General features: G+C 40.3%; 1 protein-coding gene across 6 annotated transcripts; it reads left to right on the top strand.

The window, feature by feature from the left end:
• The first annotated feature begins 15,671 nt into the window (after nucleotides 1-15,671).
• CTNND2 (catenin delta 2) lies at nucleotides 15,672-941,163 on the top strand. Of its 6 annotated transcripts, none has more exons than XM_073237801.1 (23): nucleotides 15,672-15,859; nucleotides 161,007-161,143; nucleotides 360,013-360,125; nucleotides 525,303-525,337; nucleotides 525,717-525,833; nucleotides 538,874-539,046; nucleotides 552,044-552,611; nucleotides 574,048-574,242; nucleotides 584,031-584,286; nucleotides 693,044-693,176; nucleotides 725,383-725,596; nucleotides 763,358-763,541; nucleotides 801,718-801,835; nucleotides 805,694-805,879; nucleotides 820,744-820,917; nucleotides 835,418-835,492; nucleotides 836,840-836,990; nucleotides 889,964-890,171; nucleotides 895,348-895,432; nucleotides 916,370-916,496; nucleotides 920,186-920,317; nucleotides 925,967-926,040; nucleotides 939,297-941,163. In XM_073237801.1, the coding sequence occupies exons 1-23, from the start codon at nucleotides 15,823-15,825 to the stop codon at nucleotides 939,555-939,557; spliced, it is 3,753 nt and encodes a 1,250-aa protein (XP_073093902.1). In that variant the 5' UTR covers nucleotides 15,672-15,822; the 3' UTR covers nucleotides 939,558-941,163. The 6 variants fall into 6 exon arrangements, with proteins under 6 accessions (XP_073093902.1, XP_073093912.1, XP_073093906.1 ...); XM_073237803.1 differs by lacking the exon at nucleotides 15,672-15,859 and adding an exon at nucleotides 16,405-16,521; XM_073237811.1 differs by lacking the exon at nucleotides 920,186-920,317.
• The last annotated feature ends 162,004 nt before the right edge of the window (nucleotides 941,164-1,103,167 follow it).

The raw sequence follows: 1,103,167 nt of genomic DNA on the forward strand, positions 1-1,103,167 counted from the left end.
AGGGCTCTGAGGCCACAGAAAATCTCCAACTTCCAAGGCAAATTCTGCATGCAACCACCCTTTAACTCAGACTGCCAGCAACCTTTGTTCAGAAAACCCTGATTGTGCAGAAACATCTGAAGATTGATGGAGAAGTGATTCACAGTTGTAATGCGTCCTCTTACCACTAGACACAGGCAGACTAGACACATCATAAGGTCTTGAAGTAGCATCACCTTACTGAACCCATGGCAGGATTCCACCATTTCTAGTTTCACATACATTTAGCGAGTTCAGCTTATGTTGTTCTCCACAGAAGGAAGAGTTTTGATCTCTAATCTTCTGCTACAACACAAGGAGTAGACCTCACATTGGCCCCTGTCTTAGTCAGTTTAGGCTGCTGTAACAAATTACTACAGTATGGAGGGACTTACACTGCAAACATTTATTTTTCACAGTTGTTTAGCCTGGAAGGATTCTGGCATGGCTGTGCTCTTGGTTATTGTCCTCTTCTCTTTTATAGATGGCTGTCTTCTCACCTTGTCCTCACATGGTGGAGAGAGAGCAAGTTATCTCTCTGTCCTCTTCCTATAAGTTCAATAATCCCATTAAGGAAGGCTCCACCCTCTTGACCTTATTACCTCCCAAAGATCCCACGTCCAAATGCCATCATATTATGATTAGAATTTCACCATATGAATTTTTTCCAGCTTTGTTGAGATGTAATGGACATATAACATTATGTAAGTTTATGGTTCAACACAAGATTTTTGGAGAAATGCAAACATTCAGTCCCTTACAGCCACTATGCTTACATTAATTCCTAGCATACATTGGAAGACTTCATCAAGCACAGTTTATTTTTACTGGGGACTCCTCCCCCTGACCCTTTTCACTCCCACTAGGGATTTCTGAACCTGACTCTTCTTATTCCCCCTACCTCCACCTGGAGCATTCTCATCCACACTACTGTCATTTCTGCCTCAGCAAGAGCATCCTGCTGCCATTCTTGTCTCCCTCTAATCAAATCTCCTCATGGCAACCAGAATTCTCCACTTAACTATTAAATCAGATCATGTCACTCTACTGGTCAAAACTCTCTAATGGCTTCCCACCACACTTAAAATACAAAAGCCTTCCTGTGCGTTTGCAACCTCCAAACTTTCCCAGATGAAATCTGAAACTGGTCCTTGTGCTTCAAGGACAAGGAAAAACCAAAGAAGGAGACAGGCCACTCTAGACTGGTAGGTGGCAGATTCAATAAGCAAGGGAACTTATATATAAGGCTGGCCAGGGCTGCCGCAAGATGAGCAGATCTATGCACATACCACCAGAACCTTGAAAGTTTATACAGAAGCCTTAATGGGGTTCAGTCATGTACATCCAGATGGGCTCAATAACTCATTGCTCTCTCAAGGCAGTGTCCTTGAAACAGGTCCTAGTGTGGGAACAGTGGGCAGAATGTCCTTTCCAAGGACAGGGTTGTGGGGAGGAGCCCCTGACTTTCTGGGTCCAGCTTGAGGGTCGAACCGTCCTCTTTGTGACCTTCAAAACTTTCCATGACCTAAATTATCTTCACTAACTCACCCCCCTGCCACAGGGCTTTCTTGCCATTCTTTACATCTTCTGAAAACATTCTTCCCTAAGGTTTTTACTGTGGCTGTGCCCTCTGCTTCTAGGCAGATACACATATCCTCATTACCCATTAAGCTTTTTCTGTCACTATATTCAAATGTCCCCTACTTAGAGAAGTGTCTCTTGAACCTTCCTTCAAAAGTAGCACTCTAAAAAATCACCAGTTTAAATCACCATTTCCTTTATGTTTTTTCCTCAGAGACCTCATCATTTACAAACTAATGATATCACAGAAAAATGAATTTCTGTGTTTACTGTCCTTATTTCCAAAATATGGGTTCTAATGCTGTATCATCAATGCCTAGAGCTTGGTCTGTCACTGAATTGGTATTTAGCAAATAGTTGATGAGCTGATGAATGAATTAGTGGTCTAAGGGAGTGAAATTGGAGGGTGGTGGGCTGGAAGACAACTAAACCCTTGATTATCATTGTAAGCAATCAGTATATGGTAGTAAATTGTATAAACCAAGAATTAACAGTAGAAAGCCTTATTTAGAAATGCAGAGGTGAACCTAGTAAAAATAGGTGAAGGAACTACTGTTCAGTGTATTAAGCAAATTGATTCAAAATTTAAAGTCTAGTGTGAAAAGCTCTTTAATAAATTTTATCCAGAAATACATGTAATATAAGTTTCTAAGTAAAAAGCATATGAATTACTTATTGTTAAATGATAAACTATATGGAAAGAGTGGAACTAGAAACTGATACTAAATGGTTATGGGTCAAGCTGAGAAGAAGTCTCTTACAAATTGGTCCAAATTAATGAATTTTAACAATAGAATTAACACTAATTAAAAATAATAATTTAGGAGGGTTTAATTGTGTTAAGCTGAACATTCCCGAGGAGTACACAGAGTTGTCAGTGGGTAACAATTAGTGAGAAGAAAATGACCAGAGGGCTTGAAGTTTAGGAGGCAGGTGGGGTGGCAGTGCTGAGAGGCACCACTAGGGTGGCTCTAAATAGGATTCCGGGTGGTGTCGGAAGTCTGATAGGCATAGCAGACTGTAATTGGTACTTAATTTTCATGTTCAATGACACTAGGATGAAGCTAGCTTTTCAGGCAGGTGGTGAATTAGATTAGCTGGTGTCACTGATACTTACCTCTGAATAGAATTAGCAGCAGCTTGCAATAGTTGGGAAATCCAATCTTCCCTTGAAGGCACTGGAAGGAAATTTCCCTAAACAGATTGAATGGAGTAGGAAGCGATTGGTTGCATGAATACTCACGTTTCCAAGGGCTGAGTGATAGTAACCAGTGCAGCCCTGGGACATGAGATCACTGCGCAGCCAGTGCAGCCCTGGGACATGAGATCACTGTCCAGAATTTATAGCCTTCCAAGCTGGATTTGTTCATGCAAAGTGTTTTTACCTAGGGGAAGAACTTTATGTTTCCACTGAATTTCTTTTTGTTAATTTTAAGCCACTGTGTTTCTCATCTGAAATATGTCTTGAGACTTTATGCAGCCTTTCAATTCTTGTCTTGAATGTCTTGATAGTATGCTTTCTGCTCCTCCATTTAAATTTATCAACTTGTAGTATGAAATAAGGCAAGGACACTTATAAATCACTAAGAGTCTCTTTTCAGGCTGATATCTATTCAGTGAACCTTAGAAATCCATTTCACAGCGAATTCATCCTGCTCAATATTTTTCATTCTTTTTTGTTTGGAAGTGTTTTGCAAAATATTATACTATATGTCTCATAAAAATAAAGATAGAAAACTCCTAAGGAATTTTCCTGATCTCTACCAAGGACTCTTACAATGTTACAAAATGAGACAGGTATCTTGCCTCTGTGTGTGTGTGTGTGTGTGTGTGTGTGTGTGTGTGTGTGTGTGTGTGTGTTACATCAAAGCAGAGGTGCTCAAGTAACATATATAAGTAAGCTCTTGCTTGGGTATGGCTAACTGTTCAGAGGTTATCATCATTTAGTGTGGGGTAAGAGACACTGCAATGACACTTGAGACTACCACCGTATCATAGTGCATTAACACATATAGTACTGCTCTGAGTCATCTAAGAAAGGTTGAACTGTGTTCCCATGCTTTGGTTAATAAAAAGAAAATACATCTTTTAAAAACATTTTACATAACATAGACTAAGTTTGGAATGTTTCTCGGAATCCTGATATATATTGCAAACTAGCCACTAAAACTGTTATGATAATGTGCATTTCGTTGGCATTTCTCCATTGTAACCAACACTGAATATAAGCGAAGGAGACTTAGCAGATTTGACAGGGGAATATTGACATTGCAATGCTGTTCTATTTGTTATGTCTATTATTGGAAAATTAATTTCTATGATTACATTTTTCATATTCCCATGTATTTCACATATTTGTACATAGGTATTACAGTCTATAAACAAATGCATAATTGGTATTTTTAAGATTAAATCAAGATATAATTATTCATAAATTATGAAGAAAAAAATAACAAACATCCATTTACTCACCAACCAATTTAGGAACTGGAACTTAAATAAGGCTGCAGAAGTTTGCTGGATAAACCAGTAGTCCCCATGTGGTATACTTTTATTTCCCAGGGCACCATTTAGTTTAAGAAAGTCATTTTCCATATAAACAACTTCCATATATGCTTGTTTCCTAAAATTTATATCCACCTTAATATGACTGCTGTAAGAATACTTTCCTTCTTACTCTCCTTTCCAAATTTCCCCTTTGCCAACCTTATGAAAGAAAGGCATTTCACCCATTCAATACTAATCTTTTTCATCATTATGAAAGGTCATTCTTCATTTCAGTTAATTCTCTTTGTCTTGAGGTTTATTTGACTTGATCTTAATATAGAAACTCTAGCATTTTTTTTTCCCTCCTTTTGCATGGTCAGTCTTTTGCTCTTCTTTACTTTCAATATATTTGTGCCTTTATATTTATCCTGTAGTCAATGTCACATGGTAGGATCTCCCTTGTTATTCACTCTGTCAATCTCTGCTTTTTAAATGGAGTGTTGAGACCATTTACATTTAACATAGTTACTAATACTGTTGGATTTAGATATACCAATTTGTGTATATTTTTCTTTTTGTTCCTTCTTTTTGGTTACCCTGTTTCCCCTTGCTTGCCCAGCTTTAGTTTGCTTGAACACTTTTAATATTCTATTTTAATTTGTTTATTGTTTCTCTAGCTATATTTTCTCATATTATTTTTATTGTTGGTTGCTAGAGGAAATAATATACCACTTCAGTGAAGATAAAGAAGCCTTACAACCAGATGATTCCCTTTACCCCCTATTGCCAACTGACAGTTACGTTATAGTGGCTAAATGTCTTCTATCTATATAAATCAAAGCTAGAAAATGTTAAAATTTTTATTCTTAACAGACATTTATTTCTAACTAAACTTTAGATGAGAAAATAGTCTTTTATATTTATCCAGATATTTACTATTTCTGTTGCTCTTCCTTATTTTCTAAAGTTCCAAGGTTTCCTCTGGTACTGTATCAGCCTGAAGAATATCCTTTAGCTTTTCTGTTAGAGCAAGATGGCTAACTCTGAACTCTATTTGTTTTCTTTCATTTGAGGAGGTCTTTATTTTACCACCTTAATAGGTATTATCAATGGATTTCAAATTCTGGGTTGGTATTCTTCCTTTTCTTCATTTTAAAGATTTTGTTCCATTGTTTTATGCTTCCATAACCTCTTTTAAGGAAGCTATGTTTTTCCCAATTGTTTTCCCTACATGTAATATGTTGTTTATTGCCACTGCTTTTAAGGTTCGTTAAAATCTTTGGTTTTCAACTAATGTATTATGGTGAGTCTCTTTTCTTCTTTCTTTGCCTATTCAGCTAGAAATAGTTTTTCTAAGGCTATCTTTCTTTCCTGTATCCATACCTAACATGCTTTTTTAATGTATTCTGAAAATTTCAGATAATATCTTGAAGAGGCACTGGGTTACATTGTTCTTCCTTAGAAAGTATTGAGTTTTATGTTGGCAGACAGTGGAGTACCAGTAGAATACACAGACCTGTCAGGCTTTGCTTTTAGGCTTTCTCCAAAGAGGTCTATGGCATGCTTTTTCTTTTCATGCTTCAATCCTAATGTAGAGTTAGCCTTATTTTTTTGTATTAATTTTCTAGGGCTGCCATGACAAAATCTCAGACTGGATGGCTTAAACAACAGAAATTAATTTTCTCACAGTTCTGGGGGTTGGAATCCAAGCCCAAAGTACCAGCGGGGTGGGTTTCCTGAAGGCCTACCTTCTTGGCTTGCAGACGGCCACCTTATCACTTCATCCTCACATGGCCCTTTCTCTGTGTGTGCACATCCCTGGTGTCTCCTCTTCTTATAAGGATACTGGTCCTACTAGTTTAGGACTCCATCCTTATGACATCATTTAACGTCAATTACCTCCCTAAAGCCCCTATCTTTAAATACAGTCACAAGGGGAGTTAGGGTTTCAACATATGAATTTTCAGGGAACACAATTCAGACCAGACACTCTTAGCAGATGGCCTTTCTGATATCTCAACTCAATCTTTGACTTGTTCATAAAGATTCTCCCCTCTGGCTGGACCTGACCACCAAAGTCTCCATAGCACCAAATTCCTCAATCTCTGAGCAACACGCTGCCTCCCAGCAATTGTTCTCTTTTTAGCTCCTAGTTGCCACTCTCATGAATCCAGTATTTGGTCAAGAAAACCCACAGGGGATTTCTATGTAAATTTCTGGATTTCCCTCTCCATGGATCCTCCTTCTCTAATACATTCTCTCCTAAATCACAGCCACTTTAGTAATACCAAATTCTGATCTCTGCCTTCTCTGTCCAGGAAAACTACCACTCTTTCTCACATTCTATAAAAATACACCACAGCTCAGAAAATGTTCCGAGGGAGAAAGACTATATAAAAGTAGGGCATCCTTTGTAAGCCTCCTCTTTCTCAAAGATAGAACCCTTACATTGGTTGTCATCCAATGTATGCAACTTGTTGTCATTCGTCTGTTTTGTACCTGACATAATAGGTTTTACATATAATTCAAAGACATTTACTTGCATCTCACAAGTTATGATATACATCTGTTGTTTATCATTTATGTGAAAATAATTCAACTTTCTTAAGTCTAATTATTTTGAAGTTGTATAGATTAAGTTCCTAACAGGGAGAATTTTCTATTTTCTGTTTCTTTTTAGTTATTGATTTGTGACTTAATTCCACTGTTGCCTGAGAATATGCTTTGAATAATTCCAATCACTTCAACTCTGCTTTGGCTTGCTTAATAATCTAGTATATGGTTGATTTTGTAATAGTTACCTGTACATGCAGTAATATTTTATACATAATGACTTAAAAATGTATTATTAAAATTAATTTCAGTTATTATATCTTCTAGTTCTAGAATTCCCAGTAGATTCTTTCTCACAGATTCTAATTCTCTGGTAAATTTCTCCATCTTTTCTTCTTTTTTTTCCTATCTTTTACTACATTCTTATATTTTCTTGAACTCACTGATCACTACTATTTTAAATATCTTGTCTGCTATTTCCAATGTCTGGATCACCTGTGGGTCTTTGTCTGTCATATATATGTTGTTGGTTATTAGTCATTTCTTCCTGTTACTCCATGATAAATTTTATACTGGATGCAGCGTACTAAAACATTGTGGGAGTTTGCCTGAAAGCGTTCATTCTTTCCTCCATTAGGTAGATGACCTGGTCACCTCTGATACAATCATGGTCTTAGCTAAATTAAGCTGGGGCCACAGTATTGATACATGTCCACCTACCTCTGTTTTCCAAAGCTCTCAGAGAGCAGCCTTCTAGGGATTTCAGCTGAGAACCTGATGTGTTTCTCAAGGCCACTATCTCAGGAAGGTGCTAAATACAAATGGTTTTCTCCTCTGCACAGCAAGATTATTAAAACTATATTCTGATTTTCAGAGACATTTTGTTTAGTTTTTCAGCCCCATGCAGTTCCAGAAATTAGCAAAAGTTTGCAGAGAAAACCAGCCATGTGTTAGCCTCAGCTCTATGCTCCTCCCTTCTCACTGGGATCTTGATCAGGTTTTAATATGAAACCCTATGAGACCAGTGAAACCTCTACTGTCATCTGGCCTCAAACAGTGGTGCTCCTCCCAGGAAGCCTCAAAACTCAGTCTCTTTTTCTGCATCCAGAATTGGCAAAGTTTCCCAGGGAAAAAGCAGATGCTCAGCATCAGTTCAATCTTTACATCTTCTTGTGCCTAGAACTTGGTTCCTCAAATCTTTTTTGCTTCAACAGGTTTCTGATACTTTAGAAAACAATATTTTCATTTTCTTTTAAATAATTCCAATTATTTTCAGCAGATGCATTGGGCTGCCAAAAGCTATTCCATCCTATCCAGAAATAGGAGTCTGGTCTGTTTATAATGTCAAGTAATTTAAGAAAATAATCTTCATTAAACCTTTATTTACCATGGGAGAAATCATGTAATAAGAGCCAAAACGTATAAAGTAGAAAATTAGCTATATAAACAATGATCTAGCCTTAGAATAGGAAAGTGCAGTCATGAAAGATGGAAGGGGAAAATTACAGAAACATAATTTTGACTGATTAAGAGGATGTACATTTGTGGATTATAACTAAACCACAATTTTAGTTTGTGTTTTAGTTATGGATAATTGTATTATGATTTTTTTTCACAGTTTATTTGAACTTTCTAATTTATTTGTGATGAGAATTTGTTACTTTTTAAATTAGCAAAACTAAGTCTTCATTAAAATATTTACACAAACAAAAATATTTTCAATATTTAACTTCTCACATGTGAAAATATTTTAATGAACATGTTCAAATAATTATTTGGAAATTCATAAAGAAGTCCTTTTATCCCCTACAGTACAGAAGAGATGAAAATAAAATGATGCGATTTCAAGAAACACAAAATCTAACTGGTTCATATACATATTCTAGGCACATGCATAAAATCTTAGAAAGTATGGAAATTATTTTCTAAAATTATTATCAATGGTGCACTTACATGATAAATTATATGGAATAGCTATAGAAGTTAAGCAGAATATTTTACATAACAATATGTTTTATAAAGCAAATACAGTATATACCATCCCAATATATAACAAATAGGAAAGCCACTTGATACTTACTGGTCTGTATGTTATACATTTCTAAAAGTGAATTCCTAAACCTTCAGTGGAAACAATAAACATACCTGTTTACAAAATGAAAATCAGTGTAAACTCATCATTAGTCTGTATACAATTACCTTTATATGAAAGAAATTCATTAATGTTTTTTACAAAAAATTGAATATTAAAATTATTTATTGACAATGTAGTATTGTCTTTGTGCCTTGATGACTGAATAACATGTACAATCAGATAAATGTGTTTGGCATAGCAAGAAAGCTAAAACAACAGAAGTTAAAGGGCATTTTAATTTTATTGCTTATATTAGTCAAAATGTATTAACTTCTCACATGAGTCAGGCATAGTGCCTTTTGTTAACTATAGGTTGATTCATTTATTTACTTCTCACAACAGTCTAAGAGGAAAGATTTTGCTTATTTTGTAGGTACTAAAATGAGAGCTTCAAAGATTTTAGTGAGTAAATTGATTTCAGAACGTGCACTCTATCAACCTTGAGAGTCACATTTGGAATGAGTGGAAAACATTAAAGCAACCAGTGACTAAAAATGAGTTTTTCGCTATGGGAGAAGGTACAAAAATTGTTGAGGTATGGAGGGTGGACTCACTACGCAAAGCTGGGCACATGACATCATTTGTTGGTCAGTGATGATAAAATTATCATGTCATTCACTGACTTATCTTCCAATACACATGATTTCAGACCACATTCACATTCTTCTTTTACTGAAAAAAACTTTAATTTTCATAGAAAATACATTGTGGGGGAAACAAAGTGATGCAGCTCTAATAAGCAGAGGTGAGCAATGACAGACCACACATATCAGAGAGTGTGGTTGGCTGCATGTAACAGAAGCCAACTACCATGGCCTGACCAAATAAGATTGATTTTTCTCCCATACTAAGAAGCTCCGGGAGCAGAGCTTCCAACATGTTACAAAACTCTCAGGGTCCTGGTCATCGTCTGTCTCAGGCTCATCCTCCTTTGGACTGTGGTTCTCATGCTCAGGGACTTTTTCATAGTGTGGCAGGTCTGTGCGCAGCCTGAGGTTTGCATTTCAGAGGGTGGGAGCACAGAAGGAGCAGGCAGCCATGGGACCTCCCCATTCACAGAAGCAAAGTGCTCTCTGAAGATGCCACTGGCCTCCCCTGTTTGTCTCACTGACAGATAACACATAGCAGCCAGAGAGGCTAGGAAGCATTATTTTATAGCTGGTCACAGGCCAATGGGAACAAAATTTGGGTCCTGTACAAAAGGAAGGTGGGGAGTATAGATATTGGGCGGGCAATCAACAGTGATTTGGGCTAAATTAGGATGTTTCAGTTTAATCAGAAGAGTGACTTGAGAAAGTAGAGGGTAAATGAATGTAAAAGGCCAGATTAAAGTTCTAAAGGAAAATAGCATAATAGAATGGTGATGTGGGCAGATATTTAGGATTAAGGGAAGAAGTTGAATCTGAGTTGTAAGACTGAGGGAAAATCAGCCTCAATTTGTAGATTCTTCATATGCATGCAGGAAGACTTGCAGGCCTGCATATGTGATTCATCTTTATTACTATTTTTTACAGACTACCTGATTCTAAAGGATCAGTGGTGGGATCCAAACTTGTGTTAGTGAACCCAGTTTTTTTCCTGGATCCACAGTATACATGATCATAGATGATATAAGCTATTGATTTTCGTCAGTGAATCATTTAGGTGTTTCATTCTCATCTATTGAAACCCAATGCCCGCTTTTATAACCAATACTGTGCAATGCCCACTTTGCTCTCTTGAAAAGAATTTCACAGACAGTAACTGATTTTGAAGGACCTACACAATACACTAATGTAAATATAAAGAATAAATCAAAGGAAAGTTATTTAAAATAAAACATTACATTTTTCTTTGTGTAAATGCTTGGTCTCTACCAGTGAGAAGAGCTGTCCAAATATTCCATACTTGCCCCTATAAAAAGCACCATAATGGTAGTGGCTATAAAACATAGATTGATACAGTGTTCTTTTGGTGAATTGTGTACTACTGGCGATGTTGCTCTTAAACTTATGAACAAACCTTGGTCAATTTCTGAATAAAACAAGATTAAATTTTTCAGTAATTTATATCTTTATGACATTCCTGCCAAAGTCAATATACGAAAGCCATGCAAATATGCTTCTTGCTTACATGTGAAAGGAAGTGATGCTATAGGCTTAGATACTTGTGAACAGGTCCCACCATGGATGACTGGTGCGACCCTTGAAAGTCATGAAGGATACAGACAAGTCTTCCTCTTGGGGGAACTGCCCCATATACTACAGAATGTTTAGAATGTCTCTCTTCTGACCACTAGTGAGAATAATGCCCTCTCGCACATTTCTGAAATACCTCCTAGGGAGGCGATAACACTTCCTTAAGAATTGTTGACCTAGATGTTTGGTATAAAAACTGAAATTTTATTGATGAAGTTTTTATACAAGATTGACTGTGCCTTAAAAATTATCTGGACAGTCTGGATGAACCTTGATAAGAACTCTTCTGTTCCACTCTTTGGATCTCATCCAATGCAGTTGCTTCTTGCTATACTTGTCTGTAGGCCTGAAGTTGGTCAATTTGGAGAGTCAACTCATTCATTAGAAGTGTATTATATAAGCATTGTTGGTAGGTTAAATCATAGCACAAAGTTTATTTCCCCTTGCTGTTGATACTTGTTATTAAGAATCTATGCCCAGCTTCATTCACACTATAATTGGATGGCTTCTTTCTGTATATGTAGCTCATCAATGATTGCTGACCTAGACTTCTGATCACTGCCCAATTCTGATCAGTAATGCTTGACCTTCTCTGTGCCTGATCAGTCTACATTGAATTTAGATGTTTTAGTACCAGGTTGTGACTTCTGATACATGGAGGGACCTTTACTAGACACCTCACTGGTCTCTGATTCCTTCTTTCAGTGTGTCTCCTGGTTCCTCTGTCTCTCCGAGAACCTTGGCTGTCACCACTGCACCCTTTCTATTTCTCTCTTGCTTTGCTTCAGTACTTTAGGTCCAATTTCTTCACCATGCTACCTATGTCCTGGCATAAAAAGCAAAACACCTTGGAGAGGCAAAAACAATGAAAACCCGTTGAAGAAAGGAACTGAATAAAAGAATCATCGATATCCTAAACAATACAGAAAATTAGAGAGAAATGAGGAAATTTAAGCACAGTTACATCATCAGTGTGCTTCCTCTCCTTTCCTCACCCAAAACCTCAAATTAGAACTAAACTCCAGGAAGAGAAGAAATTTGTCTTTTTTATTGTTCACTATTGAGTCTACAAGTTTTGCCCAGAATCTGAACCAAAGAGGATGCTCATTAAACCTTTGCTGGAGGATGAATGAATGAATGAATGAATGGATGGATGACATTATCACATGAGTAGTAGCAGGAGGAAAAGGTAGTTTGTGTGAAAGTGTGAAGTTTCCAATCAACAGTGAAATGAACCACACGTTGTTCTTAACAAAAAAGGCTTATTCAGATTAGTTACCTACTTTCAAAGTCTTCAAAACCAAGCTAACATTTTCTAGTAACAAATGCATAACTTTTACGATCAACAACAAGCAGTGCTTATTAGCCTCCACAAACACTCACACAAGTACATATATAAAATGACACTGCTTCTAAAGAAATTCTAAAGAATTTGATTTAAAATTTAAATTGTAAATTTTAAATGTGTGTCATTATTCTCCCTATTTAAGTACTGGACAGCAACAACAATCGCTCATATAGTTCATTTTCCAATCTGAGAAATTTCCATTTGTTTATCCATGAGTAACTCACTTTAAAAATTACAGGAATGTTATCTTCTATTTGAACCTCAACAACAAAATAAAAGGCTATATTTAAATTGCTTTGAATCAAACAAGGGTTTCACTCTCCTAAAACTGGCATATTTTGAACTATAAAATATGATACAAAAATTCATAAAAATATTTTGAATTATTAGGTCTTATGCCTAAACAGTAAGTAAAACTTTCGTGCAAAAATAGGTTTGCTTCAAATTTTGAAAAATGATATGAAAAATCTAGATATCGAGCACTTGTTATTCAGGTGCGATTTCTGTATCAAAGAACATTTTTGATACATAAACAGAACCACAAAAAAAGATTTCTAATTTAGTATTGAGTACCATAATTTGAAAATAATAAACTAATAATTTCCTGGTCTTCTAGCGAATTAGGGAATTCAGAGTATTTCTTTCTATGGTAACTAGCAGAAGCAGGAGGCGAAAGATGGCAGCAGTGAGTCATTCCAAGACCTAGCACTAAATATGATCACTTTACTATTTTCAATATTATTTAATTGTACATTTAATAATATCTTAAGTTACAAATTATTTTAGAAGAATAGAAATCATAAATGTTCCAATGAAATCTGGCACAGAGCAATTAAATCAAAGTAGTCCAGGGCACAACTGCTCTCTTTAAACACCCTCCTCATGCACCCTCTAAAGAAGTCTTTGGGGAGAGCCTATGGCTCATTTCCATGGCTTATAGTAAATGATTAGGGTTTGCCATTGCTCATTTCAAAAAATAACTCTAAAAATCTTCAGGAAATTATTTTCTTAACTGAGATATCCATAGGCATAAAAGACACACTTATTTCATGTGGATAGTATCTATGTACCTGCTCTGCATTTAATCCAAAGTCTAACTGATTTCCCCTCCATATCCCCCTGTCCCCAATGCTTTCCAGAACTAAAAGATGTAAAGAGGAGTACCAGTAAAAAGAAAAGAGAGAGAGAGAGAGAGAAAATTAAAAATTCTAACCAAAGCTAAGGGGAGAACAGAGAGTATCCTTTAAGATACAATGTGGCCTAATGGACATTGTGCTACTAATTCGTCTTGTACAAAGCACTCCGCAGTAATTGAACTAACTGCCTTTCTGAGAACTAAAATGAAAAGTATAGCTCAACACGTGCTGAAAAATGGCTCTGCAGTGTCTTTCGTCACCGAAATCAGGAATATTTTAATATGGATCCAGCTTGATAACTTGGATCCAGGCTGGAGCCCTGCCTGTGGAGGCGAGTCCAAGCGTGTGTATGCACGTCCAGCTCTGGGGGAAGAGGGTTAAAAACGAATTTTTGCATTGGTGTCAAAAGTCCTTGCTTTATCTATTGCTCCTTGCACTTACCTCTCCCTATTTTCACCTGTCTAAAACTTTTCTCTTTTGCTCTTACTTCAGATTATATTTTACGTTACTCCAAAGTATATTAGAGAATAGCTCCGGATAAATATTCAAGTCATTTAACCTTATTGGATAATCTCTCAGGACACAAAAGAGAAGCACTTTGTTGCTGAGAATCATACGCCCCCAAGCCCCTCTGATGACAATTTCCTGTGTTCTGTCCTGCTTATCTGTGTCTCTGAAAGCAGCTCTGGGCAGTAATGGAGTGGAGGAGATCGCAGCCTCCTACGGTCTGGGATCTACAGGGTCAGGGATGGTGAGCTGCGACATACTTAGGAGGAGCGCTTGCCCTGGCTCCTGGGCAGGCTGCGCTCTGCTTGCCCATGCCTTGTAACCGTCATGATTTATGAAACAGAGGGACACAGGTGAAGGCCCAGAGGACTTCCTTGACCCATGACATGAGTCTTGTTTTCTAACAAGAGTTGCCCCGTTCACTACAGTGATTCTACTTCCTGTATTTCGCAGCAAGAGAGGCATAAAGTCGAACGGACTCAATGAGCTGTGTCACCATGAGGGGACAGGGAAAACCAATCTGAAAGTAAAGACAGCCGTGCAGGTCGTCTAGGAAGACTATGCCGCAGCAACGCGTGAGGTTTCCACAATCGTCTGGGAAAGGGGGGAAAAGAGGAGGAAGAGAAGGTGCAGAGGTAGGAAGGAAGGGTGGGGGCAAGAGGAGGAGGGGAGCCTGTCACTGCAATCTACTCAAGTTCCAGACTGGACAGGGTCTTTCTGGCAGGAAGTTTACATACATTTCAGATCCAAAGCCAGAGGGATTTTGTTTAAGGAGAAAGCCTCTCCATCCGCGAAGAGCATGTTTAATCTAAGCACTGGAGGTGGCGGTGAGATTGGACTGGCACTTGTGGGGAAGATCACAGACGGATGTCCTACTTCTTTGCTCTAGAACCACAGGATTTCAGAGACCTCCTCCACCGAGTGGCACGCACCTTCGGCCTGACCGTTGCCCCCTCTGCACACAGGCTATCCTAGGACCCCCTCCACCCCTGCCCCTTTGTTTGCAGGCTGACTTGTGCCCCGCCACTATACACTGTCAGCATCCTGCACGTGCAGGAAGGAGCCGGCCCTCTGAGAACCTGCCCAGCCCGGGGTGCTCGGGCCTCTCCCGGGTCTCTTTCGGCTTCCGCCTGGTTCCCCAGCATCCACCCCTCCAGGGCCAGGGCGTGCGCTCCCAGGGATGCTGGGCCGTCTCCCAGCCCGCGGCCTCCTCCCCTCTCTCCTGCTGCTGCCGCGAAAACCAGGAGAAGTGGAATCGCACGGCGAAGCGGCGCGCTGTCGCGGCGGCACTGGGCATGCTCGGCACCCGGGGCAGCTTCGGGCGGCGGGGCTGACGCTTCCTCACTAGCCAGGCGCCCGAGCCGGCCACCGACGCTTTGGTGGAGGCTGAGGCTGCCGCGCGCCGCGGGAGGAGCCTCGCCCTCGGCGGCGGCGGCGGCGGCGGCGGCGGCGGCACAGGTGGCGCGGGCCGCGCGCGAAGCGCAGCTCGGGAGCGCTCGGCGCCGGGCGCCCGGCGGCCCCAGGCTCGCGCCCGCGGCTGCAACCGGCCGAGCGGAGCGGCGGGCGCGGCGGCGGCGGCTCTCCCAGCCCGGCCGGAGGCGCCCGGAGGAGCCCGCGGAGCCCGTGGAGCCGGGCAGGGGGCGCTGCGCTCGCCGCGCTCGGAGGGGCCGCCGGGCCGGGCGCCGCGCCCTCGCGTCGGGAGCCGCCTCTCCCCCGCGGCGCTCGCCCCTGCTCCCCGCCAGCATCCCTTGTCCCGCGGCCGCGCTCAGACAACAAAAGCGGAAGATGCTGCAGTTGGGCAAGGTCAGGACCTTGCCCTGAAGCCGGGCGGCGGCGTGCACGCCTCTCCCCGACCGCGGAGTCGTCGCCGGTGGCGGGTGCATGTTCTCCAGGAGGCAGTCGGGCGCCGCGCCGCTGGGTGAGTTGCGTTCGCGGGCAGCCGGGGACAGGCGCATCCTCCTCCCGGCGGCGTCCTGCTCGCCCTCCTCCTCCTCCTCCTCGCCGCCGGCGGGGGTGGCTCCTCCGTCCCGGCCGCTGGCGGCGGCTGCGGCGACGGCTGCTGCGCGGTCCTGCCCGCCGGGGGAGGACCGCCGCCGCACCGGGTCCCCTCTCGGAGGACGCCTCTGCCCGCCGGGGCCGGGGTTAGTGCCTTCTCGGCGCGGTTGCCAAGTGGCTCCTCTGCGTGCTCCCCCTCCCCGCCACCTATCTCCCCCGGAGGAGGCGTATATAGGGCAACACCAACAATAGTGCGCCCTGCCACCCCCAGAACCCACCCGTTGCCTTCATGACGTCCCTAATACACAGGAGAAGACGGGGTGGGGGCGGGGAGGACTTCCCTCCAGTCTTTTGCCCTTATGTTCAATGTCATTACGATGTTTGGCTAGAACAAAATGGAAATACTTAGTCATATGCGTCCATGGCCGTTTCTTCAGTCTCCCGCTGCTTGCCAGCCCCAGAACCTCTTTGGTCTATATTTAGCGGTTTCAGAGGAAGCGTTTTCAGCTCGATTCACAGGTTTCGGGGGCTTCTGCGTCCTGACAATAGATAGCGAGGCTCTGGAAAGCGCCGCCTGAAACCCAGGTTGGGAAAGCCGTGCATGTGCATGGGAGATTGCGATGCGATATTTGGGTGATCGGTAATTAATGGCCGAAAGCAAAGCTGCTTTTTCTTTTTCGCCGACCTTCCTCTTATTCTGGTGTGTAATATGTTTTCTTCGATTGCTACTCAGCTGGTTGGAGCCACTACGCTGAGAATCAAGTCACAAGAGAGGTGGTGCAGCCTCCCTGATCTGTGTGGTAGGAAAACAGTCTTACGGATTTTTGGGGTGTGTGTGTGTGTGTGTGTGGTTCCAACAAAGAACAGCTACTTCCAAAATGCCCAAAGTTGTGTTTGGAGGTAAATGGGGGGAAGGGGTAGTGAAAGGTGTGGAAATAGAGAAAAAGGGGCAGTTTGTGGATCCATAGTGTTTGTCCCTCTTGTCTGCTTCAGTTGAACTGATCTGATTTGCTTTGGTTCTGAAAGGTGTTATTAACATGCGTGCCTAATGTTATGGAGCAGATATGTTGGTTTAGAAAAGGGATACGTGTTATAAGCATAATATCAGACCTGACTTGCATAGATTTTCACTTTTAGGAACTCTTGTGACCAATATTTAAGATGTTTGGAATTTTCTACAAGGACTTCCATAAAAATAAGGAGGTGCTGAAACTGCCCTAGCCAGGAGTTATCTCATTGTGCATCTTTGCATCAGTAGCTAGGCTGCTGTGGTGGTAGAGTTCATCTCTTTGCTGTTAGTAATTCACCTATAGGATTAAAAGACTTTAGAGCTGCACCGCTTCTAAAATCCCATGAAGTGTTTGATATGACTCATATCCAATTACAGGGATGAACCTCTACCTAGCTCTCTGGTGGCTCTCTCTGTGAGAAGTATGACAATAGGGTGGGCATCCTCAAATATGGACTAGATGCTTTAAAGTGCTGCCAATTCTCTGTGCCACATGCAGAATCCATTTTTCAAGTTTTTGGGAAAATGTTAAGTGGCATCGGTATGGGGCTGTGGGTTATAAGCTCTCATGGCTTGAATGAAGATGATTGCAGTTAGAGTTGCATTTGCTGAAATCCGGGAGGCCTGTAACTATAAGCTAAAAAGTCTCTGTGTTGCAGAAAGACTAGCAATGTCTGTGTGGCTAGAGTTAACCGAATGGTGTGATTTGTTTTACCCAATACAGTTTTAGTTCTCTTATTACATTAAGAAAACTTTCCCAGAGCACATTGTTTTAATAAAAAATTTTCTCTCCAAAAGAAGCAGTAGGTGAAGTAGACATTCATTTCTCTTTTCTTTTTGACACTACTGATTCAGTTTTAAACATGATTCTTAAACGACTAGTAGATGTTATTCTGTGTCTCTGTATGTACGCAGAGAGCAGCTGATGAGCATGGGGAAAACCGAATGCTTTGTATATTTGATTTTTAGGTCATATTGTAGATTGAAAATGATAGCACCTGATTGAATGGCAATTATACTAAGTACATGAGGTTGTAGCTCTAATAAAATTGTCATAGGCTTACACAAAGGAGTTATTTAATTTGGTGTGTGTGTAGTTGTATAACCTAATCATTATAGATGTCACCAATGTTTTCATTGTTTGTAAAAAAAGTCACACACTGTCAAGTTAGTTATTTCCATCAACTTCACATTTTTCACAATAGAGTACAAGCCAATTCTTTTCTCCCAGTGAAATGATTCATCAGAGAGAAAAAAGAAATTAAAGTGGTATTAGTGGAAAATGCAAGTTATAGTTTTGTTAAATAATTTCTAAGGATAATATCACTTTCATAATGACCTTTAAAATTAAAAATGAACTTATCAAATGCATTACGTTTGACATATAATTGAATATGTAGTGCTCTGAAGATGTTATATAGAACATGTAAGTTTCTGCTTTATCTAAGTTCTTTATTTTATGGTATGCATTTATATAAAATTGTTGAAGAATTCTCCAGACTAATTTCATCAAGTTGTCCTTATGTAGAAAATAGTAAAGTTACATTTAAAGTAATGCAATTTGTTTGTCCCTAAAGTATACTTTGTATGAACCCCAAAATCTGGCTATAACAAAACACCTGCATCAAAGTAGGAACTGTTGCATTTGGAACTGCTAGAAGGGTTCCCTTTAAATTTTTTTCCTCATGGTTATCCACAGAAAATATGAACAATCATTTGTGATTGTTTCTCTGTGTGAACACTGTTTTTCATTTCTTTAGTGGGGAATTGGTGATGCTAGTATCACTCTTCCTAAAAGTTTTTTTTATAAAAAAGATGCCACATAGTTGACAGAGTATAAATTCAAACACTGTAATTCAGAGATGAACAAACACCAAGAGAAGACAGGCAGGTATCTTTAAATACAGTACTTCTGTTGATGGTCTGGTACAGTGGGTCTTTGCTGAGTAACACTCTCTCAAGCCCAATCTTAGGCTGGCTTCCATGGTGGTTTCCATCACCCATATTTCAAAGGTGTTCTCGGGGCCACAGTACTTAGATGGCTTTGTGTAAATGTTGTATAGATGTGGGCGAATGTTCATTTGAGTGGGAATAGTTCATGGTACTTGTTGCTGGTTTAAAGATTATCTGATTATATGCCAAAGCAACAGCTTTTTAGATTAATGTAAAATATTAAATGTGTCATAGATGAATAGTTCCTATCCCATGTCTGCCAGTCTTGCCTACTGATTAATAAACTGCCTGGTTGGGTTTAATGAATCCAATTATATTCACAAACAGTACCTCCAACATAGGAAACTCACAGAAATATTTTATCATACTGAGCTTTTAGTCCATTAAAAATGTTAAGACTCATAACAAAAACATGTAGTTATGGCACCTCCAGTTGTTTATGTTTTGATCACATAGCAGTTAAGTGTAATTTCAGGCTTTGTATCATGGTTAATTGATTTGTAGAAAATGTCTTGGCTGTATTAGGGCATTGAAGTTGTACTCTATATCAATTAGTTTTTGACAAATTGGAAATAATGACTCAAGAAGTGAAACTCTGCTTCCTAGGAGCTTTCCATCTTAGACAAATAATCACCTGTGTCCCTTGGTAAGATTCCTGAAAAGTTGTCCATAAAATGAATTATTTATTTAAACTTAGTACTCCATTATCATTTCATATCAAATATATTTCTAAATAAAAAGTTGAGCTCTACCCTACAATGAATATATAAATACATATATAACGTGTATTAAAACATATTACTTACATATAAAATATACATGTAAGAAATACAGTTTTTACATGTATATCATATATATGCTATATGTATATATATATATGTGTGTGTGTGTATATATATATATATATAAAATATGTAATGCTATTTTGAATTCTGCTTTGGGTAGGTGCAGAGATGATGAGAGCCCTGACTTTGGGTGGATCCCAGCTCTGTCCCTTCTTAGCTTCTTAGCTGTCCCTTCACCATTTATGTGATACTCAGATTTTAGCTCAGTGTTTTCAACTGTAAAGTGGGTACAGTAAGACAAATAATATCTTAAAAATTGATTCAAAAGATAAGTAAATGCATAAGTGGTTTGTAAATTGTAAACATATATACAAACATAGGAGATATGTATCTTAATATTAAGATGGATACTTTATGTATTATTAGATATGTTATATAGGCTACATCTTCTCTAACAAAGGCTATTAAATGGATATATTCTGTCCCTACTCCTATTGTATTATTACTTTATTATATGGATTTGCATATAAAGTGTCAAGTTTTCTACTCTACAACATACCTTTACATAGTATGTATAATAAAGGAAGAGAAGTAAATCATGTCTCCCGGCACTATTATTGAAAAAGATTCTAATCAGTCAGAAATTGCAAAACTTTGATACTTTCTATTAGTGTTATATTATTCACCTGATTAAGATCAAATTGTCTACAAAGATTAATATTGTGAAAGAGTATTATAGACAGTTTAAAAAAAGTAACTTTTTGAGGTAAAATATTAAAGTCTGCTCTGTTTAGAACCACATAGCATGAATCCCATCATAGTATCACTGTGACAAAGAATAATGAAACCTGACAGCTTCATTTATTACATAAAGAGAAGATCCATCCTACCCCACCCTATCCACAATTAAAGTCACCTCCAATTAAAGGGCTGGTGCTTTTGTACCTTTTTGAAAATAAATGATCATTTTCACTTGTCGTTTCCCTCATCGTTGCTTCGGTAAAGTGCCCAGCCCCTCTGGGTTTGATTATGTCCAGCACCAGGCAGAGCTGCGATCTTCAGCAACTAATCCTTACAATGATAATGCTTGAATGTATCTTAGATTTTGTTACAGAATGTGACCTATGTAACAGGAGACTAATTTGTTTTAAGTCAGAAAAACATTTTGACAATATATATGGTTATTTATATTCAAATTTATGTGCTGTTGTAGGAACTGGCAATTATAAGTTACCAGAGTACAATACATGCTATAATAAAAAATCTTTCTGTTTTTTGGCTCAAAGTAGGTGGTGAGCCAATTATGTTCAGTTAAATAAATGTAAGAGTCAAAATTTCAGCAGGTTTTGCGTAATGCAGAATGTATTACTAAAAGCAGTGTTTAATTTATAGCTTTAGATGATGGAGAACAGTTAAATCTGTCATGAAATTACATTCATCCTGTATAGGGATGGGATGAAATTTTCTCGTTAATAACAGTTTTTGCTTAATAGATGTGATCATCATAACTGTCATTAGAAATTTGATCTAATAGGTATATATTAAGAAAAAAAATGCGTTTTGTACCATTTTATAGTACTTATCTTTTGGTTAAGGAACCCACCAATCTCATAATGGTTATTGTCATCTTTTCTCATTTAAATATGCAACAATATAAATCACAAAAAGGTATGCATTTACCTTAAATTATAGAATTTGCTGAAATGTGGGTATCTTTAAGGAACCCAGTAAATATCACCCATAAAAGCCTTCCAGTTTCTGAAAAAGATGAGTTAATGGAAGAAAAAAAGAAAAAAAAAATCTAGGGGAGTGACCACCGTGGATGAAATACCAGTTTTGATTAGATGTAGCTTGATGTGATGCTGAAGGCCATTCCAAGACCTTGGCCTTCCCTTTTCCTTCCTCTCCACAGGGATAGAGCTGCCTTTGAGCCCTAGAGCCCAAGCCTTTCTCTCTGCAGGCAGAGAGATCTCCAGAGGAAGAAGGAAGGGGCCAGGCAAGCTGCTTCCTTTATTCTTCAGAGGCAGAGAAAGTGAAGGGCTGAAGAGAGGCCAGAGTGTTACATGAATTAAGTTCCCTTCACCTGGAAGGAAATACCAGAAGTGTGGAAGAACTGTTCCTCATAGACATGGTTTATAGAGAACTCTGTAGAATTCTGAATACAGTAGTTTTAACAATATTTTGCTTAGTTGAGCATTTTAAATATTTTATGGTATTTTGACACTGAATCAGGAATTATTAGGGGAGTGTCTAATGCCCTGGCTGATTTATAGAGTATGGTTCATGAAATTCAGCTGATTTATGTATTGCTAACTTTAAAGTAACTCATTCTCAGTGTTTCTTCCCTACTCCCTATGTAAGACTTTGCTGCCAGTAATTGAATGGCCTTGTAAGTGATGAGAATTGGACATGAAAAGGTCAGTGTCAAAATCTGCCTTCCCAAACCATATATAAGTGATGATCCGTGCCGTCTCTTATCCATGCACTTTCTTCCTCAGTGTTGATCATTTCAGTTTGGCTGTTGTTTAATGTTTTAGTTTTCAGTAGGAGCAATAATGGGCACCATCAAGAATGAAGGAAAAAATTGAATTTAAAAATAGACGTGTTTTATTTGACTCCAAGCATGACTACTCAATCTAAAAAGAGCTCACTTCTTAAAATAAATTTTATTCTTCTCTTGCAAATATTTTATTTGGACTTTTAAACAGTAGAGTTTAAACCTAGCAGTCATTACCTTCAGTAATACAGTAATTTAATATACAGGAAGAGCAACTTCTTTGGCAGCAAACCAAGTCTCAAAAAAGCCAAAATTCAGTTTTTTGTCTCTAATACACTCCTCACTGGTTCTGTGTGTTTTGTTTTGTTTTTGTTACTGGATGAGGTGGTGATGGAGTTCTCTAGAAAGGCAGACAGGTGAAATGGGCATTATGTGAAGTCTCAAGAGACAGTAGAAATTATGTCACATGTGTCTGGGACATGGGAGCTGTTGCAGGAAGTCTGGGACTTGTAGTGCATCAGACTGACTTGAGTTGGATTGGCAAAAATTCATTGTTAAATCTGTAGCAGGTACTTAGATATATTATGGCACCTCTGCCCAAAGGAATATTATGCTTCTAGGAATTATATTTTCCAGGAAGAGTTAATTATATGGGAAATGTTCATGATACTAAAGGTTAAAAAGAAAAGCAAGGTAAAAAACTTGCATATGTTGGTAAAAAAGGCAAAAAATATATGCATTTACATATATTGCATATGATACCCAGCACACATACCCATACATACACTCATGCAAATAAAAGAACATAGTGTTTATAACAAAGTTTTAAATATTTTGTTCTTTATGTACTGCCCACCACATATATTGTAGTTCAATATACATTACATCATTACACAGAAACAAAGCATGTGTTTTAACTGTTTAAAAGAATTTTGGGGATAAATTTCATCAACTGAATGCCTGACTGAAAGTTAACAGGTTCATTCTTAATGGAATGTGATTTGCATGTATTTTAATCAGTGGTACACCTAGATTTTCTGCTTTAAAATTTGAGAGATGATGTGTTGAAGAAGTTTAGCAAGTTGGTGTCTTCTTGAGACCATTAGTGAAATATTTCTCTCCTTTCCAAATAACGTTTTACCATTTTTAAAACTAATGTATGCTTATTAAAAACTTGAAAATACAGAAATGATAAAAAGAAGCTAAAGCTCCAGAAATTACTGTTTTTAGCTGAAATGCTAATTTTTACACATTTTTAAGTTTAGAAGACTTACAATATTCGGTTTTGTTATTTTTTTAACATGTAAGGCAGCTTTTCCTCATAAAATTAGTATTCATTTTTACTGTTTTCCATAACTTTATGTAACATCTTTCATTTAAGTAATGTGCTTTTTTTGGAGATGGATAGCATTTTTAATTTTTGAAGATATGTGTGATGCTGTGATTAAAGCTAAATAATTTTCATCAGTTTATTTTCTCTAGATTACTTCCTACGACTGGTGGTTTTCAAGGCCATTGATCTTATATGTTGTCAAATTGTCCTCCAGGAAGTTTATGTAATTTATATTTCTTTCAGCTAGGAGGAGTATGCTGATTTCCCCATGATTTTGACAATGCTGGGCATTATAATAATAACAAAAAAAAAACCCCAAAAGAACAAATTCCAACTACATAAGGGAAAATTGTATTTTCCTGTAGTTGGAATTACTTCTCATTGAATATGGCTGAGTTTAAATATTATGTAAGTTTATGAGATATTCCTAATTATTTTGTGAATTGTCTTTTTGTATCTTCTGCACGTTTCTCAACTGGTCAGTTGGCCTTGTTTCTTGATTTGTGTATTTCTGTAGTAATTACATTACCCTTTGCCATGTTTTATCAGTTTCTTCTTCATGTTATTAATTCTTATTTTAAGCATAATTTTAAAGCTGTATTTAAATGTATCCCCTTTTCCTGGGGAGTTCCTATTAAAGGAGTCTTCTATTCCTCCCTAATTTTGGGTATCTCAGTAGTAAATATGGCATTGGAACACATGGTGGTGGGAATGCTTAATAGTTGTATCCCAACATGACTGAGGATGTAGTTCAACTTTTCCTTTTTTTAGCAAGGGAATAAATTATGATTGAGTGTCGTTGTCAATAGAGGGGAGATAATTTCTGTGTCTTCAGGTTGTTGTGAGGGCAGATTAAGAGACTATGTACCTAAAATGCACAGCAGAGATCCTAGTATACTAGTGAACCTCCAACACCTTAGTTATTTCTATTGTTAAACAGCAAAGATCTCTAATTCTGGCTTTTGCTTTCCCCTCATCAATGAAGCATGGTTATGCACCCGAACAGGCTCAGGGACCTCTGTGTGAAAGGCTGGGTGTTTCTGGCAGTCTGAGACTTACAGGTGGAAGCTCTTATGTGCTACGGTTAGTGTGCTGTGTGGCCTCTGGCAGCCCTTTACTTCTCTGTATGTTTCAAGCTCATTGGGAAGAGTAAGTTAGGATGCCATTCTTAGGCAAATATATGATTTTCTATATGGTACATACAATATGTGTACATGTATACATTTCTGTATCATACCATATGTGAACCCCCCCACCAGCCCCGTACAGGTACCATTTTCTCTAATCACATAGGTACATGCTTTGCTCTACCCTCACACCATACTGGTTATCTGGCTTTTTATCATTGATTCTCAAATCCTAGGACAATCATTGGCACATTGTGAACACTTAGGTTATCATTGTGGGGTAGATGTGCTCTTGTTTTCATTGTCAGTAAAGGTTCACAAACTAAGGTTCGTTTCGTTGCTTTTGGCTCATTCTGGGTGCTTGGCACTGTGGCGCTCTGGAGAGAACACGAGATTAGGACTCTTGAGTTTTGGAATGCACACCAGGTTGTCACTTGCTTTCTCTTGTGCCTTCATTGTCACTTGCTCATTGGGATCAACACAGAGTTTTTAGTGACTGTGCTTTAATTCCCCTGACAGTGCTTTGGGAATATAACAAGCATTTCAGTATAAAATATATTCCTTGGAACTTTTGAAGTGATTCAAAAACAGGCTTTTTTTTTTTTGAGATGGAGTCAAGATTTTCTTGATTGTAAAACTAAATCTCTGACCTCCATTACTAATGTGGTTATAAATGCCCAGTCCCCTAATGGCTGACACACCACTGGGTATCACCTAAAGGAAGAACTTGCTTTTGTCCCTCAGTGGCAGTAATTCCTGTTATTTCTTTATATCTCCTCAAAAATTGTCACACCTAGTTGGCTTGAATAAAATTCCCTGTGTTTTTTTCTTTTTTGTGCAGATATTTGCTGCTTAAAGGGGGAGGAGCAATGAAGCCCTGTGGCTCCTAAGGGATTGAAGTCTGCAGAAATGTCCCCAGAATAATATTTTCTCTCCTAGTGGGCTGTCGAGTCTGGCGCCTGGAAGGCTTTATCAGAACAGTTTTAGAAGTGTGAACTGTAGCTGGCTTTCATTTTTTTTGAGCCTATTTCCTTAAATACTTTGAACAAAGTTTCAGAGAATTCTTATCACTCTAACTATAATCTGCCAATAGGAAGATATCATATGTAAGTTACAGAAAAATAAAACAAAACAAAACAAAACCTTGCTTTTGTTCCCTAATCTCAAAACTTTTGAAGGAAGTTCAGAGGGAGGTAAGTATCCCTCAACAAGTTTGTTACCTAGCGAGTCACAATTTTAGGTACTCAGGAGGAGATGTTACTCATGGTTTATGCTCGCTGCTTAGAGCAATTTCAGATATGGTCCTTTTTCCATATAAATCTACAGTCGTTTTTTTTAGCTTAGGGTGGGTTGTGTGATAAACTGCATGGTAGATGCACAGTCTTTGTTTTGACAGTTGAGAGGATTCACGGGGTGGTCTTAGCTGGTATGTGTGAACCCCAGAAAGGAGCAGTGTGAGTGGAAGGGGCAGGAGGATGGCTGGGGGATGATGGTGATGCTCAGGTGTCACCCCTTCTACCTCTGCAGATCCTGACTGCGGCCCCAGAAGACTGCCTGTGTTCTGGGGAGCTCTGATGGAGGGTGGTAGTTCAACAACACCTTAAGAAGTGGGAAGGAGCAGGCAGCTTACACTACTTTTGGCAACAGAACTTTCTAAATGGGGTGGGCAGTTATTCATTGATTAACCCGTTCAGTCAACAAACTGGGCTGTATATAAGTCTTGAAGAAGCAATTCGTTATAAAGGGTAGCAAAACAAAAACAATTTCAGGACCAGATAATCTGCCCCCCTCTGAGTGGTTTAGCAGTTTCTTCTAGTTGAAGAGTAGCTACTTCTGTTGTTTTCAGACTTGGATTTCAAACTCAGGTTGCCATGTTGCCTTACATCTCTGAAATCTTTCCCTTCTTTTCTGTGTGCCTGTTCTCATAAAATGCATTGTGTAATTGTCAGTAGGACTCAGGATCGTCCAGTACTAAACATAAATACTTCACGTTTACACAGTGTAATCATGTCAGTTTATGTGGCTTCCTGGTGGCCTGACAAATTGTGCATTTTATAACAGTGGTTATACCTACAGACTGGCAGGTGATAACGGAGCTGCCAGTGGGAGACGAGGGTGACAGCCTGATACAGTGCTGTCTTGAGTTGAACAGGGTGTGGGAGGAAATGTAAGCAAAGCTATTCCTTTGAGTTTTAGTCAAGTGCTTTCCCATATTTTGTCTTTTGTAAGTGAGGAGAATTTTGAAAGTAATGTAACAGATTTTTGAACCCTAGTAGATTTTGTCATTTTTGCTTATTCTTAGAAGCCTCTTAGGTGATAGTCACCTGAGTTTAAATGCACATGCTGTTCCTTGCTGTTACTCATCATTTTAGCTAACTGAGGTGTGGCAGGGTCGGGATTTGGTGACTAGATGAGTGTTTTAGCTCTGACCCCAAGAAGATGCTCTTGAACTCAGAGTTATTATCAGTTTCTTTCAAAGCCCTTTATGTGTACACAACCGTGTCAGGTGGCGTTGCCTTTCTTTCTAATACCTTAGACCGAATTGCTTTGTGGACTGTGAGGGAAAAGAGTATTTTTTATTTTGTTGCAATGTGCTAGTTTTCAATACATATCCTTATAATTTTCATTAAAAAGCTACCCATATGCTTTAGAGATAATTTCAATTTTTCTGCCACATGGTTTTCATATAAATACAGCATTGTTACCTCTAGGTTTAGTGCTAATGTACCTTTGAAGATGGATCTCCCTAGACATTTGGCAAAAGATGGGGCTGCTTCTACATCCGTTACAAGGCATTGAGAAAGACAGTTAAAGCAGTGGGTCATCCCACATATGCATCGGGTCCTCAACACTTCGCAGCGATTCTGTTGGCACTCAGGAACGTTATTATCACATCAAGAAGTTAAGCTGCATATGAGTATCAAGCTCAAAAATACAGATGCGATGTGATGTTTCAGGTGTTGTGATGTGCAAGTATGTGACATTACAGACAATATCGTGACGTTACGGAGTTTGTGAAGCTGTTAGTAGGTTGCCAGGAGAAAATGGTAGAACATTCTGACAGCAGGTCTGTAGACTACTCCGGAGCACTGAGTGGATAACTGCCACCCCACTGAATGGCCTAAATACTACCAAATCCAAGTGTAACAATGTACCATGCTCCCCTCCATCTCAGAAGTTAGAGAAGGCATGTCCACTGTCTTGCCTATTGTGATGGTACAGCCTGACTTTGGAAGGATTTCGGTAAATGAAAACACTGTAAAGAGACTGTCTTAGTCAGCTGGGGCTGCTGTAACAAAATATCACACTGGATGGCTTAAACCACAGACTTGGATTTCCCACAGTTCTGGAGGTTCAGAAGGCCACAGTCAGGCGCCTGCTGACTCAGTTCCTGGTGAGGGCCCTCTTCAGGGCTTGTGGACTGCCATCCTTGTTCTCTGTCCTTACACGGCCTTTCCTTGTTGCATGCATCTTGCTCTCTTCCTCCTCTTAGAAGACCGATGATCCCCCCTTGAGGACCTCATGCTGTGATCTAGTTTGACTCTAATTATCCACAAAGGCCCCAGCTCCAAATACCATCACATTAGGGGTTAAATGCAACATATGCATTTTGGGGAGACACAACATTCCATCTGTAGCAGAGACAACAGAGCAAGACTAGCAGGGTGCCAGGGCCAAGGAGGCCCACCCCTGGTGGCAGATTCAGGGTCTTTGATATTATATGAGTCCTTAAATGAATGGGAATTACTGATCAGCAATGTAGGTCATGCTTCAACGTATTTTACTTAATTCCTTAGTTCATGTTACATATTTGCCTTGATTTATGAAATACAGAATGTGACAGACAGAACAATATTCTAGAGAGAATACCTAGATACACATTTCTGTACTGAGTAACATATGGTATTTCAAAGTTCTTTTTGATAAGTATTTTTCAAAATGATACGGATGCTTGTCATCTTGGTGAACCTCCCACTTCTTACCGTTCTCATTCATAAAATGGTGACCCGGGGCACTGTGATCTCTCACCAGGATTTCTACAACAGGCTGCTGGCTGACCACCATGAATTCCTTTGTTTCCCTACAGCAAATCCACTAATATGTTGCCCGTTCTTAAACCCTGGCAATGACAAACAGAAAAAAGTCTAACCCCTTCCCATATCTTATCTGTCCCCTCTCCCCCCTGTAGCCATGTTTCAATTTAGAGATAGAGTCATGCCTTGCAGAAACTAGCCTCAGTATCTATTGCATGTCCACTCTATGTCCCACATTTATCTTAAAATAGGACTCAGATCTTGGCAGCATTTACTCCACAGTGAAGAGGTAGACAGGCAATATGTGCTACAGCAGAATAATGAGGATAATAGAGACTATGGTGAATAAGAACACAGACTTTGGAACCATTTTAGAAAAGAGCCACAGACATTATCTAAATGCGACTTTTGGCATAAGACCTTGAATGATCTATGTTGGAAATTTTGTGATTTGTTTTATAAAGAATAAATGGTAATGTTTCATGGATATGGAATTTTTATTAGGCTGTTGCCACTTTAGCCATTGCTCTGTTCTGACCATCTTGCTAAAGTAGATTCTTTCATTTGCAAATTTATTTGCATGTCTGCTTCCATTAGAATGCAACCTCCTTGAAGGTTGGTCATTAAAATGCCTTTAAAATTCATCCTATACCGATGTAGTACAAACAGGAACTCATGAGTATTAATGTATACCTGGCTTCTAAGTAGATGTCTTATGTAGGATAAATTTTTAATATTCAGTAATTATTGAAATGTATCACAGATATATGTTGAAATGGGAAGACAAGATAGAAGACAAATAATCTATCACTGAGTGAATGTCAGAGATCAATATGATGATTAGTTAGTAAGAGCGCTGGTGTGTTTCCAGCTCTTCCTAACTGTTAGATGTTAGATCAGAGATGAGCTGATCTAACATAGTGCTTTTGCCTCTCAGGTCAGCAGTCACGTGGTTTCCTAGGCTCTTCAAGTAGAGCAGGTTGTTTTTCAAAGGTAGCTTGGTATCTCAGTAAACAGAGTACAAATATGCCAGGAATTTTACTGCAGGAGGATATTAAACTTACTTTTATTCTAAAAGTAGGGCTGTACAAAGTCTGTGTTTTCATGGACCAGTAATTATCATCTCAAAGAAAAGTAGTAGACTCTGAAACACAGGGAAATGTTGATTTACATAAGCACTTTCAGAATATTCTTCTATCAAGACTATCTTAAAATATTGTGGGTATAAGCAAAACTGGGAACAATCGTATGATTATTAGAAGTAGATTTATTTTCTCACGGTGAATCTATGCTACATTCCCCATTACATTTAAGGTGAAGATTCCATCTATGATTTGGAATATTGTCAAGTGAAAGAAAAGTAAATTATTTTAAGTTGCTACAAAGTTATCTAAATGTGACTCTTGGCATAAGACCTTGAATGATATATGTTGGATATTTTGTGATTTGTTTTATGAAGAATAAGTGTTAATGTTGAAGGATATGGAATTTTTTTTTAAGTGCTACATAATAGAATATCAGAAGTCAATTTATGTGACTTCCAGAGTGGTATTTAAGTAATCGATTGCTTACCTTTATTTCATCTCATATGGAAAATGTCTATAACTCAGTTAATATTAATAGAAAAAGAAGGATTTTCTTTTATAAACTTTCACATCTCATGTTTGGACTCTGCTATCACAAAATCCCCTTTTTGTTTAGCTATGCATTTAGTGAAAGTATGTCTTTGAAGTTTCCTCATAGAAAATGCTTGGAGTTATTAAACAAATGTTATTAGATTGGGAAGGTTCCATTTATCTAATGAGTTTTTCTAATGTTCCCTTTGATGTTTAAATTGGTGTTACCCACTCAAGTCATGATTTAGATTAAATTGTTTCTCTCTGGCAGCATTGCTTGGCTTCATACTTAAGCATCTTTAGCTTTTGAATCTACCTGTAAATCGTGTCTTAAAATCACAGACACTGTTTAGTCTTGGAGAACAGTGTGGGGGTTTGTAACTGAAAATGTGTCATCTGTGTGGGTGCTCAGATGCAGGTCACCTCATGAACTCAGCGAAAGGTAGCATTCTGGCCCTTCTCCCAATGTTCAACTGCAGCGTTGACATTCAGCCTGCTCTCTAATCTTTTGACCTTTTAGCCCCAGGTCTTATACAAAGAGGGAAGAGGGACCCTTAGCTGATTGTTTACCAAGGGCATGCCTGCCTAGAAAAGGTTTTCACTCTACCAGTCTTTGGGGAAATTGAAAAATACAGAGCCAGGCCTCTATCACTGTATTGTTGAGAGTGTTAGGTAGGACCATATGAAGTTGCTGACATGCAACTGTCTTTGATGTAAAAATGGCAGTTAAACCTAATCATTAATCTTATCCATTGAGGCACTAATAATAACAAAATAACATTTCTATTTTCTCCCCTGCAATTCACCATTTAGTGGGTTAATAACAAGTAAGAGATTCAGTTCTGTTGTGTTTTCAAGTACTAAGGGAGATGTGCCAACTCGTGGGTCATAGGGGAGACCATTGATTGGATTAAGGTTGGCAAGACTGGAAAGAATTAACTTAAGTCCCTGAGAGACTTAAAGAACTGTCATCTGGTGTGTCTGGCCTTGGGGAGTAGGATGCTGGCTGTCACTCTCTACCATAGGCAGCTACTCTTTTCATCCTCATCAGTGATTCTATCCTGTTTTTCTTTTTTTTTTAAGTTTACCTATAAAGTTTTAAGCAATTAGGATTTATTTAAAGTACAAATAAATGTAATGTTCTAATATTGTCATGAGGCTCTTTTCTAAGCTTCAGTGATTTTTAATTTTTGCACTTTAAAGTGTCATATGATCATTCTGAATGATGTTCTATATTCTGAATGAGGATCTATATAAGAATGGCTAAAGAATCCCTCTCCCTCTCCCTCTCCCTCTCCCTCTTCAATTTATATATATAATTGAAGTTCCCGAGTCTGGTCCAAATGTTTACTTCAAACTGGATATGCTGGTAATACTAAATTCGGGGCACTAAAATATAATTTCATTTCCAAGAATATAAGCAATCAACTCATAAAAATTATCAATAAAAAAAACCCCCAACCAAGTTTATACCCTTGATATGATGTGTACAAAATGGCACTTGACTTTTGTGGCTTCCTCCCCAAAACCCATAGCCCCAGTCTGATCATGAGGAAAACATCAGGCAAATCCCAAATGAGGGATATTCTATAAAATATCTGATCAGTACTCCTTAGAACTTTCAAGGTCATCAAAAACTAGGAAAGTCTGAGAAACTGTCAGAGTCAAGAAGAGCCCAAGGAGACAGGAAGGCTAAATGTAGTGTGATATTCTGGAGATGGTCATGGAACTGGAGGGGACACTGGGGAAAAAATTAAATCTGAATAAAGTATGAACTTCACTTAATAATCTATCAATATTGGTTCATTAATTGTCACAAGTATATAATCCTAATGTTAGATGTTCATAATAGGTGAAATTGGGGGTAGGGTATATGGAATTTCTGTCTACCTGCCTTTGCAATTTTTCTGCAAACTTAAAACAGTCCTAAAAGCTAGAGCTTATTTTACAAATCTTATTTTTAACACTGGAAGTTTTTTAAATGTTTGCTTGAAGTTTTTAAAGATTTCAGTAAGGGTGTTTTTCTGTGATTTTAATAGGTTTGGACTATGTCCTAATATTACAGAATTGTTACTCAGATTGATTTATGAATAGCAAATCAGCATAAAATATTTTTTATCATCTATTCCCTGGATTTATGGTTGAGGGGGAGGAGAAAAATTTCACAAAATTAAAAAAAAATCAATAAAGGAAACTCATTGTTTTGTTTGATGATAGCTTAGAATCATAAGATATGGATAAGTCAAAATTTGCAAAATTTCTCACTGAGTGTATCTTGTTTAGTTTGTTTGTGGCTTTTATAGAAGCAAAGGGCATTGCCTTCATTAGCTTTGACAATATTTTAACAAATGAGTAAGAACCTTCTGTTGCTTCCATTTACAAAACCAAAATAGGCCATTGGTCTTTATTTTATGAATCATCTGATAACTTTTAAAACCTTCCCACTAGCCCTTGTACACAACCTGCACAATTGCCAGTGTGTACACATGGTTAGAGTTGTTAAATTTAGGAAATTGAAAATACAGGGCACTGAGTTACATATGAATGGCAGATAAACAATGTTGTTGGTTTTTTTCCCCAGTATAATTATATCTCAAATATTGCATGGGACACACATATTAAAAAATTAATAGTTTTTATACAATTCAAATTCAGCTGGACCTACCCATGTAGAGTTTGGTAGGCACAGTGGAACCAAAAGTTCTCTTGCTTAAATAATAATGATAATAATTGTTGAGCCTTTATTTCATGTCAGAAACTCCAACACTTTACTTGTGATGGAACACATTCATCCTGATTTACGAATTATTCAGCATCACTTTCTTAAATGTCACTTTCTTGTGGCAAACCTTTCAGTCTTAACCTTAGCGCAAAATGAACTCTTATAGAACTTTGGCTTTTCATTTACTATGGAATATTTCATATATTGCCCTTTATCATAATCATCTGCTAACTTGTCAGATGGGACCTTAAAGGGTGAATCTGTCATAATTATCTGGGCACCTCATACAAATGAGTACAATGTAATAAACATTTTTATGTTTGGATAAGGTAGTTGTGTATCCATAAGGATAAGCTAGGTTATGCTGATTTGACAAACAGCACCCATATTTTCAGCAGCTAAAAAGGTTGGCACATCTTCCCCATGGGTTGGTGAAAGGTGGACATGGAGACTTGGATAATTATAGTCACTCTGGGACCCAGACCAATGGATCTGTGTCATCCATGATCAGTGAGGTAGGGAGAAGTGGGAAAATTGAATCAGGTGTCAGTCCTATTTCATCTGGCAGAACAAGTTATGTAACAGTGCTCAGCTTTAAAGAGCAAGGGAAGCCCAGTCCTACCATATGCCCAGACGAGGAAGAGATCTGGGATAAACACAGCTCTAAATATGTACATGGTATATTTGAACGGGAGTTGAATAGCTTGGATAAACTTTAGGAGTTAGTCTTTGTGAACTGACAGTTTTAATCAGTAAAACAAATCTTGCTTTAGTGTTCTTGTACCAAAAATAAAAACAGAATATTTTATAAAAGTTAGGAAAAAGAATGTGAAAGCCTCATTAATGGCACAGAATAGGGCATGAATTATGATTGCGAACAAATATTATGATAATATGCCCAAATAAACTGGTAGCGCACTCCAAAGCTGTCTTGCTGTTTTTTTTGATATTTCCATGAAAATTAACTTTTCAAAAAATGTGGCTTCCAGGTGTTAAGAGAAGTCGATCAAACTTTTCCTACACACACACACACACACACACACACACACACACACACACACACACACACACACACACACACACACACACACACACACACACACACACACACACACACACAGTTACGCGCGCGCGCGCGCGCGCACATGCATGCATATATATGGTTTTTAAAAATAAACTTGAAGACCCGACTTTTACATTTCACTTGGTAGAAAGGGTGCATCCTGTGCAGAGACCCTTGGCCATTCTAAATGGCGCTCTGGTCTGTTTTCCGCCTGGTCCTGCCGCCGCCAATCTCTCGGGCCTCGCTGTCCGTGTTGCTAACGCGCGGCCCCCAGACCTGAATTGCTGCTCGGCGGCGCCCGCTCCGCCTCTGCCGCCGTCTCCATGGAAACCGTGGGCCGCGCGGCAGGCAGCTGGGCGCGCGGGGCGGCTGGAGCTGGCGGAGCAATCAGAGAGCGAGGAGGCCTTGAAGAGCCATGAAAAAAGCTTCCAGCGTAATTGCGGAGACAGAAATGAAAAATGTTATTAATTTGAGACATCCAGGCTGGCAGCGAAACTCCCGGAGGCCCCTGCTCTCCTCGCACCTGGCCGCCTGCTTCTCCACGTGCTTCCAGCTCCCGCGGCCCCTGTGCTCTGCTGGGGTCGGGGGAAATTGGGGGAGCCCAGCTGGGCACGAGAGGGTCTCAGGGCTGGATAGCCGGCTCACGTGCGCGGAAGCTGCCAGGGCTGTTAGGCAATAATAATATGAAAAAGATGTAGATGCCGATTACGTGGTCAGGATGTCTGAAGCTGCACGTTTCAGCGCAGGGTTCTGGAGACACCTTCCGGTGTCCCTTCCGCAGATGTACAGGCTTTAGAGGCGGTGTCGGTCCTAATTGTACTCAGGTTGAGACCCGGGCGATAGAACACTGCCAAACTTCCTTCTCCTGTTTTCACTAAGCATTGAGCTACCCTGAAGGTGCGAAGCAAACAAAAGCATAAAGGCGGTCTGTCGCCTGGGTTCCTCTGCACCCTGCCTTACTTGGGCCTGGGCTTTCCCCCGGGGAGCTCATCCTAGAGACAAATGAACACACTTTTACAAGGAATAACACATATTGGTGGGGAAAGATAGCAAAGAAAACAGAGAGAAAATTATTTAGGGAACAGAACTGAAGAAAATGCAGTATTTATAATAGACATTTTTTAAACTCCATTATTATGCCACATTTGTTAATACACACTGATGTAGTTTTTCAAGAATAAAATGAAAAACAATTAAGAAAAGATAAAACCGCAGTTTTGAGTATGTCTCTGATTGCTTCCAAAATTTCTGTACCTTTGTTTGTGCCTGTGTATGTATAAAATTGTTAAGCTATTCTATAAAGCACTTCTAAAAGAAGAAAGATTGAATAGGAGATAATTGTCTTCTGCCTTTCTTTCCTTATGCAAGATTCACTTATTTGATTCTCCATACAGAAAGTCTCATAAATTTGCATCCTGCTCTTTGGTGCTTACAGCATTTTACTTACATGGATTTATGTATAGTTTTACAGAATTTTATGTTTATAATTTGAAATTGTCGTTTTTTTCTTCCCTTTGTACTACCGTACTTCTTCCTAGGTGAATTAAACATTAGTCCTTCACATTTGATTCTCTTTTGTCTTTGTTGAAGTTCAGGGATACTCTTAAATAGAATATGATGCTGGTGATGATAATTGAAAGTAAGAAAATTTTTGTCCCAAACCTCCAGATTGGTCAGTAATATGAAATAAAAGCTTCTCGATAATAGATACTTTAATCACTGGAGGTCATCTCCAAACAAACTCAAATATTGGTAATACAGGTTAAAAATTGTTTCATTATCTTTTGAAAAATGTTTCTTTTGCAAATTAAATAGGCCTTACTTCATAAATACTTGATTTCTAATGATAGTTCAAGCTTGTTTTCAAAAGTTAAAGTTTTCAAACTATTTTCAACTTAAGCCCGTTTTCAAAAGCTTGAGATATCATGGTGAATTTTAGAAAATGCAACCGAATGCCACGTATAAAAGCAAACAGCAAAATTCAAAGAATGTAGCTAGTGTAGTAGAGACCAACTTTTAGCAAAATTCAAAGAATGTAGCTAGTGTAGTAGAGACCAACTTTTAGCAGTTAATGCACATACTGGAAAAGAAGAGGAATTGATCTTTAACGAGCTAGGTGTTCATCTCAAGAAATTAGAAGAAAAAGCAATAGAATAAAATGAAAGAAAGCAAATAAAAGCCAGCTATTACATGTACGATATGAGTTATTTATATCTGTCATACATTACATCTGTCATACATAAATCATATGTGTATGATTTAGTAATAGAAGTTAATTTTATTTGTCACAGAACACTTCAGTATTTACAACAGAGGGAATTTAATGTAGGGGATTGGTTACATAGCTGAGAGAAATGCTAAGAAGTCAAAGAGGCAGACAGGTAACTCAGAGACTAGCCTCAGGAGGCATGATGCCCTTTAGCCCAGAGTAGTGCTTCTCATCTAGGGACTTCGTGACTCCTCGCCACAGAGACACTCAGCAGCCTTTGGAGACATTTGGATAGGGGTGCTACTGGCATCCAGCGTGGAGAGGCCAGGATGATGCCAAGCATTCTATAGTGCACAAGACAATCCCTGCAACACAGAATGATGGAGCCCCCAAATGTCCTTGGTGCTGAGACTGAGAAACTATGGCCAAGAGAGAGAGAGAGAGAGAGGGAGAGAGAGAGAGGGAGGAAGGGAGGGAGGAAGGAAGGGAGAGGCAGTGCCAGAGGACTCCAAGGACTCCAAGGTGTAGACGTCCCAGAAGTAGAGGCCCATCCAGCAGGATGTAGGGCTCTGGAGGGGATGCAGCAGCTGTCAGAGGAGGTGGGACGAGAGAGGAAGGGAGACTAATATTCTTCCTCCTCCTTCCTCCCACCCAGCCTCTTGCCAGGGCTTCCTGGTCTCTAACCTCAGCTGGAAGCCTGCTGTGACAGATACACAGAAAACTGCCTTCAGGTCACCCCATGCTGCAGGGCAGGGCAGGGCCAGAAAGGCAGAGGGGGCAGGCCTGAGCACACAAAGAGGGCACCAGGCAATAGTTACTGTAATTCACTTAACAGATGAAGGAGAGAAACCAGTGATCATTTCAATCAATGTTTCAAAAATGACATATTTCAATACTAGGTCATCATTAATAATTCAGCACTTTTCTGGATTAACTATCAGCATGTTAAATATGGCTTATTTCATGCTTATTCAGAGTGGTATTTCAAATAACTTCACTTTAAAAGTTAGCTTTGAGATACCATAATAAACTTTAGAAAATGTTTCTAACTCTGTATCATTTAAAATGGCAGAAGTGCAAAGTGTGAAACAATGCTAGCTTGGAGCACTTGTTTCAATCAATAGCATTATTAAATGCTTATGAATATGTTATATGTTTTTAAGAAAACCTTTTATCCAAATCAGGCTCTTGGAGTATTTCTCTCAGCTCTACTTTCCACAAAGTTATCTTTCTATTTTGTTTAAATATTTATATGCATTTTAATAAGTATATGTGTGTATCTATACACATATGCATACATAGCTCATTGAAGAAATATGATTATATTTATTTTAGCCCTATGATTAAATGTTAAACTTGTAGGCTTTTAGAAATAGAATTCTTCTCTATGAAATGCATTTGTTTCCAAGTCACCTGGTTGAGAGATTCTGTATACAATCTGTAAATCTATAAATGTCTATGAATATATAAGCATACACATGACAGTCTTTCCATTCTTTCAGGAGAGTACAGAGGAGAACGGACCTTGTCTTCCATGTTAATGAATAACCCCACACTCCATATCTTATATAATGTTATTCAGTCATGATATGGTGGTTATGAAAATGGAGAGTTTATATGCTTTCTTCGTGATTTAGTCTACATAATTCCTTACCAAGTATTCACCCTTAAGACTGTTATGGAAGCAAAAGCATACTGATGGGGGGCCAACATGTGGCTTTGGTGACCTTGATGCTGTGTGCTAGTGAATCTTTCTAGTAAAATCCAGAGCCTATTCAGTTCACTAATCCCAAGTGTCATTTGATTTGGGCAGCATTTTTTTTTAAATGAAGATTTTTAATTATTCTTAGAGTAACAACCGTAAGCAGCAGGGTACTTGCACAAGTTCAGTAGTGAATTAGGCGGCTGGGAAGCAAAAATTGCTCTGTGGGGCAAGGGAGGTAATTGCGAAGTGGAGAACTGGGTACACACAGTAGGCTAATAGCCGGTGTCTGCTGAGTGTTTGAAACTAAGGAGAACGCAGGCTTCTACAAGAATGACTTAACCGTGTGGCCATTGTTCCTAAAGGGGTACAGACTTGGGTTCTATAGGGTAACTATTTACTCACAAAAGTAATTGCTGTAACTGAATAGTGTAAGAGGTTATTTTGCTTTCCATTTGTGCAAACCAATTTGGGATTAGATGATTTATAATTTTTTCTAAATTGTAAGTATCATCACCAATACATGCATGTTTTTTTTTCATATGTAACTTAGACTATGTCTGGGTTACATTTTCCTTTGACAATTAATGTCAGGATTTACCTTGACTTAGCATATAGGTTATCTGGGTGAGGCACTGTGGTGCTGCCTTCCTGAGGTAAACATGACCACACTTCACCAGCTCAATGACATTTGATATTAACACCACATTTTGTGCAGTGTGGGGATTATGATAATGTTCTCATGAGGAGGTCATAAGAATGGGAGGATTACATCATTAAAGGTTGCTGTTTTAACTTAGAGATAGGATAGGGCTTCAGTGTGTGGTTTATTAATTCCAAAGGTTTTTTTCCCCAGGCCCCTGAAAGCACATCTGTAAAAGTGCTGAATGTTGCCTTCCCCACTGGCTAGGAGGGCTTGAAAGTCTCCGTTAGTCAGTCATGATATGGTGTCATGAAAATGGAGAACTTACACACATACACACAAACATGACAATTTAACCAAACTTCTAATACTTTCCCCACAAGTAGGAAAACTATATTACAGTTGTTGTTCTCTTTGGGACCCAGATATCATCAGCAGAAATGAAATTGCAAGAAGCCCATTTTTATGTTTAGAAGAAAATAGCAGTGCCTAATGAAATGAGAAGTGTGGGACCCTTTCTGTAGTTCTTACACATCAGCTACCAAAGTGTTTCCCTGCAGTGAGAAGCCTCTTGTTGCTTTGTCACAAAATGCTGGGGCTTGCAGAGGGCAGGTGGGATGTTGCAGAGGGCAGGTGGGATGCAAAGTGATCGGCCTGGGTAACAGCATGCATCTTGGATATGGGCAAAACCAAAGCTAATAGCTTATAAAAAGGGCAGCAAATTTATAAAATAAGATTATTTCCATATACAGCATCATTTAAAATAATTAATGAATCAATTCCCTGTTTAAGACATCGACGTGAATATCAAATTTAAGAGTCCAGACTAGCTGCTGTTACCAGGGTTCCTTCCCACATCTAACACACACAACACTACCAGAAATAATAAAAACCATTCATATTCTTACATCTACAGTAGTGAGGTATTTCTCTAGAAATCTTGCAAATAATTAGCTTTACAAAGGAAAGACTATGTATGTCTATGTAGGTCTTCCCATCCCTCCACTCCCTTGGAAGTGGTGAGAGCAGGTGGTCTCTTCTGAGTTCTCTGTTGCCTGTACTTCTTTCTTGCCACTGGTGGGGACGTGTCACCCAGTGGTCCCTCTGTGGGTGGAATGAGTGTGGTGAAGGTCAGCACTCACACTGCCCATGTTCTGCTTCTGGTCTCCTCCTCTTGGGTAGGTGTCGGAGTGGCCTCTGTTCTAGCCCCTTGCCAGTTGGGAAGGAGCCACTCAGAAAGGGAAGTTTTTGACTGGCTGCTTTGGCCCCTAGTCCAAGCTGATGATTCAGCTCTGCCGGCAATAACGTGGATGCTGTATTTTATTTCCATCCAGTCTTTCTTAATTGGTTCAGAAAGGAGAGGTGACTTATACACAGCTTGTTTATATTGATTTTAACTTAATGATAAAGTGAGAAACTCATAGACAGTCAATAAAATCTCCATGTGACCTAATTCACCTTGCAAGACAAATACATAGGGGTTAGTGAGAAGCCTCAGTCTTCCCAGAATGCATCTCTATCCATCCCTGGTGGTGGGGGCAGACACATTGTGGTTTATCTTCTACTATTTTCCTTGTTTGGTTTTGGAAAAGATGGTCACATTTTGGAGTAACTGTTTCCATCGGACAGAATCAATTCAAGTCATTTCAGGTGGTATCATAATATTGATTATCTTTTAAATACTTGTGTATGAGTGTGCTCTGCCTTAAACACTGCAAGCATCTTAGAACTGCCTTTTGCTTTTTTTGTTATTGCATAGTAGTTTTGGGCAGATATGTAAGAGACTATTAGAGGAATAATTAGGAATGAATAGGTTTTCTGCAGGAATTATCCAGAAATTATCAAAACATAGTACTTCTTTACCCACTCTCCCATAGATATTTAATCATTTCTCCTTCTCAATAATAAAATAGAAAATTTTTCAGTGAAAACTCTAACTTAGCACACTTCTCTCTTATTCTTATCCAATCTCCACTTTCAGAATGAATTGTGAAGCATTGCTTCATTTCAAATTATGACTACATTAACAACATCATGAAGAGGAACCAGGTATCACTTAGAGACCCAAGCAAAGCCTCTAGGGGTGCCAGAAAGTCTGTCTTTGGCACAGTTTATGAATACTGGTCAACTGTCAGTTAAGTTTCTAAAAGTTTCACCGTATTTCTTTTTTTTTTTTTAATACAGATTATTATAAATCTGATAGTTCTGAAAGAAATGAAATGGTAACAAGAAAGGAAGGAATCCATAAAATAAGCCTACATTGAATGCATTTTGTAAGTTTCCTTCAAAGCAATACAAAGAGCGAGCTATTTCAGTGTTGCGGATGTAAACATCACCAGCCATGAAACACCACCACAATCGAAGGACTGACTTCGTCTGGTCCTCTTACTTAGAGAGTCATGTGCCCATACTTGTGAATTTGAGAAAAAGAATATTATTTGCCATAAACTTTAGAGATAGTTGCTTGACATTGACAAGTTTAGTTAATTATTTCAAATTACTGTGGGCTTACCACTGCTTGTGTATTACATGCAATATTAGTGTTTTTGCAACAGAGTAAGGAATATTTTTCACGTTAAAATATTTTAACAGGAAATACTCTTTTGTCTTCTTAGCAAAAACATTTTAAATGTGGCAGTGAGTGTTTGGTTTCTGGCTCCCCAACATTTCCACTGTAACATTGGCTACAAATAATCTGTAGGAACACAGGCATCACATTCAACGTTGCTGGGCCTCAGATTCCTTCTCTCTAAAATGGTGCTGTTGGCTGTCACTAATGTTAAGTTGCTATCTTCAGTCTTTATCAGTATAGATACAGCACTTTTGACATGCCAGGTATTATTCTGAATTTTTTACATAATGACTTGAATCTCCCTACCAGCCTGAGGTAGGTACTATTTTTATCCATTTTAAAGATAAAGAAACTGAGCATGGAGATGTTAAGGATGGCCTCTAGACCCTAGAGAGACTGAACATGTCTGCCTTCTACAAATCAAGCTATGTAAGCAGGAGAGGTGGGCTCCTGTCCCATACTATTACCATAGACTTGGAGGCTTAAGGAACAGATGTTTATTTTATACAGTTCCGGAGGCTAGGAAGTCTGAAATCAAGTGCTCGCAGATCCCGTGTCTGAAGAGAGCCAGGCCCTGGTTCACAGACATCTTCTTCCTATGGCAGAAGGGGCGGGGAGGTCTCTGGGGTAACTTTTATAAGCCCCATTGATGAAAGTGCCACCCTCATGATCTAATCACCTCCCTAAGGCCCGACCTCCCCAAGACCTCACTTCCCCGAATACCATCACATTTTGGGGCCGGATTTCAACATACACATTTTGGGGTGCACAAACATCCAGTCCATTATTGGGAGCTTAGATGGAAGCCTCACTCCCGAGTCTTCACCAAAGGTTAATTTCCCGCAGATTGAGGCTACAAAGTAAAGTTTTGAAATGTTGGGAGTAAGTATGACCCCTATGCCTGACTTGGGATTTGTGAAAGTTTCCTCTTGGCATCAGCTTCCATTTTCCTGCCTGTTCTGGCACCAGCATGTCCTGGGGCCTGTTGTCCACGACTTGTTGTCAGGAGAAGGATGGATAGCAACAGGCAGGAAGAAACATCCTGTGTCCTCAGAGAGATGTGGAGATGACAGCTTTTCCTGATCTGCCCTGCAAAAGCCAGCCTGGCACTTGATGTGTTGTTGGTACTTCCTTTGTACAAGGACTGGAGCTAAGGGAACTTTGTTCACCATCAAGTTAATTTAAGTCAGGCAACTTTGCAGAAGCATGTTCTTGGTTAGCAGAGCTGGGAGTCTAGTATTTCTGCCTGCACAGCTAGGTTGTTTGTACCACCATCCTTCCATGTTAACTGAGAACAACCACTGAGGGTCACCTTTCACATGGAGCAGGTGTCTGCCTCAGCACTGTTGGCATTAGGGGCCCAACAACTCTTGGTTGTGGGGGGTCATCCTGTGCTCTGCAAGCTACTGAGCAGCAGCTTTGGCCTTTACCCACTCAAAGCCAGGACCCCCTCCCCAAGTTGTGGACATCAGTCATGACTCTACAGATTGCCAAGTGTCTCCTGGGGGGCAGGAGGTATCACCCATGGATAAGAACCATGTTATAGATTAAAGAAGGCTTCTAATGGGCTCAAGTGCCTCAGCAGCCCCGCACTCTTCCCCCTGCCCTCTTCGCGAGGTCATTATGGCAGGTGCAGTGGACTCCAAAGTGGCCACTTTTCTGCTTACAGTCACTCTGTGCATCAGTAGTTGCCAAGTTGTACCCCAGCAGGGTCTCCCCAGCGTTTTCAAAGTTCAAGTATTTTGAGAATTTCATCGTAATACTGGTTACCTGAATGTTAAGAGAGTTAAACCAATTTCCTGCTTCCTTGTTTTTTTCTCATTTTGTTCTCAATACCTCAGTGCCCCTGTTCAGGCACTAGAAAAAGGGAATATGCTTGTGTTTGGTACAAGCTGTTTTGTCTCCTTACCCTCTGGTACACTTCTTGAGCAAAGTGCTTTTAAAAATACTTTCTTACTGTGGCAAAAATATAATATAAAATTTGCTTTTTTTTAAACCACTGTGAAGTGTATAGTTAAGTGACATTATGACATTCACGATGTTGTAGGACTATCATCACTATTTCCAGAAATTTTCATCCTTCCAAATAGAAGCTCTGTACCCATTACCCTATAACTCCCCTGTGCCCCCAGCCACTGAGAATGTCAATCCACTTTCTGTCTCTATGAATTTGGTTGTTCTAGGCAACCTCAGATAAGTGGAATCATACAATGTTTGTCCTTTTGTGTATGATTTATTTCATTTAGTGTGATGCTTTTCAGTTACATCCATGTTGTGGCATGCATCAAAATTTTATCCCTTTTTATAGCTGAGTAATATTCCATTAGAGGTATAGACCAGACTTTGCTTATACATTCATCTGTTGGTGGGAACTTCAGTCATTTGCACTTTTTTGGCTATTGTGAATAATGTTGCTATGAACTAGTACATCTCTTTTGAGTCCCTGCTTTCTGGTCTTTTGTGTATATACTGGGAGTGGAATTGTTGGTGATTCTGTTTAACTTTTGAGGAACTGCTGTGTTATTTTCCATAGTAGCTGCACCGTTTTATATTCCCACCAGTATTGCATGAGAGTTACAGTTTCAACACATTCTCACCAGCACGTATTTTACATTAAAAAAATAATAGATCTCTTAATAAGTATGAAATGGTATCTCATGGTTTTGAGTTGCTTTTCCCTAAGGACTAATGATGGTGAGCATCTTTTTGTGTGCTCATTGGCTATTTGTTTATCTTCTTTGAAGGAATGTCTGTTCAAGTCCTTTGCCAATTTTTGAAGTTTTTGTTGTTGTTATTGTTGAATTGGATACTTTTAAAGACGAGAAGATTTCCCTGATCTTCTTGATTCTAAATAACCAGTCCTTTAAAATTTAAGGCCACTAGTTTGATTGATTCTGTTTATATGGGTTTCATCCCTTCTTTGAAAACATGCACTCAAACCAGTAGCTCTGTCCCATCATTAATGTTTCCTAAATAAGGTTGCTGTAATGTGGGAATTCCCACCAAAATGACACTAGAACATGACAAGGAGACCAGCCCCAGGTCTTAGTTGTGGCCAATGTGATGATGACATAGCCTTGCAGGGAGAGTGGCTGTGCAGCCAGGAACACCAGCTGCTCATACATTAGTTCTTACCATGCCTGTGCACCCAGCCTTTGTGTAGGGTGGAGGGTTGTACCTGTGTCCCCTCTCTCCTCAGAACCCCATTCTCTGGGTGGTCTACAGACAGCGTGGTAGGTCCTGACATGAATGGTAGGATCGGGTCATTTCCCCTGCACGGTCACTGTAAATTCCTGATCCACTTGCTCAGCTAACATAGAGATTCATCCTAATCATTGCTCATCAATGTGAAGGTGTCAGAGTTCTTAAATATAAAAACCCAATGAAGCTCCCCAAGAATCCTCTGAGAATGGAGGCAGACCTATAATATCGGTGAGAAACATGGGGATTGGAATGGTGACGTGACTTGCAGAGGTCAAATGTGGTCATGACTGTCAGGGCCCATCCTCACCTTGGGGTTCTGCTCCTGCTGTTTCTCCCTCAGCATAGCTGGCTTTTCTTGGCTAGTTAGAGGTGGCCCCTTGGCCCTGCATATGTCACTAACTCCATTGTGCCGGGGACAGGAATCTGAGGTGGGTGAGATCATGAAACGTGGAGAAATTTTACAAGGACAACACCATATAGATTATACGTACTTTTAATGTATTCTTACAATTTATAAACAGTAGATTAGTATTTTTAGTCACAGTGTAAGTTGGCATTTAAGCAGGTGTATCCATTGCCCTATCTGTGAAAGTTCTTGGCATAGGATCACAGTTTTGCCACTGATTTGCTGGATGATCAGAGGTCCTATGTCTGAGTATTTGAGGTGTTATAGGGCATGAGGATTATTGTTGAGAAAACAAATAAATATAGAGTCTCCCTATTTCTCACTAAGAGCAAAAGTGATTGGGCTTTCAAGTTACTCTCAGTTCTGATATACAGTAATTCTAAAACTGATGACCATTCACCTCTCAAAAAGTAACCTCCGAGTTTCCTGCCAGTGTGACAGAGCATTCTGTTAAAGGAACAGAACTTCCATCTCAGTAGAGGAGAGAAAGAATACCTTAAGCAACTTGTGAAAGTTCTGATGGGCTGATTAAAAGAATCTGAGATGTTCCTCTTTGTCTTTAATGTTTTCTGTAATTTTGTATTTTCTTCCCCCAAATAAAAACAAAAACAGCTATTATTTCTTGTCTCAAGTAATTTGCTGGACTTTCTTCTGAAATCAGGACAAAGACTGAGCAAAAGGCAATTTTCCTGGCTAGAATTCACATGATATAAAATTAGCAGTGCAGCCTCTAGCTTCTCTGGGATAACTCAGTTTGTTAAAGCTGTCCTGGCTTCACCATAGATTGTGCATCAACCAGCCAGTTGGACGTTCTAGGCAAGGTCATTATGCCTTGGCAGTCCAGACGGCATTAAAATGCAAGCTTGATTCAGAGTCATGTGACATTACATACAGACTTGTGATATTAAAAGGAGGCTGGGTTGAGAAATATAATGCCATATCATGCATTTGTCACAATGATGGATGTGCTTGCAGATAGCCAGAAAAAAACTGTTACAGCTTATCTACTGCTCCTGATAAGGTATCAGGGAGGCAGTGACTTGGAGTGAGTTCATGATGACTGGAATTGTGTATTGATCGAGACCACACAGAATAGCACGTAGTTATTGATCGGTTTAAGGACTGTGAGAGAGGCCTAATGGCACGTGATTTCTCTGTGCATTTTGCATGAGCAGCAGTGTAGCTTGTGATTAGGCCAACACAAGAAAGATTATCCCATTGTGGCAAAAGCTTTTCTATTTGTCCACAGGGAAAATGAAGCAGGATGTCCGTAAATAACATTTATTTAGCGCTGTGGATGTGCCAGGCACGGTGCAGCATACTTTATATATAAAATCTCCTTAAATTCTCCTGAGGGATCTCTGAGAAGTATTGCCTTATTAATTTCTGGTGTCATGGATGTCAACGAGGGCCTTCTGACTTTAACAGCTGGGTAACCTAGGCCCATATCCCCATTTATATAGCCATTGAGATCTGGTCATTTCCCCTGCACGGTCTCTGTAAATTCCTGATCCACTTGCCCAGTCTTCCCTGTAGCCCAGCTCTGTGTCCTCACCTGCTGCATCAGTTAGAGTGGGTCGTATTCATTTTCTACTGCTTCTGTGACAAATTATCATAACTTTAATGGCTTAAAGCAACACAGTTCTATTCTCCACTGTGTCGTTAGAAGTCCAGCATGGATCTCACATGGCAAAATCGAGGAGTCAGCAGGGATGTGTTCCTCTCTGGAGGCCCTAGGGCATTCACATATCTTGCCTATTCTGGCACATCCGTTGGCTTATGGCCCCTTCCTCCGCCATCAGAGCCAGCAGCAGCTGGTTGAGTCCATCTCACTTCACATCCCTTTGATCTTCTCTGTCAGGACCCTTGTGATTGGGTCCTGAGTTGGGATAATTTGGGATAACTCCTCAATTTCAAGGTCAGATGATCATCAGCAACCATAATTCTACCTGCAGTTTTGACGCTTTGCTGAATGCATCATAAAGTGTTCGTGGGTTCCAGGGCTCAGATGCAGACAGCTCTGAGGGGTTCCAATTTGACTCGACCTGGGGATGGAAACCCAGCTTCTCTGCTGGTCTCTAGTAATAGAACACTTATCTGAATTGTATCAGGAGTCTATTCCATTTACTGAAGGCTAAAGAAGTTGATGATAATACTGTGTTACTTCCCCATTTCTCTCTGGAGTTATTAATAAATTACCCTCTCTTCTCAAACCAGATGGATCCTTCCCTTCTCAGGCTCCTCAAAATCTCCTTGCTCTCAGTAACAGATGGAAAACAAAAAAAAAAAACAAAAAAAAGGAACTTTAGGACTAATACAGTATTTATCCTGAAAGAAACTATTGTGAATTTGCTTTTTCTCCATCTCCTATTAGCCCATTTAACAGATGAACAACAACTGGGATGGCACAGGTTAGTGATTCACCATAGCCTCGTGGTTCTCCTCTGGGGATGATTTTGCCCCCAGGGAACACATGGCACTGACTGAGGACATTTTGCTTGTCAAAACTGCTGCAGGAGGGGTGGTGGTGCTACCAGCATCTAGTTTGTAGGGTCAAGGGATGCTGTTAACATCCTTCAATGCACAGGAGTGCCCTACAACAAAGAGTTTTCTGTCCATAATCTTAGCAGTCCTGTGGTTGAGAAATGCTGCCCAGGACTATGTGGCTAGATGGTGGATGGAGGAACATTGATCTCTGTGCCAATCCCAAGTCTGCCAGAGAGCCATGAAGGGGAGGAGACCAGTAAGCTGAGCCACCATTCCAGAGAAGAAAGAGAACACTTTGGGATAAACTTTCAACTTTTCTTGGTTGTAAGATTATCAATTTTTATAAATGAGCGGTCAGATGATTTGTAGATATCCAAAATGCAGTGTTTTGCCTATGTTTGATATGGCTTCCATATTTCTTGGTAGTACAATGGTGATTTCACTAAGTAATTGCCATAAACATTTCTATGAAGAACAGCGTCATTTGTATGCCTTTAAAATTAAGTGACTGTTTGCCTTTGTGCACTGAACTGTTTTTTCTTGAACTGGGTGTCAATGGAGTCTCTCTCTGGTGGGACCCTTAGGTCAGCTCTTGTAGCCGTACTTCTCATTTGGGAAGAGTGTCTTTTTATGTTTGATGAAGACAAATCAAGTCAAGGAATAATTAGGAAATGGAAATGCTGACCTAAGCAATGTAATGAAAAATGGCATTCATGCTCCAAAATTCAGTGAACGATAGAGAATGCCCAGACCATGGAAAGAACTGAGAGTTTTGTTCAGGTGGACTGTAAATTAAAACTTAGATGAGTGTAGGTTAGCCCAAGGTGTTCTTCTGCTGATTTCAAATACCTATCACACCTATTTCATAGAGAATGCTGAAGGGATATCTAGAATTTGGGGGTGAAAAGCCATCCCCTTGTCTTAGACAACTCTAAATCAGACTAACCATCATTGTGTATTATCGCTTATATAATATGTTGCCTTCAAGAAACTGATTATAATATTCTCAAATTGGTTTGGACCGAAGTGGTGCTTTGATAGAAGCAGCAAACTATGGATGGTGATTGTAATTTTATGCTGATTATATACTTGTAGCATAGTGATATTTACCTAGCAATTGTTGATTTGAGCTTCCAGGGCTCAGAATTGATTATTTTCATAAAAATCAGCACTATAAAGAAAGAGCTTCCTTCCCCTCCTGCTTTGCCCATGTAACACATACCCAACCACCTATTGTCCTAATAATTGAATTTACTGCTGGAAGTTATTAATAATTTCATTGTCCTGGTAGCCTCCTTCCATGTAACGCTCTTGGAATAAAAAATAAGTGGCTTGGAAGCTGGAGAAGCCTTTGTGTGGTGAATCTTGTTGTGCTATATCTGGCCCATAATTCGATTTATTCCCACTGAGTAAAATCCTTTGAGATCTACAGCCCTTAAATTCTGAAAGAGAATATTTTTTCAAGATGTATCATTTATGCTAAGAAAAACCAATTGTTTGGCAATCAAGAGTTAGATTATTGAATATAATGACATATAATAACAATATGTTAGGAACCGCAGAGATGCATATAAACATCAATATATGATTTATTCTCTTCAAGAAAAAGCTTTCAACTTCATTAGGAAGATGATTAAACATGAAACTTTTCATATAAGTTGTTAAGGATTAAATGAAAAATGAGAAAATAGATGTGATGAGGTTGCACTGCTAATGTAGGGAATGCTAGGCAATATAGAGCCTCTAAATCACATCTGCGTTGCACAACTGAGTATTGAAGTCTAACTAGTCTTTATATTCATTTTAGCCCTAATTTTTCTATTGAATGGTATATGGGAGGCTATATTTTTAACTTGTGTCTTCAAATGATATTCACTCTATTTCATTCATGCTTGACTTTGATAATTGATTTAATGTTGCCCCCCCTTTTTACACCTTATATGTATTTACAAAATGGATTGACAATAACTATAAAGGACTCTGAGAACTGTCAGAAGGCTAAAAATGGGACACTTGGCCATATGTCAAGGGAAAGAGATTAGAGTATAACCAAGAAACAATGTGTTAATAATTATGATAAAATGAAGACCCCTTTGTGAGGGAAGGGTGAGGAGTGAGAAAGAAGATATCAAGTGGAAATAATATAATCATTATTTTTTTGGTAACTTCAAAATGTCAACTTTTTAGGTTTATAAAACACACTAAAACTTCTAGTGTAGAACTAATGCTAAGAAATACTTCATTTTCTTCAGTTTCCTAACGCCATACTATACAAACATACTTCTGGAATGAATTTTTTGGCTAGATGGAATATAAGTTTATTTCAAAGCCATAGGATCTTCAAGGTAGGAAAAGGTCATGATAGTGAATACTTCGGCAGAGTCCATAATTTGTAAGAAATCTTCCTCAAAATTTGAGGAACTATCCTTAAAATAATGTAGCAACATGTATTACTGAAGCAAATACCTTCATATTTACTAGTTTATTTTGGCCTAAAAAGAACAGTCTGTGAAAAGTTTAGTAACAAAGGATCCATGTTTATATGTTGCAAATGCGGATATTTGGTGACATCAGCAGTTGGAATAAGTCTTGAGTTTTGCTTTCCTTTTAATTCCATTTAATCCAATTAGAGTAGAAGGTGATAAATGATATGAAAACACATAGAGCAAGGTTAGAGGGATTGGGGATTAAAAGATAGGGTGCATTATTTGAAATTCTAGGGTAGGCTACATTGAGGTGGTGTCATTTCAGTTAACGTTTCAAGAAGACAGGGGCATTAGCCTTGTGGACATCTGGGTGGAGAGTCAGGAAACAGGTGTGAGAATGCCTAATATACTCATGGAGGTCAGTTATGGTTGCAGCACAGGAGGGATAAATCATAGGAAGGGTAGTCATGACATCAGGGTAGAATTGGGAGGACAGATTCAGCAACTTTGCACCAGTGTGGGGACCCTGTGGCTTTCACTCTGCAGAGTTTCGAGAAGAGACATGACATGACCCAATTCCCATTTTAAAAGAATTTTCTGATTGTCCTGCACAGCTGTGTGGGGGTGAGGGTGGAGCCGGGAGGCCAGTTAGGTGGCTCTTGCTGGGATGCAGACAAGAGATGTTGGTTTGGACTATGGTGGAGAGATGGTGAGGGAAGCAACCATGTTTTGGATATGTTCTGAAGGTCAAAGGATTTGCTAGCAAATTGGACAGGGGTGTAAGAAGCAGAGGAATAAAAGATGATATAGCAACTGGAAGGATAGAGGGGGGAGAGTGGAATTTGGTGGGAAGCTCAGGAGAGCACTTGTGTTATTATGTTGTTGTTTGTTATGCTCAGTTGTGTGGCAGCGGCTATCAGGTAATCTAGTGGAGGTGTGCGGCCAGCAGGAGATAAGTAAGTCTGGAGTTGCACAGAGAAGGCCATATAGGACTCTAAAACATGGAAGAGTAGAATTGTTAATCCTACTGTATAGACATGAACATGGACTATATATATGTGTTGAGAAAGAGTGTATGTGTGTGTGTGTGTGTGTGTGTGTGTGTGTGTGTGTGTGTGTGTGTGTGCGCTCAGTGTATGTTTGGTTTGTTTTCTGTTCAAGTTATTTTCTATGGTTTACAACTTAGAAGGCAGTAACAGAAAGTCTTCCAGTACCTTTTAGAACACTATCATTTAAAAATGCTATTTAGATTGTGATTTGCAATAGAGAGTTTCTGAAGAATCTTTACCCTTTGACAATAAAAAGAAACCTCATGTTTTGTTGAGACAAAAATTCTGTAATGGTAAAATATGACAATGTAGGCAGACTCTGTGTCATGCTTTATACTTACAATACTTGCATGTCATGTTGTACATCAGATCTTGGATTAATGGGGATTTAGCAATCTTCAAGAGATACTATATTTAAATGTCACATTACAGTAGCTTAGGTCACTGCTTGGACTAAAGTAATAAAAGTTCTAATAGGTATCTAAATTACCTAGTTTAGCTTCTTTACAAATGTGTTGTAAATTCTAGCACTTGTTAAAAAAATGGACAACTAATGTCTGGGTTCTATAGGATGTAATCGTTACAAGCAGTAGAGTTATGTGTATGCTTTTTACTTATTTTGTGCTTGCAATACATCTTAGGTGCATTGTAGAATCTTAGATAGAATTACCAGAAATCCAATTAGATGCTTAAACAGTAAAATTTACAGATGAGCTGAAAAGTGCTTAGCTATAACAGAGATTGTTTATAAACCCCTGGGTTAAATATTACTGATCATGTACCCTTTGAAATATTACAGAATATGATATTAAAATCATACCATATACAAGTGGGCTCTAAAAGTTACTAAGAACATTGTTGTCCAGAAAATGTGGTTACAGAATTGACTATCAGTTGAAACACTAGTAAATCTGCAAGTAGTTTCAGAGAGGAAAGTGTGAGTGCTATTTTGCTTAGAATAGGTAACATTTTTTAAGAGAAGAATTGAACATGAGATTAAAATATTTTTATACCCAATAAGTCTTGGTTGTAAAACATCCACATTAAAAAAAATCTCTTCATATTATTACAAATGCACCATCTATACATTCATATTTTCTAAGGATTCAAAAGTCTTGCAATACTCTAGGTACTTAATGAAATCTCTTGCTAGTTAATTGCAGTGTGAGTGAGCAAGTATAATAGAGTAAGAACACTGTTCAAAAAAATAAGCTTTAGAGCCAGAATTGGTGGCAAGAAGTAGCAATTTTTTCATTTTCAGTACTTCTGCAATTTCTATTTTCATGGGAAATAGAAGTAGAAGGGCTGAAATATGGATGGAAATCATTGTTCCTCTGGCATTGCCTGGCAGTCTAGAAACACAGGAGGTGTAAACAGGGTCCAGGTTTTTAATGAATTTGTACTTCAAATTTACTGTCCAGTAAAGTTGTTAAGTTTTTATACTTCTTTATTGTGGCATAGTCTGATTGACCCATACATACTCTAGAGATTTAACCTGGTATGACTTATATGATGAACTACCATATGATTGACATTTGTATAAAAATAGACCAACAATTCAAACTAGATTTTTTTTTCTGTTATTGTGACAGTTCCTTATTTGTCTTATGTGTGGCAAATAAAGGACTGGGGAGAAATCTGCTTGTCTATTTTAGCGTATTTACACTGTGCTTACACTGCAGTAAGAGTAGGTATTGAAGACAGAGTTCTTTGTATGAAATAGATATGTTACCTGCCCTCATGATGCTTGGTCTTATGGGGAGGCAGGTGTGCTGCTGAGGAAAAGGCTATGTGGGTAGAAGCAGGAGAGAATATTGGGACAGAGGCTAATGTCCTGTGAAGTGTATCTGAGTAACAGACATGTAAGTGAATGTAACAGATGAACAATAATTATCAAGGGGAGTCACAGATAGAAAATTCTGGAACAATGTGGGAAAAGACTCTGGGACAAGAAACAGCTCAGACCCTTCCCTGAATTAATAGAAGGCCAGTAAGAAGAGGAAGAGGCCCTCTAGCTCTGTGGAGAGATTCAGGAGTGCCAGAGCACGTGAGAGCTTGTTTTCTCCTAAGAACTGGGAGTTTATTCTTCCTGTAATCATTTTCATGGTCATAGGACCTGGTGACTGATGGAAAGATGTTTTAATTATATTGTTGTCATTGTCGCCGTTCAGTGTATCTTGTTTTATTTGTTTTTTTTTCAGACCTCTTGCTCTTTGAAGGTCTGGAACTCACTGCGCATGGAGATCATGCAAATTTCAGTACCAGGAACTATGTGTTAAGTATATTATGTAAAACACAGAGATGAACTGCTTTAACCGTTTATAGCAAAGAGAGGTCAATGTTAAAAGAAAGTGAATTTTCCATGTAGGGATGGAGCCTGGGCCGTGTCTTTGCAGACAGGCCTGCAGGAGATGCTGTTGCAGCGGTCCTAGAGTGTGGGGCTAGGGTCAGGCTGGATGCCAGCACCCGGTAGCTTTGTAACTTTGGAGACCCTCTAAGGCTTAACTATGAAATATGGACCATCATAGAGCCTTCTTCATTAGGTTTTCCGAGAAATGAGAGTGGGTATAAAGCATTTAACCTGGGGGTGGCGTATCTGAGCTTGCTGAAATATTAGCTACCATTGTTGTACCTATTACTTCTATTGCGTTGTATTTGCTTATGCTGGTAATAGGAAAGGTGAGCAGGCACAGAATAATTAGTGATTTGGAGCTAAGAATATACATCCCTGAAAAATAGATCAACAGTCTGATTACAGAATTTATGTGGAGCAGTATTAGGACAGAATTGTCCTAGCAATAGGACAGATACTGGTGTTTTATTGCTTGTACTGTAACCTTACACTTGTAGCAGCAATTTGGGGTTTATTCACTCAAGACTGTAAGTTTTCAGTACTACCCAATGCTTTGCCCCTTCACCTCACTCGTATCAACTGAATATTTAGTTATATATGTAAAATTGTGGGGATTTCTTTGTGTGCATCTATACTGACATCATTGTAAGGCAGTATTCAATAAAACCAACCATGCCACCTATTTATGTTGTTAGATAAATCAGGGATTGTCTTAGAAAATGTTTATTAGGAAGCCTTTTAGGGATGGCTTGGTAACAAGGAAGATCAAGTTAAAACTGGAGGAAACAGGAATGAACTGCAAGCATGAGCAATTCTAGCATAAAACTACTTTAAATAAGGGCCCATAGCTGGGTTTGAGCCGCATTAGCTGTGGTTTCATTCTCTCACAGTCACTTTGAGGGAGTAAGTCCAGCCACCGAGCACATGCTGTAGGGAGTCCCAGACTTACTATGGGCCCCTAAGCGGGCTCCTGCGGAACCCATGATATATCTGTCTCCAGCACCAACTTCTGCCCCCTTGTCCCCTTTCCAGTGCTGTGCTGACCACAGCAGGCCTTGTCAGCCTTTTGTGGGTCCTGGCTGGAAGGTCTGTGTTGCAATCACAGTAGGCTACGTGTGTATTCTTTCTTGTCCTACATGTTTATGTACCATGTCAAACCACATCACAGAGCAGACAGGTATAATTTCCCTTATATGGAGATGATATTTTTTCTTTAATAGCATAGGTTTTCAGTAATTAAATATGGATATGTGTAGCTTAGCTCAAACTGATTAAATATGACAGTAAGTAGGTTAACCTGTACTTAATGTATGTTAGCTTTTATGCTTATTGACCCCAAAGATCAAAGATACCCTTTGAGTCAAAGATGATAAGACTGGCATTATTCATTAGAACACAAGTATAAACTAGCTGGCAAAAGGTAGTGGGGTCTTATTATTCTCTTGTTTACCACGCTCTCTGGAAATTCTGTGCAGTAGGAAGGGCATCTTTACTGTGTTCTGCAATGACATGACCTCTTTGACAGCTGTGTCTCCGGCCCACTTGGCACTTTCCTGTTTCTTGCACAGATCAGGTGTGTCCCTGCCTCAGTGCCTTGCATCTACTCTTTGTTCCCCTGGAAATGTCTTTCACAGAACCCCATTCATTAATATGGCTGGCTTGTCCTCAGACCCTCAGTCCCCAGACCCTGAACGCTCAGGCTTTATTCCATAGGATGGCCCATTTCTGCATATGTTTTCTTAGATTAGATTTAAGTTAATTATGTGAGAGTAGACAGCATTGAAGCATGAAAATCAATATACTTAATATTTAGAATAAATTTTAGAATTTTGGAATCAAGTCCTGATGTCAGTAGTACAGGAATGGTTTTTAAGTATATCTAATAAAGGATGTGAAATTTAAAAAATGCACCTTCTCAGACCAGCTAATTTGGTCTTGATAGGTCTTTCTCACTAATTTCAACTACATAAGTGGGTTGTTTGAGAATTTGATAAACTTGAAATAAACAGTCTTATGTAACATTAAATGGTTTCCATAATCATGTTTCCATTTTAGTTTGACATTTCAAAGTCATGTAATTTTGGTTTTGTTTCTTGTGCCAGTAACTTCATATAAAGCTCAAATTTATTCCACTCCACATGTATGTTTTCAACACATGATACACAACCCGATTTCAGGCACATTATCAATAAATGCATCATATTCCATACTGCACACCTGTTAAAGGCAGATAACATTTTTTGGTGCTCTTTTCTTAAACCTGGGACTATATTTCACTGACCCAGTAATTCATTCTTCAGGACTGGATGCCAGTGCCCTTTTACATTCTCTCTTAATTGCTTTGCAAGGTGGACTTCCACTTCATCTTTATTACCATTGTTTTTGGCACAGCTGTCTGCTCTTCCATCTCTGTCTATTCTCTTTCCTCTCTGTGACTCAAATTGCTGCTAAACTGTCATCCTGAGCTGAGTTGGGATGATAGAGAAACACAGCCTTTCTCTAAAACCTTCAAAAACATTTTACTGAAAAGCAATAACTGCCAAACTCCTCAGGGTGACACTCAAGTCCCAATTACAAGTCCAGTCTCCTCTCCAGCACCCCATGGACCGCCTTCCCTCCTGCCACATTGTGCTCATTCCAGGCATGCCAGTCTTTCAGAATTTTGTTCACTTTCTTCTTTGTGATGCAGGAGCTACATGAGGCCTTGTATTTTTGTTAGTCTTTCTGGGCCTGAATACCTCACTATTACAAATTTCCAGGGTACAAGTCTGTATTTTATTCCTTCTTTCTCTCCTGGTTTATAGCATGGGGGACTGACAAGTAGTTATTGCGGGGTAGATATTTGTGAGTTGAAGATTTTGTGTCCTTCCAAACCAAATGAAATTTCCTAATGAATAATGTATTTACTCAGAGTTTTCTAAAGACATTTTTTTGCAACCCAACACCATAAACCTGTCACTTAGATAAAGCAGTGAAGGGTTAAGTTTGATTCTCCATCAATAGTTTTTCTTCTCTCTTTTGATTTGTTGGCTTAGGGCAGTGGTTCTCAGATTTGGCTCCTGTCCCCATTACCTGGGGGCTTGTTAATGCTCAGATTACTGAGTCCCAGACCCCAGTTTCTGATTGCTTAGGTCTGGCTGAGGACCAAGAACGTGCATGTGTACCAGGTTGCCAGGTGATGAGGCTGCAGCTGCCCCAGAACCCCACTGAGAGCTGCAGGGTTAGGGTGCCCAAGATCTCTGGGTGCTCTGGCCTAAAGTTCTGAGCCACAAAATGCTCATTCTGTAGATATTCTTAACATTAGAGTTAACATGCATCAAGTTGTATATATTTCATATACACCTTTGGCTTTCAATTTTCTTTATTTCTCCGCCCAACGAGAAGGGGTTTCCCTACTTCCTCTGCCTATTCACTTGGAAGGGGATATGCTTTAACCTGTTGGATGCATATATTTATTGAACGTTCTTTTGTTTCCCCCATGTGTGGTTGCTCACAAGAATTTCTGTTGACCAGAGGTCTCCTAAATGGTGCACAGGTGGGTGCTCATTAGTCCTCCCAATTAGCCTCAGCTTTGTCTCCCTTTTGCAGGTGAGGGGAGGTGAGGCAGGGTTGGTCTCAGGCCATGTACACAGTAAAGGTCCGTGAACCAGGGGTCAAACCCAGGAAGTCGGTTCCAGAGCCCAGCACCTCACCCCTCTCTGGTTGCTCTAGGCAAAAATGGCTGCTGTTTTTCTTGTTTCTGCCTGTGGCTTGACGCCTTCTCTACAAATCCTTCTGGCATTTCTAGTTAGTCTCTGGTTTTTAGGCTGCCTCCTGGGCATCGCGGGATTTTTACGCTTGAGTGGGAAAACCCAAGTAACCGTCACTCTTTAAGGAACTGTGTCTTAATCAGATTTATTTTCGTCTGTGAGTGCAGCTGCACATTACAATTACAGTATATTTTTATCACTTGCTTTATAAAAAATGACAGCACACAGCAAATGCCCCAGTGCAGGAAGGAATAGATCCTCTCATCATTTGATCTTGTACTTTTGAATATATTGTTTTACCTGCATCATCATATTTGCTCTTAGACATAAAATCAACAACAAAAACCTGTGAAACATTTTCCTGATTTTACAGAGAAGGGACTGAGTCTCAGGGAGACCTAACACATCCTTCAGGGCTGGCTCATAAGACTGGGATCCAGGCTCAGGTCCAGGTTTTAAGTTCTCAGTTCCTTGTGAATTTTACTATATTTAGGAATGTCCATTACATTTTGTAAATGTTAGGGGGCATCTGGCAGATAGTACAGTTTTTAAGCTAGGTTTTTGGGTGTTCGTTTATCCAACGAGTGTTTACTGAGCCTCTTGTTTGAGTGGCACTCTTGTTGGTGCTCGGACTACATCAGGTAACAAAGCACAGAGACGCCTGTTATTGTGGAGTTTGCACCATAATGGTGGGCGACAGACTGTAAGCAGTCAGTTCACATGAGTAAACCACGTATTGGAAGCTGACAGGTGCTGTGGAAACTAGAGGAAATAGAGCGAAGCCACGTGATGGGGAGAGCAGGTGAGGGGTATCATTGGGAGTTTGCATTGGTTAGGTAGAGGGGACAATCAAGCAAGAAGTAAAGGAGGTGAGGAATTAGCCACAGGCCTGGTGAGGAGAAGCTGGCACAGGTAGGGAGCAGCCAGGACAAAGTGTGACATGTGGAAGTGGGATTTGGGAACAGCAAGGGTGGTGTTGCTCTGGGGAGAATAATAGGGAAATACTTTAGAGTTCCCTAAATATACTCCAAAACTTAGCCAGCTTTTCTAGGGCCTTGTGTACCAGCAAAGGTGCGGAGCTAAGGAATGGTGCGATCTGACATAGACTTAGATGCAGTCTGTTGCTCTGTGAAGAATGAACTGGAGGGAAACAATGGTGGAATAGGAAGACCAGGTAAGAGATGTGTCATCAGCCAAGTGAGGGAAGATGGGGCTGAGACTAGGGAGAGAGAGCAGTGGAGGCGGCGGGAGGTGACTAAATGCTGGCTGTGCTCGGGAGGTAGAGGTGACTGAATGGCCTGATGGACTGGGTGGAGGCCAGGAGAGAAGCAGCTGAGGAATGATTCCCGAGATTGTTGGCCTGAGCAGCTGTGCAGGATGGAGCTTGCCCCAGGTGAGAAGTAGAAGGATGCGGTGCAGTAGGTTTGAGAGGTGCATAAGCTTAAGAGATGAGGTTAGAGTTCAGAAGGCGTCTGGGGCATCCAGATGTCAGTGAGTAGGCGGGGTGGGGTGGGGATACTAGGGGCTGGGGCCCAGGCTGGATGTTGTTGTGACTCCAGATTCATCAGCATGTGCACGATGTTTAAAACCAGCAGGATGCGACCCCCAAGGAAGTGAGTGTAAGTGGAGAAGAGGATGTGGGGCCACCGAGCCTTGGTGTACGTGTTATCGGGAGTTCAGGGAGCAGGGACACAGTACAAGAGAGGAGTGTCCAGTGAAATAGGAGGAAGGCCAGCCGAGTATGTCTCTGAAACCGAACGAGATTAGTCAAGACCTTGGCTGTCCTGAACCCCGCGCATGCTGTTGCAGCTACAGGAGGGCAGCCTGCGAACGGGCCGTGCGCCCCGTGCCGGGATGCTCACCGGGGATCCTGACCAAGGCACTTTGAGTGGAGGGACGGGAGCAGACACTGAGTGGCGCATCACCCACGGAGCGGGAGGCTCGGGGAACAAGTGGATTCTTCCCAGATGTTTGCTCAGTTCCCAACTTTGAGCTGCTTTGATAAGGTTTCCCAGGTTGAAATGCAATTTGCTTATTTGGGAGAAGCCGAAAAGAGAAAAAAAAAAAAAAAATTGAACGAGAGACATAGACACACAGGTAGGATAAAGACACTCGGAGGAAAAAGAAAGGCAAGATGTGACAGCGAGTGGCTCTCAGGCTGATCCCGGGGGCCTTTCAGCTGGGAGCATGCGCACGTTACGGACAGGCCATGATCAAATCCGTTTCCTGTTGTTCATTTTCAGCTGCCTGTTTCCTTTCAGATGAATAACTAATCGGGTCTTCTGTGACCAAGTAGTCCAAATACTGATTTTTTTTTTTTAGCTCTTTCTTACATTTCTTACTGCTTATATTTCAGTTGTGTACCACCAGCTATTTCCAAAGGGTATTGTAATTCCAGAATCTAGGAAAGACAGTTTGCAAACTCCATTTAAGCAACAATTTTAAGATTTGAAAATTTAAGTGTACAACATATTTTCCCTAGGTGTGTATTTTTGAACTTGATACTGTTTGTATCCCCCTGACGGTACTCAGAGCATATGACATCTAGTGCTGTTTTGCAGGCCTGTGATGCTGATATCGTCACAGTCTCACAGGCAGGGAGCTGTCAGTTTCCTTTGCGTGATGCTGTCAGCACGGAAGTGCCCCATGTTTTGCTTGTGTGCGTTTTCTCACACTACTATCCTCGGTCCTCTGTTGATCCCTCTAATTGTTCTTTACTGCAATTAGACCATCACTTTATGTCAAGGGGGAAAAGAATGGTTCAGAATTGCTCTGATCAACTGTAGTCCATTATTATTGAACAAAAATTCTACATTCAGTTTTTTGTTTTTAACTTCATTTAGACTTATTTAGAATTACCTTTGATCATCATGAATGGCTTTTCCAGTGAGTATTTTGAGGTCAGTTTGCTGGGTGACATTGTTGGGCTGAGCACAGGGCCATTTGCCCATGGTGGGCACTGAAAAAAATATGAAGGTAATAACTGAAAGCTAATGAATCAGAAAGGTGAAGGAAAGGGGAAAAACAATGAATCACACTGGATACAGTTAAGGAGGGAGCAAGGTGGAGGTAGGTAAGCTAATTCTTCCTGTATAGAGAGAGAGTGGGCAGAGGTGGAGGGAAGGAAAGCTATGACTTGAGGTGGAGAAGGTGCACGACTGTTTGCCTAGAAATCATACTCAAGATCCTTTCCTTGTCTGTCTTCGAAAGCATGGAATGCATTTAACTGCCCTCTGTCCTAACCAATTTGTCTACCACTAATTAAAATACAAATAGCTTGTTCTGGTTAAGGGTTTTGGATATTAAGACTTAGATTTTTGAGATTACTTTTACCACAAGCAGAGTATGAAACATACTTTGTTTACCAAAATGACAAATGGAATTGTCCATTGCCAAATTGGAGACTTGGCAGCACATGTAGGGCAGGCAAACTCACAGAAATATGAATACTATTGCTAGATGCTTCAGTACTACAAAAAAGAGACTATACTACTGCTTCCGTGAGAAGGTCCTGGTTAAACTCTGTGCAACTTTAAAGGTAGGATCACCAAATTGGCCCCATGTTGATTAACAAGGCAGTGGAAAGCCAACTGCTTTTGTTGACGGCAGACGGGTGAGACCGTCAGGCCCTGGAGCAGAGTCAGGAAATTCCTATAAGAAATAACTAGAGATGAGAAAACACAGCACCATTTCTCTGAATCCTGCAGAATAAAGACTTCTCCTGAAAGGTAGAGTTTAAGCCAAGATCTTTTTTGATGCCATTTAAATACTCTAATAAAAGAAATCCTCTCCATGCTAAACCACATGTACATATATTCTGTTATATTTGATCCTTAAGGATGTACATTGTCACTGATGAAAGTATTAATCAGGGTTCTCCTGAGAAACAGAACCACTAGGAGATCTATATCTCTGTAATACCTATCTACCTATCTAGAGCAAAATTTATTTTAAGGAATTGGCTTCTGGGATCACAGGGACTGACATATCCAAAACCTGTAGGCAGGCAGACTGGTTTAGGTAAGAGGTACTGCTGATGTCACAGTCTTAGTCCATTTGGGCAGCCATAATCAAATAATCAAATACCATGGACTGGGTTGCTGGTAAACAACAGAAATTTATTTCTCCCAGTTCTGGAGGCTGTATATCCAAAATAAAGGTGCCTGCATGGTCAGGGAGGGCCCTCCTGCCAGTTGTGGCTTCTCTTGTGTCCTCACATGGAGGAAGGGGCCGTAGAGCTCTCTCAGGCCTCTTTTGCAAGGGCATTAATCTCATTCATGAGGGCTCCCTCATGACCTAATTACTTTCCAGAGGCCCCACCTCCTGGTACCATCCTGCTGGCGGATAGGGTTTCCACATACAAACTTCAGGGAGCGCAAACATTCCGAACATAGCAGTTTCAGTCATAAGCTCAGATTCTGACTAGCAAACCAGGTTTCTATGTTGTAGTCTTGAGGCAGAATTCCTTGTTCTTTGGAAAACATCAGTCTTTTCGCTTAAGGCCTTCAACTGATTGGATGAGTCCCACCCACATTATGGAGGTAATCTGCTTGATTTAAAGTCAATTAGTTATAAGTGTTAGTCATGTCCAACATAAGTATGAGCAGTTATTTCCTGGACACATCTCCTTGGGCAAGGGAAACAAAAGCAAAAGCAAAAATGAACAAATGGGACTACATCAAACTAAAACAATTCTATACAGCAAATGACACCATCAGCAGAACAAAAACGCATCCTACAATATGGGAGAATATATTCACAAACAACTCATCTGATAAGGGGTTAAAATCCAAAATATATAAAGAATTCATACACCTCAGCACCCAAAAAACAAAATCTAGGTGGAGAACCTGAACAGACACTTCTCCAGAGAAGAATTACAAATGGTCAACAGGCACATGAAAAGCTGCTCCACATCACTAATCATCAGGGAAATGCAAATTGAAACCACAAGAAACAGCAAATACTGGAGAGGATGTGGAGAAATAGGAACCCTCCTATACTGTTGGTGGGAATGTAAATTGGTGCCGCTGCTATCGAAAGCAATATGGATGTTCCTCAAAACTCCGAGAACAGAAATACCATTTGATCTAGTAATTCTACTTCTAGGAATTTACCTGAAGAAAACAAAATCCCTGATTTGAATAGACATATGCAACCCTGTATTTATCACAACACTATTTGCAATAGCCAAGATATGAAAGCAACCTAAGTGTTTATCATCAGATGAATGGATAAAAATGTACATATATACAATGGAATATTATTCAGCCATAAAAAGAAAAGAAATCCTGCCATGTGCAACATGGGTGGATCTAGAGGGTATTATGCTGAGTGAAATAAGTCAGGTGGAGAAAGACAAACACCATATGATTTCACTTATTTGTGCAACATAAAAACAAAGCAAAACAGAAGAAACAAAACAGCAGTAGATTCATAGACACTGAGAGGCGACTAGCGGTTACCAAGAGAGAGGTGTTGGGGCAAGTTGGATTGAGGGGGATAAAAGGGTACAAAAATTCTCAATCACAATATGAGTTGATTATGGGGATGGCAGTACAGAATGGAGAATGTAGTCAGTGATTCTATAACATCTTACTATATTGATAGTCACCTCAGTAGAGGGGGTGAGAATTTGATAATGTGAGTAACTTTTGAACCACTGTATTGTACATTTGAAACCAACATAAAATTGTATATCAACAATAAAAAGAAATGTTAGTCGTATCTGCAGACACCTTCACAGCATCAGCTATACTTGCGCTTGACCAAGAACCGGGCACCATAGCCTAGCCAAACTGACACATAAAACGGACCTCAGTATATGGGGAAGCTTTGGGTATTTACTTCCTTTTTAATTAGTGTGCTTGAAATACATTTAAGGAAGTTTATCTCAGATAGTACAAATGATCATATCCATTTCAAATAGAAACATACTCTTCATTAATGAGATACACATGTATGTGAGTGAAATGCTGAGGTTTCGGGTGTGTAATCCTGGGCATTGTCAACTTTATTAGTGTTCAGAAGCAGAATGGATTTGAAAATAAATGAAAAAATGAATTTCTATTATTTTTAGAAAAAACTATGCTTTTACAGTAATAATATTGACCTCTGTTTACTCCCCAGTCCAGTTTATTCTGTCAATTTAGTCATTTATTAAAAATGTAGAGTAGAAATGATACTAGTGTCCCTGAAGGATGTAAAGCTATTTAGTATAAATAATATGAATGAGTCCATGACTTCTATACAAATGAAGAGTTGATTGCTATCAGCTATTTTATTGCCCACCTATAGTACCTTAGAATTTCATATCTAAGGAATAAATTTGTTTACAAAACAAAGTGTTTCATCATTTTTTATTTTGACACAAAATTTAAGTCTAATTTTTCCACCTCTATTTCTCATTTCCTTGCAGTTTTTGGCAAAGTGGAATGAAACATCTCTTATGTTGATATTCTCTTGTCTTTGGACATAGAATATAAATGAAACTCTGTATTAGTACCTAAGCTCATCTTTGACCCTATTTATCCCTTCCCTCACTACTTGGGGGTATTTTAAGGCTTATATCTTATAGCCAGATTTCTGGAGAAAAAGAGATGTGACATTCAGTCTAGATTTGGCTTTACAAAGCCAAGTCATGGTTTTCTGATCTGGCCATCCTGTATTGCTGGGCCTGGATAGAACGTGGCCTTGGGGTCATAAGTTTCTTTTCCTCTGTGTTTCCCAGTGTGCCGGTTTAGACATGTGACTGTCTGTTCTTGGAGGACTTTGCTGAAGGTTATGAGAAGCATTCAGTATACCCCATAAAGTTGTCTGAACCTCCAAGCCCAAGGTCTGAAGCATTCGGACAGGAGTTTGAGAACAGCCTTGCTAACACAGAGGGATACCTTTCTAGTCCAGAACTACCCTCTTCAGTCTGTATACCCTACCCCCAGATCCCAGGTCTGCATTTCTGAACTGCTGGGGACAGTTTTATGATTAGTTGGGACTCCCTTTGTGCATCACAAAAGACCAACTTAAACTGGCTTAATGGGATTAATGGGTTTTCTTGACTCCGATAAGTGAAAATTCTGAAGGTGTGACTAGGTCCTGGCACTCACTCTACTGCTGTGACAGGAGTTGCTTGCCATCTTGTGATTCTGGTTTCTTCTTTACTGTCTTCAGCTGGCTCTTTAAGATGAAGTGTCGATATGCCAGTGCAAATTCCAACTTTATGTTCTAGGAATTGAGCAACCATTAGGCAAAGAGTGTGCCTTTTCCTGAAGGTTTGAGAAGACTCTAAGGATTGACTGTATTGGTCTCATGAAAATCAGCCTTCCTAACAGGAGGAAACATTCTGGCTGGGCAGGCTTGGGACAGGATTCTACTTACATGACACACACACTACATGTACCCTATGTCCCCTGCAGCACCTGGATTCATTACAGGTGGAGACATAGGTATGGAAACTGTAACTGAAGCTTTGAGCATGGAAGAGGTGGCCTGAGCAAAGAGCATAGGAACTGAGATACTTCAATACTCAAAGGTCAGATAGGGATGGACGATCTGGCAAAGAAGAATAAGAAAGTAGGGCCAGACCAGGAGGAGGATGGAGAACCATCCTGTAGGAGGAGGATGAGAAAACCAGTAGAACGGGGCATGCCCTTGAAGCCAGGGAGAGAGTGTTTCAGTGGGAACATCTAAAGCTGCCAGGGGGAGGCATGGAGAGGATGAAAATGTGTGCATTTGGTTTAGTGGCATAGTGCTGAACAGTGTCATCAGCAGAAGTCATGCTGGTAAGAGGGGAAACCACACAGGAGTGAGCTAAGCAGGAAGTCATGTTCTGTGTGTGTGTCAGTGCTCATGGTCACCAGTGTGATCGCATTCATGGCAGGCTCATACTTGTAGGCAGGAACAAGGATGGGCTTTGTGCATCCATGAGGACTTTATGCAAAGTGAAGGCTGTTGAGTCTGTAGTATGTAAAGTTTGCCATGTGTGACTAAAATAGGGGGAAAAATTGAGTCATCCCAGAACATACCAAATTCAAAAAGATTTATGCCCTACCAGTCACTCCCAAATTCATAGTATGAGTGCGTATTTATTTTCCTAAACAACATCATTAAACATACAATATTGATGTTCTTAATTTGAATTTTATTTATTTTATAACTTTAAATTTTATATGGGTAATTGCTATACATATAAGAACTCTTAGCCTAGTTGTATATCTGCCTATGCTTAGGTAACTTTACAATAAATGTAATGTATAGCTGGGTGCCCTTTCTTTTTCCTAAAAGTCTTACTGTTATAGACTGTGTCATGGTTTTTTCTCCCTTAGGCCCTATCAGTGTTTGAACACAAGGTAGCTGTTTGGTAAATATTTCAATAAAAGGAAAAGTAGAAAGCACAGAAGGCAGAATTTTTACTTGCATAGGGTGAAATCTGTGAGAATTATGTGTAGAAATATGGAAAAGTCCTTATTACCATAGCAATCTTGTATTCTCTTTGATATCTTAAAGTATCTTAAAAATAAGCCTTAATTTCTTTATAGAATCTAAACAATGGCCAACTTTTAATATAATTACATTGCTATTGACAGATATTTTTATATACCACTTGATAATATAATCCACATTTAACTCACTAAGGAAGATATCTGTGGATATGTTGGTGTAGTTACAATTTTCATTTAAAAATTTCATTATCTATTTCTGCACTGTTTATTTCTAATCACCCTTTGTAAACAGCAACTTTGCCATCTGCACAGCATGAGGCAAAAGTTTGATAAATACTTTGAAATGTTGAAGATGTCATTGTACTCGTATTTCTCAAGCTGACAACATATGGCATATTTCTAATTTTTCTACTAGGATTTCTTTTTTAGTGACTGACATATACTTGATTAAAAAATTGTAAAACTCTTCAAGTAGAAATGGTAAAGAAACAATTGCTTTTTATATAAACCTATTTCTGGTTTCAATTTTTAGTCTAATGTTAAATTAAGCATGTTCACCAATTTGCTCCTGTAGTTTGAATTATACATCTCTGTATTAGCTGTTCATTAAACAAATCATTATGGTTTATGGCCATAATGTGCTAGGCTGCATTTTAGTTACTGGGGAATGTGTCCATGTGCAAATGAAAGTTTCTTTATTCAAAGGGCTTATGTTTTACATGTTCTGATTTAATTCAGTTGATCTGTTCATGCTTTTAAAATTATAGACTAGGTACAATTTTTTAGTGATCTAAATATTAAGTAGTGTGTTGTAAATACCCCTTGAAAATCTTTTAAGGAGCTTTGATATCCTCTTGATTTTATTCAGAGTTAAACTTTGTATTTTTGTTTATAAATCTCAGGTCATAGGTTGTCTTGTTTACCATATTACTTTCCTGGGCTGCCGTAACAAACTACCACAGCCTGGATGGCTTTAATAACAGGCATGTATTCTCTCACCCTCCTGCAGGCTGGAAGTCTAAGATCAAGCTGTCTTTCTGAGGGCTGGGAGGTAGAATCTCTTCCCTACCTCTCCTAGCTTCTGTGGGTGCTGACAGTCTTTGAAGTTCCTTACATTCTAGTGCACCACCCCAGTATCTGCCTCCGTTGCCACATGACATTTTCCCTGTGTGCATGTTATCTCTTCAATGGCCTTCCTTTTTGAAGGACACTAGTCACATGGCATTAGAGGCTCACCCTGCTTCACTATGACCGCTTCCTAACTAATTACATCTGTACGGACCCTACTTCCAAATGGTGTGGGGAAAATCAAAATTCCTATGGCCAGGATCATCACCTGAACCCAAACTATTTGATGATGTAACTGGCCTACTGCTAGCCTACTGCTTCCACACCCATAGGCAGTAAGCTCTTATGGACTGAGTCACTATATGAAGAGCTCTGCCCAGTGCAGACTGTTGGATGCAGATGTAATTCTAGTGTTCAACCTGTTCTTGGGTGTTCCGCTGTCATTCCTCAGTCTCACTGAATCCATAGTGAACTTGCCTGATGTACTGAGGGTTAGGATTTCAACATACAACTTTTGGGGAAGATGCAATTCAACCCATAACAGCCACCATGGAGTGGATGAGGTTGTTTATTCATTTACCAAATGTTTATTGTGTACCTACTAAATGGTAGCACTGTGCTGAGGATAAATGATACAGAAGTTTTTTAGAAAACAAAAAGACATGTTAAGGCTCTGATTTTCTAAAGCTGACTGGCAGGTCTACTCATAACGGTGGTAAGACCAGTGTTGACATTCCTGGCTATACAGTGTACTCATGGTTGATGACTGAAAGCTGCTTCCCACTTTGAAACTGGTCTGCTAACACAGCTGTGGCTCCTTGGTCTGTCATTGGTCATCAGGTCACTGCATAGTCAGGTCCTTTGCTGTGTCACGTTAGATGACCCAGTTCTGGGCACATTCTAGCTCTCTAGTTCACTAAGAGGACAGCTTCCTAGGCCCTTGTCAGTTACAGGAAAATGCCCCCATCTTCACCTTCCTGCTGTTACTTATAGCAAGACTTGTGACATGCTAATTTCATTTGCACACTTCCAGTGCAGCTTGATTAAAGACACTGACAAGACTTACCATACATGAGGTTTAGGAGTAAAGTAGCTTCCCAGGTGAATGTAGTGATTACTAAGAAGGACCTACTTACTGAGTTTTGTTTTTTGAACCATTGGTGCATCAAAAAGCTGGCAAAAGGATAAACATGGCATCTCTAAAAGAGTTGAGATTAAAGTAAACAACAGGTGCTCCATGAATCCATCAGTTGTACAATTAAAAACAAAGTGATACAGACGTCTGGCTATGCTACTTCATGCTATAACAGATTTCCCAATTTGCAAAATGAGTGAAATAATTATAGCTGGGAAACTGATTTCATTTTAATGGGAATCTACAAATGCAAATCCTAATTTGCTTCAGGAGTTGCATTATTAGACTTCAGATCTGGCAAGGAATGTTGTGTGTGTGTGTATTTCATAATACATTCAAGATAGGTGGCTTTATAAATTTTAAGTCTTTGGGTGCTATTACACATCCTTCTTAGAAATATGTATTAAACTATTTCTATAAGGATGTTCATTCTTAAATATAACCTTGGTTTTATTTGGATAAATATGGGGTTTCTTTGGTGAAATAGGAAGTCCTGTTTTTTTGTCCCCTTCCATTGATGTAGAAATATGGAAAATTAAGAGCTGGAAGGAATGCTAGTACAACAGCAAATGCCCTCATTAAGCACTGAGCAGATGAAAATTTCCATAATTTAACCATGATGAGAACTAGGACTCAAACCTGATTCTCTTGAACCTCAATCTAATCAAACAGCAGTGATCAAAACTCTTTGGGCTACTGCTATTTCACAGTTTGAAGGTAGATCAGACTGCTTTTCAGATTCTCTGTGTCAGATCAAATAATATAGTCTTTTATTTTCCCTTTAAGTGCTGTTCTATTAAAATCAAACAACCCTTGAAAAAATTTACATTTTAAGATTTCATTGATCCAAATAGGGACTGAGTTGATCTCTTAAGACCGTAAGTAATCATTTAGCATTTTTAGTGGACATCTAGAAGATGAACTATTTAGATCTAGTGAAATATGAGGCAAGATTTTATAGCTTTATCTTGGAGTTAAGATAAAATACTGATTTTTTAAATATTATCCTCAGTGTCATTAACGTGAAATAGATATATTTTGATAAACTATGCTGTCAGTCTTAATTATATTTAGGAATCAGGTATATAGAAACAGGAAGGCTCCATATCTATCTATCTATCATTTATCTGTCTGTCTGTCTAATCTATCGTCTATCCATCCTGTCTATCTATCTATTTCTGCCCTCCTGTAATAGTGAAGCAGGCTGGCTGGGAAGCTAGTCAGTCTCAACATGGCATTATCTGTTCTAGGAGATGATGTGTACTATGTTCATGAGGACTTTTAGGAAGAGTATGTGCCATCTTCAGGAAAATGGTCCTCTGCAAGCATGAATATCAGTTCCTTTGGTTATATTATTGTCTATCTAGACCTACACCACAATCATTCTCTAAAGAGAAAATAAAATGAACTGTAACTCTTCTCTGGAGGAAAAGAGAGAGTGCCTAGGGAACTGCTCGTGAGTCAATGTTTCTGATAGGTAATTAGATTTTCATTTTTTATTGCCATGTTTTCAGATTATTTTTTAAGATGAGAAATGCAGACTTTTCATGACTCTTAAATTCAGTGATGAATCGTGGGAGTGATAACATTCTGTACGTGGCATTTTTGGAAAACAAGAGAAGATTCTTTACCTGTCCTAGATCATATTACAGCATTAAGGCTTGGTTCTAATTATTGGCTCCAACTAAGCCAACTTAGTATTTCTTCCATTTGATGGTGCTCTATGTGTTTGAAAAGAACCACCATGCTAATTCTGGTAGTCTCTAATGCAGCACTATCCAGTAAAAATAAAATGTGAGCCACACAGGCAACTTAAAAATTTATAGTAGCCATGTTAATAATTGCAAATAGAAACAGGTGAAATTAATTTTAGTGATAAATTTGGGTTAAACCAGCACATTCAACATATTATTAATTTCAATGTATTTAATATAAAAAATACGATAGAGATATTTCACATTGGTTTGTTTCTTCCTAAGTCTTTTCAGTCAAAGATGTATTTTAGGCTTACAGAAGATCTTAATTTGGACTAGACACATTTTAAGTACTGAAGATTCAAGTGTCATTGTCTAGTGGCTACCATGTATCATACAGCACATTCTGAACTCAACATCCCCAATACCTTTGATTAATTGTGATAGTTTTAAAGGTCTGAGTTTTCCCCCACTGTGTTCTACCTGATCTATATTTCATTAATCTGTGATTACAGGTACTCCTGTAATTACAATGTGGTCTTTCTAGGCTAGACTGGAGTTTTACCTGCTCTGACTTGGTAAAGAGCCTAGGGTGGTGCTTTCCAAACTTTGGTGTGTGTGCAAAATCACCTGGGAACCCTTTCAATCTCCTGAGTGTGATTGTGCACATCTGGAGTGCATCCCACGATTCCTAATCAGTTCCCAGGGGATACTGGTATAGCTGGGGTAGAGATCACATTTTACATAGAAAGCGCCTAGGGCAGCTGTTCAGGGAAACAGTCTTATTATTGGTAATTCCAGCTTATACTTACTATTGCTAAAACTCGGAAGATTTTTTTCATGCATGCTGTTACCAAGCCTCTTCATGCTATTCTTGTTCGTTTGGTTTGCTAGTCCCTAGAACAGAATTTTACAGTTGTTCCTAGTCTACCTTACGAGGGTGAGCGCATCAAACTGGGTCCCTGTGGATTCTAGTTCTTCAGTTGATACTTTGAGAAGCACCTCTTCCATTTATGTAATTTTCTCTCCTGACACCATTTACTCAGTATCATCCCTTATGTCATAAAATAAAAGGTCAGGATTTCTTCATTGAAATTCATTTAATTCATTGGTATTTTTCAGGTTATGAAAATTTGGGCAGTACATAAGTCACCAAATTAGATATTCCTATCTGGTCAACAAGATAAGCCATGTGAAATCCTGAAAATTCTTTTCTGATCTTCAGAAATGTTGTGTCTATTGTGTCTCTTCAATAAATAGTTTTGGCAAAACTGGACAGCCACACACAAAAGAATGAAACTGGATCACTAACTTATACCATATACAAAAATTAACTCAAAATGGATTAAAAACTTTTTTTTTAATGTAAAACCTGAAACCATGAAACTCCTAGGGGAAAACATAGTGGGTAAGCTCTTTGTCATTAGTCTTGGCAATGATTTATGTTGGATCTGATTCCAAAAATAAAGGTGACAAAACAAAAATAAATAAGTGGGACTACATCAAACTAAAAAGCTTCTGTACCGCAAAGGAAATCATCAACAGAATGAAAAAGCAGCCTACTGAATGGGAGAAAATATTTGCAAATCATGTATCTGATAAGGTTTAATATTGAAAAAATATGAAGAACTCATACAGTAGCAAAAAACAGTCTGATCAAAAAATGGGCAGAAGATCTAAATAGACGTTTTTCCAGAAAGGACGTACAGAAGAGACATGAAAAGATGCTCAATATCCCAAATCATCAGAGAAATGCAAATCAGAATCACAATGAGATATCACTTCATACCTGTTAGAATAGCTGTTATGAAAAAGACAAGAAATAACAAGTGCTGGTGAGGATGTGGAGGAAGGGGAACCTTCCTGCACTGTTGGTGGGAATGTAAATAGGTGAAGCCAATATGGAAAAACAGTATGGAGGTTCCTCAAAAAACTAAAATAAACCTTCTGATCCAGCAATTCCACTAATGGGTATTTATCCAAAGGAAATAAAAGCACTAATTCAAGAAGATATGTGCCCCTCCCCATGCTTGCATATATATATTTGCACATATGATGTTATATGATATAATCAGCCATAAAAAAGAATGAAATCTTGCCATTTACAAGAATGTAAATGGGCTTTGAGGGCATTTTGCTATGTGAAATAAGTGAAACAGAGACAAATACCATTTGATTTCACTTATATGTGGAATCTGTAAAAACCTAACAAAGCCAGCCCATACCTACGATGAACAGATTGTTGCTAGAAGTAGTGGGTGGGAGGGTGGGCAAATGGGCTAAGGTGGTCAAAAGGTGCAAACTTACAGGGGTAAAATAAATGTCATGGGGATGTAAAAAACGTGTGTCTATAGTTTAGCATTATTTACTAGTTAGGCACTCTCTTAAATTAAAAAGAAGAGAGCTAGACCTAGCCCCTAGGGGGGAAAGGTTCACAGGGGAATGTGACCTGGTGACAGATGATAGTACTGGTTCCACTGGAATCAGAGGGTCTTTAGATAAGTGAGTTGAGCAAACTGGACACTGTTTGGCTTGCTTGTGAATGAAAGGTCTCCGAGTCATAGAAGCCAGAGCTTGAGGTTCCATCAAATGCCATACTAGTCCAATCCCTAATTTTACAGGTAAGGGATCTTGGACATAAACATGTTGTGTGATTTGTCCAGGAAAAGCCAGGCAGTTTCTAGGCAATCCGTAAGGTATGATGTCACCCCTGTGGAAATGTCACCACCCCAGAGAGGCCTTCCCTGCCAGCGTCACTCCCTACACACCTGTCCTGCTTCGCTTTCCTTTCTTACCACTGTGTCTTTACTTTTCTGTTTGCTGTCTATCTCAACCTAGAGTGGAAGTTCCAAGAGAATAGCCACTTGTTGTTTTAAGGTTTTAGCCTGGTGCCTGGCATAAAGCATGTGGCCAGTAAATATTTTTGTTGACTTATCAATTTGAGGCTTAAATTCAGTGATCTCTTTTCAGTGATCTAATTCCTTAACTGCAGTGACTTATGGAGCTGGAGTGAGGGGTACAATGTCTCATTACTTTTTTTTGTTTTTTGCTATTTTTTTCTGGGATTAATTGCTGATCTGAGAGTTAGATGACCTGTAAGGCTGATGTTATCACTGAACTTCTATAAGGGGCTGGCATGGGAGAAAAGGGGTTTCTAAAATGGATTAGCAAGCAAGGAGAGGGGTCAGTTGCTTGTTGGAAAGTTGTTTTGCTTTATCTTTCATGCTTGTTGGTGTGAGGAATTGAAATGATTCCTTGAGTATTTGTAGAAATTAGGCTATTTACACAGTAGGTTTCTCAGATCTAAAATTGCGAGGATATCATTAGCCTCCTAGGCTTGTGAGAACTCAGTGAAATAATACATTTAAGGCACTCAGGATGGTGTTTAAAATAAATTTGTTGTAGTGACATCAACATGAAAATATCTTAATTTAAATATTTTTTGTAATCACTTTCTTGAAACATTTTTAAAGTTTGAAATATTTTTACATTGAAAACGTTTTTAAAGTTTGTCAGTGGCGGCCTGTTAGTATAGCTATGTCCATTAAAAAGTGGAGTTTTTAAATCACTTTAATCCATGGCATATGGACAAACAGATCTGGGGTGTTTACTGTTTTAAAGGTGAAAACATTATTTGCCAACATTGCCTCCTATTAAACCTATAATTTCCCCTGGTGCCTACTTCCCACTGAAAATTAACCTCAGAATGCTAATTCTGATGACTCTTTACCCTAAACAGCATGGATTCCTGCACCTGTGATTCTCAGATAATTTGAAGTCATACAGAATTATTTTAGTGGGTCCCAAGTGTGCAAGTCCTCAGAGTTGAATCCAAACCACAGAAAATGAGCATCTGCCCATTTAATGTTTATTTCCTTGAAAAATATAAGGCATATAGAGCATGTTTATTGTTTTGACTATTCAGGTCACTAGGTTTCACATTTCTCTGGATGCAGTTCATAGATAAGAAATAAAATCATCCACTAACTTGAGATAATTAATTTCAAGAGACACAAATCCTTTCATAATGCATTTTAAAAATGGTCTTCAACACATGGTAGTAAACAATGAATATTTCATAAAGAACATTATTAATGATATTTTAAGCAACTTTGTTGTGAGATTTTATATTGATCCAGTTTGTGTTTAGGAAAACATGCATTTTTATCTTTTTTTATAAGGTTTTTTAAAAGTGCTGTTGACTCAGAGTACTTACATGTAGTTATATTTTTCTTACGAATCAAACATTGCAGTAATGTTTATAACTTATTTAAGATTAAAAATAACAAGATTTTTCAGGTATTAACTCTCCCAAGTAGGGATTATTTAAAATGGAAGATTTTAGTATTCAGAGAATGATCACTTATATTTAAAATGCCTCTTTATGACTGTTTTAAAACATATCCATACATTGAATTATCTTTCCCTTGAAAACAGAGTGGTTTTAGTGGCTCAATTCGAACACATACGATGTAGCAGGCTCATGACTTTCACTGTCGTAAAGGGCTAAGCAGTTTCCACAGGCTCCCTCGCCCTCTCTCTCTTCCTGGAGACAGTCCCCTAGGAGCCCTGAGCCTACAGGCAAAAAGTCTGACGACCGTGAAGACCACATCTTGGAGAGATTTCATAAACAGGCCACACAGAGATTGAGAGAGAGGCCTGAAGAGCCCAAAAGTTCCAGCCTCCAGCTGGTTGTGGCTTCCAATCCCAGGCATCAGATACGTGAGGTGCTTGTAGCCCCCGTCACTTATGATCTGACTGCACCCATGTGTAAGACCCCAAATGAACCTCATTTAGCTGAGTCCAAGTAACCCTTAGAGCTATGATGATAGCAATAAGTTTTAAAATTGTCCTTGTTTTATACCCCAAGTCTACAGTAGTTTTTTCCACAGAAACAGACAACTCTGTAACACTATTTTCTGAAAGGTTCTCATGATGAACCTGAGTTTGGTGACCACAAATCCTGAAATCAAAGACTGGAGTGTGGCCCAAACCCCACCCTTCTATGGCTCCTAACAGACCAAATTGACTCTTGAAAGGAAAGACTTCACCTCTTTAGGTGTTATATCACCATGGTATCAATCTGTAAATATTCTAGACCAAATTAATCATCTTCATATTGTATCTTTCTCCCATCTTATTTCCATAATAGTAATTGAATTGCTTGGTTACGGCTTCTCTTTTAACTTCAAGTTACAGTAAGATTTTCTTATCTTTAAATTTTATTTGTGAGATGCACCATTATATTAGGTCCTAATATGAAAGAAAGGATGTGGACAAATATTTTTAAGATGTAGCTATTATGACATAATCCAATGTCAAAGACGTTTGGTTGTGAAAAAGTATATCTTACAAGTTTAATATTGATATTCATATTCTAGCAAAGACTATTAAAAATAAAAGAAACTCAAGAATGGCTTCAGGAAGTGGGCTATGAGTTGGGTAAATCTGTTTTAAGGGGTGACTTTTATTCTGAAATAGAGAATGTAAGTTGTCAGTTACTCAAAACTGACCCCTTTATGGGACCTCGTAAAAAAAAGGCCAATGTTCATTTAAGGAGAGGGCCTGGGCCCCTGTATTTTTACCAAATCTCCTAGCTGACTCTGATGTTCACCCAAGTTTGAGAGCCGTTACTTTGAAATTTACTTAATTTCATATTTGGCAGGGAAAATGTAAAATAAATGTGCTGTGTTCTTGAAACCCTTAAAGGACAGCTGGAGGAATCTAAAAATATGGAGCTGGGAGGAAAGGAATTTCAAGAAGTGTAAGTAAATCCCAGGAGTTGTGATGTTCAGTGGAAGCAAAAGGCCAGAGTCATGGAGAATTTATGACATGAAACGTACTGTATTACATGGTAAATAATCACATAAAAATTCTACACTAACTCAGAGGGACGATACATAGAGGATGTGCTGTGGAAATTCTGGCAACTGGTTTTGGTTTTCCTTCATAAGAACACAAGCTATTCACTGATTTCTATCTTACATATTAGATTAACTTAATTTAATTTAGATATTCAGTCAGAATAATTGGTTGGAAATGGATTGTTTCAAACAGGTAAATTAACTTGCCTTCCAGTAGTAGTGTTATCTTTTTATTATCATCAATTACTGTTATGAAACTGCCGCTTATTATATTTAGTGCATCCTACGTATTGAGTAGGTTCTGTGCATATCATAGCTTCATTTGGCAGCCAGGAGGCTTGGGGAGGCACTAGGTGGTGAGAGAGACTAGTACAGAGAAGGCACTTGGTACATTTTTCTTTCTTCCTTTCCTTATCCATCCACTTTTAGATGTTCTTTAATCCCATGTTCCCTATAAGGGATTTCACTTTGAAAGGGGTAAGTTGAAAGACCTGTGAAATTAGGAGATGTGGAAGGTCTTGCCACTTGCATTTTGTAGTTTGGGGTTCCTCCAGTGTGCCAGTCAGAATTTATTATTCAGTCAGTGATGTAATAGGAGGTCACTCACAATTGTGTCCAGCCCAAGGCCCTGTAGGATATTGGCGTTCTTGTCTTCCAGTTTAACAGATAGTTTCAGATCATCTTTTATCTTATATTTAGAAATCAATACTGACGGTTGCTTGCTTTGGCTTCTCTATTTCCTAGAGAAGAAAAATTAGAATGCATAGGTAAAAATACAAAAGTGGTTGCAGGTGTTGTAGATTACAGTAAACATGGGTAGAGTGGGATAAAGAGAAGCAGAGAAAGAGGTCATGAAGGTATTTTGTAAAGCATTTATTTTCAGATGCATGGGTTTACTAAGAGGGCTGTCTTAATAATTTTGCAGGCATTTTGATGGTGGAACTATTAAGCATGTTAGCTCTTTGTCATGGGGAGAGTGCTTTCATTTTATCCCTAAAGCCCTCTTTTCTTAGATTTTACTTAACACTACTCCCTGGCTGCTCCAAGAACAATCTACTCCCTCTCCTCCTGCCTCTTCCATAAATGTTTAATTGGTCATGGTATTAATCCTTTTAATCCCTTTCATTGTGATTAAAATTTAAAAAAATTCAAGTGTCTTTCAGGATACATTGAGGATTTGGTGTGTGCCTATATACATATATAGAATGGACTTCTACATTGTTTCATTTATTAGCTATTATGAATAAATTTGCTATAAACATTTATTTACACATACTAGACATATGCTTTCATTTTCTTAAGTGGTTACCTTAGTATTAACTTTTTTAAAACCACTAAACTCTTCCAGAATTGCTATGTGTTTTTCATTCCCACCAACAATATATAAAGGGTTCCAGTTTCTCCACACATTCTGTAGTTTCAATATATTTCCATTTTATCCATTTTAGTAAATGGGTAGTGGGATTTCATTGTGGGTTTACTTTGTGTTTCTTTAATAGCTACTTGTGTTGAGCATCGTCAGACATCCTATTTGCCCTTTGTCTTGCTTCTTCAGTCAAGTGTCTGTCAAATCCTTTGCCAGTTTTTGGTTGGGTTGTTCTACATTTTAGAGTTGAAAGAGTTTTTTCTATCTCCTGGATACAAGTCCCTTATCACATATGTGTTTTGGAAATATCTTCTCCCAATCTGTGGCTTGCCTTTTCATTTTCTTAACAGTGTATTTCAAAGAGCAGAACTTCTATATTTTAGTGAAGTTCTGCCTTTTAATTTTTCTCTTTGATGACTCATACCTTTTATGTCATATGTATGGAATCTCTGCCTTTCTCAGGGTCCTACAGACTTTCTCTTATGTGTTCTCTGAAAACTTTTACACATTAAGTTTCACATTAGGTCTGTGATCCTATTCAGCTGATTTTTTTGTATAGGGTGTGAGGTTCTTTAATGCATCTGTTTACAAATATGCTGTTGGGAAGACTGTACTATCTCCAGTGAATTTTATTGGCTCACTTGTCAAAAACCAGTTGATTCCCATCTATGAGTGGGCATATTTCTGAACTCCTCTGTTCCCTCATTCTCTATGTCTGTTCTAATTTCAGGTCTTCATTTAAGGTCTTGACTGAGGTAGACCAAGTTCTCCAGCTTTACTATTCTTTTTCAAAAATTGTTTTATTTTTCTTGATCTTTCTCTTTATCATGCAAACTTTAGTACTAACCTGTCATTTTCTACAGAAATGATGGCTGTCATATTTAATAGGATTGCAATGAATTTAAAGATTAATTTGGAGATAACTTAATATTGAGCCTTCTAATTTGTGAAAAAATACCTTCCCTTTAATTTGTCATGTCATTGTTTTATAATTTTCACTGCATAAATTTTGAAGTTAATGAAAAGCCTACATATTATGTATGCTTTGATACTACAAATAGAATAGTTTTATTTCAGTTTCCAGTTGTTCCCTGAAAGTGTATAAGTGTATGTGTGTATATATATATATATATTTTCTTTCTATATTGAACTGTGTCTTGCAGTCTTCCTAAGGCAACTTACTAGTTTTAGAAATCTTTGCATACTTTCTTTGGAAATTGGTACATAACCAATTATGTATGCCTAATTTATTTAATTGTTAACTATGGTACTACAGACATTTATAAAATGACTTCCATTGGCAGAAACACTAATGATGTATAACTCACTTCTATTCAAGTCTGGAGAGATCCAGAGGAACCTGGTGACAGGAGCATCTGTCTAATCCCATATGTGTGTGTGTGTGTGTGTGACATTATACATATTTTGAAAGATAATTAAAACTTACAATGAAATGATATGATCACCTGAGCATCCTTATTTCCCTTTGCATAAGGAAAGGGTAACTTCTTACTTGAAGTTAGACAGCTTTTTTCCCTTCCTTGCCTATTCTAAACTTTCTACCAAGCTAACCTATTTTATACTTTTCTAATTCAGCATATTAAAAAAAAGAACCTTTTGTGTACTTCCCTATTAAAATAATCTTTCTCTTTTAATATTTCTGTTATTTAAGAATTACTAAAACCATTTAGTCTTACTTGTTGTACTGAGAGATAATAATTAAAACCCATCAACTCACTATCTAAAGCAAGCAAACATTCAAACAATGCAATACAAACAAAAACTCACTAATGCTCTCTGTAAATGTATGAGGTGGAGGGACTCTGTGCCCTAGGCTTATTTTGTCAGGTTGGAACAGGAACGCTTGATGACTTAGTAACTCCCTTTTTGATGATATCAAAATATATTTAAATTACCAGTAGTGCCTTATTGTTTTGCTATTTTGAAAAGTGCTTAGAAGAGTAAAATTCTGTATGATCTTTGAAATTTAGTGATTAGAAGTGCCTAACATCATGGAAACACTTACTTAGATATCATTTATAATTTCTACTAAAGTTTTAATTTTTGAATGACCATTGTATAATATGGCACTAAAGCGATATCTAATAGCCTAGAAACCTTTTATGTTTTATCATGAATAATGCCTTCCCTAGATTTATCACTAATATGACAATAATATTCTACCTTATGAAATTATCATGTAAAGAAGTTATATAACATCATTTTGGTAAATGAAAATAAGCTGTGTAATAGTTAAAAGTTCAGTAGCTCTATAATGACTAAATTTACACTATTATTATTCTCTTCTATGAAAACATCCTCAGTTATTAATAGTTTGGGTAGGTCACTAATGTGTTTCTCTAACTAGGGCTGTAATGCTTTTTAAAATCAAGGTAAAAAAGAAATAATTAGATATTTTCTTTGAAAATATTTGAGAACAAATTTGAGTCAATAAAATTCTTGATGAACCATGATAATCCTCTTAATGTAACCTGATCCAAACCTTAAAACACAATAATTTGAGAAAAATTGAATGCAGCATTACTGATTTTCCTTAATCTAGTCTTTCCATCTTTTTGGAGGGCACTAAGTGTCAAAGTGTGAATTCTTTACCATTTGTAGCCCTTTTTCTTATTTTAATCAATGTTTTACTTCTGATCATAATTCCCATAGATTTATTTTAATATATATTTGAATTGTTGACATAAGCATTAAAATTATGTCAAAGAGATTCAAAGAAATTAGTATTAGATATAAATCATCAATGAATAGAATAATTTTAACATAGCAATTCAATATCAAATTTCTCATCTATTGTTTTGTAACAAAAAAACTTCAAAACTTAGCAGCTTAAAGCATCATCATTTTAGGGTTTCTGTGGGCAAGGAATTGGGCATGGCTTAGATGGGTCCTCTGTTTCATAGTCTCTCACAAGACCTGACTCAGAATCTGCGATCTCATCTGAAGGTTTGAGTGGGGGTCAATTCCATGGTCACTCAATAGTTGTTAGCATTGAGTTCCTCGCAAGTTGTCAGACTGAAACCTTTATATCCTCATTGGTTCTTGGCCAGAGATTTTCCTCAGTTCCTTTCCATGTTGGCCTCTCCTGAATGGCAACTTGCTTCATCAGTATACAAGCAAAGAAGGAATAGAATCTGCCAGCAACATGAAGTCAGGATTTTTTAACTTCATCGTGGAAATGACAGACAATCAATGTTGACTCTTATTGGTTAGAGGGAAGTTATTCATAGGGAAGGATGAATTACACAAAGCTATGAATACCAGGAATCACTGGGGTCCATTTTAGAGGCTGTCTACCACATCAAAGTAATCCTTTGTTACACAAGTCAAGTGTTGTTTGAGTCTTTCATTAGACTAACTGAAATTCTTTATCCAATAATTAAGTTGCTTTGAAGAACCTGAAACTCATATACTGTTCATTTTTTTTATCATGTCACAAAATTTCTTCTCATCCACATTTCTTCTCAATTTTAATTCTATTATAATTTATGACAGTCTTCCAAACCATATGCTAGAAATATAGAGCAAGATAGTGATAATTTATTAGGTTCTTAATGGAAGAGGTATAACATGGAGAGGTCAATATATGATTTCATTCAAATTCCTTTCCTGCAATTTACTATGTATCTCTGAGACTCATTCCTTCCTTTTCAAATGGAGGTATCAGTGCCATTCAATGTGATAGTTTTGCAGTTTACATTAAATAGTAAGTATAAAACATTCAATACAGTCCGATACATATTAAGTGTAATGTAAATTGGCCTTGTCAGTATTATGCATAGCATTGCTTAAAAAATGAGGAATCCTACCCTATTGAAGAAAAACAATTACCTAATTCTAGTAAAATGAATTTGTGGTTTGCTTATTTTGAGCCAGTTTTGCTGGTAAGATAGTTTATTTAAGATAGCATATAAATGAAAATGGAATTTAAATGATAAACTGTTAGTTACTGAGCTGCTTCCACAGATCAGTCACAAATTTAATATTGTGAAAATGTCAGTATAATCTAAAATGATTTATGGATTCATTGCAATCTCTATCAAAAGTCCAATGACATTTTTCAAAGAAACAAAAAATCCTGAAATTTGAATGGCACTACAAAAGACTCTCAATAGCCCAGGCAATCTTGCAAAAGAAGAAAAATGATGGAGGTATCACACTGCTTAATTTAAAACTGTATTACAAAGCTGTAGTCACCAAAACAGTATGGTACTGGCACAAAGACAGACAGAGCAGAATAAAGACCCTACAAATAAATCCACACTTAGAAAGTCGATTAATCTTTGACAGAAGTGACAAGAATAAAAAAAGTGACAATGGGAAAAGCATAGTCTCTTCAATAAAAGGTATTGGGAAAACTGGTTATCCACATGCTAAAGAATGAACCAGCCAAAATAAGCAAATGAGACTACATCAATGCAGATGTTTCTGTACAGCAAAGGAAACAATCAAAAAAATAAAAAGGCAGCCATATACCTGGTAAGGGCTAATAGCCAAAATATGTAAGGAACTCACCAACCCAAAAAATAAATAGCCTGATTAAAAAAATAGAAAATAAATAAAGATGTTGAACAGAAATTTTTTGCAAAGAAGACATACAGGTACATAAAGGCTGCCTGACATCACAAATCATCAGGGGAATGCAAATAAGCACCACTGCACACCTGTTAAGAGGGCTGTTATCAAAAAGTCAAAAGGTAGTGTTGGCAAGGGTGTGGCAAAAAGGGAACCTCTGTATACTGTTGGTGGGACTGTAAATTAGTATAGCCACTATGCAAAACAGTATGGGAATTACTCAAAAAACTAAAAATAGAACTACCATATGATCCAGCAATTCCACTTCTGGGTATATATGCAAAGGAAGTGAAATCAGTAACTTGAAGAGATACATCTTCACTCTCATGTTCATTGCAACATTATTTGAAATTATATATATTTACACAGACATAATAGAATATTATTGAGTCTTAATAAGTAAGAAAATCCTGCCATTTGTGACAACATGGATAAACATGGAGGACAGTTGTGCTCAGTGAAAGAAGCCATGCAGAGGGAAATACTGCATGATCTCACTTATATATTAAATCTAAAAATGTTGAATTCAAAGAAACTGAGTGTAGAATAGTGGTCACCACAGGCTCGGGGGAGCGAGAAATTGGGCAGTGTTGGTCAAGGGGTACCAACTTTCAGTTACAAGATGATTAAGTTCTGGAGATATAAATTAATGTACAGCATAGTAACTGTAGTTAATAATGTATATTTGAAATTTGCTAAGACAGTAGATCTTAAGTGTTTTTACCACACACAAAAAAAATGAGGCATTTATAGAAAAAAACGTTTAATTTACAAATGACCCTCTTTTCTAAAATCTGTTACTGTGAATAGAGACAAAGTGAAGTAATTTGAAGTAAAGAAAAATTTGTGGATGTTAAGTACACTGTATTCACCATATATCTAAACACCTGTCAATTAGTATTTAATGCTAGTTGCATACCATCAACTAGGACTTAGTATTTCTTTATGGTAAAACTTAAATAAAATGGCATGAATAAACAAGTGCACCATTTAATAACTTGTGATAAATGAATTTTAGACCTCAGTTTATATGTGCTACATATTTTTTAAAAATTCAGTCTGAAAATAACAGGACACAGTATTTTGAAAACCAGCCAAAATTATATTATCTACAAAAGGTATACATGTGAATTAAAAATATAAATAGAGATTTAATTTTACAGTATGTGAAAAACATTTTCAGAAGATGCCATGGGCATTATTTGACCAATAAATAGTGGTTAATTTGTGAATTGTAAATCCCTCTGAAAAGTTAATTTACTTTTGAAGATAATTTCTGTTACTGTGGTAACCCTGGGGCTACCAGACTACTCCCCATTAGCCCGTGGAATGCACTAAACCTGACAGTGCAAGTGCAAACAGCCTCCTTTAAAACCCAAATCACACAATGCTTGGAGTTCTGAGGAATTTACTCAACCTGTTTAGCAGAAATAGAGCAACCATCTTAGTGAGTACCCCATTGACAAAAGACATTAATTTATAGACCATATAGAAAAAACTGAATTGGAGCAATTCTGTAAACCATGAGAGAGTAAATCATATATGTAGTGTAAATGGCCAAGAGAATTTCATTTGAATATCTAAACTGCATGAGCACTTCTTAGTTTGAGAGTTGAAACTGTTTCATTATACTGACTTACCATGTAGTCTGGTAAATATGGGTTGTGCTATTAATTTTGGAATGAAAAATAATGTAGTATGGATAATAATTTTCAAATATTAAAGTAATGCATTTTAATTTCTACCTGTAGACCTGTTCCATTTTACTGTTCTCCTATGTTTGGGCTTTAAGGTTTTATAGTAATATATTAGATATTATATCTCAAGTTTTGGATCTCAAGTTGACTTTCCTAACCTTTTAGCATGGTGGAGTTATGAATGCCAAGGGATATATAGTTAAAAAAGGATTTACCATGTATCTTTAATATCATATGCCATATCAATCACTGGGATCGGCAGATTAGACTATAAAACTTCACGTCTGAGTCTGGATCCGATGAGAAGGTGGGAGCTCACAGTTTCTGTCTGTGTGATTGTTGCGACTGTTGGAAAGAGGACAGGCAGAGTAGGCGAGGCAGGTAGTTGACCTGCTGCTCTCTGTCCCCGCTTCCAATAGAAGCTGTGAGAGAAGGTGTGTTAGATAAGTGTAGGAGACAGCCAAAGGCTAAGGGCTTTTGAGGGCTGTTCTCTTACAATTGAGAAGAGCTTGCTTGACATGCCACCAGGTAAGAACAAACTCATCAAAGTAAATTCTGAAGCTTTCTCCAGAATGCAGGCTTGTTTAGCTCAGCTGTGCCTGCCTCAGATCCCTTTATCAGGGAAGGAATGAGTCATAGCCCGGAAGTCTGCTGGGACCCTCCTGGAGAGTTTGTCAAGAGTGTTGCAAGACTAGGGTAAAGGACTGTGCAACCAAGGATGCAGCAAAGATGGCTCTGGCCTGGTTCATCCAAACCTCAAGAGGACTGGGAGCATGTGTTGATTCAGCCGAGTCTGTGGGGGAGATGAACTGACTAGATAAATCTGCCTAACCAGAGGATAAGAAGACCCTGTGCAGTTACACCAACCTCCAGCTTCCTTAGCAAAACACCACAAAATGCCAAGGAGAGCAGCAGCCACTCTTCAGCTCCCAGAACAGAAAACAACAATTTGGAGAGTCCATCTCCCCGTCCTTGCACTCTCGTGGCATATGAAACAGGTACCATCTTGGCAAAGGACAGGGAAGGCAGACTCTGACATCCTGAGCACTGATTGCAGGCATACAGGCAAAGAACGCATTAGACTATTTATTTAATCTGGCTGGTGTCACCTCATTGCAGTAGTCTAATTGTCCACCAATGGTTGGCTTCAGCTCAGGAAAATAAAAAATTATTGCAGAGAATTAGGAGATATATATTATGCTGGCATGTAAGTATGAATATATCTGAGATCTCATTCTAGTATTTTTCTTTGTCATTTTTGTCATTAAGTTATTCAGAAGTTTATTTATTGCTATTAAAAACTGTAGCTATTGTATTATGTGCATACACCCAAAATCCATAAGGAACGGGAAATCCTTTTGAATTCTTTGTTTCACTTCTCCCTGCTTTTTACTGTGTCTTCGGGAAGATGCAGATGGAGAGGAAAATGGTGCAAACATATTAGTTGTTGCCTCCCAGCCACAAACCATGAAACCCTGAACAGAGATGGACCCACCAGAAGTAGGATAGTTGCCCAAAAGTATCAGGAAAGAAGAAATGGCTTGAGGTTTTGCAATTATTTTTTTAATTAAGAAAATAAACAGAGGCTTTTGTTTCTTGTACATTTTTGTATACCTTCTTTTCTCGCATTCACAAAGCCTGGTTTATCAGTATTCAGTGTTTATTGATTCCGATTATATAGGTATTATTTGAGGTAGACAGGTCTTAAAGCACAGCCCCTGTCTACAAGGAAACAATAGTCTAAGAGGAAAAAAAAAAATTAGTCCATTTATAAGCCTCTCAACAGGTTCTAAGGAGAAAAACAAATAGGGTTTGAGACAAATTGTACCTCTTTCCCTCTGCTCATCACCTCCTGAGCCATGATTTACTGCTGAGGGGAGCAAATGTGCTGTGACCAGACACGTGGTGTTTTCATTCCTAAATTGACCGGATAGGTCCTTACGGGGAAAGCTTAATTTGGCTGGCCCATGAGCGTCCCCTTTTGGGTGCAGGGAATACACTGGCATACATGCATAATCTTTGCTACACTCTTACTTTGTGAAACCTCCTTATTTCAGTGTTTAATTACTACTTCAGTGCAGCAAGGCTTCGAGATTAAGAATGCGGGTGCTGTAGCCAGTTGGTCCCAGTCTGATGAGATTCCCCCCATTTTAGCTGTGGGGACTAAAAACTGATTTATGGGGCTCCCATCACAGTTAAAGGAATTAATACATGTAGTGAAGTAATACTATTGCTATATTAATGTAAAAGCCCTTACAATAATGTCTAGATACATCACAATGAATATACTTCCTTCTTTCCATCTGTCCTTGTTTCCCTCCCTCCTTTTTTATTGCTAATTGATTTCCATGTTGTTTAATCATTAGGCATGTGTTAAAGAATCATAATCACCTACCAAATTAATGACACATCTATCCTCTGAAAGGAGACAATGGAGGGTTTGACACTGGATGAAAGATAAATGGGGAAAAAAACTCCATAAAATATATCTTCCTTAAACCATTCCTTTTGAAAGTCTAGGGAGATTTTTCTGAATGATGTTATAGTTCTGTATCCTCAGTTTCTATATTCAGATTATATTCTTCTTTCCAAGTATTCATTTTCTTATTTTATCTGTGTTTTTCTTGAATATAAATATCGTGTTTCCACTGCTGTTGCAGATAAATTGCTAGCTCTGCTTGAACTGAACCCGTGGGTCTAATGTAGTGACTATATGCAAATCCCCTGCCTTTCTACAGCCCCCACCTTTCAGCAGGGCAGTGGCACCCCCTGCCGTCTCTCATGGAGACAACATGAGACTCCTGGCCCTCTTTCAGGTATGCAGTGTGATTTTAATAACTACACACAATATTCATGAATTAAGTCCAATTTGATTCTGAATTTCCACCACAGCTACAAGTCAAAGCTGTACCTTCCCCTTCTCCCCACTTCCCATGATCTGTGGACAGGATGGGATTGTGCTGGTGACTTACCAGCCCTGCTGACTGTCAACCATCTCCATTCTCACTCTCTCTGCTGCTTTCAACCTCTCTGGGCTGGGCCAAGGGGAGAAGGCCTCAGAAGAGAGGCGGTCGGAGTGATTTCGGCTCGCTGCGAGCCTCCCTTGTGACAGGCATCCCAGTTGCTGGTTCTGCCTGGACCCCTGATTCTTGCAGTTCTCACGGGTGACGACCTCATCATACACTCTCGGGATACCCTACCCTCAAATGCCTCCATGCACAGAAGACCCCCCTGCCAACCACATCTTACTTCTGTGATCTCTTTGTCCTAACAGGCAGCCCTTTGGGGCAAAATAACACCAAAAAGGCTCAGGCTCATTTAACTTTTATGTTATCCAGATAGCCTGTGGGAACTCCATGCTTACTTACCTCACCAAAGAAAGGATGAACAGCCAGTCTGTTCTCACCCTCTTTTCTTACCCTGCCCATGATGGCTGCATGGGCCATCAGGATAGGCAATCAACCATGCTGATTATGTTTTCAGATTTTTTCAGACACACAAGGCATGTGCCAGCCCCCGGGTGCATGTGTGGCCCCCAAGCCCAGACACACCTGCCAGAGCTTACAGGAGCACTCTGAATGCACTCATGCTGGGTCCCAGGATGGACTCATGGGTTCTGCTCAGGTGGCAAGCAGGGGACAATGAAAAACTCTTCCTTCCTCAGTGTATCACCCTTATAGCGGTTGGTATCTTAGGGACCCCATCAGTGGTATAAGGGGGGGGAACAGAGCCCACCTCTCTGCTCTCCCAAAGTTAGGACCAGTGCACCTATCTTTTCGCATATCCTGGAAGAGGCTGATGGCAGCTCTCCTCAGCTGCTCCTCTACAAATGCAAACCTGCTTTGGGCTTCTGTTGCAAAGCCCTGAAGGCAGGAAGAGCTCCATCCCCCCTCCTGCAGTACTAACAAATTGCTGGTGCAAACCCTGTTTCCTGAATGGCATACTCGGCTTGGCCAAATCTCTCACTAACAGCTGCTGCCTTCATGGTAAGTGTGCACGTACCATTTAGCAGAATTAGATTTAAAAAATTGTGGATCATGATTTGCTTTGTTTGGATTATGCTCTGTTGGAGCATAAAGAGCAACTGATGTTTAATCAGAAGAACTTAGAGTCTCATAAAAATTTTGTAAGATCAAATTAATAGCTGTCAATTGGTTAAAATAGACATCTTTCATTTAAATATTTGCTATTAGTTATAATTATGAAAGCAGGCATAATGATGGCAAGTTCAATTTATAAGTTCATATTGCCTCCAAGTTCAGTATGTAAAATAATATGGTGGCAGTTCTACATAAATGCTGGTTTTAGTTAACATTTTGTGTTGATTTTTTTTAATATATTGGTATAGAAACATTTTCTATGGTTTTGAATCAATTTAAATTTCTTTATTTTCACTTTCATTTCATCCAGCCAATCTTTTTATGCCATTTTTACGTGTGGCTATATATCACTCCTTAGTGATACCTGTATTATCCTAATGAACCTGCATTTTTAGGGATTTGAGTATATATATATATAATTTGTAATTGTAATTCTTTTAGCAAATAGGATCCTGGTATCCACAAAATTCTCACTAATAAGATTTTTACAAAATGACAGAAGAACTTAGAAGTAAGTTCTTTAAGTAGTGTTTTCCTTTTGTAATAAAATCTCGTAAATCTACCCTGGCGAATTATAACTTAACTCTAGTTGATCATCAAAATGGCCTCAACTCACTTATCTTGTTTAGAAGTCTTTAAATATAAATCTATATTGTAACCTCACAACCAGCATTATGGTGTTATTTCTGCTATACTTTTATTTGATGTTTTGTTCTATTATTATTAAACGGAGAAAGCTCTGTTTGGGCAACATGGCAGAGTCCTTTGCAGCATGAGACCTGGGGACTTTTAGCAAGATCCTTGACATTTGCCCATTAAAGCTGCAGCTTGGATATGGTTCAGAATAGCTGAACCTTCGCCAACAGTACTCATCATTGGCTGTATAGCTTTCTCTTTTCAACTGGCCGAGTGCCATTCACTTGGCTTTTCCATATGTACCATGCAGCTCTCCATCCCATCAGCCCATGTGCTGTCACTGTTGCTTGCAAACTTTAAGGTAAATTTTAGACAGATCTGCCTTACTGTCAGAGAACTATTGAAATTGGCAAACCATTGAAGTGTTAATACATCTGTCAGTGATATTCCACCCACATGGACTTGAACTGCTATCGTCTACCACTTCTTTGATTAAATGGGTGCCCACTGGGAACTCAGTGCCCCTGATCATCAAGATGTCTTCCCTCTTCCATATGAGACTCTTCATTGCTCCTGTAAGTGCACAATATATGTGTGCTGCTTCAAAGTATAGACACATTTAATGTTCATTCTAAAATCTGCATTGGTTTAAAATGTTTTTAGTTTTGAACCACTTGGTTTTCATCATTGTTAAAAGGACCTATGCTAGAAATTATATAATATATATAAAATGAATGCATAGATGATGAAAGTATATGTCAGGTACAAAAGCATGAATTTAAAAATCCAAAAATTATAATAGCAATTATATTAGCAATTTTGTGGTACTGGTAATAGATTATACTTCTCAAATAATTATGCAAATTATTACAGGATTTACCTGGAGCAGTAAGTGAGCCTATCAATGACTTGTGGTAAAGCATGAAAATTATAGCTTCGTTTTAAAATGTTGCTAACATTTCAATTAAAACGCTTATTAAAATGTTTGTTCTGAAACAAATGTGCACTATTTTAGAAAGTGGATGTTGACATAAAATGAGATATATGTATCACCAAAAATATCGGTTGCTAGGGAAATATTTGGATATGCATGTCAGTTCATTCAAGACCCAATTAAGAGCAGAAAACGTTGAATGTACTTCTGTAACAAGTGGTAGGGAATGAGATTTATTCAAACTGTTAAAATGATAAATTAATGGAGAACACTCAGATTGTGAACACATTCCTGGATTTGGGTGGGTGAGACAGAGCTATGCTATTTCACTCCATTCTAGAAAATGTAGTGTAAACAAGGTTCTAAAAAAGCCAAATATATGACTTCATGAGGGTATATATCTAAGCATGTGTGTGCATTTTTGCATCTGTGGGAAAGTGATAGTTCAGATTGCTTTGGACCCACAAAGCAGGAAAAAAAACAGAATTAAGTAATCAAAGGAATTTGTTATTTGATATAGCTGAAGAGTCTACTGGTATTGTGGGCTTCAAGCATGATTTGATCAGGGCTCCTTAACTTGGCTGTGTGATTCATTCCTTCACTTGAATCTCTCCTAATAGGCAGCTTGATGCCAGGCTTTATTATCATAAAACAAAGGCCGCAACAGCTGTAGGTGTCACATTCCAAATATATCAACTGGAGAAAGGAACCTTCTTTTTCTTGGTCACCAAACAAATGTTCTCAGCTCTGCCCATATTTTCTGTCTTAAGTTTTGCCCACATCCAAATTTCTCATTGTGCTCAGTGGAACGACCTGCTTGCATTAGTTTAGACCTGGGTTACTGATCTATCACAGCTCTAAGTTTTGTCACAACATGGTGTTCAAGTCAATTGAACACAAAAGCCGTGGCCTCTGAAAAATGGGTTACAAAAGGAGTAAATTCTAGGGAGAATCCCATAGTGCTGCTGCTGGGGAGAATGTGAGCTAGGAAGCTGGAAGAATCACGAGGGGCATGTCAGGTCAGCCTCACAATAGTTTCCAGGCTTGCAGTTAGAAGACAGCAGAAGGGATTTGGACCCACTGCCAAACTGACCTCTTAACTGAAGAATACAGAATTCACAGAAGTAAAAAATATTCTAATATAACCTGAGAATAAAAATAGGGCTAGAGTAGCAAGATGGCAAACACAGAGTAGTGATCATAATATGCAATTGTGGTTAATGTGGTTCCTGTCCCTCAGGTGCCTTCTTACTGTTACGTAGACGCCAGTGTTCTCAGGGAGGGCATCTTGGTCCACTCTGTCTCAAAGAGCAACATCTCACCCTCAGTTCCAGTTCACTTCCTCTGACTGATTTCTCTGACATGGATGGACATCTATAAAGTGCTAACTTATTTCAGTGTTATGTTTATTTCTCTTCTCTAGAAAATAACTCCATGAGGGCAGGAATTTGGGGACTTTCTTGAACATTGAGTGAAACAGTATTTCTATTTGGTAGGTGTTTGAAAAATACTTGATGGAATCATTACCATATATCCTTTTATTATGTTATGGTAGTGCTTGGAGTTTATGAGGATGGCCATTTTAATAAATATTTTTATGGGTAATTGACTAGCAAAACACTCACTTATCTTTCCAAGGATGCCATGTCTGATGTGTTCCTAACGTAAGACACGCTCACTCCCTGCCGTTCAGCCACGGACAGTGTATCAGTCAGCTCAGGCCCCCTATGAGAGACTATCACAGACGGCGTATCTCAAGCGACAGAAATTAATCTTGTCACAGTTCTGGAGGCTGGGAGTCCGAGACCAAGGTTCTGCCCTGTTCAGCTTCTGGTGAGGACGTTCTTCCTGGCTTGCAGATGGCCACCTTCTTGCTCTGCCCTCACGTGACCTTTTCTCAGTGAACTCGAGTGGAGAGACAGAGAGAGTGAAGGAGCCTAAGGGTACGTGTGAGTGTGTGTGCTAGCTCTCTCCTTGTTTCTTCACATAAGGGCACTAGTCCATTCTTAGGACCTCATTTAACATTACTTACTTCTTCCCGCTAAATGAAGCTACAGTGGGGCAGAGGGCTTCAACTCATGAATTTGGGGTGGGCTGGTGGGTGGGGGGCTGAACGTTGCACAAACATTCAGTTCATATCAGACAGCCTACCTGTGGATCCAGTGTCTAGAAACAGGTTGGACTACCAAGCCTTACATTAGAAAAGTACAGAACTTAATATCGTGTGATTTTACTAATCACATCATGCCATTATTGAAATAGAGAGTTCATGAGTAGTTGTTCCCCCTTATCTTTAAATGCCAAAATGAAAATAAATTAGGAGCTTAATTCACTTTTTAGCACTTCAGCCATGCATCATATAACACTATGGTATCAATTGGACCCTGTCCAATACAAATTGAAGTAGGAGGATCTAGCTTTTAAACGCATAAAATAGAATTTTTTACCACCTTACATTGTGACTTATGCAAAGAGATCTTCTGACAGCCTATTAGATTTGTGTTAGTATGTCACCGTATGTCATGACATTCTTTAAAAAATAAGTTGAATCTAGAATCAGTCAGTTGTGTCGTGTATGGGCATTGTGTCGTGTATGGGCACTCATTCAGGGAAATCACGATGGTGGCGAAACAGCCAAATCCTATCAGCATTTATACCAACCCATTAAACTGAGCACTGGAGTGAGTGTTTTAGATTCTAAAGGCCTTATCTAACCAGCTTCTCTGTAGTTAGCACTACTAGTCGGTTCCCGATTAAGCAGCAGTGGTGTGCTCTGGAGACAGCACGGCATTAGGAGTTGGATGGCCAACGTCAGATTTTAGCTCAGCTCCAATATGTGTGAGGAAGTTTGTACAAGTGATGAGGTCCGTTCCATTAAGCTTGATTTCTTCAGAATCTCCTACAGACCTAAGAGAGCCTCGTTCCTAGGAAATCCAATAAGTGTTCATTGGCTGAATGTAAAATCCCAACATATTAATTTTTTTAAATGAAGTATAGTTGGTACATGATGATATATTTGTTTCAGGTATACAATATAGTGATTCAGCAATTATACACATTGCTAAATGCTTACCTAAAATCCTCATATATTTCTAATAATGTTCTTTGAATATAAACTTTTCATTTCTAAGATGGTTTCTTAAGGCTGAAAGTTTAATGAACATATCTAACTTATAACACAACTATGGTGAAGTTCAAATGATCTGTATAAAATATAATAGTACAGATATATATAAAAGAACCATTTCACAATCGCATGTCACAAAAACATGTCTTTCTATAAAAATAGATCCTTAAGTACTGACTCTCGGTGTTGACTCACTTGTAATTTGTGTGAGGATTTTAGACTCACATATAAAGTGGTATGATAATACCTAATTAGCTGATTTAATATATTCACTGCTTTCCATTTAATCAATAGCATACCTGTATACACACATACACCCACATATACCAGTGATTTGGTTGCTCTCCAAATCACAATCATGCCTTATAATGAGCACTAGAAACAAAGTTGTTTTTCATGTTAATGATTTTTGTGACACAACACAATTGATGTAATTGCAAATTATATTTTATAGTAAGTGGAAAATATGCTCAGTTTTAATTTAGAAATCAACATTTGTTAAAAGTAGTAATCCACAATTTAAAAAATTAATGCAGTGCACATTTAATTTTCACAACATTGTTTCAGGCAGTGGTTTGACATTTCTTATACTTTATCAGATTGCTTTGCTTTTCAAAATTAAGCTAAAGAATTAATTTACTCTAGTAAGTCCTTGAAAAAATTATGAGTATTATCCCAAATTCCACAGCCATCCTTAATGAAGGCCTTTCTTTTCCACTGTCAATGTCATAGTTACTGTTCATTACTTTTTAAGGTTATGTCATAATCTCAGCAATTTGGATCAAATTAACATGATAGCTCAGATGGCAACTTTAGCGAGTGCTCAGGAAATGTACATAACACCATTTAAATTTCTGTGCTAGATACCACATATGGATTTTCTGTATAACACATAGCATATTATATGCAAATACTTCATATATTCAAGAATATAAAGTTCAACTTGTGTGCATATGGTCTTACATTTAGTTCACATATTTAGGATGCCAAGTTTATCTGGGTACATCATCTTCTCAGTATTTAAAAAGTAGGGTACTGTTAGGTGCCCATGCTTGTGCTTAAGAGACTGACACATTCTTTGATGCATTCACTGGGTCATTAATGCCTGCATTTATAGCTGATATTGTTACTTAAGTTCTACTCTTTCATTAGGAACTGGTTCAAGTCCTCCTTTTTGATGCAATGACTTTATTCAATAAGAGGATAGCAACTTCCTTCATACCTTGCACCCTTCAGCCCTTATTGATTGCACATTGCATTTGACAAAAAATACCATTAATTGTTCATGGTTGTTTGGTTCTCCCCAACTAAATTGTGAGCTTTCTATGAGCTGTGACCCATGCCAGTATCTTGGTAAAGAACAGAGCTTTACCTTGTTGCTGTGTACTTCTGGTGATAAATCAATACTTGGTGATGATGAGGAAGTGTCAGTTGATGTTAGAGATCTATGAGCCCACACTGCTTCAGTTATTTCTTTCCCTGGCACAACATGTGGGTTTCTACCATGGCTCACTGTCTTTGTAGATTCATGCTTAAGGGTCTCCAACGGACATTAGTAAATTCAGAGTGAGGTAATGAAATTATGAGCATGGTGCTTGATTTTCAAACAACCTTCTCAGTATATAGTCTAAGGAAAAAAAATGATGGAGTTAAAATCCCGCCAATTTATTGGGACACACATATACTTTTAGAATTTTGAGTTTGAAAGCTCCATAAAAGTCCCTCAGAATTCATCTTTTATGTTCTATTATGTTGTGTGTGGTTTTACATCACTTTGAAAGTGATGCAATTCCACAGAAGGCTAGAATAAATGGATAGCCCATTTATAGTTCAGCTGTGCTCTGAGGCTTAAAATAAAGTTGCTATAGTTAAAAACCTGATTATGAAAACATCCAGATTCACCATCCTTATCACAGAAAAGTTTGTGCTTTCACATTTTGGATAAACATTTAGAACTTAGTTCAGTCCTCGTCATGCATCATTCCCAGCGAGTTAACTCCTGGGAATCCTTCTTCCATGATACCCACAGATTGAAGTCTCCCCAGGCAGTCTCCATGGTGATAATTCTGGCAACTTTCCCTTCTTACTGCACTTACGCCATTAGTGGCTCAAGTTAATGTCCTTAGTATCTTCTTGGATGTTTTATTGGGAGTTGTCAATGCTCTCATTTCCTCTTTCAGCATCTTTTGTAATAACACATAATGAAATTTATTTATAACCACTGAGCTTCTGGCCACATGAATTTGTGATGAAAATGTACTTTATATTTCAGTATAAATCAGTTCTGCTGAAATGCTTTTAAACCATGTTCTGATGGATCCATGTTTGAATGGATTCTTGTTCTGATGGATTGGAATAAATAACCCCAGGATAAGATCATTTAAAGACAAAATTTCAGATATGTAGATGATTGCACACAGCTAAAATCAGGTGAGTGCAAATCCTCAGTGCCTTACTTGCAATTTGGAGATGCACAAGGCTCCGAAAAGCAAATGCTGTTTAATGTGTTCATGGAAAACATGACATAGATGGATGTACAACTATATTTAGTCATTGTACATCTCACTTAATGTGAATACTCATATTTTGCCTCAGAAATATCAGCATGTTTGGTTATGAGTACAACCCCAGGTCCCACTGGGAGTGTTATATAAAAGTGGTAGATACATCTTTCTAAATCTAGAAGAATTTGAACATGGGAACCCATACAATTCCAAGGATTCCAGTAGCCAACTGTGGAGACTGTAAAAGATGAAGACTGCTAATTGGTGTTACTAAGAATACCATGGGTCATGATCAGGCACAGAAAAAATGTTGCTATAGTTCAGAGAAAGCAGGAATGTTCCTCTGCCAGCTCTGCAGGGAGGGGCTGTGATTTGTTTGTTCCTCAGCATCGGTCCCTGTAATAGAGAGATGGAAGAAACCAGACCAGGTGTGTCCAAGGTGGTGGACAGGCCAGCAAGAAAGGGAAACTATAAATATAGAAACTGTCTAGTTGAACAGAAACCAACTTCTGGCAGCTCTGAAAAGCACCACAGAACAGTTGGCATGAAACTGCTTGAAGGCCCAGAGCTACAGAAAAGCCCTGAGAGGATCTGATGCTAAATTAAGGAATTCCCAGTGGAAGTCAGACTTAGTTTAAGTAATGATTGATCTTAGCGCTGATTGCGCAGTGTTGTCATTGCCTCTTCTGGTCTCTGTACACACCCTAGACAGCATGCTCTGGAAGTGCAGCACTTTCTGTGGATGTTGTTGAGAGTGGGGTTCTTGGCATCTGGCGCGTGGCCTGCCAGGTGGTGGGTGTTCATTAAATATTTGGCAAAAAGTAAATGAGATGTTTAGTTATGCTTCAATGACTGTTAAGTTTGCACATTATGTTCTAAACTGATGATGTTTAGTGTGGTGTGGTAGAACAGGGGAGTGGGAAGGAAGTGGTCCTGTGCTTCTAAAATCCCCCAGGACAGATAAATTGGACCTATTTTCAAACTGTAGTGCTCATGCCATCCCATCCAAGGTCTCATATGTCAAGGTACCCTACCTCTGATGTGAATTTCTATTGTACGGAGCCACTATTACTGATGAAATAGTTCCTATTTTTCCACTGTACCAAAGTAAGAAATGAGGGTTATAACCACTGAAAAAAAAAAAGAGCACATAATCTACCCGAACACAATCGTGAATGATACAAGTTCATATAAAGGCTTGAAAGTTCTAATAAAGATGGCTTTTTAAATATATATTTGCTAGGAAAACCATGGCATGCATTTCCTTTTGGTTAAGTCAGGCTAGAGTTCGTGCTGACATATTGGTATGTCTCTGTTCATGGGGCATGGTGCATGCAAATTGCAGAGAGTCTCAAGGGGAAATATACAGTGTTTTACAGATATCTTTACACATGAAAATCTGTAGTGATCACACAGTAAACAATTCTAAAAGTTATATTAGAGATTAAATCTGCATTTTCCTGGATTTCCAATAAAATTTGCCATGTGGATCACAACTCTGAACTGTATGTTATAAACCCTTATTCCTCTGGACTTGGTAACCCTGATTTTGCTGAAATGATACTGGGGAACATTGATGGCAGTCAGTTACTTGAGCCCTGTCTGACTTCCTGGCACCACAAGAGGCCCCAGGCTCATCTTGTACCCTCCTTGCTGCAGTCCTAGAATCAGCCATGTCTACAAGGAGCCCTGGTTCCTTTTACTGAGAATGGCGTTAGAAACCAAGAGTGCTAGGTGAGCTGATTGCTACTGGGGTGTCCTTGTTTTAGGCCTGCTCTGCTGACTAAGCAACATATAAGTGGCTATACTGAATGTATACACACCTATCTGTGACTGTTCCTGTATGTGAAAATCTGTATCTGTATGAGGCTATACATGTTCATTTGATGTCTCCAACTACATTCCCTTACCACATGGATCATTCTAGCGTCTTCTCTCTGCTTATATATAACTACCCACTCCAAATTGGAAATATCCTTCTAACCATCTGCCATCCATTTACTTGATTGTTCAGTTATGGTTTGCATATATAGCCGAAGCAGAATGTTACTGTACCCCCGTGGAAAACGTCAACTAAATGACAGTGCTTAAGAACAGTTTGTTTTCCCTTGTCTTACAGTCTCCACTCAATTCCTAACTCACTTAGGTCCCCATCTCTTCACCCCTTCATTGGGATTATTTCTTCCATTTGTAACAGTAAGATTGCTCTATCACCATCTGCATTCTATCCTCCAACTACCTCATCTCCTAAATAATTTCTAAAATTTGTATATATTAAGCTTCACTTTTAATGCTATAAAGTTTTGTGGGTTTTGAAAAATGCACAATGTTATGTGTCCATGATTACAATTTCATACAGAATAGTTTCACTGCCCTAAAATATCCCCTGTGCCTCACTGTTCAGAGCTTTTTTCCTTCCCTCTGAACCCCTGGAATCCACTGATCATTTTACCATCTGTATAGTTTTTCCTTTCCCCAAATATCATATACAGATCTTCCTTAATTGACAATGGGCTTATGTCCTGGTAAAGCCATCCTAAGTCAAAAATTCATTTAATGTACCTAATCTACAGAATATCAGAGCTTAGCCGAGCCTACCTTAAACATGCTCAGAGCACTTACACTAGCCTACAGTTGGACAAATTCATCTACACAGAGACTATTTTATAAGTGTTGATTATCTATATGATGCAGTGAATACTGTACAGAAAGTGAAAAAATAGGATGGTTGTATGGTAACAGAAAGGTGGTCAGTGTATCAGTTGTTGATTCTCGTGATGGCGTGGCTGACCGGGAACTGTGCTCACTGCCCTGCATCACCGGAGAGGATTGGACTGCACATCACTAGCTGGGAAAAGATCCAAATTCAAAATCTGAAGTACAGTTTCTACTGAATTCAAATCAATTTGAATTGATTTCACTCTGTCATAAAGTTGAAAAGCCTTAAATCATAAGTTGGGGACTATCTGTATTAAGAATCATACGGTATATATTCTTTCAAACCGTTTTTTTCATTTAACAATAGGCATTTAAGTTTTATCCTTGTCTTTTCATGGCATGATAGCCCATTTCCTTTTATTGCTGAATAATATCCCATTCTGTGGGTGTACTACAGTTTATCCACTCACCTACTGAAGGAAATCTTGCTTCCCATTTTGGTAATACTGTATAAAACTACTAGAAACATTCACATGCAGGCTCCCTGCCACCCCCATCCCGTTTTATTGCAATATAGTTGACATGTAATATCACGTAAGTTCAGTGTAAGAAATGTGATGATTTGGGCATATTTCCAAATAAGTTTTTCAAGTAAATACTTAAGAGAATAATTGCTGGATGGTATGCTAACACTATATTTAGCTACCAAACTGTCTTCCAAAGTGGCTGTACCATTTTACATTCCCATCAGCAAGAATGAGAGTTAGGTTGTTCTGTATTCTCGACAGCAGTTGATATTGTCAGGTTAATTAGTTTTAGCCATTCTAGTAGCTTCGAAGTGGTATCTCTTTGTTTTAATGTGTCATGATTTTTAGAGAAAAATAAACTATGGAATTATTTATTTTTTCAAAATTCATTATAAAATATATTTTTTTATTTAGATCAATCTGTTAAACTCAAAAGAACTGATTATTGTTTAGCTATTTGATAATGTAGGGTTACTTTTAACATTGACAGCAGAGTAGTGCTCGTTTTATACCTATGCACTTGCAGTAAAAGTTCCAGTTCTAAATAATACAACACAGCTAAGGATACATAGCAGATGTGAAAATTAAAAGAACAAAAGGCAATTGCTGCCTATGGAGATCCGAATGTACCAGCCATTCTCATTTCAAACACTATCCCCTCAGAAGCATTGCAAAAAATGAAAACTGTAATTGCCAAATTATCATTGATAAGGAAAAGCCAGCGCTGACTTTATACGTCTCTGTGCCTACTCAAATTAGGTCATTCACAACTAAGCAAATGCCCAGGTTTTGTGGCTAAACGGAGAGCCAAAAGCAGATGTGAGAGTTCAAAGAGAGACACAAGCAACTGTATCATCATTTCAATGCTCAGTACTTGGTAAATGCAGCTTTTCACTGTTACTCACCAAGGTGAGTAAGAGTTTGCTCATTATTACATTTGTTCTGTATTGGCTCAGAAAATAAAAACCACTGTGCAAACTTAAATAAAAGCTCCATGCTTAACTGGTACCTATCAGCTACTGAGACATTTTGCCAGTGTGCTATTTGTCTCAGGGAACAACAGAAACGAAAGAATGTATTCATTTTGGAAGATACAATTGCAAAGGATAATTACGGAAGAACACCCCTGAAAATGTCTAAACCATATATTATTCCTGTAGGAAATTAGCTTCTTAAATACCTTCTTTCTTTTAGCCCTGATAGGTGCAAAGCACACCCTCATGGAAAACAGTCATGAAATACTAGGCGTGCTTCCTCATTAGGCAATTAGTATGTTACTGCTAGTCAACAGCAGTATTTTCTGAAAGTCATGAAAATACAAGAAGGGAATTCTGAAATATATCTTATTATTTATAAATACTGTAAATTGCCTACTACTTTGTCTTTGAGCTTTAAATATAATGATCAGTTTTAAATGAGATTTGATCAGGTTTCCCATGAGCCAAAGCTATTATGACAAAATGCTATTACTCTGCTAAAAACAATTGTTTGTGCTTTTGCCATTATTTCCTATATTGAAGAAGAACCAAGTTAAAATATTGTTATAAAAGCTTTCTTTAGTGGGCTGAAGGATATGCCATTTCCTCCACTCTATCCTGGGTATCCAGCAGAGTATGTGGCTCACACAGTAAGGCCACAATAGGTATCTGACAAGTGGATGAATAAATTAAAGAATTTATGTTGGTCACTTTCTCCTTATTCTGCTAATTGGATCATTACAGTCAATAACATTCTTTCATATGTATTATGTGATTCCATGACCATAATACTGACTGTATCATATCTATCTAGGATTTTGAAGGGTATGTGTCCAAGTGTTTTATGTGGTTAAACATTTTGAATCATACAGGCAGTACTTAATATTGGGGACCCAAATATCTTTATGCCATACCCTATTGAATCCCCTTTGCCTTTATCTCCTCTCGAGAGTGCCATATCTACCAATAGGTGGCTACCTAGGGAAAGGCAAAGCTGGCAAGTCTGTAATGTAATTATTGGAGGACTTAAATTCCATTCAGCAATTTTACTCAACATCTATTATGCATCAGGTTTTTCTGACATACTATTTTTCGTTTAGTCATCTCAGTGACCTATGAAGTTGATATTATTGCTCACATTTTGAGGTTAAGAGAAAATCATTCAGTTGTTGTAGAAAGTAGCTGCCCAGTATTCTGTCATGTCAGGCTCTACCATCCTATTATGTTCCTCCTTGAAATAATTTAAGAGGGAGTCTAGAATAGTAAAAAAAATGCATATGAGTGTTTTATCATGAATCTGAATCTCTTCCTTGCTGTTTCTTCATTTGATGACTTTGAGTAAATTACATAAACTTTTCAGCTTCATTCTCTTCAAGTGAAAATCATACCTGGCCTGGCACAATTTCTGTTTCACATAAATAACATCATTACTATCTGTACTGTTAGAAACTCATTTCTTTATAAAGTATTTCCAACATACACGATGTTACACAGTTCCCTTTTTATTCGAGTAGAGATTTGGGAAGAAAAAGGAGGGGATATTTCATTAAAGAGGTATAAAAATATCTCAAATCTTTTCCCATTAAATTTTATATAAATGTCTATAAATAGCCTGAAAGAAAGTGAGTACATGGAAAATAATTAACTTAAAAGGGGGGAGGAGAAGGTCATATAAACCAATATTGGGTAATTAAGTGTTTTGAAAAACATATACACCTTAGAGGGGGAAAAACCTAGAGAAGAACTGTAAGCCATGAAATTCTGCCACAAAACAAAGACGTAGAAGCCAGCAGAGAATCCAGATCTTCACTGTAAGAGAGAGAGAGAAAAAGAACAAAGTATGTGGTAAACAAATACAATATGGGGTTAAAAACATCACCAGTGAAATATAACCACTCTAGAAATTAAAGATAGAGACATAGAATGGAAATGTGAAATTAGTGATGTAGAAGATAAAGTCATGACACAGCTGAAGAATGTGGAAAAACTTATTAAGAAGATGAGTGAGTGTGCGACAGGTGATTTAAGACCTACAGGAGAAAGGACAGAAGTCCAAGCTGGACATGTTTCCAAAGTGATGGAACATATGTCCCATACTAAATTCCTAAGTATTTCCAAAGTGGAAAGGGGAATTGAGTTTTCAAGTGGAGAGACATTGCAGACATCTGAGAAAAGAAATGAAAAATACAAACCAACACAAAGAATTATTCACAAAGTTTATAAACACTAGGGCAACATTAGTTAATATATGGTAAAATTGAAAAATGTGCAGTGTGTATACATCAAGTATTTTGGGTGTTTCCCCTGTTAACTGAAAAGTGTGACATATATACATTGTAAATATATATATATATATATATATATACACACACACACACATATGTGTATTATGTGTGTCACTAAGTACTATATATATTAAGTAATAATATATGTATGTATGTATGTATGTATCTCACATACATATATTCCAGTATTTTATGGATGTAAATTTATGTTATAAAAATGAAAAATTCACCTAATGTTTCTCCACAGATTCAGGGACGTGTTTATTCTTGAAGGCTGTGGTGTTGCTGTGCGAGTGTATGAATGATGACAGTTAGTGATCTGGACAACTTTTATAAAGATACCATTCATCATATAAGCACCTGGGGGAACAGGTGAAATACTTACACAAAACTATACCTTGTCAACATCTTAAATATTAATGTTCAGCAGTAAGTCATTCTCATAAGAGAAAAAACTCAGAATGCAACTATTATGGTCTAACTGTGTCATTCCCAAGTTCGTATGTTGAAACCCTATGCCCCAGCAGGCGATGGTATTAGGCAGTGGGCCGCTGGGCAGAGATCACGGTCAGATGAGGCTGTGAGGCAGAGTCCTCACGAAGGGAATCGGGGCCCTTAGAAGAGTCGCAGGAGGGCTTCCTGCTCTCTACCCCGGTGCAGACCCCAATGAGAGGAAGGCCGCGCACAAGCTGGGAAGGGGGCTGTCTGTCTTCAGACACCAGATTTGCTGGCACCTTGATCTTGGACTTTGGTCCCTAGAACTGAGAAAGAAACATTTGTTTAAGCCACTCAGTCTGTGGTGTTCTGTTACAGCAGCCAGAACTGACTAAGTCACCGAAAGGGATTTGATAATGACAGAAAACAGATGTGTAACTTCATTGGCATGACTGACTATAAAATTATGTGGTGAGTTAGTAGAGGTGTTTCCCATGAAAGGAAAGATGCCTCATTCATAGTAGTGACTAAATATAAAGTGATTGGTAATAAATGTTAACCCAGTGGGACATGTAATCTACTTAAAACTAAGAAATTTTATTTGGTAATATGTGTATTCATTTTTTGTTAAGTAATATTTTCTGATGATCTATACCATTTCCATTTGTACTCAAATATGCTGTACCCCTGTTACGTTCCTTGAAGAAAATTAGGAATAAATACTGTGCCCAGGAAATATTTCTTGACTGACTGAAGTCGCTCAGTCAAGACCCATCTTCCCTGTGGATATTATTTGTACTCCAAGCTACATGAGCTCATTCATCTTTGAATTGCTCAGAACGCATTTACTTGTAGCAAACATTTAGTTAATTCAAGAACTAGTTATTATAGTTGCTAGTGAGTTATTCTGCTTAATAATAATGATAAAAAATTTAAGTACCTCTGTTTAGAAAAGTGAAATAAAATGGAAATCTCACACACTTCTATTTTAAAACATGAACTGTGTTGAAACCAAAGCTTATATCTTAGGGAAAGTTGTGTCTTTACTATTAATGTAATCAACTTGAAATGTGCAATAATAGTTTCAGTTTTATAGTGCAAATTCCTCAGGGAACAATGATGAAAATAAAATGCATGAGAGGAAGCTTACGAACTCATATTTGAATGCTGCTGTTAATGCTTTAGGAGAAAGTGCCTTTTCAATGGTTTAATAGTATATTGGCTTTAAAAATACTTTTTTGAGGATAAGATTATTTTTCTGTGGAAATGCATTTCTCAAATATAAGCCAGTTTGAAAATACGTTGTTCAGTCTCTCACCAATATTCTAAATTGAAGATTGTGTCTCTTGGAGTTTATTGAGGGAAAGTATTTTTAAAATGTGATCTCTTCCTCTAAGTTATTCTCTAAAATCCTATACTTTAAAATAAATAGCCCATCCAATTCTTCTGAATAAATAATTTATATTCTAGCCTACTCATTTGCCATTTGAATCTGCATAAAAGTTTTGTTGCCCGTATTTGTTAGTGATATTCTAATTAGTATACTTATTTAAGATACATTGTGTCATGAAAATACTGAATTATAAAAATTAGTTTATTTAATTGGACATATTAGGATAATATATTTCATAATATATATTACCTGGAAATGCTCCCTTAGAATGATTTTACATTATTATACAAACTCACAAATGAGTGCTAGTACATTGAAGAGTTTACAAATGAGAAAATTGAGGTTTATAAAGGTTAATTTAAAGAACCTCCTGCAAAGAAAACAATATTGAAAAAGCTAGAGTTAGCTGCAGGTATTTCAGATTTCTGAGACAACATTCTTACCTATGAATGAAACTGCCTTTTTCCACCATTAAATTCTGCAGATTAAAATAATGTCTATCTAATATGGCACTTTCTAACCATGATTTATAGTGTATTTTATATGCTGGACTGTATGTATTCAGTATGTTTTAATACAAAACTATTTCTGCTGAATACTTGCTGCAGAAAGATGATTGCAACCCTCTAAGTCCTCCATCTTTGTAGGAAGTGCCATTGAAGTATGTGATGTTCCTTTACACCCATACATGCAGAAACCAGTAGTTGTCACAACAGAAGGATTCAAACATATGAGAAAATAGTTTCGTAGTAAAAGAAAATAGCACCTGAAATAACTAAAGAAGTAAATATCTTGGTTTGAAGAAACAAACTATTAAACCACTTCTTTTCACTTTTGCTGTGTGGTACATTTAAAATACGTCCAAAATTATTGATGAAAGTTACTTATAAACATACAGAAAAGATAAAACATTATAGTATTACATGGTTACTGAGGGGAAAGGGCAACTTATGACCCTGTTTTTTTATAAGTTAAGTCAAGCAACTATGCTATAAGTTTAAACTATTGAAATGTATAGATAGAAGAAAATAAGTGAATTTTAAATGCAAAGATTACATAGTCTCACATTTCTAGGGTCCTTGCCAATATTTATTGCCAAGCTAATTTTAAGATAGCCTATTTTCATAATTCTTGTATAAAAATTTCACACACAGAAATATAACTACATGCATTTTAAATTGTTCAGGTAAATAATGTGGAGGTGAGTTTAGAGATGAGTAACTTAAGAATAACATATTTAATACTGAACATTTAATTTAGGGTAATGTGCTTAAAAGACGGGAATTCCCCTGGGTTGTGGTCAGAGAAGGACTCGACCTGCCATCGCTGGTCTTGAGGATGCAGGAAGCGGCCATGGTGAATGTGGGCAGCCTCTAGGAGCTGGAAAAGGCAGGGAACCAGATCCCCCTTGAGCTCCCAGAAAAGAACCCAGCTTGCTGGCACCTTGACTTAGCCTGCTGAGATCCGGCTGGCCTTCCCACCTACGGCGCTGTAAAGTGTGCCTCACTGTACAGCCATGTGATGACGACTGTGTGGTTTAAAGCCACTGAGTCTTGGTAATTTTTTCCATCAGCAATAAAAGCTGATAGGTAAGGGGGAAATGCCAAACCTTTCATGTTAAATGGTTCCTTCTCATAAAGGAATAAATACCGTTTTGGGTTTTAAGAAATGTTCTCCTTCTCAACACATCTTTGCCCCCTCCTTCCTCAGCCATCATGTGCCAGCGGCCACTGTGGTCTTGCACATCCCCATCCTACATCAGTCTCACGTCCGTCTGGCTCCTTCCAGCCATCCTTCTCTCCCTGCTGTTCCACTTCTAACCTAGACCCCGGAAGCCACCTAACTGGTCTTCATCAGCCAGTTTCACCCCTGCCTTCTCCTACCCACTAAACCTGGAGTTACAGAGCCCCAGATTGGACTTGACTGTCAGCTCTTTTCAGGGGAAACTTCTCAGTGAGTTGTCCTGACTCCGAGGATAAAATTGTGTCTCCTTAAAGGAAGGTCCATCTTGCTCCAGACTCATTGCTTCTCTGTGGTTTGTATCCTCCCCTGTTAGCTCGGCGACTCCCTTTCTTTCTTCAGTGCTCGAATTAAACGTCACTTCCTCCAGAGACCATCTTTAACCTTCTACGTAAAGATGACTTAGGCATTCATCTCATAGGTGTCATTCCCCATAATGGTGGGCACGAGGTTTACCTGGGCAGCACTGGAGTCGCAGCCCCTAGTGTGCCATCCTAGCATTGAAGGATCACTCCATATTTGTTTCAAAATGGCATGAGTTAATGAAAAAATAAATGCATATATATCATTGAGGAGCATTTATTGTTTTTTCACCCAATTGCATAAGCATGTGAAAAGAGAGAGCATAAATACCTGAGAAAATATGAGACTGGTAAGGACAAATATAGTAATGTTTGGAAAGAATAATAGTAAATTTGTTTTTGTGGGGCTAGTAACATACATTTTCCTGTGTTGAGTTGACTAATAATGAATATAAAAGTTTATTACAAATGCAAAAGGACCTTCAAGTAGCTATTCCTTACCAAGAAAGATGTGGAGCCATGCAAATGGGGAAAACCCATCTGCTTGGGTCCTAAGCATTTATTTCATTTCCTGTCAATCACTTATACATTGGAGAAAATACGGCATAAAAGTCTAATTTTGTAAATGACTGATGTTCATAATTCTTGCTCTCCTTACTGGTTTGTAAGTTTTCATCTCTCAGTCCTGTTGAAAAATCAGTATTCCTTGTGGACAAAGATGTTCGAGTATGCTTTCATATTGTAAATTAATTCTAAATACTTAAAAATATCCCAGAGGTGAGTTTACAGATGACAATACAAAAGAGAGAAACATATACTCATACAGCGAGATTCCAGTCCTCCAGTGCACTCATTGATCTAAGATTCCTCTGATCTCTTCCAAGCATGTAACATCTGTGTGCACAATTTACCCCCTAATTACACAGTGCCTTGTACCAGTAGCTGTGGCATTTGTTTTTGGTTCACAATTTTTTCTAAGTTTAGCTGGGTTACTAGATTTTCAACAGACTGACAGAAAAAAATATAAACCGAATAGGGGTATTAAAATATAGTGAAAAATGATAGTGCCTAGTAACTTTGAGGACTTGGGGTAGCTTGTTTTGCCCATCCCTCTTCCAGAAGAAAAATCCTTTGGGAAACAGAATTAATGTTGAACACTTCACTGTTAATAAAGATGACTAAAATCTCAAGTTGGACTAATGAAGGCTCATACTCTCCAAGGTGAAATTGCCCTGTGTGTTGACCTGCAGAAGGTAAATAGGCTTCTCTGTGGTGAGCCAGCCAGGGTGAGCTCAGCCAGCCATAAGCTTCACCCCTTTTACTATATTTTTTTTAGTCAGTGTAAAATAAATGTGTCATGAGAATTGGAATCAAGGTGAAACTAATGCTTTTCCAATGAAAACTTCCTTATGGGAAGCAAAATCTAGGAATGACCCTAGTGTTAGAAGACAAACATATTCAAGTATTTTTATAGATATATGGAGCCAACAGGATTGGTTGGTGGATCAAATACTCATAGACTGTTGGGGCCACTGTAACAGAGTACCACGCACTAGGTGGGTTTGAACTACAGAAATGTATTTTATTATGGTATTGGAAACCAGTAGTCTGAAATCAAGGTATCAGTAGGGTCATGCTCCCTCTGAAGACACTGAGGAAGGATCTGTTCTCTTCCATCTTTTAGTAGTTCCTTGCTGGTGTCTGCATCCCTCCATTCTTTGGACAGTATTCACCCATGTGTGTGTCTGTGTCCAATTTCCCCCTTTCATAAGGACCCCCATCATATAGGATTAGGAGCCCACCCTACTCCAGCAATACCTCATTTTAACTAATTATATCTGCAGTGACTCTGTTTCCAAGTAAGAATGTTTCTAAGTTATTGGGGGTTAGAACCTCAACATATCAGTTTTTTGGGGGTGGCTTAATTCAACCATAATCATGTGTGTGAAAGTATGAGTCAATAATGCATCCGAGTTTTTTGGGCTGTGCAACCAGAAGAATAGAATTGTGCTTTGGTGGGAAAGATGAGAATGAAAGGAGCAGGTGGGTGAGGGTAATCAAATGTGGGACACAGAAAGATTGATTTTGATGGGTCAGGGTTAGAGAGAAGATTGGAGGACCCATAAACTGATAAAACAAGAAATTGCAAAGTAGTTATTTAACTCTCTATCCCTGGAAATTTATATCAGTAACTCAATGTCTTTGAAAAAATTTGTATTGATTGCATAAGAGACTTTTAAACTATCCAAAGTGTTTATAATTTTTCATAAAGTGTGTTATGGGTTAATGGTGATATGTATTAAAGAGTTCTGCAAATTTGGAATGTTCTTTTTTTCTCCTAAATGTAGCTCTTATGCATTTTACCCCTGAGTTAGTTTATCATTTCAAGTGCTTTGTTGGCAAGAGTTTATTGGCTGTGAATGGGATCTGGCAAGGAAGCTTTCCTTAGGGAATGAGGAAATGGAAGTAGAATAGAAGCATTGTGTGCTGTTAGAATATTTTTCTTTTGAGAGGACATTGCTGTTTTACTGGTGGAAGTAACCATGGAATTTGATAATTAAAAGAAAGAATAATTAAAATTCCGGTGACAAGAAGTGAGAATGTTATAAAAAGCCATGTCAAGCATGAATAATGTCTTGAACACTCAATTCATTGGTTTTGATATGCTTCCTTTTAGACCCCTGTAATTATACTTAAATTTCTGAAGGCTTTCACACTTGCACAAAAATATACAAGGAAGAAGTGTCTCAGGACTTTTTCTCTTATAAGTAGTAGACCATGTGATAATAAAATATTCATGAATTCATTGAGTTTACCAATATTTTTAAATTACTTGAAATGGAAAGCAAAACATAGGCATCAGAACTAATTGGATGGCAACAAATTTGTGCTAATAATCATTAATGATGGCCCTTTAAAATATATATATATTCAGAGAATTAAGAATATGTGCATATATGTTTTAATGAAAATTGAATCTTGGTATCTAAATCAACCAGCATTGCCCTACAATTTTTGAGAGAACATTGCCCTAATTATCATCAGTCCGCATAACTTTAATTAGGGTGTTGAGTTTGGCAGGAGTTCTCTTATTTAAGTTGATGATTATCGGGGAATAAAAACTTGGAGGCTGCATGGTCTGGAGAAGAGAAAAGAGATTTGATGGTGAGAAATTCTGGTTTTATTCCCAGATTTAGAATAGCTCCATCATATGACTTGGAGAACAAGTCAATTAGTTCTATTTGTAGAATGTTAAATGCAGTCACCCACTTTCTGGACATGTAGTCCACATCTTTGGTCCTGTTGGACCAGAGTGAATCCAGCATGACTGCATTTGGTTGCCTAGAGTTTCTGATCAGATACAGTAATGATCAACTTGGCTCTAGTCATCAATCAGAAAATAGGGAGTAATGAAAAAGATGAAATTCTGAAAGTGGAGATTGGCACTATCCAGGATAGATTACAGATCTGAAAGTTTGACAGTAATGAATTGATGGGACAAATATGAGTTACAAGGCAGGAAAGATTCTCAGTGCCCAAGATGCTTCTTCACTAACCACTTTTGGAGCAGTTACCTTGAAGATTATAGCTTTGTCTAGTGTTACTGTGCCACAGAAATTGTGTTTAGCAATATCTGCTAAACACATTATCAAATAAAATTGCACCTCTTACCCTATGAAATAATGAGCATCTGATAAAATTTTAGGGACTCTTTACAACAGTTTATCATTATGGCATAAATGACCATATATTTTGCCCCCTTCCAGCCATTTTCCCACTTGTTCTGCTTGGTGCATAGTTCAGAACATGTTCCTATTTTCATTCTAGCTCAGAAAACATTTGGCTTAATGTCAACATCGTCTCCTTGCTGGTGCTGTACTGTCTTCCTCTTGGTTAACTACAGTGCAGCCTGGGTCTCCTAGCTGTTCCGTGGTTCTGATCCACAGGACATCCCTAGGCTACCACAACAAAGTAACTTCAACAGGGTGACTTAAAACTGAAATTTATTATCTTAGCATTCCGGAGGCTTGAAGTCTGAAATCATGGTGTTGGCAGAGGCGTGCTCCCTGCAGAGCTTGTAAGAGAGTCCTTCCTTGCCTCTTTCCAGCTTCTGGGAGCCCAAATGTTCTTTGGTTTGAAGACGCCTCACTCCAGTCTCTGCCTCTGTTATCACCTGGTGTTCCCTCTGCATGCCAGCATCTTCACATCATCTTAGGACACTAGTCATATAGATTAAGAGTGCATCTTACTCCAGTGTGACTTCATCTCAATTAATTATATCTGCAAAGATCCTATTTCCAAATTAGGTCACATTAGGGGGATGGTAGGCCCTGAATGTAACTTTTTGGAGAAAGTAATTCAACCCAGAACAATTGGCTACCTGGGATCCTAATGCTACCATATGGTTTTTATTTCCTCTACTGTCTTAGGATCTGTATCTAATTTCTGGCACTGATCTGTTCTTACAAGACTACTCATAAGTCTTTCTTTTCTGAGTGATGCTTGTGCATTTCCCATGTAAACCCCATGTATCCCTCCCCATGCAAAGATCAAAGCTAACATTCAAAGAAACTAATGTTTATGTGCTTGTTCATCAAGAGAAATCATCACCATCATTACTTATAAAAGCCTTGTATATACCAGATACTGTGTGAGCATTAAGTTATGTAGCCCTTACAGCAGCATACAGCATAGGTATATCCATTTTGCAGAGGAAAACATAGGTCTCAGTTCACACAGTAATGGCCACACATCAGATGTGTGTACCAGACTCCAGACTCATTCTGTGATTGTATGACATTGCCACTCCACACAGAGGACTCTAGGAGTGCACATTAAAATGCTCTTCAAACAGCCGTGGTAAGCATATGGTGGATATAATATGATCTGGGTGGAGGAGAATAGAAAACCTGACAAGCAGTGACACAATGAAATTCAAGTTGGCCAACCGAGGAATAGCACATTATTTTAGAGAAATTTAATTTTATATAAGCAATACAGGACCCCAGTACCCAAACCAGAAATTTAAAACTAAATGAAATTACAGCTCAACTTCACTTTTATGCATTGGAACAAAAACTATATAAAATTCAGTCATGTAAGTGTAAAATAATCTTAGCAAAGGGTTTTATTTCAAATATGCAAGGATGGCTCAACATTAGAAAAGTAATTGATGAAATCTAGTACTTTAATATTAATCAGAAGAATAGCTTGTGGTTTTCTCCACAGATACTCAAAATACATTTGATAAAGCCTAATACCCAGTCATAATTAAAAAATAATTTTATTAGCAGAATAACATAGAAAGGATGTTCTTTACCTCTTGAGGAGATACCAGTCAGAAATACCATATTTAGGAGTGCAATATGAGAGGCACTTCCATGAAAATCTGAGAGTTTGTGCCTTCTATCACCTGCAGTATTCTACATTACACTTGTATTATTAGGCAATCTTGAACATAGAGGATGAAAGGGTGGGAAAGCAAGAGACATGCCATTATTTGTAGACTTCACAATCTTATACCCAGAAAGCACAAGGGAATAACCGATAAGCTGTTATAACTAATAGAGTGAGACTCTTAAGATAACTAGATCCAATCTCAAAATACAAAAATCAATAGCTTTCCTATACACCAGCCGTAAATAACTAGAAAGTATAAAAGGAAATGCTATTCCATCACAAAAAGAGTGAAATGATAAAATACATAGATGAAATCTTAACAAAAATATGGAAAACTTTTTGGGAGAAAAATATTAAGTGTTAAAAGCCCATAAGGAGAGGAAAAGGACATACGTATCAAATTCAAGAATAAGCCTAACTATAGAAGCCTTGAATATAAAAGAGAAAATTCCTTTTTATATATAAGTTTAATGTTCCATTTAGAAACTCCACCAAGATTTTTCAGGAGTGACAAAAAATTGATAAGAAAACATGTAAACATAAATGAATGCAACATCATCATAATAATGATAAGACAAAGTATGCAGTCACTATGCTGTTTTGTTTTTATATGAATTGCCTTATAAAGTCCTTATGATAATATAAAAACTAGAAATAGACTCCTACATGTGTGAGAATTTTATATATGGGGGTGAGAAAGAGACTTTTTAATCAGTATTATTGTATAAGTGTATCATTGGCTCTGTCTAGATGGAAAAATTAAGTAAAATTACATTTTAATAAAATTTCAGTTTTGGGTTAATGTAAAGGTCTGAATGTTTTAGGAGTATAATAGTAAAGTTATGGAAATGTTTATTTACATACTTAATGTCTTTGTGGACATTAAACATGAATTAGACAACAAAATAAAGTATGGAGGAATTTGACCATTTCAACCTTCTGGAGAGGAAAAAAGTCTTCAAAGCTAAAGTTAAAGTCAAGGTATATGAAGAGTTAACATCCAAAATATATGAAGAACTCAAATGCCTCAACACCAAAAAAAACAAATAACCTGATTAAAAATAGGCAGAGGACCTGAACATTTTTCCAAAGAAGAAATACAGATGGCCAACAGACACATGAAAAGATGCTCCACATCACTATTTATCAGGCAAATGCAAATCAAAACCACAGTGAGATCTCAACTCACACCAGTTAGAATGCCCAGTACCCAAAAGACAAGAAATAAAAAGTGTTGGTGAGTATATGGAGAAAAGGGAACCCTCCTACACTGTAGGTGGGTTGTAAATTGGTGTAGCTACTGTGCAAAGCATTATGGGAGTTTTTCAAAAAACTGAAAATAGAAATACCATATGACCCTGTAATTCCACTTTGAGGAATTTACCTGAAGAAAACAAAATCCATGATTCCAAATGATATATGCATCCTAATGTTTATTGCCACATTATTTATAATAGCCAAGATTTGGAAGCAACGAAAGTATCCATCAGTAGATGAACAGAAACAGAAGAGGTGGTACATATGCACAATGGGATTCTTTATTCAGCCAAAAGAAGAAAGATACCATGTCATTTGTGACAATGTGGCTGGACCTAGAGGGTATTGTGCCAAGTGAAATAAGGCAGGCGGATAAAGACAAATACCATGTGATTTCACTTATTTGTGGGATCTAAAAGCAAAACAAAATAAAATGAACAAAACAGCAGTATTACTCCTACACACTAGGCACATGGGGGAGGGTTAGGAGTGGATGGGTGAAGTGGGTGAGAGGTATAAAGAGATGCAAAAATTCTCAATCATAAAATGAGTTGGCCACAGGTTGGCAGTACAGCATGAAGAATATAGCCAATGATTCTGTAACATCTTCCTATGGTGAAAGATAGTAACTGTACTAGTTTGGGTAAGGATTAATAATATGGGTAACTGCTGAGCCACTGTTTTATATATTTGAAATCAATATAAGATTGTATATCAACTATAGTTAAATTTTTAAAAAATGACATTCTCAGGATTCAAGATGGTGGCATGAGAGGTGAGACAGAGAACTCCTCCCAAAACCACATATATTATGAAAATATAGTTAATACAATGAATCCTAAAGAATAACAGGAAAGAAGGCTGCACCAGACTGCATACACCTGTAGAACAGAGTAAACCTCAAGAAACAGGGTTAAGTACCAAGCCTTGATCAGGTGGGTCCCAAGTCATTCTCCCACCCCAGCTCACAGGTGGGAGGAAGAGAAACAGCAGGGAGTGGGTGGAAGCCTAGGACTGCTGAACACCCAGCCCTGGAGATCTGCTGTTGGGAGCACAAACCTACATTGCATGGTGTTCTGGAGATCAGTGGGGTTGGAAAGCTAAGACAGGCAGAATACTTGGAGAAACTGAGATTTCAGCTGTTTGTGGAGAACAGGGATTCACATCTGGCTGCTCTGGGACAAAGGAAAGGCAGGTTGTCTGAGAGGCTTCCTAGCAGTGAGAGGGCTGCTGAAGGGGTGGGGTTTGCACAGAGCTTGCTTTGAGGGAGAAGGGATAGGTGGACAAGGTTGTCTGGGCATGCTTTGCCCAGCATGTTGGGAACTTTCAGGAGCTTTAGGGGCTCCATTCTGCTGGCTGGCTACTCAGCTCTGAGGCCCATCACTGTGATACACAGCCTGCTGCACCTTCCTTCTGGCCTTCTGGCACCAGCTTGCAAACCAGCATTCCCTGCCCTGGCATCAGGCCAGCCAGAGGGAGGCCTGCCTATGGCAGCTACAGATGCAAAGCACAGAGGCTTATACCTGTGTACTCGCCCACTGGTTCTGACAGTGGAGATAGTTACTGCAGCCAGAAAACAGGAAACAGCTCTTTCCTCCTCCCAAGCACCAGCACCACTCCCCTGCGACCCCCAACATCACTCCAGGGGTTGAGCAGCTTCTGCAACTAGAGTTCTGGGCACTAGAGGGTGCCACATACAAATATGAAATGTCAACCTGGTTCAAACAAAAATTGTGCAAGCACCAGAGAAAGAGCAAAATGAAACTGAACTCACCAATATTCCTGACAGAGAGTTCAAAATAAAAATCATAAACATGCTCTTGGAGGTTCAGAAAAATATTCAAGAACTCAGGGACAAATTTAAGATGGAGATTCAATCATTAAGAAATTCCATATCTGAAATGAAACATACAGTGGAGGGATTTAAAAGCAGATTAGATGGAGTAGAAGAGATGGTAAATAGAATAGAAATTAGAGAAGAGGAATACAAAGAAACTGAACCACAGAGAGAAAAAAGGATCTCTAAGAATGAAAGAATATTGAGAGAAGTGTGTGACAATCCAAATGGAAAAATATTTGCATTATAGGGGTACCAGAAGAAGAAGAGAGAAAAAGGGATAGAAAGTGTCACTGAGGTGGTAATAGCCAAAAACTTTCCCAATCTGGGGAAGGAGATAGTCTCTCAAGCCATTGAGGTGCACAGATCTTCCAACACAAGGGACCCAAGGAAGACAACACCAAGACATATAGTAATTAAAATGGCAAAGATCAAGGATAAGGACAGACTTTTCAAAGCAGTTAGAGAGAGCAAAAAGATCATATACGAAGGAAAACTCATCAGGCTATCATCAGATTTCTCAACAGAAACCTTACAGGCCACAATGGAGTGGCATGATATATTTAATGCAATTAAACAGAAAGACCTTGAACCAAGAATACTCTACCTTGAAAGGTTATCATTTAAATTTGGAGGAGGGATTAAACACTTTTCAGATAAGGAAAAGCTGAGAGACTTTACTTCCAACAAACCACCTCTACAGTGCATTTTGGAGGGACTGCTATAGATGGAAGCATTCCTAAGGCTAAATAGCTGTCACCAGAGGAAATAAAACACAGCAAAGTAGAACAATTAATTACTAAGCAGATGCAAAATCAAATCAACTACACCCAAAGTCAATCAAGGAACAGACAAAGAGTACAGAATACGATACCTTATATATAAAGAATGGAGGAGGAAGAAAAAGGAGGAAATAAAAAAAAAGAACCTTTCAGTTGTGTTTGTAATAGCCTACTAAGTGAGTTAAATATGACTGTTAGATAGTAAGGGAATTACCCTTGAACCTTTGGTAATCATGAATCTAAAGGTTGCAATGTAAATGTGAATGAACTGAATGCACCAATCAAAAGATATAGAGTCACTGAATGGATAAAAAAACAAGATCCATGTATAGGCTGCCTACAAAAGACTCACTTAAAACCCAAAGACATACACAGACTGAAAGTAAAGGGATGGAAGAAAATATTTCATGCAAATAATAGGGAGAAAATAGCAGGAATTGCACTACTTCTATCAGAAAAAAATAGACTTCAAAATAAAGAAAGTAACAAGAGATAAAGAAGGACATTACATAATGATAAAGGAGTCAGTCCAACAAGAGGATATAACTATTATAAATATCTATGCACCCAGCACATGATCACACATATATGTGAAACAAATACTAACAGAATTAAAGGGGGAAATAGAATGCAGTGCATTCATTTTAGGAGACTTCAACACACCACTCACTCCAAAAGACAGATCAACCAGACAGAAAATAATAAAGAGACAGAGGCACTGAACAATGTATTAGAACAGATGGACCTAATTAGAACAGATGGATATCTATAGAACACTCCATCCAAAAAAACAGGATATACATTCTTCTCAAGTGCACATGGAACATTTTCCCGAATAGATCATATACTAGCCCACAAAAAGAGCCTCAGTAAATTCAAAAAGATTGGAATTGTACCAACCAGCTTCTCAGATCACATAGGTATGAAAGTAGAAATAAATTACACAAAGAAAAGGTAAAAGCCCACAAATGCATGGAGGGTAATAACATGCTCTTAGATAATCAATGGATTAATGACCTAATAAGAACAGAGATCAAGCAATATATGGAGAAAAACAACAACAATAATTCAACACTGCAAAATCTGTTGGACACAGGAAAGGCCATGCTAAGATGGAAGCATACTGCTATATAGGCCTACCTCAGGAAAGAAGAATAATTCGAAATGAACAGTCTAACCTCACAATTAACAAAACTAGAAAAAGAAGAACAAATGAGGCCTAAAGTCAGAAGAAGGAGGGACATAATAAAATTAGAGTAGAAATAAATAAAATCAAGAAGAATAAAGCAATAGAAAGAATCAATGAAAGCTGGAGCTGGTTCTTCAAGAAAGTAAACAAAATAGATAAACCCCTAGCCAGACTTATCAAGAAAAAAAGAGAATTTACACACATAAACAGAATTAGAAATGAGAAAAGAAAAATCACTATGGACCCCACAGAAATACAAAGAATTATGAGAGTACTATGAAAAGTTATATGTTAACAAACTGAATAACCTAGAAGAAATGGACAACTTTCTAGAAAAGTATAACTTTCCAATGCTGACCAAGGAATAAACAGAAAATCTGAATATATCAACCAGCAAGATAATTAAATTGGTAATCAAAAAACTACCTAAGACCAAAACTCCTGGACCAGATGGTTTCACTGCTGAATTTTATCAAACAGTTAATGATGACTTAATACCCATTCTCCTTAAAGTTTTCCAAAAAAGTAGAAGAGCAGGGAATACTCCCAACTCATTCTATGAGGCCAGCATTACTCTAATACCAAAACTGGACAAAGACACCACAAAAAAGAAAATTACAGACCAATATCCCTGATGAACATAGATGCAAAAATACTCAAGAAAATATTAGCAAACTGAATTCAAAAATACATTAAAAAGATCATCCATCATGATCAAGTAGGATTTATTCCAGGAATACAAGGGTGGTACAACATTTGAACATCCATTAACATCATCCACCATATCAACAAAAAGAGGTACAAAAACCACATGATCATCTCCATAGATGCTGAAAAATCATTTGACAAAATTCAATATCCATTCATGACAAAAACTCTCAACCAAATGGGTATAGAAAGCAAGTACCTCAACATAATAAAGGCCATATATGACAAACCCACAGCCAACATTATACTTAACAGCAAGAAGCTGAAAGCTTTTCCTTTAAGATTGGAAACAAGACAAGGATGCCCACTTTCCCCACTTATATTCAACATAGTCCTGGATGTCCTAGCCACAGCAATCAGACAACACAAAGAAATAAAAGGCATCCACATTGGCAAGGAAGAAGTTAAACTGTCACTGTTTGCAGATGACATGATATTGTACATAAAAAACCCGAAAGAATACACTCCAAAACTACTAGGTCTAATATCTGAATTCAGCAAAGTTGCAGGATACAAAATTAATACACAGAAATCTGTTGTATTCCTATACACAAACAATGAACTAGCAGAAAGAGAAATCAGGAAAACAATTCCATTCACAACTACATTAAAAAGAATAAAAAAACTTGGTAATAAACCTAACCAAGAAAGTGAAAGACCTATACTCTGAAAACTACAGACACTCATGAGAGAAATTAGAGAAGATACCATTAAATGGAAACACATCCTATGCTCATGGACAGGAAGAATTAATATTGTCAAAATGGTCATCCTGCCTAAAGCAATCTACAGATTTAATGCAATCCCTATCAAAATACCAACAGCATTCGTCAATGAACTAGAGCAAATGGTTCTAACATTCATATGGAACCACAAAAGACCTTGAATAGCCAAAGCAATCCTGAGAAGGAAGAATAAAGCAGGGGAGATGATGCTCCCCGACTTAAGCTCTACTATAAAACCAGAGTAATCAAGACAAATTCTCACTGGTACAAGAACAGACCCATAGACCAATGTAATAGACTACAGAGCCCAGATATAAACCCAAGCATATATGGTCAATTAATATATGATAAAGGAGACATGGGTATACAGTGGGGATATGACAGCCTCTTTAACAACTGGTGTTGGCAATACTGGACAGCTACATGCAAGAGAATAAAACTGCATTATTGTCTAACCCCATACACAAAAGTAAACTCAAAATGCATCAAAGACCTGAATGTGCATCATGAATCCATAGAAGTCTCAGAAGAAAACATAGGCAAATTTTTCTTGAATATAAACATGAGCAACTTTTCCTGAATGCATCTCCTTGGGCATGGGGAAAAAAATAAAAAATGATCAACTGGCACTACATCATGCTAAAAAGCTCCTGTACAGCAAAGGACACCATCAGCAGAACAAAAAGGCATCCTCCATTATGGGAGAATATATTCATAAATGACATATCCGACAAGGGGTTAACATCCAAAGTATATAAAGAACTCAATTGCCTCAACACCTTAAAAGGGAATCACCCTTTGAAAAAATGGATAGAGGGTATGAACAGACACTTCTACAAAGAAGAAATTCAGATGGCCACTAGGCACATGAAAAGATGCTCCACATTGCTAATTATTAGGGAATGCAAATTAAAACCACAATGAGATATCACCTCACACCAGTTAGGATGGCTAAATAGAAAAGCTTAGGAACAGCAAATGCTGGTGAGGATGTGGAGAAAGGGAGAGGGAACCCTATTACACTGCTGGTGGGAATATAAAATAGTTCAACTATTGGGGAAAGCAGTATGGAGGTTCCTCAAAAGTAAAAAGAGAAATACAATTTGACCCAGGAATTCCACTCTTAAGAATTTACCCTGAGAATACAGGATCCCAGTTTCGAAAAGACATTTAGAACCCTATGTTTATTGCAGCACTATTTCCATAGCCAAGAAATGGAAGCAACCTTAGTGTCCATCAGTAGTTGAATGGATAAAGAAGATGTGGTACACATACAGAATGGAATATTATTTAGCCATAAGAAGAAAACACATCCTTCCATTTGCAACAACATGGATGGAGCTAGAGGGTATTATGCTCAGTGAAATAAGCCAGGCAGAGAAAAGACAAGTACCAAATGATTTCACTTATCTGTGGAGCATAAGAACAAAGCAAAAACTGAAGGAACAAAGCAGCAGCAGACTCACATAGCCCAAGAATGGACAATTTCCAAAGGGAAAGAGACTGGGGAGGGTGGGTGGGAAGGGAGGGAGAAGAGGAATAAGTTGCATTGTGATTAGCACACATAGTGTTGTGGGTGGGGGCACAGGGAAGGCAGTATAGCACTGAGAAGACAAGTAGTGACTATAGCATCTTACTACGCTGAGGGACAGTGACTGTAATGGGCTATGTGGTGGAGAATTGATAATGGGGGAATCTAGTAACCACAGTGTTGCTCATGTGATTGTATATTAATGATACCAAAATTTACAAAAAATATGTCAAGGCAAGTAATGACTCTATAGCATCTTACTATGTTGATGGACATTGACTGCAATGGTGTGTGGCGGAGAATTGATAATATGGGTGAATGTTGTAACCACAATGACACCTCATGTGAAACTTTTATAAGATTGTATATCAATGATACCTTAATAACATAAAATAAAATAAATTGATATAGAAAAAGATTTTAATAAATCAAGAGATGGATGTGCTCATTTAAAGCAACAGTGAGGTATCATTATATATCTATTAGAATGACCAAAGTAGAAAATACTGGTAATACCAAATCCTGGTGAATATGTGAAGTGACAGAAACAGTCTTTTATTACTGATGGAAATGCAAAATGGTCCATCCACTTGGGAGACAGTTTGGCAGTTTTTTACAAAACTGAACATACCTTTACCAGGTGTCCAGCAACTTTGCTCCTTGATGTTTGCACAAAGGGATTGAAAATTTATGTCCACATAAAAATACCCACAAATATTTATAGCAGCTTTATTCAAATTGCCAAAGCTTGTAAGAAACCAAGATGTCCTTCAGGAGGTGAAAGGATAAGCTGTTATGCATCCAGAATATGGAATATTAGTTCAGTATAAAAATAAATGGCTTATCAAGCAATAACAAGGCATGGAGGAAACTTAAATGCATATTTCTAAGTGAAAGAAGTCAGTCTGAAAAGGCTGTATACTGCATAATTCCAACTCTCACATTCTGGAAAAGGTAGAACTACAGAGACACTGAAAAGATCAGTGGTTGTCAGGGGAAGAAGGGTGGGAAAGGATGAATAGGTGGAGTGTAAATGCTTCTAGGGCAGTGAAAATACTGTCTGATACCATAATGGTTACATATCATTACATACTTTCCAAACCCAAAGCATGTACATCACCAAGAGTAAGCTGTAAGGTAAACTCTGGACTTTGGGTGATTATGATGTGTCAACCTAGATTCATCCATTGTAACAAATGTACCACTTTGGTGGGTGTGTGGGCAATGGTATGCATGTGTAAGGGTAGGAGGTGTATGGGAAATCTCTGTGCCTTCCTCTCCACTTTTCTGTGGTCATTGAAGTGCTCTAAGAAAATAAATTCTTAATAAAAATGCCAAGGAACTGATGGGAATATACACTTAGAAAAGCAAAGAATGAATATCACAAATATGCAAAGAACTCCCATGAATGTGTTTTCAGAAGTCACATACACTAATAAAATGGTTGTAAAATATGAAGAGGAAAGGAAAAGAAAAGGAAACAGAAATGAGCAGTATCCATAAGAAGAGATTCTCAACCTTGTTTGCACTCAGTACAGATTGAATGAAATACAGTTTTTCAACCATCAAATTGATGATAATTAATGTTGGATAATATATAGGTTAGCTGCAACTGTGGGAACTCAGGGACACAGTGCAGAACAACCATTTGGTAGGAGGCACTTTGGCAGTATTATTTCAAATTTGGCATTTGAATTTCTCATCCTTCAGCAATGTTACATCTTTGTCCTTTCTCTGAATCAGTGAATCCCCATTCCGGATGCCCCAGCATCCCTGGGAACACATTAGAAGTGCAGAGTTCCTGGCACCACCCTGTGTATATCCAATCAGCAGTCAGTGCTTCAGGAGGTCACCCAGCTTATCCAAATGCTAAAATTTGACAAACACTACTAGGGCCATTAATAGGGAAATAGGGATGTCAGAGCACTATGCTACAATTAAGAAATTATGGGATAGATCCATATGCCTTGTCATGCCAAGGTACATTGTCATCAGCAAAGCAAGCTATAGAACACATCATGGAGAACAGCCATTTATGGAAGTGATTGAGATAAGACTTGAGTCTTACTTGAAATGATGATATTTGTTACCAAGGAGAAAGTATTATGTATTATATTTGTAAATTGAAATGATCAACAAGAGGCCTTACCAAGAGTGACTAGATAGTGCAGACCAAATAGGATCACTGCTCCCATGTGGACTATGTTTTGCATGGTCTCTGAATTGGGGTACACCCATTCCATGGAGTACATGTTGGGCTCTTGGAGAATATATTAGATAGTAAACTTAAAGGTGCAGTTTTTATCCTGAAAAGCAAGAAAAACTTGAACCTTCTTAGTTTTATTCATGGACTGACATAAGGGCCTTTCCTTGTTCTATGCATCAGGTGGTCATATGATATTTGCAGAATGAGTGATAAACTGAGGGAAGAGTTGGAATTTCTATAGAGCAATAATGTGCCTCAGTGATTGCTCATTGCCTTCAGTTCATTTGGTTTAAATGGTTTCATGGGACATGTTCCTTTACTATCTTAGAAACTTGATGTTACTCTGTAATGGCTAGAGAGGGTGTAAAAGAAATTATATCAGATAGATGTTCACAGGTAAAACTACTGCTGGAAAAAGCTGCAGACTTCAAATTTACCAAAGAAAAAGGTTTCACATTTCCCTGAATTTTTCTGTGAGGACAGGTGGCTGTCAGCAATGCCACATATTTGAAAAGAAAACACATTTTATAAAGTGGATATTGAAAGGTGGCCTTTACAAGTGAAAAGTAAGTTAACTGGTTTCATGAATACTATATTCTCTGTAAAGAACATTCTGAATGTTTGAAAGAGCTTGAAATATTTCACTGATCATCATATGACTTTGTTGCTAAAATCTGTATTTTTCTCATATTTGCTCACTTAAAACCTGAGCAATAAATGTTCTAAACATTTTTTATTATTCAAATAATTTCATTAAAATTTGGACCCATTGATCAAAATGTTGACATGAGACAGCTGGACAATTGGATGACAGGAATAGAAGTAAAAAATTATTACCTCAAGTTCAACAAACTATACCTTAAATTTAGTCAGTTATAGATGTTACTGATCAAGCATGTGCAGAAATGTGCTCATGTCTGACTGTTGCATGGTTTCCTTCTTCCAGTTCAGCTCTGTCTCTGCTACCCTCTTCAGTGCTAATTCTGATGGTTCTGTATTGTCTGTCAAAAGTCACCTTTTCCTTTCCTTGTCTGTACTACTTAAGCATCACTCACTTTGCCTGACTACATAGAAGTTGTTGAAAGGGCACCATCTTCCTGTGCATAAGTCCAATTCAAGGAGCTGATTCACAGCAACCATGGTCAACTCAGAGGGCTTCAGGACATCTTATTTCCTGTGCATGTGATATAGGATGCAATAATCATTTTTTCATGAAGTTCATTTCATTCACTTTAATTTTCAAAAAACACAAACACCTGCTGGGGACTGGCATACCTAAGATGAACAAAATATAATCCCTTCCCCCAAAGAACTAGCAATCTAGAGAGGAAACAATTAATACAACATAGTAAGTATAGTGACGGGGAGAGTCTGGGGACCATATGACTTATCTGACCAGATAATGGAGGAGAAAGAGATCAAGGAAATCTTCCTGGAGAAGTAGTTTGTCCAGGAGGAAATAGGACATTCTAAGAACAAGCAAAAAGAAGCAAGTGAAGAGCAGTATAATTTTAAGGGGATATTACTACAGCTTGCTTTGTTCTGGTAGAAAGCTGATGAACTCTCTTGGTTTTAGCAAGTTTTTATTATTATAAACTCATGGTTCTCAGCCCTGGCTGTGCATCAAAATTGTCTGGGACCCAACCCCCAAGATTATTGAATCAAAAACTTCAAGTGGGAAGCTCAAGCACTTGACTTTTTACAAAATCCATTAATTATGAGGGGTTGAGAAGTTTGTCTAAGGGTGTGGGTATTTATGACTCTTTTGAGATTGCCTGGCCTTCTTACATTGATGTTTATCTATTTCAGCAGGTATCCACTGCATTTGGAAGTTAAATGTTTATAGACCTTGTTCTTCGCTAAAGTTGAAGGCAGTGCTCTTATAGATTTGAGCAGAGCACTAAGGGTCCTTAGCACTGTCTAGAGCATAAAATTGTTAGGCTGATTTAATGTGCAGGAATAATATTAATAACGAAACTGTGAATGTTCTGAATACCATGCTAAGTTATTTAAAGTTTAAAATGGCTGAGAAGATGGTTAATCAAACTGAGCAAAGCTAACAAGATAAAAATTGAGGTAGCCTATGAAACATTCTTTAGGACAGTTCACATATTAGGCTATAGAAATCTCAGTAAGTTCAATTTTGAAATCATATCAAATATCTTTTTCCAACAAAATAGTATGAAGCTAGAATTACAGGAACAAAACTAGCAAAACCACAAATCCATATAGATTAAACAACATACTACTGAACAACCACTGGGAATAAATCAAAGGATAAATTAAAAAATACCTAGAAACAAATGAAACCAGAAATACAACATAACCAAAATCTATGGGGTGCAGCAAAAGTTGTTATAAGAGAGTTCACAGTAATATCTATCTCAAAAACAAGAAAAATATCTCAAACAATACAACTTTTACCTAAAGGAACTAGAAAAAAAAGTCCAAAGTTTGTAGAAGGAAGAAATAGTAATAATGAGAATATAAATAAATGATATAGAGACTAGGAAGACAATAGAGATCAGTGAAGCTAAATTGCTGCTTTGAAAGGAAAAACAAAATTGACAGACATTTAGCTAGACTCACCAAGAAAGATAGAGAGAAGGCTCAGTATTAAATATGAAAAGAAGTTACAATTGATAGTACAGAAATACAAAAAAAATCATTAAAGACTAATATGAACAATTATACACCAATAAACTAGATAGCACATAAGAAATTGATAAATGCATAGAAACATCCAATCTTCCAAAACTGAATCAGAAAGAAATAGAAAATCTAAACTGACTGCTTACTAGTAAGGAGATTTAGTCAGTAATCAAAAACTTCCCATCAAACAAAAGTCTGGGACGACATGGTTTACTGGTTAATTCTATCCACCATTCAGAAGCTTAATACCTATCCTTCTCAAGCTTTTCCACAAAGCTGAAGAGGACAAAGTGCTTCCAAACTATAATTTTACAAAGCTAGCATTACCATGATACTGAAACCTGACAAGGAAACAATAAAAAAAATTATAGGCCAGTATCGCTGATGAACATAGATGCAAAAATCCTCAAAAAAAATTAGGAAAATGAATTCAACAATACATTAAAAGAATCATACAGCATGCTCAAGTGGGATTTAGTCCAGGGATCCAAGGATGGTTCAATATATGTAAACCAATCAATGTGATACACCACGTTAACAAAATGAAAGATAAAAATCTTAGGATCATCTCAGTACATGTAGCTAAAGCATTTGACAAAACAGCATCTATTCATGACAAAAACTTTCAGCAAAGTGGCTATGGAGGGAAAATACCTTAGCATAACAAAGGATATATATAACAGGCTCATAGCTAATATTGTACTCAACAGTGAAGAGCTAAAAGCTGTTCCTCTCAGATCAGAAACAAGACAAGGATGCCTCCTCTCAACATAGTTACTGGATGTCCTGGTAACAGCAATTAGACAAGAAAAAGAAATAGTTGCTAAGGAAGAGGTAAAATTGTCACTATTTGTTGATGACATGATACTGTATATAGAAAACCCTACAGACTCCACCAAAAAATGGTTAGAACTAATAAATGAATTCAGGGAAGTTGCAGGATACAAAAATAATATACAACAATCTGTTGCATTTCTATGTACTAATAGTGAAATATTAGACAAATTAAGAAAGTAGTCACATTTGTAATTGCATCAAAAGAATAAAATATCTAAGAATAAATTTGACCAAAGAATTAAAAGACCTGTACACTGGAGGTTATAAGAAATGGATGTAAGAAATTGAAGAATACACAATAAATGGAAAGATAGTCCATGCTCATGGATAGGAAGAATTAATATTTTTTAAATGTCCATACTTCCCAAAGCAGTCTACAGAGGCAATGTAACTTTTCTCAGAATTCCGGAGGCACTTTTCACAGAACTAGAAAAAATGATTCCAAAACTTGCCGGGAACCACAAAAGACCCTTAATAGTCAAAGCAAGCTTGAGAAAGAAGAACAGAGCTGAGCGTCTCATGTTCCTGGATTTCACAGTATACTACAAAGCTGTAGTTAATTAAAACAGTATGGTATTGGCATAAAACATATTTCTTATAATGTTTTTTATCTAGATTGTCAAGGAAGAGGTAAAACTGTCAGTATTTGCTCATGACATGATACTATATATAGAAAACCCTAAAGACTCCACCAAAAAACTATTAGAACTAATGAGTGAATTAGTTGTAGCAGATGGTTAGAACTGTCCAATGGAACAGAAGAGAGCTCCAAAATAGCCCCACACATATATGGTGAATTAATTTATGACAACAGAGGCAAGAATATACAATGGGGAAGTTAAGTCTCTTCAACAAAAGGTACTGGAAAACTGACAGCCCCTTGCAAAAGAATGATACTGGACCACTCTCTTATACCATATACAAAAATTAATTCAAAATTGACTACAGACTTTAATGTAAAATTGAAACTATGAAACAGCTGGAAGAAAACACATGCTATAAGCTTCTTGATACTGGTCTTAGTGTTTCTTTGGATTTGAGTCCAAAGACAAAGGCAACCAAAACAAAAATTAAAAAATGGGACAACATCAAAGCAGAAAAGCCACTGCACAGTGAAGGAGATCATTAATAAAAGGCAACCTACTGAATGGGATAATATACTTGCAAATCATATATCTGACAAGGAGCAAATATCCAGAATATGTAAATAACTCACACAACTCAATAGCAACAGCAGCAAAAATGTGATTATAAATGAATGGGGGATCTGAATAGACATTTTCCTAAAGAAGACATACAGATGGCCAGTAGGCCTGTTACTGGTGGAATGCAATGTGTTTCATCCATTCCTGTCTTTTTGAAGGAAAGAATTCTGTCAAGAGATCAGATAGCAAGTATAAACATGAGGAATTCATTGGGGTAAAGTGAAAGTACATACTTAAGATAGTAGAGCAGGCTGTCTGGAAACCAGAAGCAGCCCTGCTATTAGGGTTAGGTTGGCGTTTATTTTTTCTTAAGGTGTCAGTAAGTCCTGTTCTGTGTCTTATGTCTTTTGATTGATCAGCTCTAGGTTACATAACCTTTTTCTCAGTGTAGAGGAACCTTACCCTTAAGTACCTAAGCAAAGCCCACGGTGAAGCTCAAACCACAATGCTAATTAGATTTAGATGTTATTTTAGTGAGGTAGGGTTACTTTTGGACAAGTGCTTGGACCTTCTGCATGTCCTGTAATCAGGGAAGCCCCTGTGGTCCTGGGCCTCGACAATCTAGGTGTTATTGACTGTGGACCTGGGAACTAAGGAGGGCTCAGTTGTTGGCCAGGGAGGAGTCCTACCTTGGTGATGGGCTGGCTCCTCTCCTGCTGATGTTTAACTAACTGCCTTCTTTAACAGGGCCATGAAAAGATGCTCCACATCACTAATCATCAGGGAAATGCAAATCAAAACCACAGTGAAATATCACCTTACGCCTGTCAGAATGGCTGTTATCAAATGACAGGAAATAACAAGTGTTGGCAAGGATATAGAGCAAAAGGAACCCTTCTGCACTGGTGGTGGGAATATTAATTGGTGCAGCCTCTCTGGAAAGCAGTATGTAGGTGTCTCAAAAAATTAAAAATAGAACTGTCATATGATCCAGCAGTTCCACTCCTTGTTAGCTATCCAAAAAATCCCACAAACTTTAATTTGAAAAGACATATGTGCACCTGTGTGTTCGTTGCAACATTGTTTACAGTAGCCAAGATATGGAAACAACCTAAATGTTTATCTGTGGATGAATAAAGTTGTAATACATACACATGCACTGGAATACTATTTGGCCACAAAAAGTGAACAATTGCAATTTGTGATAACATGGATGTGTCTTGAGAGTATTTTACTAAGTGAAATATGTGAGATAGAGAAAGCCAAACCCATATAATTTCTTTACTATAGAGTCCAAACAAAAAAAGGAAAAAAATCCAGACCCATACATAGAATAGCTTGGTGGTTGTCATGGGGAAGGGGAGTTGGAGGTGGCAAAACTGGTAAAGTTGATTGAGAAGTACAAACTTGGAGTTATAAAATGTGTAAGTCATGGGGACATAATGTATGGCAATAGGGAATACAGGCAATACTGTGCATTAACATCATGCAGTGGTGATGGTAACTAGACATTGAAGTGAGCATTTCACAGTGTATATGAAGTCTGATCACTATATTGTACACCTGAAGCTTATATAACTTTACAAATGCTGTACATAATTAGGTAGACCACAAATCAAAATAGTCATAAGTGGAGAACCTATTTCATGGTGTGGCTTTGGTGGCTAAATGGTGGCAAAAAAAATGATTTTCTGGAAAAGAGACTGAAATACAGTGCCTAATAAATCATGAATTGTGGTTTTTAGTGTTGCATTTGTTTTACCTATGATTTATGTTCACTGTCAAATCTTTTTCCTCATTTGCTGTGTAATTGGGAGTATGTCTTGATTATGAACAGACATTTCAATCTAGGTGTACATATGCCTAACAGTTTTGTTTAGCTTTATTTAACCACAACAGTGTTTAAAGATGCCATTTTATCCTTAACAATTTTGCTTAGCTCTGTTGAACCCCAAAAATGTATAAAGATATCATTGTCTAAGTTTAAAAAATTATTAACATTAATAAAGACTTGCATTTTTCAAAAATTTAAGGGTTTTTGAATAAGTTGGCCACTGTTGCATAGTCCAGAAGTCCTACAGCAGGGCTGTGGGTTCATTCCATTTGTAACATCACAAACTGAGAGCTGATTTCATCTTCATAGGACATTTGAATTGTTGCTATGACGTGACTTTGTCAGTTAAACATCTTTGCATCTTTGCATCTCTGTGGTGCATAAGCATTAGGAAGGTCAAGTTTTCCTTCCTCTGACATTTTCATGACCTGATGGTCCCCAGCTCTATTCTAATACTTAGAAATTTAGAAAAAATGAAACTCTTTACACAAAAGTAAAATGTGGGTAAATCCTAAAATATTATTGGGAATCACAGTCTCAGTAAGTTCACACAATGTGAGAACTTTGGAAGGTAGATATTTATTCATGGAGGTTATTAGGCAAAAGATGCTAAACTTAGGAGAGTGACTTTGAAGAAAAGTTCTGCATTTTTTACTTTGGTTCAATTTCTTCAGTACACAATCAACTAATTTGAATGGTCCTAAGGCAGTATTATTTTCATTTATTTAGCACTCAAAGTCAAGTTATTTTTCACAAAAATTTTAATGTTTTTTTCTCTCATTTTCCCACTGTCCATTTGACCTCCGTGAACGTTTGCTTGATGTCCAGGATGTTTTTGAGAGTGTTAACTATTGCTGCCATTTTGCCTAGCCTGTGTCATTCTCAACAAGGCAACAAGAAAGTTTGCAGTCTCAACTCCATTTTTATCCACTGATTTCAGCAGAAAGTCTACCTGTTCCTTAATGATTTTTGTAAACTTGTTTTCGTTCTGCTCTGTTTTGAAGCAGCAACTTTGTGGTATAGTCCACCTGCCGAGCATGGCTGGGTGCTCTGTTGTGTAAGTGGGCTCACAAGGCTCCTCCTGTCTCTTGCAGGTTCTCTGCCCCAGGGCGCCATGCAGAGCATCGCCCGTGAAGTCCTGGGGAAGGGGACCACAGCCCTGGTGGTCAGGGTCTTAGCTCTCCCTGGTGGCCCTGGGAAGGAAACCGGGAATTCCCTGAGCGGCAGGGTAATGGTTATTCAGAAATAGAGCAGATAACATCATCGCAGGTTGCAAATGGGAGCAGGTGCCAAGATGAAATAATAGTGCCCATTTGGGAGTGACTAGTGGGGATCCGACTGGGTCTGCAGTGTACTTAATATGTGCACACGCTGGGGGAGAAACGTCCTTTGCTTGGCCTTCTCTTGCCACAGGGAGACACAAAACTGGGGAAATCTTGCTGACTGAATTCTCTGGGTTCCCTCACTTACCTCGGCTTGGGTGACTGGGGAGCCCACCAGAAGGAACCAGACATGTATGATCCCACCCCTCTCTCTCTTTGTGAGATCTGCCTCTCCATCGTTCTGCTTCCTAATTCATTACTTTGACCAAGGGCAGCCTCGGCGGGGTCTAGCTATATATATGCTTCAGTATTAGGACCCTCTCTGGTCCACAGCTGTAAGCCACATTCTCCAAAGTCCACTAGACCAGCACTGAAGGTGAATTTTTTATGTCTATTTGCCTGAATCTTGTATCAAGTCTCTTCCTTGGTTCTAGATTTGAGCACTAAACATGAGCGAATTCACTCAGCCCCCTAAAATGCTATCATCGTACATGTTGGGTAATTGGATATTAATTGTAAGAAACACCAACATGAAGAAGAGAAACAAAATCCGAATATCATAATGGAATGGTAATGAAATATGTGAAAGATATTTGAGATTTTCATGGTGAATCTTGACAGTTCAAAAATGAAAAAGTTAAATTAGGCCCAAACAAACGGTTCTTTTTGGAATGTTGCTTGACGTAAATTTTTGGTGGTAGTCTGCAACTGTAACTATTATTAAAATATTCTAGGAGTAGATAATAAAGGATGACATTTTGTAAGAAAACACACATATATGTAGGGTTGTTTTTATGCCTCCATGTAGACAGAGGGTAGAGAGTTAGGGGACGAATCTATGATTATCATTTTATTGCCCTCATGAGTGGATGATTTAGAGTTAATCTTCGATCTCATTTCCTAAAAAAGAAATTCTAAATACAGTAAATTTACAAAGATAACTTTTCTCATATATAGTATTTAGTACAGCAGTAGTTTTCAACCATTACTATGTGTTAAAATTACATCCCCAAACCCCATCCACATCCCAGTCCAATTACATCAGAGTATCGTGAAGACAGGGACCCATGTGTCAGTATTAAAAAAAAAAAAACCCAGCTGATTCCAGTACATTATCTGTCAAGTATATTTCAGAGAGACTCAAATGTTTCCTCTTGTACACTACTCTTCATTTAAAAACTGCCTCAGCGTAAGTTATGTTCAGAAGGCACTCTGCAGTTTTATCAAATATTCTTCAAATTATACAACTGATTGATAGTTGAAGTATAATAAAAAGCAGAAGCAAGGGTTTGGGGAAATGGGATCTACAACATTTGAGGGCTCCCTGATGGCAGAGCTGGGAATCCTTCATTTCCCTGCATTCCTCAGAATCCTCAATACTTGGTGTGGCTTTGTTGAGCTCTCGATATTCAGAAAGTGGTCATGGTAAGGAATTTATGAATCAGAATGTTGTAGTGGAAAGGGGCGGCGTGAAAAACACGGGCTTTTTTTATTCAGCTGGGCTGCAGCTCCAGCTTGGTTCTTAGTTCCCTCTGTAAATGGGATTCGCATTCTCCATCGTGTCCGCTGGCTGGGAAGGTTGCGATAATATTTGTAAAACACCTAGTGAATGCATAACAGGTGCACATGTTAAGGTAGCTCTCTTCCACACCCGTCTTGAAATCGGTGTATTATTAGTGTATTTAGTTAAAGCAGTGCCTATGAAAAGGAAATAAAGTAGTTGGCTTGGAACAAAGGTTAAGGTGGTTATAACATATTTGAAGGAAATGGAGAGCTCTTATTAGTTAAAGAAATTATTGTAGAAACCTGTGGCCCCAGGCACTTTACTCTCCTTGTTCTCTGCCCAACAGAGAAATGACTGGCCAGCTCCAGGTGGGCTCCTTGGATCATTAGTGACGTCGCTGTCCCAGCTTTTGCAGGACTGGCCTTGCAGAAGGCACAGGGGTGGAGGCACCCCTTTTTGAACATCTCCACTATCAGCTTCTGTGCCACCCCCATTGTGCCATAAAAAAGCCCCTGCCAGCTTCTCCCAGCCTCCTTGTCCCTCTCTTTGTAAATCTGGTGAGAGATGACTGTGTGACCAGTGTGGGCATGCTGGGTGGAACTTCTTCTCTGGGCTTGGCAGTGGGGACCCCTGGATTCAGTCACTCTCTGCCTTCAGAGGTTTGCCAGCTGTGCGCCCTCCCTCCCGGGTGTGATGAGGTGCCATTTCACAGAATGGTCCCCGTAGCCTCAGCACTCCCCAGGCGAGAGGACAGAGGGAGGGCACGTGGTGGCCTTTGGGGGTGCTAGGGTGTTTGCAGAGCGATCCCTGCCTTCTTCCCCGGGCAGAGGGGAGGCTGAGGGTAGACCAGAGCCTGTTCCCTTCCTGACGTGTCACTGGCAGAGTTGGCATATGCCAGCAGGGGTCAGAGAACGACATCTTCTTCGAGCTGGCTGAAGCTGGCAGTGGGGAAGAGGTGTTTTGGATGGCCAATGTGGTGTTGAGTATCTGGTTTCTGGAAGGCATGGAAGCTGGGTCCAGTCTGTTCTTGGGCGCTCAGATCTGGGCTGCAGTGGGCAGATGAGATGGGGGCTCTCGGCTTCCCGGGGACACGGTGCTGTGGTGCTCCCAGGCGTGTGACCTCCAGGTCGCAGGGAGTCGTCTGGAGGACTTGGCTCTGCCTCTGGAGAGTCTGTGCCCAAGAGATGCTCTTGCCTGAGCTCCCCTCGCCTGGCTTCGGAGAGCCATGCCTGTCCACGTGAGAGAGGAGAGGGGTCCCTTCCAGGAGGAGACGTCACACTCAATGGGGAAAGTCATGTGGAGGCCCCTTTTTTATCCTTCCCTTGTCCTTGCCTAATTTTTAGAAGAGGAAGTAAGGGGACGCAGGTTGTGGGTGTGGCCTCCATCCTCTGCCTTCTAGGGAGTGGGTATGGACTGGAGAATGATGTTGGAGTCTTAAAATTGACAAGCATTAGGTCCTATTAACAGAAAGGAGACTGTTTTAGAACCGAAAGCTACTGAAAGTTTAGTAAAATGGACTGAGCTATTTTTGAGGAAACCAGCCACCCAGCAAGAAAGCGAAGATTGACAAATAAATCACAGCATATAGAAGTTACTGGAAAAAATAAAACCATATGATATTTGTCCATCAACAAGTAGTGATTGCTCATATAACCAAGGTCGATATTTTAAGTCCAGAAGAAGTTGGGCTGAGAGCTGACCTTCATCTAAGTGACTTAACTGCAGGGTCTCCCCACTCGTAGCTCATGTTATAACCCAGGTCCTAAGCCATGTCCTAACCCATGCTCGATGTGGCCTGACCCCAGCAGCTTACTGGGGGCTCCCTCTCTGCAAGGATGCCTATGATTCTCCCTCCTGGGCTGTTTTGTGCCTGTTGTGTCACCAGAAATAGGTAATCTAGCCAAACAGCATCTAAACCAGTGGAGCATGAGGGCAAAGTGCAAGCTGTTGTTTCAACGAGAGTTTACAATAAATGCTGCAAGGTGAGAGCAAAAAGATAGCTGTTGGGTTAGAGTATGTGAGAAAGCAGTAAATAGTAAGAAAATTCGTGAAAATCTAAAATTGGTCCACACTAATTTCTATTTATTAGTGATTTTTAAATTCCCCCATTTCTCCTCAGTGAACTGAAATGTGAGCTTATAGAGGATGCGCTGTGCTTCATGTACCACGCGTCAGGACAATGTGGCCTTCTGATCTGCAGCCAGACCCCAAAAGGGCCTGTCCTTCCATAAAAAGATGGGAGATTGAGTGTGTATTATGTTCTGAGTTAAAAAAAGAAAAGGGATGTATCTTTCTTTGTTTCTTTTGTCAACTTTTTTGCTGTCGATGACTTTTTGACATTTTTTCTTTTCATAACTTTTTCTGTATTTTAGAACACTCTTAGATTTATAGAACTAATATGAAGTTAGTACAGAGAGTTTCTATGTGCCTCACACTCAATTTTCCTCATTATAAACATCTGATATCCCTGTATTACATTTGTCACACTTAATGAACCAATACTGATCCATGGTTCCTAACTAAAGTCCATAGTTTGTTGGGGTTTCTTCAGTTTTTCCCCAATGTTGTTTTTCTGTTCCGGGACCCTGTTCAGGATACCACATGACATTTAGTAGTTGTGTCTCTTTTGTCTCATCTGGGCTGTGTGGTTTCTCTGCCTTTCCTTATTTTTGATGACCTTGACAGTTTTGAGGAGTACTGGTCAGGTGTTTTTTAGACTATCCCTCCGTTGAGATTTATCTGATATGTTTCTCATGATTAGACTGCGGTTATGCCATTGGAAGGAAGACCACAAGGAGAAAGTGCCATTCCCATTGTGGCTACGTCCTGTCAACATGACTAAATCTCTGTTGCTGTTGACCTTGATAGCTGTTGACCTCTTGCTGTTGTTTTCTTCCTACCAAGCATCCAGTTCCCTATTTCATGCACAGTCCCTGATACTAGAGCAGCCCACCCTCCCAATTTTTAGGGTGACCTCCAAGATTCAGCAGCGAAGCTTTGGCCCAAGCCAGGCCTATCAACCAACTTCATTTTCCTGGTCTCAAAACTTGATACAGGGCTAGACGTGAACCAAGTCAACCTCATTAACTGGAGTTAAGCATATAAATTGGAAATGCAGCTATAAACACCACATCTCACAAATTCAATGTATTGAATGTTGACATATGAAATGCCAAGGTAACGTTGACTCAAGAAGTGTTTTGTAATCAATAGTCAATGAACTGATTATTTAGTTATGGGTGAAATGCCATTTTTGGACTAATGATAGATGGCTATTGTTAAACAAATTGTGTACAAAGGTCTTGCTTATTGAAGAGAAAGGTGATTCATTTGTAGCTAGGAGGCAAATTCACATGCCAAGAGCTGTTTCTAGATGTTTTACTCATGTGAAGGTCAATTATGGTAATTTATTTAAACGATTCACTGAGTGTATTAAAACAAAGTAATTGAGAATGAGATGTGCTTATACAATTAACTTTCTGAAATAGCAAAATTATGCCACACAAACATAAGTATTACATACTCACTGCAACTTAGTTAATGAAGATGAATGCCTTTTAACAACTGATCAGCCCCTAAATCATCCTTTTTGAAGATCTGGATTTCCCTTTTTTATTGGAAGCTCTGATAGCCAGTAGTATAACTTTTATTTATTTTTATTATTGGATGCTTTCAAGTTCTCAATAATTCAATTATTTTGATCATTGTTATTAAGGTCTTGTAACTACAGAATGTTTAAAAAGAAAATATTTCCTTTTTCTTGTCAATATTATGCCCCCCACCACCCCCATTTTAAAGGAGTATGCAGGTTTTGTTTCCTATGTGATTCACTGGGGAACATCTTCCTGGGATAAGGCATCATGTAATAGCTATAATCAGATATATTTTGTGTGGAGTTCCCAGATCACTGATTGATCAGGTGTTTGCAGAGTTGAGTATATTAGTTAAGTCTCAGTTTTCCCATCTATGAAATAATTGGGATTTTTAGTAGTACATTTTTGATTCTGTGGATAAAAATGATATGTGCAGTAAACCTAATGTATGGCATATACTCAAATAATGGCAGCTGTTTTAAAGTCTCACAGATTGCATCTGTTACTTTCCCCATCTCTGTTCCCACAGAAATACTTGCATTCTCGGTAGGAGCTTATGATTAGGAATTAAATGAACAGAAAATATTCCTTAAGATACATTGGTGGTAGAATGGAAGTTGACAATTGCAAGCCTCAGTATTGGTGACATCCTTTTCTTGCTCCCTGGTTGCTGAGATGAAGGTCTTCCCCTCTGTTCCCCAAACCCTCTGCCCTGCATCCTCATGCCCACAGCAAAACAAGACGAGGACGCCCCTCCTGCTCCCCAGGTGTGCTTGTTTCCTAAGCCTGCTGTGACAGATTACCACAAACTGAGTGGCTGAAGGCAATAGAAATTTATTCTTTCAGCGCTCTGGAGGGTAGAAGCCCTAAATCAGTGTGCCTGAAGGGCCCACGGTTCTCCCTCCCGAAGGTGCTAGCAGAGAGCCCTTCCTCACCTCGTAGTGCTTCAGCTGGCGGCCAGCAGTCCTCGGCATCCCCTGTCCTGCGGCAGCCTGCGCCCTTCTCTGCCTCCGTCATCACCAGGCACCTTCCCCCATGTGTGTCTGTGTCCAAACTTTCTGCCTGTAAAGACGCCAGTTGCTGGATTGGCTCCCACCCCAATTCAATATGACCTCATCTTAACTTGAATACGTCTGGAAAAACCCAATTTACAAATAAGGTCTCTTTCAGACTTTCACATGTTCTGGGTAGATGTAAATTTGGGGGGACACTATTCCAGCCAGTCTGCCAAGGCTTCAGACACCTGCACCCCACAGAGTCCCTTCTGGACACGAGGGCCTCTCACATGCTCTGATCTTTGACTCTTCTGCAAACAGCAGCACACACATGAACATAGCCTGTCATCTTCCATGAAACCATGAAGGAAGGGAAAAGGCCAAGTTCTCCTTGTGATAATATCCATGTCACGTCATCAGGTAAAATACCGCCAGCTGTAAATCCCCCATGGGGTGAAGTTCTCCATGAGAAAGCGATATCAAATGGCAACAGAGTTGGGGAAGCGCAGTGAAGGGACACTCAAAAGCAGTTACTGAATGTTCACCGGCATGATGATCTAAACCCTCCTATATTCTCTCGTCCTACCTCAGGAAAGTATGTAGTGTTACCTCGATTTCAGAGATGAGGACATAAGTATTTCAGTTACATGACTGCTCAAAAGTCCTACAACTAATACATGGTAGAGGAGAATTTTATGTCCAGTTTTCTCCAACTCAGATGTCCAAGTTTTTTCCTGTTTACTGAGAATTTAGGTATTTCTTTTTCTCTTTTAACTGCACTGAACTTCTGTCATCTTTTCTTACATGGAGTCAGACTGGTAGAATAATTTCTGAAAGGACAATGTGGTGAAAACAGCCCTCTTCTTCACCCTTTGAAAGAGGTATGTACTACTCACACGTACCTCTTTGTCCTCCTTGTATTGCTGGTTTTGATAAAAACCTTTTCTGACTACTGTGTAAAAGTCAGACAAGACATGCATTTTGAGGGGCAGAAGGAACACCACGATGGATTTGGATATAAGACGTGAAGAGCTGGTGACTGCGGTTCCAGCTGAGCAGTGTTGCGGTTGGGAGATGGAAGCATTTGAAATTAGTTGTTACAGGCGGTTTCTTCCGCATGCAGAAAAGCACGTAAGGTGACTTAAAATAGAGTAGCTTCCTACAGTTGAAAAAAATTCATTCCTTAAAATGAGACTGAGATGGGTATTGTTTCCATTTTGCAAATGAGAATTTAAGTGACTCTGATCATCACCGTGGCTAGCGTATAAACCAGTTACTGACAAAAGCCAGCATTGTTCTTTTCTCCATCAACAAGTAAGCAAATTGATTTAGGCTTGAAATATATTCCAATGAACTGTTCTTTGTATTTACTGAATAATACATGACCCAGTAATGTTAAGGTTTTTTCAGTTGTTTTTTTTAAAAAACTAATACTTGAATTTCCTCCTGCTCAGTATTATTTGAGAACTAATTTCAGTCCTACAGATTAATGTACTGTCTCTTCTTGCTTGACGACATGTCCAGTGCTTTATCTCCTCTAACAAATTGTTCAGAACAGCTATTGCAAAATTTATAAGATAATGGGTGTGGATCAATCCTATTGTTCATCCCCTTAATATTAAAAGAGAATTTAATGGCTTTTACATGGTGATTTCCTTTTAAAATTGATTGGGTATAAATTTTTTTGTATGCTTTTTTATTAGGTCCTGATACATGGAATCTAATTGTAAAGCAAAACAGAATTATCAAAGTTCTGTCACCCAAACAGGATCTAGGGCTAAGGTTAAGCTTGGCATGACTAATTCTGTATCACAATGGATTCCAGATAAATTGACTATGTTATTCAATAAATAAAAATTAATTGTTTTGAACAATATCATTAGTGTCATGCAAATTAGGAAAGCTAAAAGAATGAAATTTTGCTGTTTGAAAAAAATTACATTTGTGTGGACTTACACATTTCTATTTATACACTGATGCCTTTTTCCTGTTAATTTCTAAAATGGGTAAGTGAACTCGCGCAGATTATTGAGAGGCAGTTTGGGATATTCAGTGGCCTGCACTGGTGTTTGAGGTTGATTTCATGGTGGATGATCACCGTTCTGCACAAAAGCCCCCTCTGATGACTTCAGTCCAACTTTTCACTAACACCAGAGTCTGATTCAGGATGATGCCTGAGGTCATCTTATATTCAGCTCTTTGAGGCAAGGGTGCATCTCCCTTAACTTGTTCACTGCATAGTTTATTTCAGATTCTATAATTGCCACAGATTTGCATTATGTTGAGTCATTCTGAGAATTTCTCTTTGAAGAGATAGAATATGAATTTATATGCAACATATTTTGCCCCCTTGAACCATATTCTAATACAATATTTTCAAATTCCGCTCGAGATTTCCAAGCTCTCTGACACCTGTTTTTAACAGGAGAACTTTGCTGTTATCTGTTGGACTTTGTGACATTTCATTGGAACAAAGGATTAAAAGATCATGCAACTATATCTGCTGTTCTGAAATTAAAAGGGATTTACCCTCTTTTATAAGAAAAGAACCATTGTGTGCTTATCTATATTTTACTCTTTAAAGCAAAGTTATTCACCATTTAGGGTCCATGTACCTCTTTGAGAATTTTATATAAGATTTGAGATTTCTTAGTAACATTCACAAATACATAGACATCCAGTTTTTCAGTATTTTTAATTTAAAATATTCAAAGTCTACTGTAAGCCCTTGGGCCTCAGGTGAAGAACTCTTATCTAAATTTTGTATTATTATTATTAATCCTGCCACAAGAAAACATGAGACAAAGAGCCTTATAGTTTGACTTCATGCTCTTTATCAAAGTGAATTCAATAAATATATAACTTTAAATATAAGAACTAAAATTTGAGAAGTAGCTAAGAAAAACTGTGTTTATAGAAAATCAAAGGAACAAATAATAAAGAAAAAGACTCAAAGATTGAATCAAGATTAAAACGTAAATTTCTAAATAGCAAAATCATTATGAATATACCACACATGACAAATAAGAAAAACATGACTTGATACACACAGTTGCTAGAGTTTGCCTCTCTCTTACATAAGGAGCAATCTATAAAAAAGTCACTATCATCAAGGTAGAAAATAGGCAAAGACCACAAATATGCAGACTGTAAAGGAAGAAATAAAAATGGTCACAGAGAAAATGTTCATTTTCCTAAGCAACTAAAACAATGAGGTAGCTCTTTGTCTTGCAGATCAACACACTTGACTGGTACTGAGCCCGTAAATTGAACCCCCTACCTGAGCGAAACCTTTCAGGATGTTTCCAAAGCCCTGAACTGATACCAGATAGGAGGCAGTAATCCCATGTCAAAGAGTTTATTTAAGAAGATGGATAATCAATCACAAGTTTCTGTTGCAGCCTCTTTTAATTGTGGAAAGTGAGAGACAACTTAAATATTCAAAACAATCAATGGAGCAGATAAATTATGAAACATCAGCTAATTAGATAGAATCTGAATCTTCATTAGTATTTCAAGATCCTTATATATTCTAATTATGTTTACTTCATATGGTATTATTAGTTCAGTACCGAGCACTCAGATTAAGATTAGAATAAGTTTCTATCAATTTCCATGAATACTAATTTCTTTTTTGAAAAATATGGGACCAGGTTCAGTTTTGCTTCTGTCTCTCCCTAAGTCTGTGATGCTGGTGGGGTCTCTAAGCTCCAGAAAGTCTCTGTTTCTTCCTGTCTAATGTATGACTGTGGCTTTTCCTCTCCAAAGAAATTAAAGTGTAGGCTATTCTTAACAGTTTAACCTGGGTTTGTAGATAGTTTACTTGAATAGTTCTCACAAGCTGATACATTCTTTTCAATTTTTTAACCATTTTGAATTTCATTATCTTCCCCAGAGTTCTAGCAGAATATAGTCCTAAAAATATACAGAAAGTCATTAAACCTGGAATTAGACTGCCAACATATTTTCAACTCAATGTTTAATTTCATAATTGGGAAATGATACATCTGCCTGGAGAAAATCAGAGGGGTTGGAAAACAAATTATGTGTCGACAGTGTTGGTACAGAAAAATTATGCATATTTATGAATGGCCAAATCATCTTATTACTGGAATTTGAAAATATAATTATCAGTCATTTATAAACTAATGACTTCAATTGAATGCCTTTTCCTGGGGCATGTGTTTTATGTGAAATGTGCACATGTCCAGTTATCCCTAGCTACCATCTTGCTTGATCTTTAAACTTTTATTAATATAATTCAGTTTTTAGAGAATTAAGTTTTTACTTCAGTGCCACAGCAAATAAATACTATGTGAAATAGATTAGTAAACAAAATTACCATTTTTAAGCTCTACAAAAATGCTGTTTTGCAGTATTTTTTGTGAAATAGTTTAATATTTGTCACATATACTTTAAGTACCTCATGTGAATTGTTCAAACAGGACCATATTAAACTATGTTTCTTTAAGGACTTATATTTGTGATTTTAAGTTAAAGGATTGTCTTTTATTGATGGGTTTTTATTATAGTTCATTATTAATATGTGTGTTATCCATGTCATTTTCTCTTAATATTGTTGGAACCAGGTGCCATCAGCCTTCAGAGAGACACTCCGGAGGCCCCACCACTGCCTCTGACAAAGTTCCCAAAGAGATGACCTCACTGCAGTCTGTCTGAATTTTCAAAGTGAGATGCAGGTCAGGTGGTCCCTGCAGTGAGCCAGGCCTGGATCCTTAGAGGAAACCCCATACCTGTAAATCCAATTTTCTGCCGTGCTGCCTAGAATTCTACATTTTTCCTAAGGTCCCAAGTTAATTCTGCTGTGTATTGAAATTTGAGACCCACAGATTTGATTCAGAGGGGAAATGCATTTGTTATGTAATGCATGGAAGTCAAAGCATAAAAAACACTCTTCTCTTTAAGAGAAATTGACTGTATTGTGTTAGCTGAGTGAGCTCTTTTCTGCAGAAGCATAAATCCTAACAGAATAACTCTGTGCAGCATTCCATCACTGAATCCTCCAAATGGCTGAAGGGCAGAGAAAGGACCCAGGATCCTGAAGATACAAGGAATCAGGGCCTTTAGGGGCAGTCTATTCCTCCTGGGAGCATCTCAGTGATGTGTCTATAGCACTGGTTTGTCCTCAGAAAGGTTGCAAGATGCAGGATGGCATGCTTCTGAGAACACTAAATGCCTAGTCAGGCCACCTGGATTCTGGATCTAGTTTGGTCACTCATTGGCTATATGAACTTTGGAAATCCTTAGGGTCCCAGATGCCATGGCTCTGCACTAACGTCCTCATAAAGAAGGAGGCCCTTGGGTTCTGGATGGCCCAGATTGCCCAGGATTTAGTAGAATACATCTATAATATAAGATGGTGGTTTTCAGAAAGGTGATAGGCTAATTGAGAGACCACAGAAAACCTGGTTTATTTAGTTCTGTGAAGTTTCATGTGAGAGCTTTTTCATGCTTAACACTGTAATTAGAAAATGAATTTGGCATGACAAGGCACGTCAACCCCCATTTTGGGTTTTTAATAGGAACAAAGGAATCTATAGTTTCAATATGGAATTTTTATGTTTTACTTAAGAATTTAGTGAAACATGATCAGAATATTCTCCTAATTGACCAGTACAACTATGGGTTATCCTGCATGATATTTGTATCTTTCATATACAGTGAAGGAGCCAGGGGCACAGCAATGAAGCCTCTGGCAGCAGAGCTCAGATGTTATCGTATGTTTATTGGGTAACACCCTTGCTCTACGCCGCCTGCAGCCCTCCTCCAAGTGGTCCTGAGACCTGGTCAGTGGGCACCTAGCTCAGATGCACAGGATTGTGTCTTCGACCAGCCTGCCTTGATACACATCCTCTAGGAATCTGTTTTCAGTATTTTAAATTTGATTTTAAGAGAAGCTAAAAACATTATGCTGGAGGTTTACCAAAAGACAGTAAGATAAAAACAGGCATTCATCTGACTCACTCTGCAGAGGAGATGTAATTCTTGTCTGTGGCTCGCTTCTAAATCATCTGTTGAGTGTAGTGTGTATGCAGTGGTTCTTTGTCTTAGACACAGAGGTGCCTAGGCATGAGCTCTGCATTTCTGGAAGTGGAATTAGAGACCTTCAGTGGGTATGTATGAACAGAGACCTAGACACAGCACACTTGCCCTGTCACACCTGCAGTCATTGGGCACCTTCATAATTGACGCACATTGTGTAGCCAGGGGTTTTCCTTCCATCAAAGTAGTTTCCAAGTAGTGGTGGTACTGGGGCTGCCATATACAGCTGCACACGTTAGGATGCTATTCGTTTTCTCCTGTGCTCCTCAGATATGCTTATGGTCTTGTTACAATGCTGATTCCATTCTGCTCCCAGGGGATAGTCCTGCAGGAATACTGACCAAACTGGGCAGTGAGTATCCAGAGAGATAACAATGTGGGTTATCTCCCTGGAGTTATGTGGGGGGCAGCCCTAGTAGAGCTACCACACTACTGGCCACAGCTGCATGCCCCAGGGATCCTTGGTCTCCTCACCCCAAGTGCACATTACTCTGAAGACTTCTGATTCACAAACGTTGCCCTAAACTACAGGCTAGGGTTGAGATTTTGTTACCATATGTTAAAAGCAAGAAGAGGACAAATAAAAAATAGCACCTTAGTCCATGCGTGACAGAACTAAACAGCTTCCCTTCATGACTTGTATGGGGCCCCCAACAGCACCCTGGTCTGAACCCAGGATCAATTAAGTGGCCCCAGGCTTCCCATTCTGAGCATCCTAGGGCTGTGAGGCACTAACACTAACATCGTTGTAACTTGTATTATTATCCCCATGTAACGCTTCCCACAGAGTCTCCCTAAGGGAGACTCAGCCAAACAAAGACAGGTGAAATATGCAAATCTGTATATATGGTTCATTACTGAAATGTGATTTAGTTATTCAGTGTAAAGTTAATGAAAATATAAAATTCACGTATAACTTGAGTTCTCATTACAGGAGTAAAATAGTTAAAATGCCTGGTGTCTATGCCACAGAGTTTCCAAAATTGAATATTATAGAGCTGGCTTCCTTCCTGGATTGTCTTTCTGAAAATTCAAGCCTTTGTTTCCTGTCTCTATAATGACTTCTAAGTTAATAAGAAATTGTGCAAAATCCATGATGTATAATGGATCTATTCTGATGTAATAAACGATAACACTTTACTATTTGAATAACTGTTTTGAATTGAAACATTTTAATAACTTCTTATTAATAAATTATTTAAGTCAGGATCTGACCCTAAATACTTTTGAATCATTTTGAAAAACCCATATGCATCAAATGGGCTTTCTGATATTCATCTGGCATCTCCTGTCTTTCCCCTTCTGTCCACCTCATGCTAGCACATTGCACACACAGATGACCACAGGAACCTTATAACTGGGCTCTGCCGTAAGTCCTGTTATCCTCTCTCAAAACAATTTTCAGGCTGCATTTAACATAAAAATGTCAAAGTATGAAAATCTGATCTCAAAGGTCTTTACCCCTTGTCTAAATTCTTGTAATTCATCACAAGGTTCTTTGAGATAAAGACTGCAAATTCAAATGTGTGGACACCAGACCCTCTCTGGCCTGGACTGTCCTTTCTTTTGCGTCACGTCTTCTAAGATTCTTTTCTTTGGGGCTTTGGTCCACTTTTCTGCTCCATTTGGCATCTGAAATATGGCTGTATGTGGTACTGCCTCAGACTAGCATGAATGCCCCCCATAACTAGAACTCCCTGCCCTCTACCCTCTGCTGGCCAACTTCTGCCTGACCTGCAGGCCTCAGCTGGGTGTCCTGTCCCCCAGGTATGCTCCTGACCTGGTTCCATCAGGACATTTATCTCACTTCTTCAGAAGTGACTCTTTATTCAGCTGTTTCCTACCCGGGACTGCAGAACTCCAAGATCTTCCAGCTTTGCTCCTCTAGGTGATAGTCTCCGTGCACAGTGCGTAAAGTAAGAGCCTCATGAACACCTGCTGTGTGAGTAAGTTGAAGAAAGGAAGAAGGACCCCACCTAAAGAGAGATTCAGTGAATCACTACTGGAGGATAGATGTTATCATATTCACAGTGTCCCCTGGGGGCCAAAAGAATTGGATTTGCAGCATTGAAACTGCTTCTCTCACTGACCTCTTGACCTTCAGTGCCCTACACAGTGCCTGGCTCTTAGGACATAAATTAGCACAACCAATGGTATAGCTACAACCAGGTTAAGTATCTAACTGAATGAAATATGTCAGTCATTGATTACAAGTCAAAGAACCACTGATTTGCTTAAGGGGGAAAGGCCATTTGTTAGAAGTATACAAGATGCTCATAAAAATAATGGAAATGTCCAAAAGCCAGGGTTTAAGAAGGGCAGGACTCAGGAGAACTCCAGGGATGTAAGCAGCAGGCACTAGTAGACGGTGACTTTGGGGTGTCCCATGGCAGAATTAAATTCAGCTGTTTTCTCTTTTGGATCCCAAGAGGAGCCTGTTAGATTAGAGACATGCCCACGGTTGGCCAGGAAAGCATGGTGTCTTAGTTTACTGTAGCTATTACAATAAATTACTACAAATTTTGTATTAAAACAAAACAAACTTACTATTTTGTAATTCTGGGGGTCAGGAGTTGGAAATGGGTCTCACTAAGCTAAATCAAGTTCTTGATAGGGTTGCACTGCTGCCAGAGGCTCTAGAAAAGAATCCATTTGCTTGCTTTTTCCAGCTTCCAGAGGCTGCCCACATTGCTCATTTATGGCCCCTTCTGCCTTAAAAGCCAGCAGTCACATCATGCCATCTTCCTTCATTGCCACATCTCCTTCTCTCTGGCCCTAACATTTTAGATCCCCTCTTCCGCTAATGAGGATCCTCGAGATTACATTAGGCTCCCTGCAGACGATCAGGATAATCTGCCCAATCAAGGGCGGGTAGTTAGTAACCTTGCTTCCATCTGCATGAATCCCCCTTGCCATGTAACATAACATACAAAGTGTGGGGATTGGAGCATGGGCAACTCTGGGGCCATTATTCTGCCTACTGTGAGTGGGAGCTCTTGATTACGAGCCTAAGAAATGTCGTCAATTTATGATGGATAATTTGCTCCAGGAAAATCAAGGCTCACTTAACAAAATCAGGGAAAAGGGGTACAGATCAGACAGAAAGAACAGCTTCCCACTGCAAATGTTCATTTCATAGTGCCCATTTTGAGCACTGAAAAGTGCTTTCTGTGGACATTTCTCCTTGCAGTGAGGGCCTCTGAAGTTAGGTGATTGAAGGTGTCATTGTGAAATATTTAAGACATGTCCAGGCAAGCCGCTCCTCCCCCTGGGAGCTCTTGGAGCACCAGGTGGCTACGTTTGGCAGACAGTTAAAGCCAAGTCAGTGTCTTTGTCCATAAAAGTGTTGCTCTGGTCATTTGACCCATAAGCTGGTGGGACATTAATAAGTTAAATAACTAGTACAGAATGGGTTGCCATCCTACAATGAAATGGCATAAAGGATTTTTCATCAGTTTACTTATTTTCAGAGGATTGTATTGGCTTGGTTATTGGGGAGAATTGTAATGGCTCTGTGTAGAAGTGTGTTTCCCCCATTTCCATTACCTTTACAAGCTTTTACTAACAGGATGTAGAAAGGGGTTTCATACCCTAGATAAAGAAAGGTTGTCCAGATAAGATGTAATTGATGAATTCCTATGCAAATTTAATTGTATAATTTCAAATTCAAACCCATAGATATGCAGGAGAAAACAGGACCAGGGGCAGTGTTTGGGGCTGACTGACCCCTACAGAAGTTGTACTTCCTGCGTGGAGTTGCTCCTAGTTATTCTAAGAAAGCTAAACTCATAATTCATGATGCCCTAGATTAAATTCACAAGGTCATTGCAAAGTACACCAATAAAAGCAAGCAAAGGAGAAATAGGTTTGAACACTGTCATTTATCTTAAAGCAAGCTATCATTTGGAAATTGTAATGCACCTGTATTTTGTCTTTCATTTACTTTTGAAATAGTTCTTTTTTGGATCATTTCGTGTCTTGGATAAGCAAGTGTTTCAAATTATATATAGAGGTTTGCGTAGTGCCAGATCCTTCCTTTCGGTTCATTTTGTAAGACTGCAAGATTGGGAGCTTGCTCCAGACATTATAGTATGTACCTAATAGCCAAAACTTATGGTTTTATTCTCTGCTCTATTTCAGACTCAGGGTATGACCTTGATAATGTTACTTAATTCCTATACGCCTCATTACTCTGCCATCTATAAAACGTAACTGCAAAAAAAGTCCTTGCTCTCCCTTGGGCTGCTTCCTTAAGGGCTGCTTCTGTGCTTCTGTACTTTTTGCTCTGTGCCGAGAAGCATGTAGAGTGGATGTCATTGTAGGGGACTCTAGATTTGATGAGGTGAAACTGAGATTTCTCCTAGTTACACTAGCAAAGATAAGTATAATTTGTTCATGTTTAAAAATGTAATTTATTTTCCACCATAACAAAACACTAACCATATTAGAAACCACATATGCATATGCATAACAGTTTTTCCTCCAAATGATTTGACCAATACTCTTTATTCTGCATGTGATTCAGTCAGTCCTTGACTTTGCATTTCCCATATTGTTCTAATCATTATAGAATCCAGTTTTCTAAATTTGTGTAGTATGTTAACTACTGTGGTCCATTTGAATTTTAAATTGGAAGATTTCTTGGTGATGAATGTAAGCTACACCTTTTGGGGGAATGCATAAAATTGTGTGTTGGAAACAGACATTGGTTTAGACCCTAGGCTTGCCTAAGTGTAACTTGATGAGGTCTTAGGCAGCCAAAGCAGTTTCTTGTACTCAGACTAAACTCCTCCTTTCAGAGGTTGGTTGTTTCTAAATCATTATGTAGTGACTCTACTAACTTGAATTTAATGATGTGTCTGTGTAGTAGAATACAAATTTAAATACAAAAAAAATTAAAATTCAATGCTTTATTATTCAGTTTTCTCTAGGTACTTACAGAAGATTAAAGCAAGACCCAATATAGTATGATCTTAAGAATAAAATCTACAAATTATTAATTTTGGATTACTGTTCTACCCCAATTTTGTCATTTCGTTCAATATATCAATGGAACTTTAATCCTGTGTTCAAAGTTCAGAGACATTTGTTTTTTTTAAACACAGTTAATTGAGAGACTTTTTCTCACTTGTGCAAATTATATGTGTGGTATACAGAAATTAGATAGTGATTTTCCAATAAGATGATGTGTAGATTTGTTATTCTAAATTGAAATTCAGTCACTTGTGCAATTTAAATTTAGCATCGTTCTCCGAGTAATTACTGTTTCATAAAAGCAGTCTATCAGACTGCATTGCCTCATGCCGATACCGTGATCAGCCACGAAGTCATGGAGGCGGAATCCATGAAAAACAAAAGGTTCTTTCAAAACCTAACATCATTTTCTTTGCTGGAATTGTGGACACCTACAATTACCCATAGCCACTTGTTTCTTAATTAAGATAATACATAACTAATTGATCTAGTAAGTAAATTATTCTAGGCAAAGCAAATGCTCAGACAATGGAAAGACCAACTCAGTAATCACATAACAGATAGAATTAAGTTAAACATATTAATTCATTTACTACTCATTCATTGTTTCATTCATTCATTCAGTAAATAATATTGACACCCTGGTTGTTAAAACTATTTTAATCAATAGATTGCATCCAGTCAGCAAAGAGAAGTCATTTAAAATAGGGAATAAAAAAAAAGGAAACCTACCTAAAGCTGTATTAACTTTATTTTAACTTAATTATACCTTTGTGCACCAACCGTATAGAACCAAGGTCATTTCTTTAAATATGGGTCTGCTCATAATAGTTCCAAATAAACATTTTTGCAGATCCCTCCCTGGCTCTAGTCTGTCATCTTTGCATCCTGTAGCATTTTCAATTTCCATTTCTTTAAAGTAAGGGATCTAAGATGTGTGGATCTTTACATTTTAAAGGAAGACTTCTAGGTGTTTATAATTTTTCTCTAGCGCTTTACAATCATCTCATCCATAATTAATTCCACAGCATTTTTAAATGGGCTATCTTACAGGAGTTTCACCAAAGCATTAATAAAGAAACAAAACCCTCTTAGTCTTGATGCATTTGTATCTCCTTGGTTTACAAATGTTTAATTAAATAATGAAGTCACCAGTTAAACTGGAGTGAATGGATTTGGAAGCCACACAACTGGCTCCTGGTAAGCTACTCCTTTGCCAGTAAGAGGAGAGGTGACCACGGGGATGGGGAGAGCTGGTCTGCAAGGGTCACAGCGTGGAACCAAAGAGCTTCTAGAAGATGTTCTGACCATAATAGGTGCTGGGACACCAAAATAATAAGCCCTCTGAAGGCGTCGTATAAATTTTCCCTGTTTACAAAAAGAACCATGCTTTAGGTCCAATCTCAAGGTTCATTATTTTCCTCTGTGATTCCCACTATGTGAGAAGAGAAAATTTCCTATTTATCTTTTGCATCCAATACTCAGTGCCTAGTGGGCCTGGCAATACTCTGTGGTCAATAAATTATTTGAAAATTAATTAATTATTTTCTAGAGTGTCAGTATTAAGAGGCATCCTATAGATTAGCAGCTCTGCATTAGTGTAGGGACTGAGAACCATAAGCTGTGAGACATTAGACAATAGCCCCTACATGGGCTGGACCTGTTTCATTTTGTAGAAAATGAGGATAATAATAGAAGTACAACATGGAGTTGTTGTTTTAATGGAGTCTATAATGATGAAGAGCTTAGAAGAATGCCTAGAATATAGCAAGTATACAACATTATTTTTGTCTTATAAAAACTATTTATTTAATTGTAACTTAAAAATTTTAATATACCTTCATGGCTATTACTTAGTATAACCATCATTTATAGATAATATTCTTTTGCATACCTCTAAGGACTGGTATGACACTGATACTCATTTTTCATTGCTTTTTCATCTAAGAAATACAGTAATTAACTGAAAGGAAACCTGATTGTAGAAAAGGTAAATATAAAAGAATATTAAGGTTTTCTAACCAAAATCTATATACGTCCAGTGTTTACATAATAGGGATTTTTAAGAAACAACATGTTGATTTATCCTTAATTTTTTTTAAATTGAAGTATAATTGACATGCAATATCCTATTAGTTTAAGGTGTACATCATAGCGATTCAATATTTTTATGTATTATGCTATGATCCCCATGATAAGTCTAGTTACTGTCTGTTACCATACATAGTTATTACAATATTATTGACTATCTTACCTCTGCTGTACATTATATCCCCATAACTTATTTATTTTATAACTGGAAGTTTGTACCTCTTAATCCTCTCCACCTATTTCATCTACCCTTCTGCCTCTCCCATGTTTGATAACAGGTTTGTTTCCTGTATCTATGAGTTTCTGTTTCATTTTGTTTTTTAGATTACACAATAAAGTGAAGTCATATGGTATTTGTCTTGGTCTGACTTACTTCACTTAGTATAATACCCTGTAGGTCCATCTATGTTGTTGCAAATGGCAAGATTTCATTTTTTAATGGCAAGTAATATTCCATTGTATATGTACTACATCTTCTCTATCCACTCATCTGTTGGTAGATACTTAGATTGCTTCCATACCTTGGCTCTTGTAAATAATGTTGCAGTGAACATAGGGTCCTCTACCAATTTTTTAATTAGGTAGTTTTTTGATATTAATATCTATTTTGGTATTTGTAAGTTCTTTATATGTTTTGGGTATTAACCCCATCATTGGTTGTGTGATTTGTAAATATTTTCTGTCATTCAGTAGGTTGCCTTTTGTTTTGTTGATGGTTTCCTTTGCTGTTCAGAAGCTTGTTAGTTCTATGCAGTCCCATTTTTTTAAATCTAAACTTTTGTTACCCTTGCCTGAAGAGACTGGTTCAAAAAGATATTGCTAAAACCAATGTCAAAGAACTTACTGCCTGTGTTTTCTTCTAGGAGTTTTATGGTTTCACATGTTATGTTGAAGTCTTTAGTCCATTTGGATTGTGTGTGTATGCGTGTGTGTGTGTGCTTATGGTGTAAGATAGTGGTTCAGTTTCATTTTTTTGCATGTAGTTGTCAGTTTTCCCAACACACTTTATTAGAGAGATTGTTTTTTGCTCACTGTATATTCCTGACTCATTTGCCAAATGTTAATTGACCATGTATGTGTGGGTTTATTTCTGGGTTCAATATTTTTTTTACCTTGATCTATGTGTTTTTGTGCCAGTATCATACTGTTTTGATTACTGTAGCTTTGTAGTTTAGTTTGAAATCAAGGAGTTGATACCTCCAAGTTTGTTCCTTTTCAAGATGGCTTTGGCTATATAGGTGGGATCTTTTATGATTTTATATAAATTTCAGCATTCTTTATTCTGGTTCTATAAAAAAATATCATTGTTATTTTGATGGGCATTGCATTGAATTTGTAGATGGCTTTGGGTAGTATGGACATTTTAACAATATTAATTCTTCCAGTGTGTATCTTCCATGAAATATCTTCCATTTATTTGTATCATTTTCACTTTTTCATCAGTGTCTTATAGTTTTCAGTATACAGGTCTTTCACCTCCTTGGTTAAATTATTCAGGTATTTTATTCTTTTTGTTGAAATATGTATTATTTTCTTAAGAAGCTTAGACATTTGTATAAGAAGAGATTCATTCTCAAGTGCTTATTATTGTGCTATCAATAATCCCAGTGGGTTAATAAGATGAAACTTTAAACCTTTTTTCCCTTTTAAAAAATAATGTCATCCTTAATTGATTGCAGTTTCATTTAGCAATCATTTTTTGGAGTCATAAACATTTGTCAACAAAAAGAGACATGAAAAGGTAGATTTTAATCAAGCTTACTCTTGGACTTTTACAGAAAGACCAATAATAGCATCAAAATGTTGCCAAATAAAAATAGGAACTTCTACCTAATTGGCAGAAATTTTATTTTTCTGTGTGGACATAAAGTCACAATTTCTTTTTATAAAGCTATGTTTGTTTTCTTCAAATTTGTTTACATATTTGAGCTATTACAATTGACTAATTTTTAAGCTAATTTTTAAACTAAATATTAAAATATTTGATCTTTCACTCAGGAATAAATTGTGTATTAGAGAATAGTAACCGGTGATCATGGCAGATATGTAAATATTTAGAAAAAAGGAGAAAGGAGAAAGTGGAAAATCAAATGCTACAGAGTCATTTTCCTTCACATAGAATAAAAATTTAGTTTAAAGGAAATTATTTTTAAAAATAGAGTAGAAAAATGAATTACAAATGAATTTAAAATGTTAAGTATTATCATTTTTAGACCAGGAGTATATTATCATTATAACCAAACCTTCTTACTCATATCTGAAATTTAAAATATGATGTGATTGTGTATAATAACTAGAAACACACAGGGAAATTTCTTTTGAAAGAGCCTAGCCAAAATTTGCCAAGGGAGATTTGAACAAGCTTGGTCTCTTGGAAGATGATGGACTTTGCAACACATTAAAAAGATGTGGGCATCATGGTGACTTAAAAAGATGACATCCTCTTGGCAAGAGTAATCATAGTTACAAAACCTAACTATCTAAAAATTACAAAAAAAAATCTTCCATGAAACTGAGTTTTGTTTTATAATCAGATTTATAGTGTAAAATAACTGTTGCATTCAAGCACTGAGAATCATGAGATCTAATCTAAATAATATTTAAGAGGCTATCAGATGTTTGAGGTTAAAGTCCTTTATGACTATTGACATCTGACTTCTGAGACTAGACTTGGTATTTATTTGTTCCAACCCTCACTGCTCTCCATTTTCAAAATAAATTTATTAGTAATTACTTTATACATTTGATGTGAGGGTCAGGTGATTTTTTTCTGTCATTCTAGTAAAACGTATAAAGTGCCATAAGAGAAACACAACATCCATTTGATAAGTTACAGAGTAAAAGATGACTTGTGCTTCTCTGTCACTGGAACCAGCTCTTGTTGGATAGATTCCACAGTTTAAAATGTCATTTTATGGGCAGGGGAACTGAATAGTCATTTTTTCCAAAGAAAACACACAAATGGCCAAGAGAACCAGGAAAAGGTGCTCACCATTGCTAATCATCAGGGAAATGCAAATCAAAACCACAATGAGCTATCACCTCACACCAGTAAGAATGGCTAATAACAGGAAAAGAAGACATGTTGGTGAGGATGTGGGAAGATGGGAAGGAACCCTTGTGCCCTGTAGGTAAGAATGTAAGTTGGTACAGCCACTATGTATGGAAAGCAGATTGGAGCTTCCTCAAAAAGTTAAAAATAGTACTGCCATATGATCCAGCAATTCCCCTTCTGAGTACGTATCAAAAGGAAATTAAAATAGGACCTTAAAGTGAAACCTGTATTCCCATCTTCACTGCAGCATTACTTAGTCAAGATACAGAAACAACTTAATTGCCATCAATCCACCAGTGGATGAATGGATGAAGAAGATGGTGTGTGTGTGTCTGTGTGTGTGTGTGTGTGTGTGTGAATATCATTCATCCATGAGAAAGAAAGAAGTGCTACTGTTTGTGACAACCTGGAGGGACCTTCAGGGCATTACACTAAGTAAAATAAGCCAGAAAGAGAAAGACAAATACTGTATAATATAGATAATCACTGATATGTGGAGTCTAAAAATGCTGAACTCATAGAAACAGAAAGTAGAAAACAGGAAAGAAATTGGCAAAAGTAGGGATTGATAATCACCTTTTCATAATATCAACCATTTACCCATTTAATGTTATTTAAAGATCACATATCAGGATATTTAAACTCCTCGTGTTTATTTAATGAATATAGATACCAATAAATGAGAGGTTCTTTGTTTGTTATCTTCACAAGTACAATGAAGCCCCTTGTACACATAGAATTTAGATTTAAATCTCTAAGCAAAGCTTTACTTTTTTCTCAAAGTTGTATGTTATACTAAGCTAATTATATTACTTAAATTTTCAAAATTTCTTGTCTGTGGGTGCAAAAAGTCAACATATCTTGATAACTATCAAAAATTATTACAGCTCTGTTCAGTTTCCATTTTAATTTTGTTCTTTTAAGACCAGTCGAGATATTTATTTTAAAAATTTCCAAGTCAGTGGTAGCAACTAAAATTCTATAGAAGTAGTTGGAATTCTCTGTTCTATTATTAAATTTAAAACACTGATTGACAGTTTCTCTTCTGTGATAATTTAAACAATTTGGCAAAGAAGTGCAGATATTGAAAGATTTTTGTCCTTAAATGTTCACTGATAGTAATTCTAGGGAGAGAAAAGTGGTTGAATTCCAGTATCTTGAATGACAAATTGCCATAATTTGAGTGGACACTTTCAAGTACTATGAAGTGAGAACATGTTGCAGGCCAGTGTGTGGCTGGCATTTGGGGACTTCCTGTTTAATAGATTATGACAGTCAGAGTTAGTACTTCACAATAGTTAAATTGTTATTGACTGGCTTTAAAGCATTAATTTTGGGGGGACCAGATTTTTATCGTGTCAATCTATGGTTAAGGAAAAGAATATAAAATGGAAAACTGCATATTTGTTTAAAATATTAGAATTTTTGGAAGACAGATTGTTTTTCTGTTACAAGCTTAGTTGCTGTTATTCGGTGCCTTGCACAGACACAGTATAGGAGATGGCAGGTAAGTCTTTAGAGGCCGTCAAAAGAGAATTCCAGAGCCTGGGACGTTTGGCAGTGACTGTGTCTTGGGCAGTCACTGTGTGTGATGAGCCGTGCTGTGCATGCTTCTCTGAAGTTTTAGCCAAGAGGACAGTCAATCTATTGCTCAGTGCCTTTATTGTAGAATATATTAGAGCTTCCCCTCCTGTGCAGGGAGAGTCAAAATTTCAGAGTTTGTGCCTATTTCAATTTTTCTTCAACTGTTATTGTGATGGATTGTAGAATGTCAGACTTCATTGATCTGGCATAAGGAGAAATGTCCTTATCACTTAGTAAACCCATGAAATCAACTGTTGAAATGTATTTGTAGTGTCTAGAGCAGTGAGGAAGGTCATTGATCCTAGAAGGGTGTCACTGTCTGTTTTTTGGTGAAGATGAGCCCTGAAATTTTATATTGTTTTTGTCATAATCATTTATTCAGATATATTCCCACTATAAAGGTGAACAAAGGTATGACTGGTAGAAATATATATGGGTTGGCTACTTTAATATTATTTATTATCCAATGTCATTAATTTGAGCATTTCTGTTTTATAAACCTGGGGATATTTATAGGACATTTATGTAACAATCACTCTTGGACATGTACAATTCCTTGACAACTATAAATAGGGCTAATGATGAATTACAAATGTTCTTTCACTGTAACTTACTCAATAAGCATTTAGTGTCAGTTGTTTACCAGGCACTATTCGAGGCATTGAGATTATAAATATGAATGACAGTTTCTGTGCTGAAAGAATTCATGAACTAATTAGGAGACATGTAATGTAGAATATATGGTGTTTCCATACATAAATCTATGATGTTGGGTAGTATATCACTGATCTAATAACACTGTCATTTGCAAGTGACAGAAAATCCACCCCCCGATGGCTTAAAGGAAAAAGGGACCATTAAAAAGAATCCCATTAAAAACATCCCAATTTCAAAAACATTAAAAGATTTAAGAAATCCTGGAAGAGGTGAGATAATTCCGGCTCTTGGTGATAAATGCACTGCTTGAGAAAGGTTCTACTCACAAAGGTACCTAACACTGAGGAGGGAGTGATTTTTATTGTAGAATTGTTCTGAAGGGCTGCAGAGAAGAAATTCATGTGTGGGATAATGAAGGAGGAAAGAGTTTGACGGCCAAACACAGCCTTGGAGAGAATAAAAGCAGGCAGGAAGAGCAATACGGGTGTGTAAACTGATTCAATGACATGTATTTGAAACTACAAGAAGCGCCGTGTATCTGTAGTGGAAGGTGTGAGAGGAACAGCACCACAACTTGGTGGATAAGCAAGCATGGTCCAGGGCAAGAATGTGTCGCGCATGATGTAGAGCAGATTGCGCTTCCTCCTTTTGTGTCAGTGGTTTACAGGCTTTGCATCCTTCAGTGCAATGGGTAACCATTCACATTTTTTTTTATTAAAGAATCATTGATATACAATCTATGAAGGTTTCACAAGAGCAACATTGTAGTTACTACATTCACCCCCCGCCACACGCATACCCAATTGCAGTCACTGTCCAACAGCCTAGTAAGATGCTATTGCGTCACTACTTGTCTTTTCTGTGCTATATTGCCTTCCCCATGCCCCCTCTACATTATGTGTGCTAATCATAATACCCCTTAATCCCCTACTCCCTCCCTCCCTACCCCTTTTCCCTTTGGTGACCTCTAGTGCCTTCTTGGAGTCTGTGAGTCTGCTGCTGTTTTGTTCTTTCAGGTTTGCTTTGTCGTTATACTCCACAAATGAGGGAAATCATTTGGTACTTGTCTTTCTCTGCCTGGCTTATTTCACTGAGCATAATACCCTCTAGCTCCATCCATATTGTTGCCAATGGTAGGATTTGTTTTCTTCTTATGGCTGAATAATATTCCTTTGTGTATATATACCACATCTTCTTTATCCATTCATCTATTGATGGACACTTAAGTTGCTTTCATGTCTTGGCTATTGTAAATAGTGCTGCAATAAACATAGGGGTGCATGTGTCTTTTTGAATCTGTGATGTTGTTTTCTTGAGTTAAATTCCTAGGAGTAGTATTCTATTTTTAGTTTATTGATGAAGCTCCATATTGCTTTCCACAATAGTTGAGCTAATTTACATTCCCACCAGCAGTGTAGGAGGGTTCCCCTTTCTCCACAACTTTGCCAGCATTTGTGGTTGTTTGTCTTTTGGATGTTAGTCATCCTAACTAGTGTGAGGTGATATCTCATTGTGGTTTTAATTTGCATTTCCCTGATGATTAGCAATGTGGAACATTTTTTCATGTGCCTGTTGGCCAATCTGAATTTCTTCTCTGGAGAAGTGCCTGTTCATATTCTCCACCCATTTTAATCAGGTTATTTGCTTTTTGGGTGTTGAGGGATGTGAGCTCTTTGTATATTTTGGATGTTAATCCCTTGTCAGATACATCATTTATGAATATATTCTCCCATAATTGTACGATGCCTTTTTGTCCTGCTGATGGTGTCCTTTGCTGTATAGAAGCTTTTTAGTTTGATGTAGACCCATGTGTTCATTTTTGCATTTTTTTCCCTTGCCCAAGGAGATATGTTCAGGAAGAAGTTGCTCATGTTATATTCAAGAGATTTTTGCCTATGTTTTCTTCTAAGAGTTTTATGATTTCATGACTTACATTCAGGTCTTTGATCCATTTTGAGTTTACTTTTGTGTATGGAGTTAGACAGTAATCCAATTTCATTCTTTTTCATGTAGCTGTTTTGCCAGTTTTGCCAACACCACTTTTTGAAGAGGCTGTCATTTCCCAATTGTATATCCATGGCTCCTTTATCATATATTAATTGACCATATATGTGTTGGTTTATATCTGGGTTCTCTATTCTATTCCATTAATCTACATTCTGTTCTTACACCGAATTGTCTTGATTAATGTGGTTTTGTAGTAGAGCTTGAAGTCAGGGAGCATAATCCTCCCAGCTTTATCCTTCCTTCTCAGGATTTCTTTGGCTATTTGGGGTCTTTTGTGGTTACATATGAATTTTAGAACCATTTGCTCTAGTTCATTGAAGAATGCTGTCTGTGTTTTGCTAGGGCTTTCATTGAATCTGTTGATTGCTTTAGGCAGGATGGCTGCTTTGACAATATTAATTCTTCCTATCCATGAGCATGGGATTTATTTCCATTTATTGGTGTCTTCTTTAATTTCTCTCAGGAGTGTCTTGTAGTTTTCAGGTATAGGTCTTTCACCTCCTTGATTAAGTTTATTCCTACATATTTTATTCTTTTAGATGTAATTGTGAATGGAATTGTTTTCCTGATTTCTCTTTCTGCTAGTTCATCATTTCTAAAAGCGCCTCCTTTTCAGTACCTAGGTAAGTTGTTAGCATGATGTTTGTTACAATGAATGTAAATGCCTAAGATCCCGCTTTAGGAGGCAGGCCTGTGAGACAGCATCAAGAGAAGACCTTGTCCTGTGCTCCTTCTGCTGGAGCTTGCTTGCCTCTGAGCCCTTCCCAAGCCTGAGCTTTGTTACCTCTCCTTGCTTTGTGGTCTCCACAGTCTTCCTTTTACCTTCAGACACAATTTATGTTATTAAGAAGAATAATTAGGTGGGGTCTTAAGTCTGTGGAGATATTTGGGTTAGTACCATCTTCCTCAACAATTAACAGCCCACACAATGGCACTAAATAGATTTCTTAACCTTCCCTGTTATGTTCAGACTTCTCCCATTCCTACCTCTCTGAACACACAGGTAGAAACATCATCCCCTGTGTTTCATATCTGAACTCGGCACTCAGAGCCACTGATCTCCACCCTACCATCATGTCTTCCACCACAGCAACACATGACCTGTGTCTTTGACTCTAAGAATGATAACTCATGTCTCACCCCAACTTGTCAGGCAAAATTGGACATTTCTCTACTCCCTGGCTTCACCTATTGGAGCTCTTATATTTGTTCTGAATATGGCCCAGGGCCGCTTCTTTCCATCCTTATGTGATACTCTCCATAGAACTGGCCAGATTTGCCTGCATGTTTTGAATTGCAAGTATCAAGTCCCAAAAGCCCCAGAGCCAGTTTGATGGTGTTACCTTAGATACTAATGACCCAGGGTATATATTCTCAGGCCTTTGACTGAGGCAAAAGACTTACGAAAGTCCTAGGATTTCAGAAAAGCAGCTCTCTTGAGTCAAAACAAAAAGGTGTCCTTTCAAGTATCATTCAGAGAAATTCTCATGCAAAGCCCATTTTACTTACGTTACATGCTCTACTAAGCAACCATTATTGATTTTACACTAATAGTTCATACGTTAATTCAGCAAATGTTTATTTACTAGCTGCTGCATATTAGAAACTTAGTTAGGTATGGGAAATTGAACATAGATCAGACAGACTGAGTTTCTGCTCTAATTGTATTGAGTTTTGGAAACTATTAATCATTACATTGTTTATATTATTTGGACAAGCTTCTTTTTAAATTTCCTTTTAAAAAGAAGCAGCAAGGATGGATGTATTTTCTGTGTGCATAAAGCATCTTGCATCTGAGTGCATCTGTGAGAGAATGATACTATATGTATTTCTCTTGGTAGGGAAATACTAGTTGCAAATACAGAATTGCAGTTTCAGTGGACCAGAGTGATTACACAAATGAGGTGTTCAGGATCGTTGCTAATGTCACTAATTTGTACGGATTTATGCATTCTCTGCACCCTAGAATTAATAATGAATATGCTCACTCTTGTTTTATGTAATTGTTGTGTTTTAAATGTTGTTTGTGGAGTGGAAGGTTATGTAAACATAATATATTAAATTTTATTCAATTTTAAGACATTAAATTGCATAAACATGTATATATATGACAATATTTAGAGTATACCAATGGCCAGTTTCATCATTCACTTGGGTGTAAGGTGACAGCAGGTGATGAACATGATGCCTGATGATGCGATCACACTAAGGTCAGAGTCTTTGGCACTGATGGTTTTGTGTTTTGGAACATAGGCTCTGGAACAGAGAGGGAGATTGTCTTGAGTGTGGGACACATGAAGAAGGAAATAAGGCAAGGTGCGAGCACCTGGGCTTGCTCACTGGTTTGGTGTGAAGGCATCCATTGCTGGGCAGAAGTGGCTATAGAAGAAACAAGTTTTAATTATAAAATACAAAATAAGAATTTTATTTTCTTTCTGTGTGTTGGAGGTCAATCAGCTATAACCTAGGATGTAATCCTTGCGGGCAACAGTTTGGCTTTCTGAAGTCAGATAAGATTTTGATATGTTCCTAAGTATAATGTAACTTTACAGTGGTTCATGTTTGGGGAATAAAAATTTAGAATATTTATTTGGACCTTGTAATGTCTTGTTACTGCCTGTGCATATAAGAGTTCGAATTGAAAGGGAGGCTCTGTATCTGAAGGCTACCTGCTTTGGCTATTATTGTCATCCCAGCCAATTTGTCTGAATTTCAGATTGCATCATCTTTGAAAGTGGTAGTTCTATGCATGTTCTTAAGACAGTGTTTCGTCCTACAGGCTGTTTCACACCAGTGGAGCATATAACCTTTTGTAAGCTTTGTTCAATCCAGGTGTGCTGACTGGAAGCAGCACAAGCCTTTTCACCTGTAGTCCATCTCAGATGAAGATATTAACAGAGAGCAGTACTTAATAGAACCACCCTGGTACCATTGGTTCCCAAGCCCACCACTCCCACCCCCTGGGGGAATTAAGTAGAAGAAGCTGAGAACAGTCCATCCCTGCTTGTACTGGTCAGCTTGGGCTGCCATAGTAATATGCTACAGACTGGGTGGCTTAAACAACAGAAATGTATTTTCTCACAGTTCTGGAGTCTAGATGTTCAAGATTAAAGTGCTGGCAGAGTAAATTTCTGCCAAGAACTGTCTTTCTGGCTGCAGCCTTCTCTCTGCATCTTCACATGGTGGAGAGAAAGAGCTCAGGTCTCTTCCTCTCTGTAAAAGGACTGTACTCCCGTGGGGTTAGGCCTCCACCTTATGACCTCATTTAACTCTAGTTACTTCCTAGAGCCCCATCTCAAAATACAGTCACATGGGAGTGGGCTGGACATCAATGTACGGATTTAGGGACAGGGTGGGGGTGAGAGGTAACACACCTCAGTACACAACTCTGCTCGCGCACGTGAGCAGTGTGACTTGTTTTCTATTTTCTGGACATAGAACATGTTAGTACCAAGTTTGGCTAGAAAATGAATCCCCTAAAATTTGGTATTATGCTTCCCTCATTATTATCTCTTTTTCTCAAGTCAGAGCTGGGTCTGTCTGAAATGCAGCTTAGGCATTTTTAGGTGATCATTCCCCTATTGTTAGAAAGATTTCCTGCACAGCAAAAGAGTATGAGAGGTGTTGTGTGTAGGAGGAATAAAGCTGTAGGAAAATGTCCACTGTATTCATTGTTAAGCAAAAATAAAATCAAAGGGCTGAATTTGTGTCAAGCAGAGGACAATAAAGGCCAGCATTGTTAATGTTGAGGGGAGGAGACAGTCTCTTGATACTAATGGTGGGCAGATATGTCGGACCAGCCTGGCTACAGGGCATTTTGTTTTGGTTCTCGAAAGTCTGAGATACACATGGGTTCCCCATTCTATCAGTACCACTTCTAGGAATTTATCTATTGAAAATATCTTAAATGTAAGAATGGGATAAAAATGATAAACAAAAGATAGCTAGGTAAGTTATGCATTTGAATACTAAGAGTTCATGACATTATTAAACTATAGAATAATTTTTGTTGACATAAGAAATAGTTTATGATATGTTGATTGGCAAAAAACTTTTCACAAGGCAGAAACATTACATTAGTACTCCATTATGTAAAATTCATTATACAGAATGAGTTAAGCCAGAAAAAAACATTATGTCAGAAAAACCTATTATCAGAAAGTAGTAAAGTAAACGTACTTACCTGGGATGGTAGAATTACCAATGATTGCTCTTCATTATCTTTTCTTTATGTTTTGCTACATTTTCTAGATTTCTTGGATTTAATACAGAGTAGGTACTAATTGTTAGTAGATTATCTCTAATAAAGACTAAAGTACTTAGCCATATCCTGCAAAGTCAGAAGACATATCTTTTTATACTTATAATTATGCAACCCACAGCTTAGTTCTGGTACCCTTTACATAGTCCCCCTTCTTCTCCTATGCCCTGAGCTAAGAAGATTGGGAGTGGAGGTTGGCAGTCCCCAATTCATACACAGTGATGACCAATGGTTGAATCAAATCTGGATATTAAAAGCTGTGAGCTATAGACATTATTCCAAGTCACTTTCATTCAGGCATAGAGAGTGCCTGGGAAGCAGGAACTCTGTGAGGTGGGATAAGCCTTTAAGATTTCACTTTTCTTTCTGTTATTGCTATAAGGAGAAAGGGGTAGATAAACAGACTGAATTCTTCCTTATACTGTGTGGGTCAAAGCTGTCAAGTGCCTAAGGATATTCCTTGATTCATTGCTTATTAAATCTCATATTTTATTATGGCAGAGTAAGATTTTATAATGCTGTGTGGACTAGCATTTATGAGACAGTACAGGTGGAAACAGGTTGACACATCAAAGGACACTAAAATAGGGATACAAGGGAGAAAACCTGAGTAACTGGCCCACTTATATTAATAACTTTGGGACCTTAGATCATTTCTTTGTCAAATAAAATATGTGAATAATAATACTGGCCTAGAACCTGGATTCACAAAGGCACAACAAAATTTAGAGAGCACAAGGGAAAATAGTAATTTGAGAAAGACTCCTCTCCATTCTCCACTGAAGGCTGTCCTTGTGCAGAGTCCCCTTTGGAAGCCACTGATGTGGATATAGGTGGAGACGCAGCTCAAGGGGGGCCCTCCCAAGGACAAGAGGTGGTTTTGCCCTCAAAAGCTGCCATTTCCCTTCTTACTCTCTGCTCCTGTCCCTCCCCCATCTGTAACCTCTTGACGGAAAATGGCTTGGAATAGAAATAGGGCGTGGCTTTCTGGCTCTTAGCCATGACATTTGTTGATCTGTTTGTCTAATTCTGATAATTCTAATGCTTGATCAAATAAGAAACCACATATGAAAGCCAGTTGAATACACAAATGTACTTCGTTATTGTCTTCCCGAACCCACCACAATTAATTAAATCTCTTGCTTTCATCCCGTTGGTATCGATCACCTAAAATGCTTTCAAGTTTTTAGCTATGCTTGCATTTTGCCAAATCATGTTTAATTTGATCCTTACTCTTTGCTCAAATTCTGCTTGCTAATAGTTCCCCAAACTCTCCCATAAATTCTGTGTTTGTAACAGATTTGTCTTCCCAATGTGCTTCCATCGGTAGTATTATAAGGAACTTCAAAACACAAAAAACAAATCAAAACTAAGTTGGAATGCCCAATGAGAAAATTAGATGGCTATTTCTTTATCATATATTTTGAGGAAAATTCTGTAATGGAGGCCTCCTGGGTGTGCATGGCCTTGAGTTATTAATTGAATGTAGCTAATCACATAGTGCTGAGGCTGCTATGAAAATCATGTCCCTTGGTGTAAAACCAAGAGTGCTCAGAGACAGTATGATAGGAAATACCTTCTAACATTCACACAGCCCTGGCTCCTGGAGGGACATGTAGTATGACAGCTTTAGGCAACACAGTAGCCTTTGGTCACTCCCTTCCTTTTATGTAAATAGTGATTTTGCAGTGCCTTGGAAAAAATTGTCCTGAGTTATTATTTATTCTGCTGATGAGCATTGCTAGATAATATATGTAAGAAACACCTCAGTGTTCTTTATAGGTGCTAGAAAGACAAATACAATGGAACAAAATAACTTTTGGGAATCCTGTTTGTAACCTGTACATATGTGTGTCCAGTTATGATTTGGGCTTATGCTATCTGAGTTTCTCTTTTCTTTTATAAATGAACTCGGAATAAATTGTGGCAAATGAGCCTTGTCAGCTTTAAGGAGCATTTGTTTGCTGCTGGTCACAGAGTAGGAACTCAGTGAGTAACTGTGGAGTAGGCTAGTTCTTTACTGTGCTTCTCAATACTAACTAAGCTTTATATCTTAATTCATGTGCCAGTATACCAATACATAACTAATACATTTACCTAAAGCAGATAGAAAATGATATTTCAACTGGCTTCTTTTTACTCTCAGTACTTCTTAGGTCTTTTCCCTTACAGTCTTACTTGCCTTCTCTTTTTTACCCTTTCTTCCTCTGCTTACTTCAAAGACAAAACACAAGTTGTGAGTGTATTCTGGAATCTGGTTGGGATGATAAAAGAAGAAGCTGTTCTATTTACTTGTGTTGTTTCCCTCTTGTAATTATGTCACGTGCTTTCTCTGTAGCTCACAGTTTTCATTTTTCCAAAATGTGCTGCTCTAAGTTGCCTGACAGTTATAACTGCCTACGATGTCGGTATCCCGTTGCGCTGAGCATGTCTGTTTGCATTTCAGGAGCTATGCCTGTCCCAGACCAGCCTTCATCAGCCTCAGAGAAGACCAGCTCCCTGAGCCCCGGCCTCCCCACCTCCAATGGGGATGGCTCAGAAACGGAGACCACCTCCGCCATCCTCGCCTCGGTCAAAGAACAGGTAGAAACATTCCACTTTTGCAAGATACTTACTGTGGGGACATTTTAAAATTGTTCTTTTTCAGATGACCAATGATGTCTTGATTATGTTGGACGAAAATTATGATTTTCTAGCAGAAGGTTGATATTTGTTATAAAAATAATATTAAAATATAATTGCTTTTGAGTCAATGATTTTATTCATGATTTAGACAGCTTTCCTTGAAAAAAATATTCTATAAGGGAAACAATCTTTACAGTCAAAATTCTGTATAGCTGAAGCTTTAATAGCCTTGGGGATGGTCCTGACATTTAATGCTATTAAGTGCATGAAGCCAAACAATTTGTCTTTAGAAAATATAAGGTCTAGCCAACTGTCAAAATATATCTACAAGGCTAAAAAAATTAGTTTGTGTGACAGCAGATGAATACCATGTTGGGTCAAGGCGAATTGGTCCTCTCAGTGTTCCTGAGATGGATCAGGAGAGATGCAATTTAGAACTTCCCTGTAAAACTAATCAAAATCTGAATGATTGCTCCCCCAACATTCTTTGTTTTAAAAATGGATAAGTAAATAAAATCTGAAGTATTATATTTGATTTTTTTTCATGAAAGATATGTTTCTTGTAAATAAAAGGTGATAAATAATTAAAGAAAGCTGGAAAATCATGACTTTTAAACTTGCCTTTTCTTTTAGCTAGACTACAGATCAGAATATATCTAGATGTGTTATTTGAGTTTCTCGTTAAATAGAATATAAATGAGTATTCTTCCTTCAAAAGTAGCAAAATGTCCTGTGTTTGGGTTATATGATTTAGGGCCGCTGATTTAGCAACAGCAGTGAAATGAGAGTGGACATAACCTACATGACTCCAGGAAATTCCTAACAGAGCAACAGCCTAAATGGGGCAGCTAAGGGTTCCTCTACTCAAAATGGAGAAGAGCCCTAATTTTGTCAGAGGATACTTATTTTTTTTTAATAAGTGGAGACTGATTAAGGTTAGGGTTGGCAACCATCTAGATGGTCGAGATCAATAGCATAGCTGAAGAAAGATCCACTGATATGAGGGATCAATGATGCTACCAGTCAATAGTGTGCCACCCGGTTAGGTAGGTACACAAAGGTGCTAGGTAGATTGATTGGGTAATCTAGTTTGTGAAAATGGTCAGGAAGCAGGAAATTGGGTGGGGGCATAGATTGTATTCTTGATTAGTTTGCTTCCACAAGCCCACTGTGACAGTTTTCTGACTATTTTTATGGGGTAATAGAAAAGTGAGCAAAGATTCATGCCGCTCCCCATTCTCAGGATTCTGCTTTGTTAAAGTTGGCATATGTCATGGTTTCTTTTTCTGGTATATCTGGAAGGCTTGCTAAGCAGCTTTGGAGTAGTGACAAAATACAAAACACAAGGAATAAATTTAACAGAAAATGACTAAGACCTATCTGATGAAAATGATAACATTTTATCAAAATGCATAAAGTAATTCATAATAAATGACAAGGCACGCCACAATCCTGTGTAGAAAAGCTTGATATCATGACATTATTCCTCTCTCACAAATTAATATATAAAATTTAGGCAGTAGTAATCAGGATCTTGTGGCTGACTGTTTCTTTGGCAAGCTGGATCAAACTATTTTAAGGTTCATATGGAAGCATAAACATGTGTTGCAAGGAAAATTTTGATTAGAGAGATTTTACCTTTATAACGATAAACCACAGGGGTGTCCAGTTGGTCCAAAATAGAAACAATGATCTCTCTGTAGGATAGAACTGATGGTAAAGAACAGACTCAAGCATGTATAGGGAACTAATTCCTTTAAAGTATTTCAGTTTTAGTACAAAGCAGTGGTTTAAATGGTGTTAGCCTAACTGGCTAAATACTTGGAGAAAATTAAAGCCCTTACCTCACAATATGTAGGGAAATAAATCTCACTGTGAAAGCAGAGTAACTGTAAAACTATAGACATACTAGAAGAAACATTGGGAAAATGTTCATATAAATTAAAGTTAGGGAAGGATTTTAAGTATGACAGGAAACTCTGAGCCATAAGTGAGTGGTTGATGCAGTTGGCAATTTGAATACTGATCTGAAGGAAAAATTCAACATAACAAAGTAGAAAAATAGACCAAGAGAAAATATGTGCCACAAATATGACAAGTGGTGATATAATTCATATATTAAATCTTTCTAATATCAATGAGAAAAAATAGGCAATTCATAGAAGGAAAATGCAACTAATCAATGAATATGTGAGGACATTTTCTACCCTACTGTACTAATCAGGGACATAAAATTCAAAATGAAAATATGATTTTCTTTAATCTACAAAAAAACAGACAAACATTTATAAACAGTATAAAGTATAAAATTTGTTAAAGGTTAAAGCTTGAGGAAATTCACATGTAATCTTTGTTAAAATGATATGTTGCTATGGACTGGCATTTGAAATGTGCATTAGCTTTTGAGTAATCATGCTTAGACATAAGTTCTATAGAACTGAGTGATCTGGAACAAAAGATATTATGTATATAGGTGTTTATTACAAGATTATTTGGAATAGTAAAAAATATGGAACAATATTGATTGATGAAGAGTTAAAAAATTATGTATCCTTGAAGGACTATCCTTCATATAAAAGGTTTATATTTTCTATGTAGTTACTAATAAAGGTTAATTTGGGCTATATATCTCACCTTTGAAAAAAATCCATGAGAATTTTAGAAAGGCAGTGACATAGTACTATATTATCCTATTTTAAAAAAGAAAGTGATTATTTTTGTTTATATGTGTTTATGAGCGCCTAGAAAAGTGTAGGAGGAAATACATTAAACTGTTAACATTGCTTACTGTATATGTTTACAGTTAGATGGAGGCTAAATCAAATATGGGAATGAGCAGGGGATATAGAAGACTGGAAAGGTGATCGAAAATGGGAAAAAGAATTAGAGACTGGAGTAAATAATAATTGAATTTGAATAATAAGAAATATTCCTTCTGCTAAAAAGTGATTGCTCTGGTTGAGAGTAGATGAGGTCTTTAGAGCAGAACTATATTGCTCTAAATAAAATGGTCTCTCCAAATCCTTGATGAGAATTTAATAAAAACATGTGAGGAGTTGTTTTTTTTAATAACTAAAATAAACTCATCCATTTTGGACAGCAAAGGGAAGAATTCCTTGTGGTGGGTAACCAATACGAGCAGGAATGAGAATCTGTCCTAGGAGGCTGAGATGGAGCAGCCTTGAGCCACTCAGAATCAGTTGTTGAGACTAAGAAGACATATATTTAGATATGTAGTTAACAGTGATAGAAATGAATTCTAGTTTATGACCGTAGAGTGAAACTTATGCCATGCCAATCTCTAAGTCACAAAGTGTGTCCCATATAACGTGTGGCTTGACTGAGATATTTGTAAACTGAACCCTAGAGTTCTTAAACACAGCAGCCATGATTTTTCAATGAAAAGGTATTTATTGATTTTTTTGTTCTAATTTCCCATTTTGATTCCTTGTTAACTAATGAGTTTTAAATCTATATATTAACAAAAATAGAACCATGATTTATATTACACTCTATGGATAATCTTCTGTATTTCAGACATATCTGTCCTATGTCCCTCTCTTCCTATGGGGCTTTAAGAGAGTGACATCTACTCCCCATTCCCCTCCTATAAGTGAGTGTCCTTCACCAGAATAGGAGGTGGGGGCATGGAGGTTGGGCATGTGATGACTCTGGTCAGATGAATGGGATATACAACTGAGAGAGGTGATTGAGAACCATTCATTACAAAGAGGACCCCAAATTCTCTGGTGGCTGAAAGGTTAAGAACAGTCAAGGGATTCTTCTTTAAGGATGGGAGATATTCCTTTGATGATGGCAGTGACATATAAGAGGAAAAATTAAGCATGCTTGAGAGAGGGGGAATAGTTTCAGGGGAACAGTCACCCAATAGGTTAGGGGCAACAGGACCCAGTGCAGCAGCAGAGGGAATGCCTTTTGGAACAAAAATAAGTCATTCCTGAGAACAGAAGAGAGGCCAAGTGCATGGTAGCACGTAGGCTGATGACGTGGTCCTGGGAACATGTGGTTCTCTTCTGCTGTCTGTAGGCAGGCAGTTGTCTTGCTTTGTGTTGGAGCCTATTTGGAGTCTGTGAACTGTTGGGCTGAACCCTGGTGGAAAAGGGAGGCATTGGAGGTAAGGGACTGAAGAGAGTGATTGTACTGATGAATATTGGAATCAACATTGCATGAAAGTGCATAAGAGATAGAAAAATTGGTAGAGATGGTGAAGTCACAGAATGAGTAAGTATGGAGTCACAGAATGAGAATGAGCATTAGCTTGAGAACCATGTGCTTAAAATCAGGAATTTGGAAGTGATTATTGATAATGTCAAAATCAAGTTATGACTCTGGGAAATGAGATTAAAATGACAAAAGAGAAACCTTGTTGTTTCTGGGAAAGCTGGTGTGAGTGGCGATGGCATAAGGGTGCTGACTGAAAGGGCGGTGAGCAGTGGCTCATGTTACCTGTCGCAGTGGGGGAGAGGCCTGAGGTCACCCCACATCTGTGAACAGCACATGTTTGCATGTGATTCTCCGAGATCTTAATTTGTATATTTTCATTAGAAAAATTGTTATAATGTCAGTCTATTCCATTAGACAAGAATTCGTATTCACTCACTATATGCAAGTGTTTATATTTTTTCTTAAATCTGTAAGTGCACCACTTAGTTCTTCAGAAAACCACGACTTTCCTAAAAATGTGCTTACTTCAAAATATTTCTTTCCCTTCAGTTGATCATGGTTTCATTTGATCAGCCCATGTTTCCAAAGTTGTCATTGAAAGGGTCTTTGTATATAAGTTAGAAAGTTATGGGGCATTTTTAAAACCTTTAGAGATCATATAATTCATTGATCTTTACAAATTATTATTGCTCAGGTAAAGGTGTTTTGGTAGTAATTCTACCAGCCAAATATGTTTAATAATGAATAGATTAAATAGAAACTTTTAGGTATATAACAGTATATACAAATGTGTTATTTCATTGCATTTATTTTTATCAAATGCCTACTATGTACATAAAACAGTGCTTCTCCTGGGTGGCACACAGATTTTGAATTTGCTTTCAAGTAAGCAATGGAGTTAAAAATATAAGACAAACATATAAAAAGTTATAAAATATTTTAAAAATTGTCAGTGAAATTCTCTAGTTAATTTATTATAAAGCTCCAGACGATTTATAACCCAATATGGGCAAAACCACTCCATAGAGTACTTTACATATGTTATGTCATATGAAGTTACTAAGAGAGCATTTAAAAAGGTTCATCTTACATGGAATCTAAAGAAATCCTGATCTTTTACATTGAGTCATGTGTGAATATAGCATATGCCTTTGTTTTTGTTTAGGTTCTACATTTATTACATAATCCCTGTATAAGAAGGATATTATCCAGAAGGAGCGCATTATAAAATATTCTCTTAATTAATATTCTTCCAGTGCCACCTATCATTGCAAAATCTTTCAGTATATTCTACTGTAATGTGCAACAATAGTTTCTGTTAACACAATGTGAAAATGACCTATACCTATTAATCACTTTCCAAACTACATTTTGAAAAAGGATTTTTTTAACGTAATGACAAAATCATCATGTATGAAAAAGAGGAAATTAAAACACCTTTAGGAAAGGTCAAGAAGATAGAGGAGGATTATCTGCAAAGACTAGTGAAGTTTATATTCATTAGTCAGAGAAGAAAAGATTTATACATCCCATAGTGCCACAAGTTGAATTTTCTCCACGTATCAGAGTTCAAATGAAAATTACTGGGTTGATGATTTTTGAATGTATTTATTTCAAGCCAGATACAGATCAACAATGAAAAGTAGAAGCACGCTTTCCCCTAATTTTTATTGCTAGAATGTGGACTGTACTGGGGAGTGATTGTGTTAAGATGTGGATTGAGATACAAAGGTGGAAGGAGTGAATCTGCTGACCTGGGTCCTGGTAGATGATCTCATTCGTAACAAGGACAGGTCAGAGCCCAGAGTCAGCAGGAAACAGAAAGTCTTGTAAATACCATAGGATCAGGCTAGAGGCTGGGTGTAGATACAGACCGACCAAACTGGGTGTTTAGATTCCAGCAGGGCAAAGAAGGAAAATAAGTATTGAATGCAGAGTTCTGAGGTTCAAGTTTGGCGGGTGGCACCACACTGGTAGGACCATCTGGGTTTGAAGTGGCTCTGTTTCTTTGTGCTTTGTGGAATCTTTTGCATCACAAAAATGGTGGTTGAAACTAGACATCAAAGAGAAACAAGGTCCTGAACTATTTGTATAAGGTTTAGGGCATAATGCTGAGAGTTCTAGCAATGGGCAGATAATTATGAAAGTGGGGATAGATCCTCGCCCTCCTTTCCTTCTCCCCCCTCTATGCTACTTTATGTGTATTTTATTCTTGCATCTAAGTTATTTTGACTTCTTTCCTAAATAACTGAATTTTTCCCTTAAATTTTTGGTTTGTAACTTTTCTCAAGACACATACGTACTTATCCATATTTTTAATCACCCCAAACACTATTCTAAGAATTAATTTGGTTGCTGTCTGCTCTGTCCCCTTTGAAGGTGTTTAGTTCTTGGGTTTTTAGGGGACTGGAGGCTATGGGGAAAATAAAGCTTTTTTATGCTAAATTAGAAGATAAACTTAATATGTAAGGCTTTGTAACATAACATTATAGTGCATTTCTAATGCCTCTTTCATATTTATCAATAGAATTAATTGTTAAATATTCATATGTGAAATCACATTGAACATTTTAAATGTGATATTTTAATAATTTTTTATGAATTTTCCATTATAAAATAGTTCATACACATTGTAGAAACTCATAAGTTTAGAAACTCACCCTGGAATAATGATGGAAATTTTATTTTAGAATAATATTACAGATAGAGGTTATTGCAAATATTTAGAAAGATTTCCTTCTAAGATTTTTATATGAATACATAATTATTTGTACAGAATTTTTATTCCCCTTTACAAATAGTTTATACTTTTTTCTATAATTATCATATCAAGTATTTTTTCATGTCACTAAATATTATTTTAAAACTTCTCTAGTAGCTATAAAAAGAAATACACCTAATTTAAATTGTGATTTCATTTAACAGTTCAATCTTTGTTGATCTCTTAGGTTGATTCTGTTTTCTCGGAATAAAAAAAATGGCATGTCATACTTTCTTGTACATAAATCATTGGGTCTGCTTTGACAGAGTCCGCCTTGAGCAGAGTTTTGAGAAAGGGGTTAAAAACTCTTACTAGGAAAATATGTCATAATTAGTTAGCAATAAGAGTCGCAGGCAGGAGGTATGAAGCAGGAACTCTTGGGTATAATAATACATGCCCTGTACAGGTTTGCACAGAGCAGAAAATTAACAAAAAGACTATTCTGCAGGGAGTAAATGGGGAAAGCATGTTCACTATTCAGAGCACAGGAACCAGTGTGGGAGAAATAGTCAAGATAAATGAATTATCAAGGACAAGGAAATAATGTCAAATAATGTATCAAAATAACAAAAATGTTCTTAAAAAGTCAGGTATAAAATTCTTTAAAGTTTACATTATTTAAAAAACATATATTATGTATTTTTATATAAAACATTTCATCTGACATTTAATTAAATGACTTTTCTTTGGTAATTATTTTGTTCAGTGTTTTCTATTTATGGCCAAAGAAACTCAGACTTTAATAAATATTCAGTTTACCTACCCAAGGCCAAATAACATTTCTGTAGAATTGAAATGAGAAATGAGGTTGTTTAACTCTGAATCCAGTGCTCTGTTCACTATACTACACTGCCTCAAAATTTAGGCATAATAATGGACATACAACACATTGTGTAATATTTTTCCAAATAGAACTTTGTCTATATGCCTGAGGTTTGCTGAGGTTAAGTTAAATGGTGTGCCCCTGCCTGTCTAGCTCTTACTTAACTAGGGAAAAGGGAGGTGGGTAACTTCACATCAATTTGATCTGTAATTTATTTTTGGAATCTGAAGGAATCATTAATGAGGCTCTGAACAAAAAGAATCCAAGGAGCATGTGCACCTCTTTGTTAGTTAATGCTGGTAGAGAAAATGTGGCACAGAGAGAGTACTATGAGTTAAAACCCCATTTTGCTTTCTTCGAATATTCCCGTTTCTGAAAGTCAGTGACTTGGACAGAAGTTGTCTGTAGCATGCATCAGCGACACAGGTAAACATGCTCGAGGCAGCTCATCAATCATGTTCAACTTGCTGTTGTTCGGCCTCCGTCATTAGAAGAATGTGCAAGTCCATGCCCTGGGCTCTGAATGAGCCGGCTGTACGGTCTGCTGCGGTAGGCGAGTGAGAATCAACATCCACCTTTCTGACTAATGATAAGTTCTTAATTTCATGTTTTGCTCATGGCCTCCAGAAGCAGCTGCACTTCTTTCCCAGTTACTAGGAAAAACGAAGGACTTGGTATCAACATGACCAAAAACCAACATACAACAAAAATCGCTTTTGACAGGTAATTTTCAGCATTTAGTAGCCAATACTAAATAAGCTCCATTCTCCAAGTCAGTAGACGTAGTTATCTATCGCATTTTGCAGCTTACACATTCTGGAAGCTCTGCTGGGTGAAGAAATTATGTTCTAAATTAAAAATTAGAATTTTATTTTTTTCTTGCATAAAAGCCAACCTAAGGTTATTCCATAGTTGTAGGCAAGTAAGTGTGAGTTATCTTGTGCACAGATGACACCGCCACCTCTTTTGTCCTAAGCAGGAGAGCTCTGAGGTTTCAGCTGGCGGTGTTTAAATATTTGGGTTGATTGGAAGCTTTTGAAGACACCTGTAGCCCCATTGGCCAGCTTTGCACCCACCACCTTCACAACAGAGAAGCAGCCCTCCACCCATACTATCACCTTTGTACCTAGCCCACCTGTTACCGAAGGCAGACATTCAACAAATAATCCTGTCAACCCTAAGTACTTGTCAGAGACCTGACATGTCCTGCTATAAGACCTGTCAAGAACCAGAGGCAAGTTATTTTTAAAATTAATAATCTAGCATATAAATCCTATTTGGGGAACTCTGATCCTGTTAGGAACAGCATCTCAGTCCTCCATGGGAATGCCTTCCAAAAACTTGGCTTTAATAACGCTGCAGTAATTTGAGGATTCCATCTTTGTGGAGACTTGAGATAAAGAATGACCATACTGGGAGCTTTTCTGAATTGCGTGAAAACCTGATACTAAAAACCTTTCCCGCACTGTTGTCACCTGATTTACCATGAGTGAAACATTTTAGGGTTTAATATATAACATAGTAATTATAACTAAAACCATTTTTTTTTCTGAAAAACACCTAACTTCATGATATAGGACTGTGGCCAGGTCTCCTCCTTACCTTGTGTGGTCAGCTGCCAAAGCAGAGCAAGACGTGGGGGTTGAATTCGGTATATTTGTGTGGACGGTATGAGCTTATGAGTGACCTTACTGTATTTTCCTAGCCTATTTTAGTTCAAAAGTAAATGCTTTGCTTAATTGTGATAGAAGCCCTTAGTTTAGTTTTGTGGTACAAGGGCCTCATCTCCATTGTTGAATTGATCATATTGTTACCCTTATTTTAATGGTTGTACTGGATTTGTGTCTCTTCCTGTGAGCTATCTGTGCATCATTTCAGAATCAGCCCATTTACTTTGATGAATCCCAGGCCCCCAACTGCAATTTCCTCCACAAACAACCCAAATCAAAACTCCTTTAATGAGCTGGAATGAGATATTTTTAATTTAAACTGAGGTGTATTAACTGTAACATATTCTCTGTTAATCAAATATATAGGCAAGTGTCCTTTATTCTCAATCTAGAAACTGTGTGCTTTGTTTTAGCTGAAAGAAAAAAAACAACAACAAACCTCATGTTAGTATATGAATGGGCAGCTTCACGCATTAAAAACATAGCAATACTGAATGCTTTTTGTTTATATGCAGATATACCAAATCTGTCATATTTGCTGCATATCTCTTTCAGTGATTTCTAGCTACTCTTTGAAAACACACTTTTCCCCAGAGTTTAGAGTAATACAACTATTTGCTTATTATTATTTGCTTATCTTGTATTTATTTTGTTTTGGGGAGATTTTTTAATATATTTATACTTGATTAAATTCTTGTCACATTAACATCTACTTATGATTACAGATTTTGAAGTAAGGTTTTCTAAAGTTGCTGTTTGTTTATTTGCTAATGGTGTTACGCTGTATGTGTTGTATGTATGTTTGGGTTTTCTTTTATTGTTACTGGCTTTTTTTATGTGTTAGCACAAGACACATCTCAAGTGTAATTATGTAGAAGTTTCTGGACACACAGAAGGTGTATATAAGAGTAATTTCAGTCTTATCTACAGGTTAAAGAAAATAGTCTTCATATAAAAATCCTCTAAGGATTTCTGTCAAATAATTGTAAGCGCTACTGTAACAAATCCTGTCTTACGCACCCAGCTCATTTGAGGGTTTATTTTGCAACATTTTCTTAGGAAAAAATTTCTACCAAGTGAAGATGGTATCTTAAAATAGCCTGTTATTGAAAGCCTCTCCACTAAAACATAAAATTGGAATATACTTTCATGTTAATGCAGGAAGCGGACAGGATGTTTTTGCTAGAAATGCTATATAGAAGTCACCAGATGGTAAATTAAATCAGGTGATTCTTGGTGATGTATTTTCCCTGATAGTCACTGTGACAGTTGGTGTTGTTAAAAGTGGCCGCACATTATTTCCCACCTCTCGTGACCTTCTGATGTGAGTCTGACACTCTCCTGATGTCGTTGACTCTGTGTTACTGTCCCCTTCACTCTAGGTGGGCTTGAGGCAATGGCAGACATGATACCACATGACTTTTATGTCAAGGTGTGCAGTGCAGTGTGCCTTCTCTCTGGTTCTTTTGGATACTCATTCCTAGGAACCAGTCACCACAAACAGAGGGTGGCTCTGTGGAAAGACGCTCAGCCTGTGAGTACATAGCCCCACCTGAACTCTCAGCTGACACCAGCATCAGCCTGTGAGCCTTTTAAATGGGCCACCTCAGTCAGGTGGCTGCAGCTGATGACATGGAGCACTGCCAATCTGTTCCCATTGATATTTGTAGATTGATGACCAAGATAAAAGATTGTTTCAGTTTTAAGCCAGTAAGTTTTGAGGTGGTTTCCTACATAGCAGTAGATAACAGATTCACTCATTTTTCCATGCTTCTGAAAAAATCAGTTGGGTTGGACCATCCCTATACTTTATTCTACTTCTAAGTCTTAAGGGTCTACATATCCTGAGGTAACTTTAAAAAAATGAGCTTATTGATGTATAAATCCCATACCATACAGTTCACCCATTTCAGTGGTTTCTGGTATATTCACAGTTGTGCAAACATCACCACAATCTAACTTTGAAACACTCTTGTCCCCTTAAAAGAAATCCCATGCCCATTAACAGTTCCCCATTCTCTCCAAACCTTAAAACCCTAGGAAGCAAGTAATACATTTCTGTCTCTATAGATTTATCTATTCTGGCCATGCTATGGAATCATGCATCCGTGGTCTTTTGTGAATGGCTTCTATCACATCACTTATCATAATATTTCAAGGTTCATCCATGTTGTAGGATGCATCATTTCATTCCTTTTTATTTCCCAATAATATTCCATTGTATGGATATGTATCAGTGTCTATTGATGGACTTTTGGGTTGTTTCTACTTTTTTTGGCTATTGAGAATAATGTTGCTGTGAGTAGTTGTGAATAAGTTGTGTGGGCATATTTTTTTTTCTTTGGCTAAATACCTACGAATGGAAATGCTGGGTCATAGAGCTCTAGGCTCAACAGTTGGAGGAGCTGCCAAATTGCTTTGCAAAGAGGCTACACTTATGAGGGCTCCAGTTTCTTCATATCCTTGTCCACACTTGTATTTTTCTTTTTTATCACACCTTCATGGGCTGAGATAGCTTTTTGAAGAGTCTAATGACATATGCCAAACAATCCTATCAAGAATGAATTTTTAAATATTTGACATATTATATCTTAAAAAATATTTAGCAGTAGACTTTTGCAGTAGACAACATAAGCTCCCAAACATGAGTTGTCATAAGCCTCAGTACTCTTGGACAGCATACCCAGGCCTGTGAAGAGTCTAGCAAATGTTATGTGAGTTTCAGGTGGAAAAGCCAATGATGTTTGGCTTGCAGATGGTGATGGTAGGGTCGGGTGGGGAGGAGGGCTGCAAGAGCTGCCTTCAAATATTTGCTGTGGAAAAGAAGGAGCAAATTTCTGTTGGGCAGGTGTCATGCAACTAAGAAGAGAATTAGGATAAAGGATCAACATTTGGAGGAGGCAGGTTTCAGTTTTGTATCAGACATGAAGATTTTTTGTTGCAAACTTAGGCAGATTTAAGCTGGAAAGGAATAACTCAAGGACTTAGGTTACTTATAAAATATTTGGAAGGTCTAAATAATCAGGTTTGGGGTTTACATTGCTAAGGACAATGGCCAACTTTATTGCACGTCTACCTTGAGGATGAGTTCAAAGGTGGAAATTTTCAAAAATGGAAGAAATGTTCTCAAAGATGCTGGCATATAACAAATTTAGGGAAGTGTCAGAAAGTCCAACTGGTTCCTGCTGTCTCTTCAGGAAATTCACTCCAGCAATAATCAATGGCAGACCTTTTAACCAACAGTGGCAACACAGAAATGCACCAGGATGTCTGTAAATGGGCTGATATTTGATCCCCACAGCCCTGAGTGGGACTGAGTGGGCCCTTTGCTGCCCGCTTCACCCATTGTCTTTCCACAGGATGCTCAAAAAATATTCTTTCTCTGACTGAGGTAAGAAGTTAGGATATGGAAATGATAGGATACTAGAACATGAATAAAGTTGGGAAAGATGTATGCTATAGCATTACCTAACAACAACAACAAAATCGGAGCTGCCTATAAATTCAAAGAAAGAAATAGTAAATTCTTAGTCATTTGAATTAAGCAAGGAGAATCTGAACAGATATCTGTCAGGGGCTCACAATGGATGAAAGGTTTAACTAAATAAACTCAAATCTCCTCTAAATGTTAAATTTATTTTTGAAGTCTTCCATATAAGCTGTTATTAAGTAAAATCTACTTTATTAGTCTTTCATCACTAAAGATAAAAATTTGCAATTTTTTTAATACTGGTGAAGTTTAAATATGTGCAGAATATTTGTAGTAGCTAAGTCTTTTCTCAGTGAGATATTCATAATTTCTAAATATTTGGTATTAATCAACAGACAAATTATTATTGTGTAGCATTAGAAACTGTTGCCTCCATGGCAAGTTCAGTAAAAGACTTGAGCTAAATATCTGATGAAGCTTTGACGATTAGGGGAAAAGGCAATTGGCATTACTGCGCTGAAAATATTTCTTTCAGTTTCAAGGATAAGGTAACTTTTCAGAGCTTTTGCATGGCACAGAGTAAGCTAGTAGTGGTTCCTGAGGGTAAAGTGTGACATTATGTTTTAAGGGTTTATACATAAGTAGAAATGGGGTTTGGGGCAATATCTGGCCTGGTGTATATTTGGCATCAGTAGATTTTATTCAGATTCTTTCAGCATTTTCTTATTGAATAGTCCTAATTAAGGTATGTAACCTTTCTCCAAAACTAAGTTTGACTATCTAGTAAAATGAAGACTGTCATATCTCGCAATAATGATGGAATATATGCAAATTATAACACATATTGTACAAACACATGTTAACTAGTTTATTATGACCCCTTGGAAATCTATGTTCCTTAATTAGTTATATCAGCTTGATGAATACTCTTCATCTTTCTGAAACAGTTAAACATATATGCCACCTCCAACTTTGGATAAATTTGTGAAATCCAAAGGTAAATCTGAGGTTTCTTCAGTTACTTAGGAAATTGGGAGAAAGAAAGAAGATATTTGACTGAGAAAAACCAATAATAAATTAGCCTTTAGAATTTTACTTATTGTCAGATTATTACATGAGATGGTCTATAAATATAATGCTGAAGAGAGAGTGTGGGAGGTGTTTTGAAGCTCCTTGATTATACTTAACTATGTTAAATTTCAACTTTCTGGGAGAATATGTAGATAATTCTTTCTCCCACTTTTCTTAAACTCTTCATAAAACAATAAAGAAATATGTGCATAGACCCTACCATTCACAACCAGGTCATCTGTATTGCCGTGATTTAAAATCCTCTGAAGCCACAAGTGTGTAGGCAAGCTCCAGCATCAGCCAACATCTGATTTCAAGGAGTCTGGAGAAAATTAAAGAAAGCAAGTTGTGTTCCTCATCTTGCTCTGCACGCGGGGCAGTGTTCTATCTGAGAAAAGAGGAAGATCTTTCTTATAGAAGCATGAGCTCGGAGCCAAAGGGGACTCGAAGAACATTAGGCCATTGGGTTTGCATGAATCCTGGACCAGCTGGGATTCTCACAAAATGAGATAGGAGACTCCAAGTAGTCCTAGTTGAATCTCAAGGACATTGGCCAGTCTTTGAATTTTACTACAGAAAGTGCTCCTCTGTCTCTTGTATACATCCTCCTTTTGTATGTTATTGGAATGGACTTTCATAGTGCCCGGAATATGGAGGCTGCCCTTTACAAAGTGGTTACAATCAGAAAATTGACATTATTTTATTAATGAGTAATATAGGTATCAGTAGTTGTAAATTTCATTATTAACCACTGAGGTTGAACTGATTGCATAGAATCCATTCCACGAGTTCTGATGTTTTACTGCTATTGGTCTGTTTTATGTGAGTGAATTGAATCCACCCATTTCATTCAAATTGTTCAAATATTTCATGAAGCATTAATTAATAGTGAGTTTAGTAAAACTCATTTAATGCCTTTCCCAAAAAACTCTATTTGATGACAGATTCCTAGTATCTAGCCTCCAGTACTTTCCAATTTGGGGGTGATTTAATTTTAGGTTGAATGCATAATGAATAATTAAATAACATCTGTTAAGAATTGTATGTACAGAGAAAATAAGTACATAAAATTTAATATATTTAGGTAGAGAGTCAAGAGTTGCCTGGTCATGATGTGAATATTTCAATAGCAATAGTACCTCACATTTAATTTTAAAAGAAATTAGCCCACGTAAATCATCTTCCTTATTCACAATAATGTGATATGCCTGGGTATTTGCCTGAATTTTACCTTCTTGATTCTGTGCACATAAAGGAAAGAATGAGAAATTGCATTTTCACCTTGTTAACATCCCTCATTTATGATTTCATTATTTAAACTAATTAGCTGTGTGCATAACTAAATTGGTGTTCTTTTTGTTGCTAGAATTTACATTTTTTAAAGCATTACAACTTTGTGATGATGAGTGTTACTTCAGGCCTGGTGGAAAGGAATCCGGAAGTGTCCTTTGGGAGATGAGATGCCTTAAGAGTGGCTCTCAGGCTCACCCTAAGCCCCTACTCTGTGTGCAACTCCAGACATCCAGGGTCTGTGCTGGCCATAGAAGATTGATGGTCTCAGAGTGGCAACTTCAACAGATGTGGACACATCAGCACATTTCTCTGAGTTTTTTGTCCCAGCAGTTTGTATTAGGTGGCGTCTGCTGGTCTACCATAGGAAGTTTGGATAATTGGTGGCTTTGTTTTCTGACCTGTGAAGAAAACCAGAGTGCTTTGTTGTTCAGTTTTTTGAAAGACTCGGTGAGATAAACCAGTATCCTTCCATTAAATTATTTTTTCTTGTTTTTTTATCATTGTTTTTCACTTAAATTCTAATAGAAGTTCTAATAGAACTTCTGTCACTTACAACCAAACTGAGTCCTTGCTAAATCATATATTTGGGAATTGATAGAAAATCTTTTTAAAGGCAGATGCATCACTTTTTTTTCTCTATCTGAAGACATGTATAAGATGCTTAAAAAGCTATTAATGAATTGAAGCATTCCAGAATATTAACTTCTGGCAAGACCTCTAAGAACTGGATTCCCAGTAAAGAGCAGGATAGATAAATCTGTTTTTTACACACATCTAAGGTTTGGATAACAGTCTGGTTCATTAAAGGATCTTTTCTTTAGGTGAAAAGACTTGATCAACTAACAGGAGAGCTCTGGAATTAACTGTTAGGTCAGTTACTTTTGAATGCTTGTAGTAAAGTCATTACGAGGTGCCAGTCAAGGTTCACTAAGGGAACCATTACAAACTGCCTCGTTTTTTTGTTCATTTTTCTTGTATTATTTTTTTAAAATAGAATACCACACAGAGCAGTGATAGTATGAAGATACAATGCTTTACAATTTCAGTAAAGCCTTTGGCAATCTCTTGTGATATTCTTGTGTACAATAAGAAATGAGGACTTTATGTATGACAGTAGCACTTGCATTTGCACTGGCCATGGAAATAAACTCTTGTCCAGAGAGTATTAGACACTGAATTGGGGCAATTTTTTTGTTACTGTTCTTAAAATCAGTCTTCCTGGACTTATGGCAGTGGAGGGAAATTCAGTCTAAGAAATCATGTCTCTCGAATGCTTAAGGTATTTTATTTTCTCATAGCTACTATTGTTGCTCTTAATAATAGTAACCATTATAGTAGTAGCTAAGAATTAAGTGCTGAAATACAAATAAGTTTTCACTGTATCTTGCCGAATGCTTGCAACTTACATATAAGGACAGTTCTATTATCTCCATGTTTAGATGAGACTGAGAAAGATTTTGCAATGTGCTCATGGTTAAGGCCTAAATTTCTTTGCCTTTAAAGTGAGTTTACTTCCTCACTACTCTATATAAACATAATATAAATGAAGTAAGAGACCAGGGCAACCAGCGTCATGCTCTTTGACTTTACCCGAATAGGGTATTAGAGAGGAGAGAAAGAAATTCAGGAAATAATCTTTAGAAAAATACAGAGTTTTTAATAAAGAGTCATGTCATTATTCCTAGGAGGGTAAAAATCATCTAAAGATTTCTTGCACTGTTTGTTTCTCTGCCTAGAAGAGCAACTCTGGTCAATTTTTGCTAGAGTTTCCTTTTTTCATTTTCTTCTTCTTTTAGCTCCACAAGAATACTCATTCCATCAAATCCATTTGCTTTGTTTTCAGATACAATTGCAAGAAAAATCTTTCAAGTTCTCCTTAAAAGTAAATTAAGCCATCACTCACAGTGAACATATACTCCCCATATAATGAAATTAAATACAGAGGGTAATTTATAATTAAGCTAATATTTAACTTGCTGTCAGAGCTACAGAATTATAAACCTGAGGTGCTTGAATAGGTATAGCTTGGAATCCTCAGAGTGCCCCAGGGTCTCCTCTGCCATGCCTCCAGGAGAATAATAGGGCACGGTGGCCAGTTTAGATTTTTATTGATTTTTTTAAACCACTTATTTTAGTCTTCAAATCCATTACAAATTTTCTTGTATTATACACTAAGAAAGAAGCAGGATTGTACCTCTATGTTAAACATTATTTCTCCCTATTGAAATGGAGCTCATGTTTAAATACTTTCATGACATTAAGGATGTTGATTTAGAAGGCTTACCTTCCCTATGAAAGTAGTAGGGAAAGAACTGTTCTGTGCATGTGTATATTTAAATTTCTTATGTAGCTAGGTTCTAATTTTTTTTTATTCCACAAAGAAAGCAGGCATTTTAACTCAGCCGTTATTATAACAGCAGTAGTAAGAATAACAACAATAAATGGTATTGATGAACTGCCCATTTATCATAGTTTCTCTCATCTGAAAATAAGGAAATGAAATGCTAATTGTATTTATTATTTCTGTCTGGTCATAGTAAATTTTTTTTTCATAGGAAGATATGAATATCTCTAGTTAATCATTTCTTTCTTCTATCCAATTTGCAACACTATGTACATACCATTTCTGCAGTGAATGGGATTCTCATTTTATTTTTATTAATCTTCAGCATGACCCCAGCCTCATCTAGTAGAATTTCTATTCAAGGAATAACCCTACTTTCATATGCTGCTGTTCAGTACCATTTCCCCATTTTCACTATGGCATATAATTAATGAAACATTAACCTTATATAAACTTTTTTTCTTAAGCTAGTATGTTTTTTAAACTTATTTTAAGCCATTCAGTATGGTAATTGTGGGAAGTTTCTAAACTCCAATTTCTAGAATGAATGACTGTTGAGTGTCATTTTACTCTCTGTTTGTTATATGCAAAAGCAATCCTTATGTTCATATGTATAAAAATATTTATATTGTACTCATTTACTGTGTCATTGAAAAATGAGTTTCAAATAAATAAGACTATTTTTACTTAGAGTTTGATCCTTATTAGCAACAATGAAATTATCTCTATGAAATTATTTTTATCAGCATTGCTCTATGTCTTTTAGTGAATTAAAAGTAATACTAAAAGTGCTTCAACATTTTCTAGATGCATTGGTGTTAGTGGGAATGCTGCATTTCTTGGGTTTTATCCATAATTATAGGAGGGGCTGTGAAACTTCAGAGAGAGGGGCCTGTAGCCCAAGAAAGTCCCTGAGAGTTGCTTTGTTGATACAGTCCTAAAAGCTGTTCTTTTTTTTTAATCATCTACCATTTTGCCATAAAAAATGTAGTGAAACATTTAGCTGTGTGAGCTCAGGAACTCAAATTTTCTGAAGTGGTAATTGTGGAATAAAAGGTCAAAGCAATTTCCTCCCAGTTGATGTAGTAACAGTGATAGTTTGTATGTGTATCATTCTTTACAGTTTACTGACTTCTGCAAACATTGTTCATTTCTTCTTGCACTACATGATGCGGTTGGCAAGGGACATTAGCTAATCTAACGCCACAGGTAAAGATGCTAGAGAAGCAAAGGGCTTAAGTGTCTTGTCCAACATCACACAAATTATAAGCTCCAGATCCAAGACTAGAAGTCAGTGTTTGAATTCCTAGTAATAACAATATTATCTAAAAATCACTGGGGACATACTCTGAGCCTTGCACTTGTGCCACACAGGTCCTCTTACCAGTTGTCTCCACATAAGAGCGTGGACACTGGCAATGATCTGACCTATCAGTACACTGAGGCTGACGGAGGTAAGTTAACTTCTCTAATGCCATGCGGCAGAGCAGGGAATGATCACAATATAGAGGTTCTCCATGACTGAAAGAATAAAGTGTACTTTATTACATTACTTAACTCCTCTATGCTTCTTTTTCCTTATCTGTTCAAGTAGGGCTAATAATACTATCTACTCCTATGGTTGTGGGAATTTCAGAGTTAATGAAGGTAAAGAGCTTAAAACAGTGCATGATACGTAGTAAACACACAATAAGAATTAGCTATTTTTAGGTACAATTAGCCAAAGAATATCTGCTTAATTTTTTATTTAAAAGGCCATTGTGAAACCTAAACATTTATGTAGTAGAGCTTGGTATTAAACTAATTAAAACTGACAAATGCATTTCCATATGTAAGTGGCATGTAATAAAAGGTCCTGCTAATTAAGATTAGGCCGATGCCAATTAAATTAAAAACAATTGATAAATAGGACCCGTTATTGATAAGAAAAATATGAATCTCAGCGATACCCCTTTGAGAATGAAATCAGTAAGAAAGACATTTGAAGGTAGAGTTTTCTTTCATGCATTTGTTTAAAGTTAATCGGCAAGGAATCAGATGGCATTGTGTTTTGTTTTGACATGACAAAGAATGAAAGAATAATTCAGCAAAAGCTTTGATGGTAAGTAGCTCATTCCTAACCTTCTCCTACTTCTGAAAATGATGCTATCATGGCCCCCTGGCCTTAACTAAAGCTGTAACTGCTGGAGAAGTGGTAGGATAAGGTGTTAGGTGAAAAGGCTAGATGCATAGAGTTAAAGTTTTTCACTGATCTTCATCAATTCCTTTTTCTCTGATCTATTCTGGAGGAATTCCATTTGTAAATAAGCCAGTGAAGAAAAAAGCATAGACATCCTTCATGTTGTTTTTGTTAGATCTGAGATCAGTTTGCGGGAAACTATTTTAGGCTTCTTCACAACTATTTAACCACCAACTCCCTTTTTTTTAACTTCCAAGAAATATGTAGTTGACCACATAGACACAGCCTTGGATTCATATCTCAGAGCTAGAGAACAAATTCCCTGGAACTATGGGAGACTCCACCCAGTTAAAATTAGACTTAACCCCTATGTCTCTTCAGATTTATTGGGCTGGGATTTTGAGAGCATTAACTCAGGAGATTTGCAAGAAACATGCTAAATGAGATGACTTGCATCATCTAGGAAATGGGACAGCAAATTAGGGGTACAAGGGGGTCTCAAGGAAATTAATTCATTTTTTCATTCAGCTGCATATTGATTCACCCAATCAGCAAACATTTATTGAGCTATTATATGCCAGAAATGGATGGATTAATGGAAAATTGTGCCTCTTTCAAGAAGTTTAAGTAGTAAAGCAGGAAAGGATATAATGACTGACCACATTGTAGGAGTATAAATTAGGCTAAGTGCACTGATGACATAGGCACTGATGACAGGCTAACCAGCCTGGATAGATGAGAGGAGTGTGCTCTCGTGAAATCTGGGCATCTAAGACTTACTAGAGGCATAATTAAGTGAAGACCAGGAATGAAGTAGTCAGGGTATCTTCCTAACTGGATCACCATCCAGATCATACAGAGTGAGTTTCTTCTGTATGGGTTTAGTGAAATTAAAGAAAGAATCCTAACAATGCCATGGATAGGTTTATGACTTTTATCTATAAATGAACCTGTGAAAACAGTAAAGCCATATGCATCACTGTTGGATAATATCTGCCTTGAAGTAGAAGCAGTGACTGTAAATATTTTCCCAAATAACCCTCTCTTCTTGTTGCTGGCCAGGCATTGAGGCTGCAGGGTCTAGCCTCCAGAATAGAGCCAGTGAGGCGATGGAAGGATGAGGTCTATAGTGTCCAGAGTAAGCCATCATCCTGAAGTTGCCAGCAGGCACAGTGGGGGGCATTTACTTTCAGCCTCAGGGGAATTCTGGGACCAGGCAGTACCACTGTGGTCTTTCATGGTGTCACAACAGGCACGGGGACCAGGGAGATGAGATAGAGGGACAGGAGCATGGGGCCACCACCCATCTATTTTTTGTATCTTAGCTTTCTGAGTCATTTTTTCTATCACTCTGACTTGAAAACTGGGTCATTTCCCTAGAGATAGAATTCAAATATTAGAGTTTTGATTTTGTTCTGTAGACCATGAAAAGTCACATTTAGAGGTGGTGGTGATGGTTATGGTGGTGGTGGTTGTGTTTTAAAGCAGGGGATGCTATAATCAGACTATCCTTTGGGAAAGAATGACCCCAGCAGCCTTGTTGAGAATCAAATGGAGAAGTTAGGAGCCTTTTCAAGTCTCCTGAAGAGAGAAAACGAACGCCTGACCCAAGCAGGTAGCATGAAGAGAGAGCATGAGAGAGCTGCAGACAGTGGGATTTGGCCACTGGCTGATCCTGACAGTCACCGGCAGGAGTTGCATCCTTCTAGAAGAAACCTTCATGTGACTTAGGAAATGGAGACAAAGCAAAGCAGGTGGAGATCCATATTAACTGTTCTTGGCTTCTTAAAGCCTCTCCAAGGAATAAGCATCTCTGCTTTGCCTGCTTCTCTCTTGGGAACCTTAGTAATTTCTAACTGGTGTTAGAGTTAATGCGTGTATGGCTCCCCTCCCTAACTACACTGAAAGATCCCTCTGGGTTTAGGTTAATCACTAAAATGAAAATGTGTTTATATTCCATGTATCACAGAATACATAGCATTCATGGGTTTTAAGTAAAGCAGTACAGGTATTTTCTGAGAAAGTTTATGGTAATAATCTACCAATATGACTTTTGTGGTAAATCCATGTAATTTTATTTAAATGAACATACTTTCTGTTTTTATAAGAAACTTAGAGGAAGTTTTACTGTAGGGTGTTCTAGCTAACAAAACATAAGTTTAGCATTAAAATACTGTTCTTCCCAAAATCTCTCTGTATTAAAAATAGCCCCATCTTATACTTACTGACAACATCATTTACGTTCTTTGTACATAATCTGAATCCTTTTTCAACATTTCAGAAATAATGGAAGCATTTCTGTGTGCTGTACTTTTTGTTTTCTGCATAGCTTTTAATTTTGTACATTGCTTCTGCAGTGCACTGTATGTTCTTAGTAAGCCATAAGAACTAAATTAAAATAACTCAGACAAGTGTCTTAACAGATCAGAGGACAGAGAAGCTTTTTACATGATTAAATTATTCTAAATAACACACACATGCATGATGTTATTGTATAGTTGCAAATTTTCCCAGAACCAGTAAACACTGAATAAGAGAAAATTCACACCTCTATATAACTGGGCTTGCAAGTTTACTCTAGCTGACAATGTCCTTAAAGAATAATGGCTATAAAAGCACCTAGAGTTTGTAAAGTCTCTACCAGACACTGCAGATTCACCGAGTTGAACCACCTTCTCCCTTTCTGACCTCTGGTCTAAAAATGGGGAAGACGAATTTTACCTTCCAGTCTTGTTCTGTAGCTACATGTATGCTGAGGAACATATCTGACAAATAAAAGCAGGAACCTACTGAGGTTTTTGAGACAGTTCTTGCTTTCCTGAAAATGGTCAGTGCACTGCCCTTCCCCGTAATCCCTGCCTCAAATGTGGACTGATGCCTGGAACTACAATAGCCCATGGCCCTGAATTGACCAGCAACATGTCCAGGATGGGCAAGCATCAAGAAAGATGGAGCATGGTTGGTTCAGCATCCTTGAACCACACCACACAAGTCCTGAATTAAATGCCTCCAAACTCATCATGCAAGAAAAATCAACCTCTAGTTTTTAGACATTTATTATTCAGATTGTACAGAAGGATACACTGTACCAGATGTATGGAAATAAGAGGGTCATTGTTAGTGTTATTATAAGTATTAGAAATACTGTATGCCTTTAAGTCTGGAGAAAGCCAGAATTAAACCCTTACAGGACAAAGTGGTCTTTCCTAACTTAAAGCCTTTAGCTGTAGGAGATTTTGTTCAGCCTTCTTTGGTGATGTTTAATGGCTTTCTTTCATTAGTAAACTGAGGCACATTTTACATTATTCTAGAAATGAAATACAGATGATTGCTTTCCATGTTATATTTTACCACTGATGAATCTACTCAATTCTTCCTTAGGTTTAAAAAAAAATCACCTTTTAAAACACATTTTTAATAATGTTAGTATGTTTCCTTCCTCTCGATATATATTATTATTTAGTGAGTGTCATGACTAATATCCTAGAATTAGCAAAATATGGAAATGTAGAGTTGAAACTTTTTAGGAATGTTTAACATTGTCATGTTACTTTTAAGATGTGAAGACAGAGGATCCAAGAGGTTAATGAAAGTCCAATAGTAAGAGTTACCTGTAGTGATGGGTCTGAAGTGAAGACCTACAAGGCTTTTATGAAGCTTTTCTTCTTTTCCTTCTTTTTAGAGGGGGGCCCTTTTTACCTTATAGACTTCATAATCAGAAGTTGTTGCATGTCTGAAACACTGGTTTGTAAAATGTAATTTCCATAATGGAGAGAGTAGGAAGAGAATATTAAAACTCCTATTTATATGTAGGTTTAATCTGCAAAGCAATTGAACTTCTAACATTTTGCATGTACCATGGCAGTAGCATGACCTTTATTCATGACTTTGGACATTGGTCTACAGGTGAGGCAGGGATGAACAGAGCAGGGATGTCTTCCTGGATGACAGAGGCTAGAAAGGTAAAAATATATTTTCTGGACTCCTTTTCATTCAGACTTCTGGATTTGTTTGAGGATTTTACCAGTTGCATCACTTGCATTAGATTAAGAAGACAGAAATGAGATGGGGTCACAATTCTGCCCTGAATGCGATGGAGGTCTCCTGCAGCACATCACTGGTCTGTGCCTATCAAGAGGAGATGGTTCTAGCAGGCCTGCTCTGTTCTGGAGTCCCCAGGCATTAAAAGTCAGTGACTGGATGCCTACCTTTTTCCTCCTTATTGTAGTGGCTTCCCCAGTAAGCAAATTCAGAAATGAAAAGGAACTCGTTACTAATCCAGCAACAGCTGGGTGAGCCTCAAAAGCATTATGTTAAGTGAAGGAAGACACATAAGAGGATATGTAATATATGATTCCACTTCTAAGGCATTCACAAAATGATAAAATAATGACAAATCATATCACCATATATCTAGGGGTTAGGGACTGGTGACAGAGGGGCAGGAGAATACTCCTTGGGATGATAAAAATATTCTTTATCTTGATTGTGGTGGTGCTTACACAACTTGAGACATTTATCAAAATTTGTTAAATTTTAAGCAGGGTGAATTTTACTGAATGTAAAACTTACTCAGGAAACTTGACTTCAGAAAAATAAAAATGTTTGGGGAACATCTTAAGAAGTTCCCCTCATCCCTCTCTCCTAACCTGCCCATGTTTTATAACCATTGTTCAGATCATACCAATGGAAATGGTTTCTGGGTTTTTAAATTTTATTTTGGTTTTGGCTGTGGGTCAGAATGGAAGTCCAGGCAGGCATGGTTTAAGCTGCGTCCTCTGCTCATAGCTGCAATCAAGGCCCAACCGAGAAAGATTCTGCTTCTGTGTTTACTCAGATTATCAGCAGAATTCATCTTGCATCTGTAGGTCTGAGGGCCAGGCTACATACAGGTTAGAGGCTCGAGGCTGCCTCAGGTTTTAGAGGCTGCTCATGGCTCCTTGAGATTGCCCACAGTTCCTAGTCATGTGGGATTTGCCGACATGTCTGCTAACCTCATCCAGGCAGCCAGGAGAGTCCCTCAAGTGAGTCTGTTAGCAAGATAGTATCTTAGATGATATAGTGAATCATAAATAGGATGTCCATTCACTTTGCCATATTCTGTGGGTTGGAAGCAAGTCACAGGTACTGCCCCCACTTTAGAGGCAAGGATCACACAAGGTGTGAACATCAGGAGACCAGCATCAGGTGGGGGCACCCTAAAGTCTGTCCACCAGAGTCAGAGGGAGGATGGCGGGGAGCTTGCTGGTTACTGTTGGGGAGCAGCTCTGAGCATGGTAGAAGCAGGTGGGAAATGGGAGAGAATTTGCTTCCATGATGGAGCTGGGCGGGGGAAGTAGTTTTGGCTGTGGTACTGCTCAGATGCATTCTGCTTCCCCTGCACAGTCTGTAGCAGCCTTGGACTGGCAGCAAATAACTGATCATCCTGGCAGAGGGTCAGTGTGGTATTTGCCTCTCATAGGCATTTGATTGGCTATTTGGAGATGATTATTTCCTGTACCATTAACAAATGTTAGCTCTTCAAATGTTCATAGCTCTTTTCTTGTTCTCTCCCCTCTGGCTTCATCTCCAGACAATTTCTCTAGTTTAATCATCAGAAAATGGATCACTGGTTGAGACGCTGAGGATTCTCTCACTTCATTTCGGAGGACTCTGCCTTCGGCTTGAGCTCTGGAGAGAAACACATTGGCTTTGAGTACCCTCAGTTTTGCATTTGTGTTGTGGATAATTCCCATTTTTATTATACATGATTACTTTAATTATATTCCTTCATTACAGCAGGTTTCAGGGAGGGGTGCCAAGTAAATACACTTTCCTTAGGCAGCTTTTCCCCTTTTCCTAACTCTGAGCCACAACTAAACTGTAACAACTCTATAACTAGGCTGGACAGAGGGTCTCCAAAGGACCGAGCTGAATGTATAGTCATTTACATGTGAACTTAAGTGCATTTGCCTTATGATGGGTTAAAGGTTAGGAGGTATCCATTAGAGCTGATATAAGTTGACTTTTGTAGGACTGGCACATTTGGTTCTAAACCTAAGTGACCTTCACTAATATTTTCTGTCATCTGGGGACCAGGGCTTGAGCTGCATCTCTGATGCTCAGGGTTTGGGTGCAGGATCCTTCCATGTGACTGAGGTGCCTTCAACATTCAACCAGGTGAGAGCAGAGAGGCGCTCATTCATATTTTCACCAGGCCCATGTTAAAGTTGACATTTTAAAAACTTTAAAGACATCTGCTACCCTGTCATCTGTTTCTTGACCTAAGTGAAAAATGGTATGTGTCACTTGAGATCTCATTAGGTAGACATCTGTACTCTGAGGAGGCTTCTTAATTAATCGTCAGGTAGTATATGCTGGCTCAGGCCAGGAGTGGAATTGTTCTAAAGTGTGAGCTGTCTCTTCACACCTTTGTAGGTGGTCTTTTGAGGTCAAGACCAAACATGATGGATGGGATGGGTGCTTTTGAGGCTTTTTAGATAATTAATTTCATAGGAATCTGACTACATCTAGTCTTCTAGTCATTGCTATTAACACAGCATGTTCAAATATTTGCTTCAAAAACATTTGCTTTCTTCTTTTATATCCTCCTCATGAAAGATGCAAAAATTGGAGGATTGTGGACCAAGGATATTTTTTGGGTGAAAATTCTAGTACACATACTAAGACTCTATATTTTGTTTTTTAGATTCCGTGAGAAACACTCAGTCAACTGATGATTCTTTTAATTTTCTCCCTCCAGAATAATATTGCTTATCTCCTTCTGAACTATGTCAGTTCCTAATTGTTTCTGATCAGAGACAGTTGGCTCTAATCAAAATATATTATGTGTATTTATTACAAATCAAAATATATTGTGTATATTTATTACAAATTAAATCAAAATATATTGTGCATATTTATTACAAATGCCAATTTCTTGGTTAAACATACAAGATAGCCATAAAAATAATTTGGTCCAGTCTTTTTGAAAGTTGCTTTATCAGACACAAAAGACTGAATGTCATATGCTTACTTATTTCTTAGGCACTCCTATGAAATTATCTGTCTGCTCACTGAGGGTAGGGACATTGTTTTCTTCTGCTCTAAATCTTTCAGATAACTAAAGAAATACCTTTGACATAGCATTTGCTCAATAAGCATTAGACTGAAAGTTATTTGAAGATGTACTTGATGTTGGCAGTAGATGTAGCTCTACAGTGACAACACAGACATGCATGTGTAGCCTGTGCCTCCGTATACATTCAGACTCTATAAACCCACCTAAAGGCAAGATGGGAGCATGTTACTCTCAATAAACAGCATGGTTCAGGTACTATACAGACGTCCTGATTGTAAAGACACCATTTTCTTGCTGGAAAAATCCAGTAAATAGATCAAATCCATATGGTCAGTTGCCATCTCCCAGTTCAGAGGTATTAGCCTAGTTGTATATATTGTTTGGGCCATGTGAAGTTAAAAAAAAAAAGTTGGCAACTACATATTTTTATTTCTCTTGAAAATTTGTAAGATTGAAACTACATTCTCCTGGTATAAGATTGACAGAGCCTACCAGGTCTTCAGTTCCTTGGATGGAACTTTCAGGATCTGTGCCCTCCAGTCACAACCAACCCAGTGTACTCATGTGCTCTACCAACCTGATCCTTGGGAATTTGCCTTTATGGACTCTGGATGCTTCACCCTAGATTTCTCTGGGCAGATTTGTCCTGTTGCCATGTTTTTGGGTGGAGTACTGAGGGTCAGAGCATCAGGGAAGTCAGGTAGTAAAGTTGACCTTATCGGGTCCCCCACCTCGCCTCTTAGTTAAGTAGAAAGCTTAGTTCTCTGGCCCAATGTGGAGTCCTCAAGTCAGGACAGGTTTGTGTCTGCAGTAATCAGAGCAAGGATGCATGGAAGAAAGCATCCCAGAAAAAGGGGAGGTAATACCTCCAAGTAGAAAAAAAAATAAATGAATAAATAAGTTAACAACCTCTTTGTTTTTTAAAAGTACCCAAGGGAAACTTTTCCTATACAAACGGAGAAATTCACATCTAGGCAGAAAAGCCAGAAAAGATCTTTCCCTCAGATTTTCACCCCCAGGACCTAGTATAACAGTCCTTTATTTTTGGAAAGTGACTGGGAGAGAGTGACATGTGGTTGTCTTTGTGTCTGGGTGTGGAAGGAGGAAGAAGAGAGGGGTGATGTTGGTGGGCAGGTAGAAGCTCTAAATAAATCACTAGGAAGAAGAGGAGATCTGGGTCAGGGAGAATGACTGGTCCTAACACGTGGCAACTGGCCAAGAAACATGGTAAAATAAGTTCCAGCTGAGTATGTCCTTCATGTAGCTCAGTAAATCCTGGGCTATGGATTGGGACCCTGACATATAGATGTGGGCTTGAAACTTTTAAATAATGTCCATCAAAACAGGGAAATGAGCTGGGAGGTACAATCAGATACTGGGGAAGTGACAGCTCTATTAGGCATCCCTTATCCCAACAGTGCTGGGTAACAAACAACCAGAAACCCTCAGAGGTGTACAGCGAGAAGCATTTAGCTCACAGCGTGGGGATGGTTAGCTCTGTCCTGCTGATCTTGGCTCTTACGTGTGTCTGGGGTCAGCTGGATGTCAGCTGGGCCAGTTGGGCACCTGGGCTCTGCCCACTTTGCTTCCTCCTTCCTTAGTGTGGTCCTTAATATTCTTATAGCAGTGGTTGAGAGAGCAAGCCCAAGTGGCAAGTGCTTTGGAAGCCATGGTCTCTGGGCACAGCTGTGTAACTGCTAATGTCATTCGCAGTTACACAGCTGTGCCCAGAGACAGCGCGGGTGGGCTCTGCACACCTGATGGGCAATAGCTCTGGCAGGGTTCAGCCACTAAAATACTTAGGGTGATTTTCCTGCAAACAGAACTTACCTACCCTGATGGATAAAATCATAAGCATTTTCTCAGCATTATTTTTGTGTCACATGAAAAATTTACATAGATGGAAATTAACTTACTGTCATACATTTTTCAAAGCTTTATAACAGAAATTCGGTACTTACATGGTAGGGAATTTGTATACTTTACAAGGCATCATGATAGTCCTTTTTCTTATATTTTTATTCTCATGTGAGTAGGCATCTTTTTGTGACTTTTCATATGCAGATTATATGACAGTAAGTGAAGTGGGTAAAATTATATCCTCATACATTGTTGTCACATATATAATCACATAAAACCCTTCTGTTTCTGATATATATTATTTCAACAGTTTAACTCAAAATAAAGTAAACATAAATATTGAACATATAAAGATTCTTTGAGATGTTGGCGGTGCAACTCATCAGCATGATTTTCGGCTGTGCACCAAATGCGTTCCTGTGGTCACCTGTGTGGGTGGATGAGAGGATGAGGTGAGTGTTCCCCCAAGTGAGGTAGTACATTGGAGTAACACGGAGGAACTCTTTCCTGATCTTTTGTTTAATATGCTCTAGATGGTTCATTGAAAAAGAGACTTGAACACAAACAGGCCTTTCAATGCCTGATGCCTCACAGAGGGGTAAGATAGGGTGAGAAGTGGTCTGGGGAGGTACTGGATGGGGAGCGAGAGTATGAGAGCATGTTTGAGGCTGGGGCAGGGGAAGGGGATGAAGGGTGGGTTTCAAGAGGAGGGTTGGATTAAAAGAGTCTGACGTCCCTGCGGAAAGGAGGAGGGGGAAGGATGGTCAGGGGGAGACGACAGTGGGGAGGGATTTGGACTTTGCTGGGGCTGTGAGAAAAGAAGAAGAAAAAAAAAAAACTCCTGTGCTGAGAAAGAGATTTTGGTCCCAGGTTATGGTTTCTCCTGCAGGTTGGGCCTAAGAGGTAGGCTCTCAGTGGGAGGTCAGAGTTGTGTGGAGAACAGAGGGAGTTGCCCAGGGAGGGTGAAGGCTTGGACTTAGGGAACCTCTGACCATTTGCCAGTCCTTTGGAGGAAGTTACTAAGATCTCAAGAGAATTTGGAAATAGAAATTGCCCCCAGCTGGCCAGTGTGACCCATTATCAAGTTTGTATTGGGCAATTTTTTTGGTTTAATGTACATAAGAGACAGCTGAGGGGGGTGTCTCCTGATGTCTTTGAGGGAGAATTGCCACGAGAAAGGGTGGCTAAGGTTGGGGAAACAGGCCGCCAGAATGTCTCCCTGCGATCAGTTTCCCAGCCAGAGTCCATAGTCTCCCAGAGCTGAATGAGATTTTCCTGCACACTGAGAGGACGTGTCCCCCTAGTCAGAGTGCAGGAGGTCCCCTAATGGTGTTCTCAACTGGAGAACAGAGAGGAAGGGACAGGATGAAAGGAAAAGGGGACTTGGACCAACTTTTTCTCGGCGCCAAGAGAAAGCCGATGAGAGACCAAAATTTTACCCTCCTGGGAATTGCAGCTGGTGGTGGATGTTCAGACTGAGGTCTGGCAAGATGGTCCCTGGAATGGAGTTTGCGAGGGGGTGTTGGGTGAGGGAGGGAAGGGAAATGGGCCGAGACACAGGAGGCTCTCAGAATCCAGGCGTTATGTTAGCCCCGGACAAACTGTGGCTGTCCACTACTTCCTAGGCTGCAAAAGAGTTCCTGCTCTCGGCTTCCCACTCCCGAGTTTCAGCACCAGACGAAAGGAAAAGGGGATGTGAACTCAAGAGTCCAGGCAGGTTTATTGCTAAACCTGAGAGGGACCCCTCTGTTCTGGCCAGCAGAACAAAGGAAAAAAAGGGTCTCTAACAGGCCAAGAGGCTTTTTATGTTCAGGGTTTTTGGTGGGCTCTTTGAGGGGAGGGGTCAGGGAAAAGGTGGGCCTGTGGCTTGTTGATGTGTCCTCTGGAGGATGCTTGTAGCCTAAGTAAGATGAAACCTAGGTCTCTCTGAGATGGTGGGTGGGCTTATTCAAAAAGGCAGTACTCCTGTCCAGGCTCTATCATCAAGACTTACTTTAAACCTACAGTAATCAAGAAAGTGTGGTGCTGGTGAAAAAATAGACAAATCAATGGAACAGAATAGAGAGCCCAGAAATAGACCCTCATGAATTTAGTCAGCTGGTCTTTAAGGCAACAGGATGCAACAAAGATAGTCTCTTCAACAAATGGTGCCAGAACAACTGGACGTCCACGTGTAAAAAAATGAATCTAGACAGACCTGACATGCTTCACAAAAAAAATAACTAAAAATGGATCACTGAGCTAAATGTAAAATGCAAAACTATAAAACTCGTAAAAGTGACATCTTTTATGAGTTTTATAGTTTTGCATTTTATAGTCAGAGCACAGAGTATTTTGGGGTGTGGTGATGCCTTTTTAGATACAATACCAAAGACATGACCAATGAAAGAAATAAGTGGATAAGCTAGACTTCATTAAAATTTAAAACTTCTGCTCTGCAGAGGACAATATCAGGGGAATTTGAAGGCAAGGCACAGTATGGTAGAAAATATTTGCAAAATACACATCTGATAAAGAACTGCTACCCCAAATACACAATGAACACTTAAAACTCAACAATAAAGAAACAAAGAATCCAATTAAAAAATGGGCCAAAACACCCTAACAGACACCTTACCAAAGTAAAAGTAGTGATGGCTCATAATCATATGGAAAGATTTTCCATATCACATATCATCAGAGAAATGCAAATTAAAATAATAATAAGATACCACTATACACCAGTTAGAATGGCCAGATCTGGAAGTCTGGCACCACCAAGTGCTGGTGAGGATGTGGGACAACAGCAACTCTCAGACATTGCTGGTGGGAATGCAAAATGATACTGCCACTTTGGAATATGTTCTGGAAGTTTCTTACAAACTTAACATACTCTTACTATAGGATCCAGCAGTCACACTCCTTGATCTTTGCCCAAAGAACTTGAAAACTTGGTGCACACAAAACCTGCACATAGAAGTTTGTAGAAGTTTTATTCATATTTGCCAAAACTTGGAAGCAACCAAGCTGTCCTTCAATGGTTGAACAGATAAAGTGTGGTACATCCCGACAATAGAATATTATTCAGTGCTAAAATGAACTGAGCAAACAAGCTGAGAAAAGACATGGAGGAATCTTAAATATTGTTCAATGAAAGAAGCCAATCTGAAAGGTTACATATTATATGATTCAAACTATATGATATTCTGGAAAAGGCAAAACTCCAGCGACAGTAAAAGATCAGTGGCTGCTTGGGGCAGGGGACAGGGAGTTACATAGTCAGAGCACAGAGGATTTTTGGAGTTGTGAAAATACTCTATACAATAATATAATGGTGATGTTATATGTTTGTCTAAACCCATAGAATGTGCAACACTGAGAGTTGAACCATTATGTAAACTATAGAGTTTGCGTGATTATGCTGTGGCAGTATAGGTTCATCTTGGGTAAAAAATACCATTTTGGTGAGTGATGTTGGTAATGAAGGGGGCCATGCAAGTGTAGTGGCAGAGAGTGGATGGGGAGTCTGTGTACCTCCCTCTCATTTTTTTTGTAAATCTACAACTTCTCTAAAAAAATATAACTCTTAAAAAAATTAGTGATTACCTAACTGGCTAGATATAATTATATATGCATGTGCTTGCATATTGTGTGTACACATATATATCTAGTTAAAACATAAATTGTAATACAGTTTAATCACTTTTAGTAATAGCACAGAAAAATATGGTGGCAATAGGTAAAAGACAGGAAATGTGTCTCTTGATATAAATTATGCTTGAATAATTATATTTACAGTTTACAATAAATGATCAAACATAAATTCTTTAGAACTTAGTTTTCTAAAAATAAGTAATCTGTGTAACATATTATATTTAGCAGTTCTTACTTTAAACCTTGTTGTGCTACCAGCTCCATTGTTTTTAACATTTTAAATGAGTTTATGTATGGTTCAGTAGAATAAGAGAAATTCCTTCATATTAAAATTCTTCCCTTATTCACTTCCAGTGCTCCATGGAGAGGTGTAAGCTCAAGACAAAAAGGAGGTGTGCAGTTGAGTTGAGAATAATGTATTGCTTTAACGTGAGAAATACAGTGATTTAGCTTCAGCTCAAACACATTTCACGGAGGATTAGGGTGGGAGCATTGGTTGAGAGCCTTCAGACTGTTTTGTTACATGCGCTCTAGCTGGCTCTCTTTTTCTCTGTAGCATTTACCCTGATCTGAGCCACTGTTGTTTCTGATCTTCAACAACTCTTAGCTTTTCTCACCCTTTATACCTGTGTCCCCAACTTTACCCAACTTGTACACTGCAGCCAAAGTGATTTTTAAACTTAGGTCTGATCATAGCTCCCCTGCTTTCAGCCCTGCCAGGGCTTTCCATCTCCTGGAAAGGAAAGTCAGGCTCCTCACCATGGCTTCCTGTGTCCCGGCACGTTAGCTTCCTTTCTGTTCCAGGAACGGGAAAACTCCTCCAGACTTAGGATGTTAGACCTGCTGTGTTTGGAATGTTAGCTTTTATTATGGATGATTCTTCCCATCCTTCAGGCCAGCACACACCTACTGCCCACCCACCTAACATCCCTTCCCTAAGGGCAGCCACCCCATCCCTCTTAAAATGCAGAGATTAGGAACACTGACTTCAGCCCCAACTGCTTGGGGTAAAACCCCAACCAGCACTTTAAAGTTATGTCAAGAGATTCCTTAATTCCCTCTGTCTCACAGTTTCCTCATCTGAAAGGCGGAAATTATATCAGGGATAATGTATTCCTAAGGTTGGGGTTTTGAATGTGTTGTTATATGTCCTGCACTGGGGATGGTGCCTGGCACATAGAAATCCCTCTGTTAGTGATTATTACAGTATATTGTTATTGTCCTATAAAATAGAAAAGAGAGTTTAATACATTTTAATGTGCTTTTTATTCCATCTTCTATAATAACAATGTCAGTGGGGGACCATGTCTGGCTTTTTTCCACAATGGTATCCCCAGCTATTCCTATATAAGGAACCTCAGCAAATATTTTACCAAAGAACTGTGAATTGAGAGCTCACTTTTGCAAATTAAGTAAACCATATTGCTGAGGCACAACCTTTTTTGGTGGTGGGGTGGGGTGGGGTGGGGTATGTTTGGCGATGGAAAGGCAGCTGCTAATTAGAACTGGGTGAGTCTTAGCCACTTCCTGACAGTCTCTATATAACAGCTAATGAAAGCGGTTCTCAGAACCAAATCTGCCATGACTGCAGACGTTTAGAATGCCAATATCCATCCTCAAGCAGGCACAAAGGAGTTCACCCAGTTGTGTGTGGGATCAGATGAAGTCCTTTTACGCAGGGCTAATCTTCAGCCACTAAGTACCAGCACAGCTGTATCATTGATAGCTGCTTGTCCTTCCTGCTGGTTGGTATATAATTCCTGGCTGGGTTCCCGGAGTGCCTCAGACCTCCTTTACGCTCCTCAGGAGCTCAACCTGAATGCCCCCAAAAGGGTGGAAAGCTGGTTTTGAATACCACTAATTTCAACAATGACAGCACATTTCTAACATCTGTTTTGTTAACAAGCTGCTAATTTCACCCATGAAAACTCATTCTGATGCAACTTATTAAAAATATGCACTATTGATCATATATACAGATAGCTGAAACCTTTTCAGTAGCCTGCCTCTGGAGGAAGGGGCTTCTGATTAGAAGGTAGTTGACCAGTCCTGGAGCATGAAATTCCTTAGGGCAATTGACTAAATTTGTAGTGTGGCTTCAACTAGGGATCTGCAAACTGCAGTCCAAGGGCCAAATCCAGCTGCTTCTGTTTTTCTATGGCCTATGAGGTAAGAATGATTTTTAAGTAGTTGGAAAAAAATCAAAAGAACAATATTCTATGACATGAAAATTATGTACAATTCAAATTTTAGCATCTATAAAGTTTTATTGGAACACAGGCTACTCTGTTGTTGATATACCATATATCACATCATAGCCTTGGTATTGCTGTGACAGAGATGAGTAGTTGGCACAGAGTCCTTATGACCCAGAAATCCAAAGATTATTTGCTATTTGTTTACAGAAAGAGTTTGATGATACTGTTTTAAAGTAACACTTGGGCAATACCATGCTACTTATGCTCAATATTTTAAAATAAATAATAGATACCCATAAAAAGTACAAAAATACTTATAATAAAGGTAACAAATGCTTAACTTATTCAAACAGGTAATATAAAGATGTTTGGAAGACTTAGTGACACTAGATGATACTTAACTATACAGTATATGCTTTAAAACAATGTAAGACTACATATAGAATATGATCAGAACCTTAATATTTAATATTTGTACATGTACTATTATATATGTTATAATGAGAAATAAATGGAGCTGATAATAGATATTATAGTGATATTCTACTTTTCTGTTTTTATTGCTAAAATAAACCTATATTTATTCTAAATAAGCCTGCATAAGTTTTAAAATAACAAGACTATATAATAATGTAGAACTTCAAACTCATTTCAAAGCTAAGTAAAAGGACATTTGCATAGTCTCTTCATTAGCAAATTAAACATGAACATGTGTCATAGCATAAAAATATTCCATTTATTCTCAAGAGATAGGAAAACATTGCTATAATATAGGAATAGGAAACACTCTCCTAGTTGCCTGTTATTAATCCATTCCATTATAAAAGAAGAAAAAAGAAGTGGTGACTGCTCTGTCTCTATGTTTTAATGATTCTGTAAAGAATATTCAACTCTTGAGTTTCAATGAAATGGGAAGTCCTAATTCAATACACAGGACACAGACCTGTCAAGACAAAAAAATCTTTCCTCCTCATTATATACCACTGAACCAGTAGCTTGGATAGATTATCATAGGGTATTAATTTCCTCTAAGGCCAGTTGCTAGACATTTGTCTTGAACAACAAGTGATGTGGCAGCATATGACAGAATCGGCATTTTTAATAACATATTATTTCAACCAGCCTTTCCCCTTTGTGTGATCCCTCTTCTTTCAGGGTTGCGTCTTCCTGATCTGATCTTTCCATTATTATAAATTCCTATCATTCCTTATTGAAGCTAGTGATTTTCTATCAACTTTTTTTTACTCAACCTCATCTAACGTATTTCAGTTTCTTCCAACTGTTTCACAACCCAATAATGTTCATTTAAGGATATTCCTCCATAGGTAATATCTTGCAAAATGAAAGATGTATACAATATTTTTTGGTACATACAATATTTTGGGGGGTGACTACTCTGCCATAGATATTTAAGATGACTGACAAAGTTGTGAGGGTCTCAGTCCTGTTGGGTATGTAATTTCCTTTGGAATGAAAATCCCCAAAGCATGCTCATTTTCCCATGCAGCAAGTGTTGATTGGGAAAAGCAGTATTTAAGATATTACAAGCAGAGAGACACACAAAATTAGAATGTGTGGTCCTTGTGTGAGTATCTTATATTAAGTCTTTGTTAGTTACACAGTCTTTATTCTTTACAGATGCCATATTTTCAAATTTGCCTTCTTTCTGAAATTTATTTGTAGCCCCCAAATCAATATTCATATTTCTTTTGCAGTTATTTATAGGACTTGCACAGTGGTGAAAAATTCTAGTCACCTAATTTGCACATTCACAGCTGAATCAGACAAGGTGACACTCTACCTTTCTGTTCCAGTTCTTACAGCATAAACAGGGGCCCTTTTTGCAAGCTGTTTAGTGCCTCTTTTATTGTAACTTTTGTGGTTTTTGCATGTGATTTTGCTGTTTAAATGTTCCCCAAGCATAGTGCTGAAATGCTGTCTGGTGTTCCTACGTGCAAGAAGGTTGTGATGTGCCTTACAGAAAAAATACATGTAGGTCAGCTTCATTTGTGTATGATGTTGGCCCTGAGTTCAGTGTCAATGAGTCAACAATGTATATTAAGTCAGGTGTCTTTATGCAGACACACACACAATAACAAAGTTATATATCAATAGGTTGATGGAAGTGTATGGCCAGAAGCTCACAGGAACCTAACCCTGTATTTCCTCTGGGAACAGTGGTTCATTTTTCACTAATTCAGTGTTTGCATTGACTTCGTAGAGCATAACTAATAACAAGAATCTACTGTATTTTGTGTAGGCTGATACGTAAGTTTAGGGAAATTCCTAGAATAATAGCAATTATTATTCATTCATTCAACAAATATTTATTAGGCATTTCTGTGGGCTAGATGTACATCAGTGATCAGAAGGCACAAATATTCCTGTGCCCACTGAACTTCCCTTACAGTTAAGATTCATTGACCTCTAAGGGCCTGTGTCAAGCACTTCATGTGTATCATGTAATCCTGTCTACAATACTAGGAAGCAGATATTTTTAGCCCTATCCTAAAGAAAGGAAGCTATAAGTTAATTTAAATAAGTTGTCCAAGATGAAATAAGATTATCTTCCAAAACTGGTTTTCAAACCCAGGTTGAATTGATCTAAAGTCTGTGCAATTGAATAATAGGCTTTCATGTCATCAATTATATTTTAAATCACCTCAAATGATATGCTGTGAATATAGACATAGAAAATCCGCATGACTCTTGAATATTCATTTTATATGTTAAATGTTATAGAATAGTAGTTCTCTAGATTCACCAATTTAGGTGGGAATTACATTGTGGTAGTAACGTTGTTTCGCCTTTGGTAGATATTGATCATGTTGCTTCTTTGGAAGTTGTAGTTAACTTTTTAAAATGTCACTGGTTTCTGGACTCTGTGGCTTTATATGTAGCCATTTATGAAAATGGACAACCTGGACATTTTTAAGATTAAACTTTGAAGAGGGATGGAGATCTTTACCAAGGTTTTGGGGTAATAAGAAAAATATTTTATCAAACATCTCAGTTAAACTTTCTAAAAATGTTCATTTTCAACAGTTCTCCAGATTTCACCTAATGACATTTATCATCTCAGCGTCCTTGGCTTTTCTCATTCCCACTCCCAACCTCCTCTTGAGCCCCCCTCCCCAACATTCCTGAGACCCTCCTCAGTCCTTACACCCTCTTACCAACATTCTGCTTGCTGGCCACCCAGTGGGACATCTCGACAGTGAGATCCCAGCAAAACACCATGTGTGTGGCAGTCGTCTCCTTGTGCCTATCACTAGTTTCATTTCAACACATGATCCTTTACTGATATTTTTCCAGTTTGAGTTTTATGTTTTGAAGACAGCTTAGGAGTCATACCACCTTCATTTAAAAATAGTGAAATTTTATGGCGTAAGTTTTAGGAAAAGGGTAAATAAAAGGGAGAAAAGAAAATCTCCCTTAATGACATGCCCCCCATTAGCCAATATTAAAATTCAAAAATATATTGCAGCCATGTTTCCAAAGTATTAAATACTCATCTGCTAAAACATTGTTTTAATGATCACATTGTTATTCAGAAAAAAATACATGTATGCTGTTTTTAAGATATTAAACTTTTTTTGACAGAACTTTCATTTATGTACTTTTTTATTATTAGCTACATATACTTTAGATTGTAGAGAACCACTTAAAAGCAAATGTTAACACAGAGTGTGGAAAAGGGCATGAGCACATTTAAAAAATTTAATTGCATAATTGGGAGTCAAACTTTTTTTACTTTCTTTTATTGTATATTTATTATTGCCTTGAAAAACATTCCAATGTGAACTGTGTGTCTTTAAGATGAGAGTCACTTTTCAAAACTTTGATGCTGCCATTGAGTCTGAGGAAACTATAATTTTTAAAACTCACACTAAACATCATATTCTGTGATCTCTTAGCCAGCTATATCATTTCTTTCAAGATATTTTTTTTGTTCCCATCCCTTTGTCCTTACCTTGTGGAGACTCACTCTCTGATGGGTTAAAAGAAAATCAAAACAACGCAGCTGTTCAGAATCATTAAGTTAGGTTAACTAAAGTTGCACTTTTTCTTCCAAGATGTTTTCAGGTCGGAATTCTTCTTTGTGGAGTTACTGATTTCATGTTAACCCATCATGCACACAACAGCATTTTGTATCATAATTATAAACTACAGGCTTATTGTTTCAGAATGGGAGTATATTGTCAAGCATAGACGTCTGAGGTCAGGGGCCACTCCTTTGACTGTGTAAGGAGGGCTGTGGAGTCCTTGGCACCTTTTTGCTTTGTTTCATTTCTCGGTGTTACTGTAAAAATGCAGCAGCATTCCAGGACCATGCAGTTTTCAGTAACTATGCTTCCTTATCCCTTTATAACATTGTTTGACAGATTTTTTTTTTCATATATTTTATCGGACATTTAAGCTGTTGTGTTGCTGAGTAAATATTTGTCAGCAGTTACGTGCTTTTGAAGTCTTGTGCCAGTGGGCCGATACGGTGGATTCTGTTCTCTTCTAGCTCGCGTCTGGCACTGACTTTATGTCCCCGTCAGTGTGCAATTTTCTTCAAGTCCATCACCTTCATTTCAATCATTTTGCAATTGCAGCAATTTGAAAATTGCCAAACCTGAAATGGTAATCTTTTAAAACTTATCCTCAGGTTGTAACTTTGAAAAGAACAAGACAGATTTTCTCCCTGATATCTGACTAGTTCAAAATACTCTCCATGGTTTTGTGTAGGAAGGAAGAAGAATGGTGCTCACATTCATTTGCCAGGCTGGACTCGAGGCCAGGGCTTGTAATGCTGCCGCATCTAGGTGACTCCCACTGTGTCACAGTATACACTGTTCAAAGAACGTGATAGGATCAGTCACCCTCACAGTGAGTTGGAGGAAATAAATTTCTTTCCTTTAGCTTTCCAGGTAATTTGATGTAACTGTTCCCTTATTTCTTTATAATCACAAACTGTCATATTTTCTCCTTCTCAAATGTGACAATATCAGTGTAATAAAATATAGATGGGGTAGTATTGCTGAATAACACACATATTCAATTATTTCTGCAATAGAGTGATTATATTAGCTACATGAAACTATGGGATATTATATGTGGGAAAAAACTAAGCTCAATATTCTCTATAGTGGATTCACAAATTGATTTACTTACTCAAAAGTGACATTAAGAAATGAATGGGAGTGGAGTGTGATTCTGTTTTCAGGTGTTTGTAGCTATTTCAGTTGTGGAAAACTTCTTTAATATATATTTTGTAATTATATTAAAATAAAATCTTAGTAGACGGTCATGTAACTTTAGGGCAACACAATCCACAAAAATACATGGAGAGAGATTTTCATTATCTCTTACCTTTATAGAACACTTCATCATTTTTAATATGGTACCATATTATTAATCTTGTAACAAGTCTTTAAACTAGACATTGGCATCCCCATTTTACAGATTAAAAGACCCAGCCCTGCGATTAAAATAAAGAATCATGTCTAAAATCTGCTCTGTAGTAAATGCAGTCTCTCCTGGGTCCAAGCCAAGGGCTCCTCAGCCTTTGGTGCTACAGCTGTTCTGCCTTATACATTACAGGTGGCGCACCTGGGTAAGCATTAGACCTGGACAAAAATGCAATATAATAGGACAGTGGCATGGAGGACAGCCACCATGGGCAGTAATTTGGGTGGAAATCCTGTTCATTCAAGTTGCCTTGGCATCTCCTGGCAGCACTTCTTATCTGGTGCTCGCTCTCTCATCCATCAAAAAGGTGACTCCATCTGTGATTATTTCCAGGTGATGTTCTTCCCCCTTGCTCTCGAGTCTTGCTTCATTATCTCAGTCTGTCGGGACCATTTTCTGCCTCACTGCAGCCTGGTCTGCCGTGTCTGTCCTGCTGGGATGCCCTGTGATTGCTCTCTGTGCTGTAGAAAGCAGGGCTATTATCCCACGTGGGCAGTAGGGCCCTCTCTCCAGAAGCGGGACCGTGAGATCTAGGGCTGAGTCTGCCACTAGCCATTTGTTATTTTGGGCCTCGATTCCCTTATTTGGAAAGTGGAGATGCTTAAATCTGAAAAGCACAGGGTTATTTTTGAGATAGATTTGGATAACGCAGGCAAGAATTTTGAAAATTATGAAACAGAATCATTTTAGCAAAGTAGTCTAGCATCTCTAAGCATTGTTGCTGAAACTGCTGAGAATTCAAATGTGGTGTCAGTGGAAGAACATGTTTATTTTCCGTCACTATTTTCAGAATCTTCTAGAGTATACACAACTCGCTATGGCATTGACACTTTTTATTGATCTTCTGAAAGCGCTTTGATGACTTTTCATTTGTTTCTTCAACATGTATTCACTCATTGTTTATTGACCGTGCCTGCAGGCTGAAAACCGTATGAGTGAGCCGGGATGGAAGGGAATAGCTGAGCCTTGTTCAGTGGGAAGTTGGGAAGGTCTCCTGGAGGAGTTCCTTCATGGAGGTGCCAGGTGCCCCATGGAGCAGAGATAGAGGGCTTCTCATCCAGCTTGGAAGATTTGGGTAAAATTTCCCGGAAAGATAAATAGATGATAAAAGCCAGCAGTAGATTAAAAACCAGTATCCTTAAAATGGCTCCCACACAGCAGCACAGCCTGCTTCACTACTGCTTTTCTCTCTGGTGCCGCTCCTTCCCTCAGCCAGGCAGACTGGGCCTCAGCTGTGCTAGCCCGCACACCCGCAGGCACATTCCCACCTCAGGCTTGCTGCTTGCTCTTCTCTCTCTCTGACTGCTTTTTCCCCGGATGTCCACATGGCTCACCCCTGGTCTTCTTCACATCACATCTTTGGTGGAATGCGACATCCTCAGTAAGATAAGGTCTTTTCTGCCTGCCCTGAAATAGCTGTCCTAAGTAGTCCTGTTTTCATTTTCTTCATAGTTCTTACTTCTATCCAGTATATTTATGATGTTTTAAATTTCTACCTCCACTGAAATATGCGCTCTGTGGGGCCCCCCACCTCCTTTGCTTCAGTGTAATGCATTCTAGGGCCTCGCAGGGATCATCCACGCAGGAGCCACATGCTGTTGCCCAGCCTTACGTGCACCATCTCATTTGGTGCTTCCAGCCCAGCTGTGACTTATAGTGACCTTCCCCAGAGCATCGCAGAAACTTTAGCATCTAGAAGTAGTAGCTTACGCAGGCCTCCTCAGCGGGTAAGCAGAAGGAGGTTTGAATCTGGGTAGACTGCTGCTGGGGAGCGCACACCTACTCTACCCTTGAATCCAGGCAGGGACGAGAACACGGAGGATTTAGGGGCCAGGTGTAGCTTCACATGATGGCTGTGATAGCTGTGATGGCCGTGGGTAGGGAGTGCGAGGAACTGAGATCAGAGATGAAGGCCCTGTGCTGGCTTTGCAACGGAGTTTGGTTTGCATATGTGATAGTTACTGAAGGATGCCAGGCAGGGAGTGATGTGATCAGACTTGTGTTTTAGGAAGATCAAGCAACTATGGTATGAAGAATCAATTGGAAGAATCAATCAATCACTGTTGTGTCTGGGAAGCCAAATTAGGAGGTTATCAAAGTAGCCCGGGCAAGAAACTGACAGATAACCAGGTGACTGGCAGTTGGAATGGAAAGAGAGGGTGAATTCAAAAGACCTTTTGAAGGCAAAATGGGCTGAGTTGTATTCAAAGTAGGTATGGAAGGCATGTGAAAGAGTCTTGGATGACACATTTCTAGGACAGATGGTAGACTAACAGTTTCATTTTCTCACCCTCTTGACTAAGTTTTCTACTTTTCATGTTTAAAAAATAAAAAATACATTCCTATCTTATATATAATTGTTACATATCATATATACTTACATATTATTTCTAATAGAAACCATGTTATGAAATATTTTAATGTGCTAACATTGAGGAATGTGTCACAATTCATTAGCAAAAACTGTCCCTTGAGAAGGAGCCAGAGATCCTGGGTCTGGGAACCCCTGGCTGGAGTTCCCAAATGCTCCTGGGGGAGCCCTTTGACTACGGCTAAGATAAAAAAATAAATATCATTTACTCAGTAGTAATAGCATTATCATTATTATTGTATAATTTAATGGCACATTCTTCCCCTCCACCCTCCATCAGCTAATTGCTCACCTCTCCAAAAGATCACTTTCCTAACTCTGCCTGGAAAAGACTACTAATTATGGAGACATGTTGCTGAAGATAATTGATGCAGTGGCCTTCTGTTGGCAGCCTCCCTTGCTTTGCCTGGCCAAGTTATCCACAGTCGGTCTCTTGTTATATCCTTTATCTTTTGTACTACAGAAGAACTTCCCAAAGTGCAGTGCTTCACAGGAGGTGTTTTGTTTTGTTTTTTTAATTTGTTAAGCTCCTTTACATAATGACATGAATATTATAGGGACTGCAAGGATTTAAGGATAAACACCTCTGATCTTCATCGCCTCATCTCTAAACTAGGAAAAATAACCCCCATCTATTGCTGTGGGGAATTACATGAGATAATGTTTGCAGAGTTTCTTGGAACAGAGATCAATACTATTGCAATTGCTCATCAGATAGCAATTAGTAGTAATAGGATTTGTGTTATTATTAAAATGATTACTATATTCTTTATTGATGCACTTTAACCTAGGAAAACCTGTCAATGTCTACATGTAAAGTTTTCTGTTTTTACAGTTTCTATATTAAGAAGCAAAAGGTTGAGTTTAAGAATATAATCTTTGATAATGTAAATAAACCATGGTTAGAAGAAATTGCTTTATTTGAATTAATTCTTACATCTACAACCCAGAATTTAGTTACAGCAACTAGCAGACCTTTATGATCCTAGTTTGTTTATGTGCAACTGAATACTACCTGGCAAATAACCAGAAAACCCAAATGATTACACATTTCTTGTGAAAAAGTCATGAGAGATGAGATTTATTTTTTTATCTTAGCCGTAGTCATCTCTCATGACTGTCCATGTATTCATTATGATGGCTGCCATTTTTATTTCATTTTTTAAGAAATTGATCCAGTTTTGGCTGAACATAGGTTCCTGGGTCCCCGTGGTCCCCGTGACCCCCTACACTTGCTGACTTGACACCTAGACTCCATCTACGGCCCCCCCTTGAAGTATGTGACTCCAAGTGTCGTGGAGTAAAATGTCTTCAGAGTCAGCATAGCACTGATATTCCCGTATTCTGTCCTCTCCTTTTAGTAATAATCCACTTTTCTCAAAGTAACTAGTCCACTTACGTTGAACCATGCAGAACTGCTGAGACTAGGCTGTTTAAACTCACAAAATTGCACCTTCATTAGGTTCCATCACTAATAAGATGAAGGCAATAAGCCACAAATGTCAGTCTAATGATAGTTTCATGAGGGTCATGAGTAGGTGATCATTTAAGGGGGAGGAGGGAAGTGGGAGTGTATCATTCTTTATTCTTCCTGTCAGGAAAGGAAATCTCCTAAGAGAGGAAGTTCAAGGAATTTCAGAAATGGGGAGATCTACAGTCTTGAAAGCAGTTAAATGATGAGATGATTCACCTAAAAATCTTGATAAGTATGGGTGAGATGCCCTACCAAAGTGATTGTCCAAGCACACAGCAATTACCAGGACAGAAGGCCTGAAGTATTGTTATTCTTGGCAACATCAAGCCTTTTTATAGCCCACTTTGATTGTGCTTTAAGTTGATGTTGATAATAAGCCTAACATGTTTTCCTTATTTTTTGTTTTTATGTAGCATGTGATTCTTTGCCAGGGGTTCTCCTCTAGTCTTTATTCTGTCCCTCTGCTCCAGTGTCCCACATATCAAAATCATAACTGTGGTATAAAAGTCATTAGTCAGTCCTATTGATGTCCTTGGTCAGTACAGCAAACATAACTGTGGTTCTGGAAACCATCTTATAATTAGAAAGGACCTTTCTGAGGCGAGAATACTTCTACCTGTCTAAGAACTAAAGTTCTTTTGGCATTTAGCATGGACTCTGTGACCACTTCTCTCTGAAAGTGAAATTGCCACAGAAAATGCATCATTCCTTGGGACATACACTTTAGGGTGCTGAACACAGGTGCCTGTGAGCAATCAAAGAAACAAAAACAAAGGCAATATTCCTTTGCCTGTTCTTTTACCCAGAGGTGGCAAGGCTGCAGAAACATTTTTAAAAAGTGTCTGTCTCTAACCTGAAATCATGCAATCTTCACACTTTTACTGCTATAACATTTTAGAGCTGTTTAGAGCTCAGAGTTTATTTCCTCCAAACCCTTCATGCTACACAAGAGGACATGGAGACATAAGCAGGACACAGTGCCTTGGAGTTCTGACCTAGAGTCTGTCATTCAGTCATCCTGGTGGCACTACACTGCCATTTGACCTGGAGTTCTCTGTTGTTTCTCCATGGGGTCTCAATGGGATTCCTAGCTTACCCTCTGTGATTCAAACCACCTGTTAAAAGGAGAGAGATTGGAAACTCACTGCAGCGGATGAGGGTAAACTGTTCCCTGTACCATTTTAGTCTTGACATTTCCACTTCCTGGCATGTAGTTAACTTCAATTAAAAGTTCAAGAAGATATTCATTCATTCTCTCTCTGAGCACTTTATGAAGAATAGTCTTGTAGAGAAAAAGGAAGAACACTAATTGTTGGCACAGTACCATGTAAATACAATGGCAGTCTTCAGTAATTACAGGGCCAATAACTTAGCTTGTGCTATGAACCATTATAGAAGATAAATATGGGTTTTGGGGAAAAAAAACAGTTTTTATACCGTATTGTAAGTATTCCATTGATGATTTTAGCCTGGGTTATAAATCAAGGTTTAAACGTGTGACTGAGGAGAAAACAAATGTTAGAAGCAAATGAAGCCTGTTCATTTTCTGCTGCTGTGTGATAGTCGGCACAATGCACAGAATGCTTAAAATTTTTTCAGTGACATTTTTATCACCTCATTAGAATTTACATTTTGACATGGAACCTTGATATTCTGTTTGATCCATTGCATTTAAAAGAATTTTTAAATGCCTTGGGTCTCTACTGTGTGTCTGTGGATTTCTAAGTGATATACAGAGCAGGGTGAGATATATTAGAAACTAGTTAGAGAGAGAACCCTAAGCACATGATGAGTTATCATTGCAAACTAAGCCAGAAGGAAATTCAGGTGATATTATAAGTGAATGCATGACTGACTGGCAAAAAAAATGATGTGGAAAATGTGTTTTAAATTGTGTTGTTTCTGCATTTTCTGTTTCAAAAAATAGGTATCCTATTTAATTATGATGTTTTTCACATGTTTAATCTGTAAATTCTAATTCTCCTGTTCTTTCCCTCCTTGTTCTTAGGTGTGTGTTTCTGCGCTATTTCAAGTGGCAGGGTTGTTTTTGTTGTGATTTTTTAATCCCATGCTACACAGCAGACTGTCAGTCGACATTATTTAGCTTCTTGATCTGGTTACTTGTTACGGTTCTAACCAAGAACAAGGACCCTGCACGTAACACAATTCCTGGTATGTTTGAGGTGGTCAGTGATTTCCATGGTGCTGTAACTGTATGTAACATACAATAATGTCGTCTCATACCATTCACCTTCTGTTTATCATGAAGTGTGTTAGGATTAACATAACACCAAATTTGTTGACCTTTGTGGATATAGCAAAAGGATTAGTAAGAAAGAAATTAAATGAGGATCCTTTTTCCCCCCTGAGTTGATACAAAGTAATGGCCTTCCACTTTACAATCTGTGGAATTTAAAAATTGTGAACACATTCCCCATGCAGGTTAGAAATCCTCACATGTTTATGAATGTATCCAGGTGTCATTAGATAACATGCACAGGGTCTGAGTAAATTGTGTTTGGGTCAACTATAGGATAGTGGGTATTAGTGTACAAGGACACACTACATCTGGGCTTGTCTCTGTCACCTTGTTTTCATCTGTTGCTTCCTAATAAATATTGTCCCCAGTCCAGGAGAAGTGCCCAGGGCTTCAGGTGCAGAGAATAACTTTAATATAAAGAGTTGAGTATCTACAAAGAGGATATGAAATTGCCATATGCTAAACCAGAGTGCAGCCTCTGCACGTCTTCCCCATAGAAACCGGAGAGCATTCAGATGCTACACAACTCTGTGCCCTGACTTCGAGGCAGGGAGTTACCGACAGGCCCCTGTGCTGCTTGCAGGCAGCCGGGAGAGCAGGCAGTGCGTTTACCTGCACAGAACGACCGCAAGCTGTTGCAGTTGTCACAGGTGAGGACAGCTTGTCTGGTTCCTATTATATTGTGATGATTACTTCAAGCTGTGGCCACAGGAATGCTGATGAGAAAAATTAACCCTTTCCTGACAGGTCAGGAGAGTTTCATAACAGGTATTTAGTAAACTTGCAGGTAGCTGGCAAGATCAGCCTTTCTGTTGGGTGTAAGTATGTATGTTTGCTTTAAGGAATTATGCATAAAATTATAACATGTGTTTACACGGAATGGTCAATGGTACTTATCTTGTGATAAATGACTATAATTAAGGATACTATACATAATGAAAAATGTCTACTCGTACAAATTAATTAGTCTTTACACTGTCTGTTGCATTTACTGTTTCTTCATACTTTCTCTGTTGGAAATGGAATGAGGACATTCTGATTCCTCAAGAGCCAGGATTGAGTAGCAGGTACATGGTCAAAGCCCCATGGAATAGATAGCAAGATCAGCATTCAGAAACCAAAGTGAGGGTTTAGTAATATGGGTAACTATGGAACCACTGTGGTATACACTTGAGACCAATATAAGATTGTATATCAACTATACTTCAATAAAAGGGAAAAGCTGTGAGGCAATAAATACATATTGTTTTAAGACACTTAAAAAAAAACACATGTGAAATCCAAAAAACCTACATGTGAACCTAAAACCTAAAAAAACTGAACGCATAGACACAGAAACTAGAAATGTCAATGGGTAGCGAGGGGCTCAGGGGTGAGGGAAATGGTAAATGTTGGTCAAAGAGCACAAACTTCAATACAGTTAAGAACACTGTACTGTGTTGTCTTGGCAGATGCTAAGACAGTAGATCTTAAACGTTCTGGCCACAAAAAAGAATTGGTGATTATGTGAAGTGATACAGATATTAGCTAATCCTGTGATGGTAATCATCTCACAACATGTAAGTGTCTCAAATGAACACATTGTACTATTTAAATTTATACAATGTTACAAGTCCCTTGTGTCTCAGTACAGCTGGTGGTGGGGAGGGGAAGAAGCTGAGCCAGGAAAGAAAAGGTGGCCTGAAAACGCAGGACTCAGATGTCATTGCAGACACAAACCTTTGACTTTAGAAAATCTAAGTGTTGATTAACTTCCAAAGTCATTTAACTGCAATCACTTAGATTCATTCAGTTGAAAAGGACACTTCTTGAGTGTCAACTGTGGACATGGTTCTGTTCTCATTTGACTTCATCTGCAGACTCTATTCTATACTTTGAACACTCCATCCTTCTTGAAATACTTTCCTTGTTAAGTAGGAAATGTCCTTCTTCTCTGGGTTGCCTGTTACCCTCTGGCTACTCTTTCTGTTTCCTTTGCCAGCTTATTCTTGCCCATCCACCTGTTAAATGTGGGATAAAACTCCACGAGGCTTAGCCAGAGCCTTGCTTTGCATCTCATCCTGTCTTTCCTAGATGAGCACCCTTGACATCTCTAAATTGCATCAGCACCCCAGCCTCCCTGACTTCTAAGTCGCTGGTGCTTCATGGCACCTCAAACTCAACACGTTCGAAACTGCATGTGTGGTTTTTCTCTCCAAAGCCTGCTCCTCCTCGGGCATGCCCCTGGTTAGTGATGGTATCTCCACCCCCAGCTGCAAAAGCTAAAACCATGGGAATCATTCTTGGAAGCTTCTTTTTCCTTGCTCCTTGTGGCCGGTTGTGAAGAAGGCTGTTGGTTTTGGCTCCACGACGTGTTTTGAATAGGCCCAGGCTAGCCGCGCCTCTGGCCACCACCTCCTCTGCGCCCTCATTGCTGTCTTGTCCCCCTGGAGCAGCTCCCCACATCTGTCCTGCTCTCCTCTGCATTTCTCTGGTAGGAGCATCAGTATACTGGTTGTTTGAAGTGCATATTGGGCATATTGTAACATGGCATTCCTCTGCTTACAACCTCTGTAGGTCTTCCCATTGTGTTAAGGCATAGTTTTCTAACCTCTGCCCTGTTGACACTGGGGACAGACAACTCTGCTGTGAGGCCGTCCTGTGCATTGTAAGGTGTTTAGCCTCATCCCTGGTCTCTACCCACTTAATGTGGGTAACACCCCCACTGCTACAGTTATGCCCATCCAAATGCCTCTGCTCCACACCAGCTGCCCTGGGGCCAGGGGTATGTGTGGGTGTGTGTGTTGGGGGTTGGGGGGACATAAAAACTATTCCTCTAGGAATGAAGAGCAAAGTCATTAGCACGACTTTGGGTCCCTGCATCATCTAATCTCTGCTTTGGCTCATGGACCCAATTTCATGGCACCCCTCCCTTTGCCCAGTCAGCCTCCTTACTGGCATTTCTCAGCATACCGTGCATGGTTTTTACATCTCAGCAAACACTTTTCCTAGGCTGTTGCCTTTGGAACATTCTCCCTCCCTCTTACCCCCATTGCCTCTGCCTGAGTTACTATGTTTCGTGTTACAATTCCAATACCACTTTCTCAAAAACATAACCTTTCTGTAACCACCCCCAGAATTAGTCATGCACTTGGATTATACTCTCTTCACATCACTGTACTTGAGAACATTCATCAGAATTCAATTAAGTGATTGACATGTAGCTATTTGATTTCTGTCTCCCTCATTAGAGTGCAAGATCCATGAGGGCAGGACCTGATCTCTCTTGTATAACTAGTTTCCAGAACAGTATGTATTTAAAGATTGTTAGGTAGAATTCAACTAATCATAATCAAGTATGGTGGACTGAATGCCCCCATACCCCAAAGATGTCCATACCTAATCCTCAGAACCATGTTTATTACCTTACCTGATAAAAGAGACTCCACAGATGTGATTAAGTTAAGGCTCTTGAGATGGGAGATTGTCACAAAATGTCCTTATAAAGGGAGGCAGGGGGAGATTTGACTACAAAAGAAGGCAGTGTGGTGAGGGAAGAAAGACATTACCCTGCTACTGATAAAGTTGGAGGGAGGGAGGGGCCGTGCGCCGAGGCCTGCGGGTGGCCTTAGAAGCAGGGAGAGAGAGTCATCCTGGAGTGTCTAGAGGGAGCTAGCCCTACTGGCACTTTGACATTAGCTCAGTGAAACACACTTGGGGCTTACAACCTCTAGAACTCCTGTGTTAAGTTGCTAAATTAGTGGTAATTTATTACATAAGTAATAGCAACTAATATGTTAAGCAAAGCAATATTCTAATGGTGACAGGATCCATAGAGAGAAGATCATCTTTGGCATCAAAGGCTTTATAATCTAATAGGTAAAAAATGCACATAATTATGGGACAAGATAAATGGGTCATAATTGAGGTACAAAAAAAATGTGCTTTTCTAAAGCAAAGGAAGGCATGCCAATATCCTGTTAGGAAGGTCAAGAAACATCTTTAGAACATTTGAAATTTAAGGGGGCATGGAAAGACACATGGTATTTGACTGCACACAGATGATATGAGAAAGTTAGGTGACAGAAACAGCTTGCTTGATGGAAGGATGATGGAAAATATGAAATGCATTTGGGAAAAGGACTAGTTTACCTTGAATGTTGAGTGCATTGAAACTAATTCAATGACGTGAGTTTGGTAAGGATCTTGAGTGAGAGCTATCCAGTGATTCAGTAGCCTGTGAGAAATCACTGGTTTTTGACCAGTGAATGAGATGATAGAGCTCTGCTATAGAAAGCAAACCTCCATGCACTGTGTAGCATGAACGAGATTAGAGGCAGAAAAACAAAGTAGGTATCTTATCAGTCTAGGTTAGAGAGAACTAGACCATGATAAAGGGTGGTAGCAGAGGGAATAAAAATTAAGGAACATCTTGAGAGACATTTTGAAAGTAGGAACCACAATGATGGACTAGAAGAAGGGATTGATATTGTTACCAAATAGGAATTTCCATATGAGAAATGAGGGTGCCAGAAGAAGGAGCTAGTTTGAGGCAGGGATGGTATTGAATGAACTTGGCTTACGCATGGGACAACATTCAGGCGCATGTATCCAGCTATAAGCAAGAAAAGGTGAGTCCTGTTTACAGAGCCACAGCCTGAGGATCCTTCATCTAGAGGCTTAATACATGAAACCCTGGAAGGCAGGAGAGATTACCAAGGAGGTGGGGGCTACAAAAGGAGCAGCAAATAGCAGCCATAAGGGCTTAGGGCCTGTGGCAGGATGCCTTAGGCTGCAACAAACAGAAACAGAAAATCTCACCTCCAACTGGCTTACGCAGTAAGAGCATGTATTATTCCCCAAAGCAAGAAATGTAGAGATAGGTTGGATGGTAAGTTTTGCCTTTCTGCTTTCTTTTAGCCCTGCTCTCCTCCACTCACTAACTGAGAATTCAGGCAGGTAGGAACAGGCTGCAGTACATCTAGATGTGACAGTGTCTGAATAGGTAAGGAATGGATTTTCAGAGATCTCTTTCTAAGCAGAAAAACTACTTATCACAGAAGTACTGCCCACCCCTCCCATGTCTTCCCTTGAGTTTCAAACTGGTACCTCCCAGAACCAGACACTATCAAAGTGACCAGATGAGCACGCTTTGCTTGGAAGACCCTCCGCCATTTACCTCTTCCACCTTCCTGACTATCCCCGTCAACACACACTGACTATGTAGAGGCGAAGGGGACTTCTTCCATCAGAAGCCCAGTGTTGGGGATGAATGGGTGTCTGGTAAGCATGCTAACAGTATGCTCAGGATATGGTGGCATTTAGGAAGTGGGCAGAGGAAGAGGGGCAGCTTCAGCAAGCATGGAAAGAAAAGTCAACTGAGAATAATACGAAGATGTTAGCTCATCAATAAAGATGAGAAAGGAAAATTTGAAAACACTCCTCAACAGTACCAAACACCATAGAAATGGTACAAGATAAGGTAGTAGGAAGATTATAGGTACCACTAGAGGGGAAATGTCAACAGATAGGCAGGGCAAAGAAATCAGGTTAAAGAGAGACAAGATCTGGAAAATCTTGAAAACAATGAATATTCACTTTACGCTCAAAATGTTTGACAATGAAGGCAAGCTGGAAAAAATATGACACCAGTTTAAGAAGTATGTATTTTGTGGCATTGGTTTCCCTATCTATTCGTTGGCATGTTTAAGGAGGTATTATGTGAGTCTTGAACAGGTCTGGGTACAGGAAACAGAGTGTGGGGAGAGAAAGAAACCACTGGATTAGCCCATTTGATCAGAGCCAGCAAAGAGTTATTTCAAAGCGTAGTCCTAAAGCCATGGATTGTGGTTAAAATTATTAGCACCTGAGAGAGGGTGATTCAGTCTGGCTGAAGATGCCTTGACTTTATTAAAGACTTTGTTTCAAAGATCCCTACTGATAATATGATCCTACCTAATGTGCTTAAAGATGGCATGAAAATGAGACTCCAGTTAACTACATTACTTTAATTATGATAGGAATGAAAAGCAGCTTCAGTTTAATTCCCGTGTCTCTAGCTTTGTAGGGCTTAGCACGAGGCCTGGCCCATGATAGATACTCAGTAAAAGCTGTGTGTTGCTGGGCAGCTGCGTCTGGGGAGGTCTCTCCCTGTGCACTAGCTGAAGCACTACAAGAAACCTCAGCCTGAACCGGGAAGGGTCTTGACTCTGAACCAGAAAGAATTCTCAAACAGGTCAGGCAAATGTAGTTAAGGAAAGAATTCATTAAAGCAAAGAGCAGCAGGGACTGGCAGCTGCCTTGGAGGCAGCAGAGAACAGGAAAGTGCAGAGGGCAAGAGGGAAAGGTCTTGGCTTAGGGCAGATTTCCTTGCCACTCGTGAAGCGGGGGTCACCTGGCATCCTATGTCCGCTTGGATCAACACAGCCTGGGGACTAGCCCCTGCCAACCCAGGATTTGGGGGAGCCGTGGAGGACAGGATGGAGAGAGAAAAAGTTTTGAGAACTTCCCAAAGAAAGGAGATTTTCAGGCAGGCTACTGAGGGCAGATCTCACAGCTGCAGTTCCGTCCGGGTCATGCAGGTGACGGAAACATGGAGGTCCAAACCTGAGCTCTTAGCAGCCCCTTCCTACTTATTAGGGGTAAAGCAGAGAAAGAGTGAAGATCTGGAAATAAAATGAAATAGCAAAGAGACAAATAGCCATAACTTGAACAGTGAGAAAGCTTAATTTGAGAGTATGTACTTAAAGGAAAGTGCGGGAAAGTCCTCAGAGAGGAGGTGCACTGAAAGTTTGGGGACTCTGTCTTTTGAGGCTATCAAGAGTGGGGTGAAGGGCAGAGTGGAAGTTGTTGGGCATAGGCTTGACTTGCAGTTTCAAGTTGCTTCCCTCTGGTGAGAGACACCATATCTCATCTCCTCTGTTATCAGTCCTCCAGCTACTTTTGCTAAATAAACCCAACACCAGGGATTTATTGATCCTGTTCTTCTCCAAATAGTGGTGACGCTCAAGCAGTGGGGACATATCACTTAAGACTGCCTGCCCTGCCTTAAGGTAGGCTGTTGGGTTATCGTCCGATTACTAGAGAATATGTTAGGAATTTTAGTTTTCAACACTCTGCTTTTTAAAATGGAATCTTCGCCTTAAGATGGGATCCCTCCTGTTCTTACTCTACTGTTTATATCTCAGCACCTTTCATCATAGGCAGGAAAAGTTCATCATGATGCTTGTCCCATGTCCCTGCCCTGACTCACAGCCTGAATGGATTGAAAACATAATTTGACTTTAGTAGTCTTAACAGTGTTTGTCAGCCTCTTCATGTGGTTCTGTTGGGATAGTTGAGTCCAGTCCTTGGCATGGGGATGTGATTCATGAGTGGCCAATCCAGGACCTCCTCTCCCTGATTACAGTGATTAGTTCCTGAAGGCATCATTCCTGAAAAGGCTAGTCAGAGTCCCTCTATGAAATGATACAAGGATGCTGAGAAACCACGTCCCTCTGCTATCAACTAAATGTGTCCCCTTCCAAATGCTTATGTTGAAACATAATCATCAATGTGATATTATTTGGAGGTGGAGCTTTTAGAAGGTGATTAAGTCATGAGGATAGAGCCCTCATGAACAGGATACATGTCCTTATAAAAGAAACCCCAGAGAGGTCCCTTGCTCCTTCCATCATGTGAAGACACAGAGAAGAGGGGCCAGCTATGAATCAAAAACAGGGCTGTCACCAGATTCTGCTAGCACCTTGATCTTGAACATCCCAGAACTCCAGAACTGTGAGAAATAAATTTGTGTTGCTTGTATGTCACCCAGTTTATGGTATTTCATTATAGTAGCATGAATGGATGAAGATACCCTTTTTTCTTCTGTGCTTTTAAACTTTTAGAATGATGTAATCCCAGAACCACTGGTATCCATCTTGTCACCATGTGGAATATGTATAACTGTTCATGTGACCAAGCACAGGACAATAAGGAAAAGAAGTGACAGTGAGGGGCTGATTGGTGAGGGAGGTAGGAGCACACCCACAAAGCTCTGCTTTGTTCCTTGAGCTAGCTGTGCCACAGCGTACTTAGGTACTCTGGGCTGCTCGTTTATATGAGCCAGCCAATTTTATTTTCTCCTTAAATTAAGCTATACCTTGCCATGGTGTTCAAAAAATAGTGTTTGCTACTTTTAATTAAATAGCCTTAACTCTTTTCATGCGTGATTTGCATTGTTTTAATCAGATTATTTTGTAGCATGGATGCAAAAGACATAGATCCTCATGATAAACTCAATCGATTTACTCCTATCAATAGTCGATAGCACTAGAGAGCTTTGCCTTAGAATATATTTAATTTCCTAGCTGAGGATGATGATTGTCATAGCATTAAAAAATTGTCCTCATTTCATTAATGAATCCATCTGTCTAGATGAATGATTGTTGGTTGGGGAGTTTTATTTTAACTTCTGACTTGGCAGAATTGCATAGCTCTAGCCAATTCTGTAAATGTAAAATAGAGACCTGAAATTTTGAGGTCACTTCTCACGATGCCCAGTCTCCTGATAGATATTGGATTTGTTAAGCTGAAGCTACTTGATTAGTAAACAAAAGCACATTTCTATCAAAGTTTGCGGTAATTCCAAGCTGGCATACAGAGGATCGATCTATTGCATGAGTTTTCTAAAATACTGATTCAGATTATTTTCCTGATAGTGATGGGAATTCTGACATTATATATTTGCCTCATTGTCAATGCCACGTCGTGTTTAACTGTGTTATTAAAGTTCTGGTCTGATGTTTTTAAATTTGCCAGTGGTGTGTGGTAGAATAGATGTTTTCCTGCCATGATGGAATCTTTGCCCCCTCGTTTTAGTTTATGACCTATTTTGGGGATGTTGGAACAGAATAATATTTTGAAGAAGTAGAAAATAGGACAAAAATACATTTAATATCAATAAGACCCCTGCAGTGGTCTGGTCGAAACTTCCTGAATCAGATTAACTTGGCCTCTGCCACAAACCAGGACTTCTTTCTTAGAATTGCCAATCATGTTATTGGGCAAACACCAATGAAACCCAGGTGTTCTGTGAGGAAACTACATGTACCTATGTTCAAAATGGAATTTACTTATATGTTCCCTTTCACATTTTTGAACAACAGCAACAGAAAAAAAAAACAAGCAACCTTGAATCAATAGACTTGCATAGGTCATATGTACATTTTTTAATTGCCCACATTTAAATACCTTATTATGCATCAGAGTTTTAAATATTTCTACTCAAAACCATTTTCTTTTCTGCCTCTTACTATAGCTTCATATTAACTTCTGTTTCTAGGGAATGGCAGTCACTATAAAAGTCTGTCAAGTGGCCTTTTACTGGAAAAGCACTTACAACTAAAAAGTAAACAGAGAATCAATTAGGAAAACCAGTGGAGAAATGAGAAGTGGTTTACAAAGGAAGCACCTATTTGACAATCAAGTTTTGGATTGTCTTTTAGAGAGGATAAGATGATTTTGAGAAAGTGAGGTATTTGGTAAACTTAGTACCATTTACTGGTAATATATTAATTTACAAAAAGGGGAACGGATTTAATATTAATTGGAGTAGTAACATTTCAAAAGAAACATCCTGGAAATTAGAATGGGAACTCAAGAATGGAAGAGCAGCCTTAATAGAACATGAAATACAATTTATCTGCACCAAGAAGGGGTGGCTCAGGAGCCTTCTAACTTTGAGGGGAAAGCTCAGTGAAGTAATGACAAAATATGGCACAAATGCATTTAGGATTAAAAGTTTTTTCAAGAACAGAAAAAAGAGCTCTGAGAGATTTGAAAGATGTACATCTTATTTTCTTTCACTTTTGTGAGCATCCTGGGACTGTTTAGACAGTTTTGTATTCTTGCTGTTCTAAAACTTTGGAGATTTACACCACTCCTAAATACTCATCTATTTCCAGTTTGTGGGTTCCTCCTACTCTATTTAATCACTGAATGTCACCCTGCTCTCCTCCTTCCTTAATTTTTCTCCTCCATAAATGGGGCTCCAAACACCCAGGACTGACTATGCTGCAGATGTGTAAAACATTTATTTCACTGCTGTATTTTATGACTCTCTAAGAATTTCCCACCTCTGTTCCCATTAATTGTGACCCACTTGAGAAGGACACAAAAATAGCGACAATATTAAGCGAAGATCTAGACTTCCTTACCACAGCTAGTAAGGCCTTCCTCTTTGGAAAGCAAGCTGCTGTATAGAGCTTTCTTTGTACCTGAAAGGCAATAGAGAAAAAAAAGAGAAATTATATGTAAGCAATTGAAAAATATTCTGTATATGTAGCCCTTCCATTCTTTTAAAAAATTCATGATTACTGAAATTAAGAGTATTTCATTCATAGAGAAAAGTTTTGATTGTTGCCACATTGCAAAATTCTGCAGGGTCCCCTATAATTTGAAGGACCGACATCCACAAAATGCAGTTGACAAAGGAAGAAAAATAAAGTGACAAAAATTGGAGAGAGTGTGGTTACACAGAGGTAGTGAGAGAAGATAGGGTCTGAAGGAGTGTGAACTGGCACTGCCCAGATCCTCTCTGATCACACCTTTCTCTCCTTCTGCCCCAGTGCAGTTCCTGACCAGCCACAGCCATCTCCGTGTGGATTCCAGATGTCTGCACTTGCCTGGGGAACACAGCTTTCCTTTCTATAAGTCTCTGTTAGCCAAGCTAGTAAGGTTTCAGAAGTGGGATAACAAAATATGTTTTATGGTATAAAAAGTTGGGTGCTGTGGACAGTAAGTTTCTATCCCTCTGCACTTTATTTTTCCTGATTCATGTATTTCCCATTCCAGGTAGGAGTGTGACGAATCAAGTCCCCCTCCTCCTTTTCTTTCTCCTCCTCCATATCTTCCTCCTCTTCTTTCTTTTTTAGTAAATGCTATAATTTCTTCAGTTCTGTGTCTTACAGAATAATTCCATGTACAGCCTTACTTTGAATTTTTGAATCAACTCAAAAATTCTGCTTTCCTTATAAAGCACATAATGAAACTTGGCATATGTTGTCACAAGTAGACTCCCTTCAAAACTTGCTATCATTTTGGAAGGCAGTGAATTAAGGATAAAAGCCCTAGATATTATTTCACTTAAAAATCTGCTGATGTATTTTATGGCATATGAAGATACTCAATGAGTCAACAACTAAACCAATCTAATTGTATAGTTGTTTGGGAACCAGAAAGTCACTGTATCTACTCATTTTAAATTACAGATGACTTTCTGGTAATTAGATACTTATGTCTATTTCCCAAACCTCTGTGAATAAATATGGCTTCGTTTTTTGTTTTTTTTTTTAATGGGAATGAACATGCTCAGGTCTGGTCAATATGGTTTAAATTGAATTGATTGTCTCTAAATCTTGAGTTTATCCAGTCATAATTATGGTCTGGGGGAGATGCATGGAACATAATCCTCAACCCTGAGCCAACCCTTGGGCCACTTTACTCTCCTTTCCTGTGGTCCTGATTGAGGACTTGTGTTGATCAATGATGGAGCTCCCAACTAACACCAAATTATATTTACTTTTTTTCAGTTTTAGTGTAGCACATTTTCTCTCTTATCTGAAGTTATGAATAAAGTTGTGAATTAAGTTAATGTAAATATCAGCTAAATTCCTAATATTGAGTACGTAGATCAGCAATCTATTGTCAACTGGAATCCTTGATGTTTTTGACTTGAGGCCATGCAAAACTTCTAGAACAGTAAAACACAGCCTCCAGAATAAGCTTTTAAAATATGAGGGAAAGAAGATTATACTGAATTCCCAAATGCAAAGCAACATCCCAAGTTAATTTTAACTCAGAAAAATCAAAGCATCTGCATAATTATTTACGGCAATTTGAAATGTCTTTGCTCAATGTTTGAAGCAGCTTTAAAAAAAATAAAAAAGACTGCAATAACTGCAGACATGCATTTGTAATACAGTGGCATTTATATCTGTATCTGTGACTATAGTGAGAGCTATATCTATAAATATATGGAGAGAGAACTATACAGAGAGATAACTACAGGCAGTAAGAATCGTGAGCCAGTAGCTTCTGCCCTCTTGCTGCTCCCTACTTGGGTGGAAAAATAAAATTGTTCCCACCTAGGGACTCATAAATTCCAGACGTTCTTGAAAACAAGGAGTGATGTGTTTCTAGAACAGAGGTCCTGGATTTCTGATTGTAGAACCTCTGAGTATTGAAATGATCAACTAAAACATTAGAAGAGATTCAGCCTTATTTGCACCCCCAATTTGTGGACTTCTGAACACTTCCATAGAAATCACAGAGTCTCTGAATTTGACGGATAGGATTCATTCACTTTCCATTAGAAAAGAGTGCTTCAGCCCCTTCCCTGCATTCTCTGTTTTGTGTAGTAGGGGAACTGGCTATGCAGCAAACTCTGATGCCAAAGGAGAACAATCCCAATGATGAGGCACAATTAGTTCTATTTTAGGATTGCTTTACGGTGCACTTTTATTTTTACCCAAACATATTCCTCCAACTTAATCCGCACCTTTCTAATTTTGTTTCTTCAGACTGCTCAGATAATCCCATCTATGAAAATTCTTTATAGAACTTCCTCTCTGAAGAGTATGTTGATTATTCTAGGCAAAAGGAATCATAGGAAATGATAGTCTGTCCTTTTCTTAAAGTGTTTGTTCCATTCCGGGCCTCTAAAGTTTATTTTCCCCTCTGGACTGATATAAGCCTGCTGACTCAGGATGCTCCTTCTAGGAAGACACAGACTAGGGTACGTAGCTTAGCCAGTGTGGTAAGGGTCAGGCGGCAGCCTTTTAATTACCTCTTCTTCCAGCTGGTTTTTTTTTGGCAGTGAGCTAACTGTGCAACTGGACATGGAAGCTATAATTTTACCTCAGGTTGCAATTTGTGTATATGCCTCTATCCTCCGAAACCTTAGGTTTGACGCTTAAGTCTCTTTCTTCATCCTTTTCTAATACAAATTCAGTTTGTTTAAAGTAAATTTATTAGTCATATGGTCACTCATGCAGGTCTGATAAGGTGCACAGATCTTTGGAAGTTGTTTATATTTCTTTGCATATGATAATACATATGATTCCTAAGCGGTGATTATCTGAGAAAGTATGCTACATTTCTTTTCTTCTGATGTATTTCAGTAGTCACATCTTAAGCATGATATTGTCTTTGTGAACCAGGAGGTAACAGGTCCACTTGGAAGGATTCAGACAAGGGAAATTCAGACAAAGGAATTCAAGCAAAGGGATTCAGGCAAGGTAAGGGAGGTAAGGTTAAGGGGACTGACTGCCAATTTCCAATCCACTGTTGTACATTGAATGTACACTTTAGTCAATTCTCAATTTCACATCAATATTAAGATAGAGAGAAGTGTTGGTACATTTATATAAGTAATTATGTAAGTCTGCCATTTTAGAATGTTAAAACTAACCAGGAAATAGCCATGTAATATCCCATATAACATTAAGATATAAAACCACATTATAACACCTGTAAAGATAAAGAGCCCTTATATCACTTAGTCTGTCTTCCCCTCAAGCAAAATGCCTAAAGACAGCAATGTTGTGCTTGTGGAAATGTAACAAGAATTACACACAGGTCTCAGGAGATCTGTTTTAACGGACCTGCTATATACTAGACCTCGATGCTGTGCAGAGCAATTTATATCAACCTGTGCAACAGATCTTTACTGTAGGGTCATTACCCCAATTCTAGCAATTAAGCAACTTGGAATAACTTGCTCACTATCTCATAGCTGCTAAGTAGTAGAGTTGAGAATCACAGGCTGACTTCTCAGGCAGCACGTGGACCATCACCAGATTTGTGGGCTACATAATTTCACTACTGAGCTCTAGACTAAGATACACTATGCATCAATCACATATATTCAGCCCATTTTCCATAAACGCAGCCATTACTTCAGTTATTCAGGAGATGTCTTTTTGGGTAAATTAATTTCCAATTCACCCTTACATTTATCGTCTAAAGAGGGCTAGTGTCTTGAGCATTAGAAAACCAGGTGGCACCAAATATGAACATTTTAGCAATTCTTCATTCAGAGGAGCCATTCCTTTAACTAGGGTTATGCCTTCAAAGCAATTATTTCACAATGCAATTAATTTGCTTTCATTCTACAAATACATACTTAATCCTGCAATGAAGAAAGACTTCATACTTCATTCCCTGAACAAGAGCTATTGGAACAGTTCATTCTGTGCTGAATGGAAAACTGAGTTGTCAATTCCAGCTTTCCCCGATAGTTATCAATGGGGGGAAATAGCAAGTCAAATGAATTAAAGATGGTAATTTGGATGAAAATGAATTCAGCCATTGGAGACTCAGGAAATGAGAAAATACTTTTTGGTGATAAATTATTTTAATTTGTTTATGAGTTTATGTTATGAAATTGAAGTATAATATCTATTAATTTTTAAAAGTCTCCTTAATACAATAAGTCCTGAAAATTTTTTAAAGATTTTCTGAAAGTATAACACAGAAGTGATCCTTTTTGTCAAATGCTGTTTTGATAATGATACGGTATGTGCATATGTATTCGATAGACATATGACATTTTGAATGAAGCTATCAATGGTGGCAACCAATTTCCATTATTATGGAATAGTATTTTCATTAGCAGCTTCAACTGAGGCATCCATAGCTGAGTGAATTTAAAAACTAAACCTTAATTAACTCCTCTGCCACTTGAGATTTGTTGGCAACTAATGGAATTTGAAGATGAAATAGCATCTGGTCTTGAGATGGTTTCTACCTTCTTGGCTCACTAAAAAATGCTGCTTTGGAATTTTTCCAGTCAAATCCCTTCTACCTTCATTAAAATAAATTCTACAAACTAATATAATTCAAGAACATAATAACTGGAGTTACTTAATGCTGTTAGCCATGAATGCTCTGGTAAAGAATATCTTTAAGCATTATTATTTTACATATCTAATATCTTAGAATTACTTTCATATTCTCCCTAGGTCAAATTCTGACTCCTTTCTGGATTATTTAATTAGAAGTAATCTTTGATTTATACAGAACCTTTGAACTGAACATGCCTATTTTAAGACTTTGTGCAAGTTTAAAATTTGAGCATATTAATCCCCACTTCTAAATACTGCACTAGAATATAGTATTTTAGAATGGTAATTAAGAAGAATTTTCATCCTGTGTTAATTGAAAATACACATTTTATACATATACACATGTAATTAATTCATGGTATTAGGAACACATTTTATTTCAATTTCTTTTTATTGTTATTGTAAAGAAAAAGACCATTTTATTTTCAGGAATAGATAACTTTTCTTCCAGGAATATCTCCATTCTACTCTTTAAGCACCTTAATATGTAATTTGAGTCACTTTCCATTGTGTATATTGATATGCTGTATATATTAAAAATATCAGTTGCAGATAGAAATAGAAACTCAAGTTCATGGTTGCATATTTCCTCTTCAGTAGAAAATGTGATTCTTTTTCTTTATAATCTATAGACAGAGAACATTAAGATGACCTAGTTTTTATTAAAAGTTTACTCTTCAAGTAAGTTTTGCAGATGCATTTGGTCACTTAATCTCCAGAAAGTCCTACTGTATGGAAGGTCATCAGCAACAACTTGGAGGTGCTGTGTTTGAGTCTTGCCTTAATTTTTAAAAGATGCAGATTTGAGACATTTTTCTGAAATGAAAATCTTAAAAATCGCTAGGAATCATTGCCTTCTGCACCCCCCAAAACTCCCTTTAACTCATGACTTACTATGATCCTGGTCTTGACATAATTCTCTGATGCTTTCCCTCTCAAGTGAGTACAGACTGGAAGTATTTTGGCTACTTTATTTGTTCACTGGTGACTTTTGCCTACTAAATTGTTTAGTAATTGTGTTTAGGCTTATAGACTGAATTAAATAAAAGCCCTACTTTGCTTTTCTTATTGTCTAGATAGGAAGACTTTTCACTCTGAACTTATTTCTGTCTCCAAAAAGTAATAAGAAAATAATAGATACGTATTTCCATTTCTGAGATAGAAATCTAAAATTCTTTCTTATTTGGTCTTTCCAATCAGAAAAAACTAACTTCTTTCTAAACAAGGGGGAAATATTTCCATTTTTAATATCGACAGTGAGTGGCTTTTTCAATTTCCTAACAAAGATAAAATTTACAATTTAGATATGTACTTTTATAAAACTCTTGTTTACATGTTTTTAAAAACACACTGAAATAATTTTGAAGGGGGGTGATCCAAGATGGTGGCATAGGAAGACCTGAACTTATTTTCCTGCCATGGACACACCCAATCTACAGGTACATATGGAATAATTCCCACTGAGAAAGAACTGAAAACTGCTTCAGCCGTTCCCTCCACAACAAAGGACAAAAGGACCACATCAAGAGAGGCTAGAGAGGCAAAGATGCAGTCTTGCCAAAAACACAACACCTGGTGCTGCGACGCACAGCAGGGCAGGAGACCGTGGGTCTGGAGCTCCTCCCCAAGGCGTGAAGAGTTTGTACCACATCAGTCACCTCAACTCTCAGGACCTGCACCAGAGAGAGGAGGCCCCCAAAGCATGTGGCTTTGGAAATCAGTGGACTTCCGTCCAGGGGATCCAGGGGGCCGTGGGTATCTGAGATATTCTTTGAGGGGCTTGTGTGTGGACACTTATCTTGGGACTTTGTTCAAATGCATCAGTTTGAACGATGACAGGAGTGTACATGAAAAAGCTTCTTCTGCTGATCTTGAAATGTCTGTTGGAGGGGCAGCGACCAGTTGGGAGTTTCTCTGGGTACAGAGGCACTGGAGAGCGCCTTTTTGTGCTCTCCTTATAACTTGCTAGCACAGGTGAGTTGCCTGTGGACACAGCCTTCCTAAAGCCATGGGCATACTGCATACCCAGCACTCTTGTCCTGTGTCTCCAAAGCCGTGGGTGTGCCTGCCTCCAGCCCTCTTTCCCATCATCCCTAAAACCACAGAGATGCCCTGCGCTCAGCACTCTCCTCTGGCTGGCTTGCTAAAGCCAGCTGGTGACAGCAGTCCACACAGGGGATAAAGAATTCAAAGTAATGTTCGTATAGATGCTCACTAAACTCGGGAGAAGAATGGATGAATATAGTGAGACCTCCAACACAGTACCAGATGAAAGTCACAGAGCTGAAGAATAGAATACCTGAACTGACAAATACACTAGAGTAGTTCAACACCAGACTAGGTGAAGCAGAAAAATGGATCAGCTACCTGAAAACACGGCATCAGAATGCATCCAAACAGAGCAGTGAAAAGAATTTTAAGAAGTTAAGATAGCTTAAGAGAGTTACTGGATGATACTAAGTAGAATAACATTTGTAGTGTAGGAGTCCCAGCAGAAGAAGAGAGAAAAAGAAGACACAAAAATCTTATTTGAAGAAATGATGGCTGAAAATGTCTCTAACCTGGAGAAGGAAGCAGACATAAAGATCCAGGAAGTGCAGGGAGTTCCAAGTAAGATGAGCCCAAAGAGATCCACAGCAAGACAATTCTAATTAAAATGTAAAAATTTAAAGAATTTTAAAAGCTGAAGGAGAAAAACAGCTTATTATGTACAGGGACCACCCATAAAACCCACAAATATGTGGAAATTAAACAACATGTTACTGAACAACCAGTGAGTCAAGCAAGAAACCAAAGAGCAAATCAAATTTTTTTTCTGATTTTTTTCAGCAGAATCACTGCAGGCCGGAAGGGAGTAGCATGATATATTAAAAGGGGTGAAAGTGGAAAACTTCCTACCAAGAAACTATTCCTGACAATGGTATCATTTAGAACTGAGGGAGTGAGAGTTTTCCACACAAGCAAAAGCTATAGGAGTTCATCACCAGTAAACCAGCTTCACAGGAAATATTAAAGGGATCTCTTTTAGCACAAAAGAAAAGGCACTAATAGCAAGAAAACTTATGAAATTATATATCTTACTGGTAAAGGTGAATGTATAGTAAAGGTCATAGAATAACCACTTATAAAACTAGTGTGAAGGTTTAAAGAAAAAAGTAAAATTAACTGTAACTATGGTAACTAGTTAAGGGATACACAAAATAAGAATATGTAAAATATGACATCAAAACCATAATGGGTGGATGGGAGTGAAAATATAGAGGCCTTGGAATGCATTCAACTTCAAGTTGCTGTCTACTTAAAACAGACATATATATGTTATTATATGTGAAAATCATGGTAACCACAAAGCAAGAACCTTTTGTGTAAGAGATACACAAAAGATAATGCTCAAGGAATCTAAACGTAGCAATAAAGTCACCAAACCAAGAGAAGAAGAAAGGAACAGAGGAGCCATAAAAACAGGTAGACAACAGACAACAATTAACAAGATGGCAATATACATACCTATCAATAATTACTTCACATGCAAATGGACTAAATTCTTCAATCAAAAAGCATAGAGTGGCTGAATAGATGAAAATAAGACTCATTTCTATGATGTCTACAAGAGAATCATTTCAGATATAAGGACATACAGAGACTGAAAGTGAGAGGGTATAAAAATATATTCCATGCAAATAGAAACAAAAAGAAAGCTAGGGTAGCTGTACTTATATCAGACCAAACTGGGTTTAAAACAGAATGTAATAAAAGACAAAGAAGTCTATTACATAATGGTAAGGACATAAATCCAACAATAAGATATAACATTGGTAAATATTTATGCACCTGACATAGAAGCACCTAAATATATATAAAGCAAATATTAACAGACCTCAAGGGAGGAATAGACAGCAATACAATAGTACTAGGAGACATTAACAACCAATCGCATCAATAGATAGAACATCTAGTCAGAAAATCAATAAAGAAACACGGGTCTTAAATGATACATTAGACCAGATGGACTTAATAGATATATATAGAACATTCCACCCAAAACTAACAGAATACACATCTTCTCAAGTATACATGTGATAATCTATCTCCAGGATTAGATCATGTTAGGCCACAAAACAAGTCTCAATGAATTGCTAAGATTGAAATCATATCAAGCATCTTTTCTGACCTTACTGGTATGAAACTAGAAGAAAGCTAGAAAAATCACAAATGTGTGGAAATTAAATATGTTACTGAAAAACCAGTGGATCAATGAAGAAACCAAAGAGCAAGTCAAAAAATACTTTGAGAGAATGAAAATGGAGATGTAACAACCTAAAAATCTATGGGATGCAGCAAAAGTGGTTCTAAGAAGTTTGTAGTGATACAGGCCTACCTCATGAAATGAGCGCTCTCTCAAGTAAACAGTCTAACTTTAACCTACAGGTACTAGTAAAAAAGAACAAATGAAGCCCAATGTTAGTAGAAGGAAATAATGAGGATCAGAGAAAGAATAAATGAAATAGAGGCTAAAAAGGTAAAGAAAGAAGGTCAATGAAACTAAGAGCTTCTTCTTTAAAAGGATAAAATAAAATTGACAAACTTTTAGCTGAATTCACCAAGAAAAAAAGAGTGAAGTCTCAAATAAAATTAAAAATAAAAGTGGAGAAGTTACAAATGACATCACACAAATACAAATAATTATAAAAGACTAATATGAACAATTGTACACAAACAAAATGAACAACATAAAAGAAATGGATAAATTCTTAGAATTACACAATCTTCTAAGACTGAATCAGTACAAAATAGAAAATCTGAATAAACCAGTTACTAGTAAGGAGATTGAATCAGTCATCAAAAAACCTCCCAGCAAACGAAAGTCCAATACAAAAGAGCTTCACTGGTGAAATCCAAACATTCACAAATTTGATACCTATGCTTTTTAATCTTTTTCAAAAAATGGGAGAGATGGGGACTCTTCCAAACTAATTTCATGGGGTCAGCATTACCCTTATACCAAAACTAGACTAGGAGACTACAAAAAAGGAAAATCACAAGACAATATAATAAATAGAGACAAAAATCCTCAAGAAAATATTAGCAAAATGGATTCAGCAATACATTAAAAGGATCATACATTGTGATCAAGTGGGATTTGTTCCAGGGATGTGAGGATGTTTCAACACCTGCAAATCAATCAGTGTGATAGAACGTGTTAAAAAAATGAAACAGAGAAATTATGTAATCATCTCAATAGATGCAGAAAAAGCATTTGACAAAATTCAACATTTAGTAATAACAAAAACTTTCAACAAAGTGGAAATGGAGGAAACATAGCTCAACATAATAAAGGATATATGTGACAAAACCACAGCTAATATTGTACTCAATGGTGAAAAGCTGAAATACTTTCCTCTAAGATGAGGAACAAAAAGAAGGATGCCAATTTTCCCGAATTTTTTCAACATCGTATTGAAGTCCTAGCTATGGCACTTAAGCAAGAAAAAGAAATAAAAAACATATAAATTGGAAAGGAAGAAGCAAATTTATGAGTATTTGCAGATGACAAGATACTGCATATATAAAACCCTAAAAACACCACTAAAATATCATTACAGTAATGAATTGAGTAATTTTGGAGGATACAAAATCAATACACAGAAATCTGTTGCATTTATACACACTAATAGCATTTCTACAAACTAATAGCAAACTATCAGAAAGAAAAAAAATGGTTGCATCAAAAATAATAAAACATGTGGGAATAAATTTAACCGAGGAGGTAAAAGACCTTTACACTGAAAACTGTAAGACACGCATGAAAGAACTTTAAGACTATACAAATACGTGGAAAGATATTCCATGCTTATGGATTGGAAGAATTAATATTGTTAAAAATGTCCATGGTTCCTAAAGCAATCTAGAGTCAATGCAATCCCTATCAAAATTCCAGTGAAATTTTTCACAGAACTAGAACTCAAATGCATATGGAACTACAAAACATTCCAAATTGTCCAAGCAATCTTGAGAAAGAAGAGCAAAGTTGGAGTTGTCATATTTCCTGATTTCAAACTGTGCTACAAAGTTACAGTAATCAAAACATTGTGGTATTGGCATAAAAATAGACTTACTGATCAATGTAATAATAGAGAGCCCCAGAGTAAACTCACACATATATGCTCAATTAATGTACAGCAGAGGAGCCAAGAATATGACATGTGGAAAAGAGAGTCTTTTCAATGAATGGTGTTGGGAAAACTGGACAGCCTCATGAAAAAGAATGAAACTAGACCACTATTTTATACCATAGACAAAAATTAAGTCAAAATGGGTTAAAGATTTGAATATCAGACTTAAAACCTAAATCTAGGGGAAAACGTAGGTGGTAAGCTCCTTGGCATAAGTTTTGGTGTTGAGTTTTTAGATCTTTTGACTCCAAAAGCAAAAATAAACAATTGGGACTATATCAAACCAAAAGGCTTCTGCACAACAAAGGAACAAAATGAAAAGGCAATCTTCTGAATGGGAGCAAACTTTTGCAATTCATATTTCTTAAAAGGAGTTATATTCCAAATATATAAAGAACTCATACAACTCAGTATCATAAAATTGATCCAATTAAAAATGGGCAGAGGATCTGAGTAAATATTTTTCCCAAAGAATATATATAGATTGGCAACAGGCAAATGAAAAGATGTTCAGTTTCACTAATTATCAGGGAAATGCAAGTCCAAACCAAAATGAAATATCAGTACCTCACACCTATTAAAATCGCTGTTATTGAAAAGACAGTAAATAATAGGTGTTAGCAAGGATGTGCAGAAAAGGGAACCACTGTTGGTGGGAATGTAAACTGATGCAGTCACTATGGACAGCAGTACAGAGTTTCCTCAAAAAATTAAAAATTCCAACCATGTGATCCAGCTATTCTACTTCTAGGTAAGTAGAAGAAAATGAAAAGTCTAATTTGAAATTAGAAATGAAAGAAAATGAAAAGTCTAATTTGAAATGCTTTATGAATCCTTATGTTCACTGCAGCATTATTTACAATAGTCAAGATATGGAAACAAACTAAGTGTGCATTGATGGATGAATGGATAGAGATGTGGTATATATACACAACGGAGTACTACTTAGCCATAAGAAGCAGTGAAATCTTGCTGTTTATGACAAAGGTATGATACTAAATGAAATAAGTCAGACAGAGAAAGATAAACACCATATGGTTCCACTTACATGTGGAATGTAAAAAACAAAACAAAATGAACAAACAAAACAAACATGACCTGTAGATATGAGGAACAGATTGATAGTTGTCAGAGGGAAGGCAGGCTGGGGTGGGAGAAAGGGCAAAGCGATCAATTGTATGGTGTCACATGATAACTAGACTTACACTGTTGATTGCTTTGTAGTGTATACCAATATTGAAATATTAAGTTGTACACCTGGAACTAATAAAATATTAATATTAATTTTACCTCCATAAAAATAATAATTTTGAAATTACATAACCATGTTAGCAAATATAAATTTGGAGTAATATTAAACTTCTGGAGAGATCACATTAAAGAAAGTCACAAGATTTAAAAAGTTGACTTTCCAGAGATACTCAGGTGGTACATTCCACAAGACCAGCACTTTCATTTACCAAACCAGGAAGTTTCTACAGGGTCTGTGGAGGCATTTAGCAGTAAAAAGTAAGAATTGTAGTTTCAGCTGTGCTACTTTTTTCAGTAACTTTTGCAAAATCTCCTTACCTTTCCTTTCTTTTTTTTTTAAGCAGTATGAAGTCTTTATTTAAAAAGTACACACTTGAAGAAAGGGGAGTGTGGGCAACCTCAGAGAGGCAAACCACTTAACGGTTTAGGATTCTGTCTTTAAGGGCTTTCAAGAATGGGGCAAAGGGTGGAGGGTGGGGGAGCATAGGCTTGACATATGGTCTCATGATTTCTCTCTTCAGTGAGAAACAATATGTCACCATCCACAGTCAGTCCTCTAGATAATTCTCTACTTTAACACAAGGCATTTATTGATCCAGTTCCTCTCCAAGATAGTGGTTTCCCTCAAACCCTGGGAACATATCAATAAAGACTGTTCGCCCTGCCTTAAATTAGTGTGGGTTATTGTCTGATTACCAAAGAATGTGTTAGGAATCTTACCTCCTAACTCCCTGGTTTTTAAAATGGAATCTTAGCCTTAAGAGGGAGTCCCTCCTGTTCTTACTATACTATTTATGTCTTGGCATTTTTCATCACAGGCAGGAAAAGTTTATCATGATGCTTGTTCCATGGCTCTGGCCCACCTCAGGATTAGCCTGTGTCTGATCCTTACCTTTCTAAACCTCAGATTTTCATCTCTAGAATGGCCAGCCTCTAAGAGGTCTTACAAGTAATATCCTTTGGATTTATGTGGCAAAACAGAGTTTTCTTGCCTTTGTCCAGTACTTTTTGAAGTCTGGAGACTCCTGCTCATTTCTAACTCCTTAAAATGATACTATAATGATAATCAATTTAAAACAAACACTGATTTCTTAGTAATTTTGTAACAACTGCTTTCTTTGTATTTAGGGGGAAATAACAGACATACACTTTTATTTCTTTTCCTAAGAGTTTGTTTTTCAGGTATGATAGGCTTTTCTTTTTAGGTTTTATTCTTGTTTTATGTATTTCATGGGGAAAGTTATGATTTTTAGTAAATAAATATTACTTGAATAATCCCCTAATCCAGGTACTGACTACATGCTCCAGAAATTCAGCCACATTTTCAACTGCCAATAGCATTCTTCTTAAAATTTTGCGCATGTTATTTTTTCTCAAGGTTTTGAAATTAAATTTTGCTTTTAATGATATTCATCCTAAATAGATTTGTGTACTTTAACTATATTTTCCTTCATTACCACCTGGGTAATTTTGTGCTATTACAACAAAAGCAGTTTTAAGGTTTAATATATCGACTTGGGACACATATGCACAAACACACAAACTAGATTAATACTTTAAGAATGCAAATACTTCTGGTCCCAAAATATGAATAATTGAAACAATGTAAATATTACCATTTTTTCTCTCCCAATTTGTTTTTTTCTTCAAATTCTGTCTTTAATGAGTCACTTTCTCTTCTGTGAAACTCACTTATCTCCTACATATATACAAATATTCTCAATTAATTTCTAGAATTCAGCCCTATTTAGAGGCTGCAAACCCATGTTTTCAGCTGTCTCCTGGTCATTTCCATCTGGAGATCTCTTTCAACATTTGCTATCCTACCTGTCCTCATGCTGGAAATGATGGAGTTAATAAAATTGTTCTTGAAATCAAATCCCATATTTCCAGTCATTTTACTTCTCTCTGCTCCTAGAAAAGACAGACTCAAAGCCTTTGATGACTCTCTGACTTACGCTTCTCTTGCACCACACTCATCCAGTAATACTTTCATAATGGAGCTTATTACCATCCTTGCACTGAATTCCTACTGCCTGCACCCTCCTTCATGTCCTTTCCACCTCAGGTAACAGCATCTTGACTGGTCTCTCTAGGCAGATCTCATCCTTTTTCCAGCCATCTGCTAACAAGCAACTGGATTAGATTAAACTTCCTCAAGCTCAAACTCAAACTCTTGATCTCATCCCATCAGCTCAAAATTCTTCAAAGCTTTGCCTTTGCCAATCTGATACAGGACTCTGTTGGCAGCTGAGGAAGTCCAAAATCGGATTCCATGTATCCTTTCACTACATCAGCACTGGTATTCAATATTTTAATCTGTTTAGTATGTGCCATTCACCTGAAGTGTTTGTTAGTGTTAGTTAAATACTATTACTGCAATAGCAACAATTATTCTTAACATGTATTTGACTCGAATTCTGCTTCTGGCCATAAAGAAGTAATTTGGTGGAAGAAGACACAGCATAAGCTGCTATAACACTGAATAAGTATGAGAGGCAGGCTTTGGACAACAGTCTGGGCAGGAGTTGATTCTTGAGAGAAAAGGAACACATGAGGTGCGTCTCACATTTGTCCCAGCTTTCTGCTGAGGACTAGTTGCCCAACACACAAGGAGAGAAAGTGAAAGTCTGCATGCATGAAGGAGCAGATAGCAGAATTTCTATCTTCTGCTGAAGAAACTGGAATCTGAAGAGCAGGGTATCAGAGAATAGGAAAATGTAACAGTAGCATGGGATGGTCCTGAGGTCTTTGGCTGAGAACTGAGCACTCTTGCAAAGGATGAGACATCAAAAGGCTTTGGGTAGAAGAGCTGCTCTGGAACTAAGAGCTGGATGAAGATGTCAGAGGTCAGGTGTTACTGAGTGACGCTGAGTTTTGGCCCATCCGCAATGAAACGGTTTTGCAGAACACCTTGGGCATTCCATTGAAACCCCAGAAAGACCCCACTTTGGAAAGAAGAACCACCACCTACAGTAAAATGATGTCCTGGTACTAAAGAGAGAAACAGAATAAGCTGAGACTACCAAAGCATAAAATCAAGCCTGACTCTGGGGTGTTTTCTAAGCCCACCAAGCAAATCTCAGCCTCTCTGGATACCGACTCGGTGTTACACGATTCAGTTCTAACATTGACCATCCAGAGTTAGTATAAATCCCAGAGTTTAAAGGTTTGCTCACAAAGGACCACCCCTCACTTCAGATGGCAGACACAAGTCCTTAATTCTGAACAACTGGCTATAATCAGTAATTCCCACAAATTCCTCCTCAGGTCCAACAATTTGCTAGAGTGACTTACAGAAATCAGGAATATGCTTTACTCACTGTTCCCTGTTTATAATAAAGGATATAGTTTAGGAATGGCCAAATGAAAGAGATGCAAAGGGACAGGTATTGGGGGAGGGGTGCAGAGGTTCCTGCCCTCCCTGGGTGTACCACCCTCCCAGCACCACAGTGTTTTCGTCAACCCAGAAGCTCCCTGAGTCCCAAATTTAGGGGTTCAGAGGGCTTCTGGAGGTTTCATTAAATAGGTATGATTGAATAAATCACTGGCTACTGGTGATTAATTCAGTCTGTAACACCTCTCCACACCCTCTTCCCCTGCTGTGTTTGGGGACTGGGGCTAAAATTCCAAGCTTCTAATAAAAGTTTGATTTTTCTGGCAACCAGCCCTCATCCTGAAGCTACCTAGGAGCTGTCTATGGGTTGTGTCATTAGAACAAAAGACAGTCCTATGACTCAGATGAAAGTGTCTGATAAAAGACCCTTACCACTTAGGAAGTTCCAAGGCTTTCAGGAGCTCTGTACTAAGGAGCCTGGGACAATAAGCAAAATATACTTCCCGTTGTTCTACATGGATAAGACCAAGATGCTCCACTTGATATGGTGTAGTTATGTGTCAGAGAGAGTTAACACACTTCATAGGGGACCATCATAACTCACTCCTGACAATGAATCACCAACAAACAGAAAACGTGGAAACGTGGAAACGTGGTAGATTAAATCTAACCTCATCAAAAATTATGTTAAGTGTAAATGAACTAAACATTCCATTTTAAGGGTAGAAACTGTCATATTGGGTAAAAACAAGACTCACTGCATGCTGTCTAGAAGAGATGTCCTTGAAATATAAAGTCACAGATATTTTGAAAATAAGTTGAAGAAATTATACAGTGCAAACAATAAGCATAAAAAACTGGTGTCAGAAAAGTAACTTAAATAATTGATTAATTATTGATAGACAAAGTAGACTTTGAGACAACAGAATTAATCTCCATTAAAAATGTCTTTGCACAGACACAAAAAGACATAATAATGTCTAATGTGTATGCACAAAATAACAGAACTTCAAAATACTTGAAAAAAAACTGAAGAAATAAGAGAGAAAAATAAAAAAGCAGTCATAGTTAGAGATTTCAACATCCCTCTCAGTAAATAGCTTAACAAGTAAATGAAAAATCAGTATATATTTAGAAGGTTTGAACAACCAGTGTGGTTTTGGTGTGAGGGCAATAGATCAGTGGAACATAATGAAGAGGAGAAACTGACCCACCTTCATAGTCAATTGATTTTCAAAAAAGGCACCAAAATAATGTGATGAAGACAGGAAAGTCTTTGCAACACACAGGGAGGAAAAATTGGATATTTTTACAATTTTACACATTAGACATTATTATGTCTTTCTGTGTCTGTGCAAAGACATTTTTAATGGAGATGAATTCTTGTTGTCTCAAAGTACAGGAAAAAATTGAGCTGACCGGTACCTCACATCATACACAAATATTAAGGTGAATCATAGATTGAAATGTAAAAGTTAAAAGTATAAGGTTTCTGTAGTTTTTCTACTGATTTTTCTGATAGTGTCTTTTAATATAGATTTTTAAAAAGTTAATGATATCTAACTTTACTTTTTAAGAAGTTATCTCATAGAGCTTTTATGTTCTGAGAAATCCTTTACTGTGCCAAGATTGCAAAAATGTTCTCTTATGACAAGGATAATACACCAACTGGGCTTTTCACATATTACTGGTGGCAGTGTAAAATAGTATGACTGTTTTGAAATAAAATTTGGTAGTTTGTTATAAACTTAACCATACATCTCCATATGATCCAGAAATTCTACTCCTAGATACTTATGCAAGAAAAGTGAAAACTTATGTCTAAAGAGAGATTTGTACCAGAATGTCATAGTCATTTTATCATGATAGCCCCATGCTGAAAATAATCAAAATACCTCTGAAGGATAAGCACATTGTGGTAGAGCTATAAATCAGTAAAAAAAAGTATATATTCTTCTGAAGCATACTACAACATGAGTGAACCTCAAAAATCATTTTGCTGAGTAAAGGAGCCTAGACACAATTTATGATTTCATTTATATAAATTTCAAAAACAAATACAAATACTCTATGGTGACAGAAATCTAATAGGAGTTAAGGATGAAGGACAAAGGAGCATGGGGATACTTTCAGCAGTGAAGGAATTGATCTATTTCTTGCTGCAGGTGTGAATTCCCCAGTTGTACATACTCAGCAACTTATCAAATTATATACTTAAGATATGTGCATTTCGCTTTAGAGAAATTTTATCTCAGATTTTCAAAAAAAATTACTTCAACAACTTTGACCTGGAAAAAAAACAAAGAAATAAGAAAATACCTTTAAACTCTCTCTCTTCTGCTTTTGTATCTTATTCTTTCTAATTTATTTTCTTCCGTTTAAGTCCTACTAGTCTTCCAAGTCCATTTCATATGGCTTATCTGGGAATTACCCTAGATGTAGATGTGTACATTCATTTAGAAACTATCAGAAATTATTGTGCCTTATGGCTATTTGTGTGAATAATATATCTACAAATGTAAATGTATACTGCATAAGGAAGATGATATACCTGTTCATTTAAGAAAAAAATGATTGAACCAGGCATTAGGCTCAGTGTTGTAGAATCCAAGAAGTAAAAACACTGTCTTGGTCTTAAAGGTGATTTTTGTTTTGAATGAATTTGTTTAACATTCATTTGACAAATATGGAAGTATTACCTACTATGCTCAATAAAATGTTCCCAGGCATTAAAAATAATAATGATGTCCAATAAAATCTGGCTTGCAACTTAAAGGATCTCCGAGTTAATGTTCAAGTTAAACAGCAGAATAAGAAACCTAAAAAAATTTAGACAAGTAATAAATGCTACAGAAGGTTAAAAGAAGCAGACTGGAGGAATGTCCTGGATGGAGGGACCTTTAAATTGACACTTGAAGAAAGAATATTAGGTTAAGCTTTACAACCTTACAAATATCACTGCGATTTCACTGTATTTGACCTGTAGAAAAGGCAATTACATATAGCTCAAGCTAATACCTGCAAGGGCAGTGTTTCTGACAAGAGAACAACATACGGAAAGTCCGCAAAGGAAAACAAAATGTGATGTATTCAAGGAATGGAACAATTTAGTTTTCAGTCGCAGTAAGTCTAAACCCTGGGATGAGCATTAAAATGGGAGCAACATAAAAGGTCAAAATTATAGAATCAGGCAGCTATTTTTTTCAGAATGGCAATGAGAAGCAACAAATGTTAGAAAAAGATAAGAGAGAATAAAAAGCACTGAAACATCAAACCTTAACACAAGGAAAGACAGCCATGTTCAAAGCTGCATTTGGCTTTCACATGTCTTAAACTATTGGAGGGGTCACTGCACCTGTGTGGGGAGAATCCACTTAAGAGGCATTATGAGTCCTTGTTCCTATGTCCTGTCTTCCAGTCCTTGTTGTAGAACCATTTACCAGTGAATGTCTTTGCATTAAAGAACGTGTTAATGCACTAGACAGATCTCAGAATTATCTGGCTCTCTATAGTCCACACCTAAGCTGGTTCTTCTATAGAAATTAGGGACTCATTCTAATAGCATATACTATATCAAGAATATTTGCAAGAAAATAGCCTACCATTCACACAGTCTACTGAAATGAATTTTTAAAACTTCTTACTGAAATGTTAAATGATTCCTAAATGCTTTCTAATTATACTCATCATTTTATGATAATATTTAATTCATTATAGATCTCTACATTCTTTTCACTTATCCTTTGTCAACTAAATAAAAATGTGAGTTGTTTTTATTATACAGAACCTTGATTTAAAAATTTCAGGTTCTGAACATCTTTCTGAAGCACATTTTAGCAGTCAGTAATGCCAGTTGTCAGGAAATGTGCTCATATAGTGCAGTGTCAATTTTTAATTCACTAAGTTGTCACTTCCTCCTATCAGCAATCAGTTGCCATTCATGGAGAGTTTATAAGCTACATGCAAGGAGCCAGAGGGCTTAGGTGACTTTAAGACATTGACTGTAATGTTTTTAGGACCTTGACAAAGATGAGAGATGTCAGATTTTTTCGGTTTAGTGAGTTTCCCACTGAATAGCAATTCAGAATAGCATAAGAAGAAAGGTAATAATAGGAGATAGGAAATAGGAACTTTCCAATAATGGATTCTGTTTTGGGGTTGTCAGTAATTTGACTGGACTCCTTCTGATCCACTCTAAGAATGGCGGATGAACTGAGAATGTACCACCATCATCAACTTACTGTAAAATCCTTGATGTTCAGACAAGCTTTCCTTAATGCTTACTTCTTTCTTTCTTGTATTTGTTCTTCGTCTTGACCTTCACTTCCAGTGATTATATTCTTTGTCATCTGTGGAAGGTTAGTTGGACCAAGTTCATGTAGTGAAGACATGTGTCAATATGCACACACATATGTATACATGCAATATATTTCAGTATATATGTATTGTTCTCACTTGGTGAAAAAGATACAATAACCCAAGTTTCCCAATCTTTATAAAACCTGAAGAAGAAGTATACTGTAATTTGTGGGTATAGACATTTAGAAAATATTTGTTGTGTAACTAACAAATTAAAAAAGGTAAATGTAGTAACTTTGAAAAATAAACAAATTTCTTTAGTAATAAAAATAAGCAACATTCTCCTGGGTGATGTTTTTAACAAGGTGATTTTCAACTAATTCAAAAATAATTATGAACATGTATATGACAAAAGTCATGATTTAATAAACAAGGCGGGTTTTTATGTCTTTTAAAAAATAAAGCATTAAATTTGAGTAATTAGCAAAATGGTTTTTTATAATATTTTAATTAGTGTGGCAATTAAAAGCATTTAAAATGTATTTATAAAAATATTGATATGAAAAATTGATTTTGTATTGTCACCCTTTGGAGTAATTGTCACTAACTGGGGCACTAAATTCAGACTCACTAGCACTATTTAAATTAATGCCCGATTTTGTAAAATATGAGATGCTTTAAAGTTAAGCACACCATTGTTTTATATACTATTAAGAAAGGATGAAAGGAAGAGAAGAAGGAAGAAAAGTAAAATGGGAAAAAAGGATGAGAAAGAGGGGGAAGGGGAAGAAAAGAGACGGAGAGAGTAGGAGGCAGGGAGAGAGGAAGCAAGGAAGATAGAAAAGAGATGGGGATGGGGGACCAGGTCACAAAGTTTTTTGTTATTTATAAATTTTATTTTATACCTATTGGAAAAGCTCTTTCACACTCATCCAAATGTAGATTTTTTAATGATCCCATTATATATTTGTAAAAAATGAAATGTATTATTGTGCATACTTAAAAATGAAAATAAAAGGTCAATAAGTTGGTTAAGTCTCCCCAAAACAGTTTGTGTTTCTGATTCATTTTTGATGCTAGGTCATTCGCATCTCAGTTTTCCAACGCTCCCATCCTTGGTGACGCCAGAAGCAGTGAGGGGATGGAACGTTCATAGGAAGTGTTTCACAGTTGCCTCTGATTGCTTTTTAGGTGTCATGACACCTGCTACAAGTTTGGTTTTCTTGATCTCACCAGAATATGCCCCTGGCTGGTTTTCAGACAATATCCAGAGTTGATATTCTTTCCTTAAGTCCTTCAAGAGTCTTTGGAATGAAACACGGAAGACCCATTTCCCACATGTGCAGCACTTGAGAACCATATCCTGAGCACCTCATGAAAGTGACTGTAAGAAGCTCCTGGCTCTGAGATGCATTCTGATTTCAGAGATGTTAGATTGTGAAGAAGTGTGCATCTCACAATTGTGGGAATCCAGTATTTTATCATTCTCTTCTTTTGTCACTGCTATTGAGCTTATATAGTTAAACTCAAAGATGTCAATTGTCTATCTTACGGAGCTCTGCATTAAAGCTCATCTAGGCAGGAGAAAGGTAGAAGGCTTCCCCATCTGAAGTTTCCACAGTTCATGAATCAATAAGGCAAAAGTGATCTCTTTACTTGGAGAGCTGGTGTGTTCATTGGCAGTGACAGCATGGTGTGATTTGGAATAACATCTGTGTGACTGGGACAGAGTCCGGAAAATGAAGAACCTTCAGCAAATACTCTGAAGTATTTGAAAATATGGAGTTGTGTCATGACTCTCACACACACTCACACTGGTATGGAAGTTTTCTGTAGCAGTGCTCAGCAGGGAGTATAGGAAAAGAGATGACATGTGGTTGAGCTGATCAAAGGCAGAGGTTTTATTCAGCAAGCTTAGAAAGAAAGTCTCTAAATACCCACACTGCCCTTACTTACTTGAAGATTTTATAAGATGATTGATTGCAAAGGGTGACACTGCGAACAGAATTATGGGAAGGACTGAGATGTAAAACCACTTACTGATTGTATTTCTGCATAATGTGTATGTGAATTAAAATTGAGCAAACACATAAATTTAGATTAAAAAAACCCAGACTCCTCTTGCTTGATATGTTACTTTGGCCACAGTTTATGATCTCATGCCAGTGTGTAGGTGTTCAACTTTTGTGTAGTTTTATCTGAGTTCTAAAATCATGAAGATGATTTGGAATGGGATGATTCAGAGCTACTTTAAAGCTAAGATTATTTATTTTTAATTAAATCAAAGAGTAACCTACTGCAGGTACAACCTTTGCAATGTAGTTAGGGAAATTCATCAAAGATCGTTGACTTAGTACTTCCTGTATTAAAAAACTAAATGACTGTGTGTCACCATTGAAAGAAAAAAAAACCAAAAAACAGAAACTTGGAAACCTTGGAGCCACATTAGAAGCCATTTCAATTACTGCAACCACAAGTGTGTGCAATATTTACTTCCTGGGTAACCATACATGAAATTCATGAAAGCTACTTAGGGCTGCTTCTGGGGCATGTGGATTGATCTCATTTGATGCCTAAGCCCTGAATGAAAATACTCAGTGGATGTAGCAAAGCCTTCTGCCATTTAGATTGTGATTTATTAAAAACAAAACAAAACAAAAAGCACAGACCTTGAGCTAAGCAGTGCCTGTCTTCCTTAAAAATTACCTATTAATATAATTTACTGTGGAATGCTTTTAAGTGAACTTGGAAGGATTCATCATGACAGGATTGAGAGAAATAAGTCCCTTCTCATACCTCTCCTTTTTATTTACAAATGACAATTGTATATCCGTATTGCGGAAAGCATAGTTCTCCTGGGTAATGCATAGCTGTCTTCTTAATTGAGTGTAGAGCGCTGTTTTGCAGGCTGTCGGGGAGCTGTGGCACCATTTAATAATAAAAGATCCAGGAAATGACAATCGGTAACTGCCTGAATGTAAGATCTCAATGTCCAGTTCTTCTTTAACAGGTTAGAAAATACCCACCTGAAAGAACCAAAATGTCAGAAGCTCTCTTACTAGTGAAAAACTAGAGGATTCCCACTAATGTGGAAGATAGAAGACAAATATGTCCAATGTAAAATCCATTTGTTTTAAATTGTTTGGTAAGTGCTAATCAAAGCATTTTTACAAAGGATATAAAATGACAAATATTGGGTATTGAGAAACAAAACCCAAATTTAATTTGATAACCTCCCTAAATAACCCAGAATAATCAACTGATAAACAGTTGGAGTTTATAACTTTTCAACAAGGCAGCAAGATAATATACAAAACCAGTGCTTTCCTGTAAACAAATAGTGAGATAAAAATTTAATGGGAAAAGTTCTCCCTCACAAATACCTATAATATGTGAAAAGGTAGAAAGAAACTTTGCCCATGATTTGAGAGGTAGTCTGAAGTGCTTCATGACCCACAATCTCGTGTTCTGGAGCCAAGAGAGGTTAATAAAAATACCAGCTGTTCCTCTTATTTGTTAAATGATATGAAGTCATTTAACTTAAAGAGCCATCTCTGTGCCTTGGTTGCCTGTCTGTGAAATGAAAAGGGTAGTAATAACTAATACCATAGCATCATAGTGATTATTAAATGAGTTAATCTTTGTAAACCATTCAAGCAAGTGCCTACAATGTAGTAAGTACTCTCTCAATATTAGTTAAATTAACAATGTAAAACTTTAATTAAGAACATAAACAAATAATTGGATAATGAGTAATCATAATACTGAACAGGAAGACCTACTATTCAACAATGTCAGTTCTCCCCAAGTAAATCTATAGATTTTATGTAAATCTGATCCCAATCTCAGCAAGAGTTTTTGTAAGGGGAAGGATGCACTGTAGTCATATAGGGTTCAAGTTTTACAATCAGACAACTGGGTTCATTACTTAATGGTTAATCTTCATTCTCCTAATCTGTGGAGCAAATGTAATAATAAGGCATATCTTATATGATTAAATTTGATTATCCATCTCAATAAACCCCTTTACTCAGTTACCTGACCCATAGAAAGCAAGCCATAAGTAATAGTGAGCTGTTGTTATTTGGGAGAAAAGCACTCTACGAAATTGCATAGCAATAGCAGGTGATGTTTTTAAATAAGGGGAAGTGGGTAGGGGGGTGATGGCTCAGGGGGATCATTCTCCTAGACATGAACATGTGTTGTCCTTCTGCAGCAGTTAGAACAGGTTGAACAATGAAAGGGCAAAGGGAACTGAGGATGAAGCATAAAGCCCCCTTGGTGACAGTGATAATGCACTGGAGCACATAAATACCTACTCTACATCAGCCCTCCTTCAGCCATTTCACACATAAATTAACCACACCCCTGAAAGCTAGTGACTGTTGTCACCCCTAAGTTATGGACACACCCAGTCTGTTGAGTGTCAGTGGGGGATTGGGTCTGGGCAGCTGGCTCTAGAGCCCACCTTCGTGTCTGCAGCACTAGAAGATTTTACTGTTTAGTGAAGTTCAAATGTTAGATCCTTGGAGGATATTAGAAGAATTCCATTAATAGTGCTGGGATAACTACTCAAATGGAAAAAAAATTTATATTGTTACATTCTAAGAAAGCCAATTCTGTATTGATAAAATATTTCAATATAAATAAATAAATCTAATAACTAAATAAATCTAAGTAAACCTGGGGGAAATAATTATGGGGAGGCCTTTTCAAGGTGTAGTGAGTGAGGAGTAAAGCTGAACCTGGTGAATTATAGATTCTTCTCTGAAAATTGGGTCTGTGGCTCATGGGAGTCAATTAGCAAGAGTTGATAAGCTCAGAATAAGTAGTTTTGAGGAAGAAGATGTCTAAGCAATCATCCCTAAAAAAAAAAAATCAGTGTTTTCTCTGTCTTCCTGGGGCCAGCTTATGGTCAACTGAGAGACAGAGAAAATTATTTAAGAAATTATAATACCATGTGCTCTATGTTATTATAGAAGTTCAGGGTGCTGTAGGCTAAGAAGGGCACTTAAATCAGATTTAGCATTTATAGGAGGCTTCCCAAAGAAAACAATAGCTAGGTTAAGATCTAAAAGTTAAGTAAAATGTAGCCAAACATGCCTGCTCCTCTCCCTATGTCTGTTTGTGAATCTATGTTTTATCCAGGTGGTAAGGACAGAAATCTGGTCTTCTAAAGAAATAGGCAAAGAAACAATCAGATATGCAGACTCAGAATCCAGAGCAAGATCTTGGCTGCATAGAACCAAGGTACCATCAAACAAGCAGGCTGGTAATAGAAACCTTGAGAGATGAGATTGTCAGAGGGACAGTGTAGAGTTTATACAAGTCCTAAGGCAGCACCCTGAGGGCTGCCAACCGTTAATGGGTGTTAAGGATAAAATTCAACTGAGTAAGTTGTAAAGATTATATTGGCTTCACTTACTTGATTCATGAATTGAATTGGGCAGCACTCCGCATAGCAGGTGGAAAGGAGCTCTGAGGAGCTGTACAGAATGAATGACTTTTACAGGCAGAAGGAGGCAGGACAAGGAATCTTACTAGCAAAGAGTGCAGATTGTTTCAGGCAAGGCTGCCTTCCTTTGTGGCTCGGCAGGGATCTAGCAGGTGGATTACCTCTAGTGCTGACCAAAAAATTCCAAACCAACTGGTTAAGATTACATTCCTAGGAGAAGCTCAAATTGCCCTTCGGGTAGATATCAGGTCTGGTTTGGTGCTGTAGGCTTAGCATGAGTGACTCCACACTGGGCCTGCTCTCTCTCCTTTAACCTGGGACAGACAGAGAAGCCCAGGGAGTGTAGGGAGAAAGGAAACATTGTATGAGGAGAACACGAGTGGAGTGAGGTGTCATGGAAATCAGGGGAAGATGGTTTCAGTTGTACAGGACCAGGAAGTGTGACTGTCACTGACGGGAGGATGGGATGAGGCTCTTTCAGTGCGTGGTTTACATGAAAGCTGGATGATGGTGGTTGGAGCAACTGGTGGAGGGGAAAGGGCAAGGCTAGCAGGGAAGCAGAAGTACTGTGCTGTTTGGAGAGCTGGTTGGATTCCGCGCAGCACAGACTCTCAGGAACAGCAGGCTGTCCATTGGGCTGTTTCTCCAGTGGACGTCATGGTGTTGGAACCCAGACATGGAGAAGGGAGACAGACTAATTGTTTTTTTGTTTTGTTTTGTTTTGTTTTTTGCCAGACTAGTAATGAAAGGAAAATGGACAAAGGAGTTGGGGGTACATGAGAAGCACTGACTGAGATTTTAATGCAGCGTTGAGTCCAACTGGGGAGGGCAGGGATGCTGGGCGAGCAGAGATGGTGGTGGAGTTGGGGCAGTAGTCACTGGCCGAATGCCCCGGGGTACAAGAACACTTTTACTAGACATAATATACAGTAAATGCTGGAATAATAGAAGGCAGAGAGCAGAGCATGGAAAAGGAGGAGGTTTTTACGAGGCTGTCCTTGAGACTTTGTGGCCTGTGCTGTTTGGCATTTGGGGAGCTCAGGAGCCTGATCAGATGTGTTCAGGTCCAAGGAGGAGAGCGCCTAGTGCCTGTGAGGACTGTGGACACCCAGGCATCCACAGCTTTGTAAGTGGTGAGGCGCAGCGCTCTGGCCTCATGGGCACCATTGACGCTTGAGGGCTCTGAGTGAAGCAGGAGGTCAGGCAGCCTGAGGAAGCCCACTGTCCTCAGGCAAAAGGCCACCTCAGTGAGTTTGATTCTCTGGTGTCTCGGGAAGCGGGAGCTGGGGAAGGGGGTCCCACCTTAGCATGTCGTTAGCCATAGTCACCATGCTATAAGTCAAATGCCCATGAGTTATTTATTTTATAATTGGAAATGTGTACCTTTTGATCTGCCCCCCCCCACCTCACCCACCCCCTTGCCTCTGACAACCAGCAATCTGTTCTCAATATTTACCAGCTCAGGCTTTTTTATTTTAAGACTCCACATATAAGTGAGATCGTATGGTATTTGTCTTTCTCTGTCTGATTTATTTCACTCAGTATAATGGCCTCAAGGTCCATCCTTATTGTTGCAAATGCCAAGATTTCATTATTTTTTATGGCTGAATAATAGTCCATTGTGCACGCACATGTGCAGTTATAGAACACTGGCTTTGGCCATCAGACTGTTCCTTCTCTCAAATCTTGATAAAAAATATCCATTAAAATGAATTTATTTTCTTAGGGATCCTCAGCTTGATTTATACGTGATAACCAATTAATTTTATGCAGGAAGGGACTCATACCATGGTTGTATGATAGACAATCATGAATGCTTTCCTCTGTCATGTTTTTATAAAACCAGTGTAGTTTAAAACATATATTGTTTAGGTATCATTCACATGATTTAATTACACTGTTATTAAAAATAATGATTATGGTTGTCTGCCTAAAAGACATTCTAGTTGTTTAAAGCAAGAAAACAGAGTAATTTATTGCCCTATGTATTACATAAAGTGACACTTTAGTATCTGTGTCCTGTATGTGGCATGACATGTCACTGTCAGCCTTTCAAATCCTATTATCTAGGTTGTTTTCACTTTTTCTCATTGATCCATTTATTGATTCACCTATTAATGAAACTTTCTCACTGTGGAGAAGAATGGGCAAAAGTAATAAAGCCGACTTCCAGACTAAGTGATTTTTTTGTACTTCATGCACTGAATATTTAAGTAAAATCAGAGTAGTGCTTGGAATCATAGGCCTACGTGGTGTATTTGACAATTGGAATGGGTCATTTTCTAGCATTCTTTCCTCTATCCAAAAAGTTATCAAATCCAATAATAATGGTGACCTGAAGAAGAGGTGAAAATGACATTTCCTATGATTGTACTTTTACAATATTACATTACAAAAGAGGAAATGGGCAATGGCTTAATATTTCTTAGTACATTAGTGTATTTTTTTGAAAAAAATTAGAGAAAACGTACTTTTTGGTATCTCACATTAAGGAGGAATAACATACAATTGAACAAGAAGTTAATTGTATAGGGAGAATAACAATTTAAACATTTTTCTATTCCACAGTTGTAATTGAAAGCAAGTGACATGTATGAACTAAAATTTACACACACACACAAACATACATTACACCTTGCATTTTTCTATCTGTTTTGCTGTTTTAAATTTGAAACACAAGTAAAATGCAAGTGCTTGCATAGAATGTCGCTCATAGAATGCATAGAATGCATAGAATGCATAGAATATACTTCACTAACCTGCCTTTGACCACACAGGATTGGAAACGAGACTGCATCCAAAGCAGGTTCAAATAAATCTGGACTATTATAGACTTCCTCTTGAAATGAATGCATGTAACTGAATCGGCAGGTTTTAGGGGTTGATCCCTATATCACATACAATTAAAAGTTTATAATAATCACAGTAATTACTTGGAACTTACACCAGTGGGAAATTGAAGGGTTGAGGGGTATTTTATCTGTGGCATTGCTTAAAGTTGCTGGCACATGGTGGGAAAGAAAAGCAGACCAAATTCCAGTCGGTTGCTCTCAAATCTTCAGACAAAGTACCCCTGGTTGCCTGCACCCAGGCGCTCCAGCCCCAGTGCCCCACCCATGGGCATCCTGCTTCCTCTGCCTTTAAGACCTGACATGACAACTAGCTTCCTGTCGCTGCTTGGCCCGCGTTCTCAGTCGCTCCTCCTCACTCGCTTTGCCCAGCTCCTCTGCCTGCCTCATGCACACCGTGCACACCGTGCACACCGATTTTGTTCCAGCTCAGGTCCTTGGGTTGTACTTTCCTTTTCCTGCAAAGCTCACCCCTCAGCTGTCCACATGGCTGGCTTCCCCACCACCTCCAAATCTACACCTGCTGTCACCTTCTCAAGGACACCTACTCTGATGACCCTGCTTGCTTTGTAGCCTCTCTCTCACACTCTGCTATTCTTTTTAAAAATACATGATTAGCTGCTTCCTACAGAACATACACTTCATTGGTTTATTATGATAATAATTGTTATTTTCTGACTGCTGCTGCTGGGATCCGAGCCCCAGGAGGACAGGAATTTCTGTGTGCTTTCCTCATCGATGCACCCAAACACCTGGGCAGTATCTGACACATGAGGTGCTCGGTCAGTATTTATTGAGTAACTCCATTCAGCTTTTTTTACTATGTGTAATTGGGATACAAAGTTGTTTTCAAAACTTCATGTCTTGTTTTCACTGTTAAGAATTTCTCTGATTTTATATGTCAAGCTCGTACAATTTAATATTCACTGAGAACAACAAACAACAATTACTCTAAGCCTATGGGAGAAAGATGTGATTATGTTATGCACCATAAAAGAAAGGGCTATTGGGATGTAATGGAATCAATGAACAGCATTATCATTTTAAACATACAAATTGTTTTATATTACCTAAATGAATTTTTTCAATAACCCTGTGAGCTAGGCAAAAAAAGGAAAGAAATATTTCCTTTTATTCCTGTTCTGAGAAGGAAATAGATTAGATGCTAAAAGAGATTAAATGACTTTTCCAATGGGACATGGATAGTTACAGTAGAACTTAGATTGAAGTACAGTATGTTATATTTAACTCTTGCATTGCAAACATTAAAGCAAAATGTCTGAGAGACTTAGAAGGGTGCTATCTGATGATTCTCTACTGTTAAGGAAACAAACCTATTTAATAATTCACATGGAATCATTAAAGGTGAGGCGAGCACGCCTTTTCCAAAATCCTGTTCTCAGAGTGGCCTTAAATACCACATGGCAACCTTTAGAAAAACCTTCCCCCAACACATTGAACTCACCAGGTATCTTACAGCAAATACTTGAACTTTTTTATTTTTATTTTAACTACTTTTTTTCTTAATGAATGCTATACCCAGTGAAAGTGAAGTACTGTTAAGGTATGCTCTTTATGCTGTGGGGTTCTGGCATTTAGCATCTCCATTGATGAGCAGAATTGACTGGACCCAGGATTCCTTTATCACATCGTTGATTGGCAGAGGTGACTGTGTCATTATTTCTTCAGAAACTGTTCCAGAGAAGGACTGTGATAATCTGAAAGGATTGTTTTTCACCCAATGATGTCTGAGTTGCTAGGCAGCCTTAAAAACATAAATATTAAATAAAATGATAGTAATTGCTGGCAGAGTGATGCCTCACTATGTACACGACCCCGTGCTGTTTTCACATATCTCATGTCACATCTCACATCTCCAACACTATGCACAAATGTTTGCAGAGCAAAGTACAGCCCTTTGCTTTATGTTGGTGGGAAAGCTAGGCACTGGGAATAGGCAATCTTTAATAAGTGGGGTGCTGTTGAGGTTTGAACTCAGATAGTTGTAACTCCAAATTCTCTCTCTTCATTATTAACCATTATAAAGGTATGCTTTTCTTAACAGTGTTACACTGTATCTATTTATAGGTATCTTCCTATCAACACTAATGCCAGGGATTCAAACTCAGTCTGTGGCAACCCTAAGGACATGTTAATTGCTAAGGCAGTGTTCACAGTTTTGCAAAGCTGTCCACACCATGGCAATTCTGTTCATTAAGTGAATCTTAAATAATGCTTAATGTAATTAGTGATGAAAAGAGACAGTCTGTGTCCCCATATAATTTATGTGCATAACGAAGTCACCACTGACATTGAATTAATTATATTTTTTTCCTTCTGTTTTGCAATTTATTTCTAAGAATTGCTTGTTAAATGAGTTTTTCCTATTACATACTGAAGAAAGTATTACATCACTAAAGCAGTCAGATGATGTAAAGAAAGCATTTGACTTTTTAATATGGTTTCTGAATGACAATTCATCTCCAAGGCCTGAACTTTGTCCTTTCAACATGTGACAGTACCCAAGAGTTTTGGGGGAATTTTCTTAATTTTTTCAGATGTAATAAATACCCTCTGCAAGATTCTACTTGAACATGGACTTGATAAGGGTTTTATCTTATTTTAGTTCTATAAGATTCTAGCCAGACTCTCTTTATGAAGGCAGGCCTTGAGTTTTGTCCTTTGTTAAAGCAGCATGTATCTTAGTTAATGACTAATTAAAGAGTCTGTTGAGAGAGATCTGAACTTTGATCCAGTCTTCTTTAGTTTCCATGCTGAGAAAAGGAAAATGTCTTCTGTGAAACCTTAGTCCTAACAAATGCTTTAAGGAGAAATAGTTCCTGTCTTTAAATGACTTGGAGAGATGTTACATATGATAACCCTTCCTGAGAGATTCTTAAGGGGCATTAGCCTATTAAAGGTTCCAATGCACTTCTGTTTGCCCTACGTAGAGTTTTCCATAGTATTAACCAATGAGTTTTTCTTTAATGTCACAATCACTAATATCAGTGGAACTAGCAATAATAATGGTAATATTGTCTTAGAGACAGAATGGTATAATAGTGAGCAGATTATTTAAGTTAGAGTTATTCTTTTGGGCTATAAGACCATCTTTTAGAACACTCAAGGGTTGGCAGAGTGGTGCATAATCAGGGCTTCTCAAACTTGACTGTCCACATGAATCACCTAGCCACCTTGCTAATATAGATGGATTCCATAGTTCTCTGACGGAACTCAAGTTTCTAATAAGCTCCTAGAGGAGGGGAGGCCAGAGCTGCCCATACAAAGACAGCATTCTGACTAGCAAGAATTCAGGTCAGGGTTCTTCCCCCAGCACTACTGTGTTCTGGCTGCCTAATTCTTTGCTTTAGACCGTGTCCTGTGTACCATAGGATGTCCGGTAGCATTGCTGGCCTCCACCCATGAAGTGACTGTATGGCACTAGGTGGCACCTCCTCACCCCAGTTTCGACAATCAAAAATGTCTCTCTAGATGTTGCCAAAGTGTCCCTTGGAGGCAGAATCACCCCTTTTTGAAAACCACTCATTAAAATGTTTTATATTAAGATGTCTTGTGTCTTTGATTTCTCAAGCATTCCTTTTCAGTTCTAATGGAAATGATTGACCAAGACTAGAAGGATATTTAAATTATCATGGATCATGGAAAGTTTTTCGTCTTCTTATAAAGTAATAAGAAACTAGTCTTGGTCCAAAACTGGGATTACGAGAAAGAGAGTAATGGGCACCAGTAGTTCTGCTCAGTGATAGTGGGTGCGCACTTATCAACTTTCTTTTTAGGGAACGTACTTATAATTCAAAGTGATTTTCTAGAATCAGAGAACAAGCAAAGGGCATCAGAGAATTTAAGGGTTTGTGCACAGCTAACAAGGAGAATTAAGGTATGCAGTCTATTACTGGAGTACGAGGTATTTCTTAGACTAATGCTAGTGCTTCCTGCTAATTTTTAAAAGTGAAAGTAGAATTAAGGCATAACAAACATTATCAAACATAAAGTAAAATAAGTATTGCTAGAATTCTCTAATCAGAGAACCAGGAGCAGAATGTTTGTTAATGGATCACTCCATCTAGAGGCAAATGCTTTGTAATTCCATAAAATGTTGTGCTATAGCCAGGCCTGGACACCAGCCTTAATCTCCCCAGGGCAGCTAGTAACAGGAAAACGCTATGCGCTCCTCTGGCCCAGCTTATCTGCAGTTCTAAGAATGCATTAAACAAACTTTAATAACTCTGAAACGAATTCATCTGACTTGAAAAAGAAAGATGCTATTATCTTTTCTCATTAAAATCAAAGACTTTGGAGACCAGTTCTTTGCAATGGATTTTACATTTGACTTGTTACAAGGTATTACTTTTCTTAAGCAGATTAAACCTATATCCAATTTATATTACTTCTCTGGGCCCCAGTGGCCTTATGTATGAAGTGAGGCTTTAGATTAGATGATCCTATAGTCTCCTCCAGTTTCAAGATAACATGTTTCAGTAATTCTATAATATGCCTTGAATGGACGGAGGAGAAACCAAAGTGGGTTTAAAAAATAAATCATAAGTAATAATTAAAAGACATAAATGTGTATATTTTGCAAACAGTTATTATTTGGTGAATAGATTGATGGGGCTGGTTTTTAAAGTATATTATTTTTGTTGTTAACCAAATGTAAAAGTCACTTTCATAATTTTCAAAATGGGGGCTGTTTTTCATGTGAGGTAGAAATTGATGCTGTAGCAGCATATTGTGTGTGTGCCAGTCTAATTTTTAGTAGCATTGTTCTGAGGCTAAAGAGGTGGAATTCTATCATAACAGATATTTGACAAATAAGCAATTCCAATAAGAGCAGCTTGTCATGTAAAATTTTGCAGGAAAAATAATTGGGAGAAAATTGAGCACAAGGTGTTGACTTGCATATTTTCAAGATGAAAATATTTCTAAAGTATGTAATGTTTGAGCAGAAGCCAACTTCTCAACTGCTTTTGGGCATTTGTACTCATTTTTTCAAAGTAGCTGTGAGCAAGACAGTCTTTTAATACATCTCTATACCCCTGAATTGCATGGTCTATTAAAATGATTTATTGGCAAAAAACCAGTCTACTCAGGGGCATACACTTTCCCTCTATTAGTGATTTAAACAAAACTCAGTGGCATTTAGAACTATAAAAATATTAAGTAAATATTTTCCAAAGTCATGATTGTATTTTGAAGGTGTTATTTGTTTTTTAAACCTTTACAACTACTCATTGAAATGGCTTGTTATTTTTAAATTTCCATTTATTTGAGGTGGTAACTCATTTTTCTGCTAGTAGCCCTTTTTTCCCCCATGGTTTTCTAGATCATGATATTATTTATTCCCAGTACAATCTGCCTGCACCTCGGAACCCAGAGAAATAAATTCTCAATGCATAAAGCCCTTGTGAAGAATTGCCTCCAACTTCCAAACGGAAGGTCATTGCGTAATATTTATGTGCTCTCCGCTACTCTTTCTTCATGCTCCATTCAACACCAATGTGCCAGTCTTAAGCTTGCTCTCTGCACATATTGATAAATAGATCTGCTCCAAATGGTTGCACTCCAGCTGGTTGCCAAGATGACACACTTTATAATGTTTCAGAAGTGTTTTGCAGACTTGAACATTAGACCTGATTTCCTTTGATTAACAGCATTTGACTTTTTTCAGGCAGTAGAGGGAGCCTGCCAAGTTGTACTGGAAGGTGGGTAGTAATCAAGGGGAAGTAGAAATACCCACTGAAGTTTGCCTGCACTAGCATAACTGCCTGTTATTAGTGTATATTGGTTATTTGTGCAACTTCCCTTACCCTAAATCCATATTCTCTTTCTAGTAAAAGTTTTATTTCCATAACTGCTGAGGAAATCAAGTCTGTTATAACCAGGATCTGGATAGATATTATAGCAAGGCGCTTGTATTCCTTCACAAAATTACTTCCTGCTTTAATAGATATTTGATCCTGGAATGTGAAAAAGGAGAAGACAAAGCTGGTATTTCCTGTAGTATGATTTTGGGGCAAGAATAGGTTTGAGATTGACTGTAGTTACAGCTATAAAGGTTCTATATCTAACCTATAAACAGGTTGATTTTGTGTGTGTATTTAATTTTCACTGGAAGTATACTGTGCATGTGAAAAAGGTTATGTTTCAAAGGATAATATGTAGTACTCATTTAATGGACAGGTATTTTTCTTTTTTCTTTCTCCCCTGCTAAAACTCCATTTAAGTGGCAGTAGAATCATGAATGATTGGGGATTAAACTATTGGTGCTAGGAGGGCCACAGAACACAGAATCATATTTCTAGAAAACTGCAATTTAATGGAAGAGCTTTGATTTACAACGCAAAGTAGGGGAAAGAGAAACTCGAATATGTGCAGAAAGAAGCTGGCATAGAGGAGTAGGCAGGGGTAGCAGCTGGTCTGCTGAACCCAGAGAGTCTCCAGGTGCTGGGAAGTACGTAGGAAGACCTGGGGGAAAAAAGTGGGTAAAAAAATAGCCCATCTATAAGTAAACAGCACACCCTGTCCTATGAGGAATGCAAGTGACTGATGTACTATGGCTGTCATAAAAACAGGGAAAAAATGAATGTTAGAAATAATATATGTATATTAGAGCATTGAGATGTGGTAGGGAAGTTTTGAAGATTCTGGAAAAATCTGGAGGGATTTGGAGCTCTGTAGACATTAATAATAGAAGTTTGTTACCCTTAACATCCCTTCAAAAATCATGCATTTCTATCCTTTCCAATCTCGGCAGATTTCTTAAAGCTTCCTGAAATCATGTCATGAGATGCTAAATCGACTCCTGGGGTGCTCCATTTCTCCTCCTCCGTGACTTCTCCCCCAAGCTTCCTCCTCCTTTGTTTCCCTCATGCTTAGATTACTTTTCTAAGACTGCAATCTCTCACCGTTTGTCCAGTCACCACCTCTCTCTCAGGGAGGGTGCCTTCTTCTGTCTAAAGATAACATTTAACCACATTCCCCCACACTCTTTTTTCTATATTCTTCTGAATCTTGATTCAAAGCCTATTCTTTTTCTCAAAATATTAACAATTCTCTTCCCTCTTCTCTATCTTCTTTGCCTAAAAACATGCCCAAGTCATCCATCCATCCTAAATGTACAGGGGAAGAACGTCTGCTTATTTTTATTCTTTTCGAACTATCTTTCTCTCGCTGTTACCACCCAGTGTCTTGAAAGGGTGCCATATACTCTTAGCGTCTAATTTTTCATTTCCTATTGACCTTCCAATCTATAGTCTATATCTTCTGCCCACAGGATGACATTAAAATCGCTCTAAAGATTCATGGCTACAAAATAATAGCCTCTTTTTGTTTCTCAGCCTATTGACCTATTCATAGCATCTGATACTGTGGGCTGCACACTTAAGAAACTGTTTTTCACCCTTTGCGAGCACCACCATTCTTATTTTTTTTTCCCAAGATTCTTCTCATTTCTGTCATTGACTCATTTTCTTCCATCTTTCCCTTAAATATTACAATGTCTTGTAATTCTACCCTGCAGCCTCTTGTCACTTTGCACATACTTTCTGGGACATTTCACCTTAACTTGTGTTCAACTATCATCTCCTTAAAACTGTAAAATGTCCAGCTTTCTTATCTGTCTTTCAGGAATCATTATGAGATTGCATAGAAACAGCAACCTATTGAGAAGGCCAATTTTCTTATGAAAGACCCCAGTTTGTCTCTCTCTTCCACCCAGAAGAGGAGCTAGAAGAGGAATCGCACAGACAGTGCATAGGATGGGGACTGAGAAAAAGCACTGTGCCCTTTACATCCCCATGGAGCAGAAGGGAAAGATGCATATCTTGTTTCTGCTCCTCCAAGTCCTGACATGTGAATTCTCAAGAGAATCAGCTGTGAAGCTGGTGAGGGCCATCAAGAAAGGGAAACAGCCAGCCTGCTCAAGGGCTCTGTGTGTGTGAGCCTGTGGTCCTGCTCTATTTCTGCTGGGTCTGAAAAGGATTAGGGAAAATATGGTGCTATGTGCAACCAGATAAAGAAGGGCAAAAATTCTCTCCTCCTGTTCACTGTATGGTTCCTTAAATAAAGTAAAGGAGATGGATCCCACTGTGGCCAAAGGCCCAAGAGTTAGGGAGTGGAGGATAGATAAGATCAGAGCTCCCAAAGCACAGGACAAAGTATTGTGTGTAACAGAAGCAGGAGGCTTATTCTGTCAGCTGGGTATTGCACTAAGAATGTAACTGGATTTCACAAGGCACTCACCCACCACAAGTGGGTGATGCCTGGCACCATGTCCCTTATAAGCTCTCAACCTCGACCAACTTGTACAATGATATGTCCCAAGTTGCTGGATGTGCATGACAGCACAAGGGGGATGCCCATCTTTGCTCTATCATGGTGAAATTCTTCATGTGCTTGCAAATAACTGTCCACTTTCAATGATACCCTCATACAGAAACATCTTTTTCTTTCTCTCTTGTCTCTAATCAGTACACAAGGAGGAAGATCAGATATTAAAAGATGGATTATACCCCTATCTACTCAAAACACTGGAGCCTCAGTTCCTCATTAGAGGAAAGAAGTTATTGATTACAAAGAAAGAGTTTTAAAAAAATGGATAGAAAAAAGTCTGAAGCTGAAAGATACTATTTTTAATAACTTAGCATAACTAGAAAGTTATGTAATCAGACGGAAAAGCTTTAGAAAATCTGTACCTAACAAAAAGGTGTTGTAAAGAATTCCCAGTGCTAACCATAAAAGTACAGATTTATTTCTGGACTTTCATTTCTATCCCATTGATCTATATTTCTGTTGAGTTATTTTATCCATTACTCTAAATGTGATATTGAAATAACCAGCTAATATTGCTGAATCTTCTGTGTCTCCCTTCAGTTTTATCAGTTTTTGCTCAGTGCACTTTGGGGTTCTAAAGTTAATTGCATTTATGTTGGAAATTTTTGTCTTACAAGTGGATCAACCCTTTTGTCATTAAAAATGCCATTCTTTATCTCTAGTAACATTTTTTTGTCTTAAAGTCTATTTTGTCTGTAACAAGATAGCCATTCCAGTTCTAATTTTTTTCTGTATGCTCAATGTATCTTTTCCCATCAGTTTATTTTCAGTCCTGTGTATTTTCAGTTAATTTATATCCTTGAATCCAAAGGGTATTTTCTCTAGACAGCACATAGTTGGACCTTGGGATTGTGTGTGTATATCTAGTATGACAATCTCAGCCTTTTGATTGAATTGCTCAATTCATATACATTCAGTGTTTGGTGTAGTTGAATTTATATCTGCCATTTTTCTTCCTATATGCCTTGTTTTTTAAAATTTCTCTATTCATCTTCCTTGTTTTCTGTCTCATTAAGTGAATATTTTCTACTGGAGCACTGTAATTCCTTTAAAGATACTTTACTACATTTTAACAAAAATATTTTTCAGTGGTTTTTTTAATGTGTCCATGTACATACTGGCTTATTAGACTTACACTAACTTAATTCTGGTGAGCTATAGAAAAGTCATGCTTATATAATGATTTCCCTCTTCCCATTTTTGGCACTATTCTTGTTATATGTACTACATTATCCATGTTCCATTACAAAACCAACAATATATTGTAATAAGTAGGCTTTATATAACTTTATATCTTTAAAAGAAACAGAAAAGGAGAGAAAGAATATATTTACAGAATTTATATTGACTTTAAAAAAACTATTCGTGGTTCTTTTGATTTGTTTCTGAGTATTCAGTTTACCATCTGCTATCATCCTTGCTCAAATAATGCTTTTCTCCATCTATTTCATTTGTGCTGTTCTGTCAAGTATAGTATATTTATATATGCTGTATGAACAGTATCACAAAGATATTGTTTATGTGGTTGCTTTTAAAATCATTTAAGAGAAAAAAGGGGAAGAAATAAGCATTTGTATTTTTTTTTTGAGAGGGCATCTCTCATATTTATTGATCATATGGTTGTTAGCAACAATAAAATTCTGTATAGGGGACTCAATGCACAATCATTTATCAACCCCAAGCCTAATTCTCAACAGTCTCCAATCTTCTGAAGCATAACGAACAAGTTTTTACATGGTGAATAAGTTCTTACATAGTGAATAAGTTCTTACATGGTGAACAGTGCAAGGGCAGTCATCACAGAAACTTTCGGTTTTGATCACCCATCATGAACAATAAACAATCAAGCATTTGTATTTTTAGAACTACATAATCACTGTATCCTAACTGGTGCTCTTTGTTTTTTCATATTGATTTGAATTGATATCTGGTGTTAAACACGTGGTCTCACTTTCTTGTAAGATGCATGTGCCAGCAACACATCCCTTGGCTTTTGTTTATTTCAGGATGCATGTATTTCACTTTCAATTCTGAAAGACAGTTTTGCCGAATACCAGATTCTTGGCTTAGAGTTTTTCTTTCAGTATTTTGAATATTCCATCCCAGTGCTTTCTTACCCATTGTTTCATGTGAGAAGTCAACTGTTAATTTTGTTGGTCTTCTTTGTAAATAAGGACTCATTTTTCTGTTGCTTCTTTCAAAATTTCCCACTATCTTTCCCTTTTAACATTTTAACTATGATGTGCCTGGGTGTGAATATCTTTTTATGATTCTACTTGAAGGTTATGGAGCTTCTTCTATGTGTGGAATAATGTTTTCCATTGAATTTGAGAAGTTTGCAGTCATTATTTGTTTGATATTTTTTTCTTTCTATCTTTCTTGGTAGTCCCTTTGCATGTGTGATGGAGTGCATAATTTTGTTCCACATTTCTCTGGGACACTGTTCAATTTTCTGCATTCTCTTTTCTCTCATCATCAGGTTGTATAATTTCTATTGGTCTTTCTTCACTGTTTCTTTCTTCTGCCTGCTCAAATTATGAATCCCGTCTAGTGATTTTTTTCATTTCAGTTACTGTACTTCTCAACTCCGGAATTCCCATTTGATCCTTTATGGTAATTTGTTATTCTGTGTTCGATTGGTCATTGTTCATACTTTCCTTTTATCTTTAAGAAATATTTCCTTTTGAACTTTGAACATATTTGTGACAACTACTTTGAAGTCTTTGCTAAATACACCCTCTGGGACCCTTCAACAGTAGTTTCTATGTCTGCATTTTCATCCTTTGCATGGGTCATGCTTTCCTGTTTCTTTGTATGCCTCATAACTATTTTATTGAAAACTTAACATTTTAGATAATATGTAGAAGCAATTCTGTATACTGATCCCCACCCTCACTCCCACCCCCCAACCCCATGGCAGGGATTTTGTTTCTTTTGTTTGCTTATTTATTTCTTTAGTAACTTGGCTGGAATCAGTGAAGTTTTTCCCTGTTAGCATCTGATGTCATCCCTCAGAGGTGCAGCCTCAGACGTGCAGTTTCCCTTAGTGCCCTCCCTCACCTCATGGTTGATTCTGGTTTAGCCAGGCTTGCATTCATTGATCTGATCTTTGAGATTTGCTCCAACCCAGGAAGTGTCTTCATAGCTGTCTGTTTCTTGGATTCTCTCTGGCACACTTTTAGCTTTTCTGTCACCTTATTTATTGCTATTAATGAGCTGTCTGCCTTTTCTTAATTGCTTACCATCAAGATATTCATTGTTTTCAGGAAACCCTCTGGCTTGCACTTCTGCACACTCTGACCCATATATGGCCAGTGCCATCAGGGAGAGCGCCGTGACTCTGCACCCACACCATGCCCCTCTATTTGTGCAGGACAGTCTCACTGCTGCTCTGGAGGGGGCCAGGGCAATGGCCCACTGATTTTGGAGTGACGCTCTTGTTCTGTGAGTGGGGCCTGAGCTGGAGTAGTAGTTCCTGGTCTTTTCAGCTTTCCTCTCCCAGTATGGAACCTCCTTTTTACAACCAGGCTAGGACAAGGCCAGTCAGAGCCAAACATTGTCAGCCTGCTTAAGCCGGGGCCTTGCACCCTGCAGATTGGGCCGGGTGAAGTAGTGCTCCAGACCTCTCAGCCACATTTGCCTGCAGTAGAGCTTCTGCATTGTGGAGCTGTGGCGGGTAAGTAGTAAGCAGTTGGTCTCTCCTAAGAGGAACCTGTGGCCCTAGCCTTGAAGGTGGTGAGAGAGGGAATCTGCCTTCTTGTCCTACACGCACAGCAGACCTTCCATCACCTACCAGCCAGGAGGAGAGTGCACTAAGGTTTAAATGCCACAGACTCTCTTCTTACCAAGATTTGGTTGATTATCTTGTGTAAGTGTTTCTCCATTTGCTATATGCCTTTAAGATAATTTCCAGAGACTTTATATGGCTGTTATTTTTTAGAAGACATTCTTACCAGTTACATTTGTTTCCTTGGGAAAAGGTCTCAGAGATCCTCACACTTACAATCCTATATGTACTTCCCTACTACAATCTAGTTTAAAAATCTCTGTTGCCCTAAAAAGTCCCCTCGCATCTTTTTCCAGTTAATCCCTATTCCCAACCTTAACTTTTAGCAAATACTAATCTTCTTTTTGACTCTGTATCTTTGCCTTTTCTAAACAATTTCATAATAATGTCATCATACCATATGTAATCTTTTGCCTGTGGCTTCTTTTATTTACCATCCATATATTAGCCTCTATCAGTAGTTTATTCTTTTTAATTGCTGAATAATGTTCCATGGTATAGTTATTTCATGCTTCTTTTTTGCTTGTCTGTTCAACAGTTAATGAACGTATGTATTGTTTCCAGTTTTGAGTTATTATGAATAATGCTTCTGTGAACATTTGCATACACACCTTTGGTGGAACATAAATGTTCATTTTTTCATGGGTATATCCCCAGGAGTGCAGTTTCTGGACATGGTGAGTTTATGTTTAATGTTGAAGAAATTGTAAAACTATTTTCCAAAGTGGCTGTATCATTTCACTTTCTCACCAGCAATATATGACTGTTACAGTTTTTCCACAACCTACACACCATTTGTTATTATCTGTCTTGATTGCAGCCATTCTGGGAAATATGTACTGTTGTCTCAATAAAAATTATGATAATGAAATATTTATTTAATACCTCTAAGTAAAATCTGCTACATTTTTTTAAATTACAATAGATTTCCTCTAAAATATTTGAAGAAACTCAATTTTGTCTAAGAGGAAAATTGGCATAATTATAAGTTACCAGTATGATCTTATATGATATTACTTTTAATTTTATTGAAATAACAGTATGTACTAAAAGTGATGTACCATTCTCCCAGAGATCTCACAAATAAATATTTCAGTGAAAGGTTCTATGTTCTTTAGAGATTGAAAAGCATATACTATTTTAGAAATACTTGTTTTTTTTGGGGGGTGAGGTAGATCTAATCTTTTTACCTCAAATTTTATTAAATTGCTCATCTTCAGTCCTGGAGCATGTTACATTAGTAGGCGTTAATTCAACATAAAATTCCATTGTTCTGTGTTGTTTTTGCTGTTTAAATTTTAAGTAAGCTATTTGGAAGTGAAGGATGTTTCTGTATCTTCACTTGGCCCACAAATGCTCTTATGTCTGAGGCAAGGCATGAAGGTGAATGCATGAGTAAAGCCTACCTTCTAGGAAATTTGTCCAGTGATAGAGACATGGAGATTGCCTTTTCTCACTGAACTTTCTATTTGGATGATTTTTATGACTCATAAAATTTTTAGAGCTTGAACAGACCTTCAACATCATCTTGTCCATTCATTTTATTCTAGAAATGAGAAAACTGTGTCTTGGTATCAGATTTTAGTAATAAAAAAGCCTTGAGCCTTACAAAACTTTCCCTTACATTAAAAACAAAAACACTCATACTTCAGAGTAGACATGAATGAACAGTTTATCAATGATAATATGTAGAAATCTCTGTAGTAACTTAACAATGTACCCCTTAATCTAGTTTGAATATTATTAAGAACTCAATGCTTTTATTTGATGTTGTATAATATAGAATATAATGATTTAGTTAAGTATCTTATCCTCAACATGTAATTAAAATAGTAAGGCCTCTTTACCGTATAATAAGAACAATTTCATAGTGATAAAATCTGTGTATACTTACTTAGGAAATGACAAACAGGTCATTGCTGCAGAGCAGGCCAGAAGATCCCTATGAGTATATGGGCCCCTGATATGTGGTAAAAGTTGTATAAATTGCAAAGAAACTGGGCTTGTGATGGAAGATCATATAAGATTTCTGATGTTTTTAAGACCTAAACGTGAACGATAATCCTATGGAATGTACAGAATAAAATGTTGGAGAATATTTTAATGACATCAACATAGGAAGCCTTCTTGAACAAGCTTTTTCTTTTCCCTAAACAACAAAAATCATGAGAGAATAAACTGACGTTGTAAGACCACTTCAGAGTTAACATTTCTACTAAATGAAAAAAATATGGAGAAAGTTAGATGTATGAAATTGGTGGCTAGGAGAAAACATAATTATTTATCAGCAGAGAATTAATACCTAGAATATAAAAGAAAAGAATCTAAATACAATTTAAAAAGGATGAGCTTTTTATTGTATTAGAAAAATGGGAATACATGTAACTGTACATGTTGCAGAGGTAGAAACCAGAAACATCTCTTAGTAATTTGTACATTCAATTGATGAAAATTCTGACTTATTCACACCAATTTTGCAAAAGTCAGATGATGTCAAGTGCTGTCAAGAATTTAGGAAATAGAATCTTGCACTCCTCACTGGCATGTATACTAGTCAGCCCCTCCAGAAGCCAAGGGGACTGAACTTCATGAAATTCAGTCTGCATGTTGTCCAGTATCCTATACTCCACCTTGGTGTGCATTACAAGAGACATTCTCATAGCTCAGGAGGAGAAGTGTGGCAGGCCATCTCATCATGGCATTGTTTGGTAGCAAACAATGAGAGAGGCTTCTGAGGAAGGATTAGCGAAGTGTGGTGCCTGGAGAACTCTGCATCAGCCCAGAGTATGGAATTACATCTCTGTACAGGCCCTGGGACTGAGAAGCATAAAGTTGGGTGAAAAAAATAGGAAACAATTATAATTAAAAGAAATATAATATATCTTTCTGAAAGATACACATGAGTGGATAGCCATACAGGGAATGAAACCATACAGGGAAGGAATTTAGAAGAACATATATTAAATAAATGTACTGAGGTGAAGAATTAAATAAATATGCTGGGGTGAGTTACTATGAGGAAAGGAGGATTGAATTCAGGTTAGCTGATGAAAGGGGATTACTAAAGCAAGCAGGCACACACTGGAACAAATGAAAGCAAACAGGAAAAAGAATGGCTTTTCATAGACCAATAACTGGGAGGGGGGGATACACATGTGCATTTCTACTTTTTCTTCTATGCTTTTTCTTCGGTGCTTGGTCAGTATGACATAACCCCACCTAATTGTTACTAGCTTTTAGTTGATAAGTTCAAACAGTTCTGTTGTAGAGGTGGAAATAACTTACATTATGTCTAAACAAATACTATTATCACTTTTGGTGATGTGAGCACTGTGGAGAATCTGAATGAGATGCGAGAGATTCTTGAACCAATTGTGGAGAACAGCTGCTTTATTGTGCACTGCTCAGATCTGTCCCATCTCCTTTTGTGCCTTTATTGGCCTCAGGCATATTGAATCTCATGTGCGTTTTTCACTTTTTTATGTGAGACAGTGGTGGTATAGCTAGTGTTCAGTAATGCAAAGAAATTCTTGATACGCATTTCTCAAAAAATATTGACAGGGATCTTGGTTTTCAAATCATATCTTTAACATTTCCATTTGTTCTGCCAACTATGTCATTGATAAATATAGAATGGTGGACACTTAGAGCATGGGCACTTTGTGGTCACCTGGTCACGCCCACTGGCCTGGGCTAGTCCCTGCACTTGCATCATCCACCTTCCACGTGAACACTGTCCTGTATAGATGAATTGCCTGTCTTTCACATCATCCTGTTCTATTTTCAGACACTTGTCACTGCTGAATGTTTTCCCCATCAGCCCTGGTCCCACCTTCTATAACTATGCAAAACAAGTGCAAACAAGTAAATGTCCAGTTGCAAAGGACAGTTCTCTGGGCAATTCAAGACGGCCGTCATGTCCATCCAAGTCTTCTCAAAAGTTATAACCACTCTCTTTTGGACCCTTTACCAATCTAAGAGATGCTGTAAGTTGAACAGCTATAATTTTATAAGGAGTACAAAAAAGTGAACAACCCCCATAAGCTGGACATAACCCATTGACATAAAGCCTTATTAATATTTGTAGGGGCCAAGTTGTACCTGGATGTCTTGGAGAATTGGTATAGCTTGTTGGTCAAGAGAATAGCCTTTAGACCTAGAAAACCAAGGATGTCACTCCATGTGTGTCGCATACTATTTGTGTGACCTTGGGCAGGCTATGTAAACCTTACAAGGCTCAGCTGCTTCACCTTCTCCTCACAGATCCTAATGCTGTCCCCCGGAGGGTTACAGGACTGAGCTCAGTGATGCTTGTGAAATGCTTAGCTCTGAAACTAATGCAGGACGAGTGCTCAGTGAATATTCCCCATGAATTTGTGTTCAATGCAGGTTATGGTATTAAGCTTCAGTGCCTCGATCTGGACCATAAAATATTTTAACCAGAAATTGGGGCTTTTTTAATTCAATCTGATCAAATTTTATATTTTAGAACTTAAACTATTGTTCCAGCATGGTGAAAACTCAGTGAATTCCTTCTGTCATGCAAGTAATAGGTACCCATCTCCAAATCACAAATTTAATAAAAAGTCAATTGTATGTTGTGAGATAACTCCCTGTCATTTGAAATAGCAAATACTATTTCCATGTTTCATTAAGTGTCTATCTATATCTCCTGTCACCCATAGTAAATTTTGTTCCTTTGTCTGTAGGACTTCATCTACAGTTCTCATCAGATATTTATTGATATCTTAACTCAGGCTGAGCATTCTCTTATATTATGGATCACATTCTGCTAGCGAAGACTGGTGCTCACTTGTTACAGGCCCTGTGATGCACACCTAGTAAAAGGCATGATAGGCAACTTGTGTTCTGTGGGGCTATTCAGCAGCTGCTGCTGACTACCTGGATGAGCGAGGGTCTGCTTTGTAGAGTTGGTGACATCTAGGTAGGTCTTGATGGAGGATAATTTAGAGGAGCCTTGCAGAGTACCATGAACACCTTTCTCTTAGGCCTGACTGGAGGCCAGATACATTGTTTTTACAAAACTCCCTCAATCTCTCCATGCTAGTAAATCTATCAAAAAGACGAAACATCTGTTTTAGGGGATTTGTTCTTCATGACCCAGTTAGGGAGCCTAGTGATCAGCAATAATTTTTCAAATGCTTTCCAAACACCCCTGCAAATTAACTCAAATTTTATTCACTGTCTTTCCTCTACCTGGCAGCTAAAAGTAGATGAAACATGTTCCTGGCTTAGCAGAAGAAGTGAAAGAGCCTCCAACACACCAAATAAGAAGTAAAAAGAGAACAATTTGACACAATTTTTAAAACTTAGATTTAAAGCACCAGTGGGTTTGTCATTATTGTGTGTGTGTGTGTGTAAAATGTTTCTCCTACTTTTACTTTCCTATTTGCATGGAAGGTTTCATGCATAGTCAAGTAAATACTTCATTTTATAAAAAGGATGAACCAATAGAGTTTTGTGGGTGGGACACACAGTGCCATTGCTTCGTGTATCTGAGGTGGTGTTCACATTGCTGTGTCTGCTGCTCTGAAGAGGGAACATTCATTACACAGTGGCAGCCACCAGAGACAAAGTCGCAGCAAAACTGAAAACACATTCCAAGACCCAACCACTTAACAACTTGTTAAGTGACTTAAACACCCTGACTCTTCAATTTGTGATGGTTGATGGAATATAATTTTGTAATTAGCAATGTGTACATTCCTAATATGATGGTGTTTCATGTAATCTCAATGAATTATGCAAATGTCTTACCTATAAGCTTATACTTAAGTTTTTACCTCATTACTAAATATCACGCATGCTACATAGTGTTCTTTGGAGACAATGCAATTAAAAACTTTAAATGAGTTAATCAGGAGGCCACAACAAGCAATCAGCCTGAGATATGCAATCAAATGGAATAAGAGGTAAACCTTGCTGAGTGGGGGAAGGAGACAAATTTGTATCAGCAGGTAACAAAAGACTTCTGTGGAAGAAGAGTGGCCCTTGGTTGCATTTGCAATGGAAAGCTCCATAACCAATGGATTCTTAGATTTTAGTTGGACTGCATTTCCATTATGACCATGAGATTTATTTTATATTATGTATCTGATACACCTAGAGTTTTGTGCTAAATCTTTTAAAGAGGCTGATAAGACCACTGTATTTGGTTATTGTGGTGGTGAATATTAAGAAAGCAGAATATTAAAAACAAAGAGAGGATTTGATTATCTACTGGCTTCACTTTGTTCCATCTGACTAGATTTTAGCTTTTCACTCCTATATTTCCTCACTTCCAACACTGGTGACTGGGCATAGGGGTGAGTCTGATACCCAGGTGGTCACTTAAGCTCTATTCATCTCTTCCTGTGTAATAGCTGGGCTATCAATCTAAGGCTAATTACTTCAAGGGGACTGATTCCTAGTCCTCCTAACATTTTCATTTCTCCCTTGTATATATCACAGAAAGAAGCTACAGTAACTTTTCCTATTACCCTCCTTTTTTTTGGCAGTAGCAGAATTTAGATAATCATGCTTATAGTCACACAAAGGACAATGTGTTACTCAGAATGTGTTCGACTGCATTTCTTCCACTCCTCTAGAATATATATTTGGGGTGAAAAAATTTAAAAATTAATGTATAGTCTGTAACTAAACTCTTGGCAAGCACCTACCTCTGTTATTAAAACTTTTTTGGCTTATTGAGGTACAATTTACAAATCAGAAAACTGAACAATTTTAAAAGTGTCATTCCATGAGTTTTCACTGACATATGCAGTCATATAGTCAGCACCACAATCAGGACAGGGCACCTCATCACCCTGGAAAGATCCCATGTGCCCATCTTTTACCGTCACCCCCTCCCTGCACCCCATCACCCTTGGCCACTACTGTATTCCATCTCTCAACTTGAATCTTTAGTAAAATTTCATCCAAATGGACTTATAGAGGATTTAGTTTTTTGTGGTCTGATTTCTTTCAATTACCATAATACTTTTTAGACTCATCTGTATGATTGTGTTTCTCTGTGGCATATTCCTTTTTATTTTTTTGCATAGTATTTTATTGTATTTGTTTTTCTAATCACCAGTTATTTCCCTTTTTTTGTAATTATGAATAAAACTATTATGAACATTCAGGTACCAGTCTAGTGTGGACATAAATTTTCATCTTCTCAGGTAGATCTTAGAGAGAGAGTTGCTGAGTCATATGTTAAATGTCTGTTTTTAGAAAATCACCAAAATATTTTCCAGAGTGGTTTCTCCTTTTGCTTTCTGGGATCTTCAATTCCTCCATATCCTCACCAACTTGGTATTTTGTCAACTTTTTCCATTTTAGCAATTCTAGGGTTTGTGTGATGCTATCTCGTAGTGGTTTAACTTGCATTTCTCCAATGACTAAATATATTGTGGATCTTTTCATATGCATATTTATCATGTGTATATCTTACTTTTTGATGTACTTATTCAATCATTTGCCCATATTTTTAATGGAGTTGTCATATTATTATTACTATTGAGTCATAAGAGTTCTTTATATATTCTGGAGACAGGTCCCTGTATCAGACATGTATCTTGCAAATACGTTCTTCTAGTCTGTGGCTCCCTTTCTAATATTTTAATGATTTTTTTGAAGAAGAAGAAATGTTTGAAATCTTGATGAATTCCAGTGTAGGCATACTTTTATTGTACAGCTAGGGTGATTTGTTCACTATAAAGAAATCTTTGTCAAACCCATGGTCACAAAGATTTTCTCTCATATTTTCCCATTGAAGGTTTATAGTTTTAGGTTCTATAGTTAAGTCTATGATTCATTTCAAGCTAACTTTTTTAAATGGTGTAGAGATTTATTATTTTTCCTTTTTTACTTTTAGAGTATGCTTACCCAATTATTCTAGCACCATCTGTATAAAGAATGTATCCTTTCTTTATTGAGCTGAGTTGACACCTTTATTGAAAATCAATTGAGTATTTTTATGTAATATTCTGTTACAAGTTTTAGATTATGTGTTTTCCCCAATCTAACAATAAAGTTGGTCACATGAATTTTTTTGAGGACAAAGTCCCTTCCTTATGAAGACTAAAAGCGAGAAACAAAGTTTGTACTGATTCATTGCTGGTAAAATATCATTGATTAAATATTTTTATCTCTTTTTGTGCTCTAACAATTTCAGCTATGTCATCCCATCTCTGTATGCTGTTTACAGTGCATTTTGCTGAAGTTTATTGTAATTTTTGGTGTTGTTGTTCAGGTTTTTTTGTTGGTTTTTGTTCTACAAATAGGTGCTTCTAAAATATAAACCACAAGTTGCAGTAGATTAAAGCAGCTTTAAGTATAGCACATGGCATACAGTAGACCTTAAACAGATAACAGTTGAATGAGTGCATAACTGATAGATACAGTTATAGCAATGGTAATTATATCATTGAATTTTATTTTGGAACATTTTGGTAAAAATGTGAAACACCTGAAATTTTAGGGAAGATAGATGAGATATCATTACAAAGTTCCTATCATTAATTTCCCTTAAATGGAAAAGAATCATTTAAAAATCTTTCTTTTTCTAATGTCTGATAAACCAAAATCCCAAAAAAACATTTAAAAATTACTCTTAATAAACAGTTTTTTTCTATGTATCACTGCTCATTTATTTCAAGTCTCCTTAAAATTTTGTAGTTGAAATTACATCTCTTTAATAAAATCTTATGTGATGTTAAAGTTGATTCACTAAATCACATCTGAAATTAAATATCTTTAACAAAATACAATCTACCCAGTATATTTTGACTGACTGTCAGGAAATAAAATGACACCATTGTCATCAAGTATTAAGAGGAATTCCATTTTGTCTTATGTAAATGAATATTGCAGGTTATTCAATATTTTTACTCATCCACGGAGATGCATTTCACATTTGTGCTTTTTTCCTCTCAGCAAGTCCATTGATGTGAGCCATTTCTTTAGAATAAAGGTAATGATCTGAGAGTTTGCATATTTCTGAGTGTTCAGTCTTGGACAAGACGTAATCTCTTTTTCTCATCCTAAAAATTGCTAATGATGTATTTCTCCATGCCATTCCTACCTAATTTATCACAAGATTATATATAGCAAATATATATACTTTTTGTTAGTCATTATATTTTCTTTCTCCTGAACTTCTAGGTTTTTTGTTTATATTCACCACTGAATGCAATCTAATTCTATTATAAATCTCATCCATAATACCTCTCCCCCCTTCCACACACACATGGACACACAAATAAGCACAATTTTGCAGCAGGAGAATTTGTCCTGTTCCAAACTGGTGACAATTAATAAATATATTTACCCTTTTGTATCTTTTAAATCTGAGATTAAATGCTAACCCCTCAAAAAAAATTGCTAGAATAAATCCTCTTTTTAGTCTAGATCACAGTGTCTTAAGACATTTTCCCTGTGAATATTCCAATGTGTAATTTTAAAATGTATTTAATTATTATGCTCTATTTCAATAAACTGTAAGCTTCATCAAGTCAGGAAAAACTTGTCTTCATTGCTTAGTATACCTATAACATAGAGCTGTGCCTAACACATAGTAGGAATTTAGCAAGTATTAATTAATGAATTAAAACAAAGACATGTAAACTTCCTGAGCTTTGGCACCTTGGTCTATAAAAATAAGGGAACTGGAGAGTGGAAAAAGATGGCAGCATGAGAAGTGAGTCAGAAACTTCCTCCCAAAACCATATGTAACACAAAATAGAGCAAATATAACTATTCCTGAAAGAGTTACTAGAAAGAAAACTGCAAAAGATGGCCTACCTGTGGGGAAAGAAAAGACCTCATGGAAAAGGGTAAAGTAGCAAAGCCACAATCCAGTGGGACTCAACCGTCCACCCACCTCAACTCATTAGCGGGAGGAAGAGAAACAGAGTGGGGAGGAGTATCAGACAGGGACTGTTAAACACCCACCCCTGGAGATCTGCTCCAGAAGCACAAATCCACATTACATGGTGCTATGGAGATTAGTGGGGTTGGAAAGCAAAGACAGGCAGAATACTCAGAGAGACTGAGATTCCTGCCACTTGTGGAGAATAGGTACCCACAACCGGCCACTCCGGGACAAAAGAAAGGTGGACACTTTGAGAGATTTCCCAATAGCAAAAGGGGCAATAGCTAAAGGGGCAAGGATTACCCAGAGCTTGCTACTCAGGAGAAAGGACAAGTGGACAAAATCATCCTGGCACACTCAGCCTAGCAGGTAGGGAACTTTCAGAAGCTTAAGGAGCCCCATCCCCCTGACTGGCAGTACAGCCCCAAGACTCCCACCACGATATACAGCTTGTCACTCCTTCCTCCCAGATGGTAATGGTTTGCAAACCTGCTGCTCCCCACATTTCACCAGGCAAGCCAGAGGGGAGCCCAAATTATAGCAGCTAAAGGGACATAATGCAGAGGCTCCACCCTGTGTGCTTGCCCCACTGGCCTAGGCAGTGGAGGCAGGCACTGCTCCCAGGAAGCAAGAAAGCTCTTTCCTCCCAGCAGGCACCAGTGTCACTCACTTGCAACCTCCACTATAGCTCCAGGTACTGGGCAGCTCCAGAGAGTAGAGCTTCTTGGCACTAGAGAGAGCTACCTACACAAACTTATTCCATAATAATCATTAGAAATATTAAATGGCAACAAAATTTAGTACAAGCCAAATTACCTCAAACACCAGAAAAGGAGCTAAGTGAAACTGTAATCACCAATCTTCCTGATGAAGATGTCAAAATAAAAATCATAAACATGTTCATGGACCTACAGAAAAATATTCAAGATCTCAGGGAGGACTTCAAGAAAGAAATGGAAACTTTGAAAAATACAGTATCTTAAATGAAACATACAATGGAGGGATTTAAAAGCAGATTACATGAGGTAGAGGTGATGATAAATGAAATAGAAATTTAAAAACAGGAATACAAAGAAGCTGAGGCAAAGAGAGAAAAAGGATCTCTAGGAATGAAAAAATAGTGAGAGAACTGTGTGACCAATCCAAATGGAAGAATATTCACTTTATAGGGGTACCAGAAGAAGAAGAAGAGAGAAAAAGATATCAAAAGTCTCTATGAGGAAATAATTGCTGAAAATAGCCCCAATCTGGGGAAGGAAATACTCTCTCAGGTCATGAAAGTTCACAGATTGCCCAACACAAGAGACCCTAGGAAGACAACACCAAGATATATAATGATTAAAATGGCAAAGATCAAGGACAAGAACAGAGTATTAAAGGCAGCTAGAGAGAGGAAAAAGATCACATACAAAGGAAAGCCCATCAGGATATCATCAGACTTCTCAGCAGAAACCTTACAGGCCAGAAGGGAGTGGCATGATGTATTTAATGCAATGAAGCAGAAGGGCCTCCAACCAAGAATACTCTACCCAGCAAGATTATCATTTAAATTTGACAGAGGGATTAAGCAAATTCCAGATAAGCAAAAGATGAGGGAATTTACCTCCCAGAAACCATCTCTACAGTATATTTTGGAGGGATGGTTATAGTTGGAAGTGCTCCTAAGTCTAAATAGCTGTCACTAGAGGAAATATAAAATCACAGTAAAGAAAGTAGAACAATTAATTACTAAGCAGATACAAAATTAAATCAATTACCCACAAAGTAAGTCAAGGGATACACAAAGAGTAGAGAATATGTCACCTAATATTTGAAGAGTGAAGAAGGAAGAAAAAGAAGAGAGGGAAAATACCTTTAGATTGTATTTGAAATAGTGTAATAAGCAAGTTAAGTAAGATTATTAGATAATAAAGAAGCTACCCTTGAACCTTTTGTAACTGTGAATCTAAACCCTGCAGTGGCAATAAGTACATACCTATCGACAATCACCCTAAATGTAAATGGACTGAATGCCCGAATCAAAAGACATAGAGTCACTGAATGGATAAAAAATCAAGACCTGTCTATATGCTGCCTACAAGAGACTCACTTCAAACCCAAAGACATACACAGACTAAAAGTCAAGGGATGGAAAAATAGGGAGAAAAAAAGCAGAAGTTACAGTATTTGTATCAGACAAAATAGACTTCAAAACAAAGAAAGTAATGAGACAAAGAAAGACACTACATAATGATAAAGGGGTCAGTCCAATAAGAAGGATATAACCATTATAAGTATCTATGTGCTCAGTAAAGGAGCACCTAAATATGTGAAAAAAATACTAACAGAATTAAAGGAGAAAATAGAATGTAATGCATTATTTTAGGAGACATCAACACACCACTCACTCCAAAGGACAGATCAACCAGACAGAAAATAAATAAGGAGACAGAGGCACTGAGCAACACATAAAAGATGGACCTAACAGACATCTACAGAACACTCCATCCAAAAGCAGCAGGATACACATTCTTCTCAAGTATACATGGAATGTTTTCCAGTATAGATCACATACTAGGCCACAAAAAGAACCTCAGTAAATTCAAAAAGACTGAAATTGTGCCAACCAGCTTTCAGACTGCAAAGGAATGAAACTAGAAATGAATTATGTAAACAAAACATAAAAGCCTACAAAGGCATGGAGGCTTAACAACATGTTCCTAAATAATGGATCAATGACCAAATTAAAACAGAGATCAAGCAATATATGGAGACAAATGAAAATAACAGTTCTACAGCCCATAACCTGTGGAATGCAGCAAAGGCAGTTCTAAGAGGATATTATATTGCAGTTCAGGCTTGCCTCAAGAAAGAAGAACAATCTCAAATGAGCAGTCTAAATTCACAATTAATTAAACTAGAAAAAGAAGAACAAATGAGGACTAAAGTCAGCAGAAGGAGGGACATAGTAAACATCAGAGCAGAAATAAATAAAATCAAGAAGAATAAAACAATAGAAAGAATTAATGAAACAAGGAGCTGGTTCTTTGAGAAAATTAACAAAATAGAAAAAACCCCTAGCCAGACTTATCAAGAAAAAAAAGAGAGTCTATACACATAAACAGAATCACACATGAGAAAGAAAAAAAAATCACTACAAATGCCACAGAAATACAAAGAATTATTAGAGAATACTATAAAGAAAATTGTATGCTAAAAATTGGATAACCTAGGAGAAATGGAAAACTTTCTAGAAAAATACAACCTTCCAAGTCTGACCCAGAAAGAAACAGAAAATCTGAACAGGCCAATTACCAGCAATGTAATTGAATTGGTAATCAAAAAACCACCTGAGAACAAAACTCCTGGAGCAGATGGCTTCACCTCTGAGTTTTATCAAACATTTAGTGAAGATCTAATACTCATCCTCCTTAAAGTTTTCCAAAAGTAGAAGAGCAGAGAAACTTCCAAACTCATTCTATGAATCACCCTAATACTGAACCCAGACAAAAACACCACAAAAAAAGAAAATTACAGACCAATGTACACAATGAACATAGATGCAAAAATACTCAACAAAACGTTATTAGCAAACTGAATTAAAAAATACACCAATAAGACCATTCATCCTATTCAAGTAGGATTTATTCCAGGGATGCAAGGATGGTACAATATTTGAAAATCCATCAATATCATACACCACATCAAGAAAAAGAAAGACAAAAATCATGTGATCCTCTCCTTAGATGATGAAAAAGCATTTTACAAAATTCCATCCATTCATGATAAAACTCTCAACAAAATGGGTATAGAGCTCAAGTACCTCAATATAATAAAGGCTACATATGACATACCAACAGCCAGCATCATCCTTAACAGTGAGAATCTGAAACCATTTCCTTTAAGATTGGGAACAAGACAAAGATGCCCACTCTCCCCACTTTTATTCAACATAGTACTAGAGGTCATAGCCATGTCAATCAGACAACACAGAGATAAAAGGCATCCAGATTGGTAAGGAAGAAGTTGAACTGTCACTGTTTGCAGATGATATAATATTGTACATAAAAAACCCTAAAGAATCTACTCTAAAACTACTATAACTAATATCTGGATTCATACAAAATTAATACACCAAAATCTGTTGCATTCCTATACACTAATGATGAACTAGCAGAAAGAGAAATCAGGAAAATAATTCTGTTCACAATTGCATCAAAAAGAATAAAATACAGATCTATACTATGTAGGAAAACTACAAGACACTCATGAGAGAAATTAAAGAAGATGCCAATAAATGGAAACACATCCGGTGCTCATAGATAGGAAGAATTAATATTGTCAAAATGGCCATCCAGCCTAAAGCAATCTACAGATTCAGTGCAATCCCTATCAACATACCAACAGCATTCTTCAATGAACTAGAGCAAATGGTTCTAAAATTCATATGTAACTACAAAAGACCCTGAATAGCCAAAGCAATCCTGAAAAGTAAGAGTAAAGCAGAGGGGAATATGCTCCCTGACTTCAAGCTCTACTATAAAGCCACAGTCATCAAGACAATTTGGCACGGGCACAAGAACAGACCCATAGAACAATGGAACAGACTAGAGAGCCCTGATATAATCCCAAGCATATATGGTCAATTAATATATGATAAAAGAGCCATGGATATACAATGGGGAAATGACAGCCTCTTCAACAGTGGTGTTGGCAAAACTGGACAGTTAACATGTAAGAGAATGAAACTGGATTGTTGTGTAACTCAATACACAAAAGTAAACTCAAAATGGGTCAAAGACCTTAATGTAAGTCACGAAACCATAAAACTCTTAGAAGAAAACAGGTAAATATTCCTTGAAAATAAACATGAGCAACTTTTTCCTGATTACATCTCCTCAGGAAAGGGAAACAAATGCAAAAATGAACAAATGGGACTACATCAAACTTAAGAGCTTCTGTACAGCAAGGGACACCATCAGTAGAACAAAAAAGCATCCTACAATATGGGAGAACATATTTGTAAATGACAGATCCCAACAAGGGATTAACATCCAAAATATACAAAGAGCTCACCTGCCTCAACACCCAAAAAGCAAATAACCTGCTTAAAATGGGCAGATAATATGAACAGACACTTCTCCAAAGAATTCAGATGGACAATAGGCACATGAAAAAAATGCTCCACATTGCTAATCTTCAGAGAAATGCATATAAAAACCACAATGAGATATCACCTCATACCTGTTTTAGATACACCCAAAAAACAAAATAGTCAAGACATCCAAAAAACAAACAAGAACAAATGCTGATGAGGATACAGAGAAAGGGTTACCCCCCCCCTACACTGTTGGTGGGAATGTAAATTAGTCAACCCTTGTGGAAAGTAATATGGAGTTTCCTCAAAAAAAAAAAAATAGAATTACCATTTGACCCAGGAATTCCACTTCTAGGAATTTACCCAAAGAAAACAAGATCCCACATTCAAAAAGACATAGTCACCCCTATGTTTATCACAACACTATTTACAATAGTCAAGATATGGAAGCAACCTATGTGTCTATTGGTAGATGAATGGATAAAGAAGATGTGGTACATACACACACTGGCATATTATTCAGCCATAAGAAGAAAACAAATCCTACCTTTTGCAACAACATGGATGGAGCTGGAGGGTATTATGCTCAGTGAAATAAGCCAGGCAGAGAAAGACACGTACTAAATGATTTCACTCATTTGTGGAGTATAACAATGAAGCAAAACTGAAGGAACAAAACAGCAGCAATCTCACAGACTCTGAGAGGAGACTAGTGATTACCAAAGGGAAGGGGTTAATGTAGTTTACAATTAGCACACATAATGTAAGGAGGTCACAGGGAAGGCAATATAACAGAGAAGACAAGTAGTGACTCTTTGTCATCTTACTGCGCTGATGGATGTTTGCTGCAATGGTATGGGGGTGGAACTTGATAATATGGTTGAAATTAGTAACACAATATTGCTCATGTAAAACTTTCATAAGATTGTATATTAATGATAACCTGAAGAAAAAAAAATGAGGGAACAATAGAAAAGCTCTGAGGATCCAGTAAGATCGTATCTTAAAGCCCTAGCCCTGTATCTAATACATGATAAGGACTCACTGTGTGAGAGGTTGTATGCCCTTTCACTTCTTTACCATCCTGTGAGAAAATAAAAATAGTCCAGAACAAACCCATGAATGTATGCTTCTTCTGATATGACATTTTTCCCTATAAAATAAAGAGCAGTTTGCCCAGAGTTAAATGTCTTTTACACCGTATGGAGGAAGGAATATTTCTACTGGAAAATTTTCAAAGACCAGCAGGGTAATTTAAGTTTCTTGTTGTCATTGACTGGGAGCTGTTTGCCAGTAAATATTCTCCTAATGGTGCCCAAAATAAACCTGTCATTTTGTTAATGTTACTTTGAAGGGCATAGCCATAATAGACTAAAAATATCAACAATGACCAAAAAAATAAAGCTTTTAAGAAGTGGAATTCTGACATGTATTTGGGTAGAAGGGCTGTTCTAATCTTTCTGAAGTTAATGTAGAAGATACTAGTGTTATTTGTTAATTTGCTTTTTATCACTTTATAGTTTTTCTCTCTTGATATGACTGCCTCAACAGTATTTTGAAGTAAACAATATAAATAAATGCTTAAGAAGATACTGTTATATGAAAGTGGGAAAGCTTCTAGAGCCATGCGTTTCTGGGGACAATTTTTCAAGGTCATGTTTTTCTAGAAATTTCTGGACAGAACCATGGTCCACATTACCATCTTAGCCATTTTGGCTGCATGTTCAACTGAATCAGTTGGGCCATTTAGGAAGATTGGAATAAAACCCAACCAACAAAAACTTTCATGCATGAGATACCTATTTGGGACAAGGACTCTTCAAGAAAATAGTCAAACATATCTTATTATTATGTTGATCGTATCTTTAATTTGTTAGATATATTTACTTTCCATTGATGTTTCATATTATGCTGACTAGTCTTTTATTCCCAATTGATGCTATATGCAACATGTTTTATGTTGGTAAGAAAAATTCATTTAATTTTTGGTCTTCATTGAAAGTAAATCTTTAGTTGGGAAATAGAATCTATTCACTATAAATTCCTACATAAAATTATGATTTTAAAGCATATTTAGAGCTTGAGGAACAAGTCACATTATTCCTTACCAGGATTCTATGTTAAGAAATTACTGGTAAATCTATAAGAAGAACAGGTTTTTTTGTTTGTTTTTTTCTCTTCTCTAAATGAGCATCATGATTTAAACCCCATATTTGGGGCCAAGTTACTCATATTTAGAGACTGTGGGATTTTACAGGGTCTGTTTGACAAATTTGAATTTAGTTTATTTTGAAATGATGATGAATATTTCATTTTAAAAATAGTATATTTCATCTCAGATTATATGTGCAAGCCACAAAAGCTTTGGAATAAGGGAAGGGAAGGCGCTTAAAGGCAATTTACAGAACAAGCCAACTATGGTAGGCAAACTTTCATATGTTTATTGAAGCAATCGTTAATATAGGAAATAGCCTAGGTTCTCGGGGGATGGGAAACATCACACAACAGCATTAGAATCCTTCCATAACATCAGTGTTAGAGCTGCTTCCTATTCTGAGTCAGAACTTTTACCACATCCACTTTTGTTGCTTGAAGGACACCAGGTGTGTGTTGGTACATCATCTTTTCACATCCAAATAAAATAGCTGTATTGTATTGTGTTTGAAAGATATTTATCATGTTTCTACTTTATTTAAGCATATTTTCATAACTACACATGTGTGCTATTTACACAGGTTTTTTCCTTAACAACAACAAAAAAGTGGAAATTGTAAATTCAGGGGAATGTGTTATTTAACAAAAAATCTCTAAAAATATAAATGGAAAATCTGGAACAAACCCACTAATTCTCAATAGTGAAATCAGTGACCAGCTTTTGGAAAAACAAAATATTTACATTTGTCTTATTATTCAAACCTAAGTTCAAGCAACATATAATGATTAATATAGTATAATCAATATGAACTTTGTATTTAATGGATTTTTTTCCATTGCCAGAATCAGGAGATTGTTGTCATTGATAAGATAGTTAATTACTCTTGGGATAATTCCAAAGAGGAGAGAGTGTCACACTGTGCAGGGGCTTACAGGGAAAGGCCAGAGCCTGTCAGGAAGCAGAGGAAGCCTGGGATATGAGAGCAAGAGCTTTGTTGTGGTTTCTGTAGGAAGGAACAGGTGAGGCAGGGTAGGCAGGTTTAGAATTGGCTAGTTTCTAGAATGCTGTCAGCAGGCTCTGGGGTATAGGGCTATCCCACGTTGTTTAGTTCATGTACTTGGGGTGATTAAGGCAAGGGAATACTGACCCAGAATCTGAGAGTCTAATAGAGGCGGTGGAGGGGTGTGTGGGCCCAGGTTAGGGTGATTTTCATATGGAAGGTGCACCGCAGGGAGTCATGTGCCATCACTAGGAGTAGGCTGGCCTTGGGAGGGGCATTCTCTCCAGGGTCTGAAAGGCTCCAAGATCTCAAAGCATCACAAGGCCTGAAAACAAAAAGACATGATTAATGCACCTATGATACTGAATATAAAAAGACATGATTAAGATACCTGTGACACACAATACTCTTGGGAAGGATAACAAGAACCATAGGAGCCACTGTGTGCAGTTTTCATTTAAAACTTAGATTTTAAAACCTAGACATTCAGAAATACCATTGATTAAATTTTCTTTTGGTTGGTAATTAAAATACTTTTGCTACATTATGTTAAACACTGCATGAAAGCCTATTTAAAGACAAATAAAAAGCTCAATGTCTGGTCTCAAGTTCACATTAATATAAAAGGAACCAGCTCAGTGCCGTCAAAAAGCACCAGCAAAAACTGAGTCATGCCTTGTGAGACACATAGAAACGAAAGGAATAGAGAAAGTTAGTATGGTGGTAACTTCATTCAAATAGTAAGATGAATCATGGGACTTTTCTTCTGTGAAATATCCACATAACCACCAAATTGGATGCCCATTCCTTAAGTAACAACAGATGGCACCAGTAGTTAATGGAGAGGGGTTATGACTCGGGCTGAGAGAAATAAAAGAATTAAAGATTCCCAGTGACTTGTGCAGCATTAAGAAACTAGGATATTTTGGATGATGTCATCTTTTCATTGTCTCTTATGCCAAAAACTTACACCCTTTGTTTGGAATGTTTATCAAAATTTCTGTGCCATTATGGACACGAGTTCAGAAATGTAAACTATGTTAATATGACCCACATTGAGAGTGCAGACAGTTTCTGATCAGCAGAAACTCTTATGCATGGGATTAAAAAAGACTAAGTAATGAATATAAATCACTGCTTAGGACCGCAGATCAACTGTACTTCCAGAACCACAGCAATGGAAGGGAAATATATTGAGAATATATTTTGAATGGTTTTTACTTTTAAGATTCTTAATTTTGTAGTGCATAGAAATGAAAGTCATACCCCAGAAAACCCTAGAAAGAACATATATTGGCTTTTTTAAATGATTGTCTATTAATTTCACAAAATTTGTACTTGGATTTGTACATCTAAAATTATAAAGTTTACTAAAATACAGTGAAAGGAAGCATAATATAGTTTCCAGTTAACAATACGTTTACTAGAATTTATTTTTAGTGAAAAAATAATGCTTGAGAGAAGAAATAATGTATTGATAAAATGAGGATGCAAATGATACCACATATTTGTGGAGTTGCATCTAATTTCTGAAAGATTGCTTGGGTGGCAGTCATAATGTTTCTTTTAACTGGCATAGGCCATAATGATTTGGTTATGAAAAAAAATCCATTTATTGCAAACTGTGCCACTGATTGAGAATTATTTCCTGTTAATATATCAGATTATCAGAGTATGGAAAGGTGAGAGGCTTCATTAGCATTTTTGCCAAGTTACATTTATTTTTAAATTACATTTGATATTATCAAGTTACATTTATTAACTCCAAAATCTATGAGGGTGTGTGTGTGAGTATATTTATATGGACAATGGTGTGTATTGAGATTTCTTCTAGAAACAATTTGCAGTATATTGTCAGCCAGGTGTTGAGAGAAATGACTAAAAGCTTTTTGCTTTTTGAGGCTGACCCTGACCTGAACTAACAAAAGGCTCTGTGTCATGTCATTAATCTGGCTGTGAGTGATCAAACATTTCTTTGCAGAAACTTTAATGTGTTGATTCTGGGTGCTTATCTGAGACCTCACACTATTTATAGTGTAATATCTTTGTATTCAAAATTTTTGAATTCAGAAACACATCTGGGTCCAGGTGTTTTGTGTAAGGGATTGTGGGCCTGTAATTGGTGGAGTGCATGCTTTAACATTTTTCAAGTGATATGAAATGACCATGAAAACAGAAACACCTGGTGGAGTCTCCTGTGAATGGGATAAAAAGTCCTGATAGGGTTTAGGTAGAGAAGGGCAGGGAGGAAGGTGAAAATAGTGGGCAGATTGTCAAAGTGCTAAATATGCACAAAACAAAGGAGAAAACGCTCAGCAGGCCTAGAAGGAGAGATAGTTGCCATTATTGTCCATTCTGTTACTGTAACTACTTAAGTTCCGCTCCATCCATAAAATGCAGGCAGTCATGCTTCCTTTACCAGTATAACCTGTTTCCATGTGCTAAGGGAGAAACCTCACCTGGTATGGTAAGTTAGTAATTCTATATCCCTCTTACCTTTCTAGAAAATGTACATGTCCATCAATATATTAATGACTCTGAGAATCATGTAACAAGGACCCTTGTTCAACTTTAACCCAATGTATAGAAATTCTGTCTTCAGAAGACATTTTGGGAATGGCTCATATTCCTCAGCATACCAGTATAACACAGGAGCTCAGGTCAAGAGCCATATTTTATTCATGTTCACATTAATGTGCTCCTGCCCTAAAAATGAGCCTAGATTAACAGCTGAACTATAAATGTTTATTGAGTGATCCCATGAAAAATATTCTCATCAAAGTACACATTAAGAGTATACTTGCTCCATAAATGATGAATGAATGATGGGTGACTTTAACTGGCCACATAGAAAGCAAAACATGAATCAAACTTAGGGACTGTGGTATCAGGTACCTGTGGGTGTTAGACAATATGAGGATGAAATGGTACCAGGGGTCCAGCTAGTGAACATGCCCAGGGATTTCTCTCCAGGGATGGGAAATAATGAAGATGGTGTCCCAAAATTTCCAGAACACAAATTTAGATACCTATGTACTGTGCCCAACTGTAGTTCATTGAATTCACTGCTCTAGAATATTCCATCATGTGCTTCTACCACAGTTCATCTATTTTCCCTTGAGCATTTGGGTTGTTTCTGAGTTTTTGCTCTTACAAATAGCACTGCCATAAACAATCTTGTATACGTCTCTCCCTTTACATTTTCCAAGAGTTTCTCTTCATTGTGTATGTAGGAGTCAAAGTTCATTTTAATAAGTGAATGCTAAATTGTTTTCCAAAATATATTTCTATAATTATATTATATAATATATATATATTATTATATTATATAATTATATAAATTATATTTCTACCAGCAATAGAAGAGATTTTCTTGGTTCACATTTTCTGCATCACTTGGGTTTTTTAATCTTGGTAGACTTAAGTGGAAATAATTCATCAGGTGGGAAAAGGGAGGTAAGTATTTGGTTGAGAAAGAAAATAGGGCTTTCAAATCACAACTTTCTGTGTTTGATATCTTGTTCCTACACACTTATCAGAAGTCATGCCTCAGACACAATTTTTAACCTTTCCAAACATTTATGTACTTTTGTAACTTAAAAATATTTTGTTTTGTCTGTGAAACATAGTTGCTGCATAATAGCTAATCAGTAAATTCGCTAAAAGGTTTGCAAATATTCAGAAGTATAATTGTATTAACAGAATGAAGGAAGTTGCCTTCAAAGTAATTTCAGTGTCCTGTAAAAAAAAGTATAGGAAAAAGGTATACTTCCTCAAGCAAGAAATCGCCTAGACTTTTTATTAAAATAGTCAAATTTCTTCAATTAACACACATTTTATTTTTCTCTACATTAAAGCATATAATTTTTAAGTATAGTCTGGCAAGTCACTGTAAGTGTAAAGATGAACAAATACTTAAAGGAATTGATGAATCTAGTAAAGTGGCAATGGGGATTTTTGTTGCTAATTTAGGGAAGAGGTGGGATAGCCAAAGTTACAATGGTGTGATCAGTTGATTAAACTATAGCTATGCACTATTATGGGAACACAGATTACGTTTCCATCCTAACCCTAGCCCTACCAGGCTGTGGAGCATAGGGGAGCTGCTGGGACAGTCTCACAAACACTCTTCAGTGGGCAAAGGAGCTAATTCCTTCAGCTATTTGCTTATGGTTATCTCTGGAGAGTGTGTGCATGCCAGTATTTAATTCATCCCTGAAGCAATAAATTGCCTGAAGCAGAAATTTCAAATAATACATAAAATTAAATCTATCACATGTCAATCATGATATTTTTTAATGCCCTGGTTAGACCTCAGCTTGGCTGGCTCCTTAGTTCCTAGCAGTGGTTTAGCCCTTAGATTCCCTATACTGTGCTGGTCTTGGTGACATATATTTTCCTGTCATTCTGAAGGAAGCATTGGGGTTTGCTTGCATTGTCTATAAATGTCTTAAGAAGTTTTAATAAGAAGGATCTTAAAGAGAATATTTTGATTTAAGTGTCAACATATGACATAGATGTACACACACTTACGTGTCTAGGCAGTCATGGGAAAAAAGCAACTCACTCCATAATTTCATTACTTACACATGCTACTTTAAACAAGATAATTGCTATATGAATGCCATCTTGACATTAGAAGAAAACCAACTCCAAAGCAAAATGGATTTTGATTAAGAAATCTTGACATTGGCAAAATATTATTAGAAAATGTCATAAAGAAGCAGATCGATACCACATTCCCCATGTGTCTAATTGGCAGCTTCATCCAGTTCAAAGGGGAGGGGATATGAGGGTGTGCTCAAGAAGCTGATGCCATACCCAGAACAGGAATCCTGCCACTCTATGAAATGTGTGAATTAAGGTAAGTTATTGTTAACTGGCCCTTATAGAGTGCTGAAAGTTTTCTCTATTTGTCTTTGCTTTTGGAAATAGGAAGCACCTTAGTTTATTAAGCAGTGTAACTTCTTTAAAGCCATGCTTTCTATAGTATAGTTTCTATGTGTATAGTTTTCCTTTACATTCAAATTTACTGTATACCATGTACCTGAAAAACTTAGAAAGGTGCATAGCTGCGATTCCGTGTATTTTGGCATAAATCTGCTTATTTAGATCATTAGTAATTTAAATAATTTTCAGGGATACTAAATTTTTATTCAGTATTATTTTTTAAAATGTATGGTTCTGAAAATTTTTGGTTTCTCTAAAGACAGAATTTCCAACTCAGAAAGCACAAATAATAATACACTGAACTATAGGGCTTATAATCAAACAAAACTTTTTACTTGCAAATGTTTCTTTTGTAGAATCACATCCCTGAATGCCCAAAGTCCCCTCTGAATGCCCAAAATTTAAGTGATAGAACAGAGTGCCCACTCTCTGGTATTTAGCACTTCCTATGAGAAATGCTTATATATATTATTAGGTTGAAAACTCATATCTGTACCTTTTGTGATTTGTCCTTAGCATCTTGGTTTGGTGAATACCTAGTACTGGGACTTACATCAACAGAAATGAAAAGGATATAATGTTTTGCTTTTAATGTCTAAAGTCCTTGATCATGTACTTGCATTAGGAACACAACCAGGAATAAGAAACAATCGTTGCCCTCCAGGAATGCAGAGACTGGAGGAGCCTGGCAGGCAGAGCCAAGTGTTCACCTGCACTGGAGTCAACTAGAATAGATCACTTGCCTGGTGCCTGTGATCCCTTTACTTGGGAGGAGCAAGGAGAGCTTCATTTGGCAGTTGACCTTTGAACTACACATGAACTGAGGTTTGCCAGACTGGCAAGGGGATGTGGAGATTGGTAGGGGATTCTGAAGAAGAAATCCAACTTGCAAGGGGCTGCAAGTAGGGCTGAGTGTTCACAACAGTGATGCTATCATTGCAGAGGTGCCCTGGATACTCAGGGCCGGGACACAGGAAGACAAGCCCAGGTCAAGATGTCCACCTTCTCTGTTCTGGGTTCAAGGAGACCTTTATCATTGATTCCCATAAACTTTGTATATGGCGAAAATATATCAGCTCCATGGTTAAGTGGAAGCTAAAAATGATGGTCCTAAATCTTGCTTAAGATACAAGTTTAAAGGTTGTAGAATTGACAGGTTTTGATGGTACAGAGAATATTTCTACCTGATTAGGCCCTAGATTTGTATCCTAACTTTTGGCTCCAAATTATAATCTATCTCTAATCTATTTGATTTAAGTATCTTCTTGTTTCAGCAGACAAGAGCTTCCTTTAATAGCTTGCAATAGTGTTTTTTTCTCTAAATGTATATATAGTTGAAGTCCAGTAAGGCTACAGTGTAGTCAAATCTATAATATGTCCTTCATATTAGAAATACAAATTTATCACACTTTTCTGAGATACACAGAGCTCTATATGATACATTGGGTCAACATTCTTGCTATGACTGATGCAGGCAACATTCCTGATAATAATAGTCTACTGCGGAAAAGTTATGGACCATCAGCTAGAGCCCAAAGGGGTTTTAATAAGCAGAGGAAGAAAGTACCTTATTGGCGAGTGGGTGCCCTGAGCTGAGAGTAAAAATCAAGACAGCCCTCTGGCATTAAAATTTCATGGTTTACAAACCTGGGAAACCTCCTTCACTTCTCTAGGCCTCAGTTTCTCTGCCTCGGAAATGGCAATACTGTTGCTCTCTCACATGCCTTACCAGATTGTGAATATCATATGAGGTCATCATAGGCTAATCTTTTAAAGTTATTTTGGAATGTTCAGCTATTCTTATAAATAAATTCTTCAGCATGTTTTCAACTAAATACCTTGAAATCTTTATTTTAAAATATGACATATAAAAAGATGAAGCTTTTGAATATCATTCCTTTGATGACATAAACCAAGTATTTGTCCTTGCACAACCTAAACAAGGTTTTTGTTTTTTGTTTTGCTTAGGGATCCATTTATGGCAACCATTTATGTCCTTGGCTGGCTGGGCATTACTCCACTCCACTCCAGTGGAATGGCCTAGCAGCTTGAGTGTGTACATTTAGAAGGAACTCAGTATCAGAGTTTCTAGGAGCTAAAGTCAAACTTTGTGTCCAGAACTAGTCATAAAACTCGTTGTCATCAGCACTTATACTGTTATCATAAATCAATATAACAAATACTAGGACTAAAACCAAATTGCTGTCAAATAAATCAACTCTGAATTTCTCCTCAAGTTTAAAAGAGGTCATTGTGTAGGTTAAAAGATTCTCAGTGTGATTTTGTTAGGGAGAAGCTGTAATGATAAAAGGTTAACAGATTCTGGCCAAGTGGAAGAAGTTTATCATCACTGAGTTGTGAGGTCAAGACCCTGACCCTGAGAGTGGCGGTGGGGTCTCTCAGGTTCAAGCTTCCCCTTGGCAGTTGGCTTCAAGCCAAAGACAGCTCAGTCCAGACCAGAGTTTTTCTAGACTCATCTTCCCAGGACCGGAACACAGTTGGGCCTTCGGACAAGGCATGTCTCCTCCTATTTCACTGGTCAGTGTTGGGCATTCTCAGTATCTACTGAACCAAAGTAAGTTTTGAAATTTTGCCCACTATTGGCAAAAAATAGACTATCGTTCTCTCAGAAGTTCATGAAATGTCATTCTCCCATTAGAGTGTCTGTGAGTGATTAATAATTCTCCCTCTGTTAAGACTGTCATACTGACAGAGGGTCCTGAGAGCCACTGATTTGGAAAGAAACATACTCTTAAAGAGCACAGATTGCTGTCTTGTGTGGAAAAAAAAAGCTATGATCTTAGGTCAACTATTCAAATTCATTATAAAGAAAAAGCCTTCATGTTTTGTAAAGAGTAAATAGAAACTAAACCATATTGACTTTTGGGGGGAGACAAACAATGCATGTATAAGCAAAAAGAACCCAAGATAGAAGTAAATAAACAGTACTTGTAGATTCAGGGAGTGTCAGTGGGATAAAGAAAATAAAACACATGGGCAACGAGATTGAGAGTGGGTGGGCAGAGTTAGGCAAGGTTACCTGAGGGGAGGCTTCTCCAGAGAAGGGGCGTCTGTGGTCAGTCTCAGAGGAAGCCAGGAGGCTGCCAGGTGAAAGGGTCCAGGCCGAAGGAATTGCTTGAGGGGTCAGAAGAAGACAAATGCTGTATGTTTGGAGCTTCATAAAGAGGGAGAGGAGCGAGGCTGGTGAAGCCGGAGAAGCAGGCTGGTCCTGTATGAATGAGATGATGACGACGCCGATGAAGTGTGGATGACGCCGATTTCATGGGAAAAAATTTGAACATTTTAGGCAAAGGAGTAAAATGATGTGATGAAATATTCGGAGAACTCTGGCTGCTCTGTGGAACATAAGATTCTGGAAGGGGACAGGGCAAGAAAGGAAAGAGGGAACCCGAGTGATGCTCTTGCAGCAACGCGGATGAGAGATTACGGGCTCACTGGCATCAGTGGGGGTGGCGTGAAGGGACGCTCAGGATATAGTTTGCAGGAGAGCAGGGCGAGTGGAAACCCACTGTAGTGCCCAGGGACAGTGTGTATCCAGCCTGAGGTGAAAAAAACAGTGAGACTGGTGGAGCCAAAATCAGCAGGGGAAAGGTAAAGTGGGAGAGGCCCGTGCACTTGCTCACAGGAAGTCTGGCTCCCTCCATCACTTTAGCTGCCCTCTCGCTCCCCCATTTCTCACTGTCCTGACAGGCACTCACCTGTCCCCCCTCTCCCACCCCTTCTGGGAGGAACTTGTAGGCGGAGCCCCGGTGAGTGACAGGTGCCAGACCAATTACGCCACAGAGGGGAGAAGAGAACAGCTTCTCTCCACCCCTTATAAACACCTTTTGCTATGGAAATGGATTGAGGCCAGGAGAGAGATTCTGGAAATACTGCAATTTCACCCACACTCACCAGTGTATTTTTGTGGAGTATAAGGAAAAGAGGCTGGTCCAGAATCTCTTCTACGTTTTTGTCCCCAGGGATTGCATTGATGTTGGTCCCATTTACAGAGGTAAGGAAAGATTGGGAGCGATGGAGTGGGAGAAATAAAAAAATCTATTCTGGGTATGTAGCTTGCAGAAGTCTGGCAAGTACCCAGTGGAAATGGGAACTTGGTAGTTGACTAGGTGCATCTAGAGCTCAGTGGGGAGGGCAGAGTTGGAGATGAAAGCATTGGGAATCATCAGCATATAGATGATGTTTAATGCCTTAGGCCTGAATGAGATAGCACTGTATTAATTTTCTCATTACAGTCGTGTGTTTTCTGGGTTTCTATGAATCATGGTTTTTCATAATTTAACTGGACTCTCCATAGCCTCCATTGCTCTGTGTAGGTTCCAGTTACATTTAGCATAAGGCATTAAGTTGGCAGCTTCTATTTCTAGGTTCATTGCAAATTGTTGATAAAATTCACAGGTGCTGTACCTTATAAGAGTATTTTTTCCCTTTGGTTCTTTTTTTATGGTTGTTAATGAACTTGAAAATTTCTAATAATGCAGTGTCAACCTGAAGCACATGCCTTGCATGGGACCTAATTATGTATAAATTTCTGCTTGTAGCAGAAGGCATGTCTCTTTTAAAGTTGGAGGGGGTTTAGGGTATTTAAAGTTGGAGGGGGTTTAAATACCCTAAACCCCCTCCAATATCTATTCCATGGCTCTCTTAGTTTCATGCTACTGCTGTAACAAATCACCACAGCTAATGGCTTAAAACAAGCAAATTTACTACTTCACTGCCTCAGAAGTCTGATTTGGGGCTCCCTGGACTAAAATCAAGGCATCAGTGGGGCTGCATTCTTTCCAGAGGTACCGGGGGAGAATCTCCTTCCATGTTTACTCAAGTTGTTACCAAATTCGTTCCATGCAGTCCTACAGTTGAGATTCACATTTCTTCACTCTGTTAGCTGCCTCTCCAGTCCACCTGCATTCCATGGTTTATGTTCCTTTCTTCATCTTCAAAGTCAACAGTGGTGGCTTTGAATCTTTCTTGACTCCATTTCTACCTCATCGCTTGCCTCTTCTGCTTTATCTCTCTGTCTCTGACTCTAGCCAGAGAAAATTCTGGGCTTTTAAGAGCCCATGTAATTAAATTGGGCCAACCTGGATAAATCCAGGATAGTCTCCATATTTTTAGGTTAACTCATGTTCAACCTAAGCTCATCTTCAAAGTCCCTCACAGTAAAACTTTGTTGAATTCTTGATTGAATAACCAGGGCACAGAAAACTTGGGAGAGGGGGACATCTTTAAGAGTTGCTCCTTTCACAACTGCCATGTTCCATTAGCTCTGTGTTGGGACCCTTTCTCTTTCCTTCCTCCACCACTAACACTGTATTCCCAGTCATGATTACGGTTTCTGGATTATTACCATACCCTCCTTATTGGTCACCCTACATGATTTCTATGAGTTAGAGTTTATCAAATTCTGGGGTGTGTTCTGGGGAGTGTCACATCAAGTTTAGCAATCATATATGAAGTTGATCTTTTTCAAAACAATACCTGTCAGATCCTGTTACTCAGGACCTTTCAATGGCTTCCATTAGAATAAAATCCATACATTAACATGGCCTGCAAGGCTCAGTTACATCTTCAGGTTATTTTATTGTCCTCTCAGTTACCACCGTGTGAAGCCATCTTTTCATTTGTTGTGGATTATAATTGTCTGTCACTGTCCATTAGAATGTAAGACACCTGTTTTCTTCAGCGTCAGATCTTCAGCTTCTACAAACATTGACATTGTGGTCATTCAACATGTTTATATCCCTGTGAAAGTGAGGTTGCTTTCTTATATGTGCATTTATTCCATAGCATGTTCCTGTGTGCTTTGAGGGTGTCACTGTGCTGGGACCCTCTTCTGAGAATGGTGATCAGCTTTGTGAGAACAATAGATGTGTATTAGACAAGCCTTCAACCCTAAAGAACTTGTAGCTTTAATCTCATTTTACTATACCATAAGCTTTTATTGAACCAGGCTGTACAAATCTTATTCCAATTTCATGACTAAAAGAGCTTCATTTAAGGCATGTTGCTTAACTACCTGAGGAAGCCTGGCTCTACCTGGAACTCCGAGCAGCTCTTCCTACCCCAGGCTCCTTTCTGAATCATACAGCATTGCACTTCATCCCAAATCTCTTCAAGCACAGGTAAACAAATTAATTATTCAGTATTTTCTTCCAAAAGTGAATATCTATCATCTTCCTGCTATTGTTGAATGTCTTCTCTTTGGCATTTTAATTACTGTCAAATGTTAAATTATAAAGAAGATGCCTGAAATCACCTGACTGTGCAAGACCACGTGAAAGAAAACGTTCCAGGGCAAGAAAGAAGGTTAGGGGTTGATGATGAGCTGAGCATTTGGGGTCGGCACTTAAGGCTGGTCATTCCTTCCTCCCCTCCATCCAGGAGCCCAGGAGGAAGCAGGCATTCATTCCTGTACTCTTAGGCCCTTGAGCCTGTCTGTGGTTTCTGGTTTTCTCATTATACATTTCTTAATCCCTGGTGGAACAGATGTACAGGGAGGTCTCCAAACTTAAGCCAAAAGCTGGCAAAAATGCCCAGGAAAATCTCCTTCTCATTTCTCCACTAATGCAGTTGGAATTACCAATTTTCATTTAATTTCCCACCCAATGTAGTGATACCAATGCAACTTTTTTTTTTTTTTTTTTTTTTTTTTTTAGAGTAATCAAATATTTATTTTCCTTCCTGTAATTTGGCAATCCCTTTTTTGTTGTTTCTGTTATTTTTTTTTTTTTTTTTTTTTTTTTTGAGAGGGCATCTCTCATATTTATTGATCAAATGGTTGTTAACAACAATAAAATTCAGTATAGGGGGGTCAATGCTCAATGTACAATCATTAATCCATCTCAAGCCTAATTCTCGTCAGTCTCCAATCTTCTGAAGCATAACGAACAAGTTCTTACATGGTGAACGAATTCTTACAGAGTGAATAAATTCTTACATGGTGAACAGTACAAGGGCATTCATCACAGAAACTTTCGGTTTTGATCATGCAATATGACCTATAAACCATCAGGTCAAATATGAATATTCATTTGATTTTTGTACTTGATTTATATGTTGATCCCACATTTCTCCTATTATTATTATTATTTTTATTTTTAATAAAATGCTGAAGTGGTAGGTAGATGCAAGATAAAGGTAGAAAACATAGTTTAGTGCTGTAAGAAGGCAAATGTAGATGATCAGATGATCAGTTGTGTGCCTATGGACTAAGTATTAATCCAGGCTAGACAAGGGCAGCAAGACATCCACGGATGCAGAAGATTTCTCTCAAAGCAGGGGGGTGAGGTTCTGAGCCTCACCTCTGTTGATCCCCAAATTCTCACCTGATGGCCCCCCTGCGACTGTGCCTGTCTTAGGTTGTTCCTCCCTTGAGGAATCTTACCCGTCTCTGGCTAACCAGTCATCTTCCGGGGCCATACAGGGAAATGTAAAGTTGGTAAGTGAGAGAGAAGCCATATTGTTTGCAAAGGTTAGCTTTTTACTTCTTTGCAGATTTATGCCCTGTGGCTTCTATGCCCAGCACTTGTCTCGAGGTATCTTTACCACCTGGAGGAATTATGATACTCGGTAAATTCGATATGAGGCACGAATTCTATTTAAGGTTTGTAATTAGGAAGGAAGAAGAAAAGCTATAGATGTAGCATATGAAGGAAACTTGGGAGGATTGATTATTTCTTTGACATATCTTCTTGTATAGTACCTTAAATATGTATAGGTTTTAAACTACTAACTAATTTGCACACACATATTAACATAATAGGAATACGGTGACATAAACAAAGCAAATCTATAATTACCAGCCATCTCCAGTGAAGCCAAGAAAACCATTTAGGCACCCTAGGCATTTGTGAAAATTTATCTATGATATGATGGATATTTTCCAACTGTACTTGAACCATCAGACAAATTAAAGCAGCCCATTTCTGGGATCTGTTCACATCCCATATGTTCTTTTAACCATAGATAGTCTATAGTCATGAGATTTTGGGGTGCTACAACTTGCACTCCTCCCAACTCCTGGTTGAGTTCCAACAGTACAGATTCGGTCAAATTCGTTGTCTCACTGTATGCACATGCCAGCCTAGACATCTCCCTCCTCATTCCTATGGCAAGTCCAGGAGACGGTGGGCTGGATGCAGCCACAACCGCAGCATCGTCCGGATCCCTGTGGAGGCTTTTTGATGATCATCCCCCGGCACGAGTCCTCCAGAGAGTGCTGATGCCGGAAGCTCCTCCTCATATCGTATCTTAGTTCATTTTCTGGGTATCCAAGCTAGGCCTTGATCTTCTGCGTAGAAACAAACAGACCCTTTGCCCACACTTTGACATGCCCTCTATACCACTGTGCAGAACTCATTGGAGGTCAGCACACAGTAACTGCTTTTTTTTTTTTTTTTTTTTTTTTAATTAAGAGAAAGGAATATTATCAGAAAAGAGTACCTCCATAGCTGATCATCTGACACCCTTTAAGTGATCAACATTAAGGATATTTAAAGCATGCGTTGATCTTTGATTTACCAATAGTTTTATCCTGTTAAGGAGTAATCCCCCTTTTCTTTCTTTCTTTCTTTTTTTTTTTTAAATTTTTAATCTACACTTACCTGAAGAATACTATGTTTACTATGCTCTCCCCTATATCAGGTCCCCCCTAACAACCACATTACGGTTACTGTCCATCAGCTTAGCAAAATGTGGTAGAGTCACTACTTGTCCTCTCTGTGTTGTGCAGCCCACCCTCCCCTTTGTCCCTCCCCCCCATGCATGCTAATCTTAATACCCCCCTTCTTCTTCCCCCCCCTTATCCCTCCCTGCCCACCCATCCTCCCCAGTTCCTTTCCCTTTGGTACCTGTTAGTCCATTTTTGGGTTCTGTAATTCTGCTGCTGTTTTGTTCCTTCAGTTTTTCCTTTGTTCCTATACTCCTCAGATGAGTGAAATCATTTGGTATTTCTCTTTCTCCGCCTGGCTTATTTCACTGAGCATAATACTCTCCAGCTCCATCCATGTTGCTGCAAATGGTTGGATTTTTCCACTTCTTATGGCTGAGTAGTATTCCATTGTGTATATGTACCACATCTTCTTTATCCATTCATCTACAGATGGACATTTAGGTTGCTTCCAATTCTTGGCTATTGTAAATAGTGCTGCGATAAACATAGGAGTGCATCTGTCTTTCTCAAACTTGATTGCTGCGTTCTTAGGGTAAATTCCTAGGAGTGGAATTCCTGGGTCAAATGGTAGGTCTGTTTTGAGCATTTTGATGCACCTCCATACTGCTTTCCACAATGGTTGAACTAATTTACATTCCCACCAGCAGTGTAGGAGGGTTCCCTTTTCTCCACAGCCTCGCCAACATTTGTTGTTGTTTGTCTTTTGGATGGCAGCTATCCTTACTGGTGTGAGGTGATACCTCATTGTAGTTTTAATTTGCATTTCTCTGATAATTAGCGATGTGGAGCATCTTTTCATGTGTCTCTTGGCCATCTGTATTTCTTTTTTGGAGAACTGTCTGTTCAGTTCCTCTGCCCATTTTTTAATTGGGTTATTTGTTTTTTGTTTGTTGAGGCGTGTGAGCTCTTTATATATTCTGGACGTCAAGCCTTTATCAGATCTGTCATTTTCAAATATATTCTCCCATACTGTAGGGTTCCTTTTTGTTCTATTGATGGTGTCTTTCGCTGTACAGAAGCTTTTCAGCTTAATGTAGTCCCACTTGCTCATTTTTGCTGTTGTTTTCCTTGCCCGGGGAGATATGTTCAAGAAGAGATCACTCATGTTTATGTCTAAGAGGTTTTTGCCTATGTTTTTTTCCAAGAGTTTAATGGTTTCGTGACTTACATTCAGGTCTTTGATCCATTTTGAGTTTACCTTTGTATATGGGGTTAGACAATGGTCCAGTTTCATTCTCCTACATGTAGCTGTCCAGTTTTGCCAGCACCATCTGTTGAAGAGACTGTCATTTTGCCATTGTATGTCCATGGCTCCTTTATCAAATATTAATTGACCATATATGTTTGGGTTAATTTCTGGGGTCTCTAATCTGTTCCACTGGTCTGTGGCTCTGTTCTTGTGCCAGTACCAAATTGTCTTGATTACTATGGCTTTGTAGTAGAGCTTGAAGTTGGGGAGTGAGATCCCCCCTACTTTATTCTTCTTTTTCAGGATTGCTTTGGCTATTCGGGGTCTTTGGTGTTTCCATATGAATTTTTGAATTATTTGTTCCAATTCATTGAAGAATGTTGCTGGTAATTTGAGAGGGATTGCATCAAATTTGTATATTGCTTTCGGCAGGATGGCCATTTTGACGATATTAATTCTTCCTAGCCATGAGCATGGGATGAGTTTCCATTTATTAGTGTCCCCTTTAATTTCTCTTAAGAGTGACTTGTAGTTTTCAGAGTATAAGTCTTTCACTTCTTTGGTTAGGTTTATTCCTAGGTATTTTATTCTTTTTGATGCAACGGTGAATGGAATTGTTTTCCTGATTTCTCTTTCTATTGATTCGTTGTTAGTGTATAGGAAAGCTACAGATTTCTGTGTGTTAATTTTGTATCCTGCAACTTTGCTGTATTCCGATATCAGTTCTAGTAGTTTTGGAGTGGAGTCTTTAGGGTTTTTTATGTACAGTATCATATCATCTGCAAATAGTGACAGTTTAACTTCTTCTTTACCAATCTGGATTCCTTGTATTTCTTTGTTTTGTCTGATTGCCGTGGCTAGGACCTCCAGTACTATGTTAAATAACAGTGGGGAGAGTGGGCATCCCTGTCTGGTTCCCGATCTCAGTGGAAATGCTTTCAGCTTCTCGCTGTTCAGTATAATGCTGGCTGTGGGTTTATCATATATGGCCTTTATTATGTTGAGGTACTTGCCCTCTATTCCCATTTTGCTGAGAGTTTTTAGCATGAATGGATGTTGAATTTTGTCAAATGCTTTTTCAGCATCTATGGAGATGATCATGTGGTTTTTGTCTTTCTTTTTGTTGATGTGGTGGATGATGTTGATGGATTTTCGAATGTTGTACCATCCTTGCATCCCTGGGATGAACCCCACTTGGTCATGGTGTATGATCCTTTTGATATACTGTTGAATTCTGTTTGCTAATATTTTATTGAGTATTTTTGCATCTACATTCATCAGGGATATTGGTCTGTAATTTTCTTTTTTGGTGGGGTCTTTTCCTGGTTTTGGTATTAGGGTGATGTTGGCTTCATAGAATGAGTTTGGGAGTATTCCCTCTTCTTCTATTTTGTGGAACACTTTAAGGAGAATGGGTATTATGTCTTCTCTGTGTGTCTGATAAAATTCCGAGGTAAATCCGTCCGGCCCCGGGGTTTTGTTCTTGGGTAGTTTTTTGATTACTGTTTCAATTTCTTTGCTTGTAATTGGTTTGTTTAACTTTTGTGTTTCTTCCTTGGTCAGTCTTGGGAGGTTGTATTTTTCTAGGAAGTTGTCCATTTCTTCTAGGTTTTCCAGCTTGTTGGCATATAGGTTTTCATAGTAGTCTTTAATAATTCTTTGTATTTCTGTGGAGTCTGTCGTGATTTTTCCATTCTCATTTCTGATTATGTTGATTTGTGTTGACTCTCTTTTTCTCTTAATAAGTTGGGCTAGAGGCTTATCTATTTTGTTTATTTTCTCAAAGAACCAGCTCTTGGTTTCATTGATTTTTGCTATTGTTTTATTCTTCTCAATTTTGTTTATTTCTTCTCTGATCTTTATTATGTCCCTCCTTCTGCTGACTTTAGGCCTCATTTGTTCTTCTTTTTCCAGTTTTAATAATTGTGATGTTAGACTATTCATTTGGGATTGTTCTTCCTTCTTCAAGTGTGCCTGGATTGCTATATACTTTCCTCTTAAGACTGCTTTCGCTGCATCCCACAGAAGTTGGGGCTTAGTGTTGTTGTTGTCATTTGTTTCTATATATTCCTTGATCTCTATTTTGATTTGTTCATTGATCCATTGATTATTTAGTAGCATGTTGTTAAGCCTCCATGTGTTTGTGAGCCTTTTTGTTTTCTTTGTAGAATTTATTTCTACTTTCATACCTTTGTGGTCTGAAAAATTGGTTGGTAGAATTTCAATATTGTGGAATTTACTGAGGCTCTTTTTGTGAGCTAGTATGTGGTCTATTCTGGAGAATGTTCCATGTGCACTTGAGAAGAATGTATATCCTGTTGCTTTTGGATGTAAAGTTCTATAGATGTCTATTAGGTCCATCTATTCTAGTGTGTTGTTCAGTGCCTGTGTGTCTTTACTTATTTTCTGCCCGGTGGATCTATCCTTTGGGGTGAGTGGTGTGTTGAAGTCTCCTACAATGAATGCATTGCAGTCTATTTCCCTCTTTAGTTCTGTTAGTATTTGCTTCACATATGCTGGTGCTCCTGTATTGGGTGCATATATATTTAGAATGGTTATATCCTCTTGTTGGACTAAGCCCTTTATCATTATGTAGTGGCCTTCTTTATCTCTTGTTACTTTCTTTGTTTTGAAGTCTATTTTGTCTGATATTAGTACTGCAACCCCTGCTTTCTTCTCACTGTTGTTTGCCTGAAATATGTTTTTCCATCCCTTGACTTTTAGTCTATGCTTATCTTTGGGTTTAAGGTGAGTTTCTTGTAAGCAGCATATAGATGGGTTTTGCTTTTTTATCCATTCTATTACTCTATGTCTTTTGATTGGTGCATTAAGTCCATTTACATTTAGGGTGACTATTGAAAGATATGTACTTATTGCCATTGCAGGCTTTAGATTCGTGGTTACCAAAGGTTCAAGGTTAGCTTCTTTAGTATCTTACTGCCTAACTTAGCTCGCTTATTGAGCTGTTATATACACTGTCTGGAGAGTCTTTTCTTCTCTCCCTTCTTATTCCTCCTCCTCCATTCTTCATATGTTGTGTGTTTTGTTCTGTGCTCTTTTTAGGGGTGTTCCCATCTAGAGCAGTCCCTGTAGGATGCCCTGTAGAGGTGGTTTGTGGGAAGCAAATTCCCTCAGCTTTTGCTTGTCTGGGAATTGTTTGATCCCACCATCATATTTAAATGATAGTCGTGCTGGATACAGTATCCTTGGTTCAAGGCCCTTCTGTTTCATTGCATTAAGTATATCATGCCATTCTCTTCTGGCCTGTAGGGTTTCTGTTGAGAAGTCTGATGTTAGCCTGATTGGTTTTCCTTTATAGGTGACCTTTTTCTCTCTAGCTGCCTTTAAAACTCTTTCCTTGTCCTTGATCCTTGCCATTTTAATTATTATGTGTCTTGGTGTTGTCCTCCTTGGATCCTTTCTGTTGGGGGTTCTGTATAATTCCATGGTCTGTTCGATTATTTCCTCCCCCAGTTTGGGGAAGTTTTCAGCAATTATTTCTTCAAAGACACTTTCTATCCCTTTTCCTCTTTCTTCCTCTTCTGGTATCCCTATAATACGAATGTTTTTCCTTTTGTATTGGTCACATATTTCTCTTAGTGTTGTTTCATTCCTGGAGATCCTTTTATCTCTCTCTATGTCAGCTTCTATACGTTCCTGTTCTCTGGCTTCTATTCCTTCAATGGCCTCTTGCATCTTATCCATTCTGCTTATAAATCCTTCCAGGGATTGTTTCACTTCTGTGATCTCTTTCCTGACATCTGTGATCTCCTTCCGGACTTCATCCCACTGCTCTTGCATTTTTCTCTGCATCTCATCCCACTGCTCTTGCATTTTTCTCTGCATCTCATCCCATTGCTCTTGCATTTTTTTCTGCATCTCTGTCAGCATGTTCATGATTTTTATTTTGAATTCTTTTTCAGGAGGACTAGTTAGGTCTGTCTCCTTCTCAGGTGTTGTCTCTGTGATCTTTGTCTGCCTGTAGTTTTGCCTTTTCATGGTGATAGAGATAGTTTGCAGAGCTGGTACAAGTGACCGCTGGAAGAGCTTCCCTTCTTGTTGGTTTGTAGCCTTTTCCTGGGAGAATAGCGACCTCTAGTGGCTTGTGCTGGGCAGCTGTGCGCAGACAGGGCTTCTGCTTCCTGCCCAGTTGCTTTGGGGTTTATCTCCGCTGTTGCTGTGGGCTTGGCCTGGCTGGGGCTGTTCCTCCAAAATGGTGGAGCCCCGTTGGAGGGGGAGCAGCCAGGAGACTATTTATCTCCGTAAGGGGCCTCTGTGCTCCCTGCTGCCCAGGGGGTTAGAGTGCCCAGAGATCCCCAGATTCCCTGCTTCTGGTCTAAGTGACCTGTCCTGCCCCTTTAAGATTTCCAAAAAGCACTCTCCAAACCAAAACAACAACAGCAACAATGAGAGAGGGAACAGAAAGAAAGAGGAAAAAAAAAGGAAAAAACAAGCGATTTTTTTTTTTTTTTTTGTCCTCAGGTGCCGGTTCCAGGCACCCGCTCACTGGTCCTGCTGCCCTGTCTCCCTAGCACCAGGGTCCCTGTCCTTTCAAGGCTTCCAAAAAGCACCCACCACCGGTCCCGCAGGGAAGGAACGCTGAATATTCTTTGTCCTCAGGCACTGGTCCCACGCACCCGCTCACCAGTCCCGCCGCCCTGCCTCCCTAGCACCTGGGTCCCTGTCCCTTCAAGGCTTCCAAAAAGCACTCGGCAAAAAGAGAGAAAAAAAAAGGGGAAAAATGCGCGATTTCTTCCGTCCTCAGGTGCTGGTCTCAGGCACCCACCCACCGGTCCCACAGGGAAAAATGCGGGATATTCTTTGTCCTCAGGTGCCAGTCCCAGGCACCCGCTCACCAGTCCCGCCGCCCTGCCTCCCTAGCACCGGGGTCTCTGTCCCTTTTAGGCTTCCAAAAAGCACTCGCAGAAAAGAGAAAAAAAAAAGGGGAAAAACGCGCGATTTCCTCTGTCCTCAAGTGCCGGTCTCAGGCACCCGCCCACCGGTCCCGCAGGGAAAAACGGGGGATATTCTTTGTCCTCAGGCGCCGGTCCCAGCCACCCGCTCACCAGTCCCGCCACCGTGCCTCCCTAGCACTGGGGTCCCCGTCCCTTCAAGGCTTCCAAAAAGCGCTTGCCAAAAAGAGAAAAAAAAAAAAGGGGAAAAACGTGCGACCTCCTCCGTCCTCAGGCACCGGTCTCAGGCACCCGCCCCCAGGTCTCGCAGGGAGAAACGCGGGATATTCTTTGTCCTCCGGCGCCGTTCCCAGGCACCTCCTCACCGGTCCCGCCACCCTGCCTCCCCAGCAACGGGGGCCCGTCCCTCTAAGGCTTCCAAAAAGCGCTCGCCAAAAAAAAAAAAAAAAAAAAACCGCTCCGGTTTCTCTCCACCCGCCGGGAGCCGGGGGGAGGGGCGCTCGGGTCCCGCGGGGCTGGGGCTTGTATCTTACCCCCTTCACAAGGCGCTAGGTTCTTGCAGGTGTGGATGTGGTCTGGATGTTGTCCTGTGTCCTGTGGTCTCTATTTTAGGAAGATTTTTCTTTGTTATATTTTCATAGCTCTATGTGTTTTTGGGAGGAGATTTCCACTGCTCTACTCACGCCGCCATCTTGGCTCCGCCCCCCAATGCAACTTTTAATGAAGTACTTTCTGAGATCCTGGGACATGAGCATTTAATTGGGGTCCAGATAATATTAGAGCATGGACCACCTCTGGAGAAGGTGGGCCCCAGGCTTTCTAGGGGAGAGAGGAAGAACTAAGATTTAGAAAGCCAAAGACCATCAAAGCAGGGAGCAGGGAAATAAACTCTGCATACAGAGAAGTGGAGGAAACTTGAAAAACTTGGGTTAGCAAGATGGGTGGGGAGACTCGAACTTTGAGAACCAGGCTTGTGCGTGGACCTGGGCTTCAGACACACCAGCTTAGCCTGAATACTGTGAAAACATGGGACATGAGTTGCCTCAGATAACATTGCATAATGAAATACTGCCTGTTTTCAAAAATCTGAGCCCCATAGACCACATTCTAGCAACTGGGACTTTAGCAGTGAAAGGAGCGTCAGCCCATGAATATGAATTCTTGCCAAACATGCAATAGCAAACTTCTGTGTTCTTATATCCATTCTCTATGAGTAGTATTAACATAACAAATAATTAGAAAGTTTCAGGATATGCCTTAGGGCTATGCATTTTTCAGTTACAAAGGTAAATACCAAACAGTCTGTCAGGCCATGACTAAATATATATACGTACATGTTATTGTAGGAATAAGCAAACTGATTTGTTTAAAAGAGATAAAATTTCATTTCTAGAAGAAGCAGGGGCTGATATGAGAAATTTAGTATTTCCAAAATAAAGGTAGACTGTAAGCTGTGTGAGGGCAGGCCTGCCTTTGTCTATTTTACTGCCATTCAGAATAGTGCCCAGCACAAAACAGGCACTTAGTAACTATTTGTTGGGTGAATGAAGGCTGAATGAATGGATGGATGATAAAATGAGACACTGTTCAAACTGATCATTTGTTGGGCTACTGTCCATCTACATTGCCTTTTATTTTTAAGGAAATTAGTCTTCCTGGTTTCACATTTTATATTAAAATAATGTAATAAGGCTGAATGCAGAAACTGTAACCAGCCACTTACTCTGGATTCCCTTGGGGTCTCCAGTCTATTTCATTTCCAAAGCGGGCAGTATTCTTGGTTTCTTAAGAGCAGGCTGGGATTTTTCCAGAGTCTAGGGCATCACCCGGAGTCCTGACAATAACACCGATAAGGGACAGGAAAGTTGAAAAAATCAGTTGCTGCCACTGTAGTTAAGACTGTATATGGAGAAGCTAATTATGTTTGGCTCATGCTGTATATACTTAGGATCTATTTTGGAAACTAGAATTGACAACTCTCATATTTTTAATTGAAATATAGTTTATATATAGTATTATGTTGACTTCAGGTATACAACATAGTGATTGGACAATTATGTACATTATGAAATGCTCATCACAGTAATTGTAGTTACCAACTGTCACTATACAAAGTTATTACAAGACTATTGACTATATTCCCTATGCTGTACTTTCCATCTCGTGACTTACTTATTTTGTAATTGGAAGTTTGTTGCTTTTTATCTTTTTACCACATTTGTAAAACTCTCCTATCCTTTTACTTTGTTTCTAAAGCTCTCATATTGCAAAAAGTAGGTGACCACCTTTTAATACTGAGTGCAGATGAAAGTTTTTTTCAACAGACTCATGAAACAATGACATTTTTACTCTGGTGTTGATGATGAGTTCGTGTGGCATTTGGGAGGTAAAGGCATAAAGGTCACGTTTGTCCAGCTGTTGTTAAGACATCCAGTGTGAAGTACCCTCACCTAAATGCCACTGGGCTCTGCAAGAGAGCAGAGAACTGCCCGAGAATCATCTGTACATTTACTTTTACCAAATGGCCTCCACTGGCACAGGAAAATTCTAGAACAAAGATTGCTTCAATCTACCATTACATATTCCTATTATTAGCTTGAAAATGAAAAGCAGTGTTCCAGATTGCTTGTTTCTTGTTGTAGTTAGTATGTTTAAGAGAAAGTGAACCTGTCTTGGTTTCTGTCTTTTTCAAACCTGAATGCTGTAAGGTTTTTCATCAGTGCCCCATGACTCAGCCTGTCACTCTCCCATCCGGCGGACACTGGACAAGACACACTGGTGTCCATGGCCAAAGGGCAGCGCCCTTGTTTCTTGCTGTGATGGACAAGAAAATGTTTGAATTGTCCTACCTAATGTCATCGTGTTTATTATGCATACTGACCCATGTCCATGGGGAGCTTACCTGAAAGGAAATATTCGTTTGTGTTGCTTTGGATCCTCAAACCTTCCCAGATGACAACAATCATGGAGGTATTCTTGGTGCCAACAGTGGAGAGAAATCATTCTAATACATCTCTACCTAAAATTTCCTGTTTATGTGACTATTAATATTTAAGTGGTGATGCAAAGGTATTTTTATGAGCCATTTGCAATGTTAAAATTAAATTATTATGGTGGCATATTTTGCAATAATAAAGTTGGTAAAGAAGAAATTCTGTCATTTATTTCCATGGGAGGATAAACTAAATCTCAGAATGCTTTCCATTGCCTTCTTATTAGAGGGACTTAATTACCACAGCCTTGGAGTATTGTTCCTGCCTGCCTGAGCCTTGGGACCAAAGGATAGTGTGGAGGGGCGGGGTCACTTTTTACCACTTGGCAAAACCTCCCAGAGAGTTGATGGTGGGGAAAGAAGGTGGTTGTAGGGATTCAGGTGAATGTTTTGAAACATAGCACCAGGTGAGTACTTCATTTAGTGAGCAGTACCTAAGTAGATTTTAATATATCCATGAGTATTTTTTGTAATTAGCTTGGTATTTTAACTTCCTAAATAAGAATTTTGATATAAAGTAGCTTTCTGTTAATGAAATTCATAATATCTTTCTGGTTTTAGGTATTAATATCTAATTGAAAGATTAAGAAGACCAAAAGTGATGATTTATATAAAACCATTTTTCAAACTATAAGACAATGGATATGTTTATGGTGTTATCATAATGATATATTTTCTCATTAGAAAAGTATGAGTTATTAAAATCTTAATGAGTTGTGAGAAGTAAACCATTAAATATTAATAATTAAATCTAATAAGATAATTTCAGTACATTTACAGTGACTAAGGATTTTCAGACAGATCACATTAGAATTTAGAGGTCTAAATTCTATTTTTAATGACCTGAATTAAGTCTGTTCCAATTATTCTTGGCTTAATATGATGCTTCTTCCTTTCAGGGAAATTCTCTGCAGAAGAAAATAAAATTCCTATGTAGTAATATACAATTTTCCATAGCACTGTAAGAGAGAGTCTGTTCAAAAAGGAGAGGGGTGGAATTTGATCATTTCAATTAGGTCACAAAACAGAAAACAAGTGAAAATATTTCTGTGGAAAAAAAGAGCAAAATACGTGTGATACCAGTGCTCCTATAGTTCAAAAATAATGTGCTTCTCAACCATATGTGTATGTGGAATGTATGTATGATATATGTGTTACATCATGAAGGGTACATACACATGTCAGTACAGATACATAGTCACATATTCCTTGTTGTTTTACTTCGGAGAGAAAATATTCTAAGATGTTTGTACATCCATACATTCTGTTGGTAAGAGTACATCACTCGTAGAGAAGCATCCTTGCCGCTTTACACATGTCGAATTACTGCATTTGTTAGATTTAGAATTCTTTACATTCTTCTCCTTGAACTCAGCTCTTAGTGAGCTTTTGCCTCACAGCAGACAGCCCGCACCGATGCCTTCACAACATCACTCCCATTGTGTTTTTATCACCAATATGCTCATTACCTACGACTTCTGTGCTATTACTGCTGAGCTAATTGCTGACATTTCTTTCCAGATCAAACCTTTCATTACCAACATTATTGTCTGGAAATGTTCTGCCCAGTAATTTTGAGATACATTTTCCTACACTAGTTTTCATTTTAAAAGATATTTGTTCAATTGTTGACTATTTTTACAACTTAGAAAAAAAAAGAGCAGTGTATTTACTATACCTGTAGAAAATATTTGATACATATCATACATACATAGAAATTTTATACTTTAAGGTGCCCCAAATATTGCTTGAATTTAGGTATCAGCAAATACTTTTCACACACTGATACAAAAAAACCTCTTGGCCATACAATGGTATTTTAATGTAGATATGTAATCCTGTAGGTAGGTAAATACCTCAGTGATCACCTTGGACATCCAACAATATCAGATGAAATCATAGATGGTAGAGAGAGAAATTGAAGTTTGAGTCACATATGTTAATCGTGAGTCATTTACCCTTAGATTCATATTTATATCTGTGCTTCAGAATTGGATAGCAAACATTTATGGTCCCAATATTTCGGATTTCCTGAAAGTAGGTATAGTGATGCATTTTTGAGCCACATCTTTACTTTGAAATTCTTCAGCATATAGCTCAAGTATTCATTTGATGGCAATAGAAGGCCATCAGAATAGTGGAAGAAACTTGTACCTTTGAGGTTCCCATGTCCAAAATAAGACTGTCAAAAAATTGGATAGTCATATCTATGTGCTATTTCTCATCTGGTCTATGAACTTCAGTGGGAAGTCTAAACTATTGTTAATTAATCCCTTTTCCATTGCCTGATTTATCACTGAATTGCACTTCCAGTCATAAATCTCACCTTTTATCCACATAGACCCTAAGAGATAAGTAGAGATGCCAACCTTTTTGGATTTTAGGAACTAGCAAAAATAAAACAAAAAGCAAAATATCCTTTACCAGCCATGAAAGCCACATCTGGGGAAAAATACTATTATAAAAATTACTGTTGGCAATTTCAAGATTTCATACATTATAGAGGTAATGAAAATGTCCTTAAATAAGAATACCTAAATATGTGGAGACCTGCAAGAAAGTTGTGGAAGACAATACTTCCAAAAAGATCTATTAGAAATAAAATACCTCTTTGATATAAAAACTTGCTACGATAGTTCACTTTTCTCCTTTAACACTGTTTACTTCTTTCAATTTTCCAAGAAACAATACCATCATGGTATCATGATCTACTGAAACAGATTGCCCCATACATTTCTGTTGTTGTTATAGGCACTGGACTTGATGTTTATGAGCCAGTTCTTAATGAATATTAAAGTTTTATGCTTGCATTTACTGGTACGCAGCATTTATTGGTTAAGTGTTGTAGTTTCCATAAACTATCATGGAGACTGAAGATAACATCCTTCCAGCTTTTGGTCCTCAATCCATGTGTTAAAATGATGTAAACAATAGACAATCCTCTCTCCCCTCAATTTGTGAACCTCCCCGTAGGAGGCTTAATACAGAGGAGAGCGATCTGTGTTTCCTTTTATTTAAAGAAGTGCAGCTGAATCATTAAAATATAAGCAGATAAAGCATTTTTTTATTTCTGTATATGATAATAACCTTAATGACCTTCAAAATGGTAGACAGAACTATAGATGATGAAGGATGACCTTGGTGGGTAGACTGGGTGCTGGTCCCCTAGCCCATAACCTAACTGATTCTTAGGTGGCTGGAATTTCTCATCATCAGAATGTTCTTCTTTGGTGGTGCATTCGGGGTTGGATAATCTTATTCTTCATTTCTGTGCAAACTCCATAAGAGCATGATGATGTGGATATTGGGCATGACTCCAGAAGACACACTTAAAACCTTGTAAATGATTTTAAGTATTTCCAGTAGTTAAAAATACCAGTTTTAAAGTTAAACAGCTTAAGTTCAAATATAGGTTCCGCTACTTAAAATCTGTGTGATTTGTGGCAAACTGTTTAATCTCTCTGGATTCCTTTCCTCATCTCTAAAATGAAATAATAATTTGCTCCATTTGAATGTGTGCCAAAACAATGGCAAAATTCCACTGAATGCTTAAGCTGCTTATTTAGTACAGCAAAACATACAGCTGTTCCTTGCCCCATGTGGATATGCACAAAGGCAATTTCAAGGGTGTGGGAAGTGAGTTCTGCTTATCCAATAGTGAGTTACCTGCCCAATAAAATACCAGCTCTTCTTGTCTTGATGATTTGTCTTAACTCTCCCCAGTCCAGAGTGTTCAGTTGTGAATTAAGCGAAGCACATTAGTGGTAGAGGCCAAATTTTGTACTTAGAGCAAGAAATAGGGAACATAACTAAGTGAACCTTACTTTTTCACCCAGTCCCTCAAATGATGTGAGACATACTGAAAATGCCAAGGAACCATTTCACTCTAGATGGGCTGCAGTTACGAAGAGAACAACTTTAGTATTTAGGAACTTTGAAGAGCTGTCAGCAAAGCCTCGAGGCATCCTAACGAACACTTATTTCCAATATGCAATATTCATTCTACAACTGACTTGTGTCACGCAAAGCCCCCATTTTTTGTATACCAGTATTTGGGCAATAATCAGAAACAGAGTTATAATCAAAACATCTTGTTAGAAAGTCTTCAAAATCCTCAAAAGAGAATGTAATATTTCAAAAAATGAGAAGGAGCTTATCCTGTTGTGATTCACATTGGTTTAATATACATTTTGTTTTCAATACCTGCAAGCTAAGTCCTTTTATTGAAGTTCAGTTTGCACTTGTTCAGGCTAGCTCTCTGCTCTGCTCCACACACATGCAGCCTCACCGTAGGACAAAGAATGAATTTAGAGATTGTTCTCAATCATCCAAGAAGAAGTGGAACAAATATACTCTAATTCGTGAAGGATTGCTGACCAAATATTGAAATACTGCTATCAGTTTGAAAAATGCTGGCAAGCAAACAGAAAGCACAAAGAGTCCCAGAGTCCCAGAGATGCCGCTCTTGTCCAGCCTGTTTGTCCGTCTGGAATCCCTCGTTTCCATCAGCGCTCAGTAGCCACTGGTGTCTCTATCTTAACTTTCCAAGGCACAACCTGAGTCTTAAAGTCAGAGGACAGAGTGTTCCAGGCTAACTGTAAGAAACTGTGCTAATACCCAAGGAAAATATGTCCTACAGGGAATAATCATACCGAAATATTTGTATAGTTAGGATTTGATGTAGTGAAATATGTGTTTTCAAGAATTTTCTCATGTTTGTTTAAAATGCACCACTTCGATTTTCTTGAACCTTAGATTTTTTTTTTTCAACAAGTATTTTTAAAGGATTCTGTTTGGCTAATGTCTTAGCCAAACACATTGTGGAAGGAACTTAAAATGCTTAGTCATGCGCGTTTTCTTATTGCTATTCCTCGGGTGCCTCGCCTAAGGCAATGACATAATACCTAAGACCCGCAGAAGAAACAGGGCCCACTCTGTTTTGACAGAGTATTATTCATGATCACCACTTTACATAAATGTTGAAGAATATCAAATAAAGACAGGAGCTGATTGTGCAAAAAAATCGAAACAATTGCTACTCAAGACTGGGCAATTAAGATGTGATACTCTTAATAGTCATATAAATTATTTCTTGGAAAGTTGTGTCTTCAGTGTGCTTGAGATATGGAAGAGGGAAAATCTGATACACATTTTCCATTCCCTTCTGCCATAAGGAAACTCTCCTTTGTAATTTAAAGTGTTGCACTCTGTCAAAGGGTGTGTGTGTGTGTGTGTGTGTGTGTGAGAGAGAGAGAGAGAGAGAGAGAGACTGCTTTAAAAATGAGAATTTTGCATTTGTTATTACTATTATTATTTGGAAAGAACATATTCATAGTAAAACTGGTGCACTGTGGCACGTTTGGAGTATTCCATGGAGCAGATATGTTTCTACCTCTTATTAATTAGCACATTTAAAAAATCATATTCTAAATTCATTCCCTTGCAGTCATTGTAATCATTTACTCGGTAACTGGGGATTCCTACCTTCAAACTTTGTTCCTGCCAAAAATAGAAATTTATGTGAATTTTGTGGGTTGCTAATATACATCAGAAATGCCAAAGGGTTTGCTAAATTACTGGATGGTCAGCTACACATCCTATTTGAGAAACCAAGGGTGTTTTGAATACATTGAAATTAATTATATGCCATGGTTGAACCCTACCCCTGAAATCCTTCATTGGTCTAAATCTCTCATTGCATGGGTCTTAACTTATGGCATAGTGTGACTTACCCTCGTAAAAGGTCCCAAATAAAAGGTTTATACCTCAAAAGGGCAAATAGTAACCAAAATATGCTTTATAAATGGAATTTAGTTATATAGCCTACACTGCTAGTTACAGGGTTCAAATCTACACTGATTCATGAATATGAGCTCGTGTGTGATGTCAAGTATTTCCATCCCCTTAATACTTAGCGTCCTATTTCTGAGTGTCTGATACCACATTGAGAGAGTTCCGCAGCAACAGACAGCCTAGGGGGTTTCAGTTTATCGGAGTAGCTGCCAGTACCAGGGCACCAGGCAAAAGTCCAGCATTGTTTGTTTGACTTCCTTCCTTTCTTTTCTCCTCTTCTTTCCTCCGTCCTGTCCTGCAATCCATTCTGGCTGTGGACAGAGGAGATGACCGTAAACTACAAATGAAAGCTGAGCTGGCCCTAAAATATTACTCCTTACAGCTATTTAATTGCAAAAGAATCTTTGGGCTGGAGCTTCCTTGTATCCCTTGGAAGGCAGACTCAGTAATTTGGCTGTCAATCATTTGTAATTTTATACCGTAGAATCTGGAGGGGTAATAGATAGAATTATAGAGTTTTACACTGGAATGCCGATTCTTAGAGAATGAAAAGCCAAAAATTGCAGGAAGGAGTCAAATCTTCAAAAATAGTGTTCTCTAAAGATCAAGTTTTATTGAAATAGAAACATAATCACATCACACTTATTTGGAAATTACTACCAAGTCTGTCACTTATTTATAATGTTAAAGATTTCCTATATTAATGCTACTTAATTTTTCACCTTGCTGTCAGCGTCAGTAAATGAAAATGGCCAGGATATTAAGATGAACCTTTTTTCTTTATTTTTTTGTCCAAAAGGGCACAACATAATGGATTTTCTTAAAATTGACCAAACCACATCAAATAGTGTTTCCTTCATTCTTTAGCTCTGATTTTATTTTGTAAGACTTAAAAAGCCTCTATTTTCTTTTCAAATAAAATTGGTAAGGATATTGCTGGAAACCTCTAAAGTTAAAATGCAATTTTTAAAAAAATCAAGAATATTAATAGGTAAATATTGTTTCTGTTTGCATGCATGCCTGTTACAACTTCCAAAAATATAGGATTTAAAATAATTTAGTACTTTATTTTTTTTAATTCTTCCTTGACTTTTTTTTTATTAAGGTATCATTGATATACACTCTTATGAAAATTTCACATGAGCAACATTGTGGTTAATAGATTCACCCATATTATAAATCCCCCCCCTACCCCATTGCAGTCACTGTCCATCAGCATATTAAGATGCTACAGAATCATTACTTGTCTTCTCTGTGCTACACTATCTTCCCCGTGAACCCCTAACAACATGTATGCCAATCATAGTGCCCCTCAATCCCCTTCTCCCTCGCTCCCTACCTGACCTTCCCCACTCCTCAACTTTGGTAACCTCCAGTCCCTTCTTGGATTCTGTGAGTCTGCTGCTGTTTTGTTCCTTCAGTTTTGCTTCGTTGTTATACTCCACAAATGAGGGAAATCGTTTGGTGCTTGTCTTTCTCCTCCTGGCTTATTTCACTGAGCATAATACCCTCTAGCTCCATCCATGTTGTTGCAAATGGTAGGATTTGTTTTCTTCTTATGGCTGAGTAATATTCCATTGTGTATACGTACCACCTCTTCTTTTTCCATTCATCTGCTGATGGACACTTATGTTGATTCCATGTTTTGGCTATTGTAAATAGTGCTGCAATAAACATAGGGGTGCATATGTCTTTTTGAATCTGGGATCTTGTTTTCTTTGTGTAAATTCCTAGAGGTGGAATTGCTGGGTCAAATGGTATTTCTATTTCTAGTTTTTTGAGGATACTTCATATTGTTTTCAACAATGGTTGAACTAATTTACATTCCCACCAACAGTGTAGGCTTCCCCTTTCTCCGCATCCTTGCCAGCATTTGTTGTTGCTTGCTTTTGGATGTTGACCATCCTACCTGGTGTGAGGTGATATCTCATTGTGGTTTCCATTTTCATTTCCCTGATGATTAGCAATGTGGAGCATCTTTTCATGTGCCTGGTTGGCCATCTTGATTTCTTCTTTAGAGAGGTGTCTTCTCAGAACCTCTTTTTTAATTGGGTTATTTGCTTTTGGGTGTTGATGTAAGTTTTTTATATATTTTAGATGTTAACCCCTTGTTGGATATGTCATTTATCATTTACAAATATATCCCCCCATACCATAGGATGCCTTTTTATTCTACTGATGGTTTCCTTTGCTGTATAAAAGCTTTTTACTTTGATGTAGTCCCATTTGCTCATTTTTGCTTTTGTTTCCCTTGCCTGAAGAGATGTGCTCAAGAAAACTCTGCTCATGTTTCTATTTAGAAGATATTTTGCCTGTCTTTTCTTCTAATAGTTTTATGATTTCATGAAGTACATTCAGGTCTTTGGTCCAATTCAAGTTTACTTTTGTGTCTGTGTTATACAGTAATCCAGTTTCATTCTCTTGCATGTAGCTGTCCATTTTTGCCAGCAGCATATCTTGAAGAGGCTGTCATTTCCCCATTGTATATCCATGGCTCCTTTATCATATATAAATTGACCATATATGCTTGGGTTTATATCTGGGCTCTCTATTCTATGCCAGTATTTGTTGTTGCTTGCTTTTGGATGTTGGCCATCCTACCTGGTGTTTTGTGCCGGTACCAAATTGTCTAGATTACTGTGGCTTTGTAGTAGAGTTTGAAGTCAGGGAGCATAATCCTTCCTGCTTTATTCTCCCTTCTCAGCATTGCTTTGGCTATTCATGGTCTTTTGTGGTTCCATATGAATTTTAGAACTATTTGTTCTGTTTCATCTAAAATTGCTGTTGTTATTTTGATAGGAATTGCATTGAATCTGTAGATTGCTTTAGGCAAGGTGGACTTTTTGATAATATTAATTCTTTCTATCCATGAGCATGGGATGTAGTTCCATTTATTTGTGTCTTTTTTAATTTCTCTCATGAGTGTCTTGTAGTTTTCTGGGTGTAGGTCTTTCACCTCCTTGGTTAGATTTATTCATAGGATTTTATTCATTTTAATGCAATTGTAAATGGACTTGTTTCCCTGATTTCTCTTTCTCCTTGTTCATCATTAGTGTATAGGAATGCCACAGATTTCTGTGTATTAATTTTGTATTCTGCAACTTTGCTGAATTCAGTTATTAGTTCTAGTAGTGTTTGGGTGGGTTCTTTAGGGTTTTTTATATACAATATCATGTCATCTGCAAACAGGGACAGTTTAACTTCTTCCTTACTAATCTTGATGCATTTGATATCTGTGTTTTCTGATTGCCATGGCTAGAACCTCCAGTACTATGTTGAATTAAAGTGGGGAGAGTGGGCATCCTTTTCTTGTTCCCAATCTAAAAAGAAAAGCTTTCAGCTTTTCACTGTTAAGTATGGTGTTAGCTGTGGGTTTGTCCTAAATGGCCTTTATTATGTTGAGGTACTTGCCCTCTATGCCCTTTTCGGTGAGCTTTTATCATGAAAGGATGTTGAATTTTGTCAAATGCTTTTTCACCATCTATGGATATGATCATGTGATTTTTGTCATTTTTGTTGATGTGGTGTGGTATATGATGTTGGTGGATTTTTGAATATTGTAACATCCTTGCATCCCTGGAATAAATTCTACTTAATCATGATGGATGTTCTTATTGATGTATTTTTGAATTCAGTTTGTTAATATTTTGTTGAGTATTTTTTCATCTATATTCATTGGGGATATGTGTCTGTAATTTTCTTTTTTTGTGTTTTCTTTGTCTGGTTTTGGTATTAGAGTGATGCTGGCCTCATAGAATGAGTTGGAAGTATTCCCTGCTCTTCTACTTTTTGGAAAACTTTAAGGAGGATGAGTATTAGGTCTTCACTAAATTTTTGATAAAATTCAGTGGTGAAGCCATCTGGTCCTAGGATTTTGTTCTTAGGTAGTTTTTTGATTACCAATTCAATTTCATTGCTGGTAATTGGTCTGTTCAGATTTTCTGTTTCTTCCTGGGTCAGCCTTGGAAGGTTATATTTTTATAGAAAATTGTCCATTTCTTGTAGATTTTCCAGCTTATTAGCCTATAATTTTTCATAGTATTTCCTAATAATTCTTTGTATTTCTGTAGTGTCTGTATTGATTTTTCCTTTCTCATTTCTGATTCTGTTTATGTGTATAGACTCTTGTTTTTTTATTGATAAGTCTGGGTAGGGGTTTATCTGTGTTGTTAATTTTCTTGAAGAACCAGCTCCTTGTTTCATTGATTCTTTCTATTGTTTTATTCTTCTTGATTTTATCTATTTCTGCTCTGATTTTTACTATGCCCCTCTTTCTACTGACTTTGGGCCTCATTTGATCTTCTTTTTCTAGTTTCATTAATTGTGAATTTACACTGTTCATTCGAGATTGCTCTTTTTTCTTGAGGTAAGCCTGTGTTGTGATATACTTCCCTATTAGTGCAGCCTTTGCTGCTAGGAATTAATTTTTTAAGTATAATATACACACAGGAAAATGCATACATCCTAAAGTACAACTTTCTCAAGATTGTGTGTGTAAAACTCAACCATAATAGCACATTTGGTCATCAGTTTAATTTTTTTTTTTGTTGAATAGTACTTCATTGTGCACATATAGTACATCCATTGTCATTAGTAGGCATTTCAACAGTGTTCACTTCGGGCTAATGCGAATGTTTCTGTATGAGTATCATAGGTGGCTTCCAGGGTACTTATATGTGGCTTTCTGTTGCATGTATATACCAACAGGAACACTGTTTCTGAGACATGGAGTGTGCATAGAAAGAACTTTGGAAGAGATTGACCAGCAGTCAGTTCCTTTTACCATTTTACATTCCTACTAACCATCTATGGAAGTTCTGAGAAAGTTAGGGAAAGTTTTCTCTCCTATCTCTTTTTTATTTTAACCATTCTGATGAGTACTAGTAGCACCCTGTGGAGGCCTACACTTGCATATCCATGTGAGTAATGATATAGATCATCTTTTCATTGGTTTATTGTCTGTGTGGTTATCCTGTTTTGTGAAGTGTTTAAGTATTTTAGCCCTTTTTCTTTTGGATTGCTTATCATTTTTTTATATTATACTTTATTCCAGACTTCTGTAGGTAGAGATATAACTAGATACATAGATAGTTATAGATTCACACATAGACATACACAGAATATTTTCTTTCACTGCTGCCCCTTCACTTTCTCAATGGTGTCTCAGTAAACATAATCTCCCCATTTTAACATGGCCCAATCTAGACTTTTTTTATTCCTTTTATGGTTAGTAGTTTTTATTGCTTAATAAAGCCTTAGCTACTCTAAGGTCATGTATGTTTTCCGTATTTGACTTTCAAAGATTTATGTTTAACCTTTCACATCTAGACCTGTGTTCTATATGAAATTGTATTTTTGAGTTCAGAGTCAAAGTACATATTTCATCAGATAGACACCCATGTGAAAGCACCGTCTTTCCCACTGCTAACGGTGTCATGGTTCTCATAAATGAGGCACATGTGTGGCTTGGTTTCTGAGTCTCTCCCATTCTGCTGTTCCTTCTGTCTCTCCTTATGTGGACATCCTATGGCCTTAATTACTGCATCTTTCTAATGTTTTCTCCTATCTGGTAGGTTTAGTTTAGATTTCATTCCTTCAGAAGAACTTGCTCTCCTTGGGCCTTTGCATTTTCATGTAAATTTTAGAAACCTTTATCCATTATACCAGCCTCTCTCAACCATGATAAAAACAGCATGCAGAGGGTTTGGTGTGGAATTGTGTTAAATCTGTCAGATAATCCAAGGAGTTTGAAATCTTTACAATATTAAATCTATCATTATGTTTGTGTAGTATTTCCCTGCAATCATTTAGGTCTGCTTCAACTCCAGTAGTGTTGTGTAAGAGTTAGTGATGTGGTTTTACACTACCATCACAGAGTTATTCCTTTGTATTTGTTGTTTATCTACAATGTCTATAAATATCACTATTTAAAAAATGTCTCTATTGCTGATTCACAGAAGGAAGGTTGATATTTTTATACCTTGCCTTTTGTTTTTATTTTATTGCCAAAGACCTCCAGTATAATGTTAAATAGAAGTGATGATAGCAGTGAATGATAACTCTTTCACATCTAAGGAGGTATTTTCAATATTTAACTCTGATTGTAATTTCTAGGTAGGTTTTTTTCATTACCAAATTGAAGGGTTTCCTCTGTATGCCTAGTTAACAAAGATTGTTTTGAAATTACAAATTACTATTGAATTTTGTGAAAAACACATACTTATGCCTTGTTGGGGTTCAAACTATTAATTATGGATAACCTACAATGTTTATTTCTTTCTACTTCTTTTGCTAGAAACAGTAAAATCAACCAAAAATACAGCAAATTAGGAATAGAGTTCCATTTACAATAATACTAGGAACAGAATCAACCATTATCTCCCATAAAGAATGTATGCTGCATACAGACATCACTTTCCAGACATCATATAGTATCCAAATTTCCTTAAAAAAGAAAAAGGAAGGAGGGAAAGATGAAAGTGTTGTGGGTCAAGTTTGTTCTCCTTGGTTCTTGTCCCCACCACAACAAAGAATTGCAAGGCAAAGCAATTATTTACTTGAAGCAGAGCAAAAGTTTATCTGAATACACTCTAAGGGATGAGCAGGTCAGAGTCAAGGTAGACAAAGGCCTTGATCTGTTAGGTGGAAGGCCTGTATATTACATTCTGGCTAGGATGCACCTCTTTTTTGACAAAGTGTGGTCATTTGATTGTCAGGTGCACCCATATAGCCATCCCTCTAAGTGTGCAGGCCTTTCCCATGATGAGGCATGATTTGGACAGTTCTTAGTTTTGTTTGATTGTGCCCACATCGGGATCTGGTTGGGACCAGTTTCTTCTGATTCCAACAGGCAAGGAAGTTATTTCCCCGCAAAGTCTTTGTTGTCTTCAGGTGCAACCCACTACCTGCGCAGAGTTCGGGTATGTTTTTCTTGAACCTTATCTTCTCCTTCCCCTGCTGCTCAGGTCTATCTTTCTACCTAACAAAAGGGTGACAGAGAGGAAGGGCTGTGACTCAGAGGTCCTCACTGGAACACTGAGCTCTGAAGGCACAACGGGACACAGGAAACCCTGTGGATGACAAGCTCCAACAAGAGAGAATAATGTTGAAATAATAATATTTTAAACCTTCACTTCACACATACTCAAAACCCTTCTCCTCCTTAATCTGTTCTTAAGCAGCAATCAGGCCAAGGCAAAGTCGCCATGATTCCAAAATAAGTAATAAACCAAAGGGTTTAAATGTAAGACAGTGGGTTGACACTCCCACAAAAAAAGTAAGAAATAAATCAGAAAGAGAAGAAAGTTGCACAGTAATGATATACAAAGGCAGAGAAAGTATAACTTCAGGAAAACAGAATTATCCCCAAGTACTAAAAGAGAAAGTTAGACATACTCTTTTTTTATTGTCTAAAAAAAGTTAAAATCATGAAAAAAGTGAAATCAAAGAAATGATAAGACAATGAAGTCATTTTAAGAAATTAAAGTGAGCTGGCAGCACTAATGGACAAACAGGAAAAATAAACCATTGCATAAATGCAACCACATTAGAAACATCAGGAAGAATATGTATTGCAGAGATAAGGAGGTATGAGAAGAAGAGACATGACATAAAAGCAACAAAAAGAAGGCAAGAGATATGGAAGATGAATAACTGGGAGTTAATGTGTGAGTGGTGGCTGTTCTCCCCTGGAATGTCATTTTTTTAAAAGACACTAATATTACCTTGGCTTTTTGATTCTCTCCTTCAATTTCCAGTGTCAGAAGGTACCTGAATAATTTATTTACAAAAACCATGTAACCATCTAAGCAGGGCCATGAGTTGTCCAGCTCTGCGGGCATCCTCACAGAAAATGTTTCTGGAGGCACCAGGAGTAACCCATTCTAGGACAGTAATGTCCCGGGAGGTGTAGGACATTTGCCTATTCTATCAAAAATACACCGACAGAAAATGTGGTCATCCATGAACTATTCTTGAAAACCAGCTTAAAGAAGAGTTAACCAAGACTTAGATCAAGTTGCATGGTTTAGGTCTAGACCTACAACTGTGTTAAAGAAGAGTGAGATTGGTGTTGGAAGTTTGTGAAGTAAGAGCAACCCACTGCTTTATAAAACCATGTTCTGTTTGAATTTTCAATAATAAGTTTGTATTGTTTTAAAATGATCAAACCTAATTTTTGAATGTCACCTTGTTTAGTTCTTATTTGAGCTAATACTAATTATGATCATTTTCTAATACAGACTAATAGTGTCCTTTCAACATCATCAAATATTAGCTTAATACTTATAGTTGTATATTATTTTATAATTAGAGATATTAAGATATCTTATTAATATTCACAGCAACCTAATTACATTGTGGTGTTACCTACATTTTAAATAACTTGCTGAAGGTCGTCTAGTTATAAATTGTGGACCTGGGGTCAATTGGGCACACAATTCACTAAAAAGTGTTTAAAATACTTTGCTGAATTTATGTTTTTGGAAGTCATGGCTAAAACAGAGAAAATCAGGTACAAGACTCAAAAGAGTTGGCTGGGTGCTGTAATAGCAGGGAGTGAGTGGGGGTGGATGCCAGTATATAAAATTAGCTGTAAAGTCAGCATCTTACACATTCTCTTTTCTATGAACCTTTGGAGTTAGATTTACCCTGTTATATATTTCTTTTGAATTACAGTTTCATTTTTAAAAATATAATGGTTTGAATAAATTTACTTTTGTTGAATGCTCATCTTTGAAATAAAAACTGCACTGGTCTTGAATATGAACTCTAAGCAATCTTGAATCTTTCTCTTGCTTTTGAATTCACCAAGCAAACAAAGTCCAGATTCAGTTTGAAAACAATGTTAGGATTCTGGAGCATTTTTTTGTTGTTGAGATGATGATAGCTGTAGATCCAGACACAAATTTAGGGAAAAGGAATAGAAGATTAGAAAACTAGAATTTGCTAGGCAGGCTAGTGGGAGGGTCCTTTTGTGATGAAATGTTGCATAAATAATGCCGATGGGGGTCTAAATTCACTGTTGCCATGGAGACCTTTGTGCCTGGCTGAACTCAATTCTTTTCTCTTTTAAGACAGCTACCAGTAGGCTTATGGTATCTCTGATGCATCTTGCTTTGCTTTCTCCTAAACTGTTGGCGAGTGAAAGCAGAAATTAAACTCTGATAATTTGGCGTCCTGACTTCGAGGCTGCTCTTCCATTCCATTCGTGAATTTTGAGCTCCTCTGGGTTCCTTTAAGCCCTGGTGCGGTGAGGGAGGAGCAGAAGGGAGGCCGCCCAGAACCGCCAGCACCACTTGCCTGGGAAGGAGGGAAAAGTAACCCTCGTCTTTGGGACTAGTCGACTTGTTTGCCTAGAACACAGTTGTGAAGTATTTAAGGACCATTTGTTCCCGAAGGTAAAAGAAAAAGTGAAAACTTAACGTATTTGTTTTTTAAATGCTTTCATTTTTAATGATGTTTTTGTGACGGATTTTAACTAAAGTTTTAAAACTGGAGGTTGCAAGTTACATGTGGCATTTCACATGGGTAGAATTTATTTCGGGCCTTACGGTTGCCAGTCAGTACGTATTCAGTGGGTCAGTGTTGAAACTGTAAAAGCCAAATAACCGAATTGAACAGGAAGCTGTTGTGAGTACGGATGCCCCATTTCCCTATCAACTAACCATGATCACTGCTTAATAATTGTTGTTAGTAAAACTTGGTGTGTCATAGGTAGATCCTTTAGATTTTAAGAAAGTTGCGATAATGTGTGTTAAGTAGCCATTTATAATTAAGTGAGAAGTAATTAAAGTTGATCTGAAAATTGTGGGCCTTCCCCCCACCCCCCAGTGGTTCAGAATTAACTGAATAACCTCATCATAATAATCACCCAACCAGTATCACTATGTAAAGTAACTGAAAATTTGGTGTTGGGCAGCCAACTTGCTTCATTGTATTCCCTTTCTCACAGAGGTTATTGGTTCTCTGTGGTGAGTTTTACAGGAGAACTAGACTGCAATAATTACATGTTTTGATTATTCTCAGTCCAGCAGGTGTAAATGGGTTGCACACATCACATAATTATAGAAAACCTTTGCTCTACAAGTGTTTCTAGATTGCTCTTTATTCAGATAATTCATTGAATCATCAAAAAATTTACAATGACTTCACAGATTTCACCTGTTGCTACTAAAGTTAAAATATTTGCATGTTTAACAGGTTAAAGAAACAGATTTCAGAAAGCTGGGGATTTACTAGATGACAACTTATGGGAATTGTATAGGTTGTTTTATATTTGTCAAGTAGGTGTACATTGTTAAAATTGTGAATGAAATAAAATGGAATACCTCTGAAAGTGTTCAGGTTTTTATCTTAGCGTGTGTTCAGATGCATAATAGTGACAGAGAAAGATTTCCTGCTGAATTAGTATGATCACAAGATAAAATTTCTACTTAATGTTATTTGAAATTTGACTTTGTAACTCAGACACTAAGCATGAATAATGATTAAGTTGACAAAAGAAATGGTTTAATTTTGTCAGAAACACGTTGTCACATGTTCTAGTATTTTAATTGCCTATGTGAATATATTTTATTTTAAAGAAGCTACCAAAGGAAGGCTCACATATACTCAGGGGGTACCTCTAAGTAAATCTTTTATTTCAAATTAATTAAAGTTAAATCTTTAGGTGAATCATATTAAAGCTAAGAAATCTAGTTAAAACTTTAGGTTAATCATATTAATAAGGCTAAAGAAAGTGAGCATGAAGCTCCACATTGGGAATATAGTGTCTAGGCACTTGCTGTAGTGTCAGTGTAATGGTCTCAAGGTAAAGATTCACACTACAAGGTGCAATCTATACATGTGATCCAAATAGTTTTTTATTTTTTTAAATATAAAGTTAACTAATCAGATGGTGTGATTGCTCATAACCCCACACTGCTGAATGTAAATATATTATATGGGAGGAAATTTTGACTAATTTTAAGTTCATTTTTTTAATCCAGGTATTTATATTATGTGGATGCATCTGAGGGCATATGAAATAGGGCCTTTGTATGGCATTCTAAAACATAAGCAGAGAGTCAAACAAAATGTGATTTATACATTTTGAGGATTTCCAAATGCCAAGTTGCAATATCCTTTCTGGGCTAATTTACTCATAAGTTCGATGCACATAATTAAGAAAAATAGTTTCAGTTGTCTAAAAAATTTTACCCAGGCAATCTCAGATTTGGTCCAACTCAGTTGATTATGTTTTCATGTTGCAGAATTACAGCTAATACCTCTATTGGATTGGTTTATGAACAAAGATTTGTGTTTGTGTTTTTACAAATACCATATTATCATGTGAATTCTGATTTGGAGTTTTGTTTTAAAGCCCTTTTATAATTCTTGTATATATTCAGCAAATCTTTGTTGAGTCCCTTCTGTATGTTAAACATTATTTGAGGTACGACATGCAAAATCAGAAAGAAATATTCTCTAGAGTCCAAGAAATAAAAATGTGAGAGCACAAAAAAAAAAGATGTGAGAACAAATAACTGCAATGCCATAAAATAATGGCTTTAATGGAAGCATGGCCACAGAGAGCATGGAACAGAGCTGTAGTTTACATAGTGAAGAGTGTTTTTTTTTATCTTCCCAACCTGAGATGAAGAAGGGTTAAGTGACTTATGCAAAATAAGTGTGAATGAATGACTCCAAAGATTATTTCCAGATAGTAGTCTGAGAAATCCTATGAAAATGTAAATCCTATCCTGTCAGTTCTTTATGCAGAGTGAAAAAGCTGGAGGCCATACTGTGATTGCAAGACCCTCAGTGACCTGCTGCCTGCCACCTTGTCTCTCCCATATCCCCTGAAGGGCTTCCCTCTTGTTCACTTTGCTCCAGCACCCAAAACTACTTGCTTCTTCTAGAACCTGCTCCCTGCACCCAGCCTTTGCATTTGCCATGTACTCCTGCTTAAAACACTAGTGTAGCCCCTCCCCACACCCCCAGCCCAGATGTACACATGTCTCACTCCCTCAAGGCCTTCAAATCCATGCTCAGATGTCACCTTGTCAATGTGTTTGTTCTTGGTAAGCCTGCTTAAATTGCCTCCCCCATCTTCTTTTCCTGTATGATTTTTCCCCATTGCCTTAATCACAGATGGCACTCTGTCTAATCCACTGGTCCGTTGTGTTCAAAGTCCTTTTTCTCTTTAGGATGTAAACTCCATGAGGGCAGGATTCTTGTCTGATATTTTTCATTGATGCCTGCCCAGCACCTAGACCCATGCTTGCCTGATTTACTGAATGAACAAATGAAGCTTTCCTTACACCAAATATGTATAGTGTTCTACTTTGTTGTTGTTTTTCATTAAAAAAAAGAATGAATTTTGAGGTTATCAAGTGCACACATTATTCTCACTTATGTTTGAGAGAAAGTAGTCAAACAAAAGCAGTCGATTCATAATTGCTAACTGGTTATGCACAGACTCTCTTAGCCAAGGTTCTTGCATCATGAAAAATAGGTGTTGATGATTTCCATTCTGTGGCATGATCTGTGGCATCAGATAGATTCTTAGTGAGAGTCCAGCGTCTTCTCCCCTCTTCCCACCCTCTAGCTGTGGAAACTTAACCAATGCCTTCAGCTTCTGCAGCCATCTGTTGCTTCCACCAAAAAAGCCATGGCTGCTGCTGTGATACTCTAGCTCTCCCCAAAGTTCTGTGATTGATCTGCATATTCCCCAAAGTATTTCTTTTGAATATCCAAGTGGTTTTGTTAGGTGATTCATGAATCTAGCAGCATCCCATCTAGCCAGGAGAGAAATGCTCCCTCCCCAAAGTATTTTCTATAAGGAACTCACAAAGTATATACAGTCTCTAAAATATTAAATCATTAATGTTCATTAACATGAGAAAAATGATTCAATGGCCTGGGTTATTTATGTGATCATACTCAGGCAGCTCTGTTATATAAAGTTCTACTCAAAAAACAAAATATAGTCTTAGGATCCTAAGAATTACCAATGAATATTAATCTTGCCCATGGTGGGATCTTGTCATTTGGCCATACCTAATACTGGCTCACTGGGAAGCATTAATAACAATGAGTGTATTTTTGTCATTTGTGAATCAAATCACCTGCGTCTGTTCCAAATGTTCATCCTACATTTGACAAGTTTAATTAAACACAGCACTTGTGGTTTTAAAAATAAAGTCTGCAAGCTCTAGGAATTTATTAAACACTACAGTGTGGCTAATTACATAGTGACCTTCTCCAGTGTGTAAATTTTTTTCAAAGATGTGAGGGTTACATCCTCTAGGAATCAAAGTATCACATTAGTCTGCAGCTCCCAACAGTACTAGCTCATTTTTAAAAAAGAAAACTAATTTTAGGTGTCGATCAACTGTCTGATTATTCCAGGATGAGGCAAATGGATTATGAGAGCTTTTCTGCATCCCATAAGCCTCAGCCTCTACTAACTTGTAAACCATAACATTTGGGTAGGTGTTCCTCCAGTGAGAGGGACTCTGAATAGGATTATTTATTCCAGAGCCTTCGCATTATCCAGAGGTCCCTTCTTCATGAATTTCAGCTATTTCAGTTCATTTTAAGCCCTCATGCTCTTCTGGTCATTTTCATCAGTGTTAATAGAATTTCAGTGTGGAAATGTTCAAGGTAATCAAATTTAGGTTCTGAGGCTGGGGATTAACTGCACCCACGTTTTCATGGAGCAGTTCTGCCAAAAATTAGAGACCGTAAGTGGAGAGGTGGAGATGAAGAAGAACAAAGAGGGAAACTGAGTCAGCTGTGGGCTATGTCTCCCTAATCCCAGGCCCAGGGTCTGTTGGTGGCACAGACCCTGCCACTGTGGCCCAGCGCTGCTGGGGGACCTGAATGAGTTTGCAGACTCTGGCATATATTTGGCAAAAGTAGAGCAGAGATATTGGCCAAATGGCATGTGTTACCCATTTAGGGACTTATTTAATCTCTGCGTATATGGAATTAAATAGGAATGTTGAATTTCTTTGTTTAAAGATTTATACACCTGACCCTATTATTTTGTTATTGCTCTGAAATAATAATTACACTTATTGAGCACATCCAGTGTGCTCCTGATTATTGACTTACAATATCTCATTAGATCCTCACAGAGGCCCTTCATGTTAGATATTATCTCTGTACTATAGACAAGAAACATTAAGCTGAGTAACTGTTTCATTATGTGGCATGTCTAAGATCACAGAAATAAATTAGGGTAAGAACACAAGTCTGCTTAACTCTACAACTTGCTGTCCCTCACCCTCCATCCAATGGTGCGGCTCAGTGTAACCATCTCACTTAGATTTTGAAAAACCTTTAAGGTTGTTGCAACCTTCGAGCCCCATGGCATACCTCTCCCGGTTTTTCTATTCACCTCCAGCTGGGGGCTCCAGGCTGGTCTCCCTTTTACCATTAACTGTCTGACCCACTAATCAGCATGCTCCTATTTGGAATCCCACAGGGCCTGGAGCACAGGGATTGGTAATGGGATTCCCTGGAATACCTGTATAGGAATCTCCTGAAGCAACTGTTATAAATGTGCTTTGTGACTCAATGTCTCAAAGGAAGGGGTTGGACATCTGCATTTCTAAGAGGTTCCCTAGAGGACTGCTAGACCCAGGAGCATTTGAGAACCTCCTGTCTGTTCTTACAGATGCAGAAACTGGCTGTGAGGGAGGTGGAGAAACAAGATCAAAGGTGATTCCCCTGCAGAGAATTGGGGAAGGATAGAGACTAGAACAGTCCTATCTGCCACACTGGAGACTCATGCAGGTGACAGGTTCAAGGTGACAAGAGTAGAGGGATCAGTGACATGTGATTAACCCCACTCATGCGTGACATGTGATTAATCCAGCCTACTGTCTGCCATGGTGTAATTGTGTATGCACACATAAGATAAAGGGAAAGCGATATAGGCAGAGTGGGAGGCAACCACTATAAGGTCAGATGCAAGATGGGCCAGGAAGGCAGATGCTGGACTTGAGGGTCAAGGCCTGGTCCTATGCTGTCCTCCCCATGCTGTGGTCCACGTCTGCCTTGTCTCCTCACTGCTGTCATTGGCAACCATCATGTGGCTCATTTTATTGTGCAGCTTGCTCATCATTTTCACTTTATTCAGTAAGTCTGTGGATGCTAATATTCCCAAAGAATCTCATAAGGTTTTAAATTAAATGGCATAGCATTGTTGTTATTGCAGCATTATTTACAGAGTGTCTACTGCTTGCCAATCCCTGTTTTAAAAGCTGGGAATAAAGAGCTGTAAAGCCAGGGCCTTTATGGAGCTGTCCTTCTAGTGGGGACCAGGTAAGTCAAAGACTGTTATTACTGTCACTCCTCCCCTCAAAAGAACACTCATCTAGGAGTAGAGTGCGTCGCAGTGACGGAGAGGCTGTGTCTCATTCCACTGAGACCCAGCAAGGTTGTCACTATCAGTGTTCTGTAAGACCTGACTCTTTTTTTTTCATTTTGAGGAGGAAGCCAGGACAACTTTCTTATCATCCTTGTTTGCAGGTACCATTGATGTTTTTAGGAAACTTTGAGAATATGTGTGTTCATTGGAGACAAAATGCTTAGTATATATAACCAAGTATGAAATGGCCCCCTTGTGAAAACATGGGCCTGGAGGTCAGAGGTTTAATTTTATATGCTGACCCCAGAGCACTCCAACTGTAGGATTTTTATGGAATTGTAGACATATGTTGTGGATAACTTTCTCTCCATAAAACTAGTAACATTTTTATCACTGTGGCACTGGTATGGTGTGATGTCATTTATAGTGCATGGTAACTTCCTCTTCCATCTGTAGAAAACGGTTTTTCTGGATCAAGATTATGAGTAGATGTTCCTGTACACTAAATCTTTATTTTTTGGTATTGTGTTATTCATCTTAGAACAGTGTGGATGTTCACAACTTTGGCAGGCAGAATTCTAACACCATTGAAAGTCAGAGAACGCCTGCCCTGCACAAAATGTAGTTGATGTTCAGTTCACTGCTGGTGGGACCTCACCCTGCTTAATGCTGTCACCGAAAATCAGTCAACAAAAGTGTAGTGCCAAAAGATGTAGTTAAGTGATGATTGCCCTCCAATTCCTTTTTTCCACCTTTTCTTTCTTTCCTGTTGTTTTGACTTTGGATTTGTTACTTCCTTGTTGGGATAATATATTTTGAGAAAGAGCAGTAGAGTGGAATCAGGCCCAGCTCTGATACTAACTAAATTTTGGTTCATTTCCTTTTCCCTGGCATGTCCCCAAAGGGCTTTGAAGCTACTCAGTCTAGTCACTTAATCCCTCTGCACCTCAGTTACCTTACCTGCAAAATTAAAGGCTTCAGCTCTATGATCCCTTCCAAATGAATAGGATTTTCTTATCTCCCCTACAGGGACTCCCCAGTGCCAAGTTAGGGGGACAGCAATTACCTATGAAGCAGAATAGAAAGGTGAAGATAGAGGTTCCCCCTGGGTCTGTGGCCTACCCTGTTTGGATCTCTTAACCCAGGAGTCTCAGCCTTTGTTAATTTCACTTCTCAGTCAGTGAGTCTTTTGAGCAAGGTCATCCATTATGTGCTCACTTATTTGTCCATGATATAAATGTACTACTGTATCAAGTTTTTGTTAGAAATTATGATAAAAGTCTCATTTTAAAAGACAAGAACAGTAATTTAAAATGTAAGTTCAAACCTTTACTTCTTTACTGCATGGGTTGTCTTGGGACCCCCACTTCAGGGACCCTCGGTGCCAGGGCTGAGCTGCACAGCTTAGCAGTGTAATGAGGTGAGCAATCAAAGTCAAATTCAAAATCTGAGACATGAGAAATAGGTACACCTGTTAAGCTCAGCCATCTGTCCTTGTAAGACCATCTATCTTGATTATAACCACATTTGGGGGGGAACTGATGACGACAGTCATACAATTGTGAATGATTGCTTATCATTTGCAGATAAGCACACAGTAACCACCAGGGATTCTGCAGATAGGGACCAGTAAGACAATGCTGACAACTCAGTGTACTCATACTCCATCTAGAAAAAAGTCCAAGGCTTATGCTGATCTTTGTATGCTGATGACATGTATTAGGCATGCTGTTATGTATCCCTTTGGGTAGACTCTTTTATAGATTGTTGTCCACATGAAAGAGGATCTGTGGTGAAAAAGTATTCATTTGTGTACTTTCTATTCATAACTGTAATAAAAGAATTAGGCTAATGCCTTCAAAGCAAGCTTATAGAATTTGCAGATTATACAAGGCTACTGAAATATACATGTGTTTGGTACAGAATAAGATTTCAAGAAGAATCTGAAATGCTGAAAAAATATGAGATTAAAAAAACAACACGTTGAAAATCTGGGATACATGTCCAGCCTTCTCTGTAGGTTCAAAGACGTCAACTGCAGAGCTACATAGTGTATGCAAGTCTGGTTTGGCAGCAGTTTAGAAAAAAAGGTAGTAGAGTTTAATTGAATTCCAGTTTCATATAAGGCAACTATTTGACAAAGTTAAGAGAGCTAATGTAATCTTAGGTTATATTAATGGAAGTTTAATTTCAATTCTATAACACAAGTGATGCATCTTAAGTACTTGACACTTTTCGGACTCTATTTGGAATAGGGTGTGAAATGTTACATATTACAAATTAAAGGTCAGGATGGATCAGCATACAAGAGAGATGATCCAGAGGTGTGGCCAGAATGATGAGACTTCTAAAAATAGGATGAGACCTCTGAACAGCCCATGTTTAAGTCACGGAAGAGAAGATGTGGTTTTCAAATGTTGGCTGGCCCAGCCTATCAGTGAAAAAGTCAGTGTAATGTTTTGGTGAATCAGAAGACAGAACAAGAACAGAAGTCAGAATCAGAATCAATTATGAGAAGCTTACAAGCTGTAGCATGGTTCTGACAACCGGTGCTGTCTGGGGGAGTGGTTTGCATCTGAGTTTGAGCCGCTGTCACCAGTAGCTTTTGAGCTGGGACTGTCTGAGAGGCTGACTTCCAGACGGATGGGTGATGAACCAAATGACCTCCTAGAGCCCATCCATGAAAGAAAGCATGAATTCATATACTTGAAAAGAAATGAAAAGTAGAATCAGATCCTGTTGTCCCATTTGGATTTAAACAAGCAGATGTAAAAGTGTTCGTGTTTTGGATATGTTACTATGAGCAGGGGGGAAGTATGTTTTACAGATAAGACAAAACAGCAAACCTTCTAAAGTTTTAAGACAATTATTTATAGATTGACCAGAGCTAGATGCAGTTTGAGTGTCCACAAATCTAGAAAACCCATAATGATATTTGCAGCACCTACTTCTTTGCATGCTAAAGCTTCTGGAGGTAGAAGGGAGGATAGGAATTTTGAAAACAGCACCCAAATGATTCATGTACACCCACTATTTAAGCCAGAACAAAAAAAAAGGAAGTTGGATTATTCACAGAAGTATTTATTCATCCTGTATGTGAAACTCTATGGAAATACCATAAACTCTGTATTGGACGTCTGGTCCCTTAGCATAGCAATGAGTTAACAGTGCTGGTATGCTATTCCTCTGTTTCCTAATCTGCAAATCAAAATAATAATTATTATAATATGATATTATTATTTATTATTATTATGCTGTGAGTCCCTGAAGTCTATTTACTCCAAATTGGGAGGAAAGGCAGACATTGGTTTTATAGGAAAAACAGTGGCCTAAATTTGTTAAGATAGAAAAGTTCTCCATGCTGAGTTCAATAGGATACAAGTTGTTAAGTCTTTTTGATTAGCTAAATGCAAGTTCTATAACATTTATCAGATACACATGTCTTGCTGACTGTTTAATTTCTAACTAGACTATTGCTTTTCCCACTTGAATAGCAAGACAAATTTGGCCTAATATATACAAAACTGGGGCTGGAATCATGAGCAGCTTGCTGCCCAGCTCTGCAGCCAGGAAAGCGGGTGTTGATCAGCTCTGCCCTCACTACCAGGTAAAGAACTGCAGTTGATGGGGATTACAGTCCCTCGTTTCAGGGGACACAAGGATAATTTGGCTGTTCCTAAAAAGGCATAAACAAAATATTGGCTAAGCACAGACAGATGTTAAGGTTATACTCTGTACATGAATTCATGTACTTGAATTCACTTTAATGCAGTTGAGCTTATGGTGTAAGATCTCACAGCTCATTATAACTAAGTTGTTATGGGCTGCTAATTTGCTAGAAGCTGCTGTATCATGAGCTAGCCCAACTGCCTTGATAGGTCTCCTGGTAGTTAATATGGATTAAACGTGAATCTTTTAATTTTCCCCCTGTGGTCTCACTTAATGATATTAGCTCATCTACAGTGTGACAAATTCAGTGTACCAGGAGCATCTGGTATACTATTCTTTATGACTGAAAATAAGTCTGCAAACTTGATCATGCACATCCATTAAAACACTTCTCCATATTGGAAGATGTGGAAGGATGACAACTATGGAAGGAATTTATTGGTCACAGTTCATTTTGCTCTGACATGTATAAACTATTACAACAGTAGTACATTCCTCAATGCTACATTCCTACAAGTTCTTGTTTGATTATCAGGATGCATTATTGATACATTCCATGGTAGACTGCATTTAATTCATTTCCAGCCAAGGAATTTCAAAAGGGAGGAAAAAAAGTGAAAAGAAAAAAGAGAAATAAAGGGAAAAGAAATGAAAACTTTCACAGCTTGAAGATAGTTGTAAATTCAGTCTTTTGAAGTTGATCTGAAAAAGGATCACACTGAAATGTTCAAGTCATGAAACTAGTAACAAGGTGTTGTAAAAATTGAATACATAGTCTTATAAGAAATGCAAAGTACGATCAGATCCTTTTGTCCCATTTGGATTTAGGCAAGTTAACATAAAACTATTCATGTTTTGAATATGTTACTATCTGAGAAATATATCTGGGGAATAAATTTTACAGATGAAATAAAACGATTGACATGCATGTGCATATTACATACCTTATCAAGAAAAGGAAAGGCCACCAGGCTGGCTGTCACTGTGTAATTTTCTCTGCTGTACCACTAAGTAATCTTGAATTATTCACTTAACCTCTCTTATTGCCACTTTCCTCCTCTTTACACAAATGGATTGTATTTCATATCATCAATCCTTCACCATTGGAAGATTAAAATAATTAGGGCAACAATACAGCTGTTATTATACAAATAGTAAAACCGTTGTACTATTAGGGTACAATTATAATTCCCTCTTACCTGATGTCAGCCCTGTGGTAACCCCAGTTCCCTCAATCAACAGTAGATGTGACAGTAACAATTAAAAACCACTTTGGAGGCAATAAGGATCAGAAGCTGTGAAAGATACACAAAAAAATTGCTGGAAAGAAATGTCAACAATATAAATGGAGCAGAAAAGAAATGAGACTATTTCTTTGGTTGTAAGAGCCAGTAGCTATCTATGCCTATAGCACCACTGGGCTTTACTACTGTGTCCACCTAATTATGAAAAAACTCTGCAGTTGACAGGGACATTTAGGGACAGGGAAACTGACATCCTTGCAATATGATAGATATCCTTGTAATATAGTACAAGATCCATGTTAACATTAAAGGCCTTCAGATGTTAAAAAACAGTTAAATTTTATTAACTATTTTCTTGTCAATGAAACAAATGAGTTTGATAAAATTCCAAAGGGTTTCTTATTTGGAGTATGAAAGTAGATGAAATGGTGCATCATATTCAGTAAATGAGGAAAATTGGGACCATTGTTGAATATTAACCTTTTTACTTAAGTTAAAACTTCAAAGCTTATTTGCCTCATATTCAATCTGGCCTTACACTCCAATCAAACTAAACTCTAATTACCCCTGAAACATATACAAACACATTCAATATTTGCCTAATTCTGTGTCGTAACTCATCCAACCATCTGTAAAGCTTTTCCTCCACCCTTTCACCTGGTCAAATAGTAGCTCTCATTGTCCACCTCAGATGCCACCCTTTCACAGGTGTGATGTCCTTGATTTCTCCCTTCCCCCCTTCCCCTTCCTCCTTCCCCAACTGGATGGTGTCTTTGAAATCCATTTATATCTCTCATTACAGTTTATCATTTTTACTTTGTATTCTAGTTAATTATGTACATATTTTTTCAACCCTTTTTCTAAACCTACAGCTACAAGAAGATATGTATTAGGGCTCTTCAGAGAAACAGAACCAATAGGACATATATAGGTAAATAAAATAGATATATTATGATTCCAGGGTAAGGTGATTACAGGGACTCAGAAGCACCCCCAGTCTGCCATCTGCAAGCTTGTGGCCCAAGGAAGCTGGTGGTGAAGTTCCAGTCCAAACTCAAAGACCAGAAGCCAGGGGAGTCAGTGGTCTAAGTTCTGCTCTGAGTCTGAAGGTCTGGGGAGCAGTGTCTGAGGGCAGGAGAAGATGGATGTCCCAGCTCAAAGAGAGAACAAACTCACCTTTCTTCTACCTTGTCTTCTGTTTAGGCTTTCAGGCAATTGGCTAACACCCACTTGCATTGGTAGCAATCTTCTTTACTTATCTTACTGATTCAAATGCCAAACTTTTCCAGAAACACATGTCCAGACATACTGAGAAATAATGTGTTACCAGCTACCTGGGCATCCCTTAGCCCAGTCAAGTTGACACACAAAATTAATTATCACAGGATCTGTATGTACATGAACTACTTTTGTACCCATGTCTTTCCTGTCTGAGCCGTTCACCATCATGCAGAATGCTTTGTGTGAAAGTATCTTTTGCCCTACTGTGATTTTATTCATTTATTCCATAAATATTTATTTAGCACTTACTGTGTGGTAGATATTAGAGATTTGGGTGAAGAAAATAACATCCCCCTTTCTTTGGAATCAAACATCATAATAATAAATCCAAAATAATAGGAAGTTTTAGCTTGCTGCCAGGCAAGTAAGCACTGATGGGTCAATCCCCACATCTGGTTGCTGTTCCTGAGAAGGTGGTGCAGTGTTCCTTTTTTTTTTTCCTTTTTTTATTTTGGTATCATTAATATACAATCATATGAGCAACACTATGGTTACTAGATTCCCCCCATTATCAAGTCCCCACCACATACCCCATTATAGTCACTGTCTATCAGCATAGTAAGTTGCTATAGAGTCAATATTTGTCTTCTCTGTGTTATACTGCCTTCTCTGTGCACCTTCCCTATATTATGTGTGCTAATCCTAAACTGCTTTATCCCCTTCTCCCTCCCACACCATGCACCCATCCCTAACCCCTTCCCTTTGGTAACTGCTAGTCTCCTCTTAGAGTTGGTGAGTCTGCTGCTGTTTTGTTCCTTCAGTATTTTTTATTTTTTTTAATTTTGGTATCATTAATATACAGTTACATGAGCAACATTGTGGTTACTACATTCCCCGCATTATCAAGTCCCCACCACATACCCCATTACAGTCACTGTCCAGCAGCAAGCAAGATGCCACAGAGTCACTACTTGTCTTCTCTGTGCTATACTGCCTTCTCTGTGCCCCCCTACCCCACATTATGTTTGGTAATTATAATGTCCCTTAATCCCCTTCTCTCCCTCCCCACCCACCTACCCCAGTCCCTTTCCCTTTGGCAACTGTTAGCCCATTCTTGGGTTTTTTGCTTTGTTCTTATACTCCATAGATGAGTGAAATCATTTAGTACTTCTCTCTCTCCGCCTGGCTTATTTCAATGAGCATAATACCCTCTAGCTCCATCCATGTTGCCGCAAAAGGTAGGATTTGTTTTCTTCTTATGGCTGAATAATACTCCTTTGTGTTTATGTACCAGATCTTCTATATCTATTCATCTACTGATGGACACTTAGGTTGCTTCCATTTCTTGGCTATTGTAAATAGTGCTGTGATAAACATAGGGGTGCATATGTCTTTTTAAAACTGGAAAACTGCAATCTTAGGGTAAATTCCTGGGAATGAAATTCCTGGGTCAAATGGTATTTCTATTTTTAGTTTTTTGAAGAACCTCCATACTGCTTTCCACAATGGCTGAACTAGTTTACATTCCCACTAGCAGCATAGGAGAGTTCCCCTTTTTCCACATCCTCGCCAGCATTTGTTGTTCCTATTCTTTTTTATGTTGGCCATCCTAACTCGTGTTGAGGTGATATCTAATTGCGGTTTTAATTTGCATTTTGCTGATAATAAAAAATGTGGAGCATCTTTTCATCTGTGTGTTGGCCATCTGAATTTCTTCTTTAGAGACATGTCTGTTCATATCCTCAGCCCATTTTTTAATAGAGCTATTTGCTTCTTGGGTGTTTACACATATGAGTTATTTATATATTTTGGATATTAACCCCTTGTCAGATGTGTCATTTACAAATATATTCTCCCATACTGTAAGATGCCTTTTTCTTCTGCTGATAGTGTCCTTTGCTGTACAGAAGCTTTTTGGCATGATGTAGTCCCACTTGTTCATTTTTGCTTTTGTTTCCCTTGTCCAAGGAGATGCATTCAGAAAGAAGTTGCTCATTTTTATATTCTAGAAATTTTTGCCTATGTTTTCTTCTAAGAGTTTTATGGTTTCATGACTTACATTCAGGACTTTGATCCATTTTGAGTTTACTTTTATGTAGGGGTTAGACAATAATCCAGTTTCATGCTCTTGCATGTAGCTGTCCAGTTTTGCCAACACCAGAGCTGTTGAATAGGTTGTCATTTCCCCATTGCATATCCATGGCTCCTTTATCATGTATTATTTGACCATATATAGTTGGGTTTATATCTTAGGCTCTCTAGTCTGTTCCATTGGTCTATGGGTCTGTTCTTATACCAGTACCAAATTGTCTTGATTACTGTGGCTTTGTAGTAGAGCTTGAAGTCAGGGAGCATAATCACCTCTGCTTTACTCTAACTTTTCAGGCTGGCTTTGGCTATTCAGGGTCTTTTGTAGTTCCACATGAATTTTAGAACCATTTGCTCTAGTTCATTGAATAATGCTGTTGGTATGTTGATAGGAATTGCACTGAATCTGTAGATTGCGGGATGGCCATTTTGACAATATTAATTCTTCCTATCCATGAGCATGGGATGTGTTTCCATTTATTTGTATCTCCTTTAATTTCTCTCATGAGTGTCTTGTAGTATTCAGAGTATAGTTCTGTCATTTCCTTGGTAAGGTTTATTCCCAAGTATTTTATTCTTTTTGATGCACTTGTGAACAGAATTATTTTCCTGATTTCTCTTTCTGCTAGTTCATTGTTAGTGTATAGAAATGCAACAGATTTCTGTGCATTAATTTTCTATCCCATAACTTTGCTGAATTCAGATATTAGATCTAGTAGTTTTGGAGTGGAGTCTTTAGGGTTTTTTATGTACAATATCATGTCATCTGCAAACAGAGACAGTTTGACTCCTTCCTTGCCAATCTAGATGCCTTTTGTTTCTTTGTTTTGTCTAATTGCCATGGCTAGGACCTCCAGAACTATGTTGAATAAAAGTGGGGAGAGTGGGCATCCTTGTCTTGTTCCCAATCTTAAAGGAAAAGCTCTCAGCTTCTCACTGTTAAGTATGATGTTGGCTGTGGGTTTGTCATATATGGCCTATATTACATTGAGGTATTTGCCCTCTATACCCATTTTGTTGAGAGTTCTTATCATGAATGGATGATGAATTTTGTAGAATGCTTTTCAGCATCTATGGAGATGATCACGTGGTTTTTGTCCTTCTTTTTGTTGATGTGGTGGGTGATATTAATGGATTTTTGAATGTTGTAACATCCTTGCATCCCTGGAATAAGTCCTACTTGATCATGGTGGATGATCTTTTTGATGTAGTTTTGAATTCTGTTTGCTAATATTTTGTTGAGTAGTTTTGCGTCTATGTTCATCAGGGATATTGGTCTGTAATTTTTTTGTATCTGTTGTCTTTGCCTGGTTTTAGTATTAGAGTGATGCTGGCCTCATAGAATGAGTTTGTGAATATTCCCTGCTCTTCTACTTTTTGGAAAACTTTAAGGGGGATGGGTATTAGGTCTTCACTAAATGTTTTATAAAATTCAGCAGTGAAACCATCTGGTTCAGGCGATTTGTTCTTAGATAGTTTTTTGATTACCAATTCAATTACCTTGCTGGTAATTGGTCTATTCAGATTTTTTGTTTCTTCCTAGGTTAGCCTTGGAAGGATGTATTTTTCTAGACAGTTGTCCATTTCTGCTATGTTTTCCAGTTTATTGGCATATAATTTTTCATAGTATTCTCTCATAATTCTTTGTATTTCTGTGGTGTCTGTAATGATTTTTCCTTTCTCATTTCTGATTCTGTTTATGTGTGTAGACTCTCTTTTTTTCTTGGTAAGTCTGGTAGAGGTATATCTATTTTGTTTATTTTTTCAAAGAATCTTCTGCTTTCATTTATTCTTTCTATTGTTTTATTCTTCCCAATTTTACTTACTTCTGCTGTAATCTTTATTATGTCCCTCCTTCCATTGACTTGGGCCTCATTTGTTCTTCTTTTTCTAGTTTCTTTAATTATGAGTTTAGATTGTTAATTTGGGATTGTTCTTCTTTCATGAGGTAGGCCTGTATTGCAATATACTTCCCTCTTAGCACAGCCTTCACTGCATCCCACAGATTTTGTGGTGTTGAATTATTGTTGTCATTTGTCTCCATATATTGCTTGATCTCTGTTTTTATTTGGTCATTGATCCATTGATTATTTAGGAGCTGTTATTATGCCTCCATGTGTTTGTGGGCTTTTTCATTTTCTTTGTTAATTTATTTGTGCTTTCATACCTTTGTGATCTGAGAAGCTGGTTGGTACAACTTCAATCTTTTTGATTTTACTGAGGCTCTTTTTGTGCCCTAGTATATGATCTATTCTTGAATATGTTTCATGTGCACTTGAGAAGAATGTGTATCCTATTGCCTTTGGATGGAGTGTTCTGCAGATGTCTGTTAGGTCCATCTATTCTAATACATTGTTCAGTGCCTCTTTCTCTTTATTTATTTTCTGTCTGGTTAATCTGTCCTTTGGAGTGAGTGGTCTGTTTAAGTCTCCTAAAATGAATGTATTGCATTCTATTTTCCCCTCTAATTCTGTTAGTATTTTTTTCACATATATCAGTTCTCCTGTGTTGAGTACATAGATATTAATAATAGTTATATCCTATTGTTGGACCAAAACCTTTATCATTATGTAATGTCCTTCCCTGTCTCTTACTACTTTCTTTGAAGTCAATTTTGTCTGGTACAAGTACTGCAACTCCTGCTTTTTTCTCCCTATTAGTTGCATGAAATATCTTTTTCCATCCCTCTACTTTCAGTCTGTATATGTGTTTGGGTTTGTAGTGAGACTCTTGTAGGCAGCATATAGATGGGTCTTGTTTTTTTATCCATTCAATGACTCTGTGTCTTTTGGTTGGTGCATTCAGACCATTTACATTTAGGGTGATTATTGATAGGTATGTACTTATTGCCATTGCAGGCTTTAGATTTTTGGTTACCCAAGGTTCAAGCATAATTCCCTTACTATCTAACTGTATAATTTTAACTCACTTATTATGCTATTACAAACACAACCTAAAGGTTCTTTTTCTTTTCCTCCTTTTTTCTTCCTTCTCCATTCTTTATATATTAGGTCTCATATTCTGTACTCTTTCTCTATCCCTTGGTTGACTTTGGGTATAGTTGATTTGATTTTGCATTTGCTTAGTAATTAATTGTTCTATTTTGCTGTAGTGTTATTTCCCCTGATGACAGCTATTTAGCCTTAGGAATACTTCAATCTATAGCAGTCCCTCCAAAATGCACTGTAGAGGTGGTTTGTGGGAGGTAAATTCTCTCAGCTTTTGCTCATCTGAAAATTGTTTCATCCCTTCTTCAAATTTAAATGATAACCTTTCTAGGTAGAGTATTCTTGCTCGAGGCCCTTCTTTTTCATTGCATTAAATATATCATGCCACTTCCTTCTGGCCTGTAAGGTTTCTGTTGAGAAGTCTGATGATAGCCTGATGGGTTTTCCTTTGTATGTGACCTTTTTTCTGTCTCTCTAGCTGCTCTTAAAAGTCTATCCTTATCCTTGATCATTGCCATTTTAATTATTATATGTCTTGGTGTTGTCTTCCTTGGGTCCCTTGTGTTGGGAGATCTGTGCTTCTCCATGGCCTGAGACATTATCTCCTTCCCCAGATTGGGGAATTTTTCAGCAATTTTCTCCTCAATGGCACTTTCTATCCTTTTTTTTCTCTCTTCTTCTGGTATCCCTATAATGCGAATATTGTTCCATTTGGATTGGTCACACAATTCTCTCAGTATTCTTTAATTCTTAGAGATCCTTTTTTCTCTCTGTGCCTCAGCTTCTTTGTATTCCTCTTCTCTAATTTCTATTCCATTTACCATCTCTTCTACTACATCTAAACTGCTTTTAAATCCCTCTATTGTATGCTTTCTTTCAGATATGGAATTTCTTAATGATTGAGTCTCCATCTTAAATTCATTCTGGAATTCTGGAATATTTTTCTTCAGCTCCATAAGCATGTTTATGATTTTTATTTTGAACTCTCTTTCAAGAAGATTGGTCATTTCAGTTTCATTTGCCTCTTTTTCTGGGGTTTGTGAGATTTTGGTCTGATCCAGTTTCCTGTGACATTTCATATTTGTATATGGCACCCTCTTGTGCCCAGAAGCTCTAGTCTCTGGAGCTGCTCAGTCCCTGGAGTGAGGTTGGTGGTCTCAGAGGAGCAGTGCTTGTGCTTGGGGGGTGGAAAGAGCTGTTTTCTGCTTCCCGACTGTAGTGCCTGTCTCCAGTTCAGAGCCAGTGGGCCTAGCACACAGGTGTAAGCCTCTGTGCTTTGCCTCTGTAGCTGTCATAGGCAGGGTCTCACTCTCGCTGGCCTGATGCCAATGCAGTGACTGTAGGTTTGTGAGCCAGTCCCAGTAGGCCAGGAGGAAGGTGCAGCAGGCTGCATGTCATGGTGGGTTTCTTTGGTGCTGAGTAGCCAGCCAGGAGAATGGAGCGTCTGAAATTCTTCAAAGTTCCCAACCAGCTGGGCAGACCTCACCCAGACAACCTTGTCCACCTATCCCTTCTCCCACACAGCAAGCTCCGTACAACTCCGCCCTTTCAGTAGCCCGCTTGCTGCTAGGAAGACTCTCAGACTGCCTGCCTTTCCTTTGTCCCAGAGCAGCTGGGTGTGGATTCCTGTCCTCCACAAATGGCTGGAATCTCAGTTTCCCCAAGTATTTTGCCTGTCTTAGCTTTCCAATCCCACTCATCTCCAGAGCACCATGCAGTGTAGGTTTTTACTCCCAAAGCAGATCTCCAGGGCTGGTTGTTCAGCAGTCCCAGGCTTCCACCCACTCCCTGCTCAGATTCTCTTCCTCTCTCTCCTTAGCTGGGGTAGGGGAAGGGCTTAGGTCCCGCCAGTCAAGGCTTTGGTATGTTACCCTGTTTCTTGAGGTCTGCTCTCTTCTCCAGGTGTAAGCAGTCTGGTGCAGCCTTCTTTCTTGTTGCTCTTTTAGGATTAATTGCATTAACTATATTTTCATATTATATATGGTTTTGGGAGTAGTTCTCTGTCTCACCTCTCACGCCGCCATCCTGAATCTCTGGTGCTGCGTTCCTTTTGTATTTCATGTATCTACCAAAGAAATCCGGTATTGTGATACTGAAGAGTAATCAAGCCATGATGCCACCTTATTGTTGGGGACAAATTTTGATTTCTAGGTATTTAGTGAGAGAACTCTCTGGGAATTTTGAAGACACAGAAATGACTTGAAATATATCCTTGTCCTGAAATACTGGCAGATACTTAGCTGTAAAAGAGCTACCCATAAAATTCATAAGAGAATTTTATGTTAGGAAGATGGTAAATCATGGGAAAATGGGTAATTCTGCCATGCAAATTATAAAACATCAAAACAAATGAAAATGGCAACTTGACAATTAAGTTTTTTTTGTTGTTGTTAATGTAGCCTTCACATTTTAGCAAGAGAACTTTGGGAGTTAGGTCAGGGGAAAGCAGGTATCTCATGATGATTTTCTCAGAAAATTTTCTTCCTCACTCTGAAAAGTATTATATATATTTATTGGTAAATTATATATATTTATTGGCCAAGTAAAGGGAGAATATCTTTGAAAGTGGGAGTAACTGGGTTGTAATTAGCACATGAATTAATTATTTTACTGTAATTAGATGATATTGATGTTTAGAGGAAAACATGAGAGGATTGTTTTACTTAATTATATTTATAATTTCATATTAATAACCCTATGTTAACTTGCAAATATCTATGTTTTTGTATAAACAAAAGAAAAATCTGAATATGGACAACCAGTCAGATTTTCAGAACATTTGGTTCCTAAAATTAATACTAAGACTTAAGAGAGCCATCATGATGTGCATGGTAGGAATATTGCCCTTAATCTTATAAAATGTTGAACCATTGGAGGGTTAAACATTAAGAACTATTAACATTTATCTTTAGGAAATAAGGAGTTTTCAGAAGATACAGAAGAGAATTGCAAAATATTCGTTAATGTTAAATAAAGTAACAATTTGATATTATTACATTGTATTATGTAATAGTAAATTTTTTAAATTAAAATGTTAATTTTTTAAAGGATATATTTAGATATATTGTGGAGAACAGATTGAAAGCAGGCATGAACAGAGACAGATCCTTTACTCTGGATAATGAATGCAGGTCCCTTGGCAAGATCTCTTGGTGGCCAGGATTGCAGTGTTACTGGTAGAGAGAGGAGACAGAGTAGAGATGTAGAATTGGTGGTTATGACTCTGCATTCAATTCTAGTGTGGATTTTCCCATACACAAAGCAATTCTTTGACATCAGCTTGGGTGTCCTACCATTCAACTCAATTCTAACACTGTCAACCTGAAGATAATATCAGATCCCACAGGGTAATGGCTCACTCCTATAAGGTAACCCTTGCCTTCCCACTTCACATGTCAATGACAAGTCCAGGTTGTCCCCTGTGCTTCTAACTGACTGGCTATGTTTTGGAAGTTCCAAAGACCCCTTCCTTGAGTTCAATTAATATGTTAGATTGGCTCAAAGAACTCAGAGAAACATTTTGCTTACTATATTACCAGTTCATTATAAAGGATATTACTCAGAAACAGCCAAAAATGCAAGAGATGCATAGGACAAGGTATGGGAAAAGGGTGCAGAGCCCCCATGCCCTCTTGGTGTCCTGTCCCATGTGTTCACAAACCCACACACTCTTCAAACCACATCCCTTTGTCATGATTGCTTAAATCACTGACCTATGGCAATTGATTCAACCTCCAGCCCCTAACCCCTCCCTGCATGTCAAGGGGATGGGAATGAAGGTTCCAATCCCCTAATTACTTGGTTGAGTCTCCTGGCAGCGAGCCACCATCCTCTGGTGTGTTCCAAATTTTCCCTCATAAACATAACAAAAACACCTTTGTCACAGTCAGAATTTAGAAAATGACAAGGGTTTTAGTAGTTCTGTGACATAAACAAGAATGAAGACCAAATACATATTTCTTACTATAAATCACAATATCATAGTGGTATTTAATGATTTGTTGTGTATGTCTAGAGAGGACAAAGTCCAGAATGATTCACAAATTTGGGGATTAGGTAATGGGTAAATGATGGGAACATTTAATGGAAGAGGAAAAGAAAGGAGTTAGAGCAGGTTTGCAGGCTGGCTGTGATTTCAGTTTTGGAAATGCACCCCTGGGTTTTCCAGAATGGATGTCAGTGGACAGTTAGATATACACCATTATTAGTTATCCAAGCTGTGGGGATCAATGAGATTATTCAAAGAAAGTGTAAGAAAATAGAAATAAAAAAGAATCCCAAGGAGATTGGTGGCTTAAGAGTAAGAAACATCCAGAGAAAGTAAGGGCAGCCAGAGAGGTGGGGAGAAGAGCAGAAGGGTGTGTTGAAAACCGAACAAAGTGTGTTCCAGGAAGGAAGGAGAGGCAACAAAGTAAAATGCTTACAATAGGTCAAGTCACATATTAATGGTGTTTAGTGATGAGAGCACATGTCGTATTCCACTGGCATGAATATTTAGTTATTTAAATTTCAACAAGGAGTATTGAGTGAGAAAAGATAAAAATTGGCCTTTGTCCCTCAAATATTTCTGTTCTGAATAGAATTATTCCTATAATTTTACCCCATAATTCAAGTTACACAAACACAGTACAGCAGAAAGCATGTAAGAGAACACAAGAGAGCACAAACACGCAAGCTTGTGCAATTCATGGGAAAAGATGATAGACATTTTGCATTAGAAGTGCCACAAAAGTAGTTTTACCTCATCTTTACATTTTTATCGGATGCATCAGTATGTTCTATGCACACGCACTGTTGCACACTTGCTCTTATTGACCCAAACGTGGTTTGTTTCTGTCATCTAGTAAATCATTCATCGTTCCCCGCTCACCATTTATTGGGTGCACTCTATACTAGGTGAGAAAGTGATCATGCAAAGACATGGTCCCTGCCATCAAGACGTGCACGTTCTGAGAAGACAGGTGGGCAATTACATGAATCCATGTAATTTTGGTATTAATTTTGCTGGTTCTGTGAGGGTAATGCTCATTTTTCTGGGTAGGAAGTGAGGGTGAGCTCAGGAATGCAGTTGTATGGAGCAGGTGATAAATAAGGGAGTCCATGTTGAGAGTCAGCATCTTACAACTGAAAGGGAGGCATTTTTCCTAGACTTAGAGCAGGGAAGACTGGGGAGAAGGAAGTGAATATTTGGAGCAGTGGGTACAGAGTGAGTACATGCAGAGTCCATTTCAGGTGATGCACGTCCTGGATCTTGGCTGAGCCTAGGGCTACGTCCTCTTTAGTCTTTTAAATATCGAAAGGCTGCTGACTCCAGTGGTGCAAAATCACTAAGGACGTTGGACCCTAACTCCTCACCACCCTCACTACCCTCACTGGGTATATCTGAGTTGGACAGTGTCCCTCTTAAAAGTTCAGGGCCATTATTAGAAGGAAATATTTTATTTTATTTTTATTTATTCTGGTATTATTAATCTACAATTACATGAAGGACATTATGTTCACTAGGCTCCCCCCTTCACCAAGTCCCCCCACATCCCCAGTCACAGTCACTGTCCATCAACATAGTAAGATGCTATAAAATCACTACTTGTCACCAAGTTCACAGTCACTGTCCTTCAACATAGTAAGATACTGTAGAATCACTACTTGTCTTCTCTGTATTGCACAGCCCTCCCCATGCCCCCAACACTATACATGCTAATCGTAATGCCCCCTTTCTTTTCTTCCCGCCCTTATCCCTCCCTTCCCAACTATCCTCCCCAGTCCCTTTCCCTTTGGTAACTATTAGTCCATTCTTGGGTTCTGTGCTTCTGCTGCTGTTTTGTTCCTTCAGTTTTCTTTTGTTCTTATACTCCACATATGAGTGAGATCATTTGGTACTTGTTTTTCTCCGCCTGGCTTATTTCACTGAGCATAATACCCTCTAGCTCCATCTATGTTGTTGCGAATGGTAGGATTTGTTTTTTTCTTAGGGCTGTGTAATATTCCATTGTGTATATGTACCATATCTTCTTTATCCAATCATCTACTGATGGACACTTAGGTTGCTTCCATATCTTGGCTATTGTAAATAGTGCTGCAATAAACATAGGGGTGCATCTGTCTTTCTCAAACTTGATTGCTGCGTTCTTAGGGTAAATTCCTAGGAGTGGAATTCCTGGGTCAACTGGTATTTCTATTTTGAGCATTTTGAGGAACCTCCATATGGCTTTCCAGAATGGTTGAACTAATTTACATTCCCACCAGCAGTGTAGGAGGGTTCCCCTTTCTCCACAACCTAGACATTTGCTGTTGTTTGTCTTTTGGATGGTAGCCATCCTTACTGGTGTGAGGTGATATCTCATTGTGGTTTTAATTTGCATTTCTCTGATAACTAGTGATGTGGAGCATCTTTTCATGTGTCTGTTGGCCATCTGAATTTCCTCTTTGGAGAACTGTCTGTTCAGCTCCTCTGCCCATTTTTTAATTGGATTATTTGCTTTTTGTTTGTTGAGGAGCATGAGCTTTTTATATATTTTGGATGTCAACCCTTTATCGGACCTGTCATTTATAAATATATTCTCCCATACTGTAGGGTACCTTTTTGTTCCATTGATGGTGTCCTTTGCTGTACAGAAGCTTTTCATCTTGATATAGTCCCACTTGTTCATTTTTCCTGTTGTTTTCCTTGCCCAGGGAGATATATTCATGAAGAAGTCACTCATGTTTATGTCCAAGAGATTTTTGCCTATTTTTTTTTTCTAAGAGTTTTATGGTTTCATGACTTACATTCAGGTCTTTGATCCATTTCGAATTTACTTTTGTGTATGGGGTTAGACAGTGATCCAGTTTCATTCTCTTACATGTAGCTGTCCAGTTTTGCCAGCACAATCTGTTAAAGAGACTGTCATTTCCTCATTATATGTCCATGCCCCTTTATCGAATATCAGTTGACCATATATCTTTGGGTTGATGTTTGGAGTCTCTATTCTGTTCCATTGGTCTGTGGCTCTGTTCTTGTGCCAGTACAAAACTGTCATGATTACGGTGGCTTTGTAGTAGAGCTTGAAGTTGGGGAGTGAGATCCCCCTCACTTTATTCTTCCTTCTCAGGATTGCTTTAGCTATTCAGGGTCTTTGGTGTTTCCATATGAATTTTTGAACTATTTGTACCAGTTCATTAAAGAAAGCTGTTGGTAATTTGATAGGGATTGCATGGAATCTGTATATTGCTTTGGACAGAATGGCCATTTTGATGATATTAATTCTTCCTAGCCAAGAGCATGGGATGAGTTTCCATATGTTAGTGACCTCTTTAATTTCTCTTAAGAGTGTCTTATAGTTTTCAGGGTATAGGTCTTTCACTTCCTTGGTTAGGTTTATTCCTAGGTATTTTATTCTTTTTGATGCAATTGTGAATGGAATTGTTTTCCTGATTTCTCTTTCTATTAGTTTATTGTTAGTGTATAGGAAAGCCACAGATTTCTGTGTGTTTATTTTGTATCCTGTAACTTTGCTGAATTTCGATATTAGCTCTAGTAGTTTCGGAGTGGAGTCTTTAGGGTTTTTTATGTACAATATCATGTCATCTGCCAATAGTGACAGTTTAACTTCTTCTACACCAATCTGGATTCCTTGTATTTCTTTGTTTTGTCTAATTGCCGTGGCTAGGACCTCCAGTGATGTTGAATAACTGTGGGGATAGTGGGCATCCCTGTCTTCTTCCCGATCGCAGAGGATAATCTTTCAGCTTTTCACTGTTCAGTATGATGTTGACTGTGGGTTCATCATATATGGCCTTTATTATGTTGAGGTACTTGCCCTCTATACCCATTTTGTTGAGAGTTTTTATCATGAATGGATGGTGAATTTTATCGAATGCTTTTTCCACATATATGGAGATTATCATGTGGTTTTTGTCTTTCTTTTTGTTGATGTGGTGGATGATGTTGATGGATATTCGAATGTTTTACCATCCTTGCATCCCTGGGATGAATCCCACTTGGTCATGGTGTATGATCCTTTTGATGTATTTTTGAATTCGGTTTGCTAATATTTTATTGAGTATTTTTGCATCTACGTTCATCAGGGATATTGGTCTGTAGGTTTCTCTTTTGGTGGGGTCTTTGCCTGGTTTTGGTATTAGGGTGATGCTGGCTTCATAGAATGAGTTTGGGAGTATTCCCTACTTTTCTATTTTTTGGAAAACATTAAGGAGAATGGGTATTATGTCTTCCCTGTATGTCTGATAAAATTGCGAGGTAAATCCATCTGGCCCCGGGGTTTTGTTCTTGGGTAGTTTTTTTATTACCGCTTCAATTTCTTTGCTTGTAATTGGTTTGTTTAGATTTTGTGTTTCTTCCTTAGTCAGTTTTGGAAGGTTGTATTTTTCTAGGAAGTTGTCCAATTCTTCTAGGTTTTCCATCTTCTTAGCCTATAGGTTTTCATAGTAGTCTCTAATAATTCTTTGTATTTCTGTTGGTTCCTTCGTGATGTGTCCTTTCTCATTTCTGATTCTGTTGATGTGTGTTGATTCTCTTTTTCTCTTAATAAGTCTGGCTAGCGGCTTATCTATTTTGTTTATTTTCTCAAAGAACCAGCTCTTGGTTGCTTTGATTTTTGCTATTGTTTTATTCTTCTCAATTTTGTTTATTTCTTCTCTGATCTTTATTATGTCCCTCCTTCTGCTGACCTTAGGCCTCATTTGTTCTTCTTTTTCCAATTTCGGTAATTGTGACATTAGACATTGATTTGGGATTGTTCTTCCTTCTTTAAATATGCCTGGATTGCTATGTACTTTTCTGTTAAGACTGCTTTTGCTGTATCCCACAGTAGTTGGGGCTTTGTGTTGTTGTTGTCATTTGTTTCCATATATTGCTGGATCTCCATTTTGATTTGGTCATTGACCCATTAATTATTTAGGAGCTTGTTGTTAAGCCTCCATGTGTTTGTGAGCCTTTTTGCTTTCTTTGTACTGTTTACTTCTAGTTTTATGCCTTTCTGGTCTGAAAAGTTGGTTGGTAGGATTTCCATCTTTTTGAATTTACTGGGGCTCTTGTGGCCTAGTATGTGGTCTATTCTGGAGAATGTTCCATGTGCACTTGTGAAGAATGTGTATCCTGTTGCTTTTGGGTGTAGAGTTCTATAGATGTCTATTAGGTCCATCTGTTCTAGTGTGTTGTTAAGTGCCTCTGTGTCCTTACTTATTTTCTGTCTGGTGGATCTGTCCTTTGGAGTGAGTGGTGTGTTCAAATCTCTCAGAATGAATGCATTGCATTCTATTTCCTCCTTTAGTTCTGTTAGTATTTGTTTCACATATGTTGGTGCTCCTGTATTGGGTGCATATATATTTATGATGGTTATATCCTCTTGTTGGACTGAGCCCTTTATCATTATGTAATGTCCTTCTTTATCTTTTGTTACTTTCTTTATTTTGATGTCTGTTTTGTCTGATACTAGTATTGCAATACCTGCTTTTTTCTCTCTGTTGTTTGCATGAAATATCTTTTTCCATCCCTTGACTTTAAATCTGTGCTTGTCTTTGGGTTTGAGGTGAGTCTCTTGTAAGCAGCATATGGATGGATCTTGCTTTTTTATCTATTCTATTACTCTGTGTCTTTTGATTGGTGCATTCACTCCATTTACATTTAGTGTGATTATTGAAAGGTATGTACTTATTGCCATTGCAGGTTTAAGTTTGTGGTTACCAAAGGTTCAGGGTTAGCTTCTTTGCTATCTTACTAACTTAACTCACTTATTGAGCTATAATAAACACGGTCTGATGATTCTTTACTTCTCTCCCTTCTTATTCCTCCTCCTCCCTTCTTCATATGTTGGGTGTTTTGTTCTGTGCTCTTTTTAGGAGTGCTCCCATCTAGAGCAGTCCCTGTAAGATGCCCTGTAGAGGTGGTTTGTGGGAGGCAAATTCCCTCAACTTTTGCTTGTCTGGGAATTGTTTAATCCCTCCTTCATATTTAAATGATAATCGTGCTGGATACAGTAGTCTTGGTTCGAGGCCCTTCTGTTTCATTGCATTAAGTATATCATGCCATTCTCTTCTGGCCTGTAGGGTTTCTGTTGAGAAGTCTGATGATAACCTGATGGGTTTTCCTTTGTAGGTGACCTTTTTTTTTTCTCTCTGGCTGCCTTTAATACTTTGTCTTTGTCTTTGATCTTTGCCATTTTAATTATTATTTGTCTTGGTGTTGCCCTCCTTGGATCCCTTGTCATGGGAGTTCTGTGTACCTCTGTGGTCTGAGAGGCCATTTCCTCCCCTAGTTTGGGGAAGTTTTCAGCAATTATTTCTTCAGAGACACTTTCTATCCCTTTTTCTCTCTCTTCTTCTTCTGGTACCCCTATAATGCATATATTGTTCCATTTTGATTGGTCACTCAGCTCTCTTAGAATTCTTTCATTCCTGGAGATCCTTTTATCTCTCACTGCATCACCTTCTCTGCATTCCTGTTCTCTGTTTTCTAGTCCATTAATGGTCTCTTGCATCTCATCCATTCTGTTTTGAAGTCCTTCCAGAGCTTGTTTTATTTCTGTATTCTCCTTCCTTAGTTCTTGCATATTTCTCTGCAAGTCCATCAGCATGGTTATGACTTTTGTTTTGAATTCTTTTTTCAGGAAGTCTGGTTTAATCTATCTCCCCAGATTCCTTCTCAGGGGAAGATGTAGCAGATGCTGAAACTGTCTGGGTTAGTCTTGTCTGGATTAAATTTTTTTGACTTTTCATGTTGATATGTGCAGTGGAGTGCTATTGACCCATCTATCACCTTTCCACTTGGCTCTTGGCCTTTTTTTACTGGGACAACTGCGACCCATAGTGGCTGGTGTTAGGCAGTTGCGTGTAGACTGCGTCTTTGTATCTTGTCCGGCTGTTATGGAGGAAGCTCCCTTGCTGAGTCCATGGCCATCCTCAGGCTGCTTCTCTATTTTGACAGGGCCCCGAAGGGGTAATGGACAGGGTGCCGTTTGGCTGTTTACCTCTGTGAGGGGTCTCAGAGCTATTGCCCAGGGGTTTAGTGCACCTGGATTTCCCTGAAATTTCCAACTGCTGGACTGTGTCCTGGGTTGTTTCCGTCCAGCTGTGGTGTCCCTGTCCCTTTAGGACTTTCAAAAGCACTCACTTTTCTTTGCCACAGGAGCATCGACTTTGGGACCCGCTCAGAGGTCTTGCTGCCCTGTTTCCCTAGTTTCCAGCCCTCCACACATGCACTGTGTCTGCACTCTGGTGTGGATGGCTAGGGCTGGGAGCTTAGCAGTCCTGTGCTCCCTCTCCCCTCCCCGCTCCGTCTCCTCTCCTCCCGCAGAGAGCTGGGGTGAGGGGCACTCGGGGTCCCACCGGGTGGGGGCTTGTATCTTACCCCTTTCACCAGGTGCTGTATTCTCACACGTGTGGATGTAGTCTGGCTGTTGTCCTGTGTCTTCTGGTCTCTCTTTTAGGATTAGTTGTATTTGTTGTATTTTCAAAAATATGTATGTTTTTGGGAGGAGATTCCCACTCTCCTACTCATGTCGCTGCTCCGCCCCCCTATTAGAAGGAAGTATTTCAGTTGTAGGGTGGATTTGATCAGTAGAAGGAGTATGATGCTTCCTATGGTTGGACATAATAATTCCAATATTTTATTTCTAGGCAGGCAAGGCAAACTAAGACAAAAGCATGAAAAGGTGAATTGTATCCTCATTAAGGAATTTTGTTATTTACTTGGCTGTAAGGATCATGATTCTATACCCTCCATTAAAACAGTGAGAATAAATTGTCCTAGAGTTTTTGAGGCACTGGAGTTCTGGACAGTTAGTTTGACGGAGATTTTTAGTTCCAGTCCCAGCTAATCTTTGGGGAAGCTACTTAACAACCTTAAGTTTGATATGTTGCAGACAATAAAATGCTACCTTACTGGGTTGTGTGAGGAATGAATGAGTTGATACAGGAAAGCACCTCGCCTAGTGTGACATATGATAAGTAAGTACTTAACATATTGATTGCCATTATTATGTGCTATAGTCATAAATAGAATAGTTATTGCTAAGCAGATGGAGACATAAAAATCACTAGTAGAAAATTATCAAAATGTGCATGTCAGTGTCCCATTATGTCTATGGGTTATGTACCAGGCATCAGAAAAGTTCTAGAGATTATCAAGTTGTAGTTCAGAGTCACCAATATTGTAGTATCACTAGTGTTTTTAATCAAACTTAATGGATTTTTGCATCATTTTACACTACTAAGAAAAGTGGCCTCCTTTATTTCATGGAGTCCTGTCCTTTAGGTGACTTAAGTAAACTCTGGTACATGTGCTTTGTTTGGATAACAAGTCATTTGGCAAGATAAAATGGCAGCACAAAATGGAAGGAATCCTACAGAATGAAAGAGTTGGTCAGAAAGAGGTGTTTCCTTCTATTTTTATCATATTGAAACTGTTGTGGAAAGGTGCCTGTGATTTTGCATCAGGTTGCTGATTTGTGTCATCTACTGTCCTGCTTGGTGACCCAGAACGGCACCTTGGCTATCTAAAACATTAATCTGTCAGGTTTGTAAACTTCTGTAGACAGCTCTTTGCCATAGTTTGTGACTCTCTGATGAGGTCTACATAGCCTTCCAGTTGACAGTGATTTGTTACACTCCTTCTTGACATCATGGCTTGTTCTTTCCAGATTTGTTGGACACTTTGCTGTAGGCTCGCCGTTGTTCCCCTGTCATTGTGCCCTGTCATATTGTCCTTTCCTTCAGACCTGGCTTTGCAGCATATCTCAGGAGCATGAACTTAACATTACCAAGAGGTTGTGACTATGAAGTCAGCTCATTCATGTGAAATGGGAATTAAAGGTGATGGGAGAGAAAAGGTCACCCAAGATGACTTGATGGTACAAATCCTTGATGGATGCAGAGATGAGAGACTCTGGGGAGCAAAGACTTTGCACAGTAGAAAACTGGTCTTTCATTTTCCCTACCAAGACTCAGCCCAGAGGACAGAGACCACAGTCCTGGGCTCTGCTCCTCTCCCAAGTAGAAGAACATGTGAGGATGCTTATGCAATGCCAATGGCCATAGTTCACTTTCCAATAAAATATATCAAATCACTTGAACAGTCATTTTGCTACAGTCACTAAGTCAGATTCCCTGAAGTCATTGAATCTTGAGGCTGCAGAGAAACAGCAATGATCTTCCATTCTCTCACTGCACATGCAGCCAGCATGATTGCATTGGTATTGGTGCTTCTAAGAACCAGGACTTATACCCTGGTGCAGGTATGGTTCTTGAAGGGAAAGTAGGAGGACCAGCCTGTGCAAATCAGAGCCTTCTAGCTCTGGGCATTCGGCAGATAGTACACAGGCCGGGGCATGTGACGCTCACTCTCACTCTGGCAGGTATTCCTTTGTTCTGACGTTTCCAGGTTCTTTCGGAAAATGATCTGACCTCCAAACAAAGAAGGTGAATTTAGCCTTTACATTAATCCCTGCTCCTCCAGCAAAATGGCAGTGAGACTTTTTAAAAGGGGTAACCCCATAAAATGAGAGAATGCATGATTATAGAGCCTTATTTCACCAAGTTCAAGAGGCCATCAACTGTTGGAATTACTTCATGTACTAAGAAAGAAATCAGTGATGCTTCTAATTGAACATCACATGCTACCAAATAGAAGTTATCCCAATTTCAGAGAGAGCAAATGCAGAGGTATTAAAATATGAAAAAATCTTAGAACTGATAAAATATGGTAATAGACATGCAATAAATAACTTGTCACAGCCAAGAAATTGGATTCTAAGCAGGAGAAGTAAAGACGTAAGCCAAATGATAAGGAAAATCTTCCAAAGGTTTGTTGGGTAGGGACATGGGCATGAAGAATAGCTGTAAGCAGGAGATTGGCTGAAAATTTGTTTAAATGTCACTTCAGTCCCTGACCCCATCATACATAGCAGATGGCTGCTGCTCTCCCACCTGGACAAAACTAGAGGTTTTTTTCTCTGGAGCGGATGAAATTAGTATATCCTAATTCAGGCGACACAAAGAAGAGTGTTAACAGTGGGTATTGTAAGTTGACAGTGAGCGTCAGTGAAATTTTACTTATTACATCTTGAGTCCCTCCCCTTCCCTCTGTCTCCAGCCTCTACCTTTACATCGTTTTCAGAACAGGGGACGGCCAAATGTTTACAGTCAGAGCTGGGGCTTGGGAGAGTTTTCTTTGGGACTTGGAAACACCCAGTGATTCTCCTGGAAGAGCACAGCTAATATACTCTACTCATACCAAAAGTCTGATCAGCTCTGATTCAAATAGGACCAGACTGCTGAGGAACTTAAGATACTTCAAAAAGCCTATAATGTGAAAGATAGGTCCTAAAACAAAAACAAAAACAAAAACAAACAAACAAAAAACAGAAAATCATTACAAAATAGGAACTATGCAGAGAGAAGAAAACACAACAAAAAGATGAACACTATTGAAAGAAAAAAGATTCCACATCCATAAAAGTAAATTCTGTGTGATAAATAAAAGGAATATTCTGAGGACAAAAACCAAGTGTTGGAAATTAAAAGTTTAATAATGATAATGTGATTTGTTAAAGAACTATATGATTTTTACAAATTATTTTTTACATTGAGGTGCATGCAATAAAATGCCCAAATCTTAGTATACAGCTTGATGCATTTTAACATGTGTATACACTCCTGTAACCATCACCCAGATCAAGATACCTTAAGACCTATATAATTAAATGGAAGAAACTTTCCAGAAGGCAAAATCAGAAGATTAAAGAGATGGAAAACTGGAAAATAATTAGACTTCAAGAAGAAATTGAGGGAACAAATATATTTAACATCTGGATGAAGAGTTAAAAGAACAGTCACAAGAAAACTTTAAAACAGGAGACAAGCATATATTTTTTTTCAATAGAATGATAGAATTGCCTAAAATTGAACAATGTAAGTTTCTAGATTATAAGGTCCCCCTAAAGGACCAGAAAATGTCTAAAAATAGATTTATTTCAAGACATATCACATTAAAATTTTAGGACACCGGGAGACCAAGAGAAGATACATTTTTCTGGGATGAAGTCAAAGCAGATTTCATGCAAAAATAATAAAAACTCAGAATGTTTCACAGTTCTCCACAGCAACACTGGAAGGCAGAAGATAATGGAGCACTATCTCAAAACTCTAAGGGAAAATTATTCCCAAACTAGAATTTTTTACTTCTATACCCAGGCATAGAGCTAAGTTAAGCATGAGAGCAGAATAAAAACATCAGACAATCAAAGGCTCAAAAACTGCCTGTCATTCACACTGTCTCTCTGGAAAGACATTTTCTACCAGCAGAAGAAAGTAGGAAATCAAGGAAGACTATAGGTCCAGGAAAGAGGGAATCCACATGAGAGAGAAAAAGGAAATCCCCAAGAATCAGGAGAAGGGAGGTCCCAGGGTGACAGCTGTGCAGATAAACCAGACTAAAGCAGGTGGAAGCCTGCAAAAGGGGTTTCTTCAATAGATGAAACTGATGTATTATTTCCTGTGTTTGAGCGTGTTGACAGAAGTTTATTCAAATCGAGGGGTTTTTGTTTGGATTCATGATAAGTAAGACAACTGAACAAATGAACAATGACAATAAAAAAAACTAACAATCTTGTCACTTAGGGAAAACAAAGTGCTTTATGTGATGATAAGGAAGTCACACTACAGAGTGTTTACATCATGATAATTTCTCTACCTAAATGGCAGTTTACTTCAATGGGGAGAATGGGGAGAATGTAGAAAATATGTCCAGGCTCGGGCAGATGGGAAAATGGAGCTCCTGCCTCATTTGGGAATGTGCTCCTCTTTTCATTTTGGCAAATGAGTTAACTATCCTATAACTGAAAATTCAAGAAATAATATCAGGCAGTTAATAGAGATATGGATATTCAAGTCAGAACAGGACGTTAAAAGTGCTTGCCTCTGAGGAAATGAGAAGATAGGGCTCGCTGCTGAGTTTCAAATACACTTGACAAATATTTTACCAATTTCAACTTGTACATGTACAGTTTGATATAAAAACAATGACAATTATTTTCCCATCTACAGCTAAACTATAGATGGCTGTTAAGTTTTCTATAAGTATATAATTTTATGCAATATATATATATATATAATGCATATAATCTGACAGGCACTGATAAGAAGGAAAAGAAGTAAAGAGGAAATTTAAACAAAAGAACCATCACCAAGATAAACCTTTAATAATCCTTTCAAGTAAAGGTTACCTATTTTTATTCTTTCAGTTGATCAACACACTGAAATCTGAGAATAACATGATGATGAGGAAGACATTTCACAGAACTACTGATATCTTTGAAGTCCTATAGAAGTGTCCCCACATTTGTATGTGATCATAAAATACCGTCTTTGAAAACCGTTATCCGCTTGGCCATTCCCTTCCAGGAAGCTTGACACAAGGATCCTGGGTCTTTAATTCATAAACATTTCTCTAGTTCCAGCTATGCATCTGGCATGTGCATATCTAGTACACACAAACAATCCCAGGGTATATTTGGGGTTCACACTCCAGCTTCATCTAGCTGGCAGGGTCAGCTTGAGTGTTAAGTTATAGGATTCCAGCGATCAGATCTGCCCTGTACAGAGTGTCTTGTCTTCCTCTGTTTTCTCATCCACCTTCTCCATTCTCCACTTCTGACTAATCCCCTTTCCATTTTCTCTTATCAGGACAATTATGGAAAATCTATTTTTACTTAGTTCAGTCTGAAGTTTTCTGCTTCTCCAAATCTGCCTTGTATGATTTCAACTGATACTGTGCCACAAGGTTAAATAAAACATTTATTCAAGGAATTAATGAAACTATACAAACATGTTTTCTGATTTCAGTTTTCATACTGAGTTAGCTAAGCTGCCCCTAAATACTTTACATGCTTTAATTCACTTAAAACACCAAATTTAAGACAAATTAATTTTAAAGTTATACTCTTTAGGAAACATTTATAAAACTATATGATAATTTTTCTAATAATCCTGATGTATTATGTGACTCAACAATGTTCTATTTTAGGGGGAAAATCAATTAAATCCATCTCTTAGTTATTGAACTTTGTTATCCTATTTCTGCTACTCTCATAAATATTTATCTTGAGAACAAGATAATTTCCACATAGTGGGGAGACTTAGATTTCTAACACTTATTTGCTTTTTCTTAAAATTTCCTTTGCCACAGGATGTCTTCTCCAATCCAAAATTCCAATTTCTCTGGACTTTCTCTGAATCACATTTTTGGGTATTTTTAAATAATTTATGTATAATTGACATACAGAAAAACTGCCTGTATTTACTGTATGCAATTTGATGAGTTTGGATATATATACCCACAATACCATCAGTGCAATCAAGGTAATAAACATATCTGTCTTATTCCTCACCTCCAAAGTTTCATTATGCCCTTTTTTATTGTGGTTATTATTCTTTTAGGAACACTTAATATGAGATATGCCCTTTCAACAAACTTTTAAGTGCACAACACTGTACTGTTAACTATAGGTACTATGTTGTATAGCAGACCTCTAGAACTTGTTCATCTTGTGGAACTTTCTACCCATTGAACACCAAATCTCAATTTCCCTGACTTACTAGCCCCTGGCAATCACCATCTATTTTCTGCTTCTGTAAGTTTGACGATTTTAGACCCCTCAGATAAGTGGCATCATGCCGTTTTTGTCCTTCTGTAAGGGATATATTTCACTTAGCATAATGTCTTCCAGGGCCATCCATGTTGTCATGGGTTGTACAATTTCCTCCTTTTCTAATGCTGAATAATGTTCCATTGTGTATATTGTGTATATATACTGCTTTTTCTTTGTCTATTGTCCATTTAGGTTGTTTATCTATCTTGGCTATTGTGAATATTGCTGCAGTGAACATGGCAGTGCAGATATCTCCTCTGATCCTGATTTTAATCATTTTGGATATGTATGCAGGAGTGGAATTGCTAGATCATACGGTTGGTCTCTTTTTAGTTTTATGAAGAATCTCCATACTGGTACACAGTGGCTGCAACATTTTAGTTTTCCACCAACAGTGTAACAAGGGTACTGGTTTCTCTACATCCTTGCCAATACTTACCATTTCTTAAATAAGAGCCATCCTGAAGGACATCTCATTGTGGTTTTTGATTTGCCTTTCCTTGATGGTAAGTGATGTTGAGCATCACTGTACACACCTCTTGTCCCTGTATATGTCTTCTTTGGGAAAATGTCTATTCAAGCACTTTACCCATTTAAAACATTGTTTTAACTATTGAGTTGTATGAGTCCCTTATATATTTTGGAAATTAAGCCCTTTAAATATTTTATCCCATCCCATACATTGCCTTCACTGTGTTAGGTGTTTGCTTTGCTGCAAGAAAGGAAGCCTTTTAGTTTGATGTAGTCTTACTTGTCTATTTTTGCTTTTGGTGTCATATCACTTTTTCTACCCTGATTTACATCACTGCTTCTCCACTGAAACTGCCCAGGAGAAGACTACAAGAGTGATCCTTTGTCCCACGGTTATTGTTTTTATTCTGCTGGCTTTTCTTGTTCCTTCTACCTTCCAAATCCAGATAACCTTCAAAGATCTTTCTTCAGTCTTCTCATCTTTCTTATAGTCTCACCTTCACTGAGTTAATTTAATACACATATTCACTTGTAACTATTACAAATTTTACTAAATATATTCACATACTTTTAATTTTTCCAATTAGTTTCTTGGGTACCCATCTGGCCTTATTAGCAACATCCCTCTCTTGAATGATCTTCCACCTCAAAGTCTCTAAGAAACACAGGGAATTGGTCAGTCCAGAGAGGTCTGACCTCCCTTGGAACTTCAAGCTAAGTTAGAACTGGAGAGGGTCATCTTTCCACCCAGACCGCGGTTGAAGTGTCTCTCAGTGGAGCCGAAGGTCATTCCCTGCAATGGCAATGCTCTGGGTGATGCCCTGAGTTTGAGGAGCTCAGTTGCAGGTCTTCTAGCTCCCAATTCTAAGGACAGGTTTCAGTTCCAAGCCTACTACCACCCTGGGGCCAACGTGGGTCCTGGGAGTTCCCAAAGCCAGTGTCCCTGCAAGCCTGAGGCCTTTGTGGGGTAAGGGAGACAGTGATTGTAAATGAATGACAGGACAGTATAGCATTTCAGAATCCACTTGCTAGACTTCGTAGAAATTCAAATTACTTAAATAATCACTTAGTACGAGTGCTAATGAACTTCAGAGTTTGCGTTGGCATCATGTGTCCTCTGCATCAGTGAATCACAGTGGTTCCTAAAACAAAAGTATTCAAAGGATTGGGAACATTGAATCCATCCCATGTTAATTAGTTCCTTCAACATTCCCCTTCTCTATGTTCAGACCTCCTAAAACACCATCTTTGACCTCATTCACTTTCCTGCTTTGGAAGCAAGGGTTTCTTTCCTGGCCAAGACTAAGCCTTTCACCTTAATTGTATGTGCGTTTCTGTAAAATGAGAAAAAAGCAGAATCTAGGAAATAGCAATTTTATGGTGCTTACACCATAATAGTACTGCAGATACATTTAATAAACAGATTGAGCACCTGCTATGGGCAAAGAGTGATGTAGACAATAGATACAGTGACAACCCAGAAGGAAAGTTGCCGCCCTATAGTCCTAGTAATTAGGCACTCAGTAGTAAGTGCTCAATAAAAATGTTAGCTTCCAATTTCATTACCATGTTCTATATTATTATATTAATGGAATTCAGGATTTTAGGTGAAGAGAAACTTCCCTGCTCCTTGGGAACCTTGGCATTTACTGTGCTTTCCTTAGTGAAGCACAGAGGGGAAAATCACATAATTACTTGCTTGTTTCCTATAGGCGATGACAAAGTATGTGTTTAATGAATGGGCACTTTAAGAAGGTAACACATTGATTCAGTTTCCTTAATAAAGAAAATGTGAATTCAATTAAAAATTCATCATGCAAATGAAAGAAACAAGTAACCCAAAAGAAGCCCTCTAGTTTTACTACAGTAATAGTGAGTGACATTAAAGAAAACATGTAAAAACTTAAGTACTTAGCTGGTTAGTAGTTCATTTAATACAAATTTTTAAATATGGTAGAAAATATGCAGTTCCAAATCAAGGCAGGGAAGAAACATTGTTAATTTTTAAATACCTTCCAGCTTTCTGCTAAGATAGAGGACAAAGCCCAGAAATGCCTTCTTATCTGAACAACAGAATCTACAGACAAGACATAGGAAACACCAGTGTTCAAGACCCTGGCCTTTAGGTAACAAAGGACAGTAATTCCTAGGAGACATCAGGCAGAGGAAATAAGCTGAACCCTACCGTACGTTGCCCCCGCTTACTGCCATAAAGGAGTTTCCCCAAAGCGGTGTAGAAAGGAGAATGCAGGAAGAACCCAGAGGGTTCCCTGAGTTCAGGAGATAGTGCGGAGGGCCCAGGGAGGTAAAGGTAGCTGGAGTTTGCTGGGCAAAAATAGAACAAAGGTGGTCACTGCTGAGAAAGGCAAGCATCACCATTTACAAGGGTCCCTTTCTACTATTCAGCAGAGAACTGAGCAGCCCACATATGCAAGTAATCCACCAGGGGCAGGGGAGGAAGTGGCTGATAGGATGGGAGGAAACACCAGGGCCAGGAACAGGTGCCTACAGCCACCAGCCCAGCTGGGAAACCCCGTATTCACAGGACCTTGAGTAAAAGGGCCTCCTAGGTAGTGTGGAGTAACCCTAAATTCTGTTCCATTCTCCCTCATAAATCTCAAATCAAGACAGACTCAAGTATATCAAATTGCTTCCAAGTAACTTAACTGTGCCCCAGAAGAGAGTTTAAGATACTTGTAGGAATATGAAGATATCCAGACCACAATATGGTAAAAAATGTTAATTTGATATCCATTCAAAAATCACCTGACAGAAGGAGGAGCAGAAACGGGTTCCCTACTGGGGAGAGAAATCAGTCAGCTGAAGCTGACCCAGATGCTGGAATTAGCTAACCAGGACATTAAACAGCCTTTATATGTGCATTCCGTATGTTCAAAAAGTTAAATAGAGACATGGAAAATATAAAACAAGGCCAAAATGAAACTTCCAGAGATTTTTGATTCATCAGTGTCTAAGATGAAAATACACTCGATGGGATGGATGGTAGACAGACATTGCAGAAGAGAAGATTTGTTAATTTGAAGATACTGTTAGAAACTATCCAAAATGAAACACAGAGAGAAATAAAGAATTTCTTTTTATTTTGTTATCATTAATCTACAATTACATGAAGAACATTATGTTTACTAGGCTCTCCCCTACCCCAAGTCCCCCCCACAAGCCCCATTACAGTCATTGTCCATCAGCATAGTAAGACATTGTAGAATCACTACTTGTCTTCTCTGTGTTGCAAAGCCCTCCCCTTTCCCCCACCCCCCACATTATACATGCTAATCATAATACCCCCTTTCTTCTTCCCCACCCTTATCCCTCCCTACCCACCCATTCTCCCCAGTCTCTTTCCCTTTGGTAACTGTTAGTCAATTCTTGGGTTCTGTGATTCTGCTGCTGTTTTGTTCCTTCAGATTTCCTTTTGTTCTTATACTCCACAGATGAGTGAAATCATTTGGTATTTGTCTTTCTCCGCTTGGCTTATTTCACTGAGCATAATACCCTCTAGCTCCATCCATGTTGTTGAAATGGGAGGATTTGTTTTCTTCTTATGGCTGAATAATATTCCATTGTGTATATGTACCACATCTTCTTTATCCATTCATCCACTGATGGACACTTAGGTTGCTTCCAATTCTTGGCTATTGTAAATAGTGCAGTGATAAACATAGGGGTGCATCTGTCTTTTTCAAACTGGAGTGCTGCATCCTTAGGGTAAATTCCTAGGAGTGGAATTCCTGGGTCAAATGGTAAGTCTCTTTTGAGCATTTTGAGGAACCTCCATATTGCTTTCCACAATGGTTGAACTAATTTACATTCCCACCAGCAGTGTAGGAGGGTTCCCCTTTCTCCACAACCTAGACAACATTTGCTGTTGTTTGTCTTATGGATGGTAGCCATCCTTACTGGTGTGAGGTGATATCTCATTGTGGTTTTAATTTGCATTTCTCTGATAACTAGTGATGTGGAGCATCTTTTCATGTGTCTGTTGGCCATCTGAATTTCCTCTTTGGAGAACTGTCTGTTCAGCTCCTCTGCCCATTTTTTAATTGGATTATTTGCTTTTTGTTTGTTGAGGAGCATGAGCTCTTTATATATTTTGGATGTCAACCCTTTATCGGACCTGTCATTTATAAATATATTCTCCCATACTGTAGGGTACCTTTTTGTTCCATTGATGGTGTCCTTTGCTGTACAGAAGCTTTTCATCTTGATATAGTCCCACTTGTTCATTTTTCCTGTTGTTTTCCTTGCCCAGGGAGATATATTCATGAAGAAGTCACTCATGTTTATGTCCAAGAGATTTTTGCCTATTTTTTTTTTCTAAGAGTTTTATGGTTTCATGACTTACATTCAGGTCTTTGATCCATTTCGAATTTACTTTTGTGTATGGGGTTAGACAGTGATCCAGTTTCATTCTCTTACATGTAGCTGTCCAGTTTTGCCAGCACCATCTGTTGAAGAGACTGTCATTTCCCCATTGTATGTCCATAGCTCCTTTATTGAATATTAACTGACCATATATGTTTGGGTTAATGTCTGGAGTCTCTAATCTGTTCCACTGGTCTGTGACTATGTTCTTGTGCCAGTACCAAATTGTCTTGATTACTATGGCTTTGTAGTAGAGCTTGAAGTTGGGGAGTGAGATCCCCCCCTACTTTATTCTTCTTTCTTATGATTGCTTTGGCTATTTGGGGTCTTTGGTGTTTCCATATGAATTTTTGAACTATTTGTTCCAGTTCATTGAAGAATGCTATTGGTAATTTGATAGGGATTGCATCAAATCTGTATATTGCTTTGGGCAGGATGGCCATTTTGACAATAATAATTCTTCCTAGCCAAGAGCATGGGATGAGTTTCCATTTGTTAGTGTCCTGTTTAATTTCTCTTAAGAGTGTCTTATAGTTTTCAGGGTATAGGTCTTCCACTTCTTTGGTTAGGTTTCTTACTAGGTATTTTATTCTTTTTGATGCTATTGTAAATGGAATTGTTTTCCAGATTTCTCTTTCTATTGGTTTATTGTTAGTGTATAGGAAAGCCACAGATTTCTGTGTGTGTGTTAATTTTGTATCCTGCAACTTTACTGTATTCCAATATCAGTTCTAGTAGTTTTGGAGTGGAGTCTTTAGGGTTTTTTATGTACAATATCATGTCTTCTGCAAGTAGTGACCGTTTAACTTCTTCTTTACCAATCTGAATTCCTTGTATTTCTTTGTTTTATCTAATTGCTGTGGCTAAGACCGCCAGTACTATGTTAAATAGCAGTGGGTAGAGTGGGCATCTCTGTCTTGTTCCCGATCTCAGAGGAAAAGCTTTCAGCCTCTCACTGTTCAGTATGATGTTGGCTGTGTGTTTATCATATATGGCCTTCATTATGTTGAGGTACTTGCCCTCTATACCCATTTTGTTGAGAGTTTTTATCATGAATGGATGTTGAATTTTGTCATATGCTTTTTCAGCATCTATGGAGATGATCATGTGGTTTTTGTCCTTCTTTTTGTTGATGTGGTGGATGATGTTGATGGATTTTCGAATGTTGTACCATCATTGCATCCCTGGGATGGATCTACTTGGTTGTGGTGTATGATCCTTTTGATATATTTTTGAATTTGGTTTGCTAATATTTTATTGAGTATTTTTGCATCTACATTCATCAGGGATATTGGTCTGTAATTTTCTTTTTTGGTGAGGTCTTTGCCTGGTTTTGGTATTAGGGTGATGTTGGCTTCATAGAATGAGTTTGGGAGTATTCCCTCCTCTTCTATTTTTTGGAAAACTTTAAGGAGAATGGGTATTATGTCTTTTCTGTGTGTCTGATAAAATTCCGAGGTAAATCCGTCCGGCCCCGGGGATTTGTTCTTGGTTAGTTTTTTTATTACCACTTCAATTTCTTTGCTTGTAATTGGTTTGTTTAGATTTTGTGTTTCTTCCTTAGTCAGTTTTGGAAGGTTGTATTTTTCTAGGAAGTTGTCCAATTCTTCTAGGTTTTCCATCTTCTTAGCCTATAGGTTTTCATAGTAGTCTCTAATAATTCTTTGTATTTCTGTTGGTTCCATTGTGATGTTTCCTTTCTCATTTCTGATTCTGTTGATGTGTGTTGATTCTCTTTTTCTCTTAATAAGTCTGGCTAGAGGCTTATCTATTTTGTTTAGTTTCTCGAAGAACCAACTCTTGGTTTCATTGATTTTTGCTATTGTTTTATTCTTCTCAATTTTGTTTATTTCTTCTTTGATCTTTATTATGTCCCTCCTTCTGCTGACTATAGGCCTCATTTGTTCTTCTTCTTCCAATTTTGATAATTGTGACATTAGACTATTCATTTGGGTTTATTCTTCCTTCTTTAAATATGCCTGGATTGCTACATACTTTCTTCTTAAAACTGCTTTCACTGCGTCCCACAGAAGTTGGGGCTTTGTGTTGTTGTTGTCATTTATTCCCATATATTACTGGATCTACATTTTAATTTGGTCGTTGGTCCTTCGACTATTTAGAAGCGTGTTGTTAAGCCTCCATATGTTTGTGAGCCTTTTTGTTTTCTTGGTACAGTTCATTTCTAGTTTTATACCTTTGTGGTCTGAAAAGTTGGTTGGTAGGATTTCCATCTTTTTGAATTTACTGGGGCTCTTGTGGCCTAGTATGTGGTCTATTCTGGAGAATGTTCCATGTGCACTTGTGAAGAATGTGTATCCTGTTGCTTTTGGGTGTAGAGTTCTATAGATGTCTATTAGGTCCATCTGTTCTAGTGTGTTGTTAAGTGCCTCTGTGTCCTTACTTATTTTCTATCTGGTGGATCTGTCCTTTGGAGTGAATAGTGTGTTGAAGTCTCCTAAAGTGAATGCATTGCTGTCTATTTCCTCCTTTAGTTCTGTTAGTGTTTGTTTCGCATATGCTGGTGCTCCTGTGTTGGGTGCATATATATTTATAATGGTTATATGCTCTCGTTGGACTGAGCCCTTTATCATTATGTAATGTCCTTCTTTATCTCTTGTTACTTTCTTTGTTTTGAAGTCTATTTTGTCTGATAGCAGTACTGCAACACCTCCTTTTTTCTTCCTATTGTTTGCATGAAATATCTTTTTCCATCCCTTGACTTTTAGTCTGTGCATGTCTTTGGGTTTGAGGTGAGTCTCTCGTAAGCAACATATAGATGGGTCTTGTTTTTTTATCCATTCTGTGACTCTATGTCTTTTGATTGGTGCATTCACTCCATTTACATTTAGGGTGATTATCGATAGGTATGTACTTATTGCCATTTCAGGCTTTATATTCGTGGTTACCAAAGGTTCCAGATTACTTTCCTTACTATGTAAGTGTCTAACTTAACTCATTTACTATGCTGTTACAAACACAATCTAAAGGTTCTTTTCTATTTCTCCTCCTTTTTCTTCCTCCTTCATTCTTTATATATTAGGTATCAAATTCTGTACTTTTTGTCTACCCCTTGATTGACTTTGAGGATAGTTAATTTAATTTTGCTTTTGCTTTGTAATTAGCTCTTCTACATTCTTTAGTGTGGTTTTATTACCTCTGGTGACAGCTATTCAACCTTAGGAACAGTTCCATCTATAGCAGTCCCTCCAACATAGACTGCAGACATGGTTTGTGGGAGGTAAACTCACTCAGCTTTTGCTTATCTGGAAATTGTTTAATCCCCCCTTCAAATTTAAATGATAATCTTGCTGGATAAATAATCTTGGTTCCAGGCCCTTCTGCTTCATGGCATTTAATACATCATGCCACTCCCTTCTGGCCTGTAAGGTTTCTGCTGAAAAGTCTGTTGTTAGTCTGATGGGCTTTCCTTTGTATGTGATCTTATTTCTGCCTCTGGCTGCTTTTAACAGTTTGTCCTTATCCTTGATCTTTACCATTTTAATTACTATGTGTCTTGCTATTGTCTTCCTTGGGTCCCTTGTGTTGGGGGATCTGTGGATCTCCATGGCCTGACAGACTATGTCCTTCCCCCGACTGGAGAAGTTTTCAGTAACTACCTCCTCAAAGACACTTTCTATCCCTTTCTCTCTCTCTCCTTCTTCTGGTATCCCTATAATGTGAATATTGTTCCACTTGGATTGGTCACACAGTTCTCTCAATATTCTTTCATTTCTAGAGATCCTTTTTTCTTTCTGTGCCTCAGCTTCTTTATATTCATCTTCTCTAGTTTCTATTTCATTTATTGTCTCCTCCACCATATCCAACCTGCTTTTAATACCTTACATCATGTTCTTTAATGATTGTATCTCTGACCTGAATTCATTCCTGAGTTCTTGGATGACTTTCCGTACCTCCATTATGATGTTGATTATTTTTATTTTGAACTCCCTTTCAGGAAGAGTCGTGAGGTCCATATCATTTAAATCTTTCTTGGAAGTTTTATTAACAATTTTACTCTGGACACGGTTCCTTTGGCATTTCATGTTTGTTTATGGCGCTCTCTAGTGTCCATAAGCTCTATTCTGGAGCTGTTGCACCTCTGATGTAATGTTGGGGGTCACAGGGGAGCGGTACTGGTGCCTGGGGGGAGGAAAGAGCTGTCCCCTGCCTCCTGGCTGCTGTGCCTGTCTCCCCTTCCTGAGCCAGTGGGCCAGGCACACAGGTATAAGTCTTTGTCCCAGAGCAGCCAGATATGGATCCCTGCTTTCCACAAGCAGCCAGAATCCCAGTCTCCCCAGGAACTCTGCCTGTATTAACTTTCCAACCCAGTAGTCATGCAAGTCTCATGAAAGCACCATGAAATGTAGATTTATGCTCCCAGCACAGATCTCCAGAGCTAGGTATTGAGCAGTCCCAGGCCTTCGACTCCTTCCCTGCTCCGTTTGTCTTCCTCCCACCAGTACGCTGGGGTGGGGGAGGGGCTTGGGTCCCACGGAGCCACAGCTCTGGTACGTTACCCCATTCCCTGTGGCCTGCTCTTTTCTCCAGGTGTGTGCAGTCTGATGCCGTCCACTTTCCTGTTGCTCTCTCAGGATTAGTTGCGCCAATTAAATTTTCTAATTGTATCCAGTTTTAGGAGGAAGCCTCTGTCTCTCCTCTCACGCTGCCATCTTTAATCCCATCACCAAGAATTTTAAAAATGGAAAAATCCATGAGCTGTGAGGCAATTCCAAGAGACTTAATATACCCTTAATTATAGTCACTGAAGGAGGAGAGGTAGTGGAGAGGAAAAATAACTTGAAGAATTAGTGGCTGAAAAATTTTCAGATTTAATGGAAACTAAATCCACAGAACCAAGAATCCCAATGTGTTCCACACATAAGAACATGAAGAGAACTATGCTAAGGAACATTATAATCAAATTTCTCAGCCCCAGTGAAAACATTTTAAAAGGAGGAAGAGAATAAAATACACCATGTATACAAAAAAATGAAGATAAGAATCACCATCGTTTTGTCAAATAATGCAAGTGAGAGGACAGTGGAGCAAAAAAGTCTTTTAAAAATTAGGGCAAAATAATGACTGTTATTAAGTATGCAAAGCTGAAAGAATTTAGCTCTGAAAGAACCACCTTATAAGAAATACTAAACTAAGTATTTCAGACAGAAGGCAAGTGATGCTGATGGATATGTAGATACACATAAAGAGATGAACACTGGAAATTGTGAGTATATGGCTTGCATGAAGTGCCTCCTGTCACCTCCTTCCCAAAAACTTAATGTGAAGGAAAAATAGTGAGATCTAGCCTTGAGCAAGCATATTCAAGGTCAGTTCTGACCTAACATAAGTGCGAGAAGGTTTATGAATCCCCACCCAGACCGCTGCAGTGTCTAGCCATATTGAACTACTTGTGACATGCACAGCCATCCAACAAATTAAAGTACTTTAGATAATACAAATAATGTTCTTTATTATATTTTTAAGGTGTTACCGACACAAAGATATGTGTTGGTTTCCTGTTACATGGATTTAAGATAAAATATAAAGCATATAAATCAATAATCTTCTAGAATTAGCATATTTTTGTGGAAAGAAGTTGCCCCAAAAAAGCAGAATGTCCCAGGGCAGCAAATGAAATAAACTCATCTATTTTCGAGAACACAAATTCCTGTACAGTTGTGGGTTTTAATTCTCCCAAACTGACCCCTACCCTATTTGTCTGCATTTTTCAGCTTTCTTGTTTACTCATCCTCTAAAACATAACTGTGCAGATAACTTTTTTTGAGGAAGTTAAATGTGACATTGGAAACAATTTTCCTGGAATTTTTAGTTAAACTGCATGATTTGGCATAATGGTGTTTATTAAAAACCATAAGTGTATAAGAAAAATAAAATATAAAGCTTAAGATATGGTATCAATGTCCTGTAGATGAAACAAGCTAAGTTCCTTGACAAACTGAGTCAATCCTTTTTCAATAAAGTTAATCCTTTAATAGTGGATGTCTGGCAGCTTTGTGGAAATATTCTTCATTGGTTCAATTGGCTATTTTTAAAAATGATAGAGCAAATATCTAAAAAATTATTCACTCTGTAATTAAACTGCATAGAATCAGTATCATTTCCGTTTTGCTGGAATTTAAAGCATAAAATAGTGTAGGTTTAAGCATTATTATATTTCTGTTTACAATATGTAAGTGATATGAAGATCAAATTAGTACATGGAGGTATCTAGAAGCCTAGCAGGTGATAAACACAATACTACAAATGGTTAAAAATGAAATGAATTGTTTTTTTATTAGTTGTCATACTTTTGGTGACACAAGTATTAATAGGTGTTGAGTACTGACCATCTGTCAAACACAGCACAGACTAATTTTGCATGGATGGTGTCTCATTTAATCCTCATCTCAGCTGTACGAAATAAGTATTGTAAACCCATTTAACAGATGATGAACCTGATATTCAGAAAGCTTAAATAACTTATTCAGTGTCGTGTGGCCAGCAGGTCCGAGGACTGTGCTGTTAAATTCAGGTCTGTCTGAGCTGCACGTCCTTCTTTGATCCCACATCAACATCCTCTGCTGCTCACATTTGACATCTTTCTTGGTATAGCATACTTTCCCCCTTGACCCTCATGTCATTCTGGTCATTTTGGAATATCTGTAAAAATATCTTGCTTTTCATATAGGTGATAGAAGTAACACTTTGGTGGTTTCCTTTCAGGAATTACAGTTTGAGAGACTGACCCGAGAACTGGAGGCCGAGCGCCAGATCGTGGCCAGCCAGCTGGAGCGATGCAAGCTTGGATCCCAGACGGGGAGCATGAGCAGCATCAGGTACTGGGCAGCTGCTCCGTGCGGGTCTGCGCTTTGAGTTGCCAGTGAAACTGGTTCTGTGCTTTGAGTTGCCAGTGAAAATAAATTGTGGTGTTTATCTTCTCCTTACAAACCTGGCAGTGGAATTGGAACATTCCGTCAAATGTTGGAAGGGCATTGTAACCAATCTGATTTAAGATGTTCAAAAGGTGTCCAAAATGGCCTGATTTGTACTTGAAACTCTAACAAAATGAATGCCTGCCCTGCATGTAAATTGTGCAAAATGGTACACAAAGGAAGGCTTTGCATTCAATCAGCTTGCTGGAAATCAGGAGACGCCAAGTCACAGTCTCCTATTTGGGTTCTTTTTTCTAGATGATCTGGGGTTGCAGGTTCTGGAAATGATAGGACATTTTGATGTAACCTAATATAAGGTGTTCGGTAATATATGATGCTGAATTACAGAATTCCTTTTCAATTATCAACCACACATACAATTCCCATGTGTAAAAATATTTCAAACCCATAGATAGAATAATTATTCAATTAGGGTTTGTTTTGAGATATGAAATATTTAAAGACCAAACAAAACTTAGTCACTTGACCACAAAACAAATTACCCACTTTAGGATTTCTTCATATTTAAAAAGAGAAGTATATGTGTGTGTGCATGTGTGTAAGAGTGTGTGTTGTGCATGTGTATGTGAACAAAACATAAATAAAGCTTTATAAGACCACTTTAATTCCTCAGAAATGCATTGTACTTTCCTATCATCTTGTTCTATAGTGTGTGTGCAACACTCTACAGTTTTAGGGAGGTGTCTTAGTTAAGGAAACAATAGTTGCTCTGGCAAATAAACTCTGGCCTTATAGTGATGTAACTTATTAATAGCAGTGCCTTTCTTACTCATGCAACAGATAGAGGTGGTGGATGCTGGTCATGGCTCTTTCCCCTCCATGTAGTGATTCAGGACGCAGCTTCTCTTTGAGAGCCCTGGGGTCCAGCATGGCCTCATCATCAATTGTATTGTCAGTTACATCTCCACACCCACAGGCTATTGGGAGAACCAATCCCATGGCCTCATAGATGGGTGTGGGGCAGGGAGCTGCGCCCCTCTGCTTAGAAAGCAGGAGAATGAGTTTGGTGGTCTGTCAGCCACCTGCTGCCACAAGAATTAAAACATCCTTGTATCCATTGGTTTATAGTATTTCATTATTATAAGAATATATTTGTGGTTGTGAAGTTTCCTGTTAGAGTCACCTGCCATTGATCTTTTAACATTATTCTTTATTGAACATGGTAAACTCTTCAGTGGAACTTATTGTGCCTCTTGTTGTTCAACTAGGTGACTTGGATGGAATATCATTTTCAATTGCAAAACCTTGTTGTGGATACCTGTAAGCATAGCTATTTCTGCATCCAAGTACCTAGGCTGTAAGTAATTGCAAATAGGTACCTGGGATCTCTTAAACTCACTGAGACTGGTCTGAATACCCCAAATAACCAAAGCAGGATGGACAAGCAAAAAGAAAAAGGGAATTAAGTCCCTTGAAATTGTTTTCAGAAGGTTGATTGGTTGAGGTTGGTGAGACTAAGGTAGGGGGGTACATAATGTCTGTAAGTGTGTATTTGAGTTAATACATATGGTTGTACATAGGCTTTTTTGTTAATGGTGACTAACTCCTGAGATGCTATCAGGCTCTTTCAGTTCATACACACTGTAGAATTGACGTCTGTTTTGCTTTGAAACCCATTGTTTCACTATTGGTCAGATTAACTTTCCAGGGCATATCCCTAGTCTCTCTGTGTGGTGTTTTTGCATATGGTACCTCTTTTATTTTGTTTCGCTCAACCTGGGCTTCTAGTAGGAGCAGGTTATGGGCTATGTTATATCTTGTGCCTCACATTCCCAATTCTTATTGGGTCAGAAAGAGATATCTGATCCAGGGTGAATCATCCAGTGACAGGTCTGAAAGAAATTAGTCTTACTCTTGAGAATGTGAAATAAGTGACCCCAGATCTGTGACATCCAATAGTAGGTGCTGCGGTACCGCGGCCATGTGGACTGTGTGCTGTTGGAGGAGTCTGTGGACAGAGTGTAGTCCGACAGAGGAGACCATATTGTTCCTAAAAATTGCAGAGACCAGTTTGGTAATCTCAGGACTGGCTGCATTTCAGATGCTGCATCTCTGAGAACAGAGCACACCAGTGAACTGCTACAGCAGACAGACAACTTTTCCCATGATAACTTTCATATCCCTAGCTCACAGCCCATGATCCAGAATCAATAATTCTGTGATAAATGTGTGTTAAATAATAGTGTTAAATGCAGAACATGTTGCCTAAGTATTTCCCCCTGTCATATAGATATATATCAGTCTTCATCAAGCTTAATTTTTTTGTATTATGGAAATCTCTAATATTTGAATCTGCTTTTGAATAATATAATTTACTGATATGTTCACTGGAGAAAAATCTAATAGCTTCCACTGTTCTTTTTTTGTCATAACTTAGATTGCTTGACTTCAAAAAAGCAACTTTAGTCAAGTCTTTGTTAAAGGTGAGAGAACTAGCCTAGTTAGTTAGCACTGCAAAAGGGATATTTATAAATAAAGCAAAATAGAAAATAAACAATTTTTTTGAAAAAGGGGAATAGGTAAACAAGTCTGTGATAATTTAGATGTGTTTCATACTTAGGATACTAGGGAGGGAGGGTGAAGAGAGTTTTTCAGATGAAACAAAATCAAGTATTTTTCAGACTTCTTATATTAATGGTAAAAATGACTAATAGTATAGTTTGGTTTTCCTTTTCCCTTTATTGGTATTGGTAAATTGCTCCATCTGATCCCAAAGAACCCTATCCGGGTTGTCACATCCATGGGTTAAACTTATTGAAAATAATGTTTTTAGTATGCATTTGTAACAGTTAATCAAATCATACATGAGAACACTGAGAATCTGGAAAAGGGGGAGTCTGGGGATATGTATGGGTGGAGCATGTCACCTTTTGCATTCAAGTGTCTAGGGGATGAGTAACTGCAAACAGGAACGTTATGATCTCTTGAACTGTTCGTAGACTTTTCTGAACATCTAAGAGTGCATATCGTAGTTTCCAGAATTCAGATGAGTTAGTGGTTGTGTGGGTGTGATTATTCTAGAAAGGAAGTGCTGGTGCTTCTCGCTGCAGTTACAGTTCTACATGTACCCCATCACCTTCCTATCTGGGCCTTCCTCACTCACCCAGACCAAATCTTTCCAAGCTGCTGGATCCTCTTCCCCTCGTACAGCTGGAGACTGAGGTTCCAACCTTCTCCTTGATGCCTCAGAACCACTCAGACCTGAGGCAGGAACATTATTTAGTACAGATGATGCCCTTCACTTAGGGACATTATTGAATCCCTTTTGCTGGTAGCCACCTCCCCTCCTCTGTCCAGCTTGGTTCCTTGGCTCATACACACTCCTCAGGCCACTGCTTGTCAATGAGGTCTTTGTCTGGCGGCCCTCTGAGCCATCTGGTCCCTCCCGGGCTGGGTAACCTGCACTATTCTTCCAGGGGCTATGGTCTGAGGGCCTGCCTGTGCCTGTGGCCTTGTCACGCTCTCCACAGACTCCCATTACAGCATTCTCACTCCTCCATCTGCCTGCTGTCAGCTCAGATCCACCCTCCCTGTGGTGGGAAACTGACCTGCATGACAAATGAAGGAGAGCCGTGTCTGTGAGGGACCTTTCCCGCTGCTGCAATTCCATAACTGCACTGCACTTCCCGTCCCAGTGCTGATGCCCGTGAGGTCCCCTAGACCTAGAATAGCCTCCCTTGCTCTCCTGGCCACCTCCTCCTCCAGGTCCAGTCACCCAGCAGAGGGCTCACGGCCTTCCGAATGTGTTCCCTGTATTGGGCCAGGTGTCCCTCTCTTGGGAGTCATTGGAACTCAAAGTGTTGGAGATGAGAATGTCTTAGCCTTGAAGGATGTGAGGGGATTTTCCTCAAGTGCTACTTGATAATTTGAGGACACCAAACTAGATGTTTACTTACATCCCTTAATTCCCATGGGCAATAGGAACTTTATGGGAGAGAAATCGAATTGAAATCACAACTGGACCTCTCTTACAGACTCTTCCAAAAAGAGACCTGATTCTTAGAAGATGGATGATGATGATTTATGACAATGGTCTAGAGCTCAGACACAAAGGAAGTAAAAAATTCAAAGCTAGAGATATTTGACACACGATAAATAAGACTGTTGGCTTTGAAGATGAAGAGGACTATGTGGCTAGCAATGCACATGGCTTCTAGGTGCTGAGAATGATTGGCAGTCAGCAAGGAGAAGAGGATCTCAGTCTTATAGCCAAAAGGAGTCAGTTCATACACTGAATGAACTTGAAAGCAGATTATTCCCCCAGAACCTCCAGAAAGGAAAGTAGCCCAACAGCAACTCTGATGATAACCTTGTAAGACCCCAAACAGAGAACCCAACCATGCCGTGCCTGATTTTTACAAAGCTTACAGAGCTGTTAGCTAAAAAAGTGGATGTTGTTTTAAGTAGCTCAGTGGTAATTGGTTATGCAGTAATAGAAAATGATTACAATACTTTTCATTGGTCGTATTAGATATATATTACAACAAGCTGAATCCTGAATGATTTTTTAGAGCAAATAAATTTTATTCTTTGACATTCTGTATTTCATCCAAAAATTTAATGTGTACAACTTATCGTATTTGTCATATGTATACACATGCATTTGGATTCACATGTTAAAATAATCTGTAGCTTTGCTTCTAAGATGTGGAGGTATTTGAATATGGAGTGGAGCCATTATTTACCATGGAATAAGAAGTACTAAATAAAGTAGTCATCTTTAGCCCTCCTCCTCCATGATTATAGCTGTGCTGAAGTTCTTCATCTGGGTATATTTCAGAGATTCATTCTTATATGCATGAGATAAATAATGTGAATAGTATATCTGATCATTACTTTTAATTACATCCAGAATAACTGTCCAGTATTCTCTTGAAAATTGCTGATAGACAAGTCATACGAGTATTTTATGTCTCTAAAATACTAGTTATATTGTCTTAGTGTGTTCAGTCTGCTGTGACAAAACACCGTAGGTCTGTATACACATATAAATAACATGTTTTTTTCTCACACTCTGGAGGCTTGGAAGTCCCAGATCAAGGCATCCGCAATTTGGTGTCTGATGATGACCTGTTTCCTGGATCACAGACAGCTGTCTTCATACTGTGTGCTCATACGGTGGAAGGGGTGAGGCAGCTCTCTGGGGCCTCTTTTATAAGGGCACTAATCCCCTGAAGGCCCCACCCTCATGACCTCATGCCCTGCCAGAGCCCCCACCTCCAAATACCATCACACTAGGGATTTGGTTTCAACATTTTCAACAAATAACATACAATTTGGGGGCCTACAGCACATATTAAACAAATTGTTCTAGATTCCTGTGGAGAAAAAAATAGCTAATCCTAAGAATTTGATACAAATCCTAAGAAAGGTTGAATATTTAATACTTATAATTATTTGATATATTTCTTATAGCAACTACTATATCTAAATACTTTTGTTAATCACTTATCACTTTTGAAGCCTTACTTCTCTCCAAAATATCATCTTATATCCAAAACCTGATATTAATTTCACATTTAAAAATAATCAATATAGCAAATTTTATTAGAGGTTTTGCATTGTAAAACGTGTTTTAGCACAACTAAGTCCAATGAATTTTGAGTTTTAATATTCTGATTGGTACAGACTTGGAAATCTTTATAAATTTAATAAGTCTAAAAGACTTTAAGCTTTCTTTCATCCTTATCACATTTTTTAAACTCATAGATGTGAAAGTTGAAGTTCCATAAATTAGAGCTAAGTTTCATTATTGTGCTTTTCAATATTGCCTAGCTTTGCTATTTTTCCTGAATTTCCTTTTTCTTGTGTACAAAACTAGGCATCATGATCTTATGTAATTTTGCAAAGATTAAATGGGAAATGTAAGTAAAGCATATATCATTTCTCTCATTGTTACTAGCAAATCATACACATATTTCCTTCTTGATGAGTAAACAGGTAATCTTTTCATTGAAGTCTCTTAATATTTCTACAAAAGATTATAAAATGGTTTCTCTCACTATGGGCTAAAATGATGTATCAGGAAAGCACATTTGTCTCTGTAATACAGACTAGAACAACAACACAGAAATTGACACAATGAAATGGAAGAAAGCTCAAATCAATTTCCCTCTCACACAGCACAGTTAATATGTCTCCCGACCCACTGATGAAGCTGGAGATGGGACTCTTGATATTGTGTGGCTGCAGAAAGAACAATAATGCAGTGATAACCTATGTATGACAGAAAATGCTCAATAAATTAAGATGCAGAAGCTAGTGACTCTTGGAATAGATTTTTTTTTCAAACAGAGAACAGCAGGAGATGAATACATTGACCAGAAGATGACTGCTCATTACTCTCTCTGGTTGTGTAAATGTATAAACAGAATGAGAAGTCGAGGTGCCTGGGGATGGAGCCATTTGTGTGTGTTTGTTTATGTTCATTCAGAGGATTGGTGATGTTTCAGCTGACAAAATGACAATGAGCATTTGACCCACTTAAGAAGAAAGGACTTAAGTTGTCAACACTGCAGTGACAGCAGCTTGCTGAACACCATGAACACTGGGTGTTCAAATTATTATGATAGATAAGGCAGTGGGAGCAGCAGCAAGGATATTGTCATGGGTGTGAGGAGACGGTGGTCTGGGTGCCGGCACAGTCAAGGTGCGCCTGGGGGCGAGTCCTCCGAGTTTCCCAGGCCTGGGGAATAGGAGCGCTGAGTGTCTGGGTTTGTTCTAGGTTCCCTTGCGGGCTTTCATCTCATTCAGACCTGTCACTACAGGCACCAGTCTGAATGTTTTAATATGGACACATTACTTGAACTTGAGTACAAATAAGGTAAATAATGAGGGTAACAAGATGTTACCAAATAAATTTGGGACTTCAGAGGAAGACAGATAGATGTCTATATATTCATGTAAATAGTTTTTTTAATATACAAATCTCCAGTTAGATCAAGTCATGGACTTTGTATTTGGGAAGACACAGTCTAAAAGAAGTTTGTACGTATACTGTGGAGTGCCTTAGGAGGCCTAGGTGTTTCCTGGTTTGTCTGGGTGGGGCAAAGCCAGGGAACTGTAACAGTGCTTTCTCCTGAAAGATCATGTGGCGTGGCCTTCTAAGAAGTCATCACTGGTTCTACTAAAAAATACCCTTATGAAGTCCTAGTGAGGACCCAGCTTGTTAGTGAGCCCCTCCTGGGCTTCCAAGGTCAGAATGATGTGGCTCCTGTTCTCCTGGGATTTACTGTCAAATACAGAGAGAGATGATAAGCAGGTAAAATGTGATAAAATACGGTGGGATCGTGAAAAGGACAGGCAGGCAGCAGTACCACGGATGTTTCCACAGAGGCATATTGTATGTCAAGGATGTGAAACACTGGCTGGAAACAAACTGAGATATGGACACTGTGCAGAGGGACAGTGCGAAGTCAGAAAGACAGGGGTCGGTCGGGGATCAGGGTGGTTGGGGTAGTGCGCCGAGGACTCGGCTGGTGCTGGAGGAGCATGCAGACGGACGGGACCATTCTGCGAGAGGCCACAGGCTACAGGCTCTGGGCTTTGTTGAGGGGCAGTAGGAATACCACGCAGTTTCCCTCAGGGGAGCCATGTGGTGCGCTTTCTGTTCTGCCGGCCGTGCGGAGGCTGGAGAAGCCCACGGAGGCTGGCGACAGCAGCACAGATTGGAGGTACAAGCCCTTGTCCAGGAGGTGGGCCGTATATCTTCAACCAAGGTCATGAGCCCTTACAAGCAGTTTCAGAGTTTGAGTTGCGAGGGCCTGGGGACTCATTTGTGCCAAAGGAGAGAGGGTAGGATTGCAAAATTATTATTTAAAATAAATATTTTTTATTTAAATATTTAAATTTAAATAAAATAAATAAATAAAATATTTAAAAATAAATAAATATTGGTAAGCTAAGCCAAAACTGTGAGCTTAGCTTCTTTCTACTGCCAGCATTGCCCATTTTCAACAAGGAACCTTTGATTTTTTTTTTTTTTTTACTTTTTATTTCATGGTATGTGAATGTATTCTAATTCCCTTTTATCCAGGAGGAGCTATCATAGAATTTTAAATTTAAGAGATTGCTGTGTTAGCAGCAGGCAGCAAAGCTGTTGCCTGAACTGTTGACAGTAAAGCTGTATTCATAAGCTCCAGTCTTCTTGAGCATCTGTTGGTTTAGTACCTCAAGAGCTGAGAAAGTTTAAAAATTGTCACACATTGTTGCTTAGTGGTAGGCACTTATTTGAGAAAGTAACTCTCAGCAAGATTTTCTTGAAATGATCCATCCAAGAAATTGACTGTGAGCTATACTCAAAATTTAGCAGCTAACTTTTCTCTCCCTAATGTGTGAATCCTTGTATCTGCCTGCTAGACTCACTGTCATTTTGGCATTCCTCATTTAAGAGGAAGAGTCTCATTCTGTCCTTCAGGACTCAAATATTGCCCACCACATCATAAAGGCCCAACAAATACTGAAGCTCTATTTGAAGGAGGTGGCAGAAGGGTGGTGGGTAAGACAAGGGACTGTCAGTAAGTTTTGGATTTGAATCTCAACTCTGCAGAGCGACAATCAGAAATATACCGGCTCCCTAGAAACTCCACTTATCTACCTGTAAAGTGGGGACACTAAAACTTACCTTAGAAGTTTATTGTAAGGTTTAATTAGCATAGTGTTTGTCCCTGAGGGAATATTCAATATATGTAGGCTGGCCCTCTTCTTCACTATTTTATTAATTTATTTCTATAAATATTACAATTATGACTCACTTGTCATCTCTACATTTTCACAGAGAAATATTATTTATTTATATGTCCCTTCTTTTTCTTTTGTTTAGTAGGTGATGATGCTGATATTAAATTAACTGAAGACGGAGTATTGTAACTATTGCCTTTCTCTGCCAGGGAATATTGCCGTAAAGTGATGTTCTTAAATTAATGTGTGAGTAAGATGTAGGTGATAGCAGAACCGTGATACACTGAGGCATCACACCACTTTGGACACAGTCTCATCAGCATGAAAATTGTATTTGCCCTCAGGCAGGTAGTCGTTCAAGGTCACTGTAATTTTGAGTTTCTGTGTCCAATGATTATTAAGCTTCACTTACTGCTTTTGTAATCTGGTACAAGAAAAGAATTTTACCAAAGAGATGAAGGAGGGAATAGAGAAAATCCTTTGTTACCCAAGCACTGGAATTCTATTCATTCTTTTAAAGCCTGAGGGATCTTTGAGGGATTGTGGGAGCTAATAGCTTCCCTCAGGACTTGTGTCTAAAAGCTAAAGTCTGCCCACCTGACTCCTAATCATACAAGCATTACCCATGGCCATGCGTCTGGCTTTCTGAGGTCAACAAAATAAGAACAAATCTATAGTAACATAGGTTTGTAAAGTCCTCTGTTATGACAGGAAGGAGCGCAAGGTCTCATTCATTATTCATTCAACACATAAATCATGGACCTACTATATGCTGCACAATGTAATAGACATTGGGACTACAGCACTGGATAAAGAAAGCAAATTGCCTGTCTTTGAGCAACCTGCAGTCTTCATGCCACCTTACGAAGGGTGCTTTAAAACTACTCTCCTTAGTGTCTACAGCAAAATGTATATCGTACTAACCTTCATGTCCATGATGGGCCACTTCATTCTAAGATAACACAGCAAATGCAAGATCAAAATGCAAAAGATATTTAAATCAGCTTGATTCTATTTAAACTACCCTTTGGGGTGTGGATACAGAAGTGTATTTAAGCTTAAACCTGATCATATCCAACACTTAGTATATATACTGTTTGGCTAATGCAGGGCATTCCAGAGGGAGAAAATTAATCAGAACTTAGTTTCATGTGCAACTTATGGAGTCAGAACAAAAGAATAATAAATTAACAAAGAAATAAAGCTCCATAGAATACTTGCAAATTTTTAAAGAAACTTCAAAATAAGGGAATTTTAGGAAATAGGATATAAAGGAACTGGTGGTGTTTCTGTTGGGGGATTTGATTCACCATCTTTCACTGAAGTTTAACTTGTATTATTATTCCTGAGGAGAATTCTTTCATTTTCAGTCAGAAAAGTAAAACAAAACAAAACAAAACTCTGAGATGGTAATTGAGCAGTAATAAAATAAAATACTTCCAAATAAAGGTATTCTATTAAATAGACTGAAGGCCTATTTTCAAAATATCATTTAATAATTGGGCTTTAGTTACGAAGTTAGGAGGATGTTTTTGAGATTATGCTATACAAACATAATATTCAGAAGCTTATATCTTATATTTCAAAATAGTGGGTATATATAGTATAATGAAATATATGCTATCCGCATGGAGAATACACGGTATTTTTATATGCATGGTTTAAAAAATGCTACAGCTCACCTGAGGAATTATAATTTGATCAATAATTGTTGGAGACTCTTCTCGGCCCTCCTGTCATTATCTCAGAGGTAAATGCTTGACTGAATTTTGTGTTTATTCATTCCCTTGAATTTCTTTATTTTTGCACCCATATACATCTCCAGATATGTCAAGTGTTATTTGGTTTGCTGTTTTTTTTAATTTTACATAAGTATGTTATGTATTCTGTTCTCTCTCTATATGTGTATGTTATATATAACATCTTTACATAAATATATATATTTATATATAAAAAAGCAACTTGCATTTTTTACTCAACTGTATGTTTTTCAGATTTGTTCATGTTGATAGGTGCTTATAGTTCATGCTCTTTACTTCCCTGATGTCTCCTAGCACATCGTGTGAGTATGCCACAATGAGTCTATCCTTCCTTCTGAGGATATTCACAGAGTTTTCAGGCTTTGCTGTTAAAACCCTTTGGCTAGGGATGTAATTTAGGCGTGCAAGTATTTCTCTCAGGCATGCACTGAAAAGCACTGGCTGCCTTGTAGGATTTGAACGTCAACTTCCTCTAGAATATCAAAGAGCTTTCTTTCAAAAGTAGCTGTGTAGATCTGTATTGCTCTGATAGTCCATTGTTCCATGTTATCAGCAAAACTTGCTATTTTCCAAGTTTTTGTTGGCACTGTTGTTGCAAATCTGGTGGGTTTAAAGTTTGCGTCTTCCTGACTTCTGCACAAATGCATTTTGATACACTTTTTATACCGTTATTAGATATTTATATTTCTTCTTCTGTTGAATGCCCATTCATGTCTTTTGTACATCTTTTTGATGATTTCCCATTTACTTATTTTAATTTTCAGTTATTCAGATACTAATCTTGTGAGTTGAATGTGTTACAGCCATGTTCTCTCGGTTGTGTTTTTCTCTTCATGATGGTGTTCTCTGATGAACGAAAGTGTGTATTTTTGTGTGGTTAGCTTGACTGGTCTTTCTTCTTTATCATTCATGCTTTGGGGAGTCTCGTTTAAGAAATCCTACCTACTAAAACAACATTAAAACAATTTGCTGTGTTTTCTTTTATGATTGTAAAGTTATACCTTTTACATTAAACTCTTTAATTCATTCGTAGTTAATTTTTTTGGCATGGCAGAAGATATTCAGTTTTCTTTATTTCCATGTAAATAATTGATTGCCCCAATTGAATAAATTGTAATTTACTATTAAGTAATTGCTATTGAGTAAATTCTCATCTGTCCCCTAAACTATAGTGCCATCTCTGTCACGTGACAGATTTTCACATATATGTGCTCTTTTTCTGGGAAATAAAATTAAAGCTTTATCATTTGGAATCTTTCTATTCATAAACTTGATGTCGGTCCATTTCATTAGCTGTCTTTTAGTTAAGCATATACATTTCCTCTTCAAGGCCTTAATACTGTGCTTTGCTTCATTCATTCTTAGGTTTCTTAGGATTTTTATTGCTGTTGGAGATGTCTTCTTCCACTTGAGGTGCATTTGCTGAAAGTTTCTTTTTTATATAGAAATATAATTGATTTTTATATATTGATCTGATACCAAGCAATCTCTTTGCTAAACTCTGCCACAACTTCTGTAATTTGCAGAGTGATTTAGGGTTTTTACATGAGTGACCTGTGAAAATTATTCTATGATGTCGTCTTTTAAAATCTTTTAAATTCCATTTTGTTTTGTTTTTGCACTGGTAAGAAGTAGGAAGAATAGGCAGCCTTTTTTTATTTAATGTAATTCCCTTTATCTTTATCTTTTTCACTGTAAAAATTGTTGCAGTTTTTTATAACAACTTCATTGAGATATAATTCATGTATTGTTCAATTAACTCATTTAATGTGTACAATTTAGTGATTTTTTAGCATATTCATAGGGTCTTGCAACCATTGCCACAGTCAATTTTAGGACATTTTGCCACCCCACAGACAGCCACATTTTGCCAGCCCTACATATTTGTATTTTTGGGCATTTCATATGAAGAGAATCATGCATTCTCAGGTCTTTTATGATTTGACCTGCTACTTAGCATAATGTTTCAAAGTTGATCCATGTTTTACCATGTATCAGTATTTCACTTCTTTTTATTGTCCAATAATATTCAGTTATGTGGTTATAACACACTTTATCCATTAATCGTTTGTTGGACATTTACACTGTTTTCTATTTTTGGATATTATAAATAGTGCTGCTATGGACATTCCTGTACAAGTCTTTTTGTGCACATACATTTTCATTTCTCTTGGACATACACCTACAAGTGAAATTGCTGGTTCCACCTAATGTTTTTTTTATAAATTCATTTCATCTAGTTAAAGTCATTCCATTTTCATTCCTCATTTGCTAAGTGTTTCATCATAAAAATCTCTTAGATTTTAGTTGTGGCAGCTATTAATACTTTGTTCTTTTTTCTTGCTGATTAGTGTTCCATTATCTGAATGTACCACAATTTCTGTATATAGTCACCTGTTGATGGACATTAGGATTGTTTAGTTTTCCTACTTACAAATGAAGCTACTGTGAACAATTCTTGTAAACAAGACTTTATATGAAATATACTGTCTTTTTATGTGGTAAAAATCTACATGTAGAATGGCTGGGTCATATGGCAAGGATATGTTTAACTTTTCAAGAGAATGCTGAACCATATTCCAAAGTAGTTGTGCTATTTCTAATCCTATCAGCACCATATGAGAGTTCTGTTAAGCTATTTATAATATTCTATTTTCAGCTATATTTTCATTTCTGTAAGTTCAGTTTGCTTTTATTTAAATTTGCTTTGGAGTATTCGATAATTCTTCTAAATTTTAATTTCAAAGTCCCATTTATGTCTTTAACCCTATAAAACAAGCCTTTTCATAGTCTGAATCTTATCATTCCATTGTTTTCAGTCTTTGTAACTTTTATTCTTCTGTTTATTGTTTGAAATGACTCTTTCTCATGAGACTTATTTTCTCTTCTGTTCAAGACTCTGATTCTGGCTTCATATACCTAGGAGCTTATGTGTGGCAATTATTTGAGATCTGAGTTTAAAGTTTGGTCTTACAAGGAAGATGTGTCATTTCTGCTGCCCATTACGAAGAAGCCCTATGACCTGAGACCACTTTAAACTGAATTGTTGGCCTGAATTTAGACAAAGCATCAGATGTAACATAAACCTGTCATTAAACATGTAAATAAGGACTCTTCTAGTTTGTAATGCCTCTGATTCCCCTTCATGTTTAGGTTGAGCTGATAAAGGATGGATGTCTTGATTCTCTCACCTGCCCTCCGACTTACTTGCGGCTTTACACAGCAGTTGTTGACATCATCTATCTTTTTATCAATGAAGGAGTAAAACATGACAAAATAAAACAAAGCAAGACAGGGAAATAATAAAGCTTGAACTATTTAGTTGTTATAAACATGAATTATAGAAGTAAGGTAGGGCTGGGTTTTATTTAGAAGTACTTAGTGAAAAGAAATACCTTCTGCCCTACACCCATTGTACTGCCGCATCGTCCCTACATCACAGAATGCCCATATAGGCCCACTTTGTATTATTGCTCTTCACTTTATGGTGCTCCACAGATACTGTATTTTTAACAAATTGAACATTCCAGACTTCAGTGCAGGGAGTAGCTGCAGATGTGATGGAAAGAACAAGAGAACTAGAAATTACCAAACAGAGCCTGAAGATGTGCCTGAATTGCTGCCATCTCATGATAAAACTTTAATGAATGAGGAGTTGCTTCATAGGGATGAGCAGAAGAAAGTTGTTTCTTGAGCTGGAATCTACTCCTGGTGAAGATGCTGCAAAGACTGTTGAAATGACAAAAAAGGATTTAGAATATTCCATAAACTTAGTTGACAGAGCAGCGGCAGGGTTTGAGAGGCTCACGTTCAGTTTTGAAAGAAGTTCTGCTGTGGGCAAAATGCTATCAAGCATCATTGCATTCTACAGAGGAATTGTTTGGAAGAGCCAACCAATGAGGCAAATTTCACTGTTGTTTTATTTTAAGAAATCTCACAGCCACCCCAGCCTTCAGCAACTGCCACCTGATCAGTCAGCAGCAGTCAGCATTGAGTCAAGACCCTCCAGCAGCAAAAAGATTATGGCTTGCTGACAGTTCAGCTGGTGGTTAGCATTTTTTAACCATCAAGTGTTTTAATTAAGGTATGCACATTATTGTTTAGACATAATGCTGTGGCACACTGAATAGACTAACTATAGTAATATAAATATAAATTTTATATGCACTGGGAAACCAAAAAACTCATTTGATTCACTTTATTGTGTTATTTGCTTCATTCGATGGTCTAGAACTGAACATGATATATCTCTGAGGTGTAACTGTGAAAGGGGAGACCTTTTAGCTGGAGTGGAAAGCACACCTCATTGTCTTTCTGATATATTATATTTCAACATAAAGAAGCATTGAGCCTGGAATATTTGCAGACTTAATCGGCATCAGAAATGAAAAGAGGACCTGCCAGTTTGGGGCTGTCCCTAAATAGCTTTCAACATTAGACCCGGAAAGAATTCAGTGATTTTTGACAGCAGTTGTCTGAGCAGCCCTCTTGATGCGATTTACTGGCAATACCTGCTTGTGGCCGCAGAGCACAGTGGATGTGTGCCCATGTTTACTGAGCTATACAAATGCCAGGCTATTACATATCTTGCTTATCCTGAGATTTCAATGTGAAAATCCAGTGTTAATAAATGAAAGTCCTATAATTCAGAAACGAAGTTTGGTGGGGGAAACTGTGCCTCTGTCCCAAATGATTAGCCTTGCTTTCCCATGGCTGCTGGTTTTGCAGGACCCACATAAACTGGAGGCATATGATACTTTTTTAAGGATTTCTGATACTCCAGAAGAGGCATGGGCTTTTGATTCACAGACATTCAGCATAAAAATGGAAGCCACTGTTTTTAGTAAGTTTATTGAGAATTGCTTGAGTTGCATAGTGACATTTTCATGTTTTTCAAATTGTAATTATAACTTGACTGGGTTATATATCTTTTTAAGTTTATTAGCAAATATATAATGATCTCACCCCCTTCCTTTCACCATTATTTAAGTAAGATCATGTATGCAAAAGCATTTTTAAAGGGTAAAGCACAATGTAAGTGAAAGTTGTTAAGGATAATAATTAAACATTTGGCATTATTGGGTATATCATCCACCAACTTACATTGGCAACTGTAGCAATAAAATCCTTTTTTTTTTTTAATTAAACTAAGTTAGTACTCAGAATTCTCATTCTGAAAGTTAACTCAGAAAATGAGCAGAAAAGTCTGAAATGTTAGTTAGTAGGACACTTGAAGTAACAACTAAGTAGAGTCATTCCTTATTTTATAGTATCTGTCTACTTATCTCTCCCTCAAAAGAAGGTTTTCGTGAGACAGCAGGTCTTTGAGCAAAATGCAGGGTGAGGGGATAGAATTTGGCATAACTCATTGTTGGTTGTGTTTACTGATACTAAGATTTGAGAATGTTCCCTTGGGAAGCATTCCTTCATTCTCTTGGCTGTTAAAGCCACTGAAGTTATAGCATGAATTCTCCTCAGAGGACAGGAATGTCCCAAAAGGACAAACATTGTTTTTTATTGGAGAGAGCCACAAAATGTTAGATAGTAGTTCATTGTCCTCCAAAGGCCATGGTACCTGAACAGGCATACAGTATGTCTGTGGTGTTAACATTGCATGGAATGGGTTGGAGGGGGGGGTTGAAATAAAAATATAGAAAGACTCCTTAGGGGGCTGATCATAGAAAAATAAAAGGTGGACAACTATGGTTTATAAGGACCTGAAGATGTGTCCCATACAGAACTCAACTGCTGAGGCCTGATACGCATTTAGATTCACGTACCCTGAGGAAAACTTATTGTAGTTAAATGGTAGAATCCATTTAGTTTAGGTGTCATATCCAAATATTATCTCATCAAAGATAACTATTTCCTGCCCCTTATCTGCCTTTTATAAAAAATGCAAGCCTGCTTGTCATTCATGAAGGCTAGAAGCTTAGTTCTACTTTTCCTCTGACCTCTAAATTCTTGGCACTAAGTTTCAGTCGCCGAGTTTGGAACTTGTGTTTTTATTCTTTGATGCCCTTCTATGGTAGCAGCCTCGGTTTGAGGGAAAGAGACAGAAATGGTGGCACTTTCTTAATTGTGGTATGATGCCTTTGGAAAATAACTTTTACTTCAAATAACATTTCTTTATGGTTCTAAGCTGTTATCCCAGAAGCTAGTACCAAATTACTGCATGTAATAGTTAAGTGGGGCCCAAGAGTGTTTTGTATTAGGTGCACTCAAGCCTGGGTGTCATGTAAGAATTACCTGGGAGCTTTTGAAAAACCTGCATGCCCAGGCCCCAGCCTCAGGGAGTCTGACGTCACGGTCTGAGGAGGAGCTTAAGGCACCGTAGCTTCTAAGTGCCCCAGGTGAATCCCACCAGCTGCCAGGGCTGCGCCCTCTGTCTGCACTATAAACCAGCTTTCTCACTCATTGGCAGCACCCACTGCTATGCACCCTGGGTTGCAGCTCAGACCCACAGCTTCGTGCTTCACAGTCTTGCCCTCAGTGTCCCTGTGACAGGGCTGGACCCTGAGCCTCCAAGCAACTGGTTGGCAGCTTTTTCATTTCAAAATAACAGTGATGATAATAGCTGGTATTATATTGAGTCCTTGCCTTCTAAGCACTTTTTGTTCAGTTAATTTTTCAATTCTCATACCTTGAGGTGAGTATAAACTAGTATTATTTCCATTTCATGTCAGGGTGAGCCAGTAGGAAAGAATTACATGGGGACGGAAACCTGGGCATTATGACTGCAGGTGCGGCTCATAACCATTTTCTCTACCTTTTTTGAGATTCCTGATGATTCTTGTAAATAATTACTTAGCGCTTGCCTGCAAGGAGCAAGGGGATCCATAAAATACAAAGGCGAAGAGCAACAGGCACGGCCCTTAGGAGGACCCCGACTCCACCACCTAACGGTGAGGTCCATGTCATAAAGTGCTGCGCTGGCAACTTAAGAGTGCCTTCAGGAGGGATTTTGGAGGAGGGAAAGGTCTCCTGTGGCTGAAGTGAGCAGCAGAACTACAGACGTTGAATGCAGTTCCTTTTCAAATGGCGCCATGTTATATAGCCTGAAGATTTGTAGAAATATTCGGTTGAACGTATGGAATTGCTAATAGACAACCATTCGACCTACAGCCATAACAATTTCATAGGTTCAAATTATGAGAGAGTCGGTGATCTTAGTAAAAATAAGCAAGTGACAGTGCCCCGAGAGTCCCTGCAAATGTTGAGATTCGATTCACTGGAGGAGGGCTACAAATTCCTTTGGCTCTTGGGGTCATCTGTGGCTTGCTAACTGCAGCAATATTTTGTGGAGGCAATTCTTGCGGCTGAATGACTTGCTTGTCTAGACCATGGACTTTTACTGGTTTCCCAAACAGCAACTGCATGGAGGAACCCAGATATCACTAAGCCTCTTGTAAATGACATGTTAAAATAGATGATCAGAAGACAGGGGGAGACTGGTTCATTAGGACTGAGAGCTCGCAGCTTCTGGGAAGGACGTAATGGAATTGCGCCAGTAAGGCAGACCACGTGCTGGGCCCTAGGCCTCGAGATGGGGGACTTTCCCAAGGCAGCAGCCACTGGGAAGGAATAAGAACTCAAATGGGGATGCACACTATAGTGAGCCAGAGTAACTTCCAAGTCAGAGAAACACATTCACACATACAGGATGATTGGCAAATCTCACATCTCACATCTCACATCTGCCACAGGTTGCACCTGGAGGCAGTGACCCTGACATGTCCACCTTTGAATCCCCCACATTCTGAACATGGAACACCAAGGGGCATCATATACTTGTTTACTGAATTGACCTGAAGTATACACTGTGCATCTAGGAAGCAACAATTAACGTTAACAGCAATAACTTTATTTCATTTTATTTTTGACATATTTTTCATTGACATATAGTTGATATATAACATTATACTGGTTTCAAGTATACACCATTGTGATTCAACAGTTACCTATATTATTAGACTCTCACCCCAACTAGTATAGTTACTACCTGTCAACTCAAAATGATGTAACAGAACTACTGACTATATTCTCTATGCTGTGCTTTCATCTTATTTATATTTATATAACCTATATTATGATTAAGATTTGTGCCTCTTTATCCCCTTCATATTTATTGTTAATGGCAATCATTTTAGTTAATGTTAATGACAACTTAGAGACTTAAAAAATTGACTGTACATGCTGCACATCATTTTTATAAGAAATATTTGTGGCTTTTATTGAATCCATTTAACTGTTATTATAGACAGCCAGGTGAAAAATCTTATTAGTCTACTGGAAAACTGTTGAGAATTGTTTGTGAGAACTTAGTCATTAACAATAACATCCTGTGAATTCTTGGAGAGCTCTACAAAACAGAATGTATGAGCCTACGTGTGCCCAGCCAGACTGATTGGGAAAGAGCCCTTCACAAAAAAGAGCTAATGAGACACCAAGAAATGGATTACTTGCATTTCTCTTCATTAAGTATCTATATCTCAAGTAGAATGTCACCGAGTAAAGAGAGCATATATAGAATAAAGTTGCTCAGCTGCCCTGTCACTGGGTTTCTTAGCATCCAGAAAGTGTTTTGAAAATAGCAGAAGCAAAAGTATTAACAGCAGCGATTAATCTTTAAAATTAAGATCAGGAAAAAAAAATTATTGCAATAAATCTCTTTTGTCCTGTTTATCCAGTATTCCTTATGCTGGTACGCTAAGAATACTAATAAGGAGAGTGAGCTTCAGTTAAATGAGCAAACCATTAGGTTGCTAAAAGTGTTGAAATGAGTGTAAGTTACAGCTGTGCGTCCCTGGGGTGAGCACTGCTTGTGGATGGAAACTTACTGCACATGAGGCATAGATGTGTATGCTTTGCTGAGTGCCCTGCAAAGATTCATGCATTTTTCTTCCTTTCCCACCTCTTCCGTTAAATGAAAATCCTGACCTCTGAACTGTTTTAGTTAAGTGGGAAACTGAGTCTTATTCTTATGGAATTCAAGGATTTGCTCCACTGGCTTGGAATTCGTTTATGGACACACTGCTACTTTGCTGTTTGGAATAAACCAGTACAAGAATGGATAATCTCCAAAATGGTGCTTACGCAGAAAGAGTTTCTTCAGATTCAGGTCCATGGTGATCCCTAAATCCACCAAATGGTAGATGAGTTTTTGAGCTGCTTCAGAATATTCTAGGCACGTCATGGGAGAATATAGCATGTCTTAAATTGGCAATTAATGAGATCAGAAGTAGCACTTATGATTCTACACTCTGTAGTATTTTCTAGGAGAAGTAACATTTATAAAAGTTTATGAATATGTATTTTAAACAAGCTTGATTTTACTTATATTTATGAAGGGTGTTAAGATAGGCTTTTCATTGTCTTATTTACTGAACCTAAGTCTAAATACCACCTTCTCTATCTCTTGGGAGGTTTCCCCTCCTGAGCCCCACCCTATATGTGTACCCATATCCCCATCTAAGTAGAATGTCACTGAGTAAAGAGAGCATATATAGAATAAAGTTGCTCAGCTGCCCTGTCACTGGGTTTCTTAGCATCCAGAAAGTGTTTTGAAAATAGCAGAAGCAAAATCTAAGCGTATCTTTGTCATTACTTCCCTTTTCCATGACAAAACAAATAAAAAGGAAAGTTTTTAAAGTAACTATTTACCCTACTATTAGTAATTACCCTACTATTTATCTAAATTACTAAATTACTAAAACTACCTTACTAATGCCCAACTCAAAAGAATGATACAATGTCTGAGAATAATGGATTTTCATTGACTTGTACAATGTATATGAATCCCATTCAATCCCACAGTGTTTTTCACTGCAGAAGAAATTTTAATGCCAATATTTGCTCTTATATAATATATGAAATATAACAAAAAGGGTAATCTCAATATTATTTTTCAGGTATTTATTATTCTGAGAATGAATTTTGTTTCTGAAAGCCTAAGGATAGTAAAGAACATGAACTAATATTAAAGATATCTGGGTCATCTCTAAGTAGTGCTTTTATAACTTTAAGTAATCTTCCCCTCACTACCTCATATTAATTAATACATATAACAAAACTAGAAAACCATTGAGAATTTGTATTTATAAAAAAAGGGTCAGTGGTATATTTTGCCATTATCTCAGTGTTTGCAAACTTGAGAGTACATTCGACTGTTCCAGAGAGATTAAAAACGGATTGCTGTGCCCCTCTGCCCACCCTCCCAGTTTCTGATTCAGTTGGTCTTGGATCAGGTATAAAAATGTGTACTTCTAAGTCTCCAGGTGATACTCACACTGCAGGTCTGGAGACCACACTTTGAGAACCACTGCTCTAAATTATTAACTGCATTTTGAAATAACAAGAGCTAATATATATTGAGTGCTTACTCTGGATCAAGGGCTCTTCTTGCATTTTCACATACAATTGCATTTCGTTCTTAAAACAAGCCTGGGTGGGAGGTTCTGTTTTTAGTACTGTTTTACAGATGGGGAAATAGACAGTCACAGAGTTCAGGATACTTTTCTGAATCATCTGACCGACCTGGGATTTGAACCCAGTAATAGAGGTCCAGAGTTCATGTTTGTTACACCAGGAGAAAAATATATTTTTAAGTTAACCCTTTCCCATATTTTACTAATTGCATAACTTTCCCACTGCACATTTTCATATTTCAGCAATTGCATTTTCCTGAGAAGTATCAAGCATGGAAAAGGCCATATTTTGGATGATATTCTGTGAGATTACACACACACATCAATGCTTTTAGTTTTCCTTTAATCTGTAAATACTCAAAGAATAAACAAGGAAAAAGGCTGTCTCTTACAAGATTACACTCGTAAAAAATTGCTCATGTTATAATGGAGAATAAAGAAAGCAGGGGAAGAAATTTCATGCTCAACATGATACTACCTGTGGAAAAAAATTACGTGTAGGAAGCAAACATATTCGAGAAGAAAATATACCATAATGCTAATGTACACACAAGATAATGTTACACATTATCTGGGGTATTTTGAAGCACATTTTATTACCACTTTGTGGACTGTTTTTTGATGAGGCACTATCGCTGAGAAGAATGAGAAAGTGAATTATTTTATGTGAATCCTTTGCATTTTAAATGAGCAGACTAATTAGTGTTCCATAAGAAGTACATGTAGTTGCTTTTATTTTTTAAGTGTTTTAACAACAAAGAGCACAGAGAATGGATTGTCAGAAAGGTCTTTGAGGAACAACAAGCTAATATGTTTCTTAAGATACACAGCTTCCAAACAAATCCCTGTACTTCATTTTATTCTGGTAACAACCTGCTAAAGAGACAGGGATCACTCCATTTTCAGACAAGGAGCCTTAGACTCAGACTTTAAATGGATCTTGCGAGAACCCATAGCACAGAACCAGCCTTGGGATCTCTGCCTTCTGCACCTGTGTGAACTACACCGTTCCCCAAATTTTCCTCCAAGAAAATGGGACTCTAATGCCTATAATATAAGCTGGGAAAACTGTGGGGGTACATAGTTACAGGCAACCACCTTGGGGTTTTCAGTTTTCCAGATGTATTACTACTCATCAAATTAATTAAGTGTAACACTGGGGGGAAAATATTTTCCTAGCCCAGGGCAAAATACCTTTGAAACTGAAATCAGCCAAAGGGTGAAGTGGGAGGAAACTGTTTATTGCATACGAACAGTTGTCCACTTCTGCTCACCAGTGTCTCTTGCAACCCAGCTGCAAAAAAGGACCCCACCCAAACTCTCCAGTCCAGATATGCTCTCACTAGGCCATGTTATGGAGATGGACTAGTTCTCTCCATCCCTTGGAAGCACCTATTGATATGAAGATGCACCAAGACCAGGCAAGATATTCTGGAAATATTGCAGTTTTACCCATAGCCCACCCCTCCAGAAATCCTGCCTCACAATCTACTCATTCTCCATATTCTTCAGTGGCCCCTGGGTGAGAAAACTGGAGCATTGTAACCAGACTAATGAAATACAATAGCAACAGCAATAAAATCATGATAATACTCAAGCCAGAGGATTCAACTAGGTTCAAAGTCCTTTGCAGATTAAGTCCATAGCTTGCCCATTACTCAGACAGTAAGTAGCTGAATAGGTAGGGAATTCAGAGCAATCATCACATGGCATCTGCAGACAGCAGGCAGGTCCAGACCACAGGGACTGTAGAAGAAAATAACCTTAGGGGCAATAAGATACATGTTTTAATGATACCAGCATAGGCAAATCTTGTCCATCAAGTAGGATGCATGCAAGAGAGTGGTCCTGTGATATGACAGTGGCAGAAATGGGATCTCGTCCTAGACTAGTATGCCATACTTTCACCCCCAACCCTGTGGGAGTTACAGATGGGTCAATATATGGGGCTATGGGAGGTACATGCACTGGCCATAAAGATAAAGCAAAACTTCCCAGTAAGATGCTCTTATCTTCTTAACATTTTGGGTGCACTACTGTGATCTTTGGGGGCCACTCTGCTGTTATGCCAGGAACACACAGGAGGTCAGCAGCCAGGCCTTTCCCCCAAGGTGCAAGAAGGGCCAGGCATCACTGGTCCATGTGTTGAAATGTCCAGCGTCACATCCACTCAACAGAGTCTCCAGGGTTTAATCCAGTAGGGGCTGGCAGCAGGATGTTGCTCTATTGGCCATATCCTCGCTTCAATAACTCCTCTTTAGTTTGCACATACAGTTGTATAGGAGAGATAGCAATGTATGTTAGCATATCCACAGGGCTCAAGACTCCTTTTTGGAGCTTCTCATTCAAATGCAGTAACACTGTCCAAAGCAAACTGACCAGCCCCATAGATTGGTATTCTACTTCAGGCCAGATTTCAACAAACCATTGTACCTCTCTATCATGCCTGCCCCAGTAGGATTACATGGTATGTGAAAGTTCCACTTTATTCCTAATTGCTGCACCCATTTTTGTAATGTCCAGTAAAGCGGGTGCCTTGATTGCTGCCAATCACCTGTGGCTGGCCATAGACTTCAAAGAGATGCTCTAGGCCCCTCTTGGTGGTTTGCTGATCTACACGACATGCAGGAAGAGCAACCAACAGGCCAATAGGTGTGTCCACATGAGTCATGGCATACTGATATCCTTGTGATATGGGCAGAGACCTGGTATCCACCTGACAAGGGGTATTGGCCCCTTTACTATTGTCCCATGTTGCTGCAGGACTCAATGTAAGTCCCTCCTCAAGCACGTAAGGCACTCCTCCAGGCTCTGCTGACTTCTTCAAAGGTCAATGACAAGCCCCACTGACAGGCTATAGCCTACAATGTTTTTTGTCCTGTGTGCAACAAATGCTGATGTAACCATTGGGCTACATCAGAGGCAGGTTTCCTTCTAGCTAATGCACCTAAGCCAGTGTGTCTGCTTCATCACTCCCTGGGGATGCCAAAGGCAAATGGCCAGTCACATGATATATGGTAACTGTCTTAGTCTGACCAGAGGTCCCTAGGTCTTGCCACAACTCTTGACCCCAAAGGGGCTGGTGACCAACCATCCAGTTGGCACTGTACCATGTTGGTAGCCACAAGATCCAACTCCGATAGACGGCCCAGCTGTCAGTGCAGGCAACTATGGGGGAGGACTCCTGGGTGATCAGAAGCCATACCACCCACAACTCAGCCCATTGGCTGCTCTCCCCCTCCCTGTTCTCCATTGGTATTGTCTCATTCTTAGGATAGAAAGCCACAGCCCTCTACTTTGGGGACTGCCCATGACTGGAGCCATCTGTATACCCAGCATCTTCAGGTATAGGGACTTTTCCTTCCTGATAAGGACTCTCGGCTATCAATGGCTCAAAAGCAAGTTCTTTCTGCTTTCCACTGGTATTTGTCACTGGCCCCAGTAAGTGTTGGAGTTCTCCACTTAAGGGGCTATTGGAGAGGGCATTATGCTTCTCTAAGTATGTGCTCCATTTGACAAGTGTAGGCCTTTGTGCCACACCAGTCAGTGGCCTTTGGATCCAGTCTTGCACCCACCCCCAATGGGATAGGTCATTATTACCTTCATCTGAGCTGTTCCGGCGATGGGCTCCATAGCCTGCAAGGTGTGGTATAGAGCAGCCAGTTGCTTCTCTATCAAGGTGTACCAGATCTCTGCTCCTCTCTGTAGTGTAACCAGAATCCAATAGGTTGGTGTGTCCATTCAAGCCAGTGACAAAGGCCCCATCCATACCGTCTCCAGGGCTGAAGGCACTGCTCTTTCCTTCCTGTTCCCTAAGGCCTCTTGCAATGCCGACTCTCCTCTTGCCTCCTGCCTGGCTGCTGACATATCTTCTTAATAACTGTCTCCCTTTCTTAAGGGCATCCCATAGGTCATCGCCCAATTGAAGTGTGTCTCTCTACTGCCAAAGTCTCTCTCTCTTCTCAATAATCTGTTTCACTATCTTGAGAAACAGGCATCCCACAATCCTGGCTGCTACAGCCACTCAGGGCCTCTAAGCAGTCTTCTATTTCATGGAGGGCTAATTCCACAGTTTCCGGAGTCTCCACCTTTCCCCAATTTGGGAGAAGGCCCTATCTGTCTAGGAGATGCTTTACCTTAGACCAGTTCCCCACTAAGGGGTCCCCAATTGTAAGCCTCCAGATGGGGGCTCCTGGGTGAAGCTGTACCCTCCACCACTGCCGCCACTGGGGCCTTCCCACCATCCACAGTGGGGATTCTGGGTATCTCCCCACAATCTGTAGGGGTAGCCCACCTAAGGGTGGCACCTGTGAAGACAGTTGTCTGGTTGTAACTTCAGGCAGAAAATATTTTCCCAGCCTGGGGCAAAATATCTTTGAAACTGAAATCAGTCAAAGGGAGAAATAAAATGGGAGAAACCCATTTACTGTATACAAGCAGTCATCCATTACTGCTCACCTGTGTCTCTCGCCACCCAGCTGCATAAAGGGAAACCACCCAAACCCTCCAGTCCAGATATGCCCTCACTCCCCCAAGTAATCAGCTATTGATATGGAGATGGACTAAGGCCAGGTGAGAGATTTGGAAATATTGTAATTTTTTCCCACATTAAGGAAGGTGAAATTGTTTACAAAATAGAAACAATGTACAAGTGGAGGTTAAGGCTGTTTTTACATTCCTGCCATCTGAGAAGAAAAGCATGATTGGATTTTTTGTGGGGGAGGGCACTAAGGAGGAGTGCTGTTTAGGTAAAATGATCCTGTAAATTCACTGCTGTACAGAAGCCAGTATGCTGTGAACACAGTAATCCTTACAGACAGTGTGAATGTAGGAGCTCTCCGCAGTGATGCACAAGCTGCCTCCTGGCTTCTCAAAGTGAGGGGCTTTAGACTCTGGGGTAATTTGAAAACACATCAGGGTTTGAGAGAAGCTTCCCTGAGTGGCCCACTGATTGCAATACTTGGGTCTCCAATACTTGGAGCTGCCTTGGGGGTGTATGTTCATGTTGAGGGGCAGGCATTTGTCTCGGGAGGAAGTTCATGGGCCAGGGGGAGAAGTTGGGTTGTACTGGTGTCAGGACTTAGCTGAGATGGTGCTGCCCCTTGCCTGCAGGCTCCAGCCTGACCTTGGTGTGGCCAAGGCCAAAGAGTGCTCACTGCCCAAAGCCCTGATGGCTTCCACTCATAATTCCCAGTGGATCTGTTGGGAAAACATTTTCTCCCTGGGGCAGCTTTGAGTCTTAAGTTTTACTGCAGGTAGAAGGAGTTTAATTCCTGTTGAAAAATGTCAATAGTTTCCTATAGAAATGTTTATCTATTTAGACATTAAAGGTTTTGTATTTGATGCAACAGTTAATGTAAATTCTATACTTTTAGAAAAGGTTGGTGACCTCTTCTGCATGTGATTATGAGCTCTTTTTGATTCCTCTTAGTTCCAAGTGTCTGTGAACTTTCATTTCCTCCTTTCCCCTTCCCAGCCCCCTGAGGCTGCCATTTCTTGTAAACACTAGTGGCTGATGTTAAAGCTTCCACTAATTGCCTTATCATTTCATAAAGAGGTATTAAATGCTAACAATTTCCTCTTTTACTCTGAATTGAGTACTCCTTTTATGCAAAATGACTACTTCACGTGCTTTTCCATCCCCCTTCCTCTTTTTTTCCTGTCAGTGGAGAAATAACTGAGCAAACCTTTAGTGGCTGTAGGAAGTCTTTTGCTTCAGCATTTGAGTCTGTTGATAACATAGTAAAAATTTATTCTATAAAATATCCCATAAAGTTGATCTCCTGAGCTAGTAGATGTCCATTTTCTCCAAGCAACTTCTTGATTTTTTTGTATGCTATTTTGAGCCTATAGAAATAATTTAAAATGATAGAACAAAATATTTTTATACACAATTGGTTTTCTTACTTCCCTTGAATTTTGTGAGTGTCTTACCATATTTCATGTTGTTCTGTTCTCTGTGGACTGCTCACATCAATGCCCACACATGTACTGTTGCTGGGCAGCTGCATCTGGGGAGGTCTCTCCCTGAGCATTAGGTGAATCCTCCACTGTGGGAGGGTTCTCAACTCTGATGGAGAAAGAATTCACAAACAGGTCAAACGAGTGCAGGTAAGGAAGGAATTTATTAAAAGGAGAGTGGTAGCGAATGGCAGCAGCTATGCAGGCAGTAGAGAGCAAGAAAGAGCAGAGGGAGGAAAGGGAAGTTCACTGAACTCCTGCTCATCATGGAGCAAATCCCTTGCTAACTCCTGAAGCCAGGGTCACCAGGCATCTAGTGTCCACTTGAATCTATACTGTGTGGGGACTAAGCCCCTACCACTCCAGGATGTGGGGGAGCTGAGGAGCACTGGGGGGAGTGAGATTATATTCTGAGAATTTACCAAAGTAAAGAAAGGATATTTTCGGACAGGCTACTAAAGAGCATGATCATCCAGCTATAGTCCTGTCTGGATCATCCAGGCAACAGGAACTTGCAAGCCCAAATCAGAGCTCTCGGTAGCCCTTGCCTACTTGTTTGAAGTAGAGAGAGTGAAGACCTGTGCTTAATTCTAGAAAATTGGATGAAATAGTGAAGTAACAAAGATACTTATCACTGGGTTAAGAGGTCTCTCATTTATCTCTCAAGAGACTTGGAAGAGCTAGAGACAAAATGCAAGGAGCTGAGCAGCATGAAGACCTTATTTAAGGCAAAGTGCACACTTGAAGAAAGGGGAGTGCAGGCAGCCTGAGAGAGGAGGCATGCTTAAAGGCTTAGGGTTTGTGTCTTTTAAGTGTTTCAAGAATGGGGCAAAGGGCCAGGGGGAGTAGGCTTGACATGTGGCCTCATGATATCTCTCTCCAATGAGTGACGTTATGTTGCCATCCTTAGTCAGTCTTCTAGATATCCTGTAAGAGAAACTTAACCCACGAAATTTCTTGATCCTCTTCTTCTTTGAGTAGTGGTTACCCTCAAGCACTGGGGACATATCATTTAGGACTACTTGCCTTGCTTTAAGATAGGGTCAGTTGTTGGCTGATTATCATAAAGTATGTTGGCAATCTTACCTCCTAACTCCCTGGTTTTTAAAATAGAATCTTAACCTCAAGATAGGGTCCCTCCTGTTCTTATTATACTATTTATATCTTGTCATTTATCATCATAGGCAGGAAAAATTCATCATGATGCTTGTCCCATGTCCCTGCCCTACCAGTATACCATATACACCCCCAACACACACACCCTGTACAACCACACCACACATGCCACACACAGACACACACACACAGACACATACACACACACACACACATACATACATACACACACTCACTCACTCACTCACTCACTCAGTCACTCCATAGAATCTACAGTTTAAGGACTGTCTGTTTTATTCATGTATTTTCAGCCCTTGGCAAGGTGGATGCTATAGTGGACACTCAGTAGCTTAATAAAACTTTGTTTTGTGGCTCAGAGGTCTTTAGATCCTTTTGACTAAGAGAATATTCTAAATATTTGAAACTGCAATTGTCTCATAGGATGCTGCCTCAAAAACAGACGGAGACTGAACATCTCATTTTTCTCACAAATGCTGGTCTTTCATGTCAGGCTTCCTGGGGAGCTAGCTCGGATGTGAAGAGTAGCACAAGAAGGCTTATTGAGTCTACTCTTGGAGTCAGCGCTGTGGAAGCAAAGAGCAAGGAAGAAAGCAGGGCTGGACAAACCCAGAAGTCAGGCTGTGGTGCAGCTACCACCAAGGCCTCTGACAGTTACCTGTGGGGCAGCTGTAGGGCTTGCTACCCCATGAAAGGACTGTGACTTTTCAGCCGAGCCTTCTGCAAGGAGTTGACAGCAGAGGGTTGTCTGGTGGCTGGTCTCCCTGCAGCTTGGGGTCTACGTGCTCCCCTCCTGAAGGGGGTATGGGCAAGACATTGCCACAATCACCGTAGTTGGGATATCTCCCAGTAATGTTTCTCAGTTTTACTCAGTGAACAAGCCAAATCAGTTATCAAAATCATTGCTAAAAGATGATCTTTGTAATCTTTGGTGAAAACAGCAGAATGTAAATTTCTGTGTGTAGAATGTCAACTGTGTAAAATAGTTATAGAAAAAAAGCCTGGAAAAGCATATATCAGAATGATGAATGTTATCTTTGGGTGGTTTTTATGTTATTCTTTTTCTTTTCTGAGTTATCCTACTCTAATAATTAATATTTACTACCTTATGGTAAGTATCACCCCTGGCAATGGCTCACCCTCAACTTTCGAGTCTCCTGTTGTCCCTCACATCCTCATTCCTCTGATTTGTTTATTTAGTCCCCTCTGTTTGCCTTTGTTCCTGCACTTGATCTGTTGCCATGGCCAGATTTTTATTGGCCAGACTTGTTCTTTTTGGGGTTGGGGGAGACAATTTACCATCCACTCTATAGTCTGACCCCACTGGATTAGACCCTTTTTGTAAATTCAGAATGAGCAGTTCTAACAAGGTATCAACATTTTCCATCATTTCCTCTCCTATCAGTGGAGTAAGCTGATGATGCTGGTTTTGTCCACAGGATGTTATTTTCATTGTTTGCAAGAGAGAAAGCCATGTGTTATATTGTCTACAGAGAAATTTATTTAAAGATACTTAAGGGGAAACAGGGTTCTGTATGTGTATGTTTGCAAGTTAACATTACTTTTGGCCTTAGGGATGGCTCATTAGCAACTTAGAACCCCAATCAGTAATCTGTAATCTAGGAATGTTCATGAGGCCCTTCAAAAGTGGGTGCCAAAACCCATAGCAATGGGTTTGCCAATGAAAACAAGGTGCTAGATACATGTAGCCAGAGATGATATGATTAGTGTCAGGATATACATGTGGTTAGAAATATTGGCAAGGCCCTGCCACCCTTATGTGACTGGGGTGTCTAACTTGAGAACTTTGTGGTGCTCAGGCTTGAGATCTGAAGATCTGTGGGTACCCTAATCCCTAACTCGTGAGTACGCCGTATCTAGGAATGACCTGGAGATTGGCCATTCCTACCACTGAAATGCTGCTGCATCTGTCTTAGGGTGAATTTCTCCCCTGCAAGGTACTGACCCCAGGGCCTGAAGGCAAAGGGCAGAACTCCCCCCAGCCACAGTCACAGGCTGTGTGTCTGTGTTTGCTGGGCAATGAATACTTGGACATGAGGCCAAATGGAGTCTCAAACTAGATTCTTTTAAACCACGTGATTGTTGTAGGCACTAGATTATTTATCCCCCATCTATTAGTAACCATCTGAGGATATGGATATTTACCAAAAGAATCTTTGAATCATTAAATTAGTATACTCATCATATATTTAGACATTGTGAGCCTTTCTGAAATCCTCATTTCACACTCACTTCCCATTTAGAATTATACCAACTACTTTATAAAAGAAAACTTTGAATTAGTCACTGAGGAAGTTCAGGCCAAAAGAAATACTGTACTCAAGGTGAGCCTGGAATGCCCATTTGATGGAGGCAATTTTGTATCCAAAACATAGCTAACTCAGAGTATAATATAACTAAAAGCTCAGAAAAAGTTACAGCTTAAAAAAGCAATCTTATACCATACAGTATGTAATTTTCAAGATAAATTACTATTTCTAAATTATATAGGAATGATGGAGTTATCTGTACACAAAGGATTTTGAATAATTCTGTTCTAGATACCTAAGAGCATAGCCTTCTGAGTAATTTTAAAGACAATAAATCAAACAAGATCTTTCAAATCTACTATTTTGATTGTTTGAAAATACGATTAATCTCTTTATAGCCCTTTTTTATGAAAATATTTCTTAAATGTATTCAAAATTGTGCTCTGAATAAAACTTAAACTATCTGCATCATCTTGGGTTAGCTCTGAAGTCCCCATTCATATTCATGGTTTTGCTAAAGATCTAGTAAATCCGTAGCATGCTTTGTATTTAGGAGTCTACAAAACCAGTTTTCAAACTAAGCTTTTATTTGATTATGTTCCCGTGAGGATATTGCTTTTTATTGAATCATTTTTTCCCTGTGAGTTTCTCTTGAGCACCAAAGCAGAGTTAAAAATAGATCAGTGATGGCTTGAATTATGTAGAACCATCATGTGTATTTCTTATTTATGAATTATAAAAGAATTTCCATTATTTTTGGTCTCCTTCTCTGAATATCTACAAATGTAATGTACCTTACTGAAAGAAGGCTTTGGCTTTTCAGAGCATTTAATTTTTCAACAGAAAAACATCTGACAGAGTAGATAGTATATTTCTCAGCATTCCCAAATGTAACAATATCTCTATTTTTTAACAAAGTCTGTGTGTTTCACACACCTGATAGAACCTTCAAGCTAAGCATTGTTCTCTTGTTTGACAGTATACACATAATTAACATGCCCACTTTCACTTGGGAAGACTGCTTAGTAGAATGGAAGCAGTATTGCCATTGGGTCAAGCCTTGATTTCCATCTTCTCTGGACTGGGCTCAGCAACCCTTCTTCCCTAGCTCTCACAGCCAGTGACCGCGAATTGGCCAAGCGTCCTTGTTTTCCAAATCACCATAGAACAGAAGCCCCCATCTGCCCAGGTGAGCGCAATGTGAACTTGGGGTTTCTCTTCCCAAATATATTCATCGGCCCACTAATGCCAACACAGGCCCGCTGCCTTCTACTGGAAGGTCAGAAACTCAGGTACATCCCCTGAAGCTGAAGACAGAAACTGCCAACCCCCAACAACTGTACTTGGTCCTGGCAACCATGGGGGCTGCCTTGCTGTAGATGACAAGAAGCATCCTGATGCCCCACTGACATCAGGGCAGGTGGAGATTATTTCAAAGACATGCCTGCCATAGCCGAGTGCCTTCTGCTCAGCAGGTATGTTGATTCATGCGTCCTGTGCGGCCCTGCTTCAGACTCTATGCCCGAGGTCCAGGTGGGGATGGCCATCCTCCCTGATGGAAGCTCAGGCTGGGTTGGGCAGCGTTTTGCATCAGTGTGTGGCTGGACTTTTGAGACAGCATTCTGTGGGGACCCTGGCTCTTCTCAGAAGTCCCTGTCACCAGCCTAGACTCTGTGTCTTCCCTTTTGGTGGCTTCCAAGGGACCATGATTCCCATTTCAGTCAGGGCTGTCCCAATCGCTCTGATAGATTTCCATTACTTTGACATCCTAAACTCTCCAGTGAGACGGGGGACCACCTCCTGAATATATTTAATAAGAAATTTCATTTTGTAAGTGAACCAGTGGGAATAAAAACACTTCATTTCATGATTGCTGCATTCTCCTTGATGAGGCCAAAGTAAACATACAGATGAAAAATCGGTCAGTCATTCTTTAAGAGCTTGGCCTTGAGACTCTGAGAATGATCTGAATGTTCCAGGAAGCCTCTGTGCATTCGGCCCAAGGCAAGCGCGGCTTACGCTGATAGATGATACTGTCATTTAACACCAAGTACGACTGCAGGAGTAACAATATATTCATTCCTTCTGAACCCTGTATGACATGCCTGGGCTTAGAGTCTGATTATGAAAATGACATTGATTGATAAGTCCCGTGGGAGCTCTTAAATATGCCTCTCTTTGTATGTATGCCCCTACTGCATGTGTTTTTTAAGAATTTTTAAACTGAACTTGTTAATATTACTGTTATTTTGATACTATTCTGGATTATTTAGTTTTCTAGAGATAGGAAAGCACATCTCAGTATCCAATTCATAAACTGTTGCCATTATCTAGATGATACCCTAGGGTACCTGCTAAGAAGACATTTGTTAAACAAATTTTTAACATGTGTCTCTGTCTGCTATTCTCTGTAAAGTGCCGAGGGAAATAAAAAGCATAAGATCATCCTCTCTTCTTTTAGAGTATACAGTAAAATTTAGGAGAGAGGTTTATGTGAAATGTTATACATAGAGACACTGTAGCCTAGAGAACAGAGTTTTGGGTGAAAAAATAAAACTGGAAGGACAAATTGAAAAGTCCCAGAGATGTGTACTGGAATGCTGTAGATGTCGAGGGAGCAACCATTGGTCCATCTGTGCTCCTGTTGGTCCAGAGTGAAACAGAGTGATCTGTAGAACCTGGAGATAATGGGAAGGGCCTGGGGTTTGCTGCTGTAGGACAAGTTCAGAGACGCAAAAATCTGATCCACCTCGGAAGTGGATGGGAAGGAGGGTGGGAAGAGAAACCCCTGTAGCCAGCCACAGGCAGACTTGCTAACAGCCCTGTCAGGTCTGGGCTGGGTGGGCCGGGCAGGTGCACCAGTGTGAGTTATAGTCAGCCACGATGTCCTTGCGCACAAGCATCTCCATCTATTCCCACAACCAGCGCTGATGGCAGGTGCAGGTGCGGGGGTCCCAAGCGCGGGGTCTCTGGCACCAGGCTGCCGGCCCTCTAGCCTAGCTCTGCCATTTATAGGCTCAGTGGTTTGGAGTCTGATATCCCACGTTTTTGCACCTTAGTTTTCTTCTCTTTCACTTTGTTATGGCAAAATTTATAGAACGTTTCCCATCCTCACCATCTTTAAGGGTACATTTCAGTGTTATTCAGTTTCACAGTGTTCTGCATCCATTATCACTGTCGATTCTTAGAACTTTTGCACCCTCCCAAAGTGAAAATCTGTGCCTATTCAATAATAGTTCCCCATTCCTCCTCCCCACCCCAGCCCCCAATAACCTCTATTCTACTTTCTATCTCTAGGAATCTGATTTTTCTAGGTACCTTGTATAAATGGAATCATATAATACTTGTCCTTCTGTGCCTGGCTTATTTCACGTCACATGGTGTCCTCATCCATGTGGTAGCTTGTATCAGAGTTTCTTTACTTGGTCAGCCTGATTAATCCCAGTGTATGGCTGGAGCTCATTCTGTTTATCCACTCATCTGCTGAGTTGTTTCCATCTTTTGGCTCCTGTAAATAATGCTGCCATGAACCTGGGTGTACAAGTCTCAGTTTGAGTCCCTGCTTTCAGTTTTGTTGGGACTATACCTAGAGGTGGAAATGGCTGGTTCAAATCGTATTTCTGTGTTTAGCTTTGCACCTTAGTTTTCTTATGTATTAAATGAGGATAACCATAGTTCCTAATGAGCAGGGCTGTTGTAAGGCTTAAATGTGAGTGTATATGAAGTGTTTAGAGGAGAGCTGGCCTATGACAAGCCGCAGGGAAGCATTAGCTAGTTGATCTTACCTGAAGGTGCAGCCTCATGCAGCCCGCATGGTGAGCACCTGGAGGTGAGATCTGAGCATCAGCACTTTCCCCAGAGCAGCGCTGCCGCTGGGAGCTTGGGACAGACCTTTGGAGATAACAATTCATCACAGTACCTTTCTTCATGTGTTTGATGTTTTTGATCTTTCTCGTGTGTCGCAGGGAGGTGATAGAATATTGGGTATCCTTATTTCCAAAGCCAGAGGTCTTAAATCAAAATGTTTAAATTGAACCTCTTTCTGAATTCTTCAGGAAAATCAAATATGAATCTATGTTTTTAATTTGAAAATTGTACTCAAAGGATAAAAAGTCAGATGTATCCATTTATGCATTCTGTTAAGCCTGAAACATCACACCTGTTGTCAAGAGCTACCTGGTGAAGGAGGATATCCGGAGGAGTGGGTTCCTGTTGATAATTCAACAATTATTGATAAGTAGTACTTCAATAACCAATACTTGTTGATAATTGTCTTCTAAATGCTATGAGCTGGGCTGAGTATGAAGAATTTCCTTTGATATGTAACCCCATGCTGGAGTTATGCATCATAACAGAAAGCACTAAAGTTCTCACTAGTGTATTTCTCAAGAGGGGATTGGTACCATGAATTGGTTGCTTATTTTCCTTGGGAGAAGGTCATCTCATTATAAATGCAAAAAAAACATTCAGCTTCTTTAGTTTTTAATTTTAAATTAGTTAAAATTAGTTAAATATTCTGCTTAAGTTCCTGTGTCAAATAACATCACCCAAAGAATTTTGAGAATTCTGAGTAAGCTATAAATCAATGAATGCAGCATATAAAGGCTTCAGGTAAAAGGACATGATAGTCATTTTTTTAAATGTTTACTTTCTTTACATGATAGGAAACAAAGATAGATTTTGCAAAATGAATGAATTATACATTCATAATTGGATGTATGATCTAAGTTCCAGAGTATGTGGCCACCAGAAAACACTTTTTTTGTGATGGGCAGTAATTTTGTTGAAAAAGAAAAAGTGGACCCTTTGAGGGAAAGGAATTTGTGAAAGAACGGAAAGAGGGTACTCCCCCCTTTGTATCTAGTACCAGTGTTCAAATTGTGTAAAGTCCTTTTGTAGAGGGCTTTGTTGGGGAAAGATGCTATGCAAACACAGGTTCTCTGTGCATACTCTGTCCCTGCCGGCTCCCTCCCTCAGTGCACCATTTAAGCTGCAAGGACTGGAGTGTCCCTTCACTGGTGCTTCTAGACCCAGAAACGACAATAAAAATGTTCTGTTTGCTGGTGCTTGAAATTCCGTTAGCTCAAAAGAACAAAAGCTCCTCATTCAGTAGTTAGAAGGAGAACACTCTTAGTTTAATGCTTTAGCGTGACTGTGCTGTCGCCAGGGTGTAATAAGTCAGGGCAGCCATTGAGAGGGCTCTGTTTTGTTAGAAGGTGAAAGGGCACACTGTGTGACAGAGTGTGAAATGAAGGGGTTTAGGCAGAGGGGGCATGGGAAGGTGGAGCCCAAGGTGGGGCACAAGAGGGGTGGGATGATGGGGCAGTGAAGGGTTAGAGACTCCAGCACAGGGCTTTACTTCTTCTCAGGTCATTTTACCTTCATCTGAGTTGGCAGCTGGCCCCTAAGTGATTTCTTTCTGAACAAGCAATTCTGCCCATCATGATTTATGAGGATCACTGTTTAAATATGGTTGAACTTGTATAACCAGGAGATTAATTAGCTGAAGAATCACTGTGACAATAATGTACATAAAGCCCCAGGACCCAGGGCCATGGGTGGAGGCCTGGCCTGTGTTCAGATGGTACTTGGTCAACAGGGAAATGAGAGGTGCAGGCAATCTGTGCCCCCATTTGCAGCAAGGAGAAGTCAGTGTGTGCTGACCCAAGTCCAAGGAGGGCTGACCCAGAGCAGGAATAAGTGGACTCAGCTGTGAGAAGGGGTTGGCTATGTGAAGAGGAAGCATTCCAGCCAGAGGAGGCAGAGAGAGAGAGAGAAATTACACAAAGGTGCATGAATTCAGGAAGCCCTCCATGCATGGGCTCCTTCAGATGCCAGTGAATGGATTGGCCAAGTAATCTCACTATATTCCACTTGGGGATGACCTGAGATTGTCACTACTGTATGTTCATCCAAAGTTCCTTCTCAAGATATGTGGACTCCAGCCTGTACTATTCTGCACGTGAACTGGTAAGCCTGCAGGCACCTGAGCAGTGGCCCTTTGTAGGATTGGAAATTTCTTTGCAATCATTAGAGTGATAAAATATAAATACAGGATTGAGGTTTCCTGTTCTGGGTACTGAAGGTTAGGACCATTAATTGTTGAGGGACTTGATGGCTATGCAGTTTTGATTCATTATATATACTCTATCCAGTTGTATCTACTGGGAAGTTATTTTTCAGATGCATAGAAACAGCTCCAAAATAGAAATCATAAGAACCTTAAAAAATAATGTTGTGTGATTTGAAAATAACACTATTTCACATCTACATATTACTACAGATATTGTAGAGAAGGATTTGCTTTAGAGCTGGAACAAATCTTAGAGACTAATTGTTATCCCTCATAATTGTGTTGTATATTAAGCCTTGAACAGGACCAGTATTTGTGGATTTAGTGTGAAATTAGTACCAGTTATGAAAATTTTTTTAAAATCTACGTATTCAATAGCAAATGACATGGGAAAGCCAGGCCATTGCATATAGTCATGCCAAAGAGCTCTCTATAACCTTTTGATGTCAGAAATATTGGAAAATATATGTTGAAAATGGTGTAGTTTTCCTGTAGATACCTGAATTTCAAAGTAATTAAAATGTGTGCACAAAATATATGCATAAGAGGAGCTTATTGAGACAGTATTTATCTTGTTAACTTTTTCTTACATCCAAAAATTTCTGTTGGCTGCTTTCTCATTCAGGAATGGTGCCTTTGTCTATATGGAACAATGGGATTTAATTAGTCCTGAATAAAGCGATCTGATACCTGCTGTGGCCCAGTCTGCAATCTTGTCATGAGCAGACTGATTAGAAATACTAGTTTATGGTATCTTTGGACTATTTGAGAGAGTCTCATTCACATGGAGAAAGGGTTGGCTGGCTGCAGCGAATCCTCATTGTGAACGCTGATTTGATATTGTCTCCCCGTAGATAGAGACTGCAGAGAATGCTGAATTCTATCATGGAAAGCAGAGTGGATTGTAGTCTGTCAAATGCTTCTTGGGAATGATACTAACAAAGTACCTGGCTGTGATGCTCGATAATGCTGGAAATGTGGAGTCTATAAGTGGACGGGAACTAACAGTTTCAGGTGGAAACCAAGGCCCAGATGTAAAGTGATTTGTCCAAAGTCACAAAGTCAAGGCTGTACAGCTGGATTCCTGGGACTTCCTGTCCATGCCTTTCCCCTAAACAACACAATATGGAGACTGAGTAATAAACTGTCTCTCCATCAGATCTGTCAGACAAAGTTTATGATATTTATTTGAACACACACAGACTGAAAAATCTGTGACTATATGAAATATTACTCTATTTAATGTTCACCTATTTAATATTTGTAATTCTCATGCTCTTTGATGCCCAAATTAAAAGCCACTAGTCCACCGCATGCCTGACTGGTTGGACCTGGATCTCTTTCTTCACTGTGTTTTCACATTACATTGGGAAGCAGGTCTCACACAGCTGCATAGACGCTCTAGGTTACAGCAGTGTCCCTCATACAATAATCAGTTATCAAGAAAGGAGAGTTTATAAATTATTCTTGTTGGGAGTGGATCACATGTCATTTGTTATTATAATGGAATGCATAGCTCTCCACATCATTTCCTAATGGATGTCTCACGTTAACTGTGCACCATTCATTCAGTGAGCACGCATTTGTGTTTGTGGTCCCCAATCCTAAGTCTACCTCAGAAGGGATGCAACATGATCTGTGCTTCACGGAAGATATGAAAGAGGATAATATGTGACTAACACTCAATATGCCTTCACTAAATGCTTAATTTTTACCAGATACTGTCTTAGGATCAGGATATGAATGTGTGTAGACTATTTTGAAGAATGCCAAGGACAGTCACAGTAAGTGTTAAGTATTTATTGAATGTGATTATAATGAGGATGATGATGATGATGACACCATGCCGTGAGCATTTACTGTGAGCCAAGCATTGTGCCAAATGTTTTATTTGGATTACTTAATTCAATCTTCAGAACAACTTTTTAAGGGAAGAGTTATTACTGTTCTTTTTTAAGAATGATGATGAGGAAATAGGGTTATAGATTAAATAAATTGTTTGAGAATTGCCAAGGCAGCCTCTGTTGGAGAGAAGAGTCCTCTGATATGTGCCTTGATGTTAAGAGAGGATTTATTTGACATTGCAATTACTGAGAAAGGAGCAAAGTTAAATAGCATAAAAAAGTATGACCATTTTAATTTTGAAGACTGCCTTGACTATGTCATTTCTGAAATGCCCAGTTCTCCTTTGATCTGAATATTTATTGTATTTCTAAGTGGCAATATGTACATCATCTTCTTAAACATTGAAGTTACTCTTCTACTTCTTTCTCTCTGAACTAAATAGGAAATGTAGAAAATAGGAAAACAATGAAAACTGCATCAAGTAAACAATAAACCAAATAGCACAAAGCAATGATTTCATTTGTTTCTTTAGGTTTATATAACCACACTGTTCCATTGTGAAATGTAAATTGTTATCATCATTAGCATTTCTCCTAAACAGAAATCTTGACTATATTAAGTCTATTTATTGCAAACTGCTAGGTGCTAAGCTCTGGCATATGGTAGATGAAATAACACAGCTTCCCTAAGAAAGCTGCTGAGGATCTATGCTGGAGATCGGGGCTGCCCGTCTGACGGGGAAGCAGGAGGCACAGTGATTGATAGTTGGCGCCGGATGAAAGAAGTAAAAACTAGAAGGGCCACAGTTTAAAGTCAATCTAGACAGCATTAGTCAGGACTCAGAAGAAATTAAATAAGGCCTTGGAGAGTCCAGTCTTATGGGTGACAAGTTGCTATGAGTGAAATCAAGGCCTGATCATAAAGTGACTATAAAATTATGGAAGATCAAAATAAGCCAGTGATCTAAGGGATAAGAGGGTCATCACATGATTGGAGTGTATTTTGTGCTGGGTACCAGCGGTGTACATTTCACAGATCTCATGTGAAACTTACTCAGCGGGGTCAAGTGTTGCTTATTCAGAAACTAGAACTTCCTGGTATCTGGAATATTGAAATTCCTTTTGACATTGGGAAGTAATTGTTATATGTACCCAAGAAATACATATTTTATTTGCAAGATTCATTTTAGGTGACAGTAACAATATAAACTGTGGCATCTGTGATAATTATTACCATTCATAACTATAGTCACTGTACCTATATGAGTGCAATGCCTTGAAGTAGATCTTGTTTTAGGTTCATAATATCTTTTTGGGGTAGGAATGGTAAAAGAAAATCCCCACTCTCCAAATGGAAAGGCTTAAGTTACTTGGTGTGATCATTTGGTAGTTAGACAAATGATAAAAAGCAAGACTTTCTGATAATCAGCTTGGTACTTTTGTATCTAGTGAAACATCATAAGTCAGCTGACACTGTGCAAACAGGAAAATATCAAACACAGCCCCCACCACTGTGCAAGTAGTTGGTCTTCATTCTAAATACTTGCTAATGGCAGCCAAAACATCTCTGGCTCATTTTATGCAGTTCTTCAATAAGCAGAAAATGAGTATTTTAACTATAGGTACACATTCCTCCATGCCAAAAAGGAAGTAGTTCTATGGCTGTAAAGATGATTTTCTTTAATAACAGCTTTGTTGAGATTCAGTTCATACATAAAGTCCATACTTTAAAATGTACACTTCAGTGAGTTTTAGTATATCTACACAATTGTGCAGTTATTCCCACTATCTAATATTAGAAAATTTCATGAACTCCCATGGAAATCTGGTACCTGTAACCTACTGCTCCTCATTCTCCTCTCCTCCTACCCCTGGCAGCCACTAATCTACTTTTCATCTGTGTATTTGCTTTTTCTGGACCTTTCGTATAAATAGAATCATATAATGTATGACCTTTTGTATCTGGCTTCCTTAGCATAATGTTTTCCAGGTTCATTCATATGGTACTTCATTCCTGTTTATGGCTGAATAATATTGCATTGCATGGACAGACACATATCATCCATTCTTTAGGTGATGGACGTTTAGTTTGTTTCCACTTTTTGGCTATTATGAATAATGCTACAAGAACATTCATGCACAAGTTTTTATGTAGAGGTATGCTTTAATTTATCATAATTATATCCATAGTAGTAGAATTGCTAGGTCACATGGTAATTCCTATCTTTTATAATTTGAGGAACTTACAGACTGTTTTCCAAAATGATAGTACCATTTTACATCTCTAACAGCAATGAATGAGAGTTCAAGTTTTTCCATATTCTTGTCAACACTTGTTAGTATCTGTCCTTTTGTTTCATTTTAGCCATCCTACTAGGTGTGAAGCAGTATCTTATTGTGGTGTTTAATTTGCATTTCCTGAGTGACTGACAATTTGGAACTTTTCATTTGTTTATTGGCTATTTGTATATATTGTTTGTAGAAATATCTACTCAGATCCTATGCCCATTTTTAAATTGGATTGTCTTCGTATTGTTAAATTGCAAATGTTTCCTCTGATTCTGTGGTTTGTCATTCTGAATCGTTAATGGCGTCCTTTAAAGCACAAATATTTTTAATTCTGATGTAGTTCAATTTGTCTAATTTATCTTTTTTTGCTTATGTGTTTGGTGTTATATCTAAGAATCCATTGCCTAAACCCAAGGCCATGAAGATTTATTACTGTGTTTCTCTTGAAGGGTTTTATAGTTTAGATCTTACATGGACATCTGTGGTCTATTTTGAGCTGATTTTTGCCCACAGCATGAGATTAGAGGTTCAACTTCATTCTTTTGCATGTGGCTATCCAGTTGTTGAAAAGACTATCATTTCCCCATTAAACTGTCTTGTCACTATTGTATAAATCAATTTGTTGTAAATATAAGGATTTATTTCTGGACTCTCAAATCTTTTCCATTGATTTACACATTTACCCTTATGTCATTATGTCGCTGTCATGATTACTGAAGCCTTTTAGTAAGTTTTGTAATTGGGAAGTATGAGTTGTTCACATTTGTTCTTTTTCAATTTAATTTGACTATTCTGTGTCCTTGCATTTTCATATGAATTTTAGAATCAGCTTGTCAATTTCTCAAAAAAGAAAAATACAGCTGAGATTTTGATAGAGATTGTGTTGAATCTGTAGATTAATTAGGGGAGTATTGTCATCTTAACAATAATAAAAAATTTCCAATATGTGAATATGGAATGTCTTTACTTCTTTGATTTCTTTCAACATTTTTTTTTCATTTTCACAGTACAAATTTTACTCTTCTTTTGCTAAATTTATTCCTAAATATTTCATTTTTTGATGCTATTATAAGTGGAATTCTGTTCTTAATTTCATTTTCAGATTGTCCTTTGGTAGTGTACAGAAATGCAAATGATATTTTTATATTTTATTGTGTGTCCTGCAAACTTGCTGCACTTGATTATCAGGTCTAAAAAGTTGTTTTATGGATTCTTAAGATTTTCTTTATGTAAGATCATATCTATAAACAGATATAGTCTTATTTTTTCCTTTCCAATCTGGATGCCTCTTATTTCTTTTTCTTGCCTAATTGCCCTGGCTATGACCTTCATTACCATGTCAAGAAGTGGCAAAAGTGGACATTCTTGTCTTATTCCTGATTTTGGGGATTATGGTTTGTTTTAGGATGTAAGGATTTATAATGAGAATTACTGGTGGTGAATCTGAAACTTCAGTTATTCTCACTCTCTTCATACTTTAATAGTAATGAAATTATTTATACTTAATAAGTTAAATATATATTTTTATTTGAATATAACTACTAACAAACAATTTTTCCATTAACTGTATTAAGATATTTTATTTTCCTTTTAACAGAAAATTGCACCATTGAATATTTAGCTTTTCCATGTAATTAACACATGCCCGTCTGTTGAAATTCAAGGATGAGTGTTATTTTCAAGCCCTATATGGTGCTATGTTCATATAAAAACATATTTTATAGATTGTAAAAATTACATAATTGCATATTTGTGTTTTGCTTTTATGTCTAGGATTCCCAAAGGCAAAGAAATTCAAAGTTATGTTACAGAATACAGTATAACTCAACCTAGTTTTTTCCTTGATAATAACACCTTGAACCCTTTAACTATAAATTTAGTAACTATATGTACTTCCATGTAAAGTGAAGCCCCTGCTGGTTAAAATACATCATGAACTGAATTTCCATCTAAGACTCTATTCCTCTCTTTCCTGATTTTTCACATTGCATTACTGTGGTCTTGTCAGCAGAAAGAGGAGAGTAGCTTCATTTTGTGTGTAGGGTTTCACATCATTAACCTTCCAGAGTCACTTTTATTATACAAGGAAAATAAATGGACTAATATTTGAGGAGAAGCACTGTGGTGTTCCCCATGCGGAGAAAATACACTTCCAGAGTGTGGCAGCCACGATGCACCAGCAAAGGGAAGCATCCCCTTTTCATTAGGGAATTGATGCTATTGGTGTGAATTAATGAGATGCATGCTTTTGTTTATTTGTTTGTTTGACCTGCCTTGAAGGAAACTTGATTGATTTCTCTTCATACTCTCATTGTGTGACATAAAATTTCAGACACATTCTTTTCATTACTGCAATGCAAAAGTATTTGAATGTATTCTATAGAAATATCACTGTATCTGCGTATTTTAGGTGTGAGTGTAAATGTGTATGTGTTTTCATCTTGTGCAGAAGTAGGGTCAGAGTCTGAGCAAATGAGTACTTGTGAGGTTTTAATATTTCCTGTGCATATGCCTAAAATGCCAACTCCTGTGCATAACTGTCACCACACATTCATGCAGTGTTGCTTTTCAAGGTGACACTGTGACATTTAAAGACAAGAAAATTTTTATATTGTAGACAGTTTAAAGGACACAGTAAAATAAACTTGACAGCTGATCATCCTTGAAATGTGTTGTGCAATTATATATAGAAAAAACAATTTTTAAATATTTATATTATACCCATACTCTCAAACATATTAGTAACTCAAAATTCATCATGTGAATACAGCCAACTGTCAGAGAAAGAATATAACTGACTTATTTCCAGAAGAAGACATAGTCATGCAGTACCATTTTTAAAGGCTGGATTTTCTTGCATATATAGTCAGGTAGTAGGTTTTATCTCAAATATTTCAATATATATCAATCAAAACTATCATAGCTAAATACTGGTCCATTTCTTAAATCATTTCTTTATTATAAATACATGGAAATGGAATTTCTGGGTAAAAGGCATATTTGTCTTTAGTGCATTTGATACACAAAATTTCTATTGTCTTACATATATTTATTAATACATCCCTTTCCTCTTTTATCATTGAGTTAAGTGTCTCTCAAGCAAACATAATAAATAGTATGGACGTGTTATTATGTCTATTAAATGAATGGTTCAACTTATAGTTAGATTTATTGGAAAATTAGGACATAATTGAAGAGATTTTAAAAACTACAGAACTGAATTACTAGAAAATAAAACTCAAAAGGATATTTAAATGATTGATACCTCTTCAGTGATCTTCATTTACACATTTTTAAACATCTTTTCTCTAAAAGAGATAGCTTCTAATGTAATAAGGAAAATTATAAATTTTTAAGTGAAATGGTGAGATGCAGAAAAGTTGAATTCAAATTTAAATAAAGATAGGAGCTCGAAAATGTAAATAAATGCTAATCCTTTCTTGATCACACTGGCTGATCACTTGGCAGCCTCTCTTTGGAAATGGATGTGAAAAGATTCAGAAATAGCAGACATGGCCCCTGTGGTCTGGGATTTCACTGTTTGTTATTAGTGGGGACTGGTTTGTAGGTCAAGCATGCTGTTAGGTCATGAATTGTGGGGCATGTGTTCAGGTGCCTGATACTCTATAGAGAAAAGGAAAAGAAAAAGAGGGACTGTGCACTGTTGACTGTCCCCAGCCCACAGAAGGGATGGGGTGTCATGTGCACAGCTGGAGTGTGATGAGGTAGGGCTGGCACAGGTCTGCGCGTGGCCCACATGCCTTCTCCTGGGTGCCTGGCAATGGGGGTGCCTGTGCACTAGTGGCTTTGTAAAGGAAAACAGCCATGCACATGAAGTAGGGCTGTGATTAGAAGTGGATGAGTTAGTACAGGATTCCAGAAGATCTAGAAAGGAGCCTGGGAGAGTTTTGTGGTGCAGAAAAAGAAAGAAATCAAGAAAGGAAGTACTTGGGATTTGTATGAAAGGATGAGCTGGAACCCGTGAACTTGAGAGAACATGTGGTTTGGGGAGCAAAGCTGTTTTTTTCTTCTGCACCTTTGGTCAAAACCAAGGTAATTAGTACACTGTGCAGTTACACACTCATGCCCACTCACCTGTTCTGTCATCAGCCACATTGTCAGAAAAAAATTGTGGACAGGAAGACAGTTGTACCTAATTTCCCTGGAGCCTTGTGTAAATCAGCTGGTGATCACTTCTCACGGCATCACCATCAGCCTGAAGTATGGGGTCTCCCAGACACGGTGCTGAAAGGCAAAAAGCCATGCACCACATTAGTAAAACTGAATCTTAAAGGATGAATAGAGTGTATCAAATATAGAAAGGAGGAGGTGACTTCATGTCCAGGTGATACACTTGAAAGCCAGGGTGGGCTGCCTCCTTGCAGGTAGAGGTAAAAATGCATGGGAATTCATGCTGGTGAATTAATTGCAGTCAGGACCCAAAAGACACTTGTTTTAACTTGACTCGGAGAAATTGACAGACAGCAGAAGTTTAGCGTTCAAACAAAAATTAATGGAATTGCCACCTGCCTCAATTTGTCTGAGGAAAATAATTGCAGTTGCAATGTGTAGAGATAGATTATAGAGAAGGAGGACTAACTGCAGAACTTACAGGATTTGGGGATGAGGCAGTCATACTATTCACAGGGCCCAATTCAGAATGAAAGTGTGGTACCTCTTGTCAAAAATGATTAAGACTTTTAAGATGATGACAGCAGAGCATTAAACTGAGCACAGAGTTCTCCTAAGCCCAGGAGCCCATGTGACTGCACAAGCCATGTGTCCCTGAACAGTCTTGGCTGGGGAAGAAAGGAGAGGTGACATAAATCCAGGACACTCTGTTTTATGTTTGAATGGATGAAGGTGCTATAGTCCCATAAAGGAGAGTTGACTTCAGAAAAAAATCTGCTTCTTGAGGATGCAAAGTAGATTTGTCCTGACGATCTTGAGCTGACCTCTAAAACCTTCTCTGGTAATGTCCATGGGCAGTTGGAAGCTTGAATCTGGAGCTCAGAAGACAGGTGAAATCTTGAAATGAAGAGCTGAGTATTAGCAATATAGAGGTGGTACTTGATTCCCTCAGAAAAATAGTTTGCAATGAGAGTAAAGATGACCCAGGCTGAAGTCTATCGGACACTAGAATTCAAAACGGGAGGATTTCTTGAGATGTCTTTTTTTCTCGGTGTTCCAGCCTCAAGCTCAGTATTGGCACAGAAAGGGAAAATTCATGGGCAGGAGAAAAAAATGAAAGATGAAGTAATTATTTGGAGTCCATCTGCTGAATGTCCCCAAAATGGGCTGAACACTACCTGCTAAATTTGGGGAAAAGTGAGTGGAATGGGAAATCCTTGAAGTTAGGGATTTTACCTTCGCTCCCCACTCACTAATCTAGGGTCCGTCACTCCTTTACCAGCTTACCACCCTCTTTGATGCAACCTTGGCAGTGCAGTGGGATTCCTTCCAGCTCTTATCTTCCCCACCGACTTGGCTCTGGACCAATTATTTTAATTTCCTGGCACGTCCCAGGTTAAAACTTTGGTTTTGATCTTTGCCTACTACAGATAGAAACCAAATAGAATGGCATGTCTGTGACTCATTAAATGTTTGATATTTTTTCTTGATAAAGTGAAATGACCTTTAACATTTTCTGAGAAAACATGACAGAAATGCTGAGAGTAATGATTCCTTTAAAGAATAACTCCAATCAGCTCTCAGCAAGACAACGTGAAATGCCACAAGACTTTTACTATTCACGGACTTATTATCATAAAGTTCAAATTCTTGGACTTAGTAACAAATTATCAAAGTTTCCTGTTTGGTTACGTAGAAACTCTGCTCCATGATCCTCTTTTGTGACATGGTGATGAAAGCTAGAAAAAATTTCTATTCAAAGGCATTTTAATGGGAGACTGTTTATTTCTTCATTACTCTGAACTCTGTTTCTTTCATGATTTTTAATGCCAGTCACAAATTTGTACAATTATAGAGAGTCCCAGTAATAATTAATGAAAGAAGAGTACAAATTAAGATTATTCAATTATGCAAATATAACCACAAGGTAAAGTTGTCATAAATACCTAGATAAACTCAATTTATCTTTTATAACAGTTATTTACATTAGTGCCTCTTAAACTAATGATAATAAGAATCAAGAACCTAGCTAAATGCAGATTCAGACTTAGTAGTTTGGGAATGGAGCCTGAGACGCAGCATTTTTAACAAGCTGGGAGGTGATTCACATATCACTAGGATCAAAGACCACACTTAAGTAGGAAGGATTTCAATCTTATGGGAAAATGCAGCCCTTTTTTATTTTTAATTCTCTTTTTTGTACCTTGGGATGCTTTGATTCTGTTCCTGTAAGTTGCAACAAGTTTTTCTGCTTTGGTAGGAAGTGGAACCTCTCTAGAGAAGATTTGAAATGTAAACACCATCCTCTGTCATGCCTGTCTGAAACAGTTATGTCTGTACTAAAATTGAGATGCATTTCTGCCTAAATAAAGTGAAAGGGATGATTAAATCCCAAGGTTTTTCCTACTTCAGAGAATCTATGTAAGTTGTACATTTAAACAAAAAACCAGAACACTCATTTCTTACATTAAAAGATAAACTTTCATTTTAAGGGATAAAGAAAGTTAAGAGTTTATTTGAACAAAAATCCATTCTAATAGGGCAGTGCCAAACAGGAAGTGGTTAGCAGCACAGGAGCTGTGGAATGACTTACATACAGAGGGTGGGGAAGCAAAGAAAGTAAGTTCTTTGATTGACTGTAGCTGACAGGGTGGCTGCTTGTGACTGGTTGTGTTCAGCATTTTGGTTTCCTGACCTGGAGGCTCTCAAAGACTTAGATTTTGGTTTGCCTATGTAAGCCACCATAGCAACAGAGCCCCACAGTCTATCGATTCCTTGTTTTATTAATTGAACTTTTATTTTTATTTTACTTTGATACTCTTTGTGGCCCCTCTTCCCTACTGCTCTATGTCTCTGCCCTATAATGCATTCTCTAATCCTCATACTTTCTTACTTTTTTACATTCTTTTCTTTTTTTTTTTTTTTACCCTTAAAAGTCTGCCATTAAATGGGAGAAACGGGAAAAATAACACTGTTTTGAACTAAATAAATGTTATAAAACATCCTATGGGATGGGTTTCTAAATAGTTTTTTTTTATAGTTCCACAATGTGTGTAATTTCTGGCATCCTCTGTCTGTTTTATAAGCACCTTTTATAAGTCTAAATGCCTGTATTTACAGAGAATTGTTCCCGTTAGCCTATAAAATTCAAAGCTGTTCACCGATGCAATGCCTTAGGGAGACCAACACAACACCAGACTTTGGAGTTACTGGGAATGCGGTCTTTTTTATTAACACTTAGTTATTTAATCTTCATGGCACTCTTTTGTGTTTTAAAGCAGTCAGATTGTTTTTTGTCTTTAAAAAGTCCAGAGGATCATCAGAAAGTTACCTATGTCAAAGGCAAGTCATGATAATATCATGGTGAAGTCACCCCAGCTTAATGATATTTCTAGTGATTCTTTTCAATTCTAACATTACCAATTCTGTAGTTTTAATGCCAACCTAGAAGCTGTGCTGCAAACTGGAGAATGTTTTTATGCAAGTTAATTTTTTTTCTAACACAAAATGTTCTTTATTTCCACATGAATATTAAAACTTTTCTAGAGTGTAACGTAAAAGAGATTATTTCACTGGATAATGTGTTGATACATGATGTTTGGAGCTATGTTAAAGAAACCCAATTTTCTCCTTTGCATGGCGTATCAGGAGCAGGAAGGAAACACACCCTCCTCTCTAGCTCTCCTTCCTGTTTCCACCCAAAATCTCAAGACTGTGTAGTGGACCATCAACACAAATGCAGGGGAAGAAGTCGGGTCCCGCACATTTGTATTTAAATGCATGTGTGGAAGAGAGAGCCTTGGCTATAAGACAGATACCTGGTTTTGTCCCCAAGAAAGGGGAGTGTCTATAAGCAAAGTTCTTCTGGCCAGAGGAGAGACCAGCTATTTCCAGTAGTTGAATTATTTCCCTAGAATAACTCCTCAGAGATTATATAATATTGTTTCACATACTTAAAAGTAATTCTAAATCCTAATGGCCATACCATAACATTGAGGATCTCAAGAGAAAGAGATACAGTAAATAATGTCACCTTCCTCAGTAGCTAATGCTGACAAAATAAAATTTGGTGGCTTTAAATGGCCAAAGCATGCTGGCATAAGACTTACCTATCTTTATTTGCTGGCGGTTGGCCCACTCGGCATTAACCTACGCATTCCTGAGCAGTGCCTGGGACCTGTGTACCAATGCTGTGGACCATGTCCTCCACTGCTTGTCCTTGACTCCTTTTCCCAGGCCTCTGCAGCTGCTCATAGTACCAACGAGTGTGTGATCTGGGCAACTCCAGGGTGTGGGCGGGATCCCTGCCATCTGGTTCCCACAGCGCTATTGTTACAAAGACTTGGGAAACTGGATGAAGAAAGGACATATACCTGCTCTCAGTCCTGGCTACAGGCCAGCTGGGAGTCCATCCCAGACTCCGCAGCAGCCTCGTGGTGATAGGGAAACACCATGTGCCTCATTGCCCCAGTCATGCCCTGGTGGAACCTCCCTCCTGCCAATGAGGAAGGAGGAATCCCTCCCCAACTCAAAAGCCCAGCTTGTTTTCTACCTCTGGTGGATGGAGATAGGCTTTCACTACTCTCAGTGAATCCCCTGTCCACCTCTACCAGGTATGCTCTGGTCTCTGTAGCCAGAATAAGAGTGTCCTAGTGCACTCAGTGCTCTAACAAAGTTCTACAGCCTGGGGGGCTTGTGGGAAACATAAGTCCCCATTATGAAGGCGGGCAGTCTGAGCACCAGGTGCCAGCGTGGTTGGGTTGTGCTGAGACTCTTCCTGGTGCATAGAGAGCTGACTTCTTGTTGCTCCCTCATAGTACAGACACAGGAGCACTCGCTGGGAGCTCTTTTATAGGGGCATGAATCCCATTCATGAGCAGTTCTCCCTTCATGAATGGCTTAATCACCTCTTAGAAGTACTACCCCCTAACACCATTGCATGGGGAATTAAGATTTCAACATATGATTCCCTCATATTGGCATCATAACATATGATTCCAGCATATTTGGGGGCGACACAGACAGACAGACATTCAGCTCATTGTGAAGACCAGGACAGTTCACAGCAGTGTTTTCAGTTCAGCTCACCATGACTATGGGGGGCTCCAACGCTAATCCAGGTTACATGGGCCCGAACTCAGTTTGACTTTCTTGTCACAAGAGTTGGAAGAACTGGATCACCCTTGATAGCTACTCTCCCCCTACCCTTACCCCAGATTTTCTGAGAGCTGTTTGGAGTAATTACGGACATCTTTTAAACACAGACACAGAGCACTTCCATCCTCTGCATAGGCATCATCCCCCTAAAAATATACCCAATTCATATTACTAAACAACACTTAGAATCCCGGGCCAAGGCACCTGCTGGGTCCCTACTTACCTACTGTCTGCACGACTGGAAAGCTCCTCTAAGTAGGGAAACAGGGAAGCTTACAGCAAAGTCACATTCCATTTCCCATCAGTGTCATCTGTCACCAGAACATGGTAATTAGCCCAGGATATTAGTCAGCCACAGCAAGAGCACGGCTGCATTTTCCAAAGGAGTCTGAGTCGTTCCCCAAATCTAAGTCAGCTATTTGGAGGTTCTGGAACAATTGTCAGGATAAAGAATATACAGTTATTTTCCAACTTGAAATGTAATCATTTAGATGGAATCAAGCCCTTCATTTTTCGGACAGTCACTTCACAAACATTTCAGAGCTGATGACTCCGTGCCGGGGATCTTAACAGCAATAGAAGATAGACCTAGTTCAAGTAGTTTCTATCCTCTACGTACTCACATATTCTAGTGGTGGGAAGAGTCAGATGTTAAATGTATAGAGAGGTAATAAATATTGAAATGAAGGTATGAATTAAAGCATGGTGAGAGGGACATCGCATGGGTTAGAGATGAGCTTTGCACAACTGCTGTCTGAAGTGTGCGTTGAAAGGTAAGAGTTCTCTAGTTAGCACCATGCTGAGTTCACGGTGCACTCGTATCCAGAAACAGAATGGCTAGACATGGAGAATCTACATGTTATATATATATGCACACACACACACACACACACACATATATATATACAAATCTGTATACTCCAGTCATGTATGAAGCTGAGTGTGGACACAGATTATGGTTAGACCATTCTTTTGCAGCAATCTCTGTTTAATGAGACTTTGGCACTTCTTTACTACATGACTTTTGGTAAGCAAATAATCTAGACATTGGTTATTGTTTTCTTCTCAGAGTGGCTTTCTAGTCTGACTGGCCTTGTTGTATATGAAAGGGAAATCCTCCCCAAACAACAAGCTATTGAGTTTCTCACCAGGAACTTTTACCAGGTTAACAGGTACCAGGCATCAGTTAAGGAAAGGATACCAGATTCACAGAGAGAATTTGGTCTCTGGAAATGTGGGTTAGCACAATTTGCTTGTCCTTCAAGTGCAGTATGTGAAGGCAAGGGAATGCATGTAACAGAAAAATCAAATAAAAGTGTCATGGGGGTCATCTCCACATGACCTGAAGGGCTTGCACAGAAAGGAAGAAACTGTTGGAAACCCAACAGAACTGAATAGAGTTAAGACAGTGAACACTAGTGGAGAGAGGGACACGGAATAATTCTTGAGTAAGCATTAGGGTATTTCACAGCATTTCTGCCCCTGTTATTGGAATATGTGAATATCTAGCACACAAAGTGAACCTAAGTCAGACTCATTTGAAGTCTGATCTTGGTTTTTCAACCAAAATTTTATTTAAATTATAATAAATATACAATAGGTAATAAATAATTAAATGTTGGGTAACAGCTTTGTGGATTTATTTTATATGATTTGGAAAAATGTATGTTTCCTGCCACATATTTTATTATATGTTTCAAAAACTCTACTCATAGTTACATTTGTATATAGGAATACATTCATGTATTTATGCATTCTGTTTTTGAATCCACCCACCACTTTATTAAGTAAAATTCAGATAGTTGAAATCCCCGATGAACAAACTATCACAAAAGAGAGAAATATCTATACATCTTTGTATCTATACATATAGATGCTTATATATTTGTAGATACATTCAAATTATTAAACATGGGAAAATAAGTGTTTTATGACAGCTTTGAGAAAATCTCATGGAAAGATGGAGAAGGAAGTTCCTGATTCCAAGAAATGTTTATTTAGGAGAACAGGAAAATGATGGGCCTTGAAATATAGGCAGGACTTTTACCATCAGAAACGGAAGCCAAGTCTGCTCTATGCCAAGGGAACATGCATGATGATGGGAAATGTAAGAAAGGGTCATATTCCTTTCTCGTGTACCTGCCTGCACCTGGGAGAGGAGATTGGAAAGGTGTGGGCTGAGGTCAGATCCTGCAGGGCTTAGAAGCCTGTATTTGGTTCTTAAGGTAGGAAAGAGCCATTGAAAGTTTCTGAGCCATTTAAGATATTATTATGTAGGGAAATAATTGGCAGCAGTTTAAGGGTGTTTCAGAAGAAAAGGGGGCAGTTACGGGCTGGTACTCTCCAAGGCAGTCCACATACAAAGTCCCAGTGAGGGGTCTTCTGCGGTGGTCCCCGTGGAAGATGAGATGGGCCCAAAGTAGGTCAGCGACTGTGTGAAAATAAAGAGCACAGCTCAGCTTTAAGAATTAATTAGCATATTTTTTTTGAAGGGGAGGGATGGATTTGATGTGTTGGGTGTGTTGTGAAGGAAGTAAAAAGTGACTCAGGTTGATTGCCTCTCTCAGTGACCGAAGATGTGGTATTTTTGTGACTGAAGTGGGGCACATGGTAGGAAAAACACTTTTTGAATCTGAGATCATGGATTAAATTTTTGGACGAATTTGAGGTGACATCAGTGGGGTGATATCTTACCATAGTGAAACACAGCTACTACCAGTTACAGAGGGCTTGCTTTGTGCCAGGCACTGTGTGAAGCCCTTGATATGTGTCGTATTGTTTATAATATAATGTTTATCATTCATTTTATTGTCATCTCTGAAATTTTACTGTCACTTCTGTATTGTAGATAAAGTTAATCCTGAGTAGATTGACTTTCCCTAAGCCACACACCTTGCAAGTATTGGGGCCAAAGTCTGACCGTGTGGCCACTGCCCTGTGACAGTCCCCAAAGATGTAGATCAGAGCCTGAGAAGACATCAGGCTTAATGTTGCAGATTTGGACATTAGTCATTTTTCACAGCTCTTACTGAACCCCTACCAGCAGCCAATTGCAGGTCTGTGAACTGTGGTAGCCAGAGGCCACGGGCCCCACCTAGAAGCATAAGTTGAATAAGACATGAATTAAGGAGCTGAGAGCAAAAAGGTACCATAATAAAGTGAAGGATCTAAGGTTGGACCAGTGAAGACACTGTTGAAGCAGAAGGAAAAGGAGCAGTCAGAGAAATAAGAAAGAACCCAACCCAAATGGCACAGGGCCTGTGGAGAAAGGGTGGCACCTGTGTCATTGCTCCAGAAAATAACTCTATGAGAGTAGGCTGTGAGGGGCTGTTGCATTTTAATTTGGGGCTAGTGGTTCTTCTTGGAAACCAGACTGTAATGACTTTCTGAGGCCTGTAAATTGCGAACATGGAGACATAAGTAGACTAACACTTAGAATTGAGGGCATGAACAGAAAAACAAAAAGAAGATGGTGTCTTAAGGCAGAGGTCACATTGAGAAGAGGGTTTTGTTTTTGTTTTCTTCAAGTTTGGTTTTTTGTTTGTTTTCTGACTCTATCACAAGGGAAGGAGACCATATGGCAGATGGAAATGCTCCATTTTTACAAAGTCAGCAAAAGTGAATAGATGGTCATATATACAGCACATTCAGTATTTTATTTTTACATAAACCATGTTAATGTGGAATTATTTGCCAACTTATTGCCGAGTTGCTGGGCCTTTACTTCACATCTGGGTCTGTTGATAACATTTCCTCACCATCCATCCTATAAAAATTGTACCCCTGCATTGAATACAGACAATATCGTAAGTCGTAGGTATCTTCTTCTGGCATTTAAATCTCTAACAAAGATGCATTTTTATTTATTTGCTTATTTTTGAAACCATGTTACCTCACAGTTAACAGCTCATGAAATTTATCCAAAATAAAAGTTGAAAGCAAGTTTAAAATAATAATATGAAAATCTCAAAGAAGTCACCTGTGGCATTTGGGAGACCCCTAGGCAATTGATCTTAAAACTGGGGACAAAACCCAAGCTAAGTGTAATAGCCCAGAAGTTCACACATGTAAGTCAGAGTAATATATTCCAAGAATCTATGACTTGCAAGTCTAATTAAACATGAAAATATATCCTTACTTTGTTCAGACAGTTGATGGTGCAGGAGCTGTGATGGTTGAATTCTCTCTGCATGGCATATGCATTCGCAGGCTGTCTGTGTGACTTCCGAGGGGACATAAGGCAATTTGAAGATGCTGTGATGGAAGAGGCAGGTTGACCCCTATGAAGTCATAAATACTCCCAGCATTTAGGCTTATTTCTGTTGCTATCTACAGCTTCATTCATTGACACTGTTTCTAATGTTAATATTATAATAATCAAGAAGCCAATTAAATGTTCATATGCTAACTGCGGACATTATGAAAACTTTCATTAGAGCTCATATTTGATGTTAAAATTCAAATTGTACACTTATATCTGCCTTTGCATTTCCAGTACTCTACTCAGCGTGTTCCCTTAGTGTGAATACACGTTGCATTTGCATTTCCAGCTGCTGATGCATTGTATTTCTTTTGTGTGAAATACTCTTTGCCTCAGTTTTGGACCATACAATTTCTACCTGTATTTCAAGGTCCTCTCTTTCATGATGTTTTCTTTGACACACTCTTTCCGGACTGATGACTTCCTTCTCCATCTCTCCATGAAGACATGGTGGAAGACAACACAGTGGCAGGTTTCAGGGGTTGGCGAGGGTGCGAGACGGATTTAGACAAGGAAGCAAGGCCTATGAGGATGATGACTTAGGAGCTGATGGGGACCCAGGGTTCCTGGGCTTTTTGTGGTGACTGATGTGAACAGGAATGAAAACACCTAGTGGTTGCCCCTAAGGGTTCTCAGGAAAGATGGTGCTGGTGAGACCAGTCGTGCCTGTACCACTTACCACACTGCATTTGTAGCTGAGTGACTAGCCTGACCATTGCTTAGGTCCCACAACCAGCACAGCTGATAGTGAATCCCTTGACCAGTCTTTCATCTCTCAACTCAGAGCAACCATCAGCTAGAGCTAATTTGCATTATGGGGTATGTAGGATTCTGTTCCCCCCACACCAGACTCTTTGAGTTTAGTTCTGTTGAAGAAAAGTACCAGTGTTTTTAGCACTGTATGACCAGCACCTTAAAAAATGCCTGGCACATGGTAATTGTGTAATAAGTATTTGTTGAATTGCATTGAACCTACATTTGTAACAGTAGCTTTCAAGATGTGTGATAAGTGTTCAGAGGTAGGGCTTCAGTGGCTTCTGCTTTTAGCAAGCTTGCTTGGTCCTTCATCAGGTGAGAGACATGACAGTCACTCTGCTGGCAAGGAAGCTCTCTTGTCCAGGAGCACAAGAATGCTTAGAATGCCATTCTCATTCCAGGGCAGTAGGGGTGTTATCTGGGGAGAGTCAGTCTTGGAGGCTCCCCCCTTGTTCTTGGGGCACAGGAAGCTCTGGGGCTTCCCTCGGCTCTCAGGAATGGGGTGAAGAAAGATTCAAAGAGGTAAGTCTTTTGAGGACAAGGACTGTGCCTTTCCATCCTTTTTTCTAGTTTCAGCTGAGCTTATAACCACAGTGCTCTAAAAAGTTTTCTAATGAAAGAGTGAATGATCAGATAACCTGTATCTTCCTGAGTGACTCTGTAAGAGTAGTTTCTGCTTTCTAGGAGTTTCAAAATATGCTTGAGAAGCACAAGAAGTTAAATAGCAGAAAACCTTAATAAAAAAATATTGTAAAGCAGTTGTTGATTGATTGCAAATTAAGAGCTGCTGATGGCTGATAAGCTTTTATCTGGCCAAATGCAATTCTTACAGCAGAGTTCATTAGGTTTTGTCTATATAAGTAATAATATTAATTCTTAGTTTCCTCTGAGTAGCAGATTTTGACTCTACCTGAGAGAGTACCAAAAAAAGAAAAAATCAATTCTAGTTATGTTCTTCAGATAAGATTATAATCTACTCTCAGAGGCATTTAACATTGTATAGTTCACAGCCTGGTATTCAATATATTAGAATGTGTAGTTATTGGAATAATAAGTTGGTCAATATATACCTTGGCAAAGTGTGATAATTACATGTGATAATTCATTTTTCTGGCAACTGCTAGATATAAACCAACTTCCTAAGTTGTATATGCTGAGTCCTTAGTCTTTTGACTGGTTATTTTTGTTATTGTTGTTTGCTTGTTTTTAATCAGTTTTTGAGTACAAGATAAGCACAACATTCTCCAGAAGCTGAGATTGTATGTCACAATGAATAGGAACAAGTATCTTATTCCGTTGCTAATACAGACAATATCTTGGTTTGCATTGTAATGGGTTGTAAAGAATTTTGTTTACCTTAATCCAGAGGTTGAAAATTTATTTTAACAATTGATGTATAGTTATTTGGAGTGATAAATGAGATTTATTTCCATTTAGCTCCAACATTTAAGACTTTGCCATTTGTTAGAGATTGTGCCAGACATGTCAATGTGTATTGTCTGGGTATAGTTATAGCCTACCTGTCCTTCAGAATAGGAACACAGGCAGGAATAGGAGAGTCCCTCTATTGGGAAAGACATGTTTCTTAAGAGAGAAATAAATCAGCAAAATAATGATACTTATGTTACAGAAAAGATGAGGGAAGTTCAGATTGAAAGATAAAACTAGGTCTTCTATTGATCCCACTCACCATGGAGGGAGGGGATTCTCATAGACTCTTGATTCCTTTTTTCACATTAAATATAATGAAGCAAAAAGCAAAAGTCATCTATCTCTAACTCCCAGATTTTAGAGCATCATGGGATGGGGTGGAGGAACAAATTCTTTGCTAGTACAAGGAAATTATTTGCCAAACCTAGAATGTGGGAAATTTTTTTCTTCAAGAAAAAAATACAAAAAGCTCCTTTTAAAAGCAACTCAGTAAAACAGAATTCTACAAAGCACTATTAAATGCAGGAGACTCTGGAGATCTAATAAGCAAATTAAATATGCAGATGTTTGGATCCCAATTTGAGCAAACCAACTGTTAAAAAGAAATCTTCTAGACAAGAGAAATTCCACTGTGATTTTGGCAGATGGTATGATGGATTTTTATTAATTGGCCTAGGAATTTCTACTAGTTGGAATAATGATATATACTTATCATTTAAGGATGCACATTACAGTTTTCATGGATGAACTACCAGGAGCCTTGGATTTGTTTTAAAATACTTTGGCTAAAAAGAGGAGTGGTGAGTAGAATACGTGAAACAAGAAGGCCAAAATGTTGACAGTTATTGAAAGCCAGGTAATGGATATAATGATGCCCAGTAAACTTCTCTCTGAATACTTAGTGTTGGAAATAAACCAGAAGCAAGTTTATAGGCAGTAATCCTGCAGAAGTCTTGCCTTATACCATGCTTTCACCTCCATTGAGCCTCTAAGGCAAAGGAGAGTTAGATGAATAAGGAAGGAATAATGATTCTCATCTAGAGTGTAGACAAGGTGCAAGCTCTTATTATGGGGACCATGAGCTCATAAAGCATCCATAGATGGGTTTCAGAATGGTCAGAACCCCCTGTAAATGTATACCAAAGTTTGAATTGAAATTTTTTCTGGGGAGGTATTTCATAGGTTTCACTAGATCTTTGAAGGCATTCATGACCCACAAAAGTTGAGATATGCTACATTACAGGAGTTTTGAAGCCTGTTTTGGCTCTAAAATTCTATAAACCCATCTATCTAGGAACAAAAAATTTAATTGTGCTATTTTAAGAACACCCTGAAAAGTGGAAAGCACTCTAGATTTCATGATCTCTGTATTTTAATGTATTTAAATTCATAGGATATGGGAATGATGAGCCATCAGATACATTTTTTTTTTGAATCACATATAGATTGTAGACTGATATGGCCATTCACACAAATGGCCAAATTATCAATGTGGTTTTCTCTTCTAGGTGCTTTTCAGTGTCATCCCAGAGTCTATGCAGTGAAACATCAACTGTTAGAAGATCTGCTTCCAAAAAAAAAAAAACTTAGAAGTGGGAAGCATTATAGTAACATAAAAATCCCCGAGCTATACACAAGGGAGTAATGTAAAAGTTTTAAATGCCAGCATCTTACTGGCTATAAAGAAGGAAATGTACTAGAAAAAATTGAGATTTCCCTACGCTGGAAACTGAGATCATGTGTGTGTTAGCTATTCAATGCAACTTTTGTTTCACTGCATTTTATTAATATCCTGCCAATTTTTGTTTTTAGTAAAATGATTTTGTAGAAAATATGACATATTCTGTATAATGGACTTATAATAAAGCCTAGAGCAGTACAGTGGGTATTAGAAATCTGGTTTAATTCAATTACAACTGATGGCCTAACTAGTCATCATCTAGTGTTGGTTAGGTTAAGGACTGTTGTGCCCATGTTTAGGCTGCATAGGCTCCTAGCCATTACATTATTTTCCTGTTTCTTCTTGCTGTCATCAGCCCTGGTGCTAAGCCAGAGTGGAGCAGACATGCATACGTGCATGTGTGTTAGGTGGGGTGATAATGAGGGCAATTTTTAATATTAAAACTTTGTGGTAGTATTGCGACAAAATGGCATAGTAAACCACTCCAAGAGTCCCTGTCTTACATACAGTAATGCCCAGTGTTTATTTGCACACTCCCAGATATGCACAGCACTAATAACCTAGAATTTGCCTGTTCTTGGCTGGGTGGTTCTGATTCACGCAGTTTGCTGGCTGGGCTTGCCTCCAGACCATAGACAGGGTTCAGATCAGTTCAACTTGCAGTCATTCTGGGCCTCGGATGGAGAGGCACTTTTCACAGTGGATTGCTGGAACCTCTGATGCACACATCTCTTTCTCTCCCATCCCATTGAATCTAGTCATCTGGCCAAGCCCAAAGTCTGTGGGACCACAGAAGCCCAGGCCACTACAGTGGGGGAAAGAAAAAGAGGAGTACAGATGAGCTGGAAGATAATCCAAGTTACCACAAAACCATTTCTTTACAGTATTGCACAAACAGGTCATTAATTTTCTTGCTCACTTTGTGGGTAATTTCTGATTTAAAAACACTGGATTTATGGGTGACTCATTAAAAATAAATGTCCAATAAATAGAGCCCCGGGATCCAGTGTGAGCCACCTGTCTTTTATTTCCTTATATATAGCTCTTCTGCCCTTTCAGGAGATGCCTTATCTGGCCGCCTATTTTCACAAACTCTCCCTTGGCCCTCAGCCCTCCAGGAGTCTCCATTCTCTGAAATGCACAAGCTCTTTTGTGCCTCAGGGCCTTTGCTCATCCCCTCCCTCCGCGTTCCCCGTGATTCTGTGCCTCCTGCATGTCCACTTACCCGTCCTGTCTCAGCTTGAGTGCTGCTCCTGTGACATCCCCACAGACCATCAAAGTGAAAATAGTCCCTTTCATGCTCAGAATATCCCACCCTTCCTCTGTGCCCATAATTTCCGTTGACATAGTTCTTAGTGATCACATCCACCTTTCCCACTAGACAAAATGTGTCACTGATGCAGCAATGACATTTGTGCTCCGTTGTGTTGGAAGCACCCAGCCTGGTATTCAGAAAATTGTGTCAACTGAGTAAAAACAAGTAGAACCCCAGGGGGAAATTTGCTCATTTCAAATGTACTGAGTTTGTAAGTTTGGAGACACACAGACAGACAGGAGTTCAAGCCCGAGCTCTAGTGCTGAAGACACTGGGCCTCTGTCCTTTGCCCAGTGACCTGACTTCTCTGTGCCTGTGTTCATGACCTCTTACTCCCTTACTCAGACCATGTGTTTGAGGAGTAGCAAAGAGTGGATGCCCAGTTCCTGGCCCAGGGCTGGGCAGCCACATCCAGGAAGCCAGGAGGGGCTCTCTCTTCCTGAGTGTGGGGCGTGAACCACTCTCATGCCTAATCACCTGCAGTTTAGAGCCCTTGTCACACTTTCTGCTCAGTGTAGCCCAAAAATAGTGCACTAAAATACTGTAGTAAAGTAAGGTAATGAGCGGAACATGGAACCTATGATCATGTGTAACACCGTTTCTGTGGCAAAATGGATTTGGAATTCAAATCACCTGGCTGAGTAAAGGCCTTTTGGAATATACCACATAAACACAGGCTTCTATGCACAGTGAGTTCCCTTTATTGACAATGGTGAGGGAATTCTCTGGCCCCCCTCCCCCGGTTACATAGACCTTTCCAAGTTTCTCATGGAGATACGCAGTATTTCACCCAAGTTCCCAGCCTCAAGGGCAGAATGGGGGAGATCTGAAGACATTTGCTGATATAATGCAACCTAGCTGGCAGCTGCTTCCTCAGGACAGTCCTGTTTCACCCATCATGTACCCAAAGAACAGCTCTAATTGTACTAGCCCCGTGAAGAAATTGCAGTAATACCTTGATGACCTGGATCCCTCCTAGGATGAAAACCCAATGCACTGTCAATGTGACAGTTTTGATGCTGAAGGGCTTGATGACCGGCGTAGCACGGTGTGTGCCTAACATACAGGGCAGCTGAACCTGTCTGCTGGTTCAGAAATCTATTCATTCCTGATGGTCCTGAGGTTAACACACACACTTTCATAGTTCCTGCTTGTTTTTCCTGCCTTACAATGACAAAAAATAGATAAACTTAAAAAACAGCCTTGGCAGAATACCTATGGTGCTATTTTATCCAGATGAGGGAGACAAACGAGGAGGCACTTAGGGGATTGTTTAGTGTAGTGCTCTCAATTCAGAGTAATGATAAAGGACGCTGAGTGAGTGAGCTAACAAGGAAGGGCCGTGAGGCGGGATGTGGGGTGGGGAGACAGAGAAGGTTGTAACAGCCTAGGAAGTGACTTGAGATGTTGCCAGCCGCACAGTTTCTCCTGAGGGAGAAGCATCTCTGGGTCCACTGGGTTAAGGGGCCATTGAGTAGGTGTGTGTGTATGTGGGGGGTGGTCAGGGAGCAGAGAAGGAGCTGGGGAATGGACTGTGTATGTCCCCCACACTGCTCAGGCTTCCGCAAGGGAGGCTGGAGTTGGAACTTCGATCAGTTCCTGTGGCAAAAGTCACTCAATGGTGGTTCTTCATGACTTGGTCTTCCAAGGGCAGGAGAAAGGTGTTGGTAGGAACACAGAAGTCCAAGAGCCAGGGATGGAAGCTCTTCCTGGCACCTGGGATATGCAGCATCCAGGGAGAACCCGGAACGTGCACCCACCGACATATGCTGAAAGGCTCCAAAGCACTGCTTCACAGACGTCAAGGGACAGTGATTGTCTCAGCATATATCTGGGCTGCACACTGAAGTTCAAGGTTAATACTAGTATGAGAAATGGATTGTCTTCAGTTTCTTTGAGTCTTTTGGAATTAGCGCATGGTTCACATGGCTGGGCTCTATTCCTTTAGACTGCAGGTGCATTTTGGAAACTCTTTAAACCCTTGGCATGTGAAATCACTGATTTTAATGTATAATTATTGTAAATGGAATGGAAGAAACACTGTAAATACCAGCAATGCTACCAAACAATCCTTAAGCCAACTGTCCAGTTTTTAAAGTGATATAATTGGCATTTCGTATACCACAGTTAATATTTCAATTTGTTAAAATGTTTTGATAAATAATAAAGACAATCATTTGACTCAAAATAGATTTCCAGTTCTACATCAGTGTCAGTTAAATGAAGTTGTTCAAATCATGGGGCCTGCTCTCATTATAATTATTGATCAGGCAGCAACTGCAGTAACTACAGTGGGTAAATTATTTCCTTAGGGGCATCTGTTCCTTCAATCCTAAGGCAAATTAAAAACTCCTTAGGAATGAAAGGAATTTTAAAGAATTATATAGGAAAAGCAGAGAAGAGAAACTTGACTCCTCCTATATTTAGAGTGGGCTTTATAAAAAGATATTCACAAATATGAGAAATAATTGTGAAATGAGACATGGAGACTAAGTGGAATTTTGAGAACAGAAAGGGAAGGAGTCTTTCCTGGCCTTCTGTTCAGTACAGTACAAATTCCACTTTATTGCCCCGACGGGTATCATAGGCATAGCATGAGTATGTCTGACTTCCGTAAAACATGGAAAAATTTCTCCATTTCTAAAATGAATCTTTTCTACTGGTATATTAACATTTGGAAAAATTAATTCCTATCAATGAGCCCTCCTGAAACCTACCAAAAATAGTGGAAGCCATCCACATAAGAAGTACTGACCTCATGGAAATGCTTATGATTCTGGTATGTTCACCATCATCTCATTGAGTATTTCTTTCCCGAGTGTGTACTTCATGGAAGAGCAACCAAAAGGTGAGAGCGCCTCTTTGAAAATGATTTGTATTTATTTCAGGTCAACTTTATTTTATTTATTTATTTTTCCAAATACCACTCACACATACTTAAGCCATGTTATTACAGGCATTCATAGATGAGAAAGCTTCCTTCTATTACAAATAAGGTGAATGCAGTAACAGCTATTGATGAAATGAAGCTTCAAAAAATGTTTGCTTCCAGTGAAGACTTCTCTTTCTCTTTAGCCAAATGCCCATCAGGTTGGAATCATGTAGCTACAAACCCACTCCTTCAGAGTCAGGAACTATTCTTGGAGTCACCTAATCATTAGCAATAGTTGTTTTAATTTAGTTATCTGCTAGAAGGATTAGAGTTTTGCTTGTCAGGATATTATGAAAACTAATATATTCTTAAGGACCACAAATAGACTTGTATTCCTGAGAGATGGACATTGAATTACTCCTTTAAATCTAAATACTTTTACATAATCACAGATTCTACCAAATTTGTTCATAAAAATGCTTTTAATCGTTGTAATATTTGATACCCCTTTAATGTCACGTATATTAAAATTATTTTTAAGCAATTCAGAAATTCAGAATTCTAAGTAATCCTGACTACAAATCTACATTTAACTTAGCTTATCCCTTTTTTTCATATCTTTCACCTTTTTCATATACAAAAGGTTTATAGGGAAAATTATCAAAGCCAAATTTGAAACTTTTCTTGAAACAATAGTTTGCTATTCTGAAATAAGATGTTACATAAAACCTCATTGATTCATCCAAAATAAAGTCTAAAGATTAGCATTCTGTTCAGTGGAATATCATTACTATAGAGCCCTTATAGTTAACCTAAATTAAGCTAAGCAAGGCAACAGCTCCCGTCAGTCTGCTTTGATATATAGAAAGGTAGAACTGACTTCTAGACCATTCAATTGACAGCTCATTGAAAAAGCAGTATTATATGTTCCTGTGTTTTTCGGATCTATAAAGAGTGAAGATGCCATTCTCTATAAGACCTCAATAAATTGTATCAATAGGTGCCCTTAAGGAATTAAATGACAAAAATGTACAGCTATGGGGGGTTTAAGATCAGAGACTTTCACATATGTTTTGATCTCAAATTTCTAGTGAATTGTCCTAGAAGTCCAATCTATAACTCAGCCTGGAGAAGTGGTATTTAGTTGCTTGATGGGTATGGAGCCTAGAGTCATTTCCTTTCTGTGCTTTCCAGTTACCCCAGGACTGGAAACCTGACAACTCCAAATGGCAAGTCAGGATGTTCTAACCTAAGCAAATGGTTTGAAGCCATGGAGGTCATTAATTAAATCCAGTAATTATAAGAATAACTGTATGAATAAAAATATACATTTCATTGGCTTTTACTGTATATTAGTCCTTATCTTTTGTCAAATACACACAAAGGCTGGAAGAGAGAAAGGGAGAGAGAAAGTCTAGGTGAAGACATATAAATATAGGTAGAGATCTATGGATATAGACATAGATATAAATATCTGAAAATCTTTTCCCAGAAATATATATATATATATAGGCATAAATGTGTATGTTACATATATTTTCTGATATTTACACGTACTTACAAGTACATATAATGCACACCTACACTACTGAATAAAACTTCCCTAGCACCAAGACACCAAGAAACGAAGAATGGACAACATTCTCTGAAGGGAAGAATACTAGTCTAGCAGCTGGTTTGAGGTACTTGTCGAAACACTGTACTCATTTGCATTTCACACGTAACGATACTCAACAGCTTATTTCATGATTCCTCACATTGCAAAGGTTACGATCATTTTTGACAGCTGTCCTTGTTCTTTTTGAAAATATTTTTGCTAAGCAAGTTCTCATGCATGAAATAACAGTGTTTTGGTGACAGCAGTGTGTCTGGAGAGAACCAAATGTTCAATGGTAATTAGAAAGAATGCATCATAAGTAGTTGCTGAGTCACTGGATTCTGTCTAAGATATGTGATTTAAAATATTGACTGAATATCTTGCTTTGAAATCTGACTTTTCACTTTAGCATCTTTCCATTTTGGCATCAGCAACTACTTCAGGGGTTTCCTACTCTCAGGAAACCAGAGTGCTGGTAGAGAGGAGGGTGTTGATGTGATGACGGTTTGTGAGAACCATCAGTCTTTCCAGAGTATCCACAAAAGTAGCATCTGTTATTCTTGGGAAGATATTCTGCATTTCTGTCTTCCTAGGAGGCGGGATTTAGGACTGTGGAGCTGGACTACCTGAGTGGGAATCCTAGTGCTTCTCCTTCCTAGCTCCTTGATCCTGAGTGAAATATTTAACCTTTAGTTTGCTCATACTTCAATTGGGCTTGATATTAATAAGAGTACTTACCTCTTAGTGTGATGGGGAGGACTGAGTGAGATAATATATGGAAAACACTTAGAATAATGCCTGGTGCACACTCCATGTTATTTAACTGTTTGTACTTTTTGTAATCAGTGATTCATCTCATTATACATTCCGACTCATCATTTGCATGAAAATGGAGGTCTCCCCAAGGGAGCCTAGAGGTGGTCATGTATTATGGGGAAGCAGCCTAGTATCAGGTCTGGGGGTCCTAGGTAGAAATCATCATACTTGTGTAGTACTGTGGAATTTAAAAAGCTTCAGGCTTTCTAAAAAGGCACTTTCTACCTCTCAAAAATCAGGAAATTAATAGTCAACATTCATCTTACTTTTGATTTCTTAATAACAATTGCAGTTTCCATCATAAGCAGTCTCTCATGTTTTCATTTTAATATGCATTCTTTCATACATTTTATCTCAAGGAGGGAGTTTACTAGAAATTACTCAAGACTTGTGATTAACTGTGGTCGTACATCCAGATATAGTTATTAACATTTAAGAATGTGAAGTTGCACATTATCTAAGCAGTGAAACAACAAAATTAAAACATTGTGTGTGTGTGTTTCCATACATGTATGTGTATGGTTTATTTTGTTTGTTTATTAAAGCCAGCATTTGCTGTCAGGTAAAATATTTGGAATACAAAATTCAAAATGAAAAGGCTTGAGATATTTAAGTCTCTTTAAATTCTCCTGGTATTTTGTGTATCAGTTTAGATCTTTCAATTAATACCTAGCCTATATTTGCCCAAGAGTAAATGTGTGATAAACATACATTTAATTTTAAAAGCTATGAAAGCTCTGGAAGCTAAATCCATATTTTGTTTTAATGTTTATGTTTTAAAAATAGCGCAGAAAAGATAAAACTCAACATATTTCTCAAAATACATTATCATTTCTAATAGGTAAAACAGAATTATAAAGCATTTTCCCATTCTCTGACCATTAATATCTGACTTCAAAAATGTATGCATCATTATTTTTTTCATATGGCAGTTTTGATAGTCTTGTAGACTATAGTTTATAAAAGTGCTGTTGAAAGCTCTGTGTGGCAAAAACTCAAATATTAATACAATAAAGATAGAAAGGAAAACTCCAGTACAGGTTTAGGTTTTGCTTTGTCTTGAGTTTTCCCTGAGCCATCAACATGAATTCATACATTTTATGCACCTTTGGTGTAGGCTGGGGTTGATGCTTGGCTGTCTGGGAGGTGCTTTCTGGAATATGAATCTGAGCCATTACTAGAGCAGGTGGAGTCAGGAGGCATTGGAAAAAACACAATAAACCTGGAACAAAATTTGCAGAGATTGCCCTGTATGCATTCACTAAGTTGTCATTTCATACACAGCTGTGCCTGCAGATGATAAAAATGCTTTCCTAATAGCAATTCTAGTATAAAAAATCTATAAATAAAATGAATAACAATTGAATGTGTGTTAAGACACCTCAGTGAGCAAGCATAGAAAATAAATTTAGGTGAATGTAAAAGTTATATGGGCAGCTGTGTGCCAATCACTGCATTATTACTCATTAACTTTGTTCTTTGCATATTTGGTTACATTATCCAGAATGTATCTCCTAACTCATTCTGTTTTTATTTCTTTCCATGGAAGTAAAATTGTGTGTTGAAAAGCTCCTCTATTCACATGTTTATTGGTATTCAGTGATTTTCAGAGAACATTTATTGAATTTATAAAAGGAAAATGAGTTGACAGCAATAAGAAGCTCAAACAGATTGCCTAATCCAGCCATATTTTTATAGCCTATAAATTTTATCTAGAAAAATGATGAAGAAGAAATGTCTGTAGTTTAAAATGAAATAGAGAACTTGAACACCTCACCAAAGAGGATATAAGCATGGCAAAAAAAGCACACAGGAAGCTGCTCAACATTATTCACCATTGGGAAGATTCAAATGCAAGCCATAATGAGGTACCACCACACAATTTCCAGAATGGCTAAAACTTAATAACAAAAAAGTTTTTTAATCCCTCACAATATGAGACTCTGGGAAGAAGACAGAGGAACCAGAACCCCTATTCATTGCTAAAAGGAATTCAAAATGTTACAGACTCTGAAAAACAGTTTGGCAGTTTCCTATAAAGTTTAACATAATCCTTACCATACAACTGAGAATCGAACTTCTGGGTATTCACCCTAGAGAACTGAAGTTTTATGTTTATACCAGAACTGCCTTCAAGTGTTCCTAGTAACTTTATTCATAATAGTCAAAAGCTGGAAGCGACTCAAATGTCTTTCAAGAAGTAAATAATTTTAATGGTGGTATGTCCATACAACAGAATACTACTCAGCGTTAAAAAAGAACAAACTATATTGATGTAAGGAACAGCTTCAGTGAATCTGAAGACATTTGCTGAGTGAGAAGAGCCAGTTGGAAAAGGCTACATATGTATGATTGTTCTCCAGAGACAATATCATGAAGATGGAAAACAGATCCATGATTTTGAGGGGCTGTGGGTAGGAGAAGGGGCATTTAATGGGACTGCATGAGGGAAGTTTTTAGGATGGTGGAACTGTTCTGTATCCTGATAATGCTGCTAGTCACGTGAATCTATATATATATGTTAAAATACACAAAACTGCACTACAAGGAAAAATACCAATTTTATTTAAAATGTTTTTTAATCATAATTTAGAATATTTCTATCTTGGTTGCTGTAAGAAGCTAAAGTCACATATGGAGAAGGTCAAATTAAGTGTAATTACAAAAACTGTAAAATATTGTAATGAAATTATATTATTAGCTGACACATTCTTTAATGACTTCATGAAATAGAAATACCAGCATCTCAAGTGGGGAGAGAGAGAGGGTGCCATGGAAGATGGTTGCGAGTGGCTGGGGTTGAACATTTTCCTTTTAGTAGTTATGTGTTTAATCCAGTGGGTTCTTTAAAAAGGTAAATCACATGTCAGCTCCATAATTTCATGGATAGTGTTACTTAGAAGTGGACTAACTAAAAATGGCCATTTAAAAAATTATATAAAAAATAGGTGATTCAAAGATAGCCATGCAAATGGACTGCAATTTAAGAAATACTGAATAGGTCAGTATTTTCTGAGATAACTAGCTTTTTAGATCATATGCAGGGGGAAAGTGAAGGTTATAAGGAAATGACCACATAGTCATATTTTTCAGTTACAGGAAAATAGTAATTTGCTTATAAAAATAAGACACTGTCCTGAGAATTCCCATTGTTCAAAAATTACTGTTCTGAGTGAGTGTGTGTGTTCTAAAGGCAAACTCTAGAGTGAAGAACAGGCAAGAGAAACCTAGTTCTTCATTTTACAAAATAAAATAAAAACTAATAGTATAGGTAAGAAGAAATTCAAGTAAATGTTTTGGTTATCTCTTTTAAATTATTTCTGACATAGCCATTTATATCTTCTATGCTGTGTTCAGTCATGGATGTTTCAATAAAGAAAATAAAATCTTACTAACATGCAAGCGAACAAAAATAGTTAACTTGTTTCATATTTTCACTGAACCAAGTAAAGAAGTGTTTTTATGTGACCATAAATATGAACATTAAAGTAATTGAGCAATTCTACATGTTGTCCTAAGCTTTGGGTTATTGCTATGTATTTCGAGTGTTTCCAAATAAACTATGAATATTATAACCTATATTTAGTGCTATTAATAAGCAACAAGTCAGAAAAAAGAGCTAAGCAATAATTGGTTATTTATATTCAATTTAAATTATTTGGTACATGGCCTTGGTAAGATTTTCTCAAATTAGAAATGAAAAAAAAAGATAGTTTCACACAGTACTAATCCTATGAAGACTGTTCAGGTTTGGTGTCACTGCAGAAGACAAACTGGTGATGATGGCTGAGCTGCTCTTCTCCCAGGCAGTCTCTCCTTCGTAGCTTCCTCAGCCTCTTTCTCCTCCTTCTTCCCTCCTTTCCTCTTTCCCTCTATTTTTCTCTTCCTTCATTTCTTTCCTCCTTCTTTCTTTCCTTCTCGGACAAGGGATTTCTATATCAAAATGTACATACATTTTATTTTTCAATAGTTACTGACAAATTGATTTCCCAAAGGTTCTGCCAACCTACACCAGTATTGTGTGAAATGCCTCCACCTGTGCTGTGCAGAGGAACCCCGGATACTATCAGTGATAATGATGAGACCTCGTTATGATATATCATTATGATGTTGTAATCCGTGATAAGAGTGATACCTCATTCTTACATGAGCTTGCATTTCCCTGATCACTACTGAGATGGAGCATGTTCCCTTCTGTCTGGAAGCAATTTCTATTTCTTCTACTTCAGTGAATTGCTCGTTTATGTATTTTGGCCATTTTTCTATTGGGCATTTGTCTTCTTCTTCTTGATCGAATGTGCTCCTTTTTATACTATTTTTATTAACTCAAATCAATTACATACTTTTACAAAAATTTTTTCAGTCTTCTTTTGTATTTTAAATTGTTTATGGTACCCAAGGATTTACTAAAATTCTAATTTGATGTACTCCTTAAAACTTCTGCCTTTGCATCTTGCAGAAGACCTTTCTCAATATAAGGTCATAAAATAATGGGCTCATATTTTTTCAAGTACATTCATAGTTACTTGTTTTCTCATTTGGGGTTTTGTTTCAGATGTCAAGCTAGCTGGGATATATTTTCAATCTCATATGAGACAGGGATCCACGTTTTTTTTCCAGAATGAGTATCTAACGTCTTAACATATGTTATTAACAAATCACTTAGCTGCTCTAGGTACTTCTGGATGCATGGATGCATGGTTGTGTCCCCATCATTTTTCTGGCCCTTTCTATTTATCAGCTCCCAGTTTCTAGACCCAGAGCTACATCAGTGCACCACACATCCAGTAGTTCGTACATAGGGTTTGTAATACTGCCGGGGGTCCATGTGAGCCAGATGACCAATGAGACCTGACATCAGATCTGAGCAACACTGTGTGTGAACTGCTGGTGGGTAACGTTGACACAGAAGCCACACTTTTGGCAGGAGCTTTGAATATCGCAAGAGTACACTGGTTAACCAGTAGAGGAAGTGAGTGGAGAGGAGCACAGTCAAAGCCAAAGGAGGTGTGAGAGAGCTTGGTGCATTTGTGGAATGTGGAGTCCTCAGTCTGCCTGCTAGAATGTGGAGATGGTGGTTGAGATACAACTGCACAACCTGGATGGGAGACCCAGTCGATGGTGCCAACAGAGGTGCACTGCCATGTTGCCCAGACCACTTCTCATCTCTAGTTCTGTGCCTGCTTTTAACTGTCATTCTCATTTCCTTTCTTGAGTCACTCGTATTAACAAGTCTTCCTTCCCCAAGGCCTGCCTAGCCATGAAAGGCCCTTCCGGAACATTGCTTTCTTGAGTCTGTTTCCTGCCTCACTTCCTGATCTTGGGGTGTCCTCCTAGAAGCTAACTTTCCTTTCTCTTTTGTTGAGCACTTTCAATTTTCCATATAAGAAATCATTTGTTTGCCAGACATTTACTGGGATTTAACTCCATGCAGAGAACGTGCATCGCTAACCCAAAGAACAAGGGCCCTACTCTTGAGAAGCTTATGGGAACCACAGACATCACACAGGAGTGAAGTTGGACAGGTGTGCTGCAGAAGAGTGATGGTAAGGGTGGAAAATGAGGGATTATGTGCTCCATCTAACAACATACAAGTTCTTTCTTTTAAATACCAAACAGCACAATAAACCACTCCTGCCAGTTGGGTCCACTCCAACTTTAAATGCCATCTGTTCCCTGCCAACTGCCAAATATCTATCTCCAGTCCAGAATTCTCCCTTGAACTCCAATAGCCCAGAATTTTCTTTTGAATTCCAAAATCGTTGAACTACAAGCTCCTGACCCTTAAGGCCTCTTAGATGGCTGAGACCTCACACTCACCATGCCCCAAGGTGAACTTTCCACCCTACCCCTTCCACAACCTGCTCTTTCTGCACCATCTTCTCCCAGTCAAGAAATAGCAATTCCATTCTTCCAGCTGCTCAGATATAAAAATTCAGTGGCATCTTCGACTCTCTGTTTTTATCCTATCGTGGATTTAATTCATTATACTCATTGGCTCAAACTTAAAAAATCATCCAAACTCAGACAATTCTTTTGCTCATCTGTGGCCACCACTGCCCTCCACCTATTCCCCCTCTGTGAGCAAACTAATCTCAGTGGCAGCCAGAGGGAACCCATAAACATAAGTCAAACTGCTTTACTCCTCTGACCAGCAGCTCCCTACTATTTCTCATCTCAGAGGCACGTCCAAGTCCTCACAGTGGCCTAAAAGACCCTGCATATAGTCTGCTTTTCCCCTCTTCCTGTTACCCCCAGCCTCCTTTCCTACACCCACCTCTCCCCCGCACCCCATCTCCTGCCCCTCCCCTAGCCCCTATGTGTCCCGCCCCTGTCACCCGCCCTTCCCCACCCCCTGCATTATCCTGAGACCCATTTGGCTCCAGGACCTTGGCCGCCTTGCTGATAATGAGTGTTCCAGCCAAGCTCCACATCAGGGACTTCAAATCTACTAGAAATTTCTCCCCAACCCCCTAATTATTTGCTCACTCCCTTACCTTCTTCAGATCTTCGTTCAAATGTCACCCTCTCAGTGAGACATATTCTTACATCCAGCCTACCTAACATGGTGTCTCCCCAGCCCAGGCAGTCCCCTCTGCACCTTCCCTGCTTTATTTTTGCTCTAAGAACTTCTGTTTGACTCACTATTTAACTTACGTATCTGCTTGTTGGCAGTGTTTCCCCACAGGAATGTCATCCCCTTGAGGACAGAGATTTTAGATCCTCTGATTCATGGCATCGTTCCCAGCACCTGGATCCTTGTCTGACACATAGAAGGCACTCAATAATTCTTTGTTTAATGAATGAATACATTTAATATATTTGGGAAGATTTCTTTTCACTGAATCTTGCATATCCCTGAGACCAGTGCTCAGATTACTAACTCAAATGTTGTGTGTAGGCTTGTGTGGGAGTGGGGGGTGTCACAAAGGGCCTTGCTGTCTGGACTCCTACCCATAGAGACATCAGGGATAGTGAGGAGCTGTCAGAAAGATGTGATGTACAGCAGTATGCAGAGGAAGGGGCCTGAGAAACCTCAGGACACTAATGCCTACGGTATTGAGGTCAGTGCCGCAGAGACCAGAGCATAACCAAGGTCACGTGCAAGTCTGGGCTTCGGTGCTGAGAGAGAGTTAGGCTTCACAATGCCTTTTGAGCTGGTACAAAGACCTGGTCCTCAGCCCCAGGGAAGAAGTGGCAGGGGTCAGGCACTTCCCCACCCACCCACATCACCCCTCAGGCTAAGTGCTTTTCTTCACCCCTTACAGTCAAAAGACTATGCAGAGGAATTCTGAAAGGAAAAAAACATAATTAGAAACTTTCTGAACACTGCGTTCTCAGACTTGCACAGGCTGCTCATGTCAGTGATTTTTGGGTCTGATTTTGGTCTCCCTCAGCCGGTAACTAATCAATCACCTTCTCTGTCACTCCAGAAAGGAATGCGTTTTATAACCCAATGCTGCTCACACAAACATGACTTGGAAGTAAAGATTCAAGCTTCCTATGAGGCACCCAGATAACTTCTCTTTTACCCCCTTTTCTTTGATTATTATTATTTTCTTAATGCTGGTTGGTAGCCAGGATTAGGGTGAGGTAGGTGAGGAACCCCTCAAAGGCCTGAAACTTCAGGGGGCGATGAAAACTGCAGTCACTCAAGACAAATACTGCCTCAAGGTGGTATTTTTAAGAATCCAAATTAAGGGAAACAACCCATGATGATTAAGATCTGGAGATTTAAATACTCAGGCATGTATTTTATAACCTGCATTAAGGGTGTCTTATGACCTTGAACGTGGCCATGAGTATCACCATCAGGTGGGTTTATGAGGGTTGACAATGGCATGCAAATCAGGCGGCATGGGGCTTTATTCATGCTTTTTTGATTATAGAACTTTTATTTTATTGACTTTTACCACTTGGTTCAAAATATGAGAGTGTATCTTGATGAGTGGATGTGGGGCACATTACTCCTTTTGCCTCAGACTCCAATATCGCTCAGCACAGCTACATTATTTCCCAAACCACTGGCTGGGAGAAAATGGCCCTAGCCCATTACCTGCCTTCCCAGGGTCTGTGTCTTCTGCCCACATGGAGGGTTCCCCCAAGCTCGGCACCTTCCCCTCTGACTAGTCTTCTGAACAGCCCACCCCACACCCTGCAAAATTCTACTTTAGTCTGCATGGGGCTCTGTGTAACTCTTTGGAAATTTTAAGAAATATGTATTTAACCTGCCTAACTATATAAATACATACACATATATCCACATATTTTCATAGAGAACACATTTTTTTATTTTACGTTTAGTTAACAAAAAACCATGTCTAAGTAGCTCCATCAGAATGAAAAACTACTACTGAATCAGCATATTAGACATTAATATCCTGGGAGTCTGAAGGGAGCGTTCAGTGTTCATTGTCCAAGCACCTGACTTAGACCGTGGGAGTAGCATGTGGGAGGATTAAGTTAAAACATCAGGTCCTTTAAGTGATAGCATAGGAAATACAAACTTAATGTGGTCTTTACTTTGCTGGTGAAAACCTTCAGTCATGAAAAGATGATCACCCCGCCTGAGGCTGCTCAGAGAGGTATTGGTGGTTCCAAGATTGTTTGTCCCTCTGGTGTTTAGTGTAATAGCATATCTTTCAGTGTTTTTAAAATGCTGTTATTGTTAAACTTGTTATGACAACAGTAAGATGTTAAGCTGTGGAGTATAGAGTCTCCATCTAATGTCTCCTAACCTTAGATATAATCATGCGTGCATATCTCTCTTTATGTTCAGACTTAAGCTTTGCAGTTCCATTGCGTTAAGCAGTTCGGAATTCACAATTAATTGCAGTGGTGATAACTAAAATAGCTTTCAGAAAGCTGGAGTATTCAAGACCAGGGCAGATTTCAAAGGACTATGGAATAAAATGCATAATTCTTGTAGGCCAATAATCAAGGGGAAAATGGCATATACCTTTGGGAAGTAATCAAGCCGCAGCAATATGCCTGATAGAAGAAAATTTTAAAAGAAAAGCTGTTTTCTCTGGTTCAAATAAATGAACAGATGTGGCTGGTATGATGTGTTCTGACAAAGTGCTCTGAAGACATGGTACTTAAAAGGCTGAAAAGCCCCTGCTCCAGCAATTTCCATCTTCTAAGAGCCACACTGCCAGATTTCACAGGTCTCATGCAGGAAATGAAAGCAGTTTATGAAAGTGCATAGGACATGAGCAATTTCAGAGCCATGGGTAAAATGCAGGATTTTACATTAAATCGGCTGTGTTATAAAGACTGCCTTGGTAAAATAGATATCAAATTCAGAGGTCCCCCATGTACAGCAAAGGCAGTGGACCCATGATAAAATGGATACAAATTGATAAACTAGTGTAGGAGAAATTTAAAAGAAATTGCGATCTTCTATGAAACTGAAGAAAAGGTTATTCAACCCATACTCACATACATCCCTCCATCCATACATATAAGTGAGAACATCTAGGGAGAGAGTCTAGTATAAACAGGGAATGGAAAATAATTCCAGGGACCTTATTTATACAGGTAAGTTAATTTTTACCAAAATCATGCTGTTTTAATAACTGAGCTAATTTGAAATAAAACTCCATCACCTAAAACTGGATGAGTAATGTCTCAGTAGTTGACATAAGTCACATTTATTTGCTTGATTTAAACCCCTAAAAATCAGAGAGGTCAATAGTGACGGGTGCATTGCCAGCAGTTCACCGTTTATACCCATGTTTTCTTCTTTGTCCTCACTTAGATTTTCTAAGGAAAAATGAAAGCCATGATCTAATGAGAAGAGATTCCTCATAGACCATTGCAACCAAAGAGGAACGCTAAACTTGTAAGAGGTGGTTGGTGAGAGTGTCAAGATAGGTAATATGTATTCAACTCATACACATTTTTCCTTGGTTTGAGTCTACCTTCCTAAAAGGTATATGTCTCCTCTGTCTAAGATCACCCTCCTAAAAAACAAAGAAACCAAAAAAAAAAAACAAAAAAACTTGCCTTTCAAAGAGTAGGTCCTGTAGAGTTGAGAGTTAATGGATTATGAGCATTAATTATGAAGATAATTGTACTATAAATCATGGCCTGCTAATAAAACAATGAGATACAAAAGACCTGCTTGTAAAGCTATGAGACTGACTCCACAAAATAGTCAGTCGACACAGTCTCATTCTTCTTGACATTCAACTTACTCCAGAAAGAACGTGACTGAGGGCTGATTATTTCCTTATTCAAATATTCTTAAATGTGAATCCCTCAGTTCTATGTTAAAATGAGGCCCATATATAAAAAGAGGGAAGTTTCATTTCAGACCATACGCTGTTAACCAAAACCCAGTCCATCCCTGTGTGGTATTATAATTTAGTTGGCAGTAATAGGCAAACCTGAAAGCAATTCTAACAACCAGCTATTACTTCAACAGTACATGGATGTCTATTATTTTTCACTCTGAAGAGTGTTAAATGCTTACATTTATGTAGCACTTTACATTTTTCAAGTGTTTTGGGCTATATGTTAATTTAATTTGTGTAATTAATTTAATGCACTAATCATGTAATTTTAGTATAATCACTCTTGCTCTACCTGGAAATAATGCCATATGGGCATATCCCCATACTGGATAGGAAATGGATATTATTGTTTACCGAGAAAGAAACTTGTGGGAAGCTGTGATGGAAAGTGTGTGGGAGTGTTGAGTATTTAATATGTTATGTGAAAATGGTGTGGAATCAGTTGGGTTTCTGCTTAGTTTTACCTCCATCTGGCAATGGGGTCACTACAAAGTTTCCTTACTCATCTGGGTGTTCCATTGCCTCATCTGAAAAATATGAATAATAATATCTATCTTCCACTATTAATAAGAAATTTGAGTGAAATTGTATGCATAACTCACATAGCACATTGCCTGGCACCTAGTAAATCATCCAAGTAAAACTTTTATTGGTAATTATAGCTGAGCACAGAATGGTCAAGTGGGAATTTAAAGACATTCTGAAACTCTGAAAAGTCATTAATAATGTATGACTATTGACAGAGTTACAAGTCTTTAAGTGGATTTTCCAAGTTAATTAGTACCTTGAATCATCTAGTTTAAGTCCATCCAGGTTTAGCAACATGAAGTCATTTATTTCTTTCCTTCATGTGAATATAGGGCAGAAGATGCCCAAATGAATGCTTCATTTAAATATGGAAAGTAAGGGAATATAAAAGCTTTATTATACCAGTTTCTGCTTTCCCATATTAGTTGACTCTCTGCACCATATTCAGTATCTACTACTCAGATTTCTGTGTCTCAGGGTCTCAATTTTTCCTCACTAGCATTGGGAAAACTTAACACATCAAAGTTTGGACATTCCTTCTGTCTTGGCTAGAGTTCACTTTGATATGTGAGCATCTGTATTCCTTGAGAGCAATAGTCTAATGTAGTGCCTAGATTAGGCACATAATAAATACTCTTGAACCCAAACTGATTCAAAATGTCATACTGGAAATGTATATGCCATGAGTTATTCACTTAAAGGTTCTAGGGTGAATAGAAGGTAGTAAGAATTAGTTATTTACTGCTCCTTGAGTATGCGGAATCCTAAATTTTATTCTTGGTAATATGGCATCTTGAGCAAGCTTTGGCAAGTCATTTAACTCCTTGGTCTTACTGGACAAAAACAAACAAATTTTTAAAAAAGTCAATTCTATATTCTCTAATTTTCTGCCAATATCCAGTATAGCTCATAGGCTGTATATGTGGAATAAAGCTCATGAGCAAAATTGGCTGGTCTGCAGTGTGAATAGAGAAAAATGATGCTAATACCTGAAACTAATTTAATTTATAACCTCTACCTTAAAGACATGCCAGAGAGGTCTGATGGGTGTTTCACAATATTTTCCCATGGAGGCAGCATGACTTTGCTGGGAAAATTTAAAAATGGGTGAACAAGATGTCACAGAATCCTGCTCACAGAGCCAGTGAGGGGCAGATGTATACAGTGCAGGTACTGAGGGCACTTCAAGGGCACCATGAAAGGTGATTGGCAATAATGAAGGCAAGAGCTGCAAAACAGCCATAGGCAGCTTACTTAACTAATGGGACTTGCTTTTAACCCATATAATGACTTCAGGACTGAGAAATTGCAGCTATCATGGTCTTCAGATAATTCATAAGAAAAAAAATTTTTGCCATGCAATATTCACAATGGTGCTCCAAACTAAACCATCATTTTTGAGCAGACACATGCTAGGGCCATTTCTGTCTTGGTGCCCTCTCTCTTGCCCTCTAAGAAAACCTCTAGTCCCCACCTCTTTCTTTTGAAAGCTACCTAGTGTCCAAGACCAAGGTCAAATACTACCTTTTCCATGGTGTTTTTCTGATTTTCACTTCTTGACCAATTTCTGTCTTAGTCTGGCCTGCTATAATAGAAATACTATATACTGGGTGACTTATAAACAATAAATTAATTTCTTCCAATTCTGGAGGCTACAAGTCAGAGATGAGGGTGCCAGCATGGTTGAATTCTGGTCAGAGTCCTCTTCAGGGTTGCTGACCACCCACACATGGCAGAAAACAGAAAGAGAAAGCATGCTCTCTCATGAGTCTTAGGACAGTGATCCTGTTTCTGGGTAGTGGATTATGGAATTCCTCACTTCTTATACTTTAGAAGAAAGAATTCAGTGGAAAGACTCAGTGGAGAGTTAAAGCCACAGGAGGCTTTTATTTATCACACTTCAATGGCAGGCATAGCAATCCAAGTCACAGCACCAAATATGTTATACATTGAGTTTGCTCTTCTTAGTTCTTGTCTGCACCAAGACAAGTAATTGAAAGAGAGACACTGCAGTAACAAAACAGAGCATAATTTTTATTTGGGTACACTCCAGGGAGGAATGGGCCAGAGTAAAGGTAGACAAAAGCCTAAGTCTTTTAGAGGAGGGTCTATTTATCAAGTCCTAGCTGGGAAGTGCATCTTTGATTGACAGAGTGAGGTCATTTGATTGACAGATCTAGTTATACACCGATTTCTCTTGGTGTGCATATGTCTTTCCCCAAAGTGCACACAGAAAAGCCCACAGTGAGTGGGGGAGGTGGAGGGAATGGGGGAATGGAATGGTGAGCAAAACCACAATTTTAATGAGATTATGATGAGGAGTGGTTTGAGTGGTTCTTAAGTTTTGTTTAATTGCACCTGCATTGTGATCTGGTTGGGACCAGTTTGGTCTGGTCCCTTTAGGAAAGAAAGTTATCTTTCTTCAAAGCCTTTGCTGTCTGCAAGTGGGACCCCCCTAACTGGGTGGTTTTTTCCTAGAACCTTATTTTTCCCTTCCCTGGCTGCTCATGTCTAGCTTTCTACCTAACAATCCCTTTCATGAGAGCTCTGCCCTCATGACTTCATCTAATCCTATTTACCTCCCAAAGGTGCCACCTGCTAATACCATCACATTGTGGGTGAGAGGGGCATTTCGGTGTATGAATTTGGAGAGGGACACAAACATGAAGTCCATATAACATCTAAGCCACTATTATTCTGTCTTTCCTCTCTTAGTATCATTTTTGAAACTTGATCCTTTTTGTTGTAAAAATATATTTTGAATTACAGTATTTAAGTGCTTTTATGATCCCCCTGAATAGATTGAAAGATCCTGTGGTAAGCCTTGCTCATTTGGGAATAGGGGAGACAGAATACTTTGCTCAATGCATGGCATAGGTGCTAATAATTAATTGAATTGTTAATAAATAATAATTATCTGAATAAATAACAAATTGAAGTCTTACCTTATAAAACATTTTGGATTTTTTCCCTAATTGCCAATTTCAAGAATGCAAACAACTGCAGGTACAAAAGTTCAGAGTCTTTCTCTGGACAAATCTCAGTGTAAACCAAATGATTACAGATAGGTATCTCATTTATGTGTCCTCTTCTCCAAAGAGCATATATGCTGTTCTGAAGGCTCTTGTTAAAGAAGAAAGGGTCCTTTAATTCCAGCCAGACTTGTTCACATGTTCATGCAGGGGCTTAAAGAAAAAGTGGGGACCAGGGGTATGTTCAAACTTGTCACTGAAGTTTCACTGGTACAAGTGCAACTTCTGTGCATCAGGATCTCCACTGGAATAATGGTGGGTCCTGCAGAGATGTTCAGTAAATACTCTGATTCAGACCTTGTCCTTGCTAATTTTATCCTCAGTTCCTGACTCAGTTTTTGGTCTTCTCACAGTATTTTCACTGTGCACAGACCTGCTGTGTCTTCTCCAGTGTTCTTCAGGAGAGATTTTTAACTGTACCTTGATTTGAAGGTCTCCCTAGGGAGTGGTGATGAAGCCATATTCCCCGTTGTTAAGTGTACTAGTGAGTTCTTTTCAGAGCCTCCAAGAGAAAACCTGGTGGGCTCCCTCCTTCACTCTGGACTCTACTGGCAATGCAAACCCATCCAGAACTCTATTCCCTTCTCAAATGAGAGGATGCCCTTGGAATGCCAGGTGTTACTTACGTCTTTATTACTTGGTCTAGGCAAATCTTATTACTTACAATAAACTATGTGGACATTCAAAGCAAAGAGAGGGGGAGAAGATGCTACAATTCATGGTTGCTTCTTATTGATTTTGCATTTGTTCTCCCCCCAGGCCCTGCTGCCTGCCACTGTCTTACTCTGTTGGGTGCCATAAAATCTTTGAGAATGTAATTGTCATCCATTCTCCTTAAATCCTGTACTCAAAGGATCTGGCTATAAATGAATACCATTACTTTAGTTCTTGAGGTCTGGCAATCTGTTTTGGATATTCTGTTGAAGATTTTGACTTGCCACTAAATTTTGAGTTCAGGTGACACTGCTAAAATTTAATCAGTAAAGGTCTGTCATCATAGATGAGACTAGGAAACATTTTGGTTTTATCCATTTCACTCTCTGTATTGAACTTGATGTCACATAATTGCTGGTCAGTCTAACACTTTCATACTGTATATCTTTCCAAATTGGAAAATATACTATAATATAAAAATCAATAGCAGCCCTAACTATCAGTAAGAACCTGCTAGAAATTGTAACAGTACAAGTGCTCAAATTCAGTAGCAGCAAAACTAGTGTAACATTTTTGGAAGTTATTTCAATCACAAATGCTTAGAATCTAAGTCAAGGACTTTACAGAAGAGACACAAGTGTAATCAGCTGAATTTATGTAAATATTGAACATTGACAAGAAGCAAGGTCTTCCAAAATACACTTATAGATCAATACATTTGCAGTTAAAAAATGATTCATTAGGAATAAAGCAAAATATATAGGAGAGAAAAAATAAACTTTGGAAATATCAATGGTGGGAAGCTAAAAGTTTTTAGGACAACGGTTATGAGAGATAAAAGTTCCCTTCAATTATAAAAGCAAAAACTAAAACAATTAGACATGTGTGGTGCCAGTGCCAAGAATACTTACAAAGCAATGGCAAAACGTGAAAAAATTCTATTGAAAAGTATTGCTGGTTGTCCCATCAGCTGTAAAGAAAGAATTAAAATGTTAGTGAAAGTTCTCTTCAATACAGTGGTTTCCAACAATCATAATGACTTAAATAAGAATCAACCTTAAAAAAAAACAGGTTGAATAACTACTTCTATAAAATGAGAGCCTCCCACAGTGACTCCTTTTTCTTCTTCAGCACTTAATTTCAAGGTAAGAAATCAAACAAGTTTTTGGGATCTCTTTGGATATTTAATGTTCCCTCCTGAAAATCAATGAGGGCGAATTGTTTTGCATATGGTTACAGGAAAGCCAAATGACATGGCCAACCTGATGAACAAAATGGAACCACACCTAGGTTTATTCACCTTAACAATTTGGTATTTGTATAGTGCCAAATTCTAGTATTTTGTGGTGTTGCTTTGGAAACTAATGCTATATGAAACATCATTCCTATTTTTCTTGATAGTGATGATTATTCTTTTTGGCATTGGTAACTCCTACTTGCAAGTTAAGTCTTTATAATGACAGCAAGGTCCCATATCAATTTTTCTCAGAATGATTTTGACATGAGATTTACAGGACCAATTTTTAGCCTTTATAGAATGACCTGTCTGAGCTTTTAAATGTCGCAGTCAATATGTGCCTGTCAGATAGAGAGGGACACACTAATTAGTATCATGTGCTCCAGATTTGTTTAGCATTTACTGTCAGTAAATACCTTTATCAAAAACAATATTCTCCTCCTGAAATTTATTATTTACAAACATTGATAAAATCACTAACTGTGTCTAAAAGACAGTAGGAAACAATGCATTGTGAGTACAATCAGTTCTTGTTTCTCCTTGTTAAAGAAAAAAATGGGAGAAACTTTCAATGCAGTGTAAAAAAGCATTCAAATATGTTTAATTTCCTTTTTTCAACTAGAAAAACTTTATTTAAATGGCATCAAAGTAGACAACTAAATTAAAAGAAAGAAAATGCATTAAAATTATAGAGTTCATACCAAATAGTTGATAAAATAGAAGGATTTGGAGACTGGGAAACATGAGTGGAAACCTGGCTCTGCCTATACAAGTTGTGTGATTTGGGGAAGTTTTTAGCCCAGCCAAATTTCAGTTGTTGGTAATATATTCAGATGTATATTTAAATGATGTAAGTATAAAATGAGCTAAAAAATTCAAGTGTTTAGCATAGGGCCTTGCAAAAAATGCAGCCCTCAGTACCAGGGAACTAATACTGTTTTTTTATGCTTTCATTCAGATAAAGACAATGAACTTCTTGTTTCCCATGTGGAGTGTTTGATCCGTGCTGTCCGTCATAAAGCCACTGGGCAAACTGAGGTGGTAACATAGGCTGTTCTCCATTCCATAAATCAGGAATCAAGCAAATAATAAATACTAATCATTGAAGTAGGTACCTCATAGACTTACCTTGTTTCCCCCCACAGTCCTAATAAGGGAATATATCCTCACTGTAAGAGCATAGGTTTTATTTTTAAGCATGCAGGGCTAAAGTCTTACCACCATCACCACCCCCAACACTTACTTATTAGCTGTACAAGCTTGGACAACCTTCAGATTTTGTCTATAAAATGAAGGTAATAATCTTGGCTACTTCCTAGGGCTGCATTAAGGGCATGATACATGTCAGTTAAGCCTGTTGTTTTAGTTTGCCCTGTAAGAGGAGGAAACCCCAGCTCAGATGGGCTATGTAACTTGCCAGTGGTCACAGAGCTACTTAGGTTATGAAGATTTAACACAGGTGTCTAAGTTCAAAGTGCCCTTTTCTCTTTACTTTGCCAGCTCTCCTGGGTTCAGTGTTACAGGGATGATGGAGGGCTTGACCGTATAATGAATTAAGCAATTAAGTTAAAGTGGATAATTAGGAAGAGTCCACAGAGAAACTGGATTTTGAAAGACAAGTAAATTATGAATATAAGGATAAGGGAAAAGCATAAGCCATTTAAGTATAAGTTAAATAATTAAGGTTTTAAGACCTGCATTGAGTATAATAAATATTCCTGAGTGATTAGACAAATAACTCAACAAAAAAGGGGAGTCCCACGTCAGACCTGCGCTGTTGAGGAAACTATGTACATTATTTGATAATCTGGTCTTGGCATCATAAATCACAGGCTAGAGGATGAGAAGTTTAGAGCATAATGTTGGAAACTGGCTCACTACAGTATGAAGAAAAAATGTTTCATCTCAATATCAAATCCTATAATTTCATATTCTAGACTAGTATATTGAGAACCAGGAGGAAAATAAATATTAAATGAGATACCTAAAGGCCAAACTACAAGTAGAGAATCTGATGTATTTGAGTACATCAAAATAAAACATTACTGCTTTAAGTAAGGACATAGGTTAAAGCTGGAACAAGGCCATTGAAACGTAAATCTGACAGAAGATCCATATGCAGAGTACACAAAGAAGTCTTGTACATCCACTAGGTGGGCAAAAATCACAAAATATGAAATAAAAATGGACAAAGGATGTGATTAGGCAATTCACAGCCGAGGAAAACAAATGCCAAGCTTTGTAAAAATCAGCTAAGACCTTTCTAATTGTGATGGTTAATTTTGTGATTCAATTTGACTGGCTGTGGGGTGAGGTAACCCTAATATGCTAATAATAAAAAATACAAATTAAAACAGTAGGGATATACTGCTTTATACCCATCAGTGTGGGGATATTTGAAAGTGAAAAAATATTAAATCCCAGGAAGGATGTGGGCAAAGAGGTACTCACATCCCATGTAAACACGTTCAGCCACTCTGGACCCAGACTGCAAGTGGCCCCCACACACACCATTTCCTCTTGGGTATATATACAAGGGAGAAATTCTCCCACGGGACTGTAAGGAGATTCATCCCAGGATGTGTATGGACACAGGAGCAAGAAACACTCTACTCTCTATCATTTGAGTCACAAATAAAAGAAAATTTGGTTGATGTTCCCAGAGGACTATTGGGCAGCAGTCAGAAGTAATGAACTGGATGGTTCCCCAAAACAATGTCATTTGAAAAAAGTTTTTACAAAAAAGGCATTGTAACATATATGTGTTTTTTAAATTATGCATGCAAAAATGCCACCTTTCATCTAATAAGCATGGAGAAGATAAAGAGGATGGTTATATATTGGATATATTGGAGAGGGTGTGTTGGAGCAGGTGTGGCAGGCCTAGGTGTTGGAATCAAGGATGAAGGGAAAATATGAGCAGATAAAATTGAATGAAAGAGAGACCATTTGTAAGACTTCTTAATTGTGTGCCGTGAGCCAGTGTGTGACCAGTACAAGTCAGTGCACGGGGAGTCCTGAAAAGGGACAACCTGACATGCATGGTCTCATCAAAGTCAATGTCAACAGCGATAAGTCACATCTTTGTTTGTACCCTTAGTGTGATGTGATGTAATTGTTCATTCACTTCTGTGGTCTTCCTCCCCACACCCATAATCCCAGTCTTATGAGAAAACTGTTAGACAAATTCCAATAATGGGACATTCTACAGAACTTCTGACCAGCACTCATCAGAACTGTAAGGTCACCAAAAACAAGAGAAGTCTGAGAAACTGTCATAGCCAAGAGGAGCCTAGAGACACATGGCAACTAAATGTGATGTGAAATCATGTGAGTGGGCTCCTAGGATAGGAAAAACTTCAGATAAAAATCTAACGAAACCTGGATAAACTCTGGGCGTCAATTTATTGTAATGTATCAATAGCCATTTAATATCTGTGATAAATGTGCCATACTAATATAAAATGTTTAGATAGATTAGGGGAAAAACAGGATGTGGGGTATATGGAAACTCTATATACTGCTTCCTCAATTTTTCTGTTAAGCTGAAACTATTCTAAAATACATGGTTTAATAAATAAGTTGAGGCAAGAGTGTGGTGGGATAACATAGTATCATCATATGCATAGAATCATATATACATTATATGCTGTTCTAAACCATTTGAAATATATTTTGATTGACTTTGGGAGCCCCTACAGGATTGAGTTGTAAAATGTGAATTCTAGGAGCTCTGGGCAGATCCTGTGCAAACGAAGCAGTAGATCAGACAGGGAATGAGGATGAGCACCTGAACCAAAGCCACACCAGTGAGAATGAACCGGAGGCAGGAGGCAGGTGATAAAGCATTGGATTAATAGCACTTAATCCCCGATTAAGTGGGTGGTGAAAGTCTACCATGCTTGTTTCAAATGGAATGTAGGAAATGGTTTTCAAATGGAAAATGGAATGTTGGGAAAAGTTTACCAAGAAAGAAAAGTGGTCCAATTAAGTATTTAAAACACTAAGGGAAAAACGTCTGATGAGGAAGTCATGAGTGGAAATCTACAAAAGAGGAGAGTTTTTTATGCAACTGGCCTAAAGTGCGTAGCTGTGGGGTTTTCCATCTTAATCAGACAATACTTAGAAGCTTTTTTGTCAGCCACAGTAATGTGATAATCTGTAATGCGTAGTGTCGGCCGACTGACTGACTTCTCTGAAACTGAATCCAGGTTTCACTTCCCTGTTGCTCCAATAAAAGTAGCAGTTTTATACCTTTTTGTACTGAAAGTGAGTTAAGAGGATCCTAGGTTTAGTGTGCTTGCTTCAATATTGATTTATCCAACTTCCAACTGTCCATGGCTGATGGAGCTAAGATTGGCTGGCCTTCTTCCTCCTAGTAGCAACTCTGAGAAGTGATCAATAATATATGATACGCCACCCTTCAAAAAATGTAATACATAGCTTATATTCAAGGAAAGAAAGGAGTAGCTCCAGGTACCAGAAACAAAGAAATCAAAGCCAGTGCAACTTAAACTCAGGCCCTGAGTTTAACATCCAGATATAAATCAAAATAGAAGACAGACAGATGCTAAAGGTCCATTGCTATGGACTGAATATGTGTGTCCCCCCAGAATTCATATGTTGAAACCTAACCCCCAGTGTGATGGTATTTGAGGCGTGGGCCATTGGGAGGTGATTAGGTGATTGAGGGTAGAGTCCTCATAAATAGAATTAGTGCCCTTATAAAAGAGACCCCAGAGAGATCCTGCACCCCTTCTGCCTTTTGAGGGTACAATGAGAAGCTGGCAGTCTGTAAGCCAGGAAGAGGGCTTTCACCAGAATCTGGCCAGGCTGGCACCTTGATCTCAGACTTCCAGCCTCCTGAAATGTGAGAATAAAATTTCTGTTGTTTATAAACCAGCCAGTCTGTAATACTTTCTTATAGGAGCCTGAACAGACTAAGATGCTCACCCAGAGAGGACACAATTTTAGACTGGATGAGGAACAAGAGGGAACATCCCTCCACAATGCCTGGAGATGGAAAGGGCAGCCCCAGCTGCGGAAAGAGCAAGAAATTCTCACTGAAACAGAGCAGCCTACCCACTCGGGGGACTTGGTGGGGGGAAAACTCTCTGCCTTGAGAAACCTGCTTCCCAGTATGGCCTGAATTTACACCATGTAGGTCATGCAGAAACCCAAGGTGAAAAGGTTAAACTGAAGACTTGTCCTTAGGACCACAGCATAAGCAAATGTAACAGTTCTCTGGGGGGCCCTAATGCAAAGCAGATCATGCAACATTCCCATAGGAAAAAGGAGAAAATCCCACTGAAAATGAGCCCAGAGTTTAAAATGTCAAGAGACAAGACAAATGAGTCACTGTGAAGGAGTTGGCAGTTTCAACAAACAGAATGATTAGCAATCCAGGAATTTTAGTTCGTAGAGCAAACTAAAAGAAACAGTAAAATAAGAGACTATAAAATGATTTTGAAAATGGACCAAATAGAATTTCTAGAAATGAACAAGTAGAGTCACTAAAATTAAAACCTCCTGGGAATGTCTGAGTAACCCAGTATTGTCCATACACTTAGATATTTCAGGGTGGTGGTAACAGGCCTGACAAACATCTTGGATACTGTAGAAGGTGGTCAGAAAACTTGCTGTTATTTTGATAGGTCTGTTTTTCTAGTGTTTTACACCATGAACTCTTAAGATAGTGTTATTCTCTCCCCAGATTTTTATCCTGAGTTACTTTTGATTGAAAAATACCTCATAATCCCATTTCATTTTCTATTGAATAAATTATTTTAATTGAAGTATAGTTGATATATGATCTTATATTAGTTTCAGGTATACACACATTGGTTCAACACTTGACATGTAGCATTGTATAAGGTTAAGATGTATAGTATATGTTTTTGATACATTTACATAAATTATATGATTGCCTATGTAGCAATATTTGTGACATATAATTATGGTACAATATTATTGTGTATATTCATTATACTGTGCATTAGATCTCTGTACCTCATTTACTACAAGTTTCTATCCTTAAACACTATCACCCTTATTTCATCTCCCTTCCCATCCTCTGGTAGCTACCATTTTAATACCCTGCTTTCTATAGGTTCAATTTTTTTAGATTCCCATGTATGAGTGGCATCTTATAGTACTTTTCTTTTTCTGTCTGATTTATGTCCCTTAACATAATGTTCTCAAGGTCCATCCATGTTGTCACAAATGGGAAGCTATCCTTTTTCATGGTTGAATAATATTCCATTCTGTATCTATACCCTTTTTTATTTTATCCATTCATCTATTGATGAGGATTAGAGTTATTTCCATATTTTGACTGTTGTGAATAATGTTGTGATAAACATGAGAGTTAAGATATCTCATTGAAATCCTGTTTTCATTTCCTTTGGGTGTACACCCAGAAGTGGAATTGCTGGATTGTATGGTAGATCTATTCTTAAGTTTTTAAGGAACCTCCATATTGTTTCCCAGGGTGGTTGGAACCTTTTGTATTTCCACCAACAGTGTATGAGTTCCCTTTTCAGCATCTGTATAATCCCCTTCTTTAAACTCAAAATGTCATTTGAGTTTTTTATTTATTATTCATCCTAATGATTTTCTCTTTTATGCTCACACAGAGAAAGAATAACTTTTCTCCTCTCACTTTAATCTCCATTGTCCAGAAGACCTGATTGATACTTAGGAACTCTGATTCCGAAGAGCCATATTACCCTCAGGTTGCCATGACCCTTCTACCATACTGGGGACAACCTTGATCCCAGGATACCTGGCACCTCAGAAATATCACAATAGTAGTTTTCTTTTACTATTAATTGTGCCTTGAATCTTATTCTCCCTTCTGCTTTTATCATTTCTCAGTGTAGATTAATGATTCCAAGTTGGCATTTTACATTGAGATGTTTTTAACTCTCTAATTTGAATTAATAAGAGAAGAAGAAGCTTACAAATATTTTACTTACAAAAGGAGGATTAGCACAGTACCACTTAAAGCTAACTCATAGTTTTTTATCCTCTTATTTTTATGAACTTAATTGAAAGGCAGGAAGTTTCCTTATTCATCTTTATGCCCCCATAAAGGTACTGCCTATGTGTTAAATGCTTAAAGACACTTATTAAAAGTTTTAAATATTTCTGCGTGTCTTTAAAAAATGTGAGTTGCATAATACAAATACAGCTAGTTGGTCAGAATCCATTTTAAATAATTGCTGCTTAAATAAAATTAAAATTACCATTAGTAAAATGATACTTCCAGGAGTTCAAACACCTTTTTTTTAAATCTAGTAAACAGAGCTTGTTCATTCTGTCTACTTATTTATTTTTACAGAACATGTTACACATTTTTTCACCCTCACAAATATTCTAGGTAGGGTCAGGCACCAGTCTGACCCAATAACCACCCACCCCAGAGGCCCTGAGAAATGTCAGGACCTCAGATGTGTTCTAAACTGGCACCAACATGGGAGAAGGAGACAAGGGCTTCTCAGGTCCATGGGAGAAGGAGACAAGGGCTTCTCAGGTCCAGCCCATTCAAATAAAGCTGGGCTGAAGTGGTCACGTGGTAGAACTGGCCTGTTACATCCAAGGCCAGGACAGGCAGGCCTGGAAGAACCTAGCTCTCTTCATTCTTCATACTCTGGATGGTGTCCACAGCCTGTGCTGGCTCTGAAGATGCTTTCAGCACATGTGAGACACATTGCAGGCCTCCCACAGGCAGTGCAGTGGGCCCTGGCCCCATGCATTGGCTTCCACCTGTGCTCCTTGGATGGCATTACTGAGCACCCTTGTGAGAAACCGTTGGGTCTGGGCAGCAGGGCCCTGTCCTGAGTTCTGGACCTGTGCTGTATCCAGCTTCCACTCCTAAGCACACTCAAGATACCTGTTGCCCTACAGAGGTTGGTATAACAGTTTCCCTTTGTTATTAATTCTATTCATGCCATGGTACATGAATGTATGGAAACCTGACAACTACATGGAACAACGTTTCCCCCCCAAAAATTAGTTTGTCACAAAGTCTTGATTGGGTAGTAGTGGGGAGGACATAGAGATGAGATGGCATCAGTCACTTTCATGCTGATGATCCTATAGACCATCACTAACAAGGACCATGGAACTGTCACCTCATCAGTATTTCAGGAGGCTGTGGTTAGGTATTCTCTTGAGTACATGATCTTTTTATTGCCATTTTTAGAGGCATGATTTTTTAAGTACTTCAAATTTCAGTGGAGAAGGGCAGATGACAATATTTAACACTTTGGAAAAGGAAGAGAAAGAAGATCAAATTTTCTTATTGTTTTTAGCATTTTTTTTTTATGTTGAGTCTGTAGAATTCCTCTAAATGTGATGTATCACCTTCCAGGTAAATGGTGGCAGAACAGAATAGTCTCTTTTTTTAAAGTATTTTTATCTTTTTAAATTAGAAATGAAAGTTCCATACAGCCCATTTTTAATTGTACCCCTACTCCATTTCCATAAAGTCTGCCATTAAGGAAGGGTTTCCAAAAATGGCCATCTGCTTTCATATATTGAAGCTGACAAGTGTCTTCAACTGCATTCTATGTGAGTAATCCACCATACCCTATGGCAGCACCCACATTTTATAATGAAATTCCTAGAAATACCAACAAACTCCAGAAGGATTTGGTCATCTCACCAGTATTTTTAGAGGGGCTAAACTGGACCCACCTACTAAGTTGATTTAATCACCTTAGTAGGTTTTAGTATTTTCAGGGTCTGAACCATTTTGGAAGGAGAAACAGATGTTATGTAATAGCTGTGAGTTTTTCCGGAGCTGCTGCTGAAATAATTACAGATCAGGAACCACACAGTCAAAAGCGATCTTCATCTGAGTCAGTTTGGCAAAAGTCAAGGTGACAGGAAAGCTGTCTCACTTTTGTTTGTCTGCTTAATCCTTGCATTTCAAAATCAGGACATAGCTCATGAGAGAATGCCCAGGTGCACAGATGCTGCATTTATTATATTTCAAATTTTTACTCTTTTCTAAAACATGCATATTCATGCACAGTAATTGAGAAGAAACCATTGACTATGCTTAGTTTGTGAACATAACACAGCCAGGAAGAGAATGCAAAAAAAAAGGGGGGCGGGCAGCCTAGTTTGGGATATTTTGTAATATTTTAAGAAGAACTGAGTACATAGTGAAGCAAAGTGAGAGACTGTTTTTTGGGAAAATATTTTAATACAGATTAATGGGAAAAGTAATGCAGACTAATAACGATGTGAGAAGTATTTTGGTGAAAATATAAACTGTTTTTAGTCACTCTCAACACAATTATTTAAAGATGTGCCTTCCAAAAGACAGAAAAAAAAAACAGGAAAAAAAAACCAGTTCTGATAATTATGAAAATCTTAAGAAAAATGTAGGGAGGGAGAAGAGAGAAATGTCCTTTCAAGTAAGAGAGACAAAGCACGTGTAGAGAGATCATTCTGGGATCTCTCCCTGTACTCAAGGTAACGAAAGAAGGTATTCTTCTCAAGGCGTCAGGTATTTATAGTAAATAGGGTCGTGCTGACTGACCATATCAAACCATAATTGAGTATGTCTAGGATTTTAGCTAACGTTTATGAGGCACTCATGGCTTTTTAATTTTTTTTATATTTGAAATACAGGGGAGTTTTAATTCTTAATTTTAAGCTTGATAGCAATCTTTGGCACCTACATTTATTTGTAGATTATGATTTTTTAAATTTTTATTAATGGTCATTGATATACATTCTTTTGTATGTTTCACATGAAAAACATTGTTGTTACTACATTCACAAATATTATCAAGTCCCTCCCCATAACCCCACTGAAGTCACTGTCCATCAGTGTAGTAAGATGCCACAGAAACACTACTTGTCTTCTCTGTACTATACTGGCTTCCCCATGATCCCCCCTATACCATGTGTGCTACTCATAATACACCTCAATCCCCCTCTCCCTCCTTCTCCACCTACCCTCCCTCTCTCCTCCCCTTTGGTAACCGCTAGTCCCTTCCTAGAGTCTGTGAGTTCCTTCAGTTTTGTTCCTTCAGTTTTGCTTTGTTGTTACAATCCACAAATGAGGGAAATCATTTGGTACTTGTCTTTCTCCATGTGGCTTATTTCACTGAGCATAATACCCTCTAGCTCCATCCATGCTGTTGCAAATGGTAGGATTTGTTTTCTTCTTATGGCTGAATAATATTCCATTGTGTATATGTACCACATATTCTTTCTCCATTCATTTACTGATGGACACTTAGGTTGCTTCCATATCTTGGCTATTATAAATAGTGCTGTGATAAACATAGGGGTACATGTGTCTTTTTGAATCTGAGAACTTGTATTCTTTGGGTAAATTCCTAGGATTGGAATTCATGGGTCAAATGGTATTTCTAATTTTACTTTTTTAAGGAACCTCCATATTGCTTTCCACAATGGTTGAACTATTTTACATTCCCACCAGCAAAGTAGGAGGGTTCCCCTTTCTCCACATCCTTGCCAGAATTTGTTGTTCCTTGTCTTTTCAATCTTGGCCATTCTAACTGGTATGAGGTGATATCTCATTGTGGTTTTAATTTGCATTTCCCTGATGATTAGCAATGTGGAACATCTTTTCATGTCCCTGTTGGCCATCCAAATTTCTTCTTTGAATAATTGTCTGTTCATATTCTCTGCCCATTTTTTAATATGCTTATTTGCTTTTAGGGTGTTGAGACATGTGAGTTCTTTATATATTTTGGATGTTAACCCCTTGTTGATAATGTTGTTTACAAATATGTTCTCCCATACTGTAGGAAGCCTATTTGTTCTACCGATAGTGTCTTTTGCTGTATAGAAGCTTTTTAGCTTGATGTAGTCCCATTTGTTCATTTTTGCTTTTGTTTTCCTTGCCTAAGGAGATGCATTCAGGAAAAAGTGGCTCATGTTTATATTCAAGAGATTTTTGCCTATGTTTTTTTCTAAGAATTTAATGGTTTAATGCTTTACATTCATGTCTTTGATCCATTTCAAGTTTACTTTTGTGTATGGAGTTAGGCAATAATCCACTTTCATACTCTTACACTTAGCTGTCCAGTTTTGGCAACACCACTTGAAAATGCTATCATTTCCCCATTGTCTATCCATGCCTTCTTTACCTTATATTAATTAGTCACATATGCTTGGATTTATATCTGGGCTTTCTGTTCTGTTCCATTGATCTATGGGTCTGTTCTTGTCTCAGTACCAAATTGTTTTGATTACTATGGCTCTGTAGTTGAGCTTGAAGCCAGGGAGCATAATACCCCCAGCTTTAGTCATCATTCTTGGGATTGCCTTGGCTATCTGGGGTCTTTTGTGGTTCCATATGAATTTTTGAACTATCTGTTCTAGTTCATTGAAGAATGCTGTTGGTATTTTGACAGGGATTGCATTGAATCTGTAGATTGCTTTATAAAAGGTGACCATTTTGACAATATTACTTCTTCCTATTCATGAGCATGGGATGTATTTCCATTTATTGGTGTCTTCTTTAATTTCTCTCATGAGTATATTGTAGTGTTCACTTCCTTGGTTAGGTTTATTCCTAGGTATGTTATTCTTTTTGATGCAGTTGTGAATGGAGTGGTTTTCCTGATTTCTCTTTCTGCAAGTTCTTCTTTAGTATATAGGAATGCAACAGATTTCTATCTATTCATTCTCTATCATGCAACTTTCCTGAATTCAGTTATTAGTTCTATTAGTTTTGGAGTGGATTTTTTAGGGTTTTTTAATGTACAATATCATGTCATCTGCAAACAGTGACAGTTTGGCTTCTTCCTTGCCTATCTGGATGCCTTTTATTTCTTTATGTTGTCTGATTGCCATGGCTAGGACCTCCAAAACAATTTTGAATAAAAGTGGGGAGAGTGGGCATCCTTATCTTGTTCCTGATATTAAAGGAAAAGCTTTTGGCTTCTCACTGTTAAGTATGATGTTGGCTGTGGATTTGTCATATATGGCCTTTATTATGTTGATTTACTTGCCCCCTATACCCATTCTGTTGAATTTTTATCATGAATGAATTTGAATTTTGTCAAATGCTTTTTCAGCATCTATGGATATGATCATGTGGTTTTTCTCCTTTTTGTTGATGTGATGTATGATGTTGATGGATTTTTAAATATTGTACCATTCTTGCATCCCTGGAACAAATTCTACTTGCTCATGTTGGATGATCTTTTTAATGTATTTTGGGATTCAATTTGCTAATATTTTGTTGAGTATTTTTGCATCTATGTTCATCATGGATATTGGTCTATAATTTTCTTTTCTGTGGTGTCTGCCTGGTTTTGGTTTTAGAGTGATGCTGGTCTCATAGAATGCATTGGAAGTATTTCCTCCTCTTCTACATTTTGGAAAACTTTAAGGAAGATGGGTATTACATCTTCACTAAATGTTTGATAAAATTCAGTAGTGAAGCCATCTGGTCCAGGGGTTTTGTTCTTAGGTAGTTTTTGATTACCAATTCAATCTCATTGCTGGTAATTGGTCTGTCAGATTTTATGTTTCTTCATGAATCAGCCTTGAAAGTGTGTATTTTTCTAGAAAGTTGTCCATTTTTCTAGGTTATCCACTTTATTAGCATATCATTTTTTATAGTATTCTCTAATAAATTTTTGTATTTCTCTGGTGTCCATAGCTACTTTTCCTTCTCATTTATGATTCTGTTTATGTTGTAGACTCTCTTTTTTTCTTGATAAATGTGGCTGAGGATTTATCTGTTTTGTTAATTTTCTCTAAGAACCATCTCCTTGTTTCATTGATTGTTTCTATTGTTTTATTCTTCTTGATTTATTTAGTTCTACTTTAATATTTATTATGTCCCTCCATCACTGACTTCGGGCCTCATCTGTTCTTCTTTTTCTAGTTCCATTAATTGTGAGTTTAGACCATTCATATGGGATTTTTCTTCTTTCCTGAGGTAACCCTGTATTGCAATATACTTCATTCTTAGCACGGCCTTTCCTGTACCCCACAGATTTTGTGGTGTTGAATTATTGCTGTCATTTGTCTCTTTATATTGCTTGATCTCTGTTTTTATTTGGTCATTAATCCATTGATTATTTAGGAGTATGTTGTTAAGCCTCCATTGTTTGTGGGCTTTTTTGTTTTCTTTGCATAATTAATTTCTGGTTTCATACCTTTGTGGTCTGAGAAGCTGGGTGGTACAATTTTCTGCTTCTGCATTTACTGAGGCTCTTTTTGTGGCCTACTACATGATGTATTCTTGAAAATGTCCCATGGGCACTTGAGAAGAATGTGTATCTGCTGATTTTGGGTAGAGTGTTCTATAGATTCCTGTTAGGTCCTTCTGTTCTTATGTGTTGTTCAATGCCTCTGTCTCCTTATTTTATTTCTGGTTGATCTGGCCTTTGGAGTGAGTGGTATATTGAAGCCTTAGGGAACACTTCCATCTAGAGCAGTGCCTCCAAAATACACTGTAGAGACAGTTTGTGGGAGGTAAATTCTCTTAGCTTTTGCTTATCTGAAAGTGTTTAATCTGTCCTTCAAATTTAAATGATAATCTTGCCAGGTAGAATATAATCATTTGAGACCCTTCTGCTTCATTGCATTAAATATATCATGCCACTCCCTTCTGGCCTGTAAGGTTTCTGCTGAGAATTTTGATGATAGCCTTATGGGTTTTCCTTTGTATGTGATCTTTTTTCTCTCTCTGGCTGCTTTTAATAGTCTATCCTTATCCTTGTTCTTTGCTATTTTAATTATTACATGTTTTTGTGTTGTCTTCCTTGGGTCCCTTGTGTTCAGAGATCTGTGCACCTCCATGGCCTGAGAGACTATCTTATTCCCCAGATTGGGGAACTTTTCAGCAATTACCTCCTGAAAGACACTTTCTTTCACTTTTCTTCCCTCTTCTTCTTCTGGTACCCCTATAATGCAAATATTGTTCTATTTGAATTGATCACCCAGTTCTCTCAATATTCTTTCATTCTTAGAGATCCATTTTGCTCTCTGTGCCTCAGCTTATTTCTATTCCTCTTCTCTAATTTCTATTCTATTTACTGTCTCTTCTACTAAATCTAATCTGCTTTTAAATCCCTCCATTGTGTGTTTCATTTCACATATGGAAATTTTTAATGATTGAATCTCCTTCCTAAATTTGACCCTGAGTTCTTGAATATTTTTCTGTACCTCTGCAAGCATGTTTATGATTTTTAGTTTAGAATCTCTTGCAGGAATATTAATGAGTTCAATTTCAGTTGGCCTTATTTCTAGTGTTTGTGGGATTTTGGTTTGAACCAGGTTCCTTTGATGTTTCATATTTGTATGTGGCACCCTGTAGTACCCAGAAGCTCTACTCTCTGGAGCTGCTAAGCCCCTGGAGTGATGTCAGGTTCACAGGGGAGTGTTGCTGGTACCTGTCAGGAGGAATGAGGCCCTTCCTGCTTCCCAGCTGCCATGTCTGTCTCCACTGACTGCTGCCTGGGCCAGTACACCAAGCATTCAGGGAGGAACCTCTATGCTTTTGCTTTGTGCTTGCAGCTGCCATAGGCAGGGCTGCCCTTTGACTGTCCTAGCTCAATGACAGGGGCGGCCGGTTTGCGAGCCAGTGCTGGCTGGAAGGAAGGCAGCAACAGGCTTCATATCATGGGGGCCTTGGAGTTTTGTAGCCAGCTAGGGGGATCCTAAAACTCCTGAAAGTTCCCAACCTGCTGGGCAGAGTGCATTCAGCCAATTTTGTCCACCTGTCCTTTCTCCTGAGCAGGAAGCTCTGTGCAGTCCTTGCCCCTTTAGCAGCCCTCTTGCTGTTAGGAATTCTATCTCTGACTGCCCGCCTTTCTTTTGTCCCAGAGTGGCTGGATGTGGATCCCTGTTTTCCACAAACAGCTGAAATCTCAGTGTCTCCAAGTAGTCCACCTGTCTTAGCTTTGAACTCTACTAATCTCCATGGCACCAAATCATGGCTCTTTCTATCTATTAAACACTGTGTTCAACACAGTAGCCTACCAATCCTGTCTCCTTACTTTCATAATCTCGCTAGAATTATCTACTTTGCACCACCTCCATTCCTACCTGGTCTACAGCCCTGTCACACCTGAATGGTGATCATGGCCTCTCAGCTTCAGTTCTCCAACAGTCTATTCTCAACACACAAAAGTCATTGTGATCTTTAAAAGCATTAAGTCTGATCATTTCCCTGCCTAGTTCAAATTCCCTCTATGGCCTCTCATATTCAGAGTGAACATCAAAGTCTAATAATGACTGAGCTCATCTTATGCTCATCCCCTCCATGGGCTCCATGCACACTGCCCTTGTTGTGCTCTCTTCCCTGGGGGACATTGAAGATGCTCTTCCCTGTACCTAGGACCGTCTTCTCACACCTCATCACTTGTTCCCCTGTATCACCTGCTCAGTGAATACCCCCCCAATGTTTTATTTAGAACAGAACCCTGTTTCCTTTTTTATCACCCTCTAAATTACTATGTATTTATTTACTTATTTATTCCATTTATTATCTTTCTCAACTACAAATGCAGAAATTTTTTGTCTGTTTGGTTAACTGATGAATTTCCCTAAATGTGCCTAAAGAAACCTAAGCATGTTATTATAGGGAATCAGTAAATACTGGATGAATGAAATGTCCAACATATTTACAGTTAGTTTTTTAATAATATCATTGAAATAGAATCTCAAAAGTTAATTTTAGTTTTGGGTCACCACTCCTTAACAAAATTTAACTCAAAATAACTAAAATTACTTCTAAACTAACACTGATTTTATTAATCCCTATAGATCTTGCCTCACCACTCAAATGAGAATGGAAAAGAAAACCAGAACTCTTTGTCTTTCTCATTTACAATAAAATCATATTTGTAAGAGACACTTTCCCAGCTTCCAAAGCTTATCTGGACCAATAGTTCACAAGCACCTGCTTCCTTTACCCAGTGCTTTGCAATTCATTTTTTTTAATTGTACAAGCAGTTGAGTCAGTATTTGCTCTTTGCATGACAGAAAAAGAAAAAGGATCCTTAAAAATATTTTTTAATATAGAAAACATCCCTATATGCTCTCTAATACAGCTATGGCCAGGGGTTTATGTTCTGGCTGAATCATGGCAAACTGAATGAGAAGTTGAGAATGTGGAGAATGATGCCAAGAATTACTTTCCTCTTTCTAACTTACTAGCTTCCTCAAAACATGTAACTGGGAACCATGTTCTCATTATGCACATGTTTATAAGCCTGAACAAGAAATGACTGAGATCTCTGGTATACTTTTTTTTGTTAAAAACATAAGTGAAAGATAGAAAAGTGGTTGTACAAAAAATCTAAAACATCCAAAGTATAAATAATTATCCACCTTATGAGTTTATGGGTATTTACACAATTGCACAATTTAAGAGATTGATAGATGGATAGATAGGTCAGTAGGTAAGTAGGTAGGTAGATAGATAGATAGATAGATAGATAGATAGATAGATAGATAGATAGAATAGCTCCAATAGTGTACCATATACAAAAAATAGGGTTATTATCTGAATACATTTTCTAACTTGGCCAGAAGCAATATAATATAATTACAGTAAACTTGAAATGAAATTTTAAAGTAGGAACACTTAAATTGGCAAAGATATTATGTTGGACTTGTGCAATTAATCTTTGAGAGGAATGGCAAACAGATTTTTAATGAGTTTGAAATGTAGGAATAAGATTGATGGGTAGTCCACACTGGTATCAAGATTGAGGGTTATATAAATACAGGGAAAGAGGGCATCCATGAAAAGTCCACATGGAACATAGGCAGTTTCTGGGTACTTAGTTTTGTTGTCCTTTTTGCTCCTGTCTTTATAGTGAGGTTGTTTACTTGCTGTAGACCAAAGTTAAGAAATATATAGATTGGAATTGTTGCAGCTCATTTATTTGCTGACACTGCTTGTTATTTAAACAGAACACTGTATAACCAGATCCCAGCAATGGAGTTTATTTCTACTTATATTTCACACTTTTTATTTTAAATTTTTTGTTTTAGTTTTTGTATTGACATTTTTTTTCTCATCATAGGCTTTTTCAATATCCAGCTCATTAGCCTGAAGAAAAAATTTCAGTCGAATATTTCTTCCACAAATGCACCTATAACATCCTAAAACTGAGCCTGCAGCCCCAAGTGAACATTGTCTGCTGCCCCATGAGGAAGTGGGCAGCAAAGAACAGGGAGGCCAGGGTAGACCAGAGCCAGGACTCAAGTTGAGAGAAGGTGTTTGACAGATCAGAGATGTGTAGCAGACCGTCCAAAGCAAATGCCTTGAAGCCTTGCCATGCTCGAAGGAGGGGAGGCATCCTCTCTTGAGAGGTCATTGGAAGTGAGATACGAAACCCAGATTTTAAAATTGAAACTGTCATCTCTCTAAGTTTCAGCTCTTGACCAGGAACCACGCCCTCTGTTTGGTTTGAGTGAGCATACACTACTTGCAGAAGTGTGTGGAGACATCACTGGATTAGAGGAGGGGCATTCATTTGTCAGCAAGGCCAAATCTCAGTGAAGCCTTGAAACCACTTGAGTGTGCCCTCCCCACCCTATCACATGTTGAAGTCCTAACCCCCAGTGTGATGGTGTGAGGGGGTGGCTCTTTGAGGAGGTGATTAGGTCATGAGGGTGGGGTCCTCAGGATGGCTTCCTCTTATAGGAGACCCACAGTGTTTCACACCCTTTCTACCATGTAAGGACAGAACAAGAAATCTATGACCTGAAAGAGGTTCCTCATCTGACAGTATTGACCGCCTGATCTCAGACTTCCAGCCTCCAGAACTATGAGAAATAAATTTCTGCTTTTTGTAGGCCACCCAGTCCATGGTGTTTTTGCTATAGCAGAGTGAATGGACTGAGACATTGCTGTGACCTGGGCCCCTGCCTGGCATCTGTCACCTGCCTGTTTTCTCCTCTGCCACCTTCTGTTAGTTCATTTCAGACCACGGGGCTCAAGATAACCTGGGTATCAAATAACAGTGAAACACCAACACTGATATCACTTTTTAATGATACAAATTTGTTTTATTAAATTTTTAAGCTTTACCCAAAATTTATGTGAATGCTATACAGCAACTCTTATTACAAGCATTATCCCCCTTATCCGACTTTTTTCTCTTGGAAAATGTTTCCCAAACCTTGAGTGCAAACATTTGAATTCTTTAAAATGTCATTCTCATTTATGTTTTCCTCATTTATGAGGTGTGCTGGCTCACGCATGCCACTCCATGAAATCCATTCCAGCTTTGAAATTCAGTGATTTTAGAATAGTGGCTCACTGGTGCTAGAACGTGCTCAAGTGAGTTAGGTCAGCGACACTGATGGGTCAGGGATGATGGGTTCCACAGTGACTTTGACCTCTTGTCTGTGGTCTTAGTTCACCCTGAGGAGGAGTCATTCACAGAGTTCCTGAAGCTACACTAGCTAAAGTCAAAGCTAGTCCTAGTAGCTGAGAGGTTTGCGAGTAGTCTCTGAGTCTAAATCTTAGCAGGCCTGCTCCCACTGGGCCTATTTCTCACTCTTTGGGTTAATTTTTGCATTTAGTTTCATGTTCTAGTCCAAGGGCTGCTTTGGGCTGACATTGGGATGGCTGTGCCTTCTGCACTCTGTATGCATATCCAGTGCACATGCAGGTGGCATTTGAGAACGTTTCACTTATTTACTCAAGGATATCCACCCAACACATATTTATGTAGTGGCACTTTTGTTCCACACACTTACAGGGGCTTGGGAGTCGGCAGAAAACCAAACAGGTAAAGTCTCTGCTTCCATGAAGTTCACACATAGTGAGTGAAGAAAGAAAATGGAAACTATAAATAACAGCGAAGCAGAACAAGGGATAAAAGAGTGCAGGGAGGGATGCTGTTGGACACAGAGATCGGATGAGGTAAAGTGATATTTGAGCAGAGCCCTCAAGAGGAAGAGAGGGAATGAGCCAGGTTGATGGAAAATACCAGGGGTGGCAAGTGTAAAGGCCCTGAGAAAGTCGCAGGAGGCCAGCTTGGATGGGGTGACCTGAGGGAGGGCCAGACCCAAGAACAGGGTAAGACTTACAGAGGGGCTGCCTTTTGGAGTTAGATCATGCATCAATGAATGGGAACAGCATGGTAGAGAAAAACAGAAAGTGCATGTTTTGTTTCTCATACACTAACACATTTCTCAATACTAAAATAGGAGTGAAATCTAATGTCTCAAGATTTAGGTTGTTCTGATGTAAATCAAATTTAAGAATTGGCTGGACAATTAAGGGAACAGATGGCAAATATTAGAGATGAAGGCCCAAGTTTATTATTTGCAGTTTTTCTCCTGAATTTCTTCCTTAGGCCATCCATTTTCTCTTCCTTCTTGGATTATTGTGTCCTGAGGTAGCGCCACACTTGGAGAGAGGCAGGAAGCCTTTAGCTTGGGTGAGGAGGGCCATGGTTGCACGCACGCTGGAGGCTCCTTCTGGCTGTATCTGTGGGTGGGACCATTGGTGGCAGGATGTACTGTAAGCAAGACCATTAAAACTTCTGTTGCAAGGGCGCAAGAGCCCCGTCTATTCCAGTTGGGTGATCTTGTCAAAGTGGTGGGTGGATATTCTTGTCTGAGAAAGGTTTGGCTTCATCAAAATTCTAAGCATGACTTTGCAATGTAAGAATACTCAATTTACCTGACTGCTTGCAGTATTAACCATTGAACCCTTCATCAGTACACAGACCACAATGTTAAGTCGTGAGGAAAAGAATATAGCGTCTGCATTCATTAGTGGGTACTTACAACATGGTATTGGCCTGTATGTGTATGTAACATCATACAATATTAAACAAATGCAGTGTTGATTAAATACACTCTGGCAAGTGGACACACAAGTTCTTCTATGCAAGTTAGAAATTAGGTTTTCTTGTCATTTGAAGTTTTAAATGAAGTGCCTTTTAATATCTTTCTGTAAGTTTCAGGATTCACGCTATGTGGGAAAATGTTTCTGGAAACATTTTTCACGTGATACCAGAGGTATTTAGCAGGGTATGCTGACAAAGAACATGAACATCAGACAACTTTTAAGTCTATCACTTTAGCTGTTGTTTCTCTTTGTGGCTTTTAAAAAGTACAAAGAAAAAGGAGTATCTTTATCTTTCAGTATATTGTAGTTAATAAGACAAAGCAGGCCTTGCTGTTGACTTTTGGTAAGTGGAGCTTATTATGGTTGAGTTTTCATACTTTAGGCACTACAATTTAAATGAAAAGCTAGGATCCTGCTTATCATATTTTGATGACAGAGTTCTTTTTATCACCAGCAGCATTTTTGTATTAAATAGTTTAGACTTTTTAACCCTATAAACTGTGTCATAAAACAACAATAATAAAAACAAAATTTGTTTTTGCCATGTTATTGGTCAAGCCCTCAGCTAAGCACTTTCTATGTATTGTTTTATTTTCAACTTATTTATTTCTTCCTTATAGCAAATCTTGGAGTTTGACTAGCACTATAATCTCTACTTTCTGGATGAGTAAAGTGAGATAGAGAAGTTAAGGGGGTTCATCCTCTAGTCCTTTGGGGAAAGAGCTAGTTTTAGGAATCAAGAGATCCAGTGTTTTTCCATTAGGCATGTGAATCACTAAATTGAAATGATCTCTACAAAATTGAAATTCTAGAATTGTTTATGCTGGTAAATTTTTAACATGGCCTTGTCCCACATCCTTTACTTTATCCTTCCACAGTGACACTCTCACTTCTGATCTCTGAGATTTTGGTGAAGATAAGATGAAAATAGCCTAAATAAAAGTTAGGAACAGGAGAACCAGCACTAAACACAGTCAAACCCACTTGTCTGCAGCAGGAATTCTGAGGCACTTGAGTATATTCATGCACCTTAATGAATCTCGAGAAGAATATAGAAGTGGCAGTGGCTCCCAAGTGTGCGTGGCCCTGGCAGGGAGCAGCTATGAATGTCATGCAGCATACTGGTCTTCTTCCCTTCCCAGGTTTTTGACCTGGGTCTGCTCAGATACTGATATTTTCATTAAGGGTATTTCACATTTAAAGATTCACGTGGAAGTCCCCCAGCCATGATGCTGTGTGAAAATGTGCTTTAGGACAGCTCATCTTGGCTTATATTTTCTGGGGTCACAGTGTTCCCAGTTTTCTCACATCGGTCAGAATCCAACAGCTGGTTGGGACTTTGCTCCCATTCTGTATATGTTACCCCACCCCCGCCTGTGCTTCTCTCCATGCGTCCATGCGGGTTCTGAGATAGCCTAAGAGAAGTCACCTGGTGGGTTTCCACAGAGACTGCCTGCCATTCTGTCACAAGTCCAACCACATTTTTGAGCTTTGCAGTAAACAAATTCTCAGGGATTTTTCCAAGTATTCACATTGGTGAAAACTGGAATGAATGAAGGATTAAAGGTTGAAGTACTTAATAAGATGCTATTTATTAAGCTCTAACTGAATGCCAGAGTATTTGCCTCTTGACATGTATTAACTTACTGGATTGGAGCAGCTCTTTTAGCATCATGCTCTTATCATGTCATGAGAACTTGTCCAGCTAGGAATTCACAGAACTGGAACTGGGGTGCAGTCCAGGGGTCTGATTCCAGGGCCCCGGTAAGTAATGCTGTGCTTTTCTGCCTCCCATCAGCTACTATGAACGGGAAGTTTCTAAAGGATTTAGGAACATGTGGGGTTACAGTCAAAGGTCATAGTGGACTCCGGGAGGGCAGCTGATACGGGATGGAAGCACATGTTCCTGTGGTGGAAATAGGCGAGGAGCTGAAGGGCCATGCTGTGGAGGCACCCAGAATGAGGGCAAGAAACTACCCTAAGGGCTGTTCTGAAAGGATATCCTGTGCATGAATAGAGGGCTAGCCCTAAATGCCTGCATTTTGGAAATACTGAAAAACAGCCCTTAGGAGCTACAGATGCATTACCTCCTCTTTACCAGTGAAGAATCAATGAGTATTCAACTTCCTAAGAAGTGGAAAGAATGCCAGCTGTGGTGTCAAGAGTCCTGGTGCCACCCACTAGCTGTACAACCTTATGCAAATGATATAACATCTTTTGATCTTAAAAATGTGGATAATCCTACAGAAGAAGCCTTATGAATTAATATGATCACACGTTAGTTGTCATGCAAATATAGTGTGTGAATTACTATTGTTTCTCCATTGTGCAACTGATGTATATGTGAACATATAACAATTCTACTTCTAGAAAATCTCATTTGGAAATTAGCTGTATTGGAGATTGACTCTTAGGATTTTGCTCTGGATAATATTTTTGGAAAAGATAATATATGATAAAATTTTTAATTGACAGAACATATTTGAGGCTGCTTTCCCAAGTATTAGGGTTGAAATGTGGAAATGTCTAAGTGCATGAGAAGAATTTTCTCTACTCACATGATAAAGCTCTTTGTTGTGTCATAGTGTCTGTGTCTGCCACTGGTGTGAGACCACAAGTCTGTGCATAACTTTCTACTGCTATAAAAAGAGTATCAGGTAAAGCTGAAGGACATCCCTTACATGAGTCTCTATTACATGCTCACCACGCCCTATGAGTAAAACCAACACTGTCTCCTGATGCAAGGGGGAAAATCAGATACAACCCTTCTTCCCTTGGGACACATCAGGAAGAGCAGAACCCGTTAAAATTATTGCCCAGATGATTGAATTAGATTTTAAATGAGTGATGGTAGTAAGTGCTCATTTGCCCAAGTGGGTTGACTGAAATATAATTTACAGTCCCATGGATGCTGTCCTGTGCATAGACTAATTCATAATAGTAGATAAAAGTCCCATTGCTTTTAATTGTATTAATTTAGGAGCATTCATTCTCCTGGCATACGAAAGGTCTCATTTTTCCAAAATAAATAAGCAAATAACAAATTCGCATTGCCAATGGGGAAGATTTATGCTGATGGAATCTAATAGCAAAAATAATCTTGTGTTGTTTCTCAGAGGCGCCTGAACAAGCAGTCTTGGCTTGGATGGAAAGCAAAAGCTGGAGTCCCATTATCTATGATCACTTTAATTCTGAGCAGAACAAACCTTCCTTGATAAGCATTTGTTACCATATTTTAAGTAAAAAGTCATCTTTTCTCATGCCCGTATTTTCCCTCCCTTTAGAAATGTATGATCACTTCTTGAATGACGAAATGATCGATTTTAAACTAACACATCAAAAACTGAAAGGCATAAAGGAGGAAGGAGGAGGGCATGATTCCCACAGAGCTTTCTAAGCTGACTCTGAAAAGAGACTTTAAAGGTCACCTCTTGCCATTTAATTTGAAATTCCAAGTGGATATTTGGAAATCTAAATCAAGATCAATTCCATCATGATAGTGTAGGGGGCGTGCCATCTCTGTGTAAGGTATTATGTTTCACAAAATATACATGGGTTAGATAAATTATTTTCATTAACAGTGGGAGGATCGTGGTAATAATGTGTGTATGCTGTGGTAAAATGAACTAGATAAAACATAGAAGGGGGCCCAGAAAATGGTGTTACATCACCAGTACACCTGGCAGAAGAAAGAGAAGTCCTTGCACCATGCTTCAGCTTGGAAGAAAATGGAAAATAATACTTACCTTTCTCTTCTTTCTCTTCAGCATCTGAATAAAGCAGCTTCTAAAATCTACTTCAGTTCCACAGTTCAGTCCCACAGTTGGCCTTTTTTACTACTAGTGTTTGAATAGTAGATAGGACCTGGTACCATATATTCTTCCTAATTCTATCAAAAGAAAAAACAAACAAAACCAGATGTTCATACCTACCCTGTCCAGCTTAGGCTGGAAAAAGTAAAGTACTTCTGGCTTCAATGTCCTGATGCAGAAGGGGAGTTAAATTATTTGCCAGCGTTCAGTTTCCTAATACAAATGATCCCCAACTTACAATGGTTCAACTTAAGAGCTTTTGACTTTATGATGACATGAAAGTGGTATGCATTTGGTAGAAAACTTCAAATGTAGAATTCGGATCTTTTTCCAGGCTAGCAATACGCAACCCGGAGCTCTTCTGTGACTCAGGGAGGTGCAGCAGGCTCAGCTCCTGGTCAGCCCCAGGATCACAAGGTTCCACCACCAATACATGGACAACCATTCTGTCCCTGTACAACCATCCTGTCCCTGTACAACCATCCTGCTTCTCATTTTCAGTACAGTATTAAATATATTACATGATAGACTCAATAGTTTCTCGTAAGACAGGCTTTGTGTGAGATGATTTTGCCCAGCTGTAGGCTAATGTAAGTCTTCTGAGCACATTTAAGGTGGGCTAGGCTGGGCAGGGATGTTTGGTAAATTAAGTATATCAAATGCATTTTCAACTTAGGATATTTTCAACTTAACGATGGGTTTATTGTAAAGTAACGCCAATAAATCCTTGTAAACCTAGGAAGACGTGTTCTCAGAAAATTTATCTTATTTGTAAGAAAGAATCCAAAAGATTGCTCTTCTCAGAAACAAAAATACACTTTCTGTTATAGATATTCTGTGACATTATATCTTAGGAGTGCATAGCATGAAGAAATCAGAAGATTCCTCTAAAAGATTACATGTGATTTGAATGTAAATAAAATTGATTTATAACATAAAAAAATTAGTTTGTATGCTAACCGTACTTTATTTCTTTGTTACATTTTTATAAGTAGAATCCTAATGTCATATAGGAAGTGTTATAGAGAATATAGGAAAAAACCCATATGGAGACAGGAACAATGTAAAGAATTTGCTACTAAGTAGTTAATTCAGCCTATGCCTCTTTTTAAATATGTTAAAGCCTATAAATCATTAACAATGATAAGGTAAATTTTTATTTCTAACAGTACTCCATAAGAGAATGAATCTCAGTTCTCCATAAAACAATCCTATTTCTATTTATTTAAAAAAAAGTTAAATATTATCATATGTTAAATGACATTCAAGTACAATAAGATATATATAGCAGAAACAAATAGAATGATCTTTGGAAGGAAAAGTATAAGTATGCATGGAGGAAAAAAAGAATCATGGTTTATGTTTACTTAATGAAAAAAGCAATTTTTAACTTGTTTTTTTTTCTTTGAGCAGAAGGTGATTTTTTTAATTAAGGTATCATTGATATACACTCTTACGAAGGTTTCACATGAAAAGTAATGTGGTTACTACATTTACCCATATTATCAAGTTCCCCCAATAACCCGTTGAAGTCATTGTCCATCAGTGTAGTAAGATGCCAGAGTCACTATTTGTCTTCTCTGTGCTACACCGTCTTCCCCATGATTTAATTTGTTTTTAATGAACTGTTCCTTTTTTGAGGGAGTATTATATCATGACTGACAATATAGGTTACTGTATCCTTTCAATTTACTAGACCCAGAATGGAGCCTTGCATATGGGAAAACCCTTCCTATTTGTAAATAATTCTTGTGCTTCCTGATACTCTGAGTCTGATCTTTTTGGTTCAAACTCCATGCAATTTGCAATAAGCAACAACAAATTTTCCAGTGACTAGAATGTTGCAGGACATGGGAAAGTCTTACTAGGTCTCACTCAGTAAGCCTAGAAATGCCATAGTGTCACATTCTGATAGTGTCCTATCTCAAAGAGAATTAAAATGTTTGCAAAACACTGGGGCAGTTTATCGTGCTGTTGTGGTGATGTCACTCTTGATAACACAGTTTTTACTGTTAGATCTCAGCCTCCCATACTACCCATCACTGACATCAGCACCTTAACTTACAATGGCATTGAAAATGTACTAGTAGACTGTCATGTGTGTTACAAGTAAAAAGCGGTGTTTTGGAAGAGAGGTGTGGGAGGACACAGGTTCTGAAGTCACTGAGATCTGGATCTAAACTCATTTTCTTTGTCACTTTCTAGCTATGTGGCCTTTGGCAGTCATATTAACTCCCCCTCACCTGTAGAATGGAGTTGATGCCACTTGCTTTTCAAGTTGGCAGACAGAGACCCAGTTGTACATGTACAGCCCCTGAAGCAAGTAGGGGCTCATACCTTGTAGCTGCCAGTGACTAGGATATAAGATTTTTCTCTGGGAATTTTTCTCCAACCTACAGTGGATCAATGTCATCCATGCTGGATGGATTTCAAATAAATGTTCTTCAAACAAATACATGCACAAAGTCCATGTGTTTCCAACTATAAGCTTCTTCAAATTTTCATTTAAATGAACTGTTTCAAAAGAAGATTAGGTTTCATGTATCAGCCTTTTTTTCTTCTTGAAACCAGCCAATATTGTATAAATTACTGGGTATAGGTCAAAATGCTTCTTGGTATAAAACTCTACAGAGATCAAATAAATAGAATAAATAGAACCTTGAATAATATCCTGCCTCTCAGCATCTAGAAGTGTTTTGCTCTTTTAAAAATATATATATTAGTTATTGTTGGCTAATTACTGAAGCTCAAAATAAAGCCCTTGAAATTCCAGCAGAGTTGAGCTGTAGAAAGTGAATTTCTGGGGAGAAGGAGCAACTTTACCACAATTTCCCAGTTCCTCCCTAAACATCGGTGATTCTAGTCACATATATATGTTTTTGGAATTCTCTAGTAAAATTGCTAAAGCTATGTGACCTAAGACATTTGCATTTTTGAGAAACATGAAAATTTCTGACATTTGAAAAGGTTTAAATCATATTTGTTTTTGTTTGGGGATTTTTAGAAAAAATGATAAAAGTTTTTCCTTGGTTTGGAATATATTCTTCCATAGCAACTCAATTTCCCTTTATAGAGCATGAAATGCATTTCTGTTTACCAATCTATTTTCTTCACTAATTCAGAGACTTGCAATAAAACTGTCTCAGCCATAATAGTTGAAAGACTAGGATAAAGAAAGCACAAATATTGAATTCCATTTGTTCTTTTTATTGATGTTCTACAGCCTGGCTTTTTATCCTGTCTGCGCCAGCACTGGGTACTTAGCCCAGAGGGATGTAATAGTTCTTACTCACACAAACATGTAACAACATTAAAATAAGTTAATCCATTATTTTTGAACTTCCTTCATGAAGCATGCTTAGCCTTAGAATTTACATTATATCTGGGATTATCCTTGTAATCACCACGTAAAGTATCACTTTTGGGGCAAACAACAGAGGAAAACAATCTTTGGAAAGTTACAGTTGCCAGTTGTATTAATTTGAGTATAAACAAGTGAAAGATAATATTAAGTAGATGGTTATGCCATTACACTTTTTTGTTAATGAAAGAATGGTTATTCACATGTATTGTTCAATCTGAATATATCTTAATCTGCTTCAAATTTAATATAGGCATGTTATAGGATTCAGGCAAACATTAGATCTTTAATGAGTGAACCATATAAATAAAAACTTGAGAATGTCTTTCATAATAAATAAGGTAGAATTTAGAGTTATAGTCTGATGTTATTATAATAAGTATTTCTGTTCCTATCACAATTGTGACAGAAATTTTCAAGAATATGAGGCTTGTATGTGTCTTTGATATGCACAGTTGAGGGAGAAGAATTGTATTTTACTTGATATGTTTCTTGGTATGATGCTGGGAAAATATAATGCCTCCAGCCTTCAAATTTTATATTAAATACAGCTTTTGTATTAGAAGAGCTACACAGACTTTTAAAAAAAATCATGTTAAAAGCTTATATACTCAAAGACTGTGATTATTACACTTAAGGTATAGTTCTAATTCAAAAATTAATAGGATGATATGTATAAGCCCAATCGGCATTATGCAAGGGACTCTAGTCCTAAAATTAATATTTTGTTCTTTTCTTTAGTTTCTATAAATCACAGAAATTTTGCAACAATAAAATGCTCCTTTGTATTAAAAAGTACTTTTTATTTCCTTCTTATGTCTACCCTGTATGACAACTTGTTGCAATGAGAATAGCATATTAAATAGATGCTACACTTTGAACTGAGAATAATGGATTGTCAGTATGACTCATAAAGAAAGAGTATTTACAGATAGGAACAAAAAGATACAAAAGTCTCAATGGAGAAGTAAGCCAAGGACATGAACACATAATTACCAAGAAAAGAGTAAATACTTACAAGACAAATAAAAATAGGGTCAAACTTCTTAAAAATCAAACCAAAATTAAAAGAAGTATTTTTGACTGAATGTTTGTGTACCCCAAAAACTCATAGACTGAAATCCCAATCCCAATGGGATGCTTTTGGGAGGTGGGCCTTTGGAAGGTGATTAGGTCATGAGGGTGGAGCCCTCATGAACAGGATAAGTGCCCTTATACAAGGGACTCCATGGAGCTCTCTCATGTTCTCTCTGCCATGTGAGGATATAAGAAAATGACCCTCTGCAACCCGAAGAGGGCCCTCACCAGAACCAGCCCATGCTGTTCCCTGATCTTGGATTTCCAGCCTCTCTGTGAGACATAAGATTCTGTTGTTTATAGCATCCAGTCCCTGTATTCTGTTTTAGCAGTCCAAACAGACCAAGACAAAGTTGAGAAATGCATATTTTAAAATACTCCATACTAGCTGTGTGGTGACCCACATAACACTCATAAACTGCAGGCAGGGAAATAAAATTGTTTCAGTTTTTCTTTTTAAAAAGTGGTAATATGTATGGCAAACTTTAAAAATGGTTCCAACCACTGACCATTTAATTCCCTTTGCAGAAATCACTCCTAAGGAAATGGTTAAAAAAATGTGCAAGTATTTAGATATAATTTAGTAAGAGTACAGAGCTGATCCTCTGATAAACAGTGAATAGTTAAAAATATCACAGTGTATCCATATGTTAGAGCATTATGCAGCCATTAAAGTTTAATATGATGAAATAGGATATATACTGACAATAGTGTTAAGGAACAGTAACACATAAGTCAATTATAATGTATTCATGAAGAACAAGATGTCTCTGTTTAAATTGAATATTAGTATAATTTTATATTTTGATTCCTTAGCTGGGGAATATGGTTCATTTTTATCTTAAATATAAATTTATTGTTCCTAAAATTTCAACAATAGCATACATATTTTTTCTTTTAATAAGAATTCATTGATATACAATCTTATGAAGGTTTCACATGAGCAACAACGTGGTTACTGCATTCACCCATATTATCAAGTCCCCCACACACACCCCATTACTGTCACTGTCCATCAGCATAGTAAGATGCTGTAGAGACACTACTTGTCTTCTCTGTGCTGTACTGCTTTCTCCATGATTCCCCTATGTGTGCTATTTATAATGCCCTTTAATCCTCTTCTCCCTCCCTCCCCACCCACCCTCCTCACCCCCTGCCCTTTGGTTACTACTAGTCCATTCTTGGGATCTGAAAATCTGCTGCTGTTTTGTTCCTACAATTTTGCTTCATTGTTATATTCCACAGATGACTGGAATCATTTGGTACTTGTCTTTCTCTGCCTGGCTTATTTCACTGAGCATAATACCCTCTAGCTCCATTCATGTTGTTGCAAATGGTAGGATTTGTTTTCTTCTTATGGGTAAATAATATTCCATTGTGTGTATGTACCACATCTTTTTTATCCACTGATGGACACTTAGGTTGCCTCCATATCTTGGCTGCTGTAAATAGTGTTGCAATAAAAATAGGGATGCATATGTCTTTGAATCTGGGATCTTATTTTCTTTTGGGTAAATTCCTATGAGAGAAATTCCTGGTCAAATAGTATTTCTATTTTTAGTGTTTTGAAGAACTGCCATATTGCTTTCCACAATGGGTGAACTAATTTACATTCCCACCAACAGTGTAGGAGAGTTTCCCTTTCTCTGCATCCTCGCCATCATTTCCTGTTCCTTGTCTTTTTGATGTTGGCCATCCTAACTGGTGTGAGGTGATATTGTGGTTTTAATTTGCATTTCCCTGATAATTAGTGATGTGGAGCATCTTTTCATGTGCCTGTTGGCTGTTCAAATTTCTTCTTTGGATAATTGTCTGTTTATATCCTCTGCCCATTTTTTTAATTGGGTTATTTCTTTTTGGGTGTTGAGGCACATGAGTTCTTTATATATTTTGGATGTTAACACCTTATCAAATATGTCACTTACGAATATATATTCTCCTGTAGGATGCCTTTTTTGTTCTACTGATGGTGTCCTTTGCTATACATAAACTTTTTAGTTTGACGTAGTCCCACTTGTTCATTTTTGCTTTTGTTTCTCTTGCCCAAGGAGATGTGTTCAGGAAAAAGTTGCTCATGTTTATTATGTTTTCTTCTAAGAGTTTTAGATGTATTTCCTTTTATCGGTGTCTGCTTTAATTTCTCTCATGAGTGTCTTGTAGTTTTAGGGCATAGGTCTTTCACCCCTTGTTTAGACTTATTCCTAGATATTTTATTCTTTTAGATGTAATTGTAAATGGAATTGAATTCCTGATTTCTCTTTCTGCTAGTTCATCATTAGTATATAGGAATGCAACAATTTCTATGTATTGATTTTGTATCCTGAAACTTTGCTGAATTCAGTTATTAGTTTTAGTAGTTTTGGGATAGATTCTTCAGGGTTTTTCATGTCATCTGCACACAGTGACAATTTAAATGAATTTCTTGTAGGCACCATGTAGATGGGTCTTGTTTTTTTATCCATTCTATAACTCTATGTCTTTTGATTGGTGCATTCAGTCCATTCACATTTAGGGTGATTATTGGTAGATATGTACTTATTGCCATTGCAGGCTTTAGATTCGTGGTTACCAAAGGTTCAAGGGCAGCTTCTTTACTAACAGTCTAACTTAACTCACTTATTATGCTACTTCAAACATAATTTAAAGGTCCCTTTTCTTTTCTTTCTCCCTTCCTTTTCTTCCTCACAAGCCAGTGGCACCAGTGTGTGCTGGGAGGAAAGAGCTATTTCTTGCTTCCCAGCACCAGTGCCTGCCCCCACTGCCAGGGCCAGTTGGCTGAGCATGCAGGGTGGAGCCCCTTCTTTACATCCCTTTAGCTGCCATAGGTGGCACTGCCCTCTGGCTGGTGTGGTGCAACAGCGGGTGCAGCAGGTTTGAGAACCGGTACCAGCTGGGAGTCAGGAGCAGCAGGCTGCGTATCATGGTGGGGGTCTCAGGGCTGCATTGCCAGGCAGGGACATGGAGCTCCTTAAGCTCCTGAAAGTTCCCAACCTGCTGGGCTGAATGTGTCAGGACAATTTTGTTAATCTGTCCTTTCTCCTAAACAGCAAGCTCTGTCTAATCCTCGCCCCTTTAGTAGCCCTCTCACTGTTGGGAAGTCTTTCAAAGTGCTCACCTTTCTTTTTTCCCAGAGTGGGTGTTTTTGGGTATCTGTTTCCACAAGCAGCTGGAATCTCAGTGTCTCTGAGTATTCTGCCTGTCTTTATTTTCTAAGCCTTCTAATCTCCAGAGCACCATGTAATGTGGGTTTGTGCTCCTGGAGAAGATCTTCAGGGAGGATGTTTAGCATTCCTGGGCTTCTACTCCCTCCCTGCTCCATTTCTCTTCCTCCCGCTGGTGAGCTGGGCTTGGGGTAGGACATGGGTCCTCCTGGATTGTGGCTTTGCTACTTTATCCTTTTCTGTGAAGTCTTCTCTTTTCCCCAGATGTAAGTCATCCATTGAAGTGTTCTTTCTAGTCGCCTTTTCAGGATTAGCTGTATTTGCTGTATTTTCGTGTTATATGTGGTTTTGGGGGGAGGTTTCCACCTCACTTCTCATGCCACCATCTTTTTCCACCTCAGATAATCTTGTTTAACAGTATCGTTTATTGATTTGATAATCTCAAGTTGGAAGAGAGCATGAACATCCACTTTCTAATACTGATAAATTATTGACCTTTTCTTTTTTTGTCTCTCTCTACAAAACAGATGCTTCCTAATGTTTTTCAAGTTTGAAATCAGTCTCATTCCATAAACTCATGTTTTGCCCTGAGGCTTTGATAATGCAAGGCTCTGTGAAGAAACTCACCATGCACTGAGCATTAGTGGAACAAACTTGGCAGTTGGCTGGCTTCATTTCCTGCCATTAACATCAGGCAAACAGATGTGATAATTGAGGATAAACTCTCTCCAACAGTGTTAGTTGTTCTTAAGAGCTTCAAGTTTTACCCATTGACACCATCCTTGGAGGCATGCCTGTTCCATTGCACAGTGAGCATGACATTCAGCCCTAGGAATTTTTAGGGTGATATGCAGAACATCTATAGGTTTTATGTTAACACCTGCCAATAGAAATTTTGACCATTCCAGATTTGACTTATATAGTGGCCCATAGAAATAATCTCGCTAGTGAAATTTACTTGTCAAAGAAATGTATGAAATAGCCCATTCAATAAAAATTAAATGTAGTTTGAGAGAGCTCCTGAAGCCAAGGTTTTCAAAGGCAAGGTGTGTGGGCATGAGGAGATGTACAGTTCAGTATAGACAAACCAGCCTCTTGTAAAGTCTGAGATGGGCTTTTCTATCAGTCAGCTAATGCTGATTCTATGAAAGGAAGGTCTCTTTCCAAATCGTTTGGAATAAAACCATAGCAGATCATACTATCTGGCAACTGTGAAGATGGTGAATTCCTTAGACTGATGTTATATGCAAAGGATCCAACAAAAGCTATTTTATGTTCAACCAGCATTTATTGAGTGACTGTGTGCATGATGGTTGATACTGGGGATACAGTAGGAACAAGAGAGAAACTATCTGCACTCTCAAGAAAAGTATATTCTAGTAAAGGAGACAGATAACAGGTAACTGAGCAATAGATAAATCACATGGAACTGAGGGATGTCTAAGAAAATAGTGATGCCATATCAGTGAGGGTGCTTTTAGCTGCAAGTAACAGAGACACGAACATAACAGATTAACTCAGTATCTCATTTCTTTTGTGATGACCAGGGCTGACTGTGACTCATCAGGGACCAGAGGACTTCACAGTCTGCTCTTCTGTGCCCCATGTTGTCTTTAGCCTATGACTGAACACCCCCCACCTCCACCCCTAAGTTCTCAGATAGCTTCTGGCCTCTACAAGGCCACCTGCTATTTGTCCATGTCAGGTAAGAGAGATTGGCTTCTTGATGAAGGGTTGATCCAAATCTTTTTGGCATCAAAATGGCCAATGACAATGTGGTTTTTGGTGAAGTTTCTGTAGTCACATGTGTTCATTGGCAGTCTAATGATGGTGAATTCTTCCATGAATTCACTGTTCATTTGAAATAGTAAATAATTCCATTTCAAATATAGGGACAATGCAATGCTCATAGGGCAAAAGCATCTCATATAAATAATCATATTAGATCTGTTACAACCTTAAACAAATGGCATTTTCAAAACATCATTGAAACCATTGATTTGACCTCACAGTAGGCAAAAAACTATGAATTGTTTGTGTTTTGAAGAAATAACTGTAAGTGAAAAGTTGAGCAATCTAATCAGTTGTGGTTCTCTTTTTTGTTCTTTGGGCTTTATTAGCATTGGAATCCAAATTCTAGGATTAAAAATTATGTTTCAGGGAAGATAAGAATGGGGGACACTCATTTTCTACCTTTCAATAATGCTTTAGTAAGTGAAATAAAAGCTTTAAAAATTTAAATTAGATCCCTTCACTTGCATTTTTCATAGTAGCACTTGTACCAGAACCTAATTCTTTTACTTAAAAAATACAAACAAAATTAAACACTCTGATAAAGCAGTCAAATCTAACCTCTCTGAAGGAACTGAAATACCTTGATAACATTCTGTCTTTTTCTTGGCTTGTAGGTAAGGACAGATGTAGCCCATCTGCTGCCTGCTGATTTTTCTTTTCACAAATAATATTAACTAAATTTTAAAATAATTCTAACTAATTATTTAATAAAAAGCACATAGATTTATACACTCAGTATTTCAAACTGATATTCTGGGTCAGGATCAATCAGTTTAGAGTTATACATTATTATTAGCTGTTATAAATCATTTGGTGTGAACAACAGCAGTGGAAACAGTTGAAAAGCATGGCTAATCCTTGAAGGTGAACAGCTAGGAGAACATTACAATTTTGTGATTCCACACAAGGACTAACCCATCACCTGCACTACCATTCAGAAGGCTCTGCCTCTTTTGACCACCCCTTGCTTTCCAGAACACGTGCCCACAGCTTGATTTGGAGGCTGGCTTTACCTCCCAAGTTTTACAGTGTCATTCACAGGAAAACAGAATATGATAGAGTTGTATATATCAGACCCTGTCTCAGCAGCTTACTTAGTCAATATAAATAACTAGTACATCAGACAATCAGGTTCATGGAATGCAATCGCAAGTGATTTTATTTAGTTCCCACTCTCCCTTTAAAGTGTATTCAGTGGGAAAGCTGTTGCCTTGGCCTGTGCTTTTCCAGTAGCGCCGGGAGCCAAGTGGGTTGTTACAATATCGGCACACTATATATGCACTGATAGCAGCCATCTGCCTTGAGGGGGCACCTCACCCAACCCCACCAGCTAGTGACAGGCTCCCCGACTTCTGCCCCGTAACCCCCGACTCTCCATGTCTCAGCAGCTCAGAGGCACAACAGATGGCCCCCAGGGCTCTGTTCCAACATTGCTGGTGCCCTTTTCACAGATTGGAGCCTATAGCATCCTGACTGTTCACTATTTTGAATATTTGGGTAATAAATATTTTTAGAAGTTGCTTTACCTTTTTAAAACACAGTCTCAATTTCATACTTATAACATGTATGACTCCCTTCTGGTAGCCAAAACTTCCAGTTTCATTCAAAGTTAGAGCTATGCACTCTCCCTGAAGGTAAGATATCCTATAGAAACAATGTTCTTCCAGCTACCTGGAAAGGGAATCATGGACCTCTCCAGAAGGGTGTGTTTGTGTGTGTGTGTGTGTGTGTGTGTGTGTGTGTGTGTGTGTGCACGTGCGTGTGCGCTTAAGGCAGGGGAAGTGGGGAGGGAAGGACACCAGAGAGCTGAGAGAGGCAGGAAGATTCCTGCAGAGTGACACTCGTCTAAGCTGGTTTCCCAACATCAGCATCCCAGCCCCACGATCTCTGAACACCTCAAACCTGCAGTTCCCCAGTGGCAGGTGATATGCTCTCCTGGAGGCTTTGGCCTCTGCCTGCAGAGGCCTGTCTACCAAGATGCACCACATCCCTGACTCCCTCTCTTGGAAGCCCCTTGAGGTCCACGGGATCCACATCCAGCCAGCTTTGGGGTGCAGCTTCTCTCCTATGCAGTTATCCCTCCTTCAGACCATCAGTTGGCAGCCAGACAGCCTATCTCTTGCCCTGTTTAGCTTTTCCAGTTCAGAGTTAGAATACAAGCCCCTTGTTTGCCCTCAGGTAGTCTCTACATGCTTGAAGGCATGCAGAAGCATCTGCCAGCAGGCCTGTGGGCATGGCAAATTGTACACTGGCTCTTAAAGCTGTTTCCATGGCAAACAACACTCCCACCCATATGTCATTGCCCAAAGGATGTGATGACTTTTAACCCTGGTGGGTAGGAAATCCCCATCCCGTGATGTACTTGGGAGGAGGACTGGAATAGTGTTAGCTTCACTAAGGATCATAACAAGTCAAGGAGCTGGGCTCACTGAAAACTTGCATCTCAGTTTGCATCTCACTTTGGTATCTGATCTGTGCTGGCTTATGTCTGTGCCCAAATTTCTATCTAAATAATTTGTTACATTTACGTTTAATTGTTAAGAAAGACTGCATTTCAAACCGACATTTTGAAAATTGGCTTTCTCATTATTATTTATAGAATTTACTGCCTTAAAAAAAGTCAACCTGTATCATAGAATACTCACTTTTTTGCTTTTTAACTCTGTCTCCCAGCATTTCCACCTTGCCAGCCCTATGTTTGATTATTTTGCCAAATTCCCTCCCTCTGACCTCAGTGTCCCATAAGCAGGCCTTTATTAATATTGTTCATTCCTGTTGGCTCACCAGGGCTCAGCTTTGTTTTTTGAATATCATCAGCATTCCCACGATAGCTTTAATTGTATCCCCCAATAAGACATGTTGAAGTCCCAACTCCCAGAAACTGTGCGTGACCACATTTGGAAATAAAGTCTTTGCAGATGCCGTCAAGCAAGGATGAGGTCGTGCTGGATTTTTTTTTTTTTTGACTTTTAAAACTTTATTCACTTCAAAACCTTTATCAGAGATGTAGTTCTGCCCTGTGGTGGGGGTGGCCTCAACCTCCAGAGTAGCCGTTAGCCCTAACCCAGGCAGAACCAACCAGGCCTCCTCCCCAGCAAAGGGATACAGGCTGGAGGGCAAGGCCAGATGGGTGGGGGGCCTTGGGCCTCTCAGTGATCACCCCAGCTGGAAAGGTTGGGGCTGTAATCCAATGTGACTGCTGTATTCATAAGAAGAGGGAAGTTTGGACAGACAGACACACAGAGAATGCCGTCTGGTGACTTGAGTCATTAAGGCAGCTGTCAGAAAAATTATATATATATTTTTATAATATAAAACAACATTTATCAGTGTATCTCATTCTCCAGAAGAGAACGTGCTTTGTGTATTCTTCACCTCAATCCCAAAAGTTATCAGTTGATACTGGTTCTCCAGGGGCCCATTAATTTATTTAGGACCCGTGTCGCTTGCATAGTGTTTGAGATGAGTCATTGAGTTCTGTTACTTACTTCGAAGGGTCTTAATTCTCCTGAATTCTGGCATTAAGTCAATGCTAGGCTAGACCAGCTAGCTTTTTCTAGTTACTGTTTAAGAACTGAGTTAAACAAAGCCAATATTCTGCACTTCTGATGGAGAATAATTAATCACTTTATCCATATGTGTAAATGAAATCATGCCATTGTTAAGTAGCCAATAAACAGCTGGTGTCAGTCTGAAATACATGGAGTAAGTACAAGGAAACTGATGTTTATCCAATGCATAGTTTTTGTTATGTCCATCCAGTAGGATTGATATTATAGCGCTATCTTGGGAAGGAAACCTGAAACTCACAGTGTTTAAAATTTTTACTCATGTTTACACTGTTGAGAAATAATAGATTGAATTGGAACCCAATTTTATATGATTCCCAAATGAAAAATGTTTCCTCTACAGTACAGTTTTCTCATTTTTACAGTGCTGGTAAATGTCATGTTTAGTTAAGTTTTACTTAGAGTTAACAATATATAACAATCTATGTGAAGACAAATAAGAAAACAGAGGAAGTTAAAGGTAAACATTTGGAAGATAATTTTTAACTAGAGAATTTAATCTGTATCTATCTGCATAGGCTTATTATATAAAGACACATGAGTATATATTTGAGTGTATATATATGTACATTTGGAGACTAAAGTCAAAGTCTGAATTTGTTATTTTATTATAAAACAAAAGTGGCCTGCCTTGTATGCCAATGCCATAGGACCAGTGTGTTTTCACTGGGGTCCCATCTGTGGCATTTCTTCAGGTGTACTAGTAAAATGTGAAAATAAATTAACATACTCTGAATATATACTTCATGGTGTGTATCCTGATGGCGGTCCCATAAGATGGAATATATTTGCCCCCAACTATCATGAAGATTCAAGTCTTTCTTTCCTTAAATGTCAGAAATGATTTAGGTTCCAAGCTAGAATGCAACACATTTGAACTGACCCTATATTCACCCCTGGAACACTGTGAAAGCCTTCAACAGAGAGAAACACATTTCCCAAAACTGTCTGATACTCACAATAAGGAAATCTTGGTTTCTTCAAACTAACTCTTCTTCTTTCTTCCACCAGTGGTGAAATCATTAATTTTTAGTCAATAGGTTATCTGTTTCCAGTCAGCATCAACATAGTTGATTTTCTGCTCTAATCTGTTCAGTGTCAGTGTTAGTTGTTATTTTCATAATATTAGCTCCTAAGCCAAATCGTCAAGAAACTAATAAATAACTCTTGTGTGTATGCGCAAGGGATTCAGATTTGTCAATCTGTCCAATAGCTACCTTTTTATTTTTTATAGGAAAATGAGTTAGAAAGAAAGAAATCAATACACAAACTATTTAATAACATAAGCATGTTCTGTTCCCATATTTATTTTACAGAACTACTGGTACCTGTGTAGAAGGTATCTATTTGGTAGATTATTTGTACTTTTTTGTGTTTATTTCTTGGAAGCTAAAGTGGAGTATTGCCTGGATATCTCTTCATTAGATATAAAATTAAGAAAAATTAAGCTATTATTAAATAAAGATGAGATTGATAGGGTTTTTACATTCATATAATCTAGATTCAGATTTAAGATATTAAAATTATAAAAACATAAATGATTAAACAAGTAATGGCACTATGGCAAATGTTCATCTGTAAGGATTATTTAAAGAAGGAAATAATAGCCCTGTAAAAAATGCAGATATTCCCTCTTACTATGTTAAGTTTAATTGGTTAAAAACAAAACAAATTAAGCAATTATATATAAATGTGGGTATGTTTAACATTTGGGAAAATTACTTTTATAGTTCTCTTGAGGACAATAGGGATCACAAAAATTAGATTTATTGTGTGCTTTATAAAGGGCAGAGTATTCAAGATTCTAATCTGTTTGAACTAAATATGTATATAATTTATTAATCTTATATATTCATATATTTATGAGATTGGGAAGTTGATATGTTGAGAATTTCCAGTTTGTATTCAATTGTATAAGTAAATCTTAATGTTAAATTGAGATATTTTTTAAAAAACTGTATATGACATATACTTGAACTATCATCAAACTAACCATAAACACTATTTTTTGGAAAGGAATTCATAACATTAATCAAGAACACTAAAATAGTTTCATTGTTTACTGCCACAGAAAACTGTTCAAAGAAAACAATCAAAATTTTACAAAGACATTTATAACAGATAAATATATATGTATTTATAAATATAATGGTGTATGTATAGCATTTAGTGAAACAAATACATTATCAAAATAAATTATAAATAAACTAAATGATTAAAAATAAAGTAACTTTAAAATGTTATAGTATATCCATAGTGGCCTGGTATGTAGCCATTATAAATTATTTCTTCAAGGAATAATTTCTTCAAGACTGGGAGAAATACTAACAAAACGGTGACAAGTATGAGTAGTAAGATTTTAAATTCATGAAACTTAAAACAAAAAATAAATGTATGTTAGTGGATAGTGGTGGAAGAAAATTCAGTGAAATGTACAAAATGTTTTTGCCTTACAGGATTAAAAGTGATTTTATTTGTTAACCTTACTGAATTTCTGAAATTTTACCATACATGTGTGTTCCTTTTATGTTTAAAAAATCTTGGGAAGTAATCAAAATAAACTGAATTAAAAGGCACATACAATAATGTCATCCTTGACAAGTTTGGAGAAAGATTAGAAAGCCACATGGGCCTATTTGCTACTGCAATTTCTCTGTCAGATATTTAAGATGGAAAAAAAAAATAAGGTAATTAGAGCCCAGAATTATGCTAATAGAAGCACATATTGGAGAAGGTATCTTGCTATTAGTCACATTAACTGATGATTAAGGGAGAAGACAGTTTGACTGATAGACTTGCCCCCAGATGCTATAATGGAGTTGAGATACTGTTCGGTATTATCCCTTAATTCTGCTGAGAGAGCTCCCATCCCTCGTTGGAGAGTTGAATAATTTAACTTTTTTTAAATTGTAAATACAAAAAGCTCAATAATAAAATGACTTGATGAAAAGTTTTTACATATATATCAACTCTGCTGTATGTAACTGAAATTATACATTGTAAGATTATACATCATTGCAAGAAAAATCCTAAAGTATCACTAGTTTTTTCATTATTAATGCTATGACACATTTCAGTAACAAACAAATTTAATTACCAAACATGACCCAGTTGTAGAATTTTTTTTAACTTTGCCTCACAGCAAAATTATTGTTCTTTTTAAAAAAATCAATGTAATCATAATACCTTATATTTTCAGCTTTTTAGATGAACAGAAACATGTTCCTCTAAATCCACAACTCTGTCTTTCTGACTATTGATATTTTCTATATGGGTTATGTCTTTTAATGGAAGACAATCATACACTGACATATTCTCCCCCTAAAAAATTACATTCACATTATATTTGCTAACATTTGAATGTGCTCGGCATATACAAGCTAAAATATAACTTGCCAAGTTTATAGATAACAATGGAATAATTTTATCCATGCTATCTGGAAGTTAAATTTTAATTTGGGGAGGGAGTATATTGGTTTGTACATTATATTTTTCCAACATTTACTTAATTTATCATAAATGTGTTAAAATATATCAGCCCTCTAACATCATTTTAATATTAAATATTGGTACATATATTTTATAATGCTGGTAATGTGAGCATTTCCGAATAGTAACTGAAAATCAAACTACTCTTTAGTCTTCTCAATTTCCAAATAAAAGGCTAGATTATTTCCCTGTATTTCTCATTTGGGGATTCTCTACCATAAATATGTTCTGATCCAATAATAATACATTAGAATTTGGAAATACCTCTTATTTGTTCAGAACTTTTCATAGAAATTCCAATCTTCTTAAGATAAATTGCCTGTCTTATTAAATAGTTTTTAAAAACTCACACATTAGGATCAAAACATACCACAGTTAAAGCCCTATGCTGCCAGTTGATAGAAGTAGAAATTGACTTGAGGAGGACAAAAACCTACGTAATTTCTTTTTAAGTTTGAGAAGATGAAACATTGATCACAGAGAATTTTGATGCAGTGAATCGAGTTTCCCCATTGAGTAGAATAGTTGAAAAGTGGCAATTTAGTATACATTAAAATTCATGTGAGAATATGGAGAGATAAATGAAAATAGTTTGAACATATAATCATCTAAATAGTTTTTGTACTTGAATATTAACAGTAGAATCTTTGAATTTCTGGTTAATTATGGAAGACGCTATTCCTGGTGTGCCCAGAACAGTCTGGCTTATGCCAGTTGTCCTGGCATAAGTATTGATAGACTCCCTCTCTAGTCTGTCCCAAAAAATGTCCCAATTTGGACCACAAATAAACTATAGGGAACTATTCACTTTCATTTATCCCATCTTCTTCCATGCAACCCATTAACAAGAAATTAAAGAAATAAAGGGGAAGGAGTGTTTGACTCCCCCTTTCTGGCCAAGAAGGATACCACAGAGCTTCTGGCTTACTCAGGGACACAACTATTATAGCCTGTGGGGACCTTCCTCCCCCAAATTCTCCCTAACGAGTCCAGGCCTGTCCCTGAGGAACGATTTGATTCCAGTTTAAACCTACTTAATGGTGACTGGGAAAACATAGGATGGCTTGACCTTCAAGTTCAGCAATGTGAAAACATGGGGCTGGTTGTGGAAACATGAGAAACCCATGCTTTGGGCCTCCAATGTGGCTCGCAAAGGAACTGAAACCTCATTATTGAGCTGGCTGCCTCTCTGCCAGGGACACTCCCTGTGCGAAAACAACATGTCTGCTGCCGTTTGTCCACACCAGTCGTGGTGGTATGATTTCCATCTCAGAATCAACACTAGAAAACTCATTCAAAGGTATTTTTAAGTTATTGAGCATGTGTAACTTTGAGGTCTGAGCACTTTTTAACAGCTATGGTCACTTCCTTTGGGGAAAGGAATAAAGGACAGAATCATGTGCAGATTTGACTTGTGTAAAAGAAGCATGTCCCTTAAGCAGGACTATATACTGTATCTCTTAAAAATTGAAGCATGTCTTTTGGAAAGAACTAAATCATGTTCTCAGCTGGGGCCTGTAATAAGGACGTCGGTTATGCAAAGAAATTATTTACTTTGTATATGAGACCATCCAAATATTCTCCCTTTATAAAAGCCATAGATCACTAAGATTAACTGTTACATTTATTCTTAGTAATTTCCTTCTTTGTAAAATCTTTAAATCTTACAATTTAGAACACTTTATCAAGGTCATTGTGATATTAGGGACATATTTTTAATATGAAACCACATGTTTTTCTCAACACCATATGTAGTTCATATATTAGAACTTAGAACTCCTGGGAACCTCTTCCAGACAACTCAGCCTATTCATCCATGTTGATTCTGTTAACAATGGCAGTTCCTGAATGTCCACCATTGTATTCTCATCTTCTAAGAGTACCTGGTACAATGTGGACACACATATATATTTGGTGATTGAATGAATAAGTGAATGAAATGAAAAAAAGCATTGAATGTACTTGTGTGGTTGTATATTCTCCCTGAGGTTGCCTTTAACATCTGGGAAGCTCTTGAAGATTCCATTTGTATATCCATTCCAACAATAAGCAGCTTCACCTTTGCCGTCCTGACATTCCTCCCCAATCAGATCCATCAGCATCAGCTGTGGTCGTGACCTGAGGGTCTTCCCAGGTGCTATTGCACACACTGCATGCACACTCTGAGACTACTGAGTTGAGATACTCAACTACAGCCTATACTAAACTGGTAGGGAGCCCCAGGTGCTAATTTTGAGATCCAGTACCCCAGAGAAGGCCCAGCTACCCCTAAATTTGTAATGCTTGTGTGCGGGTGCTTGTGAGAAATTCTTCCTCCCTTTCCTTTAATTGGGTCATTCTGTAGCTCAGAAACTTCCAATGGCAGCCACATCCTTCCAGAATAAATGCCAAATATTGGCATTAGGATTATCTCACAAATTGGCTCCAATTTACCTTTGGGACCATCTCCTACCCCTTATTTTCCTTCTTGAAAGTACCTCCTTTGCTCCAGGCATTCGTGGATATTGCCCATCCTCCAAACTTCACTTTGGTTTCACATGCACGTCTTTATCCCAAATGCTCTTTCCCTCACTGTAATCGTTTGCTTATTATTATAATTACTTGCTTATTATTGTGATTATTTAAAATGCCCCTCAACCTGTCCAGTCCACTCCCGCACCATCTCTCCTTTGGCATTTCTGCCGTTTCCTTCTTGACACGCAATCCCTCCCAACACTGTGCGTCTGACTCTGCTGTAGGGTAGACTGGGCGCCCACTGCAGGCCAGTCCTCACCTCTGCATCCTGTGCACCTGGATGATGTGAGTGCTGTTATTATCTTTTCCCTCCAGGGCCTGGCACGGTGGCGGGCATGGTGGGCACTGACTAGGAACAATAAGATGATGATAGATGATCGGGACTCTTCACTGTTTCCTCTTCAGAAAAAATGCTCTCGGGGAAAAGTCTTAAATCCCTTAAATCCAACTTAATTTCTTTTACAAGGAATCAAGAATTGCCGTCATGAATACACAGAGGTCTTGAAACTCAGAGCTCAGTAAAACAAACATAAGGAAGCACATTCATTGGCTCAGTCTAAAACAGCTAAATACATAATAATTCAGTAACTGTTGCCCTTGCATATGTTGACAAATGCACTATTGCATTTTTAAAGTGCTCAGTATTTCCAATTGGTACTCCAGAACATTTTATATAAAGTGGTGAGTTTATTTTGAAATATTAGGAAAATGTATGGCCTCAAATGTGTATAGGTTTAGTGTAGTATGCATTAGGGATATCTCACAATTTTAGATATACATTATCTCCACTTATAAATGTACATTTTAAAGCATAACTAACGAAATAAATAGTAAGAAGAAATATTATTGAAGACATTTACATTTATTACATTAAAAAGGCATAAATAATAAAATATAATGTCAATTAATTGAAGTGCTATATATATTTCATTTCCATTACCTGTATCTTTCAATTCATAAGAGACTCAATGCCAGGAAACTAAAAGAGCTTCAAAACAGTCAGTCTCATTTGTTATTTTGAAAGTGTCAGTAAAAAATAATGGGTGAAATTTAAAATTCCATTTTCTAAATAAAATTGCTTATGTTTTAACCCCTGGTATGAGATAAAGGGATAGATGGTTTCTAAGTGTTTCATTCTTTTCTATAAATTGACCAAACCAAAGGAAAATCTAATGAACACCTTTGGAAAGGGACTGGCCATTGCAGGTGCTAAATTCTAGGTCAAGGAAAAGTAGGTACAGGTGAAAATATTTTTAAATATTGTGCACAGTGAGTAGCATGGCCTTGTTACTAAGTATAATCTGTATAATGTGATTTTTTCTTTTCCAATAACAAATTGAATTTGTACATTGTAACCTTACATGTCAGATTCTGGAGTCAGTCCTCCTAATTGAGGCATTGCTCTAATAAACGTACCTGACTGGATTTATTTTGCTTCCCCTTGATGACTTCCAGGGATGGTGAGCTTCTTTTGTCCAGGTATAAACTTCCACTCAGCTAGCTCTAGTTATGGATTTTCCTACCATTCTCCTGTTGCCCTCTGGCCGTAATCCCACAGATTCACCAACAGTGTAAGTTCCTGAAGGGTAGGAACTGGGTCTTGGTAGTAGTCGGTTCTCCCACCTCACCAGCACCTGTTGGAGCTCAGGACCAGCACTGCCAGATCATTGAGTAGGCCCATGTTTACTTCTCTAAGAAGCTGTCTGCCCTTTCCCCTCTCGCCTGCTTGGACAAGCCCTTCGCATGTCAAAGGAACTCAACTCTGTCCTGCCAGATCTTCTTGCTCCTACTGCAGCTCGGTCAGCACTCTTCCTGGTTATATTCATACCTATTCTTTTACCCCCATCACTATACATGAATACTAAAATCCCCATTAATATGAGCTCAAGGAACCCAGAAAAGTGAGTATTTAACACCCAGTGAATTTGAAAGCAAAACCCAGGCTCCAATGCAAAACCCAACCAGAAAAATATCCTGTAGGAAACTCTTCAGATAATAGAACTTTGTCCTTAAAGTTACTTGAATTAGAAAACTTGAAAAAATAAGACTGACATACTATCTGAAAGCAGTATTCACATGATAAAAACTGTAAAATCTGTGACACAGTTTGCAGAGTAATTCACTTATGCCTACTCTTCAAGTAGAACCCGAAATTGGCAAACTACAGCCCGAGGGCCAGAATTGGCTTGCTGCGTATTTTGTGAGTAAAGTTTTGTGGGAGCTCAGCCACACCCATTTGCTCAGGTATTGTCCACGATGGCTTCTGCACTACAGAATTCAAGAACTGCAAGAGACCCAATGCTCCACAAAGCCTAAAATGTCTACCCTTTATAGGAAAACTTTGCCAATGCCAGAATAGAATATCAGCCAAAATAGACATGCCTCTCACAGCACTGAATAGCTTAGATATTTCTATGGTAAAATATAATATTTTATTTTGGGTTAGTATTGGAGAAAAACAATTCTCAAGCATGTTGTCAATTATCAATCATGTGTTATACATGCTATACTTTCTGCACAGTTATCCACTTAGATTACCTACTCTGCTTAATTTGGGCATTTACTTTTTCCTTTCAGATGTATTATACAATATGTTTGAGCCAGGAATATGGGATTCATTCTTTTCCCAATTCCTAATACAGTAGGAAATGTGTTTGCCAAAATTTAATTATGAAAAATATTTAAACATACAGAAAAGTTGAAAGATCTTTACAGTGAACACCCATATGCCCACCACCTACATGCTTCCACCAATAGCTCAGTATACTTGATTTACCACATATGGATTCATCTGTGTATCTCTCTATTCAAATGCTATTTGTTATATAACAAATGCTGTTTGTTAAATAGCAAATGTTAATTGGTGCATCTCAAAAAAATCAAGACATCACTACACTCCACCCCAAATACTTTAGCACTAGAGATTAATGTTTATTTCCAGTTCCTGTTTTTTTTCTTTGACGTAAAATTTACATACAAGGGAATACACAAATCTTGAGTGTACCATTCAGCAAGTTTTAACAGAGGAACACAAATGCATAATTCAAACCTCCTTCAAGACAGACATTGCCCAGTACCCCAGGAAGTTGATTCATGCCCCTTCCCAGTAAATCGACACCCTACCTTCTCAAAGACAACTGTTCCATTCATTTTTTTCTTCCTTCTACCATAGATTAGTTTGCCTATTTGAGAATTCCACATAAGTGGAACCAAGGGTATGTTTTATTCTGTGTAAATCCTCTTTTATTGGGCATGAAGTGTCTGGATTCATCCACACTGTTGCACATATCAGTAGTTCCTTTCGCTGCTTAACAGAGTTCCTTGTATAAATGTAACACACGTTACATATTCATTCTCCTATTGGTAAGCATTTGAGCTCCTTTCAGTTTGGGGCTATTATAAGTAAAGCTACCAGAAGATTCTTATACAAATCATTTTGTATATGTATGTTTTGCATCTATGGGAAAAATATCTAGGATTGAAATTGCTGGATCTTGAGTAGGTGTATGTTTAGATTTATGAGAAACTGTCTACCCTTTCCCCACATTACTTGCATGATTTTATGCTTCCACAACAAATCAGGGTTTCTGTTGCTTCGCAGCCTTGCCAACATTTGGTAGTGTCAGTATTTTTAAAATAACCATTCAAGTGGGTACAAAGCAGAGTCTGATTTTGGTTTTAATTTGCATTTCCCTGATGGCCAGTGAAACTGAACAGTTTTTCTTTTATTGTAGATAATTTCAATATAAGTACTTATGGCCAGTATAGTCATCTTAGCATAAAACTTCTATGAAAAGCCTGAATAGGAAAATACACACACTTTCCATATGTTTTATAGCAGTTTTTCCCTATAAAATTTCATTACATGACTAAATGCACCCCCTTTCTTTCAGAGACCCCCTAGGGTATTAAGATATTTGCAGTGGCAAACATACACACACACACACACACACACACACACACACACACACACACACACACACACACACATTTACAGTAATAAATCCCAAGCAAGGTGCCCCTGCAGCAATTCCTAATTTCTTTGTGTTTTTTTGTCGTTCTTTGGTTTGGTTTGGGGTTATCTGGGTTGGTTTGTTTGGTTGGTTAGTTTTTGCTTATTATTTCATCTGGCTTATTCTTTCACACCCTCTCCTTCTGATCAGTCCCAAATATCACCAAGTTTCCATTGAAATTGCCACCTCCTCCCCTCATCCTTCCATGTCACCACCACAGCAGTGGAAGACATGTTTCTCAGGCTGAAATTAATCTCTGCAGAACTTAGCTACAGTGTTGTCTATAAATGTTATACTGACTTAAATAAGTTACTGGTTTCTATTTTTCTTTCATCCTTGGATCCTAATAGTTTGCCATGGTGGTACTCCCATGGAATTCACCTTCATTCGACTTTTGAGTTTTATCCCATCATTTCTTTGATTCAAGGATGTGAACTCAGGGTATGGAGTATACCTGGCATATACACACTTTTATTTATTGGGGAATTAAGTAAAATAGATTTATTTAGTCAGAATACCATGAAACAGATAGTTAAATGTTTAACCCTGTGTTTCTGCAAATATCTTTCTCTTCAGCACAAAATGCAGAAATATATTATGGCTTCTAAATTTAAAATGCAATCATTAGATTAGCTTCCTCTGCTATTGTTGGCTGCCAAGGGATCTTCTATAGTATGCCCATTGCTTTGGTTATCTGTTATCTTTAACAAACTAGCCCAAACCTTAGTGGCTTTAATGATAAACATATTTTACTTGCCTGGATCCTCTAGGTCAGGATCCAGTAGGATTCATCTGGGTAGATCCTATATTGCATGTGGCTTAACCAAGGTCACCCACTCTGCTGGCTGGGCTTGGAAGGACATCCAGGAAGTGTTCACTCACATGTCTGGCATCTCAGTGCTCCTCCGTGTGGCTCCTCTCTCTCCACATGGCTAGCATGGGCATCCTCACAGCATGGCTGTCACCAAATCTCCAGACTTCTTAAATAGAAGCTGGCTTCCAAAAAAGGAGCATTCTGTCATGAAGGGAAAAACAGCTGTAGATCTCTTAAGGCCCAGTCTTAAGGAGATAGAAAATTGCAAAGCACCACTTCTGCTGCATTTGAATGGTCTAAGCAGGTCATGGCCAGTCCAGATTCAAAGGGGATTGGGGGGAAAACTGGATCACTTCTCAACAGATATAGTGGCAAGAATTTGCAGGCAACTTTAATATTCATTACATGCATTGTTGACATAAGTGTTTCTAGTTTAACTGGGTGGACTATTCAACCAGGATTAGCTGTTGCCCTGAACCTGTAGGGTATTAACCCAAAAGCTATGGGTTCTGACCTCTCTGTGGTTTTAGCTGAGATTACTTCCAGGAGCTCTTTGTCACCATTTACCTCCACTCAGCACAGACTGGGGGCATGCAAGTAATGTAACACCCTCCACCAAACGTAGGCTCAGGGAGAAAAAGAAGTTCCATAAATATCCCCTACCCTCTGACATAATGTCAGTAAAGAAGAATCACCTCATACTATATTATTTCATATAAAGATGTTTCAACTGACCAATTCTCAAAAGGTAGTATATGTGTATTTTTTTTTTCAAATATGATACCTTTCAAGAACCCAGCTACATTAAAATCTCAACCCCTTTGAAATGCACAGCCTGGATTTATTTCACAACAGGATATAATTCTTGATTGAATCTCTGAAAAGAAGGAAAAAGGAGAGGTATAAAATATGAGCCTCTAGGTTTATTTTATGTTATACAAAACTTACATTTTTGTTTTGTTAATGCTCAAGTTAAATACTGGCATTTCTGATCTTTATTCCCTGACACAAAATGTCATCCCAACCTCCAAATTAGAACAAAAAGAAGGTTGTTGCTTGGTGGTGATGGTGATGGTAAGTGGTGTGTATGTGTGTGTGTGTGTGTGTGTGTGTGTGTGTGTGTGTGTGTATGCACACATGTGCATGCACATGCACACACCTATATGGCTGTGTTACGAGGAAAGGATGTCTAAGTAATGATGACAAAATAAAGAAACAGATTTTCATCTGCTTACTAAGTTCACATTGAGTCTAGCTTGTCCAGATGCTATGGAGAAAATCGAGTCATTTCCCAGGAGAGTGCATTAATCATATGTGATTCTAAATTTGCAGGGATTTAATTTTTTTACTTTTTCCCATATTTTGAAGGTCAAAATTGATGGACATGATTTTTATTTTTGTTTTGACTTTAGCCTCTTTAAAAAAAATCAAATTGTCCTGATCTACACCATTACTTTTAAATGATTAACCATTTATACTCTATAGCAAGAGAAGCATGGCTTCCCTGACTCTGGAAGAATCAGTTTATTTTATGGTCTGTTCTAACATTTTACTCTTTTTAATATTTTAATATAACTCATAATGGTATACCAGGCAGTGCTATACTTTCCAATAGTGGAATGCAGATCAACCCTACCAAGTACAAATAAAATAAAACAAAAATTACATTTGAATAGGAGAGCATCTCGGCGCCAAATGGGGTAATCATTTTGCCTTGGTTGATAATGACCTGTGCTTTGAGAGGTGTGATGCATGCTTTCTGGAGCCATCCTTCCACTTCTTTGGTGCTTTTGAAAAATCTATACAAAATGCCAAGGTCTAGTTTCTGTGGCACATTTTCTGTGAGAAGGGCTCATTAGAGCAATTTATCGGAGGCTTGTATGACTTAGAAATAAGTGATAGGAACTAAACCAACACCACCAAGTGATTTCACTTAGATCATTAAGCACATTAGGTGATGAAGATCTTGCCATCTCCTCTCTAGCCAGATTAAACCAACAAATTAAAAATGAAGGATGCCCTCCCTGCCTGCGAATTCCCTGAGCTGCTTCCACAAGGCTCCCTCTGGGGTCCTGATTTGTCCCAGTGCCTTAAAACAACACACAGGCCTCAGAAACGGAACAGGGACCTGCTCAGGACAGCTACCACTGTTGAGTTCTGATTTATCTGTGTGTAATTGCCCCCAATTACAAACCACCAGGAACACACATCGTGGAGGATAATAAGTGAAAGTAAAATGTTTCACTTAACAGGAAGCTTGAGTGGATGAAATATGGCAGTGGGTTTAATTAAGGATAGGAAAATTAATCTGTTCAAGTCTATAGGATGAACAGAATTTAAGAATTAAAGAAAAAGATTATAGAGGCATAAAAAGTACTTGAAGAGAATAGATTTTCCATAGGGATGTGAACACCACCCTTACCACCTCCCCCATACAGGCTTTCTCTTGAATCAAAAGACATACTGAATTTTTAAAAAATGGCACTATGTAAATTTATATGTATAAAATATAATTAAGGTTTCATTATTTTTATAAAAGGATTTGTCACAGTGCACCATTAAATAATGTGCTCTTCAAGTATGTAATATATAGGATACCTGATTAGAAAATGTTTGTACTCCAAATGGGGTTAAACAAATCAAAACATGCACTTGATAGATTACTTATTTATTCTACTGATGTTATATGATAGAAAGGTAACAACAGTGTTATAGTCCCTTTTTGTCACAGTGCAACTTCAAGAAGGCAGAATTCAGCCAAATAAAAAAGGGTGTACTTAGGAGGGAAGGCCTGCCTTGTGCCAACTCTGCTGATCTCCATATGTGAACAAATTCTTGTGGATATGAGGCAACAACTTCATACCGTGGAATACAACGCTGAACGCTGTTCAGTCTCTGCCTCAAGGAGCTCATACATAGCCCGGCAAAGACAAATATTAAAATGTAAATCATTGTAGCATGCTTTGATGAGTAATAAAGCTGCTCTGGGGTCTCAGAAAATGCAGAGCTTCAATCTGCCTAGACATCGAATGTGGGTGGCTGAGCCTGGATCCTCAAAGAGGGCCAAGGGGGTCCTCACAGACCACGCAGATGATCTCACAGGCAGCGGGAAGCCACTGAAAGCTTTTGAACTAGGGGTTTCGGTGATCAGATTTCTACTTTAGGACTTTTATTTCATACATTGGAGGTAACTGGAGCAAGAAGAGACTGTAGGCATGAAGAATAGGAGAGAATCCGATGGATATAGTGAATTGGAGAAGTAGGGAAGGTCTGATTGATGTGTCTGGAACCTTCATGTACATTATCATTTAATCCCCACAACAGCAGTCAGAGGTGGCTCAAGTTTAGAGCCAGCTATGTAATCTGCAGTGCCCAGTACAAAATTAAAATAAGGAGTTTGGGGTTCAAAAAGCAGGAGGTAGAGGAGCCATTAAAGGTACTAAAAAGATTCTACAGCTTTTTCCTTTCTTCCATGGTCCTCACTCTCTCTCTCTCTCAACTTGTCACGATGTCTTTTTTTAATGCCTTTCTAAGTAAATAAAAATCAAATTTTAAATTGTTAGCATGAATTTTACCATTTATTTTGGGCAGATTTAAATGCAAATGTAAGAACATGTAACTTGTAAGAGAATCACTGAAATTACCCAGTTCATATTTCATAGCCCATATGTACATATGTATTTCCTTCTTACCAAAAAAGTGGAACCACTGAGCAAATATACCTCAACTGTTTTTATTTCATTTCTTAATGTGCACATATTCTACCAGCACCCTCTTATGGAAGAGTCAGCAAGGACTGGAAGGAATAGAGATGTGGGTTGCCATATCTTTCCCTTTGTATTTCTAGGCCATCATCTTCAGCATAAGTAATTGGCAAGCATAGGGGAGTAACATGAGTCAGAGAGGAATGGGTAGGGTTTCTTGATCATTCATGTTTCTTAGAACATCACTGCCACCTTCATCCAAATCATATTCTGTTCTGGTTCATGAGCACAGTTGGCTTTTGGGGGCCGTCGGCAGCACTACTTACTTAATCATAAACAGAACATGCTTACCTGGTACTTGGCTAGAGTCTTGCTCAACTCCCAAAACATATCTTGGGTTCTGCAGGGCACTGCAAATGCTCTGAGGATGAGGCAGTGGTGAGCAGAGGACAAACATCTGCTCCACTCTTGCCCATGTTCCACTATCCTGCTGGGCTTCACTTGCAAAACACAAGTTCTACAAATAAGAGTTTCAAGACGGGAACAGTAGAGCATTGAACCAAGCTGGCAGCCCTCCTAATGTGGGGCAATTGTAATTTAAGGTTGGAGAGGGATGTAGTCTGTCTGTGTTGCTCTCCAGCAATACAGCATCTGTGGGAGTGTTAAAGAGGCAGTGATTGGAGTGATATCTGCGACAGAAGGGTAAGGCAGACTTGGGTCACGCAGGGCTGCTATAATGGAGTTTTAAAGTCAGGAAGAGAGAGGAGGCTCAGCTCTGAATACAACAAGGGAAAGTGGGAACTTATAGCCCAGGGGCAGAGTGGATCAGTGGATGGAACATTGCCAGGAGGAAAGCTCCGGAGTAAGAGGCGGATTCAGCCCAAACCAACCTAACAGGATTCTTGCTGGAGGCAGACCAGGTAATCACATCACAGGGGAGGCTGAGGACCAGGAGCCTGATCAGACGTCAAGGGTGATCCAACACCAGCTTGGGGTTTCTGGGTGAATCCTGGCCGTAGCAGGATTCTTGCTGGAACTGGACTCAACAAGGAAGGACAAGAGAACCCAAGATTGGACCCATTCAAGAAGAGAGCCCAGAAGAGCCTAACCAAAATCTGGTCAAAGAGAGACACTGCCAGTGCAGAGGATCACTCCCATTCTCCCGGGGCCGAGCTGTTCATGTATCACCCAGCAGGAGGGAAAATCTCTATCCGTGCCAAGTGAGGGGGATGGGTTTCCAGGGACATTTAGTGGAGAATGGATAGTTAGATCTAAGGACCTCAAAAATGATTTGGGAGAAGATGTGCTTTAAATATCTTAAGAACATTAACAGATATTTTACTTCATGGATTTTTTAATGATTTTATACATTTCGTGGACAGCACAACTGTTTATTGAGATCTGATATTCAAATCCTCATTCTTTCTTCAAAGAAAATCTCAGGAAAATTTACAGCCACCATGTGATGGGAAGGTGGGGGAGAAGATGGGGAGGCCAATCCAGCTTTTCAATTTCAAATAACAGATATTAAATGACGGAAAGAAAGTAATTTGGGGATGTGTGACTTTTCTTCCCAACATAGTAAATACAGAAAGTGACAGTCAGATGTAATCCAAGAGACAGATTTCCAGGAATCAGGATAATGGTGGGTGGGTGGGTTTGTGGAAGTAGAGAGGCACTGAGACAGCTGGTCTGCAGATTGGCCAGGGGAACTGGAGCGTGCTGGCTGCAGGAAAGCCTAACTTCAATGAATATGCTTCCAGAGAGCCACTGAATTCTGTCTTGGCCTCATGTACAATGCATTAAGTCCTTGTAATGCACTCTAGGTCTGTAAGCCAAAATACCATTTTTAATTTTCCCCGAAAACATATGGCAGTGGAGGTGAATATGGGAGCCTGTTATGCAGGGAGCTTAGTTGTAATGGATGAGTTTTCATTCAGAAGCCACACAGTTCCTTACATCTGATTGGTGGTGGGAAGTGCGACTGGTGTATTATGCTCCAGGAACGACACTTTCATTCACAGAACGAAGCAGAAATGAGCCCCAGGCAGGGTCAGTTGAGCTCTGCCTGCTGAGACTGAAGAGCAACAAGGATAATCAGAATTGAGCACTGGCTTCTTTTTTCCTTCTTCTTCTTTTTCCTTCCTTCTCCCTGCATCCTTCCTTCCTTACCCGTTACTCCACTGTTCCCTGCATTCTCTAAATTCTAGTTGAATTATTACATGGCAGTAATAGAGAAGCATATTGCATATAGAAAAGCCAGTTCAAAAGAGAAGAGAACAGAGTGTGCCAAACCTTCCCTCACTATTGCTTTAAACCTCTTTATTTTGAAATAATTATAGATTTATAGGAAGCTTCAAAATAAAATGCAGAGAAGTGTCCTATAACTGTTCCCAGTCCCAGTGGCAACATTGTGCATGACTGTTATAAGTACAGTATCACAACCAGGAAATTGACATTAGTACAACCCACAGATTGCCCATTTTCCATGCACTCTTGTGTGTGTGTGTGTGATTAGTTCAATGTGATTTTATCACATAAGTAGCTTCATGTAACCTACACTCCAATCAAGATCCAGAACTATTTCAGCACCACAAGTCCCATCTGTGCTACCCCATGATAACCATACCCAGACTCATCCTCTGTCCCAGAGCCCTGGCAATCATTGATCTATTCTCCAATTTTGTAATCTTGTTATTTCAAGAGCACTGTTTATCTTTTGCACTCAGCATAATTCCCTGGGGATCCCTCCAAGCTGTTGCTTTGTGCATGTACATCAATAATCCATTTTTTTTTGGTGCTACATACCTTCCTTGGTAGCGGTGGAGCAGCTTGTCTAGCCATTCACCTGTTGCAGAGACTTTGGTTGTCTATAGTTTGGGGAAATTAATGGATAGACTATTAGTATTTATGCACCCGTTAAACATTTGAACTGAACTTTCAGATGATTTAAACACCACAGTTGCTCACAGGAAGTAAAGGTCTGTAATGCCATGAGATCTGTTCATAAGTTTTGTACAGTTTCTATCTATAAGGATACTAAAATGAATTTCACTTTCACAAATTGTCTGTTGGTACTCAAAGACAGAAAACAAAAGATTCACATTCCTCTTTCCTGTGAAGCAGGCAATGGTTATTTGCATAAATTTCTATTAAATATCTAAGAGGTATTAGTTTCACTTACAGTAACAAAATCTCATCAATTGTAGTCAAATTCAATACTCAGGCTTGGACCTATCTGTAATAGATAACACACTTATGAAGCAAGAGCAGGTGAAAGGAAAATGGTGAGCAAATCCATGTGTGTGTCAGAGGAATGGGAGAGAGAGCTACACACCCACACAATCACAGGGAGCTAGGCAGGCATAAACTTGACTCCCCTGTTTGTTCCCCAGGTTAAGAAGTCCCCTTCACTGAGAGGGCTTGAACAACAGGGATGATTCTGGGACACTAAACACAAAAGCCTGAAACTTGGAACATCTGAGAACCTGGGTGGAGGTACCACCTCTGTCAGCAAACCCACCAGCCTAAGAAATCCAACTATGAGTGATCACACTCCAAACCACAGCAAGCTCCCTGTTCACCATGGGATCCGTGAATGAAGCCTGCAGGTTAATCAGAGGTCTGACCATGAGTTACGATGAGCACCGAAGGAGAGAGTTGATACAACAATGTGTGATGCATTAGAATACACTTAGCACGTAGGCTACACAAGCTCTTCCATTTGGGTGGTTTGGAAGGCATTGCAAAATAGTGTAAGATGTCAGAGTCACTTAAGTAACAGCATCTCTGGTCATCTGAAATTGCAGTTTACTACATTCCGATTTATGGAGTTCTCACAGACAAAGATATTATGGTTCTTTATTGTCTGATGTGCCTGGAATGCATAAATTTTACTTCAACTGCTATAAAATTCTGGTGTACTGGTATAAACACTTTGAAAAATACCTCGCCCTGTGTGGGAGTTCTCCCAGAAAACTGCAGAGGGAGATACAATGTGAGAATTTTCTGGTTTATAATTCACCTTTTGTTCATTCTTCTGATATTGAATTTATACATAATATGTCTCTTGTAATGTAATGACAATCAACTCTGAAACTATAAAAGCATTGCAAGAAGAGAAACTTGAATGTCTGTGTTTCCCATGGTAAGAGCTTGGCTTTTGTGTTCACAGCACACTAAGGGTGGGGGAGACAAGGGCTAATGCTTTGTGGTTGCTAGAAACTGGAGTATGTATTTTGAAGGAATTAAAAGAAAACAGAATTCCTGGTAATTCTCCTGTGTTTAGCTCTGGCTGGACAGCTCACAAACCTGACATTGTTGGGATACTCTGATAAATGTTGGAGCCATGTTTCCAGGCCACGGAGGGGGTCCATTATCACCTTGCCGTATCTGTTGCTTAGATATTTGTCAGCCAGCAACTCCAACAAAATTAGTTTAGGGTTATTAATTTCCCCTGCCTTAAACTAAAAAGAAATTCATAATAGAAATTTCATTCTGATTCATTTTATTCCAAGATTTTGAAAATAACAAATGGTCTTAAGGTTTATGGCAGTAAGAACAATGGTAGTTGACAGGAGAGGCATCCTGTGCTTGGACTGATTGGAAAACCTGTGGTTTCAAAGTAAATCATTTTTCTTGGGAAATCATAGACTGTCTTTTTCTGTTTCCCAGTTTAGTGTGGGGGAGAAAAAGATATACAATTTAAATTCTGCAAAGCCTGTAACATATCTCTGCAGTAAATTTTATCGTCCCCTGACATGGACAAGTTGAACCCCATACGGTTGTCCTATTGAACTTTGAATTCTATGGGTGGAGTGTACTCTCTTGGACTTCTGCATGTGGTAATGTTAGCTCACTTTTGTTTTAATGCCTCCTGGTTCCCAGCACTGTCATATGGGTTTTTATCTCATTACACACTTAACTTTCATTAAGCCCCCTATGGAAAAATTCTAGTAATATTTCTATTTTACAAATAGGGAAACTGAGACTTAGGGAGAGTAAGTGACATGCTCAAGGTCTCATGGCCCTGCGTGCAGAAGTGCCTTGAACGTACCTTTTCATACCATAGTCCTCCCAGTTCTGTGTGTTTCCATGCGCCCATTGGTCTGCAAAGGGACAGGAAGCAATCCCTGCATCTTTCTGTTCTGCATGTCCAAAGCCACAAGAAGCACTCACCACAAGCATGTGGTGACTTTGTTTCCATTCTCTCCAGGACTGGTTGTGATCAACAGCCTCAGCACAGACACCACCATGCCTGGGTATTTCCTTAATGTCCACTGTTCCCATTTCCCTATGTCCCTGTCTTGAACCTCCTACAGTGGATGACAGTTTACACCAAGGGATAAAACAGGTAATAGTAAGCCATAACCTATAAGCCATATAAACCATTTTAGCAACATATAATAAAATAGGAAGTAATTTCATACTTGCTCAAGATGTGCCAGGCCTTGATCACCTGACATATAAGCCACTTGATATAAACTAATTTAACTTTCATTTATTTTTTCTAAATTTTTTCTTAAGGTATGATTGATATACACTCATATAAAGGTTTAAACATGAAAAAACAATGTGGTTACTACATTTACCCATATTATCAAGTCCCCACCCATACCACAATGCAGTCACTGTCCATCACTGTAGTAAGATGCCACAGATACACTTTGCCATCTCTATGCTACACTGTTTTCCCCATGACCACTCACACCATGTGCACTAAACATAATACCCCTCAATCCCCATCTCCCACCCTCCCCATCCACTCTCCCACACACCTCCCCTTTGGTAACTGCTAGTCCATTCTTGGAGTCTGTGAGTCTGCTCCTCTTTTGTTCCTTCAGTTTTGCTTTGTTGTTATACTCCACAAATGATGGAAATCATTTGTTACTTGTCTTTCTCCATCTGGCTTATTTCACTGAGCATAAGATCCTCCAGCTCCATTCATGTTGTTGCAAATGGTAGGATTTGTTTCTTTCTTATGGCTGAATAGTATTCCTTTGTGTATATATTCCATATCTTCTTTATTCATTCATCTACTGGTGGGCACTTAGGTTGCTTTTGTATCTTGGCTATTGTAAATAGTGCTTTGATAAACATAAGGGTGCATATGTCTTTTTGAATCTGAGAGCTTGTATTCTTTGAGTAAATTCCAAGGAGTGGGATTCCCAGGTTAAATGGTATTTCTGTTTTTAGTTTTTTGAGGAACCTTAATACTGCTTTCCACCATGGTTGAACGAGCTTACACTCCTACCAGCAGTGTAGGAGGGTTCCCCTTTCTCTGCATCCTCACCAGCATTTATTCTTAGTCTTTTCAGTGCTGGCCATCCTTACTGGTATGAGGTGATATCTCATTGTGGTTTTAATTTACATTTCCCTGATGATTAGCGATGTGGAGCATCTTTTCATGTGTCTCTTGGCCACCTGAATTTCTTCTATGGAGAAGTGTCTCTTCATATTCTCCACCCATTTTTTAATCGAGTTATTTGCTTTTTGAATGTTGAGGCATGTGAGTTCTTTATATATTTTGGGTGTTAACCCCTTGTCAAATATGTCATTTACAAATATATTCTCCCATATACTCTAGGATGGTTTTTTTTCTGTTGATGGTGTCCTTTGCTATACAGATGCTTTTTAGTTTTATGTGGTTCCATGTGTTCATTTTTGCTTTTGTCTCCCTTGCTCAAGGAGATGCATTCAGGAAGAAGTTGCTCATGTTTATATTCACGAGATTTTTGCCTATGTTGCCTTCTAATAGTTTTATGGTTTTATGACTTATATTCAGGTCTTTGATCCATTTCCAGTTTACTTTTGTGTATGGGGTTAAACAATAATCCAGTTTTGTTCTCTTGCATGTAGCTGTTCAGTTTTGCCAACACAAATTGTTGAAGAGGCTGTCATTTCCCCATTGTATGTCCATGGCTCCTTTATAGTATATTAACTGACAGTATATGGTTGGGTTTACATCTGGGCTCCCTAGTCTGTTCCATTGGTGTACAGTTCTGTTCTTGTGCCAGTACCAAATTGTTTTGATTACTGTGGCTTCGTAGTAGAGCTTGAAGTTGGGGAGTGGAATCCCCCCCAGCTTTATTCTTCCTTCTCAGGATTACTTTGGCTATTTGGGGTCTTTTGTGATTCCATATGAATTTTAAATTTATTTCCTCTAGTTCATTGAAGAATACTGTTGGTATTTTGATAAAAATTGCTTTGAATCTGTAGATTGCTTTAGGCAGGATGGCCATTTTGACAATATTAGTTCTTCCTATCCATGAGGATGGGATGTGTTTCCATTTATTGGTATCTTCTTTAATTTCTCTTAAGAGTGTCTTGTAGTTTTCAGGGTATAGGCTTTTCACTTCCTTGGTTAGGTTTGTTCCTAGGTATTTTGTTCTTTTTGATGCAATTGTGAATGGAATTGTTTTCCTGATTTCTCTTTCTGCTAGTTCATCATTAGTGTATAGGAATGCAAGAGATTTCTGTGTATTAATTTTGTATCCTGCAACTTTGCTAAATTCAGATATTAGATCTAGTAGTTTTGGAGTGTATTCTTTAGGGTTTTTTATGTACAATATCATGTCATCTGCAAACAGGTACAATTTAACTTCTTCCTTGCCAATCTGGATGCCTTTGATTTCTTTGTGTTGTCTGATTGATGTAGCTAGGACCTCCAGAACTATGTTGAATAAAAGTGTGGAAAATGGGCATCCTTGTCTTGTTGCCAATCTTAAAGGGAAAGCTTTTATCTTCTTGCTGTTAAGTGTAATGTTGGCTGTGGGTTTGTCATATATGGCCTTTATTATGTTGAGGTACTTGCCCTCTATATGCATTTTGTTGAAAGTTTTTATCATGAATGGATGTTGAATTTTGTCAAATGCTTTTTCAGCATATATGGAGATTATCATGTGATCTTTTTCCTTCTTTTTGTTGATGTGGTGGATGAAGTTGATGGATTTTGAATGTTGTACCATTCTTGCATCCCTGGAATAAATCCTACTTGATCATGATGGATGATCTTTTTGATGTATTGTTGAATTCGGTTTGCTAATATTTTGTTGAGTATTTTTGCATCTATGTTCATCAGGAATATTGGTCTGTAATTTTCTTTTTTTGTTGTGTCGTTGTCTGGTTTTGGTATTAGAGTGATGCTGGCCTCATAGAATGAGTTTGGAAGTATTCCCTCTTCCTCTACTCTTCAGAAAACTTTAAGGTGTATGGGTATTAGGTCTTCACTAAATGTCTGATAAAATTCAACAGTGAAGCCATCTGGCACAGGAGTTTTGTTCTTAGGTAGTTTTTTGATTACCAATTCAATTTCCTTGTTGGTAATTGTACTGTTCAGATTTTCTGTTTCTTTCTGGGTCAACCTTGAACAGTTGTATTTTTCTAGAAAGTTGTCCATTTCTTCTTGGTTATCCAGTTTGATAGCATATAATTTTTCATAGTAATCTCTAGTAATTCTTTATATTTCTGTGGTGTCCGTAGTGATTTTTCCTTTCTCATTTCTGATTCTGTTTATGTGTGTAGACTCTCTTTTTTTCTTGATAAGTCTGGCTAGGGGTTTATCTATTTTGTTTATTTTCTAGAAGAACAAGCTCCTGCTTTCATTGCTTCTTTCTATTGTTTTATTCTTCTCGATTTTATTTATTTCTGCTCTAATCTTTATTATGTCCCTCCTTCTACTGACTTTAGGCTTCATTTTTTCATCTTTTTCTAGTTTCGTTAATTGTGACTTCAGACTGTTCCTTTGGGAATTGTTTTTTCCTGAGGTAGGCCTGTATTGCAATATGCTTTCCTCTTAGCATGGCCTTCACTGCATCCCACAGAATTTGTGGTGTTGAATTATTGTTCTCATTTGTCTCCATATTTTGCTTGATCTCTGTTTTTATTTGGTCATTTATCCATTGGTTATTTAGGAGCATGTTGTGAAGCCTCCATGTGTTTGCAGGATTTTTCATTTTCTTTGTGTAATTTATTTCTAGTTTCATACCTCTGTGGTCTGAGAAACTGGTTGGTACAATTTCAATATTTTATAACTTACCAAGGCTCTATTTGTGGCCTAGTATATTATCTATTCTTGAAAATGTTCCATGTGCACTTGAGAAGAATGTGTATTCTGCTGCTTTTCAGTGTAGAGTTCTGTAGAGGTCTGGTAGGTCCATCTGTTCTAATGTGTTGTTCAGTGTCTCTGTCTCCTTACTTATTTTCTGTCTGGTTGATCTGTCCTTTGGAGTGAGTGGAGTTTTAAAGTCTCCTAGAATAAATGTACTGAATTGTATTTCCCCTTTTAATTCTTTTAGTATTTGTTTCACATAAGTAGGTGCATTTGTGGTGGGTGCATAGATATTTATAATAGTTATATCTTCTTGTTGGATTGACCCCTTTATTGTTATGAAATGCCCTTCTTTGTCTCTTGTGACTTTCTTTGTTTTGAAGTCTATTTTGTCTGATACAAGTACTTCAACTCCTGCTTTTTTTTCCTATTAGTTTTATGAAATATCTTTATCCATCCATTTACTTTTAGTCTGTGTATGTCTTTGGGTTTAAAGTGAGTCTCTTGTAGGCAGCACATAGATGGGTCTTGCATTTTATCCATTCAGTGACTCTATGTCTTTTGATTGGTGCATTCAGACCATTTTCATTTAGGGTGATTATCGATAGGTATGTACTTATAGCCATTGCAGGCTTTAGATTTGTGTTTACCAAATGTTCAAGGTTAACATCCTTATTATTCAAGTATCTAACTTATCTCACTTAGTATGCTAGTACAAATACAATATAAAGGTTATTTTTTTCTCCTCCTTTTTCTCCTCCTCCATTCTTTATATATTTGGTATCATATTCTGTACTCTTTGTATATCCCTTGACTGACTTTGGGGGTAGTTGATTTGAGTTTTCATCTGCTAAAGTAATTATTTGTTCTACTTTCTTTACTGTGTTTTTTTCTCCTCTTGTGACAGCTATTTATCCTTAGGGACACTTCCATCTAGAGCAGTGCCTCCAAAATACACTGTAGAGACAGTATGTGGGAGGTAAAATCTCTTAGCTTTTGAAAGTGTTTAATCCTACCTTCAAATTTAAATGATAATCTTGCCAGATAAAATAATCTTGGTTCAGGCCCTTCTGCTTCGTTGCCTTATATACATCATGCCACTCCCTTCTGGCCTGTAAGCTTTCCTCTGAGAAGTCTGATGATAGCCTGATGGGCTTTCCTTTGTATGTGATCTTATTTCTGTCTCTGGCTGCTTTTAATAGACTCTCCTCATCCTTGATCTTTGCCATTTTAATTTTTATATGTCTTGGTGTTGTCTCCCTTTGGGTCCCTTGTGTTGGAAGATCTGTGCACCTCCATGGCCTGAGATGTCACCTCCTTCCCCAGATTGGGGAAGTTTTCAGCAATTACCTCCTCAAAGACACTTTCTATCCCTTTCTCTCTCTTCTTCTTCTTCTTCTGGTACCCCTATAATGCAAATATTGTTCTGCTTGGATTGGTCACACAGTTCTCTCAATGTTCTTTCATTCTTAGACATCCTTTTTCTCTCTGTGCCTCAGCTTCTTTGTTTCCTCTTCTCTAATTTCTATTTCATTTATCGTCTCCTCCACTGTATCTAATCTGTTTTTAAAACTTTCCATTGTATTCTTCATTTCTGATACTGTGTCCCATAATGATTGGATCTCTGACCAGAATTCATTCCTGAGATCTTGAATATTTTTCTCTACCTCCATGAGCATGTTAATGATTTTTATTTTGAAATCTCTTTCAGGAATATTCATGAGGTCAATTTCAATTGACTATTTCTCTGGTGATTTATAATTTTGCTTTGAACCAGGTTCCTTTGTTGTTTCATATTTGTATGTGGCACCCTCTAGTGCCCAGAAACTCTACTCTCCGGAGCTGCTCAGCCCCTTGAGCAATGTTGGGGGTTGCAGGGGAGTGGTGTTGATGCTTGGGGGGAGGAAGGAGCCCTTTCCTGCTTCATAGATGCTATATCTGTGTCCACTGCCAGAACCTGTGGGCTGAGCACACAGGCATAAGTCTCTATACTTTGCATTTGTAGCTGCTGTAGGCAGGGATCCCCTCTGGTTCATCTTATGCCATGGTAGGGTTTGCTGGTTTAGGAGCCAAGTGGGTCTGGCTGGGAGGAAGGTGCAGCAGGCTGTGTATCTCAGAAGGGGACCTTGGATTTGCATAGCCAGCCAGGAGGCTGGAGCACCTGAAGATCATGAAAGTTCCCAACTTGCTGGACAGAGTCCACCTGGCCAGTTTTGTCTACCTGCCCTTTCTCCTGAGCAGTAAGCTCTGTGGAATCCTTGCCCCTTTACCAGCCCTCTCATTGTTAGAAAGTCTCTCAGACTGTCCACCTTTCTTTTGTCCCAGAGAAGCCAGATATGGATCCCTGTTTTCCACAAGCAGGTGGAACCTCAGTCTCTCCAGGTATTCTGCCTGTCTTAGCTTTCCAAGCCCCGTAATCATGAGAGCACCATGAAGGCTCATGCTCCCTGAGCAGATCTCCAGAGCTAGGTGTTCAGTAGTCCCAGGCCTCTACTTCCTCCCTGGTTTGTTTCCCTTCCTCCTGCTGGTGATCTGGGGTGGGAGAATGACTTGGGTACTGTCAGACCATGGCTTTGGTACATTACCCTGTTCGGTGAGGTTTATTCTTTTCTCCAGGTGTATGCAGTCTGGCATAGCCCCCTTTCCTGTTGCTCTTTCAGGATTAGTTGTATTATATTTTCATATTATATGCAGTTTTAGGAGGAAGCTTCTGTCTCACCTCTCATGCTGCCATCTTTAATCCCTTGAATTTTTATTTTTAAATGAGACTTCTAGTCTATCATCCATGTAGTAGGAAAGCAGACAGCTCTGGGAGCTGGGAAGTCCAAGATCAAGGTGCCAGCAGATTTGGTGTCTGATAAGAGTTCTCTTCCAGGTTTGCAGATGGCCACCTTCTTGCTGTAACCTTACATAGAAGAGCTAATTTAACTTTTATTTAACTAATTATTGTTTCCATGTAGGCTCAGAAAATTAAGTAACTTGCCTCAAGTCTCCTAGAATAAAAATAGCAATGTAGGACTCCTTTCTCAGGGATTCCTGCCTTTGAGTTCACAAGCACAACCTCTTAATTGAAGTGTTTTGTGGCCCTATAGCAATCTGTTGCAGCCCTGTTATCATTCTTACAATGCATATGAAATTGTATTTCTGATTAAAATGGTTAAAGCAGAAAGATATTGATCTAAGGAAGAAATAAGCATTCTAATTGCATAGCAGAGATGTGTTGTTCATTTGTGAATGTGTCAAATACGCACAGAGATGAGGTAGTAGACCAAAGGGAAGTCAGTTTCACCGAAAGACCTGGGGAAGCAGTGTTACTCACCAATCCAAACAAGTAAGGACTAGATCCAGCATGCTAATGTAAAAAGGCCAAAGCAGCCTGATGCAAAGCTCCTTCAAGTTCTCACCATTTTTACTTAGTATGTTACATTCCCACCGTATTTGGGACTTTTGACCAAGGTTGTTTTATTTTGCAACCAATGCCTATTCTTGTGACATGGCTACATATGAAACCATACACTGGAAAATATTTTATGTGAGAATATAATTTTAGGTTGTATAGACATAATAAATATAAGGCCCTTTGTTCCTGGAGGCTAAAATCAAATGTTAGTTCTGAAGCAGTTTATTTCACAACAGTTTCTCTGGCTTATGTTTTAGGTATATTGCTTAACTTGAAAACAAAATAATAAAAAGTCATAGTTTCTTACCTTTATTTCATTTTGAACAATATTGTGAGCAATAATACGCTGCATGATATATAGTTCAGGGATTGATGCTCTGGGCATCAGAAAGTTGAAAAAGAAAATAAGAAAATGTATTTGAATAGGTTTATGACAGACAGAGTTGCTGTACTAATGGTTTACTTTGTGTCTTTTCCTGACATTAAGAAAACTCTCTGAACTTTTATATATATATTTTGTTAGAAATGGCCCAGGGGTGAGGAAGGAGATTGGCAGGCTAGAAATGATGTGGGTGAAAAATCACTTCTCAAGCAACTCAAAGGTTATTCTGGCTTAAACTAGCTTTCCCCCAAGCCATGCCCTCAGAACTTGGACATTAGTGATTGCTAACTTGAAATGTTCAAGCTATATCAAACTTGAAACATAGTAAAAATCATGCTGTCATTTTTCTCACATGCAAAAGAGAGAAGAAAAGCAATTACATCTCTGAAACTGTTATTTTTACTTACATATTGCAGAACTGTTTTACATCATTTGAATTTCAACTATGAGTGATTTTAACAATGATGCAAATATTATATAGAATTGGTATTAGGATTTATCTGAGCATTTAACTAAACATGCTTCTAAATGTAAGAATGATATTTTCCCATTCCAAATATTAAAGGCAGTCTTAATGTTCACACTTTTTTCCTCATTTTTCATAAAGTAAAACTTTAAAGATAAAAGTGAAATTTTAATATTTGCACATATATAAACAGATCGTTTAAACCAAACAATAGACTTGTGTGTTTGAGTGTCTATGTATGTGTGTGTGTGTGTGTGTGTATTTAAATACAATGTTATTTAGGTAGTGCTTTTAAAATACACATATTTGGGATTGTGCAATACATACCTTCTTTTGTATTTTTAAAAAATATTTTTTATCTTTTTTTATTGGAATAAAGTCAATAATAAAATTATATTGGTTTTATATGTACAACATAGCAACAATAATGTATGTTACTAGGTGCTTGCCATGATTAAATACCCCATTACCATACCAAGATACTACAGTATTATTGTCTATAGTCTCTATTTTGTACTTCCATTCCTATGACTAACTTATTTTACAGTTTGTAGTTTGTACTTCTTTATCACCTCCACCTATTTCATCCCCTACCCTCCTTCCTGTGGTAACCAACAGTCTGTGGTCTATATGTAAAGGTCTATTTTGTTTGTTTTGTTTTGTAGATTCCACAAATAAGTGAAATCATATAGTATTTGTCTTTCTCTGCCTGGCATATTTCACTTAGTATGATACCCTCTATGTCTATCTATGTTGTTGCAAATGGCAAGATTTTTTTCTTTTTATGCCTGTGTGATGTTCCACTGTGCATATGTAACACATCTTCTTTATCCATTCATCTATTGATGAATGCTTCAGTTGCTTCCACATCTTGGCTATTGAAAATAATGTTGCAATGAACCCAGGTGTGCATACATCTTTTTGAATTAGTAGTTTTTTCTTTAGTAATTAGTAGTTTTCTTTTCAATTCAGAAAGTAGAAATCCACTTTTCAATTCCAGAAGTGGAATTGCTGGGTCATATGGTTTTTCTATTTTTAGTTTCTTTGAGGAGCCTCTGTACTGTTTTCCACAGTGGCTGGGCAAGTTTACATTCCCACCAACATAGGAGGAGGTCCCTTTTCTCCACATCCTCACCAATACTTGTTATTTATTGTCCTTTGGATAGTAGCCATTCTGACTGTTCTGAGGTGATATCTCATGGTAGTTTTGATTTGCATCCCAGATGACTAGTGATGTTGAGCATCTTTTCATGTGTCTGTTGGCCACCTATATGTCTTTGGAAAAATGTCTCTTCAGGTCCTCTCCCAATTTTTAGTTGGATTATTGTTTTTTTTGATGTTGAGTTATATGTGTTCGTTATATACCTTGGGTATTATCCCCTTATCTGATATATCATTTGCAAATATATTCTCCCATATGGTTGGTTGCCTTTTTGTTTTGTTGAAAGGTTTACTTTGCTGTTCTGAAGCTTTCTAGTTTGATGTAACCCCATTTGTTTATTTTTGCTTTTGTTTCACTTGCCTGAAGAGGTTTATCCAGAAAGATATTTCTCATGCTAATGTTCATGAGATTCTAGCCTAGATTTTCTTGTAAGTTTTTTTTCATGTCTTACATTTAAGTCTTTAATCCACTTAGAGTTACTTTTGTGTATGGTGTAAATGAGTACTGTACTTTCACTCTCTTGTATGTAACTGTCCAGTTTTCCCAACATCAGTTATTGAAGAAACTGTGTTTTTTCCATTGTATATTCATGGCTCCTTTATCATGTATTAACTGGCCATATATGTGTGGGTTTATATATGGGCTCTCTATTCTGTTCCATTGATCTATGGGTCTGTTCTTGTGTCAGTACCAAATTGTTTTGATTACCATGGCTTTGTCCTAGAGCTTAAAGTTACAAAGCATAATCCCCCCAGCTTTATTCTTCCTTCTCAGGATTGCTTTGAATATTTGGGGTCATTTGTGGTTCCATATGAATTTTAGAACTATTTCTTCTAGTTCACTGAAGAATGCTGTTGGTATTTTGATAAGGACTGCATTGAATCTGTAGATTGCTTTAGGCCAAATGGCCATTTTGACAGTATTAACTATTCCTATCCATGAGTACAGGGTATATTTATATTTATTTGTGTCTTTTTCAATTCCTTTCATGAGTATCTTACAGTTTTCAGAGTACAGGTCTTTCACCTCCTTGATTAGGTTTATTCCTAGGTATTTTATTCTCTTTGATGTAGTTGTAAATGGAATTGTTTTCCTGATTTCTCTTTTTGCTAGTTTGTTGTTAATGTATAGGAATACAACAGATTTCTGTATATTCAGTTTTGTATTCTGCAACTTTGCTGAATCCAGTTATTATTTCTAATAGTTTTTGGATAGAGCCTTTAGGATTTTCTATACACAGTATCATATCATCTGCAAATAGTGAGTTTTACTTCTTCCCTACCTATTTGTATGCCTTTTATTTCTTTTTCTTCTCTGAATTCTTTGGCTAGAAACTCCAGTATTATTCTGAATGAAAGTAGTGAGAATAGACATCCTTGTTCCTAATCTTAGGAGAAAAGCATTCAGCTTTTCACAGTATAATGTTGGCTGTGTGATTGTTGTTGGGGTCTTATGTTGAGGTATGTTCCCTGTTCCTACTTCATTGAGAGTTTTTATCATGAATGAATGTTGAATTTTGTCAAATGCTTCTCCAGCATCTAGTGAGGTAATCATCTGGTGTTTCTCCTTCCTTTGTTCATGTGTATATCACACTGATTGATTTACAAATATTGTACTATCCTTGCATCCTTGGAATAAATCCCACTTGATCCTTCTGATGTATTTTTTAACAGTTTATTAATGTCTTGTTGAAGATTTTTCCATCTATGTACATCAGGGATATTGGTCTGTAGTTTTCTTTTTTTGTAGTGTCTTTGGTTTTTGACATTAGTGTAATACTGGCCTTATAGAATGAGTTTGGAAGTATTCCCTCTTCAACTATTTTTTGGAATACTTTAGAAAGGATAGGTGTTAGCTTGTCTTTGAATGTTTGGTAGAATTCATCTGTGAAGCCATCTGGTCCTGGTAATTCATTTATTGGGAGTTTTTTTTTATTACCACTTTAATTTTATTACTAGTAACTGCTCTGTTCAGATTCGTGTTTCTTCCTGCATCAATCATGGATGATTATATGTTTCTAGAAAGTTATCCTTTTCTTCTAGGTTGTCCAATTTATTGGAATATAATTTTTCATAGAATTCTCATACAATTCTCTGAATTTCTGTGGTGTGGGCTGTAACTTATCCTTTTTCATTTCTGATTTTGCTGATTTGTGTCCTCTCCCTCTTTTTCTTGATAAATCTGGTTAAGGGATTTTCTGTTTTGTTTATCTTCTCAAAGAACCAGCTTTTGGTTTCATTGATTTTTTTCTTTTGTTTCCAAGTATCTTTTATTCATTCTGCTAATTTTTTATTTTGCTTGTTTTCTTTTTCTAGTTTCTTCAGTTGTAGGGTGAGATTGTTTACTTGAGATTGCTCTTGTTTCTTAAAGTAGGCCTGTAGTGCTATGTACTTTCCTCTTAGAACTGATTTTGCTACATTCCACATATTTTAAACCATTGTGTTTCTGTTTTCATTTATCTCTGTGTACTGTTTTATTTCCTCTTTTATCTGTTCCTTGATCCACTGATTATTTAGAAAAATGTTGTTTAGTCTCTGTCTGTTTGTGTTTTTTCCAGTACTTTTTCTTGTCATTGATTTCTAGTTTCATACCATTGTGGCCTGAGAAGATGCTTGGTACAATTTCAGTCTTCTTAAATTTGTTGAGACTTTTTTGCATCCTAATATGTGAGCTATTTTAGAGAACAGTCTATGTGCACTTGAGAAAAATGTATTCTGTTGCTTTTGGGTAGAATGTTCTGTATATACCTGTTAAATTCATCTGGTCTAATGTATCATTCAATGCCTCTATTTCCTATTTTATTTTTTGTCTGATCTATCCATTAGTGTAAGTGGGGTGTTAAAGTCCCCTACTCGTATGTTGCTGTCAGTTTCTCCTTTTAGGGCTGTTAGTATTTGGTTTACACATTTAGATATTTCTATGTTGAGTGAATAAATGATGATTATTGTTACATCCTCTTGTTTGACTGGTACCTTTATCATTATGTAATGTCCGTCTTTGTCTCTCATTACTTTCTTTGTTTGGAAGTGTATTTTCTCTGATATAAATTTTGCAACTCCAGCTCTTTTTTACCCCTAGTTGCATGGTATATTTATTTCCTTCCCTTCAGTTTCAGTCTGTGTATTTCTTTAGGTCTGAAATGAGTCTCTTATAAGCAGCAAATAGTTGGATTTTTTTTATCCATTCAGTCATCCTATCTCATATGATTGGAACATTTAGGTCATTTACATTAAAGTGATTGTCAATGTATATGTATTTTTGTCATTTTTTAAAATGTTTCCTGGTTGTTTTTGTTCTTCTCTGATCCTTTTTTCCTCTCTCACTCTTATCTCTTGTGTTGTATGACTTTCTTTGGTATTAGTGTTAGGTTCCCTTCTCTTTCTTTTTGTATATTTATTATAAGTTTTTGGTTTCTGTTACCATGGGGTTCTCCTTTATAATTATTAAGGTATCATTAATTTACAAGTTTATGAAGGTTTCACATGAGCAAACTTGTGGATTCAACATTCACCCATATTGTCAAGTCCCCCCCCAACCCCACTGCAATCACTGTCCATCAGCATAGTAAGATGCTATAGAGTCATTACTTGTCTTCACTGTGCTGTACTGCCTTCCCGTGACCTTCCTATATTGTGAGTGCTAATTATAATGCCTCTTAATACCCTTCTCCCTCCCTCACCACCCACCCTTCGCAAACCCTTCTTTATGGCAATGCTAGTCCCTTCTTTGAGTCTTTGAGTCTATTGCTGTTTTGTTCCTTAAGTTCTGCTTTGTTCTTATACTCCACAAATGAGTAAAATCACTTGGTACTTGTCTTTCTCTGCCTGGCTTATGTCACTGAGTATAATACCCTCTAGCAACATCCATGTTGTTGCAAATGGTAGGATTTGTTTCTATTTATTGCTAAATAATATTCCATTGTGTATATGTACCACATCTTCTTTATCCAGTCATCTACTGATAAACACGTAGGTTGCTTCCGTATCTTGGCTATTGTAAATAGTGCTGCAATAAACATAGGTGTGCATATATCTTTTTGAGTCAGGGATCTTGTTTTCTTCAGGTAAATACCTACGAGTGGAATTCCCAGGTCAAATGATATTTCTATTTTTAGTTTTTTAAGGAACCTCTGTATTGCTTTCCACAATGGTTAAACTAATTTACATTCCCACCAGCAGTGTAGAAAAGTTGCCCTTTCTCTGTATCCTTGCCAGCATTTCTTGTTCCTTGTCTTTTTTATGTTGGCCATCCTAACTGGTGTAAGGTGATATCTCATTGTGGTTTTAATTTGCATTTCCCTGATAATTAGTGATGTGGGGCATCTTTTCATATGCTTGTTGGACATCTGAATTTCTTCTTTGGGGAAGTGTCTGTTCAGATCCTCCACCCATGTTTTAATCATGTTATTTGCTTTTTGGGTGTTGAGGCATGTAAGTTCTTTATATATTTTGTACATTAATCCCTTATTGGCTACATTGTTTATGAATATATTCTCCCATACTGTAGGATACCTTTTTGTTCTGCCGATGGTGTCCCTTGCTGTACAGAAGTTTTTTAGTTTGATGTAGTCCCATTTGTTCCATTTTGCTTTTGTTTCTACCATGGGGTTCTTTTATGACATCTTATAAATCCAATAACCGATAAGGTGCTGATGATCACTTAATTTTGAATACATTCTAAAAGCACATTTCTTACTCTTCCCCATGTTTTATGTATGTATCTTCTTTTACACCTTTTGTTAAATAATTCCTTTAATTAATTTTAGATGTAATTGCTTTTGCTGTTTGCATCTTGTTGACCTTCATACTAGCTTTTCAGTAATTTATCGATGACCTCTGCTCTATGTTTGCCTTACCAGTGGAAAGTTTTCCGTTTCTTAAACTTCTTGCTTCTAGTTAGGATCATTTACTTTCCTCTTAAAGAAGTCCCTTTAACATTTCCTCTAAGGCTGATTTAGTAGTGGTGAACCATTTTATGTTTATCTGTGAAGCTCTTTATCTCTCTTTCAGTTCTGATTGATAACCTTGCTGGGTAGAGTATTCTTGGATGGAGGTTTTTGTTTTTTGTTTTTTGTTTTTTTTCCAATTCAACACTCTGAATATATCATATCATTCCCTTATGGCCTGTGAAGTTTCTGCATAGAAACCTTCTGGTCACCTTATGAGGTTTCCCTTATATTTAATTTGTTGGATTTCAATTGCTGCTTTTAAGATACTCTGTCTTTGATCTTTAGCATTTTATTATTATGATGTCTTGGTCTGGACTCTCTTGGGTTTGTCTTGTTTGGTGCTCTCTGTGCTTCTTGGACCTGGTCAACTTCTTCTTTCTCTAGGTTAGGAAAATTTTCAACTGTTATCTCTTCGAATAAATCTTCTACTCATTTCTCTTTCTCTTCTCCTGCTGGGACTCCTATAATGCAGATGTTAGGATATTTGCTATTGTCCCAGAGCTCTCTTACTCTATCCTTATTTATTTCAATTCATTCTTCCTTTTGCTGTTCAACTTAAGTGCTTTCCATTACTCTGCCTTCCCAGTCATTGATCCATTCTTCTGTTTTCTCTAGTCTGCTGTTCATTCCCTCCAGTGTATTTTGTATTTTAGCTATTAAATTCTTCAACTCTGGTTGGGTTTTAGACTTTATATCTCTTTTTTGATATCTTTCTTGAGTTCTGCCATTATTTTCTCAAGTCTGGTGAGTATCTTTATAACCAGTGTTTTAAACTTTTTATCATGTAGGCTGGTTAACTCTTTCATTTAGTTTTTTTTTTTTTTACTTTTTTTGTCATTTGAACCATATTGCACAATTTCCTCATTTAATATGACTTTCTGTGCTTTGTTCTTTGAATTAATTAAAAGATCTCTCTTAAGGTGGCGGCGTGAGTAGGACAGTGGGAATCTTCTCCCAAAAACATATATTTTTGAAAATACAACAAATACAACTAATCCTAAAAGAGAGACCAGAAGACACAGGACAACAGCCAGACTACATCCACACGTGTAAGAGCCCAGCACCTGGTGAAAGGGGTAAGATACAAGCCACAGCCAGGCAGGACCCGAGGCCCTTCACCCCAGCTCCTGGTGGGAGGAGAGGACTTGGAGTCGGGAGGAAGAGGGAGCCCAGAACTGCTAAACACCTAGCCCCAGCCATCCGCACCAGAGCACAGACACAGTGCATGCATGGAGGGCTGGAAACTAGGGAAACAGGGCAGCAAGAACTCTGAGTGGGTCCCGAAGCTGATGCCCCTGTGACAAAGAAAAGTGAGTGCTTTTTGAAAGTCTTAAAGGGACAGGGACGCAACAGCTGGATGGAAACAATCCAAGTCACAGTCCAGAAACTGGAAATTCCAGGGAAACCCGGGCGCACTAACCCCCTGGGCAACAGCTCTGAGAACCCTCACGGAGGTAAACAGCCAAACAGCCCACTGTCTATTACCCCTCTGGGGCCCTACCAAAGCAGAGAAGCAGCCTGAGGCTGGCCACGCCCTCAGCAAGGGAGCTTCCCCCATACCGGCCGGGCAAGACACAAAGACCCAGTCTACACACAATTGCCCAACACAAGCCACTAGGGGTCACAGTTGTCCCAATAAGGAAAGGCCAGTAGCAAAGGAAAGTTTGGCTCTCCCAGCTGACAGTCAATAGCACCTATCAACATGAAAAGGCAAAAAAATTTGATCCTGACAAGACTAACCCAGAAAGCTTTGGCATCTGCTACATCTTCCCCTGAGAAGGAACCTGGGGAGATAGATTTAATGAGTCTTCCTGAAAAACAATTCAAAACAAAAATCATAAGCATGCTGATGGATTTGCAGAGAAATATGCAAGAACTAAGGAGGGAGAATACAGAAATAAAACAACCTCTGGAAGAACTTCAAAACAGAATGGACAAGATGCAAGAGACCATTGATGGACTAGAAAACAGAGAACAGGAATGCAGAGAAGGTGATGCAGAGAGAGATAAAAGGATCTCCAGGAATGAAAGAATTTTAAGAGAACTGAGTGAACAATTGAAATGGAACAATATCCGCATGATAGGGGTACCAGAAGAAGAAGAGAGAGAAAAAGGGATAGAAAGTGTCTTTGAAGAAATAATTGCTGAAAACTTCCCCAAACTAGGGGAGGAAATGGCCTCTCAGACCACAGAGGTACACAAAACTCCCATGACAAGGGATCCAAGGAGGGCAACACCAAGACACATAATAATTAAAATGGCAAAGATCAAAGACAAAGACAAAGTATTAAAGGCAGCCAGAGAGAAAAAAAAGGTCACCTACAAAGGAACACCCATCAGGCAATCATCAGACTTCTCAACAGAAACCCTACAAGCCAGAAGACAATGGCATGATAGACTTAATGCAATGAAAACAGGAGGGCTTTGAACCAAGACTACTGTATCCAGCACGATTATCATTTAAATATGAAGGAGGGATTAAACAATTCCCAGACAAGCAAAAGTTGAGGGAATTTGCCTCCCACAAACCACCTCTACAGGGCATCTTACAGGGACTGCTCTAGATGGGAGCACTCCTAAAAAGAGCACAGAACAAAACACCCAACATATGAAGAAGGGAGGAGGAGGAATAAGAAGGGAGAGAAATAAAGAATCATCAGACCGTGTTTATAATAGCTGGACAAGTGAGTTAAGTTAGACAGTAAGATAGTAAAGAAGCTAACTTTGAACCTTTGGTAACCACAAACTTAAAGCCTGCAATGGCAATAAGTACATACCTTTCAATAATCACCCTAAATGTAAATGGATTGAATGCACCAATCAAAAGACACAGAGTAATAGAATGGATAAAAAAATCGAGATCCATCCATATGCTCCTTACAAGAGACTCACCTCAAACCCAAGGACATGCACAGACTTAAAGTCAAGGGATGGAAAAAGATATTTCATGCAAACAACACAGAGAAAAAAGCAGGTGTTGCAATACTAGTATCAGACAAAACAGACTTCAAAATAAAGAAAGTAACAAAAGATAAAGAAGGACATTACATAATGATAAAGGGCTCAGTCCAACAAGAGGATATAACCATTATAAATATATATGCACCCAATACAGGAGCACCAACATATCTGAAACAAATACTAACAGAAATAAAGGAGGAAATAGAATGCAATGCATTCATTCTGGGATACTTCAACACACCACTCACTCCAAAGGACAGATCCACCACACAGAAAATAAGTAAGGATACAGATGCACTGAACAACACACTAGAACAGATGGACCTAATAGACATCTACAGAACTCTACATCCAAAAGCAACAGGATACACATTCTTCTCAAGTGCACATGGAACATTCTCCAGAATAGACCACATACTAGGCCACAAAAAAGAGCCTCAGTGAATTCCAAAAGATTGAAATCCTACCAACCAACTTTTCAGACCACAAAGGCATAAAACTAGAAATAAACTGTACAAAGAAAGCAAAAAGGCTCACAAACACATGGTCGCTTAACACACTCCTAAATAATCAATGGATCAATGACCAAATCAAAATGGAGATCCAGCAATATATGGAAACAAATGACAACAAGAACACAAAGCCCCAACTACTGTGGGATACAACAAAAGCACGCTTAAGAGGAAAGTATATAGTAATTCAGGCATATTTAAAGAAGGAAGAACAATCCCAAATGAATGGTCTAATGTCACAATTATCGACATTCTTGGGAAAGAATGTTCTTGGGAAAAGAACAACAAATGAGGCCTAAGGTCAGCAGAAGGAGGGACATAATAAAGATCAGAGAAGAAATAAATAAAATTGAGAAGAATAAAACAATAGCAAAAATCAATGAATCCAAGAGCTGGTTCTTCGAGAAAATAAACAAAATAGATAAGCCTCTAGCCAGACTTATTAAGAGAAAAAGACAGTCAACACACATAACAGAATCAGAAACAAGAAAGGAAAAATCATGATGGACCCCACAGAAATACAAAGAATTATTAGTGAGTACTATGAAAACTTATATGCTAACAAGCTGGGAAACCTAGGAGAAATGGACAACTTCCTAGAAAAATACAACCTTCCAAGACTGACCCAGAAAGAAACAGAAAATCTAAACAGACCAATTACCAGCAACGAAACTGAAGCGGTAATCAAAGAACTACCAAAGGACAAAACCCCCAGGCCAGATGGATTTCCCTCGGAATTTTATCAGACATACAGGGAAGACATAATACCTATTCTCCTTAAAGTTTTCCAAAAAATAGAAGAGGAGGGAATACTCCCAAACTCATTCTGTTAAGCCAACATCACCCTAATACCAAAACCAGCCAAAGACCCCACCAAAAAAGAAAACTACAGACCAATATCCCTGATGAACATAGATGCAAAAATACTCAACAAAATATTAGCAAATCGAATTAAAAAATACATCAAAAGGATCATACACCATGACCAAGTGGGATTCATCCCAGGGATGCAAGGATGGTACAACATTCAAAAATCCATCAACATCTTCCACCACATCAACAAAAAGGAAGACAAAAACCACATGATCATATCCATAGATGCTGAAAAAGCATTTGACTAAAGTCAACATCCATTCATGATAAAACTCTCAGCAAAATGGGAATAGAGGGCAAGTACCTCAACATAATAAAGGCCATATATGATAAACCCACAGCCAGCATTATACTGAACAGCGAGAAACTGAAAGCATTTCCTCTGAGATCAGGAACCAGACAGGGATGCCCACTCTCCCCACTGTTATTTAACGTAATACTGGAGGTCCTAGCCATGGCAATCAGACTAAAAAAAAGAAATACAAGGAATCCAGATTAGTAAAGAAGAAGTTAATCTGTCACTATTTGCAAATGACATGATATTGTACATAAAAAACCTTAAAGACTCCACCCCAAAACTACTAGAACTGATATCAGAATACAGCAAAGTTGCAGGATACAAAATTAACACACAGAAATCTGTGGCTTTCCTATACACTAACAATGAACCTATAGAAAGAGAAATCAGGAAAACAATTCCATTCACAATTGCATAAAAAAGAATAAAATACCTAGGAATAAACCTAACCAAAGAACTGAAAGACCTATACTCTGAAAACTACAAGTCACTCTTAAGAGAAATTAAAGGGGACACTAACAAATGGAAACTCATCCCATACTCGTGGGTAGGAAGAATTAATATCGTCAAAATGGCCATCCTGCCCAAAGCATTATACAGATTTGATGCTAACAAATTACCAGCAACATTCTTCAATGAACTGGAACACATAATTCAAAAATTCATATGGAAACACCAAAGACCCCGAATAGCCAAAGCAATCCTGAGAAAGAAGAATAAAGTAGGGGGGATCTCACTCCCCAACTTCAAGCTCTACTACAAAGCCATAGTAATCAAGACAATTTGGTACTGGCACAAGAACAGAGCCACAGACCAATGGAACAGACTAGAAACTCCAGACATTAACCCAAACATATATGGTCAATTACTATTTGATAAAGGAGCCATGGACATACAATGGCGAAATGACAGTCTCTTCAACAGATGGTGCTGGCAAAACTGGACAGCTACATGTAGGAGAATGAAACTGGACCATAGTCTAACCCCATACACAAAAGTAAATTCAAAATGGATCAAAGACCTGAATTTAAGTCATGAAACCATTAAACTCTTGGAAAAAAACATAGGCAAAAACCTCTTAGACATAAACACGAGTGATCTCTTCTTGAACATATCTCCCTGGGCAAGGAAAACAACAGCAAAAATGAACAAGTGGGACTATATTAAGCTGAAAAGCTTCTATATAGCAAAAGACACCATCAATAGAACAAAAAGGAACCCTACAGTATGGGAGAATATATTTGTAAATGACAGATCCGATAAAGGCTTGACGTCCAAAATATATAAAGAGCTCACACGCCTCAACAAACAGAAAACAAATAATCCAATTAAAAAATGGACAGAGGAACTGAACAGACATTTCTCCAAAAAAGAAATACAATTGGCCAACAGACACATGAAAAGATGCTCCACTTCGCTAATTATCAGAGAAATGCAAATTAAAACTACAATGACATATCACCTCACACCAGTAAGGATGACTACCATCCAAAAGACAAACAACAACAAATATTGGCGAGGCTGTGGAGAAAGGGGAACCCTCCTACACTGCTGGTGGGAATGTAAATTAGTTCAACCATTGTGGAAAGCAGTATGGAAGTACCTCAAAATGCTCAAAACAGACTTACCATTTGACCCAGGAATTCCACTCCTAGGAATTTACCCTAAGAATGCAGCAATCAAGTTTGAAAAAGACAGATGCACCCCTATGTTTATCGCAGCACTATTTACAATAGCCTAGAATTGGAAGCAATCTAAATGTCCATCAGTAGATGAATGGATAAAGAAGATGTGGTACATATACACAATGGAATATTACTCAGCCATAAGAAGAGGGCAAATCCTACCATTTGCAGCAACGTGGACGGAGCTGGAGGGTATTATGCTCAGTGAAATAAGCCAAGCGGAGAAAGAGAAATACCAAATGATTTCACTCATCTGTGGAGTATAAGAACAAAGGAAAAACTGAAGGAACAAAACTGCAGCGGAATCACAGAGCCTAAGAATGGACTAACAGGTACCAAAGGGAAAGGGACTGGGGAGGATGGGTGGGTAGGGAGGGATAAAGTGGGGGAAGAAGAAGGAGGGTATTAAGATTAGCATCCATAATGGGGGAGTGGGAGAAAGCGGAGGGCTCTACAACACAGAGAAGACAAGTAGTGATTCTAAAACATATTGCTATGCTCATGGACAGTGACTGTAAAGGGGTTTATAGGGGGGACCTGGTATAGGGAAGAGCCTTGTAAACATAGTATTCTTCATGTAAGTATAGATTAATGATAACAAAAAAAAAAAGCAGTTCCTGTGTGGTGACCTCCAATGAGTTCTACACAATGATATAAAGGGCATATCAAAGTGTGGGCAAAGGGTCTGTATGTGTTTATACAGAAGATCAAAGCCTAATTGGGCTACCCAGAAAATGAACTAAGATATGATATGAAGAACTTCCAACATCAGCACTCTCTGGAAAAGTCATACCAGATGATGATCATCAAAAAACCTCATCAAAGATCCAGGTGCTGCTACAGCTGTAGATGCACTCATCCCACCGGTTCCTGAACTTGCCATGGGAATGAAGAAGGAGATATCTAAGGTGGCCTGTGCATACAGTAAAACAACAAATTTGACTGCATCCATACTGTCGGAACTCAATCAAGAATTAGGACAAGTGCAAGTTGTAGCGCTCCAAAATCTTACAACTACAGACTATCTACTGTTAAAAGAACATATGGGATGTGAACAGTTTCCAGGAATGGGGTGTTTTAACTTGTCTGATTTCTCTCAGATCAAGTTCAGTTGGACAATATCCATCATATCATAGATAAATTTTCACAAATGCCTAGGATGCGTAACAGGTTTTCTTGGTTTCACTGGAGATAGTTGGTAATTATAGGTCTGCTTTGGTTATGTAACTGTATTCCTATTATGTTAATGTGTGTGCACAATTTAATTAGTAGTTTAAAACCTATACATGCTTAAGTTACTCTACAAGAAGATATGTCAAAGAAATAATCAATCTTTCCATGTTTTCTTCCATCTGCTACTTCTATAGCTTTTCTTCTTTCTTTCTAATTAAAACCCTTAAATAGAACCCGTGCCTCATATAGAATTTACCGAGTATCATAATTCTTCCAAGTGGTAAAGATACCTCAAGACAAATGCTGGGCATAGAAGCCACAAGGCATAAATCTACAAAGAAGTAAAAAGCTAACCTTCTCAAAGAATATTGCTTCTCTCTCACTTACCAACTTTACATTTCCCTGTATGACTCTGGAAGATGACTGGTTAGCCAGAGACGGGTAAGATTCCTCAAGGGAGGAACAACCTAAGACAGGCACAGTCACAGGGGGGCCATCAGGTGAGAAATTGGGGATCAACAGAGGTGAGGCTTAGAACCTCACCGCCCCCCTGTTTTGAGAGAAATCTTCTGCATCTGTGGATGTTTTATTGCCCTTGTCTACCTTGGATTAACACTTAGTCTACAGGCACACACCTGATCATCTACATTTGCTCTCTTTCAACACTAAACTATGTTTTCTACCTTTATCTTGCATCTGCCTACCACTTCAGCATTTTATTAAAAATAGTAATAATAATAATAATAATAATAATAAGGGAGAAATGTGGGATTCACATAGAAATCAAGTATAAAAATCAAACGAATATTCGTATTTGACCTGATTGTTTATAGTTCATAATGTGTGATCAAAACCACAAGTTTCTGTGATGACTGCCCTTGTACTGTTCACCATGTAAGAACTTATTCACTATGTAAGAATTTGTTCACCATGTAAGAACTTGTTCGTTAGGCTTCAGAAGTTTGGAGACTGATGAGAATTAGGCTTGGGGTGGATTAGTGATTATGCATTGAGCATTGACCCCCCTACACAGAATTTTATTGTTCTTAACAACCATTTGATCAATAAATATGAGAGATGCACTCTCAAAAAAAAAAAAAAAAAAGGAAAAAGTCTCTCTTTCTCCCCATTTTGTAGGATTGGCCTTGTGTAGGAGAGTGCCCTGTGTAGAATACATGTATTTCATGGTTTGGGCAAGCTAGAGGTTAAGTAAGTTTAAGGTGGGATTTTCATGGTGCTGGGTCTCCCAGTGCATGGTCCAAGGAGTATGGACTTGGGTACCCTTTGGAAGGCGTCCTGGGTAGACACCTGTGGGTTCTGCACTGGTGCGGAGATGGTGATGGACAAACAACAGGTTGGGAGTGCACTCCAGGTAACTCCCTGATTGGCACCAGCTGAGTCCCCTGTGCCTCTTCACCTGTGCATTCTCTTGTCCACTTAGTACCACTCCTAGGAATTCCTGTATCAGGCACCCACTGGTTCCCTCTGGTGGTGTGGAGTCAGGCTCCATGAATGCTTCCCCTGGCCCCTGCCCACTATGGACTGCTCTGAGCAATTCCTGCATTGGTACCTGTAGAGCCAGCTAGCAGCAGGATCAGGCACTATGGGCAAGTGCACTCCCCCGTGGCCTCTATGCACTCTGGGCTGCTTCCGGGAATTCCCATGTATGTGCCTGCCTTTCCTGGGGGCAGAGGTCAGCCCCACGTGTGTTCCCCTGGGTACTCTGAGGAGTTGGCTCAGTGGCACCAGCCTGCAGATTTATGCATCTTCCCTGTGAGCTAGGGAACTTTCTAGTCCTGCTGATGGGGGCTGGGATGGTGGATAATAGGCAACAAGGTGGGACTGCTTGGGCATGCCCAGATCCTGCTCTCAGCTGCATTACGATGTGCAAAGTGAGCACAAACAATGTCTCTGGCCATATCTTCCAATCCCAAATTGCTTCCAGTGGTTTCCTTGCCAAGCAGTGGGTGTTTAGTTCTCAAACTTAGGCTCTTTAACTTATGGTCTAGTTGCACTCTAAACCCCTAAGCTTTTTAAACTACTCTGGAGAGGGAGTCCATGCCTGGCTCTTCCAGCAATATCCCTCCCAAGCCCTTCTGCAGGTGGCTGTGTTGGGGTAGGGTTCCCATGGTTCCCATGTCACTGTCTCTCCTGCATTCTTTTTAAAGTGATCTTTCTCTCCCTCACTGTATAGCAGGTGTTCACTTTGGTCTCCATTCTTCTTCAGGGTGAAGTATTTTGTGTGTATGTGTTGATTCAGTGTGTAGGTGGGAGAAATTAGATGCAGGCTCTCTCTACTCCACCATCTTCCCAGAATCCCAATACATATCTTATGTGCCATTTGTGTTTTCCATTCTATGTTTTGCTTTCAAAAACTGCCCATGTTGATACATTATGTATCTGGATAATTTATTTCAGCTGCAAATTAGTATTTATTCCATATGTATGTTGTGTATGTCATGCAATCATATTGTATTTGTCCATTTCCCTATTGTTGATCACTTAGGTTGTTTCCATTGTTTTGCAACTGCTAACATGCAGGCATGAACAGTCATGTACTAGTCTCCCCAGCACAGGTGCAAAGGTTTCCCTGCAAGCTCTACTTATAAGCAAAATTGCTGAGAAAATGGGTATTTCCATATAAAATATTACCAGGTATTGCTCATAGGTTACCCAGGTGTTTCACTAACTTACTCTCTCATGAACAGTGCATAAGAGTTCTTATTTCCCCACCTCCTCTTCAGTACTTAGTACTGTCAAACTTTCTGATTGTTTGATAGCCTGTGGAGTGTAAAATTATATCTTAGGTTTAATTTTTATTTCAATTCCTAAAACGTTGGAGTACCTTTTAATGTGTTTACAGGCCATGCATAATTTTTTGTTTTGCTATGCATCTGCTAAACATGTGTTTGTTCACCACTCTTCTATTTGATCTTTACATTTCTATCTTAATAATTTGCAAGAGTGATAGGAGTTATTTATATGTTCTGGAAACTAACCTCTGTCAGTTACATGCATTGCAAATATCTTCTCTTTTAATGTGTCTTGCTTTCTCAACTTGGTTTGTGCTGTGTATGTTTTTGTTTTTATCACAAAGAAATTTAATTTTGATGCAGCCTATAATGTGTGACTAGAATGGCAATTCAGAATGTAGCATCTAGAACCAGATGCCCAGGGACATAATCCTGGTTCCACTACTTGTTGGCTGTGGGACTTCCAGCTACTTACTTAACATCTTTTTACCTCAGTTTTATTATCTGTAAATGGAAAACTATTAACTCTCTCAAAAGCTTTATTATGAAGATTAATTGTAAATCAGATTATTGCCTAATATAAAGTGAGAGCTATCTGAGGGTTAGTTATTAGAACTTGTACTTTCAATATATTGCTTTCAGAATCCTTTCCCAGCATCACTGATTCATGTACATATTTATGTGTATGTTTAAAGGATAAATGTTACTTATGATAGTCCCTATTATAAATAGATATTTTTTCACAACATCAGGGTTCTGGAACCTATATATAGTTATCTTTAAATACATGTACACTAATCTAAATTAAATCTATATTTTATTAAATTTAATTATTTACGGATTACTTCTATTTCAAGTAATAGCATTTTGGTGATGAAAGCAAACTTCATTCCTGCAATTGAATGTGCATAAAAGTTATAACAGTTTCAAAAATGACTTCTATATTATATGAAATTGAATAATGAAATTGGGAGAAAGTTCACCAAACACCTGCAATAAGAGTATCTGAGACAGAGGCATAATCCATGTTTATCAAATAAATAGTTTGCTTTTTGTTAAAGCATCCGCCTTGGATTCAAGGGTATGAAATATGCAATTGCATAGAATCGCCAGAGAGAAGTGTGCACTTAAGAGAAAATAAAATCCAAGCCTGGTTTCTCTTGGGACTTCTATTTCCTGTGGTCAGTCATACGAATAATGCATTCTAACTGTACTAAAGGGATCAGGAAGCCATGAAAATGATTAATGCTCTTGGTCTGCCCAAAGGGAAGGTACCTCTGCTTTGAGCAGAGAGTTTCATAGTCACTGACAATAGCATTTTTTTTCAAATGTAATAAAATTTTCTTCTTGTTTCTGTTGCATCCCAAAATTGAAACACTTTTTAAAGAACTGAACAAAAAGTAAATATCATGTAATAGTATGATGTGTAGCTCTACCCATAAAATCACCAGTTACTGTAGATAACTAGATAAATCTCAAAAGATGAGTAAAAGTTGTGGCACCACCTTATTTGTGCTAGAGTGACCCAAGACATTTTCTTCCAACTCTGTTCTATGGAATTGGAAGATAACGAAGCAGGAAATGCCTTACCGAGTCAAATACTGGCATGTTTCTGTATTATTCAGTGTGACATTTATTCTTCAGAAACGAACAATCCTCTGACTTCTGATTTTAACACAACAGTGGATTATTTCTCACTCATGCTGTGTCTTCTCTGGGTTGACAGGAATCTTCCCTGAACATACCCAGGGACTCATCTCAACACAGGGCATAGGACATACAGAGAACATGATCTCATGCTTGTCCTTCTGTACCTGGGGCAGGAGGCGGCACTTGTCACTTCCTCTCAGAAGCTTTCACTTGACCCCAACCGCATGCCAGGGTCTGGCAAAGTGTGATCTCAATGTGCCTGCAAGGAAAGAAGTGTGCAACTTTGATGAGCCCGCAGAGAGGCACTCATGATTCACTCACTCATTGTGCCTCAAGCAGGAAGTATCTTAGTGTGTTTCCCTACACTACTTTTGATTGTAAGTGAAGAATATGAGCCCTGGAGTCAGGCAGACTAGTTTAAATCCTTTCTGAGTTCCTTATGATCTATGTGGTCAAGCTATTTAACATTAGGAAGTCTGTTATTCCCCATCTATCAAAAGAGACTTGTGATATTTATGAATTAGCAGAGCCATGGTGTACAGTAAGTACTGAGTAAAGGGCTGTTCTGGTTAAAGGAATATAGGAACATAGAGGCGGTAGTAAACCTGGAGGGTGTAGCATGAGAACATTTTAATTGTATGAGTTTCTTGGGGCTACCATAACAAATCACCACACATGGGTGGGCTTAAAGCAAGAGACATTTATTTTCTCAGTTTTGGAGGCCAGTTGTTCAAAATCAAGGCGTCAGCAGGGCTGTGTTGCCTATGAAGGCTCAAGGGAAGAATCTTTACTTACCTCTGCAGGTGCTGATGGCTCCAGACATTCCTTGGCTTATAGATGCAGAATCCCAATTGCTTCCTCCATCTTCTCATGGCCTTGAACTGTGTGTCTTTCTCCTCTTTTATCTCTTCTGAGAACACTTATCATTGGATTTAGGTGATCTCATCTGAAGGACCTTTAACTTAATTACATGTGCAAAAGCTCTCCTTCCAAAAGTAACCATTCATAGGTTCTAAGAAGTTGAGGTAGACATACATGTCGGGGGAAGTGGCACCATGTAACCCACTGCAAATGTGAAAGCATTTTCTACCCCTCATCAGATGGCACTTACTGATTGCACATACTGTACAGTTTTATAAATGTGGATATTAGGATTACATTTCTGTTTTAAGTGTTAAACTTTGTAGTTAGGTGTTACTTAAACAGTGCTACATCTTTCTGATGTAAGAAAAAATCACACTGGACTGAACCTGTAGTGTTATCATTTCATGTATCAGTTCTATCTGTAGCTCTCTAGCTCTCATCATTGCAAAACCATTTTCCAGTTGGCTAAAATGAATTGGTTCAGGTGCAAGATACACTGTATAAGCTACATATCTCTTAAGGGACTACTTTTGTATTCTTTTATATCAATCATGGCTTTTCTGAACACTGATTTGTACCAGAATTTCCCTTCTCCCTGTAAAGGTATTCATAAGCCATCTGTAAGGTACAGATTAAAAGTCTAAAATCTACTTGCTGTTGTGAAACCAATGAGCTATTCATAGAAGCTACTTGATCAGAGTAAAAGGTTTAGTGAAGTAAGTGTAGAAAATCTGTCTGAAAATGATACCTGTCAGTAATTGGCATCTAGATTTCTCATTGATTATTGACATATATAAAAGAAGTATGGAGGACATGTTTGCATATATAATGAAAGAGTTATTTATATTTAGAAATTTTTAATTCATTTATATATTTAATGAGTCATTCAAAACAGATCTCTGTTGCCTACATAGGTGCACTGTGTACAGTGTCTTTGGCATGTCATGCATATGAGCAACTCTTTCTACCTGGGTCATGTCATAAGATGTATTTGAAGAATGGGAATTTGGGAACTGTATATTCAGTTGGTGGTAAAGTGTTAGAAATTTTTAATCACTATTTAAACTAATAACCAAGTGAAAGGAACTGGTCATATGATATGTCTAGAAGAAGGTATAGGTTTATTTTATCTTCTTTATAATGGAAAAGGAGAAAGTTATTTCTTTACTAGACTACATTAAAAGTCTACATGAAACGACAGACTGGAGCTTTAAAATAACGAAACTTAGGAAGGATTGCATGTATGTAGAAGCTGTTGTAAGGAATAAGTATAATGGTCTGGGTTTTGTAAAAACTGAGCTATTCTCTGAAAATTACCAAGCAATGTCCATTTATAACAGGATAATACCTGTAAATTGAAAGACGTATATACCAAGTGGATTCAAGTTAAGATGGTATCAGAATAGGATCCCTTTTCTCAGTAAAAAATTAGAGAATGTGCCGTGAGCCCCCATTATTACCCTAATGTGCCTTGTGTCTTCTGGTCTAGGATCCTTCCATTTCTAACCAATGCATTATATGTATGTATTCTCTTTTTTACAGTTCAGCAGAAGAGCAGTTTCACTGGCAATCACAAGGTAAAATACAGTTTTTTGATGAATACTTACATGTAGTTCTATTGATTAAATTTCTTGTGAACTTTAGAAAAAGACTTATACAAATGAGTATGACAACACTGTGGTGCTAAAATTAAATAAAGCTGTTGTGACAGCTTACAATTTCATGACAGTGAAGTTCTCTCAATTCCCTAGTAACTTTTATGTTCTTCATGAATATATGGAATTAACTGGCCTTGGCTTTTAATACTGGTTAATCAAAGATTCCTCTGTGATAGCTAATGAGAACTTCATGGAAGTAGTATCTTAGGATACTTGTCATTATTAAATGATATAGCCCAAAGCTTTAATACTAACATTACCATGTGTTTGCTAATCACTTTAAAATATTGTATTTCAGATGGTCAAAAAGACATCGAAGATGAACTTACAACAGGTCTTGAGCTGGTGGACTCCTGTATTAGATCACTGCAGGAATCAGGAATACTTGACCCACAGGATTATTCAACAAGTGACAGTAAGTTGCATGACAGTTATGCTTGAAGATAATTTAAAATATAAGAACATTATTCCATTCTTTTTTCTAATATAATTAACATCATGAGCCATATCTGAAAGGACAAATATTTAAGCTTGTTTTACCCATTTCACTCTACTCTCATTTATTTACTTCCCCATTACCCACCCCCAACTTAAATTAGATTATAAACTCTTTCTGAAGTCAGTAGTTGGCATCTAAATTTCTCAACAATTACTGACAGTGAATCTCTCCACCATTTCTCTGGTATCCTTTCTAGTATCTAGACTAGGATGTTGTATGAGCTCATCATATATTTGTTTAATCAACACACATCTGCTTTAAGATTCACTGCCAGTGATATACTCATACAGATTGTTGTTGTTAGAGATCTTAAACAGTACAGCAATTATATAACAAAATAGAAAAACAGTGATACAATATATGCATCCCATTTAGTACAGGGCTATAGCACTATGCAATAACTCCTTACATATCTGTATTTAACTGTCTTAATTGCTATAATATTCTCAACAGAATATTTAAAAATTTATTTTTCTCTGCTTAATTATGGGTTTTACAACCTGAAATGGCTGAAGCTTAGAAATGAAAGTGCTAAGTTGAAATAAGTCTCATTTAATAAATCATAAAATTCTTGACTTACATTAATAAAATCCCACAAAAAGCTAAAAATTAAATCATTAAAACATATATCACCATGATAATTTCTACATCAGAAATCAGTGGAGCATTTTATTCCTTAATTTGAAAAAATAAAAGTCCTTTGAATACCCAGAAAGATTTGCTATATAAAAAGAAACCATAAGAATAATATAACATACTGATCTTAAAACCATTTAATTTACATATTAGTTCATTTTTTCTATAATCTTTATAATACTACTCTTAGGATAACATCATCATGAATATCCCAATTTATTTAAACCCACATTCATCCCCTCCTTAAAACTTTGAATATAAAATGGTTGATTTGTATTATCCTTGTTTTCTGTATTTTATATTTTAAAATGTAGGATTGTTACCTCTTCTCTATCAGAGTCAATAACTATGTCTCTCTGATGGGGTAGTCATAGTTAGAATTATAGTTAATCAATATTTGAAATACATGTACTTTCTTTATTTGGGAGTCAGGAAAGCATAGATAAAATTGTGTATCTTGTGGGGGGGTAATTTTCGATATCTCATTTTTCATACAATATTAGAGAAACATATTTGGTTGTGAGTTTAGGAGAGGAGATAACCTTTAATACATGGGAAGTGCAGAAAAAGAGATGGATGAGTAAATGAGAAGCAAACAAATTAACATAGAGGGGATACGTGTATCAATCTAGCACTACAGGTAAGCATGCTGAGTTCTTAGAGAATAAAAATTCAAGTTTGCAATAAACAAAGACAAAATAGTCATGCAGTATTTATTAGAGACACACATATTAATTTTAAAAATGTTAAAACTAAATGAACAAAGAAGTGACAGTAAAGTAATGAACACAGAGTGGGACTGGAAAGACTAATGTGAGGTGAGGTGGAATTTAATGCAAAAGCATTAAGCACAGTATCGAAGAAATCATGCAGTGAAAGTGTCTCATAAAGATGCAGTAAACTCATATTAAAATCTTGTGAACAAGTATGCACCAAACCACACAGCATCTGAATATAAAAAAAAATTATTGAAAGTGAGAGTAGATGAAAAATATTATGAGCATTTCAATGTACATTTCTAAGAATGAGACAGAATCCTAGGAAAAAAAGCCACAGAGAGTTGGAGTAAGTAATTAACAGTCCTTGTATTAAATAAGCTTTAAAAGTTCAATCCATTGAAGGATAATATATATGTCCAAGGAAAATTTTAAAACCTCATCAGCTGCTAGATAGTAAAGACAATCCTGAAAATTAGAAAAAATGGGAAGGCCATATTCTTTGATAAATCCAAGAAAATTAAAAGTAAATGATAAAGTGATAAACAAAACTGTATTCACATTAAAATCAAGAAACTCCATGAAAATGGAAGCAAGAAAGCAAATCTTTTTTTAAAAAACTGCTTAAAAATCAAATAAAATGGCTACATTTTATAACAAAAACATAGGAGTATGGGAAAAAAACTACATTCAGAGTAAATCTTAACTTTATTATTAAAAACAAAGGACAAAAAAATATACGCATTTTTGGGAAACCTTAAAAAGAGTTAAACAAACTAAAATGAACTAGGAAGATGGGAATAATAAAAGCAATGCAGAGATACTGTAAAATAAAATAGTAGAAGAAATAAATAAATACTAGAAGAGAAATAAATTAAATAATAGAGTGGATAAATATATGAACTCTCTTTTACCCTTAAAGTCAACTAGTAATGTTGACCTTTCTTAATTGAGACACTCTGCTACGTACTAGAGACACGGAAAGAATTTCTAGTGTTTACTTTTGTTTTTCTGCCAAAATGTGCTAAAAAATAACCTACAAAAAAAGGTATCTTTATTGAAGGAATGTTAAATACTCCAGTAGGTTTTTGGGGGCGGGGGGTTGGCATGTATGTGTTAACTGCTGAATTTTTGTTTTTCAGAAAGATTAGGTACTTCAGTTATTATGTACCAAATTATCTTTTTAAAGACTCCTAGAATTTAGCTGATTGTTCCTTTTGTAAGGCCCTGCTTCCTTGTTTGGTAGGAAAAGAAATAAAGCAAAACAATCCCAGAAAAACAGACGATGAAAGCACCACCCCAGAGCTGTATCCCAAAGCGCTGGGACATCAATGAAATAAATGCAGAGTAGTATTATTCCTAAGAAACATTTTCAGTCACTTTGAGACTGAATTGAGTAAAATTTAGAAGACTAATTTAAAAATACTGAGTAGGTCACTACCATTTGGGGGACCAACTGTTGCTAATTAAATTGTTTGGAAGATCATGAAATGAAAATATCTGGACTGAAGAGAATATAATTGAGGGACTATTTACAAAAAGAGTGGGCAAGATCAAGGGAACATCCAGTGCCTGGGGAGGTACTGGGAGTAGGAACAGAAGAAGCCCTTCCCCGCCCTTGGCCCTGAAGGAGAACTCCAGGGATTAGTTAGCACCAGCAGTCAGGGTGGACCTAGAAGGGGTTATGTGAAGTGAAATAGGCCAGGCAGAAAGACAAATATCATATGTTTTCACTTATTTATGGAAATTAAAACAAAATGAGCAAAATAGCAGTAGACTCATAGACACTGAGAAGTGACTGGTGGTTACCATGGGGAAGAGGTTGGGGTGTGTGAGGAGGGTGAGCGGGATAAGGAGCTCAAGAATCTCAATCATAATATAAATTAGGCACAGGGACGGAAGTGCAGCATAGGGAATATAGTCAATGATTCTGTAACATCTTTTCTGTGTTGACATAGTAACTGCACTAGTTAGGGTAAGAATTTAAAAATGTGGGTAACTGTTGAAACACTGTGTTGTGTACTAGAAACCAATATAAGAGTGTATGTCAACTACACTTCAATAAAAAGTAAAGACACTTGAGAAAAAAAAACCATGGTGGGAGCCGAGGAATAAATAAACCTAACCTCTCTTTCCTCCTACCTTCTGATGTCCTTCTGCCTGCCACTGGCCAAATCCAATCACAAACCAAAGGGCAAAGAACCCCTGTGATACAGTCCATGTGGCAAAAAGGGCAGAGAATAAATATGGGGAGCAAAGAGAATAATCAGCACAAAATTCTGCTCAATAGCAGAATAACACACCATGTTTATGTTCTTGATATGTAAACTTAACAAATAGGTATGTAGTAGCTCTTTGACACATTTCATATAATTAGCACAAGCCCATCAGATTCTGCTAACCCCTTGTGTTTCTGATCATTCAGTGGGTTCATTAGCTAGGACAGACATGAAATAGCAACCAGTCTTAGCCCCTGAGTGCATAATACTTAATTTGTTCTGTTTAACAGATTGTTATGCTTCTTCCCCAGGTCTGATTAAAATAAAATTTAAATCTTACTAACCCCATCTTCTCGACCCTAGGGCAAGGAGTAATTGCTCTGCTATACTGATAACAGCATCATACCATTATCAGTGTTTCCCAACACAGCATTTTTTAAAAAGTGCTATCCTAAACAGTATATAAATCACGTGTACAATCTGGGCTCTTCCTCCACTATAACATGACTGCCGGCTCTATAATTTCAATTCTAACAAATATGTGTCACAGAGTCACTAGGAGAATTACTATTGCTTTAATGGGAAAAAAACAAGTTAGAGACAGAACCATTAGCTTCTCACAAATTGTACAGCTTGACCTCATTTGCCCTGGACCAAATACATTATTTAATCTATGCATTCTTGGAGATATAAACTCAGAGATAAGGGTGATTCTATCTTAGCCAAAAATTAACAGAAATTTTTGTCAGTCAAAACCAAATATCAAATGGACAACTTGGGAGAAAATGACTTAAATGTTTATAGAGATTGTTCATTTGTTTAAATATTATATTTTGAAATAGTAATTACTTCTTTCTGTAGCACATTGACAGACTGAAATTCCACCATAATCTAGAAAACCATGTTCTAGAAAATGTTCAGTAGGAAGAAAATCTTAGGAGTTTATATTCCCCCAGAAGTTAAAGCTGCCACTGATCATGTAAGTCACCTCAATACCAACTGATGCAATCAAATATTAATATGCTAGGTTTTTATTGTATCACTGTAGGTACAGGTAGGTGTTACAGTCATTCATTTTTAAATGTATGTATTAAGTACTTAATGGCAACACAGAGAGTCTATGCCTTATGGCATTCACATTCTAGTCAGAAAAAGGTGAAATTCCACCAAGCTAAATAGTGTAAGTTCAGGTAGATAACTGCTATAATGACAAAGTCAGAAAGGGCAGCATTCTCAAAGTGTACCTCTGAACCCTAGGGGTCCCCAAAACCTTCTCAGGGGGTCTACAAAGGCAACAATTTTCACAATAATCATATGGCATTATTTGCCTTTCCAAACTTATTCTCACATGAGAGGAAGAGGGAAAATGAGAGTCTCACACCATGAAAGTTCAGTGAAGGGTTCCAGAAACTGCATGGTATACGATGGCATCACTGCTGTCTAATGGCTCATGGAATGTGTTTCATGTAGACTTCTGTTTCCCACTTATAATACAGTAAATACCATTCTATATCACCATATAAATACAAGCTCTTGGGGGTCCTCAAGGTATGAGTGTGGGAAAGTTGTGAGACCCAGAAGTTTGAGAACCACTCTAGTTTTGAGTGGGCCAGAGTGCTCCATTATGAGAAGGTATTTGAACAGGGACCTGAATAAAATGCACAAGCAAGCCATGAAGATGTCTAAGGAAAGGCCTGTGATTTGTGGCATCAAAAACTTGTTTTTATGCTAGCGTAATTTTATAAATTACAGTGTTTTCAGGATTTAGCTTTTGAATTTTGTTTTCTTCCAAACTGATTTGTATTAATTTTCTCCTTTTCACAATTGTCGATGAGAAATGTGAATCTATTACCTTTAGATCTTAATTTATAAATAAATATATAATTATTTTCCTCTCTTTGAGTTATTTTTAAACAGTAATAATTTAATTAAATGTTAATGGCAAATAACCTGGAGAAAAGCTCTACCGTGAAATGGTTGGAAATTGGTGTGAGCTATAAAAAAAAATACCATTCTGTGATCATAGCATCATGTAAAATCCCAAGCACAGTAAAATTCTTAAGCTATATGTTTAAACTAAAGTTATACATTTGAGGTTTATTTTTTTGATAAATGTCATTTTGCTCATTTCACTCCACTGTCTGCAGATGTAAGAAACTAAGTGAGCTACTGCATTGTGCAAATGCTTTACCAATCCTCTGTCCATATACAATAGTCAGACTTGGACAAGCATACTAATTAAGCCAATAACAGTCATTGGATCTAAATCAGTTTAAAAACTAAATGATTCATTTACATATAACCAAACTTCTCTGTTCCTGGGACCATTGCAGTTTTAGTTTTCACATGAAGCATTATTACCATAAAGCAGTTGACTGGAAATTGATATTCTGGAGACAGAAATGGAATTTAAAAACACACCTGCCCATACAATAACCACATCACTCAGCTTCCCTGTATAACAAACCCTTCACGCCTTTTCGTTGGTTAATTTTAGCGATGGTGCATAGGCTGAACCACTGTTTTCAGGAAAACTATTCTGTGAAACTCAGGAGCTTTTTAAGTTACTAACAGTGAAGTTTAGAAGAAAATAACTCATTTAGCACCACTAGCTGTGTCTTATTCCAAGTAGGCTTGTAAATAGACAGGTTTATCTGGAGCCCATGAAGAAGAAGCTGGTACCATACATGAAACTGACCAGTAGTACAATTTAAGGGAAAGTCAGTGTTTTTATTTTGCAGAGTTAATGCAGATATGACTGAAGTGCTTTCATCTCGATTTAAATCAACTTGGTAATATTATGAATAATTGATACTTTTTTCTCATTGATTTTATAATTTGAAAGAGCCCTTTTGTGCAGATATAATTTCCACCACCTATTTCCTTTCTTCTCTATATTTTCTACAAAAAAAAATAGATGTTCCCTTTCCCTTCATGTTGATGTAAGAATTTACTCCCACTTAAAATAAAACAATATGTAACTTTCAAATTATTCTTACCCTTCCACAAAGATTGGATAGCAAGAGGGTGGGAGTGAGTGCAAATTGTCTGGTAGTTACAAACACATGTGAATCTTGTTGGCATTATTTTAGGGTTAACATAAAGATAAGTTGTTATATTATTTTTAAAGAATAAGTTTAACCTAAAAGTAAGTAAAGAATGTTTCTAAACTTCCTGACTAATGTAAACTCAAAGTTGTCCTAAAATATCTGTCTCAATGTGTGTGTCTATTATTCCTTGATTGTCCTGAATTAACAGCCTCACAAAATCTGCATTGAGCACCTATTTAAGACAATGCCTAGTTCTAGTTATTGAATATTTTAATGCGTTCTTGTTAATAACGTTTTTCTTTTAGAGATAAAATGATCCTTTGGAGTTAAATTGATGGCTTAATTACTCCTTAGAGACCTTGTCTTGGGCCTGAGGCTTCAGCTTCCACTATGGATGATTTCAATAGCTACATCTTGGTCCTAAAATTTCATTTACATATAACCAAACTTTAGACTTGGAAATTATTTAAGACCTAGAAAGACGAGGTTTGTTAGGTTATGGTAGAGCCAGTATTAAAACCAAGCCCAGAGTCCTTTTCTAACTATGTGAATTCTCACCATCTCATCCCACTGTGTAAATTTAAAACTAAGCCAGCCCTTCACCAAAACATGGAGGTAAGACTCCATCATACACGTCTCCTGCCAGTCTTTCCCTGGGGAATGCCACATGGTGGAATTTCTGCCTTTGCACACTCATTTAGTAAACTTTTGCTGTTCTCTGGGACAGTATTTGTGGTGTTCAACTAAGCAGATCAGAACCAACAAAGCCCAATAAATCACCTTAAAACTTGTAGAGGCAGAAGGTGTACATGTGATTATGACAGCACCGGACTGTCTGCTCGGGTTTCTCTGAAGGACTACTGCGCTGTGGGAAGTTCCCAGGCTCCCACTGCAGGGCAGCATCATGTCCCTGCAGCGATCAGTGGCAGAGCATTGAGTCATTTGGGGATCTCCTTTACTTTCTGTCCACTTAGTCACTAGGCCTTGATGAGCTTTTCTCTCAAAACGGCTCTTCACTGTGCACCTTCCTCTCCTTTCTTAATGCAGCCACTATCCCAGGTAAGAGTTGCTCGGTTTCTGCAGGTTTCCTTTCTCTGCTTGCACTGCAGGAATGTGCTGGACCTAGTCTCTCCAAGATCTAAGCCCACAGTCTTGCTACTTTCACCATGAATATTCAGCATCTCTGCTTTCACCCTGTCACCCTCCTTCTAGAGAACCTGTTGCTGTGTAATACTGTACAAACCCTCTGTTAAACAATTAAAATTCCTCAGGGTCTGTTCAGAGTGTTAAGGTGACATGGTGAGGGGAGGGTTAAATTTCTCTGGACAATCAGGTATCAGGGCAGGCTGCATGGAGGAGGTGACATTTAAACAGCACTTTTCAGTTTAAAAATGAGTTTTCAGGTTGACAGACAAAGGAGTTTCAGGCTGAGGTAACAGAGAACATTTTCTGTGTCATCTCTTGGCTCTGACACTAGGTTTTGTTTGCTTTTGTTTTTCATTTCAAGCAGGCTGTTTTAATGATCTATGCCTTGAATGTCTCATTTGCAAAATGAAAGCTCTCACACGTTGAAAGAAAATGTTAAGTGATATGTGGGACACACCTGTAATAAGGTTTTCAGGACAAACAAATCCCAATCAAGGTTCTCTTTTATCAAACCATGTGGCTAGCAATTAGATAATTAGGTAATGATACTAAGAGCTAACATGGTATAGCAGTTTATATTTTTTCCAAGTACTTTCACATCCATTATTTCATTAGGTGCTCAAATTTGCTGATACTAAAATTTGTAGAGACAGAATAATGAAGTGTGGTTAAGAACACTGACTCTGGGGCCAGGCTGCCTGGCTTGCGCATGCACCTACCATCCTGTGTGGTCTCAATTAATGCAAACTTCAGTCCTGTCAACATAAATGGGGATGATGGTATCTTCCTCACTGGGATCTGGTTAACATTCAGTGGACTAATTGATGTACATTGCTCAGGACAGTCCCTGGAACTTAGTAATCACTCAGCGGAGATCAGCTGGCATTATTGTCCCCATCATCATCACCTGCGCTCCTGTAAACCTGAGGCACACTTGACCCTAGGTCTGCTGAGTGCTAGTCTGGGTTTTTTTTCCCACACATGCTGTATTGGCATGATTGTGACCTAAATAATGACTCCAGAATGCCACATTGTAAGCCTCTGGACTTTCTTGTGATATTGCAATGTATGTAGTTTAATTAAGGTTTACTGTTTTCTGGGACTGATATTTAGCTAAAGCAACCAAGAATTAGCAATTCCTGATGAAGCCTCTTTAAATGTGTGCAAATGGAGTGAGTGGACATGATCATGAAAAGTCTAAAATATCTAGTTCATTTAAGAAGAAATGGACTATATGGTATAGGATATGCGTTAATATAAACTGTAAGTGAGTCTGAATTTTTACACAGAAAATCAGCCTTTCAACCTTTCTTCCTGCCAAGGCTGATCTCTCACTAGTGGTGGGCGGCAAGCTTCCCCTACCCACAGCCCGGAGTGTCTAAGGAGAGGTTCACTGGGGGTGTTTCACAACCTGAGAAGTGAAGATGTCTCTTGCACACGAATTGACTTCTATTTAGGGAAGAATTCTTAAACCTTAAAATGTTGATATGTACATATGATTTAAATGGTATTTTAATGTTAAACAAGCATAACTCCTGGACTTGGAGATGGGAGACAAAAGATCCTTCATTTTACCAAGAGTAATATGGACTTAACTCCTCCATGCCTCTGTTAACGCTGCTAAGAATAACGAAAAAGATACAAGCACAGTTTTCTTCACAGTTTGCTGTGTGGGCTGTAGCCAATTCACATATTTGAAAACATATTGAGATATTGGTATTATACTCAAGAGGCTCCAACATCCATAGCAGGTTTCATGTCCCTCAATTCTGTCGTTCCCCTGGAATTGCTCCCCTCTGTCCAGTTGGGACTAGTGTGTCTTGATCAGATCAAGGACATATACTCTCCTGAGTTTTATCAGTTTATCAGAAAACAGTGCCATCTCTTCTTCCTGGCCCCCAGGGCTGAGTCCTTCTGAGCTGAGCCCAGATCCCTGGGTGCAGCTTTGAGGACTGTCCCTCCTCCTTGGGTAAAGTCTAGAATGGTCAAAGAAGTCACTGCGCTGTGACCCCTTTAGGTCAATATCTTGGCAGTACCCATACCAGGACGAGGTTTCTGCTTTCTGTAACCTAAAGAACATTATGATCCACTGTTGCGCATAGTTCAGATTTCCTCTGGAGCCATTAATTGCATGGAAGGAACATTTTAGCTCACTAGATGAGATTTTAAGGCCCAGTTTCTTCCTCTTCCCACCCATCACCCGAGAAATCCTCTAGCATCATCCCTTAGCATCATCCCCATCCCCAGAGGATACACTTCATACCCTTTGGGGTGCACATGCCCAATTTTACCTCTAGCCTAAGCCAGACTTGATGGAAACTCAAAAGTCCTGCAGAGAAACAATCATAATTTAAAGCCCGAAACTATAATGCTTTTGAAATTTCTGGAAAAATTTATATTTTCTCCCTCACTGTACAATAATGTTAAAGCTAATCAAGAGTTAGTTTTATGTAAATTTTACTTCTATTACAAAGTAATTAAGAATTGTCCTATAATTTTAACCTTCTTCATATTCTCACATATCTAAAATTGGAATGAATAAATGCCATTCATTTGAAAACCTAGCAAGCAATGGAAAAATCATTCTAAATGCATGCCATGTTTTGACTGTTGTCCCGACTGGTCTGTCCTTGCTAGGTGATGTCAATGTTGTAACATTATGATATATTGTTCATTGTGGCAATTACCTTTGTCAGAGTACATCTAGGTTTCATGCTTGAAATGTGTGAACAAAGTAATGAGATAGAGAATCTTGGTTTGTTTTTGTTGAATATTGATCAAGTACACGACTGAGTCTATAACAGATGAGCAGATTTGATTATTTCATGATGTATATTTCAGGAGCCCATAAATCATATTTTTAATTGAAACTCCTTTGAAAGGGGACTTTAAATTTTCCATCTTATGATCCTGCATGGACAGCATTTGTAGGTTTTGGGAGAGAATTTAATGAAACTATTCAAAACTTTAAAAAATTGTTGACTTGCTAAGTGCCTAGGCAAGAAAGTTCATCAAAGCCAAGTCACACAGCTTCTTTAAAAGGAAAATAACCAGGATGTGCAACTCCTTTGTTTTGCAGTGTATTAATCTCTTTACATGAAATTAAAGATTTTATTTGATTTCATTTCATTGACATTTCCAAAAGTCTGTGCACTGTTAAATCTGTTTCAGCTCCCATGGCCTTGGAGATCATGAAGTGAGGGGGACGTGGCTGGTGCAAGCCATTATGTCAGGGTAGCTAAACTGAGAGACGTAGCCCTAGGAAGTCTCAGTGGGAATCTGCCCATTGTCAGGTAGAATGGTGACTACTAATCTTAAAGGGCCTTTGCTTTTCTTCCGTTGAGCTGTGATGATCTCTCAGAGGGTGGAGATGGGGGGGGGGAGTGTCAGTTGCTCCCAGTGCCTATATCCTCCCCCTCCTCCTTGCAGTTAGTCCCCTGTCTGCCTCTTCCGCGATTGCTGGTCCCCACCCTCCTCCAGAGGCTCTCCTGTATCTCAGCCTGCCATCCCCTGGGTGTGAGAGACCACCCCCTGACTCTGTCTCTGCCTCGAAGTTCCCTCCACAGCAGTGGGGGTAGTACGATCGTGGCATCCAGAATGACATTCCAAATGCACTCCGCATAGAGACACCGTACATCTGGTCTTGAGGCCTACAGTACCATTGGTGTGGATTAAATGATTCTTTGCAGGCCATTGCAAACTTCACCATCTGGGATATACTATTTTCTTGGGAATCTGTTTTCTAAATTGCAATAAAAAGGATTACATTATACTTTTGTTATGCCCTTCATGATGAAATTGGGACTAGATGGGACGTTTTTATTTTCTTGCTTGACTGTTTTCCAGAAACTGTGTAGGTTCCAAATGACCAAGTCTTACCTGCATTAGTTAATTGGCTTATTAATCGGTATCCAGAAATGAAAAGGTATTTTTGCATTATTTAGGCATTCCATCGAGAATTAGAGGGAAAGGGAAAGTCATAAATGGGAAAGTTTATGTGAACTGATGTTTTTTAAGAGAGGACAAATTTTTATGCAAAAAAACAAAATGGTCCATGTCAGGGCCAATCAATGGTCTCATTTGAAATATTAAGCCATGCTCTATTCTGTGAAATAAAGAAGGAAGTTGACGTTTGCTCACACTTACTAGAAGTGGTAACTATTGTCTGAAACAGCATAGAGGGAGATTAAGGATGAGATAACAATTACACCATAGTCCATGTGTATATTATTACTTTCCATCAAAAAAGAAATGACTTTATACTGTGATTAAGATAACATGTTGCCAAGCACCCCCCACTCCAGCTCACACTGCTAAACCTGATCCCTCAAACACATGCAGTGGGAAAGAGCAAGTCTACTTCCATTCCTAAATTCTTCTAATTCCCAAGATAAGTATGAAGTCTGATTAAAGAAAATTCTCTTGAAAAGAAAATAGGCAGACTCTTGCAGGGATCCTATCTAAGTAGAATGTAAGAAAATAAAACACAATTTCTTATACAAAGTATAATTAAAGCATCAGGCAAGGAGCTGATTCTCATTTCTCCATTACTTGTAATTTCAGCCACATTAGAGACAACAATTTTAACACTGTATCCTCTCTTTGTTCTCCTACTGTGTACTGCTGCCATGGTAAAGATCACTAACCGTCAGAGATCACATGAGATCAGGGTGAATTCTACATTGTATGAGGAGCTATTAATATTTTAAATGGTATCTACCCTTCAGGCATTGAGGCAATTACATCACTATTGATACAATAGAATTTGTCACTGATTGGAAGGTTTCAATTGTGTTAACATCCTGATAAGTAGACGATGTAATTATATTAATGCAATTAACATGTACCAAAAGGTAGATTTTACATTATTTCAAATATTTCTTATATTGTCTGATCCAAAAATAGCTATTTGATTTAACCAATTTGTCTCGTCAGAAATTCTTTATGTAGGTCAGGATGAGATCATTTGAAAGAATCTACTCTTCTGAGAACTTTTAAACCATCTAAAAAAAAAATCTCATTTAAGACCTGGAGTCGAATTATATGGCCATTTTAGTTCTCAAAATTCAAAGCATAGATGGCTGGAATCATGTGCGTGTGATAATTCTAGGCTACTCTCAATAAATAATACATGTCATTTCTGCTTCACTGGGGCTGTCACTTACTGCTCTAAATGACTTTCAACGCAGGGCCCAGCCTGCTCTCCCAGACTGCACTTCAGCTCAATTCCAAACCTGAAGGGTCCTTCCAGTATCCGGCCAGCTACCATAGCAACCAGGCCCTGGCTCTGGGTGAGACGGCCCCATCGCAGCTCCCTGCCCGCAGCACGCAAGCCCGAGGTGCCGGCCAGAGCTTCAGTCAGGTACGTGGGGGAGAGGGGCCTCTGCTGTGCTGGTCCGTGGGCACCAAGGGGAACCGCGGGGAGCAGGGCTGTGAGGAAAGCATGGCTTTCCTCTGCCTTTCTTACACATGCCCCACAACTTAGGAAGAGTGAGTCCAGGGCTGTGTGTGAAGGCAATGAATAATAAAATACTATTGCCAAATAACACTGAAATATAAATATATTTTCTTCAGGAAAGTCTGTGAATTGTTCATGCTCTATCTACCTTATATATACATATCTACGTGAATGTGTGCGTGTGTATCTAATTATTTCTGTGTCTATATGTGATATAAATATGACATGCATTCTGAGTTTGTTGATGCACCTGGAACAATTTTTTTTCTTCTAAAGAAAAAGCGTGAGGTTATTCTTTGGGGTTAATTGTATAAAGGAACATTGTACAAATGCATAATCAAGTATACGAACTATTCTGAAGGTGACTGTGTTTAGGAATAGTTACGCTTCACTGAGTTAGATTTTGAAATGCATCCTTAATTGTTTCTTATAGTTTCACTGCACAAATTTATTAACTGCAGTTAAAATTGGCTCTTGGTAAAAAGAAGTGGCTACTAACCTGAAATTGTTTTCAAGAAACATGATATATATAGCATTTTGAGTTAGATAATTTTGGGGTGTAGACTATACTTTGTCAACCCCCCAGAATGAATATAGTGGAGGGCTTTCTCGTTTTAAGCTATTTTAAACTTATTTTCAGCAGCATCAGGCCCTTTCCATCTCTGGGCTTCTGTTCCTATTCCCACATCCCTGAAGGTAGGTGTTCCTTAAGCTGATGAGCCCAATGTCATCCTTTCTTCATTTATGGGGCACACTTCAGCCAGAAGCCCTTCCCAGCTGTGCTACCCACACGGGTTCCTGTAACAACCAAATGCATCTCTGACACCAGTTTATTGTTATTATTCATCCATCATCTTTCCAACTAACTGTAAGCTACTTGAGGGCATACCCCTGTATCCCATTCCAATAATGTCTCCTTTGTGCAGATTATCTTGGGAACCCCTGTATTCCAGTGGCTTTGCAGGACTCTGTGACATATTCTTTTCCATATTCTGAATGTCTGTTAAAGCTCATTCCATCAAGGCCATTTTCCGACAGCCCCTCACCATCCCCACCCACAAGAAATGTCTGCAGACAGAGAGGAGGCTAGGTGAGTAAGGTGACATTGTATAGTCACCATGAGATGCTTATTTTAGATGCCATGGGCATAAGTAAAGCATAAGCTGAAAAGCCTCAATACATTCAATGATTAAAGTTAAATTATTGTCCCAGCAACATTTTAGGAATATGGTTGCCTTCTTCAGGCAGCACCCTTGTAAAAGAAGGTAACTTTTACCTTCTTTCAGGGCCAAGTATAGGATATGTAGATAAAGGAGAGTGGTAAATAACATACTTCACTGAGAAGAAGGACTGTCCCCCCAGGGTGGCCCAGGGCATGACCCCAGTTTGGGTTCAGGTGGTGCCTCCCATTTGGACGGAGAGGTGGAGATGGGGGTGCCCCAGAGGGAAAGGACATCAAAGTCATCAGGTCCAAGCTGCAGACCAACTGCACTATTTCCCAGCTCCAGGATTACTGCTCTTTAAAAGCACTGGTCTGTTCTCTCTCCTTTACAGAAATGCAAAAGTATACATGAGGGAATGTCTAAAAATGGTTTTAATTTATTAGAAAAACTTATTTGAAATAGTCATGCATTTATCATATATCCAAACTAGTCTTTATTGTTTCATTATATAAGAACATTATATGATCGAAATATTAGGTGATGTTATTAGCATAACAAATATGATTGGATTTTTTAAATCTAACTTTGTTTTATTAAAAGATGAAACGGAAGCTATATGATTTCTTTACCTAGGTATGGATTTTTCTTTTTTCTCAGAAGCAGATATCTCATTCTTAAAAAGAGCAATTTTTCTTCTTCCCCTCTACAATGACTCTCTTGGGTCGTGAAACAGTGTTCATGGGGGGATATACTCAATTTTGAATTCTTTGGAAGCAAACAAGTGGATTACAACCCTTCTTTTATTCATATATCTGGCGATATTTCTAAGTCCATGGGGGCACATTCAGAAATAAGGAATATTTTGTATTCAAATTAACCTATGAAAGGTATGAGTTTAGCATTTACCAGTTACCTAGAACTGCCAAGACATGTAGTTAGTAAAATAATAAAGTTCTACCTCCTTTATTTTTATCTAGAACTCATTTAATGCTCATGCTTGGCTATTTCTCCTAAATGTCTAAGACCCCTGTAAATTGAGTTGAAAACATTAAGTCAAATAATAAAGTATCAGTATTCCCATAGCTGACATTTATCAATATCAAATGAAAAATCAGTTAACTTATCAACTTACCTGTGAACATTTTGTAAGCTTAATTCACACAGAGCTATGTAATGACTAGATGTTAAATCAAAGCTCTCTTACTGATACAATTAAGAGCTACCATTTATTGAGCACCCAGAAGTATGTTTTACATGCATCCTCTTATTGAACACCCACATGGGGCTGTGCTATCATCTGCATTTTAAAGATGTGAAAACTCAAGCCCATCATATTTAGATAAGTTGTCATGCACCATTTTAAGGTAGCAGTAGTAAGAAGGGGGACAAAATCTTGACTGAGTTGAAGTCTAATCCTTCTGAGAGAGAGTGTTTCATAAGTTTCCTTGTATATACTGACTATTTCAATTAAGTGCATTGACAGCTGAACCTGTTAAGAGATCTGTAAGTGTTGACAAGCAATGTGGTGATTTATCTACTTCCATGTTGTTCAAGTTCAACTCCTTGGAGCTCATTCTGTCATCCCTAATAGTCATTGGAGTGAAATAGCAGAAGCTGAAAATGACAGGATCAGGCTTCACAGAAAAGTCCACTTTAAAATTTAATCAGAAAATGTAAGTAGGTTGGAAAGAGAGCAACGCTATGTATTTGAAGTCATCAGAGTTATAATTGTAGAAACCATCTATAAATGTGTATGTTCAAGGTGCAAACTTGTTTGAAGCAAAGGTTACTTTGTTCTCATTTACCTGGCAGGTGGATGGGTGAAGAAGTCTGAATATTCAAACCAGGGGGTTGTTCTAATCCATTGATTAAAGGATTAAGGCTTTTAGTGAATATCCTGTTTATTTTAGCTAAGTGGTGGATATTGGTACCATAACTTGCTTTTAGCTCTGTGTCCTTCAGTATGAAAGGCATGTGGTATTGAACACTGCATGGGACCTGTGACTTCAAAACAATGTCGGAGAGATGTTGAACAAGTAAACAAGTATTTTTACTTTGCATTTAGTGTTATACCCAGGAAGCAGGGAGGCCATATCCCATTCCAATAATGTCTCCTTTGTGCAGATTATCTTGGGAACCCCTGTATTCCAGTGGCTTTGCAGGACTCTGTGACATATTCTTTTCCATATTCTGAATGTCTGTTAAAGCTCATTCCATCAAGGCCAAATTAATTTTTAGAATCTCATGTAGCCATAAAGTGTCAAAGGGCTAGTAATATTCAAATTATGGCTAACAATTGACAGTCCAAGTTAATAAGGTCAATAATCAATCAATACAAAAATAGATCATTTTTTTGTCTAAAGATTCTAATTTCAAGTTAAAAAACCTCTAGTTTACTCAACATAATAAATGTTTGTTGAGGGATTAACTACTGGCTGTACACCAGTGCCTGGTGATCCATGCATAACCCACATTACCTATCATATGGGTCTGAGAGTAAAACTAAGGGTCACAAAAATTGCCATAAAATATAAAATTCTTGAAAACTATTTTCCTCAGACTGTAGGATAAGTTCATGAGGCTGGGCTGGAGGAAGGTGTAAGATCCTTCCCAACAAATGCCAGACCTTTTGGGAAGTATCATGAGCCAATTTGCAGTATTTTTCCCTATTCCCAGCACTCTACTCAGCTACCCTTCAAGCTCCCACTGAAGCCTCTAAACAGGCTGTGAAAATTATTACCCCTCTGTCCCTCCCTTCTCCTCCAGGTCACATTGCCTTTGTGTGGCTTTGGTGAGTTGCCCAATTAGGATAGAGCTGCTCTTCCAGTTAAATTTGTATCTTTCTGGGTTCTTCTTTAATGCATTCAGGATGTTACCGTGCATCTGTGGGATGCCATGAGCTGTTGTATATGCTTGGGATGAAATAGTGACAAAAACAGATGTGGTCCCTGTCCTCAAGGGACTTACATTCTATCAACCACAGTGGGGACTCAGAAGACCAACACAATGGATATGTAAATTGCATAGTTTGTGGAAATGAGTGCAGAAAAAGATGAATGGGATCCTAAGTGTAGGATGGGGTGTAGGTCTGTGGCCTCCTGGAGAAGGTGACATTTGAACAAAGCCGTAGAGAAGAGAGAGGCAGCTGAATGGCTGTCAGGGGCCAGCAAACATGATGGCTCATTGGTGGGGTGGCCTGGCATGCTGGCAGAATAGGAAAGTGGCTGAGGTGGCTGGAGCTGGGTGCAGGAGTTTGCAAAGAGATGGGAGACCCAATTGGTCATTTTGAGAATCTTGTCTTTTATTCAGAGTGAAAAGAGGATCTGGTAGGGAATTTTGAGCAGAGGCAAAGTAGTGCGGGAACTGAAACATTTACGTGTTCAAGGCATCATTCTGTCATATCGTATATAATACCCTGTGGTGAGTTGATGTAAGTCTGTTTCTTCCCCTCAGATTGCCTTCCTACAAGAGCAAAATCCTTCCAAGTTTATCTCCATATCCCAGGTAACTGGCCCAGAGTTCACTGAATGTTCATCAGGTTCCTCAACTCCCAGCCTTATTCTTAATAATCATACTGCACAGACTGTGAGAAGTGAGTGGATGGAGAAGTTGGTGCTCCCCAGGCTTTGTCTACTTCTACTCACACACAGTTTCCTCTGGATTATATGAAATGCTGAGTATAAACTTATTGGCATCAAAAAACCACTCTAAAAATCTTGGTTTCTCCCCATATCCAGGTGTAAAGTAATCTAGCCAAGCATTCTGTCCCTCAAAGAAACAAAATATGCAAGAAATATGGAAGTGCACATCTATAAAGAGCCCTGGCAACATAGTGCAAGAACTGGAAGATTTTAAAACCACTTTCATGTTCTCCACTGGAAGTGAAGTAAATGCGCACACCTTCGTAATCCTAGAGAAGTGCCTGCTTGCTGCAGGAAATGAAGAATTGTATGATAGGTCTGTAAAATAAAACTGATCAATAGCAGATACTCTAGGAAGGCAATAAGCTTTCCAAAAAACAAAATTGCCATTTCTTTTTGAGCTGGCCTATTTATTTAATGTTGCACTGAATGTTACATCTTAAAAGTTCTCATTTACACGGTATCATAATTATCAGTATACCATCTGTTCACTTCTGCCGGAGGCCAATGTGTTGGCTGAGTGTGGAGCTCTGATTATGGGTGCCCTCCCATCAGGTGGCGAACTCTGTGGCTGGCGGCTGGTGGACATAGAGGCCTGCATGGTGCAGAAGGGCAAATTCTCAATAAACACCTATTCATCAGTCCTTAAATGAAAAGGGTTCTACAAACAACTAGTGACATCCGTCCAGGTTGCTTAATTATAAAAGAAGTTGTTAGGTAATACTCATAAAGAGAAAAGTCACTAATAAATTTGGAAAACACAAAATTGCAGAAATATGTGTAGTGTAGAATGCATATGTTATGTAGCATTTAGAGGCTATTTCCTTAGCATATTTGTGAGAAACTGGCAGTTTGTATTTAAGGTAGTTTTCAGATGACTACCTGTTGGGAATCCTTTCTCACTGCTCTGTTTTAAAATCTTCTCCCTCTGTTTTCTGGTTCCAGTATAAATATATTTAATCTAGCTTCAAAAATTGAAGTGTTTCTCATTTCAGAGAGGGTGTGTATATGTCTTACCAACATTTCCTCTTCTGAGCAAGTATTTGGGTTATTAAAGTCATACTAAATGAGCCTCTGTCTGAAATAAGTTTTATGTAGTGTATTTTTTGCCAAAGTTCATGTAGTTTGTTTAGGAGTTGCCATCCAGACATCCTTCCTTACATACTGGTTAAGATAAATTTATATAAAACACTTATGTCACGGTTTTATTTTTTTTCCTTCTCTGTCTTCTTTTAATTGGTGGACCCTTTTAATGGCCACATGAAATACTTTTTAATATATTTATTGATAATGACCTAATCACACTTTTATTGATGGACTGTCAGAGGGAAGGATGAACCAGTACCCAGCATATAGAAACCTGACTTCCATTTGGTTTAGAGGCCCTGGGCGAATGGGTCTGCTACCACCTCCTTCTCACTGTGATGACGGTTACCATGTGGCTTGCAAGATCTCTCTCTCCTTCTCTTTTTCTCTCCCTCCCTTCCCCTCCATCCCACCCCTACACAGAATTTTGGGATCCTCATGAAAAAGAAAATAGTGAGACTCGTCTCCATTATTATCTCAAAGATTATAGCTCCTTGCAGTCCTTTTAACTGAGTTGTTCTTATGTGAGGAAGAGATTCCTCCCAAGCACCTTTGTGTTTCAATTCTATAAGTTTACTTTGCTCTGGGCCCCGCCTTTCAGTGACAGTGTGATGTCACCACCAGGGAAGCCCAGGGGTGAAGAGGTGAAGAAGGGAGCGAGCTGTGCACAGAAACTATCTCTGTACGTTTCCTATTAGTTTTTCCTGAAACCAGCGCTCGCCAAGGGTTGCTTGACAAGGCTTTTGATGATTTTATTTGGCTATCTCCAAAATCAGACCTTTCTCACAGCACCAGGAATTTCTGCCTTGGGAATTATTTTAAACAGTGGCATTCCTTCTGAAGACAATTTCAAAACAGAAATTATCAAAATTTCAGAAGCAGTGGTACTAGTGTTGTCAAGGCAATTAATTTTATCTGAGGGTGCAAGACTTACATTGGGGATGTAGTTTTATTTTAATTGCATGACATTATAGAAACATTTCACATAATGTTCAAATAAGACTGGTTGCATTTTGAAGGGGGGTGATTTCTTCCTGTTTCCACACTGTGAGAGTCAGTGGCTTTGTCCATGTCCATGTGCAGGCCTAAAGCCCTGTGCAAACTTACCCCAGCAAAGTTCAACACATTCTCAGACATTTTAATCAGGAGCATGTAGCTGACATTACAAATCAGGTTACCAAATTATCCTGGTTTCCAAATGGATTTCTTCAAAGATATCATCTTAAAGCCATGTCCTGTTCTTTTAGTATTTAAGTTATTCAGGCTTCTTGACTCATTGAAAGAATATTCCTCAGACATTGCTTTTATTTTCTCACTGACCTGTCACCACTTAATCTTCTCTTCATCTCATTCCCTCCAACACCAGCCCAGTGCCTTCCCTACCAAATCCAAAGCCTCCCTCATGTGCTTGGGCTCCTCTGGGACCCTTCTGCCACTTTCCAACCATGCCCTCCTGCTTCACCAATCCTGACACTGCATTTGCCCAGGAGCACTGCTGCTGGCAGTGACCTCGGTCACCACAACTGGGATGTTCTGAAAAGGGGAGACATCATAATTATTACGTTCTCCAGTCTTATGTAATCCCAGGAAAGTGAAAAGTAATGAATACAGTTGAGACAGAGCTGCCTGCTGATCCCACGTCATCAGGCTCCCTCTGGGAAGCTGCGGGACACAGACTCCAGTTCTGCATTCCTGACATTGGCAGCCTGGCTGCTCAGCGTTCTGGGCAAATATTTCTCCTGACTCAGAGGTAGGGGCCTCGCTGACAATTCCAGGAAACTTGGCAGGTCTGAATGTGTCTTCACAGGGACTGCCTGTAAATCACAGTCCTGTTTTATAAAAAGTGCTTTTGCTCAGTGACACTGCTTACTCATTTTTGAAGTCAAGATTCCTCAGAGAGTCCAAGTCCAGGCCATCCAGTCTCTTGTTAACTGGCTGTAGCATCTTGGGTGTCTTGTCTTGTTTTGTTTTGTTGTTTTTCACACTGTCAATCCCTGAAGAATAAGCATGAAATCAGTTTCCAATTGAGAGAATGTTTTCCCCCATCACCCCACACCACCCCTACCCACTCCCAGAAGACGTGGTGCCATAGGGTCAGGGAGCAGCTGCGCTCTGTGTTCCAGCCAAGTTGAAGCCACGTTCTGGTCTGGGAAGGCCATGTTCTCAGGGACTCAGACTTCCCAAAAAGAACAATATCATGACTGTGGGTCAGATAGTGCTCTGTGCAAACAAAAATACATCACTGATAGATCTCCACAGTAATGTCAAGATGAAATACTCGACGTAAGGGGATTACAGAGGGACCTTCAAGGACAAGTGCCTCATTTGCTCATGGCACCTGGTGGACTCTAGAAACAGTTTACTGAGTTCATGAGTGAATTAATGCACAGAACTTAGTACTGTAAGTTAGTAGATTGGAAATAGTGTACATGTTGCCTGAATTCCTGTTTCAGTATTTTTCCTACTACACTTTGAAAATACATCCTCCCCTTAAACACTTCCATAAAATAGGTGTAAAAGCATTCCACAATTACACAAGAGGCCTCAATGTACTCTTAAGCATATACATGCAAAGACATGCAAACATATAACATAAAAATCATAACTAGTAAATCCTAAATCTCACCTATCTGAACCTTAAATATAAACTATAATGCAGATAAAATATTTAATTTGTAAGAGCTTTGATGAATTATGTGTATGCTCATGTCTCATTTAAAGAAAACAAAATCTCTGTTTTTTTTCTTAACTTGAGGTATAATGTACATAAAGTGTGCATAGGCACTGGAATTAATATTTGTTTTCCTCCAAATTAATTCCTCATAATTGGAAGCAAGAAAGAGATGACATTAAATGTGCACCAAAGTCTGCCCATCAGAAACTATTTAACCAGAGGATCTGCCTGCAATGTTCCACTGTCATGTTAATTTCACATTCTGGGTCCCTCCTTTTGGAGGGATCGAAGAAACAAATAAAGTAGCCATTTGGGTTGAGCCTCATCCAAAGAACTAAGAATGAAGATACCAATAGGACTTGTTCCTGTCAATAGCCCACACTGTGATCCAGGATAGTAGTGGGGCCCAGTCTGCTCCAAGTATTTCTAAAACTCTTCTTTAATTTTCTTATAAGGGTCTTATCATCAATAAAAAAATTTTTTCAATTCTCATTTCATGTACACTTCCAAATATCCTTAGGGAAGAAGGGTGTAGTATTCATTAGTTTAAAAAAAAAAAGTGAGGTTTTAGAATTCTAACTTTAAAATTAGATTTATAGTTTTGTAGTGTTAACATACTTTTAGAACTGAGCTTCCATGACAGTAAAATGGGTGCAGTTCTATGTGTGTTGAAATGTGTTTGTATTACTGTTAATCCAGTGACTGACTTAGTAATCAACCATCCGATGAATAGTGCAGTAGGCTTGAGGTACAGGTTTTCGTATCCCTAACTGGCCAAATGAAATTACATAATGGAACAAAGCAACCACAAGAGTGGAAACATGCTCCCAAAAGATTATGTTTGGTGCTAAAAAACAGATTATTCTGTTTAGCCAAAGAATCATTCTTAGGCACTTATTGTTCCACAGGCCCTGGCATATAACAACCCTGTTTATTTATTGTAACAGTGTACTCCACTAAGGTAGCCATTAGCCACTTCTGCCTATTTAAATTAAAATTAATTAAAATTAAATGTGTGTTAAAATCCAGTGTACATTTCAAGTGCCCAACTGGCCCATGTGTCTAGTGGCTACCATATTGGACACTGAAGATATAGAACATCACCAGCATGAACATACCAAACCTTAAAGAGAATAGAGAATTTTACTGTTTTTGCTTTTATTTTTTCATGTGAAAAGATCAGTAAACTTCACCAAGATCCTACCATATTTAAAAGAATTTCAAATTGGCTGCTATAGCCTGTCAAAATAAATAGAGCTAGCATGTTCTCAAAACTTCCACAGATTTGGGGGCCATTTAAGGAATTTTATGAGATAATAATACTCAGTGCAGTTAGCACTCCTGAGACCAGAAGTCCCAAAAGTTTAAAAGAGAAATAAAATGCATGCAAAATGTATTCAAGGTTTTCCCAATATCCATGTCATTCTAATAGTTAAATTCTAGAGTACTACATAACGTTGTTATAATTTGTAGTGATATACTCTGTATTTACTTTATTAAAAATTATGCTGCTTTTAATAGCATCATTAATGTCACATAGTGTTATTAATGTTATATATCCAAGATATAACAAAAAGTGTTCTGTTGCAAACAGGGGTCTCCCCATTGACCCTCCGTGGTTCTTTCTCTCCTGTGTGCTCCCGTGGGAAGGGTGTATAGAAATTCCTGTCATAGGGTTTTCTGTCACTTGCCAGGTGGTTTCCACACAGTTCAATGTTGCTCAGCAACCAGAACATCAGAAGAAAAGCCAAGGAAGAGGGTCCTGTCCTCAGCTGAGCCGTGGTTCTCAGGCCAGCAGCATCTGCCTCCCCTGGGTGCTTGTTAGAAATGCAGACCCTCAGGCCACTCCAGACCCCTAAATCAGAATCATTCTAGATCAGTGACTTACAAACTTGAGGTACCACGATCGGCTTGAAGACTTGTTAAAACAGCCCCCTGGGTCCCTCGCCCAGAGTTCCCATTCGGTAACGGTGGACTGATGCTGATGTTGAATCAGATCAAGGACAGGACCACCTTGTAAACCCGCTGCTGTGGGCTAACTTGTTCTCATATGTGGTTGCACGTTGAGACAGACCACCTGGTGAGCTTCCTGAAAACATGATACTTGAGTCCCACTTACAGAGATTCTGAGTTAAATGACTAGAACACAGCATGAGTGCTGAGACTTTTTTTAAAAAGGTCTCCTGGGGATTCTAATATGCAGCAAGGTTTTAGAAGCCCAGACTAAATATTTTGTGTTCAGAACTTCTACTGGGGGGGGTTGTAGGCAAAAGCAAAATTAGATCTAAGCAGAACCCCACCACCACCAACCATGACTCTGGGTGATGCTGGAATTTATCTCTGTGGTTTAGGCTGAGCATGGCATTCTGCAGACCTCCACCTGCCTCCACACACAAACCCCTCATGGCCTAACCTTGGGACTAGTTTTATTAACCATTCCTTCCTTCATTCCACAAATACCCATAGCATCTCTGTTGTGAAAAGGTCTTGCTCTAGTTGCTGGAGACTCATCACTGGACAAAATCATGGCACTGACATTTTATTTTTTTTACCTCTGCTGTTAAACTCAAAATAATTGCCCTGTGGTGTTAAAGAAAAACTAGAGTTGAGCAGTAAAGTGGTGAATACGTATTTTATTCAGGAAAAACAACAACAAATATTGCAGTAGGGGGAAAGAGACCTCAGTATAGAACTGGGCTCGATTCTAAATACAAGGATAAGTGGGAGTTTATAGCTGAGAAGCAAGGTAGGCTCAGTAGGCAGAAAGTTCCTACAGCAGGGGGAAGGGGGATTCTGGGTCAACCACCCAACAGGATTCTTGCTGAAGACAAGCCAAGGAGATGAGATGTCCGTGGGGTGGTGGAGGATGAGGGCCTCCATCAGATCTGGAGAATGACCAGAAGCCCAGACTGGGGGCTTTTGGCTAAACTGACTTGGTAGGATTTTGGCTAACACTGGACAGTGCAGAGATGAATGCAGAAGCCCAAACATCAGGGCCTAGTTGAGAAGATGGTCAAGAAGAGAATCTTTGTCAGTGGATTGATAAAAATAATATGCAAATCATTAAAATACATACACCATCTATAAAGAAATATGCAGAGAGACAGAGACAATGTCTTTCAACAGTTTATCTCCCTGTCACTCCACTGTTAATAGACGTTTTTAATGTTGCTCAGTTAACTCCCTCAGATCTTCCCATGAACCTGACATCCAAATAAAATTTGGAATGCTGCGTGTGTGCAGACGGAAGTGCCCAGTCTATTATTTGCCAGTTTGCCATTTCAAACCCGATGGAGAGGCATAATTGAAACTTTTAATGGCCAGCATCTGTTCAGGCTCTTTCTCCCCTTGCCTCCATCTCACCGGCTTCCTCCTCCCTAGCCAACTCCCACCCTTAATTCAAAACCTTCCTTCCCAACTTCTGTGTGTGTGTGTGTGTGTGTGTGTGTGTGTACAGTCCTATCCTGTTTTCACACCAGCCTGCTCTCAAAAACCTTCCTGCTCCTACGGGAAAGTCTGGATGATCCCAGACCTCCTGCCCAGAAGTGGTTGACAATGTAGTGTTTTCATTCGAATGCAAATTTGTCTCTGGACTAGATTCAAAGCAAGGGCTGACCCCTCCAACTGTCTCTCCAACTCCAACCCCAGCCCTTGTTGTCTTTTGTGTTCTTGTAAATAAATGAGAGGCAACTGGCTTTCCATTTGGAGACACAGCTGCAGGGGGCTCCTGGGAGCCAGCTAGAGCGCGCGAGAGAGGCTGAAAGATTTGGAGTCTAGCATTTAAATCTAGAAAAGAGGCTTTTTTAGACCTTTCATTTACAGTTGCTCTGGCTCCTCTAGAATTCCTTTTTTTTAATGCTTATTTATTCAGACCTAATATGCTTCCCTCCTTTTAACTTTTCTTGTCCAAAAAGAAGAATAAATCAACGCCACAGTAGCACAGAATAAACTCTAAGAAGTGTGTTTATTCTTGATGTTCTCCGGATAAGTATGCAGCGTGGCCAGTTAGGGAGGTAGAGACTGCATCCTGGGAAGCGGCCGTGAGGGTGGGGGCGGATTTAATGCCTGCATCTCTCCCTAAAACTAACAGGTCGTGATTGCATTCCAGCCCATCGTGATGGCCCTGTCGGGAGGCCTCTCAAAGGCCTCCCGTGGCGGGCGCGCTGCCTCTGTACCTCCAGAAACATCTTAGAGCTGTAAGCCGAGCGCGGCCCCTCGGCGGCCGGAGCGGAGCCCCGCGGCCGCGGAGCGGAGGGGCGCGGCCGCCCGGGCTGCGCGGGAGGGGCCTCTGCCGGCCGCTGGCTAAGCGCGCGTGTTCTCTGCTCTCCCGCGTACAGGGCACCACGAGCCGCGCGGCGCACCTGGCGGGGCCCGAGCCCGCGCCGCCGCCGCCGCCGCCGCCGCGGGAGCCGTTCGCGCCCAGCCTGGGCAGCGCCTTCCACCTGCCCGACGCGCCGCCCGCCGCCGCCGCCGCCGCCGCGCTCTACTACTCGAGCTCCACGCTGCCCGCGCCGCCGCGCGGGGGCTCCCCGCTGACCGCGCCGCAGGGCGGCTCGCCCACCAAGCTGCAGCGCGGCGGCTCGGCCCCCGAGGGCGCCGCCTACGCCGCGCCGCGCGGCTCCTCGCCCAAGCAGTCGCCCAGCCGCCTAGCCAAGTCCTACAGCACCAGCTCGCCCATCAACATCGTCGTGTCCTCAGCCGGCCTGTCCCCGATCCGCGTGACCTCGCCCCCCACCGTGCAGTCCACCATCTCCTCGTCGCCCATCCACCAGCTGAGCTCCACCATAGGCACGTACGCCACCCTGTCGCCCACCAAGCGCCTGGTGCACGCGTCCGAGCAGTACAGCAAGCACTCGCAGGAGCTGTATGCCACGGCCACCCTCCAGAGGCCGGGCAGCCTGGCAGGTAAACGGCGCGCTGCCCGCCTTCCGCGGCTCGGCCCGGGCACCTGGGCGCGTGGTGGGGGAGCGCGCAGGATGGAGGCTAGTGGCTGGGCTGGAGCGGAACTCAGGCGGGGCGTGTCTGTGGGCCAGGGTTCAGCATCCACAGTGGACAGAGAATGCCAGGGCGTCCCTAGGCTGTGCCAGGGTCTAAACTAAATTATGCCAGTTCCTTCCTTTTGGAAGTAAAGCAGTCTTTCCAACTCGAACGTTTTCTCTCTCTTCCCCCCTCCATCCGAAAAACTAAGCCATGCATAAAATGAAGTCTCATTTAATAAAGAACCAGAGACCTGTTAATTACATACACAAAAAGAGCAAAGTGAATATCACGATATTTATGCATAGTCACCTATAGTTGTCTACATTTAGTTGTGGAAAAAAGGAAGGGATTTTCCCAAAGCCTTCAAATTACGTAGATTTCAATAGTAGTGAAAAAGCAATGATGAACTTCCATGGAGTTTCACTACTTTGTTATGGCTCACATGTTTTTTATACTTGTCTAAATTTAGTCACTGGGAAAAGTAAAGGATTTCCCATACCTGTCATGGATTTACAGAGATCTCAACAGGGAAAAAAAGGAACCAGCAATAAACTGCTTTAAATTTGTTACCTGCTTGTTAAAGGGATGGAGGGGCTGGGCTGGACTGGCATTGTGAGAAGCAAGCTGCTTTTCTCTGCCAGTTCAGATGAGGTGACATTTCTGTGGTCTTTATGGCTATCAAAGACCAGGCTAAGCTGGTGATTCTCTGCTGGTAGCACCATATGTTCAGCTTAAACAAGACGCTGTGATTGAAAAACTAATGTTTTGTCTCCTAAAGTACCTGACAACTAACTCAGATTTATTGTCGATTTTTTTCCTCTTATGAAAGTATTTGGTAATTGTGTCACTCTAGTAACAGATGCTGGGCTCATATGTTTCCTTTCTTGACATAAATAGATGACTGTGAAGATAAATAGGAAAAAAAAAAAGGAACTTGTGTACACAAGGCAGGTGTCCAAGGCCTTTTGTAATTCAGTACCGTAATTGCCAGTGTGGACTGGCCTGGCATAACAGGATGCCGGCTGGAATTCTGCTACCCCCAAATTACACTAGGTATGTTTACTGAAATTAAAATATGCTCCCCCTCTCATTTCTCTCTCGCTCTAGTAGGATTTTGAAGTAGATGATCATTAATGCTAACCCAGTGCCAGTGTGGAAATATCTATAACGTAGGGACTCAGGAGCAGCAGTCTGGTTGGAAGAGGGATTCAGGAGATAGGTATGGAAACTTTATGTAAGTTTGGAAACATTGCTTTCTAAATTTGTAAAATAAGTTACTAGACCATGTCCAGAAGCTGGGAACTGGTAGAACTTGAGGGAGACTGAAGCCCCATGGCACCCTTCCCAGATAACGCAGAGAGGAGGAAGTAGGTCCAGGTGACTTGCTCAAGGCCATTTAATTTCCTGCACAAACCTGGGAAGAGAATCCAGGAGTCTTAGCTTCCAGCACTTTCTCCCATTGATTATACACACTAAACTTGCACATGTTCCACTAATTCATTTTAATAAAGGTAAGAATGGGGGTCTGGTAGAGAGGTTGGGGGCTGCAAATAGGGCCAAAAGAGAGCGTAACTGCTGCTTATATCATTGAATTTAAGAAGAGGTTTTAAAAGTAAGTGTGTTGTGATAATCGCTTGCCCTCTGATATCTGCAGTGGATGTTTCTATGTGTGTGTATGTGTGTTTAGGAGTAGGGAGGATTTGTCCAGAAAGAGGAGAGCTTCATTTGATCAGCACATCTCATGTGCCCCTCATTTCCATCTGTTCCTCAAAACCTCTGACTGTATTTCATTTTTGCTACCTGCTGAAAAAAAAAATCCATGTGCCATAGAAAATTCTTAACTTTAGAGCTACAATGAGCATTCTTAGTATTTGAATTACTGTTTAAAATGCATGCTCTTAAATATTCATTTAAAGATTTTGATTCATGCAAATTGCTGCTGGTAGTTTTTGAGTTTAAAATTATTCTGTAACTCACATAAATACTTGGGTTGCATATGATCACATGCCCCATTTAGAAATTAGCAAACTATAGCCCACGGAAGGTGTAGGGACAGATTCTAACATTTGCAAGCAATCGGGAATATTGCAGCTTTTGGACTCCATAGCTGAATCTGTGCGCTTGATACCATTCCAGGCACTGTAAAGTTTGGAGCCACCTGGTTTGCTAATTGAAAGCACAGTTAAAGTCAAGGCTGAAAAATAGCTTTTGGATTTTCAGGGTTGTAATTTTAGAGATTTGCTACTGCTAACTAGGACGTGTGAATACAGGATAGGTAGTGACTTCCACATTGAATGAATGAAGTCATTCAGTAATTATCTGTTAAGCATCTCTTATGTACTGGCCCTGAGTCAGACCCCGGGGATTCAGCAGTGATCAATATCAACCCAAATCCATGGCCTCATTTCAAATGGAGAAGATAGAAAATCAAGATATATTTTTGGTGTGGCCAGGGAACGCTCTAATTAGAAGGTGAGTTCTGAGTCGGTCTTGAAGGAAGTCAGGGCACAGGCCGTATTAATACCTAAGGGAAGGGCACTCCAAACAGAAGGAACAGCAAGTTCAAAAGCTGGTAAGTGGGGTGTGTCTGTTATGTTTTCAGAATATCAGGGAGACCAGTGGGGGTGGATGCTAGAGAAGATGGGCAAAGAAATGACTTGCTGTCTGAGAAACAACAAGTGACATGGGGGTGGAAGGCCAGATCAGGGAAGGCCTTGAAAGTCTTGATGAAGCCCTGAGGATGCTGGCTGTGCTAAAGCTTTGGGAGCCACTGAGGATCTGAGCAGAGGAGAGACACAGGCTGATTTAGTTGGTAACAGGGTCATTGTGCTGCTGTGTGGAGAATATGCTGTAGGGGATGCAGGAAAACCAGTGGGAGATTATCACCCTAAGGGAGATATGATCATGGATTGGGCCAGGATAGTAGCATTGGAAGTTATGAAAAGAAGTGTAATTCTGAATGTGTGTGTGTATAGTAGAGCTGACTGCCTTTTCTCATGAACTAACTGATAGTAAGAGACAGAGAGCTCAAGGATACTACCGGCCCAACACCAGAAGCGTGGAGTCACCATGGACTGTGATGGGGCAGGCTGCAGAGGGGTCTCACTGGGTTTGTGGCAGTTCTGGTAAATATTAAGATCATAGTTTTGGACATGTGATACCTTTCAGAATCAAAATGGAATAGACAATTGGATATGCAGGTCAGAGGTCAGAGGAGAAGACAAGGCTAAATATAAAAATTAGGGAGTCCTTAGTGGGCAAGTGGCATTTAAGACCTTGAGTCTAGAAGAAATTACATAGGAAATAAGTATAGAGAAAGACTGATGCGTCCTACAAATTTAGAGGGCTCTCAAGTGGAGAAGGACTCAGCAAAAGAAAGAGAAAACAGTAAGTGTAGGTCAGTGTCATTTCCTTGAAGCAAGAGAATATGTCTAAAGGCAGAGATTGCTAAACTATGTCCAGTGCAGTTAAGAAGTCAAGATGAAGAAAGACTGTTTAATGGCATTTGTTTAAGGGTCTTACATCATCAGTGACCTTGAAAGAGCCGTTTCAGTGAAGGGTGGTGGTAAAGCCCTGCAGGGTAGAGGGCGATGGGGTGGGAGAAGGAATGGCAGGAGGAACACTGGAGACTGAAAATATGCATAACATTTTCAAGAAGTTTTTCTTGTTAAGCTACAAATATTTCCAGAAATTTTGAAGTTCTAGCTGAGGATTTCAAGTCATCAATTGCAGTGGGCCCTGGGTAAGGAACAAACATCCGCATTTTCCACTAGAGCTTCCCAATGGCCAAAGCTTTATACAGTCTGGCCAGAGATCTGAGTTCCAGCTCACTGGGAAAACACCACAATTCAGATTAAACTTTAAAAAGTGTCATTTCTCAGTCATTATGTCATCAGGGTACTACGATCTCTTAGAACTTTTTCTTTGTTCTTTTTCTTTTCACTTTTATCCCTTTTCATCATAGCTGAGTGGAAACCCAGCTCTGCCTTGTTGTGGGGCCTAACATTAGGTGCGTTACTCACCTGCTTGAAATTATTCCCCAATGGGGGAGGAGGGGTCACAACAGAATCTGTTTACTCTTACAATTTCAGATGTAAATAAGAGAGTGCATGTAAAGTACTAGCACATTTGCTGGCTGAAAAAAAGTTAAGTCGTATTACTTAATAATACCTACCATACTACCTTGGATGTATAAGGAAGAAGTCACTCAGTTTTGCTTCAGACTCAAAACAGGTCTTTTGATCTCACAACATGCCAGTCTCTGTGTTATGGTGAGCATACAAAGATGAGTGAAGGATAATCCTTGCCCTAAGAGACCCAATTTCAGGACAGATATATGAATGAACAATTTTAACCCCTGTGCTAGAGCGAAACAGAAGCCAATTATGATGGGAATGTATAGGGGCATCCTACAGTGGGGATCAGCTGTGTGTCGTGGCAGCTTCCTGGTATGGTGCTCCAGAGTGAAGAGATATAGACAGAACTAGTAAGAAGTGGGAGCTAGAACAAAGTCAAAGAGGAGGTCGTGAGAGGCTGGGGAGCAGACCACCAGCAGATCAGGGTTTCTTGAGCGAAAGCTGAGTGGTAGGGGACAGAGAGGGAGAAGGAGATGAGCAGTAAAGGGCTTCAGTTTCATACTTCCAGCTGAGGGGTGGCACGATCATATTTTCATGCTGGAAACTCCATTCAGGGGCCATGTGGAAGATGGATTTACAAAGAAAAAATTGGCAGGGACACGGGACGGCAGTGGAAGCGTCCTTCTCTGCTCCCAGATCCAGCTGCCAAAACGTTCCCGCACTTGTTTTGAACTGAAGCAGTTCAAAGTGATCACTTATCAGTGGTAGAGGAAAAGGGAGGCTGCAGAAATGGCATAACTAGTTTCTCCATTTTTCTCCTGACAAGTGCTTAATTTTATTTTTCATGATTTAGAAGTTACATGTATTCATTTTATACATATGAATCAAATTATTTTTTAACAATTGCAATATAAAGCATTTGCTATATGCCAGGAGTTGTGCCGGGCACTTTGCAAACTGTATCTCATGTGGTTTCCAGCAACTTAATGTGGTAGCTGTGATTTTTACCCCCATTCTGTAGATGTGAACACTGATGCTTGTCAATGAGAAGTTCCTAGCCCAAAGTTACTTGGCTGGAAATGACAGGGATGCAATTTGAGCCTAGATTACTTGGAGTCCGATTTCTCTATTCTCTTAAATATACATGATGTATGGATAGAGATAATATATTTTGTGTTATTGAAGGAAAAACACCAAGAATGTAAAAATATATCATGCTTTCAACTTATTTGACTAGTGATTTTGAAGAAAGCAAAACTAGCCCCCACATTTGCCAACATCCTGTTGAATGTGATTTTACCCGTACCACTTCTTGTTCATGTTTGTCAGAGAAACAATATGAGCCTTTCATTTTCTGGCTTAGAGAAAAATTAATCCTGTTAAAAATAGAAATACGGGTTGTAAATATGTATTAACATTAAGTCAAACATCAGAAGCTTATTTTGAAGTAACACTGAAATGAATTAAATGCAAATTCTTAACCAAGGATTGCAATAAAAATTGACCGAATATGGACAGAAATTTGGTCACAGCATGTCCATCCAGTGTCCCTGCCAACTGGACACAAAACTGCATTTTGAATGGGTCACATACGATAAACCCAAAATTCTGCATATTAGAGATTTTAAATCCATTCTGTGACTTACTAATGCTTCCAGGTGCACCTGTTATAAGAAAGAAAAAGAAAAGGAAACCTAATCCTAGATAAAAGCTTTGGTTCTCACAGGAAACATGAAGTTTGCTCAGGTAATGAGTGAATTTGTTTAACACCAAACACTTGAGATATGGTCAAAATGGAACATGAGTCTCTGGTTGCTGCTGCCTCTTTAAATTGTGTTTCCTGCGGGTGATCTGTCTGCTCCAGTGGACAAGTAATCAGGTCTTGGGAACTTCCTGCTCACCCTTACATAAAAAGAAAAAAGAATCCTGGTAAAGCCTAGATTTACTAATTAGAATGTGATTAGCCTGTGATATCAGTGAACACTTTAATCTTCTTTCATGGGTGGTTAAGGCTGACTCTCAACTGGAATTTCTGGGGTGTTTTGAAACTAAAGCTCACTGGGGACCCCTCCCCAGCCACAGAAGTTCCATTGCATTCCCTTCTAGCTGTGCTCCGCAGCCGCAGTCCAGACTCAAAAGCTCATGCTTTTAGGCCCACATCCTGCTCAGGTGTCTAAATCAGAATATAACCTCGATCTCTGCCCTGTGTGGTGCCAGAATTCTGGCATCCGGCACCCCAGCAGACTTGGGGAGTGTGGGTCGATGCCAACACCTCTTGCTTCCATCCATAACGGGATTATTTTGTCAGCCATTTGCTCTCTGGAATTCTGGGCCCCCATTTTATAGAAGGGAACCCACAACCCAGTGGTCTTGTGGAAGCGCACTGAAACCAGGCCTTCCCAAACAGGAGGGTGGATGCTAAAACCCCTTCAGCAGACCTCCTCTGAGGGGTTCCGTGCTGATCCCTGTCTAATAGCCTGCATCTGTCTGAAGGCCCAGGACTGGTGAACGATGAAAGTGGTGCTCAGATGGTCCTTTGTAGTCGCTGTCCACAGCATCTGTTGGTACTGACATTGTTGGCCAACTGCTGTCCTGTTGACAGCCAGCATGGGGATGTTGTTTAGTGTCCCATTACTCTAAGTTAGTGGCTGGATCTGGAACTAAATGCTTGGGATGGTAGGTGGTCCCAAAGGCTTCCCTGTTGTCTTTCTTTGTGCTGACTCATGGAAATTAGTGTCTTTCCTTCCCTGTCTACCACGTGGCAGCCTTGTTAGTTAAAATGGAATAAACAGGTGAATTTTGTTCTCTTGTAGATCATTTTTATGTAGATGGAATTTTATCAAAGCATTTCCATTTTTATTGTTATTCTATCAGAGCTTTGCCATTATTATTTTTATTTATATGGTTTTGACAAAGCTTTAATTTAGCTAGGGAAACATAAATTGTACAAAAAAAATATGTACCTTGGACACCTGTTCAAGATGGCATACTCTGTCCACTCCTTTGCTTCCCTGGTGTCTCAGAGCCTCTGAAAAATAAAGTACAGAATTCCAAGGGAGAATGAAGTCACAAAAGAGACAAGAACACAGAGGCCAGGGGGTGGATGTTACGAGCAAGCAAGCCATATTAGGAAGTTTCTAGAAAGCAAAGTAGTAGGAGTGATAAGCAATTACAATGTAGAAGTTTCCCCCAAGAATCCACTCTGTCAGCACAGCAGAGATGGATTGGCTGTCTTCAGTGAATTCTTGGACTGGCTTAAGTGCGGAGACTCAAGTTCAGAGTTCAGTTGGGGGACTGGGGAGAGACATGAGCTAAGGACGGAGGGATTCACTGAATGTCAGTGCTTGAGACAAGTCTAAGTGAGCTCCCCCACCCACTCCCATCCCCTCTCTCCAGCCAGGATGGTGACACCATAGCCAGTGTTTACTCCATGGTGAAGAATGGAAGTGGTTTCTTAACCTGAGCAAGCTGCCTGGGAAAGTTAGACTTGGGTGTAGCTCTCTGTGACCTAGATAAGGGTTCATTTCATACAGGCATGTGGGGTGGTAGGCTGGCAGGGGGCGTGGTGCTGCCCGCCACCCTCTCATTCTGAGGGGAGACTGCCAGCCTTTCCCCCTGCCCTCCCCATCATAAATTCTAACTCAGGGACACTTAGTGGGAAACACAACTATTTACACTGTAGCAGAAGCAGCTGCCAGTGGATTTTTCATTCTCAAGAATGGTAAAATCGCAAGGATTACTGAGGAATTGGGGAGCATTAGTGCCATGGAAAAAAATAGAGAAATGAACTGTCTCACACAACAACAGATAATTTACAGAATAAAAGAGATTAAAAGAAACAAGCAAAAACTTTAGAATCAGTACTGAGAAGGATTTAAAAAGATCTTGCATTTATTAAATAAGAACTGGGTCTGGTTGATATGTGAAAGGATCAAAGAACAAGAAAATATTTCTAGGCCATAAACACATAACAACCCAAATTAAAAATGTGATCGAATGAGTGATAAATGGTCAAGGAAATCATTCAGAATGTAGAACATAAAGGAAAAGAGACAGAAACTATGAGAATAATACAGTAAAAGCGATAAAAGACAAATCCAGGAGATCTAACATATTATTAGAGTCCCAGAAAGAGAATGAGAGAAGCAAGCTATCACATAAGTAATACAGAGCAGTTCCTCAGAGCTGAAGGGACCTGAGCCTTCACAGCAGACACTCTGTGCCTGGAATAGAACATACTCCGTACTGTGCATCATGAAATCTCAAAGCACCACCATAAAGGACCCAGAGGCCTCTAGAGAGAAATAAAATGGATGCCTCCTGACTTAGAGCAGTAATACTGGATGATAAAGAGCAATCATGTGATGCTCTCAAAGTTCTAGGGGAAAGTAATTTTTGACATAAAATCTACACATAGCCAAGTTATCCATCATGTTGAAAGAGAGAATCAAATATATTCAGACTTGCAAGTACTGATAAAATCTTTCTCCCGTACACCCTTTCTGGGAAAGTTACAGCCCTTGGAGGATGTATTCCAGCTAAATAAGGGCATAGAACATGAGGAAAACATCCTCATGTTTCCCAAGGAAACTGTGTACACTGACCAGAGGGTGATGAGGGGAAGTCCCAGTGGAAAAGGCAGCTGGGCAGCTGGCTAGCAAGCAAGGAGCACTGGGGCTCCTCCCGTGAGTGCTGATAGTCACCAGTGTGGGCATAAGACCCAGAGAATCTGGGTGGTTTTAATGTATCAGGACTGAACAACTTAAAGAATGTGTAAGCATAGTGAGTTTAATTGCAGGTAAAGAAGAAAGAATGATTCTTGCATTCCACCAAATTCCACAAATACAGGAGGCAGGGGTTACAAGCAGGGATTGAGAGGCTAGACAGACAAGGGTGCCTATCTTGGTTGTATCAGTTACTAGCTCTGTGACCTTGGACAGTCGGGTTCATTTTGACAAGTATTACTGAGCACCCGTTTTGTGCCAGGTACTCTTCCAGGTTCTGGACACACACCTGTGCACAGTGGGGTCTGAAGCACCTCTTGGACATAATGGTCTAAGGCAGATAGGTCGTTAGATGGTGAGAAGAGCCATGGGGAGGAAGGCCAGGGGAAGCAGGGCTGTGGGAGGGCAGGGCAGCTGGGAGGCTCTCCACGATGAGGCAGCCCCTGAGTGAACACTGGAAGAAATCGGGAGCCATGTGCATATCCCGGGAAGAATGTACCAGGCAAAGGGGACAGCCAGTGCAAACGTCCTGAGGCAAAAATCATGCTTGACCTGCTCCCAAACAAAATGCATCTTCTCTGAGGTGTGCAAGTCCTCCAGGGGGATAACAGTGCTGCAGCAATCATGGAGTCATGACAGAGATCATACCAGCTCAGGATCATGCCTCTCAGCTATTTATTAGTGTGCCCACACATTAAAAGGTTCAGTAAATCATAACTATCATTACAATGGAGCATGATGATTATCAGTCAAGCTCTGCTGGTATTTCAAATGTAAATAAGACAGCCTCTGGGGGGTCTCATTTGACTAGAATTAGGACGAGGATGGAACGCCATGCATTCAGAGGTAACTTGTATGTCTAGTTAGAATATGAGCCGTAAGAGAGGACTGAGGGCTGGGAGGTGGAGGTCCTGGAAAGGAGAGGATCCTCCAGGTAGTGGATCAGGAAAGGGTTCTTGATGAAGGCAGCATCTGAGTCTGGGCTTGACAAAGGGCAACCACCACAGGTTTACAGAGGAGAGGCGTACAGCCTGGGAGGTCGGGTCACATGTGGGTTATGCATATGTGTCCAGCAGTGCCTTGAGCCCTGGTGGCTTTAGGGTTGAGATTAAGGCTGTACCTATTCTGAGGTCTGCCTCCTGAACTGACCTGAGGGGGTGTGACCACATTCCAGCTCTGGGGGGGCTAGGGATGGGTGTCCTGAGTAGAGCTGTTTACCCTACTTTGTGGGTTTTTTTTTTTAATACGGGGTTGCAAGATTTTCTTTTTAAAGAGCAAATTCTCTGTAAGTACCTATAAGCTTCTCTTCACTTGGGGTTAAGGATCCCAGGAGTCTGTGAGTAAGTACTGAGATGTTAGAAACTGGTGGCGAGGAGAGCATGTGGCGAGAAGCCTGAAGAGGAGTGGATTGAGACGGGACCTGTTGTGGGGCACCATGAATGGACCAACTCAAAGAAAAGTCCCCTTCCCTCTTTGAGAAACAGGCCATGTAAGGGCAGCCTCATGTTTTGCTGGTGCTCAACTCAGTATTGTTGTCTTCAGTGGTGCAGATCAGAGAGATGGCTGGTGGAAACAGTAGTCTGCTGGGAAACCCCTTTTAGATAGAATACTGAATCAGAGAAGGAAACAACATGATGGAAAGAGAGAGACATGGAGGTGGCCTGCACCAGTGAGACACCTGGACTGCGTTTTCCTGGCTGGGGCTCCAGCACTCCATGATGGAAAAACCCTGGCTGATGTCTGACCCCAGATGGGAGTATCTCCTGCCCTTCAGACTCTGGGCCTCTGAACTTGAAGTCATCGGAGCATTGAGGGCAAAAATATCCCTGGGCCTCTTCAGGGATTCCTCATTTTAGGTCACAGGTACCAGTTAATTTGGGTGAATAAACAACTGTGCTAACCACTGACTCTGTTAGCATCAGTTCAGTGATGGTAGCTAACCAATACCTCTGCTTAAAAGACTGTGATATTTTTAAACATTTCTTTTTATCTAAGCAACAGTAATTATGTGGAGACCAACTGTTTTAGTAGATACACAGTTTATCTTAATATTTAACAACTTAAATATTTAACAACTTAAAATCTCTCAAAATGGAGATAAGCCTGCATCAGAAGGCATTTTTGTGGTTTTTAAACATTTGCCATATATTTAGTCCATGTTATACAAAATACATATGTCATATATGATACATGCAATTTATGCTTATTATACATTCTAAATATATGACAAAAATTACTATACACACCCACATATGTGTACATACACATGCACACATCTATGTATATATATATGTATTTTATATATACACATATGTGTGTGTGTGAGTAAACTTTGAATTTGCTATGGAATAACTAAAGTGAATTATCTAAACCTTTAAAGTTAATCCCAAACAGGTCTATGTATGTCTGTTGTACTGTATATCACCAAAGCATGACTCTGATGCAAAGAAAAAGGATCTGGAATTCTGTAATCAGAGAAGCAAGGAATTTGGATAAAGGCATAGGGGATCTCTGAGGCATCTGAGATCCCTTTGTATTTCAGAACTGCTTACCATGGCTCATCTATAGATATTCAACAGATATTTTTGACTGACTGTTGTAAAGCTAGCTCCTGGGTGAAGGTGTTATATCCCATTGATATCCAGAAGCCATCCTTAGTACAGGAAGATGCATGAACACCGAGAGATACCAGGTTCTTCCCAGAGCACATGAAATACTTAAATTTACCAACAGCTACTAGACACCAGTTACTTGGTTGAATGCATATTGAAAATCTGTAAGATAAAGTGTTTGCTCCCTCATGTCTGAGTTTCCCAATTCTTTGGAAAGTGGCTTTGTGTATTTTTTAGTTCTCATTTGCTGCACTCAACAGAGGCCTAGACATCAGTCTGTGGAGTGTTACAGGCTCACCTGTAGAGCAAACATCTCTGTGTGCAGCTCTAGAGAAGTAAGATGCCATAAGAACAGACAATGCTCTGGTGTCTGTGTCCTGAGGACCTGTCCAGGAACTTGGAGGAAGGCACTTGGCAGCAAAGGGAACGTGAAGAAAACCATTAATGGTGGTGACCAAGTGGGCTTGAATGGCCCTTTAAGTTTCTGCTCACTATGTAAATATCTTCCAATAGACTTGATAACATTGGTTTTTACTGCTTGGCTAACTAGATGGTGCCCAGGCCCACCAGTGCTCTGTCACTGTAGTTGGCAGGCCCATGCTGGACCTCAAATGATATCTGCTTGAACTGATGATCCTGGCTTCAGCCTGAGAGTCTGCCTTGAAGGGACTGGCAACAGGTTAAAGTCGAAATCTCCCTCAGGAGATAAGCTTCATTTTATTAATTGATGTAGAAAGAGAAGTCTGTATACATTTCTCTACAGAATGAAAAACGACACACACACACAGTCATTCACATCTTTACTCAGCTGGCTAGAAGCAGATAATGCCATACTCCCCTCCACAGCTGAGTCAGTGAGCTGGTGATTGTTTTGGCATGACCACAAAGAGCCCCCTTCACCTTGACAGCCTTCTAGCAAATATATAGTGTTTGTTTTGTGCTGGAAGAGTCAAAAACTACCAATTTCTGTACTAGAGAAGCATGATTAACATCATTACCTTATCATACCACTGGGTTGTTTAGTAGTAACTATTTGGATAAAGACAGCCAATGAGAAGTGGGATAGGAGAATTACTAAGAATCTGCAGAGGGCTCATCAAAGGCACGCTGTGTTAGGGAAGTCATGTTTTACTAAATATAACTGGCATTCAAATAATAATCATTCATATATAATTCAGTTACTAGTTAGAGACTAAAACACACACATACTAATAATAAAGCTTTTAACCAGGAAAGAATCCTGGAACAATTTTAGTCCTTCTTGAACTGTTTATTACGCAGCACAATCCCTCTGTTCCAAAACTTGTTTTTAATATGCCAAATATCATGTTGAGTAAAATATTAAAATCTTAATAAAATGCTGATATAAAGAACTTATAAAATGTAAATATAGGGAATGAATAATCTATGAAGCAGTTTATTTGCCATTTTTCCCCTATAGATTATGTTGAGAGTTATTGGATCATTTTCTTCTGGAATTATCACTAAGACCTCTCTGTGGGTATTGGTAAAATAGAGAAAGCAATAGAAAATGATACACAATGAATACAGTTTAAGTGTGCATTTTAGAAGCTAAATATCTAATTTTTGAAAAACAATTTGTGCAGCCTACCTATGATACATTGAATACAATCTTAGTAAAAAGGCCTGGGTTTAAGATACTAAGATGCAAAAAATCTTAGTTCATGTATTTTTCAAACCCTTTCTTGTCCATACACTGAGGATTTCATCAGTGCCCATTGGTGGGCAAAAAACACACACACAAAAATGAAAACTTGGTTTCAATCCCTACGGAAGTGAACAGATCAGAATGCAGAATGAAGACTTCCAGTCCCTTGAAGCCGAAGTCTGTCTGTCTGTTCTACTTTGCATCTCCATATAACAAAAAAAGATGGGTCAGGAGCACCTTATTCTGGATTCTTTCCATGGATACATCCATAAATATCCATAGAAATTAGGTTGGAAAGGCATACTACAGATGTACTATTCCAGGATTGCACTGATGGGGTAGTGAGAAGCAGCTGTCGAGAAATAAAATGACACTCATTGAATTTTATCGGCCTTGTTGATAAAGGAGAGTATCTTTGTGGATATGGGACCAGCCATTAAAAACTCTGGTAAGTGACTAATTAATAAAGCACCAAATCATAGATTGCTCTGCATCAGTAGTTAATTAGGACAATAAGAAGATAGCAGTGAGCCAAGCTGCTGGTTCCTTCTACCCAGGAGGTTCCTGCCAAGAACTGCTTCCAGGGAAGAGACAGAGTTGGAAGCAAATTTTAAATAGGAGGCCCCTCTAGCATAAAAATTAACACTCACAGATTAAACTTCTTTACAAGTTAATGTCAAAAGACTAATTACAAGCCTGAAATCAAATTATGTCACCCTTCTGCTATTACAATTCAAAATTCACACCCTGCCAATTTTTTTTTCTACCCGAACTCAGCTGAGAAGGATCTGGGGTTCCCTTTCAGCAGCTTCACTGGGACTGTCTCTCCCTTGAAAGGTTGTGGTTACCCTAGAGTTCTTTTTAGAAAGACTACTAAGAGTTCTCAGGACACATGATTGTCATTGCAATGACCCACCCTTATCTGATACGGAAAGTCGGCCACCCCCAGCCCAAGAGCAGTTACTCCTCACAAATGTATCTTCCCTGGTACCACGGTTGGTCCAGCCTGAAGACACTTTCTGGGGACCCTTAGAAGTGAGGGGAATGAGAGGGCCAGGAAATGTCTTGCAATTTCTGCATGTCTACAGTCCGTGAATTTGGGGGAATCTCCTGGCAAGAGGTTGGCTGCAGCACCGTGGACAGCACCCGAGGGGCACCAGCCATCTCCTACTTTCCCTCCTCTCAGAGGTATCCCAGTCTGCCTGCAAAATTCAGAAACTACACTTCCCCTAAAAGAAAGGGTACCTGCTTCCCCCCACATTCGAGAATGGATGTTTCTGGGGATGTGGATGTTCTAAATCTCCTGCCTTTAGAGGCTTGCTGAGGATCAAACCTTGCCATGCACGCCTCCAGACCCCACATCAGCCCCAAATCCACCGGGCCTGACCCTAACCTCCAGAGCTAGGTCCCTTCTTAGGGACACCCAGGGGGCCAGGGAGTTTTTGAGCTCTTCTGTTCCTGGGTCCCATCCCCCTGAGGTCCTGATTTAGTCTGGGATGAGCCCCCAGAACCAATACTATTTACAAGGCTTCCAGGCAAGTGCCATGTGTGTTCTCCCAGGTTTGGGAAGCATGAGCTGAACCCTTAAATTTGTGTGCACTCTCAACATGAGAGCCTTAGAGACCTGCTTCTCCAGAATCAGCTGAGAAGTGTGGTAATGGAGAAAAAACATTCCAGTTGACCCATACCCACAAAGTCCATCCTGTACATGGATTTTTTTTTCCTAGAGGCAACTCTTGCCCCAGCTAGCCTGCTCATGAAAGCCTTTGCATGCCTCAAGGTGTCTGGTGGGACCTGATCATCCAGAGCGAAGGTCAATCACTCTGCAGCAGCCTGCATGCTGAAGCTAGGCGACCATGGTGGCCCATGGCAGCTGGCAAGATGCTCACAGGTGGTGATGTGCACAGCCACATGCTTGACCTGGGCACCTGCTGAGGCCCATCAGCATGGCCAGCGTCGGGCTGTGCCCTCATCTCATGCCTTTGTTGAGGCCCTCGTGTTTTGCTAAATAAGGCAGGGAGAAGCAGGCACTGAGATGTCTGTCCAGGGCTCAGAAGGATGCCAAAGTTGAAGTCCTCTGGCAACCAAGATGCATGCCCATAGCTAAGCCAGTGTGCCCAGGCTTCTCTGAGGGTAGTCTGCAGAACACAGCACCAACTCTGCCTGAGATCTTGCTTAACATGCAGAGTCTCAGGCCCTTCCCCAATCCACTGTGTCAGAACCTGAATTTTAATCAGGGGACTCAATGCACCTGGCATTTTGAGAAACACTGAAAATCATGGCTGGCCTGTTGAGAGTTAGTCTCCACCTATGCTGAGATGGAGAATAAATGAGATAAGAAACCAAAAGCAGATCTCAAGGACAGGTGCCTAACCAGCTGGGCTGGTTACCTAGTGTGTCTCACTAGCACCAGTACCTGCATAGACAAGCAGGTGTCCACAGGCTCTTCAACGTGGAACTGTGTGTGGGTAGTGACTGTACAGCATCCTCTTCACTGTGGACATGGAAGCCATACCACCTTCCTCTAAAAATAATCATGGAACCAGCCCATCCTAAGAATACAAAGATATCAGACTCCACATTCCTTCTTGTGCTCCATTACCACTGGCTCATTACTTTCCATATGCCTGCCTGTTGCAGAAGGAATGCAGAAGAAGTCTGTTTTCCCAACAGCTTGGAGAGAAATGCCTGTGGTTAAAAAAAAATACAAGAACAAGGGGCCTCTGCTCTTACAGGGGATAGGGTCACATGGACACCCTGCTGTGTCCTGACCAGTGATTTTGGCCTTTTAATTATTCTCTCTGGAAGATATTTGAGTCTCATTAAATTGTAGTATATTCATTTGGGAAAAGGTGTGGTGAGGTTTCATAATTACAGTAAGTTGTATCGGAAACCACATCAAAGAAGTTACAGGAACAAATCCTTCTGTGTTTTGTACCTTGTCAGAGACCATGGGAGCACTCAAGTTAACTCCTGATAGAGACAAAACTTACTAAGTTAGTACAATATATGAAAACCTGGGATTTAGGAAATAGATAAACAAGAGGGCATTTTTGCTTTGCAAAATAGGCATAGAATCGTTTATATCATCAGATGACACTGTTATGTTGAAATTATTAGTCTGCAATGCAATTGTATCATTAAATACATATGATTTAATAATCCCCCATCCAAACATCAGTCTGAAATATGGCTCATAGCCTGTATAAGAATTCATGTCCATATGTTTTAACATTTGTAATTACTGTAAGAAAAGATGTCAAACTAATTCAGTGAATTAATAATCATTTGCAAATGAAACTTGGTGCATGGACTTGACTCAGGATACACAGGGAATATTTGGAGTCCTTTACTGAAATTAATTGGTGAATTAACATAGGAAGAGGAAGTGGATTTTAGAATTTTGATTGAATCAATAGCAAAAATCAGTAATACAAGTAAATCTTTATTATGTAAAGATACTCCTCAGCTTTAAGATGTAATATTTGCATCTTTTAGTCGTTTGCTTAGCACACATTTGTGCTACCATTAACCAAAATCATTATCTTTGGTATTTCTTAAAGTGCCCATTTGCTGACATCATTTTTCCACCTGGAGTTCAATGATAACAGATATCAAGTCAGACTTTCTAAAAAGCTCAAAGTCCATAAACTATTCCAAAGCTGTTAAACTGTCACAGGCTACAGACTACCTGCCTGCACAGGCCGTGCTGCATGGCTGCGTTGCTTAGCGATGCCAGCATACCGGCAGGGAACATACCCCTGCAATCTGAGTGCTCAGCAAGGGAAGGGGGGCAGTTGAGGGTTTGCAAGGGGAAAGCCTGCTTCTATTCTAGGCTCCACAATTCTCCATAAAAGTTCTATTTTGCCCTTCAAAGATGTAGTTTCAGTATACATATGAATGCATGAACTGATAGTTTTTTAAAAATCTGACTTCCTAGATTTTTGCTTTGGACTTTCTTTCATAGCACAAGAAGTTTATAGCTCTTCTCTTGAAAACATCTCTTTATCTCAGAAATGAAAGTGCTTATCTCTGCCACCTGTTTACAAATACATTGAATTGGCTTGCTCTGGCCCTCTGACCGCCATGTCATTTAGGCCTTCTTTTTCTGCTACTGTTTCTTTGCAAATGAGCTTTTGAAATGGGTTTCCAGATTTGAAGAGAGAAGTATGTCAGATCAATGGCAGTGTGTCTTTAAGAACCTAATATTAATGTTTCTAAATGAAACAGGAAAACATTTATTTCTTTGCAAAGGCAAGTGAATCTACACTAAAGATCAGCAAATCCTGTAGAACAGACACAAAAGAATGTGAATGGTTCCCAATGAAAAACTGAGTGAATTTCATTCTATTCTGTAAAGTAATTGGCATAAGATGCTAATAAATGATATTATTTGAAGAAAGCAGGAAATTGATAAATTGAAAGTTGCAACACACTAGACATTTCTTTCTTTTTTTTTACTATGCCCAAATCCTCTTTCTATTTTACCCAGGACAGAGTGGCTGTCAGTGAGATCCTGCAGAAGGCTCATGAGGCTCATGAGGCAGGCTGGTACCCATTAAAAATCACTGCCCGCTCAGACAGACTGAGTCTGAATCTTTCGGGAGTTGTGTCCACGGATTAGGATTGCAAAGAATCCTCCAGATGATTCTTTGGGGAATAAATGAAGATTTGAGAATTAATCATGTTCTAAAGAATGAAATTTCAAATACTATATATATGTGTGTGTGAATGTGTGTGTGTATAACAATACATGAGAATTGTATGTTTGGAGATTCATATATAAATATATGAATATATATACATATATACCCACATATATACATACGTACATGAGAATACATATATATGTAGCATAACACATGGGAATTACATGAGTGGAGCTTCAGCTAGTATTTATCTCTGGTCATGCAATTCTCATGTGTTTGGTATATGTGATCTTCCACTGCATATTTCAAATCCTTTTGATAAAAATGTGGTTACTGTGATTGTGAAATTTTGAGTCAAAAAAATCCTTTTCAGTTTTGGCAGTCAGTTGTAGTTTGAACTCAGAGAGTCCATATCTGAGTGGCATTGCTTTTAAAAGGCAGTATGGATTGCATAGAAACTACTAAATTCCCTTCTGTAAGGTGCTCTGAGCTGATCTCTGGCAGAGGGCCGTTGCTGTCACTGTGGGCGCCCTCTGTCTGAGAAGCACATGCATTGTCCTCCAGCAGGGCTTCCTCTGGGGTGGTGTGAAGTTTTCTGCTCAAATGTCAGATGCTCAAAAAGAACTTTTCTCACCACCTATCAAAACAGGTATTCCCCACCACCCTACTTTATGTTTCCTCATTGCCTTCATCTCTGTACCTGTCTGAATACCAGCCACCTTGTCTGTCTTAAGCACCACAGTGTCTTTAACTTGTAGAATTTGCCCAGACACTCAGAAAATATGTGTTGAATAAATGAGTATGTCAATCGATGTGGATTAACTAGTACATGTAAATGGCATTTTTAAAATGTGGCATATAAAAATTTATTTTCAAATCATTCTAGAAATGATAAATGTTTCATATTGCTGGTCAGGTGGAAACAGAGCCTGTTGGACTCCATGACCCCATAAAAATCTGGTGCATAAGAATGAGACGGACAGGGTACTCTATCTTTTCAACTTCAGAATTTCAGTTGACCCTTGAATAACATAGGTTTGAACTGCGTGGATCCACTTATATACAGATTTTTTTCAATAAATGTATAGGAAAAAATTTTTGGAGATTTGTGACAATTTGAAAAAACACATTATTTTCTCTAGCTTACTTTATTGTAAGAATACAATATATAATACATAAAATATACAAAATATGTGTTACTTGACTCTTTATGTTATCAGTAAGGCTTCCGAAGGTCAACAGTAGGTTATTAGTAGTTAAATTTTGGGAAAGTCAATGGTTATACATGGAATAGGGGGATAGATGCCCAAACCCCAACATGTCAAGGACTCCCTGCAATTCTGTTGCAGGCTTCCCACTGGATTAGCAAATGTTGTCTTCAATCTATAGGTTTTATTTATGCTGTATGCCTTTCTAAAAAGGATTTTACCTTTTCTGGGTCATTTCAATATTTATTTCCCTTTTGGATTTGATTCATTCCTGCATTCTTTGCAATTATCCATTTAAAAAAAACAACACTAAGGGAGACCTTATCTTAAGGTTCTCACTCCTTGCCTAGGACTCTTAGTTGTTAAGTTCTGATTCATAGTACTAGTAAAAATTTCCTAATGCCCAGTAAATACCCATTAATAAGTGGATTTTCACATATGCCCTGAGACCATGCTGCCACTTGCAAGATCAGCATATCCTTTCACTGCTCACTGCTGCATGTTTTCAGAGGCTTATAATCAAGGGATAATGATAAAGTTACAACTCTAAATCTACCAGAGATGGGTAACTTATGTTTAATAGCACAACATTTGGAGGTAATGATGATTTCCTTGTTTTTACCCTCATAAGTCCTTGGCAATATTACCAAAACCTCCAGAAGTAAGAACTGATAGCAGAAACTCAAGGTGTATCATACTTAAATATATTCCTGGAAAATCTGAGCACAAGATAATATTCAGGATGATGTTGGCATTTGATAAATCAGATGCAATGAACCTGATTATGCAAAACAGTTATTTTGCATCTATCATTCATCCAAACGCCATCTAAATAAGAATTTATTTAATTACCAGCAAGGGTAAGGGACTCTTCTACCCAATTCCTCTCCTTTCCTCAAAACACTCAGTGATTTTTGTAAAAATACATATAGTTTTATTGCATCTATATGCATTTCTATAAAGTATGTTCTGCTTTAGTCACTCAGAAATTCTCTGCTTTCTGTATTTATATTTGAGAAGCCTCTGTAAAATAAACCAGTGAAACATTTATCTGTTGGCAGTTTAAAACTTTTGAGTGGGTTTTTGCTCAAATATACTGGATGAGAATATTAAAGTCCGTGGGGTTACATGAGCCTGAAGATGCAGAACAGTCATTGAGCATTGGAGACTTTGGCTAAAAATGGCCATCGGTGGCAGCCGGGACCAGCAGAACAGAGGCAGACTGTCCACAAATACCACCCAAATCAGGCAATTCCTACACCCTGTTGCTTTAGGCTAGAGTAGAAAGCTCTGAATTTTGGGCTGTTCAAAGACAGTTGGCAGTTAAATCCTAGTGTGCCATGTGAGTGTTGGCTTTGGAAACTTAGCTAAAGGGTCTTTGCTAAAATCAGCCATCACCTCATTTGGTTCCTGAGTGTGTTCTCTCCTCACCATCATTAGATAACCACCTCTCCTTGATGGCCCCTTGCCCTTCGCTGTCCTGAGGAGTCCAACCCCCTCTTCGCCTCAGTGGAGATAATTCCCTGGCTGCTGTTTCTGTGATTCTGACTGCATCTTGGGCAAATCAGCTCTAGATGTCTTTGTGTCAAGTCATCCTCTCAGCCCTCATAAAACTCTGTTTCCTTATGAACAGAGGTTCCCTAGTCCACAGCATCGCTTCAGAGCAACACCCCTTCCCATACAATGCAACAAAAAGACACAAACAAGTATTTACACATGCTACAAGGGGAGTGATGTGTAGCCTCAATTTATGAAGTAAGCTACATAGTGACAACCGTTTGTACTTTTTTCAGAGGAAGATAGACTAAATGTGGATGCTTCAATTCAGAGGGCTAGAATGGAGGAGAATGTATCTTGAAAACCTTATCCTTTAAAATCTGCTTTTCTCAGGGATTTAAGCTGTTCTGAGTCCTAACATTTTGGTTCCTCGGTTGTCCAGGGAAAAACTGCTGATGAGAACATATTCTGGTTCACCTTTCCACATCAAGAGGGCTTGCCATCATGGCTTATTTATTTACTCATCATTTTAAATAATACTTTCTGGTGCAAAATTTAAAGTGGAAGGACCACGAGTTTGACTTACATTTGCCTGACAGTGAGGAAGCCAGGAACATTCATTCATTGGGCTGAGAAAAAATGATGTTTCCCTAGCCCTGTTCTGAGTGGGCTTATCTCAGAATCATTATCATCCCTATAGGGAGATAAGATTTGGGAGCAAAGCAAGGCAGCTGGGTGATGCCAATAAGCTGATTAGCTTGACATATTGCTGGTGTTTCACATTACTCATTTGATATTCTGCAGATTTCAAGCTTTCTGTTGAAATGCAGATATGCCTTTGAAAGAAAAATTTGAATATGTCTGAAAAAAACAAGTTCCATTTGAACACTGGTCAGGTCTTAATGTCTCCTATTAATTTGTTTCAGCTGGGTCCCGGGCCTCATACAGCAGTCAACACGGCCACCTGGGCCCAGAGCTGCGGGCCCTGCAGTCCCCAGAGCACCACATAGACCCCATCTATGAAGACCGTGTCTATCAGAAACCCCCTATGAGGAGTCTCAGCCAGAGCCAGGGGGACCCTCTACCGCCAGCACACACGGGCACCTACCGCACAAGCACAGGTGTGTACACAAGGCCCCATAGTGGGGTGGGTGGGCCTGCTTGGGAGGGTGGAAGAGGGGTATGTATGTGTAGGTGTGGGTTTGGGTGCGGGTGTAATGATGATGGGAGAAACCAAATAGGACTCCAGTTTAGCCGCCTGGGTGTATTGTAAATGAAAGATCTTCAGTGGCAGTTGTAGGCTGATTTTGGACATCATTATTAATGTATTTAATGAATGTAAGTACTCCAAAAATGCACAATTTCTATGTAGGACATAAAAGGCATTATGCCTAATACTGGTAAGTGGTCTTTAATGATATAGTCTACCTAGTGGGCAAGCTTGGTGAGGGAAAAACATATTTACTAAAAGTGTAAGGTATTTTGTAAGGCAAACTGAGAATTTACTTCATATACATTATTAGGTTGACTCACATGAAATTGTTATTTGAAAGTGTAAGATAAATTCTAGCCGAAATAAGCAGGCAAGGAGAGGCAACAAAGGGTGGGGTGATGTTCTGCGGTCTGGTTATCACAGGCCGGGGAAGTCACACTCAGCAGGGCAGGCAGCAAGTTTTTAAAGAAGGTAGGGGGAGGCAGAGCTTAGATTTACAGCAGTGCGAGGATTGGCTAGTTTAAGGCACATTCTTTAGGTTGGGAGGGGGCAGCAGCCGGGAACTTTGGCACGTCATCAGTGTCTGACATGCTTACCCCTCCCCCGAGTACCTTCAACCTTACAGAAAGTTGGAGACTGGCAATTGCATGTGGCTTAGTTAGTTGCATAGCTCTCTTGTGTGAATATATATATATATTTTTTAAATGAATACAACCACAGGCCAAATAAAGAAAGATAAGTGTTTTCCAAAATATGTAGCCATCTGCAAAAATAACTAGTCAAAAGTCACGATTAAATGGGCTAGAGAACCCTTATCTGTCTAACTGATATAATTAAGAAAATACTGAGAATTGTACTTCCTATAAAGCCTCATGTGCTGAGTCAACTCAGAAAATGCCATGCCACTGGTTTGCAGGCAGAGTGCTCCATCCTTCACTCCTAATGAAGCACATCGCCCTGCATGGGGACTGGGGCGTGGCAGAGCCAGACCTCTGGGCCCCACTGGGCAAGCAGAACCTCACATCCTCAGACAGCTGTAGCTTCCAGTTATCACAGAGTGTATAGCATAGCAATTTCATTAAACTGCATTATGATACTAAATTATACCTTTTGAAATCCAGGCAAGCTAAGTTGCTTTCATAGTTGATTATCGATATTCACATTTCAGTATTTCACTGCATCATAGGAGGAAGGGCTCAAAATACTCCTTATTTTGTTTTTGACCTAGTAAATGCCATCCCCTGGCCATAATACACATATTGGTTGAGACGAAAGAGAATACCCCTTTTGTCTTCTGTCAGTTTCTCTCACTTTTGCCCTGAGGGGGTCTACACCTGCCTGAGGTTGAGCTATTTTTACATTTAGTCTGTTGCATGTTATTAACAAAGATGACTTTATTTCCATGCACCCCTTATAAAAAATGAAGATAACCTCAGTGACACTCAATATCTAATTTGAATAAAATTCACAACAAATATGGGTAATATTGATTCTTTGTTCTCTATTCATATGTTCTTAGATTTATCTCATGAAAAAACTCCTGGGGGGTTAATGAAAAACTAGCTACAATAAAATTAAAAAGTCATCTATGTCAAAGACAGGGGAAGGTGTTCACATTAAAAAAAAAATCCCTAGTGTTATCATTAAGCCAGGGGTCATCAAACTATGGCTCCTGGGCTCAGGCTAACTGGCCACCTGTCTCAGTAAGTGCTCATGAGCTTAGAATGATTTACATTTTTAAATCATTTACTATCAAAAGATAGTATGTAATATGTAAAAATTATATGAAATCCGAAGTTCAGTGTCCTTAAGTTATTGGAATGCAGCTCTACCCTTTCACCTAGTACCAGCTACACTGAGTTGTGGACCTGTGAGACGGAGACCATATGGTTGAGAACACTGAGAATATTTACTGTCTGTCCCTCTACAGAAACTGCTCTGTGCCATCAGTGGACAGCTGTGCTGAATGAATGAGTGTTTTTCTTCCTTTCCTCCTATGAGGCAAGGCAGCAAGGCCTCAGAGCCCTTCAGAGGGGAAAACCTGTCTGCCAGGGCTTTTCCCAGTAGCAATAATCTGTGGCCCAGCAACCTCAGCAGTCATGACATCCAGATGCCCAGGAACCCATCCCAGCCTGCACCTTTGAGCCAGAGGCACTTCTGAGGAAATATGTTGATTTACACAACACTACAGAAATTTCCAGAAGTGTGTGCATGGTCTCTCGGGATGGCAGGTGGGGAGAAGCCATGTCTCTCTGGCTCCTAAGCATAAAGCCATAAGCTCTCTCACCCCTGCACCCACCCTATTTCTACTCTTAATTCATTTCATTTCAAATCCTTGCACTCTCTAACCTAACCCCACAGCTCAAGGACCTGTCTCTATCAGAACCTCCATGTTTGAGAAAATGCCTTTAATATGGGTATATATCTTCTGGTTATAAATGATGTGCATATGATACAATATTATTAAACTATGTCTCTTTAAAGTCAAGATTACAAGTTGATAAAAAGAAATATTCTAGGATTGCTTTCCCATACCCAGGAGGCCATTTTCCACACCCGCTGTGTTGTACCCACTCTACCCTGGAGACCACTGGTGCAGACCCCTCCGAGGGCCTGGGAAAACACCCTAAGTCCTTGCAAAAAGACAGCAGGTTCTTACAAGGCCTGTTAGGTTTGGAATATTCTGGGGCCACTGGCTTTTGGCTGACGTCAGTGGCTGAGGTGATTTGAACACCCAATTTTATTCCGCCCTTAAGTGACAGGGCCCTGGGGACATGTGTGCCTCTATCAGTGGCCCCCTGGGCTATCCAGTGCTGCAGCTGTTCCAGCTACCAGACTGGGCTCCCGAGCACTCCTTCAGCTCTGTGGCCACTCCCTTGTCCCAGCGCTGTGCAGCCCCATGCTGACTCCACCCCTGAGCCTCCCTCACCCCAAATGCCATGAACTAGCCTGAGCAAGAGACCATCCCAGAACGGAGATAGACACAGGGAGGTGACTGCACAGGGAAGGCCAGGGACACCTGTGCACAGTGAAGATGAGACGTGTCAAAGCTCCCTAATTCCCACCAAAGGGGATTTCTCTGTAGCTCTTCCCCGTGGGCTTAACCTACCACCATCTTTTTCCGTCCCTCCCCTTGGCCTTCCTTCATGTCCTCAGCTGCCATCATCACTCACCCCTGTTACTCTGTTAGGAAGACTAGTTTAAATCTCAGACACCCACTCACATGAGGACCACAGTCTATTACTGGGTACAAAACAGGGTCTCCAGGCTTCCCTAAACCAAAGAGCTACCAACCATCAAGTGACCTTACATGCTTGTGTGTGTATACATGTACATACATGTTAATGGATCTGGATGCACAAAGCCCACTCCTCACCCTCTTGTGCTCCAGGCTGTGACTGCTGAAACATATAGAAAAGGTCACTACCCACAAGGAAGTCAGCAGGATTTTAGCCTACCAGACACCCAGTCAGCCATGGCACGCCAGAGAACGTCTCTGCCAGTCCCAGCAGAAGGGAGTGGGCTCCAAGCACGGGACCGGCCTTCCTGGGCCAGATATGCACTTAGCAGGGAGGCGGAGAGTAGAGCAGCTGCCCTCGTGCTTTCGGACAGAACTGAGACTGGAGGCAGCTCCACAGGGCTCCCCGGAGAGGTCCCTCTCACCAGACGGGACAGCCGCTCCTTTTCGTGGGGCCAGTCAATGAGGGGCTAGGAGAGAGCAAGTGTGGGTGTCAGTGCTCTTCCCTGGGCTGAGGATGTGGAATTGTCTGAACTGCAGCAGAAAAGGCAGGTCAGTGCGTGTGTTGGTGGCATGAATCCCCCCACCTGCATTTACAGGATGATCAACCCACGTCTGAGGCAAGGAATGCAGTCAGATGAGAAATATGTGATCCCCATGAATTTGTTTATGGTAAAGCCTATTAAATAAATGACACAAATTTTTATTTAAAACTCAGACATATCAATGACTGTCACCTTATCAGTCATTTGATTAACACCAGCGCTTGACTTTGACAACCCCCAAAGATTTCTTTCTAAACTAGTGAAAATGGTCAACGTCTGCTCAACGATAGTGACGTGAATTTCCTTCTGGATAAGTGTGATTCTAAGTGAGTGGAGAAAACAAGCTTTCTGTGAGCAATATGTCAGCTTGTAATAAAGAATGAATTATCATAGGTACATTGTCAGGAGAAAATCTGCTAAATATCTTTATGAGGTTGACAAATATTACAACATAAAACAAAAAAGAAATGAGGTAAAAATAGTTGCATGTGTGGAGAAAGTACTTTTAAAACCTGGAACTTCCTACAATAATAGCCAGCGCTTAATAAAGCTACAAATGGATTACATAGAACCTTCATATTCATAAAATTTTATTCTCTTCAAAAATATATAAATAACATTTTCAATTAAAATCATTATTCTAGAAATGTGGAACTAGTAGCAGTTTATTATTTCTTAAATGCTGTTACTTTAAAGTGTAAAAGTGATTGTTTCCCATTAGAGCAAGTCAGATTAGACCCTCTGTAATAATCTCTTGGATAACATTTTTACCTTTTTCAAGCCTAAAAAAGTCAAGGACACATTATTTCCCAAATGGAAATTTTTAATGAGACTGGTGGTAAATATTATTTTAAAATCAACAAGAGACTCCAGATGCTTACCTATATTCAGTTCACCTAAAGTGGTGTAAATAAAAACCCTAATTACAGGTGAAGTAAGACAGTGTTTGCTAGTAGAACAGTTAGTTCATGGATGAAATTCAGAAACATCACTACTAACCATAATCAACACTAATAAGCACTAACAAAACCCTGCATTAAATGCCTTTTCCCACAAAGACAATAAGGTAGGAAGATAAAAGATTATGTTAAATTTACCCTTGAATATTTTTCTGTTGAGATTAGCTTGTGTCAGCTGGTCGCACCATGGTGCACCTGGCACAGAAAACGGGGAGACCTTTACAATTCAGGCCTAAATGGTAATCCTATTGCGAATATAGTGGACTGGCCACTACGGGTTCCCTATCCCTAAAATAATAGCATTGAATTCTTTAAGAGTGTGTAGACCCTGTTCCTGTACCCATTGTCACCTAAGCCCTCTTGCAGAGAGAGTATTATGTAGTTGGCTTATCATTTGCTTATTTTGTATTTAATGTGTGTAAATGTGTTTTATGTTTTGATATGTCTGTGTATGTAAATATGTCAAAGATAATATAAAACCAAAAGAAATGACTTTTCTTCCTTTTGTTAAACCCCACTTTATAGTCCCCCCAACCAAGTTTCTTTATGTGCCATATTCTTGTATTATATTCCATTCTCCTTTTTTCCATTGTCAGTAAATAATGCCTGTAACCATCTATCATCATCAAGGTAAACTGATTTTGTTAAAAGAATCCCTCTCCCCTTCTTTCAAACAAACATAGCACATAAAACAGGTCTCTGTTTTTTGTTCACTTCACATGCTAGACTTTAATTTGTGTAGCTCAACAGAAAATAGATAATTTTATGAACAGCATAGATGTCGGGGGTGAAGTATCAAGGCAGCTGCCTAAGAGGCTGCTTTTAAAATCTCCCCAAAGAGACCAGCATACAGTTCATGGACTTCTAAGAGCTTATGAGGTGGAAGGGGCTGTTTGCAGAGCAGGTGGGAAGAGAGGGGTGTTTGAAGAGCTGATGAGGCGACTTGCGCCGCAGTGTTTGCTATGAGAAGCTGCAATTGAATAGAATAGTCCTGGCAGGATGGGTGATTGGTCAACTGAGCTCTGAAACTCAAGTAAGAGAAAAAAAATATAGCAAGACAAAAATTAAGGGAAAAAATGTGTTAAAGGAAAGTCTTTTAATACTGTGATCAGTACAAGCTTACCTGTCCTAATGGAGAACAAAAGTTTGCATAAGCCACACCAAGGTCTGAACAGGTAGGGCAAGAAGAGGGAATGTCATCTTTATGTGTTGAAGTCATTTTTTGTGTCACACTTTAAGAAAATATATAAGACATTAGATTGTTACATTACTGATGATTAGTTTGCAACCTGTTAGGTTCTCACACACTTTCTTTGGTATGATTACACAACCTACCCTTTAATATAATGTATTTTTCTCCCATTGGCATTGCTATTTTACATTATTTTCATTGCATTGATCAGCCTTGGATTTATTTCAATTTGGAGGTACCATTCTGAATTTCAGTTTCATGTTTTGAATTTCTCACCAAGCCTCCTATTTATTGTGACCTAAAAAAAGTTTAAATTAGGGAATCAGGAAGGATACTACTGAAGGACTGTGGCCAAGTGCCACAGATGTGACTGTGATTTTTTAATGTGATCTTTCTGAAAGCTGTTTACTCATTTTAGATTTCAAGTCGATGCTCCACACTCTTTTTTCTTTACATATACTGATGTCACTGATAAGACCAATTCTCTAAACACTTTACAGTAAAATTAAGAGAACTGTGCATATCCCTGTTCTTTTATTTTTGTAGAGGCGACCAAAGTTAGATTTTTCTGCATGAAAAATGTTTCTGTATATTTTTCCGCATGTCTCAATCAATTCAAGTTAATGAGAAATGGTGTACATTAGTTAATACACCAATTTGTAATAATTTTTTCCATATAATCTTCAGGTTGTTAGTTCCTATGATAAACCACATCCCTTCTCTTGTACCTTTAGCAGGCATTTCCCTCAATTTTAGGCCTGTCATCATTTTCCTGAGTTTTCTCACTGTGTTAGGTAACAGTAATACACATTTTTGAAGTTCCAGCCAGGCCTACTTTGCAGTGGTGGTGAGAAGCATTGACTCCAGAAGCAGGATACAAGTTTGAATTCCTTTTCTCCTAGTTATCAGGCAAACTCGGGCAAGTTAAGATCTCTCTGTGCCTCGCTTTCCCATGTGTAAAGTGAGGGTGACATGTTCACTGGCTTACAGAGCTGTGAGGAACACTGGGTCCGCACGAACAGCACTTACAGAGGCTGAAAGGTCTGACACACAGTGGCCCCCGGGGATTCACCCCGGTGCGATCCGTGCAGTCTCTTTTTCTAATGTCAGTTGATTTCAACATTGTTCATGGTAATAATAACCATTATTACAATAGTTCATTTGTTTAGTATTTTCTACATATTTGATATTTAATCCTTTCTGCGCATATAAAGCAAACAATGATCCCAGGAGGCCCTTTCATTCTCTTCACTCTACAATCAGGAAGCTGGAGCTTAGAAATCTCACTGACTTGTCCAATTCCAAGAATTGACCAAAAAGCCCAGATACGAACCCAATTCTCTAACTTCGGAAGCCAAGCTCTGAATGAATTTTGCAACATTAACCCAAAATGCCCAAGTGAAGTACAAATACAAGCCTGGTCTTATTCCTGGATTTTTCTCCACCTTTTCTCCCCGCTCATATACAGTGACAATCCCTTCCTCTTTCTGCTTAAGTAACTGCATTTCACACCCAATTTTCACATATGACCCAATCTCCCATACAGTCCTCATAATTTTTTGTCTGCTGCTGGGAGTGTTTTTTTTATTAAACTCATCATATCCTCTTGTAATTTATGGTCCTTTGAGAGATTTTTTGGCATGATTAGGTTGTTCACCTGACCTATTTTTATTTCTTTAACAAGGTTCTTTTTTTTTTTAGATTTCAGTATTATTTCCTGATCTCTGCCATTACACCCTCCTTTCCTGTTAACCATTGTACTTACTGTATCAATAATGAATATGTTGGTATAGAAAATGATTCCTCTTCTGATATTAGTAACCATTTTCGACAAGCTTAAGTGCAGAGATTTCATTTCCTGAACGAACAAAAGCATTTAACTGGAAAATGTCAGGCATACTTGGTTTTCCCTTTTTGCCCTTGATTTGCTGGCTGGCTTATCACAGCTCTCCTAAAAAATGAAATTTTGTTTCCCCCTATGCATTGTTCTTCCAGAGCAAAGTCACGCCTGGCCTAAACTTTAAACTCTTATCATATCACTATAATGTAAAGCGCATATTCACAAATTTTGGAAACATGGATTTTAATTAGACATGCTTATAATATTTTGGAGAAAATACAAATATTTCCAGAGATTGCATGAAGACTTAAGACAGATTTTTCTGGTTGTGACCTTCATGTTTATTAGTCAAATCTGATCATTTTGAAACTTCATCCAATCAGCAAGGTGGTCCTCAACATTTCAAGACTGCTGCTTCTCAGAGAATATATACACTTTTAGTTTAGAAAGTTTTTCCTAAAACTTTTTCTGCTTTTTAACATGTTGTAGTGCCTGTTCTCCAAATATTGGTTATTAAAAGGTCAAGCATTGAAAGTCCATTGAAAATGAGAAGCCCTGAATTCGTCATTAAAAATCAGAGCTTGGTATTAGAATGTATTCCTCCTGTTCAGTTTGCAACTCCTTTGTCTTTTTAATACACGATTTCCTTCACTTCTTTGAACAACTGACATGATTTTTCTCAATGTGATGTGGTTTTTCTTGGGTGGGATTTGGCATATGTGCCCTGATGTGAGAGAGGATGAATGAAGTTTTGTCATCATCCACTAAAAAGCATTCAGGATGTCAGAGCTGTGGGGTATGGTTTGTAACTGGAGCTTCATTCCATTTAGAATTTAGAGCTCCCAGTTGTATAAATGCTCCTATCTAGACACTGGCTATATTTGGAGTATGTTCTGATCTACAATGCCAGAAAGTAAATGTGCTAAGATAGATTCTGGCTAACAGCTGTTGCAGCCGAGGAAGTGGTCACATTCTATTAGTGTGAAAGATGCTATTTTCATTGTATATGTCAACTATAACTTAGATGTTAAATATTTTTGAGAACCAGATAAAAATATAATGACACAAAATGAATTAAAAGAATCCAGGAAGGAAACAAAAAATTGAAATTCCCTTTGGAAATAATCAAACTTGTTTTAGTAACGGATGAAGAATCTTTTCAGAGCAGTTCAGAGATTCGGAAAGATGCAAACACTTCTAGAAAAGCCAAGCCAGCTGGTTGTTTTCTCTCTGTTGCCATTGAACTGTCCTTCACCTTCTCTCACACATCTTCTACCTTTCACCAGATTTATTTGTTACTAGGACAGCTTTAGGTGAAAAAGAGGCATATAAAAATCTTTTGGGAGTTGCTTTATAGGAACTAGCCCAGTCCTGCTTATTGAATGCTCTGATTATGGAAATATGAGCCCCACCTCCAGTGGCCCAGGGCATGCACCCCCTCTCACTTTTTCCTGTTTTCTTTCATTCAGGAAAATTCACTATATACTAAATTTGCTTTACACCTCAAATAAAGTTAATGTAATATCACCTGAATGAACACTTTCAGACTTTCCTCAACTTGAACAATAAAAAGCTAACTGTCCATGATTCCTTAGAAAATATTCCTTACATTCCTTCTGTGTTTTAATGTTGCAGTTTACGTTTCAGATTCATAAACCTTCTCTTACCAACAGATAATCGTAAGCACACACAGGTGCATTTTCCCCTGTAGCTGAAAGGTGTATTTTTGAAATAGCATGCTAATTATCATTTTACTGGATGACATTGAATGGATCAAATATGACAGATTATTTTTTTTTTATTCTTCCAAACCTTTCTTTTTTCTTTTTTATGTGTGTAATTTCCCCCCTGCCTAGACCCAGTTAACCATTTTTGTGAGCAGGTCCTCAATTTTTTACTTTGTCCCCACTTTCCTGTCCTAGCCCCATCTTCCCCTGGTGTCGACTCCGTCCCCTTGCAGCGCACAGGCAGCCAGCATGGCCCACCGAATGCCAGCGCGGCCACCTTCCAGAGGGCCAGCTACGCCGCCGGCCCGGCCTCCAATTACGCGGACCCCTACCGCCAGCTGCAGTACTGTCCCTCTGTTGAGTCTCCATACAGCAAATCCGGCCCTGCCCTCCCGCCTGAAGGCACCTTGGCCAGATCCCCGTCCATTGATAGCATTCAGAAAGATCCCAGGTGGGTACAAAACTTTCTCTTTTCTTTACCATGATGTCTGAAGAGGTTTTCTAACCAGGCATTTTCATGGCATTATTTCATTTATGTAACATTGTTGCATTCATGTCACCAGTTGTGTATTAAAGGGTTGACTTTGGTTGGACTTTATAATCTTTTTTTTTTTAATTTAGAATATGTATATTGATCATGGATCCCAAGTATATTCAGTGGTTCCACAGCACATGATACAGATAATCTTTTGATCAGAACTTCTGCAGGTACTTGAGGTTTCAGCTATTTGATAAGATGTAGAATAGCTCTCATTGCAATGGAAACTGTGGATTGGGAATTAGATCACTTGACTTCAGATATAACGGTGTCTGTGTTTTATTGTCTCTGTGGAACCATTCTTGGTCACCATGTTTGTTTCTATTTATCAGAGTGTAAAATAGCACACCTACCAGGTTATACTAAAATTAAAGATTTAGAAAATCTGTATGACTTTCATTTCTCTGTGCCAGGAAATAAACATTAGGTTGAAGTTATTTGAGCATTGATAAACACTTGAACATAATGTATTAAGGAAATTGTTTTTATTGAGATGTGTTTCTTTTTTGTTTTCTTCTTTTATCAGTGGCAAGGGATTTAATGTTGTGCTACTTCTGAAGTTGGAATTGAATTCCTGTAGATTTAAATGATGTTTTATTCATAGCCATTGGATTTATGCTGATAGAGTCCCATAAATATCTCTCTGCATCTGTGACTACTATAGATATGTCAGATTTCTGGTATTTCTTTATAGCAGGGCATGTAACTTGACTCTGGTAACATACTTAAAATTCTTCTCAAGGAATTTTCTCTAAGAGGAGCACACAAGTGCGTATGTGCTGCATTGAGGGTTTTGCATAGATTCTTTGTAAAGAGAAACCACTTCCACAAACATAAAAAAGAGAATAGAACCATTTTATGGTATTCTTTGAGATAGCTATTGTAGCACATTTTAAACCCATCTGGAGGATTCATGTTAAACATCTTATTTGATAGATCCTCCATTGTAAAAGTTAATTGTAATAAATGTTTACTCTTAGCTACTGGAAATAAGAAGTGTTCTTACATTTACATGGTGCAATGTCTGCCTATCCAGGTTTTCAGTCTCAGCCATCCTGAAATCTGCCCCAAATCCTTAAGTACTCTTGGCATGTATGGACAGATTGTTCTTCAGACAGCACTCTCTATTTTTAATATTTTTTTCTTCACATGCTACTGAAAACATAGAATAATAAACTTTAGGAAATCCTAAATAGAAAAATACATAAGTGAACTGACATTGTTTTATTTGACATGGCATAGTTAAATTGAGGATAATTTTATCTCTAATGGAAAGGATTTAAATTTTCATATTATGGGAATTTGGCTTAGTGAAACACCAAATTTGTGTTTCTCTAACTGCAGCTTACCCTCTTTATTTTATACTGTATATTAAGTGCATTTCATCTTATCATGGTCCTTACCTTTTCAACTTATGGATTACATCACTTATGTTTTTGCATACCCACTATAACCTAAAAAAAGTCAACAACAAAAATAAAATGTTAGCATACGTAACAGAATATTGACCACTGTATGAGTTAATGTGTATGCAAATCAGTGTTATATTAATTACAAATTTATCATGTTATTTTCAAGAATGGTAGGTGTTAATTCTGTAAAAAAAAAATCATACCATCATCCTAAGCTCAGATATACTAACCAAACAAACAGAACCAGATCTAGAACCAGAAATGGACTGGTGTGACTTAACATAAAAGACACTAATTGCCTAGCATCATGCAAAATGGATGGCATATAAAATATAATAAGTCCTCTTCTAGAGTTTTCTTAAAATAAAGGAATATGTCAAAGTGTTCAAATCTAAACTTTGTATCCAAAATTCTAATGCTTCTTTTATGGCAAGAATTTTGCATCTTTCTTTGAATAATGAATTTTTATTCTTCCCATGTGAATAGTAGAACTAATATATTTAACTTCCAGGGTTCAAAATTGTTTATTTTGACATTATAGCTTATGATTAATTTTTTTCAGGTTTTAAACTTTTTTCAGACCCTCATATTACATAAATGTTTTAAGAGAATTAGTCAAGTTTTATTTATTAAATGCCAGACCACATAATCCTCTTTACCATTGCAAACATGTGTTTATAGTATGTTACAATTCTCAAAGCACTTTTACTTACATCTTTGATTAATTCTTTTTGTGAAAAGAAACTGATATCCCCATATTTAGTGCCTGAAATAAATGGGGAATTGGAGTGTTAAATGACTTATTGAAGGTTACTGACAGGTGGGTACATAGGCTACAATCCACACTTTTAGGACACAGCAGCACATATTGGCACAAACATTTTAAAGTTTTTATAAGCAATAAAAAGGAAAGGAAAGAATGTACACACATTTTTTATGATTATTTCAGTGGATGAGTGAATGTTAATGCTGGGTATCAGTATGTATGAGTTGGGAAGAATGAAGTGAATAATACAAGTTATCTACATAGGTCTGATCTCTGGCAATTTTTTTAAATTGAAGTATAGTTGATATATAATCTTATATTAGTTTCAGGTGTACAACATAGTGATTCACCAGTTATGCACATTATTAATTGCTTGTTTCTTCTTGGATATATGGTCTTTGTTTTAGTTTTTATTCCTTTTCCTTCCTTTTGTAAGATCCACCTTATTTATTTTATTGCAGACCAGCATCTTTTCTCTATTGAAGAGTTTTAGTATTAGTCAATGAGAAGCGCTCAAGCAAATAGTGCATGTTAAATAATAATTTGAAATAAAGGTAGCCCCAATTCAGTCATTAGGCTTGAAACTAGAGACTCCCCAGTAGCTTTTCATTCCTGTAAGCCACAGGAGATGAAAAGATTGGTTCTGAGGCACTGGACTGCTCGGCTCAGTCATAGAGATCAGGACAAAACTCTGGTCTTCACTTTTAAGTGTTCCCATCACGTACTCCACCAAAAAATGTATAGAAACCTTTTTATACAAAGAGATGGTAAAGTCTAATTTCCTTTTTTAATGTCATCAATTACTGAAAAAATGTTTATATGAATATAATATATGATATATCCATAAAATATGCATATATGTGTATATATATATTTTGCAGGCATATTTTATATTTGAATTGCATGATATCTTCCTTAAATGTGAATGTCTTAGGGATTATTGGACTATTTTTGGTGCTACACCAAATATTAGGTTTTATATACTGTTGTTTTTAAACATACAGGTCAAATATAAATCTTAACATTAAGTTATGTGGAAGAGGTTTCAGTGATGTTGGAGTAATAAACCATAGCATCCTTCTTTTGAAAATACAAGTTATGAAATAACTAAAAAGAAATAAAGCAAAACTGATATACATGGGTATGCTGAAAGTACTATAAGTGTTCTTGTCTATTAAAGAAAAGTTATGGCTAAGACGTTTACTGACATAACTTAATGTTTAGGGTATAGCAGAAAGAGCATCTTCTAATCACATTTGATTAATCTCTTTTTAAGATATTGTAATCTTTGACATATACTATCTCAAAAGCACTTTTTCAAATATGCTGAAAGAATCTTATTGCAAACATAATATACAATTAAACACTTTCTTTTTGTTATTGAACATAACAGAAATAAATACAGTGGCACATCTTTAATGTGCTATTATTATGTAATTTTAGTAACACAGCTGAAGTGTTTGTAGTAAAACAGTTATATAATAATCTTCATAGCCAGTTCCCATAGGTAGTAGATACTGGGAATTTGTGTTTCACTTCAAATGCTCAATAATCATTTGTTAAGGTAAAGGGGAAAAATACATCACTCACGATTTAAAAACCCTCAGAGTGTGAAGAGCACTTGGAAGTCATTTATTCAGTCAGGCTAAAAGCAAGCCGAGCAATTGGCCATTGAGTCTCTGCTTGAATGCCTCTAGCTATGGGCCACTCACCATCTCTTGAAGCATTTTATTAATACCTTGAGTAATTCAAGCCTTGTAAACTAATTTGTATTGCTAATAGAGTCTGCACCTCTTATAAATTCATTCCCTGATCTGGTTTCTGACGTTTGCAACTACATGAGAATAAGCCTGTCCCTTCTTCAAAGGCTGGCAGTTTTCAAAGGCTGGCCAAAAGCTGTTTTCTTGGAAGACAGTTACTACATCTCCCTGCAGTGTCCAGGCCTCCTGCTCCTGGGCTGCCTGCAGCCATGCCCTGAGCGGTTATTTCCAGGGCTTCTCTCTGGGAGTCCTGCAGGCCAGTCTTCCTGGTTCTGTCTCCTGTATCTCCAGAAGTGCAGGAAGTGAACAGGCATTACCCTGGAGCAACCTGGCTTGATGGTAGGGGTTCTTGGCAGTATGATGAGAATAATGTTTATCACTGTGATGAGGCTAATGATAATTAAAATTAATTAAGGAGTAGATACCATACTCAGTGTTAGACTGCTTATGTTCATTATTTAATCCTTCCTAAATCCCATGGCATGCTCTTTACAGTTCCCACTTTACATGTGGGGAACCTCTGAGACTCAGAGAGCTAGAACTTGAACCTGTATCTGTCTAACTTCTAATCCTGTTTCTACCTACTATGAATACCGGTATACCACTGTTAACTGTCCAGTCAAATAAAATGCCAAGTCTTTTTTTATGTGACTTCTGCAAAGCTATGAATTAATTATCCTTGTCTTGAATTTTTAATGTGCTTTTTAATTTAAATGAGGGGCTTTCCACTCACTTCTTGTTAGGTGATTCCATTATTTGATACTTCAGAAATCATTCCTGGGTCCCAATTCTGTACTCCAGTATGATTACTATAACTAACTGCTCCATGTCACTTGGAAATATGAAAGGTAAACATATATCTTCAGTGAGGTTTTATCAGGACATGAGCAGAGCGGCCAGAGACAGAGAGCCCTGTAGCCCTCACACCACTGGACTGCCCCTGCCGGGTCTCTCTGAAGGTACCTGGCTTCTGGATGGCTTTGCTGTGGGCTTTTCTAGGGTGAGCTCTGCAGGTGTGATGACAGCATGCCAACAGCTTCACTATTCAAGGAGATTTCAAAGTTATGTGAGAGAGAAAGGTACAACCACCCACAGCGCGTGTCCTGGGTAAGTAAGGCAGATGTGATCAGAGCAGCACCAGAGGAATCAGGGTGCTGTCGCAAAGCTTCAGAAAATATATTTCACATGAAAACCTAGGAGAGAGCTGTCGAGGCAGGGAACAGTCGAAGGAAAAGAGGGTGGGAATGGAGGGGCAGGGTCTGTGTGAAGCACTCAGAATGTTCCTGTCCACTCACCCAACCCAAATATTTAAAAGGTTAGCTTGCACCTCCGTAAGTGAATGCTGTACATATAAATTACAAACATGGTGTCCTCATTGCCTGGAGATGCCATAGCAAGTACCGCAAACTGGGAGGCTAAAACTGGCAAAAACGTATTCCCTCCTGGTTCTGGAGGACAGAGGTCTGAAATGATGGTGCTCTCAGGCCGTGCTGCCTCCGGAGTCTCCAGGAAAGGACCCTTCCTTCCCCTCCAGCTGCGGGTGGCCCCAGCCTTTCTTGGCCTGTGCCTGCATCACTTCAGCCTATGCCTCCGTCCTCACATGGCCACCTTCTCTATGGCTGTGTCTCCTTTTCAGACACCAGGTATTGCATTTAGGGCCCCCAGACCTCATCTTAACTTAGTTACATCTGCAAAGACCCTATTTCCAAGAAAGGTCACATTCTGAGCTTCTGAGTGGACACAAATTTTGAGGGGTCACTATTCAACCAGCTACATGTGCTTGAGTGTGCTCTCATTCTGTTTACACTAGCAAATAGATGTACACTAAAGATAGAACCTAAAACAGCATGTTAAAGATAAAGCTACATAACTAAATGTTTTCATTCAATATACAATTTTTTATCATAAGAAAGCTTTCTTTAGAACAAGAAGCATGGTTAAATATGTTAGATCTGAACATATTATCACTGCTTTTCCTGGTTAATGTGATGGTGCTCATTGTTCCAGGTACAGGGAGATGTGTGAGCTTAGCTATTTTCTTGCCTTTTGGACGTGCTTGAATTATCAGTGCTGTCTGGTTCATATTGTGGGGTTAGTTTGAAGCTAGATAATCTAAAACTTCACAGGGACTGACACACATCAACAGCGATAAAGAGTGCTGAGTGATGTGCTCAAATAAGTCACTCTCAGTCCCGCCATGCTGTAGCTTCCCATAAGAGACACACCATCACCTGAATGTGCGTCCAGTAGAGGACCAATCCATAGAGTAAATATAATAGTTCTTCATTTCTTTATTTTGTTTAGTTAAATTAAGTGAGCAGAAATTAAGGCGTTCTCCCCTCTCACCCCAGTGGATGAGGGCGTGCAGCCCTGTGGCGCATCCAGAGAGGCCAGTGGGGAGAGCTTTGGGGCACCAGAGCCCAGGCCAGCAGGGAACAGGGATAACTGAGAGCTCAGCCCTCACCACCAAGAAACAGAATTGGAAAATGGAAAGGGACTTCACTGCAAAATAATTTTTCTTTGCTTGTTTTACAAAAGCCTCCTCTTCAGGATTCCTTTAGTCAGTTTAAAGGAAACCAATGTTCACACCGATACTTATCTGTGCCAATGTGGATTTTCCCATAGCCCAGAATACTCATGTGGCCTCCTGTCTCCAAATTCACTTGAGGGAGTACACAGTTGATTTTCTAAAGTAGCAACTGCTTTCTACTGCAACAGCCCCACCTCGTTCACACATAGGCACATGCTGGCTTGGGGACCTCCATGACGTTCCACGCTCACAAGTGATGGAACACGGGCCATCATGACTGATGAGGGACTACACCCAGAGTGCTAATTAGGTGGCTAGTTAACTGCTAGCAGATTCCCCTTCAGTTGTTATGGTGGAAATCCCTGTTTGTGGTTTTCTTGTATATAGACTTTTCTCCTGAGAACTAGCCTCTACTTTACCCTCAGTCCACATCCTTTCAGGAAACAGACCGTATCCCGTGTTCAGAAGGTGTGTGTGCAGCTCACATCTGGCCCAAGAGTTGACGGTGTGTCAGAGCCCCACCCACGAGCCAGGCCTCCGGGTGTATAGAGCTGCTGAAGCCCAAGTCCCAGCTCTCTAACATGGGCGCATGCATCCTAGACCTCACTATCTCGTTTGGGGCAAAACACCAAATCCAGGCTAGCTAGAGCTGACATATGGGAGTAAAAACTTTTGTACACCCTCCCCTGCCCATCCTCTCTAGAGGTGGCTGTGGTGGGCTTAGGTTTGGTCTCCATTATGAAACCAGAAATATTTGTCCTTGGTCCCCTAATATGTGTCTCTAATGCTTTCCTGGTGCATCTATCATATATTCTTATACAGTTTCTCCAGAACTTTCCTTCAACCCTTCTACCTAAAGCCAACTCTACTCCCTGTCCCAGAGACAGAGATATTACCTTTCCTCCAGTTCAAAGCAACTGAGAAGTTCCATTTGATAATTAAATTATCATGAAGTCTTTCCCAAATAGGTTATAGGAGGAGACTAACTCTGGGGACACTGTCTGGTATCAGGGTACCTTGGATCCCTAAAGCTCAGGACTCTATGAAACTTCAAGCAGTTTCAGTCTTAATTTAAGGTCCCCAATAATAAGTACAATGATAATGCATAAAAATAAAGGTAATGGGTGGCTTAAGGGAATGGCACCCTGGATCCCTAAACGAAACAAATAATTACTTTGCAGTGCTTTATTTTTATGCTCTATTTGTATTGCTTTAACTAGTAATTCACATTACTTCCTTATTCTTGGTTAATCTCTATTTTCTCATTGATACATTGGTTGATGTGTGTGATGTGTGTCTTATCTGTTGGATTTAGATATGAACTCATTCCTTGTACCAGTTGTTTATGATGACACTGAGTGTTAAGACAGGAAGCCACAAAGAAAAGAGGGAAGAAAATCTCTCTCTCTTCATCTTCATTGTGAAAGAAGGGTTAGAATATTTTAGAGCACAACAGGAGTGTGAATATTAAAAATGGAGGCCCTTAGAAATAAGTTGAGAACAAAAACGGGGGCCTCTCTGCCCAGACCCTCAGGGAGAATTGCAGAGTTCGTGAGAGACCCAGAGAGAGGAAGCTCCCCGATCCAGGGCTCTGTTTATGCTGCTGCCTTTATTTCTCTCTGAGAGCTCTCCCTTCACTTCCCATGTAAGACCTTTCAGAATTCCAAGAGGTGGTTGGAAGGATTCAAAAGAAAGTTTTGTTCTTCAGAAAGAATCAAAGGGGAGTTTTGTGAGTCCAATGTTGAATAAGATTATAAAAATGGATGTGAGCATCTGCCCCCCACCCCCCAGATTGGTCCCTGTGAGCGGTAGCCCTCAGCAGGAAAGAGAAGCCAAGAAAACTCAGGGAAATAGAATTGGCTCATTTGATCAATCATTCAAGAGCTGTCTTCTTCCAGAAAGAGAACTTTGACAGCCCTAGATTTGACTTTATTAAGAAAAGTGGCACTTATATATATATATATATCACATAGATGATACACACACACGTGTGTGTGAATATAGACATATATACACATGTCTGTATACATAATCTATTTATTGACTTTTGCACACATTTTTCCAGAAGTAAGATCTTCAAAACTTACATAAGTACGTGATTACTAATGGGACAAAAGACATGAAATAATAAGGTATCGGTTTTCCTTCTTGTCTATTCATCAGTCTGCTTTCTCAGCCCCTGCATTTTGCTTTTCTTCATTTGACCACTTTTTCTTAAAGTCATTCTAAACATGTTCCATTCTTTAAATCAATGCTGATGGAGTGTTAAAAACTAAGAATATAAAATCACAAAACTAGAGAAAGGGAAAATTTGTTTCCCTTACAGAAATAGGGAACCATCACAGTAGCTCTGAAAACACTGGAAAGCACATTCCTTCATAGGCATCCACCTAGCAGTGGTCAACCTTTTGAAATCATGTGATATTTAAAGTGATTTATGCTTCTCAGAGGACTTGACCAGTTCTTAATTAAAAGAACTTCCTTTCTTTATTCTTCAACTTATACCACTGTGAGTATGGAAAGCCTATTTCACTTTTAGCTTTCTCAGTCCATCCTCAAAGACCTCCTTGTTTATTCCACCACAAGCAAAATCTGAAACCCACAGTGGCCATTTCATGTACAAACCAGTTTTAATATTTTTCTTGATGTTATAAGTCACTTTTCCTCACCATCTGACTTCAAACATTTAATTGAGGGCAAAAGTGAAGCATTCAAAACTTTTATTGTCTTACAAGGCAGGTGGTAGTTGACTGTCAGTTTGTAACTAATGGAAATTCATTTCCGTTGCTCCTTGAGATGTCTGCATCTAATAGTGCTCATTAATTTGGAGGTACTGACATCTATAGAGAGAAAATTAGCTTTTTTATAGTAAGAAAATACATTTTGAACTGAAGTTTCCATTGTTTGTGATGCATTACAGCCTGACAAGTTGAGTAACTTAAATTCTTTCATCTACTAAAGATCCTGTTCAACTACTTTAACTGGGTTGCTGAACCAAATGCACTCTGCAGTCTAGTTAATTCTTTTAAGAAGAATAGGAGCATAATGAGGAAGAATAATAGGAGGAGAAGGGGAGAAGAAAGAGAAGGCATTGAGTGGGAAATCCAGAGGGAAGTGTTTCTGCAGTACAGAATATGTTCTGAAGCAGATCTCACCAAGTGAGATGAAACAATGTGTCCTCACTTGAACTTTCATACTAGAAGATGACCCATGGGCTATCAGTTTGAGGTGCCTCTTTAGAGGTGAAGCCTCCACACCAAGAAAACTCTCTGTTTTATAACTGGGCCACTTGCAGGGAAGCCTTTGAAGCTGAGCCCCTACCCTCAGCTGCTCCACACCGAAGAATGCAACAGTGAGACTCTGGGTGGTTCCCACTGACTCTGAAATTTAGCACAGTGATTCCCACCATTTCTGGAATCCATGCACTAGCTACATTTCAGAAGACATGTGGGGTGCCAGCACAGCATGGCCAGTCATTTACTTTGCCAGTATTCTCCTGCAGCCACTTCTTTAATACACAGGGAAGACAGACGTGAAATGACCTTGAAATATAGGACAGTCTTTTCAATTGAATAAAAGGGACCTTCTGAAAAAAATGAAATTGGTTTGCAGATAGATGTTTGGAAACCACTGTCTCAGAAGCCACAATGAGGCAGAAATCCCTTCTCTGGATAAGCGAGTAACATGAAATAAGCTTAAGATATTTGCATATGTCCTGCCAAATGTGAAAAAGAAATCTTTGCTTTAACTGTGTATACTGTTTGAATGCATTTGCCAAATAAATGAATGAGTAGAATTGTATTATTTCTTCTGAACATTTTCATATACTTCAAAAGTGCAGTAATATTCTAAAATCTGAATCATTTCTGGAAAATCTCCCTACCTAGTAACTAGGTTTGTCATAGCCCGTGTCCAGTCCCCCTGCCTCCTGGTGTTCACAGCTTTGCGTGGTTGCCTCCCACGCTGAGTCATAGTCCACCTGTCTACCCAGTAGGACACTGCAGGAGTGACAGGGAGGGAAGCCGGTTCAGCATCCTGAGACACTCAAGCAGCCCTGATGGGAGGCCCACCTGGAGGGAACCAACATGCCCTCCATACCAGCGAACCACTTTTAAAGCACATCCCCAAAGGCAGGCGCACGTTTGGGTGTTCCAGCTTAGATGCCAGACATTGTGGAGCAGAGACAAATCACTCCTGTTCTTCCCCACCTCGAATTCCTGCACAAAGAAACCACGAAATAGTAAATGATGATGATTGTTTTGCAGCCATTGAGTTGCGGGATGATTTGTAAATCCTGATCTAACTGGTCATCTCACCAAAATTATCTCCTTTCCCCTCCAGTATCTCCTGTGAAACTCCCTTTCCTCTTTCCTTGTTTAAAAGAAAAAAGCCACAAAGTGGACCAACTCAAACATCTACCAATGGAAGAATGGACAAACAAAATATGGTGTATATGTTCAGTGGGATATTGCTCAGCCTTCAGAGGAAGGACATTCTGACACATGTGCAACATGGATGAGCCATGAGGACATCATGCTGAGTGACATGCATGAGCCACAAAAGCCCATATGCAAATGATTCCACTTACAGGAGGCACTCAAAGTAATCAAAATCACAGGGACAGAAGGTAGAATAGTGGTTTCCAGGGTTGAGCAGAAAGTTGTTTGGTGGGATCAGAGCTTCAGACAGGGGTGGCAGAAAAGTCCTGGAGATGGGTAGTGGGGGCGGCTGTCCTGCAGTGTGAACATACTTAATGCCACTGACCTGTATGCTTAAAAATGGCTAAAATGATTATTTTCATGTTATGTATATTTGCCACAATAAAAAAGAAAGAAAAGACAGGAAAGACGAAAAGTAGAGAAAAGGCCTAGCTAAAGGCGGTCCAAGTGCTGCTTCTTAGGAACGGAAACTAACGCAGCATGTGGAGGAGGAGCAGATAGGAGCCCCAGGGTGGAGGAGTAGGCGGAAGTGGCTCCTGGGATCTCGAGAGCGATTCCTTCAGCACAGCACCCTCGGCGGCTCGGTGGGAAGCTCCAAAGCCCATTTTTAAGCAGAACACACACAGTGTCCTATCCCATTTATCACTTGCCAGACATGTGACCTACATAAGGTTTTAATCCCTCGCTCACATTTTCTTATGATTGAATAAAAGTAACAATATATTGCAATAATCTGTTACCTAATCTATTAGCTATAAGACTCAGTTAAAATAATGAATATGAAATAGCTTTTTCCAGTTAGATGGGATATTATTCTACAGAATAAAAATAATTACATTATTTGAGAAATAGTGCCTTGTGATCAGTTTTAAATATTTTCATCCATTCATTCTTTCATTCAGCAAATATTTATTGAGTACCAACAGCAAGCAGTATGGTTCTGGATACTAGAAACTTTCAGAAGGGAGATAAGGTAAGAATATTAAGTAGGAAATAAATGGAAACAATCTCATTTAAAATCATATAAACTTCAAAATAAGTTCAAGTGAAAACCGCTGCATTTTTATTAGAAATTGCCTTTAGTGACTGATGATACCCACACCTATATAATTCTGTCAGAATAACCCCAAGCGCTCTTCCTGTGCTCTTTGCTTTCAGAACCAAAGTTCTGTTTTGCAACTTCTGCTCAGGTCAGTTTCCCCTCACACTGCACATAAGGCAGTAACTCATACCTCAAAGGCCCAAAGTCAGAAAGCTTCCAACCAACACACAGAAAGCAGACAGGAAGAAAAGCAGCAAAAACATCCCATTCTCCCAGGAACCAACAGTCCTACCATTCCCTTCTCTTCTTGACAAAGAAGTCTGCAATATTTCAAGCCAGACTATTTTGTATTAGAAGAAAACTCATTCCGATAAGTGGCAATTAGCAGCTACACTGCAATGAAAGAGCTCTGACATTGAAGGAGAAAATATAATCCATGGGCTCTTGTAGATAAACTGAAATGTATCTGCAGGGGGCCTTGCAATGCTTTGGCTGCACTTTGTTTTGAAGGGTACCAAAGCATTAGCACATTTAAATTTACCATAAATCAGCTTGAAAGTAACAGGCAATATTGCTAATATTGTAGAAGTGGCCATTAGGCACACAAACGCTGGGTGTGTCTGCTAAGCGGTGGGCCTGCACGGGTGGGCACGGACACACAGGCGGGCTCACACACACTGGCTAGACCTGCAAACCCTTGATGACTATACATTTTCATTATAACCCTTAGAAAAGAAAGGAGTTTCTGTCTGATTACACTGCACTTTTGCTTTAATAAAAATGAAGGCAAAGCATGCAACATGCAACAGGACCCCACGTACATCCACATGGAACATGCATATCATTCAAGCCTGTACCATCTAATGAAGCACTTGTATGTAACATGCAACATCAGCTCATTCACTGCGGTAAGCACTTACAAATTGCAGAGAATAAGAATGTACTCTGGTTATCTTGGTCAATAGGAGCTTGTTGTAAGTTTCCAGAGGGTTATGAAAGAGACAGGAAGCCGTTTCAGCAGTCTCAGCCAGGCAGGTCACATTGAAAACCAGATCACGGTCCTGGATACAAAAGCTGCTTTGGGGCCATGACAGGAACTCTGAGCAAGGAGCTGAAAGGGGAGGGTTTGCCCTCATGCTGAGCTTTTTGGGGTGGGGTCCCTGCTTTCCCCGACCTCCTTCCCCTCTCAGCTGTTGCCCCTGGCTGCTGCCCAGGCCCTCCTTCTTTATCTCTCTCCAATCACATGTCACTTTATGGTGCCTTGAATTCAGACTTGCTCAAGAGAGCTGTTATAGGCTGAAATGTGTCCCCCCAAATCCCTATGTCAAAGTCCTAACCCTCAGGACCTCAGAATGTAACCATATTGAGAGAGGAAGTCTTTAAAGGTGTGATTAAGTTAAATGAGGCCACCAGAGTAGGGAGCCAGTGGCCTTGCAAGCAGGAAAAGGCAGCCATCTGCAAGCCCAGGAGAGAGGCCACTGGAGGAAACAAACCTGCTAGAACTTTGATCTTGGATCTCTGACCTCCACAGCTGTGAGAAAGTCAATATCCAGCCTGCAGTGCTGTGTTATATGGCAGCCCTAGCTGACTAACACAAGAGGCTACGTTTGGAACCACAGTTAGGTGTCCAAGATAAAACAAGCTGGACAGAGCTCACATGGCAGGTGGCCTCTAGACAGAGCTGCCTTAGGGTCAGTGGGAATCCCAGTGCCATTCACCTGTGCTGGGACTCTCCAGATGGGTGTCCTCAAAAGAAGGCCTTTGGGGGTGTGATGGCCACTCTCAGAAGACCCAAAGTAAGGCAGTTTAGCTGGCCAGTCATTTTGCTCATATAGACTGTACCTCTTTTAAAGGTAGATGTGTAAAGTGTTTAAAATACAGCATGCAGGTCAGCATACACGTTCATCTTCTCTAAACGTGAACAGGTTTGTGTAGGTTATAGAAAATGAGATTCCAAAAGAAAAGAATAGTTCTATACATAAATCACTAAAGTATGAGTTAAGCAATCTAATCTGACAAATCACCAGTGCTTTGATAAATTGGACCATACCCATTTACAGAAATGGAATGATTTCTAGAAAATAAGAATTACAGTCTTTTCTATTTCTTCCTTCAGTTTTAAAATCACTGAAGTAAAGTATCCATTCTACCACATTTTGAATTCTATATAAAATATATCTTTCTACTTAAAAAAGTGCAAATGCTAGAAGAAATAAAACTTAAATGTTCTAGCACTTTCACTAGATCTTTGCTGTCTAGTACCTAGTGCTGGATAGAAATGCACTTCATGAGAATCTCTATTTTTATCAATACCAAAATGATGTCTCCTCACACTAAAGTGTGTATCACTTAGAAAAGTGAAAAACTTCTCCCAAGTACCATATTTGACTATTGGGAAACTTAGAAATAAAGCTGTGACGTTAAGACAGTAATCATATTTGACCTTACAAATATGCTTTTTTATTGTATTGTAACAGTAGTGGCATAAGAAGTCACCAAAATCATTTGACCTTTGCAGTCTCAGAGTTTTATTTGATCAAAAGTCTGAATTTAGCAACCCAAGTGTTCAATATAGCTAATAATGTGGTCAGCAAAATTTAAATTCACTTCTCAAAATGTTGCATTACAGATTTATGAAGACACAATTTACTTCTTAAAATTTCCCCACAGTATGTATTTTTTTTATTTTTGCAATAACTGTATCGTATCTTTGTTATTTTGCAACTGTCTTTCATTTACATAACATATCCTGGTGATTAATCCTTTCTGTCAAAATACATAGACTGACTTCATTCATATAGTCACTACATGCATAGTGTATGACGTAACACGATTTACTTCATCATTCCCTCAAGTGTCAGTTTCAAGCACTCTTTTTCAGGGAACACTTTCCTCTGATTGTTTATTATCCAAGTATTGAAGTTTATGGGATAGTGTTGCTCCCTTAAAATGTCAAAATTTGCAGCTTGCCTTTCAAAGATAATCAATGATTCCCTCTCTTCCCTATCTCAAGCCAACCTATCTAATATCTCTTTTTCTGCTATCAACTACCTGAGGTCATCTGAGCAAATCTCGCTGGAATTGCTTAAACTTGCTCAGAAACTGTTCTTCCCCTCTCTTTGTGCCTACCTTCCTGCCCTTGACCTCCAGCAGACCCAGTGTGACACTCAGCCACATCCAGCCCACAGCGTCCCACTCCAGCTTAAGAGCTTTCAGCATGGATGCAGGCGCTTTATGCTCTGCTGGGATTCAGTAAGGACCCTGATACCACCTTGCTTATGCTCCTTGCAAACCAGGCTGGCAATCCTCAGTGCACTTGGCCACGCACACCTCACCAGCGTGGAGATAGATGCAACACCATTCTCTACAGCCAGTGTGTCCCAAGGGCTGCCTCAGCATCACCTTGAAGTTTGGAGTCCTTCAGAAATGCAGATTCCCTGACCCCACCCCAGACCTACTGACCAGAGTTTGTATGTTAACAAGATACTCCAGTGACTCATTTTACAATAAAGCTTAAGCCCTGATCTGACAGTCTTTGGTGCCCAGCTGAGGCTCATTAGGAAAAGGCCTTAATAGTTCTTACACATTGCTGTGGAGTTGGCACCCCCATTGAAGAATCTGGGGCTAAGATGTCAGGGAGTCTGGGGATCTGGACAGGGAGGCACACAGCTGATTGGAGCCCTCAGGAGTGAGGAAAGAGAATGTAAGACACACCGGGAGGGCAGCCGGACTATAGTCTCTGTTGGCTTGATGCTTTCTGAGCTTTGGAAAAGGGGCTGTCCCCCTAAATTCTGGGCCAGCAGCTTTCAGGCTGAGGGGGCACATCCTGGGGTTGAGGGTCACTGAGCATGCAAGACTGCCAGTTTCAAGATGCTCACCTTTGCCCATGTCTACCTGCCCTTCACCCATTCTTCTTTCTACCTGTAACCTTACTTACAAATAAAGGCCAGCTTCACATTCACCGGGAGCCTCCCTGCCCATGTACGTGAATTAAGTTTCTCAGTACTTGTGCCTATAAAAGCCAACAGTAGAAAAATTGGTACTGACCTGTCTTATTCTAGCAAAAAGTAGCATTTGTTCATAGATTCATAAGCTATTTAAAAAGCCCACATACATCTCATTAAGGGATGGATTTCCCTTAAATAAACAAATAAGTTTGGGTTTCAAGTAAATAATAAAATCAGGTTTTATGTTTAATAAAAGCACACCAAAACTTTTTTTCTTTAACAATGCTATTATTTGGTTAGTAATGTCCTAACAATGCTCCTGGTGGTTAACTCAAGCCAACAGAAAAAAATTTACAGATCCTTATGTCATTGGAAATAAACGATGTAAGGATACATGTATATGTATGTAAGTGTTTATATGTTATTTTAATGAAATACCAAGGCACTGTCTTTAGATCTCACGTAGATGATTATTTTAGAGGGAAAATCCAGGGAGGCCCCTTCAACAACTGAGAGAACTTCATCTAAATTTTACTGGGTCAAGCTCTGAGCCTTTCATTAAGCCTGCAAATGAAAATAAAACTGAAGAGGGCCATTAGGCTCGACCTCTGAACCAGTTTCTCAGAAGAAAGGCAATGTTACATAGTGGCGGCTCTTGTTAAAACACCAGTTCAGGCAAAGAGGGTAGTGCTTGTGCTTCAGACTTTGATTTCCATTTAAGGCTTTCACTCTTTAGAAATAAAAGGATAATGTGTTAGGTTGGAAGCTGGAAAAATTAAAGTTGGCCTTCAGTTTTCTGAGAAATCAGCACACATTTCTCAGCAAATTTCAGAAGCCAAGTATTTTAGCCGCAGAGCATTATTTCAATTGATAACACTGCAAAGGAGGGTGTCTGGAGTCCCTTTGAAACAAGGGACTATCCTTTTTCCCATCCTGTTATCCTCTCTACGGTCCATGGCAGGCTGACCCCAGGCTGAGACGCCTCGCGCCTTTCATCTTTTCAAGAAAGCCAGACTTCTTCCCTGCCAGTAACCTGATGTGCCCCCGACCCACCGTTTTGTTTTTTTCATTATTAGGCAAAGAGAAGCATAGGGAAATATTCTCAAATACTTGCTAGGTTATTAAGGCAGGCAGGCAGCAGGCTTTCTTTGCACAGTCTTGGCAATTGATGGAAAAAGTCCCTTTGGCAAGCTTCCACAGCAACGAGGCACGTGGGGTCGTGTTCTCATACACACCCGTTACAGTGTTTCCTGTTCAGTTCCGAGTGGTAACTCCCAGAGAAGGGTGTGCAGGCTGGGACCTGGAATCCATTCCACCGCATGCAGGGAGCGGTATTAGGCCGCAAGTTTCCATCTGATGGGGAAGATTACCTGTAAAATGGTCTGGGCATTAGTCTTCATTGGTGCTTTGGATCGTTTTCATATTTGGCATGTAAACATAAGAAAAGGGTCCCCTGGAGTCCCTCCTGCCCATCCCAGCAGGCTTAGCCTTCCACTGACCCTGGAGTCAACCCAGATTGCAGTCATAAAACATCTAGAACAGTCTGCTCATATTCTAAGGACCCAAAACTGAGCTTGTGCAGGGCCCCCTGTCAGCTAGGACATGGCCTTTGCTGGGCTCTCAGTTTCTGCCACGTCCTTTACTTCCAGTGCCCCAATGATTCCTCCCTGGGCCTCAACCACACCTTGAAAACACAGCACCGCATCTCAGCACCCTCAAGACAAGGTGCTCACTCTGCCCTGGGGATTCCTGTTTCTTCCTGGGGGCTGGAATCCCGTCCTTGGCCAGGACCTTGCTTCTTGCTGGTCAGAATTCTCTGCTGCCACCTGCCCGGCTTTTATCTCCAATGCCAGGCTCCTCTCCGGAGTCCCATGTTTGCACTTTTGGATAATTGTTCCAAACACCTCAGAAGCATTATGTCTCACCTGCAGATACCCTAAATCTGTTCTGCTTCCTTGAGTCTGCACCCTATGCAGCCTTCCACTTCCTAAACCAGAAACCTCGGCCCAGCCTGCCAGGGCTCCTCCTCACAAACCTCAGAATTGGCCATGGGCCGAATTTCTGAAGTATCTCACTCCCCTAGACTCCAAATCTTCCCTCCCCACTGCCTGTCCCTTAATGCAGACCCCCAGCATCCCTTCCCTGGGAAGGTGCAGAGCCTCTCACCTGGTCCCACTGACCCCCACTTGCTCAGTTCTGGGGATGCCCCTCCCTGCCACCAAAATCACCATCTTCAAAACTAACTTGATCCTGTCACTCTCCCCTTCTTAGTAGTTTCCATTGTGCGTTGTTGCCTAGGGAGTGAATCCACACTCTGAAATAAAAGATTCTTCACAATTTTGTCCCCCTTGGAGTGCTGACCCCACCCCACCTTCTCCATCCCGTCCGTCATGTGATGGGCATACTGCCATTGTGTGACATGACATGCCCTCTCAGGCTTCTCTTCTTTCTCACATCCTCTCTCAGCTGAAATGCTCTTTCTCTTTTTTGCTTGTGGAAAATTCAAATCATCCTTCCAATTTCAAGTATAATCATTTGCCTCTCTTTGTGCTCCCCCTGGAGGGTCTGCAGAAATCTGCAGATCTGTCTCAGGGAAGGGAAGGAAGAAAGGGAAAGAAAGAGGAAAAACCCAGAGCCTGCCTGACTTGAGAAATCTTGAAGCACAAACACAGATGTTCCAGAGGAGCGGAGCCTTGGCAAACGCCCCATTTTCACACATGCATAGAAGTTTGATTCCAGAGACTAGATACCAGTATGCTTGAGATTTATGTTTTATCCTGAAAAAAATCAGGAACATGTTAATAGGATCATACTTTTACTGAAATTGAGTAATCACAAGCTAATGTCACTTCATTTTTTAATGAAGGTGTTAGATTCAGATACGACAGGATGTTCATAGATGTGCCATATTTATTTTTAAAAAGCCCTTGAAAAAGTTTCTTATGTTAGCATTAATGAAGATGGTGACACCAGCAATTACCTAGTTTGACAGTTCAAGATATTCTGCGAACTATCACTGTCTCCTACAAGAACTGATTCCTTACCACTGTCTGAGCCAACTTTCTAATGGCACAGATGTTTTAGCTTGTTTTTTACTTCGTTTTCATTAATCTTTTATCTGACAGCATTCATAATTTCTAACAATAGAATAACATGCAGAAAGTGCAGTTCTCTTCTGCAAACTCACCGTGATGTACTAGACATGGAGGTTTTAGAAAACCCTGAAGAATTTCACCTTTGAGCTCCAAGTTGACAAGAAAGACCTTTGTGATGGTTATTTCTAGTACAGAAGAAACACTGAGTGGTGATTTAAAGTCTTAGAATCTAAAGAGGATATTCCTGGTTGTGTGATGTCTTTGAAAACCATCCTAAAGATAAGGAGAAAGGAGTCAGTGAAGCATGAGCTCCTTGGCTGTACGACGTGAAGGACGCTGTCAGCCGGGAGCCTCGCTAGTTGCTCTCAGAGGGGGAGTTTCCCTTCTGGGGGTAGAGCTCAGAGACAGGGGGAAGGTTCATTCCAGATCCTTTCAGAGCCATGCCACTTGGAGGGAAGGCTGAGTCCTAAGCGATTCACCTTGTCACTTGCTCCTCTCTGATTTCAGAATGACTAGTTAAATGTTTCCAGGAATTGGTCTTTACAGACTATGTGACTTGCTGACTTTTGAGATGCTTCGAATTTAAGAGTCAGAGTATGTGGGGAAAAAAAATCAGAGATATAGCACATGTGCTAAAATAATGTCTCATATATCCATGAAATGAACTACATTACAGCACAAATTATTGACAAATGCTCAGTCAGCCCACAAAACTAAAGATCATGTTACTTTTTGCCCTCTCATCTCTAAGTGTAAGCATACTGCATACTTCTTCTAACAGAGTGCCCTGTAGCCTTCCCTGGAGGGCAGGCATCTCCACAATAGGTACATACATGAGCTTTTTAAAGTATTTAATTCATTAAGTGTATAGATAGATAGATAGATAGATAGATAGATAGATAGATAGATAGATAGATAGATAGATAGATAGATAGATAGATAGATAGATACACACACACTTGTGCTTTGTTACCTGCCAAAGGAGAATATCCATACTTAGATAGAAATTTATTTTGAATTGAATTGTTCTATAGCATACACATTTTTAAGTCTTTTGCTTATGATAAAATACCTTTTTATCCTATAGCTGTCAAAATGAAAATAGCTTACCTATTAAATGCATTCAAGAGGCCACTCAAAATACCTGTCATCAAGCAATGCCATGAAATATTAAAAACAGGAATCATCCAATGTAACTTTGCTGCTTTTATTTTTTTTATTGGAGTATAGTTGATATACAGTATTATATTGGTTTCAAGTATACAACATAGTGATCTGACTTCGGCTGCTTTTATATAAACAGAAATGACACTTCAGTGAAAAGCACATGTGAGACAGTGTGTTTATGTCACTCATCTTTTTGGAGGAAATTCATAGATGCTTATTATGTAATATTATGCAGTGATGTCTTCATTATATCAAGAGATTCTCTGCAGCAAATGCTGTGATAACATTAAAATCACAGAGATGAGTAGGATGGATCCACGTCTCCAAGAACTTTTGGCATGACTGTGGGAAATGGCAGATATACAGTTTCAGTCCTGTAACACATGCTATGAAAATACTTATTACAGGTGCTATGGAAGTTTAAGGAGGAACTTTTAATGAGAACAGGAGGTGGGGAAGGTTTTCCAGAGCAAACTGCATTGAAAAGAGGAAATTCCTAAGTCAAGTTCATAATAAGTTTCACATGGAAGGAAAAGTGTGGTGGGTGTGGAGAGCAAAAATCCTCCAGCACGGGAGACGCAGACGAGTGGAGAGGCTGGGATGCCACCCAAGGGCATGGGTGTGAGCCTCCGCATTGTTCAGAGGGGCTTATAGCTGGGACATGGCATGATTAGCTTGCTTTATTGCCTTAAATCAAGGCCACAGGGGGTGGACTTTCAAAGCAGCTGGCCTCTGTTTTAGGATCAGACATGGGAGGTCATTACTGTGAACAAAACTGCCATGTTCAAAATCTCTCAACAAATGGCCACATCTTGACCTATGCTTGTTCAATACATTGTATGTGTGTGTGCATGTGCATGTTGTGTGCATCTGAGTGTGTGTGTGTGTATGTGTGTGTGTGTGTGTGTGTGTGTGTGTGTGTGTAGTCAGTATTTCTCCAGTGTCTTTGAAATCAGGCAGTCTGTTCCCTCCCATGTTTCTCATCTTTCTCTGTCAGTTGTGTTCCTTTCCATTTTTTATGAACTTCTCACAATTCCAACTCACATTTTTATTACATCATTATCAAAATGTGTTGATAAGGCCAAATTTTAGGCTGGCTTTTGCAATGATAACAGGACTTTCTTAAGTGGCAATATATGCAGGCATGTTGGCAAACGTTGTAATGTTAGCAATAAATCGTAGCTGTGTGTCTGGTTTGATGACTGTTGTTTGCACCTTTAAACCTGTGTCCAATTACCACCATCACCTGGGCAAAGCATAGGGATGAACCCAGAAAAATGGGCTGGCCTCCATCTTGTAGAACATAGTAGGTATTTTACAGCATGTAATATTGATTTGAGATCATTTTGCTTATTTTCATATACAATGTCTGCAAGGACAAAAATGGAAAATTAAATACCTTTCAGTGCAGCAACAGACATGTATAGAAAATCACTATTTGGTAAGACATTTTTATGTTAATTTTTCTGATAGCTCACAGTGTTTTAATTCTCTTTTGCTTGGTGATGGATCTATTACCATTTTCATTTCATGTTACATGTATCAGAAAGATGATAAAACTGATTTTTAGAGCACATTGGTAAGCTCTGCATTTAAGAAGTAGAGGGATAGTGTGTGTAAATTTCCAACACAGAAGACATAATTTATTGCATAAGATTTTTTTTTATTTTGGTATCATTAATCTACAATTACAGAAAGAACATTATGTTTACTAGGTTCCCCCCTTCACCAAGACCCCCCACATACCCCTTCACAGTCACTGTCCATCTGCGTAGTAAGATGCTGTAAAATCACTACTTGTCTTCTCTGTGTTGCGCAGCCCTCCCCGTGTCCCCCACGCACTATACATGCTAATCATAAGGCCCTCTTTCTTTTTCCTCACCCTTATCCCTCCCTTCCCATCCATTGTCCCCAGTCCCTTTCCCTTTGGTAACTATTAGTTCATTGTTGGGTTCTGTGATTCTCTGCTGTTTTGTTCCTTCAGTTTTCCTTTGTTCTTATACTCCACATATGAGTGAAATCATTTGGTACTTGTCCTTCTCTACTCGGCTTATTTCACAGAGCATAATACCCTCTAGCTCCATCCATGTTGTTGCGAATAGTAGGATCTGTTTTTTTTCTTATGGCTGCGTAATATTCCTTTGTGTTTATGTACCACATCTTCTTTATCCATTCACCTACTGATGGACATTTAGGTTGCTTCCATATCTTGGCTATTGTAAACAGTGCAGCGATAAACATAGGGGTGCATCTGTCTTTTTCAAACTGGAGTGCTGCATTCTTAGGATAAATTCCTAGAAGTGGAATTCCTGGGTCAAATGGTATTTCTATTTTGAGCATTCTGAGGAACCTCCATACTGCTTTCCACAATGGTTGAACTAATTTACATTCCCACCAACAGTGTAGGAGCGTTCGCCTTTTTCCACAACCTCGCCAACATTTTTTGTTGTTTGTCTTTTCAATGATGGCGATTACTGGTGTGAGGAGATATCTCATTGTGGTTTTAATTGGCATTTCTCTGATGATTAGCGATGTGGAGCATCTTTTCATGTGTCTGTTGGCCATCTGGATTTCTTCTTTAGAGAACTGTCTATTCAGCTCCTCTGCCCATTTTTTAATTGGATTATTTGTTTTTTGTTTCTTAAGGCGTGTGAGCTTTTTATATATTTTGGATGTCAATCCTTTATCGGATGTGTCATTTTCAAATATATTCTCCCATAATGTAGGATACTTTTTTGTTCTATTGATGGTGTCCTTTGCTGTACAGAAGCTTTTTAGCTTGATATAGTCCCACTTTTTCATTTTTGCCTTTGTTTCCCTTGCCCGGGGAGATATGTTAATGAAGAAGTCACTCATGTTTATGTCCATGAGATTTTTGCCTATGTTTTTTTCTAAGAGTTTTATGGTTTCATGACTTACATACAGGTCTTTGATCCATTTGGAGTTTACTTTTGTGTATGGGGTTAGACAGTGATCCAGTTTCATTCTCTTACATGTAGCTGTCCAGTTTTGCCAGCACCATCTGTTGAAGAGACTGTCATTTCCCCATTGTATGTCCATGGCTCCTTTATCAAATATTAATTGGCCATATATGTTTGGGTTAACCTCTGGAGTCTCTATTCTCTTCCACTGGTCTGTGGCTCTGTTCTTGTGCCAGTACCAAATTGTCTTGGTTACTGTGGCTTTGTAGTACAGCTTGAAGTTGGGGAGCGAGATCCCCCCCCACTTTATTCTTCCTTCTCAGGATTGCGTTGGCTATTCAGGGTCTTTGACGGTTCCATATGAATTTTTGAACTATTTGTTCCAGTTCATTGAAGAATGCTGTTGGTAATTTGATAGGGATTGCATCAAATCTGTATATTGCTTTGGGCAGGATGGCCATTTTGACGATATTAATTCTTCCTGGCCAGGAGCATGGGATGAGTTTCCATTTGTTAGTGACCTCTTTAATTTCTCTTAAGAGTGACTTGTAGTTTTCAGGGTATAGGTCTTTCACTTCCTTGGTTAGGTTTATTCTTAGGTATTTTATTCTTTTTGATGCTATTGTGAATGTAATTGTTTTCCTGATTTCTCTTTCTATTAGTTCATTGTTAGTGTATGGGAAAGCTATAGATTTCTGTGTGTTAATTTTGTATCCTGCAACTTTGCTGAATTCCAATATTAGTTCTAGTAGTTTTGCAGTGGAGTCTTTAGGGTTTTTTATGTACAATATCATGTCATCTGCAAATAGTGACAGTTTAACTTCTTCTTTACCAATCTGGATTCCTTATATTTCTTTGTTTTGTCTGATTGCTGTGGCTAGGATCTCCAGTACCATGTTGAATAATAGTGGGGAGAGTGGGCATCCCTGTCTTGTTCCTGATCTCAGAGGAAAAGCTTTCAGCCGCTCGCTGTTCAGTATGATGTTGGCTGTGGGTTTATCATATATGGCCTTTATTATGTTGAGGTACATGCCCTCTATGCCCATGTTGTTGAGAGTTTCTATCATGAATGGATGTTGAATTTTGTCAGATGCTTTTTCAGCATCCATGGAAATGATCATGTGGTTTTTGTCCTTCTTTCTGTTGATGTGGTGGATGATGTTGATAGATTTTCTAATGTTGTGCCATCCTTGCATCCCCTGGGTGAATCCCACTTGGTCATGGTGTATGATCCTCTTGATCTATTTTTGAATTCAGTTTGCTAATATTTTGTTGAGTATTTTTGCATTCATGAGGGATATTGGTCTGTAGTTTTCTTTTTTGGTGGGGTCTTTGCCTGGTTTTGGTATTAGGGTGATGTTGGCTTATAGAATGAGTTTGGGAGTATTCCCTCCTCTTCTATTTTTTGGAAAACTTTAAGGAGAATGGGTGTTATGTCTTCTCTGTATGTTTGATAAAATTCCGAGGTAAATCCATCTGGCCTGGGGGTTTTGTTGTTTGGTAGTTTTTTGATTACTGATTCAATTTCGTTGCTGGTAATAATTAGTCTGTTTAGATTTTCTGTTTCTTTCTGGGTCAGTTTTGGAAGGTTGTATTTTTCTAAGAAGTTGTCCATTTCTCCTAGGTTTTCCAGCTTGTTAGCATATAGGTTTTCATAGTATTCTCTAATAATTCTTTGTATTTCTGTGGGGTCCATCATGATTTTTCCTTTCTCGTTTCTAATTCTGTTGATGTGTGTTGATTCTCTTTTTCTCTTAATAAGTCTGGCTAGAGGCTTATCTATTTTGTTTATTTTCTCAAAGAACCAGCTCTTGGTTTCATTGATTTTTTCTATTGTTTTATTCTTCTCAATTTTATTTATTTCTTCTGTGATCTTTATTATGTCCCTCCTTCTGCTGACCTTAGGCCTCATTTGTTCTTCTTTTTCCAATTTCGATAATTGTGACATTAGACTATTCGTTTGGGATTGTTCTTCTTCTTTAAATATGCCTGGATTGCTGTATACTTTCCTCTTAAGACTGGTTTGGCTGCATCCCACAGAAGTTGGGGCTTTGTGTTATTGTTGTCATTTGTTTCCATATATTGCTGGATCTCCATTTTAATTTGGTCATTGATCCATTGATTATTTAGGAGCATGTTGTTAAGCCTCCATGTGTTTGTGAGCCTTTTTGCTTTCTTTGTACAATTTATTTCTAGTTTTATACCTTTGTGGTCTGAAAAGTTGGCTGGTAGGATTTCAATCTTTTGGAATTTACTGAGGCTCTTTTGGTGGCCTAGTATGTGGTCTATTCTGGGGAATGTTCCATGTGCACTTGAGAAGAATGTGTATCCTGTTGCTTTTGGATGTAGAGTTCTGTAGATGTCTATTAGGTCCATCTGTTCTAGTGTGTTGTTCAGTGCCTCTGTGTCCTTACTTACTTTCTTTCTGGTGGATCTGTCCTTTGGGGTGAGTGGTGTGTTAATGTCTCCCAAAATGAATGCATTGCATTCTATTTCCTCCTTTAATTCTGTTAGTATTTGTTTCACATATATTGGTGCTCCTGTATTGGGTGCATACATGTTTATAATGGTTATATCCTCTTGTTGGACTGAACCCTTTATCATTATGTAATGTCCTTCTTTATTTTGAGGTCTATTTTGTCTGATACTTGTATTGCAACACCTGCTTTTTTCTCTCTGTTGTTTGCATGAAATATCTTTCTCCAACCCTTGACTTTTAATCTGTCCATATCTTTGGGTTTGAGGTGAGTCTCTTATAAACAGTATATAGATGGGTCTTGCTTTTTTATCCATTCTATTACTCTGTGTCTTTTGATTGGTGCATTCAGTGCATTTACATTTAGGGTGATTATTGAAAGATAAGTACTTATTGCCATTGCATGCTTTAGATTTGTGGTTACCAAAGGTTCAAGGTTAGCTTGTTTACTACCTTACTGTCTGACCTCACTCGCTTACTGAGCTGTTATAAACACAGTCTGATGATTATTTCTTTCCCTTCTTTTTCTTCCTCCTCCATTCTTCATATGTTGGGTGTTTTGTTCTGTGCTCTTTTTAGGAGTGCTCCCATCTAAAGCAGTCCCTCTGAGATACCCTGTAGAAGTGGTTTGTGGGAGGCAAATTCCCTCAACTTTTGCTTGTCTGGAAATTGTTTAATCCCTCCTTCATATTTAAATGATAATCGTGCTGGATACAGTATCCTTGGTTCAAGGCCCTTCTGTTTCATTGCATTAAATATATCATGCCATTCTCTTCTGGCCTGTAAGGTTTCTGTTGAGAAGTCTAATGATAGTCTGATGGGTTTTCCTTTGTAGGTGACCTTTTTACTCTCTCTGGCTGCCTTTAATACTCTGTCCCTGTCCTTGATCTTTACCATTTTAATTATTATTTGTCTTGGTGTTGACCTCTTTGGATCCTGTCTCTCGGGAGTTCTGTGTGTCTCCGTAGTCTGAGCAACTATTTTCTCCCCCAGTTTGGGAAAGTTCTCAGAAATTATTTCTTCAAAGACACTTTCTATCCCTTTTTCTCTCTCTTCTTCCTCTGGTACCCCTATAATGCGGATATTGTTCCTTTTGGATTGGTCACACAGTTCTCTTAATATTGTTTTATTCCTGGAGATCCTTGTATCTCTCTCTGCATCAGCTTCAATGCGTTCCTGTTCTCTGGTTTCTATTCCATCAATGGCCTCTTGCATCTTTTCCATTCTGTTTATAAATCCTTCCAGATTTTGTTTCACTTCTGTAATCTCCCTCCAGACATCTGTGATCTCTCTCTGGACTTCTTCCCTTAGCTCTTGCATATTTCTCTGCAGCTCTGTCAGCATGTTTATGATTTTTATTTTGAATTCTTTTTCAGGGAGATTGGTTAGGTCTGCCTCTGCAGATCCTTTCCCAGGTGTACCTATCTTGGTCTGGACCAGATTTTTTTGCCTTTTCATGGTGATTGCAGTGGCTATAGGCAGGTTGCGGGTGTGTCAGCTGGGAGAAGAAAGTCGTTTCCTGCTTGCTGGATGCCTTGCCCTTCTCCACTGCCTGTGACGGCTACCTGCACTCCTGGAGCAGCCACCGGGTTAATCTCCCAAGCTGCTGTGGGCGGGTTGTCCGTCAGAGCAGTGCAGAGCTCTGCGGGGAGTGGCAGGCACGCCAGGTGTGCTACTCTGTGCTGGCAACAACCCTGCCGGGCAGCTGTGTGGCAGCAGCAGCCTTTGGGTCTGGCCCGGACAGCTGTGCGTTGGGCTGGGATTCCAGTCGGCTCCTGGGAGCGCGCCTGCTCCCTCTGGCTCTGCTGCTGGTGCGCGCAGGGCTTTTCCGCGCAGGCTTCTACCAGGCTCTGGCTTCACTGCCACCAGTGCACACACGCCACGCCCGGGCTGTTTGGTCGCACCGCTGCAAGCTAGCCCTGCAGTGCACGGATCTGCTCTCAGTTCCTTCTAGTGCTTCCTCCCCCTGGCACATGCTCCCACTCTCCTGCTACTGGGCCCATGTGTCGGGATCCACGCCAGTTGAGGGAACGTCTGGCAGGCTGCCTAGTCCTGTGAGGGGCTTCAGAGCTGCACTGCCTCTGTTTGGGCGCCTAAGTTTCTCTGGTATTCCCAGTTGCCAGGACAACTTCGTCCAGCTATGGGGTCCCTGTCTCTTTAAGACTTGCAGAAAGCACTCGATTTTCTTTTGTCTCAGGGGCGCCAGTTGCAGGGACCTGCCCACAGGTTTTGCTTTTCCATTTCTCTAATATCCAGCACCCCATGCACCTTGTGTCTGCGTTCCAGGTGCTGATTTCTAGAGCTGGTTGTTTTGCAGTCCTGGGCTTTCACTCCCTCCCCATTCTGACTCCTTTCTTCCCGCCAGGTTTTGGGGTAGGGGAGCGTTCAGGTACCGCCTGGCCGCGGCTTGTATCTTACCCCCTTTGTGTGATGCTGAGTTCTCACAGATGTAGATGTATCCTGGCTGTTGTACTGCATCCACTGGTGTCTCTTTTAGGAATAGTTGTATTTATTGTATTTTCATAACTATATATGTTTTGGGGAGGAGATTTCCTCTGAACTACTCATACCACCATCTTCCTGTGAGCCTTCTGCATAAGATTTTGAAGACATTTTCATATTTATCATGCTGAACAGTAGATTACCTAAAGTATGTTAAATTCTGTTTCTTTAATCTTAAGAATTGTCACTTTTCAGAATTTTTTAAGATTGAAGAATACCTTTTTTTTTAGTTTCACTTTTAGATACTTTTCCTTTTTAATTCTTGGACTAATTAAACATTTAGTATTCTGTACCACTTCCTCACCCACAGAGGTGGTTTAAAACCATAACCTAGTCACTGGTTTGTCTAAGGGCATCAGTGTTTAAATAGACAGAAAACCTAGTCAAACCAAAACAAAACAAGAACATTGAAACAACTTACTTATATGAATGAAAGCAAAACATTTCCAAATAACTTTTTCCTACCAAAACCTGCCAACTAAATTTATAAAACTAAAGAAAAAAGGGAATAACACAAAATGTGGTATTTGAACATCAACTTACTTCCCTTTTGATATTTGCTTCTTTTATAAGTGGACTCTGCCAGTGAATGTGATTTCTCAATGCTTGTTGCTCAGTGAGCTCAAATGTAAAGTACATGTGGAATTCGGTGCATCATTTCCACTTCAAATTTAATTAGTGTTCCAAAATACCAGGTCAGTGCATGGGCATGTGCCACTTCTGTTTGTGAGTTATAGGCCTGATAACTTGGTAGAAATAGAAAACACTATTTCAGAGTCAGATATGGTACACTAAATATTCTGGTCATCAGTTTAAAAAAATCCAAATATGAAGTATTGACTATAACTGTGGAGTTGTTCTGTGATTTGTCAAACCCACGAAAATCTGAAATGACTTTTTAAAGGATTATTTTAAATAATATGTACATTAAATATACACTTTAATTTACAAATATTTGTTTTGCATATTCTTAAAAATTTATTATGCAAAATCAGGGTATAGGTATTTAATATTATTTATTTGGCAAATACTTATCAAGTATCAACCACAGACCTGTTGTCAGCACAGGTATTAGAAAATAGTTTCTGTCCTGTCAGAGCTTACCAGAGTAGTTAGAGGTAAGAGACATTAAACAATGAAATATAATCACAAGGAGACTGAATGTTCTGAAGAAAATAAGGCAAGACAAGGAGATGTAGACTGAGGAGGTCTGCTATTTTACTCAAGGTAGTGGGGAAAGCCTTTCTGTGCAAGTGACATCTGAATAGAGACCTAAATAAGAGGCGGTGTCCTTAAGCAGATATCTGGGAGATGAATCTCTGAGCTGGAAGTACAAAGGTCCTGAGGCACAAGCCTGACTGATGTTTGTGAACAAAAATAATTAAAGGTGGAACCCACAGGATTTACTAATGCATTAAATTTGGGGTTTTAAGAAAAAGGAGGCAAAGACAACTGCAGTGGTTTTGTGAGTGGGAAGGACAGGATTTCCAGAGATGGGAAAGTCCAGGAAGTGTGCGGGTTGGGAGGCAGGTGGAGGAGGCAGGTAGAAGCAGCTGTGGGCTTGCCCGCGTTGAGATGCTACTTCATATCCAGGTGGAGGTGGGAGATTGGAGCTCAGGGAGAGGCTGGACTGGGAGAGAACACTCTGGGAGTCATCGGCATGTAAATCCCAGGAGACTGGAATCTGCTCGCAGACAGCAGATATGCAGAGCCCTCACAGCTTGTCAAGGCTTTGAGGAAAAGAGGATCTGGCAGAGAAGCTGAGGTGGTGCCCACAGTGAATCAGGAGACCAGGAGGGTGCTGTGCTCTGCAAGGCAAGAGAACAAAGTAGCTAAAGGAAGGGAAGGAGTCCTAGGACTGAGGACTGAGCCCCAACCACTGGATTTCGCAGCGCAGGGGTTGGGGGTGGGACACCAAAACCCTGACTCACTGGACTCACCAGAATAGGGGAAAGGAAACAGACATCAAGTACAGATAAAATTCAGAGGCAGCACAGTGTGCTTTTGAGAGGATGAGCTGCCCTAATGCAAATCTCAGCTCCTCTGGTTCTGGCCGTGTGACCTTGGACTGGTCATTTGACCTTTGTGATTTGGTTTGGCTAAATGTGAAATGAGGATACTTACAGCCCTTATTTTAATATTGACAGTTATATAGGATTGTTGTGTGGAGCGATTAATATGTGCAAAATTAAATAGTATCTGGTTGGGTGTTTGTTCTCATTATTAATATGCTATTATTGGTATTATCATAGGCATTTCTAGGGATTTTTTATAAAGGAGGACAGAGAAAGGAAAATGGGACAATACCTTGAGAGGGTGTGCGGTCAGCTTTGTGTGTGTGTGTGTTTGCTATGTTTTAGTTCAGGTAAGAGATTTTACAGCATGTTTTAATGCTGGTGGGAATGCCCCAGAAGAAGGGTGAAAAATCAGTGGTGCAGGGAAGAGAGGGGACAATTGTAGGTATGGTCCTCACACCTGGGAGAAGGGATGGATTTAGTGGTATCAGAGGGGACAGGGACACTTTTTCCATCTTAATAAAAGGAAAGACGTACCCAATGAGTACAGACATGGTTGGTTGGAAAATCTGGTGGAGAGGGTGACTAATTTGGTTTTCTCACTGAGAAAAAGCCAGGTTTCCAGATGAGCATGAAGAGAGGGCCAGGGGCCAGGGTGGGGGTGTGGAAGCTGGGTGATGGGGGAGCAGGAAGGTGACACAGACTGGAGGCCAGATGTTGGATTTGAGGGGAGGGCCGAGAGCGCCCTGGAGGGGAGTGGTTGTAGGTGGGAAGGAGGCTGGGCAGCATGGTTTGGAGTTGGTCTCCAGGTGTGTTTGGGACCCGGGGAGGAACAGGCAAAGAGACAGTGTCACCAGGCCTGGGGGTTTGTTGGGTAACCACAGTGGAGGCTCAGAGGAACAAGGAGTGGTTGCAGCTGGACTCTGACTGTAGGCTGGTGGGGAGAGCCAGGCCATGGGGGGCACTACATGCCGACAGGTGATGAAAGGCTGGATGGGCCAGTGTGTGGACCCTTTGTGTTTACAAAGAAATGACATATTCCCTACTCTGGCAAAGCTAGGGGTCATGAAGCTCAAATCCTAAAGTTCTCCAAGCACCTCTGAGCGCCCTGAGCGCCTCTGATCATGCCACGTGCCCCTGACAGGTGTCCAAGGGCTTAACCCAGCTCTCAATGGAGGACTCTGCTGAGTTGCAGCAGGAGCTCCGGTACAAAGAAGCACCAAAATTCTGGTAATGTTTTAGGAATCATGATCAATTTGGTATCTTCTGTGATGTCATAGACTCTTTAAAAAGTCTGATGAAAGCTGTGCACATCTGAATGTTACCAACTTTGCATATATTCAGATACATAAGGCAAAACTCCATATATAATTCCAGTGTTACTTAAGGGCTGTGGAATTCTATCCATGGACCCAGGAACTCCAGGTTGAGAACCTCTGATTTATAATTCTGCATTACATATTACATTTAAAAAATTATAATCATAATTTGAATGTAAATAAATGGAGATATTCAGAATTTGAAAATGTGTTGTGTAGAAGATACTCTCTTTGCTAAAAGGAATTAATTTAAAGATACTTAAGAAGCACTTAAAATCAGTTCAAGAGCTATACTTTTAAAGGACAGAGTACAATACAGAAATGCATAAAGGTTTTTAAGGTGTTCAGAATTCAACCCAGTGGATAATTTGGAATCTATTGTACAGAAAAAGCATAATGGGAAGTAATGGTATTTAGAAATTGTGTACCTACTACGTGTGTTTTCTGGGTATTGAAGTGTGATTGGTCCAGCTGACTGTACTACCGTCGTCATCAGGAAATTACCAGTGAAAAAGGATGTGAGAAATGATGCACAGCGAGTAAAACTATGGAATTCAGAGTGAGACAGTTCATATCCTCATCCGCTACTAACTGACCGTGTGACCCTGGGCTAATTTGGTTTCCTACCCTGTAAAATAGAGATAAAATAATAGTACCTACCTTGTGGAGCTCCTTAAGGGTAAAAAGAGATAATGCATCTAAAGTGCTTAGGATAAATCTGGTATAGCTAAAAAACGTTCAGTAACTGTTGATCCTGATTTTCAACTCTTTAAAAAAATTTTTACCTCATTATATATTCCAGAGACAGTATTATTTTTCTTAGCTGTAACCTTTAGTGAAAGTCTGGAATCAGTTTCAACATTTAGAAGCCTTATTAATAAAAAGTACTGAAAAAGAATTCATCATGAAAGGGATCAAGTGCTTTTTCTCATTTGGTCTCTGGAGGCACATTAGTCTAGACTGATAACGGCCGAAAGTTGTCATTTATATTAACTGCTGGAGGTGTTATATAAATTTAGTTTCTGTCTCCTGGCTATAAGACAGCTGAGGGTTCCAACCCAGTGTTATTTATAAACCCATTTAGATCCAACTCTTCTGTTAGGCTTACATTGTAGGACCAACCAATGGTTAGGGATTTTAGCCATCCATTTCCAGGGCTCAGGCAAAGCCTGCTATCTAGACTAATGACTTTGTCATTGAACTGGAACACTGAAAACTGAGGATTTTAATAAAAACTCCAACAGGTTTTACAAAATTAATTAGCTCTCAGAATAACTGTGAGTAAAAGTTGAAAAGCTGTGTATTTTCATTACCCAGTTACAAAAATCAACTGATCCTTGAATTTTTAGTATTTAATATAAACATATATCCTCTTATATGACTATTAAAATATATTTAATAAAAATATTATATATAATTATCAGTTATTCTACTAGGTTTGCTAGCAATAAAAATTCTAAAATGCAAACTGCTTTGATGTCCATGTTTACTTTAAAAGTTGTTGAAATGCAAAAAATAAATCCTCAGTAAAAATAATTTATAAATTACTTTGAGAAACATAGAGTATAAAAGTCTTCTCTAATCTATAAGTTGAATCTTTAAACTAGTAAAATGATAGCAAGAAACTATACACCTCTATTAAAGAGATGGCTGTATGGGATTATCCCTTATCTGTTCCACTTATTATTGTTCAGTGCAGAATAAAGTGGAACATAATTTTAAAAACATTAAGCTGGTGTAATTCATTCCTGTGAATCCTCAGCTACAAACTAGCATTGCCTGTTTATATTTAGAGTTCTTACTGTTAACCACAACCCAATAGAAAACCTGGGAAGTTAAAACTAATAATTATTTGTGTTAGTAAATTAAAATACATAACACCCAGTATTTAAATTTCAAATAATCAATCAATTAGATAAGATCATAGCATGAACCATGCATTATTTTTGACATAGTTATATTAATAATTTACCAGTTGTTTATCTAGAATTCAGATGCAGCTGTGCATCTGTATTTGATGTGGCCACCCTCCCAGCCACACCAGTTGCCTCCTCCAACTTCTGCAGCCTAGATGTGCATTTCTTCAGAGGGGCAGGGAACCCAGTACCAGGAGATCATTGCTCAGCTTTAAGTCAAACAGATCTTTAAAAACCGTTAGTCAGATTTTGGTATGCCAGCAAGATCCTTTGATTTTTGAAAAGCCAGTCTGTGATGTAAACATGGGAAGAGGACTTACAGAGCCCCCGAAGCACAGCCTGGAGGCCGACCAGTGAACAGGAGGGAATCCAGAGAAGCCCCAAGCAGACTTCTTGGATTTGGGGAAGAAGGTAAAAGATCAAGGAATCAGGAAGTCAGAACTTCAGCGGCAGGTCCAGGGTTTGCTGCTGCATGGGACCCCACAAAGGAGCCCAGCGGGGCCCACAGTTGAGCCAGAGTGGGTAGGAGCTGAGACACCAAAAACCCCAGAGGAGCTGCCGGCTGCTCCCCTGTGGGATTCTGGGAGGACCCACGCAGCTGCGAAGAAAAGCAGGCTGGCACCGCAGGGCCTCCACTTCCCCTCAGCCTGCAGGAAGTCCAGGTGTTTCCACAGGATCCCTGCAGAAGGGCCCAGAGTCTCACAGGCTTGAAAAAGGGTCTCAGGATCAAGAAGGCTGAGAGGGGTACAGACATTGTCTCTGGAGCGTCATCATGCTCTTGGGCCTGAGCACGGGGGCTCTCAGGGGCCCTGCTGAGGCCAGGAGCATCTAGCCCTGCTTGCTTCTGATGGCCTGGGCCCTGCTGAGAGGAAAGCAGAGGGCGGGGAAGACAACGCAGAACAAAGACACTTCAACAGTGTGAGGGGTTTCCTCTCGGTGACAGTCGAAAAGCAGCCGCATCTGTGGGGGGTTGCACCTGAGTGGAGAGCACTAGGTTCTGAACAGGGTGGAAGAAAGTGTCAGGCCCAAGCAGACAGAAGCTCGGGGACCCAGGGGAGTTCCTGTAGAGGAGAACAGGCAGTCCCATTTCTGCACCAAAGATTGGTAATGTGTTGATTTCAACCTGCTCCAGCAGGACGTGAGGAAGACAGAAGTCCCCACCAGGGCCTGAGATTGTCCCCAGAGGATGTGGAGGGGAGATTGATTTTAACAGTGCTTAGAAATGGAGATGAAGTTACTCTAGAAGCATAAAATGCCAAGCAAACACTCATGTATGAAATACACAGAGCATTGGTGAAGGCACGCTGTCCAGGGCAGTGGGAGGACTTGAGTGAGTCTGTGTGTGTGTGTGAGGGGTTGAGAGGGAGCCTGCTGGGAAGGCCACGGGAAAGTCAGAGAGGAGGGCAGGCAAGCCAGGGCCCTGATGTGGATGATTTCCACAGTAAAGAACAGCGGGTCTTGGTCTTTGAAAGGCCAGCTCCCCAGGTGTTATGAACAAGGACTGACAGAATCAGAACTGAGTTGTAGGAAGATTACAGTGATTATAACATGTAGGATGGAGTGAAGGGAGGGATCCACGAGCTGTCACGAAAGATGACTTTGGGGTTTTACACCTTAGAAAACAATGTTATAAATAGAAGCAATGAAGGCAGAATTTTGAGGAGAAGATAAAGATGCTCTCTAGATGTGACAAATATGAGACAGCAGTTCAGTCAATCATCGAAGATGTTTTGAACACCTACTAGGTGCCAGGCCTGGCTCTGCCCTGGAGTTGAAATGAACGAAGTGCTGACTCCATGGGAGCAGGAACCCTGTTAGGAGCAAGTTTGGCTTTTTTCTGTCTAGCCCCTGCTGGTGCAGGACCTCACCCACTGAATGTGAATATTTGCTGATGAATGAACAGTGCTAAGTATACAAGCAGCCTGCAGTAGATCCAAATGGAAAGGTGTAAACAGTCACAAATGTTATCTGGATTTGCATCAATATTAAGTACTTCTGATTAGTTTCGCCTTGAATGAAACTAAATTTATTTTTCAAAGTAAAAATGAAACCACACATATTTTTAAAATTTAACATAGACTTCATGTTGCATGTAGTCCATCAGTAATTTTGAGTTGGTGATTAATGGAGCCTGGGGAAAAGGGAATATACATTCCCTCAATCAGAATTGGCAAACTAGAGCCTGCAGGTCAGTTCCTGCCCATAAACTGTTTTTAAAATAAAGTTTTATTGTATCACAGCCATGCTCATTTGTTTATGTATTGTCACTGGCTGTCCTTGCACTACGACTAAGGAGCTAAGTAATTGTGAGAGACTATTCTGCAAAGCCTAGAATATTTACTGTCTGGCGCTTTACAGAAAAAGTTTGCTGACCCCTGCTTCTAAACCAATATGTGGTAAGTTAAGAATAGGTTTGCAAATCCAATAGATTGACAGGTTGCTTTAAAAAAAAAAGTGTAATTGTAATCTAAGCAGAGGATAACATTCCTGGGCATACAGTTTGAAACACTAATTAGGCGACATGTCTACATTCAGTAATTAAAGCAAGGCTTTTAATAAGCATCACTGTAAGTCCAATATAATGAATGTACTTAAAAGTAACACATTTCCTTTATTCTAAAAAGTTCTTCTGTAATTCATGTTTTATATAGTTAAACCAAACTACTGATGTTTTCTTACGGAACCATGGTATTTTTTTCTAGAAAATTGCATAGTGAACACCAGTTAAAATGAGCATAGAATGATCCCTTTAGACAGGGAGTTGATAATAATGCAAATTATTATCAGTGAGAACAAATTAAAAAATACAGGCAGCACTCAACCAGTGAGGCTTCCCTCAGCCCCTTGGCCCATTATTTTATTTTTTATAACATGTTCTCCACAAAAGGGGCCTCACATGGTCTGGCTTATGGTGAAAATAAGAAAGCTTTCCTTCCACCAGGCTGCCTCCACCAGTTGGCCCTTTTGCTTTGTACTCTGTGTCTGTGAACACACATGCACACACACACACAGAACCACAGGTGCGCACACACACACACACACACACACACACACACACACACACACACCCCTTGGAGATTTGGGTGTGAGCTCAGGGCTGTAGGCATCTGATCTACCATCACTTCATTAGTGACACAAAAGCAGAAAAAGACAGAATAAAAACACTTCTGCATGTGGAATATGGAAAGAATTACTATAGCCAGAAAGACTAGTTTGGCCTTGGGGACTGATATATGACTTTGGAGTCAATTTAGAAAAAGAGTTTTGAGACCACACTTTGAGCCAAGTACTCCATTTAACTAGCATATGGCCTCCTCAGGGGACCTGTCTGCAGGACAGCCCCCACATCAGGGGGCCACTCCTGGAAAGAGCATTGGTCAAAACTCTGCCTCCAGGCTGCGGAAGGGAGCCCCGCACTCACATCATGAGCATCGTTCTGGAGTGACAAGCAGAAGGGAAACACGGTCTGGGTGAAGGGGACAGTCCCCAATTTTGAGGCAGAATGTGGAAGCTGTCACTGAGGACAGTAGCCTGGATACTTTGCATTTAAGATCAGACTTGGTTCACTGTGCCTTTTCATTTGGGGCAACGCAAGCCAAACCTTTGAGGCTTTTTGGCATTTTGACTCAGCAACATGGTAAAAGATCAAAGCTTCAAATAGTCCTCTGCATACATGTGGATATAAAAGTGCATCCATACATTTTAAAGATAGCTGTGCCATGCCTCCCAGGGCCCAAGGTGAACCTGTGCATTCTGAGAAGATAGCAGATCAAGCAACCTAAATTCTTTCTGTTTCCAAGGCAACCGAATGACAAATAGCTTGATGCTTAATCCAGTGAGCTGCATGATGCTTCTGGAATTCCTATGGGAAAACAGACCTCCCTGGACCCACCCCATGCTGGCCCAAGGAGCCTATTTTCCTAATAGTCTCCCCAAAATATGCCCAAATAACATTGATGGAAGCAGCATCCAGCTTCTGATCTGTTGCCAAAAAAAAAGGGAGGGGTGGGCAGAAAAAATACAGAGATGAAATGAAAACTAAGTCTCATACTAATCACGTGGAACCAGTTCCAATGTTCTAGAGCCTCACTTAATCAGTTTATATATTCCTGAGAAAATACACTGGTGGAGGAAGGAGGAGAAAGAGTGATTAATGCATATTGGGGAACCAGAAAGGCTACAGAGCAGCCATTTCCAGCAAGCCTTGAAGGATGAGTAAAATTTGGAGGCAGAGAGGGAGGAGAATGTGATGCCAGCAGAGTGAGAAAGATGATCAGAGGTGTGACCGAGGGGTCTGTTTGAGGCACACTGTGTAACTAATGCTGGCCAGGTGCTGTGTTGGGAGGACAGGAAGGTTGCAGGAGATCGGTGAGGTTTCAGAGCTTGTCACTCTAGGAAATGTGGGTGGGATCTTGCAGGCAGAGTGATAGACACATTGTAGAAACAAATCCTCATGAATAAAATGAGGTGAGGCAGAGAGCCCAGCTCTGATTCCTATACAGATACCTAGTGAGAGCAGCCATTGCTCCAGTCAGCCTTCCAGCTGTATCCCGACTCCTCTCACCTGCCGTCAGCTGCACCTCCACGTCAGCACTCTCAGCACCATCTCCTGCCTGCACCCCCCGCACAGCCTCCTCACTGGCTTCCTGCCCTCTGGTCTTGGTCCCTGCGAGCCCACTCTTCTCATAGCAGACGGCAGGTTGACTTTGCAGTTGTGGAGTTTGGGAGGCCACTCCCTGTGCAGACACTTTGCTGTCTTGCCATCCCTCTGAAGATCAGGTCTGCAGTCTTCCTATCAGCCTGTGCATGACCTGGCCTACCTCACTGTCATCCTATCCTCATGCATGTTGTCAACCAGCCTCGGAGGCCTTCTCTCAGGGCCTTAACTGTCCGGCCTGGTTTCTACCTACAGGCCTTCCTACAGGTACTTCCCTCTGCCTGGGACATCCTCCACCCTTCTCATGTGGCCAGCCCTGCTGGTCTCTAAAATATGCACAGGAGAACCATTTTCTATGCCTTCACCACACCTGCCCATCTAAATCGGGTTCTTTATTAAAAGACCCCCTGGCACCCTTACCCGTTCCTCCTTGACACTAATATAGTTTGTAACCGTGTGTTGGATGTGTGCTCCTTGATGACGTGGGATGGCCCACGGCATCTCTGCCAGGAAAGTCTGTACCTGGCTCAGGTAGACACCCAGGAGCATTAGTGGAAGAAGGGAGAGTGGGAGAGAGGCTCTGAGTGTGGGAAAGATGCATAAATCTCTCAGTTTGCTGTAATACATGAGCAGTGTAGACCATGTGGGCACATGGAACCCTCCTGAGGTGTGGGTGCAGGGAAGGAGACATGGGCCTGCAGGGGGAGTGGACACAGTATTAGCCTGAGAGCTGAAGCAGCCAAGCTAGCCCCAGAAGTGAGATGGAGTGGTGTTGGGGGCAGTGGGGGGGAGGGGGTGGCTGCACGCAGGCATCAGAGGGCAGGACCCTAAAGGAGCTGCTGCGGTTGCCCTGGGCCACTCTTTCCTGGCTGCATGCTCCTGCGGGGTCCACCCAAATGGGTGCCGGGGTCTTCATCTGTCAAAGGCGGGTGGTAACCATAGGACCTGCCCATCAGGCTGTGCAAAGGAAAAGAGTTAGCATTTGACAGGTGCTCAGAACAATGCCTTGTCTGCAGTCGGAGCTCCATCAGCCTGTGTGAACTCGCCAGCTCTGAGAGGGAGGGAGGTGACCAAGGAAAGCAGTCATGGGGACCCAAAATGTTCTAGGACTGCCAACTGGTAGCTGAGTGGACAGGATCCATTCAGTTGTTCTTTCAGCAAACACGCAGCCCTTCATGTGTTTGCCAAAGATGCAAGGGGATCCCTAGCATGCAAGGGACTCAGGGTCCAGAGTTTCTGAAACTCGGTTCTCATCCTGTTTGAGTTTGGGCTGGTGGGAAACACCTGGAGACACGCAGGTGGTAGAGGGAATGGCTGGGTGCATGTGACATGGGGAAAGGAAGTGGGTTGATCTCTGACCTCCGTGGCTGAGAGGTGGCCAAGAGCAGGGTTGAGTCAGAACAGGGAAGCGTGTAAGAAAAGGGGTGTCATGCTTGGTGACAAGGGGTGAAACTCTTGGCTCCGCTCTTGCAAGGAAACCCACCTCCCACCACCACTCTGTGCCACTGTTCTCATTTTAAATAAATAACCCTTTTAAAAACTTGACTTTGTAGTTTCATGTTTTATAGAAGGATCCAAAATTGTTATGTAAGTTTCAGATGCTCACAAACCAGGCTGAAGAGCGCAGTGCTGAGCTGCACCGAGGAAATGCAGAGGGAGCCAAGCCTGCTGGACTGGAGGCGGGGTGTGTGGGGGGGTCTCTGTGTGTTCCTGCATGCGCACGTGAGAGAGGCCACTTAAAAAACAAAACTGCCTGTTGGGCAACATTTCACAAGGCATTTTAATAAAGCTTCAATCCCCAACAACCAGCAGGTCAGGTCCCATTATCCACATTTTTTGAAAGAACACTGAGATTCAAGATGCCCTGAGTGAGGAACCTGAGATTACCATGCAAAGCGGAAACGGGAAGTTGAATCAGTTTGGTTTCCCACTGCCGCATACGCCTTCCAGGTGGAAATTAAGAAGCACCAGGAGAAATGTTATATCTTGGAGTATGATCTTGACTAAGAAGTGGTGATCACTGTATTGTGCCCAGCAGAGAAATACTAATGGCTGACATTCACTGAAGGCTTACTCTATGCCAGGTGCTCCTTTCAGCAGTTTGCATTTATCACATCACAGAGTCCTCCCAACAACCCACTGAAAAGAGTAATTTTATCATCCATGTTTTATAGAAAGAGGACACTGAGGCTGCCATAGGTGTGTGACTTGCCCAGGGCCATGGAGCTAGTGGGACCCATTCTCAGGTCATGGCGGCCAGCTGCTTTCTGAGCCCACACTCATAACCACTGTGCTGGGCTGCGCCTCCTGAGTTTTGTACCAAGATTGAATACTTAGGAATTAACTTTATCCTGAGGCCAAGAGAAATACAGTTGGTCCCAACATATGATAGTTCAACTTAGGATCTTTTGACTTTACGATGGTAGGAAAGTGATGTGCATTCAGAAGAAAGCATACTCAGAATGCTGAACTTGGGTCTTTCCCTGGGCCAGTGGTAGGTGGTCTGATCCTTCCACAGTGCTGAGCAGGGGCAGCGAGCTCAGCTCCTGGACAGCCACATGATCATGAGGGTCAACAACTGATGCACTGACAATCACCCTGTACCCACACAACCAGGCCATTTTTTACTTTCAGTAAGGTATTCAGTAAATTACACAAGATATCACTTTCTTACAAAACAGCGTTTGTGTGAGATGATCTTGCCCAGTTGTAGGTGAGTGAAAGTGTCCTGAACATGTTCAAGGAAAGCCAGGCTGAACTGAGATGTTCAGTTACTTAGGTGTATTAAATGCATTTTGATGTAGTATCTGTCAACTCACGATGGGGTTTATTGGGACATAAACCCCATCATATGTCAAGGAAAATCTGTAGTCTTTCTGCCCACCTGAGTCTCAGTTCATCTCTAATACCACTCTAAAGTTGCAATCAACTATATTTTTGCCATCCTGCTAAACGCTGGTCTAGACTAAGCATGGCATGGAAAAGAAAGGAAGTTCTGGGACAGCCATGGCTTGAAGATGTTCACAGTCATGAATAGAAAAGACACATGTAACATAGGAACCTGAGGTGCCATGTGCCTAAGGAGAAAGCTCACCCAGAGCTCAGAGGCCAGCTCGCCCTGCAGGTGTATATGCTCAAGGACGACTCCCGCGGGCACTAGGCAAAGAGGAAGAGGGTTGGGGGTTTCTGGAGGAGAAGGGGCATCTGAAATGGCCTTCCTAACTTCTCTCTACATTTGTGAAATCTGAGAGGTGATGTCTCATGACACAGACGGCTGGGCGTTCTTACCTCCTCTGTCTGTCCAGAGATGGTTTTCTTCCCTGCTGCAATCAGTAGTGGGAGGCAGATTTGTACAGCTGGGAAACAGAGGCCACATTTGTAATCGCGTGATGCCCTTCCGCATGGTTTATTGTCCCCTGACTGTCAGTAGAGAGCAGGTGAAGTATCATTAAGGAACCCAGGAGCCTTTGTTCTCTTTGCTACTTTTCTCTAAGTCATTCTGAAGCCCGTGAGCTCTGTCCTTGATATCACAGTCGGTGTTCATGGATTTGGTGTAAGCTTCCAGCATGGTGCCAACTGAGGGGTGCGCCATTCCTTTCTCTCTTCCATGGCCCCATACAAATAAGTAGCACAGGACTGGACTACAGAATGTAAAAGAACAACTTCCCTTGATGAACCAAGCATGCACACCTGCAACATTTCAGTGATGAGGATCCCCTGGGTGAGAACTGTCTCCAGGTGGGAAGTCTCTGTAGAAACAGTACTCTGTCTCCCTTGATCTTTCCCTGTGCCGGGGCCTTCCCTCTGATTAGGAGTGATGGCCATACCCAGCTGCTAGGATAGCATCACTTGCCCTGAAACATACAGCCCCCCTAGCCTTCATCCCTCTTACAACAGGTGAGATGGGTCAGCCTTTGGGTGAGGAATATTACCTAAAACTACAGAGAGCAGGTGCCAATTAATTCCAGAACAAAAGCCAGAAGCACAGCCTAGGAAAGTGAATGTAGTGTGGGTTCTAATTGGACAATGATCTAATTCCCATACACCCCACCAGCCACCAGCGCTTTAAAGATCTGGCTCCCAGTTGCCCCTATTCCTAATGAGAATCTTCCCTGCCCTCCTCTGATTGGCCCAGTTTTCCTGAGGACACACTCAGTCATTCAAGCTGAAACCAGAATAGAATATAACAGAGCATCAAAGGGTCATTGTGTTCCAGGAGAAGTGTCATTTCCACAGGACAACGATAGGGACATCTAGGACTATTGAGTTTCCAAAGAATGGGATCTTTGCTTTGTGCCTGGGTCCAGGAGGGCAGAAAAGGGTGACACTTCCAATGTTTGTAATGGATGTGAATGTGATTTTTATATAAAAATATACAATGTGCTCCCTGGCTGCAGCTGACCTTTATTGTAGTGCTGAGCCAAGAGCAAAAATATTATTTCTTCTCTCTCAATGATGACTCTTTAGGAAAATCACTGCTTTATATTTTTGAAGGGGTTGGAGAGGAACAAAAACAGGGAAATATTGTAAAGTTTGAGGAAGTTCTTTAAAAACAAACCATGTGTGGTGGTTCATATTAAATTTTAAAAATGATGATACAAGCCCTTTGGGGACCACACCTCACCACACAGTCTTGGAGCCACATGCTTTGGAAGCTGCTTTCCGAATCTTCTACCTCCTCACTGATTTCATCTTCTCTAGTTGAGGGGATCTGAAACTGCCTCCTGGATGTAGGACTCCAGCCAAGGAAGCAGATGTGGGAGGACGGCACACTGAGGTTTTCATTTCTGTTTACTTGTTTGTGTTCCTCCGCCCCACCACCTTCTGTGCTCTGGGATCCGGGGGGAAGATGGTGCTATAAGCCCAGGCTGAGGATGGCTGCCCTTCCCGCTCCCCAGTTCCAAAAGCCTGCTCCCTCCGGAGATGGGACAGGATGGGGGACTGCTCAGAGGAGAGGCTGACAGTGAGCAAAGCCTGGGGCAGCCAGATGAGAGGCGGGTATATTTTAATTTCAGACAAACAACAGACACATTTTTGTATAACTATGTCCCAAATATTACATGTGACATGCGTATACTAAAAACTGGTTGTTTATCTGAAAGTCAAGTTGAATTGGGTATCTTATGTTTTAATTTGTTAAATTGGGTGGAGGGGTATATGGATGAGTGGGGGCTCTTCAGTCAGTGGAGCCCCAGGCCTGGCCTCACACTCCAGAGCAAATGGCTGAGCAGTTGGGAGGATGACTAGATCCCAGGATCACAAGGGCATGGGCAGTGGGTACCTCTCAAGTTGCTAGTGATGACTGAGGACCAGAGGGCCACCAGAACCACCTGCTCTGCTTAAACCTTCCAAGCTGATACATTGAGACATGGCCTTGAGCTCCCTCTACCTGCCCTTTCAGTGGAGGCAGGGGTGCTTCCCACCCACATTCTCTTCTCCTGGACCACCATCCTTCTGTCTTCTGCTAGAGACCACATCTAATCCCTTCTCATGAAAACAGCACATCTTACTTACTTCCCCCACTCAAGGAATTGGTGTTATCCTCGGGATTCACAGTGTCATGGCATGGGCAATTGATGTCCCTCCTGAAAGAGGGTCTGCACACCCCTCTGAGACCACAGACTCCATAGCACTTAAGATTATGCAACTTAGAAGTGACAATGGAACGGTATGAACTGAATGTGCTGTAACAGCCAGGAAATAAACTTTAACAGCCAGCAGAGCTGCTTAGTTCTTCTGAAAGCACCATGTGGAATGTTCAGTTCTTCTGAAACACCTGTGTATTTCATACCCATCAGTCAACAAAGGTAAATGGCCACAATTTTTACGTGGTACATCAGGGTACTGAGACATAGTGGTGGTACCTGCCCTTGCCGAATCTCCCTCACCAGCCCTATGGTTATGTAAGGATCCAAGCTATCTGCAAAGGCCAAGGTCTCTCCATAGCTGGAAAGGCTCCTGGCAGTCTCACTACCACAGTTGTTAAGCCGTCTTTCTCAGGGGCCTTAGTCTGGACCTGTGCTCAGCAAGGAACAGATGCATCTCAGCAGAGGGAGGCTCTTGGTTGTGGGGGGATAACATGGCCTTTAACAGGTGTTCCTGCCCTGGACAACCCACAGATCCTGCTGGTAGGTTGTGATAGCTTCTCAAGAAGTCTTTCTCCAGATGATGAGCACATAGAATAGAAACACCCACAGGGGGACAGTGAGAGGTGACAGTAGGGATGGCTGTTGCTCTGCAGGGGTACCATCACCACAAACATTCTTCCAATGGACATGTGAAACTGGGAATCAAAGACTCAAGTTCCTCATCAGCTCTGCCACTTCGAGCTTTGTGACTTCACCTAGCTAAGCCTCATTTTCTATGACTGTAAAATGGGGGGGATACTGTCAAGGTCTCAACTTGTTGAGATGAAATATATGAGAAGAGCTTGTCATATGCTTGCATATGATACATACACAAATGAACTAAACCTTCACAAGTTGAAGATCAGAATGGTAAATTTAGACTAAATGCTGAAGAAAAGTCTCAATCCTAGGATTGATAGACAAAGCAGATACTCACTACAGTTAAGAAAAGAGGCAGATAGACAATCTAGAATTGACTGATCACTGTCATTTTATTCTCTAATAAAATAACCTACTAAAGAGACTTCCCTTAACTCATACTCAAAATGAGCATTTGTACTCGTACCATAAGAGTTTCTGTATGCTGATAACAGATGATCCAAGTGAATACACTTACCACCACCTGTCTTATAAAAGTGAACACCACACACTGGGCACTTTTTAAAGTGTTTACCAAATATAGCTCATTTTAATTTTCACAAAACCCCCTAAAGTACTATCTTAGCCCCATTTAAGGGCTGAGGAAACTGCGGCATGGATGCATGTACCTACTCAGCATCACCCAGACTGTATATGGTGGAGTTTGGGTGCATGGTTAGAGCCCATGCCCAGAAGCACATTTCTATACTGAGTGTACAAATGGACAGTGCATGAGCAATTTAAAAATCCCCCTCAAGGAAAATGTTTGTAGATACAATCACCAGAAATGGAGAGCGTAGATTTAATGGAACTAGCTCAATGAGAGATGGAAGTAAATGAGAGACAATCCAATTATTTAGACATTTTACTAGTGAAATCTGAAGAGTTTAGGAGAAAAAAGATTTTCCCCTTCAGACTTACATATTAATTACATGTTAATTTCCAACCTTTAGCATCTAGTTATTGAAACAAAAGACAGTTATTCATTTCCTGAGAATTGCATTGTAATTTTAAATATGTTATACTTTTGGTAAGGCATGAAATCTTGGTGACTGGATGCAATTCAGTAGTATAATTCATGATGTAAAATAACTCCAAAATGTGATGTAATTTGGAGAAAACAGAAAAGAGGGCATTGTAAGCCCTTGCTCACCATCACTGTTTTATCAGCTCTCTTGTCCAGTGTGTGAGACACTAATTGGTGTCTTAACATGGGGTGATGGTGTTTTGGTTTTTTCTCAGTTATTACTGTGAATTTTGAACTGAAAACAACTAAAAATGTGATCTCTTGGAAATTTGTTAGACAATGATACATGAAATAAAGTTCTACATCCTGTAATAAAATCCAGACTCACTCCTCCACTAGCCTATTGCTTCATTGTCCCCACCCAGGGGGGGACGAACTCAAACTCGGTGACAGTGGTTCTCAAACTTTTTGGTTTCTCACCCCCCCCCTTATGTGTTTAACAATTACAGCAGAACTCAAAGATCTTTTGTCTATTTAGGATGTGAGTTACATCTATTCATATTTACTGTATCAGATATTAAAATTGAAAATGTTTATATATCACCAACATTGAGAATTAATCCTAAAGTCATAGTAATAAACCCATTACATATTGATATAAATATTTCATTTAAAGTAACTATATTTTTCCAAATATGGCATTCTTTTATCATTCTGCAAATCTCTTTAATGTCTGACAGCTGTCTTCTCAGATTGGCTTCTTTGCTCAGTCTTTGTGATATATTTTGTTTGAAGTGTATGAATCTCATACAGATAGAGAATTGGAAAAGGAAGTAATACTTTCACAGATTTTTAGGTAATTGAAGATATTCTTTGATACTATACCAGAACTTTCTAAGTTGTAGTTTCTAAGGTTCACTTGAGATAAGGAATTTAAAAATATAGCAATGAACTTTTTGTATGATGTTACTTAAAATCTGTTGCACTGTCTTGAGTGAATGTTCAGCACTTTGAATGGTGCTTTTACCCATGTGTATGTTCACATATATTGTGCTGAGTTACTCAGATACTCTAAATATTGATATTTTTCATTATACAATATATTCTTAGAGTCACTTTTTAGAGCCACATTTGTGATTGTGTTACCAACAATCTCATCAGAAAGCTTTTAAGTGCTGGGACATTTTTAAATTAAAGATGATGAGTCCAAGATTTCCCTTCTTCTCACATTTGCCTGAAAGTTTGGACTTTATTGTTTGCAACAAATACTGTCAGTTATTTTCCTTGGAGTGAGAAGCTCACTCTATCCATTGCTGTTCACAAGAAAACGCCTGCAGATACTCAAGACGAAATAGCCCTAGTTTGTCCGTCATTCTTTCTCTCAAGTAAAATTAGTGTCCCATGAAGGAAGCAGCGAGTTCATTTCACAACTGAGCACACAAGTAAGTGCTTTTCTAGGAGAGAACCATTAGGAAGCAGAAGGGCTTTATGTGTGTTTTCCATTTTATCACCCAGAATATTAAAAAGATGTGCAATCAAGGGTCAAGATTTAATAAAATTAATCATTTTTATTGCTACATCAAGTACATTCTTAATTGAAACTTGCTTTTTTTTTTACTGCAAGCATGTGACAGTGAAGAATATAATGGCTACAAGAACAATTTGATGTCCCTGTCTTGATTCCTAAGGTCCCATCTGCCCGACTCACCATTGTTTCTGCAGTTTCAGTTCACATATCAACACATGTTGAAAGGGCAAATAACATCTTAATAGCATTATGAAAATAGTCTTAATCTTGTAGAAAATAAGCCAAATGGAAAAGCAGTCCAGGGGCTCCTGGGCCAAACTTTGAGAACCACTGCTGTAGATTAGCTCTGGTCTTTGCTGGTTCAGTGACGGTTTAGAGAAAGTAATTTTGTCCTGTGTTCGGTAGTTTGCATAATTCCTTTCTTTGAAATACGAAGAAATGTTTGAGTTGTTTGTTGCTTTTTCATTCAGTGGCACGCTACATATTAAGAATAAAGATGAGCTTTGAAATGATTTCCAAGTTTAATTTTTAATGTTTGTGCACAGTGTGATGAGATGCTACAATTCTAATTTCTTTTAGAAATAGTAAGGCTATGTTTGCATTACAAAAGAAACAGTAACAACTGTGCAGCCAAGCATGTTAGATTTGTTTATGAGTCATATTCTTTTAAATAATACATCTGATAAATTAGATGAAAAATAAGGTCTCCTTTGGGACCTTTTTGTGAACATGATCTTGTCTAAAATAAAATGAGACTCTTTTATTCAGGTTTCTATTCCCATAGAGTTTCTTACGGAATAGCTTAAATGGGAACTCTACAGTGTAGTGCATTGGAATTGCATGAGGGCCGCCTGTGTAACCTTGTCCCAGCCTGGAAAGGTGTCAGGACAGGCCCTCCGGAGGGAGTACAGTGGTTGTGAACTTGGGTTATGGAATCACAGACATTTTGATTGGCTGTGCTGTTTATTATCTGCATGGCCTTGCACTGGGTGCTTAATTTTCCTAAGCCTTTGTTTCCACAGCTTTAAAATGGGGTAATAACTCTATGAACCCCTGACTCTAGATGACTTTTTGGCTACTGTGAGCATTGAATGACTGCTAGTCTGGAAGGGGGTTTAGCCAAAGCAAAGTTCCACAACGGCCTGACTTAAACAGTAAAAAGCGGCTCTCTAGCAGCTCTGGAGGCTAGAAGTATGCAGTCAAGGTGTTGGCAAGGTCATGTTCCTCCAGGAGCTGCTAAGGAAGGATCTCTTTGGGCATCTTAAGTGAGTTCCGGTAGTTCCTCGGTTTGTGGCCACCAGCTGCCGACTGCGCATGGCCTTCCCCCTGCGTGCCTGTCCCTGCCAGAGTGCCCCCTCGTAAGGACTCCAGCCAGTTGTATTGGGTCAGGGGCTGAGCGTACTCCAGGATGGCCTCATCCTAACTATTTTACAGTGACTCTATTTTCAAGTAAGGACACATTCTGAAGTACTGGGGGTTAGGACTTCCATTATGAATTTTGGAAGGGATACAACTCAGCCTGTAACATTTACTAAACAATAAATGTAAGGTCTTATATTGCTTTTTTCTTTTTTTTTCTTTTTTGGCCCTATTACAATACAGCTAACTCTTACATGGTGAGTAGAAGTTGAAAATAAGAATAGTTCTCAGATGTCTAGTTTTGACCACTGAATAGATACTTAATTCTTCCATGAACTCAAAAGGAGGAGTGGGGGGTGGGAGGTGGGGAAGGGAAGGTGAGTCAGGGTGTAGATTTTTTTTTTATTAGGAAAATTTTGTATATCTTGTTGGTATATGAAGTAAAAATTATAAATGCAAACCTGAAGAGAAACATGGGAGTAAGACGATACACTTTCTCCAGTCAGAAAATAAATGTTTGGTCTGCATATTGTATACACATGCTTTCAATGCATTCCATAGACACTTGCCAGCTACCTATTTTGGACCAGTATTCTGGTGATTTTGGTTCCAAGTTCTCAGGTATTTGGAAGGTTTGGGGAGCTAAAACTAGAGATATGTTTGGAGAATAATGAATAGACTAGTTTGACAACAGCCATGAAGGAATTCAAGAGATTCTCTGGAGCAACTGGTCTGTGCCAGGTAGAGGAAGACCAGACTTTTTTTTTAGTTTAATTGTTTTGTTTTGTTTTTTCCTGAATGACAATAGGAAACCTTTGAGGGCTTTGAGCAGAAACTTTCATGTGCAAGGCTCTATTTGAAGAAGACTAATCTGGAAATAATTGTGCAATGGATGAGAAGTTTAGGGCACTGGCACACAGAACTCAGAAGATGTGCTCTCAGGAAACAGATAAAGCATGGGAGTGATGAATAGGAGAAAAGCCCGTAAAGGGCATCATAATGGCATTTGGAGACTGGTTGTAAATAGTGAGAGGGCCATCAAAACTTACTTCAAAATGTCTAACCTAGGTTAATGGCAAAATGGTATTACTGAAACAAATAAAGGGAAATTAAGAGAGGAAACACTCTGTGGAAAGAAGTAGCTGTCAGAGTAAGACATGCCTTTGGTTGACAGCACAGGTGGGGTGGAGGAATCCCAAGACACAGGGGCACCTGGGTCAGGCGCAGCCTCATACTAAGGACTGGAAGGCGCTCAACATGAGCTAGTCAGCACAACATTCCCACAGATGGTTAATACACAACCACTTTTTCATAGCTTCCCTGCTCATGTCCGGTTTCTCTCTCCCCAGTACCTCAACTTCATCTGTCAAGACTCTAATACAGGTGAAATGTTAATTCCCTAGGACTCTGCTAAAATCAACAGTTTAATTAAACTTCACAAAACCAGCTGGTACAGCCTGTCCCTTATTAGGAGCCCAGTGATCCTGCTTTACTTATATTAAAGTAAAGGAATACTAAGGTTACTTTCTGTTGAAACCATAAGGGTCTCATAAAAAGACTGATTTTGATTCATCTCTTTTCATGTAATAGAGGGATCTGAGCATGAGACTCAGACTAAAGCACCAGGTTGACTTCAGAGATCTTGTAGAAGGACCAATAATGGCTGAAACAGATGTTCTCAATGGAACGTATCCTTTCATATAGTCCTTTCATAGTTTTTTAAAAGCCCTCTTGGAAAGCCAATTATAGTGGCATTCAGGATCATTTGTTCATCCAACAGCGTGAAATTAGGGGTGTTTATTCATACAAGGTCATTCGTGTAGGGATAAAATATAATTCTCAATATAAAAGTGAGAGTGATTTAAAGGAGTTAAGACATGGTAGACATAGAAATGGTAAAGGACAAGCAATCATTTTTATTGCTGAAATGGAAGGTGAGTACAGAACGCACTATCACTGAGCAGCAATCAAAAGTGCGGAGAAAATAGACACCATCATGTGTGTGCTTCGCATGGGTCTGGTGGAATGAGCACCTTGCTAGATAGCTCCTAGGTGGTTCCATCAGAACTAAAAGGCTACAGAGTTCCCATAGAGCTTACAATCTTGTTTAAGAGACAGCATGTATATTTGCTTACAGAGATTTACAGAGTAAAGAGTGGACCTGTGCTCAGGAGTATGGAAAATTGCTGCCACTGAATATTGTAGAACCATGTGAACCCGGAGAGATTCTCTGGGAGCATGAGGTGGATGGCCCTCAGTTTTTGTGTACAAACAGTAGCTCCTTTTCTTCTGGAAACCTATGTATTTGGTTTCAATGGGAGCAGCCATTCCCTCAGGCCTGGTCATGGTGCTTTTCCGGAGGTGGTCCGTCATAGTGCCCCATGTTCTTGAGTATGGCTGCTCCGGGATCCAGCGCCGAGCCCAGGCAGAGCCCAGGAGGGCCCCTCCCTGGAACTTCCGCACTTGGGAGCAAATAGGGTGGTCTGCATCTGTACCTGAGGAGTGAGGAACCCGAGCCCAGCGTGGCCTTGGGAGAGATGAGGGGCAGCATTCAGAGAGAGGGAGGGTTGGGCCAGGGATAGAGGAGCCCCAGGGCTCCTTCTGAGCCCACCCTCCCAGAGGTCACTGCAGCCCGGGAGAAGCACCCCAGAGTCCCACAGCCCCTGCTGTTGTCGGTCTGCCTATTGCCACTTGCACCCAGAGGACTCTGACTGATGTGAAGGACCACCGCAAGGACTCCTCTGCAGCAGAACGTGTGTGCTCACGGAGCAGAGCACTGTTCAGATGGGGAGGAGTTGCTCTCTGGTGAGCACATGACGAGTAACTTTCCCAGTCCTCAACTGTTCTTCCAGCCAAAGTCAGTTAGATAAGAGGATGCCATATGCGGTCTAACTGGAAAGTATACAGTTTTCATTTGTGCTACTAAATCCTTGTTCTTTTATGGGGAAATGGCATCAGTGACTGAGATCAAGAGATGGGCCCCTCTGAGCACCTGAGTGAAAATTTGAGATAGAATGTATCATGGACAGTTGGTAAACCCTTGCGTTGTGTCAGGTACTCTTAGATACTCTGAAAACTAAGAAGAATAAAACAGAGTCTATTCCAGAAGGTCTCAAAGCCACATAAACAAATGACAGCACAACAATCTGGTAGCCCTGTGCTAGAGGTGTGCAGATGGTGGCGTGGGACACAGTCCAGGGAGGGTCGGCTGAGGAGGCTTACAGACGGGGGATGGAACAGGTTAGAGCTGAGACCAGCAGGGCATCTGTAGCTACACAAGTGGACTGTTAAGTACAAAGCATGTGGCCCCATTCAGGGCAGTAAAAGAAGAAGAATGTTGTATAAGAAGCAAAACTGATTATTAAAAAAAAAGAAAAGAAAGTAAACCTAAGGTAGATAAGAGATAAAGAAATTAAAACTATCTTTTCAACTACTTTATGACTTTTTATGCATATCCTAATTCTGAATATAAAAGCATAATATTACTAAAAGGATATGCAACATCTTGGTAAACATTTTCTGGAAGAAATGTAACAGGACACATAGTTGTTTTATTTAAATTGCATCTCTGTTAACTACTAAAATTAATGGAATATATACTCTTGACATTTTATTGTAAATTTGACATAGAATTATAAAGTTATTTGAAAAGCAGGAAGGACTGCCCCCGTCCTTCCATCTTACCTTTATTATTTTCCCAAATAAAACAGCGAGGTGCAGACAGGAGGAATTGTTGATTCAGGTTTCTAGGAAGATCAGTCTCGACTAGGGACTTTTAAACTGTGGGCTGCTTCCTCTTAGTAAGGGTTGTGAAGTTGATTTTGTAAAACAGTGAATGTGAAGAAACAGAGAGAATATGGCCAAATGGAAGCTGGCAGACTGCTTCACACGTAGTCATAAGAATAGTTTTATACTCTTTTTGTTTGTTTATATATCCAATACACACCTAGCACTATGAACATATATCATATGTATACATGTACATGTATACATGCTCTGGCTTTGCAGTAAAATGTACTCCTTACCAGAGTTGCAAGAAAAAAGTGGTGACAACCACTAAAGAATGGTGGTCTGGGCGCCGTAGCCAAAGCCCTGGCGGAAGGGTGCTCCGCTGGCCACTCAGCAGTGTGGGAAACACCAGGATTCTCAGGATCCGGGAGTCCAGGCTGCCGCTCGCCTGGGAGAATCCTGACTGCCTCGGGTGGCCCCTCCTTCCCTCCCAGGCACACTGCTCACCCGCCACCCCCCAGCTTCCCTGTGCTGCCCTCTCGGCCGGGCTTGTCCCTTCATCTCCCCACCACCACCCAGCTCTCACCACACAGTCTTGCACCCTGGCTTTGATGATGTCTCTTCTCCCGCTCCGTCCTAAATGTAGGCCCTGGAAGCAGAACCTGACACAGGACTGTAGCAGGTGCTTACAGAGAGCAGCAAGAGTGAGATGGCAGGCAGGAAAGGGTCTGCCATCGAGGTCACTGCCATAGGTACTGAGTGATGACTTGATCTGCCAGTCCTAAGACATGGCACTTGAACAGTGCCTCCCCTAGTGGTCCAGGGAAGTGGCCATTCAGCCACCAGCTTCTGGCGGTCGCAGGTCACCTGGGGTGCATTAGCTGCCCTGCACTTCTGGGCTGTGGTGCTCATAGCCAAGTGGGCTACTGCAGTTTTGATGAAGACCTAAGGCAAAGAGTAAGAGGCCATGGTGGGTACTCCAAGTGCCCGTCCGAGCTCACAGTGGCTAAAATTAGACGTAGCCACGAGGCACCAAAAAGTTTCAACTGTGCCCCCTCTAAGCTCAAGTCTGTCACACAGTTTGCACTTGGGGGCTTTCCATCCAGTGAGGTAATAAAGGCGAGAGTGGAGCCCAGGCACAAGTCCTCACAGTCTCCCAACACTGGCGCCACCCCTGGTTTTAGTTTAGGAACTTACTAGCGCATTCTTCTAATGTTAAACTAATTTATCCACGACCATCCTGAGAGTCCACACTTTGTAGTGTGGAAAACTGTATCTACAACCAAAAATTATCTGTTTTCTGTACAGGAGAACCATTCTATCTCATTTGAATTATCTCTTTTTCTTGGAAGAATACTGAATGGAAAGGTGCATTTACATCCCCAGCGTCTCCTCACTGAGCACTTCTGGGCTCCAGGAGGAAAGGCGGCCTGGACATCACATATGCTGACAACAAGAGGGATGAATCACTGAGGGCACCGGTCCCTTATGCAGAAGAGGCCTGCGCTCAGATGAGCCTTTCCACAGCACACACTTATCAGGCTTGTCTGCTTATGAAATGAGGACTCAGACACAAGTGTTTTCATAAACATGATGGAGACTTAGTACCTGAGAAGCTGTCTCTGCTTTTCATTAGGTTTCACCATTTTTTTCTTCCTTTGGTGGGATTTAAAAGCATAATATCCTAATTGCAGACCTCATATTTATAAGCAAGTATGTGAGATTTTCCAGAGCTCACTTCTTTACATATAGATTGGTTCACTATTTGCACATGTATAATGGAGAAATGGGGGCAGCTTGTTACCCTTATTAACTTTGTGTCTCCATGGACTCATGACAAGCTGATGTCTTGTGCTGATTTCTGTTGTGGATGTAAAAATAAGCACTTTTGCCATCCACTCAGATACCCGTTCCCTGAAATAAGGATTTGCTTTGAGAGGTGCCACCTGCTCTGCCCACTCTGTCCTCATCCTGCGTGATGATGACAACTTAGGAGGCTGAAACCAGATGCTGCTTTTCTACCATCCGAGGGCCAAGCCTGCCTTGCAGATTCACTTGCAAATAAAAGAGGATTTTCTACATACAGTCCTGACTCTTTACGACAGGCTTCAAGCCCAGTCACAATCTTGTCTTGTTTCTCTTAACAGCCCCATCTTTTATGAATGTCCACTACCCCGTGGCTAAGCTCCAGCCACAGACAGCAGATACCAGGTCCCACAGTAAGCCTGCTCTCTCAGTTAGGAGCCTGTAGGTATGCTGAACCCCCATGTGAAGTGCCTTTCCATCCCCCATCTGTCAGCTCTTGTGATGTTTAGGACTGTGCTCAAATGCCACTTTTTCCGCGAAGCCGTGATTGGTTCTCAGTCTGGATGAGGTGCCCCATTAAAGCACGACATGCTCCATTGCACCTTCTGGCTCATTGCTTCTGTCCCTGCCAGGCAGCATCCTGCTAGAAGGTAGAGTCTGTCTCACGTTCAGTGATGTCATCAGAACCAGCAAAGGGCCAGGCAATTCATAGGGATTGAAATGGACATATTTCTTTGCAGGGAGCCATGGGGGGATCACCTTTAGCAGAATTGAAGTTACAACATCCTGGACACTCCCAATGGAGTTATGTCTTACAGCATTAAAACTTGTGTAGTTTTATATTTTTTTTTCATTGTGCAATTGCATATAATCAACCTGAAATATGATAATGTCCAAATTGCCCTGTCCATTCTTCCATATTCTTTTAAAAAAGTTCTTAAACCTCAGTCCCTTCCTGCCTTTGGGATTGTTTCATTTCCATAATGAACATCAATTAGCTTACCCCTGCAGCACCATAACTACTAAGCTGTCTGCATTAATCTTCCCAGTGCTTACAACAGACAGAGCTAGATATGCTGAAAGATCTGTATACAACCAAGCCCACTGTATAGGTTCATGATAAAGTTAATCAGTATCTGATGACTGACAGCCTATAGAATAATTAACACAGGTACATTCACAAAACATACAAAGACAGACTGATTTACATCAAAAGAATTTTAATTAGAATTTTATTAATATAACTGACATGGTGTTAAAATTAATTAGCAATTGTTTTGCCCAAGTCATCTTTAGAGAAATTACTTGAAGGCTAGAAAACATTTTATGGGCCATTTCTGTACAAGTAGAAGAACATGAATGGAGATGATTTTCAGTACATCAGTGTCATTTAGTGTTGGGGTTTGTTTTGGAATTCTAATCTCATAGGGCTTTAAATATAAGCAGGCGGTTCCCATGCCACATTACCTTAAAATATATTGGTATAATATTTCAGGCAAAAAGAGAAATAACCTGCATCCAGGGACCTGTACACAGTAGCATAATCACTTAGAATGCATTGAATTTGTCGTAACTGAATGATGCCTAACATGGTCCAGACTCCAGTACAGTATATTTTTCTCTAATTCATAATAAAAAAATACATTGTAAATTATAATCCACATCAGAATAGAAATTATTTTCTGCTACAAAATAAAGATAAAAAACGACAGCCCAGGAAAATAGGTAATTTGCATTTATTGTTTCGACCGACTGATGTGAAGTTTTTATTCTGATACAACACTTCTGTATAGTTTTCAGAACTGGTCCAGTGATTCAAATGATAATTGATGAAAACTGATGCATCTTCTTATGCTACAAAATGAGGCATATTCACTTTCTTGAAAAATGTACCTCACTTTAAATGCAACTCTGAGCCTTGTCTTAATCTGTCCCCCAGCACTTCTCACATGTCCATATGCCTTTTTAAACTATCCTTTAGAACACTGTGCAGGGTATATGTGGGCTACCACTTAGGCACACTGCAGCAGGACACCACCTTGTGTCACTCCTGGAATGTCATTCACGTGTGCATGTGCCCACTAATTGCCTTGTGTGTTTTAATCATTTACATCATCAGCATCTCTATTATTCAGGCTTCTCCAGAGAGACAGAGCTGACAGTTTGTGTGGAAACAGGGAAAGATTTATTTCAGGAATGTGGCCTATGCAATTGTGAAGTGTTGACAAGTCCAAATTCTGCAGGCTAGGCCAGTAGGTTGGAGACCTGAGAAAGAGTTGGGGTTTGAGACCACAGGCAGTCTGCTGGCAGAATTCCCTCTTCTTCCTGGAAAGTCCTTCTTTTACTATGTAGGCCTTCAGCCGCGCAGAGGAGGCCCACCCATATTATGGAGAGCATTCTGCCTTTCTCAGTGTCAACTGATTTAAATGTTAACCTCATCTAAAAAGTACTTTTACAGAAATATCTAGGATGTTTGACCAAATATCTGAGTATCATGGCCTGGCCAAGATGAAACATAAAATTAACCATAATAACACTATACTATGTAGATATAGGTATGGACATAGATACAGATACAGATCCACCTAAAACTTGCTTTTCTGACTCAACATTATTATGGATGTGGATGGATGGATGCATATTTCATGCATGTTTCCTGTTTCTCTATTTCCTGTTGCATGCATTGGCCACAGTGTATTCTCAGATTGATAGATATTTATGTTTCCATGCCCTTCTGGAAGGAAATTTATCAGTAATAACTGTCCTTGTGCATGCATCCTTGGGCAAATATGGGGCATGAAATTGTTGGATCAGAGGGATGCACATCTCCAAATAGACATGTATCTATGCAGGCCTTCATCCAATTAGACAAGGCCCACCCACGTTACGGAAAGCAATCTAACAGGTCCTGTTTCACCCCATATGTGTTGACTCTTGGTATTGTCAGCCTTTTAAACTTTTTTGCCAATTTGATGGATCTTTGTTTTTAAGCATTTTCCCAGTTCTCCTGGAAGTTTAGCATGTATTTAGAATTGTCCGTTGTGTGTAAATTGCCTGTTCATACCCTTTCCCATGCTGTTGTTGGATTATAAGTGACGGCGCTAGACCCAGGACACCTGGCTGAAGATCCCTCATCTACTATTCATCTGATCTTACACAAATTTAATGTTTATTATCTGTAGTGTATTTTAATCTTTAAAGTAAGACTAATATAATCATCAACCTTGTTAGAGTTGTTGTAAATGCTTAAGAAACTAATAATGTAAAGTACTGAAATGGGATTGATTCAGCATATGAAAGCCATTATTGATATGTGTAAGAGGTATGTATACATTCTCAATGTCATCTAGATTCTAGTATATTCTCCTAATTGTGACATCTCTTAACTTGATAGCTTTTTGCTTTTCCGTACTGATATATTCAAATTTTGTTCTGTGTATGTTTAAGAAACCCCTATTCTAAGTACATACTATTGCTCTCCTTTTTTTCTTATTAAAATATTTAAGATTTAGCACTTCAGATTTGTTCTCTAAGGCATTTTTGAACTTATTATTGTGTATAGTGTTAGGTAAGAATCTAATTTTATTTTTTCATATGAATATCAGTTGTTGGAAAAGTACTTATTTTCTAACCCCTTTGTCCTCTTATTTGTAATATTACTTCTGTCTTTACAGTGTGGCATCGTTATTTGTCTCCATCCATCTGTGCTGTCTTACACACACTTACATTGCGGTGTGTACCATGAATGATGTTTAAAATCACACTGTGTTAAGCATATAGTGCAGGTTGCACCCACCCCACTCCCAGAGATACACTCCTGGCTCTCAATTCTTGGCTATCTGCGTCACTCCTAAATAAGGTCCCAGGGCTTATAGTAGCTAAGGAGGACTCACTTAGGAGGCACGGGGAGCAGAGGGTTGGAGCAAGAGGAGGGCCTTCAGCTCAGGCCCCCTCTGCCTCAAGTCATCCTTCTTTTATTTCATTCTCCTGCTGTCAGGCCGAGTTGTTGCAGAGTGGCTGCCTGTCTGCTCTTTGAAGGAAGAGGGAAAAATCCCCCTCTTTTGGGGTCCCTAAACTTAAGGAAAGAAAATATGAACCAGCACCACACACTAGCCTCACTCCTGGTATTCTCCTCGGTCTTTTCCAGAACTTTCCTCCAGAGAGAGGTCTGTCTCCTCCCGGCTCAATGGCAGCTTGCATTCCTCTGCCTCTGGGGCTTGTGGTAACTTCTGTAAACCAGGCTTGTGTTTGATTTGCAAAGCCAAGTTTTTCTTGAGAACTCCGAAAGCCTTTTTTTCCCAACAGAGCTCTTCTCGGTGAATACACTTTAGCTGTCAAAGGAGTGTCTCTACTTCAAAAGCAGCTGTGAGCTTACATCGCACAAAGGGTATGAGATGTGTTCCCCCCTAACACACCTACCTCCCAGTATTTCCTAGAACTCAGCAATGGCCAGTGCAAATCACCCTAAAATTAACTGATAATGACATCATAAGGATACATTGGAAAAGAAAAAAGGTATCCTAGAGGAGCATTACAAACAATGTCGATTTTATTTAATAAAAGAATCAGACAAAAAAATCATTACACATTATGTGGCTCTCCAATTCTAACAACAACGATGTAATTCCAAAATAGACTCTTCTGATTAAATCCATGCTTACCAGCAGCCACTGAGTAGTTGTTTCCAGGTCCAACTTTTTTTTTCTTCTGCCACATGCAATAAAAATGAAAGGAAACACCAATGAGAATAGTAATTCCTTAGGCACATTGTGCAGTTCAGAAGAGAGAGACTTGCAAAGTCGGTAGCTGTAAAACTGCTCAGCAAGCAGAAGGCATGCCTCCCTAATTCCAGGGGGGACCTAGGCGCACATTTGTGGGAGTCAATGAGCATACGGTGAGGTTGTGACAAGGTATCTGTGAGCTTTGGTCTCCCCCCCTTCTTATTCAGGAAAACTTTTAGACTGGAGACTGTCAAAGAGAACCAGAGATAGACTTCAGTAAAACCAGGGGAAACAGAGTTTATTCAGAAACAGCATAGGAGAAAGGAGTAGTATAGAATTGGACTCACTTGAGAATACTGCCAAGCCAAGTGGGGATTTATAGCCAAGGCATAGCACTGGGTGGTCAGCAGATAGAAAGTTGTTTCTTGCTAGACCGACTTGATAGGAGTCTTGCTGAAGGCAGGCTCGGGTGGTTGGGTATCACCTGGGAGGTGGTTGGAGTTGATGAATTTGATCAGGTGTCAAGAGAGATCAGATATCAAGGGTGGGGGTTCTTTCCAAGTAACAGAAAGATTCTTGTCAAAACTGGACTCAGCTGGGGCCTGCACCCAGGGCAAGGCCCAGCTGAGAAAAGGGCTCGGAGGAGCCTCACTAAGGCTCTGTCAAGGAGAGTCTTCACCAGGCCACAGATTTACCAGGCCACTTTGTGACCCAAAAGAAGCACATTTCTAGTTTGTGTTGTCACCCTGCCTCAATACTCAGCTGAGGCGAGGAGAGGCAGAGGTCCCGCTGAGCACACCCCTGTGGCTTATAGCTGAACCATAATAGTGAGACCTCCCTTGACCTGTTCAACCTTCACAGCCACTGGCCCACCACTCGCAGCCCCATGCCGGCCCTTTATGCCACCAATTGTACGATGTGCCACCTGTTCACCGTGGAGCTTCAGAGCTCCCCCACGCAGCGTGACTGATGCATCCCAGATTGGCATGACCCACAGGCCTGGCCCTGCAGCACTGGGAGGCTGCTGAGAGTTTCTCTGTTAAGTGACCATCTTGGTTAGAGAAACAGTTTTATGGTGAAGATTCCTAATAGCCAACATTCTGGAAACTTTATTACAGATGCATTGGACAAGGAAAACAATACCATACACAGCAAAGCATGTGGACAGTCCGTGAAGCCAGTATTGCTTGACTGCCAGTTTAATCTGAGGAACTAATTTCCATTAGTTTTATAGAAATTGACTCAAGGCCAAATTTTTTACATGAGAATTATTTCCTATTTTCTAGAAATTTCTGAATAACCTAAGATGTATTTATTTAGGTTGGACTTTTTATTTTAATTTCCAAATTTATTGAATCCCTTCTGTCTTTTTTTCTTATGTTTACAGTGGCAGGGAAGCTGGTGTACCTCATTGATAACACCATTTATATCACAGACAAAACCAGGACATTCTTTGTACATGAAACATGGGCAAGCTGTTTCAATTCCAGTACAGGAGAGGAGCAAAGCTGATATTTTGTCTTAATAAAATCACAGGATTTTTCTAAAAGTTGACTAATGGAGTAAGCAGTCTCGTTAAAAATTCCTTATAATTTCTCAAGCAAATATGGTTAAAAGTTGGGGCCATGGTAAAATGGCAAATAACAGTTGTAAAGGTGACAGCAATTCTGAAGGCTAGCTGTTGAGGATTAAATCAACTGACCTTGCCAGGTTAACTGTAGCATCCAAATTTACCACTCTTTCTATTTTAGAAAGATCCTTGGAAGAGGGAGTGGTAGATTGGGGTTAAGGTTAACATGGATTTCCTGAGCTCTAAGTGAAAGTTCTCTAGCAAAGATATCTTTGTATATGGCACATTAGCAGCAACATTAATTGCTCCTAAGGCTGTAGCTAAAACTATACAACAGAAGATAAAATAATAATTTGTGTTAAATTTCCTCACAGTTCATTTTTCTATAAATAGTAAGTGCAAGACTTAAATTCACTTATGAAAGCCTAATTTTTATCACAATTGATTCAAAAAAAGAGATGACAGTCATTCCCACTTGGGTGACCTGAGCAAATGTCAATTCCCAGAACCCAAGAGAAGACTCAGCAGCCACAGCATGATGCTGTGCACATCTGAGGCTGCCACAGGTCCACCAGAAGCAAGGACACAGCTTTGTCCTGATGGGGACCTGGGCCTTATCAGAATCACATTTTTTTTTGTTATTTCAAGGTTTAATGTTAATTTGTAAAACAAACATGTTGGAGAGTAGTCCATAAATACTTCCTTCATATGCAAGTTGCTTCCTGCCTTGTTTAGATGGTGTTTTTTTTTTTTTGAGAGGGCATCTCTCATATTTATTGATCAAATGGTTGTTAACAATAAAATTCTGTATAGGGGACTCAATGCTCAATGCACAATCATTAATCCACCCCAAGCCTAATTCTCGTCAGTCTCCAATCTTCTGAAGCATAATGAACAAGTTCAAACATGGTGAACAAATTCTTACATAGTGAATAAGTTCTTACATGGTGAACAGTACAAGGGCAGTCATCACAGAAACTTTCGGTTTTGATCACACATTATGAACTATAAACAATCAGGTCAAATATGAATATTAGTTTGATTTTTATACTTGATTTATATGTGAATCCCACATTTCTCCCTTATTATTATTATTATTTTTTTTAAATAAAATGCTAAAGTGGTAGGTAGATGCAAGATAAAGGTAGAAAACATAGTTTAGTGTTGTAAGACAGCAAATGTAGATAATCAGGTGTGTGCCTGTAGACTAAGTGTTAATCCAAGCTAGACAAGGGCTATAAAACATCCACAGATGCAGCAGATTTCTCTCAAAACAGGGGGTGGGAGGTTCTAAGCCTCACCTCTGTTGATCCCCAATTTCTCACCTGATGGCCCCCCTGCCTGTCTTAGGTTGTTCCTCCCTTGAGGAATCTTACCCATCTCTGGCTAACCAGTCATCTTCCGGGGCCATACAGGGAAATGTAAAGTTGGTAAGTGAGAGAGAGGTGTTTGAGAAGGTTAGCTTTTTACTTCTTTGTATATTTATGCCCTGTGGCTTCTATGTCCAGCATTTGTCTTGAGGTATCTTTACCACTTGGAAGAATTATGATACTCGGTAAATTTGATATGAGGCACGAAGTCTATTTAGGGTTTTAATTAGGAAGGAAGAAGAAAAGCTATAGAAGTAGCAGACGGAAGAACACATTGGAAGATTGATTACTTCTTTGACATATCTTCTTGAAGAGTAACTTAAGCATGTATAGGTTTTAAAGTACTAATTAAATTGCGCACACACATTAACATAATAGGAATACAGTTACATAACCAAAGAGACTTATAATTACCAGCCATCTCCAGTGAAACCAAGAAAACCTGTTAGGCATCCTAGGCATTTGTGAAAATTTATCCATGATATGATGGATATTGTCCAACTGAACTAGAACAGTCTGAGAGAAATCAGACAAGTTAAAACAACCCATTCCTGGGAACTGTTCACATCCCATATGTTCTTTTAACAGTAGATAGTCTGTAGTTCTACAATTTTGAGCACTACAATTTGCACTTCTCCTAATTCTTGGTTGAGTTTTGACAGTATAGATCCAGTCAATTTTGTTGTTTTACTGTATCCATAGGCCAGCTTAGATATCTCCTTCTTCAATCCCATGGCAAGTCCAGGAACCGAACCAGTGGGATGAATGCAGCTACAACTGTAGCAGCGCCTGGATCTTTGTTGAGGTTTTTTGATGATCATCTTCTGGTATGACTCTTCCAGAGAGTGCTGCTGTTGGAAGTTCTTATCGTATCTTAGTTCATTTTCTGGGTAGCCCAATTAGGCTTTGAACCTCTGTATAAACACAAACAGACCCTTTGCCCACACTTTGATATGCCCTTTATACCATTATGTAGAACTCATTGGAGGTCACCACAAAGGAACTGCGCATTTTTTGGTATCATTAATCTACACTTACATGAAGAATATTATGTTTACAAGGCTCTCCGCTATACCAGGTCCCCCCTATAAACTCGTTTACAGTCACTGTCCATCAGCATAGCAATATGTTTTAGAATCACTACTTGTCTTCTCTGTGTTGTACAGCCCTCCGCTTTCTCCCACCCGCCCATTATGCATGCTAATCTTAATACCCCCCTTCTTCTTCACCCCCCCCTTGTCCCTCCCTACCCACCCATCCTCCCCAGTCCCTTTCCCTTTGGTACCTATTAGTCCATTCTTGAGTTCTGTGATTCCACTGCTGTTTTGCTCCTTCAGTTTTTCCTTTGTTCTTATACTCCACAGATGAGTGAAATCATTTGGTATTTCTCTTTCTCTGCTTGGCTTATTTCACTGAGCATAATACCCTCCAGTTCCATGCATGTTGCTGCAAATGGTAGGATTTTCCCTCTTCTTATGGCTGAGTAATATTCCATTGTGTATATGTACCACATCTTCTTTATCCATTCATCTACCAATGGACATTTAGGTTGCTTCCAATTCTTGGCTATTGTAAATAGTGCTGTGATAAACATAGGAGTGCATCTGTCTTTTTCAAACTTGATTGCTGCGTTCTTAGGGTAAATTCCTAGGAGTGGAATTCCTGGATCAAATGGTAAGTCTGTTTTAAGCATTTTGAGGAACCTCCATACTGTTTTCCACATGGTTGAACTAATTTACATTCCCACCAGCACTGTAGGAGGGTTCCCCTTTCTCCACAGCCTTGCCAACATTTGTTGTTGCTTGTGTTTTGGATGGTAGCCATCCTTACTGGTGTGAGGTGATATGTCATTGTAGTTTTAATTTGCATTTCTCTGATAATTAGCGATGTGGAGCATCTTTTCATGTGTCTGTAGGCCATCTGTATTTCTTTTTTGGAGAACTGTCTGTTCAGTTCCTCTGCCCATTTTTTAATTGGGTTATTTGTTTTCTGTTTGTTGAGGTGTGTGAGCTCTCTAGATATTTTGGACGTCAAGCCTTTATCGGATCTGTCATTTACAAATATATTCTCCCATACTGTAGGGTTCCTTTTTGTTCTATTGATGGTGTCTTTTGCTGTACAGAAGCTTTTCAGCTTAGTATAGTCCCACGTGTTCATTTTTGCTGTTGTTTTCCTTGCCCGGGGAGATATGTTCAAGAAGAGATCACTCGTGTTTATGTCTAAGAGGTTTTTGCCTATGTTTTTATCCAAGAGTTTAATAGTTTCATGACTTACATTCAGGTCTTTGATCCATTTTGAATTTACTTTTGTAAATGGGGTTAGACTATGGTCCAGTTTCATTCTCCTACATGTAGCTGTCCAGTTTTGCCAGCACCATCTGTTGAAGAGACTGTCATTTTGCCATTGTATGTCCATGGCTCCTTTATCAAATAGTAATTGACCATATATGTTTGGGTTAATGTCTGGAGTCTCTAGTCTGTTCCACTGGTCTGTGGCTCTGTTCTTGTGCCAGTACCAAATTATCTTGATTACTATGGCTTTATAGTAGAGCTTGAAGTTGAGAAGTGAGATCACCCCTACTTTATTCTTCTTTCTCAGGATTGCTTTGGCTATTCGGGGTCTTTGGTGTTTCCATATGAATTTTTGAATTATTTGTTCCAGTTCATTGAAGAATGTTCCTGGTAGTTTCATAGGGATTGCATCAAATCTGTATATTGCTTTGGGCAGGATGGCCATTTTGACGATTAATTCTTCCTAGCCATGAGCATGGGATGAGTATCCATCTGTTAGTGTCCCCTTTAATTTCTCTTAAGAGTGACTTGTAGTTTTCAGAGTATAAGTCCTTCACTTCTTTGGTTAGGTTTATTCCTAGGTATTTTATTCTTTTTGATGCAATTGTGAATTGTTTTCCTGATTTCTCTTTCTATTGGTTCATTGATAGGTATAGGAAAGCTACAGATTTCTGTGTGTTAATTTTGTATCCTGCAACTTTGCTGTATTCTGATATCAGTTCTAGTAGTTTTGGGGTGGATTCTTTAGGGTTTTTTATGTACAATATCATGTCATCTGCAAATAGTGACAGTTTAACTTCTTCTTTACCAATCTGCATTCCTTCTATTTCTTTGTTTTGTCTGATTGCTGTGACGAGGACCTCCAGTACTACGTTAAATAACAGTGGGGAGAATGGGCATCCCTGTCTAGTTCCCGATCTCAGAGGAAAAACTTTCAGCTTCTCACTGTTCAGTATAATGTTGGCTGTGCGTTTATGATATATGGCCTTTATTATGTTGAGGTACTTGCCCTCTATTCCCATTTTGCTGAGAGTTTTTATCATGAATGAATGTTGAATTTTGTCAAATGGTCTTTCAGCATCTATGGAGATGATCATGTGGTTTTTGTCTTTCTTTTTGTTTATGTGGTGGATGATGTTGATGGATTTTCGAATGTTGTACCATCCTTGCATCCCTGGGATGAATCCCACTTGGTCATGGTGTACGATCCTATTGATGTATTTTTGAAATTTGGTTTGCTAATATTTTGTTGAGTATTTTTGCATCTATGTTCATCAGAGATATTGGTCTGTAGTTTTTTTTTTTGGTGGGGTCTTTGCCTGGTTTTGGTATTAGGATGATGTTGGCTTCATAGAATGAGTTTGGGAGTATTCCCTCCTCTTCTATTTTTTGGAAAACTTTAAGGAGAATGGGTATTATGCCTTCCCTGTATGTCTGATAAAATTCCGAGGTAAGTCCATCTGGCCCGAGGGTTTTGTTCTTTGGTAGTTTTTTGATTACTGCTTCAATTTTGTTGCTGGTAATTAGTCTGTTTAGATTTTCTGTTTCTTTCTGGGTCAGTCTTGGAAGGTTGTATTTTTCTAGGATGTTTTCCATTTCTCCTAGGTTTCCCAGCTTGTGAGCATATAGGTTTTCATAGTACTCTCTAATAATTCTTTGTATTTCTGTGGGGTCCATTGTGATTTTTCCTTTCTCGTTTCTGATTCTGTTGATATGTGTTGATTCTCTTTTCCTCTTAATAAGTCTGGCTAGAGGCTTACCTATTTTGTTTATTTTCTCGAAGAACCAGCTCTTGGTTTCATTGATTTTTTCTATAGTTTTATTCTTCTCAATTTTATTTATTTCTTCTCTGATCTTTATTATGTCCCTCCTTCTGCTGACCTTAGGCCTCATTTGTTCTTTTTCCAATTTCGATAATTGTGACATTAGACCATTCATTTGGGATTGTTCTTCCTTCTTTCCATGTGCCTGGATTGCTATATACTTTCCTCTTAAGACTGCCTTTGCTGTATCTCACAGTAGTTGGGGCTTTGTGTTGTTGTCATTTGTTTCCATATATTGCTGGATCTCCATTTTGATTTGGTCATTAATCCATTGATTATTTAGGAGCGTGTTGTTAAGCCTCCATGTGTTTGTGAGCCTTTTTGCTTTCTTTGTACAGTTTATTTCTAGTTTTATGCCTTTGTGGTCTGAAAAGTTGGTTGGTAGGATTTCAATCTTTTGGAATTCACTGATGCTCTTTTTGTGACCTAGTATGTGGTCTTTTCTGGAGAATGTTCCATGTGCACTTGAGAAGAATGTGTATCCTGTTCTTTTGGATGTAGAGTTCTGTAGATGTCTATTTGGTCCATCTGTTCTAGTGTGTTTTTCAGTGCCTCTGTGTCCTTACTTATTTTCTGTCTGGTGGATCTGTCCTTTGGAGTGAGTGGTGTGTTGAAGTCTCCCAGAATGAATGCGTTGAATTCTATTTCCTCCTTTAATTCTGTTAGTATTTGTTTCACATATGTTGGTGCTCCTGTATTGGGTGCATATATATTTATAATGGTTATATCCTGTTGTTGGACTGAGCCCTTTATCATTATGTAATGTCCTTCTTTATCTTTTGTTACTTTCTTTATTTTGAAGTCTGTTTTTTCTGATACTAGTATTGCAACACCTGCTTTTTTCTCTCTGTTGTTTGCATGAAATATCTTTTTCCAACCCTTGACTTTAAGTCTGTGCATGTCTTTGGGTTTGAGGTGAGTCTCTTGTAAGCAGCATATGGATGGATCTTGCTTTTTTATCCATTCTATTACTCTGTGTCTTTTGATTGGTGCGTTCAGTCCATTTACATTTAGGGTGATTATTGAAAGGCATGTACTTATTGCCATTGCAGGCTTTAAGTTTGTGGTTACCAAAGGTTCAGGGTTAGCTTCTTTAGTATCTTACTGCCTAACTTAGCTTGCTTATTGAGCTGTTGTATACACTGTCTGGAGATTCTTTTCTTCTCTCCCTTCTTATTCCTCCTCCTCCCTTCTGCATATGTTGGGTGTTTTGTTCTGTGCTCTTTTTAGGAGTGCTCCCATCTAGAGCAGTCCCTGTAAGATGCCCTGTAGAGGTGGTTTGTGGGAGGCAAATTCCCTCAACTTTTGCTTGTCTGGGAATTGTTTAATCCCTCCTTCATATTTAAATGATAATCGTGCTGGATACAGTAGTCTTGGTTCGGGGCCCTCCTGTTTCATTGCATTAAGTCTATCATGCCATTCTCTTCTTACTTGTAGGGTTTCTGTTGAGAAGTCTGGTGATAGCCTGATTGGTTTTCCTTGTAGGTGACCTTTTTTTTCTCTCTGGCTGCCTTTAATACTTCATCCTTGTCTTTGATCTTTGCCATTTTAATTATTATGTGTCTTGGTGTTTCCCTCCTTGGATCCCTTGTCATGGGAGTTCTGTGTACCTCTGTGGTCTGAGAGGCCATTTCCTCCCCTAGTTTGGGGAAGTTTTCAGCAATTATTTCTTCAAAGACACTTTCTATCCCTTTTTCTCTCTTCTTCTTCTGGTACCCCTATAATGCGGATATTGTTCCATTTCGATTGTTCACTCAGTTCTCTTAAAATTCTTTCATTCCTGGAGATCCTTTTATCTCTCTCCGCATCACCTTCTCTGCATTCCTGTTCTCTGTTTTCTAGTCTATTAATGGTCTCTTGCATCTCGTCCATTCTGTTTTGAAGTCCTTCCAGAGCCTGTTGTATTTCTGTATTCTCCCTCCTTAGTTCTTGCATATTTCTCTGCAAATCCATCAGCATGCTTATGATTTTTGTTTTGAATTGTTTTTCAGGAAGACTCATTAAATCTATCTCCCCAGGTTCCTTCTCAGGGGAAGATGTAGCAGATGTCGAAGCTGTCTGTGTTAGCCTTGTCTGGATTAAATTTTTTTGCCTTTTCATGTTGATAGGTGCAATGGTGAGCTATTGACTTTCTGTCAGCTGAGAGGGCCACGGCTTTCCACTAGCTCCTGGCCTTTCTTTACTGGGACAGCTGCAACCCCTAGTGGCTTGTGTTGGGCAATTTCATGTAGACTGGGTCTCTGGATCTTGCCCTGCCAGTATAGAGGAAGCTCCCTTGCTGTGGGCGTGGCCAGCCTCGCTGCTGCTCTGCTATGTGGGGCCCTGGAGGAGTAATGGCCAGGGGGCTGTTTGGCTGTTTACCTCCGTGAGGGTTCTCAGAGCTGTTGCCCAGGGGGTTAGTGTGCCCGGGTTTCCCTGGAATTTCCAGCTTCTGGACTGTGACCTGGGTTGTTTCTGTCCAGCTGTCGCATCCCTGTACCTTTAAGACTTTCAAAAAGCACTCGCTTTTCTTTGTCACAGGGGCATCAGCTTCGGGACCCACTCAGAGTTCTTGCTGCCCTGTTTCCCTAGATTCCAGCCCTCCACTCATGCACTGTGTCTGCGCTCTGGTGCGGATGGCTGGGGTTGGGTGTTTAGCAGTCCTGGGCTCCCTCTCCCTCCCTGCTCCAACTCCTTTCCTCTTGCTGGGAGCTGGGGTAAGGGGTGCTCAGGTCCCGCCGGTCCGTGGCTTGTATCTTACCCCTTTCACCAGGCGCTGGGCTCTCGCACATGTGGATGTAGTCTGGCTGTTGTCCTGTGTCTTCTGGTCTCTCTTTTAGGATTAGTTGTATTTGTTGTATTTTCAAAAATATATATGTTTTTGGGAGGAGATTCCCACTGTCCTACTCATGCTGCCGTCCTGGCTCCACCCAGAATCACTTTTTAAAAGGTACTTTTAAACATGTGTTTTGAAAGGATACATGATTCTCTGGCCCATGCCATCCCTACAATCAGATGTTTCTTTCTAGGAGGAGGGATATGTCAATGCTGAACCCTCCTGAATCTCCCTATTAAGTCTACCCTCTTTGGTCATTTAAAAACCAATATTTTTAGGGCAGTGAAACTATTCTGTGTGATATAGTAATGGATGCATGTCATCATACCTTTTCCCAAGCCCATAGAATGTGCAAGACCAAATGAACTCTAATGTAAACTGTGGACTTGGAGTGGTGATGACGTATCAGTGTGGGTTCATCATTTGGAACAAATGTGCCCCTCAGGAGGGGATGTTGATTGAGGGAGAAGCTATGCACATGTGGGGGCAGGGGATACAGGGAATCTCTGTATTTGTGTAAAATCTGCTTCATACCAGTCACTCTCCTGGGTGTTGGCATAGAAAGATGAGATGCATCAGGCAGGGGACTTGAGCACCCAAGGATGCTGTCTGATGATGCTCATAGTGATTGAGACCCCTGGCCCATAACCCGCCCACCCAGAGAACCCCCTAAGGACCAGCAACGCCAGCTTGCCAGCCATGCTAATGAAACACTTTGAGAGAGGGCTGTCCAGCCCCAGCTCAGTCTCCCCACATTGCACAGCCTGGAGCAGAGATGAGCTGCCTTGGCTCGTTGGCCCAAAATAAGATCTGTGAGCAAAATAAATAATTATTGTTTAAAGCTACTAAGTTTTGAAGTACTTTTTTATACCCTATATTATGGTCTGAAATTCAATGTCCAGAATCCTTAACTGTCTTTGGACCTCAGAATATGACTGTATTTGGACATACGGTCTTTAAAGGGATCATAAGGTCATTATAAATAAGGTCATTAGGGTAGGTACTAATCCAATATGATTGGTGTCCTTACAATAAGAGGAAATTTGAACACAAAAGAGGGATGTGTGCACAGAAGGGCCATGTGAGGATGTAAGGAGGAGGTGTCCACCTGCAAGCCAGGGAGAAACCAAACTTGCTGACACCGTGATCTTGGACTTCCAGCCTCCAGAGCCATGAAAAAATAAACACCTATATTTTAAGTCCCCTGTCTGTGGCATCTTGTTATGGTGCCCTTGCAAATCAATAGACACAATAGGAAACTAGGTTTAGCCTCCAAGTGTTGACTTTATTCTGTCAAGTTTTTGCAATTGGCCAGTCATTTCCTGTCACTTCATAGAATACTATTTCCTCTGATCATCCAATTTCAGTGCCACTAACAGCTTTCATGAGATCACAGTGTCAGTCAAAGGAACATTTTGTAAAAGCTGATGGATTTCATGAACGTCTCCTAAAACATGGCTTACCCAAACCTCTTTCAGCCAGCAATGTAAACATGCATGGCCTTTCTTTTCACTCTCTGAACTTATCTCCTCTGGAATTTACTGAGCTTGTGTGATTATCTCTAGAAGGTGAAGAAAACATTTGCCCCAAGGAGTAAATTGCTGCCCTTAAAAGGCCAAGTAGATAAAATGTTTAGTATAATATTTTTTGCGATCGACTAGCTACGTGTTCATTAATTCTGATTTATCTTGAGGATCTTGCCATATGGTCAACATGTTACGTGATATTTCTAAGGAAGTAAATCCTGATTTTCTTTGTTTTTTCCTCATTTGCCACCCCTCTTCAGGCAATGCCAAGCCGTCACACCTGCTCCCCTCGTGGTTGGGAGTGGGCCTTTCCCTGCCCACTGCCTTCCACGTCCCTTCCCTGTGAGCTCACTGCTGTGTCAGGGAGTTGAAGACACAGTTGGTGGTGTGGGATCTGCAGGAGGAGGAGGCCGGGGTGGTTAAAAGTATTCAGGGCTGGGGCGGAATGAAACCTTCAGGGAGAAACCAGGGGAAGGAAGAGGCCCAGGGGGCAGAACTGAAAGCATTCAGTGATTCCAGTGGACATGTCAGAGAAACGTGCAAGAAAACACTTCAGTCTATTTCTGAGGAATGAACTGTTTCTCAGAATTCATATGTTGGAGCCCTACCGCCCCCAGCCCCCACCATCATGTGAGAGCACTTGGAGATAGGCCTTAAAGAGGCAATTAGTGTAAATGAGATCATAAGGGTAGAGCCTTGAGCTGACAGAGCTGGTGACCTCATAAAAAAGGAAGAGACAGCAGAGCCCGCTTGCCCTCTCTCCTCACCATGTGAGGACCCAGTGGGAAGGCGTCCTTCTGTGGACTAGGAAGAGGGCCTTCACCAGAACCCAGTCATCCTGGCACTCTGATCTTGGACATCCCAGCCTCCGAAACTGTGAGATATCGTGTCTGTTGTTTAAGTGCCGCGTCTATGGTGCTTTGTTATGGCAACCCAAGTAGACTAAGACATCTGTGATTCCACCACATTGATATCTGAGCTGCTTTTAGTGACTTAGTATTAATACCTGCTGGCCTGTGTCCCTTTCTGTTTGTGATAAGAGATTGCTGGATTTTAAGTATTCTGAAATTCAGAGTGGGGGTGCTGGGGAGCAGAAATAGATTGCATAATTGAAGACATCAGACTTCCAAATTGAGTGCGGCCAGGGCACAGACTTTAACTCTTCCTCTGTGTGTTATGAGGGACATCAAAGGGATTCTTGCAGAAGTGACAGGGTGGCACTTAGTCTGAAGCGGATAGTTCTGGCCACTCTCTTGAGAACCTACTCGAAGGGGCAGGATCTGAAGCACAGAGACTGGCGAGGAGGCTGGGTGTGGCAGGGCCCTGGGGCAGAGATGATGATGGCTTGGGCCAGCATGGTGCGGAGATGGAAACAAGCGAGGTCAGATTACAGAGATGGTTTGAAGGCAGAGGATGCAAGCTTTGTTGACATTTTGTGTACAGCCCAGGCCAGGGCAAGATTGAAGTTACACTAACTGAGATGCCAAAGATGGTGAGAGGAGCAGTTCTGGGGGCAATGTCCCATTGTGGTTTGCTCATGCTGGGTTTGGAACGGCACACAGGAATTTGAGTGGAGAGTCCCAGAGACCCAGACAGCTGATTCCAGGAGACAGGAGGAGTTCTGAGCTGGCAGTACATACTCGATAGGCCCTGTATATAGAGGCAAGCAACTGCACATTCAATGTGCCCAAGACAACCCCATGTGTGCCTTTTTCCCCCAGTGTAATTATTTACATCACCCCATTTCAGTCTCAGTCATGTTCCCTTTTCACAACAAATTGTATTGTCACTTTAGGCCACACCCTAGTCTGATGAAAGTCAGGAGTTGAGAGGGGAGCCCTGTGGGAGTGGAAGATGGTAAAGAGAAGGGAGCCAGCAGGAGCCCCTGAATGGCCATCACATGGAAGTCAAGCGTGGGAACAGGCCCAGGAGAGGGCCCCGGGGCCACATAAAGACACAGTGTCAGGAAGGAAGGTGGGGGTGCAGGGGCACCCCCACCCAGTCCATGGCCTCTTCTCTGCACACTTTCAGTCGTTGCCCTGGTGCTCATCCCCACTCCAGGCTGGCCTAACCATCAGGGTTGCAGTGACGTCAGTGGGTCTACCCCAAGCTTCCCAACTGGCTTCCCTCCTTAAGCCAGTGCCCCTGCACCCCGTCTCCTCTCAGGACAGTAGCCATGACGTCTCTCACATGTCACCTCTTCACTGAAGTCCCCCCACCAACCCCAACTTTCCCAGCACCCTGTCTCATTTCATCTCCCCAATTTTTCTCTTTAGTACATACAGCTATAGGACATCCCTCTGGGTCTCCCCATAGAAAGCAGGCTCCATGGGGGCAGGACTTTCCTTGCTTTGTGTCCATGCCTGGTACATGGCAGGTGCTCTGTGGATATTTGTTGACCAAATGAATGAAAAGAGAGCAGGACCTGAGAAAGGAGCCCAGGGGACCGACAGAGGCCGAGGGAGACAGAGGCAACTCATGGCAGACGCTCGAGGGCAGGGCAGCTCGTCGGCGGGGCCCCGAGGCCCAGTGGGATGCTGCCCGAGAAGCAGCCCTGGGTTTGCGCATCGCTCGGGACGGCTGATGGAGACAGCTGGGGGGTGTGGCCCGGAGAGAACCGTGCTTGGAGAAGGCAGGGGATGCATCAGCTGTAAAGGGACAGTGTGGGATGTGCAGACTTTCTGAGAAGCTGCTGGAGCAGAACAGAGGCGTCGGAATGGAGGCAAAATTGGTGAGAAAAGAGGAGAACGTGGCAGCACAGATGAAGATGGCGACTTCACTGGCAGAGAGAGGCACCCGGGTGAGGCTGGGGGTCTGGAAGGAGCAGGTCCTTGGGGGCTGCCACCTCCCAAGGCAGACATGACCAGAGCAACCACCCCACATCTAAGGAGGCGCTGGGAAGCCGGCCTTTGTCGTTTCTGTCCTGTGGTTCTTTTTTTAATGAACAAATGAGTTCAAAATGTTTTCTTTTCTAAGTCAATTATTTACTCTTCCTCAAAGAAGGAAATTATAAAATCAGGAAAAAGTAGTCATTTCTGTTGTTCTTTAAAAAAGTTGTGGTTTTAGCACTTAGATTTTCTTAAATGTTGTAGGAACAAATTTCCATTGAGTTGTATGCTTAGATTATGCTTTTAGGATTATTTTTTAAATCTTTTCTGTCAGTGTTCCAGGAAGGGAAACAATGGCAAGATGGCACTTTCAAGCTGTTCTATACATTTCACGAGTATTTTTATCCCATGCTTTTCTTTCTCTGCTCAGGAACACATTGTATTAGTTTCCTGTGGCTACCATAACAAATGGCCACAAAATCCGTGATTCAAGGAACAGAAATTTATTCTCTCACTGTCTGGAGGCCAGAAATCTGGAGTGAAGGTGGCAGCAGGGCTGAACTCTCTTTGAAGGTTCTGGGGGGCGGGGTGCTTCCTGCCTCTGCCAGCTGCTGGTGGACCCGGTTATCTTTTGGCTTGTGGCTGGTCCTCTCCAATATCTGCCTCTATTTTCATGTTACTTTCTTCCCCGTGTCCCAAATCTCCCTCTCCTTTCTCTTCTAAGTACACCAGTCATTGGCTTGAGGGCCCAGCATCATCCAGGCTGATCCCATTTTGACATCCTTAACCTAATTACATCTTCAAAGACCCTATTTTAATAGTCACATTCACAGGTGCCAGAGGTTAGAACTTGGACTTATCTTTGTAAGAGCCACTTTGCAATCCACTGCATGGAGTTTTGTAGTTTGAGATGTGATTTATTTTTTTGTATTCTTCGTTATTCTGTGTTATGGAAAAGTCACACTGCTTAAAATAATATATAAGTAAAGTTGTGTTGAGCTTCAAAGAAACCACAGAGACCATTCATTTTTTAATTGTATTTTCTAGGTCATGGATGAGTAATAGATGACTTGAGGATCAAAATCAGATATTCAGCAGTCTACAGATTGCATATCTTTTGCTGACATTAAATTGACTAGAAAATACAATTAGTAAAATGTCTTTTGAAGAAATACATTTTGTTCCCTGCATTCCCCACAGATTAGCACAAAATAGAATCCTGAGTAATTTGAAATCCTGTCCAACCCCTTAAGTCTAGTTGTTCCAAATGATTCTGTCCCTTGCATATGGAGCTGTAGAAGTTTATGAATAAGTGGAGAAGAGAGAAGTTTAAGATATGTGGTATAAGGGAGGGGAATGATGTTTATTAAGCATCTACTACAGTAAAATTCTGGAATTGCATTAGAATCAATGGAATTCATTCATTAGCAGAACAATGCAGCCAAGTGGTTAGGATCTGACCTGTCTTACAGTAGCAGTGACTTGGAAGCAGGATATGTGCATAAAATATTACCCAGGACACAGCTAGGAAGCAACAGAGGCAGGATTTGAACCCAGTGCATCTGTCCCATCCCTGTCTCACCATGCTCATCTCACTGGTTTGCAGTGCAAAGACCAGCATAGTGGGAGTCAGAAGCCTGGCCCTGTTCTGACTCCACCACCAGCCAGCTATTGGTCCTGACCACTGATCAAGAGTCGGTGCTGTGTTAACAGCAGCATCTTTAGCACAAGATGACAGGGTTTGAATCCTGCCTCTGCTACCTTCCAGCTATGTGACCTTGGGTACTTACTCATGTCTTTGTGCCTCAGTTTCCCCATCTGTAATGTGGGGATATTCCTCATAGGGTTGTGTGAGGAACACTTCCCGTACCCTTGTCCCATGTGTGCACATTAAGTAGAGAATTTGAGAATCAGCCGTTTAACCTCTCCCTCCAACCCTGTGCCATAATGAGATTGCTAAGGCTGGCTACACACCCTACAAGAACCAAATACCAGTTAAGCCCAAAATATACTTGTTTTTTCCACTAGAAAGATCTCTGTAGTGTGCACTGACTATTGGCAAGGAAATATTTAAGGTTTTTAGAACTTTCTTGTACATACGTAGTTCTAAAGCTGTCTCCTTATTTGTCCTTGAAATACAACTCTTTGTTCAACAACAAGAAAAAAACCTTTGCTTGGATAAAAACCATTATTTTTATCAGAGGCTCAAGAATAGAAGTGGCTATAACATTTTATGCAGGGAGGAAATAATCCTTAATTATTGGATTTGGTTATTTGAGTTTATAATCTATTTCCAGATAGAACACTGTTAATCTGTGTGGCAAGACCATGTTAAATAAACCTTGAACAAATCTTCCAGGGAAATTTCTAACATGTTTTCTTACTGCCTTCTTTTATCAACTAGCTTTTTGTGGAAATTGTTTTGTTCCTGCAGGTCTGTTTTCTAATTACTCTCCAAAATATGCTTGTAATTTGATGTTGAACATTGTTTTCCTACCTTGGGCTTGTCTGACATTTTTCCTGGTGACTGTCACTCACCTCACAGTGTTCACTTGAAATGGGGCTTTAATAAGATGGTAGTTTTGCAAGAAACAAGTTTTGCAAGTTATTATTTATTGCTAAAACAGACATGCGATTGACAAAATTTAATGAGGCCCCAGAGCAGTCATATAAATCGCTATGCACACATAAACCCAAAGGCCTTAAGAACAAGGCTTTGATTAATATGTGTCATATGAAAATTAAGTAAGATTTTCATAAAGTTGTAAAATATTGCCTAAAGGATAAGTAAAACCATCAGTGGTTATACCAGCAAGGTATACCCTGACTCATCCCTAGGTAAGGTGGGGATGCGTGATGGGTCCTGATGGAGACGGTTGGTGGAGGTTTTCTGTTAAGCATGTTCCAAGAAGCATTTAGAGGGGGTGAGGAGGGCAGTATGAGCAGGAGCAGTCCAGGCAAACTTGGTAAAAATTGAAAGCAGAAAACATAACTACTCCCTAGGAAATCTGTGTATTTATTCAAATTGTGTTTTTCCTGTGCTAAATTTTAAAATCTTAATACCCCGGAGAGCAAAACATCATTTTAGGGAAACCTTTTGTGCATTAGGATAGAGTAACCTTTTTCTCTTTCTAGTGGAAAATATACCCAGAGGGAGCCAAGCCATGGTGCTTCAGGTCAACCCACAAAAACAAGTTGAACCTTCTTAAATGTGTGAGACATGAGGCTGCTCAGTAATGCCATTTCTCTGGGCCCATAAGTGGCAGTTATTCAGAATCCAGTCACCATTGCAAGGGAGACAGAAGTGATTCATTTTACTGAGTTGCTTTTTAAGAGCAATGTCTCCCACTGTAGCTCTGTGCATCTTCCAACACATCACAGGAATTAGGTGAAAGGCAATTTCATTGAACGAAAAGCCCGATTTTTCTTTGCACTTATGGCTTTTAATAAAACAAAAGCAAAGTTATTTTTAACAAGACATCTGAGTTTCCTTGGCTAAAGAGAGGAATGGTTTTCCCTAGAACAAAGAGACTGATTTTGCACCTAGAGCCCGAGAGGGAGGCTCCTGCACCTGGTCATACACCTGGTGTGTCTATAGCCTGAGCACCAGAGTGTGGTTAAGGTTGTAGCCAGATCACTGTCTGAGTGGACAGGTGTCTATATTGATAATTATAACAATTTAAAAATGACACTCTAATTCTTGGGTTAGCAAACTTGCTGTAAAGAGTCAGATAGTAAATATTTTAGGCCTTATGAGCTAAGAGGCAAATTGAGAACATTATATAGAAATTTACATAACAGGAGAAGAAACAAATTGCTGCAAAATTATTCTTACTGAAATCCAAAACATAACAATAAAGTGTTAACAATGTTTTGTAATGCAGATCTGTCAATAAGAAGACAGTCTTTGGGGGAGGTGCCATTTTGCCTAATTGAAATTCAAAGTCAATGTTCCCTATCATCAAATCTACGGTGAACATTCATTAGTAAAAATCATTTTTACCTCTCAGGCTGTACAAAAACAGGAGGTGCACCAGATTTGGCCTAGGGGCTGACCCTGCTGATCCATATTGTTAATTTTATGTGCTCATGGGTATGATTCTAGTATTCTCTGAAAGATAAAAGGAGATATTTTGCCCAAATATGTTTTAGTGAGGTAGCCCTTTGAGTCTAAGTGATCAAAATGAAGTTCTATGATATTTTTATGAGGTACATGCATTCTCATAAATAGAATTCACTAGTCCATGGGCTGATGGGATTGGTGAAATTTTGTTTTCCAACTGGGAACCACTCATGAGTGAAAAGTAAAATCATTTAGAGGGTTTTGGCTAGCACTTAAAAGATTGAGTAGGATAGAATAGAATGGGATAGAATAATCACAATTCCCCTAGTAAGGAAAGTTCAGTCAGGTGTTTTGAAAAGTGTCAGACTCGTGTGTGCATGTGCATGTATGAGTCTGAGACATGTTTTTATTATGGGTCTTGATGCAGAATGTATACAAAACACCGAAAAGTATTTACTTTTCATAAAGGCAGTTGGGACCCTGAGAAATGAGAGGGGTGTGCCAATGGGAGTGGGCAGTATAAAAATATCACTGTTGTTTTCATCTCCACGTGTCTCTGAAAAGTGCATCTTATGTGTAGAAGAAGGGAAGCAGGTAAATGCTGAGTAAACCAGGAATTTAAATAAAATTAAAATCATAAAAGAAAACTCTTTTACCCCCTGTCTAATTTTAGCCTTTAAAGTCAATTATTACCCAAATTCTTAAGCAATTGACATTTTATATGCAATACTTTCTATGTGATAAGTGGATCTGCATGATTATCTAGGTCTCATATGTTAATGTATACATATATGTACATGTATACCCTTGTGTATACAAATATACCTATATGTGTGTATATATGTGTGCATATTATATGTAGATAAATACAGATACTAATTTTTAAAAAGTTAACTGTGACTCCTTAATGGATAGTAAAATACTTTAATATTACTAAATAACTTGATCATGAACAGGTTTTGAAAGTAACAAAGTAACAGAACATAGAAATGAATGGATCAAAATTCACCTGCCTTAGTAAGAATACCTGTTTTCCACTTAATTATACATATATTTATGTATGTGCTTGAGTGTGTGTGACATGAATTGCAGTGTAAATATTTCATACTGTGGCTCATTGCTGACGTATTTTGAAAAATAGTGCTAAAGTCATAATGACAATGATTAACATGTTCTTTTTTTTCTCCAAGATATTTTTGTATTTCATTGCCAAGTGCCAAAGCATAATAATTAGTAGATTACTTCCTGGAAATGCATCATACATTTAATTTAGATAAATATTTTTATGTTTGGGTCCACATGGCATTCACACAAACTAGTTATTATTTGTTTAGCTCTTTCTGTTGGTTATTGTAGGGTTCTTATCTGCTCTTTTAAGCTCTCTTGATTTAATAAGGCTAAGGATTGGGTTGCAATAATCCAATAATGCCAGCCAAAGAAAGTATTAAGAGACAGCCTGGAACCATAATGTTAAGCACCAGTTTAGGGAGAAGAGAGCTTCATCTTCCCTAATGCTGCTTCTAATAGCAGCAAGTGTTAAAGCAGGGAATCCTGTATTTTTCAGGAGCATTACATAATCTATTGTCTCCCTGTTGAATAAAAATCAATCCAGCCAAGAATGTGACACTGCACAAGCATGATAATTCTCACAGCCCAAATACTACAGTGGCTGAATTTTTTTTAGCACATTGTTTTCCTTTGAATGTAAATGAAGGATAGACTTATGGAAATACAGTAATGTACCTGACAAGTTGCATAATTGTTATGTGTGGTATTTCATTAGCCAATGTGTATTAACTACATATAAATGCATCAATGGGTGGGTCTCTGGGTTTATAAATTAATAGTTGCTGGTTGGAACTTTAGCATAATGGAAGGGGGAAAATCCTACCATGCTTGCCCTTTCTGTTTGTCAAAACACAAATAAAAGCAGCCCCACATTGCAAAGTTCTTCTAATAGTAACAAATTCTAGTAAATTCCAACGTTAATGTAAAGTGAACTCAAAATTGAGGGTTAAGTAGAAATTTCATACAAGTGCATCATGAAGATTTTGTGGCTTGGAATTCAGAAGTGGTGAAATATAGTATTTGTGAATTTTCAATATTTTACAAACATGGAAGGTATTGAAAGATAATTGGGACGAGATTAATATCCCCAAGATTAACATAATCATGCAATTCAAATTTTATAATTTTCAACTACTAGCATAATTATTTGTATTCTATATGGTTCATAGACAGGCATCTAACTTTCTAAACACTTCTGTCATTTGCTTTATGTTATGTGAATGGAAATATGGACTATGTTCTGCATATTCTGAAGGGGAGGGCTTACTCCTTTAAAAATCATTCTGCAGAATTCCAAAGTGCAAGTCTAAGAGGAACTCTGGCAGCAGTTTCAAAAAGAGGCATCTTTTTTGTAAGTATTTAGATTTATGCCAAATGTATATTCTGAACTTCATGTACATATAGTCTTTGTTGAAACCAGAGCACTGGTTTCTTTATATGAAATATGTAAATTTGTGTCCGTTCATTCATCCCTCTTAAAATACAGTCAGTTAAATGTGTGCTATGGTCCAGTTGAATGTGAGGTATGGGCACATGTAAATTTAGGTTGAAATTCTTAAGTGAAGAAACAGTGTGTTCTTTTTAAATTAAAGACTATATCTATATTGGTCAAGATCAATAAATCAGAGAAAATACTTTTCTAGCATTCCCATTATAGCCCAGAACAGATTTAAAATTTTTCAGATTTAAGGCTCCCCAAAGATATGAAACTTTCTCTTATATTTCTCAAGGGTAGGGGACAAGGAAGGATGAGTGAGTCCATGTCACGTCCCAGGACAGGCATTGTTCTAAACCTTTTCCCTGCCTGCCTCCTTCGCTTCTCACCCTCGAAGCCAGATGCTGCTCTCTCCCCATTCTGCTCAGTCCCACAGAGCCCATGTACATGACCACAGCCTCGCAGACAGTAAGTACAGGAGCTGGGCTCAAGTCAACCAAGACAGGTTGCCTCCAGAGGCCACCCTCAGAGAGCCTTGATGTATTTTTAAATGAAACATTTTGATAAAAGAAAGAAAAAGAACCAAGTGGGCATTAATGTCGTGGTCAAAAGGAAGACAGGTGAGTTTTGTTAACTAACAACCCATTCCTCTTCAGGCACCTGTGAGGGTGCCGTTGGGAAAGCTTTGCAACACTACAAATGGGTAAAAGGGTTAGTATGCACAGTGGGCATAGTTACAGGAATCCTAAGAAGAGAAACTTACCTGTTCTTTTGAAGAAATAAGCACAAATTTAAGTAATTGTTCACAGGACACATGAGTTCTAAATGGTTGAATAGCAATGCTATGAAAAACTACCAATTGTGATGACATAAATGAGCCTTCATGACATAATTTCCATTGTTTAGTGTAAATAATGGGATGATGGTTTACACGCATTTGCTAGGTTATTTTTAAGTTGTATGTTTGGCAGTGAAGAAAGTAAATTGGTACCCTACTGAAATGACTCTTTAAGCGCACTCAAGACTTTTTAAAATATTTTTTGAGTTTCTAATATACATCTGGCAAAGGAAATACAGGAATATTTGAGATAGAAGAGACACAAATCCTGTGTCTTATGGAACTAACCAGGATTTTTCAGAAATGATGTGGATGTGGCATTTCTAAAACCCCCACCTCATGCAAGGCTTCTAAACTGAGCCTTCAGCTATTGCCACTTGCCAGTTAGAAGCAGTGTTTTCCCGGTTTTGCCATCATTGCTTTGCTCCATCTGCTTCGTTTGTAGTGCTCTTATTTTAAGTTTTTCTGCACAACAGCAACAGTGTCTTACTCATCTCAAGACTCATCTTCTTGATCCCCATGATACTGTCCCTTCTTTTCCAATGTTGCAAGCTCAGATGAAGCAAAACACTTTCTTTCTGTGCGTGGTTAAAATGTAAACGCCGGAAACACAAGCAAACCCTTTTTTATGAGGTCATTGTAATAGTTAAATGTTCATGCAAAATATAGTGAGCTACCGGAACTAAAGATTTTACTTTAAATCAGATGATTTGGGTTACTATTAGGACAAATTTGCAAAATTGTAAAATACATGCAGTCCTATTAAATTATACCGTAGGAATTTGCCATTTTCATGCCAGACAAGTAGAAGGGCTGCCTGTCATTGTTAATTGCTCTTCCACAAGGGAGATTTGGAGGAGGCCCCAAGTTGCTTAGGGTCTTTCAAGTTAGTAAAAAATCTCTTAAAGGTCTCATTTATCTGTGTCCTGCTTAATAACTGATGACATCTAGTGGTGGCTGGGTTTGAGGCAGTCAATGGCCAACCCCTGGGGAGACAGATCTAAAATAAACTGTAGAGATGTTTTCACGCCTCAGACTAGACATTTACAGATTAAGGAGGTCAAATCTCAGTACCACATGGCACAACTGACAAAATCACCCATCTCACAGCCCTTGGTAATTATGGAGGGTGAGCCCTCTGCTCTTCATGTCCTCCGTGGACCATGGCAATTTGGGAGATTCATCAGGTCCCCGTCTTGAGAAGCATGCCCTTCTCAACTGTGTCATCCATCCAAGGAGGCTTCAGGTCATCTCCATACATTCGTAGCAATTCATGGCATTTGTCTCTCCATGTGATGTTCCCTGGAAGAGTTTCCACATAGGAAGCCAATCTATAATGGCAATTTCTTTATTAAAATATGTACAGTGGAAATTATGCTAATGAAGCTGGAGTGTAATTATAGACTAGAAAGATTCTTCGCAGTCTGAATTGAATTGTTGTAGATAAATGTGCATTAACTTAATAGTGTGCAGCTAATTATGAAAGGTAAAGGAGAGGAAGAAAGGTAATCAGTTATGCGATGTTTGAGAGATGCCACTGTCCCCCATGAACTCTAAAGCCAGGTAAGCCTGTGATGAGAATTCTTCTAGCATTTGTCTCTGATTTCCAACACTGCAATTAAAATAACTGCTGGTGACTAATTAACCCATTTAACTCTATTTGTCTGCCGCATTTATTACAGCAGAGAGTTAAATGGGGTGACACTCTGCAGCTTTATGTCCTATTCCAAGTATATTTATGGAGTTCATTCTTTATTCTGTATTTATGCATTTGTGTGCATTTATAATAATTATGAAGATGAGGCAAGGATCCCTCATCTCAATATAATTTTGTCATGCTCAACTGAGGTTGTGTTCTGGGAAATGAGTTCTTTTTACTTAGAATTAAAACAAGCTCAAGTTGTAGTCATATGCCTGTTGTTCCAAAGCTAACAATTAAAAGGATCTGAGAGCTATCATCATCATGCTGTGGTTCCATTAATAAAAAATTGGTCATTTAATCCTTAGAGAAACAGTCCTAAAGTCCTCAGTAAAGGGGGTTTCCTGTGTTCATTGATCAAAGCCCCCTTAACCAGCCAAATGAGAGGTAGCTTTTTTTAAGCAGAGAGAATACATATGGTAATATGGAGTGATCTTTCAACTAATTTCAGAAAATGTAATGTTCATATGTCTTCTGAGTAAAATAGCTTCACAGCCAATTGAACACTGCTAGATCTAGCCCAGAAAACTGAAGGTCCAGTGTTAAAAGGATCTGATGTGCAGAGGTCCTTTATAAAGGCTGTGACTGTCCAGTAAAAGGTGGGGCTTATCACACCTCACATCACACCTGTTCATTCTTTGTTTCCAGGGAAATTCAAAAAGTCTCTTTGACAATAGCTTTTTTTCAGCTAGAAAACCAACAAAAATGTTAAAGTGCATGCACATTACCAATTCTCTTAAATTTCTATTTTCTCTCTTCTCTCATTTGTATTATTGCTGTGGTCATACATACAGATTGCGTGAGATACAGACAATCAAACTCTGAATTTTAATTGGAATTTCCGAAATCTTTACTGATATATCTGTAGGTTCCTTAGAACATTTGTAGCAATTACCTTTCTGACTTCATAAAATGTAGCCTTTGTTTTGCTTCCAACATGTCATTACATTTCTTTTGCCCGGACAATATTGGCATGAGGAAGTTTCTTAAAGCTCATTATTTAATTAATGCACTTCTGAAGAAAGTGTGGAATTGTTCTTGCCCGTGAGATGAGACAGGGATACTAGATGGTAACAACCGTGGTTTCAGGAGCTTTGGAGCCCAGTTGGAATTCCAGAGACGCCCTATGCTGTGTGACTTTGCACAAGGTTTTTAATCTTCAGCCTCCGTTTCCCTACCTGTGAACCAGCCAAAAAAACATTATCATCTTCCTCAAAGGAGTTATCAGCAAACCATAGGCCATGGACTAATCCCGCCCACTACCTTTTTTGTAAATAAAATTTTTTAGAACATAGCCACACCCACTTTTTCCATTTTGTGTATGTCTGCTTTTCAGTTGCAAGTACAGAGCTGAGTAGTTGCAGCAGAGACTGTGTGGCCAGCAAAGACTGAAATATTTATTTTCTGTCCCTTAACAGAAAAGATTCGCTAATCCTTAGATTAGAATATTAAAATTGTGTGTTTGTATATAAAATATATATAAAGGATACATGTATAGAAGACCTACGTATGTGTATGTGCATATACTAAATGTAGTATGTATATAAAGGTTTTAGCATAATGCTTGACACATCTCAAGCATTCAATATAAGATGACTATTTAAAATATTATTATTTTGTTAAATTTGCTTTTCCTTTGTTGTTAGAAAATTGGTTGTGGTGAGGACATTAGAGGAGAGAGCATAAGCCCTCAAATCACAAATAAAATATTCATCTTTAAAAGTATTTTCTAAAGTAAACGCTTTGTATATAATTTAAGCAGATGTTGACAGTAAGAATCTATATCACGGCACTTTTCCAAATGTATTCTTTTCTTAGAGCTGCCATAAAAAATTACCACTAACCTGGTGGCTTTAAACAACAGAAACATTTTGTCTGAGAGTTCAGGAGGCTGGAAGCTTGCGATCAAGGTGCCTGCAAAGCCGCACTTCCTCTGAAGTTCTAGGCAAGGACCCTTCCTCGCCTTTTCCAGTGTCTGGTGGTCGCCACACTTGGCATTCCTTGGCTTGTAGATGCTTCGCTCCAACCCCAGCCTCTGTGGTCATTCTGCGTCTCTATGTCCATCTTCACATGCTCTTCTCTCTATGAGAAGACTGAAACAAATGCTTCGGTCAGGCAGTCATTTGGATGACTGGAACTAAGAATAGAAACTGATCAAAGTGCTGTTGGCAACACATTTTTTAGGAGAACATCTGTGTTTAGTTGACTCCATAGTAAACATGAGATTTTGGGTGACATGCCAGCAGAGGGAACATGACTTCAGTGCATGGATAGAGAGACCCTGTCCAGGGCAAGGGAGAAGAACTTCTCCACTCCACCTGAGCTGGTTGCACACTTGGGACACTGTCTGGCTGTTGGCAGTTCCTGAAAGAAGCATTTGCACAACTGGGGTGTGTTCAGAGGAGAGGGCGAAATATTCAAAATCAAGCAAGATGAGGAATACTTGGTATTTGATGGAAATAGTTATGAAGTCTCTGGAGTAGCTGTAAGAACAGAGAAGCCTGCAATAATTATAAAGGTCTGAATACAAGGCTTACCTTGGAAAACACAAAGAGGTACTTTAAAAGTGACTCAGTATGCCACTCTCAATAGCATTTTCCATGTGTTCACTCATTCTCCCTGTTTTAGGGTTTGTAAGAAGAACAATCAGACATTCTCCTGGAGCAAAGCAGGCCATATGTTCATATGTCTTCCGAGTAAAATAGCTTGAGAGCCAATTGAACACTGCGAGAGCAGGACTCTAACAGGAAGGTCTTTTCAAGGAAAAGTTTTTTAAAACCTATGCTGCTTAAAGGAGTTGAGAGGGGAGGGTCAAGAAAATCATTCTGTTAGTGTAAAATGTGCCCATGAAACCCAACATCTTTCCTAAATGAACTGTGATTTATTTAACTAAAACATGGGCTAAGTTTTAACACCTTGATTTCTTGCTTAACTTTGACCCTTGACATAAGATTTCTTAATATAAGTAGTTAAAAAACCATTTCCAGTTTAGATAGTAACAGTTGTTCTATGGTGTATAGCCCTAGGATTTCGACTTCATGTTGACTTGCAGAAAGGAAAATTGTGAGCCATTCATTTGCAATTATAGCCACAAAACCCATTTGACTCCCCTTTCTTTCCCATTTATCAATACTAGTTGTAGGTTGGAAAGACAAAAGCCCACATGAGGCTCCCACACTTCCTAGCTCTGCCAGGGCAGTGGAGCCCCTGAGGATCTGCCTTTAGGGCATCCTACCATCCAGAACTGGAGAAATAAATGGCCTTTGGCTTATTCAGCAGGATCCTGAGGGGCTGCTTTCATGTCTGAGACAGGCCAAATAAAAATGCTAAGTGACTCTATCCTTGGGATAGTTAACTGCCTTTTCAGCTGGTGTATTTTATAACTGGGTATTTGTCTGTCCCCACAGCAAGCCACCCAGGAGGACCTTGGGTAGCCTGCCAGATCCTAAACACAGTGTCAGCATGCAACAGATAACAAAGAAAGTATTCTGTCAGCAGGTTCTGGAGGAAGGATCCCCCAGAACATAAAGAGGCTCAGGCCCACCCCCTTTTCTTACTTTGGGGCAAAATCAGCAGATGTGGCCAGAATTCATAAGAGGCCAGGAGTGACTGCACACCCGTGGCCCTGTTTCTCATGCTTAATGGGTCATTTTGCTTCAAATTTAGAGACTTCATTTTAATTTTCTTTTTTTTTTTTGTTGGAGGAAACCACACTAAACTGTTTTCAGGCCAAGGTGAAGTATAAGTACATACATGCACATGCATGACTGGCTGTGTTTCATACTGAATTGTCTGTCCTCCGCCTGCATCATCCTACATGCAGAGAAAGCCCCATCCCTCCAAGCTGAGCGAGCCAGTTTGAGTCAGGGTTAGTATCTTCAGGGTCCTGCTTTGGGCCAGTTGTAATTAGGAATATGTCAGAATTAATTTAATAACCTTTATAAGATCAGTTCTTTACCCATTAACTCATCTATTATCCTGCCCAATAATGCTACACTTAATATTACTTCCTTAACAGTTGCCAGTAACATAATAATTGACACCTCTATTCTTTTGAGATTAATGACTGTTCTCTCTTTATACATTAAAAATCCGATTTACATGACATTTAAAAATATTTTAAAATTACAAAAAATTGTATTGTTTTCTCATTAGGTTTTCATTTGAGACTTTACATTTTTTAAGCCTCTTTTCTTGGTGTGTAAATTAGATCCATTAGAAGAAGTAACAGTTTTACAATATGTGTCATTATTTTATATTATACATTATGGTGGTAATTTGTTACCTAACAGCATTTTATGGACCAGACATTCCATAGAGTTAAACCCCCAGGAAGGATCATTTTGTACTTTTAACCTCACATGAGTGAGTCTTTGTTTCAAATTCATGTATCACCTGCTCTTTTTCTTTCTTTCTCATTCTCATGGTTGCTTTTTATTCCTCACTCCTGACTGCAGCACTTCAAGCAGTAAATATTCAACAAGAACACATCACTCAAGGAAGGGCCATCTCAGCTTGTAAAACAACCTGAGGTAGCTAAGCGCCGTAGGGAGAGGCACAGAGCAGCTGGAGAGGTCAGGTCATATTTGCAGGATCTCCATTTCAGGACAGTTTCCAAGTGGCTTTAAAGAGGGTATGCTTTGTATTCTTTATGAGACAATGAGTCAGGTGTGGCCACAAGAGGAGACAGGAGAGGCTCAGGAAAACGAAGTTTATTGTACTCACAAGTCCTAGGGAAGAGAGGCCAGGGATGCCGCACAGGGCTTCCATGGAGACACCAATGCGGTCAGGAGGCAGGAGAGAGGGTGAGGAGGGCATTGCTGCAGCCCCAGCCTTTACTGGGGCTTCCATGGGAAAGGCAAGACAAGGTGAGGCAGGGGGAACAGCTGAGGTTTGGCTGGTTTGAATAATTCCCGTGGTCTTTAGATTAGAGAGGTGGTTCCTAGTTGCCTGGCACCTGACCCTGGGATGACAAAGGTGCAGAAATATTGCCTTAATATTAATAAAGCAGGGCACACAAGCCAGATAAAGAAGGCATGAGCCTAGATTGGTTCGTTTGCATATCAAAGGCATGTTCCAGGCTGGGCCTTTTACTGTCTCTGAGAATTGGCTAGCCCTCCAGAAAGGGCAGTCTTTCCCCAGCTAGGAAGGTTTTCTTAAGACGCCAAACTATCATAATATAGAGAAATTTTTAAAATATAAGCAATATACTGTGTTTACCCCTTTAAAATATTAGTGAAAAGGAGATAAACTTACTCCTAGGGCCACAGTCTTGCAGCAGATGAGATCGATTCAAAATTGTCTTTGGAGTTCTTAACAACAGACTGATCATCTCAAACTGGCTCTTTCCAGACTTTATATTCCCGTCTGGAGAGAAAAATAATTAACAAAATCAAGGTGCTGTTTGGGCACATTGCATTCTCTTCTTGATAGTTTCAACTCTTGCTCTGTGGGTGTTTTCATTAGTAAGTGTGGTGTTGAAAAAAATGTAAAATGCTGTAAGAACAATGTAATAGAAGAATCCTACATGTTGTAGTGATCTATTCCCAAGTAGTAAACCACCTCAAAATGTAGTGACTTAAAACAATGTATTGTAACCTCTTGGTTCTCTGGGTTGACTGGGCTGAACTGGGAAACCCTCCCTTGGGTGTGCTCACGAGGATTCAGCGGGAGCCTGGCAGACCTGCTGTCATGTAATGGCCATGCATGGCGGGAAGTTGTAGGAAAGGAAAAATAATTTTCCCTCTGCCCTTCTGCGTTATTGACTGAGACACCCTCTGCAATAAAGGACAGATTAATAAAAGAAAAACAAATGTATTAACATGTACACTCATGGTACGTGGGAGATACTCAGGTAAACTGAGTAACTCCCTGAGATGGCCCAAGCCAATCACGTAAGTAGTGTCATCAGCTAAAGACAGAAAAGATGTTGGGAAGAGGGGCAGCCACTTATGGGAGGGTGCCAGGAAAAGCCTGGTAAACAAGGATAAGGTTTGTTATACAGATTTAAGTCTGTGTCTTCTTCATCAATAAAGTTTCTTATAATTCGGAGTCATCCTCTTCCTGGTACAAAGGGAAACACTGTTACAGATGGAGAATTTCTGCATAAATGTAAATTTCCCCTACAAAAAGGTAACTTCTGCTATCTTTTCAGAGCTTTTCCTATGTCTGTAGTTTCTCAAAGTTATCAACTGAAAATAATCTTTATGCCAACAAGGTCTATTCAGGGTGGCACGTTCTGCCCCCTTCAACTTTGGATAGGTGTGCTCTTGCTTCGGGAGTTGATCCTGGCTGCCGACTGGAAGCTGGGCTGGGGCAGTTGATCCTTCGAACACCTGCTCCCTGTGGCTTGGGCTGCTCACAGCATTGTGGCTGGGAGCTGAGAGAGAATCTAAGAGTGACCATCGCAAGGGATCAAGGTGGAAGCTGCAAGGCTTCGTATGGCCTGTCCCCTGAGCTGTATTCTGTTAGTGCAGGTGAAGTCACTTACCCTGCCCAGATTCATGGGGAAGGGACTCTCCATCCTGGTGTGAGGACAGGGCAGGGAAGGAGTAAGGCACCTTCTTTGACTTCCTATTGCACCAAATATTGCCACCATTCAAGATCTGAGAGAGAGGATTCTTATTTTCTCTTACTGTTTTCTTTTAACCTTTATGTACATGCATATTGGAGTACATGTGTACATATGTGTGATATATGTATGTATGTATATATACATACTTATACACACACATGTATAAACATTATACACACACTGAGAAAGATTTCATGAAATTATCTCATGCTGTTATAGGGGTCAGCAAGTCTGAAATCTATGGGCCAGTAGCTGGAAACTCAGAAGTTGATACGGCAGTTGAGACAGAATTTCTTCTAGAAACCTCCAATTTTACTCTTACAGACTTTTCAATTGATTGGGTGGGGCCCACCCACATTATTAAGGGCAATCTCCTTTCCTTGAAGTCAACTGACGTGATGTTAACCACATCTAAAAAATACCTTTAAGGCAACACCTAAACTAGTATTTGATTGAGTAACTGGGTGCTCTAGCCTCACCAAGCTGGCATATGAAACTAACCATCACAATGCCAATACATAAAGCACATACTGGTTCATATAGGAGAGACAGAGAAGGAGCAGGAGAAAGATCTAAGAATCTTCTAACTGGTGACCTTTTATATGCAGAGAAATATTAGAGGCTAAAAAAAGTGGAAAGATTATAAAGAATGTATAGACATTTTCTTTTTAAATGTACCTTTGCCAAAACTTCATGAAATTTATAAGTAGGAATGCTGTTAAAAAGGACCTGATATTATTATTTTTTTTAATTTCCCATACTTCAGAAGCATAATGCTTTTGATCATAGGGAAGATTGTCTTTCTTCTTCCTGTATCCTGTCTCTCAGATGCAATGAACACCTTCCACTCCAAAGATGAGAAAACTACCTCATGTTTTTTGGTAACTTCTTCAGTTAAAAAAAAAATTGTGTGTGTGTACAAAAGTGAGACAAGTAGGCAAAGCTGAAGCCTTAAGAATGTGTCATTTTATTTTAGTAAGAATAAAGTGATCGCCAGGGCCCCTCGCCTCACAGGAGGAACTGGCACGTGGAAGTCTTTTTCAGCTTCCTTAAGATTTTTCTGTGTGACCTTGAATAGTTTGCCTGAACGTATGTTTGTTTTGCAGTGTTGACACGTTAATGTTTTAAAGGGGTGACCAGACAGAAGGCACTGTGTTTCCAGGGTGAAAAAGGAAAGGTGAGCTGTGTCCGGGCCAGCTCTTCACATGCCTGCAGCTCTGCCAGCTTTACAGCCCCTCTGCACCATGTGTCTGTCACCCGCCTTGCCTGTGGACCTTGTTACAGAGCAGCATATGCGGGGTTCCCTGATGAGAAGGGTTTTGCGCTGCTCTGATGTCTGGGGTTTAGTAGAGGAAATCCATTAAGCCTGAGGTTTGAGACTGGCTTCCTGCCGTCACTGTGCTCATGGCAGCAGCACTGGAAGCATTTGACTTTCAGTGAAATCTGAGTTTGATTGAGACACCGGATCAGTGGAAGAGCATTATTCACCCCAGGGATATAATGATTGGAAATACTGTACCAGCTCTATTCCTTGATGGAAGAGGACCTGACAGGATAATAGGAGAATAGCAACAATGTTAAAATGCATGAGAAATGTTATTTAGTACCGAGACCCCGGATTCCTTCCTTTGCAAATATGCTCACAGACTGCAGCTCTCCCTGTAAGGAACAGCTTACAATAGCCATCCCTTGGCCCAGTGGTTTTAGGGAGCTCTACGAGGCTGACGTGCCACAGAAGGCCTGTCAGCTTTCGCTGCTAGCAACTTTGTGCCACTGGAATGTCCCCACTCCGCTGGCCACCTGGTCGTGTGGTTCTTGGTGCTTCATGCCAGGCTGCTGGCTATTCAGTCACTTAGGTGCTGAATCAAAGGTGACCAGAGGTAATACCTATAAACCCCCTTCCCTTCAGAACCTCGATTCTGGAAGAGAACTCACTGAAAACCAGTAAAGGAAACCTACTTCATGTTTTGGCAACTTCAGCAGCAGGAAAAGAGTCAGTGGAGGCCTGTGTAATATGACCAGTGCCACTAGTCGCCTTGTGAGCTTCCTCTGGTGGCACTAGAAGCATTCCTGGCACCTGTAGTTCTCAACAGGGGCTGATTTTGCTCCCCCTCCCCAGCAGCAGGCGATATGTGACGTACCTGCAGAGATTTTTGGTTGTCACAATGGAAGGGGATGCTCTTGACATCCGGGGATATAGCTAAACATTGTACAGTGGGGGGGGAGCCCCCGTTTTCTCAACCCAGAATTTTCCAACCCAAAATGTTCATAGTGCCAAAGTTGAGAGACTCTGTGTTAAAACCACATTCAATCTCCAGGACATAGCTCCCAGGGGCCAGTGATCTTACATTATTCACTGTGCCTCATTGACACTCAGAACCATTCAGTGAACAATGAGTGAAGGCGGTCAGGGAGGTATGATAAGCAGAGGAGCAAGGGATTATTAAGTTAGCATTTATATGGCATTTGCATGTATATGCTTTCTATCACTGTCATTGTTTTTATTTTTGAGATGTTTTCACCTTGGAATAGTTCTTATTTGTGCATTGCATGATCACTGTATATAGGTGAGTGTCCCGGCCACCGGTTGCATTGTAATGATTTAAAAACAGCATGAACCCTGCTCACTGGACTTGACTTCTCTAGTCAGAAAAACTGTCATTGACCAATTACACAGAGAAGTGTAAAATTTTAGTGTGACAACTGCTACAAATGCTGCTTGCTTGCAACAGAAGAAGCCACGGAAATTTCTATAGTGTCGAGAACTAGATGGCATTTTCTGCAGTGGTGTGACCCACAGATGATATTTTAGAAATCTGTTAACACATCAGTATCACCTATGGATATTATCAACTTCTTTGTCATCCGGAAAGGGCTATTATGGGTGCTAATATGTGAGCAGAATAGCATTTTCCTGGCTGGTGGGAAATGGGCTAGTAAGCAACGGAGGAAGGGAAGGTGCTGGGTGTATGTACGGATCTACAGACAGAGTTGTGGGAGGAGGCCGGGGCCAGCATTTGGGGGTGTTCTGGAGCCAAGCCCTGTGGGTGACAGAGCACAATCAGAGAGATTCTGGGCCATCCAGGAAGATGTTAGATTCACGTTCAGAGGCATTGTAGTGGTAATGGTGTGCAGGCTAAAGTGGGGGTGTCCACCCTGAAGTGGATCCCATTAGGAAACATCAAAGTAAGAGATACCAAGGCCTTAGGCCATGGCACCAGCTAGGGGACTGTTACAAAAGTTGAATTTATAATTCTCATGTCTGATTGCAATGCTGTGTGCTAGGAGAGAGGGAAGAATTTAAAAACCACCCTTTCCTTTGAAGTAATATTTCTTCTCAATAGTTAATAGGCATAAATATTTGTGTTCTTCCAAGATAAGGACACCTGTCCTTCCCTGCATCGGCATCCTGCTAGACTGGGCAACTGGTATGTTCATGGCAACTTTATGGATTTTGCATTTCAGAGAACAAGATTGAATTCTTCTTTATAATATTACGGTAATTTTAGTCTCCAAACATACTTGATACCTCCCCAGTAGCTGAGAGAACACAAAAAATGTTCAGATCCGAGGATACCTTTTTGTCCTACATCTGCCTGCCTCAGGTTCCCGTTAGGTTGTGTGTAAAACCTGCAAATCTAAGGTCTGCTTTGTGGGAACAGTGTTCTGAACTGGCTGGAGGCCCCACTGTACCAGAACGGAGCCCAGACCCAGGCGTCCCTGCCAATGGTTCACATTTCCCACCAAGTCAGGTTTAGTTTTGCCCCACCCCTGCATGCCGCTAATTCAAGCCTCTTGCCCCTCTTCTATTTAACCACAAAGGAGGTATTAAATCACATAATGGCAATAAACTTGAAGTCTTAAATATTGCAGAGACTCAGAACATAAATAGGTCAAGGCATATTTAGAAAAACTCATAAATGGTGTGTACACAATAGGGGAAGACTGGAGGGTGTTTTAAACTTACTTAGATCTGGCATGGTCCTAAATAAAAATTTTAAATAACAGCAACCTAAATCACTGGGCAGTACTCAGAGAAATGAAGATACTCAGCTAAATTGTCAGTGTTTTTCACCTAAAGTAGTGATTTCTACAGCTTCTGTTTAGACTCTCATAATGTGTATAATATTTAATCAATCATAAGTATTTTAAAATCTGCAAAGGATAATTATCCCTGCTTCTAACTCAGAGAACTATTTTGTAGGTCTTACATATTTTTACTTGAAGTCAAAAAAAGTCAAAATCAAATTTTCTGTTTTTTTATTTTTATATCCACTGGTGTAGAAAGAATCTGAATGCTCACAGAGGAAATGTGCATTTCCTCTGACCTAGTGGAAGAAACCCTTGTTTGAGACCTTGCCTCTGTGTGCACCATCTGATACTTATTCAAATGAAAGTCAAATGCTCCCTGAAGAGCACCAGAAAATTTGAGTGCTCAATTCTGCCATACGAAATTGGAACAATGTTCTTCGCCCTACCTATGATTAAATTCCTCCTGTGTCCCCACACTCCAGCTTCCTTAATGCTCCCTGAGAACCACAGCCGTGGATGCGATGGGATCTGCTCCCTACAGCAAGCACAGGGAATGGGCTCACTGAAACCCAAAGCGACTTTCCCTTTACCAACTTTGGGCAAGTTACTTAAGCTCCCTGAACCTCTGTTTCTTCATCTAAGGGAAGCTAATCATACTACATCACAGACTTATTGGGAAGAAAACTTAATTAACTGCTAACATTTATTGACCAACCACTAAGGCCTATCACTCTGCTAAGCCAAGTATATTAAAATTGGGGTGATTTGTGTAAATTTTAAAAATCATGCCAAGATTTTAGCTTATTCGGTTTAGACAGTAACCATTTTCTGAATATCCATTCAATGAAAGCATTTTACTGGTCATCCTAGTGGATTTTAATAGAAAAAAACTAAGTAGTTGTGGGACAAGGTAATATATTTTGCTGATGACCATAAAATGTTCTGAGGGTATAGAACAGGAAGGGTTTTATATTAGACCTTATTTTTAAAAATACCTCTTTTTAACTCCAACCAGCAGATTTTGATTGGCATAGCAAACCCCTTATGGAAGACTTAAAACATGAGGACAGTAGGGTAGTAGGATGATACAAATTAGAAAAAGATATTATATTGGGAAGGTGTTATTTGCTGCACCACAGAGAATATACGCTTTATGGACATAGATATCTAGATGGTCTATTGTGGTTGATATCATAGTCATTAATTGCATGAACCCATGTGACTTACAAAAGCCAGAGAAATGTAGAGCAAAACAAATTTGGAAGAGATTTAGAGGAATGGGCCTGGTGTGAGGTCAAGTAAAATTTAGCCAAATCAAGAAAGAAAAGGATAGGATCATGTATAAGAACTGGTTGAGAGCATTGATCTTCCTCTGGGTAAAACCTTTCATTCTCTGTTCTGTCTTCTGACTCCGGGTCCTGGAATCCTTAATGTGTCATTGGCCAAAACTATAAATGAAAAAGGCATAACAGAGATGTTTACTTAAAAGTAATGTTACTGCTTATAGAAGTCAGTGACATAAAGTGTCTGTGAAAATTACTGGTAATTTAAAAATTATATGTCTTGATTTAAGAAGAAAAAGCAATAACCATTGAAGCATACATAGTAGACATGGTGTTAGTTCTAAATTAGATGAATTTTACCTTATCCTAATGAAACTTCTGATGGATACACATGCCTTCTAACTTCTAGTTGTTTTGTAAAAATAATAATGAAATGTGTGGTTAGGCAGTGTAGCATCCTAGTTAAGAGGGTGGGCTCTGAAGTGAGTCTATCTGAATTTCAATTCTGGCTCCATCACTAAATTGTCTCTGGGACATCAAGCAAGATGCTACACCCTCTGTGCCAGTTGCTACATCTATGACAAAGGGAACCACCTGGTGGGAATACAGTGAGTATAAAGTGGGTTATGCCCCCAGAGCATTTCCCAGCATACAGGACCTGCTCATAAAATGTGAGCTCCTGCTACATTGACTTAGACTGACACAAATGAAAATCATATCAGTGCTTAATTAAAGTCGTGTTACGGAAAGAGATACTCTCTCTGATCATTAAATCTCCAGTTGTCTCTGAAGGTACTGAATAAAGTATTACCTCCATACAATTACTGATCTCTCCAGTGCAGTCAAATCTAGAAAGAATGCCTGTTACATTCACTTAAGAGCAGAGTTTTCCCATCATCAAATGTGTTTGCTTTCTGTGGCTCTCATGTCCCTCATGCGATTTCTTATTCTTCTTATTCTGTTATGTGAGTCCAGAGAGCCCAGCAAAGAAAATCCCTGGAGAAAGGGCAGGAAAGGAGGTCCCTCAAAATCAAATGCAAGAATGAAATATTTAACAGCAATTTGAGAGAGCCAAGAGCATGCTGAGTGTAGTGTTTCCAGTAATGCCACTGCCACTGGAGTGGTATTTTTGTCATGAGCATTGAAAGATTCCATTGTATTATACTCTTACTAAGGTTAAAAAATAGAGAGAAGGCAATTATAAATGTTGAAATCTTCCCCAAATTCTATTGTAAGCATCTTTTAAATATATAAAGAACTGTTAACAAGTACTGTGATTTTTTATGTCTTCGAAAGTCATAAAAATAATAAATTTCAAGCCATTTATAAAAGGAAAATGATTACAAATGAGAAAGAATATTTTCCCAAATGACAACTTTCATGCTCATTGAGTTTATCTACTTGTATCACTTAACTGTAATTCTAAATTCAAATCTTAGGAGATGAACTCCCTACTCCTATATATATGCTGTCCCCTTCCCCCGGTAATCGTTCTTCATTTGGTTTAGGTCATAGCTATCGAAAGGACCAGTCCCTAACTGGCATTCCCAGGCTGTGTTCCAAGGTGCCCCAGGGCGACAGCAAGCTCAGAGGGGCTCCTCGGGATAGTTTACATTTTGGAGGGAAACACAATGTCTGTGGGACACCAAATCATGGGCTTAAGTTAGCTGCCTTTCATACCTGGATTTTCAGAAATGTCTGTCATAAAAAGCAAGTACTGTGAGAAAACCAATATGAGAGGAGCTGAAGACGGCAGTGTCTGATTCCAAGATTTGAAAAGCTGCATAGTGCCCAAAGGCTCTAACTTGTTAGGACCCAGAGATTCCTGAGTTGCTTGGACTGACTACTTAATAAATGGAACTGTCAGGCTTTTCCTTTGGCCCAGGGGTGCCGTGAAAAGCAGATGGACATACAGCGCCCTGTGAGCGACTAAAATTTGGGAACCTCTGCAGTTATATAAAGTCAAACTCTACCCATTTATTGTGTTCAGTCGTTCCTCAGAAAGAAAAAATTAATTTGTGTGACAATTAGATATTAAGTTAGCATTCATAAAGATCCAAATGATGTATTTCCTTGTGGCTTCAATTCACTGCTGTGGAGATGCGCTTAAAACAACATTTTTCTAGTGAATAAAGAAAGGCTTAATGAAGAAACCATAATATTAATTAGTGAAAAAGATCAAAGAAATGCTGTATGCTTTTATTATTTGCATAATAAAACTATACTGCCACTTGCCCTTTTTTCCTGTAATCAAACCTATTCCATCACTCTGTCCACCCATCTATCCCATTTTAAATTATGAAAGTCTATGGCAGCAATAACAGAAAATATCTATAAACTCATTGCAAACTTTTTAATTAACATTCAAATTAATCACAGCTATTCTTCTAAGAGTTAGGTAGACACAGAGATAATAAAAGTCCAGTCTAAAACTTTATCAATGGGTAGAAATTAAAGGTAGTTGGATACTATTAAACAAATATCTTCTTTTATTATTATGGCACTTTAAAAAGTGGGCTGCCCACACCCCTTTCACCAGTGATCTGAAAGGACTACTAATAAATAGCCAGGAAAATTTGTTGTTTTATTCAAACCAAGGTATGCATATATACATATATGTGTTTATATATATATATATATGTATATCTTCCACATTTTATATTTTTAAAAACTTAGGCACCAGAAACGGAGGTAAATTAATAGTTCTGTAGCATAAGTACTATGAAATATGATAAAAGAAAATGCCCATGGATATAGTTCCTTTGAATTTCATGTCTGGTCATGAGAAATAACTGTGAATGGCCAGTTGGACACTATAGTTATTTTTTTCTAAAATTAACACTGTGTCCAAAATATTCATAGCTTCTTTATACTTTCGGGGTGAAGTGAAACAATAAATAAATTTGTGCAAGATAGGTGTGTCTGGGTTGTTTTCTGACAGAGCCACTGGAAACTGAATGTCTCTAGTTGTTGGTTTTTCCTTTTCTAGCAGTTAAACATCATCACCCAAAAAGCTGTCCTCCCTTTCCTAGGGCATTTCTGGGAACAACAGGAAAAAGCCAGGAAATATAATCCATGAGGTCACTCATCAGTAGCTTTATTCAAGTGTCAGACGTGCTGTCTGTAAGATTTCAAAGTAATCAGCTAACAATACAAAAAAAAAAGTTAGACAGAAGCGTGCCTTCTCGGAGACACAGCAGCTGGTCTCGTTTCTTTCCTTTTGTTGTTTCTTGTCCTGTTCCATTTGGCATCATGTTGACAGAGCTTTAGAACACCATTTCCACCCCCAGAGTGACACTGCTGCAGAGGCCGCCAGAGTCAGAAAGGAACGCTGGCGTTGTGCACCTTCCTCAGCTTCCTGTGGCCCCTGGATGTGCTCCTGGGCAGCCCCCAGGGCCTGGGGGCCAAGAGGAGAGTAGCCCTGGGGGCCAGGAGCTGGCAGGCATCTGCAGCGAGGCTCTGCCATCTTTTGAGCGTAAACCATTTCACAGAATGTCAACCTCACACAAGCCATTCTGACCAGGATGGGTCAAGACAAAATCAAGAGCCCTCCATAATCACATCTGAACACAAACATAACAATAATGTTGTCCAAACTGCAAAACTGATGAGAACAGCTCCCTATCCTGACCATGTTGAATGACTGCTGTTTCTTCACCAACCACGGTTTAAACCTCGCTCTGTTCTTCCCTCCTCCTAGAAAAGAATCTTTTAAGATAATCACAGAATTTCTCCCACATTCTAGCAGCAACCACTCCAGAATAAAGCCCTGCTCCTTTGCATCTGCCCCAAGAGACCTAACACAGGCCGAAACCCTGTGGTCAAGCCCAATACCACCTTACTGGACTGCCCCACAGCCTCACGGTGCAGGCTTCCCTACTGTTAGGAGCAATAAGACTGACCTTACTGCACCACAGGTGTCATCCTGGCCATCTTAGATGGATGGCATTGACACAGCTAGCAAGTTGTTCGTTATGATAACATGAATGAATACTACTCCCTTATACCATATGACCCTATCTATGGCCATCAGGAAATCAATCCATAAAAACCATACAAGTAAGAATTTTCTTCCTTTTTGGGTAATATGCTTTCTCTATTAGATATTTCTGCTCCCACATTATTGCCCACCACAATCCAGGGGCAAAAATCAATGCCTGGAATTAGAAGCTGAGTGTGTTGCAGAGCAGACCTGATGGATGAGATACCTTGGCTAAATGTAACCTCTAATAAGCTTCGAACCCTGACAATTGGCCACTAGGTTCCATGCACTAACTTACCTGTAACTTTGGTTGAGCCACTAAACTATCTGACCTGAGATTTCCCAATGGGGGAAATTCTGTGATTATCTTAAAGTCCCCTCCAGTTCCAAAATGTAAAGAAAATCAAATAAAAATGCATATGTAAAAATTCTGGAAATTATAAGCCACTATTATGCATGTTCATGATGGTATAATTATTTACTAATGTTAGTAATAATTATTTCTGCCATCCTTTGGAGTATTTGGAATCCAGTACTATCCAAAAGGAAAGAGCTCAACTAGATGAGCTTTAGCTGCAGCTCTAATGTCTACTGAACAATGTTTCTTACTAAGTGTGTGGTGATTGCCTACTTATATAGCCTGTCATATCTGCCAAACTATAAGCTGTTTGAAGTCAGGACCCAATATTCATATCCTCAGGACCTAGAACTCTTCACTATTCATAAAGAGTCCTCTCAAATGCTCCTGGCTGTAGACAATGCATGGCTGCTATTTTCAGACAATGCGTTACCTCATTTTAAAGAGTATCTTCACATACCTTTCTCACCTAGTACCAATTTTGTTATTCTGATAAGAGTTTTTTGAAGGAAGTATCCCTGTTCAGTGTTATCTGAAATAAATTGAGTTGTCATTCTTTAAGTGACAAAGCTGAAGTTGTATATGTGAAACATGCTAGAAACATTTGCAGGACTGAAATCAACAGTGGATACTGTAAAGTAATTGCTACCGCTGAGCCGAGCCTCTGCTTGGCGACCAGCCCTTAGTGTGTGCTCCCAGCTCACCGTGGAAGGACAGCATGGCAGGTGCAATGGACAGCTTCTCACTTCCAGAAACTCAGGGCCTAGTGTGGAATCTTAAGAGATGGCCTTCTGTGTTTAGCATGATCCACCTATGTAATCGTGGCTTCTATTGAAAGTTCAGACATTTTCATAAACAGAATCATTAAACACACTGTTTTAATTTTTTCACAGGGAGTTGTCAGATGATATGATTACCTAATTTGTAAGAAAATGTGCTACATTCTATGATTTATATGCAGTACATTTCTAGTTCATTATTTAATATTTAATATTAATTTCCATTTAACACAGACACACATGTACATACATACATACACACACACACACACACACACACACACACACACACACATATTGGGTATCATTTCTTGGGCATCAGATCACTTCCCTCTTGTCCCAACTGGAGGCTCACATCTAGAGTATTTTTTTAAGCATCATGGACTGTTAATTTAAAAATGCGTACATAGCCATGGAATATAAACATTTTCCATAAAGTCATTATGGCTTACAAGGAGCAGTTTATGGGTGCTAATGCTTTGATTTTTCCCTTGGGCTGTTATCATCAAACAGAGCCTGTTAGAATTTCCAGAGCAACTAAATGCTTATATGTGTAAAGTTAATTTTTCATTATGGATCATATTTTTATTGAAAAAGTCTAGTTGCATTAATGAATAAATAAATCATATTTTAAAATTAATTGATACTGAACAAGTATTGATAATATTCTTTGTAATCTAATGGACTTTTAGAATATTTAGGTCTTCAATAGAAGCAGAAGTTCACTGATACTTAAAATACATATAATTAAAAATAATAAATACCAACACAAATTTTGGCTAATCATTTCACATTATCTCTCCCCCTTAACTGATGATTGACTGAATCCTAAAAAAAAGGCCATTGCTTGGCTATGATTTATTTAAGGCACTCAGTACCCATGACAGTTCAGAAATAAACAATTTTCTCATTATTTTACTGTTTCTCCCTCTGCTGGTAGGAGACTTGCTAGTTGAAACTGCTCCTTCAAAGGGGGTCCCACCCTGACCAGTCCATCCCATTGGGCCCAGGCTGGGCCTGGGGAATTGGGTGACAGGAGCCACCACTCAATTCAGAGCATTTGTGGGAAGAGAAGCAGAGGGGGCTTATCCCCAGGTTTCACTGTGTGTCTTTCCCTCCCATTTCACTAGGAAATGTTGCTGGCTCTGCCTTTAAAGTGCGTCCAGACTCCCTCCACGTCTCAGTGTCCTCTGCTGAGCCACCATCATCCTCACCAGGGTCCCTGCATGAGCCATCCAATGTCTGCTTCCTCCATCCTGCCCCCTAGAGTCTGTTCTCAGCACTACAGCCAGAGGGATCCCTTTTGTAAACTCAGCTTTATCAAGGTTATAATGTATAGACAATAAACAAACCTTTCTGACCTGCAGCTTATGGGTTTTAACAGATGCATGCATCCAAGCAACCACTGCCAAAGAGATCCTCCAGAAATGTGAATCAGACCAAGGCATTTTGGTGGTCCCCATACCTTGCAGAGCAGAAGCCAAAGGCCTGCCTTTTCTGACACAGCCTGTATCATCTAGGCCCTGTGGCCTCTCAACATGATCCCCAGGACTCACTCCATTTGGCTCACTGGCCTTGTCACCTCCATATGGCATGCCAAGCATACTCCCACCTCAGGGCCTTGTCATCGTTCTACCCTTCTGGAACCTTCCTTTCACCCCACACCACCTTCAGGTCTGTACTCCAGGGTCACCTTCTCAGGGAGGTCTTCTGTGGCCACAGTATTTACCATAATGAGCCCCCACTCACACCACACACACACACACACACGCACAGGCATTGCCTATGTCTACTCTGCCTTTTTTCATCACGCTTGTATCAGCTTCCCATAGCAGCTGTAACAGAATACCCCACCTACGTGCTTTAACACAGTGGACATTAATTCTCTAAGGGTTCAGGAGGTCAGAAGCCCATAATCCAGGTGTCAGCAGAGGTGATTCCTTGCAGAGGCTCTGAGGGCAAAGCCATCCTGTGCCTGTCTCCTGGCTCTGGTGGGTGCCCGTGATCCTTGGCGCCCCTCGGCCTGTAGCCCTTCACTGTGATCTCTGCCTCCATCTGTGTGCTGTCTTTTCCTCTCTGTGTCTCTGTCCTTTTCTGTCTCCACTGCCATTGAATTTAGGGTCCATCCTCATCCAGTAAGATATCATCTTGATCCTTAATTACATCTGCAAAGACCCAGTTTCAAATAAAGTCAAATCTTGGGGTTCCAAGTGGACATGAATTTGGGGGCATCACTGTTAAACCCAATACATACTTATCACTCTCTGACAAATCATCTATTTTGCTCTTTTGCTAATGAATTGCTAATTGCCATTAGAAAGTAAGTTCCCCGAGGTCCAAAGCTTAGCCTGTGTTCAGTACTGAATCCCTGCTGGATGGGTCCACTGTGGCCTCCTAGTGAACACTGACTGGAGGAGTGGGTGGTTTACGGCTGAACCCTAAGGTGAAGCAGGCAGCCCAACAGCTGTGGGAATATGGTGAGAGGTGACAGCCACTAGGCCTTTCAGAAATGAGCTAAGGTCAGAGAAGGTGCAGTTTCAATAGATAAACAAGTGGTGGTTGGGAAGTCAGACTTAATTAACAGAGGAGTCCTCCTGGGAATGGGAAACTACAAGGAAGAGTCCCAGAGGCCTGAATTGGAGGTGGTGCCCCTGGGGACACTCAGATAGCTCCCTGCACCTCCCTGGAGTCACTTAATGAGATGATCTCTTCTGGACTTAAAAGGGCTGTATCCTAGAGTCTTTCTTTTCCTGTGGCTGCTATAACAAATTAATGCAAAGTTGATTATTTAAAACAACACACATTTATTCTCTTATAGTTCTAAAGGCTGTAAGTCTGAAGTCAGGTTCACTGGGCCACAGTCAAGGTGTCAGTAGGACCATGCTACCTCCAGAGGTGGTGGGGGAAATCCTTTTCCTTCCCTTTTTCAGCTTTTAGAGCTGCATTTTTTGCATCCCTTGACCCATGGCCCCTTTTTCTGTCTTCAAAGACAGCAAGCGGCATAGCACCCCTCTTCAGTGATATGTTGCCTTCTTCTGTGCCACGTTCAGTTTGCCACACAAGGTAACATTCTCAGAACCCAGGGATTAGGACCTTGAAACCTTTGGGCCATTATTCAGCCTACCACAGTATCCTAACCAGAGACAGCTGCAAATATTGGGACAGCTATAGAGAGTCCCAGATTCTTCCTCCTGATTTCCCAGTGCACAAAGTGGTGGAAGTTCTGTCCTTCCACATAACTCACCAGAATCGCCCCTTTTCTTCTCTGTTAATTTCTCTCCTGATGGCAGGGCTATTGGTAAGGAAAGACTCTAATCTGAAACAAATTAAGCAACTATGTTGACTTTAGGCCCCATAACATTTGAATTCTCCCATTTGATTTTTCATTTCTAACTGTATCCTAATGGATGACTTGTCTGTGTGAGGTGCCTCAATATGTTGTGCAAAGAGAGGACACAATTAATAATACAGATTTTAGATGGGAAGCGGGTCATTGACAGGAGGGAAGAGCTGCGGGCTGGGTGGTGCCAGGGTGCTGCTAGTGCCCCGTGGGCTGAACACGCCCCCCAGGTGCACAGTGGCCGCTCCATGTGGAGACAGGTGAGAAACCATGGCTGAGTGAACTAAAACTGGTGATCCAGCTTGGGGGATTACATTTTCTTAAAATGTAAAGCCTGGAGAGAGCCATTTCTTTCTAAAAACTACCAACTGATTTTGCTTTCTAGACAGTCCTAATTCTAGTGCTACTGTTTATATAAAAGCAAAATCTGTTTTTTCAGTGTGATTAACCATATAGGGCAGCTCTTTGGGCTACAAATTATCCAGAAATAAGGATTAGGATATGAATGCATCCCTGTATATTCATCATTGGATAGAGTTGTACCTGGACAACAAGAATTACAGTATCTCCATTTGCCACTCAAAAATGAATCCTTCTATCTAACATTCTTAGAGGGCCACTTTTGCACCCTCCCAACCCTATCAACAAGGCCAAATCAAAAACAGAGCAGTTTACCTCATGGCTCTGAATGTAAAAGTTGAAGCCAATATGGTCTTTAAAACTTTTAGGTAGAGTTCAAAAGTTTATAAGTGATTAAGACTTCATAAAAAATAATTCCATATAGCCCTGCCCCCAGTGGAAGTTGTTGAGGTTGCAATCAAAGTGAGCAATGTCTTTCTGATATAAAGCTTTTCTGAAAATCAAATTTTGAATTCCTGAAGTCTCTGGCGCTCCTGGGGCTCTTTTCAGTGCAGAAGTAAACCTAATAAAATGTTGTGGCAGTACCTGCAGTCTTTGCTTTCCCGTGCCAGCCTCACCCAGTGATGAACTTCAGACTGTTTGCTATTTAGCTCTGCACTGAGAGCCTTGTAATTTTAACAACTCAGTCCATATAAGACTGAGGGTTTAGTCACAATATTGTGGGTCTGTGTGACAAGTTTTAATGGAGAAAAGGTTGCATTTGCATATTCTCCAGTGCCATTAACATTTTTAAAGTGTAGCCCGTAACAAATGAGAATTCTGAGTTCAGCTTCTATAGAAAACTTGTAGATGTTAATTTCTTATTTTCCTTTTCATCTAGTTGTACACAATCCCTGACAGTTTTTGAGGATCTACATTATGTATAGATGTTGCTCTAAAGGGTCCATATGTCTTATTTCTAATCATCCAAACAATACTCGAAGGTAGGAATTATTATCTCAGTATGACAGATTGACTGAAAACACTTCTCAGCAAGCATCTCGCAGGCCTGCTAGTGGAGATTCAAGCAGTTAACAAGACACAAACAGGAGGAGCTGAGGCTGTAGAGAGAATTCATGGTGGAGCAGGATTTGTACAAACTCTGATTGCGTCCAAAGAACTTTGCCGCTGTAGCGCTCTGCCTCTGAAGGCCGTGGGGGGAAGAAAATCATTGCCAAATTACACATTTAATGAATAGTTTTTATTATAATGTAAAGTAGCGTCTCCCCTTACAGTTATATTCCTTCAAATAAGTATAATGGCCAATTGAATGCACATTGGTAAAAGGTTATTTTTTTTTAATTAAGTGGTATTATATAAATTACACAGAAGTCTTTTGCAGCAGTCTTAGAGTAACAGTCAGTACTATACATCTAGCTCTTCACCGTTTACCAAGCACTTTGCATATATTATTTTATGGTGTCATTTAAAAAAAGACTCCCATGAAATAGGTGGTGTTCTCTTATATTTGATCCACGCAAATCAAGACCAGCACACACTAAGGGACTATCCTGTATTGATTTGTTTTATAGACTGGAAAGGAAAATCCAGCTGTTGTGCTTCTGAACACTTTCCCAGTTATGATGATGCTGAATCCCATCCACTCCACTACAGCGATCAAGGAGTGAAGGATTTATAACATGATTGCTCAGCAAAAGTGATCAAATACAGTACAGGTTGAGACCAGGGTTTCTCGACCCCAGCTTTAATGGCATTTGGGAGACAAATAATAACTTATTGTCAGGGACTGTTCTGTGCATTGTACGATTTTGAGTGGCATCCTTGGCCTCTATGCTGGACCCCATTAGTATCCTCCAGTTGTGACAACCCAGAATGTCTTCAGGTATTGACAGATGTCCCCCAAGGATACTGTTTTAAACATGTTTTTTAGACACTGGGTAGAAAAATCACCGTTTTAGACCTAATTTTCAGACAGTGGTTACAGCAGGCAACACAATTGTATGGGTAAATTTATCTGTTTGAAAGCAGACAGTAAGTTATATCTTAGCTCTACCACTTAAGTTCATTACCATCCCTGAGTCTAAATTTGCTCCTCTTTAAAACAGAAATAAACTACATACAGCTAGTTAAGGATTACAGAGTTAAAGCATGTAAACAGGAACCTTGGCAACCGACTTCAGTACACAGTCACGTTATTGCTTAAGGCTATTTTCTGCCTATTCCATGAGTCTGAACAAATCTAGATTCCCTTGGATTCCTGTGTCACAATATCAACCACAGGCCAGGGCCTGACTTCAGGACCTCATTGCAAACCTGCTTTCCAGCACACCCCCTTCTCCCCCTCCAGGCACCCTCCTCCGGGCAGCCTCGCAGCCACACCCTGGCCCGGCTGAGTGCACACCTCTCCCAAATCCGACTCCTCTCATGACCCCATAACTTCACATGTGTTGTTCCCTTGCTGCTATTTGTCTTTTCCAGAATTTTTTTTGTCTTAATGAGTCACCCCTTGTACTTAAAGAGTAAGATCTTATGTGAAGAAATCCTATCACATCCTAAAGTCTGGCCCAAATGAGACATTTCGTTTCCTCTGGCCTCCAGTTCTTTGTTCCTCTGGAGTCCATCTTCATGGACAGCAAAATATCTCAACAGGACCTCATCGAAGTGAAACAAAACTGTTCTAGGAAAAGACACATGGATATAAACCCCTCTCCCCCACTTCCTGCCGGGAGGGTGCTCCTTCAACGTCTGTCTTGTGACATTGAGGAGAGCATTTGAAAACATGTGTGTTCCTTAAAAAGGTAACTGCTGCTGTGGCCGAGTTGTGAGGGATGCCAGTTAGCATGAACCAGAGGTAAACTGGATGTGCAATCCCACCCACCCCATTGCTAGAAGGCCGGTAACATGAACCTCCGTTTATCTTCAGTCTCACCTGGCTTTCTGATCACTCCCAGCCCCTGCACCCTGTCCCAGAGCAGCCCCCAGCACCCCACTTTCACTGCACCAGATAAGGAATGGAGCACAGTGACTCCAGGCATTCCCCCTGCTGTGGGGCGAGTCCTTGCCCTTGTGAGCCTTAGTGTGGAGGGCGAAGACAGGTATCAATAAATAAAAGTAGTAACAACAGTAGAGAATTTCAGGTAGGTGCAACTGTTGTGGGTAAAATGGCAGGAGATTAGTGACAAGGTGCAGGGCTGGGCTTCTTTGGCTGGAAGCCCAGGGAGGTACCCTCCAGAACATGAGTCGAGTCCTAATAAACACAAGGAGTCCCATGACACCCTAGGGTGAGGCCTCCCCATAGGACCTGGAGATGGGATGGGAAGCTGTTTTCACAGACAGGAAGTAGGGACAGTCAGGGAGGCCAGGGCAGGAGGCTCAGAAACAGGCCTCACACCTGGGGCTCACAAGCAGAAGGGAGGAGTTGGGAATTTCTCAAGGACAGTGGGAAGACTCCGGAGGGTTGAAGGCACAGAGGTATGAGATTGATGCCTGGAAAAGACTGTTCAGGCTGGCAGCGTGGAGCACGAATGCGTGTGAGTGACCAGAGAATTCCAGGAATGGCCAATTGTCCTCAGCAGTAACCTCAGTAGAACTGAGGAAACACCCTCCCTGCCGAGAAGCTCCATCCACTTATTCCTCCATGCCTTCATTCTTGCAAAACACATTCGTGTCCATTGTGTACCAGGCAGTACTGTGTGTGTCGGGTAACAAAGATGACAAAAGAGCAGTCCTGGCCTCACGGGACTTCCCAGAGAGTGTCGAGCGAGATGGTAACTGGTCACGGTCCACTGCACAGTGAAGGGGCTACTCACCTGGTGCTGTGTGGGCAGGAGTCGTGGAGGCCTTTGCTGAAGAAGCCATGGGGAACCTGAGGCCCTGGGTTTGAGTGATAGGCTGCTGGGCTGGGACCCTTCCAGGTGGCAGGAACAGACTTGGGAGAGAGCACCGCCAGCCTGTCTGCCAGTGTGGCCAGCAAGGAGAGCCCAGGGAAGCGATGTGATGTGAGGCAGGTGAGGGAGGAGACGGCAGGTGCAGCAAGGCCTTGCAGGCCATGGGAATATCCTGGCCTTTATCCCAAGGACAGTGGGAATGACTGAAGGGTTTTAAACAGGGAAGAGGCAACATTAGGTTTGTGCGTGTGCATATTTAGGTGCCTTAGTTTGGAAGGAGGGTGAAGTCAGCATGCCTGGCACAGTCAGCAGAGTGAAAGGTGAGGAGCTAGGTCTGGGAAGGGAGGCCTGAAGTGGGGGTGATGTTTGGGATTCCATAGGTTTCAGGGGGGAGCTGACAGTCTTTCTTTTGACCCATGAGTGAAGAGCTTTGATCCGTCTTGAACTCATGTACATACACACATGTACATACATGCATCTACATGAGCAAGCCTATGTGTGTGCATGTGTGCAGAGAATCCCTATGACTGTTTCCCTACAGATCTCGTTCAAAAGATGCTTTTGGTATATGTGAGCCTAATTGAGCAGTTACCATCTGGTTAATAAAATAGGTTGAAATGAATTCTTTACTCATCATTTTTCTATAGCATGGGCTTCCCTGAATTCATCTTAGCCATCCAGTATCTTTATATGATGCTCCTAATTTGAGCTGATAGATATTCTGTAGATTTGTGTTTAATTTGAACAAAGAATAGAATTTTAGGAGGCTGCTATTATAAGCAGAGGGAATGTGCTCTCTTAAATGTAACAGAGGTGGTTAAGAATCATGCAACAAAAGAAAATTAAGAAGAAAAGCAGGCTTCCTGTGTTTTAATCCATAGTTGTTTTCTATTGTGATCCCATAGCCAAGAAAATTCAAGTTTGTCCATTATCAGCAATCACTTAAGTATGTTTTGAGCAGATGTATTACTGTACTATACATCATTTTGAAAATATGTGTCTGCCTAACATTTTATGTAAATTTATTAAATACCTCATGAACATTAAATCAGATTCCTTTTCTTTCCAATGAAAACCAAGCCTCTTTCACAGGAATCCTATCTCATATTGTCTCAGTAGCTGTAAAGGGAGTCCTCACAGGTTTCAAGGTTTGCTTGACAAGCTCCACCAGCTGTGATAAAAGGAAGGTAAAGAGAAAAGGTTAGGATCTACGAGGACACTGTTAACCTTTGCCTGTTCCTTCCCTCTCCCATTACTCATGGCTCCCCTTCTCCAATGACAGCACTGACCTGGCTTTAACAGAATGTGTGTGTTAGTTGTTCTTCAGGAGTAGAGTGGTTATTGCAAAGACACCTCATTTCTCTTCCACCCCATCCTTCAGATAAATAGTACCCCTTTGTGGCATGTGGGGTCAAGTTTTTATCTGTGGTCTCGTCTCTGAGGTTGATTTTTTATTTCTCTGTTAAAAATTGGTTCCCTGTTCCAGCAATAGAATCTGTAGAGTTGGCCCTGTTAGCAATGTGTTCTAATTGATTAAGCTGATTGATTTCATAAACAAATATTCATTTGCATGATGGCACAGTCAATCCTATGTTTTAGAATGGGCTTCAATGTCTTGGAGTGTATTTCTTAAAACTAAACAACCAGCTTTTTAAAATAGCTCAGATGTGAAAAAGGAGGGTACAAGAAAAGAATGTACAATATCAAACATTTATTAACATTGTAGGAATAAACCTAGCTCTCTAAATAAACAATTTCCTTTTATAAAGTCTTCTTGTTGCTGTATTTTTATACCCAGAGAATCACTTGTGGAATCTATTTTAAAGAGGGAATTATGATAATAATAACAGCAATAACAAACGTAAAAAATAATACAGATGAATCATCAACTGCTATTTTGACATTTTGGATTGGACCCATCCAGTTATATTTTCTCTTGCTTGATAACTTAGCTAAATACTATACCTGTAAATCAGAGCATTGAAATAATGTATTAGAAAATAATGTGGACTTGAAAATTACCTGTTTAAACCAAAGTAAAAAATATAGGTATTAGTAAAGTCATGTGCCATTTTAAGTCATATTTTCATTATCTTCATAAACATGTAACTTCAGCTGATATACTTAAGATTATTATTGTTATTTTATATGTGTATATATATATGCACATGGTTATATATATACATTGTATACATATAAAATGCTTACATGTGTATGTATATATACTTACAAACCATTTATTAAAGTAAAGCTTTGCAAATCCTTTTAAGCGGGTATATGTGTAAAACCAGAATAATCATTTTTCAAATCATCCCACATAAACTCCTAAGAACATTTCACAAGTGAGTTAACCATATGTGAACAGTGTGGCAGGATTTCTCTCATGTTCTCTGCCTTCCTTTTGTTCAGAGAATTTGGATGGAGAGACCCGGAACTGCCAGAAGTGATTCAGATGTTGCAACATCAGTTTCCTTCAGTCCAGTCTAATGCTGCAGCCTATTTACAGCACCTCTGTTTTGGAGATAATAAAATTAAAGCCGAGGTAAGTGCTCCTTGGATTCTTAATGGCTGGTGTCAAATTCATCATCACGTAGATTTTTAGAGGAATGCTGAAAGGGAAAAGACATGGGGAAACTAAAGTTGTGTTTTCAGACTTTTAGATCCATATTTAGGACTGAAACAAAGAAAGCACTTCCCACTAATGATTGGCATGCCTGTGTATACATTCATCTTCTTTAATATTTGAATACAGAGGAATAGAGGACCAGAGATAGATATGTGCTAGTATGAACAGAGGCAAGGTTATGAAATGCTGCACTTCTGGTGTGATTTGCTTTCTTCCTCCCATTTCATTTTTTGGAGTTGTCTCTGCCTCTGAATCCTAAAGAAACACAAAGCATCTTATGTTGTCTTCTCAATTTACAAGATTACTATAGTCAACCTATAGCATCATCTGTTCTTCCTGGAAAACTCACTGATAATTTGGGAACTTGAAGCAATAAACCAGTTTTGTGTTATAACCAAGTATTTTGAACCATTTACAGAAGTGTCACTGGACATAATATGGATATATGTGTTCCATTAAGGAGATATTGTCTATGTCCATCATGCAAACAAATGTTAACATGCTTTGTGTTTTTGGAAAACTTTAAAGTGCATGCATTGTGATGTGTGATAGTTCTAGAAAATCAAAATGGTCAGCACAGCTAACTGCTGTTTTAAATGGGACAGGCATTTGCATATACACAACTGAGTAATCAAATTTTTAAAGAAGATTTCATAAGCTATAAAGAGTCATTTCCATAACATGTAAGCAATTTTGAGAGTGTCTAAATTAGCTTAAGAGTGGAAAGAATAAATGTGAAGATATAATTGCAATTTATTATAGCTTTTGCATGCTCGCATTGAGATGTATCTAGCCTAGCAGATTTTCGTCTTTTTCTCTGTCTTTCTTCCACTGAAACTCAAAGGGCTTGATCCATGCTCGTTCTTATGGGAAAACTCATTTTTCTCTGTGGCATGAATGTAAAGGAGTGGTTCTCAGGCAGGTGTGGTTTTTGCCTCTCAAGGGATAATTGGTAGAATATAGAGACATTCTGGTTGTCACAGTTGAAGAGGGTTGAGGTTGTGCCATTAGCATCTACTAGGTGGTAGTCAGGGATGCCGTAAAACCTCTTATAATGTACAGGGCAGCACCCACAGCAAAGAATTATCCAGTCTCAGTTTCTTTAGTGCCAATACTGAGAGAAAGAAAAATACTGTCCATGGAAGATAAATGTAAAAACATCCAAAAGTACTGTTATAATGAACTCAAAATAAAGATACGTGGCTTCTGCCCTGAGTGGAAACTCTTAATCATCCTCTGTCTTTAGTAGTAAACCAAATAGCTGCTCCAAGTAGACAGATTTCTGATTAGGGATCACATACCATCATGCTTTTCAAGATTACAACTTTGAGGGTTTCTCTAAAGGCCACAAAAGCATTTCATTCCTTTTGTGAGCATAAAGGTGTCCCAGGAGTGTTGTGGCACCCCCACAAAAGCAGATGGACTCAAAATTTGGTTCTGATGTCAAGTCTGATGATACTGCACATAGACCAAAAAGGAACAAAAAATTGGTTCACTTACATAATAAAGCTTATGGCAGGTGAGCAGTGTGGCTCCCAAGCAGGACTGAAAATGGCTGAGAGAGCAGGAAGGGAGGCCGGCTCGGTGTTTTATGGTGGTTACAGGTGGACTAGGGGAGTGTTCTTACATGCAGATAGGAGCTTATGTGGCTTGATGGGGTTGCCAAAGGAGGACGCATCCAGCTTTCTTACCAGCTTGCTCAGATGTGGGCAAAGGGGAAGAGGTAGGATGAGGCTTAAAAGCAGTTAGAAGCCAAACATCAAAAAACAGACTCTTGACTCTTCATTACAAAGACTCACGTGGTCAGGTAGTACAGACATCATGGCCTGGGGAGGTTTGAAGTCAGCTATCTAGCTCGTTCTCTCTACATGCTCCTTGGACTGACCTTAAAACCTCTCAATAACAGTGACCCCCAACACCTGCTATAGACTCAGGTGTGGCCACATAGAAGTCCCCCAGTGTCCAGTGGTAGGCAAGAGGTGGCACAACGAGGCAGTGATCAACACACACATTAGCGTCAGATAGATGCATCTTCTGACACTTTTCCTGCCCACCAGCTGTCTCCCAGAACAAGCTGATTGTCCTCTCAAGCCCTTATCTTTAAAATAGACGGCCTGATACCTCCTTTGTAGTCTTTGTAGGGCCTAAATGACATATATGCAAACTGCTTATTCATTCATTCATTCATTCATTCATATTCTTTTTGGCCAGGAACACAGTCAAGACTCTTAGGTTACTATTTCATCATGTGTTTATATGTATACATCTGTTTGTGTACATGTGCTTACTTTCTCATTTTGCCCTGGATTCCCTTGAAGTTGCCCATGTCACCTCTGACTGCTTGGAGATTCTTTGAAAGCCAGCACTTAGATTAGCAGTTCATATGATGGATTTCAGTCCACCCCTCCACCTCCTAAAGGCCCCAGACACTGCTAGGACCTCATGATGATGTTCCCCTGATACCTGGGAGGCTGGGATGAGAAGGAAGGAAAGAGTGATGTAGGACTCAGGGCACAGCCTGATGCCTAGTTGACAAAAGGAGATTAGAGTTAGTAAAAGTTAGCCAAAGGCACAGGGAAAGTGCAAAAGCTTCAATAAACCATAAAGCGAGCCCTCTGGAGTTTCCCTTTCTCTCCTTTAGCCTCACATGAAACACACACACACACATAAGCCCTGATAGGAATTGTGCAAAGTCCATTTTGTTCTCCCGACCTACCTCCAGGCCCAAACTGCTAGTAATGGTGCTCTCTTTGTGACGGATGGCTGCCTGTCATGTTTTCATATACAAGTATTGATTTTTGTAATTACCTGTTATTCAAATACTAATCCTGCAGGCACTAGCCTTTCCAAATTTACTCAGTCTTCTAGTCTTTCTATTGTATTTTATTGAATTGATTTAGCCCTCAGTCTACATTTCATTATTGGTATTGACTTAGCTCACACAATGGATAGACCACTGAGCAAAAAGCAGAATTAAATCTCCTATATGTGGAGGGTCATAAATCATGCCTTTCTCATCCCTTATTATAGTGCTTTGTACCATTTTCTATAATGAAGCCAAGAAACCCAGTTTTGTTCAAAATGATGCTGGATCTTTTAGGTACAAAGTTGAGAATTCATTTCCCTAACCAGCAGATGCAAGCCCTGTCCCTAATTTCTCCTCATGTCAAGTGAACATGGATTTGAGGGAGTCTCCTGGCAGGAGGGAACTGGGGGGAAAGGACTGGGCCTGGGCAGTTCAGCCGCCACCAGTGACAAAGGTGGAGTCTGCTGTCCACCAGGTGCCCTGACTCTGGGTGGAAAATTGAGGTTTAAATGCTTTGAAAACCAGCAAGTGTCCAAAAATTGGGACACAAACAAGAGTCAGAGCCAGACTGAGATAAAATCAGAAAAAAGAAACAGTTGAGGAAAAATTAAAGAGGGCTGGGGAAGGAGAATGGAAAAGAGAGGGTCAGGGCCATCACTGCAAACACGCCAAGTATGTGAAGCTCTTTTTCATAGATAATGACTGTCCTATGTGTAGGAGGGGCCTCCTGCTTTAATGGACAGAGATATGACTGGCTGGATGGGTGTCGGTGGTACTTCAACTGTGTCTGACATCTACACTGTCTCCTAAATTTTTGGAAATGTAGCAATACTTTGAGCTTTAGATAATCTCGAGAGTAATCAGACATGAAAACTTTCTCGTGTGCATGTACTACAAGCCTCTTTTGGGAGGTGCTTCAAAGCTGACGATTTTTTTAGTATTTGTCATAAATCCTTTCTTCATTCTATTTGGGAACTACTCCTCAGTTGAGAATATTAAGGGCATCCTATTGATTTGGGGAGTGCCTCTCGTGGGTTATAATGATTCGAGTTTTCTTGCTCTCCCTCCTGTATTTCCCCCTATTTCTTCTCATGCATACATTAGAGTGGGCATGCAGGTGGACACCCCACCGTCCTACCTGGGTAATCATACACAAAATGGATCACATATATGCATGTATTTGCTATATGGTGGCATTCAAGGTACTATGTGTCCCAGACGTAAAACAGTATTTACACATTTTCAAGCAACAAAATAAGCATTCTTATTAAATTATTTTTAATATTTTAATTTATTTTATTATAAATTAACAAGTTAAATTTAATAGAATTTTAATTTAATAAAAATTTAAGTTGTAAATTGTAAAAAACATGTAAAATACATTTTCTTTTAAACATAGCAACATGCACTTAAACAACATACCTTAAAAAAAAAACTCAAAATTTTATGTTATGTAGAGAAGGACTGACTCATGTCACTTCTCTATGGTGGGAATGGCCAGGGACCACCACTGATGGAGATTTAATTTAGGGTTTTGACCTGGTCATCTCTTGTTATATAAAGAATTAGCTTCAGCTATCAAATATGCAAATATTAAAAAACTGAAGTGTTTGAAGTTCTCATAAAATAAGAGTAAACTTACACAATTTGAAGATGAGCACTATTGCTCTGGGAAACCAGTACTGATTTTATTTTCCTAACTCCCAGCAAACCTCTTCCCAATTGCCTTTTTCTCATCTGAACTCCAGTGAAGCATTTCTGTTTCTTTTTAAAGAAATGGTATTTTCAGTTCTCATGGAAAAAAAGAGCTTATCAACAGCCTGCTTTGTGTCAGGAGGGGAATCAAATATTAGTAATATATGGAGCCTACCTTTAAGGAATGCACAACCTACTGGACAGACAACATGTAAACAGGATGGTATAATGCCATGTGTTAAGGACAATGAGAAAGCAAATCCCCAACAAGTAAGAGTGCTTACAAAATGCTTAAAACCCAGCCTGTGGAGTCAGAAAGCTGTCTGCCTCCCACAGTGATGACTACAGTGAATTTTAAATTAGAAATTGCCAGAAAAACACAGCCTAAGCCATACCCACTCAGAATTCATGGAAGAGGGCTCAGATTTAAGGCTATCAGTCCCTTGCAGTTTGTGTGTGTGTGTGTGTGTGTGTGTGTGTGTGTGTGTATGTGTTATGTGTATCTGTATAGACTCAATATGTCTATCATTTATGCCTATTTTTTCTGAAGTGGCACTATCTTTCTTTAGTGATATTAGCTAGAACATATAAATTGATTTCTGTGTATAAAATACATATATATATCTTCCCCTATAATTTTTATTTTATTCAGACTGACTTAGAATATTCCATATGTATAAAAAAAAATTCAGCCTTGTTCCTGTCTACTACACTTAAAATGCTTCATAATTTCTATTTTATTCTTGGTTCTTTCTACCTCATATAGTTCAAGAGAGGTGTTATCCATCTTTTCAGTTGATTACCTTTGATTCATTTCTTCTCTTCTTCATCATAAATTGTTCCACATTTTTTAAAAAGAGCCTAGATCAGTTGCTAGATGTCAACAGACAGTATTCTATCAGAGTACAAGCTTTGAAGCCAGTCTATCCCCTTCAAACTCTGGCTGTTCTACTACTTTCCAGCTCTGGGATCTTGTACAAGGGTCTTTCCTTCTCTGAGCCTCAGTCTCCCTGATGATAAAATGGCCTAGGGAATCTATATCACTGCAGAGAAAGCACACATAGAGTGTCAGCCAGAGTCAGTAGTTAAGAAATGTGGGTTATTTATTGTTAGTATATGTAAAAAATATGAATTAAGGAAATCTCTTCCTAGGTTAAATGTAAGACCAGTCTCATGGTGTTACAGACAGAATGTTTGTACGTCTTCTGCTTCACTTGTACTTTTCATCATTCACATTTTGAAATCTACTCCTGTCACCTAAAGGAATTGGAAGCCTGCATTGTGCTTGGCTCTAGGCTGAGCCACTGTTTAAATAAGTAGGTTTAACCACTACCCTTTAGGAAGTTAGAATCAAAGAGCCATTCGTGCATGCCAATGTAAAACAACACAGAAACAACTCCGAAATGCTTACTACACTGATATTCTGGAAAAGTGGAACTAGTACATGTATTCATTCAACAGAAACTCATTGATCAGCTAAACAGTTCAGGCCCTGATGACACCACAGTGAACAACTAGGCTTAGATGAGCAAGGCGAGGCAAGAGTGAACACAGACATAAATCCACCCCATGACAGCTGGTGATACTGGCCGTGAAGAAAACACAGCACAGTGATGAGGCAGACAGCCATGGGGTGGGTTGTGGGGCAGGGTGGGATCAACTGCTACTTTATATAAGGTGGTCCGGAAAGCCAACTCTGAGAAAGAGCATCTGAGCAATACACGAAGGCAGTGTGAGAAGAACCGTAGAGTTAGTTCTCTGATGAGGAAGTTCCCTTACACACAGCAGACAAGCCCCAGCAGAGGTGGGCTTATTTGAGTTCCAGGGGTGCATTAGCTTCAGAGGGCTGCTATAACAAAGTACCACAAACAGGCTGCCTTAAACCAAAGAAATGTATTCTCCCATAATTCTAGAGGCCAGAAGTCTTAAGATCAAGGTATCAGCATGTCCAGACCCTCTCTGAGACTCTGGGTAGAATGCTTCCATGCCTCTTCCTAGCTTCTGGTGGTGGCCATCAATCCTTGGTGTTCTCGGCTTATGGACGCATCTCTCCAGTCTCTGCCTCTGACATCACATGGCCTTCTCCTTTGCATATGAATCTGCATCTCTTCTCTTTCTAATGTCAGCACTCATACTGGATTAGAACCAGTCCTAATGATCTCATCTTCACTTAACCTATTTCCAAATAAGTCACATTCATAGGTACATGGGTTCAGATTTCCACCTATCTTTTGGGAATACACAATTCAGCCCATAGCAAGGAGTGTGGCTGGAGCCTAGCAAGTGAGAGGGAGGTGGGTAGAAGATGAGATCAGGAGTAGGGGTCCAGGGGTGGGTCCTGGAGGTCTTAAAGGCCAAACACCTGATCATCAAAGAAGGGAAACCTGGGGCCTGTTTTCTGTCAGGACCTGTTGGGAGCAGCACATTTCAAGAAAGAATGCTTAGAGAGATCTTGGTATCCACTAAATAGTCATAATAGAGGGTGTCTGATAAATTAAAGAAGTTGGTAGAAGCCCTGCAGGAGAAGGTGGGTGGGTAAATGAAGTGGGGCATGCTTCCAAGGAGCCAAGACAGGAAGGGGGTAGCCTCGGGTGGCCTCTCCTAGGGACTGAGAAAGTGCAGTAAAAGCAAAGAGCCTCATTAGGTCTGAAGGAAATGTGGGTAGTTTCTGGGAGGACATGGAGGCATTGGAAGGACTGTGCTGTAAAGGAGAAGACTTAGAGAGGAGAGAATCTCAGTAAGTGGGAGGGTGGGAGGGCTTTGACCATGAACCTTCTGGAGCAAGCGTGGAGAAGTGTCTGGGAGCCAGGAGGCAGATAAGGGAGCCTGAGGAGGCTCTCTGTGAGGCTGCTGAGTAGGGAAGTAGCGGCGTCTGTTCAGGCAGCCTGTGGGTGACAGGTGCATGACAGGTGACAGGTCTGCACAAAGAAAAAGAGGGAGGCAGTAACCTTGACACCCGGAGCTGTAAGAGCTGTTTTCAAAGTGGTATCTCAGTAGAGTTAAATACTTTCCCAGCAGAGGGAGGAAGAGCATGGAGTGTGTAAGGGAAGGGGTGCTGGTGGAAGCAGGGGGACTGGTGCCGGGTCTTGGGGAGAAGTTAAGGCTTCTCGGGGACTACAACCCTTACGAACACAGGAAAGCTGTGTTATGTGATCCTGACCAAGCAGCAGCGCAGCAGGAAGACAGCACTGAGTGAACACAGAAGGCCCAGTATGTATTTTTTTAATTTTTGTGAAGGCCTGGGTCTTCACTCATGAAAGGTGATGGAAACAGAATGAAGAGTCATCGCACCAGTGCTTCCAGTGGTTGGGCCATGAGTCAGCCTCAGTGCAGGGACTGATGAGTAGGCAGTGTCACTAATAGGCCTGGACAGAATTACAACTTCTGAGGGCCACTGTGATCCCCCTGGGGTGTATGTCAGCTTGGTGACTGCACTCCGTGCTGTGGGGTAAGTCAGAATTGCTGCCTTTTGGAATATGGAGGAAGCAGCAGAGACAGAGGCACTAGAGACACTGAATGGTGGTGGTTTCACAGCAAGGCTGTCCGGGCTTGGTGATGCTGTCACTCCTGCCATGTGCATTCTCTCACATTTGGCCCTTATGCCTCAGTTCCCTGCTGTCACCACTCCAGCCCCCGTTAGCTCTTCTCTCGCCTCCTAAACCAGGGCCTTGGCACGGCATCCATTAGCCATGGCATCCAGAGGCTGGTCCTGGCCTCGGTGGCTTTCTCCAAGTGCTAAGGAGACCAAGGGCTCCTCTGGCGAAGACCTGTCCTCCCAGTATCCGTGGGTGGCCAGACATCTGTGTGACATACCAAATAAGTGCCTCCTCATGGCCTTTGTGGGCACTGCACAGACACGTCAGCAGACGTAGCCCCGCTCTCAGGAAGTAGGTTGATCCTTTCCAGAAGCGAGCTCACAGAGGACCCAGTTCGTGACCAAAGACTCTAGTGTCCCTGCAGGCCACACAGCGCCCTGCTGGTGTAATGGCCTCTCCCACAGGGAAGCTTAACAGGAGCCCTGGGAACGAGATGGGACCCACGCTGGGGGACACGATGCTGGACATCAGGGTCGGAACAAGCTTGTCCTTGGTGGGTGGCAGTGAAAAAGGAAGACCGGCATCTCTGCCTGAGACTGGCTGTCAGCTCGGCTGCTGAGCCCTGGCTTGTCCCCAGAGCCCAGGGGAGAGAGAGCGGAGAGGGGCAGTGAGGGCTAATGAGCAAGGACCACATCCCCTCCAGCTCCAGATCCTTTAGAGGAAGATGGACCATGGCTGGAGGGAAGAGATGGTGGCAGGGATTTAGACGTGCCTGTAGGATGGGGAGGCCACCCACTTGGGGCAGCAAAGAGCTGTAGCCGTGGGGCTGCACCCGCCCTGGGGCGGTGGGCCTCACTGGCAGAGCCCAACAGTCAGAGACAAATCTGCGTTTGTGAGGATGCCTCTCTGTTCCCTCCCACCCCCAGCAGCAGAAAGAAAAAGGAGGAGGGAGGAAGATGAGGAGGATGGCCACGGGCTCCTGGTAAGTGGGGTATTAGGATGGGAGGGGCCAGGACTGAAGCCATAAAATGGGCAGGCTCATTCTTTCCAACTGGAAGGAGACCTTTTCAGTCCCCCAAAGGGAAGGAAAGCTAAGGAGTCAGACTGATGATGTGCTAACATGTAGCCAGCGTGCAGTGAGAATCCCGATCAAAACCACCAGTCACGGGAGGTTCTCTTTGGGAGACGGTGACGAGGCAGAGAGCATTCTGGGAAACTCAGTCATGACTTCGGAACAGTGAGGCAGCAGGTCATTTTCTAACCTCGTTGAAGTTTCTTTGCTGGGTTTGCTGAAATTCACTTGGAGTTACTCTAACTTTGTTTCTTCTCTGGGCCTTGCTCTCCTTGTATTTTAGGGTGTTACCTTTGTATCTTCCCACCCCTTAAAATGGTTTATTTTCTTTCCAATAATTAACAAAAGAAGCAAATGACCTATCTAAATGTCCATCCATCCATCCACGTTTGTATCACAGGTTGAGGACCCAATTTAACTTAGTGATTTCTCACCAGGCTTTTCTTTTCTTGGCCCATTTCTGAAGAGCTCCTCTGTCATATTTTAGAAAAGGAGACCTCACCAGAAGAGCTGATCCCTCCTTTAGGGGCAAAATCCCACTTTATATCCAGCCTGGACTTAAGCTGCTGCTGACAGTCACTCCTCTTCTTTAGCCTTTAGGAGAGACGGCAGGAAAACCCTGGCCTCTCACTAGCACTTTGCTTCTTTCCGCTGTTAGGGGGTGGTTGTCTATCTTCCTCAGTTCTTGTCCCCACAACAAAGCAATTGAAGGGAAGAGACACAGCAGTGAAGCAGAGTAAAAGTTTTATTATAAGTTACTCACTGAAAGAGAGAGAAGAAGCAGGTGACCTCAGAAAGGAGGCGTGCTGAAAGATTGGGGGTTCCCCCTTTTAAGGATTTTTTACAGGAATGTGTCAAAGGGCTGGGGGTGTAGACTTGTTAAGTGGTCTCAAGATGTTTATCTTTGATGAGAAACATTATGTCACTTCTATTAACAGTCCTCTAGGTAATTCTGCAAAATCAAACTTAACACAAGAAATTTACTGATCCAGTTCCCCAGGATAACAGCTTCCCTCTGGGGACATATCGAGCAAGACCCCTTGCCCTCCCCCAGATGGGCTGAGTTATTGTCTGTTTGCTAAAGAATATGTTAAGAATCTTACTTTTAAAATGCAATCTTAGCTTTAAGGTGGAATCTTTCCTGTTTTTACTATGCTGTTTATATCTGGACTTGTTTGGAAAATCAGTCATGGTGCTCATCTCCTGCCCAGGTTGTAAATTACTTGATTAGCGGCTGGAGGAGGAAAAAACAAGGTATGGGTTAAGTTAAAGAATAAGCCTTTTAGCAGACTAAAGTAAATCTTACAATGGCTGGTCTAATTGACTCAAAGAGGGCATGGGCTAGGTGCTCCAGTACTCTCTTTATGTGGGGAATATCTGGATATTCCAAGTTACTCCTGGCCTTGGGAGCTCCAACTGATTAACTCATTAACTCTGTGAGTCTTCTCTGGCTCTCTAGTTTTAACTCTTTGATTCCCTTTTAGTGGCCTTACTCTCTCTCCACCGTTCATATCTATTCTTCGGCCTAACACCACGGCCGGTTCACCACCACTAGGCCTGTTTCCGAGTGAGAAATACATAAACTGTTGAACCAAGGAAGAGACGGTGTGTTCATCTGTCATCCTTTTGATTTTCCCCTTTCAGTCTCCAGGTTTTCCTGCCCTCAGACTAGAAAGAACGTTTTATCAGAACATGGGTAGAAACAACACAAGAAGCTCCACATCGTATTCTGTCCGTACACAGATAGTAACACACACTTCTTTCTGCCTTTCGTTCATGGTGCCATTGAGTTCTGGGATTTCCTGTATGTCCACGATCTCTGCTTCATGAATCCACTGCAAGTAAATGATCTTGTGCCCACTCTTGTGGAGCCTCAGACCACTTTTCCAACTTCACCAAGGTTATTGTTCTGTTCTAAATCCAGAGTTGCTGATCTTTTCCACCTGACGGCCCCTGTGAAGATGCTAATGACCCTGCTCTCTGCATGCTTGTACCATCTCGGGAAACATTTCACACTTCTGGAGCCAGCTACCATGGAGGACAAGAGCCTCCTGGTTTGCATGAGAGCTTCAATTGACTTAGTTTAAGTGTATGCAAATTTCTAACTCTGCCACATTTCAGTCCCTCAAAATCACTCTTACTGGAAGAAATGTGTCCTTATACCCAAACTATCCCATAGATGTTTTGTCGTCTCTCTTCTCTGTGAGGTGCACTTCATTATCACAAATGCTTTTTAAATGTTTCAAGAAAAGCTGCAGGTGATCATTATGATGACTATTTACATCGGTAGCTCCAGTGGACTTTTTAACCAAACCTCTAATATAAGTGAAAAAAGAATCTATTTTGTTCAGAGCTCTTTAAAATCCAAATTGCTCTTCTGCATTTAAAATCCTGCTTAATTAGTTTGCCTCCTGAATAAAAAGTAAAACACTGAATAAGCATTAACTCTTTTGTCATTTGTATTTGATTTTATATATGGCAAGATCTCTGCATTTCCTTTCAGTCTGTCTGGACTGATTTCAGTTCCCAAAGATTGTTTGAAAGGAAGAACCTTATGATTGAAAATGTAACAGTGGCATATAGGAGACCAGATGCCAGGAAAGCTCACAAAAGCTTCTTTAACCCAAAGCTTTCCTGAACTGTAGCAGTGGGTGAATAATACTATACATAATGTCCAGTATGTGGTGGTCACGTGGAAAGGCAAAAAGTGTTCCAGTCCATTCTGGGAAGTCCTCCCCGGCACTGTTCTGCTGAGAAGGCAGTGTGCCCCCCACATTCTCTGTGAGTTTAGGGTGGAAACACACAGTAATGGAGCCTCTTCTCTGGGGCAGGAGCTCAGGGGAAACAGAGACAGATGAAAGGGAACAGGGAGACAATGACAGTGCCAGCTAGGGGAGGGATGGGTGAGCTTGATTCTCCATGCGTGAACTGAATGGAGGGGTCTGGGGATAATGTCAGAGACTGAATTGTAGGAGGCTGAAAAATAAAAAGATGTGAGGAGTGAAAGCCCCAACTGCATTACCCTTAGATCCCAGTGGAACCCCCCTGACACTCCCCTGACTCCCGATAGACCTTCATTCCATTCTACTGTAACTACTGTCTTCTCAGTTGGCACCACCTGTGTGAAGCTTCTAAGCCAGCTTCTCTCTTCCCTGGTCCACTAGAGAAGAGGGCTATCTGCCCAGCTGTCCCCTATTCTTTTATATATAATGAAAATACACTCCGAATTTGATGTCTTACATAGATGTTTACTGGCTTTCACAGATGATGGAGAAGCCTACCAGGAATAAAGTGCTTCCCTCACAAACATCACCCCTCTGTTTTTCTCTTACATCTTGAAGACACAAGTAAGGCCACCTATGAGTGGTGACACAGCAGCTTGTACCTCTGATCAGAAAGCTTGCCTCAGAGTTCTCATTTCAAGAGGAGACTGTTTGGGGACTCTTGGGGAGCAGGGTGGAACGGGGAAAGTGGGGTGAGAACTGGGACCCCTACTTGCAGGCTGGAATAACCCTGCCCTATTCTAAGAGTTGCTGAAATCAAATGACAGGAGAAAGAACTCCGTACCAACAGAGCCTCTGAAATTTCATCAATTTTTTAGCAAAGGATGTATCTGAATTCTTAGTTTACTGGCTATTTCCTCTTTCTGCTGATAAAGATACTCCAAAGTCATCCCTCTCTCCACTGTGTAAACATCCAGTATTTCCAGGGCCACCTCGACGGTGTCTCTGCAGAAACATGCCCATCAGCTGTGGCATGGATTGAACCATTGCCTGCCTTCCTTGCTGCTGATGGCTGCATGGAAAGTGGGCCGGGTCCCCAGGGGGCCGGGGTGCTGACCACCAGCGAGCCACCCTTAGCCGGTACCATTATCCCAACTGCTCCCTCCCGCTGGGCCTGCCGAGCCCATCTGATACTTTCCGTCACTGCATTCCAACAATCTGCCACCCTGCCTGACACCCTTGCCCCTTCTAATGGACACCACCATCTCCTTGAAACAACTCTCAGACCTACCATGCATGTGATGGATCTTTAAAGCCTAAAAATGTCCAAAGTGGTGAAAATAACTCCATACCACTCCTAATTTAGCTTTTCTGTTTTTCCTATGGATCAAAACAACAACAAAATAAAACAGATACCACCCATTTCCATTATAGCCACCACATTTGTATGATCCATATACATAAACTCCAAAGGAGACTAACAGAGCCAAGAGCTAAAAACCATGTTCTACACAGAATTATGCCTCTTTCTAACCATTGAGGCTTTGTCACTGTATCTAGTTGCCCAACTGTATATTCTCAGTTCTCCTGCAGACAACTTCCTGGACTCTAGCCCCAGGCTTGTTTGGCATGCCCATTAGATCTAAGGAACCACAGTTGCACCATCTGGGCTCAGACCTCTTGCCATGTACTTTAACTGGCAGAGAAGTTGAGCTGCACAAAGTGGAAGACCGTGTCTCATCACTAGAGGGTGGTGATTGTTCCTGGGCCCCCCAGCCTCTTGGTTTCCCGTGGGAATGCACAGCATTGCTAATGTCAACTGTGCAGATAGGTGTCTGAAGTGGAACTGATACACAGACTCCAGACTGTGCCTGTTAAAATGGTTTGGGTTAAGCATATGGAAACTGAATGAGATGGAGATGATTCTGTAATACCATCTTGGTGGCCAGATGATTCTTAGTATGCAACTGTACAATTTTACATCTGTAAAAGGAAGGAACTATTTCAGTGGAAATATGTCCATTATTCCCTTTATTCTGAGTGATTTACAGTGTTATATTGTGTAGAAATTATAATCCAAAGAGAAAAATCCATTGGTATTTCCAAACAAGCAGAGTTATCTGTGGCTTTTAACAAGGAAATAAAATCTGACATATAAAAATATGAAAACTGACCTTGAAGGCATGTCAATATCTATGCTGCAGACAGGTGGGGCAGAGACGTGACAGGTGAACTTGCCTCGTGATAGAATGTTCTCCTCAAAGACGAACTGGTCTTAATTTAGTAAGTTCGCCTCATCCATCACTAGTAGGCATATCCAAGGGCATGTGCACAGCAGGGCTCTAGGGACTCGGGAGCAGAAGACCTGGGCAATTTTTCCAATAAATATAGGCAAGGATTCAGGTAAAAATTATTACCAGGGATACTGAGACAGAACAACCCAAAAAGCAGGTAATCTCCAATGATGTTAGTGATGCCAAGGTTTAAATAGAGTAAAAGTGAATCACAGGTTTGTTGCTAACCCCCGCAGTGCTTTGGATTCCATCCCAAGGCTACACCCCTCTGGTCTGAGTAAAAACTATGGTGTGTGAGGCTCACCCCTAAGGGTAAGACTATCTGAGTCACCTCCAACCCCATCATTGCTCCTGAAGGGCGGTGGTACCAGGAGCTGCAGCCAACTCGGAGTGATCTGTAACCATGTGCCAAATCAAATCGGACCGAATATATTTTTGACTCAAACTATGGATGGCATGGTGATTTGCAAAGCCTTCTCTGAGAGGATCCCCATTTTTGTTCATTTTATCAGTTGAAGATGTCCAAGAGGAAGTTAGGGCACTTTTACCCAATTTGTCATAAAAGGGGTTTGTGGGTTCTGTGGCTCAGCTGGTGCAAACAGTCATGAGAAATGAGGAATCACAGGTCATAGAAAACACGGGCACAGCCTCGGACAGATTAGATTAGGGACGGGTTCATATGTTCATTCAAGAAATGGAGGAACAGTTGGTCAGAGAACACTGACTGTAGGGTATATTCATTTCCTCTTGCTTCTGTAACAAATTATAAACTTAGTGACTTACTACAACACAAATTTATAATCTTATACTTCTGAAGGACAGAAATCTGAAATCAGTTTCACGGGAATGAAGTCAGGGTGTCAGCAAGGCTGTGCTTCAGGGGAGAAATGGCCCCTTGCCTTCTCCCGCTTCTAGAAGCGCCATATGCCTGGCTCATGACCTCTTCCCCCACCTTCCAGTTCATCATCATTCCCACCTCTGCGTCCATCATCCCATTCCTTTCTCTGACTCAGACCCACCTGCCTCCCTCCTATAAGGACCCTGATGGTTACACTGAGCTCACCCAAATAGTCCACAATACCCATGCACATCAAGTTCCTTACATCAATTACAGCAACTAAGGCCCTTTTATGTAAGGTAACATATTTGCAGGTTTCAGGGATTTGAATGTGGACAACTTTGGGGGTGGGGAGTAATTATTCAGCCTACCACAAGTCCTTGCCCACTGATATGAAAAACTTAAGTATCTTGGAAAAAAAAACAAAATCACAGTTTGATGTTCTTCCCTCCCCTACAAGGTTTCAGAACATTTCAGGTATTAATGCTTTACTTCACTGATTCCAAAGAGACCCTGATGGAGGCTTAGAAGGTTAAGAGACACAGTGATCTTGTGAAAAGATTTGATTCAACTCATGTAATGGTGAAAGGAGCAGACCCAGGTGGAAAGACTGTAGTGTGACGTCGGGCAGGGGGGAAGCAGCCAGGTGGCCCCACTGCATATGGGGGATCGGGAGCCAGGCTGCTCTTGCCACAGTCCCAGCAGGAGAGCTGAGGGCACATGCTGAGGTTTACTTTATTGGCAAGAGGATGAACAAACATATTTTCAGGCTTAATAAACGTAATGTTCCTGGCTATTGTACTAAAGAATTGGAGGTTGTTTTGGAGAGAGAATGGTAGGGTAGGTGTTCAAAAACAAAAAGTAATTTTTCATAGGCACTGGCCCAGACACCCCGCATGTTCAGACCACAGTGAGTTTACACTGCCATAATACATGAGGGGAACAGGTGTGGTGAAGTGTAAGCCAGTTGTGATTGTGTAAACTGAGAGCGCCTCAGCCAGCCAAGATCCAGTAGTATCAAAACTAAAACCAAATAGATTCCCTGGGATGGTGCTGGCAATTTCTGTAGTAACAGTGGAGGCAGTGGAGAGTAACAAGCTCACAACACCTCCTCATACAAAAGACTTACGTGAACAAGCAGCCAGCTTTTTTAGGTTGACTTTATAGATTATCAGGATCTAAATAGAGTGGTTTTCTCTTTGGCTCTGACAATATCCAATATAGTTAAAGCTAATAAGGAAGTTTGATAGACACCAGGGATTTCATTGCTGTCATTGATTTGGAAAACTCCTTTTTTTCCAAGCCCAATTTCTTAGAAAAAGCCAATCTTGATTTGCCTCTACCCCCGAGACCATACAATCTATTTTAACAGTTTCACAGAAGGATACATTAATTGCCCTATCCAAGGCCAAAATTCCTGCAAAGGGACTCAGATTTACTGATGACAAATGGCACTCTGATCCACAACTTTGACGATTAATGATTATTTGGCTTACAAAAGAGCAGCTGACAGAACTGGTACTAGTGTGACTCATGACAAGGTGAGGCTGGCTTATAAACTTTGCCGAATTATGAGGGGTAACCCAGCAAGGAGAATCTGAAGAATCAGAACTATTTCTCAACTGATGAAAAATATTCCCCTGATGTCTTCCTGAAATGAATAAGAAACATAATACTTGGTAGAATTCCTTGGTTTCTGGAGCGATCATATTTTGTATTGGGGAATATTATTAAGTCTCAGTAGGAAAAAAAAAAGAAGACAGGAAAAGGAAAAGAAAGAAAGTCACTTCTGAAGATGGTCCCAAACAAAAAGCTCTGAAGGTCTTCCACAGATAAGAGGGTAATTGTGGATGCCCAAGATCCTCGAGCTGCTTTACCCAAACCGGAACATACACCCAAAGAGACGGAGTTCACGGCCAAAGCCAGTGGGGCAGAGGAGGACAGCCCTGTGGTTTTGAACATCCTGACTTCCGCAGTCCGCCGTTCAGTACTTTCTGAAAGGCAATCAGTGGCTTGCTACTGGGGACTCGTACAGATTGCTTGTATCCCTCAGGGACATTTAAGGCCAGAAATTGCTGTTAGACATTGCAGAATATCATAAAACACTGACATAAGAAAGACTCGGCTCCAAATCTCTCTGATGAACTGTAAGGGTTTGCTGAAGGACACTCTAAGTTTGGTCACCCAGAGGCATCCACTAGATGCATACATGGGGTGCCTCTGAACCTGAGTGTCCCCTCTTTATCTCTCCTGATGCTCCATCCTCTTCTATAGAGCAATCATAGACTCAACCTGTGGACTTGCAGACAAGGGCACTAAACTGATGGGAAAAGAACACTTGTGGGAAGCTGCCTCCTTCCAACCCAGTTTATAGAAAAGTTCATGTTAGCAGACAAAACCACAACTAAAACACCAGAGCATACCTTCCCAGTTGGCCGTGTTGCATTATTTTGAATGATCATTTGAAAATATTTACTAGAGTCTTCATAACTCATATAAACAGGGTCAGCCATCCAGTGTGCAGCCTGCCACATTAGGATGCCTTTTTCTGTCTTCATTATATAAAAAGAGAATCATGTAATGCTGACTGGTGGGCAGTGGTCAGTTGGTTAGCCATTGAGTCAAAAAAATGGGCAATTGGTACTTCTCTGTGCAGAGCAGATATTGAGAAGAGATTGCTGTGATTTTACCAGATTTAAATTTGGCCAGGTGATGTAGATGTACCTTAGCCAGCAGCCAAAGAACAAGCCCTGGTGGTTAGAGCAGCAGTTGTCTGTGATCCTGACTATGGAGAGAGCAATTTAAGCATTGAAAGTGAGTAGGCACAGCAGCCCTCTGCTGTCCACAGGTGGGCTGGTAAAAGCAGCTGTCTTGCTACCCAGTCAAGGCTGGAGGGTTGCTCATGAACACATAACCTGACAGTAAATCTACTGAGTCTACTACTTACATATGAGCTTCCTATTGCTGCTGGAACAAATAACTATGAACTTAGTGGCTAATACAACTTAAATTTATTATAGCTCTGGAGCTCAGTGGTCCAAATTGGTCTCACTGGGCTAAAATCTGGAACATTGTTCCTTTCTGGAGGCTCTCTGGGAGGATCATTTTCTTGCCTTTTCTAGTTTCTAGAGGTTTGTTTTTCCTTGGTTATGGCCCCTTGAAAGCCAGTGATATCTGGGCAAGTATTTCTCACACTGCCATCTTTCTGATTCTGACTTTTTGATCTCCCTTTTCTACTTTTAAAAGAACTTCAGATGATGACTGTGGGCCCACCCAGATAACCCAGGATAAACTCTATTTCAGGATCAGCTGATTAGGATCCTTAATTCCATTTGCAACCTGAATTCCCTCCTACCAGATAACATACATAGTCACAGGTTTCAAGGAGCAGGACGTGGGCATCATTGGGGTGGGTGGAGGCATGAGTCAGTTTATATAACCTTTGGATCAAGGAAAATTCTCTCTCTGCTCTTAGGAACCCTGGGAAGCTGCTCCTCTAACTGAAGGATGCCACCTTCCCTCCTGCACTGTGGAGCAGTCTGCTCACAGCCGAGGTTCTGGGTTCCCCCCATCAGCAGAGCGGTGTCCCCTTGGCCAGTGGGTGGGCTCTCTTCTACCATTCCATTCCATCTGATGACCACATGGTCTCAGAAGCAAGCGCATTGATCACATGTTGGGCATGTGCCAGATTTCATTATGAAAATTCCCTTTCAGAATTCTCAAAGTAAATCACAATTTCCTTAATTTTGTCATTCCAATTTGCCATTGCCCCACATTAATAAATACCTCACAGTTTTTCATATCATCCCTCAGTTTCAAAGCTAATATTTTCCCCCTTTTTGCTAGTCTACTAGGATTTAGATTTAATTTTTCTGTAATAAACACCCTAGAAGATGAATCAATAGATGATGATTTATTTTGCAATTTAGATTTTTCCATTTTAGTGTCTTAAACCCCGAAGTGATAGTTGCAGAATGCAAAGATTTTGAATTATGAATAATCTTCCTTATTGTTCTGACTTTAATCTGCCTCTTTACCATTTAGCCCAAGTTCATCTAATGAAAATTGGATATTCAACTGTGGGCCTGAGTGCTACACTCTTTCACATGTTTTTATATAATTTTTGCAGTAAGGAAAATAAGCTATCTGCATATCTATAAATAGCTAATATATTCAGCATTGGCTCCTATAAACAAGATGCAGGTGTATGTAGTTCAGAAGCATTTTGTACATAGTGTTGGCTTTTACTTGTAGGAAAAATTACTGTCACTTTATGAAATAAAAAGAAAAACATTTCTTGAATGCACATAATGTTTGGTGGACTGGTGTCCTTGTGTTCATGATTGTATAATATTCTATAGTTCTAAGGTCTCTTCTTAGGCACCAGAAGTCTTTGTTCTTAAACACTAATTTGCTTGGCATATGACATTTCTCTTGAAGAATAGGCTTTATTCCAAAATTTCAAAGTACATGATCAAAGCTGCATTTTGCCCAAAAATAATATGAAGCACCTGCTATGTGCCAGGTTCTCCTCTTGGCCCTGGAGATTCAGCATTGAGCAAATAAGACAAATTCTCCGCTCACGCAGAGCTTACACCCTTTAGGATAGGCATGGGACAGAAAAATCAACAAATAAGAACACAAAATAGGTCAGGTGCTAAATGGGTGCAAAGGAGGAATTCAGAGAGACCCACAGTGGAGGAGAAGAGATGCGGGGTGAACATGCTCTTTTTGGTGGTTAACAGTTGAGTTGGCACATGAGTGACAGAGAGGAAGCCCCTCTGTGGAGCCTGGGAGAGCATGTCTGGCTGCACATGAACTTGCAGAAGCCCAGAGGAACTGGAACCAAAAGGTAATGGAGAATAATGAGCAATGGAGACCAAAGGAAGACAGGGCAGAACACATAGGACCAAAGGCCAAGGTTAATGATCTTCTGGGTGTGACGGGGATCATTAGGGGATTTTAAGCAGTAGTCACATGATCTGATTATGCATGTTTAAAAAAAAAGGATTCTGATACTGTGTGTGCAGAATTTTAAAAACAAAACAAAATTCTTCGCTAAGTCCCTGCTTTGTTGTTAGCCTGGCTATTAAAAAGAGTACAACCATCACCTTCCTTCTAGTCTGGAAAAAAGTATTATGCAGTAGCCTAGGTAACTCATTGGAAAATTCTTAAAGAATTAAAAATGCAAAGCAAGGCACTTATGATGTAGCCAGTCTTCTTTTAAATGCATAACTAGAAAGTTAATAAATAAGAAAATAAAGGTGATTTTTTTTTAAAACCTGGAATATCATACATTGTGGACTTTTCAAAAGAATTTAAGTGATAAACTATGTTGAGAGGTAAACTCTGAAAATGAAGGAAAACTAGAGTATATTATTATTCATAATCGGGGTTCCAGCCATTTAATCTGGTATACTGCAGGACTGAAGACCTTTGAATTGAAATTATTACAGAAATTCTCAGTCTCTGTGGCTATTTTATTTATGGGATGGTAGAATGTGTACAGGACAGGTCCTTTGAACCCATATGTGATGTTATAAGAAAAAAGAAAATTAGTGCTACAATATCTAAATTGGAATAAAATCTTTGAAAGAACTGAATGAATCCCATTTTAGTTGAGGAGGGAAGTGAAGACATTCCTGAATTGCTTTCTCTTTGAAACATATACATATATATTTATTTATATATTCACTTATATTTCTGCATATATGGTTATATATACATATTTATTTTTCTATACATATATTTATTGTATACTATTATATATGTTAGCATTATATGTGAATATAAAATTATAGACAGGTGTGTGATTTAGTATTACTAACTTAACATTATCAGAAAAGTCGTTCTGCCATCTGAACTTCTGAGGTAACTGCCCACGTCATGCCTAAATTAAAGTCTCCTTCTTCATTAAGATGAAAAATAGGTTTAGGGGATGCACTGCACTGCACTTGATGGGATTTCTTAGAACATAATTTTTTAAATTTCAAAGGTCATGGATGCACCAAACAAGTGTATTTTCTTATTATACCAGGATCCAAGTGTCATATAAATGTTCTGCTTGGGCTGATGGACAAAATGAAGAGTGAATAACATTTAATGAGCTGAGATGTACCATTGAATAACTCGTATTTCAAGATTCCCTGTTGCAAACAGACTCTGTGGTAACAGCTTTCTTTGTGTTCAGCAAAAATATGTGACAAAATAAGGTTGACATGTTCCAGTTTGTGGACTCTCAAAAGAGCTGATCACACTGGTTGAATCCAACATGTGTGGGGTGAGCTCCAGGGAACTATGGTTAGTGGGACTTACGGTTTTCCCTTTTGCTCAGCTCCCGGGATCCTTTGCAGCCCTACCCTGTGAGTCTGGGGGCAGAGCTAACTGGAGAATCGCAAGATGGGCATCACCAATGACCTTGCTGGGGCTCAGAGTGCAGAGCTGTCAGAATAAGAAAAGCAAAGTTAATCTTAACAAATGATTGAGAGATGTAGAAAACCTCACATGTGTACTGTGCTACATATAAATTCCCAGATGCCAGCAAAATGGTTGAGACTGTTTCATATCTAAGATACACTTTTGCATGACCCCCATAATGACTTCTTTTATACCATCTCTCAAATTTATTCTCTTGCCTTGGTGCACAATTTCCCATGTCATTCTTATGCTCAGAAACCATGAGTGGGTCTTCATGTCCTATTGCCTCAGGTATTTCCTCATTTACATGGTTTTCAGTGCCACCCTGCCCGTCTCCCCTTGCCCCCCCGCAGTGCCTCCAGGAGGCCCTTTATGCAGGCAGACACTGCTCTCCTCTGCACCCCATCCTCTCTAATCACCCCCGACACACTGCTGATTCCTCTTCAGAGCTGCCAGCCAAATGGGCTGCAGGAATTGGGGGCTGTTGGCCAAAAAAGCTTTCTACAAATATTCCCTTAAATTCTTTACTTTTAAAAAGAATCTTGCAAATATTAAGTTCTACTCCAAAATGTGGCCAGATACAATTATAAAATAATAATAATGACCCCCACCACCAATCTTTGGGTAAATTTAAGGGCCAAGAAGATGTGCCACTGTCTAACACACTGATGCCTACACCTTCCCCCAACCCTACTATATGTGTACCCCACTTTAAAAAGCATGGAAACTTTGGCACCACAAACATTTTAGAGTTTAATCATGTTCTACATTGTATGATTTAGTAGTTTTCAAACTTCTTAAAATGTTATCTCTTGCAGAACCAGTTACCCACTCCACTTGCTAAGGAGGCTGGCTCCCTGACTTTCCTGTAGATTTCCCAGCACCTGATCTGTTCCTGTGAGTTTCTCCTTTATTAGTCTATGAGATCCTCAAGGAACACCGAACAATACTTTGTGAACATCAGTTGAAAGGGGCAAAACTGAAATTCTTTTCTAACCACTGTTTAGTCCAGTAAATACTGTTTATTACCCCCATAAAAGAGTGTATGAGCAGGTATATCTTCAGAAAGTATATGTGACTTTATAAACCTAAAATAGGAAAAAAAAAAAAAAAAGAAAGGAAAGGAAGAGAAATAATGACATGCATAACAAGAAAACACGCAAATTTTATATTTTGTAAATTTTTATAGGAATAATGGAAATCTTACTTGGCATAGTTTAAATCTTTGAAAACTTAGACAAGTTTAACATTAATGCATAGGTAGGTTTTTTGTACATATCGTAGCTCCGTTTGGTGGAATGTATTACATTTACTTTAACACTCATTATTTGTTATAACCATTGGCTAAGATACAAAACAATTTCTCCATTATGTCTGTGTCTGTATGTTCCATAATTTTATATTTTAGAAAGATGTTATTTCCCATTTTGTAGCAAGAGAGGAACACCCATTTTTGAAACGTGTGCTTCCATTCTCCCAGTGGGATAGAATTTAAATGAGGGGCTGTGTCTTTCATAAACACTCTGCCATCTGTCAGTCAAACAAAAACAACTGTCATGATGATTATCAACACTCTTGTTTATTAATAACAAAAGGCCAGAAATCTTAGTCACTTGTGAGTCCTTTCTTTTGGTCATATTTTCCTCCCTACCTGCAAAACAAATCTAGAATTTGACCTCTGCTTAGCACTTGGACTGCCACTGATCCAATTTAAAGCTGCCGTGGTCCCTGCACCTGTGGCCCCTCACTGGTGTCCCTGCTCCCGCCTTTAGGGCCCTGCAGTCGGTGTCCACATGGCTTGTAGAGCAGTCTCTATAAACAAGTCTGTTCTGTCAACTCCCACACCCATTTTCCTCAGAGGAAACCCAGTGCCCAGATATGGCTAAAGCCTCCCAGCCCAGCCCTGCCCCACCTCACTGCCAGTCTCCTCCAGCCTCCCTCGCTCTGCCCCAGGCACCCTGGTCTCCTTCCTCATCCTTGGGACCCTCTACCCTCCCTTGTGTCATTTGGTCTCTGCTCAAATGTCCCCAGTCCCCTGACCCGCCCCCTGCAACACCGTCCCACACACGCTATCCCTTTTTCCTGCAGTATCTTTGTGATGGCTGTTACCACTGGGGAGGACTCAGGTTTGAGTGGCTTAAAGCTTATACAATTTGGTGGATCCTCTTAAGGACCCCAGTTATAACTGGAAAATCACTAGGTCCTCCTCCAGATATAAACACCCCTGTTTTTCACTGTTGAAATGGTCCTGTTTCCTTCTTTGCTAGTTTCTTTGCTTAATTTCTGGTTCCTCTGCCAGCCAAATGGTCCGTGCGCTTGTTTAAGGGGGGACTTTGGTTCATCTCCACTTCTGGGCCCAGCTCCTGAATAAACTAAGCCCTCCAAAAACACTGGTCGAGCGAGGGATTGTCCAATCACACCACGATGAAAGCTTTAGGGATAATAGTTGTCGTCTTCTTATATTCACATTCTGAGATACTTTAACAATTTTCAAATACTCAAGTTACATATCTGCCTTACAGGGTTTGTGTTTTCAAAATTTACTTGCGTCAACTTAAATTCTCTTTGAGGTGCTGAACGGAATATGAGTTTAGCTTGGTCATTCACAGAGATGCTAGATTGGGTTCAGTTTTGAACATGGTAAGGGGACCTTTATTGGAGGCATGCTTTGTACACTTGTCCCTACTTTACAATCTTGTATTTTGTATCTACAAGGACAACTCGGAGCTTAGGCCAAGTAATGGGAACCATAGACTATTTGGAATATGGTGAGTGGGTCTGAACAATGTCTTTAGAAAAGGAATTTGTGGGGTCACTTGAAATTCTTTCTTGTTAAAAAAAGAAAAGAGGGCCTTTCCTGTGTGCTCTTGAAGAGCGATGGAAAACTGGCCTTTGGCAGGCAGCAGGTCTGAGCACCCAGTCGTGTTTGTGGGAGGTGTCGGCTCCCAGCTTCCAGATGGACCTCCCTGAGGCCCCTCTAGCCTCCAGCTGGCTTCACTGGGAAGCAGCAAGCTTTTCCATAAAGAATCCCACCGCTGTTCATCCGCTTACCCTGACTGCATTTCATTCTGAGATGGGGAATGTCTAGAAAACTCATTGCTCATGCTCACAGTGAGTGAGATGGGAATAGAAAGGGCCAAAGACTGCAACGCCCTGATTTGTTTGTGGCTCTTTGGGTGCTTACTTCCTTTTAAAGGGTCTTGAACAATGCTGCTCTATGTGGAATAGCCATTAATGTTCAGGCCCAAATAAAGGGCTTTGCCCCTTACCTCTGTCTCTCAGTTATGGGATCATGGCCATGATGAGCCCTTGAAGCTGGAACAGCTCTCAAATAGATGGTTTCAGTGATGGTCATGAGAAACAGTTTTCTTCAGCCAGAGTTACGGATGGAATCTATTACCTATACACAGTGAATACAACATCAGCTGCTTCTCTGTTTTTGAGGAAAAGTAAATTGAGGAAAGAAAAGAAGAAAAACATTCAGTATCTCCCACTCAAGAAGTTCATTTTGTTATAGATACAAACAGTGGCCTTGTGTCCAGTGATGACATGTTGAATGGAGTGGGGCTAGATTTGGAAATCTTCTGGGTGACAAAGATTCTATAAGTGTGTGGCTTTTAGATCAAAAAGAATGAGGATATTCAAAGAGCAATAACAATGTATCTTTGCATATGATTTTAAAAACCCAAATAGCTTTCTGCTAGACACAGAGATGAAACCAAAACCCTTACACATCCTGCATTATGGCTCATGAATAGCATCTGGGAAATCTGTACAAGACTAGAACCATCTGAATCATTTAACTTATTACTGGTTATGTTTCCTGTTACTTGTTGCATCATTGCTACTAATTGCATTTTTTCAGTTTCATCTGTTTATTAGAAGCTAATTTGTAAATAAAATAGAAACATGTTCCTTCTCTCTTTTTACCCAATTTTTCTCTATATATTTTGCAAAAATATTTTTATCTTCCCAAGAACTAGTTTCACCTCAAAATTATTTTTAAATGACTTTCTTTTTTTGTGGTCAATTAAGTTACCATAACAAGAAAACCACTGAGCTCCTGTTCTTTTTAAAATATAGATTAATTAATTCGCTGCACTTGCTTGGGAAATATTCTAGCAAAATATCTCATGGACACAATGTTGATGCAACACACTCTGATATTTCCTAAATGCCTAATGTAATCTTTGCAATTCATTCTAAAATAAACATATCCCTTACTTAACCTCATTGGTTATATGCCATATTGGATTACTGATCAATTATATAATACACAGTTTACACACTAAGTAAAATTTATGAATTTATAACTGAATTGTATACCTTTCACTGACAGTATCATATATAAGCATATTACTAAGTTATTCATATATTGACTAGGTAATAAAACAATTAAGATTATCCTTTAACAAGTTGGTACAGTGGGTATGTCCTTGACAGATAATATTTATTGAGCTCTTTGTCAAATAGTTCACATTTCAAATATCATTTACTCCTGAAAACAAGGCTAGGAGACAGGTTCATATTTTGTTCATGTTTTACAGAAGCTTCAGTAACTTGCCTCGGGGAGCATAGGTTTTAAGAGAAGGAGAATGATTTGAACCCAGTTGCTTCAGCTCCAAAACCAGCAGCCCAAACACCTTCTCTAAAACATAATTTTAAAAAAAAGCATAATCCTTCTTGTTTCACCTGCTGGATGAAGAAAGTAGGTCATTTCCTACAACTGTAGGGAGAGGTATATTTTCTCTCAAATTTCTCAAAAATAATTTCCGCTATAAAACCAAAAAAGATTTTGGCCATTATGAATCATACTTCTGTTTTACCATGTACATACGTCAATTCAAAGTATATGGAAACACTGATTGTTTAACTGGCTTTACTATAAAGGCAAGGGATGGAATTCAGGGAGGTAAACTATGCATTTCACAAACTGGTAACTTTGCAATTTCCACATTAAAGTTGAAAAGTGAGATTCAGTTACCTCTGGTTAAGCTCCTGGTTTCAGATTTACAAATTTTTTTTATCTTCCAATAGTTTTTAAGCAGAGAATATTTAATTTTTAAACATTAATAAGAAATATTAAACAAGTTTATCTTATTTGTTTTTTTAAACACACACCATGGAAAAGAAACAGTTAAATGGAAAATTTACTAAAATAATTGGGCCCAAAGTACTTCTTTTTAGCCAGTTTTCTACAAACCATATCTTAGACATTGTGCCTTGATTGTTCATAAGTATGTAAAGCAAGAGGAAATACTGTATACTGCTGGTCCTGCAGACTACTGTTTAAATTCACTTGGAGTCTCAGGTCCAGCTAAGTGTTTTTTAGCACTAAACCAGAATCCCAAAGATATCTCCATTTTGCATAAGACCAAGTAGATCCTAAGAGGGATGGAAATGTATACCCAGGTCCTTAGCTGTTTGAGGACCTTCTTTCACCAACCAGTAGGTTCACAAAAGACAGCTCCCATCTCCTCTCTTCTCTGCCCAGCACCAAATTCCTCCCCTTCCAAGTGCAGAGTCAGTGAGCATTTCAAATTGCCAAGAATACCTGTAGCCCATGGTATCACTATTCTCAAACCAACTTTCAGTGTTTTTCTAAGTGAAGACAGGTGCCCCCTAGAGGAATTGTATTCCCTGTTAAAGTACTTCTTCACCCACTGTACATCATCATTATCATTATCATTATAATTGTATGAAGACTGTCATGAATATACAAGCCCTTCTGTAATTGTATATATTCTAAATAATTCATTGATGTTAATATCAATTTAATATAATAGCTAATACCCTAGTAAATATATTTTATTCTCAATAAATGCAGGTAATGTATGAGTAATAAGTGCATTAAGTGGCGAAGCCTCATTTTTGCAATGGGTGATATTGTGTTGCTTGCATTTTTCTTGTATTTAATTTAATTGCCCATCCATTTGTTTTCTGATTTAAAAGGCTTATATGTTGTCTGCCTTGTAATGAAAGGGTATGGAGGAAAACCATTGTATCTGACCCTTGAATGATCATTAAATACTTCTAGCCCTAGAGTTTAAATTGTAAAAACACTTTAAAACAGTGTTTGTATGGCAGAGGTGTGGAAGCCATTTTCATTCTCCCTTGATACAAATTAGGTGAGCTTCACTGATTCTGTGCACACACTTCCCAGCCTTCAGCCCTAAAAGACTGTCTACATAAGTAGGGCACAGTTTTGCTTTTAATTGGTTAGTCCTTTTTTTCCTTCATTTCTCCTGGAGTGGAATCCCTCAGTCTCCATCTTCCTTACTTCCGGTGGACCAACCCTCCTCATCTTCATCCCTGCAGTTCACAGCTAAGCAGAAAAACAAATGTGAGCTGTTGACATAGGAGCAATTGACTAAAATAGAACATCTATCAAAGACTCATTTAGTAAATGAATCTAGGACTGTCTATTCAGGGTATGCATGAAAAGCTCTTTCCAGTCATTCGCCAGCTCTATCAAGTTCAGGATAACAGCAAATATGAAATATAAAAAGAAATGAGTTATCAAGCCATGTAAAGACACGGGAGAATCTTAAATGCATTTGACTAGGTGAAAGAAGCTAGTCTGTAAAGTCTACATACTGTATGATTCCAACTCTATGACATTCTGGAAAAGGCAAAACTGTGGAGACAATGGGAAGATACATGGATTCCAGGGGTTAGGAAGGAGGGAGGGATGAATAGGTGGGGCACAGAGCATTTTTAGGAGAGTGAAACTCTTCTGTATGATACTGGAATGGTGGGTACATGTCATTATACATTTGTCAAGACCCACAGAACATGCAACAGCAAGTGACCAATAATGTAAACTATGGATGTTGGGTGATTTTGACGTCAGTGTAGCATCTTCAATCGTAGCAAATGTCCCACTCTGGGGATTGTCACGACCCTTCAGGGACCGAAGCAACATGCCCAAGGTCTTGATTCTTCTCTAGGCTTTATTGTCTAATCTCTCGCGGCGGTTACAGCAGTTGTCAGGAAGCTCCTCTCCCTCCCGGTGGGCTCCCTTATATTCAGTCACCCAACCAATCCGGGACAGTATCATGTGTGACCTTTAAGCGGATAGGTGTCACGCACCACTCTAAGCGGACAGCACGAGCTGTGCACGGGTATGGAAGTCTGCTGGGCCAATCCCCAACAGGGAAGAGGGGAAAGGGTGGTGAGCAGGAAATGGGCGCCATCTTCTCCAGCTGGTGACGAGGCTAAAATACCAGGTCTTAGAACTACCACTGGGCAAGGGAGCTGCGGTGGATCAGCCCCGGGACCGAGTCCTGGCCAGGGGCCCAGCCCTCACAGGGGATGGTGCTGGCGACAGGGGGAAGCTGTGCATGTGTGAGGATGGGGGTATATGGGAACTCTCTGTGTTCTGTCCGATTTTGCAATGAATGTAAAACTGTTCCAAAAACTTTCATTTAAAGTAGTAAATAAAGAGAGAAAGAAAGAGAATGGAACCTGCCAACCAACTACACTGTTCTTCCATTCAGCTGATCAGTATTTATTCACTTATTACCATATGACATTCTACTGGTGCATTTCATTTTATTTTACATATATTAGATAGAAAGTCATATGGAATTTTATTAACTTTGTTTTAATAAATATTAAACCTAGATCATTTAAGATTTGGCTTTGGAGAAATTCTGCATGAATTTGATAAAAGGAGTAAGGGGAGTGGGTGACCTAACCTGGTGTGATTCGTGTTTGAGTTCCAGTAGGGACCCCGCCTGTGGGTGTGGAATGATCAGTGGAGGAGAGATGGAAAACACACCGCTGGCCGTTTCACGGGAGAGGAAGGAAAAGCTCCCCTTGGAAGAAGAGGCTTTCCCCTAATAGTTTTCCAAAGACAAGTTGCACTTTGTTAATGTTTAAAATGAGTTGGTTTGGAGTCTTATAAGAGTGAAGGTTGGGTACAAGAAGAACTAGAAGAATTGGGTGCGAGAAGTTGGAGGGAGGGAGAAGCAGAGCAGGGAAGTGAAGACCACAGCATTGCATTCAGACCCAGCTGCAGCCACCCTGCAGTCTGCAGGGAATGGAGCCCACAGAGAACTGAGAGGCCACTTCATGGCTCCACTGCTGGTTCTTTTGGAGAGGAAAAGCGACAGGAGATGGAAGAACCAAGGACCTGCCATAACAGTCCACGTGTGCAAATATCAACTCTGGCTAATGTTTGGCTTCAGAAAACTGAAGTAGAATTCTTATATTCTTAGATAAAATTCAACTGCAAGAAAACAGAAGTTTTCAATATAGATGATCCAGTCACATCCAAAAATAAGAGCAAAAGAAAAAGTGTATTGTCTTATCTGTGTTTCTCTAAACAGATTAAAGTAGAACTTAAGATTTCACTATAAATTTGAATATATGGCCTTAATTATAGGGTCACACTCAAAATATTGTACGCTCATTATAACATTCACAATTGATACTGCACTTGTTTTGAGTTTATCTTCCCTTCTAATGCTTTGGAATAATACTTCAGTGGCATAGTTCATTACGTTGTATGACTTGGGAAATATCATAAATAAGTCAGGACTATTGATTGTAATATAAAGTGTAGCGAAAATATATAGATATAGGTAAAATACATAGATAGATAGATAGATTTACTATACAACCTACTTTTGAAATATAACCAATGAGTTAACTGTAAGAATGGCTCTATTACCTCTTAATGGTTTCATCATTATTCAGATAGTTAAACCTAAAGAATGTTAAACTAGAGCACACACAGGCAAATACACACAGAAAATAACATCATAGTTTAATCTTTTTGTAGAAATAGATTATCCCTTCTGAAGTATTATACAAAGCGGACGTGGTTATAGGACAGATGCATATACAAGACTCCCGTATATAGTGATACAAACTTCATGTCACTTGGGTGGGTGACAAGCAGGCCCTGGGCAAAACTGTAAGTTGGGGAAAAGTTGTTTTCTGATGCTTTCTCGCTCTTTTAAAATTGACGCCATAACGCTGAGCCATTTTCGAGTACTCACCCTGCAGCTGTGCGAGCACCAGAAGGGAGTTATTGCCGTGCCCAACGACCCTGTCCCCCATGTCCTTCCCTCTTCCTTCCTTGTCCTGTTCTCACAGGAGACGGCATAAGTGAAACACTACATTCGCGATTCCCAAATTAGGGACTTGAGTCTGTGAGTTCTATGAGAATTTCAACTTTTCCTGTTTTCATTTTGTGGATGGATGAAAGTAATTCCTACAGAAATTTTCTGAATCATCAGATGCCCCACCTTGCATGAAGGGTGTATGCCCACATTTTATTTGTAAGCTGGTATACAAAGAGCTGACTTGCCCCCTAGAGCCATTCTTAGCTGTTCACAAACAGGGTTGTTGTTTTTTTTCTCCTTTAAAGAGAGAGATTACTCAGTCTTGAAAAGTCAAGTTTTAAGGAATCTGAGAAACACTGCTGTAACAGGTAATATTCTCTTCCTCCCCATTCACTCAACAAATACTCAACATCTGCTCTGTGCCCAGCGCTGCACTTGAGCTAATGATGCAGCTCCTTCAAGGAACAAAACAGAGACTTGTCCTCCGAGAACACAGGCCAGCAGAAGACAGGCAATAACAATAAACACAATTAAGAAGGTAGGACGTGGTAGTGTCATGAAGAAATCTGTAACAGTTAAGGTAAAATGAATGTTGGATTGGAGAAGCAGTATGGTTCAGATTGCAATTTTAAATAGTGTGATTGGAGTAGTTCACAGAGAATGTGGCATTTGAGCACCTTGAAAGAGTTGGGAGATTTAGCCATGTGACCCAGCACACAGGATGAAGGAGTTTTCTTTTATAAGATTAAGTAAGGAAAGTGCCAGATTATAATCTTTCATGCCAAATCATAACCAGTTAAAAAAAAGAAAAGAATATTACTGGGTAAGTCATGTTATTTTTCCACATAAATGTAGAAGTAGTCAAATACAGCTTTGCTAATGAAAACTCCATGAAATGGTCTTTATGTTAACTAGCCAATTTGTTTGCAGTTTAAATTTTAAAACGGGTCTAGAAATTATAGGACAGCAAAGAGAAGCTGCGTCTAGAAACATACTGCAATACTTTCTTTTTCATTCACTTATTAAATGCAAAATTTTATTTGGGTAGAAAGAATACTAACATTTAATGTGATTTCATTATTAATCAAATACCTAAATATCACATACCTTGGTCTTAGTGGTCTGACTGGCTCCCACTGTGAGTGATGTTCTTATTGTCTAGGGCTTCTCAGATGAAAATCCTTGTGTCAGTTCTTCTGATTTCTCATTTAGCTTCCAGTTCCTTTGCAATGTTCAGAGAATTTCCCTATTAAGCATGATTTTAACATTTTGTACATCAGGTCTGCAGCCCTTTAAGACGGTGGTTAAATTTAATAAGCCCTAGGAGTGAGAAGCATTCTTTTCCTCCTCCATCTGCTTCATGCCATGAGGGTGAGACATATTTTTTGAGAGAAAAATGTCCAAGACACCCATTATGAAGTTAAAATGGCTTCTCCAAAATCTGTAGCTGGAAGGATATGTGTTGGAATTTCCAGCAGTAGGACACTGAAACAAGTAAAAGCAATCAAATCTATGAAGAACACTAATCTGCTTTCTTCCCCATTTCTATGCCTTAATTCAGTTCAGTGCAATTAATTGTGGCAACTACTTCATATGAAAAACTTATTTTGCTTTAAATAGTGCACGTTTACTCTCTAAGGCAAAAGCTATACCCTTTGCTCTTTCAGATAAGAAGACAAGGAGGCATCCAGCTCCTGGTGGACCTGCTGGACCATCGGATGACGGAAGTCCATCGTAGTGCCTGTGGAGCCCTGAGAAACTTGGTGTATGGGAAGGCCAACGATGATAACAAAATTGCCCTGAAAAATTGTGGCGGCATCCCAGCGCTGGTGAGGTTACTCCGCAAGACCACCGACCTGGAGATCCGGGAGCTGGTCACAGGTTAGAGTCCTCATGCACAGCACCACTGACTCTCAAGATAAAGTCTCCATTAGCCAGCCTGGTAACATGTGTGCTAACCAAGTATTATGGTCCAAAGCCTCTCAGAGGGCTCATGAATTGGGCAGTCCCACTATGTGTTTGCAAAGGCCTGAGCAGGTGACTGAGAGGGCATCAAAGGTAACACTCCTGCGTTGATCAGTTTAAATCAATGGAATCCAATAAATACCACCCTCACTAAAATTCTGTGACCATATTTCAGTCTTTATCATTTGATTTAGAAGTAATTCAGCAATGTACAGTTCCCCCGGGTCATCATTAGTATGGCATCAGTAACAATTGATAAGAGGACAAGGTATGTGAGTTATTGTTAATAAGGTGTATATTCTGGATTATAGTGTGATTAACAACAAAGATCGTATCATACTTAGCATTAATCTTTTGGATTTTTGTACCTACTAACAGTCCCCGGTTAGTATTACATATTAGGGAATTTTTCAAAAGTGAACATGAGAAAAAGCTTTCTATGAACATGAACTTTTGAGTTTTGTGAAATGGAGATAATTATAATACCCACCTCAATAGATCCATGAGGATTTAGTGAATGAGAACATGTAAAGCATTTAGCAATGCCTTTCTTGGAATACATGTGAACACGGTAAATACTAGGCGTTCACCATCATCCCTCACTTTTTAAATGTGCAGTTTTACTTGTTGATGTGTAAATCACCTCAATATGGGATTTCAAATTACTCTTCTTGGTTTATACCCAGTGCTGTTCTGGGTGATACTTGGTTTTTGGTTCATCAAAGTACTTCAAGCAAGTATTTGGCTAATGGATTGAAAAGTTGACTCTCAAAAAAGGAATTTTTAATTTTCCATCATTATACTAACTTTCTGTCTTGACTCAGAAATTTCCTTGTAGCTGTGCTGATGAAGTATATATGTGAGCTTGTTTATTTAAGAAAATACATTCTGGAAGCTGGCGAGTCCTAAGTATTCGTTCAGTCTTGGGTCAAGACTCCCAGCTTCAGCATATTTTCTTAAATTCACACCCTTTAAGGTTATTGTCACATCTCATCTACACTCTTAGCTAAATTAGACTCCAGGTTTTTTTTCCTTTTGTTTTTTTCTTTCTCTAAGTAGAGAATTATCTTTGTGGAAAAAAATAGCTGTTACGGCTTACAGCATTATGAAAGTGATGTTTCACACTAAACTAACAGGGCAAGACGAGTCAGTTTAGGTAAAACTGTGGTCACGCACAGATCATGAGGTGTGCGATAGTTTTGGGGTGAGCTAAATTACTGAAAATGTACCCTGCCACCGTGGTTATGAACCCCCATCCCTATTTTCCCGGGTCATGTTTAAATTGGAAATACGCCTGTGAGAGGAAGGACTCCACGCGGTGTGACGGAAAACAGACGTGGTGTGACGGAAAACAGATATGGAGCTCCTGTGCGTGAAGATGTGCCAAGGGCTCCACACCTTACGCATTCATTGTATGATCTGAGAACTCGATTTTACTAAAATTTGGATTTGCCTCAACAAAAAACCCTCTCTAGAAGTACCTTCTGTGGGGCTTACCTCTTTGTCAAGGGAACTCAGCCACATGCAAAAGGCTGAGGTAATTGATGACTTAACCGGAAGGAAAGCGGCAGCGGCACCTGCCCCGTGACATCATTGCTGCGCATGCCCGCGCTGCACCTGTATTTGAAGCCGCGATGAAGCCCTGCTCCTGCCAGGCCCTGGGCATGGCCCGTTATATATGCACCTGGGAAACATGAAAAATCCTACGTGAGCCTCATTTGGAAACATCAAAGGCAGATAACCTCTTCCGAACGCCAGACTGTTTCCTTTCCTGGCAAAACTTGATTTGTAGGAAAGATGCTAGTACTTGATACACAAGAGAAGACGTATGCTTCCTACTCGGCTCTTTTTGAGAAAAACAAATGTGTGCACACATTGTCACGTCAGGACCCACTGTTCTCCATCAGCCTGTGCTGGTGCAGCAGGAGCTGTTGGCCCCTGCAAAGCTTTGGGAATCCTGTATTTTAGTACAGCTAAACGGACTTAGCCTCAAGGTTGCCACGTCTTCCATCTCTCTCATCTGTCACTCTCTTTCCACTCCTGTCAGACTCTTGTCTCTGCCCAAATCTGATGCATGTTTTACTACAGAAAGCCTTTCTGTGTGAGCCCATGCTCTTCATTCATTCTTTAGTTGTTCACTTATGCTGTTACAAGGACCCTCCTCAAATTCTTCTTGGAATTAGGTTAGATATTCACACATGAATTAATACAAATGGCGATTTAAACATAATATCTATGCTTTTTACTTCCCTTGTAATTCTTCAGTAAGGAGGAAAACCCAGTACGTTACAAGAACCCCACTAGCACATGGGGGTTCTTCTCTAGCATTCTCTTTCCTGCCTGATAGCAAATGCATGAAAGCAAATCTGTGTTGATAAAAAAATCATAGAGCAGAGGAGGGTGATGTGTTCTTTGAACTCCTGTCTAGATATTGGAAACTAGGAGGTTTTGTAAACAAATACTCCAAAAAACAATTTTAGTGATTTGTTTTAAAAAAGCATGTTTATAAGCCAAATTTTAGATTAGACATAGGCTATATATCCAGAATGATCTAATGTGCCAAATTATAAAAAATGAAGGACTGAATGAAAGAAAAAAATGATCTTTAAATTATTCACTGAATAGTTATTGGAAAACTGAACAATAATAAAATATTAAAATTGAGGTATTTGCATGCATTTACATCCAACACATAAACATGCATGTTTAAGAAAACAGCTGCCTCTTTGCACTACTGTATCTGTTCACAAAGGACTGTATTTTGCCCCTGACTCTTAGGATTTGCAATAAATAATTCTCTTCCTATGCAATAATTGCTATGAGATGATTATCAGAATTTTATTTAAATCCAGTTGAAGCTATGATATGCTAGCCATTACTTGAAATGCTTCTAAGCAAATAAACTTTCATTACAAATGCTGCATGTCGTTCAGGCTTGACTAATGTAACTTTTCTCTCTCTAAATATGAAAATAATCAACCCAAATTTTGAAATTCCTAACTAAAGATTTCAGAATGTTACAAATCATGATAAACCAGTTTTTATTAAACTGAACAGCTTAATAAATAAGTTTTATTTTGGTTGAATGCAAGTGTTCTTAAGAGCTCTACTTCTCGAAGAACAGAGAATATTCTTTCATCTTACACTTTAAATACACAAATAGTTGATCCTTTTAATTAAGGAGACAGGCCTCAGTTTAACTGTTTTACTTACTAGATTTAGGTCAGTTAATTTAATGCCTAGTGTCCAAAGGCCTCTGTTATAGTTGAATTATGTCTCCCCAAAATTCGTGTGTTGAAGTCCTAACATGTAGTCCCTCAAAATGTGATTCAGATGTAATTAGTTAAGTTAGGATACTATGATAGGGAGGAACCTTAATCCAGTATAGCTGGTATTCTTATGAAAAGGGGAAATTTGGACACAGACACATACATGAAGAGCAGGTGTGAGCACAAGGGCAGAGATCAGGGAAATGCTTCCACAAGCCAGGGAATCCTGGTGGTTGCCAGCAAGCCACCAAAGGCAGGAGAGCAGACCAAAGTCTTCCTCACAGCCTCAGAAGGAAGCAGCCCCCATGGCACCTTGATCTTGGATGTCTGGCCTCCAGAAGAGTGAGACAATAAATTTCTGTTGTTTAAGCCACTCAGGCAGTGGTACTTTGATATGGCTGCCCCAGAAAACCAAATCAGACCCAAATCCAGGCTGCCCTTCACCTTTCTCAGATGTGAGCCCATTTGTTGGTCAGAGATACACAAAGCAACGCAAATGAATGTGGAAGCCTGAGGGCTTAATAGCTCAAAGTAGCCCAAAATAGTTTGCTGTGTTTAAAATAAGCAGGAGCCTATTGTCCTGATTTCTTGATGCATCTTCTTAAAGCAACTACCTGTGAAGGATTAGAGGTGGTGAGGATGATTATTTAATGCATTGCCTTCTTTTATTATTTTCAATCAGAATAATAGATATATATGCTCAGGAATGAAATAATATAAAAATGCCTAAAATGAAAATAGTCCCCAGCCTCATCTGTCCCCCTCCCTGTCCCTCAGAGCCACCCTGCCACAACTTCTGCTTTGTTGTGCTTTGGTATGTAGTTTTCTCATGGTTATTCCATGGCCGTAAATAATATGCTTATTTCACTCAATCTACATCGGTTATCACAGGCTTTTCACACGGACAGCATAAGTGGCCTCAATATGGGATTTCAAGGTACTGTTCTTGATTAGACACATTGATGTTCTAGGTGATACTCAGTTTTTGGTTCATCAAAGTACCTCTTCAAGCAAGTGTTTAGCAAATGGATTGCAAGGTTGACTCTCAAAAAAGGATCATTTAATTATGCACGACTGGGGAAGGTTTTTCCCATTTTTACCTTCTCCTTTTTTCCAAAACGGTGCAACCATTAGTTGTGGTTCCTCTGCAGATTCAATCAATAACTTCACAGGGAGCCTCTCTTTCTTCCATGTAACACAGACATTACCTCTTATCACCCATTTGATATAAGGATGTTAGTGCTCCTGTGTATTCACCCTTCTTCACAACCTGTCATCACACTTGACTTTTACATTTTCAAGGATGAATATACAGTTGACCTTTGAACAGTGTTGGGAGTTAGGGGCACCAGCCCCATGCAGTCAAAAATCTGCATAAAAGTTCTGACTCTCCAAAAACTTAACTACTGGCAGCCCACTGTTGACTGTAAACCTTATCAAAAACATAGTCAATTACACATATTTTGTATGTTGTTTGTACTGTATACCATACTCTTACAAAAATGTGAAAATATAAGCTAGAGGAAAGAAAACTTTTTCTTCAATTTGTTGCAAATCTCCAAAAATGTTTCCAGTATAGCTACTAAAAAAAATCTGTCTATAATTGGACCCACACAGTTCAAAGGTTAACTGTATTTGCAATCTATTCTGTAACCAGAGTCAGTTTCCAGTGTTTTCCGTAGTTTGATTCAAAAAGTTGAAATGCAGAGATCAGCCTTTTCATTATGATGGAAGAACAGACCCTCATGGGACCCCACAATCACATTTCTTTCCCCAGGGGTCCAAAGTGATGATCCTTGCCAAAAGAGGGCTTTCCTAGTATCCTATCTGAATGGCTCCTCCATCAACTCTTATGCCCAGTAACTCAACCTTGTCCACGATTTCAGCCATCATGAATTTCCTGGTTGTCCAAAGATGTTACTACCAGAATCCTCAGATCTTTAGGGCAGATTTACATGATTGCTCTATTGACTTGCTGAATAGCAAGTTCTTTTGGGTTGGAACCTCTTTTAGAGGCCATGCCCTCCTTTCTTGGTTTACTCTCCTGTATGTTCCTTAAAAGAAGATGCTTAGGAGATGTAATTCTGAAAATGTCAGTATTAATGACGGGACTCATATGGGATTGATATTTACTAGATATGGATGGACAGAGAATTATTTTTCTCAGGAATATTTTCTATAAGTTAATTTTATCCTTGACACTATAAAAGTCTGTGATGATATATCTAAGTATGTACTTTATTTAATGCATCATGTTGAACACTTCCAATTTAAAAAGCCATGACTTTCTTCAGTGTCAGAAAATTGCCTTGTTATTATTTCAATATCCATTTTCTCTTCCCTCTCTTTCTGGAATTATTATTAGTCAGATTTTGAACCTCTTGGATTTTTCCTCTCTTATATTTTCATATATAATTTAGACCTCTTTGCCTTTTTATCATGCATTCTGAGAGATTTCTCCAGCATACAATATTATTACTATTTTAACTATTAGAACTCCCTTTTCTGTTATTTTTTTATAATCTCTGTTCTTGTTTTACGAATGTAAATTATTCTCAAATTTCTTTAAAGATAGTATTTAGACTAAGGTTTGTTTTCACTTTTTCATGAGTCATCTCACTTTCCTCCAGTGTCATTTCTTTCTATTTGTTTTCATGGGAGTCTTTTTCATTGTTTCGTAGGCTTACTTTAAATGTGTGGGGACCCTCAGTTCTCTGCTTATTTTTAAGGCAGAGGAGTAGAGCATTTGTCTGAACTCTGTGCACATTGGTGAAGCTTGATAACCATGAGCTTGACTCCACATGAGCAGGTAGGAACAAGCTGTTATGGTAGGAGTTCCTTTAAGTATCTTAAGGAGGAGGGTCTTTCTCTAAGGCTCAGGTATTCACATTAGATTTTTAGTTCTCCCCCCAGGGCAATCAGTCTCTTTGGAGGACATTCTTCTGAGTTGTTTGTTTTGTTTATTTTTCTGGCCTGGAGGGAGGAGTTAGTAATTCTCAGGTGCTGGGTATTCTCTCCACCTACAAAGGAGTGGAGAAGAGAGGGAAGGTGACCATTTCCTTTCAATCAGTCACCCTTTGCAGCCTCCTTTCTACATCCTATGTGCCTGCCTTCTCTAAGCATGGAGTCTTTCCTAGGATTCCGCCAGGACAGTAAGCCGCTTACCTCACAGAATCATTAGGTTGGAGTCCTTGTTGTACATAGCTTGGGCTGTACTGCTTCCCTTTCAACTTCACCTCGATCTTTTTTGCATCTTACAGAATATGTGGTGAAATTTCTCAACTGCTGAATTATGCCTTCCATTCTTCTCTTTATTTTATTATGTCCCTAATAAATGATATCTTTACTGCATGAGTTCTGAAAAGTTCAATAGATAAAACAAAGTGTAAGAATTATTTCTATTGCTGATAGAATCCAGGTTGGAGGCTTGACTTTTAGGTCTGTTAACCAACTGAGCTTCGTATTTCAAAAACGTCTGGGGTGTAAAATTAATTAAACACCCTTCATGCCAGGAGACACAGGAACAGAGGGGAAGCACTAGCATGTTAGTTTTCCCCATTAACACCCTCCAGTCCATTTTTTTCTATTATTCTATTTGCCATCAGCATCCAGAAGTATGGCTCATTTCTCCAAAGCAAGAGCTAAGCATTTTGTCAAGGTAGCCTGTCCTCCATCTTCATGGGGCTTTCTGGTGGTCACCTGAGACTCCTGGTAGACATTTTATTATCCATTGAACCAAAAGGTGCTCAAATGGATCAGAATAGCACATTATATAAATCAAATCCAGGGATACTGTATTCCTAAGATTTAAAAGTAAATCCCAAATGTATTTGTTATCCTAAAAAATGTCCATCCATGTTGACCAACACAGCATATCAGAGGTTCTGTAATAAGATGAAACAGCATCATAAAGATAAAAATGAATAAAGACATTCCGTAAATGAAATGCCAGCAATGTAGAGATGCTTCAAATTTTAATATAAACCATACCAAATATCAAATTCCCAAGAAGAAATTAAAAATCAAAGTTTAAATCCACTTTCATGTTGAAGTCCAAAGAGACATTAAAGTTCAAAGGAATTAAAGTGTAAAAATCAATACTTCCTGCCATTGTGTGTTAAAGTTCAAAGTCTGAAATTCTTAAATTAGCAAAGTGTGGAGGCCATCCTCCCCAGCTATTTTATTCTGCACAGCATCTGCCAGAAGGGTTTTTCACGCCTCTTTGTGGTCTGGTTTCTTCAGAAACTGGGGCTGCCTCACACTAGGACTGGTGGCATGCTTTCAAGGCCTCGAAGATGCATTATTTCAGTGTCAGCTCAGCCCATCTCACTGTTGAAGGTTGTGAGCCCTGGCTTATGCATGTCACCTTTGGAAAAGGGGCCATCCCAAATTGCAAGAGCAGCTAACCCAGGCTTAAGTGTGTACTCAGGATCCAGCTCTAGCAAGACCACAGCAGTCACTCAATGACATCTACACTGGTTACCTATCACCGCTACAACAAATTCCTGCAAATGTAGCAGTGGAAAACAATGCAAATTTAATATCTTTCAATTCTAGAGGTTTGATGTCCAACATAGATCTCCCTGGGCTAAAATCAAGGTGTAAATAGGGCTGCATTCCTTTCTGGATACTTCTCTGGCTTCTAGAGGCTTCCCATATCCCTTGACTGGTAACCCATTTGCACTGTCTTCAAAGCCAGTGACAGGGCATCTCTGATAAGCCAGCCACAGTCAGATACCCCTCTGACGTCCATCAGGAGCAGTTATCTGCTTTTAAGGACCATGTGATTAAACTGGGCTCACCCAGATAATCCGGGCCAGTCTCCCAATCTCAAGAGCCTTAAATTAATTGCATCTTCAAAGTCCCTTTTGCCATGTAAAGTAGCATATTCACAGGTTCTGGGGATTATGATGGATGTTTTAAAGGACCATTAAACTGCCAACCTCAGCATCTGAGGGAAGATGAGTAAATGGTGATCTCCGTGGATTTAGTCAGTCTGGTGTGCCCAGGCTGATGGTGCCTGGCTGCCACAACCCACATTGCGTAAATGTAAACTGAATCAGGAGAAAAACTCCCCACCAAAGGTTAATTTGGGTATCATAAATTTTCCACTGATGGGAAGACGGCTCCATCCCTGCCTCTCATCTCCTGCTTGGGAAAGTGGAATTATAGACATTGTTGCCATCTTGCAACATTAAGGTGCTGGCAGAGGACGCAACCCCGTTACCAGGCATATCATCCATGGTTTGACCAGAGAGGAATGAGCAGTAAGAGCGATAAAATTAAAAAGGGAGGGTTTGCTATCATATCAGGAAGAGGCCTGACACCGTGGTGGGTGGGGCCTTTCCTCTGTGTCTGGTGCCAGCCGGGGGCTGACCTCGGTCAGCAGGCCAAGAGTGGAAAGAAAGTCTGGATATGAAGCAGCGGTGAGCAAGGACTGACTGGTACCCCTGAGGATAGGCTGGCACCCCCTTCTGCCTCTCATAGGCTACAAGTTGGCCACATGAGGGCACACAAAAGCTGGTGCCCTTCGCTACAGCATTCCCCATGTGCCTGACCCAGGCTGTGGGGAATCAAAAAGGCAAAGCCAAGGGAGGCGGCAGAGCTGTGCCCGGCTGCTGCCACGCCCCAGGAGCCGAAGCTGTGACAGTGAGAGTGCCCCCTGCTGCAGCGTCCGCGCCCAGGCCTGCAGCCTTCTGTGGTCACCCTGCCGGGCGGCCTGCAAATTTCTCCCGTGGCCATCCTTAACCTGGAACCTAGCAGGCCAGGGCTTTCTGGGAGGCGAAGTTTCAGCCCCGCTGGGGAGACACAGGGCAATCCCAGCACAGCAGCTCACACCAGAAGTGACTCTTTCCCGTCCTACGTACTGAAACCTTTGATACTCAGTTTCCTCTTTGGGAGTTGGGTTTCATGGCTCTGCCGTGCTGCACAGAGGGTGTGCGTGCTGTCCCGTGATATGTCTGCCACTATCGCTTGTTAGCAGACATCCCTCTTTTCTATTGGTCCGCTTTGGGCTGTGGAATCGTGAGATCGCCGATGCCTGCAAAGACTGCAGAATCACCCTCAGCAGATTCCTGAGTCGTCGCTGCTCTTGATCTTGCCGAGACTCCTGCATCCAGGAGCATCTCGGCTCTGTGCTTCTCTCGCCCTCTCTGCTTGTTCATGTCCCAGGCGCTGAGATCCACGTGTTCCTGTCGCCTCTCTATCGCTGGAATGGGATTTGCTTCTGTGAGTCACTTCCCTCCTCTAGCTGCCTAGCTTTCAGGGATGCTCAGCTAAGTTTCCGCCTGGAGAACCTGCTTCTTTAGTTGGACTCTCTGCCCTTGAGCGTGTGGAGGGACAGCAGTGTTTGCTGGAATTGAGTCCTGCCTTCCCTTTACTTTTCCTTTGCTCTTGAACATGAAAGCATTGCTCTAGCATGGGTGCGCTTTTCCAACATTCCCCTGAATTCCAGAACAGGAGTTGGCTGGCTTTTTCTGGAAAGGTTCTGGATGGCAACTATTTAGGCTTGTAGGCCATATGATCTCTGTTACAGCTACTCAGTTCTCCCTGTATTGGGTGAGAACAGCCGTGGACAATTTGTGAACAAATGGGTGTGGCTATGTTTCAATAATACTTTGTGTATAAAAGCAAGTGGCTTGCCCTCAGGCCATACTTTACAAAACCCTCTCTTCCGCAGACAAGTTCTGAAGAAAATAAAGAGAAAGGCCACATTATCAACCCCTTACTGTCAGAGGTCAGGGTGGAGCACAAGCTCTAGGCCGGTTTGCCAATACTGTAGCCCAGAAATAGGCAGCTGTGCTCACTGATGCACAGGCACCAGGCTTCCTCCTCCCCCAGCCCCTCAGAGAGAGGACGACACTCTGAGCACATCCTTTGCAAACCAGGGAACCAGCGTTCCCTGAGGCCATTCATTCCCAACAAGAGGAAGGACAGAGGGTAAGAATGCGTGAGGGGGAGGAAAAGGCCTGTGTTACATTAGCTGTGCTCCATTTCCAGAAAGGCAACAGCAGGCCTGGAGAAGAATCATGCTCCGTAACAGATCCCTGAAGGGGAGAAGAGATAAGTGTTTGTGTGAGGTCTGCCTCTTGACCCCAGTACATATGCTAACCAGTGATGTATCTCACACATTTTTTATAGAGATATCTGCTCTTATCTCCTGTCATTGTAACCAATTTAGGATAATCTCTCTCTACCAGATAGCCTAGTTATACCCAAATGGAAAGGGCAAAAACTTACAACCCTCAGCACTAGTTCTGATTCCTAATTTCCTTCCCGCCCAGATTTGGAATCCACACCATTGTCTTCCTGCCCACCCCCCTCTTAGTCCTAGAGACAAACCACTCTGTAGGCTATGGATCTAATTCATTCATTCATGAGTGTCTACTATGTATCAGTGAAGTTGAGGTTGGGATACAGCAGTGAATATTTAGTTCCCCTGGGCATTGGCCATCCCTAGTGTATATCACTCTTAATGGCTAAGATGGTGAAGCCTGCATTCCAGATGGAGGAAGGTAGAAAGGGCACACTTCAGAGGGGTCTTGGATTTCACTTAATTTACATGTAAAGGAGTAAACTCGAAGTGTCATTTCCATATGCATTAACAGAACTGTTGTGGAAGGTTTCAGCCTTAAAACTCAGAGATCTGACTCAGAACTTGTGGTGTATTAGACAAGACAGACAATCAAATTGTAACTACAGTGAGTAGCAACTGCTATGACAAAAAATGAAGCAGGCTACAAAGATTAGAATGTGATAGAAATGTATTACTTAGAATGAAGCCTAGTTTAAAGACATGAAGAGTCTGAAGTAATGTGTATTAAGAGAGAAGGAAGTTAATTTTTATCTCCATAAAGAAAATTTGGAGGTCAGTTTTCCAGGATGGTGACACAGCCCTGTCCTGGCTAAGTGCATTCACTCACGTCACTCATTCATGGTCAGGATGGCAGTGCCTGTGTTCCAGGGAGGAAGACTTATTGATGTAACATGGTTTAAGGAGTTGGAGTTCATACAGTTAAGTCATGGAGAGATCCAGACTTGCTGGCTGTGTGAATCAGTCTTTAACCCTCTGTATTACATGTGCCGCAAAATAGGACATGCATGGATGTTTCTAGATCTGTCACATTATTTCCTGTGTGTTGCATTCTTATTGCTACCCAGTGTGCCTTACCTGAGAATCAAGGGATTTTTCTGCATTCTTGTTTCCCCAGAAGGGGGAAAACAAACATACTTGAACATCCACCACTTATTAATCATTGCATGGGGTGCCCAGTGGTCCCCTGAGGCCAGATTTATGGGAGCTTGCTCAGTGTCACTGCTGGCATGCGGTACATTCCTGAGTCCCCCAAAGCCTGTCTGCTTCCCAACTCCCCCATATACACATTTCTGGGCCTCAAATGTTTATGGTGATAGCCAGGTATCCACATTTTTAACAAAACCCTTTGGCAGTGTTCATGATTCATGATGATGCCTGTTTGAGGAATACCACTTTCTACCCTCTCCAAGCAGCAGAGTGGTGGGGGTGGTTAGGAGGTACCGATGTGTTTTGAGAGATGCCAAGATCATTTGTTGTTAATAGTAACTAAATTATTGCAAAGAAAATATGTGGCTCATTTCTCATTTTTGCAAATTAGAATGATTTGAGGCTACCTCTTGCCCCAGTCAGCTTGCTCATGTGAGAAAGAAAAAGTGGAGTGATGTCTGACAACTGTAGCAGAAAGTGCCTGTAACAGTCTGTAACCAGGGAAAGAAAATCCCAGGGCAAAATACGTCTAAAACCAAAATCAGTCAAAGTGAGAAATAAAGTTTAAAACCTGTCTATTGCTTACAAACTGTAGTCTGCGGCCATCTCTCTTTCCTGCTCTGGCAGAAGCAAAAATGACCTCTCCCTAACCTCTCAGGTTCAGAGGAGCCCTCAGTTGCCCAGGTAATTATCCACTGATATTAAGATGAACTTCTCTCCACTCCCTGGGGAACACCTGTTGATATGCAGTTGGACTAAAGCCAATATTACAATTTTACCCACACAGTCCCACCCCAACTTAAAAGCAGCAGAAAGCAACAGCTGTTGATGATACTGCTAACTGGGGTGGGGATTGCAACCACTATGGACCTCTACTTCTGTACAAAACCTCTTGGGTTTCATCAGAATGTCTGCACACCCACATAAGCAGACTGTGAGTGTGTTGTGCATTTCACACACTGCCAAAGTAAAGTGGCAGAAGTTCCTAGGCTAAGGTTGGCCTTCTCTCTTTGGGATCTTCATGATTTTTCATCTTCATGATCATTGGTGCTAGTGATGTGAAACGTAAATGTGCTTACCTACAGTTGAGTTGCAAAGCATGGCAGAATATTGCAAAGGTTCAAACAGAAATATTGCCAGAGGCATTTTGTTTTCTTTTGTTTGTTTGCCTAGGTGGAAATATACGGTGCATCTTGTGAAGTCTGACAATGTACAACTGATTTGTGGCTCTACTTTGTGACTCATGGGTTACGGGTTAATTAGAAAACACTTTTCCCTAATTATATTTGAGAGTTTCCTCTACAATCATCACAAAAATTACATTAACCAGTGTTAATGAACACAACATTCAAATCCCCACTGGGTCCTGGAAGACAGGCAGAATTAAGGAATGTCGGCATCGTGCGTCTGCCCAACACAACAGCTGGCTTCCTCTCCAACAGGTCTTTTTATTTGTTGTTCCCTATGAAATATTCAAAATACATATCCTTTCTAGTTGCCCCTTAGAGGGTGAAGCTCGGCCTGATAGAGGAGAAGCTTCAGTTTTGCTTTGTATGTGCTAAACTCTTGTCCCTTTAACGACTTACACTTCCAATGGGCTAACCATGGTGACTGAGGATATATTTGCTGAGCGCCATCAACTAGGTGCCATCCCAAGGGAATCCCTAGAAAAAGAATCTCTGAAATGATTTCTTAACACAGGGACCTGTAACCCCAAAGATATAAGGAAATTGTCCTTACAGCTGGCCTTCCTGTCCACTGCCTTTCTTTCCTGTATTCTCTGATATATTTCATATAGTGTCTGAGCAACACTACATGAAAGGTGGAATGGACAGTATAAAATATAGTCTGTCCCCAAGGAGTTGTCAATCCAGCATGAGAAGAGCACATGTGGGTAAATAACTGTTCTACCAAGTAAGCACTGAGAAAGAGCTGGGAGAGTTTTGAGCAGGAAAGAGAAAGGCTTAATGGAGAAAGCAATGTTTGTAATAGGTTTTAAAGATGGACATGAGTTTGGCTTTCAGATAATGGTAGCAAGAGAATAAAACATGAATCAAGAAAGTGTGTGTGGGGAAGTCCCCCATACATACTCATAGATCATTACTCCTTCAATAAGAATGAATTTAATTGTGTCATTCCCATACGTGTCTGGGTGAACATGTGCATTCTTGCACACACACTCCCACACAAAGTCGGTCTCCTCTACACATACACTCTTGCTACTTTCTTTGCTTCAAGACTTCATATTACTTACTTCACACAGTTCTGGTTTTCTCTCTCCATCCATATTTGCTTTTAATCTAATAACCTTCTAGGAGCGTGGCACTTTTAGGAAGAAGTGATCGTGAAAGGGTGCTTTATAATTCTCTGCAGATTTGATCTGTTTAACACAAACACTGTGAGAGATACTCCCAGGGTCAGCATATTTTTCTCTTTGATGAGAAAAACCTGCACATACTATTAATTCACAATAGTGAGCAAGAATTAATTTACTGAGCAAATGACAGTAGTCCAACCGAAAAGTTTGGGAAAGTTGTCAAATAACAATTTTAAAAACATGGAAACTGGAGCTTGAAAGTAGCCAGTACTTCACACAGCACAGTCCCGTAACAAACACATTTACTACATAAAATAATAATACACATGAGCTAAAAGAGCCATTTGCCCTACATCCCATTTGGCTTTCATGCATGTTGGATTTTTTTTTGAGACAATGGGTTTTAATTAATAAAAGTAATTTGATTTTTATGTGGCATACCTGCTCTGTTCACAAATACAGTTAACCCTTGAACAACACAGGGGTTAAGAGCACCAACCCCTGCATAGCTGAAAATCCACGTATAACTTTGACACCCTAAAACCTTAACTACTAATAGCCTGCTGTTGACCAGAAGCCTTTCCAATAACATAAACAGTCCTTAACACATATTTTGTATATTATCCATATTCTTATAATAGAGTAAACTAGAGAAAACATTTTTTCAAATTGTCACAAATCTCCAAAATATTTTCCAATGTATTTATCAAAAAACATCTCTGTGTAAGTGGACTTGCAATGTTCAACTGCATAGTTTCTAAAGCTTATCTTTGCAGTTAGCTAATTAAAAATAAACACGAGCATGTACTATAATCTACATCCCAGATATATTTAACAGTTAACCATAGTTTCCATTCATAAGTAACAGTAGTAAAAAGGCTACTTCCAGTCCTCACATTTTATGTTGTGACATGTTTTAGATTAAAAAACTCCATCTTTTTTTTTTCATTCAAAATTCTTTCCCTCTAAAGTTAGTGAGAGGCAGTAATGTGCTTGGAAACCTAAAGCTGGCTTGTATGGATTCCAAAGCAGTCAGAAAATATTGTTACTAAAGTCTTGGATATTAACCATAGCAGTTTTGTTTTGTTTCAGCTGTTCGCTTTTTAAGTGATTTTATAGTCTGAATGGAGCAGGTGTTTAACGTTACATTGGTTCCAGGCAGATTCAAGGCAGTGAAAGAAAGGAGTTAAAAAGAGAGAGGGAAGAAAACTAAATACATTTACCTCTCCTTTAGCAGTACAGCCTCAGCTGGGGTATCCTGGAGGCATTTTCTGCTCTGTGTAATTACTTACACACACCTGATCCTGTGCATCCTTCATTAAGGACATTTACAGGCAGGATGAGGTTAATTTCCTTTGCCTTCCATGCCATTTTCAGGAGACTTCCTGATGCTTTGTTAAATTAACAGCAAGTAGAAATTTGTATTTAATACACAGTAGTGGTTATGCGATGAACATGGATCATTTAGGATTTTCAAGCAGTTTATCAATTTAATAATTTTCTGCAAACCTGCCCTTGCTATTAACTTAGCCATTGGAGTGTATTAGCACAGATGTGAAGTTTTATTGTCATGTATAAACTTCACATTGAGCACAACTAGGTATTTATAACTTGAATCTAATGAAAATGGGATTGAAAAGAAATAAATGGTCACATGATCCAGGAACTTTCCCCCCGCCACCAAAGCAAGCGTTATGTTTGATTAAGTAAGCCACACAATCAAGAGATGCTCTCGACAGTGTGCTGATGAACCTCCAAACACCAGGGTCTTATTAAAAATCCTTTTACCTTCAGGAAGTCCCCTCAGCATCTCCAGGTAGCTTTGCTAAATGTAACATAATTTGAGTTGCTATGGAAATAGCTGTATCTATGCAAATTCCTTTTTAAAAGTCATTGGGACACAGAAAGTCTGTCTGACACATGGAATTTGCAGGGACTCCAGTCCATAGCTACTCTCAGCATTATGCCTCCCATCTAACTGCCCCCAGTTTCTTTTGCTGTATCTGTTTACACAAATACTCTTGAATCCTTGGGGGAGATCACTAGCAGTCGGGTTATAGGCAGTAACTTAAGGGTGATCACCTGCAGTGAGAGTTTTGAGGGCATCTGTGGGTTAAGGAAGAATAAAGTTACCTAGATGTGGATGGAGTAGAAAGGGGCTGAAGTTAAGGCTAATTTACTTAAAATGTGAACTGTCTCCCATTCATTTCTCTCCTTCAAAAAAATAAAACACGCACACACGGGCAGCATGTTCACACACAAGCAAGCATGCCTGAGCAATGCAAATGTGCCCACGCGGACAGGCACACGCCAGCACGCACATGCACACAGAGCCGTGCTTACACACACGTGATGCACTGTGCCCCTGGGTTTGTTGCACACTTATATTGCTCATGTGGCCCTGTCCGCCACTCTGCCAGGCACACTTCTGCATTAGGATTGCTGTCTCCCTCTCCCTCTGTGTACATCTTTTCATTCTGAGCCTCCACAGTGCTCCTGCGGAACTTGGCAGGTTTCCCCACTGGGCTCCACGGCTCTCCGGGGCTTGGCGTGCACTGCCCTGCTGCTTGTGTTTTCACTGGCTGCTCCCTGGGCAAAGGTTTGTCTGCCCTGTGCCCCCGGAAGGCTGCAGCTAGAAGATACTATGCGCCCCAGAGAGGAAGAATGGCCTTTGCATTACCGTTTGCAGAAGTGGAAGCCCTGAACAGTGCTTCCTGTGCCCCAGGCATTAGAACTATAGCTTTTTTTTTTTTTTTTATCTTTGTCTCTGTGCCTTTCTTGTTGCTGGGCTGGGGACAGGGTCCAGTGATGGCTCCCACTCTGTTCCTTGAGTCCACGCCTCCAATTACCACATCCTGCTTCTGGTACCTAGAGGCCCGTTTTCACTCGAATCAGTGCTCTCTTCGGAGGCTTTGCTTCCCCTCTTCCTATCACTGCCTAGCTCACCTGACCTCCCCGTGGACATCCAGGTCCCCATGTGCACAGGGCTTGGGCTCTTCCCTAGGAGCTCCTGGGCCCACAGATTAACACACTGTGCCAGCCACATGTCTCCAGGCTGCCAGAGGGCTCAGTCTTGTCTGAACTCAGAAATATCTGCCCAGATTTGAGCTGGTCTCCCTGCCGCACCCAAATCCTTATGGCAGTGGCTACTTTGCATCATTACAAATATGCATATCTGTCTGGTTCTCTGAGGAGCCAGCTCACATTTCTGTGTTTGCTGTGAATAACAGGACCAAGAAAGTCTCACCCAGCTAAGCCCTTGCACAAAGATGGAGAAGGGGCTGGTGTTACCTACCTTGGGGGTTCGGGGCCAGTGACAGATCAGCACTGACCCTCTCAGGCACCACAGTGCAGAGAGGCTGTAATACATAAGGCACGCAACTATCATTTATGCTCCGGTGTGTAAAAAGTGAGTCCTCAACCAAGCACAGTTATCCTATTTTTTTAATACCTTAAATATTAACCTAAAACTCTGCCTTCAAAAGAAATGCATTACATTTTTTTAAATCGCACTTTTAATAAGATATAATTCACATAACATACAATTCACCCACTTAAAATGTACAATTCAGGGGTTTTTAGTATATCCAGATTTGTGCAACCATCACCCATAATTCCAGAACGTTTTCATCCCACCAGAAGGAACCCCATACCATTGGCCATCGCAAGCACCCACCATCATTTTCTTCCAACCCCCATCCTAGGCAACCACTAATCTTGGTCTCATTTATCTATTCTAAACAAGAAATGCATTACATTTTAAGCCCACATTATCTGACGCTCTTTGCTAGTTAGAAAATTAGTGCTCTAAGCTCAGCCTTCCTTCCATGAAGGTCAGTGTTGCAAGTTATTTCCTCAAAGAGCAGAGTCCTTAGTTCATCATTCCCAGCAAGTAAAAATGTGTCATTGTCATTATCCCCACATTGGGATGAGAAGGAAACATTGAAAGACTAACATCCTGTGTTCCAAACCAAAAGTTCTTACTTGTTTAAACAGAATAATTTAGAGTACAAACACATGCTTCTCCAAGCCAATTGCACGTACACACAAACACAATATATGTATATATAAAGTCATGTATTATCCATGCTTACCTACTCTGAGAATAACTTAAGCCTCTAATGGAAATGTGTAAATTAGATGAAATATCCTCTGACCTCAAACATACTTTTAGGAGTAGAGTTCAAAATACGATTTTTAAAAACCACATCTCCTACAACAAAACATCCCTTTGTGAAAAGAATTGGAGGTATTCTAAAATGTCAATGTTCTGATATGTAAATACCCTTAAAGGCACAGTCAATATGTTAAATGATAGCTTTATTTGGGGAAATAAAAAGCAATGTTCTGCTTTCATCTTTAAAAATAAATGCGTATGTGATATACATCTTGAAATGTTTCCATACAGGAAAGTATGGCCATCTGAAATTGAGAAAATGTAATCAAGCTATGAAAATTGCTTTTATTGAACATGCCGACTCCATAATTAATAAATGATTGTAAAATACATGCATTAACTCTGTGGGATAGTTTTAAATAAGAACTTTTGAGCTATGAACTATTGCAGTTATGTAGCTTTAAAAATTCAGTAAGACATAGGCTCTTTTTTTTAAGAGATGTCTTTCTAACAGCTTAAATTTAAATATAAGAGCCACAAAATATTGTATTTGTCTTCCTTTTACACTAAATTAATGGCAATCATTACGTTCTTTTCCAGGCTGAAATGATTAAATGTTGTGATTCCTGTGGGTCTAATTAATTTTAACAACAAAAATTTATATACTGTAAATTTCTGGTTTTACATACAATTTGAAAATTCATAAAATTCTACTAGGTTCTCCTGACTTCTCTCACCTCAAATATTCCAGGATTCCTCATTTTGCCCCTCCCCTTCGTCCATCATGAGGCATTAATTCTCACAGCATTCCCCCCACCACGGCCCAGTGTTGATATGACAGATTTTCCATTTATAGTTGTATAGCAGATATTTGATATCATCTCCCTCTACTGTGATCATTAACCCATTAGCTCCTTGAGGGCAGGGACAGCTTCAAGGTCACTTTTGTATCTACTATCCTCAACCCAGAGCATAGTTGGAGCTCAGTAAATCCCTCCTAGATTTATTTGGTGAAAACTCTATGCAGTTCTCTAACTGAGCTGCAGATCTAGTCTCAGAAGTACTTATCAACTGAAACCACTGTTCTGCTCTCCTCTTAGCTTACTGGGAGAGAGGTGAGGCCAGTGGCAGGCTTGCTCCTATTCACTGGCTGCTCATCTGTCTCTGAGAGCTTGCTGTGAGTTGTTCCAGGTGACAGTCTGTTAACTGTTCTACGGAGAAAACCAGAACACCATTGCGGGGATCACAGTGTGGAATGAGAGATCTCATTTCCATCTCAAACAGTATAAACCCAACTTGACTTCCAGGCCCACTTTGTCTTTTTCAACTTTTCCTTTTCTGCTTCATTACCTCCACCACCACCACCACCACCACTACCATAGCAGTAACTACCAGGAATTAGTGTGTTTGTACATTTATATACATATGCATTTAGCTGATATAAACAACTCGATGTTATTAAATTGATGCATGTTTTCCTGTAATAGAATTGAGGATGCTTTCCACCTAATGATACGATTTCATCATCACAAACCTGATATCTGAAGAAATCATTGACAGTGCCATCTAATTATTGCCATAAAGAACTCAGTATCAAAGTCACAAAGGTTTGTGCAGAATATTTCTCAGATTTTAAGTGGTTGATAGAAATATTTCTATCTAATGGTCAATTCCATGCAGTTTAATGAGGGCATACTATAGATCTAATAGGTCTGAGCAAAACCAAAAAAAAAAAAAAAAGATACCCCTTAAAAATCTCACTTCCCCTAAGTATGTTTTATTCTCCAGAATAGGTAACATCTTAATCATTTTCAATGCATCTATTCTATACATATATTTGACCATATATTCTGATTAATTTTTGTTAAAAAAAACAACTACTCTAGATTATTAAAGAAGTAATGTCTTAGATCCTTCAGTAGACCAAGAATTTTTTTGCTGTTTTTTAATAACAGTGTCACTCCTGGCTATAGATATTTTGTTAGATGTCAGTGAATTATATATATAGAGTTGGTGGGAAGCTGAAAATCAGATACCTAAAATTTTGTTATTGAGCATCACTGTTCCTATCTAGATAGGTGGGTGCAAAAGCACAAGGGCATCCCTTGAATCTAAGGCACAGAATATCTACAACCCACTCTCTTCTTGGAACCCTGATTTCAACTTACATGGTCATCACTGAAAATCAAAGTGTTTCACGTTCTGTGAAGTTAGTTAAGGTGTAATTCTCATCCATCTTTCAAGTGTCACAAACTCCATCTGTTTATAACATCCAGTCTTAGGATTGTATGTCTGGACCCCACTCCAACCCCAGAAGAGAGGTCATGTTTTAATGTTCTTCTTCTTCTTCAGAGTTTATATAAGAAATTTATTTGAAAAACATCAGCAAGTCCTTCCACTTTAGTTTTTTATTATGCCATTTCTCTCTCTATTATATCATTTGTTCTTAAAAATCAGTTGGTGATGGGGACAAATAGATAGTTGTTGAGTAGGGCATATCCTTACTGTAGGGTAGAAGCATTAATCTGACAGCACTGGCATGATGAATTGGAATAAATTGCCTGGTTTGGAATAAGTAGAGATGATGGGAACAGTCAGGTTATTGTGGTATTTCAAACTAGAAAAGGTGTGGCATTTTGAGCTAGAGAATAATTGTTATTGTGGTATTTCAAGCTAGAAACAATGCATCGAAATCCTGACAGTAGAGTACAATTAGGATGATACTGCATCCAGAGTTCCATCGTTGCAAGTCGGGCCAAGAAACAGCTTCACAGAGGAGCACTGTGTGCCGAGAGGTGTGAAGATTACTAGATAGATAAGTAGAAGCTTATTCCGCCAATGCGTTAATCCTGCTCTCCTCAGCCTATAAACACAACATGATGAATATACATACTTACTAAAGTGGAAGGCTGGGCTTATGCCCTTAGATTCTGGCAAAAGAGGAAAGTCTTTGCCATTGAAATGGATGTAAATGTTAATATCCATTGTGAACAATGTATGTTTATTGGCTACAAGTTCCCCAAGTCTTTTTTACACATTCTATTTATATGTTTAAGCTGACTCCTACTAGACACAAAGTAGAGGAACGAATCATGTCACCAGGAAGCAAATGTCACCTGGATTGTGAAAAGAAGGATTCATCATAGAAAAATTAAAGGATGCCATTAAAAGTGAAATGTAGGTGTCAGTAGAAGAAGGGTCACAAAATATTCTGGTTGGAAAAAGGAAAGGTAAATGTTTGGGCATCAATATTAGTTCTGATACCTTCTAAAATCTTCAGGATCTTTACAGCTTTGCACCTTAAGAGTTTTATTTATGTGTTTATTCCCAGGCATGTCCCAATTGGGAAATAAAATAATGAAAAATATGAACTGGCATTTCAGAAAATAACATGCAAGGAACTAATGTGCTCATTAAAAGAAGTTTAATTAAAAGGAATGCCGATGGGGGAGACAATGTGTTTGGTCTTAGATCTCCAAAGACGAGCATGATTGCCCACGTGCAGCCTTGGCTAGGACTGGCAGAGCGGGCGTTGTTGGTGAAGGTGTCACGAGTACAGTCTTTCTGGAGAGCATTTTGGCAAGGTGCATCAGTATTTAAAATGTGTGGATGCTTTACCCAGCAATTCAAGTCTTAGGAATTTACACAAAGGAATTTAAAACATTCTCTGGCATACAGTAAGAACAAATATCAACAACAACAAAATTAGAAACTGAAATGTCTATCAGTACGTGATTACGTGAAAATAGTCCATCAAATAGAACAGTATTGGGTATTAAAAATTGAGGAGGGGCTAGATATCTGTTGATATCAAAGTACAGCCATGACATGTTGGATGCAAAACAGCAGGTTAAATAGCACATGTGCTGTGTTTCTATTTCTTTTCAGAGACACACATCACTGTATGATGAGCATAAAGAGGTGTACAAAAGTGTGTTCCCCAAACTGGATTGTCTCTGGGTAGATATCTTTTTCTTTCTTTTTTCTTCTTAACTTTATCCTTTGTTCCTTTTTGATAGACTGATGTTTTACAATTACCTTGTGCTAATTTTATAATTTTAAAAAACCACTATTATTATCTTATACCAAAAAAAGTATATGTGTATATGAAATATATATACCAAATACATATACCAAGACATGCACTTTGGGGGACTTAAAATTTGATAAAAATTGATATAAATGGAAATTTATAATATCTGTATCTATACAGAGAAATTGCTAAAGTCAAAAAATATACACATTCTAAAATTTGTTTGAAAAGACAAAGCATAGAAATTCCAAAGTATTGGTAAAATGTCTCAGTTGCCTTCAGTTCTCAGGAAAACAATGTAGTTTTTCTACTAACCTAACCAGATAGTCAACAGACCAATGCATTACATGTGTTCAGCATATTCAACAATATCTCCAGAAGTCATTTTATCAATTTTGTAATTTTACCTGGAGTAATGCCGAATGTCACATAGCATTTAAATAAGCAAGACTGTCACTTTTCCTAAATTGTTTTCTGAAAATCCTATTACACTTTACATTCCACTCATAATAGAGGCTTTGCTATGCTCTGTTTGTGTTGCCGCTGCTTTGATTCAGGAAATACCTAAAATAAGTGACTTTATCTCCTCGTGTCATTTGTTCCACTCACAGTCGCTGAATACTTGTAGTAATGATCAACTGGATAACACGTTTTCATTTGTCCTCAGTCAACTGCTGGGCTAACAGATGCTTTTAAATGGGAACCATGGCTTGGCTTTTCATGGATGTGCATAATAAGAGAATTTGAGCTTTCAGATTACCTGTGATTTAAAAAAAAAAACCCTTAGCAACTAACAGAGAGAGGTATCATCTCGGACTCAAGAGGAGCCCTGTTTCCCAAGATTAAAAGTTTGGGCAGCTGAATTTTTTATAGTGCTTTTCTTCTTTATCCCAAATGCCTTCACCAGCAGACTCTAAATGTAGGCATGCTTAAGGCTGGCCCTGGGCTTTTGGCTCTTTATTTGAACTCTATTTCTGTGACTTTGTCCAGACTCACAACTTTAAATACGAGGCTCTAAATTTACATTCCTAGTGCAATGCGCCAGCCTCCTGCAGCCAGCTGCCTCTGAACTTCTCCATGGGCTGCTTAATTGGCTTCTCAAAGTTAGCACACCAAAGCTGCCGTGCAGGTTCCCTCCAGACCTCTTCCTCCTCCAGTCTTCCTCGCCTCTGTGGTTCAAGGCCAGAACTTCTCCATTTCCCCCCATCCCAACATCCTGCCCATCTGCCAGGCCAGATACTGTATGTCAAACCTGACCATTCCCGTCTGCCGAGCTGGTCATTTCTCCCCTGGAATTCTCAAGTAGCCTTCTAACTGGTCTGCCCCTTTCCTCCTTCTGCTGAATGCCTCCAGCACAGTGTCTTTAAAAACCACCTGTCTTTTAGGGGTGATGGTTTTGGAACTGGATAACAGTGATGGCTGTGCATCATTGTGAATGTACCACATGCCACTGACATGTACTCTTCAAACTGGCTGATTGTGTGTTACATAAATTTCATCTTAATTAAAAAAAGAAAGATTTTTTTTAAGTTACCCTTGTTACCCCAGTTGGGAATATATCTTGTGTTTGTGTTGTAGTATTGTGGTTGCAGCAGGAAGGAATGAATCATGTCATGACAGCTACCTGCTTAATGACGCCCCACTGCCCTCCTGCATAAACACAGAAACATCTGACTATGGCCCCTGAGGACTTTTGGGAATGTGCCACTCTCCTCACCGACTCTAATCAGGGTTCCAGCAGGACACATAGGCACTCTCAGCTAGGATTCTGGAGAGAATTTAATGAAGTGCCTCTTGCCCAAGGTGTGGGCAGAGCTAAGCAACTAATCCAGGGGTGGTCAGGCACCCGTTGACTGTCATCAGAAGAAGCAGTGGGAGGTAACAGTACTCCCCAGCTCTGGAGACCAGGATGTGTAAGAGGGGGTGCTCTAGCCTCAGAGGGTCTCAACCATCTGGGCATGACCGAGGAGCAGGCAGGTGGGCAGCAGCGACATCCCAGCCCTCTCCTCCTGCCCTCTGGTCTCCCACAGATTCCTCCATTGGCTGAACCCACTGCACACCAGAGGGCTTGGGTGCTTGGGAGATTCAGCACAAAGGCATAGCTGAAATTTTTTTTAAGAGCAGTGCAAGTGCTGATTATAGATGGCATCAGAAATCATGTTGTCAATCGGAGATAGTAAGAAACTGAACTTCAGATGCTTTGCCTTTATCATAGAACATCAGTTTTTCCCATCTGGAAACCTAGAAACAAAAAACACAGGGTTTCCTTTGAGTCTAAAGCATAGAATATCTATAACCCACTCTCTTCCTGAAGTCTTAACTTCAACCGCATAGTCCTTGCTAAAAATCCAGCTAGGTGTGGATGTGGCAAGCGGAATGCCTGTTACATCCCGAACGCTGCCTCGCCATGGAGACCTTCCTGTGTTCCCTAAATAGGATGTTCTCTCTGCCTGGTGTGACTTTCACAGGAGCATTTGACATCTTGGTCTCAGCAGTCCCACTGAAGCTCCCGAGGCCTGAGATGACTGTGGTCCTTTCCTCATGGCTGTCCCCCCAGCTCTACAGAGAAACTGGTGGAAAATTGCTTATGGAATTGAATTCTTAAATGGCTTGCTCACTCTAAGGCTTGAAACAGTCCTGTTAGAGAATATTCTGTTTATTGAATGGGTGAATAATCACATTAATGAACAAATAGAAGGATTGCCTACAGTTGTTGGGTCACAGTGACATTAAAGCAAAATGATCTCAAGTTAGGAAGCTCAGCACTCACTTTCCTTTTGTCATAACAGGTAGTTTTTCTGTATTTGTCAGAAAGAAGTCACAGTGGGAGAAGCTGACATTGACACACTTAGTTAAATTCACCAGGGCTAGTATGTAGTAACTTCTGGTTCTTCACTCTGGCTCAAAAAGAAAAAAAAAAAAAGTACTGATGGCAGGGCCTAGCCCATACAACTTATATCACAATTTTCAGAGCAAGGGCCTAAACATAGGTATGTTTCTTAATTTCCCCATGGTGGATAGGGTAAATACCATTCTGGAGTAAGACTATGATTGTCCAACTGATCAATATCCTTTGGATTACTGAGAAATGTGTTTTTTTCATCAATTAACATTTCAGTGGGCATCTACTATACAGTTGGACCCACAGACATTAAGATCGTCGTCCATTACCCATTCATATCTGCAAACCTTTGTTCTCTTTTTCTGGATGCCCGGAGAACTTACTCTTGTTCCCTAGCTGCCTCTTCTCATCCCTCAGGGGCCAACCAAAGACGCTTCCCAATCATCTAGCCATCAGCAGTGCCCTCCCTCCATGATCTTTTGTGATCTGAACTCTCATAGCATACCATCTCTGACAGTTAATGGATTTTACCATATACATACAACCCTATAGTGTAACCTCCATTTTTTCACTGGGCTTGTGATGCATGGTTCATGTCCCCAAGTAGCTGCTTAACTAACCGTGTACTACCCAGCATGTCTAGCAATACTTTGTTTTAGTCGGTGCTCACAAAATACCCACTGAAAAATTTAAACCATGGGAATGGTACCAGGAAATGGAAGATCCCTAAGTCTCTGATTTGGGTAGTAGATTTGCTTGGGAAATACAAGGGGGGAATAAAATATGGTTGGAAGAAAATATGCACTAACAAGTATTCAAATTTTGTGTTATGGAAATGAATTATAATTTCGAGAATGATCAACAGAGATTATAGTTGCTCTTAATGGTTCTTATCCACTGTCATCATATTTTCTATAAAGACTAACCTCTGAAGAGAGTGTGTCTAAGAAGCAAGATAATTTGGAGTGTGAGAGCTTGAATTTATATCCCAGCTCTACCTACTTTTTTGTTATCTGTTCTTGGGAGATTTTGTAACCCCTTAAGTCTTTAACTATGAATATGTAAAATGAGAACAAAACAGTATCTCTATCCCAGGTTGGGGTAAGGATTTAACAAAACAGTGCCTGTGACATGGCAATGGCTTAATAAATGAGGGTAATAATGATTATCTTTGGTATTATGATGGAGAGACAGTATCAGACAATTTTGATTTAAGTGAAAATAAAGTTTGGTTTTAAAATTAGTGTGGCAGATAGAGGACTTAGTTTTAAAATGACTCTTCATCTCAATCTATTTTTTATTCAGTATATATTTTATGTGAAACATAATAGCTGTGTATCTTTTAGAGAGGTCAGCAGATTTAAATGTTTGCAAGAAAAATTATTTGTAGCAGTGCTTTTGAAACTGAATATTCTTCATTCTGTGAACTCAAGTTACTTCTTGAAATTTCTCAAACTACATGACCTGAGGCTAAAAAGAAACTGGAAAAAAAGATAAAAAGCAGAGCATTCTCTTGTGTTCACATATTCTTCTTCAAAGCCCTGTGAGCCACATGGCCTTCCTTCCATTCCAAGTAGCTGATGTTTGTCTGATTGTTCGTGTGCAGCCTGGCCAGACTTTTCTCTGACCCTCATTGCCACCTACAGGTGTAATGCCATTGGAGGAGTGAGTCCACTTCTCTGTGCCTCAGTTTCCTCATCTGTAAAATGGAAGTGATTGAAGGCTCAGAAATGATTGTGAGTCAATACATGTAAGGTAGTTAGCAAAGTTCTAGTGTATAACAAGAACCCAAAAATGTTCAGTATTTTTGACTGTTTTTCTTTCTGTGTTTTCATGTGATCTTATTTTGGATGCCTAGCTCAGCCACGCTCAGATGTGAAAACTTGGGAACCTTTATCTTCAGCACCATCACGACTCAATACCCTCATTCATTTGCTTACCCCTCCATTCGGCGGGCACCTACTGAAGGCCCGCTAAACTCTTTTTAATCCTGGTTATGGGAGAGCCGACCTAAATCCTCAGTCTCCGATTCCCGCCTTGTACTGTGTCCGCTGTGCCACTGTGTCTTCATCAAGGCTGCTTTTCTTTCAGACCCATGGGAACCAAGGTTGCACTTTAAAATGGCCCCAGTATAGAATAGGGTCCCCAGCTGCCCTCTTTCCAGGGGTTCTCAGCTAAGGATGCTCCCACAAATTCAATCTGAGTCCTTATGTTGACTCCCACCAGAGGAAGGAAGGCAATGTGCTGCCTATAGTATACAAAAAGAACTCCCCAAGGGACACCCCTATCTTTGTACAAGGTTACAGAATTTCATATTGCTTTCTCATCAAGACCCAGAGAGTTTGGAATGGCAGCCTGGGGCCCTACCAGGAAGTGTGTGAGCTGTGTAACTTCTGAATTACAGGCCCTAATAGAGCTGTGAACAGCGTAACACTCATTGTCTTCCACACAGATAAAGTCATGACTTTATGGTCAGTGGATGCCCTGCAGTTTCAGGACTTTGCCAGTCTCTCTTTACCAAAGATAGAATTAGCTACCTACTCACTTTCAGTAATTCACATGATTTGTCAATCCAAAGACCTCCCAGAAAAAGTGTTGATCAAGCAAAGCTGAGTTTGTCAGTCTTACTCCAGTAAGAGAGAACACAACCTTGCCAGAGTCAGCAGGGAAAATTGGGCAAGGCATTAATAAAGTCTCAGGTCCTTGGGGAGGTGTTTTTAAGGTGTGGGTACCAGAAGGCGAGGACTGGGCAGTTTGTAATATGACAGTGTGAGACTCGTGGCAGCGTGATGCAAGGGTCTTGAAATGAGCTTGGGTGCTCAAATTATGAATCTTGGTCAGCAAGCTGATTAGTTCACCATCTGACCTTGCAGAGGGCCGGTACTTCCTGACAGTCAGATTAGTCTGTCCTCATAGCATTTCACTGAGGGCCAGAAGTTACGCTGGTTTCACCTCCCAAGCTTTCTTTGTTTTAAAGTTATTATGTAACAGGGATGTTTGCCTTTGAATATCTCTGTCTGTCCCCCAATTATTTATGAAAAGGGACAAACTTAAGTTACTTTATTTAATACACGTAATTTGGGGGGCACAAAACTAGCAGAAAATAACAACCGAAGCATAAGAAATCATTTTTATTAGCACTTATGAGAATATGTCGGACAAAAAGACATAATCTTTAACTGCAGTCCTTCTTAGAAAGAGGCTCAGAGCCAGTTTCCAGAGACTATAAACCTCAGCCTGGGTGCTTTGGTGGCACTGTTTTCAAGGTCCTGGCGTGCCCAAGGTCACCGAGGAAGGCTGTGGTTTCAAGCAAGCCCAATTTTATATTCCTAACTCTTGATCTCTTGGGAACTGAGAAATACAGAATCCTACGGTTCATTTACAAAATGCTGAGATCAAACATGAACTCCTGACTTTCACAGATGGTTACTATCAGACATTGACATCTGAAGGGAAAGAAGAAATTTTTTTTCCCTCCACCCATTTTAGGTTCTCCAGCTGAGGTCCTGTAATTTAGAGAGGTAAAAGGCAGATGAACAAAAGAGAAATAGAAATTTACTCACCCGTGTATGGCTCATACACATGGGAGCACTTGGTGATCAGTAACCCAAACGAGTGGTTAGAATTTGGCGTATATACCATCTGAGGCCAGACAAAGGAAAAGGGGTTGGGGGCTTCTGGGAGGGGGAAGATGAGTTTTGGGGAATAAGACCAGGTAAAGTACGGTAAACAAGGGCTGAACGGTAAGGGTTGTTAGGCAGATTCAAGTTGATGCCTTCTCCACCAATGGGAGTTGTGAAGAGCCTGCTTCTTCCTGGTGCAGAAGAGAAAGACATTTGAAAAAAAAGGAGACTTCCTTTGCAGAACACGTCCTCAAACTGATTTTAGAGCTTTTCCTGCCTTTGTTGGTGCTCAATGGCTGTTAGCTCAAAATTATCCACATGCCAAAAGGCATATTTTGGGGTGGCATATTCTGGTACTCTTCACATCCAAATTATTTTCAACTACAATTTACTTTTAAAAAAAATTATAATGGGAAGAGCTTCCACCTTCTTTGAAAGGTACTGCATTGGCTTGTCCCCGCTGGAAACAATTCTCATTTCCCATGACTAGAATGTGGCCTAATATTCCTGTACTGTAAACATTTAATACAAGAATTCTAAAGAATTTAGGATCTGCAGACTCCAACTTAGAATGCAAAGAGGTATCAGACCCACCTGAGTTTTAATTCTTTTTTCAAAAAAAAAAAGATCGTCATTGTGTATCTATAAAATTACTTAGTTTTAAATTAAACTAATTCAGGCTCTGAAAACAGCAGTGAAGGTCACTTTTAGGTTACTGCTGACCAAAAATTTAAGTGGATATGGGCCTCTTACTTATACCAACATGTACCAGATTGGTCAAAACTTTTAATATATGCTGCCAGTTAGCAAATTCTAACATTTGAGTGTCAAGAGTATTGCTTGGGAATCAGTTTTGGCTTGGGAATAAGACAGCACCTCAACATTGATGGTTTTATTTTGTGACAAAGTAGTTTCAGAAATTCAGGAATTAAAATGTCTCATGGGGGCCTGGGTAGATTTAATCCGATTAACTAGAATTTGCCTGGTGTAGCGAAGATCTGATTTACTTCCTAACGTAAAGAACAGCTCACTCATCATCCCTTCTCAAGCTAACCAAACTCTGTAAGTATTTTGGAAATGAGTAAGAATGATTCTGCTTAATGCTCAGTGATTATTTTAAAAGGAATTCTAAATTTGAACCAGCAGCCTTAAATGGCAATAGTAGGGTGAATGTCTATAGTTATTGACTGGGGACAATCCAGTTCTTCTCCCTTCTCGCCTCACATTTATCAGCCCCTGCAGCCCTTCCATCTTGTCACCATCTCTGTGAGACTCTCAAATTAGAATGATTCATTATAAAAGAATTAACCTTCACCTAAGCCGCAAGGTCATTACAGTTTGCTCTCCTGGAATATTAAAGAGGAAAACACAGAAGTCATTTATTCTGGTCAGTCAACCTCTGGGACTCCTAAAAGAAAACTTAAAACAATTTTGGCCTTAGGAACTTACCCATTTTTTAATTTTTAGAATTATTTTAACGGTCTTAATTGAAATTTATTGTACAATGGGTGCTGGGATCACTTATTGTCAAAAAATGTATTGGCCTTGAGGAAAGGTTTACCAAAGTAAGACAAGCTTCAAAACTTTCACAAAGAATTTTTTTCCCCAGGTATATCCTGGAACTATTGATTCTCCATCAATAGGATCCATAAGGCTCTGTCACAGTATCCATTATCTGATCCTGATTTTCAGAAATGATAATCTATGTAATTAAAAAAAATATTTTTTAATTTCCTATGTTGTAAGACACTAAGTATTAAAATAAATTTCTTTTTTTAGCACTCTTATAAAATCACCTCTATTACACATGATTTTAAATACATGCACTTCTCTGCATGCATTACAGAATGGCTATCACATCCATTTCCTGAAATAATATTCTTCTCAAAGAAGCATTCACATAGCACAATGTTTTTTAAAAATATTTTTTATGTTTTTTGAGATATAATTGGCATAACATTGTATAAGTTTAAGTTGCACATATTGATTGATCCATTTATATATTGCAGTATGATTACCACCATAGCATTAACTAACACCTCTATCCTACCACATAATTATCACTTGTTTTTATGATGAGAACAGTTAAGATCTAGTCTCTTAGTAACTCTGAAGTTTATAATACCATATTATTGACTATAATCACTATGCTTTCATTAGATCTCAAGGACCTATTTATCTACTGGTTGTATATTTTTACCCTTAAAAAACATCTCCCTAGTTCCCCCGCCCTCCAGTCCCTGGTAACCACCATTCTAGTCTCTGGTTTTACGAGCTCAGCTTTTTTAGATTCCACACGTAATTAAGATCATACAGTGTTTATCTTTCTTTGTCTGACTTCTCCCACTTAGCATAATGTCCTCAAGTTCCATCCATGTTATTGCAAATGGTACGATTTACTTCTTTCTCATGGCTAAATAGTATTCCATTTTATATACACATGTACACACACACACACACCACATCTTCTTTATCTGTTCATCTGTTGGCAGACACTTAGGTTGTTCTTAAATCTTGGCTGTTGTGAATAATGCTGCAATAAACATGGGAGTGCAGCTATTTCTTTGATTCCTGTTTTCATTTTTGGATATATACCCAGAAGTGGGATTGCTGCATCATATGGTGGTTCCATTTTTAATTTTCTGAGAAACTTCCATACTGTTTTTCATACTGACTGTACCAGTTTACATTCCCATCAACAGTGAAGAGGGTTCCCTTTTCTCCACACCCTCCCTAACACTTATCTCTTGTCTTTCTGATGATAGCCATTCTAACATGTGTTAGGAGCTATCCACTGTCATTTTGGTTTATATTTCCCTGATAATTAGTTATGTTGAATATTTTCATGTGCCCATTGGTCATTTGGGTGTCTCTTTAGAAAAATGTCTATTCTGTTCCTCTGCTCATTTTTTGATTGAACTGTTTATTTCTTTGTTATTGAGTTATATGAGTTCTTTATATATTTTGGATATTAACCTTTTACTCCATATATGGTTTGCAATTTTCTCCCATTCCACAAGTTGTCTTTTATTTTGTTTATTGCTTCTTTTGCTGTGCTTTTAGCTGAAGATTTTAGTTTGATATTTTCCTACATGTTGATTTTTGCTTTGAACTACCCATTATTTTTGCAACATTTTGGTGAACTTCAACACTGACTCGAGATGAATGCTCTTACTTTTAAAAACATTAAATGAGTATGGTGTGCAAACCTTGTTGAGATGCTCATACTACCTCACTTTGAGAGTCCTGACTTGTCAACAACAAGATGAGAATGGTTATATGATGCACCCAAATACTCATATGTACAGTGTATGTGCACACACACAGATGCACATATGCAGACATGTGTGCACACATGAGCACACACACATACATATGCACACAGCATAACACAAAGTCAGGGTGTCATGGATCTCCAGATCAGCCACCCTCCACCCACCCATAACTCAAGGTGTGAATGGGTGGTAATGGAGAAAGTAGTGACAGGCATCCCCCGGGCTCTTTCCATCCCAACTCCAACCAAGCCTGACCTTGGCTTGTCAGATAAACTTGTTTACTCCCATTCTTCTCTATTCTTCTCTCCCTTCCCCAGGTAAACAAATTTTCACTCTCAGAATAAGATAAATTGTAGGTTAGCTTAAAATAAATCTTCATATATACACTAAGCTTATTTTTAATTAGTTGATTAATTTAAAACAAACTTTTAAAGCATTCATTTAAAATGAGTTCAAAAAAAGCTCAACTTTTCTTTGGTTTGAGCCTCACCCATGTTCAGGAATTGTGTTTTAGGTCTAAAGATGAAAAGGAAATAAGTGGATCATAGGAAAGTCTTGCATAGCCGCAAGGCAGTGTTCAATTTTACCATGATTCAAGACTTGTGACTATTAAAATAATGTTTTTTTCTTTGTCAATCAGAGTTTCTTTTTTTAAGGCAGTCTTTATCTCTTCTAGGAGAAAAAACCCCCACTTACCCTCTAGTAAAACAAAGTAAAGAATCCAATGGAAGTAATTTAAGATTTTATTAAAGAAATTTTAATAAACCAATTACTGCTCATGAATATGGATGATCTCAAGGAAAAGAGTCATCATGTGCCTGAAATATAAATAAACTGTATTTTAAGTATATTTAGTATACATAATTAGTTATTGATATGTCTTCTCAACTAAACCTACTGTCAAAATTATATTTGGCACAGTAATAAATGTATACTGATAAAAACTATCAAATACATATAATTAAAGGAATGATGCTATAAAACAGTTTGTTAGAGATTGCATATCTGGAATAAATTAGCATATTTTATCAGGTAAATTAAAATTTGCTAGTGACCGTCAACCAAAATACTAAACCATTTTAATGTTACTTTCCCATAAGAATAAAAGGGGTAACTTGTTTGGATGCCAAATACCCTTTGAATTCAGTTTATTCCTCAACTTCTCCACGAATTGAAATTTTAGTATTACCTTACTAGTTTAGAATTATCAAGGAATTGATGAAGAAAATCAGCCAAGTGGAGTACTAGAGGTAAGCCTTCTGATGCTAGACTGACTGTTTTCAGTCAAAAAAATTTTTCTTTAGTAGCTAAACATAGAATTTCTGTAGACTCAAGGGTTATAATCCCCTTGCAATAACACATTATTGTATTCTCTTTTGAATGAATTATTTTTATCATTGCCTCTTGCATCTCCTATTTTATTCTTCCAAATCATTACTTACTTTTGCTACACCACAATACTTAAAGAAGACTGTTCAGTGCTTGAAGCACACATCATTCTGCAAGGGTCATATTACCCAGGTATTAAGTCTTGCATTTATTTAGCACCTATTTGGTGAGCACCTAATGTGCATCAGAGCATATTCTCTGTGCTGCATGTGTTCTGTATGCCCTGAACACTCAGGCAGGGTCCTTGCTTTCATGTCACAGCTGGGACCCTGTTGTGGGGAAGAACAATAAGCAAATGATAGAAAATCAAGTATTGAAAACTCATAGGAAATATGAGTTAGTGATGAGATCTCTGCTGAAAATCAAAATATGAGCTCTGATAACAAGTGTCTGGGGAGGTAGTTTAGAATGATCCAGAAAAGCTTCTGAGTTTAGCACATTTAAGGTGCCATGTGAGCAGAAAGAAGGCTCTGTCTTGGAAAGGAGAATGTTCTAATCCAAGAGGGTGTAAGCCCAAGAGATCTGAGTTACAAACGAGCTTGCATGTTCAGGGAGAATAAATAAGGCCACGATGGCCAGAGCATGCCGGAAGTTACAGTAACACAAGGGCCACAAGGGTTGGGCCTTTGTGTCTTGTTTCCCAGTGTGTCCACTCAAGTGTCTCAAATAGAACCTGGTGCATGCTAGTGTATCCTTAGCATGCATGGAGTGAATAAAAGAATAAATGAAAGGATATGATTCAAGATGGTTTTAGATTCAGAGAAAGGCCTGATCACAAAGCTACAATAAGAGTTAAAGTTTATTTTATGGGTAGCAGAATATTTTAAGGGGGTGTGTGGAAGACTGCGTAATGGCCCCCCAAGCCATCCATGTTCTAATTCTCAGAGCCTGTGAATGTTATCTTACTAGTAAAAGTGGACTTTGCAGATGGGATTAAGTTAAAGATCCTGCAATGAGGAGACTATCCTGGATTTTCCAGGTGGGCTCATGTAACCGTAAGTGTCCCTATAACAGAGAGGTGAGAAGGTCAGAGTCAGAGCAGGAGATGTGGTAATGATCCTGGATGCTGACGTCAGAGGGATGAGGGCCTCAAGCCAAGGAATGCAGGCAGTCTTAAGAAGCTTTTTAAAAAGACAGGGAAATTCTTCCCTAGAGCCTCCAGAAGGAGTGCCCCCCTGCTGGTCTGTTTTAGACTTCATGCCTCCAAACTGAAGGTAATATATGTGTGTTGTTTTAAGCACTACATCTGTGGTGACTTGTTACAGCAGCAATAGGAAACTAATAACGGGTTGGTCCAAATTAAAGAAAAGTGTTTGGCCATTTAATAAGTTGCAAACATGAAAAAGGATACATTTTTAATAGGTAAGTATCATTTGTAATCTAAATTAAAGTGCTTTATAAGTTTAATTACAGAGTTCAGCTTCCTCCTCCTTTATGAATCTTCTCTATTGTCTTGGTGGACTTTAGTAAGAGGATGGGCCGTTGTAGGGAATAAGAGAACCCACAGCATGAGAGGAGCAGCTAGGAAAAAAATGTGATCGAGGGGAAAAGGGAGTCCAGTAGACAAAGGGAAAGAAGAGGAAGAGAAAGGAAGGAGAAAGGAAAAGGGACAGAGGGCACAGGTTGAGAAGGAAGGGACATTAATTACCACAAATTACCCCCAAAATCACAGCCGCTAAAATAACAAACATCGATCCCATACCGTGCCCCTGTGCCAGCAGCCCAGAGGGGGCGGGGTTCTGGCTCCAAGTATGTGTATATGAGTATATGTGTGTGTGTGTGCGTGTGTGTTTCTGCAGCAAGACAGATGTAGAGCTCCCAGCTGTTTCCCACTTTTGACTCTTAACAGACATACCAACCTTCATCTCAGTACCTCCAGAGACCTCTGATTCTACATTGAAATGTCTCTGTGTCCGGATAATCTAACCTGAACTCAAAGTTTGCAGGGCCCCCTGCAACTGGTTTGCTGAATTTCCCTGAAAGACATTCTGCCTCGTTATATCCACTCTGCCAAGCCCACATCCAAGCAGAGACAGTGAAACTGACGTGGTCAGAGACCCACTGAAGTTCTCACGTGGTCCGGAAGCACTCGGGAGCTGCAGTGTAAATTAAGCGAGGAAGTAGAAATACGGGACAAGCGCTGTGCCGAGTTCATCGGAGCGTGGAGCGCAGATGGAGCCAAACGGGGAAGGTGGAACCAATGTGAACCAGGAAACTTCTGTCCGTGTGCAATTTGAAATCAGGTTACACTGATTAATATGAAACGTAATGGAGGGAACAGTCCAAGACAGAGTTATCTTGGATGATATCCATCCTCTCACTCTTGGTCAGATATTAGACTAGGTCTTTACGTTTTCTTTGATTTTTCCCCTTTCAACCCCATCTGTTTGTTAGAAACAGTAAAAATTGCTTCATTATCACAGAATACCTTTAGATGCTTTTAAATTCATTGCATGAAAAAATTCAAGTCTCTCTTTCTATTAGAGTTTTTGGAGGAAATGTATTTTGCCACAAAACATACCACTCATATTTTAAAATATTTACAAGCCTTAATTTTCATGTATTGTTATTTTCAAATCAGGATTTGGGAATTAAAAAATTCATGTTTTGTGTCTGTATATGTGCAGTGGTATACTTAGAAGAACAGGCACAAGCCCTTTAATGTGATATTTTTGAAAATTATCTTAAAATACTGGGGTAGATACTAATTTCATTTTAATGTGCCTTTTCACTGCTGAAAAACTAATATTTTACTAGAAAAAAGCATATTTGGGGAGACTGCAAATGAATGAAGGTATACATTTTGATTATTTTGATTATCCAAAATTTTTCTCAATGGGATGAATAAACAGCTTCATGTATTATTTAAAACAAGATAGATTCATATGATAACATTGCTAGCATTTCAAATTGTTCCAAGTCAAAAAATATTTTTGAGCACCTCTGTGTACAATTGAGAATTTTTTTGTATACTCAATTTAAGACACTATTGGAAATGCAAACCTGCACACAAAGGTGCATAGAAAATGGTTGATACAATAAAGCAAGGGTGAGAAAATTTTTTCTGTAAAGAAACAGGTAGTGAATTATTTAGGCTCTGTGGGCCATACTCTCTGTCACAACTACTCAGCTACTTAATTATAGGCTATAGATAGTATGTAGAGGAACAGGCAGGGCTGTGTTCCAATAAAACTTTATTTACAAAAACAAGTGGACAGGATTTGCTTTCAAGCCAACCCCCTGTACTAAGGACTGATTTATATACTGAGCACCAAAAACATTTTGTTTTATTTGCATTTACTTAAATAAAAATCCCAGCAAATGTTATTTTCAAAGACAGCTGTAAATTTATCTCTGTAGTCACATTTACATAGAACAGATTTAAAACTGTCACTTTAGTCATTAACAACCAAACATTATCAACTTCCAGGCTAGCGTAATTAATGCCCTTGGATAGTTCAACTTGTACAATGGAAGAAACTAATAAAACAAATGCCAGAAATGTGTGTTCTGTTTATTCTATTCATAACACAATACATGATACATAAACCTCATCTTAAAATTTATTGAAAGTATATTAAACAAGTAAGCTGGAAGTTGGGTTTCTGATGACATCTATGATATTTTATTCCCCATATCTGCAATGGTGATGTCTATTTGGGATTAGTCTTGAGGGAAAAATGCAGTCTTTCTTTCATAGGATAATAGAATGTTATTCTCTGTTTCTTTTACCTTTATGTGTTCTGCTTTGAACAACAAAAAATAATCATTCTAAAAGCATTTTCAAGTGATATCATATATACAATACTTATAACTTTTCTATAACTAACCCCATTTTAAGTATCTTTTATAAATATTTAAAAGCCTAAAACATTCCATCTGCCCTAGAAATGTTGCTTTTGCTCTGCCTCCTCTTATTCTCTGCAGGGCATGCCTTCCGCGTCCTACTGCTCTGTCACGTTATAAGAAAAATCAATCTGTAGGTTCTCCATGAGCATTGCTTTCAGGGAAGAGCTGACAAAACTGTCACAAGTGACCGTAAATTTAAATTTCTTATTGAGCCCATTCTCATCAGACCTGGTGCTGGATTCTCATGAGATACTGCATGGTGGTGGCTGCTTCTATCTGGAAGCTACATGAATCACATAGTCCACATGTGTGTATTGAGGTTTGGGATTAAACAAAGCCATGTTACTAGTTCATCTCAGGTAACTGTCACAACACTGTGGTCTTGGTTAGAATTTGGGTGCTTGGCTCCATCATAGTGATAGTGACCGGGGGCTTGGTTGGTGCCCTTAGTTCAGTAGGATCTCTCAGCCTCAGTTCCCCTCCGTGATGGGCCACAGACAATTGTGTCCCAGTTCCTCTGCCCACTTTTCGGACTTTCCTAGCACTGTTTTAATTTGTTCACACAGTTCTAAAATTAAGGGCACACTCTGGAAGACATGCTCACATTATCTTTTCCTTCCTTCTCTTGTGTTACCTTGATTAGGTAAAAGACTCTGAGATGAGAAACACCAGCGGCCGTCTAAAAGCTCTGTGTGTGTGTGTGTGTGTGTGTGTCTTGCAGGAGTCCTTTGGAACCTCTCATCTTGCGACGCACTCAAAATGCCAATCATCCAGGACACCCTGGCAGTGTTGACCAACACCGTGATTATCCCCCACTCGGGCTGGGAAAACTCAGCTCTGCAGGACGATCGGAAAATACAGCTGCATTCCTCACAGGTGCTGCGAAATGCCACTGGATGCCTAAGGTGGGTCCTGCGTCATTGGCTACTGCCTCCTGCTTCATACACTTGCGCTGTTTCTCTAGCTTTAATCACTGTTTTGCTAAGGATCAGAGTGTTCTGGTGAATGTTGATGGGCAAGGGAATACAAGACGCTAACAAAAAACTGTTTCTAATGAGGTACTTCCATTACCCTGTACCTTACCAGTATTTTATTTATGTCACATGTTTCCTTAGGTCTTGGGCAAAAAATAAACATTTTCATTGCAACCAAAAATAATTTGTTTTCTCTTATTAAAAACCATCATTGACAGTAATTTCCCCTGTCCTGTCATCTCATGCATAGAGACGCAGGCAGGCCAGTTGCTTGAGGGACACAGTCTATGACAGATTCATAGGGGTCTAGTTAGTTAATTGTCACCATTAGTTATTTTTATTTTTTATTTTAGAAATAACTCTTTGATAAGGCTTGTTTTGTGAAATGTGTTTTTTAAATAACAAAAGTAGCAAATGTGTTGTAATTCTTTTGCAGTGCATTTTTACAAATATCATCTCCCAAAAACCTGAGATGTCTTAGAATCATCTTTGTTTTGTATAATTTTTGCTTTTAGAAAAGAATGTAATAATCAGGATATAGTGCTTCCAAATTCTAGAAACTGTGCTCCCAAGGATGTTGTATTTTGTTCCAGAGTTAGAAATCTCTGCTGGATAAACTTAATGATGCGATGGGGGCAGACGGGTGATTTAAAAAACCTAGTCAAATAATGTGTATTTTAAAAATAAAACGTACAAGACCGCCTCAGGGGGACTACCTCAAAGCTGCCATTTCTCCTACAGTAGATCAGCTACTAGGTGCAAAAACCAGCCTCCTCTGAGAAAGAACAAAATCACCTTGGTGTTATTAATAATAATTATCTCATGAATATTTATGAGTGCACTCAGCCTGCAGTCTTGAGAGGCACATGTGTGTTTGTGTGAATGTGCGTGCAGAGAGGAGATAGAGTCTGCCTCCATCAATAATGGCGTGCATTCACGGACGGGCAGAAGAAGCCCTCTGATGATTTTGCTTTTCCTCAAGGTCATGGAGTAATGATCCTTTGACGTGATTTCTCTGACTAGGCTTTACCGTAAGCCAAATTTACAGTTCTCCAGACTCCCTATTGAGACATCCATTTTATAACCTCTTCAATTCTATTATCCTTCAGAAACCTCCTGCCTCAGTGGAAGAACTATAACTCTTACAAAGCTAAATTGTAGGTACTTCTGACCCTTTATACCTGATTTTTATATTTCAGTTATTTGCAACTATTACAAGCAGTTGTTTCCCTTCTTAGCATCTTACTTGTAAAGGGTGTCATTGTCCCTAGTGAAGATCAGCAAAGGAAAATCCCTATACAATCAACTGTAGAATCATGGTCAGTAGAGACCTGGTTGGCTCTATCAGTTAAAATTCTCTCTGAATAATCCAGTAACATAATTATACATTAATGGTGTTTGACTTAGGATGTAGGCCACCACCATTGTGAATGTCCATTCAACACCATCTGATGAAAGGTCGGATGAAGAAGCTAGGCCAGTGTAGGTTCACAGGACTCCTTGTTGATCATCTGGCTGAGGTTAGGGTCTGGGATGTGACCCTAAAGCAAATTAGGGTCAGACCAGGCTGACTGCCCATTCCTCTGCTGCTGGTCAGGAATGACTACATCAGAGGGCACAAAAAAAGGGGGACATCTGATTTAGAAAGAGCTTCATATAAACAAATTGGGTTTCTTTAGTCAAGATACAACCAGATTTTATGGCTTTCCCACTTTTCTGAGTTTATTGTGTGAATGACAAAGCAGAACCCATCAATATATAGTGATACGTAACTTTCCCCTTAATTCATACAACTCCTGCCCTTCTACAGAAAGAAATATAATTTCTCCTCTCTTACTTGAATGTGTTTATAAATCATTCCACATTGACGAGCAGGTTGGACTAAGAGAGGAAGAAAACAGCCCTGGGAAGGAGCTAAAATGAGTTTATCAAATAAAGACTTAGCAGATAAAAAGTTTCAAGAAATTTCCATTATTTGCCACTTACTTAGAACCAGTGTTGGCAACACGCCGGAACAGTCACAAATGTTTACATCATGATGGAAGATTCTAGATTTTAGTGTACGTAGCTATTTACATTCTCAGTTTTCCCAGCAAAGCTTAGATCTTAATTTACATTAAAGAAATTACTTGCTGTGCCATTCTTCCCTTTCAGCAGTTTTACATGTGAGCATTCGCTGAGTGTTCCTGTGTTCCAGGAGCAGAAATAAACACGCCAGCCTCTCCCCTTCAGAACTCATAATCTACCAGAAGAAAATGGCACCCATACCAGGAGCCCTCCTATTATACCTTAGTGGCATTCCGATGCTCTGATTGGGGCAATACAGGAAGAAAAAGTGGGGTGGGGATTAACTAGCTCAGTCAGTGTGGTCACAAAAGCCTTTAAGAATGAGGTAAGCATCATGCTAAGCAGAGAAAGAACATGACCACGCAAGGTAGTGGCAAAGCATTATGGCCATAAAGAGTGGCTAGTGTGCTCTGACACAGTCAGGGGAGACCTCCAGCAGCTCTAGGTGGTCTAGACCCCAGGGGACTTCCGGAAATGTACCTTGCACGCTTGTTCCATTCTGGGTGCTAGAGGGCCTTCAAAGCAGAGCTAAGGAGGATCGACTTGAGTCTGTAAAGAGGAGAGAGCTGTGGCGAATCTGTTGCCAACAGATCACAGTGACCAACTGTGTCGGGGAGCAGTTGCAGGGGACCCAGTGGAGGCACACAGGACAGCGAGAAGCCACACCACAGTGGAGCTGTGGATTCACTGGGGACGCCCTGCATGCTTTGTTTTTAAGAGCCTTCCAGAGGACAACAGTAACTATCAGTATTTGGTTCCATTTGATTAAATTTGACCTTCACCAATGGGTAGCTATGTGAAAATGTCCACAGTTGTTTACGTTGTAGTTCTACTTGTCATCTTGCAAAGTTTTCTTCCTTTTAATCAGACTATCCTTTTTAAATTGATAGTTTCGCTACTTTACCCAATTGTTTAGAGTAGTTTCATGGTACAAATCAATATTTTTATGTGACTGACTTTTAGTAAATCAACACCCAAACACATGTAACTGTGTTAAATAATGGATAATGCAATGGACTCAGCAAAAGTCCTCCTGGAATAGCAGAAATGGGTTGAGTAAAGTTCTTAAATATAAATTAACAACCAGATCACCTCAATTTGTAAATCAGATCTGGACTTATAACTTTGCAAACATTTTCTTCTATCAGAAAAGTTAGAGAGATTTGGTGCTTTGTTGCTTCTTAAAGCAGAAAAAAAAATCACAGTAGTTGTTCTGGTCACTTTGTTGTACTAAATGTATATTGTATATAAAACATGATACAGTGGTCATTTGTACAATGAGATGATACAGTGAGTTTGTGTAACATTTGAGTACTTTGGTCTATTAATTTATAACTTAAATCTTACAAGTCACCTAAACTGTATACAAATATCACATTGACATGTTAAAATTATTTTCCATGTGTCATAATCACCATCAGGTTCCCTGAAATCAGGCTAAAACACAAGAATATGATTTAGGACCTTGCTTAGATTGTAACAGAGAACAGTAAGTTGCATTTGGTCTACAAACAGTGTGTGTGTTTGTGTGTGTGTGTGTGTGTGTGTGTGTGTGTGTGTGTGTGTGTGTGTGTATGCAAGGAATTCAATAGAAAACTCTGGAACTGTGACTAGTTTAGTGTAAACCAAGTTAAGTGTCACAGCTGCAAACAATTCAATATTTATGGATATTCCACTGTGTCAAGGCAAAAAAAAATTAGTAACTTTAAAAAAATGTATAAAATATGTACAAAATATTTCTTACTAGTGCACTTGTTTTCCTTTTTTACATCTTATTTTTTATTAGGGAAACATTTAAAACTAAGGTATTATTATTGAGGACCATTCTGCTGTATTAAAATTCTTTTCAATTATTTCTTTTTCTATGCTTCAGCTTAAATTCTCCACAGCCTTAAAGTGTTAAGAGCTAAATATAATTCAGTCCTTGCCACAATTCTGCATTTTCAAAAATTGTCCTGCAAGTGTAATTTTGTCATTACTATTCATTATCAAATGAAACTTTGAGTTAAAAAAATTAAAGTAGCAAGGTACATGGGGCCACTACTTAAATATTTTTGATATGTGAGATGTCACTTAAATTGGATTCAGTGTCACTCCTCAGGTGGTATTTTCCCTGATATTGACTTGTAATGGAGACTGTCTCAAATGGAGAAATTGAAGAATAGAGCCCTGGGTGTGTGTGTGTGTGCATGCATGCATGTGTGTGCCTGCTTATTCCAAGGTTTCAGCTGGCAACATAATGGATGTTTATTAAATAATTTTAGCATTGTCGATAGAGACAAGATTTTCAAATAAAATTTAAAAAAGTATTTTTATTCATAAAATCCCTGTCTTCCAAGGTCCAGACAGTTCTACTTCAAATGCATTGTTTATTCTCACATCTATTAAGTTCAGTAGCTCATGTATAGTAAGTGGTAGCCAGTCCTGGCACCCCATCCTGACTCCTGGTCCAGACCAGCGCCACATACCACACAGAGAGGAAATACAGCATTGTATGAGATGAGATGAACAGGTCTGTGCTTAGAACACAACCAACCGGCCTACAAATGGACAGCACTCTCCTTTGTGTGGGCTCCTTTAATCTGCTCCTGGGCATTTACCGAGTGGCATCATTGGCCAGCACCCCTTTCTGCTGTCATTGCCAACTGTCTCTCCCTCCTCCTACTTTCTGCAGCCCAGTCTCCTCTGCTAAGGCTCCGAGGCAGAAGTGGGCAGGCAGCCTGGACATGGGTCACTTTGCCCCACATATGCCCTTCTCTCCACTTCCATCTTAAATCTTAATTTAGGTAATCAGAGCAGTGGGTACTTTTTTTTGAAGGATAAGATGATATTTTAACACATATCCTAGATGATAAAGTAGGTATTTTCCTAGTACTCAGATTCCTCGTCTTTGATGATTTAATTCTTTTTTATTGATACCTTTCTCCAGACTAGTATTTCCTAACCATAGGTAGCTTAGAACACCAGTGAGAGCTTCTGGTAGGTAAAAGTAAATTTATCAGATCATTATCAGAGATCATTATTCATATTTTTTGTTCCTAGCAGGATTCAGACTTAACGTCATTTTAGGATGGGAAACTGAAGTTGAGAATTTAAGCAATTACTATGTTAAAGGAGATGACCTTTTTATTTTTCACACACACAAAAAAAAAATGTTATAGAGGCAAATGGTAGCATTCTTAAGTGTTGAAAAACTGGCCAGAGCGAAATTTAACTTACCAAAATGGCCTAAGGCATAGCAAGCTAAAATCTGGAAGGCTGACACTGCCCAATCATTAGACTACTTCACACAGTCTTATTAAACTCTGTCCAGCTTCTTGAGCCTTCCCTGAGGTGGTAGATGTTGTACCAATATTGACAGCGGTGCTCACCCTGCCCCCACCAGTCCCGAGCATGGGGCTCGTTCGTGGGGGGCAGTCTAAAGAAAAGAGGTTCTTTCCTCTGCTTTCTCTAAAAAGTAAATCTTCATAGAAAGATGTCATATCATGTTGACATAGCAAATGTTTAAGCAAATATGAGATATAAAATGAAAAGTTAATGCCCTTAGTCCTTTTCCATTTGAAATTCATTTTGGGGTAGGAAATGGAATTTTTCAAAAGCAGATCTGTTTGCTCCTGAAATATCTGTCACTGAAGAAAGAGGATAGAAATGAAAAAAAAAAAATCTCGTAAATTCTTTTGGAGGAACAAGTTGATAAGAATGATATTGGGTAGATTTGGGGGTACCAGGAAGCAGGGGCAGGTGGGCAATGGGCAGGCTGGCTTCGTCTCCTATGCTTCCTTGTGCCCCTCCCACCCCGTTTTACCTCAGGCACACACTAAGGGTCACCTTTCCTTTGTCTAATTTTGTCTTTTACTTTAATTCTGCCAAATTAAAGCTTTAATTTTTAATAAAAGCCATGTTAAAATATGGCCTAAAATAAATGTGGTAACACATTAGAAAGGCTTTGGTCATAAGAATGCAAGAAGTCATTGTGTTAGTCTTTTCTTCTCAGTTTATGACTTAGGAATTGTCTTGCCAATGGGTTTCAGCCCCAGACAAGTTCACTATGGATTCAATGAGACCAAAGAAATGACAGTGGAACATTCTTGGGGTGAAAGGATTATACCCAACTTTATTCCCACGGTGGCAGATCAATCACTAGAATCCTGTCTACTCAGATCGAGTCTGCATGCAGCAAGCTGGTCCCTGCCTCTGGGCCTCTCCACCCCTGCAGCCATCCCAGTCTCTCTCCTCGGCGCTGCCACCACTCCAGCCTCTGCTCTGCTCTCCTGCAGCCGTTCCATCATGTTGCCCAGAGCACTTGGTGGAGCTCTTTATATAGAATCAATAATGATGTATTCCCCACAGATGTGTAGTGAGCTAGCCGACCAGGGCCAGGTGAGAATCCTGACCACAGGAACCTTTACTTTATCCACAGGGGTCCTCCAAGGACACAACTTTCCTGTGGTCTAAGTCAGTCAGACCCTGAGGTAGGTTCGGTTTTGTACTCATGGTTATTTCATTGCACAATGTGTAGTTAAATACTTGTCTTAACCTTTGGCTAGAATAATCATCACCTTCAACTAAAAATGTACACTGACCAACCTGGGCCTGAACGCTGACTAGTGAAGATCACACTAGCTCAGCCTGTGGACAAGCTCATTTTGCCTAAGGTCACTATAGTGTGTTGAATAAATGTCCCCCAAAATTCATGTCCACCAGTAACCTCAGCATGTGACCCTATTTGGGAAAATAGGGCCTTTGCAGATATTTAGTTAAGTTGAAATAAGGTCCTATTGGATTAGGGAATGCCGTAAACCCAATAACAAGAGGACATACACAGGGACATACAGAGGAGAAAGCCGTGCAAAGAAAGAGGCAGAGATTGGAGTGATGCGGCTGTCAACTAAGGAATGCCAGGACTGCCCAAAGCCACTTGAAACTAGGAAAAACCAAGAAAGATTCTTTCCCACTGTCTTCAGAGGAACACGGTGCTGCTGACACCTTGATGGTAGACTTCTAACCTCTGGAACTATGATAGAATAAGTTCCTGTTGCTTTAAGCAGCCCAGCCTGTCGTAGTTGGTTCTGACAGCCCCAGGAACCTAACACAGTGACCCTAGTGAGTAACCCAGAGGGGACCTGCGAAGCTGGGAAGCCACTGAGAGCAGAGCACATGGAGAAGAAAGGTGGTACATAACAACAAAAAAAATCTGCCTGTCTCCAAAAGGTGCCCACACACTGGTACAAAGGGCCCAGACAGAGAGCTGATTTTCTCTACTCACAGGCCATGTCCCCCCCATAGCTTAGGTGCAAGGCAACATATCCCTTTAGCAGAACTGGGTTCTGCAAGCCCAGATGGGGCTTCTCGGCCAAGGAAGGCTCAAATCCAACCTTTTGATTGGTTGTCTGCTTGAGAAGCATCTCCCCATGTATGGATCTGATTTCTGTGTTTTCCGTCCCAGTTTACGAGCCATCCTCTTCTTCCCCTCTTCTTCACTTTGAAAGATGTGTAGGATCTTTGATACTGCAGCCAGCCAGAAGTCATTCGAGGTTCTCAAGCAGGGCACCTGATGCTGTAAGTACAGTTAGGGATGAATGTACCAGAAGCTGTGTACAGAATGAATGTTTTCCAGATTTAGTGTGAAACATGACTATGTTTCCCATTTAAAATATCACAAATCAATACCCTAAAGATCCCTGTTGTGGCCGTTAACATCCTTTCAGAGTGAACTATAGGCAAAGCCTTGCTGAGTATTGTATTTTACTTTCTTATCTGCCAGCTCAGTAAGACACCCGTAATCTACATTACTGTATAGCTGTGTTACATTTAAGTTGTGCAAACTTATGACTTTATCTTCAGCCAAGGTACCTACATAAGGCTCTCTTTGCTAACTTCCACAGCTCATTCCCTGGTGCCACCAAAGCATTTATTTATTTTTATTCTTCTATTCCCATTTCAGCATCTTGTCCTGAAGGACGACAATATACAACCCTAATTTTTTCCATCTATCTTTGTGTCCATGAGAATGTTATTAAGCCCATCAAAGGAGCTACACTGTGCCTTTGCTTATAAGTAAAATTAAACTAAGACCCTCAATTAGTCATTTTAACCCATATAATGGATGAGCACTTCATCCCATGGAGCCACTGATTCTGCAGTGACCTTGAGAAAACCCCATCACAAAGTAATACTAGTGACAATCACAGCCTGCCTGGAAAGCCCCAAGGACATTTATTTTATCTGGTTTATTCTTGCATTAGTCATGGGTAAGAAGAGGAATCATCCTTATTTTTATGTTAAGTTCAGTCAGTTGCCAATATTATTCACCTATTAAAAAGAATCTGTTTTTAAAAGTATTTTTTAAGCCTTGTAAAATGAGTTCTGAATTTATCCCAGTCTTATGTTACAGCTGAATTGACCACTCTTTATCCAGGCACTGAATAAGAGAACAATGTAGCCTTTATGGATGCCATGAACAGATGAGACCCCACTCAGCCCCCCCACACCCCAGTTCCCTACATCAGGTCCCCAAGCGGAGGATGCCCTGTCCCTGGGCAGTTCTGGGCCGTTCCCTACTTCTGAGAGCATGTCTATTACAGAAACAAAGTGAATGGTTTTCCTGAGCCATGACTCAGCAATGAAGGCCCTCTCTGAAGGAAGGGAACAGTGTTAGGGGTGGGGTAGCAGGAGTTGGGAGTCTTAGGACCCCATGAGAGAGGATGACTGGGCTGCAGCCTCAGCAGCTCCCCGGGTGATGCGGGCTTCAGCCTCCCGTGGGGCCACCCAAAACTTGTAGCTCACTTCCTCCAGCCCAGTCAGAGCAAAGTGGTGGTTTATACTCCATCAGCTTGATAGGGCTGTCGTTGCAGAGGACCGCAGACTGGGTGGCTTAACAACAGAAGTGTATTGCCTCTTAGTTCTGGATGTTAGAAGTCTGAGACCCAGGTGTCAGCAGGGCTGGTTCTCAGAGGCCTCTCTCCTTGGCTTGTGGGTGCCACCTGCCCACCATATCCTCACGTGGTCTTCCCCCCTTGCATCTGCGTCCTAATCTCCTCTTCTTCTGAGGACACTAGTCATGCAGGACTGGGGCCCGTGCTAAAGACCTCACTTACCTTTATTACTTCTTTACAGACACTATCTCCAGCTACAGTCACATTCAGAGGCGTGGGGGATTAGGCCTTCTGCATATGGATTTTAGGGGGGCACAATTCAGCCCATAACAATACTATAATAGTTGGCTTGCATTGTTTGTTCTCATCTTGGGAAATAACTTTTAATAAATTAAAACATTCTTCCAATGTCATGTTGACCAGTATGAAGCACATCTTGACTCAGAACAGAAACCAAAATCATACTTATTCCCTCACTTTAGCTAATGTTAATTTGGGTCTCTATTTCCAAGTGATATAGAAGTGATCCTAAAAATATTCTATAGGCTGACATTTTCCTTGTCTTATCTCTAAGGAGACACAATCACCAGTGGAACTTCAAGAAATGCTCTGTATAACCACATAATAATAAAGGTCAATTATGAACTTTTCTTGAGTTTGGATTTTATAGATAACAGTTAACTACATTAAGTCTTATACTTGGATGCAATCAATAACTTGATTGAATAATAAAAGAAAGCTCTTAGAAAATCTCAACATATATTCATCTTAAATCCTAAATATTGAATGTGTATAAAATGTCCTTAGATTTGGAATCAGGGGGTGTTCATTTGAGCCCAACTTTAATACATACTGCTCATTGTCAAGAAAACATCATTTTCTTGGCCTCAAGTTCCGCAGCCATAGGAGGACGTGTGGCCTGGGTGTCCCTGATGAGATGAAAAAGAAAATTTAAAGCATGGTCAGGATGTTGGCTTCCTGAGCCCAGATGTTCTCCATGGTGGGATCCCCAAAGTGAGATATCCCCAAGTGGGGCATCACTCTTGAAAAACACGGGCTCTGGGGCCCGGCCTTTGGCCTTACCTGGTCAGAAACTGGACCTTAAAGCTGCAATGCTATCAGGAGGAAATCAGCCTTCAGTTTAGGGTCTACTTAAAAGCATATTAAAATGGTATGCTTCTTTAATATGAATGCTGTCTAATGCAACTGTCCCAAAACTCCAGTGAGATGGGAGTTCCTTTCCTATTTTACATTAAGAAGCTGATGCTCATAAGACTAAAATTTGCCCAATTCACACAGCGAGTGAAAGAAGGGAGGGCAATGTGAATCCATATGACCTGACAGTGGGGTCCACCCACTCCACCATATTCTAGTAAACAGAGACAGGGGCAGCCCAAGAACATGCTTTTTGACAGAGGACAGGATGCTGGCTCCATCTAGATCTGCTGAGACGCAGATGTCAGGACAGAATTAGCCATCCATGCAAGATACTTAGGGGCAACACTTGAGAGGAAAAATGGGAGGAAACCAGAGGAACTGGGAGAGCCACTGAACAGTGGTGCAGATCTGACCCCAAATGAAGGAGAGAAGGGAAGAAGGGAAGGAGGGAGGGAGGGAAGCTGGTTGAAAATGTCTTGCACCACGATGGAGTTCAGCAAAACCCCTGGTGAGTTCTTGGGCCCAGTCACCCTTCCCAGAAGTCCCCACATCTCACAGGACTGGACTTGCCTTATAACTGCTGCACAGGCTCAGTTGCAGGCTGGGAGCATCCATGGAAGGTGAGGCCCCAGCATGAAGGCTAACACAGTGATGGATTTCTGGGTGCAGCAGCCAGACCATCAGTCAGTGACCCTTCTGCTGGCAGAGATTGGAGTGGGTGTATTTTCATGGTTATTACATAAGCCTAATCTTTCACCAGCCCTGTCATTCTCTACAGGCTAGCCACCGAGAAGTCACATTATAATCAGAAAGTCGCTTGGTGGTACGGAATCCGAACAAAAGGCATTACTTATACTTATTAAAAGTTTCAACCTCTCGTCATCTGTTCTTTTGACCCTTTCCTTGTGCTAGGCCCTGCGGCAGGAGTGGAGGCTAGATGAAGAGCAAATAGACACAGTCTGTGCAGTTAGTTGTTAAAAGCAATACATAATGTAATAGGTCATTAAGACGACCTGATGCATCCAAGTCTCATTAGGCTGCCTCAAGACCAGACAAATTGGAGTGGTTTTTCCTAAGCAATGCCTTGGAAGGCCATTTCTTTTGCTCTATTTTCATGGCTGACCAGCCTTCCTCTTACTGGTACATTCTTTATTTGTGTTTAAAAAGCTTTCTACTGTTAATTGTTGCATCTAGTAGCCCTGACGCTTTCTATCTCTTCAGGAGTCTGCATTTCTCTTATCTTGTCTATTAGAAAAAGTCTGGAAAAACTTAATTTTTCAATTGTTTTGGAAGACCTTTGTATCCCCCCAGAGGGCTAACTATAATTTTGCAAAGTTCTTGGCATTTATGTTCCATGAAATAATAATAGGGATATCATTTCTCCCAAATATTATTTTGTTTCCGTAAGCTAGAAAATTTGAGAATATAATGATTTCACCTTAAATATAAATTATTCATAAATACCCAATCATGTTATTCCTTCTTAAAGTTTCCATCATTTACTTCTGCAAAATTTGTTCTACTTAATTATGAAAATTTGCTGGGTCTCACTAAAATTTGGTTTAAATTATTTATCCTATAACTTGGCTGCAAATATGGGCTTCTTTTAAAAGGACAAGCAAATACCAAGTATTATCTATGCAGTATGAGAAGTCATTCTTCCTATTAAAATATGGATATTCAAATCTTTCCATTCCTATGAACAAATTACTTCCTTTAAAAAAAAGATTAAGTGAAAAAGTTCTGTTAATTCTCAATTGGTAGTAATGGTGTTTAATATTTAACCCTATGATACATTAGGATATAGGGTGTTCACTCCCTGATAAATAAAAAGCAAATTGTAAGAGCTACCTCATTCCTCAAATCCTTTGTAACTTCTTGATATTAAAAATATAATTTTTCCTCCTGCTCTCTCCCAAATTATATTACATTGCATCAGAAGTAGCTTCCCTGGAGGAAAAGCAAAGAAACAAGTCTATTAACCATAAATTGAAGAAGAAAGAGCTAGCCAAACAGTTTCACTTATTGCTTACATACCAAGCCTCTCTAATATTTTAAAACATCTATTTTCAGACCATTTCTCCTTTCCCTTTCCAATGTGGCACTTATTTTAAAAGAAATAAAGCAAGCATTTACCAGAACTGAGACAAAAACAAAAACAAAAACAAGGAGATGAATACAATGCACAGAGCAAGCAGAGCACACAGGGAGGGTTGCCCACATTCGTTCATGAGGATCTCCCACTTGCAGTCATGATTCTCCTTGGAGGAAAGAGAAACATGACCAATGAGAGCCACTAGTAACACTTTTCCAAGGTACCAGCTTCGATGCCACACCTCCTACCCTCCAGCCTGTGAGTTGGGAGTGAAGAGCGGGCTGCGCAGTGCTGCTCTGTACAGTGTCTCTTAGTTCCGTGCTCCTCTCATTCTCTTTCTCACAAGTCTGGTTGTTCCTTAATTAACCAAGAATATTTGAAATGTTTCATTTGTTCCTTAGTTGACCACGAATATTTGACATAAAAGAGTAGAGAATGTTCGAATTGCCATCTTCTCTCATTGAACCCTTTTCCTCATAGTGGGCAGAGACATCCTCAACTGTTAACTGTAAGCCATTTGGCAGACAGCTGTGGGGGAAGGCTGACTGGGAGCCTGGTGCCCTGGGCTCTTCTCATCACCTTTGAAAGGGGTGAGAAACGGGGCCTCTGAACTCGGACACTTGGGGAGCTGTGGCAGCGTGGGATCATAGGAAGCAGAAGTGCCAGGGTGGGCGGGTCGCCACTTGGTTCCTGGCACAGCCTCATGCAGCTCCTGGTTGCCTTTCTGTGGCGAGATCTTTATCTCATAGAAAGTTGCTCATTCTGGAAACAGAGAACTGGGGAAGCTACTGAAAGTAAAAATCATCATGTCTTCATTCTTACTAGAAAGTTCTTCTGAGCTGTCAGAAGCTTCTGGAAATACCAACTTAAATGTTTTCCTTAAGCAGAGAAGAGCCAAAGGGAGGCAGCCCTGCCCAAATTTCATGTTTGGTCTATATTTTCTTGCCTCCAAGATGTTTAAGTACAGCAAGCAATAGTTAGTAATGACATGCTAGTGGGCTGACAACCTTCCACTCCGGATTTTCAGGACACTGTGCTTTGTTGTCTGTGTCACAGATTCATTTTCAGTTTTTCAGTCAGCTGAGTAAAAGGACAGACATGCCAGGACTTCAGAGGAGCCCTGTGTCCTTCATTTTTGTCCTGTAGATACAGACGCATCATTATTCCCCATTAACCAGCACTCAACCAGCAAGGAAGACACTGTACCATGGATGCACCGACTTGAGCTAATGAATCGCAACAACTAATTGCATTTCTCTTAAGGTAGCTTATTACCAGAAAGTAGCTGTGTTAGCACAAAGATTGCATGTAAGAGTGGCAATACCCAGAAAGAGGCTGGCTGATTAATCATCCCCTGTAATTCTCCATAATAGTCCTGTCTGGGCTCTTATGTCGGGACCATTGTTCTTTCCAGGGTTACATTCTGCCTGACCTTATTTTGTACCAACAATGTAATTGGTAATTGTGGGCTAATTTATGTAAACAAACAAGGGTACTGCTGAATGAAAGCACTGTCACTGTGATTGGTACTTTCTGCTCTAAGAGCTCTTTATTTTGTACAAAGTTTGGGTCAAGTGCTTGGAGCCAATGAAGCTGTCTGCAAAAAATAATTATTTCAAGTATGCAAAAGCATCGTGTCCTTTTAAGGCCTGCCTGGAAGTGTGAGTTGTGGTCTGTTCATGGAGTAAGTGCTCCCGTGTTTTTGAGGAAGCTGATTTCAGTCCCTTGCTTAGAATCTTGACAGGACCCGAAAGGCAGTATTTCTGCTTAGCACGTGTGAAAGCAGTGTTGGTGAGTTTCTTCCTAGAACATAAAGGAACTTTACTTATTTCTCCTTGGCAGACAGCACTGTCACCCTCACTAGCAAACATGATTAAATGTCATTTGTCCTTGACCCCCGTCACTCCTAAGCAGCTGAAATAGATTAAGAGCCTGGTGCTTCCGGAATCAGAAGGAGTCAAGTGTCATCTGCCAGGAGCTGCAGTCACAGGCTCACAAAGGAACTGGTGCTGGGATTTATCATGATTTTCCAAGGCGCATTCCTATTTGAGGGGAGATAATTGAAATAGATTATCCTCCTGTTTCCTCTCAAGCACCCAGCCAGGATCCCCTGTAAGCTTAGACAGAGACCTCTGAAAGGTAACCCTCGGAGCACCCTCCCACAGAGACCCAAGGGCTCAACAGCTCAGAAGGGCAGAGCCCTGGGTCTAAACCAGCCATGGGCCACCAGGACAGCAACTCTCTTGGAGAAAGAGGGCACCTTACCTCTCTCCCCTCAGGGCTTGTAAGCTTCCTCCCCTTTCTTTAGAAACTGTTTATACTCTGAAGGCTTCAATTAAAGTGAAGCCAAAGGCTGAGAAACAGTGAACCACAAATATCACATTAACCTGGCCTAGGGGTCAATCTGACCCACAGCAAAAACACATCCCTCTACACAAGGGGCACCTTCTATTTTGAGTCTAGCATGACCCCCCACCTCCCCCTTTTTTCCTTCCTTTCCCTTTTTTTCTTTCATTTTAAAGAGATTCAGACAAAATTCATGTAATGCAAAATTCACATAACATTTAAAAGTGAAGAATTCAGTGGCATTTAGTGCATTCATGTTGTAGTGTAATCAAAATATTTTCATCATCCCGAAAGGAAATCTGTGCCCATCAAGCAGTTGCTCCTCATTCTCCTCCTGCAGATGGTGGTAGTCACTCATCTGTATTCTGCCTTGTGGACTGATCTATGCTGGCTATTTCATACAGATGCAGCCATATAATGTGTGACCTGTTGGGCCTGGCTTCTTTCACTCAGCATGGTTCAAGGTTCATCCATGCTGCAGTGTTTGTGAGTTCTTCCTGCCTCCCCACATCAGAATAACATGCCGTTGTATGGATATACAGCATTGTGCCAGACATTTGGGGTATATCCACCCTTTGGCCATTGTGACTAATGCTGCTATTAACACTCATGGACATATATTTGAGTACCTGTTTTCAATTCTTTCGAGTGTACACTTAGGAACAGAATTGCTGGATCATATGGTACCTGTAGGTATAGCTTTTTGGGGAGCTGTCCACTGTTTCCTGTTGCCCTTCCCTGCTCATTCTATGTGTATCCGTCCCCATTACATTTACTGGCCCAGACTATTCTCTTATTCTCCCATGAATTTCCTTTTCTTTTGTCTTTTCATTCCAGGGATGTTTTCTCTCCACCTGCTGGAGTATTAAGGCCACTGTCTTTATATCACTTTGAATGAGGCCTTAGAAGAAAAGAACTATGTGAATGTTACAGTTTTACCTTAAAACTGTGAGGACTGAGGCTGGCTCACTGCAGACCCTCCAGTCTCTGGTCCATGCTGGGCCCTTGGCCCTCACTGAGTCTGCAATGCTGGCCTTCTTTTCATTGCTCTGTATGCTGAGTTCTGTTCTGCCTCAGTACCTTCGCACATGACTCCTAGCACCTTCAGAGCCATATTTTCTCCTCTTTACCTTCAGATCTCATATTTGATGTCTCCTATCCAGAGAGACCTTCCTTGACACTCCCGCTTCCTGTATGAGTTAGGCCTTCCTAATGCTTTTCCAAAGCATTCTGGGCTTGTAACTGGACCTGCTGACAATGTGGTGTGATGTTCTTGCCTGTGTGCTTGTGTGGTTAAGACCAGTGGTCCATGAGCTGCATCCTTACTTCCACCATCTGGCACCTGGATGACCCCCGAGGGAGTGAGCAAATGAATCAAACAGTGATTGATTCTTTCTTCTTTGCTGGCTGCCTAATAACTGTCCTGTACGAATTCTCACCATAGTAAAGAACATCTTCATTGTCCCGGGTGCTCACAAAACTTCCCGAGTTGCAGAGATAATGTTATTTGAATGATCACCAGTTTCCACGTGAGATTAATTTCTTGGTTAGAGCCACGTACTACTTCAGAGATAATGTTATTTAAATGATCACCAGTTTCCACCTGAGATTAATTTCTCATTTAGAGCCACATACCTACTTATTTTCCAGTGGTATTTCTGTTAAACAAAACCACCACTGCAATTAATTTTACAACAAACAGAGTATCTTTTCTTCTTGGACAGCTTTCACTGGACAGTTGAGGACATTTTGTCCTTGAAGTTTGCTCATCTTGCCCTTAGTTCTTATGACTGGATTCTGAAGCCACTTTACTTGAAGGAAACTGTTGGTATATTGGTTTATCAGCTCAGTTAAATAGTGAATATGACAGATAACCCTTTAATACCTTAATCATCACTTAATTCTCATGACAGCTTTATGAATGATAGGTTATTGTGGGGTTTTTTTCCAATTTTAAATAAGAAGAAGGTGAAACTAAAAGAAGTTTAGCAATTTATCCTCGGGCTCATGGGAGGCCGCCATGATCCAGGATTCAGACCTGGGCTTTCAGGGTCCAGACAGAATGCTTTCCCACGATGCTGCTGCCCTGGGTCAACCTGTTGGCACTAAACACTGTAGCCAGCCTTCCCTGCCTGTAAATGACCAGAGCAGCCATACCCAGCTCATCGTCTCCTCCTTGGGCAAGGACTAAATCAACAGTTAGATAAGATGGATGAAGTCTCTAATTCCACAAAACATACAGTGAATCCAGGGCTCTGCTAGATCCCAGAGAAACACCATGAACAAGACATGATACTTACGGCCTAACAGCATGGAAGGAACCCTGAACCATGGTGCGTAATGCATGTACTTAGTACCGTAAGATAAAGTCCACACACAATTGCTGGGAGGCCTCCCAGTGAAGAAATCAGTGGGTTCCACCTGAAGGACACAAAGAAGACCCCCAGAGGCCTGCACTGGGACAAGGGAGAGTTTGCAGTTGAAGGGGCAGAGGAGACATGTGGTCCATGGCAAAGGACTGCATGCACGGGGAGCACTGGCATGTTGGGGGCTCGGCAGTGTCTCAGTGTGGATGCTGAGGCGCGGTCAGCAGGCAGGGGCTTGAGGTTGCTGTGAGGTGCAGGGTCTACCGGGAGCGGGTTAAGGGTTCTCAGGAAGGAGGTCATTTAGAGGAGGTTCCTTTATCTTTATAGGCCCTGGGGAACATGGAAGCTTGGTGGGAAGATGCAGCCATGCCTGAGGTCAGTATGGAGGCTGGAGGACAGGCTGGAAGAGAGACAAGAGGGGTTATGGAGGGAGCAGAGAGGGTGGAACTCATGAGAGCAAACTGTCTGCTGAGCCTGACTGTGTCCCAAGCTTTGGACTAGGAGCTTCAGATGCACTGTCTTTGAGAGGGTGTCATGTGTTATGGGATGTCATTTTAAGTATAAAATTCAAACCAAGAGGAATTGGCATTCAAATCCAGTTCTGACTGGAAACGCACAAGCTTCAGTTTCTCCATCTGTGAAGAGGGATGGTGCATTGCAGCAGGGCCAGGACAAGGGTGAGGTGAGCGGGTCTGCGCTGTGTAGGTCCGACCCGCCGTTACTTAAACTTTGATTCATCATGAATTTTCTTCAAAAATACTGCCTTAAAATATTATTTTTTAAATTGACATGTATTCATTTTGTATTGAAATATAGTTGATATACAATATTATACTGATTTTAGATGTACTACATAGTGATTTGACAATTATATATGTTATTTAATGCTCACCAGGGTAAGTGTGGCTACCATCTGTCAACAAAGATATTACAATATTATTGACTGCCTTCCCCATGCTGTACTTTTATGCACATGACTAATTAATTTTATAATTGGAAATTTGTCCCTTTTTATCCCATTCCCCTGTTTCACCATCCCTACACCCCTGTGGCAACCACCAGTCTGTTCTCTGTGTTTATGAGTCTATTTTTTTTGTTTTGCTTTTGGATTCCACAATTAAGTGAAATCATACGGTATTTCTCTTTCTCTGTCTGACTTATTTCACTTAACAGAATAATTTGTAGATTCATCCATGTTGCAGCAAATGTCAAGATTTCATTCCTTTTTATGAATTAGTAATATTCTATCGTGTATATGCACCACATCTCTTTTATCCAATCATCTATTGATGGACACTCTGGTTGTTTCTTTATCTTGGCTATTGTAAATAATGTGGCAGTAAACAGGGGTACATGTGTTTTTTGAATTATTGATTTTGTTTTCTTCATGTAAATTCCCAGAAGTGGAATTACTGTGTCATATAGTATTTCTATTTTTAGTTTTTTGTGGAACCTCTATACTGCTTTCTACAGTGGCTGCACCAGTTTATTACCTCCTGCCAATGATGTAGGAGGGTTCCCTTTTCTCTGTAATCTCGCCAGCACTGGTTATTTCTTATCTTTTGGACAGCAGCCATTCTGACTGGTGTGAGGTTGTATCTCACTGTGGTTCTGATTTTAATTTCCCAGATGATCAGTGATATTGAACATCTTTTCATGTATCTGTTGGCCATCTGTGTGTCTTCTTTGGAAAAATTTCTCATCAATCCCTCTGTCCATTTTTAATCAGATTGGTTTTTTTTGGTGTTGAGTTGTATGAGTTCTTTATATATTTAGGATATTAGACCCTTATCAAATGTATCATTTGCAAATATCTTCTCCCATTTAGTAGGTGCCTTTTTGTTTCGTGGATATTTTCCTTTGCTGTGCATTAAAATATTTAGCACAGCAATGGGAAGGTCCTTAGCACTACTGAACTGTACAGTGAAAAATGGTTACCTGGTAAATTTTGTTATGTGTATTCACAATTTTTAAAAATTTGTTATTTATGATGATTAATAAGTTTCTTGACACCCCCTCACATTTTGCCTGGAGGAAAGCCTGGCTCACTTTACCCTGGTACTGGCCTAGCGGTCATGTACATAAATTGCTTGGCACAGGACTTGGCCCGCAGGAAACTCACTTTACTGATGGAGGCTGGCTCTAAACCATAGCCTTTCTACTAAGGCAGCAACCATGCAATGACAATGAAAGTCTTAGGAGCTTCTGGAAATGACCAAGGGGAGAGTTAGAGGTTAAGTATTGGGTCCCCTTCAGAACCTTGGAACTAAGATCCTACACACATTTCTTTCTTTGGGAAAATCTGTCCACCAACATGAACTAGATATCCAGTCAACCTGTTTGGCACTTTGATCATCTTAAATTGGGTGGAAGCTCTCCTCTTGGGGAAAGGGTAGGAGATAGCCACCTGAGAGAAACAAAGCTTCTTCAAGAGGATGTCTGATGCTCCTCAAGTCCTCATGCTCTGCTTGCATTTCTTCAGCCCAAGAGGATGAGTCCCAAGGTTTTGACATCTCATATATCAGTCACCTGCAGGAAACCTTAGTCTGACTCAAGCCCTCTAGACTAAGACAGAAGCAGGGACCCCATGGGTACTGAGAAGAAGTAGCCATCATGATCTGAGTGGGAAGAGCCAGACTTCCGTTGGATAGCCTGGACATGGACGGGAAACAGTGGAACCTCTGGCCACTTCCCAAACCTTCACAAGCCAACCTCAGTCTCTGTTGCCTCAATGACATCTCCTGGCCGGCTTATGTTAGGGTGTGAAGTCCAGTAAACAGAACCCTTGTTTTTTCTAAGTTCAGAACCAATTGGGAAAAGAACACACAAAAAAATCGATGGCTGGAAGCCCAATAATCTTTTATTACCACTGAGAATGACACGTGGAGATAATGGCCCCTTATGTGCTGCCAAGAGGCAGGCTAAGGATCTGCTCAGGGCACTGCCTGGCCAGTGTGGGCCCTGGGATGTCCCCCTGCCCCCAGGGAAAAGGCAAGACCTGAAGAGCTGACAGACCCACCTGACATCTTTGCCTCTCAGTTTTGGGGCAGTCTGCCTGCTGATGGACGAGCTCCACCAAATGAGAAATCTCACCCAGTGGGTAGCAGAGCTTTCTTCACCCACTGGGCAGAAAATTTACTCTCCCTGTTGGGGGCTGTGATGAGTTAAACTGTGTGCCCCCATCCAAATTCGTATATTGAAGTCCTAACCCCCAGGACTTCAGAATGTGACCGTATTTGGAAAGAGGATCATGCTGGTGCATTTAGCTTAGACGAAGTCACTAGGATGGCCTCTAATCTAAAATGACTGATGTCCCTATTAAAAGGGGAAATTCGGACACACACACCCATATGCAGGGAGAAGCCCAGATGAAGGTGGAGGCAGAGATGGGGTGATGCCTCCACAAGCCAAGGAATGCCAGTAATTGCTGGCAGACCACCAGAAGCTGGGGGAGAGCATGGAACAGAGTTCTCCCTTACGATCCTCAGAAGGCACCAGCCCCGCTGACATTTTGGTTTTAGACTTCTGCCCTCTAGAACTTGTGAGAGAATAAATTTATGTTGTTCAAACCACTCACTTTGTGTGACTTGGCTAACACAGGGGAGAGAGCATGTAGGAAAGGAGCGGAAGTTCTGGAGAGGTTCATGGAAAAATGAAGCCAGGAAAGAGGTTTTCCTCCCCCAAAGGCTATTGGGACATTAGTTAAGTGTCATTGTTTAGTTAATTATTATTAGATAAATGACATTATTAGTTAAATGTCATTATTAGTTAAATGTCATTATTAGTTAATATAACAGCCTGCTGTATACTGCACTGGGTTCTTTAGATGTCTTCTTCTTGTTTTCTCCTTATTAAAACAGGTCCCTCTGTCCTTTGCTCAGGCACATACATTTGAGTGAGCAGAGGTCAAGGGGGCAGGGAGTGGTCACTGAGGTTTGGCTCCTGTGCACTGCACAGACTTGGCCTCATCTAATCCTCCCAAAACACATGCCCGCTTTACAGATGGAGAAGCCAGTCGGAGAGCTTCCCAAGGCCAGGCACATATCAGCAGAGTTGAAATTTGACACGAAAGCTTTCCTACTCCCCAAGACTTTTTTTTTTGAAGTATACAGTATGTCAATATTCATAAACACTATAGTACACAAATCAGGACCTGCCAAGGTAGGGGTGTGGCAGTGTCCCTGCTGTGTTCTTCACACCATCCACATCCTTCTCCCAGGCTCTTCAAGAATCCCCCTTGCCTCCAACTGCAGAATCTCTTCCTTGAAATGCTTCATCATGCCTTAGAGGAGAATGTCGTCAGGTTGGTCTCTAGACTCTCTGAGAAAGAGCTGGAGAAGCAGCAGCAATGGAGGCTGTGCTGTGCTGGTTTTCCGTGGAATTCCTCTCTGTGGCTTGACTACATTAGTATTTGTGTCATTTAGTTCTCCTGTCTCCTTTCCTCTGTACTGAGTTATCGTCAATTTGATAGGCAAAGAAATCAGTCACAAGTATCCATCCATATTCATTTAGTCACAGACCAGAATTGGCCCTGGATGGGGACGTGGACCCGTCGAGGGCTACCTGCTGCCAGCCTGGGCTCCTGCGTGCAGACACAGCTGGCCTGGGGCATGTGTCTGCATTCTCTTCAGGCTCATTCGAGGTTTGCCTTGCTTTGCCAGCCTGCATGGCTGCCCATTCTCCCCGCACTTGTCTCCTTGCAGGCGAGCTGCCCATCCTGCCGCTCCTCCCCAGGCAGCACGCTGCTCTGTGACCAGCAGGCAGAATGCCAGCGACAGGGAGAAGACATGTAATGTCAGTGGGCACAAGGAGTCGAAAGGGAGCCTTGAATGAGCATAAAACAGATTTAACCTGCTGAGGTGAACAGGAAGGCCTTCCTGTGGAAAAGACATGAACACTGAGTAGGAGCTGGCCAAGCGAAGAAGAAGGAGGTGTCCCAGGCACGTGCCATGGCCACAGGGTGTTGAGCTGGAATGAGTGAAATGGAAAGTCTTGGTGTGGAGGATCGTGCTCTGGTGTACATTTTAGAAGAACCACAGGAGCTTTCCTGGGAGGCGGAGGGAGTGAGGACAGAAGTGCAGAGACCAATAAAGAGACGAGATGGTGGGGTATGGACCTGGCGGCAACCATGGGAAACACCGGAGATGCTCTGGAGTCAAGCGGACTGGATGTGCTGACCGACTGGACGGAGGTGTGGGCAAAAGACAGGAGGAGTCAGGCCTGGGCGACACTTTATTTACATGTCTTCTTGTTTTCTCCTTATTAATCAAAGATTAACCAAAGTTAATCAAAGTGTTTCAGTGCACAAAGAAAAGAGCTTTTAGGAAGCCCCCCAAAGCAATACTTTCCTTTCTCCTCTCCTCACTTTTATCTCTTTCTCTCCTTTGCTTTTTAAATTTCCTCCTATTCACTTCTGTTGATCACTCTGACCACAGCTATTCTTTGTAAAGGTCCATTGTGACCCTCATCATTTCTATTTGTTCATCCCTAATACAATTCAGAATCTCCATAGTGAGGGGAATCCAGAATTGAAACCAAACCAAAAAAGCTCATCAACACTAATCCAGAGGTAAGTGTCCCCACCCAGCCACTGTGAGGCTGAGGCTCACTGCTTAGGACCCCAGTCCTCCAAATCTCACTGTCCCATGAGTGGGCAGAGTGCCAGTCATGGGCACACCATCTTTGAGGTGTGTCCATGTGGAAAAAAAAGAAGGAACTGTGTTCTAAAACTGTGGCAATTCTACATTTTTTGGAATAAGCTAATATTTTTTATGGATGAATAATATTCTATTTATATATGTATCATATTTGATTTTTATCCCATTCTGTATAAAAAATCTTTGTGATTAAAATTAAAATGGTACATTCTGTTTCTTGGGGCATTTTAGGGCAGTATTAGATTATTGGCAATATTCCATTGGCTCACTGGATCTACTGTCTAATAGTGGGTATGTTTGTATAATATATAAGGATCTTCCTGTTTCCCTTTTGTCCAAAAGCTGAGTCATTCTACTCTGCCTTTTCTTTAATTGTTTTTTCTTTACTGATGAAAGATCTCCAAGCCTTTCCGTATTAGTACAGACAAGAGGATTGACAGTAAGAGTAATTATATTAAGATGAGCTTCAGAAAAACCTTGAGCTTCCAGATGATATTACCTAGCTTGTTTTCATGTGGCCTTGGTGCCTCGTCATTTTCCCCAGGAAGTCATTTTCTCTAGGTTATGCTCCCAAGAACCATTATCATTCACGGGAGCAAGGAAGCCCGAGCAGCAAAGGCAGCCTGGGCTGAGGTGGAGGCACAAGTCTTTGCTTTTGTTCTCCAGATAGTCTCAGGGCGGCCACCAAGCTGGTTAAGTGTTCAGTATTTAAATGAAACCTTAACACACACTCTACATCAGGAGAGTGACACAAGTACCACAACGGGTGAGAACCCCTTTGACTGTGGCCCTTATTTAACGTGACAAGGATAGTCAATGAAGCTAAACTGGTTCATGGCCAACCTGTGGCCTGTTCTGATGATGCCCTGTGGTTCCTCCAAGTGCTTTTGCTGTGTGAACTTTCATGCAGCATTACAACCCCTGGGTTTCTGAAGGACTGCTCCCTTCACAACTAAAGCAGTAAATGGAAATTATACACCCAATGGTGCCATTATCTTATACGTATGTTAAGTGCAAGGCATCTGGTGGTAGTAAACCAAGAAGAGTCACTCTTAGGTTACCTAGAGCTGGTGACAAACTCACTTAGCTTGCTGTCCCTGTCCTGCAACAAGAGGCTTCTAAAAATCCCAATGATTCACATTGCATATCTTATTCAGAGCATCTAAAATGCCTCCACTTGGACACAAAAAGTTTATTGGAAAGTTTTGAGGCACTCCAGCAGAAGGTAAATGAACATTTACAAAAAATCTTACAGTGAGGTGTTTTTTTTAACTTATATGGATGTGAGTGTAGTTGTTTTTCCATTGATGGCCCAACAAATTACCACAAGCTTAATGGGTTTGAAGGACTCCAATTTATTATCTTGGAGCGGTATACCTCAGAAGTCCAAGGGCTTGGCTGGTTTATGTGCCTGGAGGCTCTCAAGTTCAAAATCAAGCTGTGTGCCAACAGGCTTTCCTCAGGAAGCTCTGGGGAAATCTCCTTCCTGGCTCATTCAGGTCGTTGGCCAGATTCAAGGCCTTGCAGTTGGAGCCTGAGGGCCTCGTTCCTTGCCGGCTGTTGGCTGGGAGTTGTTCTTAGCTTCCAGAGGCCACCACAGAACCTGTGCATGGACCCGCTATCAGGGCCTCCCCTTCACCTTTCCGGTTCTTGCTCCCGCTCAGCCTCGTCTCCTGGACTGACGCTTCCACCTTTAAAGGCTCATATGATGACACTGAGCCCAACAGGATAATCCAGGATCATTTCCTATCTTAAGGACACTCAATTACTAACTTTAATCCCATCCTCGAAGGCCCTTCATAGCAATGTCTAGATTCGTGTTTGACCGAACAGCCACAGAGCAGGAATCCTAACAGAACACGTTTTGAGTTCTCTCTTCGACAAAGGCTAGTTATGATGATAAGGAGGTGGACCAACTGCAAGGAGCTGTGGCAGCTTTGATTTTAAATTTCAAACACTCTTCGAAGGCTTCTAGTGCTGACTTTCCCAACATATTCCTAAATTGCAATTAAGACCAATGCATAAATGTGAAAGGCCACATTGGCACTTCTCTTTACGAAAGCTGGCCCCTACTTTCTTTTAATAAGTCTCTCAGAAATTTCTTCCAGAAATAGAAAAATATGTTTCAATAATTCAGATTAAATGAATACTCTTTTCCCTTTCAGAAAAAAATTAAAAGGCCAAATAAAATCTTACTGAGTTTTCTGTATATTTTTTCTTATACAAAGTATAGATGTATTCTTACAGTTTCTCCTCTTTCCTGTCACCCTCCATCCCTAGCATAGGTATTTCTGTCTCAAACAAGGAGAGGAGAGTGGTTCATACACAGCCTCTGCAGTTTTCATTAATCTTTGGCCTCATAAAGATTGGCTTTTTGTTTCACCTAGCTAGAACTACACAATAATCTCTGGGCAAATTAATTGGAGTCTCAATTTTTTATCATTCATCATGTCCTTTGGCCCAAGTAAAAGACAACTAAGTGAGTCAGCAAAAGTTCTGAGTTCATGAGAGCAGTTAGGAGACGTGGATACATTTTTAAGAAAGTAAAGGACAGGTGGTTTTTATTTTTAATCACTTCCTTCCCATTTGGATGTAAGACGTAGGCTATTTGATCCAGGGATTGTTTTTATTAACATATTAGCCACAAATTCAAGGAGATTTTTTCCAAGGAAGAAATGTAAGACAAAAAAACAAAACAAGAGACAGATTGAGATGGTTATCAGCAGGCATGGCCTGGAGCAGCCGGGTAATAGGATTTTCTCTTCCTCCTTCCCTACATCTTGGCGGGGTACTCTAGTCACTTGCCTACCATGCTGGGCAGGAACAGTGAGAGGCTGGCTTAGGGAAATGCTGGTGACAGCAGTGAGTTTCCAGAATAAAACTATTTGGGAGGGGTCAGGAATAGCACGGAGCAGAGTGGGGTAGAAACAGAGCGTGGGGGTAAGTCACGAGAGTAAATGCAGTTCTTTCCCCTGAAGATGCTTTTACTTTTCTAGTGATTATTATTGGTACTCAATAAGGTTTCAGTGAGTGATCAAAGCAATCATGAAAATAGGAAACGTACCTCAAGGAAAACGTACCATCTTGGTAAGCGAGCTTTCAAAAATCACATTGATTCCCAGCTATAATAAATCTTTGAAGTACAATTTGTTAAAATTTCCTGCAAGTAAAAAAAATTGAAAGATTACATTAGCGCATATAGAGAATTAGTCATGAATTGACATGAAAGTTTGAAGGTTGATTTAATAATAGTTATTGATAAACCAGAGCATAATGTCAAATGGTGAAAGTCTTCAAACCCACAGTCTGACATTTAAAAGGCAAGTAGCCAATTACCCATAATCTCTTATTAATTATCTTTGTTCTCCTACTTTTTAGAAGAAAAAGGACTCAAAATACAAGGAATTGCATGGACTTAGCATTGCTCATTATTTATTTAGCCACAATGCTTGTTTTCCAGGAAGCCACCTGCCTGGTGAAGTGAATATTGAATTTCTATTTTGCAGTGTTTCCTAGCATATTAATTTACTGTAGGTATTTTAAAGCTCAGGCTTTGTGATTTATATTGAATCATGTCTGGTTAATAAGGAATAATTTGGTTTAGCAGAAAAGAAAGAAAACCTTGTTTTTTATTCATTTTGAATTTAATTTGCATTTTGACCCATGTCATCTTCTTTTTTGCTGTTGTTGCATTCATAATTGGGCCACAGCTGGCAAACGGTTTCATCCAACAGTAGGCTTGCTGCTGTGTAGCGATAGTGGGGAGGCTTAACGGGAAGCCCCCTTAATGGAAAGCAAAGGTATCAAGGTTGGGTGTGGCAGCTTTGAACATGAGATGTACCCTGATTCTCAATCAGCACAGTAGAAGGAAGAGCCTGCCCCAAATGTGCCGGAGTGCACTGTGTCAGGTGCTAGTGGGATACGGAGGCGACAGGCATCAGCTGAGCGGATTGGGCCATGTGGCACTGCTTCAAACTGGAGATGTGGTCTGGCAACTAAAAACTCAAGGCACAGTGAGTACAGCTCACTCCCCGAGTGCTAAAAGCCAGGACACAACCACTGTGGCTGCTCACGGAGCACACAGGGCCAGACACAGTTGTGTCCACAGTGAACAGTTGAGCCATGTGGCATCCACCTTTTTCCCTGTGATTTCCTTGTAATTTAGCCCATTGGGAAACTTTCAGCAGACGTTTCACATAGCAGTTAACTCTGTGGCATCCCTCAATTTTAATTGGAATCATGTAGCTAAAACCCTAGGTAGTACTTGACAGCTATAGGGTCTTTTAACTCAGGTATTTCGGGTTCTGCTCTGGGCTTCTCTGGAACAGTGCACCTGATGCATGGCTCACTACAGAAAGCACAGGTCTAGGAGTTCCTATAAGGGGAAGTGTTGAATGGTCAACAAAAGAAGAGCTCATCCCTCTTTGCTGGTTTACACTGGATGGGGGTGGGGGTGTCGATGAGTAGGTCCCATGGCTCTGAGGCCAGCAGGGCAGCCGTGTTCACTGCCAGCCCCAGGAGGTGGCTGGTCTTTAGGCCACTGAAGCATTCTGTCCTTGAAGCTCAGCAAAGCAATTACCAAGCCATCACTGTCCTAATTTATAAAGAAATTGCCTTTCTTGGAAAAAGACAGTAAGGTGCTAGCAGGAATCCAAACAGCAAGACTGCTAATCTTCCAGAAAAAGAAAAAAGAAAAGGGAAATTTATTTCTCTGGAAATTGTTCTGACTTGGCTGTGATAAAGTATCAGCTTTAAAAATACCTATGTAGAAAGAGAAGTCAAGAGCTTTTCAAGTAAATTCAGCCTTCTGTTATTTGTGCCCAATAAAAGTTTATGGGGTATGGCTAATCCTAACACAGGTTTTCCCCACTTTTTAAAAGTTCACGTTCGGTACTTCTCTTTATCAGAGACCCACATTAATGCCTGCTTTACTAACTGAAAGAGATCCATAGAGGATTTCACTTTTACAGGAAAGGGTGAAAAGTGAAAATAGCATTCAGCATTAGCTTTTCAGGAGCCAGCACAGAGTCAGCGTGCACCCCAAGCAGCAGGAGGGACCCCCCAGGCAGGCTCCCTCCCTGGGACCAGACTCAGCATCTCAGCCTCACTGCCCCAGCGCTCTGAACTCTGTCTGTGAGCAGCTGTGCTTCATCTCTATTTACTTTGTGCATCACTAGCAAGATGGATCCTGAGGTTTCGGAAAAGCCTGGGAGAAGTGACTGAATGCTCACAAACGTTTTCATATGAATTCACAGTAATTGCTGCTTCTTCACTTTACACCTGTCAGCTTATGGAAGGTTCCATGGGAAGACTCAGATAGCGGAGGAAGCCTGTGCTGTTCATACCGTTTGGTGATTAGGATTGGCAGTGCGATAACGTTCCCAGAATTCACTTTAAGTCATGAGGCAGCACTACAGACTTCACTCACACAGTGCTGGGAAGCTGCCTCACGTCTCTCTCATAACCCAGTGCGCTCATTTCCCACACAGGGTAGAACACCAATCGCCGCTCTTTCTGGTCACCGGAAGCTAGGAAGACTCAGATTTTCAGTGCCTTTTCTGCCAGAAGCAGGACTGGAAGACAGAAACGATACCAGCCACGCAGGAGAACAGTCTGGACCGAGTAGATGCCCCCCATATTTGGTGGCACCCTTGGGCTAATCAGACAGGGATGGGGCAAAATTAAAATAAGCAATATACTATCAAAAAGTACATCAGTGTGTCACATCGAAGTTTCTTTTGCAGAGGGCCTTAGCACACTCAGAGTTCCAAGATCAGGTGGCCTCACGCAGTTGCAGGCAGGTACATTACATGCCACCACCTCGCAAACATGCCTGGGAATAACTTTGATTTTCTTAAACATGTGGTTCTATGGTGTTGATCAAATCAACACAATTATTTAATCATCTAAAAATACCTCCTTGCAAGTCGCATGTGCCCACTGCCGATGAGCAGTTTTCCAGGACAGGGTGAGGAGTGAGACAGGGATGGTATTGAGAAGAATTCCATTCACCCTGGAGTCAAACAAGCCAAAGGTTGGGTATTTGTTTAAATTACTATATACTTAAAACAATGCAGACTTATTACCCTACAGCTTCTGTGGCTTAGAAGTCTGACGCCAGTCTTACCGGCATAAAATCAGGGTTGTTTCCCTACTCGTGACTCTTGGGAGGATCTGTTTCCAGGCTTCTCAGGGTGGTGGTCAGAGTCCTTGTGGTGGTGGGGCTGAGGTCTCTGTTTCCTTGCGGGCAGTCAGCTGAGAACTAGCAGCTTCTCTCTCAACCTTGCATGTGTCCACCTGTATGTCAGAAACAGCAACAGTGAGTAGGATGCTCATGCTCACTTTCCCTTCTGCTGCGTCTCTCTGAGTCCAGCCAGAGAATGTTCTCTGCTTTTAAGACTCCTGTGATTAAATTGGGCCTATGGGAATCACCCAGGACCATCTCCCTATTTTAAATCCATAACCTCGGTCCCATCTACAAAGTCCCTTTTCCCACATAAAGTGACCTATTCACAGGTTCCTGAGATTTAGGACATCGACATCTTTGGGGGCTGTTACCTGGCCTACCACAGCCCACCCTCTGACCCCCAGAGATTGTTGTTATAATATGTTGTTATCCCATCCAAGGTCTCATTCTCCCTGTATAGCATCAACTCAGAGTCCTAAATCTCTTTTACTCATAAGTCCAACATGAAATCATGTAAATTAGGTGTAGGTGTGTCATCCATGAAGCACAGCTCCTGGGGAGCAATTCCCCTCCACCTGTGTACCTGTGATGCTACAGAAACAGGTCATCTGCACCCAACTGGAGTGGTGAGACAGGCGTAGGATACTAGCTACAGACATTCCAGTGTGAGAAGGCAAGAGATGGAGCATAAATGGAGTGCTGGTCCAAAGCCGCTTGGAAATCCAGCCCAGCAGACTCCACTAGGTCTCAGAGCCAGGGACTCACCTCCACACCTTGGCTCTGCTCTCTGGGTGAGGCGTCAGGAAAGGCAACAGTGGAAATGCCTCTGCCTTGAATTCACCAGGCGGGTGTGGGGAGCCTTGCTTTGGTTCTCTCTTGGCTATCACCCAGGCATCCCAAATGTTTGCCTGTAGTTCCTGCAGAGCTACAATAAGCCGAGGGAGCTCCACTGCTGACGCACCGCCTGGCATTCAGAGCTACCTGCCTGGGCTGCCCGGTGGCTGCATGTCGAAGACTTAGCACAGGTAATGCATTTGGTAAAAGAGCATTGACAAGATTTACCCTGGTGAACGTGAGGCACCACGGAACTTGGCCACAGAATGCTGCCTCTCCCTGCCGGGTCCTGTCCTCTGTGACTGCCAAGAGTAGCATGATGCATGGCTGTGCTCGCGTGGTATCTGACAAGCTGTTCACCTGGCACTGCCCCTAAACGCACGTGTGTGGTTTAAGCCCTGGCCTTCCAATTGGAGGGTACTTGCCACTGAATCCACATGAAATGCTTTCTTGCTGAGAACACATTTATTGTACTCTGTGTTTCTGCTGAAGTCACAATCCATGGCTTGTTACTACAAATGTTAGGTAAAACAGCCAATGTCCAACTTTACAGAATTATAACTTGAAAGATTTTAATTATAAGTTAAGCAAAAGTGAATAGTAAAACATCTACCCATTTCAGCCTGTGTTTGTTTTCTAGAAACATCCAGCTGCCACTTCCAGGGGAAAGTGGTTCCCACATTCTTCATACTGCTAGTTTTGTGCTGATGCTATCAGAGTTGGGCACATCACATATCTGTCTGCTTACCTTGCTGGATGGGGAGTTCCCAGGGCCCAAGACCAGGAGTTCCTCTCCTCTTTATCCTAACACCTGGCATTGGCTGTGGAGCACAGTAGGTGCCCAGTCAGGGTGGGCTGGCATGTTGGTGTGACCTGATTTATCTCCGTTACCCTTTCTTCCTGAATCTGTCTGGAAAAATCCATATTGCCTCCAAATTTCAGCTCAAAATTACTTATTTAAAAAATCTAAACTGGATGTGCATTAATAGAGTAGTAATTTTTTAAATTATGAGTTATGATATATTTATATGTGGAATACCCAAAGTCATTCATCCAGTGAATAAGGTAGACAGGTAGGTGCTGTCATGAAGAGGCAAGATACAGTTTTGAGGGATCAGAGCAAGGTGCCTGGGGAAGCACTATGGCCAAAGGTAAAAGGACACCAACACCATTTCTTATATGAATAGAAAATGATCTTGAATAATAAATACCAGTCCCAGTGATTTCCTTGGACAGAGGAAGGAATGGGTGAAGATGTTCGCTTTTACATCTTTACCTTCTCCCCATTGTTTTAATACTTTTACATTAGTTCATTGTTTTTAAAATCAGTGATGAAGGATTAAAAAGTGAGGGTGTCAGCGCCACTGTGAACCCTTCCATCCTCTCCCGTGTGTGCCGCTCAGCCCCTGGGCTCACTCTCTGCGCAGCGTGCTCCACGTGGTGTGGCATCTCCCCGCCTGGTGTCTCTCTTCCTCTTGTCTGTGTGTCTCTGGGGGAGAGGCAGCTGGAGCATTAACATCCACTATGGAGACTCCATGCCAGGCCTGAGCACCACCGGGCTGGTGCCACACAATCAGTGACGTCAAGCCATCGCCATCAGCATGTTTTTGCTGAGGAGACCAAGAAGGCCAGGCATATACCTCGATGCCTAGACAGCCTCAGCTTTGAGCCATATGCACAGGTGACCCCATCATTGTTGCAGTAACTGGATGATAAGAAGGATACAAGCTGCTCCATTTCTGCAGAAGCTACAAATTTTAAAAGGAGGAGCCCTAGTGGGTTCTGTGGTGGCAGCTCCTCTGAGTGAAGCAAAGGGGTCAGACAGACGTGGCGGGGCTTCCACAGCCCCCGGAGCCCTGCAAGCACTGCAGCTGCACTGGTGTCCGGGGACCCGGCTGTACAGCTGTCGGCCCAGCCGGATGGACAGGAAGGCCCCTTTCTTCCCAACCTGCACACAGAGGAAAAAATCTGGGGTGTTTTGGTCAGCGATTCTGGAACCTACATCCCAGCTCTCCCAGGGCCCTCATAGGCAAGCGAGGCACAGAAGCTGTTTCCCCGTGGAGACAAATGCATCTGATTCCTGAAGCCCAAGCTCTAGAGTGAGGAGAGCAGGGTTCTGCTCAGACAGGCCCTGCTTACTTTGATTGGAGGTTCTTAGACTTCTGGGGGTGCCCCAGCATCAGAATATGATAAAAGTTCTGTACCTTTAACCCAGGAAAAAAACACACATAGCATACACAGAAAAAACACACAGAATTTTGAGCCAAATATCAGGGGTTCAGAGACCCTTCCTGAATCCTGTGAGTTTCAGATGAGAATCTAGGTCAGGGGTTGGCAAGCTATAGTCCACAGGCCAAATCTCACCAGTGAACTGTTTTTGTCTGTCTGCAGATAAGAATGATTTTTATATTTTTAAAAAGTTGTTAAAAGGGAAAGAGATCCTATGTGGGTCAAAAAAATCTACAATACTTTTCTGGCCCTTTTCAGAAAAAGTTCCTGATTCCTGACTTAGCTGTCAATGGATACAAAGATCTCTTTAAAATGTAGTGTTTTAAACTAATGCAAAAGCAGGCCTATTTCATGGAAGAAAGTCTTGAGCATCGTTGGTATAATTCCTCATTCCCATGCTTATTCAGATCACATAAGTTTGGCTAAGCTACTAATTTAATTGGTTTCTGAGCAGGTAATCACATGGTCAGGAAATGAAGATGGTCCACATTTGTACTCAGATTTAGCATTGGTCCCAGATTTTCACAGTTGCCTCCTAGGAGCCTGTGAAGACTGGTGCAAATGCATCACTGCTCAGTTTGGGGGCCACAGTGACCCCACCATGTTAGAAACACAGGACTAAGTATTGCAAAGTGCCTTTGTATCATGCAGCTCTCACTGGGCAGGTACGTGGTCACTCAATAAACATTCCCATTTCCGGCTGTGGGCTGAAACAGTGGTTCTCAAGTTCAGGTGTGTGTTGGCATCTCCCAGAGAACTAACAGAATGCACTGAGGCCCAGGCGTAAGGTAAGGGCCTGGGCCTTTGCATTTCGTCAAGTTCCAAAGGTGATTCAGATGCATCAGGGGTTTGAGAACTGCTGAGCTAAGCACGCATTCAGTGTCGGGAAGCAGTGACCTGAAAATTGGGCCCTCAGGAGTCTGCTCTCCAGACAGGCTTCTGACCCCTACACTGTTGGCATTCTCTGTTGGGGAGGCCTGTCCCGAGCATCGTAGGCACTCAGCAACAGCTCTGGCTGTCTCTACGCACTAGCTGCTATAGCACACCCCCTCCACAGATGTGACAACAAAAATGTCCCCAGACACCTAGACATGGCCAAATGTCCCTTGGGGACAAAATTGCTCTAGGTAAGAGCCCCTGGCCTAGAAGAAGCCCAGCCTGAAAACAGTCACACACCATTGCATTCAGTAATTATTCTCCGGCTTCCTACTAAGTGCTGTACATTGGTGGGCAAGGGACAGACTACAAAATAGGACAATGCTCCCCACCCCTACTGCACATCACTGAGGCACCAGCCTCCAATATCAGGTGTTACAGATGCCCTAACAGAGCCCGAGGAGGGAGTGGGGGTGCCAAGGTAGAGCCCTGATGGCCTTGGCAGCAGGGGTTGCTCAGAGTCAGTGGGCCGAGAGGGAGAAAGCAGAAAGGGCGCTCCCGGGACAGCGTCTACGCAGCCTCCCAGCCCCTGACGGCCTCTTACCAGCGGTCAAGGTGCAGAGGCTTCCACCCTCGGAGTCCCAGGTATCCCCAGGCCTGGAGCCAGCACCCTCGTCTGCCTCGTGCTATCATCTGTGTGGAGTCTGCCACTCCCCCTGCCAGCCTGTGGGCTGGCATCAAGGCCTTACAGAGCCTGTGGCTCTGTCAGGATGGCCTCAGGACTGCCTGCATTTCCCCAGCCCTTCTCAGGTCTGCCCTCTGAAGACCTCAGGCAGCCCCACCCCAGTCCTCACACCAGTACACAGTGTCCTGAGTGAGGCCCACGGAGACCTAGTGTCTGAGCTCTGCTGATTATAATTTTGGAGGGGACTGCTAGGCCCATGGAGCACCAGCCGGAGATTTGCAGTGACCAACAGGAGGGGCCCAGGGTGCAGGGGGTGTGGCTGGGCCTCATATAACATAGGACCCCAATAGAGGCAGATTATAAGCCCTTGGAGCAGGTTGGGTGGAGAGGAGGTAACAGTGAGCACAGGAAAAGAAACCAGCCTCCGGTGAAGCTGGGCGTGACGCTGGGGAATACCTGTGGGGCTCCAGCAGCAAAGCTGTGGTTCTCTCCAGGACTTGGAGTTTGTGATCAACATTATCGACAATCATAAGGAAGTTCATTATCTCAAACTAAACAAGTTTACTCCCCATATTATATGCTACATCCAATTATTTTTTTCTTTCTTCACTGACACTGCCCCAAATAATCCGGGATTGGGGTTGGTGGCAGAGCACATGAGAAGCCTGCATTCATGGCGTAACAGACATCTGATACTTACCACCGAGTCTGGAGCACCGCCATCAGTCAGTCTTGGATACACATGAGTTCCTGTCCCATGGAGGAGTAAATGCCCACTTGCGTGGAGCACTTAGGATGTGCCGGGTACTTAACTGCATGCTGAGTATGCCAGTAACTATAACATGCTCTCTGCAAAAGGTGCCAGTGCAGTGGTAAGTTCACAACCGAAAGAATACCAATGTAAAACCAGTGCTGATCAATCATGTAGATTCAAAGAACTAAGACATGAGAAGGGAGAGATTAATTTCAGATTGACTGCTAAAAATCTCATCCGTTGGTTTTCTCTGTAATTTGACTCTCCATATCCCAGCCATCCAAAGTTGTAACAAATAAAGTGAAGTCTTTCACATAAAATGCATTCCTTTGAACGTACAGTGTTAAGTGCCACTTTGGATCCTGTAAGAGCTCTGCCTATTGAATTTGTTTTGAAGAAGCATAATGAATGATAGAAGCTCAGATGGATGAGATGTCAAACAGCCCTGAAGATAGAAGAAATAAATCAGTTTAACTAGTTATATTTGAATAAAAGAGATTGCAAGAGATTTTATATCTTTTAATTGCAAGATATAAAAATAAATTGTTTTCATTTTTTTGTCTTTTAGATAAAAAGGTTATAGAATCTATTTTAAGCAGAAATTTCCAAACGACATATCAACTGGCAATTGATGATAAATACTATTCCATCTTTGTGCTTCTTACAAATTGTCTACACACATTTGTTTTAATGTTATGTTTATGCATAGAATTTTGCTGCATCAGCTTCTAATATGACATGGAAATCACCTCTGTCAAGATGGGTAGGAGATGGTTTAAGTACAGTGAGGGGAGAAATTTCAAGGTTGGACGTTGGCTCATTGTCACTTACTTAGGACCATAATTACAACTACCCATTCAGCGACCACTACCCAGGCTTATTGTTTGTTTGTTTATGTTAAACAGTGAAGCATGCATTGTACAGTAGATCTTGTATTTGGTAAGGAAAAGGGAGAAAAAGGAAGCCCCCCTCTCCTCAAGAGTGAAAAACCAAAGATATTCTTATGATGTTTTTCACTAATTCAGTAACAGTTGATTAGAAGTGGAAACCCAACCCCAGATGCTTGCAGGACACTGTTACCCACTGATGATGAGACATGTACACACATCAGTCTGTTGAAAAGTCTGTATTGAGCCTCCACATACCTGCAGACACTGGTAACTCCCTCGGCCCCTCTGTAACATCACAGGCATGTGTGCACCTGTGTGTATCCCAGCTAATTCCTCTTCCCTGCAGGGACCCTAACCTATTAGTCTTTCTCATTTCTCAGTTTCTTACACATTTTAATATAGCAACCAGTTAATAACTTTTCAATTTTAGAGTCAAATGGAAACTAGAATAAAGGAAACTGCTCAGATGAATCGTCACAACCTCTAATGCTGACCAAGTTAATTCCTGACCTTTCCCATTGGTTGGCCCTGCCCATTCATTGATTAGCAGTGAAAACAGGCTGATCATTATAAAGCTTATCTGTGAATGAGGAGGCAGTCCACCCACATCATAAAGCTACTCATAGGAAAGATGGAGCATTCACGGGGCAGAGAAGAGCGTACAGGGTTTCAGAGTAGGGTCTACATGCACTACCCCTGAGATCCGTCAAGTCCAAAGTCATCATTCTCTCTTTGGAAACACAGCTTCATCAAAGAGTAAAGAGGCAAGATTTAAAACACGCAGTCACACATTGTCACCTGCATTCTCCTAGCCAGAGAGGTCTGATTAGACTATTCGATAAGCCTCTTACTCTAAAGCCTCAATGCTCGACCTGGCAAAAATCATTTCCAGGAGGAATGGTCTAAAACTGCTCTCTCAGAAAGGCCATCAGTCTGCTTTACAAAAGTACCAGTACATCTCTCACCACTTGCTGCCTGGCAGAAAGTGAGTTCTTCCTCCCTCCCCCGCAGAGATCCTGTCAGACATGAGTGTTGTCTGTAACACACGTGAAAATGCTGTCAGTATTTGCCCAGTTCTGTTATCTAGGGAACTGAGGGATTGTGTTTGTATTTTAAGGTCAACAAATGCCCAAAATACTAACCTGAACTCAATCACCTTTCCTAGTGTTACATTAAAATGGTGATATATCATATTTAAACACATTCTACAGAACTTTTTAGGTATCAGTGAAATACCTATGTTTAGTAGCATTTTAGCTTTAGGTCTATTTTCATTCCTAAAAACAAAGTCCATCCACATAGACCATTAAGCCTAAAGCCGTGGTTTTCCTCTCTTCACAAATTTGGATTTTACTCCAGCACCTCTGCATCCCAGCTCTGTGGCCTTGGTCAGCTTCTCTGAGCCTGTGTTCTTGTCTGTAGAATGAAGTGTACCAGTGCAGGGCCTGTGGAAATGCAGCACAAACACGTGTGTCAATGACAGCATGGGCGTGCAGATCCATGCTGAGTATTCAGTTCTCCTGGGAGCTCTGAACAAGGCCATAGATTCTTGGGATCTTCCCTGTGGCTGCCCCGGCCGTCAGCAAAGAGCACTACCCTTCCCACCCAAACCCTCTCCCTAGAGCTCTAGCTACAGCTGTTCTTGACTTCCACATCACCAAACATGCGAATTACCCAAATGTCCCAGAGACCTCATGGTTGGGCTCAGCAATCTACTTGAACTTGCCTTCCAGGAGATTGTGATGCTAGCCGGACTTCAAGAGACATGCCCTGACAAGGTCATGCTCTGTTTCCGTGGCCTCTAACTTGTTTGAGTCCTTTTGTACCTTTATTAAGTCACCTTCTCCAGCATCCCTCCAACAGGCTGTGTTGTCTGTATGTGAGTCACTACAAAAATCCTGTACTGGAACCAAATCCTAACCATGAGTAGAAGCAAAAGAATGTAGTATTGGGTGGTGGAGTAACTAAAGTCACCCCAAAGATTCACCCTTGACTAAGATGGTCTTGTGTCTTTTGTAGGACTGGAAGATATCCCTGCTTGCCGTCTGTGCATTCCCTTATGATAGGCCCCTTATGTTAGCTTTAGCCAACATTCCTGCCCACACAAGGTACCATGGGCATACCAACAGTCACAGAAACCCCTATGTTCTTAGAGTAAATTTCTAGAACTTTACTTCTCGAAAAGCCAAGGTAGGTATATTTGCAAGGCAAGTGAAATTAGATCTCTAAGATGTTTCCATACAGTATCCCCCATTATCCATGAGGGATACATTTCAAGAACTTCCCCTCCATTTAATCTGTGATTAAATGCCTGAAACCACAGGTAGCACCACATACTGTATATACTATGTTTTTTCTATACATACATACTATGAAAAAGTTTAATTTATTAATTAGGTACAGTAAGAGATTAACAGCAATAATAGAACAATTACAACAATATACTGCAATAAAAATTATGTGACTATGGTCTTTTTCTGTCAAAATATATTGTGTTATACCCACCCTTCTTGGGATGTTGTGAGATGATAAAATACCTGTGTGATAAGATGAGGTGAGGTGAATGACTCGTGCATTGTGACATAATGTTAGGCTACTACAGACCTACTATTGACCTTCTGAATATATGTCAGAAGGAGGAGCATCCTCTTCCTGATGGTGGTTGACCGCAAGCAACTGAAACGGTGGAAAGGAAAGCAAAACTGAGGTTAAGGGGGACTACTGGAAGCAGGGAGCTCTTTGAAAAAATGTTTCAAACTTCTCAAAGAAGTTCAACTTTTACATCAGAGTTTCTGATTTCCTCATTGTTGATAGTCAGTGAAGTAAACCTTGAGGATTTCTCCAAAGCCCCTCATTATCAGCATGCTGGAAATCTGCATTCTCCACTTGGCCAGTTGCATTAGAGACCCTGTGACTTATCCATAGGATGCGTTTGCTGAAGCCAACCCTGCTCAATCAAATAGGTTCTTGGTAAACAGTCTGGAAAGGCAAGCAAAGTGCTTTCTTTACAACTGAGAGGTGGTGGGCATGGAAGATCAATCTTTGGTGACCCACATGGAGGTCGCTGACATGTCCTCTTGCTTTGCAGGAACGTTAGTTCTGCTGGAGAGGAGGCCCGTAGGAGGATGCGGGAATGCGACGGGCTCACAGATGCGCTGCTCTACGTGATCCAGTCTGCGCTGGGGAGCAGTGAGATCGACAGCAAGGTTTGTTGTGTTTGCATAGATCCATATGGGAATGAAGGTGCCCCAGGGAGTAAGCAGCAGCCAACAGCGATAGGCAGCAAGTGCTGTTTCATTTGCACTCGAAGTCTATCTTGGTCTCCCTGTATGAAGCCAGCGTTTTCTAGGCAGGACTTCTGATTCGGCCTAGAACTAGACACCTAGATCTCGATTAGTAGTGAATAAAAATTCAGATTGTTTTAAGTTACTCAAACCACAGGCATTCTAGATGAGTGTACAAACTCTTGCCTTATTACCCACAAGCTCCTAGCTTTATTTTATAAAATCCTCTTTCAGAAGAAAAAGAAACATTACAAGTACCTACTAAGATTTAAATAATCCTATATTCTTATGTTAGCTTTTTAACAATGGTTAATTCTCCCAAATGCCATTTTTTGAAATGCCTCATGGAGTCTAGCTAACTGCTGTCAAAATGCTAAATAAAGGAGCTTGTCAGCATGTTAATCATGTTGTCTATTCAGCATTCTAGCTCACAAGCCAAAACAGACTTGGGTGGGCTCTTCCAGTATTTGAGTGATTTTGTTTTGCCTTTATGTGTCTTTTGATCAGTTTTGATTTGCTTTAAATACAGATTTGTAATTTCGTAATATCCTGATATAAACTCAGGCTTTACAAATGCTTCTGAAGTGATACATGTATCAGATGCTTCAGATGACTAGACTCTAACTCCTGGGAGACCTTGGAGAGCCACATTTTCTTTCAAAGAAGAAACTGTAATCATTTAGGGCCGGAGTTTAAAGACTCTGATATCGCAAGTAGAGTAGCAGGAGCCCCAAACTCAGCTAGGTGTGCACCTCCACACCCAGCTGACCGGGGACCCTACCCATGTACCTCCACTTTGGGACAAGGAGGACATCACGGCTGTTGACAGCATCAGGTGCCATCAGTGACTTAGCAGTGCTTTGGGGCCAGAATGTGCCATTGTGTTTTTTAATGTATTCCTATTGTCCCAGAATTTTCCACTCAGTCCCCTGCTTGGCCACTTCTCAGCTTTCATGATGACAAGTTAGGGTGTGAGGGGGCGAGTGCATGTTCTCTTTAAGGCTGGTGAAGTAAATGAATTGAAGAGCCTGGATTCCATGCAAGCCTCTGCTCAGCGTCTATAATTTGGACAGTTTGTTGAATGGATAACATATGGTAGAGCAGTCGACAGACTGTGTCCAAATGAGCCCTTTCTAATAGAAAATAGGAGACAAAATGACCCTGGTGGCCAAGAGGAGCTGCTAAAAAGCACTGTTGATGGCAGTGGATGGCAAGAGAAAGACCACCAGCTGCCCCATGCCTTCTGCTAGTGCCCCCCGCCCCACAGAAGGCAGCTGTCCTTTGTCTTTTCTCTTTTCCTTGCCCCTTTAGAGAAAAGTACTGGAATTTGACACCCTCCCAAACCAAGCTCAAGATGACTCCAGTCCCTGTGACCTCCCTCCCTCATCCCCGTCCGTCTCCCTACACTGCCACCCCAGCCCCACTTTCTCTCTTTTGCCCCAATTTCCCCCCAAATCACCTCCCCAACCCGAGGCAGATTTATTTCCCAGCAGTCATTTGTTAGAGACACAGAGATGCCCCCCTAACCTCCCACCCCCAGGAAGACGAACAGCAGGATGAGAATGAAGTTTATTCTCCCATGTCTTTGATATAAGAAAAATCAGTGTGAGCTGATTTAAAAATCGTTCTGACTTCAGCCATAACATTTTCCTTTCAGGGAGAGACTTTCTCTCTTTCATGCGTTGTCCTGTGTTTACCTGCTGTCATGCCGCTTCCTTTTTTGATGCTGAGAGGATGCTTGAAATAGAAAATCAAGCTGACTCAAAGCCTGTGGGATTAGCAGCCATGCAACCCTGAAAAGCTGCCACAAAAGGTCTGGAATGACAAAGGCTCTAGAGATACATCCTGAAAAATGGGTTTTCCTGGTTGATTTTCACGTCCCCGCTAGTGATGTCAAAGACACATGCTGCCTTTTAGCAGGTTCCAGTCCTGTGAGGGCAGCAATGCAGGACTCCGACCCTTGTAGTCACCCACTTCCAGCCCCAGCCCAGAGCAAGAGAGAAGGGGGACAGTCTGGTCGAGTCACCCACAGCTTCGCACCTCCAGGGGGCGCAAATATCCAGGGGGTGATATTCCCTGCCTGGAATGGTGACTGTCTCAGAGCAGGTGCCTGCAACCGTAGCCAGGATGGCATGCTTTTAAAAATAAAGTTTACTTACTACAGTTCAGAATTTCTCTGTCATTATTTTGTCCCTTTTAAAAATTGGGTATTTTTTTTCCTCTTCCCACAATTCCTTAAATCCAGAACAGAGGTCAAAAGGTCAAAAGCAATGGGCTGAATGTTTGTGTCCACCCAAAATTCATATGTGAAATCTAACCCCCAATGTGATGGTATCTGGAGAAGGGGTCTTCAGGAGGCAATAGAAGCACAGAGAGCTTAAGCACTTTGCCCAAAGTCACACCAGCTCATTAAGTGGCAGAGCCAGGGCCTGACCCCCTCTGAGTCCCAGGCCGTGGGCCTTCATGTACACAGTGCTGTCTCTATCACTGCTCATGATATGATCCGTTCTGTAGCATCTACCATGTGCCAGGCACTCTTCTTAGTAGGTGTATGCTGGGTTATAGATGTTGCTGTATGATTACTGCAAACATGGTGACTTAACACAACACAAATGTATTATCTTACTGTGTGACAGGTCAGGAGTACAGAGTAGGTCTTGTTGGGCTGAAAGCAAAGTGTCAACAGGGCCAAGTCCCTTCTACGGGCTCTAGGGGAGGATGTGTCCTTGCTTTTCCCAGTTTCTAGAGGCTGCCCACATTCCTTGGCTGGTAGCCCCTTCCTCCACCTCCAAAACCAGCAGAGTGGTCATATCCTTCTCACACAGCTTCAATCCAACTTTCCTGCATCCCTCTTTCACTTCTGAGACCCTCATGAATACATAGACCCACCTGGAAAATCCGGGATAATCTCTCCATCTGAAGGTCAGCTGACTAGAAGCCTTAATTCTGTCTGCAACCTCAGTTCCTCCCACCACATAACCTAACACAGTCCCAGGTTCCAGAGATTAAGATGCGGACACCTGGGGCAGGGTGGGGAGCATTATTCTGCCTACCACAAGTACTTACATGAGCTCACCTAACCCTCACAAGCTGAGACATAGCTACTATTATGCTCATTTTACAGAGGAGGTTGTAACTTTGACAGTATCAAAGTCACAAGCCAATAGTCAAAGACCTGTGTTTCTCCAGGTATCCAGCCCTACAGCATGCATCCTTAAGCACTGTTTAACCCTCACGCTAAGAAAATAGGAGCTGACCTTCTCAGTAGCATGAGTACATTTATGCCCGTAGGTGACCACAGCACCTGGCTGGCCTGGGACAACCCCTGATTTGCATGTCTTGCCCAGTTTACTCCCAGAAAGCGCCCTGGTGTGTGAGGAGATTAGCATCACGCTCCCCTGGCTGTTGGAAATCCAGTTATCTGTGCTCTGAGTGAACCTGGCCCAGCCCTTGGGAGGGAGCTGTCTGTAAACTGACAACATGTGGGACCTCTGTGGCTGTAGGTTCTTCCCCATCACAAGTGAATTCCAGCCAACAGTGACAGCTATTTATAACAGTAACCACTGTTGATGAGTAGATTCCTTGTGGGGAGAAAAGGTCTCAAGACCTTTTCAAGCGCCTCTCAACTCACTCCACCGCGGCTGTCAAGGGAGCCTGGGGGAGCCAGCAGCTAAGTGCATTCAAAGAGAAACTCCAGCGCAGAGACTTGATGGCGTCTCCGGGTGGAGGAGCGCCAGCTTGGTTTCATTCATTCTTCCCGTTTTGTCTTGGGTTCTTCAGACCGTGGAAAACTGTGTGTGCATCTTAAGGAACCTCTCGTACCGGCTGGCAGCAGAAACGTCTCAGGGACAGCACGTGGGCACAGACGAGCTGGATGGGCTGCTCTGCGGGGAGGCCAACGGCAAGGACGCGGAGAGTTCCGGGTGCTGGGGCAAGAAGAAGAAGAAGAAGAAACCCCAAGATCAGGTAATGCGGCGGCTCGCGGCTGCCCCCAGCTGCCCCTCCCCAGTCACGTTAATATCACGCCTGTGCAGGGGGATGCAGGGCTTTGCCTTTCAGGTGACTGACGCGTCTGCACGTTTTCCCACGGGCTTTTCCAGCTGAGCTGGTGGAGCATTAAACGATTTGCACACGTGTAAGGTACCGGCACAGAGTCAAGCGCAGGTGCCGATGCCTCTGTGTGATAATGCGTACAATGATTCAGGTGCGGTCGGGGCCAAATGGGTACTTTGCAAGTGTGCGATGCACAGACTAGGTCTGCTCTAGGAAGCAAAGCTAAGGAAAGATGCACAAAAATCCAACACTCGCTTTATAGCGCATTTTGAAACGTTTGGATATGCACGCTTGCACTTCCTGTTGGAGCAGCAGTCTGAGATTGACAGCCCTTCCAACAGGATGACATTACAAGCATGGCCGTAGGCAGTAATTCTGATAAATTCAGAAAGCTGTCCAGCTGGAGAGGCCTCTTCAAAATGTGGCCTTTATCTCGAGCAGCTGTAGGCAGGCTGCCTGCAGTGAAGCACAGGCCAGCCAGCAGCGACTGTCAGGCCTGGCTGGAAACAGCCACCAGCGCTCCCCACTGGGCCTCTGGGAGGCGGGACTCCTCACTCACCGAGCCCCCCCCAGGTAAGGGAGTGTCCTGAGAGTGTGCAGCCAGAAACGCCTGCCGCCAAGGTTCTCCCTCCCTCCCCTGGAGGCAGCGGTCGTACCCCAGCTGCTGAGGCTCATACAGACAGACCTGACTGTCCTCAGAAGTGGACGGCTGAAAAAGCAGAACCAAACACTTAGCAGGTTTTTGGTTAAAGATAAATATGCACAAGCATGTTTAAATGATAGCACACCACTTTCTAAACTACTTTAGAAATCATTTTGTTTCGAGTAGAGGTTAGCGGGCATGCATTCTTCATTGTGGTTTCTGAATTTAACCGGAATGTAGCAGTGCTGGCATTTTAGTAGGTCCTGGTTCTCTGGCATCTGTGGTCCCTGAGGGCTCCTCCAGGCCCACCTACTTCCAGATCTGTACATTCCAGCTTAAACACGCCTCTAATTTAAAAGATAAGTGCTCCTTGCCTCTTTGACGGTGACCTTCCACTCTGAGAAGTACAGCCCCAGCCCTGTTTTTCCTCCTGTCACGGCTCAGGGCCTGGACCTCTGTCCTCTCCCTGAGTCAGAGGAGACTTTTGAAGAGGACTGAGCCATGGTTCTTTTTTTTTTTTTCATTGAAATAGAGTTGATATACAATGTGATATTGGTTTCAGGTGTGCAACAGTGCTTCGACAGTTACACACATTAGCAAATGCTCAGCACAGTAAGGGTAGTCACCAGCTGTCACCATACAAAGATGTTACAATATTATTAGTTATATTCCCCATGCTGTATTCCCATCCCTGTGACTTATTTATTTTATAATGGAAGTTTGTCTCTCTTTATCCCCTTCATGTTTCATGCATCTCCTCCCCCCTCCCCCCTATGGCAACCACCAGTTCTTGTTCCCTGTGTTTATGAGTCTGTTCCTATTTTGTTTGCTTATTCATTTATTTTGTTTTTCAGATTCCACACTAAGTGAAATTATATTTGTCTTTCTGTGACTTATTTAGCATAATAATGGGGAGCATTAAACAACTTCCCAATGTCTAAGGTACCTGCACAAACAGGTGCTTCCATGTTGTCACAAATGGCAAGACACCATTCTTTTTCATGGCTGAGCAATATTCCTGTGTGTGTGTGTGTGTGTGTGTGTGTATAAAACATATGTTCTTTTTCCTTTCATCTGTTGATGCACACTTAGGTTGCTTCCATATCTTGGCGATTGTAAATAATGCTGCTAGGGATGCATATGTCTTTTTTAATTAGTGATTTTGTTTTCTTCAGGTAAATTCCCAGAAGTAGAATTACTAGGCTGTCTAGTACTTCCAGTTTTAGTTTTTTGAGAAACCTCCATACTGCTTTTCATAATGGCTATGGCAATTTTCATTCCTACCAAAGTGTATGAGGGTTCTCTTTTATCCACATCCTTCCCAACACTTTTTTTTTTTGATACTAGTCATCCTGACTTGTATGGGGTGATATCTCATTGTGATTTTGATTTGCATTTCCCTGATAATTAGTGATGATGTTGAACATCTTTTCATGTGTCTGTCAGCCATCTATATGTCTTCTTTGGAAAAATGTCTATTCAAGTCCTCTACCCATTTTTAATGTGTGTGCATGTTTAATTGTGTCGGTTCTTTGTATATTTTGGATTTTAGCCCCTTATCAGGTATATCATTTACAGATGTATTCTCCTAAACAGTATGTTGTCTTTTTGTTTTGTTGATGGCTTCCTTTGCTATGCAGAAGTTTTTTAATTTGATGTAGTTCCACTTGTTTATTTTTGCTTTTGTTTCCCTTGCCTGGGGAGATGCATCCAGAAACAAACTGCTAAAGCTGACGTCCAAGAGTTTACTGCCTCTGTTTTTCTAGAGGTTTTATGGTTTCAGATCTTATATTTAGGCCTCTAATCATCTTGAGTTTACTTGTGTTTATGGTGTAAGAAAAGGATCCAGTTTCATTCTTTTGCATGTAGCAAGCAGTCCAGTTTTCCCCACACCATTTATTGAAGAGACTGTCTTTTCCCCATTGTATATTCTTGCTTCCTTTGTCATTCATTAATTGACCATATAAATGAGGGTTTATTTCTGAGCTATTAAGTCAGCCTTCCCGAGGGGACTGCGATAAGATGTCAGCATCAAGCACCTACTTTATGCAGGCATACTAAGTGATCTCAGATACTTCAGTTTTTACCAGACCATTAGGGCTTCTAAGCATTTTCAGTATCAAATAAATTCAACATGGCCTAACAAAGGTATAGTGGTACCTTCTTATGGTTTCCTTCTGTAGTACTATACCTTGCAGCCAATCCCATCACTGCTTTAACCTGAAAAGTGAATGAACATAATAAAGGTTAAAAAAGAAGAATAGCATATGGACAGAAGTATGGTACCTTCTAGTCTGCCTACTGACCATAACTCCCCAGCTCTCACCCACAATCTAAGGACTCAGAACCTTTGGTGTACACCCAGGCAACTTTGGAAGGCAGATTTGTGGCATTGCATTAATGTAACATTAGCCTTATCTAAAATCTGGCTTTAAGCTGAGATCGAATTCACTCTGATTTCAAGGTTGTCTCTCCAGTCTGTTTGGATTCTGAAGCCCCTGTCACTGGTGTCTCCCTTAATAAGATTCTGCCCAAGCCCCAAAATCTTTTCTCCAACTCTGCAAAGGCGTGATCACGTGGCTTGAAGTCTTTCAAGTGACAGCTGAGATTAGGGGTTGACTTGGCCCAGAGAAGTCAGGATCAGAAGAGAATATCCATGGCCTTCTATCCAAGGCCTTCTTGCAAGCTGCTAGCTGCCTCTGTGAAGCTTTAATGTGTGCAGTTTTCCCCCTTACAACACTGTACCTTGAACCATGTATTATGACACCAGTGAGCTCTTTTCTAAGTTGAGGCAGGTGAAGAGATTAATAGAATTGTATGATTCTTGACAAAAGTCCAAGTGAATATTTGTTATCTGAAGTGAAGGAGGAGAGGAGTACCAAGGCGCCATCACACCGAGCTTCTGGCGGGTCGGCCAGTCTCGGGACAGAACTGAGTCAGGATGGCGCCACCTGCTGGGGAAGAGGGGCATTTGAGGCATCGTGGGGCCTCCGCAGGGAAGAAGGGCGTCCCCCTGAAGGCTTTGCACTTGGGGAGAGCATTGCAAGGAGTCTAAAGGAGTTTAAGGTGGGCTGCTTCAAGTGGGGGGCCAAGGCCCTAATCCATCACTGTTAACAGGTTGCAGCAAGGTGAGGAATGTGATGCTCACAGCCTCTCTAGGACAAAGCCTCCCCCTCTTTGCTAACACCAGAAAGACAGGTTACCCTCAGAGCCTGCAAACTGATTTAACTCGCCAAGGCTTACAGCTTTAAGAATGGTCAGCTATCATCCATCCCCTGTAATCTCCATTGCTCATAAAGTCAGGTTTTTAAAGAATATGTAGTGATTAGAGATGTAGATATAAAATACAAAATGAAGTGGAGAAAGATAAAAACAGAGGCATATATGCACATAGATATAAATAAAACTTGGCCAGTTTTGAAAATACATGCTGCATGCAAATATGAAATAGATGCGTGAACAAAGATTATGTGTTTTAAGAAAGTGTAGTAACATCAAAGACAGGAGATTGTGATTGATTGTTTTTATACTTAACGTATTTACAAATTTTCTACAAGGGGCATTACATTTGTAACTTCTTCAAATACCATCTAGAAATAATATTCCACAAGGCACCAACCAAGTAAGTCAATGTTTGCTTGTAAAAATGAGTACATTTTATTCTCTTAAATTTAAGATGCTTCAGAGAAAGGCTCACAGGGCTAACTGAAGTGAAAGGCTATCTCATCTACAAGAGACACTTCCCAGGACAGAAGAGCCAGAGATTTTTATCAGGAAGCAAACGTGTGAAAATCATAATCAGTTTAGTTATTGATGCTAGAGTTTGCTATATTCCAGAAATTTATGTTGACACTAACCTTTGTCATTGATATTCTGTACCTCAGGAAAATGTTATCTGTAGGTCAGATTTAGTTATAATAAAAATCTTTTTTTTTTTTTAGATTCCTACTAGGAATAATTCAAAAAAAAAAGATTTTTGTTTTAGATTCCTACTAGGAATAATTCAAGAAAATATTTGATACCAAGATATGCTTCATTCATGCTCTCATTTCAAGAAATGGTTGCTGTCAAAATATTCAAGAACCATCAAGCCATGAGCCCCTATGTGTAGATGTATTTGATAGTTCTGTGCACCATATTCTGGTCCAAAAGGGCTTTGCAAGTTTTTAAATTTCTGACTCTGTGTTCAGTGCCTGTTGCTGAATTAGAGGTAATTGCTAGCTTCTCTAGCTTTTTTCAGGCAGAACCACCTCCCCTCCACTGCAAGCAGCGTGCATGTCATGTGCCAAGAGGCACATCTCACCTGGCAGTGTCTCCACTGCCTTCTAACAGGGCTTTGTGCCTACAACCTGGCACAGCAGGGCAGGGGTGGCAAGCTAAAACCCAAATCCAGGGAAATTGAAATAGACAAAATTAGCTTATTTACTTTCCCACCTTTTGTATAAATAAGCATTTCTTTTTTCAGTTTGGAATATGGCCAAGGTCCCTGCAATTGTGTGCTGGGATAGGAGGTACTCAAAGGTGGTTTGGCAGTTACAGGATACTGCTTGCTCCTGGAGAGCAGACCTCAGCCTTTAAGACCCACTCAATGTGGACTTAACAGAGTACAGAGAAACCCTCTGGGATAAATAAATAAGTGAATAAATAAGCAAGGTTCCCTAGAAGTCAAAACCTCTCTTTGATGCTCAAATATCACCTGTGAGTTTTTAAATTCTCATGGACAGATATATATGTATCTATATGGGGAAGGACATAAGCCTATCAGAATTCATAGATGATTCTGCTCTCATATTTTGACATGGTAGAATTTCTTCCCTGATAATCTTTGTTTCACAGTTCAGTGAGCAAGAGTCAAATAAAGAGTGAGTAGAATTGTACTTGTTCATCTCTTTCTTCTGTTGTAGATGCCAAATGCACAGATGAGCAAGAAGTTTCACTTATATCAGTGAGATTTTATGCACAAAAAGCAATACTAATGGGCTTCGGTGTAAAATCTTTAAAGCCCCCTTATTTGAAGACACATCTTGGCAGAACCTCCGAGGCCTTCCGCCTGCCCGTCTCCTGGCCCATCCTGATATCCCACGAGCCCTCCTCCAGGCTTGTGCTCATGCTGTCCCTCTGTCTGCATTCCTCACCTCTTCTTCCACCACTTCGAGAACTGGCTTTTAAGACCAAAGAAACACCAGCTACACTCTTTCAAGATTTTTCCCCAAGTAAAAAGTGAACAACATGCTGATTTACTTCCCCATGGTTTTCTCTAAACTCCTCCTCCAGTGCAATCATGTTGTGAGCTATGGACAACCAAGATGATACCCATAGAGAGTGAATTTTCCGACGGGAGGGCCGTGTAAGTCTCCTTTCTGTCTCTGACTCCCAGCCCAGCACCAAGCATGAGCTATGCTGAATGACAGTCCATCTGGGGTCCGCAGTGGCCTCTCACTCTTGCTTGGGCTTGGCGGGGGGAAGGGAGGGTTTCCAGAAATGCTCATGGCTGTGACTTGCCCAGCCTCATCCGTTTCCTTCTTGCTGACGCTTTGCCTCCAGGGCCCACGGTGAGCCAAGAGTGTTCTGTAGACCTTCTCTTTCCATTTATAGTTTGCACTGTTAAACTTCTTGTGGCTATGCTGCATTTTATTACATTCTGAGTGAACATCCTGAATCTGCAGGATTCCCCAAACTAATGAACATTCTATATCACAATAATCATCTGAGAATTCACAATTCACGTCAACAAGTTTGCATGTGTATCTCAAAGTGCCCCTGGAGAGGCAGGACTTTTGTTCATGCCAAACTAAAAAATGCTTTATTCTGAGTGTGTTAACACATGACATACATGGATGGCATTAGATGTCAGAAAATCCCATCACCAGAAAGGCTTCCTTGGGTTTTCAGGACTTTGGGCTGGGTATCACTTTTTCAAGAGCTTCACACATTGCCCGCTGCACCATATGGATGCCACTGGCTGAGAAAAAAAGACTCTGAGACTAAATAGTAATCAGTATCCCAAAGCACAATTTGAATTATATTGCTATTGAAGATTTGAATTTTAAATAAGTTTCTCCTTATTTCTGACAAAATAGATGTTAATTATAAACATAAATATACATGTAAATATATGTATATACATGTGTGCACACATGATATGTAAATAATACATGAGTAAAATAGCAATAAGCTACAAGAAGAAAGTAACACACACACATCCACAATCCCTCTCCTAGAGAGAGCCACCAGTGCAATTTATACCCAGGCATGTATCCTTCCAGATCTTTTTCCTGCTCCATATTTATGAACAGCTTTATTTAACCCTTCAAACTACAATTATACTACATTAGTTAGAGTACGCACGAGGGCCCACCTCAGACAGCCAAGTTCATAGGGTTAAGTGTGCAGTAGGGGCTCTCCATCCCTGGGAGATGGATATTTTATCACTGATCTTATTGAGAACTGTCAGCACATAGTAATAAAAAAAACAGACTTCTGTTCATTTCACTGTTTGCAAATTCTCTGCAAACAGTGCAGCACCTGATTACCCGCACTCAGGTGATTGTACCCAGTGCCCACCTTGGCACACCACGGAAAAGGGGACAGGCGTGGACCACGCCCACGCTGCCTCACTCTGTGTGCTGTTGTACACAACTAATCACTCAACTCAGCATGACCTGTTCCTTGACAGTAAGCAGTTGCTGACATCAGAGTATGGAAGAGCTACTGAGAACCCTACTGTAGGTGTGCACCATGATGTGTGAACCGATCCCCGATTATCAGAAAACGAGGTCACTTCCAAGTTTCAAGTCATGAAAACTATAATAGCCTGTGTAGTTAAATCTCACCTATATCCTTAACTGCTTCTCAAGAATAAATTCTTAAAAGTGAAATACATAGACCAGATGAACATTTTGAAGACTTTGGACACACAAGCCAAAATTTATCTTCATCACTCTAGATGCCAGCAAAGGTTTAAGCACATTCTGATTTGATTTAGTTCCATCTGATGGATCTGCCCTTCATGAAATCCTTGATGCTTTCAAGCTCTCATTTTCCAGGATCACAGGTTGTTCTTCTTTTTTCCTAACAGTTTTCACTTCTTATTAGTAACCAGACTTTTTCTTTTGCTGCTTAATACCATTTCCTGTCTGACCATCTGCTTATTTAAGCTGCCGCCCATTCCTCACAGCTGGTTCCAGGATAGCCTGCTTTTGTCTCACCATGTGCCAGTGGCCCAGTGACTCAAGACATGATGTTTTATGTCCTCAAAGCAACAGATCTCAGGAGCCCACAAAGATCATGGCTGCACATTTTTATGCAGTGACTCCCTTTCCCACCATGAATGAATAAGATTCTTCTACGTCTTCTACACCTCTTATACAAATCGTATCCTATCACCTAAAAATGTTCTACTTTCAGTGAGTTTGCCGACAAAACTCCATGTTAGGTGCCTCACTTAGTTTCCTTATTTACATTTTGCCATTCAGGACTCCATGCCATCAGTAAATCTTCTGGGTCTTACACTACTAGATCAGGGTTCCTCAACCTTGCCACTGTTGACATTTTGAGCTGTATAATTTTTGGTAGGGGGGGGCTGTCCTGTGCATTGTGAGATGCATAAAACATTCCTAGCCTCTGCCCAGTATAGCACCACCTCCTCCAGCTGTGACAATCAAAATATCTCCAGACATTCCCCAGTGTCCCCTTGCATGGCAACATTTCCCCAGCTGAGAACATTGTAGTAGACTGTCTTTGAGGGATGGGTCACCAAAGATATAAACAAACAAGACTGCAGGATCCCTGACAGAGGCCGGCATGTCAGGGACAGAATTCCTTCAAATGGCAGGTAATGGGGAGATTCATGGCCCAAGTTTCCCCAGATGTGGTCAAAAAGTTAGGAGCAGAGAGGATTCTAGATGAGCATCAGTAGTGTTCCAGTTGGTTCTGTCACAGTGACTTGGAGAAGGGGAGGGAAGAGCCCTGTGCTGTGGACCAGCCTTGATAACACCCCTCTGTGGGGCACAGTGCAGCAGTGCCAGTCTCTGTGCCAGTCTGGCAGTGCCACCAGCCTCCCTCTGCCCTTGCCCTAAGGGGTACGTGCCTACATGACCCCTTGACTCCACAGCCATGGAGGTGAGTCAGCAAAGCTGTCCTGGAATCTCTTTATTCTGAGACCTGGTTCAGAAGTACCATCCCTGCCTCCTCTTTAATACTAAATAATAGCATTTCTAATCTCTCAAATGCAAAACCCTTCATATCTTCTGCAGGGAGAGCCTGGATACAATGTGTGCCCCATAAATACAGCTCCCTGGCCATCTCCTCTGTCCCCTCTCTGCACAGGCTCAGTCCCCCATAGTCACTGTCATCTGAACAGCTCCCAGAGAATTTAAACACCCAAACCACCCTTTCCTCAAAATCTGCAAGAGTCGACACAAGAATCATTTCTCTTCTGACTTTTTATCATTGCTTGGAGTTTTTCAGTAGCCATCATTTCTGTTCCCTGTCCCTCTCTACTCCCCCATCTCCCAAAACACTGGAAGTAATGATGAAACACTGTAAAGCCAGAATCAGTAACTCTGCCGACCAAACCAAGTCAAGCAAAAATGGCAGACAGTGGACGGACCTGTGTTTAGGTTTTTCTTCCTAAAGTACTTAGTAGGGGCTGCAGCCTAATGACACCAAACCATGCCTGAGCAGACATTCCCTGATGGTTTACCGTCTTAGAGCAATTCTCTCTTTCTCCTTTCTGTAATGTGTGACTTGAGCAGGAAGGAAAAGGTAGGCTTTTAACATCAGAGTGTTTCCCTGCTGCTGCAAATTCACCCCCTTTATATTGCAATTTCTCTGGCCTGCCCATTGTCTATTTCACTGAACTGCCTAAAAATGAAAGTCAGCCTGCACGTGTGTAATGACTGTGATGGCCCCTCCTGGGCAGAGGAATCTAGGTAAGAGCAGTGCGTCCTCCTGGACAAGAGGCTTTCCTGTTTGTGTTCCAAAGATGCTGCTCAGCAGGAATACCTTTCTCTTGCTGCCTTTCTTTACATAGACTTGAGTGGCCGAGGCCCACACGAAGGAGCAGCGGGGCATTTCAGCACTGGCAAATAAGTAAATCCTTCCCCCGGATTCGGTGGGTGCTTCTCGATCACATCTCCTGGCTGGTCCACAGCCCAGGGCCTTGTTGATGGAGACGGGCAGTTGCAAGCTCCTTCAGAGGGTGGAGATGAAGCTCTCAAGTTAATTCTTCTCATTCAATAGGGGCTTTTGTGAGCATCATCTTTAGCATGGTCTTGGGAGCCGCCATCCCTTCAAGAAGCCCAGGTTCACAAAATCTCTTTGTAAAGTGTACAGACATCTTTCCATTCCAGTTTTTTAACTTTCTGAAGTTTATCCGTAAGTCACATATCTTTCTTCAGATAGGAAGTAAATGGCTTCCACTATTCCATCTTCAAACCAACCAAGACAGAAATCTTAAATAGAATTTAAACCCCACAAGGAAGCAAAAGTATTAAAATGAAGCCCGAAGAATTTTTTTCTTTTCTTTTCTTTTCCTTACACCCACACCTTGAACATATTCCTTCACCTGTGTAATTTTCTTCCTAAGCACACATTTCTTACAATGGCTGGTAAGTGTCTCCACCCCTGACTATGACCATATCAAAAAGCATAGTGTCCAGATTCCAGAAGCTTCTTGGCTTCCAACATGGGAGCTTTCTACTCTTTTCTTTCCAGAAAGGTTTGAACATAACTTTCCGGAAGAGAGAATACATATCTTCAATTCTATACAATTTTAGAAAGTGAACAATAGAAACTATTCACTGATTGGTTTTACTGATGAAGCCAGTAAAGATAAGTGCTGATAATACAATAGTAGCGTGGTGCTGTTTGGGATGACAAAATCAGTCTATCGGTTTGCTCTGTGATCTCCTGTCAAAATAATCTGCCAGACTGTCCTTGCTTTGCTACCAGCCTTCCCCAAGAGAGCACCATGCCGAAAGGTCATAGTGTAGCCACAGGATCCTGGCAACACCATATCTAGCGTTCATTGGAATTCATCTTAACCGGCTGGGGCTGCTGAACAAACCACCATACCTGAGGGCCTTAAACAACAGACCTTTACTTCTCACAGTTCTGGAGGCTGGAAGTCCAAGGTCAAGGGCCAGCAGCTTGTGTCTGGTGAGGGATTCCTCCTGAGTCACAGATGGTCACCTTCCAGCTGTGTCCTTACATGGTAGAAAGAGAAAACTGAGAACCCTTAACCTCTTGGTAAGGACCTAATCCCATCACGGGGGCTCCCCCCTCATGGCCTCTTGTGGACCTAATCACCCCCCAGACGCCCCACCTGGAAACACCATCTCCTCAGGGGTTATAGGGCTTTAACCTGTGAATCTGAAGGGGACACAAAATTCATTCCAAAGTATCATCCATTAAAAAAAGATCTAAAAGACTCTGGTATAATCCAGTCAATCCTTAGCTTCATGAGTTCTAAATATATGTGTGAAATTCTAAATTCCTGTAAACAAGACAATGAGTAAAAGGAGTTTTAATGCTAGAACTATAACTCTCTGGTGTTTTTTCTGTCATTTTTTCAGAAAACATATTTTTCTGGTATTTAATGACACGTGAATGACTTGCATGAAGTGTAATGTGAACATTTAAGTAACACCTTTATAAATTGAGAACTACTAGAAGTTTTGCACATTTTGTTAAAATATAACAAAGGAAAATAAGAATGTGCACAAAGTTGAGGAACAAGTATTTAACTCAAGCATGAGGAGTGAAACTGAGCCAGAAGGGACATTTTCACTGAAAATTTTCCCCAAGCTGGAATAAAACTCTCTTAAACCACAAATGCCTCTCTCCTTTTCCTTGCCCTTGATCTGATCTCTGCTTGATTTTTAAACCTCATCATGATAGATGAAGATACATAAACATATACACACACTTACGTGTTTGTGTGTGTGTCACAACTTGGCAAGAATGCCCATAACACAGTTGAAAATACTCTGCCAGCACGGCCCCTGCTGGTTTCTTGGGAATGCTCTGTCGCTTAGATTGCGTCCTGTCTTTATTACGAAGAGACCTCTCTCTCCTGACTTGATGACATTTCCTCTTTTTATATTTTTTTCATATTTCAAGCTTTTCGAGAACTTTGGATAATATGCCCTCAAGACAAAGTTCCGAACAAACACAGTTTGCATAAGGCTTATAAATTTGACCCTGTATTCTTAGGACTAAATAGCTACATGCTCTGTGTTTTGACTTAAAGATTTAGGTACTGCTTGCTTTCAGCCCAAGAGCCGGTTGTGTAGCAATTTTAGAACAGATGTGTCTTGTATGTAGATTTACAAGTGACATATTTCCACTCTGGTGAAAGAGTTGCATATCCCATGATTTCTCATGGATCTTTACCCTAGAAGAAAGTTTGGAATGTGCACAACTCTTAACACTTCTGTCCCATCCTGCTGTCACCAGTGCATTATAGCCAGCCCTGTGGATGCTAATTCCCAAGGCAACATAATGATGTCAAGTAGATTAACACAACTCTTAAAGATGACTTCTGGTCTCTTTATAGGTGATAAAAATCTATTTTCCATGAACAATCAATAACTCTTTCCCTATTAACTCAGTAAAAGTTTGAATAAAGTATCCAGATAAAGGCCAGATACACTGACTGACTTTGAAATAATTCTTTTTTCTTCAGTGTGGACATCCCAGTGTGCCATCAACATTCTGAAATAGCAGAGGGTCCCCTTTGAACTTCATTTCTAGTTGCCATCAAAGATTAGCCATATTCACATAGGTTTTACTTTTATTTCCTTCAGATTCTCTGTAGCCATTAAGAAAGGACTGCAATAAAAGGTATTTAAGAGCTACATAGATCACATGTCAGAGCTGAAGAAAATTGTCCACTGACTTAGCCATTTATCCTGTTTTACTGCACGAAAGTTAAAAAGGAGAACAAGGTGAACCCCAAAAAATGATAACACAGTTGCGTTATATAGTTTGGCCATCATATTCGTAATGGGTATACAAACACTACTCCTGTATGCCTCCTGCTGTTACATTAGCTCTTACATGAGAGAGAAATTTTATCCATGTTGAGTTCTGAATTTCATAGTCTGGTTTTTCTGAATATTGTTAAATCTTTGTATGAAAATGATAGCTTAAAAGTTTAAGGAGATGACCAATACAAAATGAAAAAAAAAATACAAATGAAATGATTTTCCATTTCCTGTTGCGCTAGCAGATGGATTAAATACTGCAAGCCAGCTTCCTTTGAGAAGTCAGTATTACCCCTGCTTCATCACCTAAGCCAGCAAACCTACAGAATGACTGGTCTCTTCCTTCTGCTCTCTTTCTATGCAAGGAAGTTGGCTCACTCCCTCAAATGATGAACCAGGAGCAATACGACAAGGCTTGTTCACTTTCAATTTTGTTTTTTGTTTTTTTCTAAGTGACAAGCTGTGCACGGGTGCAAAGTCTTCTTTGAACAGGTTAGAGGTGGCTTTGGTTAAAAAAAAAAAAAAAAGAACAAGATTCCCTCATTGACAGTCTTTGTTGTAGTTGAAATTGAGTGATGCTGTCAGTGAGCATGACCTTCGATGGGATGTCCAGCATCTGTGTGGGGGATGTTATTCATCTCTGAGTTTTAGCCTTGACTTAAGCTAATAAGCCATTATCACAATTGAGAAAAAGGAGGCATGAGTTTTTGCTTTTTCTCTTGGAAAATGAATTATGACATTCTTGAAGTTACTTGTAACAGGTAAATAACTACATTATCTTTATCGATACTGCATTTTTATGTTACAGGGATATGAAGTAAGCCTCTATTTTTTTTCCAGCAAAAGTTTTAGAACTAAGGAAATTGTGTAAGTTCTATATTTTGAAATACAGGTGTGATTTTGTATTTATACACATATGTACACACATAAATAAGTGCATGTATATAAAATATCTGCAGGAGTGTTTAGTATATGTCACTTATACTGTATTTATCTTAGATAGCCATTAATAAACATAAGAAATGAAATACTTAATACCTCCTCCCTAAAATTACAAAGGATTATTTCATTTTACTGTGATTGTTTTCAAAAGTGAAAATGGGAATATTTTCCCTAAACATAGGGAAACTTCATTTCTAACCTCACTATACTCATGGCTTTATTTTTCACAAAAGACAAAGGCTATGTGTGGTCAAAGATCAGATTCATTATCATAATTTTTAATATTTTTTAAATTATAAGAGTAATAGAACATACTTTGAAATGTAGAGAAAAGAAAGATAAACATTTTACTAATAAGTTTTTATGATCAGTACATGTTTTTTGTGAAGCATTTTACTTGGTATAAAGTGTAAGCTCCACATTGCTTTGCCTCCTGCTTTGTTCATTTAACTTTTATCGTAATCGTTTGTCCAAGTTGCTGCATGGTTTTTGTAACTATCATCTTCAGTGGTCTATTGATACTCCTTTGTGCAGTAAGCCATAATATTTAAACCATTTGTAATTACTTTTTAATTACACATTCTCCTGTTAATTCGTTAGATTCAATTCAGAGCTCACAACTATCAGAATTGCTCTAAGACCTAGATTTGCCTAAAGCTATGTCCGTGCACCTAATAATAGCAATTTTCTCCCTTTTGCTCATTCTGTCATTTGTTTGATGCCCATAGGGGCAGTGATAAAACTCAAAATCAAACAAATATGCATTTTATAAATTATATGGGAATTTATCACAGTTAACACTTATGCATAAGAAGTGAGGGCATTTGACTGTTACTATGATGTTATGTTGATAGTATGCTTAACTGTGAAATAAGCTCCCTTGATCTGTAGCCTTCTTCTACCCTGTCCACTCCAAATTAATCCATTTCTTCTGCTTCCTTCCTATAGCAATGTGCTAGAATGGTTCTCAGGAAGCCCATCCATTCCACTGCCATTTACATTCACTCATGGATATTCCCTGGAGCCCTCAGTGGGGCCTTTCCTATTGGGATGGCTAATGCATTATCCCACATGCAGTAGCTATTGACCAAATGTTACAACACCCTGCTTTTGTTTTCGTCTGTAATGTTTGCAGAAGACAGTACTGGGATTATTAAATATTGGGATGTTAAAGATGTTTACTCTCATTTTTCTTCCACCAGTGGGATGGAGTAGGACCTCTTCCAGACTGTGCAGAACCACCAAAAGGGATCCAGATGCTGTGGCACCCTTCAATAGTCAAACCCTACCTCACGCTGCTCTCTGAGTGCTCAAATGCAGACACGCTGGAAGGGGCGGCAGGCGCCCTGCAGAACTTGGCTGCAGGGAGCTGGAAGGTATGACTAGTTCATTACAATAAAAAAAGAAATCTGCAATTATGAGCACGTCCTTAGAAAGTAATAGAAACCCAGTTTTGAGAATGCAATTCTAATGCAGCTTTTGAGGTCATTAAAGACCAGTTACATTGAGATGTTGACTTAGAAAAGTGTATCCCATTTAAAAATTCTTCCTAAGGGCTCAGGATCCTTAAAGATCACTACAAACCACCGGCTTTTTTCTGTCCTATTTGTGTAGCTGAGCTACTTCATTTTCAGTGGAGACTGACACACTGATGCTTTTCAAAGCACTCTGGTTGACTGTTAAGGGAGCTTATACCCAAACACCTTGTGTAAAAGTCCATGTGAACTTCTATCATGTTGTAGCTGGTCTTGTCCCCATAGGAAAAGAACGGCATGCATTTTTAAATTACAGGATTACAGAGAAGAGTGTTGCTAGTTGTCTATAGCAAAAATGTTAAAGTAAAGTAAATGTATAATAGGAATGGAGATTAGGGGAGCCTTTTCTCTGAATCCAAATTGTTCCTGATTAGTTCCCACAGAAAGCTTCTGTGACCCTCATTGTGGGTACAAAGGGATTCACCATAGCAAAGAATTCTTGAGTCTTGCCACTGATGGTTTCATGAGTTGATTTGTCTTATTGCATAAGAAGTACACCTTAGAAGAATAAGAGCAAATGGGGAAAAGACCAAGAGGAAGTTTGGACCTCTGCCATTTTCCATTCATTTAATATCAAAACCTGGGGTTTGGGTATGCATAAATCACTCTTTTCTTGAACATTAATTTTCTTCAAAACAGTGTTAATGTAGACACCAGCTACAGGTAATCCTTAGGAGCTCAGTGCCATAGGCCCACCATACTGACCTCAGCACTGTCATCTAACTACACCCTCCCTTCTTATCACACCTGCCAGTGTCGGCCTTTCTGTCATCTCTCTCTCCCTCTGTCATCCTTTTTCCTATTGCTACAGTTCCAGCTGCAGCCCCACTTTCTGTCTCAGGTGTGACATCTCAGCTCTTGGGCCCCATCCCTGACAATACTTCCCAGGAACTGGCTACTGTTCCGGGATCAGGCCCACCCCTTCTTTGGGGGAATCTTCAGAATAATCATTGTCCCTTTCCTCCCTTGCCCACAGGCATCCCTAATGTTGTACTGCAAGAATTCAGGTTGGGCGAGGCCTGAAGTGAAGTTGTGTCTTACTTTCAAACAGAGAAAAGCTCCAAAAGTAGAATCACACCAGACAGAATTCCAGAAGCTTTGCATGCCAGGGAAAGGGACAACAGTGGAAATCCTTAGTTAACCCTTAGGTCTTATCTCTCACTAAATTTAGGAGGCTCTGACTCAAATACAATTTAAACCTGGCCCTGTCTTTCCTGAGGTTTGGGACCCTGAGCAAAATACAGCAGCTTATTATGTTAGACGTGTCATCCTCAAAGGGAGAAGACTGCAGCTCTTCACATCACATCATGACACTGGATGCAAAGAGGGGCAGGATGTCATAGGCCAAGGGTTGTCATAATGTTTGGCCAAGAGTTCTTCATTGCTGTGAGTCCCCACTGCCCCCCTGCCCAGGAGGACTGACTCGGTGGGCATGGGAAGCTGGGCTCTGGGCTGCAGGCACGAGTCTAACCTGAGGCACACAGCCACCTGGAGGGTGGCAAAGCAAGTGTGCCATCTTAAAATATGTTTTAATGAATTATGACTTTTCTTGAGAAATACTTAGGTTCTTATCATAACAATTTAAAGGTGGGGAAATGCCTGAGCTCTAGAAAATTTTGAAGGTAAGACAACAACTTTTGCTCTATAAGTTAAACTTTATATTCTGTATATTCCAAAAGTGAATTAGAAACATGGGAGACATATTAGTGACCCAAATGACTGTTCTGGAGTTTAAAGTACAATGTTTGAAAAGAAAAATACCTCGAAATGGGATTCACAGCCTATCAGACATTGCAGAAGAAAAGATTCTAGTGTATTGGAAAACCATGCAGAATGAAACAGAGAAAAAAGAAAAAAGTACAGTGTAACAGTGAGCTTCAAGCAGCCCAAGGTGTGTGTAATTGGATCCCCAAATGAGAGGAGAAAGGAAAAGGGAACAGACAAAAGTTTGCAAGGAAATAATGGTCAAAACTTTGGCCATTTAAAAGTTTTAAAGAAAGTTTTTAACCATTATTGCCTCAAAAACTTTGCAAATTTAAGGAGACACCATAAACTCCTAGATCCAAGCAGCTCAAGGAACCCAAGCACAAGAAATATGAAGAAATTACACTAAGGTGCATTGCAATCAAATTGCTCAAAATCATTAGTAAACAGAAAATCTTTAAAGTAGAGGAAAGAAGAAATGTTCTGTATGGAAGAACCACACCACATCTAAACACCAAATTTAAGGATCAGTATCACCAGTTATTCATTTATTCACATGAGTCCTTATTAACTAAGCTACTAAGAATGTCCTCTAGAAAGGGATCTAATCTGTAAGCTTTCTAAAGGCAGAAGTCAAGCCTCATTTATTCGCTTGGCTGAGAGAAAATGCTCAGGCTCGAGAACTGAACTGATGTAGCATTAACACCCATGTATCTTTTGTGTGGACAAACAGTCTTTTACAATTATAAATATCTATCAGCCACTAAGCAGTTAATAGCACGTACTATGATCACACCATCTTCAGATGCTCACATTTTATGAGTTTTTGTTTGGTTCTTTGATTCAGACAAGAGCATATTGTCAATATGCTACAAAAGTGATAGAAGGGAGTTGTAAGTAGACCATTTTCTTTTCAGCTTCCAGACTTACCAGTGCTTGAAGGCTGCACATTTGGATAGCATTGCCCCACTCTACAGTTCCTGCAGGGTAGACATTTCTGCTTAAATTACCAGGCTGTGTGGCTCAGAGGTAGCCAGGTCTGCTGGGAGAGCCACTGAGATATGTCTAGGTTTTGAGGTGTTTGGAGTAAGAAAATGATAAGATTAGAAATCTTATACTGTTCTGATATTCAAAATTTTTCTCCTGCTTTGTTTGGGTTTTATAATTAGAATTATGGAGGATGCATGATAGGAGCTTTCGGTATTATCTGGCAGTAGTAGCTTGCTGACTGTTTTTAGTACACAGACCTTTACACTAGTTCAGCAGTTATACCCTGTGTGAAATTTAACCCCACGTATCCAGATGATATTTATTTGATAAATTGTTCTATTACTAATAAAGGCAAGGCTACTAAGAAGGAGGCCGAAGGATCTTGAGCAGATAAAATCAACATCATGGAATCTGTTCCATATTTTAGACAGTTTAACAACTCTGAGCGTCAGATTTCCCAGTCTGCATCAGATTTCAAGCAATATGTAAAAATGTAACACATGGCTCTTCTAAGCAGGCACACAGATTTGCTGTAAGAAGGGAAAGTAAATACACTGAAGGCAAATTAAAAAGAAGAGTTAGGAAAAGTAGATACAAGGATGCAAGAAAGAAAAACTGTCAGAGGCTTTTCAATAGCTTGGCTGTTACATATATTCTAAAAACTGCTAGTCATAATGCTGACCTCTGTCATTAGGAAAATGTGAAATTATTACTAGTAATTTCAGAAGGCAGAAAGCATTTTAGAAAGATTTCATTTCCAATGGCTGAAGCAGAATTTTGAATCTCAGTATGTCAGCCTTACTTAGAAACAGCACTGACCCTCCTAATAACTCCAGACACATGGCATAGTTCTCAGGCAGGACAAGGGGATGCTAAAGAATATATTTGTGTGTAATTAAAAATATATGTATTTACATAAGAGCTTTCTTATCAAAATACAAATACACAAGCAATCATAAAATTAAAATCACATCATCACCATCTATTGTCTAATTTATTACTTTACCATATTAAATGATAAGCGAATGTGTAGGAAGGGCAAATAGACAACCCTAGGGATGATTTGAGAAGATTATCATTAATCCAAACACTGATAAACTGTCACAATCTTATTTAAAAGATTGAGAACTTGTACAAAAACCAAATAGAGAAATCCTTACTTTAAAAAAAATTTGACTTAAGAAAAAATCTTGAGTAATTAGAAGATTGATTCAAGATACACAACAATATCAAGTTTCATGCACAGACAGGGTTACCACATGAAATCTAGATTCTAAGAATGTGTGTTTGGAGCAACTGTTGAAATTTAGTGGCACTTTTTAGTGTCCTTAACCTTTTATGACCCAAACAAAAGCAGAAATGTGAAAGCAGAAGACCAGAATTTTGCCTGGAGACAGCCTTTCATAGACCACATTATCTGAAACAATAACTTCTCTTTAGAGAAAGTTCATGCACACTGTTTTTTGGTAACAAATTAGCTAGTGCACTGAATCTTCACAATGACCCTCAACACTTTTTAACCCTTTAAAGACTCATTACTTGATTCATGAGCATCAGAAAAACAGAAGAGTATTATTGCAGAAGCAAAATATTTTTCACAGCCAACATGATTTCCGTGACCTTTTTCTCATTTACGGTACAATGATTTTGTTGGTCACAGAATATTTAAACAATTGAGCTTAAAAGGTTGGAGATTTCCAGTATGAATGAATGCTCTTTCAACTTCCATTTATGGGTTATTTCTATTGTAATTGAACTTTGTGAAAACCCAAGGTTTAAACTATAGACATATATCAGCACTCGCTTTAAACCAAACATTCTAGATATATTTGTATAGTCAGTTTTCCCCCCAAAATATGACTATTCATGATAGCCTCTTTGAGAATAGTCACACTAGGGTGGGGAGGGGGTGGAAAGAGTCTATCATATGTCCATTTACTTTTAAAATAAGGTAGAATAAAGAGACACTTGGGTATTAATTAATATTTAGCACAGTAACATGAGTGCAACATAGACATAGTGAAAAAGGAAATAGCATCTCTGTCAATGTAGCAAATGAATAAAAAATAAGAGAACTGGGAAATTTGAGACTTGCCCATAAAGACAAGACAACAGCCTGGAGAAGGCACTGAATTTAGTGTAGCTTAGCAGTTAGTGTATCATGTAAAAGTGAACCAGGCCAAGTTAGTGGAGTTCAGTAAATATAAGTAAAACTCATGGTTTGACATCTGAGAGACAGTTCTCTTTGTCCTAGTTAATGGTGTGATGTGAAGCATAAAGCTTAAATACAAGCAAGCAGAGTTTTGAATGATTATGATGAAAATGGAGCCCAAAGCATGATCCTTAGTGGGTTAGAAATTGGACCAGAATAAACAAGAGTTTGTCTGAGGAGTCTGCCCAGTCTGCAGGCCCCCAGAGATGGTGCACTCATTTGGGCATGGTGACCAGCCTGAGGCAGGGACAGGACGAGCCCCACCTAAGGAGAAAGAGATGGAGAGGGTCAGGGTCATAACCCCAGTCATTGGCCCTCATCACTCATGACTTAGTGATTTCTTCTCCACAAGACCCCAGTAAGTATACTAGTAGCAAGGGCTGCAGTACAGTGAATGCCATATGCATCCAGATTGACTATAGAATAAATGTGATTTTTTAGTTTGGCATTACAGTCACCATTGTCATTATGTGATCTGATTTCCAAAGCCCTAAGTTACAGAACTGCATTCCGGACTCTTAGAGACAGCTAACTAACCCTGAGTGACTTCTACGTCCAGCCAGGATGCCACGATGGAGTAACAAGGTCCAGGTTTACTTTCCTTTAAGGAACAATAACAACAACAAAACCAGAGAAATATATGTAACAATGGATTTTTGGACACTAAGGATTGGTTAAGGAAGGACAGTGATCTCTGAGAGACAGGAAAGAAACAAGGTGAGCCCCACGCTTGCCCCTGCTCACTGCCCTGAGAGAGCTTTCAGACCCCGCTGCAAGGACTGGGAACCCCGGAGGAGCTGGGCAGACTCTCTGAGCTCGTCTGGCTGGAGCTGGGATTCTGGAGAGACCCAGGTGACTGGAGTTCACGGGACAGAGCAACTGAGTGGAGAAGGCCAGAGAGAGAATTCTAGAGATCAGCGGAGGACCCACTCGGATATCCAGCAGAGAACTCTCAGAGCATGCATGTAAAGGAGACAGCGAAAGCTGAGGAAACAACCTCCTGAAATCATTAGAGAGAAGGGAACTTGACCCTCACACAGGGATGGGTTTAGTGTACATTCCCAAGAGCCGGACGGGAAAACCTCCTAATTCATGGGCCACTGGGTGAGTACTCAGGAGGGTCTCATCTCAGTACTAAGGTATAATTAGCCCTGGATCAAATGTAATCTTGTCTCCCTGTCAAATCTTAAGGTAAGATCCAAAAGGATCAATAGTGTCCACGTAAATTAACTGCATTTTAGAATAAAGCTTAAAAATATACAGGAATAACAAAATATCCAGCTACCAACAAAGTAAAATTAAGAATGTCTCGCATCCATTTGAAAATAACCCTATAAGCATATAAACAGGAAAATGTGATTTATAATGAAAAGAAAAAGCAATCATTCAATACCAACTCAGAACTGATACAGATGTTGACAGTAGCAAGCAAGCAGTTATTATAACTGTATTCCATGTATTTGGAAAGTTAATTAGAAACATGGAAAATAGATCTAAGTCCCAAGTAAAACTTCTAGAGTTGGAAATATGTCTGAAATGAAGATGAACAGCAAGTTAGACATTGCAGAAGAAAAGATTAATGAAGTGAAAGGCAGCAGTAGAGACTAGCCAAAATGAAACACAGAGAGGAAAAAGAAAACAAAAAACTAAAAATCATCAATAAGCCTCAAGTGGCCTGATATATGTGTAATTAGAATCCCCAAAGGAGACAAAAGAAGGAGAAAGAGAAAAGAAAAAAATATTTGAAGACATAATGATTGAATGTTTTCCAAATTCAGTGAAGACCGTAAACTCACAGATCCAAGCATCCCAAGGGAACCCCAAGCATAAGAAATGTAAGAACTGTAGCAATATGTACATCATAATCAAATTGTTCAAAGAATATAATAAAAAGAAAATTTTTAAAGCAGCCAGAGATTAAAAAGACATCCATACAAAGATAAAGGTGACAGCTAATTTCTCATCAGCAACAATGCCAGTAGGAAGACAGTGTGGCAACATCCTTAATGCCCTAAAAACAACACTTCAGTCTGCTGGGCCCAACTGTATTTAAAGTTTATTTTGGTTTGGTATCTAGCAGGCACAGTCCGTCCCTGAAGAAAACTCCTTGGACACCAATTATACTTAAGAGCAGTTGTAAAACAATCAGTAAAAGGAACCCCTTCTGAGCTTAGTTTAAGGCATAGGCTAACCGGGAAACTGGCATGGTTAATTACCAGAGCAATTGGGTGAGAGGGGAATTCTAATGTAAAGACTTCAGTTTAACTGCGCCAGCATGGTTAGGGCTATGGGGCTCAGGACGTGCCACTCAGGATTCTGTTCTTCCAGTCCTGAGGACAAGCAAGTACTCATGGGCCCTGCAATCAAAGGTTCTAGCCCAACGGAAGTTGGGGATTCATTTGGTTTTAGGAGAGGCTGTCAAAGGAACATGTGATTACTTTAAACCCTAACAGTGCTTTTGTGGAAACAGTTAAAACTTGCTGGCACTATCAAAAACAGCAATGACTTTGACCCTTTTTATGTAGTTCCTTTCAGAAGAGAATGCTGTTCTTAAATAATAAGCATTTTATGCTAGAAATCAAACTGACATTTTCCTTAATCATGTAAACTTGTTTAATCTCCAACTGTGAGCCATAAATTGGAAGGTTGGTTGGCATGAGATGAACATGACTTGGTACCTTCCCTCAGGTACCTTTCAGTATGATAAACATGTAAACAAAAAGTCCAATAGCCATTACAGATGCTATGATAGAATATATATATATGTGAGTGTGTGTGTATATATGTATATGTATATATATGTATATGTGTATATATACATATATATATATATATGCAATGGTGTGCATATACACAAGGTACAAGGTGGTATCCAAGGCATCACTTTTAAAGGAAGAGGTCCAGGATGAAGAAGCACACTTACAGCATCACTAGTTAAAACCTTAGAGCTAGGAGTCAATGACTAGAGTTCATTTTAATATATTAGTATATTTCATTATTTAGAGGAATGCTAGTGGCTATAATAGAGAGACCCCAAATGTGCAAGGGTCACACAAGATAGAAGATACTTTCTCTTATGTAATAGGTAAGGGCAGGTGTGTGAAGAGGGAAGCTCCCCTCCATGAATTAATCTCACCCACACTGACAGCTGTTCTGCTATCTTCAACATGTGACCTCCAAGGCTACACTTATGGTCATCATGCAGAAAAAGGACACAAATCCACAGTCAGAAATGTTCTCTCATGAAAGTCAAGATCACACCTGTAGTCCCTCTCACATAATCTGGGCTCAGCTCCTAGCCTGCAGCAGACAAATGCTTCCATAATCTCTTACACCACCACAGATAAAAAATTCACAGGCATAAATTAATCTGAATCCAGATTCAAAAACAATAAAATTCCTTACTCTAAAGGAACAAAGATTTGCTGACATATTCAATTCATATCACAAAATAAAACACTTAATATCTTAGTAAAAAATAATGGCACTCCAGTTCCTCACTACCTAATGTTCAACACAATGTGTGCTTTATACTTGCAAGACTGAAAATCCTCATATTTATATGGTCCCTCCAGACTGTGCCCTAAAGATGAATTGCAGATCCCCCTCCCCATTACCAAAAGTAACAAATTGCTTAAAGTCCCCCCCAGATGGCATGTTTTCTGCCTCCAAAAGAAAAATATAAAGGTCTAAGCCCCTCCCACCTTGAGCACCATTGTTTGAAAAGAAAAAACAAAAAAGGAGGACATATTAAAGGAAAAGTTTTCTGATTTGGTGTCTAATAAGTGAGGGCAAGAAAACAACTGAATTGCTTTTATTTTCTTATATTGAATAAAGAATCACTGAGTCTGCCACACCTGCACTTCTTGTTCAATGATCCTCATTGTCTAGCAAAAAGGAGTGTTAGCAATTGCATTTTGAACCTGCGTCTCTTTCCATCTCCCCTTCTCAGTGGGATGTTTATGCAGCCCTGTCACCAGAGAACGTGCAGGAGCCTCCCAATAAGATCGGTGGCAGTCTTCATTTCAGACCGTAAGATGCTATGATCTAACAGGGTCATATACCACAGCCCAGAAGGCATTTCTAAATGCCAATTGCACACAGTGATGACATCTCTAATATTTGATAATATTCACAATAAACTTTTTGTGTTCAGAAAGATTCATTTTTAAAAGTATGTTTTTCATTGGGAATTACTGATCCTGGACATAGCCTGGGAGTTGGGGGCAGGTGTGTGTGTTCCTGTTGGTGAGTGAACGCTTCCTCAGCATCACTTTTACATGAGCTTGACCTTCTTAAAAGTATGTCTAAATGTTTTTGCCCCCAGGAAATTCTCTTTCTTTGGCATATTTTCAGTATTGCATGAACACATGCAGTACAATCCAGTCTTTGCACTAACTTGACTTACATTTCAAAAATATCAGCCCACAAACAGAACAACACTTTCAATATGGAAAGGCTGCCATTCTCTTAACTAAATTTTTTGTTTATTAAACTGATTTATTGCTTACTTTATGTAACACAAGGGAATTCTTCATGAATCCTCTTCATTAGAGGTACAACTTTTCAAAATAGATTTTGAAAACAAAAAATACTTTATCCTGTAACAAAACTCTAATTTAAATTGCTGATGCATAAATCCTTTGTCCGTCACAAAGGAACATCAGCATTCGAAGGGCCTGGTGCTAACTGCCCAGTTGCTTTGTAAGTCCTGCAGCAGCCACTGGCCACAGATCTCGGATTGGATGAACTTGGTAATTCAGACAGTAATCCATGCTAGAGAGAATAATGTGAGCTATGCAGCAAAAGCCACATGGTTTCTGAATATTTTGAACATTCTTTTTAGAGTAAACTGCCTATTAAAATAAGACTGAATAAGTAAGCTTTTTCATTATTATTTTTTGGTACTTCCTGCCTTCTTACCATGATGGTGAGATATCAGAAATAAATTCAGAAACAAATTTCAAAATCTTGTATAATCCATACCAAATTAATTGCAGTGTATTACACAGGCATACCTCAGAAATATTGCCAGTTCAGTCTCAGACCGCAGCAATAGAACAAATACTGTAATAAAGGGACTCAAATGAATTTTTTGATTTCTCAGTACATATAAAAGTTATTTTTATACTATACTGTAGTCTATTAAGCATGCAATAGTATTACATCTAAAAACAATGTACACAAAGAAATACTTTATTGCTAAAAAATGCTAACCATCATCTGAGCCTTCTGGAACTTGTAATCACTGGTCACAGATGACCGTAACAAATAAAATAAAGAAAAAATATATAATAATGAAAAAACATAATATATAAGGAAAAAATTCAATAATGAAAAAATCGTCCTATTGCAAAAATTACCAAAACATGACACAGAGACACTAAGTAGATGTTATTGGAAAGTGGCCCTGTGATAAACTTGCACAGGTTGCCACAAACCTTCAATCTGTAAGAAATACAGTAAAGCAAAGCACAGTATGAGTTGTGGCAGTTCCTCATGTTACAGCTGTAAGATTTTAACGTGTTGTGGCCCTGTGACACTCCAGGATGCTAAATTGCTTCCGAAAGATGAAATTGTGTTTGGAAGAGTTTGGCTTAGAAATGCTATTTTTCTTTACTGTATCAAAAGAAAAAGTGGGGAAATGGCCAGTTTGACAAGGGAAGTCAGTGGGAAAACAATCATGTAACAGAAAACCATTTAATCACAGATGATACTTCAAAAGCAAGAGTACCTTAAGTATTGAGATACTTAATCAGCAAATTCAGAATTTTAGTACTATCGTGGGTTTAGCCTTATGAACGAATATTTAGTACTTGTAAGAGAACACTCTTTAGTGCTCCATTTCTAAACACTATTTAGTGTCCATTTCTCCTCGGAAGTCTTCTCTGTCCCAATCTTCCCCATGCCTAGGAAAAACCTCCTCAACCTGTTAGGTTCTCAGCTGGGACATGGAAATTGGTGATTAGATGGTCTCTTGTCCAAGATGCAGTACTGGCTTGCACCTGCCTCCCCACTATTAGGTTTGCTTGAGATACAGGCACATCCTCTCCTTAACCCAGGCAGGCACCATCGATGCCTGCCATTCCGATGTGTCCCCACCCTCTACACAAGTAACGCCTCGGCAGTCCTGGGTCCCTAGCATTTCTTCCCCAGCTAACTTACACACACCCCCAGCTCAAGACCGCAGAAATGCTGAGGGGCCAACCCCTGCCACATGAGGGCCGCAGGAACCTTTCCCTGCCTGGAAAACCATGTTGCCATTCCCACTCTTGCCCCACCCCCATGCTAGTGCAGCGGACAGAGGACTTCTCTGAGTCTTGCACATACACCGTGGTCCAGGAAGGGCAGCTCTTACATTCCGAAAAGATTCCATTATCAGCCCCTTACAAAGATGGGGGCCTTGTCCAGGGGCACTCCAGGGGTCGGCGCCCTGACCGTACTTCGCATCTCCTGCCTGGATCACTTCACTCCCCAGCTGGGAGGCTCTGGGTCGACTCTGAGGACAGGAGAAATTTTTCTGCCCATTCTCATCCTCTTTCAGGTATATGCCTCTTTTACCTGCAGCTGCTCCCTAGCCTTCAGCTAAATGCTGGCTGCTTTGTTCTCTTTTTATCCTGACAACACCTCACTGGGCCAGATACTGGCAGAGCTCTTTCCAGGAAGGGAAACAGCAGGGAGAAGGTACAGCATTTACTATCTTGGATTTTTGCCCCATCACACACAAATGGAGGAGATCCTTTCCTGACAAACATGGCCTTCTCTTCTTAATTTCAGTTATACATGACGTCTTATATGAGGTCTGCCCACTCTGGGCAAGCTGTTCTCAATACCTGATTGAAATACCCCATGGCTCCACTGACGGTTCTTGTAGGGTCTTTAATTCAGGGGTTTAGTGGAGTGCCAAGTGGGTTATTGGAAGACTGATGCAGTAACTGAATATTAGACCAAGGTTAATTGGCGCATTTCTAAGGGATTGTATTGACTAAGTGCAGAAGTGTGTAATTTACACTGCTCTGAGAGGTGGATGAGGAAAGTGCTCCAGCACACAAACTCTAGAGAATTGCTCCCTGGGTTTAAGACCTTGTCGAGCATCTGCAGGCTGCAGGCACCTGGCTACGCCTCCCTTTCTCCAGTATGAACTGGGAGTAACAGTAGTGCCTACTGCACAGGATTGAGATGAGGATTAAGTGAGTTAACACGGGTAACAAAATTAGAGCAGTGCCTGGCATTTGGTTTAAGTATTCGGTTTGTTTGGGCTGAGATTATTTGGAGAACTCACAACTCCCCTGAAGTCCTCACTAGAAAAGTATCTCACCTGTAGCACTCGGAGTCATGTCTCTGTGCTGTTTTCTCCTGAACCAAATCTTCCTCCTCCTCCATCTCTTCTTTGTCACCTTCCCCCCGACTTCCTGCTCCTCTTCCTTCTTCGCCTTTTGAATCATCTGCTCTTCAGCTCATGGGCCATTCTGAATGGCATCCTGGTCCATGCCTGATTCGCCCCTTCCTTCTACACTGGCGAGCTCAGGAACCAATGCTCTCATTGTTCACAAAAAGTTAAGGTTCCATCCAAAGATTTCCACCTCAGCCTCTACTTAGGGAACATTTTCCTCTCTTATTCATCTATTTTTATGCCAGTGATACTCCTACTTTGGTTTTTCTTACAAAGCTCTTGGCAGCCCATACACCTCTGAAACACCACAGATGGGTCTGTGCTTCCCAGGCAAGTCCCTTCTCTTCTGGAAAATCTGTGAGCCTTGTGCTTCTTTGTTGAGCACACCTGTAAAACATCCCCTGTCTCCCAGACACCTTTGTCTGTATCATGTCTTTCTCTCTGTCAACCTCAGCACTATCTTTTACCCCTTCCTGGGTTTTGCATAGGTTACACATGTGGGTTATACATGACCTACTCCAAGGCTGGTTGGCTGCTGCATAGAAAACATCACTATCGTGTATATTTGCACATCAAGAAAACCTGTGGAAACTTGCTACATCTTTCAGTGAAGTGTAATTTATTCTGAGTTGTCTTCTACTGAGCTAACATCAGGAACTTTCCATGCACATATAAACACACACAACTAAAAGTTCAAAATAAAAGTTACTTCTGTGTATCATTATCAAGTCTGTTGTCCAGTTATCCTTTTCACTTAGGGAGAACGTGTATCAGTGTTAAACCATTTTATCATACTGAAAGGAGTATCTACAACTCATACACATTTCTGACCATACACTGACATTTTTTATTACTCTTCAATCAGTTCCCAGGAAAGCTAAAGGACTCTCATTATTTTCCATACACCAAATCATCTTTCCATCCAACATGAAAGGGATGTAATAGCTGGATCTCTAAGAAAGAAAAATGAAGTGCCTTCCCTTCTTGGCCCATTTGATATTTGGCCAAGTTCTCCTCTGCTGATATTCAGAAGGATGGAGGGGAGAGCAAGGCAGTGTCTGGGAGACTAAGCACCGAAGATGAGGTGAGAGAGAATGAGATGATGGCAGAGGAGGAAATATTGTCAGCCTCATAAAAAGAAGCAGATTGGGGCAACAGGACCGATGATCAGGGGCACAGGTGACCCTGTGTGCAGATTATTTAACATCTTTGTGTCTATATTTCCTCATCTATAAAATAAGAATACTAATGCCGACCTTCCAAGAGCTTGAGGGACTAGAAGAGCTCACCATGTATAAGCCAGCCTCCCGAGCCAGGAGTGAGGCAGTGCTGCAAAAGCAGTCATCCTTAGGGCTTACACTTCAGCCTGCAAGACTTACCAAGAACATTCCCTGTAGTCTCATAAAAGGTCTAGAAATTTCTCCCCAGTGTTAACATTTATTTATATTTGACAATGTTAAAAATCTATATTCATTCACAATATGTAAGCATTCCCACATCTAATTTCCATTCCCTTCATTTTCCTAGCTTCCTTTTTTAGTTTCAGGGAAGAACCCAACAATGAATGGGACTGCATATACTCAGGTTCAGTCTTTTCTGGGCTAGGCTCTGGAGACCTGAAGGTTCACAAAAGAGGAGGTAGATGAAAAATCCTGTCTCAGCATGTCAAATTGCAAATGAAACTTCCGATGGATGTGAGAGGTTTCGTACCATGTTCACGAAGTGCCATCTTCTCTCAGGACTGCCCCATCCAGACATCCAAGTTCAGTAATCGGCTTCCACATCTTGAGGTTTTTCCATGTCTAAGACCTTGTGCCCATCCTTTCCTGCAGGGCTACAGAATACTTCATTGCAGTCAAGGGATGCTTTTGTGAGTTCCATCTCCTTCCCCAGCCCCTCAGGCTTCCTAGAGCTTGAGGCACGGAGTGGGGGCAGGAGAAAAGCATACAGTGTGAGTTGATGGTGATGAGAAACTATGTGACTGTGATTCTAACATAGGACAGGATGAAGTTGTGTGTTTTTTAATCTCATATTTCATGCAGGGCTGGGCTGAGGATGTGGCAGGCATGGCGTATGCCCTACGTTCACTGCCAGAGGGGGCTCCCTGCCTGCCACAGGTGAGAGCCAGCTCTGGGGTGCCTGCCCCAGTGGGGAATGGGGATGGAGGGGCCTGGCGGGGGAGGGGTGGGGACTTTGCACCACCTTGGCTGGTCCCCAGGAGGACTCTGCCGCAGAACCCAAGACTTCATATAGTGAATGTCATTTTCTTATATTGTAAATGAAATTGTGACAGATTAAACGCTTATATTGGTTGATTTTTATAGTAAATGCTTTTTGCTGGAACACTGTACAACAGTGTATAAAGTGTATGGTTGACCCTTGAACAACACAGGGATTAGGGGCACTGACCCCTCATGCAGTCAAAAGTCTGCCCATAACTTTTGATTCCCCAAAAAACTTTATACTAATAGTGTACTGTGGGCTAGAAGCCTTACCATGATAACATAAAGTCAACACATATTTTATACATATATTATAAACTGTATTCTTAATAAAGTAAGCTAAAGAAAAGAAAATGTTTTTCTAATTTGCCACACATTTCCGAAAGTTTTCCAATATACTTATTGAAAAAAATCTGCCTATGAGTGAACCCACACAGTTCAAACCCATGTTGTTCAAAGCTAAACTTATACACAAATGTCTGGGAATTCTAGGTCTGCCTGCATTCCCTTAAATGGCTACAAATGTTTAATTATTCTAATATTGCAAGTATATTTCAGTAATAGATGTGTTCCATTAAAGCCAACAGTTGCCAACTCAAAACAAATTGTTTGTCTTACTTTATAAATTACACATTGAATTATGGCCCTAGACCTAATACATTTTGATCTATTTCTTAAGTTTTACAATTTTCACTCTCATTTTCTATGTCACACATCTCCTCACTCCTACTTTTTGGACTCATTTACTCTATTTTGCAGCAAACAATTTATTGAAAGTATGTTCAGTAATTTATCTCTATGTGAACACCTCCAAACTCATTTCTTTTTTTAAAAAAATCACCCACACTCAACCTTTTACCATTTTCTACTTTTTCCAGAGTTTTTTTTTTTTACTGCTCAGAAACACCCATAGCCAGCCCTTCCTGTCCCAAACCACTGTATTGTAAAACATCAAATAAATGGCTTTCCAACTCAAGGACTGAAAACACTGGCACCAGAGAAACAAATGCAGTTAACTTATTAACCCTGAAACCTTTATTGTATGTTGAGTTGAGCAAAAAGTATATATAAAGTTAAAACACTGAAATGCATGTCTAACACATCCAACCCATTCTACAATTAGGTCTTGAAAATCCAACCTTCCTGCTTCTGTAAGTGGCAGTCTGAAGACCCACACGGGCTCTTGGCCCATAAGGTTTTCCATGTTGGCATCTAACACCTTTTCCTTCCCTCTCTTTGCAGTGGTCAGTATATATCCGGGCTGCTGTCCGAAAAGAGAAAGGCCTACCCATCCTTGTGGAACTGCTTCGGATAGATAACGACCGTGTGGTGTGCGCGGTGGCCACAGCTCTCCGGAACATGGCCTTGGACGTCAGAAACAAGGAGCTCATAGGTACGTTCTCTCCAATTCCTAGTATCTCAGTTTTTAAATGAAAATATTTCCTAGTGGGGTGCATGCAATTGAATCCATTTGCTGAACATAGGCACGTGCAGAAACAGTCCATTTATTAGAGGCCATGGTTTTTCCAACTTTCCTTCTTGTTTAAAGCCAATGCACTGATTTATCTTTTAGAGTTTAGAGGAAAATGTGATGTTTGTTGACATTTCTAATCCTTGCAAATTAAAAACTACCACAGTGCTCAGCACTGGACACCATACTCTTTATACTTTAAATCTCTGTCAGGCTTTTTGTTTGCTTTCCATGTGGTGAACTGGAATTCTAAAGGGATACATGCCTCTTCTCTTCCCCTATTTTAAAATTCATTTTGGATTAGACCATAGTGGTTCTTTTAATCCTATTTTTTAAAGAATCATCTCCCGTGGGAAGATGCTCATGGCAAGGCTGATGTCTGTAGGACTCGTGAACCATGAACACGTGCCCAGGGAAGAGACACAAACCCCTTCACAAGCCATCATCTTATTTGTAGGCATCTGGGATGGACGAGGTGTTTCTGATAGGGTTGTTGGTCATTGTAGCTTAATGCGCAGCAAGGCTGCCTGCAGGTAACAGGTGCCAGTGGAGTGTAGGCAGCCCAAAGCTGCACTACCTGCCATGCCAGAGGCTGAGTTAGCAACCTCTGCAGGAAAGCAGGTGAGAGTGGGCAAAGGAGCAAGATTGCATTCCTGGAATGCCAGGTGTGGGTCCGAATTTTGTACTCAAATTTTCCACGATACATAGGTCTGTTTCTGCTGAGCCCTTTGTGATCTGAAAACCGGCCCCTTTTCCTCCTGCCATTTCACAACACTCTTCCTATCCTTCAGTGAAAACTACAGCATTTGCAAGTCTCCAGCCATTTATTTACTCACAAGGAAACTAGTCTTCAAATCTGTGTCAAATAAATGCAATTATTTGTTAAGCTCATAGTACATTATAGGGCATGAAAGAAACTCGATTTGGGATGTAAACTTAGTTTGAATTTAAGTGTTCTCTGTGGATTTTGTATATTTAAAATAGGTCATTAACTCAAAAGGTTAGGATACCCTCTCCATATCCCCTTGCCTTTCCCTTACAAAGCTCTTTCAGATAGTCCAGAACCAGGGCTTGTGATAAAATCCTATTGTTCCTCTAGAAGACTGAAGAAAAATCAATAGCTAATCAGTCTACCGCCTGGATGCTAACTACTAGGTATTGTGTGTTTGTGTGTTTTATTCCTTGGTGGATTAAAATATAACAAAATAGGGAACTATTGATTGGTTTTTCTAGCTTCTGGCATCTCGTCTTTCTTAGAAGTCAGCTATCTAGTACTCTCTCAGAAGCAGGAACATTTGGAGCTCCATATTGCCCATGTTAAATTAAGCCTTTACTATCAAATGTTACCAGACAGGAAAGAGAGCCAGTCATTAAAAATATAAATGAAAATATCTAAGTCACAGCCTTTATGGAATCAGTAACTTTTTCTTGAACGAGAAAAGCAGACTTAAACCAAAAAACACACACTCTATTCTAAGAGAAAGGAAATGTGACCTTTGCTCTTTTACTCTAAATATTGTGTCAAAGTAGTGATTTTCATAGGAAAATGCTATACAGAATTTTATATTATTGAAAAGAAAGCTTCACTGGCTATAAGCCAAGAACAGAAAGAAAAATTGAACTTTTCTATCAACTCTCAGCAAATCTTTGGTGACCTTATGTGGCTTCATGGTGTTAAAAGATCATCTGTCTTCTGACAACCCTCAAATGTGTATCTCTGGTGGGAATCCTGCATCTCTGTGTCCAAGTCTGTCATCTCCAATGGATGCCCAACAGGCATCTCAAATATGACATCTCCAGACTAATGTCCTTATTTCTCCCAAAACTCAGTCCTTTCACAGAAAATGGCAATTTGTCCTTGTCGTGGTCTAGGGTAGGCACCTTGAAGGCCCCTTTGGTTCTTTAACCCTTGCATCCACACCATCAACAAATCTGGTCTTTCTTCCAAATTTTCCCAGAACCTGACGCCTGTCATCTGCATTGCTTTGCCCGCAATTCCCATGCTTTCTCACCTGGCTTATTACTGTGGTTGCCTACCTGGTCTCCCTCTTCCAAACCTGCCCCATAGTCCACTATGGCAGCAGCCAGGGTGGTCCTGTTCAGACCTCAGGACTTCTAGTTTCTCCACTGTGACCACCTCTCACCTCTCTCAGTATAAAATGAAGTCTTTGCAAGGCAGAAACAGCTCTACATGATCCAGCTCTCTGGTCCCTCTCCAAACTCACCTTCCCACTCACCGTGACTAATTTTGTTTCCCAATAGAATCCTTTCTGGCCATCATTCTTAATGCTTATTTATCTTGCCTTAATCTGTCTCCCCCTACCCCCCAACCCCACTGGAATGTAAGCCCCCTAATGGCAGGAAATGCTGTCTTGTTTGCTCACCCATTTAACCCACATACCTGGAAGAGTACCCGTATTCATAGCAGGGACTTAATAAATATTTGCTGAATAAATGAGAGAGATCATTTTTTTCCTGTCTGGCTGTCATATTGAAATGAACTTTGAATCAGCAAAACCAGCAAATTAAATATAATATTAACTAAAGAAAAGCATTTTATATTAATAGAAAAAATATTTTTTAAAAAAGTTCATTTTCCTCCTAAAATTTACTAGATGCGTACAGACACTCACAATTTCAGAAGGAATCCAGAATCTTCCATCGCTTGTTCTGGGGTTTCCGTTTAAATCACACCTCTACTTAGGTCACTGTTTTGGTGAGAGGTTGGAGGGGGAGCTGCTGTGAACTGCGCCCTGCTCTGGCTGAGGAATGGTTCATCGTCCTTGGGCCCCATTGGGAAAACTCCCAATAAGCTACTGAAAAGTACTCATCCTGATGTCCATTGAGGGTCATCTGAAAGGACTGCCTGAACTCTGCCTCTCCTGTGTCTTCCCATTTGGGTCTCATGTGTCTGTCTATGTCTCTGCCATTGGGCAATAAGTATGCTGCCGAGAGATCTTTGTTCCTCTGATTCACATGTGACAGTGGTCCAAGTTAATGCACATCCATACATATCTTCGCAGCCTTCCAACAATGTTAATGATCCTTCTGGTTTAAAGTGTTATTTTATCATTCAGAGAAAGGTTTTTAAAAAGAATGGTAATAATTAGCTTCTGTAAAAAGAGCAAGTGATACTGTATCACTTTAACAAGTTTAACAAAATGCCATCCATTCTCACACGTTGACAGGTCCTAATTAAGATGGCACATATTTATTTTATCCAAATCCCACCCTTTCTGCCAACAAACAAAACTCAAAAAAAAAAAACCTTAAAGCATGTATAAACATTAAACAAAAGAGGTATCTAGCACTTTGCAAGCATTGTTCATTAACCCATTGCTACCCATCCATGTAAAATAATCCTAAAGAGAGCAGTGTCATCAGATGTACTACTTTCTTTTGCTACATTTTCAGAAGCATAGAAAATCAAGGTAGTGTCAAAACAGTTACTAAGTGTAACATGGGTACAGCAAGTAAGCTTCCCACCACACAAGGCTACCTGTTCTTTGAATACCTTGGGGTCACATTCAAGGCCCTGCCTGTGCTCAAACCAAACTGCCTCTTATTTCTAACTGCTCTTTCTCATTAATAATTTAGCCATACCAGTTTTGTACCATCGTTCCCACTTACCACACCTTTACCCAAGCTGTGTTTCCCATGGCGTGCTTTTCATCACTATACACTTAATGGAACTCCCAACTATCATTCAAAGCCCAGGTCGGGGTGGTCTTCCTGATGTAGTTACTCCTTGAACTCAGAGTGGAGGTGATAGTATCTCCTTGATAAGAAACTCTTGGTCTATCTTAGATTTCCCTTGTGTAATTTTATTCTTGTGTTATCTTTTATCTTCTGTGTGTACACATTGCATCTTCTCCAATGAGATAATAAGCAAGGGGCAGGTACCATATTTACCTGCATGCCCTACAGTGCCTAGCACTTTGATTTGCTGACCCGATTCACTGATGGATGAGTAACATGGGTTATTTATTCTGAAGAACATATCTTGAGGTGGTTTAGGGAATCCCAAATAGAGGAAGGAGTAGAGGGGTGTCAGTTTTAACCCCTTTGTATAGCATACAGAGAGTAGAAGAAAGGCAGTTTAGATGCTCCCTGCAATCTAGGCTCTAGTCAAACTCCAGCTCCTTCTGCTGCCTCCTGCATAGAAGTTTGAGATTAGGTAGGAAATAGAAATGCTCTCTGCATGGGCTTGGTCTCTGCCAAAGGTTCATGTGGGAGCTGCCGCGCCCCTGTGGGTAGTGTTGCTGAGCTAACAAAGCACCCTCCCGTCACTTCCCTGGGTGGCGACTGCTTGCCACACTTCTTAGCAGGCAAGCCAGGGCTAGGATGGCTCCCTGGCAGCCCTCCCTAGACGGAGGAGAAGGACCTTTCCCTCCCACGAGAAGCTGGCCCTTCCTCAGCTTGCCGCAGCCCTTTCTCTCATCCCATCTGCGTGGCATGACTCTCCCTGAACTGTTGTCATTTGGATGGTTGGGTCACCACATTTGCAATGATCTGTAAGCATCTTTCTTTGAGGCCTCCACACATTCATATTATACGATCCATTCTTCATCCAGATAACCTTCCACTAGCTGAGCTTCCTCCAGGTGACACCCTCTCAATCCCTTTCAGCCTCAAAGGGAGCCCCAGACAGAACCTCACTCTCTGGAGTGAGGAAAGGGCCATCCTAGGGGAGTATGCTGGCTCCCAAACCGGGTATCCCTGAGAAGAGACAGAAGAGAAAGAGTCCCAAATCCCCAGGTGTCCCTGGCAGAGCACATCTCATATTTTCCCACACTAATGAAATCATGAACAAAATAAGGGTGGTTTCTTGCCTGGAAATTAATTACTATTTAAGCTGTAAATCCGTAACTATTCCTGTCCCCTCACAGGGTTTTCAGATCACTTCATTCATTCTGGGGAGTAGCTGGGGGGCAGGGGGTTCATGCCCTTCCTAGCATTTTGTTCTTGCCACAATCTTTCAACTTTTCAGATGGAAGATTTTCTCTGGCCACTCTGAAGTCTGTACAGATGAGGGTTGCTGGCTATATTTAAAGGACAACATGAGAAGGTTTAGTCTTTAAGTAAATATAAAGACTGAGTACAAAGAAACAGATAATGTCATTGAGACAATGACAATGACCACCCCACCCTGTGCCAGATCTTTACCTGATGAGAAGTGTATTTTCCTTTGAAGAACTGGAAGGAGATAAAGGGAGAAGCCTTCATAGCATCTATTCTGTCCTGAGCGTTGCATAGCTTTGCAAGCATTCTTCTATTTAGTGTTCTCACAGCTGAATTTTTGAAATGTATATCCATGAAATTATAGACCCAGCAATGCTGATCTTCATCCAAACTTTGGGACACATTTTTACCCCATTCTCTAATCCTGAAAGCATGTTCTTCAGGGAAGAAAAACATATCTAAAGCTGGGTTTCCATATATCAATGAAGAAGTTTTCCAAGTGTTACTCAGAAGATAGTTTCTCAAAGTCTAAATTCTTTGGCTCAGTGTTGAAACACAGCTGGTATTGATCACCATCTACTGTACTCAGGATATTGCTCTGCACCCATGTGTCTCTAAGCAAACCTGGAAAATAGGGAATGCTAAAAGTGTATGGCACACCCATCAGTTAAAATCCACATGCGTACGTGTGTTTTACTATTTTCTCATGTCATGCTGACGGCTTGCATGTGGCAAAATGGGCTGGGGTGTGGGCTTCACACTCAGAAGAAGATCTCTCATAGATTGCTCATCACACAGCACTGCAGGCATCTTCTTTGCTTATGTTCTTGACCCTGAGGACTCACTTGTGCCCAGGGACAGACTAAAGTCTCTGGAAACCTCAGTGCAACTGGGGAGACAATGTGTCATTTTTATTCCTGGGAAAGTGTAATCTTCACTTTATTAAGTAGGTTTGAAGATGTTCTAGAGATATGCCTTCTCTGCTTTTCAAAACATGTTTCTTCAGATCCTGGCAGATGTTATTTTAATTAAAACACATGCAATTTCAATTAGCATTTTAGAAAGAAGCCTGGTTTCCCAGACAAGGTGATTTATGGGAGCACTCTCTGCCGGCTTGCTCTAATAAGTTGATTTCACAAGCCAGATTCTAGGCAGCAGAAAAGCTGTGTGACTTAGCCAAAACTTGGTCTCTTTAGATTAGATGCCTGTGTTACAGTTCTCGTCTCCCACACCTGAGAGCTAATGTCATGAATGCTGCTTCCGTTTTCCCGGAAGTCATGGGTTCTTCATTAATTAACTCTGGACACCTGTTGGGGAATTTTGGTAGCTGGCTCTGGCAGATAAGAATTCCCTGAAAGGGAAGTTGTAAATAAATCGAAGAGCTGGTCATTGTATTATTAAACAAGACTTAATGAATCTCCCCTTGGAAATAGTCCATGTGGGGAAAAGGCAAAACTGAGAAATTTCCAGTTGTGGATAAAATGAGAGTTCCTGTGGCCAGGATTCTCACCTGGCCCTGGTTGACTAGCTCACTGCACACCTGTGGGCAATACATGGCTGTTGACTCTATAAAAAGAGCTCCACCCAGTACTCTGGGCACGACACAGTGGCAGGGCTGCAAGGCTGCAGAGGAGCAGAGCAGAGGCTGGAGTGGTGGCAGCATGGAGGACAGAGGCCCAGGGGACGGCTGTGCTGGACGACTGTGCAGAGAAGCCCAGAGGACAGTTGTGCAGACAGAGGGGCCCAGAGGCAGAGACTGGCTTGCTGGATACAGACTCGCTCTGAGTGAATGGGATTCTAGTGACTGACCTGCCACTGTGAGAAAAAGGTTGGGTATAACCCTTTCACCCCAAAGAGCGTTCTGCTGTCAATTTTCTTTGGTCACATTGAATCCATAGCGAACTTGCCCGGGGATGAAACCCATTGGCAATGCACCAGTTGATTCAGATTTCAGGACCTCTGTTTAAAGACCCCAAAGAAAGAGAAAAAAACACCCACCTAACTTTACTTTGACTGTTTAAGTATTCATTTTTATGCCTGGCTAAACAGTTTCAGAAGAAATGCTTTAAAGAAGAGAAAACATTGGAAATGAAATGAATCCTCTCACTGTTGAGAATTAGGCTTGAGGTTGATTAATGATTGTGCATTGAGTCCCCTGTACAGAATTTTATTGTTGTTAACAACCATTTGATCAATAAATATGAGAGATGCCCTCTCAAAAAAAAAATGTTATGACAATGATAACTTTGTATGTATTTGGCTAAGTATATTATTAAATTTGGTTTCATCTGTTAAAAAAAAAAGAAATGAATCCTCTCAAATTCCCCAAATCTTGAGAATCTACAAATAGAAAACGGATTTCAACAGACTACAGTTTTTAAATTGTGTTCCTTCTCCATGTTGGCTACCATCTTCTCCTCTTTCTCCCCTCCCCAAAAAAAGAATGCAAATCAAAGTTTTAATCGTGTAGAAATAAATTGTTGTTTTTCCTCTAGAAAATAATGGATTAGAAAATAGTTGAAAAGCTTAAAGATGAATAGTCTTTTAGCCATTTGGCCTTATGTTTGATTGGATTAAGCTGGATCTTGAGGAATTCAGAGCAGGCAAGAATAACTGTAATTTAGGGGTTCTTATTTTTAAGAAAGGGTGTTGGCTGGCATATAAATGGATGGGCCAGTGGTTCTGCTCTTGAGGGCACCTAAGGCATAAGAGGAGGAGAAGGCAGACAGCAGTGGGATAAGCAGCCATCCCATGATAGACATCCAAGACCCATATAAGCAGCTGGGCACCCAGGAAGTGGATGGAGGCCCAGAGGCCCAGCTCTCCCCTAGAATCTGGGCAGTCTGAGCCTGTGAAATGCTATAAGCAGCAGGAGCGTATTTTGCTCCTTGGGAATAGGGGATGTTCTTCTTTCCTGAGGTAGGCCTGTATTGCAATATACTTCCTTCTTAGCATGGCCTTTGCTGCATTCCACAGATTTTGCCATGTTGAATTTTGTTGTTATTTGTCTCCATTTATTGCTTGATCTCTGTTATTATTTGGCCATTGATCCATTGATTGACCAACTTAGGAACATGTTGTTAAGCCTCCATGTGTTTGTGGGCTTTTTTGTTTTCTTTACATTATTTATTTCTAGTTTCATAGCTTTGTGGTCTGAGAAGTTGGTTGGTTCAATTTCAACCTTTTTGTATTTACTGAGGCTCTTTTTGTGGCCTAATATATAATCTATAAGGAAAAACATTCCATGTACACTTGAGAAGAATGTGTATCCTGCTGCTTTTGGTTGGAGTGTTCTGTACATGTCTGTTAGGTCCAACTGTTCTAATGTGTTGTTCAGTGCCTTTGTCTTCTTATTTCTGTCTGGTTGATCTGTCCTTTGGAGTGTGTGGAGTGTTTGAGTCTGCTAAAATGAATGCATTGCATTCTATTTCCCCCTTTAATTCTATTAGTCTTTGTTTCACATATTTAGGTGCTCCTGTGTTGGGTGCATAGATATTTATAAGGGTTATTTCTTCTTGATGGACTGACCACTTTATCATTATGTAATGTCCTTCTTTGTCTCTTGTAACTTTCTTTGCTTTGAAGTTTTTTTTGTCTGATACAAGTACTGCAATGCCTGCTTTTTTTTCCCTATTAGTTGCATGAAATATATTTTTCCATCCTTCACTCTTAATCTGTATATGTGTTTGGATTTAAAGTGAGTCTCTTGTAGGCAGCATATAGATGGGTCTTGTTTTTTTATCCACTCCTTGACTCTATGTCTTTTGATTTGTGCATTCAGACAATTTACATTTAGGGTGATTATCGATAGGTATGTGTTTATTGGCATTGAAGGCTTTAGAATCATGGTTACCAAAGGTTCAAGGGAAGCTTCTTTACTTTCTAACAATTTAACTTAACTCACTTAGTATGTTATTACAAATACAATCTAAAGGTTCTTTTTTTTCCCCCTCTTTTTTCTTCTTCCTCCTTTCTTTATATATTAGAAGAAACTCTTTGTACATCCCTTGACTGACTTTGGGGGTAGTGGATTTGATTTTGCATCTGCTTAGTAATTAATTGTTCTAGTTTCTTTACTGTGGTTTTATTTCCTCTGGTGACAGCTATTTAGCCTTAGGACACCTCCATCTAGAGCAGTCCCTCCAAAATACACTGTAGAGACAGTTTGTGGGAGGTAAATTCTCTCAGCTTTTGCTTATCTAGAAATTGTTTAATTCCTCCTTCAAATTTAAATAATAATCTTGCTGGGTAGAGTACTCTTGGTTCGAGGTCCTTCTGTTTCATTGCATTAAATAAATCATGCTACTCCCTTCTGGCCTGTAAGGTTTCTGCTGAGAAGTCTGATGATAACCTGATGGGTTTTCCTTTGTATGTGATCTTTCTTCTCTTTCTGGCTGCTTTTAATATTCTGTCCTTATCCTTGACCTTTGCCATTTAATTATTGTATGTCTTGGTGTTGTCTTCCTTGGTTCCCTTGTGTTGGGAGATCTGTGCACCTCCATGGCCTGAGAGACCAGATTGGGGAAGTTTCTGTCAATTACTTCCTCAAAAACATTTTATATCCCTTTTTCTTTCTCTTCTTCTTCTGGTACCCCTATAATGCGAATATTGTTCTGTTTGGATTGGTCACACATTTCTCTAAATATTCTTTCATTCCTAGAGATCCTTTTTTCTCTCTTTGCCTCAGCTTCTTTGTATTACTCTTCTCTAATTTCTATTCCATTTACCATCTCCTCTACTACATCTAATCTGCTTTTAAATCCCTCCATTGAATGTTTCATTTCAGATATTGTATTCCTTAATGATTGAGTCTCAGTCATAAATTCTTCCCTGAGTTCTTGAATATTTTTCTATACCTCCGTGAACACGTTTATGATTTTTATTTTGAAATCTCTTTCAGGAAGATTGATGAGTTCAGTTTCACTTGACCCTTTTTCTGGTGTTTGTTGTATTTTGGTTTGAACCAAGTTCCTTTGATGTTTCATGTTTTTATGTGGTGCTCTCTAGAGCCCAGAAGCTCTTCTCTCTGGAGCTTCTCAGCCCCTGGAGAGATGTTGGGGCTCACAGGGGAGCTGCGCTGGTGCCTGGTGGGGGGAGGAAAGAGCTGTTTCCTGCTTTCCAGGTGCTGTGTTTCTCTCCACTGCCAGAAACAGTGGGCCAAGTGCACAGGTGTAAGCCTCTATACTTTGTGTTTGTATCTACCATAAACAAGGCCTCCCTCTGGCTGGCCTAACGCCAGGGCAGGGGCTCCTGGTTTGCAAGCCATTGCCAACAGGTCGGGAGGAAGGTGCAGTAGGCTGCATATCATGTTGGGAGGCCTCGGAGCTGGTTAGCCAGCCAGGGGATGTAGCACCTGAAGCTCCTGAAAGTTTCCAACCTGCTGGACAGAGTGCACCTGGACAATTTTGTCCACCTGTCCTTTTTCCTGAGCAGGAAGCTCTGTGCAATCCTTGCCTGTTTAGCAGCCCTCTCGCTGTTAGGAAGTCTCTTAGACTGCCCGTCTTTCTTTTTTCCCAGAGCAGCCAGATGTGGATCTCTGTTTTCCACAAGCAGCTGGAATCTCAGTCTCTCCAAGTATTTTGCCTGTCTTAGCTTTCCAACTCCACTAATCTCCAGAGCACTATTCAGTGTAGTTTCATGCTCCAGGGCTGGGTGTTCAGCAGTCCTAGGTTTCCACCCCCTCCCCACTCCAGTTATCTTTCCCCTGCCAGTGAGCTGGGGTGGGGAAGGGCTTGGGTTCCACCAGATCATGGCTTTGGTAAGTTACCCTGTTTTGTGAGGTCTGCTCTTTTTTCCAGGTGTATGCAGGCTGGTGCAGCCTTCTTTCCTGTTGCTCTTTTAGGATTAGTTGTATGAACTGTATTTTCTTATTATATGTTATTTTGAGAGGAGGTCTCTCTCTTACCTCTCATGCCACCATCTTTAATCCTCCAGTGAGGTAAACTTTTTAACTGAATATTAACTCCACAGACTAATTCCACACAGTGTCTACATGAGAGTCAGGTTCATTACAGGGGTAACCTTTTTCTTCAAATGTTAGAAAACAGGGTATATGTGAGAGATGGCCCCTAGGCTTCTTTCCTCAGCTGATGGTGATGGACAGCCACTGTTCACTGGACCACCAGGGACCAGAGTGTATGAACCAGCCTCTACCTCTTTAGGCCAGAGTTGATCACACAGAGCACCATGAATAGTCACAGGTATGCTGGAATTATGACACGCTCAGCCCTCAGGAAGGTCCAGAACACCTGAGTCTGCCCAGTGCCCTAGAACTTTTGATCACTCACAGGGCACAGCTCTGACCCCAGGCCCATTACAGGCATTCCCCATTTTCTAGGTGTTCCATTGCTGAGGAAGCCATTTCAATGTCTTGCCAAGATACCTTAACTCTGTCTCCCTGTCTGGAATACAGAAGGTTGAATCACCAAGTCATCTTCTCCTTTGCTCTTCAAATACTAACCTGACCCCTAGTTTTTCACTTGCCTTTATTTTCCAATGATGGAAATGGATGGAAACTTTGAACTGTTTTCTTCCTTTTCTTTATCACTCTACAGTAAATCTGTCATGATGCCTTCTAGTTTTTCAGGGAGTTTTTTAAATTCTCTTTACTATTCACATGCACTCACCCTTCTGTCTCAGGCTGTAGGAGGGGAGGTACAGTGTTCCCACCTGGGTTCCTTTGTCCCCTCACCCTTCCCATGCTCCCCCACCCCAGGGCACTGTTTACCCTGACCTTTGTAGTATGCTCCAGTCAAGGAGGAGTCAATGTTTGCATGATGTGAATGGTATACAAGGAACTCTGCTGCCTCACCTTTTTCAATAAAACAGTTTCTACAAAGGCCCCCAGAAGTCCCCATGCTTCCTGATTTGAGCACATCTCTCTTCTAGTCTTACTCAAACCTCCCAGCATTTGATATTTTCATACACCTTAGATTCTAAAGTAAAACTTTCCTAGTTGCTTCTCCTTTTTCCTTATTGTTTTTTTCTCCTTTGCTCTACCACAAAACTCTGTTCTGGTTCAATCTTCTGCAAAGCCTATCATATAAATTCCACATTTTCTGATGTATTTTCCAGTTCTAGAATTCCCAACTGGTTCTTCCTTATAGTTTCCACTTCTCTGCTGAGATTTTCCATCTTTTCTCATTCATGTTGTCCATTTTTCCACTGCATAGTTTAACATTTATATCACAGATAAACATCCAGGTTATCTGTGGCTTTGTTATTGGTTGTCTTTTATCTGAATTTTGGTCTCATTTCCCTGGTTCTTTGCACATTTCATGATTTGTTATTTATGCTAGATACTATATGTTAAAATATTAGAATTGACTAAAGTATATAATATGCCTCCATAAAAAACACCCCATTTCTTTTCTCAGGTTGCTAAGGTGAAAGGCTAAGTTAATTGACATATTTTAGCTATATCTGGGCTTTAGTTAAATTGATACATATTTTATCTATATCTGGACTTTTAATTAAATTTAGTTAAATCTGGTTGCAGCTTTAGTTTAATTCAGTTTTTACCACTGAGTTCAAGTGTTTTAAGACATGATCAGTATTTAACCTACAGTTGGATTTGGAAGCTGAGCACCTGCAGATTCCATATTTCTCTATGCATTGCAGCCCAGTCTTCAGGTTTCTGAACCAAAGGAGAGCTCTCTTTTCCATCCTTCCTTCCCCTGTTGTGAAACTCAGCTACCAGCTCTTTGGACCATTGCGTTACTTACCTTTTTCAGATATTTTACTCTCACTTTCTCTGCTCATCCTCAGTACTTACTACTCCCAGGTTACAGTATCAATTGGGCACACTCCCTCCTGCCCCAATGCTACTGTTCTCTTTCCAACTTGACCCCTGTTTCCCTTTCAACCCCTCCTCACCCCTCCTTGCCCATCTTCCCAGTCAGTTCCTACCCCTTTCACAAAGTTTCCCTGACAACTCTGTGTTTATCTTTTTGTCTTGTATGAACTCTTCCATGTTTATCTATGTACCCCTCAAATTTAGCATGTCAGGCACACTGTGTACAAGACCACCATTGGTACGTATTGTAGACACAGTAATGCCATCTCCATCTCCTCTGCCACGCTGATGAACAAAAGCAGCACCTTTCTCTATTTTCCCTTTTATGATTATTTTAAAAGCCCAACACTGTCTTAATGTGACAACAGCCACAGGGAAGTGTTGCATAGTTAGTGTTCTGCTAGCGGATGAGCTTCATGGGAGCACAGACAGTATCTTCCTTCTTTGCTGCTAGAACTGCCAGAACAGGGCTGTTTGCCATCTAGCAGATATTTATTTCATGTAACTATATCAAAGAATAAAGTCATAATATTGTGGTTTCATAAACCAAATTCCCATCATCATAGGTCGATTTTCCTAATTATTCAAAATTGGTTTCAGTTATAACTTATATCACAGCATCTTGGACAACTTAGGCTTACCTACCTCCACCTTCCTTCCTTACCTCAAACACACCACCACCACTACAGCCCTGAACAGAGACCTACGTGTAAACCAAAGCAGATAAAAGCACTTTTTCACAAATAGTTCTAGATCTCAATCTTGGTTGTACATTGGAGTCACTTGAACATGTCCCTGGAGATGCTCAGGCTTTAGCACTTACTTTGAGGTGCCCTAGGGCATTGGACTGCATAGCCAAGGCAGAGATCTACTGCTTCAGAGATCCATGAGCCCCATTGCAAATAAAAACAGCCTGCTCATCTACTGGAAAACCATCTTCTTCCAATTGAAATATTTTACAGTGATGACAGTCTAAACCTAAGTATTTTTCTCTGAGATATCCCATTTCTTTATTTGGAACAGACACAAAAATCTCCAGAAGTTATTCTGATCCAAATGTCCTCTTTACATGTATGTAATGGATAATGGCTTTGAAATAACCAATTTCAGTTAACACTGCCACTAATAATATTGATATCTAGAGTCAAACAAAACATATATTGATGCAAATATATACACACAATAATAATATCAAGCCAGTATTAGTCCCTTGCTTTGGTATGATCTTTCATAACACCCCTTAAGTGAACATAGCATGAGCCTCTTCAGTGTGGCAAAGGATTCTACCTGCCTTTCCACTTAACAAAGCCCCTATGTTTAAAGACAAATTTAATCAAGAGGATGAAAGTAAAGAGCTTGTTGGAAATATCAAAGCCAAGTGTAACACTGATGATAGAGGTCAGTGCTGGGCAGGCTCCAGGGAGTGTCTCCATTCTTCTGGGGAGCAGGGTTCCCCTTGATGCCATCTCTCCCTTCCCAGGGTGTCCGAGTCCCCCACCTTCCAGGAAGCCTGCCTGTACCCAGCGTGGTTAGGTGGAGGGGCTAGGGGGGCTGCTCCCCTCTCTAGAGCCACTTTCCCTCAGGTCCAGTCCAAGCGAATCTGGAACCTGAAACCCTGGTCCTTCAAATGGCATCGGGATGTTTCCTTTCCTGCTCAGGCCCACAGCTTCTTTAGAATTGTGTCTCTGCCCAGTGTGGCCTAAAGAAGGGGGAAGAAATGCCCTCAGGATACTAGTAAGCAGCAAAGGAGAAGAAAATTGCATAGAAATTATACAAATCAATACTTGAGATATAACCCTGCCTCATAACCATCCTTCCAAACCACTAGAGTATTAGCATTACCTTTCTGAGAGCTACTTTTCCCCAAACTAAAGCTACTTATCCCTTCCTAGATAGACTGTCTTTTGCTTCTTCCTTCTACCTTATGCCTGAGAGATTTTAAAATGTGTTCTCTTTGATACACAGAGGTGCTGGGCAGTGTGTGCTTTAAGCTGCTTTTGAATCTGTTGTGACAGGGTTCCTCAGATACCCCTCCATCATGTCCCCTTCCCCGGCCCCAGACAGCCTATGTTGCGTGCAGGGTGTCTCTGGGCTTGGGTGTGGAGGCTCCATCAGCAGCATGGAGAAGCTCATAGGTTTCCTTGAGGATCAAACCTTGGACCTTGCATGTTTGGCAGGATGCTCACCTATGGAACTAAGGAATGTCAGACAACAGGGAAACCCAAGTTACTGGGTGCACTGAGTGTTCCTCAGTTGGCCTGGTATTCCATGGCCTGCTGTGTCACCTTCCTGTGACACCCCGCTCCCCCAAAGGAGCGACCCTGGAATTCCATTCTATTCCCACTGTTGGTCCAGGCTGGAGGAGAAGAGGTAGTAAATGAAAAGACGTAGGGTAGCTGATGCATATTGGCAAGGGTATTTGTTGGGAGTGAAGAAAAAGGATATTGTTACTAAAGCATCATTAGAAAGGGAAATCGAGGAATTGTTACCTACTTTCCATTAGGCAAAGGACTGCAAGTAGCTAAAAAAATTTGAATCACAGAGTTGTGGGCCTCCCATTGCTCAGTATTTTAAATGGTGAGCATGTGACCGTGCTACTCGCTTATGGTGGTGATCTATGAGCAACAGTGAATTTGGAGCATCAATAATTCAATGTGGTTTGTAACAAAGCCTGTCTTAAATGGGTGGTGACCTCATATGTATAAATATGATTGCATGATGAGATGGGAAGGGACATACTCATCAGCTGGCTCCAGAGCGGCCAGCCTCCACCCACGTCTCATGGCTCTCAGCACAGCTGGTGTGGAGGATTTGGGGTGTTGGAAGGGGAGCACTGATTGGAGAACAGTGCTGAGGAAATGGAGGAAAACTGCAGATAAGAGATGATGTTAATGATGTTACCTAACACACCCACTGCCCCAACAGTTAACCTGTAAACCACCTGCTCCCAAGAGCCGGGTGGAAACCAGGTGCAGAATAAAAAACAACTGCCTCGAATCCCAGTTAGTCTAACAAGGAACAGTGGGATTGGAATGCACCCAGACGTTATCATAAATTTGATTGATTCATTACTTTCCTCTAAGCATTCGGCTGAAGTTTTAGAAACAAATATTGTATTTCTGTTGGCTTGGTAAGAGATTTTGGCAGAGCCAGGTAGACCCAGGCCTGGAGGACGGGACTCTGTCAGTGCAGGCCCGCTGTGGCCTCCCTCTCTGGGAGAGCCTGAACAGCTCCAGGAACTGCCTCCTGCGCGTGAGGGGAGGGGGCTGCACTGGGGGGAGGGGAGTGGGGCGGACTTGCCTACCGTGGAGACAGTTTTCTGGACCTCCAGTCTCCACTGTCTCTTCTCATCTTCCCACTGTTCCCCACACTCACTTCCCACCCACAGATGGCAGGAGCTGGCCTCTGTGTTTTGGAAATCTCGAGGCCATTCACAGATGCCACTTATTATCCACTCTCTGCTCAGTTATCTTGGGACTAGATTCTAATCTCTGCTCCGTTTTCTTCTTAAATTCAGAAACCTGTGAGATTTCTTGATTTAAACACAGAAGAAAGAGGGCTCAGATACATCATTAAGAAGCCCCCTAACTGAGCTGAAACAAGGCAGGTATCTTTGCTTAGAGGGTGAACTCAGCCGCCTTCCCCTTAGGCTTGCTCTAAACGCCTGAGGAAGGATCTATTTCTCCTTTCCCTGAGAGACCCTGAAGATCCAAACGCATTTTATTCTGCTTCCTACTGCCAAGGGCACCTCCTGGCTCTGGGCCCACTGCCCTGCCTGGTAACCTTGACAGGAGGTCTGACCACACAGGGCCTAGCAGAGGTCTCTTCCAAAAGACTTTGGGACAACTACTTACCCCCTCTCACACTTTTAAATTTAAACTGTTGCCAAGGAGGTAGTTTTCCTGTGTGACATTTTAAAAATAAAATTGACACAGCCCTCTTTTAAATTTATCTCAGCAATCTCAATACCATGGCGGTTTAATATCCACCATCATCCTTTTAATAATACATGAGCAGGTTCTTCATTCATGTTAGCAATTTTACATCATTCCTTTGCTCCTCTAACACATGACCATTCTTCATTCCTCAAGAATTTTACCCTGATTCTTGTATTTTATGCTGAAAAGTCTCTTACTGATCCTTTTTTTCTGCAAACAAGAGATATACACACTAAAATTTTTTTTAAATATTTCTTCTGGTATTAGACTTTAAGTTAAATTGTCTTCTAGATTAAGATATTATAGTTAATAGTAGGATATAATTGATCAAAACAACATATGTATTATATATCTTGATTAAAATATTTAAATAAAAAAAGAAAAATTGTATTGAAATATTCCTGAGATGGATGCACCCTTTTAGCCCATTAATTCATACAGTAAACATGACTATTACTGATCGCTTGAAGGAACAGGATTCAGTACCATTCACTACTCAATTTTTTATTTTTATAGATTTACATACTGAGAAACAACACTCACATATATAAGGTGATTGGGAATAGATCTTTCCTTAAAGCAAAATTAGTTAATTTTTTGAATTTCTTTACACTATTTTTTTCAAAAATGTCACTAGTATCCATCATCAGAAGTTATTTTTAATTATCGATCCAATGAAAACTTGATTAGGTTCTTCTCCAGTGTTGGAGAAGGTAAGGAACTGGGAACTACCTTGTTGTAAAAAAGGATGAACTGCCCATCATTAGAGTGTCTTCCCTCTCAACCCAGACACTAACACTGGCAGAAACGTTGGTTTGGACCCAGAGAATGTCTGTCACTCTGGAACTGGGTGGGAACTGACTTGGTTTTATATAGTAAGGGATGTGCAGGGAATTGAGGATCTGAAAATGGATTCCCTTAAAACTCCAGGCCTTGTGTCACCATGGTAAAGTCCTCATGAATCCACAGGACACACAGGACCAGGTTTTGAGACCGCTGCCGAGAGCAGGCTGACCCTGACAGAACTCTAGCTATATACCCTTTGCATTGTTCCCACGTGGCCCGGGGTTGGTGTCAGGAGAATGGGCTTCTCTGATGCATTAGCTGTGTTTTCTCAAGCTGTTTCCACACATACCATTTTTGAGCTGCAGTTCCCCAGAGGCACCTTACCGCACAGCGAAGAGCAGCCAACTGCGTGGTGAGAAGCATCCAGCAAGATTTAGGATTACATTGGAAGCTAATTAAGGCTACAGTATGAGTTTTATGCTAGATCATAATTTCTTATCTACATACAAAGTATCATTATTGGAACAATGAGTAAAGTATTTAAACCTTCCTGGGGACTAATTAAATAGAAAGAAGTCGAACATTCAGGCAAAAGCACCACAGTTTAGTTCTCATACCATAAAAGTCTAATGTGATTGTTTAATGCGGTTGCTAAGATATTATAATAATAAATAGCTGGATATTTTCAGAGGCTGGCATAATTTTCTCCTTGGCTATCAACTTGGGGAATTAATTTATCTCCTCATTCACTTGGCCAGTATTTATTGAGTACCGACTGGATGCCAAGCACACTAGAACCTCACAGTTTCTGCTTCTTGAACTAGTGGTCTCGTGGTGGACACAGGTTCAAAAACGAGCAAACACTATCTGCTTTGGCTGTGAATGAAATAGCTTCAGGGATCAGAGCATGATGGGAGTGTTGAATGTGGCGATCAGAGGACTGATGAAAAAGAGCCAGACATTAAGCCGTCTGGAGAAAGTGCTTTGTGGGCAAAAGTAACAGCAAGAGGAAAACCCAGGGGCAGGAGGGAGCTTGACATGTGGCAGAAACTGGCTGAACTCAACATTGTTGCAGCTGGTAAATGAATCAGGGAAGGTCAGAGATGATGATGGTGTGTGAGAGATCCCATTTGCCCTCAACAAGAAATCTGAAGGTTTTGTCTGGGAGAGCATGACGGTAGATTTACGTGACTTAAAGTCCTCTGGCTGCTGGTTGGAGACTTGTGGGTAGGAAAGCAGAAAGGCCAGGGAAGGCCTGATTGCAGAGTCTAGGAAGGAGATCACGCTCTGTTGGTTTTCCAATAGCTGTAGCACAGGGGTAGAAAAATTATTCTGAAGGTAGAGTTCGGAGGACTTGCTGATGGATGTAGTACAAAACACTATAAATAGGAAAAGGACAGAGGAGATGGGCTGATAGAATCAGGAGTTTGGTTTGAGCTGAAAGTTTTAATATATGATTTCATTTATTATGTGGGATCTGAGAAAATTAAGCAAACAAAACAAAACAGATATAGACTCATAAATGCAGAGAACAGATTGGTGGTTGCATGGGGAAGGGGTGGGGCAAAATAGGTAAAGGGGCTAGAGAGGTACAGACTTCCAGTTATAAAATAAATAAATCTTAGGGATGAAAAGTACAACACAGAGAATATAGTCAGTTATATTATAGTAGCTTTGTATGGTGACAGATGGTAACTACACTTACTGTGGTGAGCATTTCATAATGTATATAACTGACGATCACTATGTTGTACACCTGCAACCAGTATAATATCGTATATCAATTATACTTCAGTTTTTAAAAATGTAATAATAAAAAAAAGAAATGTCTATTAGACATGAAAGGGAGATGTCAAGTAGGAAGTTGGAAATAAAAGTTTGAAGCTGAGGACTGATATAGTAATCGGAGCATCATCAGTGGAAAAAAATGATATTTAAAGTCATGGTCCAATTATTTTAATTCTCAAAATACCTAAACAGCTACAGGGAGCCTAATCTTAAAATAAAATGCCCAGCTACAGCTAGACAAGTCTTTCTTGGCTCATTGACCATAGAGAGGTTTATGACATAATTTTCTTCCCTGGAATAAAGCAGACAAGAGAAAGTGTTTCTTTGTGTGAGTGCTACTGCAAAAGATAAGACAATAAAGTTCAAATAATTTTAGCATTATCTGTAGGTCATGTTGTGAAACACTTTTATGCTTGTCTTACCTGTACAATAAGTACTAACTTGTCCTTAAGTAAAATAAAAAGCAGTTCATTCACGTACTACAGTTGAGACATCATGCCTGTTGATCCACCCCAGGAAAAAATATGGTGCATGCAGGTAGGGAGGAGGCCAATCAGTTGACACTGATCAGTAGTCTATATTTCCATCCACTGGCCTCTTGTTGGGTATTAATTGTGTGACTTTTATTTCCAAAGGCTCGTTATTCTGCAGGGTCACATTTTACTACTGAAATTCTCATCTGTCAAGTAATTTGTGGGTGTGTGTAGTTATCCCCTGTCATAATGCTGCTGGGAGTAGATGAATCTCTGTGAACAGGACACCATACCTAGCCATTCTGTCTTGTTCAGTTTTCTATGTGGCAGAAGTTGTTTTAACAATCTATATGTGAAATGCCAAGTTATTTACACATAGAATATATTATAATGAAAATGAAGGGAAATGCTTCTCTGCTAGTAAATGTATAAATGCAGCGGGGTAACCGCATTCCCTTGACACCGCTCGCACACATGCTCTTAGAGTGAACTTATCTTCCGTTTTTCAGCTGTGCACCAGTCTTGGCAGGAGACTTTGTCAAACATTTAGAAGTGAGAACAGCCTGCGGTGAAGCAAATGCTGCCAGGAGGTATAAATCTAATTGATAGGGGACTGTTAAGAGACACCTTGTCATGAAGCTCACCTTGTTTTTCAGGAAAGTATTTTGCTTCCTCCTCCTTTTTCCATCCTAGGTAAAGTTCAACAAAATTACAATTTTATTTCTATATATAGAAATAGATATAGAGATATTGGAAGCAGAGAGTTTCTGTGGTACTTTTTCTTATAACTTGAATACATTTTTTTCATTCATTTGAGTTTTAGTTAGCTGTGGGTGAAGGACTTTCACGGAGCTCTTGTCACCAGAGTTTTTGTAAACAATATGATTTTTGTCCCAAGACATTTTTAGAGATTTGTGTGACTCATGTGAAATGGAAAACTGTGGTGGTTCTGCCTTCAGATTCCCAACAGATTTTTTGTATTTTTTTCACTCATAACTGAGACCCAACCCTCTGTCATATTGATGATCTACACAACCCACCTCATTAAAGAATCAGTATACTCCCTGTAAGCTTCCCATTGTCCTCTAGTTTCCTAGCTGCTCTATCAATGAAATCACCTTCTGATTTTGATGACCCAGCATGTCAGTCCTGGGACAGCTGTGCTATCCTTAGAGGCATAAGTCAGAGAACAGATATTGGCTAAAGCATATGATTTTCTATAATGCAGTTTAAAGGACAGACATAATTATTTACATAGACATATGTCACAGTATAGCACAAGGCAGGAATGCTACACGTGGCAATTAGTGAAAAATGCACAGTGTGGAATCACCTTTGCAGATACTCAGAACGACACGTTTTGACCCCAAACCGCCAGAGTCTGAGGCTCCAACATGGGGCCTGAGCATCCAAGTGCCTCTGATTCACAGTCAGGGTTGAATGTCATGCATATTATACTGTGCCAGTTCTTACCTAGTTAGCCATTTCCTCTTATGAGCACACACTGCCCTTTTCACCTTTACTGGACTACTTCCTACTGAGCTCCAAATTTTTTGCAAAGGGTATTAGCACCTTCAGAAGACTGAAGTCAAGTGCCATTAAGATTATACAATGAACCCATGAATTTAAAATACACAGCAACTTGGAGGGGAAATGATGTCATTATTTTGAAATAAATTATATAAACTGTCAAGTTGTATTATACACTAAACATAGGAATAAAGCTAACATTTTTCCCAGATCCTTTTAAATTTATTTATTCTATGTCTCACTTGTCAGTATTTCTTCGGTAATCATCTAAGTTAATTCAGTTAGTGAACATTAACTGAATGATTACCATAGTCAAGGCATTATGCTAGGTGCTATGAGTCAGTGTGGGTGTTTATTCAGATTTGCAAAAGCAGATTCACTAATAGTGTTGATGTGTGAAGGACTTATTCTAGAAATGAAAGCCATTGCTTGAACATCTTATTTTGATTCAAACATGTACTTAGCAAGGTCCGGCTGATGGGAGACACCACTGCCTCATGTCCAGGGTTTAGGATCCCAGCATGGAACTCACTCCTCATGCGTGGGTGAATCTAGGACCCCACACTACCATATGGACTGCAACCATGGTCAGACCAGCTCTTTCTGCAGCCAGGAAACCAGCTGAAACCCAACTTGGTTTTGATGGTTGGCCTCCCCCATCTTCAGCACACATAGCTATCCTACCATAAGCTGACCCTGTGTGGCCGTGTGACTTGTGGCACTCTCACTCTGGTTCCTGCCACACATCACTGTCCGTAACAATCCCGAGTGTAAGCCAATAGCAGTGCAGTCTGTCATTTGCTCTTCCCTACCCGTGTTTTCTCAACCCAAAGCCAAAGACCACTTATTGTAATACTGCCCAGCAGAACTTCCCTCTAAAATATCCGGGCACTGCCTCCTTTGAGCCATGCATGCCCAAGCACAGCCAGCTCCTGGCTTCCGACTGAGGAGAGGAAACTTCTCTACCAACTTCAGTCCTGGTGATACAGCATGGGGTTGGGGCGGGGTGGGGAGACTTAAATGAATTGACAATAGACAAATTAACATGAGAAAAGACAAGTTATTCACCTGCACGTGTGACCCTTAATAATCTGAGTAATTTGCTGAACAACTAAGAGTAATGGTTTCCATACTAGGTTAATGGGGAAAAATGGGGAATAGGGCTTCTAGGGGACACATGGGGGTGTGGTTTCTATAAAGTTTGCTTCAGCAGTTTCTCATCCCAAGGCTAAGGGTCACTTTCTGGCCAGAAGCTCCCCAGAGAGAGGATTTATGGTATCTTCCTTCTCAAAAAGCTCTACCTTTCTAGTCAGATAAGGGAAGCTCAGAAAAGGCTTCTTTCAGCATCTGCTGTATCCCAAATGCCTCCAGTTTAAAGGGGTCTTTATATCATTCTGTGGAGGCCCTTCCAGATGCTGAGAGGACCTGATCAGCCATGGTTGTGCCCACAGTCCCAATGTCCTTAACCCTCTTTCTCAGACCTATTGATTTTTTTCACTCCTTGATCAAGCCTGTTGTGTGAACGAAATGAGTTAGGTCTTGCCAGACCTCAGTATGCACCACGTGACCCTTTCCACTGCTCAGCCTCGGCAGGGCAGAGGGCTGTCATGAGACCAAGATGCTCGGCCTGCCCTTTAACATTACAGAGCATAATGAAAGTAAGAAACCAGAAATGAACAGGCAATATTAGAGGATGGAAATGTACCTGTTTCTTGTGTACCTACAAACACAGAACTGTCTGGAACCACTTGGTGTGGGGCAAACAGCTCTTCATGAGAATATTATTACAATATAGAAAAACACATGACACTTACCTTTTATTTCTGGCTGGATCCCAGGTAGTGTTGTGTGCTTTCTAACTTGAGTCCCTTGGGCAAATTATCTGCCTTCTCTGTACCTTTACTTCTTCATGTTTGAAATGTTGATAATAAAGGTATTGACCTCATAGGACTGTCCTGAGAAATCAAGACCCACAGAGCCCTTGGAAACAACGCTTGGAGCATGCAGGCCAGGAGCGAGCTCATGTTGCCCTTCCTCCCATGCTTGACAGTGGTAGGAATGGTTTATTACTGGCTCAGCTCCTTCGCAGATTTCTCTTGGTTCTCTTTCTGGAGGCCCCCAGGCCAAGGTTATTCAGTGCCTCTGTTCTGTAAGAAAGAGATGAAAAACTCTGAGTATATTTAAAGTTACCTCCAGCTTATTGTGCGGAGGGCTTTTTTCCAAAGCCCATTTTTCATTTTATTGCAGGCACAGATCTTTTTTAATGCAGATGTTTAATTTTTCCCAATCAGAAACATACTCGTTTCACCAAGAGTTGACATTTGGGCATCATATCTCTATTTTTCCAAGAAACCCACTGGTAAACAACGGGATGGTGAGGGGAAGTGTTAACAGTAAGAGCTATCTGCAAATGACGCAGGTAGCAGGAATCCCAAAGACCTATGATCGTGTTCTCCTCCACATGTGCAGAGGTTGATAAAAAGAGAGAGCCTGTTATGTTATTCCTTATTTTTAAGCGGAAACCCCTGCCAATAACTCTATAGGCTCTAATTACCAAAACAAGCTTGCCTGAAACAAATTTGGACACAGGAGCATAAACTTGAAGATCCAGCACATCTGTGACCCGGACATGTGCATCTCCAAGGGCTTCTGTCCCTGCAGGTAACCATGTCTGCCTCTGATATGCCACTAAGCTGCACTGTCTCAGCTGTGCCCCCAGAAAGGGCCATGTCGTGCTGTCGCCAGGAAACCATGAAAAATCTCAGGGAAAAAGTACATTTTTTAGGCAAATCCTTTGAGATGAGGATTCTGAGGAAGGATTTGAGTGTATATCCAGTTTAGTTGACTTTATTCTTCAGGACTGAACATGGCCTGCTTTAAACCGGAGCCCAGCTTCTTGCGCCATGCATCATTTCTCTTATGCCACCATTTAAGCTTTTTTTGTTTCCCTCTGGAACTTCTTGATAACCTCTCTGATAAGCTTGCCTCCACTTTCATATCATCGAGGCCTGTAAAGAAATTATTAGAAGCGAAAAAAAAGAAAAGCACCTTTAGTTAAAGCTTCAATGAGACCTAATTGATTAGTTGTCTGAGATTCAGTGGGCCGGGCAGTAGGCTTGTCTACCTTCCTTTTCTTATGCTAATTTCTCTTTGAACCATTGAGTAAACTGCCTACATATCTTTAAGACAGGCTGATTAACTAGAAAACTAAACTAGCTGTTGCCCTATTTGAATCTTGTTTACTCTAAGTAAGAAGATATAAATCAACTCATGGAAAAAAGGCATTAGAGGCACAGACAAAAAATAATGCCTTATTAATTCCAATATGCAAACCTTAAGTGTTATACGATACTTCTTAGAGCCTGTTCAATGAAGGGGAAGCACAAAAGTCTTGTCTCAAATGCCCTTATCTACTGCAATTTTTAGAGAGAAAAAATGGTCCTCAAATATCATCAACACAACCTGTTGCTGAAACGGCTGAGTTTATTGCACAGCAGGTGGGGGACGGCATCATTCAGTGGAGCTTGGTCAGTGTTAAGAGGGCAAGATGGCATCAGATTTTGCAGAGAATTTATGTCTGGCTTAAGGCAGATCTTTCAAAGTGGGGACTTGCTGCAAGTTCAAGATTGGCAGAAATAGGAATTCAGAGAATCAGAGGGCACAAACTATCTGTTGCTTTCAACTGAAGACTTGATGGGTCTTCGCACAAGTTTCTGTATTGAACAATCAAGTTATTTGCCTGGATCAGAACCTCCTGGAATAGTAAGCGCTGTTCTTGAAAAGAGTAAGATAATAAAGTGATGTTGATGAGGGCAGTGTGCTATACTTCTCTCCTTGTCCAAGCGGTACGGAGGGGAGAATCAGGGGTACAGGATTTCAGTTATCCATGGGCCGAAAGGAGACAGGCATCTCAAAATTTGCTGTTTTGTCACCAGCAGACAGGTAACACCGAGAGGAAATACAGGCGCAGGTAATGCAAAACTGTGATTATCCAAAATTCCTGTTCATTTAACTCTCATAGCATTTGTGTGCCTGTGTCCCTCTCTCTCTACCCGCACTCACTCACTCCCTCCCAAATGGGCATGAAAGGGTCACAGGGAATCCCTGCTCTCAGTGAGTGGGTCATTCTGCTGGAGACCCAGCATTGGCCCATTTGAAACCACACCTACATATTCACAGACATTTGGATTATGGTGCAAAATTGCTACGGGAGTTCACAGAAGATAAACACAGTGGCATGACATTGCTTATTAAATGCACTGCTTTTGAGTATTTTTAAAGTAAAATTTATTTGCAAGTTTATTCTTAGTTTTTCAGGGATATAGGTCTGATCACGTCACCCCTATTTGCCTTTGAATCAAAGTCCAAGGCCAACATAATCTCAGACTATCAACAAATATTTGTTGAATGAACAGTTGGTATGCATGAATTATGTTCATAGAGAGTAGATACTACAGGATCTATAGCTTTAAAAACAATCTAATTCTACAAACACAAGGCAAAAGATCTCAATTGTCATAGAAAGAATCTTTAGTAATCCTGATTGCTCAGTCATAGAACATTTTCACATATCATGCAAACTTATTTATTAGTGTCAAATATCTGTATTTTTCTATTTCTCACTTCTTTCTACTGAAGTAGACATGCCAAGAGAAATTCCAAATGCCTGGACTGCACCAGTAGCTTACTAAGTGGTTAGAGTTCCTCTTTGTCAGGGCAAGTTTCTTGTCAATTCATCTTAACTCCCTACCAACATTAGGGAAGTTAACTAGGGAGTCACGTCTCCATTTTTCACATGCATTTGCCCTGGCGGTTGCAGTATGGCTGATCACGTGGCTCCCACCCAGAATTCCCTCAACTACCAATTAGCTCTTGTATTTTTCTACATGTTCTACTCCTCATGGGTACTCACTGGCACTCTTAACCCTTGGTCAGATGCTGGGCTAGAGAGAGCAGCATTTTTTTTTTTTTAATAAATAGCCTCCTAGAGACCCTTAAGAAGGAAAGCCATCAGCCAGTTGGGCAGTTTGCTTAAGAATACACACACTGTCATGCTGGGGGTGGAGGGGGCGTGACTGGTGTGGAAATAAAGACCAACCACATGAAAAAAGCAAAAGCTATCTATTCTGAGCTTCCTGTAGCAAGGGGGTCAGCCCCCATCACCTGTGTCAGGCAGAGACTCAAAGGAAGGCAGGGGAGTCGGGGGTAAGTCATAGTGGGATAAAGGACAGCTCAGGTGTACCCTCCTCGGCTCTTGGCTCCAGGAAGCTGGAGACAGGCTGACAAGAATTAGAGGTCCTAGCTGACTGGTTAAAGGTGCATGTTTGGCTTTCTCTGATTGGTCCAAAATTGGTCCCTAAATTAGGGAAGCTGCCAATTATTAATCAAGTACTGGGCATTTGGGGCCTGTCGTCACAGAAGTTATCATTTAACTCCCTAGTTTGTCCCTAGAGAGAGCAATCAGGCTTCCTGCAAGTCAGACTTACAGCAGGCTGGCTTCCTGGGTTTGTTGTGGACAAGGGGTTGGTTTCCTGGGCAAATTGCTGTAGGTTATGGATCAAAGTTCTGTTTTTATACATGGTACGGCCATTGTCCAATTGTATATTCAGTCTCTCCATAGAGATATATGTGAAATCAGAGCTCTGATTCTAAAATACACATTATTTAAAATTAGTTTTTAGTTAGAGGTGCAGTAAAACTAAACATAGCCAGGTAATTTGGCATAAATGATCTACTGTAGGTTTTCTCCCTTGCTATTAAGTATATAGGCCAGTCTGGAGCAGTGGGCACTAATTATAAAGGAAAGCAATGCTGGAATAGAAGAACCATGGAATTAGTGATGGGAAGGCTTTAACATAAGTCTGGGTCTCTTTGCACCTATTTCCCATTAGGAACTGGGTTCCCAGATACCTCTGCTTGTGTTTCTTGTGAGGAAGTGTTCATAAACTCTTGAGATAAAGATCCAGGCACCAGCAGATCTGGGTGGAGAAAGAACATGGCTTAAAAGAAGAAAATAAATATATCAGAAATTAGTAGAGAGGAAAGAAGACAGAGCATCAGGTTAAAATCATGTGGGTTAAGTAATACAGAATTACATAGTCTAAATCCTTTAAATAACAAACTCCTAAACACAGATTTTTGAGGTGGCTCTTCATTCAACTAGAAAGGCTCATTCATTGAATATTTATTGGGCCTTCCTACATGTCTGACACTAAAAATATGGCCATATTTTTATTTATTTTTGTCTATAACCCCATGGAGGAAAACAGTATATATCTTCACAAAGACAGTGAATTGCTTGTATTCGATTGAAGTAACTACCGGGAGATGTAAGTGGTGCACTCTTTCCTCCTTCAGCAAAAAAGCACACTTTATGGAGGATACTTCTGCACAAGTGGTATTGAAACCAGTTCAGGCACAAGCGTTGGGTGTCAGGAGGATGGAAAGTGTTTCCAGAATTGAAAGAGTTTTGGGAAGCCTTGTAGATAAGAGTGAGCCACATGCATCTGCCATGCATTGGTAGATGGTAAAAAAAATATGCTTCGCGAGTGGTATAAACTCAAGGGCTCCCCAGGGCTTCCTTGGGGAGGGTGCTATTTCCTTGCAGTCAGTGAGCAGAGGAGTTATCATAACACCTTTGAAAAGTCTTACATTTTCATTTGTCACATTGAAAGTTAGTATACCATCCATGCCGGTGCATGTTTAGGCACTGACTTTTCTCTGCACACACCTTCCCACCATTGCACCCTGCCAGACAAGTGAGAAGGGAAATTTGACAAGCAATTTGTATCATGTCAGTTATACCAAATCACATCTCTCTTCTGCCCCTCTAATCACACAAAAGCCTCCCAAAGCCCATGAGGCATGAAGTTCTAGGGGCTTATGAGGTTGTGAGGCGAAGTGAGTCATACAGACTAGACATGAGGAAATCTCAGCCAAAAGAGTCTGCCCTTCAGCTCCTTGACACGACTGTGCCCTGACCTTCAGGAAGCGATTTACCTTTCCCATTTCCAGCAATTACTTGGTGATATGAGGTAAATATTTGTGTTCCTCCAAAAACTCATATAATGAAGCTCTTAACCCCAGTGTGATGCAATTTGGAGGCAGGGCCTTTGGGAGGTGATTATGTTTAGATGAGGTCATGAGGGTGAGACCCCATATGATGAGATTAGTGCCCTAATATACAAAGAGGATGCACACGCATCAGGAAAGGCCGTGTGCACATGGAGAGAGTGCCATCTATGAGTCTGGAGTGCCAGGGACCCCACCTGCCGGCCCCTTGATCCTCCAGGAGTGAGAAACAAATGTCCGTGGTTCAAGCCCCCCAGTCTCTGGTCTTGGTATAGCAGCCCGAGATGATGAGACACCTAGTCTCCCCTCACTGTAAATCTCTAGAGCAGTGGCTCTTAACAAGGGGCAGTTTTGTCCCCCAGGGGTATTTGGCAATGTCTGAAAACATTTTTTTTCATGTCGTGGGTTTGCTCCTGGCATCTGGTGGGTAGAAGCCAGAGACGCTGCTTAACCATCCCACAGTGTGCAGAACCTCCCCTCACAGCAAAGCATGGTGCAGCCCAAAATAGCAGGAGTGCCACAGTCACAGAAGTGGTTCCAGGTCCTGTACAGATATCTCCCAGGGAGCCCTGGAAACCCAAACAATCTCTCCCCAGCAGCATTATTACTATTTCCTATCTTTTTCTGATAATTCTGAAGAACACCGCAACTGGGAGTCCTGTCAAAGCACAGCTCTTGGTGGGCCCAGTGACATCAGTGGGAATAGCCAGGTGTGGCCCCCTCCACTGATCATTCTGCATTGGCTCATCCATACGTGAGTCACTACACCTTCCTCCCCTGTCAGCTCACCACAGGAGCCACACAGGGCAGAGGGCTCCAGAAACTCAAGTGTGTATGATGTCCTCCATGGGGCAGAGGATTGCTCTGTGAGAGAATCCAGGAACACTTCTGTGGCCAGTTCTCTCTGAGCCATTTCTCTCACTCTGCATAGACCCTCTTGGTTTCCCAGGCAACTAAATACATGCTGAAGAAGACAAGCATGCAAGATTTTTATGGTAAAAATAAAACAACAGAATGTTAAATTTAGGACTAACATTTGAAATCATTCAAATCTCTGAAAGTAACTACCTCCATTCAGGGAATAGCTTATGCTTCAGTTTTAAATACTATTTTGGGATGCCTGACTAGTGCTCACAGTGGTTTGTGCTGGGTGGGGCTCTGGTTTGTTGTAGACGCAGAGATTGGGCAATGCACTGTTTTTCGTGCAGTATTTGTGGCATGCCTGCCTTGATCCAGGCCAGTCCCTGGGGGCTTAGGGGATAAACACCTTGCCTAGAGGAGCTTACTGAGGGGAACAGCCCCTGAAGGTCTGCTAGAGGTTGGCCTGGATTTGGGGCTGGGAAGGAGGCAGCTAAAGCATCTTTAGGAAAAGGGATATGGAAACACCTTCCAAAATGATAGGCTTGCTGAGCTGAGCTTGGAAAAGCCAGGGTTAACCACACAAAGGAGGGAACAACGCAGGAAGTGGGAACAGAAGTCCCCCTCTAGCACCGCGCCTCCTGTGCAGTGCTCACAAAGTGATCAGCAGGGCTGTCTGGTGGGAGGAGAGGCTCCAAGAGACCTGCGGGGGTCCTGCTGGCCAGTCCCAAAGAGCGTGTGTTTTATCTGGTACGTGAGCAGGGCCGCAATGTGTCAGCAGAATGTTGACTCACACAGACACGTGCTCCCAGCATTAATTCTGCTAGGATGAAAATATAACTGATTTGCATTTATTAAGGCATATTCAGACCCTCTACTGCAAGTCAAGCAATGAAATTGATCTGTTTTTCTGTTTTTATTGACTTCCCAATGCACAATGTCACAGTATTGGTGTATACTTTCCAACTTTACCTGCACCTAAATCTGCATATATTCTGCCCCTCTCGGACAAGAAAGTAGCAGGCAGACAAGAAAGCCCTTGGTGGATAATTGTTTGCCTTGTTCCAAACCCTGGGCTCAGCACAATGCCTTTCACATGGGAAAAGCAAAAAGCATTTTGTTTGTTGTTGCTATTGGTGATAGACTGTGTGACATCACTTCTGTCCTGTGTTCCTTCAGAACTGAAGTCCCAGCCCTCTTCTTGAGACATCATCTTCCTGACAGGTAGAGGTGTGTCTGGACAGTTCCCTGCTTCTCTGAAGCATGCAGAGCGCCATGGGCCAGAATCATTTCCAAGATAGAGATCCAATGCAATCAGTCACTCATGAAAGAGCCATGCCCTCCCCACAGAGGTATTATGGTAATGAAGTCTCATTAATCCTGCTGAAATTTATGAGGAGCCTCCATTGAGAGTAACTTAAGACAGAATTTTAAGCTTTATTTTCTCTTCCCCATAATGCTGTAGATTAGCCCCATGAAAACACCTGGGCTTTATGTTGCCATTCAATACTTTCTGCAGAAATTGACCTTGAGCTTTCTGTCCCATCTGTGAGGGGTCTGTGTGTAGCTGACTCCCAGGAATGCAAAGTGAGTTTCCTTTTTAACAGATTAGGACAAGGCAGAAGCCGGTGGTAATGACAGTGACCAGTGATTGCAGCCAGTGTTATGGACTGAAACGTCATTATTTTTACATAAGTTGTGTTCATCTGCTTTGATTTATTGTGTCTTAAACACTGGTCTTAGAGACCTAGAAGGTGGGGATGTCATTCAGGGAGATTTCCAAGTGTGCTAAAAGTAGAATGATAAATTATATGAAATTAGGTGTGACTGATTGTACGTGTAATATTTGTCATATAAAACAAAAGATGGCTAACGGTTATCTGTGGTCTCTTCAAAGTAGCCAATTAAACTTCTCTAAACCTGAACGTTGAGCAGCGTCTCGGTGCGCCAGGGTCGCCAGAGCAAAGCAGCACTTCCTGGGCAGATTAAACAACAGGCACTCACCATCTCAGGGTGCTGGAGGCTGGAAGGCGTTGGCAGGGTTGGTTCCTTCTGTGGCTGAGGGAGAATCTGCTCCGTGCGCTTCCAGCTGCTGGTGGGCTATTGGCAACTTCAGTGTTCCTGGCCTGTGCAAGCGTCACCCCACCTCTGCCCTCCTCTTCACATGGAGTCTCCCTGTGGGTGTGTCTGCGTCCAATTCCTCCTCCTCATAAGGACGTCTGTCATGTTGGATTAGGGACCTACTGCACTCCAGGATGGCCTCAGCAGATGACATCTGCAATGGCCTCATTTCCAGATAAGGCCACATTCTGAGACACTAGGATATAGGACTTTGACATATAAATTGGAGGGGAACATGATTCCCCTATAAAGAGCAGCCTTCCTGTTTTCACCCCACTCCACACCAGGTAGCCCCATCAACTGCCAAGTAAGCAGCCACTCTGCCCTTCACCCCAGGAAGGGGCACAGCCACTTAATTTTTCTGGTTAAAACCAGGCAGGATGGCAGCCCTGACTCTTAGACAGGAAGGAAAGGAAAGAAGACAGAAAGAAAAAGAAGGGCAGGGAGAAGGGAAGGAGGGTGCAGGGAGGTCCACAGTGGCCCCCAAAACATATTCTACATTCAAATCCCTGGAACGAGTGAGTGTGACCTTATCTGGAATAAAAGGGTCTTTATAGATGTCGTTAAGTTAGGGATTTTGAGATGAGACCCTCCTGGATTATCCCCCTGGGCCCTAATTGGAATGGCAGGTGTCCTTTTAAGAGATGAATTGGAGGTGACACAGTCACACAGGGGAGAGGGCCATGTGAAGATGGAGGTGAGATGGCAGTGATACAGCCCCAAAGCAGTAAATGCCAGCAGCCCCCAGCTGGAGGGGGCAGGAAGGTCCTCCCCCAGAGCTCTCAGAGGGAGCACGGCCCTGCCCACACCTTGATTTTAGACTGTGTCCTCGAGAACTGTGAGAAAATAGATGTCTGATTTTTAAAACTGCCAGCTTGTACTAATTCCTTAAAGCCGTCACAGGAAGCCGACACAGAAGAAAAGAAGGAAGCACCATTTGCAGGACCCCGAATGTCACCAGTGGGGCCTGCGGGGCCACTGCCCCCAACCCCAGATTTCTCTGCAGCTGTGCTCTGGCCTGACTTCCTTAGGAGGAGCAGATGCCCCAAGGACTCTGTACCCTTTCCCAGCCACACTTTCCCTTCCTTGACCATCGCTATGTATTCCAGTCCACACCCACCTCCCAGCTCCTGTACTTGACCTTTGCAGTTCCTCACTGGAAGGAAAGTAGTTGCTCTGAGACTTCTGTGTAGTAGTGGAGTTATGAGGCCAAACAAGCTAACAGCCAGGCATTCTTGGGAGCGCACTTGAAGTTTCTATTGACTTGGAAAATTAGGCAGCAGAGACTGCTCATAATGGATTACAAGATATTCATGGAAAGCATTTCTGTAATGCAGTTGTTTTGCTTGCTGCTTGGTTTGGATTCCTGTGGTTTGATCTGATAATGCTGACACACAGTCACTGCATCAGGATAACTAAACTGTATAGGCCAGTGTGTGGATTCTCAGAGCCTTCTAGGCAAGCTTGGTGCCTCCATTTTAGAAAGTAACCATGCTAAGAAGTCATCCTTACCAAGAGGCTGGACCTCCCATCAGCAGCCTTGCTGCAGTGAGAGCGCAGATGGCCAGGACATCAGATGCCTGCAGAACAGAGGCTGCATCCCACAGCAACCTGCAGGCCCAGCACTCTCAGAAAAACATGCATGGAGGCCCCTCCCTCTACCTAGGCTCCATTGAGCAAGAGACGAATAGACTTACAATTTCATAAACTATAACTGTTCAGATAAGAAAACTCCAACACCAGTCACTTTGCTGGGCATTAGGGCAACTGATTTACAGAAACTCTATATGTAATATTTTCCTGCATTTAAAAATCTTCCATACAATTTCTTCCATTCATCCTATCTTTCTGCTTTGCTAAAAGCAAAATCCCATTAAAATAAAGAAATTGCCAATGGACCACGCAGTTTTTTCCTTTTCCTAGAATTTTTCAGTATTAAGTGTTACTTGTAATAAAAGTGTCATCAGCTGGGCTCAGACCTAATATTTAGTCATTTTGATTGAGTGGGATTAACAGAAACTCAAGTTCGTTTTTGGACTCCTAGACTCATGTTTTGCTTCTGCTTTTATATACATTTAGTTTCTTTTTATTACTTATCTTCATACCTTATCTTTTTTCTATCACCTTGAAGAGTCCATGTAATTAAAATAGTTATTGATCTTTTTAGTATAACACAAGCATGCTCACTAGAGTTTTAAACTCATGAAAGTATAAATTCTGTAAGTTTCAGTTTTACATGGACCACGTAAACCTACAATATAAAGACTAGAATTCTGGATACATTAGTAATGCCAAAATTCCATATGAAATGTCCACTGTGGTTAATTAATAAGACAGGCAATAATATATATAGCTTAAGATATTTTTATAGTTCATACGAGGGATGTTTTCACTAGCTAGGGAATATGGAGAAATATCTAAAACACAAACCAATTTTTATTAAAATAATTTTTCAGTATCTTTGGGTTCTAATGTTCTTTCTCTTGAAATTGGAATTCCATGTACTATAAGAATATGAAAGATGGTACATTTCTTTATTCTGAATAAATAAAGGAAATCCATAGGCAGAAACTAAAAATTAAGCTCTGAGCTAGACATCAGTTTTATAACTAATATGGTGACAGATTAATCTCAAAGTGAGGCCAAATGATGAGAAGATTTTTTTTTAAGGAAAAGGTACTATTTTGTTAGTACTGCTCTAAATCCTCTTATATTTAGGGAAGGAGATTAAACCCCAAGCATAGGGATACAGGGTTTTTATAAGGTCTAGAACACATTCAGGTCCCTGGTGTATAATTTAGGGCTCCATGAGATGTGTTAGAAGGGTAGATTGACTCATGGCCCAGACAGCCCTAAGCTGCCTCAATTTACCTTCCATCTGAGGTTTATTTCAGCTACAAAGGTAGATCCTCTATGCCAGGTTCTGTATAATCAAAATCAGTTCCTGGGAAACCATTCACTCAAAACCAGGTGAGACGCATAGATATCCAAAGCTCAGATCAGTAATTTAAATTAGAATTAGAATTAGAATTGCCTACTGGAAACCAGTGCTTGGCTTGGCTGCTAGGTTTAGGAAGAAAATCAACTTGGAAAACAAAATTAAGTGAATTTCAATCAATGAACTTCCTCTGTTTGAGAACCTGCACTGGGAATTCCTCCATAAGCAGCTTATTGGTTAATGAGGAAGGTAGCATTGTAGGCAAATAACTGTATATCATCTTCTGTGACATTTATCTCTCTAGTTTATGAAGTCCTCCGTGAGTCAAGTATGGGGGTAAGGAGTGTATGAAGTCAGAACAAGACACATACATTTAAGAATAAGGCGTATTTTAGGGAGAGCTGCCCCTATCAACCAGTGTTTAAAATATGGCCCTTACCTTCTCTCCAGCTATCCATTTTACATAGACTAGTTCTTGCATTTCTGATTTTTATCAACATTAAATCAATATCAATGTTCTGATATTGGGATTTTTTGGAGGTAAAGACTTGTGGGTTCTCAGTGATATGTAAGCATGATATCCGAAACAGTAACATAGACCACCCAGAGTGAACCCCTCAGAATCCTAGTTCTCTGGGAAGGGAATGGAGGTCATAGACAAAAGGGTCTTTCTATTCAGTTACATTTGCAGAATTCTAGGTTACTACTAAGTTCACCAGGAGGTTTCTAACCTCCAACAGCGGACCTATGCAGGGCCTTTACTTGGCTGAGTTACATTGTAAATCTCTGCGGGCCCAAATCAAGTACAGCATTTCCCAAACACATGCCAGAGTGAAAGCCCTTGTAGAGCTGCGGCTTCCTTTAGAAAGGCATGCCAGGGTGCTGTCATGGAGGCAGGGCACAGCAGCAAGGGGAACGTGAAAGCACTTCCCACCAAATGCTGTTGTTGCATCTGCTTCCGTTGTATGCAAAGAGCCCGTGTAAACTGTCTATTGATTTATCAGTGAACATAAGGTTCACATTCCATCCTGCCCTCTGTTTATATTATTATTGGAAATATCAATTATATACATAAGCTAATTAGACGCGACTTCAATGAATGTCAGTAGAACGACTGAATGAGTTCCATAGCGGGTGTCATACAGGTGGTAACGATTAATACCTGCGGAGAAGAGGGAGGAGGGCTGGTCGGAGAGAGGGGTTTCTAGCCGAGAGACTCGCACCAAGGAGATGCACCAGAGCAAGAAGGCAGCTCTGCGACCTTACCTACCCCATTTAAGCTCTTCAGACTGCTTTTCTCCTCTATGCAAATTGGCAATTGTACCTGCCCTTTTTTTATATACCCCTGGGGAGATGCACAGTAGACACTGAAACAACAGACGGAACTTTTCTTGAAGAAATTAAACTGTGTATAATGTAATCTGTGAGTAGCAGCAGATTAAAAAACCTATAGCTGATTCCCTCACTGTGTGCCCTTTGTTGAGACTCATTTTTATGTTGGCAGAGAGGTAGATCGGTTTGAGAAAGCAAGAACAAAGGAACGCAATGTTGCACTTCATCTTTAGGTCACTTACATTGGTCAGTGTATCACTGTTATGACAATGTGTTAATATCAGACCAGTTGGGAGGTGAATTTCAGGTTTTCTAGTCCTGAAAACAAACTTTCCTTACAGAAAGACACATCTCATCTTGTCCTAGACACATTGCTGTCTTCTGAAATTTTCATCTTAGGAGAGTTCTTGGGTCTTTGTTGGATGGCAATCTTGACCTAAAAGTAAAAAGCCTTCCTAGACTTCTCCCCTGAAGATAAATCAGTAGGTTTAAATTTTCACCTTTACTTCCCTTCTGCTAAAATTAGGCAATGAATTGAAATAATTATTTTCTGGCTATCATGCTTAATATTTAATCAAATTATTTAAATCCTGTTCAAATGTATCATATCAGTTACTTGCATTTTCAGTGTTTCTTAAAACTCAATTTATTTCTAGTTCAAAAAAGTGCTTCAGCAAACCTGCTAATTAACTGCCATTTTTATTTTTAGAGTGATTCTTATACAAATTAAATATGCATATCTTAGCTACCTTCTTGTCCATGTTTCTAGTCATTACCTTCTTGACACTTCAACAATGTGAGAGTTTCTCAGACTCTAATTCACTGAAATCCTCTGGCTAAAATGTCAAGGTGCCAGAAAGTATGGTTCCTTTTGCCTTCTGAGTAGATTGACTAGGTTATTTATGCAGAGATACTAACCTTTGAAAGAACTGCATACCATATACCATAAACCTGTAAGATTCTACTTTATTCACTATTATGTCTGTTCATTTACTGTTTGAATCATTTTCTTAGACCAATTGCTTACCAATTCTGGCATGTGAAATAGGTTCCTATATGTGTTACAAGTCTGTACTTGTTTTTTAAAATCACAGTTATTAGAAAAAAGCATAAGGAGCTTTTGTGTTTCTTCTAGAATTTGTCTCAACCTCTGTCCACAGCAACCATTGATTCCTTGGCTCTAGCTCATCTCTTCTTACTATGTCTTTCTCTCTCTCTCTCTCTCTCTCTTTGGATAAATCTTTAATCAACTGAAGCAAATGACAGATACATAAAAGAAGGTTCATTTTTTTAAAAATTGATGCATCTCTTTAAATATTTATTCTCATCCAGCAAGAGCAAAAGGGATGTGGAGATGAACAGGTCCCATTATGGGGAAAAGAGATTGACATGTTTAGGCCAAAAGGCTGGTGTTGCCACAACCATTTCCAATCAATGAAAGAAAGGCATAGAGACAATAGCATCAAAAGAAAGGGATTTTTACTTATAATTGTTGCAAGGGATCCAGACTTAAGAAGAACCAGTCTTCTACATTTAAAATAAAAAAGCAAAATTTTACCATGGCTTGTAAGTTATGTTTATAGTAGATAAAAAACAGTTTTCTTACAAGATAATCATATCATGTGTCACATGTTGGTACTGAAATGTCAGAGGTAAAGTTAAGACAAGTCAGCAACAACTAGGGAATGACTCTGAAGATTCATTATTTGGGACAAGGGCTAGAAGGGCAATTTTTGTTTCTTTTGCTTTATCAGTTGTTACCCTGGGCTGATTTTTTTTTATTGTTTAGTTCTGTTTTCCTGACTTTTCACTGTGACAGGCACATGATATGCACACAGTTATGATGGAGGCAGAGGAAGGGACCACTTTTCATTCTCAGTCCCTCCTAATGCTGAAGTTTTGTCCCTAAGATGCAGGTTTAACCACAGATGTTTGTTTAGCAGTTTTCATTTACGACAACTAATTTTTATGACCAGTCATATCAACATAGGTAGAGCAAGCAGTGTGGATTCTTTCACAAAGACCTCTATCACAATTACCAAATCTAGACCTCCATGCTAATAAATCTTGAGTGTTGACTTTTGTTTGTATAGGTCCTAGGTTTGTCATTTCAGTCACTTTATGTAGCAGAAATATTTTATTCCCTTTTAGTTCATCTACTGGAATCAGTAACCCAGAACTGTTGGATTCCTTCCACCAGGCTTCTCCTCCACTGTCTGTAGCTCAGGAATTGTTCACTTCTCTGAGGTCCAGTGCCTCGGTGCTACTTGTTCATGCTGCCTATAGGGCTGGAACTCCTTAAGCCATACAGTGCAGGCTAAGCCAATGTCCTGGGCAGATGCTGTGGACATCAATCCCCCATGAGAAACGTACTTGTTCTTTAACAGGGTTTCCATGCTAATTAAATTATGTTGGCCTTTAAAGGTGACATCTATGGCATAGCCATGGATACAGATTTGATTTTTTAAATTAACTTTTAGTAAAAAGGAGGATAGCTTCTAATTCAATCTATGATATATGGTCAAAGAAAGTAAACAGATTAATCAAGGCATTTTTTATATTATTTAACCACTTTTTAAGTTGTATAGACAAGACCAATCAACATATGTTGTCATAGTTAGATTACTATTCACTTTTCCTGATAATCTATTAGCTCATCAGTTTTAAGAATTTTCAAAGGATTTTCTTCTAAATTCCAAAGGATTAATTAGAACAAGATTATACTTAAAATGTTTCCTCTAGTTTTTGTAAGCATAACCTGTTATACCAAGTATTAAACAGAGGAAGTAGAAAATAGAATGCTTTTATAACATGCCCAATTCAAATAGGACATCAACCTCAATTACGTCTGTTTCATTTAGTCTAATTAACGTCCTTGGGTTCGTTAACAGTCCAGTTTCTCAAAATGAATGCATTCTGGAAATCCTGACTCACTCCCTTGAATGACGGAGAAATGCATCTTTATGGTAATATCAGGGGTACCTGCAACCAAGTACCTATTTTCAATTGTATTGAGGGCTGGGGCTCTTGATTCAGGCTGTGTTGATGTTTCTTCCAGCCGACCCAATTACTGATCTGTGGCTCTGGCAAAGGGTGTTTAGGCAAGCATTAAGAGAAAATCAGAAACCAGCTCTTGATGATAAGGCTGAATAGCTCTGATTATTTACTCATCACAACCAATAATATGGAAATAGAGACAAGTTAAGTTTTATAAGGAGTTAGTGACTGCCATGAGAGTCAGTACATGTTACAGACAGTGAGGGCACTGAAAAATCTCCAGGATTTCTTAATTTATCCCATAAAGAATGTGTTACAATTACCACAAACTGTGAAATTTTTCTTTTAAAAACTTGTTGACCCTTATTGTGCCGTTCTTTAACATGAAAGGGAGCGTGCTTCTAACTAACTGAAAGGTTCATAACTACTGAAGCATAATCATGTTACTTGTCATCATTAAGTGAAGGCTGAGTTTCTCTTTTTTTCATTTGCCAGGTCTTTTTTGTATTGGAGGCCTGATATACAGAAGAGCTCTCACAATAGTGTTAAACCAAATAAAAGCCTACAGCATGCCAAACATTCCTGATTATTTCTAGCATCCCTTATATCATAAGGTGAAGAAGAAAATTCTTTGATGTTACCTAGCAACAGCTTGGGAAACCCCAAAGATAGTTTAGATATAAAAGACTTTTTTTTAAGTTTTATTACTTTGACCATGGGGTATAGATTTGAGGAAGGCAATTTCTAAAGAACTATCAAGTGACCCAAGATATAAGTCCTTACTATCTAAAGACAGGAAATAACTGCAACTTAGTTTAAAGCTTTCCCATGTAAATAAGCATTTAATTTTTTTCAATAACCAAGCAATACCATCTGGAATACTTCACCTCTTTGGTCCATAATCCACACAAGTCAGTTTTAAGCTATAGATTTGTTTGCATGTTTTTCCCATTTCACAGTAAACTGTCTGTTTATATTAAATGCTGATTAGATATACAATGACAGATTTTTATGATACATTACACTCAAAACACTTCCCAAAAGAGAAAAGGCACTAGCCACATTACAGAAGGAGCTTTAACTATTGACAGAGACCAACAATCTTCCTTTGGCAAAGGGAGTAAAGGCTCTATTCACATTTACCTACAAACACACAATAGCATGAACATCAGCACCTCACTTTTACATCTTCAACCACTGGTCAAAAGTAAATTCAAAGTGGGGAGAACATTCTGGCAGGATGGCAGAGTAGGAAGAACCAGGAATCTGTCCCCCAACAGGGACAGCAGTCCTGTTGGCAGAATCCATCTGGTGTAACTATTTAGGATATAATATATAAATTACCGTAAATTTCAGTCAATTTCAGATCTGAGCAAAGTAGCAGCTACCCATCTCTCACACCTGTCCCCTTGGCAGACAACTATGCATGTGCTCCTGGAGCAGCTTGCATGCAGCTGGTGGGACAGGGTGGGCAATAAGGATTCTGTTCTCCAAATACTGGGTGTCTGTGTCCTGTCACTGACTTCTGATCATGGAGGTTGGCAGCCATATTTTCATACCCCTCATTGCTGCAACCCCTCCCCTCCAGTTGAAGTGACTTACAGAGGATTTAAAAGACCTGATTGTTGGATTCCAATGTCCAGTTTTCCCTGCAAAAAAATAAATAAATAAGCTAAGAAACAAAGAAGAAAAATCATAAGGGATACAAAAAAAAGGAAGTATGGCCCTTTATTCAAAGGAAAAAAATAAGCCAACAGAAACTATCCTTGAGAAAGATCAGATGGCAGACCTACTAGACTGAGACTTTAAAACAACTGTCTTAAAGATGCTCATACAACTAAAAGAGACATGGAGAGAGCCAAGCAACTGATACAGGAGTAAAACAGAAATATCATTAGAGATAGAAAACCTAAAAGGAAACAAAAAAATAAATTCTAGAGCTGAAAATACAATAATGGAAATGAAAAAATCATCAGAGATATTCAAAGGCAGATTTGAGAAGGCACAAAAATCAGTGTACTTGAAATCAGACAATGATCAAATCCAAGGAACAGAGAGAAAAAAGATTGAAGAAAAGTGAGCAAAGCCTAAGGGACCAGGCAGAGCACCATACACATTGTGGAAGTCCCAGAAGAAGAGAGAGAAAGGGTCAGAGCAGCTTTTTGAAGAAATAATGCCTGAAGACTTCCCAAATTTGATGAAAGACATGAGTATAAACATCCAAGGAGCTCAGTGAACTCCCTGTAGGATAAACCAAAGGCCCCCACACTGAGACACATAATCAAACCTCCAAAGACCAAGAGAATTTTGAAAGCAGTGCAAAGAGAAGTGACTCATCACATACAAAGGATCTCCAAAAGGTTATAAGCAGATTTCTCATCAGAAACTTCAGAGGATAGGAGGCAATAAGCTGTATATTCAAAGTGCTAAAAGAAAGAAACTGTCAACTAAGAATTCTGTATTTGGCAAAACTGCCCTTCAAAAGTGAAAGAGAAATTAATACATGCCCATATAAACAAAAGTAGAGGGAGTTTCTTATCACTAGGCCTTCCCAGCAAGTAGATGTAATCCTGCAGTTTGAAATAAAGGGCAGTAACCAGAAGTCAAATGAAGAAGTCCAGATCTCAGTGAAGATAAATACATGGGTAATTACAAAAGCTAGTATTACTGTAACAACAGTTTGTAACTCCACTTTTTTTTTCTACATGATTTAAGAGACAGATGCATTAAAGAAACAACCATTATTTTATGATTTGGGACATACAAAGCACATAGATATAATTTTGTTATATTTATAACTGAAGTGGATGGGAATGGAGCTGTAAATGAGTATAGTTTTGCAATGCATGTTACTGAAGTTAAGCTGGTACAAATTTAAATTAGAGTATTATAACTTTAGGATATTAAATGTAAGACCCATAGTAATATCTTTTCTCTGAAGTTGGTTTGACAGACTTGAGTTTATAATAATGCATCACAAAGACAAGCTATCTGGAGACTTCTATCAATGATCAAAATACAGCCCAATTCCTCCTGGCCTCTGCAGTTTCTGATGAAAAATTTCCTTATAACCTTTTGAAGATCCCTTACATGTGATGAGTCGGTGTAGACAGGGACCCAAGTGACTGCTCTGTTGTCTGTCACCTTACAGAACACAGAAGGATAGCCCATAAAACCAACCCTCAATACTGCTGCCCCCAATAGGAAAACTAAGTAGTAATGTGCAAATCAATACCAGAAAGACACTTAGTCCTGACAGAGAAATAGAAGCGATGTCATAAACAAACAACACAGGAACCAAAGCAGACAACAAGAGCAGAGCTGTTACCTGATTTCAGGAAATCCCACCAGCTTGTATCAGCACAAGATCTCTGCAAAGAGTGACCTTCCTGGGCAACACAGGCTGTTAAGAATCCTGAGACCATCCAGGGAGCCTCACCGGCCCAACAACTGTAAACACAAGTCCCAGAAAGAAGCACTGTAAAGAGAAGAAAAATTTTACATACAATTTTTTAGAGGTTCAGAATTAAGAAAACTGCTTCAAATACAAGTATTTAAAGGGAACACACACACACAGGAAAGGATAGCAAAATTTCAAGGTTACAGTTAGTCTGTAATTGATGGAAGCACAATTGTTATTCACACAATTATATCTTCCGTGATCATTACCTATCAGGGATAAAAACACTTTCATTGGAGACTAAGTAACATAGACGAAATGTCCAACTCATTTCTGCTGGGAACTTGATCAAGAAAGAGTGATCTGCTTGCTGGTGGTGCTGGTGGTGGCAAAACTGTGTTGTTTTGTTTTAACCTGAGGGAACAACATGCGTTCCTTTTTTTTTTTTAACTGAAGGTATCATTCATATACAATCTTATGAAGATTTCACATGAGCAACATTGTGGTTACTACATTCACCTATATTATCAAGTCCCCCCCACACCCCATTGCAGTCACTGTTCATCAGCATACTAAGATGTTGTAGAATCACTATTTGTCTTCTACATGCTGTAATACCTTCCCCATGACCTACCTATATTGTGAGTGCTAATTATAGCGCCCCTTAATTCCCTTCTCCCTCCTTCCTGCCACCCTCCACAGCCCCTGCCCTTTGCTGAACACTAGTCCCTTCTTGCAGTCACTGAGTCTGCTGTTATTTGGTTCCTTCAGTTTTGCTATGTTGTTATACTCCACAAATGAGTGAAATCAATTGGTACTAGTCTTTCTCTGCCTGGCTTATTTCACTGAGCATAACACACTCTAGCTCGATCCATGTTGTTGCAAATGGTAAGATTTGTTTTCTTTTTATAGCTGAATAATATTCCATTATGTACATGTACCACTTTTTCTTTATCCCTTCATCTACTGATGGACACACTTAGATTGTTTCCATATCCTGGCTATTTTAAATAGTGTTGTGATAAACGTAGGGGTGCATATGTCTTTTGGAATCTGGGAATCTTGTTTTCTTCACATAAATTCCTAGGAGTGGAATTCCTGGGTCAAATGGTATTTCTACTTTTAGTTTTTTGAGGAACCTTCATACTGCTTTCCACAATGGTCAAACTAATTTACATTCCCACTAGGAGTGTAGGAGGGTTCCCCTTTCTCCACATCCTTGCCAGCATTTGTTGTTCCTTGTTTTTGGATGTTTGCTATCCTAACTGGTGTGAGCTGATATCTCATGTGGTTTTAATTTCCATTTCCCTGATAATTAGTGATGTGGAGCATCTTTTCATGTGCCTGTTGTTGTATGAATTTCTTCCTTGGAGAAGTGACTGTTCAGGTCCTCTGCCCATTTTTTAATTGGGTTATTTGTTTTTTGGGTGTTGAGGTGTATGAGTTCTTTATATATTTTGGATATTAACCCCTTATCAGATATGTCATTTACAAATAGATTCTCCCATACTATAGGATGCCTTTTTGTTCTGCTGATGGTGTCCTTCACTGTACAGAAGCTTTTTAGTTTGATATAGTCCCATTTGTTCATATTTGCTTTTGCTTCCCTTGCCCAAGGAGCTGTGTTCAGGAAGAAGTTGTGCACATTTATATTCAAGAGAGTTTTGCCTATGTTTTCTTTTAAGAGTTTTATGGTTTCATGGCTTAAATTCAGGTCTTTGATCCATTTTGAGTTTGGTTTTGTGTATGGAGTTAGAAAATAATCCAGTTTCATTCTCTTGCATGTAGCTGTCCAGTTTTGCAACACCAGTTAGCTGTTGAAGAGGCTGTCATTTCTCCATTATATATCCATGGCTCTTTTATCATATATTAATTGGCCGTATATGATTGGATTTATATCTGGGCTCTCTATTCTGTTCCATTGATCTTGTGCCAGTACCAAATTGTCTTGATTACTGTGGCTTTGTAATAGAGTTTGAAGTTGGGGAGCATAATCCCCCCAGATTTATTCTTCCTTCTCAGGATTGTTTTGGCTATTTGAGGTCTTTAGTGGTTCCATATGAATTTTAGAATTATTTGCTATCATTCATTGAAGAATGCCATTGGTATTTTGATAGAGATTGCATTGAATCTATAGATTGCTTTAGGCAGGATGGCCATTTTGACAATATTAATTCTTCCTATCCATGAGCCTGGGATGTATTTCCATTTATCGATGTCTGCTTTAATTTCTCTCATGAGTGTCTTATAGTTTTCAGAGTATAGGTCTTTCACCTCCTTGGTTAGGTTTATTCCTAGGTATTTTATTCTTTTTTATGCAATTATGAGTGGAATTGTTTTCCTGATTTCTCTTTCTGCTAGTTCATCATTAGTATACAGGAATGCAACTGGTTTCTGTGTGTTAATTTTGTATCTGGCAACTCTGCTGAATTCAGATATGAGCTCTAGTAGTGTGGGAGTGGATTCTTTAGGGTTTTTTATGTACAATATTATGTCATCTGAAAACAGGGACAGTTTAACTTCTTCCTTACCAATCTGGATGCCTTTTATTTCTATGTGTTGTCTGATTGCTGTGGCTAGAAGCTCCAGTATATGTTGAATGAAAGTGGAGAGAGTGGGCATCCTTGTCTTGTTCCCAATCTTAGAGGAAAAGCTTTCAGCTTTCCACTGTTAAGTATGATGTTGGCTGTGAATTTGTCATATATGGCCTTTATTATGTTGAGGTACTTGACCCCTATACCCATTTTATTGAGTTTTTATCATCAATCGATGTTGGATTTTGTCACATGACTTTTCAGCATGTATGGAGATGATCATGTGATTTTTGTCCTTCTTTTTGTTGATGTAGTGGATGATGTTGACAGATTTTCAAATATTATACCACCCTTGCATCCCTGGGATAAATCCCACTTGATCATGATGGATGATCTTTTTGATGGATTTTTGAGTTCAGTTTTGCTAATATTTTGTTGAGTATTTTTGCATCTATGTTTATCAGGGATATTGGTCTGTAATTTTCTTTTTTTGTGGTGTCTGTCTGGTTTTGGTATTAGAGTGATGCTGGCTTCATAGAATGAGTTTGGAAGTATTTGCTTCTCTTCTACTTGTTAGAAAACTTTAAGGAGGGTGAGTATTATGTTGTCTCTAAATGTTTGATAAAATTCAATTGTGAAGTCATATGGTCTAAGAGTTTTGTTCTTAGGTAGTTTTTTTATTCCAATTCAGTTTCATTGCTGGTAATTGGTCTATTCAGATTTCCTGTTTCTTCCTGGGTCAGTCTTGGAAGGTGTGTTTTTCTAGAAAGTTGTCCATTTCTTCTAGGTTATCCATTTTGTTAGCACATAATTTTTCATAGTATTCTCTAATAATTCTTTGTATTTCTGTGGTGACCTTAGTGATTTTTCCTTTCTCACTTCGGATTCTATTTATGTGTGTAAACTCTCTTTTTTTTCTTGCTAAGGGTTTATCTATTCTGCTTATTTTTTTGAACAACTAGCTCCTGGTTTCATTGATTCTTTCCATTGTTTTATTCTTCTCAATTTTATTATATCTTCTCTGATCTTTATTATGTCCGTACTTTTACTGTGTTTGGGCCTCATTTCTTCTTCTTTTTCTAGTTTCATTAATTGTGAATTTAGACTGTTCATTTGGGATTGTTCTTCTTTCTTGAGGTAAGCCTGTATTGCCATATACTTTCCTCTTAGAACTGTCTTTGCTGCATCCACAGGTTTTGGGGTGTTGAGTTGTTGTTTTCATCTGTCTCCATGTATTTCTCAATCTCTGGTTTTATTTGGTAATTGATCAAATGATTATTTAGAAGCATGTTATTAAGCCTCCATGTGTTTGTGGGCTTTTTGTTTTCTTTGCATAATTTATTCCTATTTTCATACCTTTATAGTCTGAGAAGCTGTTTGGTACAATTTCAGTCTGTTTTAATTTATTGAGGCTTTTTTTTTTGGCCTAGTATGTGATCAATTCTGGAAAACATTCTATGTGCACTTGAGACTAATGTGAATCCTGCTGCTTTTGAGTGGAGTGCTCTGTAGATGTCTGTGAGGTCCATCTGTTCTAATCTGTTGTTCAGTGCCTCTGTCTCCTTCCTTATTTTCTGTCTGGTTGATCTGTCTACTGATGTGAGTGGTGTGTTGAAGTTTCCTAAAACGAATGCATTGCATTCTGTTTGTCCCTTTAATTCTGTTAGTATTTGTTCACATATGTCATTGCTCCTATGTTGGGTACATAGATATTTATAATGGTTATATCCTCTTGTTGTACTCACCCTTTTATCGTTATATAATGTCCTTCTTTGTCTCTTGTTACTTTCTTTGTTTTGAAACCTGTTTTGTCTGATATAAGTACTGCTACTCCTGCTTTTTTCTCCATATTATTTGTGTGAAATATCTTTTTCCATTCATTCACTTTAGTCTGTATATGTTTTTGGATGTGATGTGAGTCTCTTGTAGACAGCATAAAAATGGGTCTTGTTTTTTTATCCATTCTGTTAACTCTATGTCTTTTGATTGGTGCAGTCAGTCCATTTACATTTAGGGTGATTATTGATAGGTATGTACTATGGCCATTGTAGGCTTTAGATTTGTGGTTAACAAAGATTCAAGGGCAACTTCTTTACTATGTATCAGTCTAACGTAACTCACTTATTATGCTATTTCAAACACAATCTAAAGGTTCCTTTTGTCCCTCTTCTTCCTTGCCATTCTTTATATATTAGGTGACATATTCTATACTCTTTGTGTATCCCTTGACTGACTTTGTGAGTAGTTGATTTAATTTTGTATTGCTTGGTAATTAATTGTTCTACTTCCTTTACTGTGGTTTGTTTTCTCTGGTGACAGCAATTTAGCCTTAGGAACACTTCCATCTACAGCAGTCCCTTTAAAATACACTGCGGAGATGTGAGAGGTAAACTTCCTCAACTTTTGCTTATCTGGAAATTGTTTAATCTCTCCTTCAAATTTAAATGATAATCTTTCTAGGTAGAGTATTCTTGGTTGGAGACCCTTCTGTTTCATTGCATTAAATATATCATGCCACTCCCTTCTGGCCTGTAAGGTTTCTGTTGAGAAGTCTGATGATAGCCTAATAGGCTTTCCTTTGTACATGATCTTTTTTCTTTCTCTGGCTACTTTTAAAAGTCTGCCCTTATCCTTGATCTTGCCATTTTAATTATTATATGTTTTGGTGTTGTCTTTCTAGGGTACCTTGTGTTGGGAAATCTCTGCACTTCCATGACCAGAAAGACTCTTTCCTTTCCCACATTGGGGAAGTTTTCACCAATTATTTCCTCAAAGAGACTTTCTGTCCCTTTTTCTCTCTTCTTCTGGTACCCCTATAATGTGGAGATTGTTCTGTTTGTACTTGGTCACACAGTTCTCCTAATATTCTTTCATTCCTAGAGATCCTTTTTTTCTCTCTGTGCCTCAGCTTCTTTGTTTTCTGGTTCTCTGATTTTTATTTCATTTACTATCTCCTCTACCTCGTGTAATCTGCTTTTAAATTCCTCCATTTTATGTTTCATTTCAGGCACAGTATTTTTCTAAGTTTTTATCTCTTTCTTGATGTCCTCCCTGAGATCTTGAATATTTTTCTGCAGCTCTGTGAGCATGTTTATGATTTTAATTTTGAAATCTTTATCAAGAAGATTGGTGATTTCCGTTTCACTTAGCTCTCTTTCTGGCATCTTTTCCTATATTTTTGTTTGGACAAAATTTTTTGCTGTTTTTTTGTTTTCATGTTTCCTATGGATTAACTTTGTGTAGGTGGCACCCTGTAGTGCCCAGAAGCTCTACTCTCTTAAGGTGCCAAGCACCTGTAGTAATGGCGGGGTCGCAGACAAGTGGAACCAGTGCCTGCTGGGAGGAAAGAGCTCCTTCCTGTATTCCCAGCTGTAGCGCCTGCCTCCACTGCCATATCCAGTGTGCCAGGAACACAGGGAAGAGCCTCTGTGCTATGCCCCTGTAGCTGCCATAGGCAGGGCCACCCTCTGGCTGGCCTGGCATGATGGTGGGGGCAGCAGGTGTGTGGGACTGGTGCCTGCCAGGAGGGAGGAGCAGAAGAGTATGTACCACATTGGGGGTCTTAAGGCTGTATTGCCAGCCAGGAGGAATGGAGCATCTGAAGCTCCTGAGAGTTCCCAACCTGCGGGGTTGAATGCACTGGGACGATTTTATCCACCTGCCTTTTCTCCTGAGCAGCCAGCTCTGTGTAATCTTTGCCCCCTTAGCAACCCTCTGATCTTAGCACCCCTTAGCCTTTCAATATGCCCACCTTTCTTTTGTCCCAGGGGGACTGGTTATGTGTACCTGTGCTCCACATGTGGCTGAAATCTCAGTCTCTCCAAGTATTCTGCCTGTCTTTGCTTTCCATTCCCACTAATCTCCAGAGCACCATGTGATGTGAGTTTTTGCTTCTGGAGCAGATCTCCAGGGCTGGGTGTTTAGCAGTCCTGGGCTTCTACTTCCGTCCTGCTCCATTTCTCTTTCTCCCAACTGTGGTCTGGGGTTGGGGGAGGGCTTGGGTCACACAAGATCATGTCTTTGCCCTTTTCTGTGAGGTCTTCTCTTTTCCCCAGATGTAGCAGTCTGTTCTGCAGTCTTCACGTTGCTTTTTCAGGATTAGTTGTATTTGCTATATTTTCTTGTTATATGTGGTTTTGGGAGGATGTTTCTGGCTCACTTCTCTCACCACCATCTTTTTCTTGAGTCCACGCTTTTCTTTTTTAACACTCATTCCATGACCATGGATAGTGGGAAGCACATTTATTCCAAATGAAAGCAGAGCTGGAAGCACTGGTCCCACACACCTGCTGCCCCCACCATCATGCCAGGCCATCCAGGGGCGGCCCTACCTATGGCAGCTACAGGGGCGTAGTGCAGAGGCACCTCCCTGCTTGCCTGGCCCACTGAACATGGCAGTGGAGGTGGGTGCTACAGCTGGAAATACAGGAAGGAGCTCTTTCCTCCCGGCAGACACTGGTTCCACTTGATTTCTTCCAAATTTATTCCAAATGAAAGCACTTGCTTTCACAAAATCAAGCATCTTTTGAACCTGATGACCCACTTGTCTCTCCAGTGGTATTTTGCCATGTTGTTCTCCCAAATAACACTTACTAATTTTGCATATTTTTCTTTGTGTGAAAAAATACAATAGAAGTCCAACTTCTCAATTATTATTAAACTTTAAAATTCACTTGGTATATTGCTCCTCACCAGAGCTTCTGATTCTGCCTTCCCTCCATCACTCTCCACATTTCAGTGGATTCTGAGCCTCGTCAGTTCCATCTTATGAATGTTCATCAGGGCTACATCCCTTCTCTCATCCCCTCCCCCACACCACCATCCATGGCCACCTCTTTGAGGCTCAGAGTCCACTGAAATGTGAAATGTGAAATGTGAACTGAGCCTCATCAGTTCCATCTTAGGAATGTCCATCAGGGCTGCTCCCCTTCCCTCATCGCCTCCCCCACACCACCATCCATGGCCACCTCTTTGAGGTCACAAGTCCTTGTTGTTTTGTTCCTAAATATTACAGTTGCCTAGTGAATGGTATTATTTATGTGAATCTATGACTTTAAGTCTGTCTTGTACCATTTACCTGTTTAAGCCAAACTGAATCCAGAGGAACAGGGTGTGGTCTTCAGTCTGCAATGGCTACTGCTGCCACTGCCCCTTGATGTCCCTGGGTCTGTGCAGAAGCTCCCACTGGTTCCTCCTCCAGGTTTCTAAAGAGGTAGCACCCATCTGGCCACCCAGTCACTCCCCTCCTTAATCCACTAAGAATCTATCTCCATCCACTTCTACCTCTGAATCCAAAACAAAAATGCAATTTGATACCTTGATGTTATCAGACTGTGAAATCAGTTTGGCTCACACACCTTGGCACTTTATTGCCTTTGTGGTTCAGAAAGAGAATTAACTCCAAAAGGCGGTTGACTTTCACACTGGAAGAAATCTCAGGCCTCAAGGATCCGGAAGTATGCCTGAGGAGTGGGAAGAGGAGGGTGCCAAGATTCCTCTTACTAGGTAGCAAGAATAGCTTTTCTGCTCTTTCTACTGTTTAGAATTTATAGTGAACAAAGAAAATATGAGACAAAGAACACTTATATGCACAAGCTACCCTAAGTTATATACATTCTCAGTAGAAGTTCAGAGAGAGAGAGAGCTTTATTGCCAAGAAAAGATTACATATCCCCCAGCCCTTCAGTCTTACTGTTCTAAACCTTTCTTCTTGATGCACCAGAATTCCCTTAGTAAAATATCAGTTTGGTCTTGTGGCTCCCTGAGTTATAGAACAAATCCTAAGCATTCACTTCCCCTCTCAAGCCTTCCATGACAGCCCTAGTCCAGTCAACCTCCTCCCTTCCCTGTCCTGTGATGAGCATGTCACACAAGGTCACATGTGGCTGTAACTATCCTATGTCCCTTATTTTCTCTTTTTTACCCCTAATTTGTCTCAAAGTTTCTAACCACAAGAAGGAGCTAAAAAGCTATTCTTGTTACCCAAATTTCATATGAAGATAGGATTCAAGTTCCAGTGTGAGAGGACAGCTTTCTCAGCAGCATAATCAAAGGCTAAAACTATTGTATGTCCTTAAGAGAATTAACAGATTTCACCCAGAGGTTTTTGACTGTATGGAATAATTATACTTGATTTGTTTCTCTGTTTGGATGGTCAAAAATATAGACTAAAATGTATCCCTCTAAATAGACTAATAAGTAGATAAATGAAAACTCTAGTGGCCCAGTAAAATGTCAGAGAACTGTTCTGCAAATATTATTCCAATTCCAGTGTGTTTCCTTGACAGGTTGTGGTAGGTTGTATATGGCAGTGACTCTGCTGTTTCCCACACCATGGAGCACATGGATAGTGATGGTATTAGTATGGGACTGTGGGGCAGGTCAGAGAGGCTGCTCTGGGGAAAGGTAGCATTCCCTGCCACCTAAACATTACGGGGACACATTATATCTCGTTCAGGGCTCATAGATTGGGAAACCACATCTTCAGATGTCTCTGAGGTAATTTAAAAATTGTAGTCATAACAAAAATTTTAGAAATGCTCCAGCCAAATCCTCTCCCTCTTCTCGTTTTTGTTTTCAACCTTGATGATGCCCAAGGTCACGAAACCAATCTTCCATACCCAGCCAGGTGTGTGAATGCCCCTGTATGCACAATGATTGAAATAGTTCTCTGTTCCCTTCCTCCATCACTTCACTTATGAAGAAAAAGAAAAAAAACCCAATCCATCTCACTTCTGTGCAGCTCAGGTTTGTCTTACAGTGGTCTGTGGGGTGAAAGAACAGATCTGGTTCAGCAGGCCGAGCTCCCCAAAAGGAAACTCTTATCCAGAGTTGAGTATGAGATAATGACAAATAGATCCAACAAGCTGCTCAGACACCTGCACAGGCACAAAGTATCTTTCCAAGCTATTTTAAATGCTGTCCTTAGAAAAAGTATGCTGCATTTGCAGTTATGCAGGCTAACCAATTTTGTAAGACACCTCTTGGCTATCATCAAGTGAATGGAGATACTTTCCTGTTTCAGTAATTAGACATCAGGGGTTTTTTCTCCATGCTAAAATAAGCCACCTAAACATAGGATGACAGCAGACAGCAAAATTTCAAGGACCTATGTTTTACTTATTAGTGCCTGGAATTAAGATATCTTTGCCTCCTCCCGCAGGGTTCCTTTTCCTACCTCCAGGCACCACACACCAGTAAATTAAACAGCAAGAGAGGCCATCCTTTAGAGACATGTATGGAGGAGAAATATTTCAAATGGCTCTTAGGAGCTAGCTAACTATGTCTAGTTGGGGAATGGGAGACAAGAAAGGGATTTAACTTTGGAACTTGCCAATTCCATCCAAAAAATTTAAGAACAGTCAACTTCACTAAAGGCATGCACTCGCTTAGTTTCAGAAGTAAATTAATGGAACAGAATTGGAAGCTGCAGGTGGGATGAATTAATTGTCTTACAGGGTTATTGGTAATGCCTAAAGTACTCTGTCTACTAAAAGTTGTTCATAAAGATGTCATTTTAAGTACCTTTATCATAGGGAGTAGCAAGATTAATAATGATAAAGTCAATTAAGGCAGCAAAGTTGGATTCTACTTTTTTCTTCACATGAAGAAAAACATGTCCAATTAGTGAATGTTATATTGTAGAACCATACAATAAAATCCCATCAGAGACACAAGAACATCATTTGGTTATCCTAGTTATAAGGACACCTACTTACATATTATTTGTGAGGCCTCTTACCCTTGCTTTAAATGTTTCTCTTTGCTTCATAGAGGCCAGAACGTAGAAGCCATACATATGACCATGGTGTCCACATATTTGTGATTTGACTTTTACTTATTAAATAATACAGGTCCCAACATAGTTCCCACCAAGGCATGTTCGAGGTTATGTCAGAGTTACCATGTGTTCTCCTGACTTCTGCAAGTACCCAGCAGGAATCTTGTGATAGCTAACATCTATTTGAGTCCTGCATCCTTGGTCATCCCTACGTATTAAATGCTTTCCATACATTTTCTCCTTTAATCTTTGCAGCAATCTTGTGAGATAGGTTCTGGTTTTTCCAGATCTTATCTTGCTTTTACTGATATTATTGTTCTTGCTTTACAGATATAAAAAGCAGAGGCTTAGGGGCATGAAATCACTTGCCCAGAGGTTCAGTCCCACAGCCACCCAGCACCACAAGCCATGCATTCACTATGAGGAAACTCTGTGTTTCTGTGTCCAGTTACCCAGTTGAGGGTGTTGGGGGATGGGAACAACAGTACTGCATCAGTGTGGCCCCTGTGTTCTCCTCTTCTCCCCTGTCCCCACCTTTCCCTCTGTCCTCTTGGCCTCATTTCCACTTTTCCCTTCCTCTTCTCTTCCAAAGGTAAATACGCCATGCGAGACCTCGTCCACAGGCTCCCAGGCGGGAACAGCAACAACGCAGCGAGCAAGGCCATGTCAGATGACACAGTGACAGCCGTCTGCTGCACCCTGCACGAGGTGATCACCAAGAACATGGAGAACGCCAAGGCCTTGCGGGATGCCGGCGGCATCGAGAAGTTGGTCGGCATCTCCAAAAGCAAAGGAGATAAGTAAGTCAGATGGGGACTTCCTATCACTCTGGCAGTGGTGTTGGTCGAACTGGTTCTAAGTGTGCTCAGGTCCCCTGGTTATGGGTAACACTACCAGATGCCACTGGGAAGCATTTGTCTCTGATAATCAAGAGAAGGAAAACAGCTAATGGTTTTCAGGCTGTCCCATGCCACAAGGAAAGCTAATATTACTGGTAATTTCTATTTGATCAATAACTCATGAGATGGTGACCACTGTGATATGGGTAAGGTGGACCTGACCATGCAGCATGCATACACTAGCGTGTTCCTCCCACTGAGGAGATGCCAGCCCGACCTGGACACTGATGGTTCTTTGTGGCCTTGCTCCTCTGTGGTTGCAGGTCCAAGTGGTGATGTATTCACATCCTCGTGCTCTTTGCCTCTTTAGCTCTGCATGGCATGTGGGCATGCAGGAAGGAGAGGGGCAAAAACAGCACAGAGAAGTTGGCACAGATAGAACTCAGTACTAGTCCCATACCCTGCCATTCTAGCTGTGCATTTGGGGCAAATGTTTTAATTTAAGAAGTCATTATGTCTATACTTTCCAACCTAAAGCTGTGGGAGGGGCTGTCATGATATACTTCCTGGAAGAAGTGATCATCAAGAGTTAAAGGACGAAAAGAAATTTCTGAGGCTGAGGGGACTGTGGTGAGGAAGGAGGACTTTTATGTGAATGGAATAGGGAGAGGTAGGGCTCTGTGTCACAACCTCTGTGCCAAATGGCACTGTCCCCATCCCCAGTTTGATTCAGAATCAGTGGAATTTTACTGTATGCAGCTGAGGCGTAGCTTCACTTCACGGGCCAGAGTGTCAGTTTATCAGTGAGCTGTCAATTCTTAATTAGATTTCACCTTCTGGAAGTCCCTCAGTACAATCAGCAAATTCAAAAGACTAAACCTTTTGTCATCAAGGATCTACTTGACTTTTCCTTCCTTGCCCCCACGCCCATTCCTTTACATCTAAATACTAAATAATTTTTTCTTTTGTTATTAAAGGCTGTGATGGATGTACTTTGACACTTTCTGGGAATTCTCTTATTATTTCATTTAATTCAGGATATTACCATTATACTGTAAGAGTGTCAGGTTTTCTGTTTAAGCACCCCGAGAGCTCCAAGTAGGTCCAATCAACAATTCAGTATTAGGATTTGAATAGTTTTCTACATCAAGTAGAGGGAGCCCCCACTGCACTCAGTGCAAATGGTTGGCTTGAATTATACCTTATTATATCACGCTTAAAATTAAATTCCATTCTACATAGGCAGAAGTCACATGATTGTTTTTCTTCATATACCTTCGGTAACCTTGAAATCTCTCATTCAAATGCTTACCTGTTTTGAGCATTAGGAGCTTAATATATTAATGCTTGTTTAAGCAAATACACACACACGATAAAACTTTAGCCCACAAAAGCATAGACATGTTTGTCTGTATTCATGAGATATTCAAAGATTAAAGTATTTTCTCTGGATGGTAAGACTAAAGAGCTTCGGGCAGCAGTTTGGCATATGTTAATTCCTTCTGACCCTGAGAACATCCCTCCTACATTAAGCTCCACTAAATAAAGACAAAAGATGCTCTTGTCAGTCCAATGGCCAAAGAAGATGATTTGATCAAACTAATTGAAAAATAATTTGAGGAAACATTGATGAAATAGTGTATATCCATGCTGCCAATCCAGAAAATGGTCCTGTTAGGTCTGGTTTATTATTGTTGACTATTATTGATGGGAAGTTTCTTTCACTACAGATGACTTCATACATGTCCTTTAATAAGACTGAAAATTTTGCTATGACACGGTCACTAGTTTCATCTCATTGTTCCTTAACATGTATCTGGATTTATGAGTTTAATAAGAAGTGTTGGATTGGGTTGAGTCAGGCATTTTCCTAGTTGTTCTCTGTCTTAGTCAGTCTTACCTATTTCATGTGGTTTATCTCTTTTTTATATCATGACTAATTTGAGGATCAAAATAAGGTTTTTTTTGACTGCAGACATCCTCAGCTCCCACCTACACTTCAACGTGGCCGCTGTTTCTCACCTTAAAAATGAATCCAGAAGAATTACTCTGAATCTTAGCACTAAATAATCTCACCATTTATCACTAATTCTGTTATTATAGTAGGCACTGAGAAGCCCATGGCCTCCTAGACATGGTTTAACAAAACAGAAATTGTTTATTGAAAATAGAGTCTTTGGAATTGGGGATTACATAATAACTGGAGAGAGAGGAATGCCAATTTACTCTAGTTAGTTTATAAAATGCTTGCAAATCTGTCCTTGAAAAATTATTTACAGAAATAAGTTCAGATCAAACCTGATTTTGCAATTTGAAATAGCATGAGAAAACACAGATGGAAAAACATGCCTAGCTATGGTTCTCCACTTTATGTCTTCATATATTTTATTTCTGAATACACACAAGCTTAAATATGCCATGATTAAAGAGTCAGACTAGAGTTGCCAATCACAGGCTATTGGAACAGTGCAAGTCACTGTATCTTCTTGCAAAACAACCACTGGGCTTGGTGTTCTGGGGTCCCCCAGCTGGAATGGCTGCGTGGAACAACCACAGGGAACTGCACCAACTGGCATCCTCAGCCACCCCTAATTTGACAGCTCTGGTGAAGATCAAACACTGGGTTATCGTTAATGACTCTTACACGAGTTTTACACTTACCATTTTCAGGTTTTGATAACTTACATTATTCTTTTCACATCATTTTTAACACCTATTACGGACCTTCTGTCACATCCTTCTCTTTCAAAAGTATATTTGTTTTTTTCTAATTTTAACAATTATATAGGAAATAGTATTGAATGTGTCACTGTGTTTTGTCATAAGTCAGAAAAGCCATTAACAGTCTCAACTGTTACTTGTCAGTGAGGAACTGTGTATTGTGGCCTAGGTTATAATCACTTGTCACATTAGAAACACTCAGTTGTTCAAGTCCTTCAATCAATAGTTATGGTTTTTCACACAGAAGTTGCTGTGGTATCAGTCTAGTGGATGGATCAAAATTAAAGTCTAAAAAGAAAGCAGCATTTCTTTGACCCTCACATGTTAGTGTAACACTGTAATTTACTGACATTTTATTGAGAGATTAAAACCTCCATTATACATTCACAGTCCTTTCTATTTTGTAATTAAGCAAGAAGTAGAAACAAAAAATTAGTTTATAAAAAATAAAATAGTTTTTGCATACCAAAAATGTTTCAACCACATTATCACTACCCAAATACTAATACATGTTTTTCAAAAGTTGCTTGAGTATTGTCATGGACAATATCTAGCTGCCAGTGATAAAATACAGCAAAACATAACATTTAATCTTTGTTCAACATTGATTATATAGAATTAAAATGTACCTATGTCTGTATCCATGAAAAGATTCAAATTCTCTATTTATAAGTCAAAGGAATTTAACAATACATTTGCAATGTGATACCAGAACAAATTACAAAATCATTCAGCAGCCATCCAATTTTAGCAAAAGAAAATAGGCAAGTTTCTTAAATAGAGTTCAACTTTCATAGAGAAAAAGTTTTGGAATTTATGAAACTCTGTTTTTTCTTTTAAAAATATGTGATATTACTAAGATTTTCTAACATAGCTGAAGTTGAATTTCATTTCAGTAAAAATAAGTGACTCTTACTGTTACTGGTAAGTAAATGGATGAGGAAACCTTAAACGTATTGGCCTAAATTGCAAATGTGAAGACCAGGAGAAATAGCAGGCAGTTAGTTGACCATGTATTTCATTACAAAATGCACGTCCTCGCAGCGTCCATTCACTCTGGCTCTCAGATGCACCTTCAGCCTGATCCCACTGAGCCATCTGCTCCCTTTCTGTTGCAAAGGCCATTTTATTTCAGACATTTTTGGTCTCGATACAGATATTCTCTTTGGGGGATCCAGAGGCCCACACACCACTAATCAGTTTCAGGGGCGGATTTCACCTAGGGGTCTTCATGAATGGGTCGTCCTGCCCAGTCCTGGGACTTACCATTCACGTCGACCAGGGGTCAGCACACTGCAGCCCACAAGCTGAATCCCACCCACTGCCTGCTTTGGTAATTAGCACTTGATTGGAACACAGTCACATCCACTGCTTTATGTCTGACTTGTGACTCCCCTCATGCCGCAATGGCAGAGTTGATTAGCTGCAGCCGAGACCATGTGGCCCCCAAAGTGGAAAACAATTATTATCTGACCCTTTCTAGGAAAAGCGTGGTGGCCCCTGAGACAGGCCACAGGGCTGATGGCAGCCACGAGAACTGTGCAGCTGGTGGGGGAGCAGCCCAGCCAAACAGAGACTCTGTGGGTAGTTAATAATTTCCCTCACCACTAGTCAGAGTGACTTCCAAGGATCTGATGGAAATAGATCAACATGGATTTATTGATCTGGTGTCTGTTTTGAGATGCCGATTGGCGCTGAACTCAAAAGTGAATAACCAGCTACCATTTCCTAGAGATTTCAAAGTCATTGCTCAGAAAAAAAATCACAAGAATCACTTGTCCCAAGATTTATGTGACCTTCATTTCTCACTGTGGCCCAGAGATGGGGCTTTAATTGCACAAAGGGCTTTATTTATAGATGCTTACCTGTCCCTGTGCATAAATGGAAGAGAGTGTGGCAGCCTGCACACGTCGCCTTTACCGCCAGCCTTCTGTGCTTGGCATCAGTAACAAATGGCTCCCTGCACCCATGCAGGCATGTATGACCAGCATGTATATATGCTCTCACACTCCGCTGAGAAAATGAGTATGTTTCTTCTTCTTACCGCACAGACATCGCCAAGCCTGCCATTAAAACCCCTGAATCTGGCCCTTCCGAATCGCCACTCTCTTCTTTCTGTTCTACTTTGTCATCGAATGCAAAATCTAATTTCTGACTCAATGCACTACCCCTCTTGCATTTTGAAAATTCTTTGCCAAGTTGTAATGTGTTCCTGTCCCCTCGCGCTTACGGTGTGTTGATGAGAATGAGGTGGAGACTGAGAGAACCATCCCTTGTGCTCCTGAGGCTGAGAGGAGAAGAGCCAGAAAGGCATGAGGCTGTTCGTCCTTGCCATGGCCTGACGGACTAGGCGCGTCTATCTGAAGCCCAGCCCCCTCCCCCTGCTCACTGTCTTGCATGTTCTGTCTTTTATCAGACACTCTCCAAAAGTGGTCAAGGCTGCATCTCAGGTCCTCAACAGCATGTGGCAGTACCGAGATCTGAGGAGTCTCTACAAAAAGGTAAGGTTTGCTTTACGTTTTTAGATCTTAGATCGTGAGCTACACACAGGCCCTGAAGCCAGGGACACACTATTTGGTCATAGCAAGATGCACTGTAGAAATGGAGGGCACTTGTCCAACAGTCTGAGTATTGGAAGCACAACTGAAACAAGGGAATGGATGATGAAGCAAAAGAAGAAGGTCCCTAAGTGTCCCCTGAATGTACACTAAGATCTGTGAACTTTCTGGATTGGATAGACCCATACTCATAGGATCTGTCTTACGAGTACTCTTGGAGAAGAGAAAATAGACTTCCGGCACTTCCGTATTGTACCATAGAATAAAAGTTAATGAACTGAGGGATTTAAAAAGAAAACATCAACAGGTATGAACAAGTAGTGGTGGAGAGGAGAGAAGAAAACATAAAAAGCAGGTCCTAAAGTGAAGAACTACTGCAGCCCAGGGGCAGTAAGTAGAAGCCCCCACAGCCTGACCCGTGTGCCTTGCCCCAGGGCTCACCAAATTCCTGCTCATGGTAAAAGTTCTGACATGCCTAACAGTGGCTGAAGATGATGAGACAGAGGCTGGGCATTTGTCCAGTTCCCCCTCCTGAGGCAGAAGGGCATGTACATCACCCATGTCAAAGGAGTCTTCATCCCCAAAATGGTTTAAAAATAAAACCTGAAGAGAAAACTGTCACATCTAGAAATTTTGATTCTATACCTCATTTCCAAATGATGCTAAATAAAGGGTACACAGCTTTTCTTATTTGGTTAGGAGGGGAGAATTCTTGGACTATCTCCCAGAAGTTGTTTACATTATTAGCAGACAAGCAAATGTGGGTAGTTTAAATGACTGGTGATCCAGATAGAGACGTGTTAACAAATAAAGGTAGAGAACATCGTACATACACAGGGAGAAAAGTGTGGGTATTGACCTCAGGAGGGATCCAGAAAGTATAAGCGGGGCTGGGGGCTGATGCGTGGGCTTCTCAGCAATGGCTGCAGCACCTCCTTGCAGCCCCTGGCTGCCTGCATGGAGGAAGAGAGGAAAGAAAGTCATCACCGTCTTCACCCCCAGACTGCCAGTTCTTGGGGTGGGGAGGTGGGTCTGCAGCAAGCAGCTCACATCACAGGGAGCAAGCTCATCATGCCAGAGGAAAAACTTGTCTTTTTCTAAGCCAATTGGAAAAAGTAAATACTTACTAATGGTTCTACTCAGCTACAGTCTATTTCTAGATTCCCGCCCGCACCAAAGGCCTCCCTTACCCAACCCCTGTCACATTTAGCCTGTGTATTTCCCTTTATAGATTTTCCTATTCCCTAAGAGGAGGTATGTTTAAAATGAAACAGAGCTTGCAAAATAAAGGGTTAGAGGAACATTCTAGATTCATTCTATCCTTTCCTAAGTATTTTGCAATTGGGTTAAACCCTTCATGTAAAATGTTTTAGCTTCCACTTTGCTTTGCTGAAGATTCATTTCATGGCAACCCTAATTAGTTCCTTCCCAGACTCCTTGAGGAGCCAAATGAATGCTCTCCCAGGGTAGGATCCTTCAGCCTAACAGGCAGCCAGACATAAAGAATGCTCTACAAATTAGAAAGTTGCTGGTCGTTCTGAATCAGTGGTTCCAGAAACTCCGTGAAATATTACTGCCTCAAATGACTCGTTTCCCTGGGATCCTGAACATTTCTTTGCTGAAAGACACCTTCTCATACTTCCGTGCATTGAAGGGAAACTGCTTTTAGAGACTCTCTAAGTTATTTGTTGAATAGTAGTATGAGTTTTCCATCTTAGTTTTTTTCTATTTTGGTAGAAGAGAGTTCAAAATGTATTTGTCCTTCTGGTTTCAAGAAGTAAAAGAATGTGTTGACAGGAAGTTAATGGAGCTAACACTCAAGAGCTAAAGATGGCCTAAAATGTGTTTCATGTGAGGAAATTCAAGAAGGATGAGCTGGAGACACTGACGGGGATGTTTTTGGCTGACCTGTGGTGATGTTTTTAGTTGACCCTTGATTAAAAAATAGTGAGAAAGACCTGTTCTTAATAATCTCCAAATTATGCAGTTGTGAAATGAAATGAGGAACTTTGTGCTCCATATCATAAGTACTGATAATAGCAAAGCTCAAAATTCCCAGAACTCTTCTTTTTTGAAAAGTCCTTTTGTGGAAATACTAAATAATACCTTATGTATTATTTTTTATTCATTCAGCCTTATGTATTATTTTTTATCAGTGGGGAAATAGATTCCTATTTTGTTCCTCATTGACAATTTACTTATCATTGTAAAAAAATGTCTGATCCATATCTTTTAATTATCCATGCTTCACATCTATTTATTAAACACCTATTATGGGCTTAGGAAAAGGAAGCGTTTCAGAGGAAACATAAGACCTGGGATGTAGGACTTTGGGTAAACATGAAATACAGAATAGTAATTGTTAACTTCATTAGTTTCAGAATTATGTAGCACAGATTTACAGGGTGAATTAAGGGTAGAAAAGTTATAGAGTAAAGTCTTGTTAAATTTATGAGGTTTGCATAAATTAAGAAGTAGGAGGCCAGGGCATTCTGGATAAGAAGGAACACATGAGTAAAGAGATAGAAACTGAAATGAAAGAGGCACATGGATGGGACAGAATTCAAGGCCCATCTGTCACTGACTTATTTCCTCCTAGGACCCAGGCACAGAGGCCGGGTTCTCATTTCATTAGCTCACCACTCTATTTTACTTAGAGAAACATATTTAATAAATCAGAATATTCTTCTGACTGGATGTATTGGCAATACAAAAGTAAATATGTTGTATTTCTGATGTTTTTGAGCTGAAACACATTTGTGTTAGCTGGACCTTCAACTTCATTGAGGTCTAGACTTCCAGTTTTCTCCCCTAAGGGAAAACAATTTCAGAAGAATGTTACTGCACAGGCTCAATAATTCACTACTTTTGAAAAAATGCTTAACTTTAAATTACCACAAATAGAACTTTAAAATGTATTTATGACCTGTATGTTGGCAGGGGATGTTTTCTAAAGGAAAAAATGAGCCTTAGGAACAGGATTGGTTTGGGGATAAAAGAGAAACAGATAAAAAATACTTGACTTTTTTGAACCTTGGTACTTGAAGAAAATGAGGTCACTGACACAATGGGCTGCTTGTTTAGTTATGGTAGAGATAGCTGGGACTGCTGGTTTTAGAAGAAAGGAGACAAATTTGGGGGGAGACAGAATTATAAGATTACAGAAATCATTGCTTACAGACCTTCATATGCTACCTTCATAACCTGTAAAACACCCCCAAGAACTAGTTATAAGGGTTGGGATGCAGGCTAAGCCATTCTAACTGAGACTCAGCAGTACAGAAGCTTGAACTAATCAGGTACCCCTTTCCCTCTCCTGGAACTATACCTGAGTAGGCAGGTGGCCTGGGGCCAACGGGTGCTCCTAGGACCTGTCTGGTTGCTTTGCCTTGCACTAGGTGGACAGAGGTCCCTAGCTTGCCCCACTTTCATGCAGCCCACAGGAAGAGAGATGGGGGAAGCAAAGGCAAGTGATGTCCCTTTAAGCAAGTGATGCAGAAGGTGCCCAACCCCTGTCACATCCCAGGACCAAGAACTCGGTCACGGCCACACCCTGCTGTGAGGGAGGATGGGAGAAGTGGGCCACTGTGATCCCTGCTAAAACTGTGGCAGGAGGAATGTTGCTATTTTACTAAAAAGGGCAGTATTGGCTCCAATAGTCATTTCCTTTTGTCAAATAACTTTAATATCAACTTCAATCACTACCCAATGAGGCATATTACTCCATTTTAAGGTGACTGTGGTTATTCAGCACTTCTTACTTACACTGGGTAAAAATCTCTATCTGCAACAGCTACCTTCCAGCAGATGCCTTCCAGCCATCCTGAAAGGTCACATTTCTCTTTTCAGTGATAGCCTTCCTGATTTTGAAGCTAGCCAGCTTGTCCCCATGAGGACCTCTTCTCGGGCCAGACGTGCTCAGGTCCAACATATCAGTGATTCCACACCCCTCGCCATTGATGTCCCTTCTCCCCACATGCATGCACATTAGTCAGCGTTCCTTCTGTAATGCAGCATCCCAGAATGAATCCCAGAATGAACACCTTCGCCCAAGCTTATCTGAAGCAAGAGAAAGAGTGTGCTAGGTATTCAACTTCTAATAAAGCTTGAGTGCTAATTAGTGCTGAGAGGCATCTCGTACATCTGGTGAAGGACAAAGAGCACAGGACTTTGAATCAAACAGCCCCAGACTGAGAGCGCACAGCCTGCCACTTACCCGCAGCATGACCGTGGGCAAGAACTGACTCTGGGCACCCCTGAGGCCGCTCCTGTTGAGGGGCAGGGAGCAGACCTCTGACTCCCCAGGTCTCACTGTCATTGCCCGCTGATGCACAGGGTTTTTTTTTATCCAGTTGTATCTGACCCTGGTGAGCAGCCAATCCAACACAGAGTCTCCAACACAGGAAAGTAACTTCTTAAAATGGTCTGTGGCGGTTCTTATACCTGGCAGTGTCCCCTCTAGGCAGCCTGGGAGGCCTGGGTCCCCATGATGCCTTTCTTCTGCCTTGTGTATCAGAATCTGTACCTTTCCTCACCCCTCGCATCAAAGAACCTTCACATCCTTTCCAGACTGTGGGCATCTCTCCATCAGTTCCATCCACATCCCTTGGCCTCCTCATCCGTGGAGTAAATGCCATAACACCTGCCTGGAGAGACTGCTGATTGTCCCCAGTGGGACAGTAATCATCAAAGAGCTTTGTAAACTGCAGAGTCATATACCAATGGGAGCTGCTGCTGTTAATTCTAAAACATTTTTTCATGCTGTTTGGCTGACAGATGCTCTTTTCCATCCTGTCCACAGGCAGCTGGGTGTTTGCATTCAAGGATTTCATTTTATTGTCATTATCACCATTAGTCACTCCTACCTACATTTCTGCAGTTCTCTTTCCCCTTGGTTTGCCTACCCCATCTCCTCCCTGTCCCTCGATGTCTCTCCAGTGTCCCCTTCTCACAGTTTAGAAGTTTACATCAAGAAAATTACACAAGGTTTTATAGGAAGGCCATTAACAACCATGAAAGCTGCCGTAGTTTTAGAAGAGGTTCAAATGCTTTTATTCCATTTTAGTGCTGAATTTGTGTGTGGTGGCAGGTCAAGTGTGCTGCTGACTACTGCTAGATTGAGGATCACTGAAAAATCTAGGATTAGAATGAGAAGACATGAGTTCAAGCCCCGGCTTAGTAAATGGCATGTGTGTTTCCCCAGAAAGAAGCCCTGCATGATACTATATGTTTCTAGTTTGAAAATGTTATAGAAACATAGCGTCACTCACACAGTCTTCTCCTGACCCCTGTGACATCCCTGGGCCCTGAGTCACCTCAGACTCTCAGACTGCTGCTTCTCCATCTTTACAGGCTTGGCTTGCTGGTTGTTCCTCAAACATTGATGTCTGCAGGGCTCTGTGCTTCTGTCTTGCTCATCTCTCACACTCGGCCCTTCCTGGGTGTCCGTATCTCTTCCCCTGGGTTCAGTTAGAGCCACATGCAGAAGTCTCCCTACGTGTTTCTTGAGCCTTTATGTATCTAGCCATGTGCTTGGTAACCTGCGCTCGTGGCCTCAGCCTCTCAAATGCAATCAGATCCCAAACAGACCTCCTTCCCCTGGATTCAGCTCCTCTGACCAGTGACGAGTACAGCTCCCCACCCTAACCCAAGCCAGTACCCAGGATCCATCCCTGGCTCTTTCCTTGCCCTCACACATCTGCATCCAACCCACCAGAAAGCCCCGGACTTCGGCCTCCGTCCACTTCTTTCTAGGGGCATGGCACAGCTGTTTTCTAACCTCTGGACCATTTCCAGCCTCCTAACTGGGCTGCCCACCTTCAGGCTTCCTCCTCTCCCATCCATCCTCCAAAGGGCAGCTGGGGCGAACTTTCTGAGAAGCAAGTCCAACTAAATTACTCCTGGAGGCACAGCTTTCAGTGGCTTCCATTGCCAGGACAGAGTCCAAACATCTCAGCACAGCCCATGAGGCCTTCTAGGACCAGCCTCAGCCTGGCTGCCCAGCTCATCCCTGCTCCCTGCCTGCATTTGGCCACCATCTGTACATAAGTCCAGTCCCCAGGTCACTGTCCCCTCCCTGGCCTGACTCTGAAGCCATTCCACTGCCTATACTCCCCCACCGCCGCACCCGCCACCCTACCTGCCCCTCTAAATTGTCTGCATTTTTCCCCACATTGTTGTATCACCTCCCCTGAAAATCTTCCTGATATCTTCCACAGGCCTGAATTAAGGCCATGGCTTATTGACCACATGCCTGAGTTAAGGTTATTGCTTATTGATCTGAAATAATTGTAGATCAGGTTAGTTTTAAATGAGTAAGAAACTACACCTTCAACCCTTTAAAGAATGACTTTAAAGCATCATGAATAGCTTGAACCTACAGCTAAAATGCTGTGGCATAAGTGCTATAATATTTAAATCTAGATAAGATTTATTTGTACTTTTGCGAAAATGATTTTCTCCCTTGGCTCAAAGATTAATTGTGGGAGCATTTGTATTCTGAACTTGTATTACCAGTCCTTTCTTAATGGAATTGCAATGAAACTTGTCTCCAACTCTAGGACAATTAATATCAACTTCTAGTGAGCAAAATTGTGAATTAAGAGCTACCTTAAGTGTATATTACATGTGATATGAACACATGCTCCCTGAAAGAAGCTGCAGTTACTATGTGTGAGGAGGAAATGAAATAAGTGAAATAAATCTCTATCTTTGGTAAAAGTAAATGGTTTAACTTCTTTTAGATTGCAGGTCCTAATTTACTTGAACTGCTTTGATGACTGTGTTCCCCAGACTTCTAAAATCCCCCCTTGGTCTCCAGTGTCTGTGAAGGCTTTCCGTGTAACCCTCAGCTTAATGACATGGACAATTGAAGTTTATCTCATTTCTAGCCAGCACAGATCATTGTTTCACTGGTCTTCATCAGGCGCTAGTCCAAGAGCAATTTTGTGGGGCTTCCTGAACACAAATTCAGTAACATTTGGTTTTAAAACGTACATGGTCCATTTTGCTTTCAGGTGTTATTTACATGGCAGTCACTTAAATTGTAAGCTTGGGAACAAGATTTAGCACATATTTTTTAGGCTTTGGATCAAAATCTTCCTTCAATTATAGTTACATAGTACTATGTTAATGTTTAACTATTAAAAATGCAAATAAGTTCATGTTTACTGTCACGGTGGAGCAAAATAACCTCTCCTTAGGGAGTTGCACTAGAATGCCTGCATGTTTGTTTCACTCTCTGGTGATGAATTCCTACCTGAGCTGTGGCTGGCCCCTCGGTCAGACTGCCCGCCAGGAGGTTCTGCTCTTCCCTGCCTGGCCTCGCCACAGGCTGTTCGCTGAGAAAACATGCTGGGCTCTTAAAACAGACCCGATAAAGCTACCATGAGAGGCCTAGGGCAGTCCCTTTTGTGTAGTAGGCAGAGATAATTTTTCCATTTAGCTTAGCTCCTGAGGCTCATTACTTTGCTCCAAGAAATTCAAAGGGCATCAGAATGAACAGCATCTACTCAGCCTCCCCATGAGTGAGGTAAAATCCTTAGTTCATAAATGCAAGGAACAAACTTACTGACAGCTGTCAGGGATACACACCAGACTAATTCTCCCGCACTGACTGTATCTCCTCTGTTTATACGGCTGTGGTCCTATAGCGCCCACCCCCCACCCTGCCACCCCCTGCATGAGACCCAATATCTTGCACTATGAGCCGATGTCTCAGAGTGCTTAACTGAACAAGGTCATATTTCTCTGGATAGAGATATTGTATTCACCCTTGCCATTTGGCTGAGAGAAACAAAACATAAAACTAATCTTTAAGTGTCCTTCCTTTTATTGTCAGGAAGATAGACTCTCAGGTTGCTCGTACCATTCAGCCAGTGAATAATGAGCTCTGATAGGAGTGCAGTCATGCCCTTCACGGCCTGCCTCACACTAGAGCTCCCTTTTCTTACTGCTGTTGTATTCATTTCATTGACTCCTGCCCCCATTGCACTCACAAAACAAGAAATCAATAAGTAATTATGGATAGGTAAGGGCTACCTGCCTGTAAACTTCTTCAAAGGTCCAAACCCTAAGGGATGAGAGTGGACACAGTCCTCCTAATGTCTTTCACCTCTCCAGGAGGAGTGACCGCTGTCCATGGCTGAGTCAGTAGGCCTGACCCCTGTGTACTGGACGGCTCTGCTTATCATCCATCCTCCCCGGCCTCTGCTGGGTGTTCAAAGTCAATACTGGATTCCAATGAGAACAACAAAGATATTTTGAAATGTTGTCAAGAAGAAAACCCAACATGGTCAAAATTCAAAAATGTGATCTTTAAGCTTTGTGGTAAGAAGAGCAAGAAATACTTTAATAGGTGCTTTAGCATGTTGCCATTTTGGGAATTCATAGATTTTTACTCTGCAAGTATCTAAGATGGTGATGGGAAAGTAGTAAGTCCTCCGTAGACATAAATTAAATCACTGAATGTAGAGCTGTCATTTTATCAAGGAAATTGCTCACCAGAAATTTATTTTTATTTCTACTTCACCTGGAAGGACTGAAGGATTTTTGGCCAGATTCTAAAGCAAGCCTAGTCTGTATCCTCAAGACTTAACAATTGCAACTCCTCAAGTTCTTTATTTTCTAAGTCACTTGATGTCAAGATGGGGTAGAAAACAAAAAGGCTGAGTTAAACACAGCTCCAATTCTGCTTCCTCCATAAATCTGGGTGTTTGCTCGTTGATGTTTGTATCGACAAATAAGGTCTTCTTTCCTGCTGTCCCCTGACCTCTCTGAAACAATTCTCAGACACTCATCATATGATAGCTGTCCAAACACAGAGGCACAAATGGAAACAGAAACAAAAATCAATTGTACAAAAGTGGAAATCGATGCACGTGGCAGTCGCTAAACAAGAAGTGACTAAGTTATAGCTGTTGTTGGGATAGATCCCCCAGTCAGGGGAGCCCTGTGGAGTGGTGCCCAAACAAAATGTTTCCTCTGTGTCTCCACTCCTTCACACTGCTGCCCTGTGACATGTTTGGTCAAAGCCGGCAAAAATATCCAGGCACAAAGGGCAGGGAAAAAGGATCGAATCAGGAACTGGAAAACTCACTAGGTTTAATGTACATCTGCATCCTTTGCTTTGGGCAATTCCAAACTCCCCTCCCCTTTTCGGTGGATCCCAGTAGGCAGGATGGCATCAACACCTGTAAGAGCATTAATTTGCTTGGGCAAAACCTGTGGCCCGCTTCTTCTCTGTTCCCACCTCCACTCCCTCCCCCTCACATAAGCTGTCCCCTCCTTTGTCTGCAGGCTCCCAGCTCACCCACCAGGCTCCGGCAGGGAAGGGGACGAGCCGGCTCCCTCTCTCAGGGGGTGGTGCTGTGGTTTGCCCAGGGGAGCCATCCCCCCTCCTGAGGACCTGCTTCCTCTGGCTGCTCCGAACCCTCCCTCATCCTCCACCTTCTGTTCCTCCACTGCACACAGACCAGGATGGATATTGTTTTTGGGCCCCTGTGACTTGGGTAGTTTTGGAAGTCTTGTTTAAGACTCTGCGAACATACTGTTCAGTACAGGCCCTGGTAGGGGCGCATGCCAGGGACAGGCCTGAATTTAAGCTTCTTGAGCACCAAGGTCAGCTCACCTCTGACACTGGTATGTATCATCCTGTTCATGTCACCAACGACACCAGTCCCTGTAACCCCTGCACTCCAGGGAGCCCCTGGTCAAGCTGAGTAAGTTGTCCACTCTCCAGGCCCAGGAGGGGGAGGACGGGGAATGCCCAGTCCAGTGGAAGCCCTCGCCACCAGCCTCTTCTTCCCTCTGGTGAGTTCTCAGCCTAATCGTATAGACTCTGGAGAGGGATCGTACTGTTGTGCTAATACTGTTTTGTCTTATGACTCCTAGATTAGGGATTTTGGATCCTTCCAATTCAATGCTTACCATCTCTAGAGTGTTGCTTTCAACCTGCACTCTCCACATTGGCCCTCAAACTGTCCACATTCCAGGCAGATGGAAGGGAAAGGAGCAGGGGAGGGCATACCTTTCCTACAGAGGGGGACATGCCTTTGTAAATACTCTAAATCTTAGTCACATGGCCAGATGTCCCTGCAAGGGAGCTGAGAAATGGGCCTAACTGCAAAACAGTTTCTATTACAAAGTGGAAAAGTAAAAGAAAAGACTCCTGTCTTACCTGAGTGTTTCAGTCCCAGGCAAGTTCACTATGGATTTGGTGAGACCGAGAAATGACAATGGAATGTTCTTGGGTCAAAAGAGTTCATACCTGGCTTTATTCTCCCAGCAACAGGCTGAGCACCAGAATCATGTCTGCACCCAGCAGTCTGCAGGTCTGTAAGCCACCTCTGTCTCTGCCTCTTCCCAGAGCACTGGGTAGAGCTCTTTATATAGTGACGCAGTCAATAATAGCTCACTGCCTTCGGGTGTGGGAGCACTAGCCGAGCAGCAGGCCAGTTACATCATCAAGTAGTTTCAGGTCATGTGAGGACGCTGGCCATAGGAACTACCATTTTCCCCACAACTCCAAGACACTTATGTCTACAATGTTCATGTTATGTTCACCACCAAACCTCCTTTCACTCTCTGTAGCCAGTTTTTGTAAAAGCCATATTCTTGAGAGTCCCCCAGTGCTTTCACTTAAATGAAAATGCTCCTCCAGTAATTTCTAGATGACTTCAATTACGAAAACTGTCCCAAATCCATGAATCCTTGGTCCTACATGGAGAGACCAATTCAACAAGGAAAGAGGAAGTTTTCAGACTCCTTTTTTGTCGCCTGAGCAACTTGAAGAACATCAGCAGCACCCAGAGGGCACAAGCACTTTGCTTCTATTTCCATGGTCTGCAGCACTCTCAAGTAGGGTGCAATGTGGAAACCTCAAGATTTGAACCCAGGGTAAGCTTTGAATTATTGACAACTGAAAAGTACAGATGTAAAATACCTGACTTTTCAAATGTCAGAATGACTTACATACTAGAAGCCAAAGTTTTGGATTTGTCAACCTAAAGGTTGGACCTTGTTTGGTTTCACCTAGAATTTAACTTTGCAACACGAAATGGAAGACAAAGGGCATCATTAAAGATCATCCACATCAGATCTTTGTTTTAAGGTCTCAAAAGTGATGCCAGGGAAACAAGAGGACTGAGCTGGTCTTATTTCAATTTCCCAAGCAGTTTTTTGCATTCCGTGGGTACCACTTAACTACTGGGAGCTAATAATGGTATACTTTCTTCCACACAGTTACATAAATTTCTTTCCAACTTGTCAATTCAGCTCATTGATATTGGTTCTTTAGAATTAGGTCAATGGCAGTAAATCAAATCCCTGAACTGGATTTACTTTGTATTTGCTTTAAGAGATGGTGTAAGTTTCCCCGCTATCTGAAAGTAGAGTATCCCTATGAAGCCTTTCAAAACCAAAATGGCATAAAATGAAGAAGTAATTGTCATTTTGTAAAAGCAAAATTCCTCTTCGGATTTCTTTTGGCTAGTGAGAACATGTACTCACGTAAGTCTTTCATTACAGCAAATGGTGTAAAGCAAACTTCCGGATAGCAGGGGAACATTCTTATCCTTATATATACTGTACCGCTAAGTATCTAAATTGGTTTAATTAAATTTCATTAGAAGCACCGGAGCTGAAACAAACTAATGAAAGCAACTGTTATGTAAGGTGGTATTTATTTCTGTATTAAACTGCAAATACTCCCTTTTGGCCCTTAAGATTTAGTTTAAATATTTAACTCTAATAGCTTTTGGAATTGTTGATGGAATTAGTTTTAATGAATCTTTAGCAAACAGTTTACCTTAAAAAGAGATGGAACTTGTTTTATTATAGCAAAGAGAAGCTGAGGTTTCATTGACATGCAAATTACGGCCTGGTCTTCTATCTCACAGACTATGAATATTCTATTCCATCTTTCCTATGTAATACCTTTAATTGAAATAAGGAGGATATATGTATAATTACCACTCATGTGGGATCTTTTCTTTCTCTGCTTCAGGTGATTACATTAATAGGTTTCTTCCACTTAAGAATGGTGGGAACACTGACACAAATTTGGGCAATCAAGTTTTTTGCAAGTGAGCAATAATGTCTTAGAGGGTTACCTTTTTCCTAAGATAGCCACAACTCATGTTGTGACTATCATTTGAAAAATAGGTTCCTGATGTAGAAGGCCTGTTAGTAAATGCAAGTAATAAGCTGTAAGTGTTCTAGTTTGAATGAGTGAAGGGAGGTGCATTGCTAAAAGTCCAGAGGCTTTTCACCACACTTCCTTTATAGCTCAAGTCACTCAAAGCAAATTAGAATTGACAAGCCTTATGGGCTGAGAGCCTTCAAGGACAACTAACACAAAAAACTTGGATTTGTTGAAATAGTCTCTGTGGGCCTACTGAGAAATCCTTGTTTAGAGACCAACTAACATCATCTTATCAGATTAAGAAGTTCCAGAGCAGTTTTCCAAAGGGAGGACGAATGCCACTAACCATATACTGGCCAACAGTGTCTGGTATCTATTTGGGATTCCACCTGATACCTTCAGCGGAAATAACAACTATTCTCCAATTTCAAGGTTAATTATTTCTTGAAGATTTTGTCCAAGTCAGAGGTACCACTTATCATTAGAAAAGCTTTGTTAAATCTAAATTCTAAGTACAGAAGATAAAACCTCCAAACCCACTATGGAAGTAGAACTGTGCATGGGAACAATGCTGTGCAGCTTCCCATCGTAGCTGTGGGAATCCCTCATGCTGTCTCATCTCTAAAGGGTCAGAGGTCAGAGATCACAACGCCAGGGACGTAAAATTCTGCTCACAGCTAAACTCATCTCCTGAAGCACTTTAATGAGGACTTGGTATTTCACCCCTTTTCTCCTTCCTTCATCGCCAGATCCTCTAAACAGCCCCTGAGATGTTTACTCTTCCTCTCCACCTTCTCTCTAAGCTCTTGATTATATAGAGTGAGCAGCCTGTCTCCCAAATTCCCTGTCCTCCTCCTCTGTCCCTCTCTGATACAGCTCTTGGGGGGCAGGGGTCCCCTCACTGCTCAGCTGGCAGTGACAGGCTGCTCTGTGGCAGTCACGGGAGGCGGAAGTCTAAGGACACTCCCAGACAGTTCCTTTTCACCGCATGGCACCAGGATGCCCTCCACACCCTCTGTTGGCATGCCCTGCCCCCTGTACCTTTCTGGAACACTGACCCACTCATCAGTGGCCCTGCCTAGTCTTGTTCCACAGGAGACCCTTGCGGAAGCCAGCCCTTTCCATCTAGTGGGCACATTCCAGCAGCGGGTAGGAGTCTCCTGTACCCAACCCTGAAAGAAACTGGAGCCCATCTAATGAGGGATGTGGTGCACTCACTCCCTTCCTTTTTTCCTGGCTCACCTAGGGATTTGTGTGTAGGGCACTGGGTACATTTGGTGAAGGTGGCTGCTGGTGTTCTCTGAGCTGTGGGACACCGGGAGCAGCAGACACGAAGGTGGGGGTGGACGGAGTACGTGCTCGGAGAGCACGGAACCGAGCCAGCCCCAGGCCACGGCCAGATGGGGAAAGCACAGTGATGCTTCCAAATTATAACTAGACTGGTTAAAGAGGAGGCAATTTCATATCTCTCACATTGAAACATCAGCAGGTGAGAAAATTGCCATTTAAAATAGGCAAGCCATAAGCCTTTTTTTTTTTTAGGTACAGTTGTACCTCAACTAACACTACCTTCAGCCTGGTGGTAAGTATGCCATAAAAGGCAGATATACCAACAGCAGAAGAGGATACTGACGAGGTTGCTCTAAGCTAAAAGGCAATCATAAGGTTCTGATAATCCCCATTTGTTATAGAACAATACAGTCATAACTAAGAGGCTAACTTGTAACATCAGATATCATTCATTTCATAGTAACTAATGCAGTCACCCTAAATCATCAAATCTAACTGCCATCTATTAGGTGCCTCAGTGTCACAGGTACTAGGCTAGAATCCAGGATTTCAGAAATAAACAAGGCCCACTCCTGCCTCACAGCCAGGTAAACAGACAGAATTTGTCACAGTCTATAGTATGTTGTCAAAGCATTTTGTTTGTAACAGGGAAAAAAAAGTAGAGGAGCATACTCAAAGCTCCCCCAAACCTCAGAGGCATAATGCATTTAGCAGTAGTGATTTAATGAACATGTACTGCCTGCCTCCTATTTGCCCAACACAGAACTGGGCAGAATGAGTAAGATTTGATGAGCGGCAAGAGGGAAGGTGCTGTAGAAGGTGCTGGAACTGCCTTGTCAAAGGCGCAGATGTGAAACTGAATCCTGCAGCCAATGAATGCTGGTCATCAGGTATAACTGGAGTTCAGCGTGTGTGTGGCACTCTGTGCTCTGACATTTTTGTTTCTGTAAAAGCCAACCTCAGAAAGGCCTTACCTGACATTCCCAGTGGAAGCAGAGACTTAAGGGCTCCTAGGATTTAGTGCTAAAATTATTCCCTACCCCTGGTATCCCTACCAGCTATGATAGAAAGTTCAAGGCACTGGTCCAACATCATGCTTTTCATTAGCATCATCTGGGGGCTTTTGAAAAACACCAATGCCAGTCCCTACTCCAAGCAATTCAAACAGAATTTCAGGGCCTGAGCCCAGGCATTACTGTTTTTAAAAATTTCCAAACTGATTGACCCATTTTGCCCCTAACTTATGGAAAAGAAATTGAGACCGTGCTTATTGATAATTGCAATACTACCAGACACTGGGAGAGTTGGGCTGGCTCCTGACAGCTTTCTGATCCTACCCCTCTGTCGACAGAGAGAGGAATGGGAAAGCAGCTGGAGCCTTGACAACCAGCTCAGGCTCACCCTTTACACACAAACTGAACAAATTCTTGTGCTGATCAGAGTTGCATGTCCTGCACAATCTCCAGAAGAAGCTGTGGGGCAAGTGTGTGTTGTATAAACCTCGTGTAGACCAGTCTGCAAGCTACTCGGTGCCTTCATCTCATCTCTGTTAGTAGAGGTCTCTCCAGTAACACAGACTTCTTGGAGATGTTTACAAGATGGTCATTTTTAAAGTAGAGATTGTCATAAGTTCAGGAACCTCAAAATACTTAAGGGGAAGATACTTGGGAACTAGAGTGACCACCTTGCAGACGCACCATGAAGACCAGTGGCTGCAAGGCTGTGAATAATGTTTCGTTGGTTCTCGTGCACTCTGGACTGTTGAAAGTATGGATGCAGATGATGGTGGCTTTGGAGAATAATATAATTTCATAAGGAAATGTACCAGGAACTTCCACACAGAAGCTAGAACTAGAAGGACGGTAAAGGATAAGATAAAGAAAATCAGATTATTCCTGGTGGCAATTTAAAGTTCAATGACTTTGAACTCCTCTTTTGGATTTCTATCTCTATATACTTGGAACAATTTAACAGCCTCCAGTGTTAAGATTAATGTGTTAAAAATAAAAGCCAATTTGAGGCACAGATGTCATATCACATTTTTTGACAGCTTGGCTGGGTCTTGGGCTGAAGGGCGCAACATCTCTGTCGTTCTGCTGGAGGTGAACTACAGACACAGAAAGAATTCCTTATCATTCGTATTATGGATTAGCGGCCCTTCCCTAGTTACTATGGCTCATCTTCATTCTGTTTTTGCCCCTGAGCTTTCTTATCTGACCCCTAGAAGCCAGAGAAATAATGGGAGGGGGAATCATGGTTAAGTACCCAAAAGAAGAGAATTCAGGAGTAAGTTTCTAGTCGTCAGTGAGTTAAAATTTTCAGAAGAAAAAAATAGTGATGGAAGAGGCAAATAATGATTTAATAGTTGCATGCCCAAGTTGTATGTGTTTATTTAAGTACTTTCAAGCTTTTCTGAGTGACAGTATGAAGTAAATGAATAATAAATTGGTGGCAAGCTGGTGCGTAACGAGCATGTACATGACTAGGTGATAGAAGGAATGATAGCTTAGCAGTAACTTCCCCAAAGAAAATACATCTTCATTTCCCTTCTCCTTGGAAAACAAAATATTTTTTTTCAGTTGAATGACTAAAAACTTAATACAGTAAACAATGTGGAGGGTCATGAGATTTATCCTCGAGGAAATTAATTGCTCGGCATAACCAGATGAGCATTGCCTGAGCTATACCCTGACCGCCGGCACCCCAAGTCACTGTTTCCCATGACGTTTGGAAGGGTGTCTCATCAGGATTAAAGCTGAGGTGCCATCTAGGCACTGTTGAAAGCAGCAATGTTGGCGTTCTATGCTTCGGTCACCACACCTTTCACTCTGCATCAGTGAACGAGAGGGAGGACGGAGATGGAGTGGGAACCAGGTCACCTCCGCCGGCTCCTGCAGGGGCTCCCAAGCTGCGGTTACTGTGCACACATGCACACCATCACTGGCCATATGTGAAGAGTGGGACTAGGGTGGCATCCTTGGGTACCTGGTAAGCCCATCAGCCACGGACAAATTACCTGCAAGGTCACATATCTGTTGTACTCTCTCATTCTCAGAACTGGGTCTCATGAAGAATTTGAAAGCCTTTTTTTTTTTGGTGCAGCCTTGTAATAATTCCTTCCTTTGGAAACAGTTTTATTATTACATCCACTTCCTGGACATTTCCAGAGATGTAAGTACTTACATGGTCCCAGTGTACTCTAAGCATCATGAAGCCTGAACTGCTGCACAAACACGTATCCAGTCAGTTGTGTGGGAGGGAAATGCTGAGTAACGCATTGCCGTCTGGCCAGGTAAAACCAAACCTAGAATTGAGCCACATTTATGTGTAGTGTCCTCTTAGGTCTTAGAACATACCAAATATTAGCCAATATTCTTATTGTGAAATACCTTGCTTACCTTTAATGAATATTATTACTTATTATTAGAGTATTATTTATTCAAGACCAAAGAAGCCAAGGTTTTTAATGAAAGCAATTTCCTCAGCCACCACTCAGAATCCCAGAGTATATCTTCTAAATTGCAAGAGACAAACAAAATGATCTGCCTCTCTTTGCTGGATTTTAAGGATTTTTGCTGTCATCAAAGCATTCCTTTCAAAAGAAAGGAATGTCCTTTTTAAACAATTTTTTACATTGTTCCCATGTGTGAGTAAGGGGTGCATACACTTTTGAAATACTTTCCATCCTGAACGTGCCTTTGTAAGACTGCTTCCCTACCCTGGCCACCCCCTCAGGAGGATTTAAGGGAAATGCGCAGACATTGCCTCTCTCTGCCCCGACTCCTGCCCCTCACCGCAACACACACACCCACCTTTCCCCAAGGACGATTGTGCCATATGCCCTCCATGCCCCATTACCTGAGTCACCACCAATTGCTCGAGACTTCAGGGTCACCCATTGTTTCTGGCTGACTGGCCAGCCCTCTGCCCTGATAGTCCACCTTTCCCCTACCCACCCCCATTCCTTTCCCACTGTCCCCGTCCATGGGCTCTACCAGCAACCCCCTGCATGCATACTGCCTCCTCTGTTTCTCAACATTCCTGCTGGGACACTGGGCTGTCCCCAAGTTCCTGCTGCCCGCACCCGCCCCCTGCAGCCCTCTCAAGCGGTGCCCAGTTCCTTTCCCCTTCCCCTCCCCCACGCCACTAGGCTTGGAGTTGGGGTAGGTAGTCTTGCACCTCACTGCTCTTTCCAGAAACTTTTCCCCTCCCCTCCCTCAAGAACCCCCCTGGCATCTGTGAAATACCCCCCCTCCAACAGTCTGTGACCCTTTTAGCATCTCCAATCCACTGACTAGTTTCCATTCTCCACTGCCTCCCCAACAGCTTGACTTTCCTCTTTCCCTGCTCAGATCCCAGGTGCTTCCATGACGTGGCCTCTGTGCTCTTTATCCCTGTCTCCTTCCAAGTTACTCTCCTGACCAACCCCATCCATTCCATCTACTCCCACACTTTCCCAGGGCAGCTGAATGTGGCTGGAGAAAAGCATGCAGCCATCTGAGTTCTTGCCATAAGCTGCCCGTCATTCCTCAGCACCTGGCCTCCCAGCCTCCTGGCCATCATCAGCCTGCTGCCCACTTACCTCAGCCGTTTCACCCCTTCTCCTCTTCCCCCACTCTTCTTCCCTCTCTCCTCCCTTCGCTCACTGTCAGCGCTGCTCTTCTCTGCACTCCAGCCCTTTCTCACTGTCCGCAGATACCTCACCACCCGCCACACCCTGAGAACATGCCGCAGCCCCACGGTCTTCTCACAGCATCGCCTCGGCCACCGTTGTGCTCCCTCCTCTCCCCTGGCCGGTGAGCCCGCTGTTCCCCGAGTCCTCCCACCCCTCCCTTCTAAAGAACTTTCCTCCTGCAGTTTCTCCATTCCTCTCCTGCCACCAGCTCCTCTCTCTATGCTCAGTCATCCCAGCAGCGTACTAAATGCTCACTCTCTTCCAGGTGACACAGTGACACATCTCTTGGCCACTCAGTCTCCTCGAGACCCATTTCTCTGCTCCCCTGTAACACTTTCCCAACGCTGTCTGAATTTACCATTTCCTTCCCAACGATTCTCATCATCTTTTGAGCCCACCTGAGTTAGACATTTACCACCTGCCCAAACAATATACTTTTGTCCCAGTCCTGATGCCTCCCGCCTTCCCGAGGATGATGGTTAGTTCTTGGTCCTCATCATTATCTAGCTGGTCCCCTCCTGCTTTCTGCATTCTGTCCCCTCATCCTGGCTGGCCTCACACCCCCCTGGTGCTCCTCCAGCTCACTCTAAGCTTCAGTCTGCTCTCAGTCTTCACCCTCTGTACTGGCGTGTCCAGGGCTCAGCCCTGTGTCTTCTGCTTTCCTTTACTTGCATCACATGCATGGTTTCTGTCCAGTCTCTTTGCCATAAATCCTATCTGATGATGAACTCCAGAATTGTATCTCCAGCCCTGACATTGCTCCTGAAATCTGACTTGCAGATCCTGCTTTTTTCCCTCTTTCTTTTCATGTCCAACAGGCATCTGCAGCCCAACCCGTCCAAACGGTAGTATTGATCCCGCCAGCTTAAGGCCACTTCTCTCCCAGTGCTCCCTGTCTCCATAAATGACACCTCCATTCCCCTGTGGTTCACACCAGAAGCAGAGGGGCAAAGCTTGATTCTTCTCCCACACCCAATAGCCAAGTCACCAGCAAACCCTCCAGCACAGACACCAGATCCTCCCCTTGCTCACCAGTAGCCCCACCCTTTGCTCACCACCAGCCCCATCCAAACCAGGGTCACCTCTGCCCCTCTCCAGTGGAATAACTTCTGGAGTGGTCTCTCTGCTTCTATGCTGCTCTCCCCAAACTGTCCTAGACTCTCAGGAGGATTCTTCCTGGCCCCCCCTGCCCAGTCCTCCTCAGGCACAGGGACCACCCATCTTCGCATCTTCTTTCCCCTTGGCCGGGAAACCCCGACCTGCGTCTTCAAGTCTGGTTCCTTGTCCTCCAGGTCCCTGCATTGTTAACTGTTCCCAGAGCACTTGCCCGTCCACACCCCATAAACCAGCAACACCAGCTCCCCCGACCCACTTCCCGTGGTTCCCTAACTTTGCTTTTTGTTTCCCCTCAAGAACTTGCCAGTATGCCCCATTTTACTACTTGTGTGTTTCTTTGCTTGCTCGCTATTTGACTTTGGGTGGCCCAGTAACTCTCTGAGGCTCAGGTTCCTTCTCTGTAAAATGGACATAACAGTAGGATCCAGCCGTGGAATTGTTGAGAGAATTTTGTAGTAAGTACTCAAGAACTGCTAAGCAGTACCTTTTAGAACAGTGTATCTAATCGTGGCTTTATCCTACCAGTCAAACAGAATGAGAACTAGATAAACAAAGACACAAAGACTGAAATGCACGTGGATTTGTTCTTCATTAACATTAATCTATTTATGTGTGCAATGATGCTCTATCGAACATAGGGTCTCTTCAAAGTCTAAATACTATCAGAGAAAGAAAAAGCTAAAAGACTTGAAAATAGTTGCCTCTGTGAAGCAGTAACTGAGGTCCAGGCAGGGGTCTGCTTTTCTTTGCTGCAATGTCGGTACTATTTGACATATTACTCTGAGACAAATAAATTGAATTAAATAAAGAAAAAAGACTGGAAACAAATACTGTGACATGTTAACAGGCATTCTCTGGAGGGGGTGAGGGAGTGAAATGATTGCTATTTTTTTTTCTTTATACCTTCTAAATTCACAAGAGGGTCCATAATGTATTTATATCACTTTTACAATGAAAAATAGTAGATGTAGTTTTCAAATATTAACTATATATTAGAAGGCTTAACAAAGGAATAATTGATAGGATGCATTTTTGAGTATATTGTAAATTGAAAGATATGATTTCTGGGGTGAACCCAAGATCATACAAGTGGAGGCATGAATCCTCAGTGACCTTGCTGAAGGCGTTGAGCAGGCAGGGATGGGCTTTTGTGGCAGAGAAGGGGGTGTGAAATAATATAAGGGAGACTCAGTGGGAGGGGGCTGCTCAATTCTGATTGCTAACAGGTTGGTCCTGGGAACAAAACAGCTTTGGAAGACCTCGAGGCAGTTGAAAAGAGGGCTAGAGAGAGCTGGAACCAAATGGGTAAAGAATAGATAGTTTCAGGGTCATCTAACATCCTGAGCATCATATATTAATCTAAATAAAAACTTCTAGCCAAAGCAGGTTTGCAAAAGGACCATTTATTCAACATTCAGGCAGGAAAGCAAGCCCTAAAAGCAGGCCCTCCCCATGTCAGGCTGTCTGCAGGGAGCAGGAAGGTGGGTCTCAATCCACATTCATCTCGGTTAACCTGCTGATGGAGCAGAGCTCCACGGTCTCTTTTGACAGGTGGTAGAAATGTTTTGCAAACTCAAGTGCTTGGAATGTGGAAATGTCAGGAGGTGAAGAATCACTCTGCCTCCCCCACTTAATAGGAGCATGCTGTCTGTTGCAGGATGGATGGTCACAATATCACTTTGTAGCCTCATCTTCCACCATCGAGAGGGATCGGCAAAGGCCCTACTCCTCTTCCCGCACGCCCTCCATCTCCCCTGTGCGCGTGTCTCCCAACAACCGCTCAGGTAAGGACACCAGCCCCAGGAGGCCTGATATACCCCAGGGACAGCACCCTCCTTCCCAGCCCCGTAGCTGTCCCCCACAGAAATTAGAGCCATGCTGACTCATAATACATTTACTAGAAATGGCAAATGAATCCGCTTTCTCTTGATTGAGGTGGAGACTTTGTGTTGTGTATACACAGGCTCAGGACAAGTCTCTTTCCAGTGGACTTCTAAAACTCTCCAAACGGGAGTCATAGACCTGAAATGCATGTCATGGACCTGCCTTCCTTGAGGAGCAAGAATAAAGGCAACTGTCAAGTGTTTGCAAATCAGTTGCTTTCTATTGATTCTAACTGGGATAACAGAGCAGGGGAGGGAGCCTGCTGTTGTTCCTTTAAGATGTTATAATTTAAAATATATTATTGAGGGGTTCATAACTATTCCACATCTGATTAGCTTTTTATTATTACCTTTAAACCAGCAGTTATATCATGATAAAGTCTTATTATAGCCAACTGTAACTTTAAAGTCATTCAGTTTAATCTTTGCTAATTTTTTGCACATTCCTAATGCTTAGATGTTGACCAACCTAACTTCTCTTATTGACTAGTAAAGGCACTTTGTTTTTCCACCCTTTTCCAGTCACATTAGATAATGCCTGAGATTAAAGAGAAAAAGTAAAGGCAAAACATGAGCACCTCATTTAGTATATAAAAGGCATAGGTTTTATTGTTATTTTAGTCAGAGTGTAAGTTTTGAAAATTCTCCTTTTGATTTCTACATTTTGGTGTTCTGTGTGAGAAGGAAGGATGGATAAAGAATTCTGTGCATGCGCGTGCACACACACACACACACACACACACATACACACACACACTCATCCATAAGGGCTTTTATTAAGAAAAGTTTCTTCTTGCTCTGTGCTGCCCTCCTCCTGCTGAGGAACTGTTTTCTGGAAGTGCGTCTCAGAGGGCATGGTGGGGTGCTCGCCAGCATAGTGCTGTCTCTGCCCTTGAGGACATCTGTTATAAACCTTTACATCACACATTACCATCAGAATAATGAGGGAAGTGAGAAATGAATGGGGAATATTTAAGTGAGATTAATTACCCTTTCCCAGCCCCATGAAAGCTTGTATTTTTAGCGTGGTGTTATTGCTTGTACCATTTAGCCGGACACTAAACCAGGAACCCCCGTGTGAGTGGAGAGACTTCCACCTGCCGCAGAAGCACAGACATGGCCTTTTATAAGTCTTATGCCTGGAATTCTTAAGAACACAGAATAATGAGTCTGGGAAGCGCAAGGATGGTGCCATTTTAAAAGCTGTGTTTATTAAGAACCAGGCAGTGCTGGGAAGATGAGATGACGTAACGGATTGAAAGGTGCCCGAGGAGCGGCATTGCGTCAGGATCTCTCCATCCCGGCCGCTCAGCCAGGGGGCTGCCTGGTGTTTCTGAGCGAGGCACATTGAAAACATCTCATAAACACTCATCTGCATGATTTCCTTTTTCCGGGAGTGTAATCCTGCTTTACTGGAGACTCAGGCTGCTGTGTGTGAGGTCTCAGAAGATAATTACACTCTTGAAGTCGTTTCATAAACCCCACCATGTGCAATATTGGATTCTAATTTTGAAAGCTTTGGTCTAGAGGCCCCAAAATGATGTCCCTATGTGACTTCCACAGTGACTCATAAAAGGCTATTGCATTTATGCAGAAAGACAGGAAGCAAAAGAGCAAGGGCAGGAAGGGGCTCTCCCAGGAGAGGGGGAGAGAGAGCAGGAGAGGGACAGGCAGAGCGTGAAGGAGGCAAGCAGGACCCAGAAGCCAGCGCTCTTGACAATGTGCAGGAGCTCCATCCACGCAGAGCCCAGTTGAGTTACATGAAGGAAATGCAGTTTTCTTCCCGGTCCTCCCAACAGGTTTACACCCAGAGAGTCTGGTCCCATTGGTTTGGGTGGGTCCCAGTCGTCAGTGTATTTTGAAGTATTACAGGGATTTGAGTCCCATGATCACCAGGAAGGGAAACCTCTGAGGGTTTCAAGAGCTGAGCAGTGAGCCTCGATTTTATTTTGATAGATTGGAGCAGTGAGTGGGGTCCTTCAGGAAAGGGGGGCCTGCACTTGCCGTGACTTCCACGGAGCACTCTGGCCCTTATTCTGGAGTGTTTGCACACCCGTTTCCTCACCTGATTAAGAGCTCAGTTCAGAAGGTGCGATGTGATTCATATTTCTGTCTCCCAGTGTCCAGCATAGGAATTTGCACATAGGCAGTACCAAGTTTGATGAAGCGCATCAAGTGGCTCAGTCTACGACACAGAAATATGTACAGGCAGACCCAGTGAGGTGGAGCTGAGGAATCCTACAGAGGGTGAGGACAATAAGCTGAGAGGGAAACTGAGGCTTGGGCTCCAGCAAAGGAAAGAGGGCTTTATCCTAAAAATCAGGATTCCCTTAATAATCATCATGCTTATTAAAGATGGAGTCCTAGGCCCACCCACTGAAAATTCACATTGCAGAGGTCCACAGTGGGGTCCTGGAACCCCTAAGTTCTCAGGTGAGTCTTAAGGCTAAGCAAGTTTCTGAAACCCTGCCCTGGGGCATGGAAGCTTTGGGGCAGAAGAGGACTGTGCCTGAGCTCCACTGAGATGGGAGCAGTGGACTAAGCTCCGGAAATGAGCTGTGTCGTTGAGCAGCGTGGAGATCACTGTGCAGACAGCCCTCGGGGTGAGGCGCATGGGGAGCTGCCTTACTCTAATTACTCCACTTCTGCAACACATCTCTGTGCTGGTAGGGCTGTTCATTGCTCCCAATCCATCCAGTCTTTTAAGAAATCTGAACCCCTTTCCATTTGCTTCTGTACCAGCAAGTTCAACTTTTGCTCTGCTCTGAGACCTGTTTGTTAAAGACTACTGGAATTCCCAGAGGAATGAATCCTTTCATTGCAGCTCAGCGTTTTAGAAATGGAGACACAAAGAGACGACAGGGTTCACGCCCCCTGGGTCTAACAGGCAGCAAGTGGCCAAGCTGCAAGGTGGGAGGGACAGATTATTAGTGGCATTCACAAAAGAGCTGGAGCCAGCATGTCCCATCAGGAAAAGCATGCACGCCGTGCTCCAGCCCCCCTGTGCGGGCTGGTCTTTCAGCGTTGGGTTATCTTGTCTACACAAATCATCTCATGTGGAAGTTACTTCCTCTGCCTTCCTTTAGGACAGTTTCCATGTGACTCAGTATTTAAGTAAAACTCTTTTACTTAAATTTATTTATTTTAATCAGGGATTCTTCAATATCAGTAATAGCTCCTCTGAAACACATCTAATTTAACAAAGGAAGGACAAAGAAAGAGAATAGAGGGAAAGGGAAATGAAAGAGAAGTAAAGGAATAAGACTGGTCTCATCCTTAAAAGACTCCCACAGCCCTTGGGTGGGTCATGTCCTCCACCAGGGTGTCTGTGTAAGGAAGAGAGTCCCAGGATGTAGTCCTTAATTACCTGCCTCCGAGTTGATTGTCCCTTTAACCATGAAGTGCCAAGTGACATGGAAGAAGGGCAGGGGATGAAGATAAGAGCCCAGGAACAAAACCATCATCAGGTCCTTGCACACGTAATGCCATATGCTGAGCAGGTGTCTTCACACCCTTAGCTCTTTGTGTGAAAAGCTGTCCGTGCTGTGGATGGAGACACAGAAAGTCATCGTTTTGGTTTCTTTATGTAGCAAGTGCCCCAGCTTCACCTCGGGAAATGATCAGCCTCAAAGAAAGGAAAACCGACTATGAGTCCACGGGAAGCAGTGCCACTTACCACGGAGCTAAAGGAGAACACACTTCCCGGAAAGACACGGCAACAGGTGAGCTCGGCTCTGTGCTCTGCCTCCTCAGAGCGGGCGATTCGATCTGGGACAGGGCAGAGGGCCGGGGCCGCAGGCTTCCCGCCGCTCAGCAGCTCAGCCGGACCTCCCAGCTAGGCAGCATCTGAGAGCCCGGCAGGGCTGAGCCCCGGGAATGGGCATGAGGAGGTGGAGCCACAGGGTTAAAAGCATCAGATTCGTGAAGATAGTGAGGAAGAAATGTTCTCTACACTCATTTTATCCACAGGCTTGCTTCACCTACCCTTCTTCTCGACTGCCCACCTCATAAGGTTCCCTAAAATCAGAGACAGTCACCGTAGATGTCTTCCCTGGCATGGCCCAGTGTAGAGGGGATCCCAGGATGGTGGGTGCAGGACAGCCAAGCTTTGCCCATTATGACTGGAAGAAAGGGAAAAAGGATAAGAGAAGAGAGAGGAAGGGAGGAGAGGGGAAGGGCCAGGGGTCAGGGGAGACGGGGGAGCAAAGGAGGAGGATTTCAGGGAGGGCCACGGAGCTCCTGTTGAGACACTCTCTCCTCCTCCTCCTGGTAATGAAACCAGGCTCTTCCCATGACAAACCCCTAAGACGATGCATTTGAACCACAGGACCGGTTTCCCCAGGCGGCATCCAACTTTAATGCCCTTCATCCCTCACTACCTCATCATACCCATCATCTCTCCTTCCCAATCAGCTGGGACCCCGTGGAGGCCAGAGCAGGGCCCACTGCCACCCCTCTGTGTGCCCTTTCCAGACTAATAGCCAGGCTTGAACTTGTTAATTTTACTCCTTTTACTCTGTAAGACTCCCCCAGGGACAGGATCTGCTGTTCACACTTACCGTCTGTCCAGCTCTCCGCATGCTCCGCCCTGCCCCAGTTTGCCCCTCCTCCAAGAAGCTGGCCTTGGAGGCACTGATGTAGAGAAGGTCAGGCCTCGGAAGCACAGCTGTAGTAGCCATCAGGTTCTCCAGCGGGGCCACACCCTTCTTTGCCACAGGGCTGCGGAGGTGGGCTCCTCCTGAAAATAGGCCATGCAGAATAGGGCTTTAACAGAACAGGGCCAGATAAGGCCATTCATAAAACAGAGGTGTAAAGGACACAGTCCTAAACAGACATTGAGACCCTCTTATCAAAAGAATCTTAAAAGTATGAGGCACATTTCTCTGATATTTTTACAGTATAGGCCTGCAGGGAAGCAGAATAGACAAACTAGATGAGTTATTAAGATGTCTTCCAGTCCCAGATGCCTAAAATAAATTTTTCTAATGGTGAATATATTTACCCAGAGGCAGTGTTTTCCATGATAACTGCCTGGCTGCATGAAGAAAAGCCTAGCAAACAGATACTTAGGATTTTCACCCCCAGTTCAGCTCTCTGCCTCCATGTACAGATGCTAAAAGGGAACATCTTACCCTTCTGCCTGGAACGTCTCCTGAATGGGAGAACAGAACTCATTACAGAGGATGTGCCAGCTTACCCTCGTCCACTGCTTTTACCCCATGAATGCTGCTCCAGTTGCAGATGAGCAGGAAACTAAGAAAGCTGTGAATATGAATGCTGAGTCTCTGCAGTCAAGACATTCAGTAGAGAATCTAATTGGTAGTGATTATTCTGGAGTAGCAGTGACACCAAATTGCCCTGACCCATTTGTTTTACCATTATTATTGCCCTGGGGAGCCACCTCACCAGCAGTCTGGGATGACGAATTGAAATTAAAATTACAAGAATAATTGTGAAATTGACTGCATTGTTATTTAAGTTTAACTTTTCTCTGAACTCTCTCCTGTAGAATCATTCAAAAGACTTTTAAAGGTGGGTGTGTTTATGTTGAAATAATTCCAACGGCACCTGATCACGCCCTGCACACATAATAAAAAAACAAAATAAACTCTAATATGTTTCTAGATGTTTAATCTTCTAGAAGCTGTCAGGGATCTTGACAAGTCTAGTATTGAGATATATGTGATTTTTCAAATTTATTCAGAGGCATAAACAGCTTTGTCCTAACTTATTTTAAAGTGTGATTCCAAACCACACTATCAGTCATGTAGCAAGCCTAGAATAACACTGAGATCTTTATTAAATAATGTTTATACATGAAGATTCCCTTTAGCCAACAAGTGCCCTATAAAAGTTAGTTGTTGTTATCACAGTGATGGTGGTGATGGTGGAGATGGTGATGGTGAAGGTGTTAAATGGTGGTGATGGAGATGGTGATGGTGGAGGTAGAGGTGGAGGTGATGGTGATGGAGGTGGTGATGGTGGAAGTGGTGGAGGTGATGGTGATGAAGGTGTTAATGGTGATGGTGGAGGTGGTAGTGGTGGTGGTAGTGATGGTGGTGGTGGTGATGGTGATGAAGGTGTTAATGGTGATGGTGGAGGTAGAGGTGATGGTGATGGTGATGATGGAGGTGGTGATGGTGCTGGTGGAGGTGGAGGTGTGGTGATGGTAGAGTTGGTGGAGGTGGTGATGGGTGACCTGGTGATGGTGGAAACACTAGTAGTGAGGGTGGTGGAGAGAGTGGTGCTGATGAGGGTGGGGTGGTAGAGGTGTAGGTGTAGGTCGTAATGAGGGAGATGGTAATGGTTGTGATGAGACTGGCAGTGATGTTTGCCACTTTCAGTGGTGGTGTGACCAAGTCCCTGGCCAGGCCAGGTGGGAGCCAGCATCTCATGTAGTAATGGAAAGGGTGAATTGCAAATCCCTGCTTTACTACACGTCAAATGCCCAGCATCCCAGCATTTACTTGCAGATCAAATATCTTGTGACCTCCATGGCAGAAGCAGTGCTCTTTCTCACTAACAAATAAATCCAGGAGACAGTACACCGAAAGTTCAGTGCATTGAAAAATATCTGAAAAACTGCCATCTTCTCATTTCTAAGGCATCACAGGATGTCCTACCATTTCCCCCAAAGGAAACATTCCCCGTGCTGTGGGAAAACTATGGAAAGCTTCACCCTCAAAATGCAACACAGGAAAACTTAAAGTGAAAGCAGTTCCTTAAGGGCCTGGGTTATAAACCCCTGTAACTGAGCTCTTAGAAATGCAGATCCGTCTGGGTTTTTATGCCAGGCTTCTCCCACCCACCTTTCCTGAATTCATTTTCTAACTGAGATGGAGTTTCTTAAAACATCTTCTCTCCTTAGTGTTTATCACTGAAGCACCTTCAAAAAGCCAAAGCCAGCTGTTCATTCAGGCGTGCAGGACTGTTACAGCTATATCCTGAAGTCATGATTCCCTGGGAGCATTACATGCTCAGAAGCACGCATCAGGGAAGGGCTGTGTGATCCCAGCCCCTGCAGTTTGCCCTCCCACCTGAGCTTCCCAAATGCCATTACATCAAACAGTCTGACTTGTCAAGAACTCTCTTATGACTTTTAAGGCCATTGTAATCCTCAGTATATTGATTCAGTTGGAAATCGGGGCCCATACCAGAAAGAGGAAGGCATTTCCGCATCTCAGCACGGGTGCACAGGGCAGAGCATCCATGATGACATCTACGTCATGGGCCTGCAGAGGCCACCAGTTCAGTCTCAGCTGCACGGTCCCTGTACACAGGTGTCCTGGGCCAGAGAGCAGGAGGAAAGAACTTCCAGCTGAAACATCTTTGGCTCAGAAACTGCAAACACAACAGGGAGGGGGGCCAAGACCACAGTAGTGTCCATTCTACCAAATTCAAAACAGCATTTTCCAGAACAGAAAAAAGCAAACTTTCATCTTGACCTTGACATAACATTTCCCATCAACAAACTACAGTACTGAAGGCATATTTTCCATGGTTTACTCAATCATTCACTCAGAAATAAAGCACTCACTCCCTGAGGGTTCCCCAACGCTGTGCACTGGCCCAGACTCTGGGGATACCTACAAAGGGGGCAGGACGTGCTCATGGAGCTTCTGCTCTCACAGACAAAGACAGGTAATACACAAGGGAAACAACAGAACAAGCTCACCACCAGGGTAACGGCACATGGCGTCAAGGATGACAGAGAAATGCAGGGGGTACAAGATAGAGGGTGCCAGGTGGGTGGGGCTCCTTCGACCAACATGATCAGGGAAGAGATATTTGAGCTAAACCTAAGCACCAACAAGAAGAGGCAGTCCAGGGTCTGCAGAAGTGAGTTCCTGGGAGAAGGATCAGCAAGTGCAACATCCCTGTGGCATAACAAAGCTGGCATGCTCGAGCATGGAGAGGGTCAGCACAGCTGAGCTCCCTGAATGGGGAGGAAGGGTGGGAGATGCTGCAGAATGTTAGGCACAGGCCAGATCATGTGGCTTCTACCAGAATCACAGGGGTCAGGAAACGTATTCATTTCCCCTTGACTTGTGTGAAATATCCTGCAATTGTAGGCAAGGCATTGGAGTAACATAATCGTATTTGTCTCACAAGATCGCTGGGCCTTGGAAACAGGGTGGACAGAGGAGCAGGGCCAAACATGGTGGGAGCTGGGCCTGTGGGGAAGATTCTGTAGCAGTGGTCCAGGCAAAAGACAGTGGTTTTCACAAGAACGTGGAGACATGAGTGACATCACACTTAACCAGAGTGTATCAGAGTTAAAATTGAACCCAAAAGGAAACATTCCCTGTGCTGTGGGAAAACCACGGGAAGCTTCACCCTCAAAATGGTGAATTTTGAGGGCTCTCAGCTCTCATTTACTGAGCAAAATTTCCCAAGAAGTTTTACTGCACGGTTATGTGCTTTTATAATAATCATGGGTGGAGTGATGGCTTATATGGCTTTGTGTCCAGAGTGTCTGTGTCCGTAAGAGAGTAGATATGGTAATGCCATCCTATTTTATTGTAGTGAAGATACAGGATGCAAAAGATGAACCTACCAGAGTAGTTTATACCACACTGACATTTGACATACTATTTTCTCCAGCACTTTCTTAAATGACCTTTTAGGTCTTAAGGAGAGGAGAGTGGAGCCCTGGGCCATTGCACTGGGCCTGTGGCAGGGGCCCTGAGGGGTCCAGGGTAGGAAGTGGGCAAATGGGCTTCCTGCCCAGGCCTTGAGAAACTGCTGGTAACTGGAGGAGATCTTTTTTCCTTCCAGTGAAACCACAGGCCAGTCGAGAGAAAGAGTTGGGGTGGGGGGGGCCTCTATCTCTGTAGAGCAGGATTGCAAAGCCACAGCCCCCCAGACCTGCAGGGTAGATGCAGGCAGTGCTTCCTGCCTGTCCTTCGGATGTTTGAGAAATGAACTGTCTGAAAGATGATTAAGCACTCTGGGAGCTCAAATTAGAAATTTAGTTCTTGTCATTCTCCAGCTAAAAACTAAGCTGCTCATACAGATTCCTGCATGCTTCAGTGCAGGGGACCAGCTTTTATAATCCTCCAGTTCCCACCAGAAAAGAGGGCAACAAAACTGGCAAAATGACTATCTGGTTGCTGCGCCTGCCCTGACCCTGTCTGCAGACTGAACTGTAAGAGGCTGACATGCAATGGGGACGTGATAGAATAACCCTTCTTCTTCCTTAATATCTGTATGTAAAATGAAGTGTTCAAGGCCAGAGAGTTTCTTCCGCTTAGAAATAGGCCCATGAGAAACCAAGCTTTGTTACGGCAGCTACTTGCCTTGATAACCATTATTTCTCATTTGGAATCTCCCTTTCCTTGTTAACACGTTTGTTTTCCTTTTCCTCCCAGCTCAAAATACTGGAATTTCAACTTTGTATAGGAATTCATATGGTGCGCCCGCTGAAGACATCAAACATAACCAGGTAAGGGAGATGCAACATGGCGTATTCTTGTTTGCCTTTGACTCATGTGCAATGTCCTAGAATCGTATAAGAAGTAAATTAGCTTCTCTATAAATGCAGAAAAAACTGAAAAAAGAAAATAATGTTCCCTGCTCTTCACTCGCCTGTAATGTAGCTTATGTCATGGCAGCTGTCATCACAACCTCAAACCTGAAAGCAATCTTTGATTTCACTACAACCACACCCTTTATCTGGGGGTAGAAAGCAAGTTTTCCACTAAGATGGAAAACCTAAAGAATACTCCAAATACACAAGTGTAAGGTGTGGTTACTAGTCATATTGTCTAATTAGTAGACAAGGATTAAGTTCTTGTTCAGAAGAAAGCATTCATTATACATAATAGTTTTGAATAAACTAGACACATCTAGTTCAATATAATATCTAAATAGGATTTGCTGTAGGTCACCTTGCTACTTGGTCTTGTTGGGGAGCAATACGAACATCACCCCGGAGCTTCTGGGAAATACAGAAGAGATTCTCCTCTGACCCTAGCCCTTCTAAGGTGCCCTGCATCAGAATTGAATTTTAGCAAAATGTCTAGGTGATTCGTTTTCATGTTCAGATTTGAAGAGCGCTGGGCAGTAGCTGCTTAAAGAACAGACCTAAGTTTATGTGTGTGTTTTATTCAGCAACCATTCATTGGAGGCTCATTTTCTCTGTGGCTCTGTGGCAGCTATAACAGCAAGGCACAGCCGGGGCTCCTCCACTGATGGATGCTTCATGCTTCTCTCCCCTGGAAAGACTGACATTCCCCAAATGTTGGCTGCTAATAACCATTGCCAGCACAGGTTTTTGCAGATGCTCTAAATTCCTGCCATATGTCAGCAAAGTTGGGCTAAAAAGATAAACCCAAAAGTTGTTTCCTTGATGGCAGTACCCAAGTGAAAGTAAACAAGGAAAGGAATGTGCTGTTTGCAAACACTTCTCCACACCCAGTGGGCATCTTTGAAAAGAAAGGGAGCCCTTTCTAGCAGGTAGGATGAGACCAGGACCAGTTCCAAGGGAAGAACGAGGAGGACATGAAAAGTACCTCCTGGGCCTTAAATTACCTTTTTCTCTAATCAGCCATCAACAGGATAAATGATAGTATGTTTTACCATCAAAATCATACATAGCCACTCCCAAAGACATCTGGCATTGTTTGTGACCCCCGGTGGACACCCAAGGCCCCAGGGCCTGCCTGACATGCAGCTAACACCTACTCGGCCTCCCTCAGTTCTAGTCTTTGCTAAAAGCAGAGGCCAATGAATAAATAAACGGGGGCATGAGCTCCAGAAAAGCGACTACCAGGGGTGGCCCCCAACTATTCACATGTCAATACACCTGCCCAAACATAAAGGAAAACAGAGACAAAATGTATTGAAAATGCCAGTTCTGGTTATAGAAACCAACCCTTTTTTTTTGTTTTAAACAATTATCAGCTACAGAGAGCAAAATGTCCCCAGCTCTTAAAGGTACTTCTCATGAAGTAACAAGACCCTGATTTTACATGTAAGAGTATAAGATTAGTCTTTAGTTTCCTTGGGTCAAGAGGAGCTCACCCACTAGAACTCTCATTCTACACCAGCCTTTCTCTCCAGGGAATTCTGCTCTTTTTGGCAATGAAGAAATGCCCTGGTGTGGCCCAGGGGTTGCTGGCACCTCGCAGTGGTGCTGCAGTAGGTTGCAAAGGGCTGCTTGCAATCTACGTGTAGAGGACAGTCCATAGGGGCACATTCTCTCTCCTAAGTTCTGAGCATTTAAGCAAATTGAAATTAATGTACCAAGATGTGCCTCAGTGTGAGAAAAAACACAGCCTTTTTCCAGCCCACCACACAATGTACCCAAGTCAGCTTCAGTATGAAAGGCCACTACGTCTCAGGCAAGGGCTGCTGAGACCCAGCCAAGAGGGAGAGCAAGCTGTATACCACTGGTCAGCACAGGGAGACAGTACAGGCAGGCCACCAGCTGAGCAGGGTCCTGTGGTGATTGCTCAGTGTCATCATTACTCCCTGAGCAAAGGGAATTGGATTATTATTAACCCCATTCTAATGTCAAGCAGCATTTTAAAATGTCCACCAAAGGTAGTTGTTTTCCCCAGAAATTTTTCCAAGGAGTCATTATGGAACGCCAATGAACTTAGAAGAGAATAAAGCATTTTACGTACTTTGCACTGTTACTAGAATAAACATTGGATCTATGTGCATCTTTCCTCCTGGGAACTCAGTTAGGTACGACCATCACAACCGTTCAAAACAGGAGACAACTTGGTTCTCTTCCAGTTGGGTGGCTCTTGAGATGATCTTGTAAATAGCATCCATGATTCTCTGGCCACGCTGGCTATTCCAGTTGGAATGCTTTCATCTTTGAAACTCTCCTGGGCCAGAGTGACCTCACAACCTTGCAGCTAGTAAAAGACCAGTTTGCACAATTTAACCAGGAGGGATGCTCCAGATCCATTCATTTTCAGTGTTGTCCTCTGCTGAGCACTCCGGTCTCCACCAGCTGGGCCTCATGGTCTTTTCAGAAGAGGCTGGAGAGCAACTTATCTCTGAGAAGTGATTTGCTGAGGAAAACCAGTTTCAGGGTATCTCCCAGAGGGGGCAAAAGACAACGAGAGCTGAAAATAAGACAACAGCCCTGGACACGTGGCCAAGCAGGTAGGGTCCAGGGCAAGAGCTGTGGCCCACCCCACGTGACCGCCTCCGGTCTCATTTCTCAATGAATTCCCAGCTTGAGGACTCCTTGAAGAAATAACAGTTCATGTGAAATAAAGTCTGTGGTCCTCGGTTTTTATGTCTGGTGTCAACGGATCACCGACATCATTCTAAGTGTTAGCTACTTATACTTTCCAAAAATTCTATTGGGCTTCTCCTGGTTCATCCCATACTTACAAAGAAAAATATCATGGTTAGCTATACATGCCCGGCTAGCAACAGAATGCTTGTTTATGAAATAGAAACAAAGGGGTTTGGTGTTTTGATAACTACTATTCAGATTATTGTGACATCATGATGACATCATGACAGCATCTGGTTTCCTGGTTGGTGTCCTCCGTCCTCCTGCCAAGTGAGCACAGCAGGTAAAATTGTCCCCAGAGATAAGCTGAGATTCCAGGAGCCTAAGGGTCCCCCCTCAGTCCCACAGCAGGGAAGATGCCCAGACTCCCAACTGGTTCTCCTGCTTTCTTGTCACATTTACCCTCCTCTGTGCCATGGGATCTCAAATTGGAGCATGAGCTAGATTTCACGGCAGACTGGTAAGCACAGATAATTGGCCCCAACCCCCAAGTTTCTGATTCAGTAGGTAATTTGCAACTCTGACAAAGTTGCCAGGCAATGCTGGCCATGCTGGCCTTGGAGCCCTCCAAGCACCACTCACCCTGCCCACAGCATCTGTCATTGGATGGTGCTGACCTGAGGCTTCAGCTTCCACTTGTGGAAAGTTTGAGGTCCATCACCGGCAGCTATTTTCCTTGTTTTTTATACGTAAATCCAGTTTGTGGGCAAACTTGGTGAGCAATAAACACAAAGACGTCTTCTGACACCAGGTAACAGTGCTGGGATGTGGAGAGGAGGCACTGTCCTTTGTGACTTAAGCACTGCCACTGAGGAGGAAGTTCAGCAAAGATGACTTTAGTAGACCAGGAGCCACAGGACAGCACCAAGAGCGTGGACGCTAGTGAGCTGGCTGCCACACCTCCCCATGCTGCCTGATAGCAAAGCGTGCAACAGCCCCAGGCCCCAGATGTGCCAGGACTGCTGTGAGCCACAACAGACCCTCAAATTCAAAGTACACCATTGCTATATGTGAACACCATTCTACTTCCTTCGTACAAGTCTGCTTGATGTAAACAGTGCAACATTAAAGCATGCATTTCTCTTTAGCTCCTCTAGGGGGAGGGCTTATATTTGGGAGTATTCTATCTGCCTCCTTTGAACGCTGTCAGATATTCCCTTACAGTAAACTGTGAAATACAACAAACATCCCCACTGTGGCTATACATCCACAGCCCACCCCTCAGGCTGGTGAGCAAATCCAGTCCCTCCAGTTCGTTACACACTTTCAGAACTCCCAGAGAGACATGAGAAGGGGTTGACTGGGACTTCATGAACAATACAGATGAGCTGAAGAAGGGAATTTCCCCAGGATAAGAGACTAAAAGAAGCTGTGCCCAACCCAAAAATGTCCACCCAACAGACAGAACATGACAACGGTAAGAAGTATAAAGCACGTTATCCAAAAAATAAATGAAGCAGCCACCCTGGAGGAGAGCCACCAGCCTTGTGGGTGGTTTTCCCTGGAGGCCTCCCCACCTCAGGCTCTGCTCCTTCTGGCCTCCAAGACCAGCACAAAGATGTCAGGCATCTTCTTGGTCCTTTGTTCACTGGCCTCGTTTCTTGTCAGAGAGCCCAGGGTCAACTCACTAAGGCCACCCCCTGAGGTCTGGTGACCTTGGCTCAACCAAAACTGTGCTATGGGGTAGAGAAAACGTGGGTTTTGGAGTCAGCCAGCCATGTGTTTCAAATTCCAGGCTCACAGTACTACCAGCTAGGACATCTAGAGAAGTTTCTTAACTTCTCTGAGCTTCAATTTCTTCATCTATAACATGTAACTTGGATGGATGGATGAATGGATGGATGCATGGATGGACGGATGCATGGATGCACAGGTGGGTCAGTAAGAAGACAGAAAAAAAGAAGAAAGAAGAAAAGAAAGAATATGAGAGATAAGAAAGAAGGAAATAGATAGTTACAGACAGACATAAACATACATACATACCTGTATGTTTATGACCACTTAAAGATGAAACCAAAGAGGGAGGATTCAAGATGGCGGCATGAGAGGTGAGACAGAGAATTCCTCCCAAAACCACAGATAGTATGAAAATGTAGTTAAATGATACAACTAACCCTAAAACTAACCCTGAACCAGACTGCATATAGACCTTACTAACAGAGCAGACCTCACAAAACAGGGTAACGTACGAAAGCCTTAATCAGGCAGGACCCAAGCCCTTCCCCCATCCCAGCTCACCAGTGGGAGGAAGAGAAACAGAGCTGGGAAAGGGGTGGAAGCCTGGGACTGCTGAACACCTATCCCTGGAGGTCTGTTTTGGGAGCAAAACCTACACTGTGTGGTGCTGTAGATGTTGGGGAGCTCAGACAGGTGGAGTGCTTGAGAGACAAATTCTGGTCATTTGTGGAGGAGGGGATCCATACACAGCCACTCTGGAAGAAGGGAAAGACAGGCAGTCTGAGAGTCTTCCTAGCAGTGAGAGGGCTGCTGAAGGAGCAGGGTTTGCACAGAGCTTGCTATGCAGGGGAGGGGAAAGCTGGACAAGGTTGTCTGGGTGTGCTCTGCCCAGCTGGTTGGGAACTTTGAGGAGCTTCAGGTGCCCCAACCCCCTGGCTGCCTGCTCAGCTCCAAGGCCCGTCACTGTGACACGCAGCCTGCTGCACATTCCCCTAGCCTGTCAACACCGGTTCACAAATCTGCAGTCACTGTGCTGGCATCAGGCCAGCCAGAGGGAGGCCCCACCTACAACAGCTAGAGACACAAAGAACAGAGGCTTACACCTGTGTGCTCGGTCCACTGGCTCTGATACTGGAGACAGGCACTATAGACGGGAATCAGGAAACAGATCTTTTCTCAACCCAGGCACCAACTCTGCACCCCTACAAACCCCCAACCTCACTCTAGAGGCTGAACAGCTCCAGAGACTGGAGTTTCTGGGCACTAGTGGGCACCACACAGAAATATGAAATGTCAAAAGAACATGGTTCAGACCAAAATCTCACAAACCCCAGAAAAAGGGTCAAATGAAACTCAACTCACCAATCTGCCTGAAAGAGAGTTCAAAATAAAAATCATAAACATGCTTATGGAGGTACAGAGAAATATTCAAGAACTCAGGAACAAATTTAAGTCAGAGATTCAATCATTAAGAAATTCCATATCTGAAATGAAACATATAATGGAGGGATTTAAAAGCAGATTAGGTGTAGTAGAAGAGACGGTAAATGGAATAGAAATTAGAGAAAAGAGGCTGAGGCACAGAGAGAAAAAAGAATCTCTAAGAATGAAAGAATATTGAGAGAACTGTGTGACCAATCCAAACAGAACAATATTCATATTATAGGTATGGCACAAGAAGAAGAGACAGAAAAAGGGATAGAAAGTGTCATTGAGTAGGTAATTGCTGAAAACTTCCCCATCTGGGGAAGGAGATAGTCTCTCAAGCCATGGAGGTGCACAGATCTCCCAACACAAGACACCCAAGGAAGACCACATCAAGACATATAATAATTAAAATGGCAAAGATCAAGGATAAAGACAGACTTTTAAAAGCAGCTAGAGAGAGAAAAAAGATCACATATAAAGGAAAACCCATCAGGCTATCATCAGACTTCTCAGCAGAAACTTTACAGGCCAGAAGGGAGTGGCAAGATATATTTAATGCAATGAAGCAGAAGGGCCTGGAACCAAGAATACTATACCCAGCAAGGTTATCATTTAAATTTGAAGGAGGGATTAAACAATTTTTAGATAAGAAATTTACCTTCCACAAACCACCTCTGCAGTGCATTTTGGAGGGACTCGTATAAATGGAAGTGTTCCTAAGGCTAAATAGATGTAACCCAAGGGATAGACAAAGAGTACAGAATATGATTCATAACATACAAAGAATGGAGGAGGAAGAAAAAGGAGGGAAAAAAAAGAACCTTTAGGTTGCATTTGTAATAGCACACAAAGTGAGTTAAATTAGACTTTTAGATAGTAAGGAAATTACCCTCAAACCTATGGTTTTGAGGTTAATCTAAATTAATCTAAAGCCTGCAATGGCAATAAGTACATACCTATCGATAATCACCCTAAATGTAAATGGTCTGAATGCACCAATCAAAAGACATAGAGTCACTGAACAGATTAAAAAATAAGACCCGTCTATATGTTGCCTACAAGAGACTCACTTCAAACCCAAAGACATACACAGACTGAAAGTAAAGGGATGGAAAAAGATATTTCATGTAACTAACAGGGAGAAAAAGCAGTAGTTGCAGTACTTGTATCAGACAAAATAGACTTCAAAACAAAGAAAGTCCAAGAGGCAAAGAAGGAAATTACATAATGATAAAGGGCTCAGTCCAACAAGAGGATATAACTGTTATAAATATCTATGCACCCAACACTGGAATCACCTAAATATGTGAAACAAATACTAAGAGAATTAAAGGGGGAAATAGAATGCAATGCATTCATTTTAGGAGACTTCAACACACCACTCACTCCAAAGAACAGATCAACCAGACAGAAAATGAGTAAAGAGACAGAGGCACTGAACAACGTATTAGAACAGGTGGACCTAATGGACATCTACAGAACACTCCATCCAAGCAACAGGATACACATTCTTCTCAAGTGCACATGGAACATTTTCAAGAATAGGTCGTATACTCAGCCACAAAAAGAGCCTCAGTAAATTCAAAAAGATTGAAATTGTACCAACCAGCTTCTCAGATCACAAAGGTATGAAACTAAAAATAAATTACACAAAGAAAATGAAAAAGCCCACAAACACATGGAGACTTAATAACATGCTCCTAAATAATCAATGGATCAATGACCAAATAAAAACAGAGATCAAACAATATAAGGACACAAATGACAACAATGAGTCAATGACACAAAATCTGTGGGACGCAGAGAAGGCCGTGCTAAGAGGCAAATATATTGCACTAAAGGCCTACCTCAGGAAAGAAGAATAATCCCACATGAACAGTCTAAACTCACAATTAATGAAACTAGAAAAGGAAGAACAAATGAGGCCCAAAGTCAGTAGAGGGAGGGACATAATAAAGATTAAAGCAGAAATAAATAAAATTGAGAAGAATAAAACAATAGAAAGAATTAATGAAAGCAGAAGCTGGTTCTTCAAGAAAATAAACAAAATAGATAAACCCCTAGCCAGACTTATCAGGAGAAAAACAGAGTCTACACACATAAACAGAATCAGAAATAAGAAAGGAAAAATCACTACAGACACCACAGAAATATAAAGAATTATGAGAGAATACTATGAAAAATTATATGGTAACAAACTGGATAACCTAGAAGAAATGGAGAATTTTCTAGAAAAATACAACCTTTCAAAAATCACTGAAAAAGAAACAGAAAATCTGAATAAACCAATTACCAGCAAAGAAATTGAACTGGTAATCAAAAAACAGGTTACCTAAGAACAAAACGCCTGTACCAGATGGTTTCACTGCTGAATTTTATCAAACATTTAGTGAAGACCTAATACCCACCCTCCTTAAAGTTTTCCAAAAAGTAGAAGAGGCAGGAATACTCCCAAACTCATTATATGAGACCAACATCACTCTAATACCAAAACCAGGCAAAGACACCACAAAAAAAGAAAACTACAGACCAATATCCCTGATGAACATAGATGCAAAAATACCCAACAAAATATTAGCAAACCAAATTCAAAAATACATCAAAAAGAGCATCCATCATGATCAAGTGGTATTCATCCCAGGGATGCAAGGATGGTACCACATTTGAAAATCCATCAACATCATCCACCACATCAACAAAAAGAGGGACAAAAACCACATGATCATCTCCATAGATGCTGAAAAAGCATTTGACAAAGTTCACCATCCATACATAGTAAAAACTGTCAACAAAATGGGTATAGAGGGTAAATACCTCAACATAATAAAGGCCATAAATGATAAACCCACAGCCAACATTATACTTAACAGCGAGAAGCTGAAAGCTATTCTTTTAAGATTGGGAACAATACAAGGATGCCCATTCTCCCCACTTTTATTCAACATAGTTCTGTAGGTCCTAGCCACAGCAATCAGACATCACAAAGAAATAAAAGGCATCCAGATAGGCAAAGAAGAAGTCAAACTGTCCCTGTTTGCAGATGACATGATATTGTATATAAAAAACCCTAAAGAATCCACTCCAAAACTACTAGATCTAATATCTGAATTCAGCAAAATTGCAGGATACAAAATTAATACACAGAATTCTGTTGCATTCCTATACACTAACAATGAACTAGCAGAAAGAGAAATCAGGAAAACAATTCCATTCACAATTGCATCAAAAAGAATAAAATACTTAGGAATAAACCTAACCAAGGAAATGAAAGACCTATACCCTGAAAACTGTGGGACACTCTTAAGAGAAATTAAATAGGACACTAATAAATGGAAATTCATCCCATGCTCTTGGCTAGGAAGAATTAATATTGTCAAAATGGCCGTCTTGCCTAAAGCAATCTACAGATTCAATGCAATCCCTATCAAAACACCTACAGCATTCTTCAATGAACGAGAGCAAATAGTTCTAAAATTCATATGGAATGACAAAAGACTCCAAATAGCCAAAGCAATCCTGAGAAGGAAGAATAAAACAGGTAGAATTATGCTCCCTGACTTTAAGCTCTACTACAAAGCCACAGTAATCAACACAATTGATACTGGCACAAGAAGAGACCCATAGACCAGTGGAACAGAATAGAGTCCAGTTATAAACTCAAGCATATATGGTCAATTAATATACGATAAAGGAGCCATGAATATACAATGGGAAAATGATAGCCTCTTCAACAGTTGGTGTTGGCAAAACTGGACGGCTACATGTAAGAGAATGAAACTGGATTATTGTCTAACCCTATGCACAAAAGTAAACTCAAAATGGATCAAAGTCCTGAATGTAAGTCTTGAAATCATAAAACTCTTAGAAAAAAATGTAGGCAAAAATCTCTTGGACATAAACATGAGCAACTTCTTCATGAACATATCTCCCCAGGCAAGGGAAACAAAAACAAAAATGAGCAAGTGGGACTATATCAAACTAAAAAGCTTCTGTACAGCAAAGGACACCATCAGTAGGACAAAAAGGTATCCTACAGTATGGGAGAATATATTCATAAATGACATATCTGATAAGGGGTTGACATCCAAATTATATAAAGAGCTCATGCACTTCAACAAACAAAAAGCAAATAAGCCAATTAAAAAATGGGCAGAGGAGCTGAACAGACACTTCTCCAAGGAAGAAATTCACATGGCCAACAGGCACATGAAAAGATGCTCCACATCGCTAGTCATCAGAGAAATGCAAATTAAAACCACAATGAGATATCACCTCACACCAGTTAGGATGGCCAACATCCAAAAGACAAACAACAAATGTTGGTGAGGATGTAGAGAAAGGGGAACCCTCCTACACTGCTGGTGGGAATGTAAACTAGTTCACCATTATGGAGGGCAGTAATGGAAGTGCCTCAAAAAACTAAAAATCGAAATACCATTTGACTCAGGAATTCCACTCCTAGGAATTTACCCTAAGAATGCAGGAGCCCAGTTTGAAAAAGGCATATGCACCCCTATGTTTATCACAGCGCTATTTACAAAAGCCAAGAAATGGAAGCAACCTAAGTGTCCATCCGTACATGAATGGATAAAGAAGATGTGGTGCATATACACAATGGAATATTATTCAGCCATAAGAAGAAAACAAATCCTACCATTTGCAATAACATGGATGGAGCTAAAGGGTATTATGCTCAGTGAAATAAGCCAGGCAGAGAAAGACAAGTATCAAACGATTTAAGTCATCTGTGGAGTATAAGAACAAAGAAAAAACTGAGGGAACAAAACAGCAGCAGACTCATAGAACCCAAGAATGGACTAACAGTTACCAAGGGGAAAGGGACTGGGGAGGGTGGGTGGGAAGGGAGGGATAAGGGGAAAAATGGGGCATTACAATTAGCAGACATAATGTTTGGGGGGACATGGGAAAGGCAGTATATACAGAGAAGACAAGTAAAGATTCTATAGCATCTTACTACACTGATGGACAGTGACTGTAATGGGGTATGTGGGGGGGACTTGATAATGGGGGGAGTCCAGTAACCATGTGTGTTAAATAATTGTACATTAATGATAACAAAATTAAAAAATTTTTTAAATGATGAAACCAAAGAATTTGTTGAATGTTGCATATAGCATCCACTGAAATAGGAACACAGTAATCCTTGCTTCTACCCCATGTAATTTTTTCTGAACATCCCATCTCTAACCCTTTGTACACGCTGCACTTGGGCAGCACACAGTGTTGGAGTGGGGAAGCACAAGATAGCACATAGCTCTTCAGAGAGCAGCAAAAGGCACCGTAGCGCTTCCAGGCAATTGGGCTGACCTGGTCTTAGCAACATTTAATAGAAGACATTGCAGATTAATCCCAAATGTCCTTCCGATAACTAGGCTCTTTGGCTAAGAAACATTTTACATTCTACAGACTTTCACAGGTACACAGAAACTTCATTCATTCAGCTCCCCACAAACTAGAAGTGTAGGACCCAGTGGATGGCAGCTGTGATGAAGTTCACCACTTTCTTGAAGAACTCGTCAGTTACTCGTGTAAATCAATTTCATATAAGAGGGAGTTTCATTCTTGAGAGAAAAATTATGTGCAGGTCATTAGAAGCATTCATTTACACACAACGTGCTAATTACAAATCACTATTAACTAAGACCAATTTCTAGAGGATTTTTCCATGCTGAGCCTTAGTTGAATTAATAGGGAATTCCTCAATCTGCTCAAAAGTGACCCAGCAGCATTTCTTTACGAGTGTTCTGTCATTCACACCAGACCTCCTCCCCAGTTACTGCACATGAGCAGAGCCTTGTGGGTGACTGAACACATTAGGTGAGGGCAGGTGCTGCTCATCAGGGCCTGGTGCTTGGAAATGGACCCTGGGAGACAGTCAGAAGGGGATAGCTAGGCCCCCATACACAAATGCTAATTATCAGCCCATGACGCCCTTGGTCTTACCGTCCTTAAAGTCAGCAAAGCGAACTAATGCTTAACTTCACATATCTCGAAGGCTCCTGTGATCCATTTAGCCCCCACTCTCTCTTAAGGCACTCTACAAGGTCTAATGCTCACTTGGGTATCGGACAGTTACCTGAAGATGAGAAGTGCAAACAGGGAGTCCTGAGATGGGCTGGGGGACAGCAGACACCTCCCCCTAACTCAAGGCTTCACAGTCCCACAGCTTTGTCAAACTCAACCAATTCTTAATTGTATATAGCAACTTAGGAAATATTTTGGTCCTCTAGAGTGTGGCATATGCTTCTCTGTGTGCTCTTCTAAGGATGTAGTGCCTGGTCACTTAGGCAGATGTTTTGGAATGGCACTGCCACTGGGAAGCCTGTCCTCCAGAGAGGTATTGATCACAGCCCTCTATGCTGGCAGGAAGATACCCGAGTGACCACTGGACCTTGTACGTCCTCACTTTCTCTTTGTCTGAAATTGCAACCAAGAAAATGCAAGAGAGAAGAAAATAAATTGCTTGTATTCTACAGCTTCTAGTCTGTACCTCTTTGATTTAAAAAAAGGTTCCTTAGTAAAATGGTTTAACCATTGTGACAGTTTGGCAACTCCTTGAAAAGCTCAACACAGAATTATAAGATCTAATGATGCCACTTCTAAGTACATACCCCCCAAAATTGAAAGCAAGGGTCAAACAGATACAGGTTTACCCATGTCCATGGCAGCATGACTCACATTAGCCGAAGGACAGAAACAACCCAGGTGTCGTCAACAGATAAATGGAGAAAACAAAATGTAGTATATTCATTCAATGGAATGTTACTCAGCCTTAACCCTGTCCCATGGTACAACATGGGTGAATGACGAAGACATTGTGCTGAGTGGAAGAAGCCAGACAGAAAAAAAACCAATATTGTGCATATATGAGGCCCCTAGAATAGTCAAATTCATAGAGACAGAGAATAGAATGATGGTTGCCATGGGTTTGGGGGAGGAGGGAGATGGGGAATTATGTTTAATGGAGACAGGTTTTGTTTGGGATGGCAAAACGTTCTAGAAACGGATGATGGTGATGGTTGTACAATGCTATGAATGTACTTAATGCCACTGAACTGTACATCTAAAAATGGTTAAGATGGTAATTTCATGTATGTGTATTTTACCACAATAATAATTTTTCTAAAAGATTGAAATGACGTGGGTGTGCACTCAGGAACCGATTCTAAAAAGAAGGCAATCCTCGGTCGGCAGTACTGGGAGAAATACGTAGCACCCCAAGTCTGGGTGGTGGTCCCAGCCCCACTTTGAGGGAGGAGAGGTTGCATCAAGGGCATATGAACCAACCCAAGTGGATCCTCTTTTCTGTGCAGGTTTCAGCACAGCCTGTCCCCCAGGAGCCCAGCAGAAAAGATTACGAGACCTACCAGCCGTTCCAGAATGCCACGAGAAACTACGACGAGTCCTTCTTCGAGGACCAGGTCCACCACCGCCCTCCCGCCAGTGAGTACACCATGCACCTGGGACTCAAGTCCACCGGCAACTATGTCGACTTCTACTCAGCTGCCCGACCCTACAGTGAACTGAACTATGAAACGAGCCACTACCCCGCCTCCCCCGACTCCTGGGTGTGAGGAGCGGGCAGCAGCAGGCGCGCCGGGAGCAGTGCATGTGCATGCATACCACGAGACATTGCTTTTTTTTCCCCCTGCAAATTTAGTTCGTTAAAGCCTGTCCCATAGGAAGGCTGTGATAACCAGTAAGGAAATATTAAGAGCTATTTTAGAAAGCTAAACGAATCAAAAGTTAACTCGGAAGTCGATAGAAAGCTAAAGAGATCCTGAACATGACATTGTGCGACACCTTTCTAGTTTTGAGCTGTAGAGTATAAAAGTGCTTTAAACTGAACGTGGCTGAAGGCAAGAGAAGAGACGGTGGGGCGGTGGGGCGTGGAGGTTATCTGAAGCACAAGAGGCGGCATAGTTCACACACGTTAGAGGGACGGCTTCTCATGCTTTGTTTTCTCTCTCCATCCGTTGTGATTCTAGGCTTCAAGTTGCACTGGGGTTCCTCTGTACAGCAAGATGTTTCTTGCCTTTTGTTAATGCATCGTTGTAAAGTATTTGATGTACATTACAGATTAAAGAAGAAAAGCGCATTGTGTATATTACACCAATGCCAGCAGTGTTTCCTCATCTATGGTTCTAAATATTGCTTCAATTTCAGACTTTTGAGAGATGTATGGATTTCCAGTTCTTCTTTTCTTTTCTTTCTCCCAGTACGTTTTAACAAAAAAAAAAAAAAAAAGGGAAAAAAGGAATATTTAGCAGTATTGTTCGTTCTGATATGTGAATTTGTTTGTGGCAACTAAGCAAAGGCATTCAGCAGTTTCTGACAATTAACATACATCATTCCACTCTCCTTGTCAACGAAGTGCTTTTTCACTGCCTAAAATTTTAGATGTAGATATTTGAAATAGATTTTTTTCATTTATACCAGTTTTCTTTATGATGATACAGTGTTAAAAGAAATAAATTACAATTGATCTGTCATCCATATTTGCTAAGAATGTCTATTTCCAAGGACCTCTCTTACAAAATACACATTCTTGCTCTCTGTGTCTGTGCGTGTGTGGGTGTGTGTATGTCCACGTATGTACAAAAATGACCTGTGTGAGATTTTATTTTGATAGAAGCTATTTCATTTGCTGTTCATCTTGTACAAACTTTGTTTTTGGTTTTTAGTATGAATGTACATCCGTTTGTTCCTTTTGTCTTCTATCTATTCTTCTGACCATCTAGTGACTCAGGATATTAGGCCAGTTGAAGTGAAGTTAAAGAATTTTCACACATTCACACATTCTTGGATACCAATTCTTCCTACAGGTCCATTTCCTTCCACATTTTATGCCCTCAGAACATGGTAAACCATGACCAACTCAGTAAGTTCACTTTGGGGCCAATTACTTGAAGTATCCACAGAAAATGGAAACTGCTCACCTTATTCCCCTCAAACTTTTTTGTTCATATGGCAGCGAGCAGTAGACTATTATGGATTAGATTATTAAAACTGAACTTGGAGCTAATGTTAGAATAGTGGTTAACAGACCTAAGAAATAAGGCTGACCATTTAAAAGAACACAGGCTGTGGGTAAATTAGCTTTGCTCTTTAGATGCAAGTGACTGAGGCCAATAGGTGCCTAGTAAATGTTAACTGTTCTTGGAAAAATAAAAAATTAAATAACAAAAGAAATTGGCTGCCATCTTCCTTTAAATCTTGCTCCCCCTCACGCTACATAGTTTAATTCAGCTCAAAGTCTAAAATCCGTTGTTCCATCTCCAAATTAACAATATTGAAAGATTCTTTGCTCATGCATACTTTTGCAAATGAAATGCTAAAACTTCCAGACTAAAGCAGTAGAAATTCACGTATGATTGTCCTGCAAGTTGGAGCCTGTTGCACTGTTTGCTGTAGGACACCACATTTCTGGGTTCCCTCACAGGAATGCTCCAGCTCCTATAGAGAGAGAAAAATATGTAGCATCAGGGGCAATGTTTCTACTTCATCTGTGTCATAAAATGAAATACCCAAGCTCATCAAGGCAGAGACTATGCTGTAGACATGACTTAGCCATAACCTAATAGCTAGTTTAACTTTTCCAAAGTGATCAATAGGACTCATTTCTGGGCTTGAGTGCCATAGGGAGAAATTAATGCGTATACTCCGAAGTCTTTCTCCTCGCAGGAACTTTACATTTCCTTTATGCTTTTGAGTCCAGCATGCCCTACAGTTGTGGCCCTTAAAGACCAAGGATGTCTCTGCTGCCTACAATTTTTGAGAGCACATTGTGCCCTGCTGGGATGAACTAATTCTGCCAGGAGCCTCTGGCATCAGAGGTAGAGGTAGAAGAAAGAAACATAAGTGTTTGTAGTTATTGAAGCCAATCCCTTTTTCCTTTTCATACCCCCACACACACATACACACAGGTAAATAGGGAGAGAGTGAGAAATGATTGATAGATGATAGATATAGATTATTTAGATGAATGATGGATGGATGATAGAGGCAGATAATAGGTTGGTAGGTAGGTAGGTAGGTAGGTAGGTAGGTAGGTAGGTAGGTGGCTAGACAGATGTAGATGATAAGATAAACATAGATATAGATATAAAAGGTGATTGATAGATGAAGTTTTATCTGAAATGGGCTAAAGCCCCCACTGGCTCCCTTGACAGTAAAGTTTGATCAGCTGATTATTTATTGTTTGTAACATGGGGTGTAGTGGATAAAAGCCCCAAGTAGCAAGAACCTTTGTTTTTGCTTTAATTGTGCTGATGTGACCAAGTGTGAACCCCTCCCAGCCCCCAGACCCCCAGGTAGCTGCCTCTTGGATCTACAAGAGAGCCTCCAGATCTTGGATTCGCTCCTGAGGTAGGAATGATGTTTTTCAGAGGAAAGAAGAAAAGAAACTAGAAAATTTTCCTCAGTCCTTATGGTGGACCACACATACCCCCAATGCATTAAATAAGTTGTAAAACCCAGACATTATTTATGGAAAGCAGACCTGACCCATTTATTTCACTTGAGAGTTTTGATCACCAGAGACTGATGCAGGAACATTTAAATTATATCACCCTAAGTAAAAGCACTTAAAAATACAATCTTTTAATATTCAATTTTGCTACCACACACATAAATGCTTCAATCCACACTATTAGTCATGAGTTAGACAATGAAATATCAGGCAGGTTCATAAGAATTAGGGTGACATGAGATGTCACATCGTATTTGGTGATAACTGGGTCAAGAGTAACCAAGGATGACACATTTAATATTAATAAAAGTCATAATGGGAAGCTACTATTTAGGAAAAAAAGCAGCATTTAAATACACATATATCCAGCTTATTTGGCCTGTTTGTTTCACTTACTTCAGCTCTTCGTTAGTGTCTGATTGTGTCCGATCCTTGGGGACCAAGCCCCTGAATGAGCACTGGCTGCCAAAGACACGGTTTTCATTGTTAGGTGTGCAGTTAGAAAGTGACTCTGGCTGAGACAGCACCAGTTACAAGAGGCTCCATCCAGGCTGCAGATGTCTCTCCTCAACCCAGCTGGAGAGAATGCCACTCAGCACAGGAAGAAGAAAGGCTGTGGTCGGTTGATTAATGGAAACCTAACTCGCCAGCCTGGCCTTTGTCTCAAGACCAAAGAGCCACTCAGAAACCTCTTATGACAATGAGAAAAAACCCAGAAATGGGGGATGCAGCGTGTGCCCCAGAGGTCTGCCACCTACACCCCAGCACCTGCTGACCCCCCGAGATGTTCTGCTCAGAGGCTCCCCAGGAGACCCTGCTGGCCCTCCTCAGCACCTGAACATTCAAGTTTCAGACTGGCCTCAGGATACATTACAGCCAAAACTCATCTAATCAAAGCCAAACCTTTCTCCATCCTTTCCTCCCCTTGTCTCAGTAACCCTGGATCTCTCTAAAACCCCCAAATCTCTAAAACCAAAATGTTATTTCCTGAGTAGCATGACTGCAAAGCCTGACCTGAACTGAAGCGAATCTCATAATTGTTTTTGTTTATCCCCCTGGAGTGACTCCTTAGCGGTTTCTCATACATAAGGTGTGTGGTTTACCAGACGCTACCCAGGTGGAGCTGGGGTGTATGGGATTTAGGGGAATTACCTTCTAAAATGTACAAATTCTGAAATTCAGTTTGCCCGAAGGGTTTTGCACAAGTGAACTGCCTTGCGAGTGCTCAGAGAACTGGATTTGAGTCACTAAGACTTTATTCAGCAACCAGAACCGATTTCCCTGGGCCCTGCGATTCTGTCCCTTCAGAGGAAGAGAGGTGCGTCTCAGTCCAGGATCTTCATTAAAGCGCGCAGGTCTCCATCCCTCCAAGAGGGCTCTTGGAGCAAGACTTATGCACATACCCTTATCTCTGCCATATGTAGTTTTATATAACCTGTAGAATTAAATGAGAAGAATATTCCAGGGTGTGCCAGACAATCCTTGGCCTTATGAAGTCAAGAGACCAAGACCTCCAGTTACTTACAAACAACCATAACTCTCCTGAGCGATAACTCGTGTTCTTTCCCAGACGAAAGAGCAAGGACACACTTCAGACCTGGCAAAGCAGGCACTTGACCCCAGTCTCTCCATCCGTGCAGTAGTACGTAACCGAGCTGCCACTAATGTCCCAGCAGCCACAGAGAATGAAGTAGTTAAAAAACAAACTCCACTCTCAATTCCCTGAGCACATTAGGACAGGCAGCCTCAGTTAAGACAGTGGAATTCTTGGCATTAGCTGCAACAATGCCCATATTAGCATCACACATTAAAAATGTCTTCAATATTTGATTGATCAGCTCCTCAATAAAATGAAGACAAAGTATTGATGAGTGCTTGATGCTCTACTAGAAGGAGCTTGCATAACAAGAGACATCACCTCAGGGTAGTACCAACAGTCATTTGTGAAGACAGAAGATACACAGATTCCTGTAAAGCAGAGTTTCTTCACTAATGCACTACTGGCTTTTGGGGCTGAATAATTTTAGGGGTGCAGGGGTGAGGTGAGGTGTGTTATAAGATACCAGCATCCCTGGCTTCTACCCACTGGATGCCTAGGACATCACCACCTACAGCTGTGGCAATCAAAACTCTTTCCAGACATTGCCAAATGTACCCTGAGGAGCAAAGTCGGCTCCAGGGAGAACCACTGCTTTAGCACAGTGTGACCAAAACTGAGCACATGCAGGAAAAGGTGCTTTCCCAGCAGGGTGACAGGGGAACACAGCACAGAGCAGACGGTGTTTGGCTGGAACTGAAAGAATGCATAGGCTTCCACTGAGTGTGGATGAATAAAGCCAGAAAATAAACAAGAATGTGGAAGATGTGGGAAGTATAGGGAGTGCACAGGGGACAACATGTAAAGTTCTAAAATTAAAGGCAGGAAGAGGGTGGAGAGGGAGTGGAGTCACCTGGGAGAAAAGCTTGAAGCTCTTGAAACCTCGTATCATGGACACAGATTTTTCCCAGCATCTTTACAGATTCTGGGGTGTGTGTGATGATTGTAAAGGTAAGGTCTACATCAGGGGTTCTCAAACTTTAACATGCATCAGAATCAACTGGGTAACTTGTTCAGATATACAGTTTCTGAGTGGCTAGGGCTAAGACAGACCAGGAATTTGCATTTCTAGCAAGTTTCCAAGTGATGTTAATGTTGCTTGTCTGGGTACCACACTTTGAGAACCATGAATCTAGGGAACAGTCACTTCTGAGACTATCACAGTTATCTAGAACTCGTTACTCAAAATATAACTGGGAGACCAGCAGCACTGCCATCACTTGAAAACATGTTAGAAATGCAGAATACTGGGCCCCATACCTTTCTGCACCAGGATTGGCTTTTTCATCAATTCCCCAAGAACTCATAGGAACATTAAAGCTTAAGAACAATGATCCAGACAACACAAGAGTCTGAGCTAAAAAAAATAGCAGGTAAAACAAAACGAATGTGAAATGTAAAATTCACAGCACTTGGTGACTACTTGCTGAGCAATAGAGGGACCAAAATCCCACTGAGATGTGAGCTGGGGTGACCAGAAGCCCAGAGTGGATAACCCTTGATAAGAAGGAAGAAAAATCTTTCCAGCAAGGAAGAGCTCCATTTTGGACATGTCATGTTTTAGATACCGGTGGTAAGCCCAAGGAGAAGACAGCAGTGTGCAGTCAGGACTGGAGACGTCGAATTGGCATCATCTCTTTGAGGTTGAGAGTTGCAAAATGGCACAGACAGAGCATCTATAGAAAAGAGGATCAAGAAGAAATCACCTGAAGATGGTGATGGCCCATGGGCAACCAGCATGATGTAGGAGGAAACAATGGCACATTGGGTTGGGTGTAGGGTACAAGACCAGGGCACTGTTGTCAAAGCCAGGGGAGACTGTCCTATGAAGGGAGTGTAAAATGTCACTGATGGACACAGAAGATGACAAGGAGAAGGTCAGATGAGAACAAGCTTTTGAACATGTTAATTCAGGACCATGCAGAGCCTTCAAAGGCATTCTGACAGCAGGTTAGGATGAGTGAATAACGGGAGGAAGTGGAGAAGCTAGCAATGGGCTATCAATTAAGATGAGGCTCTGGACCGAGACAGTCATAAATGAAATGAAGAATAATTTTAGGGCTGCAGAGTAAACTTGTAAACCAAGGGGAACAGGGCCTGTGCTCATACGAATGGTTAAAAAAAACAACCCCTTTTATGTGCGCAGTATTTTCTTGCTTTCATAGCATTTTCACATAGGTCCTGTTGTCCTAACACTACCAGGTAGGCTTGTATTATAACCCACCCCATTTCTGAGATGAGGGAATAAGGTGCAGTGGTATCACGTAAGCTAACAACTTTTGTGGCTAAACACAAAATTGAGCTTGTCTTTGGGAATGCTCAGTTTCAGAATGAGAACGTCTCCATGTTACATTACCCTTTAACATCCTCTTCTGCTAACACGCACCACCTAAATGACCAGTGCAATGTAATTATTGCCTTCTCTGTATCCACAGCTCCCAGCCCCAGACCTTCTGAGGTGAGCTCCTCACCACTGGTCCTTGGACCCCAGGGAAAATAAAGAGCATTCAGAGCATTGGTAGTAAATGAAATGTTGATACAGAGGAAGGGCTTCTGCTTCTATTTGCCAGACATCCAAGGACAAGTGCTTATAATGGGGCCACCAGTAGTGGCTTCAATGGTCAAAACTCATTCATGATCTCTGGGGGGAAGTATTCCAGATTTTCTGTTCACTCAAGACCCAAGATTTCGAAGGACAGCTTCACTTACTTTCCCAAGAATTTTTAAACCTTAAACAAAAAAGCAGTTTGCCATAGCAGAACTGGTACCAGTGTGCCAACAGCCTTGAGGGGGATTGTTAGGACCAGGGGGAAACCTAAATTACGAAATGGATACAGATGGACAAGGGAAACTACATTTTTAAATGGCTGAGCTTTGTTTTAGACTGTTCCAGAGATGTAGAAAAAGTCAGAAAGGAGATGGGCTGTCCTTTTCAGGTGGAAATTCACTGGGAGTTTAAACTCACTAGCCCAATGATTAGGTAATCCTAAATTTGTATATGTGATTAATCTTGACCCCAGCAATGTTTGAAACATGGAGCAAATAGTAAGAAAGATGAGATTCTTTTTTCCAATTTGATAGGACTATAGCATGAACTCTTCCTATCTTGTTAATACATAAACACAGACAGTATTTAATTAGGGTTGCCATATTCACCAAATAAAAATAGAAGACATCCAGTAAAAATCGAATTTGTGAAATAACCAATAATTTTTTTTTTAGTGTAAGTATGTGTCATGCAATATTTGGGACATACTTACACTGAAAAATCTTTTCACTGTCTGGAATTTAGATTTAATTGCGCATTCTGTATTTTATCTGGCAACCCTAATTTCTGACATTATTGTTCTAAGCAGTAATACTTTATAGAAAAAGTAAAACTAAATTGAAAAATCCATTACTTAATCTCAGTTATCACAGATGTGGCACAAATATACAAAAATATACATATAGTGAAAATATGGGAGTAGGACTCAGAAATCCTGTTTGGATAAACTAGCAAACTTCTGGGTCTCTCTCTCTCTCTGTTAGCAAATTGGGGGTGATAATACCTGTTCTGCTTTCATTTTGCAGCTTTTATGAAGAGCAGCTTGGGCTTCTGACCAGTGGCATGCTGGTGAATGTTAAAAAAAAAAAAAAACCACCACCTCCTTAGTTTATAGCATTTGCCTGTCTCTGTGCAGTCAGTGCACGCACCATGACCAATTTCAAGCTGCCAGTATGATGTCACTGAATGCATGTGGAAGTGGTACTCAGAAACAAACCAATATATTATTTCCAGATACAGATAAAATAGATATAAATAACTTCCCCTCAAGAACATAGGCAATGATAAAATGTAGTAAAATAATTAGGTCATGATGGGTTCTGAGTTTTATTATTGTTATTTTCTATATAATTCCTTTATTCTAAGTTTGTATAATTTGATGCTTAGTAATGACTGTATTTAACAACCAGCTTGCAGATTCCTGACGATTTAACCATCTGGTCTCTCGAGCCGGAACAGGTCGGCTCTAGCACACCTTGCTCCTGATTCTGCCAACTGCTGTCCCAGTGGAGGTTATTAGCGTTCAGGCAGTCAGCCACATTTACTGAAATTACCATGTAAGAGGCATGATACAAAAAATCGTGGAAAACAGATATAACAAGGAAAACAGTGCTGTGAATACCACCACAGATTTCTTGGGTGGCAGGTCTGAGTGAAGGAGATGGTTTTCCAAGGGGTGCAGGGCAGTGCTGGCCACAGTCCGGGGTAGAGTCAAGCGTCGGGGACTGGAGCAAACACCCTGGTCTGGAAGGAGATGGCCTGGAAGGGTGAGGGCTGGGAGCTCCTGGGATGGGGAAAGAGTTGTCAGCAGGGTGCCACATTGTGTGGAGGACAGAGGAACTGGGGAAACAAGCTGCCTGGAAGAGGAACCCATTAAGCAGAGAGCAAGGTGACACCCTTGCACACCTCCCTGTCCAGACCCCAACCAGGGCCAGAAGCATAGGAGCAGGGAAAGATGGAGTACCTGGACCCACCCATCTCGCTGGATGGACTCTGTATGCTTAGACCCTGGATCAGCCCAGAGGAGGGAAAGCAGGCATAAGAAATGATAGAGACCACACTTCCTATTTCAGACAAATAAAGGAATACTGTAGAACGTTGTCAGCAGCCTGGGTGTGTTGGGGTGACTGGTCCCAGTACCCAGGGATACTGCTACACAGTTACTTCCGGTGGCTTCAGGTAAATCAGTTACACTAGTGTATTATTTCCTATGGCTGCTTTAATTAAATAACCACAAATTTAAGGCCTAAAACAACAAAATTGAATTAGATCTGGAGGTCAGAAGTCCAAGGTGAGTTGGCAGAGCTGTGTTCCTTTTGGGGGCTTTGGGGAGAATCCATTTCTGTGATCTTTCTGTGGGGGGCCTTAGCTGTCCACCACATCTGGCTTTTGCTGTCGCATTATCATAGGGTCCATGCGAACACAGTCTTAAAATAGCTTCTTGCTGTATTGATAATCTGAATTGCTGGAACAAGGCCCTAAAGTAATCTAGCTTATATAAATTCTTGGGAGGTGGGGGGGTGGAGCAGGAAATAAAGCTAATTTTTTTCCTATAGTAATTCACTTTCAGAATCTTTAAACAGCTGACAATCCGATACATATTTCTGATTTAAAAAGGGAGATTTCTTTTGCTAAATATATTTATGTTAATCATATTCATGCATTTTGGGGAAGGGAGGGTGCCAGGAATAGATTAAATACAAATTGAACAAAAATAACAGGAGATGGAAGCAAAGGGAAGTCCTGGAATAAGTGTTTGGAATTTCTTCTAGTTTTATTGAGGTGTAATTGACAAATAAACCCCTAAACTATGTAAAGTATACAATGTGATGGCTTGATATACAGGTATACTGTTAAAAGATCCCTGCACCCAGTTCATTAGCATAGCTTAGATTAAATTCTACTCAGTAACTTGAGTTACAGTTATAATGAGGAGGCTTATATTTTTAAGTCTCCTCCAAAGAAATGGGCTTATTTGCAACCTGGTCTGCAGATTGCAGATGTGGATGAAAGTTCCCAGTGTGGGTGGAAGTCAAGGTGTAAATATCCAGAAAGGGATCTCTAAAGACTGGATCCTCTTGGGGAAGATGGCAAAACGCTGTTCTCATGACTTCCCTGCCTCATTGCTGCTTGGCATTCATGCAGGCCCCTAACTCTGAGGTTCCCATCTGGCTTTGCCTCGCAGCCCTTCCTTCTCATGTTTAAGTGCTTCCTTGAAAGACCATGATAACTTTTAGAGCAGAGAAATATGTCAACAAAGAATAGTACAAACTTTGCTCACTAAGAACCAAAGTGTGAGACAGATTGTTTGGGCCTGACATATGTTCCCCCCAAAATTCATATATCCAAGTTGCACTATAATGAGTCATAAGAAACACATACTCGGTCATTCAGATGACCAAACACACCTTGCCCAGGCATGTGGTCTCATCCCCGGTTCCTGAAAACTCTTCAGAGCCTTAAAGGTGAAATGGGTGCTCTGTCATGTTAGTGAGAGACCTAGGGACCCACCCAAGGGTGGGGCTGGGTTAGATCAACCAATGGCCGGTCATTGGGTCAATCAGGATTATGCAATGAAGCTCTCACAAAAAGCTGAGAGAAGAGCTTCTCGCTGTCTTGGGTCCTGTGGAGAGCGTTTCCAGGCTTGGGAAACAAGAACATGTGCACACGCCACAGAGCCAGGCCCCAAGCACCATGAAGATAGAAGCTCCTTTATTTGGGACCCTGCTCTTTGTGGCTCTTCATCTGGCTGTTAACTTGTGTCCTTTATTAAACTGGTCAAAGTGTTTTCCTGCATTCTGTGAGCCACTCTAGCAAATTAATAGAACCTAAGGGGAAAGTCGTGAGAACCTCCAATCCATAGCCCGGAGGTCAGAAGCACAGGGAACCTGCCTGGGGCTTGTGACCGACTCTGGAGTGGGGGGTGGAGGGCAGTCTCATAGGATGGAGCCCTTAACCTGGGGAATCCGGTGCTGTCTCCAGGCAGTCAGTGTTAGAATTGAGCTGAATTCTCAGACACGCTGCTGGTGTTCCAGAATTGCTTGGGGTTATGTGTGGGAAAGCCCCCTCCCACACACACACACCAGAATCAGGTCTGGGACCCTGAAAAAGAACAATATGATTACACTATGTACTATCATTACTGTGTATTAAAAAAACAACAGAAACCCTAAACCCCAGGATCTCAGAATGTAACCTCATTTGGAGATAGGCTTGTTTAAAAGATAACCAAGTTAAAATAAGGTCATAAGGGCGACGCTAATCCAGTGTGACGAGTGTCCCTTAAACAAGGGAAATTAGGACACAGGCAAGAACAGAGGGAAGATGATTTAAAGACACGGGGGGAAGATAGGTGGTCTACATGCCCAGGAGAAAGGCCTCATAAGAAACAGACCCCTCCGCCACCTTGCTCTCAAAACCCCAGCCAGCCTCCAGAACAGTGAAAAAAATTTTCTGTTGTTTAAGCCACTGGCCTATGCTGTTTTGTTATGGCAACTTGAACTGATGGATACAGGCATCAAAGGTGGGCACTGATGAAGCCAATCAGCTAATGGGAAAATTTAAAACTGAACATGCCATCAAGCAGATCCTAGTCCTGATGGGGAACTTGCCATAAGAATTGAATTTAAAGCACCAGTGAGGACATGTCCTAAGGACATGCAGGAGGTGACAGAAAGACACCCCTGCTTCTCAAGCTGTGCTTCATGCTGCTTCCCCACATGTCACGGCATATCCTGACTCAGCCTGTCCCTGCTGAGAAACAGGCCAGTGTGGTAACTGATGTTCTTCACTTCCAGCCCCAGGGGAGTGCCGAGCAGGTGGTATCCCCGTCACTCCCCTTCCACTTCTGCTCCTCCTGTCTGCAAAGCCTCCATCCACTCTCAGCCCTCTTCACAGACCATACCTTCCTAAGGACCCCACGAGCCTGTGAAGGTGCTCTCCAGGCCCATGTGGGGAGGCACAAATTCAGCAATCTGATAAATGTGGTAAAGAATGTGCTTGTTTAAATATGATAAAAAAATGTTTTGACTTTGTGTACTGAGTTGAAGAGTATCCCCCAAATTCATGTCTATCTGGAAGCTTATAATGTGACCTTATTTGGAAATAGGGTCTTTCAGATGTAATCAAAGTAAGGATCAAAATGAGGTACAGAATGAAGGTGGGTCCTAAGTCCAGTGAGCATGTCATTGAGAAGACAGAAACAGAGAAGAATGCCCCATGAAGATGCAGGCAGAGATAGAAGGGATGCAGCCACAGGCCAAGGGTCGCCAGCGGCCACCAGAAGCTGGGAGACACAGGGAGTAAACTATCCTTCAGAGTGTCCAGAGGGAATTCACCATGCCAACTCTGGCCTCCAAGATGGTGAGGACATACATTTCTATTGTTCTAAGGCACTTGGCTTGTGGAAATTTCTACCCTGGGAAGCTAATACATTTTGTTTAGATAAGATGACATTGAAATGTAAGAAAGAGTCAACCTCATACTGGGTTTTTCACTGCTGATTTCTTTTTAAGTCTGGCCCTCTTTCCCCTTTGGCATTACCTCCGGACAGACTGATAGGAAGACACTGAGCTCTGGTCCTCCTTTGGAGACCAGGAGAAATGTAAACCTCCATGTTGGGGAATTTTCCTCCAGTCCCGCACGTTAACCACACCCAAAGGTGCAAACCCACTCCCTACACTCTGCCTGCACCTGCTAGTGCACACCCAGCTCTTCCTGGAAGTCCTCTGAGTGATAACACGCTGAGATCTCTTGGCACATGAGGAGTCCTCAATCTCAATACCCAAACCAAATTTTGGGTGTTGGTCCTTGCTGCCTCTGCAGGGGGCTAGCCAACACTGACAGAAGAAAGATGTGCCTCTGGGTAAGACAACAGCCTTGAAAGATGCCATCTATGAAAACCACTAGGACCAAAATACATTCATGATAGAAACTCTCAGCAAAATGGGAATAGAGGGCAAGTACCTCAACATAATAAAGGCCATTTATGATAAACTCACAGCCAACATTATATTGAACAGTGAGAAGCTGAAAGCTTTTCCTCTGAGATCGGGAACTAGACAGGGATGCCCACTCTCCCCACTGTTATTTAACATAGTACTGGAGGTCCTAGCCATGGCAATTAGACAAAACAAAAAAATACAAGGAATCCAGATTGGTAAAGAAGAAGTTAAACTGTCACTATCTGCAGATGACATGACACTATACATAAAAAACCCTAAAGACTCCACCCCAAAACTACTAGAACTGATATCGGAATACAGCAAAGTTGCAGGATACAAAATCAACACACAGAAATCTGTGCCTTTCCTATACACTAACAATGAACCAACAGAATGAGAAATCAGGAAAACAACTCTATTCACAATTGCATCAAAAAAAAATTAAATACCTAGGAATAAACCTAACCAAAGAAGTGAAAGACCTATACTCTGAAAACTACAAGTCACTCAAGAGAAATTAAAGGGGACACTAACAGATGGAAACTCATCCCATGCTCATGGCTAGGAAGAATTAATATCGTCAAAATGGCCATCCTGCCCAAAGCAATATACAGATTTGATGCAATCCCTATGAAACTACCAGCAACATTTTTCAATGAACTGGAACAAATAGTTCAAAAATTCATATGGAAACACCAAAGACCCCAAATAGCCAAAGCAATCCTGAGAAAGAAGAATAAAGTGGGGGGATCTCACTCCCCAACTTCAAGCTCTACTACAAAGCCATAGTAATCGAGACAATTTGGTACTGGCACAAGAACAGAGCCACAGACCAATGGAACAGACTAGAGAATCCAGACATTAACCCAGACATATATGGTCAATTAATATTTGATAAAAGAGCCATGGACATGCAATGGCGAAATGACAGTCTCTTCAACAGATGGTGCTGGCAAAACTGGACAGCTACATGTAGGAAAATGAAACTGGACCATTGCCTAACCCCATATACAAAAGTAAACTCAAAATGGATCAAAGACCTGAATGTAAGTCATGAAACCATTAAACTCTTGGAAAAAAACATAGGCAAAAACCTCTTAGACATAAACATGAGTGACCTCTTCTTGAACATATCTCCCGGGCAAGGAAAACAACAGCAAAAATGAACACGTGGGACTATATTAAGCTGAAAATCATCTGTACAGCAAAAGACACCATCAATAGAACAAAAAGGAACCCTACAGTATGGGAGAATATATTTGAAAATGACAGATCCGATAAAGGCTTGACGTCCAGAATATATAAAGAGCTCACACACTTCAACAAACAAAAAACAAATAACCCAATTAAAAAATGGGCAGGGGAACTGAACAGACAGTTCTCCAAAACAGAAATACAGATGGCCAACAGACACATGAAAAGATGCTCCACATTGCTAATTATCAGAGAAATGCAAATTAAAACTACAATGAGGTATCACCTCACACCAGTAAGGATGGCTGCCATCCAAAAGACAAACAACAACAAATATTGGCGAGGCTGTGGAGAAAGGGGAACCCTCCTACACTGCTGGTGGGAATGTAAATTAGTTCAACCATTGTGGAAAGCAGTATGGAGGTACATCAAAATGCTCAAAACAGACTTACCATTTGACCCAGGAATTCCACTCCTTGGAATTTACCCTAAGAACACAGCAATCAAGTTTGAGAAAGACAGATGCGCCCCTATGTTTATCGCAGCACTATTTACAATAGCCAAGAATTGGAAGCAACCTAAATGTCCATCAATAGATGAATGGATAAAGAAGATGTGGTACATATACACAATGGAATACTACTCAGCCATAAGAAAAGGGCAAATCCTACCATTTGCAGCAACATGGATGGAGCTGGAGGGTATTATGCTCAGCAAAATAAGCCAAGTGGAGAAAGAGTAATACCAAATGATTTCACTCATCTGTGGAGTATAAGAACAAAGGAAAAACTGAAGGAACAAAACAGCAGCAGAATTAAGGAACTCAAGAATGGACTAACAGGTACCAAAGGGAAAGGGACTGGGGAGGATGGGAGGGTAGGGAGGGATAAGGGTGGAGAGAAGAAAGGGGGTATTACAATTAGCATGCATGGCGGGTGGGAGAAAGGGGAGGGCTGTACAACACAGAGAAGACAAGTAGTGACTCTACAACACGTTGCTATGCTGATGGACAGTGACTGTAAAGGGGTTTATAGGGGGGATCTTGTATAGGGGAGAGCCTAGTAAACATAATATTCATCATGTAAGTGTAGATTAATGATAACCACCACAACAAAAAAAAGCAGTTCCTGTGTGGTGACCTCCAATGAGTTCTGCACAATGGTATAAAGGGCATATAAAAGTGTAGGCAAAGGGTTTGTTTGTGCTTATACAGAGGATCAAAGCCTAATTTGGCTACCCCGAAAATGAACTAAGATACGATATGAAAAAGAACTTCCAACATCAGCACTCTCTGGAAGACTCATGCCAGAAGGTGATCATCAAAAAACCCCAACAAAGATCCAGGCGCTGTTACAGCTGTAGATGCACTCATACCACCGGTTCCTGGACTTGCCATTGGAATGAAGAAGGAGATATCTAAGCTGGCCTGTGCATACAGTAAAACAACAAATTTGACTGGATCTACACTGTTGGAACTCAACCAAGAATTAGGAGAAGTGCAAATTGTAGCGCTCCAAAATCTTACAACTACAGACTATTTACTGTTGAAAGAACCTATGGGATGTGAACAGTCCCCAGGAATGGGTTGTTTTAATTTGTCTGATTTCTCTCAGACTGTTTAAGTTCAGTTGGACAATATCCACCATATCATAGATAAGTTTTCACAAATGCCTAAGGTGCCTAACTGGTTTTCTTGGTTTCACTGGAGATGGCTGGTAATTATAGGTATGCTTTGGCTATGTAACTGTATTCCTATTATGTTAATGTGTGTGCGCAATTTAATTAGTAGTTTAAAACCTATACATGCTGAAGTTACTCTACAAGAAGATATGTCAAAGAAATAATCAATCTTCCCATGTTTTCTTCCACCTGCTACTTCTATAGCTTTTCTTCTTCCTTCCTAATTACAGGCCTTAAATAGAATTCATGCCTCATGTCGAATTTACCGAGTATCATAAGTCTTCCAAGTGTTAAAGATACCTCAAGACAAATGCTGGGCATAGAAGCCACAGGGCATAAATATACAAAGAAGTAAAAAGCTAACCTTTTCAAACAATAAGGCTTCTCTCTCACTTGCCAAGTTTACATTTCCCTGTATGGCCCGGGAAGATGACTGGTTAGCCAGAGACGGGTAAGATTCCTCAAGGGAGGAACAACCTAAGACAGGCACAGTTGCAGGGAGGCCATCAGGTGAGAAATTGGGGATCAACAGAGGTGAGGCTTAGAACCTCAACCCCCCTGTTTTGAGAGAAATCTGCATCCGTGGATGTTTTATTGCCCTTGTCTAGCTTGGATTAACACTTAGTCTACAGGCACACACCTGATCATCTACATTTGCTCTCTTACAACAACACTAAACTATGTTTTCTACCTTTATCTTGCATCTACCTTCCACTTCAGCATTTTATTAAAAATAATAATAATAAAGAGAGAAATGTGGTATCCACATATAACTCAAGTATAAAAATCAAACGAATATTCATATTTGAACTGACTGTTTATAGTTCATAATGCATGATCAAAACTGAAAGTTTCTGTGATGACTGCCCTTGTACTGTTCACCATGTAACTTATTCACTAAGTAAGAATTTGTTCTCCATGTAAGAACTTGCTGCTTCAGAAGATTGGAGACTGACGAAAATTAGGCTTGGGGTGGATTAATGATTGTGCATTGAGCTTTGACTCCCCTATACAGAATTTTATTGTGGTTAACAACCATTTGATCAATAAATATGAGAGATGCCCTCTCAAAAAAAAAAAAAGTACAGACTTCCAATTGTAAAATAAATAAGTAACCAGATGTAATGTATAGCATAAGGAATATAGTCAAAATATTGTAACAACTTTGTATGGTGATAGCTGGTAGCTAGAATTATCATGTATATAAATGTTCAATCACTGTGTTGTACACCTGAAACTAATGTAATACTATGTGTCAACTACCCTTCAATAAAAAATAAATAAATAAACCACTAGGACCATAAAGCTCTTCCTCCAGTACCTGGGCAACCAGTTTTCATGTTCAAGTCAACAGCAGACCCACCTGCTTCCTCGAAGTTCATGAGAAGAACTCCAGAGGTCACCAGGACAAGCCGAGCCAAAAGAATGACTCTGACAACCTTGTCCAATGATGGCATCATGGACTTGGTGTCATCTTATTCAGCCTTCACCCAATTTGTAGCAGGACTTGACAAGTTTAACTTGATTAGCAAGCACATGATGGCAGCAATGTAACATTTAAAAAGAGAGAAAAGCACCTGTGAATCCACCCTGTGACTAAGCATTTCTCAGCATTTCTGCTTGCGTTCCAGCTTTTCCTCATCACGAGACCCAGACTTGACATTCACTGCATCCATCCAGATGCTAAATCAAGTTTGAAGACATGTCAGGATTCATTGTTGATCAGGCTTTTGGCACCCAGAGAAAGAACTAAAGAGGCAGCAGCTGGGGTTTCAAAAGTACCATCTCTAAGCTAAGGGTCACCAAAAATAACAAATAAACTTTTCAGGTCAAAGTGTCCTTGACATATCAAAGCTGGCTACCCTGGGCTCTTAGGAGAGATGATCAAGGACCTGAGTGGCTCCATAGCTCCATGCCTGGAAGAAAGAAGTAACTGTGGGGATGAGCCTTCACCTGGGGCAATAATAATAAATCTGTAACAGTGTGAGACCATCTCCCTTCAGGACTGCATCTATCACAATTCCTATGTTGCACGTGACTGAAAATCTGACCCTGACTGCAGTAAGCAAAATAGAATTAATTTACTCATGTAAATGCAAAGTCCAGAAGTCAGTGGGCTTCAGGCACGGCTGGACTCAGGGAGCAGATAAAGTCATCATGGATGGGCCTGTTTGTCTCTAGCTCTCAGTTCTGTCTCTATTTGTCCTGGCTGTAATATCCAGGTCTAGATGTAATAAAATCTCCAGCAATTTCATCTCCCCAGATTTAAATCCATTCAGCAAGATTAACTCCAAGGAGCCTCAGCAAAAGCCTCAGGGCACCTCATTAGTCATTATGGGATCACATACTCATCCCTGAATGAGTTATTATAGATGGAAGAATGGAAAGCTCTGAAGGCACAAACTAAAAATTGTCATGTACCAAGCACCATGCTAAGGGCTTTAAATGCACTCCTTAAATTGCTTTTTTTTAATTGTGATATTAAAAAACATTTTAAAATATTAAAAAATGAAGTTTGATCTTACAGCCTAGGAGAGACTCAGAGAGGTTAAATAACTTGTCTAAAGTCACACAGTAAGTGGTGGGACATGAAGAACTATGTTGGCCTTTGATCTCCTAAACATGACTGACAGGGGGGTTGGGAGGCCATGTAGTCCAAAGCAGAATCAAATTTACAGCAGTTTCTTGCATTGGCAAAATAATGGTATTGCACTAGGCGGACATCTTTGGTACCTTCCAGTGAATTTATTCTCTGATCTATGCAGCTTGCTTCTCACACAACAAAAAGCTCAACTTGTCATAATGTCTTGGCTTTTAATTTAGATGGTATTTTTAAAACACCTCAGTTTTCTGCAAGGATAAACAACAGCTAGTTCAATGTCTCACCTATTATGTTCATAGCCCATGCATTTATTTGCTTGAGTTTTTCATTCTCTCTCATCCCCTTTCAAAGGTTTGCAGAACAAAGTAGTTTATTGCCTGTCCATAAAAATCTCACCAGTAATTCTTGATGATGAGTAAAATGTACCATTCAGACATCTGAATATATACCTCTGCTCTAAGCAATTCCCACCAGAATCTCCAAGTGATATGCTTTCTATTACAGGCCAGAAGGAGGTCACTTTCTGTGAAAAAGACAAAGAGTCCATGGTACTTTATTAAAACAGCATTTCCTATCTTCCATGACCACATCTTGTCTAGTTGACTCCTGGGAGCTGTTTGTCCTACTAGCATCCTGGCTTAGCTGACACACTTCAGAGTCTATCAGGATTTCCATTGTAAGCCACCACTATCCATACTGCTCTAACAGGATAAGCATTTACCCATAAAAATGGCCCTTATCTCTGTACCATGCCAAGTGTGCTCATCTTTCAAAAGAATGAATCACAAGTGTAGTGGGTATGTGTTCTGAATATAAAAGAATGAGAAGTTATAAAGTTAATGAAACCAGATGCTCTTTTCAAATCTGCTATTAGAGAAAGCCATTTGTCAGCCGAATACATCCTATACCTTGATTGCAAATGTCCATCTATGGCAATGCTGATGAAGCCTGGAAACTTGTTCAGAAAATATGATTTTTATCGTGCCAACACAGCCATTAAAATATCCAATAACAATCACTGGACTAACAAGAAATTCTATTTCAAACAGAAAAATTAATGTAGTTGACAAGAGCAAGAGATAAGACCCAGAGTAAGTAATGTGTTCACTCTTCTCTGGTCTTCCGCATTGGTCCATGACATACACAGATGGCATTTAAGGAAGGATGCTGATCTACTTGGAAGAAGCTATTTAAATTTAGCCTTCCTTTATGTGATAAAGCAACATCAATTCTTCACATACATCTTTGGTGATACATTGTTACTCAATCAAATAATAATACAATCAAGACAATGAGTTTTCCAAATAGGAGCAGCTAACTCAGGCTGATGGAGGAGGAAGAGGAAGTAGTTACAGAATTGTGCGGAGGTTAGTGAAACAGAATTGAGGGTAAGGCTCCAGACACAATGCCTAAACCCCAGCCACAATGCTGCCTGGGGTATGCTTCTCCCACTGCCTCTGGGCATAGAGAAGACAGCTCTGGTGCCACAGTCCACAAGGGCACTTCCGCACCAGAGAGGGATCTGACAGCTGTGCAGCCACCTGCTCCAGGAAGATGGGTTCCGCTCAGAGCCTCCCTCCTCAAGTCACTCATTTCCCGACTGAAATTCCCCATGGTGGTGGTTGGGGGGGTGGGTGAACTCAGATCACATGTCTGCGTTGATGCTTCAAAGACAGCTCAGGAGCTGAACGTTTGGTCCCTGCCTTGGGAAGGCTGGATTTACACTGAGTCCAAGCAAAGATGTCCCAACCGTGTCACACCTCCAAAAGAAAGGACAAATGCCCGGTAAGACATCCTCAGGGGTCACAACTACATTTACCCACCATCATTCAGTGAACCAGGAGAAGCTGTGAGGAGGACATCAAGCACCCAGAGCCCTGTAGCCAGCCACTACCTCCTGCCTCTTCTGTCTATTCCACATGTCTTTCTTGGGCCTGACCTCAGTCGCAGCCAGATACAAGGGACTCACTGTAAATATCAAAGGCCAATATGGAGTATTAGGGGCTGAGTTTATCCGTCCTGCTCTGAGCTCAAACACCTAGAAGACTGGACAAAGTGTATACAACAAGGGTTTGGACAAAGGGCTTCACAGGATTATGATCTATGAGAGGAAGGAAACACGGTGAGTCCCAAGGTTGCACCCAGCACACTGCTGGGGAGCAGGGAGGGAAACAGAACCTGGATAAGCTAAGGAGAGCTTGAAGTTTGGGAAGGCCAAGGAGGGCAAATATTGTAGGACAGATAAAGGAGAGAAGGGAGCTGTGCAGAGTTAAGTTGGACAGGGCTCTTCTCCCAACGTTCCTGACAAGTTCTTGCCTTCTCTTCTCTTCTTAGATTCCTCCTATACCAATACCCTATTTGCACACAGTCTTCAGAAAGGTTAGGGAACAGACACAGATTTCCTCAATTAGCACAGCATGGTCCAAAAATAGTCTACCTTTCAAGTGGACTTGGGTGTTTCCCAAGCATTTCAGGACACACTTTTAAAAAAAGATCATCCCATGAGTTACTTCTGCAAATGTATTGATTAATTTTATCTAAAATGGTCTTTTAATCAGCCCTTCTTCACCAAGCATTATGCTAAGTAATGGAGAGAATGAGATATATATCCTTAACTCTTAAATAAATCATCCTAGTAAGGCACAAAACCCTGACCGACACTTTATGAGGTGAGTTCTGGGTGGTCACGTTTTCAGGTGGTAAGCTTTGCTCCATATCCTGGGAACATCTTTCTTAAGCATTTTCTGGTAACTGCAGTCACCCTGACTCTCTACAACACTAACAACTAAGCCATTCTGAGAATTTTCGGTAACTCATCTATACTCATCTTTAGAACTGAATTGCTCTAAGTACATAGAGACCAAGATATATGCTGGTTTATGATTTTCTTTCCGTTGCAGTGGGTACTTGTTGGGTTCTGGCCACAAAGCAGCCACTCACTCTGTTCGTGGTAATGACACGGTTTTCGTCTGGGGCACCATTGCCTTCCACACCTCCTGAGCATGCAGTTTGGGCAGAGTTCACCCTTCCCTTTGCCCCAGGACTCAGGACTGACCAATCAGAGTATGGCATTTCTCTGGTCACTGTGATTGGCTCAGAGATGATCACATTGTCCAATAAGAGCCAATGAAATGCAAGGAGACTTTTCCTGCCTCCTAAAAATAAGGAAGGTGAGTTGGTTGCTGGCAAGGTTCACATGTGGAGTCCTGAGAATAAAGACAACAAGCCAAAGTCACACCCTGAAGGCAGAGAAGCACCAACCTCGGATGGCCACATTAAAATGCTTTTCTGGCAAGCCTCGCATTGAGTTTTTTAGTAAATGAGCCAATAATTACACTTTTTCTGCTTAAGTTTGACTTGACTTGATACTGAGGAGTCAAGCACCACCTGAACAAACCTGTTAAGTTTTTCGCTTCTTCTATCACAGTTTGAGTTATATTTTTCAGTATGTACTTGATATTAAAAATCCTAACTGCTACACCAGCTGAGTAACTTCTCCACCTCAGTTTGTGCTGATTCTCTCATTAATGCTTTACTGCCTAGTCATTACTGTGGAAGACAACTCATTTTTAAAGATACTTTAAGTGTGGTCTCAGGTCATCCCTGGTTCTGTGATGAGAAATACTAAACGACATGAGACAAGTTCCTTGGGGTGTTTTGTTTTCACACATGTGCCTTAGGAATTTCCAGCATTTATTTGGTAAGTGAACACAGCTTTCACGTGGCAACTGTTACATGCTAGGAAACCTGTGTTCTGGAGAATTCCAGTTAAAGCATTGTATTTCCAGCCATCCCAGAGAGAATAATGGAATAACGTTGCCTTTACATGAACCCAGGCTGTGAGACCTGTGATAGCCAGAAGGAACCAGATGATGCTGCTCTCAAGAAAAGATCTCAGAGCTTAATGGAAGATGCTGGAAGGGAGTTGAGGGGTAAGAAAGGAAAGCCTGGGTGAGGCCCCTTTGGGGGCTGTGGACAGTCTAGGAATTACATCATAATACTGGGCCCCTGATGAAGTGGGAATTGGGGTGGGCAAAGGGTCAGAAAGGGCAGGAAAGGGGAAGTGACAAAGCACTTCATAGAGTACTGAAAACCATCTTTGGGAATAATACATGAATGGAAATATACTTGTTCTATGAAGATTTCTTGGTCATGGGACAAGCATCTTTCCATCTGGATTTAAATGATTAAAGAACAAAACACTTGAGATCTCTCTTACTTTAATAGAAACTCTTGTAAATGATTTGGACTTTCAAATAATGACTGTGGAAGGAATTTCTCCAGCATCAAGCTTTGGTTATGATTTTAAAAGTGATTGCCCTTAAATTCGACCAGAGCACTTGTACTATTAATAAAAGATGTGAGAAACATGAGAAATAACTGAGAAGTCAACTAATTGATAAAGTTGTATATAGTCACACAATTTGTTCCTGCTTTTTCAATTTATTATAGGACTCAGTTTGCTTGTTGGAGTTTTAATTTACTTCAGCTGTAATTGTAACATTAAATATGCCACTTGAACAGATGAGACTTTTAAACATAAAAATCTATAAAATTAATTTGCCCTAAGACTGCAATGGAGACCTGACGTCATGCTACTTACCACTCCAACTGCAGAGTGCACAATGAGGCATTGTTCAGGCTGCCACCATCCTTTGTCTCCTCACCATCTTGTCTCATAACTCATCCAGAATTGAGCACTCCTGTTACCATGTACAGGCTTTACATATTAAAGGTATATAATCCTTACTCCGGCTTCAATCCTTTTTAAAATGACTCAGTAAGAATGGGGCATGTGCAAAAGCAAAAGGCAGAAGAGGAGACAGATGAAGAATAAAGTCAGCCTCTAGAAGCTAAAAAAGGGAAGGAAGTGAATTACCCCTTAAAACTTCCAAGAGTAACATAATGTCCTGCTGACACATTTTACCCTTGTAACACGAACTGCAGGCTTCTGATCTCCAAAACTGTACGATCGCAGAGTTGTGGTGTTTTCAGCCTCTGGGTCTATGGTATTTGTTATAGCAGCAGTAGGAAACCAATACAGACTCCATCCCACCTGGGCCCACTAGCCCTCCTCTCATGCCTGCCTATTTTAATTAACTATTCACCTAAAGGATATTAAAACTCACTGAATAAGAATGGGAAATATTTTTATATTTCTATTTCAAGTTTTATTTAACTCACTTCACTCGAGTTAAATATGTTTAAAGGCTACTTTTCCTAAAACAATGGAACTATTTTTAAAATAAAACAGCTTCCCAAGTCAGTCTTCTATGTATCCAAAACTGAACCGCAAAGTTAAAGATCAACTTTACACCAATTTTGAAAGTATCCAGTGATAGATAAAAACCTTACAACAATTAGTAAAATTTATGTGCATTCCTTTCTTATTGGAAAGAGATCCTCTCAGATGTTCATATAAACTAGCATGACTTAGAGTATGATTTTGTCGTTCCATATTTGCTGTGTCTGAAAATGAGTCAATTAGCAGAGAAAGTGTTGGGATCTTGGGAGAGCCAACTATTTATTGTCTATTAATTTATCAATATATATTCATTGATAATTCCCATAGATAAGGTAAGTACGAAGAAGTGAAATAATGATGCCTGTTCTCAAGATGTTTACAATGTGACATCATCAGTGTTCCCCTGACTTAGTAAGAACTGGGGCAAATGAAAGGAAAGGGCTTTGACACCCAAACACTGGTTTAGGGTCTTTCAAGAAAAGGTTCTGAGGTCTAAAATCATGTCCGAATTAATTCTTCAAAAACTTATGTGAAAGCAAGCACCACACTGAGCAGTGGTTGACACAAGGTATACCTTCAAGAAAAATACTAACTGTACCTGAGTGTTTTTATTTGTTCATATTTTCCCTATACTGTGCACTGTTCTTTAAAAGATTTATTGTTGATCAGAAAGTTGTAATCTTAATTTGTTCCCATAGAAGGTAATTTAAATTATATCCCAGGTTTAAAAATATAGCCTCTCTTCAGGGTATAGAACCAAAGATCTAATGCTGTATGGTGCTACTTGTTCATTAGGTCACTGAGAGACAGCCCGTCATGACAGAGAATGTTAACCGAATTTGGGGACTTGCAGTGAAAGGAAATATTTCTGTTGTTCTTGAGGAGCCTGCAGAAGAAAGGAAACCAAACTGGTACCAGTGAGAGTTTATATGAGTTTCCATGGGATGTATCTGAGATGTGATCACTCCAATCATTCCTTTCCTGCTGTTCCTCCAGCCACTCCCTAAATGTTAGCCATCCTCAAACCCTTCACCTTCTTGCTCTGGGCCCTCCCTTCATATGAATCGATTATTTTGACCATCATTGTTTGCAGAGTACCACAAGTCCGTATCTGTACTCAGGACCTGTGCCCCAAGGTCCAGGCTCACATGTGAGACTGTCTTCAAAATCTCCTATGAATCTCTTACATGTACACACGCAAACCTTTGCTTCTCTACCTCCGCCAGCCCAGAGGATGGTCCCACCACCCAAGCAGTCATGGGGGTCATTCTTTCCACTCCTCCTTCCTTTCCACTCTTACCGATATCAGTTACCAACTGACTACTTTGATTTCTCTCAGGCCTACGCTTGCCTTTTCTTCTCACGATCTCTGCTCTTATCAAGCCCTTATTACTCTCACTTGGATTACAGAAACAGCATCCTCATTGGCTTCCCTTGCTCTGGAATGGTCTTCCTCCCTGACAAACCTGTATTCTATACTTTGGCCAGATCCATTCTTCTGTAGTGTGAGTCCACTCACATGTGAAGTCTTCTCATATAAACCCAAAATATTAGTATGTTTCTATTTGGAGGCTATGAGCCTCTCCTTTGAAGACACATCTCCTATCACAGACCATTAAAAAGTTCTTTTTTTTTTTAACTCTTTCTTGACTTACAAGATATTGTCATCCATCATATCTTTATCTCCTATAAGCATTCACCCTATGTACATTCATCTCAACATACCTAAATTATGAAGAGACCCCAAAAATCCTGATGTACCATGGACACCAATATAGGCTAAATAGTTTAACTGTTTCTCATTTAGTAAAGAAAAACTCACAAACCTTCTACCCTTCGGGGGCATTTTCCAAACTCCAATAACCACCGGAATGTCAAAGCCATTTCTTTTATCCAGTCAATAACCCCACACATAAGAACAGAAGAGTTCAGACATTAAAACTCCATTAAGATCACTTTGGTTGTAAGATTCCCACAGGCTCAGCAAATCTGGGCCTAATTACTACTGCCTTAAATGTCAGAAGAGGATATTCTGAAGTTGCTTACAGGAAGATCTTGCACGATTAAAAAAATGAAAATCAACAGTGAGACAGTGGACAACTTTAACTTAATTAAAAAATAGCTTCCAGTGAGAAAAGCAACATGCACTCAGAACTGCTGATGTAGAAACATTGAGATACCTAAAGTGGCCTGATAATTAAGCAATCAAAGCTCTTTAGCATTCCTATCTTCTTCCTCTTCCAATTACAGTAGAGTTATACACTTCTCTTTAAATAAATCAATAAATAAATAAAGCAAAAAAGAAGAACGTGACCCCATGAAAATGAGCTTTGGGTCAGAGAGGTGGCCAGGAGAAAGACCTATGAAGACCATGTGTGACCCGCTTCCATGGGGCACAGAGCTATTGCACAGAGCCACATGGGAGTGCGTATTGTGACCCAAGGAGCCAGCACCCTCCTATCCCATGTTCACTTCCAGAACCTAGAAGGACAGTGCACTGTAGAAGGCCTGTCCTTCCGTGGCCCACCCAATCCCCAAAGCCAGCACACCAAACCACGCAGTATGTAGAGATGGATGACCTCCTCCATAGCTCAGGCATTCAAGAACTGTAGTACTTTTTCTACATCTAGCCTGATTCAATTTAAAAACGCCTCTCTGTTCGTCATGGGTGGTGGGGGAGACCTTGATTTCACGCTGCAGAATATCATTATCCTCTGGTCCATCTTGGGGATGGTGGACTCAGAGGCAGGGGTTGGGACAGGGAGAAGAACATTCCAGACCTCGGCCCCAGGGGTGAGAACTGCCCACAGGTGCTTGCCCTTCCCAGGGGATCAGTGAGGTAAGACCTGCGAAGACTAGCCTGAGGTTCTACCAGCACAGTGGTCCAGGCGTGGCTCCACCTGGAGGGATGGTCCAAGGCATTGATGGCCATGGGGGAAGAGAAATGCCCCTAAGGGGAAAGAGACAGCCCAGGTGTAGAAGGCCACCTGAGCCCCATACCTGCGAGGCCTCCCTGGTGCCGTGCCCTGAGGATGCTCCCTCTGGCTCAGACAGTGTCATGACTGACTAACTCACCAACATGGTGTAGCCAGCCAATCCCAGAAGCTGTGCTTGGAAGGAAGGGCCAACGCTCCTGTGGTTCTCTGAGTCAGGGTCAGGGCACTCCACCCAGCAGTCTGCACCATGGTCCTCCTGCCAACCTGCCAGAAAATGGAAGCTAAATAGGTGAGTGCTTTTTTATTTTATTGAGGAAGCAATATTACAACCTTTGTGATAAAGTAGTAAAGAACAAGGACTTCAGAGTCAGAAAGACTATCTCAACTCCTCTGTCCCACCTGTGCTACAGAGACATCAGATTAGTTTCCTTGGTTACTTCTTGAAGCTTCAGTTTCTCCATCTGCTAAATGGGGATGATGTGGATAAAATGAGAGTTCCTGTGGCCAGGATTCTCACCTGGCCCTGGTTGACTAGCTCACTGCATACCTGTGGGCAATACACTGCTATGGACTCTATATAAACTGCTCCGCCCAGTGCTCTGGTCATGACATGGTGGCATGGCTGCAAGGCTGCAGGAGAGCAGAGCAGAGGCTGGAGTGGTGGCAGCACTGAGGACAGAGGCCCAGAGAATGGCTGTGCAGGACGGCTGTGTGGGACGACTATGCAGAGAGGCCCAAAGGATGGCTGTATGGGATGGCTGTGCAGGCAGAGAGGCTCAGAGGATGGCTGTGTGGACAGAGGGGCCCAGAGGCAGAGACTGGCTTGCTGCCTGCAGACTTGCTCTGAGTGAACGGGATTTTAGTGTCTGACCTGCCACCTGGAAATAAAGTTGGATATAATCCTTTCACCCCAAGAACATTTTGCTGTCAATTTCTTTAGTCACATTGAATCCATAGAGAACTTGCCCGGGGCTGAAACCCATTGGCAAGACAATTGGCGGAAGTCAGCAGGGTTCATTGTTGACCAAGGAAAAAAGACAGGCTGCCCTTATGGGAGGGGTGCTTCAGTGGGCTGCCCCTGTGAATGGGGAGACAGTGGATCGTCCCCCAATGGGTATGTGGTCTGAGGTGGCTTGCCTCCTGGAAGCAAGTGGAGGTGACACCTGAGGCTGTAGTGGTGGCCCTTGGTATAGTAAGTGGGTCTTTTGAGTAACAGAGTGCCCGTGAGGCAGCAGGGACTGTGGGTTGGCTGCTTCTCACAGCATTAAAAAGGTCTACAGAAGAGAGTCAAGAACTGGTAGCATGAGAACATGAGCTGCAAACTTCTGTGGATTCCCTGAAGAAGGAAATGGCATTGATGTGAAAGGAGGCAGCACAAGAACACCAGCAGCAAGGTGCCATTGGAGAGGTAAACAATTCCTTACAGAACAAGATGGCAGCACTGCCAGGAGGAAGAGGCCATCAAGGAAAAAGACGAACTCCTGAGGGAAGCACAGGTGGAGGTGGCACGAAAACATCAGCTGTGAAGGATTGAGCTGAAGGTAAGAGACCTTCTGAAGACTGAGCTAGCATTGTTGTGAGGCACAATAGCAGAGGAGGCACTTGGGGGAGTGGAGAGAAAGGTGTCATCAGCCCCAGAAATGGAGGAGCTGGGGAAGGATGAAGGGGTAGTGCCAGAGGCATTGGCCCCCTCCTGTATTGAAAGCATGCCTAGTGGTTGCAAAGAAAATAAAGACTCAGCAGCTGAAAGTTCCCCAAGAAGAGAAGCAGCCCCTCCCCAAGTCGTGGAGCACTCTATGATCCTCCCCTATACTCAGGCTGAGCTGGTGGCTGTGGAACTTAGGGGTGGTTGGAATTGTTCTGTCGGGATCAGAGATGGGAAAGCTGTCTTCCCTGACAGTGCAGCCTGCCCTGAGGCAGTGATTACAAAATGTGAGGTGTCACATACAATAGCAGACTTAGGAGAGGCTGAAGCAATGAGAACCCAGAAAGAAATAAGACCTGTTACTCAAAAGAAGAATTTAAGGGGCCCTATGAAGGTTATGAGGACCCAGATATGGTTGATTTAATATAGGCAGGAGTAGATGAAAGGAAATCAGACGGGAAGCCAAATAGGATCTTACTGGAGCTATGGCAACAACTGAAACCAGTGCAGCAGTTCCAGCTATTAAGACCCAAGAGGCAGAGGTCAGAGACAAAGCCATGAATCTGGCCTGTGTGTCTGCAAAACTTTTTGCTGGAGAGGCTGGAGAACAAGGTTTGAGCTTGCTTGCACAGGAACCATTGCAGAGGACTAAGGGCACATAGATTGAGAGGAGAGAATCCTGGAGGGGTGGAGTGTGGATAAAATTAGAGTTCCTGTGGCCAGGATTCTCACCTGGCCCTGGTTGACCAGCTCACTGCACACCTGTGGGCAATACATGGCTGTTGACTATATAAAGAGCTCCCCGCCCAGTGCTCTGGGTGTGATATGGTGGTGCGGCTGCAAGGCTGCAAGAGAGCAGAGCAGCCGGAGTGGTGGCAGCACCGAGGACAGAGGCCCAGAGGACGGCTGGGCAGACGACTTTGCAGAGAGGCCCAGAGGACGGCTATGCAGACAGAGGGGCCCAGAGGCAGAGATCAGCTTACTGCGTGCAGACTCGCTCTGAGTGAACGGGATTTTAGTGACTGACCTGCCACCTGGAAACAAATTTGGGTACAACCCTTTTACCCCAAGAATATTTTGCTGTCAATTTCTTTAGTCACATTGAATCCATAGCAAATTTTTCCGGGGCTGAAACCCATTGGCAAGACGGGTGGTTATTATTTTTACATCCTAGATGCAATATGGGGTAATTAATGAGGAGCACCTAAGACCTAACTTGTGGTAAATATTCAATAAATAAGTTGTAAATTATAATTATCTCCTATTAAGCAAAAATGTTTGAGGTCACTAAAAAGATGAACACTGTAGTTTTTATATTCTTTTAAAATTAACTTTATTGAAGTGTAATTTAGACTCAATAAAAAGGCACCCATTTAAGTGTAGAATTGAGTACCGTTTCACAAATATACTCACTAATGGAATCATTATTCCAATAAAAATATAAAATATTCCCCATCCAAGGGCCCATCCTGCTCCTTTGCAGTCCGTCCCCCATCATTCAACCTCAAGCAACTTCTGATCTACTTTGACACTACCAATTAGTTTTGCCATTCTAGAATTTTATAAAAATACTGTCCAGTATGTGTTCTTGTGTCTCATGCCTTTTGCTCAGCCTGCTGTTTCTGAGATACACCCATGTTGTTACATGTGCCAGAAGGAAATTCAGAGAGCTTTACTTGACACAAATACTCTTGAATGAGAAACAACTGGAGAAGGTGTCAAGCTCAGCTCCTAGGGAGCCAAAGCAGGAAGGAGGAAGTACATTGTCTTCTGTCATGAGTGGTTCCTAGAAACTTACATGCCTTGCAAGGGATCGTAGTATCACATCCACGTGCTTGTTTGTAGCTGGCGGGCTGGGAGGCTCACATGAAGTTTAAGATTTGTTGAAAGTAAGAGCCAGAGTTTTAGGGAAGTCATGACAGTTTAAGTTTGGGTGATGTGGCTGTGGGTGGCTGGTTTAGGGGTTCACTCAAACAATGGAGCCCTAGTGGCACATTCTGGAATGCTAAATGTTGAGGCCATTTGGGCAGGAAATTAGCCATTTCTCGATCAGGGCATCTCCAGCTACCTCTGCACAGCAGCAGTCCCTGTTGGCACGCCCAGTGATGAAAACTTCAGGAGAGATCACAGTGCCGCTTCTGCCAGCACCCCAGCCCCCCACCCCATTTGGCAAGGACTGAATGGTGAGGTCAGGGTGCAGTTTTTCCTGGGAACTTGGTGGGCCATGGCACAGGCAGCTAAGAGCCTGAGCTACAACAGGAAAGACAGAACAGGATAAAGATAACACAGGCATGGCTGCAGAAAATCTGGAGGGAGGACTGAGATTCTGCTGTTACAGAGCCCAAGCCATGGAGCCATTTAGCAGGGCTACCTGTGAGTTCCAGCTGCCAGCACCCTAGAGCCCACGTCCCTTGTCCCAACAGGTAATGGCCTTGTACCATGGGACCTGTGGCACCTCCCACCTGTTCAATGTCAAATGCATCATCCTGATTAACATTTTGTATCTGTCACTTGAACAGGACCTCCAGAAAAGCGGCTCTTGTTCATTTAATTTGCTGTTGTGCCGGGAGCTTAGCATGGTATCTGATGTACTGCAGACCACAGTAAATATCTGTTGAAGGAATAAATATCAAACAAAGTCACCCTGTGATATCTTCTCCCTCTCATTCCCTCTGTCACATACATTCTCCCTCCTCACCCCAGCCCTTGTGCCATCTGTACTTCTCCAAAGTCTGTGTCAAGAGCTGCTTCCATTAAGCACTTTCCTCTAGATCCAGAGATGATTATAAATGTCATCGCTGGTCATGAACCTGGCTTAAGGATGACACATATCATTGAGGAAAGAAGCTAAACCTTGATTTAATCTGGCTTCAAGATACACTCCCCCTTTTAAACCATGACTGAAGTATTCTTTATCACTACACCAAAAGCCAAAAAATGATGAACAATATGTGCCAGGAGAATAATGAAAATGCCATGTCTCTGTGTTACCCTCTAATTAGTTAATAACTACAACTGCCTTCAAGCCAGCATGAGAGTAACAACTGCTGTAGAACCATGACTTCACCTGGGAGTGATATGTTGGTACGTGTTTCACTCATGGATCTTGAATTAACAAATATCATTATTCAAAGAGCTTCTAGCAATATCCCAACATTAATTTCAAAAGCTCATTCTCAAAAATCTTATTTTATTGGATACTGTATTGTATTAGGCTGAATAAAAGGCTCATAAAAAATGGAATAATAGTCCTGGAAAATAAGAAGTCATGAGGTCCATCCCTTTTCTTCAGGTAAAACCCGTTTCAGTCTCTGGCCTGAAGCAATTGACTCCATGTGACTCTTCAAGACCTCCCAAGGAGAACATGCCACCATCCCTTTAAACGCTGTTACAGTTAGGACAGTCCTTATATCAAAGGCCAACCATCTCTTCTTGTGCAGCCCTCTTTGGTTTGGGTATTATAATTCATCACAAAAATTCCAAATGCTACCAAACTAGGGACACTCACTGCTGTGTGTTGGAGGCATTCACCCAGACCCTGTAACACTCCACTACAACACAGTTCAGAACCAGGTATCTGAAGTCCAAGCCCTAGCCTCTGAGACATAAAAGTTCCGGAATGATCCTGATGTAACGCCATGACATGCATCCACCTGGGATGCCCAGGGTCTTGGTAGGGATGTAAAAACTTCAGCCTGCCACATGCAAGGCACTGGTTTCCACAGTGCAAAGGGAAAGAATACAGAGCTGGGTGGGAATGCACCAGCCTCCAGACTGAGGCCTGACCATCACACTTTAATAAAGTCTCCAGAGACAGAAACAACGGGCAGGTCACCTCTGCCCTCCCCACTCCTGCTGGACTGGCTTAACCACCTCTGCTGATGCCTCTGTGAGACATTTTCCTAAGTAGCTCTAGAGAAGCGTTCTCCTTCAGTGAGCCAAATCACTCTGTTAAAAAAAAAAAATACAAAGATCTCTTTAAATTCAGCCTAAACACTCATAACTTCATGTCGTGATTTCTTTGTGGCCTGAAATTGAAGAATCAATAATACATCCAATTGCCCTAATTGGTAGTTACAGATCTTATGTTCAATTAGTACAGGCACTCTCCTCTGGCATTTGTTAAGTCAGCTTTTATGGTTCCCTGTGCAATTTGCAAAAGACTTTTTGACTAAGACAGCTCTGCCTTGGTTGGAGCCATTACCACATCTCCCCAGGACCCTTTTAGACCCTCCCAAGCTGCTTCCTTGGCTCCCACGCTGGCCTCTTCCTGCTCGCCATTTCCTCCCCTAATAGACCAGGGGGACCACCCCACTTCCCACCCTTCAGTGGCTCTGCCAGATTCCGTTCCCTCCCGGCCCAATCCTGGCTGCATCAAAGACTAACTGCTGCCTCAGCGCCACAGTCCTCCTTGTCATCCACCCTGTTCACAAGCTGTGGCCTCGCCTAGAATTCTCTTTCTTGAATTGGAAGCCTGGGATTAGCTGTCACCACCCCCAGGGATCGCTCTCCACCACAGTGGCTCCCACCATTCATAAAATGACAATGATAATGCTTGACTGGCACCAGGTCATGATGGATGGGGATGAAAGGAGGCCCACCTGAGGCTTCTCTGGCCAGAGAGACAGACCCTGCCCTTGGCCACGCCACAGGCGGAGGAGATGAGCGTCTGGGGTCTGCATCACTATGTGGGCACACCCCTGGGAATCTGGCTCCACCAGTGCCCCCCATCATTAAATTGAGCACATGAAATGAAGTTATTAACTACCCATTAGAGGGAAGACAGATGGTGCCATTCTGTAGATCCCTGAAGGCTGGCACTGGGCCTTGGTGGGCAGGATGGTGACCCCAACCTGGTGCCCAGTGCATCTTGGGCTGTTAGTAAATGTGTGTCGACTTCTCTGCACCAATGTAAGCAAATCCTAATGAGGAACCTGGTATGGTTCCTTTGCTTTCTTGCACAGCTACACAAGTATATGGCAGGAGGGACAACTCAGCAAAGCTAACTTCATAGCCCATTGCTTTTATTATTGCCTGCAAACTGCTTATTCCCCGGCTGGCATACTGGAGCTGGGAGAACTGTAAAGACAGATTGTATAAATGGCATTTCCTTTACACTGTAAATAAGAATGTTATCCCCTCCACAAAGGAATTGATTTTGTTCCTCTTGTTTTATTAATATTCAACAAACTCAATTTCTCTAGATTAGAAGACTTTTCTATAAATTGCATGAGATGGTTGTGATGAATATTTTTTCTGGATTAGGCAGCCAAGCAATTCCAAACCCTCCTTGGGGCGTTCACTCCCACTGGCTTCTGTCTGGGAGCCTGCAAACAGCATTCCTTGCAGATTTCAAAACTGAAACACAGCATCATCATAACTACACAGAAGTAGCATAATAATATATTGCCATGGTGGGATCTGTCTCATTTGTATTACCAAGAGATAATATTTGTATCATCAGCACCAATGAATAGACGTCCTTACCACCCGCCCTCACTGCATTGTGAACTTACTTTCCTGAGAGATTTCCTTTAAGAGTTAACATTGAGGATTTTCATGTAGTTCCATGCACCCTAAGTACATCCAAACAAGAAAATTGAGAAGTTTGTTGAAAGCAGAATGTATTCAGTAGAAACATATGCTTAATTTTTTTTTTTATTTTCACATACCTCAAACTGGACACCATTTCCAGAACTAAAATTACAGACTTGCTCTGCTGCAGGCCATGGCTACCAATCCAAACGGCAGCTTTCTTGGCAGCCCCAAAGCAGATCCGTGACCCCCAGTGCTCGTCCCTTCTCTGGGTTGTCATTACCACTCTTTTCTCCATAAAGAAGTAAATTTAGGCAAGGACAAAAATAGACAAGTAAAGCTGTCATTTTAACTCCTCACTTTTCTGAGTAGAATATTTTTCTTGGCCTATTAAAAAATCCATGGCCACTCATTTAGGATCCCTTCATTAATATGAGGCATGACATATAATCCATCTTGCCTTTTTGAAGAACTGTCTTCTGTTCATTTAAAAGCCTGCTTTCATGGTGAGGTTAGCACCTACACCTCTCAATGCTGTTTCATTTGCTCCGTCTCCTGGTGTCAGGTACATAAGCCATTCTTATTATTCTCCATAATGTATTTGAGATCAGAGTCCATATGGTATCCAAGAGGTTAATACATGCAATAGTATTCTTAAGTTCTAAAGAACACAAGCATTGGCTGCCCTTCAGCACCTCATACAGAGCAAGGGCTCAACCAATGTCTGTTGAATGCAGTTAAATGTGGACAAATAGGAAATAAACAAAGGGAGCTATTTCACGAGAATGATGGTAAATACAAAATACAGCATCTCCCTCAGTGCCAGCCCTCTTGGTTGTGGGCCCGGGACAGTTCCTGAGACTGGGTGTGCACGTTGGACCCAGGTACGGCTGCTGTCCCTCAGGGTCACCTGCTGCTGACCTACAGCAGTAATCAGTGCCCACATTCCTCAGAAACAAAACAAGCTACACAAACATTAATGAACAGGGAGATTTTCCTGAGGTTTCCCTGCCTGGCACCCTCCTGCCCCTGATTCAGTATCTAACAGGGGGCTTTCTAAATTGGGGATAGAGAAGAAGGTGTTGGGAGAAAGAGGGAGAGAGAGGACACATTCCACCACAGAGTTATTGCACAAAAGACAGACAACGCATTCCACCTTGCCACATTCAGCACTGTGAATGAGCACAGCATTTCGTAAAGGGTATGCTAGATGTGGACAGGGCACCAGTCATATTCCCTGCCCCTTGCATCACTCCAGAGAACACAGAGCAAGGACCTTTTTCATCAGGAGAAAGCGATATGTGCAGGAGGTTGCTCCTAGGAGCATTTCAACACTGGGGGAGAGAGCTGAATTGGGGTGAAAAACATCAAATAAATGCTCATTCCAGCAAATGATGGTGTGGATGCACAGTGTAATTAAAATGTAATTAAAATGGTCACCTTGAAATACAGAAAATATTTAGAATCATATTAAATGAAAAAAAGAAAATTTAAAAAGAAGTAAATAAACCATGACTGCAGACAATAGTTGTATTAAAAAAATATGTGTTTGGAAGCACTTCTGTAATTTTTTTAAATGGTGACCAAGAGAAGACTGCCAAATTAAGTTTTTTTAAGAAAACACATCTAATAGTTACTTCATCAGTAACTCACTTCATCAGTGATCAGCTTTTGAGTTAAAAAGAACAAAAATAGTTGACATATTCAAACAGAGGTTTTCAAATTTAGTTGTGGATCCCAAACAATTTCTGACACAGCACTTTAACCTGATGCTTAAATGAGAACATTTCCCACATGTTAGAGTTATCTCAAATTTAACACGGGGGACATGCAACATACAGGCACAGAAATGAGGGACAATGTGGGGACAAGAGTTTAAATATGACCTAACAATGTGCTTTCAGATGGGGCCTTTGAAGTTGCAACACAAAGCCTCTATTTTAACTTCACTAAAGATCAAGGAGCCCACCAGTCTAAAGGAAAGTAACAGGGCATTTTCAGACTCAGATTCCATTTTTTCTCAAAAAAAAAATGTTATTGTAAAATAACACCATTCTGTCAGCATTTGTACCTTGCAATCCAAAAATGGTCTTAAGGAAGTGTGTTTTCCAGGTGCATTCTATGTACATGAATTTGGGGATTTATGAGGTTTGGGGATTTGATGGCCAGATTTGTTAGCAACATTTTGTCCAAATCTAATTCAAAGAAAACAATTCTCTTACCAGAAAATCCCTATTGCCTGAGGAAGCACAGTATGAACACAGCCGGCCCCCGTCAGCTCTCAAAAACAGGCTTATTTTCCATCCACTCTGCGAGACACCAGCAGTTTTAACATGTCTTGATGACTGCTCACAAGCTTCTGAAGGTGGGAATCTGGGGCCCCCAAAAGCACAGTGTGACACCCTGACTGCTGAACTCGCACAGTGATCTCACAGAAGCAGATTTCAACCAAGGCTGGGGGACACTGACATTGTATGGTTCTCCTAAACACTGAACAGTAGAACTGTTTTTATTGATTCAAACCAACCTTGATAGATTACCCCAGAAAGAAATATGCATAAGCAGATGGTTAATTGTTGTTTGGATCTGAACAAACACCTTACCTAACATGTGAAATCATGCGTTTCTGTGTTAATGGAATCAGAAGCTTGACATTTCAAAGAGCTGCTCAGAAAGGGGATATTATGTATTCCTCTGTTCAGAACGAATAATCTAGTAACCTTGCTCTACATCTTTGTCATGCCCTCATGCTCCCCGGGGAAAGAACATAAGGCATCTGTTCAGAAATCCTGGTGGTACGGAAGAAGCTCCTGCTGAAATATCTGACTCAGACTGACATAGCCTCTGCTCCCCTTGAGGTCGCTTCCGCTGCTGACCTGGGCATACGTTGCAGGAAACTTGGACAGGAAAGTGTGTCTGTGGCTGGTGGTAGTTTACTGTTACTCCCGTTAAGCAGTCTTTCTGAGGACAACCAGCACTTAGCTCTTTTGGGTACATTAGAAGGTTGGCCAGAGGGACTTCCATAGCAAATCTGCCTTTAAAGCCAAATGAATAGTAAAGAGAGGACTGATTTGTTTTTACTTAGAAATTTTATTTTCCTTATGGATATTTTACTTATTGTATATTATTTTATATATTAACATGTTATTTTCATATTTATTTTATACTTATGAAGCACTAATGTTGTTGATCCATTTTATCATCTCCTCTGATAAAAAATACAGAGGCAACTATATGCTCCAAAGAAAAAAAGGGGGAAATGAAATAGTAAGAGGTTATGGACATGGTAACAGCACAAAAAAAGTTTCATCTGCTTCCCAGGCTTCCTGATCCTCAGTTTCAGAGGACTGGTCATTGGTGATTGCTGTCCAGGGTCCAACCAGGTGTCACAAAAGTGACAAGAAATCATTGAAGGTGCTGCAGATACAGCCGGTCCTGCATCCAGATTCTGATAAGTGACTCCTTGAATGGTCTTTGCAGCCTTTGGTTGTACATGAAAGGAAATACCGACATGTATACCTCTAACTCTAACACCATCTTAACATGTCACAAATAGATCTCCACTTCAATGCCAACTTCTTCTTTTGTCTCTCCATATCAGGTCACATCAGAAATGACAGGCAGTGCATTCACTGCACCTTTTATTCTGGAAGCAACTATAAACCACTGCAAGCCTTGCTTGAATCTGATGTTCAATAAACAACATCGAGATTTGAATAGTTTGAATTACTTGCCTCTCTAATGGCAAACCTATCTTTGGCAGCAAGAGAGAGCCTCACAAGGTTTTTGGAAATGAACTGTGCAAAATCCTGTCTCTTCAAACATGGTGCAATTTGTTGGCCTCCAAGATTACAAATAGGCATGGGCCTGAGTCCCTTCCCCCCGCTTCCTTCCTTGCTGGGGAGATGAGACAACCACCTGTTCAGATGGCAGCTGGTAGAATAGCACACGACAAGCCTCTGACATCATGTCAACAATGATAACATGTTATCATAACAGAAAAAAAAAACTGAATGACTAAAAATGTACAGGGGTGAAAAATATCATGCCTATACATTTCCAAACATTTATTATTTTGCCATAAAATTCTCATGAGGAAAAAATTGATTCCTAGAATTATAATAAGAGAAATGTAGATATGATTACTTTCCTCAGGTTGCACTATAAACTGGGGGCTTTAAACAAGACAGATTTGTTGTCTCACAGCGCTAGAGGCCAGCTTCAAGGTGTGGATGAAGGCATGCTCAGGGCTGCCTCCTCGGAGGGCTCTGCGGGAGGATCCATCCCATGCCTCTCCACAAGCTTGTGCTGGGTTGCCGGCCATCTTCCCAGGTCCTGGATGGGAAGAAGCATCACCCCATCTCTGCCTTCATCTCCACATGAAGTTTATTCTCCCTATGTATGCATCCATTTCCAAATTTCTTCTGTTTGTAAGGACACCAGTCATATTAGATCAGGGACCACCCGGATTACTCATTTTAATTGGATTACCTCTGGAAGACCCTCTCTCCAAATAAACTTACATTCTGACCTCACAGTGGTTAAGACTTCAACATGTGGATTTTGGAGGGATGTAATTCAACCCAAAATTGTAGGTGTTCATAAGAGATAGGGCAGGAGGTTTGCTATTCAGCCAGTGCATTTACTCCTTGGATGAAACCTCTGCTCTCTGATTCATGGAACTAAGCCCTGTGGGAAGCTGCCTTAGTTTACAGCAGATGAGGCTGCTGGCAGGCCAGACTCCTAGGGAAGCTAAACTTGGTAAGAAATGCAATATTGTATTTCTTTCAAGTCGCTACAGACAATCTAGGGAGGATGTGATTCTTAGGCACATACCATCCTCTTCCAGTGTGGTACAGCATGGCGTATTCATTGACTTAGCTGTTCTGTCATTTGATAAACTTTTGTGCGAGTTCAGAGGAGTGAAAGGTGTCCCCCCAAAAGACACATCCAAGTCTTAATTCCAGGTACCTATGGGTGTGACCTCACTTGCAGACAGAACTAAGAACCTCAGGATGACATCATCCTGCATTTCCTTCAGGTCCTAACCCCAGTGACTGGCATCTTTGTACGAGAGACGAGGAGCTCTGGGCCTCGCCTGCCGAAGGAGCCAGTGACTGCGCAACCAGGAGCCTTGGGTGGAGGAATGTAAAGACAGCTCGGCACACTAGTCTCAACGGCTTCTCCCTTTAAAACACTCTCTGCATGCAAGATGTGCAGGCCAGAAAAGGTGGGGAAACTCAGATGGAAAAAAAAATTACCAAAGGGCATGAAACTGAGTAGAGCTATTGGCCTGATGTTGGGGAAATAAAAATTAGGACTGAATCCCTGCCAAAATGGAAGGGGTCTGGAAACTATTGCAGGTTTTCAGCTGCCATGTTCATAGAATAAATGATGACAAAATACAGAAGATAGTATCTTTTAACTATTAAAAATGTACTAATGTGATTTCATTGTCCAGGAAGTGGATTAATACAGTACTAATGTAGTAACAGCACTACTAAATTATTTTAGACTTTAACAGATTAAAGATGCACCTTGTAATCTCCAGAGATTACATTAAAATGAGAAATCATTAAAAGAATAGTACAAAATATATAACTAGATAATTAATAGAGGATATGATGGAATAATGAAAATTCCAAAATAAGAAAGGACAGGAAAAAAAAGTATAAACAGCTGGGACTCATAGAAAACAAATCGAATGTGGTAGCTATAAATCAAAATATATCAGTAATTACATTAAATGTAAAATGATCAAATACTTTCATTGAAAGACAAATACTATAAGACTGTATTAAGAAAATAAAACCTAACTATGTACTGTTTACAACAGAGTCAGTTGAAATATAGAACAGACATTTGGAAGAAGGAATAGAGAAAAAAAATAGACCATATAAACACTGACCCCCAAAAAGCTGGTGTAGGTATGTTAATATCAAAGCAGTCCTTAAAGTAAGAAGCATTACTAGAGATAAAGAGCAACAGTTTATAAAGAAAAAGGTCAATCCACCAGGAAGATAATACAAATGGTATTATAACTTCAAAACATATAAAGCAAAAATTGACAAAACTATAAGGAAAAATAGACATGCACAATTGTAGTGAAAGATATCTAAACTCAGCACACATGAGGGGAAAAAGGTGCAAAAATAGGAACAACACAATTAACGAATACAAAATAATTGTCATATAAGCAACATTGCACTACATTATATGACATTACACATGCACTTTTGATTTACCACAAACGTCCATATGCTGTGCTATAAAGATCATCTCAACAAAATTCAAAACATTGAAATCATGTAATATATAGGGAAATTTAGCTAAAAATTAACAAAAAATAACTAGAAAATTCCAAAGTTTAAAAAACTAAGCAACATGTATAAATAATACATGGGCATCACTTTGCATTGTGTATTTACCTAAGTTACGGAGCTGCAGACTTTCTCTAAGCTAAGAAAAATCAATCTTTATTTACATCTTATAAATTACAAATATTTAAAAATCATGTGAAAAAAGCTGAAATAACTTTTACTAAGCCATATTTTAGGTATCTCTCTTTTCCTTTATCAAAGTTAGAGGTATCACCTTTACAGGATTGCAGTGGAATTCTTCTGGAAATAGATATTTAATTTTTTTAACAAAAACGTCTACATTTTCAAGGATGCTGTAAAAGGAATATCAATAAGCTGGCAGGTAGAGTAGATAACCCCTATAATACTCTGGTTATTCCAAAATCTTAATTTAGACTATCTCCATTTTCTTGATTACTGATCAAAGTATTAACTAGCCCTAAACTCCATGCTAACACATAAGTGATAACAAGAGGTTAACTTTCTTGAAGAGAAGACTTGGAGAGATGAGAGTGTATTTTCATATTAGAATGTAGAAAAGGAATTAGATTTGTACTCATCCTAATTTCAAAGGAAAAAACTAGAGTCAAAGGTGACAAATAATAGGAAGAAGATTTCAAGTCAAAATAAGTTACCTCTCATATTAATATAATTATGTTAACTTACTAATATATTAATATATGAGCATATATTTTTAGAATTGCATGACAATTATATGATGAGTATTAGCATGTTGTATTGATATTATTAACATAATATTAAAATGCACAGAGCCTACAGTTGCCAAGCCCTGGGACTGAATCCCAGTGTTTCTGAACCTTTGACAACATGAATTGGGAACAAATTGGTATTTAGTTAAAATCCCAAAAATGTGTCTCCTATGCTTCTAGAAGTAAAGATGGAATTTGTCCGTAGGAAGAGCCCCCTATTTAACTTCTATGAGCAATTTTAAAGGACCCGTGAACTTCGGAATGTGTTCCAAACACAATGCTTCAGAGACATGAACTTTTCTGCTTATTAACATGAAAAGCTATCTTCATTACAGACATCTTCGAGAGATTCTCAAAGTGGAAGTGCAGGGAGGGAGGGTCAGGGTAACCGTGAGCTCTGGGACTCGGGAAGAAGAGGAGATGCTGGTGTGACCTTAAAGCAGGCCTGATGGACTGAGGAGTCACAACATGCCATTCAACTGCAAGCTGTCCTTCTTGCGTGCTGATCCCCCTGTACCATTCTCAGATCTTCGGGATGGGTCTTTAACACCAGGGCCCTGATGGTGCCACGCCTTGGGGATTTAAGAAGAGTCAGTGTCCAAACTTGAAATGGTCAGTTCAAGAGACCTGCACCACCACGGACGGGAGCAGCGGAACAGGGCTCGGGCTGGGGGAATGGTGGAGGATGTCAGAAGCCAGCACATGGAGGGGACTTGAGACGTGGAGCACAGAGAATGTGAGCACTCCCTGGGCTCCTCAGCAGGATCACGGAAGGACCAGACTCCCACAGTCCCGCAGGCTGCAGTCCCAGATTCCGGACTCTGATCACGGCGAGGGAGAGGCCCCCGGGAGGCTGAGGACATATGGCCGCTCAGCTCCTCCCCTGATGAGTTCGTGAGTGTCTGCGGGGAGAACCCTCCGACTCCCGGATAAGGGACAGGTTGCCTCAGCAAGAGAAAGGCCCCATCTCGGCCAGGAGGAAGCTGATGGCTACAGGGGACCTCCCAGGAGAGCCTGAGAGACCCTGTGTGCTCAAGAGGAGCAGAGCTCTAAGCATTTGAACTAAAGCATAGCAAAGTGTTTCTGAATCATAAACTCAAAAGGAGGTCATCTGTGTGTTTTGAAGAAAAATTCCATGAAAACCATCCAGCTCTCTCCCACCCATGACATGACTTGGGGACATACTCAGTCCAGGGCCGCGCCTCAGTGGCACTTGGCATGAAGACCAGCTGATGGGAGATGTATCAGGACAAAAGGCAGAAGCACAGGACTCCAGGGACAGTGTTATTCCTTGAAGAGTCAGGGTCCACGTTCCTGTGTCCAAGAAATGCTGCCACCAGACAGAAGTCAATGAAAAGCGTATGTCACAGCTTCTGGATATAATGGGCCCTGATCATGGAGAAATGGAGTTTGGTGAAGCCTGGGAGATCATCCCTATTTCTCCCAATGTAAGACCCTGTTTGTTTTAAGACACATCCTCACTTCAGAAATAGGAACTTTTTTAAAAAAATGTATGTTTAAATCACCATTTTCAATGACCTAGCCTGTATTTTGGGAAAAATAAATAGATTAAACCAAGAATGAATTCAGTTGATATTAATGGAAAGAAATTTTATCTACAAATAATCACATTATTGAAATACACAGCCCTGATTTTCTAAAATTTCCTTTCAGGCGAGCAACAGTCTTTAGATTTTAGTTTCTTGCTTCATGCTGTCTATGATTGGCCTTCATGACTTGTCAGCTATGATCCACAGAGCCCCTCATTTCAACCTGGCTTTGCAATGGAGCACTGTTATATTTGGTGAACTAAATCACCAACCTGCACCGAATTACTCCTGGAATGGTTGATGTAGCCACACAGGGCTGTAAAGTTGAGGCCCATATGCCAACAGAGTTTTATCAAGGCTTTATTTAAAAATGAAATTCCCTTTTTGCTACTGGCCTATATTAGACTAATGATGACTGCTTATTCCCTTGAAAATTAAAAAAATCCTGGGTGATTTATCGTAAACGGCATAGCCACAGCAAAACAGATGTGGAAGGTAACTGTTTGCTTATGTCTTTTTCACACAATGAATTATATCATCTCACCTCCACACCAGGAAGTACTAAATTAATCCCCCTCTCTGCAGTTCCCAGCCCCACCTCCTGCGCCAGTACTTAGCTGGCCCTAGCAAATCTGAAATAAATGGGTTGCGTCTCCATGGGCTTTCTCCTCCTCTTCTCACATCTTCTTTATTGTAAGCCCTTGCTTTCATCTTGGATTTCTAGGTCTTCCGACATCCCAGAGTCACGGGCATTTTTCTCTGTTCACTTTCCTGTTCACTTCCCATTGACCTCAGCTACCTGTCCTAGGCCTGGGCTCATCTCCTGCTAGATGCTTCCGGCAAGGATGTAAATGATTACAGTGACTTATAGTGACATCATGTGTTTCCTATGCCAGAAAGTGTTTCAGTTCAATAGAAGAGATTGATGGAGCAGCCTAACATCTCTGGCCCTGTCTGCACATTAGAACCACCTGAAGTACTTAAAAAACTTATCAGATGCCTGTGCCTATCCATAGGTATTCTGATTTAACAGGTCCAGGGTGGGACCCAGAAATCAGTATTGTTAAAAATCCTCCCTTTATGACTCCAGTATTGAGCCAGGGGTTAGAAATCATTACTTATCCCGGCAGAGGGAGAACTGGGGTAATTGTAGGGCCTGTGGCGAGTCACACAGGACTTGGGATCTGGGGGAGGACTCCAGTCTCCCCACATTGGCAACTGACTACTTTTGCCAAACACTTGTTCATATTCTTGTTGTTTATTGATAAAAGTAATTTCCTGTAGGTCTCATCTAATGAGAAAAAATCAAACAGCTTTGCAGAAATTCTGTTTCTCTGACCAGCTGGGCCAACCACGGTCTTTGAGTTGGCAGAAATGTGGTTGGTCCCACAATATGGAACCTCCTAAGAGACTGGCCTTCCTTCTCTGGTCCTCAGAAGATTCCAGCAGGCATCTACAAACATATGTGAGTAGACTCACCCTAGTTTGAGGAACCTGTCATCTTTGCCAATAATCAGATTATTTCTTTGATAGGAAATAATCAGGAAATTTTCTTTCCACTGTCTCTGTCAGGCCCTATTATCACAATATATGAAAGTAAAACAGTTTGGTAAAACTGAATTCTTTTTCACATAATCTGTAGAAACTTTATGCCCCATCATTAGGATTTCCCTCCTAATGATGTTATTTGTGTCCCACACCGATGCACCTTTTAAATTGGATCAGCATGAATTGGCACTGCTGGTGACATGGCATACTACAGTCTTGGACTGTTTCGTGGCAGGTGAACATGTTCAATGACCTCAATTAGGAAAACATGATGGGTGTTAAACAATGATGTATTAAATCCAAACATCCAATAATCCTTTGTGTGTAAACATGAAGAAGAGAATAAGCTCCGGGGGGTAGGGGAAAACATAAAGAGAGAGATTTCAAAGAAGGGAAAAAAAAGGACAGAGGATTTTAAAAACAGAACAAAAGCTGATTGCCTCCCCTAGTTAGTCTCCTAGCCAGGAGCCAGTCAAGTACTGAACTGGAACTAAAATACTGAAGTTGTAATTTCCTTGGGCCAAACCAGATGTGGGAGACATTTTAGCAGGGGTATATTTCAAATATCTTACTTGGGAAACATCTTCCCAAACCCAGCCATACTCTTTGAGGCCTACTCTGGATGTGTATTTTGGGATCCCAAGCAACTGCCTAGAAGACTAGGTATCTCCCTGGCCAATAAGAACCCCTTCAAATGTGTCCAAAAATTCTGTGCAGGTCTGGGGCATCACTAGCAAGGCACTTGCAATCTCTAAGACTTGGAGTTCTGGGGAGAGGAAAGGGTGCTTTGTTCCCACATTCGGCTGCTACACCCTCTGCACATGGGCCTTTGCTTTAAAAATATGATCGTTAGCACACAGACTGGGGAGAAAATCAGAAATCCAAGTAAATGCTGAGAATATTCATTAAAATAACTAGCAGATGAATAAGATATATGAATGAGAATTTCTGGTTCACTCATATAAATCCACCAATTTATGCTGAAATGCATTCTTTTGAGCAATCTTCTACTTTTTTATCATCTGAAACCTTTTGGCTCATTTTCAAATGTTTTATGAATTTCTGAAAGAGCCATTTTATAAAGAACCTTTTATATATTATTGCTCTACTCTATCTTATTATGGCCATGCTGTTGACTTGGTACTAGAAAGTGTCACAAAAATATATGCTGGTATCTTTTCTTAAAATTTGTGAAGTTGAGCTCGGTGAGTTTGAGGGAACTTAACTGTTAAGAATTTAGGCTTTAAAAAATGATACTGATAAACAGCAATGAATTGTCAAACTCGTGATCCCAACTAAAGTTAACAAAATGAAAAACGAGATCCTCACACCATCTCAAAGCTTGAGGCCTACAAAACTTGTCAAAATACTATATGTGTTGTGACAAAGCTATTTGCTTTGTAAATATATTTATTGTTCAGTCTGCCACACTTTTCTTCCAACCTCCCTAAAGTTAAAGAAAGGGGAGAAACACACTTGAATTACGGCCTTCATACTTTGGATTGGATATAGGCTTCTCTGTGGCTTGGCAGAACTGTACTGGAGGACTGGGGTCCCTTGCAGGTGTACCTTATGGGAGCCATACAAACACAACAGGTGGCATTCAGGGAAAGACACAAGCTCATGAGGCTGTTCGATGTGCCCGGCGTGCTGGAGCTTAAATCAGTATTTGCTGAGTGACTGATGTCTGAGGAGCAAATATGAGGAATTGTAAGAAGGAATAGGGCCTGCTCCTTCTGCCTGATAGAAGACAGGATGATCAATCAAAGGAATGGCGCCCTCAGGCCCTCTCAGGGTCTCTCTGAAGAGAACATGCAATCTGAGGACAGACACACATCATTTCATGCCACTTGGACAAAGACTCTGAGCAGGAAAACTGTGCCAACAGTGTATGGAGGAGCCACTTGTACTGCTCCGATCATTTCCTATGTATTGGCTTCTGCTCCTTGTTTACATTGATCCCCTTTCACTCGGGTCCTTTACTTTGCAAGCACTTTGGTTATCAAAGGTTTGTGTAGATGTTTTGGGATTGAGTGGTGAGTGACTGAGCAAGCTAAATTAGGGAGCTTGGCAGGGGAAACAGACCAAGTTCAAAGGAAGGGAAATAGCAGAGGCTCTCTGAGCATCATTAAGATGGTCAAGCCTGGCCATTGTCTCCACTGCCCATACTCTTCCTCTTTGCCGCAGTGAAATGTTACCTGAGACTTTCCAACATTAGATTCCCGGCACCAAAAGCTGACTAATCCAAGAGCCCCTGAAGGCTCGTTCTTGTCATGTTTTTCTTTCTGATTGCCAGTCTCTTCTCTGTCTTACATTTGAATTTTCTCCTTTGGCATTATGGAGCTGACCCCGTCATCCATTCAAAATGCTGTCTTGTCAACTCAGTTGTTGATCCATGTGATGGAGGTTAGATATTCCTAGAATTTCTAAATAATAACCCTTGGAAGTTTGGAAAATACTTTCACACCCAATGTGTTATTTGATTTTCACCATAATCCTATGAAATAGACAAGAGAGCCCCTGGAGAAACTGAGGCCAGGTGACATTTGCCCAGGATCATGTGGCTGCCTGAGAGCTCCTGATCCTACTACACCAGTCTCCCAACATAATCGGCAGAATTGTCAAGAGCTTGTGGGCTGCTGCTTCTTAATATCCTGCCAGGATCAGAGACAGAAGAGATTATAAATTACTACCACAGAGAGAACTGTATTTTGCATTCCCTGGGCCTAAGATAACTTTTCTCTTTTTGGTAATGGATAAGAACTTTTAATTCAGATAAAAATTAATTTCAAACTCTATTAAATTTTGAAAAGACACACAAACATGGTTAGAGTCAGTCATCTGTGAAATAATACATTTCCTCCGTGTTTCATCTACAGCTTCTAAAAAATGTCATTGTCCTTAGAAAAATTCAGTGAGCTCACACCACACTTTCTGCCAGCAAGACTTCTAACCACTCCCATTGTCCCTGGTAGAAGGCACAGAATCTGCTGATGGCAAATGTGCTTCAAGTTCATCAAAAAGTAATGTTTCCTCTAGAAAACGAATTGAGAAGAAAGAGGTAAACACTACTGTGCTTCCCATTCTTACCCAGGAATCCAGAAGTACAGAGCCTGCTCACCCACCTATGGGGGGACTTTTGGGTCCTCTGGGTCAGGACCCAAAGGGACCAATTTTGAATAAGACTACAGTCTAGGCTAACAGCATCAGCCATCATATGGATGAATATAAGCTTCCCCCTCTCCAAAAGAGCAATTGCTCAAATTCAGGGTAAGAAGACATGGATCCACAGGAGTAAGTGGGAAAGCAACCCAGGGTTTCAGGTCAACAGCACATCAAGTGAGCCTCAGTGTCCTGTGAGCCACACAGCATCACAGTCCGAAGGAAGCCACGTGTCCCGGACAAGGGAGGCGAGGGTTCTTCCCCAACATGGCTTGGCAGAACTATACTGGAGGACTGGGGTCCCTTGCAGGTATATTTTATGGGAGTCATACAAACACAACAGGCAGCATTCAGGGAAAGACACAAGCTCATGAGACTGTTTGATGTGCCCGGCATGCTGGAGCTTAAATCAATATTTGCTGGATGACTGATGTCTGAGGAGCAAATATGAGGAATTGTAAGAAAGAATAGGGCCTGCTCCTTCTGGCTGATATAAGACAGGATGATCAATCAAAGGAATGGCGCCCTCAGGTCCTCTGAGAAGCTGACGCCTTACATGCATGGTACAGGCGTAACACGTTAGGATGTTATGAGGGGAAGGCTCTGACTGCTGCAGGGTGTCTTTTTCTAACACCACCAAGCAATTAACTCAATTCTGATGCTAGCTCAGGTCTACAAGGCTGTTCAACCACCAACGGTTTCAGAGGCCCATCACAAGTCCAGGCTGTCCCCTGTGCTTCTGATCAATTGGCTAGTTCCAGGTTCCCACAACCCTTCCTCAACAGATTCAGGCAGTTTGCTACAGTGGCTCACAAAGAGAAACGTTACTTACTAGATCACAAGTGTATTATGAAAGGTTGTAACTCAGGAACAGCCAGATGGACGAGACGCAAGGGCAAAGTGCAGGGAAACAGCGAGGGGCTCCCACGCACCATCCAGGAGGGCCACTCTCCCTGAATGTCCACGTGTTCACCAACCCAGAGACTCTCCAAACCCTGCCTTTTGGATTCTTATGGTGCTTCATCACATAGGCCCAACTGATTAAATCAAATCCTTGGCCACTGGTGGTTGAACTAAGTCTCCAGCCGCTCCCCGTCACCAGAGGTCAGGGCATGGGAATGAAAGTTGCAACCATCTGATCACACTGGTCCCCCTTCCCAGGTTACTTAGGAGCTCCCCAAAAGTCACCTAATTAGCAGAACAAAAGACATATTTTTCCATGTCATCATTTAAGAAATTCCAAGTGTTTTAGGAGGTCCATGCGAAGTAAGGGACTTAGACCAAATATGTTTCTTAATATTAATCATAATATCACATCCACTTTGGGGAAAAAACCCTTCTCTCAGCCTTCTCCTACCTTCTCTACCTCTTCTGTGTCACAGACATATCCACCTGATGTCACAGTCCCCCCTCAAGGTCAGCAGGTGCTTCTCAAATGCTGCCCCCAGCATATCCTTATGGCAGAGCAGGGAGCATTTATCACCCTGGTAGTCTGGATTTGGAACACATAAAGGCCCAACGATAAAAGTAAAATTTTTGTAGCCTAGCATTTTGTGTTAATATTTCATGCTTTAAGACACATGCAACTGTAATAGGATAGCAGTGTATTTTTCCAAAACTTTGGTTGAAATGAACTCCCCAGAAATTTGTCAGATTTAGTTGTAACTTCATACATCTCAACTCAATGGTAAGGGTTGGTAGCCATAGTTTGAAAAGCATGAAAATTGGGAAATTCATTTATGTCTTTTTTCTCTCCAGCCCCAATTTCTCTGTGACAGGTTTCTGATTATGACTTCAAGTCAAGGTTGCCTCTTACCTCTTCCGTGCAGCCCATTTCTGAGTCTCCACTTCCTGTTTTGGAGTCTGTCCCTATGCCCAATCCTCTAAACTGTACATATTCTAAATAGTTTCCCATAAAATGATCCTTTCCTAGTCCTGTTACTCCACTCCTTCTAGGCAATATAATTCTCTTTTTGAATTCACCCCATGTGCCACTACCAGAATAATCATGCAAATGCCTGCATGCATCAAACTTGTTTAAAAATCAACACCTAGTAACTACTGCATAAGTCCAATGATTTTTGGCCTGGCCCTTCAATTTATGTCCAAGATTTCCTTTCAAACTTACTTTTCACTTCTCTGGAATAATCAAATTGGTCATCACTGTGCGTGCGCGATATGTGCCAGGGGCTACGTTCTGTAAGTGATACAAAGATGGACAATACAGTAGTGTACAACAGAAAACACATGCACAGGGAACTCTAAGGTACAAATAAACATTGCTTTAGGAGAGAGTCAAACATCAGACCAAAAGGGTTTCAAGGGGGCAGATCATATTTCTGGCTCCAAGAATGGTGATGAGCTCTGTGCGGAATATCAAATTTTGAATATACTTTGAAGGATGACCAAGATGTAGGCACACAAAGATTTGGAAAGAGAGCCACTGTGACCAATAGTATTCAAGTATAAAAGCATATGGCAGAGTAGTGAGTTCTGCAGTTCTGCAGATGAACCTTCTAGAGGAAGGTCAGCCGAGGCTGTTAATGTTTTCATTATCTTCATCATTATCAGTGCATACTAACTTTTCTTTATTTCTCTAAGCTCCCAGGAAGAGTTCTTGTAGTTTATCAGTTAAATTACTATTAGCAAGGAAATTCTGAGATGTCTGAGAAGCAATCATGTCTGATATAGCTTCGTATTTCCTAAAACATTGCAATGAAGTTTGAAACTATTTATTAATTAATGTGGGCTGAGAGAGATTTCGCCCCCCAAAGCCCTCAGTTCTCCTATTTTTGCCAATATCAAGTCCACAGTATTTTCCAGAAAGGAAAAAAGGATTCAAAATGAATGTGAAAATGTTTGTTAAAGTAAAAAATGCACATATCTTTGAGCCAGCATTACCACTCTTGGACATTATCTGTTAGAAATAGAAGAGCCACTGTACAGGAATGTAGGCAAATGGATGCTTGTTGAAACTTTGTCTTAAATAGCAGAACAGCCGACATATCTGAAAACCCAGATGACTCAGTGCACTGCGGAATCTCCGCACCATATGCAACTGTCAAGAATGAGGTCAACAAAACAGATTACACTCAAGGATGCTGTCTTAGTCACTTCGGGCTGCTGTAACAAAATGCCATAGGCTGGTGGCTTAGGCAGCAAACACTCCCTTCCCACAGTTCTGGAGGCCTCAGGTCTGAGATCGGGGTGCCAGCACAGTCAGGTTCCTGGCCCCCAGACAGCCGCCTTCTCACTGTGTCCTCACATGGCTGGAAGGGTAAGCTATGGTCCCTTCATTCCTTCTCTGGACGCTCATCACATTATGAGGCTTCCCCTTTATATAGTCATCTAAACCATATATCCTCCCAAAGGCCTCACCTCCAAATACCGTCACACAGGAATACACACACAAGTTTGTATAAGCAAAGAGAGGTGTATGGGAGAAAAACACATCAAACAGTTATTGATTATTACAATGGCATAGACTTAGAAGGAGGGATGGGTGCATTTTAAATTTGACTTTTAACTCTTCCATAGTGTTTGAATTTCAGAAACATGCATCACTTTCAAAGTTCCAATAACTGACTTAAAGATAAAACAACAAACCATGACCCTGTAATCCACAGCAACTGTAGGATCATGCCCAATGAGCATGCAACTCCCATACACACCACATTGGACATTTGGCCTCTTGAGATTGCATGTTTTAAAGAGCAACAGCTGAAAATGGCTGTACTCCAAGGACCATGATGTGGGGTCAGGGAAGCCTGGACGGGAGGCCCACTGTGATTCCAGCCGTGACTCCACCCTGCCCATCGTGGAGTTAGCAAGCCGAATGCAGAGCATGGAGCTATGGCTGCACAGCTCACAGAGAAGTATCTTCTAAAAGTCAGGGGAGCGCCGGGGATGAGGACTGTCAAGGTAATTCCAATCTTCCAGTAGGGAAACTTACGTAATTACAGTGAGTGAACCATTCTATTCAGGCTCACAACTAATTTATGATTGGAAATGGTTGGCCACATAATTACAAACTTTGGGTTCCTGAATGATTAATTAGATGTAGTGGCTTCACTTCATGTAAGTCCTACTTAAAACCACATTGCCTGAAATAGAGCCCCTTGGAAATGAACCACACTGTACACTAGAAACTGGAAAAATAGGTTACATTGAAAATGAATCCAAAAAAGACATTTTTCCTTCTGACTAAACTTGCCAAAATTTAAAACTTGTATGTGTAAGGGGTTCTTGAAGTACTTGAATTAATTGGTCTAAACTCAAAATATAGGTTACAAATCATGTTATAAAAATCCTTTCAATTACTTGAATTCTTTTCAAGAGTGAGGAAAGAATTCCAACATTTTACAGATCCATGGAACTAAAAGTGCCCTTCAGAGGACATCTGTAGAGCCCCCTCTTCTCAGTGCCATCTTGACCTCTGGGCACAGTTGCTTCCCAGAGACACAGCTAGCTAAGAATCTCCTTTCTTTCTTTTTTAGATTTTTAACTGGCAGAATGCACATAATATAAAACTTACTGTCTTAACCATTTTAACTGTTGAGTTTGCTAGTTTTAAACACATTCACATTGTTTGCAACCAGAACTTTTTCATCTTGCTAAACTGAAACTCTGTAGCCATTAAAAATACCCCATTTCCTCTCCCCCCAAATTCTGGCAACCACCATCTACCTTCTGCTTCTGTGAGTTTGACTGCTCTACGTACCTCGTATGAATAGAATCATACATTTCTCCTTTTGTGCCTGGCTTATTTCACTCAGCATGACATCCTCAAGGTCTTTCCATGTTATAGCAGGTGTCAGAACTTCCTTTCTAAAGGTGAATAATATTCCATGGTATGTGTAGACTACATGTTATGTACTCATTCATCTACTAGTGCCCATCTGGGTTCCACTTTTTGACCATTGTGAATGGTGTACCATTATGAACACTGGTGTACAAACATCTCTTGGAGACCCTGATTTCAATTCTTTTGGCTACATACTCAGAAGTAGAATTGCTAGAGCATAGTGTAATTCTCTTTTAATTTTTTGAGGAAATTGCCATACTATTTTCCATACCTTCTTTTTTCTTTTTAATAAAAATAGGTTGGGGGCTTTTACTCTGGCAATGAAATTTATATATGCCCACAGCAAAAGCTGTCAAAACCAGAAAGTGAAGATGGCCGGTAATTCCTCTATCAGCCAAAATGAATGTTAGTGTAGAATGTTGCTTTCCAGATTTTATATACTATATATTTTTTTTCAGGTTTTTACCTGATTCCTTGTAATCAAAATATTTTAAAACAAAGAAAATACCATAACCAACAGTAAGCCCAAAAATCAACTAATGAAACGACCACTTATAAAATCGATACTCAGTGAGCCTCCCTCCCCAATAACCCTGTCTGTCAAGTGAGAATATTTGCTTGGCAGTCTGTCTCACTGACTGTGGGATGTTCACATAAAATACAAATTGGTTCTAAAATGGAACTAGAAATATGGCAAAAGATGCTGCATTTCATTAAGTCCATGTGTTTATTTAAGTGGCCAGAGGCCTGCTGGGCATTGATGGTTTCTCAGAGTGCCCTCGGGGCTCTGATGTGCAGCCGGGCTCTGGAGAGGAATGTGGCAAGTTCAGTTAGAAGGATCTTGGCGCAAAAGAAAATGTATCTATCACCTTTTATTTACTCAAGTCTTTGTTTATATTTTTCAAAAAGTGTTTTAGTTCTTATCACACAGTCCTGCCCTACAGGACTTGTTAATTTTATTCCTAAGAATTTTATCACTACAGTTGTGAATGGGATCTTTTATTTCCTTTATGTTTTCTGATACGTATTGTTTGTATAGTAAAAGAAAAACTGATTGGTACAAGTGTTTGGGGGAGGGTGTGAAACAGAGAGAACTTGTAGATGCTGCTGATTCAAACGTGATCAAGCGCAACTGGCCTCTATCTAGAAAAAGTGAAGATAAGGGTTCTCTCTAATTCCTGGTGCAAACTCTGAATGCCTGGATCTGTAGGTAACTTACATTTATAAAAAAGAAACATGTACGTTAATATTCATGACAGCAGAAGATGGGGTAGGTAGAGCTATATTCATACACTGGAAGACTTCACAGCAATGAGATGCGTGTGCTAGGCGAGCCCCAGAAGCGTGATGCTGACCCAAAGACAGGAGGATCCTGTTTCAATGAAGTGTCAGACAAGCAGTGATGGAATCAAGGAATGCATACATATTTAATAAAAAGTCTTAAAAGCTGCACAAAGATGATGACGTCAAATTCACAATGAGGACTGCTTCTGAGGCAAGGATGTGATCCCTAGGGGAGTCCCCAATCCAACTGCATCAGCAGCTTTGTATTTCCTGAGGCAGTTGGTGGATACACAGGAGTTTATATCATTTTCTTATATTGTTCTGTGCACCTGAAATATTTTACACTAATTCATAAGCCAAAATGCAATTGCTTTTTGTACACTCATTGCATAACTGGCTTATTCAGTTTTCCTGTTTCTAAGAGCTTTTTCACTAGATTTTGTTGTGGTTTGCAGGTAGATAATCATATCATCTGAAAATAATAACTGCCTTTGTCTTACCAAAGTATAGGATTCTGATTTAAATTTTTTCCTAATTTTGTTAAATAACACTTTCAGAACAATGTTGAATGATGGTGATAAACGTGGTCTAGTCTAATATTTCATCATCAAAAATGATGCCGGCTATTGTTCTGATGCAGTGATGGGGCTGATGTGATTTACAGGTATGGAGTATGACATGCACACATACTTGTGACTAATGTGTGTATAATATACACATACATGGTTGGCATGCACATAACTTGATGTGCACATGCATGTAGATGGGTTTGTATGACATATATGTGATTCATGTGTGTAATATGTGCACGTGCATATGAATGAGATGTGTGATATAAGTCATGTGGTTGTCATGTTTCATATGGGGTGCACAAGCATGTCATTGGTGTGTGGTATGCATACATACATGTGGTTGTAGTTTTAATATGATGTGCACATGCATGTTATTGAAGCATACATTGTAGGGTGTACACATGTGAATGGCATGTGTGTGGTGTGTCATGCAGTGTGATTGGTGTGCATTGTATAAGGTTACCTCTGATGGTCATGTGTGGTGTGACATGCATATGCATGTGACATGTGTGATCTGGTATGCATATGCAAGTGATTGGCATGTATATAATGTGTGTGTTGTTTTATTTTTTATTGTTTTGTATCTCATATCTTACAACAAAGCATCTTACCTTCTATTTTAATAAGAATTTGGGGCCTTATATGTATATTGTTAAATATCATCTTTTGACATACAATCAATATTTTTTCATTCAATCTACTAAAAGAGACCACTATGATAATAGATTTTCTTATTTTAAACCATACACACATTGCTGGGCCCTGATCTCTAGGCATTCTTTTTTTAAATACATGGCTGTGTTTTATCTGCTCACACCGTATCATGGATGTTCATTCCCACATATTCAGCCACCACCTATACACTGTGTGTTTCATTTATGGATTCCCTTTCCAAATAAAATAAAATCACCTCCTCAGTCTCCCTGTTAAGTTTACCCAAACTAAAGACAGCAAAATGAGGAGAAATTTGCCAATCTTTTATGTCTGAGTTATGACAAGCTCAATATGGGTAATAGTGCATTTTCAGCCAGTCACAGAACCTTCGTGTGACTAGCTACCTTTTTGCTAAGAAAGGAAAACTAACAAAGAGAGTTCAGGGGAAAATAAGATAAAGTAAAAATAGTCTTTTCACAGCAGGATTTTAAGAGGGCGAACATAATAAACCTGTTTTATTTCTTTTTTTTAATATATGTTTCAGGTGTATAGCTTTACAATTCAAAATCTGGATACACTACAAAGTGATCACCCTTCATGTCTAGTTAATGTCTGCCACTACGCAGTGGATCTCCTTTACCCATTTCACCCCCCACCCCATCCCTGCTGCCCTCTGGTAACCACTAGTCTTCTCTGTGCCTATGAGTGTTTTGTTTTATTTTGTTTGTTTCTTTTGTTTTGCTTTTAGATTCTACATATGAGTGAAATCATATGGCATTTATCTTTCTCCATCTGATGTATTTCACTTAGCATGAAACCTTCAAGGTCTGTCCATGTTGTTGTGAATGACAAGATTTCATTCTTTTTATGGCTGAGTATAGTCCACTGTTTAAATATACCACATCTTCTTTGTCCATTCACATTCATATCTGTTTTGATGTTGATGAGTTCTTGCCATGAAGTAGACAGTAGAGTTCAACTGAGATTATTGGTTAGAAACACTGTAGGCAGAGGAATTAAAAATCCAGTACCTCAGTCATAATATCAGGGTCAAAGCCAACCTGTGGAAAATTCTGACTAATGACTTTCTGTGCCATAGCAGGAGAACACTGTTGTAAATAATTCTTAACTTTTTAAAGCAAACTGAGATTGTTTTACACTATAGCCTTTATTAACAGGAATTACAATGGCTATTATTATTTTGTTACTGTCCCCAGTCCATATTCACTAAAAATCTTCATCTTGGTGCTTTAGTAAATCCAAGAAATGATAATAAGACCCAAGCTTCATGTAACTAGAGGTTCATTATCACTTTCAACATGTATTTCTGGAAGATCAACTATGAACTCTTTAAGTCTGAAATAACATCAAATGTGCTAATTGTATTAAAATAATCAGTTTATCCTTCTCTCTTTGTTTTCATTCAAATTTGGAAGTTTAGCTTTCCTCTTCTCTCTGCTGTGGGGTAACAGAGAGGGGTAACCATTACCTACTAATAGGCAGATGCCAAGAATGGCAGAAGCAGCAGGTTCTCTGAGGTCTTTGAAACCTAGATCATCTCGGTTTCCATTTTAGGTGTTACTTCATTCATCCACTGTCCTTCCCAGGAAAGGCATTTGCAGACCAAAGACCTGGGAAAACTTGGTTCTTCCATTTAATTCAAGGATGCTTGGCAAAATCATCCCTAAACCTCAGTTCTGTCCATAAGTTTTGAGGGTTAAAAAAAATACCATGTATAAAAGGCTTAGCATGGTGCTCAGCATTTTGAATGATTCTGAACAATATTTCAAAAGCCTTGAGTAATTGCTCCAAACAACATTATCTGCTCTTTTCCTGAGTTTCTATAATAAATGTTTCAAACAAGGTCCAAGTTGGAAAAGAATTTTATGTTCTTGATATGTTTATCATCTTTTATCATCACCTGGAGGATGATGGTGAGGTAGGACCACATGCTCTTAGGCTGTGTATCTGTTCTTGTGTTATGTCAGTGTGAGATGACGATCAAACCCCAGGAAGCGGACTGCGTGGACTGCACTGAGTCAGACTGAGTCAGGTGCACCCTCCTGGGACACTCATTGGCAATGACCACAGTGGCAAATATGCCATGAAGACTTTTCATTAAAAGGTATTTTTACCTTTCTTCATTATATTTGGGGGCCTCTTTTTTCCTGAATTAACATATTAAAATAATTAATCATTTATTTAAAATGAAATGATAACTTAAAAGGAACACTTAAAAATTATAATTGACACTAATAGTGAATTTGCTTAATACTATGTATCAGATATTCTTCTAAGTACTTTACAACACACTACTTATATACATAATTCACATCCTTTAATTCTTGTGAAAACGATGAAGATAAGCACCACTGTTTCAGCTTTATTTTACAGATGAAGGAAGCAAGGGACTGAGAAGTGAAGTAACTTGCCCAAGGCCACTTAACTGAGTGGTAACCTCAGGCTTCCATGTCATGATTTTAACCACCCGGGAGCAGAGCTCTACCTGACAGTCACTCAAACAATGGTCCATCCTGGGGAAAGGCACAAGGTAAGTGGCCAAGAAGGAACTATAAATCCATTCTTACATCCATTGTAAGCAATTTAGTTTCAGGAAAACATCACCCATCAAAGAAAATTAAATTAGATGTGAATGTTTCCGGCTTAACAGTTTGCTTCATATATATGTTCTAAATATTCTATGATGTAATCTTAAAATATTTATACTTAGTTTTATGTTTCTATTTTAATAGCTTTGTAATAAAAATAGTTTAAGTCAGCCTTGGAGGGTCAAAATATTTCATAGGGTCCATGTATCTCAAATTTGAGCAAACAGTATTATACCATTTCCTTGCAATGTTCCTCTTACTCTAAGGCCCAGTAGAATTCTTTTCCTTTCCATGAACCTTGGCCCTGAAATAACGAGAAAGAACCTACTAGCCATGCTGCAGGTAGAAGCCTACAGGTCCTTGCTCAACTCCCCAACACTTCCCTTTATCTTTTGGTCCAACCCCTGCACCACGTATGCGTCCATCTTCTCAACAAAGCACTCACTCAGTGAGGATGGGGGCAGGGCCCTCCTCACCTGTTGACTCCCTCTGGGAAGAACACACAGGGTTCTGCAAACAGCAAGTGCCCAGTGAACATCTGTTAGTTAAAACCCAACCGAAGAGTGAGACCATCTGCACTTCTTTTCATTCGTTCGTGTTCCTCACAGCCCCTTGGGAGTTTAAGGTGAGTTTCTTAGACTAACCGCACCATCTCCACCAAGACCCACCTGGTCTGAGCTTGAATGCCCGCAGGGGTGAGGGCTCACTATAGGGCCAGGCATATGATTGTGGTGTATAGTTTAGACACTCTTGCTGAGACTGTCCTGGAGAATCTGCCACTTCGCCCCACTTAGTCCAGCTCTGCTCTCTCGTGTCAACTGATTTCAACCTGACTGCCCAGTAATTCAGGGAGACACATAGAACAGGTGTTTTTAATCTCCATTCCTTTTAGCACACTAAGGTATGGAGGCACTGAAAGATTTGCCCAAGTTCACACAGCTAGTGAGGATAGAAGGGATTGGTTCAAGTACTTCAATGTGAACTTGGCCATCTGGATCAGAAGCTACTAGAAGATAGGAACCATGTCTCAAATATATTTGCACCCTCCTTGCCACTTAGCTGAGTCAGTCCATAGCATTTACAATACCTGGTCCTTCAAAGGATGAATAAGTTTATAAATTAATGACTCTGGGACTGTAAATATGGGCTAAACACCCAGATATGTTCCCTGCACTTACCACTGAATGCAGCAATTACCCTGTGCTGTTGTGCAGCCCAGAGCCACAGGTGGTTCATGAGGCTGTTTGGAGATGACACAGGACTCTAGCAAGAATCTTCCCCAAATGGAACCCTTTGGGATGGGATGGGATGGGATGGGATGGGATGGGATGGGATGGGATGGGATGGGATGGGATGCGATGCGATAGGGTGGGATGGGATGCGATGCGATAGGGTGGGATGGGATGCGATGCGATTAGGGTGGGATGGGATGGGATGCAATGGGATGGGATGCGATGAGATGGGATGGGATGGGATGCAATGGGATGGGATGCAATGAGATGGGATGGGATGGGATGCGATGGGGTGGGATGCGATGGGAGGGGATGGGAGGGGAGGGGATGCGATGGGATGGGATGGGATGCGATGGGGTGGGATGGGGTGGGATGTGATGGGATGGGGTGGGATGTGATGGGATGGGGTGGGATGCGATGGGATGGGGTGGGATGCGATGGGGTGGGATGGGAGGGGGTGGGGTGGGATGAGAGGGGAGGGGAGGGGGGGGGGGGGGATGGGATGGGATGCGATGGGATGTGATGGGATGAGATATGATGGGATGGGATGGGATGCGATGGGGTGGGATGCGATGGGATGGGATGGGATGGGATGGGGTGGAATGCGATGGGATGGGGTGGGATGGGATGGGATGGGATGGGGTGGAATGCGATTGGGATGGGGTGGGATGTGATGGGACGGGATGGGATGCGATGAGATGGGATGGGATGGGATGCAATGGGATTGGATGGGATGGGATGCGATGGGACGGGATGGGGTAGAATGCGATGGGATGGGATGGGATGGGATGGGATGGGATGCGATGGGGTGGGATGCGATGGGGTGGGATGGGATAGGATGGGATGTAATGGGATGGGATGCGATGGGATGGGATGGGGTGGAATGCGATGGGATGGGGTGGGATGTGATGGGGTGGAATGCGATGGGATGGGATGGGATGCGATGCAATGTGATAGGATGGGATGGGGTGGAATGCGATGGGATGGGTTGGGATGGGAAGGGATGGGGTGGGATGGGATTGGGATGGGATGGGATGCGATGGGGTGGGATGTGATGGGATGGGATGGGATGGGATGGGATGCGATGGGATGGGATGGGGTGGGATGGGATGCGATGGGATGGGATGGGGTGGGATGGGATGGGATGGGATGCGATGGGGTGGGATGCCATGAGATAGGATGAGATGGAATGGGATGGGATGCGTTGCAATGTGATGGGATGGGATGGGGTGGAATGCGATGGGAAGGGATGGGGTGGGAAGGGATGGGGGGATGCGATGGGAAGGGATGGGGTGGGATGGGATGGGAAGGGATGGGATGGGATGGGGTGGGATATGCTTTGAAAGGGGCAGCAGTGGACGGGTTGGCTCATGAGGTGAGCAACATGGGAACAGCCTGAACCACTGCTTGGTCAGTTTTGCCATTTTTCCTAATTCTCTAAATAAATGCAGCAAAGCTCCAAAGGACGGGGGTGAGAACCTGTCCCACCCAGGCCTGAGCACAGACGCCACCACTCCCCTCAGCCCCAGTTCTCACTAAGATGGCCTTTGGTAACTTGCTCTGTGGAGGGAAGGGAGCGCCGAGAGGGGCAGGCATCTTGGAGTGGGCAAGGGGCAGCCCTGCAGCCAGTGTGGGTGGTGGCGATGCACAGTGGCAGGAGGGGCTGTGTGCCAGCAGCAGGGCAATGTGCCCAGGCAAGGTAAGTACTCAGCCAAGGGTGATGGCAAGGGTCAGGCCACCAGGACCTGGCCATGACTCAGGGCATTCCCTGAAGGAGAAAGAAAGGGGTTCAAGTAGAAGGATTTGGCAACATTTGCTGGAGGATTGGGGGCTACTGCCCAGGAGAGCAACACTGTGTGGCCCACAGCCCTGTGGACCGCCACTCCCTAGACCATGAGCCCTTGAAGGCAGATGCTATCTGCATCACCCAGATCAGGGTCCATACCAGATATGGGGGTAGATTAAGTGGGCATGGAGTGGTCAAACACATACATGAACCTGCTGGGTTCCATGACTGGACTGGCCTTTGGCAACCTCTGATCAAGTCTCCATAGTTAGGACTCTTGAGAGACTGAAATGAGAAGCCTGAGAAGTTCTCTGTTGGGGAGAGCCCAGCTTGGATCTGCTTATGTTCCAGGGTAACAACCAAACATCTCTTAGCAGACACAAAGCATGCCCCCCATCACTGTAGGTTCTCAGTCACAGATGCTCTACAAGGAGAAGGCCACACACTCTCCTTGGGGATGGACATGTTTGTGCTTTTAGCTGAACTTAATCTCAGCGGACATGACTCCTTTAGAAGAGCTCCATCCTGTGTGAATTCACAGTTCTCTGAGGTGTTGTTACTTGTCCCACTGCAGTGTGTGTGCCTGTGTTCTAGCTCAGTCAGGGTTCCCCTGGCCACTGAGACCTATAAGCCTAAAGATACCAGAAAGCATGAACAGGCCTAAGCTTCACCTGAATCTGAAAGAGAGTCTAGGAAGAGGAAATGCAATGGACTTGACTGAGAGCAATCTAGGCAGGTATCCAACTCATGGCGTCACTTCAGATTAACTAGCTCAGAGTAGGGGAACTACTCATGATGGATTATAAGAGTTCAATTACATTTCTTTCAGGCAGCCAAAATGCAAGCCCACTCTAAAAGGGGCTAGGAATTGGAGGATTCCTTTGGAAGAGCTCCCACTTAAGGCAACCTGGGGAGACAGATCCTGGGGGCAGAAAGCAAAAATTCAGTCAAACCCCATATTTTAGGGTATGTATGGGTGGTGCCAGGCACCCACGACTTCCATACAGGCTGATTAAAGGTCACAGTGTGTAAGACTGAGGACAAAGGCAAGTGGCAGTAGCCAGAAGGAAGCTCTCAGCCTGCAGGAGGTACCTTGTAGAAGAGCCAGTGTAGACCATGGAAGCAAAATGGTGGCTGACCAAGCAACCAGGAGAGATTGGGAAGCATCTAAGAAATTCCTGAGGCTTCCTAGATATCCTTGGGAGAGGAATGAATTTTCCTGTAACTGAGCAGAATAAGGGTTCTGGTATTATAATTTGGAAAGTTTGTGTGGTCTAGTGAGACCTTCTAAATTGATCTCTTTCAATTCCTAAGCAGCTCGCTTCATTTGAAATCATTTCAGAAATGTCCAAAAGTCATTTTGAGTGGATTTATCTCACTGTTAGATGAAGGAAAGCACATCTTCTTTGATTTATTTTTCCTCTCTCCCTCGGTTTTCCAGCCCCGTATCACACAGACAGTAGAGTTTGCAAACTTATTCACTCACATCTCAGGCCTGACAAGTCAAATGACTGAGACACAGATGCACAAAACAATCAGTTATCCAACTGTCTGGTCTTTCTTTTGCCTCATTTGATTCATCAATTGCTCCTCCCACTCCTAACCAACAAGGCCAGTAGCTGTGGCCCTAAACAGAGAGAGAGACAGCCTGGAACAAGCACATGTCTCACAGAGAAAAGTCAGCTTTCATTGCATTAACACCCGTTCCTTACCCTGATCTTCTTTTAAAGCGGCTTCTTTCATTTTTCTTTAAGAATAAAACATGCAATTGAACTAAAACAGAGCCCCATTAGCAGTCACATCTGAGATCCTGGACTCCACACCAAGCCTGGCCTGATCGCCACCTGCTGCTCTTATCTTTTTTTATTCATTGGTAAACCCAACTCTTAAGTTTCTTTCTGCCAAAACTCCTTTTATCTTGGTTTTAAAAGAACCTCATTAGCACATTTTGTCTTTTACTAAGAATGTTACTGAGTGTTAACCTAGCAAAAGGATCTCTGTAATCAGCCACAGTCTTTTAATAGTCTCCCTTAGTTTGTAGAAGGAAGGAGGTAATCAAAACAGTCCTTGACCCCAGAAAGAAAATGACAACCAGGCTGAGCAGAGTTAGAGAAACCAGTCGGGTACATTTCCCTGAGCCCTAAACAAATCAGTGATTCTTGGTTAAAGGACAGATCTGTTCTCCAGATTCCATTAGGAAAGAAATCATTCATATGCAGGCATGAGCCCTTTCCTTGTATTTCAGTGGGCCACAGAACACACAGAGACAACAGGAACTGTTTATTTGCAGAGACACCATCAATGTGCCACAGACATCCATGGGTAGGTCCCTACACAGGGGCATCTCAGCCGTGGTCACTGTTTGCAAGGCCTCCTATTTCATCCTCTACTTCCACTCAGTCTGTGTCCCAAAGAGTTTTACCATCTGTGGCTTCAGGGAAAACCCTCTGTGTGCTGAGAGCATTTTCAGTTTCAGTCCATTTCTGAAATGAACAGATAACCAGAAAGAAGCCCAAGGCTGAGGGCAGCTGCTGTGCCATGTACGAATGTCCTGATCTTTTCTTTCCCATCACTTCCAATTACCAGAATTCATTTATCATGAACAGTTTATTTAGAAACTGAACTTCTGATGCGGTAGGGGAGTAATTTCTCTGGTTCTTTAAGAATTTGTGCTATCTGTTGTCTCAGGCCCGGCGCCTGCCACTCCAACACCCCCTAACTCGTGCTCACTGTAACAACTGCCATTTCCCAGACAGGCTGAGCTCTGCCCACTCTGTGTCCCCTCCTTCCTCAGGGAACCACCCAGGGTGTCCTGGTCCCAAAAACATCCCTGGTGCTACTTCTACTCATATCAAATAAAGGCAGCTTCTTTTTTCTTAAGCAGCTGTGTTCTCCCCACTGGTTTGTATACTGCTTGAGGACAGGCACCAGGCCATTTCCACTATTTTCCATTGTGCTTAGAGAATAGTGAGTGGTCAACACAATTTTATTAACGAGGCGATATTCACAATAACAGACAAAAATCCTTTACAGCAAAGGCAGCAAGAGGACAGCCCCGTTACACATGGGCGCGGGCTTGCGCACTGTCGGCCTGGGCCTGAGGAATTAGGCAATGAATGAAGAATGAGTGAGCACAACCTGAAACCCCCTTTTCTGTGCCTATCCCCTCCGCTTCTGGCGGGCATAAACAGCAGCAGAGGGAGGAGCAGATCCCCTCCCTCCATCCCGCGACCTCACAGGGCTGTTCGGGAAGCTCCTGCCAGCTTGGCCATCTGTCTGCACGTCTGCTTGAGCTGTAATCACAGCACTTGGTGCCATTTGTCTTGAGAGGGTTTCCCTTGAAATGCATTCATGCCCCACGTGGAGTCCACGCAGTTCAGCTGCAAAGTGATTTATTGTTGAGGGAGTAATTATCAGCACTTCTTGTCAACTCCGCTCTATTTTGCTGAGGGGGAAGAAAAGATGTATTTTGAACAGAGCACGGCCAGGACACAGCCCCTGGCTGGCTGATGAAGAAGCGGCGCAAGGCACGACTTCGGCCGAGTGGGGGATGGAATCCTCACCGAATGAACTCAAACCAGCTGCGTCAGTGAACAGAACTCTCCACTGGCTGTCAGGGGCCTCCGGCTGACTCAGCGGTTTTAGACGCTTTCCCTTCCAGCGTCCACATAACCCGGGGATCTAAGTAGTTTTTTACCTTTTTCTCTTGCTTCATTCTGCTTGGCTCAGCCAGCGGTCCTACTGTAAATATGATACCCTATCCTCATCTCCAGGGAAGGGTCAGCTCTAATCTCCAGCCTGGGCTCTCCCACACTCCAGCCCCACAGATCCACAAAGCACTAAATGAAGTTCCCTTTCCAGAGCGAGGAGCGGTGTATTGTCATACACCAACAAATAGTAACTACACATTGTGTCAGATGATGCAAATGATATATATGATATTTGATATATGTCACATCAGAGATGCCATGTTGAGCCACAGAAAGTTAAAATGGGATTCTAAAATAAACTCCTGAGGTTTCTAATAACCCAGAAAATGCTGGGCCTAGTGAGCTGGCTCGGGGTGCAGCCCAGTGAGTTAACATCTCGGTGTCTGACCCTCTACAATACAATTTGATGCCTGGATTGCATTTGATGCACTTTGCAGGAAGGAAAGTAAGATGAATCAGAGATTGAGAGTCAAAAAATTATACCGTGTCAGATCTGTTTAGACCATGGGCCTTTTGCATCTAATGATCTCTTCACAGTGAGCCAAAGAAACCACCCATACGCCAAGCATCATCATCATTCCCAGCTTCCCAACGACAGCGGGGGATCCAGAAGATGGGGCAACTCACCCACACTCACCCAGATCCCCAGAATTCTTTGCCCTGAATCATCTTGCTTCTTAATCAAATGGGTGCAGGGTCTCCAAAACAGTAAATGTAGTAATAGGAACCAACAGCCACATCTCTGTGCTCAGTTCTCTGTGCACTGTGCTGCTTTACATGCTTTAACTCCCAGAAGCTTCCCAACGAATCTATACAGTAGCTTCTGCCTGACCCCCATTCCATAGAGGAGCACAGTTACAAGTGCTAGCAAGCAATAGGCCTGGACTGTGAAGGCAGGTTGCCTCCCGGGCCTGGGCTCTGCTAACAACATTATAGAATCTTAAACACAAATTCGTGCTAGATATCCCAGCTAGAAGTTCAATCAATTCTGTATATTCTGGAATTCCCCAGCACAATTCCCCGGATGAGCAATGAGGACTGACCTTCATCCCTGACCCCTGACATCTGGAGACCAAACATCCAGGTTGATATAATTGTCCACCTTGGCCTGAGGGAGAGAAACCAAGGCCCCCCACATCTCAGTTCTGGACACATATGAGGGTGACCTTCGGGAAGGACACTGATCAGATGGAAGAAAAGAAGCCATTCTGTGGAGGCAAGCTGCTAGAGCTTAAGAATAATATTTTCAATCTATTTTGCTTCTGCCTAACTGAGAGATCATAGGATATCTATTCTAATTTCATTTTTAATGTTTGTGTGATGGGTGAGCTGAGATGCTTCTCCCCACCCCCTGCCCCACTCCCCCGAGCTCCCCAGCGTGGCATTAAGTATTCCATCCCCTCTGTTTCCCTGAGGGAGCCTGGGATTGAGCTGTGTGCTTGTTATCCAGAATTTATTAATAGTCACCTCTGTCTGACAGCGTGCTGCTGTTCCTCCAACATGAATGAGGAGAGCAGGGAGCACAGTGTTCTTTTGGGTTAAAAAATAAATAAAAAGACAGTGTGTGGGAAGTGTGGGGAATCATGTTAAGGCAGGGAGCGTGCTGGGGGTGTTACATGGAATAAAAACACACTGGCCTCCTGCAGAAGCTGAGAAGACCGCTGCAGAGCATGAATTCCTGCCTCTGCCCCAGCAGAGAGGCAGAAGCTCCGGAAACTTTTTTCAACTGCTCACTTTGTGATAAGAGGTGAAGTCTGGAAGTATGCATTGTGTTCTGTATCATTTTGTGGCCATCAGGCTTCCAAAATAGCATCAGGACCCGGGGACGTAAGCTATTTCCAGGTGTCAGGAGTAGTCAGAAAAACAGAGCTGGGATTCTCACTAGGATCCTCTAGGCTGTCTGTGGTTTACAGAGGCCAGGGAACAGGAAATGCATATCTGTGATTTGGGGTTAGTCCCTGGCAGAGGGGTCTGCCACCCTGAGTCAGACAATGTTTAAGGGAATAAACAGACTGTAGCAATGACAGTATTTAGTATGTAGAAACAGAATTCTGGTATGATATTAGGCTACAGAGGGAGATATTTTGGATTAGGGGAGGCCACCAGCATCAACAAAATCAAACTCTTTGCCTCATTGTTGCATCACACTTCTCAGTGCAGAAAATAAAATAGAAAATGCTGAATTGTTTATGATTATGATTAATGATTGTTGTTGTTATTATGAATAAGAATTTCCCAAGCTAGTCTTACAGGAATTTCTCTCAATTCTCATTTCTCCAACAGGTATAGATAGCTAAAATGCTACTAGTCCCTCCTCCTGTCCCATACCCCACAGATGCCAACCTGTCCTGCATGTCCACCTCCTGCTGTCCTAGGCCACCAGGAGAGGAGTGGGGCGGATGCTAACTCACCCGCAGAGCTGCACCCAGAGTGAGCACGGATGTCCCCGTAACAGCAGCGTCACACCCGATGGGCAAACCCCTTCACTAGCAGGGCTTGAGACAGAGCAAAGCTTCTCCATCCCATCTCACGTCCCTCTGGTATGGCCCAGAACACACGACTGAGGTCTCCAACTTACCCCACTCCTCAAGGACCTCGGGGCTTTTTACTTGGCGCAAGGAGATTTCGTTTTAGGAAGGCTGCTTCTGAGTTAGCTAACGCATCCTGCACAGCTGGCGGACCTAGTAAGAGCTCCTTGCCTCCCCCGTCTGCGGAGCCCGACCTCACGCCAGAAGGCCCGGAGCACTGGCTCACCTGGGGGCCCCCGAGCCCCACCCCCCAGACTTGGAGGACAGTTCTCTTGGGGTGGGGCTCGGACACTGACACTGAGTGAGCTTTCCAGGTGATTCTCTGTGTTGTCGGGATTGGGGGCCATTGACAAGACGGGAGCTTTGTGCCAAGGGAGTAAGACACTCCTCAGGGAGGTTAATGAAGAAAGGTGGATAGGCAGGGTCACTGGCGGTAGTTGGTGGGAAGACCTGATGGAAGCCCCAGTAAGTGACAGGACAGTCCCTGAGGAGGTCTGGGGTTACCAAGGAGGATATGTGGGCTCATGGGCACCAAAATAAGCTATGAAGAAGGCTAAAAATCAGACAATACCTGCTTTATGATCTTACCTATGGCCAGACTGGCCTCTGCGGACAGCCGTGCTGTGCCAGCCAACAGGGGCAGGAATATTTGTGTCCCAGCACCCCTGCCCCTCTGCAGGCCCACTGTAAACCAACACTGTCAACGAGCAGGGAACTCTGACGCCGTCTACCTGGATCTGCCTTAAGGGCCCGGCCCCGACCATCCCGCCTCCTCTTCATGAGAAGATAAAGTCAGAGCAGAACCAGACCCCACCCACAGTGGCAAAACCTATTAGCACAAGCAATGCATTATGATAATATCTCAAATTATATCACAATAACTCTCAGAGTGATCTAAAGTTATTATCACAATAGTTGGAGAACCCTCCTCTGTGTCAACCCTGCTTTTCACTTTTATTTGTATGAACAGCTGGGTTCTTGGCTTCTAGGTCCCCAAACCAAATGATGGCTCTGGCAAGAGAGGCCCAGGGTGCCAGAGGTGGCTCCAGCCACTCTCTGCTCTGCTTTTCTGGCTCCATGACAAAGACCTCAGGGAAGCTTACCCAAGCCTGAGACTTTTCAGCCTGGATGGCTCCCCTGGATCTCAGTGTCCTGGGAAACCCTCCATCTCCTGCTATTTCAAAGCATCTTCCCCTGAGCAGGCATCCTGTGCGACACTTTCATACATTATTGTCCATTTTGATCACAATCAAATGGCTCAGAAAAGTGGATTTCAGAGATTCAGTGCTGGATCCCAAAGCCCACAGCCAATAAGTGGGTTTTTGGTGTCCCAGCACTCCAATAAGCCATCGTATTTTTAATTACCAAGAACAGAGCACATTTGTCATTATAACAATTATTTTGATATTTTAAAAAATATAAACTCTGAAAATCAGTGATTCAATTATTCAATCAAAAACAAAACAAAACCTATATCCAAACTGCAAGTTTAAACAGGCATCAGCCTGAACAAGCCAGAGTAAGCAACCATACTGTGATATGGTCACATTTCTCTTTCAAGAATAAATGTGACTCTGGTTTTAAAAGTTTCCAAACAAGTGGGATATAAAAATGATAGCATGAAAATTGATGTTACCCTGCAGTGGACCTATTACCTATACCTGATGAAAGCAAAGGGGACAACATAACACACTGGCTTTGAAATAATAGCAAAGTATGCAGAGCTCTTGTATCAGTCTGCTTGGCTGCTATAGCAAAATACCACAGACTGGGTGGCTAAACTATAGAGAGCTATTTCGCACAATTCTGGAGGCTGGAAGATCAAGATCAAAGTGTTGGCAGGTTGGGTTTCTTCAGAGGCCTCTGTCCTCAGCTTGCAGGTGGCCATATGCACACTAGGTCCTCATGTGGGCTTTTCCCTGGTGTCTCTTCCTGTTCTTAGAAAGTTGCCAGTAGTATTGGATCAGGGTCCCACCTTTGACCTCATTTAACCTTAATTACTTGTTTAGACGCCCTCTTCCAAATAGTCACACTGGCAGTTAGGGTGTCAGCACAGGAATTTCACAGGGATGCAATCCTCCTAGTAACAGTTCCTGATCTACTACAGTGCAGCTCTTGAAAGAAAAATATTTCTGCATCTCTCTCATGGCGCTTTCCTATATAACTCAAGACCTCATCTCCTGAGTGTCAGCCCCTCTTCCCTGATCTTTTGGGTGTTGGACAATCACGCTGCCTGGAGAAATCTCACTCCCCCAGGTTCCAGGCCCTGGACAGCTCTGCCCTTGTCCTTGAACTGTTTCTCTCTGGTCCTGTCAGTTTTTCTGAACCATGTTCTTCAGCCCTTCTCCTTGTACTGAAGGTCCATCTGCATTTGTTCTCTGTTAGCTCAGGGGCCCCAAACCCCCATGGGCCCCGTGGCTTCAGTGGGGAGTGCCATTCCTAGGGAATGACCTTCAGTATCTCTTCACGTCTCCTGCATGGATGCCAGCCCCTGGTCTCTTCCAGTTAAGCTGTAACTAAGTTCCTGTTCTTGAACGGAATGGCCCAGCCTTTCCTTGGCTATTTCTGGAACACAGATGACCAATGAAAGGGAACCCCAGGGATGCTCAATGCTTTCTGTCTCAGGTGACCAGCCCATCTGTTTCTCAGATTTCTGGGGCCTTCCAAGATCTCCTGAGTACACACTTACACAGTCCATTACATGCTCAGAGAATGGGTTTTCCTAATTTTACATTAAAACACAGAATGAGATGGAAAGGGGGCACAAGTGGAACTTCTGGGGTCCCTGCAGTGATTTTCCAAAATCACAACTAATTGTGAAAACACTTCATACTAGAAAAACAAAGGAATTACTCACTTTCATGAAAGACAGCCTGTCTTATAGGTTAGAAGATTCCACCATCCAAAAGCAAAATGTATGTGAGATTGTGTGTGTATTTTTGTATTAAATGAATATTTTTAGAATTCTATCTTAATACATCTATTTTTTTAACTATTTCACTTTGCATTTTTAAGTGGTAGTTATAGGGATTAGAATGTACATATTTAGCTTTTCACAGCTTACTCACTGTTAACATTATATCACTTAATGTAAAATATAAAAAATCTTGCAAACTTGCAGGTTGACTGATCCCTGTTCCCATCCTATATGCCATAGTTGACATACATATTCCATTTATGTACATTATGAATCTCACAGTACCATGATATAATGTTTGCTTTCAATTACTTATGTATATTTTCATTTTGAAGATCTGAATTTTAAGCACATCCATTTATGATGGTTTGGGGGCATATACACCCCTGATTAATTCACCCTTTATCATTATGAACTGTCCCTCTTTAATTCAGGTAATACTTTTTGTTGTAATGTTTATTATATGACATTAATATTGCTAACCCAATATTCTTTTGCTATTTACCTGGTATATTGTTTAACAACTCTTTACTTTCAACCCATGTATGTCTTTATATTTAAAGCACATCTTGCATTTTGGTGTAGTTTTGTTTTTTTCTCCATTCTGACAATCTCTCCCTCTTAAGTGGAGTGTTTAGTCCATTTAGATTTAGTGTACATTTTTATATGGTGGGATTCAGGTCTACCATTTTGCTATTTGCTTTCTGCTTGTCCCATCTGTTTGTGATTCCTTTGTTCCTTCTGTCCTATTTTTGTTGGAATTAAATGAATGTTTATTAGAACTTTCTGTTTTATGATCATAAATGACATCCCTCGTTCCCTTGTTGCCCTCATTGTCTCTGGTTTTCTGACTTTTATAATTCTCTAGGTCTAGCCATAAAGTACATTAGATACCCAGAATTTGGAAATTTATAGTTAATATGACCTAGTCATCTAAGTCATCTAATATATTCACCTTCCAGCCTGAGAAACATCTGGGCATCTGCTAGGTTCCACACAGATATTACAACACAGGATGCTTTCACTCACTACCTCTTCTTTAGCAAGTTTAAGGCTCTAAAATTTCCTTCCAGGAGATTCCAATTGTCCCCTCCCTTTACTAATAACATCCCCATGGAGTCAAGTGTTTGTTTGCAAGCCAAGCTTATTCCAACCTCTAGGTCCAGTCAAGCTATGGCCTTTGCCTCCCTAGGGACATCTGGAGGAGATGTCCTTTTCTCTTTCTGACTCACTATCCTTCTCTTCACTCTGGCCCAAACTGAGTCAACTTCAAGGCTTTCTTCTTCCTAGGAACCAGGTGCCCACTATCCACCCAAAACCCCTGATTGGTGTCTCTGTCTCCTTGAAGTTTCCCATAGGATCCCACACTTTAAAGCCACCATCTTGGATTCTCCTCTTTCTTTTCCATTCAGCCCGTTCTTTAACTTGTGACTTTATTTCCTCTTTTACCCCTGAATTTTTCTCAATATGTATCCTTTAGTTCTCAAAGCTGTGGCCCTGGGCATTACCAATTTAATGTGGGCCATTTAGGGACCCTTTTCAATTAATCATAAAACAGTTCAACTAGGGAAAAAAGAAGGCCCCAGTACAGTCATAGAGGACTTCATCTGCATTCCTCAAAGGTCTCCTTTACTTTCTTTGCAGGCAGGTACATTTGCCTAAGCAAAAAGGAGATTCTTGTGCATGGGAAGGAGGAGGAGGGAGGGAGCGGGAGCCACATGTGAAGCTTGGTCTCTCCATTTGGTGATGGAGGCACATTTAGCAAAGAAGGCAAAGTGGTCGCCTCAACAGCACAGCTTGCAGAGCTGTCATGCTTCAAGTGCTACAAAATGTAAAGCCCAGACAGTGGCTGCAGGATGAGCCCCGGCTCCCTGCGTGCATCACAGTGGTTCTCAGCCCTGGCTGTGCATTTGTTCCCCAAGGAATCGAAGAACAAGAAAATGCTGAAGCCAGGGCTCATCCTCAAACCAACTCACTCAGGATCTTGGGGCTGGGCTCTGGCAGTGGGTATTTGTTAGAGCTCTCCAAGTGGTTTTACCATGCAGCCAGGGTTGGCACCAGTGAGGTCATTACCCCAGGTTCTCCACAGAGACTGCCATGTTCCAGAGTCCCTCTTCTTCCCATTTTCCCCCACCTCTCCTCTTCCTTTCCCCCCATCATCCTAACTCTCTCTGGGAACTTTCACTCAAGGAGCACAGGGCAGAATATCTGCAGTCATGGTTCTCAACTGGATACAATCCCCTCCCCACTCAGGAGACATCTGGCAATGTTTGGAGGCATTTCTGGCTGTCACCCCTGGGGAAGCAGTGGCTAAAAGCTAGGGATGTTTCAGAACAGCACCTGCCCCCAACACCCCACCGACAAAGGATTATCAGGCCAAACTGTCAATAATGCCAAGGCTGAAAAACCTTCCTCTATGTGGGGGATAAGGGGCTGCAGGGCCCACAGCTAGGGGGCAGATGGGATTGGGCTCCCATACAATGCGCCAGTTGCTTATGACCACTGGACCCCATCTGCAAAAGGCTTTCTTATATCCAGTTTGGCTAATTGATCTGATCTTATCAAAGTAAGACAGATATGAGGAAGGGCTAAAAGCATGAAAACTAAAATTCCATAGAGACCAGGAGTGGAAAAAGAAAAAGGAGAGTAAATGTTATTTGCAAAGTGCATAAACTCAGCAGGCACACTGTAGCTGTGTAAGACTACTAGCCCATGAAAAATTAATTCTAGTTTTCATTCAGTAGTAAATGACATAAAAAAAAAAGACTCAAGTAATATTGAACAGCACTGTCCCAGCCAAGCCAACAAGTTGGCTGTCTGGGGGAGGCACTGTCAATCACTGAGTCCACGAAGCAGAAAAACAGTAATTTCAGAGAGCTTGCAAATCACCCAAACAGCAGCCTATTTTCAGTTCTTTTTTCCATTTAAAAGCATTCAAGAATCAGCTAGATGGAAAGCACTCCTCTGAAAATTTGAAGATAGAAGGTTTATTGGTTCTCTTCAGACCAAAAGAGGGAAAATAAGGTAGTAGCCATGAAGAAAATGAAGTGTGCATTTCTCTCATCCACATCTAATGAGTGGAATAGTCAGTCAACCTCAGTTGAGGAAAGTGAGCTGTACATCACTCAATTTGCAGGCTAAGAGTAATGGGTGCCAGAGTCAGAGAAAAGGACCGCAATCCTCAAGAAATAAAAATACTACTTTTTAGAAAAAATGTTGATCTGTTAATAAAGGCTGAAATTGTTGCTATGAAAATGGGGCCTTTCATTCATAATAACCATAGACAGTCAATTCCCACAAGAGGTTGGAAATTAGTGTGGAAGAAATTCTAGTTCTCTTTTGAAGTTGATGCGGGGGTTCTTGTTCATGGAGTCAAAGAATGAACTTTGCAAACACTCAAGTAGGAGAGCAAGTGAGAGGCTTTTATTTAGAGATAAAGTAAGAGGAAAGAGCTCCTGGCTTGCACCAGGAAGGGACAAGAGAGTCTGGGTGGTGCATTGTTTAGGGGTTTTATAGGCAGTTGAGAGACAAAGGGCTAGGGATACAGATGGTCCCCAAATGTTTATCTTTGAAGAGACCCTAAGTTTCTTATCAGTTTTCTGGGTTATTCTGCAAAGTTAACACAAGAAATTTCCTGCTTTGATTCTTTGCCAGGATAGGAACTTCTTGGTCTGGGAGCATATCAATCAAGACTGCCTGTCCTGCTCCCAAGGTGGGCTGAGTTATTTTCTGTTTGTTAAAGAGTATGTTAAGAAACTTACTTTTTAATTTCTTGGGTTTTAAGAAAATGCAATCTTATCTTTAAGATGGAGTGCTTCCTGTTTTTACTATGTTGTTAATGACTGAGCTTGCTTGCCATTATTTCTTGCCTAGGTTGCAAATCATTTGATTTAGGGCTGGAGGAAGAAAAGCAGCATTTGAGTAAAGTTAAAGAAAATAAGCTGGGCCTTTTACCAAGCTAAAGTAAATGTTACAATGGTATGGTCTAATTGACACAGTGAAAACATAGGCAATGCTGAGATACTTTCTTATCTGGGGTATACTCAAGCATTCCAGGCCAAGTTACTCCTGGCTTTTTAGTTTTAACTGATCTCACTGAAGAATGCCTATATTCCTAATTTGACGTTTTTATTTTAGAGAATGAATGTGACTGACTTTGCTTAATGTTTAATGTGGAATTTTGGTAGGGGTTTCTTTGCACAGTGTTACATTGTTTTGGCTGTGATTAACCTGCTTTGCTTTTTTTTCCTGGAGGCCTTTACCCTACTTTGTCTAAACCCACAGTCCCTTTCTCAAAGCCAGACCTTTTTGCTTTAACAAGTGTTAGCAGGAGCCAGGGAATGTTCTACACAGAGCAGTCATTAAAGTGTCACCTTTTGAGTTAGAGTGGAAGCCCCTTCTTATAAAGAAAATTTTAAAGCAAAGTTAAAAACTATGTTATGTTTCTTTTTAGCTCCACAATGGAATGTATCTAAGAAAGAACTACCAATTAGAAATGTCCAAACATCAACTCTTGGTTTTTTTTCCTGTGTCCAATTACTTGGTGTCATTTGCTAAATTCTTTTGTTCTCATTCCATCTTAATCCATTTCCTGAGACTACAAAAAAAGGGTAATTGAATTTCAGTTTGATGGTGAAATATACATGATTGTCCATATTTGTTACCACATCCTAAAGTTAAAATCAGTGGGTATAAGTTCCATCACATTGCTTGTTCTGTCCCTAATGTGTTCACAGCACTTATGGTGGGTATTGTCTAGATCAAAAGAAGCAGGACCCAGAATTCCTGGATTCTTAATCCAAAATTCAGACTGAACATCTTTCTCTCAGCATCCCCTTAGTCAAGAGGGCAAGTAACCAGAGCTGGAACTGAAGAGAGGCAACACCATTCTAGCATAAAATCCAACCTGGGATTAAGAGCCACACCTTGAAGTGTTTTCTGGAATTGGCTCTCTACATAGTCTTGGGGCAGAATAAAATCAGTCTAGTCCACAAAACAATCAAATCCAGGATTAAGAACGTATAGGGTTTTCAATAAATATTTCCTCCAAGGATAGATGAAAGGAGTGTTAGGTGAATAGATGGAGGGAAGAATGGAAACATAAGTAAATGGATGATCCACTGGATACATGAGAGAAGGGAGAGATGGCTGCATGGATGAATGGCTATGGATAAGGATACAAAACTGAGGCAGTAATACGGCTTCATTGTTAAGGAACACAGGCAAGAGAGCTTCATTGTCTGACAAAAGGAAAGACAGATACAGAAGACTTCACAATACAGCCTTTACATTTTACCAGATCTCTTTGCAGTGGAAAAGGCTTGGAGCTTTTGAAGAAAGGGAACCAATATGAGAAAAAGCAGTTTCAGGTGCAGTCAGAGTGATGAACTGTCCACGGTGGCCAAGGGTGAGAGTAGCAGAAAATAGGATCTGCCAAGGGTGAGAGTAGCAGAAAATAGGATCTGTGCAGGAAAGGATGATTTACCAGCTACTTCCGTCACTACTTGAATCAATTCTGTGGCTTTTTACTTCTCAACACAGCCATATTGTCATTATATTAACACCATCCCATTATAATTTGCATTTCCTTCTGTTGGGAAGAAAACTTTTCCTGTATCAATTTATGTTAGAGTGATTGGGGCCTGTGAATTAATTGACAACACACAGATTAACAGGAGAAAAGTTTATTAGGAGGCGTGGCTCCCTGAAGAGCCGAGGGTAAGGGTTGGTATGTCAGCCTGATGGTGTGCTGGGCTTGGGCGGGGAGCTTAACACTCCAGTGGGAAAGTGTGGAAGGTACTCACAGGATGTTTTACACGATTTTCATGAAATATCAGTGTTAAAAGCTAGTTCCTCCCTGACTGGAGACTCCCTCAGAGAGGGGTTTTAGCAGCTGAATTCTCAGCAAGCCACATAAGGGAAGTTCAGATAAGAATTTTTTCTACAACTGCTGTTAACACAAATGTTTTCAGATTAAAGTTATCTTTATGCCACCAGGCAGACTGTCGGTCCTTTCACTTGTGTATATTTTGTCTGGTGCTTCTACCATCCTAGTACCATCCCAGGGATTTGGACTTGGCCCAGTGGTGGGGGAGCTCCTGAAGGATTTTATAGCAGAGTGAATTGTTGAGCATTGAACTTCTGAAGCAAACTCCAGCCTCAGGGAAGACCAGTGCACGCAACAGAAAGATGACCGGCTCCAGAGAGCAAGGCCTGCCCCGCCTGACACTCAGCACACGGAGTGGCCAAGGGGAGATGCTGGGGACACAGAGCAGGAGCACAGCCCACAACAGTGGCCTCTCTTCTGCCACCATAGGGCAGCATGGTGCCTAGCACAGATTTTGACACCTGCAGACTTGGGTTCCTGTTTTGGTACCATCACTTCCTGGCTATACAAGGGATTTATCTTCCTTGAGTCTCGATCTTCCCAACCAATTAATGGGAATTATATCTATTTCATGGGATTATATGAAGATTAATGTGATAAAATGATCATATAGGGCAGAGTGCCTGTCACATAAAACAGAAGTTTTTATGAGCACTGGTCCACTATCTTCATGTTTATCCCATTTAAAAACTATCCTTCCTCCCTTTTTCCATATTTCTAAAGTAGCTAACAGTCAGATAAGTATCCCCTCCCTCCACCTAGATCTCAGAATTGCAAGAAAAGAATGTGACGACCAGAGCCATCTTTCACCCAGAGCTTCCCACTATATTGACATGACTTTACAATGAAACATTCTGCCTTAATAAGACTTTATTTTTCCAGGACCTTCTCACCTGGGAAGACCAGCTGGTAAGGTACTTTCAGGTTTGCTTCAGGGTCTTCCTGAAAATCCATATTCCTGAACAACAGAACACACAGCCCCCATCAGGGTGAAACCCTTTGCTCGCAACAACAGATCACTGTTAGGCTGATTTACTCTCCCAGCCTGTGCTTCCAAACTCCGGCCTTGTGAGCAGATGGGTGACAACAGGGGGTTCCAGCTGCTCCCCAAAACCAGACCAGGGGTTTTGTTTTTACACTTCACATTGTTAGAAATCACCAAATAAGTGGAGACTAGGCTGGCAATATTTCTTTTCTCAGCTTCTTAATTCTTGGAAAATGTTTAAAAAGAGAAACTAGACTACAGGTTCTTCCTTTCATTCTGCCCAAAAGCTCAGTGAAGTGAAGTGAATTGGCAAACAGCCATCAGGACCCAAGGATAAGAATCCAAAAACATTTGTTGGAACAAGTGACAAAAATCCCACACCAGCCAGAAAGCTGTTCTCTATTTGTCTCACGTTACCTGCAGCTCCTCAGCCTTCCCTGCCTGCACGCATCCACAGGACAGCACACTGAAGGCACATCCTGTCACACCAGTCCTCCTGACGTCTATTTAAGGGACTCCCGTTCCGCAGGGGTGCGGGTTTGTCTCCACAGCCGAGTGACGACAGTGTTGGCCTGTCCGTTGTGCTGACAGCCTCCATGGCTGCAGGCTTGCTCTCAGATGGAAGAGAATGTCAACATTGCTTCTCTTGTCACCTAAAAACCAAGAAGTTCTGACTCAAGAACCCAGTCATCCCCCTCACCCTGATCATGCTCTGCTCAGCCCTATGTGAGAGCTGGTGTCTTTCTGATTCAGACATTTGGTAACATGAAGCAAGGGCTTAGCGCAGCTCTCAGTAAGCTGACACCCAACGTTGAGGTCATGGAACTACCAGGCATCCAAATGGGGTGGGGTGGGGTGCTGAATCCCTAAAGGCCACAGGCCCTTCTGCTTCTCAGTACCCCAAAGCAGGTCACCCCAGGTGCCCTCCCTACGCTACCTCCATGCCCACTCTTCCGTTCATCTAGGATTAAGTATTTTCCAGCAATGCTCTAAGTGAGAGAGGGGCACTGAACTCCTGCAGAGGCGGCTGCTAGCTTGACAGGCAAGACAGGCAACTTTGAAATATTTAGTAATGATACAAAGGCCAAAACAAGTGATTCAGAGATAATAGCAGCTGTAGGGTTCAGAGGAGAAGAAGATCAATAAGGGCCAAGAGGATTAGGGGAGGCTTCTGATACCATCATTAGGGAAGGAAGGTATCAGACCAGGAGTTAACCTTATATGACCCAAAAGCAAGAGAGAGGCCATCCCGGAGGCAGCACCCAGAATAAGCCACGGTGAAAATGGACAGATGGTGTTTTGAAGATGATCTGGAGAAACATCAAGGTGATGTTGAGGCTGGGAGAATATTCTGGAACATACAAGAGGAGGAACACTGTAGAACAGGCCAACAGCCTTTGGAGGAAGCCCCTTACTGAAACAGGCCTGCCCCTCATTTCTCTCCAGCTAAATCTCTCACAGGACTTTCTACCCCTGGCTTATTTCCTCCAGAGACCTAGAAAAAGGATAGCAAATTTGATTAGGATTAACCTAAACACTTTATTTTACTGAAGGCAACAAGTTCAAGTTCTCAAAATACTCTTCAGGCATGTTCTGACCAAAGCAATCATCCTAATGGTACAAATTCGCTCCAAGGCACTCAGATGCAAGAAAGGTCACAATTCTTTATTTTTCCTAAATCAAATTATAGACACTGAAATGGAACAGAGGGCACAAAAACAGACCCACAGGTATGCATTCACTTGATTTGTGACAGAGGTGACGCTACAGAGTCATGAGGAAAAGATGACTCTTTCCATAAATGGTACCAGGTCAATTGCATTGTTTTATTTTTCAAAAAATGTGGTTGTACACCTAAAAGATCACATAGGAGAATATATGCCTACCCTTGGAACAGGAAAAAGTTTCATGAAATAACACAAAAGCACACCCATCATCAAGGAAAAAATTGATTAAAAAGCACCATTAAGAGAGTGAATAGGAACCTACAAATGGGATAATATTTTCAATGCATAGATCTGATAAAGAAGTTGTATCCAGAATATATAAAGAACTCTTTCAAATCAATAATAACAAAGGCAAACCAACAGAGCAATAAGAAAAAGATGTGAACAAATAACTCATACATTAAGCAGATAACTAAATGGCCAATCAACATATGATAAGTCATTAGTGATCAGGGAAATGCTGATTCAAAGTCCAGTGAAATCTTATTACATATCCACAAGAATGGTTAATATAGAAAATACAGAAAAGGCACAGTGCCATGTGTTGGCAAGAATGTGAAGCAACTGGGATTCTCACACAGTGGGTGGGTGAGTGAATTCATACAATCACTTTGAAAAAGTGTATGACAGGGTCTACTAACGTTGACCATATACAAACCCCATGATCCACCAATTCCACTCCTAGTATTACCCAAGAGAAATGAAAATATGCTCACACAAAGGTTTATACTCAAGTGTTTATAGTAGCTTTGCTCATAAAAGCAAAAAGCTAGAAACAATCAAATGTCTGTCAATGGGAGAAAAAATAAGGCAATTGTAGTATATTGATACAATGGAATATTACTCAGCAATAAACAAACTACTGATATTTAGGGAAAGAAATACACATATGATGGTGTAAATCACACTGCAATTGCAAAGAGACTCTAGGAAATAATCTAAATGTTCACATTTTTTAAAAAGGAATTCTTAAATGAATTATGGTACATCCATTCAATGAGATGCCACACAACAGCTGAAAGAAATAAGATGAAGATGGATGTGTTGATAAGGAAAGAGTGTCATGGTAAAGGAACTGGAAAGTTTAAGTACAGAACAACATGGATAGCATTTTCTATTTGTGCTGAAAATATATACTGTGTATTTGGAAACATTATAGAAGGACATCCAAGAAACAGGTAACTATGGTTAGCTTGGGGGAGGGTCTAGGACTTGAATAAGGTGACCAACTGGCCCTCAAAGCCAACCTAATCTGGAGGGAAAGGCCCACACACTTTTCACTGCACACTTTTAATACTGCTTGAAATCTTTTTTATCATGAGCATTATTTACTTACTAAAATATTTAATTAAATACAATGCAAACTGCTCTATAACTATTTTTTCCAAAAAAGAACACAGTGGTGATCCTGGTCGAATTTAATAATTAGCTTTCTAAGATTTCATAGGCTGAATAAAGGTCCCAAAGACACGTAACTGCTGATCCCTGGAACCTGTCTGTGCATAGTACCTTCTGTGGCAGAAGTGGCTTTGCAGATGTGACTAAGCCAAGGACCTGGAGATGGGGAGATTATCTGGATTAGCCAAGTGGACTCGAATCTTGGTAAGAGGAGGGCAGAGGGAGATTTGGCAGGCGAGGAAAGGGCAGTGTAGTGACAGACAGGGACTGGAAGGGCACATTTTGAAGCCAGAGGAACGGGCCATGCAGCCACAAGCAGATGGAATCTAGGTGGTCTCTAGAAGCTGGAAATGGCAAGAGAACAGATTCTGCCCTAAATCCTCCCGAGGCGCAGTCCTGCCAACGTCTTTGTTCCAGCTGCTGAAACCCATTTAGGACTTCTGCCCTCTAAACCTGTAAGACAATAAATTTGGCCCTTTCTAAACCACCCAGTTTGTGGTGATTTGTTGCAGCATCATAGGAAATTGACACCCATCAGAATGGCTACTATCAAAAAGACAAGAAAAAACAAACTTTGGAGAGGATGTGGAGAAAAGGGAATCCATGTGCGCTGCTGGTGGGAATGTAAATTGGTGCAGCCACTGTGAAAAACAGGGTGGAAGTTCCTCAAAAGGTTAAGAATAGAAATACCATATGATCCAACAATTCTATTTCTAGGTACATATTTATCCGAAGAACACAAATACACCAATTTGAAAAGACATATACACCCCTAGGTTTATTGCAGTGTTATTTACAAATAGCCAAGATATGGAAACAATCTAAGTATCCATCAATTAATGAATAGGCAAAAAAGGTGTGGTATATGTACACACACACACAGGAATATTACTCAGCCATAAAAAAGGAAATATTGCATTTGTGGCAACAGGGATAGACCTAGAAAGCATTATGCTAAATGAAATAAGTCATATAGAGAAAGACAAATACCATATGACTTCAATTATATATGAAATCTAAAAACAAAACAGAAACAGGATCATAGATACAGAGAACAAACTAATGGTTGCCAGAGGGGAGGAGGGCAGGGGGGTGGAAGAACTAGGTGATGGGGATTAAGAGGCAAACAATCTTCCAGTTATAAAATACATAAGACATGGGGATGTAATGTTCGGCACAGGAAATATAGTCAATAATATTCTAACAACTTTGTATGGTGACTAGATGTCTTGTGGTGAGCATTTTGTAATGCATGTAAATACGGAGTCACTATGTTGCATGCCTGAAACTAATACATTGTATGTCAATTATTCTTCAATATAAAAATACATAAGATTTCCAATGCAACAAAGAAAAAAGTCCACTCTTCCTATACTGTGAATACGTTGGCAAAGACTTGCCATGTGGAAAACCCAACCAGCTGAGGTAAATTAAGCTCATAAGGCCAGGCCACTGCCAGACCGTGGTGCCCATTTCCCCGTGACAGGGGTTCTATTCATATGGCTCATTACCTTCACTGCTGACGTTTACTGGGCTCTAGATAGAAAGGTTTGGAATTCAAAGATTTAATTATGCTGCTGAACACAATTTCTCTGCTCAGAAAACAATCCAACACAGATTCATAAATCAATATACAGCCTATGACTCAAGACCAAACTGCAACCAGTGTCCATACATCATTAATAAACATGGACCTTACTGAGGCTATTTTTTAATATCAACTGAAATTACCTCTGTGTTCACACTGAAGTCTCCCAGGTTTATTATCTTTTTTCACTATCAGTTAACAAGAAGTGGCAAAGTTTCCAAATTTGTGTGAATTAAACAGCTGTACATTCCCCCAAATTATTCCTTATGTGAAAGAATAAATCAGTTTAAGGAGTACTGATAATTTTCTAGTTTGTGATACTCACCTTAACTGAACTTTTACTCTAATATAAAATTATCCAGAGATACAACACCTATGTACATTTATTCAAAACATTTTTTCTCAGGTGCAGTGAGGGGGATGCATAAACCCCCTAAGATTTCCCTCTCAATTTGTAGACTCTCCTTTTAAAGTCCCATGTTTTAACTTCTCTTTTTAAAAAGCTGAATTGAGGCAAGGCCAGACTTTCTACAGGTGAATTTTTACCATTTTCTCAGTGATTAAATTTCAGGTTCTCTCTCACTCTCATTCTTTCTCTCTCTCTCTCATGGATATTCTAGTATTTGAAAATTCCTTCCTGAGGAATGAGGGCATGTGAGTTTCCAGGGCATCCCCTCTAGAAAGGCTCTAACTTTTATGAAAGGGTAGCAGGCAGTGTATGCGAGGAGGGGTTAAAAGGGAGAAATCTGCCAAGAAATTCACTCCACCAATAATTCACTCACAACCTCCACCATGAGGACTAGAACGTGTGTGCCAACACTTGTTTAAGAGTTAATTTCAATGTAGCTTCCCACAGGGAACAAAGCTCCTCCTCCTGTGCCCTTTCATCTCCCAGATCTTTATTGTTCTTGCCTCCAACTCAAGACATCAACACTCACTCTAATCCCCAAAGGGGCCACATAGCACAATCTGGGATTACAGACACCAACCTCTGACTTCAGAAAGGATGGAAAGAGACATAAAGCAAAATAAAACAACAACACTTTTGTCCTGGGAAGACTGTCAGCTTAACATGCTGCAGGGAGAACGTGTTGACTCTGTTTTTGACAGGGAGAACTATTTTTTAAATAGTTTCTGAAACTAGAGGGTTATACAAATAAGGAAGGGGAGGAGGAAAAGGAGTTGAATTGGGTAGAAAGCTGTGAGTGAAAGCAAAACAGTTATATCTTCTGTCCCCACCTGCTGGGCATTGCTGGGGGAAATCTTGTTGTGGGTAAAATTGCAATATTTCCAGAATCTCTTACCTGGCTTTAATTCATCTCCATATCAAAAGGTGTTTCCAAGGAGTGGAGAGAAATAGTCCATCAGTAGGTAATTACAAAGGCAAGCAAGGGCATATCTGGACCAGAGAGGCTGGGTGGAGCTCTCTTCTTCTGCAAGCAGGTCAAGAGAGATGCGGGACTACTGCTTATAAGAAATAAATGGGTTTCTCCCACTTTATTTCTCCCTTTGACTGATTTTGGTTTCAAAGGTATTTTGCCCTGGGATCTTCTCCCCAGAGTTATATCTGGCAGTAGTCAGCAGGACCTCTGAACCTGAAATCTGTCTATGTGGGTGCGACCCTTGGGTGGGCTGCCTCTAGAGATGGTGGGGAGATGCCCAGAACGCCCCTTTGGATGGTGGGGAGGCCCCAGTGGCTGCAGGAGTAGAGGGTGCAGCTTCACTCAGGAGTCCCCTATCTGTGGGGCTTTCAATGGGGGAACCCCTAGTGGGGAATTGGTCTAGAGTAAAGTGCCTCCTAGAGGGGTGGAGCCTCCCCCAGAATTGGGGAAGAGTGGAGACACCAGAAGCTGTGGAATTAGCCCTCCATGAGATAGAAGACTGCTTAGAGGCCCTGAGAGGCTGTGTAGCAGCTGGGATTGTGGGATGTCTTTTCCTCAAGATAGTTACCTCGAAAATGTTACCAAGGGGAGAGAGATGGTTATCTGAGAGAGTGAGAGACTTCAGCAGGAGAGAGACACACTTCAGCATCACTGGGAGGAGCTGGGCAATGGCCTGTGGGATGCACTTAAGGAAAAGAGAAAATTATTGAAAAGACAGGTTGCACTCCTGGAAGATACATTGGCAGTGAGGGAGGAGGCAGCCAGAGAATCTTTGTCGCAGGAGGCCATGGGGGAGGGGGAGGAATGAGCAGTGTCTTCAGCCCCTGAGATGGTAGAGGAGGTGTCAGGAGAGGATGAGGGGGTGTGGCCACTGATCTGTTGGAGGCCACTGCCTGAGTCACCACCCTCTCCTGTATTAAAGGCCCACCCGGGTGTAATTCAGAAAGTAAAAATGCAACAACCATGGGCTCCTCAGGGGGAGGAGCCGACCCCACCAGGTGTGGAGCACTCTATGCTCCACCCCTATACCCAGGATGAGGTGGTAGACATGGGCATCCAGTATTGTCAGAAGCCATGGGAACCTCTGCCTACATGGCTTTTGCACCTCTGGGATATAGGGGTGGAAAACATTGCTATGTCGGGTTCTGAAATGGGTAGACTGGCTTCCCTAACAACTCACCCTTCACTCCAGCAGTGGTTACAAAATGCCAGTCACACCTCAGGGAATCAGGCGCTTCTGGATTGGCTGACAGCAGCCATCAGGGCAGTTTGGCCTAATCAGGGTGATTGACCATATTTACTCACTAGCTGGAAAACATATGCAGAGCTCCAGCAGGTGTTACCAGAGCTGGGCTGGAAAATATCTATAATGTGGACCCACAGGGCCCCAATGAAGAGCTATTCACCGTACGAATAAGAAATCTGGTCCTCCATACAGCTCCCCCATCTCTCTTTGGGTCCCTAGTGACTATTCTTGCCCCCCACATATGGCAACCCATAAGTGAGGCTAATCGTACTTTAGCAGATCTGGGGGAAGTCGAAACAATAAGGGCACAGAAAAAAGAATGGGCTATGACTGAAAGGAGAGGTGCTAAGGGCCCCGTGAAGGTCTCGAGGACCAGATGTGGGTTAATTTGATAAAAGCTAGGATAATGAAAGAAAAATTTGATGAGGTGCCCAATAGCATGTTAGAACTGTGGCACCAATTAAAGTTCCAGCTACTGAGGTCCAGGACATGGAAGCCAGGGACAAAGCCACATGTCAGGCCTGTGTCCCTGCAAGACTTTCTGGGGCACAGTATGCAAGCTCCGCTTGGGCCTTCACACCCATAGGATGATGAATGAGGGTTGTGGTTTGACTGAGATGGGGATCAAGACCCCTACTTTGGGGGACATAATGGGAATCAGAGGCCACATGTAGAATTAGCAATTCATTGGTCTCCTGTGAATGTACAACATGTCCTGATGCTGGTGGACACAGGAGCTGAATGTCCTCTAATTTATGGCAACCCTGAGCATTTTTCTGGGACCCCTGCTGTGATAGATGGCAAAGGGGGTAAGGCAATTAGAGTAAAGAAAGCCCAAGTCCCACTGGAATAGCGCATTTATCCCCCAAAGGAGTATACTGTGTACATTTCTCCCATCCTGAAACATATTTTAGAGGCAGATATCCTACAGGGCCTGTTATGAAAGACCACTGCAGGTGAGTTCAGACTGAGGGTACATATGGTAAGGGCAGTTCTGAGGGGACATCATACTAAGCACCTGCCTGTGGCTCTGCATTTACCTAGGCAAGTGACAAATACTAAGCAGTACAAATTGCCTGGGGTCACAAGGAAACTGGAGAAACTCTACAGGAGTTGGAAATGGTAGAAATCATAAAGCCCATTCATAGTCCTTTTAATTCCCCAGTGTGGCCAGCGAAAAAGCCACATGGCTCCTGACACATGACCGTGGACCTCAGGGAATTGAATGAAGTTACACCCCCTTTGCATGCTATTGTCCCCTCTATAGCAGCCTTATGGTCACAGTCAGTCATGAAGTAGAGACGTATCATTATGTTGTGGACCTTGCTAATGCTTTCTTCTCTATTGACATAGTACAGGGAAGTCAGGAACAGTTTGTCTTCACGTGGGAAGGCCAGCAGTGGACATTTACTGTCCTTAAACAGGGATACCTCCAGAGTCCCACTGCTTGTCATGGACCTGTAGCCTAGGACTTGGCCACATGAAAGAAACTGCAAACGGTCCAGCTGTATCACTACATTAATGATATTATGCTCACATCTGATTATCTTGCAGATTTAGAAGGGGCAGTTCCTAGACTGCTGCAACATGTACACGAGGAAGTCTGGGTTGTGAATAACACCAAGGTTTGGGGACCTGGTTTGTCAGTAAAGTTCTTGAGGGTTGTCTGGTCGGGTAAAACTAAAGTTACCCCAGAAGCAGTCATAAACAAGGTCCAGGCTTTCCCAACCCCTACCTCTGTGGCAGTATTACAAGAGTTTTTGGGTCTTCTGGGCTACTGGAGAGTGTTACCCCGCACCTGGCACAAATTCTGAAGCCTTTATACAGGTTGGTATGAAAGGGCATCAGGTGGGACTCAGATGAAATATGTGCAACTGCTTTTACTGCTGCTAAGTGAGCAGTCAAGGCCGTACAGGCCTTGAGTGTAATGGACTCATCAAGGCCCTGTGAGCTGGGTGCTCATATGACTGAAGATGGTTATGGATTGGGTCTTTGGCAGCAGCTTGAATGGGCACGCCAACCTATTGGATTCTGGTCAAACTATGGAAAGGAGCCGAGGTCTGGTACATCTTGATAGATAAGCAACTGGCTGCTTGTACCACGCCTTGCTGGCTTTGGAGCCCATCACTGGAACAGCTCTGACCAAGATAATAACCACCTATCTCATTGTGGGGTGGGTGCAAAACTGGACCCAAAAGCCACAGAGTAGCGCAGCACAGATGCCTACACTATCCAAATGGGGGGCATATTTACAATAGCATAACACCCTCTCTAACCCCTTAAGTGTAGAACTTTAACACTTATTGGGGCCAGTGACCTATACCAGTGGAAAGCAAGAAGAACTTGCTTTTGAGCCATTGGTAGCTGAGAGTCCTTATCAGGAGGGAAAAGCCCCTATACCTGAAGAGGCTTGGTATACAGATGGTTCCAGTCATGGGCAGCTCCTGAAGTGGAGGGCAGTGGCTTTCCACCCTAAAACTGTGACAATATGGATGGAGGATGGAGAGGGGAGGAGCAGCCAATGGCCTGAGTTGCGGGCAATATGGGTCGTGATCACCCAGGAGCGTTCTCCCACAGTTGTCTGCACTAACAGCTGGGGTGTCTATCGAGGCTTGACCCTGTGACCATGACCGACATGGTACTATGTCAACTGGATGGTTGGTTACCGGCCCCTTTGGGGGCAAGACTTGTGGCAAGACCTATGGGCCTCTGGTCAAACTAAGACTGTTACCATGTATCATGTGACTGGCCATTTGTCTTTAGCATCCTCAGGAAGTGATGAAGCAGACACACTGGCCCAGGTGCACTGGCTAGAAGGAAAGCCTGCCTCTGATGTGGCCCAATGGGTTATATCAGCATTTGCTGCATGCAGGGCAAAAGACAATGTGGGCTGTAGCCCATTGGTGGGGCTTGCTGCTGCCCTTTGAAAAAGTCAGCAGAACCCAGAAGGAGTGCCTTGTGTGCTCTAAGAGGGACTTACACCGAGTCCCGCAACAACATGGGACAATAGTAAGGGGGCTGATACCCCTTGTCAGATAGCAGATAGACTATAATCGGCTTCTGCCATATCAGAAGGATATTGGTATTCCATGACTCATGTGGACACAGCTACTGGCCTGTTGGCTGCTTTTCCTGCACACTGTGCAGATCAGCAAACCACCAAAAGGGGCCTGGAGTCTCTTTGCAGCTTATGGTTGTCCGCAAGTCATTGAGAGCAATCAGGCACCCAGTTTACAGGACATGCATTACAAGAATGGGTGCAACAATTAGGAATAAAGTGGAAGTTTCATGTACCATATAATCCTACTGGGGCAGGCATAATAGAGAGGTACAATCTTTTGAGAGTAAGGCCTGACATGCAGTTCACAATTTTCCTTCTCAGGAGATTGCAGTATGATGGAAACAAGACTCATGTAAAGGGCTGTAAGTGTGAATTTTGCACACTTTGCAATAGACCAGCTAACACTTCAGAATGGAGTAACTTTACTTCCTTTTTGGTTTTATAAGGAAATGTCTTTTGCAGAGGTGGAACTGAGCTAGACTTTGAATTTTAATGAGTAAAGCCAAGGAAGTAGACTTTTAAAGTTCCTTCTTGGTCTAATAAATACTCTGAACTAGCTTAACCAGTAAGTTGTTTGGGAACAAAATGGGAGGTGAGGACTTTGGAGATTTGGTAGGGAAGGCCAAGTAGCTGGAAATTTATTCTGTAGGTGATGAGGATCATGATGATTTTTGTATAGGGGTTACGACATGGTTAAAATGCTCTTGGGAAGCTTGATATGGTGGTAATGACACGATTTTCTTAAAATCCCATTTTCCCCATAAAATATCCTTTTCCTTTTCTGTACCCAGCCCTAGCTTCTTTGCTTATGCAAGTCTGTCTAATAATAATGCCTCTCATTTATCAAGCTCTTATGATGAGCTAGTTTCCATGCTAGAACATTAACTCTTTCACCACCCAACATGGGAGGCGTAATTATCTGCCCTTTCCATCTGAGAAACTGAGATTCTAGGATTAGATCTGCCCAAACCCAGATAGTTCATAACTGAAGGGTCAGCACTTGCTTCCTCCTGAAACTCTGAGCCTTGAACATGCTTGTCTCCAGCAGGTAAGCAGTGGCACAGAACAGCTTTTATGGAAGAGTTTATAGAGTTGTGCTTCCAACTGATTTCTTTTTTTAATTTTTAAATTTCACTTCTGAATTCCACTAAACTTCACACAGATGATAAAGCTATAGTTTAAATCCAAGACTGAGAGAAGGTAGAGAGGGAGAAAAAGGGGAAGGAAGGAAGAAGTTTAACTGTTATTTTAAACTCAGGGAAATCCTATAAATGGCCTAAGTTTTTACCACCTTCCCCTAAGGGGCTCACTAATGTGATCATCATTCCTCCAGATATACTGAGTAGAAGGAGAATCGTCCTGCTGTAGGTTTTCCATTGACTTTACATCTCTAAAGCAGAGGCTATTGGACTAGCAGAGGATCTATTCTTTCTGGCTTATTGAGCCTGGTGCAAATGGACTATAGCAAAGGAGAGCATTAAATCATTCGAGTGACCGGCCTCCAACCACATTCAGTAGCAGCCAGGATGTGCATGAGTGGTAGAAGACTCCAGGCTGAGCAGAGGAGCTCTATCTGGTTCTGGCCCCTGATCTCTAAGGACCATTGCCAAAAAGATAAAATAACCATCTGAGGTGAGAAATTTCTGACTTACCACCTTTTTTGTTTTCATATTCACAGAATGGAATTGCTGCCTGAAGAAATCGTTTTTCTTTGGGTTTATTGTTTATAAAACAAATAACTCTGCTAGCAAGCAAAGTACTAAGATATAAGCCCCCAGAAAGGCTCCAATGGACCAAGCGGAAACTAGCAAAGGGAAGGGTAGTCTGTTGTGGAGGTTGGGGCATCCGTTTCCATTTGCCCCGCACCCCTACCCCCCACCTCACTCAGGCTACCTGAGTCTTCCTGAGGATATGAGGAGGAGGCGCAGGGGTAAGGGAACTGAGAAAGTTTTCTTAAGGCCTGTTTGGAAAGGCAATTGTAAATAGACAGCATAATATAATTGCTAACATAGTAAAACATTTTATGGTTTACAAAGTGTTTTCACATGCAGCATAAATACATTTCATCTAATTTTTATGATTTATGAAACCTCCAGCTGCTGCCACCCTCCCCAGAGTTCCCATTCCGATTTATACCATCCAAGGCAGGGTTCTGCCAGGGCACTCCGAGTCACAGATGCAGGCACAAGTGATTCAGGGAGTTGTGCTGCCACAGAAACCCCACACGGGGCGCATGGAGCCTATCGGGGAGGAGGAGAAGCCAAGCACAGGAGCGATTTCAGGCGCAGCCCAAGACTCAACCTACTTCCATGGGGGTCTCTGGACTGCACACTATCCTCAGGGACTGTCCCACCTTTCAGCAAAGCAGACTGGCTTTTGTGGCACATCAGTCTGTGTTTATGGACAAGGGAGGACAGGTTCCCCAGGGGCAATCCCCTGAAGATCTCAGGTAAGCCTTAGCTGTTTAGTGCAAGGTTGCTGGGTATGGGATCTCAGAGCTAGTAAAGGTTCCTCCCTCCTAGAGCACTCCTGATCATCCTTCAAAACCCTGATCCCGTGTTAGTAACACACTCTCTGATAATTGGTGATGCAGCCAGAGAACCTCTTCTTCTATGCTCTCCTTACCCTGGAATATCCTTCTGGAGTAGCAGTCGTCATTACAATCTTAATGACTCCTCCCCCCAGAGCCAAGGGGCTCCCTGTTAGGAAGTCTGATCCCAGGAGCAAATATTAATGCATCTCTCCAAGACCCTAATTACCCCCAGGGAGGCAATAGGCAAAAGTTAACCCACTAGCTGTGATTTATTAATGTAGCACTAAGTGACTCTCAGCTATAGTAAATGACTTGTTTGCTGAGTTATTCTAAAGATACAGAAGAGAACCATATGAACCAGTTCCTAAGAAAACTTGATTTCAAATAACAAAAGTCATTCTTCAGAGAATAACAAAGTGTTCGTCAAGAATGTTATAGAGTTTCTCAAAAACCTGAGCTTTTATTATTCCCAGAGATAACTGCATAGTGATAGTGTCCATTATGGGAATGCCCCAGGGATGCTGAGGTTTTCTAAAGAATATAAAATACCAAAGATTAAAGCAGTGTCATGATCAGGAAGATTCTCTCACTTTCACCCCACATTTAGGGGTACATTCCACAGTATGTTCAAAGTAGAAACACATTTAGCAAATAATTCAGGTCTTTGAAGAAGTTCTCTTTTCAATTTTATCTGGCAAGCTCATAGATGTGTTTTACAAGGCACATAGGGAGAACAAAAAGGAGATCAATTCTACTGCTGAGAGAGAATCTGGATCAATTTTATAGAATCACACCCACATGAAATCCACATAGGTGCAACATTTGAGAAACATTGGTTAAGCGAAAAATCATACCAACTATCAAAGTAAGTTAAATTGCTCTATGTTTAGAGTTCCATAATGGAAAATATCCTAGGTCTTTACCCAAATCAATTTCTTTGGCATCTTACAGCAATTTCCATGGGAATTGAGTAGTACTTTTAAAAATCTTACATGACAGTATCCCTGAAGAATGGAAATAAAGACTAGTGGCCAAATCTTCCATTTTTGCTCATCAAGATTTCAATTAATTTTACTTAAACAAGCTGTTTCATTCAATTCACACTCATTAACCTTAGCCCAGTCACTGAAAACAGTCATTCTGGGGTACAGGTTTTAATTGTCTTCATAATGTACTTGGAAGGTCTCAGGGGAGAAGACACACAGAAGGTTTCCTGCACAATGCTGACAATATCAGGAATCTGGGCAGCATGGACCTCAAGAATCTCAATCACAAACTGACCTCTGTGTCTTCTCTTTCCTCGTAGAGTATGTTTCTTACTATTTTATTTTCTTTCAATGGAATCAGTATAGATGCCAGCTACATCCTTACCTCTCTCTAAATATTGCTTTTCTCTAGGGCTCCAGCATGGAAACAAAATCTTAGTCAAAACTCTATTTTTTTTATCCTCCGTCTGTTTGAAGCAATGATGGGACTCAGGTGCAAGATTTATAGGGATGCCAAAGCATTCAGTCACCAAGATAAATAATGTCTGAACACAATCTTTTAAAAATAAAAATGAATGTCACAAAAGAACTCATGATAAATAGCATATTAAAATTTTAACTCAACCTCACTGCCTCACCCAAGTCCCTGCCGTGACTGGGCTCCATGGTGGTGTCATAAGTGGTCATTAGTGCTTCTGGGAACATGGTGGGCTTGTGCTTCATGGCCCCCTTGTGGACATGGGTAGAGCCATGTGACTCATTGCAATCAATAGGTTCTGAACAGAAGTCATGAGTCCCATCTCTAGGCAGAAGCATGTGATTGCTTAGTTTAAGACCTTCCTGAATGCTCTTTTCTGCAACTTTTCAGACCAGCAATGCTGTATTGACTGGGTCCCTGAATGCCTATGTCATGCAGAACCCCCTACAAACCCACAGTGGACATGTAGCATGAGTGAAGAGAAACATTTGTGATTTCAAGATGCTGGAGAATGTTTGTTACAACAGCTGACAAAACCACTCCTGAATGATACAGACTAAAAACAAGGTTCTCACTATGGGAAGCTCAGCATTTTAGGTGACAGGAACAAAACTGTCCCTAATATCCAGTCTTACAAATGAAACTCCTTCTTGCCTTAAAAGAGCAAACTGCCTCATCTCTCCTTCCCAGCTAGCTGTCTTGTACATTATATTCTTAGGGTTGAGGGCTTTGTAGATGGACAGAAATAGATTTGAAAAACTTCTTTCAGCTCTTATAAGCTCATGATCATAAACCTTAATTGCCAGATCTATAAAATAAGGTTAGAAATACCTCCCACATAGACCAGTTATGGAATTAAATGAGATAATACATGAACACACCTGAAAGACAGTAGATAATTCATGCATTCTAATCTAGTGGTGCTCAAATCATTCTTGAGATGCTTGTTAAAATATAGATCTGCACATCAGCCCTAGCTCAGGAGACATAGGACCCAGGAGTCTGCATCTTAGCAGTACTTCCTAGGTTTTGCAGAGGACCCCACCTTAAGAAGCCCTGAGTTCTTTCTTTCCCCATGGTCATTACCACCAGACATACCCAGGATCATGAGTTTTTGTTGCATGTGTAAATTTACTTACATTGCTCAGAATGTCCATGGGAGGAGAATCACTAACAAGTCAGAGTGTAACAACCTAAAAAGGTAGAAGAAAAAACCAACATGGCGTTGGGAAAAGAGTTCTACCAGGCTATTATTCCTTACCCATCTAGGTGCCTCTAACGTCTGTGTAGATTAAAAGTTCTTGAGATTAGCAAAGTGTGTGGGTTAGTTGGGTAAAAATTCCCGTCCTCATTAAGAGTCCCATACAAACATGCCCACACAACGAATAAGTTGGTACCCAACGATTTGGAGCATCATGCTGTACACAGTTACCACTCTTCCACGATAAACGGAGGAGAAAGAACATCCTGATGAATCTGAGCAGCAAAGGGCCACCCAAGCTCTACAGACTTTCCTTAGCATGTATCACTCAAACCTTATTCTAATGTAGGCAATCAAATTTCTACCTTCATTCAAACAGACACACCTTTAAAGAGGCAAGAACTGACATCTCCTAGGATTCACCACAACAATCAGTACACAATGAGGCATGACCCCAAATGCCCTACTTATAGAGACTTTTCTGGCGACTTGTAACTCAGGATTCAGAGAGATTTTGGAGACCTTCTAAGGTGTAAGTCTTGGAAGAACTACCTGATCAATGAGAAAAGAGGTCCCGGGGTCTGTGCCCACTACCCTGAGAACCCACTCTGTGCACTACTCACGATCATTCACATAGGAAATCACAGTCTTCCTCCCAATTTTCCTTCCTCGAAGCACTAACCTACCAGTGCACCCAAGTATCTGCTGAGATCCTACCCTGAGTCCTCAAAGGATCCCACTAAACAAAAAAATCTTCCTTTTCAACCCTCAGAATGTAGACCATGCTGTTCAGTTGCGTATCCACCTGAGTGTTTGCTCTAATATTGTTTGCTTACTATAAGAGCAGCAGTGTATGACTGGGGACCCACTGTGATGCACAAAGATGAAATGTTCATCTCAGGAGGGTCTTCTGTGGAATTAAAGTCATATTGTTTATGCTGCAGTGCAGGGACCAGCTCAGCATGCTAACCTGTGTTTCCTGTGCAGCTCAAGCAAGTCAAGGCACTCCAGGGTTCAAGGGGGTGGCCCACTAGGGTCCCTGTGCAAGAAGGACCAAAAAGCTCCAGAAAAAACTCAAATTCATGGAAGAGAGGGTCAGGGTGCAAAAGCTAGATTTTGAGTAAATATGAAAAGTGTGTATGATGTTGCCTGAATATGGTGTCTGTAACTCTAAGCATCCCTTAACTCAGGTCCCTCTGGACTCGTGCCTGCATCCTGGTTGGAGGACTTCAACAAAGGGCAAGTGAAATATAAATGAGCTATTTCATCAAAATTTCTGTATGACAATGAAAGCATAAGGCAGCATCTCTTAAGGATTTCTGTTCAATGAAGGATGCCATAAACAAGAAGAAGAGACAGATGGCCCTCTCAAAGATAGTTTCACTGTATAAAACAACAAGGAATTAGTGTGTAGAATAAGCAAAGAAGTTCTTTAAATTAAAAAAAGAAAGATAGCTGGTTCACAAAAGGGGAGTCACTATGAACCACAAGTACATGCAGAGATGCTTAAAGTCACTCACAGCAGAGAGGAAAACAAAACAATTATGGAAAACCAACATCAGAATGGCAGAAGAAGACCTGCCCACGCTGAGGAGGGTGCACGAGCCGGAACACGTGCGTGTTGCTGCTGAGTCCGTGGGCTCTCGGGGAAGCAGTGCAGCCCAGGTGGCAGTGTGTAAGACTCAGAAGCTAGGTGTGCACCTGCCCGGGGCTCAGGACCCGCTCCTTGTGTCCACCCAGAGGAGCTGCTGCACAAGTCCCAGGGACCATGCGCAAGGATGTGCACGGCGGTCTTGCCTGCGGCCATGCAGAGGAAGGGGCAAGCCAACTGTGCCTCACCAGGGAAGTGGCTCGGGAAAACGTGCTGGCGCAAGCTGCGGAACACACAGCAGACCAGTGAGTGAACAGATCTCACCAGGGACAGACCTTGGCCAGACGGTGCTACGTGGAAACGCAGGAACCGGGGGCTCACTCACAGAGCAACTCTATTCAAGCTGGCTGAAATACACACACACAAAACGCCACACGTTCTGTGTGGACACCTGCTCACTTGGGTCCCTGGTAGCAGAGCCCAAGAAGGGTTTCAGATGTATGTGATGCTCTGACGGGGGTGCTTGCAGGAGATGGGGGTTGAGGAGAAAGGATAAGGCACAGGAAGGAGTTCAGCGAGGACCAGAGCTTGGGGAAATCTAGAAAGATCCTCAGGGGGTCTTGGGGCATAAGGCTCACCCCAGCAGTGACCTCACCTTGAGGCAAAGGGCTGGCCTTTGTAACCTTCGTCTGCCCCTTGGCTGGGCCTCCCCTCTCCTGGGGGTGGGCGAGGAGGGTGTAGACTCTCAGCCCAGAGGTTCCCTGCAGCGAGCACACTATCACTGTCCAGAGAGGGCAGCTGGAGCTGTCAGCAGCCAGCACTCAAGTGAGAGGGGGCCAATAGCTGCCACTAGCTTCTACTGCAGATCCAAACACATAAGAGCAGGATCTAAAGAGGACAGGGCACTGCAGAGGGTGGGTGGTGAAGAAGGAGCAGCTTCTCAGGGCAATGATGAGACTGTGCCGGAAACAGGAATACGATCAGCTCAACCTCTAGCCCTAAAGCCCCTTGTGCATGACTGTGTAAGAGACGTAGGTGCACATAGGGATGGGTGTGCTTGCTGCATACCTCTAGAATCTGCTACAAAAATGAGAAGGATGGACACCCTGCCACCTGCTAGCAAACGGCTCAGCACAGTGGGCAGGCTGCAGAAAGGTGGTGGCTCAGGACCCAGGTTTGTCTGTGAACAAAGATCCAGCATTCAGATCCCCTCTGCAAAGTAGAATACTGCCGTGAAGCAAGTGATCAGAGAGGTGAATAGGACAACAGAAGCTGAGAAGATTCAAAGCCTCCCTCTGTAATCAACGCAGAAAGGCAGAGCAAGATGAAATGCTGGACTTTGGTGGGTGGAGAACAGGTTAGAAACAGCAAACCCCACAGTGCAGGAGCTGCAGATGAGGAAGCGTGGCTCTCATCCAAAAGGAGGTTGCCACACAAAAGAAGGAGGGATTCAAGTAGAAACAATTAGCATTGAGTGTGTCAGGGTGAGGCTGTCTCTGTCTTTCTGTTGGGAGCCGCTGCCACAGGTGGCTCTGTCCTGTGCAGGTAACTTGGACCTGCACATATGAACACACACGTGTGCACACATGCACACACAGACCCACAGGCACAAGCAAGAATGCCCCACTCCTCTTTACTGAACTGAATCAGGCTTTGTCCCTTCTGCCCAATGGAAAGGCTCTGGGACCCCTTTGTCTCAGGTCCACAGCAACGAGGGCTCCTGCCCATAGCCGTGGACTCCTCCAGGCTTAGGCACAGACTACGGGGCCAGACCTGGGAGCCAGCCTCCCACAGTGCACCAGACCAGCCTCTTCACCTCCACTGCCAACCTCAAAAGTCCCACGTGTAAATTAATTTCTGCAAAGCTCTCACAGAATGCCTGCCCTTTCAGGCCCTCAGTCTTGTCCAGGTGTGAGAGATCCCATCAGTCTACATAATGTGAGCAAGTCTCGAAGTGTGGTCATTGGAGCAACAGCAGCCATGATGAGGAAGGGCAAGGACATGGGACAAGCAACATGGTTGACTCCTCCTGCCTGTGATGAAAACCGCTGATATAAACAGGGTAGTAAGAACAGGAGGGACCCCACCTTAAGGCTGAGATTCCATTTTAGAAAGCAGAGAGTTGGCCTTCAGCAGCCAGGCAGCAGAAGGGACCGAGCTATGGTGGGGGGGGGCGGTCACTCTCTGGAGCCCCTTTGGGTCCCTGCCACAAGCCCTCAGAATATGGAACCCTGGGACTGAGGAGAGGGGATAGCAGGAATGAGGCTCCTGGGTATGTCCTCTCCCAACAGACACAGCACAGCCTGTGGGGTTTGAACAACAGAAATTTCTCTCACAGTCTGGAGGGAAAAGTCTGAAGCCAAAGCATCAGAGGGCATGTTCCCCCTGAAGGCTCTAGTGTCACTCCTGCCTCTTTCTAGTTCATGGGGGTCTCAGCAGCTCTTGGTGTTTGTTCCCTGGTTCATAGGACCTCAGCTCCAGCCTGTCTTCATCACTGCATGGCCTTCTCCCTGGGTCCATCTCTGAACGTCCTCTCCTTTTCCTATAAGGACACCAGGCATTGCATTTAGGGCCCACTCTCATCTGGTATCATCTCAGCTCAATCCTGAGCTAACTATGTCCACAAGAGCTGTATTTCCAAACAAGGCCATCTTCACAGGTACCAGGGGTTCAGATTTCCACATAGCTTTGGGGAGACACAGTTTAACCCACAACCCCCAAAGGATGACTTAGAGGCCAGCACACCCCATGCCGACTCCAGGGAACTCAGGAAGCTGCTACTAGAAAACACTAAGGCCAAGTTCCAGAGGCCAAAACAGTGATCACCCAGGGACCAAAGAGCCTTAGCACAAGCCAGAAGCTCCAGCTGGGTCGTGCTTCCCGTACAGTGGGTGGAATCTGGCCCTCCCTAGGGTGTCCAAGTGCCAGCGGAGACTGGAGCCAGTGACCGTCCCACACCCACCCAGGGAGTGGACAGGATGTTCTCCATGGCTGGGGGAACAGCCCTGATGCCTGCCAAGCAGGGGCATGCCTGCCGAGCTCTGCATGCTTTTTCTTGCCCCCAGTCTGCTTTGGCATTCTCCTTTTTGCCCTGCAGCCCTTCCTCCAGTAAAACCAGGCTGTGGGGTCACAGGCACCAGAGGGCAGCAGAACAGGTCATGAGGCTCCCCACTCGGTGCTCTGGGGTGAACTTCAGGAATCAGGAGCAGAGGCACACTCTGGGAAACCATGATTTTCCCTTGTAAGAGCCAGACAGGTGAGAAAGGAAGGACCTTTCCTTATTATTCCAAGTAATACCAAGAGCCAGCCCGGGGGCACCTGGAGGAAAGCATGTGGGCAAGGAGCCCTTCCTGGGCGGCGCTGCAGAGCGCACAGGAGAAAAGGGGGGAGGGGAGGGGGAGGCTCTGGGCCCACTCTTGGGGTCAAACTCCCTCCTCCCAGGCAGGGTTGCAGCACAGAGCAGAGCAGATTCATCAGAGAGGGAGGGGAAGCAGATTCCTGCGGGTCCTGAGCCGTGTAGGTGGTTCCTGCAGCACAGAAATGGGGGCAGAGCTGGCTTAGGGACAGTGGGTGCTGAGATAGCCCTTCTCTGGTCTCCCTCCATCCTTCAGAATGTGGAGGACTCGAGGTTCCCCAAATGTTGCAGTGGGATATCAAGAGGACCTGAGGGTTGGCCCATGGCTGGGAGGCAACTGTGCTGAGATCAGGGGCCCTGTCAACAGCCCACGCTGGGGACTAGATGGAGGGCATGGCTGAGTTTCCAGAAGCTGAGCTAATGGCTGGGTGTGCCCAGAGCCAGCAACAGGTGCCCACCTCAGCTGGATCAATCACCATGGTCAGAGGGCAGCTCCTAGCTTTTTTGCCTTCCGGGGTGAACAGACATTTTGCCTTCTGTCCATGCCTGCTAGAGCACAGACCAACCCACCCACCTCCCATGGGGAATAGACAGGGGGAAAGGGATTAGGAATCCTGAGTTAATGGAGTATTCCCCTCAAAGCACATCAAGTTAAAACCCAGACTGACAGCATTGTCTGGAATCTGCAAGATTAAGTTCTCCACCTCATTTCATTAGCAGAAACGAGGGCTTGTGAGCTAAATTAAGTTCAATTATAAAACAATAAAGAAAGTTACATTTCTGCACACCGGAGTTTTATGGTTGTGAAATTTGTATCTACCATATGAGAACTGTTATTTTAATTCAAGACACTATGTAATGTAAGCCATATCAGCTGTAGAAGCAAAGTGTTTTATGGTTTCAAAGCAAGGAGAAAACATGCCTACTGGAGTTTTAGAATGTCGGTTTGTAGTCAGCATCTCCAGTATACAGATTGCCTGATATCTTTCCTTAAACCCAACTTCCCATAACTATATTAATTATCATTCTTTCTGCTGTAAGTGACAAAATCCCTAACTCAAGGAAAGGAAAGGAATTTGCTTACAAAACTGAAGAAACCAGAGGGATCCAAGCTTCAGGTATGGTTTGATCCAGGCTCAGATTTCTTCATTGTGCTTCCTTGATGTTAAGACCTTGCTCAGGATCCATGTGTTCACAAGATATCTGTCACAATTCCATCTCCATCATCTTTTCAGATGTGTGCCGATAGGAAAAGGAAATATGTTACCCTGATAACAAAAGCGTAGGAGTTGAATCTCCTTAGCCAGGATAGGCAAGATTTGTGCCATGCTACCATTAGAATGCCAATCACTCTAATGAGAAGGATGGAAAGTGCCAATTGGCTGCTACATGGAGCCATTCTGTAAACTTGACCCAAAATGCATCACTGGAGAACAGTGGGGCAATGGTCCACAGGGCAAGGAGAGAACCCTAGGGCCAAAACAATGAATTTCCAGAACTCTGTCCCAGACTGTGGTACACAGTGTGGTCCTGTTTCCTTCCAAAGCAGAAAGACTATCCTGAGGCTGGGAAACACTCCATCTGTTTTCCCATCATGGAGTAGGGAGTAAATGAGCTCTTTGGATTAGTTAATGTTGTTGGCTACAAGTAATATACACCCAAGTCTGTCCATTCAGGCTGCTATAACAAAATGCCATAGACTTCCTGGTTTATAAAGAACAGTCATTTATTTCTCACAGTTACAGAGGCTGGAAGTCCAAGATGAGGGTGCCAGCAGGTCCCATGTCTGGCAAGGACCTGCTTCCTAGCAGGCATCTTCCTGCTGGATCCTCACGCGGTGGAGGGTGAGGGAGCTCCCTAGGGCCTCTTTTATGAGGCCACGAATCCCATTCCTGAGGGCTCCACTCTTATGACCTGACCACCTTCCGAAAGCCCCGCCTCCTCTTACCATCACCTTGGGGGTTAGGATTTCAGTATATGAATTTGAAGGATACAGATATTCAGTCTAGAGCACAATGCAAGATATCTTGAGAGGAAATAACATAAGAAAAAGAAGCAAGCATACCATTAAGCCCCAGAGGGGTCTCACAGACCCTAAGAAAGAGCAGCTTTGCATCCAGCTTCAGGAAGATATGGAAACAGGCCCTAGAAAACTGTAGGGACCCCAGCAGGTGCCCATTTTCCACTTTTCTTTCTTTCTGTATGTCTGTCAGTCTTGTTTCTCATTCTCATCAGAGCTTCCTCTGCTTCTCTGTCTGCATGGTGGAACATGGTCACCCTACAGCTCCAGTGGTAAGTGACAGTGGGTGACTTGGGGTTGTTTCTTGCTTCTGCTTTCCAGAAACTCTTTTCCTAAATCCTGTGAGCCACAGTCAAAGCATCACACTTTCCCAGCCACGAGAATTGGCTCAGCTACAGGCATGTGATTAAAACAGAACCTGTGAGATGTGCCGAAGCCTCCCCGAGGCGTCATAGAGAGAGAGATGCGCTCTTCCCCCATGGACTTGAACTTGGGTGTTGTAAGCTGGAGCTTTCTTGACACCAAAATCTGAGATTGCATTAACCCAGAGGAAACAGAGTTAAAAAGTGGAGACATAATCTGGGCCCTATGAGGATGGTCAGGTCCCTGAATCAAGTTAAGCCTTTACATAATCTTTTCAGTTATAGAGTCGATAAATCCCCTTCTACCTAAGTCATTGGGCCAGATTCCAGTCACTTGCACCTAAAATAATTCTGATACACCATACTCATATGTGATTGCTTGTATTAGTCTGCTCAGGCTGCCTGATGAATACCACCACCACAGAGGGTGATAAGTAGGGGACATGTGTTTTCACACAATTCTGGAGGCTGGAAGTCCAGGATCAAGGTCCCAGCAGAGTTGGTATGCGGTGAGGCATCCTTCTGTCCTTAGTTTGCAGGTACTTTCTTGCTGTGTCCTCAATAGCCTCTTCTCTGCACATGCACAGAGAGATCTCTGCTGTCTCTTCCTTTCTTTATAAGGATGCCAATCCTATCAGATTAGGTCTCCACCCCTTATGACCTCATTTAACCTTAATTACTCCCTTTGAGGCCTCATCTCTAAATACATCACACGGGGGGTTAGGTCTTCAATGTATGAATTTTGAGGGACACATTTGGTCCATACTACCAATTCTGGTAACATACATAGATTATCTCTTTGTAAAAATCTAAACTTCAAGTTAAAAATAATCTTATCTGCCCAGCTTGGGTCTTGAGTCTGTACATCGCCTGTCCAACTGTCTCCGGAGGGTTTTACAGTGCTATCACGGATGTGGGCAGTTCCAGCAGAAGGGGGCTCCATTGGAAATGGGCCCGATATATGCCATATGCAATGTATCAGGGCTTAGATGTCTTCCCAGGCATTTCCTGAAGCTGGGGTCAAGAATGGTTCTACCTGGTTCATGTTCTCAGTATGAGGTTGAACATCACCACATCTGGTACTGAGAATCTGATAATTCATTGGGTTGTATAAGGACATCACTCTTTGAGGGTGCCTCCACTAGCAGACAAAATATGATTGCCATTCTCTGAAGAGTTGTCATGTTTTACTCTGAGTCATCAGCATGTTGTCCACCAGACTCCCTGGCTTCCTTGGCCTTCTCCTTGATGAGGAAGCTTCTCAGCACATGATGGAATCCCCATTATGTACAACTAAGTACATACTGATGTTCGGTGACTTACACCAGCTGCTGGGACTGTGCAGGAACTGCAGTCTCCCTTCAGTCTGCCCCTCCCAGTACATGTCTAGTGTGCAGAGTGTACCTCTCAACAGTCAAATTCCAAACACATTCAACCACGAGTACACATGTCAACCCTTCAGCAGAAGTCCTCCTAGGTTGATTGGATTTGTTTCTTATCTTGAGTTATGGACTGAATGTTCTTGTCCTTCCCCCAATTTGTATGGTGAGGTCCTAATGTCTAATGTGTTGGTACTTGGGAGGGGGCTTTACGAGGTGATTAGGGTGAGATGAGGTTGGAGGGGGGGCATGATGGGATTAATGTCCTTAGGAGAAGCAGAGACCAGAACCCTCTCTGCCACGGGAGGACACAGTGAGAAGGTGGCAGTCTGCAAGCCAGGAAGAGACTCTGCACCAGCAACTAACCAGCTGGCACCCTGATCTTAGACTTTGAGCCTCCAGAACTGTGAGAAAGAAAATGTCTTGTTTAAGCCCCCAGCCTGAGCTGACTAAGACACCTTGGCCTAAAAAGTTGGTTGAAGAGCCATGCAAAGAATGAGGAGAAACAAGGGAGCCTTTCTCTTAATGTATTTGACAGGTCCAGTGGGGATATAAATCTATTCTTACACACTTGGGAAGGTTTTCTCAGACACAGCTTGCATTTAGAGTTTATTTACCTCATCAAAATGTATTCAGATGTTCAAATCAGTGAGGACTGCGCCAGTACTAATGTAAACAGGGACCAGGTGCAGGACGCTGTGAGCAATAACCAGGGACAAGTACCTGTGCAACACTGAGTGACAAATGCGTGGAGGATAAAATGAAACAGAAGGAAACCTGACTATTGAGTTTGATACGTACCTAATTACTGTGGGTATCAGTCAGGGTTCAACCAAAGACACAGAACCTAGGAGATGTATAAACATACATGTGCATGTGTACATGTGTGTGAGATGTACATGTGTCATTTATCCTGTCAGGTATCATGTCACATGTCATATATTATATTACGTTGTACATTATGTATTGTATTTATCATATAATTAAGTATTATATCATATATTTTATATTATAGATGAAGACTTGGCCTTATGCAGTTGTGGGGGTTGGTTAAGCAGCTGTTGTCCCAGAGTGTGCAGGAGCAGGCAGGGAGAGAAGTGGGTCATCAGCTGGAAGGGGACAAGGACACAAACTGTATCCCATCCCGTGTTGGTTCTTGTCTCTGCACTTAATGATACAGGAGTCCTGCTGATGTCTGGCCCTTCATCATGGAGCTAAGCACACCCTAGCCCAGAAGAGCACATGCAGGCCTGGGCTGCCTCATGCCAGTGAGCAACAAATGACAGGACATGTGAGCTACAAACAGCTGCCTCTACTTCCTCTCTTCAAATATCCTGTGGCTCATCCTGGCCAGGAACATGCAGGGAAGGGAATTCTGACACATTGCAAAGGACCTTACCATGGCTGTGTAAAATTTAGTGGTGTAAACCATTTGTTATACTCATGTGTTCAGCGGGTCAGGAATTCAGACCAGATACAGTGGCCACAGCTCATCTCTGTTCCCCAGCGTCCGAGGTCTCAAAGGCCAGGCGCTGGACAATGTGAAGCCTTGTTCACTCACATGTCTGGTGGGCGATGCTGGCTGAAGGCTGGGAGACCAGCTCTTTCCCACAGCAGCCTCCCCTTGCATGACCTTCCTCACAGATAGATGACTGGGTTCCCAGGGCAGACGCCTGAGAGAGGGCCAGGTGGAAGCCACACCCTTTTTATGACTTGGACTCAGAGTCACATGGTATCACTCCTGCCATTTTGTCTTGGTTGGAAAGATCCTGAGCTTCATCCAGGTTCACCAGGAGAAAACACAGATGCCACCTCTCCGTGGGAAGATAGGCAATTGCTTCATGACAAAAAGCTAAGGGGTGATACATGCAGTTGTTGGAAACACACCTGCCACAATGACACTGGTGAATAGTGACTCTGATCATCCCACATCATTGGCGCCCCCTGGAACTAGCTGGAACTCATCATCAGTTTCACCCACACATGGTCAGAGTAAAGATTGTACTGTGGTTCAGGAATGTTTCCAAGATGAGATCTAGAGCAGACCAAAAATACTCCACTTCACCCAAAGGAGAAAGAAGTAATTGTTACTGATATTTCTTTGGCCAATAGCTAATCACTTTTGTTCTCTGATTAAATATCATGGATAGCCACATGATTTACTTTAAAATAAAATACCTAATCAATTCAACTCCAAAGAAACTCATGGGGAAAAGGCTTCGTATGGAACACTATTCAGTTCCCCAAAGCAAATTTTACACTAACATTATGGTTGTAACCTAGTTATTGAAGAAAAATCATCCCTATACATCAGCTCGAGAACGTGACCTAGGTATTAGTCTCATAGGGCTGCAGTAACAGAGTCACAAAGAAGAGCAGCTTAAACAACAAGCATTTACTGTCTCACAGTTCTGGAGGTCAAGACATCAGAAGAGCTGGTTCCTTGCAAGGCTGTGTGGAAGAATATGTTCCGTGCACTTCTCAGAACTTCTGGTGATTTGCTGGCAATCTTCAGCATTCCTTGGCTTTTAGAAACATCACCCAATCTCCTGTCTTTATCTTCACATGGCATTTTCCCTGTGTGTGTGTCTCTGTGTCCAAATTTTCTCTTTTTATAAGGACATCAGTTTTATTTTATTAGGGTGCACTCTGATAAACTCATTTTAACTTGATTACTTCTGTAAAGACCTTATTTCCAAAAAAAGATCACAATCTGAGTTACTGGGAACACAATTCAACATATAGCACTGGTTTTATAGCAGATATTTTAAGGACATTTGAAATCCAATTTTTACTCCCTAAAATTCACATCTTATGGTAGCATCTGGCAAGGGCCATTATTCATTATTTCTTCCTGGAATACTTCTACTATCATTAATAGTTCAGTCTGTCCATGAAAGAAAAAACTAATAGTTCCTCCAACATTAATACACTATGATTACTGAATATTTCTTGGTTATTGGATATTCTCATATATTATGTAACATCATCCTCTAGCCTCAAAAACTAGAAATGACTGAACATAGTTCCAAACTTGAAACTGAAGAAGCAAACATTACCTCTGTCAGAGACAAGATAATATTAATAATTACTGACAAAGTAACAGAAAATGCCCTGCCATTCACAGCAAAATTGTCAGATAATTTAATCAAATATAATCAAATGCTTGGAGGAAAACCTACAGTGTTGGAAAACTATCAGTGTGAAAGGTCTTAAAGCACTCATTGGCTTGGAGAAATCTATATGAAGCATGTAATTTTTTCAAGATTTTTAAAGTTACATTTTTCTGTAGTCAGCAAAAAATAGTAATTTCTTTCATAAATGGAAAAAGAAAGCCATAGTGTGTCACTAGTTCACCAGTGTAATTGGATCCTTAGTTGGTGCACAGTTTTGAAAATAGAGGTTGAAGTCCATCTATTAACTGTTAAAATTTGGACCTGTGTATGGTTTCTTGTTCATTAATCTGCTAAATCCTCAGTTAGGTGTTGCTTCTATGAATTATTGATTAGCTCTAAATTTAACTGGGTTTTTTGGGAAAAATCTAGAGTTCTAATCCACAGAGACTGAAACTATCTATAGCTTTCAGTCATCATTTCCCAGTCATCCCATGGCCATGTCCACATATACCTTATTAAGAGAGTAAATTCCAATTTTGAAAAGTATTAAAAATTAGTCTCTCACCCCATCAAACTGGCAAATGCTTTCCAAGTAAGAAGAAAAACAAGCTACAATATTACAGAGGACCAAAGAACATAGAATACTAGGTTGTTAGCATTCAAATTCAAAGAGTTTTTCTCTATTGACTTTTTATAGTCATACAGGGATAAAGAGAAAAGACAAGGCATATTCAATTTTATTAATAATTAGTTAATGCAGTGCTTAGAGATGAAATGTCAAGATATTAGCAATTACTTTCAAATGATTCAGCAAAAATCATATATGTGTGTGTATACACACACACATATGTTACCATATATATGTAGACATTTACATACCATCTATGCAAAAATACAATATTAGCAATTGCTAGGCTTAGAATTTAGATCTCATATACTCTTCTTCCCACTCTTACGTATATTTGAAAATTTTTATAATAAAAAGTTGTGGAGGAAAAGGGATGGTGAAGATGGAGAAAGTTTTCTTCCCCTGGTAAATTTATCACTTAACGTTAATCCTGTGCCTGTCACACCCCAGGTTCAGCTGGCCACTGCCCCAGCCAGCACCCCAAAACAGTACAGCAAGATTCAAAGCCTTTTAAGATATTGTTGGGGAGTGAAAACATTTACATTTACTTCATGGAGTATTCTGAGGGTTGAATCGGCTATTTGGGGTAAGGTGCTTAGGACAATAGTCAGCACAAAGTGCTCCAAAGAAGTTGGCTGGTGTGACTGCTGCTATCTAAAAATGCAGCACATACAGATTGCCTACTGCTAGTAGTTAAGTGTCCCAAGTGCTGTTCTAGTAGGAATTACAGGCATTTGTGGCAAGAAAAGATCCCTCCCTACTGGCTCTGGTGGACAGGGAAGAGGGGACAGAGGCAGGACTCCTCCACTCACAGCAAGGTTAGAATTCAGAGATGGAAGAGACACACATTTTCACACACACACACACACACACACACACACACATATTACTAGTAATTTGAGAAAGGAAATCTATTAAAATATGAGTATTTAATGGTCCCTAACTAACCATTAAAGTGGCATGAAGTGTGGTCACTGTGGGAAACACTTGTCATGGGTAAGCAAGGACACACTGAGCCAGAAAAGGGGCTCATTCCAAGTGTTTGTTGACTTCTGTCATTAATAAGGTGAACATTTACCTTTTTCACAGAGAAAACTTTGAAACACTCACACATATTACTGGTAATTTGAGAAAGGAAACCTATTAAAATAAGATTATTTAATGGTCCCTAAGTCTTTAAGGAGTTGAAAGTGGCTAGATGAGCTCTAAAAATCAGTAAACTCAGAGTCTTCCCAACAAAGTAGGACCACATTTTTACAACTAATGTCCATGGCACAAGGCTCCATAGAAAGTGACCCTCTGAACAGTACCTCCCTTGAACCTCTGACACTCTTATGGGACATGGCGTGAGCTCAGGTTGCCAATCCTATATCCTCCTCTCTTCTGTGGAGAGTTTTTAAGGGGAAACCAATGTGTGCATTCCGGGCCTCACTCTCTTAACTTCTGGTTTGAACACGTGGAGCATGATATAATCCAGCCAGGAGATAGACTCCATCTGTGAGCCGCATTAGCCAAACGACCTTGCAGGAAGCTTTTGACATCTCAAAACCTCAATTTTCTCAGCCTTATTTACCACCCAGATTATTATGTTTATCAAAGAAGGTACATGAAAGCACTTTATGAATTTTAATGCACTATATGAATGTTATTGGCATTGTTCTAAGTGGCCAATTTTCTAAAGAACCTACAGAGAAAAATGCAATAAAAAGCAGTTAAGAATTTCACTCTCCAACTTGGCATGTAATACAGGCTACCACTTACTGAGTGCTGAGTATGGACCAGGCACTGTGCCCAGCTTTTTTGTGCATTATCTCAATTTTACTTTCAGAAAAAATTCTATGAGGTGAACATTATGATTATTCCCATTTTACAGACAAAAAAGTATGTAAATACTCTGCCTAGGACATGCATCTTGGACGTGGGGAGCCAGGCTTCATGCTCAAGTGTTCAGGAGTCCAGAGCCAGCCTCCTCCCAAGCTGTGACTCCTCTAAGGTTTGCAATCCCTGGTTGCACACATGGGTTTATAAGAATATGATTAATTTTACTAATTCTCTGTCTCACAGAGCCACTTCTCCAGCTACCTTAGATGTATGGGCAACAAACACTCACTGTTGTACCCACTGTGGTTGCATGGTCCTTTATTACACAGCGTTACTGTGGCAAGAGATAACTGCTGTGCCAGAGCATCCCATTGCTTCCAAGGGGAAGCATCACTGCCTGGTACAGCTAAAGCGTCCTAAACTCAGCTCTCTCTGCCCCAACACGCTGGATAGTTCACACCCACTACTGCTGCACACGCATCCACCTTCAGGTTCTTGATCTAACCATCACTCCATCTGAAATTCTTTCCCCTTGCTGGCATCCTCCTTCCTCCGCCCCCTAGAGCAGCTTTAAGGCTCCTCTCCTGGGCTTCCAGGCCACCAGATCCTATCCACAATGAGCGCTTCTCCCAATCCATGGTGTAGTGGATGGAGAAATCTTTATTCTTAGGTGGTGGTAGGTGAATTGAGAGCTTGGCTTAGTCAAAAAAGAACTCTGCTAAGCCACAGGCCTGGGTAATAAAGAAAGGCCAAAAAGGGAAGCGGGGGTGTTTAGTGAGAGAGGGTTGGCAATAAACAGACTCCATGTCTGTGACTCTGCAGAAGAAGCATTTAGACTAGAAAAATTTGGATAGAGGGGAGAGGACCTGCATGTCACAACCACCTGTAATTATCCCTAACAGAGCACGTCACAGTTTACGCTGTGGGCTCCAGGCACAAATTGCTCAATGAATATGTCAACACGATTAGGACTCCCTTATTACCTCTGTCCTTCTTGATTAATTGGGAAAAAAGTTCTACATGCTGATAATGTTCTGTGCTCATAGGCGAGCTAAATTTATTAATCTAAGCCAGTGCCACATCTAAACCAGATAATTTAAAATGACAAGATATAGGATTACTTATAAAAGAAATTAACCATTGTATTAAAGTATTGCCAATGCAGACCTGTTAACAACATTTATTATTGAAAAAGACACTATTTCCTGGGGTACCTTGTTTTTAAATGTAGATAAGACCCATTTGTAATTACCTTATGAGTTACATATGTCACTGTAGTTTCTGAAGTGTGTGATGACTAGATCTTGAATTTAAAATGTACTCCTCATATTTAAATACTCATTGACATTACTTTTGAATAAAACATTTTCTAAATAAAAGAGATATTATCTGAGTTCCGGTCTGAACGACTGCAAGGTTTAAACTGATGAAGCCTAAATGAAAGAGGGATGTTTGCTCTCAGAGATCTTGACTTTCCAGAAGTTATGGTTTAGCTTATTAACATAAAATACATCAGTGGAAAATTATACTCTGTATTTTTATTTCTGGTAGTGGAAGAATGTCAGAATCCAAAATTTGGATCACATTTATCCCAAAAAGCTACATACCTACATTCTTCAAAACACCTGTTCTAACATATTCAGATGAGGACTATTAATAATAGCCCCAAACTGGAAACTACCCAAATGTCCATCAACTGCAGAATGGACAAGCACAGCTATTCTAGAACAACTGTCTATGCTATTAGTTGTCAACTCTATGACCATGCGTTATTTTCTATGTAATAATATTGTTGTGAAATAATAAAGTCCACGTGATGGAAAATTATACAGCATTGAAAATGAACAGTCTCTAACTATATTCTACAATGTGGATGAGGCTCACAAACACATTGCTGAGCAAGAGAAGCCAGACACAAATATGAAAATAGGCAAAGATAATGTGTGTCATAAGAAGAAGGCCAGTGGTTACTTCTCGAGGGTGTGGAGGATGAGAGGAGTGTCTGGAGTGCTGGGAGCTTTCTGATTCTGCTAAGGACCCTGAATACAGGGGTGTGTTCCATCACTGAAAATTTATTGCATGGAATTTTTCTGTATGCAGTGTATACCTTGAAAAAATTTTTTTTCTTTTTTTTTTATTACACTAAGGTGAGAAAATAATACCCAAAGACAATGAGTACAGCACTTGGTCCAGAGATGTTTATAGCCCCTCATCATTGAAGCTGCAATAGAATTCTGTCTAATAAAGACACAAGTTCTAAATAGAAAGCTAAACAAAGCTAGGATTGTTGGAGGGTCCAATACACTGTAAAATCCTGAAGAACGGTTACAGAGGCTGCTCATTTTGACTTCATTACAGAGGTGAAATGCATAACACGTGAAGGAACTGAGTGTCAGGGCCAATAGAAACCACCTTGACCATGGGAATGCACTTGAACTCCAGGGAGGAATTCTGCATTTGAAAATTCTATAACATGCAAATCATTTCTCATTTCCTTTGTCTATTAAATGAGGTTAAGAATACCTACCACACATGAAAGAAAGTGTGGGAATTTGTCATGTGCAAGGTCCTATACAAGTGGAAATTATAAGCTTTGAGTGTTTTTCTTTTCAGCATCTTGCACAAACCAGCCGCAAAAGTAACATCACTCGTGGCCACAGTGAGGCTACAGTCTAAATAGGCAAGTGCGTTTTTGCACTTCAAGTCAAAATTACTCATCCGGAGCAACCTGGGAAATCAGGATGCTGTTTCGTTACCCATTTATTAAACTTTTATCTGAAGCACAAGATCTAAGAATTCAAAACATCATTTCAGAATTATCCTTCATAATACTTCAAAGAAATAAGAGATTGCCTCATTATCTAGTGTTATAAGAACCAACTTTTTCTCTTTGTGATCAGCTATTACCTGCACTTCTCATTTTTATGAGGACTTCCTTCCAATGCAAGTGGCACCTTACTCTAATTTGGTCTAATTTGGGATCCACAAATACACACTTCACAAAGCATTTCACTTATCACTGAAATAAAGTTATTGCTCTTGTTCTAAATTCCCTCCAACACTTTATTGTTTGTTGAATTATTGATCTTACTTGGAAAACTAGAACAGTAGCTTTCAAGTCCTTTACATTAAAATGCCATTTGTTAATTTGCATTAAATAGCTGGCATTATGGGCCCACTGAGAATTAACTTTGCTTCTAGCTATTACTAATTATTAACATTTTTTATCCCTGGCCTTCAAGTATTTGTTTTGATACCCTACTTTCCTAGCTGTTCTAAGCCATAAGTCATCAGGGAGGAAGCAATTAAGCCACCAGATTGCCCTAATGGCATTCATCCTGGGAGATCATTCATATTATGAACTAGAGTTTGTGTTTTAACAACTGGTAAAGAGCAATCTGTTTAAATATTGAGAATTAAAGTACAGAGACTTACTGACTTGATACAGGAATATCCAGAGTCTTCTGCCTGACTTTGGATTTCTGGCAATGAGGAGAACTGGGCTTATGGGGGTGTCCATTTCTTCTTCAAACACAGAGAAATCTTTGGTAAATATCACAAAAATTTTTAAAGTACATCATCAAGTTCAAATGTAAGGGAAATTTTCCAGTACTGCCAGGGTCTTGCCAATGGGATTCAGCCACGGGCAAGTTTGCTATAGATGCAGTGTTACCAAAGCAATGACAGTAGAACGTTCTTGGGGTGAAAAGGTTATACCCAACTTGATTTCCATGGTGGCAGGTCAATCACTAAATCCCGTTCACTCAGAGCAAGTTTGCATGCAGCAAGCCGGTCTCTGCCTCTGGGCCTCTCTGTCCACACACAGCCGTCCTCTGGGCCTCTGTCCTCAGCACTGCCACCACTCCAGTCTCTGCTCTGCTCTCCTGCAGCCTTGCAGCCATGCCACTGTGTTGCCCAGATATCTTACCAATGGGTTTAAGCCATGGACAAATTCGCTGTGGATTCAGTGTGACCAAAGAAATTGACAGCAAAATGTTCTTGGGGTGGAAGGGTTATACCCAACTTTATTTCCAGGTGGCAGGTCAGTCACTAAAATCCAGTTCATTCAGAGCGAGTCTGCATGCAGCAAGCTGGTCTCTGCCTCTGGTCCCCTCTGGCTGTACAGCCATCCTCTGGGCCTCTCTGCACAGTCGTTCCACACAGCCATCCTCTGGGCCTCTGTCCTTGGCGCTGCCATCACTCCAGCCTCTGCTCTGCTCTCCTGTAGCCTTGCAGTCGTGCCATTGTATAGCACCCAGAGCACTGGGCGGAGCTCTTTATATAGAGTCAACAGCCATAAATTGCCCACAGGTGTGCAGTGAGCTAGTCACCCAGGGCCAGGTGAGAATCCTGGCCACAGAAACTCTCATTTTATCCACACCAGATCACTGGACAGAGCTCTTTATATAGAGTCAATAGGAATATATTGCCCACAGGTGTGCAGTGAGCTAGTCAACCAGGGCCAGGTGAGAATCCTGGCCACAGGAACTCTCATTTTATCCACAGCCAGAAACCAAGGGAGGGCACACAGGGACATAATGCCATGAGGTATAGACTTTGGACATGGGCCCTAAAAGCTGAGGGCCAGGGTTTTGATGAGGTCTTGGGCCTTTGGGAGCTAAGAATAGCTGGATCAGCTGGCCCTCCATAAAGTCAGCACCTTTGTAGATCTTCTGCCTCCATCAAAAAGTTATTCTGTTTTCAGAAGTGGGTGGTGTTAATTATCTACAGCTGTGTAACACATTGCCCCCAAACTTCTCTGCTTAAAGTAACTACAAACATTTATTATCCCATAGCTTATGTAGGCTGGGCGCCTGGGTGTGGCTTACCGGGGCCTCTGGCTCAGGGTCCCTTGCCAGGCTGTACTCAGGGTGTCAGCTGGGGGTGTACTGCTGCCAAGCTCACACAGGTAGCTGCTTCTCGTGCACCATTGGCCTCTCTCCACTCCTCCTCAACAGATCTCCTGTTAGGGCAGCTCTCAGTATGACAGGTGGCTTCCATCAGAGCAAGTGAGAGTGTGGCAAAGTGCAGACAAGATGAAACCCACAATCTTTCTGTAATCAGTCCCAGAAGTGACACCCCATCATTTTTGCTGCACTGTATTCATTTATTAGGACCAGCTCATGCTCAAAGGGTGGGAATTATACAAGGGCATGAATACCAGGAGAAGAGTGATTAGCAGCCATTTAGAAGCTGCTAAACACATGGTTATGGTCTGAACCCATATGTTCTTGCCCAGGAGTGGGGTTATTAGAACCTGGAACTTTGGAGGAGGGTCTTTGCAGACCTATGACCCAGAGCTCTGAGAAAAGAGTGCTACCAGTCTGGTACTAGTGTCTTTGGGGGTGAGTCTGGCACTGGTGATATAGAAGGAAGCTCTACACCAGACCCAGCACCCTCCCTGGGATGAGAAGCCACTACTGAGGGGAAGCTTCCAAAACAGTGAGATACAAGAAACCGCCTCACTCCTTCCTTCCATTCCTACTCTAACACACTATTGCAAAAGCTGAAAGAGGGCCAGAGGGCAAAGGGGAAATGCGGTTTGTAGAGTCTCAGCCCTGGCATCAGAGAACAGAGTGTCCAAGGAGGGGAGCCCACAACTGAATAACCAGCACAAATGGCAATAAGGAACATCTTCCTCCTGGCCTAAGAAAGTGGCAGGGAGGCTTTCCTCTGCCTGGAGGTCTTGGGTAAAAAATAATATTAAAGTCTCCAATGAGAGATCAACCAGTAATTTTGTACATAGCATAGATGGGGAGTCTAAAGTTACACTATCCAAATGACACAGGAATCTCAACAAATAACAACAACAACAAAAATCCCAGACAAGTGAGCCCCTGTGGTTACCAGCAGGAGCAAATGCAAAAACTCTCTGTGTAGGAGCTATACTGTGGCTCAGGGCATAGGAAAAAATAAACCTCCACTAAAGATGAGCTCATTATCAAAAATTAAAAAGCAGAAAAGAAATGGTTCACCATAATGATGATTCAGAGATCACAAAAACAGAAGAAAAGAAAGGAAGTAAACAGAAGTAGCACAGTCAAGGGCTTGAGAGCTTAGAAGAAATCTTCAAGAGGTTATAAAGTACATCTGTTAAAACAAATAATAGAAAAAAAAAGATAATCATGATGAGACAAGGAAACATGGGGAAAGAGGCAAATTTTTATAACAGGTGAAATAGAACATCTAGAAGAGAAAAATGTCTGTTAAAAGTAAAAACTCAGTCATCAGGTAAATAGCTGATTAAACAAAACTGGAGAGACGTATCCAACTGAAAGCTCTAATCTGAACGAATTAACCAGACTATAGCAGAGAGAGATAAAGAGTATTTAAAAAGGGGAGTTTCCTAGTTAAACACAGCAGGTTTAACATGAACATTCATCACCCCTCCTTCCTGAAAATTTCACTAAGGTGGCAGTGGAGAAAAGAAGGCAGAAACCCCAGAGGACAAATGGGACGGGAGAGGAGATACAGTAATAGAATATTAGTCATAAACGTTGGTCCCAGAGAAAGCACAAGCCAGGGCAACAGCGGCAGAACCCCAGGGCAGGCTGCCTCCTGCTACACAGACAGGCACCTCCAAGGGCATGCATGTGAATGCAGAATAGGCCCGGCCTAAGGACTGACCGAGCAAAGGTTGATCCAGTCCCCTCTCACGCTCTAGCAGGAAACTCTCTGGAGAAGGCACACAAGACGGACTCCAGAACTCAGCAAACCCAGCTCAACCTGGGGCAAGGACCACGCCAAAAACTGAGGGGTAAGCGAAATTCTGCATCCTGCAAGATGAGCCCCTGGCCCCTCCCTGCATTTGAGTTTGACGACATTGGCAGCCAAGGTCCCCCCCTCAGACCAGACAGTGCAGGATATCCCCTTTGGGAAATGAAGCCGCTCCAGAGAAAACATCAACTCTTGTTTGTATAAAAAACTCTCTTCCAATGTCTGGCAATTTGGAACTAGACCCATAATTAAGAGTGAGAATTAAAATCTTAATGGAAGCTTTATGTGTCAAAAGGAAAAAGGAAAAGAATATAAGGGAAGGGAAGGATATGAGATATGATATGATATGATATGATATGACATGACATGACATGATATGATATGATATGATATGATATGATATGATATGATATGATATGATATGATATATGACACCATATATGATATGCAAAAGGTTTGAAACTGGAGGGATGGAAAAGACACACCAAGCTGAATATAAGGAACTTGGCGTGACAATGTGAATATCAGAGAAGTAGCCTTAATCTAGACAGTTCTGTCCTGAAAGCATTGGTCAGCCAAGAGCCCCAGGAGATGGCTGTGTTCCTGATTTACTAGCCAGCAAGTGCTTGCTGCAGCCTGCAGGCGTGTGGCTGCCGGCTGTCTGACCAGCCCAGTCCTCAGTGCCAGCCGGTGGGTCTCCTTTCTCCCCTCCGTCTGCAGCCCTGAAGTCCCATCCACACTCTGCACCCCTGTGAGGCTCCGCACCAACGGCGGTTCCTCTGCTCGGCTCTGTCCTCTCTCAGCGTGTTTGGCCTTCACCTTCCTCTGTCCTCTGTGGGCTTCGGTGCCACCACTCTTGCCCCACTCTTCACTACACCTCTCCTCAGCTACTTCCTTGGGTCCTTTTCCTCTGCTGGCCTCTTGAAGGTGTTCCTTGGAACTTCTGCCCCAAGTCCTCTGCCCCCAATGGAAGGATCCCACACACGCCCACAGCTTGAGCCAGCACTCAGGCTGACGTCTCCCAAATCAGTGTGTCTGTCTGGGACTCTCCCATGCTTTCCACTCGATAGTCAGCATGTATAAACTGACTACGTCATCACCATCCCCCAGACCACCTCTTCCGCCCTCCTACCCAGTCCCCCATGTCCAGCTAGCCCCAGAGCTGCTCTGCCTTCTGTTCTCTGCCATATGAAATGTGCCAGCATCCTTCCGGGGACATCTAAGTGAGTCATCACGTGCCCACCACATCCAAGCCATCACTAGATCCTTAGACTCTTGCTCATTATTTCACTTCTAAATCATATATGAATAAATAAGCTGTTTAAAAATAGAAAAGTGGAAATCCAAAAGAATGGGAATTATTGATTTTTTTAAAAGTATAGGAAAGGGGACTTTCCATAAATATGAAAACCAATTTTAAAGCTATAATGATTTAAAAGCATGGTATTAGTGTAAGAGCTAAACAGACTAATGGAAAAGGGAGCCACAGACCTGAAACAGATCCTGGAATATGTAAAAAGCTATCGATTAATAACTGGAACTACAAAAATCAGGTACAGAAATCCTCATCTGTACCCCAAAAGAGATGTTTGATGTCTTCAAGAATTAAATATGAAAGCGACAAAAAGAAACTAAAGAAAATATGTGAGAAAAACTAGTCTTTGTGAAGAATGGCTTTCTGACACACACAAATGCAGTTGAAGAATGTTCAACAGCAGATTTGACATGATAAAACTGTAAACCCAGCATGTCAAAAACTCAATAATACATATCACATGTAAACAATAAGCTGGTTTTTAAAAAGTAACAGCCAATGGCTAAAATATATCTGTGCCCCATATTTGAAGGACCTTACCGTGGGCGATCATGCATGGCAGGAGTGTATACGTGAGCAGCTTATCTGCCATCTGCCAATTTTCTGTGCCAACTTTCAGCTCGGCCCGTGCACCATTGGTAACAGTCTCGATGCTAAACCCACAGGCTGCCCAGGGATGGTGCGGCCTTAATAACTGTGAGCTGGTTTCCCTTGGGGATCATTCCAGCCTTTCACCATGGAAGTATTAAATAATTTTTAAACTGACTTTTGGATAAATGTTTACAACATCTTTCAGTAAAACACGAACAATCAAACTGGAATTTCTTTATTGGAAGCTGATGGGGTGTCCTTGACTCCTCCCTCCTTCTCAGTCCACAGGTACCACGAATGGTTCTGTGGCAGCTGGGGACTCCCTCTGCTCCACACCATCCCCACAGCCCTTCTCCAGTGCCTGCTCTCCTCACCCCCACCAGGGGCCCTGTCAGTGTGCGCTTCACACTGTCCCCGAGTTCGGGGGCAGCAGGTCGCGGTCACGGCCTCCAGAACAGGCTGTGTGAGTTCAAACCCTGGACCTACTTCTTACAGCCGGTGTGGAACCTCCTGCCTCAGCTGACCCATCTGCGGAATGGGTGGAACACTGGTACCTGTCTCATGCAGCTGTCCTGAGGGTTATGCGAGCTAACAGTTCTAAAGCGATCAGAAGGATCCTGTCACCGAACAAGCTGTGTATGTAAATTAGCTATCGTTATTTCTTAAAAAGCAATTGAGACGACATCAACCCCTTAGTTAAGTTTAATCTTCCTGGGACCATACCCAGGCCTTCACCATCTGGCCTAACTCCCCGAATTCCCACACAAGTGCATTTTCAGCCTCAGTGAACCGTCTAACAAAGGCCTTTTCCTTAAAAACAGGTTAGGTTCCAAAAGGCATATTTTTTCCTAAATCTATTTGTCTGTGAGTCCAGGTGGCCCTGCTCAAAGGGCTGCTCGTGCTACCTGCTGAAGGTCAGCAGAGCACAGACATTGTTTTCCGGACACAACTTTGTACTACATTGAAAATTCAGGAGTTGAAAGCTCACACTTGGAGCACTGAGTCTCCCTGAGAACTTACAGCTCCTTCTCACCCTCAGACCTTCCCAGGCACTGAGCCCCCATCTGAACTCCCATTTCCCCTCTCTGAGTACACACGTAGACAATGATCCTGTTTCTTATTGTTTATGTCATGTTAACACTTACTATTTATGTTACATTATTGTTATCCAATTTAAGCAAGGAGCACCTTTTCTAGAAGCGTCCCTGATTTTCCCAGTGATTCACTTCTCTGCTGAACCATTTAGTGAGGTCCTGTGCTAGATCCTGAGAACAGAAAGGGGAAAGAGAATCCTTGTCTTCAAAGGGCTTCCAGGCTGATAGGTTGTCCCCTCTCAGAGGGTGGAATCAGAACTTAGGGGTCTGTCTGTCCTACAAAACTGTAAAGGTCTGAAGGCATCTACACAGACGCTATCTGATTTCATTGACACACATCTAGTTATCAGAGCCTGAAATTCAGTTCTGCAAGTTGTAATAACATGTGGTAACATCATTTATTTAAAACCAACTGTGTGAAAGTGCCTGTGTTTTATGTGCAGTGTCTTATTTAACCCTCTTGATGATTGTCTGCAATGGATACTACTATGATGCGCATTTTATAGATGAGGAAACTGAGGCACAGAGAGGTTTATTAACTTACCTGCAAAGCAAGACAACACCAGTCCAGGAGTTTGAATCCAAGTCTTCCCAGTATCAAGTTAACAACTCCTCTGGACTAGGGTATCTCAACGTCAGCACAATAGCATTTTGAGTTAGCAGCATCCTTGGCCTCCAGCCACTACATGCCAGCACCACCCCGCCACCCCCCCATCATAACAAAACTGTCTCCAGACATTGACAAATGTCTGCTGAGGGTGGGGCAGGGGGCAAAAATTCCCCATGGTTGACAGCCACTGCTCTGGAGTGTCTCCCTATATCCCCAAACTGAAGGTGGCTGCCCTCTCCTTGAATCCGAGGAACAGAGGCCAGGAAACAGGTTCAGGCTCAGGACCAAAGGCTCTCTGGCCCACGCAGGACTCCATGCGCTCTACACCTCAGTTTCTCTGCTTTAAAATGAACGGGGATTGGTTATAGGCGGATGATACCAACTCTGAAGTCTCATGATGCCCACAGAACATGGAAATATTTTTGAGCACGGAGATCCAAAAGTGGTGTGCTTCTGAGGCACGAATTGCAGCCTGCTCCTCCATGCCCCCGGTTTGATGAACTCATTAAAATGGCCCCATAATTGGGAGCCCCTGGAACAAATGATGAGGGAAGCAGGCTGTTCATCCTCTCATTTGTAGCCCAGCGAATTGGCCATCCACTCGATAACACTCCATCAATTTACCCAATGCACTGTGAGGCCCAGAGGAATAGAGAGCCATAAACAGTATTACAGCACTCAGCTATACTCCTCGCAGGCAGAGAATTACGAGAGAATTCTAAAACAGAAAACTCCTTTATTTGAAAGGATTAGATACCTCATTTTTTAAGAACACAAGTTCTTAAAAATGTAATCATTTTGTAATGGATCTTTGGGATTCTCAAAGAATGAAAATGTAGAGTCAGTTAGGTGGTATCTAATAGTAATTTGTATAGCACTTTAAATCAATGACCCTGTTTTGGTATCTACATTTTATTTTCACAACACTGTGAGTTAAGCAGCTATTTGAGCTAATATTCTTAGATGAAGAGACTAGGGCACAGAGAGGGTAAGCTAGTCACTCAGATCACATGATAGATAGAAGGGTGCCACAGCCACATCGCTCGGCATCCTCGCTGCAGCGGTACCCGTGTGCAGGACAGAACATGCACTGGTCTGAGAGGGCCTTGTCTCCATATACTCCGTGGTGGGCAGGTCTCCATTCATTTTGTCTCATGTTGAGACCCTGCTACAGGGGCTGGGGTGGGGACAATGGATCCCATCTGAATTTCAAAAATGGAACCTAACAGAAAACCTTAGAAACAATAGGTTTGGGAAGACAAGTCAGAATACAATTGTTCAGACAAACAGAACATTTAAAAATCCAATATCCCAAATTGTCAAATTTAGACTGGAATTGAAACAGTGAAAACTTGAAAGTTTGCAAATAAGACCATGTTAAGCCTCTGGTGGACTTGTAGATGCAGGATCCTGGGAGGATTTATAGGATGTGGGAGTAGTTAGGGGCCAGCTGATGAAGATGCTCCTGGCCTTTTCTAAGGCTTCTGAACCCATTACCCACCACCCTCCATCCCTACGGGACCCTCTGTGCAAAACCTAGCAAGGAATATGGCCCGTAGTTCTCTTTTTGCCCTCATGAATGTTGGAACTACATGCTGCAATGAAAAGAATGCAGGCCTGTAAATCAGGAGGCCTGGTCCTGGACCCACATCTGCTATTAACCAGCTCCACGACCCCTTGGCAAGGCACTGACCACTGGGGGCACACTTTCCTCATTTGTGAAATGACTGCATTGAACTAGCTGACCTTTAAGGTCAGTTTCTGCCTTGAACTTCAATGAACCAGGCCAGATGAGGAAAGAATGGTTCAATCCCTGATGTTTTCATGACATTTGTAGGATCTCAACCTTTTCTTTTCTCCCCCTTTCTGTCCAAGCAGGACCTTTATTTTGCCCCCGTTAAAATAGGACCAGTTCTGAGTCTATCATTTATGCTTCAGCAGAAGACCTTTTATACCAAGCTATTGTCTCCCATTATATTTACATAGCAAGGTTTGGGGTCTACATGAGTCTGATGAATGGAGTTCCAGCCACAGCTAAGACTAGAGATTCAGTGTGGAATGAGAATGTCCTTTTAGCTCTTGCTAAGCCTTGTCCTGTGGATAACATGGCTGGAGTCATTTCAGAGAATCTGTGGGGTTGGGTCAAAAGAGAAAACATGGAAGATTGCCCCCTCTCCTCCTTCCTTGGCCTACCTTCCTCTTCATGCCATTCCTTCCCAAAGTGAAACCTGGGAGGCTAGGACATGGGAGTGGAGATTTGGGGGCCTGGATATGAAGAATCTTGTTGCCATTTACCTGAGCCTGTAAGGTGCACGGTCCTGGGGGCCACCTGTTCAGGAGACTCCGTGTGCCTTCCACACAGGCAGTAGTAGGACTTGTGTGGAATGTTCCATTGCAGACAACTGAAACTTGCTGCAAGGTAAATCCAACACACAACACCTAAGAGTTACTTTGTCCTCACGGTAATTAGGACTATAATAATAAGTCCACTGTGTTAGTTGTGTTAGATTTGGAGCTTCCCACTTCACTGGCTCTCTGGTCTCTCCAGTTCTTCACTCCTTTACCCCAAACACACTCAGAGGATTCCACTTTTTACAAGAGGGGTTTCCTTCAGTTGGAAATCTGCTTCCCCTGCCCCATGAGGTTTCCCGTGTTCTGTCCCAGACGCCCAACTCTCACCCACCACGTAGCCAGATCTCCAGAACTCTGACCTCACGCTCCTCCTGCTCATCCTTTGTTGGAGCATCCGTAGTCACCACCTGTGCTGCGTGCCCCACCCGCAGCACAATGACTGTGGGATTTGACAGGTAGATTAATAAGAAGGAAATAATGAAACGCAAGAGGGAAGGGAAGACCCCAATGGTCTGGAGATGCATAGTGTTGTATCTCCCATGGTCTTTCCAAGGCCACTCCAGTTCTCCTCATTTTATTGACATTTAAAGCACTTCACCTGTATATGAAATCCTTGTCCACATAGGTAGGAAAGAAGAGGGATATAAGTTTATGACCCAGATCTAGGTAGATTGATCAGCAGGAAAGCCAGAAAATCAGAAGAAAAAAAAGAGCAGAGCTGAAATTTCAGGAAGAAGTGTTCTTCACCAAAGACTCAGGCAACTGAGTGTAGATTCATTTGTTCTGTATCATTTTGAGATCTGCAATGATAAATGTATCTACAGATGCTGTAGATTGTGATCAACAGAAATCTGTAAATAAGCAGCAAAGACCACTTCCTCTGAAGATGGGTTTCTTCCTCCTGGCAGTAAGAGAATGTTCAGTGTCGCCACTGCTGTAGCAGGAGAGAGGGAAGCAAGAAGGGAAGAACAAGTGGCCATCCCAGAAAAACAGCTACGCACTGTGATGCTGCAAAATACAGCACAAACATTGACAGCGTGGATTGATCAAGTGGAGAACAGCACACGCAATTCCCAAAGAAGAGGAGGTCGTTGTGGCCCCTGCACGCTGGAAGGCAGCCGTGGACAGGGGCATCACTTCAGAGAGCTACCGTGTGCCTAGAACAACAGCCTTCTGAAGAGGCAACAGCTCCCTCCCTGTTTAAAACAGATGGGCTTTGCTAGCCAGGAGGAAAGAATTTTTAGACACACTGTGATTTGGGGTGTCTGTCCTTGCCCTGTACTGAGTCATTAAAACTCCAAAAAACAGAAAGATAAAATCTCCATTTCACTTCAGAAATTCCAGGGCTGCATGTCGCCTGTGGTCAAAAATATGAAACCATCATCATTGTCAAATTATGATACAGAGAACAAATATTTATATATTTGCAAACTTTGAATAATATAGAACTTCAATCGGTCATTTTTCTTCAGAGATGATAGGTTGGTGAACAATAGCTTTCTAGAGCATTTACCTCCCATGATAGTCAGGATTAACATCTCTCTCCAAACTCTGAAACTCATTAGAATGTCTCCCACACAAAAGCAAGTTACTAACTGATACTACACATTTTACGTCTAATTTCTAATAAAATGAAAATAGGGCACATTTGATCAAACCAATAGATAGGACAGCTTCGCGTGACAGGGGAAACTATGCTAGAGATTTAAACTGTCTCTTTTACATAGATTTCACATATTTTATCATAATACTGTGTACTTCCTCCCATTAAAATTGGATTCTATTTTTTGTAATTATTCCCATCGTGGCATTGTATTAAAAAAGAAAACTTTTATCACACCCACATAGAAATAATAAGATCACAAGACAACATCTTGTGGCTCATTATCAAAGTTGCAGGTCCTAACAAAGAAAGCTTTGCCCACACTTAACGACAGACCAAATTCATCTCCCTCATCTTCACGTCTGGACTCTGGAAGGTACTGTTAACAAGCCCAATTCTTTCTATGTTCACACCTTTTGTGCTAAAGGAGGAGTAGGTCAGTAAAAATTAATTAAGAGAGTTGCTTAAGCAGTATAGAGGAATTTACCGTGCAACTTCCCTCTTCTTGGTGAAAACCTCACCCTGGGCAACCGTGTCTCCTGAGCAAGTGGCTTTAGTTCTGATTAAACAGTAGGATATTTCTTAGCTTCCTCATCCCATCTGCATCCATTTTCACAATGAGTGAGCAAATACAATTAGCTCACAGTGAGCCAGGTAATGGTTGTCTTAACTTACTGGGAATATTTTCTTAGACTCTGAATATGTAGTGTCTGCTGCAGATTCTTCCAGCCAGGCTCCAACCAACAGCGACCACATGTCTTTTTTTAGTGCACCTGAAAGACAATTTCAGGGCACTGAAGAGCTAGCTGAGTGTGTAGATAAGGAGATGCAGGGCCCCACTGACATTTCTAGCTTGCGAACACTCCCTGGAAGTAAAGGTGCACCTATTGGGTGCTGACGCCTGTACTAACGCTCTCACAGGCAGTACGCCAGCATGCTAGAGCTTCCCCATACCTGAGAATCCTCTGCAAGCTCAAAGGTAATAATAACTCCAAGACTTTGGGAATTCAGGGATCTTGGAAACCTTTTCATTTATACATTTTATTTACTGTTTGATAAAGAGGTCATAAGTAGATGGTATATGAATCACCATGTACAGATAAAAGTACTTGAATAAGACTATTAATCTAATCTAAAAAAGGGCCCTCAGTCTCAGCGGATTCAATTAGTGAACACTATTCTCTAGTGCTACTGGTTATCCAGCATTCTTCAGCTCTATTTCTTCAGTATTTATTTTCAGTAACAAACACCTGAGAGTCTGCTCTGTGTGTGTGTGTGTGTGTGTGTGTGTGTGTGTGTGTGTGTGTGAGGTGCTGTACTAGGCACAGAAGGGACTCTGAGCTGAAGTAGACATGGCCGTTGTTGACCAACCGACCAGCATTAAAATTCCTTCATTCCAGACCACTGTTAACTATACTTCATCAAATCTAAGACACGTCAATGGTAAGACATATTCTGATTTAAAGATGATAAGACAATGTGAGATAATATTTTTAATTCTCCCTGTGTTCAGTTCTTCTCTATTCTGTTTTCTCTCAACTTCTACACTGGCACTGACCCACACACAGGAAGGAGATAGGAAATATGGACATGCGTGATGGTTTAGAATAGAATTGGGGTCTTCTCATTGGAAGAGATGGTGTAGTGTGGACTATCCATTAGACCCTTCACCCAGAGCTTTAGGGACCTTCTGTTACCGAAATCTGCTGTATTACTTTCATTTGAATACATACTTGAACACACATGACATTTAATTTAAATGGTAATTGACAGAATACATTTCTAATGACAAAAAAGTGATTTTCTGTGTGTGTGACCTTGTCATTTTTAATGATAAAGAAGTGATATGAGAATTAAAAATAACCAGATTCTTATACTTTTATACTCTTTGATAGATCCATAATTCAAGTGCTACATATAAAACATTTTAATTTTTTCATAATCAGTGCAAAACTACTTGGCAGGCTCAATTCTGCATGCTTCAAGTTGTTTTATTCTAGGTAGACATTCTTAACTCGTTTATATAATAGTCATATCCTCAGTCTTATTCTGGAAACAGGCACCAATGTTGCTTATGTTTTTGTAGCCTAGAGGAACCTTTGCAAACAGCTTTTTTTTAAAAGAAATTAAATGTAATTTTCCATAAAATCATTTCTCTTTTTTGGCTCCTTGGGGAGAATAAATTGGTCATTCCTAAGTAGATTTTTCCATACAAATAAATCAAGACTTCCTAATTGTAATGACTTGTAACAACTGAATCTCAGAGAATTTTTAGGGTATGGAAACTTGATCAGTACAGAAACCATAGTTCCCTGGAATGCTTCCTCATTTGTAAGGTTATCATAGCAAAGAGAGTCAAAGAGGAAAGCAAAAGGCATAAAAATGAACCCCCAGCACAGTCAGCCTCCCAAAAGAGGAGGAAGAGTGCTGGGTTTCATAGCATCTGGCATGCAATAGGCTCTAAAAAACCATTTATTTATACATTGAATGGATGGATGGATGGGTGAATGGAGAGATGGGTGGACAGAGAGACAGATGGATGGATAAATGACTTGCATTGCCATATAAGAAGCTATGCTAAGCAAAGGATAACAGTTCCAAGACAACAGGACATTAAAGAATAGCTATAAGAAAACAATGTGGAGATCCACTTAACAGGATGCATTACCTGAAAACAAGTTAGCTAAGATGGAGGTCATTGTTTACTTCCAGGAAGGGTCATATATTTATTCTAATCTGTACGGCCAGAGAGATTGTGCATGTTCACACAGATCAGGAAGGCAAACTCAAGCAGAATACGAGGGGGCTTTCTAAATTAGGATATTTCTAGAGCTACAGAGCCAGTTTCTCTCTTGTTGGCTTCCCTTGTGGACTCTGCAGGATGCAAGTAAAGTACACATGGGCTACTTAGAAAATGAGAGGACTTCATGAATGATTTCTTGGAGATTGCACAATCCACAGACAGGCAGACCCCAAACCCTTGCGTTCCCAACCTATATCCAGAGCTGGCTCTCCTAAAACGTGATGTTTTCCCGAGTCTCCAGCAGGAAGGCCAGGGAAAGATGAACAGACTCATATCCTGAAAATAATTGATACAGAAGCTGAAAGAAAGCAGAAGTCATCTGACTCAACACTTGCCATTTAGCCTTGTCACATCTCGTAGTCAAAGCGAGAGGACGGATTCTTACATTGAACTTTTCTGCCTCCTGCCACAGCAGGACCCCCTTCCCCCGTCAACCCCCAAGTGAGGGGTGGGAGCGGAGGCAGCCCAGGACCCTCTTGCTCTGACTAATGGCCTGTCTCCATGGCTCAGCTGCTGCCAAAGTGCTGAGCTGGCTTTCCTCTGCCTCGGGAGTCACTGGCAACATTGTCAGTTGAGCAGAGATTTCTGAACCTTTATTCCTGGCAATGAGGTGAGAAATAGCAAGCGCACAGCCAGATTTTCTGATCACAGGTTGGGTTTGCAAGGCTTAGGGCTGGGAAGGGAGGGAGTCATCTTTTCATATGCCAACTGAAGAGTCAAGCTGGAAGTCAAAAATCTATAACATCGAACTGGGAATCCCATATTTTGTCTGCTTCCAGTTCTCAGATGGGGCTGCTCTTTAAAAAGAAATAGCAATTTCCTTTTAGGTACTTAAATGAAACAAGTACAACCCCCAAAAGTAAAAATCACTGGATTTAAGTAATTTAATTACATATCCTGCCTTCTCTTTACAGCTTGTTTATAAACTCCTTCAGAGTAGAGACCTTGTCTTCCCCCTTTTTTATTCCTCACAGTACAATTTATGGTGCCATGCACATGGCAGGGAGTGAATAAATATTTCTGGAATGAATGAAAGAAAACAGACCTAACATGGCTTGACTCTCCATCAAGCAGAAATGTACAGGCCTCAGAGGAGGTGTAAAAGAGACACAGAATAAAAACTTTGCAACCAATGTATCTGAAAGGATTACTCCTGGTAATAAAGCAAGGACTTCAGAGTAAGAGGACTGTGTTCAAATCCTAGATCCACCACCTTCTCTCTGTGTAACCATCAGGAAATTATTCCATTTCTTGAGCTGCAATAACTGATGTTTTCACATCAGTCAGATCATTTCATGCTTCTGCTCCAAGACCTCCCACCAATGGCTTTCCATCTCATGCCAAGTAAAAGTCAATCTCCTTCAAGAACACTCTCCCCACTCTGGCCCCAACCACTATTTTCTAGAAGAGTAGAGCTAAGATAGATGCTATATACTTTATTGATCTTTTTTTTCCTTCCTTCTAGAATGTAAGCTCAGTGAGAGCTGAGATTCCATAGACTTTATCCAGAACACTTTGACTGGTACCCAGGACTCAATAAATACCTAGTGAATGAATAGATAAGTTTCTAGCACAGTATCTGGTACACAGGAACTGGCCACTAAATGGAGATTTTCACCATTATTCTTACTATCTAAGATCTTCAGAATAAACTATGTATTGTGTGCTTTACATTATAAACAAAAATCAGCCTTTCTAGGAACAAACCACAAACATGTACAGTGAAATATTTTTGTATAATATTTTTAAGACCTCATTTCCTGGATTAAGCTTTTTTTAATCTAGTCCTAATTATACGCCAGTGTTCTTACCAGTGGAACTATAAAGGGGAAAATAGAAAAAAATGAAAGCCTTAGGCATAAATAAATATATAAATAAAAGTAATAGGAGACACAGGCTACAGAGTCAAGAGCAGCTAGAAGGAGCCTGGAAAGGGGGAATGATGTAAGGGTATGTGCTGGAGAAGCATTCCTGGATGCTGGGCTGGTGTATAAGAAAATAGAGTAAAATGAGAGAGAGAGAGAGAGAGAGAGAGAGAGAGAGAGAGAGAGAGAGAGAGAAAGAGAGATGGTGCTGTCAGAGAAGGAGAGAGACACAGAGAAAACTACACATTTGTGCAATGCTGTCTGCAACTTACCAACTGTGAGATGCCTATTTGAGCACCTAAAAAGCTGTATTTTCCTTCCTTGCAGAAATTTTTCCTAGTTGCCAGCAAGTTGTAGCAATTGCATCGATTCCATTCACATGGTTCATGAAAGGCATACTTTCTCAGAGATTCAGATTTCAAACACTTCTTCAGAGCATCTAGCAGAAAAATTTTCCTTTCATGATTATACATACGGAAAACTGAGAAGATTCAAAGGAAGAGCTGTGATGACATTAAGAGACTTTTGCAAGGTCATGATTTTTAAGGTTCATGAAGAAAAATAAGTCCCTTTATATATTAAAAACAAAAACTCATAAGAAGATATAAAAGAAGAACACATTTACAGAGCAGAAGAGATGTAAGCATAAATCTTGCAAAGGAGCATCTGGAACCCATGTGAGGAAAACCATAAACTACTCCTGCAAGACACAAAAACAGACTTGAACAAATGGAAAGACATTCCACAAGCTTGGGTAGGAAGATTCAGCATCAAAAATGTGTCATTTCCCACTAAGATAATGTGTATAAATTTAATGTGATCTACATTTGAGAAATTATCAGATTTCTCCTCTGGGCAGGCAGGTGGATTATACAATGTTTTTACATTTGGAATAACGAACAAGCAAGCTGACCTTGAAAAAGAACAAGAATGGGGAAGGGGAGGGTGGCTGGGCCTATCACGTTAAAACACACTACAAAGCGTCTATAACTTAAAAGGTTTTCTATTGGTGCTAAAATAGACAAGCATCATACAGAATAGAAAATTCAGAAACAGACTCACATGAATGTGAATGTCTAGTACACAATAAAGACAACACCTTAAGACAGGGAAAGATAGACTTTTTCCTAAGTGGTATTGGAATAACTCCACAAGCATATGAAAAAAACAGAATTGAATCTCAACTCATGCTATTCACCAGGACAAATGCAAATAGTGTTTATTTAAATGTTAAAAAATACTAAAACCATAAGATCCTCAAAGAAAATATCAGTGAATTCCTCTTTAGCCTCCCTTTCCTAATTGTGACTTGAAATCCAGAAGCAGTAAGGGAAAAGATTGATTAATCTGATTACAAAAGAAAAAAACTTCACAGCAAGAAAAAGAAAAGTAGAAACAAAGTGAAATGACAAAGGACACACTAGAAAAAAAAGTGCACCAGACAGTTGATAAAATTTAATGTATAAAGAGGTTTTAAAAATAAGGAAGAAAAAGGTCAACAATTCTACCAAGTAATCTAGAAGTATAAATAGGCAGTTTATGGAAAAATAAGCATGACTGACTTTTAAACAAATGAAAAGATGCTCAACTTTGCTTGAATAAGGGAAATGCAAATTAAATTATACTGAGATTGAAATACATCAAATATACTTAAATCCATATGTTCATAATGATACATATAGGCAAAAAAAAAATAGCCTTCATTGCTCCTCTCTGGAGAATGCCCGAGAACCAACTCATTACTGTAAAAATCAGTAAGTAAGGTGAAAGAATCAAGCATTTATCCTGCATTTCCAAAATGGACTGTCCTTCAGGATAATCAAAGGGTAATAAAGGGAACTTTCTCTTAAGAGGACTGTTCCAGCTAATAAATGAAGAATGATGGAATTTAAATACCACCACTTTGCAAGCCCTGATGAATTAATGAGTTGGCAAAGATCCAAAATTGGAAAAAATGTGTACCTCTCCCAGACCTTTCCATTCCCATTCCTAGAATCTAACCCAAGGGTACACTGGCAAAAAATTGAAACCTGTAATCAACGGTGGTACATCTACAAAGTACCAGGGTCCTATGCAGCTATAAATAAAAAAATGAAGGGATCTCCAGGGTCCATGGTCAAATGAAAAAGGCAAGGTGGACAATAGTAAATATAATAGGCTATGAAAAAAGTGGGATATGGGTATATACAGGAATTTGCTTTAAATACTTTTAAAAATAAGAAAAAATTTTAATGTTAGTGGTTGCCTATATAAAGAAGAGGGGGTAGAATCAAGGTCATACAGACAGAAGCTAGACTTCTTTGAATAAATCTTATTCTGTAGGTTTAATTTTAGAACATAGTTATAAAACAAAACTGACTTGGAAAAAAAACCCTAAAAATAAAAAATAAAGTGAACTAAATGAACTTAAATGGCATCCAATTGATAACATAACCACACTAAGGAGCTGTTTCAAATGCTGTTAAATGTCTGACTGTATATCTCCAGTGACAACTCTCCAGGACAAAAATAACTTCAAACAAATGCTAAATTGTTTTTAGTAAATACATTGCTCCTGCAAATGTTGATTGGAAATTTGTATGTGTATTCATTATGGGATAATGCAAATGAGTAATTTGATTGCATTGATGTAATCTCTGTAATTGGTGTCACTGAGAACCTGGAATTTTAGTGTGGAAAGAAAGATACAAATGTAAGATGGATGACACTAAGTAAAAACACTAGGGTTTGGAAATTTCCAAATGAACTCCAGATAGAGCTTATCTTAAACAAGTGAACACACAAAAGTATTTCCTAGCTTTGTCTACTGCAAGTCCCAGAATCAATGACCATCCCAGTAGCAGTTAGAATCCCTGGCACCGGATTTTGGTTTTGACAGCCTATTTCCCACTAAATGGAATAAGTGCTCCTTGGAAAATCAGCTCTCACAGATCTGGGGCAGAAATGTGTGAGATGAATCTGAATATCTTATCACACCAGAAAGCAAGGAAGCTATCAAAGACTGCTAGAGCTCTACCAGAATAACCTGAGGTACAAGTAGAAACAACCCAAATGCCCATCAACGGATGGATGGATAAACAAAATGTGGTATAGCTACTGGATGGAATATTATTCAGCAATAAAAAGAAAAAAAGATTTACACCTGCTACAATGTGGATGACTTTTGAAAACATTTTGTTAAGTGAAAAAAGCCAGACTCTAAAGACCACATATTGCATAATTCCCTTTATATGGATTGTCCAGAATAGGCTTATCTATGAGATGGGAAGTCAATTCGTGGCTGCCTAGGTACCGGGGGTACAGGGAGGAAGGAAGTAGGTGGAGTGACAGCTAACAGGTAAGGTTTCTTTTGGGGATGATGAAAATGTTCTAAATTTTATTGTGATGATGGTTATGCAACCCTGAATATGCAAAAAACCATTGAATTATATCCTTTAAATGGGTAGATTGTGTAGCACATGAATTATATATATCAATAGAACTGCTCAAACCAAATTCAGGACCAAACTGGTCAAAGATGGCAAAGTCAGTCCTCAATAAGATGACCAATGTGTCAGAGCGAAGCACGTGAAATACGGTTAAATCCCTAAGCTCACTATATGGAATATAGTGACACTATATTTTTGTGACACTATAACAAAAAAAATCTTGGTTATGTTTGGAGAATGTCTAGGAACCAACTCATTAAAATCAGTAAGTAAAGATTTAAAAAATCAAACACTTAATCCTGCCCTTCCTAAATGAACTGTACCTCAGGGTAATTAAATTGGTATTTGGGGAAATGTTTTCATTATAGAAATAATCCAGCTAATAAATGAAGAGTGAAGAGTTAGGCCATCACCATTTTGTGATCTCTAATGAATTAATGGATTTAGTTAACTGGGGATTGTTTTCATACAGCCTCAAGCTAAGAAATGATTTTTATATTTTTTAAGAGTGGTAAAGGAAAACAAAGTGAAGAACACACTCACCAGCGTAGAGAGCCTGGTAATCTTTGTGTACTTCCGGGGACAGGAAGCTCACCCAGCACACAAGGAGTAGCCTTCCCAAGTAAATCAAATCCAAATCCGATCATCCATCTACCTACCACTTCCTAGGAAGGGCACAGACAGAGGGACAGGCTAAACCCAAGGAGGATTATCCCAAGGAGGAATAATCAGCAAAGAGAATCCACAGGATGAATGAATTCCTGCAGGGGAATCCATGGATTCAGACAGACACCAGAGAGATGCCACCCAGTGCCCTGCAAGGGACCTGGACTGCATCCTGATTCACACAAAGGAAGAGAAAACAAATGTAACATGTATAAGGATCAGGGGAAAAGGAGCACGGGCTGGGTGTTTGATAATATTAAAGCATTCCATTGCTTTCATTTAGGTGAAAAGATGCCTAATATATGATACACACATACACACTTTACCTATTTTAAGGACCTGGCAAGTAATTCAAGTTGCTCTAAAGCCAGCTTTTTAAAACAATAAACACCCATACCATGTCATCCTGTCTACATCCATCTCTAGCTCACCTATCCAGCATGTGAGCCATTCATCCCCAACCGCTGCCACCTTCTCCACAAAACCAGAGCAGAGAGAGGTGCCCCAGAAGGGAGTCTGTGCCCTGTAAGGGCCACACCCCCTAAGACTGAAGTGTCCTCAGTCAGAAAGAAATGCTGCTTCTTTTTATTCTTAACAAAGAGGGAAGCAGTTTCTCCCTCCTCAGCATCAAGTAAGGAGCTTGTGAAAAGCTGTTTGTCCCCAAAGACTTCCCTCTGAACCCCGGAAATGGCCAGTTTCTGGGGTCCCACATCTATAGTCTTTGTCCTGTGCAAAGCCTACTAGAGTGTGTGGGTCTCAATGACTGCGGCAAGTGTCCTCTTCAGTCGTGCTCCTGAGGGCCTGCAATTTCTGGGCGAGGACAGCGAGCTGGGATAGGTGAGGAGCGGCACCGGCAGTGGGGATTCACTGCTTCTGCTCCTGTCCCCTGCAGGGAGGAAGAAATCCAGCTCTTTATTCTTCCAGCTCCCAGGGAGGCATGCCTTTCCCACGTCCACCTCCATCTCTAATCCTCAATTTCACCCCTTGTCATTTCCACGGTGATGTTGCTTTTCCTGACCCCGAGGTTTTCATTGTCCCTTCCCAGCAGAGCAGGGGCACCAGAGCTTCCTCCCTGCGCGGCTCCCCCGCCCAGTGACCCAGGGCCATGGGAGTCCAACCCCAGCCCTCTCACTTTTGCCTCCTCCTTCTCCGTCACACTGTGTTTTTGTGGAGAAAAGTGCTTTTCCAAGACTAATCTGTGCTAAAAAATTCGTGACCAACAGCCATTATTAGTGTTATTTTAGAACTGACCACCGAGAGGCCACTGTGTGTGAAATAAGGTGCTGGAGAAAACCAATGATTGGTACTGCGTGATCCAGCTCGGGTTCCCTGCGGAGCAGACGCGGCGGGGCCCTGGCCAGACACTCTTTCCCAGCTGGTAGGCGCACCATTCTCGAGCTGCTGAAGAAAGGTAGGCAAGGGTTATGGATTCAATGGTGTTTTTCCTCTCCCCAAAAAATTCCTTTGTGGAAGGCCTAGTCCCCAGTACCACATATGGTGACTCTATTGGAAAACAGTTTCCTTACAAGGGTAATTAAGTTGAAATGAAGTCATTAGTGTGGGCCCTAAGCCAATACAGCTTGTGTCCCTATAAAAAAGGAAAATTTAAGACAGACACACACATGCGCGCGCACACACATGAGGTGGGAAAGATGATGGGAAGACCCAGGAGAAGATGGCCACCTGGAATCCAAGGAGAAAGGCCTGGAGCCGATGTTCCCTCAGCCTCAGAAGGAACCAGCTGTGCTGACACCTTGATCTTGTACCTGCAGCTTCCAGGCCGTGCAACAGTGAAGTTCTGCTTTTTAAGCCACCCGGTCTGTGGTGCTTTGACCTAGCAAATGAACACAGCTAGCAGCCCACACTGCTCCTTCTTCTGGGCCTTCTTCTCATCCCAGGAGGAGTTACCCCACCCACCCCTGTGGCCAGCGATCCATGACTGATTGTGGAAATATGAAGAGTGGCCTTCTCACCTCAGTAGGATCAACTGTACGGTGCTATTCATGCTCCGGAGCCCCCTGTGGGGTCAGGCAGAAACCGGTCTCAGCAGAGCCTGTGTCCTCGCTTAGCGCCCCATGCACCCCACTCTTCCTTTCCCTGGTCCCTCCCTCCCGATCCTCAGCGCAAGCATCCCTGCCTCAGGGGCTGCCTCCTGGGAGCCGACTTTAGACACTTAGCTTCTGAGCAAGGGAGTATCTGGGTGCATGGAGATCTTTCTGGCCACAGAACAGAGGCACACCCCAGGCTATACCCCCATCCCCATGTCCCCAGCTTGACTTCCTCCCACCTTGAAACTTCACGGCTTTGACAGCTGGGACACTGCAGCATCCCAGAAATCCCACACCACTAGGCAGGCTCCCGGGACATGAAGACCCCGTCCTCGCCACCAAGCCATGGTGCAGAGCCCAGGGATACCAGCACGTTTATTCCCCAGTGAATTTTTAGACTGCCATGATAGCATCTTCCCCACTTATATAACTTCTCAATGCATTTTAACGCGCCACTGTGTGGGGGACGCCTGGGGATCATTATGGGACCTATCTGAGTCCTTGTCAGCAAGCCTTGCTAAGGTGACAGACAAGGGGGAAAAGAAAGAAAAAGAAAAGAGAAGGGGCAGGGAATCTTACTGCTTTAAAATGTACTAGGGCAAAAATCCGCCCATTTTCCCACTAGATTTCACATCCCTAACAGTTTCATCTCTCAGTTTTCTCCTGCAGTAATGAGGAGAAAGTATTTTTCCCTCATTTTGCAGGCATTTTGGGACAAAGGTAGTATTTTTGTGTTTTGTTTTTGTTTTTTACCTATGATTGGGCTCCTCACTCTAATGACAGCCCAAAGAACAAATGGAAAGGGAGACGTGACATAAACCACTTTCTGTTTGATTATGTTTCAGCAGGTCCAAGCAGACCCACACTCACCCTGCATGAAGAGTTTGCACATGTTGGCAGATGATTTTAAGGGCACATGTTTGCACTTGGAAGTCTGCTGCCTGCTGAATACTACTTTTCACATTCTCCCAAAGCATCTCAAAGGCAAGTTAATTCCAGGGGAAAAATCTTTCAGAAGCCCCCCTGTCCTGACAGCTTTCCAAGGCACAGCATCTGTGGAGTTGTCCCCAGGGATCAAATGTTTTGCTTTTAAAAACATTCCAGAATATTCAGCCAAAGTTCTCTCTTAAGTTGCCTATAATTTGAAATACAGCTGCAATATCAGGAGAAGGAGTTAAGTTGCCCTTCTACACAGCATTTCTCCTCCAGTTTCCCATCTTCTGCTGAGTCATCCTAGAATTGGCATAAATTTAATTCATCGTTCCTATTTCTTTTTTCTTACAGATATTGTTTTCTTTTCTTTTGATTTTTTGCCCTATTTTTGGTCCTATTTTTAAACCATGCCTATCATTTTAGTTCCATTCATATTTGCAAAAATATGCTTCTTGTCTAACCATCCTAGATTGAAGATTAGCAGGTGAGTGAGAGGTGGACCCTGTGTCCAGAGCTCAGGAATCTCAGTCAGGTAGGAAGATAATCCAGGCCCTGCCTAAGCGGAATGTGATTCCTAGCATGACAACTCCGCAAAGCAACACGGCGTAAGGCCAGAGTGGGCCCACGGGAGGCGTTCGGGCTGGGCTCGAGGAATGGGTGCGATTTCAATAGTTGGAAATGGGAGGGGTGCACACGGTGTGGGACCACAAAAACATGTCCGTGGAGGGAACAGCCTGTGTCAAGGCACAGAGACAGGGAAACCCAGGCTGTGTTCACTGCATGGAAATCAGGTAGCACAGAGGTGAATGGGTCGGCAGTGAAGATGGGGAAGGTAGGTCAGACAGATCAGGAGGTCCCTTAAAGACCTGGGGCAGGAATTTTGCCTTAATGTTAAGAAACTAGAAGTCAGTAAAAAAGGTTTTGAACACATGAGTGACTTGACTGTAGGTGATCTGTATTAGTTTTCCAGGGCCGGAGCAAAGAACTGTAGACTGGTGACTTAAACGAGACATTTATTTTTTCTCACAGTTCTGGGGGCAAGTAGTACAAGATCAAGGTGCCCACAGGGCTGGTATCTCCTGAGGCCTCTCTCCAGCCCCAGCTGTCACATTCTCCCTATGTCTCCTTACATGCTCTTCCCTGGGTGTTCCTCTCTGTGTCTGAATCCCCTCTTCCCACAAGGATGCCAGTCCTATAGGATTAGGCCCACCCTACAGCCTCATTTTAACTTCATCACCTCTTTAAAGGCCCTCTCTCCTAATACGATTACACTCTGAGATCCTGGGGGTTAGGACTCCAACATATGAATGGGGTGGGGTGGACACAATTCAGGCCATCACTAAGTTTGTGTAAAACATGCCCCTGAGTAAGATGGAGACAGAGCAGAGCAAGAAGCAGTGGAGTCTGAAGGCCATGGAGACTGGCACGGTGAGAAGCAATGTATGGACAAGGAATGAGGTTGCAAATTTTGTGAAAGGAATGTTGGGGGCATGGTGGGGAGGAACCAAAGACAATGCCGAGAGACTTCACGCCCCAGCCTGACTTGGCAAGCACTTTTGCATAATATAGCTCACCGATAAATAGCATGGAAGGGAAGAATGGAATAGTGGGGGAAATGAACTGGGCAGGGACTAGGATGGGAGGAAAGTTTGTTTTTAACAGCACTTTTACATTGCTTGAATATCTAAAAAATTATGTATGCCAATTCAAAAACTCAAAAACAAAAGCTTTTTTTTTTAAGTGTGGGACTTCAAAGGGCTTTCCCTGCTGGACTGGCTTTTCCCATCACTGCCCTCTCTCCCTGACCCCTGGGCATGTACGTTGAGGACACCCTTCAAGAAATAGCCCAGGGAAGAAATCACAGTGGTCCCAAGAGAGGGCAGCTGCTAGAAAGATCTATCAGAAGCTGAAATTCACCAGAACCACAACAAAACAGTTATTTAGAGAGAGGCTCTCTCTCTAGCCCCAGAGAGAATTCTGATTAGTCTAAGCCAGTCACTACCATTTTACTGCCCTTGTGGGTGGCTGATTTAGGTCTGGAAAAGGGTTGCATGATCAAGAGCAATGGGAGGGGGAACCTGTTGAGAAATATCTGGGAAATTATTCCCTGCTCTTAAAAGGGGACAGAGATGCTCTCATCTGTGTGGTGTGCCTGGAATTGGAGCAGCCATCTTTGGACTATGAAGGAAGCCAGCCTAAAAGGACAAACCAAGACACTGAGCATAGCACAGAGGGAAGGGGGGTATGAACTGAGTCCTGGGTGATTTTGTGAAGGTGCCAGCTAAGCAACCTGGCACTGGCCCATCTCAGGACTTCTTGTTAAAAGGTAATATGTGACCTTAACCTTGTTAGCATGTCTGTTACTTGCAGCCAAAAGTGATACAACTCTCTTTGGTCCATGTAGAAAGGCTTGGCTCCTCTTCATGTGGTTCCTCTGTTTTCTGCACCCAGACTAGGGTAGAGTCTGGAGTTCCCCATGCTCAGCCCTGTCACCAGCACCCTCCACACCAGAGCGGGTTGCACGTCACTGAAACAGCTTCCTCTTGGAAGGACGTGCGAGAACACAGCCCATTGCCTGCTGGCCGCGCCTGCCCATTCACGCCTACACCCTCCCAAGTGGGTCTTTCTGTTCTGGACTGACGCTCATCATTTTTCCCTGGACTCCTTCCAATGTTTTCAGCATCCCAGAGCCCATGTTTCTAAACCCCAATGCAGAATTCCAACTGTGGGCTCGTCAGCTGTCTCCAGACTATTTTCTTCACATTTCCCAGGCTTCTTTTCTGATATGCATCACACTGCTTTTCCTACTTTAGCTCCTGACAAAGAAACAAGTCAGCTTCCTCACCCCACAACCCTGGGCTTTCTGCCATTCTTCCCACATCTAAGCTCCCCCGCTGGACTTGAAGTAGTAGCAATCATCACAGTGCCTTACACTGTATCTCAGAGTTCACCACAGTTTACAAAGTATTTCCACACACACCATCTAACTTAAGCCTTGCAATGATGTATAAGGTAAGTAGAGCAGACAAAATCATTTTACAGAAGAAAGAAGACATTTACAGAGGATGACTGGTTGGGCCAAGGTCAAATGGCAGAGAGCTGGCACAAGTAGAAATCAAATGCAGAATCAGACACTTTCTCTCCATCTAATTTAATTCTGTTTCTAACAGGTATTTACTCAGCCTTCCCTCTGTGCTCAGCAGCTCTGGGCTTGCTGGGGACACGGTGAGGATGAGGACTATGCTTATGACTCTGCTTTAAAGAAATAGAAGGAGGTCAAGTCGGTGACCAGACACAATAACGGGAACTGAGTCACCTCTCACTGTGTGCTTGTGGTGTAATTTAATGTGGTTCCAGAAATTTTATATACTCTGCTCTTTCTTCCACTTGGAAGAACCCCTTTGATTTGCTTTTCTTGAATTCTGTCTTGGGAAATAAAAAGCAGGCAGTGGAGGATGTTCAGGGTCTGTGAAGCCGACTGAAACATGTGCCTAGTATAAAGGGCAAAGACACATGGGGGCTGGAGAAGGGAGTCATACAGAATGGGGGGCTCACAGTGCTGCAGCCAGCACTGATTTAGTGAGTGGAATAAAATACTAAGAAAAGAAGCACCACTTACCAGACACTTACTGTGCCAGGTGTATCAGTTAGTTATTGATGAGTAATTAATAACCTTGAAGTTACCACCATATGCCATTTCTAGGTCAGCTGTGTGCTTCTGATGAGCTAGACTGGACTCAGGTGTCCTCAGCTTTGCCTGCTTATGCTGTGTAATCAGCTGCCACGGTGGCTGGGGATGGGCTGGTCTAGGACAGCCTTGGCAGGGACAACTTGCCCATACTGCTCATGGTCTCTGATCCTCAAACAGGCTGGCTTAGGTATGTTCTCGAGAAGCATGTGAGTGAGCAGACGTGTACAAGGTCTCTGCACACTGTCATGCCCACCACATCGTCACACCAATGTGAGTCACAAGGCTGGCCCACACGCAGGGCTGGGGAGATAGATGATAGATTGATAAGCAGAGCTGTAGTCATGTGACAAAGGGCTTGGAAAGAGGGAAGGGTAGAGAATTGGGGGCCATTACATGTGTTGAATTTTGAGGCCTGAGAGAAAACTAAGAGTATCTTGGTCCTACCATGTGAAAATAATTACAGGTGGGCCTATGACCTGTTTATGCACACTGAGTGGGAGCACTAGGAGAGCAACCCTGGAGACTTCTTTCACGATTGTGAGGTCAAGGGAATATTTTTGCATGATAGAGCAGTCCATACACCTAAAAAGTAAAAGAGGAGACCAGGAACAATGGCTGTGGTCAAGGTCAGGGCTATCAGCCCCACCTGGAGCAATGCCATCTAGGAAGTTCGGCACATGCTCCGTATCGAGATGTGGCTCATGCTCACAAAGTAAAGCGGGCTTTACACACATTGTGTGGAATCTCCACAGGACCAAAGGTTAAGGACTATTCTGAGATTTCTTATTGTGTTTTATTCAGCATACTTTTGAGGACTCAGCTGGAGAGAGCAGATGTCAGGTTCATGTGAGATGTCTTGTACAAGGACCTCTTCTACCAAAGCAAAGAGAAAATGAATCCCTCTTTTATACTTTGTGTCACACAAAAGAACATCATTATTTCCAACCAGGCCCCTCAGAGCTATAGAATATTTTAAAGGCTTGACTTTCTTCTATTCAAAAGTAACAAAAAAACAATTAAGAAAATATATTGGAAATATATTATTCTGAATATATCTTCGTAATTATTTAACTGCCAATACCACATTTTCTTATGGAATGCTAAAGACCAGATTTCCAACACCAATTAACAGTAAACAAGTGGGAAAAACAGACTTCTGTCAATGAATCTAGTCACCTCAGTGCCCTTGTTCCATTATGAAGAATATTTTTATGATTAACTAAGAACTACTACCATTACCACAACTGTCATCTAAGAAGTAGGATGCTGTGGAATCAAAATGAGACCCTACTAAAAATTGAATATTTATGAAATTCATGAATTTGTAAAATTAAAGCATATTCCCTTCTTCTAGCAGACAGTAAAATGACAGTCATCAGGCAAATAGGTGATTCCAGTTCAGAAAAAGAATAGAACTGAGGCCTCATTTGATCATTGCTAGGGTTGGGGTCGTTAGAAGAGGGACGCCTGGAAAAGGAGGGCGACAAAGACTGCCAAGCAGATGTGCCAGCAGCATTGATGCTTATATATTTTTTTATTCATCTGTTATCACACCTGTGGAGCACCTGCTTTGTGCAGAACCTCACCTCAGATCTAGCCCTGCCATAGTTCTGAGGTCTAGGGTCTATGGGGAGGACTAATTCCAGCAGTCATAGGTTTACAGGTCGCTTGCTGATGCCCACACTCACATGGGCTTCTGCTGCCCCACCACCCACCCAGAACATATTTGCATCTCTTCTCGGACATTCCCTGAACTGCTTCTGCAGCGCCATGGCTGACACAATGCTCTCCCATGGCCTTTCAGGGGCTCCCATGCACCCACCCTCTGCCCCACCAGAGCCCACTATGCACCCTCTGATGGAGGGAAGGTCACAGGACAGGCCAGAGCTGACCTGGTTAGCCTGAAGTCCATGCCCTTTCTTGAGTGAATCTCTGCACTGTCTCAGCTTTGGTTTCTCCTCAGAGTAGAACAAGGAGACTGGTGGGGGATGGACACCCTCCTCCAGCTTTACCTGTTGAGTCTGCACAGGGGGCTGTCTCCTGGCAAAGTCAGGGATCTGGCAGAGCTAGAGGGAAAGGCCTGGACTAGAGCAGGCCCCTGCCCTAATGGATTCCACACCAAGACCCTCACCTTGGCCTGGGAAGTTAGGATTTCTAGGGTTTAATCTGAGATACAAAATAGGTTGTCACATTCAAGATCACAGACACCTGCAAATGACCTGAAGCAATGCTCTGGCACTCACACAGAATAGAGATATGGCTGAGAGCCCAGAACTTTGGCTTCCAACTCTGCTTCTGCCACTTGCTGATTGTTAGCTTTGGGGCAAGTTTCTTTGTGTCTTGAGACCTCAATCTCCCCTGCAGTGAAATGGGAATATGAGAGACCTATCCCAGCCTATGCTTGTGGTTTAAAGCAGCTGGGATGTATAAAGACCACAGAGCAATGAGGCAAACCATGAACATGTGTAAGGCCAAGAGCAGCCCAGCCTCAGGGCACAAAGAGGTGGCTGGGGCTCCTGCTCACATCTTTAACTCTGGGTGGTGACTCAGGCTTCCACCCCTAATAAACTAAATAGTAGCTATAGAGGCCAGACAAAAACCAAGAGTTCATAAAGGACCAGGTCCCTGAGGTCAGGCTAAGTTTTCACAGGTGAGAAAGAGGAAACCCAGCTGGAAGATCCTTGAGAAGCCCCAGGGCTCTGACATACGGCCAGTCCACAAAACTGCCACCACTGCCGGGCAAGCAGGCAGCATTAGCTCTCCTGCCGTCCTCATTGCCACCAGCCTCCCAGTCAGGGCATCTTGTCCTCTTGAAAAGTTTCCGAATGTGAGGTTTAATGGACAGGAAGAAGCAGCAAACAAGAGAGGGGGAAGGAGGTGGTTGGCCCACTCATGAATTCTGGGGTGTCTTGCCAGTGGGTTTCAGCCCCAGGCAAGTTCACTGTGGATTCAGTGAGACAGAGGAATGACAATGAATGTTTCTGGGGCAGAAGAGTTTATTACCCAGCTTGTTCTCCAGGCAAAGATAGATTGAGCACTAGAATATCATCTGCATTCAATAGTCTGCAGGTCTGTAGTCCTCCTTCATCTCTGCCTCCACCCAGAACCCTGGGCAGAGCTCTTTATATAGTGACTCAGTTAATAATAGCTTATTGCCTAGGGTGTAGAAGCAGCAGCATAGCAGCAGGCCAGTTACCTCATCAAGTAATTTAGGTCCAGATGAGGATCCTGGCCACAGGCACCTTCACCTTATCCACATGGGGACACTCCTCACTCCCCAAGGCTGTGTACAGCTCTGAGCCACTGTTTGCCCCACTAGCAAAAGGCCAGCCTTGTCTGACCCAGAGGCTGCTTTGGGTGCTTGCTTACAAGAACTTCAGAGCACACATGCACACAGTCACACACACATGCATAGGATCACACACATATGGCTACAAACCCCAGCTAATGGTGGCCTAGGCAGCTGTAATAGGAATGTCCATCGAACTCATCTGCTGGTGAAGCCCCAGACCAGCCTCCCAGATGGGGACTTACTGTACAACACTTACAACATGTCTTCTAGGGTTTGAGTCACTGCGATTTGACAGCCGTAGGGCAGGAGGGTAGTAAATATTTAACAATGCGTCCTGACTGAAGACAGCAGAAGGCCCTGATGTGTAGGATTTGCCAATTTCTGTGGTGCAAATACTCCCTCGAGGCTGATTTCAAGCTACCACCTCACTGAAGCCACTCTGGGAAGAGGCACCAGCATAATCAGGTCAGGGGAACAGCAGCCGCAGGCTCAGAAGCTAAGAGACCACAGCAATGGGAATCTCAGGACTGGCTTTCCAGGTCAAAGTACCCCACAAGAAACAATCAGAATACCACCTCAGCTACAGCCAAAGTTCATTTGTTCACTTGACAATATTTACTCAGGCAAACTAAAACTCTGGAGAAATATCAGGAAGAAAAAACTTCCTTCTGACTTTTGGCAAAGGATTAGTTAACAAATGTAGAATTTTTTTTCTGTCTGAAAATTGGCAAAATAAATACTACTGGGCCAGCTCTGGGAGCCATCATTGCTTATGAAATTTTTGTTTATTCTGTTTTGGTTTGTTTTAAAACAACTCTGAATACTTCAGAAGACACAAAGGCAGAAGAGAGGAAGAACTTCCTAGAAATGCACCGCAATCTAAGTGAGGCCAGTGTGGAAAGATTCTTTGCCTTGACTGTGAAGGATAATTTTGCACAGGGATTGAGGGTCATCTGAAGCTTCAGGAATGACTGCTCAGTGAGCAGAGGAAACCGCTCCCTTCCAAGGCAATCTATAGGTCCTGCGAGCCACAGCCTATGCCACTGTTCTGCAAAATCCTCATCAAATAACTTCTTTTCATTCCTCTGCTTTCGCCCAGTTGTTTGCAGCTCGCATTTTCATCAGGTTTCTTGAGTGTAAACCTGAGATGAATCCCAGTGTAAACAGAAAAAGCCTCTGTTACGGTCCATTTGAAAACTGCCCACTGGAATAGAGGAATAGAAAACACATTTTTGTATTTACCCAAAAGCAATGGAGCCTCAAACAATAAATTAAGATTATAATATTCTTGAGGGAGACAAAAATCCTCAATTCTAATATAAACTGCACAACTGGTTATCTATACCATTAAGAAATGTCCCAGCTGAATGAACTAAATATACTCCAGATGGCCAAGATCCTTCACAGAACAGCAATCAGAGCAAAGGCAAAGATAAAAAAAATACAACACCGACCCTGACACTAACCACCAAACAGCAAGCTATAAGCCTATTAGAAGTGTGGGTTTCACATCTCATCATTCTGGAGTTTATCAATGAAGCTATGATACTAAAGATTTTTTGAGGCACAGGCTTTGGGACTCAACACCTAGACTCCAGGACTCAGAAAAGTGAGTGTCCAGCCATGTTCCCACCACAGGTACGTGGAGGAGTCAGGACCAAACCTGGGTCCTCTGGCTCCAAGATAAATTCTCTTTCTACCAGGCTAGGAGGGTGTGAGGATCCCATGTCATCAAAGCCACCTTTCCATACCATTCCTTTAAAAAATAAACTTGCCTGAGTACCTCAACATAATAAAGGCCATATATGATAAACCCACAGCTAACATCATACTGAACAGTGAGAGGCTGAAAGCTTTTCCTCTGAGACCAGGAACAAGACAGGGATGCCAAATCTCCCCACTGTTATTCAACATAGTACTGGAGGTCCTAGCCACAGCAATTAGACAAAACAAAGAAATACAAGGAATACAGATTGGTAAAGAAGAAGTCAAACTGTCACTATTTGCAGATGACATGATATTGTACATAAAAAACCCTAAAGACTCCACTCCAAAACTACTAGAACTGATATCAGAATTCAGCAAAGTTGCAGGATACAAAATTAATACACAGAAATCTGTGGCTTTCCTATACACTAACAATGAACTAACAGAAAGAGAAATCAGGAAAACAATTCCATTCACAGCTGCATCAAAAAGAATAAAATACCTACGAATAAACCTAACCAAGGAAGTGAAAGACCTATACCCTGAAAACTACAAGACACTCTTAAGAGAAATTAAAGAGGTCACTAACAAATGGAAACTCATCCCATGCTCCTGGCTGGGAAGAATTAATATTGTCAAAATGGCCATCCTGCCCAAAGCAATCTACAGATTCAATGCAATCCCTATCAAATTCAAAATAGTTCAAAAATTCATATGGAACCGCCTAAGACCCCAAATAGCCAAAGCAATCCTGAGAAGGAAAAATAAAGTGGGAAGGATCTCGCTCCCCAACTTCAAGCTCTACTACAAAGCCACAGTAATCAAGACAATTTGATACTGGCACAAGAACAGACCCACAGACCAGTGGAACAGAGTAGAGACTCCAGACATTAAACCAAACATATATGGCCAATTAATATATGATAAAGAGCCATGGACATACAATGGGGAAATGACAACCACTTCAACAGCTGGTGTTGGCAAAACTGGACAGCTACATGTAAGAGAATGAAACTGGATCATTGTCTAACCCTACACACAAAAGTAAATTCAAAATGGATCAAAGGCCTGAATGTAAGTCATGAAACCATAAAACTCTTAGAAAAAAACATAGGCAAAAATCTCTTGGACATAAACATGAGTGATTTCTTCATGAACATATCTCCCTCAGCAAGGGAGACAAAAACAAAAATAAACAAGTGGGACCATATCAAGCTGAAAATCTTCTGTACAGCAAAGGACACCATCAATAGAATAAAAAGACATCCTACAGTATGGGAGAATATATTCATAAATGAGAGATTTGATAAAGGGTTGACATTCAAAATATATAAAGAGCTCACGCACCTCAACAAAAAGCAAATAATCCAATTAAAAAATGGGCAGAGGAGCTGAACAGACAGTTCTCTAAAGAAGAAATTCAGATGGCCAACAGACACATGAGAAGATGCTCCACATCACTTGTCATCAGAGAAATGCAAATTAAAACCACAATGAGATATCACCTCACACCAGTAAAGATCTCCAGCATCCAAAAGACAAACAACAACAAATGTTGGTGAGGTTGTGGAGAAAGGGGAACCCTCCTACACTGCTGGCGGGAATGTAAATTAGTTCAACCATTGTGGAAAGCAATATGGACGTTCCTCAATAAGCTCAAAATAGAAATACCATTTGACCCAGGAATTCCACTCCTAGGAATTTACCCTAAGAATACAGCAGCCTAGTTTGAAAAAGACAGATGCATCCCTTTGTTTATCACAGCACTGTTTACAATAGCCAAGAAATGGAAGCAACCTAAGTGTCCCTCAGCAGATGAATGGATGAAGAAGGTGTGATACATATACACAATGGAATATTACTCAGCCATAAGAAGAAAACAAATCCTACCATTTGTAACAACATGGATGGAGCTGGAGGGTATTATGCTCAGTGAAATAAGCCAGGCGGAGAAAGACAAGTACCAAATGATTTCACTCATATGTGGAGTACAAGAACAAAGAAAAAACTGAAGGAACAAAACAGCACCAGAATCACAGAACCCAAGAATGTACTAACAGTTACCAAAGGGAAAGGGACTGGGGAGGATGGTGGGAAGGGAGGGATAAGGGGGGGAAGAAGAAAGGGGGCATTAAGATTAGCATGTATAATGTGGGGGGAGGCATGGGGAGGGCTGTGCAACACAGAGAAGATAAGCAGTGATTCTATAGCATCTTACTATGCTGAAAGACAGAGACTGTAATGGGATTTGTGGGGGTGACTTGGTGAAGGGGGGAGTCTAGTAAACATAATGTTCCTTGTGTAATTGTAGATTAATGATACCAAAATAAAATAAATAAATAAATAATTTGCCTGTTGTGATTTTGGAAGAGACAAGCATTCCATCTGGTGCCCTCTCTAGAAACTTGAACACCGAGTGAACTGAGATGAATCTGTTTTTCCAGGTAACCAGGGGATACAACAGGGATACAGAAAAAGGCAGCCTTGTGTTCACAGGAAGGCTGAGGTGTGAGGGGAGGGTTCTGCAGTTGATTCTTCCACCACTATGGAACTATGCAACTCTTGGCAAGTTACTTAACCTCTCTGAATCATTTGAAAAATGGGAGCAGTAATAATATCATCATGTAATAGACATCACCGTTAAAGTGTTCGGTGAAATAAACCAGGCTCAGTGGTTGTTGGTTATCATTCCCACATTTCATTGATCCTAAGATGTGCATTTTCCCACATTTTAACATTTCTTCAATGCATCTGACAGTCTACAGCATCCTAATATTGTGTCAAATTTTAAGGCACATCTTATAATCAATGAAGTCTTGGTTTGATGAAATATGATGTTGTAATTATCAGTACTATGATCACCAGAGATCTGATCATAAAATAATAATGAGGCTGCTTCCATGAGCTGTGGACAATAAGAGACATTATTATTTTATAATAGCATGGCAGATTTCCCAGCTAGAAGACTCTCCTGGGGGCCACCATGCAATGCCTAAGATAGATGAATGTTGTCTTCTAACAGTAACAGACTTTCTATAGATTAGTCTTACTTTAAGCAAGCTCAAGATATGAAAATCTAGGTTTCTATTAAAAAATGATAATTAGGAGGTAATGCTGCTAAATAGTAGACCTTCAGAAAAGTATCCATGTACAGCAATGTTTCTCAACCTTTTTCATCATTGCCTCCCAATAACCCTTTTAAGATACTTTTGTCCTATCACTCCCCAATGAAACTTATTAAAGACATGCTGTATATCTATTCAGCATATGTGTATCTGTGCTTTACACCTAAAAAGCTGTATCAACAACGTATAAAAGACTATGGCTTTTTAAGCCCCTTGAGTGCAATATTGCCCCTTTGAGAATGCATGCTTTAGGGACAGATCTTCCAAAGGACATTTGAGAGACTGTATGATGGGAAATTTTTATTTGCACTCAATTTTTTTCATGACATGTTAACTATGGAAAGGAAAAAATACAAGTTACCTGTTTGATAAAATGTCCACAGTGGGTGCCCCCTCCATGTTCATTACAGGCCGGTGTCTCCCTGTGTTGTTTGTAAACCATGCTACCCAAGCAACACACCAGGAAGGTGGGGTCCATATGAGCCAGATTGGACTTTGTCATTGAAGAGAACTTATCTCAGAGTTAAGAAGACTTTTATAAAATGTGCGTAAGTGTTTACCTGCCCCTTGACAAGTAGGCATGGACGGTAAGTAGTTCATTCAAATAGTAGTTTGGGGAACTATTTCTATTACCCTCAATGTTTTTTTTCTTAAGTCACATTGTTAATTCTCTGGTAACTGAAATCAGGATCCTGCCCAACAATTTCCCTGAATATTCCCTATAGCTGAGCCCACAGGGCAGGCTTCTCCACATCCCTGACCTCACTGGCTATGGCCAAACTGAAGCTTCCTGTGCCCCAGAGACAGACTCCAGAAGCAGTACAGGCAACTGCTTCCTGCTACCTGCTTCCTGCTTCTGGTTTTGGCCAAAAGTCCAAAGCAGCAGGAATGATGGGCTCCTGGCACTTGTGCCTCAGATCAGATGGGGAGCCTAGGCCAAGGCTCGGTACAGAAGAGGGACAGAGGCTTCCCAGGAAATGAGCTCTGCACAGCTGGAAATCTTTGCACCGAGGGAGGGAAGAATGGGCGCCCAAGGAAGAGAAGGGTGATGGGGGCAAGCCCAGCTTCTATGAGGCCAACCAAGGGAGGTAGCCATGGGGTAGCCCAGGAAGGAGGCGGCCACCTCCCAGAGCAGAGCTCCAAGCCAGCGGTGGCCCACGAGGCTGGGGCCACAGCAGGGGGAGCCCAGCCACCCCAGCCCAGGCTTGCGGGCATGTGGTCCACAGCCTGGAAGTAGCAGCAGAGGCCCCAAAGTCAGCCTGATTCCCCAGCCAGTGGCTGCTCAGGAGCAGACTGGGAGGTTGCCCTGAGGACTGCTCCAACCAGAGTAAGATTGTGGAGTAACCTGAAGGCCGAGCTCACAGCAGCAGTCACTCCTCCAACCCCACTGCCTGGGAGAGAGGCATTTCGTTTGCTGATGCCAGAAATACCATTTAAAGAGGCCAGGGCCTTCCTTCCACAGTATGAGATCAGTCACTGAAATGTCTTATTAATAAATAACAACCTGCAAGACTTTTGACCTCCGTTATGGCCCTGTGCAGGGGCTCTGGGGCATTCAGCGTGCCTGTGGCTCTGTCCTGCCGAGCCTCGGGAGAATAAGGGACCTGGTAGGACCCCTCTCTCCTTCCTGGGGTTGGAGGGCCTTCTGAACCCCTTGGAAGGACAGTGTTCACTCGGACAAGGATCCCATCCCCGGCTGTCCCCCAGCCCCAGGGCTTCTCTGTTCTGCACAATGACCTGCCTACGTCCCTGACCTACAACTCAGTCGGCCAAGCTCAAGTCCTCAGGGATGAGAACTGTTGAGGCTTCAGAAGAATGAAGCATCTCTTTTCCCAGATAGAGGGTCCCAGGTTCAGCACCCTGGCCCTGATTTTCCATCTCACCATAAATAAATGATAGCCGCTCTTTTCTTGCTTTGATAAGTAGAGAGGGTCCAAGATGAAGAGGGCCGAAGGGGGCGGGGGCTTTGCGGGGAGAAACCAGGGCACAGGAGCAGGAAATAAAGGCCGCTCCCACGCCAACTCTACCGTTTGTCCAGAGCTCTGCTCGGCTTCCGTCTGCTTTCACAGAACAGAGGTGGTCTCAAGGTGGCCATTTCACATCCAATATCCAAGATCATACACAACTCGCTGGGAACATTGGCAAGAACCACTTGTAATTTTAAGATGATTGATTGCATATTTAGTAATTTTAATTCCACAACTGGGATAGATTCAAAATCTACCTTACAGAATCTCACCTGGCAAATGCAGGGATGACGCAGGAGACCTGGTACTGACATAAAGGCTTGTCAAGAGACTGTAGCTTTGCTAAGGACACTAAATTAGAAACCAGAAAGTTTAGTGGTGGGGGAACCTGTGCATCCACGCCCACGCACACAAACACACACACATCGTTGTCCTGTCTTCTTTCCATCATTGAAGTTACCACAACCTGAAAACAGGTTAGGGATTTACTTTCTTGTCACCTGTTGATGCATTATTAGCATGTCCCTGAGAGCAGGAAACTGGTCTGTCTTGCTCAACAGCAGAGTCCCCAGGCTCTACAATAACACCTGGGACCAGCGCCCATCACTCTGATGAGGAATGGAGGGAGGGCCCAGTAGCCGGGCCCTTCTCCCTCAACAGATGCTCAAACCAGCCAGGCTGTTTGGCCACACACAGTTTGATGATGTCAGTCTTCACAAAAGCTCAGCAGGCCAAGTATAAAACCACAGATTTAGGACAGCGACCATCTCTTGATTTCTAAAGTTACATAAAGGGAAAGGACCTAAACTAAAGTAAGACAGGACAATGGAGAAAAGACAGTGCTTCCTGATTTCAGATGCCCGGGATCCTCGCCATCACTGAGAGGAGGCCAGTGCAAAGAGCCAACAACACCCCTAACTGCTGGCTCACCCGCTGCGAGAAGCCTGCCTCTGAGAACACTTTGGGAACCTCACTGTCCCTGGAACACTAAGGCTTCCCAGCCTCAGTTTGAAGCTTTGCCCTGGTCTAGACAGCGGGAATAAGTTCTTCAGGTTGACATCAACATGCATAGAGTTCTGGCATACAATGCATGCTTAGCCAATATTATTGCAATATATTTATGTGAAGGAGCAGAAATTGTGTGTGATGCAGCTTGATGGGACACCCTGCTCATGTTAACAGGGAGATTTTACCTACTGTGAGCATGATCAGCTAGCACATTTGAAGCAGGGATGTAACCAAACTCAGTTGCACTCTGAACTGAGGACAATGCTTTAAGACGCTCATCAGCAAACTGGAGGAGCAGAGGAGTCAGGGCTTCTGTGGCCAGAGGACTCGGGTATGTCATCCAGGAAAGAGCAGGGGTGTGTGCCTGGAAACATGAAGCCTTGAAAGGTCTAGAAACCTTGCACAAGCATTGACAATGAGGAAGGACTAAAGTCACTCTGGCTGCTAAGGACAAAAAAGTTAGAACCACGAAATTAAGAAGCAAATACTAACTAAATGCAAAGGAATTTTTGTGGCAGTTAGACCCCTCCACCCACCCAATGGGCACCCAGAAGAAACATGGATTACTGAATCATCCGACCTGGACTGGAGCCCTGACCTGCCATCTACTGGTTGTGAGGTCTTAGGCAAGTAACCCAAGTTCTTTAAGCTTCAGTTTTATCATCTCTAAATTGGGAAAGTTTGCTGTGAAGGTTAAAATTAAATAGTGCATGTAAACACTCAACACATAGTAAGTACCCAGTGCAGATTAACTTGGTCATTGTATCACCATCGAATACAGAAGACACAGTTACCTGTTACATGAAGGGGTCCTGTTACAGGCTGAATTGTACCCCCACCAGTCTGTGGTACTTTATGGCAGCCCAAGCAAATTAAAACAGGTCTCCCCTTACCAAACACGTGGTGGAGTCTTGTGAGGGTAGAGAAGGGCATGACCAAATTATCATACGTTACAAATACAGGCTCCTGGGCCTCACCACCAGACAGTCCATTAGGTTGGAACAGGACCCCAACTCTGCATTCAAAGAACAGCCCCAAGTGGATGGTTAGTTTAGAGCCACTGGATGGACAAGCTTCTAAGAATTCTTCAGCTCTGTATTTCTGTCCACAGGAAGCAGAGCGTGAGGAGAATGTGTGTGTGTGTGTGTGTGTGTGTCCACTGTCCATGCCTGGGTCATCCTAAGTAAATTCCCGTATTCAGAAATTCCCATATCCTCATTTCAAGATTTCAGTGTAAATGAGCAAGGAAAGAAAGGAATACAAATTGAATTGATTTTTCTTTTCCAAAATTGGCTTCCATCTAGATGCAAGCAGCCCAGCCAGTAGAGGCCTGCCTCCCTCTGTGCTCACAGCTCCATGGAGCTTCCCCTGACGCAGCTGGTCAGGGGGCAGCTGCCGGGGTCTGAAGGGCAGCCGGTGGTGAGCAGGGCCCAGCAGGGGCCCCACGGGGCAGCCGTGGGTGTTTCAGAGCCCGCTGTTCCTGCTCCTCTGCCAGCCCACTGCAGGGGCTGGGAGCTGTCAGAGCACTGGGCCTCCTCCACAGAGAGAATATAGATCAAAGCGTGAATTTTTACAAAGTCCAGACTTACACTTGTGATATGTCAGTTTCATCTTCAAAGAAGAAAATAGCAGCTCAAAACAAAGGGGAATTTTCTGGCACTGTGTTTCGTATCAAGTTAGCCAATTCATATATAGGAAAGCATTTTTCCCACCTGAGCTATGATGTTAGGTGTGTGCATGAAGACAGGTGGAGACCCACCTGAGACATCCTGCCCAGCCCCAGAGCAGTAGGCTAACCTACAAGAGGATAGATAGGCCCTGTGCATGTTTGAAAATAGGTGGAGACAGCTGAACTCATATTGAATAACAGTGTACTTCAAAAAAGATCTAATTTACCAGTATAATATTTTCCAGTTTCATCTGACTTAAAGTAGATGGAATAAGTTGTGTCAGCTCAAAAGCTATGGCACTCCCTAATTCAGCTGTTGTTTTTCTAGTTATCTATAGCTGCATAAAAATACCCCCAAAATTTGGTGAATTAAAATAACAAATAGCAACACAGCGTAGCTCTAGGGGAAAGGTCCTTCCTGGCTCAGGGCAAATCCTCTATCTATAAAACCAGTGAAACCAAAATAAGTCAAGGGAAAGGGTAGGTTGGGAGAAATCATTTTTATTGCTCACAGCTTGCTCCAATCGCTAGCTAGGCCCAGCCTCATCCATCTCCTCCAGCTGCCACTTGTGCTGGACAGCCTTGAAGCCTTTCTACTTCCTGCCCACCCCATCTGGGAGGAAACCCATTGGCAGGTTCTTGGTGACTGGCAGACACCAGACCAATTAGGTACCAGGAACAGAGGGGAGGAGAGAATGGCCATTCTCTCTCCGCCCCTTGCCCCAGAGGCTGCAGGAGGCTGCAGGGGCAAACACCTATTGATATGTAAATGGATAAGGCCTGGTGGGAGAGTATGGAATTCTGACATTTACTCCAACACAGTCTTTGTGGGGTAGGAATCTAGGATGGCTTAGCTGGGTGCCTCTGGCTCAAAGCCTCTCAGGAGGTGTAGTCAAGTGGTCATCCAGGGCTGGGGTCTCATCTAAAGGCTTCACTTGGGAAGCTGGGGACATGGACCAGCTTCCAAATTCTCCCATGTGGTTGTTGGCAGGGCTTGGCCCCTTGCCCCGTGGGATTCTTCACAGAGCTGCTCCACAAGCTGGCTTCCTCCAGGGCCCACAAACCAGGAGAAAGAGAGCGTGCCCAGGACAGAAGACACGGTCTTTGTACAACCTAATCTCAGAAGTGACATCCACCACTTTTGCCATATTCTGTGCATTAGAAGCCAGTCACTAGATCCAGCCCACACTGAAGGGAGGGCAGAGGCTTAGGCGTGATTACAAGAGGAAGGGATTTGGGGGAGTCATCTGCAAGGCTGCCTCCCACGTACTGAATCAAAGTAAAGTTTTAACGTGGCCATGTGTCCCTAGGACATTCTGTCACACACTATTCTTAACAGCTCATGTCACAGATAGGAAAGTTGCACTCTCTGGAAGGATCTACCTTGTCATATTTATATATACCTAAAAAATAAAGGGCTAAACATAAATCAGAGAATATCCTAAAATAGATCAGTATCAAAATATTTACTGAGTACAAAGCACTATGCTTCAACTCTTTTCCCTGATACCTACAGCCAAGCTGAAGTGTGAAGGACATAAAGCATTCTTTACATGATTTAGTGTCATAAAGAAGTCGGATACCTAACCCTGAGTTGCTGCCTCTGTCAGTGCCATTAAGAGATGAAGTCGACAGGGGTCAGCAAAACTGTTGCAAAGGATTAGACAATAAGTATTCTTGGCTTTGAAAGCCATACGACCTCTGTCACAGATATAGGACCTTGCCATGGTGACACAAAAGCAGCATTAAATATGTAAATTAATAGGCATACCTAGGTTCCAATAAAACTTTATTTACACAACAGACATGCAGGCAAAATTTCATTCACAGACTGTAGTTTGCCAAACCTACAGTAGAGATTAGACTGTATCCTCATTTCATGCTGAGGATATTTCATGCTGAATCAGATCTTGAATAGAGATCCAGGAAAACGAAAATAGCTATAGCTGAGTACATTAGGGTTCTCCAGAGAAACAGAACCAACAGAATGTCTTTCTGTCGATAAATGATAGATAGATAGAAATAGATAGATAGATAGATAGATAGATAGATAGATAGATAGATAGATAGATAGATAGATAGCCTATCTAGAGAGAGAGAGAAAGACTTATTTTAAGGAATTGGCTCATGAAGTTATGGTAGCTGGCAAGTCCAAAATTGGCAAGGTGAGCCAGCAGACTGGAGACCCAGGGAAGAGTTGCAGTTTGAATTTGAAGACCACCTGTTGGCAGAATTCCCTCTTCTCCAGGGAGACCAGTCTTTTTTCTTTTAAGACCTTGAACTTGTTCAATGAGACCCATCCATGTTGTGGAAGGTAATCTTCTTTACTCCAAGTCTACTGAGAGAAATGTTAATCTCATCTAAAAAAATACCTTCGCAACAGAAATATGCAGAATAATATTTGACCAATGTTTAACTCTGGCCCAGCTGAGTCAATGCATGATGTGAGCCACCACGTGGAGTCATCCCCTGGCAGTATCCTAGAGAAAGAGGGTCAGCCAGAGATGTTTCCAGAGCTCTCTGGTCTCCCTCTGTCCCAAGGCTGCAGGAGTACTCTCCTTAATCCTATGAGCTCCTGAGTGCTGCAAATGTTCCTGTAAGTATTCAGATTTGGTTTTTCTTTCTGAAAATAGAAAAGAGGGGAGAGAAGAGCAGAGGAGGGTGCAACATCCTTAAGGGACGAGGGAGCAGCAAAGACCCCAAATGCCTCCAAAGCCTGGCCCGGCAAGTACTCTCTGACATTTGGGTGCAGGACATCATCTCAGGTTGTACCTTTTCCTTGGACCCTGTAAGAAATAACTTGAGTGTAGTTTTTCTTTACCTAAAAACTTCATGGTTCTTTGTTAAGGATATGAACAGTCACGTTGTAAGTCTCCAGAGAGCTACTGAAGCTTGTATTTTTTCTTTTATCCTTTCCATGGCCAAAGGCAGTTTATTAATGTATGTCTGTGAAAAGCTCTAAACAGTGCTTCAGAGGGTCCCTCCAAACCTGCAGGATGGGCTTAGGATTTGTCCTTATCTGGTTCACAGCAGCCATATCTCCCAAGCTTAGACCTTTTCTAAAAACCGAGCACAAACAGAACTGATTTTTCTGCAAACATGAGAACTAAGATGCCGACCCATGATGTTATTCACAACCTTCTCTAGCCTGCAAAGCCACACACAGATGCCCCAGCCTGAATGGAGTGATTGATCAATTATGGGAAATCAACTGACAGAGAAGAAAGATGGTTTAAAAAGAAACTCCGGTAATTGTTGCAGGGAAGATAGGCTTTAAGTTTGTTAGGGAAATTATTGGTCATTACCCCAGTATAATGAGAGAAAAAAAACTGAGATAGGAAGTACCCAAAGATATCTTCCAGAATAATAGCTAAGAATAACTTTATTTATATAGACTCATCAATTCTTATGTGACTTTAAAGTTATGATACAAGTAACTTAGCCCCTGTTCACATTGATCCCTAATAAACACCGATAAATTAACTTAAATCTATTAAAATAACCACACTTAAGACCCTCTCTATCAGCAAGGTGCTCAAGGTTAACATCATGAATGATACGTCTTCATGTTGATAGCATGTACCCCTGATGTCATGTGATAAAAATGGCACTTTACTTCTATAGGCTCTCCTTCTTAAAGCCTGTAACCCCTATTCAACAATGAGGGAAACACCACACAAATATAAATTGAGGAACAATCTTCAAAATGGGATAGTTAAAAAAGAATCCCTATCTATATTCTTATAGAAGCCTGGAAGGACATATAAGGAATATTACAAGTGGTAGACTTTAAAGCTGGTGGGATTATTGAGAAGTGGTGATTCATTTTCTCCTTTGGCCATTGCTGTTATTTAGGTTTTCCAAAGTATATTGATTTTGCCTTTTTTAAAAAATGTATTCCTTAAAAGGTCTCTTACTTTAAAGCAGTCATTGAGAGAAGGCACAACATGCAGCTTTGGAGGGGCAAGAAATGTCCAACAGCCTCCTCTTTGAGATCTCCTGCCATTGCTCACTTATAAGCCTGTGAATTGTTTGTTCTGTTTCTGTGACAAATGTCATCAGAATTTTGATAAGGGTTGCACTGAATCTATAGATGGCTTAGGATAGTGTGGACAGTTCAACAATATTAATTCTTACAATCCATGAAAGTACGATGCCTTTCCATTTGTGTCTTCTTCAATTGCTTTCATTGAAGTCTTGTATTTTCATTGTTCACTTCCTTGGTTAAATTTTTGCCAAGTATTTTTATTGTTTTTGATGATACTATGAATAGAATGGACCTTGAGAGAATTATCCTGAGTGAAATAAGTCAGAGAAAAATAAATGCCATATGGTATCACTTAAATATGGAATGTCATAAAAACAGAGAGTTGATTGGTAGTTACCAGAGGCTGGGGATGGGGAGATGTCAATTAAGTGTACAAACTTGTGACCAGTAGATAATAAGTCCTGGAGATCTAGTGCACAGAAAAGTGATGACAGTCAGCAATACTGATTATAAACTTCAAAGTTGCTAAGAGACTAGATCTTAATGGTTTTGACCACAGAACCGATCATTACGTGACATGATAGAAGTGTAAGCTAATCCTGTAGTGGTAATCATATTACAGTGTATACATGAATATAGTATATAGTCAACATGCTGTACACCTTAAACATACACAGTGTTAAATGTCAATTACATTGCTATTTTTTAAAAACCTGTGAAAACTGCCCTTTTGAAAAATGGTGTCAATAAGACTATCAGAACTCTGAGGTTGCTCAAACTGCCTTTTTGAAGGAAAGCAGCACAGCAGGGAGACTTTGCACATATGGAAAAAACTGTGCTGAGTGGGGGAAGTGCAGACAGTGGGGCTGCTGCTCTCATTGGGGAAACAAGCCCATGCCTCCTTCCTTCCTACCAGCTGGCCCAGCACCTGTGAGTGAGCCTGGAAGACAGGAACCCTGAGCGTCCCCCTGCTGACCTGGGCCACCGCTTGGGCGTCTCCAGCTGGCATTGCAGTCCAAGCCTATTGTAGGGCTGACATCCCCACTGACCATAGTGTGGTGGCTGTTTTTTAATCCAAATCTTTTTTTATTCTTAAGCTTAAATCAATGATGTGTTTAAAGAATGATCTTCAATAGCAATTCTCAAAGTATGGTCCAGGGATCCTACATGCATTCAAGGAGTCTGTGAGATAAAACTATTTCTTGACAATGTTACTTGCTTTCTCCCTCTCTTTTCCTCTTGACCATGCACAGAAATTTTCCAGAGGTTGCATGAGGTGATATTGCAAGTGACTGAGTACAGAAGCAGATGAGAATCCAGCTGTTTTCCCTTCAGTGAGACCTTAAACCAGGACCCCCCCAGGTCTCTGATACCTTCCCATGCTCATCACGCCCTCCAGACACTTTGGGCAGGTGGACCGCTCTGATGCCCCTCCATGCTTCTCCTCTGCTACTCCCCTGTGTGGGCCGCCCTCCTCCTGCCTCCTGTCGACAGGAAAGGCATCCTGCTCAGCCTGCAAGCCTGAGTTTCACACTCCTTGAAACCTCTTCATTACCATCCTTCCTACCCACCCACAAACCAGTGGGAATCTCTTAGTGTTCTAGAATATTCATCATGTTCTGTTCTGCCTTGTATTATAAATATGTGTTCACTTGGCTGTTTCTCTAAACTCTCTAACCAGATGTAACGTGCTTTGGACAGACCTGTGTTTAGTTCTTTCAAGTTTGCCAAACATTTTCAACATGCTATCACATATATGTCTTGTAAACATTCTAGGGGGATTTGTCCCCACTTTTTGGCAAGGACACAGAGGCACAGAGAGGGTGGAGTTTCTCCAATGCCACACATTAATGTCTAATCAGACTGGTCTCAAACCTCAGTCTGGAGACCCTAGACCTGTGCTCAGTCATTTATAAAATCTCCTTCTTAGACTAATTCCATATGGAAAGTTCCAGTAGAAGCAGGATTAAGCCCTCAATGTCCTTCTGTTATCTGTCTGTCACTGACACTCTCTAAAAATGACATACTCAGACCTGAAGAGCCTTTCAAAAATTTTTGTAAGGAGAAAGGATAAAATAACATCCAAGTACCACTGAATCCTGGATAGGTTCTTTTTTTGAAAAAAGCTAACAAAAATATGTTGATCTTCAATTTAAGACTCTCTTGAGATAATTTTTCTTGCTGGAAGGCTCTTCATTCTTGATGTCTTTGTCATGTTTATTTTTTTATACTTACAGCCATTCATATACCCTTGTAAGAAATTTTATACAAGGAGATAAATGCTGAGACATAATATTGAATAACTATTTGAATCCCCAAGTAAGAACCATATTATTGCCTCCACTATGGAACTATAATCACAGAATGTGGAAGTAGCTTCTACAAGGTCAAATAATGACTCTGTGAAAGAGCAAAAATAAAATAATCCCTATCTCCCATCTCCATTTCTCTGCTAAAACATACTTTTCATAAATAACTTGCATGTATTTGCAAATCTGTGGGAAATCAGTATTCATGATTGTAGTGTGCTCATCTTTCTTGCAGTTTCTACTTTCTAACTTCCAAATAAAGATAAGAGGAACATTTTTCCATGATTCAGACTGGCTAATTTTTTCTTCAAATACCCTTAGCTAAAGAATAATATCATATGTGACTAAAATTGACCTCCATGCCCTTTATTGGCTGATGGATTACTTTAGAAAAATGCCTCCAAGTTCTTCTCAATGACCCTGTGACTAACTGAAAAGTTGATCCCCAGTAAAATGTGTGTGTGTGTGTGTAAGACATGTGATATTCTATTATTTTTATTTGGCTTTGGGAAATGCATATCCTCTTCAGGCATTGTATGTATATATGTGGGTGTCAGATAAATTATATTAAAATTAATATTTTTAAAACCTCCATAACATAGTAAGAAATATCCTGGATGTTACAAAGTTGAGAATGACCACTGCCCTCCCTTTCTGAGCAATATCTACATTGGAAGAGAAATTCTGTGTAGTAAATAATAAAAAATGCTCATCCATTAGACAACAGTACAAGAAGATGGAATGTGTGGGCCAACCTGGAATAAGAAAGCAATGTTCATCAAGGCAATTGATAGGCCAAGTTATTTTAAAACACAAAGGGACAATTTGTGTATTCATGAATGCTAATGAAAACTCCCTCTGCAGCAGGAACTCTGCATTCTATATACTACAGTATGGTAGCAAAGCACTTCAAAATATGTACCAGGACAGTGGTGAGAGTAGGGTTCTCTCAGTCTCCCCACACCAGCTACCAATCCTTGTGCTTGGCCTTTTATAGGCTTGGTACCTCCAGCAACAAGGGCCAAAGAAAACATGGTGTGTCAGGATCTTATGGAGAACAGATGTGATGATACAGAGAAGTACAAGCTTGTAGCTGGCACTTGTCAATCCCAAACTGTCACCAGTTGGGAACTTCCTTTGTGAACTCTCACACTTAGATATAGATTGTAGAATTTCTGAGTGAATACTGTTTTGTTTTGTTTTGTTTTTTTGGTATCATTTATCTACAATTACAGAAAGAACATTATGTTTACTAGGTTCCCCTCTTCACCAAGTCCCCCCCACATGCCCCTTCACAGTCACTGTCCATCTTCGTAGTAAGATGCTATAAAATCACTACTTGTCTTCTCTGTGTTGCACAGCCCTCCCCATGCCCCCCATGCACTATACATGCTAATCGTAATACCCTCTTTCTTTTTCCCCACCCTTATCCCTCCCTTCTCACCAATCGTCCCCAGTCCCTTTCCCTTTGGTAACTATTAGTCCATTCTTGGGTTCTGTGATTCCGCTGTTTTGTTCCTTCAGTTTTCCTTTGTTCTTATACTCCACATATGAGTGAAATCATTTGGTACTTGTCTTTCTCCACCTGGCTTATTTCACTGAGCATAATACCCTCTAGCTCCATCCATGTTGTTGCGAATGGTAGGATCTGTTTTTTTCTTAGATCTGCATAATATTCCATTGTGTATATGTACCACATCTTCTTTACCCATTCATCTACTGATGGACATTTAGGTTGCTTCCATATCTTGGCTATTGTAAACAGTGCAGCAATAAACATAGGGGTGCATCCATCTTTTTCAAACTGGAGTGCTGCATTCTTAGGGTAAATTACTAAAAGTGGAATTCCTGGGTCAAATGGTATTTCTATTTTGAGCATTCTGAGCAGCCTCCATACTGCTTTCCACAATGGTTGAACTAATTTACATTCACACCAGCAGTATAGGAGGGTTCTCCTTTGTCCACACCCTCGCCAACATTTGTTCTTGTCTGTCTTTTTCAATGATGGCGATCCTTACTGGTGTCAGGTGATATCTCATTGTGGTTTTAATTTGCATTTCTCTGATGATTAGCAATGTGGAGCATCTTTTCATTTGCCTGTTGGCCATCTGGATTTCTTCTTTAGAGAACTGTCTATTCAGTTCCTCTGCCCATTTTTTAATTGGATTATTTGCTTTTTGTTTGTTGAGGTGCGTGAGCTCTTTATATATTTTGAATGTCAATCCTTTATCGGATCTGTCATTTATGAATATATTCTCCCATACTGTAGGATACCTTTTTGTTCTATTGATGGTGTCCTTTGCTGTACAGAAGGTTTTCAGCTTGATATAGTCCCACTTGTTCATTTTTGCCTTTGTTTCCCTTGCCCAGGGAGATATTTTCATGAAAAAGTCACTCATGTTTATGTCCATGAGATTTTTGCCTATGTTTTTTTCTAAGAGTTTTATGGTTTCATGACTTACATTCAGGCCTTTGATCCATTTTGAATTTACTTTTGTGTGTAGGGTTAGACAATGATCCAGTTTCATTCTCTTACATGTAGCTGTCCAGTTTTGCCAACACCAGCTGTTGAAGTGGTTGTCATTTCCCCATTGTATGTCCATGGCTCTTTATCATATATTAATTGGCCATATATGTTTGGTTTAATGTCTGGAGTCTCTACTCTGTTCCACTGGTCTGTGGGTCTGTTCTTGTGCCAGTATCAAATTGTCTTGATTACTGTGGCTTTGTAGTAGAGCTTGAAGTTGGGGAGCGAGATCCTTCCCACTTTATTTTTCCTTCTCAGGATTGCTTTGGCTATTTGGGGTCTTAGGCGGTTCCATATGAATTTTTGAACTATTTTGAATTTGATAGGGATTGCATTGAATCTGTAGATTGCTTTGGGCAGGATGGCCATTTTGACAATATTAATTCTTCCCAGCCAGGAGCATGGGATGAGTTTCCATTTGTTAGTAACCTCTTTAATTTCTCTTAAGAGTGTCTTGTAGTTTTCAGGGTATAGGTCTTTCACTTCCTTGGTTAGGTTTATTCGTAGGTATTTTATTCTTTTTGATGCAGCTGTGAATGGAATTGTTTTCCTGATTTCTCTTTCTGTTAGTTCATTGTTAGTGTATAGGAAAGCCACAGATTTCTGTGTATTAATTTTGTATCCTGCAACTTTGCTGAATTCTGATATCAGTTCTAGTAGTTTTGGAGTGGAGTCTTTAGGGTTTTTTATGTACAATATCATGTCATCTGCAAATAGTGACAGTTTGACTTCTTCTTTACCAATCTGTATTCCTTGTATTTCTTTGTTTTGTCTGATTGCCATGGCTAAGACCTCCAGTACTATATTGAATAAGAATGGGGAGAGTGGGCATCCCTGTCTTGTTCCTGATCTCAGAGGAAAAGCTTTCAGCCTCTCGCTGTTCAGTATGATGTTAGCTGTGGGTTTATCATATATGGCCTTTATTATGTTGAGGTACTTGCACTCTATGCCCATTTTCTTGAGAGTTTTTATCATGAATGTATGTTGAATTTTGTTGAATGCTTTTTGAGCATCCATGGAAATGATGATGTGGTTTTTGTCCCTCTTTCTGTTGATGTGGTGGATGATGTTGATGGATTTTGGAATGTTGTGCCATCCTTGCATCCCTGAGGTGAATCCCACTTGGTCATGGTATATGATCCTCTTGATGTATTTTTGAATTTGGTTTGCTAATATTTTGTTGAGTATTTTTGCATCTACGTTCATCAGGGATATTGGTCTGTAGTTTTCTTTTTTGGTGGGGTCTTTGCCTGGTTTTGGTATTAGGGTGATGTTGGCTTCATAGAATGAGTTTGGGAGTATTCCCTCCTCTTCTATTTTTTGGAAAACTTTAAGGAGAATGGGTGTTATGTCTTCTCTGTATGTCTGATAAAATTCTGAGGTAAATCCATCTGGCCCAGGGGTTTTGTTCTTGGGTAGTTTTTTGATTACCATTTCAATTTTGTTGCTGGTAATTGGTCTGTTTAGATTTTCTGTTTCTTTTTGGGTCAGTCTTGGAAGGTTGTATTTTTCTAGGAAGTTGTCCATTTCTCCTAGGTTTCCAGTTTGTTAGCATATAGGTTTTCATAGTATTCTCTAATAATTATTTGTATTTCTGTGGGGTCCGTCATGATTTTTCCTTTCTCGTTACTGATTCTGTTGGTGTGTTGGCTAGAGGCTTATCTATTTTGTTTATTTTCTCAAAGAACCAGCTCTTGGTTTCATTTATTTTTTCTATTGTTTTATTCTTCTCCATTTTATTTATTTATTCTCTCATCTTTATTATGTCCCTCCTTCTGCTGACCTTAGGCCTCATTTGTTCTTCTTTTTCCAATTTCGATAATTGTGACATTAGACCATTCATTTGGGATTGTTCTTCCTTTTTTAAATATGCCTGGATTGCTACATACTTTCCTCTTAAGACTAATTTTGCTGTGTCCCACAGAAGTTGGGCCTTTGTGTTGTTGTTGTCATTTGTTTCCATACATTGCTGGATCTCCATTTTAATTTGGTTGTTGATCCATTGATTATTTAGGAGCATTTTGTTAAGCCTCCATGTGTTTGTGAGCCTTTTTGCTTTCTTTGTACAATTTATTTCTAGTTTTATACCTTTGTGATCTGAAAAGTTGCTTGGTAGGATTTCAATATTTTTGAATTGACTGAGTCTCTTTTTGTGACCTAGTATGTGGTCTATTCTGGAGGATGTTCCATGTGCACTTGAGAAGAATGTGTATGCTGTTGCTTTTGGATGTGGAGTTCTGTAGATGTTTATTAGGTCCATCTGTTCTAGCATGTTGTTCAGTGCCTCTGTGTCCTTACTTATTTGCTGTCTGGTGGATCTGTCCTTTGGAGTGAGTGGTGTGTTGAAGTCTCCTAGAATGAATGCATTGTATTCTATTTCCTCCTTTAATTCTGTTAGTATTTGTTTCACATATATTGGTGCTCCTGTATTGGGTGCATATGTTTATAATGGTTATATCCTCTTGTTGGACTCAGCCCTTTATAATTATGTAATGTCCTTCTTTATCTCTTGTTACTTTATTTTGAAGTCTATTTTGTCTGATACTAGTATTGCAACACCTGCTTTTTTCTCTCTGTTGTTTGCATGAAATATCTTTCTCCATCCCTTGACTTTTAATCTGCGCATGTCTTTGGGTTTGAGGTGAGTCTCTTGTAAGCAGCATATAGATGGGTCTTGCTTTTTTATCCATTCTATTACTCTCTGTCTTTTGATTGGTGCATTCAGTCAATTTACATTTAGGGTGATTATTGAAAGATATGTACTTATTGCCATTGCAGGCTTTAGATTCATGGTTACCAAAGTTTCAAGGTTAGCTTGTTTACTACCTTACTGTCTGACTTAACTTGCTTATTGAGTTGTTATAAATGCAGTCTGATGATTATTTCTTTCCCTTCTTATTCCTCCTCCTCCATTCTTCATATGTTGGGTGTTTTGTTCTGTGCTCTTTTTAGGAGTGCTCCCATCTAGAGCAGTCCCTCTAAGATACCCTGTAGAGGTGGTTTGTGGGAGGCAAATTCCCTCAACTTTTGCTTGTCTGGGAATTGTTTAATCCCTCCTTCATATTTAAATGATAATAGTGCTGGATACAGTATCCTTGGTTCAAGGCCCTTCTGTTTCATTGCATTAAATATATCATGCCGTTCTCTTCTGGCCTGTAAGGTTTCTGTTGAGAAGTGTGATGATAGCCTGATGGGTTTTCCTTTGTAGGTGACCTTTTTTCTCTCTCTGGCTGCCTTTAATACTCTTTCCTTGTCCTTGATCTTTGCCATTTCAATTATTATGTGTCTTGGTGTTATCCTCTTTGGGTCCTGTCTCTTGGGAGTTCTGTGTGCCTCTGTAGTCTGAGCAACTATTTCCTCCCCCAGTTTGGGGAAGTTCTCAGCAATTATTTCTTCAGAGACACTTTCTATCCCTTTTTCTCTCTCTTCTTCCTCTGGTACCCCTATAATGCAGATATTGTTCCTTTTGGATTGGTCACACAGTTCTCTTAATATTGTTTCATTCCTGGAGACCCTTTTATCTCTCTCTGCATCAACTTCTATGTGATCCTGTTCTCTGGTTTCTATTCCATCAATGGTCTCTTGCATCTTATCCATTCTGCTTATAAATCCTTCCAGAGTTTGTTTCACTTCTGTAATCTCCCTCCAGACGTCTTTAATCTCCCTCCAGACATCTGGAATCTCCCTCCGGACATCATCCCTTAGCTCTTGCATATTTCTCTGCAGCTCTGTCAGCATGTTTATGATTTTTATTTTGAATTCTTTTTCAGGGAGACTGGTTAGGTCTGCTTCTGCAGATCCTTTCTCAGGTGTTGTTTGAACTATCTTGGATTGGACTAAATTTTTTTGCCTTTTCATGATGATAACGGTGGCTGTAGGCAGGTTGCAGGTGTGTTAGCTGGGAGAAGAAAGTCCTTTCCTGCTTGCTGGATGCTTTGCCCTTCTCTGCTGCCTGTGATGGTTACCCGCACTCCTGGAGCAGCCACCGGGTTTTCCCCCTAAGCTGCTGTGGGCTGGGTCTCCATCAGAGCAGCACGGAGCCCTGCGGGTAGTGGCAGGCATGCCAGGTGCACTCCTCCGTGCTAGCAGCACCCCTGCCGGGCAGCTGTATAACAGCAGCTGCCTTTGGGTCTGGCCGGGGCAGCTGTGCATTGGGCTGGGATTCCAGTTGGTTGCTGGAAGCATGCCTGCTCCCTCTGGCTCCGCTGCAGGTGCGTGCAGGGCTCTTCTGCACAGGCCTCTATCGGGCTCCTCTGGCTTCACTGCTGCTGGTGTGTGCAAGCCACGCCCGGGCTGTTCGGTCGCGCCACTGCTGGCTAGCACAAGCCTCTTGTGGTGCACAGATCTGCTCCCGGTCTCTTCCAGCGCTGCCGTCCCCGGCATGCGCTGCCACTCTCCCACTACTGGGCCGGTGTGTTGCGGTCCGCACCAGTTGCAGGAAGGACTGGCAGGCTGCTTAGTGCTGTGAGTGGCTTCAGAGCTGCACTGCCTCCCCGGGGTTTAGGGTGCCTTAAGTTTCCCCGGTATTCCCAGCTGCCGGGACAACTTTATCCTGCTATGGGGTCCCTGTCTCTTTAAGACTTGCAGAAAGCACTCGCTTTTCTTTTGTCTCAGGGGCACCAGTTGTGGGGACCTGCCCACAGGTTTTGCTTTTCCATTTCTCTAATATCCAGCACCCTGTGCACCTTGTGTCTGCATTCTGGGTGCAGATTTCTAGAGCTGGTTGTTTAGCAGTCCTGGGCTTTCACTCCCTCCCCGTTCTGACTCCTTTCTTCCCACAGGGTTTTGGAGTGGGGAAGCATTTGGGTTCTGCCTGGCAGCAGCTTGTATCTTACCCCCTTTGTGTGATGTTTTTCTTTTTTTTGCTTTTCCATTTCTCTAATATCCAGCACCCTGTGCACCTTGTGTCTGCATTCCAGGTGTGGATTTCTAGAGCTGATTGTTTAGCAGTCCTGGGCTTTCACTCCCTCCCCGTTCTGACTCCTTTCTTCCCACAGGGTTTTGGAGTGGGGAAGCATTTGGGTCCTGCCTGGCCACGGCTTGTATCTTACCCCCTTCATGTGATGTTGAGTTCTCGCAGATGTAGATGTATCCTGGCTGATGTACTGCATCCACTGGTGTCTCTTTTAGGAATAGTTGTATTTATTGTATTTTCATAAATATATATGTTTTGGGGAGGAGATTTCCTCTGAACTACTCACGCCACCATCTTCCCGTGATCCTTTGTGAGTACTGTTTTTTGAAGCTCATTAGACTTCTGGGAGTAGCGCAGGTTCAGACATCCTGAGGGAAGGTAGTGTTCACATCTCTGATTTGAGGATAAGGAAACTACAGCTCAGAAAGATTCAGTGATGAAGCCAGGATTACAAAAATACACATAAAGGAGAGTACCTAGATTTTCTGTTTCTTCTTCCAATGCCTTTGCTGTGCTCACAGCATCCACATTAAGTAGTATCTAAGCTTTAGCATCATTTTTTCCAGCACCATTTGGACTTAGAAAACAGCCTATGCAGAGAAAAAAGGAAAACAGCTTCCAAAACTTCTGAGAGAGCAGTTAACAGTGGGGAAGTGGGACTGGGGCTTAGGGAATCCACCTTCTGGCCCCAGCATACACTCAACGGAGTTGTGTCCCACAGAAACCCCAAATCCTATCTTTTCCCTTTTGTTTGTTTACTTTTGTGTTTCTTGGTAAAATGTCTGAATCTGCCTTACTCCCAGAATTATAATGAGCTTCCAATGGGTGGTACCAGATATCTACCCTCATTGTCTAGGACTGGTGCTGGACACCCCCCCACACACATAAATGTGCTCACAAGTGAAAGTCAACATCAGGATTAGTGGCCATCGGTACCATGTTATCACCATACTAGTATCTTTTCTATTCTATGTGTAGCCCTCACTTGCTGTTCTTCATTTAAGGAAGAGTTGTGAAAAATTAAATGTTATCTCTACCCCAGAATCGTAAGTCTGTCTTCATGCCCACCCTGGCTTTAGGTGATGAGAATGCAGTGGGCAAGGCAGATGAGGTCTCTCCCCTTGTGGGACCGACACTGGACCAGTGCTGGTCAGAGGAGAAAGGCAGTTAGGCCCTGAAGCTAGAAGAGGAACTCCGGATGAAGAAGTGCTGCAAAGATGGAGCGATGAGAGTCGAGCGCCTGGGCTGGCCTTTTCAGATTTGGTGGTCAGGATAGGCCATTTGAAAAGGTGAATCCAAAATGAGAAGGAGTTAGTCAGTTAGTCAGGCAAGATTCTGGGGGAGACGGCTCTGGATGGCAGGAAAGGCTAATGCTAAGGCCCAAGGGAAGAATCTGC

The sequence above is a fragment of the Manis javanica genome, chromosome 1, assembly GCF_040802235.1.
Source record: "Manis javanica isolate MJ-LG chromosome 1, MJ_LKY, whole genome shotgun sequence".
Lineage (NCBI taxonomy): Eukaryota > Metazoa > Chordata > Mammalia > Pholidota > Manidae > Manis > Manis javanica.

What these genes read in the sequence shown, in the direction of transcription:
- CTNND2 (XM_073237801.1), top strand. Translation starts at nt 15,823, where the DNA reads ATGTTCTCCAGGAGGCAGTCGGGCGCCGCGCCGCTGG. An exon ending in TCGCCTCGGTCAAAGAACAG is followed by an intron (nt 161,144 to 360,012) that starts GTAGAAACATTC and finishes GTTTCCTTTCAG; the next exon opens with GAATTACAGTTTGAGAGACT. An exon ending in AAGACATCAAACATAACCAG is followed by an intron (nt 926,041 to 939,296) that starts GTAAGGGAGATG and finishes TTTTCTGTGCAG; the next exon opens with GTTTCAGCACAGCCTGTCCC.